This window comes from Oryctolagus cuniculus, chromosome X (assembly GCF_051225735.1).
Source record: "Oryctolagus cuniculus isolate XC-2025 breed Fujian yellow rabbit chromosome X, ASM5122573v1, whole genome shotgun sequence".
Lineage (NCBI taxonomy): Eukaryota > Metazoa > Chordata > Mammalia > Lagomorpha > Leporidae > Oryctolagus > Oryctolagus cuniculus.
This window is the reverse complement of record NC_142888.1, coordinates 25,772,501-26,877,500: the sequence shown is the minus strand read 5'-3', so window position 1 is coordinate 26,877,500 and position 1,105,000 is coordinate 25,772,501. Positions and strand designations below refer to the sequence as shown.

At 46.4% G+C, this 1,105,000-nt stretch overlaps 8 protein-coding genes, 5 long non-coding RNA genes and 8 pseudogenes across 71 annotated transcripts in view; 10 read left to right on the top strand and 11 right to left on the bottom strand.

The window, feature by feature from the left end:
• CASK (calcium/calmodulin dependent serine protein kinase) overlaps positions 1-38,226 on the top strand; it is a 366,640-nt gene extending 328,414 nt beyond the window's left edge. For 4 of the 16 annotated variants that reach the window (XM_089324392.1, XM_089324389.1, XM_089324390.1 and 1 more), the window contains 11 exons: positions 1-44; positions 1,505-1,573; positions 4,175-4,243; positions 5,653-5,688; positions 7,399-7,595; positions 15,905-16,020; positions 23,112-23,192; positions 23,299-23,379; positions 26,431-26,633; positions 33,458-33,541; positions 36,840-38,226. The exon at positions 1-44 is cut by the window's left edge and continues 42 nt beyond it. In XM_089324392.1, coding sequence (XP_089180518.1) covers positions 1-44; positions 1,505-1,573; positions 4,175-4,243; positions 5,653-5,688; positions 7,399-7,595; positions 15,905-16,020; positions 23,112-23,192; positions 23,299-23,379; positions 26,431-26,633; positions 33,458-33,541; positions 36,840-37,016 — 1,157 coding nt within the window. In that variant the 3' untranslated portion in view covers positions 37,017-38,226. The remainder of the gene's footprint in view (positions 45-1,504; positions 1,574-4,174; positions 4,244-5,652; positions 5,689-7,398; positions 7,596-15,904; positions 16,021-23,111; positions 23,193-23,298; positions 23,380-26,430; positions 26,634-33,457; positions 33,542-36,839) is intronic. The other 12 variants (XM_089324399.1, XM_089324397.1, XM_089324394.1 and 9 more) reach the window with 7 other exon arrangements.
• A 23,413-nt stretch (positions 38,227-61,639) lies between these two features.
• Positions 61,640-90,351, bottom strand: NYX (nyctalopin). Its single transcript, XM_051827029.3, has 3 exons — positions 90,015-90,351; positions 89,640-89,718; positions 61,640-66,826 (listed from the first exon to the last, which is right to left on the bottom strand). Exons 2-3 carry the CDS (start codon positions 89,710-89,712, stop codon positions 65,418-65,420), a joined length of 1,482 nt encoding a protein of 493 aa, XP_051682989.2. The 5' UTR covers positions 89,713-89,718; positions 90,015-90,351; the 3' UTR covers positions 61,640-65,417.
• Positions 90,352-107,574: 17,223 nt separating this feature from the next.
• Positions 107,575-108,807, bottom strand: LOC149119584 (ADP/ATP translocase 2 pseudogene; annotated as a pseudogene). Its single transcript, XR_016228077.1, has one exon. The product of XR_016228077.1 is annotated as an ADP/ATP translocase 2 pseudogene (transcript).
• Positions 108,808-176,421: 67,614 nt separating this feature from the next.
• On the bottom strand, positions 176,422-192,456 carry DDX3X (DEAD-box helicase 3 X-linked). Of its 2 annotated transcripts, none has more exons than XM_008272507.5 (17): positions 192,319-192,456; positions 189,494-189,551; positions 186,943-186,990; positions 184,762-184,894; positions 183,690-183,848; positions 183,511-183,610; positions 183,083-183,218; positions 182,618-182,703; positions 182,317-182,415; positions 182,056-182,216; positions 180,906-181,050; positions 180,684-180,828; positions 180,313-180,494; positions 180,101-180,218; positions 179,674-179,827; positions 179,202-179,341; positions 176,422-178,999 (listed from the first exon to the last, which is right to left on the bottom strand). In XM_008272507.5, exons 1-17 carry the CDS (start codon positions 192,361-192,363, stop codon positions 178,920-178,922), a joined length of 1,989 nt encoding a protein of 662 aa, XP_008270729.1. In that variant the 5' UTR covers positions 192,364-192,456; the 3' UTR covers positions 176,422-178,919. The 2 variants fall into 2 exon arrangements, with proteins under 2 accessions (XP_008270729.1, XP_002719895.1); XM_002719849.6 differs by having other exon boundaries at positions 179,202-179,338.
• On the top strand, positions 192,377-224,219 carry LOC138847748 (uncharacterized). 3 transcript variants are annotated; one of them, XR_016228075.1, is made up of 4 exons: positions 192,377-192,516; positions 196,974-197,099; positions 201,047-201,133; positions 215,296-215,529. It is a non-coding gene; the product is annotated as an uncharacterized LOC138847748 (long non-coding RNA). The 3 variants fall into 3 exon arrangements; XR_016228076.1 differs by lacking the exons at positions 201,047-201,133; positions 215,296-215,529 and adding an exon at positions 224,108-224,219; XR_011385707.2 differs by lacking the exon at positions 201,047-201,133.
• Positions 224,220-250,214: 25,995 nt separating this feature from the next.
• Positions 250,215-259,373, top strand: LOC127484842 (uncharacterized). Of its 4 annotated transcripts, none has more exons than XR_007912013.3 (3): positions 250,217-250,759; positions 253,778-253,829; positions 256,318-256,746. It is a non-coding gene; the product is annotated as an uncharacterized LOC127484842 (long non-coding RNA). The 4 variants fall into 4 exon arrangements; XR_016228074.1 differs by lacking the exon at positions 256,318-256,746 and adding an exon at positions 259,139-259,373 and having other exon boundaries at positions 250,219-250,759; XR_016228072.1 differs by lacking the exon at positions 256,318-256,746 and adding an exon at positions 259,096-259,373 and having other exon boundaries at positions 250,219-250,759.
• Positions 259,374-285,847: 26,474 nt separating this feature from the next.
• On the bottom strand, positions 285,848-478,798 carry USP9X (ubiquitin specific peptidase 9 X-linked). Of its 13 annotated transcripts, none has more exons than XM_070067484.2 (48): positions 478,139-478,798; positions 473,546-473,605; positions 471,751-471,933; positions 436,754-437,016; positions 382,937-383,190; positions 376,147-376,292; positions 374,313-374,392; positions 371,914-372,026; positions 370,378-370,596; positions 366,684-366,799; positions 365,992-366,243; positions 365,777-365,915; positions 363,739-363,891; positions 362,660-362,764; positions 359,499-359,705; positions 358,239-358,375; positions 356,348-356,481; positions 346,688-346,775; positions 343,980-344,322; positions 341,978-342,073; positions 341,286-341,497; positions 340,000-340,240; positions 339,280-339,429; positions 337,290-337,410; positions 333,651-333,781; positions 333,185-333,463; positions 330,919-331,044; positions 329,872-329,997; positions 328,383-328,549; positions 321,886-321,994; positions 321,506-321,652; positions 320,782-320,928; positions 320,271-320,493; positions 317,582-317,802; positions 314,998-315,188; positions 309,463-309,636; positions 308,240-308,381; positions 305,470-306,223; positions 304,953-305,076; positions 302,652-302,877; positions 302,031-302,160; positions 296,552-296,737; positions 295,942-296,162; positions 295,772-295,860; positions 289,167-289,323; positions 288,766-289,026; positions 288,365-288,460; positions 285,848-287,442 (listed from the first exon to the last, which is right to left on the bottom strand). In XM_070067484.2, the coding sequence occupies exons 5-48, from the start codon at positions 383,030-383,032 to the stop codon at positions 287,305-287,307; spliced, it is 7,713 nt and encodes a 2,570-aa protein (XP_069923585.1). In that variant the 5' UTR covers positions 383,033-383,190; positions 436,754-437,016; positions 471,751-471,933; positions 473,546-473,605; positions 478,139-478,798; the 3' UTR covers positions 285,848-287,304. The 13 variants fall into 13 exon arrangements, with proteins under 13 accessions (XP_069923585.1, XP_089180506.1, XP_051683654.1 ...); XM_089324380.1 differs by having other exon boundaries at positions 356,348-356,496; positions 478,139-478,525; XM_051827694.3 differs by lacking the exons at positions 436,754-437,016; positions 471,751-471,933; positions 473,546-473,605; positions 478,139-478,798 and adding an exon at positions 418,419-418,789 and having other exon boundaries at positions 356,348-356,496.
• LOC127485022 (U6 spliceosomal RNA) lies at positions 398,703-398,800 on the top strand (annotated as a pseudogene).
• Positions 478,799-482,191: 3,393 nt separating the features above from the next.
• LOC108178726 (uncharacterized) lies at positions 482,192-700,949 on the bottom strand. Its single transcript, XR_016228071.1, has 7 exons — positions 700,004-700,949; positions 696,367-696,434; positions 694,689-694,755; positions 617,094-617,182; positions 550,438-550,540; positions 503,076-503,190; positions 482,192-482,608 (listed from the first exon to the last, which is right to left on the bottom strand). It is a non-coding gene; the product is annotated as an uncharacterized LOC108178726 (long non-coding RNA).
• On the bottom strand, positions 527,533-530,283 carry LOC138847746 (dihydroxyacetone phosphate acyltransferase pseudogene; annotated as a pseudogene). The gene has a single exon (XR_016228070.1). The product of XR_016228070.1 is annotated as a dihydroxyacetone phosphate acyltransferase pseudogene (transcript).
• On the bottom strand, positions 527,656-528,957 carry LOC100343086 (dihydroxyacetone phosphate acyltransferase pseudogene; annotated as a pseudogene).
• On the top strand, positions 569,108-609,362 carry LOC127484934 (m-AAA protease-interacting protein 1, mitochondrial pseudogene; annotated as a pseudogene).
• Positions 621,595-624,226, top strand: LOC100342833 (alanine--tRNA ligase, cytoplasmic pseudogene; annotated as a pseudogene).
• LOC108178725 (small ribosomal subunit protein eS27-like pseudogene) lies at positions 634,915-635,088 on the top strand (annotated as a pseudogene).
• Positions 700,399-773,932, top strand: MED14 (mediator complex subunit 14). Of its 6 annotated transcripts, XM_070067489.2 has the most exons (31): positions 700,399-701,164; positions 703,908-703,934; positions 706,134-706,239; positions 710,405-710,578; positions 711,320-711,449; positions 711,904-712,032; positions 712,334-712,441; positions 713,002-713,134; positions 713,771-713,921; positions 714,680-714,791; positions 721,346-721,471; positions 723,720-723,798; positions 727,520-727,679; positions 731,417-731,611; positions 731,994-732,128; positions 735,433-735,509; positions 741,211-741,371; positions 741,458-741,604; positions 743,244-743,335; positions 743,983-744,135; positions 744,438-744,707; positions 749,021-749,161; positions 752,940-753,051; positions 756,853-756,984; positions 759,442-759,624; positions 761,015-761,250; positions 763,578-763,757; positions 763,856-763,963; positions 768,412-768,537; positions 768,931-769,123; positions 771,625-773,932. In XM_070067489.2, the coding sequence occupies exons 1-31, from the start codon at positions 700,950-700,952 to the stop codon at positions 771,696-771,698; spliced, it is 4,365 nt and encodes a 1,454-aa protein (XP_069923590.1). In that variant the 5' UTR covers positions 700,399-700,949; the 3' UTR covers positions 771,699-773,932. The 6 variants fall into 6 exon arrangements, with proteins under 6 accessions (XP_069923590.1, XP_069923592.1, XP_069923594.1 ...); XM_070067491.2 differs by lacking the exon at positions 756,853-756,984; XM_070067493.2 differs by lacking the exon at positions 744,438-744,707 and having other exon boundaries at positions 700,627-701,164.
• Positions 773,933-775,813: 1,881 nt separating this feature from the next.
• CXHXorf38 (chromosome X CXorf38 homolog) lies at positions 775,814-797,009 on the top strand. Of its 15 annotated transcripts, none has more exons than XR_011385698.2 (9): positions 775,818-776,163; positions 776,273-776,407; positions 784,416-784,535; positions 787,022-787,171; positions 787,461-787,640; positions 793,090-793,252; positions 793,678-793,737; positions 793,972-794,117; positions 795,454-797,009. XR_011385698.2 is itself a non-coding variant. In XM_051827689.3 (8 exons), the coding sequence occupies exons 1-7, from the start codon at positions 775,948-775,950 to the stop codon at positions 793,710-793,712; spliced, it is 999 nt and encodes a 332-aa protein (XP_051683649.1). In that variant the 5' UTR covers positions 775,818-775,947; the 3' UTR covers positions 793,713-793,737; positions 793,972-797,009. The 15 variants fall into 15 exon arrangements, 6 of the variants coding, with proteins under 6 accessions (XP_089180504.1, XP_089180503.1, XP_051683652.1 ...); XR_016228066.1 differs by having other exon boundaries at positions 795,187-797,009; XR_011385702.2 differs by lacking the exon at positions 776,273-776,407 and having other exon boundaries at positions 775,815-776,163.
• A 2,965-nt stretch (positions 797,010-799,974) lies between these two features.
• MPC1L (mitochondrial pyruvate carrier 1 like) lies at positions 799,975-800,783 on the bottom strand. The gene has a single exon (XM_002719832.6). It carries the CDS (start codon positions 800,709-800,711, stop codon positions 800,109-800,111), a length of 603 nt encoding a protein of 200 aa, XP_002719878.3. The 5' UTR covers positions 800,712-800,783; the 3' UTR covers positions 799,975-800,108.
• A 13,860-nt stretch (positions 800,784-814,643) lies between these two features.
• ATP6AP2 (ATPase H+ transporting accessory protein 2) lies at positions 814,644-840,286 on the bottom strand. 2 transcript variants are annotated; one of them, XM_002719840.6, is made up of 9 exons: positions 840,134-840,286; positions 833,115-833,245; positions 831,061-831,192; positions 824,760-824,855; positions 824,469-824,606; positions 823,700-823,753; positions 822,625-822,774; positions 821,237-821,356; positions 814,644-815,695 (listed from the first exon to the last, which is right to left on the bottom strand). In XM_002719840.6, exons 1-9 carry the CDS (start codon positions 840,171-840,173, stop codon positions 815,504-815,506), a joined length of 1,053 nt encoding a protein of 350 aa, XP_002719886.1. In that variant the 5' UTR covers positions 840,174-840,286; the 3' UTR covers positions 814,644-815,503. The 2 variants fall into 2 exon arrangements, with proteins under 2 accessions (XP_002719886.1, XP_089180501.1); XM_089324375.1 differs by lacking the exons at positions 831,061-831,192; positions 833,115-833,245.
• Positions 840,287-840,470: 184 nt separating this feature from the next.
• LOC138847745 (uncharacterized) lies at positions 840,471-848,141 on the top strand. 3 transcript variants are annotated; one of them, XR_011385697.2, is made up of 2 exons: positions 840,471-841,904; positions 842,026-842,659. It is a non-coding gene; the product is annotated as an uncharacterized LOC138847745 (long non-coding RNA). The 3 variants fall into 3 exon arrangements; XR_016228065.1 differs by lacking the exon at positions 842,026-842,659 and adding an exon at positions 847,717-848,141 and having other exon boundaries at positions 840,473-840,821; XR_016228064.1 differs by having other exon boundaries at positions 840,473-840,821.
• LOC149119583 (protein Red pseudogene) lies at positions 844,042-845,534 on the bottom strand (annotated as a pseudogene).
• Positions 848,142-932,350: 84,209 nt separating the features above from the next.
• On the bottom strand, positions 932,351-941,675 carry LOC127484788 (uncharacterized). Of its 2 annotated transcripts, none has more exons than XR_016228223.1 (2): positions 941,306-941,675; positions 932,351-932,814 (listed from the first exon to the last, which is right to left on the bottom strand). It is a non-coding gene; the product is annotated as an uncharacterized LOC127484788 (long non-coding RNA). The 2 variants fall into 2 exon arrangements; XR_007911991.3 differs by lacking the exon at positions 941,306-941,675 and adding an exon at positions 940,086-940,381.
• Between the last annotated feature and the right edge of the window lie 163,325 nt (positions 941,676-1,105,000).

Here is a 1,105,000-nt window from a genome sequence, read left to right as displayed (position 1 = left end):
TCAGTGTGGCTAACCAAACAGTGGAACAGCTGCAAAAAATGCTTGTGAGTAATTGGGAGGTTTTTTTTTTTCCTTTTTCTGTAATTCACTTTGAATTCATGAGCTTGTTTTTTCATACACAAATAGCAGGCATTTCTTTGTGATCAGAGTATTTCTGGTACCATCATTTGTGTGGACTTGCACTTGCGCAACATTCATAAAAACTGACAACTAGGAAAATGTTTCCATGCGGCCGGCGCCGCGGCTCACTAGGCTAATCCTCCGCCTTGCGGCGCCGGCACACCGGGTTCTAGTCCCGGTCGGGGCACCAGATTCTGTCCCGGTTGCCCCTCTTCCAGGCCAGCTCTCTGCTGTGGCCAGGGAGTGCAGTGGAGGATGGCCCAAGTGCTTGGGCCCTGCACCCCATGGGAGACCAGGAGAAGCACCTGGCTCCTGCCTTCGGATCAGCGCTTTGCGCCGGCTGCAGCGCGCCAGCCGTGGCGGCCACTGGAGGGTGAACCAACGGCAAAAGGAAGACCTTTCTCTCTGTCTCTCTCTCTCACTATCCACTCTGCCTGTCAAAAAAAAAAAAAAAAAAAAAAAAGAAAAAAGAAAATGTTTCCATGCAAGAAAGTTTGCAAACCTTTGGCCATCTGTAACAGTGTAGACTTTAACACTCCCCCTTTCAGCCTTTACCTCCTATTTCTCGCCTTGCAGATGTTTAAAGAGAACCTGTGCAGTGTGTGAGTATGCATGTGAACTCGCTTCTCACTGACCTCAAGTATCCTGACATCAGCAATGTCAGAAACCACTTCCCTGTTGAGCTGAGTCACAGCTGGCTATAGTAGATTTGTCTACAACACAGGAGGAAAGTCGTGGTAGGCCAGACCAGCTTTGACCATACATAACCAACATCTGTATTCAGATTTGGCTTAGTATTTTTTTAAATAGCAGAATAGCAGGCCCTTGCCTATGTTCAGTGTCACAGTGAGCAAAGGGAGATGTTTTGGACCCCTGGTCCCTTTTCCCACTGCGGTGTAGCAGCTAACCATGTTATGAATACCTATCAAGTATGAAATAAGCACTGCAGACTTGCTCCAGTAATAAATACAGCTAAAACGACTAAGTAAAAAGCAAAATTGTTGGAGTATGCTGTCATACCGTATCATACCAAATATAATTTTTGTGTAATTACTTAGTCTATTGTCTAATTCATTTTATATTCACTTTTGAAAGGCATATCACTTGGAGTGTTTGGCATCCCCGTCTCAAAAAGGTAGCCATCAAAGATCGCTGAAGCCATGGCTGGCTGAACAAGGCAGTCAGCCTTGACTTTGCTGGGCTTCTCCCAGGAACTTCCTCTGTTGGTAACATGAGCAGCCCCTGCTTTCTACCTAGGTTTCAGTTTAGGACCACGTGCTCCTAGCAGACTGAGCTGATTGCCTTCACATGTTTGGAGTGCTTCCTCGGGTGTTTCTGTATGCCACTTGTGTTTATAAGAGAGCTCTCCTTTTTCTCTCTGCAGAGGGAAATGCGGGGGAGTATTACCTTCAAGATCGTGCCGAGTTACCGCACTCAGTCTTCATCCTGTGAGGTAATGACTCTAACAAAGCACCCCCATCTCTCCTGAGTTCTTAACTAACTGTCTGCTGATGGCTGAACGTTTTTGCTTTCTGGGAAACTGTTTCTGCCTGTGCTGTTAGATCACTGCACACCAATTTTGCAACAAAGATAACGGAACAGAGTAGGTCCCATCCACCTACTCAGCCCTGCTTCCTTGTGGATCTCTTCAGCACTTGAACTTTTTGCAGGCTGAAATCTAAGCAAAATTCAGAGAAGCTACAAATAATAATATAAGACTCAATAAAGAAAAAAATGGAGCCTCTCAGGGGAAAACCAAATCAAGATCTAAGTGCAGTATTTCCAGGAAGTACATTTACTTCCCTTGTTAAGAAATCACATAGATAGTTCTTCTTTCCAATTATCTGAGAAGTCGTCTATGTGCATTGAGATAGACTTCAAATAATTTTGACAGGTCTATAGATGGATAATTCTGTGATAAATTAGTAACTAACTTGGCCAGAGGGCTATAGGTTTCTGTAACCTTTTGTAAAATTGTTTATATTTGGAATATATGTGACTTACAAGCAAATAAGTTTTCTAGAATAGTAAAACCCCTAAAGTTTCTTTCTTAGAATAGGTGTATCCCATAGAAATTGTAGTTCTTCTAACCTATATTACTCAGTATTGTATTGGTTATGACATGAGTTTCAAAAATCTATTCTTTTTTATTTGGGAATAGAAACTGGCATGATCGGTATTATTCTTTAGTCCTTGCACACTGTTCTTTCATGGGCGTCTTCCAAGCATGTGCACATCCACGTGAAGTGCACATTTTCTAAAGTTAATTTTTAAGACTGATGGGTAACTTACTGGATTTGTACTTAGGAGAATTTGATTACAACCCTTCTTACAGTCTCTAGTGAAGCTGTAAATTTAACACACACAAAAAAATCAGGCTTTATATACTTTTTCTTAACCTATTGAAGAAATGTATAAGAATTTGTCACTTTGTCAAGTGTACTTTTACTGAGCCATGACAATTGGGGTGACCATTATATCGGGTCTTGAGCTCCTCTTGGTGGCTTCATATGGAACTTCAATTAATAATGTGTTTCAAAATAAAACGCAGAACTCCTTCTGATCCAGAATTCAGAGTACTGAAATTTGTGGCCTGGAGCACAGACCTTGCTGGGAAAAAGAGAATGTCATGCATGTTTTATGTAAATAATTTTAAGATTCTGAAGTCACAGATGTTCCTTATACCATCTCTCATCTGTGGAAGAAATTTGGTAGCCACATTGATTGTTGTCTCTCTGGCTTACTAACCAGAAGGTATTGTTGGTTATTAACATCAGTCTCTCTTGTGTTTGGGGCTAGGACCAGTATTTTCCATGTAAAGTCTATGCTGTCTTGAGTAAGAAGCCCCTCTTCCCTTCTTCACTTTTGAATCATAAAGTAATGATACTCCTAGCCACACTCTCAACCCTTTGACCTTCCTGTGCTGTGCTAGAATTCAAGCCAGTGATTGGACTCTTCCCAGCTAGGGCGGTGCTTCTCATAGAAAGGCTCTGTGGCCTACATCTGTATGCCCAGACCCTTGGTAAAAGAGTGAACCCCTGCTCCTCGCCCTGGCCGTACTGACTTGAGTCGGTGAGGGTGGCACCTGGAGGTAGATCTTCTCACTGTTGTCTGAGAATGCTCCTCTGAAGGATCCTATTACCTTTAAATAGAATAACTTCCAGAAATTCTCTTTAAATTTTGTAGGAGGAAACAAATATCTTTTATGTGAATGTGCAATTTTCAAGGCCTTAAAAGAACTCTACCAAGCCAAAAACTAAAAAGTACTGTACTTGTTTTCTTCCTCTCCTTGTTCTTAACCTTGAAGTTGATTTAGACCCTAAGAGAATGAAGTCTGGAAAGGATCTTGAGTGTGTTGAATAGTAGACAGAGAACGACCAAGAAGTGTGGACCTAGGCAGAGAGGCTGTGACTCCTGGGATCTTTGCCAGAAGTGTAATATTGTTAAAGGCTTAAGATGATTGTTTTAATCAATCTATGAAAATGAGCTAAAGAAAAATGAGTTCTTCTCTGGTGTGTATCTATCTTTCACCCTTTACCAGTACTATCTATTCTAGAAAGAGTCTAAGGTGATTACAGTATATGAAGTCTTTCTCTTAGGTTCGTTTCTCTTCTAATTGAGCCATTCAGTAATCCTTGCTGCCAAGGTACCTAAAAATTATGAAATACGTTTCAAACCTAATCTTTAATAACAATTAAGCAGTTATTATCTTCAGCACAATAATTTCATTGTAATATTTATCATCTTATAATACATGGTAGAGCTTTAATATCAAGTCACTCTTTTGGGTCTCATTAAAAGGAATTAGAGGGCATATTATATGGGAGGCAGGAAAGAAATGATTAATGAATGACAGTCATGGCTTACAATATGTGAATCTTCAAAATGCAAAATTTTTTTCTTTACTTCAGTGAAATCATGCGAGTAAGTCAGTGTGACACCTTTACAGCTCAAACCGCGAAGGAAATGGTTGTCAGACTGGTTATAACTGTTGATGTAAATATCTGTTTCTGTGCCAGTGTTCTGTGTTAATGAACCTTGTGTCTTATTTCAGAGAGATTCCCCCTCCACTTCCAGACAGTCCCCAGCTAATGGTCATAGCAGCACTAACAATTCTGTTTCGGTAAGAACTTTAGCTCCACACAGCCAAGTGTGACAATTTTGTTGGTGCTCACCTGCCATGAGTGTTCTAGTTACATGTGTTCAGTGGAAAGATTGTCTTCTGCAGATCCACAAGGCTACTACAGCTGCAATGCAGTTCACTCCTGGAAAGTCTTCTTCAACATTTTCTTCTCACTAAAACTCCCTTCCAGTAGTTAAATCTGAAGAAACATACTTCAAGACCACTTTGGTCACTCAAAATATTTCTACACCACCATAGTAGTATGCAAGACTTTGCTCAAACCTATGCAAAGGAAACAAATGGAAATTTGTTATAATTTATAATTTTTTAAATTTGAGACAGATAATGAAATGTGAGGATTTTGCAGAGTAGGCATCTGGGTATTCTCGGGCTTTATACTTTTCTATTCTGAGTGATATCAGCAACATGTTTTAGTTTCCGCTATCTAAGTTTACGAATTGGTGTGCCCTCTGTTATTGTGGTACGTGCACATATTTTTGTGAATTATAAGCCTTGCCTGGATATGAAAAGCAAAAGGAATCTGGCTTCAAACTGCACTTAAGCCACGCTGTTATCACATCTTTAACACAAAGTACTTTATATTGAACTTGAACATGGAATTTAACATTTTTCAGAAATATCTATTTTGGAATAGAGAAGGAATTGTCTTTAATTTATTTAAACAAACTGAAGCACTTGTAGGTGCAGGTTTGCAATATTTGGGGGTAAGCAAATCTTCTCTAAGTTGCTGATACTGCTGTTTATCACCCAGCTGAAATTATTAAGAGTTCTAATGATGCAGCAGTATTGCATTTTTCCTGACTTTTCATTTGCCCTTTAAAAAATATACCAACATTTTAATCAGGTAAAATTGCAAATAATTTAGAGATCATATCAAATGAAATAGTATTTATCAGTAACAGAAATTGTGAAAGAAATTTGTCTATAACATTATTTTTAACTTCAAAGCAGGCTACCAAAGGAATTCATTGATAAGTCAATATTTCGTACTTTTAAGATGGTGAAAATCCATACAGCCATGGAATTTTTCAAAATCCAAATGGTTACAGTGACTGAGTTGAAAAAGGGCAACATCTCCTTTTAGTTGGGAATTTTTTTAATAGGCTGTTTCACTTGCAGTGGCTTTTGTGTTGAAGATGCTGAGTTGTTTCTTAAGAACACATTTTCTCTCTGCTTAAACTTACCTGCTTTCTTCAGCTTGCTGCTAAATGGCCTGGGTTTGACTTTTTGATAACTCAACATTTCTGAGAAATGGAATAATGTATATTATCTCTTTACAACTTAAATCTAGCTCATTTTTTAACCATATTGTAACAGAACACACAAATTACTTTGTGCTCTTGACAAGTAAATGAAAATTTTTCTCCTGGGTTGGCTTTATTCTACAGGACTTGCCATCAACTACCCAACCAAAAGGACGACAGGTGAATAGATATCCTCTCTAGAAACTTCTCTAAACTGAGCTGCTAATAGCCAATCCCTTATTAACCCTTTCCATCCCATAATGTCTGCATTTTGGACCATAACATTTGAGCGTTGAGAGCTTGTACCATTTCATTTTAACACATTACACATGACTAATTCTCTATACAGATTTTTTTCCTCACATCTTTGTAGCTGTGATGGTTATTGTAATTTCAACCTGATAATTTTGTGTTGATCATTGAGAATTCAGCCTTTTGGAGGTCTTAATGGGCCTGCCTCTGGGTATGGAAAAGAATTTTGAAGCTTACAAAATTCTTAGAATTCTAAAACTAGCTAAAATTACATGCTGGTAAGCGTTTTTAAGCATTCATATTCTGAAGTTGAAAGCTTTGTCTTTAAGTTTGTAATTGCATGTGTATAAAAGCCATTTATAATGAAAAATAAAGGACATAAGTATCTTGGGCTTGCAACATGATATGCCTATGTTAGTTGAAACATGAGAAGTTAAGTGCTGTGTAACACTAGCAAGTAACTTTCAAATCAACAGCACTTTTAAAGTATGAATATTAGATGCAAATGGAGGATTCTGTTCATTTTATAGGCTGGATTGTGGAAAATAAACATAAAAATCACATAATGCACCCAAAGCCTTCAGGTTGGTTTTACAGTGACTTAAACATTAATATTCAAATTTAATTTCAAGATATCAAGCCTTTATGGGATTTTTTCTTGAAATGTGGTGTTAAATAATCAGATATAGAGTTAAGATTTATATAAATTAGCACCTAATAGAATTCACCCAGTTTAGTCTTAAGACTGCATAATTGACCATCATTGGATACACAGTACCTTATTTTAAAGCATTTAGAAATCCAGTAATTCATAAAACATTGCCATATGCTCACCTCTTGTATGCTAATCTATTCCCTATGTAAATTCACATAATATAAAACTCAGAGCTCTGTACTATGCATGTCTTGAAGCTCTGTGTGTGATTTCAGGTTTCCATTGACAAAGCCTGGGCTCAAATTCATTTTCATTGTCTCAGAAGAGTAAAAAACAAACATAAAGCCTAAATCCTTTTTTAAAAAAAACTTTTTTTAACTTTTTAAAGAATTGTGAGCTACACTTAAGTTTGTCTGCAGTGTGTCGATACACTGCCAGTTGTCATGTAGGCATTTGATAACAAGATACTACCAGAATTCTTGCTAGTTTTTTTTATCATGTGCTGTTTTAGGGCTTGAACTTCCCTTGACTACTAGTATCTATAGCTTAAAGCTGCCATGTGGCCATGACAACTTGTCCATAACAACCAGCATACCCAATGCAGATTTTAAAATTATATCATACTTCTCTATAATTATAGGCCTATTCTGTTATAGCACAAGCAAAAATTAAGTCACTATTTTTATGACAAGTATTTTAAGTGTTCCTACCAAATCAAAACTGCAAGGTTTTGAACCTGCACACATCAAAGGTAGTACATTGTTTCTGGTGGTAGTTTTTTTGTTTGGTTTTCTTGTTTTGTTTTTTTTTTTTTTTTGGTTTGTTGTTGTTGTTGTTTTGTCCTATTTCCATGCATCGTCTTTGCTTTTACCATCTGAGGTCCTGTTTGTATTGTAAGTGTTGACGTGTGGTTATTAGACTAGAGCTAACTGTTTTGTTTCACAGCACTGTGGCATCCTTTCTTACAAACTCCTGTTTTATAGATCTATGTAAGAGCACAATTTGAATATGATCCAGCCAAGGATGACCTCATCCCCTGCAAAGAAGCTGGCATTCGATTCAGAGTTGGTGACATCATCCAGATTATTAGTAAGGATGATCACAATTGGTGGCAGGGTAAACTGGAAAACTCCAAAAACGGAACTGCAGGTCTCATTCCTTCTCCTGAACTTCAGGAATGGTATGTTTTTGTTGTTCTGTTTGTTTTATAGTAAAAATAAAACCCCGCCCATCCACGTTTCCACTTTATGTTATGGTTTTATAGTGTGTAGCCTGTTTGATATATTCCTGCCTTTAGTAGGCAATCAAACAGTTCAAGTAGTCTTCCGAGAGAGTGGAGTCCTCAGCATCTGGTGAGATACCAGGTACCGAGTCAGGTCTTGGTTTTACACAGAAGGGAACAAGGTCTGGAGAGAGTTGAGTGACTTAGCCTTGGACCACAGCACAGTCTCACCATAGACCCCTCTACTCGATGTGCTCTTGCAGTCCTTCTAGAATGGCATCTTTATTTAAACGTACCTTCTCCTCACCTCTCTGCATGCTTTCATGCTGTGATTCCATGTCAATCAAGGGTTCTTTTGACTTTTTTTTTTTTTTTTTTTCATTTTATTTGAAAGGCAGGGAAACAGATTGTCCATCCACTGGTTCACTCCCCAAATGCCTACAAAAGCTTGTGCTGAGTCAGGCCAAAGCCAGAAGCCCAGAACTCAACCTGAGTCTCCCATGTGGGTGTCAGGGGTGCAAGTACTTGAGCCATCACCTGCTGCTTCCCAGGGTTCACATTAGCAGGAAGCTGGATCAGAAGCAGAGTAGTCACTCTGATATGCAACATGGGCTTCCCAACAGGCCACTTAAGCCACTGTGCCAAACGCCTACCCCTTACTCAGTATTGGAAGGTAAAATATATGTCACCATTAGGAGAAAAGGGAAGTCAGAAGCTTCATTCCTGACTTTGCTGTTCTAAAAAATGTCTTTTCTGTTAGAAAACTTAAGCTCTGAAAGGAAGCTAAAGTTACACAGAGATTTTAGACCTTTTCTTTCTTTTTTTTTTTTTTTTTTTTTTTTGAAAGTCAGGGCAGGGGCCGGCACTGCGGTGCAACGAGTTAAAGGCCCTAAGCGCCTGCATTCCATATGGGCACCGGTTCTAGTTCCGGCTGCTCCTCTTCCGATCCAGCTCTCTGCTATGGCCTGGGAAAGCAGTAGAAGGTGGCCCAAGTCCTTGGGCTCCTGCACCCACATGGGAAACCCGGAAGAAGCTCCTGGCTCCTGGCTTCAGATCTGCGCAGCTCTGGCTGTTGCAGCCATCCGGGGAGTGACCTAGTGGATGGAAGACCTCTCTCTCTCTGTCTCTACCTCTCTCTGTAACTCTGTCTTTCAAATAAATAAAAAATAAATCTTTTTTAAAAAAAATAGAAAGGGCAGGGCGAGGCAGGGGTAAGGAAAGACCTTCTATCTGCTGATGCATTCTCCAGATGCCCACAACAGCTGAGCCCAGCTCTAACCCAGAAGCCAGGAACTCCATCCAGGTCTCCCATGTGGGTGGCAGAGACCCAAGTACTTGCTATCTGCTATCTTGCAGGTACATTAGCAGGAAGCTGGATCAGAAAGGGAGCTAGTAGGACCCAAACCCAGGTGCTCTGATATGGGATGTGGGTATCCCAGGCCTTGGCTTAACCCCACTGCACCACAATACCCTCCCCTGAACCCTATTTTTAACTAAGAGGAGTCACAGATCACTATATGAGAGGACTCCAAAAAGTTTACAGGAAAAAAATGATATTGAAGGATAAGTTTATTTTGGCACCAAAAACACTGAAATCTGTGTATAATTTTTTCATAATACACATTTTCTGTGACTGCCTCGAAGACCCCTTGTATGCATGGGTTTAAAAATATTTTGCACCAAAGTAAACTCATTTTTTAATTCCATTTTTCCGTGAACTTTTTGAAGTGCCTTCATATAGTTTGTGCCATTGTTACAGTTTGCTTAGTTGAACTGTTTTTTGAAAAATGTTGGTGACCTGACCTTTGTTGGTACTTGGGCAATATACCAGAAATCTAGTGCAAAAGAGATCGCTGAATGTCTGAGTTTTGATTCATGCAACAAAAAATAACCAGTGGATATTCTGCTTGTTCCTGCTCCCTGTCGCATACTTGAACCGAGCTCAAGGAGAACAGACATTGAGTCCGCAGGGTAACACCCATTTTTCCCACGAATGAAGAGATGTTTTCATCAATCTCGTGTTTGATCTCCTCTTCATGCTATCCACATTTCCCAAATATATTCTTAAATGTAGAGCTTTGGAACGAATGAGGACTTCAGATGCCATCATTTTGCACTGGAGGAAGTGTGGGCCCAAATACAGAAGCTGTAGCCTCCCATCTGGCATTGTCTTTCACTCTGCTCTTCAAGAAACAGATTTAAGCCTGAGTTAGGGAGAAAGTGATTTCTAAGTTGTTTTGATGACGATGCTGTTATGCTGGTAATGATATTTACATTTTATAAAATGTCTTCTTGAATGTTGCCATATAGCATAGGTATCTATTTAAAATATGCAGATTTGAGACCTCTTCTCCCTAGTCAGATCTTCTTTCTAAGTCGTATTTCACTAATAATTGGAAGTGGTGGGAAAACAGATTACTTCCTATTCCCAGTTATGGCAGACTAGGTTATTTGGATCAGTCCTCCTGCTGAAAAAAAATAAAAGTACCACAGAAAATATGGTTTTTTAATGGCCTTGAAAGCATTAAATAGCTGGAAAGGTACTGGAGGAACTCTGACTGATTTTTGTATGAAAGCCTTTAATCAGAATGATAAACAAAATTGGCCCATTTTGCCAAGACAGTATTTGCTGTTGCTGAATCTTTCTGTGCCAGAGGACCAGGGTTATGACCTAAGGCCTGGGGTGGGTGTGTGGTACAGCAGTTAAGACGTGGGACACCCACATCCCATATTGGAGTGCCTGGTATCAGGTCTCAGCTCTGCTTCTGATCCTGCTTCCTGCTAGTGCACACCCTGGGAAGCAATGAGTCATGGCTCAAGTACTTGAGTCCCTGCCACCCACGTGGGAGACCTGGATAGAGTTCTCTGCTTCTGGCTTCATCTTGGCCCTGGCCCAGCCCCAACTATTTAGGCATTTGCAGAGTGGAAAGTATCTCTCTCCCTCCCTTCCTGTGTGTAAACGTGTTTGTGTCTCTCTCTCCCTCCCTCCCTTTCAAATAAAAAGAAAAAATACTTAGTGCCTGTACAACTTGGGGAATCTGTTAGGAGACTCTCCACATATTATTAGGACTTGCAAAAGATGATACCCCAAGTTAAAAACAAACAGGTAAGCATGCTCTCCTTCCCCTGCAATACCAGGCGACTATATAGAAGCTTGTACTGTCATGGAGCAAAGCAGAAGATGAGAGTAAAAGGGGAATGCACTTCATCCGAAAACATTGTGGCCACTGGTATTGTCTTCAATGGATTTGCACCCAGGTACACATAACCTGCGGGAGCCAGGGAAATTCAAGCCATATACCTGATTCGGAATTTCCCTTTTCTTTACTAAGAGTTCTAGATGGATGGTATAAACAAAAAGAAAATCTCTGAAGAAGAGCACTTGTATCTTCACCTCATCCTCACCCCCAACGCAAACTCTTTCCAGGCCAGTGGCCAACCAGAACTGCCAGCACACAAGGAAGCAAGCCTGACCCGACAGAAACGACAGGCAGCAGAAACAAACCCAAACCTACTTAAGTTACAGAAATTAGAAGATGAAAAGTTTTTTCAGCTAGGCTCATTAGGTTTTAAAAACTCAACAACAAGCTTGAAAAATAACCTTAGGGAGCAGAAAAAGACTTTACATGACATCACAGATTTGAGGAAGGACCAGAGGACATTCCAGGGGTGAAAAAATAATATTAAAATCTGAGCAGCCACACACCTATTAGAATGGCTAAAATTTTAAGTAAGTTTCATCAGTAGGTGAGTGGGTAAACAAATCATGTTATGTACACACAGTGGAATGCCACTTCGCAGTAAAAAAAGAATGAACTATCAATACATGTGACAGTATGGGGTGAGGCTCAAAATCATTATGTTGAGTGAAAGAAGCCTGGCAAAAAGAATGACATACTGTATGATTTCATTTATGTGTACTTCTGGAAACTGGAAATTAATCTATAATAACAGTGGTTGCCTGGGGACAAGGTAGAGTGAGAGAGGGTCTACAGAGGGGCATGAGGAAAGTACAGGGGTGATGGAAATGTTTATCTTGGTCATACTGATGGTTTCATGGGTTATACACATATGCCAAAACCGATGAAATTGTACATTTTAAGTACATTCAATTTTGTTGCAAAAAAAAATTAGCTCAATATAGTTGCAAGAAACAGAATGGGATTCAAGCTGAGAGGAGGAGGAAGTGGCCCACTAGGCAGTATGTGCTATAAGACTTGAGCAGGACTTTGGAGGCTCAGTAACCATTCCTTGTTAAGGGGAAAGAACATTTTCCTTTGTTGAGAAAGCATTGGCATCTAGTTGCTAGCCAGCATGTAATGCTCCGTAGAAAGATTGGAAACAATACTGTTGGCCAGACCTGGAAGCTTTGCTCAAATGTGTAGCTACCCAGTTCATATATTTGATTCCTCAAAATGAGAAATCAATTTTATCTGGACTCAGCTGCCTTACTGTAAGCACATCAGTCTGGTTCTTTGATATGTTTTGGGTCCCTAGATCTGTCATCCCTTCCCTTGTCTACAAGATCTTCATCCAAGTCATCAGTAAAATGCATGTGTTTAAAATTTCCCTCCAGTTTGACCTTAACCTTAAAATGGTTTCTGTGCACTGACTAAACTTAAAGAATTAATGTGTATTTCCTGAGTGACTGGTAAAAAATAAGTTTCATTCTTCTGGTATCATGCCACGTGAGCCACACCACAGATTTTTACTGGGAGCTTGTTTTTAAATTTTCAGCTTAAAAACATTGACTATAGGATACTCGGTATTTTGTAATATAAGCTTCACAGGGTCAGGAAGTTGTCTTTTTACCTGTCTAAAAGTTCCTCAGTTCTGTGTGTTTTTCCAAAGATGCTATATCTCATAGAAGCTATTGTTCTTACTGACAGCACATATTGGCTTATACCAGAAGAATCCTCAGAGCAAAATCTTCATCAGCCTCCTCTGTATTCTGTGTTGGCCATATATGGAGATGGACTTCAGTGCTATCACTGAGAGTTCATGTTATTGTCTGATACATGTCTTTTTCCCCAGCCAAAAATAAATAAATACCTTGATGAACAAGAGAGACTTGGAGTCATGGAGGACAACCTCTTAAAGAAAACAGAAGAGAATACTTCCTAACTTATATTATGGTACCAGCATTACCCTGATATCAAAATTAAATAAAGGCAACACAAGAAATCTGCCTGGCTCTATCATGAAGATAAATGCAAAAATCCCCAGCATATGAGCAAACCGAATCCAACAATAAATAAAAAGGATAATATAGCATAACCCTGTGGGGTCTGTATTGGGAATGCATGGCTGGTTCAACATTTGAAAATCCATCAAATTAATCCACTTAATTAACACTAAATTCACATGGTCACATCATTAGATACAGAAAAAGCATTTGATAAAATTCAACATACAAGAGAAAAGCAGGAAAGGAGATAGAGAAAGATAAGATAACAGGTAATACAGATAACTAAGAGAAATTAATGCTAGTGTTCTGTGACACAATAGCATTGCTAGAACAATTTAATATATACTTTAAAATAAGTAATGCAGTCTAAAGTTTCCCAACACATAGAAGTGATATATTTTTGAGGATATGGAAATGCTAATTACCCTGATTGTACCATTATACATTGTATACCTATATCAAATTATATTGTACCCCATAAATAGGTACAAGTATTACGTCAATTTTTTAAATCCCCCCCAAAAAATTTCAACATACAATGATGAGATTACAGCTCTCACAAACTATGACTTGGAGGGCACTCTGTTATAAGAACATCTAAAGTAAACCTACAATTAACTAATTGAAAAAGGAAAAATTAAAGATGTAATTTATATAGAAATTCAAAGGAATCTGTAGATATACAATTAAAATTACTATGATAGTTTAGCAAAGTACTGATACAAAATCAATATACAAAAATCCATTCTATTTCTATTTGCTAGCCACAAACAAAAAATTTTCAAGAGATACCATATGTACCTTGCACATAACTTCAGCAACACAATAATACTGTAAAGTATCCTTGCAAATTGAACCTGGATCAAGTTAGGCCTCTAGATTAATTACCTATTTGCATGAAATGCCAAGAACAAAAGGACATACTAAAGATACCATAGGGACTCAAGAAAAATCCAGACAGTACTAAAACTACGCAACAGTTTCCACAACAAATAAATTGCAAGAAAAGAAAAAGGAAGCTATCAATTCTAAAGGGATTTAAGACTATTTAAGGAGGAAAGGATACACTCCTGGATTTATTCCAAAATAATCTAGAATAGAATGTAAATAAAGCCAAATAAGCTATATGACTCTGTCAAAACTAAGTTGGAAATACCTGGAGTTTGTTTCACTATATTCTTGTATCTGTTTGAAATTTTCATGATTACAAAGTATTTTAAATGTGTTTTTAAGTCAACAACCTAGGAACAAATATAACAGAATTTAAGACATTTACAGGATAAATTATAAAATTCATTGGGATATTAAAGAAAACATGGAAATACCATGTTTATGGGCTAGAAAACTCAATATTGTAAAGATATCTATTCCTCCCAGATTGACATCATAAGTTCAATGCAATCCTAACAGTTTTGAAGTTGACAAGCTAATCTTAAAGTTTACATACAAATGCACAAGCTCAGGGATTGCCAAGGTGCTCTTGAAGAAGTCTTGTTTCACAGCCTATTAAAGCTTATAGCAATTAAGAAATGTAAGATATAGGTTTAGAGATGCTCAACTAAAGAGAACAGAGAACCCAAAGCACTACTGTAAAAAAAAAAAAAAAAAAAAACACTTGACATATAGCAAAAACAGCACTGCATAGCAGTAAGGAATGGACCAGGCCTTTCAGTAAGTCATGTTGCAACAATTGGGTATCTATTAGTGGGAAGAAAAGAAAATTGGACTGCTACTTCACACCATAAGCAAAAATCAGTTCTGGTACATTAAAAGCTAACATGTTAAAACCCAAACTGTAAAAAAGCAAGCCACACAGTGGAAGAAGATACTTGCAACACACAGAACTAACAAAGGTATAATGTCCAGGCCATATAAAGATTTCCTCCCAATCAATGATAAAAGACAAATGAACAGGAAAATGACCAAAAGATTTGAACAGAAACTTTATAAAAACAACAGCAAAAAAAGTCCAGTAACCATTGAACATATGAAAAGCTGTTCAATGTAATTAGTAATTAATGAAATGTAAACTAAAAATACAGTGGCATTTCATTACTTATCCACCTTGATGGCTATAATTAAAGATGGCTAATAAAGGTTGGCAAGAACTGGAGCAATAGGAACTCTCATGTGCTGCTGGTGGGGGGTACAAATCAATAAAACCTCATCAGAAGTTAACTTGACCTTTATAACGCACCATATAGCAATCTGATAGTGATTTTGCATGACTCGTGGACTCCTGATTGGCTCACTAGCAAAACCATTATGACAGCAAGTATTTGCTTAACCTAAACCTAAGACAGCAACTTTTTAACAACAGCTCTGCTTATGTTGTCAATACTTGATGCCATATTCAAGTAGAGCCAAATAATAACTTTGATTGTGATTATAACTGAATTTTATCATTGTGCACCTTTTCTTAGACTAGAAATTTATTAAGTGTCCCTTGTGTACCTGGCATTGTGGTAGGGACATCATTTACATTTTTTGTTCTAATCCTGTACAGCAGATTCTGAGCAGCTCTGGACCTTACCATTGGAGTGTTCTGGATGAGATGACAGGCTCTGGTGGCACACCTTCCCCACTCCCACATACTCGCTTTGTGATTTGGAGCAAATTATTTAACCTCTCTGCCTTCCAGTCCCTTCACCTGTAAAATGATGATTTAATTCCATGTATCCGTAGAAAAATTAAATGACAGTACATGTCAAGTTCCTAGAAAAGTGCCTGACACTAAGTATTCCATACCAGCTAGTGAGTGACAAAGCCAGGATTCAAACCAGATCTGTCTTTACTCAAGATCCCATCATCATTCACTGTACCTCACAGCCACTTGAGTAAGCTTCTAATTCATGTTATCTGTTAGTATATGCTTGAGGAATACAATGTCATTATATTTTTCAAGCATTTCTAGGAAATTGTCATGTAAACCAAAGAATGACCTTTACAGGAGTGATTTGAAAGGTTTCAATGAGTATGTTCATGCTGTTTCAAGTAAACTCTTCAAATGAGTGATTTTTCACTTTATCTACAAAACTGTACATTAATTTTGATCTTCCCTTCTCTCTTTGTGTGCCAGGCGAGTAGCTTGCATTGCCATGGAGAAGACCAAACAGGAACAGCAGGCCAGCTGTACTTGGTTTGGCAAGAAAAAGAAGCAGTACAAAGATAAATATTTGGCAAAGCACAATGCAGGTAGGGAAGAGCTGTGACTCAGGCTGGGTTAATCATCTCCAAGGCACAAAACTGATATAACATTTCAATTCAGTCTTCAGAGTTCTCTTTGCAAAATATTCCACCCTGTGAGACCTTCGTCAACCGGCAAAACCTTTAAGAAGCCCCTACCTCCAATTAATGTTTTAGCTATTTGCTAGATATTTTGCAAAGCTGTACTCGCCAGGACAAAAATACTGTTTTGAAATAGTGCCCCCTGGAACTCAAAGAAATGCAGTCTTGAGAGTTTGCTGAGTTACCAGGATTCTCACCTCCTTGGTTGGGATTGTCCTTGATCAGATACCTCCCTCCTGGGTCTTCTCTGGCCCTTGGACGTGGCCCCATGACAGATAGCTCGGGGCAAAACTACACAGTTACCAGAAAGCTATACCAAACAGTGGTTCAGTGGTTGATGTGAAAGAGCATAAATGATATGAATACTAACTTAGTTGAATCGGTTTCCGTGACTCGTCTTTTTCTCTCATGGTATTTCCAAGCTGCTGAGAGACCAAGGACATTGTCTTGGCTTCCTTTCGTAATATGTTTGTCTGTATGGAAGCTTGCATTCAACTTAAATCAAAATGTTTATTTGTTTGGTTAAGAACTGAAATGAATACCAAAACAACAACAACAACCATGATGTTTCATAGCAATTCAAGTTTCAGAAGACTCACAGGATGTAACTTAAGAAAAATGCATGGTGATGTAAAGAGTGGGTTTCACTTATTTTCAGTAACTCCTTAATATGCCTCTTTTTATAAGGAACTTTTTCTGAGGAATTGAAAGCCCTGACATTGGCATTGGAGTCGTTCCCAAGGTTTCAGAAATAACTCCAAAAATAAAACATGTGGCCAAAACAATCAAGTGAATCATGCATTCCCAATTCAGCCCTATAATGTTTTTACCAATATGAAATGCATTTTTCTCTGTAGCATGTTGTAACATGCAGTAACATTCACCAGGAGAAGACTGTTTGGAAACTGAATGGCTCATTTCTCAGAGCTTAAAAGTAAACATTTTGAAATGCTATAGAATGTGGAATGAATGCGAGTGGCCACATGGGTTCAGCTGAATGATTCTGTTAAATGAGGAGTCTTTCCCTTCACATTAGGTTTATGGAACCAATAAAATGTATCCTTTCTAATTCTGTACTACTACAGAGCACCAGTGTCACAGTGGCTTGTTTTTGTTTGTTTTACAAAGGGAAGAAACATTGAAAGCAGATTAGCTTGATGTAACGTAGCACCTCTCATTGTAAATGCTCAAGTAGTACTATTTGAAGAAATGCACTTGCAGTATCAGTAGAATGTCGCTTAAGACATCAGCCAGGTCTCCTTAGCTGCCTTTCTTTCTGTCAGCTTCTCTAACACAATCTAACAGGCTCTCAAGACGATATGTTGACACTCTATGTACATACATGTATTATAAATGAGCTTGCCTTGTAATTTTTACAACAATGTTAAATTATATATGTATATATATATATATATAAATGGCTCTGGAATTGCTTTAAACCTAGAAAAGTGAAGAAATAACTGGTTAAGGCAGTCAGTTCATCATTACTTTTATACTCTACTAATGAAGGGCGTGTAAACGTGAGTATTCAATTTCCCAGCATTCTTTAACTCAGCTCTGAGGAAAACTAAGAAGCAAATTGATTGAAAAACTGGACCTGTCTAAATGCTGTCAAAGACTTGGTTGAAACATTCATTTAAGAATTTTTCCAGAGAGGAGGCATTTAGCCTGGTGCTTAAAACAACCACATCAGAGTGCCTGGGTTCAATTCCTGGCTGCAGCTCTGACTCCAGCTTCCTGCTAATGCAGACCATGGGAGGCAGCAGTAATGGCTCAAATAATTGGGTTCCTGCCACCCACATGGGAGAGCTGAATGGCATTCCCAGCTCCTGGCTCTGGCCTCAGCCCAGCCATCGTAGGTATTTGGGGAATGAACCAGCAGATAGGATCTCTCTCTCTCCCTCTCTCGTTATTGTTCTTGGTGTCATTCTTCTTCTCCTTCTCCTTCTTCTTTTGTTCTTCTCTTTCTCTTTCCTCTTCCTCTTCCTCTTCTCTCTGATAATTTTTTTTAAGAACTTTGCCAGAGAATCAGCATCCAATCTGGCAGCCAATGTTTTTTATGGCTCACTTTTTCCATTCTTTAATGAGCAGGGCAGCACTGATCTCCTTCTATTATCCCCATTCTCCGATACCTAATGGGTCCTGCCCAGTGGTCCTGCAAATGCACCTGTGAACTTAATAGGTAGCAGGCTGAGGTAGGTGCCGGAGTTAGCACACCTGCGTAAGCAACTGTGCAGCTCGGGCAGCTCACTTAGCTCCTGTGGTCGTCAAATTGAGGGAATTGGGTTAGTCAATCAAGCAGATCGTCTCTAATTTGAAAATTCAGTGTATCTAAGGTTCTTTCCTCACTGGGCCCGACCAATGGGTATCATTTAATGAAGCCCAGTACTCTTGCATTGGCCCTTATCTCAGGCCTTATCTCTCTCATACACATAGTCTGTCAAGGTTAAAGGGGATTGTAATTTTTTTCTATCATTTGACATTATACCTCCTATCCCGAATCATTGACCTATCTAACCTTAAAAGGCAGGAAGGGCAGGGCGGCAGGGGGAGAGGACCTACTGCCATCACTTTTTTGTTATCTTTAGTGCTTTTCTGACCCATGGTCTTCAGGCCATCAGAGCCTTCCTTGTCATGGTTAAGAGATGTCAGTATTTGTCACCGCGAATGAAGCATGTGAAAGAAAATCTGAGCTTGTTAGAGTCGTTGTAGAGCCACTTAAGTTTCTGTCTAGAACTTTGTGTTGAGGCTTATCTGTGATTCTCCAGTTGGCATATCATTGTGAGGGTTCCCTCACCCACAAGTTAATCCCTGGAGAACTCTTTTAGTGTCTGTGGTCAGGAGAAAATGGCCAGCTGTTTTCCTGGACTTCCTGAGATATACTGCCTGACCAAGCCATTCCTCTCTGACACTGTCTCTTCCTGTTTTCTTGCACTTTATGAACCAACTCTTCCCAGATGAACTATTTGTTTAGTGACTGCTTTTACTTCACGAGAGATCCAGGTATCAAGAAGGGAAGTCAGGCATTTTATCAGCTATTCTGCTTTTAGCCATGGTGAACTTTCATCCCAGTATATGGAACTGCCCATGTAAGGAAGTGCTCTGAACGATTGAGAAACAACTTCTTTTGACTTTCATTGGTAAGGCAGATGCTTTGAGAACTTTGGAATATCATGGTCTTTCACACCAGGAACTAACTAAATGAACTCATATTTCTGAAGGGTTTCTCTGGCTTTTTCAGAAATAGATTGTAAACTATATAGTATATTCTTTCTTCTTCCCATTGTGGCCAGGAAATTAAAGGTCTTGTTTTGTTTCTTGCTTCAAATATTTGAGAACTTATCACATATTTTTGACAAGATTCAAATCTTATCACATTCTAAACTTATTTATATTTGCGATAAAAATTAAGGATGGACATTTTATCAATATCTAGAACTAATGGAAGCAATCATACTAGAATTATTTATATTCCTGTCACCAAAAAATTCCACATACATAGTTAAAGCAGATTTTGGTTGTGCAGTGTAGCCTCCATTTGACATAAAGTCAGCCTAGAATCTTAATTTGACCCACGAATAAATTTTGTTCCCCCAACACACACACATAGTTTAAAGTAATTTTATGTTATCACATTTGAAAGTCAGGTTATTTAACACAAAATCTTGACTTTCACACTTCCCTTGGATGAGCAGGGAATGTGACCACACTGAACCCACTTGCCATCTTAGCAACTCTAAGCTGTTGATGTCCTCTTGGGGTGAGTTGTAACTCTTCATCACCCTCCATCCCCACCACTCTGTGTTCTTGTGCCTGACCCACTTCATTCAACCACAGTAGCTGCCTGGCCATTGCAGGTATATTCGTGGGCCCAGTGCTGCCAGTATGCCATGCCCTTTGCAGTTTGAAGTTTCTATAGTATTTGAAGATATTGGTAGCTTTTCAAACTGACACAAGGATTCAATGCTAACAGCTTTTTTATGAAAAATATTCAACTAGCAAGTACTTACCTGAATGCTTAAAAGCTGTATCTGAAATGCTGGGTAGCTTACCAGGAAATCAGGATAATAGGAACAAACTGTTTCAGGCAGTATTTCTGAATCCTTGGGAAATAGGTATGCTTATGGTCCATGTCATGTTCACAACAGGTATGTTTGTATGCAACACATGAAAGACTTTTAGCTACATACATTTGGTGGGAAAGGCCTTGTCGTGCTGCTCAAAGAACTGTCCTCTAGAGACACTGATGCTCCTTGGCCCCAGGATTTCCAGAAGTCAATTTTAGATCAAGTTACCCATGTAAACTCAAAAAAAAAAAGTCTTCATTAATTTAAGTTTTTTTAATGTTCGATCCCCAAAATACTATATTTCTGTGCACACATCTCAACATAGATTAGTACTGTTGACCTTAACAAACTATTCTTTTTCCTTTTTGACTACAATGAACTCTTCAGGCAATAAAGATTGACCCATAACTTCCCTGCCCTGTTAGCCTTTAAAAGCAAATAACAAAAGTCACAGACACACATGATTAGACATTGCAAGCAGTTCAGGAAGCTACACAGTGAAAAGCAGAAGACTTCCACACTACACTCTCTGGAGAGAGTTCCTTGTAACTATTCCCAAGTAAAATTTCTATGCATATGCTGCTATATAAAACCCACTGGCTTTTATATTAAGGATATTATTGGAATTTTTATTAAAATGAGTTTGTTTCTTAATGTGATTTATTTGCCTTGTGTTTAGAATATTGCATGATAAAGTTTATTTTGTGCATATTATACTTTTATTTTACTAATATATGAAAAGCCATAATTCAATGACCCCTGTACATTTTTCATGCTGTCTCACTCCCAATGGCCTCTGTGCATGTAAGTAACCTGTTGAATGACTATGCCTCTGTGTTTTTGACAGTTTCTTTTTATTAAGTCCTTTTTATTTTATCAGCAATCAACATAAAACCTTTAAAAATTCAGTCCTTAAGTGCTCTAATACTCCTTGTATCTCTTATTTGGAAGTACCCTTTTCATTGTCTCTCATCCCTATGACCATGTGGCAGTTTCATTGAGACCAGAATAACCTCATCATGCTACTTTGTTGATGGTTCAGATGTTCATGTTTAACCTATCTGTTCATTTGTTTGTGGTGTTGAGTGTTGATATCTAACTCATTCTTACGTGTTTAAAAACAGGTCTTAACTCAGTAGGATTAGTTAGGACTCTGTAGGGGGAGAGGGATGTATATGCCTTTCAGAAAGCTTGTGTCATCATCATCTTGCTCTTTGTGAGATGCTTGATTATTTTTATATATTAAAACACATCAGCTTGTTGGTACTCTTCTTACATAAGCATGCATTTTCTTGATGAAACTATCTCTCAGAGGACAGTAGGTTCAAAAAGCAATGCCATAAGCACTCCAGCTTTTATTTGTACAACTCTCATTCCTCCATTACCACTGCAGTACAGCTAGCTAGCTCTACTACAGAGAACCTCATACTCATTTTAATTTTGCGAGTCTCCCATTCTGAACATAGAAAACATTTCTTGGATTTAGCTGTTGCTAGAGAATATGCCTTAAAGACTTTCAGTCAACCTTTATGGAATCAATTTATCAAAAGAAAAGTAATACCCCAATACCCATTAATATGCACTAACCTTTATTTCAACGCACTATTTCTTTTTTATACATATATATGTATTAAGAATGATGTTTTTCATTTGTTTCTGATTTATTCCATTCCAGAGTATCTTACTTCCATTTTAACGTTCTTTGCTACTGGGAAGATCACAAAGGTTAAGGACTGAGCTGATAGGCACAATCATTCGGCTATAGAGTTTGAGGGAGCAGGCACTTCTCTTAATGATTCATTGAAGCATCCCAGATTCCTGGGATACACTCTGGAATCAATTTTATTGAATTTATCTCAATTCCCCTAAAAGCCAGGGCTTATTCTTTAAAGAAAAAAAGGAACTTCAGTGTGTACCTGACAACATTTGGGTATAAACATGCAAAAAATAAATTACAGGAAACATAAATGTATGATATTAGCCTTCTTGTGGGAACTTTCAAATGTGTGTGGGAATTGGACCACATTGAACTTCAACAGGAATGGCCATCCGCTTAAGAAAGTTTCATACGTTGCTTGAAATTGTTTTTGTAACAGTGCCGTTAAGAGGTGGGTTTCATAAAAACTATTTTTAGAGTTCTTTTCTCAATCTGTACTGATTAGAGAACTCCCCTTTTGCAAAGGTGTCCAAGCTCAGACTCTGCTTCACAATTCTTTTCTTCCCGAGTGCACACAGACTGCTCTTGTCACAGCAGACATGGTTTCAGACCCGGGAAGCATGTTCCCCTACTCATATACCTATGACTTTCCATCGAATATATATCTGGGTTACAATAGAACTCATGAGATGCTCATTTAAAAGCTCATGAAATAGTTACAGAACTTGACTTTGAAAGAATCAAGCATGCTACCTTCATCAACTCTGTTGAAAGAAAGAACCATGAAGTTAAAAACCAGTTGGCCCTGCATTTCTTACTCATCTCTAGAAATGATCTAACTGGCCCCTCACTTGGTTGACTTTAGTTACATTCATGCTCTATTCATGTCAGTCACTGTCTGTAGACTTTTTCTTTTGGGTATTGCTGATTTCTTAGAATTGTAAAAATATGAACAGCATGTGCTTTTGAATGAATTCATTTGATTTGTTGGATACTGCATGAAAAGATATGCAGTATCTTTTAGAATTGGACTTTTATGCATGTACTCAATGTATCTTTGGATGCACCTAATTATAAAATGCATTTTCATGGGCTTAAAAATAGAATGGTCTCCCCTCAAGGCTATATGACTTAATTACATGTAAGCCATATATCAGAAGTTGGATTCATATTTTTAAGACATGGTTTTAATATAAATTAGTTTTGCCAGAAAATTATAGTTATGACCTATTAATTCTATAAATTTACCTTTCTTCCAAATCTTTATATTTTAGTGTTTGATCAATTAGATCTTGTCACATATGAAGAAGTAGTAAAACTGCCAGCATTTAAAAGGAAAACACTAGTCTTACTAGGTAAGTTTGACTATACAAGTAACTTGCTTATTCTCCCCTTCAAAACATCTTGAGAGCATCATTAACAATTATCAATTTTAACATTCTTTTTTTTTAAATGACACAGGTGCACATGGTGTTGGGAGAAGACACATAAAAAACACCCTCATCACAAAGCACCCAGACCGGTTTGCGTACCCTATTCCACGTAAGCAATGTCTCACAGTCTCTTTAATTAGATTTTGTCTATCACTTTTTTACATATTTTTTCTGGTTACTTTAGTAATAACTGTTCATTATAGGAAATTCATAAAATCCAAAAAAGAACATGGAAGAAAATGAGTTAACAATAATCCCAACACCACTTTCCAAATAATAATTGCTATACATATTTTGTTGTATACCCTCCTAGTGTATATGTGTGCACATGTATTTTGTTTGTGTTTTTTTTAAAGATTTATTTTTATTTATTTGAAAGACAGAGTTACAGAGAAAGGTAGAGACAGAAAGAGAGGTCTTCAATCCGCTGGTTCACTCCCCAGATGGCCGAAATGGCCAGAGCTGTGCCAATCCGAAACTAGGAGCCAGGAGCTTCTTCCTGGTCTCCCACATGGGTGCAGGGGCCCAAGGACTTGGGCCATTTTCTACTGCTTTCCCAAGCCATAGCAGAGAGCTGGATCAGAAGAGGAGCAGCTGGGACTAGAACTGGCACCCATATGGGATGCTGGCACTTCAGGCCAGGACTTTAACCCGCTGCGCCACAGCACTGGCCCCATTTGTGTTTCTTGAATAACATGAGACTCATCCACTCTATTTATAACCTGATTTTTCCAATAGTATGTCATAACCATTATTTATATGAATTATTCTTCAGAAAGTTTTAACAGTTGTATAGTTCTCTCTGATATGACAATCTTTCCCCTAATCAGTTTCTAAGTTGTTGGGTTCTTAACCACTGTTAAAACCTAGTCAGTGTGCTTTTAATTGTTTCCTCTAAGAAATTTCAACTCTGTAAAATTGTCCATTACTCTTATTTTCTATCTCTTGCACGCTTCCTTAACTGTGAAATGAAGTTATTACCAGATTACAAGGAGGATTCAGGACCATGTGTATGAAACATTTAGCAGATGGTGGATAAGGAGTAGCCATCTTGCCACTGTCATTTATTGTTACCATCATGATTCTAAAGTTTAAAATTTCAATTACAAAAGCTTTCTAGCAAGTAGAGTTTTGTTTAGGTGGGAAAAGCTAAAGGAGATGATTTTAAAGAGCAGTAGGAAAAAATGTCAAGATTGGCTCCATCCTGTAGGGCTTTCAAATGCCTTCATAAGACCACCCTCATTCCGAACCCTGTCTAATTTACACAGGAAAAGAAGTTTATCAAATTTCATTTCCATTAATGCTACTGGCATTTTCTAGTAAGACACTTTGAAATGTCTTTGAGGCCGGCGCCGTGGCTCAATAGGCTAATCCTCCACCTAGAGGCGCTGGCACACCGGATTCTAGTCCCAGTTGGGGCACCGGATTCTGTCCCGGTTGCCCCTCTTCCAGGCCAGCTCTCTGCTGTGGCCAGGGAAGGCAGTGGAGGATGGCCCAAGTGCTTGGGCCCTGCACCCCATGGGAGACCAGGAGGAGTACCTGGCTCCTGCCTTCGGATCAGCGCGGTGCGCAGGCCGCATCGCACCAGCCGTGGCAGCCATTGGAGGGTGAACCAACGGCAAAAGGAAGACCTTTCTCTCTGGCTCTCTCTCTCACTATCCACTCTGCCTGTCAAAAAAAAAAGAAGAAGAAAAAAAATGTCTTTGAATTCTCCTTATGTCTGGATCATGACTACAGCAAACATGGCTAACATTCAGTTTCTTCTTGATCACTAACAATTGACCTTCTGTTATTAAGTGACCAGTTAACTAGCTTGGTTTGAAAACATACTTTTGATTATGTCAGTCGTGTCTGCTCTTGAAGATATTTGGTCACAGATGTGTATGTAACATGTTGAACTCCTGAGCTGATTACAGATAGCCCATCAATATAGTCTGCCATTTCTGCAGCTTCTGATGTGCCCCAAGAAAGAGTTCCTCTTTAAAATGGCCACATTTTGGTGGCCATGAGCACATGGCATTCCTAATGGTTAGCAGGCAAGGGGGAATTTCCCACTGGTTTGGGCTCATGGGCACAGAAAAGAACCACGTAAATGTATCCTTGCGCAAAAGAAGAAGAAAGCAAGTAAGAAGAGAGGAAGGAAATGGGAAGAGAGGAAGATAGGGAGATGAGACAGAGGTTTGGGGGAAGGGAAAGAGGAATGTGTTTTGGAAGACAGTGGTCATATCAGGATCCCACAGAGCTAGGACTTATTGGCATATCCTTCAGTATATATTTGTATAGGTCAGAGGTCAGCAAATTTTTCCTATAAAGGACCAGAGAAAAAACATTTGAGGCTTTGAAGGCCATATGGGCTCCATCACAGCTACTCAGCCCTGCCCTTGTAGCAGGAAAGCAGTCATAGATACCATGTAAACAAATCTCTATGGCTGTGTCCCAATAAAACTTTATTAACAAAGACCAACAGTGGGCCATATTTAGCCCACTCTCTGTTGGTTTAGGTCTTCCATAATAAGTGCTGCTACATCTAGCTAAGGTCATTGGATTTTCAATATCATTTGCTTTTTTGCTATATTCTAACATTCTTTTACAAGATGCTATAAGACCAGCACTATCCAATAGAACTTGCAGTGACAATGATAGCTTTCGATAGCTGCACTATCCAATAAAGTAGCCATTAGCTGTATGTGGCTGTACCGTTACAATATTGCTAGTGAGACCGAGGGCAAAATTTTAACGTTATTTAATGATAGCTTATTTAAATTTAAATAGCCATATGCTGTTTTCCAGTCTTTCTTTTTCATTCTTGTTTTTGTTCTGCTTAAGACCCAACTGCATTAAGGCATGCAGTGAATTATATTGCTGTTGAGTCACTTCATGTCTTTGTCCAGTGGTGGCCCATGAAGGGATGAAATATACCTCCTCTATCAATACTGAAAGATTCAGCAAACCAAACAACTGATTGTTGGCTGATGTACACAAATAAATACAGTTTTTAGAACTTAGTTCTAGAAAGATACTAATGGTGAGGTCAGAAAGGATACGAGACGGACACTAAAGAGTCCACGGCTTTTAGGAAGAGACAGTTTGTGTAGGTCCATTGGGAGCATAAGCTCATCAACTCAGCCTTTTAAACCTCTCATGACATGCAACTTTGCAGATACAACCAGACCTCCAAAGAAAGATGAAGAAAATGGAAAGAATTATTACTTTGTATCTCATGACCAAATGATGCAAGACATCTCTAATAATGAGTACTTGGAGTATGGCAGCCATGAGGATGCAATGTATGGGACAAAACTGGAGACCATCCGGAAGATCCATGAGCAGGGACTGATTGCAATACTGGACGTGGAGCCTCAGGTAATACCTTGTCACCCTGGTCCCCCGCCATACAGCGTGCATGCCAATAAGCTCAGGTTCTGACATCAGAAATGCCATCAGAAAGTTATGGGTTGCATAATGATTTCATAAACAACAGGAAAGCGTCAGTAATGAAGGCATCATGGGTTAAGAGTCTAGAATGCAAACTGACTAACCATGGACTCAGTATACATACCATCTATTTAAGAGGCAGAGATTATTCTTTTAGGAAGTTCATTATACTCAGAAGCTCAGTAACGTTCCGGAATGGGTCTGTGCCCACCAGAAATGCTGCCATCATCTGACCTCCGGATGAGACTCTGGCACTTTGTTATCCTACCAGCCACCTTTCCTCTCTTGGTAAAGCTTGTGCTGGACCATCAGAGCCTCTGCCAGCTTCTTATGTTAATCGCCAATGAGAAACTGACCCTGGGGCCTGGGTCTGAAACACAGCACTGGCTTTATGAAGGCAAGCATGAGTGAGCCCAGGTGCCAGATGGAGCAGGAATGGAGGCCCATGGTGGCTGTCACCCTCTGCCATCCCCTTGCCTGAGGACGGTGCCTGACCCTGAGCTAAAACTAGGAGAGAGATGGAAGACTTGGAGGGAGTTCAAAAAGGAGAGCCAGATGCAGAGATGAGCAAAAGATTTGTAGACAAGTCTTATGCAAGAAGCAATAGGAATTTGTTAAACTTGAAAAAGAGAAAGCTGAAGGCTTTACATCAAAAATGCTGGCAATCTGTTTTTTTCATCTCTGAGCACCAAACCAAATAGAAGTTGGACTTAAAGCACAGTAGGAAGGGTCTGGGAGTTTGAGACCTCAGGGGAGGTTACAGGAGAGGCTGGGGGTGCGCTGGTGACTCCAGGTCTGCCATCTCTAAGACTGATCTCTACTGCAAATCCCTTAGCATTTAGCGTCAGTCCGCCAACCACTCGCTGAAATAGTACACCTGCTCCCTTCGAGCAGGCTCTGTTTCATCAGGAGGCTTCCCTGGCTGTCCCAGGCAGGGAAAAATCCCTGTTCAAGGGCCACTGTGTGAGACTTGGTCCCCTAGCCATCCCCAAATTGAGGACAGAACCTGCATGGCCAGAGTCTGTGTGACCTGAGGTCTATGTGACCTGGGCCTCAGTTTCTGGGCTTCAAGATCCTGACTCAAGGCCAAGTAGGTTCACCCATTTCCATTTTACAAGGCTTGATGGGGTTCTTGAACTTGGAACTTTGGGAAACTACCAAGGATCTGGTGAAGGGGTTAGGGAGGAAAGCAGTAGTAGGGCGAACACGATAGTTAACTGAATTAACATGGACCTATGTAGAACTAAATATATGATGTGTAACACGGATTGATTTTTGTTTAACTACTAATCCCTCCTTACTAGGGATTGGAAAAATCTTCTGGCCAGGGGTGGCTAGAGGCAAAGTCTCAATCCTGGTCCTGGTCTTCGACATCCTCTCCTTGGGTTCCACACTGGTCTTCACCTGAACGTCGTTTTCTGCTGGTAGTAATGTCTCTAGCAGTATGCTGGCTGCAGGGCTCTTCAGTCCCCCTCTGCATTACCTAAATCCACTTCTGAGGGCTTTCCGCCTTACCTGCTGCTGCTGCCGCTGCCGCCACTGCCACCGCCACCGCCACCACTGCTACTGCCGCTGCCGCTCCACTCATGGCGCCCAGCTGTCCCTGTCTCCTTGCCCTTGCACAGCCATGCATTGCTCTGCACTGCTGAGCGAGAGCTCCTTCTCTCAGCCTCATCAGGACATCCACAGCAGTTATTTTCCCCATTGCGCTCGGGCCCAGAGCACCCTCTTGCCCCGGCTGGGAACACCTCCCCTGCTCCCCTGGTTGCTGGATGAGCTCACCTGCACTCTTCTCTCTCGCTTCTTGTGTCCCCACCTCTCAGAACTGTGATCTCTCAGGTCCACTGCCCCTGAGCCCAGGCCATAGGCATCCTGGTGTCTGCCTGAGCCGCTTTGGGCCAGCAGCGGGTAGGGATGGCCAAGGCCTGCTCCTCTCGTTGGGCTGGTTGACCACCCTGGTCCCAGACTCTCGTGCCCAGTCTGGCCTAACGCGCAGGCGTGATCTTAGGCTGTTGCTTGCAGCCACACCATTCGGATGGCCCACATGAGTGCTGATTGGGCTTCACCCTCGGGCTTCTCTGACCCCAGCCCGCTCTCCCCAGCTGGCCCAGGATGTCGTCCTGCCTTCAGGATGCCCGTGGCTGGGAACAACTTGCTTTCAGGCAGAGAGCCCCGTTGTCCTAGGAAGCCTTTCTCCATATGACCTTTTCCTCCACACCCTTTCCTGCCCCGGCTTGTTAGATGAACCCCTCTACTGTATCTCATGGACAATTCGATTTGATGAACTTTTATTAAGCACTGATTACGCGCCAAGCCCTGTGTCAGGAGCTCAGAATACAATTAAGAAGACGAGCCGGTGAGGATGAAACTCTTACCTTAATATACATCCAAAACTGCCCCTAAAAGAAGTGCCTTGTGACTTTTTCTCTTAAATCCTCTCACTTCTACCACTGTCAGAGCCACTTTCACCACATGGGAATCACAGAAAGTTCACCTAACTCTGCTGTTCAGCTCGCTTAGTGCAGGCCTAACACTGTGCCATCTTAACTTATTTTAGGCAATCAAAACTAAATCGAGCACACGTCTAACAATACTGTAAGCTAGGGTTTTGTGGTCCAATTTTAAACCTAGAAGAGCATTGTAAAGACATTAAATAGAAAAATTCAGTTAACCTGGCTTCCTTTAAAATAATCATAGATTTTGTTCTTACAATGCTTTGTATTTTACCAAGCATTATTACTCCTTGCCTGGTCTTTATAATGCTGCAAGATAGAGATCAGTATCTACATTTGTCCATGAAGAAGCTAAGGCTTAATGTAATAGTGGCTCGACCAATGTTTTATAGCCAGTTAAAAGTGAAGTTTGAACTTGAACTATTTTGGTTTCTTTATCTTGCTTTTTTACAATCGACCCCAACCTCCTTTTACTGAACCATCCTAGAAGAGGTAACTCTTGGGATCATCAAGATGGTCTACTTTGTATGTAGTGGTACAATTTAAATACTAATTTGTAACGTTGAGAACCCTGAGAAAAACCTAGGAGGCACGCAAGCCTGAGAACAATAGAACCTATCTCTCAGGGAAGCAGAGCTGTGGCTCAAAAATAATTTATGCCCTTAAGCTGAAACTGTCCTAGCTATAGTGTGTAATCACAGCTGAATGTGACAGTTTTAGATTTTAACTTTATTCTGATTTATCCATTTTGAACATCTAAAATGACCCATAGCCGAGTATTTGTGCTTTGATTTTTGGCCAAAGAGAGAAAGGCCATCATGTAGCGGTAGCTTCCAGCCTTGTTAGAAATCTGTACAATCTGTCCAAGAGCCACGTTCTAAGCCTGGGCCTCCTTTGTTAAATCGCTTGGCTCTCTTAAGATTGGTTCTAGGATCACTGAGCTCTGCCTTAAAACCCTGGATCTTTGTGCAGAGTGACTCAAACCAGGTCAGTGTTGTAGATCGCTGCATCTTAGACCCCTGGGTCAAATGAGATTTTATTCCTGAGTTAATTCTTGGCCATGGATGAGCCACAAGATCAACTTCTCTCCAGGAAAGAGAACTAAAGAATTAATTTTAGATGTTAAGTGAATATTAGTTTGGCTTTTTGAATCCAACATGTTTCAGTGATCTTTCTAGACTGTGTGTGTGTGTGTGCGCGCGCATGCGTGTGTGAGTATGTCTGAAACACTCCAGGGTGAGAGAGATGTTTGCCCGTCGATTTAACAAGTTTGTCCATCACATGAAGTCAGAGAGGAAGAGCATTTAGAGTTCCTGTTTAGGCCACTTGAGGAAGGGGAATCCTTGTGAACAGTTCCATTTCCTGTCCCCCAAAGTGACCGTGATCCTCGGCCACGCTGAGACTGCAGCAAGAATGGCCCCCACTTGAGGCCCACAGGAGAGCAGAGTATGGGGATGGAGACCTTAGAGAACAAGTGAAAAATGTGTCATGACTCTGCTGATGGTGGAAACCTACCAGACAAGAACGTCTCAGCCAGAATTTGAGGCATCTTAGAATGTTGGAAAATAACAGTAATATAGCAGGGAAGTAGAAAAGCAAAGCCATGAAAAGGAGGAGAAAGCCAATAATCGAACCATGGGGGGCTACTGTTATTGCTGTGATAAACATTAAGTTTGGGTCCAACCTTCCTGACAACCAGGGCAGAAAAGGGGGAATCTAGAGCCAGAACCTGACTCTTAGACACAGAGGCATTTGGCAAAGTGATGAACATGATCTTCACTGATGGTTTTTTGCAGTAAATGCAGAGCCACCTTCATGTGTTTATATATATAGACTAAGGGTGTGAATGCAGCACCAAGGTGCACAACGCACAGGGAACTTAAGTGCTGTTTTCCAAGGAGTTTGTTTCTTGATGCTGTCACAGACTAACAGGCTAGAACAGAAAGCATCCAAAGGACTGAGTAGCTAGCAGGCTGGGTCACCAAGCAGAGGAAAAAACCCTTTCATGCCTGGGCTGTCATTCTCTACTTCATCTGTGGGTTCTGTTCAGCATGCAGGCTGTGTGGACTTCCATCTGGCACTCGGATAGAAGCTTAAGGGATAGAAGCAAATAGGATTTTTTTTTCCTGTCTCAGTTGCTCACAAGCTGGCTGTGGGTAGGTGTGTGTGCGTGATGGGGTGGGGGTGATGAGAAAACCTTATGTCTCAACTGATGATGCTGTATTCACCTGATTTATGAGCACAGGAAGGAGGGAAAACAGGCTCAAGATGCTATTGACAAAAAGGTCATTTCTAAGTAAAGATCCTTGTTCAGTTCAGTTGAGCTATACATGGGCTTTGCCATGGTGTCTGTTGCCTGCTAAAGTCCTCAATCACAAAAAGACTGGCAAGGAAATTGTGGGTTACCTCTTTCAAAAGTAAACGTATACAAGCCTGAAGAGCTTTCTTATGAGGGACTATGAGCCTGTGACTTTAATGATGGCAGAACCTTGATGAATAAAACAATGTGCCATGTGCTAGGTTCCCTTAAGCTACCGGAACACAACCATGTGACTGCAGTTCAGAAATAGAACCCTGGTGAGAGCGAGCCTTGCACTAAAAAAGAAAGGCAGAATCTTTGATAGCAAATTTGTCTCTTGTATGTCTGCGTGCTCCACGAGGTCGTGGGGTTTGCTTCAACCAAGAGACCGGAGTGCTGTAGTTGAACCAGCCTCAGAAGGCAACATCAGCGTTGTGCAAATGAGATGTACGGTTTTGACATTTTCAGCTGACCTTAAAGGCAGTTTGTGCTGAGTGCCATACCGGGCATAAGGAAGACAGCTGACCAAGATACACCTGCTTGTCCCTGGGGACTTGTGCTTCCGGGGGATGGGAACGTCCACAGCACACAGGACTGAGTTCAGAAGGACCACTCAGCCAAGCCAAAGGGAGGGGGGTGGGGGAAGAGAAGAAAGGATGAGGGGATGCCCAGGCAGAGGGAGGAGGAAGAGAAAAGGCCAGGAAACATGACAGCATCTGGCCCAGCCCTGTCTGGAACTGTAAAGGCCCATCCCCAGAGGAGAGGGGGCAGGGGGAGGTGGAGAGCTTAAGCCTGGACCAGCTTGTGAGGAAAAGACTTGACATTCATGCTAAGGAAGCATGTGTTTTATCCCTGGTCCCAGAGGGAGCCACGGAAGGATTTTGAGCAGGGGATTGACAGGATTGGCATTCCAAAAAGATTCCAGGAGAAGGGTGGAGTTTGGATCAGCAAAATTGGAGGCCAAGAACCATCTAATTGCTAGTCCCATAAACCAAACAGAAGGTGGGGTAATAGGAACAGGGCAAAGCCAAACAAACACAAAGACCCTTTTGGAAGCAAACTGTAGGGCAATAGAATAGACACGTTATACTTTTGGGTGAAGGACAGCAAGAAATTTACTCTCAGCACATGTGAATTAATTCCATGTCAGTTGCTTGTGAAGTGGGTACCTGTGTGTACTAGGTTTGTTCCTTGGCAGGCAGTTTGTACCCCCCGAGAGTGTCATGGGAGAAGCTGAAGCAGGAATCCCGTAGCAGAATCAGCTCCTGCAGCTTCTGATCACAGCTTCGCAGGACGTCTCCACACTGGGAACCTGCACACTTAGAGGTGCACGATGCCTTGGAAGGGAGCTGACCTGGCCTCAGAGGCCGCCTCCCTGGAGTGCAGCATTTTCCTCCGGGCCTACACATTACCCCCAGCACACAGCATCTGTCGTGGCAGGATTAAGACAAAAAGCCCAGGGCTCCCGGCTCCAGCCATGGGCAAGGTCCCTGTCCCTGTGAGTGCCACAGGGCACCTCCAGAGGCCTTGTAGAAGTGTGAACACGGCACACATGGCTACAGTGGCTGCATTTTGTGCCCCTTGATTAGTGACTGGAAATTCAAAATGTGATGAGGTGGGCTCCAGATCAGTGTGAAGCCAGCCTGCAGGTCCAAGTCTCCTCCAAAGTGCTCTTCCCACCCATCACAATTCGGACTCCACCAATAGGCACGTTTAAATGAACATTAACCAAAAGAGTGTCAGCTATTATAAAGAAATCTGATCAGATTGATTCATAAGAAAAGTGTCCAGTTTGTCAACTTTTCTGGTAGCTATTGTCCATCCTTTAGAAGAAAAGGAGTAAATGTGTATGAAGTTGGTCAATGTAATAATACCAAAATTTTGAACCAAGGGCTTGCAGTTTTTAGTTATGTCAATTTTTGGATAGACTCATCTGAAAGTTGCATTAGATGCTGTTTCTTTTAAGCCTCAACTGTTCTGGGCTTTGTTTGTTCACACAGGCACTGAAGGTCCTGAGAACTGCAGAGTTTGCTCCCTTTGTTGTTTTTATTGCCGCACCTACTATTACTCCAGGTTTAAATGAGGTAAGAATTCACCTGTGTTGCCCCAAGTACGCATGCCCCTCGTAAGGCTCCCTGTGTGTTTTGCATTCAGAGCCAAAGCCCCCGTCCTTAAGACAACTACACGAGGCTGTGTTTTGGTATCGATGCTGAGCCCTGAGATTGCCCAAGCGCGAGGTCCCCTTTCAGTTTAGGAATCAGGCGATGTAAGCACATGAGCATCATACCAGACAAGATTCCGGTCTTCCTGACATCTCTCATAGCCCGGCGTGTGTCAGTCAGTGTGCATTTGCAGCCAAAGTCTGCTCTGGTCAAACCCAGCAGCCTGTGGGCTTATCACTAGGGTTAACCTCTCCTCCACCCCCAGAACAAGGCTCCCCAGGCATCCCGTGCTTTCCAGGGCTTGCAGCCTACACCCTTCCCAGATGGGGATTGCGCTAAGGTGGTAGCAGCTCCCGCAGCCAGCTCTAAACAAAGGCCTGCTTTGCCTTGGCTGGTCTACCCAGGTTCCCCCTAGGTAGTCCCTGGGGTGAGACCCATGTAGGATTTCTGTCCAGACCCCTGGAGCTTAGCAAACCTAGAAATGATGTCCAGCCCCCAAGCCAACTCAAGCCAGCAGAGCCACCCAGAAGGTGCCTGTGAGAGTTGGCTGGGCTGGCTCATGCCAAGCCCTCTTAGAAGGCTTTCTGTCACTGGGCAGATAAGAAGGGGGATTATCTTGGATGTGGTAAGTGGAGCGGTGCCCACCTGCTATGAGTTCTGCAGTTAGAGTTAAGAGGAGACTGCTGTACAAAGTTACCACGAGCACCATTACTTTTGCGTGTTCTAGAAATCAAAAGGACTCGTGGCTGTGTCCCGTAAACACTGGCCTAAACTCGGCAAAATGGAGACTCGGACCTTTTTATTTTATGTACCTTTAAGGAAGAGGAAAGATTCAGATTTACCTGTGCTATTCATGTGTTCAGTCATTGTTTGTTTGTTTGTTTGTTTTGTCATTTCATTTGCAACAGGTATATTCCTTTGTACAAGTCTCCTTTCCCCTCTTATTGAATACGCAAGCATGTTTGAAACCTCACAGTGTGGTTAGCTTTTATCCTTTGGGTTGCCATGTGTTTTTCTTGAATTATCATCTTTGCTTTGTTTTTGTTTTTGTTTTGCCTGTTTCCTGCCCTTTTACTAATTTTCCATAGCTGCCAAAATGGTGCAGAAAATTGCCTGTAAGTACCGGCTAGCAGGTGATGACGCCTTGTCTCATTAATAGATTTAGAATGTAGACATTTTGTTCCCACAGATCTTGCTTTTGCTGGTAGAATAAAGATATTTTGTTGTCACTGCCTTAAACCCTGTTCACGTGTGAGTCAAGCCCGCAGACAAGCTGTTGTTGAGGAAGAAACTGACAAATATAGCTTCATCTTAAAAGATCCTTAAAAGGGAACTTTATTTTTTTTAAAGAGCACTACATTATAAGTGTGATGCTTCCAGCCACACATTTTCTTGAATGTTTTCCTCGGCCTGGCTTTCGGAGCAAATTGTAACCTCTGCCAGTGGTTTTTGAAGCACAGGACTCAATATGCCAATAGAACCCCCCAGTGCAGACGGTGACATTGTAGAAACTGGTCCTCCTCATACTGGCAGGGGTGAATGTGTGTTTCCTAAGATGGGGTTTTACATTGCGTTTATTGTAAAGTCAAGCCAAGGTGAAAATACCATGGTTTCTGTAGGTGCAAGTGGAACCTGCGTTGATAGGACCTGAGAAGGTGATTATTGACTGAGGTCATATCTGCACCGTAGCAGTTAACACTTAGCCTCCCAGCAGTCCATGTCCTGCTCTGGAATTCATGTAGACCCCAACACAACAAGTAGGACGTTCCTATTTCAAATCATCCTCCTAGGAAACATCTGGTTCCCACCTGCTCTGCTGTCTGCCCATCCCCTAGGCAGCACCCGGATAGAACCCAGCATGTCTGCATCTCGCCGCTGGTCCGCTTTCCAGAGATCTGCCCTGTGCCTTGATTATGGATGTGACACTCATAAAACCCGCTGATGCCCAGTCTCAGTCAGCCAAGTGCTTGTTCTTTCCAGAACATTAATTATGCACTTACTGTGAGCAAAGCAATATACCCAGTGCTGGGGTGAGCTATGTCAGACACACAAGACAACCCTAGTGAGGGAGAAAGAGATGATAATCAAATAAACAGGTGTTTCATTATGTCTGTACATGTGGAAGACTCGGGCCAGTAGTTCACCTACCTGGTGATTGGCGGATGAGAGGATGCTAAATTTGACTGAGTTCCCTAGTTTCAAATTTGAACTGGTCATTTGGGAGTTCAGCATAATGAACTTGACCTGTGAAGGTTTAAGAGGCAGATTTCTTTCTGGCGGTCCTTAGGAGGTCCCCGTCTTGAAAGGCCAGCCATCCTGCAGTGAAAGCTCTGCTCGTGGGCCCCGTTCGGGACCCTGCGTTCCCTCTTGCCATTGGCTCACTCTGTGACAGTTCTCAGGATCTGTAGCGAGCTGTGACCGAGGGAGCATCCTTCACTGCGGCCAAGCTCCCTAGAGGTCAGAGCTTCTCCTACCTATGAGCAGTGACGTTTGGCCACTTCCGACGCAGAGCAGTTCAGGCTGGCCGCGATATGTGGGAAATGGCCTTATTCCCTCCATTATTTGTGGCATCCAAAAAGCTTTTTCCTCTGGCTTCCTCCGTTCCTCTTGAGTGAGGGCCATTCAGTGTAATTGAATTCCTGGAACATGTTGAACGACTAAGCAGAAAAGGAAATAACACTTCATTCGCTGTCTAAAGGCAGGAGCCCCAAGGCATGGCTCCAGTGAGTTTTGAGGACAGGATGGAGGAGTGGGGGCTGAAAAACTCTGGCCTTGTCCCCCAGAGCTGTCCTGGCAAGGGGGAGGGTGGCTCCCTGCAGGCCTGGGTTAGAGAAATGAGGCAAGGGCCGCTTAGATAACAGTAGCCAGCGGGGAACCACACCTCACGTGACCCTCCTCCAAGTGACTGAGGACAGGCACTCCCAGGCCAGGCTGGGGTGTCGTTTGCTGCAGAGTGTCTGACGCTGTTTGCTGCAGGGCGCCCTGTTGCCCGCGGCGTGGTCACAGTTGCCCACAGGAGCCCTGCGACCCTGCCGTCTCCTCTGTGGGGGAGCAGCAGGCTCGGCCCCGTGCCCAAACGCGGCACGTCGGGGTTTGGCCTCCACTGCTCCTGACCTGCGGTGAGCAGACAGGCGAAAAGAGAAAGCATCCCACTGACTCCTCTCTTCTCTTTGCTCTCCCCTCCCCAACCCCCCGCCACCTCCACCCCGCCGCCATGTAGGACGAATCTCTTCAGCGTCTGCAAAAGGAGTCTGACATCTTGCAGAGAACGTATGCCCACTACTTCGATCTCACAATTATCAACAATGAGATTGATGAGACAATCAGACATCTGGAGGAAGCCGTCGAGCTCGTGTGCACAGCCCCGCAGTGGGTCCCTGTCTCCTGGGTCTATTAGGCCTCCCCCCAGATATCTGAGCATAGCTGGGAGCCACCTCATTCATGGAAAAGCCTCTTTGTTATCGGCCTTGTGTCAGCAGGTCGTGGTCCCTAGAGACTACCTAGTTGTAGTGTGACCTACATTTATAATTATTGTCATGTCCGAATAGATAGGAGGAGAAAAAACAATTACACACTAATTTAAAGAGACAGTATCTTTTTTAATCAGTTCTCCTAAAACTTTAATAAAATGTATCTTTAAATGTATGTATTATTCAATCCTTTGGAATGTTATATTTTTGGAAATCATAGCTTTTTATTTCCAAGGCCCCTAAAAACTGCACAAAAATAGATGCTGCTTTCTATAATCTATTTTAATAATAATAAACAATGATTCTGTTACCTTGACTGGGGGTGGAACACTACATTCTTTTTAGAGTCTGATTTTATGGATTGGAATATCTTTCTTTCCTTTATTTATTTGAAATAATTAGTCTAGTGATTACAAAACCGTCATAAATTTTTAAAGGCCTTTTTTTCTCTCTCTCTTTTTTTTTTAGAATAGTACTTTTTTTTAAAGTCCTTTATGTAACATCCAGATAATGTGATACTGTCTCTTTGAAGCACCCTGTAAACCTTTTAGAGATTTGAAGTTGGGTCTCGACTCTTAATGCATGTGGACAGTCGCGAGCGTTTATGCTGTCGGTGTGTCTGTGCTGGACAAAGCAATCTGTAATCTACAGCAAAGTACATTCCGTTCACGGGGCACACCCAGGGGAATAAGAATAAAATGCTATTATGACTAAGTTGTAAACCTATGCACATCCCTTGCATTTCGGGCAACTTTATAAAAAAAAAGAAACTGATTTTTATTAATAATAATCATGTAGTGAAATGTGTTTGTAATTTTGTCTCAATTTAATTTGTTGTAAGGTGGGAGGGGGAATTGCTGGTTTCACCACTTCAGATCTGTGTTGTCTAAGAGTATTAACGTTTTAATTAAGCAAAGAAATGAGGATTTTTAATCTGTATGTAATTGTTTTAAAGCACCCATTTTAAGAGAAAATACTGTGCAATGAAGAAACCAGTTTAGGCATTTGCTATAAACTGAATTACTCCAAAAGGATAATCTATAACAGCCCTGTAAATTCCTTTAAAATGATAACTAACAGGACAGTTTGACCAATTTTTTTTAAATATACTTCCTTTTATGTGTTCAATAATCAAATGCCTTTGGGTCCTTCATTTCGTTAGAGATTTGTTCCGGTTTCCAAACCGATAATCTTTTCAATTTTATAATTCACTAGATGCTCACGGAACCATCGAAGGCCCAGGAACAAGTATCAGTTGGCAGGGCGACCAGGCAGCTGTCAGGGCACAGCTCGGACCACGTCTGACTCGCTCGCGGAGAGCCGTGCACCCACAGGCCCCCTGTGGTCTCTCCTTCCTCTTGCTATATCCCTTGGCACAGGGGACCCATCTGTCCTTGTTGCTCTAGAGACATTCGCCATCTCATCACCCTTCCATGAGGTCACGTGCTTCCAGCACAGGCGCTCCGGGCTAGGGGTTCGCAGACTCTTTGCCAGAGGTCAGTCGCTTGTCTTTCATTAGCGTGCGAGGGCACGAATCTTGCAGACGTACCATCGTTTTTGCTTCTTGTAGGTTAGATGGCCCCGTCACTTTGTGCCTTGGCAGGGTGTGTTCTGAGCTCAGTGGCTCCTCTCAAAGGACCAAGCGAAGAAGGCATTTGTCTACTCCTCTTAAGCTGTCAACACCCGAGCCCCAACCGACTTTTATTAAACGATGCTGACATTTTTTTTTTTCTGATGCTCTTCGTCAGTGACCAGATGAGTTTTTAGCTAAGTAGATAGTGACTGAACTACTTCTGTTTGGGCCTCACCGTGGGTGACCAAACATCCAAACCAGAAACAAGCCCAAAAGTGGTCTCACCCCAGATAGAGAGAGAGAGCCCTTCCTAGAGTTGTCGAGGGCTACATTCGGACTGATTTCAGTTGGACTGATGCCAAGGCCAAACAGTCATTCCAATAAGACCACAATCCGGGCACTTAATGTGAAATGCCCGCTCTACCTCTTATCAGTGAAGCACAAAGAAGACAACTGCGTATGGAAGACAGAAACTTCTTTCCCTCTGGTAGAAGCCCCGTACCCCCAACTGGCACCTTCGAGACCAAATCTCCAAGGATGCTGACGATGGCCTTCGGAAGCCATGCGCCCTGCTAAGTAGGGTGGGTTGAGCAGAGAAAGCCGTGCTGAGAGCCGTGGGCCCCGGATTCAGAAGCCCTGTCACGCCTGTCTCTCTTCTCCATCGCTCTCTGCATCCCTGGAGAGGCACACGGGCAGGGTGCCATTGTGTGCATGGCAAAATCCCGACTTCTCAGAGAGGTCCTCTGCTCCATTCCCCTGACACCACATCTTCCCTAAAGCAATGTCTTTGTGACCTAGCCAAAAATACTTACATTTTTGAATTCAGAGTAATTTCAGTACATCGCTGCTGCTGCTGCTGCTGCTGCTGTATTGCAGTCATCCACTAAGCAATCAGAGAAAATTGCTAAAAGCTTCTTTACTGCCCCCATTCCATCAGCAGAACCTTTGTTTTTTTCCTTTTAAAAACCAGACCGAATGATTGGATTCCTAAATCTTATCAGTGGTCGACTGAAGCATCCAAGACGATCCTCAACCCCACTCCCCATGGCCAGGAAGGGAGTGTTGGTGTTGAATTCTTTGCTAAAATGATGAAATGTCCTGATTTTCTAATCATAAGACAGCAATTACTTTGCACATGCAGCATATTCAATTTTCACACTAAAAAGGTCACCCAGTGTAAATCAAGTGAAAGTTTCCCAGTGTCAAGATAACACTGGAGCCTTTTAAAATGCGATTCAATTTGTCTCCTGTCAGGTGAGACAGTTTAAAACATTTGCTCAGAGAGGAAAAGAAATGGTTGACCTACTTCTTGCTATTTGCATGCAGAAGGCGTGCTCTCCAGCCGTCCTATTGGTGGCGTAATATAGGAAGATGGGCCAAGTTCCCCGGCGCACAAAGCCACGTGCAGAGCGCTCCTCTTTCCAGAGTCTGTGGCTGCTGGGGCCGACCAGGTGGGACCAAGTTCCCCCTGGGATCCGGGCAGGCCTGGACTCGATGCTACTGGTTTGTGGTTTTTGTTTGTTTGTTTGTTTGTGTTTTTTTTTTTGAAAGCCTTTGATCTCTTCACCAGAGAGGACTTCTTCTTGTTTGTTTTTACATCACTTGGAGTTGTTTCTTCAAGCCTTCGAGTTCATTCCTTGAAAAAGTTTAGTCAATCAAGCAGAACACTAGAGCCACACAGAGTAGAAACGACCCCGTTAAGGGACAAGGCAACCCAGAGCAAACCCTTTTTTTTCCCCTCCCACTGACAAAATGTCCCTTTTTTCATTTCAGATCAGTTTCTTAATATGGGGCAAAAAGAACTTGCTGCTCCAGCTTTCAAGAAAACCGCTTGGTTAATAAATTCTTGCTAAAAATGTCTCCGGAAAGAGGAGAGGGCACCTTGCAGTCAGCATCCCACCGACAAGCCCCTTCCGGTCCTCAGTCCTCCTCCTTGTTCCCTGTCATCAACCTGGTGTGTGTGTGTGTGTGTACGTGTGCACACGTGCGTGTGTGTGTGTGTGTACGTGTGCACACGTGCGTGTGTGTGTGTGTGTGTTGTGTTTTTTGGTTTTCAGAACTGAACGCGGCCTCCTAATTCCATCCTCTTTACAAGGGCTTGCAATCCCGGGGTCGGAGGTCCCTGGGCGTGCTTCTCTCATTCCGCGCCTCTAATGACTTCTTCTCTTAGAGAGAGACTTGGCTTCTCACTGCAGCTCCCAGAAGGGCTCCCCACCTTCACCGTGACTCGTCGCATTTGCTAGCGCGTGCCCTTTGCTTAGCCCGTTAGACATAAGGTCTCCCTCTCATTCCACTGTCTCCGCTGACGGGACTGGACTGGTGAGGCTTAGTGTGTGACTGGCTCTGCCCGTGAACTTGCTCATCAGTTGGCCTTAAACTTGAAGATATGGGAAGTATCACATTGTCTGGCTTAGGGAGTGACGTTTACCATCACCTCCATCCAGGAAGTGCTCGCCACCATCTTTCCATCTGGCCTTTCCCTGGTGGCTCTTCGGCTGCCCCGGGTGGGCACACACAGCCCCTAGGACCAGCCCCGTCTCTAGCACAGGCACACACACACCACCCCCATGTCTTAGCTCTCCGGGGTGGGGGCGGGGAGAGAAAATCCTGAACTCCCACCACCTTTCACCCGACCCTCCATCAACTCCCTTGAACCTGTGCAAATGGACTGAGCAAAAGAAAATGGAAAGAGAGATTTTTGTCACCACTCGGAGACCTCATTTCTGGCCCCAAGCACAACGCCATCTCCACGTAAGCTCAGAAACTTGTAACTCTGCTACCACTTAGGGGTCAGCTCCATTGTGTCTGGCGTGTGCCGGAGGGAACAAGCCAGGGTCCTGACCTCTGGCCAGAGGCCTGGAGGGACCATCCCTGCGCCCAGCAGAGGTGCCAACTCTGGGCAGGGACTTGTGCTTGGGAGTAGAAAGCCCTCCACAGTGAATGGCCCCGCCTATTTTTTTTTTCATTTGGAGGAGACTGAGACTGAGGGGGACTGCTCGCCAGTCTCAGCTGCCAGCTGTCTCCCAGGAAGTCATGTTTGTAGGTGGGCGGCCAGCTGCCTGGTGCAGCAGGCAGCGAGACTGACGCCAAGGCCGTGCGACCCTCCCGGGCTGAGAGCAAAGCAGCACCATGGTTCGTTGCGGATCAGTTCCGGGGGTGGTTTTGCATCAAGCTTTGCCAACATGTTCTTTTTTCTGTATGTATTATTGCCTTTTTATAAAAGGTTTTGAAGTACTGTCTCAGTGATAACACGAGAGAGATTGTTAACGGTTGTTGTATATTTCACCGTCTCCAGTTGTAAGTAGTTGCAGGGTACAGCGAAGCCTTAGCTTGCAAGAGCGTGCGTGCAGGAGGTGTCCTTCAACACCCAGGAGCTGAAGGGGTTGGAAAGGTTCGGATTCTTTGTAAATGTCCTGCTTTTCTTTCTCTCTGTGTGCATCTATTTACATGCCTTAGCAATGCCCTCCCGCCCCGATCCCTTAACCCTGTCGCCGGAACCGCCGCAAGGCCGGTGCGCTGCCAGCACCGTACAAGTCAATGAAACCCTAAGCAGTTATCTCGTGTGACAGGGGAAGAAGAGAAACTCCATAGTATTCTTTGTAGAATATGCATACTTGTAGGATGCTGTGTAATGGGAAACCATAGAATTGGGCTTTTGTCATTTCAAAGTTGGAGAAATGTATGAATAAAATGTATAAAACATGAAAAGTCAGTTGTCTCCTCAGATTGCAGGCCAAACGGCTTGGGGACAAACGACACACGAGGGTCAGAGGAAGAGGGACGGCCTGATTGCTAAAGGCCCCTCACAGAACTTCCCCCAAAAGGGCCAGGGGCAGAGGGACAGCTCCCGCCCCTCCCGGAGGAGCCCGTCCCAGAGAGCATCCGGAGAGCAGTTCAAGCAGAGCTGCTTGTATCTGAATACAGATTAAAGCCAGCTTCGATTTTATATATACCTCCAAGTTGTGACACGTCCGCAGATAGAAGTCTGCATTGATTGTAGTGGCGTAGGTACTTGTCGCTTCTTTCAAAAGCTATGGAGGAAGCCTGCACTGGGACTGTCACTCTACCTGGTGCCTTGGCTGTTTTGTGGCTCGATTTGGTCTCTGGCTGGGGTCTGGGACGAGCCCCCCCCCCCCCCCGGGATGCCACACTCACCTGGTGCATGCATTTGCCTTGCCCTGCCCTTTCCCAAGCGAAACCCCAGGTGACTTGTGAGCCGCACACTGGCCTGTGGCACACACACACACACACACACACACCACACATCAGAGAGCGCTCGGGTTGCAGGTGCTTACCTAGGTCACTTTCAAAATACCCATATTAAGGAACTATAAGCTATGGGGGAATTATTTACTTCACTCAAGCACATTTCGCGTTACAAAAACACATAGACGGGAATCTAGAACACATTCAGACACAAGAAATGAGCCCGAGTCGTGTTTCTGCAGACGCCTTACCCTAGAGGTACTCAGCACCAGAAGCACAGCGCTACCATTAGGCTTTTCTGAACATCAAGGTATTTAGAACATCCACCATGTCAGTGTGAAGCTGGTGGAAATAAATATCAATGTGTATTTCTGGGGGTCGTCCCAGTTTAATATGATAACGCAGGCTGCAGAAAGATTGCAGGACAGCAGGCAGTGACCTTGAGTTCAAGGTCGCTGAGGGGAGCCAGTCCCCTGTTAAGGCAATATTGTAGTGCACGCTTGCAACCCAGCCAAAGGGAAGGGGTGCTCCAAGAGAGAATATTCCAGAAGATGGTAGCTGACTTTATCAGTGAGCAAGCACACAAGACATGAGACCTACAGACCAAATGCCGGGCTTACGGCAGTGTTGCCAATACCACAGCCACCCCCACTCTCCCCTCTGCTCCCCATCGTAGCCTTTCAGGGAGTGGTGCCCAGACAGATGTTGGCCATCAATGCGTTCTTAGACAAGAACACTTAGAGCTTCGAGCTGCTGCGTCTTTATATCCCCCTTCCCGCCACCACAGACCCTACAAAGACTCTGGCTCCCTCCTGCCGCCAGAGTGCTCTGATGAGCCACCTGGGGGCAGACGCAGAGGGACACTCTGCTGGGACCTCACACATGGCTCCAGGCCATGAGATGCTAAAACTGAAACTGAGATGGGGAGATAGGGACCACACAAGGCAGGTGGGAGGCTGGGGAGGCTGAGCCGCACCAGTCGACAGCTTGCCCAGCTTGCCACAGAATTTTCCCTACAACTTTCCGGGGCAGTGGAAGCATCTTGTTTCTTACTCGGGGTGGCGGAGACGTGGGTGGCTACAATGGTCAAAACACAGCACACGGGCCACCTGTTACCAAAAAGGAAAAGAAATCCATGAGCATCTTTATAGCTGCCAAAAAGCAATCATTTGACAAACTCTCAACACCCTGTCCCAAACCAAAGCTCTTTAAAAAAAAAAAAAGAAGATAGAAAATATCCTTAACAGAGGCATGTGTTTGGTACAGCAGGTAAAGCCACCACATTCCATTCAGAGTGCGTGGTTCGAGTCCCAGCTACTCCTCTTTCAATCCAGCATTTCATATATGTATAGATGATAGATAGATAGATAGATAGATATGTATAGATGCATATATATTTATCTGCCTTTCAAATTAATAAATACATAAAATATCCTTAGGTAAACAACTGTTTCAATTCACAGCCAGCATAATCCACCTCAAAGTGATACAATAAAAGCATTAGCATTGTAATTATTTTTTAATTGCCTCCATAAGACATGACCGTCATTGGATAATTTTAAAATATGATTAAACAGGGGGCTGACACTGTGACATAGCGGGTAAAGCCGCCACCTGCAGTGCCTTCATCCCTTATGGGTGCCGGTTTGAGTCCCAGCTGCTTCACTTCTGATCCAGCTCTCTGCTATGGCCTGGGAGAGCAGTAGAAGATGGCCCAAGTCCTTGGGCCCCTGCACCCGCGTGGGAGACCCTGAAGAAGCTCCTGGCTCCTGGCTTCGGATCAGCGCAGCTCTGGCCGTTGCAACCAACTGAGGAGTGAACCAGCGGATGGAAGATCTCTCTCTCTCTCTCTCTCTCTCTCTCTCTCTCTCTCTCCTTCTCTCTGTGTAACTCTGACTTTCAAATAAATAAGTAAATCTTTTAAAAAATGAGAAAACAGAAAGGGTAGAGTCGATGAAATTCTTCTCCTCTGGGGCAACTGCTATAAACACCTCTGGGTACATCTGTTAGGCTAACAGCCCAATATAAAGTTATAGATACAAGGCACTTTCAAAAAATTCATGAAAAGTGGAATTGAAAGACAAGTTTACTTTGGTGCAAAATGTTGAAATCCATGAAAGGTCTTCAAAAAGTTCTTGAAAACGTATTTTATTAAAAATATTTTGCACCAAAATAAATATATCTTTCAATTCCATTTTTTCATGAACTTTTAGAATTCCCCTCATGTGTGTGTATATGTGTGTGTGTCTGTGTATATATATATAAATGTATTTATTTACTTGAAAGGCAGAAATAGAAGGAGAAAGAGAGAGGTCTTCCATCTACTGGTTCACTCTCCAAATGGCCACAACAGCTGGAGCTGAGCCAGGCCAAAGTCAGGAGACAGGAGCCAGGAGCTTCTTCCAGGTCTCCCACATGAGTGTCAAGGGCCCAAGCACTTGGAGACTATCTTCCACTGCTTTCCCAGGTGCATTAGCAGGGAGCTGGAACAGAAGTGGAGCAGCCAGGACTCAAACCAGCACCCATATGGGATGCCAGCACTGCAGAAGGAGGCTTGACCTTCTACACCACAGAATCAGCATATTTATATATATATATTTGTATATGTATATATATATATATGATTTGTTTATTTATTTGAAATCCAGAGGTACACAGAGAAGAAGAAGAAGAGAGAGAGAGGTCTTCCATCCGCTGGTTCACTCCCCAGTTGGCTGCAACAGCTGGAGCTACTCAGATCCGAAGCCAGGAGCCAGGAGCTTCTTTTGGGTCTCCCATGTGTGTGCTGGGGCCCAAGCACCCGAGCCATCTTCCACTGCTTTCCCACTCCATAAGCAGAGAGCTGGATCAGAAGAGGAGCAGCTGGGACACGAACCAGCAGCCATATGGGATGCCAGCATCGCAGGTAGAGGCTTAGCCTACTACACCACAGCACTGGCCCCCTCATTATTGATTACTGCTTTTAAAACCTTGGTCAGAAGAGAACAAAGAAGAATGGGCATGGAAAAAGACAAAATCAAATTGTCCATGTTCACTAACAATATCATTGTGGACAACTGGACAGCCACTAGAATCAATAAAGAACAGATAAAAAAAAAGCAGAAATCACTGGCATTCTTATATATTAGCAACAAAGTTAGAAAATATAATGGCAAAAGGATGCCATTCTCAATTGCAACAAGTTTTTTAAAAAACTCAATGAAGTTAGAAAATGTAATGCTAAAAGGATGCTGTTCTCAAATGCAAACCACTTCACAAAAACTAACACAATGCATGGGATCTACATTTTTAAAAAGATAAGGCTGCGCTGAGAATTTAAAAGACTTGGATAAGCAGAAATGTGTACTTGGATGGAAGCACTAAATATGTTAATAGCATCAGTACTTTCCAAATTAATGCATGATGCCAAGTCGACATCCAAGCAATAATTTTTGGACCTGTCTGAGATGACCGTTCATCTAGAAAAATAAACAGTGAGAAAATTAAAGGAAATTCTAGGGGAAAGAGAAGAAGAAAGGAGGAGTGAATGGCTCATCTGGATAGCAACCTGTTCTCAAACAGTAAAGACATCACCCAGAAGAATTAGTTTCAGCCACATTAAAAGAGTGAAATATAAAAATTAAATGGTAGAAAATCAAAATAAATGAACTAGTCAGTAAAACTGAGGCACAGGCACTTAGCCTAGGAGTTCGGATGCCTGGGTCACATCAGAGTGCCTGGGTTGGGTTCCTGGCTCCAGCTCCAGACTCCAGCTTCCTGCCAATGCAGCCCCTGGGAGGCAGTGGTGATGGCTCATGTTGTCCGGTTCCTGCCCCTGAGAGACCTGGAGTAGTTCCCAACTCCCAGGGTTGAGCCTGGTCATTTGTGGGCACTTGGGGAGTGAACTAACACATGGGAGCGTTTCTCTCTCTCTCTCTCTCTCTCTCTCTCTCTCTCTCTGTGTGCGCGCCCTTCAAATAAATAAAATATCAAAAAATAAACCCTGAAAGAGGGTAACTTTTTAAAGATTTATTTATTTATTTGAAAGTTAGAGTTACAGAAGCAGGAGGAGAGACAGAGTGAGAGAGAGAGAGAGAGAGAGAAATAGAGAGAATCTTCCATCCTCTGGTTCACTACCCAAATGGCCACAACAGCCAGGGCTGAACCAATCCAAAGCCAGGAGCCAGGAGCTTCCTCCAGGTTTCCCACATGGCTGCAGGGCCCCTAGGACACTGGCCACCTTCCACTGCTTTCCCAGGAGCATTAGCAGAGAGCTGGATCAGAAGTGGAGCAGCCAGGACTCAAACCAGCACCCATATGAGATGCCAGCGTGGCTGGTGGTGGCAAGAGGGTAAATTTTTAAGTTTATGCAGGAGAAAGAAGTCACAAATCAGCTGAAATATTTGATCCCATAAAATCATATATTTACATGAAAAAAACTTGCAAAGAAAAGACATTTTGCCACAAATATGTTATACAGAAAGTTACTATGTTTATTATACAATGAGCTTACATGGAGTTCTTAAAAATGCTAACCTCCCAAGTATGAACAAAAGACATGAATACTTAACAGACCATAAATAAAATTGCTATTGAGGAATAAACACATAGAAAAATATCTCAATGATCAAAAAACAAGTCAAATGTTTAGAAACTCTTGAAGTGTTCTATTGACCTACTAATTTAAAAATACGATACCCAGAGCTGGTGTGTATGCACATTAAATAAACTGCTTTTTCAAACACTGCTCACAGGACTGGAAATGCTATGTTGATATCTACCAAGGACCATCAACATGAAGGTTTGTCTTTTTATACAATGTTTCTGGCACACTTCTCTGAAGCAACTTAAGAATCTAAAACTAATGAAAGGCACTGGCACCTCACTGAGTAGTGCCTGTGGTATTGCCGGTGCTGAGCGCTTTGCACCCCTCCGTGTCCCTGTCGCCAGTCGGCTGAGCGGAGAGCTCATCATCAATGAGTGGCCCAAATTCACACAGTGGTGGACTTCTGATCATCAGGATAATCGATAAAGTTTTGTCTTTGTTTTATAATTTTAATTGTAATATTTTAAACATACTTTTACACAATATTTATTTGAAAGGCAGAGTTACAGAGAAAGAAAGGGAGCTACGGACAGAGAGGTCGTCCATCTGCTGGTTCACTCCCCCAAATGGCTGCAATGACCCAGGCTGAGCCAGGCCGAAGCCAGCAGCCAGCAGCTTCCTCTGGGTCTCCCACATAGGTGCAGGGGCCCAAGGACTTGGGTCATCTTCCACTGCCTTCCCCAGGTCATTAGCAGGGACCTGGATGGGAAGTAGAGCAGCCGGGACTCGAACTGTGCTCATGTAGGATGCCGGCATCGCAGGAACATTGAAAAGTTCCCTTTGTATCCTTGTGTTTGCCTAAGGGACCAACCCTCCTTCAGCAACAGACACATAAAACAGCTGATTAAAACACATCTGTTAGGCAAGTGTCACAAGCTAACCAGAGGGGGAGGAAGCTCTGGGCCAGGGTCTGGGAGAAAAACGATGCCCAGGGACAGGAGAGAGCATTGAGGGCCACTTCTGTGCTAGGGGCATTTGCCCGTCCCAGACGAGGTGACAGGTGCTCAGGGGGAGGACGTAGGGGCTGGTGAACTCCCGGAGCTCAGTGGCAGCCCTGAGACTTTGCCTCCTCGGAACTGGGCCCCTACAGAGACTACTCAGCTTCAAACCTTCTCAATCCTGAAATCTGATTGAGCGAATCCCAGCTTGTGCCCGGGTGCCCGGCGGAAGAAAATGCCATTCATCTCTGGAGCACCAAGTTAACATCATCCCCGGCCTCGAATGATTTTTTTTTGGTAAGGATTTATTGATTTGAAAGGCAGAGTGGCAGAGGTGGAGGCGGGGAAGAGAGCTCTTCCATCCATTGGTTCACGCCCCCAAATGACCACATTGGGCGGGGCTGAGCCATGGGGCACCATGGGACCCTACAAGACGGTGTGAGTCTTTTATTCCTTCACTGGCAAATACGTGCTCCATCTCAGAATTCCTGCAGGGACCTCCAATGGATGTTTTTTTTATTAAAGAAGTTGAAACTTTCCCAGAAAGTAGCGTCCTACAATTTTATCTTGCCTCGCCACCCACGTGAAACACAGCCCTAGGCTGGACTTCCATAACCAGAGGCGGGGCCCAGTCGCCCTTAATGACCTGGGGAAGCTCCCCTCGGCCTCCCAGGTCCCCGAGGTGTGCTTGACACAACCGCCTCTTGGGGACCGCCTCCCTCCGGGGCAGCGGGGGCGGCGGCCTGTGACTGTCTGCACCTACCCTCTGACCCTTTGTGGACCGTGCGTGTCGCCCTAGGGACGCCCCCTTGTCACTCCGTGGAACCCGTGCCTACTTCCCTTAAGCACCCCCAAGAACTCCCCAGAGGAAATCTGCTGAGATAACGCCCTGGACCCTAATAAAAGCAGTAACCCACAGGCCACTGTCTCTCTCTTCCCACCTGTGCTCCCTGAGCGGGGTGTGTGTGTGTGTGTGTGTGTGTGTGTGTGTCCAAGGCATGCTGTGCACCCCCCCCCCCAGGCACTACAAAATACCTTTTATTCCCCTCTTGTATCTCTCCTAAGCATCAGGAGAGGGCTCTGCATCTTAACGATCCTAAATACCAAAGAATGCCCAACAAGGGGTTTCTATCTACTCAGACTGCCCAAATGTTAGTTTTATAATCGCAGCAGTACAATGATCAAGATCAAGAAAGTCATGGCACGGTGGGATAAGCCGCTGCTCAAAATGTCAGTGTCCCCCATCAGAGTGACAATCTGAGTCCTGGCTGCTTCTCTTCTGATCCAGCTTCCTGCTAAGACCCCTGGGAAGGCAACAAAATATGACCCAAGTACTTGGGTCCCTGCCACCCACGTGGGTGCTGCAGATGGAATTCCTGGCTTCTGGCTTCTGCCTGGCCCAGCCCTGGCTGCTGCAGGCACTTGGAGAGTGAACCAACGAATGGAAGATCAATCTCTCTCTCTCTCTCTCTCTCTCTCTCTCTCTGCCACTCCACCTTTCAAATAAATAAATCATTTTTAAAAATCAAGAAAGGAACACTGATACACGACTATGATCTAATTTCGAAGACTTATTCAAATTTTACCATTTGCACTACTAATTTCCTTTGCTCTGGATCAAGGCCAAAGGTTGTCTTCCGTTGCCCTCTTTCAGTCGCGGCCAGTTCCTCGGTCTGTCGTCTTTCATGTCTATGACACTTTCCTCGAATAAGAGTACCAGTTGCTGAACTTCCTTCAACTTGGGTGTCTCTGAGGTCCCCTCGTGACTGAACTCAGAATACGGCAATTCTGTGATTCCTCCCAGTGCATGGCTTCAGAGAGCGTGACTTGTCCCCTTGTCTCATTTCCAGTGATGTTAGTGTTGAGCACTTAATTCAGGTGGCATCTGCCAAGTTTCCAGTTATTACTTTCCCCTTTGTAATGAATAAGCACCTTGCATAAAGCCGGTACTTTTAATACATCCTTCAACACTTTACACTCGAATGCTTTGAAGGTGCTGACTCATTTTCTATTCCTGGTTTGCCAAGAACGTTTCTCAGGAAGGCGTTTTGAATACTATCAGATAGTTTCTTTGGCCATTATTGAGATAATCATGTGGATTTTCTCCAATTAAAGTAGTGCATTCCGGGAAAAACCTGAATAGTCCTGGGAGCCCCGCGTTATACTTGGATAATCTGTACCAGGAAAAGATCAATAAAAGTTAATCCACTTAAAATGAACAGCAAGCTTGTGCTAAGTAATAAGGAGAAAAGATCTGATTAAAACCCTATCCTGGGAATGGAACTTAGAAATACATGAAACTTGTATAACTTAAATAAAATTAAAAAAAAAAAGAAATTATGAGGGGGCGGGTGCTATGGTGCAGTGGGTTAACACCCTGTCCTGAAGCGCCGCCATCCCATATGGGCGCCGGTTCAAGTCCCAGCTGCTCCTCTTCCAATCCAGCTCTTGGCTATGCCCTGGGAAAGCAGTAGAAGATGGCCCAAGTCCTTGGGCCCCTGCACCCACATGGGAGACCCGGAAGAAGCTCCTGGCTCCTGGCTTCGGAGCGGCGCAGCTCCGGCCATTGCAGCCATCTGGGGAGTGAACCAGCAGATGAAAGGCCTCTCTCTCTGTCTCTGCCTCTCTCTGTAACTCTTTCAAATAAATAAAATAAATCTTTAAAACAAAGAAATTATGAAAATGAGTACATTTAACCCTTTGCCCATCAAAAATATGACATGGTGGCAACTTGCTGTAATACTTAACAAAAGTGATGAATTAAATGTTTTTATAAATTTTCTTCAAAATTGTATTGTGTCGTGATGTACCTTTTTCTTGATGGTTGACATTTGCAATAGAAAGATGGCCTGGGGACAGGTGTTTGGCACTGTGACTGAGATGCGGCTTGGGATACCTACATCCCATAATGAATTGCCTAAGTCTCAGTCCTGATTCCACTCTGGATTCCAGCTTCCTGCTCAGGGGAAGCCTGGGAAGCAGCAGTGCTGGCCCAAGTGCTTGGGACCTTGACACCCACCTGGGAGACTGGGATGGGGCTCCTGGCTCCTGGCTCCTGGCTCCGGCCTGGCCCAGTTCTGGTTGTTTCGGGCTTTTGGGGAGCGAACCAGTAGATGGAAGGTCTCTATGTCTCTGTTCCTCTCTCTTTCACTCTCTCTGCTTTGAGAGAGAGAAAGAAGGGGGGATTTTGGAGGGAAGGAGAGGAGAGGAGAGGGCAGGATATTATGCCTTTTACATTATGGTTGACTTTTGTAGTCACTACAGAACAAAGATTCTGGTGTTTTGTCAATTTTCCCAAGAGTCTCTCTCGATTATTTTGCCTATCACACTCTTTTTGACATTCCTGCCATCACCATTGTTGATTTACTCTTCAATAACTACTTAAAGGAGCCGGCACTGTGTCGTAGTGGGCTAAGCCTCCACCCACAGCACCGGCATCCCATATGGGCGCTGGTTCTAGTCCCAGCTGCTCCACTTCTGCTATGGACTGGGAAAGCAGAAGAAGGCCCAAGTGCTTGGACCCCTGCACCCACATGGGAGACCCCGAAGAAGCTCCTGGCTCCTGATCGGGGCAGCTCCAGCCATTGTGGCCATTTGGGGAGTGAACCAGTGAATGGAAGACCTCTCCCTCTCCCTCTCTCTGCCTCTGCCTCTCTATCTGTAACTCTGCCTCTCAAAAAAATAAATAAAATTTTTAAACAATAACTGCTTGGAATCACTACCAGATGCTCATTTGTCGAGGGTTTTGCAATGTAATTCAGCATCAAGTTCACTGACATCATAAAATCTCTATGTTTTTGCGACATTTGTGATTTCCCTTTGTAATCAATGTGCATAGTACATTGAAGCAAAGGGCAATAGGGCTTCACAGGTAGAGCGAGGTTTAAATGGAGACTAATTTTATAAACGACCAGTGTATTAGTGACTAGTTACAGGTTATGATTTTTTTCTCTGCCAAACAAAGCTCATAAATTGCAGAAACCCCAGTACTGTTTACTTGGAAACTAAGGCTGCTTAGATCATTTTTGGAAATTTTCATCTTTTCCATGTTCCCAAATAATATTTGCTTCTCTCCCTGGCCCAGAGCAATTTCTTGGAAGCTCATTTGCCTCACTTCTTTGAATCCTCTCTGAATATCTCCTTCTTTCTATCCCTTTCATGAGATTGAAAGGCCCCAAAGGGGACTTCCATTAAATGTACTCGGTCACACCTCCACCTACCAGATTGGCCGTGGCTGTGGCCGTGGCTGTGGCCGTGGCCGTGGCCGTGGCCGTGGCCGTGGCCGTGGCTGTGGCCACGGCCATGGCGAGGGCGGTGAGTATTTTCCTTTCTTCACCTTTCACAGCAGCAAGTAGGGCTCCACCTTCCTCCCTTGAAATATCCATCCACCCGAAGAGGAAGAGTACTCAGATGCTTGACCCCCAACATTTCAAAGAAGGAGCTGGGGAAGAATCTTCTTTTTTGCCAGATTCAAAATGACATCCAGCAACCCCGAACCAAGCTCATCATCTCCCCCTTGCTTCCACTCCAATTCTGTTTCTCTTTCTGTCTTTCCTTCCATGGTGTGTGGGCCCCACATCCATCCATCACCCGCAACACCAACTAGAACCTAGATGGTTCCCACCCCTCCCCCGCTTGCCACATCCAAAGCCAAGTCATTTTCACCTCCTACACCTCCTACCAATGTTCTGGCACCTCCAGCACCATTGTTGACCCTCTAACCTTTGTAGGTTTCCTTTGAGGGGAAGAACAATGTAGCTTTTTGGTGCTGTGCATTTTTTGGACACTCCCTCAGATTTGGTGGTCATTTCACATTATTTTACCAACCTTCCTATAATGGGATTGCATTCCAAGATGGGTGGCACTTTGGAAGTCTTTACCCTGCTTCTCCTCTACTTGAAAGTTACCAGGCCATCAAACAATGACTAAACAGAGAAACACAGTATGGTACATCCATATAATGGATTCTGATTCAGCCACAAAAAGAAATGAGGCATCGACACACACTACAACATAGATGAACCTTGACGACATTGTGCTCGGTGCAGGAGTCAGCCATAGAACCTCAGGCATGTGTGATCCCATTCGGATGAAATACCCAGAATGGGGCAAATACATAGCAGCAGCAAGCAGGTGTGGGGTTGTCAGGGTCCGGTAGGGAGCTCAGGCGAAAATGGGGAGGGACTCCTCACGGGTGCCGGGTTGCCCAGACGTCAGCTGACGTCTCGTACTGGCCTCCGCCGCTGAAGCAGCATAAGCCAGCGACCAGAAAGTGCTCACATGAGCACCCACCACCCCGCGGAATGTGAAGCCTTTTAAAAAAATATTTTTTTTTAGTTTGTTTCTTCATTTTTGTAGTTAAAGTTATTTTGAAGAAATTTAAAACGCACATGAAAGTTGTGACTATTGCAATGAGCTCTCAGAGGAAGCTCCTGGGAGAAATGCTGGTGCACCATGGGGCATCTTAATCACTAGGCCAAACGCCTAGGAGCCTTTGTCAGGTGTTTGTTATAACAAAGGAACCAAAAGTTGCTAACTATTGTCCCCATGCTGGACATTCATCCTGAGTGCCTGTACTTTTGTATCCTTTGACCGGCTCTCCCCATCCCCCCACTTCCCACAACCACCATCCATTTTTTTTTAAGATTTATTTATTTGAAAGTCAGAGTTACACAGAGAGAGGAGAGGGGGAGAGAGAGAGAGAGGTCTTCCATCCACTGGTTCACTCCCCAATTGGTTGCAACGACGGGAGCTGCACTGATCCAAAGCCAGGAGCCAGGAGCCTCTTCCCAGTCTCCCACATACATGCAGGGGCCCAAGGACTTGGGCCATCTTCTACTGCTTTTGGAAATGGAGCAGCCGGGACACGAACCGGTGACCGTATGGGATGCCAGCATTGCAGGCGGCGGCTTTACCTGCTGTGCAACAGTGTCGGCCCCCACCATCCATTCTACTCTCCGCTTCCATGAGTTTGTCTCTTAGATTCCATGTATAAGTGAAATGGTGTTTGTCTTTCTGTATCTGGCTTACTTCATTTAGTAGAATGTCCTCCAAGTTCATCCACACCGTCACACCCCTGCACTGTATTATGAAAGACAAATAACATGCCCAATCTCGTCTGGAAGAGAAATAAACTTCTACCTTGTTTTAGTCACTGGTGTTTGGGGGGGATTTACGTTACCCACAGCTGAGCCCAACCCTACTTGAGACGCAAATGGCTGGCCGGTGCCGCAGCTCACTAGGCTAATCCTCCGCCTGCGGTGCCGGCAACCCGGGTTCTAGTCCCGGTCGGGGCGCCGGATTCTGTCCTGGTTGCCCCTCTTCCAGGCCAGCTCTCTGCTGTGGCCCAGGAGTGCAGTGGAGGATGGCCCAGGTCCTTGGGCCCTGCACCTGCATGGGAGACCAGGAGAAGCACCTGGCTCCTGCCTTCGGATCAGCACGGTGCGCCGGCCGCGGCGGCCATTGGAGGGTGAACCAATGGCAAAGGAAGACCTTTCTCTCTGTCTCTCTCTCTCACTGTCCACTCTGCCTGTCAAAAAATTTAAGAAAAAAAGAAGATTAAAAAAAAAAAAAGACGCGAATGGTGACTCACGCTTCCTTGGCTCACGAAAAGTGCTTCGCAACTATTTCTACTTTTCATTCCTCACCCTAGCTCTCTGAGGGGAAAGGAATTCTCCTAACGAAGAAGTGGGAGCTTCAGCCCTCGGTGGCGAGGTCAGACAAACGATGCTGGCTTTGTCTTTGCAGAAGGCTTTGCCTGCAGCTGCTGCACCACTCACACGTGAGCCCTGTAATGCCAGCCGTGTGCCGGGGAAACCAGAACGCACAAGTCATCCCGAGTCATCCATGACCTGAAATTACGGAAGCGCCGCGGCGCGTGATGCCTCGGGAGACGAGCTCCCAGCCGCAGGATGCCCGTTTTGCAAGGTGAAAAACCGTGCCAGAGTTTGCTTCACCAGCCACCCGTTAAAGAGCAGCCAGCTGGTTCCAATGTTTAGCGATGATGCATAAAGCCGCTCGCTTCAGGCACAGGTTGTGTGTGAATGTGAGTTTTCATTTCTCCCAGATGAACAATCAGGAGGGCGATTGCTGGATCATATGGTAGCTGCATGTTTAAGAAACTGCCCAACCTTTGCCAGAGGGGCTGCGCCCCAGTACATACTCACCAGCCACCTGTCAGTGGTCCAGTTTCTCCCCATCCTCGCTGGCATTTGGTGTTGTCACTAATTTTTTTTTAAATTTTTGCTGTGTTGATAAATGTGTACTATTATCTTACTGGGGTTTTAATTTGCATTTCTCTTATGACTAATGATGTTAAACATCTTTTAGTGTGCCTATATGCAGACTGTATATCATCTTTGGTGAAATTTCTGTTTAAGCAGTTTGCTCATTTTCTAATTGCGTTGTTGGGGTTTTTTTACTGTTGGTTTTTTGATTCCTTTGTGGAATATGTGGCTTGTCTTTTCATCCCAGCCACATGGGATAGTGCAGAATAAAACTTCTTAATTTTTATAAGATAGAATTTGTCAGTAGAAGACAGCCCAAGTCCTTGGGCCCCTGCACCCACGTGGGAGACCCGGAAGAAGCTCCTGGCTCCTGGCTTCAGATTGGCGCAGCTCCAGCTGTTGCAGCCAATTAGAGAGTGAACCATCAGATGGAAGACTTTCTCTCTCTCTCTCTCTCTCTCTCTCTCTGTAACTCTTTCAAATAAATAAATAAATCTTTAAAAATTTTTTTGAAATCCATGGGTAGTTTTATGCATGATGTACATTTTCTATGAACTTTTTAATGACCCTTTATATGCATGAACTTCAGAATTTTTGCACCAAAATAAATGTATCTTTTAATTCCATTTCCCATGAACTTTTTAAAGTGCCCTTATATAGTAAGACTTAGTATCACATAGAATGATTCCTCCCACTACATTCTTCCTTATCAAGATTGTTTTAGGTATCCTAGGGACTATTTGTTTCTGTATAAATTTTAGAATAAACTTGCTGGTGTTAACAAATAACCTTGCTGAGCTTGTGATAGGAATTTCATTATTCTTCTAGAAAAATTCAGTGGGAAGTGACTTGCTTTACTATGTCAAGTCTTCCAATCCATGAACTTAAGTTTCATTTCTTTGGAATGATTGCTAATGGTATAGGGTTTTTTTTTTTAAGATTTATTTACTTATTTGAAAGGTAGAGCTACAGAGAGGCAGAGGCAGAGAGATAGAGAGAGAGGTCTTCCATCTGCTGGTTCACTCCCCAGATGGCCGCAACGGCCGGAGCTGAAACAATCTGAAGCCAGGAGCCAGGAGCTTCTTCCAGGTCTCCCACGCGGGTGCAGGGGCCCAAGGACTTGGGCCATCTTCTACTGCTTTCCCAGGCCACAGCAGAGAGCTGGATCAGAAGAAGAGCAGCCGGGACTCAAACCGGCCCCCATATGGGATGCCGGCACTGCAGGCGGCAGCTTGACTCACTATGCCACAGCACCGGCCTGAGAGAGAATCCTCCACATACTGATTCACTCCCCAGGTGGCTGTAATAGTCAGGGTAGGGCCAGGCTGAAGCCCGGAGCCAGGTACTTCATCTGGGTCTCCCACAGGGTGGCAGGGGTCCAAGTACTTAGGCCATATTCCTCTGCCTTCCCAGGCATAGTATCAGAGAGCTAGATCAGAAGTAGGGCAACTGGCCTGCGCCGCGGCTCACTAGGCTAATCCTCCACCTTGCGGCGCCGGCACACCGGGTTCTAGTCCCGGTTGGGGTGCCGGATTCTGTCCCGGTTGCCCCTCTTCCAGGCCAGCTCTCTGCTGTGGCCAGGGAGTGCAGTGGAGGATGGCCCAAGTGCTTAGGCCCTGCACCCCATGGGAAACCAGGAGAAGCACCTGGCTCCTGGCTTCGGATCGGTGCAGCGCGCCGGCTGTAGCGACCATTTGGGGGTGAACCAGCGGAAGGAAGATCTTTCTCTCTGTCTCTCTCTCTCACTGTCTAACTCTGCCTATAAAAAAAAGAAAAAAAGAAGCAGAGCAAATGTGGCTCAAAGTGGCACTCTGACCTGGGATACTGGCATTGAAAGCAGCAGCTTAACCCACCTCACCACAACCCTGGTCCCCATGCTGATTGATTTTTGTGTACTGGCCTTGCATTTTATGACCTTAAAGAACATGTTCTAGAGTGGTTTTGTATGTGTGTGTGTGTGTGTGTGTGTTATTTGGCATTTCCTACGCAGAAAACTGTGCTGTTTAGAAATAAGTTTTATTTCTGCCTTTCAAGTCTGTATATCTTTTATTCCTTCTTCTTGAATTATTGCTCAGACCAGTACTGCCAGTACTGTGTTGAATAAATGTTTTAAGAGCAGACATTGTGGCCAGCATTGTGGCGTAGCAAGTTAAACCTCTACCCACAATGCCAGCATCCAGTATGGGCACCAATTTGAGACTCAGCTGCTCCACTTCTGATCCAGCTCCCTGCTGATGCACCTGGGAAAGCAGCAGAAGATGGCCCAGGTGCTTGGGCCCCTACCATTCACATGGGAGACCCAGATGAAGCTCCTGGCTCCTGGCTTAGGCCTGGCCCAGATCTGGCCATTGCAGCCATTTGGGAAGTGAACCAGCAGATGGAAAATCAATCTCTCTCTCTCTCTCTCTCTCTCTCTCTGTCCCTCCTCCCCGTAACTCTGCCTTTCAAATAAGCTTTAAAAAATAAATTTTAAAAAGAGCAGACATCATCAACTCATTTCTGATCTTAAGGGGAAAGCGTTCAACCTTTCACCAGTAAGTATGATATTAGCCATAGGTTTCTTATAAATGGTCTTTATCAAGTTTTTATTCCCCCTCTATTTCTAATTTGAGGAACATTTTTATCCACATTTTATGAATGGGTGTTAGATTTTGTCAAATGATTTTACTTCACTAATTGGCACAATAATGTGGGTTTTTTTCCATTAGCTTGCTGATATGATAGATTACATTGATTTTTCATGTGTTGGACCAACCTTGCATACCTGGAATGATACTTGATCATGATGTATATATAATTCTTTTGGACTATTTTAAAGTTGCTTATTCTTTTTTTAAAAAATAAAAAAGATTAATTTATATATTTAAAAGAGTTACAGAGAGAGAAGGAGAGACAGACAGACAGAGACAGAGAGAGGTCTTCCAGCCACTGGTTCACTCCCCCAAATGGCCGCAAACGGCCAGGACTGGGCCGATCTGAAGCCAGGAGCTTCCTCCGAGTCTCCCATGTGGGTGCAGGGCCCAAGCACTTGGGCCGTCCTCTACTAGTTTTCCCAGGCCATTAGCAGGGAGCTGGATCGGAAGTGGAGCAGCTGGGACACAAACCGTCGCTCCTGTGGGATGCCGGAGTCACGGGCGGCTTCTTCACCTGCTAGGCCACAATGCCGGCCCCAGTCATTTGTTCCGAACATCAGCTGTGAGCTCCGGAAGACAGATGCGTGCTCTGCATCTAGAGACGTGGGAGCTCACTCAGGGGCCTGGAGCTTAGAGGCCCGGATTCCATTCCCAGTGTTGCCACATACCAGCTCTGGGCCTGTGGCCAAGCATTTAATTTTCTAAACCTCAGCTTCCCCATCTGTAACATAACAATGCCCCCATCATGGAATTGTCATAAAAACGAAAGGAAAGAATTAGGTGATTAGGCATTGACTACCTACCTGGCCCAGTAGCCATTTGATTCACAGAGCAAAAATGCATTTGGGAGTAGAATTAGGAACATTTTGGGAAGGCAGTTATGTGTAATACCAGGAACAGGGCACGAAGATGGCACAATGAGGTTTGTCCTAAATTATCACAACCTGTATAATCATTTCTCCTTGGGTTGTTGGGCTTGGGTGTTTTTTTCCCCCTTGTTATTCAGCACTTTAATAATAGGTATCAGTGTGAAACACCGAGAGAGTCATTCAAGGACATGCTCATTAATGGTTATTAATTCATTAAATGAAACAGAATCTCACTGCCAGAGCCCAGCCCTCATCAGTGGCCCGCAGCGTACACACCAATTCACCGCGCCTTTTTCAGGCCAAAGACACCACAGTTATAACTCCGAATTGCCCAAGTGATCTTCAAGACTCCAGTCTTCTTTCTTGGGCTCTAACCTTGTCTTTAAATGGGCTATAAAGAAGACAGGCAGAGTGGACAGTGAGAGAGACAGAGAGAAAGGTCTTCCTTTGCCTTTGGTTCACCCTCCAATGGCCGCCGCGGCCGCGCCCCGGAGCACCGCGCTGATCCGATGGCAGGAGCCAGGTGCTTCTCCTGGTCTCCCATGGGGTGCAGGGCCCAGTGACTTGGGCCATCCTCCACTGCACTCCCTGGCCACAGCAGAGAGCTGGCCTTGAAGAGGGGCAACCGGGACAGAATCCAGCGCCCCGACCGGGACTAGAACCCGGTGTGCCGGCGTCGCAGGCGGAGGATTAGCCTAGTGAGCCGCGGTGCCGGTGACAATGGCTTAATATTCATGTCCTGGCCCACAAGGAAAGCTGCATTTTTGTCCCGTGATCACGTACACACACACACACACACACAAACTGTCGCAAATGTCTAATAAACTAATACCTTTCTTACACTCGGTGACCCGTGCTGAAAAGTCCCCATCTATTTGTGTTACTGGTATTCTTTCACACTGGTTGCCGCTACCGATGCCACGACTTGCTAATGGAGTGAGAGCGAGCCACGTGTAAGCCGCAGCCACAGGAAAACTAATGTAGGCACATAGGGAGTTCCTGCTAGGCCACGGGGTCAACAAAGGCAAGGCCTCCCAGGGCCTCCCTGTGGCCTGGTGTGAACAAAGCCTCCTTCTCTCCTCTCGGGATCCCAGTTGTGGAAGTGGGCGAATGCTGAAGGGAACTCCCTTGAAGATCGCAAGGGTTGGTGCAAGAGCTGCCGAGCGTCCTCTGCCGGGAACACAACGGGAAGGAAGGAAGAGAAGTTCCGCAGGAGCTGCGGCTGGCGACCAAAGGCTGTGCGTCCCCCCTGCCCGGTCCCCCCTCCCCACCTCCACAGGGAGGCAGAGGCCAAGGTGATCTCTGACTGTGAGGTCCAGTGTGTGTGTCAGTTGGGGAGGAGCGAATTAGAAGACTCCTCCTCCAATCAGCCCAGCCTGTGCGTGCGTGCATGCAAAGGCAGGGGGGATGATCCAGCTGTTACTGTCTCCTGTCCCCTTTATCCCTTCCATCTGACGGTGAGTGCAAGGCTGTGCTAGCACCTGCACCTGTTGCCCACAAGACTCTCCCTGGCCCACAGGGTGAACAGGGCAACGGCGGAGCGCTCAGACATCTGGACCCTGGCACACTCCTGTACTGGCACAAGCAGTTTCTGTCTCCTGGGGCGGTGACATGGGAAGACTGACTCTGGCTCTGGGAGGCCGTCAGGCAGGCCCAGTGCAAACAGAAAGGCAGGGCCCACTGCCGGCTATTGCTGGGAAACCCGCTGTTCCCACCAGCCCGGAAGTGAAGAGTGATGACAGAAAAGGGGAGTATTTTTGAAGACAGAAACTTTGGCCACATAGGCAATGCTTTAAAAAGAGGGGGTTTGCTGTAGCTGTTAGTGTCTCCTTGTCTTCCAGATGCTGGAGCCCTTAGGAAAGAAATGTCACTTTGCTCTGCCTCACTTCAAGCTCAGTGGTGTTTTCTGAATTGTTTGATCTTTTGGAGCTCTGAGAAGCCCCAAAAGGTAATGTGCACCTGGGACCAAAAAAAAAAAAAAAAAAAAAAAACCAAAACCAAAAACAAAAACAAAAAAACAACTACATGGCAAGTAGGCTGAGGACTTGGACTTCACTGTCCTCTTGGGCCCCAGTGGCCCACAAGCAGGGGCTGTGCTGACATCCTGTGGACAGCCCTGCAGAGGCAAGGCCGGCCACCGTCTCGTGTGGGACTGGGGTGGGGTGAGCCTTACACTGGGGGGCGAGAAAAAAGTCCTCCTTGAGAGTTTGGCTCAGCAACACAGCGAGGCTGCAGGATGTCCGGTGTATGTGGGCAGGGAAGAAAGTTAAGTGCCCTCCCTTGAGGAAGGAGTGAAGATGGCAGAGTAGACCAGCAGCCAAGGACAGTTGTAGCCAGAGGGCAGCATTGTGGGCGCATGACCAAGAAGGGGGGGCGGGGGGGAGGGCTGTTGACCCTCCCGGTGAAACCACGGGGGTGGGAGGCGAGGAATCTCCCAGAGACCCGCAGCGGGCTTTCTGAAAGGACACATGTGTCGAAGATTCCAATCAAGCTTCCAGGGAATGGAATATTCTGAGTATTTGTATGGAAAACATTTTCATTTTTATTTGAGATACAGAAAGATACAGAATCAGAGAGGCGAAACTCCCATCTGCAGATTCACTCTCCAAATGTCTGCAATGGCCAGGGCTGGGCCAGGGCGAAGCGGGAAGCTGGGAATTCAATCCGGGTGTCCCATGTGCGTGGCAGAGGCCCACACCCTTGAGTCACCCCTTGTGCCACCCAGGGTCTGCATTCACAGGAAGCTGGAGCTGGCACTCCAACCCACACGCCCCGATGTGGGATGCAGCTATCTATCCCAAGTGGTGTCTTAACCATCCCCTCTACACTGTCTGTCCCCTCTCCTGAAAGAGCCAATACAATGAGGCTGTAGCACTGCTATTGGCTGGAGTCAATATTGGGTTCAGAAGTGTGGTTGGGGGCTGGTGTCCCCTTCACCAGATTGCCCCCTCAAGTCTCTTTCTTGTGACAGTTCAGAGAAATACAGGTTTGGTTCTACCAGGGGAGCCACCAGCTAGGAGCCGGTCACAAATATTCCCAGTTTTTCTCTCCTCCTGGGCATGGTCATGTGACTGTCAGGCCAACGAAATGGGAACAGCAACATGCATCACATGGGGTGGAAGTATTCAAGAGTGATGCATGAGCCCCCCTAGCCCTCCTTCTCCCTTGTGGCAAACCCCTAGAGGCTTGTGTTCGGGTGACAGTGTCCGGAGATGGCAGATCCCTCACCAGCCTGGGACCCTGAATGACTACAATGAGCAGAGCCCCCCCCCCCACACACACACATACACACATATCTAGTGAAACGACCTTGGCCATGTAGCATGAGGAAGACATAAACCTCATTAAGCCACTGATGTTTGGGGACTGTTTGTTACCATGGCACGATGTGGCCCATGCAGACTAAGACACATAATTTGGCTTAGCAGAATCCTTGGTACCTGATATTTTCCCAAGGTGCTAACCAGCCGATAACCAGGTGTGAGAGTTCATGAACTCAAATGGGAACTCTTCACTCCCCCTTCTCTCCAGAGAGCTCAATAACGGCCCCCAAAGTCACTGGAAACTCATTCAGGCAACTCTGGATCTGTTGGGCAGTAAGTAGCGCCCACGTTCCCAGAGTTCGACAGGGCTGGGCAGCTACAAAAATCCGTCTCCCCAGAGGCTGTTTTCACATTGATCCTTGTTCCAAACCAGCCAGCCTTGCAAGTGCTCATTACAAAGCTGGCCAGCTAAGCCCCCAGGCAGAGCTGGAGCAGCACTCGCAGACCCTGCTCCAAATGAAAGGAAGGCCATTCCTCTCACGGTGCCACCTTGCTCCTCAGTAACCCAGGCCGCCTGTCTGCAGCTCACTTCCATGGTTACCCAAACGCAGAGATCTGGGCTCTCGGAGTCTCAGGATCCTCGCTCAGTTACCATGACCACGACATACGGCTAGAGCAAACAACATTGCTGACCTCAACTGATCATTGCATTTGAAACCCAAGACATTCGGAGAACCAATTCGCTTTGAAACATTAAAATCAACCAACAGGTATAGAGAGGGCTGAGTACTGTGACCCAGTGAAATTAAGCCATGATCTGGTAACCTCACTTTCCAGCCATAGGAAAAAGAATGATCACTTTCAACAGCATTTTGACAACTGCTGAAATTTCAATATAGAGTACATTTTAAATAACACTGTTGTGTTGATGATAAAATTCCTGATTTGGATGACTGTGAATAAGAGAATATGTTTGTTCTTGGGAAATACACGCCGAGGTATTTAGGGGTTAAAGGGTCCTGATGTTTGCAATTAACTCAAACTGTCAGTAAGAAATAACAATATGGAAAGAGAAAGCGAATATAGTAAGATGTTAACAACGGGGAAACCTAGGTGTATGCTCTACTGTTCTTGTAACTTTTCTGCAGGTTTGAAAATTTCAAAATAAAAAGTTTTTTAAAAAATCATGCATGCTGCAAACCAACACCTTTCAAATTTGTTTAACCACAACCCACAATAAAATACAGATTGTACACAGCAACCCAGTACGCACATGTACATATATGTGTCAAACAAATGCATACAAATTAAATAAAAGGATTCACAAAACAATACTTAGAATACTACAGGTCTGTTCTGTGACTTTTCTATTCTACCGTGTTTTTGTTTTTTTTAAATGCTGCTCATGACCCGTTCAATTGACTTGAAGAGCACTAAGGGGCAAGGCCCATGTCAACTCTCCTGGCGCAGGCAGTTCTTTCTGCACCACCGCTAATAAGACGTAGAAGTACAGTCACCAGGAAGAACTGACAGACTGGGGCACCCTGAATCCTTGGGGCTTTGAAAACCCACCTCTTCAAATACACAGAGAAAAACTCAGGACATCAAGAAGATGACGAGTTTCAGAATATTCTCGAATGCAGCCATCAGTGCAAACGTACAGCACTTCCGTTGATTTAACCATCCCACAGTCCGCCAGGAACCTGAGCCTCTTGTGACCAGCTCAGGATGGATCAGCTGCTGACCGCAGAGATGGGCAGGAAGCACAGCAGAGCCAGCTTTCGGCTCTGTAACTCTGCCTTTCAAATAAATAAAAATCCATCTTACAGGGAAAAAAAAAAAAGGAAGACACAGCCTTGCAAAGCCTACCCTTGCTGAAAGAGCTGCTGATCCTGAGGTCAACAGAACAGTCAGTCTCTGTCCATTTCCACTGCAATCTTGAGGAAAAAACTGGCCTGTTAGGGCCCTTGGGGTGGGATTTGGCAACCGTGCCCTCAGAACAGCACACCCAGGGGCCGTGGCGCCCTCTGGTTTACATAGCTGGCCGGCTCCCAGCCTGAGAAATTTCCAAATCCTCCTTCCCAGCTCCGGGCTGCCTGCATTCCTCTTGGCTGTGAGTCCCAAAGTGTGCAGCCCATAATAATTCCTACAACTACTGGAATCATCGCGGGAGCTGAGAGTCCCAGTCCCCAGACGCAGCACCTCCGCGTCTTCTCAGCAGCCTGCCCAGAAAACGCTAAGCAGAGAGGATTGTGCGGCTTCCGGGGAGCTTCACAATGCGCGTTAGCATATGAAAGACTGCAAAGTCCCTCCGTAGAGAAATCCGCTTACCATTTGTTTTCTAACTTTAGGGTTTTACATATTTATTTGTCCATAAACACACCACACTGCCCCCTTTTTCCCTACTCTGACCCAAACTTTTTCTGGCTCAGACGGCCCCCTGAGAATAGTTGTGGAGTAAATGCAATGGATCTTTGTTTTAAACACCTCCTAATCCAGGAATCACCACCTTCTCCCATCTCCCTTCCTTCTTGTCCTGTCCATCTTCCTGAACCCTGGTGTCTCCCAGCCCCTGGGTGGTTTGGCAGTGGGGGAAGATTGTGGTAGACAACAAAAGGGCTGGGTTTAATAGGTTACCCCACCTGGAGAATTGGCACAGTTCTTAGTACTTGGCCAATGATTCGACTGTCTAATGCAGGCAGTGCGGGCACTGCTGCCTGGAAGGTGGGGGAAGGGGTGGGGGCGGAGCCCTAGGAGCTTCCAATTCCTAATCTTCCCACTTGGGGGCGCACATTCATTCTTACTCCTTCCCAATGGGCATCCATGTGACAAAAGCAGACATCTGTAAGCTCCCCGTTCCGTCCTCAGCCTGGGGGCCGTCTCCGGAACTAAATCATACCTTCCACCTTGCATCCAAAATTTCACCATGGGCTTCCACCCTGTCCCCTCTCCCCTCAATCAAAACACCCCCAAGCCCAGATAAGCAAACTTTCCCCCTTTGGCCAAAGCAGTTTGGACATCCCAACGAAGCAGGTTCAGTTCCTCTGCAAGTCACACACGGAGTGCTGGGCCGCGGCGAGCAGGAGACAGGAGGCGAGGAGAAAGGTGGTCCCGCAGCCCGAGCCTGCCACCCCGCGGGAGGGAAGGTTGTCAGGCATAGAGGCATTGACCAGACCCCCCGTGGTGTTGGCCACCTCCTCCACTGGGCCCTTCGGAGCCAGCAGCTTGGAGAGGAGGCTGCTGAACCTGCTCACGGTGGCAGCCACTGGCTCTGGGGACGGGCCCGGGCTGGACGCGGTGAGGTTCAGCTCCTCGGGGTCCACACAAAGGCCATCGGAGGAGCGGCCGAAGGCCACCTGGCTGAGGTCTAGGCCGGCCACGGAGCCCGGGGACGCGCACGGTACATCGGTGACGCGCCCCGCACCCTCCATCCAGTCCCGCAGCCACTCCAGGTGGCAGTCGCAGCGCCACGGGTTGCGGAAGAGAAAGAGGCGGCCCAGGAAGAAGCCGGGCTGGAAGGCGGCCCAGGCGAGCACGGTGAGGCGGTTGCCATTGAGGTGCAGGGCGAGGAGGCCCGAGAGGTTCTGGAAGGCGCCCTCCTCCACGAAGGCGATGCTGTTGCGGTCCAGGTAGAGCAGCTCAAGCTCGACCAGGTCGGCGAACCAGGAGCGCGCCACCAGGCCCAGCGCGTTGCCACCCAGGTTGAGCGTGCGCAGACGGCGCAGGCCGCGGAAGGCGTCGGCCGGCAGCGCGGCCAGCAGGTTGTCGTTGAGAAGCAGGTGCTCCAGCGCGCCGCAGTCCCCGAAGGCGCCGGCGTGCACGGCGCGGACGCGGTTGGCCTGCAGGCTGAGCGAGCGCAGGCGCCGCAGGCCCAGCAGCGAGCTGGAGGCCACCGCCTCGATGCGGCCGCGCTCCAGGTGCGCGTGCGTCAGGTTGGCCAGGCCGCGCAGCGCGCCCGGCACGCGGCGGAACAGGTTGTCGAAGGCGGCGAGCTCGCGCAGGGCGGGCAGCTCGGCCAGGAGGCGCTCAGGCACGCTGAAGAGGCGGCAGGCGGCCAGGTCGAGGCGGCGCAGGCGGCCGAGCGCGGCGAAGGTGCGCGCGTGCAGGTAGCGCAGGTCGCCGTTGTGCGCCAGGCGCAGCTCGGCCAGGCGCGGCAGGCCCTTGAAGGCGCCAGGCGTGATGAAGGACAGGTTGTTGTGGCGCAGCGACAGGCGGCGCAGCGACGGCAGCGTGCCGAAGGCCCGCTCGCCCAGGATGCGCAGGCCGTTGCGGTCCAGGTCGATGGAGGCCGCCTCGCACGGGAACTCGGCGGGCACCCGCAGGAGGCCCGCGCGGTCGCAGCGCACGGCGCAACCTCGCTCCACGCTGCTGCAGGTGCAGGCGGCGGGGCAGGCGCGAGTACAGGCCTCCGCGGCCCGGGCGCAGGGCAGGCCGAGGAACACCGCTGGTGGGCAGGAGAGTGGGGGCGGGAGGGGCAGCGGGACAGACAAGGAAAGACAAAAGAAGAAGTCAGAAAGCCGGCCCAGGTTGAATCCTACCTACCCAGGTAGCAGGATGCAGGCCTTCCACTAGCTTCTCATGCAAGCCTGCCCATGGCCTCTTGCAACCTCCTGAGTGTCACATTTTTCCCCATCCATGACGCCCTCCCCTTTTCCTGTCCGCCCTCCCCTTTTCCTGTCCGGTTACCTAACCGCATCCTGGCGTTAATCCCTGCACCAAGCCCCATTCTAGACTTGCTCCAGCCCGTATCGTCGCTTGTGTGCTCCTACAGGGTGATGGCGATTTGTGGTGTTCGTGCCCAGAAGGCAATCTCCCAGGGCATCCCTGTGGCCTAACTGTAGGCTTACATTGCCCAGTAGAGTAGCTGCTAGCCACGCGAGCTGTTGCGCATTCGAAATGGTGGCCAGCCCGAATTGAGAAGTGCTGTTAAGTATCCAACACCCACTGGATGTCAGGTAGTGCAACAGTGACCTTCTGTTCCCCGGTTCACTCCTCAAATGCCCTCCCCGCACCAGCCAGGGCCGGGCCAGGCCAAAGCTGGGAGCCAGGGAGTCAATCTGCATCTCCCACGGGGGTTCCAGGAAGCCGGGGACTGGAGCCATCACCTGCTGCTTCTCAGGGTGTGTGTTAGCAAGAAGCTGGATCGGAAGCAGAGGCAGGACTCACCCCAGGCACTCCAGCAGCGTGTTAACTGCTGGGCCAAATGCCTACCCCCATATCAATAATTTTTATATTGTTTGCATCTTGAAATGACATTTTAGATATAGTGGGTTAAGTAAAATATTAAAATAAATGTGAACTGTTCCTACATCTTTAATGTACCTACTTAGAAAATGTAGACAGGCCGGCGCCGTGGCTCAATAGCTAATCCTCCACCTTGTGGCGCCGGCACACCGGGTTCTAGTCCCGGTCGGGGCGCCGGATTCTGTCCCGGTTGCCCCTCTTCCAGGCCAGCCCTCTGCTGTGGCCAGGGAGTGCAGTGGAGGATGGCCCAGGTGCTTGGGCCCTGCACCCCATGGGAGACCAGGAGAAGCACCTGGCTCCTGCCTTCGGATCAGCGTGGTGCGCCGGCCGCAGCGGCCATTGGAGGGTGAACCAATGGTAAAAGGAAGACCTTTCTCTCTGTCTCTCTCTCACTGTCCACTCTGCCTGTCAAAAATTAAAAAAAAGAAAAAAAAAAGAAAATGTAGACAGTTGTGGCATGTGTTATATTTCTATTATAACCATTATAGTCCCTCTCACTGTAAGAATTCAATTCCTGAAAATTCCCATTGAGTGAATTAAGCCATATGGAGAAGGGAGAATTAAGGAGCAGGGAGTTGGGAATGAAGGAAAAGCCTATTAATTATTTTAATGCTCACTCATGCCAAAACTATCAATGGCCTTTCTTTCACATCTCAAAAAAAAAAAAAAAAAAAAAATTGTGGCCATCAGGCAGCTAAGTTCCATTCACTAGTTTTTGCTCTCTGGAAACTTTTTTACATCATCCCATAAAAGAAAGGTGCTTGTAAGTGAATTATGCTCTGAGCATTTGAATGGGGGATCCAGTAAAGACTGCCCCACCCCCCACCCCCGGCCACCCCAGGTAGGCTCAGCACAGGCAGCAAACCCGAATGTCATGGCCTGCTGCCCAGTGGATGCCAGAGGCCCCAAGCCCAGTCTTGAGAACCAGTGGGAAAAACAGCGTGATAAGTCCACACTTTTTATGTTTTAGTGAGGAGTAGCTTCAAGATGGAGTGTGTTCCTTGTGAAATTCCTGCAGGGGGAACAAAGCATACCCAAATGTACACATGGCCACTGGTTCATCATTCCTGATCTTCCTCATCAGCACTCCCCAACTCCCAGAAGATGCCCTTGGCCCACCATTCAGTCCCTGCCATCGTGGCCACGTCTCGCGCGCTCGCCTCCGCAGGCCGGGGCGGCAGCCTGTCAGTGCAGCCAGCACCAGGGCCTGTAGAGGACACTCGCCGCTTCTGCAGGCTTGTCCGGCTCCCGTGTCTTTTCAGTCCACCTGCTGCGAATGCTCTTGCTTTCCCAGCTGCTAGGGAAGGGAGTCGGCCCTTTGGCACTTGGCTGGAGAACTCTCAGAGCTTTGAGTGCTCAGTTGAAAACTGTAGCTACTGCAACATTCGGATGGTCAGGAGGTCTGACTTAGCTCTTCCCTCTCCCGCAAACTGTGTGATAGGTACCAAGCTTCTTGGACCCTGTGCTGAGCTTGGCTGTGAACAGGGTCACTTCTAGGCTAGGGAGATGCTCCTTTGGGGAGACAGGGCCGAGAATAGAACCTGAACTCCAGACCTCAGCTGGACAGAGGCCCAGCATTTTTCTCAACTCTTCCAACTGGGTCAAGTCGAAGGCATCTGATTTCCTTACAAATAGCCCTTCATTCTACTTTCTTCTCCTTTCTAATTAAGAAAAGTATACTCTTCAATCACAGGACTCACGTTTCTACCCCTCAGTGGCCAGCATTGTCGGAGGCCCACTGTCGGTACAATTAAGTGGAATCGATGCCTTAGTCCTGTGAGGATTCCTGCTAAAGGATGTCATTTATTTAAAAATCTCGTTGTCAAGGAGCTCATGAGATTATAACTGGCAGGCTGCAACCAATTTGTATAATGCGAGAGATCAAAAAGTTAGCTGCCAGTGCTTAAAAAACGCATGCAAGAGGGATGAGTGGAAACTTCTTATTTTTTTATTTTATTTATTTATACTCTTCTTACCTTTTGAGTATTGGACCATGTGAAAGTATTATTTCAGAAAGTAGGCTGAATTAAAGCTTATTTTACATTTTTAAAATGGATTTATTTGAGAGATAGAGTTACAGACAGAGAGAGGGAGAGACAGAGAGGTCTTCCATCCACTGGTTCACTCCCCAAATGGCTGCAACAGCCAGAGCTGAACCGATCTGAAGCCAGGAGCTTCTTCCAGGTCTCCCACGCAGGTGCAGGGGGCTAAGCCATTGGGCCATCTTCTACTGCTTTCCCAGGCCATAGCAGAGAGCTGGATCAGAAGTGGCACAGCTGGGACACAAACTGGTGCCCATATCAGATGCTGGTGCCACAGGCGGAGGCTTAGCCTACCATGCCACAGCACCAGCCCCTACTTTCCATTTTAGTGAAATACTCAAGACATTGTCACTGCTAAAGACCTATTTTCAGTGTCTGAAACCTTGATAGCCATTGGGAACAATAGTTAATCTACTGGATTATTTAGTGAAATTTAAATTAAGTCAAGGGGTGAGCCTTTCGTGCAGCAATTAAGTCGCTGCTTGGGATACCCACATCGCACACTGGAGCGCCTCGTTCAAATCCAGGCTACTCTACTTCTGATCCAGCTTCCTGCTAATGTGCACCCTGAGAGACTGCAGATGCTGGCTCAACTACTCAGGCCCCTGCCATGCATGTGGGACACCTAGATGGAGTTCTGGGCTCTTGGATGCAGCCTGGGCCAGCCCTGACTGCTGCCGGCATTTAGGGGAGTGAACCGGTGGATGGAAGATCTCTCTCCAGCTGTGTCTCTGTCTCTCTGCCTTTCAAATAAAATGAAAATAAATAAGTAAAAATTTAAACAAATCAGTTAAGTAGATTCTCAGAGCAGACAGCAAAACTCCAGCATTGGTTTACCCAGTTTGGAGACTAAATGTGTATGAGGGGGGTCTACCAAAAGTTCATGGAAAATGCATATATGAAAAAATTATATATAGGTTTCAGAAATTTTTTGCACCAAAATAAACTTATCTTTTAATTCCATTTCTCCATGAAGTTTTTAAAATCCCCTCTCATACATATATTTGGTGGGCTAGAAAAAGTGGGGCACCAAAAAAAAAACTTTTTATTAAAAACATCCTTGAGTGAGTTCTGCTTGCAGTATTGGCAGAGTAGCTTGTATCTCCCTAATATCCTGCTGACACCTATTGTAAACTTGGAACAAATTTTTTTTAAATTTTTATTTGTCTGTTTTGAGAGGCAGAATCCACTGGTTCGCTCCGCAAATGTTCCCAGTGTCCGGGACTGGACGGAGCTGAAGCCAGAGCCAGGGGTCAAACCCAGACGCTCCAGTATAGGAGACGGGCACCCAAACCAGCATCTTAACTTCTAAGCTAAACACCTGCTGCTTAAAAAATATCTTGTTCGGGGGTAGACATTCAGTCCAGCAGTTAAAACATTGGTTAGAGGCCTAGATTGGATCCCCAGCTCCAGCTCCCAATTCCAGCTTTCTGCCAGTGCAGACCCTGGAAATCAGAGGTGATGACTCAAGTGCCTGGGTTCCTGACCCAGATATGGGAGACCCAGATGGCAATCCCAGCTCCCAGCTTCACTTCAGCCTCGGCCATTTCAGGCATTTGAGTGCGATTCAGCAGATGAACTTGCTTTCTCAAATAAATCAATACTCAATCAATCAATACAAATTTTATTAAAAACAAGAGCCCTGGAGAGCAACCCAAAGAAGCAACCAGAGTGCCTGCAATTTTTATAAGAAAAGAAACAAACTTGAGACCGGCACTGTGGCATAGTAGGTTAAGTCTCTGGTTGTGGTGCTGGCACCAGTTCAAGGCCCAGCTGCTCCACTTCTGATTCAGCTCCCTGCTCATGCGCCTGGGAAAGCAGTGGAGGATGGCCCGAGTGCTTGGGCCCCTGCACGCAGTCTATGGTGATTTTGTTATAGCACAGCCCACAAGACAATAAAATGATATACTTAAGTGCAGAAAGCACAGCAAACTCTGGCAAGCTAGAATTCTATATCTAGTGCAAAGGCCTGAAGAGAAATGAAGGAAAACAGGCATTTCGAGCTAAAGATAACCTGAGGAAATTCATCTCCCACAGATCTTCTGCACAACCGAAAATGAAGACATTCTTCCACCAGAAGGAAAAGTATTCTGGAGGAAAATCAGACCTACAGGAGAAAATGAAGTGCAAGCGAAATGGAAAACATGTCACTGGACAGAAAAGACTACTCTTTTCTCACCTTAATTGCTTAACAGACAAGTGACTGTTTAAAGCACAAATGACAAGATGTTATGGAGTTTATGACATATGTAAATGAAAAGTATGACAACAATAACATAAAGGATGAGAAGGGAGATAAATTCAATTGTACTCTGCAGTATAAGATTCCAGATAAATCATGACAAATTAAAGTTGCATGTTGTCATCCCTAGGAAATAAAAAAGAAGCTCAATCCCTACACAATGGACTCAATCCCAAATGACAGCAAATATCTATAGGACATAGGAACCATGGTAAAATATATTATCTGAGGGGTACAAGCATGTATAACGCTACTTGAATTAAACTTCATGACTTTCTTTTGCTCTGTAACAAATGTTAATAAGGGTTTGCTCAGGGCTAAGCTTTCTACATACATTATGCCAGTGAAAGCAACAGCCCTGCAAGGTAAGGAGGATTCTCCCCTGGTGAAATGATGCCAGCCTTCATCTCTCTCTCCACTATGGCGGCCTGTCTCCCGCCCTACATGCCTGGCCTTCTGAGCTTCTGTTTCTGCAACTGCGAACGGAAGGTACTTCACATCCTGGTCTTTGAGGGCTCCTCGGGCTTTCATTTTCCATGGTTCAACAGCAGCTGTTACTAGCCACCGCCTCTAAGGAAAAAACGCCCTCCTTAGAGCTGCGTGTGTCTCTGCTGCGGCCTCCCAGCCACAGCTGTCTGCACCAGGGGTGAGCGCTTTGACCTCAGCAGAACTAATTGAACTCATGCCTTCTCCACGGAAATGGAACAGGCCCTGAACGACTGGTCAGTGAGAGCACGTGAGCACAAGCCTGTCTAGTGCTGAGGCTGGGGCTTTGTACCAAAGCCACACGCAGACCAAAGAAAAGGAGTAGCAGGAGCCAAGGGAAAGGTGGGGAAGCTGTTGTGATGCCCTAGCTCATTCAGGCTGCTGCAACAAATGACCAGAGACCGGGTGGCTTGTAGACAGCAGAGCTACATGGTTCAGGAGGCGGGGAAGTTCAGGAGCAAGGTGGCAGCAAATCTGGTACCTGGTAAGGGCCCGTTTCTTGGTTCAGAGACAGTACCTTCTCTCAGCATCCTCACATGATGGAAAGGGCAAGGGGTCTCTCTGGGCTGTGGGCATTAAGCCCACTCATGAGGGCTCCTCCCTCATGACCTCATCACTCCCACAGGCCTACGTCCTGATACCATTACCCTGGGAGGTAGGTTTCCACATTTGACTTTGAAGAGGAGGTAGACAGAGACATTCAGCCCATGGCACAGGCAGAGAGGACCGGAGGTGACACGAGAATCTCCGGGGTGGAGCTCCGAGCGGGAAGCTGCTGGCATCTTGTTTATGGGACCCCTTTGCTGCTGACCCAGCCCTTTTTAAACACATTTAGGGGAGTCCCTGCATTGTAAGTCCTGCCTGCTCAAGAGGCAGAAACTCTCTTTCCCAATTGTTCTTGCAGTTAGGGCCCACACAATGGGATCTAGCTTTCTCAGGCTCAGTGAGACTGGAATTCAGAAGTAGGAACCAAAGGTAGGGGTTTGGCCTAGTGGTAAATAGGCTGATTGGGTCACTCACATCCAATATCAGAGGGTCTAGGCTTGATGCTGGCTCTGGCTCCTGACTCCAGCTTCCTGCCAATGCAGACTTTGAGAGGCACTGGTCATGACTCAAGTAATTGGGGGCCTGCCACCCATGTGGGAGACCCGGATTGATTTCTTGGCTCCTGGCTTCAACTTGGTCAACCCCAGCTGCTGCAGGCATTTGGGGGAGTGAACCAGCAGATGAGGGAACTGTCTCCTTCTCTCCCTCTCTACCTCTCAAATACATAAATTAATTAATTTTTAAAAATAAGTAGGCACTTAGGGCCGGCACTGTGCCGCAGTAGGTTAATCCTCCTCCTGTGGTGCCAGCATCCCATATGGGCATCAGTTCGAGTCCCAGCCACTCCACTTCCAGTCCAGCTCTCTGCTATGGCCTGGGAAAGCAGTAGAAGATGGCCCAAGTCCTTGGGCCCCTCTACCCACTTAGAAGACTTGGAATAAGCTCCTGGCTCCTGGCTTCAGATCGGCGCAGCTCTGACTATTGTGGCCATTTGGGGGGTGAACCAACAGAAGGAAGACCTTTCTGTCTCTCCCTCTCACTGTCTGTAACTCTACCTCTCAATAAATAAGTAAATAAATAAATAAATAAAATCTTTTAAAAAAATAAGTAGGCACCAAGCAAAAATCATTTTTCTGGCTGGAATGGTGACAAAGGCACCTGGCTTTGCAGTTTATGTGGTGGAATTTCTGGTACCCAGCCCCCAACATGGTTCCTGTGAGCTGTCAGCGGTGGCCACCAGAGGCGGCAGCCACAGGGTCTATGCTGGAGCTGCCCATTCCTGGTTTAGGGATTGCTCTGGGCAGTATGGCCCCCCAATCAGCAAGCCTGGGATCCCTCTCCCTCCCCCTCCCCCTCCCCTCTCCTCCCCCTCCCCTCCCCCTTTCCCTTTCAAATTAATAAGAAAAAAAATGAAAATCGTTGACATTCAGACATCCCTGACTTTTTCAGATCCAAGTGAAAAGTGGCCTCTCCCGGCGTCAGCAGTGTGCATTCCAAAAGCAAACCATGGCCGGCCAAAGCTGAGTCCCATGGGAATACCTCGGCCAGAACAACATTTACACAATTAAAAGAAAGACTACAGTTTGTGAGAAGGTCAAGCTCATTTGGCAGTTTCTTAGCAATCTCTCTTCTCACGCCAGTGTTTTGGGGGAAGGCTCCCATCTGGAGCTCGGAAAAAGCTGCAGTGCTTTTATTCCCACTCTGAGGAATGAGGGAGGGAAAGGCGGAAACAGAGCCCCGTGGCCGGGCTCAGGACTGGCCGCTGTGGGGATTTCCAGAACATTCCATCTTAAAACACTTACTCTGAGGGTGTGCCCTCTTGCCCTTGTTCTCTTAGAAACTCGAAGGATGCTCTCATCCCTGCTGTTTTTGTTTTTGTTTTTGTTTTCCATCTCAGCCTGTTTCCTCTTCTCCAGTGACAAGGAAGAGATGCATTGTAGTGCTGGAGACAGCTGGGAAAGCGCTGGGCCGAGGCTGCATGAGCCACTCTTGTTACAGGATTAAATTTCAGCAAGGGACAACTCCTTCGAGTCTCTTATAGAAACTTACCCCCAGAGTGGAAAGCAAGCCATCAGCTGTCAGAATATTGAAGTTTTGACTACAGGTGGACTGCAAAGAAAAATCCAGGACAGTTCGCTGCCAGGGCTGCCTACTAGAATCGTCTGAGGGAGCTGGTACTGTGGTGCAGTGGGTTAAGCCGCCACTTGTGTCACTGGCATCCCATATGGGAGTGCTGGATCAAGTCCCGGCTGCTCCACTTCCGACCCAGCTCCCTGTGAGTGTGCCTAGGAAAGCAGCAGAAGATGGCCCAAGGACTTGGGTCCCTACCACCCACATGGGAGACCCAGAGGGAGTTCCAGGGCCCTGACTTCAGCCTGGACCACCCCCACCCATTATGGCCATTTAGGGAATGAACCAACAGATGGAAGAGCACTCGCTCGCTTTCTTTCTCTCTCACCTTCTCCCTATATCACTCTGCCTTTCAAATACACGGTCTTTTTTTTTTTTACAAGAGAATCGCCTCAGGAGTTTTTTTTTTTTTTACTATTACTTTCATTTTTATTCGAAAGAGAGAGATCCTAGGTGCTGGTTCACCCACCAGATGCCTGCAACAGCCACAGCTGGGCCAAACCAGAGGCCAGGAACTCAGTCCAGGTCTCCAATGTGGGTGGCAGGGACCCAAGTACTTGAGCCATCCCTGCTGCCTCCCAGGATACACATTAGCAGGAAGGTGGATCATTAGCAGAGCCAGGACTCAAACCAGGTACTCTGATATGGGATACAGATGACCCAGCAGTGTCGTAACTGCTGAGCAAACACCTGCCCCGCGAGCAGCTTTTAAAACTCATCGTGCCCAGGCCACACACCAAACTAATGCCATCAGAATCTTCAGGGGTGGGGCCAAGCATTGGTGTTGTTAGAGCTCCACGGTGATTCCAATATGCAGCCAAAGTCCAAATCTGGAGGTCTAAGTGAGCCAAGTGTATCAAGATGAGATTCACCTGGGTGGGATAGAGTGTTACAAGGTGTCGCACGGAGTTACAGTGTGACCTAGCAATTCCATTATACCCGAGGGAATTCAAAGTAGCTGTTCTAACGAACAGTTGTACCCCAATGAACAGCACTATTCACAAAAGCCAAAAAGGTGGGAACCACACATTTCCATCAACCCAGGAGTGGTAAACAAATGTGCTTTATTCATACAGTGGAATATTACCCAGCCTTTAAAAGGAATAAGGAGCTGACACATGGTACAACGGGGATGAACCTCAAAAGCATTATGCTGAGTGACATAAGCCAATCACAGAAGACCGCATATTGTGCTGTGACTGTGCTAATAGAAAATGTCCAGAACAGGCAGATCCTTATGGACAGAAAGTGGATTCGTGGTTGCCAAGGGCTGGGGAGGGGGATAATGGGGCATGACTTTAATAGGCATGGGGGGGCCGAGGCCGCGGCTCACTAGGCTAATCCTCCGTCTTGCGGCACCGGCACACCGGGTTCTAGTCCCAGTCGGGGCACCGGATTCTGTCCCGGTTGCTCCTCTTCCAGGCCAGCTCTCTGCTGTGGCCCGGGAAGGCAGTGGAGGATGGCCCAGGTCCTTGGGCCCTGCACCCCATGGGAGACCAGGAGAAGCACCTGGCTCCTGCCATCGGGTCAGCGCGGTACGCTGGCTGCGGTGGCCATTGCAGGGTGAACCAAAAGCAAAGGAAGACCTTTCTCTCTGTCTCTCTCTCTCTCACTGTCCACTCTGCCTGTCCAAAAAAAAAAAAAAAAATAGGCATGGGGGAATGAAAATGTCCTAGGACTAGGGGTGATGGTCATGGTCAATGCACTAAATGCCACTGAGTTCTACCCTTTAAAATGATTAATTTCATCTCCTGGGAATTTTACCTCAATTTAAAAAAGATGTTACAAGGTGTCCCTGAATCTGAACAGACACAAGAAACAGGTCCCTGTTGTGTGTCCTGAATGGGGGCACTGGTCAACTCCCAGGCCCCACAGGGAGGCAGTTCTGGCCAGGCCCGGGCGCCCCACGTAAGCTGTCCTCATGCAGAGTGGCTGAGCGGCCTCTCTCCCGGGTCGGCCCTCAGCTCTGGGAATATGTGTTTTTCCCCCTGGAGGTTTGCTCACAAAATGGTTGCTCATGGAGTTTCCAACCACAGACTGACTTTGGAATGTTTCTTTATGCTCATTGTTTTCAAAGAGCTTGTGCCTCGTGAAACCAAAATAGCATGGGAAAATATGGTCACTTTTCTGGTTTCAGCAAAATCTATTCAGCCACTTTGGCTTTTGAAATCGCTCGCCTCCCACTCCTGGCAAATGTTACCCCCAACCCCCAGTGGTTTCTCAGGCCAAGACCCAGTGCTGGATTTTTCAAAACAGAACTGGCTGAGGGAAACAGAAACACAGTGGGGAAGCTGTGTCAGAGCCCGCGGCCTCACATGACCCCAGAACTGGCTTCTCACATCACGCAAGCAGCTTTGGTGACAGAAAAGAAAGGATCATGGACTCCAGCTGTAGCTTTGTTGGCTAAAGTGAGGCATGGGGGATGGAGAATTCTGCAATTTAAGGGTAGAGATCTGCCCCGGGAGCAGTAGAAGACGAGGCCCCAGAGAGGGCCTTGGTGTGGATTACCACTCTGCTATGGTTGGTTTGCATATGCTGTGAGTGCTGCCCCCCAAAGGAAGGTTCATGTGCTGGCAGCTTGGTCCCCTGTGTGACAGTGTCGACAGGTGTGGAATCTTTAGGAGGTCATTAGATCACGGGGGGGGGGGGGGGCACTTGAAAGGGATTAATGTAGCTTTCTCTCCTAACATCCCACAAGAACAGGTTGTTATAACATCCCCCCTGAAGCCTCCTTGCTTCCTGTCTCTCCATGGTGAACTTTCCCTCCTGCACAGCCTCCCCCGAGTCCCTCACCAGAGCTAGGCAGTCATTCTTGAACCTCTGGAACCGTGAGCTAGATAACCCTGTTTGCTTTACAAAGGAGCCAGCCAGCAATCAAAGTAGCCAGCGGGTGGCAATCGAAAGGAAAGAGCTACCGATCCATACAGTGACGTCAATGAATCTCACACACGTACTGCCAGACGTGCCACATGCCCCCTTAGCCTCAGTCCTCTCCCTCTCCCCACCCCAGCTCCAGGCAACCACTGAGCTGCTTTCTAAACCATACATTAGTTCTGCTTGTTCTAGAACTTCATATAAATGGAATCACATGGTTTCTGCACTCAACATTATGTCTGTGAGATTCATCTGAGCTGACCGTTGCTTTTTACTGCTGAGCAGTATTCTCTTATATGGAAGTACTTCGATTTGTTATTCAGTCCTCTGTTGATGGACATTTCGATTGGTAGCATATGGTGACAAAAGCTGATATAAAGAGCTGCGTGCGAAGCTTGTTATGGACATGTGTTTGCATTTCTCATTTATCCAGGAGTGGGATCGCTCGGTCATATGACAAGGATATGTTTAACTTTCTAAGAAACTGCCAAACAGTTTCCCAAAGTGTTCGCACCATGTTATATTCTCACCAGCAACACGTGGGCACGCCAGTTGCTCCACATCCTCGGGAACACGTGGTGTTTGTCAGTCTGAAATTGCAGCCATTCCGGGGGCAGGTGTTTGGGGTAGCACTTAAGCTGTTAGTTGAGATGCTCGCATCCCATATCAGATTCCAGTCCTGGCTCTGTTCCCAGCTCCAGCTTCCTGATAATATAGACCCTGGGAGGCACAGGTGATGGCTCAAGTAGTTGGTTCCCTGCCACCCTTGTGGGAGACCCAGATTGAGTTCCCAGCTCCTGGCTTTGGCCTGGCACAGTCCAGCTGTTGCATTTGGGGAGCAAACCAACAAATGGGAGCGTGCTCTCTCTCTCTCTCTCTTTCTCTCTCTGTTGCTCTGCCTTTTGCATAAAAAAAGCATTACATTTTATTCTAGTGAGTGTGCAAGTGACATCTCATTGTGATTTTACTTTCCTGTTTAAATGGGAACCTTACCATCATAAGGAAACTGTCATAGGAGAGCTAATACTTCGTATGACTGGGGGTATCCGATTGACTAGAAGTTCTACTCTGGGTGGCTTCACCCTTATTAAGCACCTACTATGAAGGTACTTCATATAGATTGTGGAAAATGCAATAAAGTTTGCGGCTGAGTAAGAGGCTCCGGCGACCCCTTCCCTGCAGAAACACCAGTGTGAACAGCTCTCCACACACCGAGTCAGCTGCACGAGAGCTATAGAAGGGGCCGGAGCTGTGGCGTATTGGGTAAAGCCACCGCCTTCAGTGCCGGCATCCCATGTGGGCGCCGGTTCGAGTCCTGGCTGCTCCACTTCCGATCCAGCTCTCTGCTAAGGCCTGGGAAAGCAGTGGAAGGTGGCCCAAGTCCTTGAGCCCCTGCATCCGCATAGGAGACCCGGGGGGAGCTCCTAGCTCCTGGCTTCGGATCGGTGCAGCTCCAGCCGTTGTGGCCAATTGGGGAGTGAACCAGCAGATGGAAGACCTCTCTTTCTGTCTACCTCTCCTTCTCTGTGTAACTCTGACTTTCAAGTAAATAAATCAATCTTAAAAAAAAAAAAAAAAAAAAAAAAGAGCTATAGAAGCCAAGGGAGAGAGTCCAGTGCCTCGTCTTCTTATAAGGCAAATCGCATTGAAGAGAGCAAGAAGGAAAAGGTTGCCTGGGTCAATGCTTTTCCAGCTCCAAGGAGTAGGGTATGGAAGGGAATGAGAGTGAACTGCGTTTTAGTGCCAGGCCCACTTGGAAAAACTCAGTCCAGCGGAGCCCACCTGCCCCTGCCCCCAGCTCTTACTCCAGCAGCCCACATCAGAGTGCTGGTCCGAGTCCTGTCTGCTGCACTTCCATTCCATCTCCCTGCTGATGCTCCTGGGAGGCAGCAGAGACCCAACCACTAGGGCCCCCACCGCATCTGTGGCAGACCAGGATGGAGTTCCAGGCTCCTGGCTCTGGCCTGACCCAGCCCTGACTGTTGTGGCCATTTGAGGAGTGAACCAGGAGATAGATGGAAGATGTCTTTCTCTCTCGGTCTTTCCCCCTCTCTGTGTGTCACTCTCTTCTCAAATAAACAATAAATCTTTAAGGAAAAAAAAAGAGGCCACCAGTCAGATTCATTGCAAACCAATCAACCCCAAGATGCATTATAATCAAGATCTCTAAGGTTAAATATAAGGGGATTCTCAAAGCTGCAAGAAAAAAAAGACACAAATTAGAAATGAGAGGGTTCCAGTGTACCTGACTGTAGACTTCTGAACAGAAACCTTATTGTCTAGGAGGGAGTAAAATCAGATCTTTAAAAAAAAAAAAGATTTATTTATGTGAAAGAATTACAGAGAGATGTGGGGGGAGAAACATAGATCTTCCATCTGCTGGTTCACTCCTCAAATGGCCACAATGGCCGGCGATGGGCCGCTTTGAAGCTAGGAGCCAAGAGCTTCTTCCAGGTCTCCCACCTCGGTGGCAGGGGCCCAAGCCCTCGGACCATCTTCTACTGTTTTCTCAGGCCATTAGCAGGGAGCTGGATCAAAAGTGGAGCAATCAGGACACAAACTTGAGCCCATATGGGATGCTGGCATGGCAGGCAGAGGGTTAATCTGATATTTAGTGCAAGCCCCTAAGATGAAACTTTTATGGTCCTGGAGTAAAAATAATGCCAGCCAAGAATAAGGAATCCAGCAAAGCTGTCCTTCAGATATAAGGGAGAGAGAGACATTCCCAAACGGAAGCAGAAAGAATTTTTCACCACCAAACTTCTGTTATAAGAAATACTAAAGGGAGTGCTTCAAACTGAAAGAAAAAGACTCTAACAAGTAACAAGAACTATCAGGAGGTAGAAAACTCCAGGTTCTGACATTATAAGCCTGATGTATAAAACACTTATGTCTTCACCGTGAAGACTAAAATAAATTATAATTACTACGCGAACATGTTAAAGGGACAGGCAATATGGGAAGAGGGCAAATGTAACATCAGAAATTCAAAATGTGGGGAGGGACAGAGCACACTTGTAGACTTATTTATTAGGTTTTTTTTTTGTCTCTTTTTCTATTTTTATAATCAAAGTTAAGTTGCTATCATTTCACGTAGCTTGTTATAGCCAAAAGACATTTTTTGAAAGCCTCAAGGTAACCACAAGGCAAAGCCTATACATAGACTTACCAAACATAATAGGCAAGGAATCAAAGTACACCACTAGAGAAAATCACTTAACCACAAGTGAAGATTATAATTTAGGGCCAAAAAAGAAAGGAACTATAATAAAAGTCTAAAACAAGTATCAACGTGCAGGAAAAAGATCTTACCCATTAATAATTGCCTGAAATGTCAATGGACTAAATTCTCCAATCAAAATACACAGAGAGACAGAATGGACTAAAAAAACACCACTCAGCTGCATGCTACTAAAAGAAACTCATTTCACCTCCAAGGACACACGTAGACTGAGAGTAAAAGGATGGAACCAGATGTTCCATGCAAATGGCACCCAAAAGAGAGCAGGAATAGCCATACTTCTATCAGATAAAATAGATTTTAAATCAAAAGCAGTAGGCTGGCGCCGCAGCTCACTAGGCTAATCCTCCGCCTGCAGTGCCGGTATCTGGGGTTCTAGTCCCGTTGAGGCACTGGATTCTCTCCCGGTTTCTTCTCTTCCAGTCCAGCTCTCTGCTGTGGCCCAGGAAGGCAGTGGAGGATGGCCCAGGTGCTTGGGCCCCTGCACCCACATGGGAGACCAGGAGGAAGCACCTGGCTCCTGGTTTCAGATCGGTGCAGCACGCCGGCTGTACTGGCCATTTGGGGGGTGAACCAACGGAAAAGGAAGACCTCTCTCTCTCTCTCTCTCTCTAACTCTGCCTGTCCAAAAAAAAAAAAAAAAATCAAAAGCAGTAAAAAGAAACCAGGAATGTCATTATACAATGATAGAGTTCAATCCAGCAAGAGGAAATAACACTTGTAAATAGATATGCAATCAATATCAGAGCACCCAAGTGCATAAAGCAAACAGTAATAGATCTAAAGGGAGAGGTAGACTTCAATACAATGTAGGAGACATTACCTGCCCACTTTCAGAAATGGACAGATCATCCAGACAGAAAATCAACAAAGAAACAGCAGAGTTAAATTGCACCCTAGAGTAACTGGACATAATAGACACCTACAAAACTTTCCATCCCACAGCTGCAGAATGCACATTCTTCTCAAAAGCACAGGGAACATTTTCTAGGTCAGATCATATGGTGGGTCACCAAAAAAAGTTTCAACAAATTTAAAACAATAGAAATCATATCAAATATCTTTTCTGTTCACAGTGCAATAAAATGAGAAATCAACAAGAAAAAGGTTGTAAACTATACAAATACATGAAAATTAAACAACTTACTCCTGAACTTACTTCCTGGATAAAGGAAGAAATCAAGGAGGAAATTAAAATTTTTCTTGAATGAGTGAAAATGGGAACACAGCATACCAAAACCTATGAGATACAGAAAATGCAGTACTGTGAGGGAAGTTTATAGCAATCAATGCCTGCAGAAAAAAAAAAAAAAAGAGTCGTAAATAAACAATTTATTGCTGTATCACAAGGAACTAGAAAAATAAGAAAAAAACATATTCACAGGGCCAGCACCGTGGCACAGTGGGCTAAACCTCTACCTACAGTGTTGGAATCCCATATGGGCGCTGGTTCAAGTCCCGGCTGCTCCTCTTCTGATCCAGCTCTCTGCTATGGCCTGGGAAAGCGGTAGAAGACGGCCCAAGTCCTTGGGCTCCTGCACCCACGTGAGAGACCCAGAAGAGGCTCCTGGCTCCTGGCTTCAGATTGGCCCCACTCTGGCCATTGTGGCCATCTGGGGAGTGAACCAGTGGACAGAAGACCTCTCTCTCTCTCTCTCTCTCTCTCTCTCTCTCTCTCTCCTCTGTCTGTATCTCTGCCTCTCAAATAAATAAATCTTTATTTAAAAACATATTCAAAATTAGTAGAAAGAAAGAATAAAATTTGGAGCACAAATAAATGACACACAGTCTAAAAACATACCCCCAAAAATCAATGAAATGAAGAACAGGTTCTTTGAAAAGAAATTGGATAAATTCTTGACCAGACTAGAGAAGAAGTGGAAAAATTCTTGGATGAATACAATTTGCCCAGGTTGAGTCATGAGGAAATGGAATGCCTAAACAGATGAGTAACAAGTAGCAAGACTGAATCATCAAAAAATAAACAAACAAACAAAACTGTGGGGAGCAACTGGGAGCAACTCGGACTAGACTGTTACTCGAATTAAGACTTATTCTATGCATCTGCTCTCCCACAACATGGCGCTGAGAAGGGAGGAAACAGCTTCTACACAGCTGCCTCCAGTTCAACCAATAAACAGCAGGACCTGCTCCTGATTGGAGGAGAGCAGCGTACTCGGCGTGTGGGTAGCAGAGTTGGGATTGGTGGAAGAGGACTATAAAGGAGGAGAGAGACAACATGCACCAGGAACATCTATCTGAAGGAACACCTGTGCAGCCCCCGAGAGAGCTGGCCGGCGGTGTGCCGCTCCCCCGCGGAAGTGGGGAAAGTGGCTAGGGGGAACCGCCCTTCCACGGAGGTGGAGGGATGGTAGCCAACCCGGGAAGAACCAGCAGCAAACCCGGGGAGGGCCGAGCAGACAAAAGAACAGTGCAGGGTCCTGTGTCGTTCCTCCACGAAGACGGGGAGCGATACAAAACCCTCCCAACAAACAAAGGCCCAGGACCAGATGGCTTCACTGTTGAATTTTAACAAACATTTAAAGAAGAATTAACACTAATACTTCTTTTTTAAAAAAAATTATTATTTATTTGAGTTACATTGAGAGAGGAAGAGACACAGAGAGAGAGCTTCTGTCCATTGGTTCACTCCCCAAATGGCCCCAACAGCCAGGGCTGGGCTAGGCCAAAGCCAGGAGCCTGAAACTCCATCTGGGTCTTCCACATGAGTGGCAGGGGGCTAAGGACTTGAGCCATCCTCTTGCTTTCCCAGGTGCATTAGCAGGGAACTGAATTGGAAGTGGAGCACTCAGGACTCAAACCAGCACTCCAATACAGAATGCTGGTATTGCAAGCAAAGGCTTTTAACACACTGTGCCACAATGCTGGCCCCAGCCAATGCAATCTTGAGTGAAAAGAACAAAATAGGGAGAATTATACTACCTGACTTTGAGATATATTATAAAGCTACAGTAATTAAAACAGTATAGAGGGCGCCAGGGTTAAGCCACTGCTTGGGATGCCTACCTCTCATATCAGAGTGCTGGTTTGAGTCTCAGCTTCTCTGCTTCTGATCCAGCTTCCTGCTAATGCATCGTGGAAGGTAGAGGATGATGGCTCAAGCACTTGGGCCCCTGCCACCCATATAGGAAACCCAGATGGAGTTCTGAGCTCTTTGTTTTAACCTGGCCCAGCCCTGGCTATTGCAGGCATTTGGTTAGTGAACTAACAGATGGAAGATCTGTGTGTGTGTGTGTGTGTGTGTGTGTTGCTCTACCTTTCAAGTTGATTAAAATAAATAACTAGACAAACATTTAAAACAGCCTGTATTTGGCATAAAAACAGATACATAGACCAATGACAGGCAAATGGAACAGAATAGAGACTTTAAAAATAAAATCGTGCATTTACAGCCAACTGACCTTTAACAAAGGTGTTAATAACGTGCATTGGGGGGAAAAGCAGTCTTTTTAACAAATGGTGCTTAAGAATGAAACTAGATGCTTATCTATCACCATTGACAAAAATCAGCGCAAAATGGATTAGAGACCTAAATGTGAGACCTGAAACTTTGGGCTATTAGAGGAAAAGATAGGGAAATCCTTGGAATGGGCAAGGATTTCTGGATGAGACCCCCAACAAACAAAGGAAATAAAAGCAAAAACAGGCCAATGGGATTTCATCGAGCTAAAGGGCTTTTGCACAGCAAAGCAATCAACAGAGCAAAGAGACAACCTAAAGAAAATATTTGCAAGTTAAACAAGTTAAACCCTGACGAGGAGTTAATATCTAGAATAGATAAAGAACTATCCTCAACAGCAAAGAAAAAAAAAAAGCAGTCCAATTAAAAATGGGCAATAGATCTAAACAGACATTTCTCAAAGAAAGACATACAAGTGGCCAACAGATAGGTAAAAGGATGCACCACGTCACAAATCAAAACCACAATGAGGTATCACCTCACTCCAGTAACATTGACTATTATCAAAAAGACAAGATAACAAGTGTTGGCAAGGATGTGGAAAAAAAGGAAACCTTGCACACTGTTATGGGAATGTAAATTAGTACAGCCATTATGGAAAACAGCATGGATGTTCCTCAAGAACCTAAAATAGAACTACCATATGATCCAGCAATCCCACTTCTTGGTATGTACCCAAGGGAAATGAAATCCATCTGTCAAAGAGGCATCTGCACTCCCATGTTTATTGCAGCACTGTTCACAATAGTTGAGAAATGGAAACCTGAGTGTCCACCCACTAATGAATGGATGAAAAAAGAATGTGGCACATTACACCATGGGGCACTACTTAACCATTAGAAAGGATGAAATCTTGCCATCTGCAATGATATGGATGGAACTGGGGTCATTAAATTAAGTGAAAGAAGCCAAGCACAGGAAGACAAGTTTCACATGGTCTCACTCCTATGTGGAGTTAAGGAAGGAAGGAAGGAAAGGAGGAAGGGAGGGAGGGAGGGAGAAAGAGGTGATCTCAGTTATATAGAAAAATACAACTGTGGGTACCAGAGGCTGGGGAGGGAGAGATTGGAGAATGTGGATTGACAGTACTAGGTTACAAGTAGCTAGGAGTAAGAAGTTCTGGAGTTCTATTGCAGAGACAGAAAATGTCTCTGTGAGACAGAGAATGTCAATTTACTGTATATTTCACTATTTAAAAACTAGATGAGGCCGGCGCCGCGGCTCAGTAGGCTAATCCTCCACCTTGCAGCGCCAGCACACCGGGCTCTAGTCCCTGTCAGGCACCGGATTCTGTCCCGGTTGCCCTTCTTCCAGGCCAGCTCTCTGCTGTGGCCAGGGAGTGCAGTGGAGGATGGCCCAAGTGCTTGGGCCCTGCACCCCATGGGAGACCAGGAGAAGCACCTGGCTCCTGCCTTCGGATCAGCGTGGTGTGCCAGCTGCAGCGCACTGGCCACGGCGGCCATTGGAGGGTGAATCAACGGCAAAGGAAGACCTTTCTCGCTGTCTCTCTGTCTCTCTCACTGTCCACTCTGCCTGTCAAAAAAAAAAAAAAAAACCCTAGATGATAGGATTTGGGGATGTTCCCCCTATAAAGAAATGTTAAATACTTGAAAGGAAAAATATATGTTTGCCTGATTGGACATTACACAATGATACATGTAACGAAACATCACACAGGACCCCATAAGTATGTACAACTTTATGTGTCTGTTAAATTTTTGCAAAAATTTTTGAAGCCTGTGCATAGATGGGTGATAGATGGGTGTTCAAAAAGTTAATGGAAATGTGTGTATTATGAAAAAACTACACACAGAATTCATACCTCAGACTCTAAGACAGCAAGGTGAATAAAACACAAATCCAGATTCTCTTTAAAGACCCACAGCATAGAGGTGGGCATTGGCACAGCAGGTAAGATGCCACTCAGAGTGCCCATGTCCCACATTGCAGTGCCTGGTTCGAGTCCCGGCTGCTCGACTTTCAATCCAGCTCCCTGCTAAGGCACCGGGGAAGGCAGTGGAAGATGACCAAATGCTTGAGCCCCTGCCACCCAAGTGGGAGACCCAGATGGAGTTTCTGGCTCTTGGCTTTGGCCTGGCCTAGCCCCAGCTGTTGCAGGCATCTGGGAGAGTGAACCAGCAGATGGAAGATATCTGTGTGTGTGTGTGTGTGTGTGTGTCTCCTCTCTCTGTCTCTTTGCCTTTCAAATGAAATGAAAGTAAATAAAATTATTTTTTTCAAAAACATCACAGTCTGGGGCTGGTGCTGTGGCGTGGTGGGTAAAGCCACCACCTGCAGTGCCGGCATCCCATATGGGAGCCAGTTCAAGTCCCAGCTGCTCCACTTCCAATCCAGCTCTCTGCTATGGCCTGGAAAAGCAGTAGAAGATGGCTCAAGTCCTTGGGGCCCTGCACCCACACGGGAGACCCAGAGGAAGCTCCAGGCACCTGGCTTTGGATTGGCCAAGCTCCAGCTGTTGTGGCCATCTGGAGAGTGAACCAGAGGACAGAAGACATCTCTCTCTCTCTCTCTCTCTCTCTCTGCCTCTCCGTAACTCTGCCTTTCAAATAAATAAATCTTAAAGAAAAAAAAAAAAGACTCACTCTGTAGAGCAAGCCAGATGTGAGGGCCTGTAAAGCAAGGTAAATGATTAAGGTGGAGGAATCTGCACTAAGAAGGGAGAAGCACTTCTGGGAGACCAGCGCGTCTGTGTGTGCCTGTGTCCGGAGCGGGAGAACTGCTGTTTTGATCTTGCCCCCAGTTTCTCCAGCTGTGAGCCACTTCTGACTCCCCCACAGCCTTGTTTTGTGAGGCTCATTTAGTTAAGGAGGTAGAGCACCCAGCCATGCCCGCTACTCAGGAGCAAGTTGTCCGTATTCCTTGTGACTCTCAGAGAATTATTCTCTGCCCTGTTAGAGTGTGTTTGAAATGAAAGCACCAGGGGCTGTGGAGATGTTCATTAATTTTAAATGCAGCTATTGTTAGCGAATGATGTCACCGCTGTGCTCTGGGGCTTGTCACAAAAGGCTGGCTGTATTTCAGGTTCCTGTAGCAGGGACAGCTCCTGCTTTTGCAGCGTGCCGGCTCTGAGCACTGTCTGCATGCCGTGAAGAACGGTAGAGCTTTTGGTGCGGGTTTCAAATAATGAGTCTAGGAAGCAAACATTCTGTCCCAATGAGTCAATCAAGCTTCACATCCTCTCTAGGTAGGAGAAATGGCAAGAAGTTGGCTGCTGGTAATTATCTAAATGTCAACCTCTGTCCTTTTAGTGGATCCTTGAGCTAGGAAGTCGCGTCCTACTTATCACAGTGTTCCTTATGCCTTGTTCCAATTTTTTCCTCATCTATTTATTACACCTGCCATAAAAGAATGTAAGTTTCTCAAGGACAAAGACCACACAGTTATAATCCTCATAACATCCCTGGAGAGTAGTAAAGGCACACAGCATATACCTGGTGGCTGATTGGTTGAACTGAGCAAGTTCTATTTTTTTAAAAAAGATGCAATAAAGAGAAGCAGAAGATTCTATTAGTGCTATTTGAGAATGAGCTGGCAAAATTTCTCTACCAGCAACGCATACAGAGGTCATCACAACCTCAAATAATTAAACTCACCCAGCGTCAGAAAAATATTCTTTGCATAGAATTGTTTAGTGGGGAAAAAAAAAAAGCAACAAGGATGTTTCTTTGGGCTATCTCAGGTAGATTTGAGCAGCCGGAGCTGGGGAGAATATGTTGCAGTGAGTTTCCCTGGTATATTAAAATGCATGTTAGGGCCGGCACTGTGGCACAGTAGGCTAAGCCTCCGCCTGCAATGCCAGCATCCCATATGGGCGCCGGTTCAAGTCCCGGATGTTCCACTTCTGATCCAGCTCCTTGTTAATATGCCTGGGAAAGCAGTGGAAGATGGCCCAAGTGCTTGAGTCCCTGCACCCACGTGGGAGACCCGGAAGAAGCTCCTGGCTCCTGGTTTAGGATCAGCGCAGCTTTGGCTGTACCGGCCATCTGGGGAGTGAACCAGCAGATGGAAGACCTTTCTCTCTCTCTCTCTCTCTTTCTCTGTAACTCTGCCTCTCAAATAAATAAATACAATCTTTTAAAAAATTAAATGCATATAACAAAAGGATTAAAAAAAAACTTTGAAAAGAATTTTAGGGACCAGCACTGTGGCATAGTAGGTTAAGCCTCCACCTGCGGCACTGGCATCCCATGTAGGCGCCGGCTCAAGTCCCAGCTGCTCCACTTCTGATCCAGCTCCCTGCTAATGGCCTGGGAAAGCAGTAGAGGATGACCCAAGTCCTTGGGCCCTGGCACCCACATCAGAGACCTGGAAGAAGCTTCTGGCTTCTGGCTTCAGCCTGGCCCACCCTGAACACGCCTGATCTCGTAAGCTAAGCAAGGTCAGGCCTGGTTTGTACTTGGATAGGAAACAACAGAGGATGACCCAAGTGCTTGGTTCCCTGCACCCACATAGGAGACCTGGAGGAAGCACCTGGCTCCTGGCTTCAGATCAGCCCAACTCTGGCCATTGCAGCCATTTGGAGGAGTGAACTGGCAGATGGAAGACACCCCTGCCCCCGTCTCAAATAAACAAATAAATCTTTTAAAAATTTTATTTTAAACATCCATGATTCCACAATCTCAACTTATTTTTCACTTTTCCTTTTCCCTTTAAAAAGATGATCTCTTTAAGGGATTTTTTGTTTCTTTTTTTAACCAAATGAACTTAAAATAATGTGGTTTGGGGTTATCACACCAATCAATTCCTATTTGAAATTTGAATAAGAAAATCACCAATCATATCATGGGTTTGGGAGTCTTGTTTTTCAACAACAAACAAGAATAATCCCTCCACCTGCTCCTTTCTCTGGTTCTCTGCTCACTGAAAGTCACAGAAGCAGGCTTTGTGGGTAGAAGCCCGTGGCTTCCACGCGTCTTCCCAAGCCCTGCACCCACTAGCAACAGAACTCACCATGCAGAAGCAGGACCAGCATCCCTCTGCCTGTCACGCGCCTTGCTGGCTTAGAGCCACCCGGCTGTGGCATCTGTACCTGAGACAACAAAGCACAGGTCACCTGGTGCCCCTGAGAACCCGCCCACACCTGCACACTTCGTCCTCATGCTCCTGCCTTCCTTCTCGTCTCTTCACATCCTGTCGTCCCCAGTGATGCTGGCTGAGGGGTTCGGAGGAGCCAGTAAGTAACAACAGCCCACCGGAGGCTCTCCCCACCAAGTCGACAGCAACTCAGATGGCATCACCGACAGCCAGGGAGCCAGCCAAGGGCAGGAGAGGGGAGAGGAAGCCTCTGGCGAGAGCGCTCCTCAACAGCCCCGCAGCATTGCTTACCCTCCGGGGAGGCCGCCTGGTCCTGTCTCGGTTGTCTCAGGCCATCCATCTCCCAAGTCAGGCAGCCACAGAGACTACAAGTGGTCCAACAGGGAAGGAAAGGTGTGTGGAGGGGAGCTGGGGGCAGGGTACAGGGAGCAAGAGGAATAGTCGCTCGTGCAGGTTCGAGCGCTTATTTTTCTTACTCCAGATTTAATGGCAGGAAAATCCCCTGTATCAGATGAGGCTTAACAGGGATGAAAAAAATGTGTCTGCCTTTCGAATCACCAAAGCCAGTGACAGATTTTGCTTACACACCAATCGGCTTTATCCCCAGGCCTCGGCCACCCTGGTCCTCCTGCCCTCTCCATCTGCCTGGCCCTTTCCCTCTTTAAACCCTCCCCCAGACCCTCCCTGTCCCCTTCCCTGACCCCAGCCCCAGCCGCCAGCAATAGGCAGCCAGAAATTGGCTTCCTGCCACCCAAACAGCATTCTCAGCAAGGACGCGTTATGTAACTTAGAGAGCTGGAGAAGGTTCAGGGCAGCTTAAATTCATGATGTTTTCCAGAAATGTAGGCTGCCGACCTCCTTGCTGCGGGGTGGCTGATGGCAGATGACCTCAAAGCACACACCATGCAGGTGGCTCTCCCCCATGCCAATCAACTAGAGGCCTGGCTTGGCGCTTGTGGCTGCTGCGGCCATGGCCAAAGTTCCCCGGGGCGGCTACGTTCACAGCTGGGCTGAGCTTTCGCAAACCCACCAGCACTGAGTTTAGACCCTAGCCGCTCAGACTGCGGCCAGTGGACCAGCAGTAGCACCTGGGTGCTGGTTGGCAATGCAGAGCGCCAGCACCCTCTGGTATGAGCATGCGCATTTTTAATAAGACGGGTTGGGCTGATGGGGGTGGGGAAATCTCTAAGCCTTTAACATTTGGCAAGCCCTGGTTTCCGGAGTCCGACCCAGGTGGAGAGCAGCAGGAGGGCCTATGTCTGTGGTTCTTCTGGCCAGCAGTTCAGGTGCCCCTCATTCTCCCCACCCCAGCAGATCTATCAGGCCTGGGTGCAGGGTGAGACAGCGCTTCCAGGTACCCAAGGCAAATTACCAAGTTCTGGCCACGCCGAACACGGTGCACCAGCGCTGGTGGAAGGCAGCCTGGAGCTGCCTTCCTAGAACAAGGGCTCTGGGTGGGAATCTACACATCAGAGGCGACAGCGCCCTCGCGGTGGGTGCGTGGGTGTTCATTTTCTCCCATTTGGGTCTCAAGAGCCACAATGCGGCCGAATTAACCTCTGCTAGGAAGGAAACAATCCAGGGGCTGGGATGGGGAGACAGGCAGAGGAAGCCCCCCGATGAAGCCCCTGTCCCCAGGGAGGGCTCACCCTGAAAAGGGAGAGGTGGCCAGCACTCTTCTTTGTCTCCACCAGTGTTGGAGGCTTTCTCGTACCCGCCGCTCCCCCGGTAGAAGCCTGGAGGCTGAGTCACGGCTGGGAGAGGCAGCCTGGCTGTAACCTACGACCCTTGTCTGCAGCCTGCGGGCTCAACCTTGCCTTTGGTCTCCTCCACCCCAGCGCACCTGGAGCTCCAGCCCAAGGATCTCACTGGGGCAGACCTCTACCTGCGAGATCAACCATTTCTGCCAAGTGGAAGTAGGGAGTGATCAGAGCCGCTCAAGGGAGAAAGGAAAGGGCCCATGTCCCCTGGGCCTGCCCGTTCCTCTGACTCCCAATGGGCCTCATCGTCAACACCTTGCCCCAGGAAGAAGGAAAGCAAGGGGAGGAGGGTTGCGACTGACTGATATGTCCCCAAGCAAACATCCCTGGTAACCAAAGATCAAGATAGGAGAAGGGGGGCCGGCCTGTGACGTAGTGGGCTAAGCTTCTGCCTGCAGCACCGGCATCCTATGTGGGCACTGGTTTGAGTCCTGGCTGCTCCACTTCTGATCCTGCTCTCTGCTATGGCCTGAGACAGCAGTAGAAGATGGCCCAGGTCTTCAGGCCCCTGCACGCACATGGGAGACCTGGAAGAAGCTCCTGACTCCTGGCTTCGGATTGGCACAGCTCCGGCCACTGCGACCATTTGGGGAGTGAACCAGTGGATAGAAAACCTCTCTCTCCATCTCTCTGTCTGTAAGTCTACCTCTCAAATAAACAAATATATATATAAAAGGAAGGAAGGAAGAGAAGGAAAGAAAGAGAGAAAGAGAGAAAGAGAGAAAGGAGGGAAGGAAGGAAGGAAGGAAGGAAGGAAGAAAGGAAGGAAGGAAGGAAAAGCTTTGTTAACAGAGGCAAGGAAAGCCCTCATATCTCTTGGTAATTTCTGCTACACTGGTTTGGGGCAACCAGCGGGGACCCAGTATCCCAAAGCAGCCGTTGTCACCGCACACCCTCGCTTCACACGCACATGCACGTCACACGGAAACTGGGCCACTGTGCAGGGGCGAAGGCTCGGGCGTGTTTAGCCTGACTCTGAATGAAACAAAGGAAAGCAGCCCAGCTCATTCAAGGAGAGGCAGCCGAGGCAAACTCCCCCACAAAGACCCTGGGAAACTTGGACCAGAAGCTGCAACAGGAAATGCCCTTATCCTTAGTGTGGGTCCCGCCCCCTCCCCCATCACCACCACCACCCACGGGAAAGCAAATGGAAACACAGGATGCTGTCAGTTAAGTCACCACTGGGGGCACCTGGAGCTTCATCCTGAATAACACACATTGGCGTTCTCCGCACTCTGGAGCGGGGAGCTGGGCTGTTTCTCCCTGGGTTCAGGGCTGAAGATGAGCAGCTGTCAATTCATCAGCATCCTCTGACTGCCCAGCAAAGTGAAACTGACGCACTGACTCCTACAGAGAACTTTCCAGCTCGTGATGCAGCAGGTTAAGCCATCAAGTGCACCATCCACATCCCATATCCCAGTGCTAGTTTGAGTCCCAGCTGCTCCACTTTTTTTTTTTTTTTTAAGATTATTTATTTGAAATACAGAGTTACAGAGCGGCAGAGGCAGAGACAAAAAGACAGAGAGGTCTTCCATCTGCTCTTTCACTCCCCAGACGGCCACAACAGCTGGAGCTGGGCCAATCTGAAGCCAGGAGCCAGGAGCTTCTTCCGGGTCTCCCATGCAGGTGCAGGGGCCCAAGCACTCGGGCCATCTTCTACTGCTTTCCCAGGCCACAGCAGAGAGCTGGATCGGAAGTGGAGCAGCCGGGTCTCGAATTGGCACCCATATGGGATGCCGGCACTGCAGACAGCGAGTTTACCCACTACACCACAGCGCCAGCCCATACTCCACTTCTGATCCAGCTCTCCGCTAACGTGCCTGGGAAGGCAGCAGAAGATGGCTGGAGATCTAGATACAGTTCTGGGCTCCTTCAAAACTGGCTGATATCTGGCTGCTGCAGCCATTTGGGGAGTGAACCAACAGATGGAAGGTCTCTCTCTCTCTCTCTCTTGCTCTGCCTTTCAAATATATAAAAGCAGAAGACGAAGAAGGAGGAGGAGGAGGAGGAAGAGGAGAAGGAGAAGCAGAATGGGGCCATCACTGTAGTGTAGCAGGTAAAGTTGTCACCTGTGAGGTCAGCATCCCATATGGGTTCTGGTTCAAGTCCCAGCTGCTCCACTTCCGATCCAGCTCTCTGCTGTGGCCTGGGAAAGCAGCGGAAGATGGCCCAAGTGCTTGAGTCCCTGCATCCATGTGGGAGACCAGGAGGAGGCTCCTGGTTCCTGGCTTTGGCCTGGCCCAGTCCCTGCCTTTGTGGCCATTTGGGGAGTGAACCAGCGGATGGAAGGTCGGTCTTTCTGTCTCTCTCCCCTTCCATCTCTGTATCTCTGCCTTTCAAATAAATAACATAAATAAATCCCTTTTAAAGACTTTTTAAAAATATTTTATTTACTTGAGAGGTAGAGTAACAGGCAGAGACAGGGAGAGACAGAGAGAGAGACGTCTTCCATCTGCTGGTTCACTCCCCAAGAGGCCACAATGGCTGGAGCTGAGCCAATCGAAAACCAGGAGCCAGGAGCTTCTTCCAGGTCTCCCACGTGGGTGCAGGGGCCCTAGCACTTGGGCCATCTTCCCCTGCTTTCCCAGGCACATTAGCAGGGAGCTGGATCAGAAGTGGAGGAGCTGGGACTACAGTTGGACAGCAAGCAGCCCAACCTGCTGCCCCACAACACCAGCCCCACGTTTTAAATTTTGAGACATGTGGTATGCAGCGCTAATGTTCCTCTTGCCCCATGTCCCCCAAACTGTAGCCGGCAGACTGTCAAAGGCGCAGAAGAGCACAAATATTTGCTGCAGCCATTTGAAGTCCATGTGAGCATTTGTGAGGGAGCAGAGCTGTAGAACGAGAACCGGAGTGAGTGACAACTTGGCCCCTGGCTCTGCCTCACTAGATGATGTCAGAGATAGATGGTGACAGATGCTCTCAGTTCCCGTGCCTTATATGGTGCATGACACATTTTCCATAATTTTGTCCAGACCCCTCATTCTTCAAGTTCTCCCGCCTCCCAATAGCAAGACAGGGACACACTTCGCCCCTGTGGCCAGCTCCCCCCACCCTCGCTGCCTACTTGAGGCGAACAGCATGGGAGGAGCGAGGCAGCCACTCCGCTTCTGGCCACGCACTCCTAAACGACCTTGGGTGGACCCAGTCTCTGGCTAGAACCCCCAGCTCTCTTTTCTTTATTCGCAAACCACACTCCCTTTGTCTTCTCGCTTGCAACCTTCCAACGTTATCGCCAGCTCCGTGGGGGATGTTGGGCCAGCGACCTCATTTCTGCCCCTGGAGGAGGGAAAGGGGCGGAGACAGCGGTCTCCTTCCGCCAACTCCCACTCCCGGCCGAGTGACGTCGCGCCCATGGCAGGCCGGGACACGGGACGGGAGACGCAATCCGGGTGCGAGCTCAGGCCTCTTTGGGTGCCCGGGGCGCAGGGCGCGGTGGCGCAGTACTGGAGGGGCACTGAGAGTCACAGGTCTGGACGTTTCGGCCCCCAGCGCCTCCCATGCCCCTCCCGGGCTTCGGAGGACTAGTTCAACTCGCTAGCCTCGACTGGCAACCACAGCGGGGATTTTTTTTTTTTTTTTTTTTCCTTCTCCTTTCTCCTTAAGGTCTTTGTCCTTGCGAAACCTCCGCAGCCAGCCCGGGGACCACGCCCCAGCCGGGAGCTAAGCCCCGCCCCCAGAATGCCCCGCCATGCCCGACACGGCCGCCAGAGGGCACCATGGCTCCGGAGCCAGAGTTGGGCGGCCCTGGGCCTCCGCTTGCTCCCTGCCCCCGCCGCTGCACCCCGCACAGGCACCAGCTCGGCTGGAGCCCAGGTTGGGGAAAGTCCCAGGGCGCGCTCGAGCCGGAAATGTTAGTCACGCACCTGGAGCCGCAGTAGGGCAGGCTGGAAGGGATGCCAGGGCTGGCTTGACTTGCCAAAGGTCACACACCCTGGGGATGGTCTCCCGGTGCTCTGCCCTCCTGACCCAGCAGGTAGCTTTGATGGTGGATGATACCCTGTTTGTCACCTGCAGATGAAAGGTTGGCTCAGGCCTTTTTCTGTCATCCTGCTCAAGGAACGCTGCCCGCTACCCCAGAGTCTTCCCTCCTGGGAGCCTCTTCTGAAATCATGGGTCTTGGCTTTGCATCCGAAGTAGGTCTCTCTTCATTCCCCAGTAAAAGGAACCAGAGCTTCTTGCAGAAAAGGCTGCTTGCCCAGTGTGTTCTTCCAAAGGATAGGTCATCAGAGATACTAGGGTCGATGAAAAGCTGTCGAAGCTTGCCTACAGTGCAACGAGCATCTATAAGAAGAGTGACTGTCATGCATTAAAACCCAGCAAATACAATTTACTTCTGTGAGTTTATAACGATACTTAAAACAGAAGAACCCGACGTCAAAGGTTACTAGGGCATTATTCTGAGGCGTGCTAACTAAAGGGAACGAATCACATATCTATCTTGCCTTTCCTTCATAGACAACATTTCAGGGAAGCCGAATACAGAAGTTGGTGAGACGGTTTTTCTTCATAAAAGAGTTGCAGTCATGGATCCTACAATGCATCCGTCTTAACCTGCCCCCAAAATGGCACCAGCAGACAATACTGCCTCCTGAAGTGATGTGATGCAATAGGGGCTCCCTCTGAAGTATGCACGCCCCAACAAAGCAAAACACAAAGAACCTTGAGCTAATCAAACCTCCAGCCCTAACTACCATTTAAAGAAGCAGGAGGGATGGCGAAATATGTTAAAAAAGACACCCGACAAAGATACAATCAGCTAAATATAGACTGGAAGGTTCTTCAGGGCAAATGATCCATTTTTTCCAACAGATTAATGGAATGTGGGAGGAAGGAGGAAGGGATATCTTCTTTGGTTAAAAAAAAGACTTTAAGAGACACAAACTGAATTTTTAGTCAATTTTGAAGCAATCAAACGAAACAAAAAATAGACTATTAGATAGTATTAAATAATTTTTTTTGTAGATTGTGTCTGTTTTTAAAGTTTCTATCCACTAGGAAAAATACAGATGCATTTGTAGTGAAATGAAATGTCTAAGATTCACTTTAAAGAAACTCCACAGGGCCGGCGCTGTGGCGCAGAGGGTTAATGCCCTGGCCTGAGGCGCCGGCAACCTATAAGGGCGCCGGTTAGAGTCCTAGCTGCTCCTCTTCCAGTCCAGCTCTCTGCTGTGGCTTGGGAAAGCAGTAGAAGATGACCCAAGTCCTTCGGCCCCTGCACCCATGTGGGAGACCAGAAGGAAGCTCCTTGCTTCAGATTGGCGCAGCTCCAGCCATTGCGACCATCTGGGGAGTGAACCATCGATGGAAGACCCCTCTCTCTCTCTCTCTCTCTCTCTCACTGTCTGTAACTCTACCTCTCAAATAAATAAAATCTTAAAAGAAAAGATACTTCTCCTCTCTCTTTCTCTCCCTCTCCTTCTCATTCTGCCTTTCAAACAAATAAAAATAAATTTTTAAAGTGTACCTTTCATTTGGCCCCTTTCAGATATATAGCTAAGTATATTTGATGCAAAGAAAACTTTTCGCTATTTTTTTTTATTTGAGAAGCAGAGAGAGAGAAAGAGATTCAGACAGCCAGAGAGCTCTATCCATTGGTTCAGCCCCAAAATGCTGGCAACTGTTCTGGCAGAACCAAAGCCAGGTGCTGGGAACTCAATCCAGCTTTCCCCCTTTTTGTGGGTCGGAGGAACCCAATCACTTTGAGCCATCCCTGCCCCCTCCCAGGGTCCACACTTCAGTCAGGAAGCTGGAATCAGAAACCAAGAGAGGGAATAGAACCCAGGCCCTCTGATCTGGTACGTAGGCAAATGGCCACCCCAGAAACTTCTCTATTTTCTCTACTTTTCCTTTCATTCATTCCTATCAACTTCCCTATATTTCTTTCACCAAAAAGTGAAAAGGATCTATAAAAGTGGGCTCATCGGCAGTTATCCCTTCCAGTGTTTCATCTAGAACAGTCTCATCCATAACCCAGCGGTCAAAATGGTTCAATGAAAGAGGCACCTGCGAATCAGAACTTCTGAGATTTAGGGCCCCTTGAGGGTTTATTGTAGTTTTGGTTTTGTCCTTGTTTTTTGTTTTTATAAAGGCAGAGTTAGAGAGAGGCAGAGGCAGAGAGAGAAGTCTTCTATCTTCTGGTTCACTCCCCAAACGGCTGCAACAGGCAGAACTGAGCAGATCCAAAGTTAACCCGGGCATTTGCCTGTGTGTTCATAGTCTAGAGCTTCTTCCGGGTCTCCCACGGCTGGGGGGGGGGGGGGTGCAGGGGCCCCAGGACTTAAGAGTCTGCAGGTAAAGGCTGTGCCTGTCAGTTCCTGATCAAAGGGAAGGAGAACGGCTCGGCTCCTGGCTCATCGTGGAGCTGTGAGGGGACAGCTCGCTTCCACCACAGTTCTGCCAACAGGACCCTTCTCGCATCTCATTTCCGGCTTGTGTTTCACTCCTTCCTAATGAAAGCCTGTGAAGGCACTTTTAAAGAAGATCCTAAAGATGCACCATGCCAGAGAAGTGAAAACTGTCATTAATTCCCTTAATCATCGCGCTAAATGCCCATGTGGACACACCTGCCTCTTTTCCATGGAGGCAGATTTTTGCAAAGGAGTAATTAACAGTGATGACATCATAACCACAGATCGCTGCTGAAATCGGGAACGTTTCCAAAGACATAGGAACGCCTGATCAGACTTTTAAAACATACTAACTAAAGTCCAAATCCCCCATGTCTCAGGGAAAGCTGGCAGGAAAGAGAATCCTTTTTTCCCTTTGTAAGGACAATAACATGAGCTTTAAAAGTCGCCAAAAACCCAGAGGGCAGCTGTGAGAAGATGAAATGCTGAGATTGCAAGTTTGGAGAAACCAACGTGACTGCCTCCATGAGGACTGCCCCACCCCCACCCGGAGACTTGCACCTGCCTTTTAAGTCCTAGAAAGTGGTGAGCTGCGATATTCCTGCTTCCTGGTGCACAGGAAGGAATGACGGCAGCTCCCCACGCGTTCAATGCCCAGCCCTCTCCTCTGGAAAAGAGCCGCCCTGTGCACTGACCATCCGCGTTTCAGCTGTTTGAGCCTGGGATGCAAGGGGCCCGAAGCATCTGGCAGTGGGAAACCCTGGGTTCTTTTCTGTAATCTACAGGGATTGTCCCAGGATCACAGGGCTGGTGCAGGAGAACCTTATCTTCGTGTTCCATTATTTTTCTATGGAGATTTTCAGTTCTTCTAGGTTTTGGTTTATTCAAGGTTTCCAGTGCCTCAGTCCCTCTTCTCAGCCCTCTCTGTTCACCTCCCCTAGGCAGAGGAGGGAACCTACACACCCCTATCCTGGTGGACTTGGACCCACTCAGCTTCTGGCTGGGCAGCCTGAGCTGCTGCTGCTATTTTTTTTTTTTTTTTTTTTTAAGATTTATTTATTTGAAAGAGTTACAGAGAGAGAGGGAGAGAGATCTTGCATGCACTGGTTCACTCTCCAGTTGTCTGGGAAGCCAGGAGCTTCTTCCTAGTCTCCCATGTGGGTGGCAGGGGCCCAAACTCTTGGGCCATCTTCTGTTGCTTTCCCAGGCCATTAGCAGGGAGCTGGATGGGAGGTGGAGCAACCGGGACTCAAACTGGCGCCCATATGGGATGCTTACCCACTACACCACAGCGCCCCTCTCTGGTCTTCGACTCAAGGCTTTGAGGTTCTGATTTCCAGCTTGCTCAGAGTTCCCTGCCACCCCCCCTCGCCACCCCGCCCCCCCGGCTGCTGCGGATGGATTTCCTGATTTTAAAATCAGAAGAGCGCAGCAGAGTTGAAAACAAAATAGGAGCACATTGCCTAAGGACAGACACCCGGTTGTGAGCCCGTGCTGTCAGGTGCGTGTTGCGCTGTCAGGTGCGTGCTTCTTAGAACCAACCAAAGGTGGAAAGTGTAGTATAGCAAGGGCATAGAGCACTCACACAGTCATTAATTAGCATTGCAAAGTTTCAGTTCCTGAGCAGAAATCACTACACGCCATGCTTCAGACAACTCCCAGCATCACCACGCGCGCATCGGCCACTCTCCTGGCTGCTGTCCCTTGTTGACCCAAACGTCATGACGCAGTCAACCGGCAGCCATCCTTCTCCCGCACTGCGTCCCCTCCAGTCCCCAGCAGGGAACCTGCACTGGACGCCTCTGCCACACAGTCCACCTGCAGCCACAACATAAGGCCTTCTCCCTCTCCTTCATCTCCTGGGGTTCTCACCCCACATGGCCCAATTTTTTTTTCTTTTCTTATGCTGAGCAGTCTTGCTCTGTCTCGCTGCCATATCCGTCTCTCCAGTCCTGCTGTCCTTCTACAACCATGATGGTCCATAGTTTGCTTTTCTAACAAAGACAGTTCTCCACCTACTAGATTTCTGTTCTGTGTCATTCAACAGTGCTTTGACCATAGGCGTGGATGTTTGATACAACAGTTAAGATGTTGGTTGGGGGCAGCATTGTGGTGCAGCAGATAAAGCTGCCACCTGTGACACCAGCATCCCGTGTGGACTCTGGTTCGAGCCCCAGCTGCTTCACTTCCAATCCCGCTCCCTGCTAATGGCCTGGGAAAGCAAAAGACCGTCCAAGTGCTCTGGCCCCTGCATCCATATGGAAGACCCGGAACTCCATCCTGGTTCCAGCTTGGCCCAGTCCTGCCTGTTGGGGACATTTGCAAGCAAAACAACAGATGGGAGACCTCTGTGTCTGTCACTCTGCCTTTCATATACATAATCATAAAAAAAATAAAAGTATTAAATCCTTAAAATAATAATAATACCTAGCAACCATGGATGGGGGCAGGGAAAGGCAAAGAACAAAGTTTTTTTTTTTTTTTAAAAAAAAAGATTTATTTATTTGAAAGTCAGAGTTACACAGAGGAGAGGCAGAGAGAGAGAGAGAGAGAGGTCTTCCATCCAATGGTTCACACCCTAGTTGGCTGCAAAGGCCAGAGCTGTGCTGATCCGAAGCCAGGAGCCAGGGGCTTCTTCCGGATCTCCCACACAGGTGCAGGGGCCCAAGGACTTGAGCCATCTTCCACTGCTTTCCCAGGCCACAGCAGAGAGCTGGATCGGAAGAGGAGCAACTGAGACTCAAACCAGTGCCCATATGGGATGCCGGCGCTTCAGGCCAGGGCGTTTAACCCGCTGAGCCACAGCACTGGCCCCAAGAACAAAGTTTTGTTTTGTTTTTTTAAGATTTATTTATTTGAAAGGCAGAGTTACAGAGAGGGAGATGTCTTCCATCCGCCCATTCACTTCCCTAAATGACCACAATGGCTGGAGATGGGCCAATCCAAAGCCAAGAGCCAGGTGCTTCTTCCAGGTCTCCCATGTGGGTGCAGGGGCACAAGGACTTGGGCCATCTTCTACTGCTTTCCCAGGCCATAGTAGAGAGCTGGATCGGAAGTGGAGCAGCTGGGACTCGAACCGGCACCCATATGGGACTGCAGGCGGAGGCCTTACCCACTGTGGCACAGTGCCAGCCCCAGAGCAAAGTTTTAAAAGCTAGACTTTTAACATCCCCACAGAAGAATTCAAAGTATGCTAGGTTAATAATAGAAGCAAATACAGAACAAAACAGTTGTGTAAAATTGAAAATAATGCTAGAAAAACAGGTTAGCCAAGGCTATCTTCTGATGCAATTCAAAAGGAAACCAAAAGTTCAAAGTACCCTGTGTAAATACCATGAATTGAAAGGAAGGGAACAAATAAAAATTAAACTTACAAGGAACTGGGGCGTGGTAAAATTCATCAATGAAAGGGTTGAAGGTAAACAGGCTGAGGTTTCCTGTAAAACGAAAGCAACTTACTGCTCTTTTTAAAAAGATTTATTTGAGGCCAGCGCTGCAGCTCACTAGGCTAATCTTCCACCTAGTGGCGCCGGCACACCGGGTTCTAGTCCCGGTCGGGGCTCCAGATTCTGTCCCGGTTGCCCCTCTTCCAGGCCAGCTCTCTGCTGTGGCCTGGGAGTGCAGTGGAGGATGGCCCAAGTGCTTGGGCCCTGCACCCCATGGGAGACCAGGAGAAGCACCTGGCTCCTGCCTTCGGATCAGCGCAGTGCGCCGGCCGCAGCGCGCCAGCCATGGCGGCCATTGGAGGGTGAACCAACGGCAAAGGAAGACCTTTCTCTCTGTCTCTCTCTCTCACTATCCACTCTGCCTGTCAAAAAAAAAAAAAAAAATTATTTGAAAGAGTTACAGGGGAAAAGGGGGGCGGGGGGGGGGAGAGAGAGAGAATGAAAGGTCTTCCGTCCACTGGTTCACTCTCCAGATGGCAGCAATGGCCGGAGCTGCGCCGATCTGAAGCCAGGTGCTTCTTCGGGGTCTCCCACATCAGTGCAGGGACCCAAGCACTTGAGCCATCTTCTACTGTTTTCCCAGGCCATAGCAGAGAGCTGGATCAGAAGTGGAGCAGCCAGGACTCGAACCAGGATGCCAGAGCCTCAGGTCAGGGCTTCAACCTGCTGCGCCACAGTGCCGACCCCAATTTACTGACTCTTAAAAAATAAAATTCAATAATGTGTTGCTGACAAGAGACACACAAACCAAAAACATTATAAACAGAGTAGTGGTGTAAGAGGATCTTCCTATGTGAACAGAAGAAAAGCTGGGATTACTATTTTGGTAGTAGATCAAGCAGATGTCAGAGCAAAAGGCAGTACAATAAATAAATAAGGTCATTACATAATGGTCAGATGTATATTAAGTGATGAGACTCAGAAACAATTGAATACATGTGGACAAAAAGGCAAGACAGAATAAAGATAAATGTTCTTTTTATTAGAATCTTCAACATTCCATTTCTGGAAGCAATGGGCAAAAAAGTAAATAAATAAATTGGAAAACACTATGTGATTGAATAGTGTATTATGAAATAAAAAAATTTGAGGTGACTCACTAGGTTCTAGAACCTGTGTTATGTGCTGGAAGACAATTCCACAAACAATGGGTTTTAACAGGGCGAAGCTGATACAATCTCTCCCAGTCACACAGATCACACGATCTGCAAGCAAACATAAAAAACTGTGACCCTATACCAGGAAATCAAGACTCATTCTTTCGTTAGTTTTGCAGAGTTTTACACAGTCTGTTCACCATTTTATTTTGTTTGACATTCACAGAAAGGCAAACACATGACCCAGCAAATGGTCAAAACACAAGCCGATAAAATCTGAGAAAGGAAAAACCAGCAGCCAATCACACAAGAAGGTTTTGGAAACATTGAAGCCTTGGCTTCGGTAGTGCTTGGGTTCCAGGAAATGCAACGGGTGCCTGTTGTTTCGGTCCAGCCCCATCGCACCCCTTTCTTCTGATAACAGAAGCCTTGCGTGAGTTGGGGAATGCAGGGCATGGAGAGAAATGTCCCACGTGCTCTGAAAGCTCGCTGGAAGACACTTGCTAATGAAAGCGAAATAGAAAAAGAGCCACACACTTTGACTAATAGGCAAAAGGGGGAAAATCACAGCCATGTGATAACCTAACAGCGCAAAATGATTCATAAACTTAGAGGAGGGTTCTCCAAAAAGTTTATGGAAAAAAAATAGAATGTACAAAATAAGTTTATTGGCCTGCAAAAAAAATATGGCAATCCAGGCATCATTTTTTTCATAATATGCATTTTCCACAAACTTCGTAAAGACTCACCCTCATAGAACCTCATTTTTTATAGGGGAGGCGGAGACCAGTGAATGGTTTTTAAGGGAGCTCAATGAATTTGGAGAACAAACAATAGCCTGGGACAAAGTCTCTTTGGCCTGCAGAGTAGACAATGGACTATAAGTGATATTCTAAGTGATAAGAATAGAGGACAATGGTGGTGACAACATTCTTTGCAGGTATGTTGACAGACTGTAGTCCCGCTTCCTTTGAGAAGGGACCCCCCACCCCCACCCCATTGTTTTCTTTCTTGGCAGTTCAGACTCTAAACAGACAGGGAGCTTATCAGAAGGAAGACTCTTGTGGCCTTAGTGGAAAGTCAGCCACATTCCAGGTGCCATATTTTGCAGGGACAGCCCCTGGGACAGCGATGGGCCTGGAATGGGATTGTGATCCCACTGAGCCACTTGGTTGAGCAAGTCAGAAAAGTCTCCAGGATTCCGAGGGTTAACGAAGACATAAACCCAGTGACACTGCTAACTGGCTCAGTTACCCTCTGAAGCCCACAGAAAGAACAGAACCAGGAAACGCGAGTGAAAAGGGCGGAGTCCTGATGGCACGGCTTAGACCGCTGGATCTATGCGTGCCTAGAGCTTGAGCCAACTGCTACAGCCAAGAAATTCTACCTCCTTATTTTTTTTAAAAGATGTATTTATTTATCTGAAAGTCAGAGTTACACAGAGAGAGGAGAGGCAGAGAGAGAGAGAGGTCTTCTATCCGATGGTTCACTCCCCAGATGGCCGCAACAGCCGGAGCTGCGCCGATCCGAAGCCAGGAGCCAGGTGCTTCTTCCAGGTCTCCCACGTGGGTGCAGGGGCCCAAGCACTTGGGCCATCTTCTACTGCTTTCCCAGGCCACAGAAGAGAGCTGGATCAGAAGTGGAGCAGCCGGGACTCGAGCCGGCACCCATATGGGATGTTGGTGCTTCAGGCCAGGGCGATAACCAGCTGCGCCACAGGGCCAGCCCCTCTACCTCCTTTTTTTTAAAAATGTGGTAAAATACACAGAACACAAAATTTGCCATTTTAATACTTTAAAAATTTGAAAGGCAGGCCGGCGCCGCGGCTCACTAGGCTAATCCTCCGCCTTGCGGCGCCGGCACACCGGGTTCTAGTCCCTGTAGGGGTGCCGGGTTCTGTCCCGGTTGCCCCTCTTCTAGGCCAGCTCTCTGCTGTGGCCCGGGAGTGCAGTGGAGGATGGCCCAAGTGCTTGGGCCCTGCACCCCGTGGGAGACCAGGAGAAGCACCTGGCTCCTGGCTTCGGATCAGCATGGTGTGCTGGCCGCGGTGGCCATTAGAGGGTGAACCAACGGCAAAGGAAGACCTTTCTCTCTGTCTCTCTCTCTCACTGTCCACTCTGCCTGTCAAAAAAATAATAATAAAAAATTTAAAAATTTGAAAGGCAGAGTTACAGGGAGAGAGGGAGAGACAGAGAGACCTTCTATCTGCTAGTTTACTTCCCAAATGGCTGCAAAAGCTAGGACTGGGTCAGGTCAAAGATGGGAGCCTGGAAATCCATTTCAGTCTCCCACATGGGTGCAGGGGCCCAAGCACTTGTGCCATCTTCCACTGCCTTCCCAGGCGCATTAGCAAAGAGGTGGAGCAGCTGGGACTTAAACTGATGCCTATATGGGATGCCAGTGTTGCAGTCTGCAGCTTAACCAGCTGCAACAAAATGCTGGTCAATTAATCCTTTTTTTAGAGTAGAATTTGTGGCATAGCAGGTTAAGCCTCCTCCTGCAATGTCAGCATCCCATATGGGCGCCAGTTCGAGTCCCTGCTGCTCCACTTCCCATCCAGCTCCCTGCTAATGATCTTGAGAAAGCAGCAGAAGATGGCCTGAGTGCTTGGACCCCTGCACCCATGTGGGAGACCCAGAAGTAGATCCTGGCTTCTGGCTTCCACCTAGCCCAGCCCTGGCCATTGTGGCCATTTGGGGAGTGAACTAGCATATAGAAGATCTCTGTCTCACTCCCACGCACACACACTGCCGTGATTCTGTCTTTCAAATAAATCTTAAAAAGAGAGAGAGAGAGAGAACAATTCAGTGGCAGAATTCTTACATCATCTCAAACTGAAGCTCTGTACCCTTTAAACAAAACTCCCCATTCCTCCCCCACCCCACGTGCCCTAGAAATTCCCTTTTGAGCCTAAACAATTTTGTAAAAAAAATAATAATCTTTGTTTGAAAGGCGAAAGGACAGAGAAAGAGGGAGAGGCAGAGAGAGAGGGAAAAAGCAGAGACAGAGAGAGACTTTCCATCTGCTGATTCATTCTCCAAATGAATGCAACAGCTGGGGCTGGGCTAGGCGGGAGCCAGGAGTCTGGTACTCCATCCAGATCTCCCAGTTGGGTGCAGAGGCCCAGGAACTTGGACCATGCTCTGCCACCCTTCAGGCACATTAACAGGGAGCTGGATCAGAAACATAGCAACTACGACTCGAATCTGAACTCTGCTGGTGTCACAAGTGGCAGTTTAGGGGCCGGCGCTGTGGCGCAGTGGGTTAACGCCCTGGCCTGCAGTGCCAGCATCCCATATGGGTGCAGGTTCGAGACCCGGCTGCTCCTCTTCTGATCCAGCTCTCTGCTATGGCCTGGGAAAGGGAGACACGGAAGAAGCTCCAGGCTCCTGGCTTCGGATCAGCGCAGCTCTGACCGTTGCAGCCACCTGAGGAGTGAACCAGTGAATGGAAGACCTCTCTCTCTCTTTGCCTCTCCTCTCTCTCTGTGTAACTCTGACTTTCAAATAAATTAATTAATTTAAAAAAAAAAAAGTGGCAGTTTAACCCACTGCCACAACTCCGGCCCCAAGAAAATATTTTTTAGACACTGAAAACACAATTCAACATATGCAATGATTATAAATAGCAAGAACTATAAAAGCATTCAGATTCCTTAACACAGTAATTTTATTCTGGGGAATGTAACTCAATGAACCCTCCCAAGCACCCACCCACACCAAACAACTATCTTGAATGAAAGCACTCACAGCAGACTATTGTTAAATGAATTACAAAACAACATGATATACCACAATATGAGTGCCTATCAAATAAACACATCTTTAAAAACTTAAAATGGGGTTCAATGTTGTGGTGGAACGGGTTAAACCACAGCCTGCAACTCTGGCATCCCATGTCAGAGCACTGGTTCGAGTCCCAGCTGCTCTGCTTCTGATCTAGCTCCCCACTGCTAATGCACCTGGAAAGGCAGTGGAAGATGGTCCAAGTGCTTGGGCACCTGCACCCCACATGGGAGACCCGGATGAGGCTGAAACTTCTGGCTTCAGCCTGGCCCAGCCCCAATATCGCAGTCATTTGGGGAGTGAATCAATGGATGGAGGATACCTCCCTCTCTTCTCTCTCTTTCTCTCTCTCCCTCTCTCTCTCTCCTTTAACCCTTTAAACAAAACTCTGCATTTCAAATAAATAAATCTTTAAGTAAATTATTAATTAATTAATTAATTAAAAGAAAAAAACTTATGTAGCCCGTGCAGTCCATCTCTGCCTCCTTTCAGCTCCTTTGTTGTAAGCCCTATTGCTTCTCACGAATCTTTCCAGAAATGTCTTCAGCGTACAAACACGCATGCATGTACACGAACGAGCTCTCTCTTTTTGCATTTCAGTTTTTTTTTCATTTAATAATTACATTGGAGATTATATGAGGACAGACCAGAACATGCTGAGGTAATGAAAAAAAAAAAAAAAAAAAACAACTTCAGGGCTGGCGTTGTGGTGCATTGGGTTAAGCTGCTGCCTGGCTGCTCCGCTTCCGATCCCAGCTCCCTGCTGATGCTCCTGGGAGGCAGCAGATGATGGCCCAAGTATTTGGGCCCCTGCCATCCACATAGGAAACCCAGATAGAGCTCCAGGCTCCTGGCTTCAGCCTGGTCCAGCCCTGGCCATTGCAGCCATTTCAGGAGTGAACTAGCGGAAGGAAGGTCTTTGTCTCTGTCACTCTGCCTTTCAAATAAATAAATAAATATTTTAGAAAAATAAAACTACAAATGTTGGGTTCTCACTCATGTTGTTCATCTAGACTGGGCAGATGGGAAGCTCATGTTCGCCAGGAAAGTGCAATCCTACCTTATGTGGGGAGGAAGAAGAGAGGCAGAACATTCGAGAAAAGCTTGAATAATGGCTGCAAGTAAGATCTTTCCACTTCGGTACCTCTAGATCTACCTGTACCTCACACTAAATATATATGTCAAGAAGTTGGTGTGTTTAATTTTTTTTTATTTGAAAGGCAGAGAGATCAAGAGACAGACAGATCTCCCACCCACTGGTTCACTCCCCAAATGTCCACAACAGCCAGGGCTGGGTTAGATCCAAGCCAAGAGCCAGCAATTCAATCTGGATCTCCCATGTGGGTGACAAGGACCCAAGAACTTGAGCCGTTACCTGCTGTGTCCCAGGGTGCACATTAGCAGGGTGGATTTTTTTTATTGTGTATATTTTTATTTCTTCAAATTATTTATCAGGAGTGACTGAAATAAAAAAATGTAATTGAGTCCCATCATCATCATCATCATGGAAATGGCTTTAAGAGAAAACTGGTCAGAAGAATATTATTGTTTCCCATTTTCAACCAGCACATAGTTGCTTTTGATAAGACAGACAAGAGCCTGTCAAGAATGCTCAAGATTATAATACAACATGCCTGTTTACAGGGGAACAAACCTAGGGAATAACTTATGTGAACTTCTTGATTTCATCATACAAGACAAGCACAAAAGCACCACCCATGCCTCTGAGGACGTTGGACCATGCACCCTTGAAAAACGCTTTGCCTCCTTCATCACGAGCAATCTTCCTCCAGCAGTCAAGTGTGCCTGTGTACATGATATCAGTTCCTTTACGCCCTGACTGCATCATCATGCGCCGACGAACAGTGTCAAATGGATAGGAAGTCAACCCAGCAACAGCAGTGACAGACTGCGCGATCATCCAGCTGGTGAAGATGTGCGTGTTCCGGGATCTGGAAGCATTCCTTTTGCGGTGTCATAGATGCCGAAGTAGGCAGCCCGGTAGATGATAATGCCCTGTACAGACACATTAAAGCCTTGGTACAGGCCCCTAATCCCATCAGATTTGTAGATCTTAACCAGGCAGTCGCCGAGGCCTCTGAATTCCCTTTCAGCTCCAGCTTTGCCCACGTCAGCTGCTAGACGGGTACGGGCAAAATCAAGAGGGTACACGAAACACAAGGATGTGGCTCCAGCAGCACCACCTGATGCCAGATTTCCTGCAAAGTAGCGCCAAAACTGGGTCCTCTTGTCCACGCCACCCAGAAAGATCTGCTTGTATTTATCTTTGAAGGCAAAGTTGAGAGCCTGGGTGGGGAAGTATCTGATGACATTGGCCAGGTTACCACGCCAGAAGGACAGGACTCCCTGCTCCTTGGGGATACTAACCACACAGTCTATAATGCCCTTGTATTGCTTATCAGCAGTGATTTGCTTGCTGGCATGCTGCACCTGCAGCAGCAGCTTGACCCTCTCGATGGGTGCTACCGCGGTCTTGGAGATGGCCGCAGCCACTCCACCTGCCAGAAAGTCCTTGGCGAAGGACACAGCGGCATCTGTCATGTTGGAAGGAAAGAGGAGCCAGGCGACTGCGGGACAGGACTGGGCTGGGAACCGGCTTTGACTCCGGGACTCTGGGAGCAGCAGGGTGGATTTTTAAATTGTTGGAAATATTGCTGAATTTCCAGGTATTGGTAAATTATCTCCTGAAAGAGTTGCAAATTTGCATGCAAACCAAAAGGGGATGAGAATTTCTGTTTACACTGTGTCCTGCTTCTATCATGTGGTTCTTTGATCATTTGATAAATTAAAATAGTTATTTTGATTTGCACTTCTTTAATTAGAAAATATATTTAGTATCATACTAGATTTTTATAAGCCATTTATATTTCTCTCTCTCTCTCTCTCTCTCTCTTTTTTTTTTTTTAATTGCTGTCCCTGGAGCATCCCATACAGGCACCAGTTAGAGTCCCAGCTGCTCCACTTCCAATCCAGCTCTCTGCTATGGCCTGGGAGAGCAGTAGAAGATGGCCCAAATCCTTGGGCCCCTGCACCTGCATGGGAGACCCAGAAGAAGCTCCTGGCTCCTGGCTTCAGATCAGCGCAGCTCCAGCTATTGTGGCTGCCTGAGTAGCGAACCAGTGGATGGAAAACCTCTCTCTCTCTCTCTGCTTCTGCCTCTCTGTAACTCTGCCTTTCAAATAAATAAATAAATCAAAAGAAAGAAGAAAAGAAAAGAAAGAGAGAGAGAGAGAAAAGGAAGGAAGGAAGGAAGGAAGGAAGGAAGGAAGGAAGGAAAAGAAAGAAAGAGAGAGAGAGAGAGAAAGAAAGAAAGAAAGAAAGAAAGAAAGAAAGAAAGAAAGAAAGAAAGAAAGAAAGAAAGAAAGAAAGAAAGAAAGAAAGAAAATTACTGTCCCTGACTTCTGGCCACTTGCTGTTGGATTACTAGTCGCTTTCCTCATTGATCAGCCAGAACTTTTTGTATATTCAGGAAATTAGCCTATGGTCTAACATGTGTATTTCAAAGATTTGAAGGGAAGGGAAGAGACTGCATTTATCTCTTGTCTTTAGTCACGGTGCTTCTGTTCACATAGATGTTTTTGATTTTACATGATCAAAGCTATCAGTTTTCCGCTTTGCGGGTTCTAGGTTTTCGAAGTTATTTGGCAAGGTTTTTCCACTAGCAGAATCACTTTTTAAATCACCTGTTTCTTTCAGAGACTTTTCTGTTCCTCACTGTAGGGGGAACTAAGGACAAAGGACAGGGTCAGTGTTACTAAAAATAGCTTTTCTACAGAAAGGGGTGGAAAAATACTGAACCCAACTCTTAGATTATCTTGCATCTCGATTGTCCCCAGACACAGGCACACTGGGGCTTTAAAACTCTTTTCCTAAATTCGCCAGGAAAATGTCATTACTGGCCTAATTATAGCTATTTCACTTGGAAAAAATTGATCTGGGTCAGCAGGAACTGCTTCTGCCTCCCCTTCAAGCCCTGCTGCCTGTGCGCAGACACCGTAATTATAGGTGGATTCAGTGCGGCTGATGCAACAAGCAAGCAGATGCCACAAAACGCGCAGAGGAAAGGGAGACCCGGACAAGCGAGGCTGGCTGCTTTGTACTCCCTTTTCTGAAGATCGAGAACTTCAGAAATCCGCAAAGAAGCAAGACAGAGTGCAACTGCATAGCCCCGCGCGTAAAGAAAAAGGACACCACTTTCCGGTTTAAACTGTAACCAACGTGGCCTCGTGGAGTTACATAACGCAAAATCTAGGAGTCTTCCTTTTTGGTTGTCATTCATGTCCCTTCAGCACAGACTGCAAATATGGAAAATGCATGCACACTTAAGTAAGCGAAAATCTAGTCTCCCGGGGGAAGTCTTTGCATTACTTACAAATGTTCCAGACTGGAAAGAGCCCACGTGCACATCAGAAAAGAAAGGATCCATTCCGTAATATCCATACCATGGGATCCTGTACAGCAATGAAAGTGTGCACACTGGAGCTTCGTGCCACAGCCCCTGGTGTTGGACCCTCCCACACTAAAAATAAAAAAAGTTACTCACAATATGGTTTATTTCTCTAAAGGTCAGACACTGGCAAAGCTAACCCGCAATGCTTTACAATGCGTGCCTGAGTCTTTCAAGTATAAAGAAAAGCAAGGAAATGATTACTCTAAACCTAAGAAGAGGGATGTTTTTCTGGAAGACAGGAGGGGCCTGTGATCAAAAGGGACACCCGGGGACTGCCAGGGTGTGCGGGTGCTCCAGTTCTTCATGGGGCTGCTGTTGACATGGGCGTTCATTTGAGAAGCGCTTTTCTGCTTCTAACTCACAGGGAAAGCGCTTACAAGGCAACACCTCGAGCAGGTTACACAAAGGTGAGTTCCAGTAAGAATTCCTGGCAGATGGGGCGGACTGTGGGCAGCGCTGTTCCCATGTCTGAGGAATCCCGTCACATCACGAAATATCAAGGACGCTCAGTACACTGGGATTTCAGATAAATAATGAATACATTTTTTAGTATATCAAGTATTTTTTAAAGAATTATTTATTTATTTGAAAGTCAAGAGTTACAGAGAGAAAGGAGGGGCAGAGAGAGAGAGAGAGAGAGAGAGAGAGGTCTTCCTTCCACTAGTTCACTCCCCAATTGGCCGCAATAGCCAGAGCTGCGCCGATCCGAAGCCAGGAGCCAGGAGCTTCCTTCAGGTCTTCCCGTATGAGTGCAAGGGCCCAAGGACTTGGGCCATCTTCTACTGCTTTCCCAGGCCATAGCAGAGAGCTGGATCAGAAGTGGAGCAGCCAGGTCTTGAACCGGTGCCCATATGGGATGCCGGCACTGCAGGCCAGGGTGTTAACCCACTGTGCCATAGCGCCGGGCCCAGTATATTAAGTATTGCATGGAGCAAGCATATACTAAAAAAAAAAAGTTATTCATTGTTTATTTGGAATTCAAATTTAACTGGACATTTGCATTTTTATTGCTAAATCTTACTACCATCCACAACATGAATTAAAAAGAAGGAGCCATCAAAGAAGGAGGTACCTTTCTCTGAAGGGAGAAGAGAACTTCCACTTTGACTATGGCCTTGTCTGAATAAGGTCGGAGTTGGTGATCTCAAGAGGCTTCCATAGCCTTGGCAGCTCATGACAGGAGCCTCAGGTGATTACTGATGCCATAAATAAGAGTGTCAATTGTTAAATCAACAACAGGAGTCACTGTGCACTTACTCCCCATGTGGGATCTCCATCCTTAATGTGTTGTACTATGCAAATTAATGGTAAAACTAGTATTCAAACAGTACTCTATACTTTGTGGGTCTGTGTGGGTGCAGTCAGTTGAAATCTTTACTTAGTATATACTAAGTTGATCTTCTGTATATAAAGATAATTAAAAATGAATCTTAATGAAGAATGGGATGGGAGAGGGAATAGGAGATGGGATGGTTTGTGGGTGGGAGGGTGGTTACGGAGGGAAAAACTGCTGTAATCCAAAAGTTGTACTTTCGGAATTTATATTTATTAAATAAAAGTTTTTTTTTTAAAGTCCCCTATACAATATGGGGAAAGACTTTAAGTTATACACCAAACTAACAGACTGCTAAGTAAAACATGTTTTGTTCTCCCATCTTGACAAATATACCGCCACAGACACAAAACAGATAAACATATATGTAAAGCTATGATATTTTTGGCCAGTGCCATGGCTCACTAGGCTAATCCTCCACCTTGCGGCGCTGGCACACCGGGTTCTAGTCCCGGTCGGGGTGCCGGATTCTGTCCCGGTTGCCCCTCTTCTAGGCCAGCTCTCTGCTGTGGCCAGGGAGTGCAGTGGAGGATGGCCCAAGTCCTTGGGCTCTGCACCCCATGGGAGACCAGGAGGAAGCACCTGGCTCCTGCCATTGGATCAGCGCGGTGCGCCGGCCGCAGCGCGCCGGACGTGGCGGCCATTGGAGGGTGAACCAACGGCAAAGGAAGACCTTTCTCTCTGTCTCTCTCTCTCTCACTGTCCACTCTGCCTGTCAAAAAAAAATTTTAAAAAATTTCTTTTTTAATTTAAAAAAATTTTAAAGCTATGATTTTTTTATATGGCTAAAAGTCTGTAAAATATTAGACTACTAGAATGAATTATGATTGTGTATGTGTATTCTGTGTTTGTGAAACTAATAAAATACATATATAATGCATATATTAGCATACACACGCCATAAAATCTATTTTATTGTCTTTTTTATAAAATCACAAATTACACTATTATAATTAAACATTTCACATAATTTGTGTTCTACTCATTGCAATTATCTAAAGGATTTAAAAATAAAATATAACTGCATCCTAATCATACACATTTTAAATATATTTACATCAAATATTTTAAAGAGAGTAGATAGCAAACTTAAAATATTGGACTTTGTTCATATATCTCAAAAATATTTTTCTTTGAAAATGTTCATATCGGGGCCAGCATTGTGGCACAGCAGGTTGTGACGTCAGCATCCCACATCAGAGACCTGGCTGGAGCTCCAAACTTCTGACCTTGGCCTGGACTGCTCCAGGCTGTTGAAGCCACTTTTGGGGAGAGGACCAGCAAATGGAAGATCTCTGTCTGTCAGTCCCCCTCTCTCTGTGTATCAGTTGGCCTTTTTTAAAAAAATTTTTAAATGCATTATTTATTTATTTATTTGAAATGCAGAGTTACAAAGAAAGAGAGGCAGAGAGAGAGAGACTTTTAAATAAATAATCTTCTTTAAGAAGAAAGAAAGAAAGGGTTCACAATTGTGCATTAAAATCAAATGGTGGGGCCAGCACTGTGGTGCAGCAGGTTAACACCCTGGCCTGCAGTGCCGGCATCCCATATGGACTCTGGTTCTAGTCCCGACTGCTCTACTTCTTGATCCAGCTCTCTGCTGTGGCCTGGGAAAGCAGTAGAAGATGGTCCAAGTCCTTGGGCCCCTGTACCTATGTGGGAGACCTGGAGGAAGCCCCTGGCTCCTGGCTTCGGATAGGTGCAGCTCCGGCCATTGTGGCCATCTGGGGAGTGAACCAGTGGATGGAAGACTCTCTCTGTCTCTCTGTCTCTCTCTCTCTCTCTGCCTCTCCTCTCTCTGTGTAACTCTGACTTTCAAATAAATAAATAAATCTTTAAAAAAAATCAAATGGCCGTGTTGGCCAAGGGCTGCTACTGTTTAATGGGGACAGAGTTTCTGTTTTGCCAGATGACAGGGTTCTGGCGATGGATGGCAGTGATGGCTTTGCACAACAGCGTGAACGGACTTGATGCCTTTGAACCATACACTTACAATGGCTAAGACAGGACACTTCATTAGCATACCTACCACAATCAAAATCTTAAATGAAGTGACAGAGATCATCCACAGTGATCAAATTTGATTTTTAAATGAGTTGACATTTTTAATTGACATTTTGAAAGCTTAAGTATTATTCTCTCTCTGCCTCTCCCTCTCTTTCTGTGTAACTCTGCCTTTCAAATAAATAAATAAATAAATCTTTTAAAAAAGGAAAGAAAGAAAGAACTGCAAGAAAATGGAAGCACAGGACCCCTGGGAGGCCCTCTGCCATTCGCATGTTCTGAGAAGAAGGAGTGGACAAGTTCAAGGTTTTTTCTTCCCGAGCACTTCAGTCCCTCAAATGCCCCTCCTCACACTCCAAAGTACTAGCCACCTCTGGCACCTTTGGCCATAAACCTCCACATCATCTGCCCACGCTTGCCTTTTGCTTGTAGAACCTAGGACCAGGCCCGTGGTGAAGTGCTTCCCAGGACCAGAGCACTGTCAGTCATCATGGGGCATGGTCAAGGTCACGGACCAAGCAGAGCCAATGCTGACCAGCTGGTTCGGAGCCAAGAGGTGCCCGCGTGTTTGTTCACAAGTGCATTTTTTGTGTGTGTCAGTGACATATGGGGCCCTTGGAAATATGAGGCCTGGCCTGTTACTCAGATCTGAGCTGTGGGAAGCTGACTGCACCACAGTCAGTTCAAGAGGCAAGCGATCATCAGGAAATCAAGCGACAGTAGATGTGACAAGCTCTTGGTCCCAGCTCCACAGACACGGGGCAACAACAGGGCTTCTGTAGGAAGTGTCGTCATAGCATCAAGTTGAATGTTAACCAGGAAACAACTGGTGCTGTAGCAGGAAGAGCCGTGAGGCCTGGGCTGAACTTGGTTCTTCCAGCTGGCTGTGTGTCTCCACCCTGCAAGCCCTTCTCAGCTCTGAATTCCATTCGAATTGAGCAGCTGGCAAGTTCTCTGATGCATCAGGGCATGCCTCATCATACTGCTTACTCCCAAACCCCATGTTCAGGGGGGTTTAGAATCCTCTCTGCACAATACTCTTACCATTGCAATACTGATCTTCCACCCACTGAATCTGAACGAGGCTGATTTTGATCATTCATTCTCATTGAGGCTTTTTTTGAAAGGTGGTGAAACAGAGAAACAAAGAGAAGACAGAAAAAAAAGAGAGATGATTGCTGGTTCACTCCCTTAAGTGCTTGCTAGGACTGAGCCAGACCGAAGCTAGGAGCCTGAAACTCCATCCCCGTCTCCCACGTGAGTGCCAGCGGCTTGAGTGCTTGAACCATCATCTGCTGCTTCCCAGGAGGCTGGAAGGGGACGTGGAACCAGGACTTGAACCCAGGCACTGCAGTACGGAATGTGGGTGTCCCAAGTGGCTTGCCTTTTTTTTTTTTTTTTTTTTCTGGAGACTTCTAGAGTTTATTGCTCCTGGAGGAACACAGGCAAGAGATGTCCTTGGTGCCCGGAGACCACGGGCAGATGCGTGTAGAGCACACCGTGGGGCAGTCAGAGGCGCCCCTGGAACCATCATCCCTGCTGGCCGCCATCTGCAGCCTCCTGCAGTTTGAATGACCTGTGCCTGCAGGGGTGGTCCTGCCCCAACCCATGCAGGGCCAGGGCTTTGGGGGTGCTGGCACGCAGCTCAAGTTCCTGCTTCCATTCGAGAGATGCCTGAGGATCAGCTGAGGTCAGGCAAGACCCCTGAAGCCGCTTTCGCTGCCAGGACCCTACACGCAGCCCGCCAGTGCCTGCGCTTATTGAAAAGATCCCCCTGCACGTGGGCGGGGCCAGAGAGCCTGGGTCCCTCCTTAAACCATGGGTGCTTTCAGTCTTGAGAATAAAGCACGGATCCGCTTGCCACTCGTTTTTGTTTTTGTTTTTGTTTGTTTGTTTGTTTGTTTGTTTTTGACAGGCAGAGTGGACAGTGAGAGAGAGAGACAGAAAGGGCTTCCTTTGCCGTTGGTTCACTCTCCAATGGCCGCCGCGGCTGGCACACCGCGCTGATCCGAAGGCAGGAGCCAGGTGCTTCTCCTGGTCTCCCATGGGGTGCAGGGCCCAAGCACTTGGGCCATCCTCCACTGCACTCCCTGGCCACAGTAGAGAGCTGGCCTAGAAGAGGGGCAACCGGGACAGAATCCGGCGCCACGACCAGGACTAGAACCCGGTGTGCCGGCACCGCAAGGTGGAGGATTAGCCGAGTGAGCCGCGGCGCCGGCCGCCACTTGGGTTTTAAAAGCAATAACAGCCGCATTTCAGAAAGCCCTGACAGTGCTCGCGGCGTTGGGAACCTGGGCACATCACTTGTGCAGGAGCAGCTCAAGGCCAGATAGTGACCAGAGGCCACCAAGCAGCTTTTTTTCTTTTTCTTTTTTTTTATGATTTTTTTTTATTTGAAAGCCAGAGTTACACAGAGAGAGAAGGAGAGGCAGAGAGGCAGAGAGAGAGAGAGGTCTTCCATCTGTTGGTTCACTCCCCAAATGGCCGCAAAGGCCAGAGCTGAGCTGATCCGAAGCCAGGATCCAGAAGCTTCTTCCGGATCTCCCCTACATGGGTGCAGGGGCCCAAGGACTTGGGCCATCTTCCACTGCTTTCCCAGGCCATAGCAGAGAGCTGGATCCGAAGTGGAGCAGCTGGGACTCGAACTGGCGCCCATATGGGATGCTGGCACCACAGGTGGAGATTTAACATAGTATGCCACAGCACCAACCCCTCCTTTTTTTTATAATTATTTTCCAAAATATAAAGGGAATTTGAAAAATTAGAAAATGTTTAAAAAAAAGAGCATTTGGAAGCAACAGAAAAATATAAAAAATAGAAATCCTGCTATCTTACCGCTACAGGCTACCCTAAACAGTAGGTTTTTAGGACAGCAACGAATCAAGCAATCTGTGTTCAATTAACCAAAGGGTTAGAAATAGAAACAGAAAGGAGCAACAGCAGCATTCTCCAAGTAGAATGGCCCGGCCAACCCTAGAGCTTTAAAGAAAGCAGTTTGGATAGAATTAGCAGCAGCTGCGGAGCTATTACTCTGAGCTGCCTTCCAGCTTGTCGCACAAGGTCAAGGCCCGGCCCAGCCCCCACGTTTTCATGGCCCCATGTCCATGTTTAACTATTTACAATTTACACTTAAGGGTTGGCATTTGGCCTAGAGGTTCAAATGCCCACAACCCATGTGGCTGTGCTTGGTTCAATGCCTGCATCCGGCTCCTGCCTCCAGCTTCCTCCTCATGCAGATCCTGGAAGAGGGCAGCAGTGGCCCAAGTCGTTGGGTTCCTGCCATCCACGTGGGAGACCCAGACTGAGTTCCCAGCTACTGGCTTCAGCCTGGCCCAGCCCCAGGCATTGCGGGCATTTAAGGAGTGAACTGGTAGATGGGAGTGCTTTGTCTCTCTCTCAATCTCTCCCTCTCTCTCTCTTTCTGCCCTTCAAATAAATAACAAATAAAATAGTAAAACAAAATGTACACATCAGAGCTTAAAGTCAAAATTACTTAAATCAAGCAGAAATTGTGTTTGTTGGGAGATTTAATTGAATCTTACAAAATATTTTTCTAAATATATGACTTTTTGCATTGCCAGTGTTCAATGAGTAGGCTCCACTGTAGGAATTGAACTCATACTTACTGTACATTAGGAGTGTGTATGTAGATAATATGCATATTACATACATTTAAGAGTAATGCAGAGGCCGGCACCGTGGAGCAGTAGGTTAATCCTCCACCTGTGGTGCCGGCATCCCATGTGGGCGCCAGTTCTAGTCCCGGCTGCTCCACTTCTGCTCTATTATGGCCTGGGAAAGCAGTGGAAGATGGACCAAGTCCTTGGGCTTCTGCACCCACATGGGAGACCAGCAAGAAGCTCCAGGCTCCTGGCTTTGGATCGGCACAGCTCCGGCCATTGCAGCCATTTGGGGAGTGAACCAATGGAAGGAAGACCTTTCTCTCTGATTCTCCCTCTCACTGTCTGTAACTCTACCTCTCAAACAAAATAAATAAAACCTTTTTTTTTTTTTTTAAAGTAATGCAAATTATTTAATGGCTCATAGTGCTTCTTAGGCACCACGTGCTACCTCTGGAAGCCAAAACTGAAACACAGGAGAAGCAAGAATGCTGTGGACACACACAGCTTCGGTGGGCAAAGGTTTTTTTTTTTTTTTTTTTTTTTGCTTCCATGTGAATCTTGCATTGGTGCTATCCAAAAGGAAGGCTTTGACAAGTTAATTGGTCTTCTCTTTCCCCCGAGCCTTCCACAGCTCAGCTGCTCCCCACACTCAGAATCAGTGGTCATGTCCAAGATCTGCCCAGGCACAGCCCCCAAACCTTCCCGGCATCCAGAAAGAGCTGCGTTTTGTCTAGAGAACACAAGGCAAGCTCTAGACAGAAGTAACTCCCCAGGGTCACACAAGCGGCTGTCCACCAAGCAGGGCATAGCTCAGGGCTAGGAGGGCATTGGCCACTGGAGCCCACAATGGCAGAGGTGCCCATGTAATCTCTGCTATGTGTATTCTGTGTGTTCTGGTGGCAGCCTGCAAGGCATGGGGCCCGGGACAGGCCCCCTTTGCCCAGGTCCAAGGGCAATGTCAGATTATGAGCTCCTTTTGCCGCCTGTGGCAGACCAGCCTCAGGCTGATGAGGTGGTCAAGTTTGCCATCTCTCCTTTCTATAGCCCGAATCTCCTCTGCAGGAGGGCAGGGGCGTAGGGCAGCGTGCTATGCTGAGTCTGAATCTGCAACCGGCAGACTACGGGAAACCTCATAGGACAAAATGGTTCAGGGGGCTCGGCAGATAAATTGTAAGGGAAAGAAAGGGATAGAGGCAATGGATAGCTTAAAAGTGACTTAAACTATTTAAATAGAAATTTTTAGGAGGTGAGCTAAACTATAGTATTAGGGATGCACAACTGAGTGACAATACTACAGTTTATATGATTACCATAAAAGTTGGGGTCATGGTTACTTACTTGGGGAAGGCACTATGATTTGGGTGGGAAATGCCAAAGGTATTCTAGCAGGGCTGGCAAAGCTCTGCTTCTTTTCTTTTTAAGATTTATTTGAAAGGCAGAGAGAGAGAAAGAGAGAAGTTTTCCACCCACTGGTTCACTCCCCAAATGACCACAATGGCCAGGCCGAAGCTAGGAGTGGGGAACTCCATCTTTGTCTCCCACATGGGAAGCAGGGACCCAGGTCCTTGGGCCATCCTCTGCTGCCTTCCCAGGTGCATTAGCAGAGAGCTGGATCAGAAGTGGAACAGCTGGGACTCGAACTGGTGCCTATATGGGATGCTGGCGCTGCAGGTTGCAGCTTAACCCACTGCACTGCAATGCTGGACCCAAAACTCAATTTCTTGAGTGGTGGTTAAAAGAATGTCCAGCTTGTAGTAATTAATTAAGTCATCCATTCGTTCTTTTGTTTTCTTAAACTCCCCTTTGGAATATCAGTTTGCCACATAATCCAATAATCCACAAGGACTTTGTTGTGGTGCTCCTGGGCCCTAGAAACCCTCGGCATAGCTCCTAACATTTCCCATTCCCCGGTTTCCATGGCAGCCACATCACTCGCACAGATGTTTTCCTGGCTTTCCTGGGGCTGTCACTTTAAAGAGTCTGTCTATTTTTCACTACAAATCGTTACTTTCCCACGAGTTCCAAGATCCTGACAACTTGCATTTGAATGAATGAAATCACTAAACAACTTTTTGAGGTCATAGAGTTGGTGAAAGAAAACAAAACAGAATATCACCTTAATTATCCACGAAGTGAGGCTCGCAGTGACCCAGAGAGAGCGTGCTGAGAGACAGATGTGTGCATGACACAATATGACCAGAATGCCTTGGGTGAGGGGCTGGGGAGAACAAGGAAAGACCAGTGGAGGGTATTTCCAGACCCTTTCCCCTGAGCAACGTGCACCTCCCTGGGGCACAGGGGCTGGCACCCAGGGCACCAAAGATGGCACATGGCAATCCACTAACTAGGAAGAGCCGGAGGGTGGACTTGATTCAGTGACCAGCAGGGCCAAGGGCAGCAGTAACAGGCTTGTGTGTGGAAGTTGTGAGTCTCCTTGTTGACCATCACTGTGTGGTTTAAGGGCAGCTCCTGTCCCTCTGTCGCCTCCCCCCGCCCCACCCCAAGGCAGGATGGGCAGAGTCAGGAAAGCCCCTTCCCTTTCCTGAGAAGCGGGCCAGCTTTCTTCAAGGTTCTTGCGGCCCACCCCTTCTCCGCACAGTACATTAGGAGTAGAGCTGGCCGGGGTCTCTGCCACCACATGTACCTCCTCCCCCATTTTCTCCTGCCTCCTGTCTCCAGGCGTTGGGCTAGAAAGCTATGGTAATCCCCAGAACCTGCAAATGCAATACCTGATGACAAAAGGGTCTTTGCAGATGTCATTAGGGAAAGAATCTTACAACAGAGATGAGCCTGGATTATGCAGCCGAGGCCAGTGCCATCACAGAGTCCTTGTGGGAGAGAAGCAAAAGGGGGGAGCTGGAGAGGGCAATCTGACAATAGAAGCACAGGTTTGGGGCCAGTGCTGTGGTAGAGTGACCGCCTGAAGCGCCGGCATCCCATATGGGCGCCGGTTTGAGTCTCGGCTGCTCCACTTCCAATCCAGCTCTCTGCTATGGCCTGGGAAAGCAGCAGAGGATGGCCCAAGTGCTTGGGCCCCTGCATCTGCATGGGAGACCTGGAAGAGGCTCCTGGCTCCTGGCTTCAGATCGGCACAGCTCCAGCTGTTGTGGCCATCTGGGGAGTGAACCAGCGGATGGAAGACCAACCTCTCTCTCTGCCTTTCAAATAAATAAATGAATCTTAAAAAAAAAATGCAAAGGTCCAAGAGGGAGAAGGAGAGAGGGCGAAATCTGAGGATGCCACATTGCGGACTTGGAAGACGGGAGGAGGGAGCAGAGTGAAAGAACGTGGCAGTGTGTAGCTGAGGCAGCAGGCTTCTCCCCTGCAGCCTGCAGAAGAAGGATCGCAGCCAGCACCGTGAGGTTAGGCCTTCTGATTCTAAATGTGGGGGTCGGCGCCGTGGCTCACTAGGTTAATCCTCCACCTGCGGCGCCGGCATCCCGTATGAGCACCGGTTCTAGTCCTGGCTGCTCCTCTTCCAGTCCAGCTCTCTGCTGTGGCCCGGGAGTGCAGTGGAGGATGGCCCAAGTGCTTGGGCCCTGCACCCCATGGGAGACCAGGAGGAAGCACCTGGCTCCTGGCTTCTGGCTTGGGATCAGCACAGCGCCCGCTGTGGCGGCCATTTGGGGAGTGAACCAACAGAAGGAAGACCTTTCTCTCTGTCTCTCTCTCACTGTCTATAACTCTACCCGTCAAATTAAAAAATAATAATAATAACTCTAACTGAGAGCCGGCACATGGGTATGGTTTGCAGCCACTGACGCTGTGCTGGTACGTCACAGCAGCCATAGGAATCCCATACAGGAGGGAGACAGAGGACACTGACAGCGGCATCCCATGTAGCTGGTTAAGCCATGACCTTGCAGGAGCCGAGAAATGGGCTACAGTTTGTCAACAAGGAGAAGTGCAACATCTGGGAGAGTAGGGAGCAGTAGAGCACTGGGCTCTTTCCTCCATCCCCCGTGGAGCCCAGCATCTGCGGGCACATGTGTATGGTATCCCATAGGCCTCCCTTAGGTCTGACACAGGCCGTGTCCTACTGGGGCGAGGAGCAGTCTTGCTAGGTATTAATAGGCAGCTGGCATTATGATGGGGCTTGAGGGCAGTAGGGTGGAAGCTCTAGTGCCCAAGGAATGGAATGTTCTGGGTAGAGGGAGGTAAATGCACCAGTGACCTATTACCTGGATGATGAGTTAGCACGGGGGCAGGTGAATCATTCGCTGGCTGCCCAATGATGGAAGCTCCCGAAGGTTGTGTTCCCTCATCTGCGAAATGGGCTGGACATAAAGCCCTACCTCAGAGCGTTGTGATTAGGCTTAAAGAGATAATCTGTACAAAATGCTTAGTGCAATGCCTGGCACACAGAAAGCACTCCACAAAGTGTATAATTACAGAAAGTGCAGCCTCAACTGGAAATACAGTAGAAGGCGGTCTGTGGAGGTGGAAGGGCTCTTGGATAAACAGGGTGGGAAGACGTGTGTCAGTCAGCATTGTGGCACCCAGCGGGGCCAGGCCCTTCGGAAGCCAGCAGATGGCTCTGACAGATAGTCTGTGGGCAGGAGCACGGGCCTGTCCTCAGCTGGGGTGATGGTGCCCATCTGCACCAAGGCCAGGCCTCTGAGGCCTGAAAGCCCCCTGCCCCCGTAACACAGAGCATGTCCCTTGCACCCCTACTCTGCTGACAAGTGGCCAGGCAGCCTAGTGCTGCAGGCTCCATCCTAGGGCCAGCCAGGCCCAAGCAAGACACCCACAGTCAACTGGAATAGAGCCAGCCAGGGGCAAGGCCAACCCAGGGGAAAACAGAGACCGCCAGCTGAGATCAGTGGGATCAAGGAGGAGAGCGAAGGGAAACAGCAGGAGTGGCCGTGAGAGAGAAAACGCAGTGTCAGGAGCCAGAATGCAGAAGCCAGCTCCAGCAGGAGACACAGAGACCAAAGGCAACTCCCTTCGGACCAAGTAAGGGCCTGGAGGCCCATCAGTGCCGTGGCGGGGGTGCGAATGCGGGTGCGGGTGCAGGTGGGGGTGAGCCTGCCTGGCTCACTTTGTCAAGAGTTCCAGGTCCGGGGCCAGTGCTGCAGCATAGCAGGTGAGGCCACCACCTGCAGAGCCAGCATCCCATATGGGGGCTGGTTCGAGACCCGGCTGCTCCACTTCTGATCCAGCTCTCTGCTGTGGCCTGGGAAAGCAGTGGAAGATAGCTCAAGTGCTTGGACCCTTGCACCCATGTGGGAAACCCGGGAGAAGCTCCTGGCTCCTGGCTTTGGATCAGCACAGCTCTGGCAGTTGCGGCCATTTGGGGAGTGAACCAGCAGATGGAAAATTTCTCTCTCTCACTCTCTCTCTCTGTAGCTCTGCCTTTCAAATAAATAAATAAATCTTAAAAAAAAAAAAAAAAAAAAAGAGTTCCAGGCTCTTGGAAGACTCCGGGGAAACATTTGAATATCATTTTTAGTTTAGTGCAAAAAGTATGAGAAGAATATGTCACTTTACAAAGTTGACATATTTTTTACTCAGTGAAAAAGATGTGCTAAATACTTCTCCCAGTGGGATATCAGACTTCATGAATAAAACCAAAGATCATTAGTTCTCTGCCTGATCTGTAGCTTCTGTAATCTGTGAAGGAAATTTTCATGAAATGGAAAGTGTATTTTTGTAATCAGAAAAAAAAAGATGCCTTTTTTAAAAGAAGATTTTTTAAATGAATTTATTTAAGGGGCAGAGAGACAGACGGAGAGAAAGAGAGAGAGAGAGTTCCTGACTTGATTCATTCCTCAAATGCCCTCAACTGCTGGCCCTGCCTTGGGCTGGGCTGAAGCTGGAAACCCAGAACTCAACCCACGTCTCCCATGTGGGTGGCAAGGATTCAACTGCTTGAGCCCTCAGCACTGCCTCCCAGGGTCTGCATTAGTGGGAAGCTGGAGTCAGGAACCAGAGCCAGGAACTGCACCCAGGCATTGGAACATGGGGCATCCTAACTGGTGTCTTAGCCGCTAGACCGGACACTCACTCCATCACCCAGCGTGGTAATTGTGGGGAGCAACTGGGAGCAACTCGGACTAGACTAAGTTACTGGAATTAAGACTTATTCTATGCATCTGCTCTCCCACAATATGGCGCTGGGAGAGGAGGTAACAGCTTCTACACAGCTGCCTCCAGTTCAACCAATAAACAGCAGGACCTGCTCCTGATTGGAGGAGAGCAGCGTACTCGGCATGTGGGTAGCAGAGTTGGGATTGGTGGAAGAGGACTATAAAGGAGGAGAGAGACAACATGCACCAGGAACATCTGAAGGAACACCTGAGCAGCCCCCGAGAGAGCCGGCCGGCGGTGTGCCGCTCCCCCGCGGAAGTGGGGAAAGTGGCAGGGGGAACCGCCCTTCCACGGAGGTGGAAGGGTCGGTAGCCAACCCGGGAAGAACCAGCAGCAAACCCGGGGAGGGCCGAGCAGACGAAAGAACAGCGCAGGGTCCTGTGTCGTTCCTCCACGAAGACGGGGAGCGACAGTAATGGTTTCAGGTCATACGATCATCAGTTTCCGTGGAGCTCAAACCCACATTTGTCATCAGCACGACAAAAAAAATGAAACAATTATGGAAAAGTTTTGCTCTAAAACCACAAAATAATTAGCCAGCTGCATCGAGTGAAACTCTTTCTTAGATTTAACTGAATTCAAACATAAAAAGTCATTCCTATCATCACTAAAATATTTTATGAAGGTGTTATGGTTAACATGAAAGCTCTTGAACTTTACATGTGGAAGCTCACTGATTGACCAAATAACAGTTTTCATTGTCATGTGCCATCAAGGACACGCTGAGACTGCTGGTGTGTTTGCTCAAAATATTAATAGTGACTTTGAAGACACAAAATTCAGAAGAGTTTTGGCAGGGGGCGGATGTCTGGGGCAGTTAAGGTGTCGCTTGGGATGCCTGGTTAGGGTTCTGGCTCCTCCACTTCCTACCCAGCTGGGAGGCAGCAGATGCTGACTCGAGTCCTCGGGTCCGGTCATCCACACGGGAGACGCAGATGGAGTTCTGGACTCCTGGCTTCAGCCTGGCCCAGCCCTGGCTGTTGTGGGTGTCTAGGGGAGTGAACCAGCAGATGGAAGATGTTCCAGTCTGTCTGTCTGTCTTTCTCTCTTGTTCTCTTTCTCTGTATGTCTCTCTGCCTTTCAAACAAAATGGGGAGAAAAAAGTTTAGGCAGAGTTTAGAGGAAAGAAGAAGTTTTGAAATGTTGTAGCTCCTGGGGCTGGTGCCGTGGCTCACTTGGTTAATCCTCCGTCTGCGGTGCCGACATCCCATATGGGCGCCGGTTTTAGTCCTGGCTGCTCCTCTTCCAGTCCAGCTCTCTGCTGTGGCCTGGGAGTGCAGTGGAGAATGGCCCAAGTGCTTGGGCCCTGCACCCGCATGAGAGACCAGGAGGAAGCACCTGGCTCCTGGCTTCAGATCAGAGCAGCACTATCCATTGCAGCCATTTGGGGAGTGAACCAATGGAAGGAAGACCTTTCTGTCTCTCTCTCTCACTGTCTATAACTCTACCTGTCAAATAAATAAAAAAATTTTTTTTAAAAATGTAGCTCCTAGAAACAATTGCTAATGACAGTCTAGAAAAATCTTGAGAGCATCTACTGATTATTCGAATTTTATTTATTTATTTATTTATTTATTTTTGTGAAGGGCAGAAAAACAAGAAAAAAGAGAGGGGAGGGGGAGAGAATGCTCCCATCTACTGATTCACTCCCCATATGCCCACAACAGCCCGGGCTGGGCAGGGGCCGAAGCTGGGAGCTGGGAACCTAATCCAGGTCTCCCACATGGGTGGCAGGAACCGAATTAACTGAGCCATCACCTGCTGCCTCCCAGGGTGTGTGTTAGGAGGAAGCTGGAACCAGAAATGGAGCCAGGACTCAACCCAGGTATTCCAATATGGAATGTGGCTTAACTGCTACCCAGTCACCTACCCTGATTATTCTAATTTCAAAAGGGAAAAAGAGAACACTGAACCAGATGATCTGAAGAAAGCTTGGATTCTTTTAAATGCTTCTTCCATTATCATAGTGTGATATTATCCTTATATTATTTTTCTTTAAAAAAAGATTTATTTATTTATTTGAGAAGCAGAGTTACAGAGGGAGAGGAAGAGACAGAGAGAAGGAGATCTTCCATCTGCTGGTTCACTCCTCAGATGGTCACAACAGCCAGGGCTGGGCCAGGCTGAAGCCTGGAGCCAGGAGCTTCTTCCAGGTCTCCCATGTGGGTGCAGGGACCCAAGGACTTGGACCATCTTCCACTGTTTTGCATTAGCAGGGAGCTGGATCAGAAGTGGAGCAGTCAGGACACGAACCTGCACCCATATGGGAAGCGACTACCCCACAATGCCAGCCCCTATATTATTTTTCAATGAGAAAAGTAATTAAAAGGAACAGACAGCATTGCCTGCAAATCAGGAATGATTGCATGTATATGAAGACGTTTGTCCCAGTGTTGATGTTTAGTTAGCTTAGCTTAGCGGTTAAGACACAGGTCAGGATGACCGCAGCCCTCATCAGAGTGCTTCAGTTCAACTCCCGGCTCCTACTCCTCACTCCAGCTTCCTGCTGATGCACACCCTGGAAGCCGGTGGTGACGGCTCAAGTGCTTAAGTTGTTCCCCCAACATAGGTGAGCTGGATTGAGTACCCAGTGCCCTGCTTCAGCTCCTGCTCAGCCTCCGTTAGTGTGGGCATTTGGGGAGCGAACCAGTGGATGAGAGCAGGCTTGTATGTTCTCTCTCTCTCTCTCTCTCTCTGCCTCTCAAAAAAAGAAAAGAAAAGCTGTTCATCACGAGAACACACTGATATCGGTCTTTTAAATATATATTTATTTATTTATTTATTTGAGAGGCAGCATTACAGACAAAGAGAGGGAGAGACAGAGAGAGAGGTCTTCCACCTGTTGATTCACTCCCCAAATGGCCACAACGGCTGGAGCTGGGCCGATCCAAAGCCAGGAACCAGGAGCTTCTTCCAGGTCTCCCACACTGGTGCAGGGGCCCAAGGACTTGGGCCATCTTCTACTGCTTTCCCAGGCCATAGCAGAGAGCTGGGTCGGAAATGGAGCAGCCAGGACACGAACCGGCGCCCATATGGGATGCTGGCACTGCAGGCAGAGGCCTAACCTACTATGCCACAGAATCGGCCCCACAGATATTGACCTTCATACTTGTAGGGAAGTGAGACTGCTTTGTTGATTGTCTGAGGGGTCAGAAACCATTGAAACTGTAAAAACCTCTTCTAAGAATTCAAGTTCATTACTCAGAAGGGGGCCAAGAACCCTTTGGACTTAAAAGAAAGAATAAGTAATTATAACAAGTCTATGTGGACCCACATGATTTTTCTTCTGACCCATAATGACAAATAGCAAAGAAAAAAAAAAGACATCCCTGAATAATGTACTATTGAGCATGTGTGTGACTACTGAGCTTTATATGCATTTTAATTCATGTGCTTCATTTCGGTGTAGGTCATACATTAAACATATCACTAAATTTAATATTTTTATGCATGAGGTTTTTCTTATGAACGCAGGTCCAAGGAGACAAACACACTATGAATGCCGGTCATGAACTCAGTGCTTTATTTCATTCAGTCCTGGCAGCCCTAGGAGATGAGCGTTCTCATCGGGATTGCTTTTGCAGATGAAGAAACTCACCACTCAGACCAGGAAGTAATTTGCTGCCACAGCTGGCAACAGGAACAGACAGCTATTTAAAACCAAGCGTGTTCCACTTCAAATGCAGGAGTGAGAGTTTTGAGCATCAAGCCAACTCACTAAAGTCACAAATCAAATGCAAAAATGCTCGTCTGGTTTTGTGATCAGACTTCCAACTTGGGAAGTAGAGCCACTGGCACTGTAAGATGCTACTAAACATATATGGGATACAGACCTTGTAGAAGCATGGGGCAGGTGTAGGGGGCAGGATTTCCATGAGGGGGAGTCAGGTGAGCAGATCTGAAGGAAACCAATAGTTTAGACTCTCCTTCTTTAGCCTTGGATTGAGGCTGCTACATAATTGAAAGTGAGAAATGCTGGTTTAAAGTAGCAACCACACATATTCCCCTCCTCTGCTTACCCAAACGTTACTAAAATGTTTTTTGCAAAGGCTCTTTCTTTTTCAGTTTTGTATTTTTTAAAGATTTATTTATTTATTTGAAAGTCAGAGTTACAGAGAGAAAGAGATCTTCCACCCGCTGGTTCACTCCCCCATATGGTCACAACAGCTAGCACTGGGGCCAACAGGGGCCCAAGCACTTGGACCATCTTCCACTGCTTTTCCCAGACCACCAGCAGGGAGCTGGATCGGAAGCGGAGCAGCCAGAACATGAACTGGTGCCCATATAGGATGCTGGCGTTGCAAGCAGTGACTTTACCCACTATGCCATTGCACCAGGGCCCCTGTAAAGGCTTTTAAAAACAATGAACCCAAAGGACGAAGACTTTGGGTGTGTCAGTCAGCTTCCTATTATCTTAACAAGAACAGCTACTCATAAAGGAAGAAGGTTTATTTTAGCTTATGGTTTTGGATGCTCACAGCCCAAGGTCAAGAGGTCCCATTCTCTCTGGCATCTGGTGAGCTTGGAGGATGGCAGAGAGACAATCACACGGTGAACCAGGAAGCACAGAAGGAAGTCAAGCCAAAGTCAGCTTAAGTAAGCACCCCTCTCATGAGAAGTACCTTCCGGGATGCACCCCGCAATGACATAACAACCTCCCGCTTGTCTCACCTCCCAGATGCCTTAATTAGATCAAGTCTCCACCCTTAATCCATCAACCTTTAACATTAACTCACTAGCTGTTAACATAGTGGGATTTAAATTTCTGCGTGAGTTTGGGGGTCAAATCCTGTTCCAAGCATTACAATGTGCAAGGGTGTAACAGCAGAGCAAAGCTGGTGACATGAGCAAAATGGAAAGCAGGTGACAGACGAACAATTGACCTGAAAGATATGACTATGACAGGGGCTAGCGCTGTGGCGTAGGGGGTAAAGCATCTGCCTGCGACACTGACACCCCATATGGGTTCTGGTTCGAGTTCCAGCTGCTCCACTTTCCATCTGGCTCTCTGCTAATGATCTGGAAAAAGCAGCGGAAGATGGCCCATGTATTTGCACCCACATGGGAAACCCGGATGAACCTGGCTTTGGCCTGGCTCAGCCCTGGTCATTTCAGTCATTTGGGGAGTGAACCAGCAGATGGAAGATCTCTCTCTCTCTCTCTCTCTCTCTCTCTCTCTCTGTTTCTCCCTCTCTTTTTGTATCTCTGACTTTCAAATAAATAAATAAATCTTGAAAAAAGATATCCTATGACATAGGGGCCTGCAATGGGGGACATGAATGTAAACTTGACCAGTCAGCTTGACTGGCTCAGGACGGGGATCTCCAAGGTCACTGTTTGAAAGCCAAAAACAGAGGTTGCAGTTGAAGGTCTATGTAGAGGGCAGCGTGAGTGGACACCTAGATTCCTCTGACTGTCCCACACAGCCAGGAAACCCTTCCTTCCTCCCCATCATCTCCTCTGGAGAAATTTCGCAGAGACAAAACCAAAGGCTGACAGTCAGAGATCCCCCAAATCACACAGACTGCTTTCTGGTGGCCATCTTCAGTGCAGCCCACCCACTGAGAAGCCCTATCCCACACCCAGGCCTTCTGATCAGCTTCTTGATCAGCCTCATTCTCAAATATCAGCAAACAACCAAGATTACTAGACATTTCCTAAAGGCCTCCACTGAGGAAAAATGAGAGATTAAAATGTATAAGAGGGGGAAAATTAATGAACAGAAAGAAGAAGCCAGGGACCAGCATTGTGGTGCAACAGGTTAAGCCATTGCTGGCAACACCAGCATCCCATATTGGAGTGGCAATTCGAGTCCCAGATACTCCATTTCCTAACTAGCTTCCTGCTAATGTGCCTAAGAAGGCAGCAGCAGGTGGCCCACGTACTCGGCTTCCCGCCACCCACATGGGGGATCAGGTTGGGGTTCCCGCTTCCTGGTTTCGGCTTAGCCTAGCCTTGGCTGTTGCAGCCATCTGAGGAGTGAACCAGCAGACAGACAATAGCTCTCTTCACTCTCTCTCTCTCTCTTTCCATCTCTCTCCATCTCTGTCACTTGGCCTTTCAAATAAATAAATATTTTTGTTAAAAAAAATCAAGATAGAAGAAGAAACCAGGGTAAACAATGACAAGGCAAGCAGCAGAATTTAAAAACTGCTATTTAATGATCTTGGAGAAATAAGATCTTGTGTCCGTAATAGAAAGTGAAGAGTTTTTGCTTTAAAATTGTGCTTGGGGATGGGCATTTAGCCTACTAGGTAAGATACCTGTGACCCACAAAAGAGTGGCTCATGTCAATACCCTGCTCTGGCTCCTGACCCCGGCTTCCTACCAATTCAGACTCAAGGAGGCAGTGCTGATGCCTCAAGTGATTGGGTTCCTGCTACGCATGTGGCAGAACCAAAGTTGAGTTCCCAGCTCGTAGCTTCAGCCCCAGCCCAGCCCTGGCCATGGCAGGCATTTGGAGAGTGGGGCCAGTGAGTAGAAGCTCTACCTCTCTATGCTTTTGTCGCTCATTCTCTGCTTCTAAAACAAATTTAAAGTAAGAAAAATTAAATGGGGCTTGACCACCATATTAGCCACTTAAGATAAGCTGCTTATGAAGAAAGATGGTTTATTTTGGTTTGTGGTTTTGGAGTTTCGCAGTTCAAGATCGAACAAGCCCCACTGGTTCAGCTGGCCGGCTGGCGAGGCTGGAGGATGGCAATGACAGAGTATGTGCAGAGGAAGAATCATGGTGAGCCAGGAAGCACGGAGAGGAACACAGCCCTTGTAAGACTTAGCTTCTCTCTGTCCCAGCTGCCCCTCTTCCAGGCCAGCTCTCTGCTGTGGCCAGGGAGTGCAGTGGAGGATGGCCCAAGTGCTTGGGCCCTGCACTCCATGGGAGACCAGGAGAAGCACCTGGCTCCTGCCTTCGGATCAGTGTGGTGCGCCGGCCACGGCGGCCATTGGAGGGTGAACCAACGGCAAAAGGAAGACCTTTCTCTCTATCTCTCTCTCACGGTCCACTCTGCCTGTCAAAAAAAAAAACAAAACAAAACAAAACAAAACAAAACAAAAACAAAAACAAAAACTTAGCTTCTCAGGGCGTGTCCCCAGTGACCTAAAGATCTCCCACAAGGCCCACCTCCCAGACACCCTAATTGCAACAGTCCTCCGGCCTCTTCATATCATAAGTCCATGGGGCCAATGCTGTGGCACAGCAGGCAAAGCTGCCGCCTGCAGTGCCAGCCTCCCATGTGGGCGCCGGTTTGAGTCCTGGCTGCTCCACTTCTGATCCAGCTCTCTGCTGTGGTCTGGGAAAGCAGTAGAAGATGGCCCAAGTTCTTGGGCCTCTGCACCTGCATGAGAGACCTGAAGGAAGCTCCTGGCTCCTGGCTTCGGATTGGCTCAGCTCTGGCCGTTGCGGCCAATTGGGGAGTGAGCCAACGGATGGAATGTTAGGAAACTGGCGCAGTTTTAGCCAGGTGGCCTCATGGCCCAGCTACCTGAGCCAGGCTCCACCCCCATCCTAAGGGGATTCGCTGCTCCTGCTTCCCTGCCCGCCCTCAGGGGAAGTTTTAAAAGGGCCTGTTCCTGAACACGAGCTCTCTTGGCTCTGCTCTCCTCTCTCCTCTGCTCTGCTCTATCTTCTCTCCTTGCTAGCTCCTCTCCTCTCTGTTTCTCTCTTATATTCTCTTTCTCTCTTTTTCTTTCGCCGCCCCTTCACTCCGGTCTATAGGGTGTTCCCCAATAAACCCTTTCCCTTACTCCGGTGTCCGGTGTGTTTTGCGACGGCTGACATTAATATATAACATTGGTGCCGTGACTCGGATAGCCTCATATTGGTAATCCAGTGTCCCCCAGTGCTCTGGGGTCCTGGATTTCTGCCAGTCGCAAAGCACACCTCCGGAACTCTTTCCAAGCCACCGAACGCTCTGCGATCTCCATCCACACATCGGCCTTCCAAATTTTGAGGTAAGACACGGAACGGGAAACTCTCACGGCGACTCTACTTGTCTACTGAGTTGTGGTTTACTCTCATCTACATTCGTCTTTTCTACTCAAGTCTAAGGTCGTAGTGCTAGACACCACAACTCCTACTTAAGGCCTTTAGCCTCTACGGACACTGTGTCCAGTGGGTGCGAGTGATGACTCCATCTCTGTTCGCCTCTTTACAAGTGAGGCCCTGGGCTCCAGCGGGCGCTTGGGTGACGACCCCACCTTCTGCTCCCATGTTATCTCGCTAGTCAGACAGCCGGGATGCAAGGACGCTTGCAGTCCACGGATCTGACTCTACAGGTCGCAATGGGAACTTTTCTCTAACCGCATTCCGTCTGATGGTCCCTCTCAAATTGGCCCCAGCCCTCAAAAGCGGCCCCTCCGTGGTGGCACATTTGGCCCTGAGGGATCAGAAGTCAGAATAGTTTGACCCTGATAACATCTTTATCACTTCCGTGAGCGTTCGGGAAAATGGAAGGAGATTCCATAAGTTCAAGTCTTTTCCTATCTTCAAACTAAACCTTCCCTGTGTACTTCTTGCTCTCCCGCTCAAGTCCTTCTGGTCTCCAAGATTCGCACTAGGGGGCAGAAGCCTGAGCAAAAAATCCTTTCTTCTGCCCCATCCTGTTCCCGCCACTACCACAGCCTCCTTTGATCCTGCAGATCTACCTCCCCCTTATCGCTCCAATCTACAGGCACCGGCTCAGCCGCTGGAGTTCCAGTGCCATTGTCTCACCTTCCCCTCCTGCCGAATTCCAGGGGGCGGTGTCAACCTCTTCTGTCCTATCTGAAATCCCTTGCTCAACTATTCCTCAAAGCCATTCTCATGCCCGCATGTACTTCCTCCCTAGCTGCTACCCCCACTCTCACTGTATCTCCCCCTCCCACCTAGGAATTCTTTATCTCAGAACCAGTCGGGGCCCAAAGTCTACTATCTCTGTCGTATTGGCTTGGGAATGGTGGTCTCCATGGTCTCCAACTGGTCTTTTGTCCCTCTCTTGTCCCAGTCTTACCATAAGAATACCAAGGGAGTGGTTAGTCCCATCCTTTTGGGCTCCCTGCTTATTGAGAAACAAATTAGGTATCCCACCCTTCTGAGGGCTCTTTTGTTTTAACAAGCCAGACAGGAAAATCAGCTTTCCTGCATGGACCTGGCCCACTGTAACTAATTTTTCTTTGAATCTAAGATCACTACCTTTGAAACTATTGCTTTGTAAAATGCTGAACTTATTTTGCAATTTATTTTAACAGGTTTCTGGGTAATCAGTACTCAATGAAACAGCAATGGGTAATTAGCACTTGTTTTAGATGAATGCAATTTTAATTTAAATTAAATTCAGATAGAGATATAATATCAGCATCATAATTCATTTAGATGTAACTGCTAATTTAAATTGGGTAAAGGTGAATAAAATAAATGTGTCTAAATGTGAACTTCTGTAAAACTATTTGGGTTAGTTCATAAACTGTCTATGAAAATAGTTCAACACCGTTTAAAGTAACTCAGGCTAAAATTTGATGCGTTACCTTAATCTTAATTTGAAGATTTTTAACAGTTTATCTCAAAATGTAAATCAAGGACATTGGCAGATGGAAAACACACAAGTATACTAATCTATTTCTCTTTGACATAGAATTAAATATGATCCTCTGTTAAAGCAATGTGTTAAAGTAATCTATTATGTTCTTGATGTCTGTTAAATTCTAATTGCTTTAAAACAGCTGAGTTTTTATTAAAAGCTATGGGCTATTTAAATATGTGCTTATTTTCAAACATTCAAATAATTACCTTGTAACAGTGATCAAATTTGGTCTATATGTCATGATGTTAAATCTCATTTCAACCAGATATTTTGTATTTTGAGCCTTCTTGACATTCTTGACAGGCATTCAAAAAATCAAAAATCAAAGTTCCAAAGAATTTGGACTCTGAAATTTCTAGTAAATTTTGGACTTAGGTTTTTCCAGTTTGGGCCCAACTGAAAAAATCGAAGGACCTATGTCTCTCATCTTGTAGAGACACCAACTAATCAGGCTATTTGGATTATATTAGAAGTACTGTCAAGATGTGAAGTGGTGCTAAATTTTAAGTTTCTATAATATAAAATGGCACTAATACAAATGTCTGAGAATTAAAAAGTCTAATAATCTTGTGTTACTAGACATAATGGTTATCTTAATGAGAAAGCCCCAGAGGCCTAAAAGAGTTATGTGCTTTGTAAAATCCTACAGGTGCTTCTTTCAGAAATACTGTGTGCAGTAAGCAAATACCTCTTGTTGGTTAATGAGTTTATAATTTTAAATGTGGCAACTTAAAGTCTTTTGTCATCCACAGTTTGGTATATCAGATTTGTTGCTCATAAAACTAAAGCATTGTTGGTTCTGTGTTTAGCTGTCCTATGGGTTCTGATGAACTTTTTCCAGCCACATCTATTGTATTGAGTACTTTGGGATGGCTCTGTAAACAGATGAAGCCAGTAATGTATTAAAGGTACCAACTGAGAGAAAGTATGGTTAACTGAGGTTACTAAAAACAAAAGTAATTCAAATCAATTGGTAATTTACAAACAGGAGTTAATTTAAAAAAAAACTATTTTCTCTCTGTCTCTGTCTCTCTTGCTGTCCACTCTGTCAAAACAAAACAAAAAAACTATTAAAACTGCTATATTGGTATATTATGTTATGTTATATGTGTATACATACTGTATGTCTACATGGGAAAATTTAAGAGTTTTATTTTAATTGGCTTATAGATAAAACATTGCCCATAAATTTAAGCTGTTAAAATTAATCAAAGATACATTTTAATTCGTGTGACCTGAATCTCTGTATCATATGTTTTAAATGTGTTGGTAGAAAAAACTAGAGGCTGGCGCCGCGGCTCACCAGACTAATCCTCCGCCTAGCGGCGCCGGCACACCGGGTTCTAGTCCCGGTTGCCCCTCTTCCAGGCCAGCTCTCTGCTGTGGCCAGGGAGTGCAGTGGAGGATGGCCCAGGTGCTTGGGCCCTGCACCCCATGGGAGACCAGGAAAAGCACCTGGCTCCTGGCTCCTGGCTCCTGCCATTGGATCAGCGCGGTGCGCCGGCCGCGGCGGCCATTGGAGGGTGAACCAACGGCAAAGGAAGACCTTTCTCTCTGTCTCTCTCTCTCACTGTTCACTCTGCCTGTCAAAAAAAGAAAAAAGAAAAAACTAGAAACATTTTATATGCTTGTGCTGAAATTTGCTGGTTAAACAAGCTACACCATGTTAGATATTTAAGAGATGTTTCCAAATATATGTATTCTTAATATTTATGGAAGGCATTGGACCTTCTGGTAAATGTTTTCTTAAGTTGTTATCTAATGGTTGACACTGCTTTCTAAGTTTTGATGTGCTATTGCTATTGTCAGTAAGCGATCTGGGACTGGCTCCCCCATTTCTCTATTCTAAGCCCGACTTGTTCTCATTTCTCTATTCTCTTTGAGGTAGGAAACTATTTGTATTATGAAGGAATCTCCAAGATTCAAAATTTGATTTTAGATCTTATAAAAGAGATGGCTAACATTTTTCTGTAATAGCATAGCCAAAATAAGAGCTTAAATTATAATTTCTTAGCTAGATTTACTTCACCATCAGCGAGGTAAACAGTAAAGACCTCCCTTTCAGAACAAAGGGAAAGAAAGTTTTAAAGTGAGAATATAGTTTTCCTCCTGGGCATTGTCTGCCTCAACATAAACTACTACAGAACATGCCTGTGACTACAGACTTCTAGTTTAGGCCACCAAGATTAGAGATGGGACTTGAGCACCCCCTTGACTTGCATCCTCTGGTCTGCTTTAACAAAACCCAGGAGGAAAAGAAAGCTAGGCATCAGAAGCAATGGGTGGCAGCCTATTAATGGCTGCTCTGTACAGTGATCTGCCCTCAAGGAGACCCAACAGGCCAGTCCACTGCAGTGGTTTTCACTGTAGAAAGCCTGGGCTTCAGCAGAAGTCAGCTTGTGAAGAGCCCTGGCAGCTCTGTCAAGAGTTGCATCACTGGAAATGGACCTGCCCTGGAGTCGAAGGACTTCAGGTCAGAGCCACGGATCTTATTGGCTCTAAGCTGAAAAGCCCTTCACTCAGTCCAACTTCCAAGGTGACCACCGCAGCTGAGGGGACGGCCAAGTAGGGTCAGCAACACTGCAGGCAGAGCTGTAGATTTCCTGTTAGAGAAGCCACCTGCATTTACCTGGCCAGCTCTTCTCCCAGGCCAGCTAGGGAATGGAAGTCAACAGGGTGCCTTCCCAAGGAGGCTCACACCTCCCTTAGGTTTTAGGCTATATGAAGAGACAGATGAGTCTGAGCCTCATAATTTACAAGGCCTAAAGCCCACCTGACTATTATCAAGCCCCTTCTGTCAGGTTCTATTTGCCTCTCAATCAGAAAACTTATTTGTAGCTTAGCACCTTTCTTAGGTTTTCTAATAACAACTCTGTCCTCTGTATCTAGCCCACTTGGGCCTCATTCCTTTGTAACCATAGCCTCTACTCTACCGCCAATGGCTCTACTCCCAACCTGTGTGTACTGATGGTCCTCTTCCCCACTTAATGTTGTATGATTGTTCAGAATTTCTCTACAAACCCCACTACCTACAAAAGTTAAGTGGCCTTTCTCCCAGTCTTGGCTGGAATCAGCTGAAAGCACATCCTGTCCCCATAAGGGTCCAGAGACACCCCCCCCATTTCCTCTCTATAAAATCCTTTCATTACCTAGTTAATTAAAAGTCTCACCATGTCTTTTATACTACAGTGTCTAAGTGCTTACAGCAGGTTATAATGGAACAAACGAAGGCCTTCAGCAACCAGGCGGTCAACCAAATGTTGCTACAAGGATATACTCAGCTCCCCACCCAGGAGACAGCGGCTTGAAACATCGCCCCTTGCCAGCGAAGAGTACTTCATCGCCCCATGTCAGCAGGAAGTAGCTCTAAAGACAGATCATCGTCCCTCTACCCCTCCTGGACTTTTGGGACTAATGTAATCCCATACAAACCCTGCTTTATAAAAAAAAAACAAAAGGGGCAGTTTTAGCCAGGTGGCCTCATGGCCCAGCTACCTGAGCCAGGCTCCACCCCCATCCTAAGGGGATTCGCTGCTCCTGCTTCCCTGCCCGCCCTCAGGGGAAGTTTTAAAAGGGCCTGTTCCTGAACACACTCTCTTGGCTCTGCTCTGCTCTGCTCTATCTTCTCTCCTTGCTAGCTCCTCTCCTCTCTGTTTCTCTCTTATATTCTCTTTCTCTCTTTTTCTTTCGCCACCCCTTCACTCCGGTCTATAGGGTGTTCCCCAATAAACCCTTTCCCTTACTCTGGTGTCCGGTGTGTTTTGTGACGGCTGACATTAATATATAACATGGAAGACCTCACCCTGCCATATCAGAGCGCCGGTTTGAGTCCTGGCTGCTCCACTTACGATTCAGCTCCCTGCTAATGCACCTGGGAAAGCAGCAGAAGATGGCTGAAGTGCTTAGACCCCTGCCACACATGTGAGAGACCCAGATGGAGTTCCAGGTTCCTAGCTTTGGCCTGGCCCAGCCCTGGCCTTTGTGGCCACTTGTGGAGTGAACCAGTGGATGGAAGACCCCCCCCCCCTTCATCTCTCTCTGTCACTCTACCTTTCAAATAAATAAGTCTTTATTAAAAAAAAAAAAGGTTAATACCCACCACTTAGAATGGTGCCTAAAAAATGTGGTAGAATCTCATTAAATATTGGTTAAAAAAATTGAAAGGCAATCATAAACTCCAGGAAAATTGAAAGTGTGGCAGGCATTATTTGCTACTTTTCCAAGAGCCATCTGTCTTCCTTGATTGCTAATGGAACTCTGACTTCATTTAAGTATAGGTCAGCAACATCTACTTCAGTGGTATTGGGGCTCCTCTCTGTTCTCCAAAGGGAGAATCCTGATTGGTCAAAGCCAATCATGATGATTTATTCCCTTTGATGGTGACTGGTTTACCAATAAGCAAATGACATAATCCTGGTCAATCAGACCTGAGAAGTAAGCTGTCAAATCTAGGGAAATTCTCACTCTTAAGAGAACAGCAGGAAGACAGAATATCCTCTCTTCAAGCCAATGGCGATTCTGTGATCTTGTAGCTGCTGCAGCCCTCTTGTAACCACGAGGAAACCATCAAGAGAATCAAAGCCAACCACTGAGGATGACACAGCAGAAAGAGATGAAGAGACGTGAATCTTAGCTGATATCACTGAGTTAACCAACCCTGGGGCTTCTCTAGCTCTGGACTACTTGCTATCTAAGATGCCAAACCTCATTACTGTTCAGGCCATTTGAGTTGAGCCTTCTGCATTTAGCAGAAGTCCTGGCTGTTCCACTTCTGATCCAGCTCCCTAATAATGCCCCTGGGAAAGCAGTGGAAGATGGGCCAAACCTTTGAGCTCCTGCACCTAGGTGGGAAACCTGGATGAAGCTCCTGGCTCTTGGTTTTGGGAGTGAACCTGCAGATGATGATATATCTCTCTGTATCTCTCCTTCTATGTAACTGACTTTAAAATAAACAAATCAATATTTTTTTAAAAAATGAATGTTTCAGGAGGCAGCACAAAGGAAGGTAAGGTTCCAGGTGAAATAAGACAAGAGGCCATTAATGTACGAAAGATCCTTTACATACAAAGAGTTCTAATGAAAAACGAAAAAGACCAGGAATTCTGAGAAGTAAACATTTGGTTCATTTTCAGAGTAAGATGTGTAGCCGTGATTAGACAACTAGCTAGCAAAACAGCTAGGTTACATGTACCTGAAAGTTCTTAGGCAAACAAGAGGTTAGTGGCCAGAACAGCTGAAGCAAATGTTGGGAAGATTGTAACCCCTGTAGGACTCAGCCAATGAGGAAACGGGGGAGGGACCTGCATGGTAGGAAATGAATAGCTTGCTAAAAATCACCCTGGGTGTGCTGGCCCATCAGGCATCCAATCCCGCAAGCTCGTTAATAAAGTCTAGCTTCTGCTGTACTTTCTGAGTCCATCCTTTGGCTGGACTCATGAGACTGTTTCTCTCAGGAACCCAGTAGAAAAAAGGAACAAAGAAAATACACAAATGTAATTAACCAAAGAGCCACAAATGCCAATGAATCTTAAATATATGAAGATTGTCAGGCATAATAAGAGAAACAAGCAATGAGTTCCATTCTCAGCTCTCACATTGACAAAGACCAAAAAATATGATAATGGTGTGTGCAAAAGGCAAAATCCAAGATGGACGCACAGATACCCACCACCTGGTATAAACGTACCTTCCCCCACTTGCCCAAACACTAACCTAACTCAGGTGGTGCTGAGAAGGGAATTTGCGATTACGATTAAGTTCCCAAAGTAGGCAACTTTGAGATCCAGGTGGGCCTGACCTAATCACATGGACCCTTTAAATCCAAGCCTACAGGTCAGATCAGGGAAGTCATAGACCCAAAACACAAGAAGAATTCTTGAAGACAGAGGGCTCTTGGCAAGGAGTGCAGCAAGCTCCTAGGAGCCGAGAACAAGCCCCTCCCTGGCTGACAGCCAGCCAAGAGAGGCAGACCTCAGACCCACAACCACAACCAACTGAATCCCATCAACACCACGAAGAAGCTTGGAAGCAGGTGTTTCCCCAGAGCCTCCAGACAAGACCTCAGTCAAGCCAACACCTTGATTTTAACCTTCTGATACCCTAAGCAGAGGACGGACCCAGCCGTGCCAGCCAGACTTGTGACCTACAAAACTGTGAGCTAATAAATGGGTGTTGTTTTAAGCCACTGAGTTTGTGGTCACTTGTTACACAGCAACAGAAATCTGATATGCCATGTTCAAAGGGGTGTGGGAAAAGTGGCACATTCCTTTATTGCTGGTTGGCATGTAAACAGGTATGACCTCCACGGAGGGCAGGCTGGCAATATGAATGAAATGATGCTACTCATCCCTTCTACCCAGTAACTCCACCCACAAGAATTTATCCTACAGATACATGCATACACTACAAGATGATCTATAAGCAGACACATACCTTGGAGCCTGGTTTTTAATAACAAAAGTCTATGTGCAACCAAAATGTCAATAGTAGGCTAGCCACACACATGATGGTATGGCCCTATGATGAAACCACCCCAGATAGGTTGAGGCAGAGAGATCTGCAAGGTTTAGAAGAAGCCGTAGAATGCTACCATTTCTAGGGGACAAGAAAGGAAGGGATACATGAGATATGTTAGTAAACCCATAGGAAATCTCTGGAAGATAAACAAGGAACTAGGCCCACCTTTGCCGTTGGGGAGGAGACCAGCAAAGGAGAGAGACTGTTTACAGATGACCTTTGTTCTCTTTTGAGAGGAAGGCATACCTATTACCTGCTCAGAAAAATCAACACAAGTACAAAGAACAAGATTAGCTCTGCCCTTGTGTGTACTAAAGAGAATGAAGTTACATTTTGGGGAGGGGGGAGAGGGTAGAGCGAGAATTCTTCAACTGAATACAACCACACGCTGCTTAATAATAGGGACACATTTGGAGATCTGTCTTGCTAGGCAATTCTATCATTGTGGGAGCACCACAGTGTGTCCTGAAGCTAAGATGGCTACAATATCACGAGGCAGTATCTTACAGTCCACCGTTGGCAGAAGCCTTGTTGTACGGTGCTTGACAACTGTATTTCTCTTCTTGGTATCAACGCTGTGGCTCATTTTCAGGCAAATGTCCCCTGTAAGAACAGCTCCCTGCCACCTCCTGGCGCTGACTCTTCACCTGCCTGGCGCTCTATTCATGTTTTTTCCCCTTGTCCATTAGGGCATTAGGTCCACTGGTTTGGTTTTTATGTTTGTCAAACCATGTCTAAAATGTTGGCATTTCCATAGTAGGTGTTGTCTTTGTTCGAGCAGGTGCCAGCAGAGGTTAGGGTTAGGCTGGGTAGGGTGTTGGCACACTGTGAACTGCTTTTGAAATTGAGAAGGCACTTGGCTAAGAATGGACTGCGGCCTGGACCCCACACTGGGCGGGACAGAAGATCCAACCCCGCCCTCACTGCCACCTCTCTGTGCCTATCCTGTGGTCTGAAGTACAGATGGTCCCTGGTTTAGGATGATTTGACTTGGGATTTTTCGATTTTGCGATGGTGTAAGGGCGTACCATATAACCATTCTGGTTGTTAGTATTTGACATTCATCACTGTATTATAAAACAGGCTTTGTTAGATGATTTTGCCCAATGGTGGGCTAAGCCGCGATGTTTGGTAGATCAGGTGTATGAAACCCATTTGCGACTTCCAATGCTTACTATATGACTTATAATGGATTTGTCTGGATGGGACCCCATTGTAAGTCGTGTGTATTTGCAGCCCTCCAGTTTCTCACACCCACAAACCTTTCCCCTCACTGTTCCTGGAACCCAACCCCTTCTTCTATGCCGGACCAACTCAGGCTTTGCATCTGAATTGGTTCCAGTCCTTCTGTTTAGTGAAATTTACACGCTTCAGCTGCTGGGCTTTGGGGCTTCTCCTGCGCACCCCCTGCTCTTATCTCTGTTGTCTTAGTGCTCCCCAAAAAGCAAATGCTAACAGACTTTGGGGGGCAGGTGGTTTACTTGGGACATGAGCCCAGGAATCACAAATGAGAGCAGGGAAAGAGAGACAGGGCAGGGAAGAAAGCCAGCGAGGGGCGTGCTTCTGAGCTGGTGACCACTGTGGGAGACTGGGACAAAATGCATTTGCAGGAAGAAGTGCAGCCAGGACTCACAGGATGCAGGCCTCGTGCGCCTCAAGGGCTGAGGCTGAACCTCTCCCCACTGCAATCTTTCAAAAGCATATGGGGCAGGCATTTGGATGCCACTTAAGAGGCCGGTATTGTGATGCAGCCAGTTAAGCTGCCGCCTGCAGTGCTGGCATCCACTTAAGGTGCCTGCATCCCAGATCAGAGTGCCTGGATTCAAATTTCAGTTTTGATCTCAATTTCAGCTTCCTGCTAATGTGCACCCTAGGAGACGGTAGATGATGGCTCTTGTAATCAGGTCCCTGCTACCCATATGGGAGACCTGGATAGAATTTTGGGCTCCTGGCTCCAGCCTAGCCCAGATCTGGCCACTGTAGGCTTTTGAAAAGTGCACCAGCATATGGAAAAACTCTGTCTCTCTGCCTTCAAATAAATTAAATTTTTTCCAATAAACTAAATAAAAATTTTAAAATAAAGGACCACTCTCCTACTAGAGGACAGGGAGGCTGGGACATTTCTCCCATTTCCTGCCCTGATTGTTAACCCCTTCCTGACCTCTCCTATAATTCATGGTTGCCTCTCCACTGGCACTTAAGAAGCCAAGTTGTGGTGCAGTGGGTTAAGCCACCACCTGCAATACCAGCATCCCATATAAGCGCCGGTCTAAGTCCCAGCTGTTCTACCTCTGATCCAGCTCCCTGCGAATGAGCCTGCGATAGTAGTGGAAGATGGCCCCAGTACTTGGGCCCCTGCCATCCATGTGAGAGACCCGGATGAAGCTCCTGATTCCTGGTTTTGGCCTGGCCCAATCCTGGCCATTGTGGCCATTTGGGGAGTGAACCAATGCAGGTGAATGCAGCGGGGCACAGAAGCTATGGGGTGGGCTGTCCACGGCATCTTGGACACCTGTCATCACTTTCACGCCGAAGTGTCCTTGTTAAATTTCCTGCTCCCCACCCCATAGACTGTATTTTTCATCTCTATCCCCTATTTCAAGCAGTATACTAGTATACATTTGGTTCTCAAAAACTGTTTGCTAGGGCAGGCATTTGGCCTGCCTGTTAAGACACCACTTGGGACACCCACAAACCATATCAAAGTGCCTTAGTTCCAGTCCCAGCTTCATACCAGTTTCCAGCTTCCTGCTAGTGCACACTGTGGGAGGCAGCAGGTGTTGGCTCAAGTACTCAGGTCCCTGCCACCCACGTGGGAGACCTGGATGGAGTTCCATGCTCCTGGCTTTGACTTGGTCCAGCCCCAGCTGCTGCAGACATTTGGGGAATACACCAGTGGACAGAAAATCTCTCATTGTCACTGTGTGTCCATTTCTGTCTCTTGCGGTCTGTCTACCTTTCAAACAAATAACTATTTGTAAAAACTGCTGAATGGGGTTGGTGTTGCGGTACATTGAGTTATGCAGCTGCCTATAATGCTGGCATCCCCTATGAGAACACTAGTTCAAGTCCTTGCTGCTCCATTTCCAATCCAACTCTCTGCTAATGGCCTGGGAAGGCAGTGGGAGATAGCCCAAGTACTTGGGCCCCTGCACCCTTGTGGGAGACCCAGAAGAAGCTCCTGGCTCTTGCCTTTGAAGGGGCCCAGCCCCAGCCTTTGTGGCCATTTGGGGAGTGAACCAGTGGATGGAAGACTTCTCTCTGTGTGTCTGTCTCTCTCTGTAATTCTGCCTTTCAAATAAATAAATAAATCTGTTTAAAAAGTTTTTAAAACACCTGCTGAATGGATGAACAAGCTTGGAGACTGTGTTACTGAGCGCTGAGGGAGAGGTGGGTTTGGGGGTACCAGGAGCAGATTGTAGCAGCTTCAGATGTCATCATGAGCTGTCTAATGATTTGAGGGAACAACTTTCACACTCAGAAATTGGCAGAAAACACAGGAGTCTCGAATCATAAAACACAGTGGAAAATGAGGCTCTCCCACATGCACGTGCGTCCCAGGTGAGTACATCACACAGCAAACGGTTGTCATTTCTATAATGCAGGCTGCATCCGGGAGCCTCAGGAAGCCACTCTCTCAGAGTCCCCTTCTTGCACAGGGCGTGTTGTCAATCCGTCCCCAAATTCCCCTCTCGGGCAAAACACAGGAGCCATTTCTCTTTAGTCTCCTTTTTAAGCCTAAGTGCTACTGAATAGAACAGCTGGGGCAAAACTAAAATTACCGCAGACAGGAAGAACAAGTGGCAGCAAGTTGTGTGAGAATGGGGTGTTGCGTGTGTGCAGCCACTGCCTGCCATCCTCGCTTAATTGTCCCACACGCCCTCCTGGCCCAGCTCCGGATCTGGACTGGGCAGGCCTGACCATGCAGGTGACCTGCCCACTGCCCTTGGGTCGGTAGGTGTGGCCGTCTGGGCACTCCCACGGCCTCTGCCACGCTGGCACCAGGATTGGGTCACTCCACCCTGGTTGCCATGGCGGTGGCAGGGAATTGAGGCGCTCCGATGTCCTCTAGCCTGGAGCCAGGACCCACGCTCCCTGCTGACAGCTTTACCTGTCATGACCCTACCAGTGAGGGCCTAGGTGATACCCAGAAAGACGACCTGCTTTCCCATAGCCTGGGATCAAGTGGGACTGTGCTGCTGTCTACAGAGAAAAGGCTGTGTCAGTGCTGGGGGCATTCAGTTTACCCCCGCCGCTGCCACCACCTCCACCACCACGCCCAGTGCTCAGATCCTTTCCATGAGATCAACTCAACTCTTCCCACATTGGAAGCTCTCGCCTTCTGGAGTTCTTCGACACAGCACTCTGCCGGTTTCCCTGTTGTGCTTCCGGTCCCGGCAGTGCCTCTTGTGTCCTCTCCTTGGCTGGGGGTGCTCCCAGGCTTCTGTCCTAGTCGTCCCTAATTGTGGGGCTCCCCACCCTGCTCATCAGTGAGCTCACCAAGTTTGGCTTCCAGGAGTTTCTGCGAGTTCGTTTCTCACCACTCTCTATTTCCCAGGGCAGAACTTTCTAGAAGCTCGACAGATGTGGACTCCCTGCTGCCTACCTGTGGCCAGCTTCCCTCTTTGTCAAAGTCCAGTGAGAACAGTGCGGGCCAAGCAGCACCCGAGAGCAGCTCTGGACACTCATGCCCCTGCGCTCACCACACTGTACCTCCAGGACACTCCCTGTGGCCCCTGGAAGGGGGTCGGGAAATGTGGGACACAGTCTCCTCTTAGGGTTCCTAGTGGGAATCTGGCTGAAGAGCTAAATTTCAGCTTACCCCAGTTTCCACCCTTTCACTGGCCATAAGCCCAGGAAAGTGACCTTGGGACTCATTGCCATGTTCCTTCTGGCCCAGCCTCCATGTTTTTGTCCACAATTCCTGGAAACCAGAATAGATGACCTTTGGGCTTTCACTTCCTCCAGGTCAGATCCTCCTACTCCAAGACAACAAGTCCTGTGACCTGATATAAGTGGAGGGGGCATCTTCTCTCTGCCATGGAAGGGAAGTTGTGATGTGAGGTTTCCAGCACTGAGGTTTTTTTTTTTTAATATTTAATTTATTTATTTGAGTGGTAGAGTTACAGATAGTGAGAGGAAGAGACAGAGACAAAGGTCTTCCATCCACTGGTTCACTCCTCAAATGGCTGCAATGGCCGGAGCTGGGTCAATCCAAAGCCAGGAGCCAGGAGCTTCCTCCAGTTTTCTTACATGGGTGCAGGGACCCAAGCACCTGGGCCGTCTTCCACTGCTTTCCCAGGCCATAGCAGAGAGCTGGATCGGAAGAGGAGCAGCCAGGACTCAAACCAGCGCCCATATGGGATGCCGGTGCCACAGGCAGAGGCTTAATCTACTAGGCCACAGCGCCAGCCCCTCCAGTATTGAGTTTTTAACTTGCCCAAGAAATCTGGCAAAGTCTTCTTTCCTCCCAAATGGATGGCTTGAGGCTGCCCAGGAAAGTGATCTTTTAGAAGGAATGTAAGAGAGACTGGATGTTCTCAGTCACTCCTCAGTACAGCCTAGCAGGTAGTTCCTGCTGTTACTTGAATTTTATCATTGGGAAACTGAAGGCGAGGAGAGGTCCTGGGACTTGGGGCAAGTCCCACAGCTGTAGCGACAGAACTGGGAAGTTAAACCAGGTCCTGGCCTCATCCTGGAAGCAGGCACATTTCCTCCTTTCATGCTCATGCCCACGCATGTGGGTTTCTGATTCTTCCCGTGTCTGCACACCCGATTAGCCAATCTGGCAACAGTTTCCCACTTAGACTGTAAGTAGGATCTTTCTGCTCCAGTCCCCCATCAACCTCTTGGCCTAAACCCTCATTGTTTCATTTCTTGGTTTCTACCCTACCCACGGCTTCTCAGTTGGCTGTCGATCGCCCGTCCTTGCTTACGATGCACTTTTACACAACTATCAGGCTATTCCTGGTGCGTGGGTGTCCTCTGCTTTCTTTGCGTCACTGCAGCAGCCTTTGGCTCCACATCCCCTGCTGTGATGCGTCCTAGCGTTTAGAAATGACCCCAGGGCAGGGCCAGCGCTGTGGCTCAGCTGGTAAAGCCGCCACCTGCAGTGCCGGCATCCGGTATGGGTGCCGGTTTGAGTCTTAGCTGCTCCACTTCCGGTCCAGCTCTCTGCTATGGCCTGGGAAAGCTGTAGAAGATGGCCCAAGTCCTTGGGCCCCTGCACCCACTTGGGAGACCTGGAAGAAGCTCCTGGCTCCTGGTTTTGGACTGGCCTTTGTGGCCAGATGGGGAGTGAATCAGTAGATGGAAGACCTACCTCTCTCTCTCTCTCTCTCTCTCTCTCTCTCTCCGCCTCTCCTTCTCTCTCTAACTCTGACTTTCAAATAAATAAATAGACATTTTTAAAAAATGAAAGAAAGAAATGACCCCAACCCACCCCTCCAAACCCACTTCCCCCAATTTCACCTTCCAGGTCGGCACAAGCATCATGCAAATCATTCCCAGCACACGCCATAGTCACTCCCATCTCGCCAAGCCCATTCTCCAGCCTGGAATGTGGCCCTCCTGTGTGTGTGAACCTTGTCCACAGCCCCACCCACCCACCCAGGCTCTGTTGGGCTCCCTCGACGTCCCGGGGCACTGGGGCCCTCACCCCCAGCTCTCCCCCGCCTTTCCTTGTGCTTGCCCCCAGTGTTGCCTAGGAGACACCAGTGCTTCCCATGGGACTGTGCACTTTCAGGGAGCTGCTTCCTTGTAAACCGCCTCCTCCCCAGCAGTTAGTAAAAATGCAGTTACCTGGGTCCCATCTCAGACTTGCTAAATCGGAATTCTGAGAGTTGGCTCAAGCATAGGTATTTTTTTGTTTGTTTGTTTGGTAACAGCTTGCCTGAGGTACATACACCATGAAATTCACCCTGTTAAAATACCCGATTCAGGGGGCAGGCATTTGGCCCAGCAGTGAAGACACTGCCCGGGATGCCCACATCCCTTGTCGGAGTACCCGCGTTCCACCTCTTCTCCCCATTGCAGCTTCCAGCTGATGCACACCCTGGGAGGCAGCAGGTGATGGTTCAAGTACTTGGGTCCCTGCTACCCATATGGGAGACCTGGACTGATTCCCCACCTCCCAGCTTTAGCCTGGTCCAGCCCCAGCCATTGTGCACCTTTGGGGAATGAACCAGCAGATGGGAATGCCCTCTCTCTCTTTCTCTCTCTGCCTCTCAAATCATAATATTTTTAAAATAATAAAAGATACAATTCAGTGGTTTTTGGCATACTCGGACAGTTTTGCAACCATTACCACCATCTAGTTCGAAAGCATGTTTATCACACCAAAAGGAAATCCAATACCCATTAGCAGTCACTTCCCTTGCCCGTCCCCACCCCCACCCCAGCCCCTGGCAACCACTAATCTACTTTGTCAATATGGAGTCCCATATTCTGGGACATGGTTTTATATGGATGGAATCATACAATGTGTGGGGCCGTTCATGCCTGAAAACCTAGCCTCACGTTTTCCAGTTTCAACTGTGTGGCAGCGTGCTCCGGCACTGCCTTCCTTTTAATGACTGCATAATGGCTCATTGTGTGGATGTGCGTTTTGTTTTTGCGTTCATCAGTTGATGGGCATTTGGGTGGTTAGGACTGCGGGGCTCTCATGACAAATGCTGCTGTGACCACTCCTGTACAAAGTTTTGTGCGGACGTCTATCCTCATTGCTCTTGGGGAGCTATGCACGAGTGGAATTACTGGGGTGTTTGGCAAATCTCTGTTTCACCTTTCGAGGAACTGCCAAACTGTTTTCCAAAGTGGCTGCCACATTTCCCAACTTCTCCGGCCTTGAACGAGGGTTTCAGTTTCTCCACATGCTAGGCTGATGTATTCTCCCCATGCACCACAGGTGTGACCAAGGTTAAGCACGCCTGCGTTGACAGTGACCTGGGGTCTGTTCTGAAGGGTTGGATGGCCCTGGATCAGATCACCTTCCCCAGAGAGCCCCAGGGTGGGGACGGTAGAAATGGCCAAGGAATTGATCATGGCACTGCCGGTGCTCAAGCGAAAGGTCCAAGAAGCCGAGTGATTAGAGACATTTAGGAGGGAGTAGCTGGGGGAGGGGGAGGACGCAAGAATAAGCCAGGTCCCGACTCAGCCTTTGGGTCTCTATTTGACTATGATTGCGGCGTCTAGGCCCCCAGCACTGCTCTGATCTGTCTTTAAAAACCAGATTGCCTCTGCTCCCATCTGCAGCCCAGAAGTAAAGAATGAGCCAGCTGACAGCATCTGGTGCGAGTTCTGGGCGGCTCCCTTGTATCACTGTGGTTTTATCTCTGTCTTGTCCTCAGGTGGGAGGAGAGGGCAGGGCGGATGATGCGACAGGTCACACCACAATTTGCCTGGCTGATCCCACGGCTTTGATTCTGAGAGCAACAGCGCCAACTTCGTCTCAGCCTCCTGCCCTGTCCCCTGCCCCGCCCCCAAGGCTGTAAAGGACTAGAACAAACAGGAAGCTTCCATTTCACCCAGATCCCAGCAGGGCCTGGGCAGCCGTGACTTTTACGCTGTGCTCCTTATCTCTCTGGAGGCAACTTTCAGGATGAGGTGTGGCTGCCTTTGTACTCACGGCTAAACTGCATCTCTCTCTCTCTTGCTTAAATACCTTCCTGTCTACCAGCGGTTATAGTTTCCCACCCCCACCCAAGGACAGGTGTTGGAATCAGAGGGTTAGAATTCATATCAAAACCCAGCCTGGAGGACCTTGTTGCAAACCGAGACTAAGCTATTGGTAGGGGAATGGCTGACTGCTGTTACTCAGAATCTCAGTTCAGGGGGACAGGAGGTCGGGGGATTGTTTTGTTTTTTTAACAGAGTGCCTGGGTTCCAGTCTCAGCTTCCCACTCAGTTCCAGCTTCCTGCCAATGCACACCCTGGGCGGCAGCAGGTGACGGCTCAAGGAGTTGGGTCCCTGCCACCTACTTGGGAGACCCAGATGGAGTTCCAGGCTTGGCACGTTGACCTCGCCCAGTCCTGGCTGTTGCAGGCACTTGGGGAGTGAACCAGCAGGTGGGATCTCTCCCCAGCCCCTGGCCCCCACCTCCCTCCCTTCCTCTCTCTCTCTCTTTCTCTCTCTCTCTCCCCGTGTGTGTGTGTGTGTGTGTGTGTGTGTATTTCTGCCTTTCAAATGAATCAACCTTTTTTTTTTTTTTTTTTAAGATCACAAGGCTTGCTTCTTTGCTGTGCCCAGCACGGATTCCCTTCAGAGTAGGTCAAAGACCTGGCTTTTCTTTGACCTTGAGCTTGACACCAAGGCCCAGAGGGGACTGAGCTAGGGCCTAGTGCCTGCCCTGATGGCTGCCAAAAGCAGAAGTGGGAGGAGGGAGAGAGTTGCCCTCCACAGGAATTTGCGTTCTGTTTCTTCGGGCCACAGGAAGAAACCCTCAAATCCCGACATGGCTGTAAGTGCCAGCGAGGCAACAGCCGTGCCCACAGGACAGCGTCGCCAGCTTCTTGGCACAGCGGCCTCCCTTCTCCTGCTCCCTGGCGTCGTCCTCCCAGGCTAGGAGCTGAGCAGCTGGTGTGCGGTCACGAGTGGCTTTAGGATGCAGGCTTTCTCTAATGACTTCCTCATGGGCTGCTACCCGAGCCTTTTGCTAAGGTCTGCTCAGCCCTTCTATGTTCCCTGTGTCTTCTCATCGAGATCCCAGCCATAAACAAGCCCAGCTGAACCTTTGATCCTTTCTTTTCCAGCAAACAGGGTGAGTCACAGGCTCCTCAGCCTCCCTGTCTCAGAACCAGTGAGAGTGAGGTCAGAGGGAACTCTGCCTCCCGCGCGAGCCAGGCAGCCGCCATCCCACTGACCCGAGGCTGGGGGAGTCCCGAAAACTTCCAAAGGCCCAGGAACTTCCCAGAGCTGTGAGCAGGAGAGAGCAAGGGCAGTCTCTCCCTGCATGAGTCCACTGGGTCACCTCTTGGAGGAAAGAGGCCACCCAGGAGCTGTATCCTGGAGCTCAGGCCCATGTCTCGGGGTGGGTGGGGGGGTACATGTGGGGAGGTTGGGCTGAGGACCTGGTCTGTTGGAGAAACAGCCTCAAACTGGAGGGGGAAGTCCCCAGGGAGCTCACGGTACACCTCAGACGGGCTCCAGGCTTGTGGAGGGCCAGCCTTCACATCTCAACCAGGCCCGGGGCTGTGACTGGGGACAGTGAGAACCGACCCTCGTTGCATCCACACTGAGCTGCAGCCCGAGCCGGCCCTGCCCGCCCAGTCTGACTGGTTGGTGGCCACTCCCTTCCCCGAGGGCAGTTTCTGGCTGTTGTTAGCAGTCCTTACCTGGCACTGGCAACCCACAGACTCCAGGGAATCATCCAGGATTGGGCACAGTTGGGAGATGACTCTGGGAAAGAATTCGAGTTAAAAAATAACTAGCTGGTGCCCCTCCACCACGACCCCAAACATACACACCTCCCCAGCAATCCGCTCAGCTATTCGGGCCAGAGGACAGAGGCTCAGTCTTCAGGAGGTCCACGCAGGGCTAAGGATGGATGCTCAAGTACTTGGCTGGGTTCTGACCAGGCTGCTAAACGCTTCTCAACCATCCCTGTACCGAGGGGGCAGCACCGTCCACCCCCACGGGGGGTGCTGGCACCACAGCAGCGCGTCCCCTTGGGCTGATGGTCCTCAGAAGGCACGTGAGCGGAGACTGGCTCTACTGTCCTGAACTTGCTATGAAGACGGAAGACAATCTGAGGGGGCCGGCATGGGTGGCACAGCTGGTTAAGCCAGCGCTTGCGGCGCTGGCATCCCTTGTCAGATCGCAAGTTCGAGTCCCAGCTGCTCTGTTTCTGATGCAGCACCCCACTAATGCACCTGGGAAAGCAGTGGAAGACGGCACAAGTGCCTGGGCCCCTGCCACCTGCATGGGAGACCCTCATGGACTTCCTGGCTCCTGGCTTCAGTCTGGCTCCAACCCCAGCCATTGCATTCATTTGGGGAGCGAACCAGCAGATGGAAGATATCTCTCTCCCCCCTCCCCTCACCCTCTATCCTCCCTCTCTCTCTGATGCTGTCTTTGAAATAAATGTATCTTTAAAAAAAAAAAAGTAGTCTGAGAGAATTCTCACAAGTGATTGCGTGTTTTGTGGCTTTATCTAGATGTAGCTTTCTTTGATGGTTTAAATTCAGGAATGAGTATTGGCACAGTATCACAGTGCCTGGGTTCAAATCTCACCTCCACTTCCTATCCAGCTTCCTGCTAATGCACTTGGGAGGCAACAGATGATGACCCAAGTACTTGGGTCCCTGCTACCCATGTGGAAGACCTGGATAGAGTCCCTGGTTCTTGGCTGTTGCAGGCATTTGGGGAGTGAACCAGACAATGGAAGATCTGTTTCCTTGTCTCTCTGCATTTGTTCCCATCTCTCTGCCTTTCAGATAAAAATTAATAACTTTTAAATAAAGAAAATTCATTAAGCTGATCTCTTAAGACTTATGTACTTTACTGTAGGTAAATAATATCCCAAAATAATGTATCGTTGGCCTGAAAAAAGAGCAAAAAGTGAGGTAACCGATAGGCAAAGGCATTTTGTATGGTATCCTATAAACCATTTGTTTTGAATTTTTAAAATTTCAATAAATTATAACCCCAATCCTGACTTCTAATATCATGAATTCATTTTGCCTATTTTTGAGCTTCCTATAAATGGATTCATGCAGTGTGGACTCACATGTTGTTTTCTCACTGCACACTGTGTGTGGGGTTCTCCCATGTTGTACCAATAGCTTGTTCCTTCTCGTTGCTGTCTAGTATTTGTCGTGATCTCTCCACTCCCCATGGGAGGCAAGCATTTGGCTAGTGTCTGCTTTGGGGATATTACAAAGGATGCTGTCATGAACAGCTTCATCCATCTTTGAGTCAACACAGCCTTGCATCTCTCCAGGGTACATACCTAAGAGTGGGGTTGTTGGGCCAGGAAATATGTATGTTCAGTGTGTGCACACACCTATTGATTTCTCAAGGGTTCTCATCACCAAAATCATTAACTACACAAAGTTCGAAATGAGCACATGGTCGGATTTCCCAAGGACAATGGTCACGTGCTATACCAGCACTGAGCCGGCCCTCGGCATTCTTGCCCACAGCTTCGCTTCCTTGTCTAGCCCCCATCTCTCCGGCAGCAGCTGAGGGACACCCAGTACAGCTTGTTAAATGACAATGAAGCCGGCACCGTGGCTCACTAGGCTAATCCTCCACCTTGTGGCGCCGGCACACCAGGTTCTAGTCCGGGTTGGGGCGCCGGATTCTGTCCCGGTTGCCCCTCTTCCAGGCCAGCTCTCTGCTGTGGCCAGGGAGTGCAGTGGAGGATGGCCCAAGTGCTTGGGCCCTGCACCCCATGGGAGACCAGGAGAAGCACCTGGCTCCTGGCTTCGGATCAGCGCGGTGCGCCGGCCACGGAGGCCATTGGAGGGTGAACCAACAGCAAAGGAAGACCTTTCTCTCTGTCTCTCTCTCTCACTGTCCACTCTGCCTGTCAAAAAAAAAAAAAAATGACAATGAGAACATTCTCCGTGTGCTTCACATCTGTGAGTTGGACTTTCCACTTCCCGAGACCCCTGCTCTGAAGCCTCCACCATGGCTCCCAGCCTTTGAAGCCAAAGACAACGAGCTGTACCCTTAGAACTGGGACAGGATGTGGGCCAGTTGTCACCTCGGGACGTGTGTTAGTCTGCTCAGGCTGCTATACCAAAATACCACACCAAAATACCGCACCCTGAGTGGCTTAAAACACACACTGTGTTCTCATAGTTCTGAATGGGGGGACGTCTGAGATCAGGGTACCTGCATGGTTTCGGGCTCTGAGGAGGGCCAGTGTTCTGACCTGTCTGCTGGGGCCTCACGTGGCCGTTCCTCAGTGTATGTGGGTGGAGAAAAAGAGAGCAAGCTTCTCCAGGGTCTGTAGAGACCCCTATGATCTCATCGAAACCTGATCACCTCCCAAAGGCCCCGCCTCCCCCCATCACCCCACTCCACCCCACCGCGAGGACGCAGTTCATCCCACAGGAAGGCAGGAGAATACCCTGTGTATCCAGGCACTGCGTCAGAGCCCGGATGAAGACAGCTGGGCTGTCGCGGGGGCAGATCACTTGAGCCTGGCCTGGGTTGGGACATGGGGGCACTGGGAGAATCTTCCAGCTAAAGGACGGCCTGTAATCTTCCTTCCACCACTGGCTGGCTGGCTCACTGCTGTCCACCAGTCTGTAAGCAGAGGATCTGGGACACAGTGTGTGCTCCATAAATACTCTTTTCAAACCTATTTTTATAGGAATTCGATGTACATAAAAATCATCAGCCTGGTATACTGAGCCCCTAGTGCTCATCCCCCAGTTTCAACATTCCACAGCCAGTTGCACCTACCACGCGTCAGAGCTGGCATTGCAAGGAGAGAGAACAGTGGGTAAAGGGCACTGAGGCGTGAATTCTGGGCCGTGCTCAGCCTCTGAAGAGCCGGCGCCGGCAGACAGGATGAGAGTCCCCGGGAGTGATGGGCCCCACGACCAGTTCACTCTGCCCTGCGTCTTCTTGATCTCATCTTCCCACAGCCCCTGGATTGAGGGCAACTGTGGGCCGCCCCTGAGCAGGGGTAATGGCGTGACTAGGACACGGTTCGGCTTCTCACCCGCTACCTAGGGAGACCCCCCAAGTGAACAAGCAGCAAAAGCTCACAGGGCTCTAATGGGAGGCTGTGGGCACCTCATCAGGTTTGGGAGTCAGGGAAGGATTTTCAAAGGGAGTGGTTATTCTTCATCTGCCCCCAGCTCCATTCTCTGTCCTTCTAAGTCCCGTGGGGATGCTAACCTTTTGCACACTTCATCAGCCAATCAGGATTGGCTTGCCTTTCTGACTTCCAGTGGGTCCAGCCAATCAGAAGGATGAGCAGAGAACTGCAGGGGAGGGAAGAAAAAGAAGGTGGAGTCTTGATCTCACTTGCTCCCCACGCCCTGCCCACTGCGGTCCCGGCAGTCGTTGGAAATGTCAATGGCCACAGCTCCTGTCAAGTGGCCCCTTCCGTGGCTCTAAGTCTTGCCGGATTCCCAGATTATCATTCTCTCCACCAGCCCCATAAGACCTACAGGTGCAAGGGTCTTCCTGCTCTTGTCGGTCTCGGGATGCCTTAATATCCCTTGTGAATTCCCTTAACTGTGCCAACACCTTTGTAAATGGTACCTCCAGTAGACCCCTTCTCAAAAAGTCTTCCTAAAGGGGCAGCTGTTTGGAACAGTGCCCGCATCCCATATTGGAGTGCCTGGATTTCAGTTCCTGCTCTGCTTTTGATTCCAGCCTCTTGCAAATATGGACCCTGCGAAGCAGTGGATGGTGGTTCCCTCTCTCCCTCTCTCCTTTTCCCTCTCTTTCTGTATCTCTGTCATTCTGTCTTTCAAATAAATAAATAAATCTTAAAAAAAAAAAAAAAGATGCTCATGTCCCACATTGGAATCTGGGTTCAATACCTGGCTCCAGCTCCTGGCTCCAGCATCCAGCTAATGCAGACCCTAGGAGGCAGCAGTGACAGCTCAAGTACTTAGGTTCCTGCCACTCTTATGGGAGATCTGGATTGAATTCCTGGCTCCAAGTTTTGCATGGGCCCTGTCTCCACCATTGCAGGTATTCAGGGAGTGAACCAGTGATGGGAGCTCTCTTTGTCTATTTTTGTCTCTGTGACTCTGTCTCTGCCTTTCAAATTAAAAAAAAATATTGTCAGTGGGAGGAAGTGTTTAGCATAGTGGTTAAAATGCTCATATCCTACATCAGAGGACCTGGGTTCAGTGGTTCTGGCTCCTGACCCTGGTTTCCTGCTAAAAGTCCCTGGGGGCAATGGTGATGGTTCAGTAACTGGGTTCCCACCATTCATGTGGGAGTCCTGCATTGAGTTCTTGGCTCCCAGTTTCAACCCCGTCCCAGCCCCAACCACTGTGGGCTTTTGGGGTTTGAACCAACTGATGGGAGCCCTCTCTGTGTCTGTCTCTTATTTTTTTAATGTCAAAGAAAGAAAGGGAGACTGAAGAACTGTCAGATCGACAGAGACCATGGAGGCATAACGAAATCCAACATGGAACCCTGGATCGGATCCTGAAACAGAAAAATCCGGGAAACTTGGAATTAGGTGCATAGTTTCCTTATTGATACCAGCATTAAATTCTTGGTTTGGATCATAATATTATGTTTACATGTTATTATGTAAAAGGTTAGAATAAGGGGAAGCTGAGTGAAGGATATACAGGAGGTCTCGGTGTGATTTTTGCAAGTTTTTCGTCGATCTGAATTCAAACTAAAAAGTCGGGCTCTGAGTCTCACTGTGGGTGGAGGAAGCACATTCTAGCCTGCTTCTCCCACAGCAGGCAACGAAAAGTCCTGAGCAGAAATAATGGAGCAGCTCACCTGAGGCCCAGCAAAAGTAAGCGATGGCAGGCTGACCCGACAAGGGTGCCCGCCTGGAGGGGTGGCCCCGCCAGCCGGGGTGGTTCCTGGGGGTGTTTCACCTCCTAGATCTCCTGGCCTGGATTCAAATCCCAGAACTGGGCACCAGGTGAAGACAGAAAGAACTCCAATTGAGTGCCCTGTTTCTGATCCAAGAATAGGAAGGAAGCTGCTAGGAGACAGAGAAAGTGGAGAAATACTCTTTTTCTCCAATCCTAGCCACTAAGCAAGCCCCGGGTTGCAACTGCAGTCCCGCAGCAGCAGCCAATGCAATGGTGGCTGAGAAGGTAGCACAAACCTCCCTCTGACCAGAGAAACTGGGAGCCAGAGAGCACGGTGCAGGCGAGGGCCCGCTTCGAATCCTGGCTGTTCCCTGCTACGGATGTAGCTTCCTGCTGAAGCACTTGGGAGGTGCAGAATGATGACTGAAGTATTTGGGCCTCCGCTACTCATGGGAGCGACCCAGATGGAATTCCTGGCTCCTGGCTTCAGCCTGGCCCAGCTCTGATTATTGCAGCCATCTGGGGAGTGAACCAATGGATGGAAGATCTGTGTGTGTGTGTGTGCATGTGTCTCTCCTTCTCCCTCTACATAACTCTTTCAAATAAATAAATAAAATCTTTAAAACAAATAAATAAATACACTGCAGAGGCTTTGGGGACAAATAGCAATAGCCTAATATATATTTGAAGAAATAATGCCTGAAGCCCTCCTAAATTCTATGGAAGACATGAGCTTAGAGATCCATAAAGCTTGGTGAAATAAAACACAGTGCAAATGCAAAGAAATCCACATTCCAGATACACCAGAAGCAAACTTCTGAAAAGCCTGGACAAAGGAAAAAAAGAGTATTTAAAGCCAAGAAAAGTAAGGCATTACATGGAGGGAAATAATGATCCAAATAAGCAAAGATTTCTCATGAGAAGCCCTGAGGCCGGAAGGTTCCAAGATGACATTTGTAAAGTGCGGAGAGGGGAAAACTATTGACCCACAAGGCTACATCCGGCGGAAATATGCTTCAGGCATTCTCTGCTGGAAGAAGGCTGCTGGCAGGCGCTGTAAAACAAAAGCTAGCGCAAGTTTTTCAGACAGAAAGGAAATGATATCGGAGGGCCATGGGGAACTGAAGGAATGAAGGAAAAGCAATGGAAATGGTAAACGACTGAGCGAACAAACGGAGTGGGCTGGTTGCCCCCTCTTAAGTACCTTCGAATGAAAGCTAGAACCTAGATGATAGCTACAACATGAAGTCGAAGATGGGAAAAGTGGCGAGAAGGTTTCTACATTCTGATTCATTGGGAAAATATTAGTTCTAAGTAGATTGTGACAGACAGAGAGTCTCAATCCCTAAATCAATCGTTAAAAAAGCTGTACAGTGAGATACAGTCAAAACCCAATAGGTAAAGCACAGAGGACTGTTTCAAGATAAATAACCCAAATGAAGGCATAAAAGGAGAAATAGAAGGACAAAAGGCACAGAGGACAAATAGAAAACAAATAACATGGCAGATCTAAAGCTTAATGTATTAGGGGCCTGCGCTGTGGTGTAGCGGGTAAAGCCGCCACCTGCCGTGCAGGCATCCCATATGGGTGCTGGTTCGAGTCCCGGCTGCTCCACTCCCGATCCAGCTCTCTGCTATGGCCTGGGAAAGTAGTAGAAAACGGCCCAAGTCCTTGGGCCCCTGCACCCACATGGGAGACCCAGAAGAAGCTCCTGGCTCCTGGCTTTGGATCGGTGCAACTCCTGCCGTTGCGGCCATTTGGGGAGTGAACCAGTGGATGGGAGACCTCTCTCTCTCTCTCTTTTTCTCTCTCTGCCTCTGCCTCTTTTTAACTCTGCCTTTCAAGTAAATAAATAAATATTTTAAAAATAAATAAACCTTAATGTATCAATAATTATATTGAATGCATGCAGTTTAAATAGCTGGATTAAAAGCAGAAATTGTCAGGTTGGATGTAAGAGATCCACTTTCTATATATTGGTATAAGCAAGTTGAAAGTAAAAGGATGGAAAAAGTTACACCATGGAAAAATAATTTGAAAAAAAAAAAGCTGGAAAAAAAAAAGAAAAAAGCTAGAGTGACTCTATTAATATCAACAAAGTAGACTTCAAAGTAAGAAAGATGACCAGAGGGGCCATGTGGTGCAGCAGCTGCCACCTGTGACATCATATCGGAGCACCAGTTCGAGTCTCAGCTGCTCCACTTCTGATCCAGCTCCCTGCTAATACACCTGGGAAAGCAGTGGAAGATGGCCCAAGTCCTTGGGCTCCTGCCAGCTATGTGAGAAACCCTGATGGAGTTCCTGGCTCTGGCTTTGGCGTGGCCCAGCCCTAGCTGTTGCAGCCATCTGGGGAATGAACCAAAGGATGGAAGATAAATAGACCCTTTCTCCCTCTCTTTATCTCCTCTCTCTCTCTCTCTCTTTCAAATATAATGAAAATTAAACTTTTTAAAAACAGAAAATAAAGGGGCCAGCGCTGTGGCACAGAGGGTTAACGCCCTAGCCTGAAGCTCCGGCATTCCATATGGACTCAGGTTCGAGTCCCGGCTGCTCCTCTTCCAATCCAGCTCTCTGCTGTGGCCTGGGAAAGCAGTAGAAGATGGCCCGAGTCCTTGGGCCCTTCACCCACGTGGGAGACTCAGAAGAAGCTCCTGGCTCCTGGCTTCGGATCGGCACAGCTCCGGCCGTTGCGGCCATCTGGGGAGTGAACTAGTGGATGAAAGACCTCCCTCTCTGTCTCTACCTCTCTCTGTAACCCTGTCTTTCAAATAAATAAAATAAATCTTAAAAAAAAAAAAAAAAAAAACAGAAAATATAACATTTCTGGAATACAGCTAAAGCATGAAGCCTCACAGGAGATTTATAGAATTAAATGCTTATGTGAGAAAAAAAGATCACAAATCAATTACCTCAGCCTCCTTATTAAGAAACTAGAAAAAGAACAGTAGAATGAACCAAAGCAAGAGGAAGGAAGGAAATAAAAGTTAAGGTCAGGAGCCAGCATTTAGTCCGGATGTTAGGATGCTCAGTATTGTTGGCAATTAGGGAAATGCAAAAAAAAAAAAAAAAAAAAAAACGCAGTGAGATACCAACATAAAGATTAGAATGGCAAAATGGCTAAAACAAAAAGCTACACTGATAACACCGAGTACTGCTGAGCTTGCCAAATAACTGGAGCTCTCGTTCACTGCCGGTGGCCATTCAAAAGGGTCCAGCCACTCTGGAAGACAATGTCAATTTCTTATGACGTTCAACAAACATCATAGGATCCATGTAATTTCTCTTCCTAAGAAATACAAATTATTTTCACAGAAAAACTTGTACACAAATGTTTATAGCGTCATTCATCCATAATCACCAAACCCTGGACACCACTCAAATGTTCTTGCACATGTCAATCGATAAACTAACTACGGTACAACATACAATGAAATGTTTACTCAGCGATAAACAGGAAGGAGCTATTAATGCACCTACCAACACAGGCATGCGGAGTGAAAGCTGTCAGTCCGAGTGGATGCCTACTGTATGAGTCCATTGACATGCTATTCCAGAAAAGGCGAAGCCACATGAATGCAGAAGAGATCAGCAGCTGGTGGAGGTTAAAGGCGTGGGAAGGGTATGACTCATAAAGGGATGAGGGGAGTGTTCTGTATCCTGATGTTGGCGGGGGCTGCAGGACGGTGGGGATGGGCGTTTGACCCAGTAGTTAAGATGCCCACATCCCATACTGAAGTGTGTGCGCTCAACCCCCCGCTCCACTCCTGACTCCAGCTTCCTGCTAAGGCAGACCCTGGGAGGAATGGTGATGGCTCAATTGATCGTGTTCCTGCCACTCTTGTGGGAGACCTCGATTGAGTGTTCCCAGCTCCCAGCTTTGGCTCAGGGTAGCCCTGGGCACCGTGGGTGCTTGGGGAGTGAATCAGCAGATGGGAGCACTCTCTCTACTGCCTTCTCTATGTCTCTCTGCCTCTCAAAATTCTTTAAGTTAAAAAAAAATTTTTTAAACCCAGGCCTATTTACTCACCAAAATTTAATTATATTGTATGAAAGTTTTTTATTTTTAGTGTTTATTTTCTTCTTACTTGAAAGGCAGAGCAACAGAGAGAGAGAGAGAGAGAGAGAGAGAGAGAGAGGCAGAGACAAAGATCTTTCATCCGCTGGTTTACTCCCCAAAATGTCTGACAATAGTCAGGGCCCAGCCAGACTGAAACCAGGAGCCCAGAACTCCATTCAGGTCTCCCATGTGGGTGGCAGGGGCCCAAGTACTTGGGCCATCATCTGTTGCCTTCCAGGATGCGTGAGCAGGAAGCTGGATCCGAAGTGGGAGTGCCATTGGTGCAGTAGTTAAGGTACCAGTTGGGACACGTGCATCCCATATCAGAATGCCTGGGGTCGAGACCCAGCCACTCTGAATTCTAGCTTCCTGCTAACACAGACTCTGGGAGGCAGCAGGTATGGCTCAGGGGGTTGGATTCCCGCCACCCTCGTGGGAGACTTGAATTGACTTCCCATCTCCCAGTTTGCGCCTGGATCAACCATATCCTTATAGGCATCTGAAAAGTAAACCAACAGATAGGAGCACGCTCGCTTGCTCTCTCTCTCCCCCTGCCTCAAATAATTCTTCTCATATTTATTATATTTATTTAAAAGCTAGATTTACAGAGAGATACAGAGAAGGAGATACACAGAAAGAGGTCTTCCATCCGCTGGTTTACTCCCCAAATGACTGCAACAGCCAGGGCTGGGGCAGGCTGAAACCAGGAGCCAGGAGCTTCCTCTGGGTCTCTCACGTGGGTGCAGGTGTCCAAGCACTTGAGACATCTTTTGCTGCTTTCCCAGGCACATTAGCAGGGAACTGGATCGGAAGTAGAGCAGTCGAGGTTTGAACCAGTATCCATATGGGATGCCGGCACTGCAGGCAACAGCTTAACCCGCTATGCCACAGCGCAGGACTCCTCAAATAATTTTTTGAAAGTTGTTTTCTGCTATCTTTTTTCCTGAACACTCTGTGTCAAACACTCTGTGTCTGAACACTCTGTCAAACATCCAGCTAGGATTTCATTAGAACCGCTAGCCAATGATATGGATTAATTTTGCTTGTATACTAAGAATCAAGAACTAGCTTCTTAAGGTAAGTTTTCTGTCTGTGAATTATGTTAAGTCAGGCTGTTGATTCACAAGTAGGAGAGACACGTTGAGAAAACAGTCTTTAAAAAGCATTTACTGGGGCCGGTGCCATGGATCACTAGGTTAATCTTCCATCTGCGGTGCCAGCATCCCACATGGCCACCTGTTCAAGTCCCGGTTGCTCCTCTTCCAGTCCAGCTCTTTGCTGTGGCCCGAGAGGGCAGTGGAGGATGGCCCAAGTGCTTGGTCCCCTGCACCCGCGTGGGAGACCAGGAGAAGCACCTGGCTCCTGGCTTCAGATCGGAGCAGCTCCTGCCGTAGCGGCCATCTGGGGAGTGAACCAACGGAAGGAAGACCTTTCTCTCTGTCTCTCTCTGTCTATAACTCTATCTGTCAAATAATAATAATAATTAAAAAAAGCATTTACTAGTAGAATGCTGTTGAGAACTTGATCTGATGTATTTTCTTAAGACTAACCATGTCAGGTAGATTTTTGTAAAAAATAGGAATGGGAGAAGGAGGAGGAGGAAGGGTGGGAGTACAGGTGGGAGGGTGGGTAGCATGGGAAGAATCACTGTGTTCCTAAATTTGTATAAATAAAATGCATGAAGTTGCGTGCCTTAAATAAAAGGTTTCTAGGTTAAAAAAGGAAAGAAAAAAAGACCATATCAGATATTTTCTTGCTCTTCTGTTTTTGTTTTGACATTACTCAATGTAACGAATCACATTTTCCTTTTTTTATACATCCAAAATTAAATACTGTCAATTTGTGTGTTGTATTCTAATATTTCTTCCTAGTATTTCAGTTTGTAGTTTATAAGCATCGACCTTTGTACTGGGATGGGATGAAAAGCTGTTTCAGGCCAGTTTGTGAAGACTGCAAGAATGATTTAATAACATAATGGATAGATTGGAAAATGTACATTAAAAGTTGCTGAAGACCTTGGGGAGAAAAAAGAAGAAGAAGTGGAAGTGCCAGGACTTCGCCAGCTTGGCATTCCCATAGGGGATGTCAACAGCCTGTCACAAGTGGCACGACACCAGCTCCAGGTACATAAGCTTTTTAAACAAAAGCAAAAAAAAGGACGGGCGTTTGGCGCAGGGGTTATGATGTCACTTGGGACACTCACATTCCAGATTGGAGTACACCTCTGCTTCTGATCCAGCTCCCTGCTATGCACTCTGGGAGGCACCGGGTGATGGCTCAAGTCCTCGGGTCCCTGCCCCCCTCATGGAACACTCTGATGGAGTTTTGGGCTCCTGACTTTGGCCCAGCCCAGCTCCAGCTGATGCAGGTATCTGGAGAGTGATCCAGTAGATAGAAGATCTCTCTCTCTCTTTTTATAATTTTTAAAAGATTTATTCATTTATTTGAATTTGAAAGGTAGAGTTGCGGCTGGCGTTGTGGTGTAGCAGGCAAAGCTGCCACCCGTGATGCCGGCATCCCATATGGGCATTGGTTGAGACCTGGCTGCTCCACTTCCCATCCAGCTTCCTGCTGTGGTCTGGGAAAGTAGAGGAAGATGGCCCAAGTCCTTGGGCCCCTGCCACCCACACAGGAGACCTGGAAGAAGCTCTTGGCTCCTGGCTTTGGCCTGGCTCAGACCCTGCTGTTATGGCCACTTGGAGTGAACCAGCAGTTGGAAGATTCTCTCTCTCTCTCTTTCTCTCTCTTTCTCTCTCTGTTGCCCCCTCTCTCTATATATAACTCTGACTTTCAAATAAATAAATGAATATTTAAAAAAAAAGAAATGCTGCCTGGGACGCCTGCATCCCATATCAGAGTGCCTACGCTCATGTCCTGGCTCTGCTCCTGATTCCAGATCCCTGTTAATGTGCCTGGGAAAGCAGCAGCAGGTGGCCCTAGTGCTCGGGCCCCTGCACCCCCGTGGGAGACCCGGAACTCCATCCTGGTTTCAGCTTGGCCCAGCTCTGCCTGTTGCGGCCATTTGGCAAATGAAACAACAGATGGGAGACCTCTGTGTCTCTCTGTCACTCTGCCTTTCAAATAAATATATCTTTTTTTTAAAAATAAGATTATTAAATCCTTAAAATAATAATAATACCTAGCCACCATGGATGGGGGCAGGGAGAAGCAGAGAATAAAGTTTTAAAAGCTAGACTTTTAACATCCCCACACAAGAATTCAAAGTATGCTAGGTTAATAATAGAAGCAAATACAGAACAAAACAGTTGTGTAAAATTGAAAATAATGCTAGAAAAACAGGTTAGCCAAGGCTATCTTCTGATGCAATTCAAAAGGAAACCAAAAGTTTAAAGTACCCTGTGTAAATACCATGAATTGAAAGGAAGAGAAGGAAGATTCTATCTCTCTCTCTCTTTGTAACTCTTTCAAATAAATAAATCTTTTTTTTTTTTTTTTAAAGCGTGTTTTTGACAAGCAGCTTGTAAAAAAGGCAGGAAGGAAGACCTGCAAGATTAGAAAACGGATCGTGGCACAGTGCTGGGGTCAGAGTGTGAGGGGGAAGGGGAGAGGGTAAAGAAAAAACAAAAAAAAAGCAAAGTACAGAATAGGAACGAGAAAGCAGGAGCCAGGCGGTGTCAGCCACGACAGGACGGGGGCTTTCCTAAAGACACAAGGAGTCATCGCAACAAGGATTCCTACCCAGTTCCCGGCTCCTGGCTTTGGCCTGGCCCAGCCCTGCCTGTTGCAGACAGTTGTGGAGTGAACCAGCAGATGGGAGATCTCAATCTCTCTGTCTTTCAAATTAAAAAAAAAAAAAATTTCTAAAACACTTGCATTGCACTATTGGTAACTTGAAATCGCATAAGACCCCAGGGGGCTTGTTATTCCATTCCATCTCTGTTTTTATCTTTGTTTGAAAATTCTATAACCCCAAATCTTGCCTTACAAGTGTCCTCAACAGCAAAACACTGGAAACAGCCCAAATGTCTAGCACTAATAGAGTGGATTAAGTGCATTGTGTATGCATGAAATGGAATATTATACAGCAAAGAAGGTTCAAAAATGGGTGAAGTGTGGCTAGGTAACAAAACTATCAAAAAGGAAGGGATCATGGTTGGCTCCAGGAAGAAGGGTTTGGGATTAGGAAGGGATGCAGGACAGGCCTCTGGGGTGCTGGCAGAGTTCGATTTCTTGGCCTGGGAGCCGGCTAGACAAGTATTCTATTATAATGACAAAGGATCCTCAAAAAGTCCGAGACATGGCAGATACATACTATGAAAAAACTGTTTACAGAGTTTTAAAATTTTTGCATCTAAATAAACTTTTAATTCCATGGTCCCTGAACTCTCTGAAGTCCCCTCGTGGTTGCTCAATTATGTGATCACATGCTATGCGGTGTTCTGGTTTGTCTCAACGCACACCGCACACCGCAGGGTTTATGTAACAGACCAACTTCACCACCCACGTTGCCCTTCGGAGTGATGGCTCTGACTCCTGGGTTGGGAATGGATTTCAGGCTGCGAACATTCAGGCAGCTGCACCAGCTCGGAGGCAGGAGCAGCCATGCAGGTTGAGGACATCCAGGGGAGCCTCCATCAGGGCAGCCATGACATGTTAAGGAGAAGAGGTGGATCTGAGGGGCTCTTGGGCAATGGAGTCAAGTGGAGTTAGCATTTTGGGGGTGTTGAAGGGGCAGGGCCTATGCAAGTTAAGGAGATCTGAGATGGTCCCAAGCCTGGTTCTGAGCTGCTTAAATAATTCTTATTTTATTAATATCATCCTTTTCTTTTAATTTTTAAAAAGATTTGTTTGGTGGTAGGTGCTGTGGCATAGTAGGTTAAGCATCCGCTTTCAGTGTCAGTATTCCTTACGGGCGCCAGCTCGAGTCCCGGCTACTCCATTTCCAATCCAGCTCCCTGCTAATGGCCTGAGAAAGCAGTGAAAGATGGCCCAAGTCCTTGGGCCCCTGAACCCGCATTGGAGACCCAGAAGAAGCTCCTGGCTCCTGGCTTTGGATTGACCCAGCTCCAACTGTTGTAGCCATTTGGAGAGTGAACCAGCGAATAGAAGACCTCTCTCTCTGCCTCTTCCTCTCTCTCTCTCTCTCTCTCTCTCTCTCTCTCTGTAACGATGCCTCTTGGGTAAATAAAATAAATTTTTAAAATAAATAAATAGATAAAAGATTTATTTGAAAGGCAGACTAACAGAGAGAGTAAAAGGGAAGGAGGGAGGGAGGGAGAGAGACAGAGAGGTGTACTCTCTGCATTAGCAAGAAACTAGATCCAAAGCAGAGTAACCAGGACTCAAACTGGTGCTATGATATGTGATGCTGGCACGCTAAGCAACAGCTTAACCCACTACACCACAATGCTGGCCCTAATCCTTCTCCTTTAGTGCCCCTTTAGCCCACTCCAGCAGCTGGAACCTGTTGTGTTCCGGATCTCCCAGATAGAAAGAACCAGCGAGACTCACTGAAATGCAAAGAACAAAGAGACTTTATTTATAGGTCCAGCATGCTGGGGCCTGGCCTCCTGTGCAACGCAGTGCTGGGAGACCAAGACCCCCTTCTCTTTGTTCCCCAGGTTTTTATAGTCCCCTGGACAAACAAGTATTATGTCCGCATTCCTTCCTTCCCCTGGCCCTGCAGGACCAAGGACTGTCCGGTGTCAGGTTTCATCTTGGAGGAAGCGTCCTGGGCCTAGCCAGTTCCTTTGTCTTGTGAGAAGCCTGTCATGGCGTGGCTCTGGCCTCTCACAAACCAGCATGCCTTTCACGTCCTTTTCAAGTCATTTATATTGGGAGAAGAAAATTGTGCTTTAGGAACCACAAATCATGGAAATCTGCACGCACATGGTGATTAATGCACCACGAGCAGTGGGGAGAGGAATCGATCTATGACACAATGGAAAATGCGATAAAGTCCCCAACCTTCGACCTGTGACCTCAGTTCTGGGAATTTGTCCTAAGAGAATTTTTTTTTTAAAGGCTTACCCATCATGCAACTTCAACCACTCTCAACTCACGGTCAGTCCTGTTTCATCTACGCCCTGACCCACTTCTCCTGATTATTTTGAAGCAAATCCCAGGCATCATTTCATTGCCAAATGTGTATCCCAAGAAGCCTCCTTGGGGCCAGCGTCATGGCACAACATGCAGCTTGCAATGCCAGTATCCCATAGGAGTCCAGTTCCAGTCCTTGCTGTTCCACTTCCAATCCAGCTCCCTACTAACGCACCTGGGGAAACAGTGGAAGATGACCCAAATGCTTGGGTCCCTGCACCCCTGCGGGAGACACAGATGGAGTTTCAGGCTCCTGGCTCAGCAACCACTTGGGAGTGAGCCAGCAAATGGAAGATCTCTCTCTCTCTCCCTCTCTCTCTCTCTCTAACTCTGCTTTTCAAATAACTAAATATTTTTTAAAAAACAAAAGAATCCCTCTCAAAAAAGTAACTGCACTTCCATTTGCACTTTAAAAAACATAATTCCTTACTATCAAGGAGCTCATAAAACAGTGAGTGCAATGTCTGGCTCATGGAGAAAATTTGAAGTCAAGAATAATGGCAGGGTTGGGCATTTCGCTGAGTGGCTAAACGTCCCATGTTGGCATGTTGGATTTGCTTCCCAATTCAGCTCTTGAGTCCAGCTTCCTGATAACGCCCATTCTGGGAGGCAGCAGGTGATGGCTCAGGTGGTTGGGTCCCTACCACTCACATGAGAGACCTGGATTGAGTACCCAGCTCTTAGCTTTGGCCAGGCCCAGTCATGGCTGTCGCAAGCATTGGGGGGAGTACACAAGTGAATGGGGGCTCTCTCTCTGTCTGTCTCTCTGCCTCTCACAAAGAGGGAGGGAGGGAGGGAGGGAGGGAGGGAGGGGGAGAGAGAGAGAGAGAGAGAGAGTAGGTATCATTCAATCATTGATTTCTCATTGCTTGTTACTGATATTTCGGTGTAATTGGCTCACTCCATCATAGCGCCACAACACGGTGTTGCCCTTGCCAGATGTTTTCCTTATCCCTGGGGGAAACGTGTGTGATCTTCTTCTTTAGCAGAAAGAAATAAAAACATGGAGTTTTAAAAACATGAAACTTCATAATATTTGCAAAAGGGACCATGCAAATCATTTTTCATCTGATGGGAAATAAATGTCAGAATATTTTTGTGTCAGGAGAGATGATTAGATTTGCCTGTTCTCTCTAGCTTATAGGTTCCCTTCCTAACTTTTCAGAGAAGAAAGATCGAACCTCAAAAGTTGCAGGAATAGACAGCCCGGGGGTGTGGCCAAGGTACCTAAGTTTTTTTTTTTTTCTTTTTTTTTTCCCTATATTGCAAGAGATGCAGAGGAAAACAGCTGGGCCGGGCCATGGCATAATCTATCATCCCACAGGCAGGCTCACTCACGTGTCCATCCCACCTGTCTGAGTTATGGTTGTAGATCAGTTCTTGCACTTCTGGGCATCACACTTCGCAGCCTAAGAGAGAAAAAAAGAGGCGAAAACCTCTCGGGAGCTTTGTTTGGACAGGACTTGCACGCCAGGGGCTTCCACCTGTATCTCCTTCACTGAAGCTGGGAGGGTGAGGAGCCAAGTACTGTTAGGCAGTCATAGCCTGAACCAAACCGGGGACCTGACCTGTCGGTAGGGAGGAAGTGGAAATGGAAATGGGTCAGAGAAGCGGGGAGAGGAAGGAGGGGGGGAGGCAGATGTTTCTGGGGTCTCTGTTGGAAGTAGCCCGGAAGGGAAGGAACAGCAATGGCATGGGTGATGTTCAGAAACAAGGAGACAACTGGCAGTAGTGAGAAGCAGTGAGATGGGACTTGTCAAGCGGGATCTGAGCTCTGAGCTTCCTCCCCGAGGGTGGGGGGCGGGGGGTTAGAGGAAGGGAGAGAGGGGCGGGGTCTGATTATTGTGACAGTCTACTACTCTATGTACTTAGGAGCTATAGCATCATAGCATGGCACTGTGAGTAGATCATCCCTTAATTGTACAGGGCAAGTGCACAGAGCAGACACGGTGTAGGGCAAGTAGCCTAGCCACAGCTGCGGCCCAGAGGTTAAAGGCCTTTGCTCATGAAGACAGAGCTCTTTCTTTTGAACAAGTAAAAGCTGGGCTCCATGCTCTAGATCCTTTCATGGCAGGAAGACAGTAGGGGAGCAAGGCATTGTGGGAACCAGGAAGCACATCTGCCTGCACCTGATGACCAGGAGAGAGTGGAAGCCCCAACCCCTGTGACCTGCCCCACATAAGCTGGGAGTGAGGTGGCCAGAGATTCCTGAGCCTGCGCAGTTCCTGGCCCTTCAGAGCTTCTTTGGTGCTTTCTAACTAGTTTAGGAATGCTAGGGAGGGTCTCTCTGGGAAGGTGACACTTGGGTCCCCAATGAGGAGGAGAAAGCAAGTTCTAGCGGACAGGGCAGCCTGGCATGGTTAAGGGTTGATAGAGATGGGTCCAAGCCGGCGCCGCGGCTCGCTAGGCTAATCCTCCACCTTGCGGCGCCGGCACACCGGGTTCTAGTCCCGGTAGGGGCGCCGGGTTCTGTCCCGGTTGCCCCTCTTCCAGGCCAGCTCTCTGCTGTGGCCAGGGAGTGCAGTGGAGGATGGCCCAAGTGCTTGGGCCCTGCACCCCATGGGAGACCAGGAGAAGCACCTGGCTCCTGCCATCGGATCGGCGTGGTGCGCCGGCCGCAGCGGCCATTGGAGGGTGAACCAACGGCAAAAGGATGACCTTCCTCTCTGTCTCTCTCTCTCTCTCACTGTCCACTCTGCCTGTCAAAAAAAAAAGAGAGAGAGATGGGTCCAATAGGAGCACCGTGGGTGAGGGAAGTTTGGCAGGAGCCTGGGAGGCCACGATGGAGGCAGCAAGGCCAGGTAAGGCGGCTGTCACAGTAGCTCTGCTGAGGAAAGATGTCAGCTTGGCCCAGGATTTTAGTCGTGCAGTGGGCAGGTGTGGAAGCGGCTGAGTGGTGTGTGAGAGAGGAAAGGAATGACTCCTCAGGGTTGACCAGAGAGACCAGGTGCACGGTGGTGCCATTTAATGATGTGGGGAGGGAAGAGAAAGCAAAGGATCTAATGTTGTCCACCATCTAGTCAGTGCTTCTGTTCCGATGGTGAGGAGTACACTATCGGAATATTAGAAAATCTATTAAAATACTTGCGCAACAATAAATCTAGGGAGAAAAACACATAATCATATTCATAAGAGCTGAAAAGGCATGTGATAAATACTTGTTCTTGGGGCCGGCACTGTGGCGCAGTGGGTTAAAGTCCTTGGCCTGAAGTGCCAGCATCCCATATGGGCGCTGGTTCGAGACCCGGCTGCTCCACTTCCTGTCCAGCTCTCTGCTATGGCCTGGGAAAGCAATAGAAGATGGCCCAAGTCCTTGGGCCCCTGCACCCACGTGGGAGACCCGGAAGAGGCTCCTGGCTCCTTGCTTTGGATCAGCGCAGCTCCGGCCATTGCAGCCATCTGGTGAGTGAACCAGCGGATGGAAGACCTCTCTCTCTCTACCTTTCCCTCTCTCTCTCTCTCTCTCTGCCTCTCCTCTCTCTGTGTAACTCTGACTTTCAAATAAATAAATAAATCTTTTAAAAATAATACTTGTTCTTAATAAAAACTCAAGGGGCCAGTGCTGTGGCGCAGCAGGTTAAAGCCCTGTCCTGAAGCACCAGCATCCCATATGGGTGCCAGTTCTAGTCCCGGCTGCTCCTCTTCTGATCCAGCTCTCTGCTGTGGCCTGGGAAAGCAGTGGAAGATGGCCCAAGTCCTTGGGCCCCTGCACCCACGTGGGAGACCCAGAAGAAGCTTCTGGCTCCTGGCTTTGGATCGGCTCAGCTCTGGCCATTGTGGCCATCTGGGGAGTGAACCAGTGGATGGAAGACCTCTCTCTCTACCTCTACCTTGCTTTCTAACTCTTTCAAATGAATAAAATATTTTAAAAAACAAATAAACAAAAACTCAAATATGAGTAGATTGATACCCTTAACGTATTCAACTTTATTCCAGCATCATGTTTGATGGGGGGAAACCAGGTGACTCCATTAGAATTATTGACTGTAGTACTGGCAATATCAACCAAAACACTTAGACAAGAGAAAATAAGTTAGAGGTCTAAGAATTGAAAAGGAGAAACTAAAACGATTATTATTTGCTGATGACATATGACCCAGGAAAGACCAAGAGAATCATACAAGAAGCTGCTATAAACAATATGAGAATTCAACAAGATAGCAGAAGATAAAAGTATGCTGATATTGATAGCTTTCATACACCCAATTTACAAGCCAAAAATATAATGGAAGATTCCCCATTTATGACAGCAATGAATAAAATAGTTAGGAATAAATTTCACGTGAACTATGCATAATCTACATAAAGATAAATTTTAAAACACTACTAAAGAGCAGGAAAAAAGGACAACTTGAATGACTCATAGTAAATGTCCATGATTCCTGTTAATTTGTAAATTAACATCATCCCCAAAAAAACCTGACAGAATTTTAGAACAGATTCTAAGTGGGTTTTTAAAAATAAGCAAGAAGAGGGGGAAAAGCTAAATAAAAGAGCACTGAAGAGAAGACTAGATGATAAAGATGTTAAAACCTGCTACAAGGCCGCAATCATGAAAATTATGTGGTTCCAGCGCATGACTCAAGAGGCCGGGGGTTAACGCAATAGGAATTCCAGGAGAGCCATTTCTATCACAAGGGTGTTTGCATCTGATAAAGGCGGTGTCTTTAATCACTGGCTACATTGGAGACTGTTAGCTAACCCCAAAGACATTCTCCTCTTTTTAGTATTGGAATGCATCCAGCTAGATAACACCTTCCCAGCCTCCCTTGCAGTTGCATGTGGTCAGGCGACCCAATTTTTGCCAAAATGGCAAAAGCGATGCGTGCCTGGACTGATGTGCGGGAACAGCTGGTGGGCCTCCTCCGGGCTTCTGCCGCACAGCCTTATTTGAACTGCACAGATGAGGACCATGCCCCAGAGCACTGCTTCTCAGTGTGAGCCCGCAGCAGAATCCCTGGCTCCCTGGTGGGGTGCACATTCTTGGAATGGGGCCCCGGAGTTCCCAGGAGATTCGGTTGCTGTGGTCGGTAGAGGCAGTACTTTTGAGAATCACTACCCTGAAGGCAGAGAATGGAATGGAAGGAGCCTCAGGTCCCAGATGACTGAAGGCAACAGTCGCTGATCCAAGAACTCGCATTCTGAACCGGCAGAGAAATCGTTTCTGTCTTGTTGATGCCGTTGTATTTCAGAGCCTCTTTGTAGGGACACTTTGGCCTTACCCTAACGAATGTAGCGAAGAAAGGGCAGATGTTGCAATAGACAGTGTTAGGTCAAGTGGGGAAAAAACCATGTTGGATTCATACAACCATCATCCTACACCAAGATAAACTCCAAATGGACTTTTTAAATTAATGTGAAAATAGAACCAAAAGAGTAAAACTGTAATTATAAAAGAAAACATGGGAGAATTTTTTTTGCAGTAGGAAATCAAGCAAACAAAGACACAACACCCAGAAGCCCTAGTAGAAAAGATTGACAAAATAAACTACACATTAAAGAAAAAGAAACTTCTTGGGATAGTGTCATCGTCGTTGTCCCCCCGCCCCCCCAAAAAAAAAATCCACCATGAGCAAAGTGAAAACCTAAGTGTGAAAACACAAAAAAGATCTGGCTACTCATGTAACAAAGAGCTAATGTTCCCAAGATAGCAAGCATCTACAAATCAACAGACCAGTAACAAAAACAAAACAAAACAAAATGGCAAAGGATATTCCTAATCACAGGAAAAAGGATTACAATGTGTATAGAAGAAATGGGAAGGTGTTCAAGCTCATCAGAAGAGAACTCTGGGGGCTGGCACTGTGGCATAGCGAGTAAAGCCGCCACCTGCAGTGCCGGCATCCCATATGGGTGCCAGTTCGAGTCCCGGCTACTCCTCTTCTGATTGCGCTCTCTACTATGACTTGGGAAAGCAGTGCAAGATGGTGCTTGGACCCCTGCACCCACACGGGAGACCAGGATGAATCTCCTGGCTTCAGATCGGGCCAGCTCCAGCCATTGAGGCTATTTGGGGAGTGAACCAGCGGATGGAAGACCTTTCTCTGTTTCTCCCTCTATCTGTAACTCTGCCTCTCAAATAAATAAAATCTTAAAAAAAAAAAAAAAAAAGAGGAATAGGCTAAGGTTAATAAGCCCCTTAAGACTTCACTCCCTTCACTCCCAGGAGTGGGTCAAAGTGAAATCAGGTTTCTTGGAAGTAGAGCTTACTCGTGACACCGATACCCAAGATAAATGTACCCCTCCAGTTCTCTTACAAGGACTCTTCTTAGCACCAGATTTCTTCAAAATCCCTACAGAAGAAAGAGGATTGTGATCACCCATGGCAGCTGCTTCCGTGTCAAAGGGAAGGCTCTGCCCAAGTGTGTCCCAATTCAAGAACTTCTATAGGAAGTCACAAGAGCTCCCTTCAAGGACAACGTCCTCTGATGGAAATCGACATTCAAATGCTGTCAAAATTCTAGGACATTACGGTAATTAAGCTGATGCATGCTGAGAATTAATATTCAAGGAAGACCTCGAAGGTACTCGCAAAATGATAAGCTTTAAGATGAAACTGAAAGGGTGTAAGGTTTCTTCCAAGTCTGAGATTAACCGAGTACCACATTTTCTGCCCAGGCAGGTAGGACCTTACTTGACTATTGGGAACCCTTCCACAAGATGCTTAGGGACTCCGAATGGGAACATCTGAGCTTTCATAGTCTTGTACAGTAGGTGGGGGTGGGTGGTGGGTGGGGTGGTCTGAAATGCCTAAGACTGCCATGACTAAAACTGGACTCGTGAACATTCCTCCATGAGCTGTCGTCATCAAAATGTGGCATTTTGTGGAGTCACTTGCTCCACAATCATGTATCTAAAACAGGAACATGACTCTGGGATAAATAAGTAGGAGTGTTCCATGTTAGCACCAGGTCATCTTTCCTGTTGGATATTCAAGTTCACAGCTTAAAAACAAGGGTTAGACTGAACAGTGCAAACGTGTCAATTCTCCCCGACACGTTGCCATCAATATCCCAGCAAGAGTTTTGTGGATACAGAAAGCTTATTCAAAGATCTATATGGAGAGGCAAAGGAACTCGAAGGGCTAAAACAATTTTGCAAAACTATAATGCACTGGGAAGAATCACACACCCAACTTTAAGACTTACTATTTAGGTAAAAAAAAAAAAAAAAAAAAAAAAGATTCAAGCAGTGCAGTCTTGGTGGAAGGATAGACATATTGATCAATGAAACAGAACAGAGAACCGAGGAATAAACCCACACAGGGAGGGTCAGGTAATTTTCTACAAAGGTGCTACAGCAGCTCAGTGGAGGACGGACAGTCTCTTTTACACGTGATGTTGGAAAAATCGAATAGCCATAGATGTTTTTAAAAACCTAATACACCTCAACCTAAACCTTATAGCTGTAATGTTGACTCAAAGCGGATCATAGATTTAAATGGGAAACTACAAATCAGTAGAAAAAAAAACAAAATTTTTAGGATCAAAGGCTAGGTGAAGAGTTCTTAGACATGACACCAAAACATGGATCCATAAAAGTAAATACTAACAAATTAAACTGCATCAAAATTAAATGTTTTTGTAAAAAGTATTCATTCTGCAGAACCCTATTGAGATGAAAAGACAAGCTACAGACTGAGAGAAAGCGTATTTTTACAAACCACATATCAGACATAAGGCTTGTTATGCCTGAAGGACTCTCAAAACTCAACAGGAGGGGTCTGCGCTGTGGCATAGAGGGTAAAGCCGCCACCTGTGGCGCAGGCATCCCATATGGGTGCCGGTTCGAGTCCCAGGTGCTTCACTTCCGATCCTGCTCCCTGCTAATGTGCCTTGAAAAGAGCAGAGGATGGCCCGAGACCTAGAAGTTCCTGGCTCCGGTCATTTGGGGAGTGAACCAGAGGATGGAATCTCCCTCCCTGTCTTCCATTCCTCTATAACTCTACCTTTCAAATAAGTAAAATAAATCTTAAAAAAAAATTTTGTTGAAAAAATTGAAATCCACGCATTTTTCAAATGTACCTTTGCCATGAACTTTTTAAATAAGATTTTATGTATTTATTTGAAAGTCAGAGATAGAAAGGAGGGAGGGAGGGAGGGAGAAGAGAGAGATCTTCCACCTGCTGGTTATTCCCCAAGTGGGCTGGGCCAGGCCGAAGCCAGGAGTCAGTTCTTCTGGGTTTCCCACATGGGTGCAGGGGCCCAAGGACTTGGGCCATCTTCCACTGCTTTCCCAGGCCATAGTAGAGAGCTTGATCTGAAGAGAAGTCGGGACTTAAACCCAAAAGGAACGCCAATACTGCAAACAGTATTGGCAGACACAGCTCGGGCGCCTCCTTGAACTTTTTTGAAGACCCTTCATATGCATGTATTTTTGGTTGTGAGTACTGATTTGCATACAAACATGTGATAGACTTTTCTTTTCTCCTGAAAGAATCTCCATAAGAATGGAAATGCTGAGTCATATGGATGTTTTAACTCCTTTGGGATGTTTCTTCCCATAATAAACATCTTCCCAGGTCACAAAATATCCTTTAGCTATGTCATAAACTCCTATTTCAGGGTACCAAATCACAGAGACAGGTGGAGTAAGTTCCCAGTGGTACACAGCAAACCAGGGAGACTATAATTCAAAATAATCTAATATATAGGGTATGGACAAATAGAAGCAGCACCAAGCCTCTGATCAAGTCAAAGATGTTGATTACCCTGTTTCAATCACTACACATCCTATACGTGTATTGAAATATCACACGGTAGCCCTTAAAAAAGTTTAACTCCTATTTCACAATTATCCTAGATAACCCAAGAACATGAAGTCATTACGGAGAGCCACATGGAAAAAACAAACAAAACCTAAAGCTATTCTGAAACTTTCCAAGCACTGCTTCTGCAGCGATTGAAACCTTTGACAGGGAGGGGATGTGACACCGATACATTAGTCACAGGGCTTCAAAGGGCAAGCCCGTGGCTGGCGATTCAAGCAAGACACTTAAGAGCATACAGCAAGGAAAACAGGGATGACTTGTTTAAGCACAAAGACATTAGACATTTTCAAACACGCATAAACACAGCTCTTATATAAAGCCATTTAAAAGAGAAGTTTTGAGGGACCCATGTTGAGGTGCAGCAGGTAAGCACTGGTTCAAGTCCCCATTGCTCCAATTCCAATCCAGGTTCCCCACTAATGCACCTGGGAAAGCAGCACATGGCCCAAATACTTAGACCTTTCCAAACTCCCGGCTTCCCATTTGTTGAGTGAGCCAGCAGATAAGAGGAAGGCCTCTTATATCTTCCTGTTATTCTCCTCAAATAAATCTTTAGAAATAAAAACGGTCTGGCTTTGTGGTATAAAACCTCCACCTAAAACACACACATCCCATATGGGCACTGCTTCACTTCCGACCCAGCCCCCTGCTAATGGCCTGGGAAAGGTAGCAGAAAATGGTCTGTGTTTGGGCCCTGCCACTCACGTGGGAGACATGAGCTCCTGGGTTCAGCCTGGTTCAGCCCTGGCTGCACAGGCATCAGGGAGTAAACCAGCTGGTAGTTCTGTTACTCTTTCAAGTAAAAAAAAAAAAAAAAAAAAAAAAAAAAAAAAAAAAAACAAAAAACCTCTTCGTTAAAACCCAGCAAAGACAAATTAAGAACAATAACTATAGGCCGGCGCCGCGGCTCACTAGGCTAATCCTCCGCCTAGCGGCGCCGGCACACCGGGTTCTAGTCCCGGTCGGGGCGCCGGATTCTGTCCCGGTTGCCCCTCTTCCAGGCCAGCCCTCTGCTGTGGCCAGGGAGTGCAGTGGAGGATGGCCCAGGTGCTTGGGCCCTGCACCCCATGGGAGACCAGGAAAAGCACCTGGCTCCTGGCTCCTGCCATCGGATCAGCGCGGTGCGCCGGCCGCAGCGCGCCGGCCGCGGCGGCCATTGGAGGGTGAACCAATGGCAAAGGAAGACCTTTCTCTCTGTCTCTCTCTCTCTCACTGTCCACTCTGCCTGTCAAAAAAAAAAAAAAAAAAACAATAACTATAGGTTTAAGTATTAATTTTAAATAGTCAAAACCAAACCACAGTGGTATGTGGCCAAAATAAACCTGGGTTTACTGCAGCCTAATACTGCTAGACCAAATGACTCAACTAAAATTTACACAGCTAACCCAGAGCACCTAAACGGGACCTTCAGCTAACCTTGGAATCCAATTTCACTCCAGTTATAATAACCTCCCACCATTAGCTTCTCAATCCAGCAATTCAGAACATAACTTCTTCCTAATTATTTCAATTGAATTTAGACTCTGCCTTCCTCTTTTGCATGTCCAGAATGAATGTCACATTGTTTCAAACTTGTGCCCTAAACCTACACCTTGGTGTGAAAAGGCTGCTATTCAGAAGTATTGACTTAAAATGCAAAATCCTTCACCTAGAACTAAAGCGGAGTACTTTTACTCAAGATGAACTGTGGGTTTGCAAAGCCACCAATTTCACCATCATGACCCAAAAAACCCAGAAGAGCCATTTCATATGGTTCAACCTAACCTCAATTTTAGAAGCTAACATCTATGCAGCTATGGCTCTCGTACTGCTTATAATTGGCAGGGGCTGTCTGCAGCAAGTGTGTATGATGGATGTCTCCACCACCCTAAGTTCATTCTCAATCCCTAAGCAGATTCTTAACCATCACTTGTTGAAATACTAACACATTAATGCTTTTGACTTTTACCTAATGCATTCTTCCAGCGTTCAACCATCTTTCACATCAAATACATGAAATAGAGAATCTCAGCCATGTTAAGTGGGTAAAAGCATAAACCAATTTGTAATACGTGCTGTGCATCAGCAAGTGCCTTTTAGATTTCTATTACCAAAATCGTGTTTCACTGTATTCCAAAGACCATCTGCATCTTTTATTACAAACACTTGGTACCAGAGTTAATTCTGTCTCTAAGAGGCATCTCAGAAATAGCACCAGACAACAATCAAAGAATTACATTTTACAAATCTTCAGGCAAAAGCACAACTTTATTTCCACCTCTAAAAATAAACAATTGACAACAACAAAGGAGACTGTGCAGTTCAACTTTTTATTTTAATAAAATCAGAATATGCACAGCACATGCAGTGCTAGCATCTAAACTAATACAATAAGCAATTACTAAAGCTACAGTGACTTGAGGTTCAATCTTTACATTCAGCAAGTTTAAACCCATTCTTACATGATTTTTGAAACCTTATTTATTAACTGAAAATATTGCTTGCTGATAAAACTTGCTCAAATGCTATCGCTGAATGTACAAGTCACTGATTATGCCAATACAACAAAGATAACCACATGTTTGAGGATTGCAATGTGCCAGACATTCACTGAAAAAAAAAAATACACACAACTAAACAAAACTCACACAACAAACATCTGAGAATCTGGACACTTCGTTTCAGTGTTTTGAAGTGTTTCATTAATATCTTAAGACAAGTGTATCAAAACCTTGGCATGATTTAATTTCAAGTCGCCAATTTTGTTTTTACTAACATCAGAAAGTTATGGCTACACTGCCAATGCCGGGTCTGCTTAATTTGACTTAAGAGTTTAATATGACTTAACATTAAAAGCTCACACTACCCCGAAATATATAATTTCACGCATACGGTGACATTCAACATTCAAGTGCCAGTGTTTTTGTACTGTCTTTTGGTCAAGTTTCTTTAAACTTTCAAAGAATCACTTTTAGGCTTACAAAAATAAATATTTGTCAAAATGTTCAATAAATATTACATAAAACTAGCAGCAAAAAGTATCTAGAAATCTGTCGTGTGCAAATAGTTTTCTTCCCAACTATCATTCCCATGGTCCCAAATAAATTTTAGAATCTAGTCCCATCCCCTTCCTAGACAAGCTGCGTTCAACAATCTCCAAGAGACAAAATAAGATTGGAAGTTTAAGGACACGCACACAAGACATATATATAAAATTCTCTGAATGTGCAATAAAAGAAGTACTTTGTAAAAAGTTATGGGCAAAATGTACAAGGGCCTAAACCTAGACTAATTGAAATAGCACCATAACAAATGACCTCAATACTGTCAAGTGCACCTACTTAATAAAAGTTTTAGAACAAGGCACAATACACTTGAAAATCTATTGCACTTTAGGAAATTTTTGCCATCTTCCTATGCCACTGTAAAAAGATTGAGCGTTTGATCACCGCATTCTGGCCACAAAATTAGCCCAGAATTCAAAGTGGCAGAGGCATTTTAGTGGTGGACAATGCTCATCTTTGGCCAGATTTAGCATAAACAGACTATAAATACAATGGAAACCTATGCAACTAAAACTGACTAAACTGCACTGTAGAGCAGAATTGACACCTTGTGCAGTTATGTACATATTTCCAACCTGTGTGATCTCAAAGATTTCAGTTTGTTACTCTTCTGGAGCCATTTTTACAAAGTCTATAGTAAGCCAGTTTAACATCTCAACGCAGCTTGAACAGAGTAATGTGAATCGGCATTTAAAATAAAGCCTGCTGCAGAATTCTTCCTGTTCATACCCTCTTGACCAAAAAACATCAACACTAGCATGCGTTATTAGACCAAAAATCATCCAGGGCCCTAATGAGGGCTGGTCATTGCTGTGGTCAGCCATTCTACCATTTCAATTTCATTTATGGCAGGCATTTAAAAAGTCTAAGTAGATGAATTCTCCTAAAAACCTATTTCAAGTTATCAGACCTTTAAACTTTCCCTGTAATAGTATGCCCACATTTGGCTAGCTCATAATTAATGATCTGCCTAAACACTGAAAGAGGAATTGCTGTATTTACTTGCATTAACTTTGAAAACAGTGCTTTGAATGTATGCATGTATTATTCATACATCACCTCATCATGACTGGAATGGCTTGTTTAAAGACTATCAGGTTCTAAATACCTATCCAGGATAGAGTGAGCAAATCAGAACTTTAACTTAATACAGTTTGCCACATTAGAAACTAATTCCATTAATATGCTTCAAGACGTTTGTTGTCTGTTTCCCCCCAATCTGCAAGTATCAAAAAGCCCTAATGCAGGCTACCGCATAAGTTTTTTCCTTATAATATTTATGGATGAATCGATGATTCCTGTTAAGTTGTATCACACCTGTGTGCCAAGGTTTGATTTTAGCCCAAGTTCAGTAAATTTATTTTGTCAAAACAATTGATATCTTGAGCATTACTGAGCCAACAGGACATCAAAATAAAAAGTTGTCTAAAGTTAAAGGCACAGTACATTAACAAACAAATGATCCTCAGTCACAAAATTATAAATGCAGTTTGGGATGGGGGTAGGCGGGAGGGGAGTTAATCCAAACTACAGCAATGAAGTCTTCAAACCACCTTCTGAACAGGGCTGCTGATTGTTCCTTTCATCTTTTCTTGTGACCTTGAGCTCCCTTAAAAAAAAAATTTCAGTGGAGAATCACAGCTGGTAATGTACTGCGAGTTCTTGAAGCTACACAAGGTATAGTCTGGCTAAGTTACATGTGGTTTCCATATTAGCTTGTTTGGCAGGGTGACCTACTACAAAGCAGGCTCAGTTACCCCACCAGTCAACCCCCTGGGAGTTATAATTTCCTCCATATCCATCACTGTTGTAAAAGCCTCCATAGCCACCTAATGAGAGATTTGAAAAAGAAAGAAATTAATGAAGTCATTCATCATTAAATACTACTCTCCCCTTTAAATACTTTTCATGCAAAGATACAAAACACAATCTAAACTGCTAAACCTCCCCCATGGTCTTAATTACCTTAAAAAAGATAACATAACAAAAAAGGCCCTACCCAAAGACAGAGAGGTTAAAAATTAACACTACCTCCACCAAAGCCTCTGCTGCCACCATGGCCACCTCCACCACTTCGGCTGCTGCTCGCTCGGCTGCTACTGAAGCTTGAACTGCTGGCACCACTGCTTTGTCGGTAGTCTCTGGCACCAAATCCTCCACTAAATCTACTACTATAAGGAAAAAAATTATGTTGGTTCACATGAAGAAATTCCACTGAACAACACAATTCCCGTTAAAACACCTATGACCAATTTCCATTTTTTTCCCAACTGAACAATTCCCTATCCAGCCATATTTCCCCTAATGGTGGTTTCAAAGACCTGAGCAGGGAAGAGCGGATGCTTAACACCCCTTAAAGACTCTAGACAGCCTGCGAAAGTTAACCATTTTAAGTTCAATGCTGAAAAGTGACCTCTGGACATCACTTGCCCAGAGCAAACAACGCTGGGAAATCTAAGTGAACATTCACCCCCCCTCCTGTTTTATACCATCAGTACCTCACCTCTTAGAACGTCCACGACTGCTGCCCTTGTAGTGGTGTTCATAAGCCATGTTTTCTAACCAAGATGGCACTTCTTGTTTAGCTTCAACAAGAAGATCCAACAAATCCTTAGTGATATTCACGTTTCTCTCATTAAAGAATGAGGTGGCAAGGCCTAGAAAGAGTTCCAGAGTACATAAACAATGGTCTTCCATAAAGTAGCTTACCATTTTGACTTTCCTACAACCAGAATGTCTTAAAAATTATCATCTGCTATTTAACCAACTGAAAATGCTTTGAACAAAACCTGAATTTATCGTTTATTATTCAAATGTATTTTAATGGTATTTCTTGGAAAGTGGATTCTGATATGTAAGATCTTGGAAAGTTTTGTGCTTCATGCATCACCAGGAAAAACAATCAGACCATCAAGTAACCAAATACTTACCAAGGTTTCCTACACGTCCTGTACGGCCAATGCGATGCACGTATTCTTCAATATCACTTGGCAAGTCAAAGTTGATGACATGTTTCACATTTGAAATGTCCAGTCCTCTTGCCGCTACCTGGAAAACAGTTTTTGTTACTATGGCCCACTGAAAAGAAAGCAAACATTCAAACATGCTGAACCGAGTGAAAACAAAATAGTATTATACATACTGCTGTAGCCACTAGAATTGGGCTTTTTCCTGAGCGGAACTGGTGAAGGGCCTCTTCTCTATCTCTCTGAGAACGGTCTCCATGGATACTGGTACAAGCATATCCTTCGTGGTACAAGAAATCCTCCAGAGAATCTGCACCCTTTTTGGTCTCCACAAACACTAAGGTCAGTGAATCCTTGCCTGAATTTAAAAAAAAGTTTTTATCACTAATGGGAGCTTGGTTGTTTTTATACTTAGGCAACATGCAAATACAAGACAGTGGTAGTAGACTTTTAACAGAATACCTCAAATGAGGAGAGAAACAAAGAAAACTCAAATGGATTCTCATTACCTAGGCCAAAGTGATGCTAAAATTATTCGTCATTTTACCTGTAGCATTTAGGAGGTCGAGCAGAAATGACCGTTTGTCTGATTCTTCCACCCAAACTACTTTCTGTGTGATGTTCTCAGAAGTAGAGCCAACTCTTCCCACGGCCAGAAAGATGTATTCATCCAAGAAATCACGAGCAAGCATCTAAAAGAAGGAAATGCTTGTTATTTGCCGAGAAAAAAACAAATTCCAAAAGAAACAAGATTTGCTTCATATAATACCTGTATTTCCTTAGGGAAAGTAGCACTAAACATCATAGTGTGGCGGACACCTTTTGGAGGCATAGTATCCTGTTCAACTATTCTGCGGATCTGAGGTTCAAAACCCATATCCAACATCCGATCAGCTTCATCTAACACCAGATATCTGTCAGAAAATGAAATTTCAGTTTAGAATTTTAGGGATAATCAAAAGATGACATGAGTAATTACAATTATATCACCATTAAGATGGCTAAATTATTAAACACCACATGCCCTGACACGTAAAAGAGCACAAGATTCTTCTAGGTCACCTAAGATCACACGGCAAAACTGGCTCTTAGCAATTGACTGTTCCACGGTCTGGTCATTCTCAGTCTCCACTTAAAATATTAACTCATGGGGCCGGCGCTGTGGCACAGAGGGTAAAGCCACTGCCTGCAGTGCTGACATCCCATATGGGTGCTGGTTCGAGTCCCAGCCGCTCCACTTCCAACCCAGCTCTCTGTTATGGCCTGAGAAAGCAGCAGAAGGTGGCCCAAGTGCTTGAGATGTGGGAGAGACCCAGAAGAAGCTCCTGGATCTTGGCTTTGGATTGGCCCAGCTCTGGCCATTGGAGCCAATTGGGGAGTGAACCAGCAGATGAAAAGATCTCTCTCTCTACCTCTCAAATAAATAAATAAGTCTTTTTTAAAGATTTATTTTATTTATTTGAAAGATAAGAGTTATAGAGAAAGGTAGAACCAGAGAGAGAGGTCTTCCATCCGCTGGTTCACTCCCCAAAAGGCTGCAATGGCCAGAGATGAGCTGATCCGAAGCCAGGAGCTTCTTGCCGGTTTCCCATGTGGATGTAGGAGCCCAAGGACTTAGTCCATCTTCTACTGCTTTCCCAGGCCATAGCATAAAGCTGGATCAGAAGTTGAGTAGCTGGGACTTGAACTGGCACCCATATGGCATTGCAGACCTACTATGCTACAGCACCAGCCCCAATAAGTAAATCTTCAACTCATTTTTTCCATATCAAAATTATGACCAAACTTTCTGAAAGTTAATGGCTAAAATAAATCACCTCTCAATCTTAAAATTTAGACAATGCTAATAAATCCATAAAGTTAATGGCCACTATTTAAAAATTAATGTTGAATCCCATACATTTAAAAAATTAACATACTTGCAGAAGTCTAATCCAATTTTTCCTCTTTCCATCATATCCACTAAACGTCCTGGAGTGGCTACTAGCAAGTGGCATCCACGTTCTAGGTCTCGAATCTGCTGACCAATATCAGCACCACCATACACCACACAAGGACGGACTCTAGATCGGTAGGAAAACTATAAACAAAGAAATTTTATCAACTTCAACGTCAAGATTTTTATGTGGTCATAAAACACTACAATCAATGAGAAAGGTAATAACCACTGAAATACTTACTTTTCTGGCTTCCTCATAGATCTGTACCGCCAATTCTCGTGTTGGCGCCAATACCAAGGAGATTGGGTATTGTTTGCGACGCCCATACCTTCCATTTTCCTAAGAAACAGGAATCTAAGTTAAACTCTACCACTGATAGTGCATCACAATATAATTCATAATTTGTAACCTACATATTACAGTTGAAAACTACTTCTCATTAGATGTACTAGAGTTAGGTCTTAGCATCACTTAGAAATCTCTCAATAACCACCTACAAGTTCTACAATAAATGGGAAACATTTTATTAAGAAATACTCACCTTCATGGCCCTCAAAGCCTCGCCTGGACCATCTGAATAAATCTGACTCAAAATAGGCAGGAGAAATGCTGCAGTTTTTCCAGATCCTATTAAGAAAAAAGTGTATCCATTTAACCATTGCAAGGTGGGGAGAGGGAGCAATCCTACTTATTACTTTCCAACAGACATTTATTTTTACTGCCCTGTTAATAATTACTAATTCTATTTTATATCCAAATAAATTTTCCAAAAATTCAGATTAACACCATCAAGTGACTTCTTCGGTCCATCCACCACAGGAGTCACACCAACTAAGGTCCAGCCTCATGTCAATAAAAGCTTTTATGGAATACAGCTATGCCCGATAATTTACATATTGCCTGTGGCTTCTTGCACATTATAATGTAACAGAGCTGGGTAGCTGCAGATACCACAAGGCCCACAGAAAAAGTGTGACAATGTTTTCACCTTATCAAATGAGCTTACCTGTTTGGGCACAAGCCATCAAGTCTCTTTTCTCTTTGATAATAGGAATAGCATGCTTTTGCACTGGAGTTGGGCGAGTATAACGAGTAAGCTCAATGTTTCCCATAATAATTTCTCCCATTTCAACATCACTGAACTGTCAAGAAATCAGATAGGTTTTAATAGCTAGAAATGCTACCCGGAGCCATCCTGTTTTATATGAATACATACATTAATTTAAAACTGCTTCAATTTTAAAATCAACCCCAGGGCTAATTTAATATGCATCAGAAAAGATGTTGGGCTCTTTCATGCGCCACTGCCCCCTCTCCCCTTTGCTTTCCACAAGCCACTAACATTTGGTATATTTATACCTATCTCATTCTGGTGTGCCACAAAACCTTTTACACCTCCCTCTGCATCTTAAAAAGTCAAGCAAAAATACTTACACTCTCAATATGTGGAGGGCAGTTGTTACCTGTCGCCTCAACTGGAATGTCATCGTATTTCTCGAAGTTAATCCCAGTGTTGCCTCCAGAAAAGAGTTCCCTGGGATCAAACAATTGCTAAGGTTGTTATACTAGCTAACAAGGCTTCACTACACTTAACATACATTTTAAAAACTTACTGTTCCAAGCGTTCACTTGGTGGGAGTGGTTTTGACCAATCATCTTCATCTGATTTGTCACACCAGCGACTGTTTCCACCACGTTCAAATTTGCCAAAGCCACTTCTGTCGCCACGGCTGCCAATGCCATCATAGTCACCACGTCCACGATCATCAAACCTGAACAGCACAAGCGATTACTCAGAACCATACCATTTAACCATTAACAGATTCCTACCACTACTGTAGAACTCTATCTTGAAGTTAAATTACTCACTGTGAGTAATTACTAAGATACCCAACAGTCCAAATCTGGCTTTTTCTTAATTTGACAAACAAGATTCTCTGACCAGATCATAGGTATCACTTATGTGAGTTCATTTTCTTAAATTAGTAACTTTTGTATTTCTACAGTCATACAGCCTTATTAAGCAGGCCTCACGCATGCCAAAATTAAGAATCAAGTTTTATATATGGGAAATTGGGAGTATGGCTTACACCTTCATTTAACGTGCTCACCAAATATCTAATGACAGGGGAAAGAAAAAAATAACACACCAAATATAAACTGTCCCAGTTATATTAGGGTGTCATTTAACAATTCACCTGTGAAAGATTTTGGATAAAAGGTAGAAAACAATCCTTACCTGAATTAAGGTGTTTTTAGAGTATTAGGCCTATTTGTGAAATAATCAGGACACAGGACTAACCACAGCTATTAGGCTCATGAGGTCAGTTCACCACACTTGGATAATTAAAAATATAAGGTGTTTAAAAATTATCATATAGAGTCAACAAAAATCTCAACCAAATTAGGCCAATCACTAGATGAACTTACACTTTTAAATAGAATATATAAAACTACAGAAGTAGAAATAACTAATTTCATCATGCCAAAGAGCATATTCATGCTTTCATCTAATTTCTATGTAACAGACTCAATTCAGTAAAGACCTCTTAGAACTTAAAGAAATAAATACATAAACAGACATAATGTTTAACATCCAAATAGGTGGTCAGAATGAGGGCTTACCAATCTAAAGACCAATTCCTGAACTGCTATTCTAAGGTGAGGAGACAAGAAATCACTTACCTTCCTCTTGATCCACTTCCTCGATCACTGAAGAAACTGGACTTCCCTCTTGAGTCACCGCGAGATCCAAAACTGCTGTATGCATCCTTATCTTTACTAGAACTCCACCCTGAACTGTCTTTGTCGTAGAACCCTTCAGATTAAGGGGGGAAAAAAAGGTACAAACCCACAGTTAATTATTATCTAGAAATAAGAACCATGTTAAGGTATTTTCAATCCTTCTGACTTTGACTTTTTCTCATCTCTGTGGGCTCAAGGGACAATGCAAGTATTTGTAAACATGGTGCCAGAAGGTGAAAATCAAGATTTAGAGCTATTTACACCAGAACAAAAAGCTTTTTAAACATGGACCAGTCTTGTGGCATAATGAGTTAAGCAAATGCCCACTGATGCCAGCATGACATATGGGCACTGGATCCAGTCTCAGCTGCTCCGCTTCCCATCTAATCCAGCTCCCTGCTAATGTGCCTGAGAAAGCAGCTGAAGATGGCCCAAGTACTCTGGCCCCTGCCACCCATGTGGGCTCCTGGTTTCGGCCTGCCCAGCACTGGCTGTTGCAGCCGTTTGGGGAGTGAACCAGTAGACAGAAGATCTGTCTCTCCCTCTCAAATAAATAAATCTTTAAAAAACTTTTTAAATCTTCAATTCTCACCACTAGAAATACTAAACACTAAATCAAGCAACCTGATACATCTAAGAATATTCTGAATGAATACCATCTCTTGGAGGTGAATAGCTTTGCCTATATACATGGTTATATCACTGCTACATGGCCATCATAATTTAACTTTATTTTTTTAAAAGATTCACTGTATGCGGTAGCTATACCTGCTAAGCCACAGCACCGCTGCCTCTTTCATTTATGTTACAGGTGTTAATAGGTGTTAATGAGTTTGGGAAATAGATACCATTGTTTCTATTTTGTTTAGAGGTTGGTATTCATTCACAACATTGTTTCAGATTACTAAATTCAATTATAAAAAGTACAAAAAAATACAGTACTTTGTACACATGAAACATACTACTCAAATGACACCATTTTAGTGGTTCATCTACTATAAGCTTAATGAAAATCAGGAATATCTGGAAAACGGCAAACTTAACATTCCTATACATTCCTGGTATGAACAGATTCCTGGGTATAGCTACAAATACTCAGTTAGGATGGGGGTGACAAATGTGTAAATTAGCAACCACCGGGAGAAGGTTTAACAAGCTTCAGTGACACCTTATTAAACAGGCAGAGATGATTTACAAGTTAATAAGTTACTTTCCTTCTGCCTCTACCATTAAGCAGCCAGATGACCAACAGCATTTGCTAGCTCTAAAGCCTCTGATGCCTAGAGAAAAGGCTCTAAATAAATACACTTGAGGGTCAATTCTAGCTAGTGTATTCTAAGGAACAATGACAACACCCATGATTACAAGCTCTGCAGTAACTTCACCTAAAAGGAGCATCATGTTAATGAGGTGATCTTCTGGTAGAAATAACAGATGCCATATCCACGCAATGCCAAGGACAGAGAAGCCAATTCAGACCACAGATGGAGAGGGAGATGGAGCAACAGCAACAAACCATTAGCTCCCCCCATGGACTCTCCACCTTCAGATCCTGACTTCTTTATTCAACATCTCCCCTCCTCTGGACATTTTTTCCTCCAAATTTCAGATCACCTATTTTACAGAATCTACAGTGCCCACAGTCGTCCCTTTTACAAATGTAATGGGAAAAGACACGAAATGTTGTAATAAATTTTGGATAAAGCCTTTCAAATAAAGGCAAGGAAACAAAACCAGAGAATCACACTCCCAACTTACTAGAGCATGCTCAATGCTATCACCTGTTCACTATTTTTCAACAAGCCCATCTTCATTCTGGTATTTTTACGAGTCAAAAATAACTGTGGGTTATTATCACCATGCAGCTTGGTTCCTTTTTCAAGTGAAAACCACACTATGAATGATTACAGACTGAACACAAGACTGGTGCAGTTATACAAAAACCATGCCCTTGGCCTCAGAATAACCTGACGTAAATGCATAATTTTCTACTATGACTGTCCCACTACTTGAACTAGACCTGATAAATACAGAATGCAATGTTTACAGACTTTCAAGCTGCCTCATTTTCCCTAGGCATTAACTAACTACTGATGAGATCTACAAAAGTTTATGACTTACCTTTAGTAGCTTCTCTGTTCCTTAAATGAGGAGGAATATAGCGCCCTTCTAAAAGAAATAGTACAAAATTAATTAAACGCAAAAAAAAACCCTTCACACTAAAGCTTTTACCAAAATCTGCTGTTAAAAATGATCCTTGGAAACATTTTCTTTAAAAAAATCTACGGGAAGGCATTTGGTAGAACAGCTTGGGAAGTACATAAGCCACTTGGAAGGTTCATATGGTAGACTGCCTATGGTTCTACTCACAGCGCCACTTCTAGTTCCAGTCTCCTGCTAATGCACACGGGGGGGGGGGGGGGGGGCAGCAGACACTGACTCAAGTACTTGGTCCCTGCCACCAATGTGGGAGACCTGGATTGAGTTCTTGTTTCCTGGTACTGGCCTGGCCTAGCCTCAGCAGTTGCAGGCATCTGAGGAGTGAACTAGTGGATGGAAATCTGTCTCTCCCTCAGCCTTTCAAATGATAAATTATTTTTTAAAAAAAGTGTCCAGAGGCTGATGCTATGGCTTAGTAGGCTAAGCCTCTGCCTGCAGCGCAGGCATCCATATGGGCACCGGTTCGTGTCTCAGCTGCTCCACTTCCCATCCAGCTCTCTGCTATGGCCTAGGAAAAAAGCAGAAGATGGCCCAAGTCCTTGGGTTCCTGCACTCACGTGGGAGTCCTGGAGGAAGCTCCTGGCTCCTGGGGAGTGAACCAGTAGATGGAAGACCTTCCTCTGTCTCTCCCTCTCTCTCTGTAACTCTACCTCTCAAATAAATAAATAAATCTTAGTCTCTAGCCTTCTAGTCTATTTACCTAGAAATTGAGAAGAAAAAAAAACGGGTTACTTTAAATAGGCTATTGCTTCATAAAGAAAACTTTTAAAAGAAGAATTTAGGAGGGTAAGCAATTAGTCTTGTAGTTAAGATGCTTGTGTACCACATCAGAGTACTTTGGGTTGAATTCCTGACTCCAGGAATTGGGTTCTTAACGCTCACATGAGAAAACTGGAATGAGCTCAACTCCCAGGTTGGGCCCCAGCCCAGCCCCTCATCATAGGCATCTGGGGAGTGAACCAGTGGGTGGGAACTCCCTGTCTGACCCGCAAGTAAATTTCTGAAACAATCTGAAAGGGTTTCACAAGCAAAAATTTGACATGAAACCTAATAGCTGAAATTCACAAATCCAATACATTTAACTAGCTCATAGTGGTTATTTAATGTGATTTTTTTTTTCAAAAGGCCTGCTAGGATTTAAGGGAACTGTCATAAACATGAGTGCTTACAGCCTGAGTATTACTGTCAAAACCTACAAAGACGGTAATATAGTAAATCATGAAACTGGACACTAAGAAGCTTTTTTGTTTCTATCCAGTTGTTCCAATTGTGTTCTGCATGTAGGGAAGAATAAAGCCTAGACTGCATGAAAAGCAAAAGCAAATATATATCCGAGTAGAAGAAAGTCAATTTGCTTTATTACTGTAAATCTACAACGTTTTCACTTTTAGATTGGACTAAGTATTTAAAACATCTCTTATTAGGATGATTATTCCTAAGATTCTCAGCATGGGGGCCGGTGCTGTGGCGCAGCGGGTAATGCTGCTGCCTGCAGTGCAGGCATCCCATATGGGCACCGGCTGCTCCACTTCCGATCCAGCTCTCTGCTGTGGCCTGGGAAAGCAGTGGAAGATGGCCCAAGTCCTTGGGCCCCTGCACCCGTGTGGGAGACCCGGAAGCAGCTCCTGGCTTCAGATCGGTGCAGCTCTGGCTGTTGCAGCCACCTGGGGAGTGAACCAGCGGATGGAAGACCTCTCTCTGCCTAACTCTTTCAAGTAAAATAAATAAATCTTAAAAAAAAATTCTCAGCATGGCAAAATTTAAAGCAAATACCAAGTAACCTTGTGCCCAGTGAGGCTCTTCTTGCCTAAAAACAAAGGGACAGCGGATGCCCACTGCTGTTGTTTAACAGGTGGGAAGAGACTTGAGCTGCAGCAGAGGTCTACTAATCACAAACCAAACTCCTCTACCTTAATACTAACCTGTAACAAGTCTCCAAATAACCCCTCTTAAATAAAAAAGGAAGAAATTTGTATACCTAACTTGTTGCAAAAAAAACCACAGCATTTAAAATCCTAATGACTACCCCAACATTCAGTATAGTCTTTTTCTATTACTAAGTCACATGTTCCTCAGAAGAAGAGTAGCTGATCAAAATGCATATTTTCATGAGTTTAATTCTGGTTGATTCACACTAAGGCATGGACACATCCCCACCACCTGTAAACTAGGCTCAGAACTCATAATGGACATAATCCAACTCTTCTAGAGATAATGTGTATTGGAAGATTCTTTTTAATAGTTAACTGCTCTTACTCAAGAGAACCGACTGGTCCCCTTTATTACCAGAAGGGCCATGTTTTAAACTGACCACTTAGTATTACAGAATTCTACATTAAGAGTAGGATTTTTACACAGGAAAAATTATAAGCTCTTGACTTTAAATATGTCCATTAAAAAATGAAGATGTTAAGCTCTAACATTCAGCAAATCCATAAAATGTTTTACTTACTGCTGGCTGTACTTCCTCCAGTCTGATTATCTGAAGAGTTCAGGTCTAGGCCAGCAAACTACAAGATAAAAGGAGGTTATCAGCCCATATATTGAAACATTATACTAAGGACACTAGTCCTGCCCTGCAGCATTTACCAACACCATAGTCAAATAGTTGCCCTGCCTACCCCACAGGGCAATAGGAAAACTTAATCACAATGTGACTAAGAATGCTTAAGACTGTAATGCTCTAAGTACATGCAAAATAGTAATACTGCATCTACTGCAGAAAGCAGCACACCAAGATACTGGTATTATCTATCAGAAATGAGGCCCAAATTTCACTCATTTAGTCAAAATAAATTTTCTACACTATTTTCCATAGTAAACTCTCCCTAACCAAATAAAGTTATACTGAACTTCAAATTATTTTAAAATGGTCAAAGGATTTATTTCAGCCCCAATCACATTTCACAAATTATCTCCAACGCTATTTTTTTTTACTTGGAATTATTCTAAACCTAAATATCACACCCAAAATGTTTAGGGCACATTTTGAATTGGCCATTCATTAGTCTCTTTATCTCCAAATATTATGCAAGTGTATTTAATTATGGTAACAACCAAAAAAATCAGCAATATACCAACCACACTTACCTTACACTGGTAGCTCAAAGCCTCAACATTCTGGAAGAAAGTTACCTGCTATCTTTATGTCATTTTATAACTAACCAGGAATTAGGGAGGAGTGGGGGGGCGCCCTGTGGCGCAGGAACTATACATGTGGAAAAAAAAGAGATCTTGCCTTTTCCAAAACAGCCACAAAAGACCAAGTAGCACAGTACTGTTGCCACGTGTTTGCCAAGAGACCTATCATGTCTGTAAGTCTTATGTTAAAGGTTTAACAGAACACTGCCAAACTGTAGGCATCACTGATGGAGTCACCGAAAACAGGAAGCTGCTGATGCGCCTTATAAACAAAAAGATCAGCAGGGACCTCATTTCCATTAGCAAAAATGCTGCCATACTTCCTTCTGGGAAGTAATAAATTAATACTTTAAAATACAATAGGAACACAAACTATCGTTTCGCACTTGGTACAAGCTGCCTCTTAAAATTTTACACCTTATCAACAGAAACTAGGCAACTGAAAGGTTACATTATCTCAACTTTCTTAGAAGTGAATTTGCTTGCCTACAAATCCTTGTCCAGACTTCAACGACCTTGAAAGCGTAATTTTTCCGAGTTAAAATGACCACAAATTTAAATAAGGTTTAGCTATGCCTGGGAACGTTAGAATGCGGCAGTCTGTGCGGTGCCCTTGCTACCAGGTTTTCTGTCTGTGCTCTGTTCAACGCATTAAGTGTCAGCAGTACAGAGGATGTAATACTTGGCTTGTTAATGGGAGAAGCAAAAATGTCCCCAAAGAAATCGTTAAATCCCTAAAAACACTCATCAAGATCAACTCACGTATCAAGTCAACTTTGTCTCAGGATTGTTCTGGAGTTCCTGAAATCAGCTCCCTCTTTCCTCATCACGGTAAGCAGAACTTTCTTAGAAGACCTGCTCAACTGCAGAGGGATGCGGACTACCTGCCGCCAAAGCCGGCGATCACGCATCTTCCTCGGCCCTCAACCCTTTACAAGAGGCGATTCCATTTAAACAGAACCGACCCGGCACCTCTGACCTGTTCCAAAAATTTTGCTCCGTAGGTAGCAACAAGTGAGCAACAAAACTCGTTTTTCCCCACCTAGGTCATTTCCCAGGAATGTATCCTCTGGCGGATCCCCGGATCACACATCGCTGATGATAGAAAAGAGACTAATGCAAGCCACGGTCCCCTACCCCTTAAGAAAAAGAACGCGCAGCCCGCGGCTAAGACGCCACAGCGGGCAGCGGCTATCCGGGGCAAGCGAGGCCAAGGCCGCGCCGGGTCCCTCGCGTCCCTGCTGTCTCCCCCTCGGAGTTCAGCCTCTCTCTCTCTCTCCAGAGCCCGGCGCCACCGCGCGAGCTGCGGCCCAGGCCTCCCTCCCCTTCCCCCCGCCCTCCCCCCCAGCGCCCGCCCAGTCCTCCCTCAACCTTCTGCGTCACAAAACTTTCCACTCCGGAAACGAGGCCGCAGCGCCGGGCCTGCGGAAACTGTGCTCAAACGAAAGGGCCCGCGGAAGGAAAGCCGGGAGGAACAAGATGCCCGTTTCCACCCTCCTTTCCAGGCCCGGCCCGGCCCGGGCCTCTCCCGCTCGTGGGCCAATAGCGCCGCCCAGCTACCCAGCCCCACACAAAGGAGGCCGCCGCCATTACCCCGAGTGAAGGCCACCCCCCCACCCCGCGCGCCGCCCCCTCCCACATTCCAGGGCCGCGTTGCTGCTCACACGCGCACACAAACACCGGATGCCGCCGGCTCTCCCTGACAGCAATCCGGGCTGCGCCAAGGCCCTGGAGGCCCAGAGGGTCTCGCGGCCCCGCACCGTGCCGGTGCGCCCCCTCCCCACCCCCGGGTCACACTATTATCAGTCGGGGTGCGCGCGCGCGCGCGTCCCCGCCGGAGCGCGCGCACCCCTTCCCCGGCCCCTCCGCCCGCCTGCGCACGCACACACAAAAGCCGCCATTGTGCTCGGCCGGGGGGACAATACCACAGGCCAAGCCGCGGCCCCGGGCCCGAACGACAGCCCCAAGCAGCGATCCTGCTGCCTCCTCGTTTCCCCACAGCCCCGAGGCACTGACACTGGGCAGCCCGAGCTCGCCAGGAAATGGAAGCGCAGTGCTAGTTAGCGCTGCGCCACAAGCTAGCTTAGGGCAGGCGAGCGATTCAGCGGCCATCCCCAGAGGCCCCTGGCGGCTCACCTGCTGGTCCAGCCCGAGCGCATTTTCCACCGCCACATGACTCATCCCTGAAGAGTACCGAGAACTCGGAGTCTTCTACTGCTGAGCGAGTGCGCTTGATTCACCGCGAAAGCCCTCTCACGGGAGAACTGCGGCTCTGGAGCGCACGGCGCGGCCACGGACCTAATATACCCACTCCGAAGACTGCTACGTCAGCACGTAAGACGTGTGCCCTCCCTCTCCCCGTCGCGCTCCCCCTGCCGCTAGGACTTCTGCCCAGCTACTGCGCGCTCTCAGTCCTAACCTCGCGGGATTTCCTCGTCAGTCCCGTCTCCCCTAGTCTCTCAGCCCCGGCGCTCACACTGCCAAATGCTGTCCTAATTCGCTTGCGCTCCCCGTGCCCTGCTCGCCGCTAATACCCTCCTCTAGTCTTGGAGGTCTCGAGGTCTCGCGAGAACTCCTCCCCGCCTGCTTTTCGCCAGCTCCTAGGCCGCTCCGCTCTCCTTTCCTCCTCCCCCTGGGCAGCCGGTGTTCGTTCTTCCTTTTTAGCGCTTTTCCTCTCCCTGCTTTCTGTGTCAGTCCCCGGGCTTGGAGGAGGCGTGGGGTTTCTCTGGTCTAAGCGGCCCTCGCTCTTCTCTTCTGAGTACTGTCTTTCTGAGATTTACAGAAACAGGCCCGACCCTGAGAGGGCGGCTGCTCACGTGACCGCAGGTGTCGCGCGCGGTGGCCATTTTGTGAAGCAAGAAACGGTGGCTTGCACACACTGCTGGGAATGGGGGAGGAGAGGGAGAGAGGGGGAAGCAGAAAGCGAGGGGTGGGGAGGGGAGGAGGGAACTGGGCGGGATGCTGAGCAGAGTAGGGGTATGGGGGAAATGAAAGGGATCGCTGGTGGCCGGACGCTTCCCAGAGCGGTTGCCTAGGCAGCAGGGGGCGCCGCCTAGAAACCGAGCCCCCCCCCCCCACGTGAGCGCGCGAGCCGCCCTCCCCCCACCCAGCTGCGAGGGAACAATGAGACGATCACGCGGCTGATCGTGAGCTGACGCTTCTGAGCCGGCCCGGGACCCCCGGCGTTCCGTGGGAACGCAGGCTGCCTTGGGACCCAATCTCCTTTCGCGGGGCGCCCAGCGGCGCGGCGGGCACCCTGAGGGTTGGGAACGGCTCTCAGCACCCTTGGGCGTCTGGGGATATCTGTGGCCGCCGCCGGCAGGGTTGCTGGCCTGGGACCAGGGTGACCCCCCCCTCCCCCTCCCTCCCCCCTCCCCCTCCCCCGCTGCGGTGGGTGGGCAATGGGAGGAAACGGGTTTCTGCCATCTGAGGAACCTCTTCTTGTGGTCCCGGTCCGAGGCAGGCTACGCTGTACCACAGTCCCGCAAATAGAAAAAAATGTGTTATCTAGTGGTTTCCTCGCTTTAATTAAGCGAGTGGCCGCACAGAAGTGGTTCTTCCCAATGCTTTCTCCCCTCTCTTTTGACACAAATAAAACGCACGGTTTTCCTTTATGCACCAAAAGGTCTTATGCTGCCAGAATTCAGATGGTTGTGTTCTCATCACGTAATTGACCACACACATAACTTACCTCCCTTTTGCAATTTTTAAAATTAAAACCGGAATCCCAAGACGATAGGGAGATATTATTAACTCTGCGTCCAGAACCAAGTTGGTTAACGGCTTCGGGTCTCAATTTCCTTATCTAAAAAGGAGTCTAGACTGTAAAGCAAAACAAAGCAAAAACCCTCCCTTTAATAGCAAGTATTTTTGCAATGCTCCCTTTAACATATACTGAGATAGGAAATCTTAAATAATATAACCTAAGCCTACCAACACTGTTACAAAAATAACATAAAAATGATTATAAAGACAGGCCTGGTGGTGTGCCCACACCCCGTATGGGAGTGCCTGGTTCAAGTCCTGGCACCTCCACTTCCAACCCAGCTTCCCTGGAAGGCAGCAAGTGATGGCCCCAGCTCTTGGAGCTGGTGCCATCCATGTGGGAGACCCACATGGAGTTCTTGGCGCGGATCATTAGGGGAGTGAACCAGGGGATGGAAGAAATCTCTCTCAAACATTTTTTAAAAGTGATTATAATAAAACAGTGTGTGTTTTAATATGTAAATGCCCCCTCAAAGCTACAGTAACTGATAATAGCTACCTGCCTAGGGCAGCCACAAATGCAAACTGGATAGATGTGTTGCTTCCACAACTCAAGTATCATGAACAATGTTGCCCTTGATGGCTTCATTCTCCAAAATGGTACATTCCTGAAACAAAACAAACCTTTCAATTGATACAGTAGTGGCATTCACCGGCAATTTATTGTGTATGGAAACTAGGCAAAAATACTTTGTGTTTGTATGTGAAACAGTGTACTTTCTAGGCTTAGCTGAAGGTGAGCTAGTTTGTCACCTGCGTGAGTGTCCAGTGGATCAGTTCTTGGTTTTGTGGGGGACCTGATCAGCATGGTAGAGCATCTGGCACACCTGGCTCCTGCCGACTAAATGCCTGTAGCCTTTACCAGTCACTGTGATAAGGAAAAACACACAGATTTCCACAATGCCCCTTTGAAACCACCAGGTTTATTGATCGTTAGTGTCCCTTCCTGCCCTGAGATTGTTGAGTTCTCACGGAGCCTTAGCAGGGTATGTTCTTGGTTTTGCTTCAATTTCCTTTCATTATAGACCAGGGTAAACATAAATCCGCAATGGAAAAGCTGTGGGTTCTCACAACTCTTCAAACTGCATGTAGCAACAGTGAGATGCACTGGCTACATCTATCCAAGGAGTTGTGGCCTTTGTTTTACTTTTGAGTAGCACCAGTATACAAGGTACTGCCATGGGAGTGCCTAAAAGAATTAATGTTTTGTATTTTCAATTAACCCCTGCTCCTAGGCATAATCAGCTCAAACCCCCAGGGTGTTTTGTTAATCAATATGTTATAATTGGAATATCAAGTTGGAGAGGAAGTAGGGAAAGAAACAACGCTTTGTCTTCAAACACAGTCACTCTAAAAAAGAATGATGTGAACCCCCCTCCCCCCCCCCCCGCCCCCAGGCAGCTAAAGAAGCCAACTAGCCAGCTTTCAGAGTACTCCAAGTGACTTTCCCATTAAGCAGGTGGATATTTTCCCCACAGGATGGTCCTTTGCAAATTTTACTTGAAGTGACCTAAGAAAGGTTAGAAATGACTGCAATCAAGGAAATTTGTTTTGCAAGCCCACTTAATTTTGTTCCCAGACATACAGCTCTCCTATGGAGCAGATAGTCTACCTACACCACCTCTGTCCCTGGAGGCAGCCCAGGGGACGAGCGCCTGGGATGTGCACTTCCCCCAGCAGTTCAGCTCCCTGCCCCGCTGCTTCCAAGCTGTGTGAGTGGCAGCAACTCAAGGACATCTCAGTACCTCAGGTTCTTTTATCTATAAAGGTAGAATTAAAGTAGTTTCTGACTCCAAAGGTGGTTAGGATAAAGGTGGGAGTAAGAGTTTAAAAACTGGCAGCTCCGCGTGCAAATAGAAGTGGCTGTCTCCCCATCATCTCAACTCTCCCAGCAAAGCGGGTTGCTCCAGGCACTGGGCTCCCAAGGCACCTCCAGCTGAGACCTCCACTGTGACACCGTGTGGCACTGCGTTGTGTGAGCCTGCAGGGGAGAGGGGACCGGGAGCACACAGATGTTCAGTAGCTGTTGAATGGTGGGTGCAAAGTGCAAATGCCTGCCCTGGGGAAGTCATAATGTGGGCATGTTAAGAGGTCTAGATCCATTATTTCACATCCATAGATGACTTTAAGTCAACTTCCTCATTGCTGAGACTGAGATAGACTGAAACCACGTTATCACAGTGCACAGAATAATGTGTCCAAGTAACCTAAAACACAGCGCTAAGATAATTCAGCTATTTTGCAGCTAGAAGAAAGGAATGCCAGAGCCTGTCCTGGGCTTTGTGATTACCATCTTTGTGCCAGATCCACTCCATGGGAAGAGCTCCCTGGGCCCCACTGACCCACACTTCCTTTAGTGCGGATCGGGAATAAAGTTCAAAGAAGGAAAAACTTCCCTGTAATCAGGAGGATAATTATAGGTCTGGAGGTAAAAGCAGTTCCCTACTGAGTCTCCTTTTATGTTTTCAAATGTAATGGGCTTTTTGGATTTTTGTTTGTTTGTTGCTTCAGATAAAGTAGATTAACTTCAAGTGCCAGATAATTGATGATAATTAGGAGAATGTTACTAATGTTGTAGGCAATTATTCTCTCCAATAGCAGAGCTGACCTGGAATCTATACTTTCCTGCCACCAAAGATGGCAAGACCAAAACCAAAATTAATATCAAAGGGCATCTTTGCCAATAAATGGCTGAAAATTGTTGCCAACAGAAAAGCCCAGGACACGTCTGCCTTCATTCAGGCAAAGTGGCTGAGTAGTACAAGGAGTAGCAATTGAATGAAAAGGGGGTCTTGCCTGGGGTAAGCCTTGGAAGTTAAGAGCATAGTGAAGGAGCTCGCATGCGCTCAAGAGTCCATGCTGGTCTTAGGTAGTAACAGCATTTTGTAGAAATCACTATCTCTGGTGATGTTAGGACTTGAAGCCTGGTCAGACCTCACAGATGGGACTATTGTCCTGTGTCTGCATTTGCTAAACTTCCCCTCATACCTTCCTACTTAGTGATCATTGCTGTCATTGACCTACAGACCCAGATGGCTGCTGGATGAATCTACAGGCCCATGCCAAGTGGGCCCTGGGGCCCTGGAACTCCCCCAACACAGCAAATCCGAAGCAGCATTCTTCATCGTCTCCAAAAATGACTTGGTCCTCAGGTAATTTTATCTCCCATGAAATGAGGGACCTTTATCACAGATCAGAGTGTCCTCATTGTTTCTCACACCCAGACTTAAAACCTCTGATGTTTGCCTCCATTTCTCTTCTCTCATAAGCAGACCCTTCCTCCTCTCCCACCTGACGCCTCTCCAATTGATCTCATCATCTCTCTTTTCCAGGTCAGGACTTTCTTTACCTCTACATTAGTAGCAAGCAATCTTTGTATTGTTTACTGTTGTTGTTACATGAGTGCCAATTTAAGAATGATAAGCTGTTTCTCCTTGTAGAAAAAACTGAATAGCTTGAGCACTGCTCAGCCCTGTACTTGCCTATCCCAATAACTTCTACGCTGCCCTTCCTGCCTCATTCTCTCCCTCTCTTCTGCACCCTTTCCCTGTCTGCCAGTTTTCTCCATAAACAGACTCCTCTTGTGCCACTTTCCTGCTTGAACATCCATTCAAGGTCATGACCCCAGATCCCATTCCCACCCCTCTTGTCCACTTTGCCCCCTGCCATGACCCCTACCACCATTCTTGCACTGGACTACTCACTGTTCTCTGAGCATGCTCAGTGTGTCCCCAACTCTGTGCTTTCTTCACCAGGTCCACTCCTTGCAAAATGTTCCCCTGTGTTTCGACCTTTGGCTGCCTAGCTGAACCTTTGCACACATATGTACACATATATCATGTTCACTTTCCATGAAGTTTTTGAAAACCCTTCTTATGTATGGTCTTCAAAACTTTTGTACCAGAATGAACTTTTTTTTTTTTAATTTATATATGTGAGAGGCATAATCAATCCCCAAACATCCACAATAGCTGAGGCTGGGCCAGGCTGAAGCCAGGAGCCAAAAACTCCCACATGGGTGCCAGTGACCCAACTACTTAAGCTATCATGTGCTGCCTCCAGGATATGTGTTAGCAGGAAGCTGGAAATGGGAGCAGAACTGGGACTCAATCCAGGCACTCCGATATGGGATACAAGCATCCCAAGTGGCATCTCAACCACTAGGCCCAGTGTCCACCCCAGACTTAGGTTTGTTGTTGTTGTTGTTGTTTTGAGATTTATTTATTTATTTGAAAGGCAGAGAGAGAGAGAGAGAGATTTTCCATCCACTGATTCACTTCCCAAAATGGCCACAACAGCCAGAGCTAGGCCAATCTAAAGCCAGGAGCCAGGAGCCTCCTCCAGGTCTCCCACGTGGGTTTTGCAGGGGCCCAGGGACTTGGGCCATCTTCTACTGCTTTCCCAGGCCATGGCAGAGAGCTGGATCAGAAGTGGAGCAGCCGGGACTCAAACCAGCACCCACATGGGATATTGGCGCCATAGGCAGCAGCTTTACTAGCTACACCACAGCACCAGGCCCCCCAGACTTAGTTTTTAATTATATTTTCCATGAACTTTATGAAGCCATCTCATATTCAAATAATTGCCAGTCTGGTATAATACGTCATTTGACACAGGTCAGCTTCTTCCACAGGTACATTTTCCACCAAGGGCAGACACAGTTTCTTTTTTATTTTTTTAAATTTGTATTTATTTATTTGAAAGACAGAGAGACAGAGACAGGTAGAGAAAGATCTTCTGTTCACTGATTCACTCTCCAAATGTCTGCACCCGTCAAGAGTCAGAACTCAATCCAGGTCTCCTTGGGGGGGACAGGGACCCAAGTATTTCAGCCGGCAGCTGCTGCCTCCCAGGGTGTGCATTAGTAGGAAGCTGGAATCAAGAATGGAACTGAGCTTTGATCCCAGGCACTCTGATATGGGATGCGAGTATCCCAACCAGCATCTTTTTCTTCTCCCTTTTAACGTTTTTATTGAATTTTATTTTCATTTTATTTGAAAGGCAGACAAGCAAACAGACAGATGGACAGATAGAGAGAAGTATTGCATCTGCTGGTTCACTCCCCAAATGCCAGCAACAACCAGGGCTGGGCCAGGTCAAAGCCAGGAGTCAGGAATTCAATTGGTATCTCCTGCGTGGGTGACAGGGAGCCAGCTACTTTGAGCCACTACCTGCTGCCTCCCAGGGTGTGCATTAGCAGGAAGCTGGATCAGAAGTAGAGTAGCTGGGACCAGAACCCAGGCACTCTGACATGGGATGCGGGTATCCCAAGTGGTATATTACTGTGCCAAATGTCCACCCTCAGACACATTTTCTTATCTGTGCATCTCCATGGAGCCTGGTGCCTCTTAAGGGTCCTGCTCTACCAAGAAACGAGATGCCCCAAAGCAGAGGTAGGAGAGGAAAGAAATGGAGCTCTTGAACCGTGTCATGGAGGAGAGAGCTAACCCAGAAAGGAAGCACACAGGCTGAGGGTTACAGACTCAGGCTCCTCCAGGGCCTCACAGGCCATGTGACTGGAGAAAAGGAGCAGAGAGAAGCCGGGGGTGCGCTGTGCTGGACAGAGGGACACCCAGCACAGGGCCCACCCAGGCATTCCCTAAGGGAATGCAGGCTCGTCGGTCAAGGTTTTTCCAGAGAGGTGGGAGTGCAGATTTTTTGTGTGAAATGTTCCAGTTTGTCACTGGTGGCAGCTAATTCTGATGATTCTGGTTCACTGTTGTGTATCTAAAAGGGCTGAGGGCTTTTGATACTGTCCTGTTTTTCAAGCTGGATTGATGGATACATGAGTATTTGTTCTCCCTGTATTTTCCTTGCCTTCTAGAAATATTTTAAACGTCCTTCCCTAAGAATATGTGTTCCCAGTGAGGTTGAAAAATCTTTAAACGCCTTCTAGGAGCTCAGTTTTGCCAGCAGAACACCCAAGTGCATCCTCTGCATCGTGTGGCTTGTTGTTTGTCAGCGCGTGCAGATCAGATGAAGGTCTGTGGCCATGCCCCTCACTTGAATAGCAATTCGATTAGTTAAGTGTTACTTTGTGCTGAGAATAGGAAAATCAGCAATGATATTTCTTCCATAAGGATAGTTCTATGAAAGGAAAAAATGTTGCAGCTCACCAACTGCCACCCACTGTTTCCTCTCTGGAATGTTTTTTAATCTATCATATGTTACCTTTCCTGTAACTTGATCTTGAATATCAGAAGAAATTAATTATCATGTGTGCACCACTCTCTGACTTCAAACATATGCATGTTCTTCTTCATGATTTTGATCAAGTTTGTATGGGAGGCCTGTGCTTCGAATGTGGCCCCAAAATTCATTTGTTGGAAACTTAATCTTCAACATCATGTTAATGATATTGGGATTTTGCTTATAGGGGCCTGATCAAATGATCATTATAATAAATACATGAACCTCAAAACCTGAGGATGTTTTTTGTTCCCATGTATAATCAGGACTTCATCCTGTTGATTCTCCCAGGACTCTTCTTTATTTTTGGTTTTGTTTTGTTTTGTTTTTTGGCTTTTTAAAGGCATTCACACACCCATGTTCATAGCAGTTGCTATGGTTTGGATGTGATTTGTATCCTCCAAAGTTCTGGTTTTTAATGTTTATTCATTTGTATTTACTTGAAAGACAGAGAGACAGAAAAGGGATGGAGGCAGAGAGAGAGAGAGAGAGAGAGAGAGGTCTTCCATCTGTTGGTTTACTCTCCAAATACCCACAACAGTCGGGGCTGGTCCAAGAGAAAGGCAGGAGCCCCAAACTCCATCCCGGTCTCCCACATAGGTGGCAGGGACTGGATATTTGAGCCATCATTTGCTTCCTTCCAAGTGCATTAGCAGGAAGCTGGACTGGAAGCAGAAGCAGAGGCAGGACTCCATCCCAGGTGCTCTAACAGGGGACATGGGCATCCCGAGCAACAGCCCAGTCTGCTCTGCCACCACACTCAGTCCCCAGTGTATTGTGATAGCTAGAATAAAACTGCCTGCCTTTGAGAGGGAATTAGGATTAGATGAGGTCATGAGGGTGGGCCTTTGGTGGATTTGTAAGAAGAGGAAGAGAGACTTGGTTTGGCACATGTGCTCTGTTTTGCCAGATGATGCTGTCTGCTGTGTGATGAAGCAGCAGGAAGGCCCTCACCAGCTCCAGCACCATGCTCTTGGACTTCCCAGCCTCTAGAACTGTGAGCCATATTAACTTATACTTCTAAAAAATTACCCCATTTCAGATATTTTGTTATAGCCACAGGAGAGAAACTAAGACAGTGAGTATCCTGGGGTGCAATGTGTACCTGTTTCTCTAAGAGAGCTATCTAAGCACCATGGACGTGCTTGTATAACTGCCTTTGGTTCCAAAAGCTGTTCAGTCTCTATTTTGGGTGAAGCAGTCATGATTCACTTGGAGCCTGAAACAAGTCACTTCACCATTCTGTACCTCAGGTTCCTCATTTATGAAACAAGGAGAATGAGAGCCACCCCCTATGTTTCACATATAGATAGGGAATTGTTTTATCTAGGTGGGGAAAAAAAAACCACAAAGGAGAAAAGTATCAAATCAAAGTGATATTTTCATCATTTAAGAAATGTTCACTGGCGCTGGTGCTGTGGCGTAGTGGGTTATGCCTCCACCTGTGGTGCCAGCATCCCGTATGGGCGCTGTTTTGTGTCCTGGCCGCTCTACTTCTGATCCAGCTCTCTGCTATGGCCTGGGAAAGCAGTGGAAGATGGCCCAAGTCCTTGGGCCTCTGCACCTATGCAGAAGACCTGGAAGAAGCTCCTGGCTCCTGCATTCTGATCCGCCCAGCTCTGGCCATTACAGCCATTTGGGGAGTAAACCAGCTGATGGAAGACCTCTGTCTCTCTCTGTTTCCCCCGACCCCCACCGCCCTCTCTTTGTAACTATGCCTCTCAAATAAGTAGATAAATCTTTAAACAAATGTGTACTGAACACCATGCTAAGTCAGGGCTGGGGGGAAGACAAATAAGTGTAAAACATGGCCTCTGCTGTCACAGAATTGAGGCAAGAAGACATACACACATACACAGATCATAACAGAGGATGCAGCAGGTTGTGATACATGCCATCTAGACTGCTCTCCTCTACCAGGGAGCCTATATGCTATTCACTTTTGTAAACACAGAGGGAAGGAATGAATGGATGGTACTGAAAATGAAGGAGCTGTTCTAAGAAGGTGGGTTTGAGAGTTTGGGGAACTTTCAAAGTTGAAGTTTGAATCAAGTGTGGAAACATGGACAGGATTCGCATTGTCAGATGGGGAAGAAAGACTATTTTAGGTGGGAGTAGCTATGGGGATAAGGGAGGAGATATCCAGTACTCAGAAACTCAGAGATGGGAATGGTCAAGTAGCTTTTGGAAATGGTGAGTTTAGGAAACAGTGGTTGGAGGGGATGGTTCATTCATTTACTCAGTAAAACCCACAATGTACTGTCCCAACAGGTGAGCATACAGTGGTGAACAAGAAAGATATTAGCCCTTGACCTCATAGAAGTGACATCTGTTGACTGTGGTGTGTGTGTTTTATTTTTTTAAGATTTATTTATTTATTTATTTATTTAGAAGGCAGAGTTACAGAGAGAGACAGAGACAGACAGACAGACAGACAGAGAGATCTTCCAGCCACTGGTTCACTCCCCAAATGGCCACAATGGCCAGAGCTGAGCCAACCCAGACCAGGAGCTTTATCCATGTCTCCCACATAGGTGCAGGGGCCCAAGTAGGTGGGCCATCTTCCTCTGCTTTCCCAGGTGCATTAGCAGGGAGCTGGATCAGAAGTGGAGCAGCCAGGACTCGATCTTGTGCCCATATGAGATGCCAGCACTGCAGATGGTGGCTTTACTTGCTATGCCACAGCACGGGCCCACAGTGTTTAAGTGGGTGTTTAGAAAGATCACAGGAGATAAAAAGGTAAGTTGAGGCTGGTCATGGAAAGTGAAGTGTTTGGGAGCCACTGAAGAGTTCCAACTTAGAGAATGACAGGAGAAATGTTACCTTTAGGATAGTAGTCTGTCAGGGTTGCACACAGTGTGATTGAGGGAAGAGAGGAGCTGAAGCTAGACAGTCAGGTATCAAGTGTCCTAGGATTAAACCTCCATAGGACCAGGAAGGAAGGGAGAATATAAGGTGAGGACATCACCCAGGGAGAGGCAACAGGCTAAGGCCCTGATCAGACATGAAAACAAAAAGCATTCTCAGGTTTCAAGGCTCAAGTATTTATTATAATTATCATTTAGTCAGCTCTGTATAAGCAAGATCAGACCTTATACTTGAAGGAGGATGACCAGGGCCTAAGGCCTAAGGTTCAATCTTCTTCTCACTCATGGCTCTCCATATTCCTTCCAAATGGACATTTCTCTTCTAGCTCCCTGGGTAAGGAGCGTCATATTCCACTTGGAATATAGGCCACTGCATACTAAATCTTGTCTTGCCTTCCTCGAAGAGTCAGTGCAAAAAGGAGGCAGCTTGTCATGTGAGGCAAGTCCTTTAAGCTTCTCAGATGAATGTTGCTATATTAGGACCAAGGACTGTTATGCAACAAGACCCAGCTACACCTTTCCTTGATGCCTGTACTTCACAGCAAAGACTACCTGTTGAACTAACAGATGTCGTATTTTGGAAAAATGATCATTCCTGGGGGTTCATTCTCCATTAATCTCACAGGAGCTCAGTTTCAGCATTAGCTATTTTGGATATGGGGAAAGAATCTCTATTAAATGAAGCAGTGGTGACATGGTAGAATAGATGGAAATGTTTTACATTATGATCTGTATAAAGCTAGAATAGTGCTAGGATTTCAACTGGTTCATAACTGACAAACAAGAAGCCTCCTTTTCCTCTCCCCCAGCCAAGGCAGGCATTCCATCTTGGGGGCCCCCAGCCTGCTTTACATCCCTTACCACCCCCTGACAGAAGGTATATGCTCACATGTCCCTGTCCCCAGTAGACTATGAATATTTGGAGGAGACGATTTTATTCATTTGCAGATCGCTAGCACCTGGTACTGAGCCTAGAACATAGTAGGTACTCAATAAATATTGATTAGATAACTGGGTAGAATATATGCATTTCCTCACTCTACATGGATGATGGAGCAGGCCTGGAGATCACTGTTATTTTGTTATCACTTTAAAAACTGAAACCACATCAACATTTAAAACTTTGCTCTGCCGAAGACCCTGTTAAGGGGATGAAAAGGCAAACATTGGGAGAAAATATTTGCAAATCATGTATCCGATAAAGGACTTATATCTAGAATACATAAAGAACTCTCAAAACTCAACAATAAATAATCCAGTTAGAAAATGGGCCGAAGACATGAACAGATATTTCACTGACGACGTCATATAAATAACAAGTAAGCACATGAAAAGATGTTCATCATCAGCCATTAGACAAATACAAATGAAAAGCACACACCTATCAGAATGGCCAGAATTAAAAATAGTGACAACACCAAATGCTGGTGAGGATGCAGAGAAACTGGATCTCTGCTGCATTGCTGGTGGGAATGTAAAATGACACAGCCACTCTGGAAAGTGATTTGGCAGTTCCTTTTAAAACTAAAAACAGACTTACCGTATGACCCAGCACTTAATTCTTGGGCATTTATCCCAGAGAAATGAAAACTTACTTTCTCACAGAAACTGCTACACAAATGTGGTTAGCAACTTTATTTGTCATAACCAAAGACTGCAAACGATCCAAATGTCTTTCAATGGGTGACTGCTTAGAGGAACTGTGGTACATCCGTGCCGTAGAATTCTACTCAACTCGGGAAACAACCACCTGGATGGCGCCCAGGGAATTATGCTGAGTGGGAAAACAAAGCCCATCTCAAAAGGATGCATAGCTGTTGATGCCATCTATATAACACTCGTGGAACAGCATAATTCTAGGGAGGAAGATCAGCTTAGTGTGGCTGGGGTGAGGGAACAGAAGGGGAGTAGGTGTGACTCTAAAAGGATGGCCTGAGGGAGCCTTGTGGTGATAGTGGAGTTAAGTATCTTGATGGGTGCGAACTACATGTGATAAAATTGCATCAGGGTGGGTGTTTGGCATGGCAGTTAAAATGCCACGTGAGATGCCCACATCCCATATGGGAATGCTTGGGCTCGAGTCCCAACTCTGCTCCTGATTCCAGCTTCCTGCTAGGAGGCAGCAGGTGATGGCTCAAGTACTTTGAGTCCTTGCCCACCATGTGGGAGACCCAAATAGAGATTCTGGCTCCTGGTATTGGCCTGGCCCAGCCCTTGGCTGTTGCTGGCATTTGGTGAGTGAACCAGTGGATGAATGATCACTCTGTGTGTCTCTTGACCTTTCAAATAAATATAAATAAATAAAATTGGCATGGAGAGACATAGCCACACACAAATGAGTGCATGTAAGACTGGTGAAATCTGAATAAGGGCTGTGGATTGTACCAGCATCAGTTTCCTGGTTTTGATTCTGTAGACGGTTGTGCAACTTCCTGTTGACTATAATTATTTCAAAATTTAAAGTTTTAAGAAATGAAACCAGTCAGCATCTCTGACTTGCAACTTTTTCTTTTATGCACACCCTGTATTTTCAAAACTGCTCCTTACATCATGATTTGTAAGAACTCCAAGGCAATTAAAATATATCTAGAGCCTCCCAACATGCCTTTAAAGTTTGAATTCTTTTGTCATTGTTTGATGGTGGTAACAATGGGAGCAGGTTTCTTTCTTTTTTTTTTTTTTTAAGGATTTATTTATTTATTTGAAAGGCAGAGTTGCAGAAAGGCAGAGGCAGAGACAGAGAGAGAGAGAGATTTTTCCATCTGCTGGTTCACTCCCCAGATGGCCACAACGGCTAGAGCTGTGCTGATCCGAAGCCAGGAACCAGGAGATTCCTTTGGGTCTCCCACAGGGGTACAGGAGCCCAAGGACTTGGGCCATTTTCTACTGCTTTCCCAGGCCATAGCAGAGAGCTGGATTAGAAGTGGAGCAAGGACTCGAACCAGCACCCATAAGGGATGCCGGCACTGCAGGCGGCAGCTTTACCTGCTATGTCACAACGCCGGCCCAGCAGGTTTCGTTTTGTTTTGTTTCGTTTCGTTTCGTTTCTTTTTTTTCTTTTCTTTTCTTTTTAAGATTGATTTATTTATTTGAAAGTCAGAGTTACACAGAGAGGGAAGGAGAGGCAGAGAGAGAGAGAGAGAGAGAGTCTTCCATCTGCTGTTTCACTCCCCAGTTAGCCACAACGGCTATAGCTGCGCCAATCCAAAGCCAGGAGCTTCTTCCAGGTCTTCCCAGGCAGGTGCAGGGGCCCAAGGACTTGGGCCATCTTCCACTGCTTTCCCAGGCTATAGCAGAGAGCTGGATCAGAAGTAGAGCAGCCAGGACTTGAACTGGTGCTCATATGGGATGCCAGTACTGCAAGTGGCAGCTTTACCTGCTGTGCCACAGTGCCAGCCCAGCAGGTTTCTTTTAAATGCCCAATCCCAATTTCTTCCCGCCTCCTTCCTTCTTTGCTGGGCATGAAAATCATCTTCGTCTTTGATAAAACTCTTCTGACAAATGCTAGGGTGAAGTGTTTCTCAAGATTCTGGAAGATTAATCCAAAGTCAACACCAGCTGGCCTTGTACTTATTGAACTTCTCTTTTGTAGTCACCCCTGAAGGTTTACTGGATGGCTCCCTACTTGGTAGTTAACCATCACAGCCTCCTGGCGGTACTTCTTTACCTCATCGCAAGGGCAAGTGGCAAACGTTTCTCCCAGGACCTTCAGCATCAGGTTGGCTGGGGAAGCAGAGAGAAAAGAAAGGCAAGTCCCCTAAGGGACACTTTCTGTCCAGCAAGACCTGGGAGCCGGTGCCTGTGAGGGTGTCAAGATGCAGTTCTTGGCTGCTGACTTCAGCCTGGCCCAGCCCACGCTGTTGGGGGGCATTTGGGGAGTCTGTGTGTGTGTGTGTGTCTGTGTGTGTATGTATGTCACTTTGCCTTTCAAATAAGTAAACTTAAATACACATACACACACACAGGGTATCCATGAAGTCCAGACATGTAGATACTATCATTTTTTTCTGAAGATGTCCTTAACGCTCTTCTATATTTTTACCTGTTTCCAGACTGTGTAGTTAGCTAGGGTGTATGGCTCAACTGCAGCATGAATGGAGCTGTTTTCAGCCTTGCTATTTATAGGATTCCCGTGGGTTACCCAACTCCAAGCCACTCAGTTTCAGGACTTCTAAGTCATAGACTCATTCACTAGGTCAGCATTCTTGAGTTCCATCTCCGTTTCGTGACAGCATTCCCAGTAGGTGGGAGAAAGCAATTCCTGTTGATGATCAACCTTGTGGGGGCACTGATCCCTGCACAGATTCTTTGCGTCATAGTCTTAGGAGCGCCTCAACATAATCACATGCTTTGTACTTCTGAGAGGGAGGAGTTAGTGAAACTCTGGGATCTCTCTGCCAGCTTGGTGACGGTGCTACCCTCACTGACTTCATGTTTCTAATTGTTCAACCATGAGTTGACCAGCCTTGTCATAAGAAACAACTCGTGAAAACTCATCAAGAAAATGACTGCTCTGTTCAAGTCATTTCATTTTTTTAAAAATTTATTTATTTATTTGAAAGGCAGAGTTACAGAGAGGCAGAAGCAGAGGGAGAGGAGAGAGAGGTCTTCCATCTGCTGGTTCACTTCCCAAATGGCCGCACTGCCAGAGCTGGGCCAATCCGAAACCAGGAGTGAGGAGCTTCTTCTGGGTCTCCCATGCAGGTGCAGGGACCCAAGGATTTGAGCCATCTTCTACTGCTTTCCCAGGCCATAGCAGAGAGTTGGATTGGAAGTGAAGCAGCCAGGACCTGAACCGGCACCCATACAGAATGCCAACTCTGCAGGTGGTGGCTTTACCTGCTATGCCACAGCACCGGCCCCCATTTCACTTTTTTTTTTAAACTTATTTAATTTATTTAGTTGAAAGGCAGAGAGAAAAAAAGAGATACCTTCCATCCTCTGGTTCACTCCCCAAATGCCCACAACAGCCAAGACAGGCCCAGGCCAAAGTAAGTAGCTTGAAACTCAATCCAGGTCTCCCACATGGATGGCAGGGACCCAAATACTTGAGCCATCATCTGCTGCCTCCCATGGTGCATTTTAGCAGGAAACTGGAATCAGAATTGGAGCCAGGACTCAAACCCCAGGATTCCTATATGGGATGCAGGTGTCCCAAACAACATCTTAATCTCTGTACCCAACACCCACCCCTGTTCCAGTCATTTCTACAACAGAAGGAATCCCAGGCAAAGTGCTTGGAAAGTCTCTCTTTACCCACTTTCTTAAGCCAGTGTCTGAGGAAACACCTGTACTGCTGTGTCCCCAGAAGCACTCAGTTCTTAGGAGATAATAAAGAGATGTGTAAGAGAGTCTAACAGCAGTAAAACCATAGAGACGGGAAACAATTTTTCCAGTCAGCTATGGAACATTGACCCAGAATTGCTTCTGTAGTTCCACCAAGGCTGCCCCCTTCCCCACCCTGAATGCTACAAATAGCTAATGTTGCCACAGTTACTCTACAAGATAAGCCTGGTACTACAGTTCGAGACCGTTATTACTTATTTCTTTTCCTTAATTGTGAACTTTGGACTTCTAGTCTAGCAAAGGACCGATGAGTGAGATTTAAGGAGAAGTTAATTGAACTCTAAAATCTGGGCATGCTGGGAGATGCTAAGCAGGTTAAGATGGATCGATTGGCACATCCTCATGCGAGCAGATTGTTGTTTGGAGCTAAAATATCGGTGTGCTTGGCAAGAAAGAAAATATTGGGCTTAATCTCAGTTCTAATGATCTGTTGCTGTATAAAAGCCACCCCAAACTTTAGTGGCTTAAAATACCTATTTATTATTCTTCACAATTCTTTGGAATGATAAGTTCAGCCATGTGATTCTTCTGTGCGCTTCTGATTTGAGTTGCAGTTAGATGGGGGATAAGACAGCCCTTACCTGAATCTTCTTCCCGCACATGGCTGGCACCTGGGGATGGAGTGGCTGGAAAACCGCTGTAGGCTTCCTTATAGCATAGCGGGCTCAGAGACTTGGGCTCCCCCAAGCCAGTTGCTGTGCTGAGATGCGGATGGTAGCTATGAGACTCCTTAGGACCTAGCTTTGGAAGTCATGCAGTGTCATTCTGAGGAATTCTACTAGCCAAAAAACCAAGAGCCTGAATATCTGTCCATTGTGAGGTGGCCTTCTCTGGGGTTTAGCTCTTACGGTCTGGCGCTCTGGAGCAGGCATGTCTTGAGTTTCAAACACCGGATACTGAAGCGGGTCTCAAATGCGAATGCCAGATCCATACAGGGCCTTCCATCCTTTTCCTGACATTCTAGGAACACCATGCAGGCTGCCAGGCACTGACGCAGCCCGTCTGCAGGCCCAGTGCACCGAGGGGCCCAAGCCTTCCTTATCCTCACCACGCTTTCTCCTCCTTACCACCAGCTTTCACAGCACAGGGTACAGCAGTTCCACCTCAGCCATCTACTTCTACTTGTGTCTGCTTTTACCTTTCCCCTTTGTCTTCTAGAGCTTCTTTCCAACCTATACTTACTTGCTTCAGTAAAAGCTCTCCCTCTTTTAATTACATATATAAGCCCAAACCCTATCCCCAAGCAAGACTGATGTTAAACCACAGTGATTTTAGTGTTAAGCTTGTCTTAAAAAAAAAAAAGTCATAAATTATGAAATAAAATCAGACACAAAGATGCAGTTAACTTCAAGCCCTGAACTCTGAATTCTCAGAAGTACCTATCAAAATCTCTCTCCTTGGAGGCCGGCGCTGTGGCTCAGTGGGTCAACGCCCTGGCCTGAAGCGCTGGCATCCCTTATGGGCGCCGGTTCAAGACCTGCTGCTCCTCTTCCAATCCAGCTCTTTGCTATGGCCTGGGAAAGCAGTAGAAGATGGCCCAAGTCCTTGGGCCCCTGCACCCACGTGGGAGACCTGGAAGAAGCCCCTGGCTCCTGGCTTCAGATCGGTGCAGCTCCAGCCGTTGTGGCCATCTAGGGAGTGAACCAGTGGATGGAAGACCTCTCTCTCTCTCTCTCTCTCTCTCTGCCTCTCCTCTCTCTGTGTAACTCTGACTTTCAAATAAATAAATAAATATTTTTTAAAAATCTCCTGAAAATTAACAGCTTTTTCCTTGCTCCCTCTTAAGTCTAATTGCTTTACACGTTAGTGTTTCAAATGAATAAAACCTGTCTTGTTTTCTGTTGTAAAATTGTTTCTGTTTGTTTTTAAAATTATCACAAGATGGCATTTTTTTTCTGCTCCTTCTTTTTCATACGAGATGAGGATTTAGCTGTGTTACAAGTTATGTAGAATTTTGAGGTCTAGCCTAGGAATCTAACACCCACTTGAACATTGTTCTGTTTTTCTCTGGGAAGCAGCATTCCAAACTCCAAACCACAAACTTCAAAATGACATTTTATGGGCACGCCCCATTTAGATCCAGCTCTTGCCTGCTCATTTGGTTCTTTCCTTTGAGTTAGATCCTGAACTTGAATTTTGGGGCACATCATTGAAAACTTGAAAAGCAAAATTGATGTGGGGATTTTAGGAATGTTCTGGTTGGGTTCAGGTCCAAGTTGTTCATCCCCATATCATTCTATCTCCTTCAGCTGAAACCTTTAGCCTAAACTGGAACTCAGGGAGGGTGGAAATTTCCCTTTAGAAACAATTTTCTACTTAAACACAAACTGGTGCTTAACATCATTGGTCAGTTTGGGGGCACCACTATCCGGACTGGTGATCTCTGGGGTCATTGTCTACAAGTGTCTACTTGCCCATTTTTTCCCCTTTATTTTCATTTGCGAGAGAGAGAAAGCGAGCGAGCAACCATCTGTTGGTTCTTTCCCCAAATACCTGCAACATCAGGACTGGTTTGGGCCAGGCCAAAGTCTGGAGCAAGAAACTCATTCCAAATGTCCCATGTGGATGGCAGGGACCCAATCACTTGAGCCATCACTGCTGCCTCCCAGAAGTGCATTAGCAGGAAGCTGGATCAGAAGTAGAAGAGGGACTGGATCTCAGGCACTCTGATATGGAATAGGGGCACCCCAAGCAGCAGCTTAATCACTGGGCCAAATGCCTGCCCTCAGCTGTGCCCCTCCAGCTGCTGGTACCCAAAGACAGTGGGAACATCAGTGCACACAGCAGGAAGGAGGGAGGGTGGTAGACCAACCTGTGATAGCCATTATTACCTGTATTGTAGTGACGTGGCTGTCATGGACTCCTGTCATACTCCTCAATAAAGTGCTTAGGAACAGGACTGAGGACCCCCCAAAAAAGCAAAATCCCTTCCACAGCTCTAAGCTATGAGGAAACAATGTTAGGTACATGACTTCCAGCACTCCGGCTGAACAAAAATGTAAATTTGCAACAAAAAAGAATCTGGGGCCGGCAGTTGTGGTATAGCTGGTTAAGCTGCACTGCTTGGGATACCCACATCCCATATTGGGGCAGTTCAAGTCCCAGATATTCTACTTGCAGTCCAGCTCCCTGCAAATGTATCCTGAGAGGCAGCAGATGATGGCCCAAGTGCTTGGGCCCCTGCCACCCACATGGGAGATGTAGATGGAGTTCTGGGCTCCTGTCTTCAGCCTGGCCCAACCCTGGCTACCTCAGGCCTTTGGGAAATAAACCAGCAGATGGGAGATCTCTCTCTCTCTCTTTCTCTCTCTCTCTCTCTCCCCCTGTCAAGCAGATGAAAATAAACATTTTATAAAATAATCACCCTGGGTTTCCTTTTGAAGGCAATCCTAGAGAAAATAGAAATAGGATTTCAGTCACATACAATATTCTAGAATCCCCAACTTGTTCATTATGTAAAATAAGTCATGATTTTATGCAGATGTTTGTTCATTATGGATGGATTTTACTCAGACATTCTCATTTTCAACTGAACTATCCAGAAAATTAGGGCATGCCAGGGGAGCTTTGGGATGAGCCACAGTGCTTACAACTTTCACAAGACATACAAATTTTGACTTAAGCTGGGGGAAAGGGGAGGGAATCTTCTCAAAAAGCCACCAAATATGTTGCCCTTCAATCTCATGAACTCTAAGCGAATCACTGCCTGGAAATAAAGTTTCCATCATGTCTCCAGGTCTGCTGAAATGCCAAAGAAAACCAGAGTCAGTCTACTTCATGGCATCTCTGAGAGTTGCCAAAACCTGGGGTAATTCTCAGAGAATGTCAGCTCTGTGGTCCACAGCTGGAGCACTGACCAGCTTCCACACAGGGCTCCAGTAAAACCTAGAATATGGTATTTCACCACCCAGATTACAAATAACCCCCTCCTGCCTGCCCCCATGACTATTGATCTCAAGAAGATGCAAGGGAATGAGGAAGAGGGGTCTTCAAAAAAATTCCTGGAGGGGCAGATGTTTGACCTAGTGGTGAAGATGGCCATGTCCCAATTGTGAATGCTTGCATTTAATACCCACCTCCAGTCCTGACTCCAGCTTCCTGCTAATGTAGATCCTGGGAGGTAGTAGTAATGGCTCATTACTTGAGCCATTTGGGTTTCTGCCACCCATGTGGAAGACCTGGATTCCTGGCTCCTGATTTCGTCCTTGGCCCAATCCCAGCCATTGCACACATTTAGAGAATGAACCAGCAGAGGGGAGTCCTCTCTGTCTATATATCTCTGTCTCCCTGCCTCTCAAAAAGAAAGTTCCTGGAAAATGAATACTATGAAAAGAAAACTATGCATGGTTTGCAAAAATTTTGTGCCAAAATAAACTTCTTTTAATTCTATTGTCCACAAACTTTTTGAAGTTCCCTCTTATTCTCATGAACTGCTAATAGAAGGATAGTTTGCAGTCAACCTTTATGGAGGATAATTTGTCAGTATCAAAATCCTTAAATGAAAGTGTTTATACCCTTTTTGTGTTAACTTTTTGTTACTTTAACTAAAATATCTGAGAGGAGCTACTTAGGAAGGAAGAGGATTTATTTCTGTTTGCAATTTTGGAGGTTCACAGTCCAAGATCAAGGGACCCCATTAGCCTGACATCTGATGAGGGTTGCAGAATATGTTCAGGGGGAGGATCCCACGGTGAATTGGGAGGCAGAGAGACACAGGGAGCACACTCTCAGATATTTTACCTAATTTAATGAAGATCTAACACAGGAAATTGGTAGTGGGGGAGGGGGTCATGACTATTAACTCTATCTGAAGTAGAGGAACCTTTGGAATTGTTTTATCAATTTGAAAGTTTGGAGGAGCATGCTAGAGAAAGCCTAGAATGCTGTTCTAGGTGATCCTGATGAGGGCTTAGCAGACCAGAACGCTGGTTGAATTTAGGACAGAAAATGCAGAGCTGATGAGGTCTCAGATGGACATGAGAATTCCATTGGTAATTGCACTAAAGGCCATACTTGTTGTATGGTGACAAAGAATCTGCCTTTTTTGTGTCTATGTCCTAAGACTTTCTGGGAGGCTGAACTTAAAGATGGTGGACTGGTTTGTTTTTGATAAAGGAGATCTCAAGACAGCAAAGCATTCAGGCTGCAGCGTGGGTGTTTCTGGCAACTTTCAGTGAAAATCGTGAGCAAAAAGGAGCAGATTAGAAAGATTTGGAAATTTTGCAGCCTCGCCAGAGAAGGAATGAAGGAAAAGTGGTGTGTTTGGGACAGGAACATGCTTCAGAGAAACAGCCTGCTAAAGAGAATAGCACAGGTACAAGGGAGCCATGTGCTAATGGGTAAAGCTGTGGGAAAAAGACCTTGAAGACATTTCAGGGATCTTTGAGGCTGTCCCTCCACAGGATGCTGGCTTTTTAGGTGTGCAGAACATGAGAGTTAGGGGCCATGGTAGCTTCCACCAAGATTTCAATGGAAAGCCTTGAGGACCAGGCAGAGCTGCGCCACAGGGTTGGAGCCCCTGTTAGGAGCAAAGTGTCGTAAAGCTGTGAGTGCAGCTGCAGAGGAGACCCCAGAAAAGTGGAGGTGCCAAGCATGTGGGACACCCAGTGAGGAAAGCTGTAAGCAGTATCCCAGACAAGCCTGGGAAAGCTGCAGACATCGGCACACAGCCTTGGGGAGTAGCTTTGTGGGCAAAGTCCATAGGGGCCTCCACCTAGGTAGAGGACAAACTCAGTATCCAGACAGAGATTGGTCACAGGGACAGAGTTACTGCAAAGAGCCCGTATTGGAGCAATGCTGAGCAGAAATGTAAGGTCAGTGCTACTGCAGAGAGTCCTCACCAGGGCAACAGCTAGTGGAGCTACAGAAAAGAGACCGCCACCTGTGAGAACTGAAGGGTGGACTGCAACCAGCAGAGCCACGGGGGCGGGGCTGCCTAAGCCCTTGGGAGCTCATCCACTACCGTGCTGTGCCCAGGATGCCATACCTAGAGCTTTATATTTAATGTTTGCCCTGCTGGATTTTGATCTTATTTCAGCCTTGTGAATCCTTTTTGCTTCCCTGTTTCCCCTGTTTGGAATGGACATATAGACCCTGTGCCTGTCCTGCCAGTATGTAATTTGTATTTAACTGTACAAAGGCTCACAGCTAAGGGAGTTTGCCTTGAGGTTCAGATGAGACTTTGAACTTTTGAATTAATGTTGGACTGAGTTAAGACTTGGGTACTTTGGGGGATGGACTGATTATATTTTGCATTATGAGATAAACATGAACCTTTTGGGGGACTGAAGCAGAATGTTGTGGTTTGAATAATAGTTTGGTATCCCCCCAAAGCCCACGTATTGAGATTTTGGTCCTCAGAGTCTTATGTTAATGGTTGGTGGCTTATGGATAGAGATTTGATTTCATTATGGCATCTAGGTGGTAGGCCCAGTGGGAGGCCTTCAGTCAATGGGGACTTGTTCTGAGAAGGTAGTTCTCATGAGAGGGTTGGTTATTTAAGCTGAGTTTGGCCTCACTTCTCTCTCTGCTTTCTGGCTCACCATGTTATCCTCACTCCAGACCTATTCTGCCATTCATCACCCTTATCAGATACCAATACAATAAGACTTGCCTAATCTTGAACTGTGAACCTGCAAAACTGTAAGCCGAGATAAACGTTCTTCCTTCCTAAGAAACTCCTCTCAGGTATTTAAGTTGAAATAACAAAAAGCTGACTAATATACCCTTTCATTCAAAAACTCCACTTTTTATACAGAACTTTGCTGCAGCGGGGGAAAGTTTTAAAATAAGAACTCCACTTCTTGCATTGCATTAACAGAACACAAATCTTAGAAAGTGTATTAAGAGGCTGGCACTGTGGCATAGCAGGTAAAGCTGCCACCTGCAGTGCCAGCATCCCATATGGGCACTGGTTCGAGTCCCAACTGCTCCACTTACGATCCAGCTCTCTGCTATGGCCTGGGAAAGCTGTAGAAGATGGCTCAAGTCCTTGGACCCCTGCACCCACGTGGGAGACCCAGAGGAAGCTCCTGGTTCCTGGCTTCAGATCGGCACAGCTCTGGCCATTGCAGCCAACTGGGGAGTGAACCAGCGGATGGAAGATCTCTCTCTCTGTCTCTCTTTCTCTGCCTCTCTATAACTCTGCCTTTCAAATAAATAAATTGATCTTTAAGAAATATATTAATGTTTATCTCAATATTATTTATGATAGCAACAAACAATAAAGAAGACACTCAAATGTTTGAATACTATGAAGTCTTTTAAGTCATTAAAGTTGTGGGAAAATGTCCATGTTATCTTACACAGAAGGAGGCAGACCACAAAGGAACATCTTCCCCGGATTTGGAGGCAGAATGTGTGTTTATGTTTGTACAGAGAAACAATGAGAGAAATACATATCAAAATGCTAAAATGGCTGTCTCTGGCTGGTGGAATTAAAGCTGAATTTATAGTCTTCTTTGTGCTTGTTTGTTTTTTTGTTTGTTTGTTTGACAGGCAGAGTGGACAGTGAGAGAGAGAGACAGAGAGAAAGGTCTTCCTTTTTGCCATTGGTTCACCCTCCAATGGCCGCCGTGGCCGGCGCACGGCGGCCGGCGCACCGCAGCCAGCGCACCGTGATGATCCGAAGCCAGAAGCCAGGTGCTTCCTCCTGGTCTTCCATGTGGGTGCAGGGCCCAAGTACTTGGGCCATCCTCCACTGCACTCCCGGGCCACAGCAAAGAGCTGGCCTGGAAGAGGGGCACCCGGGACAGAATCCGGCGCCCCGACTGGGACTAGAACCCAGTGTGCCGGCGCCGCAAGGCAGAGGATTAGCCTAGTGAGCCACGGCGCCGGCCTTTGTGCTTGTTTTATTTTCCAATTTTCCAATGATTGTTAAATGCTTTTATAATCGGAAAGAAACGTATTCTAGCAAAATGGTGGCTTTGTAGCACCCCTTTGTTCTCCTTCTGTGAACCTCATTTGTGTCACAAACTCCTTTGAGAATGTGGTAACTGTGAACTTCCCAGAAATGCAAATACAGAGTCAGATCTAGGGGTTCAGAGGTCCTGAGTAGAGCACTGATCAGCCGTAGTGTGGGTAGCTGCTACCTCATGGATTCCGTTGGCTCTTTGCATGTGCTCCGGGGCTGCTGGGGTCCCCAACCTTCTGCCCAGCCCATCAGCCACTGCAAGAACAGGCAGGGCTCATCCTCAGTGTATCCATACAGCCAAATGAGTGTCTTGGATGTGTCCCAGTTTAGTCTCTCAGGATGACATCAACAACCGAGAGGTGTGGGTGGGGAAAATCTCAGTGTTCCAGAATCCTGCTCCCTAAGCCAGGGCACTAAGAATGGAGCGCGTGGACCACTTCTGTAGCTTCCTAATAAGCCTGGTCACTTGGTGTTCCCCAGGCACTGGGGAGCATGTACTCAGATGACTCTTATTAGCATGCAGCTAGCATGACGCTTGAGAACTTGCAAATTAATAGCAGGCAGTCATTACTGAGAAACCTGACTCAGTACAGGAGCAAAGTGATGAGAGCAGAAAGCAATGACTGGTGGCTGGGAAACCACCATCACCAGGTTACGATCTGAGACTAGAATTCAACGACTTAGTGGTAAAGATGAAAGGAGGCAGAGCTTCAAACCATAGTCCCGCTGGACCCAAGAAGTTGACCTTCAAGGAAGGTCATGAGCCTTAGATATATGTATGTAGGGGCTGAGGCCGGAGAAGGGTGATAGGGCCAATTTGTGAAGACTTGTAGCTCTTGCTGCTGAACTGAAAGCTAGCTGATCATATGATCAGGGCTGGAGATGGGAGGTCAGAGGAGCTGCAGGTAGGGGGCCATGGGAGTGATGGGATGTGAACCAAGACAGAGAGATGTTTGGACTGTAGGACCCAGCGGGTCTGAGGAAAGGTGCGATTGGGGGTGCTGCTGAAGTCCTTGAGAAAGTCTCTGAGACAGCTAGCCTGGGAGACGCTTTGGATGACTCCACTCACCAAGACCACAAGTACGTGAGGCAGAGCTCAAGTGGGAGGACGTGATGAGCTGTTGTAGGCTTGTTAATTCGAAGAGTCTGAAGACATCCCAGTGGAGATGTCCAGCAGACATTAGGAAATAGCAGCAGGAGCTGGCATCTAAGGAGCCAGATGACGTGGCTGCTAAGATGAACACCGACCAGGCTGCGTTTATAGTGCACAGTATCTCGGCAGAGGTAATAGCTATGGTTTGCACCTCATTGGTATCACCAGCAGTGAGGATGGGAGTGGGCATATTTTCGGACTGACGTTAGTAACCCAGCTCAGAACAGGCACAGAGCCAGGAGACCAGGATGGCAGGAGAACTGGAAATCGTGTTATAGACACTTAGGAAAGTGTATGTCAGTGTTGTTCAGAAGTGCTCTAGACTGAGTGATCAGCATGTATCAGGATAGGAAAATGCAAGCTTTTTCGAACCAGCATCAAGGCACAGAGGATTAAACAGCCACTTATGAAGCTGGCATCCGCATCCAAGCATCCGTTGAAATCCCAGCAATTCTGCTTGCAATTCAGCTCCCTGCTAATGTGCCTGGGAAAGCAGTGCTTGGCCCCTGACATCCACATGGGAGACATGGATGGAGTTCCAGGCTCCTGAGTTCAGCCTAGCTCAGCCCCAGCCATTGCAGCCATTTGGGGAGTGAACCAATGGATGAAAGACCTGTTTCTCTTTTGGTCTCTCCCTCTCTCTCTCTGTCATTCTGCCTTTCAAGTGAACAAATAAATAAATCTTTTTTAAAAATGCATTTTTGGGGGACTGGCGCTGTGGTGTAGCAGGTAAAGCCTCCACCTATGGCACTGGCATCCCATATGGGTGCCCATTTGAGTCCCGGCTGCTCCACTTCCAATCCAGCTCCCTGCTAATGGGCCTGGGAAAGCAGCAGAAGATGACCCAAGTGCTTGAGCTCCTGCTCCCGTGTGGGAGACACAGAAGAAGCTCCAGGCTCCTGACTTCAGTTCGGCCCAGCCCTGGCCATTGCAGCCATTTGGGGGGTGACCCAGCAGAAGAAAGATCTCTTTCTCGCTTTCTCTCCTTCTTTCTCTCTGTAACTCTGCTTTTCAAATAAATAAAACAAATCTTTTTGCAAATACATTTTTAAAAAGAAAAATGGAAGCTTTGAGAATCTAGCTACAATAAATGTGAAATTTCAGAGTCAGGTGCTAAATCACCACATAGAGATTTATAAAAGAAGTAGTTCCCCAGGTCTTAACCAGATCAGACAGGAAAGATGAGGGGTGGGCATTGTGGCACAGTGGGCTAAGCCACTGCTTGCCACACCTGCATCCCGTATTGGCATCCAGCTCTTGTGCTTCTGATCCAGCTTCCTCCTGATGCCCCTGGGAAGGCATCGGAAGGTGGCTGAAGTACTTGGACCCTCTCACCCGTGTGGGAGCCCTGGACGGATTTCCAGGCTCCTGGCCTTGGCCTGGCCCAACCCTGTCTGTTGTAGCCATTTAGAAGGTGAACCAGAGATGGAAGATCTCTCTCTCTCTCTCTCTCTCTCTCTCTCTCTCTCTCTTTCTCTTTCTCTTTCTCTTTCTTTCTCTCATTCTCATTCTCACACTGTGCCTTTCAAATAAATAAATCAAAAGGGGGGGGGGCGGAGATCAGACTAGGAAGAGAGAAATATATGAAAGACTGGTGGGAGACAGGGAGTAGTTGCTTTATCTGATTCTTCACCCAAACCCTAAAAATGAAAGATTATATAGGGAGAGCTGTAAAGATGTATGGGGAAAGGTTTTATCTTTTTTTAAAAAAAAAAAAAAGATGTAGATAGCAACGACTTTTTTTAAAAGATTTATTTTTGAAAGTTACACACAGAGAGAAGGGGAGGCAGAGACAGGGAGGGAGAGAGAGAGAGAGAGAAAGGTCTTCCATCCACTCCCTATCTGGCCGCAATGGCTGGAGCTGCACCGATCTGAAGCCAGGAGCCAGGAGCTTCTCTGGGTCCCACCCCCACGTGGGGCTGTCAGCACTGCAGGTGGCAGTTTTACCCGCTACACCACAACTCGGACTCCAGGTTTTTCTTTTAATCCCAAGTCTAATGAGGGATCCATCTGAGCCAGTCTGCCCCACCCCCAAAGACCTGAGCAAAGGGCTTCCTTGCAATTCGTTTATTTTGTGGAATGATCCCGAGGAACAGGAGTGAGGGACAGGGAGGAACGAAAGAGCTTGTATTGGCCAGCGCCGCGGCTCACTAGGCTAATCCTCCGCCTTGCGGCGCCGGCACACTGGGTTCTAGTCCCGGTCGGGGCGCCGGATTCTGTCCCGGTTGCCCCTTTTCCAGGCCAGCTCTCTGCTGTGGCCCGGGAGTGCAGTGGAGGATGGCCCAAGTGCTTGGGCCCTGCACCCCATGGGAGACCAGGAGAAGCACCTGGCTCCTGCCTTCGGATCAGCGCAGTGCACCTGCCGCAGCGCGCTGGCCGAGGCGGCCATTGGAGGGTGAACCAACGGCAAAGGAAGACCTTTCTCTCTGTCTCTCTCTCTCACTGTCCACTCTGCCTGTCAAAAGCAAAACAAAACAAAACAAAAAACTTGTATTAACAAGCTCATTACTGCTGTGGTAACAGGTTTCCTACCACTGAGGGCTTTCTCTGGAGCTATGGAAATGCGGAAATGCATCTCAGGATTGTCTGCCCAAAAGGTGGGAGAGAGCAGTCTAGAAGCCCCAGGGCCAGCAGGTGAGCTTACTCTTGTGACTGAGGGAGGTGCTGCTGTCCTGTGGGTCCCGTCATCCCCTGTCGCTCCCCGTCTTCATGGGGGAACGACACTAAACCCTGCCTAGGCTTCATATCCGAGTCACGGCACCATTATGTCGCTCCCCCTCTTCGTGGAGGAACGGCACAGGACCCTGCGCTGTTCTTTCGTCTGCTCGGCCCTCCCCGGGTTTGCTGCTGGTTCTTCCCGGGTTGGCTACTATCCCTTCCACCTCCGTGGAAGGGCAGTTCCCCCTGGCCACTTTCCCCACTTCCGCAGGGGAGCGGCACACCGCCGGCCGGCTCTCTGGGGGCTGCACAGGTGTTCCCCTTAGATGTTCCCCTTAGATGTTCCTGGTGCATGTTGTCTCTCTCCTCCTTTATAGTCCTCCTCCGCCAATCCCAACTCGGCTGCCCACACGCCGAGTACGCTGCTCTCCAATCAGGAGCAAGTCCTACAGTTTATTGGTTGAACTGGAGGCAGCTGTGCGGAAGCTGTTTACTTCTCTCCCAGCGCCATATTGTGGGAGAGCAGATGCATAGAATAAGTCTTAATTCCAGTAACTCAGTCCAGTCCGGGCTGCTCCCCACAGATCCCCCTTTCTTTTTATTTCTTGGCGTTGATACGCGCCTGTCTTCGGTGTCCCGCGGCACACACTCTGCTCTACTTGCTAGAGTTGCCACAGGTTCTTACAAGTCCTATCAATCAGGCAAACCGAATCCGGGTCCTCTCTTCGCCATGTTGTGAGGAGGTTTTTAGGCGCTGATGCGTGCCTGTATTCGGTGCCCTGCAGCGCATGCTCTGCTCTGCCCGAAGGGGCTTACAAGCCCTAACAATCAGGCAAACCGAATCCAAGCCTTCTCATTGCCGTATTGTGGGGGAGACTTATTAGTGTTGGTTCGTGCCTATCTTCGGTGACCTGCAGCTCATACTCTGGTCGAGCTGCTTGCTGGTGCTTACCGCCTTAATCAGGCAGACCGAATCCAAGCCTCCTAATTGCTGTATTGTGGGGAGGCCTTACTGATGTTAATTCGTGCCTGTCTTCGGTGACCTGCAGTGCATAAGCTGCTAGCCGCCCGCAGGTGCTCATCGCCTCACTTAATCAGGCAGACCGAATCCAAGCTCTCACATTGCAGTGTTGTGGGGAGGCCTTTCTATTTCTCTATTTCTCTATCTCCGGGCTTTCCTATTTCTCCCATTTTACTTCTATCTTCCAGCATTCCTATTTCTCTCATTTTACTTCTAAACTTCTGTTTCTCTTATCCCTGCGGCTTCCCGGCGCCTCGCCCCGCCGGCGGGCTCCGCCCCGAGGCTGCTTCTCGGCACCTCGCCGGCTCTGAGCCGCTTCAGCCCGCGCCTCTCTCATCTGCGCGGCTCGGCTTTGCGCGCACACTCCGCGGTTACGCACTAGCCCCGCGTTCCCTATCTATTCACGCCCCGTGCTCTCTCTGCACGCGGCGGCTTCCGCGAGTCACACAGTGTAGCTTGCGTCTCCACCACTAGCATTCAATCCAAGTTCCCCGGGCTAGCCTGGCGAATTCAACCCAGCTTACGTCTCCGCCCCACGGTTTGGCTTCCCGTCCTTTGCTCCCCGGGCTAATCAGACGGATCCCAACCAGGCTTACGTTTCCGCTTCTGGTTTTAACTTTTCGCCCCCTATTCCCGGGCTAACTTGAGAATCCCAAAGTGGCTTTCGTCTCCGCCTCGGCCTGCCCCCCGTGGCTTCAATTTCCCTAACATTTTTCTCTACCCGGTATGTTTTATCTCCGGGCATTCCTATTTCTCCCATTTTACTTCTATCTTCCAGCATTCCTATTTCTCTCATTTTACTTCTAAACTTCTATTTCTCTTATCCCTGCAGCTTGTCAAGTTGGTGAGAGGCAGCTGGGTAGAAGCTGTTTACTTCTCTCCCAGCGCCATATTGTGGGAGAGCAGATGCATAGAATAAGTCTTAATTCCAGTAACTCAGTCCAGTCCGGGCTGCTCCCCACAATCCCCATACCTGACGAGGCCGATACAAGCTGTGTCCTGGCTTAGACCCCTGCCAGGCTTGGAGAGAGGCAGGTCGAGGAGCTGTGCCTAGTCCCTTGCTGCTACTCCTTCTACCCACGCTTCCTCCCCAGGAGCTAGTTGGGAGGAGCAGAGAGGAAGTGCAAGTTGGAAGAAAAGATAGGGAGCCAGCACTTCCTCCTGGAGGAGTGCAGCTGGAAGCAGGCCTGAGCCGTGGAAGAGAGAAGTTATGGAGACTCTCTTGGGCTGAATAGTCTAGTCACGGGAGAGGTTGTATTTGTAGCTTTGGTGGACAAAAAGGCTATGACCTAGGAAAAGTCACGGGGCCCAGGGCAGTATTTATTCCAGAATGGGATTTATTTTTTTCCAATGTATTAATCAGGGTTCTTTGGAGAGACAGAACCAGCAGGAGCTGTATTAGTCTGTTTTCTGCAACTATAATGACATACCTGAGGCTGGGTAACTTATATGTTTCACTCATTGTTTCAGAGGCTGAAAGTCCAAACAGCACGGTACGGGCTCTGGCGACGGCACCCTAACTACAGCACCTGCCGACGGATGGCGTCATGGCAGGAGCCCATGTGCCCAGGAGAGATCATGTGGGGAGACAGGAAGCCAGAGCAAGGGGGACGGGCCAGACGTGCTCTGTTTATAGCAACCCTCTCCCAAGAACTAATGCACAAGAGTAACCATAATCCCTTCATAATGACCCAAGGACCTCCCACTGGCCCCACCTCTTAAAGGTCCCACCACCTCTTAACATCACCACGCTGGGGACCAAGTTCCCAACACATGAACCCTTAGGGGGCACACCACATCCAAACCGTAGGAGACCTCAAGGTGTAAGGGCCTTCCTTGCATTTCTGAGAACTGACTTGGTGTCATCAGAGCATCGAGAAGACCCGTATACCTGGAACACTGTGGAGAGAGAGTCTTCAGGAGTTACAGAGAGCTCAGCAGGGCCAGAGTAAGTTGAGCCACATGAGTAGGAGGCTAACAGGTTCCATGATCTGCAGGGTGAGTCAGCAAGTTGGAGACTAGGGGGAGCCAATGGTGTGGTTGCCATCGAAATGGTAACAGGCTGGAGACCCAGGAAGAGCTGATGTTTCCATTTGAGCCAGAAGACAGGAAGAAAAGTGGTGTCCCAGCTTGCAGACAGGTGGAAGGATTTCCCCTTCTCAGAAGACGGCCAGGCTTTTTGTTCTGTTGAGGTCTGTGGGTGGTTGGATGAGGCCTACCGTGTTAGAGAGGACCATCTGCTGTATTCGGTCTATTTCAATGCTAATCTCATCCAAAAGTATCCTCACAGAAACACCCAAAAAGAATGCTTTGCCGAATACTTAGGCACCCCTTGACCTGGTCAAGTTGACACATAAAATTATCACATCCAGGTAATGCCCATTGAATGGATTTTAAAGGAGACTCAAAAAAAAGTAGTGTTTTCATTACGTGCAAGTCAAGCCTAGACAACATGCGGTTACGTTCTTAGAACTCACACAGAACCTCCTGTGGGCCCTGCTGACCCTGACCCTGACCCTTCGTTACCTGTCCCTGACTTCCACTCTTTAACCAGCCTCCTCCTGCCTTCCTTCTCCATGTTGACACACAGTTAGTACCTTCCTGGCTCTCAGTCTTGGGCTCTGCCCTCTGAACTGCAGGCAGCATCCTCCCCCGCCCCCCCCCCGCCCCCCCCGGAGCTGCATCTAATGCTCTCCCTGTTAGACTCGGTCTCGAAATCAGCCAAGGCATGACTGTCTCTAACTTGCTAAAAGATGCCGCACCCTTCTCCAAAACAGCCTGGTGATTGCTTCAGCATGCAGGCCGTGCTCTGAGAGGGCCCCAAAGCCCAATCCTAGCGGCTGGGCTGGGGTGTGACAATCACAGGGACTAGGGGTTGTTTCCCCTTCTTTTTCCTACACTGCTTACACCAGGGGACCCAGAGACTCCCTTTGGAGCTCCAGTAGCTCCAACGCTTGCCGATCTTCTCAAGTACATACTTCAAGCCAAGATCTTTTTGATTTTAACTATTCCAGGTTGGACAGAGGAAGGAACTACTTGATAGTTGGTCACTGCCTCAGGATGAAATAAACCCATGGTCACTGCACTGTGTTCTGAGTCTGATAAGAAAGAGAGGTGATACCATCCTGCTTATTAATAATTTTTCAATATTAATAAGCCTTGTGGGGGCTGATGCTGTGGCACAGTGGCCTGAAGCACCGGTTCGAGTCCTGGCTGCTCCTCTTCCGATCCAGCTCTCTGCTATGGCCTGGGAAAGCAGTAGAAGATGACCGAAGTCCTTGGGCCCCTGCACCCACGTGGGAGACCCGGAAGAGGCTCCTGGTTCCTGGCTTCGGATCGGCGCAGCTCTGGCCGTTGCGGCCATCTAGGGAGTGAACCAGCAGATGGAAGACCTCTCTCTCTCTCTCTCTCTCTCTCTCTGCCTCTCCTTCTCTCTGTGTAACTCAGACTTTCAAATAAATAAATAAATATTTAAAAAAATATAAACCTTGTGGGCTCTTGCCACTATTCAGAGAATTCTGAATACTGGCTCAAATAGACCAGAAAACATGGTAAGTTTTAAGGATTTTATTCAGTGAGAGAAATGCACAGGGGAGTGAGGGCTTTATGTGGGAGAGAAAAAGAAGTCTGGAAGCGAAGTTGGGTCCATAGCAAGCAGAGAGCAGGCCACGAGTGAGCCACGTGGAGCACAGAGCACGCATGCAGGCAGGAAAGCAGGGAGCGGGCCCAACGGGGAACAAGGGCCTTTTATCCACTTCCAAAGGGGAGTAGTGACATAGCCTAATTGGCAGGTGGGCAAACAGGTGAGATCTGGTAGGGGCCTGAGATCCCGCAGGGGCATGGTGAGGGTGTGGTCAGGGCACGACCACTCGAGCTCCTGGAGCTGGGGAAGCTCCTGTCTCAGATAAGCCTCCCTCAAGGTGGAGCCTGCGACACAGGTTCTCAGCTAAGTGACTTCCTGAGGGAGGCCCTCAGCAGGAAGCTGTAAGGAGTGAGGGGAATGGGAACAGAAGGCAAGAGCAAGGACGTGGTTTCAGGCAGTCAGCTTGGGCCAGGGCCCCCAGGAGCTCTGGGGCAGACCCTATACCTCAGAGCCCGTTCTGCCTGACCATAACGCTTTAGTATCTTCCACGCCGCTGGCTTCAACTTGCCAATGTCCTATAAAGTTGTGTGTGTGTGTGTGTGTGTGTGTGTGTGTGTGTGTTTTAAGAGGCAGAGAGACAGGAGGCCTCCATCTGTGAGCCCACTTCTCAAGGGCTCCTAACAGCCAGGGTTGGGCCAGAAAGCCAGGAATCCAAACCAGACCTCCCACATGCTGCTGCCTCCCAGGGTGCATATTAGCGGGAAGCCAAAGTCAGGAGCCACAGCCGAGACTTGAACCCAGGCACTCCAGCAGGAGATACAGATGTGCCAACCCCATCTTAACCGCTAGGCCAGATGCCCACCCTCCCATGAACTTTCTGAAGTATTGTCATACTTGTCTCATTTGTTTTTGTTTGTTCATGGCTCCATAAATATAATCACAAATAGTTTCAGAGAATTACAACTGGATGGAAGATCTCTTTGTCTCTCTTTCTCTCTTTGTTGCTCTGACTTTCAAATAAATAAATCTCTTAGAAATTTTTATAAAAGTTTAACAGTGTATACTTTCGCACAAATAAAACAATAAAAATGTAAAAAGATGACATTGTTATGTAAAAGAATATGTGTATATAGCCCGAGTCACGTAGATGAGAGTGAACAGTGGTCATGGCTGGAAGGTAGGAGTCCAGAGCATGTTCTGTACTGTACATTTCCACAGCATTAGAATGTCTGATAATGAGCCTATAATCTTGTAATCGTAAGATAATTAAAGGTGGAAAAAACCAGAGCAGGATCTCATGTGAAGGATTACCGTGAAAAGAACTTGGGCTCTGGCTGCGGTCACCCCAGGGGAGGAAGGGATTTGCTTTCCCTTAAGTCCCTGTGCATGGTGGGGGGAGCGGAGGAAGCGGAGATCTTCCCCTACACAAGGAGAACTTGGGGGCAGGTGGGTGGGCAACAGAGCACATGCACCCCCCACAGCCAACCACCACCCCACACGCCTGGGGCCTGGCCAGGGGGCCTGAGGCCGCCAAGTGCACAGCAGCTAAGAGCCACACAAGCAGAGGCCCCGAGACGAGGACACAGGCCCAGCCTCACGGCTGCACCCCCAGACATTCTGCCTCATGGGCAACAGGGACGTGGGCCAGGGGGCTGGGAGGGCAGTGGCTCTGAAGTGTTTTGCTCCTCCCCTTTGCTCCCAGGTTGCTAGGGCAAACAACATAAACACCCCAGTGGGCTTCATTACTGATTAATGCGCTCCAGCTTTATGGCTGCCAGCCCAGGTGGCTCCCTGCTCCTCCTAATACTGGATTCAAAGCTTTGTGATTCTCCCCCAGCCCAGGCCCCTGCAGTGCAGTTAATGGGGCGGGGGGGGGGGGGGCTCCACCTCCTCTACCGAGGCCTGGTGAACTGGCCTTGCCTTGGCCTCTCTGCTTGTGTGCGTCACCATCCAGCCATTAGGGCCTCCTAAAGCAGACTGGTTGAGCAGCTATGCGCCTCCCCAAGGCTGACCCCGACTTAGGCCCCTGAACCCATCCTACATGCCCCGCCCCCATCTCGGAAGCCTGTCTTGATTTCCACAGTCTTTCATGTGTTCCCTGTCTCCTTTACCAGACTTCCTCCTCCCAAGCTGTAACATGATCTGCATATCCCCCATCTCACCCCCCACGCCCTTATCCTGCACATCCCCATCCTTAGTACAGACCCTCCTCGCCTTGCCCCTTGCCACCGGCAGCAGTTGTCTGACTCTGTCTGCCCAACACCTCCTAGACATTCCAGGTTCTTTCTTAAAAGCCAGTCTGAACAGAGCAGGCAATGTGGCGCAGTGGTTAAGTCACTGCTTGCGATGCCTGCATTCCACATCAGAGTGCCTGGTTTGAATTCTGGCTCCTCCGCTTCTGATCCAGCTTCCTGCTGATACAAACCCTGCAAGGCAACGGATGATGGCCCAAGTACTTGCGTTCCTGCCATTCACATAAAAAGTCCTGGATGGAGTTCCAGGTGTGGCTTTGGCCTGGCCCAGCCATAGCTGCTGCAGGCATTTGGGGAGTGAAGCAGCAGATGGAAGATCTCTGTCTCTTTGCCTTTCATATAAAATGAAAATAAATTAAAATAAAAACAAAAACCAATATTATTAAAGTGTACCTTACATACAAATGAAAGAATTTTAACTGTACATGTTGATGAGTGTTTTTAAAGATTTATTTATTTGCTGGGGCCGGCGCTATGGCATAGCGGGTAAAGCCGCTGCCTGCAGTGCCAGCATCCCATATGGGCACCGGGTCGAGTCCTGGCTGCTCCACTTCCGATCCAGCTCTCTGCTATGGCCTAGGGAAGCAATAGAGGATGGCCCAAGTTCTTGGGCCCCTGCACCTGCGTGGGAGACCTAGAAGAAGCTCCTGGCTTCTGATCGACACAGCTCTGGCCGTTGCGAATTGGAGAATGAACTAGCGGATGGAAGACCTCTCTCTCTCTCTCTCTCTGCCTCTCCTTCTCTCTCTATGTAACTCTGACTTTCAAATAAATAAATAAGTCTTTAAAAAAAAAGGATTTATTTATTTGGGAGCTGACACTGTGGTGCAGCAGGTTAAGTTACTGCCTTCAGTAACGGCATCCCATATGGGTGCCAGTTCGAGTCCAGGCTGCTCCACTTCTGATCCAGCTCCCTGCTAATGGCCTAAGAAAGCAGCAGAAAATGGGCCCAAGTGGCCCAAGTCCTTAGGCTCCTGCAACCCATGTGGGAGACCAGGAAGAAGTTCCTGGCTCCTAGCTTCGCCCTGGCCCAGCCCCAGCCATCACGGGCCATTTGGGAAGTGAACCAGTGGAACTGTGATCTGTGTGTGCATATGTGTGTGTGTGTGTGTGTTGTATGTGTGTCCTCTCTCTCTCTCTCTCTCTGTAACTTTGCTTTTCAAATAAATAAATCTTTTAAAAATAGATTAATTTATTTGTCACTCCAACCAGGTCTCCCATGTGGATGGCAGGGACTCAAGTACTTGGGCCATCATCACTGCCTTCCCAGGTTCATTATCGGGAAACTGGATCAGAAGCAGAGCAGCCAGGACTGGAACCGGCACTCCAATATGGGATGCAGGTGTCCCAAGCAGAGACTTAACCTGCTTCGCCACAGTGCTGGTCTCCATGTTGAGTTTTGACAAATGTATGCCCATGTGTAACCACTCCCATAATCAAGAATTTTTTAAGATGTATTTATTTATTTATTTGAGAAGCAGAGAGAGGGAGAGAGAGAGAGAGAGAGGTCTTCCATCCACTGGTTCACTCCCCAAATGTCCCGCAATGGCTGGAGCTGGGTCGATCTAAAGCCAGGAGCTTCCTCTGGGTCTCTTATGTGGGTGCAGGGGCCCAAGCATTTGGGCCATTTTCCACTGCTTTCCCAGGAAGGACATCAGCAGGGAGCTAGATCAGAAGTAGAGCAGCCAGGACTCGAACCGGCACCCCTATGGGATGCTGGCACCTCAGGTAGATGTTTAACCCACTATGCCATAGCGCCAGCCTTGCTATTTCATTTGTTTAAGTTATTATGAATAAAACTGCTGTGAATATTTGTATGCAAATCTTTGAGTAGGCATATGTTTTCATTTCTCTTAATGTAACAGTAAAATAGCTGATTCAAATGGTACTTCTATGTTTAGATTTACCAGGAAGTATCAAACCATTCTCCAGAGTGGCTGTGTCATATTACATTCCCACCAGCAATGTGTCAGAGTTTCAGTCGCTCCACATCCGCCTCAGCATTTGGTGTTTTAATCTCTTTCATTTTAGCCATTCCAGTTGGTGTGTAGTGGCACTGTTTTCTTGCACAGTTGCAGCATGAAATACTTTCTATATCCAAAATATTAAGAGAATCATATAAAAAATACCCTAGTACTCAATACCTAACCTGGTCAGATGTTAACATGGTGTTGTAATTTCTTCAGCTATAACTTCTTATGCTAAGAATCTATTAAAGATTACAAATGCTGCAGAATCAGATTCTTCTAGTTTAGATCTGAAAAGGGAATTTAGTTTTGACCTTAGAAATAATTTCATGGGGCCAAACTCATGGCAGAGCAGGTTGAATCACCTATAATTCCTGCATCCCATATCAGAGCTCCAGTTCAAGTGTTCCGCTCTCGCTGTTTCCCATCCAGCTCCCTGCTAATGCACCTGGGAAACAGTGAAGGATGGCCCAAGTCACTGGGCACCTGCCGCCCACGTGGGAGACCTGGGTGAAGCTCCTGGCTCCTGGCTTCAGCCTGGCCCAGCTCCAGCCTTTGTGGTCATTTGGAGAGTGGACCAGCAGATGAAGGATCTCTCTCTCTCCCTCCCTTTTTTTCTGTCATTCTGCCTTTCAAATAAATAAATCTCCCTTTTCCAAAAAAAAAAAAAAAAAGAGAGAGAGAGAGAGAAATAATTTCATTAAGTGAATTATTGACAATTTAATAAATTTTAGTGTATTGTAATGAATAGTAACATCAATATTAAAGATTCTAGATAATAGCTATGTTTGTTAATTTTTAAAAGATTTATTTATGTATTTGAAAGTCAGAGTTACACAGAGAGAGAGAGTTACACAGAGTTACACAGAGAGGCAGAGAGAGAGAGAGGTCTTCCATCTGCTGGTTCACTCCCCAGATGGCCACAATGGCCAGAGCTGCACTGATCTGAAGCCAGGAGCCAGGAGCTTCTTCTGGGTCTCCCATGTGGGTGCAGGGGCCCAAGGATTTGGGCCATCTTCTACTGCTTCCCCAGGCCATAGCAGAGAGCTGGATTGGAAGTGGAGCAACCAGGACTCGAACCGGTGCCCATATGGGATGCCGGCACTGCAGGCAGCGGCTTTACCTGCTATACCACAGTGCCGGCCTCATTCATATTTTTTCAAATGAGCACTTTTGAAATGAGACAGTTCAGTATATAGTATGATGTAGGAAATACTTTTTTATTATTATTTGAAATGCAGAGAGAAAAAGAAAGATAGAGATCTTCCATCCACTGATTCCCTCCCCAAATGCCCACAACAGCTAGGACTGGGTCAGGCCAAAAATAGGAGCCAGGAACTCCATCCAGGTCTCCCATGTGGATGGCAGGGACCCAAGTAATTGAACCATCACCTGCTTCCTCCCAGCGTGTGCGTTAGCAGGAATCTGAAATCTAGAGTGAAACTGGGACTAGAGTGAAGCCCAAGCACTTCCATATGTGGGTGTCCCAAGTAGTTTCTGCTGTACTGGATATGCTGGCTGTATCCATCCCAGAAAACACAGTTTTAAACAACTTTATTAAGATATAATTTATATACAATGCAATCTGCCCATTTAAAATGTACAATTCAGTGATTTTTTTTAGGATAATCACAGATATTGGCAGCTGTCATCATTTAGATCCCTTTTCACATGTCATAAATTTGCCAAAATTGGACACCTTAATGCAATGTGGCAACTGGAGATCAAATTCTCTCCCCGGCTCCAGGGTTCATTGTTGTTCCTGCTGTTTATTCTTATTGTTTTGCATTGATTTTGTAAAGTATGTTCTTTGTCGGGGGCCGGCGCCGTGGCTCACTTGGTTAATCCTCCGCCTACGACACCAGCATCCCATATGGGCGCTGGTTCTAGTCCCGGTTGCCCCTCTTCCAGTCCAGCTCTCTGCTGTGACCCAGGAAGGCAGTGGAGGATGGCCCGGGTCCTTGGGCCCTGCACCCGCATGGGAGACCAGGAGAAGCACCTGGCTCCTGGCTTCGGATCAGTGCAGTGCCGGCTGTGGTGGCCATTTGGGGAGTGAACCAATGGAAGGAAGACCTTTCTCTCTGTCTCTCTCTCTCACTGTCTAACTCTATCAAAAAAAAAAAAAAAAAAGTATATTCTTTGTCATGTGTGGCCCTTGTAGTGTGTGCTGGGTTAGCTTAGAGGTCAGCTCAGGAATGGAGTAAGAGTTCCTTAACTGTCTGGAAGCTGGCTTTACTGTGGGTACTGGAGAACATTCCTTCAACCAGCCAGTTGACAGCTCGGCCTTAGCTTTCCCCTGCTGCTCGTACAGAGCCTCAAGGTCAGTCAGAGGGGAGAGACGTCCTCAGGTCTCTCCTGGGCGTGCCCACAGCCGCATGGGTGCTGGTGGCCTCGTAGCTTTCCGTGAGTATGTCAGAGCTTCCCGAAGCCGCCTGGGGACATCTGCCTCCCCGGCTCCTCACATCGTCTGTGTCCATTGACACCACCTCTAGTTTAACTGGGACTCTGTAGGTTACCAGAAGCAGCGACTCCTCCGCGAGGGCAGCTGTAGGTCAAACATGGAGAGAGGCCTCGGGGCCCAGCTGGACTGCAAGAGGCAGAGAGGCAGCCAGGCCCTTGGCGTGAGACCCCTCTGGGCCCCTCTCACGGTATCCCCTCCAGTGCTTGCAGGGAGCTTGCTGCCGCCGCCCACCGAGTCCTCTGCCTCCTCCCTCCTCCTCTCTGGTCCTTTGCAACCTCTGCCTACTCTTGGCCTGCTCACCTCCCAGCCTTGTAGTTTCTGCCCTCATGGTTGACTCGTGGTTCTCACGGGGTGTCCTAGTTCAGTTACAAGGTGAGAGGACGGCCTGCGGATTGGCAGTGTTAAATTTCATCAAGTTTTAGCCGGCACCGCGGCTCACTAGGCTAATCCTCCGCCTTGTGGCGCCGGCACACCGGGTTCTAGTCCCGGTCGGGGCGCCGGGTTCTGTCCCGGTTGCCCCTCTTCCAGGCCAGCTCTCTGCCGTGGCCCGGGAGTGCAGTGGAGGATGGCCCAAGTGCTTGGGCCCTGCACCCCATGGGAGACCAGGAGAAGCACCTGGCTCCTGCCTTCGGATCAGCGCCGTGCGCCGGCCGCAGCGCGCCGGCCGCAGCGCGCCGGCTGCAGTGGCCATTGGAGAGTGAACCAATGGCAAAAGGAAGACCTTTCTCTCTGACTCTCTCTCTCTCACTGTCCACTCTGCCTGTCACAAAAAAAAAAAAAAAAAAAAAAAAAATTTCATCAAGTTTGGCCTAAGTTGCCTCTATACATATTTTAAGTTTGACCTAAAGGTTTCTGTGTAAACAGACTGTAACCCACTCTTCGAGGAGGCAGCTGTGTCTCAGCCAACCACAAGTGGCCAACAGTTCTGTGTTCTAGGAAGACAGCGGCCAGCTGTGTCCGATTTGGCTGTCTCTGTACCTCATTTCTGTTTTCTGGATGTCACTTACATTTCTCTGGCTATAATTCAAATCTGTCCATGTGGTGGCGGGGGGGGGGCATTTCGAGCCATTTTTAAATTTTTTAGTTTATTTATTTTAATTATTTGGAAGAGAGAGAGAGAGAGAGAGAGAGAGAAACTCCCATCTGCTGATTCACTCCCCAAGTGCCCAAACATGGGGACTAAGCCAGGCAGAAGCCAGAGCCAGGATCTTAATGCAGATCTCCCACATGGGTGGCGGGAGCCCAGTTACTTGAGCCATCAGCACTGCCTTCCAGGGCTGGAAGCTGGAATCAGGAGTTTGGTGCTCCCAAATGGGATGCAGTGTCTTAACCACTAGCCCAAGGCCCGCCCCCGAGAATCACTTTTCTAAAATGTGCATCTGGTCAGGACACTTCCCTTCTTTTTTTTTTTTTTTTTTTTTTTTTTTGACAGGCAGAGTGGACAGTGAGAGAGAGAGACAGAGAGAAAGGTCTTCCTTTGTCGTTGGTTCACCCTCCAATGGCTGCCGCGGCCGGCGCACCACGCTGATCCGAAGGCAGGAGCCAGGTACTTCTCCTGGTCTCCCATGGTGTGTAGGGCCCAAGTACTTAGGCCATCCTCCACTGCACTCCCAGGCCACAGCAGAGAGCTGGCCTGGAAGAGGGGCAACCGGGACAGAACCAGCGCCCCAACCGGGACTAGAACCCGGTGTGCCGGCGCCGCTAGGTGGAGGATTAGTCTAGTGAGCCGCGGCGCCAGCCATACTTCCCTTCTAAAACAAACTTCCGTGGCTTCCCAAGTGCCTGCAGAATAAAGTTGAGGTTCCATGCATTCCAGCTTGGTCCCAGCGCACACTTGAGGCAGGGGACGTTACTGAGTTCTTCATTTGTGTGCCCTCCCTGTATTTCTCTCTGAGCAGGCCTAGCCAGGCTGGCACGGGTCCTTGCCCACAGGGGCTTTGGAGAGAGGCAAGCTGAGCTGCTCCCAGCATGCCCACTTCCCAGGCTTTAGGGGAGAGCCCGGGCTGACTGCAGAGGTTCCTCTGGGTATCGAACGGTGAGGGGCTGAGGGACTGCAGGAAGCAGCATAGTTTGGCAACCCTATGAACACAGGGGCTCTCTGCTCTGTGTAGTGATCTGGGAAGGGGACCAGAGCCAAGAAAGCTGGCTGGGCGGAGCCCCTGAGGCCCCAGGCCTCCCAGCTGCATTAAAATATGTGTTTGAGCAGTCTCAGAAGACCCAAAAGCCTCCAAACTGAGATGTAGGCTGGGTGCCCATATATAGTTGTTTCTCGGTATCCAAGGGGGATGGGCTCCAGGACTCCCTTGGATACCAAAATCCATGGGTGCTGAAATGCCTTAAAGGAGACTTGGATCAGTGGATGTAAAACCTATGCTATGAAGGGCTGACTCCATTAAGTTTCCTTGGACCAGAAATAAAATCCATGTTCCCCCCATTAAGACCCCCTGGCTCTGAATCCGGGAGCCTGAGAGCCAGACTGCTTTGTGGGAAGCTGGCTTAGCCAAAGTGGTTATGAAGATCACCTCTTTCTGCCTCTCCCTCACTCGAAGTATCCAGCCATTATTTGGAACAGTGTTGCACACAGATGGGGGATGGTGTTTCCCAGCCTCCCTCGCAGCCGGGGATGAACACTGAGATGCAAGGGGAAGTTGGTGGATGGCGTTTCTAGGAAGGAGCTTGTGCTCCTTGCCCTGCCCTCTCTGCTGCCTGGAATGTGGAATTAACACTAGGTGCGCAGCAAGCATTGTGTGACTTTAAGGGTGGAAGCCATATCCTATGGCTAAAGGACCAGAAAAAGGAAGAAACCCGAGTCTCAAGCTGCTTATCTCTGGACTTCTTTTTTGTGAAAGAGAAATAAACCTCTGTCTTATTTTTTTTTTCTTAAAGATTTATTTATGGGGTTGGCACTGTGGCGCAGTGGGTTATGACAAGGCCTGCAGTGTTGACATCTCATATGGGTGCTAGTTCAAGTCCTGGCTGCTCCACTTTAATCCAGCTCTCTGCTATGGCCTGGAAAAGCAGTGGAAGATGGCCCAAGTGCTCGGGCCCCTGCACCCATGTGGGAGACCCGGATGAAGTACCTGGCTTCCATCTAGCCTAGCTCTGGCCATTGCAGCCATTTGGGGAGTGAACCAGAGGATGCAAGATCTCTCTTTCTCTGTCTCTCATTCTCTCTCTCTCTGTAACTCTGCCTTTCAAATAAATAAATCAATCTTTTAAAAGAAGATTTATTGATTTATTATTTGAAAGGCAGAATGCCAGAGAGAAAGCAAGAGAGATTTGCTCCCCAAATCCCTGCAACAGTCCGGGCTGGGCTAGACTGAAGCCAGGAGCCTGGAACTCCATCTGGGTCTCCCATGTGGGTAGAAGGGGCCCAAGTATTTGGGCCTTCATCTGCTAACTTCCCAGGCACATTAACAGGAAACTAGATCAGAAGCCAAGTAGCCAGGACATGAATCCATACTCTGCTATAAGATGTGGGTGTCCCAAGCAGTGGCTTACCTTGTTGCTCCACAATGCCTGCCACCCCCCATCTTTTTTTAAAGATTTATTTATTTATTTGAAAGTCAGGGTTACACAGAGAGAGAAGGAGAGGCAGAAAGAGGTCTTCCATCCGCTGGTTCACTCCCCAAATGGCCTCAATGGCTGGAGCTGGGCCGATCTGATTCCAGGAGCCAGGAGCTTCCTCCAAGTCTCCCACGCGGGTGCAGGGGCCCAAAGACTTGGACCATCTTCTACTGCTTTCCCAGGCCATAGCAGAGAGTCGAATCAGAAGTAGAACAGCCAGGTCTCGAACCGGTGCCCATATGGGATGCCGGCGTCACAGGCAGTGACTTAACCACAACACCAGCCCCAAGTTAAAGATTTTAATTGGCTTCATTTTTGATTCTAGAATCAGGCAACACTTCAGAATGAGCACTCTGAAGGGCAGAACAGAAGAGGATACTTTTATAGACAGAAAAAGGCTGAGGAAAACAAAGACAGAAGAGAAAATCAGTTGGTCATTTCGAAGTTACCTTCCTTGTAAAACAAGCACATGGAGCCAGGGTGTAAGAATTCGAAGCAGAGGAATGGTAATTATCCTGGGATGGAGAGCGACCTCTTTGGGAAATGTGGCTGTCGTCTTTCCGAGCCTAGTGCCTCAGAAGATCAGGCGCATTCACTTCGGCTTGTTTTAGCATGCGTGGCTTCAGTTTGATTTTTACCCTCATCTGTTGGGGTCTAATGCAGGGGCTTACTTCAAAACAATGGCCTCCTATAATTTTTAAATTTTTTTCTACTTTTTGTTTCATTTTATTGCAAAGGCAGAGAAACAGAGACAGAAACAGAGACAGACAAACAGAAAAATCGTCCATCCGCTGGTTCACTCCCCAAATGCCTGCCACAGCCAGGGCTGGGCCAAACCAAAGACAGGAGGCAGGAACTCAACCTGGGTCTCCACGGGTGGCAGAAGCCCAACTACTTGAGCCACTCCCTGCTGCCTCCCGGGGTGCCTCCAGGAAGCTGGAATCTGGAATTTGAACCAAGGCAGTCCGACACGGGATGTGGGTGCCCCAAGCCATGCCTTAACCGCCACGCCAATCGCTTGCCCCGTTCTCCTGTAATTTTTATTTAACATTGCTGCAAGCTGCCAGGTTTTGTTACGCAACCATGCCCAATTAATGCACCACTACTTGGGGACCCCCTGGCAGACTTGTCTTTTGCCCCTGACAGGTAAGACACTGCTACCAGAGTGCTGCTCTTTGTGCCGGTGGAAAATGTAATCGTCTGGGCCGGCACCGCGGCTCACTAGGCTAATCCTCCACCTTGCGGCGCCGGCACACTGGGTTCTAGTCCCAGTCGGGGCGCTGGATTCTGTCCCGGTTGCCCCTCTTCCAGGCCAGCTCTCTGCTATGGCCCAGGAGTGCAGTGGAGGATGGCCCAAGTCCTTGGGCCCTACACCCCATGGGAGACCAGAAGAAGCACCTGGCTCCTGGCTTCGGATTAGCGCGGTGCGCCGGCTGTAGCGCGCCAGCCGTGGCAGCCATTGGAGGGTGAACCAACGGCAAAGGAAGACCTTTCTCTCTGTCTCTCTCTCACTATCCACTCTGCCTGTCAAAAAAAAAAATGTAATCGTCTGTTTTGTTTTTATCAGGTCTTTTGCAGGTACTACTAAAAAAAACATACAAATATTATCATATCCTGGGTACGAAAGGGCCAGGGAGCCCTGATCTAGACCCCTACGGCCGCCCTGTTGTGAAGCACCTGCTCTTCCAGGGCATCTCAATATCTTTACTGAGCGGGGCCATTTCTTCCATGCACACTCCCACTGCCCCGAAACCACCGCCTTAGTGAACTTGGCAATGACTCAGATTTCTCAGCCGGAAGTGCAGGCCATCGCCTCTTGCCTGGGACGGAAGGTGAGACTGACTGTAAACTTGGCTTTCCACATCCCAGTTTCGCAATCCAAAGCCCACATATCTCTGCTTTACCAACCTTCCTGCAGTGTCTGTGGGGATTCGCTCCCCTTCACAGCCCACGCTGCCTACTTGGCGGGCAGCCCAGGGCTGATGTTTGTCCCAGAACCTGGGGGAAAGCCCTGGAGAGGAGAGCTTACCAATCAGAAATGGCTCACAGCTTGGGGGCCGGCATTGTGGCACAACAGGTTAAGCCAATGTTGGAGAGGTCTGCGATCCAAATTGGAGTGCCTGTTTCAAGTCCTGGCTACTGCACTTCTGATTCCAACTTCCTGCTAATGCACATCACGAGAGGCAGCAGTCGATGGCTTTCAAATAGATAAATAAATGCATCTTTAAAATAAATAAAAACAAATGGCCCACAATTGTGCTTCTTCTCTAACTTCCAGAATTTCTATTTTGGAGTGTTGTGTTGTGACGTAATGGGTTAAGCTGCTGCCTGCAATGCTGGCATTCCACATGGACATCGGTTCGAGTTCTAGCTGTTGCACTTCTGATCCAGCTGTCTGCTGTGGCCGGAGAAAGCAGTGGAAGATGGCCCAAGTCCTTGAGCCCCTGCACCCACACGGGAGATGTGGAAGAAACTCCTGGCTCTTGGCTTCAGCCTGGCCCAGCCCTGGCCATTTTTCCCATATGGGGAATGAACCAGCAAATGGGGAGACCTCTCTCTCCCTCTTTCTTTTTTTTATTTTTTTATTTTTTTTATTTTTTTTTTATTTTTTTTTTTATTTTTTGACAGGCAGAGTGGACAGTGAGAGAGAGAGACAGAGAGAAAGGTCTTCCTTTGCCGTTGGTTCACCCTCCAATGGCCGCCGCGGCCAGCGCGCTGCGGCCGGCGCACCACGCTGATCCGATGGCAGGAGCCAGGAGCCAGGTGCTTCTCCTGGTCTCCCATGGGGTGCAGGGCCCAAGCACTTGGGCCATCCTCCACTGCACTCCTTGGCCACAGCAGAGGGCTGGCCTGGAAGAGGGGCAACCGGGACAGAATCCGGCACCCCGACCGGGACTAGAACTCGGTGTGCCGGCGCCGCTAGGCGGAGGATTAGCCTAGTGAGCCGCGGCGCCGGCCCTCCCTCTTTCTCCATAACTCTGCCACTCTGTGTTTCAAATAAATAAATCTTTTAAAAATTATTTTATTTTGATTTAAAGAGACAGAGAGACAGAGATCTCTTATCTAAAGGAGGCTGGCAGGGACCCAAGTACTTGAGCCATCATCTGCTGCTTTCCAGGGTGGCAGGAAGCTGGAATCAGGAGTGGAGCCAGGATTCAAACCAGGCACTTCGATATGGGATGCCGAAAGCTCACTCCCTCCTCTTCCTTCTTAGCATGTGTGGTTCCCACCAGGAGCTTGTTAGAGATGCAGATTCTCGGGCCCCATCTCAGATCCTCTACATCAGAAACTGGAGGGTCTGGACAGTAGTTTGGTGGGTTTTTTTTTTGTTTGTTTTTGTTTTTGTTTTTTACAGGCAGAGTGGACAGTGAGAGAGAGAGAGAGACAGAGAGAAAGGTCTTCCTTTGCCGTTGGTTCACCCTCCAATGGCCGCCGTGGCCGGCGCGCTGTGGCCGGCGCACCACGCTGATCGATGGCAGGAGAGCCCATGGGGTACAGGGCCCAAGCACTTGGGCCATCCTCCACTGCACTCCCGGGCCACAGCAGAGAGCTGGCCTGGAAGAGGGGCAACCGGGACAGAATCCGGCGCCCCGACCGGGACTAGAACCCGGTGTGCCGGCACCGCAAGGCGGAGGATTAGCCTAGTGAGCTGCGGCACCGGCCAGTGGCCAGTAGTTTGTTCTCTAACAAGCCCTCCAGGGGGTTCTGATGCACACACAGAGGGAGAATTTGCAAAGTTCTTTACATCTCTCCCCTGATGGCTGACCACACATCTTTCCTCCTTCTGAGTCACTAGCCAATGGTACTCACAGAAGGGAAGTTCAGCCTGGCAGGCCCTGCGGCATCTTATACTTCTAGATGACCCCCAGGGCTCTTCTGGGTCTGGGAGAGGCTGTGGCTAGGAGTCACTCATCCCTTAAGAAACTGGGGAGGGGCCAGTACTGTGGCGTAGTGGGCAAAGCTGTTGCCTGCCATGCCGGCATCCCATATGGGCTCTGGTTCGAGACCCAGCTGCTCCACTTCCGATCCAGCTCTCTGCTGTGGCCTGGGAAAGCAGTAGAAGATGGCCCAGGTCCTTGGGCCCCTGCACCCTCGTGGGAGACCTGGAAGAAGCTCCTGGCTCCTGGCTTCGGATCGGCGCAGCTCTGGCCGTTGCGGCCATCTGGGGAGTGAACCAACGGATGGAAGACCTCTCTCTCTGTTTCTACCTCTCTCTGTAACTCTGCCTGTCAAATAAATAAAATAAATCTTAAAAAAAATAAATATTAGAAAGGAAGAAAGAAAGACAGAGAGAGAGAGAGAAACTGGGGAGGAGAAAGGCACTTAAACAGCATAAAGAAACCAAGTTCTCCACCCAGTCCCCCAGAATGGTGGGATCACAAATAGAACTTTCCTGGATCGTTGCTTCTTCTTTTAACCTCTTGTGCAGAGGGTCAGATGAACAATGTTTCTCTGTGTGTGGCATACTAACAACATTGGTCTCCATAGGGCCTGTCTTGGGTGTGTACGTTTCATTTTATTTCCATCCCCACAATCATTTAATGTGTATCTGTCCATCATATATGTGCTTGTAAAATGGGTATTGCTTTTTGGCATGGATGGACTTTTTTTTTTGTTTGTCTACTTTTTAAAATTTTATTTATTTTATTTGAAAGGGAGAGAGACAGGGAGCTCTTCCATCTGCTGGCTCATTCCCCTAATGGCCGCAACAGGCTCAGGGCTGAGCCAGGCCAAGGCCAGGAGCCAGGAACTCCATCTGGGTCTCCCGTATGGGTGGCAGGAACTCAAGTACTTGAGCTATCTCCTGCCGCTTCCCAAACACATTAGCAAGGAGCTGAATATGGGGTGCTGGCATCGCAAGTGGCAGCTTAACCCATTGTGCCACAACACCCACCCCAATTTTTTAAAATTAATTATTTATTTAAGAGACAGACACAGCTTCTATCTGCTGGTTCATGCCCCAGATGTCAGCAATGACTGGGGCTGGGCTAGGGGCCAAATCCAGGAGCTGGGAACTCAGTCCAGGTCTCCCACCTGGTACTTGAGCCATCACCACTGCCTCCCAGGGGCAGCATTGGCAGGAAGCTGGAGTCAGGAGCCAGAGCCGGGAATGGAGCAGACACTCCAGTGAGGAGGGCAGACATCTTAGCTGGCTAACACCTTTAGTCCAAATGCCTGCCCTGTATGTTTTTATTTTAATATAAATGTTACAGCCATGTACATACATGTGTAAGAATGTACTCCTCAGATGTGCACAGCTGGATACATTTTCACAAAGTGAACACGCCTATGTAGCCAACTCCTAACTCAAGAAAGACAACTTGATAACCCTGCCCTGGGATCACCTGATGCCCCCTCAAGGCACCGCCTCCCGCAGGGTGATTTGTATCCCAACCCCTCACACCATAGGTCTGGTTTTTCTGCTGTTGAAATTTACAGAAGGCACCTGTATGCATGTAGTTCCATACACCTAGATTTAACATTTCTATTAATGGTATTGGGTGATATGTCCCATCCCGTTTCTTACGTTTTCTTCACCAAGGACTGAGCTTTTCAGATGTATTCCTGTTATCATATATGCACGTCATCCATTGCTTCTGATTCCACATGATATTCCAGCGTGGGCACCTACCACACTGGACCAGCCCTGGTCCCCACGATGGACACCCACCCAGGTCGCCCCGGGGATCCCGGCCAGGGCAAACAACACCGCAGTGAGCATCTTGTGCCCATTCCACATGGCCCCATGGGGTACAGGTTGTCCAGAAGAGAGTTAACACAGCAGGCCTGGCTGCAATCCTGAGAAAGCCCAGTGTACCAGGTTGGCCCTCGGCTGGAGCCTGGAAACGTGAATCTGGGAAGCTTCCCAGCATCCCCTAGCTGATAAGAACGGCTCACCGTGTCTACACTGTGCGAACAATGCGGCTGATACCAAGCTCGCCTTTCCTTCTGGAACTTTGGTGTGCGCTATATAACCGGCCGCCCGTACAAAGCCCGGACACTGAGTGTCTGCTGAGCTCCGCCGGTCGATGACACGGCCCGTGTGTTGTCACCAATTGTTGCTGTGCAGAATTAAACGTGTCCCGGGTGACCCCACTAGGAGAGGCCCCTTGGGAGCTCGGGCCTGGTCTCCCATGGACTTCATCACCTGTGCTTCTTCCCTTTGCTGACTGTACTTCGCTCCTTTCGCTGATTAATCATAGCCGGAAGTATGACTCTGTTGAGCCCTGTGAGATCCGCTGGGGAATCATCAGACTGCAGCGTGGCCTTGGGGAGCCCAAAGCACATAGCCAGGAGAGTGGGGGTTGCTGGGAAATGCAGGAAGCACGTACTGCAGGGCCCTGTGTCTGGTTCTCACCTCCCTCCTCCCTGTCCCTTCCTGCTTCCGCCCCTCCTTCCTCTACAGCCTCTTTCCTCTCTCCTCAGACATCACCTCAGCGCCTCATTTGCAAGCTGCCCATGCCTCTGCCCTTGCTCTGCCTAGAAAGTCACTCCCTCCCTCCCCTCGCCTTTCTGATCGCTTCTTCCAAACCTGATTCACTCCCCGGGCGCTTACAGAGACTCCCACCATCTCCAGGAGGATTCCAGGGATCCAGTAGGACGGCACTTCCAAAGTGACAGACAACTAAAATCTCATACCACCTCCCATTAAGAAAGAAGCACAACGTACGCTGTGTTAATAGACTTTGGGAGGCCGGCGCTGTGGCACAGTGGGTAAAGCCTCCACCTGTGACGCCAGCATCCCATATGGGTGCTGGTTCGAGACCTGGCTGCTCCATTTCCCATCCAGCTCCCTGCTAATGCACCTGGGAAAGCAGTGGAGGATGGCCCCAGTGCTTGGGCCCCTGCATCCACATGGGAGATCCAGATGAAGCTCTGGCTCCTGGCTTCAGTCTGGCCCAGCTCTGCTATTGTGGTCATTTGGGGGGTGAACCAGGGGATGGAAGATTCTCTCTCTCTCTCTCGCTCTCCCTCTCCATCTCCCTTTCTATAACCCCGCCTTTCAAATAAATAAATAAATCTTAAAAAATAGATTTCGGGGGCTGATACTGTGGCATAGTGGATAAAGCTGCCACTTGCATTGCCGGCATCACATATGGGCACCAGTTCGAGATCCAGCCACTCCACTTCTGATCCAGCTTTCTGCTATGACCTGGGAAAGCAGTGGAAGATGGCCCAAGTCCTTGGGCCCCTGTACCCATGTGGGAGACCCAGAAAATGCTGCTGGCGCCTGGCTTCGGATCGGCGCAGCTCTGGCTGTTGCGGCCATCTGGGGAGGGAAGCAGAGGATGGAAGACCTCTCTCTCTCCCCCCTTCCCGCCTCTCTGTAATGCTTTCAAATAAATAAATCTTTAAAAAATAATAGGCCGGCGCTGCAGCTCACTAGGCTAATCCTCCGCCTTGTGGCGCCGGCACACCAGGTTCTAGTCCCGGTCGGGGCGCCGGATTCTGTCCCGGTTGCCCCTCTTCCAGGCCAGCTCTCTGCTGTGGCCAGGGAGTGCAGTGGAGGATGGCCCAAGTGCTTGGGCCCTGCACCCGCGTGGGAGACCAGGAGAAGTACCTGGCTCCTGCCATCGGATCAGCGCGGTGCGCAGGCCGCAGCGCACCGGCCGCGGCAGCCATTGGAGGGTGAACCAATGGCAAAGGAGGACCTTTCTCTCTGTCTCTCTCTCTCACTGTCCACTCTGCCTGTCAAAAAATAAAAAAAAATAAAAAAATAGACTTTTGGGGCAGGCGCTGTGGCGCAGTGGGTAAAGCCTCCGCCTGCGGTGCCGGCATCCCATATGGGCACTGGTTCGAGACCTGGCTGCTCCATTTCTGATCCGGCTCTTGGCTGTGGCTTGGGAAAGCAGTAGAAGATGGCCCAAGTGTTTGGGCCCCTGCACCCACATAGGAAGGCCCAGAGGAAGCTCCTGGCTCCTGGCTTCAGATCCGCGCAGCTCAGGCTGTTACTGCCAACTGGAGAGTGAACCAGCGGATGGAAGACCTCTCTCTCTCTCTCTCTCTCTCTCTCTCTCTCTCTCTCTTTCTGCCTCTCCTTCTCTCTCTGTGTAGCTCTGACTTTCAAATAAATAAAAAAATCTTTAAAAAATATACTTTGGGGGTGACATACAACCAGCCCATTCTAGTGTCCCCTCTTCCCCAATTGCCCATAGACAGCCAGTCCTAAGCAAGAGATGGCTCTCCACCTGTCACAGCTACCCTGCCACGTGGGCAGATGGTTCTTGAAAAGTCTCTGGCAGATAGGGATGCTGTATGGAGCCTCCAGCCAGCCCAGATAAGAGAATCACCCACAGACTCCCCGGGTATGAGGCAAGCCATGCCCTTGTGTGCAGCCAGCTGTTCTCATAACTTCCTACTGGATGTCTGAGCTTGGAACATCTTCAAAACATGGCTCACTCCTTACTTTTAGGGACTAGTCCATAGATAACTACATACCACAGTCTCTGGCTTCAGGTTTCTTGGATTGAAGGCTCTTTGCCTTGCTAAGTAAGTGAACCACCAGTGTTGAGCAAGTTAGCTAATGAAAATAACACTTACCTTAAAGTGTTCCTTTGAGTTAAAGGGTGCAAAGTGCTTAACACAGTGACCCCCAAATTGGTAGCGATTATTATTATTAAAACTAGGTTGTTAGGAAAATGGCAAGTTGGTTCCTTACAAAATTAAACATAGAATTTCCATGTGATCTAATGATTCCACTTCTATGTGTGTACCCAAAAGAATTGAAAGCAGAGACTCAAATATTTGCATACCTGTGTTCATAGCAGCATCATTCGTAGTAGTTAAAAGGTGGAAGCAACCCAAGTGTCCATCAACAGATGAATGGATAAACAAATCTGTAATGGCCATACAATGGAATATTATTAAACCCTAAAAAGGAAGCAAATTTTGACACATGCCACACATGGATGAACCTTGAAGTGAAATATGCTAAGTGAGAAAAAAAAGAAATATGCTAAGCGAAATAAGCCAGTAACAAAAGGACAAATACAGGGGCCAGCGTTGTAATGCAACATGTTAAGTTGCAACAGTTCAGGTCCCAGCTGCTCTGGTTCCAATGCACCTGGGAAGGTAATGGAAGATGGCCCAAGTGCTTAGGCCCCTGCCACCCCGCTAGGAGACCCACAATGACTTCCTGGCTCCTGGCTTTGGCCTGGCCCAGCCTTGGCTGTTGCAGCTATTTGGGAATGAAGCAGAGGATGGAAGATTTCCCCCTCCCCTGTCTTTCAAATAAATCTTAAAGCAAAAAGCAAAACACAACAGTATCATTCCACGTACGTGATGTCCCTAGAGAAAGCAGAGTGAGTGGTGGTTGCCAGGGGCTGGGAGAGCGGGAAATGGGAGTTACTGCTGAATGATACGCAGATTCTCAGTCCAGGAGGATGAAGGAGTTCTGGAGACGGATGGTGGTGATGTGAATGTACTTCATTAAAAAGCCGAAATTCTAACAAATCTAGCTCTGCAGATCTTAATTGGCTTTATTTGTGATTCAAGAATTGGGCAGCAGTCTGAACCAAAAATAATTCAGAATTCTCTGTCCTACCACATGGGCAGGTTATATTTATAGCCAGGGAAGAGAAACATACAGAAAACAGAAGTGAAATACAGAGACAGCCCAATTGGTTACAGCTCACATCTGTCTTACTGGAACATGGGTTGAAAGCTTGGCCTCTTGTGATTGGTTGAGACTCAGCTGCTTGTTATAAGAGTAGATTGCAGTCTGTGTACACATCAAGTTAGGTTGCAGTTCACTATGTAAAGCGAAACTTTTGGCTAAATTTAAAATGTGTATATGGAGGCAGTTTTAAGGCAAACTTAAGAACTTAATGGCCACTAAATGGCATATTGAAATATAATTAAAATGGAAAAGCCAAGGCTATGTATATTTTCCCATGAAATGTATGTAAATAATATGTAATTGAGATTTTTTAAAATTATATTTATTTAAGAGAGAAAGAACTCTCATCCTGCTGGTTTACTCCCCAAATGCCCCCAACAGCCTGCATTGAGCCAGGCCAAAGCCAGGAGCCAGGAACTCAGTCTAGGTGCCGCGCATGGTGGCAGGAAGCCAATTACTTAGTTATCACCACTGCCTCCCAGAGGCTGCATTAACAGGAAGCTGGAATTGGGAGCAGAGCTGGGAGTCAAACCCAGGTACTAGGATATGGGGTGTCAGTGTCCTAACTGGCGTCTTCACTACTATGCCAAGTGCGTCCCAAGTGGTTTTTTTTTTTTTTAAAGATTGTCTATCAGTGAGTGTATCTTCTACTTCTCTCCTGTCAATCAAAAATATTCTTTTTTAAAAAAATGTATTTATTTATTTGAAAAGCAAAGTTATAGAGAGGCAGAGACAGAGAGAGAGAGAAGTCTTCCATCTGCTGGTTCACTCCCCAGATGGCCACAACGGCCAGAGCTGCACTGATCTGAAGCCAGGAGCCAGGAGCTTCTTCTGGGTCTCCCATGTGGGTGCAGGGGCCCAAGGACTCGGGCCATCTTCTACTGCTTTCCCAGGCCACAGCAGAGAGCTGGATCGGAAGTGGAGCAGCTGGGACTCAAACCGGCGCCCATATGGGATGCCAGCATTGCAGGCGGTGGCTTTGCCGGCTATGGCACAGCGCCGGCCCCCTCACGAATATTCTTGAGAAGCCACTGTTGTGGTACGGTGGGTTAAACCCCCTCCTGTGAGCTGGCATCCCATATGAGCACTGGTTCAAGTCCCGGCTGTTCCACTTCTGACTCAGCTCCCTGCTAATGCACCTGGGAAAGCAGTAGAAGGTGGCTCAAGTGCTTGGGCCCCTGCACCCACGTGGGAGATCCAGATGGAGTTCCAGGTGCCTGACTTCGATCTGGCCCAGCCCCAAGGTCGTGGCCATTTGGAGAGTGAACCCACAGATGGAAGATTTCTATGTCTCTCCCTCTTTCTATCACTCTGCCTTTCAAATAAACAAATCTTCAAAGAGAGAGAGAGGGAAAGAAAAGGCCTGGCACATAAGCCACATTAAGCATGATGGAACCTTCATATCCCCAGGTTCTGGATCAGCGGGTTCCTTATCTGTGGATGCAGTCCACTGTGGATTAAAAATATTCGGAATAAAAAAGTGCATTTGTAGCAAACACATGCAGGCATTTTCATTGTCATCATTCCCTAAACAATACAGTGTAACAACTATTTACACTGCATTAGGTGTCATCACTAATCTAGAGGTGGCAGGGGTCACCTAGCCTAGCAATTGCTTTTAGAAGAGAAGACATGTTGGAGTCGGTGCTAGTAGCGGATAAAGCCACCGCCTGCAGTGCCGGTATCCCATATGGGCGCCATTTCGAGTCCTGGCTGCTCCACTTCCCATCCAGCTCTCTGCTATGGCCTGGGAAAGCAGTGGAAGGACTTGGGCCCCTGCACCCACATGGGAGACCTGGAAGAAGCTCCTGGCTCGTGGCTTCGGATAGGCGCAGCTCCAGCTGTTGCGGCCATCTGGGGAGTGAACCAGTAGAAGAAAGACCTCTCTCTCTGCCTCTCTGTAACTCTGCCTTTCAAATAAATAAATCTTAAAAAAAAAAGACACGTTTACCTTTAATGAAGTCCAGTTTATTAATTTTCCCCTTTAGAACTTATGCTATTTTGTGTATTCAGGAATCTCTCCTAACCCAAGGTCATTCCCGTTTCCTCCCACGTCCCACTGCCGTTCCTACCATTTCGGCTCACACGTGTTTTCAGGATTCAGGTTGCTGCAGCTTGGGCGTGGTTTGTCCGCCAAGGGCTCCTGTGTTGGAAGCTTGGTCTTCAGTGTGGCAGGGGTGGGAGGTGATGCAAAACCCTGAAGGGGCGGGGCCTCGTGTGAAATAACGAGGACACTGGCTACAGGAGACCCACCAGGTGGTGACAGAGCCAAAGACCCTCACCAGATGTGGCCACTTGATCTGGTCTTCCGGGCCCGCAGAACTGTCTGAATCTCTGTTCTTTAGACATTGCTCAGTCTCAGGTATTATGATATAGAACCGGGCAAGGTCAAAATCGGCGGAGTGCGCAGCCTGGAGGTGTTGCCGTTCAGGTCGGAAGTCTTGCTGGCGAAGTTCCAGCCTAGCGACTGTTAAGTCCCCTCCCCCAAGTCCCCTCTCACAGTGCCTGGCTTTGAGTCCCAGCTTTGGCTCCTGTCTCCGGCTTCCTGCTCACGCAGAACCCGGAAGGCAGCCGTGGGTTCCTGTCACCCACAGAGGAGACCTGGATTGAGATCCTGGCTCCCAGTTTTGGCTTCTGCCAAGCCCCAACCATTGGGGAAGTTTGGAGAGCAAAGCAGTGGATGGGAGCTGCGTGTGTGTGTGTGTGTGTGTGTCCCTCTGTCTCTGCTTCTCAAATAAATAAGTAATCTAGAGATGATTCGCATGGGTTCCATGCGAATACTATGCCATATGCGTATGAGACTTGAACGTCCATATACAGTTTGGTCTCCACAGGCTGTCCTGAAACCAATCCCCCATGGCAATGAAGAAGACTGTGTATTGAAACACCTGTTAGAGGCAATCATTTGGTACAGTGAGTAAGCGTCTGCTTTGGGACACCCACACCCCGTATCAGAGTGCCAGAGTTCGATTCCTAGCTCTGGTTCCTTACTGCAGCTCCCTGCTAATGTGCACACTGGGAGGCAGCAGGCGATGACTGAAGCGCTTGAATTCCTTGCCACCCACTTAGGAGACTGAATTAAGGGCTCTTGGCTTTGGCCTAACCTGGCCCCAGCTGTTGCAGGCATTTGAGGAATGAATCATTGGATAGAAGATCAATCTCTCTATCTTTCTCTCTCTTTCTCTTTCTCTTTCTCTTTCTCTTTCTCTTTCTCTCTCTCTCTCTCTCTCTCTCATTCTGTGTCTGTTTGCCTTTCAAATAAAATGAAATTTTTAAGAATTTATAAAGGGCTGTTGTTGTCCTAATGGCTGATGTGAGACTGTGAGGATTCAATGAGGGGAACACCTGCCTGTTGGTGCAAGGCTTCTGACCGCCCCAGAATGAGGGAGGTGATGAATGCCTGCAGGGGTCTGCGCAACAGGGCGCCCAGGTTCGGCCTCACTGCAGAGGGCTGCCGGGCCCTCCTGACTGAGGGGGTAGGAGGGATTCCATGGAAGCCAGGCCCAGGTCAAGCCCATGTTCAGATGGGATAGACACTCTTTCGAAAATGCTTCTCCGGAGCGCTAAAGCCCCGCCCCGCCCCACCCGGGCTCTGGACGGTGCAGTCAGAGGACCCACCACACAGGTTGGACCCTGATGGGCACCAGAAATGCCAGGATCTCTGGTCTCCAGTATCCAGCGAATATTCTTTTGCCTTTTCTCAAAAGAAAAACACTTGATTCCAATTGATTCGCAGGCCTGAAATAACTGGAAGCGGTTATGTACCAGGTACATTAAATGAGAGAAGGGTTGGAAAAATATAAACAAGATGATGACAGTTTTGTCATAAAAGGAAAATGAATTACTAAGCGAAAAAAGCCAGTCTGCAAAGGCTTCCTGGTGTGTGCAGAAAATGAGCTGGCTGGGCGGGCGTTTGGCCTCGTGGTTAAGGGGTGCGTGTCCCACAGCCAAGTACCTGGGGTGGAGCCTCCCCCCCCGCCCCCCGCTCCTGGGTTCTTGCCGGCATTTGGGGAGTGAAACCAACAGATGGAAACTCTGTCTCTCTCTGCTTCTCAAATTAAATTTTAAAAAAAGGGGGAGGGAGGTCTAAAAAACGAGATGACATTCTAGAAAGGGCAAAACTATGGAGTGGAGATAGTAGAAAAAAGAGAAAACTCAGGTGTAGGCACTGCGGCTACCCCCCCTCCCCCATCGCATCGCATGGCACAGTGCCCTGCTTCCTATGCGTATCCTGGGAGGCAGCTGGTGGTGGCTCAAGTACTTGGGTCCCTGCCACACACATGGGAAACCCGCTGGAATGGCCAGGCTCCTGGCTTCCTGTCCTGGCCCTGCCCTGGGCTGACACAGGCATTTGCCATTTTATGTGAGAGAGAAATGAACAGAGCACAGGGCTTTTGGAGGGTGATGAGACCACTCATGTATGAGGCTACAATGGTGGCTGCATACGTTTGTCCAAACCCACACAGAAAAACAGGGGCCAACCCCAGCAGGCGTGGGGCAGTAGCAAACACAAGCAGAAAGCCAGAGAGCCCTCGTGTAAGCTGTGGATGATGGGTGATTACAATGTCTCCATGTAGGTACCTCCAAGGGTACTGTGCTGGTAGGGGAGGGGATGCATTGTGGGGACGGGCACCAAGCAACTCTGCAGCTTCTGCTCCATTTTGCTGTGAACCTAAAACTGCTCTAATCTTTTTTAAAAAAAAGATTTTATATTATTTATTTGAAAGGCAGAGTGAGACTGAGTCAGAAAGAGAGAGAGAGAGAGGTCTTCCATCCACTGGTTCGCTCCCCAAATGGCTGCAATGGCCAAGGTTGGGCCAGAACAAAACCAGGAGCCAGGAGCTGCTTCCGGGTCTCCCACATGGGTGCAGGGGCCCAAGCACTTGGGCCAGCTTCCGCTGCTTTCCCAGGTGCATTAGAAGGGAGCTGGATTGTAAGAGGAGCAGCCGGGACTCAGCCCTTCGATCCAAGATAGGATGCTGGCATCCCAGGTTACAGCTTAACCCACTGTACCACAATGCTGGCTCCAACATCTGTTTTTTTAATTTTTTAATTTATTTATTTGAGAGGCAGAGAGAGAGAGAGGAATCTTCTATCTGATTCATTACCCAAATGCCCACAATAGCCAGGGCTGGACCACGCTGAAGCCAGGAGCCAGGAGCCAGGAACTCCATCCAGGTCTCCCACATAAGTGGCTGAGACCCAGCTGACTGATGGGCTACCTGCTGCCTCCCAGGGTCTGCATTAGCAGAAGACTGGAACTGGAACTCACGCACTCCCATATGGGATGTGGGCATTTACCAATCGCCTGCCTCTTTTTTTTTTTTTTTTTTATAAAATGAAAAAAACACGCCTGGATCTGAGGGCCTATTATTTAGAACGCCACTGGGTGCAAGGAAGAGAAGTTTGAAGCCTGCTGCAACTCCGAAGGAGCTTATGGATCCGTTGGGGTCAGTCGAAGCAGAAGCCGGGTGCTCTGATCCTAGGAGTGATGGGCAGGCCTCGTTCTCTCTCCCTCCTCCCGCCCCTACGCTCTTTGTCCTAGTGTGGCTTCCCTCCGCTCCCTCCCGCACCCCACCCCCATTGCTCCTCCCGCCAGCCTCCTCACCCCTCCCCCTCCTTAGCACACAATGGTCCCCCGGTGTGCACACGCTGGAGTCCCTTTCTCCCAGTCCTGAATTCGCGGCCCAGGGCTGGAGGAGGGGCCGGCTGCGGCGGAAGCTGCGCGGAGCCCACGCCCACAGGGAACCGCGTGGGGGGGGGGGGAGGTAGCAGGTGTGCCGGGCGCTGGCTTTCAAGTGCACTGCTGCTCCGGCCGCCGCTGCACCCGCGCGGGGCTGGCTCCCTTATGACCTCCGATTGCGACCGTGGCCTTGGAGGGAGTCTTCCGGCGCCAGCCACGGCCCCCACCCCCACCCCTTCACCCGGTTTCTGTGACACGCAGCAAGTCCAGGATGTTTGCGTTCTGTTTGCTTTTTCGCCGTTTACTCATTCGTGTGCAGAGAGTAGAAAGGAAGTAATAAAATAACCTTGTGCAGCCTGGCGTTGGGCACCGGGACGCTGGGTCGGGGCAGGGGGCGGGGGCGGGGGGCGGAAGAGGCGCTGCCTTCCTCTCCTTGCCTCTCCCTCTCTCCTCCTCCTCCCCCTCCCGCAGCGGGCCCTGGGTGTCCTTGGAAGGAAAGGACTTCCTCAGACGGGGACAGGAGGCGCCACACAGGTGAAACTCGGGTTCTAGATCCTTTAGGGGGGTGCTTCCCGGCCCCACCCCTCCCACCCGCTGCGGAGGGGGTGGGGACGGGGCCCGGGGAGTCCCCCCTGCCACAGTGTGGCACTCACAATGCTGGAAGCGGGTACTTAGAGGGCCGCCGCCTCCCCACGACCCAGCATCCACTGCGAGCACTGGGCAGGAGGGACGGAGGGATCCAAGCAGGACCCCATCTTGCCAAGGAGGCAGCTTCTGGCTCCTGCCGAGGAGTGGATGCAGGTTGTGATTCAGGCGGCCCCGCCTTTTCCATGGTAGCCCCTCACGACATCCTCACGGTTCATCAGGTGGACCTGGGGGGGGGGGGGTTTCTTTGCACAGTTAGCAACCTGAACAACCGCGCAGCGCGGCATCCACCCAGCAGCGAGGAGGGAAAGAGGAGGGAAAGCCAAGCTGGCTCCCCAGGGAAGCTGAAGTTCCTTATGTCCCAACGCCTCCCCAGCTGGGACGGAGGGGCTGCAGGTCCCGCCCTGTTTGAACCCCCACCCCACCCCCGCTTGACCAGGATACAAACTGCCTTTGGAGAGGCTCTGGATGCGGGGTCGCCCGGGCTCCCCGACCTTATTCACCTTGAGACACGAGAACATTAATCTGCTCCCTCGGCGCTCAGAGGTGCGCTGGACATTATTTCAGGAGTCAGAATGGGCCCTGGTGGAGAACAATGTTGTTCATTGTCTTTGTAATGTGTAATCACATCAGAAAAATTAAATACGGGGTACGAGCTGTGGCCTAATAGGTTAAGCTTCCACCTGCAGTGCTGGCATTCCATATAGGCACCAGTTCGAGTCCCGGCTGCTCCACTTCTGATCCAGCTCCCTGCTAACGTGCCTGGGAAAAGCAGCAGAGCATGGCCCAAGTGCTTAGACCCTGGCACCCATGTGGGAGACCCCGAAGAAGTCCCTGGCTCCTGGCTTCTGCCTGGCCCAGGCATCTGGGGCCATCTGGGGAGTGAACCAACAGATGGACTATCTCTGTGTTTCTCTTTCTGTAACTCTACCTTTCAAATCAATAAATAAATCTTAAAAAAAAAAAAAACTCTTGTCTGGCGCTGTGGCTCACCTGGCTAATCCTCCACCTGAGGCGCCAGCACCCTGGGTTCTAGTCCCGGTCGGGGCACCAGATTCTGTCCCGGTTGCTCCTCTTCCAGGCCAGCTCTCTGCTGTGGCCAGGGAGTGCAGTGGAGGATGGCCCAAGTGCTTGGGCCCTGCACCCCATGGGAGACCAGGAGGAAGCACCTGGCTCCTGGCTTCAGAATGGTGCAGCGCGCCGGCCGTAGCAGCCATTTGGGGGGTGAACCAACGGAAGGAAGACCTTTCTCTCTGTCTCTCTGTCTCTCTCACTGTCTAAATCTGCCTGTCAAAAAAAAAAAAAAAAAAAGAACTCTTGTGGCCAGCTGTGGTGTAGTGGGTTAAACAACCTCCTGCAGCGCTGGCATCCCATATGGACACCAGTTCAAGACCCAGCTGCTCCTCTTCTGATCCAGCTCTCTGCTGTGGCCTGGGAAAGCAGTAGAAGATGGCCCAAGTCCTCGGGCCCCTGCACCCACGTGGGAGACCCGGAAGTAGCTCCTGGCTCCTGGCTTCGGATCGAGTCCAGTTCTGGCCGTTGCACACATCTGGGGAATGAACCATGGGATGGAAGACCTCTCTCTTTCTGTCTCTCCCTCTCTGTCTAACTCTGCCCCTCAAATAAATAAATATAAAAAAAATTAAATACAAACTGTTGGGAAAAATGTTCAATTAAATTTCCTAATGACATTGTCCCAAACTACTCTTTTTTATCATGAAAAATTCAAACATGCACAAAAGTAGACGAGTACATATAAATCCTGAGCTTCCATCTTGTATCCGCTCCCATCCCCTTCCTATAATATCTTCCACTTTTATAAAGTTCACCTTTATTTCAAAAGCAGAGGGAGAGAGGGGATCTTCCATCTGCTGGTTCACTCCCCAAATGACCCCGAGAGCCTGGGGATGGGCCAGGTGGAAGCCAGGAGCTTCCTCCGAATGGCCCACGTGGGCAGCAGGGGCCCAAGCACTCGGGCCATCACCTGTTACCTGCCCAGGCTCATTCATCAGAAGCGGAGCAGCCAGGTCCCCGGTGTTGATTGGCTCCAGGTTTCCCAGGCGACAACCACTGTGCCAGATGCGTGCCCCCGCTCCGTTTTTTATTTGTTTTGAACTAACACATGACTATTGCACGTACTCATGGGGTAGTCCATACGTGTGCACACTGCACAGTGTAAACATAGCTAACAAACATTTAGCCTTCCCTTATGGTGAAAACAGCCAAGCTCCTTTCTGCTACTTGTGTCACAGAAATAGACAGTGCATTCTCCGTGCCTCCTGTGCAACAGGCTGTCTCCACAGTTTTGCCTTTTCCAGAAGGTCGGAGAGTTGGACTCCTATAGTGTGTCGCCTCTTCAGACTGGCTTCTGTCACTGAGCTCTTTTCGCTGAGGTTTTCTTCCTGGCCTTTTGCGGCTTGGTAGTTTCTTTTTTCCTTTTTTTAAGAGTTACAGAGAGGCAGAGAGAGAGAGAGGTCTTCCATCCACTGGTTCACTCCCCAATTGGCTGCAATGGCTGGAGCTGCGCCGATCCAAAGCCAGGACCCAGGAGCGAGCTTCTTCCGGGTCTCCCACGCGGGTGCAGGGGCCCAAGGACTTGGGCCATCTTCTACTGCTTTCCCAGACCACAGCAGAGAGCTGGATTGGAAGTGGAGCAGCCAAGACTCGAACCGGCGCCCATATGGGATGCTGGCACTGCAGGCAGTGGCTTAACGTGCTGTGCCACAGCGCGGGCCATGGTAGCTTTTTTCTTCTTAGTACCTAAGAACCTTCGGTGTGGGCATGCACCAGTTTATCCATTCAACTCCTTTTGACAAAGACCAGGAAACACAACCTAACTTTCTATGTGAGGATGTGCGCCCCCAGCGGCCGCGCACAATTCCTGATCCTGATTCCTTTTTACTCAAGGGTTGGTCCAGTGCTTTGACAGCCACCTCAAGGAGAGGCTTTCTAACTGCAGGTAAATGATTAACATTTCTTATCACCCATTTTAAAAGTGGCAAGGGGCCAGTTTCTTGGCGCTGCGCACGCAGCAGGTTAAGTGTCGCTCCCCCTCTTCGTGGAGGAACGACACAGGACCCTGCGCTGTTCTTTCGTCTGCTCGGCCCTCCCCGGGTTTGCTGCTGGTTCTTCCCGGGTTGGCTACTATCCCTTCCACCTCCGTGGAAGGGCAGTTCCCCCTGGCCACATTCCCCACTTCCGCAGGGGAGCGGCACACCGCCAGCCGGCTCTTCTCGGGGGCTGCACGGGTTCCCTTAGATGTTCCCCATAGATGTTCCTGGTACATGCCGTTTCTCTCCTCCTTTATAGTCCTCCTCCGCCAATCCCAACTCGGCTGCCCACACGCCGAGTACGCTGCTCTCCAATCAGGATCAAGTCCTACAGTTAATTGGTTGAACTGGAGGCAGCTGTGCAAAAGCTGTTTACTTCTCTCCCAGCGCCATATTGTGGGAGAGCAGATGCATAGAATAAGTCCTAATTCGAGTAACTTAGTCTAGTCCGGATTGCTCCCCACAGATCCCCCTTTCTTTTTATTTTTTAGCGTTGATACGCGCCTGTCTTCGGTGTCCCGCGGCACACACTCTGCTCTACTTGCTAGAGTTGCCACAGGCTCTTACAAGTCCTATCAGGCAAACCGAATCCGGGTCCTCTCTTCGCCATGTTGTGAGGAGGTTTTTAGGCGCTGATGCGTGCCTGTGTTCGGTGCCCTGCAGCGCATGCTCTGCTCTGCCTGCAGGGGCTTACAAAACCTATCAGGCAAACCGAATCCAAGCCTTCTCATTGCCTTATTGTGGGGGAGACTTATTAGTGTTGGTTCGTGCCTATCTTCGGTGACCTGCAGCTCATACTCTGGTCGAGCTTTGCTGGCGCTTACCGCCTTAAATCAGGCAGACCGAATCCAAGCCTCCTAATTGTTGCATTGTGGGGAAGCTTTACTGATGTTAATTCGTGCCTGTCTTCGGTGACCTGCGGCTAGCCGCCCAGGTGCTCATCGCCTCACTAATCGGGCAGACCGAATCCAAGCCTTCTAATTGGCATGTTGAGGGGAGGCCTTATTTTTCTCTATTTCTCTATCTCCGGGCATTCCTACCTCTCCCATTTCACTTCTATCTTCCAGCATTCCCATTTCTCTTTTACTTCACTTCCAAACTTCTGTTTCTCTTATCCCCGCAGCTTCCCGGCACCTCGCCGCTTCAGCCCGCGCGCCTCTCTCATCTGCGCAGCTTCCCGGCTTTGCGCGGCTCGGTCGCGGGCTCCACGCTTAACCCTTTCGCGTCTGAACCACGGCCTACGCCAGCGTTCCCTATCTATTCACGCCCCGTGCTCTCTCTGCACGCGGCGGCTTCCGCGAGTAACACAGCGTAGCTTGCGTCTCCACCACTAGCATTCAATCCAAGTTCCCCGGGCTAGCCTGGCAAATTCAACCCAGCGTACGTCTCCGCCCCACGGTTTGGCTTCCCGTCCTTTGCTCCCCGGGCTAATCAGACGGATCCCAACCTGGCTTGCGTCTCAGCTTCTAGTTTCAACTTTTCGCCCCCTATTCCCGGGCTAACTTGGGAATCCCAAAGTGGCTTTCGTATCCGCCTCGGCCTGCCCCCTGCGGCTTCAATTTCCCTAACATTTTTCTCTACCCGGTATGTTTCCCTAAGTTTTCTTCCAACGATATTCCTCCCTCATTTCTCCTGGCCTCTCCCCACAGTCCGCATCTGAGTCTGTTTGTTCTAGCTTTCACTTTCGCTTTCGACCTTAGAGATTTCTCCCAGCTTCCCCCTGTAGTCCGTATCCGAGTCTATGCCTAGGCTTTCAATAGCTTCTTCCGGCACCCTTTTCGTCCGGCTTTTCCCTAGGCTGTTTGCTAGTTTCTCTCTCCGATATTTTCCCTAGTTCTTCCCGTTTCTTCCCTCCTAAGTTTCATATCCGTCCTAAGTTTCCTATCCGAGCTAGGTTTCCTATCCGAGTCACGGCACCATTATGTCGCTCCCCCTCTTCATGGAGGAACGACACAGGACCCTGCGCTGTTCTTTCGTCTGCTCGGCCCTCCCCGGGTTTGCTGCTGGTTCTTCCCGGGTTGGCTACTATCCCTTCCACCTCCGTGGAAGGGCAGTTCCCCCTGGCCACATTCCCCACTTCCGCAGGGGAGCGGCACACCGCCAGCCGGCTCTTCTCGGGGGCTGCACGGGTTCCCTTAGATGTTCCCCATAGATGTTCCTGGTACATGCCGTTTCTCTCCTCCTTTATAGTCCTCCTCCGCCAATCCCAACTCGGCTGCCCACACGCCGAGTACGCTGCTCTCCAATCAGGATCAAGTCCTACAGTTAATTGGTTGAACTGGAGGCAGCTGTGCGAAAGCTGTTTACTTCTCTCCCAGCGCCATATTGTGGGAGAGCAGATGCATAGAATAAGTCCTAATTCGAGTAACTTAGTCTAGTCCGGATTGCTCCCCACAGTTAAGCCACCGCCTGCGATGTCAGCATCCCTTATCAGAGCACGGAGCCACTTCCATTTCAGCTCCCTGCTAACGCACCTGGGAAAGCAGGGGAAGATGGCCCAAGTCCTTGGGCCCCTGCACCCACGTGGGAGACCCGGATGAAGCTCCTGGCTCCTGGCTTCGGATCGGCCCAATTCCAGCCGTTGCAGCCATCTAGGGAGTGTACCAGCAGATGGAAGACCTCTCTTTCTCTCTCTCTGCCTCTGCCTCTCTAACTCTGCCTTTCAAATAAATACATAAATATTTTAAAAAAAAATTAATTGCTCTAGGCCAACACTGTGGTGCAGTGGGTTAAGCTGCTGCTTCCAATGCCAGCATCCCCTATGAGAGTATAGGTTCGAGTCCCAGCTACTACACTTCTGATGCTGCTCTCTGCTAATGTGCCTGGGAAAGCAGCAGATGATGGCCCAAGAACTTGAGCCATTGCCACCCATGTGGGAAATCCAGATGAAGTTCTGGGCTCCTGGCTTCAGCCTGGCCCAGACCTAGCTGTTGTGGCCATCTGGGGAGTGAACCAGTGGATGGAAGACCTCTGTGTGTGTGTGTGTGTGTGTCTTTCCTTTGATCTCTGTTGCTTTGCCTTTCAAATAAATACATAAATCTTTCTTAAAAATTAACTGCTTTCCTAACTGCCCAGTAATGGATGCATATTTTTAAAAAGCAGTAATTTAAAAATTAAATTAAATTTGGCAACAGTTGAAATTAAAAGATCTGGCGTCCCATATTAGAGCATCTGGGTTAGATTCTTGGCTCCAACTCCTGACTCCAGCTTCTTGCCAATTCAGGTCTTGGGAGGCAGCAGGCGATGGCTCAAGTGATTGGGTTCCTGACACCCACGTGGGAGCTCTCAATTGAGATCCCTGCTCCTGGGGCCGACGCTGTGGTGTAGTGGGTAAAGCCACCGCCTGTGACGCTGGCATCATATATGGCTGCCGGTTCGAGTCCCAGATGCTCCACTTCCCATCCAGCTCCCTGCTAATGCACCTGGCAAAGCAGCAGAAGATGGTACAAGTGCTTAGACTCCTGTGCCCACATAGGAGGCCCAAACAAAGCTCCTGGCTCCTGGGTTCAGGCTGGCCCAGCCCTGGCCATTGGGGCCATTTGGGGAGTAAACCAGTGGACGGACAATCTCTCTCTCTCTCTCTGTCTCTCCCTCTGTGTGTGTGTGTGTGTGTGTGTGTAACTCTGACTTTCCAATAAATAAATCTTTAAAAAAGTTCATGAATGGGCAGGCATTTCACATAGCAATTAAGTTGCAGCTTGGGATGCCTGCGTCCCATGTCAGGTGCCTGGATTCGAGTCCCGGCTTTGTTTCTGGTCCAACTTCCTGCTAATGTGCACCCATATTATGGATGAAGTGCTTGGGTTGAAACCTGGATAGGGGCCAGCACTTTGGCGTAGAGGTAAAGCCACCATATGCAGTGCTGGCATCTCATATGGGCGCCAGTTCATGTCCCGGCTGCTCCACTTCGATCCAGCTCTCTGCTGTGGCCTGGAAAAGCAGTAGAGGATAGCCCAAGTCCTTGTGCCCCTGCATGCATGTGGGATACCCGGATGAAGCTCCTGGGTCCTGGCTTCAGATCGGCGCAGCTCTGGCCGTTGTGGCCATCTGGAGAGTGAACCAGTGGATGGAAGACCTCTCTCTGTCCCTCTCTGCTTCTCCTCTTGCTGTGTAACTCTGACTTTCAAATAAATAAATCTTTTTTTAATATTTATTTATTTATCCGCGGCTCACTAGGCTAATCCTCCGCCTGCAGCGCCGGCACCCCAGGTTCTAGTCCCGGTCAGGGCGCCGGATTCTGTCCCAGTTGCTCCTCTTCCAGGCCAGCTCTCTGCTGTGGCCCGGGAGTGCAGTGGAGGATGACCCAAGTGCTTGGGTCCTGCACCCCATGGGAGAAGCACCTGGCTCCTGCCTTCGGATCAGCACAGCGCACCGGCCGTAGCGGCCATTTGGGGGGTGAACCAAGAGAGGGAAGACCTTTCTCTCTGTCTCTCTCTCTCACTGTCTAACTCTGCCTGTTAAAAAAATATATTTATTTGAGAGGTAGAGTTACAGTGAGAGGGAGAGACAGAGAGAAAGGTCTTCCTTCCATTGGTTCACTCCCAAAATGGCCACAATGGCCGGAGCTGCGCCAATCCGAAGCCAGGAGCCAGGAGCTTCTTCCCAGTCTCCCACGTTGGTGCAGGGGTCCAAGGACTTGGGCCATCTTCTACTGCTTCCCCATGCCATAGCAGAAAGCTGGACTAGAAGAGGAGTAGCTGGGACTAGAACGGGTGCCCATATGGGATGCCTGTGCCGCAGGCAGAGGATTAACCTACTGTGCCACGGCACCGGCCCCTCAATTAAAAAAAAAAAAAAAAGTAGATGATAGAGGAGCTGTCGCTGTGTTGTAGTGAGCTAAGCCTCCACCTGCGGTGCCAGCATCCCACATGGTTGCTGGTTCGAGTCCCAGCTGCTCCAGGGCCCACGTGCTTGGGTCCCTGTGCCCACATGGGAGACCCAGAAGAAGCTCCTGGCTCCTGGCTTCAGCCTGGCCCAGCTCTGACTGTTGCAGCCATTTGGAGAGTGAACCAGCAGACAGAAACCCTTTCTGACTATAACTCTGCCTCTCAAATAAATAAATACAATCTTAAAAAAAAAAAAAAAAAAAAGAAGAAGAAGAAGAAGAAGAGTAGATGATAGACCCGTGTTGTGGCGCTGTGGGTTAAACCACTGCTTGTGACACCAACATTTCAGATGGACACCAGTTCAAACCCTGGCTGCTCCACTTCCTATCCAGCTCCCTGCTAATGTGCCTGGGAAAGCAGTAGAAGATGGCCCAAGTGCTTGGGACCCTGCCACCCACGTGGGAGACCTGGAAGAAGCTCCTGACTCCTGGCTTCGGATCGACACACCTCCAGCTGTTGCGGCCATTTGTGGAGTAAACCAGCGGATGAAGGACCCTTCTCTCTGTCTCTCCCTCTCAGTGTAATTCTGCCTTTCAAAGTAAATAAATAAATCTTTGTTTTTTAAAATAAGATGATAGATTGTAGCCGGCGCCGTGGCTCAATAGGCTAATCCTCCACCTTGCGGCACCGGCACACCGGGTTCTAGTCCCGGTCGGGGCGCCGGATTCTGTCCCGGTTGCCCCTCTTCCAGGCCAGCTCTCTGCTATGGCCAGGGAGTGCAGTGGAGGATGGCCCAGGTGCTTGGGCCCTGCACCCCATGGGAGACCAGGAGAAGCACCTGGCTCCTGGCTCCTGGCTCCTGCCATCGGATCAGCGCGGTGCGCCGGCTGCAGCGGTGGCCATTGGAGGGTGAACCAACGGCAAAGGAAGACCTTTCTCTCTGTCTCTCTCTCTCACTGTCCACTCTGCCTATCAAAAAAAAAAAAAAAAAAAAGATAGATTGTTTGCAAAAATGGCCACAATTCCATTTATCTGAAGTAACTAGAAGAGTTGACTTCATAGCGACAGAAGGTTCAAGAGCGGTTACGAGGGGCTGGCGGAGGGGCACCAGGGAGTTACTGGTGCATGGGTGTGGAGTTTCAGTCTGGGGCTCCGGAGATGGAGGCAGTAATGTGTCGCAGCACATAAATGTCCTTAATGCCATTGAACTGTGCACCCAAAAGTAGCTAAAATGGCAAATGTAATGGTAGGTGTATTTTACCACAATAGGATTGTTTTAAAGAGAAAAAACAGGGACCGGCACTGTGTCAGTAAAGCCACCACCTGCAGTGCTGGCATCCCATATGGGCACAGGTTTGAGTCCCAGCTGCTCCACTTCCGATCCAGCTTTCTGCTATGGCCTGGGAAAGCAGTAGAAGATGGCCCAAGTCCTTGGGCCCCTGAACCCACGTGGGAGACCTGGAAGAAGCTCCTGGCTCCTGGCTTTGGATTCGGCGCAGCTCCTGCTGTTGCAGCCAAATGGAGAGTGAACCAGCAGATGGAAGACCTCTCTCTCTCTCTCTCTCTCTTTCTGTCTCTCTGTCTCTCTCTCTCTGCCTCTCTGTAACTGCCTTTCAAATAAACAAATCAATCTTTTTTTTAAAATATTTTATTTATTTATTTATTTGAAAGTAGGAGTTACACACAGAGAGGAGAGGCAGAGAGAGAGAGCGCGAGAGCGAGCTATTTTCCAGCCGCTGGTTTATTCCCCAGTTGTCCGCAGCGACTGGAGCTGTGGCAATCTGAAGCCAGGAGCCAGGAGATTCTTCCAGGTCTCCCACGTGGGTGCAGGAGTCCAAGGACTTGGGCCATCTTCCTCTGCTTTCCCAGGCCATAGCAGAGAGCTGGATCAGAAGTGGAGCAGCCAAGACTCGAACCGGCGCCCATATGGGATGCCAGCACTGCAGGCGGTGGCTTTACCCGCTATGCCACAGTGTTGGCCCCAATCTTTAAAAAAATATATGTAAAAAACAGGAGCAGACTGGCACAGTGGGTCCAGTCACCACTTGGGCAGCCAGTAACCCACATCAGAATACCTGGCAGCCAGTCTCACCTCCGCTTGCAATCCAGCTTCCCGCTAGTGTGCATCATGGGTGGCAACAAATGATGGCTCCAGTACGGGGGCCCCTGTACGCACATGGGACACCCGGATGGAGCTCCTGGCTGCTGCCTTCAGCCTGGCCCAGAAGCGGCTGTTGTCTCTCTCTATCTCTGACTCTGTCTTTCAAATAGATAAAAAATAAACTTGAAAGAAAACAAAGCTGACCACGATCATTACTGTACCCATACCTTTTCAGCATACATAGCTCCTCCCATTAAGAAGTACAGTAGCTTTTGAACCTGGGCTTGGCCTTGGGACTTGCTTTGACTAGTGGACTCCCTCCTATGCCTGGGCCAGGCCTCCATCTCAAGGCCTGTTTGTGCCTGTTCTCCTGGCACCCCGCCACCTCCCTATGAACAAACCCCGGGCTAGCCTGCGGGGGATGCCGATCACGCGGATGAGAGACCATCTGAGCAGCTGAGGCAGTCCCAGAGCAGCCAGCACCCAGCCAAGCTGGCAGCTCCTGGCAGGCAGGGGTGTGAACCTAGCACACCTGCTGAGCTCAGCGCAGACTGCCAGCCCGCAGAATGAAAGTTAAACCAGAGGTCGGCTCTGTGGCAAAGCGGGTAAAGCCACTGCCTGCCATGCCAGCATCCCATATGGATGCTGGTTCAAGTCCTGTCTGCTCCACTTCCGATCCAGCTCTCTGCTGTGGCCTGGGAAAGCTGTAGAAGATGGCCCAAGTCCTTGGGCCCCTGCACCCGTGTGGGAGACATGGAGGAAGCTCCTGGCTCCTGGCTTCGGATGAGCTCAGCTCTGGCCATTGCAGCCAATTGGGGAGTGAACCAGTGGATGGAAGACCTCTCTCTCCGCCTCTACCTCTCTGTAACTCTGCTTTTCAAATAATAAGTAAATCTTAGGGGGAAAAAAAGTGAATTAACTTAAAAAAAAGAAAGTTAAACCAACACAGGGTCAGGGTGTGTGTTAAGGCCCCAAGCTTTGTGGTGGCTGATTTTCCTGCAATACGGCCTTCGGTGGTTAAAGACCTGAACTCTCCTGAATTCTGCTTTCCCATAAGTTAGAGCTGGAAGGAGACTGATTGCTAACAGTTGTGGGGAAACTTTTAAAGATGGCCATAGCAGAGGACAAAAGTACAACAATTTAGCTTAAAGATCTTAATTGGCTTTTTGTTGTTGTTGTTGTTCTAGAATACGGCAAGTGCGCATTGCACAAGGAGTGCTCGCTCGGGTGCGCTGAGAAGAGCTTGATTCTATTCCTAGAGAAAGGGCTGAAGAGAGCAGAAACAAAAGAATGAAAAAGGGGGATGTGCGGGCAGGCTTTTGGCCCAGGGGTGAAGATGCCAGCGCCCTACATCAGGGCGCCTGGGTGTTATTCCCGGCTCTGGCTCCTGCCTCCGGCTTCCTGCTAATGCACACGCTGGAAGGCAGTACTGATGGCTCAAGTAACTGGGTCCCTGCCACCCACATGCGAGACTTGGATTGCCGCCTCACCCCCCAGCTCCAGCCATCGCAGGCACTGCCTCTCTCATCCTGATTTCTTGCAAGGATGGCTAAACAGTCTAGTTCCAGCATGGTGATTAGAACTTTAGCCCAAGTGACTCCATTTTGATGTTCAACCTGGTCTGATTTTAGCCCAGACGGACGAGTGCAGGAGCTTAGCCTAAAGCAATGGCCTCCTGTCATTCGCATGTGACAGCTGTCCAGGACACTGAAGAAGCCCAGGGCTTCATGGCAGTCAAGGTTCCAGCCTTACAGATTCTTGATGGTTACAATCCCATATGGAGAGGCCGACGCCATGGCTCAATAGGCTAATCCTCCGCCTGCGGCGCCAGCACCCCGGGTTCTAGTCTCGGTCGGGGCGCCAGATTCTGTCCCGGTTGCCCCTCTTCCAGGCCAGCTCTCTGCTGTGGCCCGGGAGTGCAGTGGAGGATGGCCCAGGTCCTTGGGCCCTGCACCCCATGGGAGACCGGGGGAAGCACCTGGCTCCTGGCATGCTGGCCGCAACGCACTGGCCATAGCGGCCACTTGCGGGGTGAACCAACGGAAAAAGGAAGACCTTTCTCTCTGTCTCTCTCTCTCTGTCTAACTCTGCCTGTCAAAAAAAATTAAAATAAATAAACAAACAATCCCATATGGAGGACACACAGCTGAGGCAGAGTGCAGGGCTGAGGACTTCCGGTCTGATGGTGGTGGGGGCGCCAGGCAGGGCTTGGGAGCCTGCGGGAGCCTGTGCCGGCGCCACCCCCAGAGCAGCTGCTGGAACCCCCTATGCTCTGCCCTGTGGGAGGGGCTGGCAGGCCAAGATTCCTGCTAAATGTGGAGAGTTTTGCTCAGAGCTGGATTTCGCGCCTTCTGGCGTTCAATACTAGCCTGGTTTATAATAAAAACAAGACTATTTTGGTGCTGTAAACCTATTTTTCACCATCTGGCATAGCCTTATGCCTCTTAGGTTTCTTCTTCTAGGACAATCTGATAGGAAAAAGCCCTGATGGGCGGGGGTAGGCATTTGGTGCAGTGGTTAAAACACAGGTTGGGACACCTGCTAGGGTTCGAGTCCTGCCTGCCTCCACTGCTTCCTGCTAATGTGCACCCTGGGAGCAGCAGTTGGCCCAAGTACTCATGTTCCTGCCACCCACGTGGGAGACTCAGCGGGAGTCCTAGGCTCCTGACTTCAGCCTGGCCTAGTCCTGGCTACTGGGGACATTTGGGGAATGAACCAGTGCATGGAAGAGCAAAATCTCTCTCTTCCTTTCCGATAAACAACATAAAAACTGTCATGGGGCTGGCACCTCCTCACCCCCCCCCCCAACACATTCCCGCACCTTCTTTAGGTTGCTTAACTTTGAGCAACAGACTTTAAAAAGCAAACTAATTTCTATAAATGTCAGCAGAACAAAATAAAGGAAGCTTAGCTCATCAAACATTAACATAAAAAGGGGAAGTTCGATTTTTTTTTTCTTTGCATAACAGATGATGACAATCTTAAAATACCCGAAAGACTAACAAGGAAGAAAACAGCCCCTTCTGGCTGAGACAGTGGGGAAGTGACGGCCCCTGCTATTTCTCTGGGAGTGACACTAAAGGAACCCAAGGGACTGGGGAAATCAGTTTTTCCCCCTGCTGGCTCCATACATTGAAGTTCTTTTATCAAGTAGATTATTAAATAATCCAAGAACCTGTATTTTACCTTTCTTCCTCTTTCGGTAGGATTAAAAAAAAAAAACAAAAAACAAAAAACAAACAAACAAACATTCTTCCAAATGACTTCTCACGGTCAGAGAAGTTTCTGCAGGGACCCACGTTAAGAGAACACCGCTCCGGCCGGCGCTGCAGCTCACTAGGCTAATCCTCCGCCTTGCAGCGCCGGCACACCGGGTTCTAGTCCCGGTCGGGGCGCCGGATTCTGTCCCGGTTGCCCTCTTCCAGGCCAGCTCTCTGCTGTGGCCAGGGAGCGCAGTGGAGGGTGGCCCAAGTGCTTGGGCCCTGCACCCCATGGGAGACCAGGAGAAGCACCTGGCTCCTGCCATCAGATCAGCGCGGCGCACCGGCCGAGGCAGCCATTGGAGGGTGAACCAATGGCAAAGGAAGACCTTTCTCTCTCTCTCTCTCTCTCACTGTCCACTCTGCCTATCAAAAAAATTAAAAAATTAATTAATTAATTAATTAAAAAAAAAAGAGAGAGAGAACACCGCTCAGGGTGCCAGCATCCGACACTGGAGTGCCTGGGTTCAAGTCTGGGCTGCTTCTGATTCCGGCTTCCTCCTGATAGGCACCCGCTGAGGCAGCAGGTGGCAGCTCCAGTACTGGGGTCTCTTGTCAGCCACCCAGGGGCCTGAACTGAGTTCCAGCCTGCTGGGTTGGGTCTGGCCCAGCCTAGCTATTGTGGGCATTTGGGGGAAATGAAGCAGTGGCTGGAAGCTCTCTGTCTTTTTCTGTCTTTCTTTTTTTTTTTTTTTTTTTTTTTTTTTTTTTTTTGACAGGCAGAGTGGACAGTGAGAGAGAGAGACAGAGAGAGAAAGGTCTTCCTTTTGCCGTTGGTTCACCCTCCAATGGCCGCCGCTGCAGCCGGGCGCACCGGGCTGATCTGATGGCAGGAGCCAGGATCCAGGTGCTTTTCCTGGTCTCCCGTGGGGTGCAGGGCCCAAGCACCTGGGCCATCCTCCACTGCACTCCCTGGCCATAGCAGAGAGCTGGCCTGGAAGAGGGGCAACCGGGACAGAATCCGGCGCCCCAACCGGGACTAGAACCCGGTGTGCCGGCGCCGCTAAGCGGAGGATTAGCCTGTTGAGCCACGGCGCCGGCCTTTTTCTGTCTTTCTCTGACTGCCTTTCAAATAAACAAAAATTTAAAACTAGTCCCTTAAAAAAAAAAAAAAAAGAAAAGGACGGGGCTGGTGTGGTGCAGCCGGTTAAGCCGCCGCCTGGGATGGCCTGCGTCCCATATCTGAGTGCCTGGTTTGAGTCCCGGCTCCTCTGCACTTAGGATGCAGCTACCTGCTGATGCACCTGGGAGGAGCAGGGGATGGCTCAAGTAGTTGGGCTCCTGCCACCCATGTGGGAGACCTGGATGGAGTGCCTGGCTCCCGGCCCAGCTCTGGCTGTAGTGGGCATTTAGGGAGTGAACCAGTAGAAGGAAGGTCTCCTGTCTCTCTGTCACTGACTTTCAAAGAAATAAATACATCTTAAAAAAAAAAAAAAAAAAAAAAAAAAAAAAGAGTAGTTTCCACTGGTTACCTGTAGAAATATCTGAAGGGGCCGGCGCTGTGGCACAGCTGGTTTAAGCCCCTGCCTGCAGTGCTGGCATCCCATAGGAGCGCCAGTTTGAGTCCCAGCTGCTCCTCTTCCGATCCAGCTCTCTGCTGTGGCCTGGGAAAGCAGTAGAAGATGGCCCAAGTCCTTGGGCCCCTGCACCCACGTGGGAGACCTGGAAGAAGCTCCTGGCTCCTGGCTTCGGATCGGCACAGCTCCGGCTGCTGTGGCCAACTGGGAAGTGAACCAGCAGATGGAAGACCTCTCTCTCTGTCTCAACCTCTCTCTGTAACTCTTTCAAATAATAAAAATAAATCTTTTTTATAAAAGAAATATTTGAAAAGGTAATTTTACTACATAATAAGTTTACAATTATAGCTACTGCATTATTGATTATTTTAGTTTTTTGTTTTTTTGGGTTTTTTTTGAAAGAGAGACAAAGAGGGAAAGAGATACAGACAGAGGTCTCCCATCTGTTGGTTCATTCCTAAAAGTCTGAAACAGCCAGGGCTGGGCCAGGCCGAAGCCAGGAGCCAGGAAATCTATTCGGGTCTCTCACATGAGTGACGGGGGCCAAGCACTTGAGCCATCACCTGCCGCCTCCCAGGGTCGGCATTAGCCAGAAGCTAATGGGAGGGCGAGCAGCGCTGGACTGGAACCCAGTAACTGTGCTGTGGGACGCGGGAATCGCAAGCACTGCACTGCAACAGCTTCCCTTTTGGTGTTCTGACCTGCTTCTGCATTCGCTAAGTGGAAGCTCCCTGCACAGACGAGCTCCTGGCTCTGTACATTTCAAACCTTGCTTCTGCGGCTGCGCCCACGTCCCAGCTGCTGTAGTGCTCAGTGTCATAACGCCAGCTGGGCACTCGGGTTATTCCTGGAAGTCATTCCCACCCCAGGATGGCCAGTAAGAACTATACATGCAAACCATGTCGCGCTAAAGTCACCCTAAACGTGTCCCCCACCGGGCTTGTCTTTTGCCAGGTGCCAATGTCCCTGTCTCTCTAATGCGCCATGACCTCCGCCCCCAGGGAATGTGACAGAGAGTTACAGTGGGAAGAGACAGCAACTGTAACCGATCACCAGTCACAAACAGTTCTTGTTTGCCAACGCGGGGGCACTGATGCTTAATTCAGCTTCTTCATGTCTGTGTATGAATGAACAGCGAGGGATGTGTTGGTTGCTTTCCTTTTAAAAGTAACAAAGCGCAGCAGAGTATCAAAGGGCCGAGTACAAAGAGCTGGGACCCGAGTCGCCACCTGAGCCTGGATTCCCGGTGGCCCTGAGCGAATCTCTTAACCTCTTCCATCCGTCCAGCTTCTCTGGGGCCGTGTGAGCCCGCGGCCTCTAGAGGGCGCCACGTCCTCGTCCTAGGCGACCCGGCGGCAACTCCGAAGCGGGGGCGGTCGCGTGGGCTTGGTTGTCAACAGGGACTTCGGGGGCGTCGCTGTTGGCCTCGCCGGCGGGGACTTTCAGTGCTTGGTGCCGTCGTGCTCCAGTCGGGACGACGATGCCACCAGGAAATCCGTCCAGCGGCCTTGGCCGTGCACAGATCCCATTCGGTTTGGAAAGGCTGCGCGTGCTGGGGCGGGGCTGCCGAGAGCGCGCCTGGCTTCCTGGCTCAGTCCAGGTTCGCGCGCGCGCGCGTTTTCGTTACCGCGATAGCCCTGGACAAAGGTCCTGTTGGCTGTGGGACCAGGCCCCAGAGGAAAGCAGGCGAGAGCTCGCGGCCGCACAGCCGTGGGTTGCGGGGTGCCGGTGCACTTGGCATGCCATTGACATTCGCACAGTGGCACGCTGGCTGTGGGGATCTGAAGGCCTTGGCTGCTGGGGAGGTTCCTGCGGGGGGCGGGAGGGGGGCTCCTCCATGCCCCGAGGCCTCCGCTCGCGCTCCTGAAGCATCCAACTCACGGCCACACTGTGCTCTCGATTTGGGGTGACTGGGACGGGAGAGGTCAGTATATGACCAGGGGTGTTTGCAACCAGGTGGGTACACGCATCACCCAGGCCACCAGGCGGGCCTGAGCCAGCTGCCGCCCTCTGGCTGTTTCTGCCAGAGGCCTGTGCTGCTGGGGCAGGAGCCGATGGGGTCTAAATGGTCCCCATGTGGGGTCAGGCCAACTCCAGGGAGGGGGCGTGCCCTGCTATGGGTTCCCCTCCGAGGATGGCTGCCTTAACTCCGGGGGAGTGGGCAGCGGGCGCTAGGAGCTCAGGGGCGGGACTGACCCGGCTCCCCGTGCCCTGCCTCTGGGTAGAGGGGTGGGGTGAGGAGGCAGAAGCAAAGGATTTAGGTTAGAAAATCACGGGCAACAATGGCCGTTGGCCGCCGCCCGGTGCAGGTGGGCCAGGCTGTGTGGCAGCTGCTTCTAGCAGTTCCTTGGGGATCCAGGCCAGGGCTCAGTTGAAACAGCTACTGGCAGCAGTGAATAGGTGGCAGGAAGGAGAGTGTGCCAGGCAGAGGGCGTGGCTCAGAGGGAGCGTCGTGTGTGCGTGCGTATGCGTGTGTGGTAAAATACATACAATATACAAGGAACCACTTTAACCCTTTAAAATGTTTATTGAGATAAAACATACACACCATACCCTTGTCACCACTTTGGAGTGTGTGGTTCAGTAGCAGTCGGTACAGGCGCCAGGTTGTGCACCCCTTCCAGTTTCCAGAATGTTCTCGCTTCCCCAGAAGGAAACCTCCCACCCTCTCGCAGCCCCAGCAACCACTACCCCGCGCTCAGTCTTTGTGCACTGGCCTGTTTTGAGCTTAGGGAAATTCATTCACCCCATATGTGGCCTGTCGTGTGTGACTTCAGCACATAAGGCGGTCTCAAAAAGTTCGTGGAAAATGGACTTTAAAGTTAAAAATTAGTTTTTTGCTTGTTTTGTTTTAAAAAGGTTCATTTATTTGAAGGGCAGAGTGACAGAGAGAGGGAGACAGAGAGAGAGGGGGAGAGAGAGAGGTCTTCTATCTTCTGGTTCACTCGGCAAATGCCCGTAATAGCCAGGCCTGGCCCAAGCATGGGCCAGAAGCCAGGACTCTATCTGGGTCACTCACATGGGTGGCAGGAACCCAAGTACTCTGGCCGTCAACTGCTGCCTTCCCAGGTGCGCTAGCAGGGATTGGATCAGAAGCAGAGCAGCCACACTTGAACCAGTGCTCTGATATGGGACACCGGCATCGCAGGCAGCAGCTTAACCTGCTGTGCCACCACGCCAGCCTCTCTAGCATCTGAGTTCTAAAGGCCTGGCCCTGAGGGCAAACACAGTGAGCGGACCTTCCGTGTGTTTGCTCTAACACCTGTTGAATCTGGGCGCCCGAACCAGACCAGGGTTCCCTGGGCAAGGGTGGGGGAGGGGTGCAGGTGTGGAGCACCTGCTGTCAGTCCAGCACTAGCAGAGGGCACTGGACCCAGTGGGGCTGCAGCTAAGGACAAGACACAGATACAAAGATCCACGTGCCTCCAGACACAATCGCCAAAAGGCAGGAACAGTCCAAGTGTCCACAGACAGATCGAGCTATGTAATGAAGCAAAGAAGAGGAGCGAATCTAGGTCTCCCATGTGGGAGTCACTGCTGCCTGCTTCCCAGGGTGTGCGTTAGCAGGAAACTCGCATCAGGAGCTGGAGCCTGAGGCGGAAATCAGACCCAGGTACTTGGATGGAGGATGCGGGCTATAAACAGATGAAGCCAATAATGTATTATAGGTTCCAACTGAGAGAAAGTATGGTTAGCTGAGGTTACGAAGAGCAGAAAGTAATTCGAATCAATTGGTAAATTAAAAAACAGTTAAAGAGTTTAAAAAGCTAGTATTGACACTGCTATGTTTGTTATCTAATGATTGAAAGTGCTTTCTAAGTTTTCATTTGCTATTACTATTGTCAGTAAGTGATCTGGGACTGGCACCCCCTGACTTGCATCCTCTGGTCTGCTTTAACAAAAACCAGGAGGAAGAGAAAGCCCAGCATTAGAAATGGAAAGATAGGTGGCAGACCTATTAATGGCTGTTCTATATAGTGATTTGCCCTCAAGGAGGCCCAACAGGCCAGTCCACTGCAGTGGCTTTCAAGGTGGTAAGCCTGGGCTTCAGCAGAAGTCAGCTTGTGAAGAGCCCTGGCAGCTCTGCCAGCCAAGAGTTGCATCACTGGAAATGGGACTGCCCTGGAGTCGAAGGATGCCCAGGTCAGAGCCACGGATCTTATTGGCTCTAAGCTGAAAAGCCCTTCACTCAGCCCAGCTTCCAAGGTGACCACCGCAGCTGAGGGGACGGCCAAGTAGGGTCAGCAACACTGCAGGCAGAGCTGTAGATTTCCTGTTAGAGATGCCACCCGCCTTTACCTGGCCAGCTCTCCTCCCAGGCCAGCTGGGTAATGGAAGTCAACAGGGTGCCTTCCCCAAGGAGGCTCACATCTCCCTTAGGATGTACCCCATGTGAAGAGATAGGTCTGGGCCTCTTAACTTACAAGGCCTAAAGCCCACCAGATTATGATCAAGCCCCTTCTGTCAGGTTCTATTTGCCTCTCAATCAGAAAACTTAGTGGACTCTACTCCCAACCTGTGTGTACTGATGGTCCTCTCCTCCACTTAATGTTGTATTTCTCTACAGACAAACCCCTCTACCTGCAAAAGTTGAGTGGCCTTTCTCCCAGTCTTGGCTGGGATCAGATTTAAACCACATCCATCAAACCATCCTCACAAGGGTCCAGAGACCCCCCTCATTTCCTCTCCTCTATGAAATCCTTTCATTACCTGGTCAATGCCACTCTTAGGATCACTGGTTGCTATTCTCACCCTGCCTTGTATACTCCAGTGTCTGTTTAAGTGTTTACGGCAGGTGATAATGGAATGAACCAAGGCCTTCAGCAACCAGGCAGTCAACGAGGTGCTTCTCCATCCATACATGCCTGTCCCTGCGGAGCCCCAAGATACCCCAGCGGGCCCTTGTAGATGACGTCCCCAGTCAGCAGGAAGTAGCCAGAGAGACTCATCGTCGCCCCCTTTCTATCATCAAAAGGTCGGGATGGTAGCTTTGGGATCCGCATGGAAGGAAGGCCTACACTTCCGGGAATGGAGAGGCCTACTTCCGGGGAAAAAAGTCCTTGTCAAGGTCCCCGCAGGTGCCTAAAGGTCAACCAATGAGGATCAGACCTGCCTCAACCTTTAACCCCCATGCCCTGAATCTATAAAAGGAGCTCTCCCAATCTCTGACTCGCGACTTCTCCGGCCCCCACTCTGTTGGGACCGGGGAACCTCGCCCGGGAGCGGAACCCCAATAAAAGCCTGTCAATTAATTGATTCGTCTGCCTGGGAAGATTTGTTACGCGCCAGACACCTTACATTAACCGCTAGGCGAAATGCTTGCTTCGGGATAGTCTTTTAAATGGAACCAGCTGAGTGTTAGGATCTCTCTCATTCTGTGTCATTTTGGCCAGACAAAATCTGCCAGGATTGTGAAGTCTGCGGAGCAGCCCCGTGTTTGGGGTCCGCCTCCAGAGTGCCCCCCACAGGGCCCCTGGAGCATTGCCATCTGGTTACCCCGCTTCTCTTTCTGGTTCTCTTCATCAGGCATTCATGAGGTCGTTGGCTAATTCGGAATCTTACTGTTCCAATCACAACGTCTCGCAGCTTCTAGAAATCTCTATCATCAGTGGTGAGCCACCACCAAAAGCCAGTTTGCAGGGGTGGGGGGCGGGGCATGATGCCTAGGGCTGCATTCATTTTCATTCCCAATGAGAACAGCTTCGACTCCCGTGGCGAGGAAATGTGTTTTCTCGCAGGGTAGGCTGTGCAGTCAGGTAGATTTATGCTGCCAAGAGTCAGCGCTGCCTGCCAGCTACTCAAATGTTCATCTCCGGCAGAGCCGAGACTTTATCACGTTCAGGCCACTTTCTCATTATTATTATTATTTTACCCTACAGTTTGTTGACAGGCTACAGGGCACAGATCCACAGAACTGCCCCCAAACCACTCATGGCCAGTTTCGTCTCTCCTGTGATCAGCACATGGCTTGAGTCAGGATTCTGTGGCTTATTAGTGCATCCCAGAGTGCACCTCTCAGCCAGAACTCGGGGGATTTCTAAAGCTTAGCAACTGGGGCTGGCGCTGTGCCTCCTGGCTCCTGGCTGGCGCAGCTCTGGCCCCTGTGGCCATCTGGGGAGTGAACCAGAGGACTGAAGACCTCTCTCTCTGTCTCTCCCCCCCCAATGTTGCCTCTCAAATAAATAAGTAAATAAATAAGTAAATAAAATAAAGGTTAGTGGTCAAGGGCAGCACTCAGCACAGCTGCTGTCCCCCACGTAGTCGGGGCTTCCTAAGAGGTCCTTAAGGAAGCGCAGCCCAGAGTGAACCTACTGGAATGGTTCATTTTGGAGGCTTTTAAGAAAAGCATTATAAAAAACAAGTGCCTTAGGTGTTATCAGAAAGGTGTTTTCCTGTTTGTTTGTTTGTTTGTTTGTTTTTTTAAAGCAGAGACAAGAGATAGGCAAGGAGAAAGCCTCCATCCGCTGGTTCCCTCTCCAAATGCCTGCAATGAAGCCTGGAACTCCATCCGGGTCTCCAGTGCAGGCACAGGGGCCCAAGGACTTGGGCCATCCTCTACTGCTTTCCCAGGCCACAAGCAGAGAGCTGGACTGGAAGAGGAGCAGCTGGGACTAGAACCGGCGTCCATATGGGATGCTGGCACTGCAGGCGGCAGCTTTACCTGCTATGTCACAACACCAGCCCCTGTAGCTCTGTCTTCTTGTCATTGTTGTGTTTGTTTTAAAAATGCCCACATGTTGTTGTTATTGTTGTTTTCTTAAAGATGCCCACATCCCACATTAAAGTACCAGGTTCAATACCCAGCCCTGGCTCCTGACCCCACTTCCTGCCAACACAGACTCTGGGTGACATCAGTGATGGCTCAAGTAGGTGGGTTCCTGCCACTCATGTGGGAGACCTGGCCTGAGTGCCCAGCTCCTGGCTTCAGGCCCAGCCCAGCCCAGCCCCAGCCATGGTCGCAGCATTTGGGGAGGGAAGGAGTGGATGGGGGTTCTCACTCTCTCTCTGTCTCTCCCTGTCTGTTTCTCTGCCTCTCAGATAAGTAAAATAAAATAAAACTACTGGTCAAATTAAGCAAACAGGAGGGAGGCCGGCACTCTGGCATAGCAGGTGAGGCCGTCAGCTACAGTGCCGGCATCCCATATGGGTGCCGGTTCAAATCCTGGCTGCTCTACTTCCAATGCAGCTCTCTGCTATGGCCTGGGAAAGCAGCAGCAGATGGCCCAAGTCCTTGGGCCCCTGCACCCACGTGGGAGACCCAGAAGAAGCTCCTGGCTCCTGGCTTTGGATCGGCCCAGCTCTGGCCGTTGTGGCCATCTGCAGTTGCAGAGACAACAATATAGGGTTCTCCCAGGCTGTTGGCTGTCCCCAGTCCTGTGGACACTATTTTTCAGGCACTTTTACCCCTGCAGGGCACCTACATACCCAGAGGAGAAAATATTGAAGATATTTCTTGCCCAGAAAAAGGTTCCTCTATCTTCCAAAATTAACTAAGGAAATACATGGAGCTGAAGGTTTAAGGTTGTTATCGTTGCTAGTTCATATGAGTGAATGGGTTTGGAGCCAGGTTGTATTCTTTTAAATAGGTGATCTTTTTGCTTCTGCCTTCTGAACTGAAACCAAAGCAGGACAGCCGCAATAAGAGAAGTAGAGCTTACGTAGCTCACAAGGTCTCTAGTAACTCGAGATCAACAGCGCCGCAGGCTCCAGAGAAAGCCACGCTCGCAAGACTCTTCATTATTGAAAAAAAAATCCTTTTTTTTATTAAAGATTTATTTATTTGAAAGGCAGAGTAGCAGAGAGAGAGGCAGAGGCAGAGAGAGAGAGAGTCTTCCATCCACTTGTTCATTCCCCAAGTGGCCACAATGGCAGGCGCTGGGCCAGGCTGAAGCCAGGAGCGGGAGCTCCATCTGGGTCTCCCACGTGGGTGAGAGGAACCCAAGCACTTGGGCCATCTTCCACTGCTTTTCCAGGCACATTAGCAGGGAGCTGGATCGTAAATGGAGCAGCCGGGATTCGAACCGGCGACCATGGGGATGTCAGCGTCACGAGCTGCAGCTTGATGCACTGTGCTACGTGTGCATGAACGTGTGCATCTTAACCGCTGCGCTAGACGCCCATTTGGACCAGCAGTTTAATACAAAGAAAACAATTTCCTGCTTTTCTCTCTTTCTGCGGAGCAGCCTCAGGTGAGTTGTGTAAGCTCTTTGAGCTGAAATTTCTTGATAGTTCACCTATCTCATGAGTTATGACAATTAGGACTCTCCAACTGTTTGCTGAGAACTAAATAATCCAATCTTTTTGTGTAGTCCTACTCTATAGAAAAGACAAAATAATTATCCTGTGATATTACTTTGCATGTCAATAGCCTAAAATAAGGCCGGCGCCGCGGCTCACTAGGCTAATCCTCCGCCTAGCGGCGCCGGCACACCGGGTTCTAGTCCCGGTAGGGGCTCCGGATTCTGTCCCGGTTGCCCCTCTTCCAGGCCAGCCCTCTGCTGTGGCCAGGGAGTGCAGTGGAGGATGGCCCGGGTGCTTGGGCCCTGCACCCCATGGGAGACCAGGAAAAGCACCTGGCTCCTGGCTCCTGCCATCGGATCAGCGCGGTGCGCCGGCCGCAGCGCGCCAACCGCGGCGGCCATTGGAGGGTGAACCAACGGCAAAAGGAAGACCTTTCTCTCTGTCTCTCTCTCTCTCACTGTCCACTCTGCCTGTCAAAAAAAAAAAAAAAAAATAGCCTAAAATAATCCCCACTGAAATTTCCCAAAGCAAACTAAAAACAAAGCTAACCATCATTGGGTACCCACGAGAATCATCCTCCAAGCAAGCATTACAAAGTATCGTTTGGTAAACTAGGTAGGCCCATGTTACAGAAGGTTTTTTTTTTTTTTTTTTTAAGATTTATTTATTTATTTGAAGGTCAGAGTTACACAGAGAGAAGGAGAGGCAGAAAGAGAGAGAATCCGCTGATTCACTCCCCAGTTGGCCGCAACGGCCGAAGCTGTGCCGATCCGAAGTCAGGAGCCAGGAGCTTCCTCCGGGTCTCCCATGTGGGTGCAGGGGCCCAAAGACTTGGGCCATCTTCTACTGCTTTCCCAGGCCTCAGCAGAGAGCTGGACTGGAAGCGGAGCGCCCATATGGGACGCCGGCACTGCGGGCGGCAGCTTTACCTGCTACACCACAGCGTCAGCCCCAGAGTGTTTTTTTTTTTTTTTTTTAATTTATATGCTTATTTGAAAGGCAGAGTTACAGAGAGAGAGAGGGAGACACAGAGACAGAGATCTTCCATCCATTGGTTCACTCCTTAAATAGGCACAAAGGCCAGGGCTGGGCCAGGCCAAAGCCAGGAGCTGGGAGCTTCATCCGGGACTCCTTCCACTGCTTTCCCAGGTGCATTAGCAGGGAGCTGGATTGGAAGCAGAGTATCAGGACCTGAATGGGGTCCCTATGGGATGCAGGTTCTGCAGGCCAGGGCTTACCTGCTGCACCACAGCGCTGGCCCTTACAGAAGATTCTTATAGCTACTCTTGGCAACAAGGCAAAGCTGAAACACAAAAATACAGCCACAAAACTGTGACAGCTCCCCCCCCCCCAACTTTCTTCAACAAGGAGCGATGGGGGCAAGTGTTTGGCACAGGGGTTAAAGACACTTGGGATGCCCACATGACGTAGCAGAGTGCCTGGCTCTGAGTCCCGGCTCCACATCTAATGCTAAGGCGCATCCTCAAGTGCTTGGGCTCCTGCCACCCATGTGAGAGACCCGGATGGAGTTCTAGACTCCTGGCTATTGTAGGCATTTGAGGGCTGAAACAGCAGATGGAAGATGTCTCTGTCTCTCTCTCTACCTTTCAAATAAAATAAAACTAAATACATAGATAATTGTTTTTTTTTTAAGAGAGCCGCATCAGCAGCACTGGGGTACCCCGCTCGGTGTGTTGCTCTAAAGCAAATGGGGAGACACCAAAGCATGTTGGGAAAAAATAAAGGCAGCTGTGTTTCCTCCTGAGATGGAAATCGCTTTTGGCTGCTCCTCCCCTCATGCTTTTTTTTTTTTTTTTTTTTTTTGACAGGCAGAATGGACAGTGAGAGAGACAGAGAGACAGAGAGAAAGGTCTTCCTTTGCCGTTGGTTCACCCTCCAATGGCCGCCGCGGCCAGCGCGCTGCGGCCGGCGCACCGCGCTGATCCGAAGGCAGGAGCCAGGTGCTTCTCCTGGTCTCCCATGGGGTGCAGGGCCCAAGCACTTGGGCCATCCTCCACTGCACTCCCGGGCCACAGCAGAGAGCTGGCCTGGAAGAGGGGCAACCGGGACAGAATCCGGCGCCCCGACCGGGACTAGAACCCGGTGTGCCGGCGCCGCAAGGTGGAGGATTAGCCTGTTGAGCCGCGGCGCCGGGCACCCCCTCATGCTTTTTTGCTAATGTCTGGACGTAGCTTCTCGCTGAAGCAGGTTTGCAATCAGCAGAGGCACACTGCTGCACCTGGAACAGAGGGCGGAAAGGGTATTTCATTTGTCAGCCCTTGTGCCGAGCTGCTGTCCCAGGAGCTGGGCTGGGCAGAAGCAAAGCTCCCTGCTCGCGAGGGGCTCAGGCCTTTCCTTTTCTACAAGGGAAAACTGATGAGAACCCAAACCAGCCTGTTCTTGCCCCTCGGGCTCCCGCCGCAGCTGGAAAAACCAGATGACCAGAAATCTGGTGCACGCAAAGGAGGGAGGCAGCCCTGCCGAAGCCCACGGCCGTCCGTGGGGAAAGTGTCCCTAAACCGGGAGCCCACGGCCGCTCCTGGGGGAGCACCGCTGGTTTCTTTGAGCCTGGACATCTTTGCCTAGAAAGAAGGTCCTGGGAAACCTGTGGTGAGCAAGCTGGCTGTGCATTTCAAAAAGGCTTTTTTTGCACCAAAATAAACCTTTTTTTTAATTCGTGGGAAATATTTACTATGAAAAAACCATGCATGGATTTCAAAACTTTTTGCACCAAAATAAGCTAATTTTTCAATCCCACTTTCCATTAACTTCTCAAAATTCCCTCATATGAGTGTGTTACAAAGATGGCTGGAATAGAGGTTCTTGTCTTCCTTTAAGAAAAAGAATTTCAGCAGCCAGAGTTGTGGCATAGTGGGCAAAGCCGCCATCTTTGATGCCGGCTGCTCCACTTCTAATCCAGCTCCCTGCTAATGTGCCTGGGAAAGCAGCGGGGAATGGCCCAAGTACTAGGGCCCCTGCACCCACCAGGTTTTAGCCTTTGCCCTTGAGCCCATCTTGGGGGTGAACCAGTGGGTGGAAGATCTCTCTCTGTAACTCTTTCAAATACATAAATAAATCTTTTTTTTTTTTTAAGGACTTTGAGATTAGTAAACAAGGTAGCAAGGTGTAATGGGGTGGGGCACCCGTCAGAGCGGTGGGCACTCTGCAGACGGATCTGAGAGCCAGCGCCCACGGCTACGTGGTTTAACGGAGAGAATACATCTGGCGTGGCAGTCCGGGGAGGGGGGCAGCTCGGGGAGGAATTGGGAGCACTGTGTGCATTCAGACTGGGGCTTTTAAGGGAATGGGGCCCAAGTCTTCCTGCCCTTCCTCCCCCCAACCTCCTTCTCCCGGACAAAGGGCTTCCCGGGCGTCGCATAGGTGAAATGCCTCCCAAGGCTTTCTTACCCACGGTATCAGACTGCGTGGCGCTGTTGGCGCCAGGCCGAGAGGATCCTCCTGGGGGTGCTTTCCTTGGGGTGGGGGGAGGCTGGGACCACCTCTAACGTGGCGGGGTGAGGGCAGGACCTCATACTGGCAGCTCCCGGGCTGCGGCGGCGGCGGCGGCGGCGGCTGCAGCGTTCCTGTCTGCAGCGGCTTTGTTCCCCGTCGCTCCCCGCCCCCACCCCCCAAGTGAATCACTCCTCAGTGCTGGTTCCAGGAACGCTGACCTCCGAGAAAGCTCCCTTTAACGGGGGTTGGTGTTTTTTGAAATGCAAATGAGAGCAATCCCAGCCCGGAAGACTGGAGCTCCGGCTCCCAATCTGCGCAATTGAGCCCATTTCCGGAAGCTGCCGGGGAGGTGAGAGTCGGTAGGGTTTAATATGAATAACGCAGCTTTTTAGTTTCTCCAGGGGGCAAACAAACAGGCCTTGGAGCAGCTTGGGTTGTCCCTTGGGGCCTGTGACAGCCACACTTAGAGCTGCTGAGGGAGCTGGCCGGATCGGTGCTGGTCCGGACGCGTCCTGCTGTCTCTTGAAGACACGTGTTGTGCTTTCCGGTTTCTCGTGGGACTTGGGTTTTCCAGAGAGAGCACACTGGCACTTTTCCTTCTCCTTCCCAGCAGTGGCTGCAAGAAGGCTCTGCGCCACGGGAAACGTGGCAGGCTCATTTCGCAATGCACTTCTGTTGCAGATGAGGCTCACGAGCAGAGCTATGAGAAAGCAAAAGGCTTATTGCGGTTGTAAATCAAACGGCAGCGCCCCCTACATGCACCACAGAGATCTAAACTATGGGGCAATGTGTCCTCTCAGGGCGCTGTATTTTGTACATCCAGAAGCATACAAGAACACACCTTGCTGCCCCCCTCCCCGCCCCGCCCCGCCCCGCCCCGCCTGCTAGCAAACCTTAGAAGGCCAAGTTGGAACAACCCTGTAAACCGACCCCAATGCCCAATTTGAGTTCTTAGCGGTTCGGGTGTATGCATGTCTATTATGTATGTCTTCTTGGTTCTAGCCTTGCATTGTCCGCTGCTTCTTGACTGTACAAAAGCAGTCACGGTGCGCATTCCAGCGTTGAACCAGCTCGCTCATGATTTATAACCGATTGCTCCTTCTTCGCAGCCTCAGGCTGATTCGGTAATGATGATTGCCCATCACACTTGGGGCCTGGCACTAGAAGGCAATTAAAAAGCGACCTGCGGATCGCATACTGACAAATTATCGCTGCGTAAGAACACCTGAAAAGGCAAGTGCTGTTCTTGGTGGCTTGGCGCTGATTTCTGGATTCAAAAACACGGAATGAGAGGGACAGCCCAGCCCGTAGCCGTTTCTGTTTTATCACGCGTGCTAAGGGTTTTCTAAGCTACACTCTTTTGCAGTGTCCACTCCTTCCAAAAGAGTAGCCCAAGGCTTCTCCCCAGGGGGATGCGGGACCTGCAGACCCCAGGCTAAGAAGGTTATTCTAAGGCTCTGATACTGTGTGCATTAAGTGCTAAACAATAGCCCACCAGCTGCCTTATCTAGTGAGTTCCTCCTCCCCCTTATTTGAGAAATAGAGTCAGAGAGGAAGCTGGTTCCTTCCCCAAATGGCTGCAACAGCTGGAGCTGGGCCCATCGGAAGCCAGGAGCTTCTTCCAGGTCTCCCATGCAGGTGCAGGGCTCCAAGGACTTGGGCCATCTTCTATTGCTTTCTCAGGCCACAGCAGAGAGCTGGGTCGGAAGTGGAGCAGCCAGGACTCAAACCCACGTCCATATGGGATGCTGGCGCTGCAGGCGGAGGCTTAGCCTATTACACCACAGCACTGGCCCCTAGTGAGTCCCTAATCCAAACTTTAGTGACTATTAGAAAGGCAAGCTTAATATTTTCTTTCTTTTTTTTTTTTTTTTTTTTTTTTTTTGTTTTTACAGGCAGAGTGGACAGTGAGAGAGAGAGAGAGAGACAGAGAGAAAGGTCTTCCTTTGCCGTTGGTTCACCCTCCAATGGCCGCCGCGGCCGGCGCGCTGCGGCCGGCGCACCGCGCTGATCCGATGGCAGGAGCCAGGAGCCAAGTGCTTTTCCTGGTCTCCCATGGGGTGCAGGGCCCAAGCACCTGGGCCATCCTCCTCTGCACTCCCTGGCCACAGCAGAGAGCTGGCCTGGAAGAGGGGCAACCAGGACAGAATCCGGCGCCCCGACCGGGACTAGAACCCAGTGTGCCGGTGCCGCTAGGCGGAGGATTAGCCTAGTGAGCCGCGGCGCCGGCGCAAGCTTAATATTTTCATGCAACTCTTAATTTTTGGTTTTTGCTTTAAAAGAAATTCCAACCTTGCAGCAATGAAGAAAGCAAACTACAACCTAAGAGCGTGGAACATAAAATCCACTTAAACAGCTTTCGCTTTCACATATTTTTAGTACAGTGATGAGATGGTCTTTGACTAAATCAGACTTCCTAATTTTTAAGAAAGGGTTGTTTATATTTTGTTATTTGAAAGGCAGAGTGACAGAGAGAGGGTGACAGGTGAAAATGGATTATGGAGGGCTTGTCCTCACCACACTATATGCCCTAGAGACTACCCTGCACATATGTCCTCTTGCTGACAAGCCATCAAATGGCTACAACAGCCAGGGTTAGGCGAAGCCACAGTCAGGAGCCAGGAACTCCATCCGGATCTCCCGCATGGTGGCAGGGACCCAAGTACTTGAGCCATCACTGGCTGCCTTCCCAGGTGCATTAGCAGGAAGCTGCATTGGAAGTGCAAAGCAGCCGGGACTCAGACCGCCACTCACGTGGGATGCCAGTGTCCCACATGTGGCTGAATCTGTTGTGCAGCAACACCCACCCAGTTTTTCTAATTATGTTTAACATTACCTTCTGGGCATCTAATAAGGCCCATTTTTCTAGAAAGGACTTTGTTTAAATTTTTTAAAAATTTATTTATTTGAAAGGCAGAGTTAGAGAGAGAGAGAGAGAGAGAGAGAGAGAGAGATCGATCTTATCCACTAGTTCACTCCCCAAATAGCTGCAATGGCCAGTGCTGGGCCAGTCCAAAGCCAGGAACTTTTTTTTTTTTTTTTTTTTTTTTTTTTTACAGTCAGAGTGGACAGTTAGAGAGAGAGAGAGAGAGACAGAGAGAAAGGTCTTCCTTTGCCGTTGGTTCACCCTCCAATGGCTGCCGCGGCTGGCGCGCTGCGGCCGGCGCACCGTGCTGATCTGAAGGCAGGAGCCAGGTGCTTCTCCTGGTCTCCCATGGGGTGCAGGGCCCAAGGGCTTGGGCCATCCTCCACTGCACTCTCGGGCCACAGCAGAGAGCTGGCCTGGAAGAGGGGCAACCGGGACAGAATCCGGTGCCCCAACCGGGACTAGAACCTGGGCTAGGCGGAGGATTAGCCTAGTGAGCCGCGGCGCAGGCCTCAAAGCCAGGAACTTCTTCCGGATCTCTCATGTGGGTGCAGGGGCCCAGGTACTTGGGCCATCTTCCACTGCTTTCCCCAGGCGCATTAGCAGTGAGCTGGATCAGAACTGGAGCAGCCAGGACTTGAACCCATATGTGCCCATATGGGATGCTGGCAGCTTTACCTGCTACACCACAGCACTGGCCCCTAGAGAGGATTCTTAATAAATGCTTTAGAAAAGAAATGCTTAAGATGACATTCTGAAAGCAGATGGCGAAATAACTAAGAACTAATCACTAATATTACTTATTGGTATTTTTAATAAGAGAAGTTACTAACATAAAATTTAACCAATCACTACCTAGGCTTCTGGTTTTATTTAATAATTTAAAGACTGTGATTTATAATTTATTTCTAATTGTTATTTGAGAAGCAGTGAAATGCCTTGAGCCAGGTCTCCCACTTTGGGTGGTAGGGACCCAACTACCTGAGCCATCAACACTACCTGCTAGAATCTGCGCTAGCAGGAACCTGGAGGCAGGAGTAGGAGCTGGAAATCGAAGCGAGGTACTCCCATTTGGGACACTGGTGTCTCAACTGCTAGGCTAAACACCTGCCCCCTAGGCTTAAGATTTTAAATACAGCCTGAAAAAGTTGACTCCCTAATCACTCACTATAGCAAGCTAATTTACACGAAGCGACATGTCAGGGCTACATCCTAAACATATAGCTACAGACACTTTGGGAAAATGGATTCTGAAGAGCTAGCTTATCCTCGGCACACTAGGTGGATCAAGATGGAAGGTGATTTCAAATCATCAGGAAGCAAATGCCTCCTCTCTCTGATCCCACCTAAAGCACCACCAAAACCTGAACTCCACAGGGGCACCCAACGCTCTAGTAATTAGCGTGGGAAAGAATTAGCTGAGAACATGCCAGACTTAATGGCAAATGACAGGATTTGAGAGGCCCAAGGAGACCCTTAATCCATTTCTGTTCCTCACTCCAGCAATTTACTTCAAAGGACTCCTTGGGAAGACCTTCCAATGTCCAAAGTACCCATAATGTCCAAAGTACCCGTCCGAATGCTTTTCTTTTCTAATGACTACAGTTTTCTCTCTCTTGCAAGGCGGCCCCAGCCAGGTCATCTTTGGGGAGGGAGGCCGGTTGCTGTGCTCTATAATCCAATGCAGGGAGTGCTTGCTGTCTTAAGAGTAAGAACTGAGGCCACAACACAAGACACAGAACTACCTCTGGAGGAACACTTACAAAGGGCACTTCATCGAGTCTGAACACCCCTTGAAGGTTCTGCTCATGGAGCTCTCTTCAGGAACTTGTCATCAGCTAGGATGACAAAACCAGGAGTTATTTCTAAATTCAGCTAATGAAAAAATAGTGTTGAGATAATCCCAGCGTGTGTGTGTGCGCGCACACACACACACACACACACACACACACCGTGTACAGCTCTAAGAAGGTTATGGGATTTTACTGCAGTGCCCCTGCAAGCTGCGGACTTCGCAGTGTGGTTGGTGCACCTTGTGCACGCCACCCCAAAATGCACGATGCCCTGTCTAGCGTTACTGGAACACAGACCAGTTTTCTCTCAGGTGACGCCAGAAAGCACTCCCATTGTACTCTTCTGCTATTTTGTACATTTAAATGCAGTACCTTAAAAACAATTAACATGGATCCAAGATTTATTGAGGAAATGTCTTTAAATGTGGTCTAGTATCTCTTGAGATTTTACACTGCTAAAGAAAATGTTATTAGAACCTCAACTTTTATAACAGATTGAAACAGATTAGGGGAAAAAAAAAACCCTGTTTCTTTTTTTGCCTTTCTATAAATTACCCAGTTACAATGAAGCAGTTCAGACACTGGTGTCACCTGTACTTTAGGTGTATTCACATAGCTAAAAATACATGCGGAACATCCTAATCTGAAAAGCCCTCACGTCTGAAGCCTCTTTAGCCAACAAAATGGCACAAGTGGAAAATTGCACGCCTGACTTCACGTGATGGGGTTGCGGTGAAAACACAGATGCACTATAGTACTGTGTACGGTTACCCTCAGGCTACGTATGGAAGATGTACACAAGACTTTAAAAGGAATTCTGGGTTTGGACTCTGGTCCCATCCCCAAGATACCTTAGTTTGGTCCCAAGCATTTCAGCTAAGGGATACTCAATCTGTACTTAAAATCCAAATTCAAGGGGCCAGCATTGTGGCCTAACAGGTTAAGCCACCACCTGTGACAACAGCATCCCATACAGGGAGCTGCTTCATTTCCCAGCCAGCTCCCTGCTAATGCACATGGGAAAGCAGTGGAAGATGGGCCAAGTGCTTCGGCCCCTGCACCCATGTAGGAGCCCAAGTTGGAGTCCCAGGCTTCTGGCTTCGGCATAGCTCAGCAGATGGAAGATCTGTCTCTTCCTCTTTCATAAAAATAAATCTTAAAAAAAAAAAAGTTCAAATGGTCTAATCCAACTGCGTTATTTTCCAAGCTGCAGAAAAAGTCTTCTTAAAAAGTACATCAGCAAAATTACATCTGATGAAAATCTGCGATTTCTTAAGCAGTAATCCCTGAGGTAGCCCAGGTCGTGTTTCCTTAGAACATGTTATTTTTCAGGTACTAAAAAACAGCGGATGGAACGTGAGAGAGAATTAACTGGATTTTCAGTTCTGACTTCCTCAAAACATGTGACTTGCTTTATTTCAGATTGAGACACCAAACTGTCAAGTCTTGGTTGTAGAATAAGTCAGCAATTAGACCACAACTCAATTTCAGAACTGCTTCAGTGTGAATATACTCTGGACCTACAAAATGATGGCCGAGTTCAGAGTTCAACCCCTTGTAAAGTATTTCCCTTTGTTTCCTTCAGAGGCATCACCCTTACTTTACCTTCTGTCTAGAAAATATTTTTAATAAACAAGAGGAACGCATACTGTAATTTATAAAGTTATTTTATGTGTATGTGCTACATCTGAGAAACTGTGGACAATCTTCCCATGAGCCTGCTGGCTGGGACAAGGCTAACTGTGTGAACTGGGTGGTAAGTTTCCTTTTGGAAATCTCAATTTCAAAGTAAAACTTCTGCTCATCCGCAACTTTAAAGTATGGCACACTTTCCCCCTCTTTTCTGATTTAAATTTGGAGGAAAAGTGCTACACTTCTGCAAACAAAGTAACTGTTATAAATACAATCAATTGGCAGCGAGTTCTTGACACATTTAGCACTTCTGTAGTGATTATCACTCCCAAAACATTAGTTTCAAATACTAAACACTCCTGTAGGTGTAGGGCCAGTTCTAGCCAAGCCCTGCCACGCAATCAGCACTGAATGGTTTTGTTCTTGGAAACGCTGTGGGGAGGCAAGTGTTGCTTTCCAGTAGGGACAGTACCTTCAGATGAGACCTGACCCAGGCATTTAAAGTGAAAAGGCAGTTTTCTTAACCAGTTATTATTCCAAAGAAGATAGGATATACCCACCAAAGCAAGCAGAAAATTCGGTTAAGTAAAATAGCTCATGACTGTACATAAGCTGGAAAAATACTAAAAAACGGAGGACTACTCATCTGAATATTCACAGGCTGGTGCTTTCATTTACAAATGTGGTTCAAATAAAAAGGGCTCCTCATAGTTAAACCAATACTAGGTTTGATTAAAGACTTCAGTTCATCATCCACTAATGAAAATTAATCATGAAAAAAATAGAAAACATTTTAATAATTCTAAATTTGTATACACAGGAGCTAAAAGACACAAAACTTGGAAATTATCACTGAGAGAAAAAAAATCACAAAAGGAAAGAACCTCCAAATATGATTATGTTCTTATCTCTGCCTCTACAGTGCTAAACATGAAAATTTGGTTGGTGGAGGGTTTAGAAACAGCAGCAATATGGTTTTTACCAAGTTGTGCATTGAAATACTTAGCTCCAACAGGTCAAAGCCCGCAATTCACACATTTTACAAGTATCTTCCCTCTTTAACAGATTCTCATCATGCCATTTACATTCTAAGGGTGTTTCTTTCAAAGGAAGACTAGTGATTCTGCAACAAACATAAGTAGGAAATATATGGCTCAAAACATCAGCTGAGGGAGAATTAAACAATCTTTAGGCACTTCAAAGACTTGAAATTTAAAATGTGCCATTTTACCTTTGGAAAAAGACCTCAAAATCACTACACTGCTCTTACAGTTACATGCATGTTAAAACTTCCAGTTATACATTACTAATACTTGCTTAAGAAGTTAAATATAGAAAATAATTTGCACAAACAAAAATAACTGCTCACTTTCCTTTGCTCCTGGTCAAAACAGAGGGGAAATGGCTCACAAGTCCTCATCTGGCAGGAGGCTTGTCAATGCCAAGCAACCAAAGTTGGGCTTCTCCCTCCAAGAGGAAAAATTCACAGCCTTTTAAGATGGCAAGTTTTTCTTATCTAGAAAGTCACTGAAGTTTTCAAGTTATTACAATCTTTTGTTAAGGAGCAGGAAGTAAATCACCTCTAACAGCGAGATGGTGTATTCGACAATGGTAACTTGTACAACAGGGGAAGCTTGTAGTCAAGGAACTATCAGTTGGAATCACAAACACTGTCCATGACTTTTGCTGAAACTTAAAACAAAAATTCTGATGTAATATACTCAACACAAAAACAGAACCTATCTGGTGTCAACACTTCCTAATATTACAGAAAACCTAGAAGCACAGATTGGCTATAGAGTATTGCAAATAAGATACCCAATGCTTTATCTTAAACACCTGCCCCTTTTAATCACAAAATAATGCAATGCTCAGTTTTGTTTCGTTCAGTTCCAACTACAGCCTTTTGACAACACGTTTTCCTATTAACTGAATTGTAAAAAATACAACCAAGCTTGTGCTCATTAAATATACATGTATATAAAAACCATACAAAAAGTACAAGATTGATAATGTTAGGAAACTTTTACAGTGTCAACATCCTGCTTTCTCGAAATCTTTAGTAAAGGGTCAAAGGTCAAATCTTTCTGTGCAAAAACTCAATGTGACTGAAATTCTGAATTCAGTGTCATGCCTAGGCATGCCATGCACAGAATTTTAATATGTAGTCCTTAAAAAAATAAATAACAGGACAAAAAAAGTAACCAAAAAACCAAAAACACACCACAGGACAAAAAGTTCTTCTTAAATCAAATTCTATTTGTGAATTCAGCAAAATAATTTCTATAAAATAAAACAGCAAAATATTTAAATAGAATAGGGTGGGCTGTATCTGTTTGCAGGGGTATTTGGTTTTTAGACAGGTTCCAAAAATTACACATTCAAGTTACCAATTCTCTTTTAAATACAGTATTAACCGATGAGTTCCTTTTCTTTAATCAAATGTTTATTCTGAAATTGTGATACCTCAATTATATTAACTAACCAGTAGTTTCTTTAATTAGACCCTGCTTTGAAGGTTAAGATTTTTAGAGTAATGGAAAAGGAGCTAGGACAATTCTTGCTTTCAAGTAAAATTGTGACTGAGCAGAAAATCAGCCAGACATCTTGGTGCAGAGGTACTCCGAGTACTGAGGGATTCTGATGACTTCCACGTCACTGGGATCCAGCAGAAGGAAAGTTTTAGAAGATTCACCTAAGAAGCTCTACCAAAGAAACAAAACAAGCACACCAAAGACAGTCTTCTATTACGCTCCAGCATCCTGGCATAGCAACTTTTTGCATATTTGTTTTCAATCTTTTACAATTCTCATGAGTGATGCCTGAGTGTTCTTTATCCCACCCAAGACTGAGCTGTCAAACATTATAAGGAACATATGTGCGACTGCAAACCGCCTGTCACGTTTCTCCCCTCCTTTTATTGTTTATATTCTAGGTGTACAAAGGAAAAGCTCTGAGCGATACAGCTGTCACTTTGGGACAACTGCTGTCATTATGGTAATTTTTTTCCTCACTGGCTACACTAACCTGGTGTGAAGCCATGCTAAATGTTACAGCATTAACTATAGCTTCAAAGTGATTAACCTAATATCAGAATAAAAAGGCAACAAAAAATCTAGAAACAATGTTACATCACCAATTTTCCACATCAACCAAATAATTTAAAGGTTATCAGCCTTACATTGCTCTTAATAAAACTGACTCCAGTGGCAAAGAATTAACATCAAATTATTGGTGTAGCTGACATGGATGGGCTGTTTTGTTGCTGTTGGTTTATTTTTTTTGTTTTTTTGTAAAGAAGTTGATCCAACTGCCACGAGGCAGGCAACACTGGTTGCAGAATGCAGTGGGTATAACAAGAAAAGTAACTTTTGTAGTTTTTGTAGATTTGTGAGTCTCATCAAGAAAAAAGTTTCTTGCTTAAGAATTAACAGTCAAACATTAATATACTATATACACCTTTGCCATTTACACATTAGCATCAGGCCATTTATTACAAAACACTATACACTTTCCACTGCAGGCGGGTTATATATTGACAGCAAATTTCTGCAGATAAGACAGTGAATAAACTCTCCACTCCATGTTGATTAGGAATAGTTTTTCTAGTTTTAAATATTAGCCAGACACAGAAAAATGTTGGACTGTAAGGCCTGGGTGCACAGTCTTGATGGAGCCAGTTCATTATGTGCATTTCACTGATCCTTGGTCTGAGGTGGGGACACTTCTTCACTGCCTTCATAATTTTCTTGTGCTCGTTGGCCAGTTCTCTGAGGGTTGTTCATGTGATGTGCTGCTGGGCCAGTATACGGCTGTCCATGCACGTGGTTATTCTAGGAGGGAACAAGAGATCTCCAGGTTAAAACGTAGATTTGGTTCCTTAACCTTTTTAAAGACAGGAACCCTGCAAGTGTTCTGACTTGTTCTGTACCTTCCCACCAGCCAAGATTTTAAGCTTTACACTCGAACTCATACTAAGCAAACATGGTGAATACGCACTTCTCAGTATGCTTCTATTTATACCCTGAAATATAACAAACAATGTCTGAATGTCTCAAGGTATCTATCGTTCCGGGCTGCATTAGATCCATGCAATTGTACATTCAGGACTGTAGTTCTTCCAAGGGACTGTGAGCCCCTTCAATTCACTTATGCTTTTATAGTTTACTGCCCATAGAAATCTGATGGACTCTTCATTTATTTCCAGTAATTTTTACTGTCATTGGAATCTGGGGCCAAGGATCTACACTTCAATGCCATACTGTAGTGTCTTTGGAACCCACTTATAGACCAGCCTAACAGGAAATGCCATAATTCTTTGTACTATACAATGATTAATATTTTATGTTGATGACAAACTGTGACTAAAGAAAATACCACAGGGGCAATTTCAAACATGCTAATTATTCCTTTTCTTTTCTTAAAAGACTTATAATTTATTTGAAAGGGAGAGTTTTACACACACACACACACACACAATCTATCCTCCATTTGCTGGTTAACTCCCCAAATGGCCACAATAGCCAGGGCTGGTACAGGCCAAAGTCAGGAGCCCAAGCACTCTGATCATCATCTGCTGCTTTCCTAGTCATATTATCAGGGAGATGGACTGGAAGCATAGCCAGGACTTGAACCGGCACTCCAATATGGAATGTCAGCATGGCAGATGGTGGCTTAACCTGCTGTACCACAATGTCAACCCCACCATTCCTCTTCTGATCCTAGTTAGCCATCCTTAAGCTGATCCCTATTTACCTGCTGATACTGAGATCCAGGTGAATGGGGGTATAGAGGGGCATCTTCAGGTGGAGGTGACTCATGTTCATCTGGGGCATCTTGGTCATCTGGCTCCTAATTTTAAAATTTAATGACAAAAAATAATGTAGGCAAATTCAAGTTCATTTTTAACCTTCTCTATTTGACATAAGTTTTTAAAATCTACAAAACAGATTCATTAAATCTTTTTTCACTGCAGATAAAGCAATAGAAAAAACAAACTGTCCAAAACATTTCAGATAATTTTAAAGAAATTTCTCCAGAAGAAGGCTCCCTCATTAACACAGAATGACATAAACATTAGAGCAAATAGAATCGTGACATAATTTTCCCACACTATCATTAATACATAAACACTGGCCTATAAAGTAAAAAATTACTTTGATTTCTTCCATTTCTATCTGCTGCACACTGGTGGCTTTTTTTACCTCCTCTGGACAGAGTTCACAAGCTTTTGCAAGTGTCATCCTAGCGCTATGTGATCTCTCCAAGAAATAACCATTTGATGTTTCATTGCTTTGCACTGGGGGAGACCAATTGTTGTAAGTGTATTGAGGATTGCCAGTGTATGGTCTTCTTTCAAGTTCATCTCCAAGCCATTCCACCGCCCAGGTCCACTTTCTTTTAAGATCTCCGTTACCCTTCAAAAGAAAATAAAACCATATGTGTGAGGATTTGGAATATATTAGCTCACTTAATGACAAGTGCAAATTCTCATGATTCTCCTGAACAGAATCCTTAAATTTGATTCAGATTTCTACAAAATTATGAGAATCCTCACCTGCAGGATTTGGTAAGCAACAGGACAATTGCTAAAGAGAGCTACCATACACTTTATACACTGGTAGGCTCTCTTTTGATAGTGATTCTTGGAGCGCTGGATTGTGTCAAAGAGTCCATCTCGGTCATCTGGAATTCCTTTAAGTGCGTTATGAATTCTGAAAGAGAACCAAATGTAAAATAAAAACTAAAATCTAACAGCAGCTAGTATTTATTGTGTCTACTACATGCCACTCAATAAATGTCTGATTTTTGTCGTTCAACCCTAGATAGCAGGTCATACCAGATCTCTGAACAGCTTGCCTCAGGTCAGCTAGTAGGGTCTAGCAGCGTGACTGCAGAGTCCATGCTCTTACTTATTAGCAACCAAAATGATTTTGATAAGCAGGTAATTTAAATACAGTACTTGAAGCAAATTCAAAACCCCAGAGTAATATAATCTTTAAGAAAGTTAACTAACAACTAAGTTTACAGCTGCTTTAGTTGAGAATAATTTTAGTTCCTTTTATAAAACTGCATTTCTAAGGGTGTTAGGATCCAGTGACTAGGAAACAAGTGATTGGTTCACTTCCCAAACAGCCCCAATAATCAGGGGTAGGCCAGGCTGAAGCCAGGAGTTTCTCCTCAGTCTCCCACATGGGTGCAGGGGCCCAAGGACTTGGATCATCTTGCACTGTTTTGCAAGGTACGTTAGCAGGGAGCTGGATCGGAAGTTGAACAGGGAGAACTTGAACCAGCACCCATATGGGATGCTGATACTGCAGGTCATGGCTTTAACTCACTGAGTCATAGTACTGGCAACTGATCTAATTTTGAAGTTGAGAATTAATCTGAATTCTAATAATGGGAATGTACAGTAGGCAAAAGATTTTTACCAGCAACAGTATAATTTGGCTGATTTATCAATAACCTAGAGTTTCATTTCAGTTCCTGACAAACTGTAGCAGAATAACATTTCTGTTTTTCCCTTAAATAATTTAAAAAATGATTGTAGTGTCAAAAATACACCTTGGTTTATTGTATTAAAAACATTACCTGCCAGTAAACAATGTGGTAAAGACATATCTATTTCGATACAATGGAATGCTATTCAGTCATAAAAAGGAAAGCAGCACTGATTCATGGTACAACATGGATGAGCCTTGAAAACATTATGCCAAATGAGGAAGCCAGACACAAAGGGCACATATTGTAGAGTTACATTTTTTATGAAATGTCCAGAACAGGCAAATCCACAGAAACAGAAAATAGATTAGTGGCTGTCAGAGGCTGCAAGAACAGGGAGTGACTGCTTAATTGGCTACTGTGTTTCCTTTTGGGATAGCAGAGTATCCTGAAATTGGATGTGGTAGGGGCTGCAACAATGTTGTAAATATACAAAAAGTCACTAAATTGTATGCTTTAAAATGGATGAATTAAAAAAAAAATCAGTTCCTTTATGGCACTGTATTTATCTTTCCAAGTTGAAAGGTAGGGGAGTTGGGGTGACCTTCTACCTGCTGCGATTTACTCCCTAAATGCCTTCCACAGCCAGGAGCCCCAGGAACTCAATCTGGGTCTCCCACGTGGGTGGCAGGGATTGAAGTACTTGTGTTCTCACCTGTTCCCTCGCAGGTGAGCACTAGCAGGAACCGTGACAGAAAGCAGAGCTAGAGCTTTACTAGGAAGTAGAGCTGCAGTGGGTAATTTAACCACTGTACCCAATGTCTGTCCCTGAAGTTTTTACCTCAATTAAAAAAAATCCAATCTGGATAGTCAGAATTTAAAAATTCTTATGTGCATTATATATTTTACTACAGAATGTTCTAATCCAAAAAGCAAGCCCCCCCCCCCCCATTACATGTATCCATGAAATCTACTGTTGGAGAGGTGTGTTGCTTGTGGCACAGCAGGTTAAGCTGTCATCTTTAACACCAACATCCGATTTTAGCACCAGTTAGTCTCAGCTGTTCCACTTCCAATCCAGCTCCCTGCTAATGCACCCAGGAAAGCAGTGGAAGATGGCCCTGGTGTCTGGACCCCTGCCACCCACAGGGGAGACTTGGATGGAATTCCCCACTCCTGGTTCTGGGCTGGCCTAGCCCAGGCTGTTGTGGCCATTTGGGGAGTGAACCAGGGGATGGAAGATCTCTCTCTGTAAACTCTGCCTTTCAAATAAAAATCTGTTTTTGCATTTGCCAAATGGCTAGGTGGAAGTCAGGAGCCTCTTCCTGGTCTCCCACATGGGTGCAGGGGCTCAATCACTTGGGCCCCCCTCTGCTGCCTTCCCAGGTGCATCAACAGTGAGCTAGATTGTAAGTGGAGCAGCTGTGACTCGAACCGGCACCCATGTAGGATGCCGGTGCTACAGATGGTGGCTTAACCCGCTAGGCCACAATGCTGGCCTCCGATCTTTTTTTCTTTTTTTAAATTCAGCAATCTCATAAAGCTTAATAAAAATTGAGACAAATCAACCACATCTAGGCTTCATGCTGTTTGTTTAATCCGAAAAACTGCTTATGTTGTTTTTACCTTCAGTATTGTCAAGTGTTAAATTATTTTTGCCATATCGCATTTTTGTCCCACTAGTATTAGCTGTTTTCAAATGCCATTTTATCAATACTATCTTTATCTGCCTTGTTCTACAATGCTTAGCAGTGTCAGCAGATGGCAGACACTCCATAAATATATGAAACCTGTTTATTCCATCAACCAAAAGCTTAGTATGAGAAATTAGTTTCAGGCTTGGGCCAATGATCCACATTTTTACTAATCTGATTACACTTGTACAAAAATTGATTTTCCCACACTTAATCTAGCATGTACACTTTCACCATTATCAACTATTCTAACGAGAGCTAAGATGTGACTGATTTAAAGTTACAAGCGTAACGCTAATAACATCTTGAGAAAGAAAACAGTAAAAGTTGGATTTCATTATAAAGTCAATTTAGAATTGAGTTTCAAATACTTCGAGAGGGGTGCTGAATGCTGGCTGAAGTAGATGGTTGTAGTGTGAACTACTAAATTTTGTGCCTCAAGAAAACTGATACCTGGTTTAATGATATTTGTACAATATTAATTTATTTGAAATCTATGATGATAAATTTGAAAATACTAATTCATGAATTCTGGCATTTGCAATTCCCAATAACACTCAAGATTTAAACTTCTCTATAAGTACTGTGTTTGTACAGGACCTGTTTTCTAGTTTCTGTTTTTTTATATTAAACAGATGGGAGGCAATCTACTACGTAATTTATACTATCATCCATGTGGGAAGGAAGTTTTAATTTTTTATTCTTTTGATTAATGATTTTTATAGAAAACTTTTATTTAATAAATATAAATTCTGAAAGTACAATTTCTGTATTATAGCAGTTTTCCCCCCATAACTACCCTCCTATTTGCCAACCATCCCATTCTTCATTAAGATTCATTTTTAATTATCTTTGTATACAGAAGATCAATTCTATACTAAGTAAAGATTTCAACAGTTTGCACCCACACAGACACACAAAGTATAAAGTACTGTTTGAGTAGTAGTTTTATTGTTAATTCTCATAGTACAACACATTAAGGACAGAGGTCCTACACAGGGAGCAAGTGCACAGTGACTCCTCTTGTTGATTTAATAATTACCACTCTTATTTATGATATCAGTAATCACCTGAGGCTCCTGTCATGAGCTGCCAAGGCTATGGAAGCCTCTTGAGTTCACCAACTCCGACCTTATTTAGATAAGGCCATAGTCAAAGTGGAAGTTCTCCCCTCCATTCAGAGAAAGGTACCTCCTTCTTTGATGGCCCCTTCTTGGGAAGGAAGTTTTAAAGCCTGATAGAGTTGTCAACTAAGTTCATAATTTACTAAAGATTGTTTGACTCAAAGGCAGTGCAGTAAGCTTTTATTGCAAAAAAACAAATAGAATAATTCTGGGGGAAGTTGGAGGGCTAGTTAAGTTGAAGAAACTGAGTTCTAAAAACCAAAAGCCAGCACTCGCAACTTTTCATAGTGAAAAATAATTTTAGTTGATCCTCATTTTTCATGGATCTTGTACTTGTGATTTTGCCTACTTCTTAAATTTCATTCATAATTTTAAAATCAACACTCAAGGTGCATTTTTGGCTATTTGTGGATATGTGCAGATTAGCAAAAAATTTTAGTTCCCCAATGTGCACATTCCTACCCGAAGTCAAAGTCAGGCACAGCCTGGTTTCAGCTGATACTATAAACCAGTGTCCTCCTTTGCTGTCTTCTGTAGTGCCACATTTCCCACACACTTGTGCTTTCTGTTGGTGATTTCAATGTTTAAAATGGCCCCTAAGCATGTACTGCTGAAGTGTTGTCTACTGTTCCTAAGCACGGAAGATGCTATGATGCATCTTATGGAGAATGTGTATTAGAAAAGTTAAAAGTACTGTGGGCTCTGTGAGTGCAATGAAGGAGTCAACAACATATATTAAATGAGGTGCCTTTAAAGAGAAACACATAAAGCGAGGTTATGTGTATTGATTGGTTCACAAAAATGTAGAGAGGATCATAGGAACCTAATTTCCTTCTAAGAACAATGGCTCGGTATTTGCTAACTCAATTTTTACAGTGCCTTTATAGAACACAGCTACTACGAAGAAAGGGACCATAATAATGAACACAGACCTAACACTTTAATAATACTGGTTGGGGCACCAATCTCCTCCCCAGTTGAAAATCTGTATGTAATTTTTACTCCCCCCAAAATTAACTGGTAGCAGTCTGCTGCTGATTGAAAGTCTTACTGGTAACATAAATAGTTGATTAACATCTATTTTTCTCCTGTATTCTCTGTGGTGAAAAATACACAGAACTGCAAGAGAACACTTTGTACTGTGATATGTAATTTACTGGAGAAAGTAACTCCTCATGCATACATGGTAAGAGTCACATGGCATTTTAAGAGGACATTCTAAACACTTAACACCGTAGTGTTTTGGTAAAGCCACCACCTGTGACACCAGCATCCCATATCGGTGCTGGTTCGAGTCCCAGTTGCTCCACTTCTGATCCATCTCCCTGCTGATGTGTCTAGGAAAGCAGCACAGGATGGCCCAAATGCTTAGACCTCTACCACCCATGTAGGAGACCCAGAGGAAGTTCCTGGCCCAGCTCCGGCCATTGTGGCCACCATCTGGGGAGTAAACCAGCAGATGGAAGAAAGATCTCTGTCTCTCCCATAATTCTGCCTTTCAAACAAATTAAAATTAAAAAAAAAAAGTTTATGGCACAGCAACAGGAAATAGCTACAAAATTACTAACTTTATGCAGTTTGATTTAATTTTGCATCTTTATACTTGTTTACATTTCTTATGATTATGAATGGTGCCATACTGCAGTCTGTATGTGGTTAAGTTTTGGTAAATTTAACCTGCTAGAATAAATTTGTGTATATTTTATGGTAGTAAATGATAAAACAGACTATATCAACATCATTTCATGCATTGACATACCTTCAGTTTTCTTAAATTTATTTATTTTGGGGCCGGTGCTATGGTATAGCAGGTAAAGCCACCTGTACTAGCATCCCGTATAGGTGCCAGTTCAAGTCCTGGCTGCTCCACTTCCAATCCAGCTTCCTGCTAATGGGCCTGAGAAAGCAGTGCAAGATGGCCTAAGTACTTGGACTCTGCACCCAAGTGGGAGATCCAGATGAAGCTCCTGGCTTCAGATCGGCCCAGTTACAGCCATTTGGGAAGTGAACCAACAGATGGAAGATCTCTCTCCCTCTGTTTCTGCCTCTAACTCTGCCATTCAAATAGTTGGGCAAAGCTACAGACTTAGAGGGAAAGAGGAGGAGAGGGAGAAAGGGGGGGGGGGCAGGGAGAGATCTTTCATTCTCTGGTTCACTCCCCAAATAGCCAGAACAGCTGGAGCTGGACCAGGCTGAAGTGAAGCTGGGAAACTGAAACTCTATCTGGGTCTCCCACGTGTGTGGCAGGGGCCCAAGTATTTGGGCCATCTGTGGCTCCTTTCCCAGGCAAATTAGCAGGAAGCTGGATTGGAAGTAAAGCAGCTGGGACTGGAGCAGGCACTCACATGGGCTGCTGGCATTGCAGGCAGTGGCTTAATCTTCTGTGCCACAATGCCAGATCCAATTTTTCTTAACTTTTTAAAAATATTTCTAGGCTACATGGCTTATCTGGAAGTATTTTCAAATTGTTGCAAATTTCAAAAAATAAAAAAACTCCAAAATACTCAAACCTGCATATAAATAGACCCATAGCTCAAACCTTAGATGTTCAAGGGTCAAATGTACTTACCTAAAAATTGTCTTTAGCTAATTAACCATGCGACCAATTCTAAAAGTAACGTAATTAATACTAAAATAATCCTATAGCAACATTAGTGAGATTCAAATGTTTACCAAAAGCTTGTTACTTTTCCTTAAAGAAAAAAAGAGAAGAAAAACATGGGCAATGAGGGAAGAGTAAAAATGTGAGGGGAAGGATGGTAATTTATTATTTACCCTTGTGCTAAGTTTCTGTTTAAGATAAAATACTCACTAGAGTGCCAAGAGGTTTAAAAAAGTTTTGACTGTCATTTATGTCTAACACCTGGGCAAGCCTAATTACTACAGTAACAGAAAGTATCCACCTGTGAGTCTGCCAGGAGTCTTCAATCAACAGTATTTGCAAAAGCAGATCCAAATATGGTCGGAGTTCATAGGTGTAGGAATATGCAACCTAAAAACAAGACATGGTGAATAACTTACAGGAATAACAAATCAAATTATAGAAATATATAAATGTTTATTTTCCTTTAACCTGCCAAAGAAGTTCACTGAGGACAGTAGATGAAAACTGAGGATTCTCCCAGCAGCAAAAACGAAGTAATTTGACTGTTTCCTCTGAGTTACTGCAGTCTTCAATGATTTTCTTGACATAACTTGTTCTCACAAATAAAATGTCGGCCACATTCTGCTGAATTGGCATTATAGGTTGTGACAAATTAGGATCACCAAAAGGATTGGGAAGGGGAGGATTACCTAGAATACAGATTTGTCATCAATGAAAAAACTAGTAAGCTTCTCACCAGAACAACCATACAACATACTTTTCTTAAAAAAAGAAAAAAATCCACAGGGTGAAAGTAACATTTTAAATCAAGTTTCCTAATCAATATGAAGAAAGTAATAGCCATTGAAGTGATTAGCTACAGGTGATGGAATACAAAATTCAAATACCAACACTGTTATTTAGCTATAGCTGTCACTTAGCTATAAAGTATGCCTAGTAAACATGTGAAAAAGATACATGACTCTTTAGACTCATTTTATTTTATCCCCAAACATCTTTATAATTACATTTAATCAAGTACTATGCATGCCCAGCAGTATTTAAAAATGATTACAAAGAATGGAGAACTAAACTTTACCATTGATTGAAGACTGCATTCTTGAGGAGACGTTGCAACAGCGAATCAGTTGTGACACTACTGAGTATAATTTGCCTAATTCAGCATATTGATATTTAATTGGAGGACCAGGACCTTCATCTAAAGACACAAGCATAAAAGTAGCAGGTACACTCAATTTCAGAAGCTGTGTCTTTTCTGCCACACCTACAATGAAGCAGAGGGGAGAAGTAGGACAGGAGGGAGAAAAATATGAGAGGAAAAAATTAGAATGGCAAGAGCATCATGAATCATCAATTAAAATTATCTAAAATATTTGTCTATGGTTTAAAAAGCAAATGTGTCTATGGTTAAAGTATTCAGAGAATTATTCAACCAGAACAGAAAATTCACTGAGCATAATTATATTTAAATATCGTAATTGTTAACCAGTTGACCATGACATTTCAATCATACTGGATCACAGGAAAGATAAACACATTCTATGACCTGGAGAGACTGAAGAGAATATCCTACACTGTGATTCTCAACTCTTATCATTAAAAGGATGATGCAAACAACAAATAAATGAGAAAAATAATTCTTTCAAGAAATCCTCTTTTCCACCACAAATTTCTTGAAAAAGATGCTCAGGGGTCAGCACTGTGGTATAGCAGGCAAAGCCACAGCCTGCAGTGCTGGTATCCCATACGGGCACCAGTTCAAGTCCCTGCTGCTCCACTTCCCATCCAGCTCTCTGCTGTGGCCTGGGAAAGCAGTAGAAGATGGCCCCAAGTCCTTGGGCCCCTGCACCCGTGTGGGAGACCTGGAAGAAGCTCCTAGCTCCTGGCTTCGGATTGGCGCAGCTCTGCCTGGGGAGTGAACCAGATGGAAGACTCCTCTCTCTCTGTAACTCTGCCTTTCAAATAAATAAATCTTAAAAAAAAAAAAAAAGGCGCTCAGGGTGTTCATTCTGGTGCAGTGGGTTAAGCTACCGCTTGGGGTGTCTGCATCCCTACTGGAGTACCTGGTTGGAGTCCTGGCTACCTTGCTTCAGGATCCTGCTCAACAAGCATTCTGGGGGTGGTTTCGGATGACAGCCCAAGTATTTGGATCCCTGTTACCACATGGGAGACCTGGATGGAGTTCCAGGCTTCTGGCTTTGGCCTGGCCCACCCCTTCCCTTCCCTCCTTTTCTGCCTTTCAAATCAATTTTTTTTTTTAAAGATGCTTACATTTGTCTCTACTCTCTCCCTCATTTTCTCACTCAACTCATGCCAATTTGGTTTCTGCCTGTCACAGTTACGTGAGGCTAAGGACAGTTCTCAAACCATAGCCCCTTCCCCTCCTTGGATTCCTCTCTTTCCACTTTCTTGTCTTCAGAGTCCTTCTTCCTCTTCCTTTTGAAAACTAATGTTCCTTGGGGCTGGCACCGTGGTGCAGTATGTTGTTAATTTTCCGCCTGCAGTGCCCGCATCCCATATGGACACTGGTTCTAGTCCCGGCTGCTCCTCTTCCAATCCAGCTCTTTGCTGTGGGCCAGGAAAGCAGAAGATGGCCCAAGTGCTTGGGCCCCTGCACCCATGTGGGAGACATGGAAGAAGCACTTGGCTCCTGGCTTCGGATTGGCGCAGCGCTGGCCCTGGCGGCCATTTGGGGAGTGAACCAATGGAAGGAAGACCTTTCTCTCTGTCTCTCCCTCTCACTGTCTGTAACTCTACCTCTCAAATCAATAAATAAAATCTTTAAAAAACAAACAAACAAAATCCCTGATGTTCCTCAATGTTCCCGGGCCAGGCTATCTTCTCACACTGTATGCTTTTCCTGGATGATCAAGTTAGTGCTAAGGGCTTCAAGTTCCAAGTATTTTCATCGAGATGATTCCTAAAGTTTTTCAATGTTCTACTAGACATCTACACTTCGGTGTCACGCAGGCTCAGGATCAATCTACCCAAACAGAACTCATCATCTTTCTCCCCATACTTCTCCTCTCGTGTTTCCCTTCAGTAAACATCACCATCATCCACTCAGTCAAGTTGGAATCCCAGGCATCATTCGGAGCATCTCTTCTCTGTCCCCTTACCTTGACTATCCAACATCCAAATCCCACAGACTCTACCTCTTGCAAAAAGCACCATAATCTGTCTGCCTGTGTCCTCCTCATTGCCGGTTCTCCAGTACAGCCTCCAATGATTTGCCTATAGATCATTTCAACTACCCCTCCCCCAGTTCTACTCTATTGTAATCCACTCTACACTGTAGCCAGTGATCTTTCTACAAGGTTTGTCTATTCCAAACCCTACAATGGCTCACGAATGCCTCAGGGTTAAGTTCAAATTCCCTTACAAAGCTTGCCAGAATAGCACTACCATGAGACTCTTGCTCATCAATCTCTTGACATCCCCATTTTATAACAATGCTATTCAGACTGAATAATTTCCGTCCCCCCTTCCAATGAGCCATGTCTACTTTATTCCATCTTTATATCTGCTGTTCACAATGGATGGAAAGCTCAACTAATCAATTTCTACATCACTTTGTTTTCTATACTACTACCTCTATGATATACTTCCACAGCACTTTCTACTTTCCCTATTACAGCCATTTACACAGTTAATGGCAATCATCTTCTTATTTGCTTCCTTAGTCCCCACTAGACATTAGACTGTCTTATTTATTGCCATATTCAACATCTTATTTATTGCCATCTTCTGCTTTCCCAGGTGACAGCAAAGAGCCGGATTGGAAGTGAAGCAGCCTGGACTTGAACCTGTGCCCATGTGGGATGCCAGCACTGCAGGCGCTTTACCTGATATGCCACAGCACCTGGCCCTGTCTTATCTTTCTTAAATCCAAACAATTCTGAATCTCAAAGCATGGATGATCTTAAGGATTTCATATTCAGATTTACAGATCTGTATTTGCTTTTAGCAGGGAAATTTTGTAAATAGGCTACATTGTGGACCAATGATATGTGCTTTATGAACGAACAGGCAATGTCTAAAAGGGGATCTGAGGGACCGGCATCCATATGGGCACCAGTTCATGTCTCGGCTGCTTCACTTCTGATCTAGCTCTCTGTTAAAGGTCTGGGAAAAGTGGCAGAAGACAGCCCACATGTTTGAGCTCCTGCAACTCACGTGGGAGACCCGGATGAAACTCCTGGTATTATTGGCATGGCCCAACACTGACCATTACAGCCATCTAGGGAGTGAACCAGAGGATATAAGAACTCTCTCTCTCCATCTGTAATGCTTTCTTATAAATAAAATAAGGCCGGCGCCGTGGCTCAATAGACTAATCCTCCGCCTTGCGGCGCTGGCACACCGAGTTCTAGTCCCGGTCAGGGCGCCGGATTCTGTCCCGGTTGCCCCTCTTCCAGGCCAGCTCTCTGCTGTGGCCAGGGAGTGCAGTGGAGGATGGCCCAAGTACTTGGGCCCTGCACCCCATGGGAGACCAGGAGAAGCACCTGGTTCCTGCCTTCGGATCAGCGCAGTGCGCCAGCTGCAGCGCGCCAGCCACGGCAGCCATTGGAGGGTGAACCAACGGCAAAGGAAGACCTTTCTGTCTCTCTCACTGTCCACTCTGTCAAAATAAATAAATAAATAAATATTTTTAAAAGGAGGAGTTGAGTAGATTTACTAAAAAATAAAGAAAAAAAGATTTATTTATTTATTTGAAAGGCAGAGACAGAGAGAAGCGGAAAGAGGGAGAGAGATCTTTCACCCTTCCATCTGCTGGGTCACTCCCCCAAATGGCTCCAAACAATTGGGGCTGGGCCAGGCTCCAAGCCAGGAGCCAAGACCTTCATCTGGGTCTCCCATGTGGATGCAGGGGGGATGTGAGCCATATTCTGCTGCATTAGCAGAAAGCAGGATTGCAAGTGGAGCAGCCAGAACACCAACACTCTGTCATGGGAAGCTGGTGTGGCAAGCAGTAGCTTAACCTACTATGTCACAACACAGGCTCCTACTTTTATCTACTTTTAAAAAAGTCATTGAAACCTAAGTCTCTGAATCAGTCCCTGATAGTGCCAAATACATATTATCACTGATCTTTTAAAAAAAGATTATATTTATTTGAAAGGCAGAGCTGGGGGGAGGGAGGAAGAGAGGGAGGGAAGGAGAGAGAAAGAGGAGGAGGGGGAGGGGGAGAGATCCTTCATCTGCTGGTTCACTCTCCAAATGTCTACAACAGCCACAACTGGACCAGGCTGAAGCCAGGAGCCAGGAACTCCATCCAGGTCTCCTACATGGGTGGCAGGGCCATCTGCTGTCTTCCCAGGCACATTAGCAGGGAGGTGAATTGGAAGCAGAGCAGCCAGGATTTGAACAGGTACTCATACTGAATGCTGCTTAAACCACTGTGCCACTATGCCTGCCCCATATCACTAAGACTTGTAACTGGAATGTCTCAATGAATTCATTTTGGTTTGGTAAGAGTGCACCAACACCTGACTGACATGTAAATTTAAACCACCACCCAAATGACAATGGAAGGATCTCTGAGCTTCCTAGCTGTCTAATCACTCAACAAACATCTGCTGAGTATCACTGTATAACTTTGATCTTTGAAATCTTGTTGGGGAGATGTAGAAAAATCTGAATGCTATCAACACACAATAGTATAAGACAGTATAGCGTACTTTTTAAGGTAAATGTTAGCAATCACTGAAAAGAAGTCATCAGATAGTATTAGAAAGAACAAGCTACTTTGAGAAGGAGAGCAGTCAGAAATAACATCATCAACAACAGGGTAATTTCAATGAGCTCTTAAGTAGATATTCATTATTATCCCTCATTTTAATTTAGTTCAACAAAAACTTAGGTACAAACTTCTACCTAACATGGTGAACATCACAACCATCTGGGGACCTTTTGAAAATATGGATTACTTGCACTTAGAAATCTTGATTCAGTGGATTAGGGCCTAGGAATTACTATGGAGGGGCCAGCGCTTTGGTGTGGTGGGTAAAGCTGCCACCTGCAGTGCTGGCATCCACATGGGCACCAGTTTGAGTCCCAGCTGCTCTACTTACAATCCAGCTCCCTGCTAATGTGCCTGGGAAAGCAGTGGAAGATGGCCCAAGTGTTTGGGCACCTACATCCACATGGAGATCCGGCAGATGCTCTTGGCTCCTGGCTTCTGCCTGGCCCAGCCCTGGCCATTGCAGTCATTTTGGGAGTTAGCCAACAGATGGAAGATTCTCTCTGCCTCTCTGTAACACTGCCTTTCAAATAAATCAATCAATCTTAAAATAAAAGCAGCTGATTTGGCACCATTGCCTTAGGAGACAGTAACATGATTAATAGATTTTAACCTGTGTCTACAAAAGACAAGACACATACACAATTAAGTCTAAAGTACAAGGTAAAAAGTATCATGTTCAGAAAAAATTCACAACAAGTTTTATGGAAAACTGTTTCTAGTTTAGACCAGGTCATATTTCGTCACTTGATCTAAATGACTTCATCATTTAATATAAAACATCCAAACAGAATTATGAAAATTTCAATCTTACCTAAATTGGCATACATTACAAACAGATTGAAATACTGCTGCAAATGACGCCCATGCTCTGAAACTTCCCTTCTCAACAGATTTAGTACTGCTCTTAGTAAGTGATCACTCAAGCTTAAGTTGTCATAAGCCTGTAAAGCATAAAACATTAGTTGTTTTTCAGTAACAAGGTGCAGAAATGATGTAACTATTTGCATTAAAAAAAGGACATGCACATATGTTCAATACAAGCATTCCTTTCCAGAAGGATTGATCACATAAACTATTTAAAGAGTTGCTTCATGGCAAAGGGAAGACGACCTGAGGTAGACATCATAAATCCTTCACAGTGTCACAATTTTAAAGAAATTTGTCTATTAAGAAAAACTTGAAAATACTGACTTAACAGTAAGTTTATAATTAAGCTACCACATGTAGCTGAACAGAGAAAATTTCCTTATATTTTAAAATAGCCAGTAATTATTATTACGATGCTGTAATTTTAATGGAACTCACAGACTAGATTGTGTATGTATGTTAGTTTGGTAAACACATCAAACATATGCACATATTGTTTGTAATTTGGACTTTCAGGAAACATTTTTTGGCAAGCATTTAATCAATCAGAAAGCTGTGTGATTACCTGACTAGAAGGTCCAGGAGATGCAAAAGGTGAAGGACATGGTCCATCTTGCAAGGAAAAATGTGCAATAAAAACTATAAGTTTTGCAAATGCGCCCCTTACTTCTGCACTAGGGCACTCCAAAAGGTATTCAGAGAAGCGATTTGAAACATTAAAAAGGACATTATGAGCAAACCAAAAACGTACATTCTTGCTGTGACGAAGGAGAATACATAATGCATCATACCTAAAACAAACAAACAAATCTATGAATATCATTAACTTGGTTTTTTTACAGTAGAGAGATGGGTCTCTGTAAAGAATAAAAAAAAATAAAAAAAGAAAGGACTCAGGGGAAAGAATCAGTAATGGTTGCTTCTAGCAGTAATATTAAAATGACGGGGCCGGTGCTGTGGTGCAGTAGGTTAATCCTCCGCCTGCAACATCAGCACCCCATATGGGCGCCAATTCTAGTCCCAGCTGCTCCTCTTCCGACCCAGCTCTCTGCTACGGCCTGGGAAAGCCATAGAAGATGGTCCAAGTACTTGGGCCCCTGCACCCATGCGGGAGATCAAAGGAAGCTCCTGGCTCCTGGCTTCAGATTGGCGCAGCTCTGGACGATGTGGTCATTTGGGGTGTGAACCAGCAGATGGAAGACCTCTCTCTGTAACTCTCTCAAATAAATAAAATCTTAAAAAAAAAAATGATGAATACAGTATGACTTGGTCTACTTTCATAGTTAAAAACTGGTGAAAGCTTGTATTATCTTCTAAAAATCCAGTAACAAATTCTTCTAAACTCAATAACAAATACTCTGTCATTCCCACAGTATCTTACTTCTGGATAAGTAAAAATTATTAAACCAAGGTATCTTAACAGCCTCTACACTTGCACAGTTAGAAACTTTAGAAAGCCATTTTAACTTTGTAGACACACACACACTGGATTTTCCATCAGCTTGTTTATGCCCCAAATGTCTCCATTAGCCAGGGCTGAGCCAAGCTGAAGCCAGGAGTCAGGAACTCTATTGGGGTCTGCCACATGGGTGGCAGGAACCCAACTACTTAAGCCATGGATGGGAATGGCAGGCCCTGCCAAGGTAACTGCAGGCGAGACTCAACCTCAATAAATCTATAGCAGGCTATTTTTTTTAAAGGTATAAGGTCTTCCTTCTGTTGGTTCACCCCCAAATGGCCGCTACGGCCAGCGCTGCGCCGATCTGAAGCCAGGAGCTTCTCCTGGTCTCCCATGCGGGTGCAGGGCCCAAGAACTTGGGCCATCCTCCACTGCACTCCCGGGCCACAGCAGAGAGCTGGACTGGAAGAGGAGCAACTGGGATTAGAACCCCGTGCCCATATGGGATGCCGGCACCACAGGCGGAGGATTAACCAAGTGAGCTACGGCACTGGCCCCAAGCAGGCTGATTTTTAAGTTGATAATTTTGTATGCTCCCAAATAATGTTATATCCAAATGGCTCTTGGGAGAAAAAAGGTTCCGGGGCTGGCGCTGTGGCGTAGCAGGTAAGGCCATTGCCTGCATTGCTGGCATCCCTTTTGGGCACCAGTTTGAGATCCAGCTGTTCTACTTCCGATCCGGCTCTCTGCTGTGGCCTGGGAAAGCAGTAGAAGATGGCCCAAGTCCTTGGGCTCCTGTACCCACATGGGAGACCCAGAGGTGGCTCCTGGCTCCTGATTGGTGCAGCTCTGGCCATTATGGTCATCTGGGGAGTGGGCCATCATATGGAAGACCTCTCTCTACCTCTGCTTCTCTGTAACTCTGCCTTTCAAATAAATGAATGGATCTTTAAAAGGAAAAAAAAAAGAGAAAAGATTCCACACCCCTGATTTAAACCATCATCTGCTGCTCCCCAGGGTGTATATCAGTAGTAAACTGAAATCAGAAGGAGCTGAGGCTCAAACCCAGGCACCCAGATATGGGATGCAGGTGTCCCAAATGACATCTTAACTACGACACCAAACATCTACCCCAAAACCATTTTAATCTATATCAGAGTTTAATCTAGGAAAGCTAAATACATTTTCATGATTAAATAGCTTAGATTTTTCAACCTCAATAATTTATACAGGGATATCAAATATATGATACAAAGTTAATAGAGGCACAAGTCAGTTTCTGAATAATAAAAGATCATGTTTAGACTTAAGTATTTAAATGATTTTTCCCACCATTTGCTACCAAGAGATTTCTTTATTCTGCATTTCAAATCTGAAATAAAGAGTCTCACGGTTTGGAAAAAACAGTCTATTAAAGAACCAAATTTAATTTTAGTATAATAGATATGAAAATTCAAAACAATGTACCAATCACTGGCAGAGCCACGGACTATTTTCTTTGTGTGAAATCCTGTAGTAAACAGGAATCTAGCAGCAAGCTGAATACTAATCATAGTTATTTCTTCTGCTTCAGGTAACAGGTGATCTTGCCCTAGTGAAGAAAAGTAGAATACATATTTTTCTAAAAACTCAAATTTTCATTTTCAAGTCCCATTTTCTAAACAAGTCTGCATTTCCACTATTTGTGAGAATTCCTTAAGTTGTTTTAAAAAAAAAAAAAAACCCTTCTCAGGGCACGTATGAGATCATTCTGATTCTAAATTTTAGCAGCTCACTCAAGCACATTTCAAACTAGTCAAAAATCAACTGTTAAAATAAGTTTCTATTTCCAAACAATAAGTCAATATATACTGCTCAAAGGTTAAGAGTCACCTTAAATGTAACTTTAATAACCAGAAGCAAAAATTTGCACCCGTTTAGTGAAAACGTTAATTTATATGAACTTAACAATCCCATGAGAACTGTTATTATTATTGGTACTTACCTGGAGGAGGGTTTAAGTAAATACCATTACATGTAAGCAGTTTTTTCATAAACTGAAAATATTCCAAACTGTACTGCATTCGATTATGCATGAACTGCACATTCTGTTTGCGTACGCTTCTCTCAATGGCTGATGGCATAATAATCTGATGGGGTCTTGTGGTGATCGCAAGCTCTGAGATATATCTTATCAACTCATCATCTTGGTCTATTGTGTCCATTCGTTCATAAAAAAGTATATAAGCATTCCACCACCTTTTCTGGCGCCTGTATGACATACGTTTCATCATGTGATCAAACACTTCTCCCATGTACTCTCCACCAAAACACTGGTTTTTCATTTCTTCATCATCGTCCATTTTACACTCTGTTACATCCCCATCATCAAATTTGTACCAGCGATTTCTCTCACCATCTCCACCATTTCTTTGAATGATGTAAGAATAATAATGCCCCCCACTTGCTTGACCACTGTGTACAAGCACACCTACAAGTCTGTATTTTGTACTTCCTGCTGATTCACTTTCAGACTGCTCATTCTGTTGTATCAATTGACTCTCTGGGTTTACGTTATCTCCTTCCAGCTTAGCAACACCTGCAACTGTGTAAGGTTCCATATCCAGCTCGCGGGGAAATTCAAAATAATCATTGAACTTGATTGCACATTCTCTCTCCCAGTCATAGTCAAATCGTTTTAGTTGGATAGCAAGAACAGGAGGTAATTTTTTAATTAGCAAGCGTTTTACGGTATCAACCTGAAATAAACAAGGAAGGTTGTTGGATGTTCTATTAGAATCCACTGCAAATAAGCAAGCATAACAAAAAGCCACAAAACTTTAAAGAAAAAAAGAAGCCAAAACTCTTTAAGACACACCCACACTCACCCAGACACACACACACACCCAGACACACACACACACACACACACACCATGCTCCCATCAGCTGGTTCACTCCTCAAATGGTCACAAAGGCCAAGGCTGGGTTAGGCTGAAGCCAGGAACTCAATCCAGTCACCCATATGGGTAAGCAGAGACCCCAAAAACTGAATATCACCACTGTCTCCCAGGGTCTGTATTAGCAGGAAGCTAGAGTCAGGAGTCAGTACATACAGCACATTGGACAATGTACTACAATATGAGATGTTTGCATCCTAGCCATTAGGCTAACATGCCTCCTCAAAAAAGCAAACTTTCAAATGGCATTACAATCCTGTTAAGATTTATCTGAATTTCTAAGTATAAACACATGACATTGACACAACTGATTTAAATGTTAACTAAAATATAATATGTAAACAGCTTATGCCATCTGCTATAGATCGCAAAAATTAGTGATAGACATTTATTTATTGCCTGGTTTCTATGTGTCACTGCTATCTAAACATTATTACTTACTTGATGTTTACTGTTACTCTACTGAAGGTCTGCTGTGAAAATAACTAAAGACATACTGTAACAATAATAGCAATTAACATATACTGGGCAATTGGATACTAGGTAATACATGCTGTGGGCTGCACAAGAAGTAATATTTAATACAATCTTCTCTAGCAGAGCACCACTGAATTTTTTTTTGGATAGGTAGAGTTATAGACAGTGAGAAAGAGAGGGAGAAAGGTCTTCCTTCCGTTGGTTCACTCCCCAAATGGCCACTACAGCCGGCGTCGTGCTGATCCAAAGCCAGGAGCTTCCTCCTGGTCTCCCATGCGGGTGCAGGGCCCAAGCACTTGGGCCATCCTCCACTGCCCTCCAGGACCACAGCAGAGAGCTGGACTGGAAGAGGAGCAACTGGGACTAGAACCCCAGCGCCCATATGGGTTGCCGGCACCACAAGCGGAAGATTAACCAAGTGAGCCACGGCACCAGCCCTACCACTGAATTTTAAGAATGAGGCGATCAGGGGTCACAGAGAGGTTAAGTAACTTAAGTCTCTGAGCTGTGGGTGGCAGGCAGTATGGCTTTATAACCCATAATTTCACTTTCTTAGAATTTAGTACCTTTCTAAGTAATTCATAATGTCAAAGTAACACAGGTGACTTGGTGGTGAGTTTGGAAACCCCAAAAGACAAACATTATTTATTTATTGTACAAGGGTACTTAAAAAAATTTCATGGAAAAATAAAATTTAATGTATGAGTTAATTTTAGCACAAAAAACAAATCTGAAACCCATGGAAAGTTTTTTCCTAACATGCACTTTCCATATACGAAAAAAACACATCAAACTTTTCATACCAAAATAAACTCATTTTCCACGAACTTTTTGAAGTACCCACTTTTGTGTGAATTCTCTCAGAGCAAAGTTCCCACAGCTAAAAATCAATCAGGTTGGTCTAGAAATCTGATTAAAAAATGGCTTTAAAACCGCAAGTGGTAAAAGACATCTTACATGGTTAAATAATTAAGTTTCAGCAAAGTAGTCTCCATGAGTGACCCTAGACATGAGGGGAAGAATGTTTTTCTTTATCCAGCTCTGAAGCTTTGAGGGGTCCCACAGAAGTTGTGTTTCTTTGTAGAGATCAAAGTGTGTAACTCTTGAGAATGAGATTTTTAAGCTACTATGATTTCTAAAATCATTTACCCTTACTTACCTGTGTTCCCTAGTCCCTCTGGTATTATTTGTTAATATTTCCCTGACAAATCTTTAAATCAATTATTATCTTGATGATCTCTGTTATCACTGTAACAAAGTAGGGTACAGAACAAGAGGGCAGATTCTGAGGATGAACTAAATATGATAATTACTTTAAATAAAACTGGATAATCCTTACCTTCTTATTGCATTTTTCACAATGATATGCATTTGCACCTTCTAATAAATCTCCTTTGACATACTGTTCCAGAGAATCAAGAAGATTTTGGTGGTTTCTAATGTCTACATTCAAAGTTGTGAAAGATTCTTCACATTCGTACCTAAAATGATCAAAAAGGATTATTCCTTAGTTTACTAATAACTTACAGAAATCTACATTTGCAATGTTTATTACACAATACAAAATCTATAAACTGTAGGATGTTACCAATAAATGATGACTAACATGTATTGTTAGTCCTTACCCTGTCCTGAGCAATATATTAGGCTATTTACAGGCTACAGATATTAGGCTGTCTCCATGACAAATCTATTAGAGAAATATCACCAACTCACATTAGAGCATTAGAGAGCACTGGGTTAACTTAATCAATATCACTAGGTGAAATTCTGATTCTAACAGCTTAAGCTCTTTATAGCTTATCATGCTACTTTTAGTGTTATTTGTTCAGGAAGTAATTCATATCACAGCCAAAGCATGAATTTAAGTTCTGGATAGGGTTTCTTTCTTTCTTTTTTTTTTTTTTTTTTAAAGATATATATATATATTTATTTGGGAGGCAGAGGCAGTCTTCCACCTGCTGGTTCACTTCCCAAATGGCAGTAATCCCAGGGCAGGCCGAAGCCAGGAGCCTCTTTCCAGGTCTCCAACGTGGGTGCAGGTGCCCAAACACTTGGGCCATCTGCTGCTGCTTTCCCAGGTGCATTAGCAGGGAGCTAGATTAGAAGTCGAACAGCCAGGACTTGAACCGGAACCCACATGGGATGCCAGTGAGGCATGGAAGACTTTCTCTCTCTCTTTCTCTATGTAACTCTTTCAAATAAATAAATACTTCTTACATTCTAACCTGAAGGGTAGATTTATAAGTAACACATATAGTTATACAAAATACCATTTTATTTCCTCAAGAATAATAATCTCACATAAAAGAACATAAGAGCATGAAATAGTAAGATTAGGCAGAATAAAAGGAACCAAAAGTAACCAAGAAAAAGGAAAAGCTCCCAAGTGGTAAGGTATGTGCAATGTGTAATTCATTCAATTTATGACATTCAGTATTCAGCGGCATCCTCCACTTTTGTTAAGGTCCAGTCAAAAAAAATTTTTTTTTGTCTGTCTACACACACACACACACACACACACACAAGAACATATTTTCAATGTCATTACTGCTTGCTTACCTGTGTGGGCAGCCTTGGCAAATTTTCTGATCAGCAAAGGAACCTCCTAAGACTTTACTTAGCATAGCTGGATGTCCCAAGGCTTTTAAAGCTTCATCTAAACTATCCACCAACGAGTTAAAAAATTCTAAAGCATCATGTTGTTCACGTAGATTAACAGGCTCACCCCAAAGCCTAAGAAATGAATAAAACATGTAACATGTGACATTCTTAGAATTATATGCTGTTCAATTTTAGGGAGAAAAAAAGCAACACATCCACAAAATGATAGTATATAAACTGAGATTTCATTCTTCAATTAAATGAAGAAGTATAGGGCAAAAAAACAGAAACAAAAAAGCACACTCTACCTAGACAGTGTAGTGAAGGGAGAGTTAGGCTAACATAAAATTAGTACTCCAGTGGCAAAGAACTGCCTTGAAACTACTGGTGTGATTGATGGATAGGACAGGATGGCTCCAAGAAGGATGGCTGCTCTAGGTAATACTGTATATGAAACTTTTTTTTTTTTTTGGTTTAACTTTTTAAGTGTCTTTATTATGCATTTGAGAGAAGAGAGACAGAGATCTCTCATTGGTTCACTCCCCAAATGCCTACAACACCAGAGTAGTACTGGGGGAAAAGGGGACAGGTGAGGCTAGGAGCCAGGAACTCAAATGCTTAAGCCATCACTGCTGCCTCCCAGATGTGCATTAGCAAGAAATGTCTGCCTTATGTAAGTATTCTTTAAAAAAAAAAAAAAAAAAACTTATTTGAAAAAACACATCAGAAAGCACTCACATCCTCTGGTTCACTCCCTAAATGCTCCTAACAACCCTCTACCAAGGCTGAAGCCAGGAGTCAAGTAAACAAGGTCTTGGTTGACCTTGATGGCATGGACCCAACTACTTGAGACATTACTGCTGCCTCCAAGAGTATGTATTAGCAGAAAGCTGGAACCAACAGCCAGAGTCAGACAATGACATGGGATGTGGGCCTCTCAACTAGCATCTTAACCACTGGCCACTGCCATCGTGGCACAGTGGGTTAAGCCACTGCCTGTGATGCCAGCATCCAATGTGAGTGCCAACTCAAGTCCTGGCTACTCTATTTCTGATCTATCTCTCTGCCAACGTGCTTGGGAAAGCAGTAGCAGATGGCCAAAGTACTTGCCACTCGCACAAGACCTGGATGGAATTCCAGGCTCCTCGCTTTGGCCTGGCCCAGCCCTGGCTGCTGCGGCCATTTGGGGAGTGAACCAATGGATGGAAGATGTCTCTGCCTTTCAAGTCTTATTCTTACGTAGGTGTTGGAATTACACTTTATTTCTTTCATTTTATTTAAATTATTGGAAAACATAGTAAATAGATACAATTTATTCTTAAATTGATTATTCTAAATAAAAACTGAAAGGTTAAGATGTTGTTTTGGATGTCTGCATCCCATACTGAAGTGCCTGGGTAAAGGAACTCTTTTGATAACACTTCTATGTAGCAAATAATGTCATCTCAATTAAAATAAAACAATTTGTACACAGTAAGTTTAAAGTCAGACACATCATTAGTTGTTAAAATCAATCTGTTTCATTATTGGAAATGACACCAGCCCTTTCTCTTTATTTTTAATCTATACCCAACCTCCCGTACTTTCATATGTAGTCAATGTAATAACTAACAAAGAAAAATGGTATCCTTTACAATGAGAAATCTGTTAAGATACCAAGTGATTCTGCACTGAGTCAGAAGGTGCATGGTAAGAAGCATGCAACATAATTTTGTAGTGTTTTTTTTTGTTCTATTTAATACTATTCGTCGAACTCTAACACAATTATTCTTAGGTGTTTAAATTTAACTGAAAAGTGATCTCTGTTAAATATAAGAGTGGGAATAAGAGAGGGAGGAGATGTACAATCTGGGACATGCTCAAGCTGACTTGCTCCAAATGGCATAGTTAGAAACGTGCCAGGGGATTCCAATACAATCCCATCAAGGTGGCATGTACCAATGCCATCTCACTAGTCCCAGTGATCAATTTCTGTTCACAATTGATCATAATGATAGGTCTAAGAGTCAAAGAGATCACATAAACAAGACTAGTGTCTGCTAATACTAACTGATAGAATAAAAAAGGGAGAATGATCCAACATGGGAAGCAGGATACACAGCACTTATAGAGTGGCAGATGTCCTAAACAGCATTCTGGCCTCAGAATCAGCCCTTAAGGCATTCGAATCTGGCTGAAGCACCCATGGGGAGAGTATTTTAGGCATGGAAAGCCAAGACACTCTGGCAAAAAAAAAAAAAAAAAAAAAAAAAAAACAATAACAACAACAACAACAAACAAACCTAAATGAAAGATCTCTGTGAGTGAGATCCCAGTGGAAAGAATGGGCCATCAAAGAAGGAGGTACGTTTCTCTGAAGGGAGGAGAGAACTTCCACTTTGACTATGACCTTGTCTAAATAAGATCAGAGTTAGAGAACTCAAAATGCTTCCACAGCCTTGGCAGTTCATGACAAGAGCCTCGGGTGATTACTGACGTCATAAACAAGAGTGTCAATTTGTTAAGTCAACAACAGGAGTCACTGTGCACTTACTCCTCATGTAGAATCTCTGTCCTTAATGTGTTGTACAATGTGAATTAATGCTATAACTAGTACTCAAACAGTATTTTACACTTTGTGTTTTGGTGTGGGTGAAAACTGTTGAAATCTTTACTTAATATATACTAAATTGATCTGTATATAAAGAGAATTGAAAATGAATCTTGATGCGAATGGAATGGGAGAGGGAGGGGGAGCGGGAGATGGGAGGGTTGTGGGTGGGAAGGAAGTTATGGGGGGGGGAGCCATTGTAATCCATAAACTGTACTTTGGAAATTTGTATTTATTAAATAAAAGTTAAAAAAAGAAGCATATAACATACTTATATAGTTTTCTTGCCCTCCTTCCCAAAATTTAACATGAATACAATCATAAGAGAACCATCACATAAATCAGGGCAGACATTTTGCAAGATAACTAGCTTGAAACTCTTCAAAAATATCAATGTCAAGGGGAACTATTTTAGATTAAAAGTGGAACAAAGAGGTAACAAATTCTTGTGATTCCTTTCTGATAAAGAAAAAACAAAACAAAACAAAAAAAAAACCCTAAGACTTAAAAGGTCATTTTAGAGAAATTAGAATATATACCAATGAATATTACAGATTATTCAATGTTATATAGAGTAAAATCATTACACCAAAGTAATTTAAGTAGGACAACAGTATTATTATCAGAGGATACACATTAAAAGTTTAGAAGTATCATGGTTGCTACTTACCATCAATTGGGTTTGAAAAAAACAAACTATAATGTAAGCATACATACATAAGATAACCAAATATGGTAAAATGTTAACAAAATCATAAATCTAGGTAAAGAGTTAAGGTGATTATCATACAACTTTTTAACCTGCAGGTCTGAAATGTTCAAAAACAAAAAAAACTAGAGGAGTGCAGGCAACATGGTTAACTAACCCACATGGATCAAGAGTAGATTAGATTATGTGTCTGTAGTGTGGTAATTCCAGAGTGCTAGTGTAGAAAAACTGAGCTACACTAGCATAGGGAATAAAAAAACAAAGGTATTAGGAGAGAGAACACTATAAATTGAGTGACAATTCTTAAGATAAAAGCTCAAAAAGTTTCAGAGTGATTTGGAACAGCAGGAACAGAAATGCTGAAAGCCTTAGAGCAGAGATGGGAAAAGCCAGGGAAAAAAGAGAACTGGAGTGGATGATGCAACTGAAAGGGCAAAAGCATAGCTGGGAGGAAAGGTAGTGCCTGCAAGGCCTAGTACAGATTAAGCAGGGAGCCTAGTTAGGGGAATAAAGAACTGACATGGTGAACTGGGTATGGATGTGTGTGTGTCACTGTACTACATCCACTTTAGGAATCAGAGTACCCAAATAGTTGGTGAGGAAAAATTATCCCAGCTAATAAAAATAAAAGAATGATAAAATTAGAATATTGGTATTTTGTGATCTTGATGAGATATTAAGACAGATAATTAACGACTATTAACATAATACAAAGACATGTGCTACTTCCCAAGGAGATAAACATCACTACATGTGAAGTAGCCTTGTTTATCCATTCCATGAGAAGAAAAATAACATCTCAGTCTGATCAAGCATCCAGATCTCACTAGGCATTTACAGGAGATGCAGGGGGCTGATGCAAACAGAAAATATTAAAAAAGAATATGTACCTATCTCACCAATAAAGTTCAGACTGTGGGAAAATCTACAAGACAAACTATTTCTTTTTATTCTTCCTCCCAATAACTGTAAAGTGGGGGTGGTTGTGGTGGTGGTAAGAGATTTAAGAGTCATTATTAACCATTTTTGGCATATGTACCTCATTTGTATCTTAACTTTAAAATTATGAGATAACTGGGTAAATTCCAACACTGACAGACATATTTGAGAGACATGATAATAGCATGATAGTAATTTTTTAAAAAAGATTTATTATTTATTTGAAAGGCAGAGTTACAGAGAGGCAGAGGCAGAGAGAGGTCTTCCATCTGCTGGTTCACTCCCCAGATGGCCGCAACAGCTGGAGCTGTGCAGATCCAAAACCAGGAGCCAGGAACTTCCTCCAGGTCTCCCACGCGGGTGCTGGAGCCCAAGGACTTGGGCCATCTTCCCCTGCTTTCCCAGGCCATAGCAGAGAGCTGGATCAGAAGTGGAGCAGCCGGGACTGGAACTGGTGCCCATATGGGATGCTGGTGCTGCAAGTGGCAGCTTTACCTGCTATGCCATAGTGCCGGCCCCAATAGTTGTTTTAAAACAAACATACATACATACTGGATTATTTATGGACGAAACATATCTGGGATTTGCTTCAAAACAATCTGAAGGGGTGGGTGCTGTGGTCCACAGCAGGTTAAACTACTGATTATGATGTCCATATCCTGGTTTGAGTACCAGCTCCCCTGCCTCCAACCCAACTTTCTGCTAATGCACTTGGGAAGGCAGCAGATTACGGTCAAGTACTTGAATCCCTATCACCCACTTGGGAGACCCAGATGGAGTCTTTGACTTCTGGCTTAGATCTCGTCCAGTCCCAGCTCTCTCTGACACTCTGCCTTTCAAATAGATAGATTTGGGAGGGGAGAGGAAGAAACTAACCAACCCACCAATTTGGAAAGAAGTCAAAAGGAGTACAGACTTAACAAGACTGACCACAAATTGACAACTGTGAAGTTGAGTGATGAGTAAAAGGTTCATACTTTTCCCTCTACTTCTGTATATATCAGACGTTTTCATAATAAGGCATCTTAAAAGACTAAAGAATGATGCCCCTCCTTAACCAAGACAGTTTCTAACTCCTCCTATAGCGACAATGAGAGAAAAAAATCCAACTAAGTACAATTTCAATATCATTACCGCCTAAACATTAAACATAAAGATGCCTCTTAACACAGGTTTGAGAAGTTAATCATTTGGCATATTGAAATGTTCATTAAGTTTTATGAAATATCACTATTACTACCCATTCATAGTTTACCTGAACTGTTTCCAAAATCCTCTGGGCACATAGTATTGTAGTCGAGAAGCAGCCAAATGACCAAAGATGACCTGAAGGTGTCTTAGAACACCAATGTTGTATTCTTTCCTGTCTTCTGTTTTACTTAATGCTGGTTTGTCTTCAAATTGTTGAGGATATCCAAATACATCATCCCTGGGATCAACATTGCTCTAGAAACAAAACAAAAAAATCACGAATGAACTAATCCAGAATAAGTACGTTCTGACAAATGCCAAAACAGTGAACAAATGATTTATACTTCTATTATCTTTCTCATTTCCATTGAATATAACTTTAAATGCATACAATTTATAACATTAGTGTTTGTCCTCACCATTTTACCATGTGAGGTATCGTAACCAGCAACCCTAACCATGTATTTGGAGAGGTAAAACATACCAAGAGTATAATATAACAGATTAAGTTAGACTTAAAACAAGTGCAGGCTCTACCACTTATAACGTACATTAAGTGTTCGAAACAGTCAAAAAAAAATACACAAATGAGTAACAGAAGTACTCCTCAACAAATGGTTCTGAGAAATCTGGACACCCATATGCAAAACAATGAAGTTGGACCCTTATGTAACATTATATACAAAAACTAACTCAAAATGGATAAAAGACCTAAATCTAAGAGCTGAAATCACAATATTCTTTAGTGAAAACAGGGTAAAAGGCTCAAAATGTTAGATTTGGCAGTGATTTCTTGGAGATGATACTAAAGACAAAAGGCAACAAACACAAATGAAACTTCATGGTGCAAAGACACTATCAATAGAATAAAAAGGCAACCTACACGGTGGGTGAAAATAAAATCATGTATCTGGGGGATGGCATTGTGGTACAGTGGAGAGGCAGCCACTGTGACACTGGCACCCCATGTCGGTGCCAGTATGTGTCCCAGCTGCTGTTCTTCCTCCTATCCAGCTCCCTGTTAATGGCCTGGGGAAGAGCAGCAGAAGATGGCCCAAGCGCTTGAGCCCCTGCTACCTACGTGGGAGACCTGGAGGAAGCTCCTGGCTCCTGAATACATACAGAACAGAAAACAACTTGATTTAAAAAATACATAAAAGATTTCAAGGGATTTTCTCCCAAAGAAGACATACAAATGACCAGTAATAAGCACAGGAACATATGCTCAACACCACTAACCATTAGGGAAATGTAAAAACACAACAAAATACTACCTCACAACCAATTAGGATGGCTACAATCAAAATAGAATATAACAAATTTTGGTGAAGACATGCAGAAATCAGAATCCTTGTGCACTGTTGGTCAGAATGTAAAATCACCTGATCACTGTTGTTCCTCATAAATTAAAAATAGAATCATTGTAGGATTTAAAGCTTCTCCATCTGGGCAGGTAGGCAAAAGAATTGCCAACAGGGTCTTAAAGAATAATCTGTACACCCATGTTCACAGCAGCCTTATTCATAACAGTTAAAATGGAGAAGCAACCCAAGTGCATACCAATGGATGTGAATGCATGAGTGACACACGGTACAGATCAAGCATCACTAATATGAAAATCCAGAACTTTTTGAGCATCAGTGGGTGAAAATTTCAGGTTTTGTAGCATTTTGGATTCAGATTAGGAATGTTCAACCAGCAAAGTCTATGTAAATAATCCAAAATCTAAAAATAAATAAATTTCAAACACTTCTGGTCCCAACCATTTTTGGTAAGATACTCAACCTATATATACAAATAATGGAAGTTTATTCAGCCTGAAAAAAGAGGACATTCTTACACATGCTACAACATGGATGAACCTTGAGGACATTATGCTAAATGAATTAAGCCAGTCACGAAAAATCACATAGTGCGTGATTCCACTTATGTGAGGTCTTTTGAAGAGTAGTCAAGAACAAAGAGACAGAAAGGTGGATGCTAGGGGTTGGGGTTCTTGGGGGAAGAGAGAGATGTTTAATAGGCAAAGTTTTGTAAGATGAAAATAGTTCTAGAGATAAACAGTGGTGATGGTGTACAACATTATGAACTGCTAATTTCAGAATGGTTAAGATGGTAAATTTTATGGGTATTTTATCATAACTTTAAAAATACAGAGGCAGAAGATGTAATATGAAGACAGAAATCCCTAGAGGTCACAATCACATGACAGTTACAGAGTAGAATTTAGTTGTTTTTACGGTTAATTGAACATCTTTCTATATTCCCTGAATTGCATCTCAAACCTTTGCTGCAGAAACAGACAATCTCCAGTCCCTGCCCATTAGAAACTTACTGTCTAGGGCAAGAAATAAGAATATAAACAAAACAAAAACCAAGAAAAATCTCACTGTCCAGTGAAGTGCTAAGAGACTACCATACACGTGGGAGACCTGGATGGAATTAGAGACTCCTGGCTTCAGCCTGGCCCAGCCTCGGTCTGTTGTGGCCATTTGGGGAGTGAACTAGCTGATGGAAAGTATCTCTCTAATTCTGCTTTTCAACTAAGTCAATCTTAAAACAACAATAACAAAAGAAAGTACAATACTTTCTTAGAGAAAACAGTATCTGGTATCAGAAACTTTAAACAAAGAAAAAAAAAGATTTACCTCATTGTCCTGCTTCTCATCCCCAGACATATCGTCATCTACATCACTACCTGTGCCTTCAATTGCAAGAATACCATTCCTGATGGAGGGAATCATGTAGAGTTGCTGAATCACAGAATTCATGTAACAAGTAGCACCAGCATTTTTCAGCCCCACAAATCCTTTTGGTGGGCGGGGCCCAACGGGTGGCAAGTATTCCCATTCAGTGAGTGCTTCACAAGCTGAGAAAAGAAAAGATTCTTGTAGCATGAACACAACCATTTCATCCTTTCAACTTGTTAGGCTGATAAAGCAACACTAGCAACAACAATTCTACCATCCCAACAGCCACCTGAAGCAGTACCCTAAGTTTGCTTTGCCCTACAACAAATCCAAGATACGGCAGCAACAAGCACCACTGCAGATTCTTTTTTTTTTTTTTTTTTTTTTTTTGACAGAGTTAGAGAGACAGAGAGAAAGGTCTTCCTTCTGTTGGTTCACCTCCCAAATGGCCGCTATGGCTGGTGCACTGCACTTATCTGAAGCCAGGAGCCAGGTGCTTCCTCCTGGTCTCTTAAGCGGGTATAGGGGCGCAAGCACTTGGGCCATCCTCCACTGCCTTCCCGGGCCACAGCAGAGAGCTGGACTGGAAGAGGAGCAACTGGGACTAGAACTCTGTGCCCATATGGGATGCCGGCGTCACAGGCGGAGGATTAACCAAGTGAGCCCCGGCGCCAGCCCCACCACTGCAGATTCTTATCCAAATACACACAAATCTATATTTTACCTGATGGTTTTACTCTGTGGCAGTCTCTGAAGTAGTTATACAAGAAGACACACCACTAACGTCTATGTGCTAACTTTAGTTTATCTTTGTTTAGTCAAGAACTGCCATAATATTTTGTATATTTATGCTTTAAAAAGTGCCTGCAAACACATCATAGCATGAAGCTTCATATAAATACATCAACACACATCACAGCTTGCTCAGTTTTAAATAATTCTAAGACCATCTGGATTTACATTCTGATTTTAATACTTCCAGACTCTTTGGCTTCACCTACAGGTGAGCTTCTGTTTCTCCTAGTGTATCTAATAGTAAAAGCAATATTTGATTTTGCCTATATTGATAGTGCTATTTTGAGAAGCAAAGGAAATAGTGGATTTGAAAGTTCTGTGAGAAGTGCAAATCACATCTTCCTATCTCCTTCCATCTTAGTATAAGCCAGGAAACAATGTAAATAACATCAGTGTGTAGGACCTAATTAAAATTAAGTATAGTGAACCTGAAAAGTATATGGCCAATAAAGGGAACTAGGTAAATATTCATGTGTTGACAGGGAACAATGACAGATACATCACTAAGTGGAAAACAAAGCAAACAAATAACATTGTGTGTACTATATACCCATTTGGTTTAAAAACGCAGACTAAAGATTTCTAAGTAGACTTTGTGAAAGAGATGCCAAAGGATATATATGAATTGAGAATGGTTTTAGGTGTCAAAGGTGACTGAAGGAACAAATGGGCAGAAACACTTTTTAGTGTATATTCTTTTAGTACTTGAGATTTTTACCACAGAAATATAACAAAAAAAATTCAACTGTTTGTAGACGTGATAGAATAAAGGTCTAAGCTTTTAAGCAGTTTAACCAGAAACTCTTAAGATGTTATTGGAAACTTCTTTATATTCTGAAATACAACATATCAAAAATTATTTTAGGATCTACTATAATCAATTATATTCTTGTGTTATAAACTAGTTTTCTCTTAAAAACAAAACAGCTTCAGTTGTATTTATTTCTGCTTTTTCTGTGATTTACTGCCCTCAACCCCTTTGAGCATCAGTTCCTTATATGAAAAGTCTAGAGTCTATGTTGTGGTCTATTTCATGAGCTTGCCATGGGCATTTCCTGAGAACACAAAGTGTACATCCTAATCTTCCAAAATCAGATTTTCTTCAAACTCACAAGAAAACTATGTTAGAAGACTTTCTAGGGGCTGGTGCTGTGGTGTAGCAGGCAAGGTTGCCGCCTGCAGTGCCGGCATCACATATGGGCACGAGTTTGAGTCTCGACTGCTCCACTTCCAATCCAGATCGATGCTATGGCCTGGGAAAGCAGTAGAAGATGGTCCAAGTGCTTGGGCCCCTGCACCCGCAAGGGAGACCCATAAGAAGCTCCTGGCTCCTGGCTTCGGATCGGCTCAGCTCCGGCCGTTGCAGCCAATTGGGGAATGAACCAGTGGATGGAAGACCTCTCTTTCTCTCTCTCTGCCTCTCCTTCTGTCTCTGTATAACTCTTTCAAATAAATAAATAAATAAATACACACACACACACACACACACACAGATGACTTTCTAAGCAGGGGCCTGAAAGGTTTTTTCTAATGCATGCAAATTAAAGTTGTAAATCTGAACTCTGGAATTTACTATGGCTGCTTTTTACTCTGTGGAATTTGGGTTTTATTTCATATTTAACAAGATGAAGTTTACTTTGCCAACCACTTATACCACTTATAGGAGAACATTAAATGATTTTGAAAAATTTTTTTTACTAAGGCTGTCTGCTTATACTAGTTTTAACCGTGCACCCATTTGTTAAAATGGTTAAACCAATAGATGAAACAAAACCATGATGTTTACTAAAAAGAATATGAAAACAGAATTTGAAATAATTACTAAACACATTTTGCATTTTGAAATACTTACTAGTTATTGCTGTACCAATGTAATACATTTCAGTCAAAGAATCTACTATCTGTTTGAGATTCCTCACACAGCCAACAGCTAATGCTACAAGTAACTCGAAACCAGCATTAATTGTAGCTGGTGAACTACAGACTGGAATAGCCTGTTCAGCAGGGAGCTCTCCATTTCTCATATACTGCAGGTAAACATTAGACGCAGGAAAGATGAAATCATCAATTAATTCCTAAAGAGTTGAAAAAAGAATTACACGTTAGCAATGTTATTTAAGATCTTGTTACAACTCAGAAAACTTAGATTTTCTAAAAAGATTACATTTTAAAACACAATATACTATAAAACATACTTAATTCCTCAGGATAAACAAATAAGTATTAAGAAATAACTGATTAAGTACTATAGTACTTAATAAAGAAATAACATCAAAATAATACAAAGATATGATACTATAAATTAATCATACATATTTGATAAACATTTAGAAGGTTATACGACATTCTTTTACAAAGCTTACTTTAATCAGATTAGCACCTCCTTTTTCACAACCAATATGAAACTTTTTCTCGGGAGTCTGAAAGGCCAGCAACTCTTTTGTTACCCCAAGGTGGCCTTCCAAGATGGTCTCTTCAACTCCTGTTTCGCCTGTTCTTTTAACATCATCCTGCCAAAGAAAATACCATCAAATAACTTATTTAAGGGAGGTCAAAAGGGAGGCAGGACCTAGAATAAGACAGAGCTGGAGTGATATAATTCCTCTAAAACCCTTCCATTCAAGCAAGTTTAAGTTTTCTTCAGAACTTTCTAAAAGTAGGCTTTATAAATTACTAGAAGAAATGCTAATCTGAAGACTAGAAACCACAAATTTCTTCAGAAAATAAATTCCTATAATTCTGCCTAAGAAAAAGTTATCTGGCATAATGATCAAAACATGCTAGTCCATCCTACTCATTTGATGAAAACAATTTAAATTTCTTCTAAAAAAAAAAAAAAGATGAGAATTTGGAAAAAGATTCAAAATACTAACAGGGAAGAAGCTGAACATTAATGTTCCAAGTCTCAATTAAGCAAAGCATTTTATACACAAAGTATTCATTCTGGGAATCATGAATTACTAATATTCAACAGTGTGAAGTATATTCTTTGGTCTGTTTTGTTACTCTTTCCATTTAATAAACCACCTATTAATAAAATGTTCTATGTATTAATAACATGACAAACACTATTAATGACAAACTTACCCTAATTCTTTTAAGCCAATCAATTTCATTATTGAGAAGAACTTCAGCATTGGGTACATTAATATTACTATTATAAGCATAATTAAGAAGATGCCTTAAAAGAGTAAAGTAGTCGCCTGAATGTTTAGCTCTTTCTCTGGCTGTGCTCTGGGAAAAAAAAAAAAAAAAGTCGAATAATATGAATTTACACATTCATGCTTAGAATCCCCTTTTTTAAAAACCCAGAGTTAAAGAGTGCAGAAGGCCAAAATAGTATGAGAAATCACTGGTATCTTATTAAACAGACTGACCTAATTTTAATGCAAACTAGAATCACTAATTTATGAATTTTATGTTTAAAGATATGAATCAAATTGATAAGCATATTTAAAAAGTCTCACCCCCAAAACGGTAAAGAGTAGAGTAATGAAGAAAAGTAGAGGCCTGTGTCCCATGCAACATCTGGTGCACATTAAAAAGAATTGCTCCTGTGCCACCTGACGAACAGTCCTGAAATAAAAATATTTCACATTTAATATATTTTTTTAAAAAGCTTATTTACAGGGCCAGAGCTGTGGTGTAGCGAGTAAAGCCACCGCCTGCATTATTGGCATTCCATATGGGCACTGGTTTGAGTCCCAGCTGCTCCACTTCCAATCTAGCTCTCTGCTATGGCCTGGGAAATCAGCAGAAGAAAACAGACCAAGTCCTTGGGCTCCTGCACACAAGTGGGAGACCTGGAAGAAGCTCCAGGCTGCTGGCTTTGGATTGGCCAGCTCTGGCCATGGTGGCCATTTGGGAGTGAACCAGCAGATGGAAGATCTCTCTCTTTCACTGCCTCTGCTTCTGCGTAACTCTGCCTTTCAAATTAATTAATTAATTAATTAAATAAGCAAGTAAGCAAGCCTTAAAAAACAAAAAATGTATTTGAAAGGCAGAGAGACAAGAAAGAGACAGAAAGACCGATATCTTCCATCTACTGGTTCATTCCCAATGGCAGCAATGGTTGGGGTTGGTCCAAGCTGAATTCTAACGGGGTCTCCCACGTGAATGGCAGGAGGCCAAGCATTCAGGCCATCATCTACTGCCTTCCCAGGCACATTAGCAAGAAGCTAGACCGGAAGTGCAGCAGCCAGGGCTCCTGTACCTAGATCTTATTAGAATTAAGATGGTAGAGATGCCAAGAGCATGGAGGTATCATCCATTTAACATTGCATGGAGTTGAGATTTAGAATACTGTCTGGCACATAGTAGGTACTCAAGAACCAGTTACAAGTGTAATACTACATGTTTATCATGGCCTGTTCCATAAGGAAGTAAACTTTCTAGAACCTACAATATAGGATCTACTAAGCACATGAATGTCTTACAGACATCACCAACTACATTTCATGGTAACTGTTTCTAACTCTGTGTTAGCTTGCCAGGGAGTTCAGAACCTAATTTACAATTCAAGTAAAAGTAACCTGACATTATACATTTGGTGTACTAACTCATCTCCTGGATTAAAAAAATTATTTGAAAGGCAGAGACACACAGACGGAGGTAGATTTTCTATCCATTGCTTCACTCCTCAAACGCCTGTTAACAGATGGGACTGGGCCAGGCCAAAGCCAGGAACCAAGAATTCAATCTGGGGGGCTGGCGCTGTGGTGCAGCGAGTTAACGCCCTGTCTTAAGCACCGGCATCCCATATGGGTGCCGGTTTGAGACCCAGCTGCTCCACTTCCCATCCAGCTCTCTGCTATGGCCTGGGAAAGCAGTGGAAGATGGCCCAAGTCCTTGGGTCCTTGCCCCTGCACCTGTGTGGAAGACCCAGAAAAAGCTCCTGGCTCCTGGCTTCAGATCAGTGCAGCTCCGGACATTGTGGCCAATTGGGGAGTGAACCATTGGATGGAAGACCTCTCTCTCTCTGTCTCTCTTCTTTCTATGTAATTCTGACTTTCAAGTAAAATAAACAAATCTTAAAAAAAAAAAAAAAAGAAACTCAATCTGGGTCTCCCACATGGATGACAAGGACCCAAGAACTCCAACTATCACCTGCTGCCTTAATGGAATCAATTAGGAATTGGAAGTGAAGCTGGACTTAAACTCAGGCTCTTGATAGGGGATGTGGGAGTCCCAAGCAGCATCTTAACCACTGCACCAAATGCCCATACCATCTCTTGGATTTTTAAGGTGGTCTCTGAAAACAATCCATGTCCTAAAAACCAGAGGGATTCAAAAAAGTCTCCCAGGATTTTTGTGAATAGAAGTAAAATTGCGGGAGGGGGGGTGGGAGAAGTAGAAAACCCAAATAAAGCAAAGTTAGCAGTACCTACTTTTTTTTTGGGGGGGGGAGGGAATCAATAACTTCTATCAAATTTTCAAAGGTGTATCTCACTCCCAGTGGCCTAGCTTATTTTTTCTTAAACAAGTTAGGTATGCAGCCCAAATAAAATAGGGGAGGGTACAAAAAGAATTGGTGCTTGTCAATCGCTAATCCAACACCCCCAAGCATATGCAGACTTCTAGAGTGATTCAAAAGGAATACATATTTCTGTAAACAACTCCTGTAGTCTCTATCAAAACAACATACCATAATCTGGTCATTTCTTATCATTTCTGTCATCTTTTATTTGGAATAATGAAATGGTCTAACTGCTTCTCATGCTACTTTATAACCTATTCTCAGGATATCAACCAAAATAAATTTATAGGCCAGCGCCGTGATCAATAGGCTAATCCTCTGACTGCGGCGCTGGCACACTGGTTGGGGTGCCGGATTCTGTCCCAGCTGCCCCTCTTCCAGGCCAGCTCTCTGCTGTAGCCTGGGAGTGCAGTGGAGGATGGCCCAAGCCCTTGGGCCCTGCACCCGCATGGGAGACCAGGAGAAGCACCTGGCTCCTGGCTTCGGATCAGCGCGGTGTGCCGGCCGCAGTGGCCATTGGGGGGTGAACCAACGGAAAAGGAAGACCTTTCTCTCTCTCTCTCACTGTCCACTCTGCCTGTCCAAAAAAAAAAAAAAAAAAAAAGAAGAAGAAGAAGAATAAATTTATAATGCTGTTAGGTTCTCAAAACCCTCCAAGATTCCTATATCTCAACCTAGGGTATAAGTCAACGTCCTTGGAATGACTTATAAAATACTTCTCTCAACATCTATACATTTCATTACCATACTCTTTCAGAGCTTTGCTTAAAGGTCACTTCCTTAGTGAAGCCCTCTTTAGTCTCTCTATAAAAACAACCCCACTATTTCCTGTACTCTTTATATTCCCCTTGCCTGCTTTATTTTTCTCCACAGCATTTATTACTATTTAAATAATACAGATAGTAATATGCAATTACTATCTACATACCATACTGGTATATTTTCCTGTTATATCTTCCCTTCCTCGACCCTTCTGGCATCTCCAAGAAGGCTGAGATTTTGTCCATTCTGCTTACTGCTAAACCCCTGGTGACAAGAATAGTGTCTAGTACACAATAGGTATTTGGTAAATACTTACCAAATAAATAAGAATATTATTTTGAAATTTACTACTACTTAGATCTCTGTATCATAGACTGTCAAATTGACACCCATTAACCTGAAACCAGAACACTCAGCTCTGCTCTGAAAGCCCTATCCCAGAAGTAGCAAGCCAAATGTCTTCAGGGATCAGAGAGATATAAAAATGAGTTAAGTAGGCAGAGTATAAAGTGATAGGCTCTGGAGAGGGCTGGAAAAGTATATCACACCTAAAGAAATTAAATTTCAATTGCAACTAATTACAATAAAATAAGGTCAGCATTATGATATGGAAGCAGATCGACTAACAGGAACAGAGGTCTGGGAAACTGTCCTATTCTAGGTATAAGAAAAATTACTGGAAAATGGGGCATTTAAGTTAAAAACTTACAAGTAGAGGGAATGGCCTGGTTTTGGAGTACTCATAAGCCAAATTTTAATGTTTGGACTGAATTCAACGGTAATGGGAAGACACTGCAAGATTTTAAACAGTAAAGTACTTTGGTTTTTGTTTTGCAAAGACTACTCTGCTTGTAAAGTGGTCAACTGTTCAGAGGGGTGTAAATACGAGGGGTGGGAAGATCAAGGATATTGCAGTTATTCAGGCAATGGGTGCTGGTTGCTTAGATGCAGGTAGAAGCAGTGTAAGAAAAAAAATGCATGGAACTCAGATACATGAAGTCAAAGAAACAGACTTGGGAGTGAGGGTGAGAGAAAGGGAGAAAACACTAGCTATGCTTATAATCCATTTTAAGCAAATATAAATTCTATCCAAACATTTACTCACATGCTACATCCTGCATAAAACCATCACTTCTGCTCCTTCCAGGTAGAAAGCAATTTATTCTTCTTCCAATTCTCAAGGTACTTTACCTTTTGTGGCACCATTTCTGTCTCAAATTCCTGAATACAGTAACTACCTTATTTGAGTTAGGATTATTTATTTATTTTTAAATTTGAGAGGCAGGAGAAAGAGAACACCAGAATAGAGCAAGCTCCTATCTGCTGGTTCACTTCTCAAATGTTTGCAACAGTCAAGTTCAGTACCAGGAGCACAGTCCAGGTCTCTCAAACAGGTGGCAGGAACCCAATAACCTGAGCTATTACCACTGTGTCTACTGACAGGAAGCTGGAGTCAGGAAATCAAATCCAGGCACTTGGATGAAGGATACCAGCATACCAAAACCATACTAGATTAAACACCCATTTTTGGACTGGCTTTTAATTGCCAAGCACATAGTAGGGACTCACATATTTGATGGTGGATTGTAATTAAACTCAAACCATGTGGCACAAATATATCAGAATTCAAGAGGCAGAAAACTTTCAACCTTAGTTTGGGTATTTAGCGATGGCAGGACTCAGTCATATAATTTCAATAGTCTTAGTGCCTCAATTGGCAGTCTACTTTCAAGTTGCTATGGAGATTAAGAAATGTTTTATAATATCTATATTGGTTATTCAGTGTATCTATGTGATTATTCAGGTATAAACTCCACCTGAGGAGCAGACTCAGATAGGCAAGCTCACAAGTCCTAACATGAAACCCTTGGTGCCAGATGTTTGTGGATTCAGATTTTAGAAAATTAATGCCAACTAACATTCAGATCAGGTTTGCTACCAAATTCTTATGAACTATAAACAAAGATTTTAAACCTATAGTGAGTACTCAGAAAATCAAATTCCTAAGTTCAGAAAGCTCACAACCTTAAAATATTCCTTTTATTACAGGTAAGATAACAGAGATATACAGAGATAAAGTGCTTTCTATAGTCCTTGTGTATAAGTTTTAGGAAAGAGAGAGGTGAAATGGTTCTAACTTACATAAAAGGAAATTTCTATAAAGGGTAGAGGGCAAAGAAAACCATTCAATCAAGTTTTTACATGCCTAAGAGGTAAAACAAATTCTTAATTTAAAGCTTTTAAAAAAATCAAGAGGCAGGCATTTGAGACAGTGGTAAAGCAACTGCTTGGGACACTCACATCCCATATCGGAGTGCTTAGGTTCAAGTCCTTGCTTTCAATTCCAGATTCTTGCTAATGCACACCCTGGAAAGCAGCAGGCTCAAGTACCTGAGTTCCTGCCACCCATGTGGGAGGTGGAAGATTGAGGCAGAAGGCTTCTTACTTTGACCTGGCTGAGTCCCAGCCGTTGCAGGCATTTGGGGAGTGAACCAGTATATAGAAGTTCTCTGCCTCTGTCTCTCTGCCTTTCAATTAAATAAAAAATTTTTTAAATGTATCAATTAAAATAATCAACAGGAATACAAATTTGCTATCTCCAAGTCTGATCTCATTAAAACTGTTGGCTAATCATCTTTCCTCTTTCTTACCACTCCATAAACGCATTACTAAGTGCAACTAGACTTGCTTATCTTTACGATATGCAGAGCTGTTGCTAATCTGTAACTATACCTAATTTATAAACCAACTATCACTGTAAGTATGTATGATTGAATACCCTGATTTGTGGGGGTCCTATTTAAATGAGTTTCTGAATAGGCTGGACTGGATATCGCCAAGAAAATTATTCAAGGAACTTCTTAAAATAGCAGACATTCCCACTTGAGCCCCAGGCACTGTAGAACATCTTCTAGAGTGGCCAAGTTGAATATTCCACTATATTTCATACATTTTTAAAGCTTTATTTACCACTAGCCTTCACTTTAGCAAATTGCTTATTTTGACTTAACACTAACCTTCCAGCAAAGAATTCTGTTTGCTGAATGGCATGTGACAATAATAAACCAAGTGAACATTTTCTGTGTCTTTTCACAAAATAGGATATAAGACAGATCTAATGACACATAACAGTGACATTAATTAGAGTGCAAGTTTAAATTTCCTTATATATGAAGGTCAAAACCAGTTTGATATGAGTATGGAAACTAACATTTTCTACAATCTGATTAACGTCCACAAAAAAGCTGGAAGCAAAATTACTGTCACTGATTAGACGCTCCTGAAATGGCAATGAGGGCTTTATAATTGATAATTATTTTCAGGGTAAATCGCAAAAGTTCTTAACAACAGCCCCATCTCATGAATTTAACATAAAATTATCAGTTTGACTAAAAAACCCTGGCATCTAGAAATCCAAGACAGGTGGCTAATGTCATATAATAATGAAATAGTATAAATCAGGCTTTTTAAAAAGGAGGCATAACATATATATACCTTAGGTGAAACTGAAATTACAGTAACTTAATTAGTACTTTGAGAATACGTTGGCATTCTGCAGAAACTGTAACCAAACAAATTTAGGTTAAGCAAAAGATTGTTAGATAATGTTTTTCTCAGCACCAATGTACTACAGACATAATATTTCTGGGATGCATTTTGCCAACATAAATTATTTCTGCTTACAAAAATAACATCAAACTCCTTACAATGAAAAAAGATACTTACTTGCTGTGACAGTGCAACAGTAAGTCTATAATGAATGTTTGCCAAGCCTTTTCTTTACTAAGCGCATCTAAGGCTGTTGGAATCAAGGCAAAACACAGTGTCATCACTTCCAATGCTTCACAGCAAACTTGTTCATCTTCCAAGTCCGGTTCATTGCCTGCATTAGTCTGTAAAATTATAATTGGGAGAAAATCACCTTGAAAAGCAATAAGAAAAATACCAACTTCCAGCTAGTGCTTAAAATTTACCCACACACATGGCCTCCGTCTCTACCTGAAACTCTCAAGGTCCATTTGGAATACTTTGGAAATGACTACAGTACTCATGATGCCCTCCCACCTCATCTGCATGCTTGTATTCTATGGTTGTTATTACCTGTCATCAACCATGGTCCACAAGTATTAAATAGAAAACTCCCCAAATAATGGATTCTTAAGTTTTTAAATTGCATGATGTTCAGAGTAGCATAAAATCTCTGCCTATCCTACTCTGTTCCACTGGATGTGAATCATCCCATTGTCCAGCAAATTCACACTGTATATGCTACTCTCATTTAATACTCCTAGCTGTCTTGGTTATCAGGTTGACTAGTGTACTGCAGTGCTGTGTTCAAGCAACCCTTAAGTAGTTAGCCTAATGCTCTATCATAACGTCTATGTCCATTATTCACTTCACTTCATCTTGTACAGGCACTGTGATTTCTCATATTTCAAGAAGGGTGAGTACAGTAGATATTTTCAAAGGCCATATCAATGTAATATTTGTTACAATTTTTCTATTTTATTAGTTATTTTAATCTTACTGTGCCTATAGACTAAACTTTATCACAGGTATGTAATGTATAGGAAAAACACAGTATAAATAGGGTTAATACTGTCCACTATTATAGGCATCCACTGGGGGTCTTCAATGTATTCCCATGGATAAGGAGGGATAACTGTGAAAGATAGGAAATGAAGTGTAATTCTAATACTTTACTACATCCAAAGGAGGCCTGAAGGAGATCACTGAGCACACCACCTACTTTGTTCTTCAGGCTCCTAGGGACCTTGTGAGTTGTGTACTTCTGCACCAACAACTTCTCTTTCCTGTAAATTATGTGCTTATTAATCTAACAGAAGGTGATAAATGATACTTTGCCTGACACTCTTCTTATTTTTGACTGCTTTAGGAAATCAAGTAAAAATACTTAAATTCTATGATACCATAAACTGATAACTAGAGCAAAATTTACACAGGGAAGAAAGATGAAAGAATAAAGAGAATGAGAGAAAGAATTCAGTATGAGACAATTACATCTGACCCTAGTGAGAAGCAGAAAATGGCAGTTTCATTTAAAAAGCAGTCTCACGGCAAGATTTTAAGTACTTCATTTTCAAGGTAAAATTTTACTACAATCTCAACTATAGCTACCAGTTAATTTCCAACTATTTCCCAAGGTACAATTAAACATTATTTAAAAGGAATCTATTTCTGTGATACTTCTTACCTTCTCATAAATTTTACTGATTTCTTCATTTGGGCTAAATACTAGCTGCAATGTCCCACAACCTGATGCCCAAATAATCTTTTGTATAGCTCTAATTACACAAATATCAGGCATGTATCTTGAAGCCTGTAAGAGTGATTAAAATTGTTGTTAGAATATAAGAGTACAATAATCACCAGAATACAAAAAAAAAAAAAAAATTTCTTCTTGCAAAGCAAACAGGAGTTGCCACGAATAAGTACCATCATTTTTAAGGTTCCCAAGTTGAACTACCCCCCCTTTTTTCTTAAGAAGCAATATTTCAAAATGTGCTTTCCAAGTTAATATCCTGCCTTGAACTACTTCCCTAAGTATTAAAAAAGAACACTACAAAGATGACATTCATTCCACTCCTAGTTTTATAACCAAGAGAAATGGAAATTTACGTCCAAATGCACACCTATACAAAATGTTCATGGCAGCTTTATTCACAAAAAAGGGAAAACATTCAAGTATACTTCCTTAAATATATGAACAAAATGTGGAATACTTATTATGATACTACCAAACAATAAAAAGGAATGAACTCAATTCACATAAAAAAGGTTAATTCTCAGCATTATTATTCTTAGTGAAACAAGTCATACACAAAAATAGGTACACTGTATGATTCATTTGTTTAAAATTCTAGAAAATGAAAACTACTCCATAGGGACAACAAGACCACTGGTTACTTGGGGGCCAGAAGTGGAAAGAAAAACATATTGCAAAGGGGTATAAGCAAAGAGTGATGACAATATTCTGTGTCTTGACTGTGACAGTGGTTTCACATATTTTATGTGTCAAAAATTCACTGACCCGTGTACTTTAAAAGGACTCTAGTTTATATACATCAAATTGATTAAGAACAAAGTATTGATATTAATAATACATAAAATTGATGTCTAGTTAGGAGACAGTGATTAAGTGGGTCCAGGAAAATTCAACTGCTTTTACAATATAACTTTTAATAATATATTATATACACACACACATATAAAAATAGCAACTTTATAATAGAATACATACCTCATCAGATATCTGCTGAGCAAGACGAACTGACACATTTCTAAGCATGCATTCAGATGATGGATTAGGAATGCTCTGAAGGGCATTTTGAAGCACCACGGCTTGATCATGAGTAACTTGGTTGACCTGAAAAAAGTTAACCATTTTATTTGGAGTAAATAATTTGTATATAATCAGACTGAATCATTTGCTTCTCATCCATCACCACTCCCTCAGGATGACCACCTTCCATATATACATTCTAGAACCTGTGGTGACTTACACAGAAAGCACTTCAAGCAGCCCCAAGGGTGGGCTTCCTCTCTTTCTTGTGCATTAGAATGCCACGTGTCTCTCTGTAAACTTCCATTTCCAAGCAATCCAACTTGTAACTCTACATCTGGGCTCAGCTTAACTTGCAAGGGTTAAATGACATGCTGAACCTATTGGTTCCAAACTCAGCTAGAAATTCAGCAAAGTATTATAAATCTTTTACAAACATGTCCCTAGGCAGAACCCTCTTGAATTCCCCATTGTCATTAAATTCTTCTTTGAAAAGGAGAAAAATGAAGGAATACTAAAAAAAAAAGAAAAAGAAAAAAGTAGGATCCAAGTATAAAAGGTACCAATGTTTTAACTTAAAGGTGTTAACTAAGCCTTCAAAAAAATCTAATTTATTTGAAAAGCAGAGTGACAAAGAGAGAGATAATCTGCTATCCATTGCTTCACTCCCCAAGTGGCCGCAATGGCCAGGGCTTGATGAGGCTCAAGTCACGTCCTGGAACTCCATCTAAATCTACCACGTGGGTGGCAGGGACCCAAGCACTTGGGCTATCCTCTGCTGTTCTCCTAGATGTATTATTAGCAGGGAGCTGGATGGGAAGGAAAGCAGCTGGGACTCAAAATGGTGTCAGTGTCACGGGCAGTGTGGCTTAATCCACTGCACACCACAACATGGGTCCTCTAACCAAGCTTTTAAGGTCATGAGAAAAAACCAGTTGCATTCTATTAAAGTAGCTGATAGCCAGGCAATTCTGATTGCCTTCAAGTTGTAATTCCTTTCCCTTATATGGTAAATATATGTAAAACATATTTCTATATTACTAATTTTGCATTTAGCTCCCTACAATGAACTCCTTGAGATTAGAGGTTATTATGTACCTTTACCCAGAGTGGTACAATCTCAGAATTAACACTGGCAAAAAGGTAAAAATGGAAGCATGTAACTTTTTACCGTGTATTTCACTGAACACCTTTCTCAGGGATCATGACAAGAATCTTTTTATCCTAACAAGAACCTTTTTTGTAACCCAATAAAAATTGCTTAAAGAAATCCTAATGAAGATGCAAAATATAAAATTTAAGCTTTCTTTATAAGGAAAATCTCTAACAAATATGAAAGTAGAACAAGAATAGTATAATGAACTCCCATGCACCCATTATGCAGCTTCAACTACTATCAACAGTGGACCAAAATTACTTCATCTACCCCCGCCCTAACTCCAGGACTGTTTTCAGGTAAATCCTGGTTATTATAATTTCACCTGTAAACACTTCAGCAATTATTTCAGAAATAAAGGGGTTGTTTCAAACATTACATTATCACACTCAAAACAATTATATATAATTATTATTAACATTCCATCTCCAGAATTAAGACCTAAGATATTTCTAAAGAAGAAAATCATTATTACTGTAACTTTTATCTTCTATTCTATCAATAACTGGGTAAAACCATTATTTATGACTTTTACGAAAGAACTAAACTAAAATGTTAGTTATAGTTAAATGTATAGTTTGACCTCTGATAAACAGGCATCAAATTCTGGCATGTCTGGAGAACTTTTGGTGACATGGATCAAGAATGCCACCAAGGCAAAGTAAAAGTCAGAATATGCTTAGAACTGGAAATTCAGCCCATTGGGGGGAAGGGAAGCTGGCAATGGGCTAATTCAATGATGTCTCCCATTACCACTAGTGCCTTAATGCTTCTGCCATGCTTACGTTAATCAGATTCATAATTAGGTTTTTGTTAGGTTTTAGGGTAATTTAAAGGTCAAGAGGATTTAAGTGGGTAGGAAGGAAACATCCTCTCAAATCAGTAAATATAGGCAATGAAGACCATTCGCATTTTTAACACAAATACAATAGAGGAAAATCTAAAATAAGGTACCACTAGAAAGGAACTTTTAACACTCTAAGTCAACCTTGGACTCTGGAGTCGAGAGAAATTTAACTTAAAAAATTATCTACAATAATAAAAAGATTTTTTAAAAGTCTGTATTACCGATGTCATGGGATTCACGCCTTCTACACCTGGCTGACACGCTTCTGCCACAGCTCGAACGTGGCCATAGCCAATGGCAGTTAGTAAGAGTTTGGCTATTTTAAGAGCATTGAGGTAAGCACCCCTTCGAGTTTCCATATCTGCATTTGGTAGGAAGTTATTTCTGGTTAGCATACTCAGGACAAGGGGTAGACCACCACTTTTCAAGAAGTGAAACTGAAAATCAGAGGAGTCATCAGCCAGAGGTGCACCAGCAGGCATTAACAAAGCATAGACTACCTGGAAAAAAAAAGGGGGAGGGGGCTGCATTAAAAGGTTTTTAAAAAATAATTTCTTTTGTTTCTCCTATCATCACTAAGAAATTCTTGACTATTTCAAAAATGTTATAATCTTACACACATTTTCAATTACCATATAAAAGGCCCATTTAAAGAACATGGAACAGATTCAAAAGGAAAAAACCAACCTCTGTTAGGTATAGCACTTGTGAGGCTGAAGGACCAAAGAAAAGTGAATCAAGAGATGGACTAAGGCTGCTTTCTCCAAGTTTGGCGTGGTCTAAACAAATAGCTCTTAATTTTTCTATTGTTGTGCTATCTGTAAGAAAAAGAACATGGTTTGAAATGAAAGATAATGTCATGTGTTCATAACATTTCAATTTTGATATTATGAAGACTATTCTCATACAAATTAACAATCAATTCAGTTAAGCTATAGGCTCAAAGTTCATAAGACACTGCTCTGTACTGATCTTTAAAAAGCAAACAGGGTTCTTAATTCAGTCAACCTAAACAAAAAGGAGGCATCTCTTACTCAGAGATCTCAAAAACAACATGCCACCTTCTTCAGTTACTGGAAACTGAAAAAACAAAACTACAACAAAATTACACACTCTTCCCTCTAACTTCTCTGTCTCTATGACACTATATATTAACCAGCTTGCTTCACCGAAGGAGACTTTAGTGGTACCCAAGAGAAACTGAATCTTAAAAAGCAAACATTAAAAATAAAAAGAGGCATAGTAGCCAATGTTCATTTTAAAGTAAGCAGAACTTGGTTTTCTTCTGTCATAATATCAAGCAAATTACAGTAATATCAATTACTGATACTACTGATACAGTAATATCAATTCAAATTACAGTAAAATTATAAGGTTTTTAAAAACTTAATTAAGCTTAGCCATCAAACACTAAAATTTAAATATAATCAACTTCAGAAATACTTTGTTAATCAACTTATTTCCAAGGGCTACAGTTAAACAAATAAGACCATTTTTTTCATAAGTGAAAACTTCTTCTGAGGAATAAAATACAGACAACTAAAAATCAATATAATTTTCTTAGGGTAAATTACATTTCTATAAGCCTGGAAATAGCTGTCATATCTGACCAAAAATTTTTCAACCTGTACTGAAATGTTTGGTTGTCTCTGTTACAAGATAGTGAGATGTAGCTTAACTAACTGAAATACTAAGTTTCTATAATAAAATATTTGAGTATCTTCATTAAAAATTCATTTTCTATGTGACCTTTATTAAAGTGACATATTTTACAAGTACAATCCTATTCTTTATGTCTCCCTACCTTCTGGTTTTTTTTTACACTAAAGATTCTAGCAACTAAATCATTGCAATTGTTTCATCATAAAAAATCCCACAAGCATAAAGAATTTGGACATAGAGTCCAAGACCTGACATACATTGCCAAATTATTCCCTAAAAGCAAATCAATTCATATGTTTAGCTATTACAGAATTTACAACTACTACTTCTTCAAAGAGTTCCTGTTTCCTTTATAGAGTTTGTGAGCATGTGTCTATAATAATCACAGTGACAGAGTGGGTTAAGATTTTAAAATGTAGGTACAGTCACTAGGCTAGAAATTTCCTATACTCACCTAATTCTACAAAAAAGTTATCAGCTCACTTCTACAGGTAGGGAAGTTCTGTACAGCTAAGAAAACTTATTTCTATGGTTGTAAAGTAGCAGCTACAACAATCAGAATTTGAATTCAGGTATTCATTTTTCTACTGTAATATAACCATCACTGGCTTTCTCCAAAGTTGACTGTTTCAAATTTAGGTACTTTGATTATAAAAAATATGAAAAAAAGCACTATCAGGTTTCCTGACTTAGCTGCATGTAAAGAGCTAACTCACGCCATCTGGTGGTATTAACTCAAACCACAAGGTGAGTATTCTGCAGTGGGTTTTAAACTATGCTGTGAAGGCTGAATCTGCATACAGAAAGCAGCAATTGTTATTGAGACACTAGTAAATGAAACAATATAAATTCTAAACAGTATAACAGATACAGATTAAATAAAGTGAGAGAAGCCTCAGCTAAGAATCTAATAATGTAAACTGATTCTGTCCCACAGGAATGAGACAGCAAGACAGCAAAGCCCAACAAGGTGCTTACTTTAGAAAAAGGCAACAACTGAAGCACAAGAAAGTTTTAAGAGTTATCTAGGCCTATGAAATATGCTGTAATGAGCTGCATTTTATCAGCAATGCACCTTAAGGCCTATTAAAAATAAATGACTATAAAAATAAACTCCAAAGAACACAAAAAAAGAAGGGGAAGTAACACCTGAGAGCTGTCACCAAATTTACAATGGTGTAGAATGGTTAGAAGACAGGTTTAGTTGAACCAAGAAATGCTTTTGGGGGCAAAAAGGGGAAGACAGTATCTATAAGTTAGCACTCCACTGAACCCTAAGAAAGATGAAGATCTGAAAATAACAAGCACTTGGGAAGGTACAGATGAGACAAAGGCCTAAAAACAGAGGAACTGAAGTCTGAAGCAAGTAAGGAGACAAAAAGATACAATGTCTACAACTTGTTTTGTAAAGGTTAGAAACAACCATAGAGAATAACCTAACATCTATGGTAAAATATACTGTTTTTAAAAAGTTGTATAGAGTTGAATGATTTATACTATTTTTTCTCTGTAAGTCCTGTTATTTTCAGTACATAACTGTGTGGATCATTACATTTGAGAGGAATATACAGAAACGCTGGAAATGTACTTGTGAAAAACAAAATCCTATGAAAAAGGATTATCTGGACAGAGATCTTGAAAATTTAACACTAAAACATCTGGAGAGAAAGGTCAATAAAGTTAAGGAAATCAGACCAAAGGCAGAATAAACCTGATTAGAAAAGGTAAAAATATCAGATCTAGTAGATTTAACACCAAACTTAGACATTCGAAAGACACAAAAAGAAAAATATTGACAATGTAATAACTATCAGAGATTACAAATCTCTCACAACTGTGGAATCTATAAGCCCAATGGGTATCTACCACAAAACAGACCTATCCCAAAGGCATATTATCCTGAAGTTTCAAAACTCAAGGATAGACCCCAAATATCACATGCAAAGAAATAGAAACCAGTAGGGCTTTCGTCTTTTAAAAGTATATCACCAGCTTAGGAGAAAAATATTTTCAATCTTGAATCCTATACCCAAGCTATTAATCAAATGTGAGGGTTGGACTGCATTCAAATAAGGCATGTCTCAAAAACAATGAACCTCCCACACACCCTAAGTACAGGAGTATACTTCAACAAAATCAGAAGGTTTCTCAAGAACAGTCCAAAACACAGGAACCACTAAATATAGATCTGACACAAAAAAGTTGTAGAAAAAAGTCCCCAGATGACAGATGTATAGTAGGCAAAGATCAGACTGGGGGGAGCTCCAGGATAATAGTGGAGCTGATGGGACTGCACAATGCAAGAAATGGAAAATTATGTTGTCAGGTGATTAGAAGGTTTGTGAGAAGACTCAATGGTAGAAAAACTGACAAGTAAATAGCCAGACCAAGATACCACCAACAAATATAATACAAAAGCTAAAATTTGGAAGTGGTTGTTTCTAAGGAATAAAAAAAATGTTGTGGATGACATATAACCTGTACTATCCTCCAGGGCTAAAGTGTAAGTATTGCAGGCATGAGGGACACATGATCTCTGACACAACTACTAAGCTCTGCTGTTTGTAATCTATACCACAAAGTATGGTACATTTAGCAACAGAATTTGTGAATATATCCCTTTTTTGTCCAGCTTATACTTTATCATCATTTTAAAATTCTTACCTGGTGGCATAAGCTTCATAAGTACTCTTGCTCCATCTCTAAGAGGTGGCATATTTAGGCTGCTACCTAAGTCTGCAACTTGCCAAAGGAAAGAGATGTATCTGGGATGCAGTGACATTATCTAGAATATAAAATAACCAAAATAATAACTATAAATTATCTGATTGCATAAAATGTTCCTCCCAAAAGTTTCTATTTGTTAATCTTCACACTTTTGTCATAAAAAAAAGATTTAAAAAAGTAGAGTTAGAGAGAGAAGAAGGATGGAGAGAGGGAGAGAGGGATCCTCTATCTGCCAGTTCACTCTCCAAATGGCTGCAGAGGACAAGTCTGAGTCAGGCCAAAGCCAGGAGCCTGGAACTGCATCTGGGTCTCCCCTGTAAGTGGCCGGGGCCCAAGCACTCAAGACACCATCTGCTGCTTTTCCCAGGCACACCAGCAAGGAGCTGGATTAGAAGTGGAGCAGTCAGGACTCAAACCAGAACTCGCATGGGATACCAGAGTTGCAATGTCAGCCCCTGCTTCTGCCATTTCTAGTCTCAGAATGGCCTTTCTCATCTTTTTTTTTTTTAACAGTAATTTTTATTTAAAAAGAATAAAACTGGATTACATAGGAGACTTTTGTCTTTCCCATCTTCTCACCTTTACAAATCCTTCATGATGCAGACTGAATATATCATCCAAGTCATCTCTGGTTATTTCTTTGTGGTAGCTCTTTTATTGTCCTATTTAAACTACTGCTTTCACACACACAACTTAAGACTTTGGACATACTACTAAATACCTAATCCAATTATTGGGACTCATATTCTTCATGTTGCAAATGGCTATTTTAGCCATTAAAATTCTTGTGGAGTGGGGGCTGGCATTGTGGTATAGTGAATTAAGCCACTGCCTGTAATGCCAGCATCCTATATGGGAGCCAGTTCAAGTCCCAGCCGATCTACTTCCAATCCAGCTCTTCTGTAATTTGCATAGGAAAGCAGTGGAAGATGGCCCAAGTGCTTGGGCCTCTGCACTCATGTGGGAGACTAGAATGAAGCTCCAGGCTGCTGGCTTCAGCCTGGCCCAGCCACAGCTGTTGCAGCCATTTAGAAGGGTGAACCAGCAGACAGGAGATCTCTGTCTCTCTCCCTCTCTCTGTAACTGTTTTTTAAATAAACAAATAAATAAATCTCTACTAAAAAAAAAAAAAAACTTTTGTGGAGAGAGGTAAAAAGAGGGTAAGAAAAGGAGTACTGTTACTGCTTTCTTTGATTACAAAATGTTATTGATGATCTAAGAAAGACTGCAGATATTTTTCACATATAAGTGGTTTTAAAGGGAGGATCAGTAGTGTTTTTCTACATTTATATAGTCAATGTTATCATTATCTACAACAGATTAATTCTATATAACAATACTATAAGGAAATCATGTTTTAAATTTCAACTGAGTTACAATCACCTTTCAGAGGGATCCATTCATTTACTTGCTTGAAAGGTGAGGGAGAGTGGGAAGGGGAGTGGGAAGGGGAAGGGGAAGGGAAAGGGGAAAGGAATGGGGGAAAGAGACACAGAAGAGAGGAGAGAGGAGAGAGACAGAGAACCAATCTCCCAAAAAGCCTGCAATAGCCAGGGAAGGGCCAGGCTGAAACCAAGGGCTCTTCAGTCTCCCATGTAGGTGGCAGAGACTCAAATATTTGAGCCTTTATCTGCTATCTCCCAAGATGTGCATTAGTAGGCAGCTGAATTGGAAGCAGAGGCAGGACTCAAACCCAGCACTCTGACAACAGATGCCAGAGTCCCAAATGGTGGCTTAATTAGCTACACCACAACTTCTGTCACATTAGAAGGATCCATTCTGAAGTTGATGGCCAAGTGGATAGCTACTTGATATTTTGCCTCATGAACAATAAGATCTTCAAGAGAAAAGGAACTATTTTAAGATCTTTATGTTCAGACCTACTATAATACCCTGCATATAGTAGTTAAGAACTTTCTCTACTCACCACTCCGGGCAAACAGCTTTCCACTTCTGGATTGGGACCATCACTGTAATGATTACCATGGTTTCCCGGAGATCCAGTTGAGGAATCAGAAGAGCTATCAGGGCTTGAAGGCATATTGGAACTTATTTGTGTAAGTTTGGCTGTAATTAGCTGAAAATGAGATATCACATTAGTATTAAACACTAGGAAAAATACTTACATGAAACAAATGATTTAGTGATATACCAACAAAAGCAAATAAGCAACACTTTTAGAAAAATACTTAAAAAAAAAAAAAAAACAAAAACTGTCTCTTATAGCCACTTAACTCATTTTGGTTTTAGAAATCCTTTCCTTTACTGGTAGGTTTCACGATGTCTACTTAGGGTTGTAACCCAAATACCTAAAACATAACACCATATACAACAATTTCTCAACTAGCACTTTTTTCCAAAGACTCATTTTGAAAGACAGTGACAGAGACAGAGCAAGACAGGCAGAGGGAGCAGCTGAGACTGGGCCAGGCAGAAGACAGGAGCCCCTAATTCTATCCAGGTTCCCATGTGGGTGGCAGAGACTCAAGTATTTGAGCCATCATCTGCTGCATTCAGCAAAAAGTTAAATCAGAAAGAAAGCAGCTGAGTGCTGTAATACTGGCCCTAGCATTTCTTAAATAAATCAAACAGTCTCAGATTTGATTTTGCTAAAAAGTTTGGTAACTATATATATATATATACTTACCGATTTATCTTTTAGGTTTAACTGTCCAATCAACTTTCTATCATCTCCAGGATCTATCAGCTCACCGCCCACAAAAAGCTCAATTTTTGTATGGGCTACATTGGCTTTAATACGATTGAGAATACATCGTCGAACCGAACCAATTGTATCATTTGTATGAGACCATACCTCCAAGTCATCAACCTGTCTGCCTTGGTTTGGAAATCGAACTATGAAAGAGAGGTGTTTACCACGGAAAGCCCTGTAGGGAGAAGGGAGGAGAGAAAAAAGGGCAAAACATTATCATGCTCAGAAGACTTTAAAATCTTGTCAAGAAAATTAACCTGGTAATAAGGTAGTACTGAATGTTTTATTATTAAGCAAGAGAAGTGAGTTATTGTTAATATTTTTAGCAACTCGAATATAAATATTTCTTGTTACTTTTAATGACAAATAATATAAGTAATCTTCAAAACAGAATCACATTCCATTGTTACTACTCTTGTACACCTTGTACCCCAGAAAATGAGGTATCTACCTATAAGAAATTAGAGACATAAATAATACTTCCCTGATTTTTACACTACCAAACTCCAACTCACTGAGACTACTACTGAATGTGAAAGACACACTTCATCTTGAGAACATCAACAAAATTAAAACATAAATTTTCTGAAAAGTTCTTAAGAAAATTCACTCCAGGATGATATGCATGCTGGCATATTATCGCCTTTTAGGTAAGATACAAAATAGATTATCAGATTTGAGGAGCAATTTTATATAATTTCTTAGTTAATAGAACACTTAAAAGAGAAATATTACTAGATCATCTGAAAATATTTCTAGTGTTATTAGTTATTTGTCAAGGCATCTTTTAAGATTTCTTTCCAATTACTTTCCAGTCTTACTTCACTATTATCTTTAACAATGTAAGTAAGTGAAATCAAAACAAAGATACTTCAACTCTAAAATATCACCATAGCATTTAATGGGAAATACTGCCAAAGGGAAAAACAAGGAACAACAAAACAACCCACAAAAAATGCAAAGAGGAAAAAGGACTCAATGAGAATGCCTTAGCCAAAAAACTGTTAACAAAATAAAAGTAGATTGTGGGGAATGGTTAACTATTATAAAGATTCTGTAAGATGCAAATGATGTTTTTAATAGGCAAAACACTAATATTTTCAAAAAAGGAGTTATTTTTTCACTCTCCTTTTACCTGTATATATCATTATCTTTATGAAATGGCTAGGAAAATACCAAATAATTAAGAATAAATACAAATATATCAGTTATTCACAAACCTTGACATAGGTAGAATTGTTCTTTCCTCATGGTAATCACTGTCACATTCATTTATATATTCTCTTAAAACAGTTAATACTCGAACCATTCGAACAGCTTCCTGTCTTGCACAATTAATACTATCTTTGTCACCGTCCAAAACACACAAAGTGTCATAGGAGGCTTTCAAACGATCAAAACAGGACTGAATGAAGTCTTCATGGATCACCACCTACAAGAAATGGGCCAAAAGAGATTGCTCAAGTTGCTTTGAAATAGAACAATTAAACATACAGCAATTCAATTAAAGACGGGAATACCCGATTTAAAATTGTTCTCAAGTAATAATGATTACATTGATAACAAAACACATCCAGTTTCTTAAAAAAGAAATTAGCATAAAGTTAACCAGTATAACTAGTCAAAAGTGGACTTCAGAATTAGGTGACAGTATCAAAATAAATTCAGTAGAATTCTTCTGCTGTTTTAACATAATAATTTAAATCAAAATAACCTCAATCATCTCAAGATAATTATTGAGGCAAGACTTACTTAGATCGTATTTTATACAAGAGAAAATACAGACTAAAAATACTTTAATAGAAGTTAAAACAATTTCTAGTTCATTCTGAACTAAAGAAAAACATTCTTATAGCAACAGTTTCATCATCAGAATTCTAACAGTGAAAGTTTCATTGCATGAAATTCTCACCTGATTGACCTGTAGCCTTGGACCAAGGTTTGTGTATATCTCTTTAAGGAGATCTATAGCTCTGCTGGCAATATCATCATTACTCTGAATTACCACCTAGGTTCAAAAAGATTAAAGTGATAATCCCTTTCAAGAAATATTTTATTTATTTATTTTATTTGAAAGACAGAGTTACAGAGAAGACACAGAGATCTTCTATCCTCTGGTTCACTCCCTGAATTGCTGCAACAGCTGGGGCTGGGCTGGGCTGGGCTGGGCTGGGAACCAGGAGCTTTTTCTGAGTCTCCCCCACGGACAGCAGGGGTCAAAGCATTTGGGTCATGCTCTGCAGCCTTCCCAGACATATTAGCAGAGAGGTGGATCTGAAGTGGAGTAGCCAGGACCTGAACCAACGCCCAAATGGGTATGCAGGTATTGGAGGGGGTGGCTTAATCTACTGCGCCACAATGCCGGCCCCAAGAAATATTTCAGATGGTATTTAAGCCCAAAACATACCCTCAGTTATTTTTAAATACATCATTCAATAATTTAATGGTATGTGGACTGTGAAAATCAAGTTAATTAAGTAAAATTAAATTAAATAAAGAAACAGGCTAAAAGAATAAATGCAAAATGCCAGGTCTCTGAATAATGCAATTTAGGAATGAGATACATTTTACTAAGGATAAAATATGCTTTGACCAGTATAATTTAACACCCTGATAACCAAGTTGTAAAGCTTTCAAGAAAATAAAGGACTATGTGAAACAGTTCAGCATAAAAGGGCTACCCCCTCTTTTCACCTCCAGTTTCTATAAATCTTTACCATTCATCTAATTATATTAGTGGTTTTCAAACTATGTCTATTAGTGGTTTTCAAACTATGTCTACAACACTAGAGATCTGAGATGTTTCAGGACTAACAGAGGCTTGGGGAGAGGACGGGGGAGGAGTATGGGAAGACTGAGCAAAAACACAGGCTTCCTGCCTTTAACTAGGTTTACATTTTGCAATTTGTGAAAATTTTGATTTTCAGAGTTGCTTTTGCTGTTAAAAAATGTTGAAAACCATTTATATAAATGAATAGATTTTAAATACTAAAACACCACAGTAAGCATCTTAAGTCTACCATTTCCACAAAAATATTTCATAGAAATCCAAAAAACAATATAAACTGCTGTATAACCCCTCAAATTCTTAAAGACAGGAACAATACATAAACTGTAAGGATGGAAAGATTAGCCTTAATAGATATTTACTCACCCAAGTATTTAGATTAGTGCAAACAAAGAATACATTCACAATTTCTTCTAAATGAAGTCTTCTTACAGGGGCCGGCACTGTGGTGTAGCGGGTAAAGCCGCCTCCTGCAGTGCTGCCATCCCATATGGGTGCCGGTTTGAGTCCCGGCTGCTCCACTTCCCATCCAGCTTTCTGCTATGGCCTGGGAAAGCAGCAGATGGCCCAAGTCCTTGGGCCCCTGCACCTAAGTGGGAGACCCGGAGGAAGCTCCTGGCTCCAGATCAGCACAGCTCAGGCTGTTGCCGCCAACTGGGGAGTCTGCCTCTCCTTCTCTCTCTGTGTAACCCTGACTTTCAAATAGATAAATAAATCTTTATAAAATAAAAGTCTTACCTTCTGTGCTAGCATTAAATGTACAACCTAAAATTAATACCGAAGGGGAAGAAACAGATTTACACTGAATGGGATGGGGTGGGGGGCACGGACATTGACTTCTACCAGGAAGCATGAGATTTGTATGGTTAAATTCCAAACATATCTAAACACACAGATTCTAAGCAGACAATAGGATCAGTAGCAGAAGGAGGGAGAAGGGAGAGAGAAGAAAAACTCACTGACAAATTACACAGTAAGATAAAAACAAACAACTGCTACCTCCAGATTCCTGGTATAAGCATCAGAGCAGAATATATAATTTATATACAGAACAATTTATATGCAATTCCTCATCTATTTGGGAAACAACATCAGATAAAGTTAACAGTTCCTACTTTTCACTTACCCTCCAAAGGTAGTCCAACCCTATTAACTCCAAATCATCCATCATATAGGCTCTCCTCTTTGCTACAAGTTTTCCTTCTCGACAATTCACAGCTTTGAAGAATCTCTCAAAACATTTCATTCCATTTTCAGTTAACAGTGAAGGATCAAGCTGGAGCACATTACTTTCAAAGAAGTCCTTATTAATATCAGGATCTAAGTCTGGTTCATCTCCCATCAATTTGGAATACCACTTAAAACAGGCTTCACGATCACAAAGGTACACTGCATTCTCAGCTAAGCATTTCCATATCTGTTTTGCCTGAGGAGCACATAGCCACAGTTGGCCATCCTTTAAGAGAAATCTTGGAAAAAACGAACAAAAAACAATTAAATTTATATAATTTTTAAGCAGAAAGGCCAGGTGTATATGTATGAAATAATTTACAACAATTGCATTTTAACTACAGATAAAAAGACATTAGTTTTTTCAGAAGAAAAAATAAAAGTTCAACTTTTATTTGGCACTTAAAAAATACTACATATTAAGGCCGGCACGGTAGCATAGAAAGGTAAGCCTCCACCTGTAGTGCTGGCATTCTATACAGGCACCAAACCCCAGCTGCTCCACTTCCAATCCAGCTCTCTGCTAATGTACCTGGGAAAGCACCAGAAGATGGCCCAAGTACTTGGGCCCCTACAACCATGTGGGAGACCTGTATGAAACTCCCTGCTTCTGCCTGGCCCAGCTCCAGCTGTTGCAGCCATTTGGGGGAATGAACCAGCAGATGAAAGATCTGTGTCTATCTCTGCCTTTCAAATAAAGAAATCTTAAAAACACACACACACACACACACACAACATCCTAGATATTAACTCAGTCAATAAGCATATACCAGACATTCCCTATGTGCCCAGAATCCAGGTGTGTGATTATGAATAAAATGCTCATTCCCTGAAATCAAACCATTTGTCTTCAAAACCAGCCTTTTCCAAAGTGTTTAAATTTAAAATAAAATACTTTACAATCTGCTTATATAGCATCATTGGAAAGTGACTTTTACAGATAATTAACCTATTGATATCTATGAATTAAAATTGCTTAAATGCTAATACTTTCTGATGACCTATAACTCATTACTCAATACCTGGCCATCTTTAAGAACAATAACCTACATGTGACTTAGATTTTTATGTCAATAATCAACAGGATGCTTCCATTATCCAGTGATGTCCTCCAGGGTCTTTTCAGTTTGGTGACTGGTTTAATCATTAACATCATCCAATAACAAACGGGAATTCTGTTATAGTTACAGTCTCTTCCTTCAGTTATCTAATTTCTTTTAGTGCCAATTTACTCATCCTGTCCTGCTGTGTCTGTGTCACAGAATACTTCCTTTCACTCTGAATAACACAGAATGTTTAGCTAACATCATAATGGTGACTTGCATGCACAGTTGGGGAGTAAAGTGCACATACTTAATGTTGACAAGTTACTTTTCCATTTCAATAATTTTACCTCAATTCTACGGTTTTATTTGATCCTTGCATAGTACTACTGAAGAGGGATTTTAGCATCTAGTTCTACCTAACCCTGTTTTAATTTACAGATAAGGGAACTGATATCCAGAGCCATATCTGTTTTTGCAGCCTTTTTTTTTTAATTTGTTTTTGACAGGCAGAGTGGACAGTGAGAGAGAGACAGAAAGGTCTTCCTTTTCCATTGGTTCACCCTCCAATGGCCGCTGCGGCCGGCATACTGCGCTGATCCGAAGCCCAGAGCCAGGTGCTTCTCCTGGTCTCCCATGCAGGTGCAGGGCCCAAGGGCTTGGGCCATCCTCCATTGCACTCCCGGGCCACAGCAGAGAGCTGGACTGGAAGGGGAGCAACTGGGACAGAATCTGGCACCCCAACTGGGACTAGAACCCGGGGTGCTGGCGCCGCAGGCAGAGGATTAGCCTAGTGAGCCTAGCTGGCCAAGAACTCTTAATAGCATCAAAATTGTTAACAAAGGTACTTGAAATCTTTTAGGTTTATAATCATTAAAAGCTAAATTTTCACTGAGCAAATCTAGTCTTGGACTATATTTTGCTTTGGCTTAATGAAATAAATTCTTCCTCAAATGTAAAAATTTGTCTTTTAAAAGTAAATATTAGGGAGTCAACACTGTGACACAGTGGGTTAAGCTGCTAACTGTAATGCCAGCATCCCAAATCAAAGTGCCAGTTCAAGTTCTGGCTGCTCCACCTCTAATCCAACTTCCGCTAATGTGCCTGGAAAGGCAGTATGTGATGACCCAAATACCTGGGCCCCTGCTACCCATGTGGGAGACCTAGATGGAGTTCCTGGCTCCTGGCTTAGCCCTGGCTGTTGCAGCCATTTGGGTAGTGAACCAGCAGATGAAGATCTGTTTCTCTCTCTCTGCTGCTCTGCCTTTTAAATAATCTTAACAAAAACAAAAGTAATTATTTCTAGCCTAAACAAAGACGGAAGACCAGAAGTCTACCTGGAAGTTTAAAATGTATTCTCTTCAAATATTACAAAAAACATTAAAATTTAGCCAATAATTTTAAAGTTTTTAGTAATGAACTTTATCTAAGGACTTTTATGTGGGAGAATAAATGGAGGCAAGGGAAAAAGGCCATCAACAAAGACACAGCTATACAACACATTCACTCTGCATTCCTGTCTTTGTCTTAAGGACAGCAACACTAATTGCATAAAACAAACCTAAGGAAGTTAAGCCGTTCTTGGACTTCTTGAACGTGACTATATCTACTTCCCAGCCTCACAGTTTGTGGGTCATAGTCTTCATGGTCTGTAAATTAAGAAAAAATATGCATTATACACATGGATAGCCACATCACTGCTGACTTCAATCAAAGGAATTAAATCAATTAAAAAGTCATTAGTCCTTTGTCGCTGAAAGGCAAGTTGAAACCTATTAATAATTGGTAGTTTAATAAATGACAGTTTTTACCTATCCTCCCCACAAAAATAAGCTTTCCTTGTATATAACCAGAAATGTGCTAGGAAATGTCCTGTGCATCACAGTTATTTAAGTAGCACCCCAGGTCTCCACTCAGTTGATTTAAGTGCATCTTGGACCCCATCTCAAAGTTAATAAGAATAAAAACAGCTCCAGACACTGAGAAATATTCATGCTCATCCTTATCCCCTTGGACAACCACTGAATTAATCCACACTCCATTTAAAGTTTTATCAATTTTAATTATCCCAAAGATTTCCTTTTATGCTTTCCTTTCTCAAAGTCCAGGATACAAGACACATAGTATTTATTTGTCATACATTTTTGATCTTTAAAGTGGAAAATTCATCATCCTTTTTCCTTCATAATCTTAAAAGCTATCAACCAATTTTGTCGAATGGCATCCAATTTTGGTTCTACAATGCTTCCTTGCAATTAGCCTCAGGCTCGCATTCTGGTGTAAGTACCACAGAAGTGATGCTATGTCCTCCTCACTGCATCATTATCAGGAAGCACATCACATCACATCACTTTGTGACAATACTTGATGCCAATACTGACTATTGGCCAAAGTAGTTTTTATCAGAGTTCTCCACTAGCTTCAACAATCCCCTCTTTTTATGTAGGTGCCCATATCTTGTTCATCAAGGACCAGAACCTTGGAAACATTCAATGAAAACCAAACAATAAAGAAAAGCCTAGAGATTAAGATCCCTCTACACTAAACAGAAATAGATACTGCTCACTAGAGAAGCTTCCACAACATAATGACAAAATAAAAAAACACAAGATGGCTGGTAGTTTGTGAACATTCTAAACAAATACTTTAATTTCTGTGAGCAGTTAAATGAGGAAGATGATCCATTAACTCATGTTCTTTAGGTGGCAGATATCCTGCTGAAAATAACAGGAGAATAAATTAACTCAGGTGTCTATCAACCTAGATGAATGAGATGGTGAATCATGGCTGAAACTAACAAATTGGTTTCTGTCATAAAAAACCACCTGTATAAATAACTTTCCGATTTTACCTCGCTCAAAGTCCTGAGAGGATGAGATGTTTCACATAAAGGGAATGTAGTCTTTTCTAACCTAGCTTTTATCTACCTAGCATAAAATTTTCAAGGTTCATACATGTTGTAGCATACATGTTCTTTTTAAATTGGTGACTGGTATTTCATTGTATATCAAATTTTGTTCATTTACCAACTGAAGAATATTTGGGTTGTTTCTACTTTATTAATATCAAAAGTAACACTGCTATGAACATTTGTGTATATATTTTCACATGGATTTGTTTTCATTTCACTTGGGGATACAACCAGGAATATATCACATGGTAAACTCTGTTCAACATCTTGAGAAACTGCCATTCTATTTAGCAAAGTGGTTATATCATTTTACGATCCCCCACATTCTCATTGAGCCTTACGGTTGCCTTTTCATACTAGTAGGTTTAAAGTGGTATATCTTACTGTGATTCTGACTTGTTTTTCCCTATTGAGCATTTTTTTTTCCCAAGTGTTTATTGGCCACTTTGGCCATCTTTGGAAAAACTTCAGCTCCTTCACCCATTTCTTAATATTGCCTTAATTAATGAGTTGTAGGCATATTTTCATACATTTTGGACACCAGTCCCTTAAACAGGTGTGATTTATAAATATTTTCTCCCATTCTTGAGTTCTTTTTAGTTTCCTGATGGTGTCATTTCAGTAGATAAGCTTTAAATTTGGTAAAGTCCAATTTACCTCCACCACCTCATATTTTGGGACTTTCCCTAACTGAAGGTCATAAAGATTTTACCCCAATGTTCCCTCCTGAGAGTTACTTTTAGCTGTTATTCTTAGGTCTATGACTCAAGTTAACATATTATAGAGTGTGAGGGAATGGATACAACTGCATTCTTTAAGATCTGCATAGCCAGTTGTTCAGTTGAATGAAACTCATTTTCTACTGCTATGTTCTTGGCACTTGTTACAATAAATAATCAATTGACCATTAATGTAAGGGTTTACTTCTGAACTGTCAAAATATTCCTTTGGATAAACATCTGTCTTTATGCCAGCATCACACTTATTTCTACTGTAGTTTTGAAATCAAGAAGTGAGTTTGTAAACTTTGGCATTCACCAAGATTTTTACTTTTCAGTCCCTTGCATATGAATTTTAGGACCAGCTTTGTCAATTTCTGCAGAGAAAAAAAAAGTACGGATTTTTATAGGATTGGATTGAATCTGGAAATCAATTTAGAGAGCATTATTTTTTTAGTCCATATGTGCTACCATAACAGAACGCCTAAGACTGGGTAATTTTATAAAGAACTCAGATTTATTCCTTACAGCTCTGGATACAGGGCAAGTCCAAGCAAAGGGGCCTGCATCTGGTGAGGGCTTTCTTGCTGTGTCTCTTACAAGACAGAAAGACAAGAGTGGGTAGAAGCTAGAGGAAGCAGAACTTGCTATTATTAAAAACATTAACATGATAACATTAATAATCTATCCATGAGAGCACAGCCCTCATGAACTAATCACCTTTCAAAAGGCCCAACTCCTAATAATGTTGCATTGTGGATTAAGTTTCCCACACATAAACTTTGGGGAACACATTCAAACTTACAAAAATATCTTAAGTTTTCTACCTCATAAACATGGGATGTCTTCACACTTATTTCAGTTTTTAGTTACTTTCAACAAGTTTATGGTTTCCACTGTGCAAGTTTTATAAATATATTTTTAAAAATAATTGAGAGGGAGAGGTTAAGTGAGAGAAATAAAAATGGAGGGGGAGGGATAAAGCCTAAGAGCTCCCATTGGTTGCTCCACTCCTCAAATGCCTTCAACAGCCAGGACTAGGCCAGGCCAAAGCCAGGAGCCTAGAACTCAATCAATGTGTCCCACGTAGGTGGCAGGGACCTAACTATCACTGCTGCCTCCCAAGGTGTGCATTAGTAGGAAGCTAGAATCAGAAGAGGAGCCACGACTCGAACCCAGGCACTCCAGTACAGGATCTGGGCATCCCAAGCAGTATCATAACCACTGTGTCAAATGCCTATCTCTATTTTGTATTTTCTGATGCTAATGTAAATGAGACTTCTTAACCTTCATTTTCAGGTAGTTCATTGCTAAATTTATCAAGATAAGACCAACTTTTGTATAATTTTGTTTCCTGTAATCTAGGTAAACTCATTTATTATAACAGCCTTTTAGTGGATTGTTCAGATTTTCTGGAATTAAGATGGTGTTATCTGTGAATTTAGTATTATTTCTTTCTTTCCAATCTAGATGCCTTTTACTTCTTCTTGCCTACTTTCACATGCTAGAATCTTGAGAAGAATGTTAATACAGAAGTGGCTGGGGGCTGGCCTGTTTCTTAAAATAGGCATCAACTATAGCACTTGTTCAAGTCCTGGCTGTTTCACTTCTGATCCAGCTACCTGTTAATGTATCTGGGAAAGCAGTGGAAGATGGTCTGAGTGCTTGGCCTCTGCCACCCATGTGGGAGACTGAACAGAGTTTCTAACTCCTAGCTTTAGCCTGGACCAGCCCTGGCCAACTGTGGCCATCTGGGGAGTGAACCAGTGGATGGAAGCCCTCGCCATCTCTCCCTGTCACCCTGCCTTTCAAATAAATAAATCTTTAAAACAAAACCAAATGTGGCTTTTCACATTCCTGACTCTAGTGTGGAGGCAATCAGTTTTCACCATTATGTAGCATGTTATCTGTGGATTTACTGAGATACCTTTGATAAGGATGAGGAGTTTTCTATTTCTAGTTCATTGAGCATTTTTGTAATGAAAGGCACAGGACTAGTTTCCACAATTGTTGAGTACAGGGTTCTACAGGTGTCCGTTGGATCTGAGTGGCTTATTGTGTTCAGGTCTTCCATTTCTTTTTTCCTGCAGATTTCATTCACTATCTGGTGCAACTTGCTTTTAGTCTAATTGTTTCCTTTATGATAAGGCAATTCTGATAGCACAGCAATTAATTTTCTTAGTCTTTGTTTATCTGGGAGTAAATTTACTTTGCCTTCAGTTTTGACATAGTTTTGTTGCATTCAGGATTCTTGGTTGTCAGGTCCATCCTCCCACCCCAGTATGTTGTACTGTTGCCTTCTGGCCTCCAATGTTCCTGAGAAGCCAGCTGTTAGCATTTACTGAAGCATCCTTGTGCATCACGAATCATTTTTCTTATTAAGTTCAAGATCTTCTCTTTGACTGTGATGTGTCTCGATCTCCTCACATTCATCCTGGATGAAATTTTCTAGAATCCTTGGATATGTTAGTGTCATTCACCCATTTGGTAAGTTTTCAGTGATGTCTTTTTCTGTCTCCCTTTCACCCTCATTCTTAGGTATTCCTGTTACATGTATGTTGGTGTGCTTAACAGATTCCCATATTTTCTTGTGATTCCATTATTTTTGTCATCCTTGTTTCTGTTCTTCAGATCACATAATCTCTATTGACCTTTCAGTCACTGATTGTTTTACCAGCTCAAATATACCAGTGAAATCCTCTAGTGGATTTTTCATTTGGGTTATTATTCTTTTAAGTGGTTCTTTTAAGACTGTGCTCCAGTTCCCTAGACTAGTTACATTTTTACCCTTTACCACTGGATGTACATGTGGGCTGGATGATGTGATCACACTCCAAGGAGTTTTTGTCACATTAAGTCAGACTAGTAGCTTGGATGTTCCCTTTTCAATCACTCCAGAGAGGATGAAGTTGTGGGTACACACACACTGCCAGGGATACATCCAACTTTTAACTCTGGCTTCCTAGGAGGTGCCTTTGACTCAGGGGTAACTTATTGTTCACCCAGTCCTACTAGGTCAGATTTTAAGTACCCTATCATCTATGCCAATGAGGTTTTTATCCTTTGCTTATGGATCCATGTGCAGTTTTCAACTTGTCCCCATGTTTTGCTCTGTTTCTGAATGAATGCAGGCTAATGCATACAACACAGCATTTAGATCTAGATCTTTTGGTTAAACATCTCATTGTTCTGCTGTTCCATTTGTTGATACCAGTACTAGGAAGCTATAGGTACACTTTTAATTTTCTTCAAAAAATTCCCAAATTACAGATATTATCCTTAAGCACAGCATGCTCTGGTAAAGCAGTCCTTTCAAGTATAACTGCTAACCTTTTGGTCCTCATAGTTTCTCTCTCTCTCTAGGAAGAACATCTACACCCTCTGTACAGGAGCCAGAGGCAAGATAGTAGCCAGTTTCTCCTAGAAAGATACCTCCCTGCCTTGTGATCAGGTGCTGGTGGTAGGGGACAGATTTTCTTAGGTTGCCTTCCTGGCACAGAACTTCTACCTTAGGAGCAAGCTTGGGTGGGAGTAAATAGCCCAGTAATCTCAGTCTGTCTTAGTCCTTTTAGCCTGTCTGCCTAGAATAGACCTTCTGTGACACAGGACTAAGGAGGATAAGAAAGTAACTGGCTCCTTATGTGGTGAAACTTTAGTCTGAGACTAGCAGCTAGGGAGAGGAAGTTTTTGCATCTTAGTCATACTTACTGGAAGCAGAGTTTCCAGAGGATAGAACTAAGCATGGAGAGAAATGAGCAAGTTAGGGCTCAAATGTTACAAAACCCTGTTTTATCTGAGAATTAATAGATTTTCTTGAATAAATGTCAATCCCCCCCCCCCCTTTTTTTTGCTGTATCGTCTTAGGACAACTTCCACATATTTTTTTTAAAGGTCCACTGAAGTGCCAATGTTGTGGTACAACAGGTTAAACCACCACCTGTCACACTGACATCCCATATGGGCACTGGTTCATGTCTGGCTACTCTACTTTCTATCCAGCTCCCTGCTAATGAGCTTGGGAAAGCAACAGAAGATGATGGCTTAAGTATGTGGGTCCTTGCCATCCATGTGGGAGACGTGGATGGAGTTCTAGGTTCCTGATTTCTACCAGGCCCAGCCCTGGCCATTGTGGCCATTTAGGGTGTGAACCAGTGCATGGAAGATCTTTCTCCTTCTCTCTAACCCTGCCTTGCAAAGAAATAAAATAAATCTTTAAAAAGACCAAACAAACAAAAAAAGAAAGTTTACTGAACAGCTTACCCTACCATTCTAAAAGTTAAATCCATCAGTTTATGTTCTACATCTACTTGTTGGTATTTTATGTCAATATATTGATATTTTATTCAATGGGTTCAATTATTTTCATCATTTATTTTGACACAGTTTTGGCTAATGACAGTTAATACCTGTGTCCTTATGACATGGCAACATGATGAGTAATTTGTAGAGTAAGATGTTCAAGGATATCAAGCACTTCCCCTGTTCTAGGCCTAGAAACAGCTACAAGGACAATGCGAAAAGCTTATGGGAAAATCAATTAAAAAATAAGCTTGTTTTGGTGCAAAAACAACATTGAAATAGATGCATATTTTCATAATATGCATTATCATGAACTTCTGTAGATTCCATGAATGCATACATTTCAAGGTATTTTGTCACCAAAATAAACATCTTTTAATTCCATGTATATTTTAAATTACCAATGGATTTCTTCAGATATAAACTGTCCATAAAAATGAGTAAAACTAGCTATTTTTCAAACTACAAAGAACCCACACAGACTTAGTACTTCAAGGCTGATATGTAGGAATGAGTCAGAGCTACAGAAAAAGTCTAACCCAAGATCTGCATCCTAACAACACACTGCTGGTGAATGACACTTGTGAAGAAATCTTTTCATGAAAGATGTTCCTTAAAATTATCAGAGCTAGATGTTAAGAGACTGAAAAGAGGTAATGAAAAAGGGCAGTCTAGAAAACAGAATGCAAAATGTGAAGACAACAAATCATTCAACGATACCCAGAAAGAAGGAAAAATGGTAAATTAAACTTTCAGTAAGAATTCAGGAACAAGCTAAAACTTGAAATAAGGTCTTAAGCTGACCACACTACTCAGAAATGTTTTTCTCCTTGAAGCTGAAGATGCTAATGGAGATGGAATATGGATAGTACAAAAACTTAATACTGGTGAAAAGACTATAAAAAATTGAGAATATCAGTGAATTGTGGAAGATTTATGTCTCATCTTTTAAGTAATGGAACTCATGTGACACTTTTATTATACAGAGGCAAAACCCCTAATTTCCTTTAGAATTGCAAGCCCAGAAAGTTGGTAGGTAAGGTTACCACAAAAGTGATTTAATGTTGTGAAAAACTGAATAGGAGAATTTTACTAGACTTAAAAATTATCTCACCCCCTCATTTAAATATCTATAAAGACTGAACAGTGTTAATCAATGTATAAAAAATTAGAAGAGGACAAGATATCAAGGTTACGAGAAATTTCTAGAAGGTATATGATGTCAAAGAATTCAGAGGAAAACAGCAAAAAACCAAGTGTTTACCATGTGCCAGGCATTGTACTACCACAAAAAATTTTTCCAAGGCCATACAGTTGATGTTTGTGTTATAATTCAAACCTAGGCAATCTGACTATGCAGATTCACAAGTCCTAGTTTGTGGAGATAATGACAATAAAGGAAGGCAGCTGAAAAATGTAAACATTCTTGTAACCATAAATTTGGCATGAGGCAATAACTCACATAGAAATCTGACTAAAATGGAAAAAACCTTAGTGAGGCTTAAGTGCACAAACCCCTCTCCTGAGTACCCAGAAAGAATAGTTTCCAACCTTTGAAGATGAAATAAAATAACACATGCAAATAAAGTAAATGAAAATGAACACTGAAGCATGATTTATATGGCACCACTTTAGGGGAAGGCCAGCATTGGTCACTATGAGAGCTCTGTACCACAAAGAGGAGATCACAAGGAAGAATCTGAGTAATGCTCGACTATGCTCGACTATACTGCATACAACTCTCGTTTCTCTCACTGATTTTGGGTGCCTTTCATATAGAACATAAATCACTTGACTGCATGCCTATCTTGTCTTGATTATGCTTCATGGTACTTAAAGGAACTCAGGGAAAGACTGAAATGATAAAAGAACACTGTATGGTGCCCAACAGCTGCCTGATGCTTACAATGATTGTCTAGCTTGTCTAGCTCTATAATCTACTACTTAGGAGGACTTAGTTGGCTCAAAGGAGAAAGAGAAGAACAAAGAGTTAAAAGAAAATCAGCAACATAAAGAGTTCTCTCATTTTTCCCTTATGTTTATCTGAAATTTACTTGGGAATGTATATACTGCTAGGTTTCAAGCAAAAATCCATTTCTAAGGACCATGGGGTTTATTCAACAACGTAAAAAGTCTGCTATCCTCAAATAGTGAGTTTTATAAATATCCTCATTTTTAATGTACACTATTGGCTTCTGCAGATTATACTATATATAGCATTCTAAATGAGTGGCATATTTGGTAAGTATTGGGCTTATTTTTTTCTCTAAGAATGTCAATATAAAGCTCTCATATCTATGGTTCTAGAAATAAACGTGCTTACAAGAAGTGCCTTTGTTGGGGGCTGTCTATGAATTTGACATAAGTCAGAGGAAGAATATGTAGTAAGAAACCACCTATACATGAGCACACATAGACTCAGACACAACTGTCAGAGGACAAAAAGAGTTCTTGAGACAGAGCTCCACATATAACAGGTATCTAAAAATGGTCTGTTGAATGTGCTTAAACAATTCCACATTTTGAAAACCAATGTAAATGCTGGGATTCTTGTAGCCTCCTGTATAGTCTTGTAAATTTTTAATCCATAAAGCCTGAAGCACTTATGAAACACTGATTTAGGATTATAAAAGAACTATTATAAATATTTAAGAAAGACTTAGACAAATTTTCCTAAAGGTGGTGGTAAGGACAGGTCAAATACATAACTAAGAAATTAGGCCGGCGCCGCAGCTCACTAGGCTAATCCTCCGCCTGTGGCGCCGGCACACCGGGTTCTAGTCCCGGTTGGGGTGCCGGATTCTGTCCCAGTTGCCCCTCTTCCAGGCCAGCTCTCTGCTGTGGCCTGGGAGTGCAGTGGAGGATGGTCCAAGTAATTGGGCCCTGCATCCCATGGGAGACCAGGATAAGTACCCGGCTCCTGCCATCGGATCAGCGCGGTGCACCGCCGCAGCGCGCCGGCCGAGGCAGCCATTGGAGGGTGAACCAACAGCAAAGGAAGACCTTTCTCTCTGTCTCTCTCTCTCACTGTCCACTCTGCCTGTCAAAAAAAAAAAAAAAAGACCTTTTTCTCTGTCTCTCTCTCTCTGTCTATAACTCTACCTGTCAAAAAAAGAAAAAAAGAAAAAGAAAAAAGAAATTAACAACAATTGTAAAATAAGAAGGCAGATCTCCTCAGGCACAGAAGAAAAATCAATTTAATAAGCAAAGTGACAAAGGCTAAGCACTTAGCAAAAAGAAAAAAAAAAGTCACTAATTTCCCAACAGTTAATTTTAGTTTACATATACATACCTCTGGCATACAATCTCATGCTTTCCATGTAAGTTGCCAGGTTTTCTGCTACCAAAGTAACTAGGGCATGATTGTGCTGAAGTTGATTGATTAGGTCATGGCGATAAAATACATGGGGACTTCGCTGAGTTTGACTGAAACGAGAAGAACTTAACAATATAATTAGGCAATTAAACTCTGTTATAATCAAAAGAGCTTATACTACCTAAATTTTCACCTACAAATCATAAAACCTAAAAATTATACTTTTGTCCAATTATTCCCATTAATCACATCAAGCAATTTATTAAGAAAATATTTAGTGATTTAAAAAAGACATTATTTTTACATAAAAACCACATATATGTTTTCTCCAACTCTAAGCCACAGGGGTCTACTTCAAGGACTCATCTCTACAATAATACTATAGTAGTACCAAGGCACTTGTGTCAGATTACATAATTATTTCAACAAGTATACAAACATTCCTTGCAAGACTGCACTGTATTTACAAGTGAAGAACTTAAAAATACTTGCAGTAAGATTTTATTTATTATTCAAGGTACATTCTTAGATACTTGGTTTATAGCCAAGTTTACTTATAAGTGTCACCAAAGAGAGACCTAGGTCCTTTCTATCTGTCACCCTCATTGAAACCTATCAACTTCCACAGACATTACTACTACCGGACATAAGGCCATTGCTCCTTGGTAAAGTATGTAAACTATGTCTACTTGCCAAAAATTTGAGAAAGGCCAAAAGATGTTCAATTATATTCAACACATGCCTCCCAAAGAAATGTTATTAAGATACATGTCTGGACTTTTTTTATATATGGTGTTTAACTCAATAGCTTTTCCAATTTCATATTATTTTTTCTAGCCTTGGAAAAAAATGAGACAAATTTCAACAAACTTCAAAAAAAATTTGTGGAAAATGGGATTAAAAGTTTATTTTGGTTGGGGCTGGCGCTGTGGCACAGCAGGTTAATGCCCTGGCCTGAAGCGCCAGCATCCCATATGGGCATCGGTTCTAGTCCCAGCTGCTCCTCTTCTGATCCAGCTCTCTGCTGCGGCCTGGGAAAGCAGTAGAAGATGGTCCAAGTCCTCGGGCCCCACGTGGGGAGACCTGGAAGAAGCTCCTGGCTTCAGATCGGCACAGCTCTGGATATTGTGGCTTCTCTGTCTCTACCTCTTTCTTTAACTCTTTCAAATAAATAAAATAAATCTTAAAAAAAGGTTTATTTTGGTGTCAAAACTGTTTGAAATCCACACATAAGCAGGGTCTTGCAATGCTTATTTTGAAAAAACTAAGCACAGATTTAAAAAACTGTTTGCACCAAAATAAACTTACGTGTAATTTAAATTTTGCATGAACTTTTTTAGGTATGTGTGTGTGTGTGTGCGTGTGTGTGTTTATGTATGACCTTTTCAACTTCCATCTTAGGCATAATCATAGTAATCTAGAGCTGGAAAGGAGAATGGCAATCATTTAATCTTACACATAAGTAGGACTCTTTAGAGAATCACTCATTATATGACTGGTTTGACACAAGGTTCACATCTACAAATCCGAGCTGTGAATATTCTTTTCACTATATCCAGCTCACTTTCTAGTTTCCTTTTTCATGTTATCAGTTCCAACTCTACTATCAGAAAAATACAAGGACAAATTATTTCGGCAATCAGTATTTGGCATCTAAAACAGTGTATTTAAAGATACCCACTGCAAAGAATCTTAGTTAAATATTAAAAAATTTATCTTTCATCATTTACATTATGGATATGATAAAGGATATTTTTTGTTCCAAACTCCTGTCACCTCATTATTTTTCTTTCTTTAAACTTTGCTTTTGCCAACTGATATGCTGTTTCTTTTCAACAAAACACATAAAGACATTTAAATATCCTACCTTAAATTTTGAGGTGCTTCACCAAACAAACTACAAATTTCTCTAATTTGTTTCAGTGCAGGAATAACCCATTTGTCATTTGTGCGAAGTTCTTCTATAAAGCGATCTATCCACTGGATCTTTTGTGTGTCACGATCCTTAAACACACAATTTCCATGTTTAATATGGGTCAATACTCAGGAGAATTCTACTGTCACATTATTTCGAAAAATTAATAAAAGCTTTTCTTGTAATGTTAGCATCACAAACTTTAGGCTGTAATTGTAGTAAATCATTTAACAGTAAAAAAGTTTTAAGTACATTTTTATTTTACATTTACTGCCAAAACTTCAAAAAAGGATAGCACTATTGTAAAAGTTCAGCATTAATTACCTAGACTCAATATACCTACACGAAAGTATCGATGTCAAGTATTAGGCAAATTGACAGAAAGTCTGGCTTTCAAAGTTTGCCAGAGGGGCTGGCACTGTGGCGTAGCGAGTAAAGCCGCTGCCTGCAGTGCCAGCATCCCATGGGGGCGCTGGTTCGAGACCCGGCTGCTTCACTTCCTTTCCAGCTCTCAGCTGTGGCCTGGGAAAGCAGTGGAAAATGGCCAAAGTCCTTGGGTCCCTGCACCCGTGTGGGAGACCCAGAAGAAGCTCCTGGTCCCTGGCTTCAAATTGGCACAGCTTTGGCTGTTGTGGCCATCTGGAGAGTGAACCAGTGGATGGAAGACCCCTCTCTCTCTCTGTCTCTCCTTCTCTCTCTGTTTAACTCTTTCAAATAAATAAATAAATCTTTAAAAAAAGAAAAGTTTTCCAGAGCTAAGTATTACATTTTAGGAGAATCTCCTGTATCACAGAATCCAGTATCAACACATAACATACCAACTAAATGTTTTATTGTTTGGGAAATTCTGTTAGTTTTTCTTCACTTCCCTATGAGCAAAGAAAACCTAATTTCTATTAATTCTGAAAGTCCCAGACCAGCTTTACTATTTTATGATATTGATTTCAGACTGGTGTTTTAGCACCATAAATTTCATAGTACTACTACTAAATAATCTGCTGCTGATACTGTCTTTCCCCAAGAAGGCTAGAATGTTTTTTAAATTATTTGCAAAACCTTGCTGTAGAGACCTAGATAAAGGAGAGTAGGCTTGTAGGAACAAAGTCCATAAATTCTTGAACATTACTTAAAAAATAATGTCGGAATAGCCTAGAACCATCCTGCCATCAAAGAGAAATGTCACAAAAAGTGAGCAAAGCAGCAGATCCTTACCTGGGAGCAACTATAATCTAGTATTTTTATGTGGGCACTGAGAGCTAGGTCCATGATATCAACAGGCACATCATCACTGTGGGCCAGATTCCATAAAAGGTTCAACACTTTGTGTGCCATCACACCATCTTTATCATCTTCTGCAAGACGACGGATCAGCTCAAGCAGTTTTTCACGTTGTTTTTTACTTGCATTTGTCCAACTGGCCTAGAAAAAAATTTAAATGACATGAAAATAACACATATATAGTCATTGCTGCTTAAGTTGTCACTGAGTTCATATGTTCAGTTTCTCAGAAAAATAACATAGTTGAGACAGAATTATTCAAGTGACACCTGAGAGATAACACTAATACATTCACAGGGCTGAGAAATGTTAAACCTGGGTTTCTCAACATCATAATTACTGACATTTTGGTCTGGAAACCTCTTTATTGTGGGAGGTTCTGTGCATTGTAGAATATTCAGCAATACACCTGGCCTCTACCCTGTGGAGTTCAACAGAAATTCCTTCCCCCCCGTTTTGACAATGAAAAATGTCCCCAGACATTGTTAAGTGTCGCCAGTGAACGGAACTGCCTCCTATTGAGAACCAATGTCTTTAGTTTAGTCTGTTACTTGTGACTTGAAAGTTATATGATAGCAAAGATAACTTGATGCAAAGATTTTCATAATAAAAGGAAAAAGCTGGGGCTGGCGCTGTGGCACAGTAGGTTAATCCTCTGCCTGTGGTGCCTGCACCCCATATGGGTGCCAGTTCTAGTCCTGGCTGCTCCTCTTCCGATCCAGCTCTCTTCTATGGCCTGGGAAAGCAGTAAAAGATGGCCCAAGTCCTTGGGCCCCTGCACCCACGTGGGAGACCCGGGAGAAACTCCTGACTCCTGGCTTCAGATCAGCACAGCTCTGGCCATTGCAGTCATCTGGCGAGTGAACCAGCGGACAGAAGACCTCTCTGTCTCTCCCTCTCACTGTCTGTAACTCTACCTCTCAAATACATACATAAATAATAATAAAAAAAAGCCAAGGCTTAAATATAAATAAAAGGAAAAATCTAATTATAAAGTAATGTGCATTACAGATCTGAAAACAAAAAAGTGACAGTATAAGTTATTATCCAAAATAAAAAATCTCTATAGAAATGATGTTATTTTGATGCAGGAGATGAGCATACTAACTTAAAAACTACAAAACGGGGGAACAAACCTCTAAAATGGTATTTTGAATGCCCAGTTAACAACTTGGGGAGAAAAGGGGGATAGGTGGCATTAAGTGGGTAGGGGCCAGGGATACTGCTCGACAATATAGTTAAAGTTTCATGTACAAAGTTGCTAATTAGTATACATCAGAAAATAAACTGAAATGAACCTAATGGTAAACACCAGAAGAGTGACTAAGTTAATTTGAGAGGATCAATTCAGGACAATTATTACAGACATTTACAAGTGGATGTCTCTGAAGATGAGTTGAGTACATAAATACTTCTAATTTCTCCAAGTCTGCTCAAAGGAATGTGAAAACTAAATAACTGACATAATAGATTATAGTACATTTAAGAACAAGCATTAGTATAAGAGATAACCAGGTATTCTTCCTGAACAAAGAGGCCCTTGCCATCTATGATGCACTCCAGCAAAAGAAAAAACAAAAATCAAGCTTCTATATCAAACTACTGACATACATCAAGGCAACAAACAATCCAGTTTTTTCAACAAATACACTGCAAGCAAAGAAAAAGATAATCAGGGAAACTGTACGTTCAAAGAGAATTAAGAAAAACACCATTCTAGGACATCGATTCCAACTTCTAAAATGAAGTATGACCTGAGACAACTCAAAGTTTTAACACTATTTGATGATATTAAGGAATTGTTAATTCCAAAGCACATATAAGGTAAACCAATTATAAATCTTGAACTGACAAAGACTGGTATTCAGAGTGTATCAAGAACTCTGATCAATCAGTAAGAAAAACACAACCACTACCATAGGAAAAAAACAGGCAATAGACTAGAGCAAGCATTTATAAAAAAGTAACAGAATTTAGCTCAAAAATATATGAAAAGATTTTCAATGTTAGTGATCAAGGGTGTAAAATCTAATACCAGAATGAGGTATCATTTCACACCAAGCAGACTGACAAATTCTTAATGCTGACGAAAACAACTGCTGGTGAGGATACAAAACTCTACCACTGCTGAAAACAAAGATAAGAACTCAAATATTTAAAATTTAGACCCTGGGCTAAGTATATAAGGTTGAGATCATTTGCTTGTAACCTGTAAAGAACTACAAGTGACCCAAGACTTCATACTTCTTTTAAATGATCTTTAGTGGAAATTTTTAAGACATACTCTGTAAAATTGATAGATTTACCAGAAACTAAAAAAACAGTAGCTATTACCAAATGACAAGTGCTCAATAAACATTTGTTAAGCCAAAGGGGAAAACCTATGAAGGAATTATTATATTTAGATCATCCTGAGAAGAGGACGATCCAAAAATGTAATAATTAGTCTCTTTTTTCTTATGTCAGGGTCATCACTGGTCATGCACCTTTTCAGAAATCAGCGTAAGACAAAATATGAATGGCAAGTTATTAGTATTCCCTTGCTGTCACCTCCTACTTTTCATTGTAAATAATCACCCTGACCTGCAGTCCTATAGTTTGCTTAAACCTATAACTAGTTTAAAAATAGCTCTTAGTAAAAAAAAAAAAAAAGAAGAAGAAGAAGAAGAATGGGAATAGGAGAGGGAGGAGGAAGAGGGGTGAGAGTGTGGGTACAGTGGGAGAATCACTATATTCCTAAAGTTGTACTTATGAAATGCATGAAGTTTGTATTCCTTAAATAAAAGGTTTCTGGGGGAGGGGAAAAAAAAAAAAACCTATAACCAAAGCATGGAATGCCAAGGAAAGAAATCCAAAATGATAATCCAAGTTTTAAAAAAGAATGAGATTTCTTATTTATGAGGGTTATTACGACTAATACAAAAGCAAACTTCAAGTTATCACTGGGACAGCAAAATTGGCCGATTCCTTCACATCAGAGATGGGTCACTGAGATTTCTATTTAAGTATTTAATGGCTTAGAACAACTCACAATCTAGTGAATGAGTTCTACTCCAAATAAAATGGTAACTATTATGTTAAATGTTAACAATTACCTTAAAGCAATCAAAAAGATGATCAAGTTGTTCAGGAGAAAAATCCCATGCCAATTTTGCCAGAAGATCATGTACATTCTTCACAATGGCTTCATGTTTCCCTGCCTATTGAAAAATAAAAACAAAGAAGATAGTAAGACATTAGGATTTGATTCGCAAACAGGTAAGTAGTGTATATTGCTTGCTGATAACCATAAAGCATTTCCTTAACTGTTTAATCCAAATAAATTCCTAACATTACAAATACTTTAGCACTGCCATCTAAAACTGTCAACTGCATTAAAAAAAAAATTTATCTGAGAGGCAGGCAGGCAGGCAGAGAGCTCCTATCTGCTGACTGACTCCCTAAACATCCGTCATGACCTCTCCACCCCTCTGGCAGAGACTGAAGCCTGGAGCCAGGAACTCAATCCAGTTCTCCCACAGAGGTGGCAGGAACCCAATTACTTGAGCTATCACTGCTGCCTCAGCAGGGAGCTAGAGGTCAGGAACTAAAAACTCAAGCACTCTGATACAGGACATGGGCATCCTAATCATAAGGCAAAATGCCTCTCAATTTCTTGATCTACATGGCTAATATGTACTTTGCCAATCCGTGACAACCCCTATCACAGTTTGCTAACATGTACTTTGGCAATTCATGTGAATCCCTATCATATGCCAATTTTAATACTTTGAATAGGAGAAAACTAATTCTATTGTTTACAAAATGGAACCTTAAGCACTCTAAGGAAAAACTATTTTATTTTTGGTTTCTATAGACTGAGAAAACAAAGCTTTGTAATCTTGACGTCAACTATGCTTCCCAAGTGATTCGTGAGTAGAAATCAGCCATTATGATAATCTGAATAACTTTCCAGCTCTGAAACCAAAGTTAATAATCCCTCTGAAAAGTTATCGATCTTTTGGGATAGTCATTACAGGTCTTTAATCAAGTGATTCAAATTTTGTGACACTGATGAAGTTTTCTCAAGTCTAAAAAAACCAGAGTTTACATTCTTTCAGTACACATTCTTTTATTATTTAGTCTGAGCATCTTTCCTTTAAAAACTAAATAATCACCATCTTAAATTTCTTACCTGTGCTGCCCAGATATTATCAAGATCCTGTAAGGTCAGAGCTTTTTCTTTGATGACAAAACGAAGTATCTTCTCTAGCTTTTCTACATACTGAGGTTGGTGAAGACTATCTCGCAAGACTATGGATAAGATATTGTTCTGCTGTATCCATTCCTAAATGTAATTCAAAGATTTGTTTCAAAGCAGAAACTAAAACACAGAAGCTTTTTTTAAAATGTAGGTATTGTTCATAATAAGCAATCTAAGTAGGATTTCAATACTGACAAAGATGTATATGCATTATTTTAATGGAACATTATGAAAAAAATCACAATTTCACAGGGCTTAATTTTGCACATAAAAAAAATGCTCCCACAAATTAGAAATACTGAAATCATTAAAAAGATTCTAAACCTCAGCATTTATTCAAAAAATATTACTGAAATGCAACAATCACCACAGTTTAGGTAGAGGGACACAGGGCCAATTTTAGGATGTTTGGATCCTTCATATATGTTTTACCCCAGAAAAGGCATTAAAAAAAAAAAAAAAGATTTCATTTATTTGAAAGGCAGAGTTAGAGTGAGAAGGAGAAAAGAAGAGAGAGAGAGAGAGGTCTTCCACCCGCTGTTCACTCCCCAGGTAGCTGCAATTGCTGGGCCTGGGCCAGGCTGAAGCCAGGAGCTTTTTTCTGGTCTCCCAAATGGGTGCAGGGGCCCAAAACTTTGGCTGTCTTTTGCTGCTTTCCCAGGCCATTAGCAAGGAGCTGGATTGGAAATGGAGCAGCTGGGTCTCCAACCAGTACCCACATGGGATGCCAGTGTTGCAGGCAGTGGCTATGCCCACTACGCAACAATGCCAGCCCCCAAGGCATTTTTTTTTTTTTAACTTTTACTTATTAACTGATTACCAGGCAGCAGACACTATTCCTGCTGATCCGTTAGATCTTTAATCTTCCAAATAATCCTGGTGAGAGATATATTATCCTACTACAGAAAAATAAGCTCATGGGTACTACAACTAGAATCTGAATCTAGTCAGCTTGCTTCCACAGTCTTGTCTAACACTGTGCTAGGTTGCTTGACTTGCATTTAATTTATAGCAAAATACACTAATAAATGCTGATACAAAAAGGTAGTAATCAATATTGTATGATTTTACAGTATTTAGCTTGAGAATAAAAATATTCAACGTGTGATAAACAAGTACACTTCTCAGCTGATAAAGGACTAAACAATTAAAATAATTTTGTGAAATATGGTGAAAGTAAGGAAATGTAAAATGGCTACAAGCCAATTTCTGTACTACCTAGGAATAGCACCATTCCTTAAACCATACATTTCAGTAGCTCTGTGCTTGACTTTCCACAAAGCAGAAAGGCAAATTACATGCATAAAACCAGACATCTACCACCAGACTGCCCCACCATAGGGCCCATGTGTAAGCATTTTCCACATATCTTTTATCACAATCTAATCACTATCTCCCCTATTAAACTTATTGATTCATGTCACACAGTATTCACTCAAAAAAAAAAAACTCATTTTTAACTTAAATGACATACTTATTCATTTTAAAACTACATTATGTACAAAATATGGTAAATTCCTAAACTTTCAATGTCAAAATTATATAAATGCTTTAAAAATGAAATTCTCGAAATCATTATAAAACAGTCCATGTAGATCTTATTCTAATAATTACATTTCCTGTTTTAAAGTCTTTAACAAGAATTGGTCAAATGAACAATAAGCCACTTCATTCACTACGTACAGGATACTACCAGATTCATTCCCCAGATCACCTGTTAATTCTATTTTGACAAATTCCAAATGAATTACTTTACAACACTACATTCATTAATAAGTTTATCAAACATGTGCTAAGCTACTCACATAACTAATAATTAAAAAACTCTAGTCACTATAAAAATCACTGGGATTAATGGAATTATAAATTAATCAAAATGTCCAATGTCAGGGGTTACTTTGAAAATACTAATTTTAGCTATAGTTATTCTAATTTTTGTTTCAAGAAGATTCTTAATCAAAACACTTACTGCCATTCTTTCAGCTGTGAGCCATTCTTCCTCCTCAGGATTACCATGCCGATGAGTATAGTATGATACACTGGATATCACCTTATTAACTTCATTCAGTGCGTTCATTTTTCCATTGAAAGAAGAAATTTGCAATAATCTATAAAAGAAATTCAGTGGTAAGTACAATACTAAAAATGCACATAAATAATCCTTTCAAAAGATAAATAACTTACCTAAGTATCATTTTTAATCTAAATATTTCTAAATTTTTTACAGTTTCTTCTTGTCCTGGAACCCTTGATGCTAAATTCTTCAAAGATTTAATAATCATTGAAAGGGCATCATTTTTGGCTTCATTCTTTGCTTCTTTTTTCAGTTCTTCATCAGTCAAATTTTCTAAAAACTGTGGAACCATTTCTATTATTGGAAGAAAGTACTTTTTCACTGTATGAAGAGTGAGAAACTCATAGCATTGTCCAAATGGTCTGAAATAAAAAGACACAAAAGTCTGTAATGCTAATTACTTAAAATCAATTAGGACTAAATTCTCAGTCTATTTATGTTGTTTAAAAAAAATTCAGGTGTGAATATTTGGCCTAGTGGCTAAGATGCCTGCCATCCCACATCAGAGTGACTGGATTTGATTCCTAGTTCTGGCTCCTGACTCTGGTTTCCTGCTAATGCAGACCCTAGGAGACAGAGATGATAGTTTAAGTAACTGGGCTCTGCCACCCACGTGGAAGACCTGGATTGAGTACCAAGCTGTGGGCATTTGGGAAGTGAGTCTATGGATGGGATGGAAGCCGTCTCCCTCCATCTGTCTCTCAAATTAAATAAAAATTAAATTAATAGTTTAAAAGAAAATCACACTTGAATAACTCAATTTTGTTCTATAATGTATTGAATATTTTAAAATATTACTTACTTAATAAGGGCTGCAATTATTTGAACATTTAATGCTGATCCATTAATAAAACGATCATGCAAAATCTGGAACCCATTTAAAGTGCCAAATTTGTTGAGAAGATCTACTAGCCAACCCTGTAATATTAATGAAAAAAGTTAACTTCTTGCTTTTAGGGAAACAGTAGTAACTTGATTGAAACATATTAAATTCACTAAAACAAATTATGTCAAATCATTTTTGAAAAGGCAATAAAATATTATATTTTGTTCATACTAATCCCACCTGTCAGACAGAAGCAGTGTAAACAGCAAGTGCAGTATATCACTAAGATACACAGTTCTCCTCATTCATACCAATCTAGTTAGTGAAGTGGAATTAAAAGCCAGGCTTCTATTTCAGAAACCCCACCACAGAGAATACCTTCTAATTATTTAAAAATATTTCATATTAAAATAATTTGAAAGAGATAAAAAATTAGACTCTTCAAAAATAAGTCACTTGGTAACCTAACAATGATTTTTAAGTCTATTTCTTGCTGTGGTTGTAAATAATTAAAATTTCCCTGTAAATACAATGATCTTAAAGCCTAAGAGGGAACTGTTGATTAAAAACAAACCCCTGTAGTAATATGTGTTGTTCCTTTGGAACCTGCTGGTTGATACTTTTGCTGACTTACATGAATGTACCCAGTTCTCCTCATCTCAGAAGTAGTACCAGTGACTGTCTTCCAAACACTTCTTTAAGGGGGAACAGGGGCCGCACTGTGGCATAGCAGGTAAAGGTGCCGGTTCATATCCCAGCTGCTCCACTTCCAATACAGCTCAGTGCTAATGGCCTGAGAAAAGCAGCAGAAGATGGCCCAAGTGTTTGGGTACCTGATACCCATGTGGGAGATCTGGAAGAAGCTCCTGGCTTCTGGCTTAAGTCTGGCCCAGTCCTGGCAGTTGTGGCAATTTGGGGAGTGAACCAGCGAATGGAAGATTTTTCTATCTCTGTCTGCCTTTCAAATAAGTAAATACTTTAAAAAATAGTGTTAAGTGAATTTTACCCGAGACAGTCTCAAACAATCAAGCTTTTACTATATTTTTAATGTTGAAATAAGTCTCATTTAAACATTTTCAAATGTCTTGGAGGGAGGTGAGGGGAACAAGGGAGATGCTATCTCAGATTAAGTAATTCATAGACAGTTGTGACAGCTTTAAGCTTTGTCACAGATGAAAAGTTGAGGCCACAGAGGTTCAATCTAGGGGGAGCCAAGGGTGTAATGAGATTTTAAGTGAGAATGAAGACCTATCAAAAACTCTAGGGGATTATTACATCTTTGGGCCCCTGCACCTGCATTGGAGATCCAGAAGAAGCTCCTGACTCCCAGCTTCAGATCAGCCCAGCTCCAGCCACTGCAGCCAATTAGGAGTGAACCAGCAGATGGAAGACCCGCCCCCCCCAAATAATAAATACATCTTTTTAAAAAAACATGACTAGTTAAGGAGACTTTTAAAATATGTAACTTGAAATTCCTCATAGGTAAATCAAAGTCACTGAAAACTTGTTATCTGTAAGGGTTATTTATAGTTTAGAAAGTTTACTTCCATTAGCTAACTTTGATGATCTAAATTTTGCCATTACAGCTTGGGCATCCCTAATCCAAAAATCCAAAACGCATCAATGCTCAAGAAGTTCCAGATCTTGGAGCATTTCAGATTTTTAGATGAGTGCTCAACTAGTAAAGTCTATGCAAACATTTCAAAATTCAAAAACCCCAAAATCTGGGTCACAAGCATTCTGGATAATGTATATTCAACTTGTGCCACCTTTAGAAAATAGGAGAAAAAGGGGCTGGTGTCATGGAGCAGTGGGTTAAGCTGCTGCTTACAACGGCAGTATCCCATACCAGAATGCCAGTTGGAGTCCCAGCTGCTCTGTTTCTGATCCAGCTCCCTGTGGAAACAACAGATGATGGTCCAAGGACTTGGGCCCCTGTCACGCACATAGAAAACTTTGGCCTGGCCCAGTTCCAGCCACTGTGGCCATCTGGGAAGTAAATCAGCAGATGGAAGGTCTCTGTCTCTCTCTCTATCGTATCATGGTGTCTGCATACAACTACCTGGTTGAAAATTCTATCAAAGATATCTTTAGTGAATTTTAAGAAGTTTATATAAGACTTGTTTAGAATATAAGAAAGTATAAAATTTTTTATTTCAGTAGGAAGTAAATCAATAGGTAATTACATAAGAATGTACTTCTCCATGATTTGTAACGATAATCATAATTTGGGCTACATAAACAAATTATACTCTTAAAGGTTTTAAAGACTAAGTACCCCAACAGCTACCATATTTTGTAAGCTGAATAGCGTGAACAAGGCTTGAACCAGAAGTCATTCAAAACCTTTGCATTTATGTTTAATTCCCTGTGAGCCACTTAGACTGTAGATTACTACTGTCTCAGAGTAAGAAAATAAAATAAAAAGGAAATACAAGTGTAGATGAAAATTTTGATCTTGAACACTGCCATGATTTAGCTATTAACATGAGCTACTCAAGCAAAACAAGCCATCTAGTGGCAAGAATATGAACTAGGAAATATCAGAAAATCTCAGGTCTAAGTTCAATACATTTTGATGATTTCACCTTCTAACAGAATAAACCAAGCATTGTACTTCAAGTTTTTCTGGCTGGTTAGGAACAGGAAAATTGCTGATAAAACCTAGAATATTAAAATATCTCCTGCAGGCAGACTTTTGATATGGCAATTAAAATGCTACTTGGGATGTCTGCACCTGAATTCAGAGTGCCTGCATCTAAGACCTGGTTCAGCTCTCCATCCCAGCCTCCCACTACTGAGCATCCTAGGAGGCAGAAGATAATGGCTCAAGTATTTGGGTACCTGCCACCCACATGAAAGATTTGGACTCAGTTCCCAACTCCTGGTTTTGACCTGGCCCAGACTTAGCTGTTACAGGCATTTTCACCTAGTAAACCACTAGATCAAAGACTTCTCTGTGTCTAACAAATTAGAAGAGAATGTCTCCCTAAACTCAAAATTTTAACACTGTGTATCATTAATATTTATTAAAAGGAGCACAGTTTAAGGATACATTTTTCAAAGTGTATAGCCTGTTTACACTAATAGAAAATTTATGTACAGAATATAGATATTTGATATGGATATCATACTATCTTGCTTTATTTGTAATTTCCGTGATTTTATTTTTATGATGTTACTAAGCATTTATAGAATATACTTGATTTTAGAGTCAAACACCTTAAAATGTCTACTCTTATTTCAAAGAAAAAATATGGTCTGTTTGAAACTAACCCAAATTATGACTATTTCCAAAAGACAGGGCAGAAGACAATAGGGACTAATTAATATCTGGAAAAAGGAACAAAAGGATAGCCATAAGCAGTGAACTAGAATGCCATTAGCTATGGAAAAGGCTCCCGGTTCTGTGTGTTTTCTTTTTAAAGTTTCAAAGCCAATTTCATTGTCATACTTTAAATATTTAAACACAGAAGAAGTTAATAGCCATAGAAACAACAGAACATAGCTTTGATACAAAACAAAGCATCCAAACCACAAATAATGCAGAATTCTTTTAAGAGTAATGTGAAATTACTCTTTCCATATCAACAGATTCAGATCACTGAATGTTCTAGGGTAGAGCAAAACAATTTTAGTATCTAATTTTGAAAATAACAAACCAACACACTTTTGGTGATCGAGGGTCTGGAGAACGAGCAAAGAGTTCATCTTCAGGCAACTGAACACTTGAGGAAACTGATTCACATGGACGTGTGCCATTGTAGATATGGAATTTGCAATGAGGATTTAAGGCCATGGCAAGAAGTTCTAGAAGTGGAAACCAGTCTTGGGACAACTTGGCCACACATAGCTCCACCAGGCGATGAGTATTGTTAATAATACATCTCTGTTATATATGAGGGAAAGGTGATTTAGAAGATCAAAACATTGCATTTTCAAATAAAAATTAACTAATAAAATGACAATTCCATTTTATATCTTGATAATCTGAATGACATTTAATTTCATTAGTACTGGGATCAAATAATTTTCAAGACACATTAGCACTTATTTCATAATTTATATGGTATCTATTTTAAAAAGCCATTTGCTATGGCTTATAAAATGAAGTAGTCTCTAAGTTACCAATCCTGCTCACAAATAAAAGATTCAAACTGCCATTTTTTTTCCTCTTTGGAATTTGTATAATGGAGGCAGCAATCCTAAAATTTAAATAAGATGTCAATTATCCAAGATGGAAGAGATTTGCTATCTAAGCCTCAACACACAAAGTCTGACACCATTTCCTAAGTTTCCATTTCTAAATCTATATATTACATTATATTATGCCATGACCATATTTGGGAAATAGTTCACAGACCACAAAAATACTGTATGCTATGTAACTTGCAACCATGTTCATAGTATAAACAAGGAACAAAAACGGAGTAATTATGGAATTTTTTCAGTCTAAAGCACACTTTTTGCATTTTTTAAGATCTCCAAATCTGATTACATCAATGAATACTACATTACTGTTTTCCTAAACTAAAGGTGTTTGTAAATAAGATTTATGTTCTCTCTACTAGTCGCTTGAAGACAATGCCAACCTGAGATCACTTCAAATTTTCCACTTACTTATTATCAACCATAATTTGAATTCAGACTACAAAACTGAATAGTAGCTTGCAGTTCTAAGTTTTCAGGAGGCATTTTTTATCCTTCCTTCCGTCGGGTTGAAACATGCATGTTTCTTTGCTTCACCTTTCTGCAAAGCAAGCTCATTTCTCACTTAATCTCTACATTAACCCTTTGTAGTTCCAGACGTATATTAAATTCCCCATCTTTGATGTTTTTCTTCCTTAAAACTACATAAAACAGTGTTGTATCTTAAAGTTGAAAAAAAAAAAACCTGTATTTTCAATGAAATTTGATGACTTGCCTAAACTCCTAACACACTTGAAAACCCAATAGAGATTAAACTTAATTCTAACCTTTAATTCTAACTCTCACAGCTCATTCTAAATGATCATGCTGCCTTCAATAGAAACTACAATTTATGAAAGTTAAAAGCTTCACTTTTAGAACCTTTAATTCAATCAATGGGCCAAGCATATAAGCAGATACATTACATATACACTAACATGCAGATTCTTCCCTCCCTAACCAAAAGTGTCACAATGTAATGTAAATTTGATTCTTGTAAGTCAAATGCAAGACTCACGTGAATTTCAAACTTCCAGCCACTCACTGCTTCATCAGTAAGGATTTTAGTGAATGATATTGTTAGCCCATCTCGAAAAAATCGTTGACATGCTTCACTTTTAACATCAAGGCCTAAGAAAAGGGGGGAAAAAATCAATGTAAATAAAGTTGGTTGCTTTACAATGTCTAATTATATGATAAAAGATAAATAACTGGGAATTGTTTATTTCCAAGTAGCTGTGGGGAAAAACTCATAGCATTATCTTGAGATAAAATTAAAAATATTTAACTGTATAAAAGTAGTAATAGTAAGGCTAATTGAAAATGTAACCAATCGTGACACTGAACATTAAGAAAGATAAAATGGTTGTTAGTTACCAAGCAATTGGGAATCAGAAGTATTTGTAGCACTTTATTTCCTAAAATAAACTTTGTAAACTGTTTCACAATTTCTAAAATCGTGTTATGTTCAAAAATCATCCAGTTAGCTTCAATATCCTTATATTATGCTGTGTTTAACCAGATAAGATGAGGCCTGTCTTGTCTTCCTTAGATTCTTAAACTGTGTCAGCACATATTCTCCTTTATGTATTTCATCTGATCTCAAAAAGCCTACATATGCCAAACACAAAATCTGTTAACTCTTAATAAAAACTATTTGATTTATACAGAGTACTTGATTTTGTCTGTATAGTAAGAATGACATTCAACACTATTAAATGAATACTACATTACTATCTGTTTTTATCTATGATTTTACAATCAGGATTTAAAACATGACTAATGCTTAAGTTTTCAAAAATATGCAGAACTGACAAGTAAATGAGTGAGCAAAATAAATGTGAGTAGAGGAAAATAATTGTATTTTCATAGTTTACTGGATTATTTAAAAAATATTTATTTATTTGAAAGACAGAGTTAGAGATCTCTTCCATCCACTGGTTTACTCCCCAAATGGCTACAATGGCCAGGGTTGGGCCAGGCCAAAGCCCGGAGCTTCATCCGGGTCTCTCATGTGGGTGCAGAGTCCCAAGTACTTGGGCCATGTTCCGCTGTTCTCCCAGGCACATTAACAGGGAGCTGGATCCAAAGCGGAACAGCCAGGATTCAAACTGGTGCCCATATGAGATGTTGGCACTGCAGGTAGTAGTTTAACCCATTGCGCCAGAGTGCTGGCTAGTGAATTATTTTTACAAATAATTATCATAAATTATTAATAAGGCATAAAGGCAAATTCCGAACAAAGAGGGAGTAATTATCCTAAGATAAATGAAATGTTGTCCTTGCCAGAGAATGACTGAAGCAAAATACTAAATATGCTACTTTTGACAATAATTAGTTTTAATTGTGATAGTGTCTATTGATAGTTCTTAACACATACATGGATATCTTATTTAAGAAAATGAAATTGATACTGTTCTTTTAATCTTCAATGCCTTAAAAATGAACCAAGAGTATTATAATAGTAGTCCTCTGCTAAGAGACTTCAACTGAACCTAAAGTAGACCTAAGTCGTTGGAAAAAATAATTCCAACATTAAACTTTACTCCTGGAAAAATGAATAAAAATACCAGATTTCTTTTCATTGACTTTTACAAATACAGAACCATATCTCTCAAGCCTTTTTTCTTTTATTAGAGAAAAATTACACATTTTCTGTGTATTAAAAAATAGTAAGATAGCTTTTTTGGGGAAACAGTACTAATGAAACAGCAATTTTCATTCAAAGGATCATAGGTAGATTCTAAGTACAAAGATCCTTATGTCCTTTTATTCATTAACATTTCAGTAAAGCAGTTAAAGTATAAATCATCTGTAGATTTATATACTACATATCTTCTTTTAAAAATTTATTTATTTGAGAGGTAGAGTTACAGAAAGTGGGAGGGAGAGACAAAGGTTTTCCTTTCACTGGTTCACTCTCCAAATGGCCACAATGGCCCGAGCTGTGCCAATCTGAAGTCAGGAGCCTCCTCCTGGTCTCCCACACAGATGCAGGGGCCCAAGCACTTGGGCCATCTTCTACTACTTTACCAGGCCATAGCAGAGAGCTAGATTGGAAGAGGAGCAGCCGGGACTAGAACCAGTGCCAATACAGCATGCCAGTGCCACAGGCAGAGGATTAACCTACTATGCCACAGCGCCAGCCTCTATACTACATAAAATCTTGAGAGCAGAAATGGCTCAAGAGGAACACACACACACACACACACACACACACACACAAAAAAACACACACACACACAAGAAAATAGAAACAAAAATAAAACCCCCTAAATGTATCTAAAGTCCAGTAAAAACTACCTAGCACCTATACAACAGTTCACTGTAAAATGTTTCTATGTGTATATAATTTTCCATTAGCAGACAAGGCCCAGGGTTAAGAAAGCTGTTACAGAGTGCAGCATTTAAACTTACCTTTTTTACTAAGATCAATAGCAGCTTCTAAAAGCACTTCTAATTCCCCTTTCGGCAAAACTGGAACCACCCATCGAGGCCTAAATGATTTTATAAAGTAAAAAGATACTTACTGGTTGCATACTAAAAAGAGGTAGAGTATTATAAAAAAGTTACTAATTTTAGGTAATTCCTCATTTTACTCATAGAACATTTAATATATTAAAGTATTAAAATAAGGCTGGTATAAAATACGCTTTGTGGGACTAAGTATCTTCTGCTGGACTATTTTTAGAAGGTACTATCAAGAGATACAGTGATGAAAATGTAAAGAAAACTATTTAATACAGAATATAGCAAATATTGTATATGTTTAATACACAGTATACTGTAGTGATCAAGTATCAACTAGGAATCATATCTATTATTGTTAAAGTTCACAGGAAAAGTCTCTTCAAATTCAGAGTAGAGGAAATATTACAATGAATCTTAGCTGTCTTCCTTAAAAGGAAGAAAACTGTAGGAGGCAAAAAACTGATTTCTGACTCGATGCAGCATAATTCATAACTTTTCCTGGAAGTTAGTCAGCCATGAGTTGCATGCCTCCCTCTTCCCTGTAACAAGGAGGCAACATATACCCAGTAATTCTTGCTCTGTTCCCACTGGCAGCCCAATCATCAGTTTCCTATCATTCATCTCTTCATCTCTGTACTAAGAAGCTGGCATTCCATTACCACACAATCTATTAGAAACAAATATATACTGCCTTTGCCATTGTTTTTATTTACATTAAAAATATTTTGTACCCCCCCCCCACCTTGCTAATATGCAACTCGGTCCTCTAATGTGCATAAAAAGTATAGTAATCACTAACCACCTGATTAAATCAAAGGCAACAATACAACTTCCTATTCTGCCACTGAGACAGAGAATTGTTATGGACCATTCCATCCATTTTCACATAATTTTTGACTATTAATTTATTGTACATCATTACTATAGGCATCTGCCAGAATCAATGTATTCTTTTAAATACACAATTAAAAACAATGAATTAACTCTGTAGTTATTAATATGAAAAATATTCAAGATAAATGAAGTCAGAAGTTATACAATTAAAAAAATTCTATATTTGTAAAAAAACCACTACATATATGATATTTAACACAAAGAAAACCTGTAAGAATGTACTCCTGATTATTAACAGTAATTTTTGGTTGGGAAGTGTGAATGTAAGGGGGAAATTAGAGAAATTTACCTACATAATATATTTTAGATTTAACAGTGAATACCTATTATTTATGTATTCAGACTTTTTTTTTTAATGCAAAGGATTTCTATTTCCACTGACAGTATACACTTAATAGTGTTACCTTATTTTTAGAAAGAAAAAGACGACAAAAGACAGAATAAGGCAAGTGCCTTATTATGTTACTTTCCTTTTGGGGACAGGGAGAAGGAATATGTCATACCCCTCCCCAGCCCTCACTGTCAAGCCTGCAGTCCATGAAAACAACAATCATATGGTGTTCCTTGACATGATCTTCCCTTATCCCCCTAAAATCTTTAAACTCCCAAAAAGGGAAATCACATATACAGTTCCATTTCAGTAACTAGGGTATCATTGTTGATTTGAAAACTTCCTGGTATGCTCACTCCATTTCATTTATTAAATCTATTAAGAACCCATATGTTACAAAGTACAACAGTAACTAAGATGTGAAGACTAATAAGGAGGCAGTAGGATTACCATGACATTTCGGTTACTCTTTCTCTTTCCTTACATCTACTATCAGACCCCAAACTTGGTCTTCATGTGTTATGCTCACTGAAAACAAAACAAACACCAACCTACCTGTTGATCATATCATCCAACTTTGCCAGGTCAGTATGTGGAAATGCAGGTTCCTCATCTTCAATTTGTGGTGGGGCATCACCTTGACCTTGTTCATCTGGGGGAGTTGCTGGGGAATTTTCATTGGAAGAATCAGGCGATGAAGTCTGAATTAAAAATTAAATATTCCTGAATTAAGTTTCTATAACATATATGCAATACCCAGTAATTTAAACACCAACAGATTAGTGTTAAAATTTTTCAAATGGGGTTGGCGCCGTGGCGCAGTAGGTTAATCCTCCGCCTGTGGCGCCAGCATCCCATGTGGGCGCCTGTTCTACTCCTGGCTGCTCCTCTTCCAATCCAGCTCTCTGCTGTGGCCTGGGAAAGCAGTAAAAGATGTCCCAAGTCCTTGGGCCCCTGCACCCACATGGGAGACCAGAAAGAAGCTCCTGGCTCCTGATCGGCGCAGCTCCGGCCATTGCAGCCATTTGGGGAGTGAACCAACGGAAGGAAGACCTTCCTCTCTGTCTCTCCCTCTCACTGTCTGTAACTCTCTCTCTCAAATAAATAAATAAAATCTTTTAAAAAAATTTAAATATTGTAAGTTCTCACAAAAAAGATACCATTATTGAAAGTTCATGTTTTAGGCACTCTGTGCCACTGTGCTTTAAAATAATTTCATATAATCTTCAACAGCCTAATGAAGTATTTTGCTGTTTACTAGACAAGAAAATAAACTCAGACAATAAGTAGGCCAAAGTCACACAGCTCAAACTCTGTGGTCAGGATCTGAACCCAAATCTACTCTAAAGTTTGTCTTCTTAACTACAACATATATTGCCTCTCTGCTTCCATTTCCCTTTACATGTGCCCTCTCATGACACAGAAATTATTGTACAAATATGAAACATTGCATTTACACTGTCATGTCACTCTTAATTTGCATTTCTTTCACTCTTCCTAAGTACATCATTCTCTCTCTATACGCCCAACTTTTGCTGTGCACAGTATTTTCCCCAAGTGAATAAAGTTTAAAAAAAGTTTTAAAAGCAGGTGACATTTTCCCTTTCAAAACGAAACCAGCCTAAACCTCAGACTGATTTTTACGCATGTATTTTTAAATTTTCTACTCACTGTAGATTGATGGCCCTTTTAAGAAGAGGCACAGCCTATTTCCCTTGTGATTCAAGCACCTACTGAAAGTTGTTTAATAAGCAGAGTTGCATAAGTAAATGTTCACATGAAGACAGGCAAGTGTATCATCTATTAAGCGTTCTGCTTACAACATTTGTGCATGAACTCATATGGCCGATTAGCAACTAAATGGTGAACTTTAACTTAAGATGGAGAACCTTGTACAGATACCATAAAAGTAATAATCTATAGCACAAAATTCAAGTATTAGAAACCCAACAGAGCACCTGATTTGAAATATATAATTTAAGCTTATGTGTTATTTTAAAAATCTTTAGTATTTAAAAAAAAATTATGGCAGGCATTTGGTCTAGTGGTTAAGATGCTGGTTAGGATGTCCAAGTCCTGTATCAAAGTACCTGCGTTAGATTCCTGGCTCTGGCTCCCGATTCCAGCCTTCTAATTCAGACCCTGGGGGGGCAGCTCAAGTGTCTGAGTCCCTACCACCCACATGGGAGAACTGGACTGAATTCCCAGCTCCTGGATTCAGCCCAGCCTAATCCTGGACATTGTGGGCATTTGGAGAGTGACCCAGCAGATGGCAACTCTGTCTTGTCTCTCTTCCTCTCAAAATATTTTATGGGAAAAACTCCCTTTCTCCTTTATCTATTATATACATGCTCACAAAAAATATAAAGGCAAAAGTAGCATTTAAAACACCTGTAATACCATACCAACAGATAAGCATCACCAATGGCCTTACTTCCTTACAATCTTAAAAAATATATAATTATCTTTTATTTATAAATAAATAAATCTTAAAATAAAAAAAAAGGCAGAGAGTAGGAGGTGGTGTGGCTTAGCTGGTTAAGCCATAGGTGCCAGTTTGAGACCTGGCTGCTCCAATTCTGATCCAGCTCCCTCCTAACGCGTCTGGTAAAGCAGCAGAGGATAAGCCCAAGAAATTGGATCCCAGCCACCCAAGTGGGAGACCTAGAAGTTGTTCCTGGCTTTGGCTTGGTCCCGCCCGGACCTGTGTGGCCATTCAAGCAATGATGGAAGATTTTTCTCTCTCTAACTTTGCTGTTGAAATAAAATTTTTTTTAAAAAAATTATCTTTTAGGGGCTGGCACTGTAGTACAGTAGGCTAAGCCTCCACCTGTGGTGCTGGTATCCCATATGGGCACCAGTTTGTGTCCCAACTGCTCCTCTTTTGATCCAGCTCTGTTTATGGCCTGGGAAAGCAGTGGAAGATGGCCCAACGAGGGAGATCTGGAGAAATCTCCTGGCTCCTGGCTTCAGATCAGCCCAGCTCTGGCAATTGAGGCCGTTTGGGGAGTAAACCAGCAGATGGAAGACCTTTCTGTCTCTCCCTCTGTCTGTAACTCTGCCTTTCAAATGAATAAATAAAATCTTTTTTAAAAATTATCTTTTATTTGAGAGGCAGAGACAAAAGAGAGAAGGCTCATATCTTCCAGTTCATTCTCCAAATGCCCACATGGTCAGGACTGAGCTAGGCCAAAACCGGGTGCCTGGAATGCAATCTAGGTCACCCATGTGGGAGAGTCAGGCTTCCAGTTATTTGAGTCAACAATGCTGCCTCCTAGGGTCTGCACTGGCAGGATACAGGAGTCAGAAGCTGGAGGCAGGAATCAAACCCAGGCACCCTGATGTATAGCACATAGATGTGTTAACCACTAGGCTAAAATACTTGGTTCCACTACAATCTTTATTTTTTAATTTGATATTATTTTCATCGACTTGAAAGGCAGAGACAGACAGACAGAGATACCTTCCTTCCCACCCATTGGCTCACTCCTCAAAAACACCTACAACAGCCAACGCTGGACCAGGCCAGAAACTCCATGAGCCATATTTATAAATTTTCAATAAAAATGCAATTAGATCTTTTTAAATCAGTGTCCTTTCCTAGTCAATATGAGTATCCATTTTCAAAATTTAAGATTATATTTTAACAATTAATGGCCAGAGTATAATATGAACAAAGAAAATAAAAGAACATTTCATATTTTGTAATTTTTATTGCTAATATAAACAGACCATAATGAGTCTTCTCATATATAAATCTTTGTGATGAACTTTGATTTTTCCTTAAGATAGTATCCTGAAATTTATTTATTTAAGAGGTAGAGTTAAAGACAGTGAAAGGGAGAGACTGAGAGAAAGGTCTTCCATCTGCTGGTTCACTCCCCAAACAGCTGTAACATCTGGAGCTAGGCCAATCCTAAGCCAGGAGCTAGGAGCTTCCCTGGGTCTCCCAGGCAGGTGCAGGGGCCCAAGCTCTTGGGCCATCTTCTGCTTTCCCAGGCCACAGCAGAGAGCTGGATAGGAAGAGGAACAGCCAGGACTAGAACCAGTGCCCATATGGGATGCCAGCACCACAGGCAGAGGATTAACCTACTACACCACAGTGTCGGCCCAGGAAATTTAATTACTAGAGTATTATAAACAATTTCTTAAGGTCACTGACATATATTGCCAAACTCCATTCCAGAATACTTGTACCCGCCCAGCAACCACATCCAAGACTATTTATCCCACAGTGCCTTTGCCAAGGCTGTTTCATTTATCATTAAGTTTTACTACATACCAGAACTTAAAATTCTGTAAGAACTTTAAAAAAAATTAAGTGAAAAATCAAATCAGATTCATTTTATGCTAACGTGTAAAAAGCATGCCTAAAAAGTGAGTCCTAAGTTGGGCGGTGATTACTGCTTTAGTTGCTGCTTCTTGGCCTAACAATGTCAGATCTTATGAAATAATGAAAATTCTAACATAAAAAAGTAGGCAGTAACAAAGTTAAAGAGCAAGGCATTCTAAAGATAAGAACATAATCTCTTTTGTTTCTTGGTTGTTTATAATTACTGTTCATCTAAAATATCAAGAGCTATTAGAAAAACATAATATAGATACATAATATGTAATGTAGATAAATAGTACTACTATCACAAACCCAGGAGCTTTAAAATCTTCAAGTATACCTTGAGAGAAAGAAAGGGAAAGATACTGAAGTTGTTAACTACTGGCTCCTGGTTTAAAAATAGAAATTTTTGGATCCAGCACAAATCCTTGACTATACTTAAAGAAACCTGAATACTGGTTAACAAATTTATGACACAGGAAAGATGTAATTCTGTCCAGGACCTGTGACTATGCACATTTAGTATTTCGTATCTTAAGTGGGAAGTGGAGAAGAGAAGGAAAAACACTGACACGTTTACTGGTATGGGAAGATCTGACTTTTCCCTTTCTCTAAAATGGCAGAGGCAAAGGAGAGAAATAATTACACAGAACAATTTACAACAGCTGAATAATAAGAGCTTCTTATTCCCAAATAGAAGCATTCTTCAATAACATTTTAAAGCCTTAAAACTTACATAGATTCTATATAAACATATATCAACTGTAAGCAGCATGTTTGTGACTCACATACATACATCTCAGCTAATCTACTTGTAAACAGTTTGAGCTGCATGTCAAGTGTTAATGTATGTCTTATCATTGAGTTTAATACTTCCCCATATAAAATTGTAAGAAAGCTGAAATCAATCATCAAACCTTCCACTTCAAAAAACGAAAGCAGAAAATCAAATCGAAAGGTACTAAAAGAACAGAAATAAAAAGGGAAAGCATGTTGAGTAGGGGTAGAGAAATCAAAGCCAATGAGGTTGGCCTTTCAAGGGTTAACACCCTGTCCTGCAGTGCTGGCATCCCATATGGGCGCCAGTTCGAGTCCTGGCTGCTCCACTTCCTATCCAGCTCTCTGCCATGGCCTAGGAAAGCAGTAGAATATGGCCCAAATCCTTAGACCCTTTTAACTGCATGGGGGACCCGGAAAAACTCTAGGCTCTGGATCAGCACAGCTCCAGCCATTGTGGCCATCTGGGGAGTGAACCAAGATGGAAGACCTCTCTGTTTAACTCTGACTTTCAAACAAATAAATCTTAAAAAAAAAAAAAAAATTTTGTATTACTGAGGCCGGCGCTGTGGTGTAGTGGGTAAAGCCGCTGCCCTGCAGTGTTGGCATTCCATATGTGCGCTGGTTCAAGCCCCGGCTGCTCCACTTCCAATCTAGCTCTCTGCTATGGCCTGAGAAGGCAGTAGAAGATGGCCCAAGTCCATGGGGCCCTGCACCCACATGGGAAGACCTGGAGGAAGTTCCTGGTTCCTGGCTCCGGATTGGAGCAGCTCTGGCTGTTGTGGCCAAATGGGGAGTGAACTAGCAGAGGGAAGACCTCTCTTTCTCTCTCTCTCTCTCTCTCTCTGTGCCTCTCTTCTCTAAGTCTGACTTTCAAATAAATAAATCTTTTTTTTTTTTTTTTTTTGACAGGCAGAGTGGACAGTGAGAGAGAGAGACAGAGAGAAAGGTCTTCCTTTGCCGTTGGTCCACCCTCCAATGGCCGCCTTGGCCGGCGCGCTGCGGCCGGCGCACCGCGCTGATCCGATGACAGGAGCCAGGAGCCAGGTGCTTTTCCTGGTCTCCCATGGGGTGCAGGGCCCAAGCACCTGGGCCATCCTCCACTGCACTCCCTGGCCACAGCAGAAGGCTGGCCTGGAAGAGGGGCAACCGGGACAGAATCCGGCACCCCGACCGGGACTAGAACCCGGTGTGCCAGCGCCGCTAGGCGGAGGATTAGCCTAGTGAGCCGCGGCGCCGGCCTCAAATAAATAAATCTTTTAAAAAAATTTTTATTATTGTATATTGGAGAGGGAGCTTGGCTTGGTGGTTAAATTGCTTAGGGTGCTTGTATTCCATATCAGAGTGCCTGGTACAAGTATTGGCTCTCTGCTTCCAATCCAGTTTCCTGATAATCCACATCCTGGCAGGCAGATGATAGCTCAAGTAATTGGGCCCTGCCAACCATATGGGAGACCCAGGTGGACTTCTAGGCTCCTGGCTTCAGCCTGGCCCAGCCCCAGTTGTCGCAAGCACTTAGGGAGTGAACAAATGATGGAAGATCAATTTCTGGCTTTCAAATAAAATGAAAACAAAAGCTTACAAAATTTTACTATAAACTGTCAATTAATGATTGTCTATATTTATGAAATACAATATTATGATTTATGATGGATCCATGCTCATAATCATAGGCTACACTCGAAGATCTAACACTCTCCACCCCAGAACACAGAGTTTAAATACCTAGTTTTAATCATGAGTGACATTACAAGAGATCAGACAAAGATGAGCTTCATATTCAGGCATCATTGTCTATTCTACTTGAGCTTTATTGTTATCATCCAAGACCTATGTTTTTTCAAAATCTAAAATAGGAGCCGGCATTATTACTGTGCTGGAATCTCATATGGGCACAGGTTCAAGGCTCAGCTGCTCCACTTCCAACCCAGCTCCCTAATAATCCACTTGGGAAAGCAGCGGAGGATGGCCCAAGTGCTGGGGCTCCTGCACCTGCACCCACATGGAAGACCCAGAAGAAGCTCCTGGCTATGGATCAGCCCAGCTCCAGCCATGAAGTCACTTGGGGAATAAACCAGCAGGTAGAAGATTTCTGTCTTTTCCTCAAATAAATCTTTCTAAAAAAATTTAAAATAAGTATTGATTACTTCATAAATTATTCAGAACATGCTCCATCATTTAACATCCCATAGTAGACATACCAATGGTAGCTTTCACTAGTATTCCATCTCCTACCTGATTCTGTTGGAGGGGGGGCTGAGACTGTCCATCAGGAGCCTGGCCCTGGTTGTCATTCCCTCCGACTGGAGAGCCACGAGTCGTGGCTGTCATACTCGACACAGGGCAGATCTTTGCAATTTTGTCTGCTTATGTAGTTGTCTTGAGAAAAGAAATTATAGTCCACTTATAGAAGATGAAGTACCAGCATTTGTCAGTCTTAAAAAGCTCCAATTCAAGAATAAACCATCTTGCAGAGACCATTGCATAACCTATAAGTAAATATAAAAAACATGAATTAAAAATTATTAATATTTATTATCACCAGTGAATCTAATAAGAAGGTAACTACATAAAGGGGAAAACACATAAAGTTTCATTAATACTATATTCAATTTAATAAACTGGTAATAGCATACCAGTCAATATACCAAGAAAATGTAGAAGCATAACTTTATTATATGATATTTCAGTTTTCTTCTGAAACAGACTCCAAAGACACTATTGAATGCTGGCCTGGCATTTGATTAAATTATGGAGTATAGAACTGTCTGTCTTCAATTTGCCAAGGCCTTAAATACACAATAAAAATGTGTATGCTCAAGACACAGAGTGATTTTAAAAAAACATTTAGGGGGCAGGGTGGGCTTATAGGGAGTGAAAAGCAGATGGGAGCTGTCTCTCTCTCAAAACAAAACATTTCAGGTAAGACTGTACATCCAACACTTACTGATACTACAGCATTGTTAATGGTTTTAAAACAAGCTTACATATAGTTTTAATAAACACTTTGGGGTGAAACTCCACAAATGCACCCATACAAAATTAAGACTATGTGAAGACAAAGGCCATTTACAAACCAAAACCAAATCAAACTTATTAACAGCTTGATCTTGAACTTCCAGACTTCAGCATTATGTCTAAACAATTTTCTGTTGTTTAAGCAAACCCTACCCTCACCACAAATCCAAGAATTCCAAAAAATCTATTTGGAGAGAATTTTTCATTGGAGAGGGAAAACCATATACCACTACTACAAATACAGCTGAATTTGTCATGTGACCTCAGCTCTCCACTTCTGGCAAGGTTTTGGCCATGAACACTCCTGGAGCCATATCAGGGTTATAAGCCACAACTGTTTAACAATAGGAATACTTGTGCAGCCTGACTAGTCAAAATGTATAGGAGAGTGCCACAAAAGCCTCAGTTCTATATTCATTAGCCCTGTGGGTCTCAGCTTTAGTTGCATTGCAGCAACACCACCTGAGGTGCTCTTAAAAACACCAACATGCAGATAGAGTAAATCATAATATTTGGGAGTGAGGCCCAGACATTAGTATTTTTCAAAAAAAAAAAAAAACAAAAAACAAAAAAAACAAAAAACAAAAAACAAAAAAAAAACCTCCCTTCTGATTGATTCTAATGTGCCACCAGATCAAGACATTCAGCGGATGTCTAGGTATTTGGGCAACCACATCTCCCATTTTTCTCGTAACAGTCCAAGTTTACCTAAAATTTAAATATCGCTTAATACACAGACAAGGTTCTAATTTACTGAGAAATCAAGAGATTTCCTACAATCACCAAAAAGCTTCATTTTGTAAGATTTCTACTCATAACCTGGTCTAAGACATTAACAATAAAATTTATAATGTTCTACATAAAACACACCCAGGCTTCATTTGCTTTAATAATATTAACCACCATACTTAAGTGAGCAAAACGTCCCATCTGTAAAATACCAAGAGGTTTCTGAGTGCTTTGCCAAGACTCTTTCATTTGATTCAGACACCCAGTCTATGCAGTACAGAAGGAGGATATTATTATTCCCATTTTCTGAGTAAAAAACATAAGAACTGCAGGGGCTTGTCCAAGTTATGCAGAGCCAACTCTAATTCAAATCTGACTTTATAACTTTTTCCTCTTCAAGTTCCCTATAATTTTCAATCCAAGCAACATGTGTAAGGGTACTTCAAAGTATGTGGAAATGGAATGAAAAGATAATATCTAATTTTAAAAGTTTTTCACATATTAGGCACTGTTTGAAGCATTTTAACTCAAATATACACAGCAGGAACTATTATCACTCCCCTTTTCTGAAAAGAAAAGGGAGTGAAAGTAAATTACCTGTAACAGTTAGTACTGTGGCAAAACGAGATTCTAAGCTAGACAGTTCACAGCTCTTAACTGCTACACTACCTCACAACCTTGCTAGTAATCGCAGATTACAAGACTAAGATTTCATTTCACTGATCAAATTAGCAAAACAAAAAAATGCTTAAGATTAATAACTGATATTAGCATGGTTAGGCTTAGAACAAAGAAGCAATGGAAATATATGATTAAGCAGTCTCACTTTTGTTTTCCATTCTATACAAAATTTACAAGAATTTTTAGAAGTACACAATTTAAAAGGCCTGGAGAAGCATGCCTATCATTTTGCTTAACCAAATTTTGGGTCTCCTGATCAATTAAATATTTTTTTCCTTGGCACTCAAAACATCAGCTAACCAATTCAACTTCATTCTTCTCTACTTCAAATCTGTTCCTATTTCTTCCCCTTGCCCCCCAACCTGGGGTCACAGAACTCATCATCGTGTATCCTCTCCGATGGATGATACTCTAAATCATTACCATCCCATCAATCTTTCCCTGGGTGCCTTTTATTAGCTTGTTCTTGAATCTCCCCTACTGAAAATCACCAATCTCTGCTCTTTCCTTATTCCAAAAAGTCTTTTTAAAAAAAGTCTCCATCTCTCCCCCTTTCACTTCTCCCACTCTCGAGTCCAATCTATCAAAACTGCTTTAAGCCAAAGTCTTCCTTGAGGTAGACAGATGGGTTTGAAGTGTGTAATTAGTAAAATTAGAGTTTTGTGCAGTAGGGGAAGGATAGGAAAGTCTGGTCCATAGATCAACGCTCTATTAATTAACAAATCAAATGACAGCTTCTCAGTATTCATCATCTTGTTTGCTCCCCTCTCAGTTTTTAGACACAACTGGCTGCCTATTCTACTACACTATCCTACTTTTGTAACCCTAGACTGCAGGTTTTCTTTCCTTTCTACTTTTTCTCAAAGGGGAGAGTTGTAAGTGGCAGATAGTGATATAGGTGATGAATAGTTTTAAACAATGAAAATGAAAACATACATTAGATACAAGTATGAATTCAGACAAAACTTGAGGATATTTGAGCACAGAGCTAACTATTCATAAAAGGGTAGAAGACAGATTTGTTAGTATCAGCTGGAAGTCTTCATATTTAACAAAATAAATACAACCTCCATCCCATATCACCTCTCAGACAGAGTGAGGGAGTTACAGTCTGGGGAATGGGGAGATACAGCAGATTTCCAAGCATGGAACAAGTCAAGGTGGGGTGGGGGGTGAGCTATCAACTTTAAAGTGATATTCTTTACAATTTATAGAGTTTGTGGTATTTTTCTATAAGTTAGAAAAACGGAGGCTACTCTAAGTCACTTGAAACAAGCACAGTAAGAAAGTATACAAGGATAGAATTCAGTCTATCACCTTGTCAACTAAACCAACACCACATCTCTTTAAAAATTCTTTCCAGGAAGCAACCCAAGTGTCTTTCCATTGATGAATGAATAAATAAAATATTGTAGATACACATAATAGGATATTATGGGCCAGCGCTGCGGCTCACTAGGCTAATCCTCCGCCTTGCGGCACCGGCACACCAGGTTCTAGTCCCGGTCAGGGAGCCGGATTCTGTCCCGGTTGCCCCTTTTCCAGGCCAGCTCTCTGCTGTGGCCCGGGAGTGCAGTGGACGATGGCCCAAGTCCTTGGGCCCTGCACCCCATGGGAGACCAGGAAAAGCACCTGGCTCCTGCCTTCGGATCAGCGCAGTGCGCCGGCCGCAGCGCGCCAGCCGTGGCGGCCATTGGAGGGTGAACCAACGGCAAAAGGAAGACCTTTCTCTCTGTCTCTCTCTCTCACACTATCCACTCTGCTTGTCAAAAAAAAAAAAAAAAGGATATTATGTGTATAATGTTACCACACAGATGAACCTTGAGGACATGTTAAGCAACATAAAGTAGACACAAAAGACAAATATTACATGATTCCATTTATATGAGTACCTAGAGTAAGCAGTCAAAATCATAAAGTAGAATGGTGGATGCAAGGCACTGGGAGGAGGGAAAATTGAGTTACTGTTTTTTGTTTGTTTGTTTGTTTCACAGGCAGAGTTAGACAGTGAGAGACAAGACAGAGAGAAAGGTCTTCCTTCCGTTGGTTCACCCCTTAAATGGCTGCTACGGCCAGCACACTGCATTGATCCAAAGCCAGGAGTCAGGTACTTCCTCCTGGTCTCCCATGCGGGTGCAGGGCCCAAGCACTTGGGCCTTCCCAGGACACAGCAGAGAGCTAGACTGGAAGAAGAGCAACCGGGACTAGAACCTGGCACCCAGGCAGAGAATTAACCAAGTGAGCCACGGCACCGGCCCCCTTAAGTTACTGTTTAATAGATAGTTCCAGTCTAAGATGAAAAGGTTCTGGAAATGGATGGTGTTGATGGTTGTACAATGTGAACATACTTAATGTCACCGAACAGCACATTTAAAAATGTTTTATTATGATTAAAGCATTATGTGGGTAACTAGCAGACTATTAATTTAAACAAAGTAACGTTAAGGTACATGGAAAAATTTGTAGTGTGAAATTTCTCTCTCAAACTACAGAACTAAATCACTGTTTCTTATAGGATATTCAATCAGCAGAGCCTCAAACTGCTTGCCATCCCTATTTCGTAAAATCTCACCTTTCTAGCTCTTAGTTTCTTCTACTTCTGTCAAATTCTCTTCATTTCTAGAGTTCCAGCATTATTAGGCAGGTATGCCAGGTATCAACACAGCATACTCTACTATATTCTGCTATTTTTTAACAGTCATCTATTACAACAAAAAAATTTGACACCTTTCCCTCAACATGCTAGGTTGCAAGATAAAACCAAGAAAGAGATATGGAGCAATTAAAAATAATTTCTGCATTCAAACATAACTATTACTCAAAATCCTACCTCTGCCATTTATTATCTGCCTATCTTAAATGTAAGTAACAATCCCACTCATTTTCAGGTCTTTAAAATTGGATGCCTTACCCACAAAAATGCCATGAGAATTATTTTAATAAAAAATGTCTCACAAGTACCAACCACAAAGTAATTCATTTTAAAATGTGATTTTTCCTTCCCTTTCTATAATATACTGTCCAAGATTCTTGTATATTTGATGGATGAATCTGAAAATAATGTTCGCAGAAACACCTTGGAAAGGCACAGGGAGGGAGGGAGAGAGGGAGGGAGGGAAAACTACCACTACTTTTCTTAATCCCATTCAGGCCAAGTTGGGGAAACAGGTGGATCTCACACTGCTTTACTTAATTTCCAGTAGCCATCTCATGGTAATAACAGGGCTTGTTTTCCATGCTACAGATTTAGGCATACTAGCAGGGCTTTAAAAATAACTTAAAACAATTTATTACCAAGTCAAAGCAGCAGTCATCCTACACACAACTGTGCAAATCAATAATTATTAAAGTCACCTAAAATGTGATACAATAACAATCACTTTCTATAGGAACACTCAATAAATCAAAGTGAAATTTTACTGCATGAAGTCTGAATTTTTTCATAAAAAGTACTAGATAAAAAATGCACCTTTAATTTTCTGCAATGTAAAATGTAATGGTAATATTAGACTACCTTTAAGACAAATTTTTTCAATTAGGTTTCTTCCTTTCAAATAGCTATTTTTATTTTATTTTATTTTTTATAATTTATGCCCATTTAATTTCTTCCTTTTTCCACCATTTTTTTTTTTTTATTTATTTGACAGGTAGAGTTACAGACAGGCCGCCAGGGCCAGTGCTGCGCCAATCCGAAGCCAGGAGCCAGGTGCTTTCTCCTGGTCTCCCACATGGGTGCAGGTGCCCAAGTACTTAGCCCATCCTTCACTGCCCTCCTGGGCCACAGCAAAGAGCTGGACTGGAAGAGGGGCAGTCGGGACTAGAACCCGGTGCCCATATGGGATGTCCGCCACAGGTGGAGGATTAACCAAGTGAGCCACAGCATCAGCCCCTCAAATAGCTTTTCTATGTTTAACTGACATTGATAACCTTTGTTTTTCCATTCTTGAAATACGTGACTCACTAAAGAAAAGAGAAATTGTACATGAACTATACATAGCTATCACCAGGCACTAGATCTCCTACCCTAACTTTTTAAACTTTAATTACAACTGTTTTAGCAAACTGTCTATAAATTATTTTGTAATGAATACATCAGCATACAGAGGAAAGAAGGTAGAATTTAAATCATACTGGCTTAAAACTTTTTAAACATAAAATTTAAAAACTTATCTTTATTAAAATCCAATTTTTAAGTCTCTTGCAAGTAAACATTTTTTCAAAAGGACTACCATATTTCAGAGTATTTTTATATTATTTTTCCAAAAATACTTTTTGAATTTCAAAGTGAAGTTTCATTTCTGTGACAGATTCAATATGACTTTAAAGGCAATCAAACAATTCATTGTTGTCTAGAAAGAAAGTATCATATACAACAATAACTTCTGTAACACAACATTAGAAAGGACATTCATAGGGTTTTGCAGACTTGACACACTTCCCTGGACACACAAAGAAATTGCCAAACCCCCAAAACTGCATGAAGCAGGCCACAAAATAAGTATGACAAATATTAGTATGTATAAGCAGTTAATTATTTGCACAATATTTAGACCTAAAGGGTTCTTTGCTTGTTTCCATCTAAGAAAATACATTGAAATGTGAATGAAAATAATTGTTAGTAGAAAAATCTCATTAATTAATCTCATTCCTTACTCTTGACACACCTTATAATCAATTATATTCAGACATTGTGGCCCGCAGTCACTCTGTGGACAGGGAAAAACAGTTTTCAGCATTCATACTATCCAAGGAAACTTTTTCTGTCATGGATTTGTTGGTTCCACTTCATTCAAAAGATCTCTGTGGCTCCTTTCTAGTTCTTCCTTAATTTGCACATAATTCTAAAAAAGTTGTAAGCTCCTGTGTATCAGGCACAATAGTAGGTGCTTTATTTGTAAGATTTAATCATCATACCTATCCTATATATTCATCAGTTCAACTCAACAAACAGAAACTGACAGATTAACTAATTTAGGCTTGTACAACATCAGAGTTAGCATCTCTTAAGACATAAAATGATTTATTTGAAAGGCAGAGTCACAGAGTGAAGAGAGAAAGCGATATATCTTCCATCCACTGATTCACAGCCCAAATGGCCGCAATGGCCAGACCAAAGCCAGGAAGGAACTTCATCCGGGTCTCCCATGTGGATGCAGAGGCCCAAGGACCTGGGCTATCCTCCACTGCTTTTCCAGGCACTTAGCAGGGAGCTGGATAGAAACCAGAGCATCAGGGTTTTGAATCAGCGCCCACATAGGACGCCGGCCTCACAGGGTATAGTTTAACCTGCTACACCACAATGTGAGGTCCCCCAGAGTAACATCCCCAAGACTCCAAAGTCCTTGGCTCTTCTATGAAGTCTCTTTATAGCTCCCAAGACGATGATATTCTCTTTAAATGGAAATGTGGAAGACTTAAGAGGGAGGAAAAGGGAAATAAGGAAAAGGAATCATGGCTACACACTGAAAGTCAAGCACAATCAATTTTTAGCTTATTTTGTTTAACTCTGTCTCTCATCCCCCAATTTCAATACTGCCAAAGCTGGCTGACATATCACAACTTTTAAATAAAATCTTAACAGTCAAAATAAAATCTGAGTGTTTACTTTCTTTTTGGCATTATCCAATGTAAGCTATTTAATCCTCAGAACAACCTGTTATTAGCCCCATGTTGTGAGTAAATACACTGGGGTATAGAATGGTATGTCAAAGTGTGAATCCAGGTAGTACAAGTTCGCATGTCCTACAGTTTTTACCATCACACCATATATTAATAATGCCAAAAAATAATGAGGAAAAGAACCACCACTAATCTCACCATATCCTCACTCCTGACATATGAAGTATTAAAACGTTTTCGATGCAGCAAAGTTTTAAAAAATTGATTTTTTTTTTCACTTAATTCGTACTTTTCCCACATCCTATAGTCTAGGTCATCATTAATGACTACATATTACAGAATTTTCCAAAAACAAAATTAGCTGTATCCTTATACTCAATAATCATGTTATAGGGGGCCAGTGTTGTGGTGTAATAGGTCATTACCTGCCAATGCCTGCATCCCATATGAATACCAGCTGAGTCCCAGCTGCCCCATTTCCAAGCCAGCTCTCTGCTAATGCACCTGGGTAAAGGAAGCTAGCCCAAGTGCTTCAGTCTCTGCCACTCACACGGGAGACCCAATGAAGTTCCACGTTCCTGGTTTTAGTCTGGTCCAGCCTTGGCTATAGCAGGCATTTGGGGAGCGAACCAGCAGATGGAAGCTCTCTTTCTATAATTCTGCCTTTTAAATAAATAAATCTTTAAAAAAATGTTGTTCAATGAGAGTTAACATTAGAGTTTAAAATGAAGTAAGTTATTATTAATAGTTGAGTCCACAGCTGTAAACCTACCAACCCTACTCAATTTTATATGCAGCTTTTGGCTCAGGATAAAGGATTCTCCCTTCACTGGCTCCATCAGCACTACCATTATCAACAGCACAGAACTCATCATTCTTATCACACATCATGATACTATACACAAAGCCAAGTCAAGGCAACTGTATTAAGCACAAACTCTTCCCAAGTAGGATGCTTATAGTTTCACATCCAATAATTCAGAAAATGCAAAGATGCCTAATCTTCGTTAAATTCAAATCTGTGACTTAGGTTAAATATTTGTAGTCTATTTTCAACACCATCCAAACACAGACAAATCACTAATTTTTGTCACTGAATCACTGTGTACACCCATGGCTACTTCCTAGAAGCTATCACAACACAACTGTGTCCTGTATTTGAAATTCTTCATGGCAACAGAAAGTTTTTCATTTTAGAAATGGTTAGTAAGGGGCTGGCACTGTGGCACAGCAGGTAAAGCCGGCATTATAGTGCCAACATCCCATATGGGCACCGGTTAGAGACCCAGCTGTTCCACTTTCCATCCAGCTCTCTGCTATGGCCTGGGAAAGCAGTGGAAGATGGCCCAAGTCTTTGAGCCCCTGCACCCGTGTGGGAGACCTAGAAGAAGCTCCTGGCTCCTTGCTTCAGATCAGTGCAGCTCCGGCTGCTGCATGTTGCAACCATCCAGGGAGTGAACCAGCGGATGGAAGACACCGCCCCCCCCCCTCCGTAACTCTGTCTTTGAATAATCAATCAATTTAAAAAAAAAAAAAAAGGACTCATACACATTTAAAAAAAAAAAGAAATGGTAATTGGCCACTCATTCAAAATTTCATATTTCTTATTCAAATTTCAGAGCTTCTGTCAAGTCATATGTACACAATTAGGGTAGTAGAAGCTTTAGTATGTACATAAAAGTTTCAGTAAACTTTGGGATCCTTTCCAATGCAATCTTAAACATTAATTTTGAACTGGACATAGTCAATTTGAGTAACATACATTAAAAATGACTTCTGGAATAGCAACATCAGAAGCTCTGTGGACTCTCTCCCCAGTGAAACAACCATAACTGGAAGAATTATTTCAAAATGAAAAAACATTTATTGAAGAAAACTTACCATATCTGAGTAAAAGAACAGTCTGTGGCACTTGAGCCAACTGAGGAGGACAGAAGCTCCGTTCACGGTAAGTATAGCCAAGAACAAACTCCCCTGCCCCAGCTCCCGCTGATGTTATCTCCCCCAGAAGAGGAAGACACCCAGCATTTCTCATCACCACCAGTGAGTTACAGAAGCTTGTCTTATTTATTCATATTCATCAATCCAGGTCTTCCAGGTGAGTGGCAGGAACCCAACTAATGATGTCCTCCAAGTATGCTTTAGTTAGAGCCAGGAACTGGACACAGGCACTCTGACATGAGACACATGCATCCCAGACAATGTCTAAACTGCTGGCCAAACACTGGCTCTACTGCAGATAAAAGTGACTAAGAAGTCTGGAACTCTTTTCTTCCATACAGGCCCCGCTTATGAGGAAGAAGCTTAATCCCAGGTATAGCAGGCCAAGAACAGGGCAATCCTACCAGTCCTTACCCCATCTCACTCACAGGGCCAAGGTTACATGAAAGTAGAGAAACTGGAAGTGGATCTCTCAACTGAGCACCCAAGGGGAAAAACAGGCCACCGGCGCTGTGACGTAGCAGGTAAGGCCACTGGCTCGAGACCCAGCTGCTCCACTTCCAATCTAGCTCTCTGCTATGGCCTGGTAAAAGCAGTACAAGATTGCTCAAGTCCTTGGGCCCAAGCACCCACACGGAAGACCTGGAAGAAGCTCCTGGCTCTGGATCAGCACAGCTCCAGCCATTGTGGCCGATTGGGAAGTGAACCAGCAGATGGGAGACCTCTCTCTCTCTGCCTCTCCTCTCTGCGTAACCCTGACTTTCAAATAAATAAATAAATCTTAAAAAAAAAAAAAGCCACAAGAATAAGAAAGCTCTGAAGTTCTCTAGGACTACCAACTAGCGGTTTACCACAGAACACAACATAAAAGGGAACTAAGGAAAACCTCGGTGGGGCTGGCATTGTACATAGTGGGTAGAACTGCCACCTGTGATGCAGGCATCCCATGTGGGTGCCATATCCCATCCTGGCTGCTCCACTTCTGACCCAGCTCCCTGCTAATGGCTTGGGAAAAGGAACAGAGGATGGCCCAAGAGTTTGGGCCCCTGCCACCCATGCAGGAGACATGAATGAAGCTCCTGGCTTCAGCCTGGCCCAGCGCTGGCCACTGCAGCCATCTGGGGAGTGAACTGGTAGATAAAGTTCTCTCTGTATCTCTTTCAAAATGGAAGGGAGGAAGGGAGGAAGACCTCAGACACTGGCCTCAGGGATTATCCTTGAAAAGCATGAAAACTTAATTGAATTAGACTATGGGGCAATTTACATGCCAAAGCACAACCTAAAAGAGCAGGAACTAGCATTGTGATGCAGCAGGTGAAGCAGCCAACTGCAGCATACCACATATAAGTGCCAGGTGAAGTCCTGGCTGCTCTGCATCTCATCCAGCTTCCTGTTAAAGTGCTTCTGAAGTACTTGGGCCTCTGTCACCCACAAGGGAGACTTGGATGACATTCCTGGCTTCAGCCTGGTCCATCCCTGGCTGTTGTGGTCATTTGGTGCCTGAACTAGCAGATTAATGAACTAGCAGATGCAAGATCTCACTGTCTCTGCCTTTTAAATAAATAAATCTTCCAAAAAAAGAAAAAAAAAGAATAACAGCAACCAATCAGAAATTACTAGCAGCATAGTACTAGCAAGTGACACCAACATAAGGAGAGGAGGGAGAGAGGTGTTGGGTGGGGGAGAAGAGGAAAAGGAAAGGGGGATAGCATCTGCACTTAACAGAAAGATTACAGAAACTCACGGTGACAGCCTTGCTAAAAATTCTGTTCTACTAAGATGACAGTGTACACACTAAGACTATGCAGCACCCCTGAGCATGGGGGGGGGGGGGGATAACAGACTTCATTAAAATAGTTCAGCCAATCACAAAGAAGCCCCTGGAATCAAGGGTTGGGTGAGGAATCAGTATCCAGTTATTATATCAGAGATCCAGTTTTAGCCAAAAATTACAAGATGTGCAAAGAAAGAGAACTGTGTAGCCCACATGTGGGGGGGAGGGGGGAACCACTGGCTTTAAGAGGGTCCAGATGTCAGACTTAGCAAAGATGTTGAAATAGCTATCTTTGTATGTTTAAAGGACTAAGGAAAACCATGCTTTAAGAAATAAAGGAAAACATGACAATTTCTAAACAGATTATCAAAGAGATAATAGATACAGAAATTAACAGTACAATAACTAAAGTGAAAATTCACCAAAGTGGTTCAGCAGCAGACAAGCTGTCAGAACAAAGATTCAGCAATCTTGAAGCCAGATTATTAAATAAAGCAATCTGAGTAGCAGAGAAAAATGAAGCACTCAAAGAATGTGTGATGTGATCAAGCACACTAAAATGTTTAATGAGATTCCCAGAAAGAGAAGCAAAAAGTACAGACGTACAGACTGAGAATCATATAATCAAACTGCCAAAAGCCAAATACAAAGAGAATCTTGAAAGCACCAAGAAGCAAATCACATCCTTGCAACAAAAAATCATCAATAAGATCAAAAATTGATTTCTCATTAGAAAACACAGAGGCCAGAAGGCAACACAATGGCATATTTAAAGTGTTGAAGGAAAACTTGCCAAACTTTCTTCAAAAAGGAAGTCAGAAATTAGCTTCCAGCATGACTGCATGAGGAGCTTAGCAGGTAACAGCCCCAGGGAAACAGCACTAATAATTCCAATTATGTAACTATAAAACACACTATGAATGCATATTTCTTGTTCTCTTAATTTAAATGCAATGTAAAGAACAAAGTGTATATAATCCGCTAACAGTCTAGTACATACAGAAATATTTCCCAATAACACCATCAATGAATTAAAAATGGACCAAAGACTTAAATGTAAATAAAAAACCACAGAACTCCTAGAAGAAAACACAGGGGTAAATGTTAATGACCTAGGATTTGGCAGTGCATTCTTTAGATTGTTTCTTTACTTGAAAGAGTTAACAGAGAGAAGGACAGAGAGATCTTCCATCTGCTCACTTACTCCCCAGATGGCTACAATGGCAAGGGCTGGTCCAGGCCAAAGCCAGGAGCCTCATCTGGGTCTCCCACACCAGTGGCAGGGGCCTAAACACTTGGGCCATCTTCTGCTGCTTTTACCCAGGCCATTATCAGGGAGCCAATTGGAAGTGGAGCAACCGGGACATGAACTGGTGTCCATATGGGATGCCAGTGGCTTTACCACTATGCCACAATACAAGCCCCTGGCAGTGTATTCTTTCCCAGCCACTGTCAGAATCTGAGGGAGTGAACCAGCAGACAAGGGCTTTTTTCTCGGAAGAACAAGTAAAACTGTGAGATACCGCTTCACACCTAGTAGGACGACTATAATAAAAAATTAACAAATGTTGACAAGGACAGAGAGAAACTGGATCTCTTGTGTACTGCTGGTAGGAATGTAAAACAGTACAGCTGGGGCTGGAGCTGTGGTAGAGCAGGTAAAGCCGCCACCTCCAGTGCCAGCATCCCATACGGGCACCAGTTCGAGTCCCGGCTGCTCCACTTTCCATCCAACTCTCTGTTATGGCCTGGGAAGGCAGCAGATGGCCCAAGTGCTTGGGCCCCTGCAACCACGTGGGAGACCCAGAAGAAGCTCCTGGTTCCTGGCTTTGAATAGGCACAGCTCCAGCCGTTGCGGCCAATTGGGGAGTGAACCAGAACCTCTCTCTCTCTGCCTCTCCTTTTCTGTGTAACACTGTCTTTCAAATAAATAAATAAATCTTTTTATATAAAAAAAGTACAGCTACCGTGGAAAACAGGATGGCAATTCCTCATAAAGTTAATCAGAATTTACCATATGATCCAGTAGTTCCACTTTCGAATATGTAAACAGAAGAACTGAAAGAAGGGACAGGAACAGGTATTTGTACACTGTATTCAAAAGAGCACAATTCACAATGGTCAAAAGTTAGAAAAACTCGATGTCCACCAACATTTGAATCAGTGGAGGCAGACGCTGTAGCACAACAGGCTAAACTGATATTGAGTGACAGCAGCATCCCAATCCACTTCAGATTAAACTTCCTGCTAATGTACCCTGGGATACAGCAGATGACAGTTCAAGTACTTGGGTCCCTACTCCCATGTAAGCAATTTGGTTGGAGTTCTGGGCTCCTGGCTTCAGTCTGGTCCAGCCATGGCTGTTGTGGGCATCTGGGGAATGAACCAGCAGATGGAAGCTGATGCTCTATGTCAAATAAAGAAATAAAACTAAAACAAAACTACCAGACATAAAAAAAAAAAAAAAAAAGATGAACTGGGGCCGCCATTGTGGCACAGCAGGTAAAGCAGTTGCCTACGATGCCATCATCCCATATGGGTGAGTTCACACCTTGGGTCTTCCACTTCAGATCCAGCTCCCTGTTTCATGGCCTGGGAAAGCAACAAAGGATGGCCCAAGTGCTGGGGCCCCTGTCACTCACATGGAAGACCTGAAAGAAGCTCCCAGCTTCAGCCTGGCCCAGCTCTGGCCATTGCAGCCATCTGGGGAGTGAACCAGCGGATGGAAACTGTTTCTCCATGTTTTTCTGTAACTCTTTCAAATGAATAACATTAATAGTCAAAAAAAAAAATCCTAGAGACAGTAAAATGATGGCTGCTAATTTTCTCCCAACACGTTAATATTGTATACCCACAAGTAACAGAGGCTGAATGCAGCATGGGAGCAGGAACTAATATGCCCACATTATTATCCTAGGCTGTCTGGCCTCATTACCAGATCTTTTTGTATCTTTGCCTTGTTCTGCAACTATGTAATAACCTCAACTGTTCCTGACACCTTCTCCCATTCCATCAGCTAACTTTTTCATAAGTCCTATATTTTTTGTAGTCTGTCAAGAATTTACAATCTTTTTAACTGTGCTATTTATTACAATTTGCACTGTTTTGCTGGTGCTCTAGTTACAAAGTAACATGAGCAATCTTCATTTTTTTGTAAAAAAAATTTTTATTGACTTGAAAAAATGACAGAAGAGATAGAAAGGAATAGTCTTCCATTTGCTGCTTCATTCCCCCAATGCCCATGATGGTCAAATGAGTCAGGAACTTCGTGTAGGCTTCCCATGTGGGTAGCAAGGGCCCAAGTAATTGGGCCATCTTCTGCTGCCTTCCTAGGCACATCAGCAGGGAGCTGGATGAGAAGCGAAATAGCCAGGTCTCAAACCACTGCTCCAATATAGGATACCACTGTCACAGGTGGCAGCTGGACCAAATCATTTTTTTTTTTAAAGATTTTACTTATTTGAGAGGTAGAGTTACAGTGGGAGGGAGAGACAGAGAGAAAAGTCTTCCATTCACTGGTTCACTCCCTAAATGGCCACAACTGGAGCTACACCGATCCAAAGCCAGGAGCTTCTGGGTCTCCCACACGGGTTCAGGAGTCCAAGCATTTGGGTAGTCCTCTACTGCTTTCCTAGGCCATAGCAGACAGCTAGATCGGAAAAGCAGCAGCCAGGACTAGAACTGGCACCCATATGGAAGGCAGAGGATTAACCTACTGCGCCATAGCACCGTCCCCCTCAGTTTGCTCTTAATACTATTACTTTTTGGTGCACAATTTTAGAGAACATCAAGTTTTTCAACAGCGCATATGTTGCAACATAAAAGACCTATTACCTATTTAATCTCTAAATATAATTTTTTCTATCTCAAGGTGGCTAATACCTCAGGAGGCTACTGGAAAATCTGATGAGAGAATCTATGAAGTGTCAGGTACACAGAAGGGACACAATAAATGGAAGATATTTTAACAAGTGCTAGTTATTTCTCTCTTAAATGCTAATTAGATTATTATTCACTCTTGACAATTCTCATTTTGAATGTTCCAAGGTTCCCTATGAATATGATTTCTACATCAGCCCAGGGGAAAATTATTCCCCCAAATATAATTATGAGGACTTTCTGCTCCTAACACACATAATTGCTTTGATTTTTAAAGACAGGAACAGCTTCAATAGTTTCATCAATCTATTTTTATTATTCTATTGCATTAACACAGCATTATTTAAAATTATTTTGTGCCTGCTTAAGCAGCAAATATGCCAAAACTGGAATGATACAGACTGGCACGGCCTTTGCATAAGGATGGCACACAAATTTGTGAAGCATTCCACACTTTTACTGTATTAAATGCTAATTTTAACAAACACATCTATATGAAAAAATTCATTTTGTTCTATTGTTCAAAAAGCAAGTCTCAGGGTCAGCGTTATGGCATAGCAGGTAAAGCCGCTGCCTGTGACACCAGCATCCCATATGGACAACGGTTCACATCCTGGCTGCTCCACTTCCAATTCCTTCTCCAAGTGCTTGGGCCCCAGCCACGGCTCCTGGCTTTGGCATGGCCCAATCCTGGCCAGTGCAGCCATCTGGAGAGTGAATCAGAGGATGCAGTCTCTCTGTGTCTCTTCCTCTCACTTTGACTTTCAAATAAATAAATAAATCCTTACCAAAAAAAGTGTCAATCCAAAGATATTTTATCCTACATAAAACAATTTGTGCTGGCTCCAAAGAAAATTTGACAGTAGGGAGATTAAAGAAACCAGTAATAAGATGACATCAAAATTATGCAGTGCTTATCTGTTCAGTGAAAGAATGAACAAATGAACCATCCTTTTAGGTAGGAACATCTTTATCATTTAATAATTAAGAGAAATAACCTGGTAAATATGGACCTGCAGACCCAGTCCCAATCACTCGACTCCAAATGCCAGGTTTCTACCTGGCTCGAGTTTGGCTAAGTTGGCTCAAGTTTGCTAATTTTGGTTCTACCCTAACAGAACTTCTAAAACCTAATTTCTTTCTAATTTAATGCTGCTAAAATTATGAAGAAATGAAATTAAACTATTTATGTTTATTGCTATTACCTAACTATAAAAGCAAATTTATAAACTAAATCGAAATAAAACTTAGTATTTTTTTTTGGACAGGCAGAGTTAGAGAGTTAGAGAGTTAGAGAGTTAGAGAGTTAGAGAGTTAGAGAGAGAGAGAGAGAGAGAGAGAGAGGTCTTCCTTTTTTGTTGGTTCACCCCCCAAATGGCCACTATGGCTGGTGCACTGCGTCAATCTGAAGCCAGGAGCCAGGTGCTTCCTCTTGGTCTCCCATGGGGTGCAGGGCCCAAGGACTTGGGCCATCCTCCACTGCCCTCCTGGGCCACAGCAGAGAGCTGAACTGGAAGAGGGGCAACCGGCGCCCCAACCAGGACTAGAACCCGGGGTGCTGGTGCCGCAGGCAGAGGATTAGCCTAGTGAGCCGCGGCGCCGGCCAAAACTATTAGTATTAATATGTGACAGATGGTAGCATACTACCAACTACTAAAGAATGAGTTCCTTTGAGTTTTGCATGGCTCTACTATTACAATCATATGCCATGTGGGAGATTTAGCCCTCTTATTTCTACTTGAATTACTACACTGTTCTGCACACGTGGTGTGCTATGCTATCACTCGCCTTGACATCAAACACAGCATTCATGTGCTAAGTCTGCCTTTGTTGTTCTCATTATCCCACAAATCAAATGGTACAACAAAGCTAACAGAAGTACTAAAATGATGTGGCTGTTCTTCATAATGGGGTAATCATTCAAGTAGTCCAAAATACATATATTAATGTTGAAGAGTATCATAAAAGTGAAACAAATTTGCAAAATACTGTTTGGGGGCCAGCTTTGTGGTATAGCGGGTAAAGCCGCAGCCTGCAATGCCAGCATCCCATGTGGGTACCAGTTCCTAACCTGGCTGCCCCCCCCCCTTTTTTTTTTAAAGAGATTTTATTTATTTATCTCAGACAGAAAGGTCTTCCATCTGCTGGTTCACTCCCCAAACGGCTGCTACGGCAGAGTTGGGCTGATCCGAAGTCAGGAGCTTCTTCCGGGTCTCCCATGAGGGTGCAAGGGCCCAAGCACTTGTGCCATACTCCACTGCTTTCCCAGGCCATAGCAGAGAGCTGGATGGGAACAGGAGCAGCTGAAACTCAAACTGGCACCCATATGGGATGCTGGCGCCACAGGTGGAGGCTTAGCCCATTACACCATGGCGCTGGCCTCTGCTCTACTTCTGATCCAGCTCCCTGCTAATGGCATAGAAAAAAATAGCAGAGGATGGCTCAAGCACTTGGGTATCCCTGCTACTCACGTGGGAGACGTGGATGAAGCTCCTGGCTTCGGCCTGGCCCAACGCTGGCTGTTGTGGCCCTTTTGGGAGCGAACAAGCAGATGGAAGATATCTTTCCCCACTCCCGTAACTTTCAAAATAAATAAATAAATCTTTCATTAAAAAATACTGTCTTACTTTGAACACAAGAAGGGCACCAAAATGATACTTGTAAAGGGGCTGGTCTCATGGCACCGTGGGTTAAGCCATCGCGTGCCAAGTTAGCATCCCATAGCAAAGGGGTGCAGGTTTGAGTTCCATCCCCCTTTCTGATCCAGCTTCCTGCTAATGTGCCTTGGGAAGGCAGGGAAAGATAGCCCAAGTGCTGTCTCTCTTGCCACCCAGTTAGGGAACCAGGATGGAATTCCTGGCTCTTGGTCCAGCACTGGCTGTTACAGCTATCTGGGGAGTAAACCAGTGGAAGATCTCTGACATTCTGATTTTCAAATAAATAAACATAGGAAACTCCACATCTAATCTCCTCTCAAACATTTTACTTCAACATGGTGAAATCTCACTGTTGTCAGCAGAAAGGTCTGCTTTCCTCTAAGCCAAAAACCTATTCCTCCTTGTCACTGATATCTATGAGGGTTACAGTTGTCTCCTGAAAGAAAAAAGTTAATATTCACCATCATCTACATTTTAATTCTTCAAAAACCAGAGATTTATAGTATACATGCTCCTACCTTTCTTTTCAAGAGAAAGACATATTTGTAGTTACATATTCTTTATCAAATCCTAACAAAGGATGTGAGGCCCCAATAACTTCCAGCCTCCAAAAGCAATCAGCCAATAAAAATAAGTCTCCACATGGGAGCCTTGGGAAAAAAGTCCTAGCTTCTGGCTTCTGGCCTCGCCTTGCCATTGCTGCCATTTGTGGAGTGAACCAGTGGATGGAAGACCTCCCTCTCTCTCCTTCTCTCTCTGTATCTATGCCTTTTAATCAATAAATAAATCTTTTAAAAAAATAATAAACAAGACTCAATTTCTGCTCCTAAATATTTATAAGCCCAGATCCCCCAAATAAGTAGGATAACAAGTAAATTCTTTAAAATACATCTCACAAGTGTCAGTTTCACACAAAAGAATACTAGCTAGGCTTATTCATTTGGATGCAGAAAAAAATGTTGGACAGTGAACAAATAGATGCACATCCAGCTTCCTGCTAATGCTCCTAGGAAAGCAGCACAAAATGGCCCAAGTGCTTAGGGCCCTGTCACCCATTGTCGGAGACCAGGATGGAGCTCCTGGCTTTGGCCTGGTCCAGCCCTATTTGTTGTAGTCATTTGGGGAGTGAACCAGCAGACAGAAGACTGATCTCTCTCTGATACTCTACCTTTCAAGTAAATAAATATCTTTTAAAATGTCTGGGCCGGCGTCGTGGCTCACTTGGTTAATCCTCTGTTTGCTGTGCTGGCATCCCATGTGGGCGCCAGGTTCTAGTCCTGGTTGCTCCTCTTCCAGTCCAGCTCTCCGGTGAAGCCTGGGAGGGCAGTGGAGGATGGCCTAAGTGCTTGGGCCCCTGCACCCACATGGGAGACCAGGAAGCAGCAACTGGCTCCTGGCTTCGGATCGGCACAGCGCCGGCCACAGCAGCCATCTGAGGAGTGAACCAACGAAGACCTTTCTGTCTCTAACTCTACCTGTCAAATAAATTTAAAAAAAAATGTCTAAGAAAGAGGTACCTGGGAGTGATCACTGGACACTAAATAAATAATAGACCAGCAATACTAAGTGCCAATTAGAAACAGTGACTCAATTTCCATTGCTGATGAGAATTTCACTGGTACAACCATTTCCAAGAGTTGTTCGGTAGTATTTAGTAAAGCTTAACACACATAAACGCTATCAAATGCCAATTTCCACTCCTGGGTATAACCACCAAAAAATATATGCAAAAATGTTCACAACATTCTTTGTACTAGTAAAAGCACTGCCAATAATCTGAATGTCTACCAACAGTTGATTGGGTACATGAGTTGGCATATTTCATACAATGGAAAATGAGCATTACAGAGGAATGAAAAAGAAATTACTGAATCACGGCGTGAGCAAAAGCAGCCAGACCCAAAAGTACAGTTATTACTGCATTTATGTGCAATTCAAAATCAGGCATATCTAATTAACTGAAAGATATAGATCAGAACATTCGGTGGAGCTTACTGGGGGCGGGTAGGGGGTATTAAAAGGTTTAATGGAACTTTCCAGTATGCTGGAAATGTTCTCTTGATCTGAGCGGTGGTTAATACACCCATGGATATTTGCAAATATGCACTGAGCTACATACTTGAGATTTGAGCATTTTACTATATGCAAGTCATACATCTCAGTCAAAAAGTAAAAATTTAAGGCAGACAAAATATGTAAAAGACAAAGCAAACCTTCTGCTGGAAGTCTAAGGCACTGGTTCTCAAAGTGTGGTCCATGTATTCTTGGGGTCCCCTGAGACCCTTTCAGAAGGTTTAAGAGATCAAAATTGTTTCCATAAGACTAAGACATTAATCTGCCATTTTCACATTCTCTCTCAGGCATACAGTGGAGTTTTCCCAGAGTCTACAAGATGTGTGTATAAACAGATAGAAGGCAGAAGAAGATAGAGAATCCAGTTGTCTTCTATTAAGCCATATTTACAAAAATACAATAAAATGAATGTCACTTCGAATTATTTTTGTTTTGGAAGTTGTTTCTCATAAAAATATTTACACTGACATGCAATAGGTTTTATTATTTTTAAATGTTAATTTGATATAATCCCACATAAAAAAAGTTCTTTGGTGTCTTCAATAATTTCAGAGTATAAAGAGGTCCTGAAGCTTGAGAATGACTGGCCTAAGAGATACAATAAAAACAATCTCAGCTTCTTTTGCTAGTTCTCTTACAGTAATGAAAGATGAGGAATCAACATTTTCTCTGAAACCATCTGTGCCAGACAAAATCACTGCTACTATATTTATCTGTGTACTCTCATCTTCAATTCAGAAAAAATAATTTCCTCCTAAATATTATCTTCCCGAATAGGCTACATCACTTTTTAGCAGCTAGTAGTAATGTTTTTAAAGCTTTGACTTCAGATCAAACTTTAAGCCCCTCTGACTAAAAAGAAATTATACCTCTGCCTACTAAGTCTATGGTCCTTAAACTTCACACTGCAAATTGTTGGTCAAGTACAATTAACCCACAAGAGCCGAAGTCCTTTGGATCCCATATATGCATGTGCACAACAAACATACAAACACAAAGGAGAACCGAGAGGGAGAAAACATTCAGATTATTACATTAATCCTCCATTTATTTAGCAGTCCAACAACTTCTAAACTCAAACTTTTTACCTTTTCCATTTAAAAAAATATATATTTATTTGAAAGACAGAGTTAGAGAGGCAGAGGCAGAGAGAGTCTTCCATCCATTGGTTTACTCCCCAAATGGCCACAACAACTGGGGCTAGGCCAGGCAAAAGCCAGGAGCTTCATTCGGGTCTCCCACATGGGTGCAGGGGCCCAAGTACTGGGGCCACCTTTCGCTGCTTTCCCAGGCTCATTAGCAGAGAGCTGGATTGGACATGGAGTAGCCGGGACTCCAAGCGGTAACCATATGGGATGCCGGGTGCCTTAGGCGCAGCTTTACCTGCTATGCCACAGTGCCAGCCCCTGGCCTAGCATTGAAGATGCCAATTAGTACACCTGCATCTCACACTGGAATGCCTGGGTTCCACAGGTTCAGCTCTGGATTCCAGTTTCCTGCTAACGCAGACTCAGGAAGTTAACTAGTCATCATGGCCCCAGCAACTGGGTTCATGCCATCCACATAGGATATATGAATTGAGTTCTCAGCTCCAGAATCTGGACAAGCCACTGTAGACATTTGAGGAGTACACCAACAGATAAGAGTTCTGATTCTCTAATAATAAAAACTAAAAATCAACCCTGCCAAATTGAAACTTACAAAATTACAGGAACTATTTAAATAATAAAATTATCCACCTATTTTAATCTATCAAGCTATTTAAAAAGCCACAAAAAGGGGCAGATACTTGGCTCAGAGGTTAAGATGTTCCTTGGAATGCCTGCATCCCACATTGGAGTGCCTGGGTTTGAGTCCAGTTCAACTAGCTTCCTTGGTGGTAGACAACCTGTGAGGCAGCAGTGATGGCTCAAGTAGTTGGGTTCATATCATCCATGTGAAAGACCTGAATTGACTTTCAGGCTCCTGGCTTCAGCCTGGCCCAGCATTGGCAGTTGTAGGCATTTGGGGAGTGAACCAGCAGTAATCTCTTTCTGTGTGTCTCTTTCTGCCTTTCCAAAAAAAGAGAGAAAGCCACAAAAGAATCTACAGTTTAAAAATCTCTGGATGCCAGATTCTAGCTCCTACATTTTGGGGTAGGGACAGGGTTATGAGAAACAGATGTGCTTTGATACTCTACTGCTTAAGTAAAGGAATCACACTGGCACATTGGCAGAGTAGTCATTCTATAGCCCAGATTCCTTTCTCTCCATGACCTTTCAACAGATCTCAACAGCAGCTCTCTGTGAGAAGAGGGAAATGGGGCTGGGAGAAAAGAGCCGAAAGAGAAGACAACAGAGGTGTTTTACTTTTAACTTGGTACTCCATTCAGTGATGAGAAGCCAAAGTCAAAATAGCAGCATCTCCCTCACACAATAAAGCGCCCCATGAATCAAACTCCTTTATTCTATCCCTAAATCATTACCTCTTACCATCTCTTAGCACAACCATTAAAATATTGTCTCAACTCCCCTGCTACCCAACTCTTTTCCAACAAATCTGGCACAATGCCATCAGAATCACCTTCCAAAACAAACATAGGGACAGGTGTTCAGCTAGGTGCTTAAGCCACAGGTTAGGATACCTGCATCTCAAAGTTGCCTGGATCTGAGTCTTGGCTCCTGCTCCCAATTCCAGGTTCCTGACAATGCAGATCCTGAGAGGCAGCAGGTGCTCATTTGGGTAATTGGATCCCTGACACTCATGTAGGGTATCTGGATTCTGAACTGAGCACCTGACTTTTGCTTGGCCCAGTCCGGGTCACTGCAGGCCCTCATTTGAGGAATGAACCAGCAGATGCTAGCTCTGAGTGTCTCTCAAATCAATTTTAAAAACAAAAACAAATCTAATGGTTTTCATAAACTGGAAGGCTCATTTCATGGCCCTAAAACCAAAACCAAGACAAGTCCTTAGCCTTGAGGTGAAGACATTAATTGGGATGCTTCCATCCCACATCAGAGTGCCTGTGTTTGATTTCTGGCTCCAGTTCCTAATTCTGGGTTCTTGCTGATGCAGACTTGGGGGGAGGGGGGTGGTAGTGATGGATCAAATAATTTGGGTTTGAGTTCCTGTCACCCATATGGGAGACCTAGACTGAGTTTCTGGCTTTGGCCTGGCCCAACCCTTGGTCATTGCAGGCATCTGCAAGAGTAGACCAACAGATGGGAGTTTGCTTGTTCTCTAATAGATTGGGGGGGGGGGGGGGGCAAGCATTTGGCACAGCCAAATGCAGAGATGACTGCATTCTATATCAGAATACCTGTGTTTGTGTCCTGCCTCCATTTGATTCCAGGTTCCTGTTAATGCACACCCTGGGAAGCAGCAGTGTTAATAGAGACCTGGATTGAGATTCAGACTCCTAGCTTTGGCCTGGCCCAGCCCTGGCTATTGTGAGCACTTGGGGAGCAAATCAGTGGATAGAAGATCTCCCTCTGCTTTTCAAATACAATGAGAATTAATACAAGCAAAACCAAAGCCCAAATGCCCCTAACATAGTACTCAAGGTTGTTCCTTGTGATCTTAGTCAAACTCAAATTACTTCTCTAGTCTATCTCCTATACCCGCCCCGCCCGCCATCTCCAATGTTCCTTCCACATTTTACTGTTTTCAGGCTTCCCTTGCTACATTTCAAGTAATAGCTCTCAATTCTCACCCCCCAGGGCACATATGGCAATGTCTGAAGACATTTTTGGTCTGTCAACTGGGGAAGGGGGTTACACTACTGACATCTTATGGGCAGACACTTCAGGGATGACTAGGATATCACCCCACAACAGAGAATTATCTGATACAAACTGTCAGTAGTGTCAAAAGTTAAGAAACCTTGCCTGACCTCAAGTTGTTCCTTCTCTCTGAAAGTCCTTGTTGTAATTCACAGGACCATCAAAATAGTGCACTTCTGAGGACCAACAAATCTTACTCAATCCTAACTGAATGATTTCTTCATCTCTTACCACTATACTTTCCATACCTCTATTTAATACATCTCTTATCACACTGAATAATTAACTGGCCCACTAGACCTTATAGACTTCAAAGTAGAAATTAATCATCTTTACATCCCATGGTGCCTAAAAGAGTATTAAATGAATGAATCCAACCATTTTCAATTGTTAGAATAAAATAGCAATCACCCAATCCAGATCCTCTGTTTTACAGTTTCATCAAGGTTAAACCATTTGCTAAAGTGTTGGTAGAGTAGCTGCAACTATAAGCCAAGTCTTTTGGCAAAGATTAGGGCTCTTGACTACTATCCACTTCACTCCCTCAATCAGGCTGAGGGAAGTTCTGGCCATCTAGAAAGGATAGTTGAGATGTGGAGACCGTCAATCAAGGCTCAGGAAATTTCCCAGACCCAACTTCCCAGGTATTGTTTCTGAAGAAACACAAAAGAAACCAAAATTGGGTAAGTGTTTGGCACAGTGGTTGAGATCCTGACTAGGATGCCTGTATCTGAATGCCTAGGTTCCAGTCCCAACTCTGTTTCTGATTCCAGCTTCCTGCTAATGTGCATCCTCAGTGGGCGATGGCTCAAGTAATTAGGGTCCCGCCACTCACTTGGGAGACCTGGATCAAGCTTAGGTTGCCTAGCTTTGGTCTGGCCCAACCCCAGCTGGTATGGGGAGTGAACCAGTGGACAGAAGATCTCATTTACTTTCTAATAAAAATTAGAAAAAAAAATCACAGACAACTAGTCTAAAACGGAGTGCCAAGAATAAACCCATTGAAATATGAAAAGCTACAGCACCCATGTAAACTATGGACACTTTGGGTGGGGAAATAAAAAATAATGTTGCAAAAGTAGAAGGAAACTATGTCAAAATGATCTCATTCTGGGGGCAGGAATCTGGCCTGATAGTAAAGATGCCATTTAGGATGCCCATGTCTCATACTGTAGAGTTTGGATTCAATCCCTGCCCCAGCTCCTGATTCTAGCTTCTTGCTAATATAGATCCTGGGAAGCAAGGTAATGGCTCAAATAGTTAGGTCCCCACCACCCGCAGGGGAGGCCTGGATTGAGTTCCACACTCTTGGTTTCAGGCTGGTCCAGCAGACACTTGGGGAGTGAACAAAGGATGGGAACAGTTTTGCCTTTCAAATATATAAAATAATTTTTTTTAAAATAAAGTTTATATGATCTCATTCTGGAAGGATTAGAGTTGTGAGCAATATTTGTGTAAAGAGCAGGAAGAGATAAGGAGGTACACTTCAGGAACATGACTCTTGTGGCTGTGTAGTTGAATGGTAGCCAAAGAATCTTCCCATGATTCTTTCACTGACATGATTTCCCTTCTGATGATGCACTGAGCATAACTAAAGAAATCCCCAGCTGACATTTATACAGCTCAGATAATGACATGCACTGATATCAAACAAGGAATACAACTATAGGTACATTAGGTTCCTCCTGCAACCCTAGATCTGGCCCTACAATCCTTGTCTCAGCTCAGTAGGCTCCAAGAATTCTGGATAATATATACCTACAAATGAAACAGTAAATATGAATAAATAAGATTTTATGTAGTTATTCCCACAGAAGTCTAGACAGATGCTGTATATAGATTGTATCCTCCTTCCACACACAATGCATTCCTGAGAATGTGACAAGTTCAATATTTCAAAGCCAAACAATAGAGTCAGGTTTTTAAGTGGTTTTCCCACTCCCAGAGTGCAAGAAAATATAAAATTCCTGACTACCTTCTTCTTTCGAATATAAACTTTATCATACATTTGCCACAATTTCCTATTTCTCTCTATCATTCACCACCAACAAGGTCAACTAACAAGCACAACCTATCCCAGAAAGGTTAAAGATGCGTATCTCTATTCAATATAATCAAGAATTTTAAGTTCAAGACCTCCAGAAGACGATATTTTTACTTTTTTATCTTCTACTTACTTTTTTATAAAAGGACAAACTGCATCTGAAATCACATACATACATGTGAAATACTACTGCACAAACATAGTGAAGCTGCAAAAACCAAACTGTTCTCAAATAGGCAATATCATCTTTCAATAAAAAGAAACCTCTTTCATCAGTTAATACACAAAGTCTGAAATCAACTTAAGGGAGGTAAAGGGTTACGATAACAGTGCATAAAAGTGGAGACTACAAAATTCAAATATATCACACATGAAGACCAGTTAACATTTTCAATGGGAAAAAGGTGAAGAAACAGGAAGCAGAGCTCATTACAAATTTATTGCAAGAGACTTTTGTATACACAAGTCTACACACAACTGTAATATATGCACTCTCATTTCCCAGTCCACAGAAAATTAGAAAGGGAGAAAACAAAGGATGGAACCATGAACTACAACAATGAAAAAAGATCTTTTAAAAAAACCAAAAACCACTTAATTCAAAAAAGCTGGGGTGGGTGTTGTGGCAATAGGTTAAGCTGCCACTTAGGACACCTGCTACTCATCAGCAAAGGAAGGGGGGAAGGGGAGGGACCGAAAGACCCCAGGCTGAAGCAAGGAGTCTGGAACTCCATCTGGGTCTCCCATGTGGGTGGCAGGAGCCCAAACACTTAGGCCATCCTCTGCTACTTTCCTATTTGCATTAGCAAGGAGTGGATCAGAAGTGGAGCAGCAGGGACTGGAACCAGCACCCAAATAGGATGCCAGTGTCATAACAGCTTAACCCACTGTGCCATACCAGCCCTATCGATCTTTTTTCTAACAATAGATTACATTAATTTCATCATCAGATAAAAAATTATAAAAGATGTATGTTTAGAAAGCTTTCCATCAGGGGCCAGCATCACAGGCAACACCAGCCCCAACATTGATTTTTAAATTCACTCTAACCTGTGTATAAGACATGAACAATTCTGTTTCACTTACCTTGTATTCCTGATTACATGGCACACTATGTAGCACATAACAAGCACTTTAATATGATTATTGCATTTAAAATGAAATATAAAGATACAAGACAGAATTAGACAAAGTAACAAACCTGAAAAAAAGTAGGATGTGCTGAAAACTTTTTTTTTTTTTAAAAGATTTATCTTCATCTACTTGAAAGGTAGAGGAACACAGAAACAGAGATATTCTATCTCCTGTTTCATTCCCCAAATGCCCGCAAAAGCAAGGGCTAGGCCAGGCCCAAGCCAGGAGCCCAGAACTGCATCCGGGTCGCCCATATGGATGGCAGAGACCCAAGCAGTTGAGCCATAACCTACTGCCTTCCAGAATGCATTAGCAGGAAGCTGAGGTGCAGGGAGTGGTAGACTCAAACTGACACTCCTTCCAACATGGTATGTGCGTGTCCCAGGAGGCTGCTTAACTGGCTGTACCACAAGCCCAACCTGAAATTAATTTTCAAATCAGTAATTCTAGTGGTCCCCCAGCAGGGAACTTAGTAGAAATGCATGTCCTAGGGCTCCACTCCAGACTTACCGAATCAAATTCTGGGAAGGGGACCCAGCAATATTTAACAAGCCCTCCAGGCTTGAGAACCAATGCTTTAACCAAGGTGCTGGCAAACTGGTCACGGACCAAATCTAGCCTACTCTTTTTGTATAGCCCACAGCTAAGAATGGATTTCACACAGGAGCATTTGCGATCAACAATGACTTTAAACCCCAATTAAGCAAAGTAACTGTATTACCCACATACACATACCAAATTCTGTCCTTCTCATTAGACCTGAATTACAGTTTCATTCAATTGTCATTATATTGTTAAATTCATCAATAAATCACTTTACTCCACATCCTCAATTTTGTCTCTTGGCCTACGAAACTCCAAAATATTATCTGGCCCTTTACAGAAAAAAGTTTGTTAACCCCTGTTCTGATCTTTGGAGATGTTATCAAGGACAGTAACAATCTTCCTATACTACCTTGGATCAGAGACAAAATACTGGTAGGTAGAATATGAATCTGATAACATATGGCAATTTCTATGCTCGTTTTCTTGAAGTTATAAGTAGGGTCTGGCATTGCAACACCACAATCCCATATCAGAGTGCTGGTTCAAGTCTCAGCTGCTCCACTTCCCATCCAGTTCCCTGCTAATGCATCTGGGAAACCAGTGAAGGATGGGTTCCTGTCATCCACATGGGAGAACTGGATGGAGTTCCTGGCTCCTGGCTTCTTCCTGGCCCTGCCCCAGCCACACACAATGCAGCCATTTGGGGAGTGAATCAGGGAGTGGACAATCTCACTGCCTTTCAAAATAAATAAATCTTACCCCTTCCCCCTCAAAAAAGTATAAGCAGTTGAGAGACAAGACCAGAAAAGAAAGATGAAACCAACAACCCAAACTTACAACTTTCAACAGCTACCAAACTAAGCAGGAAGGAAATGGGCATAAAGAATAGGACAGGGAGGCTTTCCCTACTCCTTTTTTGCCTCATATATTTTCTTCTCTTCCCAATTCAGATTACAGAGGATGGGATATAATATCCAAGTCTACCACTTCAAAAGCATTCCAACGAAAACAATTTCTTTGATAACAGTGACTAACATGAGTCTAATGTGTTTAGAGCTTAGTTTCAGACAGGAAAAACTATAAGATGTCATGAAACAACGCATCAATTCTGCACAGACAGCTCAAGGTACTGGAAGTCAAATATCATCAGGGATTTTGTCACTCAGGCATTCAACAGTTTTTATAAACAGTATTTTTCTAGGTATTGTGTAATACACAAAGGTGACAGACAGAATCCCGGACTTTACTATTAGTATTATCAGGTAGAGAATTTAGTGTTAATTTTATGAGTGACCATAAATGTAATGGTTCAGAGAATTTAATAATTAATTTGATTTGTTGGACATGGAAATCATTTCATGAAGAAGACAGTCTATGCATACTATATTGGTTAGGTTACTTCATTACTTTGAGCTATTTTACTCATCTGAAAATGAGAAGTCTGAGTAGAACCAAGATCCCTTCCAGGACTCCTCATCATGAAAGTATTATTAGGTCAAGTGACTCCAAATAGCAAAGAGAATTATTAGCAAAACAGTAGAAAAAAATTTTAAATCACACCAAGAATATGTGGGTAACTGACTATACTCATCCAACAAATAGTTACTGAATGTCTAAGTGCCAGGCACTTTCCTGGTGCTAAGATGCATCAATCAGTAACTTAGGATCTTGAGGCTGAGTAGATGGAAGCCACCAACCTAAAAGACAGAATTTGGAGAACAAAATTAATGAAAGCACCTGAACAAAATAAAACTAACAATAAGATAGAAATACACACAGTACACAGACAATAGAGCATCAATACAGAAAAGGAATGACAGGAGGAAGCAGCAGCACCAGAGCACATCATTCCTGCCCCCAAATTAAAAGTATGGTAATACAGCTATTCCTGAAACCAACAGGCCACAAATTCTAAAAGAAATCTATTCCTTCTGTACTTTACATTGGGCTTACTAGAATTAAGAATGAAATTCTATTCAAAGAAATTAAAAGGTAACAAATTCCATTGGTTTATGAAGTAATAAGGAATAACGTAACACCTTAATTCAGTTTCCTATGAGGCTCACATAAGGGTACTTCAAAATGTTCATGAAAAAAATGGAATTTAAAGGTAAGTTTATTTTGGTGTAAAAAAATTTTGAAATCCATGCATATGAGAAGTCTTCAAAAAGTTATAGAGTGGCCAACATTATGATGCAGTAGGTAAAACCACCCCCTGCAATGCCTGCATCCCATATGGGTGCCGGTTTGTGTCCTGGCTGCTCCACTTCCAATTCAGCTCCTATTAATGGCCTGGGAAAAGCAGCAGAAGATGGTTCAAGTGTTTGGGTCCCTGCCACCCACGCGGGAGACCCTGATGAAACCCCCAAGACCTGACTGTTGTGGCCATCTGGGGAATAAACCAGTGAATGGAAGATCTCTGTCCCCCTCTCTAATTCTGATTTACAAATAAATCTTTTTAAAAAAGTTTAGGGAAATGTATTATTTTGGGAAAAAAAAATGCACGGACACAAAAGACGAAGGATCTTTACCTTCAAATGAACTGGAAAACAAAACACAACACCTTGCTATACATCAGACACCACTGTTGTGGGGTTGGTTGGTTTGTTTTTCTAGTGCCTAGTTTCTGCCCCAAATGTACTCAATTACAATCTCCAAAGAATAAGACCTAGGCAAACATATTTTGAAAAAGTTCCACCAATGACCCTGATACACAATTGAAGTAGAAACATCACTGTTAAACAGTGATTGATAGTAAAACTGGAAACCCATTTGCTGATGCACACACACACACACACACACAATACATGGGAGTGTTATGTGTACCCACTGAAGCCCACAGGACTTAGCACGGGTATGTCTAAAGAATTTCAGGTACGATATCTCAACCTAACAATACATTTTCTAGCACCTTATTTCTTAAAAGTATATCATTATTATGTTATAATCAACAGTAATAATGATACAATCAAACCTCAAGATAATGTCAGAAGTTTCAGGAATTCTCTTGTCCTTCCTATTACATAAACTAATGACCAATGAAGTCCTATTTTCTGAAATGCAATTTAACAAAAACATCTTTAGGAATTTTGTATCACATTAAGTATGCTCACAGATCCCACATTAGTAGGCATCTCACCCCTCAAATAGAATTTAGCACAATGGATCAACAGAATTAAGTGATTTTTATGTTGTTCATTCCATAAAACAATTATCAACCAATAAACAGTTATCAACCAATGCTACGAAAAATGCAAAATGAAACCCTTAGTTTTGGAAAGTTCTTGTGAAAATCACACTAATTTTTAACTAAGCTAAATAGAAATCTTGAATTGAGATAATAGAATTTCACGATATTAAATGCTCATTTATCGGATGACTTAAATTAGAGGGAGACAATTACCTGATTATTTTTTCACATCTTTAAGGAGTATTAACTTATCTAACATTATTTTAAACAAACCCAGCAACTAAACTACCACCCTGAAAGATTGGGAGGCATGTGGAAGGGGAAGAACCTATTTGCTGTAAAGTTTTAATATCACCTTTAGCCAATCAAGGTATTTCTCAAATCGCAAATTATTCTGATATTCTTATAAACAGTAGACTCAAAGCTACCCTGGTATAGGAGACAAACCAAAAGTTCTACATGGTTTTTAAAAACAGCAATCAGTGTCATTTCACTAACATGGCACAGTAGCTGAAGCATCAATCACTAGTTGACCCCAACAGACAGACCTCAGTGCTTTATAAGTATAATGGAAATAATACTACCTATATAAGGTAATAATAGAAAATGTTTACCAGTAGTGATATATATTTAATGTTCAATAAGTGATAATTTTGCTAATTTAAAACAGTTGAGAAAATCCATTTTCTTATTAATCCACGTGAAAGCTTTGTAATAACAAGCTAAAAACAACAGCTCAGTGGCTTTCAACTTTGCATGTAAGAATCATCTACAGAACTTTTAAAATACACCTTTGTGCATGCTCCACATATCAGATGAACTAATCAGTCCCTGGGGGGGAGACCCAAGGATCAGTCGTCTTTTTTTTAAACTCCCCCAAGTGATTCTAACGTTCAATCAGAGTTGATGTCTAAGGTATTAACTCTTTCTCAAACACTAATGTTAGCCTCTAAGTTAAAATACAAGAACTTAGCAATAAATACAATGGCTTTCAAAGATACAGCTCCTAAAAGAACCAAATGGAACTAAAATCCTGTTTCTGTTTTTTTTAAGAACATTTCAAGATTCAGAAGACATACCAGGCAAGAGGAAAAATATAGTGCAGACAACCATGCAAATATTAATTCTTTTGTAATAAAAACTAATTCAATAACCACAGGATAAGCATTGTTCCCTTCCTCAGTTTATGAAACAGAAGTCTTACAACAGGACTAATCCTTTAACATACATCCCTGTAAATTTCAAGCAACATTAACGTGCTTCAAATAAAGACTCCTTTTGGTAAAAAAATTCTGAAAGCATAAAACGTTAAAAATTGATTTCATGAAGTAAAAATAGGCTGAAAGAATGCTTGCATATGCCCAACTAGTAAAGAATTAGATGACTGGCAAATTCACGACAAATACCCAATTTCAAAAGTAAAAGCAGCATTATTAACTACCATATTATAAAGAAAAATTATATGGGGGGCTATCCACAAAATCTTTTATCCTTTCAAAGTATTAGAAATTGCATCTCAAGATCGTGGAAGAAAAAAGATCCAAAGTAAATCCTATTTAGGCATTCCATTGATAAAATAAGAAAACTATGTAACAGCAAGAAGACACACAAAGAATTTGCTGAAAGGTAAATTTGCTGCCCTTCAAAGCTGCTTTCTGAAGGAACTCCGTACTATCACACAGTGTTCCTAATGTTACTGACTTCCTCTAGAAATTTTCTCTCAGGAACTATCAAGGTCAGCAAACAAAAGGAAGAAACAGCATGAGAACATTAAGATACACAGTTGAACAAAACTGTAAGAAAAAAGGCAGTAAGAAAATAATTTAAATAGTCCAACTGTTTTATTTGTCAATCAGAGAAAATCAAACATACTAAAATATCAAAAGCATTTTGAGTTCCCCCTTGGAAGACTAATTTCAATACTTAACCCTTCCAACTCTACCCAAACACTGATGAGTGAAGTTCAAAGGGTTAACATTACAAGTATGACAAAGCACATGAGTTTAAAATTTGAGACATCTTCGTATATTTAACGAATAAATCTTCCAAGGATTTGGAAGACGTTTGCTGAAACCAAAATGGCAGCCCACTGAAGCGGTACAGCAGGGAGAGCTAAAGGAGAGTTTGCAATCTCTAAGTTCAAGTGAACAGGTTAAGAAAGCCTAGCTAGTTCTGGGTGAGTCCTTATCTTAAAGGTAGATAATGAGCTGTAAGGGAGGATTAAGTACCTGCTGAAAAGTTTCCTAAACAATGTGCCCCGAAAATTAATTCTTCCTCAAAAGTGAAAGTATACAAACGATAAACAGATTTAGAGAACTCATGGGTTTGCAGGTTAAAGAACGACACCAATATTTCTCCTCCCACCCAAATAAAGTATGGATAGTCAACCCTGAACCTCAAGTTGCTCAGCAAATCTCAGCTACTCGGAAGCAACTGCATACACCTGTATACTGTAGAAAATTCAATTTACGCTAGAACTAAGCAACTTCCCCAAAATAACAGGCTTCATTTAAGCAGGGTCTACCGAAAAATCCTGGAAAATTCCTGCGTAAGTTCCAACGCTACAAAAATCCATACAAATAACAAAACCACACAGATACACCTGCTCTGTAACTCCAGTCTAATATTTCACAATGAATGAAAAAGAAGCCATTCCTCAAACCTGAAGCCCCACATCAAGAGAACCCGAAGGTCCTCTCATCTGCAAACTCGCACATGCTTAGATTTTTGCAGAAACAGTTAAAAATAGAAAGGTGGCAGGTCCAAGCTGGCTGGGAAGCGATCTCTGCATCAAAACATCTTTCGCGGCTTTGGCCCTGGGCAAATGACGGGGGCGGGTGTGGGGGGGGAGGTGGAGGCGGCCGATAACCCGGCCCCGACTCCCAGACCACAGGGCCGCGGAGAAACTGCGGGTTATCGCGGGAGGGTGGGGGGTGGCGGACAAGTCGTCGGCCTGATAGCCAGGCGAAGCCGAGGCCTAGCTCTGCAGCTTCAAATCACTCCACCTCAGTAATGGCGTTTGGTGTCAAGTGGAACCAGACTGGGGAGGACAGTGGCCCCCAGTTCGCTGAGCGCCGCGGCTCGCGCAGGGGGGCGGCTCGGCCCCGGCGCTGACCCGGCCCCCCGGGGCGCCGGGAGAGAGGGGGCGCCGCACGCCGCGCCCGGAGCCCCCATCCTCCTCCTCAGCCCCAGACAGGACGGGAAGGGGGAGGAGGGGGAGGGACGGAGCCGTCAGCCATTTTCCCTTACAGTCCAAAACACACAGACACGCTCCCGGGACACCGGCTCCGCGCCCAACGCAGTCCCGCGCGCGCGCGCGCGCGCCCAGCCCGCGACGGAACAGGGGAGCGGGGAAGCCCCCGGCCCGGCCCGCGGCCCTCCGAGGGAGGAACCTCGCGCACTCGCACACCCCCTCCCTTCCCCTCCCCTCCGAGCCAGCTGTTGGCCTCGGAAAGGCGCGTCGCCCCGGCGCGGCCGGCTACTCACCGCACGACACAGGCTTCTCCTTAGAACGGGGACACGCGGAGGCGGGTGGCGGCAGGGGACGGCGGGGCTCGGTCTCAAGAAGGGGCCTACCCTAGGTACATCCCAGGCCCGGGGAAACGGGCGAAAAAGTCTGTCTAGAGGCTGCGGAGACCGGGCTCGGAGCTGCGGGCGTGAAAACGAGGGGGCTGCACACGGGCGCCGGAATTCGCTCCTCCCCGCACCCGCCCTGCAGCAGCGGTGGCGGTCGCCGCGGCCACCTCCTTCTCCTCCCCGGCCGACAACGGCCCTTTTCCCCCTTCTCCCCTCAGGCTGGGGGCTCTCGCTGAGCTCAGACGGGGTCCGGGTGGTGCGCTTCTCCTGCGTCACCTACTCCGGCAGCGGCGACTTCACCTTCCCCTAGTCACCGCCTCAGTCCCCGCTACGGGTCCGGCCGCTTTGCTGCGGCTGGCTCCCCGCTACCGGCGCTGACCCGACCACCGGGCGCTGAGGCGGCCGCCTCCCGCGAGAGAGGCGGCAGCAGCGGGCTCCCGCGAGGCCTGAGAACTGTATAAGGCGGGGAGGGGCTCGGCTCGGCAGAGGCCCGAAAGGGCCGGGTGCAGAGAGGTTGCGGCTCCAGCCGCGGCGGAGACTAGCTTCCGCAGCCGCGGATGCCTGTCCTCGTCAATATGGCGGATCCGGCAAACCAAAAAAAAAAAAAAAAAAAGAAACCGCTCGGCCGGCGGCAGCGGCGGCGGCGGCAGCGGCAGCGGCGGCGGCAGCACGGCGGCGCAGACTCCCACTAGCCCCAGCACCGCCCAAAGCCCCGAGGTTCTCCGCCCCCGCCAGGTCCCGCCCCCTACGGGTCCCGCCCCTCGACCCTCCCCCTGCTCCTGCCCAGTCCCCCCCCTCAGCTGCCCCCACTTCTCCCCTACCACCGCGGGCCGTGGAGCCAAGGAGAACAGCGCGCGCGCGCCGCCGGGGGGCCGGGCCAGGCGTGAGACGCCTGAACTCTGAGAGCTAGCGTGGGGGAGGGGAAGACAATGCGGTAAAGGTTCCTCACGCAGTACCGTTTCTTTCGGCCGGCCCTTGCCGGATCACGTTACGGCCAAAAACGGGTACCGTACCCTCGGGAGCGGGCTGAGGACAGAGGTGGCACGAGGACGGGCCCAAGTTGGGGGAAGGGAGGCCTAAGAAGAACGAACATACCACGCAGGAGAAGGGGCTGGGCTGTGGATACTGGCAGAGTGTGTGGCGAGGACAGGGTTAATCGTGTGAGCTCCAGCCGCCTCGTTCAGAGTTTGATTTGGGCTGCTTGTTTTTGTTCCATTGTGAACCGTGGCCCTGCCGGCGAGTACCCGGATGATGACGTCACCGACCGCCCCTTTTCCGGGATTGTGGGGGAAGGGTGGGCGGAAAGATGAGATCCCGAGAGCACGCGTCGCGCGGTCGCAGACGCGGTGCTGGGGGTCGCGGCGGCGCAGCTGACCCACGTCACGTGACGCGAACAGGCCACGGGGCGGTGGCGACGCGAGGTCCTGAAGGCCTGGCCACCTGCTCTGCGCCGATAGGGGGAAGGCGTGGCTATCTCCTACCGCGGGAGGAGGGGCAGTTGGAAGCGGGGGCCGGCTCCCTCCGCCTATGAGGGAGGCACCGTGAGAATCTCATTCACATGATACTGTAGCATCAGAACCTGAAAGCTCTCAGGCTGCCTCCTACCCTGAAAGACTCTGGCCATTGGAGCCCTTAAAAAAGAAAAAACTGTAATGTGTCCCGGACAGCATAGCGACATTCTGGCAGTACTAAATGTAGCAAAATTAGCCTATTGCCAAATCGTCTGCAGGATTCAGTGTAAGAAACCAGAAGAGCTTTATGAACCCATCCGCCGTATCGTGGACTATTTTCTGTATATTTATATTCCAAAATGGGAACCGCGTGGGAAAAATTCATCAGGCGAATCCCAAATAAAGGGGCACACGTAACAATTTATACAGTCCTGCTAGGATGCTCAAAGGAAAAGGATGTAAGTGCAGTTCCTAAAATACTACAGATTCTTTTGACTTAAAAATGCATGTGGACACCGAATTGCACGTAAACCCCTACCAAATGTGATCTGTTGATTTCTATATAAACGGTTTAATTTACTATGCTGTAATTACATTAATTTGTAGTAAGTTAAAATGGAATCCAAACTAGGTGACACATTGACAGCATGTTACTGGTGGCTTAAATTGTTAAACTATTTCTCTGTACAGTACTGTCTACATTTTTCACCACAGAAAATTATCTAATAAGGTGTCCAAGACACATCATTCGTTGCCTAGTAACTCTCAGCTTGTGTAATCTTGTTTTTATAATTATTTCCATAAATGGTTTGCTTCTCCCACTACCTTATGGATTCCTAAAAAATAGACACTGCCACCCACCTATACTACAGGTTTGCTAAAGGCATAGTGCTTTTATTTCATCCTCAGAACCTTATGAGGTAGCCAGAACATATATTCACATTGCTATGCTTGACTTTAGATAAGGAAACAAAAAGGGTAAATGATTTGTCAATGATTACAAGACACAATTTGAACACAAGTCTTTTAACCCTATCAAAAGTGCACCTTTAACAAGGATGTCTGCTCTGACCAATTCTATTCAACACTGAACTTGAGGTTGTGGCCAGGGCAGGAAAGAGATGAAATGCATCCAGAGAAGAAAGAAAACTATCTCTACTTGCACATGACACGATCTTATATACAGAAAATGCTGAGGAACCCACCATAAGAAGTTATTAAAACCAACAAAAATTTAACATGGTTGCAGAATATAATATTAATACAAAAATCTATTATACTCTTATCTACTAGCAATAAACAATCTGAAAATCAGATAAGGAAATTCCATTTGCAATAGCATCAAACAATAATTCAAGAATAAATTAATCAAAACAAGTGCAAGATTTGTACACGGAAAACATTGAAAAAACTTAAAAGCTGACCAAAATAAATGGAAAAAATCCCATATTCCAGGATTAAAACAGTAATACTATTAAGATAATGATACTCCTATGCCCTAGCAAAATCACAGCAGACAATTTTTAGCATAAATTGACAAGATGATGATAAAATTTATACTCATGTAGATCATCAAGGGACCCCTGAATAGCCAAAACAATATTGAAAAAGAAGAATAAAGTTTGAGGACTTGTACTTCCTGATTTCAAAGTTTACTATAAAGTTCCAGTAATGAACAGAGTTTGGTATCAGCATAAGGACGAGTATATACACTAGTGGAATAGGAGAAAAACCAGAAAGAACTCTTCATATATATGGTAGTTGATTTTTCATCTAGTTTTAAGACCATTCAGTTGGCAAAAGAAGAGTTTTTTTCAACAAATGGTGCTAGGAAAACTACACACACACAAACACACATACATACACACAAAACAAGCTGGACCTTTCTATCACATACAAAAATTAACTCAAAATGGATCAAAGACATAAGAGGTAAATACAAGGAGTAAAATGAGGTAAAACATACAATTACTAGAAGAACACACAGAGGGAAAGCTTTATGACATTGGATCTGACAGTAATTTCTTGAATATGACAATAATAGCATGACAACCAAATATTAGATATACCATACTTACATTAAAAACTTGTGTGCATCAACCTACAGAAAAGGAGAAAATTTTTGCAAATCATAAATGTGGAGGATTCAAAATGTTCACTGAAAAATGGAGTTAAAATTAGTTTATCTTGGTGCAAATTTTTTTAAATCCATGCATACTTTTCTAGTAATGTGCATCTTCATGAGCTTTTTGAAGATTCCTCATACGCATGGACTTCAGATTTTTCGTATCAAGATAAACTTTTTACATTCAATTTTCCATGAACTTTTTGAAGTACTGTCCTATATCTCATAAAAGGAGTCACATCCAGAATAAATAAAGAACTCCTACAACTCAACAACAGGAAAAAAATCAAAACAGACATTTCTTCAAAGAAGACACACAAATGAGCAATAAGCACATGAAAAGATGTTTAAAATCATTAATCACTAGGGAAATGCAAATCAAAACCACAATGAGATACCACTTCACACCCATTAGAAAGGCTATTCTCAAAAAGGAAAATATCAAGTGTTAACCAGGATGTGAAAAATTGGAACCTGTTTATATTGCTGGTGGGAATATAAAACTGTGCAGCTTCAGGGGCCAGCGCTGTGATTTAGTAAATTAAGCATTAGCCTGCAGCGCTGGAATCCCATACGGACAGCGGTTCAAGTCCCGGCTACACCACTTCTGATCCAGCTCTCTACTAATGTGCCTGGGAAAACAGTAGAAGATGGCCCAAGTGCTTGGACCCCTTTGCCCACGTGGGAGACCCAGAAGAAGCTCCTGACTTCAGATCAGCCCAGCTTTGGCCATTGGGGCCATTTTCCAGTGGATGAAAGACCTCTCTCTGTCTCTCCCTCTCTCTGGAACTCTGCCACTCAAGTAAATAAATTGTGCCATCTTAATGATAAACAGTGTGGCAGTTCCCCAAAAACATAAAATTAGTAAACTAAACATAACATCCCTTATGCTGGTTCTCTTTACTATTTTTGACTTTACAATGGCATGAAAGTGATAGCCATTCAGTAGAAATTCACTTCCAATGTTGAATTTTGTTCTTTCCTGAGCTAGCACTGGGTGATCCGTTCCCGTCTGGTGATGCTGGGCAGCCGCAGTGAGTGCAGCTCTCAAGCAGTCACGAGGGGAAAGCACCACTGCACCGCAGTGCACTGTGCTGCTTAGCTGAAATGTGCCCTGGATTAGGGGATTCCATGCATTCTCCACTTGTGAGAGTCTCAATTTATGATGGGCTTACTGGGACATAACCCCATCATCAATCCTCCAGGAGCACCTGTACACCCAAAAGAATTGGAAGCAAGAGCTCTAACAGATACTTGAACACCAACTTTCAAAACAGCATCATTCACAGTAGTCAAAATGTATAAACAAACCACATATCCATTAAGAAATAACAGGGTAAACAAAAATGAGGTATATATACACAATGGGATGTTATTCAGCCTTAAAAAGGAATGAATTCTATAAAGTAGATGAATCTTGAAAACATTCTGCTAAGTGAAAGAAGCCAAACATGCAACATCACACACATATTATGATTCCACTTACAGTAAGTACCTAGAATAATCAAACTCAGAGACAAAGAACAGAGGCTACTGGGGTTGGGGGGTAAGGGGTTGTTGAACAACATTACACTGAATGGTATGCTTAAAATGGTTAAAATGGCAAATTTTATGTTATGACATTTTAGCAAAATTTTAAACATGAAGAAAAAAATTCCAGCCAAATAGTAGCAATGTTACATAGTTTTGTCTACAGCATTCGAGTCTCCATTTCAAGTCAAGCTCACCAGCAACTTACTCCTTATGCTCTTGCCAGCACAGTGTGTGCCTGGCTCCCACAGCAGGCACAGTGTATAGGACTGTTCTCTTTCTAGACCTTCTACTTGGTACATGGGACAGGAAATGAAGTGAGTTAAAAGAATAGGTTCGATGCTACAGTGCAACTCCTTAAATTAAAATTCATACAGTCTACAGTTTGTTCAACCTTTCTTTTGGTTTCTCTTTTCTAGCAACTGTCCCTTAGCTTTAAAATGAAAACTTTATTTCCGGCTTCTGCCTCATTAGGTCAAAACCTTATTATGCTACATTTCCTCACAAAATTTCCTGTTACACTCTCTCTCCCCTCTCCTGTCCCACAAATATTTAATATATATACACTCATTATTTCCCAGGACATGTAAAGAATACATAGAGTTTCTCAGATAAGTGGATAGTATTTAATACTTTCAGGGTTAAAAATTGCAAAGAAGTTCTGTAGGCAAGGAGTAAAAAGTTTCACATCTGTGGAAATACCTTCTGGGCTAGTGGCCAAACCAAAATAGAAGAGGAGGGAGCTTTGACACTATGACCCCTAGAGAAGGCTTTGTGAGTGAATGGAATAAGAAGAGCTTATTAACTTTAATATAAAATACAATAACTAAGGATCTAAGTAGGTGGTCCCATTCCATCTTCCTTCATGACAACGGAAAGGGGACACAAGCCAGGGAGAATGAGGCTAAAAGATCACAGCCACTATTGGTGGAGATTCAGTTGAATTTTCGACACCAGTACCTAACAGCATGCTTAGAAACAGCCTGTCCATCATTTGGGAACCTCTCTGAAAATGACTTATTCCCAGCCAAGGACTTGAACGCAAAGTCCTTGAAGGACACAGGAAGTAGCCCCAGCTTTGGATAATCCCTGTGTTCTACAGACAAAAAGGGTTCTATAGCAAAACTGCCCTGTATCTGCCCCCTCAAGGGGGACCAGGTGCATGGTCTTAGTCATAGCACAGGGGCTTAATCACTAACCAATGCCACCTGCCAGTACAAGGAGCGTATCAAGGACAAGCCAGTTAATGAATGTTATCAAGTCAAAGAATACAAGAGTGCTTCAAAAAGTTCATGGAAATGGAATTAAAAGATAAATTCATTTTGGTCTAAAAATACTTTTTAAATCCAAGTATATGAAGGATGTCCAAAAAGTTCATGAAAATGCATATTATGAGAAAACTATGCATGGCTTTGAAAATATCTTCACACCAAAATAAACATATCATTTAATTCTATTTTCCATAAACTTTCTGAACTAATATTTATATACATATAAATATTATATTTATGTATCTATACAAGTCTTAAGAACTTGCAGTTCATATATGAAAGAAACTTGATAGGTATTTCAAATTTGATGATAATCTTAAACATGTACTTCTTATTACTAACAAGTTGTGAAGCTGAAAAGAAATTTCTAGGTTATTAATAAAGAAAAGAAGTTTTTGAACAACCATGATGGTGTTTTCTGGATTTTGTGCTGTTTAATTTGTCACCGTTTTAACACTTGTAATTTGTGGAGATTTCTCTTCTCATCAAGTGCTTTCCTCAAAGTACATTGCCCAGATTGTGTTAACGTCAGGCTTTACAAAGCTCAGGTTTGCCCCTATTGAGAGGGATGTGGTAGTAATAATAATAATTTTTAAAAAGGCAAAATCACGACTGTTTTCATAGTGTCATTCGAGAAAGACTGTCTATTTTCTGTTAGTCCTCCAGTTAAAAAACAAAACAGCAACCCCCCCCACCCCGCAACTTTGAAAAGCCTAGAGAAGCAGAAGAAATATATGCGACAAGATGAAATCCTTTTTTATCCTGATTTTCAAAAGAACCTTGGGAGCCCCATAAAGTAGAAGCTAAGCCCCCAGGGCTTGGGCATCAAACTGGATGGCTCTGTAGGAAATCCACAGAACCGGGGGGGGGGGGGGGGGGGGGCAGAAAGGATTCAGGGTCACAGAGAGATGGAGCCAGAAAGTAAGGAAGCTACAGGCTGTGCCTCCTGAAGTGAGAAGCCCTGGGATGGATGGCAATTTTACTCATAGTGGCTTTCCTAAATGCTGATGCTAGGACTCCAACATTCCTGCCATTGAAAAGGGGCACCTTCCCTTGGGAATGAAGACATTCCCATTGTGATCCATATGTCAGGCTCATCTGCATCCGGGCAATATGAGGTTATCACCGGAGATTGCTTATCTCTGGATATTAAAGATTTGAGGAATGAGACCTGAAAAATGCTGGCTGAACCCCAGAGCTGACTCTGAGCCAAATGGCCTCCCTACCCTACCCCCAACAGGAAGCGACACTGTTAATATGTCACCAATGAGTCTATGAGCCAGCATTTTAGGTATTATTGAACTCTGCTAACTCTAGAATTTTGGGATCTCTCGGGTCTTATTTAAAATGTGAAGAGTTTTATTTTATGTATTTTGTGTAAACCACCACAGCACAAAATAATCTGATCCTTTTGTTTTTACTAGTATAGTCTCGCTATTTTGTCTAGGCCTAAGAAATACATATTTTCCCAGTAGTAGATACCACTTGTTTATCGTACAAACTACACCTCACTCCTGACCCTATGCTAGTTCTGGTAAATTCATTGCTCCTTAAAGATCCAAAATTTTCCAGGTCTTATCTTGTTAAACTATAAGCTACATGACTGAAATGTGGACATGCAAAGTCAACCTGAGTTTCTCAATCTTTTCACAACCAAAACTGCACTGTAGCCACTCAGACCAAACATTCAGTAACTCAAGTCAGACATCAACTCAAATTCCTGCTACATTTCCTCCATGTATCACTGCAGCCTGGAAAGCTGCGGCTCCATCTTACCTCTGCTTAAGCACACACTATTTTTCTTTCTTGGCCAGCATGGAAGTTTTGTAAAAGACGTTTTTGGCCAACGCTGTGGCTCACTTGGCTAATCCTCTGCCTGTGGTGCCGGCACCCCGGGTACTAGTCCCGGTTGCTCCTCTTCCAGTCCAGCTCTCTGCTGTGGCCCGGGAGGGCAGTGGAGGATGGCCCAAGTGCTTGGGTCCCTGCACCCACATGGGAGACCAGGAGGAAGCACCTGGCTCCTGGCTTCGGATTGGCGCAGCACTGGCCGTGGCGGCCATTAGGGGAGTGAACCAACGGAAGGAAGACCTTTCTCTCTGTCTCTCTCTGTCTATAACTCTCTCTGTCTCTCTCTCAAAAAAAAAGTTATTAAAAAAAAAAAGACATTTTCTACCACCCTTTCCTTTCATTAGAGTTTCTTCAAAGTCTACTCTCATTTGGAAATATTGCATATCCCAGAAAAAAGTGAACACTTTTAGGTTCATAAATAAATAAGCTCATTTGCTACCAATGTACACAGTACAACATCACTAATTTGGATTTCACTAAATTAAAACATGGTTCTCTAGACAGAAACTGTCTTGAATTTTATGCTTGCCCTATCATTGGTGGAAAGAAAAAAATAAGGGGTATTATTCAAATCAACAGTATAGGGGCCGGCGCTGTGGCACAGTGGGTTAAGGCCTCAGCCTGCAGCACCAGCATCCCATATGGGCGCTGGTTCGAATCCCAGCTGCTCCTCTTCCCATCCAGCTCTCTGCTATGGCCTGGGAAAGCAGTAGAAGATGGCCCAAGTCCTTGGGCCCCTGCACCCACGTGGGAGACCTGGAAGAAGCTCCTGGCTCCTGGCTTCGGATCAGCTCAGCTCTGGCCATTGTGGTCATTTGGGGAGTGAACCAGCGGAATGGAAGACCTCTCTCTCTGTCTCTCTCTCTGGCTCTACCTCTCTCTGTAACTCTGTCTTTCAAATAAATAAAATAATTCTAAAAAAAAAAATCAACAGTATAAACAAAACCATAAAGGAATTATTTACAATTTAGTCTCTTAAAACAGTTGTTTAAAATAGTTTAGAAAAATCTGTTACAACACTAAATTGCTAAATCATTCTTAGTAATTAACCTCTCTAAAGTGTCTGGAATCAACGTAGAAATGAACTGAAGACTGTTTCCACACAGAGCTTTCTAGAATTGAGAGAGGTAGGACAAGGACCCAAGTTAAAGAGAAACCCCCGGGGGACTCTGTTGCAGGTTACCAAAACTCCATTTCCTTTAGGACATCTAAAACAGAATTCACTCCCTAAGAGCATATGGAAGGAGATACATATATGTGCACATAACGACAAAGCACCATTTCTCTAAAGATATTCTACAGTTCAAACTTTTCACTAGTCAAAAAGGCTTCCTTTCAACTGAAATTGTTGAGGTGTGTGTGGGGGTGTTTATTTTTGTCTGAACATTGCCTTTTTGATTGCTGGAAACAGCAATTCCTTCTTGGCTCTTAGGCATATTTCCCCCCTCTTTTAGAGAAAATGGTTTCTTTTTAGAAAAATGTAAATAGTGATTTGTCGATCATCTAACTTCAGTCCTCTTCCTTCTTCCTTATATTTTTGAGTTCACTTCAGGACTTCTTGCTTCTTTGGGGGATGGATCTGGCTAGTGCAGAGGACATCACAGTTCTGCTCTTAGGTTTACCGACTCAAGAGGCTGTTTGCAGAAGGTGCTGCTGTTTATGGCTGCACTGTGCACTCACAGTTTGCTTAAGGACTGGAGAAAAACGACAGTGTTTCCAAATCAGCCAGCCCTTTCTGCTTGCTCAAGTCCTTCAACAAACATGGGATTACATATTGAAATGGCTAAGTAAGATAGCTTTTAAACGAGTGCTAGAAATGTTAGTTAGGAACAGGTGGTATAACCAAACAGAAACAGCCTGGCTCAAGCACCATTCTTTTTTTTTTTTTTTTTTTTTTTTTGTAAGATTTATTTTCTGCTTTGAAAGACACAGGTAGAGAGAGAGAGTGGGAAAGACAGAGAGAAAGACAGAGAGAGAGAGAGAGAGAGAGAGCGCTCTTCACTCCCCCAATGGCTGCAATGGCTGGGGCTAGGCATGGCTGAAGCCAGGAATCAGGAACTTCCTCCAGGTTTTTCACGTGGTTTCAGAGGCCCAAGCACGTGGGCCATCCTCTGATGTTTTCCCAGGGGGACTAGCAGGAACCCGGACTGGAACTGGAGCAACAGGGACTTGAACCAGCACTCAGATGGGATGCCAGCACTGCAGATGGCGGCTTACACCCACTGTGCCACAGAACCAGCCCCAGCAAAGTTTTTAAAAGGAGTGGGCATTGACATACAGTGTGTTAAACTGCTGATTGGGACTCTAGCCCCACTCTGCTTCTGATTCAGCTTTCTATTAATGCACCTGGGAGGCATAAGATGATGGTCCAAGTACTTGGGTCTTTGCCACCCACATAGGAGACCAGGATGGAGTTCCTGTCTCCTAACTGTTGCCTAATCCAGCCCTGGGTGTTGGAGGCATTGAGGAATGAAACAGCAGATAGAGAAAATCAATCAATCCCTTGCTCTCTCTCTCTCTCTCTCTCTCCCCCTCGCTGTCTCTCAAACAAATAAATAAATAATCTTTAAAAAATCTTAATCCCTGCACACTATTTCTCAACTTAAACTCCACGAAGTTCAAGAAAGTTTGATAACTTTCAAAGCAAAGATACCAGTCATTTGATTCCTCTCTAGAGAACTGAGGGTCCCAAGATTGGAACCAAGTCAATGCAGCCTTTTTTTTACATTATTAACTGAAGAAAAACAGGGGCCTTTAGAGACTTCTTTCATATTTGAAAATAAAAAGAAGTCAGATTATGGTCAAGCACCATTCTATAAAAGGACTTTTCACTTACTTTACCTAATCTGGACACCCAAGGTTTAACCAAACAAAACCAGCGTATGTGTCACACACAAAATATACTACTGTAAATATGATGTGATGACATTATAAAATGGCTGGCAAACAGGAGAAATTTTCCTTAGTTGCACTAACAAAACCAATGACCAGTATCATTTTTGTACATTTCCTTCCAAATTTATTTGTATAAATAGTCCTGTCAAAAAATTATAGAAATAATGTAACCAATTTCAGGAAGTTTGGAAAAATCAAGAAACAAAAATATCCTCCATGATGTTAAAAGGTGATTGCTATAATTTTTATGTATTTTCTATGAATCTTTAAAAAGTTGCATTTTCATCCACTTCATAGAACATTCAGCAAATATTAGTATGCTCTTTATTTTCTACCCCTTTCACTTTTTCACTTAAATATTTTACAGATCATTCCATATTATGACATTCACAGCTGACCTTTTTTTGACTGCATAGTATTCCACTGGATAGATGCAGTGTAATTTGAACAGCCAGTCCTTTAGTGATGCACATTTGGAATGTTTTAATTTTTTGCTATTATGAGAAAATGCTGACTTGTGGTTTCTGGGCTGACAAGGAAAGAGCATGGAAGTCATTACTCCAGACCTCGCAATAACAAAAAAGCTGACCCAACTGAAAGTCAACAACTCCTCTCAGAATCAATAGAAAATTGAGGTCACTAATGTACCCCTAATCAGAGACACAGGTGAATACTGAGAAATCGCAGCTTACCAGTGCAGGAGCTTGGAACAGAAGCTGGCAGCTGGAACCTGTACCAGAGTAGGAAACTTAGACTCTAATGAATGAATGAAGCTAAGGTGGACAGATTTGAATGTTAAAAACTCCAGAGGGGCCCACTTCTAAATGGTCCCACAATTTTGTTAGTTTTATCTCCAGGACCCCTACCAGGTTCTCAAGATGTAGACAAGAAAAACTTTTGCTCCTGCTTCTTAGTAAGGGAAGAGGAAGAGTAAGCATTTTGAAATGTATCCAGAAAGCAGTAGAAGATGGCCCAAATGCTTGGGCCCCTGCACCCACGTGGGAGACCTGGAAGAAGCTCCTGCCTCCTGGCTTCGGATAGGCCCAGCTCCGGCCACTGCGGCCATTTGGGGAGTGAACCAGCAGAATGGAAGACCTTTCTCTTTGTCTCTCTCTCTGCCTCTCCTCTCTCTATGTAACTCTGCCTTGCAAATAAATAAATAAACCTTAAAAAAAAAAAAAAAGAAATGTACCCAGAAGTATTCTGTTCTACTTAACAAAGACATGGCCTCCAAGGGAAGCTATTTTTACCAGGGCCTAAGACAGCTTGGGGGGGTGGGAGGGTCCCTCTACCCTTCCCCAATAAGGTAACAACTTCGCCAGCTCTAGCCTTCTATTTCTTACCTAAAGACAGAAAGGATGAGAAGCACCTGTGAAGTCCTCAGCTCAGGTAGCTTCACAGGCTACTAGAAGACTAAGACTTAACTCCTAGGACTATAGAATGCTTCCCCTCCCCAACACATTACCACCCCCACACTAAAGGCCTATTTGCTGCAGTTCCTTTTACCAAGTGATACCAAGTCCACCTTTCAGCAAAAAGTCAGAAGGCATGCTGAAAGGAAAGGCGAAAACACACTTTGAAGAGACTGAACAAGCATCAGAACTAGGCTCTTATATGACAGAGATGTTGGAAGTATCAGACCACCAATTTAAAAGAATTCTGATTAATGTGCTAAGGCTCTGGTGGTAAAAGTGGATAGCATGCAAGAATAGACAGGTAATGTAAGCAAAGAGCTGGAAACCCTAAGAAAGAATCAAAAGGAAATGATAGAAATAAAAAATACTGTAATAGAAATGAAGAAGGTCTTTGATAGGCTCATCAGTAGCCTGGACTGACCAAGCTTCTGATCCAGCTACCTGCTAATGCACTTGGGAAAGCAGCAGCAGATGGCCCAAGTACTTGAGGCCCCTGCCATTCATGTGGGATATGTGGAAGGAATTCCACACTCTTAGCTTCAGCCTGGCCCAGCCTCGGCTCTTGCAGCCATGTGGAGAGTAAACCAGCAGATGGAAGATTTCCTTATCTCTGTCTCTGCCTCTCCATCACTCTGCCTTTTGAATAAATGAAATAAATATTTAAAAAACAAAAAATGAAAAAGGAACAGATAATTTAAGAACTGTGGGATAATTACAAAGTTGTAACTATACTGAGAATACTAGAAAGAGAAGAAAGTGAGAAAGGAACAGAAAAAATATTGGAAGTATAACAGCTGAGAATTTTCTAATATTAATGAGTGGCACCAAACTATAGATCCAGGCAACTCAGAGAACACTAAGGAGAATAAAACACCAAAAAAAAAAATCTATATTCATCTATATCCAGGCATATCACATTCACTGTGGAAAACCAATGACAAAGAGAAAAATCTTGAAAGCCAGAAGGGGAAAAAATCTTCACTATAATGGAGCAAGGAGAAGAATTACATCACACTTCTCTTCGGAACCCAGGCAAACAAGAAGAGCAATGTGGAATATTTCAAGTATTGAAAGAAAAAAAACCAGCCTAGAATTCTATATCTTACCAAATTATCCTTCAAATGTGAAGGGCAAATCAAGACTTTCTCAAATACTGAAGGAATTTGTTGCCAATAGAGCTGCTTTGAAAGAAATGTGTTTTTTTTTAAGTGCTTCAGAGAAGGGAAATTATATAGATCAGAAATTCAGATCTCCATTAAGAAAGGGGATTGGAGAAGAAATTAATGAAGGTAAAATATTTTATTTTCCTTAACCTTAGTTGATCTAACATAACAACTTGTTCAAAATAATAATGATGACAATGTAATCAGTGGCTCTAACTTATGGATGACTGAAATGAATAGCAGAAATGTTATAAGGGGTGGAAGAAAGGAAATGAGAATTGTCTGTTATGAGGTACTTGTACTACACATGAAGTGGTACAGTGCTGGTTGAAAGTGAACTTGGACCAGTAGTAAATGTATATTGCAAACTTTACAGCAAATTCCAATTGATATTTTAAGAGAAGAGAGAAAATGGAATCACACAAAATGCTCAATTAAAACCCAAGAAGGCAGAAAAAGAGTAGAAGATGACCAAAAGAGAGAGAGAGACAGAGAGAGAGAGAGAGAGAGAGGTGGAAAGTAAGGACAGAAGGACGAATTAACAAACAGGGAGAGGAAATAGATAAGAGAAATATGGCAGCTATAATCCAACTCTATCCAGTCACTGTAAACATCAATGGGCTAAATAAATCAAGTGAAAGATGAAAACTGTCATAGGGAATTTTAAAAAAAAGACATGTTATCTGTAAGAAATCCACTTTAAATATAAAGACACACAAAAGAAACCTGAACTATTGCACAGTAGGGTGACTATAGATAACATTAATATACTATATATTTTCCTGAAAGAAGAAAGCTGGAATAAAGAATTTTGAATGTTTTCATCATAAAAGAATGATAAATGTTTGAAGAGACAGATGCATTTACCCTGGTTTGATTGTTATACAACGTATCTATCAAAATGTTACATAGTATTCCATAATACAATTTTTATGTACTGGTTTAAAATATTTTTAAAAAATAAAGCTGGAGTAAATATCTTAATTTCAGAGAAAACTTTCAAAGAATATTACTTTGTGTACTTTTTCCTTATTTAGAAGACGGACCTCTTTTTCTCAAAACTTGGTTTTCCTCTTTTATGAGGTATAAAATACAGTGGTGTGGGTAAAATGCACTCAAGAACAAAGCTCAATGAATTTTTGCATGCGTACATACATTTTTTACATATTTTAACAATCATGATATCAAATAATTTTAGCACTTGTGTGCTAAGCACTGTTTTAAGCACTTCACATGTATTCATTCTTTTCATAGTTATCATAAACCTATATATTAGGTATTATTTTCAACCCAGTTTAGATAGGGAAACTGTGACACAGATAGATGAAGCATTTGGTTAGAGCCATGTGAGTAGTAAGCCCAGAGTCAGAATTCAGACCAAGCTGACAGTCCCTAGTGTCTCTGTTCTTAGACTTTCTACAACTACATAAAGATATTTGTGGAAGGGCCTTAGCACAGTGTCTGATGCAAAATATTAAATGCTAAATATTAGCATAGTTTTTACTACTCTTATTACTGTTTCACTGAATCTGAGGTGCCATCAGTTGTAAGATAAATCATTATTTTACATGCCACTAAGAAAGAATGAAAACACTGCCAATCACAATAACTGAGGTCTCTATTGAGTGTTGGAAGATGCATTCCAATTGCAAAGATGTAAGAAAATGTACTTTTAGAGTGCATGAAGTTCGGTGTTAATATATATGCAGTTTTGCATTTAGTGTTCAATGGCTTTCAATACCATCTATGTCATGAGGGTCCCTAAATTTATATTTTCAGTCTTTGAACTGTAGATCTGCATATCCAACCCTTAATTTGACACCACCAGGTGGATGCTCACAGGCATCCCAAAAATAATGTCTGAAACTGAATTCTCAACAGTCTTTGCTATCTTGGCATATGGCAACCCTACTCTTCTAATTATCTCAGGTAAAAAATCTTGGTGTCAACAATTGCTGATGTCTCTACCTTCAATATAAACTCAAAATGTGGCCACTTCACTCCCAGTGCAGTACAGTCTTCCACAGCACCTGTGTCTGAGATTGCAAGCTGGTCACCTGACCCATGATCTCCTCTTCTTCCTGGGGGCCCATTTCCCAGCCTCCCTTGCAGTTAGGTGTAGGCATACAATGAAATTATAATCAATGGGATATGAGAACAAATTTCATGTACCACTTTCAGCCTGCTCCTATAAAACTCCCAAACCTAATCCTACATGTTTTGCTCCCCCTTCCAGATTGCTGCAACAGAGATGGCCCTGCACCTTAGCCCCGAAGATGACCTTGGTGGTCATGTACTGAAGACAGCATAGCCTCTCTCAGCCTGAGTCTCGGATTGACTGCACGGAGCAGGGATGCCCCACTGACCTGCTTCACCCACTCCGTACCATAAATTAGCAATGACAAAATTTCTGTTGTGTTTGAGCCAGTGAACACTGAGGAAACTGATATTGGAGGGTAGAAAGATGGAGATTCATGTTGAAAAGCAGCAAAGTTCTTGATTAAAATGTCACCTGTGATAAATGAGAAGTCAGACCAAGTGCCTCCTGAGCCTGTAATTTTAGGGCAGGAGAATGGAAAGCAATGGTAGGTGTGCACTGACAGTTACTTTGCTGCATTTAGCAAGGTATGACAAGAAAGAGAAAAGGCCCAGGCAAGAGGTGGCTGCTTCAAGAGCAGAAATGCAAGGAAATGAGAGTTGAGAAATTAGGGAATACAGGGTTAGAAAAGCTGATTCTGTACCCCAAATAATGAGAAGACTAAAAAAGACTTTGTTTAACAAAGTCAGGGGAATGGCTACATTGTGACATGCTGGTGACCTTGCACATCTTCATGTGGGCCACGTGACCAAGGCTTGACTACAGTCTGACCCAAGGCTGGCAGAAGACCTTGCGATTCTTCCTGGAACAAGGGGAGGGAAGGACAAGAGCTGCTTTGAGGCAGTTTCTTGTCCCAGTACTGTGGGAGACAGCCACAAGGCCACTTTTCATCCACGTCCCTGGTTCAGGGAGGGTAGTCCTTCCCACCTCCCTTATTTCCCAGCAAGGGTACACTGCAGGTGTCTGGGGCAGTCTACAGCACTGCTCAACTCTACCGTAGAACTGGCTTCTTCACAGCCAGTTCTAAAGTCCTTACCCCTTAGGTGGCTGGTCCTTTGACTCCCGAGGTTCAGTGTCATCCGATGGGACTAGGCACATGAGGAGCTGACACCATGCTGATCTGGTTTATGTTGTCCTTATAAAGTAATATACCACATAACCCCAGGTGGCTTCATTATCTGCCACCAGTCAAATCTATAGGAGTGTGGTAAACCAGCTTAAGAGCCGCAACAGTGTCAGCAACCATTCTGCTGCTTAGGGGACTGCTTGATCACTTGACAGAAAGGCCCATTAAGAACCCTCAGTTATGAAGAAGGCATTCAGCCCAGCGGTTAAGATGCCTGTACCCTAAATTGGAGTACTTGGGTTCAATACCCAGCTCCAGCTCCTGATTCCACCTTCTTGCTAATGTGCACCCTGAGAGGCAGCAGGTGATGGTTCAAGTAGTTGAGCCCTTGTTGCCCACGTGAGACCCTCAGATTGCATTTCCGGTTCCTTTGGCTTGCCTTGGAATAGTTCCCCTGGCGGTTGTGGGAACTTAGGAGATGGAATCAGTGGATAGGAGTGTGCTCTCTCTCTCTCTCTCTCTCTCTCTCTCTCTCTCTCTGTGTGTGTGTTTCTGCCTCTCCAATGAATTAAAAAAAAAAAAACCTTAAAGACCCGCTCTGCCCTGCCCTGCCCTGTAGTTCAGATTAAAGGTGGTGGTCCTCATCGAAGCCTGTTGACTGATATGGCATCAAGGTAGCCACTGTTACTTTGAAAGGGAGACAAGCTCAGAGACAAGGATGCAAATATTGTATATACAGCAAACTTCACAACTTGGTCTAGGAAAGAATTCTGGATATGGTTACAGCATATGGAACTCTCTAGAAGCAAACAGACTGAGGTCTTCTAAGATTTTGAAGAGCCTGCTCTGAGAAAAACTGGAAAGTTTAAAACAACCCTTGGGCAGGAAGTGATCTGGGAAAGCTGACCTAGTCTCCAATCCCCATCCTTGTCTCTGAGCCCATTTCCTACCTTCCCCCCTCACTTCCACCAGCCTCCTTATCGTTCTTTAAACATATTGACACACTGCCACCTCACACCATTGGCCTTTGCTGTTTGCTCTGCCTGAGAAACACTTTATTTAGGGTATTCCCATGGTGGGTGAAGTACACCGTGGAGCCCAGTCCTAGGCATATTCAGGGGTAACTGAAAGAAACTGCCTAGCTTTCTCTCTGCAGTTGCCACTCTGAAGGGCACCCAGGTCCACTGCTGGTGGCATAAAACAAAAGCCAGGTGTGACATAATCACTCTGCCACTTGGCCATGCAAGAAGCTCAGATTCCCACAAAATTCACCCAAGTATTTCCAGGAGTTGCTAGGAGTTGTCACATGAACTCAGGAACAAGTAGTTCTGCCCTGCTATTCCCCTGGACAGTAAGGCGCACAGACTGGTGGCCTGTGGGATAGTGGGGATGAACAGCTCTCTCCCCTTGGATGATTTTCTGCTACAGGAGCACAGAGCAATGCCAGCTGGGAAATGTAGGCTAAGGTAGCCACAGGAAGTCAAGTACTAAGAAGGGTGTTGGTGCTCATACTAGTACACCTGGAAATTGGAACTACATGTTAAAGGATACATTTTAAACATCTAACCCAATTTTTAAAATATGCATTCTCTCTGATGCAGCATTTCTACTACTTTGTATCCAAACAGGTACACACACACAGGGACACAGATAGGGAACACAGGGCAACAGTGAACTCAACCATGGTATATGCATACTGGGAATGTCTATGCAGCAGTTAAAAAGAAGGAGGGGAAAATGTAGGTGACATAATATGGACTGAATTCCCAAGACACATTTGCAATAAAGAAAACTTCAAAAAGATACATGTACTATGAAATAAAGCCCCCAAACCCACAAAATTATGCCATATATATTTCAATGAGCATACTTATGGATAAAAGTACATGTTAATAACAGCTACCATGTTAATAACAGTTAACAGTGTTAACCTCTGGGGAGGAACATGGAGTAGGGAATGAGGATTGGGACTTGTTATGGAGGTGACTTTAGCCTCGTGTTTAATAAAGCTTTTCAAGGATAATGAACATGTGTGTAATTGGAAAATTTTTTTTATAAATGTCATTTGGCTGAGTACTTGTCACTCGCCCTTATCAATGTGGTGCACACTGGCCCACCTTCCAACTGCTAGCACCGGCCTTACTTTGCTCTTGCCACTGGCGCCCACTGTAGCAAGGCAGTCAGCTTTGCCAGTCAGGTAGGTAACAGACCTGGAATGCTGGGGCATGAACGCCGCCCCTCCCCCACCCCGCTCCACCGGAAGTGGCCCCTCACCAACGGCAAAAAGGGCGTCATTGACTCTATCAGTCTGGGCCTCGTCGGGAGAAGGAAGGCACATGAGTTAAATAAACAGGATTTCACATAAAAAAACAGTTCACTAGGCCCAAAATGAAGTCAACTCAAAGGATAAAAAGAGAGCTGGAACATATCAGGGAGATAGTGGCTCTGAGCAGTGGCGTCGGAGGCTGGGGAAGCGGGGGACAAAGGACAGACTCAGAAACCATTTTGACGCTTTCAGGAGGGGCTCGACTGAACGGCCCCCTAGGCCCAAACACGACTACGACTCACCTCATACTGGTTTTTCTCAGGGGGTTCTTGAACTAGGTCCCGGCTAAGTGGATTCCGTTGTCGACGCCGGGAAGGTGCTACTGGCGTGTGGTGTGAAGAAAGTTCTGAGCGTACTACTACGTCACAGGAAGGAATCAAGGACCGACTGTTCCAAGTTCTTCGAGCCCGGAGGGTGCTCTTCTCTGTCGCCCCCTATCTGCGGAACCTAGCAGCGAGCCGCTGACAAAGCAGAAATGTGGCTTGAAACGGAGTCACTTCAGAGCCTAGTAATGTACACAAAGATAAAGAGAACAGTTTAGTGAGTTCAAGTTTATTCATCACTCAGCTTTAATAATTATTACTACTTTGCCTTTCTTGATTCATTGATTCTCCACGTTTGTCCCCTGGAGTACTTAAAGCAACTCACACAATTCCATTGATCAATACTCAAGTACTTAAAAGATACAGACTTTAAAAATCCAATACTATTACCACACCTAATAAAAAATAACTAATTGCTTAACATCATCCAATTCCCAGTGCGTGCTCAAATGCTCCCCATTATCTCAAAAACGGCTCTTCTCAGTTGATTTATTGGAATCAGGTCCCAAACAAGGTCTATGTAGTGTTTGGGTTCATCTGTAACCCTAATCCTTCACCATAGAGAGTTGCAGAATTGTTCTACACTGCTTTCCAATGGAATTAAGTTGCAGTTGCCACCATTGCTCAAGAATGTAGGCTTTGTTGCTGCTGTAGTTTCAATGTGTCCTCCCCACAGCGGGTACCTGTAGGAAACAAGCCCCAATGCAGCAGAACTGGAAGATGGGACCTGATGAGAACTGATTAGGCCATGAGGGCTCTGCCCTCCTGAATGAATTAATGGGTCTGTTGTCACAGGAGAGGGTTCCTTATGAAGGGACAAGTTTGGGCCCCTTTTCTCTCCCTTGCTTTTCTGCCAAGGGATGACACAGCGTGAAACGCCTTACCAGATGTAAATTTCTGTTAATTATAATACAATCCCCAGTAATCTATTCTAGTAGCAGAAAATGGACTAAGACACCTTCTTTTCCTCTTCCTTTTACTCTTTTATATAGTTTATTCTCTAAAGGAACCATACCAATTTTCCTATAGAATATCTCATGTTCTAAATTCAACCATTTGTATCCTGTTGGTATCATTTAACATGTTTCTCCTCTTTCTTTCCTTTAAGCTGATAGTTAAATTTGGAGGCTCAATTGAATACAGTATCAATTTTTTAGGCAAGGATATTTCATAGGATGCTGTATACTTGAAAGGTACAATTATACTTCATTGAAAGGTACAATGGTTATTTACAAAAATTGAGGTAAGAATATTAAAGTATACCTACAATAAAATGCACAAATACTAAGTGAACAGCTTGTTGAATATTTCCATCTCATACAACCACAGGACAACTACTTAGATCCAAGTGTAAAGAAACCATAGCTAGGCAGATGATTCCTTCATGAAATGGCAGTTTTCCAATTCTGTCATTCTTTTTGAGCTTGAATTGTTTTGTAGTGAAGAACTTTCCCATCAATCTGGATACTCTGAAATCCAGTTTGCACAGGAAAGGGAAGATAAATGTTTAATTCTTTTCCTTTTTTTTTTTTTTTGCCAATTTTATAATTAGTAAGCTAGTATCCTAAAAGCTTCCAAAAAGTGACCAATGAGGTTTTATTTATTTATGTGTTACTATCATTAAGAATTCATGGAGTTTTAAAATATTCGATATATATATATACAATATTCTGCAGTCATTATGATTTTTGGTGCTCAAATTATTCAATCTTGGGCCAATGAGAGCCCCTTAAAAAGGTGTTTCCTTAGTTTAGTCCCTTAATGTGACCCTTGTAGTCTTTCATTTCGTCCCTAATTTCCAGTAATAATGGATATGCCAGGTTCAACCTTTGCATTTCCAGCCTTGTAATTGTAATGAACCATTTCCCTAAGGAGTCCTGCATGTTTGCTTTAAATTACATTAAATCACCACAATCTGGGTGCTGGGTATTCATTGCCATTATGTTGTCATTTTTTTCAGTTCTTTTCAGTGCACAGAGCTAAGAAAGACATATTTTTAGAAAAAGAAAAAAAATAGGAGTAAGTGGTACTTTTCCAATCTAAATTAAAGATTGAAAGGTTTTTTTAACTTAATTTATTTGATTTTTGCCTGTATATCTCTCTTCTCTCATGTGTGAAATCTTGGTTCTTAATGATATTAATGCTAAGAGCTGTCTGCTTTATTCCTGTATATAGTTGGAACAGTTTCAGGATAACAATTCCAAGGTTATTAATAACAATTAGATCACTGAATGCCATTTAAGATTTATTTGCTGTTATTTTTGTCCTTAAGATCTAGCCTGCGAGGGATGTACAGTAAAAATATTGTGTTGGTAAGTCACTTGAAATAATTATTATCTGTATAGTTTTGCCACCTATATGACATATAGTTAGATTCATTTGTTTCAGTTTGTCTTCTGTTTTTAAAGAGCTTTTTTGTCTTTTTGGTTTTATTCAGTTTTTAAATTATTTAAGGCAATTTTACTGTTCTATCATGTATTAGTGATCTATTACTGCATCACAAATTATACCAAGTTTAATGGCTTAAAATAACAAACATTTATTATCTCATAGTTTCTGAGGGTCAGGAGAGTGAGTGCAGCTTAGCTGGGTGCCTCTGACTCAGGATCTGTCACAAAATGCAGTGCAAGCTCAAGTCGCCACGAGGCTTGATGGAGCTGGAGGATTTGCTTCCAACATGGCTTGTTATTGGGCCTCGGATTCTCACCACGTGCGACTACTCAGCAGAGTAACTGACTTCCCTCAGAACACATGATCCAAGAGAGGAGTAAAAAGGAAGCCACACTGTCTTTTAAGAACCTGATCCAGGGGTCGGCGTTGTGATGTAGCAGTAAAGCCACTGCCTGCAAGGCCGGTGTCCCATAGGGGCACCGGTTTAAGTCCCCTCTCCTCCACTTGAAATCCAGCTTCTGGATGCTCCACCTCCCATCCAGAGACAAGACAGAGATATTCCATCCACTGGTGCATTCCCCAAATGCCTGCACTGGCCAAGCCTGGGCCAAGCCGAGGCAAGAAGCCTGGAACTACATCTGGGGCTCCCATGTGGGTAGCAGGGGCCCAAGTACTTGGAACATCTTCTGCTGCTTACCCAGGTGCACCAGCAGGGAGTTGGCTTAGAAGTGGAGCAGCTGGGACTCAAACTGGCACCTATATGGGATGTTGGTGCTGCAGGCAGAAGCCCAATCCAATGTATCACAATGCCGGCCCCCAATCTTTACCATTTGGATTGATATATTTAAGTATATTTATTAATTTAATTTATTTGAAAGGGAGAGCAACAGATGTGGGGGGAGGAGAGAGGGCAGGAATTTTCCAATCTTCCATCTGCTGGTTCATTCCCTAATGCCTGCAGCAGCTGGAACTGGGCCAGGCTAACTCAGGAGCCAGGAACTCCATCTGAGCGTCCCTTGTGGGTGGCAAGGACCCAAGTACTTGAGCCATCAGCTGCTGCCTCCCAGGGTGCATATTAGCAGAAGGCTGGATGGGAAATGGAGGTAGGACTCAATTTCAGACACTCCAATATGGAATGCCTGGATGCCAGCATTCCAAGTGCAGCTTAACCCGCTGGGCCACACAGCCTGCCCTTAATAAGCATATTCTTGTAGTGGCCATACAAAGGTACTTCAGAAAGTTCATAGACAATACAACTAAAAGATTTCTTTTTTGGTGCAAAATTTTTTATAGTCTGTGCATAGCTATTTCATGATATGCATTTTTCATGAACCTTTTAAAAACCCTTCATATCTTTTCACATCATGCTTTAGTACTGATTTTATGACCATGTATTTCTGTGATAACTCATGAATTTATACACTATATTATATATGTCAGATACCACTTGTGACTGTTTTATTTTTCTAAGTATCTAACTTAAAGAGCATGTGGACTTATAGAATATTTTTGTGAGTTAGTAAATACTAGTAAGTATTTACATGCAAGACTATAATATACACAAAAATTATAAAGTACAACAATGATTACATAAGTCATATAGTTATCAGTAAAAATTATTCCAGAAATTTTAGAATAATACTTTCATACATTTAGAGCCAATAATGTATTCAAATTATTTTGTCAGACTGGTAACACTATGAGTTTATTTTGGCTACCATAATAGCTGTTAACTCTTTTTTGCTAATATAAAATGGAATTACTCTTGAAGTACTTATTCAGTAAATGTTTTCAAAACAGCATTGCCATGTTCCCATTAAGATAGCTATGGCATGTGTTTTTCTTTTTTTCTTTTTTTTTTTTAAAGATTTACTTTAATTATTTGAAAGACAGAGTTAGAGAGGTAGAGACAGAGAGAGAGGTCTTCCATCTGCTGGGTCACTCCCCAGATGGCCACCACAGCCGGAGCTGCACCGATCCGAAGCCAGGAGCCAGGAGCTTCCTCCAGGTCTCCCACGTGGGTGCAGGGGCCCAAGCACTTGGGCCATCTTCTGCTATCCCAGGCCATAGCAGAGAGCTGGATGGGAAGAGGAGCAGCCGGGACTAGAACTGGCACCCATATGGGATGGCAGCGCTTCAGGCCAGGGCTTTAACCTGCTGTGCCACATGGCATGTGTTTTTCAAGCCCATGCATCATCATTCTGCCTTGGATTAGCAAAATGCTTTCCTTCTCTTTCTTTTACCTTTCAGTGTGATATTTAAAAAATATTTCTGGCATTTACTAGATATACAGATACAATTTTTAGGTCATAAAATAATTATCCATATAAGTACTTTTGCATAGATCTGCTGCTGCTACTGTGAATACTAATTGTGAATATATATTTAGGTATTCCTAACACCTAGCTGTTTTCCTGAAATGTACCAAGGCTCAAAGAAGAGAGCCCTCTGAGGGGTGGGGGAACGGGTATGTTACACCAAGACTATCCAAAAATCCTCAATCATGTTGCTCTCAATAAACAATTCTAACAAACTGTGTTGAATGCCCTAAAATTCCTGAGGCTTGAGGTTCAAAGAAAATATTGTCAACTAGTATGTTTCATGCCTTGACAGGCAGAACAGCTCAGGCCTTCTGGAATTAACCCTCACCGCACAAGAGCAAAATACTATCTTCACATTTCACGAAAAGGTAAAAACAGTGCAAAGTACAGTTTTTATACTAAAAATTGGCAAATATGATCATGACAATGTATACGAAATGAGAATGAAAACAAGGTACTTTTTAAAAGAATCTAAAACTGATGCAAATAACAAGAATGTTAGCGTCCAATGGCAATAAGGACCTAGGGAAATAGGCCACTTCATTCATTGCTCAGGGAAGACATAACTTTGTAGAGCCTTTCTAAATGACTTTGTGGTGACCTGCTTCAAAAGTCTTTAAAAAGTACGTTCCTTCTCCCTAACAATGATATATTTAGTGTTTCATCCTGAAGGAATAATAGAGGTTATGAGCAGGGGGGAATTACTAGTACGCTTATTGCAATAGAAAGGAGAAAAGCAAAAAAAAAAAAAGTTGCAAACAACCAAATGTCCAGCAATGTGGAGACTGTTTCAGTAAGCTAAGTCCATATGCAGTTGTTCAAAGCAATTTTGTGAGGGTGATTTTTTCAGCAAGCCCTGTCAGTTGCATGTGTCCAAGAGCATAAGGTTTTACTAAAGTGACAGGTACATGGCGGTATTCACAAGAGAGAGAAGTCTGAAGATGAAAGCGTGATGTCTTTGTAGTTTTTAGGTCAAGAACAATACATTTGTGAAAGGATGACAGGGCGAGTGGAACTCTGGGCTAGGGTGGTGGATTCTAGAGCTGTCTCGAAGACATGTATGGGGGCAGTGGAAGATGAGGGTTCCTCCACCACGTTTCTTTACTCAGGTTCCGTGCGGCTGTGACCACCAGTCTCTGGTAATCAAGGCTATTTTGTGGCCTTGGTATGTGAAGCACAACCAGTCCCTAAGAATCTTTAAGACTTGCAATGTGCAGGAAAAGAGGTCAAATGGCCCTCCCCGAAGCTACCATTCCTCCAGTGATTTCAGCTTGAAATGGTCGATATACCAATTTGGCTTATTTTGAGATGGCACATCCTTAACTCCTCCAGCGCTAACAGAATCCAGATGTTGTTCAGAGCAGCCAGCAACGTCCACTGCTGTAGGCACAAAATCACGACAATCCTGATCCTAGCTTCTGCCTCGTGAAACCTAAGGAGAAGTCTGCAGGGGACTTCATGGAAACTTTTTGCTTTCCTGATTAAGGGGATAGAACCATTGATCCAGTCACCACCTACAGTAGACCTACTGAGACTGACTCCTTTATTAAGCAAGGGGCAGTAGGGTTTTCTGCTTCTTTGAAGTCAAGAGAGTCGCCAACTATGATGGATTCTGAGGGGCCCTGCTCAGATCCCCAGCCTTCTTCTGCCAGCTGTCTCCGGATATTGAAGTCGGTGGCCTTGCCCATTGTCACGCCCACCCCCTCCCGTGGGACAGCCCTTATCCAACAACACAGGAGGACACTTGCAAGACCCTCCAAGCTACAAGGCTGGAGCCCTTGGCCCTGCTGCACCCTTGCCGACTTCTCCTCCGGTCTAATTCTACTTTGTTCCCTCCGCAACCCCCCACATGTTGATCCTGAAAGCACTCCTTGATAAGTTTCCCAGCACACAAATCTCTGTCTCAGAGTCTGTTTCCTGGGAAACTCCACCCACAACACTTCTGATCCGTTTATTCAAATGAAAAGATGTTCAAAATATATTGCTACATGACAAAACAACAGGTTATAAAGCAGTCTGCATGATGCCATCCTGTGTTCCTAGTATATGGATTATATATCCGCATAGAAAAAAATATCTGGAAAACATTTTAGGAGATAATATAAAGAATATGCTTATGATCTTGTTATAGGGGAAAATTTCTTAAATAAGTCAGAAACAGTGCAAACCATAAAGACTTGTGCTTTTGGATACATTTAAATTAAAGATTTATGTTAATGAAAAGATGTTGTAAAGCAAAATCATAAGCCACAACCTAGAGATAATATTTTTAAATTTCCAGCATGATAACCAAAAGGGTTGCATTTAAGGTATATAAAGAACTAATTAGAAAAAATCAAATGCAATAGAAAAGAGAGCAAAGAATATGAAAAGGCAACTCAAAAAAGGAAAGTCATACATGACCAATAAAATATTAAGAGACTTTCAACCTCACCAACTCTTAGGAAAACACAAAACATTTTTCAACCATCAGACAGACAAAAATGAAAAAGACTGATAATATCCAGTGTGGGCAAGAGTGTGGAGAATCAGGCATTAATACATGCTATTAGAAAATGGTCTTTTCTAGATAACTTCACCCAGACTTTTTTTTTAATGTATATGTATGTGTATATATATATATATATATATATATATTTGAAAGAAAGAGTTACAGAGAGAGGAAGAAAGAGATCTTCCATCCTCTGGATCACTCTCCAAAGGGGCTGGGCCAGGCTGAAGCCAGGAGCCTGGAACTCCATCTGGGTCTCCCATATGGGTGGCAGGGGCCCAAGTACTTGAGGCATCTTCCATTGCTTTCCCAGGTGCATTAGAAGGGAGGTGGATGGGAAGTGGAGAAACCGGGACTTGAACCAGCTCCCATATGGGATGCTGGCATGCCAGGTGGTGACTTAACTTGTTGTGCCACAATGTCAGCCCCCCTACCCACCCAGCCTTTTTGAAGGAGTAATTGTCTCAATAGCAAAAAAGTGTAGGCAATGTAATTTTCTTTTGGGGAATGGGGAAACTATGGCCATTCAATGAGATAGAATGCAGCAGTTAAAAAGAAAGAAGCCAATGTATAAGTAATTACCTGGAAGTATCTCCAAGTGTCAGGTCAATAAAGCAAGTTACTCAGGGAATGGTACACTATGTGAATAGCATAATCCAACTGATGTGTTTAAAAGACTGCTGCGTACATTTCATTTTTTCTCTACATGTTTATCATGAAAATTTTAAAATAATTTTTAAACATAGAGCAAAGCTGAATTTTACAGTGAACACTCACAAAGTCATCTGGATTTTACTGTTAACATTTGACTATATTTCCTTTGTCACAAACCTGTTTATCCATCTCTCTATCCCTTATTATTCAGTATAATTTTTTAAATGTTTATTTCCATCTACTTGCAAGGCAGAGTGACAGAGAGAGCAATCTTCCATCTGCTGGTTTACTCTCCAAATGCTGACAACAGCCAGGGCTGTTCTAAGCCAAAGCCAGGAGCCTGGAACTCCATTTGGGTCTCACAGCGCTTGGACCACCATCTGCTGCTCCCCAAGGATGCATTAACAGAAAGCTAGATCAGAAGCGGAGCAGCTAGGACTCCAATATTGGATGCTGGAGTTGCAAGCTGTGGTCACCAAAGAAAACTTATATTAAACACATGTGTGTGCTTTTCTCCTGTCAATCTATTTTAAATCCAATTAATTCTCCTGTCCAGCTAGAGACCCAATGAGGATAGAGGTAAAGTTTTGCTTCCTCTACAGTATGAATGTACGAGAGCTTGTCTATTCATTTTCCTAATGATGGATACCTGGGCTGCTTCCTGGTGTTGGCTAGTATGAATGAATCTGCAAAAAGAATTCATATACAAGTCTTCATGAACACATATGCTTTAATTTCTTTTGAGTAATTACCTAGAAATGGAGTTGCTGAGTCACCGGGAAGTAAATGTTTAATTTTATAGGAAACTGCCAGATCTTTTTCCAGAATAGTGACACAATTACACTTACACATTCTCATCAACACAGGGCTTGACGTTCCAGCAGCTTTGCATCCTCACCAACATTTGGGGTTGTCAGTCATTTCAGTTTGGCTATTAGAATAGGTGAGTTAGCAGTATCTCATTATGGCTTTAATTCTGGAATGACTGATGACCTTGGTCACTTTTTCATGTGCTTATTGCCATTTGTTTGTTTTCTTTCAAGAGGTGTTTGCTGAGATATTTTGCCAATGTTAAGTTGGGTTATTTGTCTTTTTATTTCTGAGTTTTATAGTTCTTTATTTTTCCTGAATAGCAGTCCTTTGTGAAATATATATTCTGTGAATATTTTTCCCAGTCTTTGGCTTTATCTTTCACTATTCTTAATGGTACCTTTTCATGAACAGTATTGATTTTGATGAATTCTAATTAATATTTTCTTTCATGGTTACTACTTTTTGTGATTTGACAAGCAAATTTTACTTATCTGAAATCATAAAGATATCCTTCTGAGGTTTTCTCTAAAATATGTATAGTTTTACAACTAACATTTAGGTATGTGATCCATCTCAAATGAATTTTTGTGGATATATCATCCACATAGAGATTGAAATTCATATTTTTCCATCATAGTATCCAATTATTATGACATTATTTGCCGCATAAACGTTCCTTTCCCCCAATGGATTGCTTTGCTGCTTTTGTCAAAATCAAATGACCGTGTGCACATGAGTCTATTTCTAGCTCTCTATTTGTGAATTTATAAGTCCTACTGTTTTGATTATCATAGCTTTAAAATAATCTCTGAAATCAGGTAGTGTAAGTTCTCAAATTTTGTTCTTCTGTTTCAAAATCTTTGGAGATTCTAGATTCTTTACAATTTCATATAATTGATTAATTATTTTTCATTTTATGTGAAATGCAGAGAAAGAGAGACAAAGAGACAAAGATCTTCCAACTGCTGGTGTACTCCCCAAATGCTTGCCCTCAGAAGTAGGTTTTTTTTTAAGACTTATTTTTCTTTTCATTTATTTGAAAGACAGAGTTACAGAGAGAGATAGAGACAGAGAGATAGAGGTTTTCTATCCACTGGTTCATTCCCCAGATGGCTGCAACGCTGGAGCTGCGCCGAACCGAAGCCAGGAGCCAGGAGCTTCTTCCGGGCCTCCCGTGTGGGTGTAGGGGTCCAAGGACTTGGGCCATCTTCTACTGCTATTCCAGGCCATAGCAGAGAGCTGGATCAGAAGTGGAGCAGTCGGGACTAGAACCGGCACCCATACGGGATGCCGGCACTTCAGGCAAGGGCTTTAACCCGCTGGGCCACAGTGCCGGCCCCAGAAGTACATTTTCAATATCCATAAAAATAATTGCTGGAATCTGGATATGGATGGCAGTGACTCTATATCAGTTTACATAGATTTACATCACACTTTAATCTATGTATCAGTTTACACTAACACATGTGCATCTTCCACCTCATGGACAACATCTATCTCTTCCTCTATTTCATTTTTCTTTAATGTCTCAAGCATTTTTTTTTTTTAGTGTAGCTGTCTTGTACATGCTAAATTTAGTCCTAAGCATTTTATGCTTTTCATACTGTTATGCAGGAAATTCATTTTAAACTTATTCTCCAATTGTTGCTGGTAGCATATCAAAATACAAATGAGTGGAGGGCCTTTTGTTTATTGGGTAAGCCACTACATGGGATGCCCACAACCCAGATTGGACTGCCTGGGTTTGAGTCTTGCCTCCACTTCCTGCCTGCTGTGGGCATTTGAGGAGTGAACCAAGGGATGGAAGATCTCTCTGTGATTGTCTGTCTCTGTTGCTCTGCCTTTCAAATAAAAATAAAGGAATAAATAAGCTTTTAAAAATACTACTGAGGTTTTTGTTTGTTTGTTTGTTGTTGTTTTTTGACAGGCAGAGTGGACAGTGAGAGAGAGAGACAGAGAGAAAGGTCTTCCTTTGCCGTTGGTTCACCCTCCAATGGCCGCCGCGGCCGGCGCGCTGCGGCCGGTGCACCGCGCTGATCCGATGGCAGGAGCCAGGTACTTATCCTGGTCTCCCATGGGGTGCAGGGCCCAAGCACTTGGGCCATCATCCACTGTACTCCCTGGCCACAGCAGAGAGCTGGCCTGGAAGAGGGGCAACCGGGACAGAATCCGGCACCCTGACCGGGACTAGAACCCGGAGTGCCGGCGCCGCAAGGTGGAGGATTAGCCTAGTGAGCCGCGGCGCCGGCACTACTAAGTTTTAAAGCTATTAATTTTGTATTCTGTGACTTGGAAAATTAGTTAGTAGTTGTTGAGTCTATTCCTTAAGGTTTTCTTAGCAAACAACCATATCACTTGCAAGTCCAGATGTCTTACTGTTTCCTTGATGGTCTGTGTACCTTCTGTCTTGCCTCATTTTGCTGATACAATGTTGAATAGAAGTGGGGAGAATGGATATTTTTGCCTGTTCCTGACTTTATTTGCCATCCTCAGGTGTTTTCCCAGGTGCATTAACAGGGAGGTTAGAAGTGGATTAGAGGATTAGAAGTGGAACAGCTGAGACTCGAACCAGTGCCCATAAGGGATGCCAGCATTGCAGACAGCAGCTGTGCCACAATGCCAGTCCTCTTGTTCCTGACTTTAAGGAGAAAATGTTCAGTGTTTCAGTATTGACTATAATGTTATCTTTGGGTTTCTTGTAGGTGCCTTTTATCATTTTGTGTGACAAATCACCACAAATTTAACAGCTTAAAACAGCACTCATTAGTTCATTCATAATAATTCTATAGGTTGAAAGTAAGGCACCGCATGGTTACGTTCTCTGCTTAGAGTGTTACATGGCTGAAATCAAGCTATATGCTACATAGGGTTTGTGCGTGGTGATTCTGGGGAAAGATCCACTTCCAAGTTCGTTCTTGTTGATGGACTTCATTTTCTGTGCTTGGCGAACCCAGCTCAAAATGTATTTCCTTACAATTTGTCTACTGGAAGCCATTCTCAGTTTCTGGAGCCTTGACACATGGTCCCTAGTATGCTTTTTTTTTTTTTTTTTTAAGATTTATTTATCTGGGCTGGTTTTGTGGTGTAGCAGGTTAAAGCCGCTGCCTGCAATGCTGGCTTCCCATATGAGCACTGGTTCGAGTTCCAGCTGCTCCACTTCTGATGCAGCTCCCTGCTAATGTACCTAGAAAAGCAGCAGAGGATGGCCCAAGTCCTCGGGTCCCTGCACCCACATAGGAGACTTGGATGAAACTTCCGGCTCCTGGCTTCCGACTGACCCAGCTCCGGCTGTTGCGGCCACCTGGGGAGTGAACCTGTGGATAGAAGATCTTTCTTTCTTGGCCTTTCTCTTTCTATCTCTCTAACTCTGCCTTTCAAATAAATAAATAAATCTGCTATTAGCAAGGAGCTGGATTAGAAGTGGAGCAACTGGGACACAAACCAGTGCCCATATGGGATGCTGGTATTGCAGGCAGCAGTGTAACCTGCTGTGCCACAATGCCGGCCCCGCCTTGTATCTTTAAGGCATCAGCACATTGAATCCTTCTCATACTTTGAATCTTTAACTTCTTTTTCTATTAGCTGATGAAGGTGATAAAATGGAATCATACAAAATACTTGATGACGAAGGCCTCTCTGCTACCCTCCAAAAAGAAAAAAAGAAAAAGAGAGAAAAAGGAACAGCAGATGGGACAAAAAGAAAACAAATAACTATATCAAAAATCATATTAGGGGTAAGCATTTAGACTAGCAGTTAAGTTGTCAATTAAAATGCTCACTCACGTCCAGCATCAGAGTATCTGGGTTTAATACTAGGTTCTGACCCTGACTCCAGCTCCCTCTTCATGCCCCTGGGAAGCAGCAGTGATGATTCAAGTAATTGAGTTGCTTTGGGTTCCTGGTTCTCAGCTTTGGCCCAAAGAAGCCCTGGCCATTGCATGCACTTGGGGAGTAAGTCAGCAGATGTGAGTGCTCTCTCTCTCTTTCTGTTTCCCTCTCAATTTTAAAGAAAAGAAAATAGGAATACAAAAACATCCAGTACCCAGCAAGTTCAAATTCACAGTGTGTGACATTTGACCAAATATAACCTCTCATGGAAAGAGACAGGACAATGCGATACTGCTTTAGGCCAAAAGGAAATTCTACAAAAATTTTTTAATTCATTTTCATTATATTTGAAAGGCAGAGAGATAGACAGGGAGATCTTCCATCAACTGGGTTACTCTCAAATGTCTGCAATAGCCAGGGCTGGACCAGGTGGAAGCCAGGAGCCAGGAACACAATCTGGGTCACCCACATGTGTGGCAGGAAGCCAAGTTCATGAGCTATCATCTGCTGTATTCCCAGGGTGCACACTGGCAGAAAGCTGGATCAAAAGCCAAATAGCCAGGACTCAAACCAGGCACTCCAATATGGAATGTAGATGTCCTAAGGGGCAACAACCACTGGACCAAATGCCTGCTTCCAAAATTTCTTCAATATGACACTCAAAGTATAATGGCTCCACAAATGATGAATTGGACTTCATCAAAACTAAAAACATTTGTTCTATGTAAGACACAAGAAAATGAAAAGATAAGCCACAGACTGGGCAAAAATATTTACAAAATGTATCATATTGTAAAATGTTTAATTGCACTAAAGCACAAATAACATATAATGTACCATCTTAGCCATTTTGAGTGTATAATTCAATAGTGTGACGTGCATCATATTGTTGTACAACCAACTGCCAGAGCTCTTTCATTGTTCCCAATTGAAATTTTATATCCATTCAACAATAACTGCCCGTTTGCCTCTCCCTCCAGCCCAAGGCAACCACTCTTCTACTTTCTGTCTCCAAGAATTTGACTGCTGATGTGGTACCTGACATAAGCGGAACCATATAATACTTTGATTTCCATTTATTTGACTTAGCATCATCTCCCCAAGGTTCATCCTGGTTGCATCATGTGTCAGAATTTCCCGCCTTTTTTAAGTCGAATACTATTGCATTGTACAGATAGACTGTCTTTTCTCTACACATTTATTCACCAATGGACACACGTGGGTAGCACCCATCTTTTGGCTACTGTGAATAAGGCTGCTATAAACAGCAGTGCACAAATAATATTCCCTGTTCCAAATCCTTTTGGGCATATACGCAAAAGTGGAATTGCTGGATCAAATGGTCATTCTGATTTTAATTACAAAGCATATGTTTTATGAGATTTATGTCTAAAATATGAGCATACTTTAAACATTTGTGGATCAAAAAGAATGAAAAGCTAAGCTTATTTTGGTATAAAATTTTTATATCCATGCATAGATTTGCTTTTGTGAACTTTCTGAAAATTCTTCCTGTGCATGGACAACATGTTTTGCACCAAAATAAACTTATCTTTTACTTCCATTTTTCCATGGATCTTTTTAAGTACCCTCTCATATACAGAGCTCGCAATACTCAATAACAAGGAAATAAGCAACCCAATACAATGTAGGCAAACGATTTTAACAGGCACGTCACCGAAGATATATAAATAGTATAAAAGCACTTGAAAAGATGCTTAATATCATTACTACCATTAGAGAAATGCAAATTAAAATCACAGCAGTTTGTTGTAGCAGAAAGCATGTCAATGGTTGCCTGGGCAGGGGTGGGGCACATACATATTTAAATGTTTACCAACTGCATCTCATTAAACATATGCAAAGCAACTCTTAGACTTGAATTTTTAACCTCTTCCCTAAAATAGTAGTTCTGTTGTCCTAGATAACATTTGAAAAATTTTTTGTTTATTTATTTGAATGTGAGAGAGAGAGAGAGAGATCTCCCATCTGCTGGTTCATTCCCCAAGTGCTCATGACACCCAGGCTGGGTGAGGGCAAAGCCAAGAACCAGGAACTCAATTGGGGCCTCCCATGTGGGTGGCAGGGACTGAACCACTTGAGCCATCACCCACTACCTCCCAGGGCGTGCATTGGCAGGAAGCTGGAACTGGGAATGGAGAAGGGACTCAAACCCTGGCAGTCCTACAGGGGATAGGGGTGTCCCAAGCAGTGTCTTGGATGCTAACTGCCCATCCCATGTCTTACGTAATATTGACTGCAGAGAGACAGAAAAATGGAGGCAGGGGTTCCATTTTCTTTTTAACACAACAATTCATTTCCTCATTCAAACATGGACTCCCTCACAGAGGAAAAGGCCCATGAAAGCTGATAGGTCAGTGGAATGACATTTTCTTGTTCTTGGTGAAATATCAGATGGCAGTCTTGGGGCCTTCTGTTTTTGGTAAGATTGAGGAAACAAATGAACTTTCCCTTCTTCCTGCTGCTAAGTACAGCTGAAACTCCTAGATTTCAAATACGTAAAGGAAACGTAAGATAGACAGAAAAAGGCAGATCCGATGGAGGTCTTGGGACCTGAGGAACAATGTGGCTTTCTTTTTCTCTCATATCATCCAGCCTGGGTGCTGGAGAAGCCAGCCAACCCACACACATCAACAAGCACAGAGCAAAGCAAACCAAAAACACCAAACCTCCAAGAGGAGTCTGCTCTCTCTAGCCAAAGCACCAGGAAGAGGACCATGTAGGTAGCCAGAAAACTTGGAGACAGTAATTACCCTACTCTGACAACAACAACAAAACAACAGGCCCCACCCTTCCAGCAAAGGCCACGTGAGGACCTGAGGGTGCCACCCTTAATGACTTCAAAGCCATGCTGCAAAGCACCCCTGCCCTGAACCTAGGTGGAATCGGCAAAGGTGGAGCGAGCAGGCAGGACGAACACCGCTGCTAGATAGTAAGGAGCCACCCCCCCTCCCAACTTCTTGTTTCCATGGAAATCAGAATGGGAGTCTGGGCTTTCACCTCAACCAGGCAGAAGCCAGGTGCTCCTCCCCCTCCTCTCTGGGGCGGTGTCAGAGGAGACCTACAGAGTTTGAACATTCCCCATTGCTCGGTGTTCCTGAGGTCACCTCTGTCCAGTTGAGGCAATAATGAAGCAGCTTGAACCCTCCCAGCTAGGGTGGAAGCCAGTGAGCAGCCTGAACTCCCACCCATGCCCAGCACACACACGGCTGCACACACGCGCGCGCACACACACACACAGTCAACAAAAGCTGAGTGGAGAATTTGGACTTTCACCTTCCTCTGACAGAAGCGAGGCAGTGTCCACACTGCCCCTGCCCGAGCAGCGTCAGGAGCGGTGTGCTAAAGCACCAGACTTAAATAGTATTTGGAATACGATAGGCTCAAAACGTCCTATTTTTAATACCAAAAAAAACAAACAAACCAACAAACAATTCATCATATTAAGAACCAGGGAGATCTCAACTTAAATGAGAAAAGACAATTCACCAAGATGACAGAATTATTAGAATTATCTGACAAGGATTTTAAACCAGCCCTCATAAAAAACCGTATTGGGGAACAACTACAATCTTGCTTGAAACAAATGAAGAAAATGGAAGGTATCAGCAAAGGAAATAGAAGCTATAAGGAAGAATCAAATGGAGAATTTTGAACTAAAACTTCCACAAACTGCAGTTAAAAACTCAATTTAAAAACTCAGCAGCAGAATACAGAGGACAGGGCAAAGAATCAGAATTAGAGGATACAATAGAATTGAATATCCAGTTTGAACAACTAAGAGAAAATAAGCTGGAAAAAAATCAATAGAGCTTTAGAGATATGGAGCATTCTAACAAAATGTAATATTTAAATCATGGCACTTTCAGAAGGACAGGAGAAAAAAGGTGGTATTAAAATAATATTTGAGGAAATAATTGCTAAAAATTCTGAAATTTAGCAAAAAGGCATAAACCTACAGATTCAAGAAGCTGAGAAAACCCCCAAAAGGGGAAGCGAAAAGAAATGCACGCCATGATCCATCAGAGTCAGACTTCTGAAAATGAATACAATCAAAAAAATCTTCAAAGCAGCCCGAGAGGAATGACATGTGACTTACAGGGATAAAGCAATTTGAAAGATATGGATTTTTCTCAGCCGATACCACAGAGGCCAGAAGGAAACAGCACAACATTTTTCAAGCGCTGAAAAGAACTTTCAGTGCAGAATTGTATAGCTAGCAAAAACATCCTTTGGGAATGAAAGGAAAAGGAAGGTATCCTCTGATGACAAAAACAAGAGCATTTGTTGCCACCAGATCTGCCCTACCGAATGGCTAAAGGAAATTCTCTAAACAGAAAGAAAATGAGAAAAGAAGAAATCTTGGCCCATCGGGGAGGAAGAAAGAATGACAAAGAGGAAAAAAAGGGGAGATAAATACAATAGACTTTTGTTCTCTCCTTGGGTTTTCTAAATTATATTTGACAGTTGAAACCAAGATTATATAAAACTGGTTTGTGTGGTTGTCAACGTATGTGAAAGAAATATTTAAGACTTATAAATGCGGGAGGGTTAAGAGTTATAAAAAGAAGTAAGGCTTCTATACATCATTCAAACTGGTAAAATTTTGACACCAGCAGCTTAAGCTATGTATATAAAATGCGATGTTTGAAGCAGCAATTTTAAAATGTTATACCGAGATACACACAAATAACACAATAGCTGAATCCAAATAGAATCCCAGAAAATGTTCAAATAACCCACCAGGAAGTCGGGAAAGAGACTATTTTGGTGACAAAGGAGAGGCTGGCGAAGATGAGGGGGCAGGGAGGGAGAGAAGGTACACCGCTCTCTCTGCCGCGGGTACTCCAGGGCTAACTGGACCTCTGGTTCCAGCGATCATAGTCCATCCTGCTGCTTTAGGGTCCCTTGGGGATGGAGAGAGAGGGAGGAATCGGCCAGTTCTTCTGCAGAGCTTTGCCTTGGTGGACTGGACGGTGCTGGTTCTGTTTATACCAACAGGCCAGTCTGCCATCACACCACACCAGAAGGAACTACTTGCCAAGGGCTGAACTGGGCTCATTTCAACACCACCAAGGGATCCTTCCTGGGAACGGCTGGGAACTTTATTACTATGATTACAAAAGCCAAAAGCACCACTGCGTGTGTGACCCATGCTGCTGGAGAATTGGAATTAAGATGCCTTTGGAAAAGGAATGATGTAAGTTTGGCAAGAAGGAGAAGCCAACTTAACACATTTTGGAGGTGTGCCCTAAATGCTTAAGTCATATTTGGGTTCAAAATCAGAAAACCTTGGCAAATTCTCCCTACCAGATTGATTTTAACAGACATCTTCTGTTTTTGAACAATTCAGAAGAAAATGAATAGTAAGTTCCAGGGTAGTTCAACTTCACTTTCATCTTTTTTTTTTAAGATTTTATTTATTTATTTGAGAGGTAGAGTTACAGACAGTGAGAAGAATATATATATATATATATATATATATATATACAGAGAGAGAGAGAGAGAGAGAGAGAGAGAGAGAGGTCTTCCATCTGCTGGTTCAATCCCCAAATGGCTGCAACGCCCAGAGCTGGGCCAATCAGAAGCCAGGAGCTAGGAACTTCTTCTGGGTCCCCCTCATGGGTGTAGGGGCCCGAGCTGGATTGGAAGAGGTGCAGCCGGGACTCAAACTGGCACCCATAAGGGATGCTAGCACAGCAGGCAGAGGATTAACCTACTGAGTCACAGTTCTGGTCCCATCTTTCTCTATATTTCCAGCTACGAAGTGAGCCCCCAAATCTGACAGCAGGCCACCTCCTGGGACCCGCTGACCTGCTGTTTGTGGCACCTCCAATTCTGTATACCTCTGAACACTTCCCATCATGAGAGAGAGGAGAGAGAGAGAGAGAGAGAGAGAGGGAGAGAGAGAGATCTTCCATCAGCTGGTTCACTCTCCAAATGGTGGCATGCCGGCAATAGCCAGGGCTGGGCAAGGCTGAATCTAGGAGCCTGGAACTCCATCTGGGTCTCCCACAGGGGTGCAGGGGCCCAAGGTCTTGGGCCATCTTCAGGTGCATTAGCAGGGAGCTAGATAGGAAGCAGAGCAGCCAGGCCTGGAACCTACACTTTGATATAGAATGCAGGTGTTGCCTGGCGGTGGCTTAACCTGCTGTGCCATACGCCAGCCCCACCCATTTTTAAAATACTTTTTAAAAAGAAAAATGGTGACTGGGGGCTATTTGTACAGAATATGCCATCCATGACTCCAAATGCCACTTTAACCAATTCAACATGACAGTGTCTTAATATCCTCAACAGCACAGATAACTTCAAATTTTAAAGTCTTCACAGAAAAGAACAAGCTAACCAGTTCTCCCCCCCACTCCCTTATAGACCAATATATAGACAATTAGGTTGGGCAGATTCATGGGGAATTGATATTTTTGTAATATAAAGTCTTTTAGTCTAGGGTTCCTTACATTTCTATTTATAATTTTAATAGTATTTTATAGCTTTGTCTATAGAGTCTTTGCGCTATTAGAGTAGGTTTCTTTTACGTATTTGTAAATGATTTGTCTGAATATTTCATTCCCTAATTATTTTTGGATGGCGTATAAAAACACAATTGATCTTGCATGTTGTCATCTTATTCTGACACTTGTCAACCTTCCACATGTACAAGTCCCCCCCCCCCCCCCCCCGCCTTCCACAATCTCACTGTTAACACTGACAGTTTTGCTTGTCACTGGCTAGACACGGGGTATTCTCATTTCTTCTTTCTTTGCCTTACTGTACAGGCTGAGAGTTACATTATAGTGGTGATTAAATAGTGAGCGTGCACAACCCTGTCTTGTGTGGATTTGAAAGCTTCCAACATTTGATCCCTATGTAAGATTTGTTGAAGGTGTTGTTTTGAGGAATTTTCTAAGAATTTGTTTTATCAGGAATACATGGGTATCAAATGCTTTGAATGCATTTTGAGAGACTTGTAATTTTGTTCCTTTATTCTGTTAATCTGGAGAATAACCTTTATCTACAAAATATTCACCAATCCTGCATTTTTTTGAAATAAACATGCCCTTTTTTCATGAAAAGAAAAGGCGGTCTTTGCCAGTTCTGCCCAGACTGCGTCATGATGATTCACAGTAGCAGCCCTCTAGAGCTTTGAATATTTTTGATGTTACGTGCTGGAATTTTGTGGAAAATGCATTTTCTAAGAGGCAATAACATGAACTGGAAAAATCTTAAAAAAAGATTTACTGGTTGTTTCTTGTATAAATGTGTGTCTGCCTGCATGTGTGTATGCTTGCTTTAAAACCCAGATACATATGTATCCATTTTTTCTATTTTTATCTATTTTGGCTATGCATTGCTACATATACATATTATATATATATATATATATAGCAAAGCACATATATACATATATAATGATTTGTATGATGTATCCTTTTCTATTCTGATATTGGTCTATTTCTTGATCAGTTTAGCTAGAAGTTTATGGATTTTATTAGCATTTTCAGTGAAGCAGTTTTTGATTTCATTGATTTTTAAACTGTCCATTTCTATGTTATTGATTTCTGTTCCTATCTATAGTATTTCCTTTCTTCTGATTATTTTGGGCTTAATATGTTCTTCTACCTGCTGGTTCACTCCCCAAATGCCCACAACAGCTCGAACCAGGAATTCCATCTGGGTCTCCCGTGTACGTGGCAGGGAGCTGAGTACTTGAGCCATCACTTGGCTGCCTTCCAGGCTGAGCCTTAGGAGGAAGCTGGATTGGAAGTGGAGCCAGGACTCTACCCCAAACGCTCAGTTATGGCAGGCAGAGTCCCTTGCAGCAAATTAACCTGCTGTCCCCAAGCATTTCATTAACTGTTTCCTGTAATGCAGGTGTGCTGGTGCCAAATTCTCCACGTTTGAAAACTTTCACCTTGATTTTTGAAGGATATATTTTCTGGGTAGAGAATTCTAACAGACACTTTTCCTGGTCTCCCAAGTGGGTGGCAGAGACCCAAGAACCGGAACCATTACCTGGTGCCTCCCAAGGTGCATAAGCAGGAAACTGGAATTGGGAGTGGAGCTGGGCCTTGAACCCAGGCACTCTGATATCAGATGTGGGTGTCTGTCCCAAGAGGCATCTAAACCATTACACTAAATGATGGCCCCAATGTATTGGTTCTCAGCCATTTTCCTCATTGTGCTTCATTTTGGGTAGTCTCTGCTGCTATGTCTTCAAGATCTGTGGTCTTTTCTTCTTTGGTGTCTAATCTATTGTTAAACCCATATAGTGAAACTGAAAATTCAGCTGCTAATTTTTTTATATCAGGAATCTTCATTTGGTTCTTTTAAGTATCTATTTTCATTCTGTTAATATTTTCTTTTACTATGCTTCCTATTTGTTTTTTACTATATTGAGAGTATTTATAACACCCGTTTTATCATCCTTGTGTGTTAACCTCATCATTTCTACCATCCCTGTGTCTATTTCTATTGGCTAACTTTTCTCCTGATGATGGGTCCTATGGTGTATTATTAGGTAATTTCTGATCAGCTGGCCAGGCTCATGAACTTTACACTGTTGAGTCCTGGAGTTTGTCACAGTATTTTAAATGCTGCTGAACTTTGTGCTGGCAGCAGTTTATGTTACTTGCAGGTCAGCTTGATCCCTTCAGGACTTGCTTTTCAGAATTTTTACAGCACGTCTCCAGGAGCCTTTCCAGTTTAGGGCTAGGTTAACCTCACTCCCAAGGAATGACATTTCTGGGGTCTCCACCAGCTGTTCCGTCCAGTCAACAAAGTTTCTCTATTCACACTGGTAGGAACTTGAAGATCCCCAATCCTGTGTGAACTCTGGAAACTGTTTGAACACAACTTCCTGGTAGTTCTTTATGCGGAAGTTGGCCTTTACCCAGCTGTGTTGAGCTTCCTTCTATGTGTGTGGGCCCCAAAGAAGATTTCTAGAATACCTAGAATTCTGCCTACTGTATTATGGTATTGGCCCACCATTTGAAAAAATATTGATTTATTTGAAAGGCAACCTTAGAGGGAGAAGGAGATCTTCCATCTGCTAGTTTACTCCTAAATGGCAGCAATAGCCAGGGTTCGACCAGGCCAAAGCCAGGAGCCAGGAGCTTCATCTGGGTCTCCCATGTGGGTGGCAGGGGCCCAAGGACTTGGGCAGCCATCTACAGCTTTCCTAAGCACATTAGCCCAGAGCTGGATGGGAAGCAGAGCAACTCGGACTCAAACCAGTGCTCTGATGTGGGATGCGGATGTCACAGGCAGTGACTTAACCAGGTGTGCCACAACAGAGAGAGAGAGAGACAGGGTTTTCCCAGATGCATTAGCAGGGAGCTGGATCAGAAGTAGATCAGTCAGAACTCAAACCAGCACCCATATGGATGCTGGCATTGTAGGTGGCGGCTTTACCTGCTACATCACAGCGCCAGCCCCTTATAACCTTCTTATCCAAGGAGGGGTGTTTGTAGAAGTCAGGCAGAGCCTGTTTGTGACTCAAAGGAGCCAGGGTTATGGGAAGAGATGGGCTTCAGGCAGGGTTACTCATAACCCAGAGAAGTGACTCGAGTAGCGAAATCTTCAAGCCAGCAAGGAGCAGAGGGTGAGCAATAGAGCCAAATAGAGCCACTTGCTCAGACTTTAGTGATCTATAAGCAGTTGAAGAGATAAGTCCAAATACATATAGATGGCCTTTTTAAACGTTCAAACACGTTGCTTAAAGTAACACAGTCACATAGTTCTAAATTTAAAATGTAAAACAGTGCATAGTCAACAAGTCTCCTTCTCATCCCTGTCTGCCCAGCCTGCCAGTTTTCCTTCCCAAAGCAATGTTACCTGCTCTGTGGGTGTATTTTTTTCCTTACATATATATTGTTTCTCTGTTGTGTTTATGCATGTACAGGAAAGGACTTCAAGAAGTGCGTGGAAAAATGGAATCAAAAGACAAGTTTATTTTGGAATTTTTTTAACTCTATGCATAGATTTTTCAAAGTTTGCATTGATTGATTTATTTTTAAAGAGTTACAGAGAGAGAGGGAGCCAGGAGTTTCTTCCGGGTCTCCTCTATGGGTGCAGGGGCCCAAGCACTTGAACCATCTTCCTCTGCTTTTCCCAGGGGATGATGCAGGGGACTGCATCAGAACTGGAGCAGCCAGCACTTGAACCCATGCCCATATGGGATGCTGGCACTGCAGGCGGCAGCTTTACCTGCTACACTACAATGCCGGCCCCTCCATGAAATTTTGAAGACCCTCTGTATTCGTGGACTTAAAAATTGTTGCACCAAAATAAGCATCATGTCTTTCTATTTTGCATGAACTTTCTCAAGTGCCCTCATAGATAATGGTCCCCTTTTACCTTAATGACACTGTACTATATTGCTTTCTTTTTTCTATTAAAAAGATTCCTTGGTTATATTTCCTTACCACTAGGCAGAGTGGCTTTATGTAACTATTTTACGTAACTAGTCTTCTAGTATCAACAACATTTAGATTGTTTTCAATCTTTGGTGTCTAAAATCCCCTGTACATATATTATTTCACACACATAAATATTTCCTTAGGACAACTGAATAGGAGTAGGATTGATGGGCCAAATGATTTATGTATTTGCCATTTTGATAGATTTCACAAAATTAACCTCTGGGGTTAAAACAATTTACACTTCCATGGGCAATTTATGAGAATACCTAGCAACTGAATATTACCACTGTGTATTTTATCTGGGTAGACAGGAGGGTGCTATGGCTACAGAGAAACATTGCGTGGAAATGGTTTTTGTAAGCATGGTCTCCAGGTGAGGGTGAAGCTGGGTGGATTGTGTCTTTCACAACATCGTGGATAACTGCTAGGCTGGGAAGCTCATTAAATAATCTTTATAATTTGGAATATTACATTTTCTGCCTTTTGTTTGTTTGTTTGTTTGTTTGTTTTAGAGAGAGAGACAGAGAGAAAGGTCTTCCTTTCGTTGGTTCATCCTCCAAGTGGCCACCACGGCCAGCGCTGTACTGATCCGAAGCCAGGAGCCAGGTGCTTCTCCTGGTCTCCCATGCGGGTGCAGGGCCCAAGCACTTGGGCCATCCTCCACTGCACTCCCGGGCTACAACAGAGAGCTGGACTGGAAGAAGAGCAACGGGGACAGAATCCAGCGCCCCAACCGGGACTAGAACCCAGGGTGCTGGCGCTGCAGGCAGAGGATTAGCCAAGTGAGCCACGGCGCCGGCCATCTTCTGCCTTTTTAAAAGCTGAGATGTGAACCATAACCCCATGACGATAACCAAAATAAATGCTATTTTATAGTTTATGAAGTATTTTCCCACATACATTTTTTTTTAAATTATTTATTTAAAAGGCAGAGTTAGAAAGAGGGAGAGGAAGAGAGAGAGAATAAATCAATCTTCCAACTGCTGGTTCACTCCCCCAAATGGCTGCATGGAGAGCTGGAACTCCAGCCTAATCTCCCACGTGGATGCAGGGGCCCAAGTACCTGGACCATCCTCCGCTCCTCTCCCAGGCACATTAGCAGGTTGCTGGATCAGTAGTGGAGCAGCCGGGACTCAAACTGGTGGTGCTCATATGGGATGCCAGTGTTGTAGGCAGAGGCTTAACCTGCTGTGCCGTAACACTGGCCCCTCCCACATACGTATTTTTCAACACACCTCCAAATATAATCTAGGTTTAAATGGCACATTGTATTTCAAGAACTTAGTTTCAGAAATACTAAAATAGAGGTGAATGTTGTGGCACAGTGGGTTAAAAGGAGGCTTGGAATGTCCAATATCCAGTACCAAAGTGCCTGGAATAGTGGCCCAGCCCCCTGCTAATGCATCTGGGAGACAGTAGGTGATGGCCCAAGTATTTGAGTCCCTGTCACCCACTCGGGAAACCTGGATGGAGTTCCTGGCTCCTAGATAAAGCCTGGCCCTGCCTTGGCTATTGTGGGCATTTGGGGAATGAGTGAACCACAGGATGGACGATCTCTCTCTTTCTTTCTCTCCTCTCTCTGTCATTCTGCTTTTCAAATAAAAAAATTTTTTTAGGAAAGAAATACCAGAATAGTCAAAAGTGAACTAGAGCAAGAAATCATGTGTCAAATTTATGCCAGCATATTCCTCATGGCCACAGGCTCATTTCTGCACTTCAAAGCAGTTATTTTTCTCTCTGATAGAGTTCGGAACTCCCAGTGGCTCTTGAATTCCAGCCAATATATTAAAAATGAATGGCAGCGCCACATTATCATGGCTGAACCCTGCTTTAATCATTCTTGCAAAACCTCTTTGCATTCCAAGACAATGAAAAAGGCAAAGAGCTGTTACCAACAGCGGAGTCAATACTCCAGTATGCTCCTGCTTACTGAGTTCTGCATAACCTGTGGGCAAAGGCGACGGAGTAACACCTTCTGGCAGCAATGACAATGACTGACAAACTGCTACGTGGGGCTACATGCAAAGGCACGACGAGAATCTTTCTATGGAATCTCTTGCCTGCCCCTTTATTTAGTGAAGGTCACGTGGCCATCTTTGCAGCTCATGGGAGAGGAATAGAATTTGCTTGTGTAGAGCCCCAAGACCTAAAGAGGTTTATTTTTTACTTTGCCTCACAGCATGAGAGAGTGCTATTCATTTGGAAAATTACCACAGCCCGTTTTTCACTAGTAATTTGTTCACACATTTCATAAAATTGACGGATCAATATGTCAATCATAGAATGTTAGCAGTGCAAAAGATGTATTTTTAAAGACCCTTTTACTAGAAGATTCTCCCGTCTATATTGAACCATGTTAGATGTTTAGATAGCCTGCATTTACACCCTGTTCTGACGTTCACTTTATTTCTTGCTTAACAGTTGTGGAGCAGAGCTCACCGATGGCTTCCAATTAAGGGCCGATCTTCCACCTCACCAGTTCTAGAAGAAAATCGAGGTGAAATTCTCCAGAGTAGCGCTTCCCACATCTGAAAACGCGCACGCGTTGTCTGCGGGTATCTTGTTCAAAGAGTCTGCTTGAACAGCTCTGGGTGAGACCCGACGGTCTACAGTGCTGACAGAAGACAGGTGATACCTACACTGTCACAGGCAGGTTGCAAGGCTGCCCTATAACCTGGGAGACTATAAAACTTTTACGGCTATGACTCAAAGTGCAAAAGCAATAAGGAAAAAATAGAAAAATTTGGTTACACCAAAATAACTCATTGCATGCAAAACCAAGACGAAACACCTTAGGATGAAAAGATAAGTGACAACATGGGAAAAATACTTGCAGCTTGTTATCACTAGGGGTTACTGCCCTAATATAGGAACAACTTTTTAAAAATAGAAAAGCAAAAGACTAACAATTCTAGACAACAGGCTAAAGGCCTGAGAAAGAACGTTAAGAGAAGTAAATGCAAATGGCTTTCTACTATATGAAAAGGGCTCAATTTTCCTCACCAGGAGAGAAATGCAAATGAACAACTTTTCTCTCCCTATCAGGTTAGCAAAAATCCGACTGCCTGATAGTCTTCTCTGTTAGAATCCCCACTTTTAGGAAGCTGTCCCAAGGGTACGTTATAAAAAGATGAAAGCACAAATCTATTTATTGAAACATTAATTAAAGTAGGAAAAGATTGCAACAACCACACGCTTGTTCAGGGCTTAGTTTAATAAATTCTGATAGAGCTATGCGATTAAGTACTATTTAAGTGTATAGAATAATTCTATGCACTGTTAAGAATGATTCTCCGGGATAGAATATCATGTAAAAAAAAAAAAAAGCGAGGTGGTAAAAGAAAAGCTTACAATAGTTTATCTAAGAAAAGATACAAGTGTGTATATGTGTATGTGCCTATATTTTTAAAAAAATGTAAAGAGCTAGCATAATATAAAGACAATGATTACCTATGGAAGGAGGAAGGAAATATAGTAGAGGGAAAGAACCTAGATTTTTTTTTTCCTGAAAAAACTGGGGATAGGGGCGGGCACTATGGCATAGAAGGATAAGCCAATGCCTGCAGAGCTGGCTCCTCTTCTGATCCAGCTCTCTGCAGTGGCCTGGGGAAGCAGTAGAAGATGGTCCAAGTGCTTGGGCCCCTGCACCTGCATAGGAGACCTGGAAGAAGCTCCTGGCTCCTGGCTTCAGATTGGCCCAGATCCAGCCTTTGTGGACATTTGGCGAGTGAACCAGTGGATGGAAGACTTTTTGCTTTATCTCTCCCAATCTCTGTAACTCTGCCTCTCAAATAAATAAGTAAATCTTTAAAAGAAAAAAAGAAAAAAAAACTGGGGATGATAGATTTAATTTTCGAATCATGTCAATATTTTTCATAGCCATAAAGCAAAATCAAATCAAATTTCATAACAATACCTAAAAGTCAAATGCAAAATGAAACTAATGGAGCTATTTGTTGAGTTGATGGCTTAGCCACCTTGAGGCAAATTATTTCAAGTGAACATTAAGGGAGAGTAATCTGACTTTAAGTTTCTAATGGGATATACCCTATGGAAAAAAAGCAAATATAAAAAAATCTTAAATTGATAAGCAATATCATTTTTGTTTTTCTGACAATGTTTTATACATATATACATATTAAGATAAAGCTTAACATTTGCTAATGTCATTAGAAACCAAGATTTTTCAGCACAGAGGAGAAAAATATAAAACTAAACTCCTTGTTCCTATGAATCGGTACTACCAAAATTGACTTATGATGCATTTTCTCTTAAAAATAATAGGTCTTTTGGGGGCTGGCTTTGGATGCAATGGCTAAGCTGTCACTTAGGATGCCTGAATTTCATATTCGTGTCTGCGTTCAAGTCTCAGCTCTGCTCCCCATTCCGGCTTCCTGCTAATCTACCCCCTGGAGGGTAGCAGGTGATGGTCCCAGTACTTGGGTCCCTGCCACCCAGGTGGGACCCCAAGCTGGAGTTCCTGGCTCCTGGCTTTGGCCAGGCCCTGCCCTGGCTGTTGCTGGCATTTAGGGGACTGAACCAGAAGACGGAAGATCTCTCTGTCTCTATGCCTTCACTTTCTGGGATATTTGGGGAAGCCATTCTTTGTGGGTCCTGCTGGCCCCTGCACACTGCAGGACCTGGCTGCTGGAGCTGGAGAGCCTGCACCACTAAAAATGGGGAAGCAAAAATGCTTTCTTCCTGCAATATCTCCCCAGCCTCCTCTACTAACAAAGATTTAGTTCTGGGGCCGGCATTGTGGCACAGCAGGTCTTACTGCCGCTTGGGACTTCTGCATTCCAAATCAGAGTGTTGGTTTGAGTCCTGCTACTCTGCTTCCTATTGAGCTCTCTGCTTATGTGCCTGGGAAGACAGAGGATGATGGCTCAAGAGCTTGGGCCCCTGCCATATATGTGGGAGACCCAGATGGAGTTCCTGGCTTCAGCCTGGCCCAGGTCTGGCTGTTACAGCCATTTGAGAAGTGAACCAGCAGATGGAAGATCTCCCTCTTCCTCTCTCACTGTCATCCTGCTTTTCAAACAAATAAATAAATAAATCTATCTATCTTAAAAAAATTTTTAAAGCAAAGATCTAGGGCCAGCTGGCAAAGCAAAAAAGATTTAAAGTACCCAGATTCATTTTCCCAGAGTAGTATAAAAAGGGTGAATTCAGTTGTGAGCGGCAATAAATTGGTAACCGGCACAACACTCCTGTGCTGGCACTCAGATTACAGTAACTGAATACCAACCCAGAGCTCCTTAGAGAAGTGGTTGATTTCAGGTCTGAGTCAGTAAAAGTACAGTGCCATCATGGAGCACGTTGTCGTGGGAATGTGCAATGTCCTGCTAATGTGAACCCTGGGAGGCAGCAGGTGATAGCCCAAGTACTCGAGTCCCCACCACTCATTGTGAGAGACCTGGATGGAGTTCTGAGCTCCTGGCTTCCACCTGTCCTAGTCTTAGCTTGTACCGGCATTTGGAGAGTAAACCGGTTGATCTGCCTCTCAAAGAAATCGAAACAAATCAAAATGAAAAAAAAAAAAAAAAAACAACCAGAAACATCACATAGCATCCCATATATGTATACAGTTTTAATGTATCAGTTAAAATTTTTAAAAATTTACATCTTTAAAGAAAAATGTAGAAAGAGTGATGGGATCAGAATCGTGGATCTCAAAGTATAGAGTCCTGGATTTTTGTCAGGGATCTGTGAGGTCAAACTCTTTTCACAATATTCCTAAGGTGTTATCTCCCACTTTCACTAGCTTGACATTGCATTGATGGTGCAAAAGCAGAGGTGGCTAAAAGCGCTGGTTGCCTTCGTAGGAATCCGGGCAGGGGTACCTACCGTCCTTGTAGAATAATTTTATTCATTCTCAACCCTTGAGTGCATGTCTTCTTAGTACTCTGTGTGTTGAAATGGAAATGTACACGAGGCACTTCTGCTGTGCTCTTAGGCACGATAGCTGTTTTGAGGAAAAGCGACTGTGTGATTGTTTAGGATGGGAGCTGAGCTGGCTACTTTCCCCCTGCCGAACACCATTTTTACTTGAAAGAACCACTGACAGTCAAACTATGACTATTCAGACAGTGGTATTTGGTAGACATTTTCTTTTTGCTAATAAAAAAAAAGATTTATTTATTTATTTATTTGAGAGGCAGAGTCACAGACAGAGAGAGGGAGAGACAGAGAGAGAGGTCTTCCATCCGCTGGGTCACTCCCCAAATGGCCGCAACAGCCAGAGGTGGGCAGTCCAAAGCCAGGAGCCAGGAACTTCTTCTGGGTTTCCCCTGTGGGTGCAGGGGCCCAAGGACTTGAGTCAACTTCCGCTGCATTCCCAGACACATTTAGCAGGGAGCTGGATTGGAAGAGGAGCAGCTGGGACATCAACCAGTGCCCATATGGGATGCTGGCTCTGCAGGCGGCAGCTTAACCCGCTATGCCACAGACATTTTCTTTACAATTAAGAAGTCAGTCTTGACACAACAAAGGAAACAAGCTGACAGTATTTGCTGCCAATGATCAAATTCAACTTTTCAAGTAAAAATTGTAATTTTGAAAAACTTGTATCTACCACTGTAATTCTTTTTTTTTTTTTTTTTTGACAGGCAGAGTGGACAGTGAGAGAGAGAGACAGAGAGAAAGGTCTTCCTTTGCCGTTGGTTCACCCTCCAATGGCCGCCGCGGCCGGCGCACCGCGCTAATCCGATGGCAGGAGCCAGGAGCCAGGTGCTTTTCCTGGTCTCCCATGGGGTGCAGGGCCCAAGCACCTGGGCCATCCTCCACTGCACTCCCTGGCCACAGCAGAGGGCTGGCCTGGAAGAGGGGCAACCGGGACAGAATCCGGCGCCCCGACCGGGACTAGAACCCGGTGTGCCGGCGCCGCTAGGCGGAGGATTAGCCTAGTGAGCCGCGGCGCCGGCCTGTACCACTGTAATTCTAACATCTTCTGATCTTTTTTTTTAATTTTAAGATTTATTTATTTATTTATTTGAATGGCAGAGTTACACACAGAGAGAGAATCTTCCATCTGCTGGTTCACTTCCCAAATGGCTGCAATGACCGGGACTGGGACAGGCCAAAGCCAGGAGCCAGGAGCTTCCTCTGGGTCTCCCACATGAGTGCAGCAGCCCAAGCACTTGGGCCATCTTCTGTTCCAGCCAGGACTTGAACCGGTGCCCAGATGAGATGCCGGCAATGGGGACGGAGGTTTAACCTACTGCGCCACAATGCTGGCTCCTCTTCTGAACATTTACAGACTCTTCTGATAAGATCGGTGGCAAGTGTAATAAATGTGATTTTTATTTTTTTAGATATTGTATAATAAAATGTGTCAACATTTGGAATTTCTGAATAACTCAATGGGCCAATATTTTCAAAAGTGACTAATACATGATGTTACAAAATTAGGGATGGGTAAAATATCAATTCCAAGTATAAGACAGAATTTAATGGGACAGAATATAAAAAGTCCGTGGATGTGGTTTCAAATTGCACATCACAATTAACCTTTAAGAAACGATTGCTTCTTTCTATAAAAGAATATCCAGGCTATTAAAATGCCATTCCCCTTTTTAACTACGTGTCCTGGTTCCGTGGGAGACTGGGTATTCTTCACACACTGCAGCCAAAGCAATATATTACAGCAGACTGAATGTAGAAGAGGTGGAAATCAAGCCAGATATTAAACAAAGTTACACAAATGCACACTGCTGCTTTTCCCACTAACTGTGTTTGTGTCGGGGACTATGGTTATTTTTCATAGAATGTTATTTGTGTTATGTTTATTCTTGCTACTTTTAAATGAACTAATACATAAACAAGTTCTCCATTTTAATATTAACTATGGTAAATATTAATAGGTATCACCTACATAAGTAAAAAGTCCCTTGAGACCCTTAAGACTTAAGAGTTCTGAGTTCCAAAGATCTGAGAACCTTTGAATTACAATATCAGTATTTTCCAGTAAATGAAGTAAGAGATACAGGCATCGATCATCAATGAGTACTATGTGACAAAAAAGGAGTTAGTATGTACCTCTTGATTGACACAACACCACCTGTGAAAATCAGATTGCAAAATCACCTTGCAAAAAACAAAACAAAACAAAAAACAAAAACAAAAAAAAAAACCAGACTCCAGGGAAGCTCCTAGTTGCAACTACCAGGTTATACGAAATACAGAGGCAAGAGAAACCTGTGCAAGACCCTTGAACATATGATAATTATGCAAAACCCTGCACACAGGCCATCATATCGGATGTATAGCTCCATTTCCTCAATGAATAAGTTACAAGGGAAAATCAAAAAGGAGACACAGCCCACGGATTTGTTTTTGCTGTTTGGCATGCCTTGCCCCGCCTTTCCTCCTTTCCATTCGGTGACCTGGCACTCAGTTTTCAAGTCAGAGCTCAGGCATTAGGTCCTCAGTGAAGCACAGCCTATAACCCAGTCTTTTGTACTCCAATGGCATTTTATACAGATCATGAATTTAGTACTTATCATTCGGTATCATAATATCTGTTTCCATGTTTAGTCTCTCCTTGGATGCCAGCACCATGTTCCCCACACTTCTTTCTTCCCCCAAGGGTCAACATTGTAATTTTGGTTCAAAACAGGCACTCAACAGATGTTTGCTAAATGAATGAAGATATGGTGGGTGTGTCCAAGCTCAGAGTCTATGAATCTGCTCTTGGTTCCGATCCTCCCACATCTTCAGCACCACCAACACTTTTTCTTTTAGCCACGAAACCAGACTTGACACAATGTCCTAAGGTTGTGATCACAGCTAATCTAGATGGGAGGCGAGTCTAGCAATAAGCAAAAATGGCTCTTGAATGCCCACTCCATGTAGGCACTGCTCCAGGTGCAACACAGTCTGAGGGTTAAGTAGTCAGGGGCCTGCTGTCCTAAGCGTGGACCCTATTTGGAAGATAGCCAATATTACCTGCACCTGTAAAAACCTTCCATCTTTGGTGGGTACTCTGAGGAAGAAAAGGTGGCTATTTTGTGATGGAGAATTAGTGGACGTGTGTGGGCAGGGAGAGAGTAGAAGATACTCTAGCTAGAGTGGTAAGGGAAGAAGTGACATTTAAGCTGACATTCAAGGGAGCCAGTTATGCACAAAAATCGGGGAAGAACTTGACTTACGGGTTTGGGGAACAGGGAGTGCAAAGGACCACAGGCAGGGGAGAACTTGGTATGCTCTGATTGTTGGAAGGCTAAGGCGGCTGGAGGGTAGTGAGTGCAGATAAGAGGACTGTGAGATGACGGTAAAGGGCTAGGGAGGCATGCATGGCCCTGAGATCCGGGGCAAGAGCTTTTGATTTCATTTAATCAGCAAGAAGAATGCTTTGAAGGGTTTCAGGTCGGTAAATAACAGGGTTTGATTTGTGTTTTTTTTACCTACTGTGTGGAGAGAGGATTGTCAGATAGGCAAGGGTGGAGTTGGGAGACCAGTTAGGAGGGGCCTACAGGAATCCAGGCGAGCAATGACAGTGGCAGCAGGGAATGAGACAAGTGGGCCTTGCCTAGATCTTTTTGGAGATCAATGGAACTTGTCGACGGGTTCGATGGGAGTCGGGTCCCCACACAGCGCAATGTTATGAAATCCTTGCAGCCCAGGGCTCCTAATCTGGGATCCGGGTGTCTCAGGGGATCCAAGGATGCACCTCTGGGAGTCTACAAACACCCTGAAAGGGAGTCACAATTGTGTGGCCCAGCATTGTCTTGGTGCAGGGAGTGGGAGGTGGGGCTGGTGGTTTTCCCCAAGTTCTCAAAGGCGACAGAAACCCTGACAAATGTTGAAGGCTGTTGGGGCTCAGACAGGGGCATGGGGAGGCTTCTTGGGCTCTTTATTTTTGTGTTTGTTTGGATACTTTCTTTTCTTCATTCTTAAAAAACTTTACTTATTTATTTGAAAGGCAGAGTGATACAGAGAGAAAGGGAGGGAGGGAGGGAGGAGAGAGAGAGAGAGAGAGGTCTTCCATCTGCTGGTTCACTCCCCAAATTGTTGCAACAGCCAGGGCTGGGCCAGGTCTAAGCCAGGAATCAGGAGCTTCATCCAGGTCTCCTACATGGGTGGCAGGGGCCCAAGGACTTGGGTCATCCTCTGCTGCCTTCCCAGGCACATTAGTAAGAAGCCGGATTGGAAGTGGAACAGCCGAGTTGCAAACCAATGCTCCAACACAGGATGCCAGCGTCGCAGGCTGCACCGTGGTGCCTGCCCCTGGCTATTTTCCTAATAAGCAGTTAAAAACAATGAAGTGCACGCTGCCTTCCTTTCATGGCTTCACGCTATGGCTAAGGGTCAGTATGTTTGCCAATCAGACCTCTAGGAGTTCCTGCCTGATTTGCATGGCTGCCGCCCTCCCCTGTACTGTGGTGGTGTGCACTTGGTTCCTTCTCCAAGGGAGTAGCCCCCATTGAATTTTCATTTCCTGAATTTCAGAAATACAGAGTGTGAGAGGGGACCTCAAAAAGTGCGTGGAAACATGGAATGAAAAGTTATGGTTATTTTGGTGGAAAAAATTTTGAAATTCATGCATGCTTTTTCTCATAGTAGATATCTCCCATACTTTTTTTTTAATGTTAAAGTTTCTTTTAAACTCTTTACAAGAGAGAGAGCATGCTGTCATCTGATGGTTCACTCCCCAAGTTCCCCTCAGCAGCCAGAACTGTGTCAGCTCAGAGCCAGGGGAACTCAAGTACTTGAACCATCCCTGCTGCCTCCCAGCGTGCGCACTTGGTAGGAAGGTGTGGAATCAGAAGCCGGACCCACAGCATGAACCCAGGCACTTCGACATGGGATGTGGGTATCCTAACCGGTTGGTGGCTTAACCACTAGGCCAAATACCCTGTGAACTTTTAGTCACTTTTAATGGGTGCTGGAGGCTGAGGGCCTGCACATGGAAACTCAGTTTCTCCAGGAAGTAGTGTGACCTCGGCAAATACACTCTCTGAGCTTTGAATTCCTCTAATGTAAAAGGAAACTGATCCTCTTTATTCATGGGTTGACTGGTATTGAAATAGGAAGATATGATGGGTAAAACAGTTCCCAGGACCACATAAATAAGCTTGGCCCTGGCACACCTTCCCTGTTTGAATGGTGGGGAAAACCAAGCAAAGCTGGCCAGCAGGGCTGTTGTCTCCTCCATACTTGATTAGGTGGAGGTCAAGTTCTCATGCGAGGCTAAAGCGAGGACTGACCCCTATAGGAAGCTATTTGTGACACTGAATACTCTTGTCCCCTAACTGGCTAGAACCGTCCCCAAGGCCTGACTCACTGCTGGCCCCTGGCTCTGTGACACACCTGTAGAGTGTCTTTGAGGCGTAGTTATGTGTCTAATATGCTCAGTTCTACCCTTAGGAAAAACGTTCATGTCACCAGCTTGCCAGGTGCATGGAACCAGAGCATTTGCCTGGGTGGCTTGTGGGGGGCTGGCCTAGCGCCCACCCCTTTGAGGCCCTCCCCACCTCAGTCCCCATCTCTGGTGATCTGACACGCCACTCCCGGGGGTGGGGGATGGGGAGACTGTCCCGCCTCGCCTCTGCTTCCCTAGGCAGACCAGCGTCTGTCCCTCCTCCCTTTCATAGCTCAGCTGCCCTTCCCTCTCACAGGGGCTTCCCACCAAAACACCTGGTCAGTTTCCTCAATGCCCCGCCCCCCCGCCCGGAGCTGTGGTTCCTGAGGACAGTATCTGCCGGTCTTGGTTCTATGGGTCTCAAAGGCTGGCAAGAGGAACGCCTCCTAGAATACGGGAGCATCCCCTTTGTGCTTTAATTTCACTCTGGATGCTACCTTCCTCACACACACGCTCTGCCGTGGTGGGGACGCTGAACGAGGTGGCGGTCAGTCTTGGGTCATGTCCCGGACTCCCCGCCCAGGAACCAAGTGCCCTTAGCAAAGTCATTTAACATTTCTTGCTCACCTTTTTTTTTTCCCCAAATCAAAAATAGGGAAAATACCACTTACCTCCAAGGCTTGTGACAGTGAAAGGATACGATGACGCGGTATAGCAGGTTCAGCGAATGAAACAAATCCTCGTCTCTCAGGAGCTGCTACAGAGTTTCTGTTGCTGTCAGATTCATGCTCCACGCTTGCCCACCCTGCTCTCCGTCCCTCTGGCTCCTGCTTGGCTTTGGCCGACCGGAAGCCCTAGCGAGAAATAAAAGGGAGTGAGGAGAGTGAAGGCAGGGACCTCTTTCCCTGGCTTTCTCCCTGCAGAGTCACCTTAGTACGGCTGTGTCCCTTGACTGAAGGTCACAGCTCTGAAGGCAGCCCTGTGTTTGGGACTTTGTCCTTGTGGGTTGCAGTTGCCACTCTGTATCTGCTCGACTTTGGACGTGGCTGTGATAAGAGCCTCAGAGTGTGGCAGTGACGCTGGCTGGTACAGCCGGGAGCTTCCAGAGTGACCTCTTCCTTAGTGGGCTCCTTCCTTCTGCACGCCTTGGGCCTTGTGCGCATCTCTCCTCGCAAGGACTTTAGGAAATAACAGTAAAATATCGCCTAGAGTACACTGTTCCCAAGAAGCACCATACAGTGCAAGGGCTTTCTTACTGCTGTGTTGTCTGAATGCTCATGGGTGAGAAAAAAAAAAAAAAGTGACTGCAAGAGTCCTCGAAGAAAAGCATCAGGTGACCTGTGATGTTTACCTTGGGCTTTCCTCCTATGTAGCTACTTGGATTATTTATTGAGACGCAATACTGTATATCAAAATGGCGCCCCTCTGTAATGGAGAACCTGAGTTAGGAAGAGTTTTAGGAACCTACTATGTTTTTGACAAAGGTCTCCTATGGTGGCCTCCTGTCTTTTCTACCAAACGACCTGCAGAATTAAAGGGCTGTGTCTTCTTTAGGCTACCACCGCACAGTTTCATATAGGATTCCACCTGCTCTGGTTTGGCTGCTGCCACATAGGTCTTACCAAAACGTAAGGCAGCTAATTGTCTAAGCGCTGTCATCCTGGCCTGTGACTTATAGGAGCTTGGCCTGCTCCCTGAGTCGAGTCTGACACGGCTTCGTGTGCAAGTCAGACTCGCTCATTTCCAACTTCCTTCGCCCTCAGGCTGCCTTAGAGTTAGTGGGGAGAGACGGCTCATGTCTTTTGGCACTAGCTCCAGGACAGAATTAATCTTTTGGCAGCCCCATCCCTGGAGCTAGAAGCTTCTCTGAACTGCATGCAGATATCTCCAAGAAAGATCAGTGTCTCTGGAGTCTCTTCTCTTAACTAAATTCCACCCATGTCGTCTTGGTTGTCATGGCCAACTTCCTTCCTCTTTGTATTAATAAATGTCCCCTCTGGTTCCCACTTTTCTAAGACTCAATTTCCTCCCCTTTTCTTCTCTTAAATCTCATTCTTGAGAACCTGCCTCCTCTCTGTCCAGCAGTGTCTTACTCAGTCTATGTCATTTCTACCTTTGCATCCTAAACTCAGTTACAATGGAGGCATGATAACCACTGGTACAATGAAAAGGCCTTTGTCACAGTGTGAGTCAATCAAATTACCTTGGGTCTGTGGCCCCAGAAATTGTCTGAACAAACCCTGAAGTACTATTCATGTGTGGGAGGTGAGTTCCACTTAGGGACAAGTGTTATTGTTCATCTATCTTTCCCCCAAATCAGCTCAGTTTAACAGTGACTGGCTGCCTATTAGGGACCTGCCTCTCCATTGAGTTGAGTTATGCCGTAGAACCTCTGGAGACACAAACTCAACTATTTTCTTTACTTGATGGCCAAGTGTGGTTCTTTCCACTCGAAAAAATAATTACCTTTTATCACAGCCTGTTGCTGTGCTCCTCCATGCCTGTGAGCCCATAGCCACTCTCTCCCTAAAAAGAAAATGTTTGTTCTTGTTAGGATCAGCATAAAAAAAAAAAAACTGAGCTCAAGATAATGGCAGAAATGTGCTTGAAAAGAAATAAGGTAGCAAGCTGAAATCGCCTACATGGTCATTGCAAACACTGGCTGTCTGCTGACGGTTACAGTTAGGCAGAGAGCGCTGGAATGATCCAGAAACCTGAAGGACATAAGTGAAAGGCATAGTGCTGAAACCAGCACCGTGCTCTGGGGACAGCCCTAAGCTGCTCAAACACAGGGTCAGGGTCAGGGTCAGCTGGACCCCTAAGGGTGTCAAGCCAACTGGTTTGTCACAGTTAGTTTTATTTCAGTCAGCACCAATACCACAATAAGCTGCCTTTAAAGGGAAGGAAAACACACTGGCTTAAAAAAGCCATTCATGGAAGTGTGACATGCGCACAGAAAAGTGCACGGAAGTTTAGTGTGCCGTTCACTGGACGTTCACAACTGAGAATGCCCAGGTAGCCAGCACCCAAACCAAGAAACGGAAAATGCTCAGTGACCCCCAGAAACCTCCTCGTGTGGCCTCACCCACTCACCATCTAACCCTTCTTTCCCGCCTCAGGTTTTCTCCTTAGCAGGTGTACCTAGCAGCCTGTGTGGTTTTTTGTTATTCATCTTATTAATACTCCGTCTCCTCCCCCAGGGTATATGCTTCGGGAAGGGCAAGACTTCTGTTTTGTCAAGCTCTGAGCCCCCAACTCCTCCGACCGCGCCTAGCACACAGTCATCACCCAGCAACTATTTGTGGAACGAATGAAGAAAACGCTGCAATCAGAAGCGCTTAAAAACAAACCTCATCATGAACAGATGAATGGATAAAGAAATGTGCAATACCCACACGACTGAATATTATTCAGCCGTAAAAAGAAGCGCAGTGGTGACACCGTGCTACAACATGGACGAATCCTGAAAACATTATTATGAATGAAAGAAGCCAGACACGAAACACATCCTGCCTGATTCCATTTATATGAAACACCCAGAATAGGCAAATCCATAGAAACAGAAAGTACATTCGTGCTGGCCTAGGGCTGGGGGAGGGCAGACTAGGGAGTGACGGCCTATGGTTCCGGGTTTTCTTCTGCAGTGTTCAAAACTGGATAGAGGCAATCGCTGTACTAAATGCCCCCTGAATTGTTTGCTTTAAGATGTTTCATTTCAGGCAGGGTGGGAGGGAGAGGAAGGGAAGGAGGGAGGGAGGAAGGGCGGAGGGGAGGATGGGAGGGAATATCATTATATTCTTAGAATTCTATCTATGAACTACACTGAATCTGTTCTCTTTGTGTGGCTATCACATTAAGATAAAAAAAAGTATCAGAAAAATGATGTTTTATTTTATGTTATGTGAATTTCACCTTAACAAAACAAAATTTTAAAAAGAAATTGAGGGGCCAGTGCTGTGGCATGGTGGGTAAAGCTGCCACCTGCAGTGCCAGCATCCCATATGGGTGCCAGTTCGAGACTCGGCTGCTCCACTTCCGATCCCGCTCCCTGCTATGGCCTGGGAAAGCAGTAGGAGATGGCCCAAGTCCTTGGGCCCCTGCACCCCTGTGGGAGACCCAGAAGAGACTCCTGGTTCCTGGCTTTGGATGGGTGCAGCTCTGGCCGGTGTGGCCAATTGGGGAGTGAACCAGCGAATGGAAGAACCCCCCCCCCCACGTCTCTCATTCTCTCTGTTTAACTGTGACTTTCAGTTAAAAAAATTAAATCTTTAAAAAAAGAAAAAGAAACTGAAACAGTATGAAGCTTGTCAAAGACCTTTCCCCTTCCCCACCAAGAAAAGGGGATTCTGCCTTATACTAGGAGTGAGATGGATAACGTAGGTGTCAATTTGGAGTAACCAGAGTAGGCTAAATTGCTAATATGGGAAGGGGAGAAATGATTTCTAGCTCTGGGAGCTGGAAGACTAAAGCTAGCAAAGTTGAATGAAGGTAGAAGAGGGTGGAAGAGGGGCCGGCGTTGTGGCGTAGCAGATTAAGCCACCACTTTTGACACTGGAATCCAGTATGTGCTCTGGTTCGAGTCCCGGCTGGCCCACGTGCTTGGATCCCTGCCACCCATGTGGGAGACCCGGATGGAGTTCCAGGCTCCTGGCTTCAGCCTGGCCCAGGCCCAGCCTTTGCAGCCATTTGGGGAATGAATCAGCAGATGGACATCTCTCTCTCTCTTTCTCTGTAATTCTGCCTTTCAAACAAAGAAGTAAATCTTAAAAAAATATTTTTTAAAACAAGAGGGTGGAAGAAAAATGATGTGGCCACCACAGGGCTGGGAAGAGAAACTTGGGCTGAGCCACCTTAGCAGGAATCTTGAGTTAAATGCAGCCCTTTGTGGTAATGAGGATCATTCAAAAACAAAAACAGTTTTCACTTGAGGGGGGGGGGAGGGAGGGAGGGCAAGCTCCCATCTTCTCTTTGACTCCCCAAGTGCCCATGATGGCTGTGATGGGGCTGGGCTGAAGCCAGGAGTGAGGAACTCAATCTGGGTCTCCCACACGGGTGGTAGGGACCCAAACGCTTGAGCCATCACTGCTGCCTCCCAGGGTCTGCATTAGCAGGAAGAGGGACTCGGGAGTGAGGGCCCAGGAATCCAGCCCAGGTACTCAGATATGGGATGCAGCTACCTTAACCAGCATTTCAACTGCACACCTTGCGAGGCAGCCGTGATGCCTCAGGTACTTGGGTCCCCATCACCCACCTGGGAAACTCAGATTGAGTTCCAGCTCCTGGCTTTGATTTGGTCTGGCCGTGGCTTTTGAGGGCCTTTGGGGAGCGAACCAGTAGATGGGAGATCTCTGTCTGTCTCTCTGCCTTTCAAATTGAATGTGTGAATTAATGAATGCATTTGAAAAAAGGAAAGCAGAGAGCATTACAGTCAGCCTCCAGAGGTTTGGGACGTCTGGCCTCTAGAACCAGGAGAGAATAAATTTCTGTTGTTTGAAACTACCCAATCACTTTCTGGTCACTTGTTACGGAAGTCCTAAGGAACTAGGGTTCTTCCAGGTTAACCCAACAAGGTGGAGGTGAGACCAATGGTAGAACCTAGAGTATGAATCCCTGGATGAGGGTGAGGGGTGGGAGGCGTGTCCCAAGGAGTGGCTGCACCTGTGAGGATGAGCTGGTGGTTGTCTAGCCTGCTCCGTGGCCCCCACGCGTGCCCACCTGACCAGCGGCACAGGTCCGCTGTCAGCAGTAGTGCTACGGCAATCAACGGATGCTCTTCGCACAAATGAGAGGGAGGAGACTTTTAAAAAGCATCCAAGAAGAAAGCAATCTCTATTTGCATGGTGGAAATAAAATTTTACTGCTCTGTGAGCTAGGCTTAGTCATTCAGAGGAGGGAGAGGAAACTGGCAAAGCCAGCCACGTCTTGTTTGATAAAGTGATCACCCACTTGAGGCAGCCACGTTTTCAAGACATGGGGTGAAAATGCTCAGTGCGTGAGAATGGAAGGCGGAAAGCAAGTCGGCTTTCCCAAGAACACTGCCCCGGAATGTCTCCATCCATGCTGATGCTGGCTCTTAAGGAAAACGCTGAATTCCACAATGCTCCTCCATTGGAAGCTGTTTGAACAGGTCTTTGTTACAAGGACAGGGAGCTATGACAAGGAGCAGAAAAGAAAGGATCTTTGCTATATTCATTTACTAATGGTAAAGCCTTGCCTATGCCCCTCCACCATATCCATGTGGGGATGACCCTGCTGGGTTTTAGAATGCTTAAGGACCGCTACTCCTGTTCACATGTGTGTTTAAAGAACTGGGTCTCCCAGGGGAGGATCGCGCCTTCCTCTTTTAACCCATAGAAGATGCTGATTGGACAGATCCTTTTCTTAGGCTAAGGAATGTTGGTAAAACTTGATGGAAACTTTCCAGACCATAGAAACGGTTTCATCAGCAATTCCATCTCCTTGGCCATCTCTTTATCTTATAAAAACAAGACAAAGAATGCTATATTTTTCCAGTTATTTCTTTCTCATCTCTTGTCCTAGTTTGGTCTACATGGAAAGTATGCCTTATTCATCTTTGACTTGTTCACTGAACAATCTTCCTTCCTTATTTTCCACACAGCCAGTCTATACATCCAGCACGTGAGATAGGCAGATTCTAAATATCAAATAAGACTCTGATTTACAATGCAGAAAAAAATTGTTTCTAAACATTTATTTATTTGAGAGGCAGGGAGAGAGAGCACCATCCTCTGGTTCACTCCCCCAAATGCCTGTAAGGGTCGAGAGGCAGAAAAAACTCCATCCAGATCTCCCACACAGGTGGCAGGGAACCAACCACCTGAGCCATCACCATGGCTTCCCAGGGTCTGCATTAGCAGGAAGCTGGAATCAGCAACCAGAGGTGAGGACTAAATTTAGGGACTCTGATGCCAGATGTACCTTAACCACTTAGGCCCCACCCCCACCCCCAATTCTTCCCCTTTGCTATTTTTCATGTAAAGCAAAGTAAAAATCTGTAAGCCATTGTCGGTCAGGATGTCGACAGGGAGGCAGACTCACCATGAGTATTCTAGGAATAAAGTCTTTCACAGCTGTGGGAAGAGCTGGGGAAGTGAGTGTCTGGAAGGGGGTGTCACAGGATCACAGAGTCACTAGCTGCTGCCAGGAGCCCGGGTGCAGTTGAACAAATCAGAGCTTGCAGGAAAATTCCAGAAGCCAAGCACATTCAGCTGCTGAAGCAGGGCCCCACGAAGGGGGGAGTTCACGGAGAGGTTTATGGGAAACCGTGGCCTCTGCACAGCTCCCGCCTGCGTGGGGTGACAGCCAAACCCCTGGTGGTGGGCCCGAGGCAGCTGGCGGTGAGCAGAGCCAGCAGCAGGAAATGTGAGCTGGGAGGGGGAGCCGAGGCGAGCAGGATAAGCCAGGAGCTGTGGGGCACCCCTGTCTCTGTCACTCACTCCATCTGACCGGAAAGTTGCCAAGGGCAGCGACTGCAGCTCGCCTTCCGCCCTGCGATTCTCGCACAAGTTTCTCGTCTGGCCAACTCTAACCCGGAATCCTACAAGGGAGGGGCTTCTAGGAAGTGAAGTTCTCAGCCTTCAGCAAAGCGGCCCGAGCACAATTCAGCCATGTGTCCATTGCCAAGATAACCAAAGTGACATCACCAGCTCCGCAGCAGCCATTTTGAAGTAGCTCCTCCATTCTGCGGTCCCCTAGCTCAGAACTCGGAATGCACGCCTATGAGAAGCTTGCAGGATTCTGAGTCCTGGCTGGGGCTCAGAGGTAATGTGTAACCTTAGGCAAACCTCTCTCTCCTCGCTTGAAATGGGCAGAGTTGCGCTCACTTGGCATTTGTATGGTCCAAATGACAAAATGGAAGGGAAAGTACCTAGGGAACTACTAAATGCCCTTGTGGTTGTGAATTCCCTCATTTGAAGGAATTATTTTTCAGCTTAGCAGATGTTTAGAGCTTATGTACAAAATACATACTCAAATTTTGAACTGAATGAATTAATGCACGAACACGACTTGGCATCATGGGAAAAAAAAAAAAAAAAACGGAAGGTCTTGGGGGGACATAAATTTCAAACATGAGAGCTGCCAGAATAACATCCTCTTCTCTCATCTGTGGCGCCATAACCCAGAAGCTTCTCCGATCTATTTTCTAGTTAACAAAGAATAAGGGGGACATCCTCCTCTGCATCACCATCTTTACAGCATGTGCTTGAAAGCTCAGAACACACTGCAATGAAGCGTGGCTGATGCGAAATGGCTTCATCAGCGTAGACCTCCCTGGCAGGTAATTGGCAACATCGGCTCATCACGCAGTAGTTCCACTTCTGAGAGTTTATCTGAAGGAAGTGCTCCAGTATCTGTGACGGTGTAACTGCTGGGCTTTAGCATTCTATCGGTGAGCCACGTTCATCTCACGGGAGGTTGGCTCTCCAATTGAAGAAAGCACCTGGAAGGGGGCGTGGCTGGCATTGTGGTGGAGTGGGCTCAGCTGCCACCAGCGATGCCAGAATCCCAGATCAGAGCACTGGGTAGAGTCCTGGCTGCTCTGCTTCTGATCCAGCTCCCTGCTAATGGGCCTGGGAAGACAGAAGATGACAGCCCAAGTACTTGGACTCCTGCACCCCATGTGGGAGACCCCAGTGGAGTTCCTGGCTTCTGGCTTCCACCTGGCCCAGTTGCAACCATTGCAACCTTTTGGGGAGTGAACACTGGAGGGAAGATTCTCTCTCTCTCTTTCTCGCTCTTTCTGCCATCAAGTAAATAAAATAAATATCAGGAGGGGGGGAAAAACAGAAAGCACCTGCAATGACTTTGATGGTACATTCTATTGAGGGAGAATTTGTACCTTGCATAAGGTAGACTAAGCTAAGAAGATTTGTGGATGGAGGAGAGAGAATTAAACCATATTAACCAATACATTTGAAATGATGATCTCTCAGCATTGGAATTATGGGAAACATTTTTTCTTCTTTGTTCTTTCTTTCCTTTTTTTTTTTTTTAAAAAAAGATTTATTTATTTTATCTGAAAGTCAGAGTTACAGAGAGAGAAGGAGAGGCAGGGAGCGAGGTCTTCCATCTGCTGGTTCACTCCCCAGATGGCCGCAACGGCCGGAGCTGTGCCGATTCGAAGCCAGGAGCCAGGAGCTTCCTCCGGGTCTCCCACAGGGGTGCAGGGGTCCAAGGACTTGGGCCATCTTCCACTGCTTTTCCAGGCCATAGCAGAGAGCTGGATCAGAAGTGGGCAGCCAGGACTTGAACCGGCGTCCATATAGAATGCCAGCACTGCACGCAGCGGCTTTACCCGCTAGGCCACAGCACCGGCCCCTCCTCTGTTCATTCTGTATTAAGCTTTTCTCAAAAGAGCAAAGTAAAAGAAAATAAATGCAGTAAATATTTATTACTTTTATGATTAGGGAAATCAATAAGTGTTTAAAAAAGAATTCTCTGATGTATGACTTGGATTTCATTTCTCATCATTTGTATGTTTTATTAAGAAAACAATTTGAGGACAGAAGATAAAGTTGTTCATGTTAGCATATAGCTTACCTACACTGGAATTTTAGGATAACACAGCATTCTGAGACCTTGAAATAACATAAAGGTCAAACAACCTACCCAATGAGAAGGCTTCTAAGTACTTTAGAAGATTAACCATCTTCGCAGGAGGGTTCAAAGTATACCCACTTCTTTAACTGCATAGTATTTATACTTCAGATAATGTTGTGCTATTTCACCTTGAAATAATTTTTGTGCATGGTATGAGGTGGAGGTTGAGTTTAATTTCCTTCCTACTCTGATAATGTTGGATGAAGTCAAGAGAAGGAGGGAGAGAGGGAGAGCGCCTGCAATAATGACATTAGCCCATGCATAATGGCAAAGCCCTCATACCTAAGCACTTCTTATTTTCTTAAATATTTATTTATTTGAAAGGCAGAATGACGGTGGGGGTTGGGGGAGAGAGAGAGAGAGAGATCAATCCTCCACCCACTGGTTCACTCCCCAAATGGCTGCAAGAGCAAGGGCTAGGCCAGGTTGAAGACAGGAGCCTGGAACCCCATTTGGGTCTCCCATGTGGGTGGCAGGGGCCGAAGTACTTGGTCCATCCTCTGCGGCTTTCCCCAGGTGCATTAGCAGGAAGTTGGATCAGAAGTAGAGCAGCTGCTGCATCAGAAGTGGGACTCAACCTGCTGCTCTGATATGGGATGCTGACGTGGTGGCTTAACCTGCTGTGCCACAACGCTAGTGGAAAGCCCCACCCCCACCCACTGTGGCACAGTGCTGGCCCCGACCTAAACATTTCTGAAAGCTCGAAACTCTTAATACTGCTCTAATGGCAATTAATTTCAACATTAGATTTGGAGAGCACAAGCACTCAGACCAGAGCAGAAACTATGTCATCTTGTCTAACTGGTTTATTTCAACCAATGGCAGAAGAGTCACTTCAAGATCTCAGGTTGGTTGGTTGCTTTATCCATGCAGAGTAATAAACCAGGAATCTCTGGATAAATCAGTTAGTGTCTTGGTTTTTCTAGTTCCACATCAACGAAAGAAGGCTACTGGCAATCCCCTTATCTGGGCAGGACCACGCTCACGGATATCCGTGTGCTTACTTATATTTCCCAGGCTCCTTTGTGGCTAAGTTGGAACCACCTAAGCGAGTTATCATCAATGTGTGAACAGAACTGGTGATTTCTAGCCTGAGGTAGGTGAGAGCAGACAGGAAGTCCCCATACCCTCTCTCTTATTTTTGTGAGGCAGGAAGGAAACTTCAAGATGGCTAAGCTGCAAAATGGAAGCAACCCAGATCCCTTAGCCACTATTGGAGGAGATCCATCTGATCCATGTAGACTAAGTGAGAAAACAAACATTTGTTGTGTGAAGTCACTAACATTTCCGGGTTTTTGTTTTTGTTTTGTTTGTTTGTTTGTTTGCTGCCTAGCCTAGCCTAGTCTGCTCAAGACAACCTTATTATGTCGCTTAAATCAGATAAATTATATGTTGGGCCATGAGCTAGATGCTAAAAGCACAAACCATATAAACACTGATGGCCTTTATTCTATTATTTAATGTATTGATTTAAATTGAAAAGTGATGGTCTTTTTTTTTTTTTAAAGATTTGTTTATTTATTGGAAAGGCAGAGTTACAGAGAGGCAGAGGCAGAGAGAGAGGCAGAATCAGAGACAGAGACAGAGAGAAAGGCCTTCCATCTGCTGGTTGACTCCCCAAATGGCTGCAATGGCCGGAGCTGGGCCGGTCCAAAGCCAGGAGCCAGGAGCTTCATCTGGGTCTCCCACGTGGGGGCAGGGATGCAGGCACTTGGGCCATCTTCTGCTGCATTCGCAAGCCATAGCAGAGAGTTGGTTCAGAAGTTGAGAAGCCAGGGCTCAAACTGGAGCCTATATGGGATGCTGCTGGCGCAGGCTTTACCTGCTATGCTGCAGCGCCGGCCCCGATGGCCCATATTTTAAAGTAGCTCGTGGTCCAGGTGCAGAGAGGAGAAACTCTGAAGAGCTCTGAGAAATAAAAAAATTCTTATTACCATTCGAATTATTTAATGACTTCTCTTTTGAGACTATCAATGTAAAATTTTAAAGTACAGGTAATAAATTCACATTGTACCAAAGCCAAAAAGTACAAAAGGATATAAAGTACACATTCTTTTCTGTCCCTTGTGACACTCAAGTGTCTCTCCTTGGAAGCAATTAATGCTGCCATTTTCTTGCATTCCCTTGTATAGATGGCCTATGAACATATAAGCAAATGTATTAATTTTCTTTAAAAACGCAACCCAAGGGGCCAAGGACTGTGGCGTAACAGGTTAAGCATCCGCCTGTGGCACCAGCATCCTCTATGAGTACAGGATCGAGTTCTGGCTTCTCCACCCCAAAGAAGCTCCTGGCTCCTGACTGCAGATTGACCCAACCCAGCCATTGTGGCCATTTGGAGAGTTAATCAACGGATGGAAGACCTTTCTCTCTGTCTCTCCTTCTCTGTCTGTCACTCTACTTCTCAAATGAATAAATAAAATCTTAAAACACACACACACATGCAGCCCATGACGACTGCATTTTTTACACTATGAAAAGCAGATCATGGGCCGGCGCCGCGGCTCACTAGGCTAATCCTCCGCCTAGCGGCGCCGGCACACCGGGTTCTAGTCCCGGTCGGGGCACCGGATTCTGTCCCGGTTGCCCTTCTTCCAGGCCAGCCCTCTGCTGTGGCCAGGGAGTGCAGTGGAGGATGGCCCAGGTGCTTGGGCCCTGCACCCCATGGGAGACCAGGAAAAGCACCTGGCTCCTGGCTCCTGCCATCGGATCAGCGCGGTGCGCCGGCCGCAGCGCGCTGGCCGCGGCGGCCATTGGAGGGTGAACCAACGGCAAAAGGAAGACCTTTCTCTCTGTCTCTCTCTCTCACTGTCCACTCTGCCTGTCAAAAAAAAAAAAAAAAAAAAAGAAAAGCAGATCATTTACACAATTCTCCACTTTCTCTTCTAAGAATATTATTTGGAGATCACCCCACATCCCTTAATAAGGCTTTCTTATTCTTTTTTAAAACCACATAATATTCTTATTAATGGACATACCACAATTAATTTAACCAGACCCAGCTTGTTGAGAATTTAGGTTGTTTCTAACAATTTTATTATAGGATTTTTTGGATTTATTTTCTCCTAAATATTTGATGTATACTTTTGATGTTTGTAAGGAGAAAATTTGAAAATTTTCTTGGGTGAGATTATGGAAGGGCAGAAATAACAAGGATTTGCATTTAACTTTTTGGAAATGGTGACTTACTGACATTTCAATTCAGATCCATCTTTGGAGAGTGCTAGAGTTTGAACTTGACTTGGCTTTCCAGCTCATGCAGACATTTAAACTCCAAAGACTTGTGTTAAAAGTTGATGAATTAATGTTAATGGTTCATAGATTAGGGGTGGAGGCTTGATCCAATTATGGCATCTGAGAGGTGGACCTAGTGGGAGGTCTTTAGGTCATTAGGAGCTTGCCCTCAGAAGGTAGTTCTCAGGAGAGGGTTGGTTATATAAGCCAAGTTTGGCCCAGATGTTCTCCCTTGGCTTCCTAGCTCCCTGGGAGATTGCCTCTCCCCACTTGTTTCTGCATCCAACGCCCTCATCAGACACCAGACTAGAATCAGACACCAGCCTGATACGGGACTGCAAACCTCCAAAACCATAAGCCAAAATAAACCTCTATTCTTCCCAAGAAATCCTCTCATATATTTCAGTTGTAGTAAGAAAAAGCTGACTAACAGAGAAAGAGACAAAACTCAGATCTCTTTCTACTTAAATACAGTTTATTGGTTTTTACAGTTACAAAAGTGAAACATGTTCACTACAGAAAATGTGCAAAAAAAGAAATTATTACGAACTCATGTCCATAAATATGCTTAATATCTACATGCTATTCTGTCAAATGACAATTCCAAAGTGAACATGACCATTTGTTCACTGTGTTGCTTGAAATTTCTCATCATTTTGGATTTTATTTTTAGATCCATTTAGTCCCTAAGTTGCACAGAATGGTAAACAGCTCGTTTAATGGAGTGGGTTTTTGGGGCCCTGTTTTAGTTTCTGTCCATTGTCATGACCATCATTTCATAAAGAGCGTGAAGAATGTCTATGTTCTTTTGGAAACCATTGCCTTCCTAACACTTTTAGCCCAGGCTGACCTTAAAACCCATTCGCTTTTCTTGAACACACTTTAGGTAATCGAGAAGAGATTTAAAGGGGTCCCAGGTGAAAAATTCCCTTGGGGATAGCACCGACACGTGTAATCAAGATGATTCTAGAACATCTGGGTGTGTCCTGAGCTCCTGTGGCAGGTCAGCTGGAGGGACAAAAGTGATTGTCAGGGTAAAGGTTTCACCGTCCTCAGGTTGCCACTTGTTATTTTCTGGTCTGGCTTGCTAAGATCCTAGGATTTCAGCAGACTCACTGTAGTGTGGAGAAGACAAACGGCCACCATCTCAAGGGTAGAGGGAAGTGTGGCCGAGAGGACAGACGTTCACGCTCCCTTAACCTTCCTGCAGAGCCTGGCTGTACAGCTGGTTCCCATTAGGTGCACACTATCAATTCTGATGTTTGCACAAAGCAATCCCGACAAGCTGGTACAGCACGGTTCATTGCTCTATGTGTACGCAACAAAATCATCAATCATTAACATAAAAAAAAACCTGAGGGCCCTATTCCCAAGGTATTGGGCAAGGCTTGACAATGGTTCTAGGCTCCCTTGGAGAGACACAAAGAGTGAGCACCCAGACATACCGTGCTACTCTGTTCTATCTGTTATTTCCCAGCTTTGCACCTGACAGCGACAGTGACTTAGTCCCTCGGATTCTCAGTTCAACACCACCCTCCCCAGAGAAAAGCTCTGATTGGCCCATCAGCGGTCAGGTGCTCTCTTCTGGGCCAATCCGCAAGAGAGGATACGTGGGCACAAGAGACATGATACTGTTTGGGGAGCTAAGATGAAGCTGCTGGTTGAAGATGGGTTTCTTCAGGGGCCGACACATGAAGGATGTTTAAGAAGTGCTCTTGGGATCAACACATGTAGAAGGTAGGGAAGAAGGCAAGGTTGGGAAGAGGGAGAAGTCCAGCTTCAACCCAGGCTTGGGGGCACACTTGGCTGAGCTTACAGGGAGTTCTGGAGTTCAAACAACCCCTTCAGAATTGTTCAAAGCAGGGTTATGATGGTCAGACCTTTTTTTTTTTTTTTTTTTAAGATTTTGTTTATTTATCTGGAAGTAGAGTTACAGACAATGAGAGGGAGAGACAGGGAAAAAGGTCTTCCATCCGCTGGTTCACTCCCCAAATGGTCACAATGGCCGGAGCTGCACCGATCCCAAGCCGGGAGCCAGGAGCTTTTTCCAGGTCTCCCACACGGGTGCAAGGGCTCAAGGACTTGGGCCATCTTCCGCTGCTTTCCCAGGCCATAGCAGAGAGCTGGATCGAAAGAGGGGCAGCCGGGACTGGAACTGGTGCCCATATAGGATGCAGGTGCTGCAGGTGGAGGATTAGCCTACTGCACCACGGGGACAGCCTGGCCAGGGCTTTATACTGGCATTTCTCAGACACTGGATGTCGGCTGGTGGGATATGCAAAAAAAAAAAAAAAAAAAAAAAAAAAAATTCTATGGCATATAAAACAGAATGTCCCCCAATTCATTCCAGAAAGGTTGTATAGATTCATTCTAAATTTCAACCCCAGAATAAAGAACCTTTACAACTCAATATTAAAAAGACAAACAACCCAGTGAAAAATGAAGAGAGGGAGCAGACCTATGGCACAGTGGCTAAGTCACCACTTGGAACATCTGGATCACATGTGGAGTGGCTGGTTTGGGTCCCGGCCTTCTGCTTCCAATTCAGCTTCCAGCTGATGTGTGCCCTGGGAGGCAGCAGGTAAATGACTCATGATACAGACCTGCACTGAGCTCTGGGCTCCTGGCTTTGGCCTGGCCCAGCCCTGGCTGTTGCAAGCCTTTGGGAAGTGAATCAGCACACGGGATGGGTGAACGTTTTCTGCTTCTCAAATAAAAAATGAAAATATAAATATTTTTCCTAAAAATAAGCAAAGAACTTTATTTGCTTAAAAAAAGTTTATTTGCTTATTTGAAAGGCAGTTACAGGGAGAGAGAGAGAGAGAGAGAGAGAGAGAGAGAGAGAGAGAGAGAGATTCCATTTGCTGGTTCACTCCTCAAATGACAACAGCCAGAGCTGGGCTGGCCAGGAGCCAGGAACCAGGAGTGCCATCCAGGTCTCCCACATGGGTGTCAGGGGCCCAAAGTGCCTGGGCCATCTTCTGCTCTTTCCCAGGTCATTAGCAGGGAGCTGGATTGGAAGTAGAACATCCAGGACTTGAAACTGTGCCCATATGAGCAAAGGATTTCAACAGGTATTTCACCAAAGATATAACATATAAGTTCAAACAACTAATAAGCATGTGAGAAATGTTCAACACCATTATAATTAGGGAAATGCAAATCAAAATGCACAATGAGAAACTTCATGGCTATGGGATGGCTAGAATCAAAGAGACAGTAACAAATGCTGGCATGAATGTGGAAAATTGATAATCTAAATATATTGCCGGTAGGTATGAAAATAATGGTACAAGGGCCGATGTTTGTGGCATGGTGGGTTAAGCTGCTGCCTGCAGTGCCTGCATCCATATGGATGCTTGTTCGAGTCCCTGCTGCTCCACTTCCAATCCAGTTCTCTGCTATGGCCTAGGAAAGCAGTAGAAGATGGCCCAAGTCCTTGGGTCCTTGTACCCACCAGGGAGATCTGGAAGAAATTCCTGGCTCCTGGCTTTGGATTGTCCCAGCTCTAGCCACTGTGGCCATCTGGGAGTGAACCAGTGGATGGAAGACCTCTCTCTCTCTCTCTGCCTCTGTCTCTCTGTCTGTAACTCTACCTTTCAAATAAACAAATCTTTTTTAAAAAATGAATAATGTACTGATGCATGCTACAAAATAAATGAACCTTGAAAATATTACACTAAGTGAAAAAACAGTGTATGATTCCATTTCTATGAAAATTCTGGAAAAGGCAAATCTGACAGACCATGATTGCCTGGGGCTGGCATGAAGAGAATGTTCTAAAACTGGATTGTGGTGATGCATGCACAACTCAGTAATGTCCTACAAATCACCGAAATTCTCACTTAAAGTAAACCTGATGTTTGTAAATTATGCCTACTGTGTTGGGGCACAGTGGGTTAAGTCTCTGCTTGGAATGCCCACATCCCATATCAGAATGCTTGGGATCAAGTCCCAGCTTCTCTGCTTCTGATCCAGCTTCTTAGTAATGCACCTGACAAGCAACAATGTCCCAAGTACGTGGGCCCCTGCCACCCACATGGGAAATCCAGCTGGAGCGCCTGCATCCTGGCTTTGGCTTGGCCCAGTCCCAGCTGCTGTGGGCATTCGGGGAGTGAACCAGTGGGTGGAAGAGCTTTATCTCTCTTTCTCTCCCTGTTACTTGGCTTTCAAATCGATAAACAAATCTTGTTTTAAAGATTTCAACCTGGATCTAGGCTGTTTCATAAATAAAATTCAATAAGACTAAAATAAAATGAGAACCTAAAATTAATTTTTAAAATAAAGTATGGCAGACATTTCATACTCCGGCCCGGAATGCTTTCTGGGTGCAGTGGGGGCTCGGACAATGGATAAGCTTCTCCTTTCCCTTTAGGGTAATGAAGGTAGAATCTAGAATCGATGAGTTTCATTATGTCACAATGGAAATGACCTTTCCAAAAAACAAGTTCAGTAGAAAATACATGGAAAGGGATTGATCAATGCTTATTGTCATCATCCGCTGAATAACTCCAATGCGAAGAATTACTTTCCGGTGACTGAACATCAATACAATGCATTCTTGCACCAGGTGAGAACTGCTATGTGAGTTCACTCACCCTTGCAATTTGTGAGCAAAATTAAAGATTGCCTTTAATTCGCCGCCTTGCGCTGCTTTGCTTCACAACTGGCAACTTGAACACGAGGGTCATCGGAACAGGTCCCTCAAGCTAAGGAAGCCCCAGAGACACAAGCATTCTCTTTCCCTATCTCTCTATTGTTTCTAGAGGCTTCCATCCCCCAGGGCCAGGAGCAGTCAACTGCTCAGTACCAGACTGTTGCCTCTCTTTCTTCCCCCCAGGTCTACTGCATTGTCCTGCTTTCCTTTTATGTGATCACACTGGTCTCCTAAACGCCCTCTCTGCCTCCAGCCCCCCTCATTCCAATCCTCTGACCTACCAATCTTCCGTAATTCCCTGCCTAAACCCTAACGCTCAAGGACTTCTCTCAATTTTCTGCAAGGGTTAATTTTATGTGTCACCTCGGCTGGGTCAAACATTATCCTGCGTGTTTCTGTGAGGGTGTTTTTGGATGAGACTAGTATTTATATCAGTGGACTTTGAGTAAAGCAGATTGGTCGCAGCGATATGATATTTAATCAATTGAAGGCTTGGGCTAGGACAGAAAAGATGGACCTCTTCCTGAGAAAGAGAGAAGTCAGTGGCAGTTGTGGCAGACTGTCATTGAACTTCATCAACAACACTGGCCCTGAACTAGAACATGGGCTCTCCTGGGTCTCCAGCCTGCCAGCCTCCATAATCATATATGTCAATTCCTTATATTCCCTCTCTTTGCACACACACGCACATCCTATTGCTTCTGTTTCTCTGGAGAACGCTGACCTAGCACCCCACCGCGCCCCTTTGCACACCTGACCCTGCATGCCAAAGGAGCTGCCCACTGCTCGCTCTGTCTGCTCCAAGGGTTGTGTCTTTAGGCCCAGCTCACATAGCTCTACCTCTAGCCTCACCTTCACAATCACACTTTAAAAGCCACCTCGGTCATGAGATCTCTGGAACCTTCTAGCACTTCCCGTGTAACTTACATACTCTGATACCTATTACGAATATTTTCAGAAAACATGCTTCACTGTCTTGATGATGTTGTAAGTGGCTGGAGGGAAGACTCTATCCGAAGCAGGGCTAAGGCTGTCAGTGATGCAGGCACGGAGGTAGCTAGCAAGGAGGAGATGAGGTTGTCGGCCCCTTTCCATGCAGAGGACTCGCAGCTTCCTTGAAACTATCGCTTAGAACTGGCCCCAGCCAAAAAGAAGGGTAAGAAATTGGGTGGCAGGCCAAGTCCTGCAAACTCCACCTCTCATGAATATTTAATTAGACCTCACCCTAGACACCACCCCCTGTGCCTCCAGTCCATACAAAGCGATGACCCTGACTCTTGTAGAAAGCAGCTCTCTCTTGAGCATGCCTGCATTCTTTCTTGAGTGTTCTTATTGTTCTGTATGTGAATAAATCTTACTTCTCTCTGACCATTACGTATGTCTCATTCTCAAATTCCTTCTTGTGTGGGGAAGAGATCCTGGACCCAGCCACCCTTACAACATCATGGTGGCCTAAAGTGGGGCAAGTGGGATGGGTCTTCATAGTCCCCACACAGAAAACATAACTGGATGTGGAGTTTATGTTTTAGCAGAGTAAACAATAAATATAGTAAGTTCTAGAGTATGTTCAAAAGGTTAGCAGTATAATAGAAAAAGCAAAAAAGGAGAATGAAAAGGATTAGCACTTGGGGGATATAAGCCTCACTAAGTGACATGTGAACAAAGATTTGATTGTTATACAGATACAAGGGAGAAGAATTTAAGTGTTTCATAATGAACATTTATTATTTTTGTTAATAACACGCCCAAGAGGGTAATCATTTTTATGATTTTTTTTTGTTTATTGTTAACGATTTTTATTTGAAAAAAATTTTGAGAGAGACAGAGAGAGATGCACCAGGCTGAAGCCAGGAGCCAGGGACTCAATCCATGTCTCCCATGTGGGTGACAGAACTCAACTACTTGAACCATCGCCTGCTGCCTCCCAAGGTCTGCAGTAGCAGGAAGCTGGAATTGGGAGTGGGGTCAGGACTTGAACCCAAGTCCTCTGACATGCGATGCTGGCATCCCATTCCAATTGGGTGCTTTTGTCTGTTTTGTAGTTTACATAAATGGCATTATACAGTATGCATTCTGGCTTTGCCTCTCCCTTCTTTCACACATAACATCTGTGATAGTCACCCATGTAATTACGTACATGAGTAACTTGTTCTTTTTTCTGGCTGTGTATTATTCACCAGTGGTTTTATTGGTGGACATGTAGATCGTTTTCACTGTTGGCTAGTCTGAATCATGCTGTTACACAAATACCTCTGGCTGATCATATGCAGCAGTAGGACTGCTGCGCCATAAGGTGGACATACGTTTAACGGTAGTAAATTCTGTAAAAGTATTTTTCAAAGTGGTTGTACCAATTTTCATTGTTACCAACAGTTCGGGAAACTTCCAATCGCTCTATACCCTTCAGAAGGTGGTTACATTTAGGATGAGTGTACCTTACATACTTTCAATTACATACTTTCAAGTATATATGTTGTACCTCCTTTTTTTTTTTTTTTTTTTTTTTTTTTTTTTTTTTTTGCAGGCAGAGTTAGACAGTGAGAGAGAGAGAGACAGAGAGAAAGGTCTTCCTTCCGTTGGTTCACTCCCAAATGGCGCTGCGCCAATCCAAAGCCAAGAGCCAGGTGCTTCCTCCTGGTCTCCCATGCAGTGTACCTCCATTTTAAAAAGTTAATTTGGAAAACTGGGGTTTTGACTATGAAGAAATACTTTCACCAATTTATCCTATTTATACATTTTTAATGTAGTATATCTCCAAGGGATACTTGAGAGAAATGTCTACATAAGTCTAAAAGAATTCTTTTAATCAATATGAAATAAAAATTCTAAGTGACTAAAAAAACAAACATGACCCAAATCAGCCCCACATGAGCCATATCACCACACGCCATCCATGAGCATTTGGAAGCCCTCTCGTATTTGTGTCCACACATGTTCTAATCCAGAGGCTTGGACCCACACCTTTCTCGGTAAGACAGAGAATGACCAGCTTACGGATTCGGATCCACTGCAGTGAGTCCAGTGCTGAAGCTCCCTTCATCTGGGGGACCCTTCCCAGGCAGGAGCTTGCGGCGGTCAGTGGTTGGGTTACCTTGCCAGCTCCTAACCTAGTTCATTTCTAGGTGCCAAGCTGTTCGCTCCACTCTGACCGAGCTTTTGTTGCGACTTTCTGGCACTGTTCAACTTGACCCTGCATCTGCCTGTGCCCCACCCATAGGATCAGGGGCAGCCAGGGGCTCTGGCTTCCCCTCCATCTACCAACCAGGACCAGCCCCCAGACTCTCTTTATGCCGTGTTCTGTCTTTCTTCAAAGCTGCCTGAGTCAGATGCCTCAGCAAACCCTTTCCACAACAGTGAAAGAGTGTCGGTTATTCACAAACTCAGGGCCCAGCGTGTAAAGTCGCTGGTTGATCAGGGTGGCACGCTTGAGTCGCGCCTCTAGAACAAAGAGACAGCACATGGGATATGGAACTCAATTCTAGCTGCCCGCCAGCCCACAGATGACTGAATTATGGAGAGTTATGGTTAAGTTGATCATTCTCTCATTTGCATAGTTTGAGACTCTAGCCTAATGAGAACTTAGTTCTGCATAAGTGACAGAGAGCTTTCTTGCATTTTAATCCAATGTTCAGACTTGTTATTAGACTTTAAGTTGGATTCACAGATACAATGTCTCGAATTTTTTTTTCCTCACTGTGATTTACTGGTTCCTGATCCATATGAATCCCAGGTATCTAAAATATGTAAATTATTTACTATCTAGAGGTTGATCTGATATTATTCTCCATACCAAAAGGTTCTGTGTTTTGCTACATGGATGGGCACTCAATTACAAAATTCAGATTGGTCAATAGGTACTAGCCTAATGGCCCAAAGCAGTCTATTTTTTTTTTAAGATTTATTTATTTGTTTGGAAAGCAGTTACAGAGAGAGAAGGATACATGCGCGCGCACACACACACACACACACAAACACACAGAAACAGAGAGAGAGGTGTTGGGCCAGGCCAAAGCCAGAAGCCTGGGACTCCATCCAGATCTCCCACGTGGGTGCAGGAACCCAAGCACTAGGGTCATCTTCCACTGCCTTCCCAGGTGCATTAGCAGGAAGCTAGATCAGAAGTGGAGCAGCTGGGACTCAAACTGGCATCCATATGGGATGCTGGTGTTGTAAGCGGTAGTTTAACCAACTGTACCACAATGCTGGCCCTGCCGAAAGCAGTCTTAATTACAAATAAATACCCCAAGTTCAAGAAGCTTATTTCCCTTGGGCTTTCACTGCTTACAACTAAGAACCATTCTTCTGTGGGAGCTACCAATATAAGGAAGATAAAGAGGGCAGGGAATTGCTTTTTTATGTTTTCTTGCTAAAGAGGGGAATTTTTTTCTTGATCAAATTAAAACTTCAAGTTTCCAACTGGGAGGCTATGGATAGAATGCCAATTTGCTTTCCCAAACCTTTTTCGTCCTGTTTTGAGTAGTGATAGAAACCCTAAATTTGAGAAGGCAAAGTGGTTTCCTGGAATAAAGTCTATATTATCCAGCCTCCCTTACGGCTTGCTGTAGTCATCTGACTGCATTCTGACCAATCATATGTGAATAGAACTTATGTATGCATTTTCTGGGTCACATCCCCAAAGGGGAGGAGTTTGCTACCCCATTCTCATCCTTTTCTTGCTGACCAGAAGAGAGATGAGCCATCTTTTACCATGTGGACAGAACACCACCCAGGGCTGGCAGAAGGAGCCGGGGAACCACCATGGTGCTGAGAGAGCAGCCCTTGATGACATATGCCCAAGGGGAAAATGAACCGCGTTCTTTCTTGCAAGGTACCATGTTTCTGCTGCTCAGAGACAATGGTCAAAACTATATTCTAATGACTCTTAAGCAGGATTCTAGAAAAGTTTGATTAAAAGATCAAGAAAATAACTAAGAAAATGATCCATTTTCCACTTTCAGTTGAGGGCCAGCTTAAAAAGAAAGCATCGATGGATTCTTCTTGACCCATGGTCATAGACTCATTTTGACTAGATGCTTGAAGAAAGATCCTTTCAACTCTGGGGTTAACGGTCTTTTTACCTCCTCTTAAGATGGCACTAGGAACAGTTTCACCACTCACGAACAAATCAGGAAGAGTCTCAAATACCTCAGAAAGATCTAGAATACACCAGATAGAGTACCAAGTACATTAGAAAGAGTTGTAGGAGGCGGAGTCTCAAATTTATCAGGAGGGATCTCAGAGATGTCTGGGAAATTCTCAGATACGTACTGATGGGTCTCAAAGAGGTCATGGAAGATCCAAAGTATGTTAGTGGGAGTCTCAGCTAGGTGAGGAGGAGATTCAAATACGTCAACAAGAAGGAGAGGGCCAAATCAGTCGGGAGGGAGCTCAAGGAGAGGTCAAACGAGGCAGACAAAAAAGAAAGGATCTGAAGTGATCTTCAGCTAGGAGAACGCTCCAACAGTAAGAAAGGGTCTTGAAGCCCTCAGAAAAAGTCTCAAGCAAGTAAACAACTATCTCAGCTACATCAAGAAGAGGCTCAAGCAAGTCAGGAAGACCTTTAAATAACTCAAATCCTTCTGGAAGGTTCTCAGGTCAAGCTGGCTCTAGATACATAAGAAAGGGCCTCAAACAGAAACGAACAATCTTGGATAGTCAGAAAAGCTCCCAGGCATGCTGGCGAAGATCTCAAGCAGCATACGAAAGATATCAAGGATGTTACAAAGAACTCCAAATAGTCTGGAAAAGTCTCAAACAAAGGGACTCTCAGGAAGCAGCCCAAGCCAACTTGTAAAAGTTCTCAAACAAAGCTTAGACAGTATCTCAAAGTCATTAGGTAGAGTTGTATATACATCAGGAAGGGAGTGAGAGGAGGGTCTCAAATAGAACAGGAAGGATCTCAATGTCAGTGGAGATGTTCAGCAGTCAGCAAGAGGCAAATCCATAAGAGTCACGGGGTCACAGGGCGAGGTTGTAATGGTGCTCTGTGAAAGGGCTTCGCACTCAGGAAGGAAAATGTCTAACACAGCTTGAAGAGTCTCCACCATATGCTGAATGGCCTGAAGCCAGCCAGCAAGGATCACGTACACACATATCAGGAAGTAACTCAGATAATCAGCGATGGCACCAAGTGGGTCAGCAAGGGCATACAATGCAAGCATACTGCAAGACTTCATGGCATACATGTTTCTGATGAATAAATGCATACGGACTTCACAGTTGTTTTGAACTACAATTAGCATGTTTTTTAAAAATAAAGGTTTAGGGGCTGGTGCTGTGGCACAGTAGGTTAATCCTCCACCTGCGGAGCCGGCATCCCATATGGGCGCCGGTTCTAGTCCTGGCTGAACATCTTCCCATCTAGTTCTCTGCTATGGCCAGGGGAGGCAGTGGAGGATGGCCTAACATGAGAGATCCGGAGGAGGCTTCTGGTTCTGGCAGAGAACCAGCAGATGGAAGACCTCTCTCTCTCTCCCTCTCTCTCTCTGTAACTCTGCCTCTCAAATAAATAAAAATCTTAAAAAGAAGAAGAGGAAGAGGAACAAGAAGGAGGAGGAGGAGAAGGAGGAGGAGAATCTTAAGCAGGCAGGGAATGTCTCAAAGAAATCAGGAAGAGACTTAAACAAGTCAGGAGCTTTCTAAATCATAGAAGGAAGGAAAAGAAAACAAACCCCAACAAGTCCGGAGGGGTCCCACTCAAATTGAGATGGATGTCAACTCGAACAGAAAGGAAGCGTCTCAAATGTGAGCAGGAGGATTTGGAATATGTCAGGGAGGGTCTCCCAGGAGGTGGAAGGTGTTGCAAGCCAGCCAGAATGATCTTAACTAAATATGTCCAGTGACTGATGTTCCCCTGGGAAGGCCATACGGAAACACCTAGCGAGGTGAACCCCAGGTGAAGATGCAGCCAGAGATTGAAGTGATAGATCCACAAGCCAAGGAATGCCAAGGAAGCTGGGAGCTAGGCAAGGAGCAGATTATTGGTGGGAGGGAGTCTGCAGAAAGGCTCACTAGGCTAATCCTCCGCCTAGCGGCGCCGGCACACCGGGTTCTAGTCCCGGTCGGGGCGCCGGATTCTGTCCTGGTTGCCCCTCTTCCAGGCCAGCTCTCTGCTGTGGACAGGGAGTGCAGTGGAGGATGGCCCAAGTGCTTGGGCCCTGCACCCCGTGGGAGACCAGAATAAGTACCTGGCTCCTGCCATCGGATCAGCGCGGTGCGCCAGCCGCGGCGGCCATTGGAGGGTGAACCAATGGCAAAGGAAGCCCTTTCTCTCTGTCTCTCTCTCTCACTGTCCACTTTGCCTGTCAAAAAAAAAAAAAAAAAAAAAAAAAAGAAAGGCTACAACCATGCCAACATCTTGACCTTACAATTCTTGCCTGCTGACCCGTGAGAGAATTCAATCCTGTTGTTTTAAGATGCCTAGTTTCTGGTACCACCACCACCCCCTTTTTTTTACAGCAGTCCCAGGAGACTAAATATAGTAGGGGTATCAGGAAGAGTCTCAAGGATGTGTATCAAAGAAAATAGGAAGTGCCGCCAGGAGAGAGGAAAATTCTGGAATGCATTGATAATTCTCTCAGGCTGTACTGAAAACATTCAAACTCGGTCCTGAAGAGCTTTGATTTGGTCAGTAAAGCTCTCAGACAACAATGAGCGCTCTCAACTACGTGCAGAAGGACCTCAAGGATTTCAGCAAGGACCTCAAGTTGAGGAGCGTCGCCAGCATGTCAGAAAGTCGCAAAGATGTCGTGGAGGCTCGCGCGTTTCTCAGGAGGAGTTTTAAATGCTTGAGAAAGGTTCTTAAAGATGGCAAGCAGGGTCGCACACACAGAAGGAGGAGTCTGAGACATGTCAGGAAGAAGCTCAACATTGTCAGCAAGGAAGACTCTCAAATTCAAGAGGAAACAGCTCAAAGAAGTTAGGCAAGTTCTCAATGTAGTTAGGAAGAATTATGATTAAATTGCTAAAGGGCTGCAGACGGAAAGAAGTATCACAGATACAAGGCAGCGTCAAGAGTTAGGAACAGTGTCAAAATTCAGGGAGGGTCTCATATCCATCAGGAAGAGTAGGAAACGTGTTGGGAAGGGGTTCAGACACGCCATGAAGTGTTGGAAAGAGAGGAAGAGTCTCAAACACGCCAATAATCTGCCAAGACAACTCTGGAAGCATCTCAAAGTTGTTGGGAAGAGCTGTGAGGACATCAATGAGCCTTTCAAGGGAGGATCTCAAAACATCCAGCAGCGTCTCCCACACGTCCATACATTTCTCAAAGAGGTCGTGACGGCTCTCAAAGGCTTTGGCAAGAGTCTTCAATAGGTCAGGAATCGTCTCAAACAGAGCAACGGCGTCTCAAACTTGTCAGAAAGCTTAGAACCAAACACATCCCTCAGGAAGGATCTCCAGTGTATCCAGAAGTGGCTTGTCCTCACAGGAAGAGGGTCAAACACAAGAGGAACCTCTAACGCCTCAGGGGGAGTCTCAGCTAGGCCAGGCAGGGGCCCAAACATGGCCGTTGGCATCTCAAGCAATTCCTGGAAGAGTCCTACCTAGGGAAGGAGTTGTTTTTTGCAGCCATGTTGGGAAGCGCCTCAAATATGAAAGGGTCTCAATCCATCAGAAAGGCTGTCAAACAAATCAAGAGCTGTGACAAAGTCATGAAAATGTGGCAGGCAAAGTAAGAATCTCAACCTTGGAAGGGACTATCTCAAACAGAACACAGGGCTCCCGGAGACATCAGGAAGCGTCCCCTCTAATGGAAGGAAGTACGTGAAAGGAGTCTCCAAGGGTTTTACATGTACCAGGAAGGGTCAAGTGCTTCGAGAATGGTCTCAAACACGACAGGAAGTGTCACAAACAGAAAGGAAGAGCATTAAGTATATCCACATGGTGTCAAACGCATCAGGAAGAGTCTCAAACTAAGAAAGGAGTTCTAAATTCTTAAGAAGGGACTCAAGTTTGTCAGGGAGAGTTTAAAATATCTGATGGGTGGGTACTGTAGTGAGGGCCTAAGACAATACTTGGACCATCAGCATCCTTTAATTGGAGCGGCTGGGTTGCAGTCCCCGCTCCACTCCTGATTCCTGTTTCCTGCTAATGCATGCCCTGGGAAGCAGTGGTGATGGTACAAGTACTTGGCTCCCTGCCACCCACGTGGGAGACCTTGGATGGAGTTCTAGATTCTGAGCTTTGGCTTGGTCCAGTCCTAGCTATTGTGAGCATCTGGAAAGTGAATCAGCAGATGGAAGATTTCTGTCTGTCTGTCTGTCTCTCTTTCTCTCTCTTGATCCATCTATCGCTCTATCTCTACCTCTCTGTCACTCTTTCAAATAAAAATAAATAAAACTTAAAAGAATCAAAGAAAGAAAATGTCAAGGACAAAGGGGTCATAAATATCCCATAAAATTTGGGCTTAGAAAACCATTCAAAACAAACACACACAGAAACGAACAAAATACATCTGAAAGATCTCAGTCTCAAAAATGTCAGGAAAAGTCTCAAGTGCGCCGGGATGAGCATCAAATTCCAAAGAAATCTCTCAATATGTCCAGAAGAGTCTCAGATATGCTAGGAGGGGTTTACAGAAGGCCAGCAGTGCCAGGGACACGCCTGTCAGGTCTCAACCATGCAGGAATGGTTCAAATACATCGCTGTGCATCTGAAAGAATCCAGGAAGGTTGTCCAATATGACATCAAGGGGCTTAAACGTTTAGGAAAACTTCCAAAGCCATTAGGAAAGCATCTCAAATATGTGAGTCACAAGCAAGCCTGGACAGTGTCAAACAGTAAGAGCTCGAAATGTATCAGAAAACATCTTAAACTGAGGCCGCATTGTGGTGCTGCTTGCGACTTCAGCATCCCATAGAGTGCAGATCTGAGTCCCAGCTACTCTGCTTCTAACCCAGCATCCTGCTACTGCACCTGCAAAGTACTTGGGCCCCTGCCACCTACATGGGAGACCTAGATGGAGCTCCCGGCTTCTGGCTTGCGGCCATTTGGGGATTGAAGAGCTCCAAATGTGAGATTCTCTGTCTCTCCTTCTCTGTCACTCCGCCTTTGAAATAAAATTTTTTTAAGCATCTTAAACAAAGGAACAGACTCAAATACATCAGGAAAGATGGAAAGATCTTAAACAAGTCAGTGGTACTCTCCAATACATAAGAAAAGTTCTTGGGTGCTTTAGGTCAGCATCTCAACATAGTTAGCAAGACATTGAAATACTCATTTATTTATTTTTATTTTACTTGAAAGACAGAGAGAGAGAGAGAGAGAGAGAGATCTTTCATTTGCTGGTTAACTTCCCTAATGCCTGAATCAGCCAGGGGTGGGCCGGTCTGAATCCAGAATCCCAGAACTCAGTCCAAGTATCCCACCTGGGTGGCAATGACCTAAGCACTTGAGCCATCACTGCTGCCTCCCAGAGTGCACATTGGCAGGAAGGTGGATTGGAACAGAGTAGGCGGCTCTCGAAACACAGGCACTCTGGATATGCGGGCATCCCAAGTGGTAACTTAACTGCTGTGTCAAATGCTTACCCCAGGGAGGGATTTAAATACATCAGTAAGGGTTTCAAGAGTCAGGAAGTCTCAAATACTTTGAAAATGGTCTCAAAGATGTTGGGAAGTGTATTTTTTTTTTTAAGATTTATTTACTTATTTGAAAGGCAGAGTTACAGAGAGGCAGAGGCAGAGAGAGAGAGAGAGAGAGAGGTCTTCCATCTGCTGGTTCACTCCATAGATGGCCACAATAGCTGGAGCTGTGCCAATCTGAAGCCAGGAGCCAGGAGCTTCTTCCAGGTCTCCCATGTAGGTAGAGGGGCCCAAGAACTTGGTCCATCTTGTATTGCTTTCCCAGGCCATAGCAGAGAGCTGGATCAGAAGTGGAGCAGCCAGAACTTGAACCAGTGCTCCTATGGGTTACCAGCACTGCAGGCAGCAGCTTCACCTGCTATGCCACAGTGTTGGCCCCGGGAAGTATATTTTAAAATATATTAGAAAGAGTCTCAAACAATCAAGATGAGTCTGGAGTGAGAAAGCAAGGGTTTCAGATTTTTCAGGAAGCATTTCAAATACCTTAGACAGAATTTATTTATTTTTTCCCCAAAGAAACCTTTTATTTAATGAGTACAAATTTCATCAAGTATAACTTTAGGAGTATACTGATTCTTCCAACCATACCTGCCCTTCCAGTTTATCTCCTCCTCCCTCTTCCATTCCCAGTCCTATTCTCCATTAAGATTCATTTTCAGTTGACTTGATACACAGAAGAGCGACCCTTAGACAGAATTTAAAACATACCTAGAAGGGTCTCCAAGACAGCCAGAAAATATCAACCAAAAATTTCTAAAAAAGCCAGAATGAGCTCCGAATATATCAGGATGGGTTTCAAATAAATAAGAGTCTCTTGAGGTGCTAGGAAGAGTTTGAAGTAGGTTAGGAAGAGTTTCAAAGAAGACTCTTGGAAATGTCTCAAGTAGGTCAGAAACGTTCTCAACCACGCAGGAATTGTTCCACTACAGCAGTAAGGGTCTCAACGACTCCTGAAAGGGCTTAGTCATGACAGGAAGCGCCTCAACCAGTCCGGAGGAGTTTAGAATGTGTTAGTGAGGAGCTCAAACACAGCAGGAAGTAACTCAGAACCAGTCAAGAACCATCACAAAGAAATCAGGAATCCAGTGAGTCTAGAAGGGTTCCCAACTGAAAGGACCCTTTGAAGAGTCTAGAACAGTCAGGAAAATTCTCGAAGGGTCTTGACCATTCAGAGTCTTCAACATGTCAGAAGTGGTCTCCACTCAACAGGAAAGAACACAAATAACTCAGGAAGGGTTTCAAACAGGTAAAGGAGAATGTGATATACATCCGGAAGAGACGAAGACAACTTGGCAATGGTGCCCCTAGTCACAATGGCTATCGAATCAGCGAGAAAGTGTCTGGAAGTCATCAGGAAGTCTCAAACAGTCAGGAAAGATAGCAGAGTAGGCAGAGAGGCTTCTAGCTCTCTCGGTAAAGCTCCCAAGAGTCTCAAATGCTTCAGGTAGGGTCTTAAAAAATTATTAAAAAGCATCAAAGTCATGAACACCAGTCTCAAATCTAGCAGGAAGGACCTCAGTGAGATAGGAAGAGTCTCAGCTCCATCAGAAAGGGTTTCAAATGTACAGAAAGGGGGTTACAGACACACGCCAGGATCGCTAACATCTCAACAATTGTCTTAGACACGTCGGGAAGAGACTCCAACAATCACACGTGGTCTCAACGAAGCCAGGAAGGGGTCAGATATGCTAGGAAGTTTGAGACCCAGGATGGCCTCCAATGTGGCAGGAAGCACCCCGAAGTTGGCAGGAAGGAAGGGTTTGCATTGTCTCCGGAAGGCTCTCCAACCCACAGGAAAACTCTCTGTCAGGAATAGACTAACCGAGTCAAGAAAGGGTCTCAAGTACGCTTGCAAGGGGCACGGGCAGACAGGAAGAATGTCCAAGTCAGCACGAGGAGTCTTGTCTCTCAAGTGGAGCAAGCAGCCTCTCACACATGTCAGAGCGTGTCTGAACTCTGCCAGCTGGGCTACGCAACATGTCAGGAAGCATCGCAAACACACTACGAGTGTCTAAAAGCAATAGCCCCACAAGGCTTAGTCATTCATTCATTTGAAAGACAGAGAACACTTCCATCTGCTGGTTCACTCCCCAAATGCCAGGCTGAAGTCAGGAGCTGCAACCTCCGTGCAGATCTCCCATGTGGGTGGCAGGGGCCCAAGGACTTGAGCCGTCACCTGCTGCCTCCCAGGGTGCACATTAGCGGAAGGTGGCATTAGGGTCAGAGCCAGGACTTGAACTCTGGCCCTCTGCTATGGGATGCAGGCATCTCAAACAGCATCTTAAGCACTGTGTCTAACTGCCCCCCTCCCCCCGGCCCTTAAGGTTAAAATAGGTAAGAACAGCGCACTGATGGGAATAGTCTCAGTGCATCAAGAATGGCCTCAAACAGGTGAGCAACACTCTCCAGCATGGTGTCAAAAATCTCCAGAAATTTCCTATGTTCCCTACACGTTAGGAAGTGTACTGAATTCGTCAGAGTCTGAAACAAGTCACAAAGGGCTTAAAGAAGTCCAAAAGCATCTCCAGTTTAAATCTCAACCACGTCAGTAAAGGGTCTCAGCTTAGACAGAATCAGCTCATTCTTAAAGAAATGTTTTTGACTCCTCCATCCCCCGAACGATCCTGGCCTTCTAGCTGTACGCTCCGATGTGCCCACAATTCCAGAAAGAGCCAGAGCTATGTGGCCAGTCCATCCCCCATCCTTCCTCTCCCGCCATCCTCCCCCACTCTGGCCCCGGAATTTGCTTTGTGGCCAAGTGAATAGAATGCCAAACTCTTCTGACATAACTTCCAGGTCACAGTCAAAGACCCAGTGTTTATTTCCTTCTGTGTGCATTGATATCAACAGCTGTCAGCTGGGATCTTCTCAACAGCAAAATGAATCCAAGCTTCGAAGCACCTAAGGTTTTTATAAAGACCTTTTTAAAACAAACAAACAAACAAACAAAGCAAAACTGTTAAAATTAACCACACTTAAGACTATTATATAAAGAAATTCAGGGAGCAAAACCGATTGCTATTTTCTCTAAACAGAGAAGCAGGAAGGGGTCTCGTTGTGCAGAAATTGAACTGTAGCATGCCTGTGATTAGCAGCTCACATCCTCTTTCCGTGGAAAATAAACACAGTGTTCAGCATGCCCGAGACTCCACTTCCTTATTTATAGAGGTGTCTCGGTGTCTTTAGTCAATCATTTGTTTACTGTAAATGCTGAAATTAGACATTGCCCAACTTCGCCACCAACTTTGCATTTTTTAGCTCTAGGAAATGTTTCTTACCCAAAATAGAGGACTCTGTGTATGTGTGTGTGTGTGTGTGTAATGCACATTTAAAAAAAGAAAAAAAAAATCCTCTCTCAGACAGTGTTTTGGATCATGTCAGAGAAAGTGTGAGAGTCCACAGTTGTTGGCTAAAGGGTAAGAAAAGGAAACAGTCCAAAAGCTGTTGTGCCTTAAAAGTGAAGAATTAAGGAAATAGTACCTTGGAAGACAACACTACCAGCTCCTCAAATCTCAAGAATTATTGCATGTAAGGACAGTATTGAATTACAATTTGTCAAATTAATAACCACAATAATTAAAAATAGATGACCTAATTTGGTCTCATAAATTATCCTGGAGACCTACTGACTTATGCCAAGGTGTTTGCAGGGGAGGCATGGTCCTGCTCTGGTTTCTGCTCTTATGTAGCCGCTGGGGCAGCGGGGAGCTCAGTACTGCTCCCTGGCTCCCTGCTCCCCACCCCCAGGCCGGGGCTGACTCAGCTGAGCAGCAGGAAGACTGGCAGCCAGGGTGGCTTGTCTGAGCACCTCTCAGAGACATACACCGAGCACTTTGGGGGTGTACGTCTCTGAAATCTATCTTTATGGAGCAATTGTTGGTGAGAAAGGGCTACTTACTGTGGCACATTATTGTTGGCTGCAAATTCTTTGCCCTTTGCCTATGAAGAGAGGGCATTTATTTCTCCTTTCATTGTATCTGGGCAGGCCTTGTGCGTTAGACAGATTTTCATCACTACAGGAAATATGGAAAAAAACTCACTTAATAAAGAGGAAAGGTTTATTTAGCTCACAGTTTTGGAGTTCCAAGTCCACAATTGCATTGACCTCTGATGCAGGTGACAATGGAGTGGGGAGCATGGGCGGAGAAAGGATCACATGGCAAACCAGGAAGCAGAGACGGTGGCTGGGCCTGACTCAGGCTTTTATAACAATCCTTGCTTGAGAACTGCCTTCTGAGGGCATGGCTGCAGTGACCTAAAGACCTCTTACCACACCCCATCCCCCACTCTAATCACCATAATCAGATTGTTTCCACTTCTTTTAGCACTGTCAGCTATGGCTTTGGCATTTAAACATTTCCATGAGTTAGGCAGCCCAATCATGTGCAAACCATAGCACCTTGCAACTTGTTAACCAACAGAAAGCACAGGTATGATACTGTGCTGGTTCCAGACACTGAGGACTGGCAGCTTCCAAATTCCTTACTTTTGGAACATTTGCTTGTGGGGTATTCCCTCTTGGAACCCTGCTGCCATGTACCGAGAAGCCCCGGGTAACGGAGAGCCTCTGCATAAGTGCTATGGACAACAGCCCCAGACCAGCTCTCAGCCAACAGTCGGCGTCAACTGCCTGCCATATGTGTGAGCCATTTGGGTTCAGCTACCATAGCCCCAGTTGACTGCAAGACACAGAAGAACCTCCTGGCAAAGCCCAATCAACCTATGACAGATAACTGAAGCAATTAAGTTCCCTTGATGTTCGCAGGGCACTGCCAGGTACCGTGCCAGTGCCAATTACTCTGTATCTTATTTAATCCTTCAAACAACCCTAGGAGGTGGCAACTATTATTACTAGGCCTGTGTATACACTGAGGAATACCCGATGAAGTGAGTGAATAGTGGACCTAATACTCCAGCTCAGGTCTGATGTCAAAACCCAGCCTTTCTGCCATGCCTGCTTGGTCTCCAAAAGATCTGTTTTACTCCAATTAGGCAACAGAGAATTCCCATGCATTTTATCAGGCAAAGACCATGCTGATTTAGATGGAAAAAGATACTCTGGGCTCAATTCAATCATATCACTTAGTTTCAACAATTACGAATATCTGCATAATTCCACCGTGGTATGAACTCCCTTATTTCACCTACCTTCCTAGAGAATTCGCTCACAACACAAGATTATCCTAAAGCATATCCAGACATCATAGCCTTTCATCTGCAAAAATGAGAGCATTTCCAGAAGTTAATGGAAAAATGAAATTAAAAGATGTTTATTTTGGTGCCAAAAAGTAAAATCCATGCATAATTTTTTAATAATATGCATTTTCATGAACTTTTGGAAGATATTTCATATGCATTGATTTCAAATTTTTTTTGCACCAAGATAAACTTATTTTAACTCCATTTTCCAAAAGCATTTTTGAAATATCCTCATTGTTAAGTATGTATTTCTAAAAGATAAAAACTCTTTTTCAAGCATGACCACTATCACACCCAAAAACACTTGACAATTTCATGATATCAATTATACCCAGACACTGTCTAAAAATTTCTATACTGTCCCATAGGGTTTTTTTTTTTCTGCTGGCTTAAGTTAGGAACCAGAAAAGGTCCCTCATTTCATGTGATTAATGCGTCTCTTACATCTATTTGCCAGGGGAACCTTCCCCAATGTATTCTTGCTATTTGCTGGAAAAAAAAAAAAAAAAGAGGGCATTTGCCCTAGAAAATATTTCATAATCGATATTTTACTGATTTTATTTCCATCTCTCTAGTGTCATTTAATATATACCTTTAAACCTTATATTTCCTATAAATCGGAAGTTAGAAGTGGAGGCTTGCTCCAATTTAGGTTTGATTTTGAATACCTTGTAGGTGGTGGTACTGTATACTTGCTATTACATCACATCAGGGGAGCCATAATGTCTGCTGGTCACATTTTCAGTGATGTCAACATTAAGCGCTGAATTCAGGTGTTGTTAGTTCCCCTTGAAAAGCTCCCATCAGCCTTTCACATAATGGAAAGTATTGCTTAGATCCATTATTTCATTGGGGTTTACAATGTGTAAGATCCTATCATTTCCTCTGCTTTTATTAGGTAGAATGTTCCAAAGAAAAACTTTTTCTAACTAACTATTTAGATACCCCAAGGTATACTTCATATAAGAAAGGCATAGAAAAATGAGTTTTTTCCCTAGCATTGCCTAAAAGTGACCCAAGAGCCTTTAAAAAAAATCATTTGAGCCTACAGATTTTAGCATCTTTGATGTATTTCAATCTATTACCTGCATTATTCAGTTTGAATTCTTCCTCTTTGAAAAGATTTGTAAGAGATATAATTCACATACCATACAAGCCACCCAAATAAGTGGCACAATCCCGTGGTTTTTAGCACATTCACAGAGTTGTGCAACTATTACCATAATCTAATTTTAGAACATTTTTGTCATGCCAGGAAGAAACCCTATATCCATCTGCAGTCCTCCCTCTTCCCTAATATCCCCACAGCCCAGGCAACCAGTGATTTACTTCCTGTTTCTATTGATTTGCCTATGTTAGACAGTTCATATAAATGGAGTTACATAACACGTGGCCTTTGTCCGACTTCTTTTCCTTAGTGTAATGTTTCTAAGACTCGTCTGTGTTGAAGCATGCGCCAGCATTTCATTCCTTTTTATGATGAACCACATTTTGTTTATGCGTTCATCAGTTGATGGACATTTGGGCTTGCGGTGAGTTGACTGGTGGCCCATCTCTTAACCCCTGGAACCTGTGAATGTAGCCTTATTTGGAAAACAACTCTTTGCAGACGTAATTAAGTTAAGAATCTGGAGATGAGATCATCCTGGATTATCGGGGTGGGCCCTAAGTCCAGAGAGAAATATATTTATGAGACACACAGAGAGACAGAGGGAGGAGGCAGGATTGGAGTTATGCAGCTCCAATAAGCTAAGAAACACCTAGAACCACGGGAAGAATTTTCTCCTAGCATGTGGCCCTACCAATACTTGGATTTCAGATTTCTGGCCTCCAGAACTGTAAGAGAACACATTTCTGCTGTTTTAGGCCACCCAGTTTGTGGCGAGTTGATGTAGCGCATGAGATGAGATGAAGGAGAGAAAGACAGTGCTGTTTGTACTTTTTGGCTCTTAGGAAAAATGTTGCAATGAACATCTATGTACAAGTTTCTGCGTGGATACATGTTTTCATCTATCTTGTGTACAGGAGTAGAATTGCGAAATCATACCAGTAATGCTATGCTTAACACTTTGAAGAACTGCTAACCTGTTTTTACTTTTAGATTTAAGTGTTTATTTGAAAGGCAGAGTTAGAGAGACAGACAGACAGACAGAGAGATATCTTCCATTCACTAGTTCATTCCCCAAATGGCTGCAATAGCCAAGACTGGGCCAGGCCAAAGCCAGGAACCCATAACTCCATCTGGGTCTCCCACGTACTCCCAAATACTCAGACCATCTTCCAATGCATTCCCAGGAACATTATCAGGGAACTGGATTAAACTGGAACAGCTGGGACTCGAACCAGTGTTCATATGGGATGCTGGCATTGTAGGCAGCAGCTTAACCCCACTGTGCCACAATGCTGGTCCCCTATGAACTGCTAAACTGTGTAACAAAGTGACTCCACCATTTACATTCCCACTAACAATGTACAAGGATTCCAATTTCTCCACCTCCTCATCAACTCCTGTTATCATGTAGCTGTTAAGGTTTTTTTTTTTTTCATTTATTCATTTTATTTGACAGGCAAAAAGATAGAAATGAGGAGGGGGAGAGACCTTCTATCAGCTCCTCCAATGCCTACAACAGCCAGGGCTAAGGCCAGGCCAAAGCCAGCAGCTGGGAACTCAGTTCAGTCTCCCATGTGGGTGGCACAGACTCAACTACCTGAGCCATCATGCTGCCTCGCAGGATCTACACCAGCAGGAAGCTGGAACTGGGAGCAGAGCAAGGACTGGAACCCAGGTACCCTGATACAGGATGCGCGCATCTGAACTGCTAGGACAAACGCTTACCTCTGTTAGGAAACAGGAGAGAATAAACAACAGGCAAGCAACTAGCATCCATGCTCTAATTTATCAATTTTTTTTTTTTTTAACAGGCAGAGTGGACAGTGAGAGAGAGAGACAGAGAGAAAGGTCTTCCTTTGCCGTTGGGTCACCCTCCAATGGCCGCCGTGGCCGGTGCACCGCGCTGATCCGATGGCAGGAGCCAGGTGCTTCTCCTGGTCTCTCATGGGGTGCAGGGCCCAAGGACTTGGGCCATCCTCCACTGCACTCCCTGGCCACAGCAGAGAGCTGGTCTGGAAGAGGAGCAACCGGGACAGAATCCGGTGCCCCGACTGGGACTAGAACCTGGTGTGCTGGTGCCGCTAGGCGGAGGATTAGCTTATTGAGCTGCAGCGCCAGCCTAATTTATCAATCTTAATAAGCATGATTCAAGGCGAGGGAGGGATAGGATTAAGAAGTTCTGCTGTTCTATTGCACAGTAGGGTGATCTTAGGTAACGGCAGCATACTGCATATTTCTCTTGAAAAAAAAAGGGATTTTGCACGTTTTCACCAGACAGAATTGAGAAATGCTTGAGGAGATGCCTACGTTGACCATGATTGACTGTTACACGATGTGTACCTCTGTGAAAGCACCCCACGGAGAGGAAGCAGTGTGTTAAGAGCTGTGCCAAATGTCCCCTGCTATTTTCTTCCGTTCTCTTGGTTGTCTGTTAGCACTGTTGATTTCTTTTGCTGTGTGTATATATATATATATATGTTTTATATATATTTTATATATAGTTTTATATAACCCCATTTGCCTAGTTTTGCTTCTGAATCCTTATAAATAAAAAAATCATTACCTGTACTGACATCTCAAAGGGTTGCCTCTATGTTTTTTCCAGTAGTTTCACAGTTTTAGGTCTTACATTTCGGTCTCTGACTCATTTTGAGCTGATTATTGCACAGGGCAAGAATTAGGGGGTCTAGTTTCAACCTTCTACATATCTTGGCAATTTTGAGGAGCACTGGTCAAATATTTTGTGGAATACCATTCCACAGAGATTAGTCATATTGTTCTCATGAGGAGGCTGGGGTTACTGAAGTGAAGGGCCATTTGCACCACGTGACATCAGGGACACATACCCTCCACATGACTGCCCACTGCTGTTGTTGACCTTGACCACCGGCACTCAGTGACTGCCAGGTGTCCCCCTTTCCTCCCCTGTCTATTTTGCATTGGACACTTGTTTCTTCTTCCCCACTTATTTATTTATTCAATTGCTTCTATTGGTATGGAGTCAGGGATATGTGGGTTATAATCCAATACTATTAATTTATTTTGCATATCTCCATAACTGTGTGTGTGTGTGTGTGCATGTAACACTACCCTTATCTTCTGGACTACAAGATGCTCTAGGCTCATTTTGTATATTCCCTGTCCCAACTCTGGAATTGTTCTAGGCTAGTGAGCCGATACAGCAAGGAAATGTATGTATATGTATATGTATATGTATATGTATATGTATATGTATAGACTAGGCAGTGTAGATCAACATGTCTGTACATATTTTTATAAATATCCATCTACATTAAGCTAAATATAATCATATCATATGGATGTCTCAAACTCCAACGTAATAGCACACAGTTGATTACAGCTTTCTCCCTTTGTCTTTAACTGCCTAGCTCAACAGTGACAAACCTCATCAGCCATTGGCCATCCATTTCCTTAACTGTCTACTTCTAGTGCTTGTGTATAGCAGAATTTAAACTGTTTCATACATTTGTAACTCATCTGCACTCCATCTTGGGATCCCCTTATCTCCTAAATGGATTTTTTTTAAAAATTATATACATTAAGGTTCACTCTTTGTGTCATAAAGTTATATAGGCTTTTTAAAAATGCATAATAGCATGCACACAGCGTTCTAATGTCATACACAATGGTTGCACTGCCCTCCAAATCCTCTGTGCTTTACTTATTCAACCCTTCCCCCTTCTCAAATCCCTGGCAACCACTGATCTATTTATTCTATCTAGCTTCACCTTTAACAAAGGGTCTTTTATTATTATCAGGACTTATTCATTTATTTGAGAGGTAGATTTACAGAGAGATATTCCATCTGCTGGTTCACTCCCCAAATGGCTTCAATGGCTGGAGCTGCACCAAAAGAAGCCAGGACCCAGGAGCTCCTTCTGGGTCTCCCACATGGGTGCAAGCGCCCAGACACTTGGGTCATCTTCCACAGACACATCTTTCCCAAGCATATTAGCTGGGAGCAGGATTGGAAGTAGAGCAGCCAGGACTCAAACCAGTGCCTATGTGAGATGCTGGCACTGCAGGCCGCGGCATAACCCATTGCACCACAGGACCGACATCTAGTTTTGCCTTTTATAGATGTCATATAAAAGGGAATCACACCACAGATAGCTTGTAAAGACTAGCTACTTCCACTCAGCAACAGGCACGTTAGGTTCACCCATATTTTTGCCTGGCTTGAGAGAATACTCCTTTTTATCACTGGGTAGTATTCCATTATATGCATGCACCATAGTTTTTTACACACACACATTCATTATCTATTAAAAGACCTCCAGGGCCAGCGCTGTGGTGTATCAGGTAAAGCCACTGCCTGCAGTGCCGGCATCCCATACGGGCGCAGGTTCAAGTCCTGGCAGCTCCACTACCGATCCAGCTCTCTGCTGTGGCCTGGAAAAGCAGAAGATAGACCAAGTCTTGGGCCCCTGCACCCGAGTGGGAGACCTGGAAGAAGCTCCAGGCTCCTGGCTTCAGATCGGCCCAGCTCCAGCTGTTGTGGCCATCTGTGGAGTGAACCAGTGAATGGAAGACCTCTCTCTCTCTCTTTCTGCCTCTGCCACTCTGTAACTTTGCCTTTCAAATAAATAAATAAATCTTTTTTAAAAATTTTCTATTAAAAAAAAAAAGAGCAAGCCCTCTTAGTTGCTTCCAGGTTTTGAAAATTATGAATAAAGCTGCTTTAGACATTTGCATGTGGGTTTTCATGAAGATGTAACTGTCGAATCAGTTGGTTATATACCTAGGAGAGCAATTGCCAGAGTGTATAGTAAGGCTATGTTTTGCTTTGGAAGAAACTGCCAAATGGCCTTCCACACCAGCAGCGAATGACAACTCCTGTTGCTCTACATCTCCACCAGCAATCGACATTGTCAGTTTCTTGGATTTTAGGATTCTAATAGGCGTGTATCAGTAGCTTATTGCTGTTAAATACCACCTTTGGCATTTCTTTCTCTCTGACATTTTATGCTGCCTTCCCCTTGAGGGGCTTCTATCTGGAATTTTTTTTTTCGTCATTCACGAAACAAGGCCCTCACCTTGTCCAGGTTTCTTGGTGGAAAGAGTGGACTGTAGCCTTGGATGCAGCTCCAGGTGTCCTGCGCATTGCTGATCAAGATGCTACAGCAGTCTCTGTAACGAAACGTGTTCTCTGGAGCTAGGGTTCCCTCACTCCCAGGGCTGGGACAGCACGGTCCTGGAGATGAAGATGCACTTGCAAGTCTGTGCTGGCAGTGGGCTGGCTCGGGGAGCGAAATCACTCCAGGAACCGAAGTTTGCTTTGTTCAACACAACTGCTGAGTCCTTTCCCATCCACGTCTGCCAGGAATTCAGAACTCTGTCTTGGCCCAAACTCAATATGATTTAGTTGTCACCTGCCCTTATGTAGCTGGACAAAGTCTTGGCCCTCCTGTGGCCTCTGGGGACTCACTAGTTCTCTAATGGTCCTCTCATGGCCAGTTGGCAGTCCTGGGTGACCCACACTATTATAGTTCATCCTGGATGCCTCACTGAACTACATTTTATTATAAAACACAGCAAAACACACAAACCAAATTCATAGAATGAAGTATCATAAGGCCACACCTTCATAACTACCATCCAGGTCAAGTAGTAATACTACCAACCCCAGAAACACCTCGTTCGTGTACAAGCTCCTGATTTTAAAAAATGCTTTAATTTATTTGAAAGTCAGAGAGACAGAGAGAGAAGGAGATATAGAGAGATCCTGCATCTGCTGGTTCACTCCCCAAATGCCTGAAATAGTCAGGACTGGGCCAGGCTGAAGCCAGGAGCCTAGAACGTAATCCTGGACTGCCACATGGGTGGCAGAGACCCAATTATTTCAGACTACTTCTTCTCAGGGTGCACTCTGGCAGGAGGTTGGAATCAGGAGAGGAGCCAGGACTGAAACCCAGGCACTCCTTTATGGGATGAGGATGTCCCAAGTGGCATCTCAATCATTGTGCCACTTGCTCACTCCTGGTTTCTATAACAACAATTTCAGATATCTTTATGGTTTTATCATCCAAGTGTGCATCCTTAGATACTCTACTTGAATATTGCTCAGGAAAAAAATTTGATTCATCATTTAAATTTCTGTCTTTCAAAAATAAGATTTAATTATTTGAAAGGCAGAATTACAAAAAGAGAGGGAGAGACAGAGCTCTTCCATCTGCTGGTCTACTCCCCAAATGCCTAGGTGGGCCAAAGCCAGGAGCCCAGAACTCCATCTGGGTCTGCTGCTTGAGTGGCAGGGGCTCAAGCACTTGGCCACCCTCTGCTGCTTCTCTAGGCGCATTAGCAGGGAGCTGGATTGGAAGTGGAGCAGCCAGGACTCGAACCAGCTCTCAAATGTGATGTCAGCATTGCTGGTGACAGCTTAACCTGCTGCAGCACCACACTGGCCACCCTAAATCTCTTTGAATCTTCTGTTCCCCTCTCTATCCCTTTCTTTTCCTTATAGTTTACTTGTTGAAGAACACAGACAATCTGAGCTACCAAGTTTCTTAATGTCTGAATTTCGCTGATGACACCCTCATAGTACATTTCAACCCATATTCTGTCTCCCGGTTTTCTAGCTAATTGTCAGTTGCATTTGGAGGTTTTTTTTTTTTTTTTTTTTTTTTTTTTGACAGGCGGAGTGGATACTGAGAAAGAGAGACAGAGAGAAAGGTTTTCCTTTTGCCGTTGGTTCACCCTCCAATGGCTGCCACGGCTGGCGCGCTGTGGCCGGCGGATTGCGCTGATCCGAAGGCAGGAACCAGGTGCTTCTCCTGGTCTCCCATGCGGGTGCAGGGCCCAAGCACTTGGGCCATCCTCCACTGCACTCCCGATGGCATTTGGAGTTTTGATGAGCCTGAATTTTGATTTTTTTTTTTTTTTTTTGCAAGGCTGTGAGTGGTACAGAGTTCTTTCATTAACAGCCACATAATGTCTGGTTGTATCTCTTTTGTGTTATTAACAGCTAGGAACTTGCATTGCCTAGATCAATTAATTTATTGAGCGTTGCAAAATAATGAGAACCAAATTCTGTCATTTTATTTTCAGTTTAATGAAGAGAATACACCTGCCACGCCAGGCAGGCATCTCAGGATAACCATGAGAGCCACTATTATACTTCTATAAAGCGGTGCTCCCTATCTGGTTGCCGTTGACATAGTGTCCACGGGGAAAAGGCAGGCTGTGCTGGATGCCTTCCCTTTATCGGTTTTCACAGGATGACTTGGTTCCCTGACATCCTTCAAGGTGGCTCATTTAAAAATATCACTATGAAATTTAAATGCAAGCACACTTTATGAGTTTAAATCCATCGCACATTTTAATGTGGTAGAATATGCATAACACAAAATTGTACTATTTTAGCCATGTTTAAGTGCTTGGTTTTGTGATTTTTAAGTATCCATCGCAGGGGCGAGTGTTTGGCATCGCATTTAGGACACCACTCGGGATGCGTGCATCTCACACTGGAGTGGCTGGGTTTGGGCGCCAGCTCTGCTCCCGGTTCCAGCTTCCTGCTCATGTGTACATGGGAAGGCAGCTCAGGTCACTGGGTCCCTGCCCACCCATGTGGGAGACTCTGAGTTCTTGGCTCCTAGCTTTGTTCTGTCCTATGGGGGGGTGAACCAATGGATGGCAGATCCCTGTGTGTCTCTCTGCCTTTCAAATAAAATAATTACATATTTATTGTCTTTTAAGACTTGTTGAAAGTTCTGTTTCATTTAAAAACAATTTAATTAACACACGATAATTGTAGGTATTCATAGCATCTGTCTCACTGGAAAAAATCTTGAAATATTTCCTAGTCCAAAGCCTTTCCCCCCCAAAAAAAAAATTTTTTTTAAAAATGAGGAGAGCCCTGCTCCCACAGCTGCTTTCCTCCTACGCCTCTCCCTTCCAACCAGCACAAGCACACACGAGCCAAAGAGAGAAGTGAAAGCCCCGCCTCACAAGGGCCGTGTGCAGCGTCTACGTCACGATTCACAGTCAGCCCAGCGCCGGTTGCCAGTCAGCGGGAGGGGGCTGAAGGTTTGAAATGCACACAGTTGAAACGCCGGTGCTGTGCAAAGCTGAGCTGAGCTACTTCCGTCCTGGTTGCAGACCTTATTAAAACTCAGGATTTCGAACATAGGGAAAGATTTGAGTTTCAAATCCTGTAACTTTTTGTTTCAATTTGGAAAGTATGTGTGCGGAGATCTTTTCCTTCGAACTTTAACCCAGACTGCAGCGGCTGAGCAGCCGGCTGCGGAAAACTTGCACAATCCGGTTGAATGGACAAGTTGTGCTAACCTTTAGGGGCGCCTCTCTTTCTCACTCTGCTGATTCCCTATTTTGACTTCCCCCAATCTTCTTTCTACCCACTCAGACAAATAACGGGGGATCCAAGCAACCAGTATACATGGAAGCATTACAAATCTGTTTTCTAAAGAAACTTCAGGAAAAATTTTCCCAAGAATTCCAACCCCACATGTAGATAAATTTCAGAAAAATCGGTATAATGTCTGTAAGAGTCGGTGTAAGACTGCTTGGGATACAAGGAAGCCTTGCATGGGTCACCATCCCAGAATGCTTTAAATGTGACATTATCCCAACAAGTACTGGGGAGGGGCCAGCATTGTGGTGCAGTAGACTAAGAAAGCTGCCTCTTGCAACACAGGGATCCCATATCATAGCACAGGTTCGAAACCCAGCTGCTCTGCTTCCAATCCAGCTCCCTGGTGGGAAGGCAGCAGATGAGGGCCCAAGTACCTGGGGCCCTGCCACCCACATGGGAGGCCTGGATGGAGTTCCAAGCACCTGGCTTCTAACTGGCCCAGTGCGGATCCTTGTGGTTATTTGGGGAGTTAGCCAGTAGATGGAAGATCCTCTCTCTCTCTCTCTCTCTCTGCCTTTCAAATAAATAAACTGAAGAAGAAAAAAGTTCCCTGACTTTCTGTTACAAAAACAACAGCAGCAGCAACTGTTGGGGAAGTAGTGAGGGTGAGCTTGCTTAGAGCAAAAATGACAGGAGACTGATGGCCATGTGAAGTACAAATGTATTTCCAGGCTTAACTACTGAAAAATAGGGTAAATAACGACTTCCTTATTCATTTCATAACTATTTCTGAAGCAGCAGCTATTGCCATGCAACACATGATGAGATGTCGGTCATCCACGGACCACACCTACAATGATGCTCCTATAAGATTGTGATGGAACACACATCAAAGTACATCTCTAAATGACATTAGTACAACACAGTCATCACGCCTGTGTGGAGATGCTGGCGTGAACACACCTACCGCATTGCCAGTCAGATCAACACACAGTACATACACACATATTTGATGTAAGACATTTTTACCTAACTGACTCACGGATATTGCTATACTGTGTATCTGATTATTATTTTAGAATGTAACTCTACTTCTGAAAAAGTTGTCTGAGAACAGTGTGCTGTGCTGTGCCAGCTGCAGTAACACGGATCTCACGTTGACCGTCTCACTCCATTGCATCTACAGGCCATGGGCACGTGGACACATGGGCATCAGTTCAAGTCCTGGTTGCTCTCCTTCCAGTCCAACTCCCTGCTAATGCATCTGAGATTGTAACTGTCTGGGGAGTGAACTAGCAGATGGAAGATCTCGATCTCGCTCTCTCCCTCTTTCTCTCCCTCCCTCTCTCTCTCTCCCTCCCTCCCTCCCTCTCTCACTCTACCTTTCAAGGAAAATAAGGAAATCTTCTTTTAAAAAGATGCCACGTTGGGGCCAGTGCTGTGGTGTAGCGGGTAAAGCCTCCACCTGCAGTGCCAGCATCCCATATGGGCACCGGTTTGAGACCTGCTGTGGCCTGGGAAAGCAGTACAATGATGGCCCAAGTCCTTGAGTCCCTGCACCTGCGTGATTACCCAGAAGAAGCTCCTGGCTCCTAGCTTTGGATCGGCACAGCTCCGCCTGTTGCAACCAATTGGGGAATGAACCAGTGAATGGAAGACCTCTCTCTCTCTGCCTATCCGCTCTGTGTGTAATTCCGACTTTCAAATAAATAAATAAATCTTTTTTTTTTTTTTTAAAGATGCCACGTTGAGGGATGGACCTGCACCACGTCAGTGTGAGAGAGAACCCTCTGTGCTGTTCCTGGAGCGACACACCTGTGCATACCAAGCCCTGTGCCTGGCCCTGGGAACACGGCTAGAAAGGTCTTCAGGGACCCAAGGGCTGAGAAGGGGAAACAGGCAAGTGTCGTGCACTGCAGACGGCTTGGGATTTCACCTCCCTTGCGAGCTGAGTTAACTTGCTAGGATCTTGCTGATGCCAGCAGAAGACATAAGCCTTCACCACTCCGTGACGCAGTAGGCGGCATGAGCATGCTCACATCTGCACCCGTTGCCCTCCCCCGCCCAGGGCTGCTGGGCCCGGTGTGGAGGGGCTGAGACGGATGCCTGCACACGCACAAGGGACGTCACTGCAGGAGACAAACACTGAAGTTAGGGAACCTGAATCATTTCTGGAGGTGATGGTTATCCTTGGCCTCTCCCTTGGAAGGAGACTCCATCTCCATCTCCATCTCCAAACCTGTTAGCTACAGAAACTTCCTTCAAAAACGCAAACGGGAACATGTCAAGGCCCATCAGGAACAGCCAAGAGGGAGCCACCCCCAGGTGTGAGCGGGCCTGGCCGGCCTCTGGTTGACCCCAGACTTGAAAACAACAAACACAGTTGTTTATCACTGAGGTTTTGTGGTTGATACACAGCATTATTGTAGCAATAAACAACTGATACCATCACCAATAGCATCTTCATTCCTAAATCTAATTTATTTTTCCATTATAACCAGATCTCCCCTTGTGAAATACAGATCTTATCAGCCCATATACCGGCTAAAAGCCTTTATAGACTGTAGCTCAGACACGGAACCAGAAGTCATTGGTGGTCCAGTCTCTGTTTTCTTTGTACTTTTCATTTTAAATTTGTTTTTAATTTCTTTTACTTTTTAAGATTTTTCATTTATTTATTTGAGAAGTAGAGATAAAGAGAGAGGGAGAAACAGAGAGAGAGGTCTTGCATCTGCTGGTTCACTCCCCAAACAGCCACAACTGGGTTGATCCGAAGTGAGTCAGGAGTTTCTTCTGGGTCTCCCACGTGGGTGCAGGGGCCCAAGGACTTGGGCCATCTTCTACTGCTTTCCAGGCCATAGCAGAGAGCTGGATCGGAAGTGGAGCAGCCAGGACTCGAACCAGTGCCCATGTGGGATGCTGGCGCTGCAGACAGAGGCTTAGACTATACACCACAGCGCTGGCCCCTTTAATTTCTTTTATAATTATTGATTTGAAAGGGATATGGAGAGAGACAGGGGAGTGCTCCTATGTGCTGTTTCACTCCCTAAATGCCCTCAATGATTGGAGTTGGTCTAGGATAAAGCCAGAAGCTGTGAGCTGGGAACTCAATCCAGGTCTCCCACACAGGTGGCAGGAACTCAGTTACCTAAGTTATCACTTCTGTCTGCTAGGGCCTGCATTGGCAGGAAGCTGGAGTGAGGAGCTGGGGCCGGGAATGAACCAAGCTACTCTGATGAGAGACACAGGTATCGTAACCACTAGATACCTTACTTTTCACTTTTTAAAGTGATGAATAAAAAATGCAAATTTAAACAGAAAAGATTTATTCATTTGAAAGTCAGAGTTACAGAAAGAGGGAGAATCAGAGAGAAAGACAGAGAGAGAGAGAGATCTTCCATCTATTGGTTCACTCCCCAAGTGGTCACAAGGGCGAGCAGCGAAGCCAGGCCAAAGCCAGGAGCTTCTTTCGGGTCTCCCACGTGGTGGCAGGGGCCCAAGCACTTGGGCTATCTTCTGCTGCTTTCCCAGGTGCATTGGCAGGGGCAGGATTGGAACCATGGGATTCAAAATGGCCCCCTGGAGGGGATGCTGGCACTGCAGGTGGCGGTGTTCTTCACTATACCACAATGCTGGCCCCAAATGACACATACTGATGGCATCTAAAGTGATGTTTTGCCCATTTTCTGCACTTCTCTCCTCTCCCGTTCTATTTCTCTTCGACCCCTTCCTGACTTCTGGCATCCCACGGACACAGACCATCCAAACTTCCCAGCACTTAAGACAAAAATCTTCAGAATACTTGCTAAGACGATGAAAGAGACTTTTTCATTTTACTAAATCTGGAGAACACAGACACATATACAGAGCGTCGTCCAGGGCATCCTTGTCTGGAAGCTTTTGTCCCTCCAGATCTTTTTGCGTTTATGTTAATTCCGATGCTTTTATCATCACTGGATATGAAGGGATTCTCCACTGAGAAAATCTGGAGGAAAAAACACCACGAATAACATTAAAAAGCAAATAAGGGGCTGGGGCTGTGGTGTAGTGGGTAAAGCTGTCATCCACAGTACTGGCATCCCATATGGGTGCCAGTGCAAGTCCCAGCTGCTCCCCTTCTGATCCAGCTCTCTGCTATGGCCTGGGAAAGCAGTAGAAGATGGCCCAAGTCCTTGGGCCCCTGCACCCACGTGGGAGACCCGGAAGAAGCTCCTGGCTCCTGGCTTCGGATCAGCCCAGCTCTGGCCATTAAAGCCATTTGGGGAGTGAACCAGTGGATGGAAGATCTCTCTCTCTCTCTCTCTCTCTCTCTCTCTCTGCTTCTCCTTCTCTCCCTGTGTAACACTGACTTTCAAATAAATAAATAAATCTTTAAAAAAAAAGAGAGAGAAAAGAAAATGAGCACTTGGGAAAGATAATTACAGTATCTGTGATAGAAAACAGATTAATATATTTACCATAGAATTTACAAATAATCAGCTAAAAAGTATATATTCATGAACACAAAAGGCAAAACAACAAACAAACAAACAAAAGAACAGACAGCTCTCCACTAACTACAAAAAGTCAAAACCCCAAATAATACAAAACAAAAAGATGTTCATCTTTAAAAAAAAAAAAAAAGGATTTATTTATTTGAAAGGCAACATGCCAGAGAGACAGGGTAAAAGAGAGTGAGAGGGAGGGAAAAAGAGAGAGAGAGGTATCTAATCTACCATTGGCTGGTTTGCTCCCTAAACAGCTGCAACAGCCAGGGCTGGGCCTGGCCAAAGCCTGTATCCTAGAATTCCATCGGGGTTTCCCACATGGGTGATAGGGGCCCAGGCACTTAGGCCACCCTCTGCTGCTTTCCCAGGCACATTAGCAGGGAGCTGGATTGGAAGCAAGGCAGCTCTGATATGGGATGCTGCCAGTATCGCAGGCAGTGGCTTAACCCACTGCACCACAACACGAGCACCACACGTGTTCATCTTTTTTTTTTTTAAATAACAGATTTATTTATTTATTTGAAAGGCAGAGTTACGGGGAGAGGCAGAGAGAGAGAGAGAGAGAGAGGTTTTCCATCCACTGGTTCACTCCCCAAATGGCATCAACAGCCAGAGCTGGGCTGATCCGAAGCCAGGAGCCAGGAGCTTCTTCCGTATCTCCCTTGTGGGTGTAGGGGTCCCACAACAGGAGTTGTCCTCTGATGCTTTCCCAGGTGCATCAGCAGGGAATTGGATCAGAAGTGGAACAGCTGGGACTCGAACCAGGACCCATATGTGATGCTGGCACTGTAGGTGATGGCTTAATCTGCTACACCACAGTGCTGGCCGCTTGGCTCTACTTCTGATTCTGATTTCCTGCTAACGGTGACCCAGGGAGCTAGTGGTGATGGCTTAAGTAGTTGGTGTTCCAACCCAGTGAGAGACCTGGATGAGTTCCTGGCTCCTGGCTTCAGCCTGACCTAGGCCTAGCCCTTGTGGGTATTTGCGGAGAGAACCAGTGAATGGCAGCTCTAGGTCTCTCAAAAATAAATAAATAAATAAATAAATACAATAAATGACTGTCGCTCCCCCTCTTCAGGGAGGAACGACACTAAACCCTGCCTAGGCTTCACATCCGAGTCACGGCACCATTATGTCGCTCCCCCTCTTCGTGGAGGAACCACACAGGACCCTGCGCTGTTCTTTCGTCTGCTCGGCCCTCCCCGGGTTTGCTGCTGGTTCTTCCCGGGTTGGCTACCGACCCTTCCACCTCCGTGGAAGGGCGGTTCCCCCTGCCACTTTCCCCACTTCCGCGGGGGAGCGGCACACCGCCGGCCGGCTCTCTCGGGGGCTGCTCAGGTGTTCTTTCAGATAGATGTTCCCGGTGCATGTTGTCTCTCTCCTCCTTTATAGTCCTCTTCCACCAATCCCAACTCTGCTACCCACACGCCGAGTACGCTGCTCTCCTCCAATCAGGAGCAGGTCCTGCTGTTTATTGGTTGAACTGGAGGCAGCTGTGTAGAAGCTGTTTCTCCCTTCTCAGCGCCATATTGTGGGAGAGCAGATGCATAGAATAAGTCTTAATTCCAGTAACAGTCTAGTCCGAGTTGCTCCCCACAAATGACAAACAAAAAGTATGTCCCATGATATTAGGAGTGGTTATTTCTGTGTAATGAGATCATAGTTTTTTTTCTCTTAATTTTTAGTTTTTCTCGAAAATGAAATATAGACTTCCTATATACCTAATTAGGGGAAGAAAATGGAGGATTGTTTTCTTTTAGTTACCTTTTATTTTCTCTTCTTCCATTTCCCGTATACATTTATAGTGAACCCAGCAGGAAATACATCTGGAACATAATTGGGTGTGCAGGTGGTGGGCTCTGGACACCAGGCCACTTCCTAACTCTGTCCAAGTTGAGAACCTTCCTTTGCTTAGAGTGCTTGGGTGGCAGCTGGGGTCAGGGGGTGGTGGATCCGGGTGAGGGGCTTTCGACACCTACAGCACCTGGTCAAAGATTCCCAACTCAAGTTGGATCAAGCAGAGTTCATTTGATAAAATTTAGGAACTATGAGTGTGGTTGCTAAAGGAGGAAGGATTTAAATATACGGTACTATGGATCCCAAAGACTCCAGCAGGATTTCCGACGGGAACCTTCCTTGTCTTCTGGAAACCACGCTCTGATCGAGTTCTGATCGAGTTCCTGTACCAGTTATCCATTACCGTACGACCGATCATTCTAAAACGTAGTGGCTTAAAACAACAGCGGCCATTCATTGTCTCTTCTGGTTTCTGTGAGGCAAGGATTTCAGACAGCTCGTCTCTGCTCCACAATGCCTGGGCCTCAGCCAGGAAAACTCAATGCCTAGGAACTAGGATCATCTGAAGGCTCGCTCGTTCACATGAGATTTAGTTGGTGAGATATACAAGAGATTCACTGTTCTGCTGGCTGATGCTGGCTGGCAGCCAGAACATCTGCATGTCATTGCGGCCTTCTCATGTGGCCCAGACAGCACGGTGGCGGGGTCCAAGTCCAAGTATCCTGGGAGACAGCGCCGTGGAAGCTGGATCCTTTCCGTGACCTAGACTTGGATGTCATATCAGCCTCATTCCTCCACACTCCAGTGGTCAGAGCAGTCAGGAGCCTCTGGCCAGGGTCCAGAGGAGAGAACACAGACCCTGCTCCCCTGTGGGAGGAGTGTCAACGCTGCACAGAAAGAAGAGCGCATAGGGTGGGGGAGGTGTGCCGACACGCACTCATACTGGAGCACCTCCCAAAGTTCTGTAGGAACTTACTAGGCGTCCGGGCTCTACGTTCTCAAAAGAAATCAAAATCTCCGAGGACTCCCTTCTTTCTCTTCTTTTCCTCTGCCTTTGCCCCTACCCCTGCCCTCACCCTTTCTGTCCTTTAGTTACAACAGCACAGCATCAGCGAGTGATCCATTCACAATGTGCAGTCGCACCAGCAGGGTCATTTCCACGGTCGTGGGACTCTTTAAATAATTTCATTTTTGCCATGCTTCCATTTTATTTTCCACATCACTACATATTTTATGCAACAAAGACAAGAAGGCTGTCTTCAACAACCCTCTGTTAGAGCTCACCTGACTATTTCGACACATTTAAAACACTCTAGGGGCCTGCGCTGTGGCTTAGCGGGTGAAGCTGCCGCCTGCAGTGCTGGCATCCCATACGGGCACTGGATCAAGTCCCAGCTGCTCCACTTCCCATCCAGCTCTCTGCTATGGCCTGGGAAAGCGGTAGAGGATGGCCCAAGTCCTTGGGTCCTTGCACCCACATGGGAGACCAGGAAGAAGCTCCAGCCGTTTTGGCCATTTGGGGAGTGAATCAGCAGATAGAAGACCTCTCTCGCTCTCTCTGCCTCTCTGTAACTCTGCCTTTCAAATAAATAAATTAATTAAAAAAAAAAAAAAAACACTCTACCCTCTACCTGGGACAATGTTTTTATTTAGCAAATACTTCAGGGTGCCCACCAAGTGCCAGGCACTGCTACAAGCAGACCCTTTGCAAATATTCACTTGCTTCATTTGTATAATATCATTCTCTACGCACACATGAGACAACCGAGGGACAGAGACAGGTGAATTGCTTGAGGCCACAAAACTATCACATAGCAGAGCCAGGTGTTAGAGCATTTGCTTTCCAAATCCATATTCTTTTTTTTTCTAGATTTATTTTATTTATTTGAAAGGCAGAGTGACAGAATGGGAGAGACAGAGATCTTCCATCTGCTGGTTCACTCCCCAGATGGCCACAATGGCTGGGACTGGGCAAGGCTGAAGCCAGCAGCCAGGAGCTCCATCTGGGTCTCCCACATGGGAGGGTGGCAGGGGCCTAAGTATACGGGCCATCTTCTACTGCTTTCCCAGGCCATAGCAGAAAGCTGGGTTGGAAGTGGAGCAGCCGGGACTTGAACCGGCGCCCATATGGGATGTTAGCATTGCAAGTGGCAGCTTAGCCCAGTGCACCACAAAGGCAGCCCCCAAATTTATATTCTTACCCACCATAGTACACTGCCTCTTGATCATTGTTCTAATCTATTGGAGTCTATTAACTTGAGCAACAAGGACTAAACAGCCTCTGGAAAAAACAGGAGTTCTTGGATATACAAAGTAACGGGAGCTAAGGGGGGGCTGGGCCTGGAAGGAAAGGCTCTGTGCCGGCCCCAGTCCTGCCTTTGATGTTGCCACTGCCCCGGCAGTGGGCAGGACTCCTGCCTGAGGCTGCTCTCTGTCTTGTTGGGTCACCCTTTTTTTTTTTTTTTTTTTTTTTTAAGATTTATTTATTTGAAAGGCAGAGTGGCAGAGGGGTAGAGAGACATGGATCTTGCATGTACTAGTTCACTCCCCAAATAGCCATAACGGCCAGGGCTGGGTGCTAGATCGGAAGTGGAGCAGTCGGGACTTGAACTAGCACTCACACGGGGGATGCCGAGAAGCAGTGCTGAGATACGGGATGCCAGCGTGGCAAGAGGCGGCTCAACCCACTCTGCCGCCAACGCTGGCGCCCATCCCTCACACGTCTGGGCCGCAGAATGACTGACTGCGACCAGGTGTGGTATTCTGCTAAATCTACTGTGGGGAAATAGACAAGAAGTTCAAGGCATTTGGTTAGCATTTTTCTTGCAGAACTCCTGGAACGGGGTCCTGTTGCCTCCCTACTGCCGCTGAAGAGAGACAAAGAGATTGCAAGCGACTTGGCTGTACCAACACAGTCAAAAGACTTTGGAGAAGCGAGCAAAGCTTTAAAGCCATCAGACCTTCGTCTTTTAACCACGGCAAACCAATCTCCCCGGAACAGCCTCTCCCGACACGATCGGGTTTCCTTGGCTCGGTACGAGGGGGCGGTAATCGCTTGGGACATCTTAAGAACTGAAGTCACATTTGCCAGAAAAAAAAACCATAAAGAGACTGTGGCTGACGGAGGGCGCATTGTCAAGCCTGTCTGCAAATATGCGTGATGCCACATGTTTGGAATTCTGCAAGGAGAATGCAGAAGTACACCAGAAAAATATCAGAGGAGTTTATCTGATTCTTCTAACACGGTGTTTGCAGAGAGGCGAGCAGCCCTCCCTTAGCTGAAAAGCACCATTTATTCAAAACAGTAAATGGAAGGATTTGTTATGCGCATAAACAGAGACATAACATGGATCCCCGTGGCAGACTTTCAGGAAGTCAGGGCCGAAGGGGAGAAAGAGAGACGGCTTTAGAAAAAAAAAATCTGCAGTTTGCTCTTGGCCATTTGCCAGGAAAAGCTGGGTCGTGAAGGCTTGAAAGCAAAACAAAATGAAAAGGAAATGGGCTAAGGAAGGGGCCACAAGGGCCAGAGAGCCGGTGATGTGGTCCTGGAGCGGGCTATGGACACGCGGCACTGGGCAGGAGGCCAAGGTCAAACTCGGGGTAGAACAACAAGGACGACAACCTCGCCACCACCCAGCAGATAAATGAGTGGAGGGGAAAGATGGATAAGGAGCCAGGAGAGAGAGACAAAGAAAGCACTTTCAACAGGAAACCGACCAAAATAGCTATGCACAATATCATCGGCAGGGGAAGGCGGATAAGGGACCATTTATACCATGCTAGAAGAGTCAACGGACAGGATTCTCACTCTGTTGCTTATGTTGTCTTGACCTTGGGTCTTTAAAAACAAACGTATATATTTATTTGAGAGGCGGAGACACAGCGGTCCCATCCGCTGTTTCACCTCCCAAATGTCTGTGATGGCTGTGGTTGGGCTGGGTCAGGCCAAAGCTGGGAGACGGGAAATCAATCCAGGTTTCCCACCGGGGTGGCAGGCGCCCCGGTGCCTCCCAGGGTCTGCATACTCCAACCCAGGCACTCCCACATGACACAGCTCTCTTAATCACTAGGCCAAATACCCGCCCAGCTCTTAGACTTTTTGACTCGGTAACCGGAAGCCACAGTTGTACTTTTGACCCTCTCTTGGTCTTGGATTTGTTCCTTTTAGTTAAGGCTCTGCCTTGGGCATCTCTGCTCCCTAACACCCTCTAAAGCCAGGGGTCCTGGCTTGAAAGGTCTTGGCAGTTCCTTCTATAACCCAGAGTCCTGCCCACACTCCTTCCCAGCGATTGGCTCCAATTCCTAGAGACGGGTAACTCTTGTCACCCATTGCCCCGTCTGCTGTCTTGGCCCTGCCTGTGCCTGGAGTCTGATGAGATGCTCTGAACACCTTTAGGAACATTCTGTTTGACCCTCCTTACGCTGCCAGTATCACACAGTCAGCTGTCCTTTGCCACAGTTGTCAGATGCCAGGACATGGACTTAAAAATATAAAAATGAAAATATTTTGGTTCAGTATCTTAAAAAAATATTTTACTCATAGGGCTGTGTATTTAACAATACTGGATCCAACAAGAGACTAGGAAAAACACATTAAGAATTCAGAGACGTGGCAGACCTTGGCATTGATCCACTCATATCCCCCTGGGCACTTGCTCTTCCAGTACAAGTGCAAGGCTTTCTGCTGCAAGCACCTTGAACTCTGTTCCTGTGTACTTTCTCTCGGCCAAGGGCAGGGCAGACACGACTGGCAGAGGGTGAACACCTCTGGGAGAAGACCCCTGCCAAAGACAGAGGGGAGTTTAGGATAAATACGGTAGCTTCCTTTCTTCAGTGTGTGTATGTGTGTAGATGTATGACTAGACAACCCCAAAGCGTGGTCTGCTCTTTTTCCCAGACTTCCCAGCGTAGCGGAGCCTCAGTTGCCCATAACTGTAACATGCTCCATAATTCACCCTTTTTGACTCCTCCTCTTCCTGTCACACTTCTTCATTCACGTACTGGTGTTTTCTGAACGCACCTCCCTCCTAGCCCCCCAAATTTATGCTCATATCCTTGTCTTGGGGTCTGCTCATGGGGCAATAACAACGAAGGCAAGAGGTCCCATATTCAAATTAAGGACTGAGCCATTTTTCTGAGAAGGCAACCTGCTTTGAACAGTAGCATAATAATACACTTTGTGGAATACATTATGAGAGAAAAATGCAAAGTCCCCTGTGCTATGGGTTGAACATAATTTGGCTCGAAAACTCGTGCAAGAATTGAAACCTCAAAGTCATAGAGTCATGAATTATGATGTTTAAGAAGTAGTCCTCATGGGTCAGAGGACTACTCGGGAGACAGTTCTCGCGAGAGGGTTGGTTATGAAAGCCTGAGTGAGGTCCAAGTGCTCTCTCTGCTTCCTGGCCCACACATGCTCCTTCCTCTAAACCTGCCCCACCTCTGTCCTCAGCAGAGGCCAAACCAATGGGGCTATCTAATTTTGGACTGCGAATCTCCAGAACCATGAGCCAGCATAAAACTCTTTACTTCCTAAGTACCTTCTCTCAGGTATTTTGTTGTAGTAGCAGAAAGCTGATAGACCCCTGTGAATAGCACTTTCTATCCAGTTCACATAGACTCTACTGACTTCTAATAGGGGTTATGAGATTTTTAAAGTGAACTAAATTTAGGATAAACAAAATTAGGCAAGTTTCTTCACTTTAATACCCCCGTAATCATTAGGAGTTGATGGGCTTTGTAAATTTTTAGAAATAGCCTACAGGCTCTCCAAATTCAATTGCTCTTACAATCGCTTTTCCTTAAGGAACTGTGTTTATATCTTGCAGAGAGCTGGCATTTCAGGGAAAATGGGAAAAGTCTGGTGCCCAAGCTACAGAATTAAAGCCGAATACTGAGACCCACACAAGGCAGGTTTTATCAGGTGGTGCGAAGTCAGCATTTCAAGGTACCCGTGTGTTCTATGTCTCAGCCAACTAGAGGAGCAATCATCTAGGGACTGAGATCAGCTGTTAGTGTTTCTTTTATGCAGAAAATTGGTTATTTAGTTAGCCTTCCTTGAACATTCACCGAGAAAATAGGCAGAGAAACTTGTTGCTCAAAGAGTGCTCCACAGCCCAGCAGCAGCACGTAAAGCTTGGTAGAGGAGCTGGCCCTGCTGCACAGCAGGTTAAACCACCACCTGGGACTCCGGCATCCCATACGAGCGCCACTGCACGTCCCGGCTGCTCTACTTCTGATCCAGCTCCCTGCTAATGCACCTGGGAAAGCAGTGGAAGATGGCCCGAGTGCTTGGGCCCTTCAACCACGTGGGAGACCCGGATGAAGCCCTCGGCTCCTGGCTTCAGCCTGGCCCAGCGCCAGCTGTTGCAGTCATTTGCAGAGTGAACCAGTGGATAGAATCTCTCTCTCTCTCTCTCTCTCTCTCTCTCTCTCTCTATCACTCTGCATTTCAAATAAATAAATCTTTTTCAAAAAGGAGAAATTTATCTACAAAAAAAAATTAGAGCTGTACCTTAGATTGAATCAAAATTTGCACTTTAACAAGATCCCCAGATGGTTTCTGGACACATGGCTATCTGAGAGCTCAACCCATCTAACCTTCCATGTGCCACAGGAACTCCTTCAGTCTGACGCTGGAGAATGATTTATCTTACAACCCTTGCTGCAATCTTCCCAGGGGCTGCAAACGTACCGCCTCATTGCATTTAGAAAGCTCGAATTGTTCAAACAGGGGTCCTTCCGTGAACTAAAGCTCACCTCTCTGTACTTTCTACTCTTGGTTCTGGCTCTGTCCTTGAGAGGGAATGTCACAAAACAATTCGAACCCTTCCTGTATAAAACAACTCTGTTATGGTTTGGATAGCATTCGGGCGTCTCCCAAAGTCTTATGTTAATAATACTAAGAGGATGGAAATTGAATCCAATTATGGATCTAGACGTGGGGCCTTTGGAGAGTGATTAGATGGCATTCACTTGAGTGAGCCCTCACGATTGAATCCTGGTGGCTTTATAGGCTATCACAGAGACAGAGACATGCACACAGATGTCTCAGATGGTGTCCTGTGCCACCTTGGGACTGCCAATAAGACAGCTGTCACTGGGGCAGGCACTGGGGCACAGTGGGTGAAGCCACCCTTGGGATACCCACATCCCATATCAGAGTGCCTGGATTGAGTCCCAACTCCACTTCTGATCCAACTTCTTGCTAAAGCATCTGGGAGGCAGCAGGTGACAGCTCAAGTACCCGGGTCCCTTCCACCCATGCGGGAGACCTGGATGATTCCTGAAACCGGACTCTGGGCTTCAGCCTGGCCCTGCCTTGGGTGTAATGGGCACCTGGGGAGTGAACCAGCAGACAGAGGAGAGATGCACTGACTGGCTGGTCTCTTCCTCTGCCTTTCAAATAAATAAAACTTTTAAAAAAATCTTTTTTTATGTTTGCAAATATTGTTTTATTTTAAAACACACACTATTCGATACAAATGCCTTTTCCCATTGTGGTACGGAAGATTACACTGAACTAAACTTCCTCGCTGTGAATCCCCTGTTCTCGGAGTCTTAGAAAGGACGAGAAGATAATCTCTTCCTTTACTTTCCTGTTTGTTGTAATAACAGTCCTTTGATGCCAGTAATTATATGATCGGTTTTTCATAACTGGTGATTATTATTAACGTTTTGCAGTGGCTGCTTTTCCTTGGTATCTAACACCCAAGCATTGCTTCCAACGTGTTTGTGGCAGGTTCATTCACACTAAATATATAATCATTATTTACTTTCTTCTGCGCCACTACACCGAGCCTCACAAAGGCTGCTGAGGCACTTCTGTGTGCATCAGAAGATAATACAGCCCAACACTGAGAGGCACCTTGACTGTGAAGATGCCTCGTGAATTTTCTAACAGCAGTCAAGTATTGCTTCTCCGTGAAGTGGTCGGATTCTGCTTTCGAGAGGCCTATGAACACTGGCAGAAAACATTCCACAAAAGTTCTGGAGAGTCCTCTGAGCAGTTCCAGCCCAACATTTGCTTTGTCCGCAGCTGGGAGGTTCCTGGTAGTCACTTGCAGGTCTCACTTTCACAAAGCAGGGAACAATCTTCTTCAAAGTTCTTTTACTGTGTCTCCTGGGAAGAAGATGAACTCGTCCGGGAAAACACAGTGCAGGAAATGAAAGCAACCAAAGACATCCTCTTTCCTGAAGCCAGCTGTCATCCGCCACGCTACGGCGACGAAGGAAAAGCGCACTCAAGTGTTGGGCAGCTGGTTCCGCTAAGTCGGGCACCTGAGCAGGGTGATGTGCTGGCAAATCAGTCCATCGACCACTTCTGAGTCCGCAGATGTCCGCTGCACAATCAACTGATGAGGCTGGAATGCAGTAGACTGTGGGACGGGACTACTTCTTTGGCAGGCTCATGATTGGGCCAAATGAGAAATCCTCCGGATACCCGGGCTTCATCCTTTCGGCCATCGTCTTTTCCAGCAGAACATCAGAGTCCGCCGACGGCTGGTTCTGAGCACTGTTGGGGCATGTGGGCTCAGAACTAGGTTTCCAGTACGCGGATGTTGCATTTTGTAGGCAACTTAGGTGAGCAAGCCACATGTGCCCTTGGACTGCTTCTGAGAAATATACCTTGGAACCAAGTGATATGGGCTCCTCCTCATCATCCCAGAGGCCAGAGATTGAAGTGACACAGGGTCTCCAAGGTCCGCAGGGATACTTCCAGAATTTTCAGAGAAAAATCTGTCTCGCTTTTGACAATCCAGTTATAGATTCTTTTGGCTTAGGAACCCCTAGAAGCTCACATGCATAAAGAGTTTCGTCTGATCTTATCATAGCTAATGCTGACTGGCACAAGAAAGGTATTAAAAACTTCTCTTTAAAAAATGGTTCTAGGGCCAGCATCGTGGCATAGAAGGTTAAGCTGCCACTTACAGTGCCAGCATCCCATATGAGTGCCACTTTTGAGTCCCAGATGCTCCAGTTCCAATCCAGCTCCCTGCTAATGAGCCTGGAAAACAGCCAAAGACAGCCCAAGTACTTGTCCTCTGCACCTACATGGGAGACCTGAAGAGGCTCCTGGCTTTAGGCTGACCCAGCCCCAGCTGCTACAGCCATTTGGCAAGTGAACCAGTGAACGGAAGACCTCTTTCTCTTCTCTCTGTCTCTCCCTCTCTCTTAACTGCATTACAAATAAATACATAAAATCTTTTTTTAAAAATGGTTCTATCACAATACTCAGAAGGCCAAATTTAGAGGTCAATGTTTTATGGGACAGAATGGCTTCTTGTCCCTTCTAGGAAAAATTCTACACGAACATAACCATTCTGAAACATAGTTTTTACATATTCAGAGAATACAGGCAGTAGGGTTTATTGCCACTAAAGCTGTGCCACACCTGACATCCTGCACAGCTCACTAACCATTTTCATTCCCAGGAAGTCCCTTCCTGCTGCTGTAACTGGCACAGTAAGGCATAGAAATGACAACATGAGAAAGTCAAAGTCAAACTCAGGGTGAACAACAAAGCACAGCAAGCCAATGTGTAGAGGGAAAAAGATGGATACAGAGCTAGAATAAAAAGAGAAAGGAAGCTTGGTATCAGGTTTGAATACCTTCTTCATTTATGCACATTTTTGAGAAAATTTGTTTAAATATTTGGCTCAATGTGAAAGCAAAAAACTGCATGGCTCCCAGACTAAATTTGTGGCTCATTTCATCCAAGATCTCACAAATTGCCTCTCGAAGGACATTGATAGATTGGGGTGATTCCATGGAAAGCTGTTTAATGATATAATGAATCTCTTCAGAATTGAGAACGCTATTTTTAATATCACTTGGCTCACAAGGGCTACCGCTCTTTATAGACAAGAGGTGCATAGCATTTCCTTGCAAATTTCAAATCACTGACATGCCTCCTCTCTTCTACAATATCTTCAAACTCATCCCACTTTTGGAGTTTAAATAGAGAAGGATGGCAGTGCTGGGATTGATGGAGTCAACAGAGAAGCAAGAATTAGATGAATGAGAAGAGTCCATGGCGTGGCTGCCAGCCCTGGGCAGGGCCTGGTTTTCTTTGCTAAGCCTTGGTGGTGCTGCTCCCAGGGGCAGCCTGTGACCTTACCTAGGGTGAGGGCACCCTCTGCAACTACTCCCCAGGGCCTAAAAATATATCTTAAAAAAAAAAAAAAAAAGAAAGGACACCCTCAATAGATGCCAAAACAATGGGGCTGTCCGATCTTGGACTGTGAGCCACCAAAACTGTGAACCAAAATAAACCTCCTGCCCTTATGAGTAGTTTATTTTAGGTATCTCACTGTCATCATAAAAAAACTGACAAACTCCATAGATAGTCCTCTAATTTTTTCTTTTCTAAGTTAAATGACTGTTCGATTTTCAAATATTTATAGATCATCCATTACATGCCACATGCTGTGTTATGAGCTGTAGCTGGGCCTGGCGCTGTGGCATAGTGGGCTAAGCCTTTGCCTGAAATGCCGGCATCCCATATGGGCGCTGGTTCAAGTCCTGGCTGCTCCTCTTCCTATCCAGCTCTCTGTTATGGCCTGGGAAAGCAGTGGAAGATGACTCAAGTCCTTGGGCCCCTTCACGTGTGTGAGTTACCCAGAAGAAGCTCCTGGCTCCTGGCTTCGGATCGGCACAGCTCTGGCCATTGCAGCCAATTGGGGAGTGAACCAGCGGATGGAAGACCTTTCTCCCTGTAACTCTACCTCTCAAATAAATAAAATCTTCGGAACCAAAAAAAAAAAAAAAAAAAAAAAAGAACTGAGGCTACAGCAATGAACAAGACAGAAATTATCCTTGCCAACATGACACTGTTATCTAAGAAGGGAAACAGAATAAAAAAAAAATTGATGTTGATATCTGCTTCTGGAAAGATAGCATAGAAATGACTTTCTCTATCCCCTCCACTACATATAGCCAAAACCCTTGAACATGAAACATTAGACAAACGTAAGAAGGCTTGGAACAGTGAAAGGAGGAAGAGTGGCCAGGGACTTGGGACAGGAAGCTACACATGGTGCTGAGCTCCTGGGTTTTCTTCTTAACCTCGTGTATGCAACTCTGGGTACTGGAGAAGCTGGCAAGTCACAAACACTGGCCGTCACCATGCTGCAGTGAGCGGCCGTGAGCCTCCAGGAGGGGTGCCAGAGCAGGCCAAGTGGGAGCCGGGATCGTCATGGCCGGGGGCAGTAAGGGAAGCTCCCTCTCTGATGCCAGCAGAGACCACTCGGGGAGGCTGGACATTCACCCTCAGCCACCAGTACCAAGCGGTCCTTCCCTCTCCTGCCTGGGCTCGTATCTTAGGAAGCCTGCTGAACAGTCAGGACCTGATCACTGCTCAGCGGCAAAGAGATCACCCCCCACCCCCACACCCAACACCTCTCCCACCCCCGAAACCTAGGTAGCGGTAATGAGGTCCCCTTCCCATTCACAGCCATGGTGGAGACCTAAGGTAGAATCCCAAGTCACACCCAGCCCCAGCAGTCACAAGCGGCCCTCCTGTCTTCTCCTGGGGCGCCAACACAGGCTGACTAGACAACGTGGAGTCCACGTGCGTGTGGTACATTGCAGGAGGCAATGTGGTGCAGGGGAGGCCCGCCGCTTACAACTCTGCCGCACAGCACAAGGCTTCCGTGGAAAGCCACTCATACCAAGAAACAGGACGGTCTCAGGATAAGATGATCACTAAGTGCCTCCACTGAGTTGACAAACACTCAAAGTTATCTGATAAGGATTTTAAAAGCAGCCAGCATAAAACTGCGGTGATAACAAATGACAGGTGCGGGCGGGGTGGTGCAGCGGGTGGAGCCACTATGCGCAACACCAACATCGCGTACTGGAGCGCTGGCTCACGCCCTGGCTTGCTCCAGACTAGCTCCCTGCTAATGTGTCTGGGAAAGCAGCAGAAGACGGTCTAAGTTCTTGGGCTTATCACTCACATAGGAGACCCAGATGGAGCACCTAGAAGTCAGTCTCTCTCTCTCTCTCTCACTCTGCTTTTCAAGTAAATTTTTAAAAAGAAAAAGAAATTACAAACAAAAAAAATAGAGAGCCTCAGTGAGGAAATACAAAGTACAAAGAATAACCACATGGAGATTTTAGAATGGAAAAATGTGAGCTAGAAAACCACAATGAATAGGCTCATAGTAGACTAGGGTGGACAGAGAATAAAGAATCAGTGACCTTGGAGACATAAAACCAAATGATCCAATCTGAAGAGAGATACCTTAGGGTTACATAGGACTATACCTAGATATGTCATCAGAGCCGGTGCCGCGGCTCACTAGGCTAATCCTCCACCTTGCGGCGCCGGCACACCGGGTTCTAGTCCCGGTCGGGGCACCGGATTCTGTCCCGGTTGCCCCTCTTCCAGGCCAGCTCTCTGCTGTGGCCAGGGAGTACAGTGGAGGATGGCCCAAGTGCTTGGGCCCTGCACCCCATGGGAGACCAGGAGAAGCACCTGGCTTCTGCCTTCAGATCAGCGCGGTGCGCCAGCCTCAGCGGCCATTGGAGGGTGAACCAACGGTAAAAGAAGACCTTTCTCTCCGTCTCTCTCTCTCTCTCTCTCTCTCACTGTCCACTCTGCCTGTCAAAAAAAAAATAATAATAAAGATTAAAAAAAAAAAAACCTAGATATGTCATCAGAGCCCCAAAAGGAGAAGGGAAAAATATGAGGTTGAAACCTTCCCAAATTGGGTAAAAGACAGAAATAAGATTCAAAATCTATATGTACCTCAAATAGGATAAATATAAAGAAATACACATCAATGTATTTCATAGTCAGACTTCTAAAAACTAATGACAGATTCTTTCTTAAAGCTTTATTAATTTGAAAGGTAGAGTTACAGAGAGAGGGGGATAGACAGAGAGAGACAGAGAGAGAGATCTTTGATCCACTGGTTCACTCCCCAAATAGCTGCAACCGCCAGGACTGCCCAGGCTGAAGCCAGGAGTTTCTTCTGGGTCTCCCACGTGGCTGCAGGGGCCCAAGGACTTGGGCCATCTTCTACTGCTTTCCCAGGTCATTAGCAGAGGGCTGGATCGGAAGTAGAGCAGCCAGGACTCCAATTGGCGCCCATATGGGATGCTGGCGCTGCAGGCGAGGCTGAACCTGCCGAGCCACAATGCCGGCCCCTAAGGAGAAATTCTTGAAAGCTGATAGAGGGAAACGATGCATTATCTGTTAGAGAAAACAATTTTAAAGATTATGGGCCAGCGCCATGGCTCACTAGGCTAATCCTCCGCCTGCGGCGCCGGCACACCAGGTTCTAGTCCCAGTCGGGGCGCTGGATTCTGTCCCAGTTGCCCCTCTTCCAGTCTAGCTCTCTGCTGTGGCCCAGGAGTGCAGTGGACGATGGCCCAAGTACTTGGGCCTTGCACCCCATGGGAGACCTGGAGAAGCACCTGGCTCCTGCCTTCGGATCAGCGTGGTGCGCCGGTCGCAGCGTGCCGGCCACGGCGGCCATTGGAGGGTGAACCAACAGCAAAGGAAGACCTTTCTCTCTGTCTCTCTCTCACTGTCCACTCTGCCTGTCAAGAAAAAAAAAAGATTGTGGACATTTTATCAGAAACTGTAGAGGACAAAGAAGGGGCACAGCATTTTTAAGTGCTGAGGAAAAAAACTGTCAACCCTGAATTATATAAGGAAGCAAGGGGAAAAAAAATCTTCTCGGATGAAGGAAAACCAGAATTTGTCACCAGCATATCAATCCTAAAGAATGACTAAAAGACCACTGTATTCCAAAAGCTGTACCTATGAAATTTATTAAACAAACACTTTCTTAAAAAAAAAAAAGATGACTAAAAGAAGTTCTCGAACACAAAGGGAATGCTTTACAAATTTAATTTCATTTAATTTATTTGAGAGACAGTGAGAGAGACAGACAGACATCTCCCAGTTACTGGTTCACCCCCCAAATGCCTACAACAGCTGGGGCTGGCCCAGGTCAAAGCCAGGATCTCAGAACTCAATGCAGGTCTCCCACGTAGATTTCAGGGATGCAACTCTCGGAGCTACTGCCTGCCACATCCCAGGGCGTATACTAGCAGGAAGCTGGAATGGAGCTGGGAGCTGGCAGCTGAACCCAGGCAGTGCAAGGTGGGATGCTGCGGGCACGCGCAGTGGTGTCTTAACTGCCGTGCATGACAAATGAAGGAATCTTGGAATATCAGGAGGGGAGGAAGAAGAAAGTAAAAAGCAAAAATATGGGTAAATACAACAGACTTGCTATCTCCTCTTGAGTTTTATAAATTAAGCTTGATGATTCAATTAAAATGATTGCACCATCGTAGATGGTTCTAATTGCATGTGGAGGAAATATATTTCAGGAAGTTATAAATCAGGGAGGGTAATAAGGTTTTGTTCTGTCTAACTGGTGAAGTGATGATACTGGTAGCTCCTGATGAGCTATGCGTATATGACTTACAATGCATCATACATATATATGAAGGGACCTTAAAAAATTGGCAGAAAAACTGAATCATAAGATACATTTGTTTTGATGTAAAAACATTTGAAATCCATGCATCATTTTTTAATAGCATGCATTTCCCATGAGTTTTTGGAAGACCCTGCCAACTTGTATAATATAGCCACATGTCACTTAAAGACGGAGACACATTCTGAGAGGTGTGTCAGTAGGTGACTTTGTCATTGTATGAACATCCTGGGTGCACTTAGACAAACCCAGATGGTGTGGGTCTAGCACTTGATGCGGCCTCCCTGTACGATTAAGAGACAGGGAAACGCGAGATGCACAGGGCTGCTGGTGGTGTCGCGTGGTGCGCTGTCTCACGGTCAACTTCCGCACATGCAGAACACTCTAAGATGATGATGAGAGGTACAGTCTAGTGAATACACAGACCAGTCACATGGTCCATGTTTCTTATCATGATCCAGTATGATGTACCGTTCACAACCGTCTTTGCCACACTTGTGTGCAGCTGGCAGTGCAGGAGGAGTGCTTACACAGACAGCACCACAAACTGGTGAGGAGTGTGTTGTGCTGTGACATTGTGACAGCTGTGATGTCACTGGGTGAGGGGAACTTTTCAGCTCCACTTTGATCTTCTGGGACCACCGTCATATAGGCGACCCCCTGTTGACTGAAACGTTATCATGTGGTGCATGACTTCATATTGCCTAAAAGAACCAATATGAAAATTGTAAGAGGAGCTACACTCAATCATCATCATAACCCACACAAAGGCAGGGGAAAACAGAAATGGAAAGTGGAGCATAAACAAAACAAAACATAAAATGCTACCTTCCGCTTTCAAATGTCAATAACTATATTACATTTCAATGGCCTAAATACACCATCCACAAAGACAGACTGGTAGAATGGATTTTAAAAATGACCCAACCAGGTGTTGTCTGTAAGAAACACATTTCAAATATAATGATATAGGTAGGTTGAAGGTAAAAACACAGGGAAGCTACATCATTCAAACATTAATCCAAAGAAAGCAAGAGTGACTATAGCAATATAAGATAAAGTAGATTGCAAAAAAAAAAAAATGACCATGGACATAGAATGACGTTACGTAATGATCAAAGTGTCCCTCCACCAAGAAGACATGGATTTTTATGTGCATATGCACCCAGTTATGGAGCAGATAAAAACATGAATCAAAACCCAGCAGAACTGGAAGGAGAGACAGACTAATCCAGTTACAGTTGGAGACTTCAATATCCTTCTCTCAACAATTAATGACCAGCTAGACAGAAAATCAGCAAGGAGGTAGAAGAACCTAACACCGCCATCAACCCACAGGCTGGAATCAATGTTTCTAAGTGCACCTCACAAGTGCAGTCCACAGATTTTCATGTGCCTGTGAAGCAGACAGCAAGACACGCCACAGGCTGGATGGACCATAAAACAAATCTTAGCCAGTTTCAAAGAACTGAGATCATACAGCATGTTCTCTGACCACAGCATAATCAACCTGGAAATCAGTAACAGAAAGATAACAGAACAATCTCCAAACACTTGGAAACAACACAAAACACTTCCAAATAATTCGTGCGTCAAAGAAGGCAGGCTCAGGGGCATGAAAAGGAAAATGCATCCTATCAACATTTGATAGTACACAGCAGCGTTGAGAATAGTTTTCAGCATGAAATGCTTGCATTAGTAAAGAGGGAAAGTTTCAAATCAATGCCTTGCCGGCGCCGCGGCTCAATAGGCTAATCCTCCACCTTGCGGCGCCAGCACACCGGGTTCTAGTCCCGGTCGGGGTGCCGGATTCTGTCCCGGTTGCCCCTCTTCCAGGCCCGCTCTCTGCTGTGGCCAGGGAGTGCAGTGGAGGATGGCCCAAGTGCTTGGGCCCTGCACCCCATGGGAGACCAGGAGAAGCACCTGGCTCCTGCCTTTGGATCAGTGTGGTGCGCTGGACGCAGCACGCCGGCCGCGGCGGCCACTGGAGGGTGAACCAACGGCAAAAAGGAAGACCTTTCTCTCTGTCTCTCTCTCTCATTATCCACTCTGCCTGTCCAAAAAAAAAAAAAAAAAAAAAAAAAAAAAAAAAATCAATGCCTCAAGTTCCAACCTCGAGAAGCTCGTAAAATAAACCCAGAGCAACTTCCTGTGAATCTATCACTAGCTCAAGATAGAAGTTTAAGGAAGTTGAGAATGTCAGTACAATTACAACATTATTCACTTTACAGTGTTACGTAGATTCCTCCCCGGAAAACTACAGGGTGCTGGAGAGCTCGTAGCATGTGCACCTGATTCCTCCACTGGTTCTTAATGTTACTCAGCTCCCTTTCTCTAAACTTAAATGCTTGGAAGGGAAAAATCTGTTTCCTTTGTTCTAGAGATGATACTTCTATTAATGGGGCCACAACCTTCTTTGGCTCTCTAAGTAGTCACAGCATACGTTCTTGTATCATTTTTAGTCTTGCAGTCAAATAAAACTTTCAGATCTTTGCATATGAACAGAAAAATATCTTCAGCATTAGTACTTGTATAATTGGTAGTCTGAACGTAAATGGAATAATCTTTGCGGCCTTTCATTTTGTCAAATGTAGTCCAATTCCATCACAGCCATCAGGATAGCATCCCAGGGGCTGGTGTTGTGGCATAGCAGGTAAAGTGGCTGCCTATGATGCTGGCATCCCATGTAGGCGATGGTTCGAGTCCTGGCTGCTCCACTTCCAATCCAGCTCCCTGCTAATGGCCTAGGGAAAAGCAGCAGAAGTGACTCAAGCGCTTGGGCCCCTGCCACCCACATGGGAGACCTGATGGAGCTCTTGGCTTTGGCCTGGTCCAGACCTAGCCATTGCAGCTGCCCATCCAGGGAATGAACCAGCAGATGAAAGATCTCTGTCTCTCCCTCTCTGTATATAACTCTTAGTTTCAAATAAATAAACAAGCAAACAAATAAATCTTCTAAAAAATGATGGTATTACAATTCCATTTAGCTACTACCTACAATTCGGCTTGCTTTTGCACTGTGCGTCAGCTGCAGGTAGCCCAGGACCCACCACCCTGCCTGCCTCTCGGTCACTGCCATGGAGAGGCACTGCCTTTGGTCCTCCGGCTACTAATGCCTTCAGGCTTTGCCTCAGTTTTTTTAATGTGCTAACATCTACTCCCCCTTAAATTTTATTTCTTCATCTTTATTTCTTTGGAAGGTAGAAAAACAGAGACAGATAAGAGAGAGCCCTTCCACCCACTGGGTCTATCAGCTGCTGCCTCCCAGGGCGCACATTAGCAGGAAGCTGGAATCAGGAACAAAGCTAGGACTTGAACCCAGGCCCTCCGGTATGGGATGCAGGTATCCCCAACCGGCATCTTAACAGCTAGGACAAACACCTGACCCTCCAATATATGTTCAAGGGGCAAAAAGTATGACGCCAAAGAGAGCACACCCTGGGTTACAAGAAGAGGAGTGAGTGAACATATGTGTTCCTAGCTGCACGTATCTGCGTTTAAAAATCTCTAAAAGCTTCCGGCGCCACAGAGCATCGCCTGGGGCGGTGAGAATCTGTGCATCCCGCCAGCCACCAGACCAACTCCAGCCACCTGGAAGAACTTGAGTCCCACTAATCCAAGCAGTCCTGCCCTGGACTAGCAATGGCTAGTCCCAACACGCCCTGTTACACAGGGTCCGTGCCCATCACTTGTTAATTCTTTTGGCACTGCCCTCAGTCCCATTCCTCGTGCTGCATGGCCTCATCCTCAACCTCCTGCCCTAGGCTCCCTCCCCTGATCCTGCCTGAGCCGCTGGTTGCCCTGGGGTATCAGCTGGGGCCGAGCAACACACAGCCAGCTTGCTCCAAGTGGGTGATTTGAGATTTTAATAAGGGGCTTTTGTGACAGCACAGGCAGGGTCTAGGAGATCCGCAGGGCGAGGGCAGTACCCCGGGCAAGGGGATTGAGCAGCTGTCGGGAGGGTGGGGCAGTGGCGGCCCTGGTGTGAGCCGAGACCTGTGCAGACATTGCCCTGGGACGCATCAGTGACAGACGTTGGCAAAGTGGAAATCGTGACCTCCCATCTCCTACAGGTAACCGTCACATCCAAAACCAATGGGGGGCCCCAGGAGCCCACTGAGTCTCTCCCAGAGGTCAGCCTGCCAAGCACGAAGCACGGTGGGGCAGGGTAGCGAGTGCACCCAAGGGGCAAATAGAACTTGGCTAGCAGAGTTTAGAAAAACCACCAAGGAAGAATTTACAACATACTGTAACAAAATAGAAGAGTACGATGAACTCCAAATAGCCATCATCCAGCTTCAACAGTTATCAAGTAGGGCCAGCCCCATGTTATCTATATCCCCACTTGTCCCCCCGCCCTGCCCCTTACTGCTTTGTAACCAAAGCCAGGCGGCACAGTACCATGTCCTCTGTCAATAACCCATATGCATTTAAGAGACAGGGAATCTTGCTAAGCCCCAGCACCATCAGCAAACCACCGGTTAAAAGAAGTCATAGCCCGCGCCGCGGCTCACTAGGCTAATCCTCCGCCTTGCGGCGCCAGCACACAGGGTTCTAGTCCCGGTCGGGGTGCCGGATTCTGTCCCGGTTGCCCCTCTTCCAGGCCAGCTCTCTGCTGTGGCCAGGGAGTGCAGTGGAGGATGGCCCAAGTGCTTGGGCCCTGCACCCCGTGGGAGACCAGGAGAAGCACCTGGCTCCTGCCTTCGGATCAGCGCAGTGCGCCGGCCGCAGCACGCTGGTCACGGCGGCCATTGGAGGGTGAACCAACGGCAAAGGAAGACCTTTCTCTCTGTCTCTCTCACTCTCACTATCCACTCTGCCTGTCAAAAAATAAAAAAAAAAAAAAATAAATAAATAAATAAAAAAAGAAGTCATAAGGATAAAACAGAAACAATTCCTTAATAGCATCTAAATCCGATCAATGCCAAATGTGACATTGATAGTTTCCCCTCCACCTCTTTTCCTTTACTTTCAATTTCCTGTCGAAGAAAGCAGACATTTGTCCTGTAGCGTTCCGTGCCATGCAGATTTGAGTGGCCATGTCCCCACAGTTTAGTTTAAGGTGTACTTTCCTCGGTAGTTTATATAGGCTTCGAGTTGGCTCTAATTCCTTCACAGATGGTGGCGTGTTCTACCTCTCATTGACAACTTTTGTGAGGTTAGCGGTGGTGAAAATCACTGGAGGTGATGACATTCACACTGATCATTTCCTCTTCAGATGTGAGCTACTTTGCACATTGGTTTTCATGTGTTCAACTCACAATACCTTATGGAGCTCCCTCACATCACCTGGAACGGCTCTAATTCGTCCTTTTTCTTGGCTGTATAATATTTCTTTTAAAACCTGTACTGACTGTTCTCTGACTGACAGGTTTTCATCCGGCATCCAGTTTTTTGCGACTATAAGCGACACTGCACTAAAACATCCTTTCATATGCGTTCTTACTGGCACTTTCTGCCCTGTGGGAAAGAGCGCCAGGAACAGGCTTCCTGGGAAATGGGAAGTTGCAACATTAACAGACATGACCAGATTACTTTCTTTTTAAAAAAATTGTTTTGAAAGATTTATTAATTTATTTGAAAGGCAGAGCTACAGAGAGGCAGAGGCAGAGGCACAGAGAGAGAAAGAGAGAGAGAGGTCTTCCATCTGCTGGTTCACTCCCCAGATGGCCGCAACAGCCAGAGCTACACCCATCTGAATCCAGGAGCCAGGAGCTTCTTCCGAGTCTCCCACGTGGGTGCAGGGGCCCAAGGACTTGGGCCATCTTCTACTGCTTTCCCAGGCCACAGCAGACAGCTGGATCGGAAGAGGAGCAGCCGGGACTCGAACTTGCGCCCATATGGGATGGCGGCACTGCAGTCGGCAGCTTTACCCACCACGCCACAGCACCAGTCCCAGATTACTTTCTAAAATGGCTACCCTACTTCAATTCCCACAGGCCACATATAGGAGGACTATTTAAACTATATCCCCACCAGCCACAGGTATTAGAGTTTTTATGTTTTGCCAGATTCTGGGTATAAAATGCTGTCTCATTGCAGAAGTCCCTGCAGCTACATTGCTTCGATTTGAATTCTGGCTCTGCTACAGGCTGTGTACCCAGCACAAATGAAACTGTTAGCATTGCAGTTTTCTTAAATATAAATGGAAGTAAAGAAGTCTGTGGAAAAATGGAATTAGAAGATATGTTTACTTTGGTACAAAAAAATTTGAAATCTATTCTTTTTTTATACACATTTTCAATGAACTTTTTGAAGACTTCATGTAATTTTTCTGCGCAAACAGGGCTCCTTGGAGAAATGGCTGATACTAGTCAAAAGGTGGAAATGTACAAAATAAACAAAGATGTTACCCATTGACTAATGGGGTTGTGTGCAGAGGACAAGGACACCAACTTGAATGAGCTCCCACTGGTTTAAGATGACATCATTTGGGGCCTGCACTGTGGCGCAGCAGGTTAAGCCACGACATCAGCGGCCCTTATCACATCACTAGTTCCAGTCCCAGCTGCTGCTCCACTTCCTACCCAGATTCCTGCTAATGTGCCTGGGAAAACAGCAGAAGGTGGCTCAAGTACTTGGGCCCCTGCCACTCACGGGGGAGACCTAGATGGAGTTTGAGGCTCCTAGCTTTGGTCTGGCTCAGCCCTGGCTATTGTGGCCATTTGGGGAGTGAACCAGCAGATGGAAGATCCATCAATCAACCATTCAATCTCTCTTTCTCTCTTTTCCTGTTGCTCCTTTCCAATAAAGAAATCTTCCCCCAAAAAGGGCTTACTTGAGATCATTTGAACATCAGAATGAATAAGTACTCCAAGGGATTAATGAACATCATTTTTTTTTAATTCATGAATTCATATTGATTCTTAAAACATGAAGCAAAAAGCCAGACAAGTGGCCAGCGTTGTGGTGCAGCGGGTTAAGCCATTGCCTGAGACGCCGGCATCCCTTATCAGAGTGCTTGTTTGAGTCCCGCTTCCAACCCAGCTCCCTGCTAATGCACATGGGAAAGCACCGGATGAGGCCCAAGTGCTTGGGCCCCTGCACCCCCGTGGGAGACCCGGATGGAGTTTCCAGCTCCTGCCTTCAGCCTATCCCAGCCCTGGCTGTTGCAGCCAACTGGGGAGTGAACCAGCAGATGCAAGACCTCTCTCTCTCTCTCCATAACTCTGCCTTTCAAATAAATAAATACATTTTTTAAAAGATTTATTTATTTATTTGCAATTCAGAGTTACACAGAGAGAGAAGGAGAGGCAGAGAGAGAGAGAGAGAGAGAGAGAGAGAGGTCTTCCATCTGCTGGTTCACTCCCCAATTGACCGCAACTGCCAGAGCTGAGCCGATCTGAAGCCAGGAGCCAGAAACTTCTGGGTTTCCCACGTTGGTGCAGGGACCCAAGGGCTTGGGCCATCTTCTACTTCTTTCCCAGGCAATAGCAGGGAGCTGAACTAGAAGAGGAGCAGCTGGGACTCGAACCGGCGCCCATATGGGATGCTGGCACTGCAGGCAGCAGCATTACCGGCTATGCCACAGCACTGGCCCCAGTAAATAAATCTTTAAAAAAAAAAAAAAGGGAGAGAGAGAGAGAGAGAAAGGTCTTCCTTCGCCATTGGTTCACCCCCCAATGGCTGCTATGGCCTGTGCGCTGTGCCCATCCGAAGGCAGGAGCCAGGTGCTTATCCTGGTCTCCCATGGGGTGCAGGGCCCAAGGACTTGGGCCATCCTCCACTGCACTCCCTGGCCACAGCAGAGAGCTGGCCTGGAAGAGGAGCAGCCAGGACAGAATCCGGCGCCCCGACTGGGACTAGAACCCGGTGTGCCGGCACCGCTAGGTGGAGGATTAGCCTAGTAAGTCGCAGCGCCAGCCTATAAAGCATCTATTTCTAACAACCACTTTTCGGGAACACAGAGAATACAGAGACTTAAATGGCAACCTGCAGAAGCAATCCCCCAAACCCAGAATGTCAGACATCTTGCAGAACAAAGGAGACAGTTCTGCGCATCAATCAGTGGTGTGGGACTGGGGGGGGGGGGGGGGGACTGTTATACAATAGCAGACACTTATGTGCTAGGATAACTGACTACAATATACAAATCACGCTTGTGTCGTGATGTAAACAAACAAACTCTCTCAAAGTGGTATCGGTGAGAATATAGCCTATATGAGCTTAAGGAATTATGGTCCATTTTTGAATGAATGTGTGACAGTAGCATGATATTTATATGATGTTCAATGTCCTCCCTAGGTAGAGATGTTGACTGAAACACTTATGAAGAAAGTGATATGCTCGGGGTTTTGCTTTAAAATATTCCAACACAAAATAAAATAAAATATTCCAACACAGAAAAAAAATGGGGTGGATGAACGAAACAAGATTGGCAAAATGTTAATAATTGTTGAAGCTGAGTGATGGGTACATAGGGATTCATTACACTATCAATTCCACCTTTATGTATGTTTCAAATTTCTCCTAATAAAAAGGACAAGGACAGATCAAGAGACTGTCACAGATTGGAGGAGGCTAAGGAGACATGATGACTAAATGCAATTATTATTCTGGGTCAAATCCTGAAATAGCAAAGGAAATCCAAATGAAAAGTTCAGCTAACAGTATTGTAACAACGTTAATTTCTTGGTTTGATATATATTCACCATGGTTATATAAGATATTATGTTAGAGAAATCTGGGTGAAGGGTAGATAATAATACTCTGTACTATCTTTGTATCTCTTCTGTAAATCTAAAATTATTTTAAAATTATAGGGCAGGAGTTGTGGCACGGTGGATTAAGCTGCCACTTGGGATATCCATATCCCATATGAGAGTGTCTGGTTTGAGTCTGGGCTACCCTGTGTACCCGATCCAGCTCCCTGCTAATGCACCCGAAAGGCAGCAGAAAATAGCTCATGAACTTGAGTCCCTGCCATCCACATGGGAGACCAGAAGAAGCTCCTGGCTTCAGCCTGGCTGAGCCCCAGCTGTTGCAGCCATTTGGGGAGTGAACCAGTGTTATGGGAACATTGATCTCTTTCTCTCTCTCTCTCCTTCCCTCTGTTTCTGTCACTCTTTGAAATAAATCAATCTTGAAATAACTTAAAAATAATAAATGTTCTTTAACATAATAAATTGCTTACAGTGAACCTGTGCCTTCAGAGAAAAATACTTCTCTTTATTGACTTCTAAGGTTTAAACAAATTTTAAAAAGATTCATTCTTTTGAAAAGCAGAGTGACACAGAGAGAACGAGAAAGAGCACAAGAGCGCCATCCACTGGCTCACTCCCCAAATAGCCACAATGACCCAGGCTGGGCCAGGCCAAAGCCAGGAGCCTGGAACTCCATCTGAGTCTCCCATTTGGGTACAGAGGCCCAAACACTTGGGCCATCATCAGTTACTTTCTCAGGTGCATTAGTGGCGAGATGGATCAGAAGTGGAGCAGCTGGGACTTGAACTGGCGTCCATTTCGGATGCTGATGTCACAGGTGGCAGCTTAACTCGCTATGCCATGAGGCCTGCTCCGTTATTATATCCGAAGGCAGGAGCCAGGTGCTTCTCCTGGTCTCCCATGGGTGCAGGGCCCAAGCACTTGGGCCATCCTCCACTGCACTCCCTGTCCACAGCAGAGAGCTGGCCTGGAAGAGGGGGCAACCGGGACAGAATCCAGCGCCCCGACCGGGACTAGAACCCAGGGTGCCGGCGCTGCAAGGACAAAGTTACACAGCAAGAGAAGGAGAGGCAGTGAGAGGGGTCCTCCATCTGCTGGTTCACTCCCCAGATGGCTGCAACGGCCGGAGCTGTGCCGATCCAAAGCCAGGAGCCAGGAGCTTCTTCTGGGTCTCCCACGCGGGTGTAGGGGCCCAAGGACTTGGGCCATCTTCTACTGCTTTCCCAGGCCATAGCAGAGAGCTGGGTCGGAAGTGGAGCAGCCGGGACTAGCACCGGTGCCCATATGGGATGCTGGTGCTTCAGGCCAGGGCTTTAACCCACTGCGCCACAGCACTGGATCCCCATGGGATTCTTACGTTATCTCTGAAATCTAGTAACTTCACCTGTATCTGGTGAGCCTAGTTATTCCGTGGGACTCCTACCTGGAAGAAGTTTGTTCTTTCAAGCTGTAAATGTGTACCTTGTTGCTGGAAGCATTCTTGAAATATACCTTGGAATGTTTCTGTTGATGTTGCTGTTCCATTTAATCCATCTCTTATTCAAAAACACCCATCGGACATGCGGTGGCTCACCTTTGTTCTCTGGATATGTCACTTTCTTTTTGAGCTTTTTAAACTTTTGAAGGCGATTTATTACTTTTTTCCCACTTTGCTCACTGTCTCAAGCATTCCTTCTATGCCGAAGGCTGTTTATTCGGCAATGTCTTTCTTCCTTTTTCTGCTATTTCTAATTGCTGTTTCTCCTTTATTTCTGTCGTCTATTTCCTTCTTGAGATCTGCCAGCTTCATCTTTCTTTTTTATTAAAGTTTTTTTTTTATTTATTTAAAAGGCAGAGTAACAGAGAGAGGAGGGAGAGAGGGGGGATCAGAACAAGAGGGGCCGGCGCTGTGGCATAGCGGGTAAAACCGCCAGTTGGCAGTGCCGCCATCCCATATGGGCACCAGTTCGAGTCCCGGCTGCTCCACTTTTGATCCAGCTCTCTGCTATGGCCTGGGAAAGCAGTAGAAGATGGCCCAAGTCCTTGGGCCCCTGCACCCACATGGGAGACCCGGAAGAAGCTCCCGGATCTGGATCGGCCCAGCTCTGGCCATTGTGGCCAATTGGAGAGTGAACCAGCGGGTGGAAGATCTCTCTCTCTCTGCCTCTCCTTCTCTGTGTGTAATGCTGACTTTCAAATTAAAAAAAGAAAAAAAAAAAAGAGCAAGAACTCCCAGACAAGGACTTCCCCCACCCTCAGCCCGTCCTCACGACAGCAAGCAGCCCTTGGAAATGCGTTGTAATTTCTGGTTGTGGCTGCCCCCACTCTCAGGGAAGATGTCGAATTTGCGTTTTCATTCTCCTTGGCGTCTGTAATAGTTCACAGAGAGAACACAAAGGCGGTCATGAAGAGTGGGGCGCTCTCTGGAGCAAGGCACACTACTCTCTGACTCTAGGCTCTCACACTCATCAGTGATGCGATCTTAGACAACTTACGAAACCACTTCAGTCTTCGCCAAAATGTTGCCAGCAGAACAAAATGATCTAAACCCCAGTGCCAAGTTCAATGTTGGTTACATAGCAAGCCTTCCCTAAATGTTTTATTTTTCTGTTATTATTAATCCTATAACTGTTAAAGAAACTAAATTTACAGTTTAATATCTTCCTGAAAGCAAACTTTCAGCTCTAGATAATTTCACTGGCAAGTTCTACCAAATGTTTAAATAAATAATAGTAATTCTACACAATCTCTTCCAGAAAGTTGAACCCCCCCCCCTTTTTTTTAATGAGGGCCGTGGTACCAGGATACCAACACCAGATACAGACATTATAAGAAAATAAAATGAAAAAGATTAATATAGGGTAAGCAACCCTAACCCAAACATCTGAAATCCAAAATGTTTGAAAATCTAAAACTTTGAGCATCTATATGATACCACAAGTGTTAGATTCTACACCTGACCCTGTATAACGCATCACAGTCAAAACTCAGGTGCACTGGGGCTGGTGCTATGGCGTACGCTGCAGGTCAAGCTGCAGCCTGCAGTGCCGGCATCCCATATGGGTGCTGGCTGTTCCACTTCTAATCCAGTTCTCTGCTATGGCCTGGGAAAGCAATAGAAGATGGCCCAAGTCCTTGGACCCCTGCACCCACGTGGGAGAGCCCGAAGAAGCTCCTGGCTCCTGGCTTTGGATCGGCTCAGCTCCAGTCATTGCAGCCATCTGGAGAGTGAACCAGCGGATGGAAGGCTTCTTTCTCTCCCTCTGCCTCTTCCTCTCAAATAAATAAAGAAATCTTAATAAAAAAAACAAAAAACAAAAAACAAAAACTCAGGGGCACTCAAAATCATGCATAAAATTACCTTCAAGCTATGCATCTAAGGTGCATATGAAATATAAGTGAATTTTGTGTTTAGACTTGGGCCTCATCTGCAAGATATCTCAGTATATATGCACAAATATTCCAAGATCCAAAATACTTGTGGTCCCCAAGTGTGTCAGAAAAGGCATACTCAACATGGATCCCTTTTAACCACAGATAAACACAAGCATTAGGAAATCAATTCAGCAATATGTAACGATAATAATACCCTGTAAGCAAGTGGGCTTATCCCAGAAATTGATTCAATGTGTGAAGAGATCAGTGCAATCCATCATGTCAACCCACATGCTCATATCCAACCACATGATCGTTTCTAACAAGGCAGAAGAAGCATTTGGCAAAAATCAACATCTACTTGCAGAAAAAAAAAAGCTCTCAGCAAACTGAGCATAGAAAGACACTTTCTGTACTTAATAAAGAACATCTATTTAATGAAATCCGAGCTAACATCATTGCTAATGATGAAAGATGGAATACTTTCCATCTAATACTGGAAACAAGGCAAGGAAACACTCTCATCACTTCTATTCCATTTCATATGGACGTCCTAGCCAGTGCAGACAGGAAGGAAAAATAGAAAGTGTGCATATTGTCCTTATTCACAGACAACATAATTGTCCATGGAGAAAAATCCCAAGAAATCTACAAATAAATACTTATACATGTGAGTATGAATATATATATATATATATATTAGAACTCATAAGGAAGTTCAGCATAGCCTCAGGATACATAGTCAGCACACAATATTTCTGCACACAGAACCTCTTCAATTTATGCTGGGGTTTGTTCTAGTGAGCAGTCTCAGTTGAAAATATCACAGTTCAAAAATGCATTTAGCGGGGCTGGTGCTGTGGCGCAGCGGGTTAACGCCCTGGCCTGAAGCGCCGGCATCCCATATGGGCACTGGTTCGAGACCCGACTGCTCCACTTCCGATCCAGCTCTCTGCTATGGCCTGGCATAGCAGTAGAAGATGGCCCAAGTCCTTGGGCCCCTGCACCCACGTGGGTGACCTGGAAGAAGCTCCTGGTTCTTAGCTTCGGATTGGTGCAGCTGTTGCGGTCAGTTGGGGAGTGAACCCGCGGATGGAAGATCTCTCTCTCTGTCTCTCCTCTCTCTGTGTAACTCTGACTTTCAAATAAATAAATAAATCTTTTTAAAAAATGCACTTAGCACCCCCCACCCCCCCACCCCCCGCCCATGGATCAGCCTCACAATAGCCTGTGCAGCCTCATTTGCTTGCCCTGGGGACCGTGGAGCTGCTGCCCCCACATCGGGAGACAGGAACCTGCCAGTACCACTGGCCCAGGAAAATCTCAAAATTCACAACTGAAATACGCTTTCTACTGAACATGTCGCGCTTTCACGCCATCCTAAAGTCAGAAATAGCTAAGTCGAACAACTGTATGTTGGAGACTGTCAGTATTAACAATTTGGCAATCCAATCGCGTAGGCACTAGCAAATTTGGACATCAACATTTTTAAAAATGGCATTTCTATAGCTCCAAGCAATGAAACATCTAGGTATACATGAAACCAAGTATAGGAAGATGAGGGAGATGCCATTTGGGAGGCCAGCATTGTGGTATAGCAGGTGAGGCGCCGCCTGTGAGGCGGGCAACCCATGTAGGCACAAGTTTGTGTCCTGGCTGCTCCATTTCCAATCCAGTTCCCTGCTGATGGCCTGAGAAAAGCAGCAGAAGATGGCCCAGGTGCTTGGGCCCCCTGCACCTACGTGGGAAACCCCGTAAATGCTCCTGGCTCCTGGCTTTGGCCTGGCCCTGCTCTGGCCATTGCAGCTACTTGGGGAGTGAATCAGCAGACTAAAGAACTCTCTCTCTTTTTCCATTCCCTTCTCTCTGTAACTCTGCTAAATAGATAAATTTTAAAAATAATAAAAACAATGCCATTTGGGATGCCCACATCCCCTATTGGAGCACCTGAGGTCAAGTCCCGACTCCGCTCTCCACCCCAGCTTCCTGCTAATGTGGGCCCTGAGAGGCAGCAGGTGACGGCTCAAGTAGTTGGGTCCCCACAGAGGACACCCAGCTTGAGTTCCTGGCTCCTTGCTTTGTCCTCATGTTGCAGGTGAGACAGTGGCGGAGAAAGACGAACTCGGTTCTTTGCCTCATGTGAAAGAATGTCCACGCAGACAAGGTAGAGAAAAGCAAGATGTATTTAAGGCAGAAACCAACACTCTGGCTTCTCCTTATGTCGTATACACCTTTCGCCTTCTAGGTCAGAGGCTGGTGGAAGGGGGGTTTTAAGTACAATTTTGGGGAAAACTGACATTAAACTAACCAGCAGTTAGAAGGCGGGCACACAACCCATCAAAAAGGCCAGATTTGTAATCCTGTTTGCCAAGTCCAGCTAGCTCCGGATAAAACAAAAGAGCCATGGGCAGAGCGGGATAGGTAACTTCTTTCTATTCTCATGATAAAGCTCCAAACTCAGAGGGGCTGGCAGGGTGCTTTTGTCTTGCTAAAGGTAGGTTTAGGGGAGAAGCTGTGCACTCTCTTCTCCTGAGGAGAACGTTTGGGGAGACACAAGCATTTTGCACCTTCTCAAAGATTTTTCCCTTTCCTCATTTCCATCGGGACCCTGGCCTTGACCCAGGCTTGGCTGTTGCGGGCATTTGGATAATGAACCAGCTAATGGGAGGTCTTTTTTCAGTCTCTTTTGAATAAATTTTAAAAACACAGATAGTATTGATATGCTCGAAATGATAAAAAGCTGAAGGAAGAAGTCCAACACGTAATTAAATGGAGATACATACTGCTTTCATGAATTAGGGGACTCAACATAGACAAGTCGCCAGTTCCACTAAAATGGTCTCTAGATGTAACCCAATTCCTATCTAAATCCCAGCAGAACGATTTTTTAGCTATACATAAGCTGATTCTAAAATCTATATGGAAAGGAACCAGAATAGATTCGGAAATTCAGAAATAACTGAGAAGGGGGGATAAAGCTGGAGGAACCACACTATTGGACTTTAACCCACGACTTCTCGCCGGTGACATAGACAGGGAAACAGACACAGTGCGTACATCAAAGAAACAAAAAACAGAAAAGCCAGTTAATAGACCCCCACGAATGTATACAACCGACCTTCGACCAAGGTGCAAAAGCAAGTCCATGGAGGAAAGGCTGCCTTTCCAATATGATGCTAGGGTAAAAAAAAAATACAAGCCAAACCTCGCATCTCACATCCAAATTAATTCAAAAGGGAATATGAACTTAACTGTAAAACAAACTACAACACATTTACAAAAAAAAAAAAAAAAAAAAAAAGGAGAAAATCGCCAGGACCAAGGGTTTAGGAAATAATTCTTAGACTTTGCAACAGAAACACAATCTATTAAATGACAAATTGACACACTGGACCTCACCAAAATTTTAAAAACTTCTTCTCCATCAAGGAGCTTGTTAGCAGGGTAAAAGGACCAGGAGAAAGGACCTGGGAGAAAACATTTGCAAGCCACATATCTGATAAAGCATTCATTTCTAGAATATATGAAGAATTCTCAAAAGTCAACAAGAAAAATAGAAAATGGACAAAAAAAAACCAGACTTTCACCAAAGAAGACATTTTAATGGCAAATAAGCACGTGAGGGAAATGCAAAAACAAAATTCCAATGAGATACTTCCACACACTTGTTAGAAGGGCTACAGTCAAAAAGAAAAACAAAAAAAAAAAGCAAACACAATATCAAATGCTGTCAAGCAAGAATACAGAGCAATTGGAATTCTCACACGCGCTACTGGTAAAAAATACAAACTGGTAGAGCCACTCTAGAAACCTGCACAGTTTCTTACAAAGCTAATAACGCCACTTCCAGGTACTTACCCTGGAGCAAGAGAGATCAGCAAACTGAGATAAGCCAGATAACATGGAAGATCTGCTCTCCTGGGGCCCAAGGCTAAGAAGCCGCAGACTTTTTAAAGAGTTGCTTTAAAAAAAAAAAAAAAAAAAACACACCATGTGACAAAGACAATACGTGACCCACAAGGCCTGAGATACTTACTCTTTGAATGAGTATGCCGGTGTCTGTCTAGAGACGTGAAAGTGTTCACCTGCAAACTGGACGTGAGTTTTTTGCTCCCTTTTTAGCTTTTGCCCCAAACTGAAAGCAACCCAAATGTTCTCTAATTGGTGAATGGATTAACTGGGAGGGATATATCCATAATAAGGACTTCTACTCACCGATGAAAAGCAATTAACTCTCGCTTTGCATAACAACTTGGATGGATGTCACAGGACATTCCCCAAAATAAAAAACTTGTCAAGCCAGAAACAGATCTATGGAGTTTGGGGGTGGCTGGGTTTGAGTACAAAGGGGTAGCCTGAGAGAGTTTTTGTGGTCCTGGAACTGTTCAATATTGTCTTTGCACGGGTGGTCACACAAGTAGGGGTACTTCAAAAAGTTTGTGGAAATGAATTTCAAAGGTAAACTTATTTAGGTGGCCTCCAAAAACAAAAACCGTGCCTACTCATATATGGTGTCAAATTCATCTACCAAAGAAAATCCATTTTGGTGTAAGACAATTTTTTAAAATATTTATTTATTTATTTGGGAGGCAGAGTTAGACAGAGAGAGGGAAAGACAGTGAGAGGGAGAGAGAGAGAGAGAGAGAGAGAGAGAGAGAGAGAGAGAGTCTTCCATATATTGGCTCACTCCCCAAGTGGCCAGCAATGGCTGAAACTGCGCCAATCTGAAGCCTGAAGCCAGGAGCCAGCAGCTTCTTCCGAGTCTTCCACTGGGGTGCAGGGGCCCAAGCACCTGAGTCATCTTCCACTGCTTTTCCAGGCACACTAGCAGAGAGCTGGATCAGGAATGGAGCAGCCGGGACTTGAACCGGCACCCACATGGAATGTTGGTGTTGCAGGCAGAGGCCTAATCTACTATGCCACAGCACCAGCTCCTGTGTGATTTTTAAAGTAAAATAATAACAAAGGATTTGAAGTAGCCAAATAATTGCCAAAGTACAGCTCATTTTTAAAGTGGCCCAAGAAAGACGATGAGATTTTAAAATGAACTAACAGTGGTAATAACAGCAAAACAAAGGCAAGAAAATCCGGGAGCCATTTCAGGGAAAGCTTGGGCTGTCACGTTGCCACCCATTACTGTGGAGATTATATTATAGAGTGTCACTTTCACCTGCACCAGGAGCTGCTGCAGCAGTTAAGTGGAGAATGTCACGGATCTGGGGGCAGATGGAAGATCACGTGACATGCCACTAAATAGCCCTCTTCTGTAACATCAGTGCCTCTTGAATGGCATTACTCATTAAGCCATTTTGATCTTCATGGAGAATTCGGCACAAGTTAGATCAAAGGGATGTAAGTCACTCCCAGAGGGGACACACAATATTTTCATAACCAATGCCTAAGAAGTGTCACTTCAGAACAATAAGAGGCTCAGCGTTGGTGGGCAGGTGCCATGCAGAGTTTCTCTTGGGTGAGCCCGTCCTGGGCCTCAGAAGCTCAGGTGCTTCTGTTCACGCGGAGCCCTGTGGCAATGAATGCTCTAATGTTACCTCCAGATGGTGGTGGCGGGGACAGCCACTCTAATCCCTCCCAGTCACGTCTGGTGAAGCAACAAGATAATGTTTGCCATTACCAGCTAAGGGCCTCTCCACCTACTCTCTCGGAGGATATCTGAGAAAGTTAACTGAAATGCTGTCGCTTCTAGAGGGGAGAACCAAGAAAAAGGAAGCACGGATCATACATCTCAGGGTTCACCACAGGAGGCGACCTCAAAAAGGTTGTGGAAATTGGGAATTAAAACTTAACTTTATTTTGGGGCAAAAAAGGGTGGGGGGTAAAATCCATGCAGGGGTGCTCAAAAGGATTGTAGAAGATGTATATTATGAAAAAAAAAAAGAAAATGTATATTATGAAAAACCTCTGTATGGACTTCAAAAATGTTGCACCAATGTAAATTTATCTGGGAGGGCATTTGGTGCAGGGATGGAAACACCTCATGCGAAGCCAGCATCCTATACTGGAGCACCTGGGTTTAAGCCCCAGCTTCTGATTCCAGCTTCCTGCTTAATGCACACCCTGGGAGGCAGCCGGGATGGTGCAAGGGGTTGGGTCCTTGTCACTCACATGGGAGACTCAGGTCCCTTGCTTCAGCCTGACCCAGCCCTGGCCATTGTGGGCATCTGAAGAGTAAGCGAGCAGATGGAGTATCTCTTCCTTCAAGTAAATAAACAAATAATTATGTTTTTAAAAATAAACTTATTTTTTAATTCCATCTTGACACAAACCTTTTTTTTTTTTTTGAAGATTTATTTTACTTAAAAGGCAGAGAGAGAGAAAATTTTGCATCTACTAGTTCATTCCCCAAATGGCTACAATGACCTAGGCTGGGCCAGACTGAAACTAGGAGCCAGGAGCTTCCTCTAGGTCTCCCATGTGGGTACAAGGGCCCAAGAACTTGGGCCATCCTCTGCTGCTTTCCTAGGTGCATTAGCAGGGAGCTGGATTGGAAGTAGAGCAGCTGGGACTCTTACATCACAGAAGGTGGTGTGACCTGCTATTCTACAGTGCAGGCCCCAGCCATGAACATTTTGAAGTACCTTAGTAAACTATTTCCAACACGCTTAAATCACTACAAGTACCAAAAGAAGAAAATAAATGCATTTTTTGGGATCATCACCTCACCGCAAGGGAGGCTGGGAAATGTAGTCTCAGCGTTCACAGGAAGAAGAGGTTTGGTGGACAGCCAGCTAGTCTTTGCCACAAGTAAATTGGTGGTGATAGAGGATGAATTGGACAGAAACCAAACCATTTTTCCCAAAGGGGGTTCCAACATCTGTCTAGAATGACAGCTGTGAGGCAGAACCACTAGAGTTGGATCTCAGTCCTGCGTGGTACACCTTCCAGGCAGCAGATGCCAAGGCAACACTGGGAGATGAGAGGCTTATTGGTAGTTAATGCCTATGAAAGACAAAGGGGACAGAATGCAGGCTGGGCAGGGCCAGCTTCAGACTGCAAGAGATTTGACAAGGTCTCGGTCAATGCAATGGGAAACTCCGGAGTAGAGACTGCTCAGGAGCGGAGCGTCACGTCGGGCAGGAATGGCGAGCGCTTAGGACACACTTGATGCTCGGTCGCTGTGTGCAGATACTGAGCAAGAGCATGGCCTGGGTTCAAAAGCTGAGACGGAGTGATGTCAGCAACACGGCGGAATAGGACCTCCCAGACTCTTCCCATAGGGGCAGCAATTCAAGAATACACGGGACCAGTTCTCTTTGTGAGAAATCCAGAAAGCAGGGAAGAGGCTCCTGCATCTCGGGTGAGTGGCAAAGCAAGCACACGGCAGGCAGGAGGGAAATCCACAGCAGCCTCTTGCTATATCCCTGCACAGCGCCACGTGAAGGTAAGAACACTGGCCCACTCCTGGCTTCACCCTGGAGAGGGAAAGCCAGGATCGGACTGTGTGTCCAACACTCTAACTTTTTTTGGAGGGAAGGAGGTGGCTGCCTGAGGGCCTGGCTTCTGTCTTGCCTGTCTCTGAGCACTGACAGGACCAAGCAGGCCCTGCAGAGAACATCACCCCAGTACAGCAGAGGCTGGTAAAGCTTGTCGGCCTCTCCCTCGGGGGATGACAAGGGTGCTCCCTCGGGGAATGACAAGGGTACACAGTGTATATGTTATGGTTTTTCAGGGACTGTTGCTGGAGGGGACTGGTTTCTGTCTGGCCTGTCTTGGAACATTGACAGGACACAGCACATTCTAGATGCCTGGGAGCTACTGAGAACAGAAAATAGCAGTGGGGCATGCTGCTGCACCAGAGGGCCACCTAGGAGCTGAGAGTGAAAGGACAGATAGAGACAGTCCAGGCGAATGATTACCCACAGGGCGCAGGGGCAGGCCTACTTACAGCAGTCAAAACGAAGCCAAAAGCTGTCAGAAGAGACAAAGGAGGACATTATAGAATGATAAGAATATCAATTCACCAGGAAGATATAACAATCATAAATATATGTGCAGCCCATCGCAAAGCACCTAAGGATACAGAGCAAATATTGATGTAACTCAAGGGGGAAGCTGAGAGCCAGGCAATAACAGCAGATGTCAATGTCCCACTTTCAATAATGGATAGAATATACAGACAGATCAATGAGGACAGAGAGGATCTGAAACACTATAGGCCAAGTGCACCTAACAGACATAGACTGAACATTCCACCCAACGGCACTGTAACACGCATCCCAGGTCACATGCTAGACCAACAAAACAAGTCTTTACAACTTTAAGAAGATTAAAATCATACCAAGTACCTTTTTTGACTGCAGTGGGCTAAAACTAGAAGTCAATACCAGAAAGCAAACTGGAAAATTCACAAAGGTGTGGAAATTAAACAGCATATTCTTGAATAACCGGTGATGTCAAACCAGAAATCAAAAGGGAAATGAGGAAATATCTTGAGACAGACAAAAATGAAAACACAAAAATACCCAAATTCATGGGATGCAGCAAAAGCACTTCTAGGAAGGAAGTTTCTAGTGACAAAGGCCTATCATAAATAAAAGAAAGGTCCCAAATAAACAACCTAACTCTATGCCTCAAGAAACTAGAAACAGAACAAACTAAGCCCAGAGATAGCAGAAGGAAGGAAATAATAAAGATTACAGCAGAAATAAACCAGAGAACAGAAAAGCAATGGAGCTCTTCCTCTTGTTGTCCCGGGTGCTTTGGGAGCTGTGGGTTATTGGCGCAGACGTGGTCAAGTCCAAGAACCACACCACCCATGAGTCCCCAGAATGGCACAGAAATGACATCAAGAAACCCCCGTCACAAAATATGACTCGCTTAAGGGAGTAAGACCCCAATGCCAGAGGAACACGCCTTTTGCCAAAGAGGTACAAGAAGGGCCTAAAGAAGACGCTGGCCAACAATGCCATGGCTGCGAGTGCACCTGCTGAGGGTGTCAAGCTCTTGTCAGACCCAAGCAAGTTAAGCCCAGGATGCAAAAGGGTGTCAGCTGCAAGCTCAATGGGGTCTTTGGCTGTCTCAGCCCAGGGCAAAAGCCAATGTTGAAATGAAGCCCCAGGCTCAGGCCCAGGCTACAGTCACAGCTCAGGATCCCCAAGATGCCTGGGCTCCTAAAGGTGGCCAGGACCCTATGTAGGGCTCCATGCTGACGGCCTCTGTCTGCCAATATGAGGGCAGCAGGATGGCTGTGGTCCCTGGGCTGCCATCTGCAGGAGACTGGTGTCTCCTGTGCTGTTTGTAGAAACCCGAGGCAGGGTCTCTTAAAAATGAAATGAAAAACAATAGGAAAAAAAACCCAACAAAACAGAGGGTTGGTTTTTTGAAACAAACAAAAAAATCAACAGAAATGACAACCCTTTAAACTAAGAAAAAAAAAATCACAGAAGACTCAAATAAATAAAATCAGAAAGGAGGAGGCATAAATAAAATAAAAAGGAATGTAGATACCTAGCAGAAATGGATCCATTCCAAGAGAAATATAACCTACCAACCGGATCATGAAGAAATAGAAAATCTGAACAGACCCATAACTATTAAGGAGGCTGAATCAGTAGTGAAAACCTCCCAACAAAGAAAATCAGGAACAGATGGCTCCTCTGGGGGATTCTACCAAACACTAAAAGAAGAATTAACACTAAACTTTCCCCCAACATGGAAGAGTCAGGAGCACTTCCAAATTCATTTTATGAGGCAAATGCTACTCTGGCATCGAAGCCATGAAAAGAAGCTACAAGAAAAGAAAAGTAGGGCAGGCATTTGGCCTGGCAGTCAGGATGCCAGTTTAGATACCCACAGCCCATATCAGAGTGTCTAGGTTTGGAGTCCCAGGTCCACTCCCAGTTCTACCCTCCTGCGAGTGCACAGTCTGGGAGGTAGCAGGTGATTGCGCACAAGTGGTTGGGTCCCTGCCACCCATGTGGGAAACCTGGATGGAGCTACCTGTTCCCAACTTCAGCCTGGCCCAGCCCTGGCCATTGCAGGCATTTAGGGAGTAAGCCGGCAGATGGGAGCTCCCTCTGTTTATCTATCTGTATGTGTGTATATCAGTCTCTTAAACAAAAACTGTTTTCAAGAGAGAGAGAGAGAGAGAGAAACAAAACCCATTGAAGCAAAAATTCTCAAAAAATGTTAGCAAACCAAATTCAACAGCATATTAAAATGATCATACACCATGACCAAGTGGGATTTATCTGTGGGATGCAAGGATGGCTTGACATACACAAACCAGCGAATGTGATACACCGCATTAACACCACAAAGGACAACATCCCATGAACATTTTAATAGATGCAGAAAAGGACTTGACAACTTTAACACCCTTTCATGATAAGAAACACTCAAACTAGGACTAGAAGGAAATTGCTTCCACATAATAAAGGCTTTTTTGAAAAGCCCACAGCCCATACTCAACAGTAAAAAATGGAATGCTTTTGCTATAAGATCAGAAATAAAATTATCTCTGCAGATAACATGATCTTATATACAGAAAACCCTAAAGATTACGCAAACACACACCAAAAAAACCTGTTAGAATTAGTAAACAAGTATAGTAACACTACAGGATATAAAATCATCATACAAAAATCAGTTGTGTTTCTACACGATAAGAGTAAACAATCCTAAAAAAAAACTTAAGACAACTGTCAAATTGATAATATAGCAACAAAAAAATAAAATACTTAGGAGCAACTTAACCAAGGAGGGAAAAGACTTGTACCTCTTAACCAGCACACCAAACACCCATTCCTGAAAGAAATTAAAGACACACACAAGAAAGGGGCAGGCATTTGGCACGGTAGTTAAGGTACCACTTAGCATGCCTGCATGTCGTATCAAGGTGCCTGGGTTTAAGTCCATGTTTTGCTTCAGACCAGCTTCCTGCTAATGTAAACTCTGGGTGTCAGCAGGTGATGGCTCAAGTACTTGGGTCCCTGCTCTCCACATGGGAGACTCCTACTGAGTCGCAGGCTCCTGGCTTTGGCCTGGCTCAGCCCTGGTTGTTGTGGGCATTTAGAGAGTAAACCAGAGGATGGAAGAGCTCTCCCTCTCCCTCTCTGTGTATATGTGACTCTGCCTTTCAAATAAATGAAAATAATTTTTTAAATTTTAAATAATATTAAATAAAAGAATACACATGGAGAAAGGACAGTCATTTCAACAAGTGACATTGGGAAAATCGGATACCTACATATAAGATTAAATCTGCCATTTATCTTACATCATATACAAACATCAACACAAAAGACATTAATTCAGAAGGAGCAAAGGACTTGAATAGGCATTCCTCCAAAGAAGATGTACAAATAGCTTACAGCTATAATCAGGGAAATGCAAGTCAAAATCACAGTGACATACTACTTCACAGTGTCAGGATGTGCTGATGTGTTAACAACAGTGTACTGTACACTCAAAAATTTAAGAGTGTATGGGATGATGAGTTGTACTATGAGAATTAACTGTAAAACTTGTTTTTAAATAGTTCTTTATACTTTGTGTGTCTGTGTGGGTGCAAATTGCGGAAATCTTAGTATAGAGCTGGTCTTCTGTATATAAAGATAATTAAAAATGAATCTTAATGAAGAATGGGATGGGAGAGGGAATCGGAGGTGGGACGGGAATGCAGGGATAGGGGAAAAACACTATATTCCTAAAATTGTACCTATGAAATTTGTATTCATTAAATAAAAGCTTTCTTTCCTTTTTCTTTTTTTAATAAAAGCTTTCTTAAAAAAGAAAAGAAAAAGGAGTGTGTGGGATGGACATTTGGCACAGCAGTTAGGTCTCTAGTTTTCAAAGTTTGATTATACATGTCTTGACTGGAGTTTCTTTGGGTTTATCTTGGTTGGGGTTCACTCAGCCTCTTGAATCCACAGTTTCTTTTGTGTGTGTATGTGTGTGTGAGTGCAAAATTTAGGACTTTTTTTCCAGCCATTATTTCTTTGAGTACTTCTTAGCTGTACCCTCTTTACCCTCTCTTTTTGGGACTTTAATGATACCAATGCTAGATCTTTAAAAATATAAATGTATTTTTATTGACATGATATTTGTACATATGATGGGGTACAATAATACTTATATACAATGTTTAATTATTAAATCAAAGTACCAGCCCCTCAGATATTCATCATTTCTATGTGTTGGGAAACTTGGGGCTCTTCTACAGTCATCTCAAAATACATCGCTGTAGCTCATAGTTAAAGAACACCCGAACGAATTCCTCCTATGGAACTTAACTTTGCTATCCCTTATTTAGCCTCTCTCTGCCCTCCATTTCCCTTCTCCACCCAGTCTCTGGTGACCACTATTTCACTCTCTTCTATGAGATGCATTTTTTCCAGCTTCCACAAATAATTGAGAACATAGGGTATCCATCCTTCTCTGCCTGGATTATTCCACTTAACATGGTATCCTCCAGTTCCAACCACATTAAACTAAATGACAGACTCTCATTCTTTTTTGTGGTTGAATAATATCCCATTGTATATGTATACTGCATTTTCTTTATCCATCATTCAGTGATGGACAGTTTGCTTAATTCTCTATCTTGTGAGTCATGCTACAATAAACATGGGAGTGAAGCTATTCTGTGATATAATGACTTCATTTCTTTTAGATATACACTCAGTAGTGGCATGGCAGGATCATATGCTAGTTCTACTTTCAGTTTTTTGAGGGATCAATAGTCTAGACTGCAGATGTTGATTGAAGTGGTGGTGCGACTTTCCAGTGGCTTCCAGAGGTGTCCATGGAGTTGAGTATGGACAATACTGTGGCCTCTGGCCATGGCGCTGCTGGTGGTGAAGGAAGCTGTCCTCAGGCCTTTGGAGATGAGCACCAGTTGTGATGGGGCTTGTGGTGCTGGCATCTTCCCAGGGCCCACAAAGTGAGCCTCATCAGTGGTCCTGGAGCTGCAAGACACAGGGGTGCCTTTCTTTAGGCTCTGGAAGATGCATGCCAGCCCCAGGGCTTCTTGGTGATGGTTGTGATACCGGAGCCACCTACTGACTCCTGGGGCAGGATGAACTCCAGTAGTCACTCTATTCTGAAGGTGATGCTGTGCTGTAGCAACTTGAGTTCTAGATATTGGGGGCGGGGCCTAATGTGGGCTCCTTCTCTGGTGCACAACAGTTATGCAACTCCCCAGCAGCTCCCCAAACTCTGTATCTTTTGCTAAAGTTCTACACATCCCTGGGGTTCTATTTTTTTTCCAGTCTTTCTTTTTTTGTTTCAGTTGGGTAATTTCTACTGTTCTGTCTTCCAGTTCACTGATTCTTTCCTTTGTTTCTTCCATTTTGATATTGAGCCCTTTCGTTGAATTGTTTATTTGACCACTGTATTTTTCTAATTTAAATTTTCCATTTGACTCCCCTTTCAGTAATCCATTTCCTTGTTGAGATTCTCTATTTCTCTTTTGCAAGCATGTGTATAATTGTTTATTTGGTGATTTTTATGATGGCTGCTTTAAAATCATTGTCATATAATTTTACATATGTTTTCTGTGAATGTTGGCATCCATGGAGTAACTTTTTTGATTCAGAATGAGATCATTCTTGTTTCTCGTATGATGACTGATTCTTTTTGATGGAAACTTTTGAGTGTTATTTTATAATCCTGTACCTAATTTAAACCTTCTGTTTTTGTTGGATTTTTTTCTTTTAAACGCTACTCCAGCAGGGGAGGGGACAGGATGTGCCCCATTACTGCTAGGTCACCTGTAGAAGTCCCATCAGCCTTTGTTGACACTTCGAGGGGCTCTTTATTACTTCTGGGTGGGTGGGAGAGGGTGGTCTCAATGCTGCTGAGCAATGGTAAAAATCCCGCCTCTCCACCGGCTTCCTCTGATACCACCAAAACACGAAGGCGCGGGATAGAGGTACAGGTTCCTCTTGTGGTTTCCTTATTAGCACCCAGCAAGGATGAAAGTGCTGGATCCACACTTGGTATCTGTGGGGAGCAACTCGGACTAGACTAAGTTACTGGAATTAAGACTTATTCTATGCATCTGCTCTCCCACAATATGGCGCTGAGAAGGGAGAAACAGCTTCTACACAGCTGCCTCTTGCCAACTTGAGTGATGACCTCCAGGAGCTGATCCTGCTCCTGATTGGAGGAGAGCAGCGTACTTGGCGTGTGGGCAGCCGAGTTGGGATTGGTGGAAGAGGACTATAAAGGAGGAGAGAGACAACATGCACCAGGAACATCTAAGGGGAACACCTGTGCAGCCCCCGAGAGAGCCGGCCGGTGGTGTGCCGCTCCCCCGCGGAAGTGGGGAATGTGGCAGGGGGAACCGCCCTTCCACGGAGGTGGAAGGGTCGGTAGCCAACCCGGGAAGAACCAGCAGCAAACCCGGGGAGGGCCGAGCAGACGAAAGAACAGCGCAGGGTCCTGTGTCGTTCCTCCACGAAGAGGGGGAGCGACATAATGGTGCCGTGACTCGGATATGAAGCCTAGGCAGGGTTTAGTGTCGTTCCTCCATGAAGAGGGGGAGCGACAGTATCCTCTGATGCTGCCCCAGTGGGTGGTTCGGTTATAGCCTGGCAAGGGTAGAATTCTGGGCTCCCCACTTGGTCCATGGTTTTTTTCTGTATTGTTCAGCTGGAATAAAGCAGTTACTATCTAGAAGTTTTCTCTCTTCGTATATGCTGTTCCTTTCCTTGTCCTTTGGCTGGAAAGAGCAGGCTTTTCTTGTCTGCACCTGTTGGCATTTCTGGGTTCCAGCTTCTTCATGTACAAATCTGAGGTGTGCGAATAAAAAAGAACTTGGAGAACTCACCTCCATGTCACTCCTTTTGGGCACTGAGGCTTTGGGCAGGCCTTTCTTCTCTCCCCTTTCAAAGTCATCTTATGTTTGTTTCATATATAATACACAAAATTTTAAGATGCACTTAGTGGGAGGAGTAAGGAAAAGTATGTCTACTCCATTGTCATGGACACAGAAATCACCAAGCTTTAGAAACGTGCTATTGGCAGTAGTAGTGGAGGGAGCATTTGGCACAGCAGTGAAGATGCAAGCTGGGACAGCTGCATCCTACACTGGACTGCCTGGGCTTGAGTCAAGGCCCCGCTCCCAATTCCAGTCTCTTGCTAATGTGTACCCTGGGCAGCAACACGTGATGGGTCAAGTACTAGGTTACCTGCCACCCACACGGAGACCTGGATTGGGTTCTGGGCTCCTGGCTTCAGCCTGGCCCATTCTTGGTTGTTGTGGGTATTTGGGGGGAGTGAATCAGTGGATGAGAACTCTCTCTCTCTCTCTTTCTCCCTCCCTCCCTCCCTCTCCCTTTCAAATAAATTAGGAAAAATGAAATGAAATCATTACATACAGAAAGTACACATTTGTTAAGTATACAGGACAATGAATCTTACTAACAATATGCCTAGGTGACTACAGCTCAGATCAGGAGCTGAGTGCAACCAACACCCCTCAGAAGCCCCCTCCTGAGCCCCGAGCATGGGCCCCACCTGCGAAGTTAACCATCTCCCAACTGCAGGCAGCACAGATCAGTGTCGCCTGTCCTTGCGCCCTGAAGCATATACACACTCTTGGGAGGTTAATGTCTTAAGATGTCATTGACCAACACACCTTACAAAGAATTCATTTATCATAAGTTTATGTTTAATAATACATTCATTCATGGTAACATAGCAAAACACCTTAGGGTTTATAATAACCTTTCCCATGCTTTGTGTTACTTGATGCTTACAAGTCCCTGAGACTCAGAGAAGTGGAGTGGTTTACCCAAGGTCACCCAGCTAGTAGCAAGGAAGGGTGAGCAGGGCTGGAAGAAAGGGGCTCCATCTTGGGCCCTCTGTTCATGTATCAATTTTAGAGAAGGTTCTCATTGCTTCTGTTTTTGTCACGTGACCACCAAATGACTATCAAGGAGTGGGGTAGGGCTCTGCGACTGCTGCGCCCTCTAGGCTCAGCTAGAGCCAGGAGGGGCTCTCCCGTGACGTGACGCAGAAGAAGGAATGAGAAACCCAGTGAGACAGACAAAACGTCAGTTAGCACAGTCCTCACTGGGGACGAAACCAATTCCTCCTATTTCTCGATTTTTATGGAAATGCCAAAATCATCAACAGCTCCCTGTCTGTGTATCCACATTTGTGTGACTCATTAAAACCATTCAGACTCATATTTTTTAATATTTATGTTCATCTACTCAAAAGGCAGAGAGGGCGAGTGAGCAAGCAAGTGAGCATAAGAGCACGGACTTCCATCTGCTGGTTCACTCCCCAAATGCCAGCGATAGCCAGCATTCGGGCTGGGCCAGACGGAAGCCAGGAGCTTAGAACTCCCTCCAGGTCTCCCATGTGGGTGGCAGGGGCCGAAGTACTTGGGCCCAGGGTCTTTTGAGGCAGAAAATTCCTTCTGAAGAAAGGGGAAATCTGTTCTTAGATGGGCCCCATACTAACAGGCTAGCAAGACAGTCCTTCCCCGAAAGCGCTCAAGTTCAGGTTTCGCTCCAGGCACCTGCGGTAACCTTGGGCTCTGCCCTGGGCTCCAGTACCTCGGCCTGGAACAGCAGGGGTCCTGGGACTCTGTCACTAGGCCATCCAGGTCTTGGCAGGAAACAGATGGCGCCCTGGCGTTGGGTAACTTGAGGAGGGTTTAATAAAGAGACTGTTCACAAAGGCATATCAGGGTGCAGGGAACCACAGGCCGGAAGAAGTTTTTGGTCCAGGGCTCAGGCCTGCCGCCCTCCGCGAGGCAGCTGGGGGAAGCAACACCCTCTCTCCTCACACCCCGTGTGCTCCCGGCGGCCAAGGTGAACCTCAAGGCACAAGGCATAGCAGCTCTTTGATGGGGCCCCTCGAGGCCACGTCTTGGGGCGCAGAGTGGGGGCGGAAGCAGCTCAGGTGGAAAAGACCGTGCTGGGCTCCTGGGGGGAGGCTTGTGGTGACGGGCACTCCCCGGGGGCGAGGGAGGGTGCGGGGGTGTTGGGGCAGCCCCCTCCCTGAGTATTTCCAGCAGCCTACCTGCTTCTCTTCTGTCTGCATTTTGAGCTCTTGGATTTTCTCTCTGTTCATCCCCCAGTGTCCGTTAAACGCAGGAGGACGTCTGCTCGGGGCCCCTGGGTGGGGGGAGGGGGCAGCTTCCTGTATCCATCCTGTCAGCCCCAACATGCCCTGAGCAGCTAGCTGCCTCTGCAAGTGGGCTGCCAGACACCCCCGCCGCCGCGCCGCGCCGCCCCGCCCCCCAAGCCTGGTTCCCTTCCGGCATGGCTATCTGCCGAAGTCGGACGCACTTCCTCGGTGTCTGTGACTTGCCCTGGACCGTCTGCCGACCTGGAGTGCCCACCTGTGGACCCTTCATGCCTCTGGCTCGCTCAGTCTCCCTTTCTTCCTAGCCTGCGCCGTGAGATCTGCTGTAGGCAAATACTTCACTTCCTTTCGTAAAATGCAACCAGTTTCTAACGTAGTAAGCCACGCTGATCATTTATAAGAAGAAATCTAACAACACTGGATTCATTAGCTGCTTTACTGGAACTTTCTCTCCATGTAAGACAGCAGGAAAATGAAAGGGAGATTGGGGGGTTGGGGTGGATGAGGTTTTTTTTTTTTTTCTTTTGTTCTCTATATCCTTTTTTTTTTTTTTAAAGGGAAAGGTTTATCATTGGGTGTGGGAAGCCTGACGGGCTATATCCACTTTTACTAAAGTTCATCTATTACTCTTAACGTTTGTAACAGTATTAAAAAGAATGGGAGTTCATCGTAACCAGTGAGTAAGGGGCAGAGTACCAGCGTCACCGTACAAATTGCAGACACCTATCACAAAAATTATGAGATAAGGGCAAGGTCGCTGAAGACGGACTTCAAATTTCTGCTCGAGGTAGCCCTTGCTTCGGTACAAATGGCCCCTGCACAGGCCCCTTGTTGCATGGCCCGAGTTAACTGCCATGCTGTGCTTCATTTACTCCCGAAATACTGTTCAGCTGGCATGCACCACCTGGCTGCTGGCGTGTCCTCACCACCTGCCGGGAGAGCCCGCTGGCACGCTGTCGCTTCTGTGTTGAATGGAATAATTGGTGTTGCAGACTAAACAGGCAGAGGAGTTGTTATTTACACTTAAGGGTCCTTTAAATATTTGTGAAGCACTAGGTCTTTCTTAACCAAACCTCAGAGACAGGTTGTTTGATTCTGCTGCTCTTCCACCTTCATTTTCTGTCCCACCCATGGGGGCGGTCGCTCTTGGGGACAGTGGGGGACACCATTATAAGCAACCATAGCCTATGCTATGCTAAGGGCTTCTACAGAAACTCGCTTCTTCCTTCTGCTCTTCTAGCCAATCCTCCTAGCCAATCACTTGCTGAAGCTCTGACTACCAGCCTGCCAAGCTGAGCTCTATGAGTGCTGGGTGAAACTTGAACTTGACGGGCTTCCTGAGCTATTAAGGTGCCAAAGGGATTTAACTGTTAACTAGGGATCTCCTCTGATTTGTGTGGAGACCAATAGCTCAATGGCACGGTGATGGCTGCTGATAAAGTTTTGAAAACAAGACCAGTAATGCCCCATTGGTGTCTTGCCCTGATGGACATTAAAATTCATGCTAAAGCTAGTGTAATAAAAAATATAGGACACTGGTACAAGAACAGACAAATCAATGGAATGGAATTGAGAGGAAAGAAATTGGTTTTATGGGGATATAATACAATGTATAATAAAGGTGGCATTTCAACTCAGTGATGGCTTATTTAATAAATGGTGCTAGAATAATGGCCTATCATGTGAAAAATATAAAGATAGACCTATAATTCATCCATGTTTAATTACAGATGGATTAAAGATGCAAATATAAAGCCAACACACACCAGAAATAAATTTAGGGAAATATATAATAGGTAGAAAGGACTTATTAAATAATAAGAAACTCAAAAGGCATAAAGGAAATAAAATAGATTTGATAAAATAGACAATTTCAGTGGTAGACGACACCATAAAAAGTCAAAGGACTGGGTCGGCGCTGTGGTGTAGTAGGTTAAACCTCCACTTGTGGTGCTGGCATCCCATATGGGTGCCGGTTCGAGTCCCAGCTGCTCCTCTTCCAATCCAGCTCTCTGCTATGGCCTGGGAAAGCAGTAGAAGATGGCCCAAGTCCTTGGGCCCCTGCACCCATATGAGAGACCAGGAAGAAGCTCCTGGCTCCTGGCTTCTGGTGGGTGCAGCTTCAGCCATTGCGGCCATTTGGGGAGTGAACCAATGGAAGGAAGACCATTCTCTCTGTCTCTCCCTCTCACTGCCTGTAACTCTACCTCTCAAATAAATAAATAAAATCTTTAAAATAAATAAATCTTTAAAAAAAGTCAAAGGGCAACTAATACGCTGTGAGAAAATAGTTGCAATTGAAGGCAGACTACAGGACTAACATCTATAATACTACGATTAATATAATATTAGCTGGAACTGTATGAAATTATTGATAATCAACTGTTTTTGAACCCCAAAATATCAATTTTGACATAAAACATAAGGCTCCTATATATTAATAAGAAAAAGACACACAACCCAAAAGAAAAGACGTTAAAGAGCATAAACTATCAACAATTTTTAGAAAATAAAATAAAATGCAAATAGCTGACACATAAATACATGATTATAAGTATATGAATATATATAAATGAATAGGAAGCTGCTGGCTGTTTAAAAAACGAAAAATAACGAGTGTTGGCAAGGATGTGGAGAACTTGGGACTCTTGTGCACTGTTGGTGGGACCCTAACATGATGCCTCTGCTATGGAAAACATGTAAGTTGGTACCTAAAAAATGACAAATGATCCAGTAATTCCACTTCTGGGTATATACTCAAAAGAGCTGAAAGCAGGATCTCCCATGTTCAGTGTGGCATTATTTATAATAGCCCAAAGCAGAAGCAGCCCATGTGTGTGTACTGACAGATGAATGGATTGTTAAAAAATAAAAAGGTATATACACAGGGAATACTATTCTGCCTTAAAGAGGAAATACCACATGGATGAACCTCAAGGACATTATGGGAAATGAAGTCCATCACACAATGGCAATTACTATACGACTCCATGTACATGAGGCACATAGAACAGTCAGATTCATACAGACAGTAGGCTGGTGGTTTCCAGAGGCTGGGGGCAGGGAGGAGTGGAGGAAGTGCTATGTAATGGGTATAAAGTTTCCATTTTACAAGATGAAGAGAGTTCTAGAGCTTAATTGCAGAACAAGGTGAATATACCACTGACGAACTATGCACTTCCAAATGGCCAAGATGGTAAACTTAGTGTTTTGGATATTCTACAACAACTTAAAACATTTAAAAAGCATGCACCTACAAACAGCAACATAATATTCTTCACCCATCAGGTGACATCTGGAGCCAATTTTGACAGCGAGGTGGGGAAATGTGCACTTTCATTCTTGGTTGGAAGAATTGCTGTAGCATTTTTAAAACGTTACTTGGCAGGGGTAGGCGTTGGGGTGTAGTGGCTAAGGGACTGCTTGACAGGTCTGCAGTCCCTATCAGAGTGCCTGGGTTTCAGTCCGGGCTCTGCCTCCAATTCAGCTTCCTGCTAATTCACACCCTGGGAGGCAGCAGGTGATGGCTTAAGCACGTGGGTCCCTGCCACCCACATGGGAGGTCCACAATGAGTTCCAGGCTCCTGGCCCCAGCCTGGCCCAACCCTGCCTGTTGTTGCAGGTATTTGGGGGAGTGAACTAGTGGATGGAAGATCTCTCTGTATCTGTCTCTCTGCCTCTCAAATAAAATAAATAATTTTTAAAGAAAGTAATTGAAGGGGGATGGCACTGTGGCCTAGAGGGGAAGGCCTTAGCCTGCAGTGCTGGCATCCCATATGGGTGCGGTTTGAGTCCCAGCTGCTCCACTTCTGATCCAGCTCTCTGCCATGGCCTGGGAAAGCAGCAGATGTCCTTGGGCCCTTGCACCCCCATGAGAGACCCGGAAGAAGCTCCTGGTTCCTGGCTTTGGATAGGCGCAGCTCCAGCCATTGCGGCCATTTGGGGAGTGAGCCAGTGGATGGAAAACCTCTCTCTCACTGCCTCTGCCTCTCTGTAACTCTGCCTTTCAAATAAATAAATAAATCTTTAAAAAAAAAATAATTGGGGCTGACATTGTGGTACAGCAGGTTAAGCTGCTACTTGCGACACTGGCATCCCATTTGAGTGCCAGTTCAAGTCCTTGCTGCTCTGTTTCCAATACAGGTCCCTACTAAGGTGCCTGGGGAAGCAGCAACAGATGGCCCAAGTCCTCGGGCTCCTGCCACCCACATGGGAGACCTGGATGGAGCTCCTGGCTGCTGGCTTCAGCCTGGCCTAGCCCTGACCATTGCAACCATTTGAGGAGTGAACCAGAGGATGGATGATCTTTCTCCCTCCCTCCCTTCCTTGTCTTTCTCTCTCTCTCTCTCTCTCTGTCACAATGCCTTTCAAATAATCAAGGTTTTTCTTTTTTTAAAGAGAAAGTAATTTAGTGAGAGCTATTAAAAATCAAAGATGACACATACTCTTTGACACAATAATCTCATGTTTGGGCCTCTGGTTTAAGGAAATAAATGCACCAGGAGTGAGCGCTGTGGTACAGTGGGTTAAGTCAACACCTGGAACACCTATATCCCATATCCGAGTGACTGCGATTGATTTCTTTCTTTTTTTTCCTAAGATTTATTTATTTATTTGAAAGTCAGAGTTACAGAGAGGCAGAGAGAGAGAGAGGTCTTCCATCCACTGGTTTACTCCCCAGATGGCCACAATGGCGGGAGCTGCGCCGATCCGAAGCCAGGAGTTTCCTCCGGGTCTCCCACATGGGTGTAGGGGCCCAAGGACTTGGGCCATCTTCTACTGCTTTCCCAGGCCACAGCAGAGAGCTGGGTCAGAAGTGGAACAGCCGGGACTCGAGCTGGTGCCCATATGGGATGCCAGTGTGCTGCAGGTTTACGCGCTACGCCACAGCGCTGACCTCTCCGATCCCGTTTCTAATCCACTTCCCTACTAACATCCCTGGGAAGGCAGAAGTAGATGCCCCAAGTCCTTGGGCCCCTGCCAGCCACATGGGAGACCTGGATGGAGCTCCTGGCTCCTGGTTTCAGCCTGGACCAGTACTTGTCCTTAAGGCCGTTTGGGGAATGAACCAGAAGATGAAAGATCTGTCTCTCTGCCTTTCAAACAAATAAATAAATCTTTTTTAAAAAATGCCCTAGTACATAAGTATAGAGTTTTTTTTTTTTTTTTTTTGGTCATAACTGGAAATAACCCCCCAAAGGGAAAATGGTTTAACCTTACATGATTATTTAAAAGAATGAGTAATTTATATATAAATACATATTTATATATGTTAAATTTACATATAAAATAAAACATATTAAATATATATGTATATATAAATAAAATGATTGACCTGGAGAGATTGGTATGAGATTTTGTTAACGACAGTATACTTAGTATAATACACAAGTTGCACAGCAAAGCACATGGTATGATTCTACATGTATAAAAGCAAAGAAAAAATGTCTGTAATACTGTGATACTGTGATAGCTAATTTTATGTATCCACTTGGCTAGGCTGTGGTGGCAGCTTGCCCAAACACCAGTCCACAGATTGCTGTAAACTATTTTGAAGAGAGAGGTGAAAGGTTATAAAGATGGCGCTGGCCACCCTCTTGCTATCCTACTTGCTGGTCTCTTGGTCGCTGCCCGGCTTGGCCACCAGACCCCCGACTCCCTGTGCACCGAGATGAGGTTGCCATTGGCCAGACTGTGCTGCTGCTGCCGCCACCAGCTCAGCAGGGCCCAGGGCCTTGGTGGCCTCCGCCCTGCACAACCAGGGCCTCTAGCAGCCTCTGCTCAGCTCCTCGGGACTCCCTGCAGCCCTCGCTTCTTCCCCTGCCCATGCAGAGCAAAGCTACAGCACCCAGCAGCAGCCACAGCCACACCAGACAACCGGGATGATCATTCTGGGGTTCTGCAACCCAATCGGGGGTTCCGATTAGAATTTCCCCTTCCCTTATCTGGGCCTGTTTTGACAAAGAGTTCAGCACATCAGACTTGTCTGTAGGCAGGGAAGCAGGCTTTTGCTCATGATTCCAAGTTGCTGTCACAATGTAAATTTGATCTATTGGAAGAATTTGTGGCCAAAGAGGTGCTACCTACATGTACTGAAAGAAAAGGTTACTTGTCTACCTGATAACCATAAAAATGCCTGTGCTGGCCGGCGCCGCGGCTCACTAGGCTAATCCTCTGCCTAGCGGCGCCGGCACACCGGGTTCTAGTCCCGGTCGGGGCGCCGGATTCTGTCCCGGTTGCCCCTCTTCCAGGCCAGCCCTCTGCTGTGGCCAGGGAGTGCAGTGGAGGATGGCCCAGGTGCTTGGGCCCTGCACCCCATGGGAGACCAGGAAAAGCACCTGGCTCCTGGCTCCTGCCATCGGATCAGCGCGGTGCGCCGGCCGCAGCGCGCCGGCCGCGGCGGCCATTGGAGGGTGAACCAACGGCAAAGGAAGACCTTTCTCTCTGTCTCTCTCTCTCACTGTCCACTCTGCCTGTCAAAAAAAAAAAAAAAATGCCTGTGCTGCTGACAGAGACGAAACTGTATATGCACCAACAGGAGCCATCTCCATTTACTATGATTTAACTGCAAAGGCCATCTCGTTCAGCTGAGGAGCACCCGCGAGCAGCTTCGAGTGAGAGGTGTGTGTCCCAGCCCAGGTAAGAGTAGTGTGTGGGGCTGTTCAACACAACCACCGTGGTGCATTTTTTTGTGAATGAGAGTTGGCATGTCAAATGCACCCTCTAGAAAGAAAGTAGAGTGACAGTCTTAACGTTTGGTTTTGAAAGTTGATACTGTGGGTTGCTTTTGTGAACAGCCTGATGTTGGGATATTCTCAAAATAAGCAAGTCTTTATTAAACCGGCGTGGGGGAAGGAAAGAATTTTTAAGACATGCCTAACATTTAAACCAGCAGACTCTGAATAAAGCAGGTGACCTTCCAAAATGTGGGTGGGCCTCATGCAATCAGTTGAAGGCCTCAAGAATAATGGTTGAGGCTCCCTGTAGTGGGAGGAGTTTACCCAGTTTCTAGATTGCACCCTAGAAACTCTGCACCGGTTTCCAGCTGGTCTGGGCTTGCCACGTGGAATTTTGACTTAAGACCAAGGTCAACTCTGACCTAAATTCAGATTTCAGACTTTCCAGCCCCTACAATCTTTTGAGCCAAGTTCCTTAAAATAAACCACTTTGGTTCGAAACTCAGAGCATTCTAATCATGGAGAAGGCAAGGATGCCCCTCCCCGGCTCCTGCTTTTCAATGTCATAGTTAAGTCCTAGCTAATGCAGTAAGAAAGAAAATAGAAGGTATACATGTGAGGAAGGAAGAAATAAAACTGGCTTTGTTTACAGAGGACATGACCGTCTGTGTGGAAAATTCTAAAGAATCTATACAAAAACTCCTCAAATTACTGATCACAACAAGATAGGAGATACAAAGTTAATATATGAAAGCCAATTGCTTTCCTATATACCAATAACAAAGAAGTGGGATTTGAAGTTAAAAATACAATACCATGTATATTAACATGCCCTCAAATGAAACACTTTGGTATAAATCTAACAAGATATGTACCAGATACATATATGATGAGAGGTATCAAGGAAGAACTAAATAAATGGAGAGATGGTCCATGTTTATGGATAGGAAGACTCAATATTGTCAAGCTGTCAGTTCTTCTCCACTTGATCTATGTATTCAGTTCAATCCATTCAAAATCCCAGCAAGTTATTTTGTAGATACTGTAAACTAATTCCCAAGTTTATGTTCAGAAGCAAATGACCCAGAATAGCCAACAGAATACTGACAGAGAAAAACAAAGTTAGGGAACTGACACTATCCCACTTCAAGATTTACTATAAAGCTACGACAAGCATGGGGTATTGGTGAAAGAAGACACAAATAGATCAATGGAACAACAAGCCCAGAAATAGAGCCATATAAATACAGCAAACTGATCCTTTGACAAAGGAGCAAAAGCACTATAATGGAGAAAAGATAGTCATTTCAACAAATGGTGCGGGAGCAACTGGACATCCACCTGTAAAAACATGAATCTAGACACAGACTGTAGACTCTTCACAAAAATTGACTCAAAATAGATCACAAACCTGCATGTGAAGTTATAGAATTCCTAGAAGATAACCCTAAAAGATCTAGTGACCTTGGGTTTGGTAATGACTTTAGATGCAACATAAAAGGGATGGTGCATGAAAGAAAGAATTGATAAGCCAGACTTCATGAATTAGGAATTTCTGCTCTGCAAAAGACACTGTCCACAGAATGAAAGACAGACCAAGGACTAGGAGAAAACACTTGCAAAAAAGCACGTCTTGGAGAAGGACCTGTATGTAAAATACACAAAGAATTCTTAAGGTTCAACAATAAGAAAGCAAAGAGCTAGATTTAAAACCAGGGGTAGGCGTTTGACTTATTGATCGAGAGACCATCTAAGAAGTCTGCATCGTATATGGCAGTGCTTGGGATTTGATTCCCGAATCCGGCTCCCAACTCCAGCTTCCTGCTAATGTAGACCCTGGTAGGCAAGAAGTGATAGCTCAAGTAGCCAGATCCCTGACACCTATGTGGGAGATCTGGGTTGAGTTCCCAGCTCCTGGCTTTAGCCTAGCCTAGCCCTGGACATTGTAAGCATTTGGGAAGTGAACTAATGGGTGGAAACTCTGTCTCTTTGCCCCTTAAAGAAAGAAAGGGGTGGGGGAAGCCAAAGACCTTAACAGATATACAGGTGGCAAATGAGCATATGAAAAGATGTTCCACATCATATATCATCAGAAATTGCAAATTAAAACAACCATGAGATACTACTACATACCTATTACAATGGCCCAAATCCAGAAAATTAACAACATCGAATCCTGGTGGGGATGTGAAGCAACAGGAACCCTCTTCCATTGCTGGTTGGAATGCAAAATGGTACAGAGACTCAGAGAGGGAGGGAGGGAGGGAGGGAGGGAGGGAGAGAGAGAGAGAGAGAGAGGGAGGATGGTTTCTTACAAAACTAAATATACTCTTACCATACAATCCAGCTATCATACTCTTTGGTATATACCCAGAGGAGTTGAAAATGTATGCCCACATGAAAACTCATACATAGATCAGAATGGCAGTTTTATTCAGAATTGCCAAAGCTTGGAAGCAACCAAGATGTCCTTGGTACATCTGAATAGTGGACAATTACTCAGCAATAAAAAGAAATGAGCTATAAAGTCATGAAAAGATATGGAGGAACTTAAATGCATATTAGTAAGTGAAAGAAGTCCATCCAGAAAGGCTACATCCTATATGATTCCAACTATATGATATCTTGGGAAAGGCAAAACTATGGAGAGAGTAAGAAGGTCAGGGGTTGCCAGGGGTTGGGGGATGGAGGGATAAATGGGCAGAGCACAGAGGACTTTTAGGGCGCTGAAACTACTTTGCAGGATACTGGGACCATGAATCCAGATGATTATACATTTATCTAAGCCCATGGGATGTACAATACCAGGAATAGACTGTAATGTAAACAATAGCCTCTCTGAAATATTGCTGTGTCAGTGTAGGTTCATCAATTGTAACACATGTACCTCTGTGGTGGCGGGTGTTGATGGAGAAGGTTGTGCATATGTGTGGGGGCAGAGGGCTTATGGGCAATCTGTGTTCCTTCTGCACGTTCTTGCTGTGAACCTAAAACTGCTCTTAAAAATAATCCATTAGAAAATCCATTTCTATCTGCTTCTCTCCTATTGGTTCTGTTTCTCAAGAGAACCCCAATCTTTGTGCATTTGTATGTTTTTGTATGAACATGAAGAATGGCATGCAAGAACAGTCAACCAAACACTGATGATCGCAGAGTGAGATTAGAGTGTGGACCCATAGGTTTTTCAGAATGATCTGATCTTTAACCAGTTATACAACAAAAGAAGTCCCCGTGTAACTCATTGATGCAAAGTGAGAAAAGCAGCCATCCCAAGCCATGCTGATTATGATGCCACATCATGGAAGGCAACATTGAACCGGCTCCCAGGGCCTAGTTCTCATTTATTAACAAATGTTTATTAAGCACCTGCTGTTTGTCAAGGACCAAACAAGACTGGAAACAGGAAGGCCCACAAACCATGACCTGTGTTCTTGGAGAGTTCAGGAATGTGCAAGAATAGGTACAACTGACATGGCTGCACTTGTGGACTATGTTTGCAGTGCGTGTGTGTTAAATCAATTATACCTGCTGGGCTCTGACTGGGCTCTGAAACGTCATCCAGCATCCTGGTTGGTCCTGAGAAGCCAGCTGAGAACTGTGCCAACATAAACACAGAAGCAGTTAGAGCAATCACAGCACTAATCATGTTTTGAAGGAAGTTAGCTGAGTTTCTCACTCCAAGTTAATCAAGCACAATTTTCTGACACCCAGACGGAGCACAGTTGGGGGTTAGATGAGTTTTCTATTTGAGGCTGTCTTTGGAATGCACTTCCTAACTGCAGACGCTGAAGAAGGAGAGTAGAACACCCTATAGAACGAGCCATCAAGGAAATCCCACGTGTGGAACCAGAGTTGAACCCTGTGGTGAGCGGCTGGGAGGGCTTGTTGGACCATTCAGGCCTGCGTTACTTACATCAGCTCCTAAGAGGCTATGTTATTTCCTGCTACGTGGTTATGCTTTCAAATCACCTGGGGTCTTTTAAAAATAAAACCTCCAGGCCCCTCCCCTGGAGATTCTGGTCCAGTAGGTTAGGGTGAGGCTAGAAATTTCTACTTCTGAAAAGCTGCACAAGTGACTCTGACACATGCTCTTGGTTAAAAACCAGAAGGGAGCTTTGGGATCAGCCTGGGTTTGGGTTTTATCTCCTCTCTACCCTGCATGTGGTACAACAGGCAGCTTTCCCCAGGTGTAACAGGAAGTGAACAGTGACCTTGGAGGGCAGGGAAAGGTGAATGTCATTTGGAAAAGCCCTGGTGAAGGGTCCAGGAGGACTCCGGGAGTCCTCCCTTTAGCCACGGAGAATAATTTCCAAGGCCTTCTTCAGATGCCAGAAATCACAGCTAGAAACAAATCCCGTGTATACTATGTTTTTCCTATAAATCCATAGGATAAAGTTTAATTTAGATATTAGGCCCAGGAAGAGATTAGCAATCATAATAAAGTAGAACAATTCTAACAATGTACTGTAATAAGTTATGCCAATACAGCCTCTTTCTTGCTCTCTCCAAATATCTTATTGTACTTTCCATTTTTCACTTAAAGGAAACATTTTATAGCTTCTTTTTGGCATATCTGAATTGCCAGCATCACTACTTGTGCTTTGGGGCCATTAAGTAAAATAAGGGTAACCAGAACACAAACGCTGAGATGTCACGATGTTCAGTCAACCTGTTAACCAAGATGGCTAAGTGACCAATGTGTGGGTAGTGTATACAGTGTAGATACATTGCACAAGGGAGCAGTCACAGCCTGAGCAGGTGCATGGGAAATGCTCCATATGTGTTTGTTAGTTCCTTACTTCTACATCCTATCTCTTCCCTCCCCCCTCTCTCTCTCCTCTTTTAGTTTCCATGAGAACCCATCTCTCAAATCTCTAACTGCTAGAAATGTCGTTGACCTTGGGCCCTACTTGCTGCCTCTGAAATCCACCACCACATTGAGGAAACAGCTTCCCTCTGATGTGCCCGCCCTTCCTGGTCCTCCTTACTTCACAACTCAGTTATCTGCCGTCTTGATCTTCTGAGTCATGAGCCCGGAGTCCGTCCCATCCCACCAGGCTGAGGATGGGCGTGGGCAGAGCACAGGCTGGGCTTGGCTGGATGTGGGCATGCTAGAGCTAGGGGCCTGGCCTGGGATGGGGAATGCGTCCTCTCTGCTGGGGGATCCACTGACGGAAGCGGAAGGGAGATGTTTTAGTAGGGAATGGGGTACAGAGTGGGGGGGGAGGGCAAGTCGGGAACGTGTGGTCTGCAGTGCTCTCAGGCAGGTCCAGGACCCAGAGCCGCAGCTTGGTCTGCTCGTGTGCACTAGGAAGACCAGCGGCCACTGGACATGACAGTAACGATGGCCCAAGATGAGTACGTAGAACAAGAAGTGAGGGGAGCACCAGCGTTCAATGTACAGGCACAGAAAGAAAAGGCTTCAGTCAGTAAGAAGGGCTCCTGATACGTTAAGAAGAAAAGAAAGGAAGGAAATATTATCACAACTAAACTAACACTGAGTCCTCACTGTGCCAGGCATCAGTGGAAATTCTTGAAATGTGATAATGAAGTCCTTCCAGAAATCCTCTGTGGAAACCTGGAAGAAACGCTCTTAGTGCTCCATCCATAGGCCCTAAGGCTCTACCACTTGGCCTGTCTCTACTGCCTTTATCTGATCTGCTTGAGGGCTGGGAAAGTCAAGGATTTGCCAGTCCCACAAGCAGCACCTCACCCAATGACCATGGTTTGTTGGGCTATAAATACCCCAGCTCCCTCACTCCTAATGCAGATGACTCTGAAGTTCAAGTTCTACACTGTTCCCCCCCCCCCCCGAGGTCTCCAATGGGATGAAGTTCCAGAGGTCCACACCTGTATCTTGCTGGATAACCCACCTTCTAATCCCTCCCTTTCATGGACTGATTTCCCAGTTTCCCTACTGGTGCTTTCCTATGCCTCTCAAATAAACTTCTTGCACGGAGGAATCCAAACTAAGATATAGATGAAAGACCATAGAAGACCTGCAAGACTATGAACATCTAAGTGTAAATGAGAAATCATCACTGGGTTGCCATGGTTATTAACTCTCCAAGTTTGAGAAGAATTTGTATATGAACTCACACTAAATCTTTTAACAGAGGCAAAAACACTTCCAAGATCATAAGCACAACTCAGATTTCTCACCTTTACTAGGTATCAAAACCTCCTTTCTGGGGCTGGCGCTGTGGCATAGAGGGAAAAGCCGCCACGTGCAGTGCAGGCATCCCATATGGGTGCCAGTTCGAGTCCTGGCTGCTCCATTTCTGATCTAGCTCTCTGCTATGGCCTGGGAAAGCAGGGGAAGATGGCCCAAGTCCTTGGGCCCCCTGCACCCATGTGGGAGACCCAGAAGAAGCTCCTGGCTCCTGGCTTTGGAACAGCGCAGCTCTGGCCGTTGCAACCAATTGGGGAGTGAACCAAATGTCTACTTAAAAAATACTATCTTTGGGAGAGGTGTTTGGCCTAGTGGTTAAGATGACCACGTCCCTTGGTGGAGTACCTGGCTTTGATCTCTGGCTCCTGACTCCGGCTTCTTGCCCATATAGACTCTAGGAGGCAGTGGTTGTGGCTCAAGTGGTTGGGTTCCTGCTGCCCATGTTGGAATCCTTTATTGTGATCCTGGCTCCTGGCTTCTGGCTCTTGCAGGCATTTGGAGAGTAAACCAGTGGTGGGGAGTTCTCATGCATGTTCTGTTTCTATTATGTTGTCTCTTTACCTTTCAAGAAATTTTTTTTAAAATTAGCTTAGTAATAATAATAACAAAAGCCCAACTTTGCTTTCCTAAATCCTCTGCCCTCAAACCTGAACACGTCTGTTACCTGATTTTAGAGGGATCCCAGCTCCTTCCATTTGCAAATCTGAGCTCACCAGAAAATCAGATTTTATAAATCACATTTTAAGGGAACATAATAGGCCGGCGCCACGGCTCAATAGGCTAATCCTCCGCCTGCGGCGCCGGCACACAGGGTTCTAGTCCCAGTCGTGGCGCCGGATTCTGTCCCGGTCGCTCCTCTTCCTGTCCAGCTCTCTGCTGTGGCCTGGGAGTGCAGTGGAGGATGGCCCAGGTCCTTAGGCCCTGCACCCCATGGGAGACCAGGAGAAGCACTTGATTCCTGGCTTTGGATCAGCGTGGTGCACCGGCCGCAGCGGCCATTGGAGGGTGAACCAAGAGTAAAGGAAAACCTTTCTCTCTCTCTCACTGTCCACTCTGCCTGTCAAAAAAAAAGGCGGGGGGGGGGGGACATAATAAAGACAAAAGTATATTTTAGGGGCCAGCATTGTGGTGCAGTGGGTTAAGCTACTGCCTGCAATGCCAGCATCCCATATGAGTGCTACTTTGAGTCCTGGCTGTTCCGCTTCTCATCCAGCTCCGTGCTGACACACCTGGGAAAGCAGTGGAGGCTGGCCCAAGTCCTTGGGCCCCTGTCTCCCATTAGGAGACCAGGATGGAGTTCCAGGCTCCTGGCTTCAGCTTGGCTCAGCCCCTGCCATTGCAGCCAACTGGGGAGTGAACCAGTAGCTGAAAGATCTCTAACTCTGCCTTTCAAATAAATAAATACAATATATTTGAAATGGTCTCTCTCTCTCTGTATATACTCTCTCAATTTACTAAGCTGCTTTTCTAAACACTGGAGGATAGACATCCTAGCAATATGGTTTTTGTTGATTGTGTTAATCAAAATTTAATGAAACTCTTGCTGCGTTGCAATGTCACTAATCAGGAAAGTAATGTCAAATAAAAGACCAGGTACTGAATTGTAAAAATTGAGGTAATATAGCAGGAGGAAGGATGAAGATGGAGGGAATATTGGTGGAATGTCTAATTGAAGCTTCGTTGGCCCTCCTCATCTCCACTGACTTGCTTAAAAGGACTTTTATGACTCACAAGTATGATTACGCTTCATCCAGGCTTGCATTTTGTCCACAGGAACCTGTAAGGGATGTTGTGAACTTCACTGAGCCAACAACTGCTCTTGAGAATAGACGAACCCTTGCATTTGCTCGTTGCCACCACCTGATAAGAGGAGAGTGTGCAGTGCAAGACACCCGGGAGGACTGTTTTTAAACATCTCTCAGGAAGCTGCCCCCTGCCGCCCCGCATCAAAATGTGGGTGCTCGGGGAAGAAGCCATTGGAAGTCGTGGAGTTTGTGAAAGCCCTCTGTGGGACTGATTCTTGCCTTAGTCTTGAGTCACGGCTGTGCCACACAGACGATATCACTTATTTGAGGCCAGCTGGTACTGGAAGTTTGAGCACTTACTTCAGTATTTCACTTCCACTCAATTCAACAAACTTCAGCACTTAGAGTCCTGCTTTTAGAAATAGTCCCCATAAACTCATTTCATAGCTAAATGGGAAAGGTCCTTTTCATGCCTTTGGGCTCACATATACCCCATTTGCAGGAAAACAATGCGCTAAAACATGCAAGGAGAATGAGAAAGCAAGCACAAGGGCCAACATTTACTCCTTGCTGACTATGTGGCAAGCATTCGTCATGCGCATTAGCTCATTTTTGCCTTATAGCAACTCTACAGGGGAAGTCTCACTACTGTCCTAATTTTGGATGAGGAAATGGAAGCATAGAGAGTTAAAGAACTCACCCCAAGGCAAACCAGTAGGGTGGCAAAGCAGGACTGGAACCCAGCATCCTTGGTGGTAGTTTGTATTCGGCCATGACTGAGCCAGCAGGAATCAGTTGTTTATAATAACTAATGAGACCAAACCAAGGTTTGTTTCTGTTCTTGCCAAGTTCTTCTTTTGGAGCTAAAACCATGTATTACAATGGAAAATGTGCAAATGATACATTCTTAATTTAGTTCTATATTTGCATTAAAACAAAAGGTGTACATCACAGTGGAATCACCATCCTAATAGAAACCTGTGAAAGGCACATGCTGTCTATGATCCAAAACTGAAAGACGAACCCTGATCAGATCATTACACATTATACACGTGTATTGAAATATCCCCCCCGAAAATGTCCCACTGTACCTTGTAAACACAACTGCTATGTGTCAAAAATAAAAACAATTTTTTAAAAAAATTGAAAATGAAAATTACGTACCCAAAGATTCTTAAGCTATTCCAACTCTATTTCCGATTCCAGCTTCCTGCTAATGTATACCTTGGATAGTGGGGGAGCTACTGATGACACCTCAAATAGTTGGGTCCCTGCCACCCCTCAGAGAGCCCTGGCTTAAATTCTGGGCTCCTGGCTTTGACCTGGCCCACCCCTGGCCATTGTGGGCATTTGGGGAGTGAACCAGATAGAAGATCTGTCTCTCAGTCTTTCAAATGACAATTTTAATGAATGAAAAAAAAAAAAAAAGATCTTTTGTGTGTGACAACTATTTCTAGGAGTTGTTTTCCCCCAGCTGTATTAAGGTATAACTGACAATTAAAATTTTTTATCTATGTAGGGTATACGATGTTATGTTTTGGTTTACGTATCCATTAGGAAGTGATGAACATATTCAAGCAAATTAGCATGGCCGTCACTGCCCAGCAGCGAGGCGGCATGGCAAGGTGTGAGCGCACAGTTCCACCTTACAGGCTTGAGGTCTTCACCATCCCAAAGATTCTCTGAGCTCCCAGACCCTGCCGCAGTTCCTTCCCTTTATATTTAACTGAACCAGATGTAGTTTGCAACAAGGAGCCTACCTGTCCCTCCTCCTGCGTTGGCTGCGTCAGGCAGAAGACGGACCTGGGGTGAGGTCTGTGGGATGCAGTCATCCTGATGTTAGGTAGGAAGTCAGAAACGAGCTTATGTGTGTGTGACAAAGGCCTAAGGAGTTGACATCTAGGTCCAGCATCCTCATCTCAAAGTCATCCCGATAACCTTCCAGGTGCAGCCCAGTATCTGCACTTCAAACATCCTACCAATCTTCCAGGTGGGTCCTGCCCATCCTTCCTCTAACTGGGGCGACGCCAGTCAGGCTTCCCCCTGTCTGATAACTTCAGGGGGAAAACTCAGATAGGAATTTTTTGTATTTACATCCAAAAAGTCCTCTGTTCCAGGAGGAGCAGAGGTAGGGAGGCAAGACTGATCCCCTTAAAAACCCCTGGCCTCAACCGGACTGCACGATCAGCCCTCTGCCTCTATGCTGAGCCGCCCGCCTGGCCTGGCCAGGTGTATTCTCTCCACTCAACCATGTAACCTCGCTCTCCCCCAGTCCGAGCGACTGGGCGCTCTCTCTCAGGTTCTGTCTGGAGAGGTGCCCATTCGTTCTTAGGGACGTCCCTGCCCTAATAAACCTTGCTGTGTTACTTTCCACTACTCTCTGTCTCATGCCTGAATTCTTTCCTGCGCGAAGGCAAGAACCCTAGCTTCTCCCGTAACACTGATGTGTAATTTTTTCTTTCCCCAAAGAAACCTTTTATTTAATGAGTACAAATTTCCTAATGAGTACAACTTTAGGAAGATAGTGATTCTTCCCATCATAACCGGTCTCCCACCCTCACTCCCACCCCATCTCTTCCTCCCTCTCTCCTTCCCAGTCCCATTCTCCATTAAGACTCATTTTCAATTAATTTTATGCACAAGAGATATGTACTTTTTTAAAAAAATTTATTTGAAAGAGCTACACAGAGAAGAAGAGGCAGAGAGAGAGAGAGAGAGAGGTCGTCTGTCTGCTGGTTCACTCCCTAGATGGCTGCAATAGCCAGAGCTGTGTAGATCCAAAGCCAGGAGCTTCTTCCAGGTCTCCCAGAAGAGTGCTGGGATCCAAGGACTTGGGCCATCTTCTACTGCTTTCCCAGACCATAGCAGAAAGCTGGATCAGAAGTGGAGCAGCTGGGACTCGAACCAGTGCCGGTATGGGATGCTGGCACTGCCGACTTTACCTGCTATGCCACAGCGCCAGCCCCAAGATATGCACTTCTCTTGTGAGCTACCTTTTGATGGCTTCTCAAGAGGTCAGTGGGAGCTTCCAGCAAACGGGCATCTGGGAATTTCAGAGCAGAGCCAACAACTCTGAAGAGTAAAGAGTTTCAGCCAGGGGCTCAAAAGTACGTCTTCAGCCGAACTTATCTTTCAGTCCACACAACTCGCCTTTCGGCTGGGTGCCATCTGATGTCATACTCCAGTTGTTTCCCGAGTCCCTAGGGAGACCAACTTGGATAGCACGAGCGCAGCTCCTCCGCCTCTGACTCTCCACAGTGCCTGGCACACAGAGGATGAAGGAATCCTTCCCGCGCGCTTCTTTGCATCCCAGCGCAAGCGGTGGAGAGGCAGCCGGCACCGGTTTATCACCACACTGAAGAAAGAGGATGTGATGGTGCCGGGGAGCCTGTACTGCTTGCTGTGTATCCATTCTCTGGGGGAATGGTGACATTTTCCTGAGACTGGGCTCTGCGGACACTCCCTCAGATCCCCTTCCACCCTCACATTGTCACACTGGCCAGAATATACCACTGGGTTAAAAAGCTGTTGTGGGCAGAGATGGATGGAACTGGGGGCCATTATGGTGAGTGAAATAAGCCAGGCACAGAAAGACAAATACCCAATGAACTTGAACTTTCTCGTATGTCGAAGCTAAGGGATGAGTGCAAGGGGAAGAGAATGTGTGGGTGTGTTGGGGGCAGGGGAAGATGGGGCTGTAGAGGGAGGTTGTGTAATAGGTAGCAAGACAGTGTGAGAGAGATGTGAGGGGTTCTAGTTCTCTACAGCACGGGGAGTGACCGCTGTCCACAATGACATGTTCCACACTGTATAAGGAACTGGGGAAGGCCAGCTGGCAGGCTCCAACCATGGAGAAGGGTAGGGATGCTGTTGCCTGATTTGACCAGCTTATGCTGTAGATATCTGCCGAAATATTATGTGGTAGCCCATAAGTGTGTACTGCAAGTATAACATGTTAACCAAATCCCTTGTAAAATAAAGAAAAACAGAGCTGTGGCGTAAGCATTAACTTCTGTATTGAGGATTCATTCAGAATTAGCGGTTATGGTCGGAAAGACACAGGAAAAGCACCTATCACCATTTATTCTCAGGATTAAAAACCTGGCACTTGTCATTTAAGAACACCGAAGAACTTGAATGGATGGACATTCTGGTGCGTAGGAACAGCTGGGCTTCCATCGCCATCTGCTATTAAGTTGGTTAGAAATCTGTGGTTCAGTTTCTCATGTTTCTTTCTATGTACATATTTATATACTCATGCAAGTTATATAATATAGTAGGCGTTCCACAAGCATATAGTGTTCCAACTATGTTTAATAAATAGGGTACTGTGAAGATTTAATTTCAACTCACTTCTTTCCTAGATTGAGAGCAAATGATACCTTTTCAACTTATTTCACTCCTCTGGCTCTTGTTTTCCATCTCTCTAACAAAGAGCTGAATGCTTATTCCTATGAGACAGTTTCATTTTTAGATCCAAGGGATTCTGTTAGCATAAGCTCTGAGTCACCTAGCTGGTAGCTGAAGTATCAGCTAATTGCAAATAGGTCTGGATTTCCATGCCATTTCCTACTGTATGGGATGTAATTTTACTCTCGCTTGCTAGTCTTATTGTGATGTTTCCCCAGCCCCCTCCTGAGCAATTACATTCCTTTGTAGGTGATGGCTTCCATAATAAAGCAATCCATCCATCATTCCAACAGAGACTCTGGATTTCTTTCATGATCAGCTGGTGAGTCAAGAACGCGATAGTGCACAGGGTGAACATAGTAAGAGCTGCTTGGGGAACTGTTGACCTGGTAGGGCCTCACACTAGCACAGCACCTCACGGCTCCCGTAGGCCATCTGATACCTAACTGCATCCTCAGAGAACACCACAATCCTTCAACCCCAGCCCCCGCCCCCCTTGGCTAGGATATTCGCTTCCCCGCCCCGTCTTCAGCCATCAGCCTATCTCTTGCCATAGTGACATTCAAGCTCCTGAGCCCAATTCACAATTTTAAAAAACTGACCATTTTACATTATATACACACAAATTATAAACCGAACAGAAGCTTCACAAAGCCATATTTACTCTCACCACTTGTGACGCACGCTGATAATTTCTGCTTTGCTCTGATTAATAGAAGAGTCAACTGAGAGCCATTAAATCAACTTCAAAACTTACAAATGGGCCTTGAATCAGTCAAGACAGTTTTAGAAACTGCTACTCAGTTAGTCAAACAAATAAGCTAAATCTTTGTTTCTTCAACACGTTTGTGCTATTTCTTCTGGGATTTACTTCCATATTTCTATTCTATTTCTTAATTTTTTGTTTTGAGATCACCTATTGACTTCTTGTGGAAAAATGAGGATCTTCCTATTTCTGCATACCTTCTTCAAATACATGTATGTTTTCTCTACCCACCTCCTAATGCGAGGTTTTGGTTGTCAACACTGTTTATGTGATTATGATTTTGTATACATCAGTCAAAGTCCCAGTAAAACAGATGGCAAACTCAAATCGTGTAATGTGAGAAGAGTTTAATAAAAGCGTAGGCAGGGTTTAGGGAAGCCACTAGGCTCACAGCTGGTAAAATTGTGGGAACTCCGTTACCACTCCTGGGCCCCAAAGAACCAGGAGACAGATTGCTGTGTACAGAGAGCTACCTGGCAGTAGCTGCAACCGTTGGTTAAGGCATACAGCCAGCCTGAGACGACCTGATGGGACCAGAGCCAGGAAACCATACACCCCCAACCCATCCACCTCTCTCCCTTCCCATCTCCTGCTGGGACTCCCCAGGGGAGCAGGCCCACCTGGAAACCAGAAGGTGGGGGGACGGACCTGGTGGGGTCCACGTCCTGAGCACATAGCAGGTGGGAGCAGGGTAGCCAGCTCTGGGCGGCGAGGCGAACACAGCCAGCGCCTTATGTAATCCAGTCACAGCTGAGTACACTTAGTGTTCTTTCCTTTCTTGAACAACTTTGATTTTCCTGGGAATAATTGGCTCTGTTTTCCTTTTTGGTTTCTTGTGTTTTTAGTTTTTATTTTTACCAAAGTTATTCCGAGTCCGAAACACTCCAACAGCTCTACAAGGCTAATCATGAAAAAGAACGGTCCCCTGCGCCCTCCCCAAGGCAACCAGGCGCCTGTCGCCACTGGCTCTTTTTTTTTTTTTTTTTTTTTTTTTTAAGATTTATTTATTTATTTGAAAGGCAGAATTACACAGAGAGGTCTTCCATCCGCTGGTTCGCTCCCCAAGTGGCCACAACGGCCGGAGCTTCCTCAATCCGAAGCCAGGAGCCAGGAGCTTCTTCCGGGTCTCCCACGTGGGTGCAGGGGCCCAAGCACTTGGGTCATCTTCTACTGCTTTCCCAGGCCACAGCAGAGAGCTGGATCGGAAGAGGAGCAGCCGGGACTCGAACCGTGCTGTGCCCATATGGGATGCGGGCACTGCAGGTGGCGGCTTTACCCACTACGCCACAGCATCAGCCCCTCGCCACTGGTTCTTTTGGTATTTCCCTTTGCAGCACGAAACAACACACCAACTGCAATAATTCTGGCTTTAGCCCAGGGTAGGCCCCAACTATGGATGTCGCAACATGGACAATGAAGAGCCTTGCTCTTTCATGAATTCCCCTTACTTGTTTACCACAAACAGCCGCACTTCCATTCCCTAAGCCTCTCGGTGTAATTGTATCGCGGTCTTGACTACAGCAGCTTTCAACCTTTGTATTATGATTATGTAAACATGATTCATGGCTAAGCTACGTGGTGCCCCATGATCACCCTTTCTTGCTTTTTATGCTTCTTCCTGGTGTTAAAAGGAAAATTCCTTAGACCATCTAAATTTAGTAGCACTTACTTGAGAGAAACAGAACCAGAACAACTCACAAATGGGGCAGCTTCTAGAACCAGAGCAGATTTGGGCACTTCCAACCAGCAACGGGCTCTAACAGTATTTACAGGAAAAAAAAAAAAAAGCAAGAAATAGAAAACAACTTAAATAGCTTCAGCTTAGTCAATTGACCAGCCAATGGCTTACAGCTTACGTAGTTATCCAGCGTGGATCACTTAACTGGCTACAGGGCCTTCTGCAAGCAGCTGGTTTGGTCTGTTGGGCCCAGTGCAGGTGCCCAATCCAAACCCATGGCCTCCTTCAAAACATTAACACTGGAATTATTAGGTGTCTGATTTGCTCAGTTGTGTAGTTCCCTCGTATATACGCTAATTCATCTCCCAAATCCTCTACCACGGCTCAGTTCTTTGAATATGTTCAGATCGCTCAAGCGATCTTGAATCTCTTCCTAGAGCCGGGCCTGTTCGTTGCTCCCTGCCGGTGCTCAGTGACTTCCCAGGAGACACCTCGCATCTTGGGAGTTCCTGTTACCTCTCTTGGCCTCCTATTTCTTGGTTCCTATGTCTTTCCTTCAAAAAAGAAATTTTTTTTCTTAAATTTATTTGAGAGTGCGCGCGCGCGCGAGAGATCTTCCATCTGCTGGTTCACTCCCCAAATGCCTGCAACAGCTGGGACTAGTCGAGGCTAAAGCCAGGAGCTTGGGACTCCATCTGGGTCGCCCAAGTGGATGGCAGGGACCCAAACAATTGGGCCATCTTCTGCTGCCTAAAGAGTGCTACATGTTTCTCTTTCTTGATTCTAGCCCCTCCTCCTTTAAAAAAAAAAAAAAAGATTGATTTGAAAAGCAGAGCAACAAAGAGAGAGAGAGAGAGAGAGAGAGAGTCTCCCATCCACTGATTCTTAGCCAATAGTTGTAACAGTGAATGTGAGGAGTCAGACTGGCTCACAGGCAGCCAGGCTGGTCCCGGTGGAAATTGAGGGTGCAAAATGCTTGCTTCCCCCAAAAGTTATCTTTAGCAAGGTCAAAAGTGCCTGCCCCACTCCTCGGGAGCTTCCAATTTCGCCCTGAGAATAGTAGGGAGTGGAGAATCCATCCTTCTAAGCTCTCAGTTTACTGTAAAAACAAGGCACCTATCCCACCGCGTGGCAAATAAGATTACAGATCGGGTCTTTTGATGGGTTTTGTCCCTGCCTTGTAACTGAATGTCAAGCTGATGACTTCGAGCTTTTTTCTTCCCCAAAATTGTGTTTAAAAACCCCACTACCACCAGCCCCTCTGGGTTTTTTCCTCTCTTGGCCACTCTGTCAGGAGATCTCTGACTTAAATAAATCCTGCTTTTAAATACACCTTGCTTTTCTCTTTGCCTTGTCCACTGGAAATGCTGCTTCCACATGACACAAAGAACCAAGGTAATCTTTTCTCTGCCGCCATTTCACCTGTCACACCTGGACTGGGGCAAGCTGAAGCCAGGAGCCAGGAACTCCATCCATCTCCCACGTGGGTGGCAGGGGCCCAAATACTCGGGCTGTCTTCCACTGCCTTCCCAGGGCATCAGCAGGGAGCTAAATGAGGATTGGAGCAGCCAGGACTCAGAACTAGCACTCCGATATGGGATGCCAAGGTCACAATTTGTGGCTTAACCTGCTGTGCCACAATGCCAACCCCCTCTCCCTTGTTTTGATTGGTGCAGCTCCAATAACTTCTGAGAATTGGGTGCATGGCGGGTAAGTTTTTCAAGACTGCATAACTAAAAATATTCTTTACCTATTCTCACATTAATTTATGGCTTTGCAGATACAGAATTGTTGCTTGGAATTCATATACCTTGGCATTTTGAAGGCATTGCTCTATTGTCTTCTAGATTTCAAGTGTTGCTGTTGAGAAGTCCAGACCCATTCTAACACATGATGCCACATAGCTATATTTTTTTTTTCTGAAACAACAAGAAAAATTTATTCTGACGTACAAAGAAGTTCAAAAGTAGGGATGTTTCAAGATTGGTTAGTTCATCAAGAACCTAGGTTCTTTCTGTCTTAAACTGTTCCAATCCCAGCTTGCAGGTTTCCTATGCTGGCTTCCCTTGTGGTCACAAGATGGCTGCTATAGATCCAGGAATCACAACCAGACTCTACAACATGCAGAGGAATAAAAAGGTCATTCTATCTTTTGTATCTTTTCAAGAGAGAGAAAACCTTTTCCAGAAATTCCTCACTGACTTTCCTGACCACATCTTTGGCCAAAGCTGACTCATAAACCTGCCTTTTTTTTTTTTTTTTTTTTAAGATTTACTTATTTATTTGAAAAGCAGAGTTATAGAGGAGAGAGAGAGAGAGAGATCTCCCATCCGCTGGTTCACTCCCCAAATGGCCTCAGCAACTGAGGCTGGGCAAGGCCAAAGCCAGGAGCCAGGAGCTTCTTCCAGGTCTCCCACGTGGGTGCAGGGGTCCAAGCACTTGGGCCACCTTCTACTGCTTTCCCAGGCCATAGCAGAGAGCTGGATTGGAAGTGGAGCAGCTGGGACTCGAACCGGCACCCATATGGGATGCCGGCACTGCAGGTGGCAGCTTTACCTGCTACGCCACAGCGCCGGCCCCTCATCAGCCTGCCTTTAATCCAATCGCTGGCAAAAGAGAAGAGGGTCTCCCTGAATGGCATGGACAGTTATGGTAGAGGTAGGGCCCTTTTCTTGATGTATGGATCCCAGGACAAAATTAGGGTTCTGCCAGCAGGTAGGGGACGAGAGGGCTGCAGGGACAACTATCAGCCTCTGTGTCTGCATGGAATCTGGCACACGGTAAGCATTAAATAGATCTTAGCTATCTTGTTCTGAATTCTTAATAGCTATGTGAACACATTCAAGTCGCAAACTTTCTAGGCCTCCAATTCCCCCATCTGTAAAATGGGGCCAGGGCTAGCTGACTTGTAAGTCTTTGGTGCCCAATAAATGATCGCTGTTACAGTTATATAATTATTACCAGAGTATTTGGGCAGTGGGTTGAGGTCTCCGACAAATGTTCCTGAGGTTGGCCTCAACCAGGTATACATAATTTTTTTCTGCATCTCATAGGATCTTTTATTTGTCCCCAGGGTGCCAAGATTTCCTGATTGGGTGCTTTGACACAGATGTTTTTCTCAGGCTCTGGGGAAAGGGCCACCCATTCAGCTGGAGTGAGAGGAGCAATAGTTGCTGAGGCTGGGCATTTGGGTTTAACCTTGCTCCCGACACCAGTACTGCCAGTAACCATGTGTGTTAGCTTTTCATTATTACAGCAAAATACCTAAGAAAACTAACTTTATAAGAAGAAAAGTTTTCGGTAGATCAGAGTTTTGGAGGTTCAAGTCCAAGATCAGGCAACCCCTTTGGTTTGACCTCTGCTGATGAGGGGGCACTGGTGGAACATGGAACTTTGGCCAGAAGGAGGACCATGGTGAGCCCAGGAAGTAGAGAGCGTGACTGGGCCTGACCCAGGCTTTTATAACGACCCTTTTTGGAGAACTATCTTTGGAGGGCAAGCCCTCAACGACCCAAGGATCTCCCAGTAGGCCCACCTCCCAAATACCATGATTGGATGAAGTTGCCCCTCTGTTGGTACCATAATCTTCCGGCTTTGGGCTTTAAACTCCTGCATGCGTTCGGGAGCCACATCTTGAACAAGCCAGAGCGCTGTGTGACTATCTCCTAGCTCTAAGCCCACCCTCTACACTCAGCTTCCTGGCACCGTGGCTGGGAGTTTCCAAAGCACACAGTGGTTTTGCTGGCTGTTCCTTGTTAGGCTCTACCCATAGAGGGCAACAGAGGGAAACTGGAAGGTTGGGGAAATGGGGCGGGACAAGCTCCTGCGGTGAGCCGCGGCTCCTCCTGCAGCAAGAGCTGGAGCCAATCCAAGCTCAGCACAGCCCACACCAGCGGGGCAGCACCCCTCCCAGCCTTTGGGGACCCCTTCTCCAGGCTTCTCAGATTCTGGTTTGGTGTTTTTTGTTTTTTTTTTTGTTATTGTTGTTGCCCCAGCCCTGGGAGCGACAGCTGCTTCCTGCAGTGCCTGACTGTTACCTAGTAAATACTTCTTTATATTAAATTCCTTCTGTTCAAGTCACTGCTCTGGTTTCTGTCTCCTGGCCACATCCTGAAAAATACACCTGCTTGCCATGAAACTTCTCGTGTTCCAGGCCCACTCACACCGGCATGATTGCCTCGGAATCCGGAGGCTCTCTGGAGTTTGACGACAGCGGCCAGCTTGCTCCTGGGTCTCCCTGACCCACTGCAGGATTCAGCTTGTTCTAGTCTGCCGGTCCGTGACTACTTACCCATCTGCTTTCCTGCTTCTAAAATTTTCTTGTTATTTTTTCTTCCAATCTCCTTGTCTCTATAAGGTTTTGATTTTTTTTTAAGTCTAGTTTACTGTCATTATCATGAAATTTGATGGAAGGAACCCATTTAAAGAAAAAAAGAGTGAGAAACTTTAATTTTTAAAAGGTGACAACAGGAGCAGGTGTTGGGGTGCAGTGGGGTAAGCCACTGCTTGGGACTCTCACATGCTGTATCAGAATACTGGCTCAGGTCCCGTCTACTCGGTTTTCAATCCAACTTCCTGCTAACGCACCTGACAGGCCCCAGATAATAGCTCAAGTACTTGGGTCCCTGCCGCCCATATAGGAGACCTGCATTGAGGTCTGGGCTCCTGACTTTGGCCTGACCCAGCCCGAGCTGTTGCAGGAACCTGGAGAGTGAATCTGAGAATGGAAGATCACTCTCTGTCTTTCTGTCTCTCTGCCTTTCAAACAGAATGAAAATCAAGGCTGTTACCGCGGCTCACTAGGCTAATCCTCTGCCTTGCGGCGCCGGCACACCGGGTTCTAGTCCCGGTCGGGGCTCCGGATTCTGTCCCAGTTGCCCCTCTTCCAGGCCAGCTCTCTGCTATGGCCCGGGAGGGCAGTGGAGGATGGTCCAAGTGCTTGGGCCCTGCACCCCATGGGAGACCAGGAGAAGCACCTGGCTCCTGCCTTCGGATCAGCGTGGTGCACCGGCCGCAGCGCGCTGGCCGCGGCGGCCATTGGAGGGTGAACCAACGGCAAAGGAAGACCTTTCTCTCTGTCTCTCTCTCTCTCTCACTGTCCACTCTGCCTGTCCAAAAAATTTAAAAAAAAAAAAAGAAAAAAGAAAAAAAAAGAAAATCAATCAGCACGAAATGCTTACAAGGGCAGGTGGGTGGCCGAGCGCTTTAAGTCACTGCTGAAGCCGCCTGCATCCCAGATCGGAATGCCGATTGAGTCCTGGCTGTTGTGCTTCCCATCCAGCTTCTTACTAAAACATCCTGGGAGGCAGCAGATGATGACCAAAGCACTTGGGCCCCTGCCACCCACATGGGGGACCCAGATGGAATTTCAGGCTCCTGGCTTCAGTCTGGCTCCTGTGGGCCTTTGGGGTGTGAACCAGCAGATGGATGCTCACTCTCTTCCTCTCTTTCTCTCTTGCTCTGTCTTTTAAGTATATGAAAATAAATGCATGAACATTAGACAATAAGGAAACCACTGTTCATCCAGTTATCTGGTCTGTTATAGAGAAAAAAATTAGACAACCAGATGGATAATTTCAATAATAGTAAGAATTACAGAATATAATTATAAGAAGAGTTAGACAGAGAGAGAGACAGAGAGAAAGGTCTTCCTTTTCCATTGGTTCATCCCCCAAATGGCCGCTGTCGCTCCCCGTCTTCGTGGGGGAACGACACAGGACCCTGCGCTGTTCTTTCTGTCTGCTCGGCCCTCCCCGGGTTTGCTGCTGGTTCTTCCCGGGTTGGCTACTATCCCTTCCACCTCCGTGGAAGGGCAGTTCCCCCTGGCCACATTCCCCACTTCCGCAGGGGAGCGGCACACCGCCAGCCGGCTCTTCTCGGGGGCTGCACAGGTGTTCCTTCAGCTAGATGTTCCCCTTAGATGTTCCTGGTGAATGCCGTCTCTCTCCTCCTTTATAGTCCTCCTCCGCCAATCCCAACTCGGCTGCCCACACGCCGAGCACGCTGCTCTCCAATCAGGAGCAAGTCCTACAGTTTATTAGCTGAACTGGAGGCAGCTGTGCGGAAGCTGTTTACTTCTCTCCCAGCGCCATATTGTGGGAGAGCAGATGCATAGAATAAGTCTTAATTCCAGTAACTCAGTCCAGTCTGGGCTGCTCCCCACAGCCGCCACAGCCGGCGCTGTGCCGATCTGAAGCCAGGAGCCAGGTGCTTCTCCTGGCCTGCCATGCAGGTGCAGGGCCCAAGCACCTGGGCCATCCTCCACTGCACTCCCTGGCCACAGCAGAGAGCTGGCCTGGAAGAGGGGCAACCGGGACAGAATCCGGTGCCCCGACCGGGACTAGAACCCGGGGTGCTGGCGCCGCAGGCGGAGGATTAGCCTAGTGAGCCGCGGTGCCGGCCAACAGTTTTTTCTTTTTTTAAATAGTTTATTTATTGTCATCTACTTGAAAGGCAGAGCAGTAGAGAGATCAAGAGAGAGAGAGGGAGAAAGAGGGAGAGAGATCCGTCCATCCAAATGCCCACAACAGCCAGGGCTGGGCCAGGCCAAAGTCAGGTGCCTGGAGCTTCATCTGGCTCTCCCACATGAGTGGGAGGGGCCCAAGCACTTGAGTCATCCTCTCCTGCCTCCCAGGAGCATTAGCAGGAAGCCGGATCGCAAGTGAACTAGCCGGGACTCAAACCTGGCACTCCAACATGGGAGGCGGGCATCCCAAGCAGTGACTCAACCTGTCCCATCACCACACTCACCCCAAAGCCTTGCGAATTGTTCTTTAACAATTTGGTTTAGTCCAGTTTGATGCAGAGAGTACAACTTCTTTGGAGGTATTCTGATCCATAAAATGCACGTTTGGCTCCGTGTCTGTGGGGAATGTTAGTTCTGTTTCCAATCTGGTGAAGGGAATTCCTCCCATCTCCCATCTTCCTTTTTTGGGCACCTTTTCGCTCTAATTTCTAGGATCTCCTTTGTCTTTTCTTGCAGTGGAACCCTGTGTTCTCTCTTGCCTGATTGGTATCTGTTTGGCTACATTATTTAATAAGTGAGAATTAGTAAAGAGATAAAGAACAAGATGGCACTAACATGTTTGCTGTTTGGGTTAGTCACAAGGTTTGCTTTTTCACTTGCAACAACCGAGGTGCAGCTGGAGGTCATTACATTCAGTGAAATAAACCAGGCACAGAAAGACAAATACTGCATGATCTCATTCAAATATGCAATCTGAAAAGTGGACCTCGTAGAAATTGAGGGTAGAATGGGGGTTAGCAGAGGCTGGGGAGAACGGTGGGGAGAGAGGGTTGGGGGAAGGTTGACTAATGGGCACTAAGTTATAATTAGATGGGAGTAAGGAGTTCTGGAGTTCTGTTGCATATTATGGTGACAATAGATAACGATCATGTATTTTTATACAAAGAAAAAAGCTAGAAGAAAGGATTTTGAATATTTTCACCATAACTAAATGATAAATGTTTGAGAAAATTGATACATATACATTGAATTTGGATATTAACTCAATGTATGCATTCCTGAAACATCACATAATACCCTGTAAATATGTAAAATTTTCATCTGTCAGCTAAAAATGTAAAAAAGTTTTGATTTTGGCTGAAATCAGAGAATATTTCCCTAAAATGTACAGAACATAATATGGGAGTCGGTGATTCCAGAGTTGACTAATTCAGTGTGGTCCCATAGAATCCCCGACGCAGGGGTTTTTTCTCTGACCGTTTCCCTATCTCTGGTGTGTGGCGTTTTGTCTTCATGCTTGTGTCTCATCGTCACAAAAGGCTTCAGCACTCCAGGCAACACGTAGTCACAAAGCACACCGAGAGGAGGAGCAACAAGAGGAGGACCCTTTCCTGCCTTGTGTTCCTGTCTAAGGGTGGGAGAACTTCCCCGAGATGCCCCCAGCACACTTCCACTTGGAGTTCATTGGCCAAGTTTGGATCCCAGGCCTGTGCCTAAACTGATCAGCCAAGAGGAAGGAAATCACCCTGACTGTGGGAGTTGAGTTACAGGAGTATTTTCTCTGAGCGCAAGGCCATGGAAGATGGTTCTATAGGGAGAAACAGATAACCAACAGTGCCTGCTATACAGTAGGTTCCCCTCCGCTCCGTCCATGGAGGATACATTTCTTTTTTTTTTTTTTTTTTTTTTTTGGCAGGCAGAGTGGACAGTGAGAGAGAGAGAGAAAGAGAGAGAGAGAGAAAGGTCTTCCTTTTGCCGTTGGTTCACCCTCCAATGGCTGCCGCGGCCGGTGCACTGCACTGATCCGATGGCAGGAGCCAGGTGCTTCTCCTGGTCTCCCATGGGGTGCAGGGCCCAAGCACTTGGGCCATCCTCCACTGCCCTCCCGGGCCACAGCAGAGAGCTGGCCTGGAAGAGGGACAACCGGGACAGAATCCGGAGCCCCGACCGGGACTAGAACCCGGTGTGCCGGCGCCGCAAGGCGGAGGATTAGCCTAGTGAGCCGCGGCGCCGGCTCGGAGGATACATTTCAAGACCCTTAATGGATGACTGAAACCATGAGTAGTACCAAACCTATATATACTATACTTTTTTCCTATACGTTCATACCTATGATAAACTTTTATTTATAAATTCAGCACAATAAAAGGTGAACAATAATAAGTAGAATAACTAGAACAATTACAGCAGTATACTATCATAAAAGTTAAGTGAAAAATCTCTCTCCCAGGGCCAGCGCTGTGGCGTAGTGGGTAAAGCCGCTGCCTGCAATGCCAGCATCCCATATGGGCGCCGGTTCGAGTCCCGGCTGCTCCACTTCCCATCCAGCTCCCCTGATAATGTGCCTGGGAACGCAGTGGAGGATGGTCCAAGTGCTTGGGCCCCTGGGCCCACATGGGAGACCTGGAAGATGCTCCTGGCTTTGGCCTGCCCCAGCCCCTGACATCGTGGCCATTTGGAGAGTGAACTAGCAGATGCAAGATATCTCTGTCTCTCCCTCTCTCTGTAACATTGCCTTTTAAATAAATGAATAAATAAATCTCTTTCAAAATGTCTTATTTGAGTGCATTCAGCCGTGTTGTGATGCTGTGAGATGATGCCATGCCTGCGTGATGAGAGACACAGTGATGGAGTGTTGGGATACTACAGAAGGACCGCTTAAGCGGAGCACTGGCTGCGCTGTAGGTCAGTCTTGTGTTTGAGACGGCTAACTAAGTGACGAACAGACAGGCAGTGTCGGCAGGCAGCGTGGAGACGCTGGACGCAGGGAGGACGTCTGTTTTTGGGGGGATGGGGGATGAGGAGGGACGGGGGGTGGGGGATGGCACATTTCAGGCTACTTGGAATAGCATGTGATCTAAAACTATGAGTTGTTTCTTCCTGGCATCTTCCACGTAATATTTTCAGAGCACAGTTGACCGTAGGTAACTGAAGCGGGTGATAAGGGAAACAACTACCTCTGCTACTTCTGAACCATGGCAAGCACAAAGAAGCAGCGGAAATGCTTAAAATAAGGTAAAAGTGGGAAGAATCCCTCAGCCGGTTTTCCGAATGCTTTCATAGAACAACTTCCAACTTTTGACATGGAAAGTCTTACGGGCAACTTTAAGTTTTGCTTTCAATTCATCTGCCTCCCTTACTTTTGGACAGCTGGCTACGAGGTCCTTGGACTCTAGCCAGTTTTGCAGTTTGGTTTACATTGTTCATCGTAAATACTGAACAGTATGTGTCATGAGGGCTACACCTTGCCCGGACTTGATGAGGGGTGGTGCGTCACTGGGATCCCCAGGAGCTGCTCAGAACCCCCTCTTTCCTTAAGCCCGTTGTCCCCCCATTCGTCTTCCTAGACCAGACTTTGGGCCAGTGGGGAGGAAAAGCAGTATCCTTTCATCAGCCTGTGCTGACATTATCATCCAAATGCAGTAGATTTGCCTTCCAAAACTCACATCCCGCCTCTTCTCTCTGCCTCCCCGCATCCCCGCCTGGGCGTTCCCTTCCTGGAAGTGGAGGGGAGAATCAGTCTGCAGTCAGAATTCCTCACCGGGGTCCTCCTGTCATCATGTTAGCACCTGTGTGACCTCAGGCAGGGTAGGTTACTTTCCCCTTGCAAGTCTCTTTAAAAAAATAAAATTATTTGAGAGGTGTGTGCATGTGCACACGCAGACACACACACACACACACACACACACATGGAGACAGAGAGTTTCCATCTGCTAGCCCATTCCCCCAAATGCCCACAATGGGCTGAACTGAGCTGGGGCCAAACCAGGAGCTGGGCATGCAATCCAGGTCTCCCACGTGGCAGGAACCCAACTACTTGAGCTATCACGGCTGCCTCTCAGAGTGTGCGTCAGCAAGGTACTAGATCTGAATTTTCACAACTGCAAACACCATGTGAATGTCACAAGCCATTATTACGTATGGATGTATTATTTAGCTACACAATAAGACATTGAAATGGAAGCTTCCCAATGCTGTTTTGCACTAATACAAGAGATAAATTCCAAAGTGCATGTGGACACAGACTGATGGCTATGCTTTGAGTGCCCCACCAGAATCAGGCTGGGATCGCCATTGTGAGCTATTAAGAGAGCGGACACTTAATTTGACTATGGTCTTTGGAAGTGGGAATGTTTGAGAGGCAATTAAGGTTAAACAAGGCCATAAGGGCGGGGCCCTAATCCAACGGGACCGTGGCTTTTTAAGAAGAGAGACCTTGGCTAGGACACTCAGACCCTCTCACCATGTGACACCCTGCACTGCCTTGGGACACTGCAGAGAGTCCCCACCAGGAGGAAGGGCCTCTCCAGATGTGGCCGCCTGATCTTGAACTTCCCTGAACTGTGAGTTGAATAAATCTCTTTTCCTTATAGATTACCCAGTTCATAGTATGCAGTTACAGCAACAGAAAATGGACTAAGACACAGACTTTATTTTTTTTAAGATTTATTTATTTATTACACACAGAGAGAAGGAGAGGCAGAGAGAGAGAGAGGTCTTCCATCCACTGGTTCACTCCCCAAATGGCCTCAGTGGCTGGAGCTGGGCTGATCTGAAGCCAGGAGCCAGGAGCTTCCTCTGGGTCTCCCACATGGGTGCAGGGGTCCAAAGACTCAGATCATCTTCCACTGCTTTCCCAGGCCATAGCAGAGAGCTGGATCGGAAGTGGAACAGCCGGGTCTTGAACCGGTGCCCATATAGGATGCTGGCACTGCAGGCGGCAGCTTTACCCGCTGCGCCACAGCGCCGGCCCCAAGACACAGACTTTATAAAAGGCATTCTCAAATGCCCTCAAGAATTCTGATTCCAAAAGCACAGGGAGAGGGATGCAGGGGGAAGGGAGAGGAAATGAGGGTTTGGGAAGAAGACTTCAGAGAGGTCTCCGCAGTGCTTTCGGTACCCCTCCACCCCAGGTGGGGGGGGGTCAGCTGCCTTCTACCCTCAAACCTTGTGAGAGGGTACATCAAGAGGACCCTTCACAGGAGCTGCTATGCATTCTGTGCGGTGGGGAGCTAGGCTGGAGTCTGAGTTGAGACAGCTGGTGACAGTGGGGGAAAGGGACCACACCAGGATAGCCTGAACTTTTGCAAATGGGAGCCAAGGGAGCACCAGAGCCTGCCTGGAGCCTTCTTTGGTTAACCTTTCTGGAAATCCAGATCCACATCGCAGGGTGCACATCAGGTTCACAGCCTGATGCATTTTCACAAAGTGGACATTCCCCCACATTAATTAGCAGTATCTCAAAGGCCCCTGTATTCCCCGGTCAGTCCCCGCTACCCGTCCGGGTAACCAGTATCTTGACCTCTGATCGCACAGATTGGTTTTGTCTCTTTGTTCCGTATATGAATGGAAGCACACAGTGCGCTCCCTTGAGTGCCTGGCTTCATTTGCACAGCATCGTATTTGTGAGAGCCATCCTTATTGTTGTATGTAATTGTGAATAGGTTATTCTGGCTCCTGAAGAACATTGCATTATGCGAATATTCCACCAGTTATTTATCCATTGTACCATTAATAGATACTTGGGCTGTGCTATGGTTTGAACAAGTCCCCCCAAAGTTCATGTGCTGGAAACTTAATCCCCAATGCAAAGTGCTAGAAAATGGGGTCTAGGAAGCAGTGATTACGTGATGAGGGGTTTGCCTTCCTGAATGGATTAATATCGCTGTTGAGGGAGTAGGTGAGTTATCGCGAGAGGGGCTCATTATAAAAGTGAGTTCAGGCCCTCTCTTGCTATTTTGTGCTCTCTCGCCCTTCTACCTTCCACCATGGGATCATGCAGCATGAGGGTCCTTGTCCAGTACTGTGAGAAAGAAATTTGTTTCCTCTCTAAAAATTACCTAGCCTGCGGCCCTCTGTGAGAGCAGCCCCAAACAGGCCAGGACAAGGTAGTTCCCAATCGGTAGTTTCCAATGAATATTTATGGACATTCTCACACATGCCTTTTGGTAAACATGAATGTGGTTTTCTTATGAATATATTTAGGAGTGGCATTTCAGGGTCATAGAGGTGGTATTTATTAAAAAACAAAACAAAAACCTCTAGCAGAGTTCTAGGTCTTTCCCAAGAGAATTTTTTTGGAGAGAGTATGGGTTCAAGCCCCCACTCGCACCTCTCATTCTCTGCCCAAGAACCAGGGGACAAGCAGGGAGTGGTTGTTAGAGAAACATAAGAGCCGCAGTCAAAGGAATTGCACAAAGGCACCTCCCATGAGCCCCATGGAGGAAGCCACGTGCCCAGGAACACAACCCGGCCGACAGAAGCGTTCTCATCTAGCACAGCATCAGTCCGGTCTTGACACCAGGGTGCAGGAGGGCAGCGGCTAGCCTTTGGGCTCTAGTTTTGGACACCTGCTTTGCCTCTAAATCCACGAATTGGCTGAGTGACCTTGGGAAGGTCATTCTTCCTCTGCAGGCCTCACTCTCCCCATCTTTCTGATGTGTGGCTCCTTTCCGTCCTGAACTTGGGTTTCCCTGTGTTCTAACCTCCCTGAGAACAGGAGCCACACAGCCTCTTTCTCCTGAACTCCTAGAGAATACTCCAGAGTCAACACTTACGAGCACAGTAGGCCACTGGACAACAGATGTCTTGTAATTTCATTTTCCAAAGAAAAACTGCTTTTATGAGTCCAGTGATGCATGTAACAAGGATTAAATTGGGGCATGAAAATTAACAACATGGTGTGCGTGTGCCTGTCCAAATACAGATGCTATACTGCATGCCACTTTATGGAAAAATTCATTTCCATTCCAGTCACACACAACTGATCTTCTCCAGAGGAACACAGCAAAGACCATGTGTGCATTATAAATTTATCGTCACCCTCTTATCAAAGGTCATTAGGTAACTAGAAAATCCCAACCTAGATGCACACCCTTCTGTTCATCCGAGAACTTGTTTTAGCATTTCGCTACTACCTTGTTCCTCATACTTAGCATTTAAAGGTTATATATAGAAAAAGAGACGACTCCAGACATTCTGCAGTCACCGTCTGGAACGGCATTATATTTCCACAGGATAGTCTCACTCAGGCAAAGAGAAAGCAGTTTTACTGGGGAAGGAATTATTCCATTGTGCAAGATTAGCCAAGCAACGAGAAATCACACTGTGTGCTCTTTTCACCGGAGTTCGTTAGGACCCTGTTCATGCTTGAAACGCGGGGCTGCGGAGGGAGAAAGGCTGTTTCCCAGGGACGCTTTCGGCAGGCAGGTGAGCCCCGATGTGATTTTGTTTCCCAGGAAATTCTTTCTGGAATTCCCCTGGACTTCCCTGACTTGCTTCACCCACCAGCAAGCTTGGTTCCTTGAATGCATTCCCTTTAGCCAAGAAAAACCGAACTTGCCTTCTCCCCACCCCCAAGGGCCTTAAAGGGAACTGACTACGCCAACTGGGTGTTGTTCCAAAAGTTTGCTGGCAGAGAATTCAGAACAGATTTTCTTCAGTTCCATATGAATGACTTTGGGCCCCCAGCTGGCCACCAGAGCCTTAACGATGGTCAAGAGACTAGTTATTGGGGAGAGTGGTATTCCCTATGATACCCACTCAAAGCAAGCTCGCTCTCTCTCACTCTCTCACTCTCTGTCTCTCTCTGTTTCTGTCTCTCTCTCTCTCTCTCTCTCTCGCCTACTCCACCTACTCCACTCTGCTTGTAACTTGTGGGAGTGAAGTGTGCAGGACAGGAAGAGGAGCTGGCAGGCACCCAGAAGGCTCAAAGTGGAGGCTGGGGTTTCCCAGCAGTGACAGGAAGGGGAAGGGGAACAGAGCAGGGATAGGCCCAGCCCTGAAGCAGGGGACCCAGCTGGGAGTGTTTACAGCTTCAGCTGCATTGTGGAGGAAAGTCCCAGAACAGAGGGGTGATTTTGCTCGTGAGACATTGGTGACTTGGGCGGTCACAATTAAGGGACTGTTCCAATCAATATACAAGTGATACCACTGAATCCTAACCTTTCTTTCTGCCTTAAAAAAAATTTCCATGGGCTATTTCAGATATATGGAAGGTATACAGAACAATAGGACACCCAGCTTCAGATACCAAACATCTCAGACGCAATTGGAGCCCTCTACAGACCAATTCTCAGTCTCGTTCTCTCCACCTCTGAGACAACAAGACATTTGGTGTTATTATTTTTATGTGGATTTTTATTCTTGTATTACATATAGATCACACATGTATATATATTATAAGTCTTATGTAAATTACATAGTATCATAAATCATTAGGGATATATATTTATGCAGATTTATAATATTTTGACACGTTAAAAAATTTTCTAGGGGCCAGTGCTGTGCCATAGAGGGTAAAGCCGCCACCTGCAGTGCCAGCATCCCATATGGGGGCAGGTTCGAGTCCTGGCTGCTCCACTTCTGACCCAGCTCTCTGCTATGGCCTGGGAAAGCAGGGGAAGATGGCCCAAGTGCTTGGGACCCTGCACCTGCATGGGAGACCCAGAGGAAGCTCCTGGCTCCTGGATTCAGCCTGGCACAGCCCTGGGTCATTGTGGCCACATGGGGAGTGAACTGGCGGATGGAAGATCTCTCTTCTTTTCTCTCTGTCTTTCCCTCTCTCTGTATAGCTCTGACTTTCAAATAAATAAATCCTTTTTTTTTAAAAAAAGCATTCTAAATGGTAGTGCACTGCATGAGAATACTTCAAGAAGTCTGTGGAAACATGAAAATTAAAAGGTTTAAAACAAATTTGAAAGCTGTGCGTAGCTTTTTCATAATATACATGTCCCATGAACTCTTGGAAGACTGCTCATTTGTGTCTTTCTGCCATTTGCTTTTTTTTTTTTTAAGATTAATTAATTTATTTGAAAGGCAGAGTTACAGAGAGGCAGAAGCAGAGAGAGAGAGAGAGAGAGAGAGAGAGGTCTTCCATCCACTGGTTCACTTCCCAGATGTCTGCCATTTGCTTTTTCTCTCTGCCACTGGGTTTGAAAAATTGGCCCATGCTAGTCATGTTAACTGCTGTCTAGTACTCCCTTTCTGAACAGGTACTCCTTTCCAGCCAGCCAAACTCAGGGCCCGTCCAGGCAGGCCCTCACTCCTCTTTCCTGCCTCACGCAGGATGTTGGAGTCTTTCTTTTTTCAAAAAAAAATTTTTATTTATGTCTTTCCATTTCATCTTAAGGGCAGAGAAACAGAGAGACAAGACCGAGAGAGATCTTCTTCCCTCTACTGGCTCACTCCTCAAATGCCTGCACCAGCCAGGGACTCCATCCAGGTTCCCCACATGGGTGGCAAGGACTAAAGGTCCACGGAGCCGTCACCTGCTGCCCTGAGGCTGTGACACGTCAGCACGAAGCTGGCCCTCAGGAAGAACCAGGATTCCAACCAGGCAGATGCAGACACCCCAAGTGGGGACTTAGCCACCTCGTCAATGTCCCGCCCCAGATGTTGGATTCTTAATTCATAACACAAAGCATCCACACAGTCCAGGTGCCCCACCCAAGCCCTCCTTCCTGGGCCTCAGGGAAAGCTGCCATTTGAAATGGCCGGTTGCCTGGTGAGTACGGGTTCAGAACATTATCCGGCCTTGAGAGAGAACCTGTCCTTGCTGTGGAATAAGGGATGACGAACTGCCTCCAGCCCTGGTGGCTGAGTGAGTCACAGCCCAGGAATCCCCTGCCTCTTCCCCCTGGAGGCAGTGCAGGTCACTCTGTCAAAACGCTCACCCTTTAAAAGGGGAAAGGAATCCTCAGAATGTCAAGTAACAGAATCACAAGATACACGAACTGGAAAAGGACCTTGTCCCTACCTCCTCCCCTGACACCCCAACACCAGCCAGGCCAACCATGTGCGACTTCAGGAGCGCAGGATCTTTGTAGAAGAGGCAGAGGGCGAAGACTTGAAAAGCAGCAGAGGCTGGGCATCACCTTAGTGGTTAATCACTGGTGTGCAGAGCCACCTCTCACTCAGCTCAGCTCAACCCAGCTCAGCTCGCCCGGGCAGGGGACCTCCCGGCACTAGGCTGTGTCCCAAGATTTCTGGCACTCAGTTTTCTGGCCTGTGTCAAGCATTCTTTGAGAATTGCCTGGCCAGTCAAGTGCCAGCACCTGCCCCATTGTTCTTAGCAGGGTCTCTGAAGTTGGAAAAGGGCTCCTTAGCATTCTAACAGACAGCTTTGACCAGTGATGCCCAAAACCAGACACAGCCTCTCTGCCCTCTGCTTCTTGAAGATTACATTAGAGTGAATGATGCTATGAGCAGCTTTAGGAAGGTCAGGGAGGGCTTCCTGGAAGAGGCGAGGCTTGGGCTGCTATGAGAAGCAGAAGTAGGTGTTAACACAGCGAAGAGGGCAAAAGGAGCTTTGCAGAAGCAACAACATACATGAAGGACAGGAAGATGGCCATGTGTCCAAAGCATGGCACACGGACTTGCCGTGGATAGGTACCCAGGCCTTGGCTTCCTCTGATAGCAGGTCCTAAAGAACAGAGGCCATCAGTGTGGACTGAATGAGAGGCAGAGGAGCAGTCAAAACAGGGGCCCCAGGAAATGACCCATCTGCTTTGTGTTCCTTATTTCCGCTCTCTTTAGCCTTTTCTGCCTTTACAGTCCACCCCCTCTGCCCAGCGCATTAAAGCGCCTTTCTATTTTTGTAAACTGCATGCTGCCTGATTCATAGATTGCTATTAAAAGTCAATTAGAGCTTTAAAAGCTCAATTTGCTGAAATGTTGTTCTTTGACAGGTGCCTCCCAGGCAGGTAAAGCCAGAGCAAGCATCTGCCTTCTTTTGTTTACACGTGTGCCCTTGCACAAGTACTTGTACACCTGCTTCAAGCAAGATCCAACACCTAGGGGCCAGTGTCGTGGCCTAACGGGTTAAGCCTCCACCTGAGACGCCAGCATCCCATATGGGCAGCGGTTTGAGTCCCGGCTGCTCCACTTCCGATCCAGCTCCCTGTTAATGTGCCTGGGAAGCCAGTGGAGGATGGCCCAAGTATGTAGGCCCCTGCACCCACGTGGGAGACCCGGATGAAACTCCTGGCTTCAGACCAGCCCAGCTGCAGCCGTTGTGGCCATTTGGGGGAGTGAGCCAGTAGATGAAAGATTCTCTCTCTCTTTCTCCCTCTTTCTGTAATTCTGCTTTTCAAATCAATAAAAATAAATCTGTAAAAAACAACAGGTTAAGTACCTTGTGATTCCTTTCCCTCTCCCAGGACCATCCTCTGAGATTTCGTTCACCCCCTATGTTAGCCAGCTTCTCATTACTTTAACTAAAATCCTCACGAGACGTCTTTTGGGAAGGAAAAGGTTTATTTTGCCTTACAGTTTAACAGTTCAAAGTTCAGGATCAGTGGCCCCATTAGTCTGTTGCATGGTGGAGGCTCCCCATGGCAGAGCAGGTGCCAAGGCGCGAACCCCTTGGTGAGCCAGGAAGCAGAGAGAGAAGCTAAGCCGAGAGAGAGCTTAAATAAGCAACTACATCAAGTGCACTATCTCCTGAGGGCAAGCTCCTAGTGACCTTGCACTTGGCCCACCTGTGAGACGCCATAATGAGACCAGGTCTCCACCATTAATCCACCGTCCCTTAACCCTTCAGAGTTGAAACATCTGCGCGAGTTTGAGGACTCAAGTTCTGCTCACCCTTACATTAGCAGCGGTGCCTGTTGAGTCAGAAAAGCTTTGTAGCAGTGGTCAGAGCTTCCTTGGCCAGTGACCAACCACCCCGGCTTGCCCAGGAGTTTCCTCTTCTAGTTCTGAAAGCCCCGTGTCTTGGGAAATCCCTGAGACTCGGGCAAGGTAGGATGGTTGGTCATTCTGTATCCTGGCTCAGACCTGACATTAGCGCATAGTCCAACCACATTTCGCCACATGGAGCTGTCCAAGAGTTTATTACTGGGAAATCTGGGTTTGTTGGAAAGAACGTCCTTTGATTCGAATGTATGTGAACATCCGGGAAGCACTGCCTCAGAGTGCTTGTTCTCAAACGCCATGCCCAATGGAAGCACCTGGGGAGTTTTTAAACCTACTAATGCCCAGGGGGCGGGTGGGTTCCAGCGCTGTGGCATAGCGGGTAAAAGCCGCCGCCTGCAGTGCCGGCATCCCATATGGGATTGGCTGGTGGGCACCCGGCTGCTCCACTTCTGATACGGCTCTCTGCTGTGGCCTGGGAAAGCAGTAGAAGATGGTCCAAGTCCTTGGGCTCCTGCACCCACATGGGAGACCGGGAAGAAGCTCCTGGCTCCTGGCTTTGGAGAACAGAGCACGTTGAGGCCAGAAGGTGGGGTGTGCTTGGATGACTGTTCACATCTAGCAGTCTGCATTTCCTCCCCTTCTGCTAGTCCTCTTAAAAATGTTAAAAGACGATAAAGTCTAGTACAACACTGGGCCAAATCTTCTTCCCCGATTTGCTCTGATTTTTTTTTTAAAGATTTATTTATTTACTTGAAAGTCAGAGTTACACAGAGAGAGAGAGAGAGAGAGAGAGAGAGATCTTCCATCTGTTGGTTTACTCCCCAATTGGCCGCAATGGCCGAAGCTGTGCCCATCCGAAGCCAGGAGCCAGGAGCCAGGAGCCAGGAGCCAGGAGCCAGGAGCCAGGAGCTTCTTCCGGGTCTCCCATGCAGGTGCAGGGGCCCAAGGGCTTGGACCATCTTCCACTGCTCTCCCAGGCCACAGCAGAGAGCTGGATGGGAAATGGAGCTGCCGGGACATAAACCGGTGCCCATATGGGATGCCAGCACTGCAGGCAGCACAGGCCCCCGACAAGCTCGGATTTTATGGGGTGCTATACTGTCATGGTCTGCTGAGCCACACCCGGCCCCATTTCTTTTTGGTCACAATAGCGACTGTGCCCTGCCCAAGTCTCATTAGCTCTGTGAACTTCCCCCAGCTCCCTGTGCCTCTGCACTTCGATCCCATTCGTAATTGGTATCAAGCAGCCTAACACTCTATACATGTTGACTTTTACTGTTCTCTATTTTGTTTTTATTCTGCTCATCAGTGCCTCTGCTGTGACAGGGACAGAGGCCCAATCAGCCTGGCTTAAATGAAGAGCCAATGCATGGGCTCTTAGGACAGACAAGAGCAGGCACACTGACTTCGTCCAAGTAGGGTTGGATCCAGGTGTTCCTCTGATGTCATCAGAAAGACACGTTACAGCTCCTTCGCTCAAGGCCGATTTCCTCTGCGCAGGCTTCAATCCTGGGAAAGGCTCTCTGCACTTGGAAGTGCAAATGGCCACGCTAGGTGTGGTAGGTTGAGGATTTCATTTAATTCTCATAGCACTTTGAAATCCCCACCGGATAATTATATGTCACATTATGCCCGGGACCTCAATCAGCCACATTTGAAATGTTGAAAATGCCAGCCACATGTTACAGAAACTCAGCCCCATGCAGAGGCAAAACACAACCGAGAACACAGGCAAGCCCTAGGAACACAAAAGATGGGAACTCAAGCCCTCACTTTGATCTTTTATGAATGCCGGATACCACGCCATGAAGGACTATTCCAAGTCCAGAAGCATCCCACTCACTGGTCAGACATCTACTCACCGCCTACTATGCAGCAGGCACCACGCTGGGGGCTCGAGTGGGGGAGACCTAATCCCCGTCTTCACCATCTCAGAGGGTAGCAGATGAGACGCATCTAACGAGCACACTGCAGTACGGCAAAAACTCCTGTGCAGCTGTGGGCTGAGCAGGTGCCCGGGGGCGCAATATTTAAGCACAACTGTGTTGAGTGTTTTCTAAAGGTGCCCTCCAGCTTCATGTGTCTGCTGTTATTTTTTTCCCCCTCTCTCTCCCTCTCTCTCCTATTATAACAGGAGCATTTAGCCCTGTGGGGATGTGGGTGGACTCCAGCTAAACCCACTTACAGATCACCTTAGGAGTTCTTTTTTTCTAACAGCAAAAGCAGTTTCCAGGGCCACCGTATAAAATTACTTCTGTGTGTTCCAGAGGAAAATCACTTGGAATGAAAGAAGCCAAGGCTTGTGATTTGTAGGGAGAATGGAGAGTGAGTGCATTCGATGAGGGTGCTAAAAGGTCTCAGATTTTGGTCAAATGGCCAGAACGGGAAGGAGAAAGGCCTATTACATCAGAAAGTTCATTTGAATAGCCCATATCCAAAATGTAGAGCGCAAATAGATACCAAGAGAAGGAAAGTGCTTTCGTTTCTTTTGTTACTCAAGTGGAACCCAAATGAGCTAACCCTTAGGTATCTTTTTTTTTTTCCTAAAATTTATTTCTTTAAAATGCAGAGAGACACAGAGAAGAGAGAGAGAGAGAGAGAGAGAGGGAGAGAGATTGATCTTCCATCCACTGGTTCACTCCTTAAATAGCCACGATAGCAGGATCTGGGCCAGGCAGAAGCCAGGAGCCTGTAACTCCATGCAGGTCTCCCACATGGGTGGCAGGGGCTCAAATACTCGGGCCATCTTTTGCTGCCTTCCCATGTGCATTAGCGGGGAGCTACATTGGAAGCGGAGCCGCTGGGGCTCGTTCCAGCACTCTGACAAGGGATTGCCGTGTTGCAAGCGCTGGCTTAACCTGCTACGTCACAATGCCAGCCTCACCTTTGGTGCCTTAACGCAGCAAAATTAATGAGAATCACCTGGGGCCATTTTTAAACATCAGAGATGCACGTTGAAATGCTTACATGTTACAATGATAGCATCGGGTTAAAGAAATACTGTTAAACTTTATTTCACCTGTTTCTTGTTACTTTTTAAAATGTGCCAGAAAATTGAAAATTACATATGAGCGGAGTTCAAAAAGTTCATGGACCATGAAATTAAAAGATAAGTTTGGGGCTGGGTTTGTGGGGCAGCGGGTTAAGCCACCGTTTGCAATGCTGGCATCCCAGTGAGTCTTGGCTGCTCCGCTTCTGATCCAGCTCCCTACTAATGCACCTGAGAAGGCAGTGGATAATGGCTCAAGTGCTTTGCTCTTCCTCATCTATCTCTTTATCTGTCAGTCCATCTATCTATCCATGAATCTACCAGCCTATCTACCCATTATCCATCTTCAGATGGGCTCTGGCATCTGAAATCTGTATTGTGTCTTACCTCTGTGCCTCTTATTAGCTCTGTGACTGGAGGCAAATTAGCTCAACTTCTCTGAGTTCCTCCATTCCTACACGATGCAGATGATGCTATTACCTGCCTACCAGTCATCAAATGGGGATTGAGTGAGTCAAGTCTGAGAAATGTGAGGATGGAAAATATACTGGCCCATGTTCAAAGGTCCGTAAATGGTGACCATGGCCATGCCCAGGGACAAGGCCACATACAAGAGATTAAGAAACATAGCCCTTTCCTGGGCTGATCTGCTGTGCCCAGGGTGGTGTTGGCTCTCTATTAAGTTAGAAACCAATATTTGACAAAGGATTGCCATCCAGAATATTTCATTTTCTCTTTTTTTATTCAATTGGAAGGTGGAGAGACAGAGAAATGAGAGACAGATAGATAGAGATCTTCCAACTGCTGGCTCACTCCCCCAAATGCCCACAACCACCAGGGCTGGGCCAGGCCAAAGCCAGGAGCCAGGAGCTTCATCTGGGTCTCCCATGTGGGTGGCAGAGACCCTAAGTATTGGAACCATCGCATGCTGCCTCCCAGGGTGCACAGCAGCAGGAAGCTGGAGTCAGAGGGAAGCCAGGATTCAGACGAAGGCCCTCCGATACAGGATGTAGGCATCCGACATGGCGTCTCACACACTGCGCCAAGTGCCCTTCCCTAGAATATATTTTTTAAACATCTCTCAAAACTCAACAGTAAGAGGACAAACACTCCACTTAGAAAATAGACAAAAGAAGAGACGCTTCACCGAAGAGGACATACAGACAGGAAAGAGGTGCAGGAGGAGAGGCTGAGTGTGATTAACCATTAGAGAAACACAACGGAACATCCCTGTGGACTAGTGCTACACGCGTGCTTGAAGGCCTACACATTGAAAATAGTGACCACACCAAGTGACAGTGAGAAGGCAGCCAAACCGCACCACTCACACATTGCTGGCAGGAATGGGGCAAATAGTCGGTGAGTTTCTTTTTTTTTTTTTTTTAAAGATTTATTTTATTTATTTGAAAGATGGAGTTACAGAGAGAGGTAGAGACAGAGAGAGAGGTCTTCCATCCGCTGGTTCACTCCCCAGATGGCCACAATGGCTGGAGCTGGGCTGATCCAAAGCCAGGAGCCGGGAGCTTCCTCCAGGTCTCCCATGTGGGTACAGGGTACCAAGGACTTGGGCCATCCTCCACTGCTATCCCAGGCCACAGCAGAGAGCTGGATCAGAAGTGGAACAGCCGGGACTAGAACCGGCACCCATATGGGATGCCAGCACTTCAGGCCAAGGCTTTAACCCGCTGCACCACAGTGCCAGCCCCGAGTTTCTTTAAACATTAAACGTATAGCTTCCATACAACCCTGCAATTGCACTCCTGAGCACTGATCCCAGAGAAATGAAAATTCACATCCACACGAAGACCTCGCCACAGATGTTCACTGCAGCTTTATGTGTAATCGTCTAAAACTAGAAGCAGCCCAGCTGTTCGTGACAGATGAATGGTTAAACACACCATGCGATTTCATCCTATGGAATTCCACAGCACCTAGTAGCATTTACTACTCAACAATAAAAAGCAATGACCTGTAAGATGCCCACAACACCCTGGATGAATCTCCAGAGAACTATACTGAGTGAAAAAAAAAAAAGAAATCCAGAGGGTCTGTGTGACTCCACTTTTTTGGAAATGACAACATTTTAGAAATGCATGGGGCTGGCACCGTGGCATAGCATCCCATATGGGCGCCAGTTCGAGTCCTGGCTGCTCTACTTCTGATCTAGCTCTCTGCTAAGGCCTGGAAAAGCAGTAGAAGATGGCCCAAATCCTTGAGCCCCTGCACCCACATGGAATACCCAGAAGATTCTCCTGGCTCCTGGCTTTGGATTGGTGCAGCTCCAGCCATTGTAGCCATCTGGAGAGTAAACCAGCAGATGGAAGACCTGTCTGTCTCTCTCTCTGCCACTCCCCCCCAACTCTGCTTTTCAAATAAATAAATAAATCTTTAAAAGAAAAAAAAAAGAAATGCATAAGTTAGTGGTTGCAGGGTGGAGCACAGGGGCAGGCAGGAGATGGGCGTGGTTATAAAAGGCACAGAGGGGGCTGGCGCTGTGGCACAGTGGGTTAACGCCCTGGCCTGAAGCACTAGCATCCCATGTGGGCACTGGTTCTAATCCCGGCTGCTCCACTTCTGATCTAGCTCTGCTTTGGCCTGGGAAAGCAGTAGAAGATGGCCCCAAGTTAGGCCCCTGCACCCATGTGGGAGACCTGGAAGAAGCTCCTGGCTCCTGGCTGTTGCGGCCAATTGGGGAGTGAACCAGTGGATGGAAGACCTCTCTCTCTCTCTCTCTCTCTCTCTCTGTCTCTCCTCTCTCTGTGTAACTCTGTACAGTGCCCTGGATGCAGAGGCTGGACACCATCCATTCCTAGTCTCCTACAGCCTCCCAGCCTCCTCCCCTTAGTTTCGAAATTTCTTGCCCTGTTTCTATGATTACAAATCAACATCTTACAAAATTGGCTCTCTGGTGCAGCCCACCGTACAGGGTCTCTGAACACAAGACAAAGATAAGTCATGTATCTCCCCCTACAGATAAGATCTTGATGTTCAGTCTTGTCTTGAGGGAACCTGGAACCTCAGACCCTGAGCAAAAAGTAACCACCACCTGCATGCAGCCCCCAGACCGACTGGAGCCCACGTTGCCATCATCAAAGTCCCCTAAGGGACACGATATCTCCCACCCATCAGAGGAGGGCCAGGCACACTGCAGACCAACCAAGAGCTTGGACATGAGCTGAAGGTGCCCGTGTCAGCCCCAGCTTCCGTCTGGAAGAGGCTTCACCCTCAGGGAGCCCGGGTATTAGGCAATAGCTCCCCTGCTCGCTGCTCTGGGCTCTGCAGTAGACACCTCCTTCCCCCCACCACCCTGGTGGCAGTGACCGGCTTGCTGCTCACTGGGCCAGGGGTACAGTTTGAGGGCGTTCTGTAGCAACTCCTCCAGCCGCTTTGGGGGATATTCTATAACATTAACATTGAGGGAAACTGGGGCAAATTGTACAAGGCTCTTTCTAATATTTCTTACTACTATGTGTAAAACCCACAATTATCTCAATAAAAACATCTAGAAAAACATGGGGCGAGTGTTGTCGTGCAGCAGGTTGCATACATTGGTATCCTATGTCAGGGGGCCACAGAACACACCAAATACCAGAGTAAGGGGAAGGGTTTATTGGTGGGGAAACCGGACAGACCGGAGGGAAGGGGCGAAGAAGGGAAAGAGGGAGGAGAGTGTAAGAGAAAGATTAAGAGAGAGAGAGAGAGAGATCGAGAGACAGAGAGAGAGCGCGCGAGCCACGTGTTCAGGAACAGGTGCTGTTAAACCTTTGGGGGGAAGGGGCTGGCGCCATGGCTTACTTGGTTAATCCTCCACCTGCGGTGCCGGCATCCCATATGGGCACCGGTTCTAGTCCCGGTTGTTTCCCTTCCAGCCCAGCTCTCTGCGGTGTCCCAGGAAGGCAGTGGAGGATGGCCCAAGTGCTTGGGCCCTGCACCCGCATGGGAGACCAGGAGGAAGCACCTGGCTCCTGGCTTCAGATCAGTGTAGCTCCGGCCATGGTGGCCATTTGGGGGGTGAACCAATGGAAAGAAGACCTTTCTCTCTGTCTCTCTCTCACTAACTCTATCTGTCAAATAAATTTTGGGGCCAGCACTGTGGCGCTGCAAGTTAAAGCCCCAACCTGCAGCACCGGCATCCCATATGGGCTCCGGTTCGAGTCGCGGTTGCTCCACTTTCAATCCAGATCCCTGCTAGTGTGCCTGGGAAAGCAGCAGATGATGGCCCAGGTCTTTGGGCCCCTGTATCCACGTGGAAGAACTGGAAGAAGCCCCTGGTTCCTGGCTTCAGATCAGCTCAACTACAGCCATTGCGGCCATTTGGGGAGTGAACCAGTGGATGGAAGACATCTCTCTCTCTCTCTCTCTCTCTCTCTGTCTGTCTCTACTTCGCCCTGTAACTCTGTCTTTCAAATAAATAAAATATCTTTAAAAAAAAAAAAAACCTTTTGGGGGGATGGTGGGCAGGAAAGTAGAATCAGTGAATCCCATTAGGGTGGGGGTGGAGCTGACACCAGTGGTTAGGCCATGTGGTCAGCTGGCTTCCAGCAATGGTTGCGGGGCTAGAGCCTAGGATGGTGTCGGGGTGTAGCTTGCACCCTAGATAAGACTGTGCCATTTTACTAACATCCTATATCAGAATGCTGGTTCAAGTCCCGGCTGCTCCACTTCTGATCCAGCTCCCTGCTAATGTGCCTGGGGAAGTAGCAAAGATGGCCCAAATCCTTGGGTCCCTACCATCCAGGTGAGAGACCTGGATGGCATTCCTGGCTCCTGGCTTTGCAGTCATTTAGGGAGTGAATTAGCAGATAGAAGATCCCTACCTCTCTCTGTAACTGCCTTTCAAATAAATAAACCTATACAAACATTTACAAATATATATCTCATGGCTGGCACTGTAGCACAGCAGGTTAAGCCTCTGCCTGGGATGCCTGCATCCCATGTGGGCGCTGGTTTAAGTCCTGGCTGCTCCACTTCCGATGCATCTCCCTGCTAAGGTGCCTGGAAAAGCAGCAGAAAATGGTCCAAGTGCTTGGGCCCCTGCATCCGCGTGGGAGACCTGGAAGAAGCTCCTGGCTCCTGGCTCCGGCTTGGCCCAAGTCCCGGCCGTTGAGGCCATCTGGGGAGTAAAACAGCAGATGGAAGATTCTCTCTCTCTCTCTCTCTCTCTCTCTCTCTCTCTGTCTCTCCTCCTCTCTCTGTAATTCTCCTTTCAAATAAAAAAAAATTAAATCTTAAAAAATAAAAATATGTACTTCTCACAAAGCAAACGGCAAATCTGGAGGCTGTTACCCTGCTCTGTAAGAAACTGCAAAGTCCCATCCCCTACACACGATTCTGTTGTTTGTTCCTGTGCGCATCCACTATGGTGCTTCGTATTTGCAGTCAGTCTCCTGGACCACACTGAGCTGCTTCGAGATTTATTCCTTGTAGCCTTAGTGCCAGCCCCATGTCAGCCTCAATATGCTTCGACTGGATTAAATTATTCAGCTCTATGTACACCAGGGAGTTGGGCATAAAATAAATCTTCAATACTTTTTTTTTTTTTTTTTTTGCCTTGAACTAGGTTGTCGAGCGGTGCCTGAAATGTCTTTTTGCTTTGTTTCTCGGGCGAGGCAGCATGCTGCTCACCAGGAGAACGGTAATGAGTGTGGGGGCATTTCCGTCGCATGTCGGTCCTCCCTGGAAGAAGCTATGAGTCATTAATTGACTGTCGATTTAATAGTTTTTCAGGGTTGGGGGGAGAAAACCAGCTAGTACATTTGATTTCAGAAATGTTACAAGCCCAGGTCACGGTGCCCCCTTTGACTCCAGGAATGATGGCAGTGAAAGAAAAGGGATGTGGCAGTCTGCAAAGCTGCTTTTTTGTCCCTGGAGACGCTGACTCGTTTCCGGAATTGAATACCGCATTGCAAAAAAATGAAATTTCCCCAAGCACGGGAGGTAACCAGCGGCGAAAGGGACATGTCAGAAACGAGTGAGTGACACGACGCGAATAAGACAAATCTGAAGTATTTTCTTAGCTAATAGTACCCGGTAAAAGCCGTGGCTGGGAGGATAGTGCGTTCCTGCTAGCTGATGCCGCTGACAGCACGCTGTTTGGACAGAATCCCCCGAGCTGCAGCGAGAAGCAGCACAGACAAAAACGTGGGGGAGGGGCGGCGACTCAGCCAGAGCCTGTAACTCCGGCAAATGGAAAGAGAAAATGGCTCTTTCTGTGCGCCTGCGTTCTCTCCCATTGTCTTTCCAGATCCAGGCCTCCTTAGGGACTTTGTTCAAATCTTCCAACGCCGTCCATGTTACTAGCTCGGACCCAAAGAAAATCGCCCCCTCCCATCAGATGATTTGCTAGTTGCTCCCAGAAAGGGCCTCTGGCCCCTTCCAAAAAAACTCACCTCCCCGGCCAGCCACACGTGCCTGACATTCCTCTTTGGCCAAAGGAATTCTCCTTTCCAGTGTTTGCTTTTAAATGCAAATCATCGCGGAGTGGGGGTGCGACTTCCTGTCAGCTCAGTTTGTCAGAGATTACCCATGGATTCGTGCACGGAGAAATATAACACAAAATGAAAACTGTACGAACAAAGGGCCGAAGGAGTTAAGGACTAGCTCAAAATACAACTGGCGTATTGCTTATTTCAAGCTGAAATCACTTGGCGGAGCGGCAGCTTCAGAAAGGGCCAGCCAGCCTGTCTCTTGCTACACGCAGCAAGCCACAAAGATGCTTCTGGCGAGTTGTCCTACACACACCAAGGCTGGAAAACAGCCTTGATCACCAGAGGCTGCTTCCCGGGTCTGCAGTGAACCCGAATTAACAGACTCCTTAGGAACCGCGTGACGGTGCGGCAGGTTAAGCTGGGGCTTGTGATGCCAGCAGCCCCTACCTGACTGCTGGTTCAAGGCCAGCTCCCTGCTAATGCACCAGATGATGGCCTTGGTGCTTGGGTCCCTGCCATCTGTGTGCGAGACCCGGATAGAGTTAATGGCTCCTGGCTTCAGCCATTTGGGGAGTGAACTAGCGAGTAGATCTCTGTCTCTGTCTCTGTCTCTCTCTCTCTCATCCCCCTTGCTTTTCAAATATATAAATAATTAATGTTTAAAAATCGCAACAAACTCCTTGAAGTAACCCTTATATTCCCCTAGGTTATCCCCTGGCCCCGTACATCTCAGACTGATGCCCAGGAAGTACCCCAGCCCAGAGATCCATTTGTCCCACCAGCTGTTCACAACTTTATTGTTCTTTGTCTAAAAACTATGAAAATATCACACTTTTGTCATTTCTGCAGACTGCACATTTTTTAGTTTTTATTTTTTTTAAAGATTTATTTTTATTTCTTTGAAAGGCAGAGTGACAGAGAGAGAGAGAGAGAGAGAGCTCGATCTTCCACCCACTGATTTACTCCCCAGATGGCTGCAATGGCCAGTGCTGGACCAGGTCAAAGCTAGGAGCCTGGAACTCCATCCGGGTCTCCCACATGGATGGCAGGGACCCAAGCACTTGGGCCATCTTCCACGCTGCCTTCCCTAGCACATTGGCATGAAGCTGGATCAGAAGTGGAGCAGCTGGACTCGAACCTGTGTTGGGATATGGGATGCTGGCGGCGCGAGCGGTGGCTGCAATACCATGTCAAACCCAGACTTCACTCACTTACGAAGATCCCCATGTGTGTGTAACTTTAATAAAACTCTCCTGTGTTTCTCTTAATAATCAGCCTTGCATGAATTCGGCAATTGGGTTCCTTGGTCTAGCCAAAGAGCCCACTTGCAAACTGAGGGGGTGGGGTACTGGGATCTCTTGCTCCCCTCTGGGGACTGCATAAGGGAAGGTGACCTTTACAGACTGCGAATAAAGAATAACTTCCTGTGGATCCGTGTTTTCTGGCATTTGTTGAGCAAGGCTGACCAAGTGCAACAATTTTAAGGTGAAGTTCAATTCCGCACCTATTGCCTTTCAGGCACTGGACCAGGGACCCGAGATACAAAGACACAGTTCCTCAGAATAAAGTGCAGGGAATAAAATACACAAAAGACAAGCATAATTTAAATGCTAAGTGCTAGGCTAGTGTTATAGGCATAAGTCTCTCATTTTTTTATTCCAGGGTCTTGCCTCCGCGGAGACAAGAATCGCAAGCAGAGGCGTAAAGGCAGCGCACAAGTGAGAGCAGGATTTACTTCCCAGAGAGAGAGTGAATGCGTACTGACCCCAAGTGTGGGCCACCCGGCTCGGAGAGCTGCCTAGGAGGAGACAGCATGGGGCGGGCCAGAGAGAGCTCCGAAAGCAAGGGCCAGAAGCCAAAAGCAAAAATAGTACCCATGTTTTAGCACCCCCTTTTATGAGGTAGGGGGTGGTGCCCAACTTCAAACAGGGTGGAGTTCAGTGTGCGCAAGGCTTTCTAGAAGTTTCATGGCTCCATGTGGAGTTTAATTTCCACGTGGCCCTAATGATATCTCCTCTTTCTTGATCCCAGATGAGACAGGTGTACTATGCAAAAGCAGGTGTAATGGACAGACAGAAGGGGTGGAGTTACAATGCAGGGCTGGCAGAAATTGATTCCAGTTCACCTATCCCTTCCTAATCTTGCTGGCAAGTTCCCCCATGTGTAAAATGGGACATCTAATAGGAACTGAGGCAGGTAGTCAGGGAAGGCTTCCTGTAGGAGATACTAGTAAGCTGAGTCCTGAAAGGTAAGTAGGCATGTCCTGGGGAAAATGGACGGAGAGGTCAGGTATCTAAGGGAGCAGGAACTGCATTAGCAAAGACATGGAAGTAGGGAGAAAATAAGCCTCACGCTATATTTGCGGTAGCCTTGGAGATGTGGTGGCTACTTAGTTCTCCCTTCAAGCCAACTTGCTACAAAGGATGCCTTTGGATGACAGCTTCCGGAGACCTCACTTCCAGGATCCGTGATTGCAGGGCCTGCGCTGACATCGTGGGCTGAGCCGCTCTCTGCCTGCAGTGCCGGCATCCCACATGGGCAGCAGTCCGAGTCCCGGCTGCTCCTCTTCCCAGCTGGCTCCCCGCTATGGCCTGGGAAAGCAGTAGAAGATGGCCTGAGTCCTTGGGCCCCTGCACCCACGTGGGAGACCCAGAAGAAGCTCCTGGCTCCTGACTTTGGCCTGGCCCCGCCCCAGCCTTGCGGCCATTTGGGGAGTGAACCAGCGGATGGAATTCTCTCTCTCTCTGCCTTTCAAATACACACACACACACACACACACACACACACATACATAGAGGATCCATGATTGCATTCCGAGCACACTTCTGGTGTCCTCTCTCAGCCAATGAACAAGCAGGAACACTAGAGCCGAGCCCTTTTTTTCTGCTGTGAATTTCCTCAACAAACCACGTTTCCCCTGGGGCACGTGGGCAGGCTGGCCGAGACATTCCTCAGGCCCCTCCTACCCAGGTCTTCTCCCTTCCTGCCTCCTCTCCTTTCATCACCACTTGAAGGCTCTGTCTGCCTTAGCCCGGCTTCCTCTGCCCTTTCTCCAGCCACTTCTGTCCTGGCCTCTGTTTTTCGGAGGCCCTGAGCCGACACCATGATTAAGGAGCTGCCAGGAATCAGTGTTGCTGGAGGCTAAGTGGGAGAAAGGAGACACAGGAAGAGCGGTCCTTGTATAAATAGGGAGCTGAACAACAATAGGGTCATATTTGTACTTTATAAAGACCTTTGGGACCAGCATTGTGGGGCAGCGGGTAAAGCCACCATCTGCAACACTGGCATTCCACATGAGTTCCAGTTTGAGCCCCCGGTGCTCCACTTCTTTTTTTTTTTTTTTTTTTTTTTTTTAATAGGCAGAGTTAGATGGTGAGAGAGACAGAGAGAAAGGTCTTCCTTCCGTTGGTTCACTCCCCAAATGGCCGTCACGGCTGGCACACTTGGCACACTGCGCCGATCCGAAGCCAGGAGCCAGGTGCTTCTCCTGGTCTCCCATGCGGGTGCAGGGTCCAAGCACTTGGGCCATCCTCCACTGTACTCCCGGGCCACAGCAGAGAGCTGGCCTGGAAGAGGGGCAACCGGGACTAGAACCCGGTGTGCCGGCGCCGCAGGCTGAGGATTAGCCTAGTGAGTCGCGGCACCGGCCCTCCACTTCTGATCCAGCTCCTTGCTAATGCACCTGGGAAAGCAGCAGAAGATGGTCCAAGTACATGGGTCCCCGCCTCCCATGTAGGAGACCCAGATGGAGTTCCTGGCTGCTGGCTTTGGCCTGGCTCATCCCTGGCCATTGTGGTCATTTGGGGTGTGAACCAACAGACAGAAGACCTCTCTTTAACTCTGCATTTTAAATAAATGAATAAATCTTTTAAAAAAATCATGCTAGAGTTTGAATGAATATGTCCCCAAAAATTTCATGTGTTAGAAACTTATAACAAATTTTTTAAAAAGATTTATTTATTTGAAAGGTAGAGTTAGAGAGATAAAGAGGCAGAGAGAGAGAGAGAGAGAGAGAGAGGTCTTCCATCCATTGGTTCACTCCCCAGGTGGCCACAAGGCTGGAGCCGAGCTGATCTGAAGCCAGGAGCCAGGAGCTTCCTCCGGGTCTCCCACGTGAGTGCAGGGGCCCAAGGACTTGGGCCATCTTCCACTGCTTTCCCAGGCCATAGCAGAGAGCTGGATCAGAAGTGGAGCAGCTGGGACTCGAACCAGCAACCAATTGGGGAGTGAACCAGCAGATGGAAGACCTCTTTCTCTCTCTCTGCCTCTGCCTCTCTGTAACTCTGCCTTTCAAATAAATAAAAATCTTTTTAAAAAATAAAAAAAAGAAATATGTGAGCAATAAAATGGCAGGGATTGGTGATTAATTGGTTGCAAAATATGAAGGAGAGGAAGTGAAAGACACTGAATTGCAAACATTATGTTAAAAGACAGGCTGCATTCCTCTGCCAGCCACGAAGGAACAACTTGTACCAGACTTACCTTCCCGAAGTCAGCCACTAGAAACCAGACAAAATACTTGAAGCAACTCCTTCCAGACACTGAATGCCAGCAGCAAGGAGCCGTGAGCTCTGAAAGAGAGCAGACAAAGGCAGAGAAACCTACTGAGTAGAGGAAATTTCCAGCCTGCGGTGGAAGACGGGAAATCCCAAGCAGAGCACAGGAGTCTTGCTGGGTGAGGAGACGGAGACTGGAGTTCAGGAAAGCATAGGTCTCTGGGATTGGAGGGGGAGACTCCCCAGAAAGAATGAGCTATGCAGGGAAAACGCTCCAGAAGTCCACAGGGAGTCCTGTTTGGCTGGCCAGAAAACAGTGCATACCCACAAGACGCACGATTCCACCAGGCTGGGCACAGAAGAACTCCCACAGAAGGAACAAGGACCAGGAAGCTCTTAGCTGCACGGGAGGTGTCTGAGTTAGGAGCACCTAGAGTGCAGGAACACTTGAGATTCAGTAGCGCCCAGGAAGTTGAAGCCGTAGTAACAGGTCTAATAGCCCTAGTTGGAAGTCTATTCTAGACCTGCCCTAACAGAGCAGAAACACAAGCTTGGAGAGGCTCAGCCTGAGTTACAGGGAACTTAACTGCCTGTCAAAACAAAAGTCAGCACTCCTTTAAGAAGACAGTAACATTCAGGCCTCAACAACAGAACATAATGTTCCCCATCCAACCCAAATTGCTTACCTTGTTCAGATAGGTAAAAATGTGATGCACACGTGGAGAAAAGAACAGGCACTAGAAACAGACCCAGAGGTGAGAGAGAGGAGCGAATTAGCAGACAAGGACTGTAAATAGCTCTTTACTATTCTGATCACTATTATTATGAGAGAGAGAGAGAAAGAGAGAGAGAAGCTCTTTATCTGCTGGTCCCAAATGCCCACAATGACTGGGCTGGGCTGGGCCAAAGCCAGGAGCTGAACTCAATCACTGCGGTGCAGTGGGTTAAGCCACCACCTGCAATGCCAGCATCCCATATCAGAGTGCTACTTGAGTCCTGGCTGCTCCACTTTGAATCCAGCTTCCTGCTAATGCCCATGGGAAGGCAGCAGAAAATGACTCAAGTGCTTGGGCCCCTGCCACCCACATGGGACACCTAGATGGAGCTCCAGGTTCTGGCTTTGGTCTGGCCCAGCCCCAGTTATTGCAGCCATTTGGGGAGTAAACCAATGGATAGAAAATCAATCTCTCTCTCTTTCTCTCTCTCTCTCTGTAACTCCCTTTCAAGTCAATAAATAAATAAAGTCTGTGTAGAAGGAGGACCACGTGGTGAGGCAGGAAGTCCTTTTATAACCAGCTGTCTCATGAGAACTACTTTCTGAGGACACGCCCCATGACCATGGGCCTCCCACCGGGCCCACCTCCTCAACGCCAGAATTGGATTAAGCTTCCAAACCTATTTTAATTTTTTCTCTTAATTTTTAATTTTACTTGAAAGTCAGAGAGACAGAGGGAGAGATTCAGAAACAGACCAAGAGCCTCTGGTTCACTCCTCAAATGCTTGCAACAGACAGGGCTGGGTCAGGCAGAAACCAGGGGCCAGGAACTCCACCTAGGCATCCCATGTGGGTGGTAGGGACTCCCAGGGTGCATTAGCAGGGAGCTGCATAGGAAGGGGAGGAGCCAAGACTTGAAAGCAGGCACTCAAACATAGAAGACGGCCTAACCACTGTATCAGATGCCTGCTCTCCACTCTGTTTAATACCATTGAATTATGTCTTTGGGCACGAAACTTCATCTCCAGGACTTTGGGGGGCATTTGCCATTCAAACTCCTATCCTGACCATAGTAAATGACATCTTTAAAACAGGGAAAAAAGGTTGACCTAGAATTCTGTACGCAAAAGAAAAAAAATGCAGCTAAAATGTGAAGGTGAAATAAAGTCTTTCCCACACAAACAGCTGAGAGAATTAGTTGCCAGCAGACATGGAATACAGAAATGTTAAAGGAAATTCTTCATACTAAAGGAAAATAACACCAGATGGGAATTGAAATCAATATAAATGAATAAACAACACAGTCTTGGTAAATATGTGCTAAATGTAAAACACTTTTCCCTCATTGTTTTAATTTACTGAAAAAATATTGACTTTTAAAGCAAAAACAATGAAAGTGTATTGTGAGATGTAAACCTATGTAGAAGTGAAACATAAGCTAACAATAGCACAAAGTACAGAAGAAAGTCAGAGTCTATTTTATGACGCATGAAGTGGCACCCGATCATTTGCAGGTGCACTATGTTCTGTTACAGGAGCCTGTTGTACACCTGTAATAACCACCATAAAAGAGATCTACCTAGGAAGATGATAGTTGGAGATAAAATGGAATGCCAAAAAAATACTCAAAACCAGGCATGACAAGAGGAAGGAAGAAAGAAGAGAAAGATAGGGCTGGTGTGTGAAGCAGCAGGCTGTCATCACTTGTGATGCCAGTGTCCTACATCAGAGTGCTGGGTCCAGTCCTGGCTGCTCCGCTTCCAATCTTTCTTCCTGCTAATGCCGCTGGGAAAGGACACGAGAGAACCTGATGCACTTCCAGGCTCCTGGCTCTCGTCTGGCCCAGCCCCAGCTGCTTTTGCAGGCATTTGGGAGTGAACCAGCATAGGAAGAGCTCTCTCTCTTTCTCTCTCACTTTTGCTCTTTCAAATAAATAAATGAGAAAGAAAAAAAAGGACAACTAGGTGCCAGCGTTGTGGCGTAGTGGGTAAAACCACTGTCTGCAGTGCTGGCATCCCATATGGGCACCGGTTCCTGTCCTGACTGCTCCACTTCTGTTCCAGCTCCTTGCTGGTCCACCTGGGAAAGCAGTAGAAGGTGGTCCAAGTGCTTGGGCCCCTGCACCCGCATGGGAGACCCTGAGGAAGCTCCTGGCTCCTGGCTTTGGTCTGGCCCAGCCCCAGTCATTATGGCCATTTGGTGAGTGAACCAGTGCATGGAAGATCTCTCTCTCCCTCTGTAAATCTGACTTTCAAATAAATACATAAATCTTAAACAAAAAAAAGGACAAGTAGAAGAGAAGTAGCAAGATTGCATATTTAAATTCAACTATACTAATAATTAAGTTTCAATGATCTAAACATACCAACTGAAAGGAAGACATTCTCAGAGTAGATTAAAAGAAAGACCTATTTCTCTCCTAATTTTCAATAATGGCATTTAGTACAAATGCATAAATAAGTTGACAGCAAGAGGATGGAACTATATATAGCTAACATAATCACTAATCTTACAAAAATTGGAGTGGTCATATTATTATTACTATTATTATTATTATTAGAGTTTATCATTTTCCCAAGGATAAAGAAAAATATTTCATAATAGTGAATGGGTCAATTCATCAGGAACAATGATCAGTCATAATACGTATGTACCCAACAGCAGAGCTTTAAAATACACAAAACAAAAACTAACAGAATGAAAAGGAGAAATATACAAACCCATACTTATGGTTTTACATTTTAATATTCTCTCAGTAATTAAGAAAACAAATAGACAAATTCAGTAGGAATGGAGGAGACTCAAACATGGCAAAAACCAAAGTGATGAAATTGACTTTTATAGAAGATTCTGTTCAGGCACAGGAAAACAGTTTTTTCTTATAAACTGAGTGTGTGGCTTCACTAACCTAAAAGGATCAGAATCATGGTAAGAATGTTATATGACTACAGTGGAGTTAAATTTTTATAAGTAATCAAAATATCTGGAAAACATCCAAATACTTGTACATTTACAACATGATAAATCACTGATGAATCAAGAGGACATTAGAAAATATTTTTGATTTAATGAAAATCAAAACAATGTTTCCAATTTTTATAAGAGAAGAAAGGCCCTAAATCAATGATTTAAGAATCTACCTTAAGAAGCAATCAAAAGAAGAGCAAACTAAAAATAATGAAAGAAAGAATATAGAGACTAGAAAATAACAACATGTGACACAAAGATACAGAAAATAAAGTATCAGCATATTTTAAAATAAATTGTCAGTTTGGACAAACCTCTACCTAGATTAAGAAAAAAGAGAGAAGGCAAAAATCTCTTTTTTTTTAAGATTTATTTTATTTATTTGAAGGACAGAGTTACAGAAAGTAGTAGTAGTAGTAGTAGAGAGAGAGAGAGAGAGAGAGAGAGGTCTTCCATTCACTGGTTCACTCCCCAAATGGCTGCAATGGCCAGAACTGGGCCAGGAGCTTCTTCTGGGTCTCTCATGTGGGTGCAGGGGCCCAAGCACTTGGGCCATCCTCTGCTGCTTTCCCAGGCACACTAGCAGGGAGCTGGATCAAAAGTACAGCGGCCGGGACTTGAACCAGCGCTCATATGGGATGCCGGTACTGCAGGCCGGGGCTTTAAACTGCTGTGCCACAGCGCCAGCCTGGTGATAGCCCTTTTAACCTAGGAAGAGGTTAACTTTCTTTTAAATAAATATTTGTTTATTTATTTGAAAAGCAGAGTTACAGGACAGAAGGAGACAGACACCCACACATACACACACACACACACACACACACACACACAGAGTGAGAGAGAGAGACAGAGAGATGCTTCATTCGCTGATTCATTTACCAATGGCTGCAACAGCCAAAAGTCTGGAACGCCATCTGGTCTCCCACATGGATGGCAGGGGACCAAGGACTTGGACCATCTTCCTCTGCCTTCCCAAGTGCATTAGCAGGGAGCTGGATCGGAAGTGGAGCAGCAGGGACTCGAACCGGTGCTTATATGGGATGCTGGCATCTCAGGCATCAGCTTAACCCACTGCACCTCAATGCAGCCTCTAGGCTAACTTTCAAGATGAACTCAACCCTAAAAGCAAGTGAAAGCCAGCAGCAATTTATAGAATCCTTCAAGAGAGACAAACACACCTATACTTATCTGCCACTACCCCATTGGACGATCCCACTTTGCTCTTCGCCAGTGTGTAAGCGAACCAGTTCAAACCTAGCTTCCCGAACACCACTGACCCGTCTCCCCCTACAGCACAGCTAAGCAGAGCTGCCAATACCCAGAAATGCATCCGGGCTGCGGGCAAGCCCAATGCCCTAGATGATGTGGGCAAGGATATCTATGAGCACACCTTTGAAATGTTGAGCACTGTCTTTGGGGACACACGTCAAGGAATTGGCATGTAAGACAGCTTTGCAGGTTCTCACCCAATAGTTTGGCATTGCAATGGAAAGACTTGATGTTACTTACTTTGGTGGGCACGAAGTAGCAGGTTTAGAGCCAGATTTGGAGTACAAACAGATATGGCAGAATCTGGGGCGGGGTGACACCAAAATCTTCCCTGACAACATGAAAGCTAACTCCTGTGAGATGGGTGACATGAGCCCTCGTGTTCCCTACAGCGAGATCTATCAGGACATCTTGTCAACCAGGATGACCCCGAGGTGCTAGGGATCTGGAATCTTGTGTTCATCCACTATAGCGGGGAGAATGTTGGTGTTCTGAAACCCATTCCTAAGAAAAACATGGGCCTAGAGTGACTGGTGTCCGTGCTGCAGAATAAGATGTCCAAGTAGGACATTGACCCTTTTGTCTCTTACTTTGAAGCCACTCAGAAAGGCACAGGTACCCAGTCAGACATTAGGGAAGTTTATGTGGCGATACTGGTGGGATTGGCATGGCCTACCAAGTGCTGGCCGACCAGGCTCAGACCATCACCGAGGCCCCAGCTTACGGTGGTAGGCCCGATGACACAGGGAGGGGGTACGTGTTGAGATGGATTCGCCGTTGGGCTGTTCAATACTCCCATGAGAAACTCAATGCCAGCAGAGGTTACTTCAGTACTTTAGTGACAGTTGTCAGCCAGTGCCTGGGGGAGTCTTTCCCTGAGCTAAAGAAGGACCCAGCCATGGTGAAGGTCATTCATCATTAACGAAGAAGAAGTGCAGTTTCTCAAGTCTCTCAGCAGAGGGCGTCGCATCCTGGATAGGAAAATTTCAAAGCTGGGAGACGCTGTTTGGCTCCTCCATGACACCTGCAGGTTCCTGGTGCATCTCACTGGTCTGACTGCTGAAGAGAAGGCCCTGCAAGTACAAGTGGATGGCTTTGAAGAGGAGAGGAAATTGAAATCCCAGGGCAAGGGAGCTGGTGGGAAGGGCCTCATTATGCTGGACATTTGCACTGCTAAAGAGGACCTGGCAAAGGGCGCAGCAGCCACAGAGGAGTCCCTAGAGTTTAGCTGCCACGCAAACTGCAGCGGTAGCTGTGTGTTTGAGAGGCCCGTGGCTACGGGGCTGGGAGATGTTCCTGGATGAGGTAGCACAGGCCAGGAGTGTGAAGTGGTCCTGGACAAAACCTGTTGCTATGCCAAACAAGGAGGGCAGATCTACAGTGAAGGCCACCTGGTAAAGTCTGGTGACAGCAGCAAGGACAAAGCGGAGTTCACAGTGAAGAAAGCTCAGGTGTGAGGAGGGTTTGTGCTGCACCTAGGAACGAGCCACCGTAGCCTGAGAGTGGGGGCCCAGGGCCTGCTGTCTGTCAGTGAGCCCCAGTGGAGACCCGTCATGAGCAACCACACAGCCAAGGGAGCCACGTCCACCCGCAGATAGCTAAGGCAGGCTGAAAAGATGGCTAATGAGATGATCCTTGCCACTCAGCTGGTCTACAGCCACGACTGCCCTCTGGGTAGCTGCAAAAGCCATCCAGGGCCTGTGGGCTGTGTTGGGTGAGACCTGTGTCTGATCCTTTGTGAGTTGTCTCCACTGGGGTCCCAGGGTCCCAGCTCTTGGAGGACCCTCCTGGGCCTTTTGGCTTCCCTCACTTCTGCCGAGTTCTGTGGAGGGAATGCAGGTCATAAGAGAGCTTTTGTGATCGCCACCCAAGGCGCTATTGCCAAGGGTATCCAGAGGATTTGTGCTGTCACAGGTGCCAGAGTCCTGAAGGCTCTCAAGACAGAGGAGAGCTTGAAGAATTTCCTCTCCATCATGGAGGTCAACATGAAGGTCAAGATGGTGCCAAGCAAGGATGCGGAGAGGGAGATCGCTGACCTTGGTGAAGCTCTGGCCACTGCAATCACCCGGCCGCCCAGGCCACAGGCAAGAACACGGGCTTGCCAGCAGGAGGCGCTGCAGCTGGCTGCTTCTCTTGCCCAGCTCCGCCTGGGAGATGTGAAGAACTGACAGAAGGGGCAGCTTCCTCTGGGAAGCGTCTCCCTCTCACCTGTTGGCATCAGTCCAGCCCGGAGCCTGCCACAAGGACTTCTGACTTTCGGGATCTGGCAGACCACTTGTCCTCCTAACCCAGCGGTAACGGGAGCACACCTGGGAGCTATCCTGTGACACAGATATCTTTTTCATGCTCACATCCATACGGACAGTTCTCAGCCAACCCACAACTTTGGGGTCTGTGCATGGGAATTTTTGCTAGGACCATGTGCAACTAAAAAAGAGAGAGTTCGAGAGTTCACATGAAATGCATATTATGAAAAACCCATGCGTGCATTTCAAAATTCTGTGGCACTAAAATCAATTTCTATTTATTCAATAGAGAGAGAGAGTGCACCCCTATCTGTTCATTCACTCCCTAGGTGCCCACAAGAGCTAGGGCTGGGCCAGGCTGAAGCAGGGCTGCCACATGGGTGACAGGAACCCAGCTACTGGAGGCGTCACTGCTGCCTCCCAGGGTGCACATTAGCAGGAAGCTGGTGTCAGGAGTCAGAGCCAGGACTCGTGCAGACATCTTGGGCCTTGGCGACAGGAAGCAGACTAGCTGGTCTGTAGAAAGAGCTGGAATGAAGGCTTCAAGCAGAGATAGGGAACAGAAAGAAATCCATCTACATTACAGAGAGCTTTCTCTTCCTGGAAGCAGCCCTCCCCAGGACTAAACATGATGAATAAGTTAATTTTCGCATCTGTCACAAAAGTTAAAGAAGAAGTACTATGGAGAAAAGTAAAAGGCCAGCAGAGACAGGGGCACTGGGAGAAGGAGCCACAGAAAGGTCAAGGAAGCCTCATTAACAAGGTGAAAGGAGGCTTAAAGGAGGAGAGACAGAGGTCAGCACGCTACTTGGTCTTTTTCATCAGTTAACCTGCTGAGTCAGCATCCTTTGAGTGGGACTCAAACCACCAGACTGCGTTTGAAGTTTACCCTGCAAGCTCTGGCATGCTCTCCACCGTCAGGCTTTGCACATTTAACGAGCATGACAGATGATTTGGCAGATGGAAGGCTCTGGCCAAGTGAGGTAGCTTCCACCCAGAAATGCCCCTTGGGGTTTGGGACCAGTTACCTCCCTAACATGGCTACTGGAAACAAACTCTTTTGAAACGTAGCTATAAGCTTGCTCTGGGCTCTTGTCAAAACTGAACACCTGACTCATGGCGGCTTTGTGACTCCGCAGCCTGGCACTCCCATTTTGGGGCAGGTCCGTTCAACCTCAGTGACTAATAAGGTGGGATGAACCCATTAAGCTTTCCTTGTCGAAAGGAAATGCACTCAAGAAAGCAGCTCATCTGACCCAAGCAGCATCTTGACTTTTTTCATTTTTTTCAATTTATTTGAAAGGCAGACAGACAGGGAGTGAGGGGGAGAGACAGACAGACAGACAGACACACACACACAGAGATCTTCCATCTGCTGGCTCACTCCCCAAATGGTCACAACAAGCAGGGTTAGGCCAGGCTGAAGCCAGGAGTCTGGAATTCCATCCAGGTCTCCCATGTGGGTGCAGGGGCCTAAGCACTTGAGCCACCTCCCACTGCTTTCCCAGGCGCATTAGCAGGGAACTGAATGAGAAGCGGAGTAGTTGGGACATGAACCAGGCACTCCAGTACTGGATATAGGAGTCCATAGCAGCAGTTTAACCTGCTGTGCCATAACACATGCCCCAGCATCTCGACTTTAGGTGGAAAAGTGACAGCTATCCTTTGGGGAATAATTTTCTCCCACTATATTGCTTGAAGTAAAGCCACAAGTTCAAGGGGAACCTTGAGTCATGGACATGCCTCTAGCACACGTGGGGAACCTTTTTTTCTGCCAGCGGCCTTTTGGATATTTACAACACCATATGCAGGTCATACAAGATTACCACCTTACAAAATCAGCCTGCTGTAGATTTACTGAATTTCCAGTCCCGCCCACCGTTGCTCTGGTAGGGCCAGACCAAATGATTTTGCCAGCTTTATATGGCCCACGGACAGGATGGTCCCCACCCCTGCATGCCTGGGCCTGGTTCACTGATGACTCAACTAAACCAAAATCCAATGGAGTCCACTGAGTTGCTGCAGCTATTGAACCTCACCAACACTAAACATGGCTCTACTTAGTGGGCGGAACTTAAGGCTATTCTCATGGTTTTGATCAACACTTCCTTTGAAGAACCTTGCTGAGTTCTCCCTTTTTGACCATTGCCAATGACCTAGTTGTTTGGTTTGGCACATGGAAAGCTATAGACTGACTGATGAATGACATCTCTCTTTAGGGCCACATACTCCGGAAACACATGGTGGCTTTCGATCTAACCATCTGGGTCACGGAGGCAGATGCCCGTGGAGAGGCCCATTCGCTGCTAATCAAGCTTGCACAGTCCAGATTACCAACATGGCTGCCTGCATCAGACCTGGCAAGGCATTTACCCTCTGAGATTAGGCACGAAATAAAGGACTTTATGTTTTTGATGCAGAGGCCACTGCTGCAACCAGACTTGTGACTTCCTACCAAAAGTTAGCCCAAGGGGAGGGTGGTACAGCAGTTAAAGGTGCCACTTGGGAAGCCCACATGCCATATCGGAGTGCCTGGTTGGGAGTCCCAGCTCCACTTCTGATTCCAGCTTTCTGCTAATATGCACCTTGGGAGGCAGCAGGTGGCGGCTCAAGCGGTTTGGTCCCTGTGCCCAGCATGGGAGCCCCAGCTAGAGCTCCCAGATCCTGGCTTCAGCCTGGCCCAAACCTGGATGTTGTGGCCATTTGGGGAGTAAAGCAAACCAGTGGATGGGAGATCTCTGTCTATGTGTCTCTATCTGTGTGACTGCTTGTTTTTCTGCATTTCATATAAATAAAAAGAAAAAAGACAATAACCAATATATCTTTTTTAAAAAGGTTGACACAAGTGCCACATTGCACGGGGCATTGATTCTATCCACTCCAGGAATACTGAGCACACTGGCCCTATGGCCCCCTTTTGGGCCTATCCGTGGGATCTATTTGCTGTTAACAGTTTTAAAGGTTACTGTGTTACTGCTCCAGTCTGATCAGCTGAGTCCAAACAGATGAGTACTGTGACCCTTGAAGTCAATCCGTATCACGTGATGAGCTCCCCAGACCATTTGCAGGCTGGCTAGAATGCTCCTTCTATTGCAAAACACACACAGTGGGCTGATTGTCAGGGTGTTTGGTGATCTTCCATGCTCCCTACCACCCGCAGGCATCTGGCACTGTGGAGTGCAACCAGCCTGCTTCAAAACCACCTTCAAAGGATTTCTGACTCTACTTCCCTCACCTCCACCTGGTCTACACATCTTACTAGGTGCAGCTGGCCATGTCCCCAGAAAAGGATTATCGCTACTCAGTTAATTCCTGAGTGATGATTAGGATGATTAGGGTCTCTAGGCTTGCTGTTTCTTTCTTTACTTTCATGGCACCTTCAAGCCAGCCTGGCTGGTACATTCTCTGGGTGCCAACTCAGCCCAAAAGCGGCCTAGGGTATTGAAACTCAATTCTGCCTTGGTTACCTGGATTCTAAATGACCAATGTCTAGATCATAAGGACCATGGCGACCTGGCCGAGTACACAGTTCATTGAGTCTGCCTACACTGACCCAAATGGGCCAATGTGGAGAGACATTCTGGGTCTCCATAAGTTTTATAAGAATACCCTCTCCCTTCTTGCATCTGACCCTTGTGGACCAATGTTCGGGGTCTGAGTAATGGCTGACTGGGAAAAGGTGAAGTTATAGCTGCTGGAAATGGGCTGCACCAATTTTGTGGAGGTGGAGGGAGAGCAACAAGGCCAGCACAAACACTCATTGGTCCTTTTAGAACCACCTTTCTCATGAAGGAAAACTGCCCTATGTGGCTCTCCATCATAACTGTTTTGCCTGAGCACTTTCCATTCAACTGACTTCTAGGTCGACTGACTGATCTCTGCCACACGGGTCTGATCACAGTCTGATGGCTGTTGTCATTTATCTTGCTGAGAAACGTATCAGAAGCAGCAGAGGAGGGACCCAGCTAACAAACTTTCACCCCAAACACCTGTCGGCACCAACCCCGTTTCCATGGCCATCACTCAGTCATTCTATGAACTGGATACATGTCACCCAAGCTGGTGGTGCGCACAAGTAGAACAGGCTGGGCTGACCCCTCCCAGACAAGCTCTCCAAACTCCTCCTCCTCCTCCTCCTCCTCCTCCTCCTCCTCCAACAGCCATACAGAAGTGAGAATCCTATGGTACACCAGTGTTACTCCACCTAAAATACCGGAGAGGAGCTTCTTTGGGAAAGAAAACGTTTGTCAGAGGTTACGGTTGGAGGTTGCAGGATTGGGTGGCCCCATAGTCTGGCAATTGATAGAGGCTGGCCCTGGCAGAGTGGGTGCAGAGGAACCATCACACGGTGAGCCAAGAAGCAAAGACAGAGAACCTAGGCTGACCTTGAGCTGAAATAATCAAACCTCTCAGGAGAGCCACCCTCCGAGGGCACTCCACTCGTGAATCAAAGCCCTCGCACCAGCCCACCTCTCAGACGCCATCATTAGATGGAGTCTGTACCCACAATCAGTCATTGAGACATCAGGGTTTAAACATCTGCTTGGGTGTGGGGGTTTTGGGTTTTGGGGAGACAAGTCCTACTCAACCCCCAGCTTCCCAGAAGGCCACACTGGAGACACTTTTAGTCTGTTCCCCAACTCATGTAGGTCCTACTGGGAGCTGGGCCACGGGAAGCAACAAATGTCAAGCCTGGATTGACAAGCACCCTCGTCAAGTGGCATTGCTGGTAGATAGAATGACAGGTCATCCTTTCACGGAGGGACCCTTGATCTCTCACCTCTGCCATGTTTCTTGTTTGCTTTTACTCCACCGAAGCCAACACATGAGTGCGAGATTACCACTTGGGGGCCTGCGATGTGGTGCAGCGGGTAAAGCTGCCACCTGTGATGCCGGCATCCCATATGGGCACGGGTTCATGTCCAGGTTGCTCCACTCCCGATCCAGCTCCCTGCTAATGTGCCTGGGAAAGCAGCAGAAGAAAACAGACCAAGTCCTTGGGCCCCCGCACTTGCATGGGAGACCCGGAAGAAGCTCCAGCCATTGCAGCCATCTGGGGAGTGAATCAGCAGATGGAAGACCTCTCTCTCTCTGTGCCTCTGCCTCTCTCTGTAACTCTGCCTTTCAAATAAATAAATCTTTAAAAGAGGGATATCTGTCGTATTTTGTCCAGAATTCCCATGTATTTTAGTTGAAGGTTTTTAAAGATAACTGGCATGAAACAGAAATGCCCTCTGTGATACCCGTTTCCTCTTTTCTGCATAGCTCTTCTCTCACTCTCAACTTCTGCCAGTTCACAGTTTCTGCTCTGTTATGATCTGAGTTTGTTCTGACCTTTAGAGGTCCCCAAAATAATTCATGGTTTCTCTCTCTAGACATATGCTCACCTTCAACTTCCTTTGCTATCTGTTTCATATTTTGCAGTTCAGCTACCCAAGAGAGGTAATATGGTAAAACCAGTTTGGTAGTTCTCTCTCTTTCTTAGAGATTTATCTATCTATTTATTTATTTATTTATTTAAAAAGCAGAGTAAGAGAGAGAGAGAGAGAGACAGAGAGAGAGAGAGACAGAAAGAGAGAAAACTTCCATCCATTGCTTCACCCCCCAAATGGCCACAACAGCCAAAGGTGGGCCAGGCTGAAGCCAAGATTCGGGAATTCCATTCGATTCTCCCACCAGGTAGCACTTAGGCCATCTTTCACTGCTTTCCTAAGCCATCAGCAGGGAGCTAGGTTGGGAGCAGAGCTGCCAGGGCATGAACTGGCACTCTGATATGGGATGCTGGTGTTGCAAGTGGTGGCTTATGCTACTGACCCACAACACCGGCCCCAGGCAGTTTTCTTAACAATAGCTGAAGGTAGAGTAGGGCCCCTTAGAAGGAACTGTCAGTAGACACTGGATATATTTAGAGGTCGCTGTGGGTAGAGCAAATAATTGATGTATCAACCAACTTCTTTGGAACCTGCATCCTCTCTTTCTGGAGGGGTGGGAGCAAGAAAAAAATAGGTTGCTAATGGAAGGTAAAGAAAGAGAGAATATTGAGTACAAACTATTCCAGGGATATAATGTTTTTGCTTGTGACTCCCTTAAAAGTAAATTTAAAAAAAACTATTAATCTTTTCACACATTTGGAAGTTATCTAATTTTTTTTACTAGAAATTTAACCAATTACAAATTATGTGTATTGGTCATGGTGAAAGGTTTTGTTCTACAAAAAAAAAAAAAAAAAAAAAAAAAAAGATTTCAAACACTGAAGAGCTTAAAGAATAAGGAAGCTTATTTTTTTTTTTTTTTCATATAATGGTTTCACGTTTCATCTCCAACATGTGGCTTTAAGATCATGCTACTAGTCACTATTCCGGCTAGCAGGGAGAAAGCACAGAATCCCAGGGCCAGGGATTCCAGAGCACGGTTTGTCTGGGGCTGTGAAACTCCAGCTCAGCTCGAGATGTCAGTCCCTGACTCACGCCTGTGGGTGGGGCGTCAGGAAGCTTGCAGACCGTAGTTGATTGCGTCCAACGCCAGCTCAACCCCCAACTTCCCCTTAAGCAAGGGAAGCTGAAGCTCACACGCCATTGAAGAAATCTGTGTCACATGACCATGGCTTTGCCGCACGGGAGTCTAGGAAATGTAGTTCCACGCTGAGCAGCCACGTCCTAGTTACGACTGGATCGTTATGGAGGAAGGAAAAATGGATTTTAGTAAGTGTGACTCCCCAAGGTCTGTAGATCTATAGACTAGAAGACAAGTTGTCTGCCTCTGTCTACCCAGCAGCCAATAGTGATGTGGGAATAGGATAACCATAATGAAAGTCCTTTTTGGAAAAAGGAAAATTTTGAAATGAATAGTCATTGATCCAGAAAGATTGTTAAGCCCATATTGCATGTAATGCAAAGACTCCCAGCTCTGGCTGTAGATTAAGTCACATGTCCAGAATATCTGAATGTCCCTGGTTCTGCGGATGGAGAGAATTCTCTTGTTCATTGTCTTTCTGAGGTCTTGGCTTTGCTCTCTGGATTTTCTTCCTTGTCCATAGTCTCCATGAACACATATGAAGAACAAGTTTGGGAAAAAACCATTTGGGGAGACGGGTGATGTTCACAACCTGGTTCTTGCTGTTGTTATCATCCTCTGTGCCATCTAGAGGGTTGGTAAAGCCGCATTAGTAAGGCTCCGCTATTGCCTCTGCGATTCCCCATGGTCCTGATGCTGACAGTGTCTCGATTCCTCCAGAAAAATGTGAACCCTCACTAATATAAAAGCTACGCCTTACTGCTCTGTACTTTTTTTTTTTTTCAAATACAGTATGTTTTTGCAAACATATGCCTAAGGAAGGTGTAATATTTTTAAAGGCATTTTCAGTAGGTGAGTGGTCTGCCTTCCAAGTTACTAGAGGTCACAACTCTACCGCTTTTCTCAGAATTCCCAGCCCTTCGGGCTCACTATTTCTTCACCACTTGCTGCCTGCCCATTAAGCAAATGCTGCAAAGTGTAGGTTTTTGTTCTAGCAGTGCCTCCCTTTCATGGTACCAATTCCTGTATTAATTAAGGAGGGTCTTGCTGGTTTCACAAAGAAGCCCTTTAAATTATAGAGACTTAAAAAACAAAGACATCTATTTCTGTCATATCACATGCTTTTTAAGAGAACATTTTTTTAAAGATTTATTTATCTGTTTGAAAGACAGAGTGACACACAGAGAGGAGAGAGAGAGAAAGAGATTTTCCAGACTCTGGTTCACTCCTCAAATGGCCACAACAGTCTGGTCTGCCAGGAGCTTGGAACTCCATCTAGGTCTTTGAGATGAGGTGGCAGGGCCCCAGGACTTGGGCCATCATCAGCTGCCTTCCTAGGTACATTAGCAGCATTGGAAGTGGAGTGACTGGGACTTGAACCGGTGCTCTGATATGGGGGACCACAGTTGCAAGCCATGGCTTAACCCGCTGAGCCACAACATAGGCCCCTGTGTTTTAGGTCTCTACCCAGTCAGAAAGGAATCAGGTTACGACAGATCTGCTGCCTTTAACGTGAGATTTCATTTCCACGCTAGCCAGTGGCAGAGGAGAAGGAAGGATCACCCAGGGTCAGAAATGGTCTCTTAAACAATAGACTTGTACTCGTTACTTGTGCTCAAATTCCGCTGATGAGCAATCATGCCTATGGTCACTTCTAGTTTCAAGAGAGACCAAGAAATTTAGCCAAATCTCAGTTACAATGATGGAGAGAATGGATTTTGGTGGGCAGCCAGCAATTTCCAACACAGGAACTAATTTCTTTTTCTTAAAAAGATTTATTTATTTGAAAGACAGAGTTACAGAGACACAGAGACAGAGAGAGAGAGAGAGAGAGAGAGAGAGGTCTTCCATCGGCTGGTTCACTTTCCAGATGGCTGCAACGGCCGGAGCTGCACTGATCCAAAGCCAGGAGCCAAGAGCTTCTTCCGGGTCTCCCACGTGGGTGCAGGGGCCCAAGGACTTGGGCCATCTTCTACTGCTTTCCCAGGCCATAGCAGAGAGCTGGATCGGAAGTGGAGCAGCCAGGACTCGAACCAGTGCCCTTATGTATGCCGGCACTGCAGACGGCGGCTTTACCTGCTATGCCACAGCGCCAGCCCCAGGAACTAATTTCTAACATGTTACTAAAATCAACATTTTAAAGTAAAATGTACACGATTTTATCAAGTGTATCCAATGGATACTAAGTTCAGTAGTAATTTAAAATCCACAATTGTCCATTTTTAAAGAATTTGAACAAGCCCTTCTTTTAACAGCTGGATATATCACATTATTCGTTTCTCTCCTAGAAGTGATAATTCCATTTCTCCTCCCCTCTGAATACTATGCTAATATAATATATTTAATGTTTTTAGGCTGGAAAATCTTATTAATCATCCTATCATATTTCTTTGGAACAAATATATATGTGTACATATATGTATATATATGCATGTTTAAAATTAAAATAAATGTCTAATTTTCTGAGACCAAAAGGCTGTACATGTTAAATAGTTATTCTTATAGATTAAATTATAATTATGATGATTAGAACTGTTCAATTGATCAAAACAACACAAATGTTATATGAATTTAAAAAATTAATTATTAAAACTTTATGTAAAACACATAACTTAATAAATTAAATGGACTTTTAAAAATAGTCCATGTATCCAAAAGTGACTAAAATGAGATATACTTAATATCAATTAGTTCTTATTTTTCATTTTTATAGAGGGAAGCATTGAAAAAATATTCATATCCATAAGTAAATAGCAATGCAAGGAGTACTGATATAGTAAAATTACTTAATTCTTTAAACTCCTTGTCTCAAGGAATGCAAGAGACAGACAACTTTGCTCAAGGTGTCGTCAAGTAGAAGGTGTAACATGAGACACTTTCTACGATGCTAGCACACTACAGGTGGTACTATCATGCTGTCCAACGTATTAGTCAGTTTCCCATTGTTAAAAGGGCTGGGTAACTTTAAGAAAAGAGGTTTTGAAGGCTCAAAGCCCAAACCGCATGGTGCCAGCTCTGGCAGAGACCTCATGGAGAATGGCATCATGGGAGGAACATGTAGAGGATGAAGAGATCACACGGTGATACAGGCGGCCCCACAGTGAGGAGAGAACAACATTGCTCTCCTAGAAAACAACTCACTCTTAGAGGACTACACGGGGGTCCCATGAGAACGACTTAGTCCTGAACCAGGGGGATACCCCTAGTGACCCAATCACCTCCCAGTGGACTCCACCTCTTAATAGCACCACGCTGGGGACCAAGATTCCAGTACATGAACCTCTGGGGGACAAACCACATAAACATCGTAGCAGTCAACCATAGGCGGCACCTTCATTCACACTGTCGTTTATAACACAATCACTGAAATTGTGAATGCTGCCTTGTGGAGTGAAACAGCACGACATCCCACTCAGAGAAGTTATTCCTGGAATGTGCATCGGGGCAGTGGTTAAGATGCCACTTGGGACACCCACATCCCATAGCCAAGTGCCTGGTTCCAATTCCAGCTACTCCACTTGTGACCTAAACCCCTGCTAATATGCACCCTGGGAGGCAGCAGGTGATGGCTCAAGAACTTGATTCCCTGCCATCCTCATGGGAGACCAGACCAAGTTCTGGCCTCCTGGCTTTGGACTGGCCCTGACCCAGCTGTTACAGGCATTTGGGGAGTGAACCAGTGGGTGGAAGATATTTCTCTCTCTCTACCATTCAAATAAAATGAAAGGAAATTTAAAAAAAATTAGAATTCTATTTTAAAAAGTATTCCCTTAATATAAAGGTGAAAAAGAAGTATACTTCAAGTTCAGGAAACATTTAAAAAATAGAATGTTTTCATTTTCTATGGAAAAGTTATAAAAGTTTATTAGGAGATTTTAAAGATCTAACTGAATTGAGGAAATATTACGCTCATGGATTAGAAGAATAATATTGTAAAGATGCCATTTCTGGTCGCTAGGGCAGTAGCCAGAGAAAGTCAGAGGTGCCAGGCTCACGGACTGCCAACATGCTCTTGGCTAGAGATTTACTCCATCCCTCCTTGCAGGAGGAAAAAAAGAAACATTAAAAAAAAAAAAAAAAAAAGGCTAGTTCAAAGTCCGAATTCTTATTTTATGGATGTAAAATGCTTGGGTTGCTACAAGATCACCATGGTTTTCAGCCATGCTCGGACACTGAGTTTTTGTGTAGGTGGTTCTACAGTTTTGTGCCAGCCTACAGTAGGAAAGGCCCGACTCACAGAAAGCTGTTCCTTTAGAAGCAAACAACACTAGTGCCCCACACAACTTCCTGGATTTGTGTTTTCTCACCGAAAGCCTTATCGTTAAGTTCAGTGATTAGAGTGAATCTACTAAGAGAATGTAATCTCATTTGATTTTATAAGGTATACAAGTTATCTCCTATTTCGATGTCAGTTTTTCAATAAAGTTTTGATTATGGGCAAAAATAAAATGTCATTTCTCCCCCAAGATGATCGAAAGATTTAATGCAAACACAATGAAAACCCCAAGAGACATTTTTGTGAAACTCGAAAAGCTGATTTTACAATTCATACGGGGCTGCAAATGGACAAGAATATTCAAGTTACTCCTGAAGACAAAAAGAAAACTCCAGAACTGCCCTAGCAGATAAGAAGCCAGTGTAACGGTACAGTGATTAATGCAGTATGGCAGTGGACTGGCAACGAAGCGGCCAGGGAACAGAATAGAAAGTCTAGAAGCAGGCTTGCACAACCACGGACATGATCTACAGCAGAGGCGGTGTTCCCGATCAGTGGAAACAGATGCATTTTTCAATAAATTGTCTGAGACAAGCAGATATCTCTGTGTAAAAGGAAAAAATATAACTTGGACTCCTATCTCATGGTACACACAAAAATCAATTCCAGGTAGACAAAAGACACTGCCAAACAAATGCATGCCTTTTTTATTTTTCTCTCTCTCAGGACAAACCAGGGTGGGAAATTTTTGGTTGGACAAGGCATTCAGATCTCTTCCCTTTCATTTATTTCAAAGATCGTGTATGCCAAAGACAGAGAGGGTTGCCTTGGTCACACACTGCTCCAGTCTCTGCATGATCTCGTTGGGTTCTGTGGCCTGTGGTTGAGGCTGGGGCAGCAGCCAGCAGAGAGGGAAAATGACCTCTGCTCTCAATGCCAGAGCAACCACACCTCCTTCTGTTTTCCCTATCCCAGCGTTAGTGAAACCACTGGTTCCACAAAGGCATGTCCAAGATGAGCAGTGTCAGAGAAAGCACTATCTATTATCTGATGAGCAAAACTATGTGGAGATAAGCAGACTGGGTAATTGGTTAACAAATTGCTTGGGATCAGGGCTGGCTTTCTCCACAGCCCGGATTCATTCCATAAATTCCAGCTTTCTCAAGCTCAGACACAGTGAAGGGGGCGGGTAAAGAATACATTCTTGTGGTCTAAATTCCTACACGGTTTGAACCTATGCTCTCAGTAGGTTGGGGTTGTGGTGCTGTATTCCTATTTGTCACTTTTCTCCCCACCTTTTATTTTTTAAAAAATTATTTGTTGGGGCTGGTGCCGTGGCTCACTTGGTTAATCCTCCGCCTGCGGCACCGGCATCCCATATGGGTGCCGGTTCTAGTCCCAGCAGCTCCTCTTCCAGTCCAGCTCTCTGCTGTGGCCCGGGAGGGCAGTGGAGGATGGCCCAAGTGCTTGGGCCCCTGTACCCGCATGGGAGACCAGGAGGAAGCACCTGGCTCCTGGCTTCGGATCGGCGCAGCGCGCCAGCCATAGTAGCCATTTAGGGGGTGAACCTCTGTCTCTCTCTCTCACTGTCTGTAACTCTCAAATAAATTTAAAAATTTTTTAAATTATTTATTTAGTTGAAGGCAGAGAGAAGGAGCAACAAAGAGAGATCTTCCATTCCGCTGGATCGCTTCCCAAATGGCTAGGAGCCAGGAGCTTCATCAGGGTCTCCCATGTGGGTGCAGGGGTCCAAGTATTTGGGCCATCTCTACTGCTTTCCCAGGGACGTCAGCAGGGAGCTGGATCATAAGTGGAGCAGCTGGGACTCGAACCAACCGGCGCTCCGATATGCAATGCCAGCGTCGCAAGCAGTGTCTGCATTTGCTGCACAACACCGGCCTGTCTACCTCTGAGTTGAAATGATGAACCTGTGAGGAAAGAGATGACCACTCCCCTGGACAGTCCCAGGTTCACAAGTGAGGGAGGCTTCACTGAGGACGGATCAGATTACAGCACACTTCCTCTACCTGTTTCTGCTCTTCCGAGGGGGTCGGAACCGACAGCAGCTACACAGTTCCTTCCTCAGACCCTTAGGTGGGACGGCTGCAAAGCTCTGGAATGGAGATTAGCTCCTCCCTGCAGCCCTCTTCCACTGCCTGGGTCAGTGGCCCAATCGTGCACCCCACAGGTGATGGTAGCAATTCCCTTGTGCCTGACTCACACTTGCCCCTTTTACTCCTTTAACCCTCCCAACACCTTTGTAACCAGTTGTCTGGATTAAAATCCCCTCTGCTTGAGATCTCTACTATAGCCCACATGTTTTTTTTTTTTTTTTTTTTTTTTTTTTTTTTTTAAGATTTACATCAAAGACAGAGAGAAAGGGACAGACCCAGAGAGATCTTCCAAATGGATGCAAGAGTCAGGTTGGGGCCAGGCCGCAGCCAGGAGCCCAGAATGGTTGCATCCAGGTCTCCCATGTGGGTGGCAAAGGCCCAAGTACTTGGGCCATCTTCTGCGGCCTTCCCAGGCCATTAGCAGGGAGCTGGACTGGAAGCGGTGCAGATTCGCACTCTGATATGGGGAACTGGCACTGCAAGTGGTGGTTTAACCTGCTGTGCCACAACGCTGGCCCTTATTTTTAATATTTTCAATGAACGAGTCACGCTTTATAGTGCTTGACAATAACATCCATCACTAGCTTCCTTCTCCTTCCTGTTTCGCTTCTCCCTTCCCCCTACTGGTGTTTCCCAGGATCCTCTCCTAAGTAGACTACTGGCATCTAAAGTCTGGACTCGGGGTCTTCTTGGGTGCTGCACAGATGTTTGTTCACAGTTTCCCACCCCAGCGTCGGCCTGGAAGAGATCGATGCAAGTTTCCACTCGATTAGGTGCGTGGGGTGTGGAGTAGGGGGGCAGGGAAAGTTTGAGGATTTTAACGAAGCGTTGGCAAGGGAAGCTGTGCCCTGCGTAAACCCACCGCTGCCTCCTTCACCTCCTCACCTCCTTTGGATGCCCATTCTCTTCCTTTTCCATTCATTTAATTCCCAAATTGCACATTCATTTAATGACTCTGAAATGGTTTAGACCCCATGGAGAATGGAGTGCAATGATGGATGCAGGATGTGGTACATTATTCTGAACAATGAATTATAGTAATAAACAGTCATCAAATACTGAATAGGGAACACACAAAAATATTTAATTTTAAAAAGCAATCTGGTAATAAGTGCAAATAAAAAAAAGGCAGGGTCAAATTAAAATGCAAAGTAGCAGCTAGGCAAAAACTATGGGGCATGGAGAAGCCAGTAGGGGCCTTAAAGATAGATAGCATGGAATTCGATTCCAAATGCTTTTCTCTCATATGCATAATAATACATGCTATTCATATTCAAGAATTCTGCAAATGGTATATGAGGAGAACATATCAAATTTTAAATAATGATGGTTTCAAAAGTCAGTTGGACTTTTTTAAAAACACAAATTAAAGTGAACCACTGTTTTAGCATGACCTTTTAAATTTTAAAGATCTTTCTCCTCTTACTTGGAAACTCTGCTTTAAAATAAAAGAATAAGATTTACTAATTTATTTATTTGAAAGGCAAAGTATCAGACAAAGAAGGAGAGACAGAGAGAGCTTCCATCCACTGGTTCACTTCCCAAATGGCCTCAACAGCCAGGGTTGGGCCAGGCTGAAGCCAGGAGCCAGGAACTCCATCCTGGTCTCCCACATGGGTGGCAGGGGCCCAGGGACTTGGGCCATCCTCTGCTGCCTGCCCACAGATATTAGCAGGAAGCCAGATCACAAGCAGGGCAGCCAGCATTCAAACCTGCGCTCGGATAACCCACTGCACCACAATACCGGGCCTAGAAACTGCTTCTTCCCTCCTCAACTTCCCAACCCTCTCTGAATTCAAGCCCTACAGCTTTCAAAGGGCTGGCTCAAGTGCCCTCTTCTGCCAGAGATTCTTCACAGCATTTATTATTTCTTTTACTTGTTTTGGTACTGGTGATATCTACCATTTAATGAGCATTTATTATATGCTAAGTCCTGAATGAAAGCTTCCAGGAAAATTGTCTCACAAGAATCCTTAAAGTAGCTACTATCATCATCCCCTTTTACATAAAAGGAAAGGGAGGCTCTGAGAGACCGAGAAATTTGTCCAAGATCCTAGTAGCAGAGTTAGGACTCAAACCCAGATCTTTCTCAATCAGGGACCCATAATACTATAGTGTTCCTGCTCTACATCAAAGAACATTTTCAATTATGCTGTAACTGTGACATGTGGCACCCATCCACTGGGATCGTAAATTTCTTGTGATACAAATTCTTTTTTTAAAAAAAAGATTTGTTTTTATTTGTTTGAAAGGCAGAGTTACAGAGAGAGAGAGAGAGAGAGAGAGAATCTTCTAGCCATTTTTTCACTCCACAAATGGCTGCAATGGCCAGGCCTGAGCCAACTCAAAGCCAGGAGCCAGGAGTTTTTTCCTGGTCTCCCACATGGGTGCAGAGGCCCAGGCACTTGGACCATCTTATGCTGTTTTCCCAGGCACATTAGCAGGGAGCTGGATGGGAAGTAGACTAGCCAGGACTGGAACCAGTGCCCATATGGGATGCTGGCATTGCAGGCCGAGGCTCAACCTGGTGTGCCACAATGCCAACCCATGATAAAAATTCTGAAATACTCCTGCTGGGGATGGCATTATGATTATGTGCCACATTCCACATTGACAGATATTTTAAAGATAAACAATGAGACTCATTTTTTTCCATTTATGAATTTAGGAGTTGACAGTTATGTGAAAAACAATCCATAAGATAGGACTTGAAGGATATTTCCTTAATAAGATTACCCCAAAGTACAACATCTCATGTAATAGGGAGATAATGGAAGCTTTCATTCTAACGTCAGGACCAAGAAAAGGAGGCCCATTGTTTCCACTACTTTCAAACATTATGTGGGAGGTCATGGCCAATGCAATTAGACAAGAAAACTCAGATAGAGACATAACAATGGGAAAGGAAGCTGTAAATCTTATCTCTTTCACAGTTGATATTATTATGTCAGAAAATCCAAAAGATCATGTGGAAAAAGAACCACAAGCAATAAGAAAATTCATTTTAATGTAGAATATCAACCAGCATGCAGAAATCAAAAGCCTTTATATAAAATCCATGGTTAACATCATACTCATTGGTGAAAAGTGGAAAGCCTTTCCCCTAAGACAGGAAGAAGACGAGGATGCCCATACTCACCACTTCTATTCAAAATGGGAATGGAAGTAGTAGCCAGAGCAAACTCACTCAAACCCTCCCCCTCCCCCAAGAGGCATTTCTGTGAAACCTGAGAAGCTGATTTCAAAATTCATACGGGGCTGCAAATGGACAAGAATATTCAAGTTACTCCCGAAGACAAAAAGAAAACTCCAGAACTGCCCTAGCAGATAAGAAGCCAGTGTAACGGTACAGTGATTAATGCAGTATGGCAGTGGACTGGCAACGAAGCGGCCAGGGAACAGAATAGAAAGTCTAGAAGCAGGCTTGCACAACCAGGGACATGATCTACAGCAGAGGCGGTGTTCCCGATCAGTGGAAACAGATGCATTTTTCAATAAATTGTCTGCGACAAGCAGATATCTCTGTGTAAAAGGAAAAAATATAACTTGGACTCCTATCTCACGGTACACACAAAAATCAATTCCAAGTAGAAAAACAAGTACCTCATGTTTTTCCCTCATATGAAGCTAAAAAAAAAAAAAACAAAAAACAAAAAAAAAAACAGTCGATTTGATTACTATTGAGAAGGGTTGAGGAGGAGGAGGAGGAGGGAGAGAGGGGGTTGGGTATAGCTAGACAGAAGGAAGAAGCTCCCCGTGCAGCACAGCGCAGTGAGGTGACCGCAGCTCACAATAATCTCACATATATTTTCTGCACGAATAGAAGAGAGGAGCTCAAAGACTCCAATCAGAAAGTGATGACAAGGAGAGGGGAATGTTAATTACCCAAATTCAATCAGTACATATTGTATACATTTATTAAAATGTCACCCTGTACCCCATGAATATGTATTATTATTGTTAATTAAACCTTTTTTAATGTTTAAGGAGACGAAATGCTAACTAACCCGATTTGATCTTCACACTGAATGCTGGTATTAACATACTGTACCCCATAAATATGTAAAAAATAGTAAGAAAACCAAGAACTCAATCAAAAAATGGGCAAAGGACTTGAACAGATATTTCTCAAAAGAAGACACAGAAATAGCCAACAAGTGTATCGAAAAAAGGGCTTGAAATCGCTAATAATCAGAGGAATGCGACTTAAAATCACGAGATAGTACCTCATGCCTGTTTAAGAGTTATTATCAAAAAGACAAGAGGTCCCAAGAAGTGGTCATTAAAGAAGGATGTACTGTTCTCTGAAGGGAGGAGACAACTTCCACTTTGATTATGGCCCTGTCTAAATACTGACGGAGTTTGTGAATCCAGAAGTCTTCCATAGCCTAGGCAGCTCATGTCAAGAGCATTGGGTGATCACAGACATCATACATAAGAGTGTTACTTGTTAGATTAACAACAGGAGTCACTGTGCACTTACTTCCCATGCAGGTCCTCTGTCCTCAAAGAGTTGTATTATGAGAGTTAACAGTAAAACTTGTTATACTTTGTTTTAGTGTATTAAATGGAGGACATTCTTAGGTCTCATAAGTTTTAGATAAGCTTGAGTGCCCAGCTCCCTTGCTTGTTTCCTTGGGTGCTTCTTCAGTTAATGATAAAACTTGTTCTCGGCCGGCGCCGCGGCTCACTAGGCTAATCCTCCGCCTGTGGCGCCAGCACACCGGGTTCTAGTCCTGGTCGGGGCGCCGGATGCTGTCCCAGTTGCCCTTCTTCCAGGCCAGCTCTCTGCTATGGCCCGGGAGTGCAGTGGAGGATGGCCCAAGTGCTTGGGCCCTGCACCCCATGGGAGACCAGGAGAAGCACCTGGCTCCTGGCTTCTGGCTTCGGATCAGTGCGGTGCGCCAGCCACTGGAGGGTGAACCAACAGCAAAGGAAGACCTTTCTCTCCGTCTCTCTCTCTCTCTCTCACTGTCCACTCTGCCTGTCAAAAAAAAAAAAAAAAAAAAAAAAACCTTATTCTCAAAGAAAAAATGTATATTATCACAAGAATGAAAAGAAAAATAAGAAAGGAAGTGGGAGGAATGGTGGGATTGAGGGAGGGAGGCAGGATGGGGTGGGAAGTGTCATTATGTTCTTAAAACTGTACGTATGAGCTACATGAAATTTGTTCCACTTATATGAATAAAATGGTTTAAAAAAAGGCAAGAGGTAACATGCGCTGGAGAAGGTGTGAAGGAAGGGGAACCCTCGTAAACGTTGGTGGAAATATAAATCAGAATCATCGTTATGGAAAATGGCATAGGGGTTCCTTAAAAATTAAAAATAGAACCACCACATTATTCAGTGATCCTACTCCTGGGTTTATACCAAAGGAAATTAAATCATATCAAAGAGACACCTGCACTCCTATGTTTATTGCTGCATTATTCACAACAGCCAAAGTGCAGAGCTGGCGCTGTGGCATAATGGGTTAAGCTGCCACCTGCAATGCTGGCATCGCATGTGGACACCATTTCAATTCTCCACTTCTGATCCAGCTCCCTGCCAGACCCAGATGAAGCTCCTGGCTTTGGCCTGGCCCAGCCCTGGCTCCTGCAGCCATTTGGGGAGTGAACCAGTGAACAGAAGATCTCTCTCTCTCTCTCTAGTGCTTTCTCTGTCTCTGTCTCTCTGTCTCTCTCTTTCTCTCTCTAAGTCTGCCTTTCAAATAAGTAAAAAAAAAAATTTTTTAAATCTTTTTAAAAAAGAATCAACCTAAGTGCCCATCAACAAATGAATGAATAAATGAAATGTGGTATATATACACAATGGAATACAATTCAGCTGCAAGAAAGTTAGGAAATCCTGTTACTTGTGTTGAGCTGATGAACCAGGAGAGCAAGAAAGACCAATACTGCATGATCTCTCTTATGTGCGGAACCTAAAGAAGTTGAACTCAAAGTAGAGAGTAGACTGGTGGGTGGGGAGTAGGGGGTGGGGGATGTTGGTGAAATGTTGCTCAAAGGACATAAAATTTGTTAGGAAGACTAATTTTAAGATATCTATTGTACACTTTGGTAACAATATATTAACAATATAAGAAAATTGCCAGGAAAGTTGATTCTAAGCGTTCTTACCCCCCCAAAAAGATCTAAAGTATGTGAGGTAATACACATATTAATTAGCTCAATTTAGCTATTCTGCAATACACATATTTCAAAATAAATATATACAGTTTTTGTCAAAAATAAAAAAAAAAGTAGGGGTAGGCATTGTCGCACAGCAGGGTAAGCCAGAACTTGAGAGGGCAACATCCCATATGAGACCGCTGGTTCAATTTCCAGCTCATTCCTTTTCTACCCAGCTTCCTGCTAATGTGGTGCTGGGAGGCAGCAGGTGATGGCTCAAGTGGTTGAGTCTCTGTTCACCCACGTGGAGACCCAAATGGAGGTCCTGGCTCCATGCTACAGCCTGGCCAAGCTCTGGCTGTTGTAGGCACTTGGGGAGTGAACGAACCAACAGATGGAAGATTTTTCCCTCTCTCTCTCCCTTTCTCTCTCTGCCTTTCAAATAAGCAAACTTAAATACCTAAATAAATAATTTTTAAAGATTTTATTTATTTATTTGAGAGAGTTAGAGAGAGAGAGAGATCCTCTATCCGCTGGTTCACTATGGGTTTATCACAATTGTGAAGGAAAGAAAAACTTCTAAAATAAGTGGCATTGAAGCAACTGAAAAGCCACCTGGGAAAAGATAAAATCTGATGTATTCCTTACACTGGGATAAATTTGCGCTAGATCAAAATTCTTAATGTGAAACATGAAACTACATGAGTAAAAAGAGAAAATATGAGTGACTTTCCTTAAAGCTTCAGTGTGAGGAAACACCCCTAACTACGATTCAAACTCCAGAAGCAGTAACAGAAACACCGGAGCCAGCGCCGTGGCGCAGTGGGTGAAGCCACTGCTTGTGGAACTGGCATCCCCCATCAGAGTGCCAGTTCCGGTCCTGGCTGCTCCACTCTGATCCAGCTGGAAGTAAACCGGCAGATGAAAGATCTCGCTCTCTTTCTGTGACTCTGCCTTTCAAATCAACAAGTCTTTAGAAAATCCGAAAAATGACAGGTAAGTATGGTCCCATAAAAACGAAAAAAGTTTTGCATGATAGAAAGTCTCAAAAGAAAAGTGAAAAGACAAATGAGAAAGTGAGAAAAATATTTGCAACTTGTAATCAAGGAGTAATATAATAAGCTTCTTTAAATTGAGAAGGAAAGACCAGTAATCCAATAGAAAGATCAGCAAGACATAGGTACAGACAATTCACAGAAAAAGAAATGAAAAGGGCCGTTAAACATATGACAAGATGTTGGACCTCACTTTTAGTCAGAGAAATGGAAATTTAAGCTACATTTCTCAATTAGAAGCCTGGCAAAAGTCTGGAGCTGGCCTTGTGGCACAGCAGATAAAGCTGCTGCCTATGATGCTGGCATCCCATGTAAGTGCCAGTTCAAGTCCCGGCTGCTCCACTTCCCATCCAGCTGCCTGCTAATGCGCCTGAGAAAGTAGTAGCAGATGGCCTAAGTCCCTGGGTCCCTGCACCCACGTGGGAGATTCTGATTAAGCTCCTGGATCCTGCCTTTGGCCTGGCCCAGCCTCTGTCATTGTAGCCATTTGGAGAGTGAACCAGTGGATGGAAGATCTCTTTCTCTCTGTCTGTCTGTCTGTCTCTCTCTCTCTCTCTGTAACTCTGCCTTTCAAATAAATAAATCGTTAAAACAAAACAAAAAGATTGGCAAAAACTCAAAAGTTTAGCATCTGCTGTTGGCTGGCTGATCTCCCAGGGCAATAGCCCATGTTGGGGGTTTAGCATTGGTCTCTCCTGCCGGAAGGCTGGAAATTCAGTAATGACAGTAGGTAGATGAGCTATGGGGAAAGAGAATGTAGGCTGTTGGGCCCACAGAAAGTCTCTATCACTGCACCGCCAGCCCTCTGTTCACAGGCACTTGGGTGGCCAAGGAAACAGCACGGCTGGCATCCACAGATGCAGCCACGTGGATGATCTTTGGTGGGTGTTAATGCGAAACACGGAAGTCCACACTCTCTGCGCCCTCTGCTATAGGCTCATCCACACGTTGCTTCCCTAGAGCAGTGTATGGATCGTCAGCAACATTCTCCTAACCTGATGTTTACATTCTCTTCCTCAAGGTTCCTAGTGAGGGACAAAGAGCTCATTCTAGCTACTTTAAGCAGACGGGGATTGGATGTGACTCAGCCAGAAGTAATGTAGCCAGGAAAAATATACAACCATTCCATGGGAAAATTCCAACTGAAACACCAGCGACATTGCAACTGGAGTTAAGCGAGACGGCTCATAGGATCTGCCTGACCAGTTGTCACTACTTCTTTCCCAGGATGAATAAGGAGCATACTTAAGTATATGAACCCCTCCAAACTTTCTAACGTCAATGATCACAGTTACCGACTACCCCTCTAAAATCATACTGCTTTAAATATGATATCCAATGCCAGCATTGTGCCTGGCACTTAACGAACACTTGTTGAATGACTGAATACAGATCCTTGAAGAGAAACAACTTCTTGGAAAAACTTGCCTGGAAACCTCTCCACTGAAATACAGAGGATGGTGATAGAGGTGGGGCCAATTCCTAGGGAGCTGTAAGTCTCCTCCTAGACCCAGTGAGACAGTGCAGTACTATTAGCAGGGTAACCCTGAATCTAACTGAGATCACCAAGGGACTCATTCACAGATTCCGGTACTGTTGACATACATCTTTGAGTGCTCTCCATGTCTCAGGGTAAGGAGGAACTCTAGTGCAGGTAAAAGTTGTGAGTTCTGGCCTTTAGACATAAGGCAGTGTTGTAGAATATCATGTTTCCTTGTGGCTGTCTCCCCAAAGCAGACCTGGAGACAAAGACTTGGAGCAACGTAATTTACGTAGGAAGTGAACCAGGAAGCACAAGGAAAGAGCATGGAAGGGAGAGTGTGCAGGCTCAGTTCACAAACCTGGGTCAGTTTAGGCTACATGTTATGCTAACAAGGCTCCCGGTGTGGAGAGCTTACTATTCAAATGAAGCAAAGGATGGCTTTTGGATACTTTTTGACCCATCTGTGCCGGCTTTGCTATTGCAGTCCAGGGTGGCTGGTGATTGCCTGGCTCCCTGGAATGTGGCTGAGAACCTGAAAGACAACTTTGGAGAATGTCAAGTGCATTTAGGGTCTTGAAATAGAAATGAATCACAATAAAGACGTTTGAGCTGCGCAGGGAATTAGCCAATGACATTCTTAGCTTACAGTGTTATTAATAGTGAATGTATTTTATGGAGTGTAATAGTCAGGGTAGGCTGATTACAAGGAGTGAGGTAACACTTGGTGGCCTAATACAACATAAGCTGGTCACAGTCACCCAGGTCCCCAGGCGGTCAGAGGCTTCAACCTCTTGTGTCGGCATTGTCTGCACCACGAAGTCCTTCGTTCCCTCAGCAGAGGAAGAGAGAGAGGACAACCACATCAGGGCGGCTCACTGCCTCAGCCCGGAAGTGACCCCTTCCCTCACCGCACATGGGCCGGAACTAATCGAATGGTCTGCCTCGTTACCAAGGAGCTGTGTAACGCAGGGGAGAATATGGAATATCTAGAGATTACTGGTGCATAAGATTGCTTTTTTTATTAGCTATCTATAGCTGTTCATAGAAATTATGTATTATAAAAAAAACCAGGAGATTTCATTTTTTTTGCATCAAAATAAACTTCTCTTTCAATTTCATTTTCCAGGAACGTTTTGAAATTCTCTTACAGATAGAGAAACTCACTGTGACATTTGGTGCCATGATATCTAATCTGCCAAATTGGTTTTCTCAGAGGTGATTAATAATTTGAAGACAGAATCCACAGAATGAGAGAAGTGACAGTAATATTGCTCACTGCAAGGTCTCATGCAGAGTGAACATTAAGCTACCAGATATCTAGAATATTACCCAGAAAAGCAACGTTTTGTTGTTAGCTGGGTTCCGTGTGTAGGCTGCTTATTAGGAAGTGCCCTTGGGACCAACACCTAATGAAGCAAGCGGGGGAGGGCGGAGAGAGGTTGGACAATGACGCAGGCCTGACAACAGCCTTGGCCAACTCCAAGGGGGGAGCTGCAAAGCTAAATCGTCTCCCTGTGAACGGAGGTGGCCAGGCCTTCATGTCGCTGCATCTATTAGTCACTGCACACGGGCTGCCCGGGGAAGGGTGTGACCTCAGTAGCTATTTATAAACTATAAGATGCCTTCAGAAGGTTTGTGGGAAATGCATATTCTGAAAAAACTATGCATGGCTATCAAAAAGGTTTTGTGTCAAAATAAACTCACTTTGAATTTAAAAACATTTATTTATTTGAAAGGCAGAGAGAGTGAGCTCCCATTCACTGGTTCACTCCCCAGTAGCCAGGGCTGAGCCAGTCCGAAGCCAGGAACTGGAAATTCAGTCCAGGTCTCCCATGTGAGTAGCAGGGATGCCACTACTCGGGCCACTCAGCTGCTACATCCCAGGTGTGCACTGGCAGGAAGCTGCAATGGGAAGTGGAGCTGGGACTCAGGTCTAGGCGCTCCAACACGGGATGCGGACTTTCCATGTGGTATCTTAACCTCTATACAAAAGCACCTTTCCTAAACTTATCTCTTAATTACATCTTTCCGCAACCTTTTGAAGTACCCTCATGTACACATCTACTCCTGGCAGCTGGGACAACAGGTCTTTCAGTGACGTGAGATGTAAACAGCACATCACAGTCCCACCACACATGACAAAATCCGTCTTTTAACTCTAGACTAGTCATCCTCTACAAATAGAACCACGGTTGCTGGCACTCTCTTAAGCATAAGCATGATCTTACTTGTAGGAGTATTTACTATTGCTTGATTTCTGACTTTTTTTTTTTTAAGTTGGTAATTCAAAGTTTCCTACAACCCAAAGGCTATCCACCACTTGTAACTTTCTAATATGTTAAAAAGATGACGTGGGGCGGGCATTGTGGCAGAGCAAATTGAGCCACTGCTTGAAATGCTAGCATCCCATATTGAAGTGCCAATGTGAGTTATGGCTACTCCGCTTCAGATCCTGCTTCTTGCCAACGCATCTGAGAAAGCAATGCATGAGAGACCAAGAGCTTGAGTTCTTGCTGCCCATGTGGGAGACCCGGATGGAGTTCCTGGCTCTGGGCTTCAGCCTGGCCAGTCCTGGTTGTTGCAGGCATTTAAGGAATAAACCAGTAGATGGAGGAGCTTTCTCTCTCTTTGTCACTCCATCTTTCTGTGTGACTCTTCCTTTTGAATAAATAGGTAAATAAATATAAATAAGTAAACCTTTAACATAAAAGATATGAAGTTTGAAATATTTATTTTGGCAAATGAAAAACAATATATAGTAGTGCTTGTAATTGCGTGTTCTAAGAGAGCCTAATCAGAGACAGTGATGTGGGTGTTAAGAGGCCCTCAGCCCCAAGATTGATTTACATGAGCTGATTTATCTACGTCAGAAAAGACTTTGAAGAATGTCATTGGTCGATTGGGCTCAGACACAGACCAAGATACCCGAAGGAGAATTGTGAGACAAACATTTAAGACGTGACTGTGAATTCCCGATGAAGGCAACCATCCAGAAGAAGTTTAGTATACATGGAGAGGGCAGTTGGTACAGGTACGGTGTGGTGGCTGCTGCTTGGAGTCCTCCATGCCCAGGTACCGCAATGTACTATGGAGAGAAAGATCGTTCATAGTGTGATGCCAAGGGAGTTGACTACGTTGGAGAAGAAGGCATCTCTGGTATGGCCTTCCTCTAAAAGCCCCTACCACATTCCTTCTAGCGATGCCATATCTTTGCAAGGTTGAGCTTTTGGCAATTGCTGTGAGCCAAGCAAACGGCAGTATGACCAATCAGCATGGACAGGACAAGCGTGTGGTGCTAACCAAACAGATTCCAAGACTTGAGAAACTATGACGTCCCACAGGTACACACATCCCGTCGGCAGCCAACTATGGTTTCATAAGAAGGAAATTAAAATACTGCTTTTTTTCTTTCAATTCATATGTATTTTTTTTCCAAGGGATCGGTATGCTATCAGGACATGAATATCTATTGAGCTGTTTGGATTCAACTACTTAATAAACAGAGCTGTTAGGTATTTATTTTGGCAAAGGGGCCCACGAGAGACTAAGGGTTCCACGAACAGAGAACATTTGGGAAGTTCAAGTTTGTGACGTGCCAACTGGTTTCTCTAACTCATGCGAGGTCATGAGCAGGCAGGAGCGCAGGTCCCCAGGGTGTGAGCTCGGTCTAGGACTGACATTGCTCAGGGAAGAGCTGGGCCACCTTTACGAGGATCCAATGAGACTGAAGGAGCGCTCTGAATTGCTCTAGCTTTCCGTGGGACACCGGCAAGAGTTATAAAGTCCAAAACGAAGCCTAAAACTACCAGACAAGCTCCCTATGGAGATGAGGGTAGGGGGAGCCCCCACTGGGATCCTGGAATATGAAAACAGGATTTGCCCTTGCTATCTAGTCTCCCTGACTACAAACATGCCGGTGCTTCCATGGGAAGATGTAGCAGCCTTTGGCTGATCTTCCTTAAGTGCAGTGATCATAAGCAGAATAAAATCCTTCTTTTTCTTCAGAATGAAAAGACAACCTTTCGAAGGTATCAGAAAGTCAAGATTTCATGGAGGATTTTTAAAAGAGTCTCCAGAATACTTACTTTTGCACATCTCAAACTAGATAGAAAATATAAGTGCAGAGTAAGATTTTGACTTTTGTCCTGCATTAAATAAGCTACAAGTCAACAGAAATGCGAATATGTGTCTGAGTTGGGGAAAACATTTTAACATAATTATCTGTTTTCTAACCCACTTCCCTTTTCAGTACGAATCTGGGTTCCGGAGTTTCAGGAGCGGTTGGAGGGCATAAGTAAGAATGTACTTGAACAAGTTTCTTTGATTTCCCAAAAAAAAAAAAAAGGGTCAAAGGCAATACAATGGATAGTCTTTTCAAGAAATGGTTGCAGCCAACTGGGGAGTTAACCAGTGAATGGAGGACCTTTCTCTCTCTCTCTCTCTCTCTGTGCCTCTGCCTCTCTGGAACTCTGACTTTCAAATAAATAAATAGATCTTTAAAAAAAGAAATGGGGCAGCAACAACTACACATCCACACGCCAAAACATTGAATCTAGACACAGATCTTACATTCTCCACAAAATTAACTCAAAATGGCTCACAAACCTAAATGTAAAATGCAAAACTATAAACTCTGGGAAGATAACACAGGAGAAAATCTAGATGACCTTGGGTTTGACCATGACTTTTCAGAAAGGACACTGAAGGTATGATCCATGAAAGAAAGCATTGCTAAGCTGGACTTCATTAAAATTTAACATTTTTGCTCTGCAAAAGACACTGTTGAGGGAATGAAAGGAAAACATTTGTGAAAGACGTATCTGGTAATGGACTGTTATCCAAAATATACAAAGAATTCTTCAAGCTCAACAACAACAATAAAAAAGGGTCAGCGCTGTGGCATAGCGGGTAAAGTCACCGCCTGCAGCACCAGCATCCCATATGGGCGCTGGTTCAAGTCCCAGCTGCTCCACTTCCGATCCTGCTCTTTGCTATGGCCTGGGAAAGCAGTAGAAGATGGCCCAAGTCCTTGGGCCCCTGCACCTGTGTGGGAGACCAGGAAGAAGCTCCTGGCTCCTGGTTTCAGATTAGCCCAGCTCCGGCCACTGAGGCCATTTGGGGAGTGAACCAGTGGATGGAAGACTTCTCTCTCTCTGCCTCTGCCTCTCTGTAACTCTGTCTTTTAAATAAATAATTTAATCTTAAAAAAAATCTCAACAATAAGAAAATGGATAACCCAGATAAGAGAGGGTCAAAGACCTCATAACAGATGACAAACAAGACATTGACCTCAGCAAACGCAGATGAGAACCTGGAGCAACAGGAACTCGCATTCACTGCTGGCGGGAATGCAGAAACAGTTGCTTTGGGAGACAGTTTGGTGATTTCCTATCCAACAGCCACAAACATGTGGTATCTGTCTTTCTGGGCCTGGATTATTTCACTTAACATGATGTCCTCTAGTTCCGTCCACGGGTAGGATGGCAGGCAGAGATAAGATAATGGGCACCAAAATACAATTAGATGACCTCTCTGTAACTCTACCTTTCAAGTAAATAACTAAATAAATACATCTTTAAAAAAAAAAAAAAACCTGGAGCTGTGCTCTGCACGAAAGGGGGTGGGGTTTTGGTGGCGCACGTGGGGCTACAGCACAGATGCTGCAATCCTCAGCTCCTGTTCGCTAGCTTCCTCTCTGCTCACATCAGTACAACAAGCCCATGAAGTCATCCAAGTCTCCAGCTCCTCTTATCTTGCTGCTTTGCCCTTCTTAGCACACAATTTCATCCCACAGTTTGCTCCCTGGTTGTCACACGACCACTGCAATTCCAGCCATCATGTTTGCATTCCAGGCTGGAGGAATAAGCAGCGAGAACAGAAAAAGAGCAGGACACTTGCCAGGTGAGTCAACCCCTTTTAAAAAGAGCTTTCCCAGAATCTCCACCCAAAGCTTCTGCTTACGTTTTTTTCTTACTCAGAACATAGTCACACAGCTTCCTGTATCTGCAAAAGAAGGTCTCAACAAATCAAAGTTCTGGGTAGTTACAAACTTGCAAATACAAGTGCTTACTTATCTTTTCATTTAGACCCTGGTACTTTTTAACTTTACTGTTTCTTTTCACCACCCAATTACCTAAAACAATCATCATCTTACACTTAAAATGCATACTTGTTAAAATTTTGTGTTTAAAGATTTAAAAAATTTTTTATTTGAGGGGCTGGTCCTGTGGCATAGCAGATAAAGCTGACGCCTATGACACTGGCATCCCATAAGGCCGCTGGTTTGAGTCCCTGCTGCTCCACTTCCGATCCAGCTCCCTGCCAATGCACCTGGGAAAGCAGTAGAAGATGGCCTAAGTGCTTGGATCCCTGCACCTATGTGGGAGACCCAGAAGAAGCTCCTGGCTCTGGCTTTGGTCTGGCCCAGCCCTACTTGTTTGAGCCATGACTCAAACCTGTGCTCCAATACAGAATGTCGGCATGGCAAGCAGTGGCTTAACCTGCAGAACCACAACACTGGCCCCAATGCTTGTTAAAATTCTGACCAAGGAGGGATAGTCCAGAAGAAGTATTGAAGAGGAAGACTGAATTAATACTAGGGCAAGCAGAAGGAAATCTCATATAAGTGGCCTCTGCTTTTGTGGCTGCCAACACTCACGGGTATAAAAACGTGTCTCCTCTCCATGTTACAAGTATTAAAGACACACCTTGTTAGCTTAATCTCAAGCACTTGCTTAAAGTGGTGAGCAATGATAGTAGGAGTTACCATTTATTGAATAATTCATTTGTACTTGGTATTGTGCTAAGCACTTTGCATAGTATTGAATATATTCTTAACAACTAATGAAGTGATACTATCCGTCTTATTTTATAAGTGAGGAAATTAAGGTACAGAGTGATTAGCTACCTTGACTGAGACACATGAATAGTGAATGGTAACACTAGAAATTGAACTCCAACCTGGCTCTCTCTGAAGCTTCTGCGGTTTACTATCAGCTTCCTCTCCCACGGAACCATACAGGGGTGGGGAGCATGGGGCCCATGGGCGCATAAGTCCTGCAAAATCATCTGCTCTGGCCCTGCCATGGCAACCGCAGGCAGGACTCGAAATTCAGTAAATCTATCGCAGGTTACTTTTGAAGTTGATAATTTTGTATGGTCCATGAATTATGTTAAAAATATGCAAATGAGCCTTGGCAGAAATAAGGTTCCCCACCCAATTACTGGTGAGTAAGGAATCTTGGGGTATCCTTTCTTCATCCCCCAGGACGTGTTCAGGGGACCTTCCAGTATATACTCAGGTTGAGTTGAAAGGACTTGCAAAGCAATTCACCAAGAGGAGAGAGCACTGGGCTGGGGGCCCCTGACTAACGTCCTGCTTTGACACAGCCTTGACACTGTCTGTCCGAGGTGCTGGTGAGCTCTCCCAGCTAAGCAGCTGGTGCACTCGAGTATCTCTGCCATAGGATTGTTGTACTCCTCGCAGTCATGGAACTATATGGGCAGAGTGCCGTCCCTGAAACTTACATACTGCGATGAGTGCCCGCGTTGGCAGGTGCAGAGTCAGGGCCTGTCTTGGGTCAGATTCCCTAGAAGCCAAACCCAAGAGTAGGGATCAGTGTCCAGGAGTTGTTGAGCCGGTGAATTCAGGGACAGCCTATGAGGAAGGAAATGGAGCCGGACCTGGACGTGGAAAGGCCTAATACCCCCAGCAAGAGTGCAGCCCCAGTCTCAGAACCACAAGAGGGAGGACTCCGGCGTACAAACTTCACTACTGAGGTGCCCTCCTGGGGGCCAAAGAAGTTGGCTTTTTGTGCCTCTCATCATCAGTCACTGGTTGTGAGCCAGCAGGGTTGTGGGGACCAGCTGAGGTGGCCTCAGCCAGTTGCGGGGGGCAGTTCTCCAGAGAATGAGGCAGCGGTGGACACTTACAGAAGCCGGGAGTGGGCAAAGATCTGGGTGGAATGCCGATGGTAACTACTATAAGGTCCCAATAGGGAAGAATGTCACCCTCCCATTACCGTCATTTGAAGAGAGTTGACTTACAGACTTTGCAAAGGGGTGCAGGTGAGGGGTGCAGGGCTGATCGGTAGCCCAAGGTTGTAGCTAGTAGAGCTGAAGTGACAAGAGGAGAGAGTAGCTGCCAGAACTTATAGGGGAAAAGCCATGTAGGGGTGACTGCCTTGAGGGGAGCTCTGACTTTCGGACAAGGGACATGACCAACCAGTGGCAACCACCAAGAGAGAAAGCCAAGAGAATACAGACCCTAACTTCACTCCCAGCCTGTTCTCCAGGTGTTAGGTTTCAGCCTCTAGGTAACAGAGCCCAAGACAGAACCACACGTGGAAGACATTGACTGGGGCACATTTCCGAGAAGGATTAAAGGGAAACAGAGCAAGCAGCAGCTCAGATGGGGGAGCAGACATGACTCCTGTGGGAGGAGAGAAGAAGGAAGTGGGGTGGGGGCAGGGGCAGGGGTGGGTAGGGCAAGCTCAAGATGGCCACACCACTATGAAGAAGTCTTGGCTAGGCCCATGGAGGACCCCGGAGCAAAGACTGCCTGCTAGAGAGGACCCAAGGCAGGCAGGAGTGGCCCAGCTGTGGTCCCCATCGTGTTCAGTGAGAGGGAAGAGCCTGGGGCGAGTGTGGCCTAGGGAAGAATGCTGCCCTCGGATCCTGAAGGGGTGGCAGCGGGAGGCTGGCAGCCAATGACACTTCTCCCAGAACATTCTCCATTGAAGGGAGGTCTGGGTAGTGCCCGCCCACGGCTGCCACACTCCGATCTTCCGCCAGGGAATCCCCATTGGCTGAACCTAACACGAAGCCAGACAGCAGGGGAGGCTGTGGATGCGATTCACACAAAGCAGCCTCCTGAGGCGGAGAGCAGGGTGGAGGCGTGGGCACAAGTCCTAAAATCTGACAAGTTCTAAAATGATCACATTCAGTCCTTCAAAACTGCCTCAGGAATGACACCTAGGAGCTGCCTACTGAATTCATTTCCATTTTGGAATCATTCTCAAGATTGAGCAATGTATATTATAGCTGTATCTGTAAACATGCAGTGTCCTGGGGCCGGTGCTGTGCCATACGCATCCCATATGGGTGCTGCTTTGAGTCACGGCTGCTCCACTTCTGCTCTACCCTCTGCTGCTTTCCCAGGTAATTAGCAGGAAGCTGGATGGGAAGCAGAGCAGCCAGCCCTCCTGGGATCAGAGCTCTGGCATGGGATGCATCACAGGCAGTGGCTTAGCTCGCTGCACCACAACGCGGTGGCCCCAAGTACCCCACACTCACACAGGGCTAGGATTAGTGCTTATTCCCATTAGCCTGACTGAAAAAAAAAAAACTCACAATTCACCTGACAATTATATTCAGAAGGGTCTTGCCTCATTAATGATGAACAATTAGTCCTAAATGGACTAAACATGGATGTGGTGGCTTTTTTGATGTTAACTTGGCCAGGATACAGGCCCCAGTTATCCAGTGCAACACTAACGCGAGTGTTGCTGCAAAGGGATGCTGTTGATATAATTAAAGCTTCTATGGGGAAGGCACTGTGGCACGGAGGGTTAAGCCTCTGTCTGTGACACCAGCATCCCTTACGGGTGCAGGTTCGAGTCCTGGCTGCTCCAGTGCCCATCCAGCTCCCTGCCAAGGGCCTGGGAAAGCAGCAGAGGATGGCCCAAGTGCTTGGGCCCCTGCCACCCACGTGGCAGATCAGGATGGAGTTCCGGGCTCCTGGATCTTGTCTGGCCCAGCCAGGCTCAAGTGCACTCCTGCGCATGCGCTCTCCCTCTCTCTCTCCCTCCCTTTGCTCCCTCCCTCCCTCCTTCTCTCTCTGTACCTCTGCCTTTCAAATAAATAAATGAAATATTAAGAGAAAAAAAAAAAAAAGGCAGGGCTGAGGCTTCCTTGAGAGAGAGAAGAAATGCCAGCTATGAATACAAGCTGCGGTCCACACCTGTATATTTTCACACTGCTTGTGACCTTGCCTTCCAGACTGAATGCCCTGTAGAACAAAGAGAAGGGTAACAGCATGCTTCCCCTCAGGAACAACGCAAGGCAATAATGGAAATACATCTTTAAAGCACTGAAAGGAAAAAAAAAACCTACCTAAAATTCTATACCCACCAAAAAACAAAATAACGGGTTTTGAGACACATACATAGTGAAATAATTCATTGCTAGAAGACAAGTTAAAGGAAATCCTTTAGGCAGAAGGAAAATGGTACCAAAGGAGAGAAGGTTATACACGAAGGAAGCAAGAGCAGTGCAAGCGGCTATCTATGAGTAAACATCTTGGTCCACACGGACTGCTATAACAAAATGCCATCCACCATAAACTAGGTCACTCAGAAACAACAGAAATTTGTGCCTCGCAGTTCCGGAAGCTGAGAAATCCAAGATCAACGCTCTGGCAGATCTGGTGTCTGGTGAGGGCCTGCTTCTTTGAAGACTGTTATCTCCTCCCTGCAGCCTCACCTAGCAGAAGGAATCAGAGATCTCCAGGGCCTCTTTCACTAGGGCACTAATTCCTTTCATGAAGGCACTGCCCTTATGACCCAATGACCCCCCAAAGGCCCCACTGCCCAAAATCATCAACTGGAGGGTTAAGATTTCAACATACGAATTTTACGAGGAAACAAACATTCAGACCATGGTAGTAAATCACTAATACTTTTTCTTGTTCTTTAACCATCTTTAAATTCATTTGACTATATAAGCAGATTAGCATAGCTAATCATTATGAATTTTATAATATACGTAAAAGTAAAATGCATGACAACAATAGCACAAAAGCAAGGGGGGAAAGAAATGGAAATATTCTATTGGGAGGTTTTTAAACTATCCATGAAATGGTCTAACATTACTAGAATGTTGACAGTGAACAAATTAAAGACATATAAACATAAAAGCAATTACTAAAAATAACAATTACAACGAATATGGCAAAAAAGGAGATAAAATGCAATCATAAAAGGCGCTCCATTTTTTTCTGGCTTTGGTCATTGGTAGCACTTTCAGCTTGGTTTCTGTGTCACTTTGACCTTCATCTTTTAATTCCGTTTGGAGTACTTCTTTACTTTCTGAGAGTACATGGTTCTCTCTGCCCTGGTCCTAAAATGAGTCATCTCTCTAAGAATTCCTGGTTCCTTTTCATGGAGAACAGTATTTAGAAATAAGATATGAGTGTTCTTATTGCTATTGGGTATAATTGCTCCTAGGCCTTCTGGGTAGACAGAGCTAGGTAATTCAAGGGTACTTCAAAATCTCTGTGGAAAATGGAATTAAAAACTAAAATATATTTTGGTACAATGTTGAAATCCATGCATAATTTTTTGTAGTATGCATTTTAAGAACAAAATGCCTTGTATGAATGTATTTCAACATTTTTCACACTAAAATAAATTTAACATTTAATCTCATTTTCCACAAAGTTTTTGAAGTACCCTCGTATTCAGCTCCACATAAGTTCACACTAATGTCTCAGACTCTGACATGACAGGGCTCATAGTGTCTTCCTTTCTTGTTTATCTGTAACTCTCCCTCTGATAGTAGGAAATCTGGATGCGCCATCAACCATCCACTTACACGTTTGTTTCACCCAAGTATATATGTAAAGTGACTTGAAAAGTTAAGTCCATACAAAATCCTATATGCAGCTTTATTCTTAATAACTAGCAATAGGGAGCAATAAAGATGTCCTTCATCAGAGGAATGGTAAATCAGCTGTGGTACATCCAAACAATGGAATCCTATGTAGGGATGGAAAGGAATGTACTATTGATTTATTCCTCAACATGGATGAAGCGTAAGTGCATGGTAAGTCAAAGAAGCCAGAGAAGAAAGGCTACATATTGTATGACTCCATTCACGTGATATTCTGAAAAAGGCAAAGCTTTAGGGCCAAAAAACAAATTGTGGTTACCAGGGAATGGGGAGATAGGAACTGTTGGTTACAAATTGGTATGTACTTCAAAGGGCAAAGGAAATGTTGTGTATGGTACTGAGGTGATGGATAGATGATGATAAACATGAACTACATAGAACCCATAGAATATCCTATTTCAAAGAGTAAGCTTTAATGCACACAGATACCCTAGTTGGTAAATGTGCTTCTCTCGGGGTTCTGGGTTAAGAGATGTACTTTAGGGATGGGTGTTTGGCACAGTGGTTAAGCTGCTACTTGGGATACCTGCACTCCACATTCAAGTGCTTGGGTTTGAGTCCAGGCTCCACTTTTGATTTCAGCTTCCTGCTAATGAGCACCCTGGGAGGCAGCAGGTGATGGCTCAAGTAGTTGAATCCCTGCCACCTATGTGGGAAAACCAGACTGAGTTCTCAGACCCTGGCTTCAGCCTGAAACAGCACGGGCTGTTGTGAGCACTGGGATATGAACCAGACAATTGTAGACCTCTGTCTGTCTCTCATCCCATACTTCCTCTCCTCCCATAAATAAAATGTTAAATTAGAAAATAAAAACGGGGTGCCGGATTCTTTCCCGGTTGCCCCTCTTCCAGGCCAGCTCTCTGCTGTGGCCCGGGAAGGCAGTGGAGGATGGCCCAAGTCCTTGGGCCCTGCACCCCATGGGAGACCAGGAGAAGCACTTGGCTCCTGCCTTCGGATCAGCGCGGTGCGCTGGCCGCAGCGCACCGGCCGTGGCGGCCATTGGAGGAAGACCTTTCTCTCTGTCTCTCTCTCTCACTGTCCACTCTGCCTGTCAAAAAAAACAAATTAGAATATAAAATCCCAACTTTCTTTCAAAAAGAAATTTTCTTTAAATATAAACAGAAAGGCTCAGTAACGTCAAATATAAAAGGATATAAAAGGTACCATATTAATACTAATCAAAAGAAAGCTTGAGCAGCTAGATGAATGTCAAAGTAGATTTCAGAGCAGAGAGCACTACCACGGATAATGATGGTCATTTTGTACAGCAAAAGGGTCAATTCATTGGAAAGACACAATACAAAACGTTTATACACCTAAAATCAGAGAGTCAAAAGCTACAGCAAAATCTGAGAACTACAAGAAGAAATAGACAAATCCACAACTATAATTGATTTCAATTCCCCTCTCTAAATAATCAATAGAGTGTGTAGACAGAAAATCAGTAAAACCATAGAAGACTTGGACAACACAATCAACCATTTTCACCTAATTGACCATTATAGAACGTCCCATCCAACAACAGCAGGATACACATTTTTCTCAATTGTATACAGAAATTTACCAAAATAGACCATATTATAAGCCACAACATGAATCTCAAAGAACTGGCATTGTGGCATAGCTGGTTAAATCACTGCCTGCAATGCCGGCCTCCCGTATGGGTGCCAGTTTGAGTGCTGGCTGCTCCACTCTTGATCCAGCACCCTGCTAATGCAGCTGGGAAAGCAGCAGAGAGTGACCCAAGTGCCTGGGTCCCTGAATTCACATAGGAGACCTGGAGGAAATTCCTGGCTTCAGCCTGGCCCAGCCCTGGCCATTGTGGCCATTAGAGGAGTGAACCAACAGATGGAAGTTCTCTCTCTCTCTCTCTCTAACTCTAATAAAAATTTTTTTTGAAAATCTCAAAAAATTTAAAAGGATCCATGTCATATAGACTATGTTCTCTAAGCATAATGAAATTAAACATATCTGAAAAGTCTACAAACATTTGAAAGCTAACTTACACATATCTACATAACCCATGAACAAAAGAAAAAATCAAAAGGAAAATTCAAAAATGTTTTGAACTTAGAGAGCAATAAAATTGATTAGGGGTGGGTGTTCAGCACAGCAGTTAAGATGGGCTTGGGATACCCATATCGCTTAACAGAGAGCCTGGGGTGTGGGTCCCAGCTCCTCTCCTGATTCCGGCTTCCCGCCAGTGCCCTGGCAGGCCGCAGGTGATAGTTCAATTAGGTGAGTCTCTACCACCCATGTGGAAGATCGGGATGGAGTTCCTGGCTCCTGGCCTCAACCTGACCCAGCCCTGGCTGTTGCAGGATTTACAGAGTGACCCAGTGGATGAGGGAGATCTCTGTCTATGTCTGTCTGTCTCTGTCTCTGTTTCTTTGCCTTTCAAACAAATAGAGAAAAATCAATAAAAATTTTTAAAGACTGATTTACCTTTAGTCAAACTGATCAGGAATAAAACACAAATTACAATAATAGGGACGAGAGATGTAATATTTCTATAGAATCTACAAATAGTAAAAGGCTAATAAAATACTATGAACAACTTAATGAAAAACAATTTGACAATTTTTTTATTCAAATTCCTTGAAAAACACAATCTACCAGCATTCACTGAAGAAACAGATGAAGTTTGAAAAGTCCTACTGTCATGGGATGATGAAAGTGATATCAGTTCTCATCTCACATCAAAGAAGAATTTCCACCAGGACAGGGAGAGTGAGCAAAGGAAGATTTACTGTAGTGAGAAGCCTCCCGCCCCAGCAGTCAGGAGGAGGGGATCCCAGGGAGGAGTCACCCTGGAGAGCCTGCTGGTACTGGCTTCTTTTATGCACAAAAGTGGCTTCCTATATTTAGCCAATCAGGGAGAAGCAGAATAACAGCTAACAACCAATCAGAGGGCTGGAATAGCAATCAATCAGAGGCAAAGACAAAACCCAATGAGAGGACTGGAATTTCTAATCCTGGCTAGCTTACTCCCATGATAAAACTAAAAACCCATCAGAGGGCTGGGGCTGGTAATCCTGTCAGGCCTGTTTTCCTGATAAAATTAAGTGTTCTTAAAGGCAGCCTCTGGGAGAAGCCAAGCACTTTGTCCACTCTTAAAGGGACTCTGCCCCTTTTCTCATTCTGACAGGAACCTGACCTAACTGCCTATTAGCTTAACTCTTCCCACTATATTAAATAAATAGCATTTTCTGTTTAAAATCTCCCTACAAAGAAAATGCCAGCCCTAGATGGCTTCAATGGTGAATTCTACAAAATAGTTAAGGAAGAAATAATACCAATTCTTCACAAACTCTTAGAGAAAACCAAAAAGGAAGGAATACCTACCAGTTCACTCTATGAGGCTAGCATTACTTTGATACCACAATCTGACAAAGACATTACAAGAAAAGAAAATTACTGATTAATATCCCTAATGAACCTAGATGCAAAGGTTCTAAACAACATTTTAGCAAAGTGAATCCATTATGTGTTATGCATTATGATGAAATGGGGCCTGGTCCCAGGAATGAAAGTTTGAATCAATATACAAAATTCACTTTTATTTTTATATTCTGGCAATAAACCATCAGAAGTTAAAATTTAAAAATACCATGTAGAGTAGCATAAAAAATAAAATCTTACCAATAAATTTAACAAAGCATGTGAAAGATATATACACTAAAAACTACAAAGCATTGTTGACAGAAATTAAATAAGACCTAAAAAGTGGAGGGAAATAGTGTATTCATGGGTCATAAATCTTGATATTATCAACATACCAATTCTCCCCAAATTGATCTAAATTTTAAATGCAATTCCAATTGTAAAAAACACCAGCAAGATTTTTGGTAGACACTGGCAAAATGATTCTAAATTTCATACAGAAGTGCAGAGGACCTAGAATAGCCAAAATCACTTTGGAAAAGGAACAAAATTGGAAGATTAAAACCACTTGACTTCAAAACCCTATTATAAAGCTACAGTTATCAAGACCATGTGGGACTGATGTCAAAATAGATAATTAGATCAATGCAACCAGCTGGAGTACAGAAACAAACCTACACATACATGGACAACCAGCTTTTTTTTTTCTTTTTACAAAGCTGCATAACAATTAAGTGGAGAAATAATACTCTTTCAACAAATTGTGCTGGAAAGACTATTCATATGCCAAAAAAAAAAGTGTACTTGGATTCATACCTCACACCATATACAAAAATGGCCTCAAAATAGCTCTAGGACCTAAGTAGCAAAACTAGAACTTCCCAAAGAAAACAAGAGAAATTGTACAGCTTTAAGTTGGGCAAAAATTTTCCTAGAAAGGGCGCCAAAAGCCAAATCCATCAAAGAAAACACATTATTAAGTTGGATTTCATCCAAGTTTAAAAGGTCTCTCTCTGAAAGATACTGGCCAGAGTATAAGAAGACAAGCTATATATGGGAAGCAAATATTTGTAAATCTTATATCTGATAAAGGGCTTGTATTCAGAATATATTTTAAAACCTCATAACTCAATAATAAGAAAGCAAACAGCCAATAAAGTGAACAAAAGATTTTTTCAGATACTTCACTAAAGAAGAGATATGAATGGCAAGTAAACACAGGAAAACACGTTCAACATTACTGGTGATTTGGGAAATGTAAACTAATGCTACAATGAAATACCATCACGCACCATTTAAAAGAGCTCAGCTCAAGGAGACTGAGCACACGAAAGTTGGTGCTCAGATGATTGGAATGTAAAATTGCAACCACTTTGGAAGAAAGTGACCAAAAAAAAAAAAAAACACAGTTGGAAAGGGACAAGGAAACTTGTTCATTATTATTGATTATGGTGATCGTTTAGCGGGTATGCATACACAAATGTTATATACGTATGTATACACTTCTGTATGTGTGTAGGTATATATATAAATTATCAAATAGTATACTTGATTTTTTTAAAGATTTATTTATTTGAAAGGCAGGAGAGAGTTAGAGAAAAATCTTCTATCTGCTGGTTCATTCCTCAAATGGCCACAATAGCTGCAGCTGAGCTGACTCATAGCCAGGAGCCAGGAGCTTCTTCTGGGTCTCCCATGTGGTGTAGAGGCCCAAGCACCTAGGCCATCTCCCACTGCTTTCCCAGGCACAATAGTAGGGAGCTGGATTGAAAGCGCAGCAGCTGGGATTGGAAGCAGCTTCCACACGGGATGCAACACTGCAGGCTGCGCCTTTATCAGCTATGCCACAATGCCAGCTCTTCTACCTTTTTTTTTTTTTTGAAAAAAACTTATATAGTAACTATTTTTGTAACAATCATACTTCAGTAATTCACATACTATACAATTCACCCACTTAAAGCATACAGTTGAATGGCTTTTAGTACATTAACAAAGTTCTGTAACCACCATCACAATAAATTTTGGAACATTTTATCATAGCAAAAATAAACTTTGTACAATTTAGCAGTCTCTCCTCATTTCACCCTAAACCCACAAGCCCTAGGCAACCACTAATGTATTTTCTGTCTCTAGATAATTCTGGACATTTCATATAAATGGAATCAATATAGTATGAAATCTTCTATGACTAACTTCTTAACATGTTTTCAAGGTTCATCCATGTATCATGTATGTATCAATATTTGTAGCATGTATCAATACTTTATCTCTTTTTTAATGCAAAATAATTGTCCATTGTAGATATGCCATGGTTGCCAATTCAGTGGAGAAAGAGTAGATTATTCAACAAATAGCAATAGCAGAATTGGACATTTATATGCAAAAATGTCATTCTGGATCTTAGCCTCATACTTTATCCAAAAATAACTCAAAACAGATTTGATATCTAAATGAAAAATGTAAAACTGTAAACCTTGTAGAAAGAAACAGGAGAAATTAGTCATCATTGGTGGTTAGGCAAAAACTTCTTTCTTCGACATGACATTAAAAGTACAATCCATTAAAAAAAAAAAAAGGACTTGAATCCAGGGTATATAAAGAAACTTCAATAAGAACACACACTTCCCAGTTTTAAAGATGGGCAGAAATTACTGCCCAGTTTTAAAGACGGGCAGAGATTGGGTGTTTGGCATAGCACTGAAGTCATCAGTTAGCACTCCTGTGTTCCACATCAGAGTGTCTGAGGTCAAGTTCTGGCTCCAGCACTCAATTCTACCTTCCTGCTAGTACTGACCCTAGCAGTACTGACAGCAGTGACGACTCAAGTCGTTGGGTCTTGCCACCCATGTGGGAGATCTGGATTGAATTCCTGGCTCCAGGCTTTGGCCCGGTCCAATCCCAGCCATTGTGGGTATTTGGGGGAGTGAACCAGAAGATGCAAACGCTTGCTTTCTTTTCTGTCTCTGAAATTTAAAAAGTATATATTAAAAATGGAGAAAATCTTAAAAGTTCAACCCAGCAATCACACTCCTGCATATCTATGCCAGGGAAGTGAAAATTTATGTCTACATAAACCTCAATACAAATGATCGTAGCAACTTTATTTACAGTGTCCAAAACCCTGGAAAAACCATAATGGCCCCCAATAGTTGAAAGTTAAATATGTCATGGCACTTCATATCCTGGAATAACTACTCAACAATAAAAAGCAACGGACTATTGATGCATACAACAATGTGGATGGCATGCTGAGTGAAAAAGGCCAATCTCAAAATGTCTCCTATCAAGTGATTCCATTTATGTAATATTGTCAAAGAGACAAAGATATAGTATAAGCAGATTACTGGTTTCCAGGGGTTAGGGATGCTTGGGGGAGGTGTATGCCTGTGACTATAAAGTGGTAGTACAAAGGAGACAATTTTATTTTATTTTATTTTATTTTTTTTTTTGACAGGCAGAGTGGACAGTGAGAGAGAGAGACAGAGAGAGAAAGGTCTTCCTTTGCCGCTGGTTCACCCTCCAATGGCCGCCGCTGCAGCCGGCGCACCGCGCTGATCCTGGCAGGAGCCAGGAGCCAGGTGCTTTTCCTGGTCTCCCATGGGGTGCAGGGCCCAAGCACCTGGGCCATCCTCCACTGCATTCCCTGGCCATAGCAGAGAGCTGGCCTGGAAGAGGGGCAACCGGGACAGAATCCGGCGCCCCAACCGGGACTAGAACCCGGTGTGCCGGCGCCGCAAGGTGGAGGATTAGCCTATTGAGCCACGGCGCCGGCTCGAGACAATTTTGATGATAAAATAGTTCCATATCTTGCTTGCAGAATTGGTTACACAAAGCTACACGAGTGACAATTTGGTATAGAACTACACACACACATCATGCTATGGTAATTCCTGGCTTTGATATTATTCTGTAATTATGTAGGGTATAACTATTGGGGAAAACTCTGTGAAGGGTACCTGGGACTTCTCTGCACTGTCTTTGCAACTTGCTGTGAATTTGCAATTATTTCATCAGAAATAGGGTTTTTAAAATGGCAAAAGGCTTGAAGAGACATTTCACCAAAGAGGATTACAGATGGCAAAAAGCACATGAAAACATGTTCAACATCATCAGCCATGAGGGAAATGCAAATTAACATCACAATGAGATACCACTACACATCTATTAGAATGGTTAAAATAAAAATGATCAGCAATGCCAACAATACGCTGTTGGTTGGAATACCAACTGGTACAGATACTCTGAAAAATATTTTGGCAAGTTTTTTATAAAGTTAAATATACACTTACCATATGGACCAGCAATCCCCATTGCAGCATATACCGTAGAGAAGTGAAAACTTAGTTATCTAAAAGCTCTAAACATGAATGTTCACAACAGCTTTATTCATAAATAACAAAAACTGGAAACAAATGTCTCTGACCTGGTGAATGAATGGATAAGCAAACAGTGGCACATCCATACAATGGAACTCTACTTAACAATAAAATGGAAAGGAACACTGATACATGCAACATGGATGGATCTCAAAGGCACGGTGGCACAGAAGGTTAAGCTGCTGCTTGGGATGCCTCCATCCCCTATTAGCGTGCCTGGGTTCAAGTCCTGCTTCCTGCTAACATCTGGCATCTGGGGAGTGAGCGAGTGAATGGAAGCTGTCTCTCTCTGTGGCTCTGCTTCAAAAGTAAACTCAGGCCAGCACCGCGGCTCACTAGGCTAGTCCTCTGCCTGCGGTGCTGGTACCCCGGGTTCTAGTCCCGGTTGGGGTGCCAGATTCTGTCCTGGTTACTCCTCTTCCAGTCCAGCTCTCTGCTATGGCCCGGGAAGGCAGTGGAGGATGGCCCAAGTGCTTGGGCCCTGCACCTGCATGGGAGACCAGGAGAAGCACCTGGCTCCTGGCTCCGGATCGGCGCAGCGTGCTGGCTGTAACAGCCATTTGGGGGGTGAACCAACGGAAGGAAGACCTTTCTCTCTGTTTCTTTCCCTCACTGTCTAACTCTGCCTGTCAAAAAAAAAAAAAAAAAAAAAAGTAAACTCAAAGACATACTGCTTGAAAGTCTTAAAAGGTTACATACTGTATGATTCCATTTAAATGGCATTTTCTCTGTTTTTAAGATTTATTTATTTGAAAAGCAGTTACAGAGAGAGAGAGAGAGAAAGGAAGGAGGGAGGGAGAAAGGGAGGGAAGGAGGGAGGGAGGGAGGAAGAGACAGAGAGGTCCTCCATCTACTAGTTCACTCCCCAGATGGCCATCACGGCCAGGACTGGACCAGACTGAAGCCAGGATCCAGGAACTCCATCCGGGTCTCCCACGTGGGTGGCAGGGGCACAAGCAATTGGGCCATTTTTTGCTACTTTCCCAGGTGCATTAGCAGGGAGTTGGATCAGAAGTGGAGCAGTTGGGACTCAAACCAGCACTCTGGTACAGGCTGCCAGTATCGCAGGCAGTGGCTAACCTGTTGCGCCACAATGTTGTCCTCTTATATGACATTTTCTAAAAGGCAAAACTACAGTGACAGATAACAGATCAATGGTTTCTAGGGGTTACAGGGAGAGAACATAGCTCTAAAGTAAATGTCAGCAAATTTGCTCTGCAGAGAGCCAGATAGGATTATAGGCTTTGTAGGCCACATATGGTCTCTGTTGTACACACTTTCTCTTTATGTATTGTTTTTGTTCTTTTTACAACTCCTTAAAAATGAAAACAAAACAAAACAAAACCACTCTTAGCTTTCAGTGCCTAACAAGACAGGCCATGGACCAGATTTGACTCAGGTGGAGTTTGCCAGCTCTTGCTGCAATGACAAAGTTCAAAAGAGTTGGGGAGTGGGAGTATGTGATGACATTGTTTTGTTTTCTGACTGTGGTGTGCTTACAGGAACCGAGAAATGAGCTAAAATTCACAGAAGTGCATGCACACAAAAATGCCAATAATAATGTATGTTCATCAGAAAAACAAAACAGTGTCCTATCAGATAAGTTCACCTGTCATGAGAAAATACAAAGATTAAGAAATCTTTTTAACTGATACGGCTTTTGAGGCCAGCACTGTGGCACCGCAGATTAAGCTGTGGCCTGCGACACCAGCATCCCAGATCAGAGCACCAGTTTGATTCCCAGCTGCTCCAATCCCAATCCAGCTCCCTGCTCCTGCACCTAGGAAAGCAGCAGAAAATGGCCTGACTGCTTGGGCCCCTGCCACCCATGTGGGACACTCAGATGAAGCTCCTGGCTCCTGGCTCTAACCTGGCCCAGATCCAGCTGTTGTGGCCATTTGGGGAGTGAACCAGCTGATGGAAGGTCTCTGTCTCTTTCTCTCTCTGTCTCTCCCTATCTTTGTCACTCTGCCTTTCAAGTAAATAGATATTTTAAATAAATGATATAGCTTCTACTTGATTTATAAAAGTGTTTACTGTAGCAATTCCTTTGATTCAAATGGCAGCACTGTGCGAATGAGATAATGAGTTCAGTCGTAATTTAGGTTATGACTTTGACAACTGTTTTGTTGAGGAGAGGAAAGGCACGTGTTACTGATTCTGTGTTACAAGGAGATAAATGTATTTATTACTTACAATAGAGTCAGTTGATTAGCTGAGCAATGCACATTGGAGCTCAAAGCAGTATGTGTTTCAGCCTTTAAATAGCAATTCAATCTGTATTGCTTTCAAGTAAGTTATCTTTGTAAGCATCAGAAATTACAACTTGTATTATAGAGAATGCACCCTTTGTTAAGTTTTCCAAACTAGAGAAGAGAAGCTGCCATTTAGCTCAGCGCTCTGGATGAGAGGGTCTCTGTGCCACAGCAGCCCCACTCTCCCCCAGGCCTGGCAGAGGGCACGCTCAGTATACTGCATAAAAAAAATCAAGGTGGGGTGGGCATTTTGGTGCAATGGGTTAACCTGTTCCTGGGCCCCTCACATCCCATATTGGAGTGCCTAGTTCGAGTCCTGGCTATTCATGCTTCTCTCTCTCTCTCTCTCTCTCTCTCTCTCTCTCTCTTTTAAGATTTATTTATTTACTTGAAAGATTTACACAGAGAGAGAAGGAGAGACAGAGAGAGAGAGAGAGAGAGAGAGAGAGAGAGAGAGGTCTTCCATCTGCTGGTTCACTCCCCAGATGGCCACAACGGTCAGAGCTGTGCCAATCCGAAGCCAGGAGCCAGGAGCTTCCTCCAGGTCTCCCACACGGGTGCAGGGGCCCAAGGAATTGAACCATCTTCTACTGCTTTCCCAGGCCATAGCAGAGAGCTGGATTGGAAGTGGAGCAGCCAGCACTTGAACCAGCGCCCATATGGGATGCCGGCACCGCAGGGGGTGGCTTTGCCCACTATGCCACAGCACCGGCCCCAACTCCATGCTTCTAACTAGCTTCCTGCTAATGCATCCTGGGAGACAGCAGGTGATGGCTCAGGTACTTTGGTTGCTGCCACCCATGTGGCAGACCCAGATGGGGTCCCTGGCTCCTGGCTTCAGCTTGGCCCAGCCTTAGCTATTGTGGGCATTTGGGGAATGAACCAGAAGATGGACAATTTCTCTCTCTCTCCCCCTCCCTTGCTTGCTTCTTTCCTTTCCTTTTCTCCCTCTCCCTGTTACTCTGCTTTCAAATAAAGAAATCTTAAACAAAAAGGAATTGCTTGATGGTGTTAGTCAGGCAATCACCCATTAACTTTAAGTTGAATTTTCAAGTTATTTGGACATCATCACTCCATAATATTTTTAATTTACTTGAGTAAAGTCTCTAATTAATCATCTCATAATCTTTTTAAATATTTATTTATTTGTCTAAAAGGCATAGTTATGGAGAGGGAGGGAGGGAGGGAAGAAGGGGGAGAGGGAGAGAGAGAGAGAGAGAGAGACACATATCTTCCATCTGCTGGCTCACTCTCCAGATGGCTGCAATAGCCAGAGCTGGGCCAATCTGAAGCCAGGAGCCAGGAGCTTCCTCCAGGACTCTCATGTGGGTGCAGGGGCCCAAGCACTTGGGCCATCTTCCACTGCTTTCCCAGGCCATAGCAGAGAGCTAGATCAGAAGTGGAGCAGCCAGGATTCGAACTGGCACCCATATGGGATGCTGGCACCACAGGTGACAGCTTTATCCACTAAGCCAGAGTGCCAGCCCCAATCTTCTCATAATTTTAAAGCATAAACAACTATTGTGGTGGTTTTTAATTGGAATATACTAGGCAATCAGAAAAATATTTAAAACTAGATTGATTTAAAAATTAATATTTGCTTTCTAATGTATGTATATTTAAAATATTTTGCAATGTGTGTGTTTCCCTCTATATCTTCCCTAAATTAAAGATAATGCCTAGGGGCCAATGATGTCATATAGCGGGTAAAGCCGAGTCCTGCAGTGCCGACATCCCCTATGGGCACTGGTTTGAGTCCCAGCTGCTCCACTCTGATCCAGCTCTCTGCTATGGCCTGGGAAAGCAGCATAAGATGGTCCAAGTCCCTGGGCCCCTCCACCCACATGGGAGACCTGGAAGAAGCTCTTGGCTCCTGGCTTCAGATTGGCCTAGCTCCAGCTGTTGTGGCCATCTGGGGAGGGAACCAGCAGATGGAAGACCCTCCCCCCGCCTCTCTGTATCTCTGTCTTCCAAATAAATAAATAAATCTTAAGAAAAAGAAAAATAAGTGTACCCCTTACCTTTTATTGTGGAGGTTCAGTATTTAAGACATGTTTTTGGTTAATCTTTGCTTATTATTTTTTATTTTTAACTTTTCAAAAATTATTCTCAGCTAATGAACTGGACTTACATTCCCACATTTGGACAGTATTAAATTATATAGTGTACTAGGGATTTATTTTTAAGTTTCAAAATGCATGATTTTAAGTATTTAGGGATTTAAAGACAAAAGCCACAAAGTTAGTTATTTGTGGAGAAATTTAAGATGTTCCATGATGGCTGAAATAAGTCTTGGGATAAGAATAGTGTGTGTGGAGGAGGATTTGAAATATCCAAAGACCAACATTTTTCTTTTAAAAACGGAAATGCCCCATTTTAGTCACTGAAAATTCTAATCATACAGCATGCCAGATTTTAAAATATTTATTTTTAAGATTGACTATATATATTTACCTTCTTATAAATCATCTTATGGTGCAATCAAAGGCACAGTTATTTGGCTTATAATATCCAAACTCTCACTCACTGTGGAACCTAAAAAAGTCCATCTCATAGACATTGAGAATAGTGTGGTGGTTCCCAGGGGCTGAGAGCTGAGGGGAGAGAGGGCTGGGGAAGGCTTGTTCATGGGTACTGATAGTGAGACAGGAGAGAGAAGCTCCGCAGAATGGCTCTAATGATAACTTACTGTATACACTCACACCTACCTATATGCTTCATGATGTTAAATATACACACATATATTAAAGTCAGAAGAAATAATTGTTAATGCTTTTGCCAGAAGGACATGATAAATGTTTGAGGAAATAGATGTGTTTACCCTCACCTGAACATCACACAATGTATACATATATAAAAACATCACATGGCATACCATGAATATGTACAATTTTTATGTATTGGTTAAAATTCCACCAAGAACCTCCAGATTACTTCTACTGGTTTCCAATGTGTTAGACTATATTAACTTTTATAAAAAAAACTTTATTTCTTTACTTAGTATACACTAAGCTGATCTTCTGTATATAAAGATAATTAAAAATGAATCTTAATGAAGAATGGGATGGGAGAGGGAAAGGATGGTTCGCGGGTGGGAGGGTGGTTATGGGGGGATAAACCATTATAATCCAAAAGTTGTACTTTTGAAATTTATATTTATTAAATAAAAGTTTAAAAAAGATTCATTTATTTTGAAAGTCAGAGTTACAGAGAGAGAGAGAGAGAGAGAGAGAGAGAGATCAATCTTGTATCCACTGGTTCACTCCCTAGATGACCACAATGGCCGGGGCTGGGATGAAGCCAGGAGCCAAAACCAGGAGCTTTGTTCATATCTCCCTCATGGGTAGCTGCTTTCCCAGACCATCAGCAGGGAGCTGGATGAGCAGCCGGGATGGGAGCAGGACCCCATATGGGATGCTGGTGCTGCAGGTGGTGGTTTACCAGCTGCGCCACAAAGCCGGCCCCATTAACTTTTTGAGTAACATTGGTACTTAGGCATGAGGCTTTACTTAGTTGTTAGCTGATGGCAGTTGTGAGCAAAATCCACTTTCAAATTCGTCCTTTTTGAGCAGAAGAAATCTGCTATATTAACAGGTCTCATTATCTCACCTTAATTTAAAAAAAAAAAAAAAACAACAAACAACTACAGGCATCTTTATTTGAAGGATTCAAATCACTTCTGTTGCAACTCCGATGCATCAGTTCACTAACCCCCTGTCTTCCCTACCCATTGCTGCCAGTGTGCAGTATGGTTCCAGGCTTCTTAACATAACTTAATTTTCCAAACTTTTGAAAAAGAAATTAGCAAGTTGAAGTAGCAGAAATGAAGCGGGTCACTTTTCATGTTTACTTTTTGTCCATTCCCAATTAGTTTTGCCATCTGGTTCTCAGATGTGATCCAACAAAAGGAATTATCACATATTCTCTCTCTCTCTCTCTCTCTCTCTCTCTCTCTCTCACACACACACACACACCCGTTGTACTCCCAGAAATTGACACGCTTCACTTTTTGTTCTTTGGTTTTCCGTTTTCGTGTTCAACTTACTCCCTTTCTTTCAAAGTAAGGCCTGTCTGTATGACAAAACTAAGGAAATTATACCCCTCAAAGACAAAATAGGAGCAAGTGTGGGCAAACCAGTTACAACAGCTGCGGTAGCAGCATATGCAGAAAGAAGCTGAGGGGAGCAACAGGACCCCCGCACAGACCTCGGAACAACCGAAGAATCCGCAGGTGTTTACCAAAAGCGCAGAGAACCAAAGTAAGCACGGAGCCTAAAGCTATGGGGTTTACTACTGGAAAGACAATGCACTGCAATAAGGGCTAAGAGGGCCAAACCAGTGTGCGTCATAGAAGCGCACAGGACTAAGTAGCCAAAGCACCCTTCGAGGATAGAGAGCCACACCAAGGAGATCGCTTGACTGATCTAAATTGAACAGGACAGTGACAACAGACAGGAAAGAACAGGCTCAGAAAAGTAGGGATGGGGAAGAGCCCAGACATCTCTGGTATTAAGCCACTTTAAAATAAAAAGATTTATTTACTTATTTGAAAGGCAAGAGTTACAGAGAGGCAGAGGCAGAGAGAGAGAGAGAGAGAGAGAGTCTTCCATCCGCTGGTTCACTCCCCAGATGGGTGCAATGGCCGGAGCTGAGCCAATCTGAAGCCAGGAGCCAGGAGCTTCTTTCAGGTTTCCCACGTGGGTGCAGGGGACCAAAGACTTGGGTCATTTCCCACTTCTTTCCCAGGCACATTAGCAGGGAGCTGGATCAGAAATGGAGCTGCGGGGACTAGAGCCAGTGCCAATATGGGATGCTGGTGCTGCAGGCAGCGGCTTTACCTGCTATGCCTCAGTGCCAGCTCTTGCCCCCACCACCTTTTTTTAAACACTTCACAAAAACAACAGCAACGAGGTTTAGCCATAAAGTTATAAAATCCATATCTCCCTTCTAATAGTTCAAGAAAATGAAATGCATTTGAAAATGAACAATAAAATAGAATAAAGGACAAAACCCACATGATCATCTCAATAGATACAGAAAAAGCATTTGATATTCATAACATAAACTCTCAACAAACTTATAATAGAAGGGAACTTCAACTTGATAAAGATAGTTACAAAAAAGCTCCAGTGAACATCATACTTCATAGTGAAAACCTAGATGTTTCTTCCTCAACACTGAAAACAAGGGAGGCAAAGATGACCACTCCCGCCATTTCTATTAAATATTGTAGTGGAGATTCTAGTCAGTGCAATCAGGCAAAAACAGATACATAAAATGCATCTAGATTATAAAGAAGAAAATCTGTCTTTATTTGCAGAAGACATGATCCTGTATGCAGAGAGTCCTAAGGAATTCACACACACACACACACACAGCTTTTAAAACTAATAAAGAACTTCAACAGTATCACAGGACACAAAGTCAGTGCTATGGCTTGCGTATCGGTCTGAGTGTCCTCCAAAGGGCCGTGGGTTAAAAGGCGCGGTCCCCACAATCTTCTGTTAATGGCACTAAGAAGGCATAAGCAATGCATTTACGGTGTTCCGAGCCTTTGCGATGGAATCACGTTTCTAAGGAGAGCCAGAGACTCATGAATTCCCTCTTCCCATATGCGCTCTGCGCCGCCTCAGCCCGCTGCCAGCAAGAACACCATCCCCAGATGTCTAAACAACGGGACCGCCCAACTGCGCACTATTAGCCCAAATCAACCCCCTTTCTTCAGAAGCAGCTTGTCTTGGGTATTTTGTTACAGCTACAAAAAAGCCGATATAGAAAACTGGTACCAAGTAGTGGGATTATTACTGTACCTAAAACTATGGAGCAGTTTTGGAATTGGTTAATGGGCAGATACTGAAAGAGCTTGGAAGACCAGGCTAGAAAGGCCTAGAATGCTCTAAGTGGAGCATTATGGGGGATTCTGGCGAAGGCTCAGAAGAGAAGCAAACAAGGAAAGTGCTGGAACAGCTTAGAGATCAGCTAAGCAGCTGTGACCAGGGCATGCTGATGAGATTCCAAGTGGAAGCAAGGATTCCGCCGGGAATCAGACGGAAGCCATCCTAGCTCTGCTGTGGCAAAGCAGCTGGCCCTCCCGCGTCCTTGCGCTGAGACTGCGGGAGGCCGAGCTCCCAGGCGACGTGCCGCCTCATTTGGCAGAGGAGTTTTCAAGGCCACAAAGCACTCAGGCCGCAGCATGGATATTACCGGCTGCTTTTAGTCAGTTTTCCAGTGAGAATCAGGGGCAGGAAGAAGGAGCAGGGCTGAAATATTTGGAGAATGTGCAGCCTGGCCAGAGGAGTGAAGGAATAGATGTTCTGGCCAGAGTGCCCTTGAGAAGCCACTTGCCAAAGAGGTGAGTCAGCGCAGGTAAAAAGGAGCCTTGTGCTATTAAGACAATGAGAGGAAGACCCTAAAGGTATCTCAGAGATCCTTGAGGCCACCCCTCCCATCACAGACCCTAAAGAGGCCTGGAAGTACAAGTTCATTTCAGATTTTTTCCAGGGCAGGATCCTTTCAAGAAAGAGTCCTGAGGTACCCTGCTCACCCAGGGTGAGCTGGACATTCAGGTCTGCACGCAAAGTGCTCTGTGGTTTTTTCTTTAAACGTTTATTTTGTTTATCTGAAAGTCAGAGTTACAGAGAGAAAGGGAGGGAGGGAGGGAGAGAGAGAGAGAGAGAGCGCTTCCATCTGCTGATTCACTCCCCAGATGGCTGTAATGACCAGGGCTGGGCCAGGCCAAAGCCAGGAGCTTCATCCAGGTCTCCCACGTGGGTGGCAGGAGCCCAAACACTTGGACCGTCTTCCGCTGCTGTTCCCAGGCCCATGAGCAGGGAGATGCATTGGATGTGGAGCAGCCGGGACTTTCTCTCTCTCTCTCTCCTCTCTCTGTGTAATGCTTTCAAATAAATAAATAAATCTTTTTAAAAAACTTAAAAATTTAAAAGAAACAGGAGAAAATGTAAGGCTCTTGGTTAGGAAAAGATTTTTAGCTATAACTTCAAAAATATCAGCCATAAATAAAGAAGCTAATAAATCTAACAGCAAGGGCTGGTGTTGTGGTGCAGCAGGTTAAGCCACCGCTTGCCACATCAGTATCCCATATCAGAGTGCCAGTTTCAGTCCTACCTACTCTGTTTCTGATCCAGCTTCCTACTAATGTGCCTGGAAGAGCAGTGGAGAACGGCCTAAATAGTTGGGCCCCTGCCACCCACTTGGGAAACCCGGATGGAGTTCCAGGCTCCTGGCTTTGGCTTGGCTCAGAACTCACTGTTGCGGCCGTTTGGGGAGTGAACCAGCAGATGACAGACCTCTCTCTCTTTCTGTTTCTTCCTCTCTCTGTTGCTCTGCCTTTTAAATAAATAATAAATAAATCTTTTAAAAAATCCAGTATCACTAAAATTTAAACTTTTGAACTTCAAGGACACTACTAAAAAGAAAAAAGCCAGAAACTTGGAGAAAATACTTGCAAATGACATATCTGGAGAGAGGACTTGTATATTCAGAATATACAAAGAGCTCTTACACCTTGATAATAAGAAAACAAACCAATTTGATAAATGCACAAAAGCTTGGACTTGTTCCCTATACCTACACAGGATGACTGTATTCTAATAAAATAGGACCCAGAGTCTCACAACATAATGCCCAAAATATTGGGGATATAATCCAACATGATTTATCGTACCCAAAACATGACAATCACAACAGATATGAACATTAAATGACTCAGATGTTAGACTTCTCTGACAAGGACCTTAAAAGATTAATCAAAAAATTCTTCCATGAGCAATTATGAACATTCTTGAAACAAACAAAAGAAATCTTCAGCAAAGAAACAGAAATTATTTAAAAACAAAAACAAAGGGGCTCGCATTATGGCGCAGCAGGTTAAGCTACCTGATTCGAATGCCCGCTCAAGTCCTCACTGCTCCACTTCAGATCCAGCTCCCTGTCAATGCACCTGCGAAAGCAGCGGAAGATGGCTGAAATATTTGGGCCCCTGTATCCATGTGGGTGACCCAGAAGAAGCTCCTGGATCTGGTTTTGGCCTGGCCCACTCCTGGCTAATATGGCCATCTGGGGAGTCAACCAGCAGATGGAAGACCTCTCTGTCTCTCCCTCTCTCTGTGACTCTGCCTTTCAAATAAATAAATCTTTTTTTTTTTTTAAAGAGAGATGGATGGCAAATAAATACACATAGAGACATTTAAGATCATCAGCCATTGGGGAAATGCAAGTTTAAACCACAAGGAGATATCACTATGAAGTTTTCAGAATAGCAAAATAAAACTGAAGAATGACGCCTGATACTGGTGAGAGGATGCAGAAAAGCTGGCTCTCTCATACACTGCTGGTGGGACCCAAAAGTGGTGCGGCCACTCTGGAAAATAGTTTGGCAGCTTATTAGTTTCTTATGGCTTCTCCAACAAATGACCACAGAATTGTTGGCTGAGAAACCAGAAACTTCTTCTCTCACAGTTCCAGAGGCTAGAAGTCCAAAGTCAAGGTGTGTCCGCAGGGCCACTCTCCCTCTGAAGACTCGTAGGGAGGAGCGTCTTACCTCCACCTCCCTCTGGAGGCTCTGAGCAACTCCCTTGTTCTGTGGCGTAGAGCTAGCACCACCGCCACCATTCCAATGACTGCCCCTGTGGGCTCATGGCCTCTTCCTTCTCTGGATTTCAGTATCCAGATGCCCTCTCCTTTCTTTCATAAAGACCCTAGCCATTGGATTTAGCTTCCACCCTAATCTTGTGTGACCTCATTTTAAGTTAACTACATCTACACAAGACCCTGTTTCTAAATAAGGTCACATTCATAGGTTAGGACTTGGACATATTTTGAAGGGATACAATTCAAACCATTACAGGAGACTTCTTGTAAAGCTAACATGCACTTGCCACATGACTCAGCATCACACTTTTGGGCATTGTCTTAACTTTCTATTGCTGTCTGAAAAATTACCACAAACTTAACAGCTTAAAACATCATTTACAGGGTGGACGTCGCCCAGTGCAGTGGGTTAAGCTGCCATTCAGGACCCTCCATCCTGTACTGGAGCTCTGATTTGATTCCTGGCTACTCTGCTTCAATCCAACTCCCTGCTAATGCTCCTGGGAAGCAGTAGATGACAGTTCACATACTTGAGTTCCTGTCACCCATGTGGGAGACTCAGATGGAGTTCTGAGCCCTAGCTTTCACCTGGCCCAGCCCTGGCTGTTGTGGGCTGCTCCACTTCCAATCCAGCTCCCTGCTAAAGGCCTGGGAAAGCAATGGAAGATGGCCGAAGTGCTTGGGCCCCTGCACCCATGTGGGAGACCTGGAAAAAGCTCCTGGCTCCTGGCTTCAGATCAGCCCAGCTCCAGCCGTTGCAGCCATTTGGGGAGTAAATCAAATGGAAGACCTCTCTGTGTATCTCTATCTCTGTCTATAACTCTGCATCTCAAATAAATAAATCTTTTTTTTAAAAAAAAGGGAAGGAAAACATCATTTATTAGCTTACAGTTCTACAGATCAGCAGTCCAGGCAGGCACACATGGGTTCTCTACTTAGGATTCGAAAGGCTGAAATCACAGTGCTGTTTATTCTGGGCTCTTATTTACAAGCTATGGGGAAGAATCCACTTCCAGGCTCGTTCAGGTTCTCGGCAGAATTTAGTTCCATGCAGCTGTTGGTCTGAGGTCCCTGTTTCCTTGCTGGCTGTCACAGAGGTCACTCTCAGCTCCTAGAGGCCACGGTTCGATCCTTACACACAGCCACACTCATCTTGAAGCCAGCAACAGGAAGTCAAATCTTTCTTGTGCTTTCAGTCTCTGACTTTCCTTTTCTGCCACCAGTCAGAGAAAACTCTGCTTATGATTGAATTAGTCCCACCTGGCCATTCTCCCTATCTTAAGGTCATCTGCACCACACGAGGTGACAAAATCACAGGAGTGATAGCATATTCACAGGCTCTATCATCTTCATCTTTGGAGAAGAGACATTTTTGGGGCCATTAAAAAATTCTGCCTCTGGGGTCAGCATTGTGGGGTAGTGGGTGAAGCTGCCACCTGTGACATTGGCATCCCATGTGTGCACCAGTTCACGTCCCTGCTGTTCCACTTCCAATCCAGCTCCCTGCTAATGGCTTGGGAAAAGCAGCAGAAGATGGCCCAAGTGCTTGAGCCCCTGCCACCCACATGGGAGACCTGGATGAAACCCCTGGTCTAGCCCTGGCCTGTCTCTCCCTCTCTCTCTGTAAACTGTCTTTCAAACAAATAAATAAATATTTTTTAAAATTCTGTCTCAGTACTAAATAAATACAAATAGTATATATCAATTAAAAAGAAAAAAGAAAACAAAATTACTGATAGCCAGAACGAAATTGGGACTATCACTAGAGATCCTACATTCAGAGGATAAGAAGAGTATATTATAATCAACTTCATGCAAATAAATTCTAAAAATTCTTACATAAAAAAATCCCGCCCTCTGGCCCCAAATGATTTATTTCTCTCCTAAATGAAAACTACATTCGCCCTCTACCAAATTTCCCAAGGGCCTCATCCCAGTACTGCTTCAACTCATATGAAAACCTCATAGCTCAAAAGTCCAAAATCTCAGCACCAAATCATTTAGATCAGGGCTGGGTGAGACTCTTGGCACAATTCTTTTCCATCTGTGGACGTATGAAACTAAAGAGACAAGTTATCTATCTCCAACACGTAATAATGGAATAGGCACAGGATAAGAACTATAGCCATTCCAGTTCAAAGAGGAGAAAAATGAAGGGTGACAAGCAGTCACAGATCAGCTTTAAAATCTACAGTTAAGGGGGCCAACATTGTGGTGCAGTGGGTTAAGCCGTCACTTGCGACATTCTGATAGCATCTCCTTTCAGAATGACAGTTGGAGTCCTGGCTGCTCCACTTCTGATCTAGCTCCCTGCTAATGCACTTGGAAGAGCAGCAGAAGATGGCCCTAGTGCTTGGGCCCCTTCCGTCCATGTGGGAGACTGGGATGGAGCTCCTGGCTCCTGGCTTCGGACTGGCCCAGCCCTGGCTGCTGTGGGCATCTGGGATGTGAACCAGCAGATGGAAAATGTCTTGTCTTTCTCTCTCCCTCTCTGTCAGTATAGTCAGTATACCTTTCAAATAATATATATATATTCAAATAATTCAAATATATATTCAAATAATTCAAATACATATTCAAACAATTCAAATACATATTCAAATTTTATATATATAAATATATATTTAAAAATTTATATATATATATAAGTATATATATATAAAACTAGCTAAGAAACTCCCTCGGGTTTTATAACTTGGAAATGATCCTAAGTGGCTCTCTGTTCTGCCCTCTAATCTCCTGGTTCTGCTCTCTGGGCTATCAGTTCCTCCCTCTGACTCCCTCTGAGTCCTCCTTTCACATGAAAGTTACAATGTGTTTATAGCTGAGTGGTTTTATCAACCTTCTTCCTTCCAGAAAAATCCTAGGGATTAGACAGTATCCTTTCACTTCAAACTGTTACTTTCAGTCCAAGCTGGCAGAATTTCTGCTGATAGAAATTTCTCAGGAACGTTGCAGGCTCTGAGCGACGGTCCTGGAAATTCACTCTATTCAACAAAAGCCATGTTCACAGATCTGGTTGAGCTCACCCCTTCTTTGTCTTTGGGCCCTGCTGAGACAGCTAAGGGACACCCTTAGACTTCTAGGAAGCTAGTTTGAATAAGATGATCTCTGAGGCACATCCTCAACTTTTTTTTGAAAGCAGTGTCCCAATTTTTAGCATCTTCAGCAAGCTGGATATGCTGTTACCCAACTCCTTTATGTTTCAAATTTTCCTCCCCAACTTGTCTCTCTCTCCTCGCATTTTATTATAATTGGCAAGAAGACTACACCTTCAACATTTTGCATGGAAGCCAGTTTAGCTAAATATCCAAGTTTATTGCTTTCACATTCTACCTTCCCCATGACAGCAGGACACAATTTTGCTAAGCTCTCTGCCAAAACGTCACGAGGATTTCCCTTGCTCCAGTTTCCACTAACATATACCTCACTTCTTCCTGAGCCCTCACCAGCAGTGTTCCCAACAGCCGTATTTCTGTTCACGTGCTCTTCAAGGCAATTTAGCCTTTCTGTATGATGTCCTACAAAATTCCCTTCCAATTTGGCTTCAAAGACCTAGTCCCCATTTTTAAGTGTGTGTTAAAGCAGGATCCTTTCGCTTCAAATTCTGTCACTCTCAGTCTAAGCTGGCAGTATTTCTGTGTATAGAAATTTCTCAAGAACCTTGAGAAAGTAGTACCCTACTTTCATATTTGTTTTCTTCTTGCACAACCAACTACCACAAGCTTAACGTATCCTAGCCTGGGTTCTGTGTTTTGGCATTTCTCTTATCTGGCTTTCTCTTTCTGAGGGTTATTTTGTCTGTACCTCATCTAAACCTTCTATGCCCCATTATGTAGTTTTTTTCATAGAGTCTCTCAAGTCTCCCCTCCTTTGTACCCTGCACCCAGTTTTGCAGTAGGAGGCAGATGGTGGAAAATCTACTGGGATTTAGTTGATGTCTCTGCTTACAGGTAATTGGAACATCATCATATTCTCCCTTAACAAGTACTGCTGAAGGCCTGGGTCACGTGTTGCTTTATTGGTGAGCTTTATTGGAAGGGAGGGAAGTAGAGAGAGTTAAAATGAGGCAGTAGGGCCATTGTCCTCCAAACTCACAAGGCTAGTTCTTCACAGTGGTATAGATTACCAACTCTGAAGGTACTTTCTACATATTCTAGGACTGGGCAGATACATGTTAGTGACCCAGATTTTTTACTGTCAGAAAAAGAGTTACAAATATGGAAAGGGAGATGACTAGAATGAACCTGTGGTGTTAGATTGGCATTTGAGCTGTCAATATGAACTCATGGTGCCATATCTATATGTACATATGGATTTAAAGAGAGAAATGTAGAAATAAAAATTCATTTTCTTTTTTTATTTTTTATTTATTTTTATTTTTTTATTTTTTGACAGGCAGAGTGGACAGTGAGAGAGAGAGACAGAGAGAGAAAGGTCTTCCTTTGCCATTGGTTCACCCTCCAATGGCCGCCGTGGTCGGCGTGCTGCGCTGATCCGATGGCAGGAGCCAGGTGCTTTTTCCTGGTCTCCCATGGGGTGCAGGGCCCAAGCACCTGGGCCATCCTCCACTGCACTCCCTGGCCACAGCAGAGAGCTGGCCTGGAAGAGGGGCAACCGGGACAGAATCTGGCGCCCCGACCGGGACTAGAACCCAGTGTGCCGGCGCCGCAAGGCGGAGGATTAGCCTAGTGAGCCGCGGCGCCGGCCCAATAAAGTAATTTTAAAAAAGAAATGAGGCCGGTTGCCCCTCTTCCAGGCCAGCTCTCTGCTGTGGCCAGGGAGTGCAGTGGAGGATGGCCCAGGTGCTTGGGCCCTGCACCCCATGGGAGACCAGAAAAAAGCACCTGGCTCCTGCCATCGGATCAGCGCGGTGCGCCGGCCGCAGCGCGGCGGCTGTGGCGGCCATTGGAGGGTGAACCAACGGCAAAGGAAGACCTTTCTCTCTCTGTCTCTCTCACTGTCCACTCTGCCTGTCAAAAAAAAAAATTACTTTATTTATTTGAAAGGCAGAGTGACAGAGAGGTCTTCCATCCATTGGTTCACTCCCCAAATGGCTACATAGGCTAGGGCTGGGCCAATCTGAAGCCAGGGACCCAGAACTCCATCCAGGTCTCCCACATGGGTGGTAGGGACGTAAGCACCTGGGCCATCCTCTGCTAGGCACATCAGCAGGGAGCTGAATTGGAAGCGGAGCAGCCAGGACTTGAACTGGCACTTATATGGGATGCCTGTGCCACGGGTGGTGGCTTTGCTTGCTGTGCCACCATGCCCCCGGCCCCTCAACACACTTTCAAGAAGGAGAGAGTTAAAGGAGGTGGCCTGAAATTCATTCAGTCCTTTTACAAGGGAGATAGCCCTGGTGGAAAGAAAATAATGTATATTTATAGTGATTACTGATGTATTAGTATTGATTTCCACTACCTTAATTTATGCCTTCTGTTTCCCATTCTTCCCTCCCTCCCAATTTCATGCTTATGGACTGACTGCATTTTATCCCTGTCCTCAGCTTGCAAGTCAGATAATCCATGTGCACGCTTATCATTGTTTCTTCTACATTTTTAAAATACTTGGTTTGAAGTCTGAAGTAAATCTATAGCTTTACTGTCCTTCTGACGAATGCATGGGCCTTAAAATCCTCTCCTTCTAATCTTACATGTTATTGCGAGTATTTTAACTCTGCCTTGTTTTTAATACACCCAAATGAATCATTACTGTTGTTGTTTTCATGGTTAATGCCTTTTTGGATTTATCTGCGTGTTGGCCAACTTCTTTCCCACTTGTTTACCAGTTTATTTGCTCAACATTGCTTCTTGCATCCTCCACAGTCCTTCAGGATTCCAAATATTTCCTTTTAAAGTGAAGCCTCCAGAGGTCCTCGGGGTGACAGTCTGGGAGTGATAAGCTGCTTCAGTCAGTGTCTGAAAATGTCTTTATTTGGCCCTTTTTTGAATACAAAATTTAGTCCCCTGGTGTGGCAGCTATGAAAATATGCCACTCAGATCTCTTGCTACAGGAAGCACAATTGACAGATGGCCTCAGCTGCTGCTCTCTGAATCTCCCACCGCGTTAGCATGGAGACCACACTTCACGCAGGCTGCTCTCAGGCAGTGACTACACCTGGCAGAGATAATAAGGCGGGGCCCATTCCTGCAAGGCATTTGGCCCCTTCAACAGGCTGCTTCGACTTGAGGACAGCCCATCGGCCTGGCTGAATCTTAGACCCACACTGCAGTCTTAGCATCTGCCTATGCAACCCTCCTTTCCCAGGTGTGAGACCTGCAGTGTGTTCGGAAGGCTCTTCCATCTCCTGGGGCTCCCTTCCCTTTTCCCTCCTAATCATTTGCCCCATCAGCCCTTGCACAACCAATTCCATCTTGGTTTCTGCTTCTCAGAGAACCTGGACTAACACACATGGTTCGTAAATTCCATACATATAAAGTGTATACAGTAATAGAAGTCGCAATCCCACTTTTGTCCACACCTATTGATTCCACCTCCACCATATCCAGATAGGTGCACTATTTTTTATAGATTCATTTTTTGTGTACCCTTTGAGTTTGTTATGGAGATATAATATGAATGCATCATCTCATTTTCCTCTTTCTTATACAAAAATCAGTGAACTATAAACATCACTCTGTGACTTGTGTATTTTAGCTTCCAGGTCTGTTAAACTTGTTGAAATATTGTTCATATGTCACTGTATGTCACAGCATCCTGGAAAATTTCCCTGAACTCTATTTTACAGTATATTTCTTCTCTTTGTAGCTGTTTCTAATGTGCTTTTTAATGCATCCACTGAACTGCTTTTTAGTGATTATATTTTTATTACTTTTATATTTTTTGATTGTCATAACTGTACATATTTATGGAATACAATGTGATGGTTTGGTTCATGCATATATTAAATGATCAAACTGGGTAATTAGCATATGTGTAACTTTAAAAATGTTATAATTTCTTTATGGTGAGCACACTGAAAATCCACTCTTCCAGCTATACTATCACCTCTTCCCAGGTTAGAAGGGCTATTACCAGGGCCAGTGCTGTGGTGGAACTGGTTAAAGCCCCAACCTGCAGCACCAGCATCCCATAAGGGCTCCAGTTTGAGTCCCAGTTGCTCCACTTCTGATCCAGCTCCCTGATCATGTGCCTGGGAAAGCAGCAGAGGATGGCTCAAATCCTTGGACCCTTGTACCCATGTGGGAGACCCAGAAGAAACTCCTGGCTTCAGATCAGCTCAGCTCTGGCCATAGTGGCCATTTGGAGAGTAAACCAGCGGATGGAAGACCTCTCTCTGTAACTCATTCAAATAAATAAAATAATTTCTTAAAGGCTATTGCCAAAAAGACAAAGAGAAAACCTGGCAAAGATGTGGAGAAAGGGGAACCTGTCATACATTGTTTGTCAGAATATAAATTAATATAGCCATTATGGAAGAGTATGGCAAGCCCTCAAAAGTTGAAAACAGAACTACTGTACAATCCAGCAATCGCACTATGAGGGTACTTTAAGGAGTTTGTAGGAAAGTGGAATTAAAAGATGTTCATCTGGGTGCAAGAAAACTTGAAATCCATATTTTTTTATTTGCATTTTCCATGAACTTTTTGACGACCTCCTGTGTACCCAAAGGAAATGAAATCACTATGTCAAGGAGAGGCTTGCACTCCCAGGCCTGTGCTTTTTTAAAACTATGGTTACTTTTTCATAATTTATGATTTTTCCAAATTGTGTCCTTTTGTTAGCATTTCAATCCGTCTTTCAGATGGCTAATTGTCTAAAATATACTGGTTTTATATTCTCTTTCAAATTTTGTCCAATTATTTTTGGTTTTGATACAGCGAAACGAGGCAGGGAGTTAGGGGTCTGTGAGCTCAAATTTTTTTTTTTTAAGTTTTAAGCTTTTTATTCAGTGAGAGGAATACACAGGAGAGTGAGGGCTTTATTTAGGGGAGAAAGAGAGGTCTAGAAGCTAAGTTGGATCCATGCCAAGCAGAGAACAGGCCAGGAGCCACGTGGAACAAGCATGCAGGCAGGAGAGCAGAGAGCCACCATGTGCCTGTGGGGGCAACAAGGGCAACAAGGGAAGGGCCCACCATGTTCCAGGCCTTTTATTTACTGCCCAAGAGGGAGGGGTTACATAGTCTGATAGGCAGGTGGGTGTACAGGTGGGGTCAGGTAGGGGCATGAGATCACACAGGGGGCATGGTCTTCCAGCTCACAAACCTAATCAAGTTTATCCTATCTGCCTGCCCATGTTATTGCCCTCTCAGAGACTCCAGACCTTATTCTTAAGGGATGATGAAGGATGTAGAATTATCATATATTCTACAGCTGCTTCCTGTTTATGAGGGGCATAGCACAGTCCTGGGTCTGGAAGTCTCTACCTATGTCATCTAACAAATTCACTTTATGAGCTGGAGTAGTCTCAGTCACCACCAGGGGCTGTGTCCCCTGCACAGTCAGTTATTCTCAGAATTTGCTGAGCTCTGAAACATATAAGTTTGTCAATCAGCATAAGCAAAACTGGAACAAAGCCAACTGCGAATGGGGTGCTCTTCAGATGAAAAGAACGTATCTCACCATCTCCCAGATAGTGGATAGCGATAAGCAACTCTTATGTAGATTATAAAATTGTTTAGCTTGAGTGTAGAGAATGATTCTAGAAGAACCTGTTAAGTTTTTTGTCAATAACAGTTCCCAGAGAGAATCAAAAGAGGCAGGTACAGCATGTCTGCCTTGAGGTGCAGCAGTCTTGATGTGATGAAAGCAAAAGCTTAATTATCTTTTTTTTGCCTTTGAAGAGGTGCTTAAGGTCTCGATTGGCTTACAGGAATAATCAGGTATGTCTTTTGAGTTCACCTGTGGAGACTCAGGGGGTAGAAGTTAAATTCTAATTTTACTGAGGTAGTCATGCTCAGTAGTACCTGCTAAGGTCCCTTCCATTTAAGCTGCAACTAATCTGAAGAGGATCCTATGAATAGCCTGTTCAGGAATTCCTAACATTGGAACTTTTGTTAAAAGCTCTTTCATTCTTTGGAACACCTTTTGTAGTTGTCCTGTCCAGCACAGTGTGTCTGTTGTCAGGGCCTTTTAAAGCTCATACAAAAGCTTGGAATTCAAATCCTGGAATCCATATTCTGCAGAATCCTGTCATTCCCACAAACATCCTTAGCTGCTTTTTAGTCTGTGGTGACTATATATATACACACAGAATAGCTTCCTTTCTGTTGACTGAAAGAGCACACTTTCCTGGGGTTAGAACATATCTCAGGTAATCTACCTCTTGTTTGGAAACCTGAGCTTCTGTTTGGGAAATTCTGTACCCTTACTTTCCAGATTCTGGGTTTAGTGGGATGCAGAAGAAATTCTCCCTTAGGCAAAGGGTTAGCACACAAAAACATGCATTTAAACAACTGTCTCACTATAGTCCTGAGGCCTTGAACCATTCTGTACTCTCCATTTGACCTTGTGTTAAAACATACGAGACAGGAATATATCACAGGGAGACATGCATCCAAGAGTCCAGGTTTGAGACACTTAGTTAACTTTAAAGAAGCACCTAAGAATACAGGCAATGGAGTTTGACACTTAGACATTACTAGAACTTATGATACATAATAATATAACACACTAGAAGAAAGTAAATCTTTGAGAACAAGTTTTACCATTAATTCTTATACTGCAATTCTTTGAGGACAGAGGTCTTGCATGGGAAGTTACTACACAGTGACTCCTGTTGTTAATTTAACAACTAACACTCTTTTATGTATGACATCAGTGATCACCCGAGGCTCTTGACATGAGCTGCCTAGGCTATGGAAGCCTTTTGAATCCACAAACTTGTCAGTATTTGGACAAGGCCATAGGCAAAGTGGAAGTTCTCTCCTCCCCTCGGAGAAAGGTACATCCTTCTTTGAGGACTACCTTTTTTTGTATTTTAAATTTTTATTCACCCTCATACGGTTGCACATATAAAGTGTTGCACAGATGAAACCATTTCTGAAACTTGGTCACTCCTTTGAGCCTGGCTCAGATTATAGGTTTTTGGAGGAAAAAATAGTGGAACAATTTTAATTCTCTAAGGTTAGACTTGATCTGGAGACAGCCAAAAGCCACATTGAGTCTGGTGAAATAAGGTACATAATATCTTGAACATAATTTTTACTGAAATAAACATATAAAAGGATTGGCCTATTTTACTGTTAGAATAAGTATGGATAGCCTCACAACACGTTATATGGTTACTGGCTTTGTCTGGAGCACAAAAATAAGAATATGATTCTATGACAACAGAGGGAAAATGGGTATAGCTAGGGGAAGACTCCAGAATACTCAGCTTCTTTCGAGGCTAGGTAAATAAGGTTTCCCTCTACCTGCTATGATTTCTGAATGGCAAGCAGCTCGTGTATCATGTGTGGGTTGGTAGCCTTGCCTGACTTCAAACAAAGGATCCAGCTGTTGGGAAGCAAGAAAATCGTGCTGGATTACACAGACAACCAAAACTAATACAAACACACACAGGCTTCCTGGAATATAAATTCTTTTTGAGGTTAGAGATCTCCTTTTACAGAATTTATATAACACATTACAAAAAATCAAAGTTCTTGACTTTCCAGTATTAAACAACTAAATGTGCAAAAGAATCACCATTAAATAGGACATTAAAAGCGGTACACTGTCTATGAAACAACATGGGCACAGATTTTCAAAGCTGTGAAAATGCAATAAAGAGCACAACACATTTTGGTCACTTGATTAAATGACATTAAATAGTTTTAAGTTTCAACTACTAAACAGCATTTTGAGTGATGAAAACACAGATACTATATTGTCATACTTGAATGCTTTTCTTTAAAAACACAATTCCAGTGCTTATATAGATTACCAAACAGCCTTAAAGGAAGAAGTGACATCTTTTCTCCAGTACTTAAGATACTCAATACAGAACTGAAAAGCAGTCTAACAGAAAAAAAGGCAAGGTCTTCACAGCTGTATGCTTTCAGCAGCCAAAGCTGGATATACACTGTAACATTACTATACAACTGGGACAAAACATATGCAATATCACAATACTAAGCAAAAAACGCTTTTCACCCAAAGAAATAAAACAGGTTACAAAATGTGGAGAACTCAGCAGGCATTATAAGCAACATTGTAAATCGTCATTTTGAAGCCATTGCAACTATTTAAAACATCGAAAACAAATATAAAAATGAACCTTTTAGTATCTGCTTGATGTGACTTTGTCTTTAAATATTTGTTAAAACTTGATGTTACACACTCAAAGTACATATTATATAGCTAAGATGATGACCACTTCTTTCCACTGGAGTCTCACCCAGGGAGGTCCTCCATGTAGGAGTGTCCTGGCTTTCCATGCCTGAAATGCTCCCGTGGGCTTTTCAGCCAGCCCAGAACGCCTTTAGGGGTGACTCTGAGGTCACTGAGCGTTACTTACGAGCTGGAATTTCTGCCAGCTGTGCATTGTAACTTTACCCTCTCACCTGTCAGTTTGATCTGCCCACCTTCCCATGATGTGCCTGTATCTCACCCGGGACCAGGAAGGAGGAGATGCCATGATGGCCACATAAAAGTTAAATTCCACAGCGAGGCGCCATGAAAATCCCAAAGGGCCTTATGCATGCTAACCCTTCAGCCCCCACATCATAAAAAGACACTGATAACATGGGACGCACCCTCCTTTTCTCTTGAGCATGCTTGGGGAATCTTCTTGGGCCTTCTTTCCTTCTCTCTCCTCACAAGCCTATTCATAACAGGCGTCTCAGTGGGTGGGGTGGCCCACACTCATGTTCGTTGTCTCTCCCCATTTTAAATCCTGCTCTCACTCATGCACTGTATCATGCCTCTGCTTTGAATTCTTATCTCTGGGAGTAAGAACCTGGAATAAAGATTATGATACCTAGGTCTGTAACAGTTTGGGGGCCTCCAAACCTTCCACTATGTCTGCTGATTTCTGCTTGTGGTGGGTTGTTTCTTAGTGAGGTTTTGAAACGTTTCATTGTTAAGTTGAACAGTGGCAGGGTGTTGATTGTTCTATGTGAAGTCAATGCAACTGGGGCTTTTTGCATTTCCTTTTGCCAGGTGTATCAATTAGAGTCCAGTCTGCAGACAGAAACCACACCAGTAATTTGGATATAATTGCTACCAACAATTATTAACTAGTTAAAGGGGATCGCTAAAAGTACAAAAGAAAGCTCTACAGAACAGAGAAATAGCATTGAAGGAGCAGCTTTAGAGTTGAGGGAAAGGATCCAAGGCAGAGAAGGAACCTGAGCACTGCTCCTTCTCCTCGCCCAGGCAGAGAGAGTGCTTGCTGCCCAGGGATGGTGGCAAAGTCCTCTGAGGTACCACAGGTCACAGCTGGTATACAACTGGCAGGCCGAGGCTGCAGATCAAGCAGCTGCTCACCAGGATGTTAGTGAGCAGGGAGCTGCCTGTTTGGATGCCAAGGAAGCTCACTGGAGAGTGCATGCTGCCGGGTCTCCTGAGCACTGCTTGCAAAGGATTCTGGGGAAGACTGCTGAATGATGGGTGCCACGCAGTCTCCTTCACACCACTGGCTGTTGTACCACAGAGCCAGGAAAAGAAAATACGATGGGCCTGAAGGAGAGGCTCCTGCTCAGCTATGCTTGCACTGTTCCTCCAGCACCCTCACCTGACAAAGCGTGACATTGCGCTATCTGGCAAGAGAAATGTTTACAAGGTCCGGTATCACAAAGCACGGGGAATTTGCAGTTTTGCAACAAGAACTAGATCACAGTTCTCAAGGAAGTATCGCTGAACCAGAGCCCATTTTTCATGTTGCTTTTACAATTTTAAAAAATTTATTTGAAAGACAGAGAAAGAGAGATTAATTTTCCATTTGCTGGTTCACTCTCCCAAAAGCCCAGAACAGCCAGGGCTGTGCCAGGCTGAAGCAAGGAAACCAGAACTCCACCCTGTTCTCTCACGTGGATAGCAGGGACCTACGTGTGTGAGTCATCATCTGCGGCCTCCCAGGACACATCTTAGCAGGAAGCTGGATCCAAAGTAGAGCCAGGACTTGAACACAGGCTCTCTGATATGGGAAGCAGGCATCCCAAGCAGGGTCCTAACTCCTGCACCAAATGTTTGCCCCTTAATTTTATAGCTTGAGCTTATTAAACCACATGGGTAGTATACATTTGGACTTCAACCTCAGAAGAAGCATCTCTTTGACATTTTGATGTCTGATTTTTCAGGCGAGACTCCTTTTCCTCGACATTTCCAATATAAAAGAGAAGGCCCCACTCCTTTGTGGTACTGTTCTACAGCCATAACAATCTTTATTCAAAAATAGTTATGTTTTCATACTAAAAGAGCTATGTTACAGATAAATTCACAAACCTATCTAGAACATCTCATTGCTAACCATATCAAAGTCATTACATGGAACAAAAACCCACAGGCAGAATAACCATCTCTCAAACATAAACACAAAACCAAGAACAACCATTAAAGGAAGTTAGCAAACTCCAAAAATGGAAATAGTTACTATAGCAAACTGAAGATTTTGAAATTAAGTATAATATCTCCAAGGGAGATAATATAGGAAAGCACATGAGGGTAAAGATAAAACTAGAGCTTTTAGAAATGGAATTAAATTAAATATGTGACCAGAGCTTTACCCATGTCTTTGAAATCTGAATTCCAAGGGAAGAGGAGGAGACAAGTTATAGGTGAATAAGATGCTGTTCCCACCTTCATGTACTCATTTGCAGCCCATGGGTATGGAGAAAGCAGTATGGCATAGTTTGGAGAACAGATCTGGGCCTCAGATAGAGCTGGGGTTGATAGCGCTTGTTAGCTGGGTGCTGTTATGCAAACTGCTCAGTCTTTCTAGGCTCTGGTTTCAACAACCACAGAATGGGGACTCTAAGACCTACCTCCCTGGGTAGTTGTGAAGATTGAGATATTCTCTGTGAAACAAGATGTTGTTACTTTAGACAGAAATAATTTGCCTTGGGAGCTGACTGGTAACTTCCATTTGGTGAGAGTAGGGAAAACTTCAGGGAAGAGGTAATATATGATCTAGGACGTGGGAAACATGCTTAATATGCAGAGATGGGGAAAGAGATCCATTCCAGCTGAGTTAAGAGCATGTGGAAATGCATGGAAGTAGGAAATTAAGTGGGTCACAATGTACAGTAGACTAAAAGTAGTATTAGTAGATAAAACTTGAATGATGGCTTCGACTTGTATTTTGTAAAATAAATGAGATTTTGAACTCCCCACAAACTACTTTGATTTCCTCCTTAATTTTGCTACCCTGAATAGAGTGTTTCATATGTTTTTGTAATCTAATCTGAGGTCTGTTCATGTTTGCTTTCATGCTCACCTGGTCTCCATTATAGAAGCTACAAAGAAAGAGAGAGAGAGAGAGAGAGAGAGAGAGAGAAGAAAAAAGCCTTGACTTCCCAGCTTTCTTTGCAGTCAGTAGCAGCCATGCTTTAGTTTCTGGCTAATGAACTACATGCAGAAATCTGTTGGAACATTTCTGGGAAAGTTTTGCCTTATAATGAAAGGACAAATATCCTGTGACCATTTCTTATTCTTTACTTCATGCTATGTCTGGAGTTGCAGCAACCATCTTGTGGCTACAAAACTGTTAAATAAGATTTTGTCCAAGGTCAAGATTTGGACTGAGCACCTGCACAGACCAGATCAGTATGGAGTTTAATCAGAGCAGCTTAGCGTTGATTGGTTGCATAAGGCCCTGCAGCCAATGAACTAATCAGGCTATAAACAAGTAACTCATTAAACTGCAACTAGGTAACTGATTGATGAGACTGTAGCCATTTAAGCTGTTTTCTAAGTCTCACCTCTGTTTTTCTATAAATGCTGTCTGATCACTTTGTTGATTCTCAGAACTTGCTCTGATTCTGGGAGCTGCCCAATTCGCAAATCTTTGTTTTGCTCAAATAAACTCTACCAAATTTAATTGGTCTAAGGAATTTTCCATTTAACAAAGTTACAGAGCAGAAGATTCTGATACAGTTGAGACACTGAACTATTCCCCAGCAGCCACAAATCTCCAGACACCTTGTTAAGCAAGACAAAATGAACCCCTATCCACTGTTAGCCAGATTTCCTGTCCTGGTGGCCACAAGCATTCCTAACTAATACAATGGGAGATACCTGAACTTTGACACTTTTTGAGACATAAAACAGAACTCATTTTTACTCAGACAGGGTTTCATTTATTCTGTTTTTCTCATGTCAGAACCCACAGTCCTAATGATTTTGAAACATAATCTAGTATTTGGCTGACGTCAGCTTAGCACTGGGAGAGTCTGTAAATGGGCTGTGACAACCACATACCAGAGACAGATGGGCTAATATTCAGTGCCATGACTCATCAATAGAGGTTTCTGTGTGGTCTCTTGAATCTATTGATTATTTTGCTCTGTCTGGAAGCATGTTCTGTCGTCAAAGAGAAAAGGCTTTGACATTACATAATGACCCTACAACGTCATAGTAATTGGATGCAACATCCATAAAGAGCAAATAACTGACTGAAAAGGGAATTCAACATGACAGAGCTGTTACTTTGCTGCCAGCTATAAAACAACATAGTCTAAGTTTTCTGCAGTGAAAAAAATTTTATACCATGATTCCAGGAGATGATGAATGATTAACCCAATATCAAATTTCAGGGTACAGATTCATTCACATGTATTTTTTATATCTTGGTGACCTTCACAGTTGAATAGCTTAGATTCAATATAGTCTAAGTTCCAATGGAGGAAATACATTTCCAGTTGTTTTGTTTGGCAAAAAAATAAAACTTTGAAAAATTAAGACAACATATGTAAACAAAATTACTGAAGAACTGAATTCATAATATTTGGCAATCTTTGAATCCTTAGTTTAATGAATATTTCTTTAAGATTTATTTGAAAGGCAGAGATAGAAGGAAAGAGAGAGAGAGAGAGAGAGAATGTTTGATCTTCCATTCACTGGTTCACTCCCCAAATGGCCACCATGGGCTGAAGCCAGGAGCCAGGCACTTCCTCTGGTTCAAGTTTCAGCTCCCTGCTAATGCACCTGAGAAAGCAGCAGAGGATGGCCCAAGTCCTTGGGCCCCTGCACCCACATAATAGATCTGGATTAAGTTCCTGGCTCCCAGCTTCCACCCTAGCTCAGGGCACTGTGGGCACTCAGGGAACACTCTCTCTCTCTCTCTCAAATAAATAAAAGAACAACAACAATAATAAAGAAAACCACAAAAATCTCTACAGCCTTCAGACCTTGGCTGCAGATTCTTTCCCATCTTCACAATTGTGACAGACTTATATAGCAGAGGCAGGAAGTATATGCACTAAGAACATCCTCAGCTGTGTCTTCAAAGTTTTCCCACAAATGTTGGTTCAAAAGTTAGTCAAGGAAGCAGGTGCTTGCCCCAGCCAGGAAGACATCTGTGTCCCACATCAGAGTGGATTCCCAGCTCTGGCACCTGTCTCCAGCTTCCTGCTAATGCAGACCCTGGGAAGCAGTGGTGATGGTTTAAGTAATTTGGTTCCTACTACCCATGTGGGAGACCTGTTTTAAATTTATGGCTCCTGGCTTTAGCCCGGTCCCAGCTCTAGCTGTTGCACAAATCTGGGGAGTGAACCAGATAATAGGCGCTCACCCTCTCTGCTTCTCAAATAAAAGTACATATAAAAGTAGTTTAAAGGATAAATAAAAGTCAATGTATTTCTGTCTTGGTAATATGACTGAACACTTTTGGCTGATGCGTTGTTAATCAGCACTAGCAAAATAGAAGACAGTGGAATCTTCTCTTGGGGGATAGCACAATTAATTTATAAGGACACAAAATTACATTGGGAGTAAGAACATATAAACAGTAAAGACATCAAGAAACTCCCAATATATTTTGATTTTATCTGTTAAGAGTATACTGAGGTTGTCCCTGATTGACAATATTTTTTTTATTGAGGAAAAATTCACAGAAAATTAACTAAAGTATAGAATTCAGTGGCATTTAGTATATTAACAATGTTGTGAATGGTGTAAATTTTTTTTAAGTCTACAGTTTTTCCTAATACATTATTTTCCTTTTGAAGACCTCTTAGATAGTCTGCATACTAGACCCTTATAAGATACGTGGTTTACATTTTCTTATATCCTATAAGCTGTTTTCTTTCACTTTGCAGTGTCCTTTGGTGTACAAAAGTTCCTAGTTTTAATGTCTGATTTATGGGGCTGGCACTGTGGCATAGCAGGTAAAGCCGCCACCTGCAGTGCCAGCATTCCATATGGGTGCTGGTTTTGAGCCCCAGCTGCTCCACTTCTGATCCAGCACTCTGCCATGGCCTGGGAAAGCAGTAGAAGATGGTCCAAGTCCTTGGGCCCCTGTACCTACACGGGAGACCCAGAGGAAGCTCCTGACTCCTGGCTTCGGATTGGCACAGCTTCAGCTGTTGCGGACAATTGGGGAGTAAACCAGTGGATAGAAGACTCTCTCTCTCTGCCTCTCCTTCTCTCTGTGTAACTCTGACTTTCAAATAAATAAATAAATATTTTTTTAGAAAAAGTCTGATTTCTTTTTCTTTTACTGCTAAACTTTTGGTGTCATATCTAAGAATCTGTTCCCAAATCCAAGACGCTCTTGTATTTTCTTTGAAAACTGTGGGAAAGGCCTAATTTCTTTTAAATGTGGATATCCAATTGGCTATCACATTTCTCTCCTCATCAAATGGTCTTGGCACCCTAGTCAATTGGCCATAGAATATGGGATCATTTCTGGACTCCAGGTTCTGTGTCATTGATCTATATTTGTATGTTACTGTTTGCCTGTTCAGTGACATTTCAAAATGAGTTTCTCATTAACGTCTGTTTTGTCACATGTAGCCACTGAAGTCTCTGTTGAGTCTGCTTACTAGTCAGTTTTGACAGTGTTTTCTGAAACACCTAGAAGCAAAAACAGGAGGAAGAGGAGGAGGTGGAAAAAGAAAAAAATCACCTCTCTCCACCTTTACAGGTTGGCTGTTTGGGGTACTCCTTCAGTGCTTGGCCAGACCATTGACAACTCTGCCTTAACTTTCACATCCTACTTGTGTGGCGCCTGAAGGCGAGTCAGCGGTGAAAGCTTTGGGTCTTTTCAGGTCGTTTCTGAACATGTATCTAGCTCTGCACATGAATGTGGCCGAGGTACACACAGGAGCTTTAAAAGCCCCCTTTCCCCCTCACATCTCCTTTGCCAATCTCATCCTTCCCAGGATTGTTGGTCTATTTGCTGTCCTGTTATTTCTTGCCCTAGACTGTGATAGCCAATACTTGTGCCTTTGAATATTTTTGGCAAAAGCTGCTCAGAAAACTACCTGAGTCCTGGGAACACTCTGAATTGAGTGAAACAAAGGTGAGCCTGTGCCAGTCCTTTAAGGAGCTGCTGGACAAGCTGGAACCCATGACCCACAAGTGATTGAGAATATGGTCCCTGCTGCTCTGCTTGGCACCAGCAACTGCGCCAGGCGTGCGGATGGCTGTCCTCGCCACAGGTGGGGGGGGGGTGTGGGGGGGTGGGGAACTGTTGGTGGCGCTCTCTTACCTTAGAGCAGCAGCTTGTCCTCACTAGGCCTTCCCCTGATTGCTGTGGTTGCCTAGATTCCAGAGCCCTGCAGAAGTTGATTGTGACAGGTTTAGGCATTAGTTGCTTTTGTGGAGGGACAGAGTACCTGATGCTGCAATTTTAGCTGATGTCATCTTTAATATACTTTAGTTTGAATGTGTTTGGACATAAATATGTGGCTATGTAAAGTCAATAAAATGAAAAGCTCTGACTTTAATTTTAAAAGCCTTAGTATATTAAATGTGCATTAGTTGAAGTTCCAGTTTTAATAATTTCCTTAAGAAACAAATCATATCCATTTTCTTGTATACACATTTGTATTTTATGTAATTATTATATATGTACACTTTTGAAATTTTTATTTATTTGAGAGACAGTGAGTGAGGCAGAGAGGCAGAGAGAGAGAACAGGGCAGGGGGTGGGGTCCTATCTGCTGGCCCACTCTCCAAATGCCTGCAATGGCCAGGGCTGGAGCCAGAAGGCAGGACTGCCAGCCAGGTCTTGTATATGAATGGCAGGAATCCAGCTCCTGGCCATTACTGCTGCTTTCTAGAGTTTGCACTGGGCAGGGAGCTGAAGTCAGGAGTTACAGCAAGGAACTGAACCCAGGTACTCCGACATGGGAAGACAGACTTCTACCCTATGAGTCTACCCTAATGATCTCCAGCCACGCCTTTGTTTTTCCCCACTGGCCCTCATTGCCTTCACCTGATGGTGGCAGCCAGGCAACAGGGGCAAGGTGACTACAACCTTTGGCTTCTGAAACCACTTGGTTTCAGTAGTTGGGAAGGGAAGAAAGCTGACCATGAGGACAATAATCAATTGGAGACATTCAAGAACCCTTAGAGGGTTCCTAGGGTGGCCTGCTGGGGCAGTGTTAGAGAACATCATGGCTGCCGAAGGTTTTGCCACTGTGCCCAGTCCCCATGAACTCTCGCCCACCTGAAATGGAAGAAGGCCTGGGTAGTGGTGAAGGGAGAAACAGTGGCTACTGACAGAATCAGTGGACTTTGTGCTGGATTGGAAGAGGAGCAGCCGGGACTAGAACCCATGTGAGCACCAGTTCTAGTCCCGGCTGCTCCTCTTCCAATCCAGCTCTCTGCTGTGGCCTGAGAAAGCAGTAGAAGATGGCCCAATTCGTTGGGCCCCTGCACCCGCATGGGAGACCAGGAAGAAGTACCTGGCTCCTGGCTCCTGGGTTCGGATTGGCACAGCTCAAGCCGTTGCGGCCATTTGGGGAGTGAACCAATGGAAGACCTTTCTTTCTGTCTCTCCCTCTTACTGTCTGTAACTCTACCTCCCAAATAAATAAATAAAAATCTTAAAAATAAAAAAGTTCCATGGAAATATTATCAAGCCCAGAAACCAAAATGGTTAAAACCTTTGACACTTTCATCTTTGAAGTTTTAAGTATTTCTTTAAAAAAAATTTATTTATTTATTTGAAAGGCAGAGTGATGAAGAAAGTTGATTGGTTATTAGGTGAATAAATAAATATGAGACTTAGAGCTTTGAAATGATAATAATGTGAAGATAATAATGTGAAGATAATCACTTATTGTTTTAAACTCTTTGCAAATGTTAACTCATTTATTCTTCACAATCATTCTGAGATGAATACTATCATAGTTGAAGAAAATGAGGCCCAGAGAACTTACTGAAGAGAGTTGATAGCGCCCAGTAGAGCTAGAATTTCAATCTAAACAGTCTGATTTCAGAGGCTGTGCTATGGGGGAAAACAAAAAGAGATGATTAATATTGTGGTTAAAAACAATGTTTTTTTTTTTCTTTCCTTTGTCAAACCATTTCGTTTTGTTCCTAGGCAGAAAGAAAATGGTATTTCCCAGCTCTCTGGTCTTTAAATAGGCAGTGTGACTAATCTGGCTAATGGAATATTGGCAGATATAAAAAAATCTCAGAGTGCTGGCTTTCCAAGCGGAAGGAGCTTGGATCTCTGAGTTACTACTACAGAGGAGAATAGCCCCATCCCCAGTCAGATATAGCTTTAGGAATTCTGTGGGCAACAGAAATAAAAACTCTTACTGTCTTAAGTCACTGAGATGTTAGAGTTTGTTATGGTAAGCTGGTGGATATTATACTAACAGAAATATATTAAATATTTTTAAATCATGAAATATTTCAAAAATTGCTAACATGCATATCTGTATTCCCAGATTTCAAAGATATTAATATTGTTGCATTTTCTTTAGGTATTTCTTCAAGAAATTTATAATAACTAATAACCAACAAAGCATCACCTCGTCCTTGACCCCACCCTAGAAGGAACTACCGTCCTGAAAGCTGTGGATCTCAACCTCAGTTGCATTTTTACTTTTACTATAATAAATTTAAAATGGATAGAAATGTAGCAGAATGTTGCTTTTTTCAATTTGTATTGCGATGTATATGTGTTGGCACATATAGCTCTAATTAATTTGAATAGTTATGTAGAAATACAGTAATTTGCTTATCCATTCTCCTACTTGGGAGACACTTAAGATTGTTCTTATTTTTTTTGCTTCTACAAGCAATGCTGCAATGAACTTCCTTGTACATGCTGAATATAACACAGTCAGGAAGGCCTCTCTGAGGATTTTCTCATTTCAGCTGAGCCCTGAAGAAGAAGCCAGCCAAGAGCCAGGAAACAAGTATTTCAAGTACCTAGAAACAGTGGACAAATCACAGGGTGGGAAGGAATGGCACGGACTAGACCCAGAGAGCTACCGTGTAAGTGAGGGAAAGAGTGGGAGGAGATGGAGTAGATGAAGAAGCAGGCAAGGGCTACAGTGCTCAAGTCTGTAGAGGCCACAGTGAAATGTCTGGGTTTATTCTAAATGCCACGCTGTTCAAGTGTTTTCATTTTTTCCAGGTTGGAGAAACCATGCCCACAACATTGCCAGTTCCTTCCCTCAGTGTCACTATGAACGTCTCTTCTGTTGAATGAATGCAGTCACTGCTTTTGCTCTCCATTTTGGAGGAACTGATGGCAAGAGCTTACAAAAAGTTTCAGTTCCTTTCCTGCTCTTTTTGGGTCTGAGGGACAGCTGTATACTTAAAAATGAAACCAGATGTATCACGTTTTTCCATCAAAGGGACTTAAAAGGAAATACCCATTTATTCTCCATATTTTGTAATCAATTTGTTGCTTCTTTTGACAAAATCAGATTGACTTCATAAATGATCTAAAGCATTTGGGTTGGGGCCAGTGTTGTGGTACAGGGGGTCAAGCTGCTGATTAGGACACCCACATCCAATGTCAGAGTGCTGGTTCCAGTCCTGCCTACTCTGCTCTCATTCCAGCTTCCTGCTAAAGCACTTGGAAAAGCAGCAGATGATGGACCCAAGGACTGGGGTCCCTGTGACCCACTAGAAAACCTCGATGGAGTTCTGGGCTCCTGGCTTCAGCCTGACCCAGCCCCTACTGTTGAGGGTATTTGGTGAGTGAACTAGCAGATGGAAGATCTCTATCCTTCTCTCTACCCCTCTGTCACTCTGCTTTTCGAATAAATAAATGTTCTTAAAAACTTCAATAAGACAAGTCAAGGCAATTGCTAAAAATTCTGATTCTAGTTAACCTAAAAAAAATTGTTCCCGGAGCGGGGCGGGGCGCATGAGGGGGGTGGCCGCCTTTGGAGGTGGCATATAATAAATAAGAATAAAAAAAAATTGTTCCCTATGCAAGTTAAAAACCACAATAAGATATAACCTCGCACCTGTTAGAATACCTATTTATCAAAAAGACAAAACAAGAGTTGAGTGTGTGGAGAAAAGGGAACCACTGCACATGTTTGGTGAGAATGCAAATTAGTACAGCCATTTTGGAAAGCAGTATAGAGGTTCTTCAAAAAATTAAAAGTAGAATTATTGCATGATCCAGTAATTCCATTTCTAGGTATAGATACAATGGAATTGAGATCGTGTTGGCAAGAAATTCCCATGTGTATCCCAGCATTATTCACAACAGCTAAGATATAGTAGTAACCTAAGAGCTCATCAACAGATGAATGGATTAAGAAAGGTGGCATACAAATATATACACAATGGACTACTATTCAGCCTTATGAAAGATGGAAATTCTATCATTTGAGACAATATGGATGAATCTGAAGGACACTATTTTAAGTAAAATGAGCCAGGCACAGAAAGAGAAGTACCACATGATCCCACTTACACGTGGAATGTAGAGAAGTTGAACTTGGGGTCAGAGTTGTGGCATAACAGGTTAAGCCACACTAATTTGAGTGCCTGCTGCTCTGCTTTGGATCCAGCACCCTGTTAATAACCTGGGAAGGCAGTAGAGGATGGCCCAAGTGTTTGGGCCCCTGTACCCAGATGTGAGACCAGGATGAAGCTCCTGGGTTCCGGCTTTGGCCTGGCCCAGCATCAGCCATTGCAGCCATCTGGGGGAGTGAACCAGTGGATGGAAGATCGATCTCTGTCTCCCTGTCTTTCTGTAACTGACTTTCAAAATAAATAAATAAATCTTTAAAAGAAAAAAAAAAAACAACAAAGAAATAAGGATGGGAGATAATGAATTATTAGCCTGATTTGCACATTTCACAACGCAGACATGTGCTGAAATATCATTTGTACCCTGTAAATAACTGTATATACAATTATCAATGGTCATTTACAAATTTCAAAAAAATTCCTTTCTGCTCCCTGAGGTAGCTGACATAGGAATTAATGACAGTCTGCCTCCCAGCAGCGTCCCTGCAGGAGGTATACATAAACCCAATGATGGTATTATGTGTAAATGTGCTTTAGGATCACAAAGGAGGGGAAAATGTTTAGACCCTGGAGGTCACACCTTCGGAACACCGGTGAAAAGCTTTAAAAAACAAGTCATTCTAACTGGCCAAAGGGAGTATCCTAGCCTTAAGGGAACAGCCGGAGCACCTCTACCACCTGCGAGGGACGAAATTGGGAAAAACAGGCTGGGAACATCGGCTGCACACTGGAAGCACCCAGGAACCAAGCCCAGACTTCTCCCCAGATCAATTGTCTCAAGCTATGCGCAGTGGGACTCACAGGCCTATCCGTTATGAAATCGCCTGAGGGCTTAAGAAGTGCAAGGCTAAGTTAAGGATCAGCGTTTTAAAAGAGGAGCAAAATACCAAACGTGGTTTGTGTGTTTTGGTTTTTTTTTTTTTTTTTTTTGGAGGGGGAGGGAACTAACTGAAGGCAGGCAGAGAAAGCCCTCAAAGGACAGGGCGGCTACTCTAAGAGCAGAGACAAAAACTGAGTGCAAGTCTGCAGGCGAGGATTTAAGGGCTGTTTCTGTGTTGTACTGACCGGATTTGGGGGATGGTAACGGACTCAGCAAACACCCAGCTCAATCGAAAGTTCAGTTATTCTGCCGGCAGCTCAGTCCCTACGCCCAATCATATTTTCTCTCCCATTTTCCCACAGCTTAAAAAAAAAAAATAAAAAAGGGACGGGAACGTCCTCCCACGCAAAACGCCTAGGCCGTCTATGGGAGGAGCAAAGTCTTGAGAAATCCCAAGCGCCCGGTCCCGACGATTTCTCCACGATTCCAGAAGCGTAACTCACGAACACCCAGGCAAGGCCCCCTCCATGGGGGTAAAGTGCCCCACTTAGAGAGCGCTGATCCATTCCTTAAGGCAACTTGTGACCTTTACAACGCCTGGGGCTGCTGCGGCGGCGACAGCCCGGGCGGGGCCACGAGTGACGTTTACGGTGACGAGACCGGCTGAGTCCTCATCCCGCTTCCGGCAGCGCGCGAAGCTCTCTTCCGCCTTTTCACCCACGCACCGGCTCCGCCCCACTCCCACGCGCCTCACCGGCTCCCGCCGGGTCCCGCACACGCTACGGCGCGAGACTGCCGGGAGAACCGGCTCAGGTTGCTCTCGGCAGGCTTCCTGCGGGTTGCCCTTCCGCCCCGCCCTTCGACTTCCGGTCTCGGCCGTCAACATGGACGCCACGGCTGCCAGGCATAGCTGCCTCTGAGCAGTCGCGGAGGCGCAGCTTCCCGGCTGCCGCCGCCCTGCTTCCCCGCCCTCCTTGCCTCCCCCGCCCCTCGCTTCTCTCCCTGGGGCCAGCAGCTCGTCGCTACATGGGGGCGGGCCTCTGCGGGCGGAGCACGGCTTCCTGTTCAGAGGCTTCCCGGCGGTAGGCGGCGGCTGCTCTGCCCGCGCCCGCCTAGGCGCGGTGACCGAGTGCCCGGGAGGCTCCAGGGCCACATCTTGCGCCGCTGCGCCGAGCCGATCCCTGTGCCGCCATGGCCCCAGTACAGCTGGAGAACCATCAGCTGGTCCCGCCTGGAGGCGGCGGCGGCGGCGGCGGCGGCCCGGCTTCAGCCCCAGCACCTCCTCCCCCTGGAGCCGCCGTGGCGGCTGCCGCTGCGGCTGCGGCTAGCCCTGGCTATCGACTGAGCACTCTCATCGAATTTCTGCTCCACCGGGCCTACTCAGAGCTCATGGTGTTAACGGACCTGTAAGTGCCGCGAAACCCCTGCTTGCTTCCCAGCCCTCTCTTCCCGCCCAACTGATTGAGAGAGGTTTGCGCCTCCCTCTCGCCAAAGGGCTACCGTGTGTCTCCCCGGCGCTGCTTAGTGTAGAATTTCTGAACTCGAGGGGTTCGTTCAGTGGAGGTGGCTGAAAAGCTTTGTATTGCGGGGGGGGGGGGGGAGTCTTTCTGCAGATCAGGCAACGGAGACTCGTTAATTTTGCGTGTTGTTAACACTTAGACTGAAAATTGTCTTTGGGATTTTTGTCCGAGTTGGAAGCTTTTTAAGCCTAAAGCACAAGATTAGAGTTCAGGGTTTAAGCAATTAAAAAAAAAAATCCCAAAGACAGGCAGTCTGTTTTACAGCCTCTTGACAATACGTTTCAAATGTAGACTGTAATTGCTTGTAAGTTTGAACGCAGGAGGTTGTATATGAAATAACATTTTGGGTTCCAAATAACTTTTTTTTTTTCTGGAAGGTTTTGAGTGTTGGAAGTCCTCATGAGTTTAGTGTGTGTACAATATTTTTTGTAGCCAATCTGCTGTTACTTCTTGGAAAATGAAGGGAATTTGTAAATCACCTAGTTACCTATGAAGTGCCTTGGGGCATGATTAGGGTGGTAATCCCTCCAGAATAGGATCAGAATATACTAATGATTTTCAATGTACGAAGAAAAGGCACTGTAAAATTTGGGGGCTCTGTTTTGCATCTTATAACCCAGGTTCAGAATTTTTAATCTAGATGACTTTTTATCTCATCTATTCTAAGATTACAGATAAGGGGGTTTTACTGAAATACATAAGTATGTAGATACTAGACTGTACAGTGTACAGTAATTGGTTACTAGAGGCTTAACATATTTGTTTGCAGATGCCTAAAAGAATTAAAATAGGTTCCATTTCTGTAAAACGTTCACACTGAGTTTTGATGTACTGTACTTTATTGCATGGGACAGAAGGAGGTAAAGAAACATACCGCTCTGGCTAGTGAGAAGTGTAAATAGTTGTCATTGTTGAAATGATTTTAGTGATACACATCTCTGTATGGCTAATTGTTGGGCTTGTAAAAACCTAAGTGTCCATGAGCTGGTTCCAGGCGCGTGAAGGTCACTTGCCCTGGATATAGCTGTGTGAAAAGCATGTTGAGAACTGCTGCAGTTAGTGGTTGTGTAATTAGTTTTTCCATGCAAGATTTGTAGAAATTCCTTGAATTATATCGTGTTCTTTTCTTTAGGACTTGCTTATGAAGGGAGAAACGTCTGTTTTATTGTCATGGAAAAAGTATTATAATTCCATGTCCTTTCTATGATTGTGATTCCTATATATAACATAGGGATATATAACACACTTCACATACTTTTAAAATGTTAATGGAAAATTAGAAGAGAAGTTGATTTTGGTGCAAGAAATTTTGAAATCCATACAGTGACTGCTTTTATTTGCCATTTCCTAATAGGGCCTTAATTTCTGCTACATTCCTCTGGTCTGCTGACCCTTCCACCCCCTACCTAATTCTTTTATCACTGTGATCATAACTTCAGCTTCCATGCCACCATCTTCCTTAAGAAGAGCAAGAGCTCATTTTGATAGTTTCCCCGTTGGTATCTTGAACCTCTGGAAGTGGTAGTGGTTTTAGTTTTTCTGTCTCTGCAGCACATGGGTTGGAGAAGAGGATCCAAGCAGCTGAGCATATATTCTTTAAGAAGTGATGGGGGAGAGGCATGAATGAGAGTTGTTCAGGCCATCTAAATTTAGACCATGGAATAGAAGTTAACAGATTGTGGCGATTTAAGAGATAGATCAGACCTTTCTAAGCATCAGTGGGTGAAGAGTGTTAGCATTAGTGTTAAGGAACAAATTGACACTGGTTGCTGGCTATCAATACTGGAGAACTAGCAAAAAGAAAATAAAACCTTCCTGGAGCTGTTTAAAAGTAATGCAGGGGTGGGTGTTCAGCTTAGCAGTTAAAAGATGCTCACTTCCCACATCGTAGTGCCTGGGTTCAGTTCCCAACTCCAGCTTCCTGCCAGTGCAGAGCCTAGGAGGCAGCAGTGATGGCTCAAGTAATTGGGTTCCTGCCTCCCACATGGGAGACCTGGATTGAGTTTCCTAGCTCCCAGCTTTCAGCCCTGGCCATTGCAAGCATTTAGGGAGTGAACCAGCAGATGGAAGCTGTATCCTTGTCTGTCAAATAATAAGTTAAAATTTAAAAATAATGCGTCTTTCCTTGTTAACCACCATGCAAATCATAATTGCTGTAAAAACCCTTGAGTGACACTGGCCCTTTTGTGTGATTAGCTTCCAGTTTTGCCCACCGTAACAAAATGTAGAAGGTTTGTTGCTTGGAAACAAGGTATTCATTGGATAAGGGGGAGGCTGGCAACATAGTACTCCTTTTAAGACCAAAAGGATGTGATACACTGTGATACACAGTATAATGTGATACTCTGTGTTACAGTGTGTTGATGTGAGACTTGGGCTTTTTAAATGTTTGTGGTTCATGCAATACCTTTTGAAGCAATTTTGAATCGAGAGAAATGTTCTTTTGTTGATTTTCCCCTTACAGCCGTTTTGCTGGAAACTCATAAAGTAGGTAGCATCCTGTAGTAGGCATTTACTCAGCTTTTCTGAAACACTAAGGTATTTAAGAGAGGCAAAGTGAAGACCATTATCACATTTTGATGAAAGCATGCATATATTTAATCAATTTATTGTTTTTTTTTCTTCTTAGATTGCCAAGGAAATCTGATGTGGAGAGGTATGAAAAAGCCTTAAATCTGTCTTTATTGGTCTATCTTTGAGTGTTAGTGTGTGAGTATGGGTAATGTGGGCTAGTTTTTTTTTTTTTTTTTTTTAATGCTGTGTGTTCAGGGAGCAGTGGGAAATGCAGTTAATTCGTTCTTGACAATACTGTGGTGTGAGACCAATTCTAGACCTTCTATTCAGTAAACTTTTGTTGAGTGACTAACTACGTCAAACTGAGAAGGATAGGAAAATATATGAAGTCCATAGTGGAAGAAGCTGAGGAGCAGGCTGGCTTTCAAAAGTTGGTCACTAATTTACCATCTATTATAATAATGCTAACAAATATTTTTAGAGGGTTGGCATTTGCCTACTGCTGTTGCTGTTTTACAGTTGGGGAAATTTTGGTTCAGTTGGAGTTTGAGGCCTAAGACTTAACTAATCTCTGGTATGATTCTGTAGGCCAAAGGAACAAATTAAAATAAGGTTTCAAAGAAATCATGTGAGGGGGATTTAAATTAATAACTACTACAGGCTACTTGACTGTTGTTGACACTACTTAGTGCCCTTGATTTTTTTTTTTTTAATACCAAGTCACTAGGAAGGCTTTTAGTATTATTAGTGGCTACATTCCAACCAACCCTGAGTGACCTTTTTGATAGAAGTAGTCATAAGTCAAGAAAGTTAGAGATGGAAGATGTCATTGAACTATGCTTGTGTTATGATATGGCTGGTCAGTTTTAAAGAGAGGAAGCATAACTTGTTTTATGTCCACTTTGGGGTAGGAAGGGAAACTGGGCTTCTGGGAAAACCAACTCACGTTCCCTTTCACTTGAGCCAGCATGGTGTCAGGAAACCATGTTACAGTAGTTTCCAGAGGGATGTCTCATTTCTAGTAGAGGAGTGCGTTGGCAAAACCAGATAGATAACACATAGGTCTGTTTGCTTTGGGAGAGGAGCAGAGACCTTGCATCCTTTGTTAACCATTGCTGAGTTAGAGTACTAAGATTCTTAGCTCGGAGGTGACTGCTAGATGTTAATATTCATTTTAGCATTTCTGGTGTGTCTCAGTCTTGCCCGTGATACACTTTTTTATCTCTTATGACTCTTCAGGGATATTGGCACAGTCATATTTTGCCCCTAATCCTTCTCTTTATAGTGCCCCTCGTCACATTGCTGGCTGTTGTTTAAGGAAGCACTTCAGGTTGTTTGTGGGCTACTTACACTCTCAATAGGAATTAGACTGTAGCCGTCAGTCAGGATTGTACTTCAGCAAGAACTTTTATTTTGCTGCATTGTATTCTGGTGGTATTGGCGAGATAGAGTTGTGGGTTGGATCAATAGGTCACTGAACAGCTGTACTGAGATTAATAGGTCATAGTCCATGTAGAGGGAAGTGGGTGTCCTGTCATCAGTCCTGGCCTGGTGAATATTTTTTTCAGTGACTTAAGGTAAGCCATGAGTTGTATGATTATCAGTTTTTTAGCTGCTATGAAGTTGAGAAGTCCAGCTGAAACACTGGTTGACAGCCTAAAGCTTTAATAACGCTTTTAAGACTTTATGAGGAAAGGATAAAAATACTGGTGAGTATTAGGAAAAAAGGCATAGTAGTGGGAATAGCACAAAAATAGAAATGGACAGAATTTCTATCTTTGATTTGTAGAGCTTCAACATGCTATCTTTAACTTGGATAAGCTAGAGTATCCAGGTTTGTCATCAGAATTAGTCATCTGGTAAAGGAGTGCATAGTTCTTTAATTTTTAAAATCACACTCTTATAAGATGGAAACGGGCCACTGCTTTTGTGAAAAGACTGAAGTTTCAAGCTTTGGTAAAGATCTGTATTAATTCCCTTCTCTTACCAAAAGTGCTAGTAATGACAAGTTTCAGTTAGGAAATTAATAATTCATAACTCCCTGATTTGGTCCCTTCTGTGACCCAGTTAACATCTATTTATCCATGCATTCAGTATATTTTAGTAAACTACTTTTATTGCAATATAAAATTAATTTTAAAATGATTCATTGCCAGAATATTCAGTTGGATTTATTACTCTGAGGTAAAAAATAAAACATGCAGATGGTATGCAGAATGGGACAATAATTCATATTTAGATAACTTTTAACAAAGGTTAATTTCTTTTTAAGCTCAGATGAAATAGATTGTGAAGACTCCTTCTGTTATGCTGCTTCATTAACAGTTGTTTTATTTTATAGGAAAATAGAAATAGTGCAGTTTGCTAGCCGGACACGTCAACTCTTTGTTCGCTTATTAGCTTTAGTAAAATGGGCTGATAATGCTGGCAAAGTGGAGAAATGTGCGGTGAGTAAAACTTTTAATTCTACTTTGTATAAAATAGCTTTTTGATTGTTATAATAGATATGTTTTCTGATTATGGCTTTAACTTACGTATGACTTGTTATGAGTGATGTTACTTTTGTGAGTAATCCTATTTCTAGATGATAATGTATAATACATTTCTAGTGAAACTTAGTATTTGTGGATGGATGCCTGTTGAGAAAGACATTCGAAGATGTTGTACCACAAGGAAACTTGAAATATGAGTCTGGAACTAAAGGGGGGGGGGGATGGTTAGCTTACATTTATAGGGTTTCTTAGAATTTGCATGGTTCTCTCCTTTAGTTTTGCTTATCGATGCCTGAAAATCCTGTGAATGGCAGAGTGAGTATTTTCTTCCTGTTCTACAGATAAGGAAAGATAAGGTTCCTAGAAAATAGTTGGCTTCTTCAAGGTTACAGAGCTTATCTGATCTATATGTTTGTTTTTTCATCTACTCATTCTCCAAGTCTGTTGTGCACAGGATACATGGTATAGCAGACGGAAACTTGAATAGGAGATCGGCACTGTAAACTTGTAGTTTTTTGACATTGAATCACTCTTTTGAATTCAAAGAAGTGACATGCAGTGAAGTGTACCAAAGATGGTAAATTGAGCGAAAGGGGCCGGCACTGTGGCATAGCAGGTAAAGTTGCTGCATGTGGTGCCAGCATCTCATATGGGTACCAGTTTGAGTCCCAGCTGCTCCACTTCTGATCCAGCTCCCTGCTAACACACCTGGGAAGGCAGCAGAGGTTGACCCAAGTGCTTGGGCCTCTGCACCCATGTGGAAGACCCTGGGGAAGCTCCTGGCTCCAGCCATTGCAGCCGTTTTGGGAGTGAACCAGCAGATGGAGGATCTCTTCTCTCTCTGGCTCTCTAATTCTTTCAAATAAAAACAAATGTTAAAAAAGAAAAACTAGCAAAAGTTTTTTCTTTTAATGATTTATTTATTTGAAAGGCAGAGTAACAGAAAGAGGGGAGATCTTCCATCTGCCGAGTCACTCCCCAGTGGCCACATCAGCCAGGGCTGGGCCAGGCTGAAGCTAGGATCCAGAAATTCCATCTGCTTCTCCCATGGCACTTGGACCATCTGCCCCTGCCTTCCGGGTACATTAGCAGGGAGCTGGATCCAAAGAAGAGCCAGGACGGGAACCAGCATTCCGATATGGAAAGCCAATGCTGCAAGCAGTGGTTTAACCAGCTGTGCCACAATGCTAGCTACCCCCAAAAACCTTGACTCTATGTTCAAGAAGTATTAAGGAGGAAAAATATCAGTAGGATTCTTGTCTATTAAGCTCATAACTTGGGGAGGGTGGTATGTTAATAAATGAGGCACATAATTACTCCTGTTTATTTCAGTCACTTTTTTTTTCCTTTAAGTTTATTTACTTGAGAGGGAGAAAGAGTTCTTCCGTCTGCTGGTCCACTCCCCAAATGCCTGCAGCAGCCAGGGCTGAGCCAGATTGAAATCAGAAGCCTGGAACTCCATCCAGGTCTCATGTGGGTGGCAGGGGTGCACATTAACAGGAAGCTAAATTGGAAGCCGAGGTGAGACTTGATTCTAGGTGCTCTGATATGGGATGTGAGCTTAACCAGCTGTGTCACCATGCCTGCCCCTTTTTGGGATCCATATTTCAGAGAGTAGAGTAATTATCACAAGAATGAATAGATAAAAATTTTTTAAAAATCCAAAGGAGATTATTATTAGCTGAATAGCTGATTTGTGACTATTTTAAAAAAGAAAGAATGTGAGGAGGGTGTCATGGCATAGCAGGCTAAATTACTTCTTGGAATGCCTGCATCTCCCATCTGAGTGCTGCTTCGAGTTTCAGCTCTTCTGCTTCCAGTTCAACTTCCTGCTAATGCACCCGGGAATGTAGTGGATGCTGGCCCAAGTACTCAAGTGCTTGGGCTCCTGCCACTCACATGGGATACCGAATGGAGTTCTAGGCTGTTGGCTTTGGCCTGGCTCAGCCTTGACTGTTGTGGGCATTTGGGTTGGTGAACTAGCTGATGGAAGATCTACCCCCGCCCCAGTCCCTTTGCCTTTCAAATAAATAAGTAAAAATTTTTTTTAAAGGAACATGGTGATGATAACCTACTTGGACTCGCTAATAGGTTACTCAAAACTAAAGTTTTATTTTCATTAACTAGATATCTAAGTCAAAGGAATGTAGCTGAAGCTAGTATATTTTGAGTTTAGCAAGGTAGTTTAGAGAGATTTTGTATTAATGAGCTATGTTTAAGGTAGAGCAGTGTGAGCTGGGTAAGTTGTGACATCCCAATATGGTCAAGGTCTTCCGGGTACTCTGAATTTGGTACTTGACTTTGGTCTAGTAACATTTTTACAGTGGCTGAATGGAGGGAGATTTGAGCTAGCCTAAATCTGAGTAAAAACCATTTCAGAATTTGAGAGTATGTTAGCAATGTTATGACTGCTAATAAGAAGTCAACATTAATGATACTGATAAGTCCATTGTACTAGTCATGGCAGTTTGCATTCTTTACTGGACTATGCTGTATATTGGCTTTAAGAGTGAGAAGAAACTTTGGTTTTGGTTCTACTTCTTTGATTATTGGATGTCTTAATTTGGGCAAGTGTGCTAACTTAAGCCTCAATTTCCTTAACTCTAAGGTGATAATAATTACCTGGTTCTACTTCTAGTTATGAAAAGCAGATAAAATGAATGTGGAAAATACTAAGAAATTGTAGAGCATTGATAAGTGTATGATGTGATGTTAATTCTAGGTACCATGTTTTATGTTGGTCACTGACAGCCTGTTTGAAGGACATGAGAGAAGAGATTTAAATACTCTTCTAGGATAGAATTAAAAGATAAATGTTTCAAGGAAGGAGTTTTTAGCTTGTGAGCTCTACTAGTTCAGACATCCTTATGAAATGCATTGGGTAGAAAACTAATGGAAAGTATTTTTGTATCTGGCATGAAATTAGGCTATGTCTCATAATGGGCAATGTTTATTGAGTGTTTCTTATATTCTAAAGGTCTTGTATGCATTAACTTTTAATCCTCAGAACAACTTTATGAGGTTGGGAATCATTCTCTCCATTTTCTAGTTGAGGCAGAGAGAGGTTAAGTAACTTGCCCAAAGTTACAGAGAGTGGTAAGTTGCAGAGTTAAAATTGTGACCAAGGGAGACAGGTATTTGCTGGTTAGGATGCTCTTGTCCCATATTGCAATACTTGGGTTTAATACCAGCTTTGGTTCCTGACTCCAGCTTCTGGCTGATGCAGATCAGGGGAGTCAGCAGTGATGGCTCAAGTAGTTGGGCTTCTACTACGCATGTGGGAGACCTGGATTGAGTTCCTGGCTTTGGCCACCTGGCTAATACAGGTATTTGTGGAGTGAACCAATGGATGGGACCTCTCTGTGTCTGCCTTTGAAATTTAAAAATAAATAAATAGAGACCAAAGCAATTTAGGTTCAGGAGTCTGTGCCTTTATTTAATTTTAAGGTTTATTTATTGATTTGAAAGTCAGAGTCAGAGAGGGAGAGACAGAGAGGTCTTCATCTGCCAGTTCATTCCCCAAATGGCTGCAATGGCCAGGGCTGGACCAGCTGGAAACTGGGAGCCAGGAGCTTCTTCTGGGTCTCCCATGTGGGTGGCAGGGGCCCAAAGGCTTGGGCCATCTTTTGCTGCTTTCCCAGGCATGTTAGGGAGCTGGATCGGAAGTGGAACAGCCTGGACTGGAACTGGTGCCCATATGGGATGCTGGCACTGCAGGTGGCAGCTTAACTTGCCACACCACAGAGCCGGCCCCCAAGGCTGTGCCTTTAACTACTTCATTATCAACCACCTCCAGAAATCTAGAGTAAAAAGAGTAAAAAGCATTTTATTCTGTTTGCTTTTTGTAACTTTTTATATGTGTGCTATTCAGGATAGAAAATGAATTGGAAAACCTTTTACCTAAAATAATAGAAAATTACTGTTTTTAATGTCAAATACAAATGTATTAAATATTTTCTTTCTGCAAATTACTGGGAAAGTTTTTGAAGAAATATTTTAAAATATAGAAAACTTAACATTAATTTTCCTCAAGGATTTCTTTGGAATGAATAAATGGTAATTAATGTAAAAAGCAGATAGTTTTCAAGGAAACCTAATACATTTACCCTTTGCTTTAAAGATGATCTCAAGCTTTTTAGACCAGCAAGCCATCCTGTTTGTGGACACTGCTGATCGCCTGGCCTCATTAGCTAGAGATGCTTTGGTACATGCCCGCCTGCCCAGTTTTGCCATCCCTTATGCCATTGATGTACTCACTACCGGGTCTTACCCACGGTTGCCAACGTGCATTAGAGTAAGTGCTTTGTCTCAGTGTTCCTAAAAGCTGAAAGCTTTGGCATTGGGTTCTACTGTATAAAACAGACCAGTAAAAAACATTTGTAAGAAAAATAGTCCTTGTAGTTCACTTCTTTCTCTACAACTAAGATTGTGGTTTTTTTTGAGATACACGGGAGCCAGAATGTGAGTAGATATGAAAATGGGTGAATCTTTGTGTTTTGTTTTTTTTTTTTTGGTCAGGTGAACTGTTGTGCACATATAACTTAGCCCATAATGTCCCATTGTCCTATATATAGGACACCTAAAAAAACTTAAATTGAGCAATACATATGCCACTTATGGTAACTTTGAATACATGTTAGGCAGAATTGAAAACCTGGTACTTAATAGGTTAACATCTATTTCAGATGTGAAAATACTGCATGCTAGTTGCTTTTCAGAAGTATTTTTAAAAATTGTGGTTGTGGTAGCTTACTGACTTGGTGCTTTTGTATTTTATACTTTTAAGTGGTGGAAGTCAGTGACATTAAGTTGGTTTCAGAAGTGGAGCATGAAGATTATGTTGTAATATGGTCTTAGGTGACTCGTGAAAGCATTGGCACTGTAATGAATGGTAGTAATGATCACTGTTGTGGAATGTGGACTGTAGAAATGAATGAGATTCTCTTGGGTGAAATAAAACATTATATAAAAACACACACGATTTAAAGAATGCCTCTTTGAATGTTATTTGTAAATCACTTACATTTTTTTGTAGGATAAAATTATTCCTCCAGACCCAATCACCAAAATTGAGAAACAAGCCACACTGCATCAGCTGAATCAGATTCTTAGGCATCGGCTTGTAACCACAGATCTTCCTCCTCAGTTAGCCAATCTTACAGTTGGTATGTACTTGACGTTTATTTTTTTAAGAGTTGGCGTGGTAGAATATTTTCTTAAACAGCTTTTTGGACTTTATTCAAAGGAATGCCATTGTGAAGCTTGGCCCACAATTTTGGTAGTGGTGGCATCTGTGATTGTGGACTGTATCATTGCTCTTTAGTATCTACACAGTGCTGATATTTAAAGCTGAGTGAAATCGGCTGGGACTGGAGAAGAGCTGAGGTCCCAGAGTTGAGCCTCCTGAAAATTTTGTTCGTATATATTGGAGGAGTTGCTTTTGGTTTTTTGGTGACCTGGAAGCTGCCCACGGCTTATGCAGGAACCACTGAATTGTTTGCCTGTTTACAAAAGAAGCTTCAACCTATTAAAAATTTCTTATAAACAAGACAAAGTCCTAGGTTAGCAGGAAGCTGCTTGTTTTCTGTCAGAATACACCACTTCTTTTTCTTCTAAAAGCAAATGGCCGGGTGAAGTTTCGAGTTGAAGGAGAGTTTGAAGCGACCTTGACTGTGATGGGAGATGACCCTGATGTTCCATGGCGTCTTCTCAAGCTAGAAATTCTGGTTGAGGATAAGGAAACAGGAGGTAAATTATAAATGATGATTTAAATCATAAGTATTATTTTAATTTTTTTTTATATAATGAAAATAATCCTGCAGAATAATAAATGTGTATAACAGTTTATCCTGTAATGTGAAGGAGATTTTATGACAGTCCTAATTATTTACTAATGGTAGAAGTTTCAGTGTTTCTCACAGTATAATTTTCTCCAGATTCCATGGATAATTTCATTTAAAAATTAATTTAGATATTTTCTTAGTTGGTACTGTGACATGTACTGTACACCTTTCTGATTAACGACCTTCTTTTTCCCTGCCAATGGAAGATGGACGGGCTTTGGTCCATAGTATGCAAATCAACTTTATCCATCAGCTGGTGCAGTCTAGGCTCTTTGCTGATGAGAAACCTCTTCAGGACATGTACAACTGCCTACGTATCCTTCTGAAATTTGAGAAAAGCATATGTAAGGATTTTGTGTATCCCACCCCCCCCCACCCCCCCCACCCCAGATTTTCCATTTGTCCTTAATCATGAACTATAGCACTCTACCTCCCCCAACACCACCACTTTTTTTGGATAGAAATATGGCTGGGTAACCGGCCAGTGTGAAGAATAGTGATACATCTATAACAAGTCAAGTTCAAAGTTTTAATGTTGATCTTACAAGTAAAAATAGAAAATGATTAGTTAAAAATAGTACTATTTGGAAAAAAAGTACTATTTGGTTAGTCCATAGTCTCTATAATATGATGAATTAAAGGGTAACCTGCACTTTGTGGATTATTGATATTGATTCAGTATTAACGATGAGCCTTTTTTCTAAAATTATGCCAAGTTATAACACTTTTTTAGGATGAGTCATTGGGAAAACATGATTCTGGAGATTTTCTTTATGGCCAGCTTTTTGGGAACACAGCCTTTATAAATGAAGTTTGCCTGTACTTGATGGGTTGTTGGAATAATATATTAGATTTGCTTAACCTGATCTATCAGATTCTTTCTGCTTATCACTTCAGTTAGAAGTGTTACATTCCCAGACTCTAATGTTAATCCGAGAGCGGTGGGGAGACCTTGTGCAGGTGGAAAGGTACCATGCTGGAAAGTGCCTCTCTCTCTCAGTTTGGAAGTAAGTAATATTGATTCTATTATGTTCATGCTATGACTCTAAATACTTTCTCTCTTTTTCTCTCATATATCTGATGTAATACATACCAGAACTAAGTGGGACAAACATAACGTACACCTCTCTTAGAACATGGCATGCTTTGAATACAAGTACATTTATCTGTTTGTTCCAAGACTTACTATTCTTAGAAAATTTGAGAGATTAGTTTACTCTGGGCTCATACCAAATTGCCGAAAGACCATTAGGTTAGAGTGTTGGGTATCATTTTTTTAAACACTTTTCACAGTTGTCTATTTTGAATCATCCTCTTAATAATCCTCGATTCCTCTGCTAGAAGTTTGCTTCATTCCCATTTTCTGTAAAGGAGTCAGGGGAAGAGGTACCACTTAGGCCACAAGTTTTATTTTGGGGTTCTTTAGTGTGTGGATGTATTTTATTTTTAAATTGTATATGTGTTTTTTTAGTGCAATAAGTCAGATATTGTATTGGGTTACAAAATAGCTGTTTTCCTAATATTAACTTAATCCTTCCGTAAACATTGAGGGCCTGTCATGTTCCATGCTCTGAGAAAGCTACACAATAGGTTATTTTATTCCAAAAGTAATTACTTGTTAATATTTCTTTTTTTCTCTTTAGTCAGCAAGTTCTTGGGAGAAAAACAGGGATAGCATCTGTTCACAAAGTTACAATTAAAATTGATGAGAATGATGTCTCCAAGCCTTTACAGATTTTTCATGATCCGCCTTTGCCGGGATCTGATTCCAAATTAGCAGAAAGAGCCATGAAGGTAAAAGATTTCAATACATTTTAATATTTGTTTGATTAAATGAGTATAATATTCATTTGTATTTTTAGCACAGATTCTTTAAAATACCTAATTGTTCCTAAAACTTTTTATGAGATTTAAGTGAATATTTTATTTATTTGAAAGGCAGAGTTAGAGAGAGGGAGAGTCAGAAAGAGAGAGAGATCTTCCACCTGCTGGTTCACTCTCCAAATAGTTGCAACGATGGAGCTGGGCCAGACCACAGCCAGGAGTCAGGAGCTACTTCCAGGTCTCCCACATCCGAGCAGGGGCCCAAGCACTTGGACCATCTTCTGCTACTCTTCCAGGCTCTTAGCAGGGAGCTGGATCAGAAGTGGAACAGCTGGGACTTACACCTGTACCAATATGGGCAGTTTTACCCGCTATGCCATAATGCTGACCCCTAAGTGGATATTAACATTTGAAACTTTTATATAATTTTAAGGTGCTCTCTTAAATTTTATATTTTAGATTAGATTACCACTTTATTTTTAAGGTCTTGAATTTGAGCACTGTGGTAACTGACATACATTGTCTTGATCTCTACTCATCAAAATGTTAACTATAGTTTTTAAGCTACCAATGCCATGTAAGTTAATTTTTAACTATAAATTTGCTTTCTCATTCTAGTTAATATTTAAGCAGCATAATTCTAAAAAGAAATACCTTGAAGTGCAATAACCTCTCAGGCTTTTAAAGAGTTTGAAGTTGCACATGATTCTTCTGTCTTGTTTATGCAGATTGACCACTTATCAATAGAAAAACTCCTGATCGACAGTGTCCACGCAAGAGCTCATCAGAAGCTCCAGGAACTGAAGGCCATTCTTAGAGGCTTCAATGCCAATGAAAACTGTACGTTTTTCCAAACTGATCTTTCTGTTTTTGTTTTGTTTAAACTGGTATCCATATTTCTTTTTATGAAAGGTCTTCACAAGTTTTTTTCTCCAATATACTGTTCTTGTTGTGGAGAGTGCATTTTAACTTGTAGTCTACCAAACTTCTCTTAATTTTCCCTTATTTTCTTATTTAGCTTGATCTCATTTTTGAAATGGAAGCTATTTGAAAATTTTAGTGTGAATCATTATGGATTTGTGGATTTTTTTGGATTGCCTTCTGTTTTTTAATTAACATTTAATTTGGGAGACAGTTCCCATCTGCTGGTTCACACCCCAGATGTTGACAACAGCTGGAGCTGGGTGGAGGCTGAAACTGGGAGCTGCAAGTGCAATCCAGGTCTCCCGTGTGAGTGGCAGGAACCCAGTTACTTGAGCCATCACTGCTGCCTCCCAGGCTCTGCATCAGCAGTAAATTGGAGTCAGGAGCTAAAGCCAGGAGCCAAACTCAGGCACTCTGGTGTGAGATGGGGCGTCTTAAGCTAGGGTCTTAACTGCTAGACTAAATACTCCTGAATCATTTCTTTTAATTTTTCTTCTAGTGATAGATGGTGTTGCAAATGTTTATTGTATTTATATACATATACATTGTATAATATGCCTCTTTGAACAAAGCAAAATTTCTCGCTTGTCTTCTATAAAAATTCTTTTGGATTGTTAATATATCAATAGGATTCAAAGTAAGAAATGCAGATATAAACACATAGTGAAAAGTCTTCCATTTAATTACCTAGTGAGTATACTGAGAGCTTTGGGGGATACTTAGTCACTTAGAAAATAAACCCTTTCATTCTATGGCATATAATTTGCCAACATTATAATGAATATATTTATTATCCCTACCCCAGTTGATTTTGGTCTTGATTACCTTGTACACAGAGTGCACAGTCTTTAGTTCAGGTGGTGTAGCCTTTTCAGGTAGGAAGTCATAACAGTGCTAGTAGCAAAGACATTGCCTGTATCATCACTGAACCCAGCGCAATCCAATACACTTGACGAAAGCAACTCCTTAGACATGTACTAGTTACCCTGGATTAAAACTACTTTGACAAAGCAGATAGAAACACTGCCTGAAGAAATGAATGTCCGAAAAATAAGTTTGTTTCTAGAATATTCACTCAAAATAAGTTCTGGTATTCTAGTACATAGTTGGGTTACTGTATATTTCTTTTTTTTTTTTTTTTGTAAGATTGTTTATTATTTGAAAGGCAGAATTACAGAGAGACAGAGGCAGACAGAGAGGTCTTCCATCTGCTGGTTCATTCCCCAATTGGCTGCAATGGTCGGAGCTGGGCTGATCCGAAGCCAGGAGCCAGGAGCTGCTTCTAGCAGCCATCTTGTGTCTCCCACACAAGTGCAGGGGCCCAGAGACTTGGGCCATCTTCTGCTTTCCCAGGCCATAGCACAGAACTGGATTGGAAGTGGAACAGCCGGGACTCGAAGCAGTGCCCATATGGGATGCTGGCACTGCAGGTGGTGGCTTTACCCACTATGCCACAGCGCCAGCCTGGGTTACTGAATATTTCAAAATAGTTGGAAGAGAGGCTTTTGAATGTTCTCATCACAAAGAAATTATAAATATTTAAGGTGATGGATATGCTAATTCCATGATTGGATCATTGCCTAATGTATTTATTTACATGTATTGAAACATGAATCCTATAACATGTGTAATTAAGTGGCAATCAAAAGAAAAAGGACACATAATCATTCAAGGAAAGTGAAAAACAGAGCTAACAAGGGGGATCTAAGACAAGCCAAGGTGTTAGATTATGTTTTTAGTCTGATTTAGAAGAAAGGCAGCTTAATTTAACAAAAATGTTAATATGAGACTTAAAAAGTAAATAAAAAGTATGCTAGAAATCTGGTGAGTGTATTGGTTTAATCTGTATTGAGGGGGCTTGTTCACTATCCTTATTAGGACTTGACATTAGATTTGTCCATGTTCAACAATTAAATTATAGGGGCTGGTGCAGTAGGTTCATCCTCCGCTCATGGCGCTGGTATCCCATAGGGGAGCTGGTTCTAGTCCAGGCTGCTCCTCTTCCAATCCAGCTCTCTGCTAAGGACTGGGAAAGCAGTAGAAGATGGTTCAAGTCCTTGGGCCCCTGCACTTGCGTGGGAGACCCAGGGGAAGCTCTGGGCTTTGGATCGGCTCCGTTCCAACCATTGTGGCCTTTTGGGGAGTGAACCAGCAGCTGGAAGACCTTTATCTCTGTCTCTCCCTCTGTCTGTAACTCTACCTCTCAAATACATAAATAAAATCTTTAAAAAATGAATCTTAACTTTAAACTTCAATGGAAATCCCCTCCATTTTAATCTCTTGAGCAAAAATATTAAATATAGACCTAAAAATGATGACTGGAAAAGAAAATTGAAACTCATTTGGGTTAGAAAGGACACTAAACATCCCTTCCTTTGTTCCTTAACAGCTTTACTGAGATATAATTTACATATGTCTAACTCATTCAGTGGGTTGCATATGGTAAAAATTCCCATAATCTGACTTCAGGGCATTTCAATAATCCCTGAAAGAAACCCCGTATGTGTTATCTGTCACTGACTATTCTCCCCTCTCCCCAGCTCCTGGAAATCAATCACTTTTTGTGTCTGTAGATTTACCTGTTCAGACATTTCATACATACAATGAAGCATATGTGTGACCTTTTGTATATTGAATTTCAAAGTAATGTTTTTGAAGTTGCTCCATGTCATACCAGGTTTCAGTGTTTCATTTTTATTGTCAGTTAATCCATTGTATGGATAGACTTATGTTTTATCTGTTCATCATTGGTGGACCTTGTGATTTCTATTTTTTTTTGTCTGGTGAATAATGCCACTGTGAACATTCATGTCCAAGGTTTTATGTGGACATATGTTTTCATTTCTGTTGTCTGCATATTCGTATCTGGGACTGTAATGGCTGGGTCATATGGTGACTCTAATTTTTTGACATATTTGACACCGTTTTACAATCCTACCAGCAGTGTATGAGAATTCATTTTCTTCATAGCCTCACCAGCTGTCTTTGTAGGTGAGAGGTGCTATCTCAGTGTGGTTTTGAGTTGCATGTCCCTAATAGTTGTTAAGCATCTTCTCATGTATCTTCACTGGGGAAACGTTATTCAGTTCCTTTGCCCTTCTTATAATTGTTATTTATTTTTTTATTGTTGAGCTTGTAAGACTTCTCTGTGTATTTTGAACATAAGCCCCTTTTCATATATAATGATTTGTAAGAATTTTCTCCAAATATCTGGGTGGTTTTTCACTTTATGGTATAGTTTGTAGTACAGATTTTTTTTTTTTCATTTTAATGGTGTTGTTTAATTTTTCTTTTCTTGCTTGTACATTTGGTGTCAATACCTAGGAATCCATTTTCCAAAGTCATGAAGATATATCCTGTGTTTCCTTCTAGGAATTTTATATTTAGCTCTTAAGTTTAGAGCTTTGATTCTTATTGAGTTAATGTTAGTGTTTTATACAAGGTAGGATCCAGTTGCATTCTTTTCTCTGAGGATATGAAGTTGTCAGATTGCCATTTGTTGAAATCTGCTTTTCCTTGTTTAATAATCTTGTTACCTTTGTTGGAGCTCCCTCTTTGTTCTTCAAGAAGACTTTAAGGATTTTACAATCTTAATTTTAAAAGTTTTTCTTATTTCTAGTTTTTCAAAATAGTAAAAGTCTAAAATTTTATTTGTTGGGATTCCAGAAAATACAGCTTTATATTCTTTTGATAGGCTCTGGCTTACTTTAGTATCTTTTGTAAACAAGACTTAGTAAGTTTAAAAAGTCAGTATGCTTGCCAAGGTCTATTTAAATTACCTAGAAAATAGACTGTAAGCATGTGTTTACACAGGAATTGTTGTGTATACTGTTCATCATAGTTCTGGAGATTCCCTGTTAGCATTTTTTAGAGCTGTCACTGCATGGGTAGCCAGAAGATCTCAGTCCACTTGTGCACTCTTGACCAAGTCATTTCCGCTCTCTAGGCCCCATTCTATGATTTGAAGCTACTTAGTCCACGCTCTTCTTAGCTCTCTACTGGGAGTATGTAACAGCAGTGGTTTTCAAGCTCTAGGTGTTTTTAGAGTCCTGGGTGTTAATGTGCCTTGGGACTGTGATTTGCAGGCAAAAGAGGAGTTTGCATGTGGGGTGAGTCCCCCTAGTCCTGCTTTAATTAGGTCAGTTTTGGAAATGAGGACTGCTAGAGGAAAGGGTCTGCTTGCCCTTCATTGTAAGGCATAGCCTAGCTCTTGGTTTTTAAATTCCTAGTGATGAGTTTATACTTTCCACCTAATCTTGCTTGCTCCCTTTCCTTATGGGAAAGCCCGTTTTAGTAAGCTCCTTTATGGGACATGGACTGTAGGCTGTTCTTAGAATCCCTTCACTGCAGGCACCCTTAATCAGTGGCTTTTCTTCCAATTCTTGACTAGAATAGCCCGAGGAAATGATTAATTCAGAGGGTGGAGCATCGAGAGGGGGGTAGGGGAATGCAGACTGGCATTTGGGATAGCCCTGGTGACAATGTGTAGTTTCACGGGATGAAAGGGGCTGGGGGAGAGGAAGCAGAATTTTGGAGAGAAGTTCAGAAAAGGCACTGAAGGTAACTGGAGCTATGTCCCAGTCTGCAGTGTTGCCTGACTCTTGGTAGCCAGGGTACGTTCCCTTGCATTGTACTCTACCTGTCAGTGCTGAAATCAGGGTGTCACCATCAGTTTGGAAGCTGTGAGTTACGCACAGCCATTCTCAGTTAGGTTTGGTTGCTTCTCTTCAGTCTTTACATATTGTATTATTGTCTGTTGGTCTTGTCCTCAGTAAACGATAGGGGAGAAATATAAGAAGAGATATATAGTTAGTTTATCTTCCTACTGCAGGGAGAAGGTAGTGGGCAGGCCTTGCATCTTCTTGCACTGTCTTTAATTCCTACATTTTTATTTTCCCATTCTGGTTACTTAAAACCTGTTGCCCTTTAATACGGGGAGCTTCATGTATTTTGTTTTTTTGTAAAGAAAAATGTGGACATTGGTATTCATAAAGTACGTTCATAGCCATACATCACAGTATTTTCTATGTTTTGGACTGTGTTTTCTATCCGTTTCTGTGATAGTCTGTCCTTTCAAGACTACTCCATTGTGATCATTGGATTGAAATTAGAATTGTTATCCCAATTCCCAGAACTAGTTTATATACTCCATTGCTACACTTGAAATGGTTTTACTCTAAAGAATATGTTATAATATGTTGCATTAGGCATTATAATATAGAATGTTTTTAAAATTAACAATCCTGCTTTAAATCTGTAATCACTTTTTATTATTTACTGTATTTTCATGGCAAGTTCAACAAAGCGTACTGTTTTGACCTAATTTGCCACATTGTTCCAAATGATAAAATACTATGAAAGGAATTCTTGAGTTGCTTGTGACCCCCTTTTTTTCCAGGTGAAAGTTCTGCTGGACCTGCATGCTAAACATTTGAATGTAAATATGTATTAGATAACTTAATGTGTCTCCTGCAGTCTTACTTAATTTTTTGATAATTTGTATAGACAGTACAAATGGTAACTATCCCTTTGAATTGTAAATTCATAACAAGTTTTGATTTGTTTCTTTGATTCATAAAGGAATACACATAAGTGCATTAATTGAACACTGTGCTTTTTAAAGTACCCCCACGATCTTGTCATTTCTTCCTCTTAATAACCTGTGGTGAGAAGGGGAAGAGGTTTTTATCCTTGCTTGACAAAGTTGCCTGGTGAAAGGCCTGCATCGCCACTCTCCTCCCTGCCTGCCTTTCTTCTGTACTGTAGCTGTAGAGGAACTTGGTACAAGAATATCGAGTATCGGTGGATTCCTTTTACAACCCTTCAATCTGGTCTACACTCAGTGTGCTTTCAGTGCTTTTCTCATTTACTGGATTTTGTTTTCCCAACCTGTGAGATTAAGGGCAAAGTTATTTGGGCCTGGTGGAAATACTGTGAAGCGCTAGATCAAGGGTATAGTTAGCTTTCGGGATTTGTGTTTAGCTTATTGCCTATATTCTTACTCTGTCTATGACTTGGAGATGAAGTGTGTAAATGACTTAATTGTTTTCCCTATCCAGAACACCTGGATTCTGATTGCTAGAAAACACTCTTCAGATGACATTTATTATTATTTTACCGGCAGTTTTCTTCTTGATATATTTCAAGTAAGGCCAAAAAGAGGATTCTTAAAAATTAACTTTTTACCAACAACTCAGTGAAAGTAAAACTAGAACTCAGCTCACTGATGAGGGTGACTTTACTAGCTACTTTAACCCTTTTTAAAGAATGTTGGATTTTTTGGGGGGCCTATAATATTTGAGATGGATGTGTTTGTTTGAATATGATACAATAGTATCATTCTAGATTTTGCAGTCATGTTTTTCTTCTTGCATTTAGAATCTCTCCATAGCTGGTTTGTTTTTACTGAGAAATACATTTTTGGGAAAGCATTCAGAAAGAAAAATAATTTTTAATTCTTAACTGTTCAGCTTCCATAGAATCGGCACTTCCAGCACTTGTTGTTCCCATCTTGGAGCCTTGTGGTAATTCGGAGTGTCTACACATTTTTGTAGATTTGCATTCTGGAATGTTCCAATTGATGCTTTATGGACTTGGTAAGTTAATAAATGGTATAGTGACAGTATTAGAAAAACATACTTTTAACAAAAGCATTTTTGCCATTAGGTGTTGGAAGGGGTGATATACACAGTATTTGAAGTAGGTGTGGAAGGAATAAATGGCTGATACGTGTTCCTTGGGGCCTTGTTTTAACTCTACTTTGGATTTTCTTGTATTTGAAGATCAGCTTCCCAATATAAAGTGCATTTGTGCTGCTTGTCTTATATAAAAGTACTGTTGATGGCTGGTGTTTTTAAATTATTGATTCAGTAGCTCAGTTTCTATTTTATCACTATTGGATGGGTAACAGGAAAATCACCACAAGGGTTTCTACTGTCATTTATGGCTGAAGAACATAATTATGACAGTATAAATATCTAAGATGACTTAGTGTACCCAGTCTTAGAGGATAGGATTTTTTTTTTCTGGCTTGTATATTGTAGAAATTAAAGATTGATTTCTAGCTCATTCTGTTACTGAGTTGGTATTCTGAGTTGATGAAATATTAGGAACTTAGTGTTTTTGCAGTATTGCTGGAACAGTACTCTTGAATATATTAGTACAATTCCCATTTGAAGTTAATATTAAGCAAGATAGATTGATGAAAATAAGGATTTTCTGGCTGTATTGTGTGGCTATGAAGGTAGTTTTTAAAAATTTATTTATTTAAAAGGCAATGTGATAGAGATATTTTCCATCTACTGGTTCACTCCCCAAATGTCCTAAACAGCCAGGGCTGGGCCAGGAGCCAGGAATTTCATCTGGGTCTTCCACATAGGTGGCAGAAACTCCAGTATTTGGGCTACCATCTGCTGCTTTCCTAGGAGCATTATCAGGAAGCTGGATCAGAAGTGGAGGAACCAGCACTTGAACTGACACTCCAGTATGGGATGTGGGTGGCCTGAGTAGTGGCTTAACTCACTGCATCACAATGCCAACTCCTAAAGATTTTTGTACAAGCTGGTCATGAACAACTGGACTCATTACATCACATTTATGATGGCTAAATGACAGATGACATACTTATGAAATCTTTTAACTATGATCCAAACCAACAAGGCAATTGTTTATTCTTTAAACTGTTTGCTTTAACTGTTTTTCCTGTTTATTGACAGTGCATACCCAAAAATGACCTAAACACAAAAATAAGAGAAACAGCAGTATACACACACACACACACACACACACACATATATTCATTCATTCTTTTGGGGGTATAAGGCAGCTCAGATTCCAGTAAACAAATACAGTAGACTAGATGGCTTACCCAACAGTATTTTTTTTTTTCACAGTTTACAGAGCATAAAAATTCATGATCATGGTGCCATCATGGTTGGTTTCTAGAGGCAACTCTGCTTGGCTTTTAGAAAGCTGCCTTCTTGCTGTATCTTCACTGGGAGAAAGAATGCGTGAGTTCTCTGGGATCCTTTCTTAGAGGCACTAACCTCTTCATGAGAGCCTCACCCTCATGACCTGCTCTAACCCTTATTACCTCCCCAAGGCCCCTTCACCAAATACCATCACATTAATTGGGAGAGCACGCTGACACAATTCATTCCCAGAGAAGTGTTCTTTTAAATTTTTTCTTTTCTGATCTTTAAATTTTTTATACTTTTCTCATTACTTGAAATCATTTTTTATCTTCTCCTTTTGCTCAGTATTCTATTTACTGGCCTTTATTAGTGTCATTAAAAGTTCTGAGTTGCCATTTAGCAAGCTGACTTCAGCCAACAGCTTTTATAATTTTTAAGATTCTGAATAGAGTGTACTCTGAGGTTTAAATACTTACAGTGTCTGGGAAAGTAGCAGAGGATGACCAAAGTGCTTGCACCCCTGCCATCCATGTGGGAGACCCAGCCCATTTTGGGGAGTGAACCAGTAGATGGAAGATCTCTGTCTCTCTCTCTTATCCTGTCTCTCAGTAACTTTGTCTTTCAAATAAACAAATAAATCTTTTAAAAAATACTAATTACTGAACTACAGGTCTGGAGACATAAACTCTAAAGAATTAATGTATTTGTTAGTTGTTCCTGCCAGTGTACACTTGGTATTAATTGTCAGTCTCCCTAAATGTTAAAGAGGGAAATTAAAGTAGGTAGATTTGTAGCTATTGATGCATTTAGTCTGGTTTTCTCTAAAACTAAAACAATTTTCTGCCTAAAGTAATAAGTTTCATTTAAGTTTTGGGTTACCTAGATAAAGACTTTGTCATGTAAGCAATCAATGAAGTGCTTTATTCTGTAGACCAGGCCACCCTGGATGACATGGAGAAGTCTGTGAATGATGATATGAAAAGGATCATTCCTTGGATTCAGCAACTTAAGTAAGCTTATTTATTTAACTAAGGCTAAAATGGAAGCTTATTTTGACAAGATGTATTGTCTTCCTCATCATTACTCTTGATTAGTCACTGTCCTTAAGGTTTGTGACATGAAACTGGAACACCTTTTGGTACCTTAGAATCTCAGTTCTCTTGGAAGATGTCCAGGATGCTAGGCAGAGCCTGGTGTCAAATTTCCCTCTAGAGCAAATATAGATATGAAGGACATGACATTCAACTCACATTCTTTGCCGTATTTTTCTCCTGTGAATTTTATTGTGGCAAGTGTTCTCTGTAATGTTCTTATCCAGGATGATATCTGTGGTATGAATCTGCTGGCTGACACTTCCAGAATAGTCGTCTCTGCTTCTCTAGTACCATCATTCAGTTTGTCTTAAAAATCCATTGAATGCTTTGTGCTGTTAAACCAAATAAAATTAAATATGGGGCTAGAGATAATTCTGTGGGGTTTCATTACCACCCTATTGTACCAAGGCACCATAAATAAATTGCAGATATCAAAACCAGAACTGACAAATGGAAAATAGGGGTCACGGGGAGGCTGGAAGACAAAAGAAAGGCTGATCAGTGGGATCTTTGGTTTTTGTAATCTTCTACCCTCGCCTATGTTGGTTTTGTAAATATTTAATGAATTCATTATAATCAAGTAATTTTTCATTAATAAGGCATGATTTTTAATTTCAGTAGATGGATAATAATATATGAGCCTTTTGGGGGGTAGCTGTTTAGTATATCTGTTTGTTGGTCAATAGATTATAGTCAGTCTCACTAACAATTTTTAGTGTTTTGGCATTTTGTGTATTTTGGCTAAGTAAGCAAGGCTTAAATATCTAACATTCTTAATTAATATACCGCATAACTTAAGGTTGTTAGTGCCAGAAATAAAATCTAAAACCAGAGAGCTAAGCCCCAAAAGCCTTTAACAATTATGTATCTGTAGTTTAACTGACATTATTTATTTCTGAGAAATGTCACCTGAGATTTACTTAAAATAATCTCAAATGATCTCATTAGTGACCAGTATATCACTAATCTATCATGAACCATTTTTTGGGTGGGCAAGATGTTTTATTGAGGTGCAATTTTATTGAGGTATAACTTTATACCATATAATCCACACATTCAATGATTTGTACAATTCAGTAATTTCTAGGAAATTTGCTGATTTTTACAACCATCACCACAATCCAGTTGTAGGAAATTTAAAATACTTCTATCATCCCCCAAAAGACTCATTTATAGTAAATTCTTAATTCCCAGCCCCAGTCAACTATGAATATACCTTCTGTTTCTATAAATTGGCCTTTTCTGGACATTTCACATTTGTAAGTCATAACATAGATGCTCCTTTGTGCCTGTTCTCTCACTTAGCATGCTGTTTTCAAGATTTTACCATGTTATAGCAATGTATGAAGATTTCTATTTCTCTGTGTCCTTGCCATCACTTGTTACTATCATTGAATATAGATATTCTGGTGGGAAAAGATCTCATTGTGATTTTAATTTCATTTCCCTAAGGACTAATGCAGTTGATCATAAGTTCATATTTTTTTATCATGTTCAATAAAAGCGAATTCTAGAAAAAGTAGTGAAAAATCATATAAAGACTATAAACTCCCTTTTTTTTATTATAGTCAACAGACAAAATTTATACTTTAAAAAAAAAAAAGATGTATTTGTTTGAAAGGCAGAGCAGCAGAGAGGGCAAGATGGAGAAAGATCTTCTGCTGATACACTCCCCAAATAGCTGCAAGCCAGGAGCCCAGAACTCCATCTGAGTCTCCCACGTGGGTGGCGGGAGTCCAAGTAATTGGGCCATCTTCTGCAGCCTTCCCATGTGCATTAGCTGGGAGCTGGATTGAAAGTAGAACAGCTGGGACTTGAACCTGTGCTCCAGTATGAGATGCCAGCATCCTAGGTGGTGGCTTAACCCACTGTGCCACAATGCCAGCCCCAAATTTATACCTTAATAAATATAGTCAGAACAAACACACCGTAGGAAAAAAAGAAAACTATAGAAAGTGTTAGGAGTGAAATAGCAATTAACACTTTAGAAAAAGACCACCTTTATATATTGCTATTTAAAACTTTTAATGTGACAAATGAGCTCCTTTCTTGCTTGTTGTAGTTTATATAGGTCATATTGATGGTAATGATAATCATATGAGATAATGTTTATCTTAACTGTTTCTGTGTTTTTCTTTTAGTAACATAGACAGTTAAGATGACATTCTTACAAAGGTCTGTTGATGGAAATGGAAGTAGAGATTTGAAAACATTTCAGCAAGTTCAGGATGGTCATTTGTAACTTTTCAGCAAGTTCAGGCTGGTCATTTGTAACTCTTATCCAAAGTGAAGCAAGTGATAACAATGTTTTCAAAGTTTATCTGTACTTAATCAGTAGCCACTTCCAGCAATTGATCCTGTAACATTGTTATATTTGTCTTTGGAGAAAAGTTGTTTCCAGATTTTATATACTTTCCAGTAGCAGTGGGCAAAACTACCCTTAAAGTGTTACATATTATAACATGGTTTTATTGCATCTGAATAGTATAGTTTTTACCACATGCAGTTCACTGCACAAACAGTGCAACACCCTGACTGGCCTGTACTCTGTTCAGCCAGGTAAGTTTGATGATCATGAGCTTGGATGTTGTGGCATTGTTACGTTGGTGTGAAAAATTCTTTTGTGGAATTATCTCACTGTGCAGCAGTGAGAAATTGTGCCAGTCATTTTGTCCTTTTTTTATGTATTTAATTGTATGATATCCTAACCTCAAGGATAGACAACGAAATAAAAGGAAAGAGAAAACTCTAGTAAAAGCATCAGATTGGGGGCTGGCATTGTGGCACAGTGGGTTAAGCCACCACTCATGACCCTGACATTCCATATCAGAACACAGGTTCAAGTCTTGGCTGCTCCGTTTCTGATCCAGCTCCCTGCTAATGTGCCTGGGAAAGCAGAGAATGATGGCCTAAGTACTTGGGCCCTGCCACCTGTGTCGGAGACCAGGCTGGAGTTGCAGATTCTTGGCTTCGGCCTGGTCCCAGCCCTGGTTGCTGGTGGGGCATTTGGGGAGTGAACCAGTGGATGGAGATCTGGCTCTTTCTCTGTCTCACCCTCTCTTTCCAGTGCTCCACCTTTCAAACAAATCTTTTTAAAAAGTATCTAAATAAAATACGGTGACATATTTGAAAAGGAGGAGAGAAAGAAACTAATTAATACTGGCATCTACTGTGTATACTGTGCTTTTTACACATATGCAATATAAAAACTGGTTTACATTTCCAGTGATACTGTAAAAGTGAAATATTTTTATACCTATTTGCTCTATTTTGTTTTATGAACACTTCAGGCATTTTATGCAGGATGTTGAGAATAGTTTGTATTATCTTTAGACCATAGGAAATCTGTCATTCCCTGTAATAATACAGTGTCTGGCCTTATAGATAATTTTGCTATAGAACTAATAAAAATCATTTCATATTCCATTTTAAATTTGTTAAACTAGAACTAAGAATTAATAGTCCCATACAAAACTGTGGAGAAGTGATTCATCAGTGTGATCATGTGTCCTTGTAGTTTAGTTAAATTTCAATTAATTTTTTTTTATTGTCTTCAGTCTATTTATAAAAAACCAGTAGCACAAGTTAATCAGAAAAGTATGATTTCATGATGTGGATTTTTCTCTTTTCAATTAAGATTTTGGCTTGGACAACAGCGTTGCAAACAATCGATAAAGCATCTGCCTACAATAAGCAGTGAAACATTGCAACTTTCCAATTACTCAACTCATCCTATTGGAAACCTATCTAAGAATAAGCTATTCATTAAACTTACCCGTCTTCCACAATACTACATTGTAAGTATGCAATTGAATGATTGAGAGGGATCAAGTTCAGTAATTCTATTAGTGTATTGAATGATTTGTTTAATTTGCAAATGAACTTTATTGAATATTTGACTTTTATATCATGATTCCCAACCCAGGAGGTAGGAATGGTAGAGGGAGATAAGTCATGTCCCATTTGGGGAATATGTTTCTCACCCTAGGATTTCTCCTATATTTGAGGCCTTTCTCAAATTGGAAAAGTTTGAGAACAACCTTTGGAGATGTTTTGATATCAGATAAACTTGTTTGGTTTCAACCGAATATTATGTGGAATTAACTAGCTAAAGCAGTTTTATTTTCAATATCCTTCATTGATTGAAGGCATATTCCTCTTTCTTGACTGAATGTACCTTTCAGTGTACAATAAGATCCTTTCTTATTTCTTTTTCACTCTCTAGGTGTTTTCCAGTTAGTTTCTTTGAGATCTTTGAATTAGTTAAAATTTCAAGTATTAACTTATCTAAAATCTCCATATACACCAAATAGGTACTTTTGGCTAAGAGTCTTAAGATGTTTGAAATTCAAGGTTATTGGTTGGAGGTAATGAGAGTGAATATTTTAAGGAGGTGTACTTTATAAAGATATGATCTTAAAAAGGTCCCTGTGCAGGCTGATATATCTTAAGTTGGGTTACTTATATAGACTGAGTCTTTCACTTGGTGTAAACTTTACTTTTTTTCTGAATTTTAAAATGCCAGCTATGAAGCTAGAAAAAGGGCTATTGTACAGTTCTTAGTGAGCTGCGTGATGTCTGTGTGAAATAATGCATAATACATGCATAATAACCAAACTTATGACCATACATAGAACTCTTATACAAGCCACAAAGTAAGAATTGAAGTGGTCATATCTTTTCATTTTCTGACCTTATTTAGCATCAGCAAGTAGCCAAGCTTTTGTGTCAATGACTAGTGATTTATTGTAAAGCAGTAATTTGTTTTCACATGATTTAGATCAAAAGTGAATGTAGGAGACGGGCATTTGGCCTAAGAGTTAAGATGCTGCTTGGGATACTGCATCATATATTGAAGTGCCTGGGTTTGATGCCTGGTGCTATGTGGTAATGTGCACCTTGGGAAGCAGCAGGTGATGGCTCAAGTGGTTGGGTCCCTGTCAATTGAGGTCTTTGCTCCTGGCTTCAGCCCAGCCCTAGCTCCAATTGTTGTAGTCATTTGGGAAGTAAACCAGTGGATGGTAGTACACCCTGTCTCTCTATCTCTGATAAATGAATGAATGAAAGAACTTGGGGTGTAGGTCCTTCCCCATCATCCACTTTTATCTCTTAAGAATGATAAAATCCAAGGCCGGCGCCGCAGCTCACTAGGCTAATCCTCCGCCTAGCGGCGCCAGCACACCGGGTTCTAGTCCCGGTTGGGGCACCGGATTCTGTCCCGGTTGCCCCTCTTCCAGGCCAGCTCTCTGCTGTGGCCCGGGAGTGCAGTGGAGGATGGCCCAAGTCCTTGGGCCCTGCACCCCATGGGAGACCAGGATAAGTACCTGGCTCCTGCCATCAGATCAGCGCGGTGCGCTGGACGCAGCGCGCCAGCCGCGGCGGCCATTGGAGGGTGAACCAACGGCAAAGGAAGACCTTTCTCTCTGTCTCTCTCTCTCACTGTCCACTCTGCCTGTCAAAAAAAAGATAAAATCAGGGCCGGCACTGTGGGGTAGTGGGTAAAGCCGCCACCTGCAGTGCCAGCATCCCACATGGGCACCGGTTCTAGTCCTGGCTACTCCACTTCCGATCCAGCTCTCTGGGAAAGCAGTGGAAGATGGCCTAAGTCCTTGGGCCCCTGCACCCACGTTGGAGACCCGGAAGAAGCTCCTGGCTCCTGGCTTTGGATCAGCACAGCTCCGGCTGTTGCGGCCAATTGTGGAGTGAACCAGCCCAATAGGAGACCCCTCCCTCCCTCTCTCTCTCTCTCTCTCTCTCTCTCTGCTTCTCCTTCTCTGTAACTCTTTCAATTAAATAAGTTTTTTAAAAAAATGATCAAATCATAAAAGTAGAAAGAATACCATAGATATTAAAAAGAAGAGAGGAGAGCATACTGTAGTTGATCTCTCTTTAGATGTTATTTTCTGCCACTTTATTTCTTTTGGTCGACTTTATTGAGATACGTTTACATACAATAAAGATTCAGACCTTTAAGTGTGTGACTTTTGATAAATACATACAATTGTGTAAACCTCCATTTCATTTGGGACATAGAACAGATTCACCTTACCTCATGCTGCCCCCTTTTTAACCAGCCTGTCATCCAACTAGTAACCTGTGACCTTCCTTCTCTGTAATCTTGCTAGTTTCCTTCAGCATAATGCCCTTGATGTTCATTCAGTTTTAGTGTGTACAATAGTTCCTTCCTTTTATTGTAGAGCAGTATTACATGCTTTGAATGTTGCAGTTTGTTTACTCAGTCACCCTCGAAGGACATCTAGGCTGCTTACAGTTTGGGGTGGATGTTACTTAAGCTGCTGTAAACATACACATGTAGGTTGTGTGTGAGCATTCATTTATTTTAGAGAAGTCACCAGGAGTGGCACTGTTGGGTTACGTGGTCAGTGTGTGCTGATGAGACACTCTTGCATCCCCACAAGCAGTGTGTGAGAGTTCTAGGTGCTCCTTATCCTCACCAGCAATTAGCATTGTAACGTTCTGGAACTCCTGCCATCCTGACAGGTGTGTAGCGGCATCTTAGCGCAGTCATAATGGTGCTTGTGTGGAGTGTCTTTTATGTGCTTATTCGCACATTCTTTGGTGAAGTGGCCATTTTGCTTCTTCCATTTCCTGAGCCACACCAGCAATGTGCTTTCCTTTAGAGAGTGGGTGGGGAAGAGGAGAGAAGAAAAGGGAAGGTGAGACAGGAAAGAGTATGTTTTGGCCAAGAGCCTTTTGCAATGGCATTTATTTCTGTCACTAAGGAATTTAGAGAACATTTCTTAAATTTTCACTACACTTTGAAACTAGTAAACAGGTTTGGTGGATAAGAGCAGGGTCTCTGGAGCCAGAGTGTTGGAATCAAAGTGTGTGTACATCACTTCTAGGCTTGGTGACCTTGGGCAAATAACTCACTGTTGATGCCTCAGTTTCCTCATCAGAAAAATAAAGGTAATATCTCCCTTGCTAAGTTATTAGGAACAAATGTGTTCACATCTATAAACTACATGGGATAGTACTTGGCAAATAGTAAGCTCTATATTGGGTGGTGTTAAGTGTCAGGGATGTTTATCCTCTCTATGACTGACCTTTTCAGTTGAAAAAAATGGGAGTTGTTTTTGCATGTTTGCAAGCATGACAGATAGTTGTCATTTTCCTTAGCCATAATTATGTAATTTTCAGGATGTTTTAGAGGTTAAGGTAGAAAGCAGGACAATTTTTAAAATAGACACTATTCTAGAAAATATAGCAGACCAGTTGAATATAGGCATAAACTCTTTTTTCCAATTTATAAGCTGAGTTAGGAATATCAAGAATGTAAGTGCCCCATTTTCTATTGTTTATGGCTATATTTACTTTTACTGTTTAGTCTGAACTGTTTTTTAGAAAACAAATTATATATTTGGGAATGCTTTTTATTTTTAATATCATGATCGATTTGTCCTTGTTTTTTAAATAAAGACATGCACATTAGATTTATAATTTAAAGTCCTTTTTGATAGAAGAAACTATCCAGCACTTTATTTCTCTGAGTTTCTGGTTTGGGCCTTTTTAGGTTGTGGAGATGCTAGAGGTTCCCAATAAACCCACACAACTTTTGTACAAGTACTACTTCATGTCTGTGAATGCTGCAGATCGTGAGGACAGCCCCGTCATGGCCCTGCTGCTGCAGCAGTTCAAGGAAAATGTCCAGGACTTTGTTTTTCATACAAAAACTGGGAAACAGACCAGAACCGGAACCAAACGCAAGGTATGATTGCATACAAAAATGAGCACAGAATTTGTGTATAACATTGTTGTGTTCTTTACTCACTTTTAACATGGGAAACAATTAGGTAAGGTTTTAAAGAGATGGGCAGCTGATACATGTACAATAGTTGTGTACATTTTTTGAAAATATTTCTCTTTTAATTTTAAGTTGTGTATCATTTCCTTGTGGGAACTTGTTAAACACAGAATATTTACTGCTGAATTACCAGTGTTTAGGTCAGCAATTGTTCATTATATGTCAGTATTTGCTTGGTAAACATTTGTTGAAAGAGTAGAATAACATTTGTTTTGATTAACCTTGAGCTTTATTGTGGTGTTTAACTGTACTTTTAACTCACTTTTCTTGTTTACTTAAATTCTAGTTGTCTGATGATCCATGTCCAGTAGAATCCAAGAAAACCAAGCGATCAGGAGAAATGTGTGCCTTCAATAAAGTTCTAGCTCATTTTGTCGCTATGTGTGATACAAATATGCCATTTGTAGGACTTCGGTTAGAGGTAATTTTTGAAACAATTCTAGAAAGAGTAATTTTTAAAAATGTATCCCAAAGTTACATGGATTCCATTAGGTGAACAAAAATGAGTGTGATTCTGTTCATTTTGGGAGGAAAGGGGTTGCTGTCATAGCATCTCATAATAGCCATGTAAAACATGACTAAATTATTTCATCCCTCTGAGTCCAGATTCTGGGCTTACCATTGTTTATGGACATGGACAGTAAATTCTCAGTTTAGAAAAAAATAGCAGTACTGATTAAGCTTATAGGAGGTGATTAGATAGGCTGATCTTTTTTCTGAGTTGGTAAAGCCACATATATTATTTAAGCACTAGTAATTTGCTCTCCTTTCTAAGAAGCATGTCAAAGAATATTAAATTAAATGGTTGCTTTTGGTATATGGACGATGCAAAGGATTTACACAGAATTAGTATCTTTGATGAATATCTAGTATGATCTCCTGACATGAGAGTAAAGGGAGATAACAGAAACTTTTATATATGTATATATATATATATGTGTATATATATATATATATATAAAACTATATATAGTTACATTGGAATGCCAGTTCAAGTCCCAGCTACTCTGCTTCTGATCAAGCTCCCTGCTAATGTGCCTGGGAAAGCAGCAGAGGATGGCCCAAATGCTTGGCCCTCTGCCACCCATGTGGGAGACCCAGATGGAGTTCTAGGCTCCTGGCTTTAGCCTGGCCCAGGCCTGCCCATTGTGGTATGAACCAGTGGATGGAAGAGATCTCTCTCTCCTTCCCTCTCTCTGTCATTCTGCCTTTCAAATAAATAAGTAAATCTTAAATAAAATCCCAGTTACTTCCCTTTATTTTGAAGTTTTCCTTTTTGTATGAACTCCCTCCTTTATAAAATACTATGAATGAAGAAGGGGCCTGCAAATGTGGAAGTGGAGTTTTTCAGTTGGGCTGATGATAATTGCTTTGGGATGGTTTGATGAAAATAGCTTTCATGTCTTTGAACAGGAACCAGCAAGCTTTTTCTGTAAAGGCCAGATGGTAAATAATTTAGACTTTGTGGATCATATGGTCTCTGTTATGGCTATTTAAATCTACTGTAGTAATGTGAGCCAGCCATAATTGATATTTAAGCAAATGATAATGGCTATGTTTCAAATAAAACTTTATTTTCAAGAAGTGGCAGTGGGCTGGATTTGGCCCGTGAGCTGCTGTTGCCAGTAGAAGGCTTTGGAATCTGCAAGTGGAGGATAAGGTATGAAGTTGCGAAGAGCAGCAGTAGCCCTGAGAGAAACCCAGCCCAGAAATAGGCACCTAAAATAGGAACTCATGTCCTTGATGACCCAGCTCCTAGAACTAGGAGCCTGATCAATGTTCTCTTGTCTGGATATTGACCATAGCTCCTAAACAGTACAGGAAGCATCCGTGATTACTATTTACTTACCTGTGCTCTTAGGCTCTTTTTTTTTTTTTTTTTTTTTTAAATTAATTTATTTGAAAGAGCAACACAGTGAGGGATAGACAGAGAGTTTCTGTCTGCAGGTTAGCTCCCCAGACGGCCACAATGGTGAGGCTGGGCCAGGCTGAAGCTAGGAGCCAGAACTCCATCTGGATCTTTCACATGGGTGCACTTCAGCCATCTTCTGCTGCTTTCCCAGGAATGGAAGTGGAGCAGCCGGGACTGGAATTGGTGCTCATGGGATGCCTGCATCACAGTGGTTCAACCTGATGTACCACAATGCTGGTCCCCTTAGGCTCTTTTGTCATGCCATTTGGATTGATTCTTGAATGTCATTTAGTTGTTACCTTTGCAGTGGGAAGGCAGGATACACATGATGTTGGAGCATTGTGATGTTTATGTCTTCTCTTCCCAACCCACAGGCCAGAATTAAAAAAAAAAAAAAAACAGTGTACTTTTGTGGGCCACACAAACCAATACCATTGGCATGTCTTCTCTGTCGTTCTCTGTATTCCTATACCTGTTGTACACTTAGGTCATGTAAGAACAGTCTATAGTTATCTGTTAAACTCATTCTTAAAAATTTAGCTGATTTTTCTTTCTGTGAAGTTCTAGCTAGTTAAAAAACGAAAGCAGTGTTTCTGGTTTAGGTAAGTTATACTGAGATGTGATAAATTAATCTTACCAGAGACGTTTGTGTTTCTGATAGAATAGTGGCTACCTTTTTGAGCTATCTCATGCTTTAGTTCCTTTTAAATCTGAATCCCTACTGCCTAATTGATCAGTAGTTATTTTTCTAAACCTCTGCCCTAGCCCCAAAGAGCAGCACTAAGTCAGTGCTTAGAGCTGCCTTAGATCCTTTCTGGAACAAAGTTTGTATAAATAAATAGTTTGGGGGCCGGTGCTGTGGCACAGTAGGTTAAGCCTCTGCCTGTGGCACCGGCATCCCATATGAGCACCGGTTCTAGTCCTGGCTGCTCTTCCTCCAATCCAACTCTCTGCTGTGGCCTGGGAAAGCAGTGGAAGAAGGCCCAAGCACTTGGGCCCCGCATTCGCATGGTAGACCTGGAAGTAGCTCCTGGCTTCTGGCTTCAGATCGGCTCAGCTCCAGCCATTGCAGCCATTTGGGGAGTGAACCCTCTGTAACTTTACCTATCAAATAAATTAAAATCTTTTAAAAAGTAATTTGACATAGAAGCCCTGGGAATACCTGCCAGAGGCAAACATTTCATTGGTGGATCAGGTGACTTTCTGGCATACCTTAATAACTTCCATGGAAAAGGTTTCAGGCCCTATTGCTGCATTAATCTTTTTAACTTGCTTTCTGAATCCTTTCAATTGGGAAAGATATCTCATTGGGAAAATGCATAAGTTGAAAATCTTTTCTTGAGTTTCACATAGTAAATGATTTTAAAAATGTGGTTCAGAAAAGTTATTCACTAAATATTTTTTATGATTAGAAATAAGACATGACTGTGGTTTAAACTTTGTTTTGAACAAACACAATAGAATTATACAAGGAAAAGGTCTTAATTTTTGTTGCCTCATTTGGAACCACCAGACTTGACTCTGAATCACTTGGCTCACTGCAAAATTAGATTAGTCTACAGAATTTCAAAGATTTGCCACCTGTGGAGGTATGCGTGTGTTTTAACTGGAGGCTCTGAGGCAGCTTTTAGTTTCATTGGACTTAATATGTAGGCAATTCAGTGATGGGGCTAATGCTCGTGCCTGATATGTGATAACTTTGTGAAAAGACTGGCCCTAGAATAAATGCAGTGAGAACAGGCAGTGTTACTTAGAAAAGGTAGTTTCTTTGTAAAATTGGTGGTCTGATCCAATTGTGCTTTTCTCTTTCCAGTTGTCCAATCTCGAGATTCCACATCAAGGTGTACAAGTGGAAGGTGATGGTTTCAGCCATGCAATTCGCTTATTAAAGTAAGTCCCTGTCATGTGTCTTACTTGGTGCTATACCTTGTAGTCACATTGCCAGAGCTGTTCCCCTCGTTCCTTGAGACAGTATAAAATAGAGTTCTTAGTCTGTGTATGTCACAGACTTCTGCATAGAATTACTAGGAATGTGGGAAGATTCCCTTGAACCTATGGAGTGGCAATCTGGCACCACTTGATGTTTTAGGATGTCTTTCCTCTGTATTTCTTTTGTTTATACATCAGATACTTACTGAATATGACTGTTTATCAGGCTTAAATTCTCATGGGTTCTTTAGGATGCTATGTGTTCTTATAGCCATAGATGTGGGCTAGTTTTGAAGTCAGGATGGGTATCTGAAAAATACCAGTGGTACTTGAACTGAAGGGGAGATGAGAATTGACCATAGGAAATGGAATTGAGGTGGGGACAAGAGATTCTAACCAGAAGGAATAACTGCTTATATGAAGACTTGGAGGCAAGAGAGAGCTCCATGTTCTGGAGCTCAAAGGAGTTAGTTTAGTCTGACAGGAGGTGAGGGAGCCAGAAGAGCAGGAAGGGTAAGGTCTCATAGGACTTTTATCATAATGGCACTAAGAAACCATCAGATAATTTTAGGCAGGTTAGTGAGGTGCTTTGGAAAGCTCAACCTGATAGCAGTGTGGAAAATAAATTGCTGAGGACAGACTGAAGTAGAAAAACCAGTAGCTGAAAATGAATCTTGATGTGAATGGAATGGGAGAGGGAGCGGGAGATGGGAGGGGTGCGAGTGGGAGGGAAATTATGGGGCGGGGGGAGCCATTGTAATCCATAAACTGTACTTTGGAAATTTATATTTACTAAATAAAAAAAAAAAACCCAGTAGCTAAAAGGGCTTACACCGGGGTTGTTAGTAGTTTGGATTGTGGCAGGTTCCATAAGAATTTAGGAGATGAAACATTCAGAGATTGGTGATTAGATTGAAGTTGGACCAGAGAAGGGGGGAGAGGTGGCAGAGATGCTTCTTAGCTTTATCTTGGGCAGATAATGGAATGGGGTGGTGCTTTCGGAGAGAAACACTGCGGGTATGAGTTTGAAAGGACTTTGCTAAGTGTGAAGTGCTTTCACACCTTTTGAGTAGGCAGGAATGTGTCTTGGGCTAGGCTTGCTCAGATAACAGGTCTAACAGGTCTGGGCAGGAGAAGTCAAGTCATCACCATGGTGCTAATAATTGAGTTGGTGTAGATAACTAAGAGAGTATAGACAAGCAAATGGGCAGAGGACAAGTAGCCAGAGATTGTTTAAAAGTAAAGTGAATGTTTTGCATGAGCTTTGTAAAGTGTTTCAGTGTGGACTTGGCAAAGCTAAAGTACTATCTAAGAGATACACTGTTTGGGTCCAAAATACAGGTTTTTGGCAGAGAGGAGGAGATACATTTCATTGTTTCTTTTTCATTGTTCTTGGCAACTGCAGATAAGCCAGTGATTTTTTCACTTTTTTTTTTTTTTTTTTTTTTGGTAAGATTTATTTATTTGACAATCAGAGTTACAGAGGAAGAAGGAGAGACAGATAGAGATCCTCCCTCTGCTGGTTCACTCCCCAGATGGCCACATTGCCTGGGGGAGCCACGAGCTTCTTCCAGGTCTCCCATGTGGGTGGCATGGGCCAAGTACTTGAGCCACCCTCCACTGCTTTCCCAGGCCCTTAGCAAGGAGCTGGATTGGAAGTGGAGCAGCCAGGACTTGAACTGGCACCCATATGGGATGCTGGCATCTCAGGTGGAGACTTTACTTGCTGTGTCACAGTGCCAGCCTCTAAGCCAATGATGTTAACATTTGTGTTCTATTTGCTTAGATATATTTTCATGGATTGCCAGATTTGTAAAATATCTTGTTCTTAGCACTTTTACAAGAGGAATTTCAGAATGCTCTTTCTTTTTGAACTCAAGAACTTATGAGACCTGCCTAGGAAGAAAGCATTTGGTATATTTTAGCTTCCTTTTGCAATAATTTTAAAGGAAGTCTTCACTCTAGTACTGGCTTTTGTTTTCTTTATTTAAAATTTAAAGGAAAATGGTTAGAAATGAATAAATTAAAGATACATTTTTGTATAGTAAATGCTGTTCGTTGTTGGGGTAGGGTATAGAAAGGAAAAAGGGAAAACTAATGTCTCAACATGATTTTATTAAATTAAAATCCTGTATCCATATCTGATTAGTATGTAATTGCTGTAATGCATTTCATCTTGAGAAGCTCTTAGGTTTTTAGTCCTAGATATTTTAACATTAAATAGGAATGTGAGTTCATACCTGAAAGCTTTAAAATTGGGCACCTTTTTTTTTTAAGTTCTATTCTTGTTCAACTTAATCTCTTTGATGTACTCAGAAATCATATCAGATGTACTACAGTAAACTTCTTCGATTGCAGGGCCAGCGCTGTGGCCTAGCAGGTAAAGCTGCCACCTGCAGTGCTGGCATCACAAATGGGTGCCGGTTGAGTCCCGGCTGTTCCACTTCTGATCCAGCTCCCTGTTAATGGCCTGGGAAAGCAGTGGACGATGGCCCCAGTCCTAACGCCCCTGCACCCGTGTGGCTGGAAGAAACTCCTGGCTCCTGGCTTCAGATGGGCCCAGCTCTGGCCGTTGCGGCCATCTGGGGGAGTGAATCAGCAGGTGAAAGATTGATCTCTCTCTCCCTGTAACTCTGCCTTTCAAATAAATCAATAAATTTTATTTTTTAAAAAAAGCTTCTTTGATTACCATGGTTCATGGAGTGCTTGCCTTGTGCAGATTAAAAAGAGCCTTGATCGTATGGCACAAATGAAGCTTGAGACACAAATTTCAAGACCAGCATCTTCATTACCTGTTTTTGAACTCTTGTCCCGAACTCACATTACAGTCATGGGCAATGGTCCTGTCTGGTGACCACACCTACAAGGGTTTTCTCAGCACCCGTAGTGTTTCTTTGCTTTCTGTAGCATTATGCTGATAATGCCCAGGCACAGCTTTTTGCGAGTTGGGAGAGTCAGCTTGTCCTGCATACGCGTGTTCAGCCTTTATGAAACAGTCTTCAGTTTCCTGTACTTGTTTTACTAGCATTCGAGTGACCTTCCTACTTTTGCACTACAGAGCCAGAATGCAGTTAATGATGCTTGTAGAACCCCTGAGAACAAAGCTGACGCAGAACTGCCCTAGAAGACTGTAGCCTACTTCCTCCTCAGTTTGTCCAGTCCTCAGAAGAACAGGAAAACAATCAGTCAGGAGTAGCTTTTTCGATCAGAAAACATTTTGAATTAAAAGTTTCTAGATAAGGTTAATCTGTTGTCTAGGAAATATTTTCCTCAGTTCTGAATTGTTGGCTAATACAATATCTTCCTTTTGGGGAGCCTGGTTGCTTTGCCTTTTTCCTCACATCATCATGCCGCAGGGATTAAAGTAGTAGTTGTAGTTTATTTTTTCAGTTAAAAATAAGTAAATATTTTGCAGTCTTCTTGAAAGGAGAGCTAGTTGTATCTCCATCACAGATTAAGGACGTGACATAAAACTCATCTTGAGGATCCTACTGTCCCTGAGAGCATAAATCGAAAGAAACACATTTACCTTGGTTCTCACCTGAAAATGTGCTGGCTCCTGTGTTTCCATTTTCTTACCAGATGGATTTCATGAAAAACCTATTTTATATGAAAAGAAAATAGTATATTACATTTATATTTTCAAATTCAAGATTTAAAGGTCTGTGGGATCATTGGGGTTGGCAATCACTTAGGACACTTGCATCCATAGCAGAGGTCCTGATTCAAATCCGAGCTGCTCTGCTCACCATCCAGCTTCCTGCTAATGAGCACCCTGAAAGGCAGCGGGTGATGACTCAGGTACGTGGGTCACTGCCACTCCTGTGGGAAACCTGTGTGAAGTTCTGGACTCTGATTTTGGCCTGACTCACCCTGGCTGTCACAGACATTTGAGGAGTGAACCAGTAGATGAGAGCTAGCACTATTCTCTCTCTTGAATAAAAAAATAATAAACATGTAAAAACATTTAAAAAAATCTGTGTGAATTGACTGCTTTATAACTCCTATGGGAAGGGTTATGTTGTAAGATATAAGAGCAAGAAAGTCCTCAGTGTATCTCTCAAGTTGAAGAACATATATGCAATATACACAATTTTTATGATTACCCAAAATACAGTTTGAAAGAATCTTTCTAGTAGTGATAAAAATTATGTAGTATGAAAGATTAACTTTTGAAAAACTTTAAGAGCCATACATTGAAAAGGAGCTATGATGGAAATTGTAATGAGAACGTTTCTATACTACATAAATTCTATTTTTATATAATCTGTATAGGTTCTCCATCCCCCCCTTTCAGATTTCTTTCTTTCTTTATTTATTTTTACTATACACAGTCTTGGTTATTTATTCTAAGGTCATTACTTTTCTACTCCTCGGTGGTTTTGGCCCCTAGGGAAAATCTGGCAGTGTCTGGAGATATTTTTCATTCTGGGAGGTGCTACTGGAATCTAGTAGGTAGAGACCAAGGCTACATAGAACTGCTCCCTGCCACAAAGAATTATCCAGCCTCAAACGTCAGTACTGCCAGGAATGAGAAATTCCCGCTCTAGGTGTTATGTTCCTTCTTTTTTAGTATTTAAAGCATACATTTATAAAATTTTAACTGATACATAAAAACTGCAATATTTATGGAATACTATGTGATGTGTTGATCTAGTTGCTTAGGTTTATTGCCTTTCTATAATCATCATACTACATTGGAGAATTTACCACCTTCTCTGAGTTAAGGAATAATGTGTAATTAAACAACGTATTATCTCATGTCATCCTTCACTGAAATTAACAGCTGAAATACATTATTACCTTGTAATTTTTTGAGAAATGATATCGTTCATAAAGCTGTGGAAGGAAGATGCAGAAGTAGGTATTTTAAGCCACCAAAGGTATACGTAATTCCTCTTGTATGGGATACACAAAGGGACCTCAAAAAAGTTTATGGAAAATCCATATTGTGAAAAAAACTGCATAAATTTCAGATTTTTTTAGACCAAGAGAAACTTCTAATTCCATTTTCCCATAAGCCTTTTTTGTTTTAAAAAGAATTATTTCTTTATTTGAAAGGCAGAGTTGGGGGAGAAAGAGAGTGTGTGAACCATCTGCTGGTTCACTCCCCAAATGGCCGCAATGGCCGAGACTGAGCCAGGCCAAAGCCAGGGACCAGGAGCTTCTTCCAGGTTTCCCAAATTGGGGGGGGGGGGGGGGGCAAACACTTGTGCCATCCTCCACTGCTTTCCCAGATACATTGGCAGGAAGCTGCATTAGAAGTAGAGCCCCAAGTTCAAAGCCCCTATCCTTTGTACTATATCATCTCATCTTCAAAGAGTGATTTTAGAGTATTTTGTTCACATTAGCTTTTCCTTAAGAGTTTTCTGGGTAGATTTTGTAGAAAACTACTAGTCTTGATTTCCATCCTGTAAAAGCGTGGTCTTTTTAAATAATAAAAGTGTGGATAAAGACAATTACCCCTGTGTGAAAGGGAGAGTACTAATCTGTTGCTGTGAAAGGAAATGGGTAAGTAGTATTAACTGTGACTTTGTACTTTGCAGAAGGTATCTAGAAGGAGAATTAGAGGCTCTAATGTCATACCCTGCCTGGCAGTGTGAACACTGTGCTGTGTCTTTTCTGTGGAAAATGCAATTAATATACTCTCCTTTATCTCCAGAATCCCTCCCTGTAAAGGTGTTAATGAAGAAACCCAAAAAGCTCTAGACCGCTCTCTTCTTGATTGTACTTTCCGATTACAAGGTAGAAATAATCGCACATGGGTGGCAGAGTTAGTGTTTGCAAATTGTCCACTTAATGGCACTTCCACCAGGGAGCAAGGTGAGATGTTTCACACACTTTGTCTTCACATATTTCTGGCTGTTTAAAGTATTGACTTCTAGTAATTTTCCCTTATAATCCTGTAGGACCATCCCGGCATGTTTATCTGACATATGAAAATCTGTTGTCTGAACCTGTTGGAGGTAGAAAAGTGGTTGAGATGTTCCTTAATGACTGGAATAGCATTGCGCGACTCTATGAGTGTGTGTTGGAATTTGCACGGTCTCTACCAGGTACATGTAATAATCTTTTTAAATTTCAAAAAAAGAAAAATCCCTTCCCTCCGTTTTAACTGAGAAATTAAAATATACATTGTATTTAAAAGAAAAGTATGTCTAATGAAGATTAAGTGGCCAATTTTTAAAAAAAAGGTTTTAGATATTTTATTTATTTGAGAGGCAGAGTTACAGAGAGGGAGAGACAGAGAGAAAGGTCTTCCATCTGCTGGTTCATTCTCCAAATGGCCACAGCGGCCAGACCTGGTCTGATCCAAAGTCAGGATCTTCCTCCAGGTCTCCCAAGTGGGTGCAGGACCCCAAGCACTTGGGCCATCTTTTACTGCTTTCCCAGGCCATAGCAGAGAGCTGGATCAGAAGGGGAGCAGCCAGGACACAAACCAGTGCCCTTACTGGGATGCTGGCACTGCAGTGCTGCACTTTTAAAATTTTTTAAAGATTTATTTATTTATTTGAAATCAGAGAGATATCTTCCATCCCACTGGTTCACTCCCCAAATAGCCACAGTGGCCAGCCCTGGACCAGGCTGAAGCCAGGAGCCAGGAGCTTCTTCTGGGTCTCCCATGTGGGTGCAGCAGTCTAAGCTGTTGGGCCATCCGCTGCTGCTTTCCCAGGTGCATTAGCAGCAAGCTGGATCAGAAGTGGAGCAGTTGGGACTTGGGTGTCTCTCCAATATGGGATGTGTGTGGCAGCTTAATCTGCTGTGCCACAGTGCTGGCCCCTGAGTGGCCATTTTATATCAGACTTCACTTTCCTTCCCCTGGAAACAACCACTCTTTAAGTTTTGTTTCCAGAAAATTTTACACACAGATAAACCATGTTCTACCTACATACTATACACACATATACATATATGTGTGTTTGTTTGTGCACATGTGCACCATACAATATTGTAAGCAATTTGTGTTGATTTATTTAATCTTTTTTTTTTTATTTTTTTTTTATTTTTGACAGGCAGAGTGGACAGTGAGAGAGAGAGACAGAGAGAGAAAGGTCTTCCTTTGCCGTTGGTTCACCCTCCAATGGCCGCCGCTGCAGCCGGCGCACCGCGCTGATCCGATGGCAGAAGCCAGGATCCAGGTGCTTTTCCTGGTCTCCCATGGGGTGCAGGGCCCAAGCACTTGGGCCATCCTCCACTGCACTCCCTGGCCATAGCAGAGAGCTGGCCTGGAAGAGGGGCAACCGGGACAGAATCCGGCGCCCCGACCGGGACTAGAACCCGGTGTGCCGGTGCCGCAAGGTGGAGGATTAGCCTATTGAGCCACGGCGCCGGCCTGATTTATTTAATCTTCATAGTCACCCAATGACATAGGGATCGTTCCCTATTTTATAAATGAAGAAAGTATGTCACAGAGACTGAACTTAGCTGAAGGTCACATAGCTGGAGAGTGGCAGAGCTGGTGTTATAGCCCCCTGACTATTATGCTTGACTATTTCAGTCTGTCTCCTTCTCTTCTGCCCCCTTGTAGAAATGGAAGCAGACTCTGCTATTGGCTAGATTTTTCTTGTAAGGACTATGATAATTAGAGATCTTTATATTCAGGCAAACAGTATTGCCAAAATGCCTCCATTTTCAAATTTATATTTTCAAATTTTGCATGTTTATTAATCTCCTTTTTGTTTCCTTTCTGTTTAGACATACCTGCTCATCTAAATATTTTCTCGGAAGTTCGTGTTTATAATTATCGAAAACTCATCTTGTGTTATGGGACCACCAAAGGGAGCTCAGTAAGTCTGTGAATTAAAGCTCTGGAGTTTCTCATAACTTTTTTTAGAAATTGAGAACTCAAAAAAACGAAAACTTCCTTGAAATAAGTAAGGACTCAATCAAAAATAAGGAATAAAATGATAAATTTTAAGTGCTTTGTTTACAAATATAGTATGCTATAATGCTTAACTCTTTAAAGGTGAAAATAAAAATAACACCCTCTTTGATAGGGCATATGATCTTGAGAATTTTGGACAAGGTGTTGTGCTTTGGATATTTGTTTTTTTCTTCACTGTTTCCAAATCTGTTTGGCAATATGATTACTGTAAGAAAGATTATGAAACTTAATGAAGAATGGGATAGGAGAGGAAGTAGAAGGTGGGATGGTTTGGGGGTGGGAGGACAGGTATGGGGGGAAGAACAGCTATAATCCAAAAGTTATACTTATGGAATTTATATTTATTAAATGAAAGCTTTCTATAAAAAAGAGGGCTAATACACATGCTTAGGGAATGTACTAGGCCCATATTAACAGCACATCTGAAGTTTAAGTCAAGTCTTGTTTTCAAAAAATATCTCAATTAGGTCACTGATACTTTGCCTTTTAACATTTTTTCTATGACTTGAATATGTTACTTTCTCAGTTTCTGTAATTTCTTTTATTTAGATTAGTATCCAATGGAATTCTATCCATCAGAAGTTTCATATTTCATTGGGAACTGTTGGCCCAAACTCAGGTTGCAGTAATTGTCACAATACCATTCTCCATCAGCTTCAAGAAATGTTCAACAAAACACCAAATGTGGTTCAGTTATTACAGGTAATTACATTTATTTTCTGTCTAAAAATAAGACTTAGTGTTTCAGGCGAAACTCCTCAGAAAAATCATGTGTACTTAATCATCTTTAATGACAAAGGTGAATACCTTTCTGTTTTATGTCTTGAAAGCTACTTTTTTTTCTTAGATTTTCTTAGATAAAGTGGTTACAGTGATGTACTTTTATGTTCTTTTCAAGGAAAAGTTTATGGAAGGATATTGTTTGATTTTTTTATACATTGACAAGTCTGAGATTTTAACAGTTGTACAAAAACTGGCTGTTCTCACTGTGTATTTCCTTATAGGTACTATTTGATACTCAGGCTCCATTAAATGCCATCAACAAACTCCCCACTGTGCCAATGTTAGGCTTGACGCAGAGAACCAACACTGCCTACCAATGCTTCTCCATTCTGCCACAGTCTTCCACCCACATTAGGCTGGCCTTCAGGAACATGTATTGCATTGACATATACTGCCGGAGTCGAGGTGTTGTGGCAATACGGGATGGTGCTTATAGTCTTTTTGATAACAGCAAGTTAGTTGAAGGTTTTTATCCTGCACCAGGACTAAAGGTAACAGATTTTAGTGTTACAGCATGAGTTAACATAAAAAGGATCTCTAAATAAAACAGTTCCTTTGATGGGGAAATAATGGGGAAAAGCAACCAATTCCTATTTAAATTTAATACGAGGGGGGCTTCAAATAGTTGATAGAAAACACATGCTATCTTTTAATTCCATTTTTACCATGGAGTTTTTGAAGCCACCTTGTAAGAAGCAATGTTTATTCATTGACTGCAGCTTCATTCTGAGAGAGCTGGAAGTTCTGATAAAGTGCTACCCATGTGTACACGATGATAAAAAGTCCTTTATTTCCTTAGCTTGCAGAGGATGAGTGAGGCGAAAGTTATGAAGAGAGAGTCATGTTCGCTGTTTGCAATTCTAAGGAACTTTAAAAGTAGTCTTTATCATTGATTATCAAAAAGGTTTGGTCATCAGTTCAACTCTGATAATTTTATAAAATGTACGGTCCTGGGCCACAGCCCCTGGAGGTCCTGGTGACATGTGATAGTTCACGTGTACATGTTTATAGTTTCCAATCAAACTGTTCCTAGAGGCTTATTATGAAAAATAGTCTCCTGCGACCCGTTCTTGTCATTTTCCTGCTCCTTAGACACACTTGTTCTCCGTTTCTGTGTAGCTGATTCTCTTGGTATTTATATCCATATCTCTAAATAGCATGCTTACACCACTGTTAGTACTGCATCTGATTCTCAGAATGGAAATGACAATTTAATTTTTTAAAGGTTTATTTAATTTATTTATTTATTTGAAAGGTAGAGTAGCAGGGAGAGACAGAGAGATCATCCATCTGCTGGTTTACTCCCCAGAAGGCTGCAACAGCAAGGGTTGGGCTGGAACCAGGAGCCAGGAACTTCCATCTGGGTCTTTCGTATGAGTGGCAAGAGACTCACATACTAGGGCCATCTTCCATTGCTTTCCCAGGCAGGTTAGCAGGGAGCTGGGTCAGAAGCAGAGCAGTCAGACTCAAATTGGTAATCTGATATGGGAGCAGGCGGCAGCTTAACCTGCTGTGCCACAACACCACTGGCCCCAACTATGTATTATTTTTCAGTTTTTTTTTTTTTTAAAGTCTGCCTTCTTCCATCCAGGTTGCCCCTAGTACATAAATATATTCTTCTTTCCTCCTATCTTGGTAATATGATTAGATAGCAATTTTGGTTATAGTTTTTCAGTGTTTGCATTACTATGAATATGTCAACACCATTCCACCTAGCTTACTAAAATTTTATTTATTTAAATTATTTATTTTATTATTTTATTTGAAAGACAAAGAGAGATCTCCCATCTGCTGGTCCACTCCCGAAACACCCACAACAGCCAGGGCTGGACCAGGCTGAAGCCAGGAACCTGGAACTCCATCTAGGTCTCCCACCTAGGTGGCAGGGACCCAAGCATTTGAGCTGTCACCTGCTGCCTCCCAGAATGCACATTACTCCATCAGAAGTGGAGGAGTGCCGGCGCCACGGCTCACTAGGTTAATCCTCCACCTTGCGGCGCCGGCACACCAGGTTCTAGTCCCAGTTGGGGCGCCGGATTCTGTCCCGGTTGCCCCTCTTCCAGGCCAGCTCTCTGCTGTGGCCCGGGAAGGCAGTGGAGGATGGCCCAAGTGCTTGGGCCCTGCACCCCATGGGAGACCAGGAGAAGCACCTGGCTCCTGGCTTCTGATCAGCGCGGTGCGCCGGCCGCAGCGCGCCAGCCACGGGGGCCATTGGAGGGTGAACCAACAGCAAAAGGAAGACTTTTCTCTCTGTCTGTCTCTCTCACTATCCACTCTGCCTGTAAAAAAAAAAAAAACAAACAAAAAAAACAATGAAGCAATGTTTTCAAAATTTTTACACTATTTTAACCTCCCACAGACCTTCTCCATGGGAGAAGGCATTCTATTGTAGAAGGTATTCCGACAAAACAATGAAGTAAACCAAGAAAAAGATATGAGTCCCAAGCTACAAGGTACAGGTCAGGCACCACAAGAGAGAAGTGAAGGAACCTCGCCTTCATCCTGCCGCAATCTTGAGCCAACACTGTGAAAAAGGCCTGGGGCGCTAGCAATCCAGAATGAAGCAGGTTGGAGGACTGGGGAAGAGATTTCTACAAGATGAAGCCGATAAGTTATCTGGTCTCTTTGTATGTACTTAGAGAAGAATTACATAACTGAGGGAGAGGTTAAGGGTTAGTTAGTGAAATACAGAGAAAGCTAAGTTTTTTTTGTTTTTTTTTTTTTTTAAAAAAACACAACTGATACTTTCCAGGAAAAGAAGGGGCAGATGTTTGGTGCAGCACTAAATTGCAGCTTAGGATACCCACATGCCATATCGGAGTGCCTAGTTCGAGCCCTGCTCCTCCACTCCTTTCTTTTTTTTCTTTTTCTTTTTTTTTCTTTTTTTCTTTTTTTTTTTTTTTTTTGACAGGCAGAGTGGGCAGTGAGAGAAACAGAGAGAAAGGTGTTCCCTTTCCGTTGGTTCACCTCCCAAATGGCAGCCACAGCCGGCGCGCTGCTTCATTGTCTTCTAGCTTCCATTGTGACATTTAATGCTGTTCTACTTCTTGGATCTTAAGTGATTTGAGCTGTTTCAATGTGAATGCTTTTACATCCTTTTGCTCTGGGAAATTTTCTTATGTTATATCCTGATTGTTTGCTTTGTCTTTTCTGTTAGGTCTTTCTGCTGTTTTGATGTTTTAAATCCTGACCTTGTCCTTTGCTTTTCTTATTTCTTTTGTTTTTTGACTGTTATTTTTTTCTATGTCCCTTTGTTTCTGGGAGATTTCTTCTGTTTTTCTAATCCTTCTGTTTTTCATTTTTACCAATATTTTTTTCTTAATTTCCAAAAGCTCTTTTTTTTTTATTATTTATGAGTGTTCATTTTACACCATCCTTTTATGACATTCTATTATGGCTATATTGTCTCCCCTTTCCTTTCTTCTTGGATAATCTCCATTTTTTCCACTGTGCTTTACAGGATGAGGAGTTGATCTCTTTCATATTTGTGTCTTTCCTGAAATATTAAGTGATTGTCAATTCTGCTTTTATTTAAAGATAAAACTTACTGACTGTGGTCTTCATTGCAGGATGATCTACTTGGGCCAGTTTTTTGGGTAACTCCTGATGTCAGTAGCTTTAGGTCTTCCATTGGGATGGTGTGAGTACCAAGAAAGGGTACTACGTTTCCTACATAAGGTAGGAATGCATCTGCCTCCCAATTTTGGGGAAGTCAAATGAAAGAAGAAAACTGTTTCCAACGTCTAGCATCTAAGACTTAATCCTCATTTTTCATATGATGTTCCTTCTCTGTTGGTCTTGTACTTGTAGAAATTCCTGAGTTCAGTGTGAGTGGCAAAGCCGGGAGGGCTTCAATGTCCTATGAAGAGATTTTCACCCTGTCCTGTTTTTAGTCTCACGTTCATCCCCAGTTCCAGGCGTATCTGGTGCTGCCAGTTCCAAAGTCTCTTGAAGCTCTGGATGGAAATAGCTTTGTTTCTTGGCTTTCCCCACAGCTTGCTTAGAATACAGCTTTCTTGCATCAGATGGTTTGGTTTCCACTCATCCATCTGCTTTGCCGCCTCCAGAATGTGTTTCTATTTTCTCTCTTATTTTCCTTTTTGTCTTTGTGACTTACCGCTTTAATTTTCTTTTCAGTGGTTTTAGTGAGGTATTGGGAAAGGGTGAGGTTTGTGTTGTGTTATGAAACCATCTTTAATTAAAAATCAGATGATGTGCTTTGAATAGGTCTTTACTGATTCTGATAAACTAATTATAGGTATTTTTGAAGACCGGGAAGGTGGGGAGTATTAAAGGACCTGTGCCTGAGACGTAAGCGTGGTGGCCTTGCTCAATTTTCTGATGAAGTATTCTGTAAAACAAGGCTGCCCCGTTCTTGATGGTTCGAGATTAAATCATGTAGTGTAAAAATGAGAAAGTTGCTTAGGCTTCTTTCGCAGTGTTCTTGTCATTTTCTAGCTTAAAAGTTGAGAACTCGCTAAATGGAAGATTTCCCAAGGCATTGAAATTATGTGGCCATTTCAATTGTTCCCCCATTTCTGGGTCAGAAATTAATAAGAAAATATTTTGACCTGGTGTTAAATGTTGCCAGGGTGCCCTTCTTTTTTCAGTTTTTCACTTGTGTAATACTTCTTAGTTGATATGATTTTTTACTTAGATGTTGTTTTTTGTTAACCATTGTCCTCAATTACCGTATTCCTTCAAAACATGCACTGTCTCTCCTAGGTTGTCCTAATGATAATTTTCAGAGATGGACATAATATGTTTGTTAAGTAATCTGAATTTCACTTGTTTATGTCCATAGACGTTCCTGAATATGTTTGTTGACAGCAACCAGGATGCTCGGAGAAGATCTGTAAATGAGGATGATAATCCCCCTTCTCCTATAGGTGGAGATATGATGGATTCTTTAATATCACAACTCCAACCACCACCCCAGCAACAGGTAATGTTGAGTTGAAATTCCAAACAGTGTAACATTTCTGTAACTTTACAAGTTCTACAGGTGTCAGAGCTTCTTTGTTAAAAGGCTAGGATGTCTGTGGTAGGCCCAGGATTCTCAGGAAATTCTCAATTATGAAGAAACAGCAACAGAGGGAGACAGGGCTTCCAGTGAAGGGAAGTGAATAGTGCTAGAGTTAGCGTGAATCTCAGACACTCAGATCACCTGTGTACTGAAGATGATGTTGAATGATTCCAAGGATGGAAACATCAGCTGTGGGATCTGAGATCTTGGGGGAGAGTGTCCTCACCACTCCCTGAAAGACCTGTGTTATTAGAGTAGAGCACAGTGAACCAGATGTCTGATGATTGTTAGGGACTCCTCCAGAGAACAGGTGTACACATTTCAAGCATTTGGATAAGCCCATTACAGAACCTTAGGAGCTTCCGGTTTTGTCGTCCACTCATCTTTGTGTTTCTGAGAGTTGAGCAGGCCCCCAGGCCAGCCTATGTTTCCTCACTCACACTTCTGAAATAGCAGGTGACCAGTGATCCTTCACCCCTTCACCAGGACTGTGTGCTGTCCTATCCTGGAAAATACTCGTTGTGTGTCTGGCCTGAAGTCTTCCACGGCCCTGGTTTTGGTTGCATGTGAACATGTAACCTTAGGTAAGGGCTCTTTGGCGCATCCTTTGGATTTCGTTTACAAAACAGCTCACTGCTTCTCCTTGAGAAGCTTTCGCAAAGTAGCACTGCATGAAACCAACATTGTGCAGATTATCCACTTGGCTTGTTTTAGTGCCTGGCTTCTGGTCTGGCTACTTAGTAACTGGGACTTTCCAGTGCTAACCTCTTGGATATAAAGTACCAGACTTTTACCAGAAGGAAGGTTTTCTGGAAGGTGTGTTGTCCTGACAGCTCATCCCTGGGTTTCTGGCCTTCTCACTATTTGTTTCCCTTTCTGACCTTCATGAAGATGTAGGGAAGCTCAGTCAAATCCCATGTTCCTCTGTGGAGTTAGGCTCTGTGGCTCTTCAATGATGTCCAAACGTTGACTGGAATGAAATCCTCTCCCTCTGAGGAAGCTGGGCCACCATGGGGGAGAAGTGCTTTGACCCAGCAGGGGCCACAGCATCATTTTTCTTGCGGAAGCCCCCTTTCTTGCATTGTAGGTTTCACTTGTACCTGATGTGGAACAGGGGCTGAGCCACATCTAAGAAGTCTGTGTACCAGCAGTATTTCATACTTAAACGTGAGATTGTTAATAGGAAAATAGTTCAGGCTAAGGCAGAAGAAAGATTAGAAGTGGGTAGATCGAGAAAACAGTAAGATACTCTGGAAAAGTTAGAATGATCTGTCACTTTGTGAAAATTTTAGGAATTTTCTGCTTTTTCTTAATGTCTCATTCAACCTTGTTTTTAAATTAAATTTGACATTTAATGCTAGTCAGAATTCTTTTAAAAGACTTTTATCAGCTGTGGCTAAATGTCATTAATCAGTGGCTTCAACATGAGGTACTCTTGAGGATTGAGCATTTTTTATTTAACAATTTCAATTATATTTCTTTTTACTGCATATCTGTGCTACACTCTTATTTGCAAGCTGTTGGTTTCTGTGATAAGATAGTTGTGTAGAAAAAATATTCATTAAGGGATTCATGTACATTTTACTTGATGTTAGCAGGTAGTCTTACTTTTTATATAAAATGAATAGTTTGAATTAATAAGCTAGTCCGTGAGATAGGGAAGGAAGAAAATATAATAGCTTAGGAAGATCACAGGTTTAATTATAAGGTAGCTCTTTACTTAGTATAGAGTTAGTCTTCTGTGTACCAAGTTAATTGAAAATGAATCTTAATGGAGAATGGGACTGGGAATGGGAGAGGGAGGAGGAGGAGAAGTGGGAGGATGAGTATGGTGGGAAGAATAACTATATTCCTGAGGTTATACTTATGAGATTTGTATTCCCTAAAAAATAAATTTAAAAAATTATAAATGTCCAAAAAGAAAGGTGCATTCTACATTGTTGGATAAAACAATATACTTAAATATCTGATTTTATAGTTTGTGAGTTAAAGAACTTGAATTTTATACTTTCTTTAAAATAGTATAAGAAGAGTCAATAAGGAGGAAAAAACCCAGTTTTGAAAATGGGTTCAAGATTTAAAGTATTTTACAAAAGAGGATGTCCAAATAGCCAGTAAGCACAGAAAAGATGTTCTGACATTTCTCATCACAAAAATATACAAATAAAACCACAATGAAATTGCACCAAGTATTTGCCAAAATGATTTTGAGCAAAGTTGGTAATTTTTGCCAACATTTGGTGTTCGGAACAACTGAAACTCTCATTTACTGTGACAAAGTGATACACTTACTTTGCAGTAATGTTGAGCAGTATTCCAGCTGAACATTATGCATGCCTGTGAGTGAGTTAACAGTTCTACCCTTAGGCATGTATGCAACACAAATGCATTAAAAACCCAAGAATGTTCTTAGCAGCATTATTGTTCCAAAAAGTTGTAAACAACTCAAACATAAATTGGGATATAAACATTGAATGGAATGCCTTTTAAAAAAAAAGATTTTATTTATTTATGTGAGAGGTAGAGTTACAGACAGAGAGAGACAGAGGGAAATGTCTTCCATCTGCTGGTTCACTCCTCAAATAGTCACAACAGACAGAGCTGGGCCAATTCGAAGCCAGGAGCCAGGAGCTTCTTCTGGGTCTCCCATGCAGGTGCAGGGGCCCAAGCACTTGGGCCATCATCCACTGCTTTCCCAGGCCATCAGCGGAGAGCTGGATCAGAAGAGGAGTAGCCAGGACACGAACCAGCGCCCATATGGGATGCCGGCGCTGCAGGCTGACCACCGGCCCCACGATGGAATACCTTACAGAAATGAAGAAACAAACTGCTGCTACATGCAACACCCTTGGTGAATTTTGCCAAGACATTGTTAAGCAAGAGAAACCAGAAACCATAAAATGTATATTCAGTATTTGTATGAAATGCAAAAATAGCGAAAACTAAGCTTGTATGATAGAAGTGGGAGAATAGTGCTTATCTTTGGAACGGTGGTAAAGATGTGGAAGGTACAAAAGAGCCTCTGGGCTGCTGGTAATGTTAGTTTTTCAGTATCTCAATCTCCATGGTAACTACATTTACAAAAAATTCATCAAACTGGACATTTAAAATTTCTGCACTTTATGTGAGTCATGCTTCAGTTTTTAAAAATACAGACAAAGTAGATTGTCCTTGGTTTTTCATTACTAGAGATGGAGGTAAACGTAGTAGAGGTCAGGCTGAACTATCTATGCTGTTTTGTTCACTTGAAACTCCACCAAATGCAAGATGCACCATATTTTATGAACTGCTAAGAAAGAGAAAACAGTGCCAGTTAAACTAACATGCCATGAATAGAAAGGTGCACCCTGATTGCAGAGATGTTAAAATGTGGGGAAATAAAAGTCTTAGAACCAGTGAAATAGTGGATAAGTGATACAGATAAGTCAGTGATATGGTAGATCAAATGAGCACGAAACACCTTGAGGGACAGAAGCAGTGATGTTACAGTCAGAAACAAGGATGATGCCATTTTTGTTACATTTTGAAAGTCAGAGTTTTTGAAGACTTGTGTTATCGATATGTATTTTACACATTTTCTTAACTCACATTTCCTATTTGGTAACCAGTGTTAACACTGTAGCCTTAATTAGGTAAAGCCACACTTTTATACCACTGATGGTTGTCCAAATTTAATATTTCATTTTCTTCTTTTCAGCCATTTCCAAAACAGCCAGGAACATCAGGCGCTTACCCTCTTACTTCACCCCCTACATCTTACCACAGCACAGTCAATCAGTCTCCCTCCATGATGCACACACAGTCTCCAGGTAAGATACTGCTTATTCTCTTGTCATGTACAGCTTTCAAATCCAACACACATGCACATTGGAAACCACCATATATCCAGCCTCAGGCTTCAGGGAGAATTTCATTTTTAGTCTGTGACTAGTTACTTGCTATTCCTGCATTATGGCAGAGTTGTGTGAAATTTGTGTTTATGGCTCAGGAGCACTTCAAAAGGTGTGAATTAAATGGCAGTCTTGTCACCCACAGCCCAACTCGTGGTACAACTCCAAGGGGTGCTAATCCAAGAAACCTGTGTTAAGAGGTTGACAGCCTAAGACGTGAGGGCCAGAGCCTGTCTACTGTCTGTCTTTGTAAATAAAGTCCCACTGGAACTCAGGCACATCTGTGTATGTGGTGTCTCTGGCTGCCTTCCTGCTATGCCAACCCTTTTAGGGGGAAAAAAAAATTGCCACGCTCGGGTGTTGGCCCACTCGCAACTGTCAGAATTGGGCAGTGCATTGCCTGCTTGTTCAGTCAATATGGCTTTGTTGGCAGCCCCATGAAGTACACTGTAAAAATGCTTAAGAATGCTACATTTTTACTTTTAACGTGAGTGAACAACAGTATTTCCAGAGCAAAATGATCATTGTTGAAAAAAAGAAGCTTAGCCTAAAAGATGTATGTAAAATAATTTTAAAATGCATATTGTAGTAAACATCTTTAATTTAATATAAATAATCAGTCTATTCAGTTAAAAGCATTAAGTACTTTTATACCAATCATAAGCATTTGTACTTAGCCAACAACAGGACAAATATGAAGCTACATAAAACTCTGGTTTTTAAGTGATGAGCCAAACAAATACATTTGCTTTTAAATGTTCACAGAATTTGCAGTGCCCACTGCTTTCATTTGTAGAATAAGGAAACGTGTATGTGTATTAGAAATTTGTATTGACTAGCAGAGCCTGTTAATCTACAGATGGGAAATGTAGAGACATCACTTGTTAACCAGCTACTTACATTGTGTAGTATAAAACCTTTTGTTCAGTGATGTTATGAGAATTGAATGAAATAACTCCCATAAAATGTTTAGTCTGGGGCTTGGTACATGACAGATCCCTCTCTGACCAGCCCCTATTCTGCTTTGTTGCCCAGATGGGGCTGCTTGACATCCAGAGCTGCCCAGATGCTCACATCCTGGCAGATGCACCTGCACCGTATGTCTCATGCTTAAGCCACTCATTTGCTCTTCCAATTACTACTGTAGTAGCATGACTTAAAAAAAAAATAGATCTTCATTTTTAGAAATCTTTAAATCCTCCCCCTTCCCTTTTTGGGGCTTGGGAGGGAGAGTGTGCTTCCTCTTTTTAGGTTTTTGTATTAACAGTCTACGTCTGTAGTGCCAAGTGTGATGAGTATCATTACAAGGGGTCATTCAGGCTTCTGAAAGAGCATTCCATAAAGGGGTTGATCATTTCTTCTCTGGAAATCTCTTGCCTGCTGCCCTCTTCCTAGCACTGGTTAAGCTGGGATTTGAAGGCTGGGTTGCAATTAGGCATGCAGGGGCATGGACGAGGGAGGGATTCCCGAGTGTGCAGAGCCCGAGGTTTCAGGAGCTGGTAGACTCCCCAGTGGTGGGAACATGGAGAGACAAGGCTCTTAGAGACGGCGCCCTTTGTTGTGTGGGTATGGAAAGCCACTGTTGGATTTTACTAGGGGCCAGTGAGAGTTAAGTTAGCATAACTCTGAGGGTCAGAAGTGATGGAGGGGCAGATTTTACAGGGAAGAGGGGGAGTTCTCTTGAACCCATGGCTTTGTAAGTTCCCATAGACTTGTAGTTCAAGATGTCCAGGCATGTGGCTGTACTGAAGCCCGTGTCTTCTCAGAGATGATTGGACCACAAATGAAGACTCGGAAATTGTTGGCATTTTAGGGTCTGGAAGGCTGACTGGGTGGGTGAGCTCTGCCTCTAGGGTTGCCAGTGTGTGGTCAGTGGTGAGGAACCTCTAAGGTAGAAGTAGACAAGCAGGACAAAGGCATCATGGAACCTCAGAGGAGTGTTTCTAGGATAGAAGTTGAGATTGTTTTTGCATAGTAGGAAAGGAAAGAATTATTTTGAAATAATTATAGTGGTAGAAGGTATATAATGCTTACTATGTGCCAAGCCCTATCCTAAGCTCTTTAATCATTTGATCTTCACGACAAACCCGTGGTGTAGGTCATGTTATTAGCCCCATTTTATGGAGGAGTGGACAAGTCAAGTCACTTGTTCAGATCATGTAGCTGATAATTAACTTAAAGGTTAATCAAGTGGATGACCTTCTTAATTGAATGTGAGACATTAGTTATTATAGAAGATAAAAATATGAAATTATCTTACACAGTTGTAGAGAATGTTAAACTTGCTGATAATGAAAGTAGTTATGGTAATGTAGCAAGTGCTTTAATGTTGCATTTTTCCTACAGTTTTGGTAGTCATGATCACCCCTTTTATAATCCTGAATTAAAACAATTCTTATGGCTTTAAATACCATCTTTAAGATCATGTCTTTCAGGCTTTTATATCACTCAACTAGACCTCTCCCTCTGAACTCCGATCCTGTATTTTCTGCTCTAAATTCAGCCTACGTAATCTCTGGTAGCTACCTGAAACTCAGCATGGCTAGAACTAAACTCCTGATCCTCTCACCCTCAGTGGTGGTCTTCCCCCACTCCACACACACTCAGTTAATGGTAACCCCCTCCTTCCTGCTGACCGGAGCTTTTAGATTCATGAGGGACTCCTCCTCCTTCACTGTAACATTCAGTCACTTAGCAAAAACTGGCTCCTGTGTCTTCAGAATTTACCCCAAATCCAGCCACTTCTCACTACTCCAACCTTCTGTCCAAGCTGCTGGTCCTCCCTCACCTGGATTGTTGCAGTCGCCTCTGTTTCCGGTGTCCCTGCTCTTCGCCTTGCCCATGCTCCCATGCTCTGATTTTCCCACAGCAGTAGAGTTCTAGAGTGATCCTTATAGGTTGGAAGTTAGCTCATGACTCCTGCTTGAAATGCTGCACTGGCTTCCCACTCATTCAAGGTAAACCCCAAGTCCTTAAAGTGACCCCCAAGTCCTCCTGTGATCTGAGACCCACTGCTGTTCCCTGAACCTCTCTGACCTCTTCTCCTGCTCCCTGTCTTGCTCACTCTGTTCCAGCCAAACTGCCTCCCCTCTGTTCTTGGTAACTGCTTTTTCCATCGGTGGGGCCTTTGCAGTAGCTCTTCTGTTTGCCTTGAATATCTTATCCTCTAGATATCCTTGTGCCTTATCCTTCACTTTCTTCATGTCTTTCAGCTTACACGTCCTCTTCTTAGAGAGATCTTCCATTGCTTTATATATAAAGAAGGACACCCACTTCCCCAGCACCACCAGATTGCCCGCTTACTTTGCTCTAGTTTTTTCCATTACATGACAGGTACTTGTCATTCTCATTCTACTAAAATATAAACTCTCTGAGGGCAACAATTTTTATCTCCCTTGTTAACCACTGCATCCCCAGTGCCTACAACAGTGTTTAGCATGAAGCTACATTCATGCCTACTTGTTGAATGACCGAGTGAATAAAGAAAAAAGCACCCCTAATTTTTAAAAAGCCAATCAATATAAGAGCTAGAACTCTGGGCCCGTGGATTTGAGCTCTCTCTTTTCAATAATGAAATCTTTTTACTTTTTCTTTGTGCTATTTACGGGAGCTTTACTAACTGTTTCTTTAGCCTGTAGGGAGATTTTTAGCCTGGGGGTCTTTTGGACAGGACATAGTATGTGTCCTGCAAGATCATCTGTAATTATTTTCCTTTATTAGGAAATCTGCATGCTGCCAGCTCCCCCAGTGGGGCTTTGAGAGCCCCATCACCCGCGTCATTTGTTGCAACTCCTCCCCCATCCTCGCATGGAATCTCTATAGGACCAGGGGCCAGTTTTGCTAGTCCACATGGTGAGTCCATACATGGAAGTTGCTATAGTTTTAAGAGCTTGATGTGAAAGTAATTTTTTGTTTAATAAATGTTCTTATTGCAAAATTAGCACTGGTTTATTATTGAGGAAATAGCAAAAGTATTGCTGGAACAAAAAGAAATGTTTTCTAAGCCTGCCACCCAGAGGTAATGATGACCAGTTAGTCTCCCTCTGCTTTGGACTCTGGCTCCATCTGCTGTCTGTCCCTTGCCCTTCCTGTCTCTCACTCTGCTTGCTTGCTCTCTTGCATCTCTGTTGCTCTCGCTTGCTCTCTACCCATCTTCTTGTTAACCGCCTCAGACACCTCCTCATAGGGGTACCCTACCATATGAATTGTTTTGAAACTTGAAATTTTAACTTTTTCTCGTGAAAATTCTATTTTGAATTGGAAGAAGTAGTAGTCAGTGAAATATTTCCTTTTTATTCTACCAACCACATCCTCTTCCCAGAGGCATTTCAAGATTATTAATTCCTTATTTTTATTTATTATTTATTTGATAGCTACAGTTACAGACAGTGAGAGGGAGAGACAGAGAGGGCTTCCATCTGCTGGTTTACTCCCCAAATGGCAGCAATGGCTAGAGGTGGGCCGATCCAAAGCCAGAAGCCAGGAGCTTCTTCCATGTCTCCCATACAGGTGCAGGGGCCCAAATGGTTGGGCTGTCTTCCACTGCTTTCCCAGGCCATAGCAGAGAGCTGGATCGGAAAAAGAGCAGCTGGGACTAGAACTGGTGCCCATATGGGATGCCCACTACACCACAGCACTGGCCCCAACTCCTTGTTCTTGCAGCATTGTCTCATACATACAGAAGCTATACGTGTTTTCCCTTTTACACATATGGCAGCATACTGTACATTGTGTTCAGTGCCGTTTTTCACTTAACATATCATGAATACTATGCCATTTCACAGCGTAGAGAGTTTCCTCTGTTTTTAAGCTGTGTAGCACCTGTGATTTTGATTTTTACTATTAATATTGTTGGGAACATTTGTCAGTAAAATACTCTACATCATCATCCTAAATAGCTTGGACTACTCCCTTGTCTGTATTATACGTTTACAATGTTTCCATTTTTTCACAATTAAAAATGGTGCTGTCTCTACTCACATCCATGATTATTTCCTTAGGTAAGTTCCTAGAAGTGGAATTGCTGTCTCAAAGGGTTTGAGAAATTCTAAAGCTTTCGAAACATATTGCAAATTGCTCACCCGAAAGGCTGTACCAATTTCCTATAGCATCATACGAGAATGTCTGTTGTCCTGCATCATTGTCAACACAGGGTATTATGACTTTTAAAAATCTTAGCCATTTTGATAGGTGGAAAATGGTATTGTTTAATGTGTGTTTCTTTGATTATTAGTGAAGTTGAACCTGTTTTTTATGTTCATTGGTCTTTGGTGTATCTTATTTTATGCCTGCCATTTTTATGCTTTGCCAATGTTCTTGTGATGTTTTTTTCTTACTGATTTGTAAGATTTCTTTTTATAAATAAAGACCACTTGCTCTCTGATACATTTGGTAGAAGTATTTCCTCAGTTTGTTGCTTGTTACAAAGGAATAGAAATAATATGTTGAAGGTATCTGAAAGATGAAATTTGAATATTTTAAGTTGTTTAAGGAAATCACTGCTTTCTTTTTTTTTTTTTAAGATTTATATATTTATTTTGGAAAAGTTAGAGAGAAAGAGATCTTCCATCCATCCTTTGGTTCACCCTACAGATGGCCACAATGGCCAGCACTGGGCCAGGCTGAAGTCAGGAGCCTGGAACTTCATCTGAGTCTCCCACATGGGTGGCAGGAGCCCAAACACTTGTGGGCCATTTTTCACTGCTTTTCCCAGGCCATTAGCAGGGAGCTGTATCAGAAATGGAACAGCTGGTATGCAAACTGGCACCCAAATAGGATGCTAGCTTCCTAGGCAGTGGTGGCTTTACCTGCTGCGCCACAACACAACCCCAGAAATCCCTGCTTTGAAAACTTGATTTTTGGTTCATTTCATAGTGTAGTTTTTCCTAAATAAAGAAGATGGATGGAAAATTTCCCTCTCCCCTTCCTTCTCTGAATAAAATGAAAGTGTACTTTGTTAGGGTTTAAAAAGTATATTTCTGTCCTTAAAGGAGCCTTGAGATTTTTTCTTCAAGCATATAGTTGCATAAATCAGATTAACATGTATTACATATGTGGAAGCTTGTGTGAAGGTAAATTTTATCATTTTTCAGTCTCTTTACTTTTCTAATTCTTGAATCACATTAGAAAGTACATAAACAACACAACGTAAAGATTCAGGCTTGACGTGTTAAGAAGTATTAGGCTTCAGTGAAATGCCTTACTGAAAGAAAAAATGAAATTATCACCATGTAAGGTTTTGAATGCTGTCAGATAACTTTCAGTTATTAAAATACAGGTTTTGAGAACCATTTGTTTACTTTTTTACAGGAACTCTTGACCCTAGTTCCCCTTACACAATGGTGTCACCAAGTGGCCGAGCAGGGAACTGGCCAGGGTCTCCTCAAGTGTCTGGCCCCTCACCAGCAACACGCATGCCAGGAATGTCACCTGCCAACCCGTCGCTACATTCTCCAGTTCCAGACGCTTCTCATTCCCCTCGGGCTGGAACAAGTGAGTAGCGTTAGCATTTTTATATTATTTTTTTTAACTTGTATTTAATGAATATAAATTTCCAAAGTACAGCTTATGGATTACAATGGCTTTTTCCCCCCCATAACTTCCCTCCCACCCGCAACCCTCCCATCTCCCACTCCCTCTCCCATCCCATTCACATCAAGATTCATTTTCAATTCTCTTTATTATATTCTTTTATTAATATAACCAACAAATGATCTATTTTATTCCATCGTAACATTTGAACATCATGACCTACTTGTTGAATGGGGACACCTTAATAACTTAAATTTTTATCTGCCGGCACCGCTGTAGCTCAATAGGCTAATCCTCTGCCTGCGGCGCCGGCACACCAGGTTCTAGTCCCGGTCGGGGCACCGGATTCTGTCCCGGTTGCTCCTCTTCCAGTCCAGCTCTCTGCTATGGCCCTGGAGTGCAGTGGAAGATGGCCCAAGTGCTTGGGCCCTGCACCCGCATGGGAGACCAGGAGAAGCACCTGGCTCCTGTCTTCGGAGCGCACCGGCCGCGGTGGCCATTGGAGGGTGAACCAATGGCAAAGGAAGACCTTTCTCTCTGTCTCTCTCTCTCACTGTCCACTCTGCCTGTCCAAAAAAAAAAAAAAAAAATTATTTATTTGGTAAGTCAATTAACAATCGTTAACTTGAAAAGTTTGGCAAAGTATAAGGCAGACAGGTATCTCCTCCCAGAAGTCTTGTGAAATTAGTCCCAGTAGGTCTGTCATGATTGCTAGCTTCTGGTCTCCATATTGGGCCTTAAAAGATACATTTCATTAGCTGACAGAATTAACATACAAGAGAAGACCTGTACAAATACATTGTTTCAATGGCTTAAACCAATAATCATATACTCATATTGGCTCCTAATTCTGTGGGTTTATAGACTCTGCTGGGCTTCTGTGTGTGATCAGCTACTAGGTTGGCTAGGGACTGGCTGTTCTCAGATGGCCTCAGCTGGCATGGTCTCTCTGCACTGTGTCATCTCATACTTGATCATGGGCTTGGTCTCAAAATGGCTGAGCAGAGTCCTAAGAGAATAAGTAGACAGAAACCTAGGTTTACAACTAGCCCAGTGTCACCTCCTCTGCTTTTTCTTGGCCAAAAGCAAGTTGTAAGGCCAGATTCCAGATGGAAACACTGATCCCACTTCCTGAAGGATTTGCAGCAAAGTCGCATTCTAAGAGGCCTGGATATGGGAGGGTGAATAACTGTGGCTCTTCTTGCTAACAAGACAATATTTTGTACCACAAGGAGTAACTGAAGTAGTTGAGACTGATTTCGAATATCAAACATTTGTAATGGAAGCAAAACAGGAAACAATGACATAGCATGTGCTTGTCACTAAAATGACACGTTTTCCTTCCCAAAAGGTTCCCAAACAATGCCAACGAACATGCCTCCGCCTCGTAAACTACCTCAGCGCTCCTGGGCGGCATCCATACCCACCATCCTCACGCACAGTGCCTTGAACATTTTACTGCTGCCCTCTCCGACACCAGGCCTTGTGCCCGGCCTGGCAGGTAGTTACCTTTGTTCTCCACTTGAGAGGTTCCTTGGATCGGTCATCATGAGACGACACCTTCAAAGAATTATTCAACAAGAAACGGTATGGGTACCTAGTGACTTTCTACGTGGTGATTGTCAAAAGCAGGATGCTAAGTTGTCCTGCAGAGTAAGATCTGAATTCAAGTGACATTCCCTTACTTCCCTGAATCAGCTTGTCAGTACCATGCTTTTCACCTACCCCAGCATGTAAAGTGGACTCCACTATTCTTTTCTGTTCTTATGTGAATGTGTTTTTGTATTGTATAGTTTGTTGTACTGTGGCCTCTATCCATGTTGGGTGGCTAATATGGACCTGGAGATAGGTCACCACAGTGTATAAGACCAGTGCCCCCAGGATCTGGCCTTTTGGGCTGTTTGAGTCTCTATGAAAATAAAATTATTTATGATCATAAAGATGAAAGTTGCTTTTTTAAAACATTAACAAGTTATTTAAAATCTTTATAGAAAGGCTTGTGACCTATCCTGTGGAAGCCTTAGCGAGTAATTCATAGTCAGCAGCACTGGGTTTATAGCCAGGCTTACGACCTAGTATGTGCTTGGGTAAATTTCTTCACCTTTCTGATAACAGGAAGCAGTGATGTCTACCTGCCTGATGACAGGTGTTGGAATTTGAGTCATTTTTGTAAAATTCTTAGTATAATGTCTTGACATTCAATATGTCAGTTGTTATTAACTGTATTATATATATTACTATATATATAAAACTCTCTCTATATATGAGGTAGTCAAAAAGGTGAATGCTTAAAATATCCACTCCATGTTTGCCACAAAGTCATTTTGCAACTTTTATTTTCAGACTTGAAAAGTAGCAAAAGATTTAAGATGGATAAATTTCCATTCAGAGTGCTAATCATCACACTTGTGATTTAGCCTCTGCTCTACCCCTCACAATCTGTATAAGCTTTCAGCTCTTTGAACCTCATTTTGCTCATCTGCATAATTGATATATTAGGCTTGAACAGGGATCGGTGGGCTGTAGGCCCTGGGGCCAAGTCCTGCCCACCACCTGTTTTCGTAAGTGAAGTTTTATTGAAATGCAGCCGCACCCATTTTTTTTTTATTTTTATTTTTTTATCTTTGACAGGCAGAGTGGACAGTGAGAGAGAGACAGAGAGAAAGGTCTTCCTTTTGCCATTGGTTCACCCTCTAATGGCCACCGCGGCCAGCGCACCGCGCTGATCCGAAGCCAGGAGCCAGGTGCTTCTCCTGGTCTTCCATGCAGGTGCAGGGCCCAAGCACTTGGGCCATCTTCCACTGCACTCCCTGGCCACAGCAGAGAGCTGGCCTGGAAGAGGGGCAACCGGGACAGAATCCGGTGCCCCGACCAGGGACCAGGACTAGAACCCGGTGTGCGGGCGCCTTGCGGCGGAGGATTCACCTATTGAGCTTCGGTGCCGGCCACACCCATTTTTTATGGCTTGTTTACAGCTGCTTTTAACTATAATGGCATCATTGAATAGTTGTGATGGAGACCATTTAGCCCTTTAAGCCTTTCACTATCCAAGGACCTATTATAGAAAAAGTTTGTCAACCTGTGGGATAGAATACAGACCCAGTCCAGATTTAATCTTTTGTAATTGTACTCTTTATATTCTTTTTTCTAATGTGCCATTAAAAAAATGACAGATGTATCACGTAAGAAAAGTACTCAGAATAGTCTAATGAACTTTTCTGTGCTCTCATCACCCAACAGTTAACTCATACCAATGTTATTTCATCTCTAGCTCATCCACTAGGTTGTTTTACAGCATATCCAAACATGATTTCACCTGCGAAAAGTTTGGGTTTGTCTTTAAAATGTATTGACTTTTAAAATAAATAACCTGTAACAGTCTCATACCTAAAACTACACTTTCTTTATCATCAGATATCTGGTTGATGTCCAGATTTCCCAAGTTGTCTCATATTTTACAGTATAAATCAGAACCCAAACACATTTTTAAACTTCTTAAACTGGAGGCTTCCCTTCCTTTTCTCTTTTTTTAACTCCTTACAAAATTTGTTGCAAAAGCCAAGTCAAGTTTCTCAGTCTATGTTTCGCTGATCAGTTCTCTTTGGAATCATCGAACATATTCTTCTGCCCCTGTGTTTTCATCACCTTGGTCAGTCCTCTGGATCAAAATACTGAAAATCAGGCTCAAGGTTCTTGTTGTTTTGCAAGAACACCTGACAGGAGTGTTAGGTTCTTCCATCAAGAGGCATGTAGTGGCTGGTCGCTTCTCTTGGCCATTCTGCTTCGCAGTGTTGATGCTTTGTTTTGGTGTTGGTATCAGCTTAGTTGTTTTCCTTTTGAAACAATTCTCTCGGTAACATGTTAATTTTCTCTTTGCCTTACATGTTAATTTGATGCATTCTCCTTGTTTGCAGCTGCAGCTGATAAATTCTAATGAACCTGGAGTGATCATGTTTAAGACTGATGCACTGAAATGTAGAGTAGCTCTTAGTCCCAAAACCAACCAAACCCTTCAGCTGAAAGTGACACCTGAAAATGCGGGCCAGTGGAAACCTGATGAACTTCAGGTTTTGGAGAAATTCTTTGAAACAAGGGTATGTGTTTAGTAATAGTAACATGTGACTTTAAAGCACATGAGGAAATGGAAGCATCGTGGTAGGATGGAGAGTAACTTGCTTTTTTATCCCTGTAGGTTGCTGGACCACCATTTAAAGCCAATACACTAATAGCCTTCACCAAGCTGTTAGGAGCTCCTACACACATCCTCAGGGACTGTGTGCATATCATGAAGCTAGAGCTGGTAAGCACATACTTTTCTAGCAAGGCTTGTTTGAGGACATTAAAGTCGATGGGGGCAGTATTTATTGGTTTTCACTCATTTATGTACTTTTATTTTTCTTAAATTCTTAATTTTATTTATCTTTGAATAGGTAACACAATTCTGTTATATCTTTTACATTTAGATCAAGATGATAAGACAGAAATTTCCCATCCGGCCGGCGCCGTGGCTCAATAGGCTAATCCTCCACCTTGCGGCGCCGGCACACCGGGTTCTAGTCCCGGTTGGGGCGCCGGATTCTGTCCCGGTTGCCCCTCTTCCAGGCCAGCTCTCTGCTATGGCCAGGGAGTGCAGTGGAGGATGGCCCAGGTGCTTGGGCCCTGCACCCCATGGGAGACCAGGAAAAGCACCTGGCTCCTGGCTCCTGCCATTGGATCAGCGCGGTGCGCCGGCTGCAGCGGCGGCCATTGGAGGGTGAACCAACGGCAAAGGAAGACCTTTCTCTCTCTGTCTCTCTCTCTCACTGTCCACTCTGCCTGTCAAAAATTAAAAAAAAAAAAAAAAAAAAAAAAAAGAAATTTCCCATCCATCTCTGTCCAACCAGTTACCAGTATCTTGCCTCTCCTCCCCAGAGATGATCCATTATAAAAGTCAACATGTTTCGCCGGCGCCGCGGCTCAGTAGGCTGATCCTCCGCCTTGCGGCGCTGGCACACCGGGTTCTAGTCCCGGTCGGGGCGCCGGATTCTGTCCCGGTTGCCCCTCTTCCAGGCCAGCTCTCTGCTGTGGCCCGGGAGTGCAGTGGAGGATGGCCCAAGTGCTTGGGCCCTGCACCCGCATGGGAGACCAGGAAAAGCACCTGGCTCCTGGCTCCTGCCTTCGGATCAGTGCGATGCGCCGGCCGTGGCGGCTATTGGAGGGTGAACCAACGGCAAAAGGAAGACCTTTCTCTCTCTCTCTCACTGTCCACTCTGCCTGTCAAAAAAAAAAAAAAAAAAAAAGTCAACATGTTTGTCCCATCACTTTTTTTTTTTTTTTTTTTTTTTAAGATTTATTTGTAAGATAGAGCCATAGAGAGAGGGAGAGCAGAGAACATCTGCTGATGCACTCTCTAAATGGCCAGAAGCCAGGAACTCCATCCTGGTCTTTCACACATGGGGATCCAAGTACTTGGGCTATTATCTCCTGCCTTTGAAGGTGCATTAGAAGGAAAATGGGTTGGAATCTGGAGCAGCAGGCATTCCACTGTGGGATGCAGGTATCTGAAATAGCAGCTTAACTCTCTGCACCCCAAAACTTCCTGTTTGGTACTTTTTACATTTTTATTATAAAATAATTTATGTATATATAGAAACTTTTATAACAATTTTTTTTTGAAATCCGTCTCCCTATTTTTTTGTCTTAGCCCTTTTGTTCCCTGAATAGTTGCTAAAACTAAAGTGCTAAGTCACAGCAGATGCTGCACGGGCAACAGCCACCCAGATGGATCAGAAGCAGGGCAGCCGGGACTCCAACCGGTGTCCAGTACGGGATGCCAACAGTTCTGGTGGCAGCGTAACCTGCTGCGCTACTACGTCAGCCCTTTCATATCTTTTTCAGACACACAATCCAACCCAAAATAGCATTTAAAAAGCTATTTTCCTACCTTCAGATTTGTTAGTATTTGTGGGGATGTGATTTCCAGGATAGTGAGCTTGCCATACTGCTTGAAACTGAAGAACACCTTGCTTTATTCACTGAGCAAATCCTGGAGATCTTTTCTGTGTCATACAGAGATTATCTTAGCCCAAACAGGCTGAGTATTTCATTCTGTGAATGCGTTAAAATGGCTAGGTTACACTCTGATGGTTATTTCCAATATTTCGCCATTAGAAACAGTGTTACAGTAAAGAGCCCCCCCCCCCTTTTTTTTGACAGGCAGAGTTAAGACAGTGAGAGAGAGGGAGAGACAGAAGAGCCTTTTGATGGCTATGCCGATGTATCTTAGGATAAATTTCTGGAATGAATTGTTGTGGTAAAGGATATGTGTACCTGTACTTTGGGTAGATATTGCCAAATTGTTCCTCACAGAGGTTACGCTGGTTTCTATTCCCACCAGCAATTTTGGAGCATACTTTTGCTCATCGCTCGTCAACAACAGTTTTATCAATCTTTAGCTTTTGGGTCTTTCTCTTACTTATTTGTAGGAACTCTGTGTATATTAGGGAAGTGAGCTCCTTGGGATATTAGTTGTAAATATATGTTCCTCATTTGTCACTTGTATTTTCACTGTACTTTTTTTTTTTTTTTTTTTTTTTTTTTTTTGACAGGCAGAGTGGACAGTGAGAGAGAGAGACAGAGAGAAAGGTCTTCCTTTTGCCGTTGGTTCACCCTCCAATGGCCGCCGCGGCCAGCGCGATGCGGCCGGCGCACCGCGCTGATCCGATGGCAGGAGCCAGGAGCCAGGTGCTTTTCCTGGTCTCCCATGGGGTGCAGGGCCCAAGCACCTGGGCCATCCTCCACTGCACTCCCTGGCCACAGCAGAGGGCTGGCCTGGAAGAGGGGCAACCGGGACAGAATCCGGTGCCCCGACCGGGACTAGAACCCGGTGTGCCGGCGCCGCAAGGCGGAGGATTAGCCTAGTGAGCCGCGGCGCCGGCCCCACTGTACTTTTGGTTATTTTAGCTATGCAAAATTTTCCTTTTAATAAATAATGATATTTATCAACATTGGTGTTTAAGATTTTCTGGTTTTGTATCATCATTAGGAAGACTCTTCCTAATCCCCGATTTTGAAAAAAAAAATCCTGTAGTTTTTTCTTCCTTTTTTTTTTTTTTTTTTTTAAGATTTATTTATTTATTTGAAAGGCAGAGTTACAGAGAGAGTGAGATCTTTCATGTGCTGGTTCATTCCCCAAATGGCCACAACGGCCAGAGGTGGACCCATCCAAAGCCAGGAGGATCTTCTTCCAGGTCTCCTACATGGGTTCAGGGGCCCAAGCACTTGAACTGTCTTCCACTACTTTCCCAGGTGCATTGTCAGGGAGCTGGATCAGAAGTGGAGCACCTGGGACTCAAACTGACACCCATATGGGATGCAGGGGCCATAGGCAACAGTTTTACCCACTATGTCACAGCACTGGCCTCTGTAGTTTCTTCTAATACTATCACCCTTTTTTTTTTAATGATTTATTTATTTGTTTTGTAAAAATTTATTTATTTGGAAGGCAGAGTTACACAGAGATAGAAGGAGAGGTAGAGAGAGAGAGAGGTCTTCCATCTGCTGGTTCACTCCCCAGTTGGCCACAACGGCTGGAGCCGTGCCAATCCAAAGCTAGGAGCCAGGATCCTCTTCCAGATCTCTCAGTGGGTGCAGGGGCCCAAGGGTTTGGGCCATCTTCTCCTGCTTTCCCAGGCCACAGCAGAGAGCTGGATCAGAAGTGGAGCAGCTTGGGTCTCAAACCAGCACCCATATGGGATGCCAGCACCGCAGGCAGCAGCTTTTACCTGCTATGCCACAGCGTCAGCCCCTCATTTATTTTTAATTACCTGGATTTTTGGTCCATTTAAGATTTGTCTTGGTGTGACATGACAGGGATGGTTCCAACTTTTTCAGGTGTCCATTTATTGAAAAATGTCTTTTCTGGGGAGATGTTGAATTCTTTCCGTGACAGTATACAATTAAAGTAGTCATTCCATTATAATATTTTTAGTGTTGATTTGAATAATTCCAAATGACCCCACTCCTTTTTTTGGTTGGTGTTTTACTGTTAACATTGAGACAGCTGTGTTGTTTTACTAGTAGTCTCAACCTTTGGCTTATGATAGGCCATGGGAAACATTATTTTTTGTTGAAAAGAGATCTATTTGAGGTTATAAAGGAATACATATTCATGTGGCTGAAAAACACCAATAGATATAATTACAAATCATTAATACAGCTTGACTAGTTTAGGGAAGGAGTTGGCAGCATGACTGGAAGGTCTAGGTTAACACCAGTTCAGGGCTTAGAATGGCAAGTGCTGGTCTCTAGTTGCTGAGTGGTGGGAGAACAGCATGTGTCACTGAAGGACACTGAACTGTTGCGAGCTTGTTCAGACCCATAGGACCTGTGAGTGACAGTGGCATAAGGATGGGCTGGGAGAGGCTGCCACTGGAAGGGACCATTAAGGGAGTACAGGAAAACTAATGAAGCCCTGAGCTTGGTGGCTCTGTGAAAACAGAGAACAGGTGTCAGAGACATTGCAAAAGCTGAATCTGTTGGCTTGGGAATTAATGAAGTAGGAGGGAAGGAAAGTGAACATGTCTCCTAAAGTCAGAGTTGACTTTTTAGTAATTTCATGTATGGATTTCTTGTGACAACCTACAAGTTACCAATTTTATATTCTGTTAATACTTGGGTATAAAATGGAATTCTAACTTTTCAGACTCTTGATAAGATTTTAAGTTTTCATATGATTTTTACCATGATTTTTTTTCCCCAAAAAAACAGTTCCCTGACCAGGCAACGCAGCTTAAGTGGAACGTTCAGTTTTGCCTGACCATCCCTCCCAGTGCACCCCCAATTGCACCTCCTGGGACGCCCGCTGTGGTGCTGAAATCCAAAATGCTTTTTTTTGTAAGTATCACCCAGCATCTGTGTGTGTGTGTGTGTGTGTGTGTTTGTGTGCTTCTGAGGAAGAAGCCGTGTGAGGATAATAGAGCAACTTCTGGGTTAACTGCACCCATTCAGGCCCAGATTCCTTAACTGTTAATTTAGACTTCTCGGGATCCTGGTTCCTTTAGCAATAACTGGAATTTATTGAACCAGGTAATAGTGTGACATAGTTGCATCTTAATTATAATATCCAGTTGTTTGACACTTTTCTTGCCGTATTTAATTTTCTTTTGCTTGCCCTATATATCTTAATCTGAAGGTATAGTGAATGATAGTACCTTTTGATACATTTAGAGAATTATTTTGTTTTCTTACTTTGTTTTTATTCTCTTTGTGTGTGTTGTGTGTCTATAGCTTCAACTAACACAGAAAACATCGGTCCCTCCCCAAGAACCTGTTAGTATTATAGTTCCCATCATTTATGACATGGCTTCAGGCACAACCCAGCAGGCAGATATTCCCAGACAGCAGAACTCTTCTGTTGCTGCTCCCATGATGGTCAGCAACATTCTGAAGAGGTTTGCAGAGATGAACCCACCACGACAAGGTACATGACCAGTAGACGATGTCTTATTGCATATGTGTTATTAAAGTTCTTTTGAGAGACACCCCCTTCGCTCCTCTCCTCCTTCCTTAACCCACTCCACCCCCAGCCCTAGTGATAGAGCTGTGCTTGCTGTGGCCCTCCTAATGTCTGCCTGTCGCTGTCTTCCTTTCTCACTGGCTCTTCATTTTTGTCCATTTCTCTGCTGCCTGGAATTTATTTTTGTTAGTGCTTTACTGTTGGGACTGACCCAGTTGCTAATGCCAGAAGCTTGTATTTATAGCACACATTGCTACAAAGCCCTAGGTTAGGATGGTAGAATTTTCCATGGCTGTGAATTTCTGCCGTACCATCAATACCTGCCACCACTCTGTACGTCACAAAGTTGAAATGCATGTTGGTTTCTCATATTTCATGGTTCAATCATGAATAGAATAATATCATTAAAAATTCTGTATCTTCTAAATGTTTTGTGAAGAATAAAAACTGATACAAATGGCATCACTGCTTTTTGGGCTTCTTATATAAGTGTCAGGTGGGTGCAAGTGAACCTTTCACCAAGTGCACAATGAAGCTCTCAAACAGAACATTTCCGAGGAAACCAGAATGTTTCTAGAAAGATAATGATAAACAAGGTCCCTTCAGTACTGGAGTAGCCTACGCTTAACATGTAACTCCTGGCAGTGCTAAATTTGGGATTCTAAAACATCAAGCTCGGCAAAGAGAACCTTTCTTCTATTTTACTCATTTCTGATATCAAGGAATTTGAAATTAAAATTTGCTTATTTCTAATATTAAGGAAGTCCTCTATATCTTTCTGTTTAAAATAATTTGAAAAATAGCATTTTATTTTTAAATGAGGGAAAGTTGTTCTCTGAAACATTTTCAGGTACTACAGTATCAGAGTTTTACTAGAAATGATATTTTTAGCTGTTTCCCCATATGGCACCTAAGCAAGTTGTCACTTTAGTTTATAAGGTTACACTGGGCAGTAGAGAAGAATATGCTTCTTTTGTTGTAATATTTCTTCTACTTCTTACAGTTTTCTGCGTTCATCCTTTGACTTCTCTCTTCTTACAGCTAAAAAATAGATCCTCAGGAATCCAAGTTTAAAGCTATCAGAATTGTCAAAGTAGCCGTCCAGTAGGACTTTGATAATGGACACCATTCCTTCACATGCAGATGGTCATCATGATCTTATAGATGTTTTTATGTGTGATGTCTTGTGGAACTTAAAATTAATAGACCAATGTTTTGATTCTGTTGAGATCAAGCAAGTTTTTCTACCTATCAATAATGATAATGTTTTTTTAAAAGGAAAACAAATCACTTCTCCTTTTATTTGAGAAATTGGTGAGATTTTTGGGAAGTTGTTTTGTTTTGTTTTGTTTTTCCATCCCCCCCCCTCCCTTGAGCTGGGCAAACCTTTGGATTTCCTTTTCTTTCTGTACCTGAATTTCCTGGTGGTTGGAGAGAAGGTTGGCAGTAACGTTCACAGGGTCACTGCACATTCTGCCCTTTGCCAGAAGGCCATGGTTCACAAGAGGTCTTCAGTTCCCACTTTCAGCTACTGTAGGGTTAGACCATGTTCTAGTGGAAGGGATCGGCTTTTGGTTTAAAGTATTTGTAATATTTACAAAAAGTGAGAATATTTGTTTCCTTTAAGCAAAGAGGAAATTGACATGATGGATCATCAGTGGCCCCCTCCCCAACTAATCATGTTTTTGGATAATTGGTGCACCGTACTCCCTCTCCTCCTCCCATAAGCATCATGCCCTTCCCCCCTCCATGAAGTGCTTTTTAAAGAAACCACTTTTTTTTTTTTTATTCCTTGATTTTAATGTTGAGCCCCAGAAGTTGACCATTTCCTTAAAATTCTTTGGAAAGAACTCCAATAGATGTCATAGGCCTGCAGTGTTCAGTATAACTGCTATTAGCCAGAGGGGGCTACCTAATTAAAGTTGAATAGAATTTTAAATTCAATTTCTTGGTCACACTGGTGGCATTACAAGTGTTTGATATACAACAGTTCCATCATCACAGGAAGTTTTATTGAATAACGCTGTCATGGACATTTTTATCTAGCTTTTAATGCAATATTGGAAGGATACCACCAACATTGTAACTAAATCATAAATATACACTAGATTTTTTATTAGATCCAAAATACATAGGCAGTCAGTCCTGTAGCCATAAAGCCCAACTTTAAAGGCTTATCCAATGCCAAAGTATTTCTATAGAACTCGAGGCATATATTGTCTTAAATTCAAACCTAAGTGGGACTTACCCAAAAATTCCTTCTGAGGAAAAAACAAAACTGAAACCAAATATAATCTTATAAAACCACAGCTTAATCTTCTGTAATATAGGCAGCTAAAATTTAGTGTTTTATTTTGACCTTTAAAGTTCTTACTAATCTCCGATTTAATTCCCTCTTCCCCCACCAGTGTGTTAACATCTTTCCTGTATTGCGAATAGCTAATGACCATTTTTCTCTGTTGCAGGTGAATGCACAATATTTGCAGCTGTTCGTGATTTAATGGCTAATCTTACACTGCCCCCTGGTGGGCGTCCATAGACACTATTGTTTTTAAACCAGGAAGGCTGACAGATGAGACAAAACAACACACACACAAATCTGAATTCAGCCTTCAGTTTAAAAAGAAAAAGGACTTTTTTTTTTTTTTTTGACTTTAAGAGCTAAATATTCTAAACTGGCAAAAATTTTCAGGGTGCACTTCTTTCATCAAAAAGACCATCAATCTTTTGTATAATGAACTTGTATAGTGTGTTCAAATGGGACACAATTTCAAACTAGGTATTACGTCAGTGTCCGCTTGCCAGTAATAGATTTAATATTCTGTTTTATACTATAAAGTTATGAAAATGCCAAACTTGTTTATTTAATTGTTTTCTTATGTTTTGGGTGTAATAGTCCTTTTTTTGGTTTTTGTTTTGTTTTTTAAGGCAGGTCTGTCATTTTTGAATACTGTAAAACTGTGATAAACTTTATATTGAAGCTGTATTTTAATATGACCGCTTTGAATCCTTACATGAAAATGTTTTGGGAGTTGTTATAAACACATCCCAAAAAAGCAATATTTAATAAAACTAGGTTAAAAACAAAAAGTGACACTCACTTGTGTGTGTATACAAGCTCTATAGCCTTTTAGGGCCTCTGTTCCTTTTAACCTAGTGGGGCCAGTAATTTTATTTCTAATAATACATGTCTGAAATTTGACCAAAAACATCTTTGTTTTAAGGTTAATTTATTCAAACGTTCCTAATTTGATTGGTGGTTAACATTTAGTACCTCACTTTTCTTTCAGTATAGGATTATGGATTAATAAAAAAAAGAACCTAGTCTTTAATAAGAGACAGTAAGTGGTTCATACTGGTCAAGGATCCCAGATAATGCAATCATTCTCATCTGTTGAGGATATGAGAACTTTTTTGCTGGGCAAATTCAGTTTACAGGATACTTCTGCATGTAGCATTAATTAGGAAACAAAGAACTTTAATGCTCTACCCTTGCATGAAGTGTCTGTGATGTTTCTTTATCTTACTTAACTTCTTGCCTTCCTCACCCAAGTTGGGGTTGTGCTAAACAATTTCCGTTTAATTCATTGTCAACAAAATAATAGAATTTTTTGCTTGGAAGAAAACAGGTCCAGTTCTTGGAGTTTTAAGAATCAAGATCCAGGGCCGGTCCAGGGTCAAATGAAGTTTCTGGTACCGACACATCTCAGCAAGGTTTCTTTTGGAGCACTGTGCTGTCTGTCCCCGTCAGTCGGGGACTTTTTAAGCTTCAAAGAACATGATCTGAAGTGAAGGTCTTCCGGTGACTTGATGCTGTTGGAAAAGTTTTCAAAATAATTATACCGTGCTGAATTATCTGGTCTCTGTAATAATAGTTCTCCATTAAATTTTGGATGCTTTGTCTAATTCCACTTTAACATGATTTAATTGAGCTTCTATAACTATCCACTACCAAATTCTAGTTTCAAGCATCTCACTACAACTATATCATATCTGTTCGCTTGGTTCTCCATTCAATTCTGGTCAGAGTTGAGGCCTTCTTTGCCTTTCTTCTGTGTCTTATTTCTGCTTTCATCTGCTGCTTCTCACCCAACTCTGCACTATTTAGGAGCAGGTGACTAAACTTTTATCCTTCCTTTATGCTGCCTTTTTTATCCTTCTGTTTGCAGTTCTCCTTACAACGGTAATCACATCAGTTTGGCAATCTAAGATGTCTTTATCAAGGGTCAGCCCCTTTTTATTTGGAGCTGAATCCTTTCTTTCATGTAGAAATCTACATGTATATACAAGAAATGTATTTTTATCTGCAGGATAATATTGTTTCAAATAATTTTATTAATAGAGTTAACTTTTCGGGTATTTTCCCTTTTGAGTGTGATTTTGAAATGTTAATTGCAGTTTTGTACATGCTGCATTCAGTGGACACTTTTTCCTGAGTATGACTCTCCTCGGAATGCATTGTGCAACTCCAAACTGAGATAGGAATTATTGAACACAGTTTGCTTTCAATGCTTATTATAAACTCCTGAAATTGAATTTTATATCATGCTTGGTACTTGGAATTAAAGCTTGAAAACATTTAGCGTTTGAGTCCTAAGTTTCATCACAAACCATGTCTTTTGCCTCTTTTGTTACTCAGGTTCAATCAAAGGGACTGGATACCCATAGTGATTTTTTTTCCCTTGTAGATGGTTTGGGACTTGACTTTAAGATGTTTTCAATGTGATTTTAGTATTTACAATGATGAATAAAATTTGTACAAGTTTCAGAGAACTACCAACTCTCTCTAGTTAATTTTGGTGAATTAGTTCTGGATTGTAGTCTGGTTTTAGTATTAGTGTAACCTTGAAAGAAAAAAATGGGCCTGATTTGCCACCTCCTTTTCATCATCCACTGAAATGCCATTTCAGCATGTATAGAAAGACGTTTAGAATTAGTAAGGAGGAAAGTAAATTTCAACAGAACACAGCACGTTATTAATAATAGGAGCTGAACTTCACATTTGCAAATTAACTCTGAGTGAGCTAAGTGTAAGGGTAAACTAAAGCACACATGATTTTGAATTTAAATAGCACTAATAACTTTACTGTGTTGCGAAGCCTTAGTAACCTGTTGAGCCACAGAAAACCAAGTCCTTCTGCGGACTGTGGTTAATTTAACTTCAAGAAGCGTAACTTTGCTATTCGGATTCCTTATCCAATGTCAACATAAAAAGTCATGCCCTTCTTTCATGCCCCCCCCCCAAAGAAATACCTGTTAAATTTTACTTTTATTATTTGTCATCCAAGTGTTGTTGATATAAAACCACTTTACAGAGATTTTTGAGGGAACTTACATTCAAGAGACAGGAAGGAAAAATGTTAGTGTAGATTTCAGTATTTGTTTTGGAATTGACTTTTGCCTTGGCTTGATGGGAATGGACAATATGTCTACGGGTATGATCTGAATTTACTTAGGACGGAATCAGTACTCATGTAAAGTTAGCAGAGAGCATCCAGCACTGTCCTGCCCAGCCCTAGGAGCACCGTGGTCGCACAACTTCCGATCGATTGCCCCTACTTCCAAATGGCCAGTGGTTTCTTAAAATACATGTCAAGGATATGATTAATGAAAGGGCATATTTAGGTCAATACAAAATTTATTTTTTACCAAGAGCTTACTGTGTGCCAGGCACTGCTCTATGAGTTATTTCAATGTGTATTTAATCCTGACAACCACCCTATGAGGTATCAATGTCCTCCTTTTAACAGAAGATAAACAGAGGCCCAGAGAAAATAACTTGCTTAAAATCAAGTTAAGACTGCTTAAGGTGGAACCACTAAGAAGGGGCAGTTTCTGTCCAGAGCCAGTGCTAAACACAGTGCCATCAGGGGGAAGGCTTCAATGTGTTGGCTTAAAAAAAAAAAAAAATGTTTAGTTGAGAGAGCTCCCATCTGCTGCTTCTCTAAATGCCTGCAGTTGCCAAGGCCGACCTCGAGGTCTCCCATGTGGGTGGTAGGAACCCAGTTACTTGAGCCATCACCCCTGCCTCCAAGGGTCTGCACTGGCCAGAAGCTGGAGGCCAGAGCCAGTGCCCAGCATTGAAACCAGCTACTCCGATGTGGGGCATAGGCATCTTACCCAGTAAAGCCCTGCCCCAAGGTCACCTTCAGAGCCTTTGGACTACACACAAGTTCGACATGTTTTCCAGGCTCCAAAACCTCAAGCTGACTTGGCTGCTTGGCACTTGGGAGTTCACAATCCACTGCTTTCTGACCTCTGGCTCTTCTTATTTGGAACTTACACAGCCTTGTGCAAGCGGCAGTAATAACCATACCACTAAGGGTCCTAAAGCAGTTAACTTTCCAGAATTGCGTGACGCAAGGAACATGTAATGAAAGAAACGTGCCTTCAGCACTTTCTACATCTCTACAATAACAGAGGGAGTCTAAATGGGGATTGGTGGAGTCTCCGTTTGGGGGGCAGAGGGCTTACGGGTTTCAAGTAGCGGCTCCCTTGGAATACTTAACTCAGGACCTTGATTATGAGACTGACGCGCTGCCTACTGCGCTAAAGCGGCACTTAGCTCAGAATACTTAAAACGTTAGCCGTTAGCTCCGTGGCGCAGGCCTGCCGTGCCCCGGAAGTCAAAACGCCCCGCCCCTGGAGTCTGACGCAAAGCGCTGCGCCGTAGCCACTCCTGCTCCGTGACGGCGGTTTCTGGGCGGATCTGCGCCTGCGCCTCAGACGGTTCCCAGGCTCCCGCGCCTGCGCACTGCCGTCCACCCCGCCCCAGGCCCGTGGGGGCCATGGTGCCGTCCGAGCTGGCCGCGCGCCTCAACTGTGCCGAGTACAAGAACTGGGTGAAGGCTGGCCACTGCCTGCTGCTGCTGCGCAGCTGCCTGCAGGGTTTCGTCGGCCAGGAAGTGCTCTCCTTCCATCGCGGCCTCCTCGCCGCAGCCCCTAGCCTGGGCCCTCGCGCCACTTGCCGCGGCGGCTCCCGGTGCACCCCGCGCGCCCGCCAGGTGAGTACCTGGCCTGGGTCCCTGGCCACCCCTCCCGACCTCATCCCCCTACCGTATCCCGTTCCCTCCGCGGGGCGGGGCCCAGATTCCCATGTGCCACCCCCTGTAGTTTCAGCCTCAGTGTCAGGTGTGCTCAGAGTGGAAACGGGAGATTTTGAAACATCACGTCAACCGGAATGGAGACGTGCATTGGGGAAACTGCCGGCCAGGCCGCTGGCCCGTCGACGCCTGGGAGGTGGCCAAGGTAAGCACCTGTTGCTGGGGCAGAAGGAGGAGGCAGCGGATCACCTGGCACCTGGACCTCGTAAACAGATGGAGGGAGGGAGGGAGGAAGACAGGGAGACGGAGATGGGCTATAAAGAGACTTACTAGTTTTTATATTAATTTTTTAAAAATTAAAAAGAGACCGCTAGGCCCATCTCAGATCTTGCCAGTGTGACTCAGTAGCTCAGCTATAGGGATTTTTTTTTTCCTTTTTGATGTTTGCCAGAAGCCTGGTAGGGAGTGGAGAGGGGGCAGTCCGAAGTGGCTTCCTACCACAAAATAACTTTTGGAGTCGATCTACATGCTAGTTAACAGCAGGCAGAGGTCAGCACCTGGGAAGTGAGGCAAGGGACCCGAGCCCCATCTCAGCTGCTACAGCGGGTCACTGAGCCAGCCTCTGTTCCCTAACTTCAACACTGATGGCGCTGGACTGCACCCGTGGCCCCCAGCCTTGGACCAGTAAGCCCACCACTCCTCCACCTTGTTCCCCATTTCATTGTGTGTATTTCATTGCCACCACAGAGTGGCCAACTTCTACTTTCACGCCAAAAGGAGAAAGAAGCCGAGTTGTGTCCCTCACCGTGCCCGCCCCTCACCTGTGCCCCCTGCTGCTTTCACTCCTTCAGAATTCCCGCAAACCCCGCCCCCGGCCCACCTGCTTCTGCTATGCTTTCCCCCTCTTTGTGGCTGGTCCCCTGCAGACCTCCTAGTGCAGCCCGTGTAGCTGTGTTACCGCAGCAACGCCACCCTGTCAGTTTCTTGACTCCCTGTTCTACAGGCTCCCTCTTGCGTGCTCACATCCTGGACCTTTTGCACACAGGAAGTTGCAGTGTCTGGCGTCTTGCTCGCCTCTGGCACACTGCACTTGGCCATCCGCACCCAGACCCCTTGTTCCTGTACAGCTTACACCTCTTTGAGGTTTCCACTCCTTTCTCCACGGCCAGCCTAGTCTCCACTGTCCATCTTTAGAGTCAATCCCATGCAGCTGCCTTAGCCTGTTTTTCTGCTTTCTGTGACCTGGCCTGGCCCAGCTCCAGCCCTGGCAACACCATCATCGACCTCTGCCAGGGGAACGTTGTCACAAGAGAGCTGGCTGCTTTCACTTTCATTCTTGATCACAGCAGTCGGCCACCTATCTGCACAGGCTCCTCCTACTCCTGGAGCTGTTTCTACCTTTCCTTGCCAAGCCCCCATGCCCACCCTCCCCCGTCACGCCTGCTACCATTGCTCGTGCTTCCTGGAATTGACAGATGCCCCCAAACACGTACTTCTTCATCGGTTGGCCAGACCTGCCAACCTGCCTCTGTGGGCTCCATGGTCTCTCTTCTGCTACAGAGGAGGAGGGCAAGGAGGGCGAGGAGGGGCGTGGTTTGGGCCTGGCTGTTAAGACAGCCACTTCCCACAGTGCAGTCCTGGCTTCACTTCCAACCTCTGCTTCCTAATGCAGACCCTGGGAGGCAGCACTGATGGCTTCAGCAGTGCTGACACCTGGATTGAACCAGCAGATGGGAAGTCTGTCTCTCCAGTAAATGAAATGGCCAACTTTGTTTTACAAAGGGCGCGGCTGTGCACTTGCTGTTTCCCGCTCCCACTCGCCCAGGGACTTTGTGTCTCCAGTTGGCCCCTCCCACTTATTCCTGTCATCAGCAGTTGGCTTTAGTACAGTCTCATTTACTTAAGATTTTAAAAGACAAAGAGGAAACAGTTACTGTATGAGCCAGCCACTCCCCTCCCAGGTATATATACAAGAGAAACAAGGACTCACTGTAGCGAAAAGGTGGAAACAACACAAATGTCTACCAGCTAATGCAGATGAACAAAATGTGATACATCTCTACACAACAGAACGTTATTTTACCAGAAAAGGAAGGAAGTGCCAGTACATGTTACAGCATGGATGAATCCTGAAAATACCATGCCAAGGGGCTGGTGCTGTGGCGTAGTGGGTAAAGCCGCCGCCTGCAGTGCTGGCATCCCATATGGATGCCAGTTCGAGACCTGGCTGTTCCACTTCCTATCCAGCTCTCTGCTATGGCCTGGGAAAGCAGAAGATGGCCCAAGGCCTTGGGCCCCTGCACCTGCATGGGAGACCCAAAGGAAGCTCCTGGCTCCTGATCGGCGCAGTTGAGGCCGACTGGGGAGTGAACCAGTGGATGGAAGACCTTTCTGTCTGCCTCTCCTTCTCTCTCTGTGTAACTCTGACTTTCAGATAAATAAATACATCTTAAAAATAAAAAAAGCACCGTGCCACGTGAAAGAAGCCAGCCACAGATCATAGGATTTGATTCATATGGAATGTCCAGAATAGGCACACCTATAGAGACGGAAAGAGATTAGTGACTTCCATGGCTTAGGGGGTAAGGAGGTGATAGGTGAGTTTCTTTCTGGGGTCATGAAAATGCTCTAAAATGGACTATGGTGATGGTTGCACAACTTTGAAATTACTAAGACCCACTGAATTGGGTCAGTTGTATATGAATTATATATATTTCAATAAAGCTATTTCTTTTACGATTTCATGTATTTGAGAGGTAGAGCTACTGACAGAGAGAGACAGAGAGAAAGGTCTTCTATCCTTTGGTTCTATCCTTGGTTCACTCCCCAAATGGCCACAATGGCTGGAGCTGGGCTGATCCGAAGCCAGAAGCCAGGAGCTTCTTCTGGGTCTCCCATGCAGGTGCAGAGGCCCAAGCATTTGAGCCATCTTCCACTACTTTCCCAGGCCATTAGCAGGAAGCTGAATTGAAAGAGGAGTAGCCAGGACACGAACTGGTGCCCATCTGGGATGCCAGCACCACAGACGGAGGCCCCAGTAAAGCTATTTTTAAAAATCACTTGAATAAATACTTAGAAAATAGATGTTTTATATGAAAAAAGACCATTGATCTGTTTCTATTTCTCTGCAGACCTCCCATACACATACCCAGTGGAGCTCAAAAACCAGATGTGGCCGGCGCTGCGGCTCACTAGGCTAATCCTCCGCCTTGCAGCGCCGCCACACCGGGTTTTAGTCCCGGTCGGGGCGCCGGATTCTGTCCCGGTTGCCCCTCTTCCAGGCCAGCTCTCTGCTGTGGCCAGGGAGTGCAGTGGAGGATGGCCCAGGTGCTTGGGCCCTGCATCCCATGGGAGACCAGGAGAAGTACCTGGCTCCTGCCATCGGATCAGCGCAGTGCGCTGGCCGCAGCGCGCCGGCTGCAGCGGCCATTGGAGGGTGAACCAACGGCAAAAGGAAGACCTTTCTCTCTGTCTCTCTCTTTCACTGTCCACTCTGCTTGTCAAAAAATAAATAAAAAAATTAAAAAAAAAACAGATGTGGGATGGGCATTGTGGAGCAGCAGGTTAAGCTGCTGCTTGGAACACTGGCATCCCATATCAGAGTAGCTGGCTTACAGTCCCACTTCCACTTCCAGTCCAGCTCCCTGCTGATGATCCTGGCAAGGCAGCAGAAGGTGGCCCAAGTGCTTGGGCCCCTGCCACCCACATGGGAGACCCAGATGGAGTTTCTGGCTCCTGGATTTGGCCTGGCCCAGTAGGGGCTGATATGTAAAAAGATTTATTTATTTGAAAGGTAGAGTGACAGGGAGAAAGAGATAGCTGGATTGATATAGATATCTTCTGTTTGCTAGTTCACTTCCCAAATGCCTGCAATAGCTGGAGCTGGGCCAGGCCGAATCCAGGAACTCCCTCTGGGTCTCCCACATGGATGGCAAGGACTCAAGTACTTGAACTATCATCTGTTGCTTCCCAGACGAATTGGAAGAGAGCAAGATTGGAAGCAAAGTAGCTGGGCTTAAACCTGCCCTCTGGTATGGGATGTGGGCGGCCCAAGCAGTGGCTTAACCCACTGCACCACAACACCTGTCACTTCGTTTTTACTTTTTAAATTTTATTTTCATTTTATTTGAGAGGCAGAGAGACCTTCCATCCACTGGTTCACTCCCCAAGTGCCCACAACAGCCAGGACTGGGCCAGGCCAAAGCCAGGAGCCAGGAATTCAATTCAGGTCTCTCACATGGGTGACAGGGACCCAAGTACTCCAGCTATCATCTGTTGCCTGCCAAGATTTGATTAGGAGGAAGCTGGATCAGAAGCAGAGGATTCTGGTCTGGTAGTGGGCTCTCCAGTATGGGATGCAGGCATCCCAGGCAGCATCTTAGCTGCCGCACAGAACACCTGCCCTTGATGCCTGTTCTCTTCACCTCCCACTTACTCTGCAATCCATTCCACCCTGCCTTTGGCCCCTGCCACCGTACTACGTCTGTGGTCTTCAATTCTCGAGCCTCACCTTTCTAGCACTGCTGAGCGCTCTTCTTGTTGAACCACTCTTGGCTTCTGCCTACCTCCCTGGCCCCTCCTCCTCGGCCTTCCTCAGGACTCAAGGATGAGCCCCTTCTGCCTCCGTCTTCTCTGGCGACAGCACCCAGACCTGTGGCGTTAAGTACACCAGGACTTCAAAAAGTTTGTAGAAATGAAATTAAAAGGCCAGTTTATTTTTGTGCAAAAAAAAATCTTAAAATTATATGCAGAGTCTTCAAAAAGGATTGTGTAAAATATGTACTATGAAAAAATTATGCATGGATTTAAAAAATTTTTAACACCAAAGTAATCTTTTAATCCCCACCCTCTTTTAAGATTTATTTATTTGAAAGGCAGAGTTACAGAGAGAGAAGGAGAGATACAGATCTTCCATCAGCTAGTTCACTCCCCAAATGGCTGCAGCGGCTGGAGCTGGGCCAAGCTGGAGCTCCATCCAGGTTTCCCACATGGGTGCAGGGGCCCAAGCACTTGGGCAGTCCTCTGCTGCTTTCCCAGGAGCATTAGCAGGGAGCTGGCTCGGAAGTGGAGCCTGCTGTGCCACAGCACTGGCACCACTCCATGAACTTTTTGAAGTCCCCTTCTGTTGCCTTTATACTGGTGGCTCCCCACATTTGACACCCTTAAGCCTGCCTGCTCTTCTGAGCTCCAGCTGCACACGTCCAACTGCCTAGCTGACCCCTCCACCTGGCCACCTGCCAGGCACTTTGGTATTTAGTTCAGAAGTGGGACTTTTCCTCTTGGCCCCGCCCTATGCCCATTCCCCCCCCCCCGGCAGCCTCCTGGAATCGGTATTGTTTCCTTCTTTGCCTCTCATTGCCGCTCGTTTGTTTCTGCTGACTGTTTTCTCCACCTTCCTGTCCGTCTCCACATCTCAGCTCTCACCGTCTCCTGCCTGGCCCTTGACTGCAGCCCCCCCCCCCCCCCCCGTGGCGGCCTGTGCTGCTCTGTGCACCTGTGCTCTGTTCTCCACTAGGCGGGATGTGCCACCTGCAGGTGGCACTTCCGTCCTCTCAGTCCCTTGCCTAAAACCCCTGGATGCCACCCAGCTGCAGCTCCCTGCTGCTTTCCAGAGCCAGTAAGGTGCAGGACAATGTGGACTCTGTTTATTTCTCCTGCTGTATCTCCTGCTCAAGCAAGGGTCCACAGAGGGCGGAAGGAGGTGACAGTGCCCATTCCTCACCCTGTGCATAGGCCTTATGGAGCATGGGCACACACCGTACAATCTTCAGAAACTGCTTTTGTGGCCAGGAGGCATCAAAGCCTCCCCCCGCCCCCCCCCATTGGCTTTTAATGATGAAGAAGGAGAATAATTGCTAAAGTACAACCTTCATGTGCAAGAGAGCAGTTTATATTGGTAAGAAAATGCCAGGCAGGACTTAGCATGGAGAAGAAAGATCATGCCTGGTTTGGAGGCATCCGAGGCCCCTCTAAATTGGTGTTTTCTTCTCAGCAACAGCTGACATAAGCAAAGGTTCTTTTCTTCACTCTCATTGGATTAGTTTGCCTGTGGCAAGTTAGCGTCATTGTAAACCTTTGGGCATACATTAAAGGCTTCTTAAAAATTAGTTTTTTATTTATTTGAAACACACACCCACACACTGAGAGCATCTTTCGTCTGCTGGTTTACTCCCCAAATGCCCACAACAACCTGGGCTGGGCCAAGATGAAACCAGGAGCCTGGAATTCCATCTGGGTCTCCCATGTAGATGGCAGGGACCCAAGTCCCTGAGCTGTCACCTGCTGCTTTCCAGAGTGTGCAATAGCAGAAAGCTAGATCAGAAGCAGAGCTGGGACTTAACCCAAGGGACTCCCATATGGGATGCTGGTGGTCGAAGTGGCATTGTAACTGCTGCGCCCAACCTCTGCCCCGTGATAGGCTCAGTCAGAGGGTTGGTGTGGCAGTGTGGCAGTGATAATTAAGACCTGTGCATGTCTTCAGCAAGTTCATGGAAAAATGCATATTATGAAAAAAAATGCATGGATTGCAAAAAAAAAAAAGTTTTGAACTGAAATAAACTTATCTTTCAATTCCATTTTTCCATGAACTTAATGAAGTCCCTGCATCCCAGGATAGTGATGCTGTTGTACCTTCTGCTAGGGACTGTGCCGTGTGTACAGAATTCTTCCTGTGTGAATGTGGGCCTGATGCTTCTTGGGGCACGTGAGCTCCTCCCAGCAGCATTTTCGGATTACCCTCCAGAGCACGCTGTAGAAGGCGCTGTAGTTGCTTGCCTGCTGAAATGTGTGTGTGTTTTCAATGGAACAAGTCTCTAGAGTTCTCACTGGGAGCAGTTGTCACATCTCATCTGCTCTTGTGCCTTGAGGTTCTGAATGTACGTTTGGAAATATCTCAGGAGAGGATATGCCCCAGCCTCGCTATCACACCGGCTTTGGGATCTGGGCCATCAAATCGAACCGAAGGCAAGATGGCGCTAGAAGGCCCTTCTGCTACCTCTGGTATCTCAAGTCCTGAGGTTCCATTGGTACCTCAGAAAGTTGTAGGGGAATGGAATTATAAGTTTATTTTGGTGCAAAAAAAAAATTTTAAAACCCTTACATAGCTTTTTCATCATATACGTTCTCCCCAAGCTTTTTAAAAACCCCTTGTGGGTCCTGCTCCCCACGGTAATCGCCAGCGTTCAGACCAGTGTGCTACCGTGTGCCAGGCACTGTGCTAGTGCACTCACCCGCTTAATTCTCACAGCATTCTTCAAGGTGCATGAGGACTATCCCCCCCCCCACGCCCCCCACGTACTGATGAGGAATCTTAGGCTAAGTAAGTAGCCCCAAGTCACATGGCTGGCAGGTGGCCAAGCTGGCATTTGAACCCAGGTCTGTCACCCTCCTTAATACTACCACACTGAACTTCCTCAAGTCGTTTAGAAGTGTCCATGTTGAAGTACCTAATTGCACTGTACTAGTTCTAAAACTTTAGCAACTCAACCCCTGAAATTTCATGAAGGGGAAGAAAAAAGGTGCCTTCCGCCCATGCTCTCTGCTTCTCCCCAGGAACACAGACAGGTGTGTCTCAATGCAGAGGGATGGCGCGGCCGCTCGCTTATCACCTGTAGCCGAGGCTCAGCTGGGATTGACGTGAGGCCATCTCCCCACTTGCACTGTGGACCCAGGCGGCTCCCTCCTGGACCTCAGTGTGTGAGGGAATTTCAGTCATCATGTGGTGTTGCAGTTGATTTCTCAACAATGTTGCAGTGGATGCGTTTCTGAGAGGAGCAGCGTGGTGGGGGCAAGAGGCGCGGAGTCCCCACACAGACCCCAGGAGTCGGGTGAAAGCAGGCTTGAGGCGAGCAGCCCACAGACTCGTTTATTACACTTGGAACCACATCTTATATAGCCAAGACCAGCCAATCTGGTCAAGGGGCGGTCTATGCCCCAACCAATCACAGCCTGTTGCCAGGCAGTTTCCAAAGCCATCCAATCACAGCCTGTTGCCAGGCAGTTTCAAATCCATCCAATCACAGCCTGTTGCCAGGCAGGTTCCATTGCCAGGTGGGTTTCAAAGCCATCCCTGGGTAACTGACACTCGCTTGCCAGTGGCCACCTTGACATGGCCTTCTCATTCCACCACAATGTGGGAAATAGAGAAGACTTCTCCCCTCCAGTTCCTGGAGTTGGGGCGACTGAGGTGTCCCCTGTACCATCCTGTCCTACAGGCCTTCATGCCCCGAGGACTGGCAGACAAGAGAGCACCTGAGGAATGTGATGCGGTCGCTCTTTTAAGCCTCATCAACTCCTGCGATCACTTTGTGGTTGACCGAAAGAAAGTCACAGAGGTAAGAGTTGTCAGGTTCAAAGCCACACCGTGAGTCAGTCGGCTCGGTATCGTGATGGCGTACCCTCTGAGGCTGAGCCAGCCATGCAGGCATAGTGCCCAGGAGTGCCCCAGAACAGCAGGGTGCCCAGAAAGTTAGACTGCGGTTCCAAGTTGGTATCGCTAAGCAGGCTGGCGGGGCTTGTGTATCACGTGCGCCTTCCATGATGTCCAAGATCCCCAGGGCAGGTGCAGTCAGGAGACTGAGCCTTCAGTTGTCCTTAATGAAAGTTTCATGACAACTTGTTATCATGCTCTTCTCCACTAAAGTAGATGAACCTCGACTTGCTCTTCTCTATCCTGACACAAACAGAAGCAGAGTCATTCCCCAGATTACAAAAAGACAGCACTGCATCATTCTGTCTTGGATGCCAACATTTGAAATCTGCCCTTCTGAGTCTCATTGAGCGAGCAGTTGCAAGACCAAACTACATAGAACTAAAGAATACATAAACATTAATGGGGGGCTGGCGCTGTGGCGCAGTGGGTTAACGCCCTGGCCTGAAGCGCCTGCATCCCATGTGGGTGCCGGTTCTAGTCCTGGCTGCTCCACTTCTGATCCAGCTCTCTGCTATGGCCTGGGAAAGCAGTAGAAGATGGCCCACATCCTTGGGCCCCTGCACCCATGTGGGAGACCTGCAAGAAGCTCCTGTCTCCTGGCTTTGGATCCGCGCAGCTCCGGCCGTTGCGGCCAATTGGGGAGGGAACCATCGGATGAAAGACCTCTTTCTCTCTGCCTCTCCTCTTTCTCTGTAACTCTGACTTATAAATAAATAAATCTTTAAAAAAGAAAACATTAACGGATAACAAATAGATCACTGTGCTTGTCAGATTTCCTCAGAGAGATTTAGCTGTTCTCTGGTTGACTGGAGAACAACTTTTGCACATTTATTACTCTGAGGGTCATTGGATTATTTATAAAATATGGAGAAAATGCACTTATACTTGGCTAGCATGGAAGCAGCTGAAAGAATTGAGGATACTTGATGACGTCACACAAAGAGCTATCACAGTAGTCGACCCCTTAGATATCTTTCAGACAAAAAATGTGGAAGACTTTATGTGAATTATATATTAATTTTATGATGAGATGGCTCCATTTTTCTTAACATTTAGACAAATTTTGATTTTCACCATGGTTTCGTCAGAAAACTCCTTGACCTGACTTCTTGACTCTCTAGTAATATTTAAAAGGTGTTTGCATTGTCTACATCAGCCTGCAGGCATACCCAAGTCCAGTACTCTTGCTCTGTGGCAGGGTGTTTTAAGTTAAAAGATTGAAGGGATTGTTAATCTCTAGCTGGTGACAAAATTTCAAGGGCTGAGGATGGTTGGAGGGATGTTTGTATTTCCTACCCTGATTAATTTATTACCCAAGTGGTAGATAGATGAACATCCCCCCAAACCTTGAGAGCACCTACAAGTCATGTCAAGAACTTCTGGATTGCTTGGATATTGGCTTAGGATATTGACTTAGGAAGGGGGAAAGGCCAAAGCACCCTTGCCCAGTTTGTTTTGTTCCTGGAGTCCTTATGGCCAAAATCCGTGTTAGGGTCATTTTTATTTGTCCTACCTGATTTTTTAAAAAGTTTCTAAGTAGTTGTCAAACATCGGAATTTCTAGCTTCTCTTAAAAAACCAGAAGATCTGGCAACACTGGGTTCATGTAGCTGCCATGGCAACGAGCCACAAGTTGGACAGAGACTGTCCCTCTGGGTAGTGTATCCACTCTCCTGTCTGGCCCAGTGTCATCTAACCTTCCTCCTGTTGTGCATGGCCAGCTTCACTCAGCTGATCTGTCTGATCCTTGAAGGCCTTTCAGTTTGTTACCCAAGGAGGACTTACTTCTTGGCCTATGCACTCTGGACAGGATGAAATTAAATATGGATCTGACTTGAGACCTGGACTATTCCCCACCCCAATAGAAATATATGCCCTATTAAACACATGATCCCAGGAAAATTCTAGCTCTTCTTATGTGTGGAGCACACTAGTTGATTCTGTAACTAATAAAGTCTTCCTTCAATTTTTCTGTGGAACCACAAGATCTCAGTTATCACAGTTTGCCTTTTTTTCTTTTTTAAGATTTATTCATTTATTTGAAAGTCAGAGTTACACAGAGAGGAGAGGCAGAGAGAGAAAGAGGTCTTCCATCCACTGTTTTACTCCCTAATTGGCCACAACGGCCAGAGCTGGGCTGATCCGAAGCCAGGAGCCAAGAGCTTTTTCTGGGTCTCCCACACAGGTGCAGGGGCCCAAGGACTTGGGCCATCTTCTACTGCTTTCCCAGGCCATAGCAGAGAGCTGGATTGGAAGAGGAGCAGCCGGGACTAGAACCAGCACCCATATGGGATGCCAGCACTGTAGGCAGCGGCTTTACCCACTACACCACAGAGCCAGCCCCCCATTGTTTGCCTTTGTAGCCTTGTGTCTCTTTATCTTTCTGTAGGTGATTAAGTGTCGTAACGAAATCATGCACTCTTCAGAGATGAAAGTGTCTTCCACGTGGCTTCGAGATTTTCAGGTGAAGATCCAAAATTTTCTGAGTGAATTCAAGAACATCCCGGAGATTGTGGCGGCGCACTCCAGACTAGAACAGGTAAAAATCGCAGTTAACAGCTTAGGCTTACAGAACTGAGCAAAACGACAACTGCGGTCTCCCACGTAGGATTTGAGGTGTATTAGCCTTGAGCTGAATTTTCAACTGTAAGCAGAAGACAGAGTGCTGATCTGAAATCTGGAGTTCCGCTGGACTGAGAAACTGCTGCAGTCCCTGTGTGTTATGAAAGTGGATGCAGTCGATAATGTCGAACCGGAAGTTGTTTGAGTAATCCCATGGAGTCTCCTTTTTTTAAACCAGTTCATGTGTTTGTGTGGTCATCCCACAGCTGTTGACATCCGACTGGGCTGTCTACGTTCCCGTGGAAGATCAACCAGATGGGTGTGAGTGTGACACGCAAACTTACCTGAGTGCCAACCAAGTAAATGAAATCGAGATGGAACTGCTAAAAGAAAAACTTCAAGAGCTGTACCTTCAAGCAGAAGAACAAGATGTGTCACCCGAAGAGGTAAATGAAAAGCATCGCGACCTCTGTGTGAGCGAACAAAGTCAGGTGCGCAGGAGGGGCTGACAGACGGTCCAGCCAGTTGTTTCCGGAAGCGGATATTCTTTTGGCACAGATGACTAGTACCTTTTTACAAATATTCTCAGGGAACCAGCAAGCATTCGAGAGCCCAGTCTGCCGCAGAGTGGAATGACTTGTCTGGGCCAGCAGCAGAACTCTGAGAACTACGTCCTGAGAGTTCTCTGCTGGCCAGGGAGGATTGCCAGGAAAGGTGTTGTTGGGCTGGACCTCGCAGAATCAAGGTTGGGGCAAATTGGCAAGGGAAGAAGGGCATTCTTGGCAGGCAGAAGAGCCCTTGTGAGGGCTTCCAAAAATAGTTGCGGCCTGGGCAATGACCAGCTGAGCAAAGGAGATGGCTTCAGCCAGCAGGGTTGCAAAGTCAGGTGAAGCCATGTTTTGAAAGGTTTTCCTCTGCCGTGCCAAGGGTTTTGAGCCTTATTCCAAAAAAGCAGTAGGGAGCCAACAGGTGTTTTTAAGTCCTAGTGATAAGGTGAGAGCTGGCTTTTAGCAAGTCAACTCTTGTACCCAGTTAAATGTTGAACAAGTGGCCAGAAACTAGCCACAAGGTGACGAGTGAGGGTGAAAGGAAGAGGACAGAAACTAGAGGTTGTGGTGTGAGCTGGATTCTGGAGGCCTAGCTTGGGCAGAGCTGGTGGATCTTCGTGGCTAGGTGGCTGACTTGGGGATAGCATGGGGCTGGAAAAGTCGGGGCGGGGTTGTTAAAGGGTCACCAGGGTTTCTAGCTTATGACCTGAAGGCTGGTGACAGTCTCAGATCTGACTAGGAGTGCAGGAGGCATGAATCCCCTTTTTGGTGAGCAAGGTATAAAAGAAACAAACATTAGTAAAATTGTATTGTAGTAAGGCTTAGAAATGTCCCAACACAGACTGGATTAGCAGTCTAGCTCACAGGAAGTTGGGGACAAATCATTCACCTCTGCATGCCTTCTGGTCTTAGGAAGGTAGTCGTGGAGGTTAGCGTGTGAAACACAATGGGAGTCATTCATTCGTTACGCCCTGCTTGTCACTGGTGAATGTGCCTGTATCAGCCGTTCTCACAGCGATCCAGATGCTTTATTTAGCTAGGTGAGCTCTTTCCCAGAAAGGACTGGATCCCACTGCTGTCTGTGTGCCCACCATGGCGCACCAAAGGTATCGAAAAATGATCAACTAGAATTTTAGATCTTCTCTTTAAAAAGATTGATTGTATTCATTTGAAAGGCAGAATGAGAAACAGTGAAAGAGAAAGAGATCTTTCACCCACTAATGCACTCCTCAGATGGCAGCAACAGCTAGGGCTGGGCCAGCAGAAGGCGGGAGCCCGGAAGTCCACCTGAATCTCCCATGTGGGTGCGGAGGTCCAAGCACTTGGGCCATCCTCCGCTGCTTTCCCAGGTGCACCAGCAGGGAGCTGGATTGGAAGCAGAGGAGCCAGAACTTGAAGCAGCACCCATATGGGACGTGGAAGTTGGAAGCAGGGCTTAACCTGCTACACTGGACACAGGCTCCAGATCATCTTTTATAAATCCATGAGTTTCACCTGGCTTTCTTTTAAAATGCTATTAAACCAGTCCTTGGGGCCGGTGCTGTGGCATAGCAGGTTATGCTACTCCCTGCAGTGCCAGCATCCTGTATGGGTGCCGGTTCGAGACCCAGCTGCTCCACTTCCGATCCAGCTCTCTGCTATGGCCTGGGAAAGCGGTAGAGGATGGCCCAAGTCCTTAGGCCCCGAAAGAGGCTCCTGGCTCCTGGCTTCGGATCAGCGCAGCTCCAGCCATTGAGGCCAGTTGAGGAGTGAACCAGCAGATGGAAGACCTCTCTCTCTTTCTCTCTCTGCCTCTCTCTCTCTGCCTCTCCTTCTCTCTCTGTGTAACTTTGCCTTTCAAATAATAAATAAATAAGTATAAAAAAAACAGTCCTAGTTTTCTTCCTGCTGATGCTTTCAGAAGCAGAGTACAGCAAGAGAAGCCAAGTGGAGGACCAGACCCATTGCCCCTGGGCCATCAGCCGTTCTGTCTTGAGGGAGCTGCAGGCCTTCTCCTTACGTACCTGGCAGAGTGAGATTGCTCAGTGTCTCTGGCCTAGAGCAATAGGCTGGCATGTAGCAGAGTGACTCGGAATAAATTAAACATTTATTAAATGGATGTAGGAAGGAAGGAAGGTACCAGACGCGATGCTAAGTGCTCTTAGTAAATTATTTCTACTCCTCATGGATGGTGTTGGCGTCATCATCCTTAATTCACATTCATAGTCGTGACCTTGGAGAGGTCAAGCCATCTCGCCCAAAGGCACACAGCTGGCTGCGGGACAAAGCCAGGCTGCAGTGTCCAAGTCTGCGTGGTCATGTCCTGTCGTTTTTCTGGTTGCACTTTCAGGTTTTCTGTCTCGACTTCCTCTTTTCCCTTTATGTATAAACGTGTACAAGCCTTCCCCGTTCTGAATAATTTTTCAAAAGCCACCTTTTGACTCTGCCTCTCATGTAAGCTAAAATAATCTCCCCAGCCACAAACACGTCTTAAGCACATTTCAAGTGCAAATGCACTTATTGCTTCCTGCAAAGGGGAAAACTGAGGTTCCAGGAAATGTCAGTTAGGAGGCACTCCTATTGGAGGTGGGGGTGGGGGGGTTGGGGGGTGGAGATCGAGAGAGAGAGAGACAGAGAGAGAGAGAGAGAGAGAGACGGGATTCGGAATGGAGGTGAGAACTAGAGCAGGCAGCAGAGGAAGGGCAGAAATTTCTACAGAAAACTTGAACAAAGGCGAAAACACTGAGAGTGAGGCTCCGTGGGGAGGGTCAGGGTGGAGTAACACGAGGGTCACAGATCCCCGTCATAAGGAGGCGGGCCCCACTGAGGGCCAGCAGCCAGCCAGGGCCATGTGTGCAGTGCGGTTCAAGTCCCGGCTGCTCCACCTCCCATCCGGCTCCCTGCTAATGGCCTGGGAAAGCAGCAGAGAATGGCCCAAGTGCTTGGGTCCCTGTACCCACATGGCAGACCCAGATGGAGCTCCTGGCTTCAGCCTGGCCCGGCTCCAGCTTTTGTAGCCACTTGGGGAGTGAATCAGCAGATGGAAGATCTCTCTCTCTCTCTAACTCTGCTTTTCAAATAATAAAAAAAAAAAAACAAATCTTTAAAAAAAAAAAAAAAACCACCATGCAGTGTCCCCAGCTATTAATGCATGCTGCAAATAATGTCAGTGGTGTCAACTTCCTCTCATGGACTTTTGGTGCCCAGATTTACAAGTTCAAGCCTAGGCATCTTGCAGGAACCGTGGGCTGGTTTCTGGCCGTGTATACATAGCCTAGGGTACTTACTCTTTCATCTGAAGGTCGCCGGTCATCTTCAGTCCCCCCAGCCCTGGGTCCCTGCCTGCTCCCTAATCATCGTGGCTGCAGCCTTAGCTGGACTACACCTCCGTTCCCTCCCTGGCAGCCGGCACCGGCATGCGGCTGGTGGCTTCACTTAGGTCGCAATAACCCGAGAGTTTGCCCAGGTTCTGCCCTGCTTCTACTGCATCAGAACCAGTTCTGAACATGTGCTAACGTGTCACAGCTGCTCTGCCAATGTGGCAGGCACCTCACTTTTCTTCATTAGACTCAAAAAATCTTGACATCGCATGGAATTGCAAGTCCCCCAGTTAAAAATCCTTCAGCCCACCCAAAAATATAACTACTTCTCATCTCTGTAATAAACAGTACCAATGAGGGCTTCCTCTCAGCACAATGAAAACACATACATCCAGCGTTCCATTCTGTGAGTACGTAGGGTAGCTTAAATGTTGACAAGTACATTGCTGGTAGGACTTTAAATGGATACCACCTCTGCAGATGGTAGTTTTGGCAAAGTCTATTAAAAATCAAAATGAGGTGGGCATTTGGGCACAGCAATTGAAGCCACCACTTAGGATGGCTGCCTATTGGAGTGCCTGGTTTGAGTCCCGGATACTCTGCTTCTGATTGAGCTTCCTGCTAATGCACCTGGGAAGGTGACAAATAATGGCCCAAGTGCTTGTGTCCCTGCCAGCCATGTGAGAGATCCTGATGGAGTTCCCGGCTCCTAGCTTCGGCCTGATCCAGCTCTCACTGTTACATGGAGAGTTTGAACCACCAGATGGAGGACCTCTATGTGTTGTTCTACTTTTCAGACAAATAGATAAGCCTAGAATAATTGAACCAAATTAAAAATGGATTTCATTTCTAAAACCGAGGCCTACAAATCAGCTTCTCACTGAGGCAAAGTGACACACACCAGGTTAGTTACTGCAACATGATTTGTCTGAACACAAGTTCCAAACTATGGTAAAACATGAGAGAGACATCCATCCTTGCAATGCTGTTCAGCCATTTGCAAAAGGTAACAAGACTACTCTGTAATCTCATATGGGAGAGACTGGCTCAAAACCAGTGTCTAGTAGACTTGTCTTTGTGTTTTTAAAGATGTGCTGACATGAATGCCTAGAACAGTTCTGGAAGAGATAAGAAGCATCACCTGTAGGAAGAGGAACTAATGACCAGGGAAGGATTTGGAAGAGACTCGACTTTTTACCTTGTGCCCTTTCCTTGATTGTGAATTTGCTATTAAATATCCAGAGTCTTAAGCAGACTTACATATATAACAAACCTTTGTATGTGTGTTTCCCAGTGATATACGAGTCCAAAGTTTAAAATGAAAGGGCTTCATTCTATTTCTGTACGCACACAAGTGAGTGTGTGTGTGCAACGAAGCCATTTTACACAAACGCAAGAAGTTTTTGGCAAAACACATATGAGGATACAAGCCAACACCTCTAGGCGTTCCCCAAACCAGCTATCCTAGGTCAGGTTTTTGAGTGGGGGATGCTTTGTTTTAAAGGCTTGCTTTGCGGCCAGTGCCGTGGCTCACTCGGCTAATCCTCCACCTGTGGCGCCAGCACCCTGGGTTCTAGTCCCGGTCGGGGCGCCGGATTCTGTCCTGGTTGCTCCTTTTCCAGGCCAGCTCTCTGCTGTGGCCCGGGAGGGCAGTGGAGGATGGCCCAAGTGCTTGGGCCCTGCACCCCATGGGAGACCAGGAGAAGCACCTGGCTCCTGGCTTCAGATGGGCACAGTGCACCGGCTGTGGCGGCCATTTGGGGGGGTGAACCAATGGAAGGAAGACCTTTCTCTCTGTCTCTCTCTTTCACTGTCTAACTCTGCCTGTCAAAAAAAAAAAAAAAAAAAAAAAAAAGGCTTGCTTTAGTTTTCTTTGTTTGTGTTTTGAAGCTTAGCCTGTCTGGCCAAATGCGTGTAGCCAAGATTTCTGTCGCTTGGTGGATACTTATTCAGAATCCAGGCTTGAAGCGTGTTAAAGTTTTCATTTGGATCACAAGGGTCTGTTACAACATGATCTCAGCTGTCCATTGTTCGGTTCCCTCTTGCAGATCTCACATCGACTGGAAGGGATGAGGGAATTTCTGAGAAACAACGAGGATCTTAGAAATGGCCTTACAGAAGACATGCGGAAGCTAGACAGCCTCTGTCTGCAGCACCCACAGCCAGACCCAGAGGAGCCTGGGAGAGAGACGCCTGCGGGGACGGCCGAAGGTGGGTGAACTCAGGACAGAAGAGCCTCTTCCCTCTGGCTGGCGGTGCTCTCGTGGGAGGCTGCAGTGCACACACAGCTGTCTAACGCGAAGGTCCCCCACGTGATGCTGAGCTTTGTGCTCTGATTCCTGGTTCTCACAGCTGTGCGGCAATTCCACGCCAGCCGTCTGGCAGCTTTGCTTAGCCAGTGACACCCGAAGTCACGGTCGAGTGTCAGTCACCCTGATGCCATAACCAACACGCGTTCCCACCCTAAAGCGATAGCAGTAATGCCCGCCCCGCCCCCCCTCCCCCCCACCCCGGCATGGGTAGCACCGCCTGCGTTCCCATGCGGCGGAAAGCTTGCTAAAGTCAGCAACCAGTCTTCACTGTTTCCTCTTCTTTCCCGCAGAGGAAGAAAATGAAAACATTCTCTTTCATTTTAGGTTGCCCTTCGACGAAAGTCAGGCGCGTTCTGTGAAAGTCAGCGTGGCTTCCGTCTCAGAGTACGCTACCCAGACAAAAAGGGACTTTTGTTGCTGTTTTTTTTTTTTTCCCCCATGGACTTTCCTTTGACTCTTTGGGAGTATTTTTTATTTTTAATATGTATATGCAGAACCTTGGGGTTGTGTAATCTAGACCAATCAAAAATACTAGATACTCTTGTGCCAAAAGTTGTTACCATTCAGGGATCTGTGGCTACTTAGAAAGTGACATTCTTTTCTGGTCCCAAACTCCAGCTGCTTAGCCTAGCAAAGGCTGTATTTGGCCAGGCCTGTCCAGGGGCTCCCACAGAGCCCTGTGTCCTGCCCCCGCTGCTGCCTGAAGTCTCCCCCCGGGCTGTGCTGTCCACGCTGAGCTCAACATCCACGCTTTTTGGACGAAGGTGAGAAGGACGGTGGGCTGAAAGGTCATGTGCTAGCCCCGCCCCTTTAGTACAGAACTGCTACTACCAGGTTGGAGTAGCTGGGGGCAGCCTGGGCCAGCAAGGGGGAGGGCTGTCGGGGCAAAGCTGCTCGGCTGGCAGCTCGTGGGTGACACACTTCTGCCGAGTGAGCTCCTCATCCTGTGCCTTCACACATCCCCAGGGCAGAGCACAGGGCCTGGCCCTGGCCCACGCCGCCCATGGACATGGGTTTGACGGTGGTGGGGTCACCTGCCGGCTCAGGAGTGCCCCTAGGCCTGGATGTTAGTTACACTCCGAAGCCTGCTCCCTCCCTGGGAAATGTAAGAATCCAACTTCAGAATTCTCATGGAACTTCAGAGACATCGTTTTCTGTCAACAAACGTATTCATACTTCTTCTGTTCCTTTTACCCAAAAAAGCCATCCGCTCCTGCCTGGGGCCTGTGTGTTTCCTGAACCATGCGTGGCCTCCGAGGCAGGCCTCCCTTTGACCTCCCCCTGCATCTGCTTCTTTCCAAAGCCAAAGAAACGTCCCTGCACCCTTCAGGGCCACAACCGCCATGTTTCCTGCTGCCTCCCACACCGAGTGCAGATGGGTGTACTCCTTCGCCTACTCGGCTGCCCACTAAGGATATAACCTGTAGCAGGCAGGGGGATGTGCCACACCTGTTTTTACGTTACAGTGCATTTGGGGGCAGATGTTTGGTGCGGAGGTTGATGTGCCCCTTGGGACACCTGCATCCCATACCTGTGTTCAAGTCCTGGCCCTGCTCTGCGTCCCAGCTCCCTGCTAATGCGCACCCTGGGAGGCAGCAGGCAGAGGCTCAAGTGTTTGGGCCCCTGCCACCCACGTGACAGACCTGGATGGAGCTCCTGGCTTTGGCCTGGCCCAGCCCTGGCTCTTGCAGGCGTCTCAAGAGTGAACTGGTGGGTGGAAGACCTCTCTGTCTCTTTCTCTCTGCCTTTCAGAAAAATGAGATATATTTAATATAACCATAAAACCCAGATGAATGCAACTGTGATTGTAACTTCCGGCTTTAATCTTCCCAGTATCACTTGGCCTTTAGTCGTGTGTCTCTGCTTGTCATGGAGATCCTTGAGAAGACTTGAGTAGGAAACAAGAAGAATTTTCGTTCATCTTGTAGCTCTCTCAAACTATGAAATATTTCCTAGCTTCTAGATATGAGATACAAAACTTTGAGTCAGCTGGAATCTTGATTAACTAATTTAAGACATGCTTTCTAACTTCGGGAACTTTGGGTTATGAACTCTGCCACTTTATACCTGTATCTAGTTAGCTTTTCCTTATCTACACAGCAAGCCTTTGTCACATGTCAGCCACGTGCCAGACACTCGCGTTGCTGCCAATACAAGGATTTGGAAGGTGTGGATGATGTGTGTCAAGATCATCCTGCGGAATCGGTCTGCTCTGGTCATTAAAGACACTTTGCAGAAAACCCTGTACTGGCAGCATTGAATGACATTGAAACAGAGAAAGGAAGACGTGCCCAACCAAGAGGGCTCCGCGAGCGAGCGGGCCCATTGCCGAGAGGGGCTGCTTGAAGCAGCCTCCTCCGCGACTGTTAGAACGAAGGAGGGGCGCTGCCTGCGGCACTGTGGAAGAGCGAGCGCCATGATTTGTGAAACCGGAAGCCAGTGTTTGATGATGCTGGGCGGCGACGCTGCTGTTCGTATTTTATGACAGCTGTGGCCCGGAAACTTGTGTGCTTTTCCCAAGCTTACTGTGTTGCCTCTGTAAAAGGAACTGGGGGCAGAAGGGCTCTTCTATTTTGTTTATTCCCATGTTGATTTTTTTTTCCAGTATGCACTCAGACATTTTGAAAGTTTTTAATGAAAATTTTTAATTTCAAATAATAAACAGATGTGAATTATAGAAATTGAAAGTGCCAGGTATCTGTGTCACATTGCCTGGATCGCACTGGGGCCTGCGCTCTGTAACTCCACCTCCAGGGGTCCTGGCAAAGCGGAAGCGGCAGGTGACAGGGCCCAGTCCGGGAGCTCCTTTGCACGCGGAGCTGCCTTTGTTTCATCATGGTGTGCCTTGTCTTCATCCCGCAACGCGATCTTGCCCCTGATCTCTCCCTAGGCCACACTCTGGCTCACAGCGCTGAAGGAGTTAGAGAACAATGGTTTTAGCCTTTGAGTTGCACGGATAAAACAGTGCTTTGGATTTGGCCTGTTCTTTACCAGGCAGCTCAGAGAACCTGAGCAGGCAGATGTCACCTATTAAACTGGAGGCAAAACACTTGAATTCTGGGAAATGAGTAGTGTGGGGACAAGGGCGGCAAAAGCTTCTGGAACGCTAGCTCTGCGAATTCAGAAAATGCTGTAGACGGTTTAAATTAAATTACCAACGTCAGAAAGGATTCTGTTTGAGAGTTTGGGGAGATTACGGAGTGATTGGTACCCGAATGATTTGCAAGGTTCATTTTTATTAAAGTGTTAATTACTTACAGGGCTTTAAACATGAATATCCTAGGCAAGAAAGAGTTAGCTCTCCTGCTTGAGTGGGCATATTGTGAATTAGATGGGCTAAGTGGAGCTTTGCGTTAGGGTGGAGAAGTTGCAATCTTTCGAATATTTCCCCTGATCGTTTTGACTTTTAAATTGTAAAAGTAGAATGAGAGGAAATTATCAGAGGAGATTACCTCCTTTTCCCCTTACCAGGTTAATTAGAAACCTACCTGCTCCAAAATGTCTTCAACAGACGGTGGCCGCTTATTAAAATACACTCAAATTACAAAATACATTTTGCAAGATAAGCCTGAAATATATTAATTTCTACTCATGTAATAGTGAAGTAAAAAATGTCCCTTAATGTTTTAATAAAAATCTTAATATGATTCATTTCATAACTTGAAGAACTGCTTTTTATTACTACATTGTAATCTGAATTATCTAAAATATTAAGAGCTATTGTTTTCTTCCAGAGACTTCTCCAACCCCTGCTCTATGAAATGTGGAGAGTGCTTCAAAAAGTTCATGGAAGGTGAAATGAAAAGATAAGTTTATTATTGGTGCAAAAATATTTTTGAAATCCATCCACGTGAGGGATCTTCAGAAAGCTCATGAAGAATGTGTATTATGAAAAAACTGCATGGATTTCAAAAATGTTTTGCACCAAAATAAAGTTTTAATTCCATTTTGCCATGAACTTTTTGAGGTATCCTTGTATGCACATTAGCAGTGACCACTCGACTGTAAACTGAGCACTTTGTCTCGTCTTTTGGGGAAAGTAGGCAATGACCTTAGTGCTTTAGTACTTTCTACCAAGTATGAGGAAAGCACTAGAATTCTTGGCTCAGAACCACGTGTGATAACCAGCCTCCAAGATGACCCTTAATGGCCCCTGCCTCCTGGTGTCTCCACCCCGTCTTGTCTTCCCACAGTGTACCAGGGTTAGTCTGTGAAAAAATAGCAGAAATCGGGGCCGCTGCCGTGGCTCACTTGGTTAATCCTCTGCCTGCAGCACCAGCATCCCATATGGGTGCTGGGTTCTAGTCCTGGTTGCCCCTCTTCCATTCCAGCTCCCTGCTGTGGCCCGGGAGTGCAGTGGAGGATGGCCCAAGTGCTTGGGCCCTGTACCCGCATGGGAGACCAGGAGGAAGCACCTGGCTCCTGGCTTCGGATCAGCGCGGTGCGCCGGCCGCAGCAGCCATTGGGGGGTGAACCAACGGAAAAGGAAGACCTTTCTCTCTGTCTTTCTCTCTCACTGTCTATAACTCTACCTGTCAAATAAAAAAAAAATAAAATAGCAGAAATGATGGTCATGTCACCTCCAACATTAAGCTATAAAAGACCAGGACTGGTGCGAGTGTTTGGCCCAGTGATCAAGATGCTATTTGGGATGCCTGCATCCCATGGCACACTGGATGGGACTGAGTGCGCAGCTCTGCTTCCCATCCAGCTTCCTGCAAAAGCACACCCTGGGAGGCGGCGGATGATAACTCAAGTACATGAGGCCCCTGCCACCGCATGGAGTTTGGATTCCTGGCTTCAGCTTGGCCCAGCCCTGGCTGTTGGGGACATTTGGGAAGTGAACCAGCAGATGGAAGATCTCTCCTTGTCTCTGCCTTTCAAATAAATAAGTAAGTGACCAGGACTTGCACACTGGGCTCTCTCTTGGAACACTGCTCTGGGAGAAGCCGCGTGCTGTCATGAGCCGCCCTGTGATGGAGGCCCACAAGCCTCCTGCAGACAGCTGTATTGAATGAGGTTGGAGGTGGATCTTCGGGACCCCGTCAAGTCTGAGCCTGCGGTTCCAGCTGATGGGTGAGAGTCCAGGAGCCCGGAGGCGCCCAGGTAAGTCACCGCCGCATTCCAGACCCTCAGAAAGCGGGAGAAAACATGCATTGTTTGAAGCTCAGCTTGGGGGATGATCTGTTACACAGCAGTGGTTGACTAACACAACTCTCCCGTCCCGGGCTTGCTTTCACTGCCCTGCTTGCAGAATGTGGAGCTGAGGCTGCCTGGAAAGAGGACTTCTGTTTGGATGCCTCGCAGGGTAAAGGACGGCCTTCCAGAGCTCTGCTACCCTAACGTTGTGCCAGTCTCATCTTCAGAGCCTTCCCCATAGTTGCATTCAGTTCGTTTGCATTTGAAAAGCTTTAACCGAAGCAGACTCCAAGCCCTTGTAAATACATCAGAGTCCCCCCACCACCACCCCACTCACTCTGCAACTTCCTGCAGTCTCCGGAGGCCAGGGCAGGGGGACACGTCGGCTCAAACCCTAGAGGCCAGCCTCTGCTCCAGAGCGAACGGCCTCACCCCCCAGCTCAGCATTTCTCTCTCCCCTCTTCTCAAGTGCCCCAGTTTAAGAGGATTCCCAGGGGAACACCCCAGGCCCCTGCTATTGACCACTGACCCTCGCCTGCTGCCACCCCTAGTCTGCATCCAGCACAGGGTGATAGGTCAACCAGTTGTACACACAGCCATTTCCCTTTAGGGAGGTGGAAAACAATTCCAAGTTGTCATTTTTACTCTTCTATTTACATAGAGCCCAAGGGTGACAGCACCCAACCATTCTCATCTGCCATCTCCATGGCAGATTCTTTAACTGCTCTGGGTCATCACAAGATTCTAGGTTCCCTAAAGAGTTTAAACTGGGGGCCAGGGTTTTTCCCAGTGGTTAAAACAGCCACATGCCATACTGCAGCGCCTGGGTTGGAGTCCCCTCACCCCTCCCCATTCCAGTCTCCTGCTGCTGTGCGTGTGCCCTAGGAAGAAGCAGATGATAGCTCGAGTACTTGGGTCCCTGCTACCCATGTGTCCAGCTCCTCGCGTCAGCCTGGCCCAGCGCCAGTTGTTGTGGGCAGTTGGGAAGTGAACCACTGAATGGGTGACCTCTTTATCTCTTTGCCTTTCAAATAATTAAAAAAAATTTTTTTTAAGTCTAAGCTGTATTTCACTGCATTTAGACCTACTTGCAAACATTTCCCAGAGCATATATAGATAGCCCTGAGGCCTTTTTTGGTGTAGCTTTGTAACCATAACTAGTTTTAAAAGCCACCTATGATACTAAGCGCCCTTACTTGCTCTGGACACCCAAAACAAGGGGGGGGGGGTGATGTTGCCAAAAAAGCTTCAACAGAAAAGTGGTGACTTGGTAGATAACATGATGGACTTTTTGTTTACACCAAGTCTTCCTCTCCCATATAAACGAACCCTCAAGTTGCAAAGTCTGCAGAGAAGCCTAGCCAACCTACCCTCACCCTCAAAAAACCATTTTATTCCGTTTATGAAATAAACACTTAACAGCTGGAAAACATTTTCATTAATCAAGCTGCAGGTTTTAATCCGATTTACACTGCGAATCCAAAGTCCTCATTGATCTTTCTTCGGGAGGACTAACAGCCCAGCGCTTGCAGGCTGTAAAAATTTGATCAGGCCCTCGCAACCATTCAGAACCTCATTTCGAGGACCTGGAACTGGGGCTAGCAGCCCTCCCCACCCTAGCAGGAGATGGGGGGAGGGTCGCAGGCGTCCGCGGCGGCGGCAGGTGCAGGGTCGCAGGCGTCCGCGGCAGGTGCAGGTGCGCTGGCCTCCGCGGCGGCGGCAGGTGTAGAGCCGCCACCATAGTAGTAGGCTAGGTAGCGGCTCGCCTGAATGCTCTGCATCATCACGTTGGTGCCGTGACACGCCATCAGCAGCAGGTTCCGAGGCCGTACACGGTAGGCGAAGCGCATGAAGACCAGAGAGTAGCAGATGAGCGCTGTGGTCATGCGGCCGCTGATGATGTCCGGCGGCGCCTTCATGTCTTTAAGGGCAGCCAGCGGAATGCCCCAGTTGGCCACAGGACCCCAGAAGTGCGTGCTGGTAATGTAGTCCCGGAACTCCTTGGTCTTCACGTAGTCTCTCGTCCTCTGCCATAGTGACACCAGCCTCGCCATAACCTCCAGGTTCACGCCAACGGCTGAAGAGCCGGCCCACAGTGACGTGGAACTCCTCGCGCCTTCATGTGATTGTTGCGAAGAGCCTCGAACAGCACGTGCCTCGGTCCCGAGCGCGGAATACGGCCTTGCCCTCTGGCCTGTGCGAGCTGCCGTAAAGTGCATCAGCCGGCATGTGCCAGGGTGGGGGCGTGGCCTCACTTCCACGCCTTTACGTGACTCCGTAAAGCGTGCAGAGCGTGCGTGTCTCTCTCTGGCAGAGGTGGAGTCCAGGTGTCGCTGTTCTTTTAAAGATTTATTTATTTATTTGAAAATCAGTTAGAGAAGGAGAAGCAGAGAGAGAGAGAGAGGTCTTCCTTCCACTGGTTGACTCCCCAATTGGCCGCACCCGGCCAGAGCTGCACCATTCCAAAGCCATGAGCCAGGAGCTTCCTTTGGGTCTCCCGTGTGGGTGCAGGGGCCCAAGGACTTGGGCCATCTTCTACTGCTTTCCCAGGCCATAGCAGAGAGCTGGATGGGAATTGGGGCAGCCCAGTCTCAAACCAGCGCCCATATCGGATGCCGGCACTGCAGGCAGCTCTGAAACAGATATTAATGCAGAATTCCTCCACTAGGTACAGTTTCAGTCCAACATGCTTGGGTATTACTTCCAGACATCGTGATGTTTCACCCCGAAATATTTAAGCATCTGTCCCTTAACAAGGACATTCTCCCATTCCACTGTGATACAATAATCCACTCAGATAATTAGCATTTAATTTAGTATAGCACTGTTATATGCAGTGCATATTTAAATTTTATAGCTTTATGGATGTTTCTTTTTTTATTATTTCTTGTTGGAGAGGAGATCCAGGATCCAAGGTTCATTTAGTTAACTTCTTCACCTTTAATCTAGAAGAATTTGCCTTTTTTTTTTTTTTTTTTTTTTTTTTTTTGCTTTTCATAGCATCGACAGTCCAAACTGGTCATTTTTCAGAAGGTCCTCAATTTGGATTTGTCTGACCTGCTTTCTCATAATCAGATTTAGATTACCCATTTTTGGGAAGACAGGTACATGGGTGATGTTGCATTCTTAGCGTGTCACAATGGACGGCACTTTGTCTGCCATTGCTGATACTATGATCACTTGGTTAAGCAGTTGTCTGCCAGGCTTCTCCATTGTAAAGGTTCTTTTCCCCTCGGTTATCAACCAGTAATCCACGGGAAACCACCTTGAGAGTGCATGCATTTTTTTTTTTTTTTGACAGGCAGAGTGGACAGTGAGAGAGAGAGACAGAGAGAAAGGTCCTCCTTTGCTGTTGGTTCACCCTCCAATGGCCGCCGCGGCTGGCACGCTGTGGCCGGCGCACCGCGCTTATCTGATGGCAGGAGCCAGGTACTTATCCTGGTCTCCCATGGGGTGCAGGGTCCAAGCACTTGGGCCATCCTCCACTGCACTCCCTGGCCACAGCAGAGAGCTGGCCTGGAAGAGGGGCAACCAGGACAGAATCCGGCGCCCCGACCGGGACTAGAACCTGGTGTGCCGGCGCCACAAGGCGGAGGATTAGCCTAGTGAGCCGCGGCGCCAGCCGCATATTGTGCTTTCCAACAATGTTTCACCTCATGGTTTTAATATTCATTGATGAAAATGATTTTTTAAATTATTTATTTGAGAGGTAGACGGAGAGCTCCCTCTGCAGATTCACTCCCCAAATGCTTGGCCTGGCTACTCCTGGGCCAGATTGAGGCTGGGAGCGGGAAACTCAGTCCGAGTCTCCCACGTGGCTGGCAAGGACCAAACTACTTGAGCCATCACCTGCTGCCTCTCAGGACGGGCGCTGGTGGAGCTGGAGCTGGCAGCAGAGCCGGGCGTGAGACCCAGCGCTGTGCTATGGATGCAGGAAGCAGCAGCCCAGGTGGCGTTTTCTCTGCTGGGACAAACACCTGCCACAGGGAAATTTCTTTAATGACGAAACTGGAGATTATTTCCCCAGTCTGTGCTACTTTTCCCAGTACAACTAGCAATGGTTGACCACGTGTAAGTGATTTCCCTGGTGGATGCCTCTGTACGAGGTTTTGGCCTGGTGGATACTTCTTGATTGCTGCGGTGGCAATGTACCCAAGGACCTGGGCCGTCTTCCACTGCTTTCCCAGGCCATAGCAGAGAGCTGGATTGGAAGTAGAGCAGCCAGGACTCGAATTGGTGCCCATATGGGTTGCCAGCACTGCAGGCGGCAGCTTTACCCGCTACACCACATTGCTGGCACCAGGAACTATGTTTTAATGAATGAAAATGAACAGCTAAAGGTTTATCATAATTTTAAATGGAATTTCTTTACCATTACTGTGGGGAGCAGCTCGGACTAGACTGTTACTGGAATTGAGACTTATTCTGTGCACCTGCTCTCCCACAATATGGCGCTGGGAGAGAAGAAAACAGCTTCTACACAGCTGCCTCCAGTTCAACCAATAAACTGTAGGACTTGCTCCTGATTGGAGGAGAGCAGCGTGCTCGGCGTGTGAGCAGCCGAGTTGGGATTGGCAGAAGAGGACTATAAAGGAGGAGAGAGACGGCATGCACCAGGAACATCTAAGGGGAACATCTAGCTGAAGGAACACCTGTGCAGCCCCCGAGAGAGCCGGCCGGCGGTGTGCCGCTCCCCTGCGGAAGTGGGGAATGTGGCCAGGGGGAACTGCCCTTCCACGGAGGTGGAAGGGATAGTAGCCAACCCGGGAAGAACCAGCAGCAAACCCGGGGAGGGCCGAGCAGACGAAAAGAACAGCGCAGGGTTCAGTGTTGCTCCTCCACGAAGAGGGGGAGCGACATAATGGTGCCGTGACTCGGATATGAAGCCTAGGCAGGGTTTAGTGTCGTTCCTCCATGAAGAGGGGGAGCGACAATTACGCTTATTGGAAGTGGTATTTCTACTCTTTTCTGCACAAACATAAAGCTATCAGGGTATACTGGGGGACTCAACCAAGAGACACTAACAAGAACATGGCTGGCAAGTTCATTATCATGCTTCAAAGGAAAATGATGGGAGAAGACAAGCAGGTACAGCGATAGATGCAAAGTTGCCTTTTCCTGGTCCTGAAATACAGGGATAGCTTGCCGCAGTGTTGATAATGCGCCACTGCGTGCGTTCTAACCAGGGGTCTTGGGAGATCCTGCTTGATGTGAAGCTCCCTGGTCCTATGCTGCTCTTCAGGGAGTCCCAATGCAGCGGACCGTAGAAATCACAGCTCTTTATTTTAATTGAGTGTTTTCAGCTTTTTACTTGGAAGTAATTAGAAACTCACAGAGACGTTAGAATAGTCTAAAACAGGAATAACAAAGCAAGAAATGTCAAAAAAAAAAAAAACCCTTTGTATACTTCACTTAGATTTTCCGACTGTTAACATTTTGCCACATTTGCTTGGTTTTTCTCTCTACCCATAAGGGTATTTCTTAACAATTTCAGTATCTTATTCCCTAAGCCGAGAGACATTCGTGGGCTTTGTTCTGCATTACCACCGCATTACCCATCAACATCAAGACATTCAACATTGCTACCATACTGTGATCTGTATTCCACATCGAAGCTTTGCCGATTATTCCAATAACGTCTCGGAAAACAATTTTGTTTTTCTAGTCCAAGATCCAAAGCGGGATCATACATGGCATTTAAACACAGTGCCTCTGTAGTCTCCCTTACTCTAGAACACTTCGGTCTGTCTGGGGCGTTCCTCAACCTGGACATTTCAGAAGAGTTGCAGCCTGACAGAACATCCCGTGGTTTGGATTCGATCGGTGTTTTCTGGTTACTGCGGCTACAGTCAGAATGTGCGTGTGTGTCTCCCCAGAATCTACGCGATGGAACTTAACCCCCAAGGTGATCTAAGAAGAAGCGGGCCTTTGCAAAGTGCTATAGGTCTGGAGGGTTTGGCTTTGTGAATGAGATTGGTGCCTTCATGAAAGAGGTTGAAGGGAGCTCTCTAATTCCATTCTCCACCTTTCCATCCCTCTGGCCACGTGAGGACACACCAAGGAGGCGCCGCCTTGGCAGCAGCGGGTCCTCAGCTGACACCCAGAGATGCTCGTGCCTGGATCTTGGTCTTCCAGCCTCCAGAACTGTGAGGGAAAAAATTGTTGCTTCTAAATTGCCCAGTCTAAGATTTTTTTTTTTTTTTTGACAGGCAGAGTTAGACAGTGGGAGAGAGAGACAGAGAGAAAGATCTTCCTTCTGTTGGTTCACTCCCCTAATGGCCGCTATGGCCGGAACTGCGCTGATCCGAAGCCAGGAGCCAGGTGCCTCTTCCTGGTCTCCCATGCAGGTGCAGGGACCCAAGCACTTGGGCCATCCTCCACTGAACTCCCGGGCCACAGCAGAGAGCTGGACTGGAAGAGGAGCAGCCGAGACTAGAACCCAGCGCCCATATGGGATGCCGGCATCACAGGCGGAGGATTAACCAAGTGAGCCATGGCGGTGGCCCCTCTTTTTTTTTTTTAAGATTTATTTATTTATTTGAAAGTCAGAGTTACATAGAGAGAGGAGAGGCAGAGAGAGAGAGAAAGGTCTTCCATCCAGTGGTTCACTCCCCAGATGGCCACAATGGCTGGAGTTGCGCTGATCCGAAGCCAGGAGCCAGGAACTTCTTTCGGGTCTCCCATGTGGGTGCAGGGGCCCAAGGACTTGGGCCATCCTCCACTGCTTTCCCAGGCCATAGCAGAGAGCTGGATCCGTAGTGGAGCAACCGGGACTCAAACCTGTGTCCATATGGGATGCCGGCACTGCAGGTGGTGGCTTTACCTGCTACCCCACAGTGCCGGCCCCAAGATATTTTGTTACAGCTGCTGCAGCGCACTTGGACAGCTGGCCACCTTCTGGAAGTTCATTTGGGGCAGGAGCAGCACAGTAGTCACATTGCATCCTCAGTATGTCACCTTGAGGGCACGTGGTGTGTGGTTCTCATTCTTCGCCATGGTAAGGCCGTGTTTGCCAGGTTTCTCCACTGTAAAGCCAGTATCTTCCTCTTTGTAACGAATAAATAATTTATGGGGAGATACTTTGAGACTATGTGATTATCTGCTTCCTCATCAAATATTGAACCCACTGGTTTTTAATCATCCATTGATGATTCTTGCCTGAATCAAATATTACTGGAGTGATCTCAGCATTTTACTTTTTAAATGAGTGTTTTTGTGTTGTGGGTTAAAACAATAAAACGCAGAAATGGATTCCATTAAATTTGGCCTGGAATGCTGGCCAGCATTTATGAAAACATATAACTGTTTGTGAATTATGACTGTGAAAACGGGCCATTTAGGATTTGAGTATTTCAGGAAATGTTCGTGTGTGTGTGTGTGTGTGTGTGTGTGTGGCTATATCCTGTGCTGATTTCCTTGGAATATTTGCTCTTAAATCCTACCAAAGGGAATAAATAGCATTGTGCCTCAAGAGAAGCAGGATGAATAAAACAATAGGCGGATATATTGGCTGCGCTATTTTCAGACAACGGCTGAAAGTAATTGGAGAGCCATCTGTGGCCCTGATTCTACTCTTGTTGCCTCCGTTGCGCGAATCCAGTGGCTGGAGCCTGGGTGGTTAGGCTACACTTTCCGGCAGCCAAGAGCAGGGGAGGGTTAGAAGCCCTCTCCACTTCTGTCTTGCAAGTGCCGTTAGCAGCAGGCGGCCCTTATTTCTAGGTGGCAGATTCTGGGGTGCTGTACTTGCCACCCTGCACTGTCCCAGGAGACAGGTTAGTGGCCATACAAACGCCAAGTCTTCGCACCGGAAGAAAAACTTTTTAATTTTACCAAGAGGGTCATCCACTATTTTCAATCTTAGGAAAATGTAGACAAACGCAGGATTTGACTTGTGTGCACTTTTTATTTTGAAAATATTTCCCGCTCACAAAGCACTTGCCAGAACAGTGGGAGCTGGGGAGCCCTCATGGAGTTCAGTGTTGGGTCTCTGGGAGGGAAGCAGAGCCGCACAGTGTGGAAGGAGTCGCAGCGGGGCAGGGGCAAGCAGGAGACCCCGGGGCCCTGAGGGGAGGCTCCGGGAGTCACTGGGGGTCAGTGAGCGCCACAGGGAGGAAGCTGCGTGCGGCAGCTCCCAGCTGCCTCTCCTCTGTGGAGCAGACTCCAGCTGGACAGAGAGTGGAGGAGGGGAGCCGGATATATGTCTATGTGCACGTGTGTCCTACAGTTTGAATATCATTTGCTTTCCAGACTCATGCAAGACTTTAAACTCTGAAGTTGTGAGTTGCATGGGCATTGTGGTGTGGTGGGTTAAGCCGCTGCTTGGGGGTTTGAGTCCAGACTACTCTGCTTCCAAACCAGCTTCTTACTAATGCCCCTGGGAGGCAGCAGTACTTGGCCTCTGCTACCCATGTAGGAGACCCAGATGCAGTTCTAGGCTCCTGGCTTTGACCTGTCCTAGCCCCAGCTGCTGCAGGCATTTGGGCAGAGAAGCAGTGGATGGAAGAGCGCGCGCTTCCTTTCTCTCTCTCTCATAAATTAATAAACAAAAGAAAAATGTTAGAGGCCGGTGTTGTGGCGCAGTGGGTTAAACCACTGATTATGATGCTGGCATCCCGTATCATCAGAGTTCTGGTTCCAGCCTCGGCTGCTCTACTTCCGATCCACTTTCCTGCTGAGGCACTTGGGAAGGCAGGGGAAGATGGCCCAAGTTCTTCAAGAACTTGGGCCCCTGCCACCCAAATGGGAGACCATAATGGAGTCCCTGGCTCCTGGCTTTGCCCTGGCCCAGCCCTGGCTGTTTTAACCCTTTGGGGAAGGAACCAGTCAATGGAAGATACCTCTCCCTCCCTATCCCTTGGTCCCTCTGTCTCTGTCGCTGTCTCTGTCTCCCTCTCCCTCTCCCTCCCTCCATCTCTTCCTCTATTGCTTTGCCTTTCAAATAAATAAGCAACGCAATAAATCTTTGAAAAAATAAAGTCATAAGTTAATGCTACTAAGAGTGTGGGATCTAGTATGGTGCTTAGAGGTGGGGTCTAGTGGGAGGTCCTTAGGTCATTTGAGGGCATGCCTTTGGAAGGCAAGAGGGTTGGTTATAAACACCTGTGATATGGGCCAGTGTTGTGGTGTGGCAGGTAAAGCCACTGCTCGCGATGCCAGCATCCCATATGGACGCTGGTTCTAGTCCAGCTATTCTACTTCCGATCCAGCTCCCTGCTTATGGCCTGGGAAAGCAGTGGAAAATAACCCAAGTGCTTGGGCCCCAGCAGCCACCTGGGAGACCCAGATGAGACTCCCAGCTCCTGGCTTCAGCCTGGCATAGTCCTGGCCCAGCCCTGGCCATTGTGGCCATTTGGAGAGTGATCCCTCTCTGTAATTCTGCCTTTCAAGTAAATTAATTAATTTAAAAACTTTGTTAGTTTCATCATGATTACATTAAATGTGTTAATAACCTGGGAAGAAGGGCCATTTTTATGACATAGTAATGGGATGACTTGTAGCCCCCAAAAAGATACATGGAAGTTCCGACCCTGGTACCTTAGAGTGTGGCCTTACTTGGGACTAGGGCTACTAGAGCTGTGATTAGTTCAGTTGAGGCCCCCCTAGAGTAGGGTGGGCCCTTAATCTAATGACGGTCATTTTTATAAAGTGTGTGGCCTCACAGCTGTGACAAAGAAATACTGCCCTAGCTAATTCCTTAAAATGTGTGTGTGTGTGTGTGTGTGTGTGTGTGTAAGAGAGAAAGAGAGAATTCTCTCGAGACTCCTGCCTTATAAATATTTATGTATTTTCCCATCCAAAAAGATGTGAAGTCTTTGCATTCATCAAATCTATTTTTGTGTGTCTCAGGAGTGTTTCACAGTTGCAAGTTTGGTGTACTGCTTCGGCTGCTGCTTAGGGTGCCTCCATCCTGTGTGAGAAGGCCTGGGTTCAAGTTCCAGCTCCCTCCCAGCCCCACCTGCCACAGGCATGCTGGGAGTGAACCAGTGGACAGGAGCTCTTGCTGGCTGTCCTTCTGTCCCACTGCCTCTCAGATAAGCAAAGTCAGACATTTCAAGAGTTGAGTTGAAAGTTGTCTGCTGTATGCAGCATTCTTAAAGGGCCACCAGGCTAGATAGAATGTTCTTGGCTTGCACCATGTTCCGTTGGCCTTCCTGAAACTGCTGCTCCATTCTTGGAATACTTTGCAAAAGCCTGATGCCAGGCACACTCGCTCATTCCTATGTGCAATCTGACCTTTGGCCTGGAAGCCCTGAGAACTTTTGCCATCTAAAATTTTATTAAGCTATGTCGTGGAGTCGATCCGAGTCGGGTTGAGCACATACCAGCCCCTTTCAACATGTAGATTTCGGGTTTTCTCTTCTTTCCGGGAAGTTTTCTTAGAGTTTGACAAATCCTCTCTCTTCCATTGTTGTTTTTCTTCATGGACTCCAATTGTATATATGTTGGAGTTTCCTTGCATATATTCCATTTCAACCACTTCTTCTCTGACCTGTTTTACTTATTTATCTGCTTTTCATTTTCTTGTTCTCTCCCGATCTTTATTCAGTATCCTGTAGTACATTTTCATCTGAATCTCTTCTCCCATGGGTGGCTTGTAATATGTTCATTTCTGAGACAGTTGTCTTTTGACTACAGTTTCTTTCCCGAGTTCACTCAACTCACATGCATTTCTTCCTGTTTCTTGGTCTATTTCTAAGGCTTGACATTTCTGATTTAAGGATTCTTTATATTTAAAACATTTGAGTGTGTTTCAGTTTGGATTTTTGTCCTAGAGTTTTCTTTCTGGCTTTTGTAGGGAGAATTCTTTTCAGCTAATTCTTCTCAAAATAGCTATGCAAATGTCAGTTTATCTCCCTACATTTTGTGGACAGTTTTTAGCTCAATACATCGAACCCTCTTCTTCCTCTCAAAGAAGACATCGTGTTGGTGCCGGACAAGGCAGAGAGAGGTGGAGGGACAAGGCAGACCCCCCACCCCACCCCAGGCAGTCCTCAGAGGGTAGGAAAGGACCAGTTTTCAATTTCTAATCTCCAGTGGACCAGTAATTTTCTAGAACACAACAGAAATTACTCCGAGAAGGAGACTGTTAAAAAATGACCTAGAAGGGCTGGCGCTGTGGCTAAGACTCTGCCTGCAGTGCCAGCATCTCATTTGGGCACTGGTTTGAGTCCTGGCTACTCCACTTCTGCTCCGGCTCTCTGCTCTGGCCTGGAAAAGCAGTGGAAGATGGCCCAGGTCCTTGGGCCCCTGCACCCACGTGGGAGACTTGGAAGAAGCTCCTGGCTCCTGGCCCCTGGCTTCATATTGGCCCAGCTCTGGTCATTGTGGCCATTAGGGAGTGACCAGTGGATGAAAGACCTTTCTCTCTCTCTGTCTCTCCATCTCTGTCTGTAACTCTGCCTCTCAAATAAATAAATAAAATTTCAAAAGAAATGACTTAGAAACGTAAGTCCAATTGTTTTGTTATATTTAAAGAATAAAATTGCATTTTAAATAATCAGAACAAACACAAGAAAAACAATTCTAGTCTTGGAAAGTGTAGATAGGCAATTAAGAGATAATGACTATTCCTAACTTTGTCATTCCACAAATGTGACTCACTAAAAAGTTATGAGTCAAAGCAATTCCCACATATTTAATGCCTACATACACACTTTGAACAAGAACTCTGTGTATCAGTAAACATTTTTTTAAAAGATTTATATAATTGAAAGAGTTACAGTGTGTGGGGGGGGAATCATCCATCCTCTGGTTCACTCTTCAAATAACTGCAATGGCTGGAGCTGTGCCAATCTGAAGCCAGGAGCCAGGAACTTCTTCTGGGTCTCCCACGCAGGTGCAGGGGCCCAAGGACTTGGGCCATCTTCTACTGCTTTCCCAGGCCATAGCAGAGAGCTGAATCGGAAGTGGCGCAGCTGGGACTCGAACTTGCACCCACGTGGGATGCCAGCACTGTAGGCTGCGGCTTTACCCACTATGCTGCAGTGCTGGCCCCATCAGTAAAGTTTTTAATGTGATAAATAAGCTTGGTTTCTTATTAATATATCTGATTTAGGTTGAGTTGTTGACAAGCCTACATGCAGGAAATGATGGATAGCTAATTTCTTCGTTTTGTCTTAACTTTTATGAGAAACTAGACTCTCAGAGGTATGTTGATAGGAGTAGAAGGCAATATTTCAAAGTAACTGGCCAAACTCAGGATATTCATTTTTTAAAGTTTATTTGAAAGGTAGAGTGAGAGAGAGAGGGAGAGAACATCCATCACTCCACAAATGTCTGCAACAGCCTGGCTGGGTCAGGCAAAGCTGAGTCTGGAGTGCTCTCCGGGTCTCCCATGGGGGTGGCAGGGACCCAAGCACTTGAGCCATCATCGGTTGTCTCTCAGGGTGTGCATTAGCAGGAAGCTGGCTGGGAAGAGGAGCTGAGACTTGAATCCAGGCACTCTGATGTGGCATACAGGTGGCGCCTTAACCGGCTGCATCACAACTCCTGCCCCAAGATATTCACTTTTAATTTTCATCCAAAATAAAAGCAAATAATGATTTATTCCCAGAATGTCTTCAAACTTTCATCCAATTTCAATTTATGATTTAAAAGTTACAGTTAACTATAAATTCTGATTTTTAATACTTCTGGGTAACAGTTGATGTTATGGTTTGAATATGGCTCTAGCTCATATTAGAGCTTAATTGAATCCCCATTGTGAAGATTAAAAAGGTGGGAAACTAGGGGCTGGTGTTGTGACACAGTGGGTTAAGCTGCCACCTGCAGCACTGACATCCTGTACGAGCACTGGTTAGAGTCCTGGCCGTTCCACTTCTGAGCCAGCTCCCTGCTAATGTGCCTGGAAAAGCAGCAGAGGATGGCCCGAGGACCTGGGCCCCTGCACCTGCATGGGAGACCTGGAAGAAACTCCTGGCTTCTGGCTTCAGACTGGCCCAGTCCTGGCCACATTGAGGCCATTTGGGGAGTGAACTAGTCAATGTTAGATATCTCTAACTCTGCCTTTCAAATAAAATAAGTATTCAAAAAATCATCAATGGATGCTAAAATTAATGGATGAAAGTATGAAAAAAATGGAATATAAATAAATCTTAAAGTGTTTAATTATAAAGAAAAAAAGTTACTTTATAGGGGAGAAACTTGGCAGTTTAACCAAAGTTTATGTCACCAAAAATGAGATATTCCTATCCCCTACCTCGTGATAAGGATGCACTGGGATTGGCACACTGCCACTTCAGTGGTCTTTCCAGAAACATACAGCCTGAATTGAGGCATGAGCAAACATCAACCCCAGATCGAGGGACGTTAATTGTTTAAAAATTTTATTAATATCAAAGACAACATAATATTTGTCTTTTTGAGACTGGTTTATTTCACTAAGCCTAATGGCTTCCAGATGCCATTAGGTGCATCCATTTTTATTGCAAAAAGAAGGGGTTTCATTCATCCTTTTTTATGGCGGAATAGTACTTCACAGTATATATATACCGCATTTTCTTTATCCAGTCATTAGTTGATGGGCATCTGGGTTGATTCCATGTTTTAGCTGTTGTGAATGGAGCTGCAGTAAACATGGGGTACAGATAACTTTCACCCGCTGATTTCCTTTCCCTTGGGTAAATTCCCAGGAGTGGGGTGGCTGGGTCCTATGGGAGGTCTATATTCAGATTCCTGAGGCATCGCCATACTGTAGCCCACAGTGGCTGCACCTGTTTACATTCCCACAACTGGCCAACAATCTTCAAAACTGCCTGAGATCAAAGGGGACGACCGTAAGGAGCCCTGGCAACTAAATACAATGCGTGCTCCAGGATGAGCCTGCTCCAGTAGGACATTCATGGGACAAGCAGGGGACTGGCCAGTCAACCTCAGGGGCACAGTGCTGGTCCATGTAGAGCTCCTTGTCTCCACTTGGCTTCACTAGTGTAACTTAGTCATCACTCACAAACCTTAGAACGTGTTCTTCCCACTGAGAGCCAACTTCCACACACCCGGGGTGTTGCCATGATTCAGAGAGCAACAGATTCAGCTACGACACCTGTGTGTCTACTGATGCATTTTCATCACGATGCTTCTTACTCATGCACTTCTCCGATCACTCTTTATTTTCCCATGAAAACGTGGTATATTCACTCATTCTGTCACAAAAAGGCTGGAAAGAATCTTCATCTAAATCCGGGCCAGAAGGCTTGATGCCACTGTGTGATTCGGAAGGCATGGTCATTGACCCCAGCGTGACTGGAAGCTTTGGATTGTCCATTAAAAAGTTGATAGCTTGTGTATTACATAGTAGAGATGAAAACAGGTTCAAATTATCACTCGTTCAAAAAAGACATAGCCAAAGCAAATAAAGATTGAATCTGTATTATTCCTAATAGATGAGGCCATAGCCATATCTATCACATACAGAAAATCTGATATTTTATAATCCTGGAATATTCCCATCAGGTGTCAAGTGACTGGATTTCCTCTCTCAATGTCAGAACAGTCTGCCATGAGTCTGCTTCCCTGCCTCTCCACAGATCTCAGCACTGCGATTTATGTTCCCGAACAAATTAGACTTAATTTAAGAGCAAATCATCAGCAACAGGTGTAATAATCTTGGCAGAACATTTATTTTAATTAATTGCTTTCTGCCTAACACAGATAGAAGGATGCTGATGCCATTTGCCCTATAAGGATTAGTGCTGTCATGTAATTCATTTTTTTTCTTCCCCTGGAACTTAAAGTCTCATCAGTTTTAAATTACAAAGGCATTGGTTTACTTCATATTTAATCATAACAATCTAACTTCCCTGGCAATGTTTATATAAGAAACATGGGCAAGAAAAATGGATTCTACCTACTCTGCAGCATTTTAGACTTCTGCTCCCCACACGGGCCCTATTGGGTTCCTCACAAAGGCAGTTACGGTCGGGGGTGGGGGGACAGAGAGAGAATATGAATGAATGAATCTTCCATCCTCTGGTTCACTCCTCAAATGCCACAACGGCCAGGGCTGGCCAGGCTGAAGCCAGGAGCTTCATCTGGGTCTCCCAAGTGGCTGGCAGGGGCCCAAGCACTGGAGCCATCTTCTACTGCTTTCCCAGGTGCATTTGCAGGGAGCTGGATCTGAACTGGAACAGCCTGGACTCAAACCAGCACCCATATGGGATGCCGACATTGCAGGCAGTGGCTTAACCCGCTATACCTCAGCACCAGCTCCCATTCCATGCAGGTTTAATGCTGTGATTGTCAAAGGCATCTTGCAGTAAGTGGCAGAAGATACCATGGAACAGACTCTTATCTTCTCAAACCGGCCATACTCAGTTATTTAGAAATGATTTCAGGATCTTTCCAAAGAGGTAGAGACTGCTAATACTAAACCCGAGGAAGGTTCCCAGGGGTAGGGCCGCAACATTGACACTACACTAATTTTGCTCTATGATCAGGAAATCAAACACCCAATACATGTCTTCTAAGAAATAACACTGTAGGGGCTGGTGCTGTGGCGTAGTGGGTAGAGCCGCTGCCTGAAGTGCCGGCATCCCATGTGGGCGCAAGTCTCGGCTGCTCCACTTCTGATCCAGCTCTCTGCTATGGCCTGGGAAAGCAGTAGAAGATGGCCCAAGTCCTTGGGCTCTTATACCTACGTTGGAGACCCGGAAGGGGCTCCTGGCTCCCAATTTCAGATCAACGCAGCTCCGGCCCTTGCAGCCAATTGGGTAATGAGCTAGCGGATGGAAGACCTCTCTCCTTCTCTGTGTAACTCTGACTTTGAAATAAATAAATAAATAAGTCTTTAAAAACAACAAAAAAAGTAACACTGTAACCTTAAGACTACCCGAGATATTCCTTCATATTCTAACCAACTAGTTGCTTACTCATCTTTAAAAATACTGTAGTAAAATTTAAATCTTTCTTCCTCATACATAAAATCAAGTGTGAATTTACCATATTCTGTATAAATTAATAACAAGAATGGTGATTAACATGCCTTCCTTGTATTGTTGCTGAATCTCAGAGGACAGGGATACAAACAAATGTCTTAAAAAAAAAAAACAGCATGAAACCATTTGTTTAACAAAACAACCAATTCTGACGAAACAAAAGCCTATTTCGTTAGGTTTTTACAATATAAAATAGATTTAGTACTGACATGACACAACTTTGGAATTATTAACTTTATTTGTCACTCTTCACAGACATTGGTCCACTTCCAGATGAAAAGTAGAAATCATCCCCTTCCACTTACTACTCCACGGAATGAAACTGTAGCACTAACAGAGCAACTTCACAGGTGAAGAGTTTCGGAAGCCAAAACATTTTAGATTCATGCCTCAAGATATTTCCCAAAGATCTGTTACTGTGTGTATCATTACAAGCATCTATACCCCACAAAGCTAGTCTCTCCATAGATCAATGCAGGAGTTTCAATATCTATATTAGACCAAATGGACCACAAACTTGCTGGAGTTAGAAGCCAGCTACCCTGTCCATCATCAGACAGTTCCAGAACTAAGCGACTGTATAAGCACATCCAGGTTTCAGGGCTGCACTAAGTTAGAGTGCTTTTCTGTTTCAGAGACGTTTGCATCAAATTAGGACATTTACAAGAGGTTCATCAATACAGTAGCCCAGACATTATTTTCTCCTGTCTTGTGTGAGGAGTTAAGTGTTGGTAAGTTTCTCTAATAAATTCAGTGCATTTCTCCAACATAAATAACACAGGCTATTCTAAGTGTTTCACATTTCATTCAGTGCATATTTCCAACTTTATTAAATGGAATGAAATTATATTAAATGGCTATATTGTAATATTCGAGCATATTATGTAATCTATGTCACAATTCAGTTCATATCAATACTATAATTCACTCTAAAAAAGGCATCACAGGCACAGACAAAATAGAGAACAAAAATTTTTTTTTATAAATTTATACTATCTACTTTAAACCACACTAAAAGATACATTTTAATAAAACAGCCGATTTCTAAACTCCTTTTCTAAGCCTGACATAAGGAAAGTTCAATCCATTCGAATCTTCTGGTTTGTCATCCTGTAAATGATGCTATCATATCCGGGATCCATGTTCCAGATGTTGTAAGAGGTGACAATCACCGCCAAGGCCAAGGCAATCATTATCCAAAGTACCATGTTGAAAACCACAGAGTACTCAAAGTTATACTTATATGCAAGGTTGTAGGGAGTTGTTGGGTTCTGCAGTAGAGAAAAGAAGGAAAAAGTCAATCAAGAGGGAAGAATTTTAAGAGAGGCAGTTATCGCAATGTGGTGGCTAGAGTCGCTCGTCTAAGAGACATTATTCACAGATGGCATGCGAGCGGCTTGTACCAGGGGGAACCAAGAAGGGGCGCCCTCCTGGAGAGGGGACTCGCACTGTGGGGCACAGCTGAAGCTCGCCCAGCTGCTTGAAGAGTCAGCAACCCCTCCCGAAGCCGCCTGTGTGCGCAGCCGTGCTCCGGGACCCCAGAGCCGAGCCAGAGCGTTACACACGCGCCGGGAGACACAGGCGCGAACAGCGAGGAGAGGGGCAGCCGTGGCTAGCCGCACAGGGGCTAGAACAGCTCTCAAGCGACAGAACCACAGCCACGTGTATCAGCTGGCGCGGCTCTTAAGCACACTACTGAGCAGAGGAAAGTACGGGCAGTGTGATTCTGTTCTATATCCAAATACCGGACCCACTCAACACGGCGGAAGGGTAACGCATACGCAGTCACACTGGACGGAGCGGCACGTGACAGGCAGGGCAGCAGTGACCTCTGGGCGGGCAGGGCAGACCGAGAAAATAGGCGGCCTTGCCAGGAACACGTGTGCTCTTAAGCCCCGGGGCGTTAACACGTGTCTTTAACTAGTGTTGAATGTTACACACTTCGGTATAAATGACCTAGCTGATTTAAGGAGAACAACACTGGACTACACTGCCCAGGCCTGGCCAGGCAGCGACGGAGACGCTCAGTTCACTCTTGCCCTGGAACGTGACAAGCAGGACAGCAGCAGGAGCGGAAGTAGAAGCAGGGACGACGTGGAGAGGGTGGGCTCGAGCCTAGGAGCGCTGAGAAGTCAGGGCGACTTCCAGACAGGAAGCGAGTGGCGACCAGGGTTGGCCTAAGGTGAGCGTGACGTCAGGGTGCAGGATGGGTCTGCGACAGGCCAGCTGGGGAAGCAGGGAAGCGAGCTGGGGGCAGCGACCTAGTGAGGCGCGAGCACCGCGGGCGGGGTGCCTGGCAGTGAGGACGGAGAACAGCCCAGTGCGATGCGCCCGCAGCACCCAGCACGTGCTGAGCACTCGGTCAAGGTCTCCTCCAACTCTTCTCCCTCTCGCCTGCGACTTCAGCTGGAGGAGGATGGGGACACAGATGTGTGGTTACCCGCACGGAGCTCACGGGTAGCCCTGACCGCCTCTGTTTCTCTGGGTGAGTGGCTTCGCTTTCCCATGCATTTTACGTGTAGGACGCCGCGAGGTTTAGTGCATTCAGAGTTCCACGGTCATTGTCACAATCTAATCCCAGAACCCTAAAAACCCTTACACTGAGGCCTCTCTCCTCCAGGAAGCAGGAGAGGCCCTCGGCGCTGAGTGTGCAAGGGGACCAGACTGCCAAAGTGTTCCACGGCGTGTGCGGGCCCCACTTCCCACCTCACGTGGGAAGACATGGAACCTACAGATTGCAGATGGCGTGTGGAGCATGTGACTTCTCCACCCCGAGGTGAAGACCAGCCAGTGACATCGCCTCGTTCCTGCCCCTCACTGCACGGAGAATTAGAGAAGCTCCTCTCTAAGAAACTCAGCTTAGGCCGGCGCCGCGGCTCACTAGGCTAATCCTCCACCTTGCGGCGCCGGCACACCGGGTTCTAGTCCCGGTTGGGGCGCCGGATTCTGTCCCAGTTGCCCGTCTTCCAGGCCAGCTCTCTGCTGTGGCCCGGGAGTACAGTGGAGGATGGCCCAAGTGCTTGGGCCCTGCACCCCATGGGAGACCAGGAAAAGCACCTGGCTCCTGGCTCCTGCCATCGGATCAGCGCGGGCGGTGCGCCGGCCGCGGCGGCCATTGGAGGGTGAACCAACGGCAAAGGAAGACCTTTCTCTCTGTCTCTCTCTCTCACTGTCCACTCTGCCTGTCAAAAAAAAAAAAAAAAAAAAAAAAGAAACTCAGCTTATCCACTGAAGCAGCCGATTCACAAATTCCAGCTAATGCCTCACAGAAGACAATAATTCAGCTCTACAAAGCTTACTGGCCAAAACAAAAACAAAAACAAAACCAGGGGCCAGCACTGTGGCATAGTAGATTAAGCCTCCACCTGCGGCAACAGCATCCCATATGGGCACCAGTTTGGGTCCCGGCTGCTCCACTTCGGACCCAGCTCTCTGCTATGGTCTGGGAAAGCAGTGGAGGACGGCCCAAGTCCTTGGGCCCCTGCACCTGTGTGGGAGACCCAAAAGAAGGTCCTGACTCCTGGCTTCAGCCTGGCTCAGCCCTGGCTGTTGCAGCCATCTGGGGAGTGGACCAGCAGATGGAAGACTTCTCTGTAACTCTCAAATAAATAAATCCTTAAAAAAAAAAAAAAAACAAAAAAAAAACAAAAAACCCACCCAAAAAAAACCCTTCTTCAAACTTCTCTCTGGAGTCAATTCTTATCAAATTAGCAGGCCTAACATGCAACACTGAAAGAATCTATTACGTAAAAGCTTTCCCCTTAAATCCAAATCAGTTTTTAAATGAAGGCTGTTCTTTAACTCCTTCTATTTCTTTTTTTTTTTTTTTTTTGACAGGCAGAGTGGGGGGAAAGAGAGAGAGAGAGAGAGAGAGAGAGACACACACACACACACACACACACACACACACACAAAGGTCTTCCTTTTTCTGTTGGTTCACCCCCCAATGGCTGCCGTGGCAGGCACGCTGCGGCCGGCACACTGCGCTAATCCGAAGCCAGGAGCCAGGTGCTTCTTCTGGTTCTTTTTTTTAAAAAAAAAAATTTATTTATTTATTTATTTGAGAGGCAGAGAGAGAGAGAGAGAGATCTGCTGGTTTACTCCCCAGATGGCTGCAACGCCTGGAGCTGCACCAATCCAAAGCCAGGAGCTTCTTCCATGTCTCCCACGTGGGTGCAGGGGCCCAAGCGCTTGGGTCATCTGCTGCTTCCCCAGGCCATAGCAGAGAGCTGGATCCAAAGTGGAGCAGCTGAGACTCAAACCAGTGCCCATGGGATGCTGGTGCTGCAGGCGGAGGCTTAACCTGCTACGCCACAGGGCCGGCCCCGACTCCTTCTATTTCTATAATCAGTTGCCACTTACTTTATGGCTTATACCCATACTGTATTATTTGAAGTTCTTGGGGATCTAATTTTGCTCTCTGCTCTTCTAACCAACTCAGACTCATGGCAGATTGCTCTGCCTGTGTTTTATACTTTTGTAAGTTCCCTTTTAGGAAGACGAGCTGTGACCGTGTTCTGCCAGAGAGGTTTTACGTTTAGTTCTGCTAGGTGCTATGGAGGTCTCAGCCTGGTGCCTAGGGCTTTCTAGAACTTGCTTGCAGGCAATATATAAAAAAATTTTTTTTGAACAGGCAGAGTTAGAGAGAGAGAGAGAGAAAGGTTTTCCTTTTCCGTTGGTTCACCCCACAAATGGCTGCTACGGCTGGCGCTGCGCCAATCCAAAGCCAGGAGCCAGGTGCTTCTCCTGGTACCCCATGCAGGTGCAGGGCCCAAACACTTGGGCCATCCTCCACTGCACTCCCTGGCCACAGCAGAGAGCTGGCCTGGAAGACGGGCAACCAGGACAGAATCCGGTGCCCCGACTGGGACTAGAACCTGGTGTGCCGGTGCCGCAGGTGGAGGATTAGCCTAGTGAGCCACGGCGCCGGCCGGCAATATAAATTTGAACCCTAAACCTATATGAAGGTAGTTAAGAATTTGCTGGGAGAGGGGCAGGCGTTTACCTCAACAGTTAGCACACCCACAATCCCACATCGGAGCACCCGGGTTTGATGCCTGGTTCTGGCTGTGGATTCAGCTTCCTGCTAACACACCTTGGAGCAGTGGTGAGGGATGGCTCGAGTTCTTGGGTTCCTGCCACCCACATGGGAGACTTGGATTGAGTTCCTAGCTCTTGCCTTCAGTCTTAGCCAGCTTTGGCTGTTGCAGATATTTTGGGGGAATGAACCAGTGGGTGAAAGATCTCATTTTTCTCTCTCAAATAAATAATTTTAAAAAATTGCTTAGGAGGGCCGCTGTTGTGGTGTAGTGGGTAACGCGGCATCCCCTATGGGCACTGGTTCATGTCCCGGCTGCCCCACTTCCGATTCAGTTCCCGGCTAATGGCCTGGAAAAAACAGTGGAAGATGGCCCAAGTGTTTGGGCCATGCCACCCACTTGGGAGACCCAGATTAAGCTTCTGGCTTTAGCCTGGCTCAGCCCTGGCCAATGTGGCCATCTGGGGAGTGAACCAGCAGATGGAAGATTCTCTCTCTTTCTGTATCTCTTTCAAATAAAATCATTTAAAAAACTGCTTGGGAGACACACCCACGCCCAAAGCATACGCCATCCCCCGCAGCCTAAACTGTCTTTCTGTCTGCCTGCTGGTGGGCTGCTCGTTTGGTCGATGTTCTTACTGCAGGTGCTTTGGCATCAGCTCCAGTCCCTCTGACACAGGGAGCCAAGACCTCCTGGTAACCGACTCCCAGAGGTTCTTGGGGCAGCCTGCTTATTACTACAGATTTCAAGTTCCTTTTCTTTACTCTGTAAGAATTTCTCTTACTTTCTGGAGAGCTGAACCACAGCCTTTTAAAAAGGTGTTCATATTTTATCTAGCACTTCTACATGCTGGGTTGCGGACGTGTTTTAGGTTGTCCAGGCTGCCATGCTGCCTCAAACAGAGGTCCCTCCACTCCGATTTAAAATGGAACAATCCCAAACCTGTCATCTCTAGGCCATCTTAAGCAGGTGTTCACTTCGACCTTCTTTCTGCCATCAGTAAACCTGCGCAGAGTGGGGAGTGTGGATAAATGACTGGGTACCTGGGCAAGGTGGGGAGTGTGGATAAATGACTGGGTACCTGAGCGAGGTGGGCAGTGTGGATAAATGACTGGGTACCCGGGCAAGGTGGGGAGTGTGGATAATGACCAACAAAGCTCACGGTAGACAATGTTCTTGACTACATGATGTTTGGTACCCACAATACTCTTTTCCACTATCATATCCATAGAGTTGTGAAACCGTATGTTTGTTTGTATATATGTAGGTATACATATGTACACACATGTTTTACCATGGACACCAACCTTGCCTCTGACCCACTAAATGTTAAAATCAAAGCAAGATCCACCCCAAGAGACTGCTGAAGTCAACAAAAATTATACAGAGTTGTGCAAGAAAGGATGGAAGAAAATGAGCCTGTGCCCCAGACACCGGGCCTCCCAGAAGTGCAGTGCCCACTGGCCGGGGGAGCCACACGGCTCCCTTGTACGGCCCTCAAGGTCTCCTTGTACAGCCCGGTCTCTGCATGGCCTTCTTGGCTTTAACATATTGATTTTTATCCCAAACTCCAATTCTTGGTTGTCTGATTACAACCCCAAAGAGCTGGCCACCACTGGCAAGATGTGAGTGAGAAAGCTTCGTTTCAACTGGAATATTATTTTTCGGATTTACCAGCTGCTCATTCATGTCACCCACAAGAGATACAGGATTGAATTGGCTTTTCAAAGTTAGGCTTAGAAGTTTTACAGCAGGTTCTAAAAACATACTCACCTCTTGTCTGGTCTCAAGGATAGTCCTTGTCTTCCTCACGAGGGATGGGTCATATGATTTGACAGTCACTAACTCTACCACGGCGTTCCCACCATAAAGATTGTACATGTCATCTGCAAACTGAAAATCACTTATTAATGCGATTAGCCTCAAATACACATTTGTCATTTTTATGTTGACAAACAAAAATAGTATATATTCATTGTGCATAACATGTTTTGAGACCTACATACATTGCAAGATGGCTAAAGTGAGCTAATTCACATGCGTATCTTTTTTTTTTTGCTGGCGGAGTCCAATACATTCTTACTAAAATGGTTTATAAAGTCTCCATGTAGCTGCAAAACCATACACTCACCTACTTGCTCATGATATACACTATGTCTTAAAACATGCGAGTCTTAAAGGTTTTGATTATGTTAAAAGATTCAGAAAAGTGTTCAGCTTTAACATCTAAATAAAATGAAATTACTTTGAGACTGAACTTGTTGGCATATAAACTTGGGGAAGGGAAGCAGAAAGCGCAATGAAGGAATCTTCCTGGGGCGGGGCCTTCGGTGCAGTGGGTAACACACCACTCGGGACGCCTGCACACCATGTCGGGGTGCTGAGGTCTGGGTTCTGGCTCCACTCCCAATTGCAGCTTCCTGCTAATGCCCACACCGGGGGACAGCAGGTAAATGACTCAAGAACTTGGGTTTCTGCCACCCCTGTGGGAGACCTGGAATGAGTCCTGGGCCTGGCTTTGACCTGGCCCAGCCTGGGCTATTGTGGGCATTTGGAAAGTGTCTCTCTGCCTCTCAAGTAAATAAAAATCAATAATAATAAACAGCAGTCTTCCTAAGTCCTCTCTGGTTAATCACAAACTTTACAAAGAACTAGAGATCTGCAGGTGGACAACTTCAAGGGTAGAGAACAAGCATTTATTATGCACCTACTAAATGTCTGGCACCGTGCTAGGTATTCTACTTTGGCTATCTCACAGTGCTTAATGAGTACAGTGTTTCAGCTGAGGAAAATAAGAAAGTTCTTGTGATAGAGGTGGTGATGGCTGTACAATATGTAAATGTGCTTGAGGCCACTGAACCATACACTTACAAATGGTTCCAATGGTAAGTTTTATATATTCACACACACACACACACACACACACACACACAACTATACCAGATGTATCACTCATTTCCTAGTGCTGCCCCTTCCAGCGTCAGGAAAAAGTATCCCAATGTACATACGCCACCTTTGATCCCGCTCTGTCCTTGGCCACTGTGCGGAGAGGTCCCCCGCAGAGGACACGTAAGACTTGCCCAGGTTTCATGGAGCAGTTCTCCGTGAGGCCCAGCGTGGGACGGGCGTGCCCCAGCCTCTCTTACCCAGGGGGCATTTACCTTCTGCAGGGCGTCCACAAGGATCCTAGAAGCATCCTGGAACTGCTCAGACTCTTCCCCGTAGCGCTTCCCAATTTCATCCAAGCCTGCCAGCTCCAGCGAATACAGATCTGGAGAGTGATCCTTGGCTAGATGCTTATGTCGTGACAACTTAGCAGAACAAATAAAACAAGATCGTGGATGAAGTACAGCATCAGACACAGCCATCTGAGGTTTTATGCCTTACTGCACTGGGCTACAGAGAACCACAGCAGCATGCCACGGCAGACAGACAGTCTAAAGTGGGGGCGAGGGGAACTGGCTTTAAGCGGAGGTTTTTGATAAAACCCACCTAACACAAATCTCATTGTTAGGAGCAGTTCCGGACCCCCTGAATATGTAATAAAAGCTCATCACAAAATGCCTTAGTTCTAAAACTTCAGATACGAGCCCGGGGGTGAAAGAACAGATGGCTGGCCTGGCTTGGCCTCAGGAGTACACGAGCCACTGGTGGCCAAAGGGGAGACGCCTCCCACGGGCCCTCCGAGACCACCTCCTAGTGTCCCAGCACTATAGTTCCACAACTTCTCCCTCCCCCAAAGCAACACCTGCTGCAAAGCTTAGGAACCAACTTCAGCAGCAAGCAGATAGGTAAGAATTTTGATTTCAGTCACAAGGATGATTTTCTAAAATGCATTCACCACAAAAATGCCTTTCAGACAGATTTAGTTCCTCTTGACTTTTTCGACAGCACTATCAGCCCAAAGTGCTATTTCTATTTTAGGCCCAAAGATGCAAAAAGTAAGTCTTAGTGTCTGAGAAGAACTCAATGGTCAAGTTAGGACTACAGCTGAGGCGTTCTTATTCCCAGGTCTGTGTCCTTGGAGGATATATTGTCTCTCCTAAGAGTAGAAACGTCAAGTAATTGGTCTTTAACATGAGATGAGTTTACAACTCCCAACACCACCACTAATTTCCCAGTTTTCATGAGATCACAAATCTTGGGCATAAACTTTTCAAATGTCTTCACTATCATTCAGGGAATTCTCTAGAAACTAGGCCAAATGGAACTGAGAAATGAGAGCAGGCAACTTACCAAACTTGAAATGTCCTGTAACACTTGCAGTTCAGAAAGAAAGAGCAGGTCAACCTTCAGAGCCAAAGGAAACGAGCATTACTTTAAGTATGCATCAGAGAGCTGTACAAGGGGACTTCAAAAAACTCACGGAAGGGGCCAGTGCTGTGGCGTAGCAGATAAAGCTGCCGCCTACAATGCTGACATCCCATATGGGTGCCGGTGCGAGTCCCACCTGCTCCACTTCTGATCTAGCTCCCTGCTAATGTGCCTGGGAAAGCAGTGGAAGGTGACCCAAGTCCTTGGGCCCCTGCACCTGTGTAGGAGACCCAGAAGAAGCTCCTGGCTTCAGATTGGCCCAGCCCATCGTTGTGGCCATCTGGGGAGTGAACCAGCAGATGGAAGATTCTCTCTCTCTCTCTGCTTCTGTCTGTAACTCTGCCTTTCAAATAAAAAAAGTGGCAGTAGCACTGAACAATGGCTTCCATGTGACCAGGACTACATGGTTCCGCTAGCCGCCAAGGAGACACGATTTCTGACCCATCTTGAGTAATGGTGGCAGTGTGTGTGGAGGGGGACCGGACCCTCATGCCAGAAGGTAATACTATTTTCTACAGCTCAGTTCACAAAAACAATCAGTTTACTCACGAGATCTATATGAGAACAACCACAGAGAATCTACTACAGCAGAAAACTTGCACAACTTTCATTTTCTAAAATCTCAAACGGCATAAGGAATAGGAAACTGATGATGATTTTCATTTGCTCATTCAGCAACCACTCCACTTACTTCATTGTTCCTGCTCAGAGAATTGAGGGGGAGGGAATTGAGAATGGAGCTTTCCTGGAACAGGCGGTTACGAAGCTGCCGTAAAGTGACCGAGAGATCTTCAAACACGGAGTTTGCCTTCCCCACCATATACACTCTCTGCGAGGAGAATCCCAGATGTTACGTGACAGTCTACAGATTAATCCCAATTTACCCAGGTCTCACAGCGCTTTTCATAAAATTGTTAGTGTTGTTATCATGAAATAATGAAAGGTTAGTTTTAAAAGCATCAATAAAAACTTCATTACTCACTTCTTCACTGGGGGCCAACTGCAAAACTACAGGAGTTTCTTCGGAAAATAAGGAGTGAATGGAATTTGCAACGCTGTCAAGACTAAAAGGAACTGCCTGAAATAGAAGAGTAAAAAAACCACCATTATTATCTGAACCGAAGTGGAAAGAAAAATCATTCAGATGGCATTGAAAAGGAGCCTTACAAGGAGAAGGCACCAGCACTTTCTATGGAAATTTAGAAGACACAAATCACTTCTGAATAAAAAGACCCCCTGTGGAGGGCACAGAAGATGAAACCGCCCCCTAGTGGGCCGAGTCGGGATCTGCCAGTGTGCCTAAGTGGGAAATAATTGGCCCAGGTCTAACGCGGACCATTTTCTGGTTATTCGTGTATCCAAGGCAGCAAAACATTTGGTTTCAATACTGATTAAATGTACCATATCGAATTGTGCATTCCACAGCAAAGTATTAACTTGCATCGAAGAGAAGGCTAAAGGAATCTGAATTCATTTATTATTATTTATTGAATTTAACGGTAAGAGAAAACAGACCTCATTTTCTTTTCAAAGTTTAAAAATGTTCCCTAAGATTTGGAGTTTGTCTTCAGCTGGCCTGAAGACCCATAGACAAGGGGTGGAGAGCACACCCCAGAATTCTGAAGCCTTTATCTCGGGACCACATGACGGTATTAGCTGAAAAGGCTGGCTGTGAAAAGACCTACTTTTTCACTGAACTTTTTTTTTTAGCCAAGTGTTAACATACATACAACAGACGGCGCAAACCCTAAGGTCCCAGCTCCACGAGGGCTTCCGAGGGAATGTGCCTGGGTTAGCAGCCACATGAAGACACAGAGCACGCTGGCGCCCCGGAGGCACTCTCCTCCACCCTCTGGCTTCTAGCCCCATATACTTGTTTTGCTTTAAGTGATTTAAAAATATATATTGGGGCCGGCGTTGTGGCACAGCAGGTTAAACCACTGCCTGTGCTGGCATCCCGGCTGCTCTACTTCCAATCCAGCTCCCTGCCAATGTGCCTGGGAAAGCAGCGGAAGGTGGCCCAAGTCCTTGGGCCCCTGCACCCATGTGGGAGACCTGGAAGAGGCTCCTGGCTTTGGCCTGGCCCAGCCCCAGCTGTTGCAGCCATTTGGGGAGTCAACCAGCAGATGGAAGGCCTTTCTGTCTTTCCCTCTCTCTCTGCAGATCTGCCTTTCACATAAATATTTAAAAATATATATATATTTTCTTCTCAAAAAATTATTCCTTATATTACTGTACTCAAACAAGCAGTAGTGATTTTTTTCCTCCAGTAGTTCCCTTTCCTACTGAACGGTTCATGTTTATAAGTAGCAAATTAATGCTAATGTGCTACAGGCAGAAATCGATGTGATTATATAAATCTTGCTGATGAAATCCCAGCATCAAAATTAAGCTTATCAATTTCATGATACTGCAAAATGAAATCAATTTTTTCTCTTACTTAGGATGCACATTAACTCTTTTAAAAACTTTCTTAAAATGAGTTAATGAGTAACTGAAGAGGGTGCAAACTTGCAAAAGCTTCCTGTTGCCAGGCTCCTGGAGTCGGCTGCCAGTGCTTTCCCTTTGCCATCAGAAAGGTCACTTCCTCAGGCTTTGGAGGGACTACAAGATACTTCAAAATGTTCAAGGAAAAATGGAATTGAAAGACAAGTTTATTTTGGTGCAAAAAAGTTGAAATACATGCATACAAGAGGTCTTTAAATAAACATCTCGTAATTCCATCTCCCACAAACTCTTTGAAGTACTCTCCGACATGAGCAAGTGACAGAGACTCGCCAGCACATCTCACTGGTGAGACGGCACTAGGTGCCGGGTGGAAGTTAGAAAGTGTGTTGGGGTGGGAGTGGGCTAAGGAAGACAAAGCAGCTGCAGAAGCTCCCCTGGGAAGCAGCCCAGGATTTCACACTACCAAGTCCTGCCCAGAGCCCAGTAACTCTCCAGGCGGTCCCAGCCTTCCTGCCCCAGGAAAGCTCTCTCCTCAGTACCACGTGGGCTACCTCGCCAGAAGACGTGGAGCAATAAAACCTTCACAGCTTTCCCCCAGGGCAGGCACCCTAGGGCAGCCCCTCTGCCTGGCGCCAGGAACCCCCCCAGTCTGACAGCACCGCGTCCTGAACCCTTGGGAGGAATTCACCTAACGCACACTCAGCAAACCCTTCGTCCTGGAGGAGGAGGAGGGGGAGACGCGGAGAGAACTGGGCCCGTCCCCTTAGAAGCCCCAGTGTGAGTAGAGACTGCGCTCAGCTCTCAGCGCTCTGCTGAGCGGCCCACCTGGCCTGCCAGGTGCATTCTCTCCATGGAACCCTGTGACCCTGCCTTCCCCAGCCCGAGTGAGTGGGCGCTCTTTCTCAGAGTCTGTGTGCAGAGGTGCCCATCTGTTCTCACGGCTGCCCCACCCCATTACACCTTGCTACTCTCTGCTCACGTCTGAATTCTTTCTTGCGAGAAGACAAGAACCTATCACACCCATCTCTGCTAACACTTCTAGGTTTTAAAAAATATCATGAAGGGTCTGTGCTCTGAGCCTTACATCTCAGCAGCTTCTGGTGGGGGAAAAGTGTTTTTGAGAGCGGCCAATCAGGGGCAAGCAGTAGAAAGAGCTCCTTCCCCAGCTTGCGGGTGTGTGAAATGCGCCCGGGCCATTTGCCAGTGTCTACTTTGTGATTACATGCTGCTGGGAATCATGAAATGGCATTTTGGACTTTTTTATTTAAAGGAAAGCTCCTACAATATTTTTCTCCGAAATTGCATAATACATTACATAAATACTCCTGGGGAAAAATAATCTGCCTTTTCGTCTGTATGGTTCCCTCCCACTTTACTCGCACTTCCTGTGAAACTCTTCTGGTTTCTTTAAGCTCATTAATTTCCAATCGTGCTCCATCTAAATTGTCTAACATGCACAGGTAAGGCTATACATTTCCCTTCTCTTTCCACTTCAGCTGCACCCTACAACTTTGTAACAAATATATGCCACATTCATTGCTATTCACTTCCAAATGCTGTAGAAATTCCCAGTGACTTCCTCCTCAGGCCACGCATTATTTAAGAGTGTATCTATTTGTTCCAACTCTTCTTGATTTTTTAGAATAAATTTCTTTCCAAAGTGACATACACACATGGCTTAAAGAGACGAACAGGTCCATAAGACTTCGTGTGCCACTTTGCATTCCTTCTGAGGGACTCAGCTTGCAATCCGTCAATTACTTCCTTTTGTTTTTACCACCTGCTCTAAATAAGACACTCAGCTCACTGAATCGATGTTTCCATTTGAGGCGCTTCCTGTGTCCTGTCCCTTCTAGAACAGGAGGATGAGCTCTCCCACACCCCAAGCACAGCCCCAGCCCCTGCCAGCGCCGGGATCCTTTTCCGTCTCTCCAGCCTCCCAATCGTTCCATGGCATTGTCCCTGCTTAGCACTGTTTCATTATGACGCTAGGTAAGTAATACTGGCAGCCTACCTTACACCCCACAATCACTGCTTCTCCCTTCTGACTCTCCTGGTCCGCAGTGGCAGTGACAATGAGGGGACATCTACTATCATTCTACTCTCATTCCTTTGTAACGATAATGTCTTTTCTGTCTGATAGCATTTAAGATCTTCTGTTTCCTTTTGTAATGTCTCTATATCTAGATACCAATTTGGCTTTACCTGCTGGGTGTGCAGTATATTTTAAACCCAAGGAGTCGTATCTTTTGTTTGTTTTTATCATTTCCACATACTTTCGTTTTTAACTGACAAATAATTGTATATATTTATGAGGTTCAGTGTGCTGTTTTGACACATGTACACATCGTGGAATGATCAAATCAGGTTAGTTAACAAATCCATCACTTCACGTACTTATCATTGTTTTGTGGCTAAGACATCTAAAATCTACTCTTTAACCAATTTTGAAGAACACAATGCATTATTATTATGCCATTCTTGCACCATTCTGTGCAACAGGTCACTAACGCCTGAGCCAGCAATTCCACTTCAGCCTGTGCATGCGAAGGAAATGAAAGCACGCCAAAGGGCTGTCTGCACCTGCACGCCGTGTCCGCTGCAGGCCCAGGGTCCACCCGCAGGTGACAGGATTAAGAAAGTGTGACGTATGCACACAAGGGAGGACTATTCAGTCTCAAAAAGGGGGTGAAGCCTGTCATTTGCAACAACACTGACAAGCCTGGATGACGTTACGATAAGTGAAATCAACCAGGCACAGGACAAATACTGCATGATCTCATTTGTAGGTGGAATCTAAAAGAGCTGGCTTAAATACAGAGAGTAGACTGATGGTTACCAGACACTGCAGCGGGACTGGATGGGGAAAATGGCCAATGCTGATCTGAACACAATCCTAAACAACCATTTTGTCTTTATGCTCAGATTTAGCTGCATTGTGGTTACCGGATATGGAATTCTTCATTGTTGAGATCTGCCTTATGGCCTAGCACATGGGTCATCTTTTGTAGTATCCCATGTGTGCCTGGGATTAATTTAATCTAGACCACAGCAACATCTGAACAAAAAATTCAGTCTTGGGGCTGGCACCATCGCGCAGCAGGTTAAGACACCATCTGCAGTGCTGGCGTCCCATATGGGCACCGGTTCAAGTCCTGACTGCTCCACTTCTGATCCACCTGCCTGCTAATGTGCCTGGGAAAGCAGTGGCAAGATGGCACAAGTGGTTTGGCCCCTGAAACCATGTGGGAGGCCCGGGAGAAGCTCCTGACTCCTGGCTGCAGCCTGGCCCAGCCCCGGCCATTGCGGCCATTTGGGGAGTAAACCAGCAGATGGGAGATTTCTCTCCTTCTCTGTAACTCTGCCTTTCAAATAAATAAAATAATTCTTTAAAAAAAATTTGTTTTCCCAAACTCAGCATCATATAGACCACAGTCTTACACAATGCAATGACATTAGAAATTTAAAAATCAGTAGTTATTTAATATCAATAAAAGCACCATATATCACACATGTCTTATAACTGCCTCCTAGTTTCTATTCCTTCCAATTTTTTACAGTTTTAATATATGCACTGAAAAATTTTTTTTGGGATTTGTTTAGGGAGACAACTTTTGTTTGCTGCACCTGCTGACTTTTTCACAACATTTTTTTTTCCTGCAAGTACTTTGTAAATTTGGCTCACCTTCAGTTTTTCACCAGAGGAGCCCTAGGCTGTGAATTCGGAATGACCTACTCTGCACATAGCATGTTTCTCTCTGGGGACTCTTTGGGCCCCAACAGCCCAGGCGGCAAGCCAGCTCCTCAGGGGCAGCTGGGGCTTTACTGTCTTGAAGAAAGCATGACAGCATTTTATACTCTCCAGCTCTGTGCAGAGAACACAACTGCAAAGTCAGCTTCTGCTCACCACTGTGGCTTCTGAGCTAGATTGCTTGCTTCTTTGTATTTCTGAATTTTTATTACTGGAAAGCCAGAGAGGCAGACTGAGAGTTTACTCCCCAAATGCCTGTAACAGCCAGGGCTGGGCCAGGCCAAAGTCAGGAGCTGGGAACTCCATCTGGGTCTCCCACCTGGGTGGCAGGGACCCAGGTACTAGAACCAGCACCGGCTACCTCCCAGGGTGTGCATTAACAGGAAGCTGGCATTGGAAGCACAGCCAGGACCTGAACCCAGGCAGTGTGATATGGGATGCAGGTGTCCCAAGTGGAGTTTGTGACTGCTGTGACAAATGCCACCGCTGCTCTGGGTTTTCTGCTCATGTCTGGCACTGTGTGTACCCCCTTCTCACTGTCCAGTTTCATCATGCCTGTAGAGATGGCTCCGTGAAGTCCTAGCCTGTACTTGTATGTGCCTGCGGGGGAAGGACAGCGCCCACTTCAGCTCCGTCACCTGCAATGGCCAATAGCCTGGGAAGGAATGAGTGAGCTGGCAAGCCTTTAGTCTGCCTACACACAAAGATGACATCCTGCAGGGAAGGCCACAACACGATGTCCAAGAGAACGTCAGCAGGATCATGGTCAAACTGGTACTTTTTCAGTGGCTCTCTCTTCTGAGCACCCCCCCCCCCCCAGCCAGAATATTCTGGGTGGGGTGATTTTGCTCTGATCTTAGAAAAGTGCTCTCACCTGTACAGAACAGCCAAGTCTCAATGAATTTACAACCACAGCATCATTTTCTAAAAGAAACTGTTTTCCAAAGAATCCCAAAGGAAATTGTGTTTTCAAGAAATTGTGCTTCAAACACAAGAAGAGTATGTTCAGAATATAGTTCACACTGACAGCTGACAAAATTCTAAAAAGAGCATATCCCTTTAATTTCTGATCATCAATACTCACATTCTCCAGCGGGTATGAAATGACACTGCCGGGAGGCAGAGCCAGTTTGTCCACTCCCTTCACCACCACCATGACAGTGGCCCGAGGCCGGTGGAACAGGTCACCCACTGCCAGTCCTGGCCAGGAAAGGTCCTGCGTATGCGAAAGTACAAATGGTGCTGAATGATGAACTCGGAAAGCCACCTCCCCAGCATCTGGACATCTTAGCAGAGCTCAGGCGGTCTGCGGGGACACTGGCAAGGCCAAAGCCCAGGGAAAATCAACCTTGCACTCTCCTAATCAAGGAGCCTAATTTCTGCCTCCCTTGTTTTCTTAAAGTTTTACAGATTTGAAACAAAATCTGTGAGTCATCTGTAACCTTTTATGGAAAAAGGTAGGCAAGTGAACAAAATACAGGTACTTTTCTAATTCCAGCTTGCAAAGTCTTCTTCAGGTAGCGCTGAGTACTTTCTTCCCTACTTAATTTTTTCCTTTATATGCAGAATCACTTCTTTCTTTCTTGGTAACCTATCAACTGTCAATTTTTCTTAAAGATTATTTATTCATTTGGAAGTCAAAGTTATAGAAAGAAAGGGAGAGGTGGTTCACTCCCCAGATGGTCTCAATGGCCAGGGTTGGGCCAGGGTGGAGCCAGGAGCCAGGAGCTCCATCAGGGTCTCCTACATAGGTGGCAGGGATCCAAGCACTTAGGCCATCGTCTGCTGTTTTCCCCAGACCATTAGCAGGGAGCTAGATCAGAAGAGAAGCAGCTGGGACTTGAACCGGTGTCCATATGGGATGCTGGCATCACCAGCCAGAGGTTTACCAGCTAAGCCACAGTGCCAGTCCCAAGACTGTCATTAATACAGTTTCTTCAGACTAAGCTCTTTCTAAATTAAATTCCTGCTGAAAGTAACTCATATTAGTTTGCTAATAATTATTTCTAAAGATTATTTTAAGTCGTTTTTATTCACATTTCAGGCTGTAAAGAACTAGGTACAAATTTCATCCTGGGGCTGGTGTTTGTGGCATAGAGGGTTAAGCAGCCACTTGGCAATCTGGCATCCTATGTGGGCACTGGCTCAAGTCCCGGGTGTTCCACTTCTGATCCAGCTCCCTGCTGGATCAGGGAGCCAGTAAAAGCAGCATATGATGGCCCAAGTACTTGGGCCCCTGCCACTCACATGGGAAACCTGGATGGAGTTTCAGGCTCCTGGCTTTGGCCTGACAGCTCTAGCCACTGTGGCCATTTGGGGAGTGAAACAGTGTATGGAAGATATCACTCTCTCCCTTTCTGGCTCTCTCTAACTCTGCCTTTCAAATAAATAAATATTTATGTAAAAAAAAATCACCCCTAAGTGGAAACAACCAATCGCGTTCACTTTGGTTGCCCAAAGAGACTGCAAAGGGTTCAGGGGCCCCGGCTTCAAGCCCAGCAGTGAAGCAGTTCCCAAGCCGAGCTTCCTGTTTCAAGGGTGCTGAGAATCTAGGGGGGAAGTTCCTTTCGGTCACTGGTGATATCTGGAGACCGTACCAAAAGCGCTAGACTTAGAAAGTGAGAAGAGACAATGACAGCAAAACAAAGCCAACGAACTGCAAGTCTTTCCTTCTAAGCCCTTAGCTTCAGATCTCTCATGAGGACAGCATCTAGGCCCCTCTGCAACAGGTTCTAGCTTTGTCCAGCAAGCCAAGGTCCCAGGCTGCCGTGAGCTACTGACCACATTGTTTTCCTAACCTTGGGCAAGATGTACATACATGCTATCATGTTTAGCAAATCTATCACCTGCACCAAAATAAAAATCACACATTCTGTCAATATGGGCATAATGCATTCTTTTATAGACAAAGGATTTTACCACTATGAATGAACAATTACGGGCCTCACGATTTATGACTTGGTTTCCGAAGCCAAGCTTGAAGCACTTAACCAAATCCTCCATAGCTACAAAGGAGCTTTTTCATTGGTGTGATCTGTTGCAAATTTAGCTATGTTTGTTGCCTTTTTGAGCCCTTAGTAGAAATCAACAAAAATGTCTTTAGAAGCAGCACCAAGCATTTAAAAGCAACACACATACTTCTTTTACAGAGAAGCCCATGGACAGTGCAGCCACATCTGGGATTCGCTCTCCTGGTATCGGCCAGTTGCCATTTCGGAAAACAACAGACCCTGGTGATCTTAAGATGCTAAACTCATTGCCCAGGACACCTAAGGAGAAAACAGATTAGGAAGCGAATTACTAGCACCATACAGCTTTTGCAACCCACTTGGAAGATTATTAAATATAATACATGTTTCTTCATTCTCCAGTGACATGGCAGACAAAGTTGTGATTGGACAAACTGCTGAATCCTAAACATCAACAAAGTATTTTTCAAAGTATCACTTTAAGAATCTAAGTCCATACATTCTGCCTGGACAAAGGCACAACTACCAAACAGGATTCTCCTGATGATCTAGAAGCCGTCCCGGCCCTTAACAGGGGAACATACAGCAATTTGGCAAGAACTAGAAATGAGTGACAGGAACACTTCCTCTGTTTCTCAGAATGGAGTATTATCCAAACTCTAGAAGCAAAAATAAAGCCAAGGGGCAGGTGCTGTGGTGTAGTGGGCTAAAGCCACAGCCTGCAGTGCCAGCATCCTATATGGGCCCTGGCTGTTCCACCTCTGATCCAGCCCCCTGCTAATGCACCTGGGAAAGCAGTGGAGGACGGCCCAAGTCCTTGGGCCCCTGCATCCATGTGGGAGACCTGGAAGAAGCTCCTGGCTCCTGGCTTCGGATCAGCTCAGCTCCAGCTGTCGTGGCCATTTAGGGAGTGAACCAGCAGATGAAAACCCCTCTCTGTCTCTACCTCTCTCTGTAACTCTGTCTTTCAAACAAATAAAAAAATATTTTTTTAAAAATAAAGCCAATGAAGAACTTTAAACAAAAAAGGAAAAGTCAATGTCATTTCTCTAGAATTAAAAACAAAAACAAAAAAATCACCCTGGCACTGACTCAGAAGGAAGAAAACCTGAAGTCTCTTCATGATTTTTACCATCAACCCTCTCTACAAAATCCGAAGTCATGAAGTTCCACTATTTCACCCTAAGACCGCAGCAAGTTAGTATGTCAGGATCGATCATGTCTTTGCTTAGGCCCCACAGGCAAACCCAGTGAATATAAAACACCTCAGAAATGAAGTCCAGAAAATAGTATTTACAGTTGACGTATGCAGAGGGTGAGAAAAGGTATATAAGGCCAAGGGTACGGGGGCCTGGGATTAAAAGATTAAGGATGAGAAAAGGGACTATTTATCCTGCATGAGGTATTTGGCCTCTACACCATTATGCATTGCCCCAGGGATGGGTAACTTCCACAGGGACTAGCAGCTCACCCAAACTTCTTACTTCCTGTGAAAAGATTAGCTCCAAAAATCCCAAAGAAATCTGCTGTGCCTAGCAGGGTGCAATTTGACTTTAGTAAAGCAACAACATGATTCTCTGGACCTAACTTATCGCTGAAAGGTCTGAACGAAGTCAGAAGGCAACAGTACATGTTTTGGCATTACAATATTGACAGTAAATAAAAGGCTTCAGGATGGTGATGATACAACAGAACGAGTTATGAGTTTCAATTTGGCACAGCCGCCAGAGCAGGAATTTCCAAATGGTTCTAGCCCAAGGCCGACACACACAGAGAGACCGGCATGAAAGGGTCACCTCTGATCAAGACATCTGAGGCTCCCTCAAGCAGGAGTATCACAACAGCGAAGGAGGACCGGGCAGTGAGAGGCCTGCATTTTCCAAGTACCACACACAGTATTTGGATCTGTTTTGAGGTGTGGCCCTGCTCAGTCGAGCCCAGCAAGGCTGTATTAAATATTTCTGCCTGATCTTTGTAGTTGGTGTCAACATGCAGGCTGCCCAACAGCCCTCCGGGGGCCTAGCACTGGAACACCTTGTGCAAACTTCTGCTTCTGGCACGTGTCGCATCTCTGGACTCCCCGGCAGGCACCTGGATACTACAGTGATGGGGGACAGCACCCCAATTTACAAACACCACGTTGGCCGGCAAACAGCACTCCCGTCACAACACTCTAGCAGAGCTTTGCCTTGAACGAACTGAAAGGGCGTCCTAACGTCTAAGCTCCTTTCCTCTCACTCCCCTACTCAGCAGCACCAGAGAAGCTCAACGCAGGGGGCCAGGCTGGCGCTGTGTCCTAGCGGGTAAAGCCACCACCTGCGGTGCTGGCATCCCATATTGGCACTAGTTTGAGTCCCAGCTGCTCTACTTCCGATCCAACTCTCTGCTGTAGCCTGGAAAGCAGCGGAAGCTGGCCCAAGTCCCTGGGCCCCTACACCCACGTGGGAGACCCAGAAGAAGCTCCTGGCTCCTGGCTTCAGACTGGCCCAGCTCTGGCCATTGTGGCCATTTGAGGAGTGAACCAGTGGATGAAAGACCCCTCTCTCTCTCTGCCTCTCTAACTCTGCCTTTCAAATAAATAAATCTTTAAAGAAAAAAGAAAGTTCATCACAGAGGCAACACAAGACTTCTCGAGCTACCTGCCTCCCCACCCCACCGCTGTTTATCTGCACAAGCACCTATGGGAAGCTCCTTCATGCCTTTGCCTATTAGCCAGTCGGTGTGGCAGGAGTGTGGTGGCCCGCTGGCGGCAGGCAGAAAAGACGCCCCTGTAGAATATGTGTCCCACAGAAGCAAGGATTCCAGTGTGTCTTGTTCACAGGGACTCCCCAGGGCTGAGATCCATCCTGGCATACTGGTGCTCAGTGAACACACAGAGAGAGTGAGTGAGTGAGTGAAGTCTCGTCTCAGCCATCATCAGTCCCCTCCATTGGCTCTTCCACCGCAGCATAAAAACATGCTCGGGGGTGCTGCCATTGGGAAATTAAACCACAAGCCCCCACCCGCCATGGTCCTCCCAGTCTCCACTAGAGGTAGAATCCAGGAAGAGCAGCCAGCCACCACTTGCTTCTCCCCTTCATCTCACATGTGCCGCCGAACCTGCCGCTTGGACCCCAGCACTGACATCACTCACTCAACCCAAGAGACACGTTTTAGCTCTTATTTATCCCCCAGTGTTGGCTACTGACAGCTGGGCCTCCCTCTGTGAAAATCCCTTGCCTAGATCTTCATGAAGCCAAGAGCCCCTGGTTTTCTTTCTTTTTCTTATTTGAAAGGCAGAGTGACAGAGAGAGAAAGAGATCTCCCCTCTGCTGGCTCACTCCCCAGATGGCCACGTCAGATCCAGGAACTCCATCCAGGTCTCCCACATTGGAGGCAGGGGCCCAGGCACTCGGGCCATCTTCTGCTGCTTTCTGAGGCCATTAGCAAGGAGTTGGGTCGGAAGTGGAGCAGCCGGGACCCAAACCAGAGCTCATATGAGATGCCGGCGCCACAGGTGGTGGCCCAACCCACTGTGCCACAACCTGGGCCTGGCTTTCCTTTCAAATGCTCTGCCTGCTTTCGTTTCTGTCCCTTCCCAGCCATTAAAGCGGTGCTGTTCAAACTTTTTAGACCTCACTCCTTTCAGTGCAGATGAGACAGTAGTCCCCGTTTATACAAGGGGACTTCAAAAAGTTCCTGGAACCTGGAATTGGATTTATTTTGGGGTAAAAAGAAAATCTGAAGTCATATATAATTTTTTCCCATAATACGCATTGTCCATGAACTTTCTGAAGTTGTCGTCTGTGTATATAAATATGTATGAGGGGACTTCAAAAAGTTTGCAGGAAAATGGAATTCCATAGTATTTTTCCACATTTTGAAGTCCCCGTGTGTGTGTATGTGTGTGTGTGAGAGAGAGACAGAGAGACAGAGACAGAGAGAGAGAGAGAGTATACACTTCTACACATGACCTTAGCCAAAAGGCTAAGAAGTGATATTAGTATACACTTCTTACAGTGTCCTGGTACAGCACATTAAGCTACCTCTGGCAACATCCGCATCCCATATCAGAGTGCCAGTTCAAATCTGCTGCTCTGCTTCTGACCCAGCTCCCTGCTAATGCACCTGGGAAAGCAGTGGAAGGTGAGCCAAATGCTTAGGCCCCTGCCACCCACATGGGAGACCCAGATGGAGTTCCTGACCCCTGACTTGGCCAGCCATGGCTGAAAGATCTCTCTCTCCCTGTCCCTGTCCCTCTCCCTCTGTTTCTCTGAGTGTGTGTCACTCTGCCTTTCAAATAAATAAGTAAATCCATAAAAATAGACATAAATGAAGATTCTAGTACATTCTTATGGTATCACATATCTCATGGCATCACCTAGCACGCCCCACTTCAGAGATCCGAGGGCTCCTCTCCTGACCCTCACCGCCTTCCTAGTCTACATCTCTCCCTCGCTGAGCCCATCTACTCCTAAGACTGCAAACCCCAAAAACAAACTAACAGCCCCCTGATTTTCATTTCCAGCCTAGATTTCCCATGAACCTTAGACCTACAAACCCAACAGTTTACTGCGCATTTCCTCCAAAGTCCCATGGGCCCTTTAAAACTCAATAGGTTCACAACAGAATTCGCCATTTTCCCATGTGCTTCTCCTGTGTTCTCTAGCTCTGAAGACGCCACCGCCTTCCTCTCAGCTGCTTGAATCCATCCTTACCCCCTCCCTCCGCTCCGCCGTTCACCAAGCACTGAATTCTGTCGGTCTTGTTTTCTTAGTGTCTCCCCACTAAGTGTGCGGTGCACACTCTTCAGGGCCTGCTGAGGTTGGTGACAACCGCCTGTTTCCCGTCCTTGTCATGCCACTCTCTGACCCGGCTTCCTACCACCTTTTTAAACACAGATCTGCCAGATCACTCTTCTACTTAAATGCTTTCATTTGCGAGGCAAAATTCCCCAAACCCCACCTACCTCAGCAACCTTGCTTCTGGGACCTCCCAACTCAATGCCTATACATCCCTGCCCCACCAAATTATCTGCTCTTTTGTTCTCACATCTCTGTGGTTTTTTTTTATACATGCTGTTGGTCTAAATTGCCTTGCCTTCATACCGCCTCTCATATTTTTCCTACAATACACTTCTCCTAGGGAACTTCCCTCCACCGCCACCCCGCCACCCCTGCCAGCTAGACGTGTCCCTCCCCTGGGGCATTCCACCAGCCTGAGCTATGATCTTCTATGACTGGGGGTGAAATCAATCACTAATTTCCCAAAAAATGGCTCCTACTTTTGTTCTCCAGGGCAGCAGTGACCAAATGGACCTATTCTTCTACATGACGTCCCTTCAAACCCCATGTGTTTGCCCTTGACCTCTCCTTTCCAGGCTAAACATCTGGATTGCTTTCAAATACTCCTCATGACCTGGTATTCATAACCCAAGTTCCCTATCTCTTTTGTGTCCCCCTCCCCCTTTCCCTAGTTCTCCCTCTGGTCTGGTCACACTGTTTGAAGGATTTTTATTCTTTTCTGAAATGCAGAAGCCAGAGCTCCTAACCGTGGGTTTCATGAAATCACATTTAGTCATTGTGGAAAATAATAATTTAGCCTCATCTGACAAGACTGGGCAAAGCAGAAGCTCGCAGGATCAGAGCCTTGGTCTGTGGAAACTTGACCATTCCGGTCCAGAAAGCCTGTTCAATGCTCATACAGAAGCAATTACTTTATGTCAGACCAAAAGCAAACAGAAAAACCTAGACCTACCTCCCTGACTCAAAATAGTACCAGACATAAGATCAAGACACGGAATGTCAATAGACGTTCAGTTCAACTACAGTATCGGAGGGAAGACTTGGCAGATTTCAAAAACTGAATGAAAATTTTTAAAAACTCCCCCAAAGTATGCCAACAGATCAGAATGACATTTCCAGAGCGAGAAACAGCAATGAAAGAAATCAAATAGGGACCCTAAAAGTTTGGGGGCATGAAAATGAAACAACGGTCATCAACACACAAGCCTGGGCAGCGCCGGGGAAGGAGGGAAGTTGCAGCCCTCCAGAACACCATTGGTCTACAGCCCACGCAGGATTAAATCACCACTGTAAAAAGGAGCCTCTCCCAGTAGCTCACACAGCAGAGGCACAGGCCTCCCACAGGTTTTGACGGTGACATGCTGGGGACCACAGCACCTGTTCATCCGAGTTGTTCTCAACTCGGCCTCTTCTTCCCTACTACTGTCTGTGCCCTCAGTCTAACCCCCACCACCCCCGCATTCTCACACACTTGACAGGACGTGCGCCGCAAGGCATAGCATGCAAAGGGCCCACCCTTTGCAGCCAGCACACCTGGATTCAAATCCAGCCTTGCTACTTAGCTACCTGTGGCTGCTGGGTAGGTTATGTAGGCTTGATCGCGCTGCAAAACGAGGCTGATACCCTCTTCTACAGATTGCTGTAAAATAAAACGCGGTGCCAGGACACATAGTAAAAAGGCCAGATTATTAGCGGACTTGCACTCCTCTTGCTAAATGGTAGGGAACCCAGGTTCTGCTAGCTCTCATTTATCTGACATGTGACCCTAAAGAGGTGACTCACATCCTAGTTTCCAAATCCTTAAAATTAGGAACTGTGACAAACTCATGAGAGGGGCTTTGTATTCGCCTAAAAAACAAAAACAAAAAAAACATGCAAACAATGACTCCATCTCCATTTCTGTGCCCCGAAACATATACAAGGGAGGGGAAGGGATTTTATCCTTTATTGATAACAACTACTAGAAATTAAGGCACCGCATTAATGTAAAATAAAAATAAAATAAAAGGCAGCCGACCATGGCGGTTAGGAAGTCTGCCTGCTCTCCTTGGCTCCTTGGCAGCGGGTTGCGATTCAACGGTTCATTGAGAAACGCATCCCCCTCCTCCGATAGGGCCTCCCGAGCCGGAAAAGGAGACCGGGCTGACCGGAGGTCGGCGACACGGCGGGCGGAGGCGCCTTGCTCAAAGAGGCGGAGGGTGGAGGCCGGCTCAGGCCGCGCCGCCACAGGCCCCGGCGGAGAGAAGCCGAGAGGGAGGCGGCCGAAGCTAGGCCGCAGCCGGCTCCCCGCACTGCGGCACACGCCCCGCCGCCGCAGCCGCCCACCTGCGGTGGCCCCCGACCCCCAAGCCCCGCGGCTCGGGCCTCCCGGAGCGCGCGCCCCGCCCGCCCCCTGGTTCCTCACCCGCCACCAACACGGACAGGAGCACGACGAGCACAGCCATGGTGCCGCGGTAGCTGCAGCACTGCGGGGCGACACAACGAGCCCGCGGGACACGAGCGACTACCTCTGCGGGAAGGGGGTGACGCGCTCCGGCTCGTTCCGACTCCCAGAGCCAGTCCCTTCGTCGCCCCCGCGGGGCCAGCTGCCTCCTTCTCCACCAATCAGCAGCTACGCCGGAGACAACGGGAAGGACGTAACCTGGGACTCGTCAGCCTGATGGGCGGAGCCTAGAGTGATGGATGGAAGGGTCACCAATGGTAGGCCACGATTGAAAAGCCGAGCAGTCCCGCCCCCAGGCCCGTGATGACGGGTCACGAGATGGAGGTAGGGTGGATGGTCTCTCGGAGAGGGTGTCGGAGCAGGTCTGGAGGATCCCTAGAGCCCACACGGTGGAGCTGCCTCCTGGGTGCGGACCCTTTGGCCAGCCTCGGGTAACAATCCCCAACCAGGGTGTCTGCCGGCTACCAGCGCCAGCTGTGTAAACTGCGGAACTGGTTCGGGTTTCGCTCTAAACCGGTACACAGACGCTGAGCACCTGCAGAGAAAGAGCCGGCTCCTCGGGCAACCCCTGTCCTCCAAGTAGCGGTGGCAGATAAAATTCAGGACGCCCAGTTACATGCTAATTTCAGATAAACAACGAATAATTTTGGTATGTCGCGAATGTTTAATGGTACATCTTTAAAATAAATTGTTGTGTCTGAGCGAGTGCTGACAGAGGACCACCACACACACATTTTAGAGTCCTTTACTGCCGGCGGCTGAGTGGGCTCATGCCCCAAAGAACTCTCGACCTTGAAGCCCAGAGCAACAGGGTTTATAAAGGCAAAAACCACAAAATCGGGAGGGCAATACATGGTTACTGGGGTCAAGCAAACCTAAAACCTATGCGAAACTAGTATCAATTATAATCTTGACAATACCAGTTACAATCTTAACAATTTCAATTATAATCTTGACATTAATCCAGATATTGGCTTAAATTGGACATAGACAAATTACAATTTTATCATTAACCCAGGTGCAGCCTATCCACTTCTAAGCTTGAGCGATCATGCTAAAGGGTTTCTATGCTTTGCCAAGTGTGATGTAGTGGCCTGCTATTGTCCAACTGTTTTAGACCATTGTTTCAGACCAGAGTCTCACGGTGAGGGGGGGTTGCCTTCCCAGAATGGAGTCTCATCTGCTCCAAAATGGAGTCTCTACTGTCCAGGTGTTACTTCAAAGTATTCATTGTTTATCTGAAATTCAGATATTAACTGGGTGTTGTGTATGATTTGCTAAGCCTGGTAACCCTATCTCCAAAAACTTTAAGATCCACAAAGATCAAATGGGACAGAAGATTAATTACTTTGATCTTGCAGTCACTCCATTTCCAACTTGAGGATAGGTGATGGCTAGACCTACTAATCAGACCCAGATTCTCCCTTCCAGCAGTTTGTAGTCTATTGTCAAGAAGTGACACAGTGTAGCATCTGTGGTGGGAAGATGCTGCCCCAGCTGATAACCTGGAGAGATGGCTCTGGTTTCAATATGCAGAAGGAAATGGGGAGGATTCCAGGTAACAGCCTGTGAGATACGATAGATAGAAAGCCTCCTCGGGTTGAGCATGAACTGCCTAGTTTGAACGAAGAAGAGATTATATGGGAGACCAAGACACAAGACCTAAAACTTTGAGTTGCGAGGGTAAAGTTACTGAAGATCTTGAATACATAGAAAAACTGCACTTCATTTGGTAAGGAGTGGGGAGCTATTGAAGGTGTTTGAGCATTGTTCAGTGGACAAATGTAAGAGAAATTTGGGGGTGGGCAGAATGCCTTACTGTTCCCAATCCCCATTTGTTCCCTTGGAATCAGCTGTGGAGGACAAAAAGAAGACTGCGATCAAAGCGGTGGCTACAGGGGTTCCCCACGCGGCGGGCCCACGCGAGGAAAGACTTGTACAACAAAGTGGAATCAGAAGAACACTCCCAGAATACTCAGTGTGAGCTTTCCAGAACCCACTGTGTTTACCACGGTCACTCTGAATCTAGGGAATGCAGAGTGGATTTCTTCAGGCAACCTCCGGAGATGGCGAACTCTTGACTCTCACGAGTGCACTTTTTTTCCAGGGAAGAATTTGCACAAATGTGACTTTAAAAGAAATCTGGGGGCCGGTGCTGTGGCGTAGTGGGTAAGGCCACCGCCTGCAGTGCCGGCATCCCATATGGGCCCTGGTTCAAGTCCCAGCTGTTCCACTTCTGGTCCAGATTTCTGCTATGGCCTGGGAAAGCAGTAGAAGATGGCCCAAGTCCTTGGGCCCCTGCACCCATGTGGGAGACCCGGAAGAAGCTCCTGGCTCCTGGCTTCGGATCAGCCCAGCTCCGGCTGTTGTGGCCAATTGGAGAGTGAACCAATGGATGGAAGACCTCTCTCTCTCTCTCTCTCTCTCTGCTTCTCCTTCTCTCTCTGTGTAACTGTGACTTTCAAATAAATAAATCTTAAAAAGAAATCTGACAGTGGAAAGAGAGAGCTTTGCATTAGCAATGTGAAATTATTAGAACCAAACTGTCTAAAGCAACTGATTTCTAAAACATCAACTCTAGCATGACTGGTTTGCAAAAATGTTATCATTTTTATAAAACTCTACTTTTAAGCATGATGTCTTTGCTTCTCGTCACACCTACTAAAAGTCCATTCTTTGTCCGCCTTGCTGCATGTCCCCAGACAGGTTTTGAACCCAAAGTCCTGCAAGCACTTATCTAAATTAACCTTCTTTAGGGGCACAATCAGCTAAAAGTGGAGCAGAGCTCCTGAAATTTTATCCAGCCCAAAGAAACAGGGAAAGGAGTGTTTTGTGGTTTTTTTTTTTTTTTTTTTTTTTTGCGATTTATTTGAAAGGTGGAGTTACAGAGAGAGGTCTTCCATCCGCTGGCTCACTCCCCAAATGGCCGCAACGGCTGGAGCTGGACCAGTCTGAAGCCAGGAGCCAGGAGCTTCTTCTGGGTCTCCCACATGGGTTCTGGGGCCCAAGCCCTTGGGCCATCTTCTGCTGCTTTCCCAGGCCATAGCTGAATTGGATCCCTCCCCCTCCCCCTCCCCCAGTCACTCTGCCTTTCAAATAAATAAATGAATAAATATTTTTTTTGACAGGCAGAGTGGACAGTGAGAGAGAGAGACAGAGAGAAAGGTCTTCCTTTGCCGTTGGTTCACCCTCCAATGGCCGCCGCGGCTGGCGCGCTGCGGCCAGCGCACCGCGCTGATCCGATGGCAGGAGCCAGGTACTTCTCCTGGTCTCCCATGGGGTGCAGGGCCCAAGCACTTGGGCCATCCTCCACTGCACCCCCTGGCCACAGCAGAGAGCTGGCCTGGAAGAGGGGCAACCGGGACAGAATCCGGCGCCCCGACCGGGACTAGAACCCAGTGTGCCGGCGCCGCAAGGCGGAGGATTAGCGTAGTGAGCCACGGCACTGGCCCATATGAATAAATATTTTAAAAACATGTTCTATATCTATCTAGGCTTTCCTCTACAACTATTTTACCATGTATGTGATTTTATTTTATTTTTTATTAAAAAAAAACCATGTTGTATAGTATTGCTTATTATATCTTAAAATGTCTTAGCTATCTTTCCAAGGTGGGAAGTAGACATGTATCTTACTCTTTTTAACAGGTGCATAGTATTCCATTGTCTGAGTTGTGGTGTCTGTAGGTTACTTCATTTAGCTAATTAATTAATAACTTTGCAAGTTAACCGATTTTAATGAAACCAATGATTACACAATAACATTTTATATACATTCACAAGAAACACTTTGCAACCTTTCTGGGGGTTGTAGAAGGAAAGCAGTGGGGAGCACACCCTTGCAGAGATTCTCCAGTCGGAACTGGGGGTTAGTATTTTGGTCTTTTGACTTCAATCCCTGAGCATCCATCTTTGTCTTCCCGATGATCACACGGACCTCCTTGCACTGGTGTCAAGCTCAGCCTGTCGTTGGTTTCCTTGAAGCACCTGGCTTTCTGCCTTTCCAACATCTCGACACCACCTGGGAATGCAGCTTTGGCCCAACCTCTTTGATTTTCACCTACTTGCTATGTTCGTCCCTGGTGTAGAAGTCCCAGTAGCCTGCGGGGCCCTTCTTGTTACCTTGCCCTACTTCGCCCTCCACAGCCATGTCCTGCCTCCTGGCTGGGCAGCTCCCCACACAACAGTTGCACAGTCAGAGATAGCTCCCAGTTGCTTTGTGTCCTCTGGCTTCTTGTGGGACTCAGTGCCCTCCCAGCCAGCAGGTCCCAGCCAACTTCCCGGATGAGCCTGATCAACTCCTTGGAAGACCCAGGTCCTGTGTTGACAACTGTAGGCTCATTGTTCATTTTTCACTTCTCAGTGTACTTGTACCTCTTCTTTTCCTTCTCTCTCTCTCTCTCTCTCTCTGTGTCTCCTTCTCTCCCTCTCTTCCTCCCTCCCTCCCTCCACCCCGCTTCCTGCTCCTGCTCTTGCTCCAACTCTTCATCCCAATCTCTGTCTCTCTTCCTATCCCGTTCCTATTCCTGGTAACTCCTGCTCCTTGTTCTGAGGATATCTTGGTTATGGAGCAGACATAAACCTCAATGTTTAAAAAAAAAAAAAAAAAAAAGTCCGCGTAGGCCCTGGGTGAGCTTGCTGAGGGCAGTGTCATTGTGATCAGGGTGGACTGGGCCGCCATGGTGGGCCGATCAGCCTCGCTGTAGATAGGAGTAGTGCAGAGATTGGTGTCAGGGGCAGGATCCGGGTACCTACTGCAGAGGCCATGTGGCCTGGCAGAAACAGCTCACTCCACTCCTATGCTTTGCTCCTGAAGAGCATATGATAAGTAAAATATGCTACCCACACATGTTTTTAGCTCAGTTCTGTTTCCAGAATGCTCATTTTTCTTAGTTCCCTTCTGGGGGCTTTTCTATCAATTGCACTTCCTCTTCCTCTTTGCTGGCAACCTGAGCTGAGACTTTTAGAAGCAGAGCGAGAACCAAGCCTTTCAACATATGTGTGTGTTGTAGGTCACCACCCAAGAATTTGGGCTCCTGGATCAACTTTGTCTTCTCTGCCACTGATTTGCCTGCCTCAGCAGTGGGGCCCTGCCCTGTAGTTAGCTGTGGTGCTCATCAGCTTGTTTTCCTCATAAGCTTTGTTCACAACATCTCTGGGCCCTGCCATGGTCCTGGTTTCTCTCTCTCTCTCTCTCTCTCTCTCTCTCTCTCTCTCTCAGTCTAGAGGTAGGGGCAGTCCTGAGAAGTTTCCTGAACCCTTCATTGGTGAGTTCGGATCAGTGAAAGGTGAGAGGCTCTTCCCCCTTGTGGCCACCTGGGGCCAAAGCGTTGGTGAGGGCCTCACTAAATCACTTTGGCATTTTTGCTTGCAGTCTTTCTTTTTTCCTTTTTAAAAAGATTTATTTTATTTAAGCGAAAGAAAGGCATTGTTACAAAGAGAGAGGGAGAGACAGAGAGGTCCTCCACCCATTGGCTCACTCCTCAAATGGCTGCAACAGCCAGGGCTGGGCCAGGCCTAAGCCAAGAGCCAGGATCTTCCATGTCTCCCACACAGGTGCAGGGGCCCAAGGACTTGGGCCGTCTTCTACTGCTTTCTCAGGCCACTGCAGGGAGCTGGCTCAGAAGTGGAACAGCTGGGACTCAAACTGGAACCATATGCGATGCTGGCTGCTGTGTCACAACACTGGCCTTGGTACCATCCATTTCACAAAATGAATGCAAACCTCTTTGCAATAATTGCAAAATATTTTGTATCTTAGATTTGGGCAGAAATTAGACTTGAACCCAGGTTTGGTTGATGCCAAATCCCAAATGTTTCCTGATACTTCTAGACAGGATTTTCTGGAAGATGGACCCTGGACGTGAAAGTGCTGGGAGCTGGTTTTCCATATTGCTGTTTTCCCAGCTCCTATATGGAGATTCCATCCCAGACCGCGAATGACTTATCACCTCTCTGGCTCAGCTTTGGTTGATTCCTCATCCTTGCTGCAGGTCTGGCTTTCTGGACAGACACAGAAGAAATCTCGTTGTTACAAATTAATTTTCAAAACCAGAAATGTACCCAAGCTTGATTGCCAGTGTTTGAAGTTATCTATAGCCCCATGAGTTGAGCAATCTATGTGGCATCCTAATCAATAATTTACAGCATCAAGTGCAGGGCTGGAGAGATGCCACGTGTGCACGCTCTGTGGGGGAAATTTGCTGCCTTCATCACATCACGCTCACCTTCTCCCCTCCAACCAAAAAGCAAACTGGAGCCACTTGCCAGGAAGCGGCAAGCCCATATTAATGACCCAGGGTGGGCATAGCATTATTCCAATTGATCGGGGACAGTGCAGCCCATAGAAAAGAACGTCTTTGAATCCCATCTTTCAAGATTTTGATATGGAGTTTGCCATCATGATGGTGTTTTATCGTATGTGTTCCTAAGAACTGGGTCAGCTTTTGTAGTATGGCTGTAATTTGTTTTGGACAGCAAGCAGTGTGAGTATACAATGCCTTTTTCATACTGAAGTTTAAAAATAGCAGCAGGCTTTTCTTTTTTAAAAAATGGTTTATTTATTTATTTGAAGGGCAGCATAACACACACGCACACATGCACACACACACTGTGAGAGACAGAGAGAGAGAGAGAAAGAGAGATGTTTCATCTTCTGGTTCACTCCCCAAATGCCTACAAACAACCAGAGCTGGGCCAGACCAAAGCCAGGAGCCAGGAATTCCACCTGGGTCTCCATGTGGGTGGCAGGGACCCAAGTACTTGGGCCATCATCTGCTGCCTTCCCAGGCACATTTGCAGGAATTTCTGCCGAGTTGGAAGCCGAGAGAGGACTTGAACAGGCACCCCAATGTGGGATGCAGGTGTTCCAAGCAGCGGTTTAACCTGACGCACCAGCGCAGGCTTTTGTAAAAACGGAAGTAACAATGCACCACTTGCCTACACTGACCATTATATATGTAGTTTAATGTAGCTGATTTTTTCCCCTAAATGAATCCATTGGCAATTTCTCCTCCTGCAGGTTCATTCTTTTCCACCCTACACATACCTTCTCCCCTGCCAAAAGTAAGCCCTATCTTTTCTGATCCTCAAGAGTATTTTATCATTCTTTTAAAAATTCTTATCAGTCTTTATCTTGGCAGGGTGCTTTCTTTGCTTGGAACTTTTTCTCCCTATTCCAAACAAGCTGCTTGTTATAAGCTATTTGCGTCTCATTTATAAGTTTATACATTACAACATCATTTGTAATTGGATCGCAAATGACCTGTTTGTCCACCACTAGAAGACTTTGGGTTAAATAACTTGGAGTCTGCCCATACTTTGGAATACTCTGCAGCTGTAATAAGAACAGAAAACTCCATGGATTGATTTAAAGATATACTCTTTTGTGAAAAGAAATCGAGGAGCAGAACACTGTATTATATGCCACCATTTATATAAGGGGGGGATAGACAGAGAGAGGCAGCTACAGATAGATTGTATTTGCTTATAGAGTAGTCCCTCCTTAACCAACGTTTTGCTTTCCATGATTTCATTACCCACAGTTAACTGCAGCGAAATAGAAAATTCTGGAACGAAAAAATTCAGAGGTGGGAGGAAGGCTGGGCGGCGTTGTGGTGCAACCAGCTAAGCGGCTGCCTGTGATGCTAGCATCCGTATTGAGTGCCAGTTCAAGTCCCAGCTGCTCTACTTCCAACTCAGCTCCCTGCTAATGCTCCTGGGAGAATAGCAGAAGATGGCCCAAGTGCTTGGGTCCCTGCTACCTACGAGGGAGATCTGGATGGAGTTCCTGGCTTCTGGCTTCAACCTGGACCAACCCCAGCTTTTATGGCCACTTGGGGAGTGAACCAGCAGGTGGAAGATCTCTCTCTCTCTCTCTCTCTCTCTCTGTCTCTGTCTCTTCCCCTCTCTTTGTCACTCTGCCTTTCAAATAAATAAATAAATCTTTAAAAAATTCATGTTTCAAATTGCACGCCATTCTGAGTAGCGTGATGAAATCCCGCTCACCTTTCTGCATCATCCGCCCCAGAAGTCAATCATCCCTCTGTCCGGTGTGTCCTCCTGCCCAACAGTCACTCAGGAGTGGTCTTCGTTATCAGACTGCCTGTTGCAGCCTTGCAGGGCTTGTGTTCCAGTAGCTCCCACATGGTGGCTATGTCACAATTCCTTTATCACTCACCCCACTTCATCTCATCACATAGGCTTTGTATCATCTCACTTCAGCTCAGGAAGAGGGTGAGGACAGTATGATAAGCTGTTTTGAGAGAGAGACCACATGGCCATACTTTCATTGCAGTATATTATTATAGTTGTTTTCTTACTATTAGTTATTGTTAATCTCTAATGGTGCCTAAATTCAACTTTACCATAGACATGTATAGGAAAAAACGTGGTGTATATTTATATAAGGTTTGGTAGTCTCTGAGGTGTCAGGCATGAGCTGGGGGTCTTGGAACATGCCCCTGAGGCTCAGGGAGAGACCACTGTTTATACATAAAATGTCTCTGGAGGAAATGCAAGGAACTGATAACACTGGTTGTTTGGGAGGAGGGGGTCTGGTAGTAGCTGAGGGCAGGAGCAGGAGAGAGACTCTGCACATCCCTTGTTATCTTTCGAATTTGGAGCCATGCACACACACTGCCTGTTCAAAAACTAAACAAACAAAATGAAAATGAATAAAAAGCAAAAGAAAGGCCAAACAACAACGCAGGCTGTCCAGGAGGACACAGCAGGTCACCCTGGAGCTAACCTCAGCCTGCTCTTCTGATCTATGTGGATCTTACCGGTGACAGACAACCATCTGAGGGGGAGGGGTAGAAGAAGCCGGCTCTTGTGGCTGGGTATGGCTTGCCTTTCCCAGTAGCTCTTGGTAGGCAGAGATCAGTCCAGGCCAGGTTTGTATGGAGGTCAAAGAGATTTCTAAGATGAGAGGGACCAGCGCCTCAGCCCTTCATTTTTGAGGAATCTGTCTTTTCTGATGGGTTGAGAGAGTCGGCTGCCAGAGAGGAGACATGCCAACCCTTGGGGAACTCACGGAGAAAGGAGAAGCTGGACCAAGGTCAAGGTCATGGCATAGAGTTGTTGGGAAAGGCAGATTCTAATCGGCATAGGCCTGGGGCTGCAAGACCTTGGGCGTGCTGTGAAAATGAGAGCTGTGTGTTTCAGGGACAAGCGAGGTCCACAGCTGGGACCCCAACTCTTGGTGTCTTAGCCCCAGGCTTCCCAGAGGAAGGGGGTAGCTTTCCTTGGAGATTCCCTGGGCCTGGACAGCAGCTGGATCAGCAGAGAATTAGGATGGTTGGAGCAACAATGGAGCCAAAAAAGAGGGTGCTTCCTGGGGAGTTGCTCAAATTCCATTCCCCCCCTTGAGATATTTGGAAGCAGACTAGGAGAGAATCACACCGGCATTGTGGGGGATTCCCCAGGGAGGGGTCCCAAGAGAGAAACTGCTTTATATTAACCTGCTCGTGTGGGCCCTCAAACAGTTCACTTTTTTTTTTTTTTTTTTTGACAGGCAGAGTTAGTGAGAGAGAGAGATAGAGAGAAAGGTCTTCCTTTTGCCGTTGGTTCACCCCCCCCCCCAAATGGCCACCAGGGCCGGCGCACTGTGCCCATCCGAAGCCAGGAGCCAGGTGCTTCCTCCTGGTCTCCCATGCAGGTGCAGGGCCCAAGGACCTGGGCCATCCTCCACTGCACTCCCGGGCCACAGAAGAGAGCTGGACTGGAAGAGGAGCAACCGGGACAGAATCCTGCGCCCCGACCGGGACTAGAACCCGGGGTGCCGGTGTGCCGGCGCCACAGGTGGAGGATTAGCCAAGTGAGCCTCAGCGCCGGCCAAGCAGTTCACTTTCATATGCAAAAGTAACAAAGTGATATTAAAATCTTTATGTTAATGATTTTGGGGGTGATATTGGTATTGAGGTTATGTTTCCTGCGGTTATTTCTCTTTAAAAGATACAAATGGGGGCTCATGTTGTGGCACAACGGGTTAAGATCCCATATTGGAGCGCTGGTTGGAATCCTGGCTGCTCCACTTTTGATCCAGTTCTCTGTTAATGCACCTGGGAAGGCAGCAGAAGATGGCCCAAGTAGTTAGGATTTTGCTGCCCATGTGGGTGACCCGGATGGAGTTCCTGACTCCTGGCTTCAGTAGCCTGGCCCAGCCCTGGCTTTTGTGGCTACCTGGGGAATGAACCTGTGGATGCAAGATTCTCTCTCTCTCTCTCTCTCTCTGTCACTCTGCCTTTCAAATAAATAAATAAATGTTTAAAGCAAAACAAAAAGATACATATGGAAGTATCCATGGAATTAATTCAGAACAGCCTGTGGGGAGGAGGTAGGGGAGGAAGGACTTCCTCTGAGTGATGCGTACATGAGGGGGTCACTGCTCCATTCTCTCTTTTTGCTTAACTTACTTAACTCCAAACTGGTAAAAACTGTCCCACCAAGGATGCTCCTCTATTATTGGTTTCTGGGCTTGTTTGCTCTCTTTCCCGTCATCTCTAACTCCACGTCGTTGTTATCATCAGCTCCCTCCCTGGAGGAAGGAGCTTGTCTTCAGCCTCTTTCTGTCTCAGTTCTTGCATTTATTGCTGGGCGCATGGAGGCAGCAGAGGACATGGTTAGGAGCAGAGTTCTAGAGGCGCCACCAGCTCAAATCTGGGCACAGGACGGAGTCACTGGGCAAGTTCTTCAGGTTCAATGCCTCAGTTGCATCATCTTGTCAAATCCAAAAAGCTGATAAAAGGATTCGACCGGATGATGGATGAGACTGGTAGTGTAGTTCCTGATACACATAAATGCTTGAGAATGTTTCTTGTGATTAATATTAGGCACTCAAAGAGAATTTATTGAATGAATACCTGGATGAGTAAAGATGTGTGAGAGAAAGAATTAGTCCCAAATCCATGATTTCTGTGTTATTTTTAAAAGCATTTAATATTTCCAGTGCCCTTAGTTTTCCAAGAAATCAGTTAAACTGTGAAATCAGTTAAAATTTGCCATCTTTTTTTAATGGCTTTTCTTTCTTTCTTTTTTTTTTGCCAAAATAGTGGGTATCAAGAAGAATTTATCCTGAAGATGTATTATGTAACATTTACTTTTTGATATTTTATAGTCTCAAACATCAGGGACTTCTCCATGAGAAGGTGAAGGTCGTACTTTCAGCTGACCTCCTCTTGAGAAGATTAGAGAGATACTTGTTCAGCCTAACACGGGCATATATTTTTCTCCTATGCTTTGTTAATTAAAAAAATACTCAGTTAAGTCTCAAGTTTAATGCTTCCAAGCAGAGGCCTGTTCATTCTTAAGATTTTCAGGAAACAGTAGTAAGTCCCCCCCCCCCCCAAAAGTGTTGAGCTCATGAAAATCCTTGCACAAACATAAACTTTTGCTGCATCTCAGAAAAATGATACCTTGAAGTCTGGTGCCTTGGCATGCTGAGTACCTGCACTGGAGGAACATCTTCCCTTCTTTCTCCTGCTTCTCTTTCTCCCCTAAGGCAGGCCATAGAAGCTAGGATGCTCTCTCCCAAAGCTAGTCATAAAACCTCGAAACAGTATTCGAACCTTCTCCCACCTTTCTGAGAGAGCTGCCCATAAAGCAATTCTCTGCTCTACCTTGGCTAATATCGATCACAAGACTTTTGTTCTGGGTAGGGTGGGGCCTTTCCCATCTCCAGGAGAAAGAATGCTGCAGAAAGAGGTCGAGAAGAATCTGAACAGACAGGCCTGGCTGGATTTCTCCCTGCCTGTTACCATTAGGTCACGCTTGCTCATTTTGTGCGATCACATTCGCCCGCCCGGGACTGTCTGCCCTTCATCAGATCTAAGCCTGAAAATGGACAGTTTCCATTTTCTTTTTTCAAACTTGTCTTTCACTTAAACAATACATTTATTTATTTATTTATTTGCGAGACAGAGGAGAGAGAGAAAGAGAGAGCGCATGCTGAGTGAGGAGAAGGTATTACACCTTGCTGCCGCTGTAGTTTCTTAGTCTTGGCCAAATGTTGCAGTTAAAGAAATGGGCAGCCTCTTCGAGGAGCTACCTTTAGGGTGACATCGTGGGAGTGCGTTGGAGCCTCAGCTTTGGAGGCACCGATCTTGATGTTGTCAGTTCACTTGGAGTGGATGAGGTTCTTGTGGACTGAATCATGTTTATGTCCATTTGAAAGAGAGGGATGGCTATCATGACACCAGTATGGCTCTCAGTATGGAAGATACACTGGTATTTGGCACCTGATAGACTGGTTTAACATCCCTGTCCCTTCCCCAAACTGGGGCCATCATCCATTCGGAATGACCAGTCTCTGGCTGTTTCTAAAGTAAATTGGATTTCAGAATTAGGCAGTGGTTTTTGGTGATCTATTGCTGCCTAATAAATCATCTGAAAACTTCCTGAGTTACTATGAGTTTTATTAACCATTATCACTTTGTTATTATCCCTCATGGTTCTGGGGGTTGACAGGGCTCAAAAAAGGGGAGTGAATAGGAAGGTTCTTGATTCAGCGTGATGAGTGAGCCTGGTGTGGCCAGTACAGGGGTGCGAGACGAAGTCCCTGCCCCTGGATGGCAAGGGCACAGAGCTGCAAGGAAAGGAAGCTCGTCTAAGCCCACCCTCCCCTCCTCCCCCCTCCCCCTTCCCGGGGAGGTACTTGTAAATGGGCCAGTGCCCTACCTGGGCCCCTCAGCGGCTGGTGGGGCAAGTAATGGGTGGAGGGCGGAAAGACTCCCCTCAGCACCTGGTTCCTCGGGGGAGGGCCCAAGTAGAGGGGGGCAGCCTTGGGGACCCTCCCTGCCCTGAGTGAGGTCTCTGTTGTGCAGCGTCTCTGAGGTCATACATAGCTAGGTGAGGTGGCGCAGGGGTTTCTGTGACCTGGAGCAGCCTGGGAGGGGGCCCCGGGCAGCCTCAACTCCCACAGCTCACACCCACCCCTGGTTCAGAATGTCAGATTGAAGCCCCCCCCCCCCCCCCGCGCGGCATCGGACTCACAGGTTCAGTAATATGGGCCCCAGGGTGACTCTGGGGGACAGGATGACCTTGGTCCCTTCCGCCGGGCGTGGCAGGAACACCCCCCCTCTGCCCATCTCAGGCCTGGCGCCCTCGGCTTTGGTCCCCCCAAGTCTGGGGGCGGGTCGGATGCCCTCCCTGCTCCCTGAGCTGTGCCCTCCCAGCTGCCCAGGCCTCTGCCCGACCCAGGACGGTGGCGGGAGGGCAGGGGTCTGCCTGCCCAGCCCCTGGATCGCATTGGTGCGCTGCTGGTGAGGACGGGAAAACACACAAGACGGCGCGCGGACCGGAAGTCAGACTGGGTGCGGATTGGGAGTGCGGCTATGCAGTGAGTCTCTGAGATTCTTAATTGCTTAAAGGTTCGTCTTTCTTTTTTCCCCTTTTTCGCAATCCTGGAGGAGTCCTTGCTTGTGGCTTGGTCCAGCGGGAGCGGGCAGTGGCACAGCCCTGCCTGCCACTCTCACGCTCGCCCCAAGTGTGAGAAATAGACACACTCATCCCCGCACCAAGACTGATGCAAAAACAACGCTGGACGCATGTTTGCACCGTCCATGTAGTACCAGACCCAGTCCAGCCCCTTCCTCTGCTTGAGTGTGTGTGGGGGGGTGCGGATAGTCACGGGAGCCCCATGGGAGTCGACTGAGTTGTGGCAGGGCCACCCGGTTTGGCCTGAGACCCTCACATCAAGCCCACCCAAGGATCACGCGCAGGGCAGCAACCTCACCCCGAGGCCCCAACCCACACCCCTGCTGTGCCCGCTGGCCGGAATGGGCCATGCCAGCAGGCCTCGGGGTGTGTGTGTGTGTGGGGGCGCTGGGCAGCCCCGGCCCAAGCTCTCTGGTGTCAGGTGGGCTTGCACACGGCCCAGGAATGGGGAGGAGGGCTCAGGGAACGCAGGGAGGTTTCCAGCCCCTGCCCCGCCCCCATGGCTGCGTCTCTGCGCATGAGCCGCTCCGGGGCCGACTCCGAAGCGCCCCCCAGCGGGAGGCGGGAGTCCCTGGCACAGCTCTCACCGCCGCGGAGATCTGAAACGGTTGATGTAGGCAGTGAGAGAAATACGTTAGTATCTTTTCTCGGAGCCCACTGGGGCGCCATACTCATTCAAAATGCGTTTTGCTTAAAAAAAAAAAATAGGTTTTGTGCATTTGGGTTTGAGCTTTTTTTTTTCTTTCCTTATCTTCTTTCCTATGTGACATCTGCTATTTTCTGTTTCCTTTTTCTCTGAAACATTCAGGAATTAAGTGACTAAGGCAGAGAACCGTAAGTCGTCGTGGCCTCCAATGGCCTAACTAATCCTGGTGACGCTCTTGAACATTTTCTCTCTTTCTCTCTCTCTCTCTCTCTCTCTCTCAAGTGCACATGGAATCAAACGAAAAAGACAAAACCAAGTATTGTGTTAACCCTGCCCCGCCCCACAAACCCTTAACATCTTAAATAGGAAGCGAGTGTTTTGCTTTCTCATCAAAAGGCAGGATACTATACTAAGGTGGGTACAATAGTGTGTCCTGTGTCGCTCTGCTCCCAGTCCCTGACCTTCTGCGCGGGAATCTTGTACTTCCAGGAGTCACCTCCCAGATGTAGCTGCCGAGGCCCGGAGGCCAGGCCCCGGGCCAGGCCAGTACGATCTCTGCGCCCTCCTCCAGGGTGGGGGATGGAGCCTGCGGGGCGGGGGTGGGGGGTGTCTCTGCTCAGACCCTCAGGCCCAGGCGCTGGAACTCCAGCCCAAGGCTCCAGTTTTCTGTTTCCCACCCTCCCTCTGGGGGCTGGGGTGCCACGTGGATAGCTTGGCCCTCACTACCCAAACAGCACGCTGAACACACAGATCACTTGGGTGCCTGAATTCAGGCTGTGTCTTTCGGCAGGAGGTCTCTGGAGGGGTGGGGGTAGGGATTTGAACTTGGAAGAAAAACAAGAGCAAGAAAAGTATGAAGCAAAATGAAGATTAACGCCTGCTGGCGCAGCCCAGCAGCTCTCAGAGGCTGAGGGCAGTGAACCAGAGAGATGACCTTGGTCTGCCCTTCAGCCTGACTTGGGGGGGGGCATGGAGATGCTGGCTGAGAAAGGCGGAGGTGAGGGGTAAGAGTGGGGCTGAGTTGGCCGGCGCTGCGGCTCACTAGGCTAATCCTGCACCTAGCGGCGCCGGCACACCGGGTTCTAGTCCCGGTCGGGGCGCCGGATTCTGTCCCGGTTGCCCCTCTTCCAGGCCAACTCTCTGCTGTGGCCAGGGAGTGCAGTGGAGGATGGCCCAGGTGCTTGGGCCCTGCACCCCATGGGAGACCAGGAGAAGCACCTGGCTCCTGCCATCGGATCAGCGTGGTGCGCCGGCCGCGGCGGCCATTGGAGGGTGAACCAACAGCAAAGGAAGACCTTTCTCTCTGTCTCTCTCTCTCACTGTCCACTCTGCCTGTCAAAAAAAAAAAAAAAAAAAGAGTGGGGCTGAGCCTGTGGGCGGGGACTAGCCCTGCAACTGCTCAGAGTAGCCCTCCCCCTCCCCATCTCCCAGGGAATCCACGTTTTGGTGAGCTCCTCCCATATCTCTTGCTGGCTAGGCAAGGACTACTGCCCTCCCAGGCTCAAGGTCTCACAGGCACTGGGGGTGGGGGAGGGGAGGTGGCAGGATGAAGGGGGGATGTCACTTCCGCCTCTTTGCCTCTTCGCGGCTTCCCTATCACTCAGGTGTGTTGGGCTCCTGGCCCCACCTGGGAGCTCACACCCTTCCCCTGGGCCCAGAATGGAGGCTCGTGGGCTCAGGATGCCCGGGCACCCTCAGGGAGGAAAACGCACAGGTGCCCAGCCGCCCGTCACCATCATGAACCCAAGAGGTAACAAGGTCAGCGGGATGGAAAGAGTTGAGGAAGGCGGAGGGAGAGTGACACGGGCTTGGGGTCACCGCTGACAATAGAAAAATTCCGAGAGGTCCTAAATTTAATTCCAACCGTCGGAGGATGGAGGGAAGGTAGCAAAGGAGAGAAGGGGGGATGTAATGAATAGTTGTGGGTGAAACCAACCAAGACTGTTTCACACTCCTGAATGCGTGTTGGAACTTCTTAAATCCCATCGGAGCCACCTGCCCTGTCTACACGTGAACTTTCCAGACTGCCACCACCAGCCAATCCAGAAACACCCACCACTTCTCCCGAAGGACTGCGCCTGTCCCAAAGCCTTCCCGGCTTTGCCGTATCCTGCCACCTTTATCTACAGCCAATGGAGGCTCAGTGCTGTGTTTTCTGTCCTATGCTTCCCATCTGTGCTGTCCGTGCTCCCTTGTGCTATAAAATACTCTTCGCTTTAGGTCTAGTAACCATTTTTTCCCAACTGCCATCTAGCCTTGTTGCTCGTAGTTCCAGACTCTTGTCCTGTTATGCCCGCAGCCCGTGGTCCCCCGAAAATCACACCACCAGAGATCGAAGTTGAAGCCAATTAGCAGGGTCGTTTTTATTACGAGTTCGAACCCGGGCCTCTCTGTGCCTCCAGGAGAGGAAGCCCCCGAGAAGCCCCGAGCCCAATTCTTACAGAGCTTTTATTATCACGTACAAGCAGGCTTTAGGGGAATGCTATAGATCAAGTTGACACTTCTGATAAGTCCCGAGACACCTGTCGCGGACTCCAGGGTAGGGGCTGGTTGGTATCTCAAGCTTTAAACCTCCCTTTTACATTCCTGGACCTGGGTCAGGGTAGGGTCACATCTGGCCAGGTGGAGGAGGGAAGGGGGAGTGTACGATTCGATAATCAACTTCATGTAATTACTGGATTACTTAGCTCAAAGACACTTAGCATTGCTTATTGTTACTACTAGTTGCCTAATAAGCTAGCACTATTATAATAGTATAGTAAAAGCATAGTAAAAGCTGGTTGTGCAGGTGTCTTCTCATTTCCCACCTTTCACATGAGACTTATTTGGAGCCAATCTTGGCTCTTTTATAGGTCTTAAGCTTTATTTCCTGTTCATCTAAGGGTTGGTACTGTGTCCGCAGCACCGTAAGCTGAACCGTGTTTATCCTGTCTTTAACAAATGTTACTAGTTTGTTGATCACTCAGGGGCCTATGGTTAAGATTATTATTAACAGAAGTAGAGGGCCAGTTATAGCCGATAATAAGGTTGTTAGCCAAGGAGAATAATTAAACCATGATTCAAACCATCCTTCTTGTTGTTCCCTTTCTCTTTTTCTTTTTTCTAGCCCATCGCGTACTTTAGTCATGGAGTTCTCTACTACCCCTGTGTGGTCGGCATAGAAACAACACTCCTCCCCCAAGGCGGCACACAGTCCTCCCTGCTGTAGAAACAGGAAGTCCAGTCCTCGTCTATTTTGGAGGACAACTTCCGACAGGGATCTGAGAGACTTGGTTAAGCCAGAGATAGATCAGTCAGTTCTCGCTAAGTCTTCATCTATCGCCAGTCGGAGAGCCGAATACTGGCTTCCTTGCTTGGCTACTGCAGTAGCTCCCAACCCTGTCCCTGCCAGTCCTAGCAGTCCAGCTACAGTGATTAAAGCGGTCACCACCTCCCGGCACTCTCTGCTGAGTGACGCGGTGGGCCTTAGGCTGGACAGGAGTTCCTTATAGGGATGATATATTATTCGAGGGTACAATCTAACTAGAAGGCACCATTCATTATTGCTTTGTAACACTGTCCCTGACACACACGGAGTCACTCCCGAAGCATTACAGCCCACCACGTATTTCCTGGCGCTGGGTAGAACAGGGAGGCATTGCTGAGGACAGTGTGACTGCACATTGGTCCAGTAGAAACTGTGGTGGATATGCATGTCCCATGACCCCGCACGACCTGCAAGGTGGTCCCAGATTCCATCTGTCTCTGCCAGCGGCAGCCCTCTTGGGTTGTCCCAGAGAGTGAGAGACTTGTCACAGCTGACGCCTCATAATAGCGTGGCGAGGCCTGATAACATAGCCAGCAGGAATTAGTTAAGTTAGGGAAAGAAGTGTTTAAGGCTATGTAAGCACTATTTAAGAGTCGCCACAGCGGACCAGATTGTTGTTGGAGTTTTGACTTTTTCCTGTTACTGGCTGTGAGGCAGGTCGGGCCCTGTCTTTGCGCGCCTCTTTTGATTTTGAACCTTTGCCTCGGCTGGTCATAATGGGTCGGTCCTTGCCCTTTTTTACTTGGGGAGGAGGACTTGGATTGGGTCTGGGTCTTTGGGTTGGTGAGGGCTCAGGCTCGGAAATAAGGAACTTATTCGGCCCCACCCCAATTGTGTGGCTCGGTTGAGACTGCCACTTGATTATAAACTGAATGCCCGGGTCAGACCCGGAGACATATAGTCTCAGTCCCCATGTCTTTCCCTTAACCCATTGAGAATTCTGTATTCCTTGCCATGTTTTTACCTTAATTTGGATTGGGTTTCTTTTTCCCACTTGAGGACTTGACCACCCACTCTGGCCATCTCCAGATTTTTGTCCCTAGGAGTCAACCATGAGGCTATTGTCTCACACCCCCAGTGATAGCAGTAATAATCGCCTGCCCCCCCCCCCCAAGTCTGGGGAGGTTTCTGCAGGACAGACATACAATTTAGTTTGTTGTAAGTTGGCCTCTATACCAGTTTGCCTGCACCCCACCAATTTTACCCCGGGATTCCAATGCCAATCGGCTGGTGAGGTAAATGTCTTAACTCCAGGCCTGGAGATCAGCCTCGTGTCCACTTCCTGCCACAGGGTGCAGAGATCTACGGTGAACGTGGGCTGTCCTGTGCCACTATGGCGGTCAATTACTCTTCCCGACACACTCAAGGTCCAGTAGCCTGGTGGAGGTTGGTGAGGAATGATGTCCAAAGTCACTCTCCCCCCAACAGACAGAATTAGTAGGCTTATGAGGTCAGGCCTCATTTCTCGGGTGATCTGCAGCCTGTGGGATACGACTTAATCAAAGCTTCAGGGAGTGACTTATATCTCGGGTTTTGTTGACCCTCCAAGTCGACTTGGATGTAAGAGGTTCTATGAGATCCTGGAATGGGTCCGCTGATTTAGCGTGAGTGTGATGAACCCAGGAGGACACTCCGTCTACCTTGAGGGCAGTGGGGGTTGTCAAGAAGACTTGGAAGGGTCCCTTCCACCTGGGTTCCAAGTTTTCCCGTCGGTGGCGTTTCACGAACACCCAGTCGCCCGGCCGGTAGCTGTGGGGCACCGGAGGAGGCCCTGTCTCGTACAGGTCTTTCAGTTTTGGCCACACCTGTTCATGGACCCCCTGCAGGATTTGGAGTGAAGACAGGAGTTCAAAATCGTCATCATTTTTAATCAGATTTTCTTTAAGATTAAGTATGATGGGAGGTGGCCTGCCAAACAAAATAAGGTATGATGGGAGGTGACCTGCCAAACAAAATTTCATAGGGAGTAAGCCCCAGTTTGTATGGGGAATTGCGAACCCTATACAGAGCGTAGGAGGATGGCTACCCAGTTTGCGCCAGTCTCCATGGTCAATTTGGTTAAAGTCTCCTTTAATGTTCTGTTCATTTTTTCTACCTGTCCTGAACTTTGGGGCCTGTATGCACAATGTAATTTCCAATCCGCCCCGAGTATGGAAGCCAACCCCTGACTTACCTTAGAGACAAACGCCGGTCCATTGTCCGAGCCTATCATTACTGGAAATCCATACCTGGGTAAGATGTCCTCCAGTATCTTTTTGGCCACCACCTGGGCTGTTTCATTCTTAGTGGGAAAGGCTTCTACCCATCCTGAAAAGGTATCTACAAAAACGAATAAGTATTTATACCCGTACTTTCCTGGCTTTACCTCAGTAAAATCTACTTCCCAATAGGCTCCTGGTTTATCTCCTCGCTGTCTTGTTCCAGAATTCTGAGCGTTCTTTCCTGCATTAGTGAGTTGACAGACTTTGCATTTGACAACAACTTGGTCAATTTTGCTGGGGGCCTCTTTTATTCGTAGTTTCGTCTGTCTCATTAAGTCCTGTATCCTCCTGGTGCCTAGGTGAGTGCTGTGGTGGATTTTTTGTAATACTCTTTCTCCTAGTTTTTCGGGGAGTATGGTGCGACATTCAGAGTCTCTCCACCACCCATCAAGGAGCTGTGCCACAGGCAGTGTTTTTACCCATTGCAGATCTTCTTCGGTGTACTCCGGCGTTGGAGGCAAGTTCCTGGGTCCTGGATCAGGGAATTGTTGTTGTGCGACTATAGCCTGAATTGGGGACATAGCTATTTTCTTAGCAGTCTGATCAGCAAAATAATTGCCCCTTGACACGGGGTCTATAGGTTTTTGGTGGCCCGGGCAATGCACAGTTGCCAATCTTTTTGGCTCCCATAAAGTGGCTAGGAGAGCTAAGATTTCTCCTTTGTTCTTTATGGTTTTTCCCTCTGCTGTCAGGAGACCTCTTTCCCGATATATAGCCCCATGTATATGGGCGGTGGCAAAGGCGTACCGGCTATCAGTGTAGACCGTAAGTCTTTTTCCCTTTCCCAGTTTTAAAGCTTGGGTTAGGGCTATCAGTTCCGCTCTCTGTGCTGAGGTGTCTGCCGGCAGGGGCTCGGCCCATATTATCTCAGTCTCTGAAGCCACCGCTGCCCCCGCATACCTCTGTCCTTGATGCACGAAGCTGCTCCCGTCGGTAAACCAGGTTACCTCAGTGTTGGGCAGGGGTTGATCTCGTAGATCCTCTCTTACTCCGTGCACCTGGGCTAACACTTCGGCACAATCATGGAGTGGGGCCTCCAGGTCCGGGTCAGGGAGCAGGGAGGCGGGGTTTAGGGTGGTTGGTGGCTAAAAGAAAATTCTGAGAGGGTTTAGCAACAGCCCTTGGTAGTGAGTTAGCCATGCATTGCTAAGCCATCAGTTGGGAGGCTGCTTTAGGAGGCCTTCAACAGCGTGGGGTGTGGTGACCTGCGGTTCTTGCCCCATGGTTAGCTTGTCTGTATCTTTTACCATCAGGGCTGTGGCCGCTATCATTCTGAGACAAGGGGGCCATCCGGTGGCTACAGAGTCAAGTTTCTTTGATAAGTACGCTACAGGCCATTTCCAAGGGCCTACGGGCTGAGTCAGAACTCCCTTAGCTACCCCCTTACTCTCGTCCACAAACAGTTGAAAAGGCTTGGAGGCATCGGGGAGTCCCAGCGCTGGGGCCGAGAGCAGCGCTGTGTTTATCTGCTGAAAGGCTTGTTCAGCCTCCTCTGTCCATTGGAAGGGCTGCCGATCTTTTGTCATCAGGTAGAGGGATTTGGCCAATTCAGCAAACCCAGGGATCCACAATCAGCAGAACCCGGCTGACCCCCAAAACTCCCGAACCTGTCGTTGCGACTGCAGTTGGGGGATTCGGAGCACAGTCTCCCTGTGTGCAGGGGTCAGCCATCGTTGCCCCCCTTTCAATAGGTACCCCAGGTATGTTACCTCGGTCTTGCAGAGTTGGGCCTTTCTAGCGGATGCTCTGTAGCCCAGGCTCCCCAAAGTGTGCAAGAGGTCCTCCGTTCCTCGGGTGCATTCCTTGAGGGTCTGTGCTGCTATCAGTAAATCATCTACATATTGTAAGAGGGTTAGGTTTAGGTGTGTCTGTCGGTACTCACTCAGGTCTCCATGAAGAGCCTCATCGAATAGGGTGGGAGAGTTTTTAAACCCTTGTGGCAGCCGTGTCCAAGTTAGCTGTCCATTGATGCCTCTTTCTGGGTCCGTCCATTCAAAGGCGAAAAGCTCTTGGCTCTTAGGTGTTAGGGGTAAGCTAAAAAAAGCATCTTTCAGATCTAAAACAGTATACCATTGTTTTTCGGGACTGAGAGCACTTAGAAGGGTGTAGGGGTTTGGCACTGTTGGATGGATATCAATAGTTCTTTTGTTAACCTCCCTCAAGTCCTGTACGGGCCAATAGTCCCCTGTGGTGGGCTTACGCACTGGCAGTAGAGGTGTGTTCCAGGCCGATTGGCACGGTCGCAGAACTCCCTGGTCTAGGAGGCACCGAATGTGGGGTGTAATTCCCACTCTTGCTTCTATGGGCATAAGGTATTGTCGAACCTGGACCAGATCCGCTCCAGGTTTTGTCTCTATGTATATGGCCGGTCAGTGGGTGGCCAGTCCCATTCCCCCAGTCTCAGCCCACGCCTCCAGGAAGCGCTGGACCCACCGGTCAATTTTTTGTCCAGGCTCCTCAGGTTGTTGGTGAATACGGTATTCATCTTCCAGGGACAGAGTTAATATTGAAACTGGTCCACCTTGTGAATCCGTCACCTTTGGCCCATCAGGTAGGAAGCAAATTTGGGCTCCTATTTTAGTTAGTAAGTCTCTCCCCAGAAGGGGGTATGGACTTTCAGGGATGACCAAGAAAGAACGGGACACTCTGTTGGTCCCCAAGTCCACAGTTCTTTTAGTTGTCCATGGGTACTTTTTGATCCCTGTGGCTCCTTGCACCCAAGAAGAGGTGGCTGATAACTTCCCTCTGGGGCTAGTGAGAACTGAGTGCTGGGCTCTTGTGTCTACCAAAAACTGGACAGGATTCCCCTCCACTCGTAGAGTTACCCTGGGTTTGGGGAGGGGGTCTGAACCCCGTCCCCCCTAATCTTCAGAATCTTGGGTCACTAGTACAGCAGGGGGTTGCGTGGGAGGCGTTTCCTGCCATCGGCCTGGCTTGGCCCTTTTCTTTTTCGGACAGTCTCTAGCCCAGTGGCCGATCTCCTTGCAATAGGCACACTGGTTTTATCTAATTTCTTATAGGGTGTTTTTGGGCGTGTGGAATGTTCCTGCGGTTGCTTCCCTTGAACTGCGGCCGCCAGTACTCTCGTCATCTTTTCTGTTGCCCTCAACTGCTTCTCTTCAGGGGCATCCCTGTTATTAAAAACCCTCTGAGCAATCCTAAGTAAATCCTGAATTTTCCCTCCAGGTCTTCTAATTTCTGTACTTCTTTTTAATGTCAGGAGCAGCCTGATTTACAAACAACATAACTACTGCTGCTTGATTTTCGGGGGCCTCTGGATCCATAGGCGTGAACTGTCTGAAGGCTTCCATTAATCTTTCTAAATACCCTGAAGGAGACTCTGTCTTTCCTTAATTAACTGCATATACCTTGGCCAAATTAGTGGGCTTGCGTGCCACTGCCCGGAGACCCGCCATTAGAGTCTGGAGATAAACCCATAGCCGTCCCCTACCTTCTGCCGTGTTGTAGTCCCAGCCATTTTGTGGGGGTCTGGTCAAAGGAAAAGCATCATTGATTAAATCTGGGTTGGCTGTGGGTTGACCATTGTCACCAGGAACCAATTTCCTGGCTTCTAACTGGATTCGTCCTCACTCCTCTGTGGTAAACAGGATTCGGAGGAGTTGTTGGCAGTCATCCCAGGTGGGTTGATGAGTAAACACAACGCTATCTAAAAGAGAAATCAAATCTTTGGGATTGTCAGAAAAATGGGCATTTTGAGTCTTCCAATTATAGAGGTCACTGGTGGAGAAGGGCCAATACTGAAGTCTAGGGTTCCCGGTGCCATCGGGCGGCCCGATTTCTCGTAATGGTAGGGCCACCGTGGAGTCGGGATGGCGCGGGCTCGCTACTTGTTGGGTGCGACCCCTCGTCCTTTCTGCTGGTCCCCCTGAGTCAGCCCCTGCTTCTCTCTCTCCCTCCAGTGGGGCTGCCCGTGCTCCCTCGTTCACCAGCTCTGCAGGCCTAGGATGAGGGAGAAGGTATGGAGGAGGGTCAAGGGGTAGGGGATCTGAACTGTCAGGCAGGACCAGGTAAAGAGGAGCTGAGGGTTTAGTGGCTTGGGGTTTAGCAGCGGCCTCCCTTGGGGGTGTGGGTTTTGCTGACTCGCCCACTCCTGTGCACTGTAGGGCTAGAATTTTAGCTACGGGAAGGAAAGGCGCCAGCCAGGCCGGTGGGTTGTTTATTAGATCTTGCCAGACAAGAATGTAGGGGATTTGATCTGGGTAGCCATTCGGTTCTGAGAGAAAGATTTTCTCTTTAACCCTCCGTACGACTGACCAGTCGAGAGTGCCCTCTGGAGGCCATCCAACACCAAAAGCTGGCCACTCTGACCTACAGAGAGTGGCAAGTTTGTCCTTCCTGATTTCCACACTTAAATTAGAAGCTCTATTCCTCATGTCTCTGAAATGATCCATTATGATGGTGAGGGGGGTGGTCTGCGTCTGCCCCATCGTGGACCTACAATCCCTGGTTAAAAAGGGGGATTTTTGGAACGAAGGTAAGGTTAGATAAAGGAACAAAGCAGGAACGTGTAGAGTGGCTGTCCTCTTTTCTCATCCAAAAGTAGTAACCTGAAAAATAACAGCCTCAAACTGAAAGCTTTCGGTAGAACATGCAAGCACACTGACACACAGATACAGATCGCAGGCGCGTTGGGCTGTCTCTGCCCGACCAGATGGACTACAATTTACACTGATAGTCCCAGATGGGGTCCGAGGAATGTCTCTCAACAGCCCCACTGACAGTGCTATAGCACGTCCGCCAGGACTTTTCGTCGGCCCAGATACAGAACCTATAGGCAACTCAGATAATACAGTCGACTACACAAATACAATGCTGGCAAACCCACCCGGGCTGGTCCTTCCACGACCCTTCAATGAGGTGTCTGGGTGGGCTTCGGTGAATCCCGGACGAGCCCCCAAAATTTGTTATGCCCGCAGTCCATGGTGCCCTGAAAATCACACCACCAGAGACCGAAGTTGAAGCCAATTAGCAGGGTCGTTTTTATTACGAGTTCGAACCTGGGCCTCTCTGTGTCTCCAGGAGAGGAAGCCCCCGAGAAGCCCCGAGCCCAATTCTTACAGAGCTTTTATTATCATGTACAAGCAGGCTTTAGGGGAATGCTATAGATCAAGTTGACACTTTTGATAAGTCCGACACCTGTCGTGGACTCCAGGGTAGGGGCTGGTTGTTAGCTCAAGCTTTAAACCTCCCTTTTACATTCCTGGACCTGGGTCAGGGTAGGGTCACATCTGGCCAGGTGGAGGGAAGGGGGAGTGTACAATAGGATAATCAACTTAATGTAGTTACTGGATTACTTAGCTCAAAGACACTTAGCATTGCTTATTATTACTACTAGTTGCCTAATAAGCTAGCACTATTATAATGGATAATGAGGGCATAGTAAAAGCTGGTTGTGCAGGTGTCTTCTCAGTCCTAGGTCCTGGTCCTACTGCCTAGCGTCTGTAATCCCTCAAAAAAACCCTCTTAGTTCAGAGAGCTGTTGGTCACAAGAGTTTGGATTGACCAACCACCCGGAAGTGGAACCAGGGCTCATTTCTAAGCATGCCGTGGAAACTTGAAGAAAGGAGAGAGCCTCCCACACCTCACTCTTCTATGGCAAAGGGCTGCTGTCTCCATGTAACCACTTAGGCCTCCCAGAGGGTGCTGGGGGGGCAGGCCACACCCACCACTCATCTCTGATTGTGAGCTCTGGTTGGTCTATTGCTCTGGACTTCCAGGAGATAAGTCCTTTGTGGCAGGCTTCGTCTGCAGGCTCCCCTCCTTGGGGCCCAGGGGATGCTCACATTTTCTGTTACTAGCCAGAAAGAAGTACACAAAGCACAGAGAGAAGGACACAGAGAAGGACCTTACTTTGGAGGGGCCTGGCTGGCTTCAGGATGCCCTGGCTGCTGCTATGGCTCAGCACCATAGACAGGTGCTACTGCTGCAATGTTCTTTTTTATAGATTTATTTATTTATTTAAAAGGCAGGGTTACAGAGAGAGAAAGACAGAGAGACAGAGAGAAAGAGATCTTCCATCTACTGGTTCACTCTCCAGATGGCCGCAACAGCAGGGCTGGGCCAGAATGAAGCCAGGAGCCAGGAACTCCTCTGGGTCTCCCACGTGGGTGCAGGGGCCTGAGCACTTGGGCCATCTTCTGCTACTTTTCCCAGGCCATTAGCAGGGAGCTGGATCGGAGGTAGTGTGACGCTTGTATGGGATACTGCTGTGGCAGGCGGCAGCTTAACCTGCTGTGTCACGATACCAGCCCCAAAATGTTCTTTATCACACCTTGGACTTTTCCTCCTTCTTCCAGAACATCCCTTGAGGAGTTCCTTAAGTGGGTGTCAGTTGCTGGTAAAACCTCAACTGATAATGAAAATTGTCATTTTTCCACCTTTCTTCCTGAAATACAGTTTATCTCAGTATAAGATTCAAGTTGGCCGGCGCTGCAGCTCACTAGGCTAATCCTCCGCCTGCGGCGCCAGCACACTGGGTTCTAGTCCTGGTTGGGGTGCCGGATTCTGTCCCAGTTGCTCCTCTTCCAGTCCAGCTTTCTGCTGTGGCCTGGGAAGGCAGTGGAGGATGGCCCAAGTGCTTGGGCCCTGCACCCACATGGGAGACCCTGGCTCCTGGCTTCGGTCTGGCCTAGCCCTGACCGTTGCGGCCATTTGGGGAGTGAACCAGTGGATGAAGATATCTCTCTCTCTCTCTCTCTCTGTCTCCCTCTCCTTCTCTGTAACTCTGACTTTCAAATAAATAAATCTTTTTCAAAAAAAGACAATAACAAGTGCTGACAAGGAGGTAAAGAAATGGGAACTCTCATTGGTTGCTGATGGAAATATACAATGTGTAGCTGTTCTGGGAAGAAGCCTGGTGGTTCCTTAGAATGTTAAACATAGTTGCCATGCGATCCAGCAGTTGCACCCCTAAGGATACACACAAGAGAAATGAAAACAAATCCTCTGGGGAACTTGTATGTGGATGTTGTGCCTGTGTTAGTCATGATGGACAAATGCCTAGCAACTGATCACTGCATCCACAAAAATATAGTTTATCCATATAATGGGAAGTTAATCCACCATAATAAGGGATGAAGTACTGTCGCATGCTCTAACACAGATGGACCTTGAAAATCTGCTTAGTGAAAGAAACCTGCCACCCAGGACCACACAGAGCATCGTTCCGTTTATGTGAAATGCCCTGGAGGGGCCAAACTAGAGCTAGGAAGTAGTTTCCTGCTGCCAGGGGGCTGGCGGGTGGGGAACGGGGAGTGACTAAGGGGTAGGGAGGGAGGGATTTCTTCTGGGGGTCATGAAAGGGTTCTGGATGTAGAGAGTGGTAACGGTGGCACAACTTGGTGAACACATGAACAAGCACCTGATTGTACCCTTTCAAAGCAGCGCTGCATCATACACGAGGCTGCGTGTAGCACAGTGGTGCTAGAAGATTGTGACTGTCGTAACACGCGGCAGGGGAACACCTTTGTGGTGACGCTAGTGGAAAGGAGCTACTGCACTGGCTGTCACATATGAGTGTAGCACAATTATGTGCAGTACGTAATACGTGACCGTGAAAACCTCTGCTGTGACACAGCGCGCCGTGTCACGCTGGCCGCAGCCTCGCACATCTTGTGTTGATGACACAACCATCTGCCGACACCTCTCTCAGAATGTGTCCCTGTTGTTAAGCAACACTTGATGGTGGTTTTTTTTTTTTTTTAAAGGATTTATTTATTTATTTGAAAGGCAGAGTTACACAGAGAGAGATGGAGAGACAGAGAGAGAGAGAGGTCTTCCATCTTCTGGGTCACTTCCCACGTAGCCATAATAACCCAGGGCTGGGCCAGGCCAAAGCCAGGAGCCAGGAGCTTTTTCCTGGTCTCCCACGTGGGTGCAGGGGCCCAAGGACTCGGGCCATCTTCTACTGCTTTCCCAGGTCATAGCAGAGAGCTGGATCGGAAGTAGAGCCGCCGGGTTTCAAACCGGCGCCCATATGGGATGCTGGCACTGCAGGCGGTGGCTTTACCTGCTATGCCACAGTGCCGTGCCGCCCCTCCCCCCCCTTTTAAGGTGGGGGGGACACTTGGCTGCATTCTAGTTTCTCCTGTTGCTGTTGGGAATTATGTTAACATTCTAATTGGCATTCTATATCAATAATTATCTCCCATGCAGGCTGCATTTAGAATCTTCTCTTTGTGTGGTAGTCTGTTTTCTGTGCTGTAACTGAATACCACAAACTGGGTGATTTCTGGAGCCTGGCAAGTCCAAGGTGGAAGGACCCCATCTGCTGGGGGCCTGCTTGCTGCGTGGGGTCTCTCTGCAGAGTCTCGGGTTGCACAGGACATCACGTGGCGAGATGGTGCAAGTGTGCCAGCTCGGGTCTCGCTTCCCCTTCTTCTAAAGCCACTAACTGGGGCATGGGGCCCCGCCCTCATGACCTCATCTAACCCTCATGACCTCCCAAAGGCCCTACCTCCAACTACCATGAGCCTGTGGTTCTGAGGATCACTTCATATGAACACATTCAGAGGTGAGTGTGGGGTGCAGTGGTAAACTGTCACTTAGAACACCCGTATCCCTTTTCACAGGGCCTCGTTTGAGTCCTGGCTCTACTTCCGATCGAGTTTCCTGGGTACCTTGGGGGGCTGCAGATAATGTTCAAATATTTGGGCCCCTGCCACCCACATGGACGACCTGGAAGAAGTTCTAGGCTCCTGGCTTCACCCTGGTCCCTTCCCTACCTGTTGCAGGCATCTGGGGAGTTTCTCTCTTTGCTGCTCTGCCTTTCAAATAATTAAATAAATATTTTTTACAAAGTTAGAGATGAAAAAGAAATCATTACAGTTGAGTACCGTGAGCAGATGAGGCCAGAGATCAGGGCGATGCATCTGTACCCCAGGGAACACCAAGGCTGGCCAGCCAAGCCCCAGAAGCCAGGGGAGGGGCAGGGAACAGATTCCTTCTCACAGCCCTGAGAAGGATCCAACCCTGCCAACACCGCGATCTTGAACTCCAGCCTTCAGAACCGTGAGTTGACACACTTACTGTCGTTGATACCTGACCGTGTCAGCTGACTTGTGACAGCTCCAGTGGACCGAGATACCAGAGTGGGATTCTGACAAAGGCTGCAGCTGGCCCTGGCCATCTGTGTCCCACAGCTGCCTCCTCCCCTGTTTTCTTTGCCCCTCTGCTCCTACATGAAGCTCTTCCCCCAACCTCCCCCCACCCCCAATTTCTGCCCAGTGTCCAGCCACACGCCACAGCCCTGTGTGTATTTGTGGCCCAGAAGCTGCTCTTTCCAAATGAATGAACCATCTTCCCCTAAGTGCCTTCCCTGTGTGTGGCTTATTCTCGATGTCACTCACCTCTGAATGGGCTGCGTGACCCACTGACCCCTACCCTGTGTGCCTGAGGGAAAGGCATACAAACCTCAGAAGGGAGAAGGGTCGTCTCTGAATCGGCATATTGGTTCTGCTTCTGGTGCCCGACACACTAGTCTAGGAAGAGAAAGCCATCCTTTCTAAGTGTCACTGTGTGCTTTGAATGTTCTTTGTTGTCCTTGCAAATCTCCTTGGGTTTTTGGTAAAATTAATTTGGGTAAGCAGGGCCTGTTTTACAAATGCTCAAGAGTGGTGGGGCTGAAGGTGGTGGTGATTTGGTGGGGTGGGCAGAAGAGGAGGTTGCCACAGCTGCCTTAGCTGGGGGCACAAGTGAAAGACCCCCCCCCCACAGCCTCTGTAATGGGAACACCTGCTCAGGGAGCCCTCGTGATTTGGCCAGGGGTGGCGTTTGGAGCTTGTGGGAAGTTGGAGAGCAGACACCACAGATATTAGATGGCTGTCTGTGATAGCGCTGTCACTCATTAGCTGTGGCGCCCTGGTGTGCTGGGTGCAGAGACAACCCCTACCCCCAGCTCTCAGCCTCTTCAGGGTCTGTCCAGGTCCAGAGAGCCTGTCGCCCAAGGTCATGGCTTTTTGGAGTGGTCCCCATGCATTTACTTATGGCTGTGGGAGCAAGGTCCTTCTCGCTCTGGAGCTGGCGCTGTCCCTGGGCCTGTATCACAGCCGACTTCACCATCTGCCTGCCTTTCCCTGCGTCTTTCTCTTCCTTCCCAGAGGTCCTTGGTATCAACACCCTGCACACCTATGGTTGGAATGTGTTCCTGCAGAAGTTCCTGTGTTGGAAACAACCCTGAAAGTCACATGTGACAGCATTTGGAGGTGCGGCTCTGGGAGTCCACGGAGCTCAGATCAGATCGAGAGGGTGAGCCCCCCGGGATGGCAACTCCTGACTTTATAAGAGGGGAAGAGACACCTGAGCTGGCGCACGTGCTCTGTGTTGCCAAGAGTTGCCATCTGTTATAATACAGCAAGAAGGCCCTTACCTGATGCTGGCACTGAGCCGCTGGACTTCTAGCCTCCAGAACCAAGAGCCAAATAAACCTCTATTCTCTATAAATCCCCTGGTCTCAGGTATTTTGTTGTAGCAGCAGAAAACCTGCGTGCTCAGCTCTGCATCTGAGTCGGCTTCCCGGGGAACCATGACACTCAAGGAGAGTGACTCGGTCTCCCGGAGCTTAATTAAGCTTTCCTGGAGGTTTGTCCTGCGGATTTCATGTGACACTGCCCGCACGGTCCTGTTACGGGATGAGCCTGCCCAGCATGGGCGGAGGCTGGAGCTTGCCATCGGGGAAGGACGCCAAGTCGCTGCAAAGCATTGTCTTCTGCTTGCCACCTGCACTTGACCGTTCGGAGGTGTGCTTGGTCCTCAGAAGGGTGTCGTGCATTTTCTGGAATCCCTCCAGCTGAGCCAAGGTGGATAGATGAGCTAGTCACGTGCATGGCATAGCAATCCACAGGGTGCTGACGGAAGCGCCACCACAGCCCCAAAGGGAAGAGAAGAGGCAGCTGGGGGCCCCCACGTGGGGCTGCAGCTCTGCAGGAGAGATTTCTAATTTTTTGTGCGCCCCAGGGGGTAGTGGCGCTGTGTTCGACCAGGGAGAACTTTGGTCCGCGGGAGGGCCCAGCAGGATCACGGTCTCTGTAAGCAGCAACACCATCTTCGATGCCTCCCAATCCCTTCCGATGTGGCGGCAAATAGGATGCACCTTGAACTTGAAATAGAGCATATTTTCCCTTTGGAGCAGGCCGGGAGGATCTGAGGGGACTGTAATGTTTCTGGCTTGGATGGGTCAACTCATGGTAGGAAGAGCACTGGCTTTCAAAACTGACTTTCATATTTGAGAATTATATGGAATTCGCTTGCTATCAGGCTGCTCATGTAAAAATGTGGCTAAGTGCATGCATGGGGAAAGAAAAAGAAGAAAAAAAAATAATTTGCTCTGGTTATCCTGCTGACCCGCAGAGATAAAAACAACATTTTGGGGACCTACTTTTAGATTCTTTTTTCTTTATATGCACATGCCAGTATGCTGCTGAGTCATATCTCATGCCCCGTTAAAACACAGCAGTTGAACCGCACACATTTTGCGGAGTAAGAGAGAGCAGTTTAAATAATACAGGCAGTTGCACTGAGTGGTTCACTCAAAAGAATGAGCATGAGATGAAAGTCACACATCATCTATGAGAAGCCGTCATCGACTGCATGGAAATGCACATTATGAAAACAATTACGCATAGATTTCAAACTTTCTGTGCCAAAATAAACTTTCTTTAAAAAAAATTATATGTTTTCATTTTATTTGGAAGGCAGGGACATAGTGAATAAGAGTGAGAGTGAGAGCAAGAAAGGAGAGAGAGGGCCGGCGCCGCGGCTCACTAGGCTAATCCTCCGCCTAGCGGCGCCGGCATACCGGGTTCTAGTCCCGGTTGGGGCGCCGGATTCTGTCCCGGTTGCCCCTCTTCCAGGCCAGCCCCCTGCTGTGGCCAGGGAGTGCAGTGGAGGATGGCCCGAGTGCTTGGGCCCTGCACCCCGTGGGAGACCAGAATAAGTACCTGGCTCCTGCCATCGGATCAGCGCGGTGCGCCAGCCGCGGCGGCCATTGGAGGGTGAACCAACGGCAAAGGAAGACCTTTCTCTCTGTGTCTCTCTCTCACTGTCCACTCTGCCTGTCAAAAAAAAAAAAAAAAAAAAAAAAAAAAAAAAAAAAAAAAAAAGAAAGGAGAGAGAGAGAGAGAGAGAGATATCTTCCATCTGCTAGTTCACTCCCCGAATGGCTACAAATGGCCAGGCTGAAGCCAGGAGCTTTTTCCGGGTCTCCCATGTGGGTGGCAGGGTCCCAAGCACTTGGACTGTCTTCTGCTTTTCCCAGGGCATTAGCAGGGAGCTGGATCAGAACTGGAGCAGCTGGGACATGAACTGGAACCCATATGGGATGCCGGTATCGCAGGTGGTGGCTTTACCTGCTACCGCCACAACGCTGGCCCCTCCCCAAACTTTTTGGAAATACTCTCATTATTTCTTCAGTTGCTTCCAAGTTAAGTGTGTCTCTTCAATCATGGCAAGTGACACTGGAGCATAGGGCACTTCCCTTTCACATAGCACGGCCCGTCCCAGCTACCGCCACAGGGACTCGCCGGGACAAACCAGGCCCTTGGCGTGTAGGGCTGAAGCTGAGCCGCTGACTTATCGCCAGCCTGACTTCTTTTGCAGGGCACTTTTGACTCCAGATGATTTTTCCCGGTCGCCTGTCTTTAGAAGCCACCCCCTGTAGAGGGCGCAGTTTCCCTGCACATCTGTTTACGCTGCCTTCGGGAATGTTCAATGTCCCCGGCAGAACCGATCCCGGGAGATAAATGTCCTTGTCCCTAACACATTGGATCGCTTGTCGGGCCATTTCTTTAGCCTACATTTCTAGAAGCAGTCGTGTGCCAGTTTCCCTCCCCGCCGCCAGGACAAGGCTGTTGGCATCTGCTCCATTAGCAAAGGACTGTGCCCGTTCTCCTTGGCAGCACTGAATGTCACCATGCACACAACATCAGGTATGATTTTTTTTGTTAAAAATGTGCAATTCCCGTACAACCGTGCTACATTTGAAGACACTGCAGTCAACAGCAGACCCCGGCTGTGGATGGCCAGCTTGTCAGGTTGTATCAGTCTCTTAAGATGCTATGATGAGGCCGGCGTCGCGGCTCAATAGGCTAATCCTCCACCTTGCAGCGCCGGCACACCGGGTTCTAGTCCTGGTTGGGGCGCCGGATTCTGTCCCGGTTGCCCCTCTTCCAGGCCAGCTCTCTGCTATGGCCAGGGAGTGCAGTGGAGGATGGCCCAGGTGCTTGGGCCCTGCACCCCATGGGAGACCAGGAAAAGCACCTGGCTCCTGGCTCCTGCCATCGGATCAGCGCGGTGCGCCGGCTGCAGCGGCGGCCATTGGAGGGTGAACCAACGGCAAAGGAAGACCTTTCTCTCTCTGTCTCTCTCTCTCACTGTCCACTCTGCCTGTCAAAAAAAAAAAAAAAAAAAAAAAAAAAAAAAGATGCTATGATGGCATAGCCATCCCAGTTTGTGGAAGTACACGCTACGGTGTTCCTACAATGACAAAATCATATCACGATGCATTTTTCAGGGTGTGTTCCTGTCGTTAAGTGAGGCCTGACCATACCCGATACGTGTTTCAGGCTATACCAAAGCCTGGTTGAAAGTAAGCTTACTATCCCAGCCTCCACTCCCTCAGTTTTCTTCCCAAGAGACAACCTCTCTTAATTGTTTCTTGAGTCCCTTCCAGAAAAATCCCAGGGCGATGCTGTCTGATTTGGGAGCTACTAGCTACGTGTGGCCACTGAGCACCTCAAATGTGACTATTCCGAGTTAAGGCATAAAATATCTAAGTACAAAATGCACTTAGTCCCAAAGTCACGTAAAGGGTCTCATTAATAATGGTTCATAGGGATTTCATACTGAAATCATAATATTTTAGGTGTATTGGATTAAATAAAGTGTGTCATTAAAATTAATTTCACTTGTTTCCTTTTACTTTTGTTTGTAATACGGCTATTGGAAGATTTTCAATCACACCTGTGGTTTGGATTATATTTCTACTGGCTAGAGCTATTCCATGCATTTTTTCCTAAGTTTTATTTATTTATTTATTTTTATTTGAAAGGCAGAGTGACAGAGAGGGAGACACACACACACACACACAGAAAGAGAAAGAGAGAAAGAGAGACAGATCTTCCATCTGCCGGTTCCCTCTTCAAATGCCTACAATAGCCAGAGTTGGGCCAGGTCAATGCCAGGAGCTAGGAACTCCATCTGGGTCTTTCACAGACATGACAGGGACTTAAATACTTGAGCCAACATCTGCTGCCTCCTATTAGGAGGAAGCTGGCTTAGAAATGGAGGTGGACTCAATCCCAGGCACTCCGATATTGGATGCCCCTCCATGCATTTTGTAATATGTAATTTTATTTTTAAAAATTGACACATGGTAGTTGTATATATTTATGGGGCATCACATAACATTTCAGTGCGTGCATATTGTGTGTGATGATCACATCAGGGTATCTGATATATCTATCACCTCGGATCTATATCATCTCTTGGTGCTGGGACCACCCCAAATCCTGTCTCCTAACTATGTGGAAAATAATCAATTCACTGTTCTTCCTGCTGTCCAGCTGCACCCTTGTGCCCAGTCACCTTCTTCTTTGCATCCCTTCTTCCCCCACACCCTCCCCAGGCCCTGGAGGCCACTGCTCTAGTCTCTACTTCTTCTCCGAGTCTGACTTGTCATCAGCATATAAGGCAGCACGTGTGGGATTTCTGTTTCTGTACTTGACTTGTCCCACTTAACGTACAGCCTCGGTTCCATCCATTTCATTCCTCTGATGGCCGGATACTCCTCCACGGTGTGGGTATGCCTCCTTTTCTTTACTGACCCATGCATCGACAGACACCTAGGTTGGGTCCATGTCGAGGCGAGTGTGAATACTGCTTCCTATATCACACTCACAGGACTTCCTGCCCTGTTCTTTACCCACATGTAGCAGAAGAATGGCTTAACCAAGGCTGTGGTTTGTACACTTCGAAGTGCTACTGGGCAGCCATACCGGTCCAAGCTGAGCCTCCAGGGGCTGGGTTACAGGCAGACATCAGCAGGCTAGAGTTTGCAGAAAGGAGCCTTGCTATCCTGGGCTGGGTCACCAGGCCTGCCTGTCCCCTCCCAGGTTGGAGCGTCAAGGCAAAGGTGCAGGCTTGCTTCTGGAACTTAGACCCCTACTGTTGTCAACCTGAGGCTGAGGGGGTGGTGGGATGGGGCCTTCATAGTTTCCATCGCATGCTAAGAAGTTTTATTAGGCAAAATCTTTTGCATCCGAGGGAGCCAGAGTTGGTTGGGTCTCGGAATGTGAGATGAGCTGTACTTCAAGATCCATGAAATGGAAAAAGAAATGATTTTTTTCCCTATAATTCGTGGCCCCTTGTTGTAAGACTGCATTTCCCCCTCTGCATCTGCAAATCCATTTATAATCCTACTGTTGTAGAGAAGTAAAACTTTTGAAAAACAAGAGAAAAACAACAGGAAACTAGACCATATGAGGATTCTATGAGAATGCGTCCAATGATGTCTTTATATTCACATGCATACTGTCCCTCACAGGCGCACATAGCTGTAATAGCCTCTGTCTTGATCCCTGTGCACATATAGACAAGGGTAACAGATAAGTTTATTTTGGTGCAAAAAAAAAAAAAAAAAGGAAAGAAATCCAGGACCAGAGTTGTAGTGCCGTGGTTTTAGCCACCGCTTGCAATGCTGGAATCCCATATGAGCACTGGTTTGAGTCCCGGCTGCTTCGCTTCAGATCCTGCTCCCATCTAATGTACCTGGGAAAGCAGCTGAAGACGGCCCAACGCCCTGGGTCCTTGCAGCCATGTGGGAGACCCGGATGGAGTTCCAGGTTCCTGGCTTTGGCTGGCCCAGCTCTGGCCGTTGTGGCCATTTGGGGAGTGAACCAGTGGATGGAAGAGCGCTCTCTCTGTCTCTCTCTCTCTCTCTCTGTAACTCTGCCTTTCAAATAAATAAATAAATCTTTTAAAACAATTCAAGCCGATGCATAGCTATTTTTCCATAATACACTTCTCCCATGAACTTGTTGAAGACTCCTCATACGCGTGGATTTCAAACTTCTTTATATCGAAAGCAGTATCTTTTGATGCCCTTGTCCGCGAACATGTGGAAGTGCCCTCCCTTTAAGTTCCAGGCTGAAGCCCCGCCTGTTAAGAGTGTTACTGCAGGGGAGACTGGTGAGGAAAGATCAACAAAACCACCTGTTTCTGAAGAGGGCAGAGAGCAGAGTCTCTGTGTGGCCCTTCCCAAACCTGGCCAAGGGGCTACGCCTTCCGCCTTCCGCCTTCTGAGACTGAATTCTGCAGGATCTTAGGGCCTGACATGGAAGGCACTACCCAAAGGTGCGCTAGAGGGCGCTGTGGGCTACACCTCGGTATTGTTTAGGAAAGGGTATGTTTGAGGAGCATTCTTGCTTCATACTTGGTCAAAACTGAGCAGTCAAAAATGCCCCGGGTCATTTGCCTGTGCTTTCTAACAACATACAGTGCCCTCTTCGCTGCATCTGAAACTTTACGTAGACTATGGGTTTTTTTTTTCCCACAAACATCTATACCTATGATCAAATTTAACTTATAAATTAAGCACAGTAAGAGATTGACAACACATGATTATAAAACATGACGATGATTGCAATATGCTGTCACTGAAGTTATGTAAAACTTATGAATTGGTTATTTCTGGAATATTCCATTCAACATTTTTGGACTGTGGATAAGTGCAAGTATGGAAAGCAAAACTACCAGGAGGGGAACTACTGCCTTGTATACAGTACTCACATGCACGCACGCACACACACACACACAGACACACACGTGTACATATGTGAAGTGATGGATAGGTCAGTTAGCTTGACTAGGGGAATCATTTCACAATGCGTGTGTATATCAAGACATCACGTTGGGGAGCATTTAGGTCAGCCATCAAGACACCCACATCCCCACACTGGAGAGTACCTAACTTTGCTTCCTGACTCCGGCTTCCTGCCAATGCAGACCCTGGGGGGCAGCGGTGACAGCTCAAATGATTGGCTTCCTGTCACATGCATGGGAGATCTGGGTTGCATTCCTGGTTCTTGGCTTTATCCCCACTCCAGTCCTGGCTGGAGGCATTTAGGGAGTGAACTAGTTAATCGGAGCACTCCCCCCACCTCACCCCCTACCCCATCTGTTTCACTCTCTGTGTCTCTCAAATAAATAAAGACAATTAAATAGCAAAATAAAAAGAATCATGTTGTCCACCTTAAATAGATACAGCGTTTATCATATCTCAAAGAAGCTGGAGGAAACTCTAGCCCATCAACGTTGGCCTATGAAGCGTTCTAAGAGGTGGGGCAGGAAGCGGGTTGGCCTTAGCCTGGCATTGACTGTGAAAGCCTTTTCTCAGACCCAGTGGTGCGAACACTGATGACAGTTACTGCTATTGCCTTTCCTTTTCAAGAAAATGATTCTACTCCATTCCCACCGTGGCGGCTCAAACAGAGGCTCACAAGTCCCACCCCTCTTTCCCTGGGCCCTTTGCCCTGTGACTCTGCAGTGACTTCGCACAGCAGGCTCTACCCCTGCTCTGGACACGGACTCAGTCATGTGACTTGCTTGGGCCAATGAGCCGTTAGCAGGCATAACCCAGAGGCCGGCGGTGGGTCATGCCTTGGGGCTCACTTTCGCCAGCCACTGCCATCTCCATGCTGAGATGTCCTGGCTAGCTTGCTGGATGATGAAGACATGTGGAGCCGAGCTGAGTCAAAGTCAGCCTGGAACAACCAGCAGCCCGCTGACCCTACCCCTACCCCCGCCCACGCATGCGCACGAGGCCAGCTGGCATCGGCAGGGCCACCCAGCCAACCGTTCGGATGCCTGAACACTTATCGTTGGATGCCTCCGATGCTTGAGTTGTTGGTTAGGCAGCATCGTTGTAGCCGAGGCTACCTGGTCGCATCCAAAAGTCTGGACAGGGCCTGAATTTGGCTTTACCGCAGACAGGAAGGAGAAATGGGCTTTTCCCACGCCTTCCAGCCAGTGCTGTCCTACCGATATTTCCAGTGGAATCGGTGCAAATTTGTCTCCATCGCAGCCGCCTCAACAGCAGGGTCCTGGGAGATTTCAACGACCCAGAGCTGTCACAAATGACGCCGTATTGGAACCACGAATGGTTTTATAATATGATGAGCCATAAAACCTTAAGAGCCCCTTTAGAAAAATGTTGAAGAATCATATGTGGGTAGAAAGCTGCATGTGTGTAACTAGAGCCAGCTAATGTTTGTTTTAGAAACTTCCTTATTTCCTGACTTGCAAAAGTTCACTGTTGCCGATTCAGCATGGTAATAACGTTGGGATCTGCATTAATGTCCTGCGCCTATAACTAGACTCTCTTGCTTCCATGTAGAAGTAATTTCAGTAGTTCTCATGGCAGGGTCATAATTCTTCAATACTTAAAATATTATGTATGTTGTCTCTCCTGGCGAATAGAACACTTTTTTTTTTTCATCTCGCTGTTAACAAACTTGGAATCTCTGAAGTGATTGAGAAGCACTTTGCAAGCCTAAAGTTCTATAAAAAGTCTAAGTAATAGCAACAATAAAACCTTATTAGCCATTTCGGGCTCTGAATCAAGATTTTCCACCCTTGGTATCTAATTAAACATTTTACACTCTAAAGGAACACGTAGCATTATACCTCTCTCCAAACGCTGCCTTTCCTGTTTGCGAGGAGAAAATTGGTCAAGGCTTGGGAAGAGGCACACCGATGCGACTCGAAATGAAGATGTCTGTTTTGTTGCTTTCAGATATGACGAATCTCCATCCTGGCTGCTGTTGCTAACTGCTGAGGGCTGGTGGGGGGAGGGGAGGGGGATGGGCCCAGGAAGGATGGCTCATGGTGTGCCACTGCTTTCTGGATGCTATCTTGTTCAAGCCTCACTCAATCCGAATCATTAGCAAGTACAGCGTGAGTCCTTATTTATGGGAAAAGGCACCACGAAGACCAGCAAAAAAGCCTGAGTAGAAGCCTTAAAATACATCACCCTTCGAAAGACAAGCACCCAGCTTCGAAATCCAAGCTTCTTGTCGGCCCAGTTCTGTGACTCTCCTCACTGATGAGCCGTGCCTGCACTGTCCTGGGTGGTCGCCACGTGTGCCTACTGAACACTCACCACGAGACACGCCCACGCCAAGCTGCACTATGCCCAATACACCGGATGCAGAAGGAATCTGAAAATGCCCCTTCTTTGTACTGAGTGCCTGTTGGCAAGACAGTATTTTGGAATCTTGGTTTCAGTAGAGAAAATAGTTCCAATCGGTTTCATCTCTTCCTTTTCCCTTTTTGTGTGTGGCTACACATTTGAGATGACATATGTTGTTTATTTGAAAGGTAGAGTGGCAGAGAGAGAGAGAGAGAGAGAGAGAGAGAGAGGGCCCAGGCCAAAGCCAAGAGCCTAGAACTCTATTCAGGTCTCCCACATGGGTGGCAGGAGCCCAAACACTTGGACTGTCATCTGCTGCCTTCCCAGGCACATTAGCAGGGAGTGGAGCAGAAGTGGAGCAGCCAGGACTCGAACCTGTGCTTATATGGGATGCTGACTTCGCAGGCGGTGGCTTAACCACTGTGCCACAACATCAGCTCTGCCAAAGTAACCTTGAACAAAAAGATCAAGGCAGGAGGCATCACACTCCCTGGCTCCTGACTTCAGAATACATCGCCTGGGGTGGACGCTGTGGTGCAGTGGGTTAACTCCGACTCTGCCTCTGATCCAGCTTCCAGCTAATGCATCCTGGCAGGAAGCAGATGACAACTTGGGGCTTGGGTCCCTGCCACACACGTGGGAGAGCTGGATGGAATTCTGGACTCCTGGCTTCAGCCTGGCCCAGCCCTGGCTGCTGTAGGTATTTGGGGGAATGAGCCAGTGGATGGAAGATCTCTCTCTCTGCTTTTCAAATAGATGAAAATAAATAAATAAGCATTTAAAATGTGTTACAAAACTAGCATGGTACTGGCATAAAAACATATACATATTCCGGAATGGAACAGACTAGAGAACTTAGAAGTAAACCCAATAGGGGCCAGTGCTATGGTGTAGCGGGTTAATACCCTGGCCTGAAGCGCTGGCATCTCATATGGGCACTGGTTCGAGGCCTGGCTGCTCCACTTCTGATCCAGCTCTCCGCTATGGCCTGGGAAAGCAGTAGAAGATGGCCCACGTCCTTGGGCCCCTGCACCCGAGTGGGAGATCCGGAAGAGGCTCCTGGCTCCTGGCTTCGGATTGGCACAGCTTTGGCCATTGCAGCCACTTGGGGAGTGAACCAGTGGATGGAAGACCTCTCTCTCTCTTTCTCTCTCTCTCTGCTTCTGCCTCTCTGTAACTCTGACTTTCAAATAAATAAATAAATCTTAAAAAGAAAAGAAGTAAACCCACACATCTACTGTCAACTGATCTTGGAAAAAGTGCTAATAGTGTGCATGGGAAAAAAAGACAGTCTTTTGAATAAATGGTGCTGGGAAAATTGGGTATCCACATACAGTTTAATGAGGCTAGATCCCTCTCTCTCACCATGTGCAAAAATCAGCTCAAAATGGATGAAAGACCCAAATGTAAGGTCTGAGACTTTGAAACTACGAGGAGAAAACATAGGGAAGTGCTTCAGAACAGCGGAACAGGCAAGGATTTTTTTGGATCAAAAGCGTAGAAAACGAAAGTGAAAATAGACTATGGGATTTCATGATTTCATCAAACTAAAGAATTTCTGTATAGCAAAGGAAACAATCAATGGAGTGAAGAGACAACCTATAGAATGGGAGGAAATATTAAATATTTTCAAGTCATATATCTGAGAATGGATTAATCAGAATGTATACAGAACTATGGGGCCAGTGCTGTGGCTCACTTGGTTAATCCTCCACCTGCGGCGCCAGCATCCCATATGGGCACCGGGTTCTAGTCGGCGCCGGGTGCTCCTCTTCCAGCCCAGCTCTCTGCTGTGGCCCGGGAGTGCAGTGGAGGATGGCCCATGTGCTTGGGCCCTGCACCCCATGGGAGACCAGGAAGAGGCACCTGGCTCCTGGCTTCGGATTGGTGCAGCGCCGGCCATAGCAGCCATTTGGGGAGTGAACCAACAGAAGGAAGACCTTTCTCTCTGTCTCCCTCTCTCACTGTCTATAACTCTACCTGTCAAAAAAAAAAAAAAAAAAAAAAAAGAATGTATACAGAATTCAAACAACTCAATAGCAAAAACCCAAATCATCATCCAAGTCAGAAAATGGATAGTAGATCTAAACGGGCAATTTTCAAAGGACAATGTACAACTGACCAACAGGTACATGAGAGAAAGCTCCACATCACTGACAATCAGGAAAATGCCTATCAAAACCATGATGGCTTATCACCTCACCCCAGGTAAATAAGAAGTCCTGGGCAGGATGTGGAAAAAAAATGAACCTTTGCACTCTGTGGGTGGGAACGTGAGTACAGCCATTGTGGAAAACAGTATGGAGGTCCCTCAGAAAGCTAAAAATAGAACTCCCATATGATCCAGCAGTCTCACTTCCGGGTCTATATCCAAGAGAAGTGAAATGCACCTGTTAGAGACATGTGCATTCCTGTGTTTGTTGCAGCGCTGTTTGCACTAGCCAAGACATCGAGACAAGCTAAGTGTCCATCCACTGATTATTGCGTAAAGAAAATGAGTATTCGCCACGGAATACGACTCCAACACAAAACTGTTGAAATCCTGTCATTGGCAACAACATGAATGCAACTGGAGGTTGTTACGTTAAGTGAAGTAAGCCAAGCACAGAAAGGCAAGTACCGCATGGTACCATGTTCATGTGGAGTCTTAAAAAAAAAAAACAGCTGATCTCATAGAAGGTAAAAGTCCAAGAGTGGTTACCAGAGGGAAGGGAGGAGGAAGGCACAGGGAAAGTTTGAGGGCTAAGCCATAGTTAGACAGGAGTAAGAAGTTCTGGCATTTTATTGCATAGTAGGGTGACTACAATGTTAATGTACTCTATGTTTCTCAACTTAAAAATTCCCAGGGGCAGGCATTTGGTGCACTGGTTAAATGCTACTTGGGATGCCTGCATCCCCTCTCAGAGTGTCTGGGTTTATGTCCTGGCTCTACTTTTTTTTTTTTTTTTTTTTTTTGACAGGCGGAGTGGATAGTGAGAGAGAGAGACAGACAGAAAGGTCTTCCTTTTTGCCGTTGGTTCACCCTCCAATGGCCGCCATGGCTGGTGCGCTGCGGCCGGCGCACCGCACTGATCTGAAGGCAGGAGCCAGGTGCTTCTCCTGGTCTCCCATGGGGTGCAGGGCCCAAGCACTTGGGCCATCCTCCACTGCCTTCCCGGGCCACAGCAGAGAGCTTGCCTGCAAGAGGGGCATCCAGGACAGAATCCGGTGCCCCGACCTGGACTAGAACCCGGTGTGCCGGCGCCGCAAGGCTGAGGATTAGCCTTAGTGAGCCGCGGTGGAGGATTAGCCTAGTGAGCCGCGGCGCCGGCCTAGCTCTGCTTCTGATCAGCTTCCTGTTACTGTGTATTTGGAGGGGCAGCCAGGGATGGCTCTAGTAGTTGGGCCCCTGGCACTCTTGTGGGAGACCTGCATGGACTTCCAGGCTGCTGGCTTCAGCCTGGCCCAATTTTAGGTGCTGCGAGCTTTTTTTTTTTAATTTCTTAATTTTTTTAAAAAAAATTATGTATTTATTTGAAAGGCAGAGTTACAGAGAGGCAGAGGCAAAGAGAGAGAGGTCTTCCATCCACTGGTTCACTCCCCAAATGGCCACAACAGCCAGAACTGGGCTGATCTGAAGCCAGGAGCCAGGAGTTTCTTCCAGGTCTCCCACATGGGTGCAGGGGCCCAAGGACTTGGGCCATCTTCTACTGCCTTCCCAAGCCATAGCACAGAGCTGGATCAGAAGTGGAGCAGCTGGGACTCAAACTGCACCCATATGGAATGCCGGCACTTTGGGCGGTGGCTTTACCTGCTTTGCTACAGCACCAACCCCTGTTGCGGGCTTTTGAGGGGAGTGAAACAGCAGATAGGAAATCTCTTTGCTTTTCAAATAAAAAAAAAATAAAGAAACCTAGAAGTAAAAAAAAAAATCCCAAACTGGAAAATTGGATTTTGAATACTTTCATCATGAGAAAGTGTTAAATGTTGGAAGAGATGGATATGTTTACCCTGATTTGACATGACATAGTATATACATGTACTGACACTTCATGTGGTACCCCATCCCCCATCAATAGGTGCAAATAATGTGTGCATCAAAAATTTTTTATTTTAATTTAGAAAAAGTAGGGGCTGGCACTGTAGCATAGCAGGTAAACCCACTACCTGTAGTGCCGGCATCCCATATGGGTGCTGGTTTGAGACCCAGCTGCTCCACTTCCGATCCAGCTCTCTGCCATGGCCTGGGAAAGCAGTGGAAGATGGCCCAAGTCCTTGGGCCCCTGCACCCACGTGGGAGACCCAGAGGAAACTCCTGGCTCCTGGGTTCGGATCGGCACAGCTCTGGACGTTGCGGCCATCTGGGGAGTGAACCAACAGATGGAAGACCTCTCTCTCTCTCTCTCTCTCTGCCTCTGCCTCTCTGTAACTCTGTCTTTCAAATAAATAAATAAATCTTTAAAAAAAAGTAGCAGATGGAGTTGAGAACCAAATATAGTAATGCTGTACATGACATTTCGGTGAACAACGGACCACACAAATGATGGTGGCTCTGCGAGAGAGCAGCGAATGGCGTCGTAGCTGTGTTCATCTATGGCAGGACACTCTGCTGCTGGCCCAGCCACAGAGGCGCATGTGCTTCCCATCATGAGCCCAGGCTGCCTGGCAGCAGTTTCTGTTGGTCAGAGTTGAGCACTGCCAGCCGGCCACGGACAGCAGCCACGTCTGCTGTGGCTCTCTCTCTCTCTCTGGGACTTTGTTCCACGGTGGGCAGTGGGGAGAAATGCCCAGCCATGGGGCACAGGAGTAGCACTTGGACGGAGCTCCAAGGCTTTTGGACAAGCTCTCAACCAGGTTCGGGCAGGGTGGTTAACTTTCCCAGGGTCAATTAGTCATCAGACACCCCCCACCCCCACCCCGCCCTGCAAGGCGGAGGTGTGGCTTGGCTGGAATGTCTCTCTCGGGGTCTGGTAGCAGTCACACAGTCTGAATTCAGTCACACATCTGAACGTAGGTCAACGATGTTGGCTCACAACTGCCAAAATCTTGGGGAGGGGGCGGATGGTGTCCAGTGGCAGCTTGGAAAATGGAGGATCGGACCCCTAGAAGACCAACTCTTACCTGTCTATTACTGTTCTTCTGAAGCAAGTTGCTTCCTTTTCCCTGGTTGACACAGAAGTGATTCAGCCTTGGCAGGGCCCCCGCAAAGCTAAGATGGAACCGTATCTCTCTCAGACAGGTGGGCTCAGGGCTGGCTTTGCAGATAAAGCTTTGCCCAGCGACCCGACGGAGGGCTACAGAGAACGCAGGCGAAATAGAAGTTCCGAGCAAATAATCAAGCAATGATTGAACTAAGACTATAGCTTTAAGTCCTAAAACTTCTGGGTCAGAAAATTCTTGGAATAATAGTTAATGAGAACATAATCCTTAACTATAAGAAGCTGGGGAAGTTGTCTGGAAGATGAACTGCAGGTTTCCAGTTGAATTAACAAACAAAAATGCAGATTTGTGACGATTTTAACCGAGGGGAATGGAACAATAGGAAGTTCACTGAGGCTTGGCAAAGGAGAGAAGGCCCCCGGCAGGAAACGCGAAAATTCCCTTTTACCTTGATTAGCGCTTAATGAGTTTTTGACTGAATGGAGGGCCCACTCTTTTACCACCATCTTGTGGTCAAATACAGAACTGCAGCCTGCTTGGATGGGTCTCCTCCTCCACCTCTTTATTTGCCAAACATTTCTGTGCCTCGATTCCAAAGTGGAGCCAACTGATTGCATTTGCCCTACCGGTTCACCTCTGTGGATTCCAAGTCCCAGCTCTATTACATGATACAACCATAGCCTGCTAAACTTGGCCCTTTCTTCCTTTCTGTCAAGAGACACGCCCCCTCCCCCAGCGTGACCCACGGTGACAAAGCGTGCGGTGTGTGGTGTGTACCACACACGTGGGAGGGTGACCAGAGGAGGACCCAGGCTTTGTGGGGCCAGGAACTTACACAACCTTGGAGTTCTTCTTTAAGGCAAAGAATATAAGAGTCCCAGCACAAATTCAAGTGTGACAAGAAATCACAAGGAATTCTGAATTTTCAAGAATTGATGAGAAACCTCAACCTCACAAAATCCAAACAATGGCACGTGTTTGTATTAATTGATTGCCGGATACACTTGTATAGTACTCTCCCTCCTGCCATTGTTGGCTGCATACTGGTGGATCGATTTTTGGTCAGGTCAATAATTCTGAAAAAGTCAAGTTAATCTGAGATGAGCACACAGAAGGTGCTTCTACACTGTGCTGGGCTCTATAATTGTGTCACTGAATTACTCATATGGGGTAAAAATGGACTCCTTGATAACTATTTCTTTGGGCTGTTTGGCAGGGTCCATGGCACTGCCGGATGCCATCAGGACGAGTGGCCATCGGGTGGATCACCCCTGAGACATCACGCTCTTCTCTATTCACTGTTTGTGGTGCTGCTCTGGGTTTGCGTCCTGCAAGCCAGGGATTCTGATCACTTAGATTTCACATGCATTTCATCAGAAAAGAAAAGAAAGGAAATATATGGCGCATTCATAATTGTCTCACTGAATATATTCCCGACAGGAGACAATTTCCATTTTTGTCCAGGCATGGATGAGAGCTGACTCCTCAGCTTGCAATTGCCCATATTTGACGAGTGGAAGAATTTTCCACAAAGTAGCTTCTGAGTCCATACTTTTCAAATCTTATTTCTCCTCCACGACCCGGATATCGCCGGCTCTGGGCACTGTGGGTGCATTTACCTGGAGATGTAACCTCTGAGCTTACATGTTTGTGTTCCGGCGTCTGGACAGGGAAGTCAGTGGGTGGTGAGTTTCCTGGAAGCCCTTCCTGCAGCGCTGTGGGTAGGAATGTCTTAAAAGCATGCACAAAATAACCCACCAAACTCAAATTAAGTATATCCTCAACTCAACTTCCTCTTAGCGGAATTGCAACAAATCCCCCTACCCATTCCAATGCTACCAGATCTGAGAAGTATGGTTGCTAGGAAGTAGAAGTGGAAGGGAGATAGTGACCGTGGACTGGTAGATAGACAGACAGATAATAGGTGCATAGACAGATGGATAGACAGATGACAAATGCATAGATAGACAGATGGACATGCAGATGATAGATGCATAGATAGATGGATGGACAGGCAGATGATGATAGATGCGTAGATAAGCAGATGGATAAACACAAGTGGATAGAAAGGTAGATGAATAAGGTGCTTTCTGCCTTCAAAAATCTTGCAGCATGGGGTCAGCATTATGGCACAGTGGGTTAAGCTGCTACTTGAGGTGCCACCATCCCATATGAGCACAGGTTCAAGTCCCAGCTGCTCCACTTCTGATCCAGCTCCCTGCTGATGGGCCTGGGAAAGCAGCAGGAAGATGGCCCAAGTCCTTGGGCCCCTGCAGCCATGTGGGAGACCTGGAAGAGGCTCCTGGCTCCTGGCTTTGGCTTGGCCCAGCCCCAGCTACTGCAAGCATTTGGAGAGTGAACCAGTAGAAGGAAGATCTCTAATTCTGTCTGTCTCTTTGTAATTGCCTTGCAAATATATAAACAAGTGTTTAGAAAAAAGGGAAACAACAGTAAAACCAATCAGAATACCTAATAATCATTCAGTGCTTAATGCTATGGTCTGAATATGTCCCTCCCTCCCAAATTCATGTGCTGGAATCTTGATCCGCAGTGCCACGGTATTGGAAAGTAGGGCCTTTGCGGAGGTGTTTAGGTCACCAGGGCTGTGTCATCACGCATGGATGGCAGCCGCTACAAAGCAGGCTTGCCGGAGTGGCTTCTCTTTCCTCTGCCTCTGCCCTGTGAGCACAGGGCACTTCTCCTCTCTAGAAGACGCAATAAGGAGGCCGCATCTTGGAAGCAGACACTGAGCCCGCTGGTGCCTTGATCTTGGCCTTCCCGGCCTGCAGAACAGACAGAACCAACTTCCCGGTGTTTATCAATTACCTAGTCTGCGACGTTCTGTTAGCAGCAGCGCGAAATGGACTAAGACCCTGACTAAGCCTTTTACCGCTCGGGTAGCTTTCAAACCTCACAGCGAGGCTCCGCAGCCGCTGCTGTCATCAACGATCCATTTTACAGAGGCGGAAACTGAAGTCAAGAGCGGTTTGATGAGATCCTCAAGGTCGCGTGGCTAGTGGAGGGCGCAGAGAGACTGGGGGTGGCGGGTAGCTCTGCTAAGTAGACTGCAGGAACGAATGGAATGGGAGGAAGTGGAGGGGGAGAGAGAGAGAGGAGAGATCGAGCGAGCACGACAGGAATCCAGGGGCAAGGCAGGGCTTTTTATTTTATTTAAGATGTGAAAGACTTAAACATGTTTATGTACTGAGGATAGAAGAGCCAGGGAAAACAGCATAAATCACAACCACAGGATGAACCAAAACAAGGCCGGGCTATGACGCCGTGAAAGCCTTCCAGATAAAGAAAATATGCTCGCAATAAAAGATAAGGGGAGAAAGCAGAAGGCAATGGATGCTTGCCGTGGGAGGCCGGCGTGAGCGAGAGCACCCATAGCACAAAGCGCGTGGTCCTGTGGGCGGGGGCCAGGTTGTGACCTTTAACCTCTTGCTTCTTTCATCTCCTGGGGGCTCCTCCAGGGCGCTCATCCAGCGGCGACCTGCTGACTGGCACGTGGCCCGGCACCGTGCCCAGTAGCAGAGCCACGGGTTGCTGGAGAGTGCCTGGGGAAAGATGCAGGCGACAAAGGAGGTGACTCTGGGCAGGGCACAGGGGAGAGGCCAGTCCCACCTCAGGGAAGAGGCCCTTGGCCAGGAGACAGGAGGGAAAGGAGGAGGAAGCTTGTGTGCTGCTGGGGAGGCGCAGTGACGTAGTAGTTTAAGCCTTTGCCTGTAACACCGGCATCCCATACAGGTGCTGGTTCGAGTCCCAGCTGCTCCTCTTCTGATCCAGCTCCCTGCTGATGTGCCTGGGAAAGCAGCAGAAGATGGCTCAGGTACTTGGGACCTTGCCCGGCCATTGTAGCCACTTGGGGAGTGAACCAGTAGGTGGAAGACCTCTCTCCCCCCCCCTCTCTTTCTTTCCCCCACTCTGCCTCTCCTTCTCTGTAACTCTGTCTTTCAAAAAAAAAAAGTTCATGGAAATGTAGATTGTGAAAAAAAATGCCTGGATTTCTTGAATTTTTTTGGCATGAAGATAAGTTTATGTTTTAAATTCCATTTGCCCACAAACTTTTGGAAGTGCTAGGAGGGATTTTTGACTTCAAGCAACCAAAAAGCCAACCAACCGAATTCATTGTTAAGGATGTTTACTGCTTAGCTAGCACGAAGTCTAGAGGTAGGTACTTCCTGGGCTTTGGCTCCAGTTCATTGGTTGCATCAAAGACCTGTCCCTTTCTGCCACTCTGCTCTGCCATCCCTAGCTATTGGCCATTTCTCCCACACTTGTCACCTTGTGGTGTCAACACGGCTGCTGCAGCTCCAGGCGTTACATGATTTTTAAGAACAGGAAGTCACGGACAGCCAGGCAATGAGAAAACTTCTCTTGACTGCTCTCACCTCTTCTCAGGACGAAAATTCTCTTCAGAAGCCTCCAAGGAGATCCGCCCTTACCAGCAGAACTGCGTGGCGAGCTGGCCATCCAGGGTGCTACTCACAGCTGGAGGACATCTTTGCCCAATTCCTCAACAAAATTGGGTTCTGTTAGCAGAAAAGAAATGGGGGACGCTCTGGGTGGATTCCTAGGGGGCTACTGCATGGCAGTAGGGAGCTCAGACAGAGGGAAGAAGTTTTCCCACCGCCACGAGCGGTAAGGGTCTTGAACTGGCGCCCATATGGGATGGTGGCACTGCAGGTGGCAGCCTTACCCGCTACGCCACAGCGCCGGCTCCAAGCAGGAAGGGATTTTTTTAAAAAAGGATTTTATTTATGTATTTGAGTGGCAGAGTTACAGCCAGAGAGAGAGAGAGAAACAGAGAGAGAGACAAAGGGAGAGAGAGAGAGAGGTCTTCCATCCACTGGTTCACTCCCCAAATGGCCGCAGAGGGGACTGGAATGAGAGACACTTAACACTAGTGTTCCAAGTGCCACTGGACACATAGGAGGCCGGTGTCGGACACTGGGAGACAGCTACGGAAAGTCTGCGAGCACGCCTCTGCCTCACCCTACCATCTACACATCCGCACGAGCAGCCAGCTGCTAAAGTCTATTTCGCACCCAGAACTCTAGGCGAGAAGCAGTCTGGCAAGGATCCAGGCTAGCTTGTCCTGCTGTGCAGCAGAGGAAGGCACAGAGAAGGCGAGCAGAATGCAACACAGGCGTTTCGGGCAATAGAGCATTTTCTTTGGTCTTGAGAAAATTTATCATCTAAGAGGCTTTTAAAACAGGGCATCGTTATTCTCTTTTATTGGGATGAGGTAAGATGAGGTGAGTCGAGGTAGAAAAGGGAGCTTTTAATGCTATGATGGCATTGTTTTTTTTTTTTTTTAATAGCCATATGAAGATCTGCAGAGAATATAGCAATTAACAGAAATGGCAAAATAAAACACGTATGATATGAGAAACATTAATGGTCTTCTCTTTCTGTCTTTTAAAAGGAGGTTAATGGATTTTAATAGCAAACTTAGGGGAACAGCCCAGTAAACATTGAAAACCTGTACTTACAAGTAGGACAACTCGGAAATGCACAGTGATGGGACGGCGTGTGCTGTACCAGAAAAATGCTGCAAACACCGTTTTGAAGTTTGTTTGCGGAGCTGGTAGTGTGGTGTAGTGAGCTGGGTCACCACCTGCGATGCTGGCATCCCATGTGGCCAGTGGGTTTGACTCTCGGCTGCTCCACTTCCGATCCAGCTCCCTGCAGGGGCACCTGGGAGGGCAGCGGAGGGTGGCCCACGTGCTTGGGCCCCTGCCACCACATGGAGGACCTGGATGGAGCTCCTGGCTCCTGGTTTCCTCCTGGCCCAGCCCTGGCCATTGTGGCCATTTGGAGAGTGAACTAGCAGATGGAAGATTCTCTCTCTCTCTCTCTCTCTCTCTCTCTCTCTCTCACTCTGCCTTTTAAATAAATAAATAAGAAATTTGTTTGTAAAACAATCAAAATGAACATTGTCCAGAGAAATGTAGCAGGTTTATTTATAGCTGTTAAACAATTGAGCTGCTGAAACTTGTTCACCAAAATGTTTTGATTTGCATTGCTATTTTATGTCCCCACATTTATATTAAAAACTCACAGATGAAAATGGAAAGAAATAAAAGCCAAACAAACAGTGGAACAGACAAGAGAACAAATCCACCATATTCTCTAGAACATTCTAGCAACTTTGCCTGATCCTGAGGTGGCTTTGAAGCATGCTTTCATACTTTATAGCACAGAAAACTTTGAGTTTTTCGCTTTTTTGTTTTTAATTGTGGCTTAAGAAAAGACACCCAAAACCTAAAACTTACCACCTTACCCATTGTTAACTGTGTAATTGTGTAGTGTCCAGACCCGTTCATTTTGTAAAAATTTGAGAGCGCAATTAAACAACTCCCTCTTCTCCCCCAGCCCCTGGCAACTGCCCTTCTCCTTCTGTTTCTATGAATTTCCCCACTCAAGATATCTCGTTATGAGTGGAATCATACGGTATTTGTCTTTTCGTGCCTGTCTTATCTGTGTTGAACGACTCTTTTAAGAAAATCAGGCTATGCAAACTTGCGATGAATAAGTAGGACTCCAGATGATATGATCGGTCGTGGTCACGATGAGGTGAAATTCAACATTCCACAATCACAATAGTACAGCAATAACGTAGCATTCCAAAGGCGTGCCTTGGAGCGCATTGTATAATTGCTATGGTTTGAATCGTTGTGGCCCTGAATTCAGGAGTTCCATCCCCAAAGTCTTACGCTAATGGTACTAAGAGGGTAGAATTTGATTCAACTCTGCTGTTTGGAGCTGTGACCTCTGGGGGTGGGTGATTGGACTGGGTTGGGTTGATAGCGGACCACACAGATACACACAGACACGCACACTCGTTTACTCTTGCCAAGCGATGTTCTGCGTCGCTTTGAGACTCTGCTAGCTAGCGTGATCACCATCACCGAAGGCTGAGCTGATGGGACCCACTGGATGTTGAACCATGAGCATTCAAAACCGTGAGCCAAAATCCCCTCTTTGCTGCAAAAAGCAAGGCTGCTTCAGGTGTTTGGTTATAGTAATGAAAAGCTGACTAACACAGAAAATTGGTACCAGGAATGGGATCATTGCAATTGCAACTGCACCTGAAGATGTGGAGGAGCCTTTGCAATGAAACCCATTGCAAAGGGTTGGGAAAGATTGGAAGAGTTTGGAGGCTAGAAAAAGCATAGCGTGCCATAAGCAGGGTGTTAAGGGTGATTCTGTTGATGTCTTAGAAGACCTGACTGCTGGGGCCAATGTGGCGTAGCAGGTAAAGCCACCGCCTGCAGCACTGGCATCCCATATGGGCGCCAGTTCAAATTCTGGCTGCTCCACTTCAGATCCAGCTCCCTGCTAGTGCACCTGGGAAAGCAGCAGAGGACAACCCAAGTGCTTGGGCCCCTGCCACCCACATGGGAGACTCGGAAGGAGTTCTGAGCTCCTGGCTTCAGGCTGGCCCAGCCCCCAGCTGCTGTGGCCATTTGGGGAATGAATAAACGGGTGGAAGAGCTCTTTCTCAGACTTCCTCTGCATTCCACCTTTCAAAAAAATTACACACACACACGAAAGAAATGGAGACAGTAAAAGCCAGGCCAGTAACGATTCTATTGGTAATGGCCCCTTGTGGCAAAGAAGAATTTGGTTGGACTGTGTCCATTCTCTAGAGCCTCATAGAAGGCCAAATTTCTAAGTGATGAACTGAGAGACCTGGCAGAGGGCATGTCTAAAGGACCAAGCATCGAAGCTGCTGGTTGGTTGCTTTTAACTGCATGCAGTAAGACCCGGAGCAACAGTGTGACCCAGAGGAGGAAAGTATAATTAAAAGGGAAGCAGAGTGGAAAGAGTTGGAAAACTCACTGGCCAGAGACGGAATGAACAAAGAGTAAGTTTGGGGCCGGAGAGTGGGGTGGGGAAATCGCTAGCTGAAGAGATTAGTGCGGCTGAAAGAGAGCCTTGTGCTAAGGGGCGCGACTGTGAGAGAAAGGCCCCCCAAGGCATTTCTGACATCTTCAGGGCTGCCCCCTCCCGTCTCTGAAGGGCAGACTTGCTTCCTGGCACTGCAGGGCGCTTGCCGCAGCCTCACCCAACACCACATCAGGATTCATTTACGATTCAAACCGGCACAGGTGCAACTGGTGTTGGCACCAGACTTCGGCGCCGTCCACCTGATGCTCATTTTTGTAGGCGTTCAGAATGCGTCATGGGGTCGTGAAAACTTCCACTGAGATTTCAAAGGAAAGCCTGGGAAGCCAGGCAGAGGCTGGGTGCAAGGTTGGCGGCTCCTTGGTGGTGGTGATGGGTGGGTGGGGGGAATGGCAACACCTAGTGAAGCCAACGACAGGGCCCCAGAAAGACAGGGTGACCAACAGCATGCGACACGTACATGGGTAAATCACCACCGTCAGCACCAAGACAGAAAGCAGCCATGTGGACAGAGATCAACAGAGCTATGGGGGCATGGAGGCCTGCACCTAGGTTTCAGGATGTCTCTCTGACAACCCGGGGGCCCAGGCAGGGGCGGAGCCACTGTGGCAGATTCCCACCAGAGCAAGACTCCCACCTGTGAGAACTGAAGCGGGTGTGTGTGGTGGTGGTGGGGGGCTGTGACCTGCAAAGTCAGAGGGGGCACTCACCTTGGGGAGGGAGTGATTGAACTGGGTTGGGTTGTTAGGTGGAGCAGCTGCCATTGAATCCTGCTGGCTTGATGAGGGACCGCGTAGACGTGGACGCACACGCTCTCCACGTCTTGCCGCGTGACACCCTCTGCCCCTTTGGGACTCTGCCAGTTTGACAGCCATCACCAAAGGCTGAACCCAGGGGGCCTGCTCCATCTTGAGCTGTGAACCTCTGCAGCCAGGAACGAAATGAACCTCTTTCCTTTACAAAGCTACGCCTTTCCTTCTAGTAATGAAAAGCTGACTCATACAATAACGATAGTTTTTTTTTTTTTTTTTCCATAACCTGGGACGGGCAGAGAGCTCTAGAAATGAGTCTCCAGGTGAGATCCCAGGCCTGGCTGACACCTTGATTATAGAGTGTGCCTTGGGAAGCCAGCCGCATCGTGCCCTCGCTTCTGACCTGCAGGACTAGGAGCCAGGAAATAGGTGTTGTTTTCAGCTGCTAAATTTGTGATGACCTGTTACATAGCCACAGAAAACAAATACCTGGGTTCGAACATTGGTGCTGCCCCCACAGTTTGCTGTGTGACCAAGGGTGTGTCACTTAACCTCTCTGAGTCTGAGCTTCTACAGTTGTTGAAAATCATTCTTCTGTCTGCAGGATGAAGGGAAAAAAAAAATCAAACTCATTCCCATGTGTGAAAGCACTCTGAAAGTTACAGAGTGGCTTCTAAATGGGAAGTTTATGATTGTCCCATTAAAAATAAACCTCTGACTTTGACCACAGGAAATGATTTAGGATCAACGAATCCGGGGCTGACAAGCCCCTCTTTTGTGCGGGCCCTCAATCATAATGTCAGCTGGAGGTGGGCGTGCTCAGCATTGCATCCGACGAACTTGAGGCGTGAACGATGTCATGTGCGCTCTACACACTGCCACCTGCATGCCACTTTGTTTCCGCCATGGATCTGACAGAGACAGATGTCACACGTACTGACTACTATTTTCCTTTTACTTCCCCCAAAGTAAAATAACTGAGCCATTTTATTTTCCATTTGCTAGAAAGTTCTATGCCTTTTAGAACCCTGCAGCTTTCCCTGTGCAAGGGAAATAAAAACTGCTCTGTGCAGGTGCCACTGAGCTCACTGACATCCGGTAGCTGCTGCTTCCTTAAATAATTATCATTGTATATAAATATACTGCTTTACAAATTGTCTTAAATAGAATGAAATATTTTTCACTGACATCGATCTACTTAAAGCATGATTCTTTTTTTTTTTTTTTTTGACAGGCAGAGTGGACAGTGAGAGAGAGAGAGAGATAGAAAGGTTTTCCTTTGCCGTTGGTTCACCCTCCAATGGCCGCCGTGGCCAGCACGCTGCAGCCGGTGCACCGCACTGATCCGATGGCAGGAGCCGGGTACTTATCCTGGTCTCCCATGGGGTACAGGGCCCAAGTACTTGGGCCATCCTCCACTGCACTCCCTGGCCACAGCAGAGAGCTGGCCTGGAAGAGGGGCAACCGGGACAGAATCCGGCACTCCGACCAGGACTAGAACCCGGTGTGCCGGCGCCACAAGGCGGAGGATTAGCCTCGTGAGCCGCGGCACTGGCCAAAGCATGATTCTTAACCCTTCCTTCCTTCCTTCCTTCCTTCCTTCCTTCCTTCCTTCCTTCCTTCCTTCCTTCTCTTTTTCATGCACCACCCTTCCCCCAGAATTAATAATTGCTGTCTTTGTTTTCTACGTACTCATCAACAACACAACTATACATTTTGTGAGATGTCTCAATCATCTCCAAAGATATTCAGACACATCAAGGATTCTAGCGATTCTGTCTTCTGGGCACGCTTGTTTCCTGGAGACCTCTGCTCCATCCCAACCTGGACCAGCTGCTCTCCATATCTGGGGGTGGTCCATGGCATTCAGTGCTGTGTCCTTCCTCTGGCCTGGGGCGGTGGAGGTGGGGAGCTATGATAGTTGATGATCGGAACAACCTGGTTGGGGTAGAGCTGGGGTAGGGCAAGCTGTTATTTGTGAGGTGATCCCAGGAGACACAGTGAGGTGGTCCCAGGAGACACAGTGAAGGGATGGGAAAGTCACAGAGTGCTAACGAGTGGATTACTCTTGGGGGCAACTGGGGTGCAGTTCCTCTGTGAGACCAGGTGGCTGGGGTGCCCCTCCCCCCGCCTCGAAGAACTCCCACTCTTTGTTGATAGGCCTGGGCTGTGAACATCCAGCCTGACCCCACTCTCCCCCTGGAGCACGCGTGACCCTTGGTGAGACAGCGTCCGCCAGGGAGACTTGGGAAGCTGCAGGGTTCATGGGAACTGTTTGTGCATGAGCTCCCGGATGGAGCTTGGGGAAGATGCTGGTGTCTGCAGTGGCCCCGGGGCCCAGGGAGCATTATAAACCTAGTGCCTTTTCTCTCCCCTCTCCCCCCACTGCACCCTCCCGCCCCCCGTCCCCCCCCCAACCAAGTGGGCCTTTTCATTTATCTTTGCCGCTGTAATTACCGTTTAATTTCCTCCTTACATTAGTATTGCAAATGCCTCCAACAACTTTATTTTCTTGCTTTATTTATACTAGTGAAAAGGCACTTAGAAGCAAATTACGCTCGCCTCCACATCTCTCTCTACCTGTTTATCTCGGTGTTTATGGGGTGCCTATCATCACGCTATCTGGGCATTTAGACAGTCCCATTAGATCAAATTCATTACCGGAGAGAGGAAGAAAAACATCCTCCTCCTCTGGGCTTCCGCAGGGGCTGCTCGGGAGAACACCAGAGGCTCGGCCCCGGGGACACCTGGCAGCCGGCAGCCTGCAGCCCATAGCGAGGAATGCTTTTTGGCCAAGAAGTGAATCCTCTCTGGGAGGGAGGCTTGGAGCGCTTACGAACTAATTTGTAAGATCTATCAGGGCTTGGAGGGGGGAGAGAGGGTGGTTCTCAATATGTTGGGCATTTAAAATTGGAAATGATCTCGATTTCGGTGCTCTCCAAATATCAAATTGAGCCCATTTTTCACAAAGGGTGGCTTTGCGCGCTGAGCAGCAGCGACTGGAAGATTCCAGATGTTAACTCCTTCTTTCTCATTCTGGACTTCCGGAAAGGGCCAAGTTCAAACACCCTGGCCTCTCCTTGCAGTTGACAGCTCAGGCCCTGGGCCCTGTCGTCCCCTGCGTGGTTTCCGGTCCTTCCAGCCACTGCCTTCAGTCCTTTGGCCTCCCTCTGTGTTTATGGCCTGCTCTCGCCTCTCAGACAGCCGTGACCGCCACGAGCCTCCTGAACTACAGCTGGGATCCTGGCATGTATCCTCCGTGCGCTGTCCTGGGCCCACCAGGACTGTCACCTCCCTCCTTTGTGGCTGGATCTGTCAGAGGAGCTCATGTGGGCCCAAATAGGAGACTCCAGATACCATCTTGCTGGCAAATACGTGGTCATGAGGGGAAGGCAGCGGGCTGTGCTGGGAGTATCACATACATTTTCCACCTACGATATTCTCAACTTATGATGGGCTCCTCAGGAGCCAGGAGCTTCTTCCAGGTCTCCCATGCAGGTGCAGGGGCCCAAGGACTCGGGCCATCTTCTACTGCTTTCCCAGGCCATAGCAGAGAGCTGGATCGGAAGTGGAGCAGCCGGGTCTCAAACCGGCACCCGTATGGGATAGCGGCAGTGCAGGCGGGCGGCGGTTTTAACCCGCTGCACCACAGTACCGACCCCATTTATTTATTTTTACCTACTTGAAAGTCAGAGCAGCAGAGAGAGTGAGAGTGAGGGCGAGAGCAAGAGAGAGAGAGAGAGAGAGAGAGAGAGCGAGCTCGTCCGCCTCTTGTCACAGGTTCTGAGAATTACAATGTGGGTATCCCTGGGGGCCCATCATTCGGGCGAACACAGCCACTGTGCACCGCCTCCCTAGTGTGGCTGGATACCAGTAGTGTTAATGGGAGACTGAGTGGCATGGAAGAGTTGTGTCCTTAGCTTGCGGTCCCCTAAAAGCAGGAAAGGACTTGGGCACAGGTCCTTCTCCTTCTCCCTCTCTTGTAATGGCACCTGCCACTGGATTTAGGCCTGGAGCTCCTTAGTGAAGTCTACAAGTCTGCAAAGACCCTTTGCACATTCTGGATGCACTTATCTTCGGGGGAGGGGCGGGTCACCATTCAGCCCCCTACACAGGCGGAGTGGAAGTATTCATGCAGACTCTGAGTGGCGGAGGTCGCTCCCAGGAGTGGCACATCTTAGCCTCCCACTGCCGCCGGGGAATGCAGAGCTGGGCCCAGGGGACCCAGCGTGGGCTGCCGTACAGGGATGTGTAACTCTGCTACAGAGAGCCGAGAGGCAGGGAGTCTTCCTGTGTAGCATGAAAGGGGTCCACGCCCTCCCTCCTCACCCCACCCCCGAGCACCCTGGCCTTGCCGCGGCCCCCGGAATAGAAGAATCTCAGGAAACACTCTTGTCTACCCAGAAAGCCGGAGAAATATTGAGGTGCAAGGTCCATCCCTGGCCCCCTCCGCATGCGGGCCTGGGAGCTTGGCTAGGAGGCAGCACAGCCGATGAGGCTGTCCATCTTGCCAGGCAGAAAGAGGGGCGGGGGTGGGGCTGGGGCATGTGGGGAGAAGTAATTAGTTTGATGAATCTTCCTTTTAAGTCGTTCCCTACATGGGGCTTTTGCGGCCTTACAGGCTCAGTGATGCATTCCCTGAGTTTTATGAATCCTTAAACAGGAACCATTTTTCAAAAGAGAGAGGTGAATGTAATCACCTGTGGGCACACAGCCCAGCTGTCCCCGGTCTGGGACAAGGACGCCCGATGAGGCCCCTGGCTGCCCGAGGTGACGGGCTGGGACCCCACGTCCCATCCACAGCCCCTTTCTCCGTGGCCCCCTGCTAATTGGCTCTGCATCCGGGGCTACAAGTTCAGTACAACCACCTTCCTTCAGCAGCAGCCCAGGACCTGGCCCGAGAGAGGGCTTGGGCTGTGTTTCTGCAGGACAGAGTGTGCCATCTTTCCTAGGCTGGGTGACGAAGCTCGGCCCTATTCTCTGGTGTAGGTCACAGAATGAGCAGCCCATTTCCCCTGATCCTTTGCAATGCCCTCCCCTTCGGACCTGGAACTCCGTCGTTGGACTTGCTTTGGCAAGTTGCAAATGGAAAGAAAGCTTCCACAGTGGTGTTTGTCACTTGCTGTGCTTCTAATCTTGCAGTGCCACGTGAACATGTCCAGACGAGCCTGTTGGAGGGCGAACGCCACGCTCCGGTGAGCCCTTTGATCCAGCCAACAGCCAGCCAGCCTCCAAGAGCAAAGCCTCCTGGCCGACCACAGGCCACGGGCCAGGCACGGGGAGCGCTATGGTTTTGCTGTGGTCTGTGTGAGTCTCCTACAAGTTCATGTGCTGGAAGCTCCGTTCTCCGAATGCTGATGCTCAGGGGGTCTGACCTTTAAGAGGAAGGTGGTTAGGTCACGGGGGCTCCACCCTAGGAAGGGATAAATGTTGGTCTCAAGGAATGAGAATTCTGGCCGGCGTCGTGGCTCATTTGGTTAATCCTCCGCCTTGCGGTGCCGGCACCCCGGGTTCTAGTCCTGGTAGGGGCGCCGGGTTCTGTCCCGGTTGCTCCTCTTCCAGTCCAGCTCTCTGCTGTGGCCAGGGAGTGCAGTGGAGGATGGCCCAGGTGCTTGGGCCCTGCACCCGCACGGGAGACCAGGAGGAAGCACCCGGCTCCTGGCTTTGGATCGGTGCAGTGTGCCGGCCATAGCAGCCATTTGGGGGGTGAACCAATGGAAAGAAGACTTTTCTCTCTGTCTCTCTCCTCTCTCTCACCGTCGAACTCTGCTTGTCAAAAAAAAAAAAAAAAAAAAAAAAAAAAAAAAAAAAAAGGGGTGAGAATTCTCTCAAGAGCAGGCTCCTCTAAAGTGAGGCCTCCCACCTGCTTGATGGCTTCTCCCCACAGCCATGTTGGGCCGGGGCCAGGAAGACTCAGGCACCATGCTCTCAGACCTCCAGAGCCGTGAGCTGAGCAAACTTCTTTTCTGTATGAAGTAGCTTGTCAGCAACACACAACAGATGAATCTGAGGAGCTGTTAGCGCCCCAGGGACATGGAAGACGTCCAGTCGCAGTTATCCCAGCCGAGGGGGACACGAGCTGGGGAGCTTGCCCCCACAGTCCTCAACCCTTGATTGAGGACTGCTCTTAGGGGGCCGTGAATGCCCAGCTAGTCTAACCTAGGGGGTTCCCAGCAAGCTTAGGAGGCCACAGGAAGATCTTAGGCCAAGAACCACAGAGCCTGGCATGAAACAGGTGTTCGGTAAGGCTACTTCCGGGTCACCTGGCATTCTGCATGAGGCAACCTGCTGAGCCCAGCCCAAAGGAGCTACCCTAGACTGCTGAAGCAGAGAGTGCTGGTTGGTTTAAGCCATTAAGTGCCGGGATGGGTGTGTGTGTGTGTGTGTGTGTGTGCTTTGTTACGTAATGAGAATTATCTAACTCCCTAACCTCAGCTTTTGGTGATTCCTAGAACCGTACCTCGAACATTCTGCCAGCAAAAATAAATTCACGGGACACACAGGTTGTGGTACAGCATGCTAAGCCACCACCTGCTACACCAGCATCCCATATGGGCACTGGTTCAAGTCCCAGCTGCTCCAATTTGGATCCGGGTCTTTGCAGATGCACCTGGGAAAGCAGCAGCAGGTGGCCCAAGTGCTTGGACCCCTGCACCCATGTGGGGGACCTGGATGGAGTTCCTGGCTTCTGGCTTCAGCCTGGCCCAGCCTTGGCTGTTGTGGCCATTTGGAGAGTGAATCCATAGATAGAAGATTTCTCTCTGTCTCTCTCTCTTTGTTTCTATAACTCTGCCTTTCAAGTAAATAAATAAATCGTTCAAAACCCTAAAGCCACTTTGCACTCCCTTTGAGGGTTTTGTGATGGACAAAAGGAAGTCCAAAGCTTTGATCTTCTTGTTTCTAATTTGAGGTCAGTCCCCAAGTATAAGTTTGTTCCCATGACTGGGGTGGCCTCCCTGGGGCTTGAGTTTCATGCAGGCAAATAGAGCAGCCCCCTGCTCTGGGAGGTATGGAGGCATTGGCTCAGTGCACAGCTGGTAGCTTGTCCTCTGAGGGGCTTAGCGTGTTGTCCCTAAGGTGGCCCAACTCTGCATATTCCAGATCCCACACCTGTATTTGCCATGCACTGCCAGCCCCAGAACCCCAGGCTGCATAGCGCTGCAGCCATGCAATAGAGGGAAACCTAGAAGAGCTGGCTCCAGAACATACAGCCTCTTTTTTTTTTTTTTTTTTTAAGATTTATTTATTTGAAAGGCAGAGTTACAGAGAGGCTGGGGGGGGGGGTCTTCCATCTGCTGGTTCACTCCCCAGATGGCCGCATTGCCAGAGCTGCACCAGGGGGCAGAAGCTTCTTCCCGGTCTCCCACATGGGTGCAGGGGCCCAAGCACTTGGGCCATCCTCTACTGCTTTCCCAGGCCACAGCAGAGAGCTGAATCAGAAGTGGAGCAGCCCAGACTCGAACCGGCGCCCACATGGGATGCAGACACTGCAGGTGGCGGCTTTACCTGCTATGCCACAGCGCTGGCCCCATCCATGAGTCCTTTCTGAGCAACGCTGGAGTGTCTGTTGGATGAGGCCTGGGCTTGTCTGCCTGTACTGAGGCCACAACCATGGTCTGGTAGCAGAAAAGGGGCAGGACTCCTGGCCCGATCTGCCTCTTAGTGTCCCCCAAGCAGGGTGGGCCTGGCTGGTAACACAGCCCTGCCTGGCCCTGAGCACCCTTCTTACCTTTCCTTCAAAATGGGGGGGGGCCTGCACCACGGGAAAGGACCCCCCAACCAGCTGCTGGGCATCCCAGTCATGTTTCAGGGGAAAGATTGTCATTTTGGATGGATCCTGAGCTGAGCCTTTGTGGGGACAAATGGCAGAAGCCAGCAGGGGCTCCATGGGAGAAGTGGACGCTCACAGAGGCCCTTTCAGACCCTACCTGCCTGGTTGGATCTAGTGGCCAGCAGAAGAGTCTATGTGTGGCGATGCATGTGTGCCCGTGTGCTTGCCTATGCACGAACCCGTGTGTAAATGGGAGATAAACCCATCGGAAGTTGAGACCATCATAGCGGAGAATACATGGACTCCCTTAACCCAGGACCTGTCCCAGCTCAGCAGCGCAGCATATTGTGGAGTGTGGGTGGTCTCCCCTGGTGACGTCAGGGCTTCCTGGCACCTGCACTCGCTGCCATTGCCCAGCATTGCCAGGCAAGATCTGATGGTCCAACGCCAGCCCGGACAAGAGCCAAAGTTAACATTCAAAGTATGGTTTCAATTAAACGCGTGTTGTTTTCACGGCGGCATAAAGTGAAAAGATCCTAAGTGGAGCTGTCGCGGGTCGGGGACTGCCTGTACCATGTGTGGGTGCAGGTGCACGTGTGTGAGTGTGTCAGAGAGTGATGTGTGTGCGGGTGTATGTTTGCCTGTACTTGTGGATACTCAGGGGTGCCCTGTGTGTGCCCATCTAGGCTATGACGTGTGTAGTGTCAAGGGAAGGTGTTATTTGGGGCCCACAGCCAGAAACCCCCCGGGGCTTAGGAACTAAAGGTGCCACCTGGAGTGAGGCTCCGCGAGATTCACTCAGGGTCTAGCTCCCCCTCAAGTCCCGAGCAGAGGCTCCTTCCTTGGCTCCCCGGCCCAGCCTCGTCTTCGCCAGGTTGCAGGTGGGGAGCCCCGGGGTCAGCATCTCCGCGGTCATTCACATCACCTCCTTCCAGCCCGTGCGCCTCAAGCGTCAGGGTGAGGCACAGGTCAACCGCCACCTGCTGGGCTTACCCGGAGCTGCCTACAGCGCCGACGATGACCAGAAGTAGCCTTTTCTGAGCGCCTGCTGTATGCCAGCCTCTGGGGTTTTCTCCAGCCTCCCGAGGCTGTTGGGCGGCCCTGGGTTAGGCTGGTATAGCTGACTGTTCCCACCAGGGGCTGAGTGACTTGGGGCTCCTGCGGCCCTCTGCTGGGATAACTTTTTTTCTTTAAGATTTATTTATTAGAAAGGCAGAATTAGAGAGAGAGAGAGAGAGAGAGAGAGAGAGAGGACATCTTTCCATCTGCTAGTTCACTCCCCACGTGGCTGCAACAGCCAGGGCTAGCCCAGACCAGGAGCCAGGAGCCAGGAGCCAGGAGCCAGGAGCCAGGAGCCAGGAGCCAGGAGCCAGTTACTGCTTCCGAATCTCCCACACAGGGGGCGGGAGCCCAAAGAGTGAGTCATCTCGCCATCTTGCACTGCTTTCCCAGGTGTATTAAGAGGCAGCCGGAAACGAACCAGCACTCATAAAAGATGCTGGCGCCCCAGGCTTCAGTGCAACCCGCTGTGCCCCAATGCCCTGCCCCCCACCACAGGATAACTCTTAGGTGTGAGGTCCTCACCACCTCCCGGCGTCCGCAGCAGGACAGAGCTGCAGGTGCCCCCCGCGGGAACTTGCTCAGTCACGTTTTGCCCCGTGGAGGTCCCGTCTCACACACTCCCCGGAGACAAAGAGAGTGACGAATCTGATTGTCGAGTTGGGGCAAAGAGTCCAGGCCTGGGGCGAGGGAACTCAGTCTCTTCTGGGGCCCCCTCTGGGAGGCAGCCCAGCCAGCAGAAGCACCTCCCAGAAGCCCGATGGTCTTCAGCTGTGCCTGTAGCCGCGTGCGGGAGACGAATGCTGGGGCCGGTGTCAGTGTCAGCGAGACGGCTGTGGTGACAGATTGCAAGCTTCATCCAGCAACACAGCCCTTTCTGCAGTAAGGGACGTCTAGAGCGCCAGCTTTCGGGCATTGCTGTCTGTTCACAAGACCCCAGTATCTATCACTATATCCCCAGACCCTAACAGTGCTAAGGGCGTAAGGGAGACTCATTAATACTTGTTGAATGGAGGGAAGTGACAGAGCCAAGCCCGGGTTCGCCTTCCTCCCGAGGCAATGCCACTTTTTTGAGATCCTGTCTGAGAGAGGAGGCTGGGGACAGACAGAGCGCACAGGGCAGCAGCGGACAGGCGGTCAATGGCTGGAAGCTGTGCCTGGAGAGACGGTGCAAATCCCGCGTGGTGCCCTGCCAGCCTTGGCGCCTCACAACAGCGCGTACTCTGACGCGACAGCTCCACCTGCCTCTCGGGATTGACGTGAAGATGAACGCTTGTTTAGCAAATGACAGCTTCCCCAGCGCCTCCTGCTCCTCAGAGAGCCCGAGCCGCGAGAAACAGAAAATGCAAACAAACCTCACGCTCTGCGTCAAGGCTTGGCCACTGCGGTGCCAGCTGGGCTCAGCTTCGCCCAGACATGGAGGCTTGGCACGGCTGGGGGAGGTCTTCAGCCTGCCGAAGGTGGGGGGCGGGGCAGTGGTGGCCCTGGGCCAGCTGCTCTGAGCACAGGGCCAGGGATGGTTTACACCACGTGGCAGGGGACAGGACTGCAGGCCCCGAGGTCATGAGATGCACAGAGGGAAAGAGGCAGAGCTGAAAGGGTGATTCTGCAGCCGGGTGTCCCCTGAGTGCTCCCAGCTCCTCATCCTTCCCCTTCTCCCCTCCTCCACTCCACTGTATCTCCTCCCAAATTGCTCCAATTTTGTTCTCAGGGACTACTTCTGCAGGTGCCCAAACTTGGTGAGAATTGAAAGGAAGGGTTGGGGGGAGCAAGGGAAGGGGGGATGTGGGGTGCACCTGTGCGGCAGGTACCTGCTGTGGGGCTGCAAAGTCTCTGTCCGTGGTGTTCTCAAACTCCCAGCTCCTCTCTCTCTGCTTGTCCACAACGACAGCGATGTGCTAACAGAACTTGCTCAGCTGTGAGTGAAAAGATTGCCTGACGGAGCCAGTGCTGTGGCGTAACGGTGGAGCCGCCGCCTGCAGTGCCAGCATCCCATAAGGACGCTAGTTCGAGTCCCAACTGCTCCACTTCCCATACAGCTCTCTGTTGTGGCCTGGAAAAGCAGTAGATGGCCCAAGTCCTTGGGCCCCTGCACCTGCGTGGGAGACCTGGAAGAAGCTCCTGGCTCCTGGCTCCAGATCAACGCAGTTCCGGCCATTGTGGTCATCTAAGGAGTGAACCAGCGAATGGAAGACCTCTCTCTCTCTCTCTCCCTCTCTCTCTCTGCCTCTCTGTAACTCTGCCTTTCAAATAAATTAAAAAAAAAAATTACCTTGTGACAGGCCTCTAGGTGGGGCTCAGCCAGTGAGTGGCCCAGCTGCCTTGCGCTGCTCACCCCCTGCATTGGGCCTGAGACAGGGGAAGCACCCTGGGGACTGTGGACACAGTTTACGTATGTTTGTATGTATGTATGTATGCATGTATGTATTTGGGTGTATCTCATAAATACAACATTAGGAGCACAGTAATTCTTCCCACTGTACCTGCCCTCCCACCCCTCTTCCTTTCGGGGACACAGTTTTGAAACCAGGCCTTCCTGGCTTTTGAACTCCCACCCATGCTTTCTGTACATCCCCACCCCACCGCGGCCCCCGGCTTCTGTACGGGTCCAAGAGCCAGCCCTGTGGCTGTGAGAGGCCAGTCGCCTTGTGGCCGGAAGCTCAGCGCCCTCTCCAGGAAAGCAAGAGCAGGTGGAGTCCCTCCCGCGTCCCCCGGCAGCCCTGGGCGTGCAGGGGGCTCTGCGGGCTGGCACACAGGTGACACAGGCTCACGTGCAGGCACGCCCTGCTCTCCTGGGCCTCCAGGGATTCGCTTCCTGGTAAAGCAGCCTCTTGCTGCCCAGGACTCCAGCCCCAGCTCGCCCCCACCCCCAGTTCCCAGAAGCGCCTGGAACAGTTAGCTATTTTTGCACCTTTTTGCTACACTTCACAATTTGGGAATCAGGCAGTGGGCGGGGCCTAGAGGCAGGTCTGTCCGTGGTAGCAGGTGGGTGGATGGATTGTTCTGGAAGCTTTACTTACTTACTGGGGATGGCGGGCAGGTGGTCTCAGATGGGCTGCACTTCGCACCTCTTGTTGGAATGGGGGGGCGGGGTCAAACCTTCAACGCCAGGCTTTCAAAGCATCGCGATGACTCAGCTGTCCAAATTTTCCCACAGCCCTCCAGGCCCCCACCCGTTCCATGCTCCTCTCCCAACCGCAGCCACACTGCCACCAGTGAGGCAGCCAGCGCTCACCTCTTCTCCCAGAAACCATCTGAAACATTCATTTGTCCAAAATGTCAGGGCCTTCACACGTGACTCCCCAGAGGGGCATTTTCACTTTAAAATTGTGGCCCCAGAATGGTGTGACATAGCCAAAGGAATGCATTGCTAATGGTGGAATCTCAGGCATTTACCACAGGCCAGTGGGGGGTATATTTTTCAGCCAAGGGACTTTCCTGCTGCTGTTTCCAACTGGCTGTTCTGTCTACCCTGAACCCATAAACACTGACGTGTAGTCGCTGTGGCTCCCAAAGCAGCCCGGACAGCAGCCTCTGCACCCCAAGATGATGTAGAAGGCGAGGGAGGAGGTAACGGGGCCCGGGCAGTGCTGCTCTGCCGAGACAAGGGGTGGCGTTAAAGAGAGTGGGCACAGAACTCAAGTTTGTTTGAGATGTCAATGATTCACGTAGCACCGCTTCGCTCTGAGCTCGCTGCCTTCTTTTCCTTGTCATGGGGTTGCCCGGCACTAACAAACCTGTGTGTTAGAAACAAGGTGCGTGGCAAAATATAAAATAAAACAAAAATCAGCCTAAATGGCCTGATCTACAGTGCAGTCATGCTAATTTTAAGTCGGGGGGGGGGGGTGTGTGCAAATCCAGCCCTTCCCCCCTTCCATCGCTCACAAACACACAACCACACACACGCGCAGCCTCCATGGCCTTGCTTACCTCATTCGTTCCCTTGGTTCGGTGCAGCCCAATGACGCACGAAGCAGGGATTGGCCAGTGCAGCTCTGTCTTGGGAGGATCCACTTCAGAAATTTCCACACAGATGCCTTTTTCATGCCGCCTTCCTCCCTGATCCCAAGCTTTTCTAAATCAAAGCAGGTAACAGGCAGTTTCAGGGGGAAGACATGGAGACTTCTAGAAGGTTCTGAAGGGAAGAACCAAAGACATTACGAGTAACTTTAGGTGAGCACTTACTATGTGATGGAACAAAGACAGAAGCCTCAGCCATTCTTGCTCACTGCCCAAGAGACCGATAAACATTGCGATATAATCCTTGCCCCTGAATCTCAGCTGGGTCACACACCCTATTGCCTTCATGCCCCACCCTCATTCTTTTCCTGGTTCCCAAGGCCCCGCCCAGTTCCAGGAATTCCCCTCCACCTGCTGCCCCCCACCCCCACCCCTACCCCTAGCCCTCCTAAGATATAAAAAGGCCGGGCCCCTGGGGGTCAGGGCCTTCTGCCCCGTGTTCCTTCAATGTGCACGTGGGCAGTTGGTCACCCACCTGTACGGATTTATTTTCTCTGAATAAATTCGGTCTGGCTGTCAATTCGTACACTGCCTCCTCTCTATTCCGAGCCCCTTTTCCTAACATTTATGGTGCCCCGTGTGAGGCGGCACCAATCTGCAACTCTTTTCCTAACACTATGTGCGGGCACCATTCTAAGTTCTTTTCCTGCAGGCTCATTCGACTGTCAAGACAACCTGTGAGACAAGCCGAAGCTATCCTGCTCCGCTGGATGAGGACTCTCAGGCAGGGAAAGGTGAGGTTCAAGGCCCGAAGATGCAAAGCTGGTGACAGCGGCCGGAGGGGACCCCAGGTGGTGTGGTTCCAACGCCTGTTAGCACATGAGGACACGCGCTCCTGCGCTTCTGGGCTGAATTCCCAGGAAATTCAGCCCAGAGCTGATCCCCAATAGACAAGGGGCCTTCAGCTGTCCAGTGAGGGAGAACCAAGAAAGCAGGCTCAGTGAGTATGGCCGTGGGTGGCTCCATTGTTGCAGCATGCAGGTGGAAAACACAACCAAATGGCCTTGTCGCAAAAATCAGGAAGGAGGATGACAGCTCTGAGTCTCACTCTGGCCTCTCCAAGCCTCTGGGCCTTCCAGGAGCATTGTTTTCAAGTTGCCCAAAAGCTGCCGCTCCCTCTCTTTCCACGCATGAGCACTTCACTTTGCCTGCTATTGGGCTGAGTTGTTTACGGCCCTGGGCGTGTCGGACTGCAAGGGCCGGTGCTAGGAGCCAGGAAACCTGAGGCCGACCTTCTTGATTCTGTTGCGACTTGCTGGGGGCTCTTGGTCATGTCTTTTCTCTCCCTCTGCATGTCTGTCACTTCCTCAAGAAACGAAAGCGTTGGACTATTTCATCTCGAAGGTCCCACGAGACCTGAAATCTTATGAGTCTTCGATGAATCAGAGAAATGAGTCAAAAACACCTTGGAAACCCCAGCAGCAAAAGCTAGAGAGACTTGGAGAGGATAAACGGAAGAAAAGCAACCATTTTTTTTTTTTTTAAGAATTATTTTATTTATTTGAAAGACAGAGTTACAGAGAGAGGTAGAGACAGAGAGAGAGAAAGGTCTTCCATCCACTGGTTCACTCCCCAATTGGCCGCAACGGCCGGAGGAGCTGTGCCGATCAGAAGCCAGGAGCCAGGAGCTTCCTCTGGGTCTCCCACATGGGTTCAGGGGCCCTAGGACTTGGGCCATTCTATACTGCTTTTCCAGGCCACAGCAGAGAGCTGGATCGGAAGAGGAGCAGCAGGGACTAGAACCGGTGCCCATATGGGATGCCGGCGCTTCAGGCCAGAGCTTTAACCTGCTGTACCACACCACCGGCCCCAGAAAAGCAACCATTTGGAAGCGGGAGATGGGGAGATGAGGTTGTGGGATTCTTGGCTGCAGAAGCATTCTGCCCTCCCAAAAGCCTCTCTTGCCTCAGGGGACTGTGAGTTGAAATCCCTTTAATTGGGACAACTAGCAGACTAATTTGCATCCAGAAAGATTTAAATGTCAGTTCTCCTGGGAGACAGAACTGTTTCATTGACTTAAATTCATGCTAACATGTAAATGACTGAATCAACATTTATTCCAAAGAGTAGGTTTCTCCTTTTTGTTAAAAAAAAAATGTTTAGTTCTGTGTTTTATTTATTTGAAAGGCAGAGACAGAACACACAGAAACAGAGAGAGAGAGAGAGAGAGAGAATCTCTCACCTTCTGGTTCACTGATGCCCACAACAGCCAGGGCTGGGCCAGGCCAAAGCCAGGAGCCCAGAACGCCATCCACATGAGTGGCAGGACACAACCCAGGGTGCCCGTTAGCAGGAAGCTGGAATAGGAAGCAATGGCCTAACCGCTGTGTGGAGAGGAGATTTCAAAGGATGAGGAGCCGGTACACAGGATCCCAAAGATAGGAAGAAGAATGGGCAGTGCCAGGTGCAGCCAGGCAAGGGCTCTGAAGGAGCCCAAATAGCTCCACAGTGCTTGGCCCGCCCCACCCCCCGCCCCAGGCAAGGAGCTGGGTCCGTGAGGTTTCTGGTCTTGAGAACGAGGTAGGAGAGGGCAGTGTAGCTGCATCTGGAGCCTGCCTTGTGCCCGGGGATGCAGCCAGCAAGATGACCTCGTTTCCAGCTGGGGGCGAGGGGAGCCGCAGTGCCCCGCTGGCCTGGAGCCCAAGGCAGAGGGGCCCGGGGCAGGCAGCGGGGATGTGCTGAGCCGGCGGGCTGCGGCCGCCCCGTGCCTTGCGTGCGCTCACCTTGGCGGAGACGAGTAAGCATCTTGTGTATGAAGCCGCTGTCCCCGGGGGCCGTGTTGCCTGTGATTTACTCACGGGGGAAGACATTTGTTTCGCAGTGCAGAAGCCACGCGAGAGCCCTTGTGATGAATGGAGAGGCATCCGCACCCGGGCTGCCGGGATTCTGGCCCTGACAGTGACCCTGATGCTCTGAGCCGCAAGGAGGGCGCAGGGCGTGGAGGTGCTGAGGCCCAGGTGCCGGTGGGGGGGCCAGGCTCATGATGCCGGGGTGGGGGGGTTAGAGCCTGGGGGCCAGAGCGCATTTCCTAAGCATGAGCAAGGCGCTCACGCCTGTCATTTCTCAGTTCCCTCCATGAAAGACAGGAGTGCTTCCTGCTGTCAGCCAGCGGTGAGGTGAGGTGAGGTGCAGAGGACCACGGCTGGGGGTGCTCCAGCTGCCCTCTCCGCCCCTTCCTCAGCCTCTGCCCTCCTCGGGCTTGGCTGTGGTCCCCAGGCTGAGCCCAGGACCCTGGTTCTCACCCAGCCCCACAGGGCAAAGGCTGGTTTCCCGACCACACTGCCCTTCCAGGAGCCCTTTCTGCTGATGGAGACGGCTGAATCTTCTGTTAATGCGGCTGCTGGAGCCAGGATTGGGGACCGCCACCGTGGGAAGGCAGGCACGGCGGCCCCGAGCTTCAGGGCATTGCCAGCAGCTCCGTGAGCACCGGGGCACCCAGCTGGGCAGCTGTTAGGTGCTTGATGCAGCAAGAGCGAGGCCCCGGATCCCGGGGCTCAGGGTCAGGATTCTAAAGGCCCACAGCAATGGGGGTGCCCGCCACCACCGCCCCCCTGCCCCGTCACTTTGGAACTGGCCAGGGAATAAAGCAGGCAGCATAGCAGCAAGATTCCCCCAGGAGTCCAAGTCCAAGGTGCCGAATTGGCTAGGAAGACCAAGCGACAGTCCCTCTCCTGCGACCTGGGCTCCAGGTGGAAGGGACCAGCGCTGGCCTAGGTCTCCAGCAGCTTCGTGACTTCTTGTCCACCGCCTTGCGCTCCAGGATATGGCACGGGCTCAAGGCTTGTGACAGCTCTCTGGTGGGAAGTGAAGGACACGTGGTGACTTCCGGAATGCAAATAGAGTAAGTATGCGCGCTGTGGTAGGGCACCTAAGGGCATGCAGATGACGCCAGGTGGCCTGCTGGGGAGGGGGCTGGCTCTAGAGGACCTGCGGCAGGTTTATGGTTCCCAGGTTAGCTAAAGAGGCGGGGGACGGCTTCGTTGCAGTTCTCGTGTTGTGCTGGGGAGATGGTATCACTAAGACCAATCTGAAGCCAGGAGCCAGGAGCTTCCTCCGGGTCTCCCATGTGGGTGCAGGGCCCCAAGGACTTGGGCCATCTTCCACTGCTTTCCCAGGCCACAGCAGAGAGCTGGATTGGAAGTGGAGCAGCCAGGACTAGAACCGGCGCCCATATGGGATGCTGGCACCGCAGGCAGCAGCTTTACCCGCTATGCCCCAGTGTTGGCCCCAGCTGGGCCTGTTTGTGTCGCTCACTGCATTGATGACATTGGATCACTCAGAGGCCCCCCGAGGACTTGGCCGGGGACCAGATCGTCTCAAGAGTCAGTGTGTGCAGTGCAAGGAGTTCACAGAGAACCCACAGAAAATGCGCACTGTGAAAAAGCAATGCACAGACATGCACGCACCAAAATAAACACCTCTTTAAAAAATATTTATTTTCATTTTATCTGAAAAGAGAGAGAGAGAGAGAGAGACAGATCTTTGACCTGCTAGTTCACTCCCCACTCCACGCCCAGTGTCTGAAATAGCCAAGGCTGGGCAAGACCAAAGCCAAGAGCCTGGAACTTCATCCGGGTCTCTCACGTGGATGGCAGGGACTTTAAGCACTGGGGCCGTCACTGGGGCTTCCCAGGTGCGTGCTAGCAGGAAGCTGGAGTTGGAAGCAGAGTTGGGCAGCTCAACTAGAGCGCCAAGCACCTGCCCCTAAACCAAACTTTTAATTCCGTTTCCATGAAGTTCCCAAAGTGCCCTCGTATCTCCAGATGCGCACTGGGTGCTTACTAAGGAGCCATGGACACAAGCATCCCGGGAGTGTATGGGAAGCACGGAGGTGACCATCCTCTGCAGCACAGAATTCTGGGGTCTTTATTTTGGTCCTCGACACGAAAGCCACAAGGTGCCACCGTGCTCTGACTCAGGAACCCACCGACGAAGCAGCCCCTGCATGCGTTTCCATGGAGCTCACTTCTCTCATCCGCCTTGACGTGGTCTCCCTTATACAATGGAGGGAGCATTCTTCCATGCTAATCCAATTTCCACAGCACAGTGCTAAGAGCAGCGAGAGGCCATCTCCAGCCGCCTATTTATGAAAACAATAGTTCAAGTTTATGGTATTAACAGTAACCACAGCCACTTTGCTCCCTCTGCCACCAGCCTCTCTCCTCCCACGGATAGACACACACACATCCAGACACACGCGCAAACTCACAGAAATATACCCCTTCCTCCCAAGCAGGCACAGGGCTCAGAGACAATGGTGTGCACACAGACTCATGGGCACACACACACTTGCGTGAATACGTGGGGTCCTGGTCTGGAAAAAGATGCGCACCAAGACTGGCTGCCCCCTAGAGAGCAATCGCCCTGGTATTGGAATAAAGACTCTCGATCATGTTCCGCTGCTTTCCAGCTCTTTGAAGGACTCCATGGGATAAAAGGAAAGAGATATGGGCATGGCAGAGCTATGGAGACAGCGGGGCTGTTGGTAGAAGTAAGCTGGGGTGCTGGCTGCGGAAGAGTTGAAAGTAAGAACAGAAAGAAAGTAAAAATAATTTAAAATAGAAGTTAAAAAATAAGACGCTTACAGCCTACATCAGAGTGCCTGGATGCCTGGGTTGGATTCCCCTGGGAGGCAGCAGGGATGGCTCAGGTAACTGGGTCCCTGCCACCCACGTGGGAGACCTGGATGGAGTTCCCGACTTTGGCCTGACCTGTCCTGGCTGCTGTGGGCAACTGAGGCGATGAATGAGCTGATGCGAGCTATCTCTCTCTCTCTCTCTCTCTCTCTCTCTCTCTCTCTCTCTCTCTTTCTCTTGCTGCCATGCTAGCAGTAAGAACACTATTAGTACCAGTGGTTCCGCCAACCTGGGAGGAATGCATCGGTCCGTGTGATGCTGACACCGGAGCCAGGGGTGGTACCGCTTCGTTAGCCTCAAAGCCCGGCCTCGACCCTGGCTCCTCCTCCCTGTCTGCGCCCTGGCTGGCTTAGTCGTCCAGGATCTGGGTGGAAAAGGCGTCGGAGCACGCAGCACTCGGGGCGAGACACAGAAAGTGCTGGAAGCGTTTGAAGCAGAAAGAACCCGAATGCAGGCAAGGAAGTGGTCACCGGTCCCTTGCCCAGGGGTTTCAAACAGCAGCCATCGCTTCTGAGGGCTCTGGGAGCGTCAGTGTGACACGGAGGTGTGGGCCGGGCCCACGGGACTCCTAGAACCCTGTAGGACTGACCCAGCTTGGCTATGTGCAGGCCAGTCAGGAGCCGGGCAGCTGCCCGGGGAGCAGCTGGAACGTAATAAGCCACCGCTGGAGCTGTGAGTGGAGAGCAGGAGGCAGCCTCGGTAGACACCGGAAATTCTATGCTTCCTTCAGTCTGTTGCCTGCCACACCCACAGAAGTGCGCACCACCTTAGGGGGACGCTAGCTGGTTGTCCGTCTGGTAGTCATTCCTTTCACTTCCGGCTTCTGTCTTCCGTTTAGGGACCATCTTTGTCCGTTGGTGCTGCTATAATGAAATAGCACGGTTTATTCTCCCACAGCTCTGGAGGCGGGAAAGTTCAAGACCAAGGGGCCGGCAGATCTGCCACTTCCAAGATGGCACCTGCTGCTACCTCCTCTGAAGGGAGGACTGCTATGTCCTCACCTGTGTTGGGCACTAATCCCGTCACTGAGGGCTCTGGCTAAGCCCCTTCCACAACACCCCCTTTCCCCCCCAATACTGCTGCACTGGGGATTCAGCTCCAGCATGGATTTTGGAGGGGACACACATGCTTGGACCTGTTTCAGCTGTCCATAGCAATGTAACAAAGCAGCCCTCGTCTTCATGACTTCAAGCAATAATGATGCCTTCTTTCTCACGGTTCTCCATTGACCAGGAGTCAGCTGGGCAATTCTGCTCCCTGTTGGTGTCCACTGCTGCTGCTGCTATCTGGAGGCTCAGTGGTTTGGACCATCCAAGATGGCCGTACCTGCATGCTGGCAAGTGGTGCCAGGTGCTGGTAGGGAGATCAGCAGGGGGTATTGGCGAGGGCACCCCCATCCTCCCGCACGTGGGGCTCTCCGCATGGCTGTGTGGCCTTCCTCACACGAGGTGCACAAGGGTGTGTTCTAATCATAGAAGGGCAGAATTGGAGGATTTCTTAAGGCTCAGCCTTGAGATGTATACGGGATTGTGTCCACCATGGTTTATTGGCTCAAGCAAGGTATAGGATTGGCTCTAGTCAAGGAGAGCAGACGTGGTCTCTGTCTCTCAGTAGTAGAAGAGGCAAAGACTTCATGGCCAGCTCAGGTCCACGGCTTGCCCCTAATGACTCCTGAGCCATGTGGTTCTGGTGGAACTGACAGCCCGCCTGGAGTGGCACGTGACACATCAGGGCACCTTGTCTGCAGCAACAGCGATTGGATCAGGGGTGGCCACATGATCCAAGTCAGGCCAAAGGGACAGTCAGCCTCCCTTTGGGAACTTTTATTAGAGATTTCAGGAAACCATGCTCTTTGTTTGAATGAGAGCGAAGATGAGGAGATGTTCACTCATTCAGGGAGTCCAAGAATGAAGGCAGTCAGGGGAAAAGAGGCAGGGCTGCAGGAGAGAGAGAGAGAGAGAGAGAGAGAGAGACTGAATTTGGATGTCACAGCGCCATTCCTGAATACAGCAACACCTCAATTGACTTGGACAGCCAGTGGACATCCCTTAGCCAATCCTGCCTCCTGGGCAGGGTGCCACGTGCAAAGGAAGGAGCTGTATCTGTCTTTCCCTCCCACCCACTGCCAGGTGGCAAATTAGAAGGGAAGCAATCCTCAGATGGGATCTGACTCGCCTTGTGATCACTTACCAGGGAGCAGATCCAGGGAGCACGGTGCAACCTGCCCCTCCAGGCGTGGGAACATCCCCGGGCCCTCTAATAGGCCTTCTGCCTGTGGGACTCACTCGGAGGCAGATGCCATGGTATTCTCTTGGCAGAGGCAGTCAGACTTCCAGGTGAATGAGATACCAAGCTCCTCTGAATGTAGAGAGGTGACAGGGGCCGGCGCTGTGGCACAGTGGGTTAAACCATGGCCTACAGCTCTGGCATCCCCTATGGGCACCGATTCGAGTCCTGGTTGTTTCTCTTCTGATCCAGCTCCCTGCTAATGCATCTGGGAAAGCAGCAGAGGATGGCCCAAGCGCTTGGGCACCTGCACCCCCTTGGGAGATCCAGATGAAGCTCCTGGCTCCTGGCTTTGGCCTAAAAAGAAAGAGAGTAGAGAGGTAACAGAGGAGCACATGGGAGTCTAGGCAGAGTGGTGTTCTGGAGGTACCAGGAGCTGACTAGCCTCGTTCCTGCCGGGGCATGGAGCCTGCTGTCCTAAGCTACGCATCTTAATATTTCTAAGATCTATGCTAATTAAGGAACCCTCTGGTGTCGATTTAGACGTGCCTATTTGAAGCACTGGGTAGTCACTTCTGGAGTGTGGATTCCTATTAGGGGCTTTCAAATGCTAACTATCCCTAGGGTAGGTATACTTATACACACACACACACACACACACACACACTCATCCTGTTTAGAGCAAATTGTCATATGCCACACAACCTTTGTTTTGGTATCAGAAGTGGAGTAACCGGGACTCGAACTGGTGCCATATGGGATGCCAGCACCATAGGTGGCAGTTTAATCCACTGAGCCACAGTGCTGGCCCCCTGAGTCAGATCTACTGGTCCTGAACTTGGGCTCAGCAAAAAAGATCTCAAAATAAGCATGCAAGGTCAGAGAGTGATTGGAAAGTTGGGCATTTCAGAAGCAACAATGTTTTCTTTATTTTATTTCAAAAACTTTAATTTTCATAAAAATGCAGACTATAGGCCGGCGCTGCAGCTCACTAGGCTAATCCTCCGCCTGCGGCGCCGGCACACCGGGTTCTAGTCCCGGTCGGGGCACCGGATTCTGTCCCGGTTGCCCCTCTTCCAGGCCAGCTCTCTGCTGTGGCCAGGGAGTGCAGTGGAGGATGGCCCAAGTGCTTGGGCCCTGCACCCCATGGGAGACCAGGAGAAGCACCTGGCTCCTGCCATCGGATCAGCGCGGTGCGCCAGCCGCAGCGCACCAGCCGTGGCGGCCATTGGAGGGTGAACCAACGGCAAAAGGAAGACCTTTCTCTCTCTCTCTCTCTCTCACTGTCCACTCTGCCTGTCAAAAAAAAAATCCAAAAAAAATTTGCAGACTGTAAAATTCACCGCCTGAACTGTCTTCGAGTGTATAATGGAGCAGCGTTAAGTATACTCACCCTGTGGTGAAAAAATCTCCAGATAGACAGGCTATGGCAGACCCCAGGCATGGCCAAAGAGGTTGGAACAAGGCGAGAACAAACAAAACCAAAAAAAGCCCATGGCAGGTGTTTTGAAGCGAAGACCATTGGTTCCGGGGCTTGCTGCGGGAGCTGGCGTTAGCTCACAGGTGGAGTCGGCCATTACCAAGCAAGGGTGAACGACTTCGAGGAGTTCCTGGCAGGGTCCCTCTCATTCACACACGTGTGCTAGGACCCTGCATAAGTGATGTGATGTGACTCCACTTTGATAACTGATACCGTTCGCAGTATACACTACGTCTTGTTTGTCCATTCACCTGCCAGTGGACATTTGGGTTGCTTCCACTTCTTGGCTTTTGTGACTAGTACTGCTATGGACATGAATATGAGATCTCTCTTTAAGATCCACCTTTTGATTCACTTGGGTATAGACCCAGAAGTGGGATTGCTGGACCATTCTTTTTAATTCTTTGAGGAACCTCTGTGCTGTTTTCCATAGTGATAGAAACACAGTGATTTTTCAGCTGAATCTATAACACCGTCATGCAGAGTAAAGCAAAAACACAGACATTCTGAAATTTCTTTAAAATAGCTTTGTGAAAGGCGGTATGGGGTAGTGGTTAGGAACAGTTAGCCAGAGCTGGGGTTGTATCTCAGCTCCACGGACTGAATGGCTCTGCTGATCTCTCTAGGTCATTATCTACTTAGCGATACGCAAAGAACAATAGTGTCTACCTCACAGGTCTTTCATAAGGGCAAGGGGTTGCACACTCTTGGCTATTTGATGAGTACATAGTATTGTGTGCCAGGCACTGTTAGAACCACTTTCCAAATCTTGACCCTCAAAGCAACCAAATGAAGTAGATACTATTATTTGCAGATGAGGAATCTTGAGGCTCCAGGCTGTAAGTAACTGGTCCCAGCTGGTCAGCAATGGCGCTGGGATTGTAGGCTGTCCAGCTGCATGTGCTCCTATGCTTTTCAGGGGGAAGGCAGGAGGTGACTAGAGGGTGGTGACAGTGGGAGCTGGGGCGGGGTGGGGCGGGGTGGGGAGTGGCAGCTGCCTGGCGACAGGTGGGTCTGAGAGTCCTCAGCCACATCCTTCCAGCAGGAGGCCCTTACTTGGCTATTGAGCATGACAGCTCTGGCCTGGCATGGGCTAAGCGCTCCATAAAAACCCATCTGTCAGCATCGCCATCTCTCCCAGTCCCTTCTGCCTGCATCCCTCCCTTGGGTCACACTCACCTTTGCAACAAGGTCAAAATTTGACTTCTCACTTCTGGTGGTGCCTGGGGTGGGGGTGGGGGGGACCAGCTCCAAATCTCCCACTCTCTCTCCAGACACCTTCATGGGGGGTATTGTTCCTGTGCAGCCAGAGGGCAACGCTTTCCCAGGAGCACCCCCCTCATAAACTCAACTCCACTGGGGGCCCCTGAGAGGCTGCCACAGGTGCACTGTGGGTATCAGAGAATCCCATCTGGGCTCAGGTGCTTTGGGCAGGTAGGTGCGTGCAAGTGTGTGTGTGTGTGTGTGTGTGTGTGTGTGTGGTGTTATAGCCACACTTGCACAGAAAACAGAAAGTCAACAAAATACTCACTCTTGTCCTTTTGCCACTTCTCACAGATCGCATTCCTCTGTGAAGGTTTGATTGAGGACGAGTGTGTGGCATTTCTACCCCTCCGCCCCACCCCACCCCCACCCCCCCAGGGACAAAGGAAAACAAAGAAGATGAACAGGGAAGGCAAGAGAAAGAGGAAACGACTACGACGGAAAGACAAGGAAGGAAGGTTTGCTGCCAATAGCCGTGACTTTCCGGGTGGTTGCCAACATGGCTGCTTCAAGCCCTTGTCTCATCTCTCAGCTCTTTCAAGTCCCCAGAGCAAGGTCTGGGGCACTTCACTTTGCATCTTAAGGCGAGATCAAGCAGACAGCCAGTAGGCAGCAAATAACCAGAGAGGAGAACAAAGAGGTATTTTGATGCTGTAAAATTTGTTTTCCAAGCAGGCTGATGATCAGGTAAACACCGCAAGCCTCCGTGAGTGGGCAGGGAGACCAAATTATAGAAAACACTCCCTGTGTGCACCGTGGATGCATCGCCAGCCTCCCCACTCAGTCCTCCTACCCTAAAAATTAATTTCTTCTCAACAGTCAGCCTGGAGGAAGAGCCTGAACAGCTCAGGAGTGCGTGCTCTCAAAACAAGTTGTTTTTCATCAGAAAATTGGGGACTTTTGCTTGAAAAACAATGCTTTGGAGCATAAACGTGGCACCGGGGGGGATGAAAACCCACCTGAAAATGCACAGGGACTTCTGGGAAAAATCTCTGGGGGCTGGAGGCTTTCAGTGGGGTCTCCTGGCTTGCACTCCTCCACCCCCCCTCCCGGGCTGCTTTTCCAGCCTACGCCCATTACCTCCAAACTGAGTTTCACTGGTCCTGCTGAACACTCTTGCCATACCTTTTGACCCAGCAATCCTCCTTCTAGAAAGCCATCCTTCTGATACACTTGCCCATGCATAGTGAGACACCAGGGCACTTCAAAAGTTCACGGGTACAAAGCATCCTGCAATTGCTGTGTGGTTTTCTCATAATGCACGTTTTTTAGGAACTGTTAAGAGTTGCACTCATGCTTGCACAAGGCCATTCAGTGCTTGTTGTTTATCATTGCACAAAACTGGGGAACCTAAATGCCCATGGCACAATAAGCAATGCTTCAGGGGCCGGCGTCATGGCACACTAGGTTAAGCTCCCGCTTGGGATGCCTGCATTCCATATTGGAATGCCTGGTGTGCGTCTTGGCTACTCTCTGCCTCCCATTCAGCTTCCTGCTAATGCACTTGCAAGGCAGAAGATGACTCAAGTGCTTGAGTTCCTGCCACCCACGTGGGAGAACCCTGATGGAGTTCCAGGCTCCTGGCTTCAGCCTGGATGAGCCCTGGTTGTTGTGGGCATTTGTGGAGTGAACCAGCAGAGGGCAGATTCTCTCTCTCTCTCTCGCTCTCGCTCTCGCTCTCCCTCTCGCTCTTGCTGTCTCCCCTTCCCTCTCTGTCACTCTGCCTTTCAAGTAAATAAATGAATATGTAAATCTTAAATCATAGACAGTCTGTTGGTATGTGCCGATAGGTCAGGATCTGGGAGCCGTCCTGGTGGTGAACAATGTTAGCAGAGCAGTGTGTGACTGTGTTGTCCCCATGTGTGTTGTTTTTCCCCCTAAGCAGAGCTTACAAGAACTTGGATGCAAGGTATAGATTTGGTGGGTGGCCCAGGAAGCACAGAGGGGATGGAGAAGTGAGAACAGGCAGGGAGGTGAGCCAATCAAAGAGTGCGTCAGTGAGCAGGTTCCCCATGTGGGTAACTGGAGTCCAGTCCTAAGGGCCCCTCTGAGACCACGTGGAGCACGCCTTGGAACCACATCACCAAGCGACAAGCACGCTGGGATGTTTAGCTTCCAACTCCTGCCCCTGATTGGCTGAAGGGTGTTTTCATTTCCCAGCATTCCCAGGCAGCCCGAGGTGCAAGCCAGCATGCTGTTTGGCTGGCGAGCATCCTCCTGTAAGGAGATAACGGAAGAGGTGGGTTTTGAGAAACACGTAGGTGCCTGTGGAGGTGGGTGCGGTGATCCAGGGGGTGCCATGTGCTGGGGGCTTGTTTGCATAGCCACAAATGTTTTAAAACCTATAGGTGTTATAAATATGATGGTACTTCACACAGTTTGCAGAGAGGCTGCTGATGTGGCACAGCGAGTTAAATTGTCACTTGCGACACTGGCATCCCTTTTCAGAGTGCAGGTTTGAGTCCCGGATGCACCGCTTCCGATCCAGCTCTGTGTGAATGACCCTGGGAAAGCAACAGAAAATGTCCAAGTACTTGGACCGCTGCACCCACATGGGAGTGTTTTTAGTGTATTCCTTTCTCACGGCTGCCATAACAACGTCCCTTAGCATGGCAGGTGCAAAGAGCAGACGTGGACCACGGTTCTGGAGGTTGGAAGGGCGGGATGAAGGTGTCAGCAGTGTTGATTCCTTCTGGGGGCTCTAGGCCCGCCTCCTAGCTCCTGCTGCTTTCCTGGAATCCTTGTCTTAAGGTCTGCTTTGGGGGAAAAGCAACTCACACTCTCACTGCTGCCTTCCAGGGCAGGCCCTCTGATGCGGGATGCGAGCATTTTAACCGCTAGGCCAAACACCTGCTCCATAATCCAATTTATAGGCACGATTGAAGTGGAGTCTTATGACGACAGCAGTGTCATAAGTTTAGAATTTACAGGGGAAAGCTGAGGCTTAGAGGACCCACAGGAGCATGCTCAGTGCCATACAGGAAGAGTGTGGGTCTGATGGTGAAACCAGCCAGCAGCCTGGGCCTGCAGCCGTGACGATTGGTTGCAGCACCTCCTCGTTCTGTCCCATGGGAAACCTCCATGTTGTCCTTAGGTTGGCTGCTTCCCCGCCCCACGTGCCAACAGGCGCCGAATCTGCCTCAGAGGCTGCTCAGCCGCCTCTTCCAGCCGATGTGCCCCACACAATGGGGGTGGATCATCGTCCTGCCATCTGGGCTGAATTGTGTCTCCCCCAAAATCTATGCTGAAGGGGTGGCACTGTGGCTTAGGGGTTAAGCCGCTGTCTATAGTGCCGGCATCCCATACGGGCACCAGTTCGAGTCCCAGCTACTCTACTTCCAATCCAACGCCCTGCTAATGTGCCTGGGAAATAAGTGGAAGATGGCCCAAGTTCTTGGGCCCCTGCACCCGCGTGGGAGACCCGGATGCAGCTCCTGGCCCCTGGCTTCTGCCTAGCCCAGCCCTGGCAGTTGTAGCCATTTGGGGAGTGAACTACTGGATGGATGGAAGATCTCTCTTTCTCTCTGTCTCTCCCTCTCTCTCTGTGATGCTGACTTTCAAATAAATAAATAGATCTTTTTTTTAAAAAAAAGTGCCGAAGTCCTAACCTTTAGTATGAGGGGACTTCAAAAAGTTTGTAGAAAATGGAAATTAAAGGGGAAGCTGGTTTTAGTCTAAAATCATTTCAAAATCAGTGTGGAGTTTCTTCACAATACAGGTTTCCAGGGACATTTTGAAGACCCCTTGTACCTTAGAATGCGCTCTTATTTGCAAGTAGGCTTTTTACAGAGGCTGTCAAGTTAGAATGAGATGGTGAGGTGCCAGGTGACCTCATCAACAGGTGACCATGCGACACAGGGACAGACCTGTACTGCTGGAGAAGGCCACACCAACAGGAAGGCAGAGATCAGGCTAATGTAGCAACAAGCGCCGGAATACCAACGATTCCAGGAAAGCAGCAGGAGCTAGGAGGTGGGCCTAGAGCCCGCAGAAGGAGCCAACACTGTTACACCTTCATCCCGCCCTTCCAACCTCCAGAACCGTGGTCCACGTCTCCTCTTTGCACCTGCCAAGCTAAGGGACGTTGTTATGGCAGCCAGCCGTGAGAAAGGAACGCACTTCTTTCAAGGTCGCCACTGCTTTGTCACCTTCCACTCTAGCAGGCAGTAGTCCCGTGATCCAGGAGCCTAGGGGGAAAGGAAGTGGAGGCAGTTTTTACCGAGGTGGTGGCCCTCACCCTCAGCTCTGCCTTCTACCCCAGAAGCATTGAAGCATCTTGCTACTGCTAAGAAGACACCTAGAAACGGATAGTGCTGGCCCGGGCATTCCAGAGCCACATGCTACTCCTTCCTGTCTTTGACGCTTGAATGAATGGATAGAGGAGTGGATGAAGGAAGTCATAAATCTCTAGCGCCCTTGCCCTGACGCTAAACAGCAGTTTCCCTGCTTACGAGATCTGGGCCCGCAAACTTTGATAGAAAGCTAAGCACCTGAAGACGACGTCTTCTAACGCTGCTGCCCCCAACAGCTGAAATAAATGCCGGTCCCTTGGACACAGGAACAAATGAGTTCAAGGACAGCGGTCAGAATTCAGCGTGCTCCCAAGACAGGCATGTTTGCATCTCCCTTATTTCCCCTCCTCTCTTCTCTCCCATCCTATTATAAACTTTTTTTTTTTTTGGTTTGGAAGCACAACACACAGAGTAAAGTGTGAAAATCCTGAGTGTACAGCTCAATGAATTTTTACAAAGTCAACTCATCCATTAGCCAGCACTGAGGTCAAGATCTAGGCCACTAGCAACACCCCAGATGGCATCTTAGTGCCTCCCACTCAGGAGGCAGCCATTTTTCGGATCTCTACCATCACCAAGTACTTTAGCCGGGTCTTGCGTTTCATAGAAATGAAATGACACAGAATGCAGTCTGTTCTGTCGCTCTTCTTCCCCCGCATCGTACATGTGAAAGTTGTAGCATTTTATCCCTTTTTGGTGCCGTATAATATTCTGCAGTAGCAACTCCAGTGTATTTATGCAAGTTGTGTCCAGTTTGGGCAGATGCAGATGGTGCTGTGATGAGCAATGGCTTCACAGGCCTTTGGTGGTGGTAGCGGAGAACAGATAGGCTTATCTGAGTTGTTCATCTTGGAGTGGCACTGCTGGGTCAGAGGGTAAGCCTCAGTGGTTACTGGGTTGTTCTTTCCTGTGGCTGCGCCAAGTGATACAGGCAGCATTTGCAGTTCTGCTTGTTCCACTTCCTGGCCAACACTTAGTGTTATCAGATTGCATCTGATTTGTTTGGCTCCAGGTGTTATCTCATGGTGGTTTGAATTTACATTTGCTGGCTGACCAATGTCCGGAACACCTGTGCTGCACTCGCTGCTGCCTTCGGCTCCTTGCCCCACTTCTCCCTCCCCTCCCCTCGTCTTTCTCCAAGTCCTTCCTTTTCCTGTTTAAAAGCCCGTGGCCCAAGCACAGGAAGAGAGGAGCTGAGCAAAGGCGACCGTGCCCCCGCCTCGCCTGTGCCTGTGCTCCGCTATTGTCAGGAAGCGCCACAAATGTCACCACCCCAGCACAGATGGGCCCCAGCAGGGTTGCTGCGCATGTGCGTCAGGAGCGTGGTTGCTGGATTCTGGCCTCCCAGGGCTGCCTACCTTGCAGAATTCTTTGCCATTACATAAGACTCTGCAAAAGGCCTTGAGTTGCCGAGAGGAAAGGTACCACAGAAAATGCACACTAACAAAAGCATTGATAGCAAGTAATGGGGGAAATCCATCACGCCCTTGTCACGGGCAGAGGCCGATTATCTGATGGCGGCTGGCAGATTCATGCAGGTAGAAAAGGCTCAGTCTGCAGGCTATAAACAGCCTCCCGGTCCCCAGCCTGGCCAAATACTCAATAATTTGCCTATCAATTAAGTCAGAGGAGAAGGAGTGTGTGTAAGAGGGAGGCCGAAAGGCAGGCACGGGAGCAGTGGCTGCTTGCTTGTCACAGCCCTTCTCCATCGACCTTATTCGAGGCTCTCCCAAATGACTCGGTTAAAAGCGTTCAGTTTGTCCATCCATGAAATGGGCCCGATCGAACTGGATAGCAGTCATGCCATTCTCTACAGAGATTATAAAGAGAAATGTCATTGAAAGCGTAGAACATTTACCGTCACACAAAGCAGAAAGCGACCGGAAGCCAGGTGCTTGGTTCCGACTCGGCCGTGGACCTGGAGCTTGGAAGGGCCAGCAGCGGGAAGCACACTGGACTGCTGGCCTCCCCATCTCCCACCTGGCAGGGGGCGAGGGACCCTTGCTTCCGCCAAGGGCCATTTGGAGAGCTACGGCATCATTTGCTGGGCCCCACACGGAATTGTCAACCTGCAAGTTAGCCTGCTGCAGACTGACTGGATTGTTGGCCTCACTTGCAGTTGTCTTGGAAGGACCAGGCCAAAGGTCTTTTACAACCCATGGGCTGGGCATTCCTCAGCCCTGTGTTAGAGCAATGTGGATCCAGCTGGGGGCTGAAATTGACCCCCACAGCAGGGAGGAGAGACAAGAGGGTCACAGGGCATCTCAGGGCATATGGCTCAGGCTAAGGCTCTTGGGGCATCCTCTCTTCTTGACAAGAAGGGACCACTGGAGGAGCAGAGCCCGTCACGTTGGCACTGGGGTCCTGCTGGGAGAGTGCAGGGCAGGGCAAGGGGGCTTGGGGTGGAGGGAGAAGAAACCGGGCTGTGTCCCACAAGGCTCTCTGTGGTGCCCAGCGGTCATAATCGTGTCAAAGCTTGCTGTTTGCACAGGACTTATAAATTTTTTTTTAAAAATTTGAGAGACACAGAAAGAAAGAAAAATGAGAGTTCCTATCCGCTTTCACTCGCCTCTATGGGGCCTGGGCTGGGCCGGGTCCAAGCTAGGAGCCAGGACCTCAATCCAGGTCACCAGGGGAAGTGGAAGGAGCCCAACTACTTGAGCCAGAACTGTTGTCTCCCAGGGCTCACATCGGCAGGAAGCTGGCGTCAGGAGCCAGCGGCAGGAATGGAGCCCAGGCACCCCAGCGTGGGACGCAGGCACCCTAGCTGGTGTCACCATCGCTAGGTCACATGCCCACCCGCTGGAGCGCTTTCAGCTCCTCTGTGTTCACAGATGCACAGCACCTCCTTTATTCCTCCTGGAGTCACAAATCACAGCCGCTGGAGTCTAAGACACATTGAGAGTCCCCGATGCCGCCCACGTGGCGTGGCGGGGGAGCGCAGGGGAGCAGGGTCATGGGCAGGTGGGAGGGCTGTGCTCAGCGGCTGCCTGGTGAAAGGGAGCTGGCGGAGGGCGAGTGAACATGCAGCTGCGTGTGGTCTCAGCGGGCAGAGGAACTCCTGTGTTGCTTAAGCCATGGGAGACGCAGGAGCCAGTCCCTGAAGGTGCCCTGGCGATCCCGAAGGCGCTTGCTTTCCCTTGCTCCGAGTCTCAGGGTGACTGCACGTGCCTGGTGTCCCCGGCCAAGTCTTTGTTTTGGCTCAGAGCCGGCCTGGGCTTAGGACTTGGCATTCATTCTCCAGGTACCCCGGCGAGAATGTGTCCAGTCTCCAGGCATCCATGGCCCATGCAGCTTCCATGGGAAGATGGAGGAGGGGACTCCACGGTGCACGCAGGCCCTCTACATCTGTCCCCACTGCAAGGGAAGAAAAGGTCTCAGCAGACCCCCTTAGGTCACGCTGGAGGCCTCCAAGAGACACCCCCGGACGCGGTGACTGACTCCTGGGGTGGTCACCGGGATGACCACTGGGGACAGTGCTTGCTCACAGATGGAAGGGAGCTGATGCGGACGGAGCCCAGGGCCCTGCTCCTGAGTTCTCCACCCTGGGGCGCGAGCTCTGTTTCACATGGCCTTCTGGGAAGACTCCCCAGCAGCACCGACTCCCGGCCGCCTGTGTGTGCCTTAGCACACTCTTTCTTGGGTTCTCTCCTGTCCCTGTCTCCCTTCCCCAGCCCCTCCCTCTGCGCCCTGGGACCACCTCCCCAATGACCTCCCTGCACAAGAGTCTTCATTTCACAGGCTGCCCTGGCCTTGTTAGCTGCAGGATTCTCCCCCCTCTAGCTCTTACCCCAGCCACGTGACCTCCTGAGAGCAAGCCTGCTGTGCCCGCCCGCCTCCCTCCCTCCAGAGGCATGCTCCCATCGCAGTGTCAAGTGCTTCCTGGAACTTGAGGAAATGACAATGCTAACCCTGGGATCTGGACTCAACCTTGTGAAAATCAAAAGGGAACAAAATGACAGCACTCATGATATTGCATCTCTAGTTTTATTTATTTATTTGAAACACAGGAAGACAAAGACAGAGCCAGACATCTGCTGGTTTATTCCCCAAATGCCCACAACAGCCATGGCTGGGTGAAGCCAAAGCCAGGAGCTCAGAACTCTGTCTGGGTCTCCCACAAGGCTGCCAGGGACTCAAGTACTTGAGCCATCACCTGCTGCCTCCTAGTGTGCACATTAGCAGGAAGGGGAATTAGCAGCTGAGCCAGGACTCCAGCCCAGGCAGTCTGCTATGAGATGCAGACATCCCAAATGGCATCTTAACCACCGCACTGGGCGCTGTGGTGTAGTGGGCTAAGCCTCTGTCTGCAGCACCGGCATCCCAGATGGGCGCTGGTTCGTGTCCCAGCTGCTGCCCCTGCCTGGATTCTGGTCCCAGAGCTGTGAGATACACAGGATAAGCACTCCTAATCCCAAAGTCCCAAATCTGATATGCTCCAGAATCCGAAACATTTTCAGCACAGACATGATCCTGTAAGTCTGATCGTTCAATGTATACAAACCTTGTTTCACACATGAAACTATGGAAGATATGGTATGCAACTTCCTTCAGACTATGTGAAGCTCATATCGGACATAAATGAGTTTCATGTTAAGACTTGGGTCCCATCTCTACGGCATCTAATTATGTGGGTGCATTATTCCAAAATACTAAATTGGAAACACTTCCGGTCCCAAACATTTTTAATATTGCCTGGCCTGTAACAAAATGGGTTTCTTTTTCTTTTTAAAATATTTATTTATCTATTTGAAAGGCAGAGTGCCAGAGAGAGAGAGAGCAAGAGAGCGAGTGCTATCTTCCATCCGCTGGTTCATTCCCCAAATGACAGCAATGACCAGGGCTGCGTTGGGTTGCAGCCAGGAGCCAGGACCTCATCCGGGTCTCCCACTCTCTTGGGTGCAGGAGCCCAAGTACTTGGGCCATTCTCCACTGCTTTCCCAGGTGCATTAACAGGAAGCTGGATAGGAAGTGGAGCAGCTGGGACTCCAACCAGTGCTCATAGGAGATGCTAGCATTGCAAATAGGGGCTTAACCATCTGGGCCACAAGGCTGGCCTCCAAATGGTTTTCCTTTGAAGCTACTAAACTTGGGAATCATTGATAATGCCAACAATAGGTAACTGCAAGAGTAGGCATTGAAGCCATGTCCATTGAATGAAAGAGCAAAGGAGGGAAGAAGAGAAGGGGAGAGGAGGGCAGAGGAGAGGAGGGGAGTAGAGGGGAGGAAGGAGGTGCATGGAGGAGGAGAGGGAGGAGGGGCAGGCAGAGCCCCTGCTCTCAGAGGCTACAACGGCCCATGTTTTGAGGAGACGCCACCTGTGTTACATACAACTCACTTAACCCCGCTTCCCCGTTCCCATTATTCCCTTTCATCAGATCAGGAATCTGCACTCTGGGAGGGCTGTCCTGGGTGCCGAGGAGCTCACTCAGTAGGATAAATAAATAAATCTTAAAAAAAAAAAAAAAAAAAGAAAGAAAAAGAAAAAGAAAGACCAGATGACAAGTCTGGCTGTGGCCGCCGCCATTTCCAGAAGCGAGGCAAGAGCTCTTGCGCCTGCTCGGCCCTCCAGGGCTTGTGCCAACCCTGCACCTGCGCTAACCTCATTGTGTCTCTGTGCCTTAGAACGAGATGAAAACAGAGCGAGCGGGCGTGTCGGAAAGCATTGGCTTCATGAACGCACGTGTGCGTGTGGCTGGCGGTGGCGCGTGTGAGCCCGTGAGCCAGCAGTTTGTCAGCATCTCTGGGGCTTAAACCGAGAGACAAAATGCCACTCTCTCTGGGTTTCCCTTTAGGAAAGATGTTTTCTTGATAGTTTCCTCTTGGGCAGGGTGGAGAGCTGGCCACTGGTGTTCACTGAAGCGTGAAAGTGGCGAGGGAGTGGCCACTTAAGCCTTGTGGCCTTTTGTTTCCAACCCAATGTTAATGAGAAGCCAATGCGATAAAGCAGAAGGGTGGGGGCAGTTGGAGGCAGGGCTCTTGCCCTGAGGGGCTGCGGGATAAAATGGCATTCACCGACTCTATGACTCCATCTCTCTGAGCCTTCACTTTCTCTGCTGTTAAACAGAGATTCTACCCATTGGGATGCTCTCAGCAGAGTATCCCCCGCCCCCACATACCCACAAACATATCGTAGGGGCAGATGTGGCACAGCAGTTAAGACCCCGCTAGGGACACCTGCTTCCCACACCACAAAGCCAAGTTCAAGTCCCAGCACCACTTTAGATCCAGCTTCCTTGCTAATGTGCACCCTGGGAGGCAGCAGGTGACGGCTCAACTGCTTGAGTCCCTACCTCCCACAGGGCAGATCTGGACAGAGATCGGGACTCTGCCATTCCCTTATTGTCTCAAAGCAGCTGTTGCTGCCCCCAGCATCTCACATCCTTGTGACATCATCAAAAGGCGGGAAGAAAATGGCATGGTGATGGGGGCCGCGATCTCCTTAAGCATTTCTCTTTTCTCAGGGAGAAAACCACTTCTGAGACATTCGCCTCACTAGGATCTCCGTTAGGTTTTATTGGCCGGGACAGGGACACCCCTAAGTTCAGTCAGCCGAGAGTAGGGTTTGCAGGCGGATTGACTTAGGGGAACTAAGTTGTCCCCTGGAGTTGAGACACATTGCCACCCAGTACATAGCAGAACAGAACTGGGCTTTTGTCAGCAGGCAATAGAGAGGGCTGGCTTCTTGATACACCCAAAGGGATGTAGTTCTGCGGCCTTCCAGGGTCTGCATTAGCAGGAAGCTGGACTCGGGAGCAGAGGCGGGACTTCAACTGGACACTCGGACATGTGATGCAGATGTCCCAAGGGGTAGCCCCAACCGCTGTGCTGAACGCCCACCCCAGGGATGGAAGCTTTAACCCAAGTTTCGAATACAGCCCACAGTCCCAGTTCTCTTCTTGGGTAGGCAAGCAGCGTTCTGAGTCGTGAGATGGATGTGTGTCATATTACTTCCTGGTTACGTGTTTTGTGTTGATTGCGTGCAGGATGTGTGTGTGGTTGGTGACTGCTCCTCACGTAGCTTGGCCACAGTGTCGTCCAGCCTGAACTGTCAACATGGAGACTCAAGGAGCCACGCCCGTGCAGTTTGCCCAGTGTCATGCCTGTGCCGTTGCCCCATGCACACCAGCCCTTAATAAACACTTCCTTATGGTGACATTGACAAGTACGATAGAACCCGCGGGCACTTCTCACAGCTGATTTTTATTTTTATCTCCCTCCTCCTCCTCAAGGCACCAACCTCCAATCTGTGGTCCCACTGTGTTGTAGAAGCACAGTCCTTGCAGTTTGTGGCGACATGGGACGGTGTGTTAGTTTCCTACCATGACCGTGAGAAAACAGGGAGGCCCCCAGTGGTGCTGGGGCTGGGCAGGGTGGGGTTTTCAGCTGTTGCAAATTGACCTCAGCCGATTTGCTCATGCCAAACCATTGGGTGCTTTCCGGTGGGCCCCTGACCCTACTGGAATTAGAGGTGAGTGAGGGGGCCGGTGCTGTGGCACAGGTTAAAGCTCTGGCCTGAAGCGCCAGCATCCCATATGCATGCCTGTTCTAGTCCCGGCTGCTCCTCTTCTAATCCAGCTCTCTGCTGTGGCCTGGGAAAGCAGTAGAAGATGGCCCAAGTCCTTGGGCCCCTGCACCCGTGTGGGAGATCTGGAAGAAGCTCCTGGCTCCTGGCTTCGGATCGGCTCAGCTCCGGCCGTTGAGGCCATCTGGGGAGTGAACCAGCGGATGGAAGACCTCTCTCTCTCTCTGTCTCTACCTCTCTCTATAACTCTGTCTATCAAATAAATAAATAAATCTTTTTTTAAAAAAAGAGGTGAGTGGGGCATGCACCACTTCCCCTACACCAGGCGTCCAGGTCATCGTGAAAGGAAGTCCACAGGGCCGGCCTGGGGCAAACTGCACGAAGCCGGGCTTCATGGGCTGTGTGCCTTCTGAGAACCCCCACAGCACCTGGCAGGCAAGTTTGCAGCTGGATTCTCTCACCTTCTCCTGGCACGGGAGGAACGCCAAATCCACCAAAGCCGTGGCTGGATGCACGCAGGAACCAAGCCCAGCGTGCCATGTCACCAGGGCGAACCACACAACGTGCCGCATTGTCCTACAGGGCACTGGATTGGCGCTGTTTTTCTTAGCCAGTCCACCCCTCCCAATGCCGTTCGTCTCACCACTTGCAACTCATTTCTAAGGCCCTTGTGTGTGTGTGTGTGTGTGTTAAAGGATTTATTTATCTATCAAAAAGGCAGCAACATAGAGAGGAAGACTCAAAGAAAGGGAGACGGACAGAGTGAAGGAGGTCTTCCATCCGCTGAGTTACTCCCCAAATGGCTGCTTTAGCCAGGCCGAAGCCAGGAACCTGGAACTCCATCCAGGTCTCCCATGTGGGTGGTAGAAATAGCACTTGGGCCATCTGCTGCTGCTTTCCCAGGTGCATTAGCAGGGAGCTGGATCGGAAGTGGAGCCGCTGGGACTCGAACTGATGCTCATATGGGATGCCGGCACTGCAGGCGGCAGCTTAACCCGCTGTACCACAGCGCCGGTGTGGGAACTCATTCCAAAGGCCTTACTTTATGCTAAGGAACAAGACTTCTGGTGCTCACTGACATTGGGGTTGGGTTGGGTCATGGAAGGCTCTGGAGTACTGGCGTTTGGGAGAAAGTGCTAAGGGAGCACCCACAACACCTGTCCCCTGTCAGGTCCACCGCCCTGCTCAAGGCAGACGCACCTTAACGCATGCACCCGTACCTGCCAAATGACCCCCATGGAACTTCCCGTCAATGACAGAGCACAGGATAGCTTTTGGCCCCTAGTTGACACAAATAAAATAGAGCAGCCTTGACCACGTGCGGGGATGTTTGGAAGCAGCCAATCAGAGGGAAGAACCGCTCAGCCAGCCCTTTGCAAAGAGCGCTGACTCCGAAGGGTTGAATAGCAAGACAGCCCTGGCCAGAGGGAAGGGCTCCCTGCTCTCCCACCCCAGCCAGGGCAGGTGCGCCTGCCGGATCGGATGGCCTGTAGAACTTGGGAAACCTTTGCGGTAGCCCCTGAGAGGGAGGTTGGGGTGGGGGGCAGAAGGGAAGCAAGCAGGAGCAGTAGGAGGGCTGGGAGGAGTGATGGGAGGAGACACATCAGGAAAGCTGGCGGGGGGGGGGGGGGGGGGGCGGAGGCAGGAATCCCGGTGCAGGCAGCAGAGAGTGGGCTGTGCCTGGAGCCAGTGCCCTGCACAAGGTCATTCATTGCTGGCTTCTGAGACGGCTCATGGGATGGGACGGCGGGGGGGGGGGGGGGTGGCAGTCAGCAGTCAGCACGAGGCCATAGGAGGCTGGCCCCTACCTGAACTCCTCCGTGGGGTTAGCTGAGGCTTCAGTCGGCTTAGCCGCTGCCCACTCCTGCTTCCCCCAGGAGCTCATCCTAAGAGCGCCCCCTCCCCCCCACCGAAGTGCAATGACAGCCTGCAACAGCGCGCAGGGGTTACGCGGTGCACCTGCCTGCTGGGCCGAGCGCGCTGGCGCTGCCCTCAAGGTGCAAACCTTTGCTTGCCCTCCGCCCAGCTGCTGCTCCCCCTCCCTCCCGGGGCATCCATTAGCCCCGCATTTCTGCTTCTGTGCCTTCTGCAATCTCCCTTTCGCCTCTGAGCAGTCTCCCACCTCCCTTGGCTCAAGGAGCAGAAGACAGCAGCCGCTCGCTGGGGCTGGGGGTGGGGAGGGTGGCTGCTTCCGGATCCGTTCCCTCCTGCCCCGCAAGTGTTAATCCCCGCACACCCACGGGGAGGCCGGCCTCCCCACGAGCGATTTCCCCGGGCCTGCCTGGCTGGGGATCAGGCCCATTGTTAATAAGTAATGACAGCCCAGCTCCTCCGTGGCTTCCCCTGGGGCTTTGTGTCAGAAACATCTTCCCTGGCTGCCGCTCGAGCTGACAAGCTCCGGCTCCCGAAGGCAGCTGGGAACACAGGCCAGCCTCCGCCAGGAAGCCCCGCGTCATCGGGCCCAGAGCCCCCCGGGGGGCGGGGGAGGGGAGGAGACAGAGAGGGCAGTGAGCCCGCCCTCTGCCCTTCTCAGGTGAGGATGACATCAGTGTGTGCTGGGACCGCGTGTCCCGAGAAGGGACCGCAAGAGGTGGGGCCGAGCTCCTCCGGCCAGGCCAGTGGTGGCTTCTCACAGCCTCACACCAGCTGGAGACCTCACAGCCTCTTCCCAGCCCCTGCTCTGTGGAGAATCGGCTCACTGGGGTGCTTGTGGCTGTTGACCATTTTCAGGTTCCCGGGAACAGGGTAGTTCCAGAGGTCTTGCTTGCTAGCGGGAAGTTCTTTCTTATGTCTAACCTCAGTAATGCAGCACCTTCAGCATTTTAACGTTTGCCCAGAAAGAGTTCACAAACTAAAGTATCCTGGAACCTTCGGATGAAAAAGAAAATATTTGGTCTGTTTTGCCAATGCTGGGTTGTGTTTTTAAATATAGCCTTTTGGGGCCGGTGCTGTGGCACAGTAGGTTAATCCTCTGCTTGTGTGCCAGCATTCCATATGGGTGCCGGTTTGAGTCCTGACTGCTCTTCTTCTGATCCAGCTCTTCTATGGCCTGGGAAAGCAGTCCTTGGCACCTGCACCTGCGTGGGAGGCCCAGAAGAAGCTCCTGGCTCCTGGCTTTGGATTGGCCCCGCTCTGGCCGTTGCGGCCATTTGGGGAGTGAACCAGCAGATGGGGGACCTCTCTTTCTCTCTCTCTTCCTCTCACTGTCTGTAACTCTACCTCTCAAATACATAAATAAAAATCTTTTTAAATAATAGTCTTTCTTTTTATTCCAGTATGGCGAGGCCAGCAGATCAGAAGAAAAGAGTTAGCTAGACACCCAGACCCCAGGAGGAGGAGCCACAGCACTGCATGGTGGGGGGCGGGTGGGGGCGGGGAGGCAGAGGGAGAGGTTACTGTTCTGCTTCTGGTTGGCATGGAGAATTGAATCATGGCACATTCCTAGCAGCGTGACTAATACTGATAGAATTGGGGAACAATCCACATGTTCTTCAGCGTAAGAAGGGCTGGCCAACAATGCACCAGGCGTCCTACAGAGCACTACACAGCAAATGACAAGAAACACGAGGGGCCGGGCCCTGTGGTGCAGCAGGGGAAGCTGCCGCTCGGGACACCCGTCCCCCATGTCAGAGTACCTGGCATCGAGCCCCACCTCTGCTGGCTTCCAATCCAGCTCCCTGCCAATGCGCACCCTGGCAGGCAGTAGGCGATGACGCGAGTCCGCGGGTCCCTGCCACCCATGTGGGAGACCTGCAGGGGGTTGTTGGTTCCTGGCTTTGGCCTGGCCCAGCTCCAACTGTTGAAGGCATCTGGAAAGCAAACCAGTCGGTGAGATCTCTCTCTCTCTCTCTCTCTCTCTTCTCTCCCTGTTTTTCAAAATAAATAACTAGGGGCTGGTGCCGTTGGCTCACTTGGTTAATCCTCTGCCTGCGGCGCCAGCATCCCATATGGGCACCGGTTCTAGTCCCGGCTGCTCCTCTTCTGATCCAGCTCTCTGCTGTGGCCTGGGAAAGCAGTAGACGATGGCCCAAATCCTTGGGCCCCTGCACCCACATGGGAGACCCGGAAGAAGCTCCTGGCTCCTGGCTTCGGATCGGCGCAGCTCTGACCATTGCAGCCGTTTGGGGGAGTGAACCAACAGAAGGAAGACCTTTCTCTCTGTCTCTCCATCTCACTGTCTGTAACTCTACCTCTCAAATAAATAATTAAAATCTTTTAAATAAATAACTGAATACATACATACATATAATGTTCAAGAAGATGTGTTGAAGTTTTAAAACTTGTAGAACCATTCACACAATGCCATTTCACATAGGTAAGAGCAACATGATAAATCTCCCATCATTTGGGGGTGTACTTACATACACGCACACGAATGAATAGGAAAAAAAATGTCTGGGCGGCGACACGCCCGAGTTAGCAGTTTTGACCTCTAGGGAGGGTCTTGCCAATGACAGGGTGCTCAACAGCCGAGGTCCACGTTGGGCAGAAATGGCCAGCCCCAAGGACACTGCCTGACCTCGGGCTTCACCGAGGCGGGCCCTCAGACTAGTTGAGCACGAGTCCTTTCCCGAAGCGGGATCACAGCAGCTGAGTCCCACGTCTGGCACAGAGGACTTGGGGTGCGGTGAGGAGGGAGGAGGAGACAGGGAACCTTGTGTCTTGCTAACGTTCGACTTGGTTCATGCAGGCTGCATCCGTGTACCTAAGCTGGAACCAGAAGGACAGACAGAGATTTTGATTGGCTGGTATCTGTGACTCCGCCCCCTTTCCTAGCCCAAGTCCTCCATGCTCCCAGCAGCAGCAGGATCCGTGGGTCCACCCAGCTGCAGCGCTGATCCAGTGTCCTTCTCTTCTGGTTTTTGCTCGCCTCCACTCTCTCCTCCTCTGACTGTGCCATCCTAATACAGGGAACATTCCTTTCTCGGAACATGTTTTTGGCACTTTGCAGAGTCAGTGTGCCAGATGTGACGCTAATGCTGGGGACAGGAGCGAGAGCGCCGGGCAGGGGACAGAGAGCAGTTTCACTCTTCGCTGGAGGAGAGGTTTAAGTAAGGTGCAGTCACATCCCAGAGGAAGGAAGCATGCTCCGACCAGCACAGCCATGGTTTAGATCAAGGCAAGCTTCTGTAGGTGGGTGGCATTTGTACTTGACCTTGAAGGATGGAGAAGGAAGGAAAGAACATTCCAGGCCGGCACCGTGGCTCACTTGGTTAATCCTCCGCCTGCAGCGCTGGCATCCCATATGGGTGCCGAGTTCTAGTCCTGGTTGCTCCAGTCCAGCTCTCTGCTGTGGCCCGGGAGGGCAGTGGAGGATGGCCCAGGTCCTTGGGCCCTGCACCCACATGGGAGACCTGGGGGAAGCTCCCGGCTCCTGGCTTCAGATCAGCGCAGCGCCGGCCATGGCAGCCATTAGGGGAGTGAACCAACGGAAGGAAGACCTCTCTCTCTGTCTCTCTCTCTCACTGTCTATAACTCTCTCTGTCTCTCTCTCTCTCACTGTCTAACTCTGCCTGGCAAAAAATTAAAAAAAAAAAAAAAATCCAGCACAAGGGAAGAGTAGGAATCCAAGCAGACAGGTGGGGAGGCTGGTGTTATGGCACAGTGAGATACACCACCACCTGCAACACCAGCATTCCCGAGTGCCGGTTCGAGTCCCAGCTGCCCTGCTTCTGATCCAGCTCCCTGCTAATGTGCCTAGGAAAGCGGTGGAGGATGGCCTGACTATTTGTATTGTGGCCTATGTCCTAAAATTTTTATTCTATAAAAAATAAATACATTTCTATTTATTTTTATTTTCTCTGCGGAGAGGCAAGGTAAGCAGGATTTACTTCCCAGCGAGAGAGTGAATGTACATTCACCCCGGAGCGTGGGCCACCCGGCTCGGAGAGCTGCCTAGGAGGAGACAGCGTGGGGCGGGCCAGAGAGAGCTCCGAAAGCAAGGGCCAGAAGCCAAAAGCAAGAGGGATCATTCTCCCGTGTAACAGTCACTTCTATGGGGCAGGGGGTGGCGCCCTAATTGAATAGACAAGTGGATTGCAGTCTGGGTGTGCCTGAAGCTTTCTGGGTGTTTCGTGGCACCTCCACATAGCACTTAACTGCCACGTGGCCATCATGGTATCTTCTTCCTTCCTGGTCCCAGATGAGACACTGGTGCATCATGGGAAAATGCGAGTACTGGATTGGCAGTAACGTAAGGGGTGGAGCTACCAAGCAGGGAGAAAAATATTCCAGCTCAACTATTCCAACCTAGTCTTCCTGCCCAGCCCCCCTATATCACTTGGGCTCCTGCTACCCCCACGGGAGATCTACATGGAGCTCCAGGCTCCGGCTGGCCCAGCCCTGGACATTGCAGCCATCTGGGGAGTGAACCAGCAGGTGCAAGATCTCTCTCTCTCTCTCTCTCTCTTTAAAGATTTGTTTTATTTATTTGAAAGTCAGAGTTTTAGAGAGAGGTAGAGCCGGAGAGAGAGAGATCTTCCATCTGCTGGTTCACTCCCAGATGACCCCATCAGCTGGAGTTGTGCTGATCCGAAGCCAGGAGCCAGGAGCTTCTTCTGGGTCTCCCATGCGGGTGCAGGGGCCCAAGGACTGGGGCCATCCTCTGCTGCTTTCCCAGGCCACAGCAGAGAGCTGGATGGGAAGAGGAGCAGCTGGGACACAAAGCAGCACCCATATGGGGCACTGCAGGTGGCAGCTTTACCCACTACACCACAGCGCCGGCAGCCCCCAGTTGAGGTTTTGCTCCAAACTAGTGTAATGTGCATTTGCTGCACTGTTCAAGAACGTTCGACTCTGCCGGCTGCGATGGGCATTAACCCGCTGCACCACAGCGCTGGCCTCTCTCTCTCTCTCTCTTTCTCTGTTTTTCCCTCTCTGCCACTCTTTCAAGTCAATAAATAAATATTTTTAAGAAGCACAGGGAGGTGAGAGTACAGCATCTTTGTAGGCTCCAACCTCATTGGAAAGTTCAGAGGTGACAATCCAGCCACTCCAGTGTCTCTCACGCTTGAGGGGTGGCTTTCTCTTCATCTTGCCCTACAGCCTCCCACGGTGTTGCATTCATTCTCCAATGCCAAACTCCGGCTCCCCTGCAGCTCCAAGTTCCTTTCAAAATGGCTGCCATGGCTCCAGACCTCACATCCTCACACAATACCAGCCAAGGGAAAAGAGAACAACTTCCTCCATCATCTACCAAAAAAGACACCATTGGTGTCACTTTCCCATAAGGCCACAGCAAATAACTTTTTTTTTTTTTTTTGACAGGCAGAGTGGACAGTGAGAGAGAGAGACAGAGAGAAAGGTCTTCCTTTTTGCCATTGGTTCACCCTCCAATGGCTGCCGCGGTCGGCGCGCTGCGCTGATCCGAAGCCAGGAGCCAGGTACTTATCCTGGTCTCCCATGGGGGTGCAGGGCCCAAGCACTTGGGCCATCCTCCACTGCACTCCCGGGCCACAGCAGAGAGCTGGACTGGAAGAGGGGCAACCGGGACAGAATCCGGCGCCCCGACCGGGACTAGAACCTGGTGTGCCGGCGCTGCAGGCAGAGGATTAGCCTATTGAGCCACGGCGCCAGCCGCAAATATCTTCTGACATTTCATTGGTTCTGGTTGGACTATGGGCCTGTCCCTGGATCAGTGGCTGGGACTGGGTGGATTTCTAGGCCCTGGAAGGGAGATCTGGTTTCAGGATGGCTTCAGCTTAAAGACAATCCTGGTTTGTATGAGACAAATAAGCTTCAGAATATACCAGTGACTTCTAAATCGACAACAGGAGTTGCGATGTGAGTGTAGCAAAAGCCTTCAAAAGCATCGCTAAAGGAAAAGACAGGACAACGTGGAGATCTATAATTTTTTCCCTGCTACACTTTAATTGCCCTTTGCTGGCATGCACTGCATAAATTAAGAGCTAGTTAATGCTGTAATGCGTAAACCAATTTCATGCATCTTAAATATTGCACTTGTACTGTAATTCCACATTAAGTGGTCCCCTGAAATTTTTAAATTTACAAAGTCACTGCTGTGCTACATGAAAAAGGTGCTAATTAAGTGTTAATCAGTAGCCAGATAACCTTCCCTGAACCCGGCCCAAGGTCTCCAAAATGACCCATTGCTGGAGAGCACAGTGTGATGGCCACAGAACAGAGAGCGCAGAGCAGACGGGAAATGGGGTCTTAGCCACATCCCAGCCAATTACGGCAGATTTGCCCATTATGCAGTTCTAATTAAATGACATCCACTATAGTGGACATGAGGCTAATAATAACAATAATAGTATTTAATACTGGCAGAGCTTTTCATACTCAAAACACTGGGAAAACCCCAGCCAATTAACAAGTGAGTGTCCGTTTCTGGACAAGCAGAGGGCTTCTTTTGGGTGGACTTGCTAAGAATTTTGGGGCATGCGCAGGGTAGATAAAGTAAAAAGATAGAGTTCTCCCCTTTCAGGGACTCACCATCTTAGAGACCAGAGCTACTGAAAGTGTGGTCTGGGAGCCACAGCAGGTGCACAACGAGATAAGCAAGCATTCAGAAACTGAGAGCAACTTGACCAAGCACGTGATCCGTGGACTCTTGTCTAGCAGGAGACACCGGAGTCCACCGTTCCATGCTGAGTCACGTGTGGCCTGAGGCTCGTAACAGGCAGACATAGTAGTGTCCCCAGCGCGTGGGAAATTTGTATTTTGTATGTTACCCACAGCTGAGGTTTGACCGCGTCCCCAGTGGTTCACGTGCTGCAGGCGTCAGCTGCAATGGCATCTGTTGATGGCACTTAAAGGTGGGGCCCTTGTGAGGGCATTAGGAGGAGAGAGTGTGGCCCCGATGGCGGCATAGATGGCTTTTAAAGGAAGGGGAGACACCCGGGCTGGTCCCCTGGCTCGGTTGGCTGTGTTAGGACGCAGTAAGAAGGCCATCGCCAGGGGCTAGTGCCACGCTCTTGCACTTCCCAGCGCCCAGAATGTGCAACTGAGTTGGTCTCAGGATTTTGTTATGGCAACAGAAAGCAGGCAATGACGTATATCTATAATCAAGTCCGCCCCTTCACCACTGACGCTTTGAGACGCGCCGGTGCAGACCTGCTACTGTAGAATGAGGGGATACGGGTTCAGGTATGTCCCCACAAACAAAGGAAAAGAACCGGGGAGGGGGCTCTGCAGCCCGCCCGTTCTCACATCCGGATTTTTCTTTGTGCTGTTGTTCTGCTAGGAAAGCCCTGTGGCTCCCCAGTGACCCCACGCCCCGCCCAAGCGCGTTCACAAGCAGGAAGTCATTTGGGTTCCTGGAAATGCTACTTCCTTCTGGAAGGCTTCGCTGAGCCCACCCGTGTGGCACTGCTCACCCTGTGCCGAGTGCATGTCTGTCACTTTGGCAGACAGGATTGGCAGAACTTTGTGGGGAGCGGGCAGGGAGGGCTCATGTTTATGACTGAACGCCTGCTGCAGAGCGCACAGTAGGTGCTCAGTAAATGAAGTGTTCCCCACAATTTTAAAACACTGTGTGAGGGGCCGGGGCTCTAACCTAGTGGATAAAGCTGCCCCTGCAGTGCCAGCATCCCAAATGGGCGCCGGTTCGAGCCCCAGCTGCTCCACTTCTGATCCAGCTCTCTGCTAATGGCCTGGGAAAGCAGTAGAAGATGGCCCAGGTTCTTGGGCCCCTGCACCCACGTGAAGACCCAGAAGAAGCTCCTGGATCCTGGTTTTGGATCAGCCCAGCTCCAGCCATTGCAGCCTTTTGGGGAGTGAACCAGAAGACAGAAGATCTCTCTCTCTTTTTCTCTCTCTGCCTCTGCCTCTCTGCAACTCTGCCTTTCAAATAAATAAATAAATACATAAATAAATCTTTTTTAAAAAAAACTGCTTGAAATATACCTAGCGTTGCATTTGCCATTGTAACCACTTCATTTTGTAAATAAACATTTATTGATCTATTTGAGAGGCAGAGTGATGGAAGGAGAGAGGGAGACAGAAAGAGAGATCTTCCATCTACTGGTTCGCTTCCCAAATGGCTGCAATGGCCAGGATCGGTCCAGTCCAAAGCCAGGAGCCAAGACCTCCATCTGGGTCTCCCACATGGGTGGTAGGGACCCCAGCTACTTGGGCCATCCTCCGCTGCTTTCTCAGGCACAGTGGCAGGGAGCTCGATTGGAAGTGGAGCAGCCAGGACTCGAACCTGCTCTCTGATAGGGGTTGCTGGTGTCGCAAGCAGTAGCTTAACCCGCTGCACCAATGCCAGCCCCACCATTTTACCTACTTCTGGAGCGTACAGTTCAGGGGTATTAAATTGACTCACATCATTGCACAACCACCACCACCATCCCTCTCCAGAATTTTTTTTTAGTCTTGCAAATAAAAAAAAAATCCATATCCATTAAACATTAATGCCCCTTTTTCCCAGTCTGCTCCCCCCAGCCTCTGGAAACCCGCATTCTACTTTTTGCCTCTATGGATCTGACTACTCTGAGAACCTTGTATGAGTGGAATCACACAGTATTTGTCCTTTTGCGACTGGCTCATCTCACTTAGCGTAATGTCTTCGATCACATGTTGTTGCATGCATGAGGGTTCCTTTCCCTTTTAAATGAATTCAGTTTTAAACTAGTCAGGATTATCTTACAGTTGTGCAATGAGTAGGCAGGCACATGCCCCCCCCCCTCCGTTCCCTTCCCCCCATGTCCAGTTCCGCCTGTGTTCAAAGCAGGGAACAGGGAGAGGACAAAGCAGTTGATGATCCAGGAGGTGGCAGCAGATGACAAAGGGGCACTGTGCTCCACAGCGCTTCTCCCCTCCCCCACCCCTGCTGGCTCTGCTTCCTGCTCTGCGGTCAGCCTCTGAAGCGCAGGAGATCCTAAATTTGGACAGCCTTCTCAGCAGAGAACAGGCCTGACGGAGGGCGGCAGGGCGGAAGTGACAGTAGAAACGGACTCCGAGTCCCAGCTGTGGTCCCACCAACCTTTGCTGGGGGGCCTTGCACAAGCCGTCTAACCTCTCTGAGCCTGGTCTGTAAAACCAGGATGATAGGGGCAGGTGTTCTGCATGGGGTTAAGATACCATTGGGGAGGCCCGCATCCCATATCACACAGTTCAAGTCCCAGCTCCGCTTCTGGTTCTAGCTTCCTGCTAATGCACACTCTGGGAGGCAGCAGGTGCAGGCTCAAGCGGTTGGGTCCCTGGTCCCCATGTACAAGTTGGGGACTCCTGGCTTCAGCCCTGGCCGTTGTGGGCATTTGAGGAATGAACCAATAAATAGAAGATCTTTTTCTCTCTTCTCTCTCTCTCTCTCTCTCTCTCTCTCTGCCTTTCCTTTCAAATAAGAAATAAATTTTAGAAAAGCATTCAGAGGGGGGAAAATATTATAAATTAATAATAACAAAATAAGGCTGGCACCGCAGCTCACTAGGCTAATCCTCCGCCTTGCGGCGCCGGCACACCAGGTTCTAGTCCCGGTCGGGGCACCGGATTCTGTCCTGGTTGCTCCTCTTCCAGGCCAGCTCTCTGCTGTGGCCCGGGAGTGCAGTGGAGGATGGCCCAAGTGCTTGGGCCCTGTACCCCATGGGAGACCAGGAGAAGCACCTGGCTCCTGCCTTCGGATCGGCGTAGCATGCTGGCCGTAGCAGCCATTTAGGGGGGTGAGATGATGGAAAGGAAGACCTTTGTCTCTGTCTCTCTCTCTCTCTCACTGTCTAACTCTGCCTGGCAAATAATAATAATAATAATAATAATAACAACAACAAAATAAAATTGGGATGATAGCCCAGTGTATCTCACCTCTGATGAGTTCATACATAGAAGCCACTGGTAAGCTATTAAGTACCGCGTGTGTGCTAATTGTTGCTTTACCCCTACTTTGAAGGTCATTATAAAGAGGAAGGTGAAAAAATAGTACTGCGTCATTGAAGCTTCACCTTTGGGGCATTTCCATTTCCTTTCTCTTCTCTCCCACCCTCCAAACCCTTTGCTTTCGGAAGAGCCCCTGCTCCACTCACCCAGCGCCATTCCCTGCCACGACACTGCCAATGTGAGATGCACGCGGGGGTCAACAGACACGGATCGGATTGGGCACAGGAGACACCAAAGGCCAAGGGGCCAGTGGCTCTCCCTGGACGAGGCTGCACCGCGAGCTTGAAGCCACACAGGAGGGTACTCCAAAAAGTTCATGGAAGATGGAATTAAGAGAGTTGAGTTCCATGCAAACATTTCTGAAATCCAGTTTCTTCCTAATATGCGTTTTCCCTGAACTTTTTGAAGACCCTCTTTCATCCCTCCCTGCCTCCCCAGACCTCTCCTCTCTCCTCCTCCTCCTGTGACCAGGAAGCTAAACCCCCCCACCTCCCCCACACTCATCTCAAAGAGCGCCCCACCCCCTGGCTCCCATTGGCCAGTTCCAGCCAATGAGGAAGCCCCATCGAGAGATCGGCAGGTTGGAGAAGACAGAGACAAAGCATTTATTCTCCAGCTTCCTCTCTGTGAAGTCTCCTTGGCCCTGCTCCTTATAAGGTCTCCTTCTGTACTCCACGTGATCTCCCCCTTCTCCCTCTCAGTCCAGGGCGGGAACAGCGCGGCTGCTAATAGCCCCTGCTGCTTGTACTATCCCCACATCTTTGTGATGGCCAATAGGGTGGAGGGAGGGAGAAATGGGAAAGTTTCATTTTCGGAATGCTACCTGTCCTCTGTGAGAGATGTTTGTTGACCAAGATTAAAGCAGGACTTGACTTCACACACCTCTTTGGTCCCTGGCAGAGCCAGGGGTCTACAGTTGTGTGGAACATCAGAGTATGCGGGGGGTGTTGTGGCCGCCACCTGTGAAGCCAGTGTCCCGTACCGGAATGTTGGTTCAAGTCCCCCGCTACTCCACTTCCAATCCAGCTCCCGGCTAATGCGCCTGGGACAGCGGCGGAAAATGGCCCAAGTGCTTGGGCCCCTGCACCCACGTGGGAGACCCGGATGGGCTTCTGACTTCCCAGTTCTGGCTATTACAGGCATTTGGGGAGTGAACCAGTGGATGGAAGTGTCACTCCACCTTTTGAATAAATGAAGAGATATTTTTTAAAAAAGTGCAACAGCCACCAAGTTCTCTTCTTCAAGAACCTTCTGAGTGCTCTTCCTAAAGATGCTGCTCCCCCGCCCCCCTCTCCCCCCTCCCCGCACTGGGCCCCGCCCACTGACTGTTCCCATGGCCACTGCTGATTGGACAAGGAAAGCGCACCTGACTTGCATGGACCAATCCGATGCTCTCCCAGGAGTTCGGCCTTGGCATATCTTCGCAGTCCTTTGTTGGCTGTTTGACCTAGGAGGATGCTTTGTGCCAGGCACGGTTCTGGGCACAGGGAGACAGAAACGAACAGATGCAGGAGGCCGTCCTGTGCGCAGAGCAGCAAAGGCCGAGAGAAAGGAAAGAAGCGAGCTTGGAGGAAAGCAGGCGTGTGAGCTCGGGGAGCCCTGTAGAGGGAGCAGAGCGGGGCGTGCACGGCTGCCCAGTTCCTTCTTCCACTTCCCAGAGGCCAGCTGTACTTCTTGTCCTTGAGTCTCCGCGATGGCCTCATGTCCTTCCCATAAATTCTCCCTCTTTACTTAAGCTTGCGCAAGAGGGCTTCTGCTGCGTGCTGCGAGGCCGCGCCTGCCCGAGGCGCGCCACGTGACACACTTAGCTCACAGTCCCCGAGGGGCACTTTATCCTTTGTGCAGGCTCTCAGCCATAAATTTTGAGTCTCCACCTGGCTTCCCCTGGCCAACCAGTGAGTGTCTTTCTGGCTTAACTTTTGTTCTCGCTGGCCACCAATGAGCTTGCGTCACCACATCTGATCGCCTCCCTTGCCCTCTGGCTGGCCCACGGGGTGGCTCAGACACCTGTCTGTCCTGCTACTCCTCCTCCCTCTCCTGCAGATCTTCATTTGTCTCCTTGTCCAGCTGTCCTGGCAACCCGAGCTGCCTCTTCCCATTCTTTCCGGCTCCTCGGCGATCCCCTCCCGCACCATGGTTGCCATCACCAATGTCCGGAGTTTGCATCTGGCTTCGAACCGCTCAAGTCCCCGTTCCCACCCAGCTGCTGGGAGCATCTATGTGAGTACACCCCCCCCAGCCCCCTCACTTTATGTGCCCCCCCAAGTGATCTCAGTATTTCCACTCCTAAGCCTAACCCTCCACTGGGTTTGGTTAACGACGCACAAAGTGTCTGTGCCCTCCATCAGTGACTTCTCAGAGCCTGGGGATTGGGGCCATGCTCCTTATCCCTCCCTCTGCCAGGAAATGTGTTTGGCCTCGCTCAAACTGTGTTTCCGGTTTCCTTCACCCTTGCTGCTCCCATGGGAGTGAGGCACTGCGACCTCTGGTGCTACGGCGCGCACTGCCACTCAAGGCGAGGCCCACTGGTGCAGCCCAAGGATCAGGAGAGAAGTCCCCTGCGGCCTGTGGGCCGTCACGTGGAGGGTGGAGGCTGCCCCCTTAGAGTGGGGGTCCTGCGGGCCTTTGTCCCCTCAGGGATCCCATACCACCCCCTGCCCCTGTGGGTATTAGCAAGCTTCCATTCAGCACCCAAGGGAAGCTCGCTCTAGCCTGTCCGAAGACCACTGGGGGGAGGCAGGCTGGGATGGTACAAGAAGCCAGGCTGTCGCTTCGGAGCTGGGCACAGGCCGATTGTCACCGCCTCCGCCTTGTGGCTGGGAATCTTCAACAACCGACCCCTCCCCCGCACTGTGCTGCCAGAGTGGCCCCCAGCGACACCCTGGGCCGCACGAGGACCCACTGGGGAGGAAGTGCGCTTCCTGGGGGTGGAGTACCCGAGGAAACACCAGCTGTTGCAACAGACGAGCTTCCAAGGCCCCATGTGGCTTCCCCGAACACAAGGCTGTTTATCGCTGACATAACGTTCAAAATGTGCGCTCCCCCAAAGTGTGCAAGAGCACGTGGGGGGTTTCCGCGGGTCAGACCGGCTTGTGCCGGCCATCTTTTCTACGCACACGCTATTGGCCAGGATGATGTCACGTGGCCACACCTCCTTGCAAGGCCGTCTGGGAAATGTAGTTCACCAAAATGGCTTTGCGAAACAGCTGGTTTGTTTCTTCTCCAGAGGCCATAGGGAAACCTCTGGTCTCCAAACTCCTCGTGGGCTTCTGCCGAGAGAGTGGAGACCGGGAGAAGGAAGGCCTGGGCCGACAGGAAACCACACGAGTGGACCTTTGAGGACTCACCCAACAGCAGAGAGGTGGCCCCGAATTTGGGGTTACCACGTTCTCCTGACCAGCCCGATTCTCTCACTTACTCGGCATTTCCCACTACACACAGGAATACAGAACCGCAAAGTGTCTACTTACTGTAATGAGGCAACAGTCATGCAACTTTAAAAAAATATATATATATATATGGCCAGCGCCACGGCTCACTAGGCTAATCCTCCGCCTTGCGGCGCCGGCACACCAGGTTCTAGTCCCGGTCGGGGTGCCGGATTCTGTCCCGGTTGCCCCTCTTCCAGGCCAGCTCTCTGCTGTGGCCAGGGAGTGCAGTGGAGGATGGCCCAAGTTCTTGGGCTCTGCACCCCATGGGAGACCAGGATAAGTACCTGGCTCCTGCCATTGGATCAGTGCGGTGTGCCAGCCGCAGCGTGCCGGCCGCGGCGGCCATTGGAGGGTGAACCAACGGCAAAGGAAGACCTTTCTCTCTGTCTCTCTCTCTCTCACTGTCCATTCTGCCTGTCAAAAAAAAATAAAAATAAAACAATATATATATATATATAAAATTTATATTTTTTCATTCCAATTGAAAGGGAGAGAGAGAGAGAGCTCCCATCCACTGGTTCACTCCCCAAATGCCTACAACAGCTAGGACTGAGCCAAGCTGATGCCAGGATCTTCAACCCTATTCCGGGTCTCCTATGTGGGCTGTCAGGACCCAACTACTTGAACCATTGGTTGCCGCCTCCTAGGGTGCATATTAGGAACAAGCTGGGTTGAAAGCGGAGGAAATGGAGCCAGCATTGTGGTACAGAGGGTTAAGAACTACTTGCAGTGCCGGCATCCCATATGGGCGCTGGTTTGAGTCTTAGCTGTTCCTCTTCCAATACAGCTCCCTGTTAATGCTAGTGCTTGGGTCCCTGCCATCTACATGGGAGACCCAGAAGGAGTTCCAGGCTCCTGGCTTTGGCCTTGACCAGCACTGACTGTTGCAGCCATTTGGGGAGTGAATCCGCAGATGGAAGATCTTTTTCTCTCTCTCTTTCTCTCTCTCTATCTCTCTCTGTCTCTCCTTCTGTCACTCTACCTTTCAAATAAATAAATAAATCTTAAAAAAGAAAGACAGACAGACAGAGGAGGACCTGGGTCCCGAACCAAGCACTCAGATACGGGATGCAGGCTTCCAGAGCAGTGTCTAAACCAAGTCAACTTTCAGCAGGTGCATGGTTGCCCCAGCCCCTGTGCCGCTGGGTCCTGGAGCTGGCCACTGAGCTGAGGATCAGAGTGACTGGATCAGGAAGGGATGAAGAGAAAGGGTCAGCTGACTGAAAGGCTATGCTGTCCACTTGGGTAGCCCTTAGCCACGTGGCCCTTAGCCACGCGTGGCTACTTGCGTTTAAATCTGTTACAATGAACCAAAATTAGGCATGCAGTTCCTCAGTTGCAGCGGCCACGTGTCAAGTGCTTCAAAGCGGTATGTGGCTGGTGGTCCCCGTATTGGACAGCGCAGACATGGGGCATTTGCTTCACGACGCAAAGTTCTATCGCACAGCGCTAATCTAAAGGCGCCCCTGACTTTCAGACCAACCCAGCGGGAAAGAGGGAAGTAAAAAAGGAGAAGAGAGACCCGCAGGAAGAACCTGTAGAAAGGAAAGAGAAAAGTAAGAAGAAGTGTCCTAGGCTGTGAGGCCGTTCTGCTTCTCTGTTCTCACCTGCGTTTTTCTGCATCTCACGACCTAACCAGCCATGCGCAGGTGGAAGCTACGTTTTTGTCCATGGCTGAGTGGCTCAGAAGCCCTGTGCAGCTGAGGGAAACGTGGCCCCGTAGGGAGAACCAGGCTGGCCAGCTTGTCTCTCCTTGCCAGACCATGCCGTGCCGTGAGGGCTACATGAGCCTCTGATTGGCTGCTCCCAGGCCAGGGAGCCATTCTAGCCCAATCAGCTGCAGCCAGTGGGGAAGGATGGACTACACGGCAAAGGATATGGCTCCTCACAGGGTAGAATGTGAGGAAAGACAGCCCCTTAAGAGGAGAGCCTAAGGCTGTAGATATAATGAGGTTGGCCAGCCCAGGATAGAAGCGAATAGACCAAAGCTGTGTGGACAAAGCCGTGTGGCCCCCATGCCACCCCCTCTAACAGATATTGTGTTCCTAATGTGGCTGGGAGTCCATTCGTAGCCCTGTAGAGAAGGCCAACGTGAATCAGAAAGAGGCAAAACAGCATTGCCTCTGTAATCCAGGCTCCTGCAGTGAGCTGTGTGATCTTGGGCAAACTCCTTAACTGCTCTGTGCCTCTGTTTTGCCTTTGGAAATGGTGGCTAATAATAGCACTTCCTCTGCAGGAACTTAGCTACATAAAATGGTGGTGTGGGGGCCGGTGCTGTGGCATAGTGGGTATTCACCACCCGTGGTGCTGGCATCTCATATGGATGCCGGTTCGAGTCCCGGCTGCTCCACTTTCAATCTAGCTCTCTGCTATGGCCTGGGAAAGCAGTGGAAGATGGCCCAAGTCCTTGGGCCCCTGCACCCATGTGGGAGACCCAGAAGAAGCTCCTGGCTTCAGATTGGCGCAGCTCTGGCCATTGCGGCCATCTGGGGAGTGAACCAGCGGATGGAAGACCGCTCTCTCTCTGCCTCTCTCTGTCTATGACTCTACCTCTCAAATAAATAAGTTAAAAAAAAAAAAGAATTGTGGCGCCTTTGCAGGAAGCATTAGGTAACTATTGGCTATGATTATCATATCGTCCTGCGCAGACCATGGATGGGTGATCAATTGTGGTGACACGTGATGAGTGTGACAATCAAGGTGGATGAGAAATGTGCATATTTTAAGCACTCAGGTGGGCTTCCAGGTTTATGAAGAAAAAAGCAGAGGTTCTGTTGGCTCCACCAAAATTTCTGCTATGCACAGAGACCCACTTTTACCCCTGATCATTCATTTACCTCCATATTTCTAAATAACACACTTCTGTTATTTCTGCAGTTCATTAATCTCATACATGATGAGTCATCTGTCATGATTTGAATTGTGCCTCCCCCCGCCCCCCACTCAACGATGCTGAAGTCGTAACCCTCAGCACCTGGGAATGTAACTTGACATGGTCACCGGAGACATAATTCATTCCGATGACGTCATCATCATCCCATATGCCCGGTGTGGCCGCGGGAAGGGGGAAATTTGCACAATGATGCTCCCACAAGCCAAGAAGTTACCAGAAGCTGAGAGAGAGACCTGGAACCCACCGTTTCTAGAAAGCATATATTTTTTTATTTGAAAATCAAGTATCGTGCCCCTTCCCACCGTGCACACACCTGCATTGTCTCCTGCCCCCATCATCCTAATAAAATGACATCGCACTTTCTCGTCGACTCAATCAGTGTTCAGTGCTTAGAAGTATGCAGATCTACTCTCCGCTGCTCGCTGCGGTGCGCTTCGGGTACCTGTCCCGTACTGTACGCAGTTTTGCTTCCCTTACAGTTAATATTTGCCTCTTGTTCCCTTTTTGTTTGTTTAGCTTTTTTGTTTGATTTTTAAAGATGCATATATAATTTGAAAGGTAGATGGACAGAAAGAGGCAGACACACACACACACACACACACACACACAGATTCACTCCCTAGATGGCCACAAGGTTGAAGCCAGGAGCCAGGAGCCAGGAACTCCATCCAGGTCTCCCACGCGGGTGCAGGGGCCCAAGTTCTTGGGCCGTCTTCTACTGCTTTCCCAGGCACATTAGCAGGGAGCTGGTTAGAAGTGGACCAGCCGGGTCTCAAATCGTCAGTCAGTCATTTGGGATGCCAGTGTCGCAGGCACTGGCTTAACCTGCTGCGCCACAGCGCCGGCCCTAAGGGGAATTCTTGCTTCTCTTCAATACACAGCCCTCCAGTTCTCTCAATCCCACGCTTCCCGCAGTCACAGTTTACTTTCATTATTAGTCACCGACTTCCTGGTAACAACTCGCCCCCACACCGGCCAGCCTTTCTTACTTGTGTTTCCAGGGTGGCATCCCCTGCTTCCATGTGGCGTGAGCATGGTGTGCCCAGTCTTGCACCCTTCACGTTCAAGCTCTGGGGAAAGTGAACCCCAGGCTCTGGTGAGACTGGGAGAGGTGGCCAAACGTTACCGCTTCTTAAACAGATGTGCAAACGGGCTTGTTGTCACCCATCCGAACCCGCCGCACCACCTGGCGCCCGTGAGACCTCAGCTTTCCCGGGGCTCTGCTACCTGCCTTGACTTGCTTCTCGCAGCTTCCACCCCCATGGGCACTTAGCTTCCAGCATTTTCCACTCACCAATCTGCTAAGTCAGTTACTTTGTATTCATTTGCTTTCTGGCTTCCAAATTGTTAATGACATCTTTCAACAGTTGTGTTTTCCCTTCTCTCTCTCTCTCTCTCTCTCTCTCTCTCTCTCTCTCTCTCATCTTTATGGATTTAGAATTTTTTTTGAAATCCTGTTACTGTAATTTGGTGGGAGGGGGTCTTTAGGTGGAAACTGTGAGTGTGCCCAGATATTCTATGGTTAATTTTTTGATTGGTTGAGGTGCTCCTGCAGTAGAAACTATGTCTTGCAATTAAAAAATACATTTCCATTTTATTATTATTATTATTATTATTAAAGCAGAGTGACAGAGAGAGAGAAAGAGAGAGAGAGAGATTGATTGATTGATTTTTCATCCCCTGGTTCATGGTCAAATGCCCGCAAACAGCTAGAGCTGGGCCAGACCGAAGCCAGGAGCCAGGAGCTTCATTCACCTGGGCTTGCGTTTTGAGTCTTTTGGTGTCAAGGTGCAGAGCAGCACCAGAACCCCCTGGGGCCGCGCTCTGGAAGACCATCTGTGCGCATGTGCATGTTTGCGGATTGCGGAGCAGCATGGCTGCGGCGCAGGCAGCGCAATTCAGATGGAGAAGGGAGGGACAGGGAGACAGAGGGACAGGCCAGAGAAAGTCAAGAGTCTGCTGAAATAGCAAAGGTGTTCAGGAGCCCAAACTAGAAAAGTTTAGGAGGAACTCCAGGGGGCGGGAGCTGTGTGCAGCCGGAGCCAGCATTTGGCCGCAAGGAAGAAGTGGCAGGCAAAGCACCCAGCAAAAATGATGCTACCGAGTGTGAAGGTGGCGCAGGCCTCTGGCCCTGCCCGTGTGAGATCAGGAGCCCCGAGGCCAGTTAGTGCGATGAGCGGGATGCTTGCTTCCTCCTCCTAACCACCGTGTGGAAACCTAACCTCCTGTGTGGCAATAGGGGGAGCTGGGGCCACTGGGAGGTGATGGCGGTGAGGGTGGAGCACTCATGATGGGGTTAGTGCCCTTACAACAGGTGCCCCCCCCACCCCGGAGCTCCCTGTCCCCTGTAAGCTGCTCTCAGCCTGCCGCTCCGGAACGGCGGGCAATCACTGCCTGGCTTTAGAAGCCCCTGCTCCGTGGCAGCCCAAACAGACGGAGATGATAATCGGCCCCTGGGTTTTCTGACTTCTGTGCCCTCCCAAGCTCGTCCTTGGACACCAAGTGTGCGTGCGTGCGGGGTAGGCGGAGCTCTCCCTGGACAGGTGGCTGTTCCTTGTTATTTTTTCTTGAAGTGTAACTTGCATATCGGTAGAGGGCATTGATGTTCAAGGAGGAGCTGGATAAATTTGTGTGTATGTATAGACATGTGCAATTGCCGCTCCAGTGGAGAGAGAGAGAGAGAGAGAACAATTTCCTTGCTCCCTTAGCAACCGCTGTTGTGCCCTCTAACATGATCGATTGGTGTCAGCTGCTCTTGAACTTCCTAACAATGGAATCCTGCGGCAGTGATGCTGTTGTGTCTCTGCCTTGACGTCTGCAAGATTCGTTCATGTTATTGACGTCTCAGCAAGGGTTTCTTTTTCGCTGCTGCATACTATTCCGTTGTTTGACTACACGATGATCTGTCTACCTGCCTCCTGACAATGGGGCTGCGTAGTCTGAGGGCGTTAATTCCCAGTTTCTAGAGCGTCCCCAGGTGAAGACTGCTCCTTCCCCCTGTCGCTGCCTAGCCAGGACATTTCCTGGAAACTCAACCAGACCTGTATATCCCAAGAACAGTCGGGATCTCAAATACAAACGGGATGAGCTCCATGGAGCTCACATGCTGGGGGTCTGAAGGCCTCCCTTGCGTTCAGCTGCTTGCCTCCCCTGCCCGCCATGGCTCACCAGTCCATTGTAACCTCGACCCAGTGCAGCCTGGCTGTCTCCGCCTGGGGCTCTGCGGTTCAGGGCGGAGAGACAGATCCGAATGCAGTATCTCAGTGTCGCAGTATCGCAGTATCGGGCCTCTGACCAGGAGCAGACAAAGGCAGGAAAAGCTTCAGGGATGAGATGCTGGGCAGCTGCCCTGGGCCTTTAACCTCCTCACCCTGCCATTGTGAGGGCGGCAGGGGATTGCCCTGTCCTTAGCCCCTGCCTGCAGCCCCAGGCCCTTTATGAGCTCTGTCCTGGGAGCAGGGGGTCCAGACAATGGCCAGGGTTCTGCTGAGCTGACTGAAGCAGAAAGCGCCCACTGATATGCATGGAAGCCCCCCTCCCCCCACCTCCACCCCTTCCCTGTCTGCCTCCCTTCTCCTGGCCAGGAGTGGAGGCCCGCTCAGCCGCTCAGCCGCTCAGCCCAGGGCAGGCTTTGGGCAAGGCTGGACCAGCTTGGAAGCGGCTCTTATGCCAACCCCTCCCAGGGCCCACTTGCCTGGAGCACTGGCTCTGACCCGTGGCCAGCCCCCTCCCCTGAAGAGACAAGTGGAACAGCCCTGGCTCTTCTTTTATCAACAAATGAAGGTTCTTACCCTGCCCTGGCTGGTGGGACCCGCTGCCACTAGACCCCTTAGAGCTTCTGCTACCCCCCCTCGCAGCTGCAGCCATCTTTCAGAGCCCCCCCCATTCAAATTTGCCCTTGGGTACAGCCTTGAACTTGGCCCTTCAGCTGGAAATCCCCTTCCTCTGCTTTTTGCTCATCTGCTTCTTCCTATCATTCCCATCTCCATTCAAATGGCACCACCGCCAAAAGGCCTTCCCAGACTACCCCAGTGCATCACATATTGCTTTATGTTCTCGATAGCTTTGATGGGCGCTAATCTACTCACTGGTTTGTGTGGCTCTTTTTCTTCCCGTCATGTCACGGGAGGACACAGTGGGAAGGCACTTGCAAGCCAGGAGGCGTCTTCGCACGAGGAACTGAGGACACTGGCCCCTTGATCTTGGACTTTCTAGCCCGCAGAACAGTGCGCAGTCACTTTCTGCGGTTTGGGCTTCTCCCTCCCCAGGCTCCAGCCCTAGCTGACTACTACAAAAACACCATTAGACCACAGCCACCTTGCTCACCAGGGTAGCCCGCTTATCTGTCGCTGGGCGGCACATCCCCCCAAGATTTCCTGACTTGAGCAGCTATAATCTTTTAATAAATCTTTCCCGGGTTCAGGGTGTCGGGAGCAGCTGGGGCCCTCGCCTGTCTCGTGGCTGAGGCTGGCTCTCGTCTAGAACACGTCCATGTGGCCTGCCCAGGCGCTGTGCCCAGGTGCTGGCTTGACTGCCTTCCAGCACGGCTGCTGAGATCCACGCGGGAACATCTCAAGACAGGTGCGCAGCAGCGACATTGTCATCGGAGAAGAGAGCCGTGGGAGCCGTGGGGCTCTTGTCTTCACGCAAGAAAGAATTCAGGCATGAGACAGAGAGCGGAGTGATAAGGTTTTATTGGGGACAGGGCATCTGTCAGATTGGAAAGGGATAGAGAGAGAGCGCCCAGTCGCTTGGACTGGGGCAGAGCGAGGTCCAGGGTTGAGTGGAGGGAATACACCTGGGCAGGCCAGGCGGGCGGCTCAGCAGAGAGCAGAGAGCTGAGCGCGCAGTCATTGTTTGGACTTCCCTAGGTTTTTAAGGGAGTCTCTTTACCCCCTCTCCCTTCTCCTCCAGGACGAAGGATGGGGAGCCCTGGCAGAAGGGCTTGTTAGGTGAAAATACACAAAATTCCTTTCCAAGCTTACCACTGAGGTTGTCAGATGGGGAAGGCTTGCTGGTGTCAGCCGAGGGGCTTCTCTCTAGGGTGGCTACCTTAGAGGAAAGATGCTTACCAGGCCAGGTAGAAGGGGGCGGGGCCTCCTTGGAGGGTTTCAGGGTCTGGGCAGGACTTTGAATTGCAGATACTGGATGCAGAGTCTGGACTACCTAGATGTCCGTTTCCTTAGGCCCTTCTCACACACACAGGCTAACTTCTAACTTCCTGCCCAACAACATCGCCTTTTCAGTGGTAGGCTTGGAAGACGTGGATCGTCACTTGCACTATAGACATGCCCACCCAGACTCAAGAGAAGGGAACCGAGACCCCACTTCTTGGTGAAAAAGGTCCCCTCGCCACATTATATGAAGATCACGTAGGTGTGGGTGTGTGGCCTGGTGGTTAAGATGCAAAGATGCCCGCGACCCAAACCGAAGAGCCTGGATTCGATACTCAGTCCCGCTCCTGACCCCACCTCCCTGCCAGTGCCGCCCCTGGGAGCCAGGGCTGCTGGTTCAAGAAGCTGGATGCTTGCCACTCACGTGGGAGACCTGCTGTCCAGAGTTCCTGGCTTGCAGCTTCGCCCAGGCCCAGCCCCCAGCCGTTGCGGGCATTTGAGGGCATGAGCCAGCTGGTGGGACATCTGTCTGTGTGCCTCGGATTTTGAAACGAGAAGAAGGAGAAGAGCGTGTTGATTGGGGTAGCTTGGCGGTGGCCACCTTTGGTCAGCACAGTCTGCCGCATGGGTTGAACGACTGCTTTAGTCTCACAACTTCTTTCTCTATCTCCCTGCACCAGTCAGGGCTCTCCAGAAACACGGGACCAGTAGGGGGTGTGTGTGCTATGTGTGTGTGTGTGCGTGTGTGCACTCACATTGTGGGGGGAAGGGACAGTCCTTTCCCTTTCCCCTCCCAGGGACTGCAGCTGGGGGTCTGGAAGTTAGATCGACAAAAGGCAGGTTGACCAGAGAAAAGCACAGACACGTATTTAGTGTAATTGTACATAACGCAGGAGCCTTCAGAAGGAACTGAGGACTCAAAGACGTGCATCGGCCCGAGCGCTTCTGTACAGGCCTGAGGGAGAGTGGGAAGCCGGATCTCGGGATGGTGAGTCCTGTCCTCCTTCGGATACACGAGAGGACAGCAGAGGTTCCTGGAAGATGGAATTAAAAGTTCATTTCGGTGCAAAAAAAATTTGAAATGCACACATAGCGCTTTCATCAGATACTCTTTTTTTTTTTTTTTTTTTTTGACTGTGCAATTGGTAGCACAGGCCAGCAGGCTGGATACCCAGGCAGGAGTCCACCCCTGGGAAACTTTCCAGTCTTTGCTCCTAAGACTTTCAACTGGGGCTGTTGCCGTGGCATAGCAGGTAAAGCCCCTGCCTGCAGTGCCAGCATCCCATATGGGCGCCGGTTCGAGTCCCAGCTGCTCCACTTCTGATCCAGCTCTCTGCTGTGGCCTGGGAAAGCAGTAGAAGATGACCTAAGTCCTTGGGCCCCTGCACCCACGTGGGAGACCTGGAAGAAGCTCCTGGCTCCTGGCTTCGGATCGGTGCAGCTCCGGCCGATGCTTCCATCTAGGGAGTGAACCAGCGGATGGAAGATCTCTCTCTCTCTCCCTCTCTCTCTGCCTCTGCCTTTCAAAAAAATAAATAAATCTTTTTCAAAAGGTATTAAAAAAAGACTTTCAGCTGATTAGATGAGACCCGCTCACATTATGGAGAGCAATTTCCTTGGCTTAAGGTCAATGGGTTGCAGTTGGCAATCACATCTACAAAACACCTTCACAGCGACTAGAGTAGTGTTTGATTGAAAACAAAAATTGGACTCCATAGCATAGCTGCATTACCATGTAAAATGTAGCCGTCATACTTACGTTCTCTGAACTAGCTCCCCACACCTTGGCGATGAAGATAAAAGCCCCTTGATCCCTACCTCACACCCTTGTGTCAGCGCCTCGCTGTAAGACCAGACTGGGCGGACTGACTCATTTTGCACGCGTGGAAGTGGAACACAGCACACTTGATGGGATGCCACCCCTGGGACTAGGCTTGGCAAAGTCTGCATTTTCATCTTGCCCAACCTATCTTGCCCTCTGGCTCAATCACTCTGAACCCAGCCAGCTGCCATCTTGCGAGCTCTCCAATGGGGAAGCCCACGCAGTGAGGAACTGATGGCTCCAGCTGACAGCCAGTGGGGACCTCAGACCTGCTAACAGCAGCCACACAACCGAGCTTGGAAGTGTCTCTTCCCCTAGGACAGCCTGGGATTCAGGTCAAAATGTTGACTGCAGCCTCACGAGAGACCCTGAGCCAGAGGCACCCTGCAAAGCCTCAGCCAGATGTGTGTTGTTTTAAGCCTCTAAGCTTCAGGATAATTTGTTACGCAGCAATAGGGAATGAAAATGGTGTGGGTAGTGAGCACCTAGCAGGTATTTATGCTAATGCAAGTATTATTTGAAACTGGCAGCAGTGCCCTGCAGTGAAGGAATTTGGAAACCAGCAAACCGGATGAGACAGGAGGTATCAGGAGCATAAGGGAAGGGATACGCAAGCTGACCTGGGAGGATAGATGGGTAGCAACCAGGTGCGGAAGGAAGACAAAAGCGTTGCAGACAGAGGGAGTAACATGTGCAAATGCCCTGTGGTGGCAGGTAACATGGCATATTGGTAGACTGCTCGATGATGACAGAGAGGCTGTGGTGGTCAGCACGGCTGGATCATGAAGGCCTGGTACTGAGCTGTGGGTTATAGGAGGGTTTGTATGAATTTGGAGAGCAATGGGATGCCGTTGCAGAGTTTAGGTGGGGGTATGATGCAATCATATTTGTATTGTTAAGTGGTCTCTCTGAAAACCGTGTGTAGAGTGGATCAGCAGGTGCAGAAGGCAGAGTCGGGGACGGCACTAGTCCGGGTGGGCGGTGCCAGCCAGCTTAGACCAAAGCAGAAATAGTGGCAGTGCGTAGATTGGCAGCATCAAGGGCCGCAGAATATCAGCCACCTCCCAGCGGAGACCCAAGCCCCCACGCAGGGTGTGACAGAACCTCAAACAGGTCTGAGTTCAAATTCTGACTGTGCTGCTTACCAGCTGTGTGGCCTTTGGCAAGTTTCTAAGCCTCTCTGTGTTTCAATGTCCTCGTAGGTAAAGTAAGACTAACAAGGCCTACCTTGCCGGGCTGTGGCGCAGGTGACACGAGTCTCCCTGAAGGCGCATGGCATAGAGCAGGGCGCTGTGCTCAGCCACCCTTGGCCTGTGGGAACCTCCCACACGTGTGATGAAGCCTGCCGGAGAGCAGACAGTTGAGGTTTTCTTTTTTAAAGATTTATTTTATTTATTTGAAAGACAGAATTACAGAGAGAGAGAGCGAGAGAGAGAGAGGTCTTCCACCCTCTGGTTCACCCCCAAAATGACTGCAACGGCCAGAGCTGTGCCGATCCGAAGCCAGGAGCTTCTTCAGGGTCTCCCACACAGGTGCAAGCGCCCAAAGACTTGGGCCCATCTTCTGCTGCTTTCCCAGGCCATAGTAGAGAGCTGGATTGGAAGTGGAGCAGCCGGGACTCGAACCAGCACCCACATGGGGCACTGCAGACAACGGCTTTACCCGCTACACCACAGCGCCGGCAGCCCCCAGTTGAGGTTTTGCTCCAAACTAATGTAATGTGTATTTGCTGCACTGTTCGAGAACGTTCGACTCTGCCAGCTGCGATGGGTGAACGCGATCACCAAGAAGTCAGGTAGTAACCCGGGAGAAGCGTCAGGCAGATAAGGACGAGTATTCGTGTGAGCACAGATAGAAAGAGAGGAGGCAGAGAACGCTGATATTCCTGAACAACCAGACGTGCAAAAGGCACAAAATATTCATAAGGCACTAAATATATTTAAGGCACCTGAGGCGCTAAATATTCATGATCAGCTAACTATACATGAGGCAGGCAAGATTCAGCCCCCCATCGGTGACACTCTTTCCAGCCCCCACGTGTCCTCTCCCCAGGAGAGGCAAAGAGCATGCGTGGCTGCTCTCCGGCTAATCAGGCAAGCAGAGCGACGGCCCCGAGCGCACGGAGTGGGGAGCGGGGAGCGGGGAGCCGGGAGCGTGTGCTGTGGCCACAGGCACCTGCCTAATGCCCGCAGTCTTCACAGCTCCGGGTGGCTCTCGTGGGCACCTCAGCGGCAGGGACGCTGCAGGGGTGCAGCCGGGAGAGCTGGGCCCGGTCCGTACCCCAGGATCCGGGCACTGCCGTTCTCGCTCCCACTTGCGCCCCCATCCTAAGGGCGAGGCCTTCTCTCCCTGCTCGCGGCTCCCTGCGTGCTTTTTCATCCACGGGACCTGCTGTGTGCCCTGAGCCTGTTCCCTGCTGTCCTCCGCCTTTCTTTACTGCCTTCTTGGAGGTGGGCTCCCACGTGACAGCCGCGGAGCCGCCAGGCAGAGGAAACATTGTTCCGGGCAGGTCAGGCGTTGAGTTTAGAAGCCTGAAAGAGGTGTGGCACCCATCACACCAGTTCTGAGGACATCACAGGTCTCTGCAACGAAAGATTGATTTATTTGAGAGGCAGAGCCAGAGAGAGAGAGAGAGAGGGAGAGAGAGGTCTTCCATCCGCTGGTTCACTCCCCAATTGGCCACAATGGCCAGAGCTGAGCTGATCCGAAGCCAGGAGCCAGGAGCTTCTTCCAGGTCTCCCACGTGGGTGCAGGGGCCCAAGGACTTGGGCCATCTTCCACTGCTATCCCAGGCCATAGCGGAGAGGTGGATAAGAAAAGGAGCAGCCGGGTCTTGAACCGGTGGCCATATGGGATGCCGGCACTGCAGGCAGAGGATGAACCTACTGTGCCACAGCGCCGACAACCCCTGAGCACTTCTTTCTGTACCTGGAAAGCATCCAAAAGGAAACGAAGGCAGTGGAGGGAGCAAGGCTCCCTTGGGGCCGAGAGTGGGGCGACCAAAGACACCCACCCCGACCGCGGTAATGGATGACTTGTTCCGCTGGTAACTGTTCAGTGTCGTAAGAGATTTTTGATCCCCACCCCCCACCACACCCCCGCCCCAGGCCAAGGACGTTGTTGACAAGAAAATTCCCGAATTGGAAAATCACCAAATCCACCAACAAGGTAACCAACTGTGGCAAGGACCAACGAATGGCCCGGGAATTCTCTGTGACTTGGCACACGTTCCTTGCGCACGCGCACACAGTCTGCCCATCGTGGCCCAGGCAAAGCGAGCTCTGGAAGCCTTCATCCCAGCAATCCCGGGGCCCCGCCTGGAAGCGGCGGACGTCACTTCCTGTGCTAGACTCAAGGTGCACAATGGCCTGATGCACAGTGGGGCTGGGAAGAGGGGGACTCCACTGTGTGCCTGGAAGTGAGGGGGGAGGGGCGTCAGAAACATTCCCCTGAGACCTATAAGCGTGAGACCTCAGGGCACAGGCGGCTTTGGTGATGATGGCGTCCAGACTGGGCTGCCAGACCCAGAGCCCCGACACGGCCTCCGGGAGACCCTCTGAGGTTTTCTGACATGGCAGATGAGCCAATCTGCACCCAAGAATGACTCCAGCCACGGTGGCGAAGGCGGCTGAGGGGCAGCCATCAAGAAAAAGCGAAGTCTCTCCCTTTAGGGGTAGGCACTTCACAGTGACTCGCGCAGCAGCCAGGGCAGAAGGAAAGTTCTGGCAAGACAGGCAATGAATGGGAGACACCAGGGCAGCCGAGTGACCCGGCCATGACCTGTCCAACCAAACTGGGCAACCGGCAAACACTTTTGGCTTTTATGGAGCGTTTACTTTAAGGAACCCTGTTTAATTGGTATTAATTAGCAGCTGCTAGTTTCTGTTGCCTCCTAATTGGTGGTTTGCAAGTTGAGAAGTTTAAATGGAGACGGAGGAAGAGGGAAGGATGAGAGAAGGGAGCGCTTCGAACATTCTAGAATATGGGATTAATGATGGGTGGCCTGGAAGCAGCGCCCCCTGGCTGGATACAGTCCCTGTTAGGTTACACACACACACACACACACACACACGGCCACAGCGCTTTCTCTCTAGCCCTCCCTGAGCCCCGGATGTCATGTGGGAACCTCAAGCCTGGGCATTGCCACTTTCACCTTCATCCAAAGCTCCGATCAAGAACCTTGGCAACACTGAAGCTGCTAGATGGCGGGGGGGGGGGGGGGGGGGGGGCGGGGGCGGCGGGAGGCAGTGTCCCAGGTGTCTGCCCCCTGGGGTAACGAGGCAGGTGCGCTCAGAGAGCTGGCTCCAGTCACATTAAAGGGGTGGGGGGGTTGGTTTCTAGAAGGTTACAGAAGAGGCTACAGGTGGGCTTTGGAAGCAAGGCGGCTCCGGTCCCCGCTGCGGCTCCTCTGCTCCACTCGCTAACCACGTGGCCACCGTGGCTTCATGTCACTTAACCCATCGGAGCTAAATAAGAGGCACTTCTACCTAGAGACTGGTTGTGAGCGTGAACGCGATGACGTGCGCTGGGCATGGAGGCGCTTTGTTTCGGACACAGGCATCTGTTATCACCAACAGATATTTGAGTGATTAGGAAACGATTCAGCCCTGCCAAGGCCTTTAGCACAAACCTAGTTTTGTAGCTAAATTCTCAGCACTTGCCGCCGGCAGATGTCAGTGTCTCTGGTGCGCTGAGACTCCAGCTGGCTTTGAGAGACGAATCTGGGAGCCTGGACCCCACAGACAGTCTGTCCCCAATACCCCAACAACCCTGGGGGAAACAACTCCAAATCAGCTCATTCCAGGCCTGTGCTCTAAGTGGACCCTGGCAGTCTGTGATTGGCCCTTTACCCCGAGGGCCTAACCAGCTGGGAGCTTGCTCTCTTAGCATTCACCATTTGCACCAATTAATGTGAAGTTCAACTGCAAATCACACTGACCTAAACAAGATAGTTTATTTCTTTGCTTTCGAAGGATGAAGTCTAGGGCTGGTATGGCTATTCTGTTCTCCCAAGTCTTCCAAGATCTGGGTATCTCTGGCAAGAGCCTACTGTCGGCGGGCGCCGCGGCTCACTAGGCTAATCCTCCACCTTGTGGCACCGGCACACCGGGTTCTAGTCCCGGTCGGGGCGCCGGATTCTGTCCCGGTTGCCCCTCTTCCAGGCCAGCTCTCTGCTGTGGCCAGGGAGGGCAGTGGAGGATGGCCCAAGTCCTTGGGCCCTGCACCCCATGGGAGACCAGGAAAAGCACCTGACTCCTGGCTCCTGCCATCGGATCAGCGCGGTGCGCCGGCCGCAGTGCGCCGGCCGCGGCAGCCATTGGAGGGTGAACCAACGGCAAAGGAAGACCTTTCTCTCTGTCTCTCTCTCTCACTGTCCACTCTGCCTGTCAAAAAAAAAAAAAAAAAAAAAAAAAAAAAAAAAAAAAAGAGCCTACTGTCTTGTCACTTGGCTGTGCACAAGCTCCACTCCCAAAGTCACCTCTTGGTCTAAGATGGTTGCTATAGCTCCAGCATCCATATTCCAACAGGCAGAAAAGACACATAGGATAAAGGGGCTAAGGACATGTGTCAGTCGTCTTTGAACAGCCCCCCGAGAATTTGCCACATGAACTTTCCCCTTACATGTAAGTTTAGTCACCTGACCACACCTGGCTGCAAGGTGGCATTGGAAAAGGGGTGATTGGTCTGCAAGCAAGGGAAAGACAAAGGGGCCCCATAGGTAGGAGGCAAAAGGTATGTCCGGACGCATTCACAAAATCTCATTTGGAGCTTAAGTTCGCTAAGGTTGGCTTGTAACTTGCAGCCAAAACAGGTAAGACAATCACAGTCAAGATCATTGCCTTTAGTTCAGCAACCAAACATCACGTGGAGGTGTTTGTTTAAAACATTGGGTTTGGGGCTGGTGCTGTGGCGTAGTGGGTAAAGCTGCTGCCTGCAGTACCGGAAGTTTCCCATATGGGCACTGGTTCGAGTCCTCGCTGCTCCACTTCTGATCCAGCTCTCTGCTATGGCCTGGGAAAGCAGAAGATGGCTCAAGTCCTTGGGCCCCTGCACTCATGTGGGAGACCCAGAGGAAGCTCCTGGCTTTGGATTAGCCCAGCTTCGGCCGTTGCGACCAATTGGGGAGTGAACCAGCTGCCGGAAGACCTGTCTCTCTCTCTCTTTCTCTCTCTCTCTCTGCCTCTCCTTCTCTCCTCTCTCTGTGTAACTCTGACTTTCAAATAAATAAAAAAAAATCTTTAAAAAATTGATTTTTTTTATCCTACCCCCCTCCCCTTCTTATTCCTTGAGTCCGAACAGGGGTAGGACCTGCATTTTTTTTTTTTTTTGACAGGCAGAGTGGACAGTGAGAGAGAGAGACAGAGAGAAAGGTCTTCCTTTGCCGTTGGTTCATCTTCCAATGGCCGCCGTGGCCGGCGCGCTGCGGCCAGCACACTGCGCTGATCTGAAGGCAGGAGCCAGGTGCTTCTCCTGGTCTCCCATGGGGTGCAGGGCCCAAGGACTTGGGCCATCCTCCACTGCGCTCCCTGGCCACAGCAGAGAGCTGGCCTGGAAGAGGGGCAACTGGGACAGAATCCGGCGCCCCGACCGGGACTAGAACCCGAGGACCTGCATTTTTAACAGCTTCTCCCCGCAAGGACTACAGTTTGGGAAAGACGACCTGATGGCCAGTTCAGCCGCAGATGTCCTGGCTTGAATCAAGCGCCATTTCATTTGCTCTCGGGTTCAGCAGGTCAGGGATTTGGAATGGCCTAACGGTGACAGCTTGTCCGCTCCGTACCGTCTGGGGCCTCAGTTGGGAGGACACGAAGGCTGTGAGTGTCTCAAAGGCTGGGGGCTGGAACCCTCTGGAAGCTCCTTCGGTCACCCATGCACTGGCTGAGGGTGGCGGCTGGCTGGGGCCTCAGCTGGGGCTGGGGGCTGGAAAACTCGCCCAGAGGGCCTCTTTCCGTGTGTTTGGGCTTCCTGGCACGGCCACCAGGTTCTGGGGGTGAAATCCTAAGAGAGAAGCGGGAGCCGATCAGACAGGGAGGAAGCCTCCGGCCAGGATTCCACGTGGGGCATGTCAGGGATCCGCATTCCGGACCGCACAGGCCATCTGGCACGTGGCTCTTTTGCCAGCTTAGCCTAATTGCCAAGAATTCCTTTTCTGTTCAGCATCATCTTTAACAGGGCCCCGGGATAAGATGTTTCACAAAGAGACCACATCGGGGAACCCACGGTGCTGGGTTCCCAGTGACATTGTCCCCCCCCGCCCCGACTGAGAAAGGGTCTCAGCCAGGCAGCAGTCGAGGGCCTAGACCCAGCTCTGCTTGCTCGTCTCCTACCCTGGCTGGCTCACCTTCCAGATGAGAGAACGGAAGTCACAAACCCCAAAGGACCTGTCTGAATCCATGTGGCTGGCCAAGCATTAAATCCGGGACAGTCGCAGAGCCCTCCTGGGGCTATTTTATTAAGGGGGTCCTAGAAAGGAAAGACACCTCCCCTTTCTCTCTCTTGGCATTCCCTCCCTTCCCGATTTATACTAGCCTGTACGTGTGCTGTTCCCATCAGCACGTGGAACAGACGTGCATTTGAGCTGATGTGCACTCCGCAGCATCGGGAAAGAACTTGCTGCTACTGCTTGTCCTGTTTCAAACTGTCTGGATTAGCCAGCTCTTTGCCACTGTAACTAAGTTTCCAACAGGAAGGAAGGAGGTTTATTTTTGGTCCACGGTTTGGGAGGTTCACAGTGCAAGATCAACCCCAATGGCTGAGCCATCTGGTGAGGCTGGAGAGTGACAACGGCAGAGGGGGTGTGGAACGATCAGATGGCGAGCCAGCATTGGGGGGGAGAGAGAGAGAGAGAGAAAGCGAGCTAGAGCAAACTCAGCTTTTATAACCAAACTTCTCATGAGAATCATCTCCCAAGGGCACGCCCCTTGGACCTCCCACCAAGGCCACCTTTTCAATACCATCACTGGACCAAGATTCTACCCTCCCAGCACTGTCAACCTGTGACTGTGGGCTTTAGACACCTGCATGAGTTTGGAAGCCAGATCCTGCTCAAACCAAAGCCCTGTTGTTCAAGTAACATATGACTTGTAGATCTCCGCTTTTGCCGTAGTAAACCCATCCATGGAACTAGTGAGAAGTCACCTGCCTTTATTTATTTATTTATTTTTAACAGAGCCCTGTTATTCTGGGGTTGTATATTGGGGGGGCAGAGCTGGTCTGCAGACATGGACTGGAGCAGTTATAAGCAAGTCTACAAATTCTTGGACACTTCTCCCACTGAGAGGTGGGGCCTACACCTTCTTCCCCGGAACCCGATATGGGCTGGTGACCCACCTGTGACCAACCGGGCACAGTGCAGGCTACACTGAATGACTTGCTTGGCCACAGTCAGCCAGGGCCGGCGAGGTTCCTCTGGGCTCTCTTCTCTCTCTCCCGTGGCCCAGCAGGGTCTCTGAACCCCATCCCCTGGACTTTGGGGCTCTGCTCCGCTTCTCACCACTGTCATGGATTCCACACAATGCCTGCTTCTCCCTTATTGTTCCCCCCACTCTTGGGGTTCACAGATGACGCTAGAGCCCTTTCCGAAACCACCCCCCTCCTCCCAGCTGGGTGTGCTGGCTCCAGGTCTGGCTTCTGTAGCAAGGCAGGAGACCATGGGCATGGTCAAGGGCGGTCTAGCAGGGCCAGATCCGCCCAGAAAGGGTGTCACTGGCCTTTCCCACACTGAGCTGTGTCACAGAAATTGCTGCAACAGGGGTCATGGGGCCTAACCTTGAATTTAGGGGGCAGGAGCCAGCGTGAATGGTGCCTTGCACTGGGAAGCCCCCCACCCCACCCCAAGACTCGCCGCCCCAGGGCCGACAAAGGTGGCTGGACTTTGTGAGAGGTCCACAGGACACTGCAGGGACAAGGCCAATTTGCCAAAGTCGCCAAAAAGGAAGCTGGGTTGTCAGTGATGTCTGCATAGGGCCCTGGAGCTTGCTTTAGGGATTCGATGAGATGCTTAGTCGGAAACGCAACACACACACACACACACACACACACGATGACTGTGTGTGTGTGTGCGTGTGTGTGTATTGGGAGGCGAGCAAGACACAGGGGCTCTGCTATGGGGGAGAGGTTTTGGCAGTGATGGCTTCATTATACAAAGGATTTGGAGGACAGGATAGGTGTCGAATAAATATTTGATCATTGACGCAAATAGCACCGGTGCTCCGAATTGTATTTTTAAAATAAACTTCCAGCATTCGATTTTCTAAGTTTCAGGATTAATTTAAATTAGACATTCGCAGTCGTTCTGGAAAATATTTGGAATACAGAGAGGAAAGTTGAGAGTGGTGAGGACAGGCTCCTCCTCCCCCGGGGAGGTTGCTCCTTGGCAGTCTGAACAGTGTATTTAGCGCCAGGCTTTTGACTATACATCTTTTAAAATATAATTGTGATCAACTGTACATGCAATTTGGTAATTTGCTCTTTTCTTGCTCAATGTGGTGGTACAAGCATTTTTCATGCTATTACAAATTCCTGGTAAACATCATTTTTAATGGCTACATAATACGGATTGTATTTTCAATTTTCATTAAATTTCTGTTTTATCTTCAGCCTGATTGCTTTGAGGGGCCTAATTTCTGCCAGTCCTAATCTGCTTATCTGTTTATCAGGAGGAGTTGCATTTCCCCCACAGGCTGTCCTCTTTTAGGAGGAAAAGGGGAGGGGGGCCCAGAGACCAAGCTCCAAATGGGACAGGCATCACAGCTCCCTGGGGTCACTGGGAGGTCACTCTAGGGCTAGAATCGGCTGTCCGGTTGTGTCCCTGATACACTTATTCTTATGGAGACCACGTGGCTCACTTAGGATCCAACAGCACAGTGCCCGTGGTATGGGCACATGGGGGGGCAGAAAGAGATGGCGGCATCTTGGTTGGGGTGGGGGTGACAGGGACGCTCTCTAACAAAATATTTAACCTCTGTCTTTTCCAGGTGCTACATGTGTCTGGGTGACACCTGTAAACGTATCAAATCTCCCTTCGTAAAACGGGAGTGAAATCATTACTCTTTCCAACACACAGAGGGCACTGCGTGTTGACTTTATTAAGAGACACCCCTAAACTCTGTGTGTCCAGATATGTGTGCGTGTGCAATTCTACGACTTCTACCACATGTATAGATTTTAAAAATATTTTTTAACTTTTGCTTTGTTTGAAAGACAAAGACACAGAGAGGATGACAGAGAGATCTTCCATCCACTGATTCATACCCCAAATGCCCACAACCAGCGAGGCCTGGGCCAAGCTGAAGCCAGGAGCCTGGAACTCCATCTGGGTCTCCCATGTGGGTGGCAGGGACCCAAGGACTCGAGCCATCACCTGCTGCCTCCCAGGGTGCACATTAGCAGGAGGCCGGATTGGAAGGCGAGTAGGCAGGACTTGGAGCAGGTGCTCTGTTATGGGATGTGGCTGTCCGAAGCAGCAACTTACTCTATTCCTCCAAATGCCCACCCCATGTGTACATTCTTATAACCACTACCACAATCTGGAATGGTTCCAGCATCCCCCAAACTCCTTTGTGCTACTCCTTGGTGGTCAGGCCCCCCTACCCCACCCCCATCACACAGACTCCTTCATGTCCGGCTACCACTGATCTGGTCTCCACCCCTCTAATGCTTTTTCTGGAAGGTCTTTTAAATGGAATCACGTGGCATGTGAGCTATTGGAGACTGGCTTCTTTCTTTCCATATTCTGCCTTTGAGATCCACCCAAGTTGTGTGTTGTCGGCAGCTTGTTGATTTTTTATGGCTGAGTGGTATTCCACTATATGGATACATCACCATTTGTCTAACCATTGGCCACTGAGGGACATTTGAGCTTGCCAGTTTGGGGCAATTATGAATAGGGCTGCTACGCACATTCGCACCTTCATGGACAGATTTTTGTGAGAGTATCCATGAGCATTTCCCTTAGGTAAATAAAGCACAGGTGAGGTCGCTGAGTCATAAGGAAGCTGCGCGTTTAACTCTGTAAAAAGTTGCCAAACTCCTTTCTCAGCGTGGCTGTATCACTTTACTTTCCCATTAGTAATGGCTGAGTATTGTTCCACATCCTTGCCGGCAACTGGTATGGTCGGCGTTTTTTTTATTTCGGCCATTCTGACAAGCGTGTGGTGTGCATCTCATCATGGTTTTAATTCACATTTCCCTCACAGCTGATGGTGCTGGCCATCCTTTTCTGTTTCTTTGCCATCTGTCTTCCTTTTCTGTTGAAGTGTCCAAGTCTTCTGAACATTTTTTAAAATTAATTTATTTTTATTTGAAAGACAGAGATCAATCTTCCATCTGTTGGTTCACTCCCCAAGTGCCTGCAACAGCCGAGGCTGGACCAGGTTGAAGCCAGAAGCCAGGAACTCCATCCTGGTCTCCCACAGGGGTGGCAGGAGCTCATGTACTTGAGCCATTACCTGCTGCCTCCAAGGGTGCAGACTTACAGGGCACTGGATCAAATGAAGGGGTGTGACTCCATCTCTGGCCATTTGAAATGGCATGCAGGCATCCCAAGCAGTGGCCTAAACCACTGTCCCTCAAGGCCTGACCCTTTGACTATTTTTAATTGGGCTATTCATTTCTTATTGTTGGGTAACAATACTTTCGAGCATTTTCTTTTAAACTTTTATCTATTTATTTTCTTACATTTGAAAGGCAGAGAGCGAGATGAAGAGAGATCTTCCACCTGATAATTCACTCCCCGAATGCCTGCATCAAGCCAGGAGCCCAGAACTGCACTCAGGTCTCCCAAGTAGGCGGCAAGGACCCAAGTATCTCAGCCATCGCTGCTGCTTCCCGTGTTGCACATGAGCAGGAAGCTGGATCGGAAGCAGAGTAACTGGACCTCGAACCGGCCCCTGCTATATGAGATGCAGACATCCCAAACAGTGCACCAAACACCTGCCCCTTTTTGAACATTCTTTTTTTTTTTAAGATTTATTTTATTTATTTAAAGACAGTTACAGAGAGAGGTAGAGACAGAGAGAGAGAGAGGTCTTCAATCCACTGGTTCACTCCCCAAATGATTGCAACAGCCAGAGCTGTGCCGATCCGAAGCCAGGAGCCAGGAGCTTCTCCCAAGTCTCCCACATGGGTGCAGGGGCCCAAGGACTTGAGCCATCCTCCACTGCTTTCCCAGGCCATAACAGAGAGCTGGATCGGAAGTGGAGCAGCCAGGACTTGCACCAGTGCCCATATGGGATGCCGGTGCTACAGGCTGGGGCTTTAACCTACTGTGCCACAGCACCGGCCCCTCACATCTTCTTGATTATGGTAGGTACAGTTTTTTTTTTTAATTTAAGTTTTATTTATTTGAAAGGTGGAGGGTAGGGAGGAGACATAAAAAAGCCCACGTAGACCAGTATTTTTCATCCACTGGTTCACTTCCCAAATGCCTGCAACAGCCAGGGTTTGGTCAGCCTGAAGCCAAGAGCCTGAAACTCCAACTGGTCCTCCCGTGTGGGTGGCAGAGACCCAAGTGGTTGAACTATCATCTCTGCCTCCTAGGATGCATTAGCAGGGAGCTAGAACAGAAGCAGAGCCAGGACTCAAAGCCTGGTGCTCTGATTTGGGATGTGGGTGTTCCAAGAAGTGTCTTAACCACTGTGCCCACAACACCTTCCCACAATGAGTCTTAAAATCAGGTAGTGTGTTTTCTCCAATTTCATTCCTTTTTTTCCTTCAAAAACTTTTTGGTTATTCTAGTTTCTCTGCCTTCCCATGTGCACTTTAGAATCAGCTTGTCTATAACTACAAGAAACCCAGATGAATTTTGGCTGGGATTGTGTTAAATATATAGGCTGCTCTGAGAGGGAATCGGCATCCTTGCTATGTGGAGCCACCCAATCCATGAACCTGGTATGTCTCTTCTCCACCTTGATTTGTTTGATTTGATCATTTTCTTCTCTGTCTGAGAGAACACACATCTCAACACGGCTGGCTTCAAAATAAAGAAGATGCTGTCTGCTATGCATTCTTGCCTTTTGCCCAGGCTCATCTTATTTGCTTTAAGCCCATTAGAGAGGACTGGATTTTCCTTGGCCATTTTACACTTTGCGTCAGGATAAGAAGAAGGGCTTAGCAGACTCGTTTGCATATAAGCTGGAGAATCATGGTGTGGTGTTAGTACATCCATGGTGTCTGCTTGTGCACACATGTACACGCATGTGAGGGTCCACACATACACACGAGTGTTCTGGTGAACACATGTACAGTAACAAGTATACACACGTGGGTTTCCTGAAGCACACGGTACACATGCATGGGCATCCCTGTGTACAGGCACACATAGACCCAGTGAAGCAGGAAACAAGGAAGAGGGGAAGAAACAAAGAGAGAAAGCAAGGCCAACCCTTTAAGAGACTAGCTGGATCCCACAGTGTTCTCAAGGTTTTCCCAGCCTCCTGAAAAGAAAAAGGGGAAAGAAACGGCTAATATTCCTAGTCCTGCAATGGGGGAAATGAGCCATGTTGATATCAACTGAATGAGGAAGGGAAGGAAAGACCACAGATCGCGTGGCCACTTACATTAGCATAGTGCCTCCGTTACTTCCTTTAAATATCTCAGAAATCCCAGGAGTTGTCCAACAGCATTAGATGCAACCGGTCAATCTCATTATATTCATTAGTTTGAAAAAATTGCCTGAAAGTATCATATACGCAGTTACCCAATTCCTTGCTTCTTCTAAGTGGCTAATTAGGAGCATCCAATTGAGGTACTTTGCATATCTCTATTGTCAGATCACACCATGGTATCGAAATCTGTATTAGTCAGTGTCCTCCAAAATTAAATAGATAAAACCAATATAGATTAATTAATATATAGATAGGTGAATAAATAGGTAGATATAGACAGATGGAGGCTGAGAAGTTCTATGATCTTCCATCCGCGAGCAGGAGAGCCAGTGGTATAGTTCTGGTCTGAATCTCAAGGCCTGAGAATCGAGAGAGCAGGAGAAGATGATGTCCCAGCTCAAACAGGCAAATGAAGTGCCGTCCTCACTTCACCTTTTTCTTCTAGTCTGGTCTTCAACTGATTGAATGAGAACAAAGCCCGCCCACATGCATTGGTGGGCTATTTTGCTTAATGCACCAATTCAAATATTAATTTCATCTAGACATGCCCTCACAGACTAACCCAGAATAAGGTCTGACCAAATGTCTGGGCACCCTATAGTCCAATCAAGTTAACCTAAAATTAACCATCACAGAAGATTAATAGTATCGTAAAGGATTGTCTTGGGCAATGCATGGGGTGCATTCAACTTCCAGAAACATTGTTGGCAAATAATAGATGCTGGAGGAAGATGTTAATGGTGTTGATGATGACAATGACAAGGATGGTGAACGATGTCAGGACAGGGCATTCAGATTTCAAAGGGGCAACTTAGAAAAGGACTAGGAAAAGTCAGTGCTCTATGTGTGATGTCAAGTCCATTACCGAAGCCAGAGCCTTTCATTTGGGGGGAAGATAGAAGGCTAAAATGGCCATTCGTCCTCATGACAGCCAAAAACAAAACAAAAAACAAACAGAAGGCCGGCGCTTCAGCTCAACAGGCTAATCCCCCGCCTAGCGGCGCCAGCACACTGGATTCTAGTCCCGGTCGGGGTGCCGGATTCTGTCCCTGTTGCCCCTCTTCCAGGCCAGCTCTCTGCTGTGGCCAGGGAGTGCAGTGGAGGATGGCCCAAGTACTTGGGCCCTGCACCCCATGGGAGACCAGGAAAAGCACCTGGCTCCTGGCTTTGGATCAGCGCAGTGCACCGGCCGCAGCGCGCTGGCTGCAGCGGCCATTGGAGGGTGAACCAATGGCAAAGGAAGACCTTTCTCTCTGTCTCTCTCTCTCTCATTGTCCACTCTGCCTGTCAAAAAATTTAAAAAAATATAAAATTAAAATTAAAAAACAAACAGAAAACCAACCATGGCCCGTCTTTGACTTCTGGAAAATTGGGCTGGGGCTTCCTTACCTTTCAGGACACAATGTAGTTTCCCTCACCATCCGGGTGCAAGAGACGCAAAATAGGTGCAAACCAATACGCATCCAGCATGGACAGACCCGCCCATCAGAGCAATTCCACAGATGTACTCATCAAAGCCGAAGCGCGTCTTGCCCACAACCCAAACGTGCGCACACATTCCTATCATGGCGGCCCAGTCACCACCTTAGCTTCAGGCCCATTGCCCGACGCAGCTGTCAGAGAAGGCAGCTCTCAGGCCCTCTAGCGTCCCCCACAGCGAGCACCTTCTCCTTTGTACCCCAACAGCTCTTAAAACAGCGCAGTGGGCCGGGCCCCAAACTCTGATGCTGGAGGGACACCCGTAAGTCAGTAGGTTCTCCTGGGAGGAGAGTTTCTCCGACAGCAACTGTCAGCAACCGGAGCGGCTGCAAGAGGCCTGCACATGTTTTCACTTCTCTCACACACAACCTCCATCTGGTGCTGGGTACGCGCTGTGGAAAGTGTGCGCACGAGCACGCGCACGCGCAAGCACACCGCCCTCACTCGCGCACACATGCGTGCCCGTGGAGACCAGGCCCGATTTCCCATCCCTCACCTTGGTCAGGCCTGCAGCCAAGAGGGAGGCCAGGAATATGCTGAATCATCTAATTGGCTAAGCCAGACAGTGATGGAGTGAGCAGCTTCCCCCGCAGCCACACAGCAGCCGCCAGCTGCCCGAGGACGCTGAACTGGCTCGGGTTTGCATGCTCATCAGGATCTTCCAGCCTCGGCCAAGGACAGGGCTGAGATCCGGAGTGCTGCCTGCCAGCCTGGTAGAACGAGGGCCCCCAGCCCTCCTTACACCTTGCAAGGGAGTGAGTCTGGGGTCCCCTCTGGGAGCTGAGACTTTGTCCACACAGGGCACAGCGAGAGCCCCTGATGAAGGCCACTTTCCTTATAAACCTGCGATTACGGGAAATTATAGGCTGCCGCCTGCATTGGAAACTTGTCGCAATTTTGCTCCACGGTAGCCTTTGTCCTACTCGAAGTCACATTTCAGAAGTTTTAACTGGAGCTGAAGAGCCAGTTAGAGGCCTGAGTTCTGTACAAACGGTCTCTCTCCTGGACCCTGGGGTTTTGTTTTCCTTTCTCTGCCCTCCCCCCCCCCCCCAGTGGCCCCTCACCACCCTAATCCGGGCAGCTTGGATGGGAAGAAGCCACCAAGAGCCCCTGCACTCTTTTCACCAGAGCCTGTTGGCTTGGGTGGGGCCCAGGGCTGGGGACATGCTTCAAGGCACCCAGGCACAGGGCTGGGGTTTGTGGGTCAAGGGGAAGCACTGGAAACCCAAGTCATGGAGAACAAAACTGGTACCCGCACGGGCCCGGCACCTGCTCGTGTTGGTGACAACGTCTCCAAAGAGGGTGGAAGGGTGGGTTGGAGGGAAAAGGGGTCGCGCCCGGGGGGAGGGAGGAAGCCACTGTGCAGGTTTGCAAGGGAACGTCCCTGGAGAAGGTGGACAGTGCTGCTCCCTTTCCCGCCTCCCCCCGCCCCCCCCCCCCACAAGTGTCTAGACTGAAAATGGCCCGAAGGAACGCTGAGCCTGAGCCCAAGCTTCCTGCCTTGCCTCCGGCCATCAGCTGTCCCTCTGTCAAGAACCCTCTGAACGTCTGCGTTCCCTGTCAGCTTGGTGACCTCGGCCGGCCTGTGTCTGCAGCCGGCTTGTGTCCTCTGTGCTCCTTGGTCAGCTGAGTCTTTTTTTTTTTTTTTTTTTTGGACAGGCAGAGTTAGACAGTGAGAGAGAGAGAGAGAGAGAAAGGTCTTCCTTCCGTTGGTTCACCCCCCCAAATGGCCGCCACGGCCGGCGCTACGACGATCTGAAGCAAGGAGCCAGATGCTTCCTCCCGATTTCCCATGCGGGTGCAGGGCCCAAGTTGGGCCATCCTCCACTGCCCTCCCGGGCCACAGCAGAGAGCTGGCCTGGAAGAGGAGCAACCGGGACTAGAACCCGGGGTGCCGGCGCTGCAGGCGGAGGATTAGTCTAGTGAGCTACGGCGCCGGCCTCAGCTGAGTCTTTGTCAGAGCTCCTGTGATGGCCTTGAGCTGATGCGTGGGTGGGGGGCGGAGGGGGAGCTTCTATCCACCATGCGCTGCCGCCCCGCCACGGTGAAGCTTAGCAACCTGCAGCAAGGCAGCTCGAAGCACTGTCGCGGCGGGTGGTGTTGTTCTCAGGCTCACGTTGTTTCCCTAAAGGCAGAAAGGAGTTTTTAAAACTTTGGGATCACTACCCCGTTAGAACACGCTTCAGCAAGAAGAGAGGAGGACCTGCTTATCTCTTGGCGAATCAGTTCTCTGAGCGCCTTTTAAAGCAACTGGGTTGATAAGTGAACAGAATGGTGTCCTCCAAAAATTCATGTCTGGGGGGCAGGGTGAGGTGGGCATTTAGCCTACTGGTTAAGACACCCATGTCCCGATCAGAGTCTGGGGATTCGATCCCCAGAGGTGGGCTCCTGACTCCTGACTCTTGCTGATGCTGAGCCTGGGAGACAGCAGGTGATGTTCAAGTACTTGGGTTCTTGCTACTCACGTGGGAGATTTCAATTGAGTTTCTGGCTCCTGGCTCCATCCTGGCCCAGTCCCAGGCACTGTAGGTATTTGTGGAATGAACCACTGGATAGGAGATCTCTTTCTGTCTCTCTGTCAAATATATATATATATATATATATATTATTTTTTGACAGGCAGAGTGGACAGTGAGAGAGAGAGACAGAGAGCAAGGTCTTCCTTTTGCCGTTGGTTCACCCTCCAATGGCCGCTGCAGCCAGCGCGCTGCAGCCAGCGCACCATGCTGATCCGATGGCAGGAGCCAGGTACTTATCCTGGTCTCCCATGGGGTGCAGGGCCCAAGCACCTGGGCCATCCTCCACTGTACTCCCTGGCCACAGCAGAGAGCTGGCCTGGAAGAGGGGCAACCGGGACAGAATCCGGCGCCCTGACCGGGACTAGAACCCGGTGTGCCAGCGCCGCAAGGCAGAGAGGATTAGCCTAGTGAGCCGTGGCGCCGGCCTGAAATATATTTTTTTAATTCATGTGTTGAAGCCCTAACTCCAAGTACCTCAGAATGTGACTAAATTTAGAGATAGGGGCTTAAAGAGGTGATTAAATGGCAAGGGTAGGGGGCCCTAATCCAATCTCCTCTTTTTTTTAAAAAGATTTATTTTATTTATTTGAAAGGCAGAGTTATAGAGAGGCAGAGGCAGAGGGAGAGAGAGGCCTTCCATTCACTGGTTCATCCCCAAATCGCTGCAATGGCCGGAGCCAGGACGATCCAAAGCCAGGAGCCAGGAGCTCCTTTCGGGTCTCCCACGTGGGTGCAGGGGCCCAAGGACTTGGGCCATCTTCTACTGCTTTCCCAGGTCATTAGCAGGGAGCTGTATTGGAAATGGAGCAGCTGGGACTTGAACCAGTGCCCATATGGGATGCCGGCACTGCAGAAAGTGGCTCCACCCACTAGGCCACAGAGCCGGCCCCCATTGTTGGAGATCAGCCCAACTCTACCTGTTGTGGTCACTTGGGGAGTGAACCAATGGACAGAAGATCTGTCTCCCCACTCCCCCCACTCATAACTCTACCTTTCAAACAAATAAATAAGTCTTTAAAAAGTGAAAAGATGGCTGGGGCCAACGCTGTGGCATAGCAGGTTAAGCCAACGCCTACAGTGCCAGCATCTCATATGGGTGCCAGTTCAAGACCCGGCTGCTCCAATTCTGATCCAGCTCTCTGCTACGGTCTGGGAAAGCAGTAGAAGATGGGCCAAGTCCTTGGGACCCTGCACCCGCGTGGGAAGACCCAGAGGAAGCTCCTGGCTCCTGGCTTTGGATCGGCACAGCTCCAGCTGTTGCAGCCAATTGGGGAGTGAACCAGCAGATGGAAAATTTCTTTCTCTCTCTGCCTCTCCTTCTCTCTCTGCGTAACTCTTTCAATTCACTGTCTAACTCTGCCTGGACAAAAGAAAGAAAGAAAAGAAAGAAAGGAAGGAAGGAATGGGGGCCACTCCCCCGCCCCGCTCCAGCTTTCTTATGATGTGATTGACGTCACCGCCTTTTTAAGAACGGAATCTTGGAAGTGTCGTTCTGTCACTTGTGCCGTACTCTATCTGTTAGAAGGTAGGTACTCTGTCTAATCCCTGTTCCATAGGGCATGGATATCATAATTGGAAGCCATCCTTGGTGCTGCCCACTGCAAGAATTGACCTTGAAAATGACTCTCTCTCACGATTGGCCAGCTGGTTGGCTGAGAAGCTCACCTGGGGCTATGGGCTGGGAGCCTTCCTCTCTACGGGTTACTTGGGCTTGTAGCATAGTCGCTAGAATCCAAGAGAGTGAGGCAAGTGTACACTACATCGCTTTGTGACCTAGCCTCAGAAATCACACAGCAACACTTCCACCACACCTTCCTGATCAAGGCCAGTCAGGTTCAAGGTTATGGGGTCATGGGCTCCATCTATTGATGCGACAGTGGCAAGGTTCCAGAGGAGCCCTGGGATGCGGGATGTTGCTGTGGCTGTCTTTGGGAAGGACCTCCTGCCACAATGGAGCTTGGTGCACACTCTTCAGAGCACATCAGTGTTACTATGGTTTGGACTGTAGAAAGGTGGCCTCCCCTCCACCAAAGCTCCAGCTGGTGGGGGAGAGATCTTGAAGGTGAGAAAGCATCTTACATGTAAACGGGAGGAGTGAGTTCCTAGTGGTAGAATGTCACACCTAGGGAGCACTCTGTGGCTGAAAACTTCAAAGACACCTCATTAATTCACAAGGTCCACTGGCTCATTTTCAATATGCGCATGCGCCAGTGTTCTCAGTTCTCCAGGTCTGTTTTGCCAGGATCTTGGGGTTTACAGTCTATGATCCTTACTCTTGAACCTGGGTGTCTTTTGTTACTACCTTACCAAGAAATCGCAGAGGTGGATGGCCACTAGATTCAATTCTCTATGTTCTTTTTTTTTTTTTTTTTAAGATTTATTTATTTGAAAGTCAGAGTTACACAGAGAGGCAGAGAGAGAGAGAGAGAGAGAGAGAGAGAGAGAGGTCTTCCATCTGCTGGTTCACTCCCCAGATGGCTGCAACAGCTGCAGCTGGGCTGATCCGAATCCAGGAGCCAGGAGCTTCCTCCGGGTCTCCCACGCAGGTGCAGGGGCCCAAGGACTTGGGCCATCTTCTACTGCTATCCCAGGCCACAGCAGAGAGCTGGATCAGAAGTGGAGCAGCCAGGACTAGAACTGGCACCCATATGGGATGCCGGCACTGCAGGCGGCAGCTTTACCCACTAAGCCACAGCTCCGGCCCCTCGCTATCTTCTTAAAAGAGCCAGCTATCTCAGTAGGGGATTTGTAGAATCTGAAGGGCTGGCTATTACCAGAATGGAGGCTGCTACATCCCAGGGAACTGTGCATCAGGAAGAAGACTAGCGCGGGTTCTCACACACATTCACTCACTAAATACTCATTGAATACTGCCTGGCACTGGAGAAATCTCGTGGAGGTGGTGGACACCCTCAGCTCCCTAACAGCATTGAACTTTTCCTCTAAGAGCCTCCCTTTCCCCTTGTAGCAACCATGCAGTCTATGTAGCACCTGCCCCACTTCCATGGCCTAAGCCACTTAGAGCAATTCCACCTCCCTTGTCATAGTGGTAGAGAAGGTACACTTGATGAGATCTCAGGGCTCCTTAGGGCAGCAAAACTCTGCAGGAGCCTATAAGGGTACATTCACATCACCACACATTTGTCACAAGCCATAGAAAGTTCAATATCAAGAGTGAGCCCTAACATAAACTATCAACTTTGGGTGATAACAGTTTGTCAATGGAGGTTCATCGATTATAAAAATGTACCATCTGGGGTGGGATACTGATGGGGGGGGCTGTGCACATGTGAGGGCAGGGGACAGATGGGAATTCTCTGTACTTTGAGCCTAATTTTACTGTGAATCTAAAGCTGCCCTAAAAACTAAAGTCTATTTTTTTAACATGACATCAAGAAAAAAGCTTCCATTTATAATAGCATAAAAAAGAATAAAGTGTTTAGGAATAGATTTAATCAAGGAGGTACAAGACTTGTACACTGATAACTACAAAATATTGCCGAGAGACATTAAAGAAGATCTAAATAAATGGAAAGACATCTGTCTTAGTCCATTTGTGCCTGTGTAACAAAATACAGCAGATCAGGTCATTTATAAAGAACACGAATTGATTTTCTCACAGTTCTGGAGGCTGGGAAGTGCAAGGTCAAGGTTGTGAGGTTGTGTGGTGAGGGCTGCACCCTCCAGAGGGGTGGAGCACTGTGTTGTCACGTGGCGGAAGAGTGGAGGAGAGCGAGCTCACTTGGAAAGCCCCTTTTATAAGGGCCCTAATCCGTTCAAGAGGGAGGACCCCTCACGAGCCAATAGTTTCTTGGAGGCCACCCTCTACCCTCTCTGCACCATCGTAATGTCACCACCTTGGTAATTAGATTTCAAGATGAATTTTGAAGGGGATATCACAATGCAAGCCATAGCAGCATCATATGTTCATGAACTAGAAGGCTTAGTCTTGGTAAGATGATAATACTTCCCAAAGTGATATAGATATGCACTACAACCTTTATACACATTCTAAGGGACTTTTCTTTGGGAATCAAAATGCCACTGGTAAGATTTATATGGGATACCAAATAGCCAAAACAATTTTGAAAAAGAACAAAATTAAAGGACTTATGTTTCCTGTTTTCAAAACTTCTTACAAAGCCGTGAGGTACTAGCATCAGGATAGACCTAGAGATCAATGGAATAGGATGAGGAATTCAGAAATAAACCCCTTGGGGCCAGCACTGTGGTAGGTTAAGCAACCACCTGTGGCGCCAGAAACCCATGTGGGCACTGGTTCAAGTCCTGGCTGCTCCATTTCTGATTCAGCTCCCTGCTGGTGGCCTAGGAAAGCAGTAGAAGATGGCCCAAGTGCTCAGGCCCCTGCACCCATGTGGGAGACCCAGAAGGAACTCCTGGCTCCTGGCTTTGGATTGGCCCAGCTCTGGCCATTGCAGCCATTTGGGGAATGAACCAGTGGATGGAAGACCTTTCTCTCTCTGTCTCTCCCTATCTATGTCTGTAACTCTGCCTCTAAGTGAATAAATAAATCTGAAAGAAAGAAAGAAAGAAAGAAAGAAAGAAAGAAAGAAACCCATGCAATTCATCTTTGCTGAGGAGACCAAGGTGATTCCGTGGGAAGAAGGATTAGTCTCTTCAACAAATGGTGCTGAGACAACTGGATATTCACATGGAAAAGAATGCAGAAGTCCTGCTACCTCTCATCATACTCATAAACTAATTCAAAATGAACAAAACACTCAAATGCAAGTGCTACCATGATAAAACTCTCAGGAGAAACCATGGAGGGGCTGGTGCTATGTCACAGCGGGTTAAGCCTCAACCTACAGTGTCTGCATCCCATATGGGTGTCGGCTGCTCTGCTTCCAATCCAGCTCCCTGCTAATGCGCCTGGGAAAGCAGCTGAAGATGGCCCAAGTGCTCTGGCCCCTGCCACCCATGTGGGAGACCTGCAAGAAGCTCCTGGTTCCTGGCTCTAACCCAGCCCAGCCCTAGCCATTGCAGCCATCTGGGGAGTGAAACCAGCAGGTGGAAGACCTCTCTCTGTCTCTTCTTCTCTCTCTCTGTAACTCTGCCTTTCAAATAAATAAATAAATATTTTTAAACAGAAACCATAGTGGTAAATCTTCATGACCTTGGTGATGAATTCTTCAATATAACATCAATAGCATATGAAACAAAATGTAAAAATAGATAAGTTGGACTTCATCAAAATTAAAAACTTTTGTCCATCAAAGGATGCTAGCAATAAAGGAAAAAAATAGAATGGGAGGAAATGTTTGCAAATCACATATCTGATGAGGGTGTAGTAAGCACAGTGTATCTAGAACTTTTACAACTTGTATTGCTTGACTTCTCAGTACTGCAGCCGAAATATCTGAGAAAAGCTACTTATGGAGGAAGAGGGTTTATTTTGACTCACGGTTTTGGAGGTTCACAGTCCAAGATCAGACTGTTGTCTGATGAGGGTGGCAGCTGGCCGTGGTGGTGCATGCATGGAGGAGTGATCACATGGCAAGCTAGGAAGCGAAGAGAGCCTGTTCCAAACACAGCTTATACAGCCAACCCTCTGGTGAGAACCGTCTTCCAAGGACACACCCCCGGTGACTCAAGGACTTCCCACCAGATCCACGGCTCAAATATTGTCATTGGTAAGTCTCCACGCTCTTTAGTTACATCCACTGAGTATTCACATGAGCTGGGGGGGGGGCACATCTTGCTCAAACCACAGCACAACAAAAAGACAACCCAATTAAAAAATGGGCAAATGACCCAGCCCCAACCAACCATTGCAAGCATCTGAGAAATGAGCCGGCTGATAGAAGATCCATCTCTCTCTCTCTCTCTCTCTCTCTCTCTCTGTCCCTGTCTCCCTCTCCCATAAATGAGTGTTCAAAATGCTTGAAAAGAATTCAAAACAGCTCTTCAAACGTTTGCACACCAATGTTCATCGCCGCACTATTCACAAGAGGTGAAACGTGGAGACAAACCGAATGTCCACCGACGGGTAGGAGTGATGAGTCAGCCCTGCGGAGGACTGACGCACGCTACAGCGGGTTGAACCTTGAAAATGTCACGCTAAGTAAAAATGACTCGGCTGCAAAAGCACAAATATTGTCTGGTTCCGTTTATGTGAAAGATCCAGAACGCACAAGAGCGATTGTCAGGGGTGTGGGGGAGGGATTGAGTGCCGAACGGCTGGGTCAGCTTTTCTATATTGCTACTGCCAAACCACCCAAGATAGGCGAACTTTATCCAAAACAGAGGTTTGTGTAGCGCGGTTTTGGAGGTTGAAAACCCAAAAACCCAGCCAGCACAGGCTCCTGCCAGGGCCCCTCCTTATCTGCGTCACGTTGTGGCCGATGGTCTTCTCGCCGGCAGGGTCAGGAAGCAGCACAGGGCACGGCCCCACAAGAGACAGGGCAGACTTTGGTGCCTCTGTATGGCTGTCTGGTCTCTCTCCCTCTTCTTAGAGAGCCACCAGATTCAACCACGGGGCTCCACCCTAATGACCTTGTCTAATTCTAATCCCTTCCGAAGATACCCCACTCCCCACCACCACCACCGCCTAAACTAGGTCCCCATCCTCTTGATACCTTGCAGTGCACATGGAATTTCAGCACATGAAGCCCTGAGGGACACAAACTAGATCTGACCCTTCGTAGGGGTGACGCACGCGTTAGGGAAGAAGACAAAAAGTGTGCCCTTGTGAATGCCGCTTGCCCGACTCCGTGTGTCCGCTGCCTGTTTGTCCTTTTACGTTTCCCTGGAAGGCAAAGGACTTTGCAGAGCCTGTGTTCAACAGGTCTGGTGCAGCAACTCCCCCAGAATCTTAAGACATTATTGTCCTTGTTCAAAAATAGCTTACAAACTCAGTCTTTGAAAAAAGGTTTCATTAAGAACCTCATTATTATGTCCCCTGCCCTAATCCCGCATCAGATTATTAACAAAGGCTTTGTGCGCCCAGGCTCTGGGCAACTGGCCATCTTCGCAGCGGGACGGTGCTGAATGTTACCCTGCTAATCCACAAACCTGCTAAACCTCACCAAGTCTAAAGAAAAGATTTCTGGGGAGAGGCACTTAAAGAGGCTTGGGCTGCCAGGAGCCCGCTTTTCCTTGCTCGGCTCTCAGCAGGGTGTTTCTCAGAATGTGCTGAGTGAGATCAGCAATATTTAAAACTAAGCTGCCCATGGCCAAATAACTGAACAACAGCCCGGGAAGCGTGGCCTGGCCTCTGTTCCCGCTCTGTATGTTGAGCACTCGAAAGCTGTGGCGCTTGCTTGTCCCATAAGCAGGGGCTTCAACTTTTAAAGCAAGGAGGGGTAGGGACTGAAAGGCTAAAAGCCAAAGAACCCTGGATGTCTACGTGCAAAAGAAGAAAGTCGGACCCCTGTCTCACACCATATACAAAAAGTAACTCAAAACCGTGAAAGCAACCCGAGGCCAAAGCTACCCTCAGAGCGCAGCGGCTACCAAGACCTACCTTTGCGCGTGACGCGCCGAGCAGTCCAAGCTGCCCGAGGCCTGCCTATGGGGCCTGGGTAAAATGCCTTGTCCTTCGGCCGAGGGACCATTCTGCAGCTCGGCCTCCTGCTCAGCCACGTGGACGCTTCTACAAACTCCCTGTGCATTTCCACACCACCTGGCCTTGGCCCCTGTTCTTTTCTCCCTGCTGGATTGCCGTCTCCCAAATTCAAGGTCAAGTTGAAAGTTTGACCTCCTGTGCCGTGATGTGGATTAGGATTTCCTCCTCGCTCTCACATTGCCACAGAGCTCTCCTCCGTGCTCCATCTCCCAGGCTAGTTCTAAATTCAAGAACGTCACGTCGTCTTCATAAAGCGTGTGAATGTCTTAGAAATGCCAGTATTGCAACATCGAAAAGCCACCTCAGATCACTTCTCATAATTGCAAGTGAGCCCATAATCCTGGAATTATACTCTCAGTCCCCCGTTATGGCTTCTAAAATGTGATCACTGGGATTAGGGCACTCAGCTCATTTGCTTTGGTCTTAATTGTGTGCTTCTTTGTCGCCTCCAGTAGACTGTGAGCTCCTGAGGGATGGAAACTCTATCAATTAGCATCGAGTTTGACGAAGAAGGACAGAGACTCAACACTGCAGTGGCTTCAATGTAGTAGCGATTTCTGTCTTGTGTGTAGACACTCCGTGCACCGTGGCAATGGTTGCTATTTTAAGCATAACCCAAGAAACCAGGCTCCTTCCAGCCTACCATTCCATGACCTGAAGTCTGATGAAGATAAAACCCTTTGTCCTTGTGTTTCATGATGGTGTCTGGAGCTCCAGCCATCACATCCACATTCCAGGCTACAAGAGCTGAAAAATGGCCAAATAGCAATCTCTTAAGGACAGTTCCTGGATGAAATTACACGACACTTCCATTTCTATGCAAATAGCCTGAACGTAGTCGTATGGCCACATCTACATGAAAGGGAGGCCGGGAAAGGTAGATGAGTGTGTGCCTGGCTTCAAATCGGGGTTTTATTATCATACTAGAAGGAGAGGCAGTGCAGCGGGGAACAATTGGAGCCACAGATGGTCTTATGCCCCTCGATGTTCTAAACACCCCAAGCAGGGCACTAGACACACGGCCTCAGCAAAGGAGAAGGGTAGCATGGCGGGTAACCGCACGGAGCCTGGAATCATCTACCTGGACTTGCCCTCCAGCTCTGCCAAGTAACTAGCTGTGTGACCTTAGACAAGCCACTTCACCTCTCTGTGCCATAGTTTCCCCCCACCTCTAAAATGAGAATAGTAAGAGCACTTGGCTCACAGGACTATGACGAATATTCAATCACTTGATCGAACGTGCAAAAAAGCACATGTAAAACCTTAGAACATGGGCAACCCTTCCGACACTGACCAGTATGCAGAATGCAGTACTGGTATTACTGCGGCTGCTGCTGGCTCAACAAGCGGTCAGACTGAGATATTAGCTGTTAACATGTGGCTGGGCCCCAGGTCTCTGAGCAGAATCCATTTCGGCTTAGGAAGTGTGGTGGCTGTGACGTCCTCAATATGGTCACCACCAATTCCCCAACCGGAGCCAGAGACGGATTTCCCTTGCCCTTGGATCTGGCCCCAGCCTGTGTGTTGCTCTGATGGATCGAACTCAGGGGAAGTGAGCCTGTGCCAAATGCAAAGCTCAGCCTTAGGAGCTCTGGCGGCTTGTGCCTTTGTCTGCTTGGCAGTCGCCATATAAAGAGGTCTTGGGGGTGGGGGGGGTGGGTAGAGCATTTGGTGCAACAGTAAATCACCCCTTGGGACACTCGCATCCCATATTGGAGTGCCTGGTTTGAGCTTCAGATCCACTTCCGATTCCAGCTTCTTGCGAGTGTACACCCTGGGAGGCAGCAGGGGATGGCTCAAGTACTTGGATTCCTGCCTCTCACGTGGGAGACCTGGATAGAGTTCTGGGCTCCTGGCTTGTTCACTGTCTCTTTTTCTCTCTTTCTCTCTTTCCTTCCTTTTCAAATAAAATTAAAAAAAAAAAAAAAAGGCCTTGCTACCAAGTTGGAGAGAATGAAGAATGAGATCAGGCAGAGGAAGAAAAGCCTTGGGCGATAGGAGACTATGAAGAGAGAGGAAGGAGACTCACTCAGCCCTTAGCCACTTCCATTTGAACATCTGGGCTGGCAGCTGTGTGAGGGAGGCCATGTTGGATGTGCTGACCCCAGCTGAGCTCCTAGCTGTGTGCAGCAGCGTGAGTGACTCCAGCCAGTACTGTGTGGAGTAGAACTGCCTGGTCAGCTCACTGAATCCAGAGACACAACACCTCATTGTTTAAAACCATTATTGCTTTTTTTTTAAGACAAATACACTTATTTTAATTTAATTTTTTAATTTTATTTGAATTTAGAGAGCGAGACACAGACAGACAGATGAAGAAAGATTTGGTTCACTCCCCAAATGACTGTAACAGCCAGGACTGGCCCAAGGTCAAAACCAAGAGCCTGCAACTCCATCTAGACCTCCCATGTGGGTGGCAGGGACCCAAGAACTTGAATCACTCTTTGCTGCCTGTCTCCCAGGCACATTGGCAGGAAGCTGGATCGGAAGTGGAGGAGCCAAGACTTGAACCAGGCACTTCCCAACTTAACATTAGGCTGCAGCAAACGCCTGCTCCTAAGCCATGAATTGTTGAGGTGTGTGTGCATCAGCAGCAGTGGCTTCCAGGGTTCAGTGACTGACCTTGACTTCCCCTCAGGGCTTCCAGCTTTCCTGTACCTATTTGCTATCTGCAGTTCCTGCAGGACTGGGCATTTTAGGCTAACCCTTGCCCTTGAGTCTTAGGAAAACAGCGACAATGTCTCTTTTTTCCCTCTCTCTCCAGTAAAAAGGAGACACCAATATTTGCTACCTGTTGATCCCTCAGAACTCCACTGAGGCCGGGTGAGATGAAGCTCGACTCTAAAAATCCATCCTCGGATTACTCTGAATCCCAGCTTGCACCATTCCCTGGCCCATTTTCAGGAACATAGTAAGTTACACCCATTTCGGCAAAGCACTGGATTTAGTTGGGAATTTGAGCAGCATTGACATTGACAGGGTCCGCATCCCCCATATTTGCAGAGCTCATTAGAATACCCGAAGTCTCTTTCATCTCCGTCAGCTCACTTGATTTCTACAATGAGCAAAGTCTTCCCTACTCACCGTTATTGTAAATAGGATCGGAGTGGGATGAAGATGGTTTGTGAGACACGCGCATGGGACAATTAGTTGCAGATGAGTGTTAGCTGGTCTGCAAGATCAGCCTCTCGCCTGATGACACCTCTGAACAGGAAACTCGAAACAAGTGAACACACTCAGTCAAGCCTACTTTTGATTGAGCTGTTCATCTGTAAATTCATCAAAATAAGCCACATTCCCAGGGCTGAAGACAGAAATTTTCACTGTCCATTTCCACGGCTTTTAGAGCTTAAGATGCTGCTTAGGATGCCTGCATCCCACAGTGGAATTCCCACTCAGGTTCCAGCTCTGCTCCTGATTCCACCTAATGTGCACCCTGGGAGCTAACAGGGGATGGCTCAAATAGCTGGATCCCTGCCACCCACGTGGAAGATCCAGACTGAGTTTTGGCTTCCAACTTCCACCTGCTCCAGCTTGAGACATTGCAGGCATTTGGGGAGTAAACCAGAGGACAGACACTCTCTCTCTCCCTCTCTCTCTCTCTCTCTCTCTCTCTCATGCTCTCTCTCTCTCTCTGTTTCTCATATAAATAATTTTAAAAAGAGAAGAAAGAATGTCTCCATCAATTAAAAAGAAAAGAATTATGGTCCATGTGAGAAGTGTGATGACCCCGAGACTGCCGTGCTGGGAATGCTGTGTGCACATGTAAAAGTGACAGCTCCTTCTGACTGAGGCACCAGACATGAGAGTGAAGCCATCTTGGACCCTTCAGACTGCTCCCCCTGCCATTGGATGATTTTGGTAGAAGCCAGGAGGAACGAAAAACCGCCCAGCTGAGCCCTGCCTAAATGCCACAATAAAATGGGTATGGCTTTATGCCACTAAGTTTCCAGTGGTTTGTCATGCAGCAATCATGGCTGGAAGAGTATCACATATAAAGCTATCTGTGATGAAATTGGAGACTCACTGAATGGGCCTCAACCCAAAAGAAGCCCCAAGCCAATTTCATCCAAAGCCCCAAGATGGGCTCTCCACTCCCTTCCCAACTCCTGCCACACGGGTAAGGGCAGGCAGCCCAGTGAAGTGGGAACATGGCACTTAGAGATAAAAAGGCTTGAATTGAAATTTTTGCTATGTCCTGTCCTGGCTGCTGTGACCTTGAGTAAATTGCTTGGTCTCCTGACTTCAAAAGTTAGGACAGTACCGCTTCCTTCCTAGTAGTGATGGCAAAAGTCGATGAGCTAAGCCTGCAAAGCACGTCACACACAGTAGGCGCTCAGGAAGGTTAATTTCATGTATTGCTGTGGTCACCTGCTCTGAGTTTTCAATGAATTTCGAATATTCATGAGACTCCATCTTGGGTCCAGAAATCATGCAATTCATCGCAGCTTCTGCTCGCAGCCTCACGACCCCCTAATCTCAGTGCTGGAAGGCTGCCTTGGCTGAACCCTGAACCATGAGGAGCGTCACGTGGTGAGCCCTGGGCCACGTGGGCTTCAGCCCTTGTCTAGTAAACACAAGTCTTGCCAAACCTGAAACTCCAGTCATCTGACAATTATAATCACCCAGGTTGCTAAAGGAGTAGGTTTTTGGGTGTGTTTTTTTTTTGGGGGGGGGGATGTAAGTTCAGAATTGGCTGAAGCAGTGGAACAATTTACTTAATCCTCCGTCCCCTTCCCCGCCCCCCACCCCCAGAAAAAAACCAACACGGCAGAGGCTACAAAGGACCTTGTTGCTTAGCAACAGGAGGGAAGCTAATCAACACGACTGTGAATATTAATATTTTTCCCAAACACGACTTATCCTGAAATTGTGCGGCAAATGCGAAGCCTTCCTTTCAATATAAACAGTCATTTTCAAAAGCATCTATAATTAATTCCGTGATGTGTGCTCATTTCCTTCACTGGTGGATTAGCTTGTTAATAATAACAGTAACACCTCCAACACTAATACCGTGCAGCCTTTGTCCGGCACATCCATGGGGTGTTTTGTAATTCTGTCAACCTCGGGAAGTCACGAGGAGGTGGAGAGGGCCGCTATATAAGCTCCTTGTGGAGCTACAGGAATGGGCATGAAGGCGTTAATGCAGTCCAGCCCACAGGAACCTCAGAGTTGCTCAAGACACACCCGAGGGCTGCAGAGTTTCCTCCTCTGCCTTCCCTTGCCTGTACTTCTGATGGGTGTCTTCATTTGGCCACAGCGCTGGTGAGGGCGTGGGATGGGATGGGTCCCGGTGCCCCTCCAGCACAGCGCAGGAGAGGGTCAGGCTGGATCAGCAGACCCTGCACGGTTTAGAGAGTCTCTGGCCCACATTCTCAAGCGTGAGCACAGAGGGAATGGCGAGGGAGGAACAAAAGGGAAAGACGAGGCTCACTCAAAAGGCACAGAAGCGCTTGGGCCCCTGCACCAGAGCGGGAGACACAGAGCAGCTCCTGGCTCCGGACCTTAGGAAAGGCTCATAAGAGGATGGGAAGCTAAAGGACGTCCTTTCCAGCTGTCACCAGGGGACGTGGATGTGTGGAGGGTGACTGGATCGCAGAGGTGACACCTCAGAACCATACCCAGAAGCCCCAGCGGGCTCCAGGCCAAGAAACCCTATCTGCTCAGCAGCTAAGGGGGCGTGGCTCAGGTGCATTTTATCAGGTTTGGTTCTGGTGGACCTGAGGGGGATATTACCCACAGATGGTGCCAGAACCCCAAGTCCACTGGGAGGGAGGGAGCCCCGACTCTGAGCGCTCACACTCAAAAGCGACCCCATCGGTTCACGTGGCCGTGAAGGTGGATGGGTGACCCTGACTCAGGCTGTCTCGCAGATCCAGGTCCTTGGGCACGCACTTTGTTGTCCCACAGACTACCTTCCTCCCGACAGCACTTAGGATGCCACCTGGGATAGCCACACCCTACATCAGAGCACCTGGCTTCACCTCTGACTCCAGCTTCCTACAAACCCTGGGAGGCAGCAGGTGATGGCTCAAGTAGTTGGATCCTTGCCACCCCTGTGGGAGACCCGGGTGGAGCTCTTGGCTCCTGGCTTAGACCTGGCCCAGCCCCAGCTGCTACAGGTATTTGGGGAATGCAGGTGAAATCTCTCTCTCTCTTTCTCTCTTAAATGATCAAATTAAAAAAATTTGTAAGTCACATTGTGCACTGGTGGGGGGAGGGGCGGAGTAAAGGGGGTCTTTGGGTCGCATATTCAGCTCTGAACAAACCACATGAGCCAGAGGCTGGAGTAGACTGCTTTGTCACACATGGACCATAAGCCCGCCCTCCCGTACATGGATGCCAGGTAAAACACAGACTACTCACTTACACTTGAATTTCAGATAAACAATGAAAAAAACATTTAAAAAAATTTATTTATTTGAGAGGTGGAGTTACAGACAGAGAGGGAGAGGCAGAGAGAGAGGGCTTCCATCTGCTCTTTCACTCCCTAAATAGTCGCAAAGGCCGGAGCTAGGCCAATCCAAAGCCAGGAGCCAGGAGTTTCTTCTGGGTCTCCCACGTGGGTGCAGGGGCCCTGCTTTCCCAGGCCATAGCAGAGAGCGGGGTTGGAAGTGGAGCAGCTGGAACTAGAACCAGCGCCCATATGGGATGCCGGCGCTGCAGGTGGAGGATTAACCTACAGCACCACAGCTCCGGCTCTGAAAAACCTTTTTTTTTTTTTTTTTTTTTTTTTTTGTAGTGTAGTCCTGCTGTACATACTGCACGGAGCATGCATACGCTAAGAGTCACTTGTTTATCTGAAATGTGACTATACCTAGGCAACCCAGATTTTCCTTTGTTAGATCTGGCAGCCGGCACCCCACACGGCCTGCGGGGGTGCGGGAGTGCGGGGGTGGGGGGGTGGGGGGGTGGGGAGGAGCTGGGGGTGGGGCAGGCGGCAGGTCATTCCCACCCGATCCTCCCACAAATCCCTGATGGGAGCAGAACTGCAGCTGCCTAAGGCTTCCGGCTTGCGGGCAGGGCCCCGGCGTCCAGGTTTCCCCAGCGGAGCTGAGTGCGTGCCTCGGGGAGGCCCTGACAGCCTGCCTGCCCCGGGGAACCTGTCTGCTTTGCTGAGCATGGATGATCGGCGAGCCAGGGGCCACCTGTCTTCCACTGGATGCAAAAGGCATTGCACACTGGGGGTTCTTTGTCCCATCCAGGTGCCCTTAGGGTCCCCGAATAGGCCTAGGGCATTTCTCCTTGGCTCTGCCACCTTTGCTTGGAATGCTTTGTGTTCTTCTCTTTTTGTGCAATTCTATCTATCCTTCAAGGCCCGGTTCAAATCACCCTTCTTCCAAGAAGTCTGCTTTGATTTCTCCCAGACCCCACCAATGTGCACCAATCATACAGTATTTATATGCTGCTTTGCCCAAGTTACATTTTCATGTCTAACAGACCTCACCACAAATTAGACAGTGAGCTCTTTTGAGGCAGGGACCCTATTTATATTTACAATAAATCCCCTTGATATCCCGGATGATGTAGACAATCAGTATGTGTTAATTGATTCATTGATCAACTGATGGAAAATCAGCCATGCATACGAATAAACCATTTTCAGGGTGTTTGCTGCCCTTGATAATTTCTTGTTGATGGTATAGGACAGCGGATCTCCATGGATATGTCCCCATCAGCTGCTTTGCCGCCCACAAAACTTGTTATTAACGGCACAATACCTAAATCTCAGCTAATGTGCTTAAATAAATCAAGGTTATTGCCAGCATACCATCACCTGTGCTCCTGTGCCTTCCAATCGAATGCACTTTCTGGAGCAGAAAGCTGTAGAATTACAGTCACCACGCCAGGGGCGGGATTTAATCCTGGGCTCCCCTTTCTGTGGGGGGTTGTGTGCTGAACTGTCAGTTAAAGGGGCAGTTGAAGGGGCACCACTGGCCGATGTCTGCGGCTCCCTCACCGCACAGTGGGGGAAGTGTGGGGCCGGCTCTCAGTTGTCCCCCAGGGCTTCTCTGCTTTGTGGCTCCCAAGGGCTCGTGTGTTGGAAGCTTGGTGAGGTGAGGCCTTGTGGGAGGTTCTGTGGTCACCAGGAGGGATTAACGTAGTTCTCTGGGGTCTCCTGTCTCTCTCTGGCTTCCTGTGATGTCTACGTTCTCCCTCCAATGTGCCGTCTGCCACTGCCCGAGAGGGGGCGGGGCAGGGCGTCGGGAGCGGGGTCGGGGGGCGTCAGAGCCCGTGCCACGCCATTCGGACTTTCCACACCAGAGCTCCATCAACCTCTTTCTATTCTCTGCAACCCGACCTCAGGTACACAGAGGGCGGGGAACGTGTTTTCCGCCACAGGCCTGAACTGCAAAATTCACCCCCTCTTGGTTGATTGAATTTCGAGTCCCTCCTGTGGCTGCCTTGACCAGGCCAGACCAAATGATTTGGCGGGCCTGGTCCAGCCAGCTGGCCGGAGGTTCCCCCTGCCCTGGTACAGTAAGAAGAAACAGACTGACAGGAGGGTTAAACTCCGCTTGCCCACTGCCGTAGGTGGTGACGAAGCCCCATTTTCTGCTTGCCCTTCGCTGGCTCATTCCCCACCCCCTCCCAGGGCTCCCAGCCTCACCTTCCAGATACACCTGGTGCGCGCCAATGCTTGACCCAGGATCGACCTCTAGGGGCAGGAACACAAGCCAAGACGTCGGCCATGGGGCCTGGGGATCTGCATTTTCTCATACATTCTCCCCCGACAATCGGATACTGGTTCCCGACTCCAACTCCTGCAGCGATGGGGGATGGAACCAAGAGAAGAAGCCACGTGTTACAAGTTTGGAATGGTGAGAGAAGTTTGGGGGTCTACTCCAGGGAGCCTCTTTGTCCTCACCTGAAAAGCCAGGGGTCCCAGTGAGGGCCACCTAGGAGGAGTTGAGACACTGTGGGTGGAAGTGCTTTGCAGACGGCAAACAGCAAGGGCCCTGCGTGTCTCCCCAGGGAGCTGAGAGCAGTGGGGAAGGGCTGGTGGGGAAAGGCTTTGTGGGGTGTCGGAAGTGGGGCGAGCTGCCGTCCCCCTCCCCCCATTCCCTCCTGTGCTATACGTTTTGGTTTTCTCTTCACCTCATTTTCCCCCACCCCCCCCACCCCCATTACCCTACGTCACCCCTGCTCTTTTAATTACTAAGCACGTTGCAAATGATCAGATCAGCACTCTGGGCCTGTTAGCATGATGAATGAGCAATTAAAACTACAGAAGCAATTACAGCAGCTCCAAATTTTCCACGTTCAGCCCCGGCAGTGCGTTCTGTGGTGGGTAGGTCAAGCTCTTCAGCCAGAGGAGTGCTCTCTCCCCTCCCTCCCCCTCCTCCCTCCTCTCCCCTCCCCTCCCCCTCCTTCTCCTCCCCCTTTCCCCCAAGGCCTCCAGAGCCACACAGCCCTGAGTGCCCGGGCACAGGTGAGCTCTGGACCTGCACTTGGCCCTGGCCCCCAGGCTGGTCTCACTGTTTAGGAAAAACACCATTTCTAGTCACCCCAGCCCATCCCATCAGCCGAGCGGAAGTACAGTACAAGGAAGCACGGGAGGCACAATGAAGTATAATAAACATTTAAGCCCAGGAAAGGCGTCCGTTCCTGGCACGCGTCTGCATAGCACACAAGGAAGGCGCAAGCCCTATTTCGAAGGTCGCTCATCTCAAGGTTCCCCAGCCAGGCAGGAGGAGTTAGAGTGGCCGTTTGCCGACAGGGTGACTGGAGGTCACCAGTGGGCACAAAAGCTCACAGCCTGCTTGGTCTCTGTCGAACCCTGAGAGACCATGGAGCTCTGCACCCTACGGCTGGGAGGGAGAGCTTTCCTGCCCGCACAGCCTTCTGGTTCCTTGGCCTTAGCGTGACAGGTCTCTCGCAAGGTGGCTAAGCAGTGTTTTCTCCGCCATCCGTGCCCCTCACTGCCAGGAGGAGGACAAACCAAACCACATTCTTCGCTTTCTATAGACATCAAAATGGTGACCTACAGCCCGCCTCTGCATTATAAAGTCTTGGTCCTTTCAGTTCACAGGGTTGGTGCGTTCTATCCACTTCACTCGTGGCTCTGAACCCAGACCCTTTAAAAAAAAAAAAAAAAAGCTGCAGCTAAGGTCTTTGCAGTTTAGATAGGATGGAGCGTGGGCGGGAGGGAGGGTGTGTGTGTGTGGGGGGAAGTATCACTATGTTCCTAAATCTGCATATATGAAATGCATGTTATTTAGTCCCACTAGGCATTGGCCACCCCATCGGTAAACAGGGATGCACTCGGAGTCGTGACCTCCCGTGATAAACACCCCATACGCGGTCACTCTTCAGCCGAGCGCGCGGCCCGGTATTTCCAGAACGAAGCCTCCACCTCTCACCCCATTCCCAAGCACATCTAGGTCAGTCCCACCCCTCCTCCCTTCACACCTGTGTTTCTCACCCCAGCCAGCACGACTAGGGAAGCAGAGCAACCAAATCCAGTGTGAGAAAACCTTGACTCCCACCCACCTACACGCACACACACAAAACAACAACAACAAAGCTCCAAGGGACTTTTGGAGATAATTGGCGGAATTTGAATGTAGGTTAGAAATTAAATAATATATTAGCTACTTAATTGCTATCTGTTGCTAGGTAACAAGTTACCCCAATACTTAGTGGCTGAAAGCAACAGATAGTTATTTTCTCACCCATTTTCTCTGGATCAGTGCTATGAGGTTGTTTTTTTTTTTAAGATTTGTATTTATTTATTTGAGAGACAGAGTTACAGAGACGGAGGAGAGACAGAGAGAAATCTTATATGGAGTAAGCTAATACTTACATGCTTTATGTTTCTGCCAAATCACTGGGACTTTTGCAACTATCACTGTACTTTGCGTCTAAGTGTTGCTGCGTGCACCTGCTAAGAACAGAGACCTTCTCCTACAAAACCACGGTCATTATCACCTCGGGGATATGGACATTATTTTATGCACGTGGCAGCTGGTCTGAGTGGCTTCTGCCTGCTGGGGTTCACACACCCTCAGGGGGTTCCTCTCCCGTGGTCCACAGGGCTGAACCGCATGTCCAGTCGGGTATTGAGGAATGAGGGAGTGTGAAGGAAGGTCATAAAAGCTGTTGTGGCTTCGTCCTTGCTCTCTCGGACCTCTCGCTCTGGAAGAAGCCAGCTGCCATACTGTGGGGGTATTTAAGGAGCCGGTGGAAAGGCCCACGTGGCAAAGAACTGAGGTTCAAGTCCAACAGTTGGAACTCAGCTTGCCAGCCATGTAAGAGAGCTGTCTTGGAAGCAGGTCCTCCAGCCACAGTAGCTGAAACCTTGTGAGAGCCCCTATGCCAGAACCACCCAGTCAAACTGCTCCTGGATTCCTGATTCGATTAGTCAGCCTTTCACCACTATAACAAAACACCTGAGAGAAGCTAGCTCTGCAGAGACAAGGTTTATTTAGCTTATAATATGGGAGGTTCAAGTCCAAGATTGGGTGGTCCCATTGGCCTGGCGTCTGATGCAATTTGTGCAGCATGAGCAGAGGAATGAGATCATGAGCAGCCATGACCAGCCAGGAAGCAGAGAGAGTGGCCGGACCCAACTCAGGCTTTTGTAACCCTCTTTCAAGAATTCCCTTCCGGGACTGACATTGTGGTGTAGTGGGTAAATCCGTTGCCTGCAATGTCGGCATCCCATATGGGAGACAGTTCAAGTCCCAGCTGTTCCACTTCCGATCCAGCTCCCTGCTAATGCACCTGGGAAAGCAGTGGAGGATGCCCAAGTCCTTGGGCCCCTGCACCCATGTGGAAGACCTGGAAGAAGCTCCTGGCTCCTGGCTTCGGATCAGCTCAGGAGATTTGGGGAGTGAACCAGCAGATGGAAGACTTCTCTGTCTCTCCATCTCTCCGTCTGTAACTCTACCTCTCAAATAAATAAATAAATCTTAAGAAAAGAAAGGAAGGGGGCCCAAAGTTATGCTTTCATAAGGGCACTGATCTTATCTGTAAGGTTAGAGCCTTCATGGCTTAATCACCTCTTAAAGGTCCCACCTTATTATTACAATGGCAATGAAATTTCAGCATGAGTTTTGGAGGGTACAGAGCTTCCAATCACAGCACACGGGGAGAGTGAGTGTGTTTCCTTGTACTGTTCTTTCCATTTTCCTGTAAGTTTTAAAATGCAACTGCTTGGCCAGCGCCATGACTCACTTGGCTAATCCTCCACCTGCGGTGCCAGCACCCGGGGTTCTAGTCCCGGTTGGGGCGCCGAGTACTAGTCCCGGTTGCTCCTCTTCCAGTCCAGCTCTCTGCTGTGGCCCAGGAGGGCAGTGGAGGATGGCCCAAGTGCTTGGGTCCCTGCACCCGCATGGGAGACCAGGAAGAAGTACCTGGCTCTTGGCTTCGGATTGGCGCAGCGCCGGCCGTAGCGGCCATTAGGGGAGTGAACCAATGGAAGTAGGACCTTTCTCTCTGTCTCTCTCTCCCTGTCTATAACTCTCTCTCTCACTGTCTAACTCTGCCTGGCAAAAAATTTAAAAAATGCAATTACTTTTCAATAAAAAGCTCCCCCACATCCCAAGTTGAAATGAACTACTTCTTTTCCATAAATTCTAATAATTATTACCCATGGGAGTCTCCAAAAATTTCATAGAAAATACACATTTATTTTTTAGTTCCATATTTACATGAACTTTCTGAAATACCCTCAAACTTCCATTTTTTCTTTTTTAAAGATTTTATTTATTTATTTATTTATTTGAGAGGTGGAGTTACAGACAGATGGAGAGAGAGAGAGAGAAAAAGGTGTCTTCCACCATCTGGTTTACTCCCCAAATGGCTGCAATGGCTGGAGCTGGGCCAGGCTGAAGCCAGGAGCCTGGAGCTTCCTCTGGGTCTCCCACGTGGGTGCAGGGGCCCAAGGACTTGGGCCATCTTCTATTGCTTTCCCAGGCATTGGCATAGCAGAGAGCTAGATTGGAAGTGGTGCCTATATGGAATGCTGGCGCCACAGGCAGCTGCTTAGTCTACTACGCCACAGCGGTGGCCCCAAGCCCCACCTCTCAATGAGAGGAATACCAGCATCCAGCTGATGGAAGATCTGCTTGTGACCACTGTGGAAAACTCGGTCTGCCACTTTGCCCTTGAAAGTCCGTAGGTTGCGCAGAGAAACAAAGCTTGAAATGCAGAGAGCCAGGAGCTAGTCCATGGCAAATCTTCTAGCTGTATAAAATCCTGAGTGACAAAGCCCATTCTCTTCCATGCGCAATCCAAATGGAAACTCGCTTCTGTCGGGAAGACGCTCAATAATGTACCGTAGGCAATTAATAGCGCACCATATATTTTTATTTCTTTTCTGACGGGCATTGCACAAAACAGGATTTATTGGAATTCATGTGTTTGTAGAGCCGCAGACTGTCACTGTCCTACAAACACAAGTTTCAGCTGCCGGAAAGCGATACGTTTCGTGTAGCCCAGTATTCCAGGATGCACCGTAGCATGGCTGACACGTCTGGTTCCAGTGGAGTCCATGGGTCCAGAAAACCATGGCGCACAAAATGGCTACTGATGCAGCAACACAGCCACAAGAACCAGGCGCTCCAGTGGCAAAGCTACACAGGTTCAGGGACACATCAACAGGTGTGGCAGAAGAGGAAGTTGCGGGGTGGACATTTGACCTCCCAATTAAGGGGCCAGTTAAGATACCCACATCCCATATCAAAGTGCTTGGGTTCAAGTCCCCGCTGTCCTTCTCATTCCAGATCCCTGCTAACGCTCACCCTGGAGGACCACAGGTGAGCACTCAACCACTTGGGTCCCTGCCACCCATGTGGGAGATCCAGGCTGAGTGCCTGGCTCCTGGGTTCGGACTTGTAGGGAGTGGACCAGCAGATGGAGGATCTGTCTGCCTTTCAAATAAAAAAATAGGCCGGCGCCGCGGCTCACTAGGCTAATCCTCCGCCTAGCGGCGCTGGCACACCGGGTTCTAGTCCCGGTTGGGGCGCTGGATTCTGTCCCGGTTGCCCCTCTTCCAGGCCAGCTCTCTGCTGTGGCCAGGGAGTGCAGTGGAGGATGGCCCAAGTGCTTGGGCCCTGCACCCCATGGGAGACCAGGAAAAAGCAGCTGGCTCCTGGCTCCTGCCATCAGATCAGCGCGGTGCGCCGGCCGCAGCGCACCGGCCACGGCGGCCATTGGAGGGTGAACCAACGGCAAAGGAAGACCTTTCTCTCTGTCTCTCTCTCACTGTCCACTCTGCCTGTCAAAAAATAAAAATAAAATAAAAAAATTAAAATTAAAAAAATCAAATAAAAAATAATAAAAATAGATTTTTTAAAAGAGTGATTTTATTTTGTTATTCACCGTAATATATGCACCTTAATTTCATGCTATTGTATACTACATATTCTTATTATATATATATTTTAGAATTACTGATCACAATAAAATTCAAAAAGGATTGGAAGGGCGAATTATCTTGGTAGTAGCCAAAAATGTGCATCGGAAGATCATCTTTTGACACTTCAAAATGTCACTCTATTATTACTTCACAATGGAAAGTAATGAACAATGACAACTAGTGAACCTGAAAGAAACTTTACAACACTATCAATAATTTTCTAGAAAGGAGGCCAGGCACGTTGGAGGAAAGGCTGGGTGATCTTTCTATTATCTCTACAGACTTCTCTGTTTTCTTTCTAAAAATGTTTTTAAAAAATCTTATCCTATCAAAAGGCAATCACAGCCCCCAAAAAGTAAGAACAAGACATCACAAAAGAGTTTCAGACAGTTAATTACTAAAAAGGCTAGCTAGTTCCCTAGACTTTGTCAAGGCTGAGGTCTTTGTGATCTTGGGAGTTTCGTAATTGTTCTTTCTTTTCACATGGACAATGTGTACTTTCCTTGTAGGTTGCAATCGCGTACTGTTTGCTTAAAGAGAGTCGCCCCAAAATGCTTGGTCTCCGGACCCGCAATGCCAGCCACAGGTGGCTCCGGTTGGCCATCATTAGCGGTCCATTCTGATGATAATCAAGACCACGCACGTGGCAGTTTAGAGGCGCGTGAAGACAGGCGAGAGATGCCAGTCGGCTCAATCTCAATACCTTCTGCTTCTTTCCTGGGGTTGGATGCGCAGAGTGCAATTTTAAGAGCCTGCATTGGTCCCCTTCTGGCTGCCTTGAGAAAGTGCCACACACCGGGTAGGTGACAGTCCAGAAATGTATTTTGTCACCGTCTGGAGGCTGATGGTCTGAGACCAAGCACCCATGCAAAGCAGAGACACAGAGACAAAGAGAAACAGAGAGAGAGAGATCTCTTATGCGCCATTTTGCTCCCCAAATGCCTGCAACAGCCAGGAGCCAGGAACTCAGTCTGGGTATTCCATGCAGATGGCATCCACGTAATGAACTATCATCTGCTACCTCCCAGGGCGCACATTAGCAGGAAGTTGGAATTAGAAGTGGAGCTTGGGGGCCGGCGATGCTGTGGCGTAGCAGGTTAAGCCGCTGCCTCCAATACCGGCATCCCATACGGGTGCTGGTTTGAGTCCCAGCTGCTCCACTTCTGATCCTGCTCCCTGCTAACGAGCCTGGGAAAGCAGTGGAGGATGACCCAAACACCTGGGCCCCTGCACCCATATAGGAGACCCAGATGGAGTTCTAGGCTCCTAGCTTCGGCCTGGCCCAACCCTGGCTGTTGCAACCATTTGGGGAATGAACCAGCAGATGGAAGATTCTCTCTCTCTCTCTCTCTCTCTCTCTCTCTCTCTGTGTGTGTGTGTGTGTGTGTGTGTAATTCTGCCTTTCAAATAAATAAAATGAATCTAAAAAAAAATAGTAAGTGGAGCTGGGACTTGACCCCAGGCACTGTGGTATGGGATACGGGTGTTCTAGGCAGCCACTTAACCGCAGGGCCAAATGTGCACCGCTTCGCAGAGAGAAGCTGGAGTGTGATACCCTGCGTGAGTCCCTCCTGCTGGAGCGGCTGAGGGTTGAGTACCCTGTAGCTCGGCCTTCGGGGGGGCCCCCTGCCCTTAGCTGGTGGCTCCTACTGAGGAAGTCCCTTGCCAAGAGAAGCATCCGACACCAGGAAGAAGTAGAGGGGGAAGAGGGCAAAGCAGAAGCAGCCAGTCCGAGGAGCCGGGATATGCAATGGGGTTTGGAACCTGTAGCGTGGAGGAGAAAGGACATGGGAGAACAGGAGGGTCTTCTGCAAACGTCCCAAGAGCTGCTTTGAAAGGAGCCAAGAGAAGAAGCAAGTGGGCGCGCTCTCCTCGGAGAGGTGCTACCTGGTAGAATAAGAGGGTGGGTGCTTGCCACAGCCCCGGCCCGGCGCCAGGGAGACCCAGGAAAGAGCCCTGCCCCAGACTGCACTAGTGTGTCCACCAACCATCCCTCTGCTGAAGTCCATGGCCTCCAAGCTGGTGGGACTGGGAGGCGGGGCCCTGGGAGGGGATGAGGGTGGAACTTCATGAACGGGCTTGGTGGCCCTCTAGTAGAGGTGCCGGAGAGTTGCCACCTCCTCTTTCCACCTTGTGGGGTTACAGTGAAAAGATGGAGCTCCAGGAACCAGGAGGTGAAGCCCCGCCCGCCGTGGAGCCCGTGGGCACCTTGACATTGGACCCCAGAACTTCACGAAGGCCATTTCTGAGGCTTATAAGCCACCCAGGGTGTGGCACGAGGCTACTTTCAAAAAGCTCATGGAACATGCGATTTGAATAGTTGATTTTGGTGCTAAAAGGTTTGATGTTCATGTCTAGTTTTTTTTCATAATATGTATTTCCGTGAATTTTTTTTTTTGACAGGCAGAGTGGACAGTGAGAGAGAGAGACAGAGAGAAAGGTTATTTCCATGAATTTTTTTAGATTTTTAAAAATTTATTCGAAAGACAGAGCTGCGGAGAGATTGGGGGCGAGGAGAATCTTCCATCTGCTGGTTCACTCCCCAAATGATGCAATGGCCGGAGCTAGGCCAAGCTGAAGCCAGGATCCAGGAGCTTCTTCCAGGTCTCCCACGCTTGGGCCATCCTCTGTTGCTTTCCCAGGCCATAGCAGAGAGCTGGATTGGCTGGGACCCGAACCAGCGCCCATAAGGGATGCCAGTGTTGCAGGCTGTGGCTTTACTGGCTACACCACAGCGCTGGCCCCTTCATGAACTTTTTGAAGTCCCCTTGTGTTTTTTTAAGCAGCCAGACAGACTAAGACCAGCCCCTACCCCAAAAGACCCTGACCTTCCAGAAGGCAGGGCCCCAGTCTGTCTTATTGGCCTCCCCATCCCGCCCACCCCCTGCCCAATAGCTGACAGCACAGAGGTGCTGCGTAAATGAACTTGAGTTGACTTCAGTCTGTCCCCAGGAACCCTTCCTCTTCTTCCCCATCAAACCATTCTCCATCCTGGTGTCCTGTCCCCTTCTGTAAAGGGAGCAGTCTGCTTGGCCCGACTTCCACGGGCAGTGAGCCCAGCATCCTGACGCGTGGCACCCCGATACATTCATGGAACTCAGCTCTCCATGCTTACGACCACAAACACACGCATGGATGCCTTCGGTGCAGCCATGAAGTTACCACTTGGGACACCCCCACCCCCACCCCCTATCTGAGTGCCTGCGTTCGTGTCTCAGCCACTTGGCTTTTGATCCAGCTTCCTGCCAATGTGCATCCTGAGAGGTAGCAGATGATGGCCCATGCCACTCACATGAGAAACCCCGAGGGAGGTCGGGGCTGCTGGCTTCGGCCCGGCCCAGCTCTGGCTGTGGCAGGAATCTCGGCTATGAACCAGCGGAGGGAAGACCTCTCTGTCTGCATCACTCTGCTTTTCAAACCAAAAAATGAAAATAAACAATGTGAAAGCCTCACATAGACAAGGACACAGCCCTGAGCATAAATGCTCCCATGAGCCCACCGCATGTGTGCACACAAGGGCAGTGTCTTCTTCTCCTGCCTGCTCCCCCCCACCCCCACCGCCGGGCCCTGGGCTGGGTCCCCCTTGTAAATACAGACACCGTGATTGGCAGCTCAGCCTTCCATTCAGTTGGAATCCGAGAGAGCATTACCATGGCGACCACAGTCCCTTGCAGCTGTTACCTTCCCTGCTCTGGGGAGTTGAGGCTATACCTGGGAGACTTTCCATCTGGAAGCCACTCCTTCCTACTGGAGTGGCTTTTAATTTTTCCCCAGGGCCTTGGTGCTTCAGAGTGAGCTCACTTGCCACCTCCCTCTGGCTGCCCCTCTGTTAAAGGCAACGGAGGCCTAAAGAGAGTTACCCAGGAGATGGAAGACCTGTCTCTTTCTCCCTCCCTCTCTCCGTGTAACTCTGCCTTTCAAATAAAATAAATACATCTTTTTTAAAAAGGAGAGTTGCTATGTTTTCTTCAAGCTCTTGGTCACCCAGAACTTTCTAGCTATTCTCCTTAGGGTGTCTGATGCCATGCCTAGCTAAAGAGAGCAGGAAATCTACCACCGCTGTGCAGAAAACCCTGGGGCTGGAGCCACAGGATCTTTGAATTGGAAGGAGCAGCACCCACTGCATTGCCCGGACTCCCTCTACTGCAGACAGAATGCTTCTGTCACCCAGCATTTTTCCGTTGAAATATTTAACCCCCAAGGCGATGGGGTTAGAAGGTGGGGCCTTTGGGAGGTCCTGAGGGTGGAGCCCTTCCTGAATGGATTTAGTGTCCTTGTGAAAGAAGTCCCAGAGGGCTCCCTGGTCCCTTCTGCCCTGTGAGGACACAGTGAGAAGACAGCCATTGGGGTTGGTGTTGTGGCGTAGCAGGTAAAGCTGCTGTCTGAGACACTGGCATCCCACATGGATGCTGGTTCGAGTCCCAGCTGCTCCACCTCTGATCCAGCTCTTTGCTAATGTGCCTGGGGAAACAGCAGTCAATGGCCCAAGTGCTCGGGCCCCTGCACCCACATGGGAGACCCGGAGGAAGCTCCTGGTTCCTGGCTTTGGATCGGCACAGCTCCAGCTGATACGTCCATCTGGGGAGTGAACCAGCGGATAGGAGACCTCTCTCTCTCTCTCTCTCTCTCTCTCTCTCTGCCTCTCTGTAACTCTGCCTTCAAATAAATAACTAAATAAATCTTTAAAAAAAATAAAAAAAGGAACCCGCAGGAAAAGCTGGCTCTAAGAGAGCAAAACTGACACATGGGCTGCAGCAGCGCCTGGCTCGCACGGAGCTGCTTCCTGTCTGATTTCCAAAGCACTCTAGTGGCCAACTCCAATGGGCAACCACGTGGAGACAGGCATTCTGGGAAATGTAGTTCCAGCTTAACTAGGCTGCTAGCGTGCACTGGCACCAGGGCGCTGGGGAGCGTGTTAGCGGACGGTGCAGCCGATGAAAGACGTGGTCATCATGAGCGTTCTGTGCCTTCTCCTAGGGCTGGAGCCAGGAGGAGCAAAGGGAACCCCCGATGAGCCACAGTCTCATATGACATACAGTCTCAGTGACATACTCAAGAGGCGGCAACTTGGGGAAAGCCCTCCTCTTCCTTTGCCAGCCCGTGACAAACCCCCTCTAGATCACGTGTCTTTTGTTTTGCAGGGAGAAGGGAGGGAGAGAAGGCTGACTTCTAGGAGTGGACAATCAGTGATCCCCATTTCACAATACCTCTGGTCAGCCAGATGATTATCGTGCTACAATCGTTGGGTTGTGCTAATAACATGGCCGCTTCTACTGCTAACTCAGTGTCTCTGGACTCCAAAGTGGTTTGTATTAAGGGACCCTAGGCAGTGGCAAAATGGTATGGAGGATCTGCCTGGTTGTCCATTTCAGGAACCCCAAAATATTTTCCCTACTGACCTGCTGGTTCCTGAAATTCGATCACAACATGACCCTCTAGCCAAAAGCCTACCATCGCTTTAGGAAGCTGGTGTCTCCAAGAGGGGTCACGTTTTAAACTGTTGTCAGTCCTTTGTACTCTTCAGTGCAAATGAAATCTGGGGTGGTGCATTGGTGTGGGGGATAAGCGGGGGAGCATGAAGTCTTTGACACGGCCAGATGAGCAAGAGTGGAGAGCTGAGCAAAGGGTGAGTGACAGAAATAGCGCTATGCTCACCCACCGCATTCTGTCTCCTTTTCTTCTTTCGGGGTCACAGGAAAGACTACATTTCCCAGCCTTCCCTGAAGTTAGGCTGAGGTCCTAGGATTGGGTTCTGGCCAATGGGATGTAAGTGGAAATTATGTAAAGCCCTCCTCCTAGGCCCTGCGATGAAAAATGCCTTGTGTCATCGTCCCACCGTATTGTCGCCTTCAGTGACAACCACACAGCCATCAGCTGAGATGGCACAGCCGAAGAATCCGGGTCCCTGCTTCACTCCGTGGCTCAGGGCTGCCCTGGGGAATGACCCAACTCACACTTGACACCAATGACAGATGAGCTCCAGTTGGCTCCAGTTAGTGAGATACGGGTCTAATCTATTCCTGCAGCATAGCCTGTTTTACCCCGACTCACATAGAAACCAACACCAAAAAAAAAAAAAAAAAAAAAAAAAAAAACAACCCTAAAACCTAAAACCGTGTGGTCAGGCAGCAGGCAGTGAGGAAACTGATACCAGAGCTTGGTTAGACCGCGATCCGTGTTACACACAGACAAAATATTTGGTCATGCTTTCCCTTGTGAATAGCAGGAGACTGCTAAGAGAAACCCTCGTATGGAAAAATAGCTCAAGGTAGGGATCAGACTAAAGGTATGGCCTGCCCCTAAGTCCCCAGAGGCCATAAGGTGGCTTCCCTCAAATGCAGAGAACAGGGCCAGCATTGGGTCCCACAGCTAAGTTGTCATCCCGGAGACAGGCAAAGGCCAGACACCCTACTCAAGACATGGGACCATCTGGCCAACACACGTGCTACAGTTGGGAGAGGATTTGAGTGTGCCGCGCCCCCGCCCCGGGCTGTTTTGTTGAAATTTAAACCCCACTGTGAGGGTTTTTTTTTGGGGGGGCGAGGTGGACTTAATCCAACTGTGATGTTGAATGGTGGGGGTCTTTGGGTGATGATTAGGATTAGATAAGGTCATTGGGGTGGAGCCCAATGATTGAATCTTGGTAGGTTTATTAGAAGGAGAGACCGGAACACACACACACACACACACTCTCTCCCTGCCTCTCGCCTTGTGAGGTTTTGCAAGAAGGCCATCACCAGATGCTCACCCTTGAACCTCCAGAAGTCTGAGCTAAATCAACCTCTCTTCCTTATAAAAGGACTCAGCCTCAGGCATTTCATTAGAGTGACACAAAACAGAGGAAGACAATGTACAAATGTATGCGCCATCTCAGCCTGGCCGCGGTGGGACGTCCTGTGTTTCTGGAGAAAGAACATGGACTCTGGAGTTTGAAAAGCCTTGTTTAAGTCCACCTGCATCTCTTACCTGCTGTGTTCCCTTAAGCAAGCCCCTCAGCCTCTCTGGGTTTGAGATTTCCAGGGGGAAATAATACTACCTATTCATAAGGCTCTGGAAAAATGAAATGAGCTCATGAACATCAGGCAGACAGGAGGTAGTCTTCTTCCCACCCGCTTCCCACCACCGTGCATCCCCATAAAGGGTCCCCTGATCGCTGAAGTCTTTTCTGCCACAGTGGTACCACCAGGCAGAACAGTGCCCCCTCCCCGCGCACCTGCATAAAAAGCAACAACAATAAACCCAGTGATGGGAGCTGGCATTGTAATGGATGCCTGCAGTGCCGGCATCCCGTATGAGCGCCGGTTCCCATCTCGGCTGCTCCACTTCCAATCCAGCTCTCTACTGATGCGCCTGGGAAAGCAGCAGAGGATGGCTCAAGTCCTTGGGCCCCTGCCACCTGTGTGGGAGCCCCGGATGGAACTTCAGGCTCCTGGTTCCATCTGGCCCTGCTCTGACTGTTGTAGTCATTTGGGGAATGAATCAACAGATGGAAGAGTTCCATGTGCGGATGTGTCTCCTTCCCTGTCACCCTGCCTTTCAAATAAATTTATAAAAAAATCTTAATGTCCATGTCCTAATCCCTGCAACCTGTCATGCCTTAAACAGCAAAAAAGGCCCCGCAGCGTGAGCTCCAAGTCACCAACACCAACACCGGTCAAATAGAGGGCGCCCTTGAGCCCCACTGTGCAGACAATTACGACACCCTCCTCAGCCCTGACATCCGCCCACCTTGGGCTCCCACCACCCAGATGGCCCCCCAGTGGCTAGGGTCCTGCAGATCCAGCCCCTGCCCAGCTGCAGCCTGGGAAGAAATTGTCCCTGGGCAGACGCTGGCTGCCCAGGAGACCAGGAAGGGGGCCTGAGAAGGCGCTCCTCCTCCTCTCTCTCCCGAGAGAGCCCGCGCCAGGAGCAGGGAGAGACGTGATCCAGTTCAAGCGGAGCCAGCACACGGAGGACCTGCCCCAGGCAGACGGCCACGTGGGTGCACGCAGTGTTCCAGATGAACCATGCCACGGGCCAGTGGACACACTTCAAGAAGTACAAGCCCGTGACCAACGTGCGTGAAGGGCTGCCCACCCGTGCCACTGGACTTGAACTTGTGGGCTTGAGGGCTGAGAGCTCCGTGGGCTGCACGGAGCGGCCGCCAGTGGGGAGGGTCCCTGGGCAGTCTCCCTCCAAGTGCTGCTTAGCTCCTGCCTGCTTGAGTTTTCAGAGGTATTTCTCTGCGTGGTTTCGGGCTTACGGCTATGGGTTAATTTTTGGTGTGATTTGAGACTTTTTTTTTTTTTTAAAGCAATCCCACTGAGCACAGTGAGGGCTTTCCTGGCTTGCTCAGTACCCTCCCCACCCCCACACAGCTGAGGGGACCAGGGATGGTGCCGGCAGAGGAGGGGACAGCCCCAGGGATGGCGGAGAGCCTCCTCCTCCACCAATGCCTGCCGGGGGTGGGGGGTGGGGGGTGGGTTGTGTTGGTCTTTGTGTAGTTGTGGATGGTTAAGACGCATTTTCATTGTAAAATATTTAAGTGGTTAAAGTTGACATTTTCTAAAAAAAAATTTTTTTTTAAATCATGTCCACTTCCATGAGCTAATCCCTGGAACTGTCATAACTTATGTGGCACAAAAGGACTCTCTGGACGGAATTAGGTAAGAATCCTGAGATGGGGTGCACATTTATCATAAGACACTGCTCGGGGTGGCCTCATCCTTCACTGGAGTGTCTGGGGTTAGGTCCAAGCTTCACTCCCAGCCCAGCTTCCTGCTAACGCAGTTCCTGAGAGGTGGCAGGTGATGGCAAAGTACCTGCGTCCCGTCACAGGTGCGGGAGACCCAGGCTGAGTCCCTAGCTCAAGGCGTCAGCCTGGCCCAAACCCAGCAGCTGCTGGCATTTGGGGAATGAACCAATGGATAGAAAATCTCTCTCTCTCTCTCTCTCTCTCTCTCTCCCTCTCTTTGCCTTTCAAATAAACACACATGCACACACACACACATTTGAAATAGAATCTTGAAACAGAGGCATTACCCTGAATTACTTGGTGGACCCTAAATATGACCACAGCGTCCTTATAAGAGGGAGGCAGTGGGAGACTTTAGAGAGAGGAAGAGAAGTGGGGGGCGGGGCTGCTTGGCCTTGTGAACACCTTGGTTTCAGCTCGCTGATACTGACTTGGGACATCTGACATCCAGAACTGTGGAGTCTGTGGCCCCAAAGGGAGAGTCCAGGAAGGAAAGGCCTTACTCCCAAGCTGCATTCTGAATCTCTGTGGCTACTGGATGTCACCTCTACAGTGCCAGGCCCCCAGCTTTCCTGGGACCCCAGGGTCTTAGCAGGGGCCCGGGCTATGGACACCCGGAGTTGAACACTAGGCAAATGAGACTCCCAAGTCATAAAGTTTAAAAACCCATTTCTTTTTTGGAAAGACATAGTGAGAGAGTGAGAGAGTGAGAGAGTGAGAGAGTGGGAGAGAGGGAGAGAGGGAGGGGAGGGGGAAAGATCTTCCATCCCCTGGTTCACTCTCCAAATGCAAGCAACAGCCGGGGCTGGACCAGGCTGAAGCCAGGAGGTGGGAACCCCATCTGGGCCTCCCACATGGGTGGCAGAGATACAAATATGTGAGCCCTCACCTGTTGCCTCTTGCAGGTTGCTAATGTGTGCATTAGCAGGAAGCTGGAATCAGAAGCGGAGCCAGATCTGAAACTCAGGCACTCAGATAAGGGATGCGGGTGTCCCAAGCAGTGCCGCATTAAATGCCTGTCCTGAGACTTCCATTTCCGGGGTGGGGGGATCCCTCCCAGACATACGCCATTGATCTCATTGGAGGGGTCATTGCAGATGCTTAGTCTCCCAAGTCAGAAGTTAATGGTGCTGAGAGGGTGAAGACTTGATCCAATGATGGTGCTTAGGAAGGGGGCTTAGTGGAAGGCCCTTAGGTCATGGGAAGATACTTCTTGCAAGAGGTTCAGCTGCAAAACCCTGAATTGGGCCCAGCCACTGTGGTAGCCCGGGGTTCGTTCCTCTGCACATGTTTCAGCATTTGCTGCCCTCTCACCAGACACCAGACCAATGGGACCAGCCAATCTTGGACTGCGAATCCCCAAAGCCATGAGCCAAAAAAACCTCCTTCCTCTTTAAGTAGCTTGTGCCAGGTATTTAGTTGTAGTAACCAAAACAGCTGACGGACACAGAAAACATGATCAATTTCCATGAGAGAGACTGCTAGCTCATCGCCAATCTTTATCCCGTGCCTGCCGGACATGCAGCTTGACTACATTTCCCAGCCTCCCTTGCAGTTAGGTGTAGCCATGAGACTGAGTTCTGGCCAACCGAAGGCAGACAGACGCGATGAGTAGCCTCATGCACAAATCACCCCCTTACTCCCGTCTGCACTCTCTCTCTGTCTTCCGCCTTCTATCAGCTGGGTGTCCATCTTTAGGACAACCTGGGACATAGGTGAGCAACTGTTCTGGTTTGCCAGGGACAGTCTCAGTGTCAGCACCGGACGTCTGCACCCGGAGAAAACTCAGTCGGACACAAACCGGGATGATCAGCCACTTGACGTGGAAGGCGCCTGCCAAAGGCGAGCCTGGGGCCCTGAATGTCCGCACGGAGCAGAGCCCTCCTCCTTCCATTCCCCACCCCAGCCCCAAGGCCAATCATGATTCGGACTTTCAGACTTTCTGTGAGTGGGAAATACAGTGGGACCCGCTGCTTTCTGTGTCACTGCAGCTAGTGTGACCTTAACTGATGCACCATCTAGTATTTTTGGAGACGCACCAAAATATCCTGTGTTCACTCAGCTGCTATTCTAAGAAGACGGAGCCCAGTTATAAATAGGCGGACTATATATTGTCTGGGAGAGGCCTGCTTTCCACTTGTTGTCTGGGCATAATTATTAATAGTACTCCTCTTTTACTCCCCAAACTGCCACTGTTTGCACAATATCTAATATCACCCTGGGTCACGTGCAGTGTGAATGCGTGCCTGAAGCGCTGTGAAAGGATTGCTAACTCAATCCTCTTTTATTTCAGCTTACAAAGCAGAGATAGATGGAGATAGAGATTTACAGAGAGATCTCCCATCTTCTGTTTCACCCCCTAAATACCCACAACAGCTGGGACTGGGCCAGGCCAAAGCCAGGAGTGCAGAACTCCATCCGGGTCTTCCTCATGAATGGCAGAGACCCAACTCCCTGACCAATCACTTACTGCCTCCCAGGGTGCACATTAGCAGGAAGCTGGAATTGAGAATGGAGCAAGGGGCTGGCGCCGTGGCTCACTTGGTTAATCCTCTGCCTGCGGTGCCAGCATCCCATATGGGCGCTGGGTTCTAGTCCTGGTTGCTCCTCTTCCAGTCCAGCTCTCTGCTGTGGCCCAGGAAGGCAGTGGAAGATGGCTCAAGTGCTGGGAGACCAGGTTCCTTGCTTTGGCTCGGCGCAGCACCGGCCGTTAGCGGCCATTTGGGGAGTGAACCAACGAAAGGAAGATCTTTCTCTCTGTCTCTCTCTCTCTCACTGTCTGTAACTCTACCTGTCAAATAAATTTAAAAGAGAGAGAGAGAGAGAGAGAGAGAGAGGAGCAAGAACTCAAACCAGGCGCACCAATATGGGATGCGGCTGTTCCAAGTAGCATCTTAACCACTGCACCAAGCACCACCCCCTGAAGCCCATTTGAAGTGCAATTACGTAAGCTAGAACTTTTGTGCTCTGAATTGCATTCTCAGGATGTTGGGGAATTTTCGTGTGTGTTGGACACACCGTTGTCCATGACTTAGAACCATCCTGAAATCTAGATTCCTTACACACTTCGTGTTTGGAGAATGGTTGTTCAAGTCCTCTAGGTCTTTTCAAGTGATCGATCAATGGAAAACGCTCTCTGAGAAGTGGTCCATCTAGACAATGAAATATTATTAGGCGATAAAAAGAAATGAGCTAGCAAGCCATGAAAAGACGTGGAGGAAAGTTAAAAGCGTATTACTAAGTGAAAAAGCCAGTCTGCAAAGACTGTGGACCATAACGATTCTGACAGAGACAGTAAAAAGTGCAATGGTTTTGGGAGCCTGGGATGGACCTATCAGCGGGCCCCGGGGGCTCCGTAGGGCAGCACAGCTACTCTGTAGGATACTGCCATGTGTTTGGCGAAACCCATAGAACGGGAGGCTGGCGCTGTGGCGAAGTAGGTTAAGCCTCCATCTGCGGTGCCGGTATCCTCATATGGGTGCCGGTTCTAGTCCCGGCCGGCTGCTCCTCTTCCAATCTAGCTGTCTGGGAAAGCAGTGGAAGATGCCCCCAGTCCTTGGGCCCCTGCACCCACGTGGGAGACCCAGAGGAAGCTCCTGGCTCCTGGCTTTGGATCGGCTCAGCTCCAGCCATTGCGGCCATCTGGGGAGGGACCAGTGGATGGAAGACCTCTCTCTCTCCCTCACACTGTCTCTAACTCTACCTCTCAAATAAATAAATAAAAATCTTAAAAAAAAACACACACACACAGAATGTGTAGCACAAAGACTAGGCTCTCGTGGAAACCATGGACTTTAGTAAATAATTCTGTCCCAAGACTGGACCCACTGAGACTAATGCAAGCTGCCAACACCATGGAAACTGAGGCAGGGGATGGTTTCTCAGCTTAATATTTTCTAGTGGTTTTTTTTTTTTTTTGAGATCACATTTTAAATTGACACTATAGTCAAAGTCTTAATGAGCCTACTAAATAAAGAATTCAACAAACAAAATGTAAGGGGTGGGGGTACGGAGGTACTCCACTTCTGATCTAGCTCCCTGCTAACGCACCTGGGAAAGCAGTGGAAGATAGCTGAAGTCTTTGGGCCCCTGCACCCACGTGGGAGACCCGGATGAACCTCCTGGCTGCTGGCTTCGGTTCGGTCCAGCTCTGGCCATTGTGGCCATTTGGGGAGTGATGCAGCAGATGGAAGACCTTTCTCTCTCTCTCTCTCTCTCTCTCTCTCTCTGTGTGCCTCTGCCTTTCAAATAAATGAATAAATCTTTTTTAAAAAGTCACAAAATCATTAAAATTCTACCAGTATATAATTCCTAGCAATTTGTTTGACAAAGTTTGGGAATATGCTATATTTGCAGCAAAACTGATACACACGGGCATTTTTTTTAAATTTTATTTTAGTTCCCACCTATGAAGGAAGACAAATACACAGTGTTTGTCTTTCTGTGTCTGGCTTATTTGGCTCAACGTGATGTCTTCCACTTCCACCCATTTTGCTACAAATGATGGAATTTCATTCTTTTTTATAGCTGCATAGTATTCCGTTATGAACATAGATGTATATTTATATGTACATATGCCATGTTCTCTTCATCCGTTAGTTCGTCTGATGGACACCTTGGTTCATTCTAGGTATCTGTTTGATACAATGTATTCATACCCAGCCCTGGGATTGCTGGATCCTGTGGCAGTTCTATTTCTAGTTGCTGTTTTGTTTTGTTTTCAAGAACTGTCCATACTGTTTTCCACGGTGGCTACACTGACTTCCATTGCCACCAACAGTGTGTGAGGCTCCTCCTTTCTCCACATCTCAGATAGTGTCTGTAACCCTCCCTCTTCCAGGTAGCAGCGTCTGACAGGAGTGAGATGACGCCTCATTGTGGTTTTGAGTGGCATGTCTCTGATGGCTGCTGATGCCGAGCCTTTGTCGTATATTTGTTGGCTCTTTGTATTTCCTCTTTCCATGCAAGTTTTCTGTGAATCTAAATCTTCTCTAAAAATAGTTTTTTAAGTAAGCAACTTTCAAAAAGGTATCTTGGAGCGCCCACGGACGATACAAGGGGTCTTCAAAAAGTTCGTAGAAAATGCATACTAAGAAAAATCTATACATAGATTTCAAAACTTGCTCGCACCATCGTTTAATTCCATTTGCCCACGCACTTTTTGAAGGCCCCTCGAGCCCAGGATGCCGCCTCATACGGAGGACAGGCTGCCTCCCACTGTGCATCCGGCGGCCACGGGGGAGGCGTGAAGGTGCCAGGGCAGACAGCCCAGGAAGTGTCCCTGCCCCGGTGGGGATCAGGCGCAGGAGCAGGGATTTGCAAGGGGAACTGGTGAGGTGGGTTTGGGGTTGATGCCTAAGAACAAAGCCCCCCTCGGGGCCAGCACGTGCCCACGCGCCATCAGTGCCCTCAGGGAGCCGGGTCACAATGCGGTGACCCAAGCAGGAGAGGCGGCGGGGCCCAGCTAGACGCTGCTTACCAGGCAGCGAAGTGAGAACACACCCTGAGCCAATACTTGCAATATTTAGAGCTTCCCCATGCCCATGTTTTATTCATACCCATTAGCATGGGGTCTGCAGACCCCTGGAGTCTGAGGGAAATGAGAAAATCGTAGAACGTCCGGGCTAGCAGAGGCCCGGGACTGATCTAATCCAGATCTGCCTTTTGCATGAGAGGAAATTGAGGCCCACGGAGGGAGGTGACCCGGGGTTGCAGAGAGAGCAGCGGGGTGAGGGCCAGGGTTCTCACACTTCGCGAAGGGCTTGGCCTCCTCCCTCCCTGCCTCCCCGCCTCCCCGCCTCCCCACCTCCTCACCTCCCTGCCTGCCCGCCTCCCCACCTCCCTGCCTCCCTGCCTCCCTGCCTCCCCACCTCCCTGCCTCCCTGCCTCCCTGCCTCCTTGCCTCCCGGCCTGCCCGCCTCCCCACCTCCCTGCTTGCTTGCCTTCTTTTCACACGTTTGGGCGTCCACTTTGGGCTCCTTCCGGAGCAAGGCCAGGGCTCTTCTGCAGGCTAGCCTCACCCCGGCCGCAGCTGGAGCAGTCCTGGGGGAGTCCTAGACCTGTTCCTGGACAGCTTCAGGGCCTTGGAGCCTAGAGCGCAGGTGGATAAAACAGTGGTGCTGTGCACTCACAAGAACTTCCCTCCAAACCGGAAATGGAGTCCGCAGCAACAAGACAAGACCCTCCCAACCCGAGCACGTATCCAGTCTCCTGACCGGGACATGCATCCACGTGCAACCACAGAGCATTCTTACTAAGCTCCAAACCAGTCAGGAACAAGGTGTGTGCGTGTGTGTGTGTGTGTGTCCAGATCCAACTGGAAACGACACCCCCTTCCGCTGCATTAGGGACTTCTGAAATCCTTGCACGTGCCCAGAATAGCCCAGTACTAGCGGTAGGTGGCCTTCCTGGAGGAGGTGGTAATGAGCAATACCACCATTTTGAGCGTGTCGTGTGCAAACGAGGCAGCCATGCCTGAGCAGAACACTAAACTGGTGCAACGTGAAGTGCTGTTGGCTCAGGGGGAGCGAGTCAGAGACCAAGAGGGCTCGGCCACACTTCCCCATGCAGATAAATATCCCCATTCAGCTCGCAGTGGAGAGCCAGTTGGTGAAAACACTCCCAACTCGGCCAGCTCCCTTGTGTCTGAGGATAAAGTCCTGAACAAGCCTCGTCTGCGTTGCACACGGACCGCTGGTCAATTTCCATTACCAGTGAGTCAGGACCCTGGAGTCAGTAGCATCACAAGGCTCTCTTCTGGATGGGTCACACCCCTTGCCCGCCCTTCCCAGACTCCTGTCCAATCCCGAGGCTCCAGAAAGTGTTTCTCCTTCCCTCCATGACACACGCACAGCTGGAGTTCTCCAGCAACCCATGAACTTGCCCAAGAGAGCAGCGGTCCAAAGAAGGTGCCTGGGAGCCTGGCAGTGAGGTGAGAGAGGAGGAAGAGGGAGGAGGAAGAGGATTCCGTGGTGGAGCCCTGGGGGCTTCCAGAGGCTACTCCAGTGCAGCTCACTCGGACCCCCCTCTGAGCCCCTGCCGGCCAGCCTGACTCTACTATGGGGTCAGGAACACTGCAACTTTACCTTACTGTGCTTTCCCGGCCCTGGGGATGGCCCTGGGTGCAGCTCTGAGCGGTGAGCCGCTAACAGAAGCCAGCTGGGAGCGGCACCTCCTCCGCATTCAGTGTTGACGGTGGATGTGATGGCTGCCGCTGCAGAAGCCATCTTGGGGTTATTGAGGCAAGGGCTACCATAATTGCTGTGACGTCTCTGAGCTGCTGACATGACCTCAATGATAGCAACCCATTCCTCCCAGAATTCGTATTGCACGGAGGCAGAACAAGAAAAGCAAAAAACTGCTGGTGTGTTTAAGCCGTGGAGTTTCCATTACTCAAGCAGAAGGCAGCCAACAGTCTCTAAGGCCATGGGGCTATGTGGCGGGGAGGACATTTTGCGTGACCAAAAGATGACTGCCAGAAAACATGGGATGAGAATAGGCTTCAGGGCAAGATTAATCCAGCACTTCACATTATCACTAAGGATCTGGCTTCTTTTCGTTTTTTTTTCCCGCCCATCCTTGAATCGATCCCTTGTGCTAAATGACAGAGAATCCTGCTTCCTGGCTGTAGCTAAGGGGCCCAGCACTTGAAGGGCAGGGGTCAAGGCCTCCCAAATGGTACACTTTCTAGACACCAGGGAGTGGGGGTGGGAGGGATACTGCAAAGAACAGCGCAGGTGCTACTGGGAAAGGCAAAGGGACGTTAGCTGAGCAGGTGAGTGTGGGTAGGGCGATCGGCTGCGGGAGGGAGAGTGAGGAGCGCGTCGGGGGTGGGGGTGGGGAACACCTGGTGTGAGGAGGCAAGGCGGAAGCAGGGGTTTCTTAGCACAGGGACACCTGACGGCCAAGTGCAGGGTGGGCTTTCCCGGCCCTGGGGACGGCAGAGGTTAAGACACCACTTGGGATGCCAGCATCCCGCATCAGAGTGCCTTGAGTTCAAGTCTCACCTCTGCTTCCTGTTAATGCACACCCTGAGAGGCAGCAGGGGACGGCTCAGGTATTCGGGTCCCTGCTACCCATGTGGGAGACCTGGATGGAGTTTCAGACTCCTGGCTTCAGCCTGGCCCAGCTTTGGCTGTAGTGAGCATTTGGGGTGTGATCCAGTGGCTGGAAAATTCTCTCTGCCTGTCTGTCTCTTTGTTTCTTTCAAATAAAAATTTTTAAAAAAATTTAAATTTTAAATAAAACATGCATATGTATTTACATATGCTAATCCTCCACCTTGCGGCGCTGGCACACCGGGTTCTAGTCCCGGTAGGGGCGCCGGATTCTGTCCCGGTTGCCCCTCTTCCAGGCCAGCTCTCTGCTGTGGCCAGGGAGTGCAGTGGAGGATGGCCCAAGTGCTTGGGCCCTGCACCCACATGGGAGACCAGGAGAAGCACCTGGCTCCTGCCTTCAGATCAGCGCAGTGTGCTGGCCGCAGAGCGCCGGCTGCGGCGGCCATTGGAGGGTGAACCAACGGCAAAGGAAGACCTTTCTCTCTGTCTCTTTCTCTCTCACTGTCCACTCTGCCTGTAAAAAAAAAAAAAGAGAGAGAGAGAGAGAGAGAGAGAGCAGCAGCAGCAGATTTTGCCATTTGCAAAGCTTCCAGTGGGGACTTACGCGAACTCAGCGCTGTGGTTTGAATACGATTCGAACTCCAAACTCACGCAGGTCTTTCAAGCCCAGATTCATAACCTAGTGGTACTAAGAGGGTGGGCTGAATCCAGTGTGGTGTGTAGGGCCTAGTGGGAGGTCCTTGCGTCATCGGTGACACGCTCTGAAAAGACGGTTCCCGCCAGAGGCTTGCGCACGGAGCTCGAGTCAGACCCAGCTCTGCTCCCCTGGCTTGCCGTGGGCTCTTGCCCCTGCACATACTCTGCTGTGGCCAGCTGCCCCCTCGCCAGGCACTCAACCCATAGGGCCCCTCATCTTAGGCTTGAACCTCCAAAACTGTGGGCTAAGTAGATCTCTTTTCTTTATCCATCCCCCAGCCGCGGGTATTTGTCCCAGTAACGGCAGACGGAGCCACAAAGAAGCAAACTGCCTCTCCCAACTCACTCACTAGCCCAAGGCCCAGGGCACGATTGCTCTGGGCAGTAGCCACCAGCATAGGTGTGAGCTGACCAGCACCTGCTTCCTTCTCAGGGTTCCCTGGAGACAGCAGCTGCTCCTCCCGCAACCTGGGACTGCTTGCCTGCTTGCTGAACCCGCAGTGCTGGCTCGGTTATCTATTAATACTTCCTGATTTGCATCCCTGTGTGTCGCCTGCCCAGCCTTCCAAAGCACAACAGCTAGATTTAGCAAGTAAGAATACAGGTGTCAGTTGAGTCTGAATGTCAGAGCAAACAACAAACACTTTTTTTAGAGTGTAAGTCTACCCTCCACGTTGCCCAGAATCTACTTGTTCTGAAAGCATCATTTGTTGTTGTGTTCTGAAATCCCGATTTAACTGGGGTCCTGTCATTTCTCTGACAACTCGATCCAAAAGTTGCAGTCAATGAGCACAAACGTTGATGAAAAATGGCCCTGGAACCAAAGTTGCATCTACACAAGGGTTGCACACCCTCCTCTGCCACCAACACTTGTGCACATAGCCGAGGTATTTCTCTCTCTCTCTCTATATATATATATCACATATATATATCACACGCGCGCATGCGCACACTGCTTTAATCAGCTGTTGCCGCTCACTCTGCGCTTACTGTATGAGTGTGCATCGAAGCCACGTGGCTCCTTTGCGGCACCTCCTTCTGATCCCTGCTCCTGCATTTCATCATCTGTGAAGTGAGCGGATAGGGTTAGATGCTGATTGAAGTCGCCTGAGTCTCACGCATGCACAGCACACACACACACACACACACACACACACACACGTTTGCTCCCCCTGGAGTTAGAGAAAACTTGGAGTCTCTGGACAAAACCAGCCTACCCCAGGGCTGATCCCAACCCCAGTTTAGCATCCAGGCCTCACAGCACCCACTCGGCACCTGCCGATCTGGGTGGGTCTGGGGAGTGTGACTGTGGAGGGGCAAGTGTTGGGGCTTGCTGGTGATTTGCAGTGGTTTTAGGAGAAGTATCCAGATTGCGCTGTGGGGCTGTGGGACACTTTCCCTTTCTCCAGGCAAAGGCCCTGAGGGTCCACCCCGGTTAGCACCTGTATGAGGGGTGGAACTCATTCGTAAGTGTGTTATAGAACGCATGGAGCCCCTCATCCAAGCTGTATGCTGAAGCCCAACCCCCACTCCCACACCCACACCCCCACCCCCGTTACTGTGTTTGCAGATTGGGTCTCTAAAGGAGGCAAGTAAAGTTAAATTAGGTCACAGGTACCCACCCTGTGTGCTTATCAAAAGAGACACAAGAGAGCCTGCTGCCTCTCCCCCCACCCCCCTCCCTACAAAGTGAGAAGGTAGCCATCTGCAAGTCGGGAAGACAGCCCTCACCAGAGCCCGAGCATGCTGGCAGGCTGATCCTGAGCCAGCCTCCAGACATGAGAAAACAAAGTCCTGTTGTTTGAGCCGTCCAGCCTTCGATGCTGTCTTAGGGTAGCCAGCATGTCTGGGCCCCTGGATGTCCTAAGAGAATCCCCTCTTATGGCTTAAGGCCCCCTGGGGAAAGGGAGGGTGCTGGGCCCCCAGCACGCAGGGAAGAATGGAGCTCCTGCAGAGATCTGGGGCCAGTGGGTGGGACAGAACATGGCGGCGGCAGAGGGTGGGGTCGTCAGCTATCTCAGGACGTTGGGCTGTGAGGGTCAGGCTGGTAGATGACAGAGAGGAGGGAGGGCTCAAAGAGGATGACCACCGTATCTCACTTCAGTGACTGCATCACCAGTTCCAAGGCTTGCGGCGAGTCCTAAGTCCTTCCCTGGTACTTCGGGTACAGGGCTTCCCTCCTGCCCTGGGGCATGGATCCTGGAGCCAGTCTAGGTTCTGACAGGAGGTGAACGGTGCGAGCCAAGGTTTCCAGAGAATCAGAGCCAGTAGGATGTGTCTTTATAGGGAAAGAGATTGCGGGTGAGGAATTGGCTCACGGCATCATGGAGACGGGCGAGTCCACAATCCGTAGGGCGGGCCAGCAGGCTGAAGACCCAGGAGGAGCAAGGGTGCAGGCGAGGTCCCAGTGCTGCCTGCAAGAGAACTCGCTCTTGCAGGGCAGCTGCCAGGCTTCTAGCGATTGGATGAAGCCCACCTACACCAGGGAGGGCCATCTGCGGTATTCGAAGCCCACCTGTTCAAATGTTAATCTCACCCAAAAGACCCTCACAGAAACACCCAGAGTAATGCTTGACCAAGCATCTGGGCACCCAGGGCCCAGCCGGGTTGACGTAAGCCTTGCTCCCACCTCTACTTCCAGGGCCCACCTTGTCACCCAGAGAACTTGGGGACCCTCTGTCTCCTGTCTGCATCCCCTCCCCCCACACTGGCTCCTTAAGTCTGGGGAGACAAACTCTTAGCCAAGATCCTCAGAGGCCATTAGACAGTGATGGGAAGGAAGGGGAAGGGACAGGAGTCTCAGAAGCAAACACAGACACACGCATACATACACAGAGAGACACACGTTATACCCTACACACGTATAAAAACCCCCACAAACGTGCACACGCTCACATACACATAAACATGCACACACAGATGTACACACATACAAATACCTACCTATGACTATACAAACACAAATACCTGTATCCACACATGTACTCACACATCCAATTCCAAATCCCCCATATATAACCCACACGTGTTCAAAGCTACCCACCCAAATGCTACTGCCACCCCTTGGCAAATGCTTCCATGGAGACCCTTGGGAGCACTGTCTAGTGAGTCTCTGGAGAGGCAGCTCCGGGGATCTGCTTGGCCCCTGGCTGTGGGGAGCAACTCGGACTAGACTAAGTTACTGGAATTAAGACTTATTCTATGCATCTGCTTTCCCACAATATGGCGCTGAGAAGGGAAACAGCTTCTACACAGCTGCCTCCAGTTCAACCAATAAACTGTGGGACCTGCTCCTGATTGGAGGAGAGCAGCGTACTCGGCGTGTGGGTAGCAGAGTTGGGATTGGTGGAAGAGGACTATAAAGGAGGAGAGAGACAACATGCCCCAGGAACATCTAAGGGGAACATCTGTCTGAAGGAACACCTGTGCAGCCCCCGAGAGAGCCGGCCGGCGGTGTGCCGTTCCCCCGCGGAAGTGGGGAATGTGGCAGGGGGAACCGCCCTTCCACGGAGGTGGAAGGGATGGTAGCCAACCCGGGAAGGACCAGCAGCCAACCCGGGAAGGACCAGCAGCCAACCCGGGAAGGACCAGCAGCAAACCCGGGGAGGGCCGAGCAGACAGAAGAACAGCGCAGGGTCCTGTGTCGTTCCTCCACGAAGACGGGGAGCGACACCTATCCTGCTCCCTGACCCTGAACAAGTCATTCTCTAAGCTCTTGCGTCTTCGTGAAACAAATGAGCGGCTGTGGTTCCCCCCACCCCCACCTGAAGGTCGTTACCCGGAAAATTGGCCATTCATCAGATATTTACTGGGGCTCGGCTCTGTGTCCAGTGAACAGGATTGTCATGGCTCGCTGTCACCAGGTGATGGTCAGGCAGAGAGGCCAGGCGGTTAGCACAAGCTGGAATGGGGGAGGGGGCAGGGCATGGGCCAGGCCGGAAGTTGCACTGGGCTGCAGGTAGAGTGGGGTTTGAGCTTGTCACGGAGGGCAGCCAAGGCACCACGGGGGGGGATGTGCAGTGCAGGCCACCGCTCGTGGTGTGTGCATGTGTGTGTGTGTGTGCACATGCGCGCATGCACGCATGCATGAACACAACATGCGGTGCAGGTGTGGGGAACTGCCGTGGCTGGAGCAAATGTCACAGCGCCCTGGCAGGTTGGCGCCAGAAAAGGCAAACCTGGAAATGCGAGTATGAGTGGGTTAGACAAGGGTCAGAAATGGCAGGCGAGGCCTCTTAATTTTTTTTTCTCTGTTGGCAAAGGATTTTGTGGGGGACAGGAACACACAGGCAGGCTGCCGAGGAGCCACTCTGGGCGTAGCTGGGATAGGGAGACAGCAGGCGGCTGAGTCAGCGCACAGGGGCTAAGGCTTAGGGTCCCGCGGCCACCTCGGACACCCCCCCCCCTTCCCCGGGAGCCAGGGGGACGTTTTCCCGGCATTCCCCTCTCCACAGAACGAACAGTTCCCCTGTGCCTGGAGCCTCCTGCCTGCATCCCTGCTCTCACTGTGATTTAAGCACTGAACTCTGCTGATCCCTCAGTGGCCGGGAGTCTACGCGGTGCAGAGCTGCACAGCATGGCTGCCCCCCCCCCCGCCCCGGGTTCACGGAGTCACCAACCTGGACCTCCCGGTGACAGACAACGATCCAAAAAGAAAAAGGGGGAATGGTCGTCTTTTTAAGAAGAGTCCTCTGGGCACCTTAGCAATGTGGCAGCTTCCTCCCCCGTTTGGGCTCCCTCACCTCCACTCTGTGGGCTCACCCGGGGTCTCAGCGGCAGCCCAGGGTGCAAAGAGTTTCAGACATGAACCTCAGACATGGAAGCAGAGCTCGCATTTGTCAGATGAGAGGGTTGAGGGGTAGAGAGGAAGCAACTTGTCCTCGGTCACGTAGCGGGAGACAGAGGCAGGTCTCCCCCCAGGTGTATCCTCCCCGCTGCCCAGTGCTCCTGCCAGTGGGGGCCGCCTGCTCCTGTGAGCAGAGAGCTTTGGAAGGCCCATCGGAGGGTGGCACAAGAGAACATCTGGCCACCGAGCTGCATGCTTGTGTTCGAGATCCTAAGTAATCTAGAGATGATTTAAAGTGTATGGGAGGATGTGGGGGGTATAAGAAAATACTGCCCCATTTTCTGTAGGAGACTGGAGCATCCGGGGGTTTTGGTGCCCACACGGGGTCCTGGAACCAGTCTGCTATAGGTAGCCTGGGCGGGGGGAGGGAGATTGCAGGGGAAGGAATGTGTGTATCTCATAGGGCTATTGTGAGGATCCAGTGAGATACCCACGGGCCAAGCTGAGCGGAGCGGCGCCGTCGCACACCAAACAGCGGCGTACACGCACGCGGTAGCCACCGTGGGCAGAGGAGTCTCTCAAACACGTTGCAGAGCTAAGAGGGCGAGAGCAGAAGCACAGGGCGGTAGACAACCCTTGCACGCGCACACCGCTACACTTTCCCTGGGGATACACAGCGATGGCGAAGCCGTGTGTAGCAAAGATGAGTTCCGTATGGTGGTTGTCCTGAGAGGAGAGAAGGGGGACACAATCAGGGTGCAAGGGCAACAGGGCTCCATGTGCACGGGTCGTGCTTTCTTCCACCCAGAGCAGGGAACCCGAGCAAGCCTGTTGCCTGCCCCCAGCAGTTTCTGAAAGGCAACCTGGAACATTCTTCTCCTGTCCCACCCTGCTGCCTCCTGCTCACCTTTCAGGCCCGAGCTGAGACACACTTCCTCTGGTAGCCCTTGCCTGGTGCGCAAAGACTGAGATGGGGCCTCGGGCCACTGCTCCACGACCCTGGCTGTAACCATGCCTGTCACACAGCCCGCAGTTGCTGGTTGAGGGTCTGTCTTTACCATAGGGCTAGTGTCTTCCCTGTCTCTTACAGGCACTAGTCCATAGCTGGCCCTCCATTGCTGAGCAAGTATTTAGTAAGCACTTACTATGTGCCAAGCACTGGGCATTTAGCAATGAAAAACCTACACTCGGCATGAGTCTTTGCAAAATGAAATGAATGTTGAGTGAATAATTCAGAGCCACTGAAAATCCCACGGAAAAGATCTCCTGGCTCCTCCTTCCCGTGCACACAAGGACAGCGTGGGGGCCAGGGGTATGTGGAATCAAGCAGGAAAGCAAGCACTTTCTCCCAAGAAAACACTAACAGAAAGCCAAGGCCATGGCCAGGGTACGGGTGGGGGACCCACACGGCTGTTCCACAAACCACTTAAGGGACCTTCGTCCAGGCAGCTCTCCCCTTGATTTATTTTCCTGGCGGGAGATGATGCCTGCTGTCTCTGAGGGAGGTCCACACCACAGCTTAGCTTCTCTGCAGATGTCAAATGACCTCATCCCACTTGCGCGGAGTAACAAAAACCATGGACGCACAAGTCAGGTTCAGATCCCGCTACCCTATGCTTAATTCAGCACCGACAGAGGAAGCAAGGATGTCTCCCCCAGCCCCTTCGCCTCCTTACACACCTCCATGCGGATCTAACCTCCCTGCAGCAGCAGGAACACGCATTCTCCGGCCGCTCCGGAGGAGGGCTCTGGTGCTTGGCTTTAACGTGTCTTCCAGGGGCTTCTGATGCAGACTACGCATGCTGGTGGGGGGGGGGGGGCTTGAAATGCGAGACCGATGGCTGCATCCCTCCCCTGGGAATTCTGGAGTCTTGGAAGAGGCCTGGGTTTCTTCGGGGTCATTTGCGGAGAGAAGGGTTGAGCCTTGCTGACTCAGCTCCGTGTTTCTCAAACTCGACTGTGCACCGCAGTCTCCCGGAGGGCTTGTTAAAGGGCTGCCTTTCGGATTCAGCGGGTCTGGGGCGGGGCCTGAGAATCGGCAGTTCTAACTCGTTCCCCAGGGATGCTGATGGTATGGAGACCACGCTGAAGACCACTGGTGGAGATTCTTTGCTTGCCCAAGTGATAGGCAGGCCCTAGAACCTTCTCCCGATGGGAACTTCCTTGTACAAAGAGCTCCCCCTCTTGCAATATCTGATCACCCTTGCTATCTGATTGGGTTCCTCCTCCCCTACTGTCCCCTCCCTCAAGTCTGCTCACCCTGGCCTGCCTCCTACAAGAGCCCTGATGTCTCCTCTTAGTGGTTATAGTAGTTACTTTAGCAAGAATACCCGGGAGGAGCTTGTTGGGAAAGAAAGGGTTTATTTCAGCTCCCAGTTGGAGGTTACAGTTCGGGATCAGGCAGCCCCAGTCTGGCATCCGACAGAAGCGGGTCATAGCAGGTGCAGAGGCATGACCCCATGGTGGGCCAGAAAAGGAGCGAGAAAGAGAACCTGGAACAGGCTGCAATTCAGGAAATCCAGCCTCTCACGAGAACCACCCTCTGAGGGTCTTAGCGGAGACGGGCGGGGTAGAGGTTCTTGTCTTGGCGCAAGAAAGAAGCCACATGTGAGATGGAGAGGATTAATACGCAAAGTAGCAAGGTGTAACTCAGTAGGGCATCCGTCAGAACGCATGGGCGCCTCTCCTGAAGGAATCTGAGAGTGAGCCCAGCCATTGAGGCTGGGGTGCGCGCGCTGACATAGCTGGGTGAAGAAAATACACCTGACCGGCCAGGCGGGCAGCTCTGCAGAGACTGAGTGCCATCTGTATTCAGACTAGGGCTTCTAAGGGAACGGGTTCAGGTCTTCCTGCCGTTTCTCCTCTCCCCCCCCCCCCCGCCCCACTTCTCTGGGTGTGAAACAGGTGAAATGCCTTCTGAGGTTTTATTGCGCAGTTACCAGGATGGGTTGGGGTGAAGCCACCTCTATGGTGATGGGGTGAGGGCAGGACCTTGAAGTGTCGACCCCTGGGCTCCTGCGGCTGCAGCATTCCTGTCCGCAGCGGGTTTGTTTCCCTCGTGCCCCGCTCACACTGGAGGCCAATTTCTGTCTTCCTACCGAACACAGTTTTAGGGCAACAAATCCTACTCAACCCATAACAGGCATTTCCCAGGCACCGCCCCACGCCCTTGGCTCGGATTTCTTACTTGCCATGCTGGGTTCAGAGGTGCGTGCCCAATCTCTCTTCCCCACTGCAGAATCTCATCGCTGTGGCTCCCACATCTACCAAAAGGGTCCTGGGTAAAGTCCGACTTAGCGTGTTTCACGAGTGCTGTGCATCGTTTTTTGTTTGCTTTGATACTACTCAGCCTAGATGACCCGAAGAACTACTCTGAAGTCAGCGTCATCATCTCACTTCAGAACTGGGTTTGGGGCTGGCGCTGTTGCGTAGCGGGTTAAAGCCACCGTCTGCAGTGCCGGCATCCCATATGGGCCTTGGTTCGAGTCCCAGCTGCTCCACTTCTGATCCAGCTTTCTGCTAATGCACCTGGGAAAACAACGGAATATGGCCCACCTGCTTGGGACTCTGTACCCACATGGGGAACCCAGTTGGAGTTCCAGGCTCCTGGCTTCAGCCTGGCCCAGGCCCAGCTATTGTAGTTATTCAGGGAGTGAATCAGTAGCTACAAGATCTCTCTCTCTCTCTCTCTCTCTCTCTCTCTCTCTGTGTGTGTGTGTGTGTGTGTGTGTAACTGCCTTTCAAGTAAATACATAAATCTTTAAAAGGAGACAGAGGGGCCGGCACTGAGGTGCAGTAGGTTAACCCTTCACCTGTGGTGCCGGCATCCCATATGGCCACCGGTTCGAGTCCCAGCTGCTCCACTTCTGATCCAGCTCCCTGCTATGGCCTGGGAAAGCAGGGAAGACGGCCCAAAGTCCTTGGGCCCCTGCACCCCAGTGGGAGGTCTGGAAGAAGCTTCTGTCTCCTGGCTTCAGATTGGCGCAGCTCCGGCCATTACAGCCATTTGGGGAGTGAACCAGTGGATGGAAGGCCTCTCTTTCTGCCTCTGCCTCTCTCTGTAACTCTACCTCCCAAATAAATAAATAAAATCTTTAAAAAGAGAGAGAGAGAGAGACAGAGATACAGAGAGAAAATGCATTTGATGCACCTACCCTTGACCTAATTTTAACACTGCAAGTAATAGCTTAGCCTAGCCTACCTTAAACATACACAGACCACTTCCAGGAATCTACAGTTGGGCAAAATCATCTAACGCAAAGCCTATTTTACAACAAAGTGTTGACAGGACTTAAGCACTTGGGCCATTCTCCAATCCCCCCACCCCCAGGCCCCAGTGGGTGTATCAGCAGGGAGCCGGATCTGAAGTGGGGCAGCCGGGACTTGAACCAGCACTCACATAGGATGCTGGTGTGGCTGGTGGTGGTCTAACCTACTGAGCCACTGCTGGCCTCTAAATGCATTTTTTTTTAAGATTTATTTATTTATTTGAAAGTCAGAGTTATAGAGAAAGAGAAAGAGAGGCAGAGAGAGAGAGGTCTTCCATCTGATGGTTCACTCCCCAGATGGCCGCAATGGCTGGAGCTGCACTGATCCGAAGCCAGGAGCTTCCTCCAGGTCTCCCACGTGGGTGCAGGGGCCCAAGGACTTGGGCCATCTTCTACTGCTTTCCCAGGCCACCGCAGAGAGCTGGATCGGAAGTGGAGCAGCCGGGACTAGAACCGGCGCCCATATGGGATGCCGGCACTGCAGGCGGCGGCTTCACCCACTGCGCCACAGTGTCGGCTCCTAAATGCACTTTCAACTTAGGATAGTCTCAGTTCACAAAGGATGCCAACGGACATGGCACTGTTGTAAGTGAAGTAGCATCTGTACAAGGGAGATTTGGCCCTCTGCCTCAAACGCTTTCACCAAGGAGACAGAAGGCACACCAGGGAACATGCTGCATGGTGGCAAAGATTCCGCCCGCTGCGTAGAACAGAATCCAGACTAGAATAGGTGCTCACTCAGTAGCTGAGGGATGCACGGATGAAGGAATGGATTGAAAGGGAATCTGGCCGGCGCCGCGGCTCACTAGGCTAATCCTCCACCTAGCGGCGCTGGCACACCGGGTTCTAGTCCCGGTCGGGGCGCCGGATTCTGTCCCGGTTGTCCCTCTTCCAGGCCAGCTCTCTGCTGTGGCCAGGGAGTGCAGTGGAGGATGGCCCAAGTGTTTGGGCCCTGCACCCCATGGGAAACTAGGAGAAGCACCTGGCTCCTGCCTTCGGATCAGCGCGGTGCGCCGGCCGCAGCGACCATTGGAGGGTGAACCAACGGCAAAGGAAGACCTTTCTCTCTGTCTCTCTCTCTCTCACTGTCCACTCTGCCTGTCAAAAAAAAAAAAAAAAAAAAAAGGAATCTGCCTTTTCTTTCTCTCCAGCTGTCAATCAAATGGGCAATGTTCTAGAATGTTCTAGTCCATTCATGTGAATGATGTGTCTGTTTGGGGGTGATACTCAGGTCACCAGTGAGCACCCGAAGTACTAGAGCCTGCTGGAGAAATATCCTTCGCAAATCCTCATCGGAGTGTCTAGTCTCCTGTGACCCAGGGCGGGGCTCCCAGAAGGTGCCTGGGGAAGTATTCACAGCCAGCGGGGGAGGCAGCAGAGGTCAAACAAACGCCCCGCATGGAATGAGCCACAGCACTGGCGGATCAGACCAGAGAAAAGAGAGCAGCGGCCCATGGCTGACCTGCAGCTGAGAACAAGCTGTCTCTGTTTGCTCGGGACCGTCTCGATTTTCCCACTTGTCCTGGGTAAGCCGTCAGTCCCCGGCAAAGCCGGCCGGGTGCTTCCCGCAGCTGCAGGGAGAGCTGGCATCTGGCCGTGCTAGAAGTCAGAAGAGGCCTCAGGGGAAGGAGGGGGTCAGGAATCCAGCAAACGAATCCACGTGTGGTTCCGCGGTTTGTTTACACGCCTGAGGTCAGGGACTAGATCTGGTTCATCTCCAGATCACCTGCCCGGGGAGATGTACCTGGTGTCCAAGGCTTTAGGGGGAGGAGCTGGCGCACCACGGTTTGTCCTGTTATCGGTAAGATGGGCCAATGAGCAGAACTTTCTTCACAGAGCTATTAGAAGGCTTAAAGAAGAGAAGCGGTGTAAAGTCCTCAGTAAATTCTAGGCGCTAGTGCTGCTGCCTGCCTTCTGGGGGTGCCCCGTCCATATCGGATCCTTCATGGCCCCGCTTGGATCCTGATGAAAGGGGTCCCCTAGAAAGCTGGGGGGCGGGGGCGATCTTTGTCATAGCCCACAGCCCCCTCTTGGCTCTGCTGAGGGAGAGCCAAGTACTCAAGACTCCCCCATGGGTAGTCTTCAGGGCGTCTGTGGAAGCCACAGGAAGTCAACAAGGGAGCCAGCTCTGTCCGTGAGTAGGTGGCTTCCACCAGCCCGGCGTCTCCATTCTCTGACCTTCTCTCCTCCCCTGGCCTCGGCCCCACCCTCACAGAGCCTCTCACCTCAGACCCTGGGCCAGAAAGCTGCAGCCCCTCCTCCAGCTGCACGTCCTAGGGCCCTCTTTCAGATCCTGGCCTCCTGCCTGGCCAGCTCACTCCCTCGGCTCTCCCACTCAACCGTGCTCCCTGTACACCTGCACTTCCGGTGACTTCTCATCATCCCTCCTCCACCCGATGGTCGAACCCATCATTTGATGTCCCCAGGAATCTTTCCCGTCACTGCTCAGCACACACCCATCCCCCTGCTTTGCTCAGGCTTCTGTGGGTTCGCCCTGTAAAACCACAAGCCAGGCAACCACCCCAGTGCAGGCCTGCTCTCCTGCAGAGAAAAGGCCCCGCCCATGAAGACTGAGCACACTGGAAGTTAATGACCATGACTTTCATTTGCAACCTAAGCGCTGCCCAGCCACTAGCCTGGGTTTCCCCTGTTTGTTCCCCTGACCACTGTCCTAGGTGACCACTTCCGCTTCCCCTCCTCTGGCACACCCCATTTCCCCTCCTCTGGCACACCCCATTTCCCTTGCGTCCAGCCTCAGCCAGCAAAACTACCCCCACATCTACTCACCCACCTGCCTTACACGGGGTGAACCAACACCTGCCCACACCCCCTGTGCAAGGATGGCCTGCAGCACTTCTCCACTCTCCTGCATCACCCTCATTAGCGTGTGAATATGTCTGATTCTTCCCATCGTAAGCAACGGGAGGTGTGTCTCTGCTTGGGGCCAGGGCATCCCACGCTGGGAGTGCTGGGTTCAAGTTTCACCTCTGCTTCCCGTCCAGCTTCCTGCCAATGCAGATCCTGGGAAGCAGCAGGTGATGGCACAAATACTTGGGCTCCTGACACCCACAGGGAGACCCAGTGGAGTTCTTGGCTCCTGGCTTCAGCCTGGCTGTTGTAAGCATTTGGGGAGTGAACAAGTGGATGGAAAATCAATCTCTCTCTCTCTCTCTCTCTCTCTCTCTCTCTCTCTCTCTCCCCCTCTTGCTCTTTGTCACTCTGCCTTTCTATGAACTCTCAAAAAAAAAAAAAAAAAGCTGCCCTTGAGCCCATTTCCTCCCACAGCTACTACCCCATTGCTGCTGCTTGTAGAAACAAAATATTCCAAACGATTATCTCTACTTGCTGCCTCCTCACCCGCCTCTCTCCTTTTCACTGTGAAATGCAACGTGTGTAGAAAAATGCTGAAAATGCTAACACACTCATACAATCCAGGAATTCCACTCCTGGGGACATACCCAAAGGAATTGAAAGCACAGACTCCAATGGAGCGTGCCCACATTGTGCGCTAATGTTCATCACAGCACTATTCCCAATCAGCAACAGGTGGAAGCCAGCCAGATGTCCAGCGACAGATGAACGGATAAGCAGAATGTGCTATAGCCGCAGTCCGGAGTATTACTGAGGCGCAGGAAGGAATGAAATGCTGATACATGCTACAGACTTCGATGAATCTTAAAGACAGGATGCCAAGTGAAAGAAGCCAGACCCCCACGAGGAAAGTGTGCATGATCCCACTTGCGTGGAGTAGCAGAGGCTGAGCAGGGGGGAGAATGGGGAATGAATGCTTCATGGTTGCAGTTTCTGTCCAGGGTCTCGAAAGTTTTAGAAGCAGATAGAGCTCATGGCTACACAACGCTGTGTCATTGCCCTTGAAGCCACTAAATTGTATACTGGAAATGGGTAAGAAGGCAAAGTTGATGCTATATACCTGGATCATAATCTCAAAAGATTAATAATGTTATAGACCAAAGCTCATGGAGTTGGACACTTTAAATGGGTGAATTGTATGACATGTGAATTACACCTCAATAAAGCTGTTAAACATAAATAAAGTTAAAAAATCATTATTGAGTTTAATGAATGATCATGAAGCAAACGCTTCCGGAACCACCACCCTAATCAGGACCTAGGACATCACCAGCGTCTCAAAAGCCCCCCAATGTGTCCCACTCATTCTCACCCCAGCAAAGGTAACCCCTAGCCTAACTTCTTCGTAACAATTCCCTTAATTTTTCTCATCTTTTTGTAGCCTGAATAGTGCTCCCTAAACACACCAGTTGAGTGTTGCTTGCTTGTTGAATTTTGCAGAAATATGATCCTGCAGGAAGTATTCTGTTGTGTCTGGATTAATTTGCTCATCAAGTTTCTGAGCTTGAACCACGGTGCTGGATGCAAGTGACAGTTCATTGTCATTGTTTTACCATAGTGTTCCAATGGAGCAATATATATATACACACACACATATATATATTTAAAGGAATACACACTGTTTTTAAAGATTTATTTTATTTATTTGAAAGACAGAGTTACAATGAGAGGTAGAGACAGACGGAGAGAGAGATGTCTTCCACCCGCTGGTTCACTCCCCAAATGGGCACAACAGCCAGAGCTGAGCTGATCCAAAGCCAGGAGCCACTTCCAGGTCTCCCATGTTGGGGTGCAGGGGCCCAAGGACTTGGGCCATCTTCTATTGCTTTCCCAGGCCATAGCAGAGAGCTGGATTGGAAGTGGAGCAGCCGGGACTCGAACCAGCATCTGTATGGGATGCCATCACTTCAGGTAGCGCCTTTACCCACGACACCACAGTGCCGTCCCATTACAGGAACTTTCTACCCTGATGTGTATCTGCAGTCATCACAGGCCACCTAACCCCAGGCACACGTTCCGAGAGATGCATCCTTGCGTGACTGTATCTCCGTGCACACATCACAGCTCGGACTTCCCCAAACCTGGGTGGCAGGGTGTGGCCTTTTGACGCACTCAAGAGATGTCACCAACTTGAGATGTAGGATACTGCTGCCAACATAACACAGTGCAGTTTTACAGCAAAACTTTTTTTTCAATTTGTGTTTTCCATTAGTAGAAAGAGCACACTTGAAAATGACGATAGAAGCCGGCGCCGCGGCTCACTAGGCTAATCCTCCGCCTTGCGGCGACGGCACACCGGGTTCTAGTCCCGGTCGGGGCGCCGGATTCTGTCCCGGTTGCCCCTCTTCCAGGCCAGCTCTCTGCTGTGGCCAGGGAGTGCAGTGGAGGATGGCCCAAGTGTTTGGGCCCTGCACCCCATGGGAGACCAGGAGAAGCACCTGGCTCCTGCCATCGGATCAGCGCGGTGCACCGGCCACAGTGCGCCGGCCGCGGCGGCCATTGGAGGGTGAACCAACGGCAAAGGAAGACCTTTCTCTCTGTCTTTCTCTCTCTCACTGTCCACTCTGCCTGTCAAAAAAAAAAATGACGATAGAAAGTATACACCGTACATAAAGCAGTTACAGAGCGGTGCCTTATCATCAAGTCTAATACACTGCACGTAACTGTACGTGCTGTTGGTTTGTTGATACACACTGGAGTCGCGAATTGTGCTAGGATACAACGTCGCTAGTGACAAGGATTGTTCAAATCCATTATAATCTTTCGGAACCGTCACATATGCGGTTCCTTGTCCACTAAAACGTCCTCACGCACTACATAACTGTATTAGAAAAGAAGAAAGGCTGAAAATCGATGAGCCAACCATCCACACCAAGGAACTAGAAAAAGAACTGCAAATTTAAACCAAATGAAATAGCAAACGTAACAGTGGAGATCAATGAAATAAAAAAAAATATCTAATGGAAAGGTTTAACAAGACCAAAAGTTGGTTATCTGAAAAGATTGATGAAATCAATATATCCACGTTAAGACTGAGAAAAAATGAGAGAAGACACGAATTATCGGTGTCAGGAATGAAAAAAGATATTATTTCAGATCCTGTGGCTATTATAGAGACAATAAAATTTAAAAATTTAGATAAGATGGAGAAATTTCTTTAAAAAAAAGCCAAAAAATACAACAACAAAAGAAAATCTGCATCCTTTTACAACTATTCAATGAACTGAATCTTGTAAAACATGCCTGTAGCCCCACTCCCTCAGCCCGTTCCCAGCACCTCATGAGCGCTAGGCCCAGATGACTTCACCCAAGAACGCTACCAAGTAATTTAGGGAAGAAATAATACCAATTTACAGAACTCTTCCAGGTAACAAGAAATGAGGACTCACTCCTCTGCTCTTATGGCAAAGCCCACGTTACCTAGAGTAATGAAATGCAGCAAGAACATGATAAAAAAAAAAAAGAAAAATTGTGGGCCTATTTGCCTCAAGAACACAGACGCAAACAATCCTAGCAAAATATTAGCAGATAGATCCTAGCAATAAAACCTAAGTGGGAAATAAAAGGTATACATTTACTGTAAAAGATTTATTCCAGAAATGCAGTTATTTTGATAGCAGAAAATCAACCAGTAGAATTGGCTGCATTAACAGGAAAGGGAAGGAAAATGGTAAAATTCACTTTGTAAATATAGGAAAAGGTTTTATATAATGTAATATCTATTTATTGATAAGAACTTTTGGTAAATTTTCTTATTCTGATCAAAGGATTCATAATAAGGGTGGACATTTGGCCCAGTGGCTTAAGTCCCTGCTTGGGGTCACTGCAGCCCATTTCAGAATGCCTGGTTCAAATCCCTTTTGACTGCACTTGTGATCCAGCTTCCTGCCGATGCGCACCCTGGGAGACAGCAGATGATGGCTCAAGTACTTGAGTCCCTGCCACTCAGGGAAATTTCCTGGCTCATGGCTTTAGCTGGGGCCCAGCCCTGACTGTTGTGGGCATTTGGAGAGTGAATCTGTGGATGAAAAAATATCTCTGTAGCTCTGTTTTTCAAATAAAATGCACGCAAGTGAAACTTTTATTAAGTTTGTGGAAAATTAAAAATTTGATAGCAAAAATTATGTTCAGCACTGAAATTTAGAAAACTTTTCTTTGCAATCAGGAAAAAGGTAAGAATCTATCATTGTTCTAGCTAATGCAGCAAGGCAAGAAAAAAAAGTAAAAGGTACAAGGGGGCTGGCATTGTGCTGCGGCACCTTAAGCTGCTTCTTGCCTGAGATGCTGGTACCCCATATCAGCACCTATTCAGTCCCAGATGCTCCACTTCCCATCTAGCTCCCAGCTGCTGCACCTGCTAAGCTAACAGATGATGGTCCAAGTGCTTGGGCTTGAGAGACCCGGATGGAGTTCTGGACTCCCAGGTTCAGCCTGGCTCAGTCCTGGCCATTGTGGCCATTTAGGGAGTGAACCAGCAGATGGAAGATCAGACTCTCTTTCTCTCTCTCTTTTTCTATCCTTCTCTCTCTCTCTCTCTCTGTGGTTCTGCCTTTCAAATAGATAAATAAGTCTTTTTTAAAACAAGGACTAGAAGACAGTAAATCAAACTAGAATTATTTATAGATGATGTTACTGAATATGTAGAACAACAAACAGAAGTGTAATGCTGTTTACAATAGCATCAAAAAGATGAAGTACTTGGAAATAATTTTTTTGCAAAAAAACCTGTTAAACATTATTGAGAGAAGTTAAAAGAAAAAAAGATAATCTAAATAAATGAGAACTATACCGCGTTTCAGAATTGGAAGGCTCAATACTATAGAGATGTAAATATTCCCCAAATTGATCTTCAGATTCAATGCAATCATAATAAAAATCCCTAACAGTTGCTTTTGTCTGTGTTTGTGGGACTTGACAAAGTCATACTAAAATTTTATGGAAATTCAAAAGGCCAGGAAGAGATGTGATGTGCTTAGAGAATGGGATGGGAGGACTTGCTCTACTTCATACCAAGATCTATGGATTGACTGATTACAATAATACAAAACTGATAAAACATAGAAAAGAAACTGATGTAATAGAGGGTCTAGATGCAAATCTTTGCATTTATGGACACTTTTTTTTTTTTGGCAAAAATCAACCCTGCAGAACAGCAGAGAAAGGACAAACTTCAGGAAATGGAGTAGGGACAAAGGGACACCTATACTTACAAAAATGAAAGTTTATCCCTATCTCACACCATATATAACAATCAATTCCGGAAAGATTAAATGTCTGAATGTAAAAGATCAAACAATAAGGATTTAAAAGATAACATGAGAATGTCTTCTTTTGAGTGGGGTAAGATTTTCTTTAAACAGTACATAAAGGGAAAAGGCTGATAAATGTGACCACATTAAAACTAAGAGTTTTCTCATCATTAGAAAATGTCATTACAAGAGTGAAAAAGGCAAGCAAGACAGGGTGGGGGAAGATATTTGCAATTCATCTATCTGACAAAGAGCTCCTATTGAGGATATATAAAGAACTCCCACAAATCAATAAGCAAAAGACAGAAAAGTGGGCAACAGATTTGAACAAGCATTCCAAAAAAGAGTGCAAATAAGTGTATGAAAGGAGCTCAATCTTATTAGAAATCAAGGGAATGGAAATTAAACTAGAAGGAGATACCATCACACACCCACCAGAATAGCTACAGTCTGAGTGAGAATACTAAGTCTTTGCAAGGATATGGAACAATAGAAACTTTCATACACTGCTAGTGGGAGTACAAAATGCAATATGGTCAAACATAATTTAGCATTATCTACCGAAGCTGCAGATATGCACACCATCATGAACCAGAAATTCCACCCCCAGATTTATATGCACAGACATTAGAATTCTCATGGTATCAAGTAGTCGTCAACAATCCAGTGGAAGCATACATTTAATACATTCATCCACTATGGGCCAGCGCTGTGACGCAGCTCGTTAAGCCCGGGTCTGCAGCTCTGGCATTTCATCTGGGTGCTGGTTCGAGTCCTGGCTGCTCCACTTCCATGGCAGCTCTCTGCTATGGCCTGGGAAAGCAGTAGAAGATGGCCCAAGTCCTTGGGCCCCTGCACCCACGTGGGAGACCCAGAAGAAGCTCCTGGCTCCTGGCTTCGGATCGGCGCAGCTCTGGCTGTTGTGGCCATCTGGGGAGTGAACCAGTGGATGGAAGATTTCTCTCTCTCTCTCTTTCTCTCTCTCTCTGCCTCTCTTTCTCTCTCTGTAACTATTTCAAGTAAATAAATAAATCTTAAAAAAAAAAAAGTTCTTGTTGAGCGCTGCTTTCACTGTGTCCCACAAGTTTTGGAACATAGTATGCTTTAGTTCAATACATTGTCTTATTTTCACTGCAATGTCTCATTTGAGTTTATTTGGTCATTTAGAAGCATACAGGTATCTCATGTTAATCAAAAAGGTAAAAGAAACCAACAAATTAGAAGCACAACTCTTAAAATTGAGACATATGAGGACTTTTAGGTCATCTTTTTCTCATTGGTGTTGTGATCAGAGAACACGCTTCATGCTTCGAAATGTGTTGCAACTTGCCGGATGGCCAGGCTACAGCTGATTTCTTGTGTATGTTTCACTGGAGCCGGTAAAGACGCCATGTTGTTCTTTATGTCTGTTAGGCTGTTTCTCTCCACTGGGTTGTGCAGAGGTGCTGTATCCTTACTGACACTGCTCTTGTCCTATCAGTTACTGAGAGGGGGCTGCGGAAGTCGCCTCTACGACGAAGGGTTGGACTTTCCTGTCGTGATTTCGTTCTTTCTTTGAGACCCTCTTGTCCAAAGTACGCACCTGTAGACAGTGATGTATCTTCTTGGTGACTCAGACTGTTTTTTGGTAATTATCAAGTCATCTTCTTTATTTGTAATACTTTTTCCCACGAAACTCATTTTGTCTGAGAATATGGTTCTCAGAATAATGTTCTTCTGGTATTTTCCATATACATATATATATATATATACATATATACACACACATACATGCATACATATAATCACACACATATAATCGGTTATTCTACATGTAACATCATTAATGATACATTCAATTTCAAGTTTACCATCTTGCAGATTATTTTCTATTTGTCCTACAAGTACTATATTACTTTTTTATCTCCTCTTATGATTTCATTTCAATCCATTTAGTAGTCTTTAGTATTATTTTATTTATTAGTATTATTAAGAAGCATCAGTGCTTTTTTAAAGATTTATTTATTTATTTGAAATGCAGGGCCACAGAGAGAGAGAGAGGGAGAGACAGAGAGAGAGACAGAGAGAGAGAGAGAGAGATCTCCCAACTGCTGGTTCACTCCCCAAATGGCCTCAATGGCCGGGACTGGAGTAGGCCAAAATCAGCAGGCAGGAGCTTCATCCAGGTCTCCCATGTGGGTGCAGGGGACCAAATGCTTTTCCTAGGCCATTAGCAGGTAGCCAGGTCAGAAGTGGAACAACCAACACTCAAATCGGTGCCCACATGAGATGCCGGCACCACAGGTGGCGGCTTAACTCGTTACTCCACAAAATCGGTCTGGATCTATGGCTTTTTTTTTTAACAAAAACTTTTTTAAGAAAAGATTTATTTATTTGAAAGGCAGAGTTACAGAGAGAGAGGGAGAGACAGAGAGAGAGAGGTCTCCCATCCACTGGTTCACTCCCCAGATGGCCAGAATGGCTGGAGTTGCCCGATCCGAAGCCAGGAGCCAGGTGCTTCCTCCTGGTCTCCCACATGGGTGCAGGGGCCCAAGCACTTGGGCCATCCTCCACTGCTTTCCCAGGTATATTATCAAGGAGCTGGATCAGAAGTGGTGCAGCCAGGACTTGAACTGGTGGCCATTTGGGATGCTGGCACTGCAGACAGTGGCTTTACCTGCTACACCACAGTGCCAGCCATGGCTCTATGGCTTTTATACTTAGCATTTAATGGTGATTAATCATCCTCAACTTTTCATTATTTTTCTCCAATACATCAATTGCTTCCAGAAACATCCTTCCAATTCCATAGTCTCTATAGTTATTATTTTCCCTCTCCCATGCCTGAGACATTGCATCAGGCCAGTGAATTCCCTTCCCTACTGCATTAGAAAAGCACATTTATCTATTGCAGCCAGTGCATAGAAAAAACTGAGAGTCAGGCCCAGGACTCAATTATAAGAGGAGCAGAGCTCCAGGGAAAGTTAAATTGTCAACTCCAGCAAGTCTGCTGTACCAAGATCAGGTCCCTGATTGGAAAGCAGTGAGACCCTGAGATATGGCACAGGGACATCTGAAATGATATAATCAAAAAATCAAAACTCATCATGTGCACCCAAACCCTTTGGGCCTGCAGAAGTGGCCCACTCCTCTCTGTTAAAGACTAGTGCCTAGAAAAAAAATAGTGGAGTAAGAAATGCTAGAATTCTATCTCTCCCTAAAAGCAATGAAAAAAAAAAAAAACCAGCAAAAATTGTCATAACTCACTTTTTCAGAACTCTGGAAATTAACCCAAAGGTTTCAGCAACTAAGGGGTTAATCAAGAAACAGGCTGCATCTCAGTAAGAACAGCAAGCTTTATGGTATTTTAACATACCCTGGTTCCATCACCTACTCTCCAACTTGGCAGTGGTCTTGATGTTAATAGCCCGCATTCCTAGTACTGGTACCAGTATCAGAGGAAGAAGAGTGAGTCTCATTCGCAAAGCATTGTGGGTGCTGGTTCTGGCATGTCAGGTGGCCTCCTGGAGGATCTGCCAAAATGACTTGCCTTTATCTTGCCTAACTCAGAACTCTCAGGGCATTACATGGCCATCTGAGAAGTGTTTGTTGAAAAATATTTGCAAGCAACTCTGTTTATCACCACTGTCTGGGGGCCAGGGAGAATGGTTGGGACAAATAATAGCTAACCAAAATCCTTGGGAGAAAAAGCTGAATAATAAGGCACTTTGAAAATAAGAGCTCTGAAAAACTCCAATATGTTTCTGAGAATCTAAAAAGATTATATGCATGCCCAGGACTGTGCACATGGTCAGGGATGACCTGAGAATGCCCTAAGCCTCACCTCTGGCTAACAATAAGACTCCTTGCAAGCAGGAAATGAAGGCTAAGGCAGAGTTTGAAACTGCCTGGAGTAGTATTACAAACACACGTCAACACAGGCAGAGCTCGTTTGTAAAGACTGAGAAAATTTTGGGTCCCAGGAATTTAAGGAATTCTCATTCCAGCTATTAGTTGGTCACTAAGCTAGTAGGAAAAAGAAAAAGTAAATTCTTGAGGCCAGCATGGTAGTGCAGCTGGTTAAGCTGCCTGTGATGCTGGCATCCTATATGGGCACTGGTTCAAGTCCCAACTGATCCACTTCAGATCCAGCTCCCTGCTAATCTGCCAGGGAAAAGCAGTGGAACATGACTCAAGTGCTTGGGCCCCAGTCATGCACATGGGAGACCTGGATGAAGCTAATGGTTCTTGGCTTTGACCTGGCCCAGTCCTGGCCATTGTGGTCATTTAGGGAGTGAGCAAGTAGATGGAAAATCTCTCTCTCTGTGTCTTCCTCTCTCTCTCTCTCTGTAACTCCGATTTTCAAATAAATGAATAAATCTTTAAGAAAAAAATAAAGAGATTCTTATTTAAGAGAACTAATTTAAAATAAATTTTTAATGAAGAGAAATTAAGATACTCACAGATAAACAAAAGCTGAGAAAGTTTGTCACTAGTAGACATACCTTACAAGAATTGCTAAAGTCCTTCAGGTTGAAATGAAAAGACACTACACAGTAACTTGAAAGCCACATACAGAAAAATAAATTAATAAAGGACACCAATGAAGGTAACTCCACAGGAAATATAAAAGTCAGTGTTAATGTGTTTTTGGTTCATAATTCTTTTTTCTTATCTGATTTAAAAGACATCTGCATGAAACAATAATTATAAATCTATGTTGACGAGCACATAAAGTATAAAGATATAATTTATGGCAATAATAACATGAGAGTAACAGAGCTATTTCAAAGAAAAGATTTTGTATGCTATTGAAATTAAGCTGGCATTGATCTGAACTGGATTGTTGTAAATTTAAGATGTTAATTATAATCCCCAGGGCAATCACTTAGAGAATAACTAAAAATAAATAGTAAAATAAATGGCAAGGAAATCTAAGTAGTACACTAGAAAACATCCATTGGGGGAGCAGGTGCTTAGCCTAGTGGTTAAGATACTTGCCTCCCATACTGAAGCACTTGGCTTTGAATCCTGATACCAACGCCTGACTCCAGCTTCCTGCTAATGCAGAACCTTAGAAGCAATGGTAATGGCTCAAATAACTGGGTTCCTATCACCCACATGGGAGACCTGAATCAGGTTTTCAGCTCCCAGCTTTAGCCTTAACCATTACAGCATTTGGACAATCTCTCTTTATAGATATAGATATAGATATATCCACCTCTCAAATAAATAAATTTTTAAATAAACAAAATAGCTATTTGATATGAAAGAAGGCAATAATGGTGGAATCAAGGAATGAAAAAAAGTAAGCTATACAGAAAATGAGTACAAAAAGGGCAGAAGTAAGTCATTCCTTATCAGTAATTACATTAAATGTAAATACTGTCAACTCGCCAGTTAAAAGTCAGAGATGAACTGGCATTATGGTGTAGCAGGTGGGTCCATGGCCTGTGATGCTGGTATCCTGTATGGGCACCAGTTCATGTCCCAGTTGCTCCACTGCTGATCCAGCTCCCTGCTAAAGGCCTGGGAAAGCAGCAGAGGATGGCCCAAGTCCTTGGGCCCTTGCCACCTATGTGGGAGACCTGGATGAAGCTCCTGGCTCCTGGCTTCAGTCTGGGCTAGCCCTGAGTGTTGTGGCCATTTGGGGAATGAACCAGCAGATGGAAGACTTCTCACTCTCTCTCTCTCTGCCTCTGCCTCTCCTTCTCTGTAACTGTGCCTTTCAAAATAAGTAAATATTTTTTTAAAAAAAAGTCAGAGATTAGCAGAATGGATGAAATATAAGATCCAACTATATATGTGCCATCCATAAGAGATTTGCTTTACATTCAAAGAAACGATAGATGGAAAGTAAGTGGATGGAATAACGGATTCCACGTAAACAATAACTGACAAGAGAGCTGGAGCGACTGCACTGACGTCAGATAGGACAGACTTTAAGGCTAGTGGTCTTCCTTTGTTTGAGGATGGTACAGAGTCCACTACCCTGCAAGATGACAGGTACTGCACCCTCTAACCAGGATCTCCCCCAAGCTTCCCTTCTGGCTGCTAGGCCAATAGCTAGGGCTGAGTCCAATGGGACCCAGCCACTGACGTGCTGGGCCTGCTAAAAGGAGTGGTATTCCAAAAGACTGCAGGAGACAACCAATGCATATGGGCAGGAGCCCAGAACATATCAAAGTAGGTCTTAAGGGATAAATTGTATTCCCCAAAACAAATGTGTTCAAGTCCAAACCCCCTAGTGCCTCTGAATGTAGCTGTAGTTGGAAATAGGGTCTCTGTAGATTTTTTAAGATGTATTTATTTCTTTGAAAGTTAGAGTTACACAGAAAGAGAGGCAGAGAGCGAGAGAGAGAGAGGTCTTCCATCTGCTGGTTCACTCCCCAATTGGCCACAATGGCCGGAGCTGCGGGGATCCGAAGCCAGGAGCCAGGAGCTTCTTCCAGGTCTCCCACCTGGGTGCAGGGGCTCAAGGACTTGGGCCATCTTTTACTGCTTTCCCAGGCCATATCAGGGAGCTGGATCAGAAGTGGAGCAGCCAGGACTCAAACCAGCACCCATATGGGATGCCAGCGCTGCAGGCTGGGGCTTTAACCGGCTGTGCTACAGTGCCGGCCCCAGGGTCTCTGTAGATTTAACCAAATTAACATGAGGTCATTTTGATCAGGCCCATACCAGAATCATTGGTAACCCTACACAAAGGGGAAATTTGAATGTGTGCGCGCACACACACACACACACACACACAGAAAGGGAAAATGATGTGAAGACACACAGGGCAGCTCCCGTGTGAAGACGGGGGCAGAGATTGGATCGGTGGGGCTGCACGCCAAGGAGCACCAGGGATCAGGGCCACACGCAGAAACTAGGAAGAGGCAGAGAAGTATTCCAGCCAGGGTCCCAGGAAGAGAGCAGTGCTGCCAACCCTTTGACATTGGACTCTTAGCTTCCATAACCCTGAGATAAGAAATTTCTATTGCTCTAAGCCACTCAGTTTGTGGTTCTTTATTATAGTAGCCCTAGTAAGCTAATCCAGGAGGTAAATCATAGAGCTGGCTAGGGGAGGCCTTATTGATGTGTGTCCATTCATCTATGATACAGGGTTTAAAGCCTCGGCAGGCCCCCTGGGAGGTGGTGTTACCCTCATTATCGAGAGCTTGAAGAAACCAACAAGCACCACCAAGTGAGACAGAAATGCTGCAGCTGTCATGGCAGGACACGGAAGATACAAGAAAAAGCACAGAAAAACAAGCATGCCAGGGGCTTGTTACGGACAGAACTGTGTCCCCCTAAAATTCACATGGTGAATCCCTCTCCTCCATGCGGTTCTGTTTGGAGATTGGGTCTTCATGGAGGCAATCAAGGTTAAGTGAGGTCAGAAGGAGGAGCTGTGTCTCCGTCCATTTCCCACTGATGGAACAGAATGCCTGAAGCTGGGTACCGCAGGATGACCAGAACTGTACTTGCCTCGGGGTGCTGGAGGCTGGGAAATCCAAGAACGTGGCACTGGCATCGAGGGAGGGCTTTCTTGCTGCGTCATCCTGTGGCGGAAGGAAGAAAGGCAAGCGGGGACTTGCACAAGAGAGAACAAGAGATCGACTGAACTTGTCGCTTCAAACTCCTTTTTTTCTTTTTTAACATTCATCTCAAGATTTTATTGTCTTCATAATCAAGACAGAAGAAGCAGCTTAGAATTGCATCGCTTGACCCTCTACCTTGTATCTCCTCCCTCTTCAAATTGTTTCCAGTTCTTCGTAGCCGACGTCCTCTTAGATCCGCACTTGGGCTCAACGTACGCGAGTATCAACACACTCTCCTTTGTAGCTGTAGCCACCCCCAGCCCCGTCGGCTTAGTCTGCTCACTATAGCCACTCTGCTTCCTGTCGATTTCACTGGGCATGCTGAGAATCCTGGCTTTCCTCGCATTTTGGGTCACTTTGTGGGATCCGTGCTTGCCACACTCCTCGCAGGAAGCCCGATGGGTTTTAGGAACACCGCCATGTTTGCTGGAGCAGAGCACGACTGGTATGGAAAAGACCTCAAGTCCTTTTATACCTGACATTAATCCATTCGTGAGGGCAGAATGCTTGCGGTTTAATCAACTCTCAGAGGGGGTGGTCTTGTGGCACAGGGGGTTAAGCTGCCACTTGCAAGGCTGGCATCCCATATTGGCGCACCGGTTCAAGTCCTGGCTGCTCCACTTCTGATCCAGCTCCCTGCCAATGTGCCTACAAAGGCAGCAGATAATGGCCCAAGTATTTGAGCTCCTGCCACTCACATAGGAGACCTGGATGAAACTCCTGCCTCCTGGCTTTGGCCTGGCTCAGCCCTGGTTGTTGTGGCCATTTAGTGAACCAGCAGATGGAAGACACTCTCTCTCTCTCTCTCTCTCTCATTCTCTCTGTCTCACCCTCCTTCTTTCTGTAACTCTGCCTTTCAAATATAAAAAATAAATCTTTAAAAACAACAACAACAACAACATACACAGACACAAAAATCTCTGGGAAAATACTAGCAAGGCAAATTCAACAGAATGGAAAAAGAATTGTACACCATGGCAGTGGAATTTATCCCAGAAATGCAAGGGTGGTTCAGTATAAGAAAAGAGGTTGTGGGCCGGCGCCGCGGCTCACTAAACTAGTCCTCCACCTGCGGCACCGGCACCCCGGGTTCTAGTCCTGGTTGGGGCGCTGGATTCAGTCCCGGTTGCCCCTCTTCCAGGCCAGCTCTCTGCTGTGGCCCGGGAGTGCAGTGGAGGATACCCCAAGTGCTTGGGCCCTGCACCCCATGGGAGACCAGGAGAAACACCTGGCTCCTGGCTTCAGATCAGTGCGGTACACCGGCTGCAGCGGCTCTTAGAGGGTAAACCAACGGAAAAAGGAAGATCTTTTTTTCTCTCTCTCTCTCACTAACTCTGCCTGTCCAAAAAAAAAAAAGAGGTCGCTACAGTGCATCACGTTAAAAGGACAAAGGAAAGGTGGCCGTTAGGTGCAACAGTTAAAATGCCACTTGGGTTACCTGCATCCCATATAGGAGTGCCTGGGTTCGAATCCCCATGCCCAAGCCAGCTTCCTACTAACGTGCACTCAGGGAGAAGGCAGGTGATGGCTCCAGTGCTTGGGTCCTGCCACTCACATGGGAGATCTGGACTGGCCCAGCCCTAGTGGACCAGCAAATGGGAACTCTCTCTCTGCCTCTCAAATATATTGATTAATTAATTAATCAAATATTTTTCAAATAGAAGAGATGCACTGTGCTTGATTAACAAAAATCAAAACCATCATGCTAAGAGAAAGAAGCCAGACATAAAAGGTTACATGTCATAGGATTCCTTTTATGCGACACAGGTACTATAGGAAATCCATACAGAAACCGGTGCGGTGGCCCCCAGAGACTCAGGGCAGGAGAAAAGACATGGGTGTGGGGTGTTTTTCCAGGGTGATAAAAAGGTTTTGGAACTTGAGAAATGGGGTGGTTGTGCAGCATTGTGGATTCACTACACGCCACCAAATCGAAGGGTTCATTGTATGTCACGTGAATTTCATCTCAGTGCTGAGTGTTGAGGGCCTCTTTATTTTAGTTACAATTTTAAAGGAAATGTGACTAAAGTTTCTCCATTACCTGCATTTGCCATAGGTTTTGATACATAACATCCATCGAGTGAAGAATGGTTCTTTAGATTGCTAGGTTGTTATGTTTGCTGATATTGTTGAATTTCTGGAAGAAAACATGCATTGTCATGGATTTAAAAAAAAAAATCCTATTGACTCCAGTTGGCTAGTGTTTTGTTTGGTATTTGTACGTCTATATTCATAAATGAAAAAGCCCTATATGTATTTTCTTTAAAAATTGTCTTTAAAAATCATTTTGGAGCCGGCGTCGTGGCTCACTAGGCTAATCCTCCACCTTGCGGCGCCGGCACACCGGGTTCTAGTCCCGGTTGGGGCACCGGATTCTGTCCCGGTTGCCCCTCTTCCAGGCCAGCTCTCTGCTGTGGCCAGGGAGTGCAGTGGAGGATGGCCCAGGAGCTTGGGCCCTGCACCCCATGGGAGACCAGGAAAAGCACCTGGCTCCTGGCTCCTGCCATCGGATCAGCGCGGTGCGCCGGCTGCAGCGGCGGCCATTGGAGGGTGAACCAACGGCAAAGGAAGACATTTCTCTCTCTGTCTCTCTCTCTCACTGTCCACTCTGCCTGTCAAAAATAAAAAAAAATCATTTTGGAATTAATATTACACCCTTGGCTGCCTGCATTGCATATCTGAGTGCCTGGGTTCGAGTCCTGGCACTGCTTCTGATTCCAGCTTCCTGCTGATGTTCACCGGGGGGAGGGGGGGCACTGATGTTGGCTCCTGGCCACCCACGGGGGAGACCTGGATTGACTCCTGGGCTCCCAGGCACCTGGAGAATGAACCAGCAGATGGGAATTCTGTCCGTCTGCCTCTCTGGAGTTTCCTCTCTCTGTTGCTGTGCATCTCAGATGAAATAAATAATTTTCAAAGCCCACTATGTACAGCTCACCTATAAAGCCACCCAGGCCTGGAGTTTTTTGGAAAGTAGTATCTTTGAGCACTATTTCCATCTCCTCAGACTTGTTGATCTGCAATGAGTCATCTTTTTTTAAAAAAAAGATTTTAATTTTATTTATTTGAAAGAGTGGCAGAGGGAGAGAGAGATCTTCCACCCACTGGTTCCCTCCTTGATGGCTGCAATGGCCAGGGCTTGGGCCAGGCTAAAGCCTAGAGCTTGAAACTCCATTCTAGTCTCCCACATGGGTGGCAGGGGCCCAAGTACTTGGGCCATCATCTGCTGCCTTCTCAGACACATGAGCAGGAAGTTGGATCAGAAGTGGAGCAGCTGGGATTCAAACCAGTGTTCCTATAGGATGCTGGCGCCACCTTAACCTGCTGCAGCACCACACCCAGCCCTCTGGCAAGTCATTAAGAATGAGAGAGAGACCAGCGTTGCTGTGCAGTGGATTAGGTGGCCAGAGGGGATACCAGCATCCCCTGTGAGCACTGGTTAGAGCCCAGGCTGCTCCACTTCCAATCCAGCTCCTTGGTAATGCACCTGCGAAAGCAATGGAAGATGGCCCAAGTATTTGGGCCCCTGCCACCCACATGGGAGACCCAGGTAGAGTTCTAAGTTCCTGGCTTTGGCCTGGCCCAGCTCTGGTCATTATGGGCATTTGGGGAATGAACTTGTGGATGGAAGATTCTTTCTCTCTCTGTAACTATGCCTTTCAAATAAATAAAATAAACCTTTAAAAAAAAAACTCTTGGCAGAGGTCTGTCTTTTTAAAAATCTTTTCATTGAATCAGCTTTTGCCTTTAAAATCATGCCCCTGTTTTTCCTGCTGTTCTCTATTTCACAGAGTTCTGCCAGGGTTGAGCCAAGTATTTGCAGTTGTTTTCAACAAGAGCTGAGCATGCAAGAAGAAGGTCAACTCCAGTTTCAGTGTATCAATAATTAGTAACTCTATCTGTCACAATACAATCTCACCAAAGCTGTAATTATTCTGGAAAGATGGTCAAATTGTTACCTTGGCCACAGTACGTATATCAGGAAACTGTTCATGGGAAAACAGGAGAACAGGTTCTGTTTTTTAAAACATTTATTTGAGAGGCAGAGAGAGAGAGAGAGAGAGAGAGAGGCAGCACTGCCTGTACCAGTCCACTTCTCAAATAACCACAATGGCCGGGGCAAGGCTAGGAAACGAGCTGGGAGGCAAGAACCCGACGACTTGAGCCACCGCTGCTGCCCACCAGTCTGCATTAGCAGGGAACAGGAGTCAGGGGCTGGCGCTGGCAATCAAACCCAGATACTCCACTATGAGAGGAGAGTAGCCTAACCGCTAAGCTAACAGCTGCTCTCTAGCGTTGAAAAGCCAACAGTATCGCACGCACATGGCAGGCTGCAGCTATGTTTAGTGACTGCACCGCCTTTCCTCTAGGAAGGGCCAGCAAGTCCCGGCAAGAATCGCATCAAGACCAATCAAGACGTTAGTTTTTATGCTCATCGTTCCAGCCCAGAGCCCTGGTCTCACGTGCTGAGGTCTCCAAGGACAGTTGACTACAGAGGATTTACGGACGGGACCTGTATCCCGTTGTCACCACGCCCCCCTCACACCCCTAGAGAAGGCTGGTGCGACGTGCGTGGAGGCTCTGACAGAGATGGTTACAAAGAGGAGGTGTAAGACAGGCCGGCTTACTCGCTGCACAAAACGTCACCCACCGTTCAACTCTTACAAGCGGCCCTGCTGGATTGCCACGGGACCATCCTTCAAGAAGGGTCTCGGCTGCCTCCGCACAGATAAATAAGGATGGCGTCTGAATGTCATTGGCGTCTGAATGTCATTCCCACTGTAAACTCTCCCTTACTTACTTTTACCCCGTGAGTTAGTCTTGGGTTAGACCAAGGGTGCAGTCTGTTGCTAGAGTAATGAATGCCTGGACCCCTCCGGGTGCAGCTGGCTCGGTGTGGCGTTGTCGTGTTGATCAATGGCAGAGTCGCCCTCCCAGTGTAACCAGAGGAAGAAAGACCAATGGAAACGTCTCCTTCAGAGTCACCACTGTTGATTTTTCAGACTCGTGAGGATTTCTCAAAGCTGAAAGGAAAGGAGCAATAACTCCTCGGCTCCGACGACTCTACCCAGTATTTCACTCGGGTGGTGCCCAAGAGGACCACCGGAAACCAGCTTGTCACTGGCCCGGTCTCCTGGGAAACAGACTCCGACACAGAGATTTGCACGCAGCAAGTTGATTGAGGATCTACAACCCGAGGGGCACGGGGTGGGGGTGGGGGGGCTGCAGAACCCGGCAGAGAGAGGAGCTGAGCTGTGCTCCAATGCAGCCAAGGCCCAGGTGAGCCCCATGAGGAGCTCTGGTGCTGTGATGCCTTTTTTTTTTTTTTTTTTTTTTTTTTTTTTTTTTTGACAGGCAGAGTTAGATAGTGAGAGAGACAGAGACAGAGAGAAAGGTCTTCCTTCCATTGGTTCACTCCCCCAAATGGCCGCTATGGCCGGCACACTGAGCTGATCCGAAGCCAGGAGCCAGGTGGTTCCTCCTGGTCTCCCATGGGGTGCAGGGCCCAAGCACTTGGCCATCCTCCACTGCCCTCACAGGCCACAGCAGAGAGCTGGACTGGAAGAGGAGCAACTGGGACAGAATCCGGCGCCCCAACCGGGACTAGAACCCCGGATGCCGGTGCCGCAGGCAGAGGATTAGCCTAGTGAGCTGCGGCGCCGGCCTGCGATGCCCTTTCGAATGGTCCCTTTGTACTCTCACATTGACCAGTCACCGGATGTGGGTTGCCCTTGGGACAGGGACACGACCTTGTGTGAAGCCAGACTCTTCAGCTGGAAGCCAGCCTTAGCAAGGGACTCGGTTGCTGCCAGCTACCAGCTCCCCAGCAGCAGTGGGGAAGGGTGCCCGAGACCAGAAGGGGGGTACTGGGCAGCACCCGTGCCAGTCCGCCGCTCGGTGGAGCCACTTGCTCCGTGGAGGGGGCGTGCAGAGCAGCTCCTCCAGGATCTAGGTGGGGCTCATTTCATAGAAATGCCCAACTCACAAGAGGAAGGTTAGTGACCTAAACCACACACAGTCAAGGTAGACAGTCTTGACTGATAGTTAGCATCCCACTTCTCTCCTCTGCATTCCAGGTTCTCTTCCCTCTGGGGCAACAGCTCCGAGTAGGCCACATTCCTGGTCGCGGGATGCAGCTTCTCAGCCCTGAGGGGCCTAAGCCCTGGTCACTGGACACTCTATAACCCCCCTTTTGTTTTTTAAAGATTTATTTATTTATTTGGGCCGGCGCCACGGCTCACTAGGCTAATCCTCCACCTAGTGGCGCCGGTACACCGGGTTCTAGTCCTGCTCGGGGCGCCGGATTCTGTCCCGGTTGCCCCTCTTCCAGGCCAGCTCTCTGCCGTGGCCAGGGAGTGCAGTGGAGGATGGCCCAAGTACTTGGGCCCTGCACCCCATGGGAGACCAGGATAAGTACCTGGCTCCTGCCTTCGGATCAGCGCGGTGTGCCGGCCGCAGCGCGCAGGCCGTGGCGGTCATTGGAGGGTGAACCAACGGCAAAAGGAAGACCTTTCTCTCTGTCTCTCACTCTCACTATCCACTCTGCCTGTCAAAAAAAAAAAAAAAAAAAGATTTATTTATTTATTTGAAAGGCAGAGTTTTATTTATTTGTGAGGCAGAGAGACTGATACAGAGAAGTCTTCCATCTGCTGGTTCACTCCCCAAATGGCCACAACGGTTAGAGCTGGGTTGATCTGAAGCCTGGAGCCTCTTCCAGGTCTCCCGCATAGGTATACGGGCCCAAGGGCTTGGGCTGTCTTCCACTGCTTTCCCAGGCCATCGCAAAGATGCTGGATTGGAAGTGGAACAGCCAGGACTCGAACCAGTGCCTATATGGGATGCCGGCACTACAAGCAGCGGCTTTACCCACTATGCCACAGAGCTGGTCCCCACTGGGCCCTTTTCAAGCCAGAGTGGTGACACTCGTCCATGTCCTGTCAAACCTAAGCAAGAAAGTACCAAGAGGCACCCAAGAATAGCATCTAAATGTCACAAATAATCTTCCCTGTCTCCATGTATAACAGAGCTCTCTCTACCTGCCCATGAAGATCAAGTTCAATTAAACCGACCAGGATAGCGAATCTTTGTATTTCCTGCTGTTCTCTTAGTGTATAAAGCCTAAAGCGACTGGTTATGAGCCATAGTTAAATTCTTTTAAAAAGGCATTCTAAGAATTTTTTTTAATTTTTAAAGTTTATTTTTATAATTTATTTGAAAGAGAGAGAGAAGTTCTCTTCAAGTCCCTGCACTGGGCCAGGCTGAAGCCAGGAGCCAGGATCTCTACCTGAGTGTCCCACATGGATGGCAGGAACTTAACGACTTGAGCCATCACCTGTTGCCTCCCAAGGTGTGCATCAACAGGGCACTGGGATTAGGAGCACAGCCAAGACTCGAACCCAGGCCCTCCAATATGATATGGAAGTACTAAGCAGTACCTTAGCTGCTATGCCAAATACCCACCCCCGGAGTTGAAATGTTAATAAGATTTTCCTGAGCCCCTGGTGGAAGAGTGACCCTCGGGGAGCCAAAACCTCTAAGCTTGCAAAGCTGAGGTTTGCAGGACTTGCCCACGTAGTTAATTGAGAGTAAGGTACATGGGGCTGACTTTCACCCTATCTTGTTGGCGCTGTGTTTCACTGACCGGGACCATGACAGCAGACAGTAACCATTCCTGCAGGGGGACGCTATGTCCTGGAAGATGACAGAGTATCACTTCCAAGCGGGCACCTGCCTTACGCCTTCAACAAGCCATTCCATCTCTGTGTGAGGCCCACGACTTCCAGGGGACTCCGTTTGTAATCAAACCAGTGGATGTCCTGACTGTACCCTTTAGTAAAAAGTGGGTGCCGTGACACAGTGCAATATGCCAGCCCACGGCGAAGGATTTAACACTCTGTAAGCCCTCAAACGGTGCCGCTGGCTAAGGCCCTGGGGACAGGAAAGGGAAGTCCTTATCCTACAGATGCACGGATCCTGGTCAGGATGAATTGCTGTGCATGACAGGGTCAAAAGGGTGCAGTTTAGTCCCCTGGAAAGCCAGGGGACAGTTGGCTTCCTTGAAGAGCGGTGCTGTATAGGTGTTTGCTGCTCACAGATTAGATATTCTTTAACAGAACAAAGAAGCACTGGCCGTAAAAGAAAAACATGATAAATTGAACTATTGAAATTAAGAAGGGACCAACGCTGTGGCGTAGTGGGTAAAGCTGCTGTCTGCAGTGCCAGCATCCCATATGGGCGCCGGTTCTGGTCCCGGCTGCTCCTCTTCCAATCCAGCTCTCTGCTATGGCCTGGGAAAGCAGTGGAAGATGGCCCAAGTCCTTGGGCCCCTGCACCCACGTGGGAGACCTGGAAGAAGCTCCTGGCTCCTGACTTTGGATCAGCACGGCTCCGGCTGTTGTGGCCATCTGGGGAGTGAACCAGTGGATGGAAGACCTCTCTCTCTCTCTCTCTCTCTCTCTCTCTCTGTAACTCTTTCAAATAAATAAAATAAACCTTAAAAAAAAAAGAAAATATTGAGTATCTGCAAATATGTGGACCAGCCAGCTCTCTCACACTATTTTGAGAAACTGGCAGACACTGAAAGCTGAGCATACGCATTCCCTATGACGCAATAGAATTGCATACAGCTGCTGCAGGCATTCAGAGAGTGAATCGCATGAGAGATCTCTGTTTCTGTCTCTCTTTCTAATAAAATGATTATACATATACGGCCATTCGGGGGACCAGTGTTCAACACCAGCCTCCCATAGCAGAGCACGGGTTCGAGTCCTGACTGCTCCACTTCTGCTCCACCTCCCTGCTAATGTGCCTGGGAAAGCACCTCCCTCCCTGCCACTGACAGGAGAGATGCAGCTGGAGTCCCAAGCTCCTGGCTTTGGTCTGGCCCAGCTCCAGTTGTTGTGGCCGTTTGGGGAGTGAACCAGTGCATGGAAGATTCTCTGCGTCTTTTCTCTCTCCATCACTCTGCCTTTCAAATAAATAAATAAATAAGTCTTTTTTTAAAAAAAAGAAAAAGAAAAAAAGAACATCATGGCAGGAGGAGTCGACCTAGGGAGAATGTATGTGACATTTGTAATTCATAAAAGGGGAGCTCGCAGGGGCGGGGGGGGGGGGGAGGCGCCCTGCATGGCTGGGAACCAGCACTGCTGAGGCAAGCAGAACCTGGGGCCTCAGGTGGCAGGACCTGGTGAGGTTTCCAGAAAAGTGCCCAGCCCCCACCGGCCGCTCCTGGTCAGCACACTCTGCACAAGACAAGATGTAGTCTCCTGTCGGGACGCGGCATAGCAGAGCAAGGGCGGGGTCTTTCATCCCAAGGAACTCCCATGGCGCCTGGTGTCAGTAGCTCTTGTTACGAGGTCTGCCTTCTGTTTTTGAAATCTTCCCACCTGAATGGTGTGAAATGATGTCTGTTGCACAGCTGGTCATTTGCACTCATCAAAAATGCCTTCTCAAGGGTGAGTCGTGTGGCACAGTGGGTTAAGCCGCTGCTTAAGCGGATGGTGTCCCCGACCAGAGCCCTGGTTCAAGTCCCGACTACTCCACTTCCGATCCAGCTCCCTGCTAATGGGCCTGAGAAAGCAGCGCAAGATGGTCCAAGTCCCTGAGTTCTTACCATTCGTCTGAGAGACCCAGGTGGGACTTCTGGCTCCTGGCTATAGCCTGCCTAGCCCTTGCTGTTGCAATCTTTTGGAGAGCAAATAGAAGATCTCTCTCTCTCTCTCTCTCTCTCTGATGTTCTAATTAATTAATTAATTTTTTGATTTTTTAAAAAAATTCTTTCTCCAGGGTAGGTGTTTGGTGTGGTGCTGGGAACACCCACATCCCATATTACAGCCCCTGGGTTTGAGTCCCAGTTCCACACATGACTCCAGCTCTCTGCACCCTGGGTCCCTGCCACCCTTACGGGAGGCCAAGGTGCAATTTCTGAATCCTGGCTTTGGCCTGGCCCAACCCTAGCTGATGCAAGCATTTGGGAAATGAACCAGCAGCTGGAAGATCTCCGTCTGTCTCTGTCTGTCTGTCTCTCTCTTTTTCAAATAAAAAAAAAAAAAAGAAAATCTCTCTAGCCACGCAGCTAGTTTTATATCAGAAAGGCCACATCCAAGTGCAAGATCACAAGGGCTTTATCAATACCCGAGGCTTTGCTAATTAGCAAAGTGAAACTCAAAACCGGGTTTTCATTGATGAAATTGGTGGCTTGTTAATTAGCAAGATGAATGTTAGAAACAGACTCTCCTTGGTGAAATTAAAGGTATTTGGGATCTTTGGGTTAGCTTGAATATGTTTCAGATACTCTGCAGCCTCAGATGAGGAGGTTAGCAGAATCGAGCCTGGCCTGTGCCCTGCACCTTCAAGATGGCACCTGAGGCTTCCGGAATGGTCCATCTGCTTGGAGCAGATCTTTCAGGCAAGGGTAGTCTGAGAGCTGGGCTTCCTCAGGCCTGGAGGACGGGCTGTGTGAACTGCAGAGGGGTCAGTCGGCTAGCGAATGCTGGCTTCCTAAGCCGGACAGAGTTTGGCCGGAGCATCGCTTTGGAGTGAACTGGTGGCGAGGTCGTGGGGGAGGTGAGCTGTTTGCAGGTAACATCGGTGACTGAGAGATCATCTCTCGGCTCCGAATGCACCTTCCTGACGACGCCGGGCCGGGGGCAAGGCTCTCCTGCTTTGGCAGCTGCTCCCCGGCAGGCCCTGCGCGTGGGAGAAGCTAGGGGAAGCTGCAGGACCAGAGGAGAGAGAAGGAGCTTGTTTTTCCCTTTGGGCTTCTGTCGGCTTCCTGTTGGTTTCCGGGACTCCTTCCTGTGAGCTTTCTGGGCCTGCGCGCGGTCCCCTCCACGCTCACGAGGCTTATCCAGTGCAGCAGCAGCCCTTCCTTCCTGCGGCAGCCGAATCCGGTTTGCAGCCCCCCCACCCCCGCCCTCCACGGGACCTCTCCTCCGAGCTAGCACACGCCGGCTCCAGCCAGCAGGTGCATCCCAGCCCCATGTGACTTCCTGGAGCTCCTACATGTGAACGCCCGCGCTTCCCCTTTGGGGTCTTGACCGACTGGTTCAGAATGGCCTATACCCAGCTAACCCTTCCTTATATGAAATTCTCTCTGTGAAAACAACCAATGGGAGTTTTGCCTCCTGCCTGACACAGAGGGCTTTGCTACTTTCCAGAAAGAACCTTAGTGCTACGCATGACCAACTTGGCTTAGGTCAGCACTCAATGAATATTTATGGAATAAATAAATGAATCAACGACTGGATTTCTCACTGTAAATTAATAATGACTTCCCATGTTTTTCATACAAATCTCAGATGATTTTAATTAATGCGAGCCAATCCCCAGGGCCCCCTGTGTGTGTCTGAAGGAGAGTAACAATGGAGTCTAAAAAGAATAAGGTACAAAAAATTGAAAGGAATAGTGAGCCCCCAAGCAGGGGTCCCAGCAAGGGTAAATGCACCCCCTAGACTCCTCCTCCATCTGCTTTCAGAGTTGAATGTACTCTATGTGCGATAGCTCTTGCCTAAGTCTCCTTCCTTCCGGCGCAGCCACCCAGCTAGCTTCCCTTTGAGTTCCCTCTGCTCTCAGCTCAGAACCACCTGGACTGTCCTAGGGGAAGCCTAGAGACACTCCTGTTCCTTAGCCCTCCGAGGGGAGGGGCTGGCAGACAACGGCCCCAGGGCACCTGTGCCTTGTTCCCAGGGAGCCAGGTTTCGGTCACAGCCCACTCTGTTCCTGGTTTATGCTCTGGTTGGACAAAATCTCCCACCTTCTGTCTCCGTGGCAACAGGGATTTGGGTGCACTCCGTTGTGTGCCAGGCCTTGTACTCTTGGCGGCTGCAACGAAGCTGCACTGTCTCAGCCCCAGCAAAGAAGGGTGAAAGAGGCCAAGAGAAGGAGCACCCCTCACACCCTGGGAGGGGAGAGGAGGCCAGCACAATCCATTGGTCTTTACAAAGAACCATTGCTGCAAATGCTGCCGCTAGCCTGCCGCAGTCCCCTGGATCTCCAGGGACTTCAGTGTGCTTCTGTTTCCCAAACCCGTCACATGGTCAGAGGCCTGCCCCACTGCTGGATGGGGGCGTATGACGAGCCAGCTCCCTTGTCCTTCTGGGATGTAACTGACACTGCAGAGCTCTGCCTCACCCCCACTCAGGCTGTAGCGAGTCTCGTGGGGCTAGATCTGAGATGGGCTTCTTCCCCAGCCTAGGCTCCCTGCTCATCGGTCGTGGGCCTGGACACCATTCATCCATCCCTGGGCTGCGGATTATCAGCCAGCTTCCACGTGGATGCCCTCATGTGTCATTCCAGACTGGAATCCCCGTCGGCTGCCCCCGCTCCCTCTTCGCGGGGCAGCTTAGCAGAAGGAGAGACTGCTGGTGTTATCGCAGCACAAAATTGTGACCAATGCCTTCCTCTGACTCAGCGCCCACCACCTCTACAGGCCCTGGGGCCTCCCCCAGCACCTCCCCCATCCCCTGCTCTATCCTGGGCTCTCGCTGCCTTTCCCCACAGATGACCCCTGCGCAAACTGCATCTAGTAACTCCACATTAGGAGCCAGAGGCCACTACTGTTCCCAGGGAGTGTTTACCAGGGACCTTCAATATCCAAACTCAAAGTCATGAGACAGGCAATTCACCCTCAACCTGCTTGACAAATATCACAAACATGACCTCTACCGTAGCACACACTTCCTGCCGCAGGCACTGTCGCTGCTGGCCCCACGATCCTTAGGCCCCCAGGAGGTAGGGCAAGGAGAAAGCAAGGGGCTTGCCAATGGCTTCTTAGTTCCAGTGGACCTTAGGCAAATCCTTCTCTTTGTTTCTGAACTTTGGTCTCCTCATCTGAGAAATGGGAACAGGAAGAGCTACGTGGCAGGGCTATTGTGAGGACAAAGTCTGCTATCATACTGGGAAATACTTGATAGACTACAGAGCCTTATGCAAATATTGTTATAGGGCACAGAGGTTGGACACTAGTGTGCAAAGTCCAAAGTCTGTGGAGCTGACAGTGAACCAGGGACTCTGACAACTAAAGCACAGAATCCATGTGTGATGGTTAAATTCTGTGTCAAGTTGCCTGGCTAGGGGATGCCCAGTGAGCTGAGAAAACATCATTTCTGAGCCTGTCTGGAAGATATGAGTGTTGGAATTGGCGCACTGAGCAGAGAAGACTCACTCTCCCCAATGTTGGCAGGCATCATCCAAACCCTTTTAGAGAGACAGAGACAAACAGAGGTTGTCCATCCACTGGTTCACTCCTCAAATGCCCACAGCACACAGGGCTGGGCCAGGCCAAAGCCAGGAGCCCAAAAACCTCAATCCTGAACTCCCATGCAGATAGCAGGGGCCCAACTACTTGATATCATCACTACCTCACAAGGAGTGAATTAGCAGGAAGCTGTGTCTGCACACAAATGCAGAGGAAGCGGGGCGGGCGCTGTGGCACAGAGGTTAAGCTTGCCTCCTGTGAGGCCGGCATCCCATATGGGCACTGGTTCAAGTCCCGGCTGCTCCACTTCCAGTCCAGCTCCCTGCCGATGGGCCTGGGAAAGTAGCAGAAAATGACCCAAGTGCTTGGGCCCCTGCACCCATACGGGAAACCCAGATGGAGCTCCTGGCTTCTGGCTTCAGCCTGGCCCGGTGCTGGCTGTTTGCAGCCATTTAGCGAGTGAACCAGCAATTGGAAGATTGATCTCTCCTCTCACTCACTCTCTCTCTCTCTCTCTCTCTCTCTGCTTCTCCTTTTCTCTCTGTAACTCTTTCAAATAAATAAATCTTAAAATAAATAAATAAAAAGACAGACATGTTCTCCCTATCACCTTGAGCTGGGGCTGCCCACCTCCTCCTGCCCTTGGACATGTGCACCCTTAGGCCTGCAAACATGGCCCAGGACATACATCATTGACTTTTCTCAGTCTCCAGCTTGTAGATGGCAGCTCACAGAACTGCTCGGCCTCCTTAGTAATTGCACAAGCCAACCAATTCCCGCACGACAGCTATAAATCTCTATCTCCTATTGATTCTGTTTCTCTGGAGGATGCTGGCTAATAGGAGGGTCCTTTGAAAAGTTTGTGGAAAGGGAATTTAAAAGACATATTTCAGTGCAAAAATCTTTGAAGTCTCTGTGTAGTTTTCTCATGATTCGCATCTTCTCTGAACTTTTTGAAGCCCCCTCATATACCAGGAAAGAGGGGTGTTGTAAGATGGGCTTTCCGGTGCCGGCGCTATGGCACAGCGGATTAACACCCTAGCCTGAAGTGCCAGCATCCCATATGGGCACCGGTTTGAGACCCAGCTGCTCCACTTTCAATCCAGCTCTCTGCTGTGGCCTGGGAAAGCAGTAGAAGATGGCCCAGGTCCTTGGGCCCCTGCACCCATGTGGGAGACCTGGAGGAAGCTCCTGGCTTCTGCCTTCAGATTGGCACAGCTCCGGCTGTTGTGGTCAATTGGGGAGTGAACCAATGGGTGGAAGATCTCTTCTCTCTCTCTCTCTCTCAGTCTCTCTGCCTCTCCTCTCTTTGTGTAACTCTGACTTTCAAATAAATAAATAAATAAATCTTTAAAAAAAAAAAAAAAAAAGATGGGCTTTCCGGAAGCAGATGATAGGGTGACTTTTGAAAAAAGATTTTATGAGCCGGCGCCGTGGCTCAATAGGCTAATCCTCCACCTTGCGGCGCCGGCACACCGGGTTCTAGTCCCGGTTGGGGCGCCGGATTCTGTCCCGGTTGCCCCTCTTCCAGGCCAGCTCTCTGCTATGGCCAGGGAGTGCAGTGGAGGATGGCCCAGGTGCTTGGGCCCTGCACCCCATGGGAGACCAGGAAAAGCACCTGGATCCTGGCTCCTGCCATCGGATCAGCGCGGTGCGCCGGCTGCAGCGGCGGCCGTTGGAGGGTGAACCAACGGCAAAGGAAGACCTCTCTCTCTCTGTCTCTCTCTCACTGTCCACTCTGCCTGTCAAAAAAAAAAAATGAAAAAAGATTTTATTTATTTACTTTTTTTATTTGTTTCACGGGGAAAGAGAGAGAGAGAGAGAGAGAGAGACAGAGAAATCTTCCATCTGCTGGTTCACTCCCCAAATGGCCATAACAGCTAGGGTTGGTCCAGGCCAAAGCCAAGAACCTGGAGTTCCATCTGGGTCTTCCACATGGGTGGTAGAGAACAACTACTTTGGCCATCTTCTGCTACCTTTCCAAGCCATTAGCAGGGAGCTGAGGGGAAGTAGGGCAGCCAGGACTTGAACCGTTGCTCTGACGTGGGATGCTGGCATCGCAAGTGGCAGCTTAACCCACTGTGCACCAGCCCTGAAAGGATGGCTTTGGCAGTGCAGATGCTTCTTAGGGGTTAGATCCTCTGAAAAGGGGGCAAGGTATTTGGTGCAGCCATTAAGACGTATCTTGGGGCCGGCGCCACGGCTCACTAGGCTAATCCTCCGCCCTTGCGGCGCCGGCACACCGGGTTCTAGTCCCGGTCGGGGCGTCGGATTCTGTCCCGGTTGCCCCTCTTCCAGGCCAGCTCTCTGCTGTGGCCAGGGAGTGCAGTGGAGGATGGCTCAAGTACTTGGGCCCTGCACCCCATGGGAGACCAGGAGAAGTACCTGGCTCCTGCCATCGGATCAGCGCGGTGCGCTGGCTGCAGCGCGCCGCTGGCGGCAGCCATTGGAGGGTGAACCAACGGCAAAAGGAAGACCTTTCTCTCTGTCTCTCTCTCTCACTGTCCACTCTGCCTGTCAAAAAAAAAAAAAAAAGACGCATCTTGGGACACCCCTGACTCCTATTGGAGTGCCTGGTTTTGAGCTCCAGGACTGTTCCCAATTCCAGCTTCCGGGTAACGCACACCCTGGGAGGCAGCGGTGATATCAAGTGCTTAGGCCCCTGCCACCTACATGGGAGACCCGGATGGAGTCCCTGACTCCTGGCCCAGTCCTTGGCTATCATGGGCAAGTACATGTAGGATGGGAGGGAGGAACTAGGAAGCCACTTTCACAAGGTCTCTATACTACATGGGAAGTGGTGTACTATGATTTGAAATTAGGCACTGATTAATTAAAGATGTATATTGTAAACCCTAGGGCAAGCATTTTTTAATTTATTTCTTTTCATGTTATTTGAAAGACAGAGAGGCCGGTGCCATGGCTCACTAGGCTAATCCTCTGCCTTGCAGCGCCGGCACACCGGGTTCTAGTCCCAGTCGGGGCGCCAGATTCTGTCCCGGTTGCCCCTCTTCCAGGCCAGCTCTCTGCTGTGGCCAGGGAGTGCAGTGGAGGATGGCCCAGGTGCTTGGGCCCTGCACCCCATGGGAGACCAGGAGAAGCACCTGGCTCCTGGCTTCAGATCAGTGCGATGCGCCGGCCACAGCGAGCCAGCCGCGGCGGCCATTGGAGGGTGAACCAACGGCAAAGGAAGACCTCTCTCTCTCACTGTCCACTCTGCCTGTCCAAAAAAAAAAAAAAGAAAGAAAGAAAAGAAAAAAAGAAAGAGAAAGACAGAGAGAAACAGAGAGACAGACGAGATCTTCCTTCTGCTGGTTCACTCCCCAAATGCCTGCAACAGCCAGGGCTGGGCCAGGCCAAAGCAGAAGTTCAGAGCTCAGTCAGGGTCTCTCGTGTGGCAGGAACTCCAGCACTTGGGCCATGATCTGCTGCCTTCTCATGGCTGCATTAGCAGGAAACCAGCGAGGAGTAGATGGAAGTGGAATTCAGATGCTCTGATAGGAGGTCCGGGCATCCCGAGCTGCGACCCCGCTATGCCCACTGCCTGCCCCTAGGGCACTCATTGAAAAGGTTTTTGAAGCACTAACTGGCTTACACTGGGCTGGACTGTCTGTAAGCAACCTAACCCCATTCCCTATCGCTATTCTCCCACGTACTACAGCATCTAGACCCTTGGGAACCACATTTTCCAGCATTCCCTGCCACGTGGGTGCCCAGTTAAATTCTACCAATAAGAATTATAGTTGACTCTCATTATTCGTGGTAGTTAATGGTCACAAAGCTGCCGCAGACGCTGAGTTAGTGCCTACTAAACTGTATTGCTCCTGGGGAAAGATGTAACGAGTAAAAAAGTTCATGGAAAGGGGAAATTGAAAGATATTATTTTGGTGTGCCAAATTTTGAAATCCATGTACATGAGGGGTCTTCAAAAGGGCTGTGGAGGGGCCAGTGCTGTGGCATAGTGGGTTAAGCCTCCATCTGTGGTCCCAGTATCCCATATGGGTGCTGGTTCGAGTCCCGGTGGCTCCACTTCTGATCCAGCTCTCTGCTATGGCCTGGGAAAGCAGTAGAAGATGGCCCAAGTCCTTGGGCCTCTGCACCCACGTGGGAGACCCGGAGGAAGCTTCTGGCTCCTGCCTTTAGATGGGCCCAGCTCTGGCCATTGTGGCCATTTGGGGAGTGAACCAGCAGGTAGAAGACCTGTCTCTCTCTCTCTCTCTGTCTCTCCTTCTCTTTGTCTGTTGCTCTGCCTCTCAAATAAATAAATATTTTTAAAAGGGAGGGAGGCATGAAACTATGGAACTATGTATCATGAAAAAACTATGCATGGATTTCAAATATTTTTTGCACCAAAATAAACTCACTTTTTCAAAAGGATTTATTTATTTATAAAGCAGAGTGACAGAAAGAGAGAGACACAGTGAAAGATCTTTTATCTGCTGGTTTACTTGCCAAATGATTGCAGCAGCTAGATCTGGGTGATTCTGAAGCCAGGAGCCAGGAACTCCATCCAGATCTATCACATGGGATGGCAGGGGCCCAAGCACTCGGGCCATCTTCCTCTGCCTTCCCAGGTGCATTGGCAGGGAGCTGGATCAGAAGTGGAGCAATCAGGACTTGAACTGGCACTCTAATATGGGACACTGGCATTGCAAATGGTAGTTTAGTTGGCTGTGCCACAACACCATCCCCCAAAATAAACTTATCTCTTTTTTTAAAGATTTATTTTATTTATTTGAAACACAGAGTTACAGAGAGAGAGGGAAAGAGAGAGAGAAAAATTGATCTTCCATCCTCTAGTTCACTCCCTAAATGGCTGCAATGGCCATGGTTGGGCCAGGCCAAAACTAGGAGCCAAGAGCTTCTTCCAGGTCTCCCACATGGCCCAAGCACTTGGGCCATCCTCTGCTGCTTTCTCAGACACATTAGCAGGGAGCTGAATTGGGAGTGGAGCAGCTGGGACTTGAACTGGTGCCCATACGAGATCCCGGCGTAGCAGGCTTTACCCACTACCCCACAGAGCCAGCCCCCAATAAACTTATCTTAATTTCACTTTCCACAAACTTTTTGGAGTCCCATCATGCAGGTTGAGGTTCCTATGAGCCCCTGGTCACATCATTTTTGGAAACCAATCAATATAACCTTGTTTTTTGTGTGTTTCTGTTTAAAAACGCCTTATTCAATATATATTGTTGGTTACTTAGCACTGCACTTGCAGCTAGCAGCTCTGGACCTCATGCTTGCACAGAGCTTAGCCAATAGGCGTATTTTCTCCGTGGAGTACATCCCAACCTTTCTGTACTCTGGAACACTGGACAGCACCGCGGCACCACTCTGCAAGTCCACCTGAAACATGGCCGTCACCAACAGAAAGCGTCAAAACGTGGCAAACCTGGTGCTACACAGACTGCCACAGTGCCCTTGTTTGCAGCGTGAGGGCTTAAAGGAGCAGGCGGAGCAGGGCTTCTCTTGGCTTCAGGGGGGACCAGGTGAGTCACGTGACCTGAGGCTGTCACCACCGCTGCCCTGATTTGAATGTGTCACCCAAAGCTCCCTCCCTCTCTGTTGCACTCTCACCTCAGCAGATGCCAGCACCTTGATAGGGAACTATCCAGCCTCCGGAATTGGGAGTTTCTTTTCCTCCTAAGTTACCCAGTCTGCGGTCCTCTGTGACAGCAGCAGCAGGCAGCCTAAGTAAGACAAGGACTCTGCGCGCCAGCGAGTACGGATGGACCATGACCACTCACTGGGGGCTTACAAACCCATTTTAGCGAGCAGGTGGATTTGCAAACCTGGAATCCGCACTTGCGCAAGACCTGGAAAGTGGAAAAGGCAAGAAGCCATGGTAGAGCCTTTCCCAGCAACCTCTGGGCACTGTCCTGAGAACCAGCGACCTTGGTCCTGCTGGCTGCTGCGCTCTTCATTGTACTTTCTGAGGGTCTGGAAGTTTGAAAGAAATTTGAGAGTTGGTATCAACTTCCCTGGGCCTTTGCTCTCACAACTGTTTCCTAAGTACAGGAGTATTCCCCTATCCACAGCCTCAGTTGCCACACTTCCAGTCATCTGTGCTCAACCACAGTCCAAAAATATTAAATAGAAACTTCTAGAAATAAACAATTCATAGGTTTGAAACTTTTTAAATTTATTTTTGATTTATTTGAAACACAGAGAGAAAGATAAAGACAGGCGAAGAAAGACAGATCTTCCATGCTCTGGTTCACTCCCCTATATGTCCCTGGTAAGCCAGGCCAGGCTGGAGCCAGGAGTCTGGAACTCCATCTGAGTCTTCCATGTGGGTGGCAGTGACTCAATTACTAAAGCTGTCACCTGCTGCCTCCCAAGGTGTGCATTACCAGGAAGCTGGAATCGGAAGCAGAGCTGGGACTCATAGCCAGACACTCGCATATAGGATCTTGAGGCTCCAAGAGGCATCGCGATCTCTGAGCCAAACGCCCACCTCCAATTCCTACTTTTTAAGTTTCTCACAGTTCTAAATAGTGCATACGATCTCTTGTTAGCCCACTGCATCCTGCACAAGATGTGGATCATCCCCTTGTCTACTGTATCCACACTGTACTCTATGCACAAGGGTGCTTCAAAATGCTCATGGAAAATGGAAATGAAAAATTAAGTTTATTTTGGTACAAAAAATTTGAAATTTAGGCACAGTTTTTTCAAAACCCACATTTTTCATAAACTTTTTGAAGATCCCTCGTATGCATGGATTTCAAATTTTTCTTGCACCAAAATACTTATCTGCTAATACCACTTTCCATGAAGCTTTGGCAGTGCCATCATATGTGTAGGACAACCAGACGGGGTTCAGTACTATTTGTGGCTTCAGGCATCCTCTTGGGGGTCTTAGAAAGTATTTCCCATAGATCAGGGGGGCCGGATGTACCTAACCCCCTCTATTAAATCCTTCCTATTTGAAACTCCAGGTGCCATCTGTCTTCCTGACCAAACTCTAATACACACTTCTCAAGAAAACATACAGCTCGGAGGAAGATGAAAATGAATATTATATGTCCGTCGTAGTACAAGTTGTCAGAGCTCAGAATTTGCTGGTAAGTCTGGGTGTGACCTGATTCAAGCTCAAGGGCTTTGCGCGTCACTTTGGCCTCTTCGTGACAGAGGGGCATGCAACAGCACAACAGCTTTGTCTTCAAAAGTGCTGGCCCACTTCCTATTTATATTTTCCAGGGTAAACCCTTATCTCAGGCTGCTAAAGACGCTGCGGCCAGGATCAGTGCACAAGTGATTTATGAAGGAAGCGCTTCCAGGAGACGCCAGCCAGGGAAGGGCTGGGGCGCCAGAGGGGTGGCGTGGGGGATGAGTCCCAGCCTTAGCCCGCTCCCACAGGCGAGCTCTGCAGTGTCGGTTATGTTTGCGTGGTTCCTGTTGATCCCAGCCGGGAGCTGGGCTTCAAGGCACAGGAAGTCACTGGCCACGGGCCACCCAGAGTCCCAGGTGTGGGCAACACGGCTCCAGTAGCCGGCGGGGTGATTGAGCCCCAAGACTCAAAAGCCATGAGGACATGGAGGTAAATCCCAGCTGTGGCAGACACCAAGGGACCCCTGATATCCACTTGTCTTAATATAGAAGCTCTGTCAGCTGCACCTGTGGTGGCCTGAAATAAAAACTGTACGAGGGCGCTTCAAAAAGCTCCTGGAAGAGGCAGGTGGCAGCCGTCCCCACTACCCATAAGGGAGAGCCTGATGGGGTTCCAGGCTTCTGGTTTCAGCCTGGCCCAGCTCCTGCTGTTGTGACCATTTGGGGAGTGAATCAACAGGTGGGAGCTCTATCGCTCTGCCTTTCAAATAAATAAATCTTCTAAGAAATTCATTTGAAAGGCAGAGTGACAGAGAGAGATCGAGAGAGAGAGGAGAGAGAGAGAGGAGAAAGAGATAGATCATCTGTCCACTGGTTCACTATAAGTTAGGGGTAGGGTTGCCAGATTTAGCAAACAAAAAGATTTCAATTTCATTTAACTTTACACTGGATATACTTCTGCTGGAAGCAGTAGTCATTGTTTTCCTAAGACTGTAATTCAGCTGCGTATCTTATGTTTTACCTGGCAGAGACAATGTGTTGAAGATGATGGAGTGACAAGATGGGGGGCACGGGGGTGGCCAATGGTTATGGAGCCCGTGTACTGGAGGTGTTTCTGTAAGAAAGAAGACCTACCTTGTCACAGCTTTGCTAAGAAGGAAGTTTTTCTCCCGTCTCTGGCAGCTGAACCCAATCTAGTAACACTGGTGCTGCCACTCACCTGTTGGGTGACCCCAAGGAAGTCACCTAACCTGCAGATTGGCGCCCAGTATTCTGGGGGTGACAACAATATACACCTCTGAGAGCTACGGAGAAGATGAAATGTTGCAAGTCCTCCACATGGGCCCGACATGGCGGGCGGGTCAGTGATTCAGCGGGAAGGGGGGACCTCAATTCCTCAGCACACTCCCTCCCCAAGCTCGCACATGCGCACAGTGCCTGGCTGGCACGTGTGTCCTTGGAGACTCCATTCTGTCTTCTCTGAAGGTCGGATGGCTCCTAATTTACGGAGTCTCCATTTGGCGCTGAGCATTGCCCGCTGAGAAAGTAGCGCCTAAATCTTCTTTCCTCTCAGTTTTTGGGGGGATGCAAGACACCCAAAAACACAAAGAAACTGTGACTGAATGTGTGACAGGAAGTCTTCAACACATACGTCTGTCTTTGCTCCAAATTAAACACAAGAGAGAACGTGGTAGAGCGTTCTCACCTTCCCTCTAAATTTAGCAATCTGAAAACATTGTTCGTTATGCCAGCTCTTTAGTGCCTTCCTTGTGGGCCTGGAGGTTGAGAATCTGATCCCGACACTTCCCGGTGGAGCATTCGACAGAGAACGGCTGCGTGGGATGTGGGATGGCAGGGTCTGCGGGCACTGGTTCAGTTCCCCTCAGCTGCCCACAAGCGTCTCTTGTTAATATTTGTGTGGGTCTGATGCATAGGGCTATTCAAAGTCACTTGAATTCCATCCAAAAAGCAAGGAGAGAGCCCACCCAGGTCTGACAACTTGTAGATTTCCTCATTCTAATGGCCTGATTAGCAATTCTATTGTATTTAATTTGCACCCCAGGTAATTCACTGTCAGCCGGAAGAGCCATCAGCTTGAAAAATGGCACCAAAATTAAAAACCAATAGTCAAATTTCCGTTGGAATGAGCTCTCCTGGCATAATGATGGAGCGGGAGTGACTCGCGTGGGGAGGGTCCCACCACAAGGTGCACGCAGTGTTGGCACTAACACGCTGCTGGGACCATGAGCTTTGGCTTTTCCGCATCACCGGACACAAGCAGAAAGTTGAGAACCCAAAGATGAATCGGTCCAAACAGTGCAGCCAAGTGGCTGGTCGCCACCTCCTGGCCCACTGGGACAGTTGAAGACACGTGCGCACACCCCGGGACGGTCCTCCCCACAGTGATTGCCAAGACAGGGTCGCGACAGGCGATGCACTCTCTCTGAGCTGCTATGGAGAAGCCCTAGTGCCCTGAGCCACCACGTTGGAAAGACCGCATGCAGAGCCCGACCCCGGCTCTGTGAGTGCTCCCGGGAGTGGGACGTTGGGAGTGAGGAATCTTCAGATGGCTCCAGCCCCAGCCACCAGGTCCCTGCCACCTAAGAGGCCTACCCGACAGGGCCTGGTCAGTTCCCAGATGAGGAGGCAGCATCAGCGATTGCTATGGTTTTCAGCCCCGATTGTGAGGTGGGTTTTTGTTCTGTTGCAAGAAGATAAGAACTCCCAGCATCCACCAGTCTTTCTGCTTGCTTCTGGCTTGTGGTGCCCTCGGAGGCCTGCACAGATCCCTGGGCAAGGGCCCCCCTCCAACAAGACTGAGCAAATGAGCCAGGACTCACAGAAGCACAACCACGCCTACCCGTCCCCCTTCTAGAATTGTCCCCCACACGTGTGCCAAGGACAAGTGTGTCTGTCATTTGGGAGGCATGTGGGTGCCCTGGGTTGGATTCTACTAGCACACACGGCCTGCCTTCCACTCAGAGACGCTCGTAGCCAAGCTTTTCCTACGGAACTCCCTCCATCGGCGACAGCCAGGACCCCCATCACACACACTTTGAATCCCAAAAGACTCTCATTAGAGCTACCATATGACCCAAAGGAAATGAAATCAGCCTATGAAAGAGTTATCTGCACCCTCATGTTCATTGCAGTTCAATTCATGATAGCTAAGATATGGAATCAGCCCAGATGTCCGTCAACTGACGACTGCATAAAGAAATTGTAGTATAGGGGCTGGCGCTGTGGCACAGCAGGTTAATGCCCTGGCCTGAAGCGCTGGCATTCCATAGGGGCGCCAGTTCGAGACCCAGCTGCTCCACTTCCGATCCAGCTCTTTGCTATGGCCTGGGAAAGCAGCAGAAGATGGCCCAAGTCCTTGGGCCCTGCACCCACGTTGGGAGACCTGGAAGAAGCTCCTGGCTCCTGGCTTCGGGTCTGTGCAGCAACCGGCCTTGGGGCCAATTGGGGAGTGAACCAGCGGATGGAAGACCTCTCTCTGTCTCTCTCAGCCTCTTCTCTCTCTGTGTAACTCTGACTTTCAAATAAATAAATCTTTGAAAAAAATTAAAAATTAAAAAGAAATTGTAGTATATATACATAGCATGGAATACTACTCGTCCGTAAAAAAATGAAATCCTGTCCTTTGCAACAAAATGGATGCAACTGGAAACCATTATACTTAGTGAAATAAGTCAATCCCAAAAAGACAAAGACCATATGTTTTCCCTGATCTGGGGTAGCTAACAGAGTACCAAAAATGTAATGTATAAGAGGGAAATTCACATTTTGAGCTTCAATGCTTATTTATAGCCCTTGTCTCTACTGGTGAGAAACAGTATCTTTTTCTTCTTACTATTTGTTGAACTTTCACTTAGTGAAGGGTTAATCTTACGAGTATAAAATAAAGTAAACTGAAAGTAGATAATTGTAAAAATTAAGAGAGGGAATAAGAGAAGACGGAGGAGGAAGGGTGGGCGTGTGGGCAGGAAGCAGCACTATGTTCCTAAACCTGTGTATATGAAACACATGAAATTTGTTCACCATAAATTAGAGACAGAGAGAGAGATATGGATGGGATTGACATCATGGAGCAGCAGGTTTAGTTGCTGCCTATAGTGCCAGCAGCCCATATGGGCACTGGTTCAAGTCCCAGCTGCTCCACTACCCATCCAGCTCCCTGCTAATGCACCTGGGAAAGCATCAGAAGATGGCCCAAGTGCTTGGACCCCTGTTATCCACGTGGGAGACCCAGAAGAAGCTCCTGGCTTAGACCAGGCCTAGTTCAGGTCATTGTGGCGTTTGGAGAGTGAACCAGCAGATAGAAGACCTGTGTGTGTTGTGTGTGTGTGCATGTGTGTGTAACTCTTTCAAATAAATAAGTCAATCTTAAAAAAAAAAAAAAAAAAAAAGAAGCCTGGGAAGAGGCGGGGCCCACGGTGGCAGCAGTGGCAGGACGCTGCAGAGGCCGTGTCCCAGAGTGCCAGCGAGTCCTCTCCCGCCTACCAGAATGTTCTGGGCTGCGACTCCTGCTACCGTCCCTCAAGGTTGTGGGTCACCTCGCAGACCCCCGGAAATCCTTTGCTTGAAACCAAAGACCCACAGCACGTGAGGATGCCAGCTGTACACAGTGCAAGAAGGGGCGGGCAGGGTGGTACGTGGGTCAACAGCGGTCACTTCGGACTCCTGCATCCCACATGGGAGCGCCCCATCTGAGGCCCGGCTGCTCTGCTTCTGCTCCAGCTCTCTGCTGATGCATGCAGACTGTAGCCATTTGGGGAGGAAACCAGTGGATGGAAGACCTCTCTCTCTCTCTCTCTCTCTCTCTCTGCCTTTCCAATAAATAAATAAATGTTTAAAAGTAAAAAAAAAAAAAAAAAAGGCATGGAAACTAACCAGAAGTAGCCTTGGCAAATGACATTGATTAATAGGGTGCCGCAGTAGGACACAAGAGTACCCAACGTAAAAGTCTGTCCTCTCTCTAGGCTAAGTCTTCCTTTGACTACGTGTGGCATACACGAGCATATTCTTGTGGGACAGAAGCACAAGTTCACAGTCCCTTAGCCCCTGGGCAGGTGCCTCCGAGAGGTAGCGCTCGCCAACAGCCGTGCCTCTCAGAAACCCTCACCAGCCACTCGTGTTCTCTGCCCCCCCCCCCCCACCGCCTGCTGCGGGCGGACACTCCCCTGGGAACAGCCCCGCCCCCAACCCGCCAATGACTGACACAAGTTGATGGATAAATATCCCTGGCGTCCTCAGCTCGCAGGTGAGGTGAGATAACCGTGTCCCCGGCAGGAAATGAGCAATGAGCGTGACTTGCTGTCTTAGGCTGCCTGCCTAAGACACACACTGCGGGCGGAAACACCACAAATGTGTATTCCCACCTTGGGAAGGCGTCGAGGCTGAGCCCAGGGACTCTATAGGGTGCCTCCTTCGTGAGGCCTCTCTGTGCAGCTCTGCCAGGTCTCTAAAGGTCTCCAAATACAGTCACATTGTGAGGCACGGGGATTCGGACTTCCGGCAGCTAAATGGGGGGAGGGGCGGGGGAAGGTAACAATCTAGCCATGGAGGTAACCCAGCGTGATGCCACGCCCCTTACGCCCCACTCCTCTGCGGATGCTTCTCAACTCCTGCTTGCTTCTGGGGGACCCCAAACTGAGGCAACATGGATGCTCCCTCCTCCTTACTGACAACTGCCTAGGCTGTCACAGTGGTCAAACCCGTACTCTCCACATGGCTTTATCCGCAGCGCCAGGGGAATACTCTTATACTCAGGGGGAGAGAATTCTCTGCATGCGATTGGTTCCCCAGCAGTTTTGCTCCTCATCCCTTGGCTAGGATTGGTTGCATGTAAATTAGCTGAGCCTTGCATGTTGATCCAAGTTATGATTAGTGCCTGCTGCTGCTTCTGCACCGACCACTGGCCCCTGCTGGCTTAGGTTTGATATGGAGATGCAAATGAAGCAACCCTAGTTTGGGGATGCTGATAAGATGCTGGACACAGGCAGCCCTCCTGTGTGGTGGTGATAAGGTGCTGAGGCCAGAACTGAATTCATATACTCACACACTCTATAGAGGCAGCCCCAGCACAGCCAGGAGCCAGACGCATTGGCTGAGAAATGGTGACTGACTCCAGATACTTGGAGGCCTGGTGGCTGGGTGTCTTATCACCCCCTGCTGATAGGACCGAAAGCCCTTATTCCACAACTCCACCGCCTCACCGCTGTGCGGCAGGATCCAGCTCAGAGAATGCCACCACCCCTGTGTCAGCTCCTTTGTCACAAAGGACGGGAGCCGGCATCCTCCTCCCTGTTTCTGTTGGACTCCCCCGGGTTCAGACACGGCCTCTGGCCCACCGCTCGCCCGGGCTGTGTCACGGGCTGTACGCTCGCAGCCTCTGGCCTCTGCCCGGGTCCTCTCCTGGGTCCCGTGGTGGGTCTCAGGACTGCAGGAAACCAGAATTTGCTACCCCAAAATAGCCATCCTTGGTGTGTGGATTATTTCGAGCTGGTTATTTTGAGAAGCGGCAGACCCAGGAGCGGCCCCGAGCAAGTCCCCATTTTGTAAAGGAGATTGTCCCCAGGGAAAGTCTCCAAGCCATCACCGGAGGACTTCCGGCTGCCTAACAAGGCAGCCATCAGTCACTGGCCACTGCCCCGCAGAAGCCGCCAGCCCCTCCTCCTTTCTGTAGCTACAGAAGTTCCAATCACCTGGCCCTTCCTGGAGTGTGGAATTTGCGGGGCGGGGGTGGGGTGGGGGGACTCTGGGGCACACATATGCAATTCAAACAGCTTTCCCCCTGTTTTAATCTGTTTTCCTAGAAGCTGGAGGGAAGCCATTTTCCCCTCCCTCTGCAAATGCTCAGCTGCCCAGGCGGGAGCGCTTGGGCCTCCGCCCCCACTCACCCCCACCCCCACTGCCCGCCACCCTGGGGAGCAACCTCGGGCGAGGCAGGTAGGTAGGAGCTGCCCCGGGACTCGCGACACAGGCTCTGCCGCCGCCAGCCCCGCTGCGGTTTCGCTTGTGGCTTTTTCGCAAATCCTGCCCTTGGCTCCTAGAAGCCCAGCTGTCTTCAATCGCAGGCTCAGGGAGGGGGTGGCAAGGCAGGGCCCCGGCGACACCGCAGCGGCGAGCAGAGACAGCACTCCTAGTGCCTCAGATGGATTTATTCAAAGTTCATAATTACCCTGAAATCTCTTAAAAGGAAAACATGATTGAGGAATTAAACCTGGTAAACAAATTAGTCAGAAAGAAAACCTCAGCATAGCAAATGACAAAAATCCAAAGATCCAATCCAGCAAATGAATGGGCTCGCGCTAGAAGTGGTGGCAGGAGCTGTACGGAGCCCGTTCAGAAAGACGGGTAGGGAAGAGTAGCCCCCGCCCCTGGGGTAGGCGAGGCGAGGTCCCCCGGGGCTGGGTGGTCACTCTCGTGGCCAGGGCCCGCGGAGGCACTTGGCTGGGAACCTGCAGGCGCTGTCACCGCCTGGGAAGTTGCCACTTGTCTTGCGCTCCATAACCGCACCCGTGCAGGGGCCACGAGCTTGCTGTTTGCACTTGCCCGGCCCCCTCACCTCCCTCAGCCCACAGGACATCGCTGGCAGTGGGGAAGTGCTGTTTAGATGGACGTGCGCGTGCATGTGTGTGTGTGTGTGTGTCAGAGTCACACGTATTTCTCAGAAAGGGCTAACCTTCCAACTTGGGGCTTTCTCTCTCCAGAGCAGGAGACATGTGCCTGGTACTATTGCCGTGTGACAAACTGCCCCCAGACCCAGGGACATAAACTATTTGCTTAGAGACACACGTCCTGCGGGTCAGGAACGCAGACAAGGGCCACCTGCTCACTGCCTTGATGCCTGGGGCTAACTGGACCGCTGAGGGCTCAGAACCTCAGGGAAGAGCTGCCAATCAGAGCACGTGAGCGCTCCACGTGGCCTCCGGGCATTCCGACGGCGCGGCATAGACGGGCTCAGGGCTCCAAAGGCCAATGTTTCAGAAAAAGAAAAAAAGAAAAAAAATAAGTCAGATACTGCACCACCTTAGAAGTCACGCGCTACCATCCATTTGCCAAGCAGCAAGTAAGAAGCCCACCCAGTTTCAAGGCTAAGGCAGCACCTTTCAGCGGGAGGGGTTCCTCCCAGGCCAGTTGCTCCGGGCACGATCGTGTCATGATCCAGTGTGAACACGTCCTCTCTCCCAGCTGCACACCCCTCCTATGAGCGGAGGGAGGGGGCCGCACCCCCAGGAAACTCCAGGAGGCACCTAAGCTGGAAGAGGCAAGGGAGGAGCCTCGCTTTCGGTTGTGGCGCTGCCCGGTCCGTGGTCAGCATCCCAGCATCCCGAATCCGAGTGCCTGCTTCGCATCCTGCCTACTCTGCTTCTCCCCCAGCTTCCTGCTCACACGAGCCTGGGAGGCAGCAGGTCGATGCTTGAGTCCTTGGGTGCTACCCACATAGGAGCTCGGCTGGAGTTCTGACTCCTGGCTTCAGCCCCGCCCAGCCCTGCCTGGCGTGGGCGTGGGCATGGGCGTTTAGGGAGTGAAGCAGCAGAGGGAGGATCACTCCCCAGCCCTGGGGCCAGTGTTTGGTGCAGGAGTTTAGCTGCTGCTTGGGACACGTGTAACCCATATCAGAGTGCTGGGTTCCAGTCTCACCTCCACCGCTGATTCCAGCACGGGGTGGCTGAGGTACCTGGGTCTCTGGCTCCCATCTTCGGCCTGGCCCAGCCCCAGCTGCTGCAAACCGCCCCTCTGGGAAGTAAACCAGCGGAGGGGAGATCTGTCTACCTCGGTGTCTACCTGCGGCTCTCCCTGACATCGGGGCTGCACCCCCAGCAGGCACCAGCCCTCAGCTGCTGCGGGGGCTCTGGGGGGTTCGTGCCCCTCGCAGGAGAACTCTGTGCAAAGTCGGCCCGATTCCCGAGGGTCCCCCGGGTTCTCTTGCCCCGCCCTGCTTCCTGGCCTTCCCGCCTCCGCCCCTCCCCTGCGCCCCAGCCCCTCCCAGACCAGCTCCTCGCCCTCCAAACTGGGGTCAAACCAGCACAAAGCAGGCAGCGCGCAGGGCCCACCGGCCTCCATGGGGTGACCTCTCAGATGCCAGCTGTGTGGTTGTGGTGCCTGAAGCCTGGCATTTCTCCTCTGTCAGCTCTGTCTCCCTCTCCCTGTGCTCCTCAGCTGCGTCTCTGCCACCCTCCCCGCACCTTCCACGGGACCGCGTCCACTCATTCCCTGAGTGACCTGGAGTTCTCCATACTTGCAAGGCCCCAGTCCTTTCCTCCCTGGAATGACCACATGGAAAACTTCTATTCAGCCTTCAGAACCCTGTCCAGACAGCCCTTCAGGAAGTCTTGCTTGACTCCTCCGCTTCCAGGAAGTGATTTACTCCCTCCACCTGTCACCTCTGTGCTTCATCATTTGGTGTTACAACAGGACACACACACGGCCTCTCTCTCTCTCTCTCTCTCTCTCACACACACACACACACACACACGAGCATACAGTGAGTTCCTGGGTTCGTAGCAATCAGGACACACGATGTCTACCACACATTAGGACCTCACAGTTGAAATGCACTAGGACTTGCTCCCTTTTGCTCTGCCTCCGAGTTCGGGGAAGTCCATATAGGATCCTTTCAAAATCCCCAAGTGGCTCCCGGGCTCCATGCCTGGCAGTGGCTCCCATTTTACTCTGGGAACATTGAAGTACTGACTGACGGCAGCCTGCAGGATGGCGCAACTGTCTGCCCCTCCCCCACCACGCTGGCTCCTACTGTGTTTGCAGCCTTCCAGATAGCTTGCTTCAGGGCTGTTGCCCTGCCTGGGCTGTGCTCTCTCCAGATAATCTTCCTGGCCTGTTGCCTCACCTCCTTTAAGCCTTTGTTCTGCTATCACCTTCTTTAAAAAAAAAATGTTCATTTGTTTTTTTTTTTTTTTTTTTTTTTGACAGGCAGAGTGGACAGTGAGAGAGAGAGAGAGACAGAGAGAAAGGTCTTCCTTTGCCGTTGGTTCACCCTCCAATGGCCGCCACGGCTGCAGCTGGCACACCGCGCTGATCCGATGGCAGGAGCCAGGTGCTTCTCCTGGTCTCCCATGGGATGCAGGGCCCAAGCACTTGGGCCATCCTCCACTGCCTTCCCGGGCCACAGCAGAGAGCTGGCCTGGAAGAGGGGCAACCGGGACAGAATCTGGCGCCCCGACCAGGACTAGAACCCGGGGTGCTGGCGCTGCAAGGCGGAGGATTAGCCTAGTGAGCCGCGGCGCCGGCCATCATTTGTTTTTTTAAAAGGCAGAGTGATGAGAGAGAGAGAGAGAGAGAGAGAGATTAAGGAAAAGACAGAGATCTGTCATCCACGGGTTCACTCCCCAGGCCACAATGGCAGGGCTGGGCCTGGCAGAAGCCAGGAGCCAGGAGCTCTGTCCAGGTCTTAGGCCATCCTCCACTGCTTTCCCAGGAGCATCAGCAGGAAGCTGGATCCTAAACAGAGTAGCGTGTACTCAAACCAGCACCTGCCCTGAAGTCGCCTTTTTTGTTTTTTTAGATTTATTTATTTGAAAGGCAGAGAGAGAGAGAAAGTTTCTAATCTGTTGGTTCACTCCTCAAATGGCCACAACGGCCGGAGCTGCGCTGATCCGGAGCCAGGAGCCAGGAGCTTCTTCCAGGTCTCCCACGCAGGTGCAGGGGCCCAAGGACTTGGGCCATCTTCTACTGCTTTCCCAGGCCACAGCAGAGAGCTGGATCGGAAGTGGAGCAACCAGGACTTGACCTGGCGCCCATATGGGATGCCGGCACTGCGGGTGGCGGCTTTACCTGCTACACCACAGCACTGGCCCCTGATGCGACTTCCCTGACCACGCCATCGGATACAGCCACCATCCCCAGCTCCCTTTCCCTGGCCTCTCGCTCCCACGGTCCTTTTACGTTTTCCCACAGCACCAGTGCCAACCTTTTGTGACAGACTGGGGGCCCTGTCGCTGTGTTACCTGTACTGCTAGTCTGCCCAGCCCTTGAACGGGAGCCCAGAGAGGGGTGGGATCTTTTGTCCGTTTGGTTCTCTGCTATAGCCCCGGTGCCGGCACCATCTCCCGGCACCTGGTGGACAGGCAGTACATATCTGTTGAACACGTGACCCGAGGCTCCCCGCTGCCCAGAGCTGCTCTTCTGAACTATCCTCCTCAGCCCATCGCTCATGGTCATGACCAAGGATGTTTTTCCCTCTCAGGCACCCAGTCGCCCCGCACATCAGCAGCTCCCTGCTCTGTGTTGGTGGCAGGGAAAGCTGGCCCGGGCTTGGGGGGGTGCTGCCCCACACTGTACCCAGACCACGCCCCCTTCCTGTCTGGGGGTGCCCAGCAGCCTGAACAGCCCCAAGAGGACAGCACCGTGCCCCAGGCTCGCTCGCGGGCTTTAAGGCCAATTCCGCAGGTTGTGCGCGATGAGCACTTCCGGGAATCTCTCCCCATTTCCAAGGCGAAAGCGGGAACGTCGCTAGCCGCGCGGTCCTTCCGGCGGGCCACGTCCCGGGAGACCGGGCAGGACCTGCGTCTAATTAGATCGTAGCGAGGCAGGCATGATTCACCCAAGTTCCAAGCAAGTCAGGCTTTCGGGTTTGGCAGCTGGAGTTCAGATGGAAAGCGCTGGGGCCTGCGGACCTGCCACGGCCTGCTGGCCGTAAACAACCTGGAGCCCTCAGCAGCACACAGCCCAAGCGGTGGCAGCTTGATAAGAACCCAGGGGGAAGCAGGGAGCGATTTCGGAGCCGCGAGGACCCGGGAGCGGGGGCGGGGGCGGGGAGGCACGGCGGTTACATCAAAGGACCCCCTGGGGCCCGAAGCCCTGGAAAGCGCTTTGATCTCCTAATCACATCTATTTATCTTGGGTCCAGCCTGAGACAAAAGAACCGCCCTGAAGGGCCAGGCTTTGAGGGCAAGCCGGCTCCTGAGGACACCTCCCCGCTCCTGCTCCCGCTCCAGGCTCCCCTACCCGCTCCGGTTCTCAGCGCTCAGCGCTGCTTCTCTACAGCTTCTGGGAATCTTGGGCCGCCCTGGACCCAGAGAGCTGCCAGCGGGGATGGGGGACCGAATGCACCTGAAACTAAGCTTGGAGAACGGGATGTGGTGGCCATACCTTCAGCGGTGCCAGGTGCAGAGGCGGGAGCTGTCCCCCCCCCCCACCCACCCACCCAGGGAGCTTGGGAAACGGGGATCCAGAGAGAGAGGAGCAGAGCTGGCCAGGGCCAGGTGAGCGTGGTCTCCTAAGAACAGCACTCACTCACCAGATGCCTAGCACTGGTTTTCCCACTTTGCCATCAGTCACCCATAGCCATGGTGCCGCAAGGCCCATTGCACAGATGAGCAGACCGAGGTGCCCGCCAGGTCAAGCAGCTCACACAGGCTCCCCAGCCCACACATGGTGATGCAGGAGTCCCCCGCCCGCTCGCCTTGCTGTCTTCCTTTCCTGCCTCCTGACCATGGGGCTCAGCCAACGTTCCCGGGTGGGGGGGGGTGTCCATCTATTTTGTCCAGTGCCATGACAAGCTCCTAGCCCAGGGCCCCACAGGGCTGGCAGGGAGCTTGAGAGAGCCCGGGGAAGGTGGACGCGTTAACAACACAACAGGAGCCCGGGCCGACGGGAGAGTCTGTTGCTTTTGCCTTGCTTTCCTCAACTCTTAGCTGCCTGCAAGATCAAAGCTGGGAGAGGTGGCTGATGGGAGTCTCTTGGAGGCAAGGCTGCCTGGCTGGAGGGGCTGGAGGTGTGGAAATGCACACGGCTGGGGTCTCCGCCCCCCGCTGGGGAGGACCAGGGCGAGCGCGCTGTTTCTAGGACCTACCAGCAGAGCCCTCAGACTTGTAACTCCAGGAGGCGCCATTGGCGCGGGATACAGGGCTGTGGTGGCCGCCCCCCCCCCCCCCGCCCGCCCGCCCTGGGCTCATTAAACATGCCCGCTGGCTGAGTGGGAGAAACTTCTAGAAAGGGCACAGTTCTGCCCACAGCCTCCGTCCAGACCACAGAGACCGAAAGGCCTGAGGCAGTGTGGGCTGGGAGAGAGATAGGAAAAGGGCAGTGGGGGGGGGGGGGCACTCCCGCTTAGAGAGCTGCTGGGGGAAGCCCCCACCCCTACCGGGGGCTGGGGGCCGGGCTGTGGGAGACCCTGACCACATCAGGGCTGTGTGGCGAGGAAATGGAACGAGCTGCAAATGAGAACCGGCTGGAGCCTGGCGAGCCTGCAGGAGCACGGGGCAGGGATGCAGCCGCGGCCATGGGAAAGTTATTATCATGCGCGCTGAACTTAAAGCTTCGGGAGGGCCTGCTTTCCGTCTCCTCCGCCCACCCGCCCGCCCGCAGCCGCGAGTCTGCCCCGGGGAGGGGGCCAGGAGGGGCGACCCGAGGCAGCCAGGGCCCAGGGGAGGCCCCTGTGCCTGCAGCCTCAGCTCCTGCCCCAAGGCCCCCAGGTGCTCACCGGCAGCCTCTGCTCACCTCGGCAGCGAAAGGTGGGGGTGATGGGGTGGGGGGTGAGGCAGGCCAGGCCTGGGGCTCCTCTCCCTCCCCTGCCAATGCACTGGACCAGGCGCGAGGTGGGCAGAGGTGCTGGGCTCCACCGGCCTCCACTGATGACCGTAGGCGTCATCAGTCTGCCTTGGAGCAGCAGCCTCCCGCTGCAGCTGTGGAGGGCCGGCGAGGACAGCGCGGCCTCCCAGCCCACCGAGCCCCTGGGGGCCCCCAGCCCCACTGGCCTCCGCCGCTGCCCAGGGATTTTCCACCCCACCCCACCCCCCAAGCTGCCAGCCTGCCCCAAAGCTCTTCCTCACCTTGTGGCTCCGTGGCCATGTTGAGCTTTTCTGGGGGGTGGGGGAGTTCTCTCCATAGTAACAAGGGCAAAGACAGATTTTTTTTTCCTTTAAGGTTTATTTTATTTATTTGAAAGGCAGAATGGCAGGAGAGAGAGAGAGAGAGAGAGAGAGAGAGACAGGGAGATCTTCCATCTGCTGGTTCCCTCCCCAAATGGCTGCAACAGCCGGGTCTGAGTCTGGCTGAAGCCAGGAGCCTGGCACTCCGATAGGGTTTCCCATGCAGGTGCAGAGACCCAAGCACTTGGGCCATCTTCTGCTGCTTTCCCAGGCCCACTAGCAGGAGCTGGATCAGAAGCAGAGCAGCCGGGACTTGAAGTTGGGTGTCACAGGTGGTGGCTTAACCCAGCGCATCACTGCACCGCCCCAGCAGATCTGCGTGAAAGCTCACTTGTGTGTCCAGGCAGCTCCTGCCAGGGTGCCAGTGAGGCGCTCTGGGACGTTCAATGGCCACAGCCCTGAGCCAACAATGGCCTCCCAGGCACTCCCCCCAGGGCCAGCCAGGAGAGGGACCAGTCCCGCTTCAGAGACTGACAGGTGTGCTAAGACACATGTGGCTTCGAGAGCCAGGCCTTGGCCCCAGTGCTGCCATCCCGACCCCCGTCAAGCCATGGGACCTCTCGGACCGCTTCTTGAGACCCCTGCGGCCCAGATCACAGTGCCCGGCTCAAGCCCCCATGGCCCTGTCCACTCCAGCTTTCTGAACTTGCACCCTGAAGGCAGCAGGTGACAGCGCAAGGGCTTAGGTCCCTGCCACCGCCGTGGGAGACCCGGAAGAAGCTCCTGGCTCCTGGCTTCGGATCGGCGCAGCTCCGGCTGTTGTGGCCAACTGGGGAGTAAACCAGTGGATGGAAGACCTCTCTCTCTGTCTCTACCTCTCTCTCTCTCTCTCTCTCTCTCTCTCTCTCTCTGCCTCTCCTTCTCTCTGTGTGTAACTCTTTCAAGTAAATAAATAAATCTTTTTTTAAAATTGCCTCTGTACTGAGCATGGTTTTTGTCATTGTTTCTTAAGGAACGCAGTGTCAGGAACCATTTCCATAGCATTCGATCGTCTGAGGTGCTCGAACTCCCTGCAGATGACTGAGGGATACAGGAGACTGTGCCTAGATTCTATACAAATACGACACCATTTTCTGTAAGGGACTTGAGCACCCCCAGAGTTTGGTCTGTGCTGTGGGGGTCCTGGGACCACTGCCCTGCAGGTCCCCAGGGACAACTGTAGGCTCTGAGCTAGACACCCTGCTGCCCCCAGTAAAAGCAAGGAAGACTGGGAGAATGCGACATTGCTGTGCATGGGTTCGGTGACACTGCCGTTCCACACTGGTGATGAAGGGCCCTTCCCCCAAAACTTGGCCCTAGTGATCCCTCCTTGTGGCCCCAGCCCCGCAACGGAAGGGTCAATGGCTGGCCCAGCAGGCATCCACTCTGATTTCCCGTTGTCCATACTCCGCAGGGGTGAAATATTTTAAACATCACCCGTGTACGACGGGGCGCCAAGTGGACAAAGAACCCAATGATGGCGGCTAGCAGCTGCCCAGGCAGAAGGCGAGGATGCTGGGGCGCCCACTCAGAGAACACAGGGCGTTTCTACTGAATGAGGCCGACTCTGCACACTAGGCCAAGAACAACCCCGAGAACTGGGCACTCGAGGCTTCTGGCGTGAGTCTGCTCTGGCTGCACCTGTGCCCATGGGGGTGGGGCCAGGAGTCCACAGAGCCAAGAGCTCCCCAGAGTGCCCCACCAGGGGATGCCTGGACCTCCTGCCCCAACAGGCACACCACTGTCTGGCCACACCCTATCTGGGTGCTTTCCTGTCACTCTCACCAAACGCCCGAGGTTAAGTTACAAAAGAACAGAAATTTTGCTTTCTTACAGTTCCAGAGGCTGGGAAACCCAAGATCAAGGCCCCAGCAGACTCAGTGTCTGATGAGGGCTCCCTGCCTCCAAGATGGTGCTGCTTCCTGTGTCCTGGGTGGTAGAAGGGAGGAACAGTTCCAAGGCCATGGTCACTCAAGAGGACTCCGCCCTCATGACTTAATCACCTCCTAAAGGCCCCCCTCTTAAAATTATTTATTTATTTATTTGAGAGGTAGAGTTACAGATACACACACACACACACACACACACACAGAGACAGAGAGAGAGGTCTTCCATCTACTGGTTCACTCTCTAAATGGCCCCCAATGGCTGGAGCTAGGCCGATCCAAAGCCAGGAACCAGGAGCTTCTTCTGGGTCTCCCACACAAGTGCAGGGGCCCAAGCACTTGCGCCTCCTCAACTGCTTTCCCAGGCCATAGCAAAGAGCTGGATCTGAAGTGGAGCAGCCAGGACTCGAACTAGCGCCCATATGGATGCCGGCATTGCAGGCGGCGGCTTTACCTGCTATGCCACAGCGCCAGCCCCCGGACAGAGACTTAACCTACTACACCACAGCGCCAGTCCCAAGGTCTCCATCTCTTGATGTTATCACATGGACGAGTAAGTTTCAACATATGAATTTGGGAGGGATGCACTGTTGGGTCAGAGTGACATGACGGCTTGCAGGGGGCGGGGTTTGAGGGACGTGGCTGAAACACACAGGCGGATAGGGAGAGACACATGTGTGCAAAAAGCGCCCTCTCGATGTGGGACTGAGCCCCAGCGGCAGGAAGAGACAGGGGGACAGGCAGGGGCCAGGAGACAGCTCTCCCCACTGCGCGTCATGGAGGAACGCAGAGGAGCGCCCGAAAGCTCAGCTCAGACCTCACCTTTCCCGTAACGGTGAAGTCATAGTCATTAACGGCTGCTTGATTCGATCTGTGAAATACTTCCAGATGTGCTATGTGGGCCTGTCTGTGTACTCTTGTTCTAGAGCCCAGGCAAGTTAGGGGTGATCCGGATCTTGGCAGAGGGGCTGAGCAGAGCAGGCAGCCCAGATCGCACCACCTAGGCGGCCATGGCCATGGCCATGGCCACGCCCTGCCCGCTGCCGCTGTCTTCCTGTCTGTTGTGGGACCCCTGAGCTCCTCACAGCCCCAGGAAGCAGGATTGCCATGTGTTTGAGACACATCCGAGCATGCAGCACTGAGTGCACACATCTTCCAGGTGCCAGGCTGTGCGGGGCAGGCCACGGCGGCGGCCACAGGTGCTGCACCCTCAGGGCCACGTGGGCTCTGCAGCTGTGTGTGAGCTTAGCACTGGCGGGCCAGGTAGATGTCACCCCAGCGGGAGAGGGCCAGGTGGGGAGACGCATCCGCCATGAAGACCCCAATTCTGTTTCCACAGGAACCGATCACCCCCGGGGGGCAGTGAAGCAGAAACGCCCTCTTCCCCAGAGGTCTGCGGCAACGAGCGCATTCCGTCCATCTTTCTATGCCCTGAATGACAGATTCTTAGGACAGGGCCCCATGCTCCTTCGATTTGCCCCCAGCCTGCAACCAGTCCCCACCGCCACCCCCGGGGCCTCTAACCTCCAGCCCTCCTCCTCTTTCCCAGAGCCAATTCCGCTGTTTCTGGAAACAACAGGTCATGACTGAGACCAGCCGCCCAGACCCCCTAAGTAGTGAGCCCTGCTCTTAGGCACTAAGAGGCGTTCCCCTGACAATACGCCCCACTCCGCACACTGCTACACCTCAGCATCCAAGCGTCCCTCAGCCAACACCCCCAGCGACTGCCGCTTTCTTGCGAGCGAATGCTTCTGAGTCCATGTGTGTCTGCTGTGGTGTGGTTTGCATGTCCCCTGAGGATTAAGCTCTGTTTCTCACCCGGCATGGATTAGTCCGATCGCGTGGCATTGCTAGAAAAGCCTGGCCCCGCCCAGCTCTCTCTGACTTCCCGGGTGGAGATGAGAAACCCCTTCTTCTTCATAAGTAGCCTGCCTCAGGTGTTTCATTACAGTGCTGAAAGCCGGCGTTGTGGCCTAGCAGGTAAAAGCCTTAGCCCAAGTACTTGGGCCTCTGTACCCACGTGGAGAAATCCAGAAGAAGCTCCCAGTTCCTGGCTTTGGATCTGCCCAGCTCCGGCTGTTGCAGCCATGTGGGGAGTGAACCAGCAGATGGAAGACCTCTCTCTCTCTCTGTCTCTCTGTCTCTCTCTCTAACTCTTTCAAAATAAATAAATCTTTTTTTAAAAAAACATTTGTATTACAAAACATTTCAGAGCTTTGAAGAAATATGGATGGATGGGGTAGAGGGAGGGAGGGAGAATGAGCGAGCGGGTGTGTGAGAGAGTGCACTTCTTAAGAAATATCTTTTTTAAAAAATCCAGATCCTCCATCATGCTCTCTCTCAGCATCTGACCGCTTTCCCTCAGAACATTTTCCCAACTCGTAATTATATATTTACTTATAAGGCAGTTCACCGTCTTTCTGAGGTTAGGGACTGTGCCTGTTTTATTTCTAAGTATATATCCATTGCCTTGCACAGTTTAGGCACTCAATCAATGTGTCAAGTGAGATAATCAATCTTTAAGGAAATGGATTCAAAAGCAGAGTTTTAAGCACAAACCAAATCCATTGATGGCTTGCAATTCTACCCCAACAGAGAAGATTCCAGACGAAGCTGATGGTGCCCTGAGCTCCAGCTCCACACCCAGCTCCTCGCGGAAGTCTCCCGAGCTATCCTGGTCATGACAGCTGCATAAAGAATTTCCCCAAGATTTTGTGGCAAAAAGAAAAGAAATGATGCCCCCAGAGTCTGCAGAGCGCTAATTCACTAGTTCAGAATTCAGACAGGGGACAAGTGGGGGCACCCTGTCTCTGCTCTGCGACATTTGGGACCTCAACTGGAACACGTCCAGGCTGGAGGCCGGAGGATAACGCTGGTCATAGGCTGGGGCCTCAGGCTCCTGTCCCCATGTGCCTCTCCCCGTGGCCTGCCCGCTGGGGCTGGTCTGGACTTGCTCACGACACAGTGGCTGCAATGGCAGGGAGTACATCCGAAGACAGCCGGAGGCTACCTTGCCTTTTGTGATCCACCCTCCAAAGTGACAGAGCCACACGTCTGCCTCATTCCATTCCGCCAGGCAGCCATAAAGTCCAGGCCTAGGCTGAAGGAGGGTGACTCAGACAGCACCTGTCACGGGGAGAGAGTCATGCTTCCAGACGAACATGCAGGACCAGAAATACCCTTGTGGTTATTTTGGGACAATAAAATCTGCCACATGTCCAACACAAGGGGGCCAGTTCTGAGCTCTGTGCCCTCAAATCCCCACTCCCTACACCTCTTCTCTGCTCTCTCTGTGTTCCTGCCACCCAACAGGGTTCAACAACGGAAGGCAGTGAAGACAGGAGGAAAGGGGGAACCAGGGTTCCTTGCCTTGTGCCTCGGGAGCTGGAGCGCTTCTGTCGTCCCAGATCCCAGAGCCCAGCTCTGCCCTCTGCCTCGGCCGCTGGGCTGCTGTGACCTTGCTCTTCCCTATATCTCTCCAGCGTTAGGGGCAGTTGCTCATCTCTGGGTTGTCTAACCTTCTCTTTGGCTTCTCCTCAAGATGTTTATTACACATGCGTCCTAGGTGTTGGGCTATTCCAGGTGATGGGGGTATAGTGATAAAACCAGCTCCTACCGACACCCCGCTGGAGAAGGTAGTGAAAGACCTTTGGGGAAATGAGGTGCTGTTACCCTTAGCAGCAACGTCGGAAGTAAAAAACTGACAGTGTCAAGTGTTGATAAGACTATGGAGCAACTGGAACCTCATACTTTGCTGGCGGGCAAGTAAAACAATTTGTCAGTGTCCTCTAAAGTTAAACATACACTTCTCAACAGCACTCTTAGATATTTACCCAAGAGAAATGAGAACCTATGCTCACCAAATCTTGTATATGAACCTTTGTGTGCAAGCAGTTTCATTTATCATAGCCCCAAACTATAAATAACCGGAACATCCATCAACAAGAAAAGGCGTAGACATCAATATGTCTCTCAAATCGCAATGGGATTGTGTCCCAATAAACCCATTTTAAGAAGTACAGACTGTCCCCAACTTATGATGGCTTGACTTCATGACAGCTTTGCAAAGGTGCAAAACCCATACACATTTGAAAGAAACCATACTTTGGATGTAGAACTTGGCTCTTTCCCCCGGGCCAGTGCTCTGCAGACGGATCCTGTCCGGTATCGCCAGGTGGTGGTAGCAAGTGCAGGTCCCAGGCAGCCCTGTGGGTCATGAAGGGAATCTACCCCAACGCTCCACTGAGCCGAGATGTGCCGGGGCTAGAGGATGACATGCATCTTTCACTTAGGATATTTTCGACTTCCGATGGGGTCACTGGGCCCGTGACACCATCTTAAGTCGAAGAGCGTGGGTCATATCCCTTTGTGATCGTGGTCTGACTGGAAGCCGCACTCAGGGGTGCTGCTCAGCCTCGCCAAACAGGATCCCACCACACAACGCTAGCCCTGGAAAAGAGCAAAGCTCAGCTTCCAAAGTCTGAAGGACTTCCTGTACCGACAGAGCATGGCTCTGACACCAGGGCTGTCAACTGGAATGACTACTGTGTGGTCTCTCCACGCAGACTGGCCTTCTCCCGGCACGGTGCCTGGGTCCCAAGAGGGAGAGTCCCCAAGAGCGGCACCACTTCCACTTCATTGCATTGGTGGAAACAGCCACAGGACCCGCCCAAATTCAAGGGCTGGAGGACGTGTCTCCTCCACTTGACGGCGGAGTGGCAGACCCCACTACACGAAAGGGTGTCACATTGTGTTGCGGCCCAGCCCAACCCTCTAGTGAAAAGCCCTCTCTCCTTGATTTTTTAACTTGGGTCCCAACATTTTCTACTAAGGACAAAAACTTGGGAAAGACAAGATAAGAATTGTGGTCAACCCAATTACATACGTATTGTTAAAACCTGGGCCTTGTTATATACACACATGAGTAGCCTTCTGCAATACAGACATTATTGTTGTCCAATAACTGCTTTTCCACTGACTACTGGTTTCTTTCTTACCCAAGGACCTCCCTTTGCCATTAGCTTTCCCTCCTCTATCAGGATCAGCCGAATCCCCTAATCATTTCAAAGCTTTACAGTTTACAAAGTCTTGTAGAGCTGGGCTGCAATGCTTCATTTCACCACTAGGTGGTATCTTAAGGTTTGACTTGGGCTTGTATTTGAGGCAGAGGGGACGTGGGAAAGGGTTGGAGAGAAAGGAGTGACAGGGAAGTATCTAGCATACTCCTGTGTCTCAGCTTGACAGTTTTAAATTTGAAATTGTAATAAAACACAAGCTATGACAAACATATTGACTGTACTAGAGGGAGCCTTGACAATATGAGTCCATCCCCTATCTCACGTCTTTTTGGAGTGAGTCAATAAACCCCCATGGCTAAGTTGCTCTACCTTGGAGAGGAATAAAGGGAGGCCCCGCTTTCAAGGTGCCTAGATGGTAGCTTTCAAGGTGACCTCAAGGCTAATAATCGTGCATGTTCAACTTCAATATGGCAACAGCAGGGCCTGGGGTGGGGGGGCGAGGGCAGTTGAAGACCATACTTGCCCTAGCAGGGGGAAGAAGGGAAGGAGGCGACGAGCAGAGGGCCACAGCTGGAGAACCGAGAGGGAACTGCTGGCTGACGTCCAGGGGACTCAGCTGGCTGAGATGTCAGATGGAAGAAAGGAGAAACAAATCAACAAGCCGTGAAAAGAGGGTCCTTGGAAGGGAGGCTTGACTTGAATGGAGGCTGCAGACCCTGATTTCAAATTAGCAGACATTTGTACCAACAGGAATGCGGAGACCACCTCACCCCCAACTAATGACCAGTAACTCCATCATCCATTTAGATGCGTGCGCGGACCAGACGGCACTGCCCTGACTTCCACATTAGGGTTCGCTCCAAGTTCTGAGCGCATGATGATGTCACACAGGCAAAGAAAACAGTGATTAATCAAAATTTCCAAGAGGCAATAACCTCTCTCTCTTTTTTTTTTTTTCTCAGCTCAACTTGCCAACTCCCTGAGCGACCTTGGAGAGGGAGCTGTAATTCCTTATCTTACCGGTCCTACCCGCAGGCCTTGGATCGCTCTTGGTGCTCTATTATGTTAATTCAGTTAGTCCTTGCTACAACCCTACGAGGTAGGCACAGTCGTCCCCACCCTCACTGTACTGATGAGAAAATGCAGGCAGAGGTTAGGAGCTTGTCCAAGGTCACAGCGCTGCTAAGTGCTGGAGCCGGGTTCAAAGTGCAAGTGTATGCTCCCAACCCCCAGCTTCTCGGCTTGCAGGCTGGACTGGGTGCCCTCCGAGGTCCTTTCCAGCACTAACCTGCTATGATACCACACACCTCCTTCCTCTGGGATTGGTCGGCGAGAGGCCAGGCTTCAATTGTCTTAGGTAATAAAGGCAAGAGAGGTCACGTGTGCCTAGCAGCAGACAGAGGCCCGCTGACAGCCCGCCTACCTGCTGAACTTTCAAGGACAATTCGTCGAGGTCCCAATGAAAATCCTTGTCAAATGACCACTTGCCCTTCTGCTTTGGGGCATATTTTGCGACTTCGGACCTCACAGCAAAGGCCTACAGAGAAGAGAGGGAAGTGAAAGAGTCGTGGCACCGCTCGCTGTCTGCGGCTCTTTCCCTCCGGGTCTGTTCTTTTGCATAAAGGATCAACTTTTCCAAATGTGATTTTTAGACTGCAACAGCGAGAAAGCAAAATAAACATAGAATGGTCAGCGCAGGGCCTGCACTTTCTATTCCCTGGTTACAAAGTAAAATTAGCTAGCTGGTGGCCAGGGCTGGGAGATTTATTTTGGTCTGGGGTCAACCCACAGATTAACAATATTGGCAAGAACTGCATAGGAGGGAAAATATTTTGGACAAGGCCACATATGTTTGCAGATACATCATCTCCCTCTGCGCCACGGCCAAGGTTAAAGAGAATGGGAGTCAGGAGCAGGCCACCTTGTGTCCTTCCTGGGAACGGTCCTTCTCCCATGCAGGGTGTCAGCTCACGCTCTCTGCTCCAGGGGGCCACGGGAAGCAGACAGGAAAGCACACTCCAGATCTGATAGGAAAAGGGCTCGCTCATCCCCCCCCCTTCTTCCAAGGCCTCCATTTCATTCCAAGAGTATTTCTCAGGGAGCAGTTAGGTCTGAATTTTCTCCAGGACTAAAACTGAGGGGTAGTACCAGGGGAAAAAAAAGGGTCCCCAATTGGAAAGAGACAGGAGAGATTATTGGGTGTTCTTGCGACCTCGATTGATTTCTTATTGACTGGGTTACAGAGGTGCAGAGGTTAATGTTCAGAGTTTTATCTGATAGAGGTGTAAATAATTTCTAACTCCGTCATCTCATCCTAACTTTCTTCTATGGAGCTGCCTAGAAATCCCTAGCTCCTCATTCTCACTGGGGTCTCTGTTAACATCTTACAGGTTCCCTCATTAACTAACAGGGTTAAATCTTTGCCATGTAGGCTGGCATCGTGGCTCACACCAGGTTCTAGTCCCGATCAGGGCGCCTGATCCTGTCCCGGATGCCCCTCTTCCAGGCCAGCTCTCTGCTGTGGCCAGGGAGTGCAGCGGAGGATGGCCCAAGTGCTTGGGCCCTGCACCCCATGGGAGACCAGGAGAAGCACCTGGCTCCTGGCTTCAGATTGGCGCAGCACACCGGCTGTAGCAGCCATCTGGGGGGTGAACCAACAGAAGGAAGACCTTTCTCTCTGTCTCTCTCACTGTCTAACTCTGCCTGTCAAAAAAAAAAAAAAAATCTTTACCATGTAGCCATTTCATATTTGCATGAGAGTCAAGTTTAACATTTCGAAAGTTCTACCTTAACAAAGGAGTGCTTGTATCTGCCCACATGGCATTTCCTTCGGCCACTCTGGCATCCCAACTGAAACCCACGACAGGCACGCAGGCTGAGCTCCAGACCCAGATGGCAGGCGGACACCCCCCCCCCCCCGCGGAGATGAGACTGTAGATGAGACCCTTGCCCTTGACCCACTCATCTGTGCCTTCCACTGGGGTGTGCTAAGCCCTTCTGGAGCAAAAGGAAGAGAGAAGTGCCCGTGGTCTCTCCCAGACGCTCATGCGCTTGGGCAAAGTAGTCAAAATGGGAGCAGTCATTTCCACGGGCTTATTTCACAGCGGGAGGTCCGAAAACACCTGGTAAGCTTTCCTGCGCCTAGGAGTCACCTGGGGACCTGCGCAGGCCCGGGGTGGGGGTCCTGGATTTGCCTTTTTGACAGTCTGCAGTGCCGCTCCTCCTCCTCCTCCTGGCGAGACCCTGAAGCTGCCAGACAGCCACCCGCCCTTTCCGAACCACAGCAGGTGGCATCCATCCACTGAGAGGCCTAGGAGGTACTCCTAGGACACCACTCCTACGAGCTGCAGGGCCACCACCAGGCAGGGCCTCGTCGCACTCAGTCCTCACAGGCAGCCCAGGAGGCGAGGAACTCCCCGAATCTCGGTTTTACCAAAAAACAGGAAACAGGCTCAGAGAGGTGGAGTAAAGGGAGCCGGTTCCAGCCAGAGCTCCAACCACGTGGTCGCACAGCTTCCGCCGCCGCCACCTCCACAACCTTGGGCGGCAGGGATTTCGAGAGGGAAAAGAGAGAACTTGCTCGCCACGCGGCCTCACGCCTGTCCTAGTCCCCAGATAATTCCTGCCCCTTGTCCCACTGTGGCTGTCAGAGCGAGGGAGGGACGGAATTCCAGAGCTGCCAAAATTCCAAGAGAACTGAAGCTGTGCAAGGGCTTGGGCGTGGAAGGGAGTGTGGAGAAATTCAGAGAACCAACCTAGATCCTTACCCTCAAGTTGCTCAAACCCCAGTGGAGAGGCTACCGTGTCTATTTACAGCAAGACAAATTCAGATGAGCCCTGCCAGGGGCCTTTGGTTCCGGGGGAAGTCCTATCACCCTGTTTATCAGCAGGGCTTTGGGGGCTGAAGGTTGCCTTGCACGCTTGCTGCTTGCTGTTAACGGAGGGGAGGCAGGTGGCTGCTGGCCGGCGTGGGGCTGAGCGGGAGGCAGAGGGCGAAGGGCAATTAGCAGCTGTTTCAGCCACGACGAGTGTGCTCCCTGGGACCCGCGCACTGGGTGCTCCTTGGCCAAATGTAAATCTCAAACCAGTAAATGCTAATGTAGCATGAAAAAGTGCTGATTTAGGAGAAAGTTCCAACTGTCTAGAGAGCTTGTCTCAGGGAGCCGGGAAGGATTTGAGAGAGGGAATTTGTAGCTTCCTTCTAGGTCCTGGCACTACCCTGGCCACCCACTTCTTGCAAAGGGAACCAGTAAACAGGGACTGGAGGGGGAAGTGGGGAGGGGGCACAGGCAGTGTGCAAGGAACAAGAGGAAACTAGGAAAGTGAGGGCAATGTCCAATGCCCGAAACCAGAGAGAGCAGAGAATCCTGTTATCAACACGGCCGTGAACTTGACACCTGCTCTGATGAGCTTTGGCCCGAGATGCTTGTCATCCTGATGCGCTTCCTTGACCTGGGACCCAGCCACATCAACCTGCTTTGGGGGACCTGTTTCTGGCTGATGGCTCTGCTTTCTCTGTCCCTGCCCCCTACTCCCATGCCGACATGCCCCCCACACTTCTGTCAGGATCCTGCATTCAGAAAGCACAGCTGTTTGCATTTTCATGGCAAACCTGCCTCACCTGTCCACCTGTGAGATCAAAAAGCAGGGAAGGGTGGTGGACAGAAGACTCGACCTGGGAGTCAGGGGACCTGGGTTCCAGGCCCGGCGCTGCTACCTCCTGGACCCGTGAGAAGACACAGGACCTCTCTGAGGCTGGAAGCCTCAGTTGCTTTATCTGTAAGATGGGGATAACGATTCCCATTGCAGGAAATCAATGAAAGAAACACACTTGTGCAAAGACTTGGTAGCTTGCCCATCTAGACGGTCACTTCCACGTGGGTCTCAGCAGAGTAGCTTGCCTGGCCTCGCCGCACATGGGCTGCAGCCAGACCCCTCGTGTGAGTGACGTCACCATCCAGACTCTGCTGGACCCTAGACTTCCTGGAGTCCTTGCTGGCCCCAGGACACTGAGGAAACCCACGAAGCATTCTCACAGCACTGCTGCCGGCCGTCCCTGACAGGGAAAACCATCCCCACTTCTCCTCTCAGTTAATGTGGTTACCAGTTCTGGTCGCGTGTCCTTGGAAATCGCTCTCTCCTCTCCCTCCCTGCAATCCGCAGCGTTGGTTCAGCCCCCACCCCTTTTGCCCAGGCACCCAGAAGTCTCCGCTTCATCTTTTCCACCTCAGCAGCCCTGCTTTCCTCCTCATGGCTGCCTCAATTATCCCACCGCCCTGCAATTTGACCTTGACCCTGTATCCCAGCCTTATCTCACCTTGTCCTCAAAGCCCAGGCCCGGCTGTTCACCAGCCCCAGGACCTGGGCTGTGTCTTCCTTGTTCAGGGCCTTTGCACCTGCTGCTTTACCAGAATAGCAACCTTGACCCGTGCTTCCTGACCCAGCTGGGGTAGTGGGCTTCTCGGCCACCCTTCGTGGGCTGTGAGTTCTTCCCCACGTACTCTCTTCCCTCCCTCTGGGCCTTAACAGCCTCTTGTCTCCTAGGACAGTTATTTGGGTTTTCGTCAATGTGGACTCACAGAATAGACTCAGAATCCTAAGGCTGAGCTCTGGAAGGAGTCTCTGGCAGTGGGGGGCAGCTGGGCCCCAGACGCGGTCGGCTTGAACTTCTCTTTGCTATGAGCTTCTCCCCCTAGGAGGCTTGTGAATCCTCTTTAAAAATTTTGTGGGGCCAGCACCGTGGCGCAGCAGGTTAACACCCTGGCCTGCGGCGCCGGCATCCCATATGGGCGCCGGTTCTAGTGTCCTGGCTGCTCCACTTCCGATCCAGCTCTCTGCTGTGGCCTGGGAAAGCAGCAGATGATGTCCCAAGTGCTTGAGCCCCTGCCCCCACATGGGAAACCCGGAGGAAGCTCCTGGCTCCTGGCTTCGGATCAGCACAGCTCCGGCCATTGCGGCCAATTGGGGAGTGAACCATCGAATGGAAGACCTCTCTCTCTCTGCCTCTGCCTCTCCTCTCTCTGTGTAACTCTGACTTTCAAGTAAAAATAAATCTTAAAAAAAAATTTTTTTTTTGCTTTCATTTCCTTGGAAGGCAGAGAGAGACAGAAAGAGATCTTCCATCTGTTGCCTGAAACAGCCAGGGCTGGAGCAGGCCAAAGCCAGGAGCCTGGAAGTCAGTCTGGGTCTTTGACCTGGGTAACAGGGACCCACGTACTTGAGCCATCAGCGCCGCCTCCCGGGGTGCACATTAGAAGGAAGCTGGAATCGGGAGTGGAGCCGGGTCCTGAACCCGGGCACTCTGATAAGGGATACCAAGGGTCTCATGCAGGCCTGTGACAAACCCCGAGGCTATTGTCAACACACAGGCCGTGTCAGCACAAGACCCTGTAGAAGAACATGAGGGAAGCGGGTTAGAATCCTCAAGGCAGTTCTCAGCCTACTGACCCCTGAGGGATGCTGGGAGCCAGGCATTAGACGGGGCTCTGGACCCCTGGCAGGGACAAAGACACAGCCAGCCCCTGCTCCCCCGGAGCAGCCCTGCTGTAGGGAATGCCGGCTGCCACGCCACCGTGCCGACACTCAAGCAGCCGCGTGGGAGGGACTGAAGCCCCCAGCCAACAGCCAGCACCAAATAGCCAGATCCCTGCCAATAAGTGTGGGAAAACAGCGGAGGTTGGCCATGCCTGCACCCACGTGGGAGACCCGGAAGAAGCTCCTGGCTCCTGGCTTCGGCCTGGCTCAGCCCAGCTGTTGTGGCCATTTGGAGACTGAGCCAGTGGATGGAAGACATCACTTTCCCTCTCTCTGTGTAATTCTGACTTTCAAATAAATAAATAAATCTTAAACAAACGAGAGAGAGAGAGAGAGAGAGAGAGAGAGATGCCTCTTGGCCGTGCACATCCCATATCAGAGTGCCTGAGTCGGAGTCCCGGCTCCACTCCCGGTCCCAGTTTCCTGCTGTTGCCCACCCTGGGAGGCAGCAAGTGATGGCTCAAGTACTTGGGTCCCTCCCACCGGAGGGAGTTCCCAGCTCCTGCTCTCAGCTTGGCCCAGTTCCAGCTGTCGCAGGCATTTGGGGATCAAACTGGATAGAAGATCTATCTGTTTGTCTCTATCTCTCTGGCTTTTGGATAAAAAAAATAGTAAATAAAAATTAAACAATACAGGGACCTACGTACTTTCCTCTCCCCATGTTTCATAATATCGAAAGGAAGCAAAAATAACGTCACTACTTAGGAAACACTCGCTTCTGGGAGCTGAGATTGAACCAACCGCTTATCATCAAGACCAGCAGGTAGCTCTCACCAAGACTGACTACGAGGGAGTGTGCTGAGGCTCAGGGAGTTAAGCCATTGTCTGCGACATCGGCATCGCAAATGGGCACTGGTTTGAGTCCCGGCTGCTCCACTTCCGATCCAGCTCTGCTGTGGCCTGGGAAAGCAGTGGAAGATGGCCCAAGTCCTTGGGTCCCTGCACCCGCATGGGAGACCCGGAAGAAACCCCTGGCTCCTGGCTCCTGGCTTCAGATCGGCACAGCTCCAGCTGTTGAGGCCAATTGAGAAGTGAACCAATGGATAGAAGATCTCTCTCTCTCTCTCTCTGCCTCTCCTCTCTCTGTATAACTCTGACTTTCAAATAAAAATAAATAAATCTTAAAAAAAAAAAAAAAAAGAAGTTACTGTAAGCCAGGCACAGGTTTTCCATGAACATTTTGGTGACCCCTCATGCTGTCCCTGTGCCACCCTCTAGTCCCATGTGGCTATTTTAAAGTCATTAAGGTCAAATAAAATGTGAAATTCACTTCCTCATTGGCACCAGCTGCATCTCAAGCACTTAATGGGAACATGTGGCTAGTGGCTCCCGTACTGGACAGTGTATATACAGAACCTATTCATCCTTACAGGAAGTTCTTATTTATTTATTTAAAAATTTATTTATTTACCTTGAAAGTCAGAGTTAAAGAGAGGGAGAGAGAATCTTTAATCTGCTGATTCACTCCCTAGGTGGCCACAACAGCCAGGAACCAAGAGCTTCTTCCAGGTCTCCCACATGGATGCAGGGGCCCAAGGACTTGGGCCATCTTCCTCTGCTTTCCCAGGCGCATTAGCAGGGAGCTGGATCAGAAGTAGAGCAGCTGGGACTCAAACCAGTGCCCATATTTGGGCAACGGCTTTACCTGTTATGCCACCACTCCAGCCTTTAATTATTCATTTATTTGAAAGGCATAGAGACAGAGACAGAGAGACACACAAGCAGACAGCGATCTCCCATCTTGAGGGTTCACTTCCCAAATGCCTATAACAGCTTGGGCCGTGCAAGGTAGAACATAGGAGCCCAGAACAGCGTCCAGGTCTCTCACGTGGTAGTGGCCATTCAACCACTTGAGCCATCAGCCACTGCATTAGCGGGAAGCCGGAATTGGGAGCGGAGTCAGGACTCGAACCCAGGCACTCCAACATGGGATGTGGGTGTCCCAAGCAGTGTCCCCATTGCCACGCCAAACGCCCACTCCTCACAGAAAGTTCCTGGAGACAGAGCAGGCCATTTGCTTCTCCCTGAGGATTCGCACAGAGGCAGACAAATGGGGTGGGGCACCCCCTAGAGCGAAGCAAACAAGTGCTCACCCAGGCTGCAGGCCTGACTCCCCCGAGGCGGGCTCGCTGGAAACCACCCCGCCGTAGATGCCCGGTGCACACAGGCACACCGGCTCCTGGGACTGCACGTGGTTTCTGTAGAGCAGCTGCGGCAGGGCTGGGGCAGAAGACAGATGATCCGCGGCCACACGCCGCCTCTCTCACCGCTCCCAGTGCCGGCAGCGCGCCTTGTTTCCCAGTTTGGGGTCTGACAGTGGCCTGCTGGCCTTCTGACTCTCCTAGCCAAGTCTCCTGGATCCTTGTCATTCAAGCACGCCCACGCACCCCGGCCCCCAGCTTGGGGACCCGGGGAGAAACTGGGGCCTTGTGCGTGGCTCTCACAGAGCCAGACCTGGGCCAGTGGACGAATTCGAGATTAATGAAAGCATCAGACTTATTTTTGCTTTTCCCTTTTTGACTTTAAGAATGTTTATTTCTTCCACGGTAACTCTTTCAGGTCAGGGAAAACCATCCTGTCTTTAAAACCATGGCGTGAGGGGGAGGAGAATGTCACCTCCAACCAGGTCCTCACCGTGCAAATCAAGGACATTTCAAAACACTGGCGATCTGCTAGTGGATTTCAAAGGCATCCAAGTCCCATTGCACTTGCACTTGATTCGCGGTGTGAATTGAGGAATCCTGGAGGCGGTGGGCAGCATGGACCAGGGACCATGTTGGGGGTGATACTGCGGTAATGAACCTCGGCCTTTGTTCCGGGGACCCCAGCTGCTGATCAGGGGTCTGTTTCCTCAAGGGTGGGAGTGCTCTGTGGCCCCCACCGGTTTCAGGCATTGCGGTAGAGACCGTAGCCGCCATGTTTTAAAGACACTGTACACTGGGCTTTTCGTTTTCTTCACCCTGAAAAATCAGAGGTTTGCCACAGCTCTGAAGGGGACGCACGCAGCGCTGCAGCCTTGGTCAACATCGGAATCTTTCCATGGCCCAGAGACAGCCACGCGCATAAACAAACTCTTGCATTTATTTATTTGGTTTTGCTGGTGATTCTGGAAAAAAGCCCCCTGCGGGCAAGGCTGAAGGCTTCAAGAGCATTCAGGAATGATTCAATCAAGGTCTCCTAGTCCAAAAACGCCCTCAAAAACGCACTGTACCGCACGGTCAGAACTCAGGGCACGGGAAGTGGGAGCTGTGTGCGGGCAGATTCCCAGCTGGTGTGTGAGACAGCGTGCTGCAGTGGAAGACTTGGGGTCAAAAGCAGTTCTCTCTCTTTCTCTCTCTCCCTCCCTCTCGCTGGGATGCTCTCATGGGCATTATTTTGTGTCCTGGCTTTCTGCTTTGAAATGCAGATAGCACAAGAAAGATACCACGTGCCATAGAGGGACTGCACACAGCAGAAGCATTTTACATGGTGCAGGGAGCTGGGAATAAAAACTGCCGGAGCTGCAGCCCTACCCTGGAGTTTCGGTCTTCTTTCTTTTTTCTTTTTAAAAGATAGATTTATTTATTTATTTATTTGAAAGGCAGAGTTACAGAGATGCAGTGGCAGAGAGAGAGAAAGAGAGAGAGAGTCCTCCATCCGCTGGTTCACTCCCCAAATGGTCGCATGGGCTAGAGTTGCACTGATCCAAAGCCAGGAGTTTCTTCCAGGTCTCCCACACGGCTGCAGGTGTCCAAGGACCTGGGCCATCTTCTACTGCTTTCCCAGGACATAGCAGAGAGCTGGATCGGAAAAAAGGAGCAGCCGGGACTCGAACCGGTGCCCATATGGGATGCCAGCATTGCAGGCGATGGCTTTGCCCACTAAGCCACAGCACTGGCCCCTGGAGATTCTGTTTTCTAGGATGGAGACCTAGCATGGATATTATTTTTTAAAGGCCCCAGGTGATGGCAACATGTAGCCAAATTAAGAACCCCTGGATGGAGGATTGAGGGTGAGCTAGAAGAGACAAAAGGAAACAACAGTTCCTCCAATGAAAGGCCTTGGTGTGGGTGCCGGCGGCCCATTTGCTGGTCCTGTGATCCTGCGAGAGTTACTCAATCCCCTCTGAACTTCATTTTCTTCATCTGTTAAATGGGGATAATAAAGTTAATAAACGGAGGCTCTCGAACTTGACCTGGAATGGGCACCAGACTCACCCAGAGGGCTCACTAAAGCCGATTCCGCGCCGCTGTTGGGGTGCAGTGGGTCACGCCAGCATTCGCAACGCCCACATCCCGTTTAGGAGCACTGCTTTGAGTCCTGGCTCTTCTGCTTCCCACCCAGCTCCCTGCAGACGCGCCTGGGAAGACAGCCAAGGGTGGCAGAAGGGCTTGGACCCCTGCCACCCATGCCTGAGACCCGGATGCAGTTCCAAGCTTATGGCCCAGTCCTGGCTGTTGCGGCCACTAGGGGTGTGAACCAGCATGTAGATGGTCTCGCTCTCTTTCTCTTTCTCTTCCTCTCTCTCTGTAACTCTGCCTTTCAAATAAATAAACCTTTTTTTTTTAAACCACATAGATTTCCAGGCCTCACTCTACCCCCCCCCCAAGAGCCTGACTCAGTGAAAAGTCTGATGAGAGTCCCCAAAATGCGCATGTCTCTTAAGTTCTTGGGTGATCATGCTGCCACTGGTGCCGAACCAAGCTCCATGAGCCACTGCTGTAACTGCCCACACTTTCCATCCATGATTAGGCCTGAAAGCCCGGGTCACGTCCATCCTCTCCCAGAAAGGGCTCAAGAGCCACATAGTCCCAGCAGCTTAGCATTTTCCTATGATACAACCCACACTCAGACCCCAGGCCTGAAGCCACTACGGGCCCGCCATGGAGAAAACTGCTCTGGAAGTAAAATTGTTTTCAGGGCTTCAAAGAGGCCACCATTAAAAAAAAATAATAACTGATGTAAAAGCAGAGAGACAGAGATCTTCCATCTACTGCTTCACTCCCCAGTTGCCCAAAACAGTCAGGGCTGGGCCAGCGTGAAGCTGGGAACCTGGAACTCAATCCGGGTCTCCCATGTGGGTGGCAGAGATCCAAGTACTTGAGCCATCCCCTGCTGCCTCCCAGGTGCACATTTGCAGCCAGCTGGAATAGCCAAGTATAGCGAAGACTCGAAGCCAGGCACTTTGAATGGGATGTTGATATCCCAAGTGGCATCTTCAATGCTGTGCTCAACTCCAGCTCCAAAAGGCCATATTTTAAGCAATGTCCCCTGCCCCTTGCACCAGCAGCCTCTGTGCCCAGTTTATGTGGAGCCGGCTGGCCTGGGACATGACCATTAAACATAGTATAACCCATTAAAGCTGCTGCATTCCCCAGGAAGTGGGCCCTTGGCTTCCTGGAACCCAGCTTCCACCAGAAACCTGGGTGGGGCAGCACATCTCCCGGCTGAAACGCGAGTCCTTCAGCTGGTGCTCACAGCACGACAGGCAGGGCAAGGGCTGGAAGTCCAAAGGACACTGTTCATTGTGTGGGCTGCTCTTCCACCCCAGCCACCTAGCCCTGCTTCTGTTGCCAAGGAGCCCAGCCACTCGGTGGTGGTGGTGTGTGTGGGGGGGGGGGGGGTCTCCTGCCTGGATTTGCTACTTCTCTCCGCCCCACACTTTCCTCCGATAAAAAGACCTGTTCTGCTGGGATTTAGGGGTGGCAGGTTGAGACACATTGCATGCATCTTAGCATTTTCCCTGCGGACTCCCAGTGATGGACTCTCGGGCCTGGGGATTCACAGGGGACGCTGGGAGCCCCGGAGGAGTCACCAGCACCAATGTAAAAGGCAGAACGTGTCCCTGCACCCCAGCAGGAGAAGAAAAGGGCCATAGAACACGGAGGCCGAGACTGCCCACGCAGGGGTGCATCTTCCGACCTGAGGAGTTGTCACCCTACGTTCCGCGGTCACCAAGACACTGGCTCCAGGGTGACCTGCATGAATCTCTCCCAGTTTTGCCCTAGAGATGTCGAGGAGGCTGTGCTGTGTGTGACAAACTTGAGGGGGAGGTTGTTGAAAAGTCAGCTGGGCGTGAAGAGAGCTGGGCTGCACCGGGACCTCACACCCTCCAGCCCCATTCTCTTCACCCTGGACCCTGCAGCCGCAGCCCACCTCACCCCCGACGTGGGCCACCTGTGACGGTGCCCCCAAAAAGGTTGTGAAATTTGGGGGTATCTGCTTCCTAGGCTCCAGACTTTGTCAGCCCAAATGATCACAACCAGAAGTTGTTATTTTTAACGCATCTCATTTACTTGTTCGTTGTGTTACCTTAAAAAAAAAATTACAAGCTCCACAGGGCAGTCACTGGCAATTTTGTTCACTGTTAAAATGTAAGCCCTGGGGCTGGCACTGTGGTGTAGCGGGTAAAGCTGCCATCTGCAGTGCCGGCATCCTATATGGGCACCGCTTCGAGTCCTGGCTGCTCCACTTCCGATCCAGCTCTCTGCTATGGCCTGGGAAAGCAGTAGAAGATGGCCCAAGTGCTTGGGCCCCCGCACCCATGTGGGAGACCTGGAAGAAGCTCCTGGGTTCAGATCGGCGCAGCTCCGGCCACTGGGTCCAATTGAGGAGTGAACCAGCGGATGGAAGACCTCTCTCTCTCTCTTTCTCTCTCTCTGCCCCTCCTTCTCTCTGTGTGCAACTCTGACTTTCAAGTAAAATAAATAAATCTTAAAAAAAAAAAAAAAGCCCTAACCCAGAAGTTGGAGCATGTTAATGGGTATATGAACGGGTAGGTGGGTAGATGGATGCGATGATGAGTGGACGGATGGATGGGTGGATGGGTGGATGGGTGGATGGGTGGGTGGATGGAAAGATGGGTGGATGGATGCACGGATGCCTGGATGGATGGATGATGGATAGATAGGTGAATGAATGAGTGAGTGGCTGAATGTGCGGATGGACTGGCAACCACACGTTACCAAGGTACTTCTGTAAATACCATAGCACTTAGACCAACAGTTCTCAAACTGTTAGGTCTTGAAACTCCTTTATTGTTTTATTTATTATTGAGGATTCCAAAACAGCTTTTCCTTATGTCCACCTTCACTATTTCCCACATGAAAAATGAAAGCAGAAAAAATTTTAAGATGTGTGTATTACTTGATATCAAAATAGCAATAATGAATTTATTGCACGCGAGGCAGACACCCCTAAAACAGCAGCGTCCTCTGGCAATCACACCCTTCAGTGACACCCTCCTCTGGAGCAGGAGCTGGCCCTTTTCTTTTTGTAATTTTGGAGGCAGAGACACAGAGAAAGCCAGATGGAGAGAAAGAGAACTCGCCCGTCTACTGCTTCACTCCCCAAGTGCCTGGGCACCGGGAACTCAATCCAGCTCTCCCGGGTGGGTGGCAGGGCTCCAAGTACCTCAGCTACCACTTGCAGCCTCCCAGGGCCAGCATGAGGAAGAAATTGGGATCAGAAGTAGAGGCAGGACTCGAACCCAAGCCCTCTGATATGGGGTGCAGGCATTGCAAGTGGTACCTTAACTGCTGTGTTGAACACCTGCCCCTGATATGACCGAACAGACCCACGTCTCATAGGCAGACCAGGACCTCTATTGTCCTATCGAGATGTCACGTGCAACATTAGTATATGAAGACTGTGGCTCCTCTCTGGGGGAAGCCAGCTGCCTTGCACAGAGTCCCACATGGTAAGGAATCAAGGTCTGCCAAAAGCCAAATGAGGATGGGTATTGGGCTCAGTGGATAAAATCACCACTTGGGATGCCTGTATCCCACATGGGGGTGCCTGGGACCAAGTCCTGCCTCTGCTTCCCATCCAGCTCCCTGCTGGTGCACCTGGGAGGCAGCAGATGATGACCCAAGTACTTGGGTTCCTGCCACTCATGTGGGAGACTGTGATGGAGTACTGGGCTCCTGGTTTCAACTTGGCATTTGGGGAGTGAACCAGCAGATGGAAGATATCTCACCCCCCATCATGCTTGTCAAATAAATAAACACAGCCCCAGGGGCAGGTGGATCTTTTCCCCAGTTGTGATTTGAGACAACTGTACCCTTGAACCTCACCTTGATTACAGTCTCCTGAGAGACCTTGAGCTGGAACCACCCAGCTAAGCTGCTGCCAGATTCCTGACCCACTGGAGGAGATAACAAACGTTTGTTTTCAGCCACTGCATTTTTGGGATGAATTGTTACACAGCAATGGATAACTAACACATAGTACCCTCAATAGAGCCATTCGATGAAAAACGGCCAATTTGATGTTAATATTTTTTGAATTTTCCAAAAAAAAAATCAATGGAAGGAGACAAGTGGCATCCCTTTGCATTCTTGCAGACCGCTTTAATATCTGGCTTAATAGAAAACAGCTGCTTTCTCAGCGCTGCGTCTGTTGTGATCTGCTGTTTTCATTGAAGAAGATCCAACCTCGTGGAGCCTTGCCTTTAGAAAAGATGTTCGGAAAAGGTCCTGGCGAGCCACAGGGATCCGTGGAGCACACTTTGGGAACAGCTGACATAGACAGGCACAGCAGCTCTGGATTCGGACTCTGGGGCCCTTGCCCCCAATCTCAGCTTCCTGTTTAGGACATTGGCCATGTCTCCAGGTGCCCGAGAGACCGGGTGGTGGCTGATGCCACCCAGAAGGTCTTGTGCCTGCCGGAAAGGCTAAGGCCCACTCTGCAGGCTCAATCCCAAAAGGCACTGATGAACAAATCTCCCATCTTGGGCTGTGTCCTGTCCTGCATGCCCTCACCTCTGAGAGCCAAGGCCAAGGTTGAGGCTTCCAGGGCAGGGGAAGGCAGGGAGACGACGACGTGGTAGCTGGATCCTCAGGGATGTCCCCTCTGGGCACCTCCCCCTTCCTGGTTTAGGGCCTGTTTTGAAGCCAGTCTAATTTTCGCTGCCTAGTTGGTCAGAGAAATGCACACAGCTGCAGCGAAGAATAAAAATAGCCCCCTCCGTGACCAATTTCTTCCCACTTCCCTTTCTCTCTCCCTGCGCTCGCCTCCCCCTCTGTCCCCAGCTCCTGCGGAGGCAGGAAGGTCCCTGGAGGGTGGGAGCCCCGCGGAGACACGCCAGGTGCTTTGGCTTCGCTCCCAAGCCGCGCCCGGTCCTTGGCTCAGGCTTCCCAGGGACCGAGCGTTGTTTGAAGTGTCTCTGCGGGGCCGCACCTCGCCAGGCAGCCTTCCTCTTTCGCACTCAGCGGCGCCCAAGTCCGCACGGCCAGTGCCCGCTGACGGCGCTCGGATCTAGGGGTTCTGAGGGGTTGGGGAAGCCCGGTTTCGCCCCGCAGCCAGCCCAAGGCGTGCCCGCAAGCGTTCTGGATACGCCGGCACCTTAAAGGTTAAACGAGAAGCCTCGGGCTGGAAGGAAACCAGCCCCGTGCTATGCGCGGAGACTCCAGGCGGTGTCCCCAGCGTCCCGGGCTTCCTCTGTGCGGGTGGCTGCGCAGCCCTGAGGCTGCCGCCACGGAAGATGGACCCCGACGTGCAGCAGCTCCCCAAGGCCAAGGTCTCGTCTGCCTTGGACCGGGGGAGCGTTTCTGAAAAGGTCCCCCGTCCGCGCCCCCGGCGGGAACTTGAGTCTGGGCCAGACCTGCCGGGCGGCCTTCGTCCCTGCCAAAAGCCATAGGTGACTTGAGAGCTTGGACAGCCTGTCTCGCGTCAGGGCTGGCTTGTGAGGGTCAGGCCATTTGCCTGTCTCTGCTACAGTTTGGAAACACTGGAAACCGTCCCCGGTAAAGCCTGGTGAACTTGTCCAAACCACACCCAAGTTCAAATGGCACAAACTCCAGCTGGGCAGGGCTCGCAGGGCCTGGCTTTATCTGTCCCTAAAGGGCTGCGCCTGGCCTTGAAATTGATAAATTGATTAGGGCTCCTGAAAAGCACCCATGGTAACCGTGTCCACTCAGCCTCAAGCCTCCACGGGCTGGAGAGGAGCCTGCCTTGTTCTGGTAGCTTCCACCCGACTTCGTGGCTCCACTCCGCAGGCGGTCCCCATTTTGTGGCAGGAAATAGGATGAGGGAAAGCAAGAGGCTGAGGGGGGCAGGGGAGGGATTTGGGTCTGAGAGCGGAGAGCAGTGATCTGTCCACAGGACAGGCTGAGCACGCCAGGAGAGCCACCTTTAGGTAGGTGCTTCAAAAAGCTCATGGAAAATGGCACGAAAAGATAAGTCTGGGGCGGCTGTTTAAGTGGCAGCTTTAGGCACCCACGCCCCATGCCGGAGTTTGGGTCTGAGCACCCGGCTCCTCCGCTTCTGCTCCAGCTCCCTGCTAACATGCCTGGGAAGCAGCAGAGGATGACGGTCAAGTGTTTGGGTCCCTGCCACCCATGCAGGAGCCCCGGATGGAGTTCCTGGCTCCTGGCTTCGGTATGACCCAGCCCGGCTGTTCTGGGCATTTGGGGAGTGAACCGGAGAATCAGTTCTCTCTCTCTCTCTCTCTCTCTCTCTCTCCCTCTCTGACCTTTAAATAAAAGATTAACTCGAAGGGATACAAAATTAAACCATGTGCTTTATCGTAAACTAGTCGTGATAACAGAGGGAGCCCAGACCCAGGGAAGGGAGAGCCCTCTGCCAACTGACCTGGGCACCCGGAGAGAAATCTGTCACCTCTCCCTGTGATGCCTCTGCGGTGCTAGTCACCACTCTGAGATGGGGCGGAGATGTGGCATTGCCCCAGATACCTAACAGGGCACTTCAGAAACTTCATGGACAATTGAAGTAAAAGATGTTTCCGGTGGTGCAAGAAATGTTGTGAAATCTGTCTATCCGATGGTTCTTCAAGATGTTCGTGGACGTGTGTATCATGAAAAAAATTACATGTGGCAGCAAGTGTCGTGACACAGCAGATTAAAAGGCACCATTTGGGCCGGCGCCACGGCTCAGTAGGCTAATCCTCCGCCTGCGGCACCAGCACACCGGGTTCTAGTCCCAGTCGGGGCGCCGGATTCACTCCCAGTTGCCCCTCTTCCAGGCCAGCTCTCTGCTGTGGCCCGGGAGTGCAGTGGAGGATGGCCCAAGTGCTTGGGCCCTGCACCCCATGGGAGACCAGGAGAAGCACCTGGCTCCTGCCTTTGGATAGGCGCGGTGTGCTGGCCATTGGAGGGTGAACCAATGGCAAAGGAAGACCTTTCTCTCTCTCTCTCTCATTGTCCACTCTGCCTGTCAAAAAAAAAAAAAAAAAAAAAAGGCACCATTCGGGATACACACGTCCCATATTGAAATGCTTGTTTATTTTTTTAAATATTTTATTTATTCATTTGAGAAGTGGAGTTACAGACAGTGAGAGAGAGAGAAACAGAGAGAGGTCTTCCTTCCGTTGGTTCACCCCCCAAATGGCTGCAATGGCCAGAGCTATGCTGATCCGAAGCCAGGAGCTTCTTCCGGGTCTCCCACATGGGTGCAGGGCCCAAGCACTTGGGCCATCTTCCACTGCCTTCCCAGGCCACAGCAGAGAGCTGGATCGGAAGAGGAGCAGCCAGGACTAGAACCAGCATCCATATGGGATGCTGGCACCACAGGCGGAGGATTAACCAAGTGAGCCATGGCGCCGGGCCCTGGAGTGCCTGTTTAAGTCCAGGCTCCTCTGCTTCCCATCCAGCTCCCGGCTAATGTAAACCTTGGGAAGCAGCAAGTGATGGTTCAAGTACTCGAGTCCTTCTTTTTGTGTCATTTTACCTATCAAATAAATATTTAAAAAAATAAACTGCACTTGGATTTTGAAATTTTCTACAATAAAATTAACATATTAATTTTTTTAAAAATTTATTTACTAGAGAGAGAACAAGAAAGCGCCCACCCAATGATTCACTCTTTGAATGACTGTGAGATGACCAGGGCTGGAGCTGGGAGCCAGGAACTCAACCCACGTCCCCACGTGGGGTGGCAGGAACCCAAGTACCTGAGCCATCTCTTATGCCTCCCAGAGTGCCAATTAACAGGAAGCTGGGGCCGGTGCCGCGGCTCAGTAGGCTAATCCTCTGCCTGCAGCGCTGGCACACCGGGTTCTAGTCCTGGTTGGGGTGCCGGATTCTGTCCCGGTTGCTCCTCTTCCAGGCCAGCTCTCTGCTGTGGCCCAGGAAGGCAGTGGAGGATGGCCCAAGTCCTTGGGTCCTGCACCCGCATGGGAGACCAGGAGAAGCACCTGGCTCCTGGCTTTGGATCGGCGCAGTGCGCCGGCTGTAGCGGCCATTTGGGGGATGAACCAACGGAAAAGGAAGACCTTTCTCTCTCTCTCTCTCTGTGGGGAGCAACTGGGAGCAACTCGGACTAGACTAAGTTACTGGAGTTAAGACTTATTCTATGCATCTGCTCTCCCACAATATGGCGCTGGGAGAGGAGGAAACAGCTTCTACACAGCTGCCTCCAGTTCAACCAATAAACTGTAGGACTTGCTCCTGATTGGAGGAGAGCAGCGTACTCGGCGTGTGGGTAGCAGAGTTGGGATTGGTGGAAGAGGACTATAAAGGAGGAGAGAGACAACATGCACCAGGAACATCTATCTGAAGGAACACCTGTGCAGCCCCCGAGAGAGCCGGCCGGCGGTGTGCCGCTCCCCTGCGGAAGTGGGGAAAGTGGCAGGGGGAACCGCCCTTCCACGGAGGTGGAAGGGTCGGTAGCCAACCAGGGAAGAACCAGCAGCAAACCTGGGAAGGGCCGAGCAGGCAAAAGAACAACGCAGGGTTTAGTGTCGTTCCTCCACGAAGAGGGGGAGCGACATAATGGTGCCGTGACTCGGATGTGAAGCCTAGGCAGGGTTTAGTGTCGTTCCTCCCTGAAGAGGGGGAGCGACATCTCTCTCTCACTAACTCTGCCTGTCAAAAACAAAACAAAACAAAACAAAACAAAAAAACAAACAGGAAGCTGGAGTCGGAAGCAGAGCCTGACTTGATCCCACTCAGATATGGGATGCAGGTGTCTTAACTGCTCACTCAGCCACCCACCTCATAAACTTATCTCTTCTTTTTGCATTCACAATTTCTAAAGGATTTATTTATTTGAAAGGCAGAGTTGGGGCTGGTGCTGTGGCACAGTAGGTTAATCCTCCGCCTACAGCACCGGCATCCCATATAGGCGCCGGTTCTGGTCCCGGCTGCTCTTCTTCCAATCCAGCTCTCTGCTATGGCCCAGGAGGGCAGTAGAAGATGGCCCAAGTGCTTGGGCCCCTGCACCCACGTGGGAGACCCGGAAGAAGCTCCTGGCTCCTGGCTTCGGATCGGCACAGCTCCGGCCATTGCGGTCATTTGGGGAGCAAAGCAATGGAAGGAAGACCCCTCTCTCTCTCTCTCTCTCTCTCTCTCTCTCTGTAACTCTACCACTCAAATAAATAAACAAAATCTTTTAAAAAAATTAAAACAAATTTAAAAAAAAGAAAGGCAGAGTGGTAGAGAAAGAGGGAGAGAGGGAGGGAGACCTTCCATCTGCTGGTTCAGTTCCCAAATGCCCACAACAGCTGGGGCTGGGCCAGGTCGAAACCAGGAGCCAAGAGCTCCAACTGGGTCTCCCTTGTGGGTGGCAGGGGCTCAAGGACTTGGGCCATCACGCCGTGCCTTCCAGGTGCATTAGTAGGCATTTCCATGTGGGATGTGGGCATCCCAAACAGCAGTTTAACCCTCTGCACCACAATGCCAGTCACTAAACTTACATTTTTCCACAAAGTTTTGGAAACGCCCTCATAGGAGCACCCATTCAGCCTTTGAAAGCAGGTGACTTGGGCCAGCGCTGTGGCGTAGCAGGTAAAGCCGCCACCTGTAGTGCCCGCATCCCATATGGGCACCGGTTTGAGTCTTGGCTGCTCCACTTCTGATCCAGCTCTCTGCTATGTCCTGGGAAAGCAGTGGAAGATGGCCCAAGTGCTTGGGTGCCTGCACCCGCTTGGGAAACCCTGAAGGAGCTCCTGGCTTCAGATCAGCCCAGCTCCTGTCATTGCAGCCATTTGAGGAGTGAACCAGCGGATTGAAGTCTCTCTCTCTCTCTTTCTGCCTCTGCCTCTCTGTAATCCTGTCTTTCAAATAAATAAATAAATCTTAAAAAAAAACACACACACACACACAGAAGGTGACTCTCCCTTTGAGTTGTTTTCTACCTCTGTGACTGTATGTAAAACAAGCGACTTGGGGTAAGTACAAATTACAGCAGCTGGCAGATCGTGAACATTTCTATCGCATTTAATCCCTTCTAAATAGAAACACCCTTTCTTGAAAAACACCTAACATATATAAAGGGCTTCACAGTTTACAAAGCTGGGTAACAGCCACCACCTCATGCCATTGCACAAACAACAGTGTGCGGTGTGCGTGCAAGGCGTTTACCCCCTAGTGCTTCGAGTTCAGTTGCAAAAAAGAGAGAACTTCTTGAGTTATTTTAAGCATGAAGAGATTTAATGCAGGAAATTAGGTACTTACTGAAGTATTGAAAGGACACAAGAAAACCAGGCTCTAGACCCCGAAAAAAGCACCGGTCATCTGGTCTACCAAGAACTTGCGGGCACTGCCTCCAGAGATGTGGACATCCAGAGTTTGTTACCATAGCTGGGACCCAGGGATCAGGAGGCCACGGCTACCATGACCTCTCTCAATACTCACAAAGCTGGCGACTGCACAAACACTAGCATGTCATGTGGCACACACTCACACACACACATTCACACGCATCTCCGGCGGCATCGCTGGAACAGCTGATAGGCACACTTTGCTCAAGTCTGCCTTCCTGTCCTCACACAAGTGCTTCTAATGGACAAAAGTGAATTCTCAGCCGCAGTCCCAGGTGCAAAGGAGTCTGGGAACTGTAGTTTTTAGCCTCCTAGCCGCTTGAAGATGGTGGAATGGACACTGAATGCCTGGCACCACACCTCCAGTTTGCAGATAAGGAAGCTGAAGTTCAGAAAGGTTAAGGGGCACATCCAAGGTCACACAGCTGATGAACCCTCATCTCTCTGTGAACCCTGCACTTTCTTTCTTTCTTTCTTTCTTTTTTTTTTGACAGGCAGAGTGGACAGTGAGAGAGAGAGACAGAGAGAAAGGTCTTCCTTTGCCATTGGTTCACCCTCCAATGGCCACCATGGCTGGCACACTGCGGCCAGCGCACCGCGCTGATCCGAAGCCAGGAGCCAGGTGCTTCTCCTGGTCTCCCATGGGGTGCAGGGCCCAAATACTTGGGCCATCCTCCACTGCACTCCCTGGCCACAGCAGAGAGCTGGCCTGGAAGAGGGGCAACCAGGACAGAATCCGGTGCCCCGACCGGGACTAGAACCCCGTGTGCTGGCGCCACAGGCGGAGGATTAGCCTAGTGAGCCGCGGCACCAGCCAGAACCCTGCACTTTCAACCATTATGCTGAACCACCAGCCTCATTCCATTTGGAGCTAGCAACTGTGGAGAATCCTTCGGCCAGATGGCCCAGGCCACCACAGGAGCTACCATACCTTCTGTGCACAGCGGACCCTGCAGGAAAACGGGCCCCAAGACCGAGAAAATCTTGTTGAAGACTAACAGGCAGAGGGGACTCAAAATCAAATCCAAGGCTCCTAATCCCATGTTGTGTATTTCCTGTCATTACACACATACACACACACACACACACACACACACTTCATCACCATCTGGCGGGGGGGCGGGGAATAAGCTCAGGCTGTCCCTGGAGGCCCTCAGCTCTCTAACACTCCCTGGGGACAGCTGCTCTGCGTTTTTCCACAGGTGCACGGCTGACCAGCATCCATCCTCTCCTACCACGTCCTCCTACTTGCCTCCCACCCGAGGAGCTTAAAATGCCAGATGGGCACTTTGCCAGGTGCCACTGCAGTTGCCATAGGCTCCTGACTTTGGTTCAACCAAGCAGATGCCCTGTCAAAGACTGAGTCAGGAGCGCCGAAGTCCCTTCTGGCCGAGGGTGGCAGTCACCATCGCAATGGCGTTTGGTTTCCTGGGGCAGCAGTGGCCGTTTCCATACCCAGAGGTGGCAGTGTAAGCTGAGACAACCTGGCCTTGGCAGGGGGGCTGACAGTGGCTTTGCCTGACCTTGGCCATGGTCCTGACCACCGTGTAGCCTCCTTTGTGTGGCTTGCTTTCCACACTTGATTCTCCAGCCCTCCTGGTTATTTTGTGAGTTTCCCAAGATCCTCTTGATAAAGTCCTCTTTCTGCTGAAATCAACGAGAATTGCTTCCTGTCGCTTGGAGCCCAGCCCTGGCTGTTCCAGCTGAGTTGCTGGATTCCTCCTGCCTTCTCTCAGTGAGACCACACCGAGCAGCACTAATTCCTAGATACCTCAGGCATCCCGAGCCTCTTCCTGGGAGCTGCACAGCCCAGGACCTTGGCCTGCAGATCCTCCAGAGAGCCCCCACATCCACCGCAGGCAGCTGCAGGATGACATTCCTGAGTTCCATCTCAGATACCCTCCCGTGGAAGGCTTTCTCATTGACCGTGACCTTTCCTCGGGCTTCCCACACACACACACACCTCCCCCAAGGTCTCCAACTCAGCATCCAGACAGCATTATCTCCTTTCTCCAGAGAGCTTGCTTTTTGTCAGCCTACACTCCACACGGAGGCAGAGCAGCAGTGGAGCCTGCTTCGACCCCAAAAAAGGAAAGCTGAGCACAGTGGGGCTCCTGACAAAATAATGGCTAGCGATCATGGCCCAGGTTCAAGGCCTTAGCTGTGCTGTCCTCTCAGGGCAGGGTGTTGAATGAATGATTTAGCTTCTCAGGGCCTTCTGAGGAGAGGAGAGCGGTGGTCTAACTGTAAGAAAGTGAGCGATGGTCAAGGCCACCGCCGGACCTGGAACACGGAAGGACCAGGAAAAGGCCATGCCTCACCTCTGCGCCTGGCTTCAGCATCAACCCCAGGCCCGAGGCAGGTAGGAGCTGAGATGGGTCCCAGCTTGAGTGTGGGCCGAGGTCAGCGTAGGGAGCCCACTGGGATGACGACGGTGTGCTAGAAGCTCGGGCTTATTTCTGTAAGCTGTTCTTTTTGTTCCATGACCCTGGCTTTCCCAGTAAAGCTGAGCTTTCAAGTGCCCTTGGCAATGTAGCCAAGGCCTAGGCAGGTGTGTGTGTCCTGAGCCCGCACAAAGAAGGGTGTGAGCAGTGTGGGGACATCGGGGAGAGCGCTGGGGACAGGGCGGCCTGGGGACAAGACGGAAAACCACCTCATCGCTAAACCTGGGCGATCGAGCCGCAACCGCCAGCTTCCACATCTTGAGAGAGGAGCTCGGGTTTTGGAGTCGGAGGGGTGTGAGCTCAAATCCTAGCTATGCCCGTTCAGGAGCTGCTGGATTCCACCAGGAGCTTATTGATGAGATTCTGCCGTGGGCGCCATAGCTCCCAGGGCTCATGCTCCCCCCAGTCCCTTCGTACTGCGACTCTGGGTTTGCCCATGTGACAAGCCTTGGCCAATGAGATGTTAACAAGCGTAATGCAACAGGCAGAGGAATGACAGGTGCTTTCTCATGGAAACCTCTCTTCCTGGAACACAACCCCCATTTCCTACCCTACAGCCCACCTGCCATGTTCAAGGACCCCCAAGCTAGCCAGGCGAGGAAGCCATGAGGAAGAGAACCCAGGCCACCCAACCAACAGCCAGCCCCAAGGCCCCAGTCCTGGGAGAGGGCTCCTTTGACAACTTCTAGCGCCATCTAGCAACCAGCTGGTGGTAGCCACATGACACAGCCCAACTGACACCACGGAGCACCCAAGAACCACCCAATGAGTACACAGAACCGGGAGAAAGTGTCATTGCTTGTCATTCGCAGGCAGTAAGGTGTGGGACGGTTGTTCGCGGGAAGAAAGACCACCGTTGAAACTTTCTGAGCCCCAGCGGCCCCCTCCATGAAACGGAGCGACGATATTTGCCGAAAGTTATGAGGAGGAAATGCCAGACACAATAACAGAGATCGTTTATTGAGCACCTACTGTATTCAGGCACTGTGGGAGATGCAGTGTATGTGAAATCTAAAGCAGAACTCAGAGGGGTTAAGTGTCGGGGCCTCTAACCCAGGTTGCTTAGATTCTAAGCCACCATAGCCTACCAGGGCCTCCTCTACTGACGCCAACAAATGGACAGCCTTCCAGGGCAGCACCAGCCCGCCACAGGTTTCTCGAGCTTTCTCTTGGGTGGATGGAGGAGGGAGGCAAGGGGCACGCTCACAAGGCTGTCCTCAAGCCCATGGCTCCACTTGGTGGCCAGTCCTGTGCTCTTGGCTCTGCTTCCATGAGCCCTGAGACTCCAGGGGTGGCAGAACTCGGAGCCAATCCATTTTTGACATCTAGAAAATCAGCCAACAGAAAAACAGCTAACAGCACCCATGGCCACTGCCTAAAGGTGGGCTGCTTCTCAAGGGGCAGGAAGTGCGTCAGCCACTAGTACCCTGCCCCTCCCCCAAGCAGGAGCCAGAAAGGAGTTCCTTTTCCCAGTGCTCCCAAGTGCTCCGTGGTGTGGAAAGAGCGGAATCAGAAGTATACTGCTGGAGTGATGGCGCTGTGGCGCAGCGGGTTAATGCCCTAGCCTGCATCGCTGGCACCCCATATGGGTGCCGGTTCTAGTCCCGGCTGCTCCTCTTCCTATCCAGCTCTCTGCTATAGCCTGGGAGAGTAGTGGAAGATGGCCCAAGTCCTTGGGCCCCTGCACCCGCGTGGGAGACCAGGAAGAAGCTCCTGGCTCCTGGCTTCGGATCAGCGCAGCTCCGGCCGTTGCGGCCCTCTGGGGAGTGAACTAGCAGATAGACCTCTCTCTCTGTCTCTACCTCTCTCTGTAACTCTTTCTTTCAAAATAAATAAAATAATTACTTTAAAAAAAGCATCCTGCTGGAGTGATGGCAGTTTTGCTTAAAAAGTACATGTATTTGAAAAGTTACTTTTATATGAAAAAAATAGAAGTAACTGGCAGGAATCATCTGGAAACACTGACAGGGATTATCTGCAAGTGGTAGCATGAGGTTTTTGTCCTTCTTTATCTTCTGTATCTTTGACTTCTCCACGAAGGGCAGGAATGACTTCTTTTTTTTTAATTTAAATTTTTTTTTTGACAGGCAGAGTGGACAGTGAGAGAGAGAGACAGAGAGAAAGGTCTTCCTTTTTGCTGTTGGTTCACCCTCCAATGGCCGCCGCGGCCGGTGCACTGCTCTGATCCGATGGCAGGAGCCAGGTACTTATCCTGGTCTCCCATGGGGTGCAGGGCCCAAGCACTTGGGCCATCCTCCACTGCCTTCCCGGGCCACAGCAGAGAGCTGGCCTGGAAGAGGGGCAACCGGGACAGAATCCAGCGCCCCAACAGGGACTAGAACCCGGTGTGCTGGCACCGCAAGGCGGAGGATTAGCCTAGTGAGCCATGGTGCCGGAGGAATGACTTTCATAATCTGAAAACAAACTGTGTTGTTCGCAGCCGTGGGTCTCAGAGGCGAGCAGCCCGCACAAGTCAGCCTTGCAGCCCCTCCCGTCCGGCATCTCCACTACCCGCTCGCACCTGGACTATTAGCTGATGTCTCCAGACACGCTGGTTCTCAACCATGGGCAAGGTGGGAAGGGACAGGCCCCCAACCTGGAGAGCCAAAGATGGTGGGGCCACAAGGCACGGCACGAGGGGAAGGAGACAGCGAGCCTGGTGCCTGCGCACCAAGTCAGTACCGAGGGCCGTGAGGACAGGAGCTGCAGGGTGCAGGCTAGGGGGAGAGGTTGCTGGAACGGAGGGCAGCCCATGCCCGGCCTGGGGGAATGGGCGATGAAGCAGGAGGGGAGGGCAGGAAACCCTTGGCTGCAAGTCGAATCAGAACCCCAGGCTCCAACAAGCAGCCTGGTCCCCACTGGAGCCCATCGCGGGAGTGACAGCCCCGCCACGCAGGCAGGCTGAGTGTGGATTCCCGGAGGTGAGTTGCTGCAGCTCCTGGCACACACTAGGCACTCCAGAAACGCATTTGTGATCATTAAGAATACATGCGTGGGCCGGCGCCGCGGCTCACTAGGCTAATCCTCCACCTTGCGGCACCGGCACACCGGGTTCTAGTCCCGGTCGGGGCATCGGATTCTTTCCCGGCTGCTCCTCTTCCAGGCCAGCTCTCTGCTGTGGCCAGGGAGGGCAGTGGAGGATGGCCCAAGTGCTTGGGCCCTGCACCCCATGGGAGACCAGGAGAAGCACCTGGCTCCTGGCTTCGGATCAGCGCGGTGCGCCGGCCGCAGCGCACCAGCCGTGGCGGCCATTGGAGGGTGAACCAACAGCAAAAAGGAAGACCTTTCTCTCTGTCTCTCTCTCTCACTATCCACTCTGCCTGTCAAATAATAATAATAATAATAATAATAATAATAATAATGAAAAAGAATACATGCATGCCCATCAACACTGACCCTCCAGGGCGAGCCTAGCACATGTCGACCCGGGCCCACCCTGAGCCAGCACTGCTCTATTTGGTCCTTTGCTGTGTCCTACTGCCTGCAGGTAGAGGAATTTTGGGGGCCCCTGGAGGAGTTTCTAGGATGTGCTACCTTGGCCAAAGCAAGCCGCTCATTAGCATGGCTGAAGAATGCCCGCATGATGCCACCAAAGGCTGTTAAACAGCCCCAGATGGGTGGGAGTGTTTGGCTTCCCGTCAATTCTGCTTGGAATTCCGTCAGCACCTCCAGCCGGAGCAGGAGCCGAGCGTGCAGGGAGGGCCGGAACCCTTGGGAATGATCGAGTCCCCAGTCCAGGTCTTCGGTATAGTGGGGGGGACCCCAGCACTTGAGACATCACCTGCCGCTTTGCAGGGTATGCATTAGCGGGAAGCCAGAATCAGGAGAGGAGCCAGGACCCAAACTCAGGCACTGCAATACAGGTGGCAGGCAGCCTACGCACTGTCTTAACTGCGACACTGTAAAAACTGTTTCAATGATTTATTTATTTATTTGAAAGGCAAAGTGACAGAGAGAGAGAGAGAGAGAGAGAGAGAGAGAGTCTTCCATCTACTGGTTCACTCCCCAAATGCCTGCAAACAGCCAGGAACTCCATCCAGGTCTCCCATGTGGGCGGCAGGGACCCAAGGACTTGGGCCATCCTGGGCTGCCTCCCAGGCACATTAGCAGGGAGCTGGTACTCTCTCTGTCACTCTACCTTTCAAATGAAAAAGAAAATCTTTTATTTAAAAAAAGGCTCACGGAAGACATGTATTATGAAGAAACTGTGCCTGGATTTCAAAATTATTTGCACAAAAAATGAGCTTATCTTTTATCTCTGCTTTCCATGAACTTTCCATGTGGACCCTTGCATTTGCATTGCTTGCCTAGCCTCAGCAGGCGCAAAGAGGTATCACTACCAAAAGGAAGACAAGAAAGACTTCAGGAGACAACACTTGCAACACATCCAACAAGAAGTGAATATCCATTATATACCCATAAGGAAAACACACAGTTCAATAGAAAAATGGGCGAACATGTAAACAGGTAAGTCGTAGAGAAAGAAATTAAAATGGCCAATAAGCATGAGAGATTCAATCAGGAATTTGCAGCTAAAATGAGGAGACCTTGTTTTTTCAAGCCACCAAATTGGCATGAAATCAAAAAGCTTTCTAGGGCCGGCGCCGTGGCTCACTAGGCTAATCCTCCGCCTGTGGTGCCGGCACACCGGGTTCTAGTCCCGGTTGAGGCGCCGGATTCTGTCCCGGTTGCTCCTCTTCCAGGCCAGCTCTCTGCTGTGGCCCAGGAGTGCAGTGGAGGATGGCCCAAGTACTTGGGCCCTGCACCCGCATGGGAGACCAGGAGGAAGCACCTGTCTCCTGGCTTAGGATCAGCGCTGCCAACCGCAGCGGCCATTGGAGGGTGAACCAATGGAAAAAGGAAGACCTTCTCTCTGTCTCTCTCTCACTGTCCACTCCGCCTATTAAAAAAAAAAAAAAAAGCGAACTTACACGCGTTATTGGTGAGCGTGTGAAGTGTGCAACCTTTTTGGAAGGTGAATTGGCAGTTCCAATCATTATTTTATTTATTTGAAAGGCAGAGTGACAGAAAGAGATCAGTCTGATCTGTCTCCCTCGTGGGTGGCAGGGACCCACGCACTTGGGCCATCTTCCATTGCGTTGAGTTCCAGGGTGCTGACTTCAGCCTGGCCCAGTGCTGGCTCTTGTAGACATCTCGGAAGTGAACTTGCAGATGGGAGATCTCTTTGTGTTTCTCTCTGCCACTCTCTCTTTGCCTTTCAAATAAATAAAAGTAAAGACATTTTTAATTAAAATTGAAAAAAGAGTATACAACGGTAGCTGTAGCCCGGGGGTCTGCAGAATGCGTGTGTTTCATAGACTAGATGTTACGGTGGACTCAGGCAAACTATGGATGCTGGTTAGCAATCATGTGTCAATATTGGTTCAATGGGTTCAATATTGAACCAATTTTCTAGTGCAAGATATTAATCATAGCGGAACCTGGGGAGGGTAGAACAGTATATGGGAATATTGAACTTTCCAGTTTTCCTGTAAACCTAAAACTTCTCTAAAAAAGTTTTTATTTTT

Coding starts and splice junctions, on each gene's coding strand:
- NYX (XM_051827029.3), bottom strand. CDS start 89,712: ATGCCACAGCCGGGTGGCTCTAAGCCAGCAAGGCGCGTGACAGGCAGA. Junction 66,827..89,639: donor GCTGGTCCTGCTTCTGCATG/GTGAGTTCTGTT, acceptor CCTGCCCACCAG/CGGTGTTCCTCGGCCTGCCC.
- DDX3X (XM_008272507.5), bottom strand. CDS start 192,363: ATGAGTCATGTGGCGGTGGAAAATGCGCTCGGGCTGGACCAGCAG. Junction 181,051..182,055: donor ATTGGATTAGACTTCTGCAA/GTATGTTAATTT, acceptor ATTTTCTGACAG/ATATCTGGTGTTAGATGAAG. Junction 179,828..180,100: donor AGGACGTGTAGGAAACCTTG/GTAAGTATTTGG, acceptor AACTCTTTCTAG/GCCTTGCCACCTCATTCTTT.
- USP9X (XM_089324380.1), bottom strand. CDS start 383,032: ATGACAGCCACGACTCGTGGCTCTCCAGTCGGAGGGAATGACAACCAG. Junction 341,498..341,977: donor CAAGGCTACAGGTCAATCAG/GTGAGAATTTCA, acceptor CATTTCTTGTAG/GTGGTGATCCATGAAGACTT. Junction 333,464..333,650: donor AAGTGCTATACCTAACAGAG/GTTGGTTTTTTC, acceptor TTTTTTTTCCAG/GTAGTCTATGCTTTGTTAAT.
- MED14 (XM_070067489.2), top strand. CDS start 700,950: ATGGCCCCAGTACAGCTGGAGAACCATCAGCTGGTCCCGCCTGGAGGC. Junction 703,935..706,133: donor AGGAAATCTGATGTGGAGAG/GTATGAAAAAGC, acceptor TTTATTTTATAG/GAAAATAGAAATAGTGCAGT. Junction 727,680..731,416: donor GTCTTCCACAATACTACATT/GTAAGTATGCAA, acceptor GGGCCTTTTTAG/GTTGTGGAGATGCTAGAGGT.
- CXHXorf38 (XM_051827689.3), top strand. CDS start 775,948: ATGGTGCCGTCCGAGCTGGCCGCGCGCCTCAACTGTGCCGAGTACAAG. Junction 787,172..787,460: donor CGCACTCCAGACTAGAACAG/GTAAAAATCGCA, acceptor GTCATCCCACAG/CTGTTGACATCCGACTGGGC. Junction 793,253..793,677: donor GCCTGCGGGGACGGCCGAAG/GTGGGTGAACTC, acceptor CTTTCATTTTAG/GTTGCCCTTCGACGAAAGTC.
- MPC1L (XM_002719832.6), bottom strand. CDS start 800,711: ATGCACTTTACGGCAGCTCGCACAGGCCAGAGGGCAAGGCCGTATTCC.
- ATP6AP2 (XM_002719840.6), bottom strand. CDS start 840,173: ATGGCTGTGCTCGTCGTGCTCCTGTCCGTGTTGGTGGCGG. Junction 823,754..824,468: donor CTCTGAGCAGGAACAATGAA/GTAAGTGGAGTG, acceptor TTGGCTCTGAAG/GTTGACCTGCTCTTTCTTTC. Junction 815,696..821,236: donor TCCTTGAGACCAGACAAGAG/GTGAGTATGTTT, acceptor TCTCTACTGCAG/AACCCAACAACTCCCTACAA.